The following is a 1,055,591-nucleotide window of genomic DNA, read 5'->3' as shown; positions in this document are numbered from 1 at the left end:
GAGATGGGGAGAAAAACAAAACAATTCCAAAAACTGTCCACTGGGCAAAAGGGAAGACAATGCAATCATAACTCTGTGCAGGTATGTTCAATGCTTCTTAATTGTTATGCAGTGCCTAGATAGTAAAGTGATAAACACCTTAGAAATACCAGGCATATTGGTAGACATTAGATTAGAAAGATGTGAGAATATTAAAAGTATCTCGTGTGTCTGGTTTCAGGAAAGCAAATGGATGTATAAATAGATGAACAGAGGAAAAATCAAAAGACCTAATTAGGGCATTGAACTAGGTGTGGAAAGAGCAGACCCCAAATGATATACTGGGAACAATTTGGGGCATCATATTTCAGACAGATTATTGAAGAACTAGAAAAGAGATAGTAAAGGACAACAGGGATGATAAAGGTTCTCTGAGTTTATAACTATGAGGATAAGTTAGGACAGTTCGGTTTAATTATAACTAATCAGAAAAGAGTTTATGAAGCAACATAACGGATGTATAAAATTCTGGTGGCTAGAAATAAGGTACATGTCCCAAAACAGATTTAGAAGCAAGAAATGATAGAAGGTAAAAGACTAATCAGTAAGAGAGTTTGTGGAAAAGTTTTTTAGATAGGGCTAGATCCACAAAGGGGACTGAGGCACAATAATGCAATGCCTAATGTTTAGGCACCTTGCTTCCTTTTGGAATCCACAGCCCCAAGTTAGGCACCCCTACTTACCCACCTAATAATGGGATTCACAAAAGCAAGAAAACTGAGAGGGGAGCAAATTAAGCTAGCCAACACAAAATGCAGAGGAGAGGAGATGTATGTTAAACACTGCACCTCTAAATCTGGGCTGTAGGGAGGCACCTCCCTCTGCTCAGGATACATGGCTGTGAATTCTCCAGGAGTTATGTGCCTAAGCCCTCTTTTGCACATGCACACATACAAAAAGGTGGCAGTGGTGCTCTTATTAACTTTTAGCCCAGTGTATGAAAGATGCATGTTCAAATTCCCCTTCTCCAGGGACAGGAAGGAGGGATTTGAAGCTAGGTCTCCCACCTTTCAGGGGAGTACTTTAACCACCAGACTATAGTGTAGTTGGGTAGGGTATCTTTTAATCTAGTGGTAACAGCTAATTTAGAGCCAATCATTTTGTATGTATAACTGGAAATATATGTTCCAATGTGCATTACTTTGCATTCATCAACATTGAATTTCATCTGCCATTTTGTTGCCCAGTCACCTAGTTTTGTGAGATCCCTTTGTAACTCTTCACAGTCAGCTCTGGTCTTAGCTATCCTGAGTAATTTAGTATTGTTTGCAAACTTTACTCACCTCACTGTTTATCCCACTTCCCAGACCATCTCTGAATAGGTTGAACAGCACAGGTGACAGTGCAGATCCTTGGGGGACACAGTTATTTACGTCTCTTCATTGTGAAAACTGACCATTTATTCCTACCCTTTGTTTCCTATCTTTTAACTAGTTACTGGTCAATGAGACGATCTTCCCTCTTATCCCAGGACTGGTTACTTTGCTTAAGAGTGAATGACCTTGTCAAAGGTTTTCTGAAAGTCCAAGTACAATATATAAACTGGATCACCCTTCCCTACATGCTTGTTGATACCCTCAAAGAATTCTAATAGATTGGTGAGACATGATTTCCTGGTACAAAAACCATGTTGACTCTTTCCCAACATATCGTGTTTATCTGTGTGTCTGATAATTCTGTTCTTTACTATAGTTTCAACCAATTTTCCTGGTACTGAAGTTACACTTGCCTGTAATTGCCAGGATTGCCTCTGGATCCTTTTTTAAAAATCAGCATTACGTTAGCTATCTTCCAGTCATCTGGTACAGAGGCTGATTTAAGCAATATGTTCCATACCACAGGTACCAGTTCTACAATTTCATATTTGAGTTCCCTCTGAACTCTTGGGTGAATACCATCTGGTCCTGGTGACTTATTACTGTTTTGTTTATATTTGTTGCAAAACCTCTAGTGACATCTCAATCTGGGACAGTTACTCAGATTTGTCACTTGAAAAGAATGTCTCAGGTGTGGGATCTGCCCCATATCCTCTGCAGTGAAGATGGATGCAAAGAATTCATTTTCTTCTCTGCAACAGCCTTGTCTTCCTTGAGTGTGCCTTTAGCACCTCGATCATACAGTAGCCCCACTGATTGTTTGGCAGGCTTCTTGCTTCGAAAGTACTTACAGTTTTTGTTCTTGTTAATTTTTGTGTCTTTTGCTAGTTGTTCAACTGCTTTTGGGGCAGGGCTTTCAACCCTTCAGCTCCCACAATTCTTTGCGTTACAGGCAAGCATTTTGAAAAAGGACTCCATTTCTTTCTCTAGTTTTCTTTTTCTTCCTGGCTTGGTGGGAAGGGATAGAGGAAAAAATTAAAGGTGAATCATGTACTTTAAAAATGTATAGCTAAGTCAGCGCTTCCTTTCCAAAGCGATCATGCTCCTGCTGTGACTGCCTTTATATGCATGCTCTTCAGACAGCCCTGCTTCTAAGGGAAAGCTTGGTGGGTGTTGAGGCTGCAAATGAAAGACTACACACTTGTTTCTTCAAGATAAGCTGTAAAAATTCTCCTACAAAACGCTGCTAGCCTTTTAGAGCCCTGGATGATGCTTTTCCCAGAAAGAGAAAAATATTTTCATGACAAGGACTGTAGTATTGTTTTCCTCTAACTGAGGCCTTCATGCCCCATTATTTCCACTTGAATGAGATGCCTTCCAAGGGTCCTGTTTCAGCAGAGGAGAGAATGCTTTGAATACTCTCTATAGGGCTCCCCAGATAGCCAGAGAAAGGAAGATGGTACCTGTTCATCCAAACCAAGAACTCCATTCTAGGGGAGGAGAAGCAATTTCCAGCCTGTTCATGCCCTGAACCTGCAGGCTCCACAGCAGCCCACAGGGCAGGGGCTTAGCACCCTCTTCACCCCACCCCAGGTCCTGCCCCCAGCGAGCACGGGGCTGCTCCTTTCTCCTAGGCACGTTCCCCTACTGAGCCACCTCTCTGGCCAGCTTCACTGAAGCCCCTGCAGTCAGGTTCCTTGGGCCCTGGTGCACAATGCATCCTGAGGACTTAACCCCTTCCTGCCCATGCTGTAGCCAAAGGCGGCTGGGCTATGTCAGTGGCCAGGTCATCTCTCCCCCCACCCCCACTTCCCTGTGGCTGGAAGCAGTTCCCATCCCTTCCCTCCCACACAGTGCTGAATGGCTGCTGCTGTCCACATTCTGGTGTGAACCCTGGCAGAAATCTGAGGAGGGGGGGACATGTGACTCTCCGTGCCCCCATGTGTTGCCTTGGGAAGACGTGGCGCCAGGTACCAGGAGAGACGGGTCCGTCCCGGGGGCCCAGGCAGTCATGGAGGGCAGAGAGCGCTGGGCAGGGAGGGTCGGTCACCCTCCCTGTGTGAGAGAGAGGGGGGGGTGTGTGTGTGTCATCTCTCCCTGTGTGTGTGTGGGGGGAGTAAGTGTGTGTGTGTCACCCCTCACCATGTGAACCCTAAAGCCTTAAAGATTAAGAAGGTAAATAAAAAAGAATCCAACTCCACAGTATTTCTTTTTAACAGGCTCAGTCAACTTGATGTTAATTTGAACGTTTGTACTGCATAGTTTGGATTGATTGCTGTTGAAGTTGCTTGAATATGAGTAATTTTACTAGGTGTCCCATATTCAGCATAAGGAAATATGGTCACCCTAGAAATAAACAAAGATATTGAAGCTATATTGCCTAAATTCCTCAATCCTTGTTGTCTCAAATAAAGTTACTGAGAATGTGCTCAAGATTTGTTTGTCAACTCTTCTCAGAATTCTTGCTCAGGCTTCTAGCTGTCTGTCAGTTATCCTTTATTATTTTTTTATTATTAAATGCTTTGAAGAGCTTATAGTGATTTATTCTTTGTAATCAGCTATACTGATTAGATTATCTTTTCTCCTACATTGCTCATTTACTTTGGTTGCCAAAGTAGGTTTTGTTATTTGCTCGAAGGAAGCAGAGATGGAACTAAAAGAAAGAAAATGGTGTAACTGTTCAGGATCAGGAGGGCTGAACGTTTAGCTAAAGCTCATACTAAATCTGACACTATAAGGGTCTGGAACCTGAGGAAGAAAAACTAAAATGTATAAAAAGAAAGTCACCAGATTAATTTAAAATAATGATTATGAAAAGTAAAACATTAAACTATCGGGGGGAAAGGATTCCTCTTGTCTACTTTTTTCTATTACTTGTCCAGGTAGCTGCTGTGAATTATTTAACAGAAATACATTTTCAGCAAAACAAACATTTTAAATGTCTTTTAATAGTTACAATTGAAAAGATCTATAATAGCAGTAGCATGCTGCATTGTGGATAATAGTGGGCAACTGGTATGCATATTTGTGGAATGATTGAACTCCCTTGGCTTTCCAATTTGTGCCTCACTTCACAATTTAGGCATATATCAATGATCCATTTGTGAGCTATAAGCTAGATCAACAAAGAGATTTAGGTTCCTAAGTCCAAAATTTAGATCCTCAACCCACCCACACATCCAGCTACTGCCTAATCTTGTAGGCACCTAAATTCCCTAGGGGCCTAAGTTATGCTGGTAAAGTCCCCATGGTGCCTAGATTTCTGCACCTAAGTCCTGACACTATTGTGCAGTCTGGCATCTAAGCCCTGGTGGTATCTTCAAAATAAGGACTCTGCTTCTTACCTTGCCTGCAGGGCCCAATCTGGTGGGCAACCTACAATATCAGGCCCCATACAAACCCCAGTTGAGGAAGGGGTGGTGTCTCCCTCCCATCCGATGCACTGTCTCAGTGGTTAGACAACTGATGAGCTTTTGGGGGCCCTGGATTCAAGTCCCCAATTTGCACGATTTGGAGCAGGGACTTGAAACCAGGTCTTCCACTTTCTAGATGAGAGGCCTAATCATCCTGCTACAATCATCCTCACTCTCCGTCTAGCCCAATGAATATTTACATATTTGGAGAGACTGAAAGACCCATCCTCTATGCTAGTGGTTAGAGCATCCACCAAAGAGATGGGAGACCTTAGTTCAAATCCCTATTCCAAACCAGGCAAAGTGGGGATTTGAACCTGGCTCACCCACATCCTGGATGAGTGTTTTAACCATTGGGCTATAGAGCTACTACCACCATTTTTTGTGAGAAAAGGCTAACCTTGTTTACCCACCTTAGTCCAGGAGATAGTCTGTAGCTGTGAATCCCGAGTGGAGTGAAGCACCTTTTCTCCAGAGATAGACATCTAACTCCCTTTGAGGAGCATGGTATACGCCACACCCCACTCATTGGCATTTTCTATTGGCAAGCTTAAGCAGTTCTCCGCTCAGTGTGCTAGCTTTTGTGAACACGATTCTTAGGTGCCTAATTCTCCCCATGCGTTGTGTAGTGTGCCTCGGTGCGTAATTCGGGGCTGAGGATTCCACAAGGTGGCGAGGCACCTAAATGTTAAGCTTGCAGTGCTAAGTCTCCTTTGTGCATCTAACCCTATGTTCTCACTGTTGTAGTTGAAAAAATATCTGAACTATCCTGATATTAAATTGTCACTAGAGCTGGGGGAATAAATCCTGTTGAATTATATAAGTTCAGCTTCACTGACTTGAATTGGAATTATAACTGTGTAATCGAGAAGAAGTTAGTTGGGGAGTTTTTAATACCTCCATACTCAGTAAAATTAATTGTTTGCCAGCTTTGTGGAGAGGCGCTTGTTGATGGCTAGCATTCAGTTTTTCATCTGCCCATGGTGCATGAGTAAGGCCTTGTCTTCACTAGGAAAAATAGGTATGTTCTTAACTCAAGTTATCCAACTTGAGTTAACTAACTTGAAGTAAAATCCTTCTGAAGACAAGGCAGTTTGTAGTTTATACACAAGTTAGTAAATTGAGTTAAAGATTTACTTGTGTGAAAACTACAGATTGTTTTCTCTTCAATTGCTTTACTTAGAGTTAGTTGCCATGTGTTAGCTAACTCAAGTTACAGACACAACCTAAGAAGCAAAAACACACCATGACTTGTCTACATAACAGTTTTTGTACTGCTTTAACTATATCAGTTCAGAAACTGGTTAGGTAAAACCCTTCCATTCCTTAGTGAAGACACAGTTATATTGGTATAAAAGTGCTTATATCAGTATAGATTATTTCCTTATATTTCTCAAGCTTTTATGAAGCCTTACATTAAAGGAAAGATTTCCATGATTTTTAAAATTGTCAGTGGAAATTCTTCAAAGGCGTAACATTCACCTGAAGTGTTTTCATCCCAAATTTTCTACTAATTCCTAGTTTGGATTAAATTTCAGTTGTTTTGCTTTATTCTAGTTAGTAATTATAAATGATTTTTCCTCTTCTGCGTGTATGCATTGATACACCCAAGTGTGTGAAGTGGTTTGTGAAGGACAATACTGTACTCAAGATGAGGGAATGTTATTATGCTAAATCTCCACTTCTCACAACTGTCAGTTGATGATAGGAGGAAATGTTAATAATATCACTTTCTTGGTGTGAAGTTGTAGGTTGCACACAATTAGAAGGACTAGGATTCTAGTCTATCTATCCGTCTATGATTGGGTTTTCTATTCCTATCCATCACTGTAGTAGCTGAACACTTTCTGCCTAAAATAGTTTAAGAAGAGCAAAGTTCTTAATGGACTTCTTGGAGTCCTCATTTTTCAGGTCACATGAGCAGAATTAAGGCTGGTTTGGGAATATGTTTTGTATGGTTTTTTTAACATATGTCCACTGATTAAAGATATGGTGTAACATGCAATCATATTAGAATATTTATGTATCCTTCCTTAATTTTTCCTTTCCTATTCTTTTTTCATGCTCAAACCAAAATACCCAAACCTGGGTGTCTAAAGTTAAGGCACCTAAATCTATATTTAGAAGCCTAAATAAGGCACTGATGCTGCAGACACTTACCCATATACTTAACTGTATGTAGGTGAGTAGTCCCATTTTGTTTAGTGGGATTACTCAGATGAGCAAAATTAAGCATATGCATGTGTGCTGCAGGAGGGGTGGGGGCGGGCCTAAGGGTACATCTACACAGGGATAAAAGACCTGCAGCTGGCCTGGGTCAGTTGGCGTGGGTTTGGGTTGCAGGGCTAAAAATTTCTGTGTAGATGTTCGGACTTGGGCTGGAGCCCAAGTTCTGGGACCCTTCACCCTCACAGAACTCAGTGATTTTTTAGCTCCGGAGCCTGAGCCCTGCAAGCCTGAGTCAGCTGACCCAGGCCAGCCATGGTTTTTTTAAATCCCTGTGTAGACATAGCCTAAGTGGCCTGATTTTCAAAAGTACTGTACCCTCAGCTCCACTTGACTCCCCAAGAAAATAGATATCTCATTTACCTTTAGGCCCCCAGGTTGAAAAAAATTTTGGCCTTACATTTTTTTAAAATGTTACATGTTTTACTGAATGTTCATTTGTAACTTATAGTTACTCAAGTATTTTGTCTGTTACCTAACTCGTTTACAATTCAGTTTCAGTTGAGGAGATAAAGTTGATAGGCCTTTAAAGAAAAGTGGTTTTTAAGGATCAATTTGAATGAGGAGAGAGTAGCGTTGTATTATTCTGAAGGATGTAAATACAAAGGAGGGAAATGGCTGATTTAGGGTGGTCCATTGTGATATAATTAGGAGCAATGGGATGAAGTTAAGCAAAGAAAAATGTAGTCTGATTATCAGAAAGAATGTCCTAATATATATTAGTCTATGAGAATATTTTCTTAAGGGTATTAATGGGAGCTCCAGCATGCAAGAAATTTAAAAGTCATCTGGACAAAGAATATATTATAAGAAACACAGTTGCACTGGCCCCTAGAAGATTGACAAGATAAGTATTTTCCATATCTAGTTTCTATGGTTCTTCATAGGTATTTGGAATGAGAGCTGGTGAGTCTGCTTTCGAATAGAGAGAAGCGAGGTGAGTGAGGTAATATCTTTTGCTGGACAGCTTCTGTTGGTGAAAGAGACAGACTTTTAATCTCAGACAGAACTCTTCTTCAGGACCTAAAGAAGAGCTCTGTGAAAGCTCGAAAGTCTGTCTCTTTCACCAATAGAAGTTGTCCAGTAAAAGATACTACTTCACCCACCTTGTCTTTCTAATATCCTGGGACCAACATAGCTACAACAACACTGCAAACAACAGTTGGAATACAGAGGGCAGCCAAAAGCTTTTAGCCACTTATACTTTCCTGCCAAAGATCACCTTCCATAAAACTGAATTCCTTTAAAGAAGGTGCCATACTGTCAGCACATCTGTCTCGGGAAAGGAAAGGAAGAGCTGAGGGAGGAGGATGGCTGTTCATTAATTGCATCATATTGAGCTTCAGGGCAGACATGTACTTGAGACAGCCAAAAGGTGGAGATTTCGGGGTTCCTCAAAAAAACAAAACAAAAAGAAACAAAAACCACCCTCCCTGTGGCAATACAAAGTGTTTTACAGAAAAGGCAGAAGGACAAAACCAAGAAGCTCTGGAGATTTGATAAATTCCTTTTCAGGAGGGCTCAATTTTGAAAGCTTCATATATCTAAATCACAGCCATCTTGGTATCTTTATACTAAGAATCTTGCTGAAAATCAGAGCAGTATATCATTTGCACAAGGAATTTAAACAAAAAAGAAAAGATTGTCACCCTTAGATAACATATCAAGGAGCAAATAAACCATGATCCAGGTTCTATGATGGTAATCAATAACTACAAATGTAATCTCCTGTACAAAAAGGCAACATCCTTGCAAATATGAAGATTTTCATACAAGCTAAAGTCTTCCATTGATGTCCTGAGAACAAAATCATAAGATTTGTATGGATCGAGGTTTGTCTTAGATACAGTTTCAGCCATGCAGATCTTACTAAGGTAAAATTGCCATTGAGAAAAAAGGGAATTTTTCCTGAGTAAAACTGTAGGATTCAGCTGATAGGCAGGCATTGATCTGGCACAAACTTCATTAACAAGATGATGTGTTGCAGACCCAGTATCATGATCTAAAATATACACCATGACCTTATAATCTTGTGATATTTTAGTTTGTGACATCTGGAATTATTTTCACACTGTATTGTATTTTAGATGTCAAAGAGGTAGAAAACTTATTGGAGATTTTAAAACAATGGGCAAACCTTAGCTAATCTTGAAGCTTCCCTGCTCAGTGAATGAGACCTAAATCACTGCAGTTTATATTTGAATGGAATTAACAAATCTGTTTACTGTATGTATATGTTAATTTTTTACTGCTGATAGGTGGGGAGACCTCTATCTTGAATGGAAGTCTTGAATTAAAGTCTGATAATGAATCAATTTTGACAAAGCCATGCACAGGTAGGAACTTATTTAAGTAGAGTCCTTTCCAAAAAGAAGGATTGTACACCTTGATGAAGTGAAAGCTACACCTTTTTTTGGAAAGCTGCTTAGGTTTACAAAAATTGGAGAGATCTCCTCCTTAAAACGCAACAAGATAAAATAAAATGTGACTTCTTATATGTACATCATCTTCTTTCAAGGAATTCTAAGAGTAATCAGAGCACCCTAAATTCTAGTTTTAGGCACTGTTGAAAATCTCCCCCTAGATTCTTTTAAAAAAGAAATATGGTTCTCCCAGTTCAAGAGATCAGAGCTAGCCTTAGACACAGATGATATAGACAACTGCCTCTGGAGTAGAATGTCTAAATAGATGCCAGTATAGTTTCTTCCTGTGATCAAAATATTTTATTTTACATATCTGTTTCAATTTCATTTAATGTGAATATCTTTTTACTGTAGGTGCACATGCACTACAAAATAAACAAATATCTGCTCAAAAATTCTTCCTCACCCATCTCATTCAGCCCCAGATTAACAAATACCACGCCGCTTAACCCAGTCCTTCCTCATAAAACTGGGAGAACAGATGGGACTTGCAGCATGTAACTCTGTTACAAGAAGGGGGAAGCAAGTTCCATAGTTGAAGGCCTCTCACTGAAAACACCTTACCAACAGCTCCCTCCTGTTTAAACCAGGAGGCTTTTAGCTAAAGTGCTTTAGCAGATCTCACTTTAAGTTACCACAGTACATGGGGAAGAATTTAATTTTAAATCAAACTAAAGTATTTATAGGTGCTTTGTGGTGCGATTCCTACTTTGAACTAAGTGCCTCAGAATCCTTCAATCTTTTGTACTCACCACCCTGATACTCTTTGGAGCACTGCTGCAGCTGGTACAAAGAGTTCCAGAGCTCATTTGGGAAAGGTGTGTGGGGCATGGGATACCAATGCACTTAGCAATAGCATTGCAAATGACAAATATCTCTTGTAATTGGACTTGTTAGGAATATTGGACAATGTAGAGGTGATTGGGGGTCAAAGTTTCTTCTCTTTCTGTGCATAATTCACATGCACAACTGCAAAGAAAAGGTCGGAACAAGGCACATTGTTTTCTTTAAGCTTTGGACATACCAGTATTGTTTCAACTAGGGAGTGAGCCAAAGTTCACTGAAGTCAATAGAACAATTCTCACTGACCTCAGTTGGCTTTGAATCAGACCCTTCATGATATGAGAGATGCACAACCAAACATTTACTACCCAATCATCAGAAACCTGCGTCTGTGGTGTGGAAAGGGAGAAGGAATGGTTAGTGAAATACTTTGCTCATAATTCAGTTTAAAAGTAGTAGAGATGGGCACTCATGAGGGTATTTTCTTGTCTTTAGACAATGTGTTGTATTAACATTCTTATTGTTATTTTTAATTAATAATTCACTCTCTACAAAAACCATATATCTACTGGAAATATAAGAACGCTCAAGAGAGAATGGGAGGAAACCTGCCTAAGAAGAAATCAGACTGGAGGAATGAAAATAAATACTAGTAGCTGTCAAATTTACGCTGTTTAATTGTTCTTATCTAAAAATTAGAAATTTCACCTCTGGAACCCATAGATCAAAAGTGAAATGATCTTGTGGGGTGATTATGTAAGATAATAATACTTAAGTATTTAGTGATTATCTTTGTAAAGCACTTTGAACTGATTAACTCAACTAATTTAAACTAAATGAATTAAATATGTACAGTTAGCACAGTTTTTGGAATGTCTAGATTCTTGTCTGCCAATCAGAGGGTGGAATATGTTTTTCTAACAACCTCTAGAAGTATTTAGATTAAGCAAGGAATGTGGTAAACACCCAGTGGATTGAGCTAGATGATAATAGCAGGCTCATAGTTAAGCAAGAATTTTTAAAAAGATTGGCTACTTACATGAATAATAGTTAATTTATAGTTAAATCAGCTTGGACAAAAATACAAGGGTTATCAATCTTCATCCATCAGAGCATAAACAGGTCACTATCTGGGGTCAGGAAGAAAATGACCCTGATGGTAATAGCACTGCGGGCTTAAGTCCTTTGTTGAGGGCAGAGGGTTACACTTTCCTATGCAATGACTGACTGGTCATTACAAGACAAGATAGACTAAATGGACATTTGTTCCTATGTTTCATCTGTTATTTCCTTAACAGGAACAAAATATATTGTCTGGTACTGAGAACATGTATGAACTGCTAGATGATGAGACAAGATTTAAAGAGGCCTTTATATGATATACAGATTTTTGTAAAGGAACCATGAACCAAAATGGCATCTGTATAAAGGGGGGTGGAATAAAAAAAAAAGAAGGGCAAGTGTTCTAAGGGCATCCAGTGGGCAGAGCACATTGGGGGAAACAGACTTGCATCAATCCAGAAAAGAAAAGCAAACACCTCCTCCCCCCAAAAAAAATACAGAAAAGGAAGTTTTAGACCATTAAGAACCAACTTACTTGATATTTGTTTCTGTGTTAATTGGTTTGAGAGAACAGAAGAATGGGATAGATATTAATATTAATTATTATAGTATATTATTATAACATTGTAGTATAATACTAATTAGTATTTCTACTGCAACTTTCCTCTGTTGATCTCAAAGCACTTTACAAAGATTTGAAAACATCATCACAAGACCTACTGAAGTACAAAGATATTACAGACTTGCCCGAGGTTGCAAAACAAGTCTCTGGAGGAGGTGGGACTAGAGCCCAGGTCTCCTGACTCCTATTCTCTTGCCCTTGCCAACAGACCTCATTGCTTCCTATAGGACTAACTTCAGTAGAGTAGTGCAAGATAGGGCAAAAAACAAGAGCAAGTTAAGTTTATTGAGCTCAAAATGGATATTCATCCTCTTTAAGGGCAGGTAGTATTTCCATTTCCTCCTCCATCAGAGTTCTGTATGTGAGGAGGAGGGACCAGCCTTAATTTGTACTCTGGCTCCCTGAGAAATCTACTGGGAGCTTCTTCAGTGAGCTGTTACAGACTCGCTGTTTCCCCTAAGTGCCCACTTTTCAAAAAGCGCTGCCCATTCATGTCACTGCATTGGCCCCTATGATCTCTTGACCCTATAGTGAAGTTTCAGCCACTGCAACCCCATCCCTTGGTGAACTTCTGGTCCTTCCACCATGTCTATCTATTTTTACAGCACCAATCACCATAGCCTCCAATCCCTCAGTAAGCCACCTGATTAAAGGTTTGCAGGTTGGGCCCTAGTTGTCGTTGATATCATTATATTTATTTATTTAACATTTATACTGCCATAGTGCCTAGAAATCAACCAGATAAGGGTTTCATTGTATTAGATGCCATACAGACATAAAGAAAGTGACAATCACTGTCCCAAAAAGCTTGCAATTTAAAAAATAAGAAATAACAGATGGATGAGACAAACAAGCAGCTCAGGGTAGGGGCAGGAGTAAACAAGGTACCAAAAGTAATATGATGTGTGCAGCTGAGCAGTAATCATAAATTGCCACCTCTCTACCTAGCTATTATCAAGTTGCAACATAATGAATACATTAGGAAGAGGTGAGTTTTGAAGAAGAACTTGAATGAGGATAAAGTGGCGGGATGATGGATTTTGACTGCAGGCTTTTCCCACACCTAAGGAGCAACATAAGAGACATGGAGAATCGGATGATCAAGGCTAGCATCACCGATAAGGTAAAATGCTGGACAGGTAAGACAGAGGTAAGTCATAAGGGGTTTGAAAGAAAGAACAGGACATTTGTGTTTGATGTGGTAGAAAAGAGGTAAACAGCAGAGAGACTTAAAGATGGGGAAAAGCAGAAACACACCTGCTGGGAGTTAAAAAAAAATCCAAATTGTAGTTCAGTTTAAGACCCTTTCCTCAGGGTAGGCTTTATTAACAGTTAATATTCCAAAACAGGATCAAAATAATGCAGAACACTTGGTAACAGCCACCACAGCCTTTCCAGCTTTCAGCAAACTCAGAAGGGAAGAAGACACACTCTGCAACAGCTTCCACTTTCCTTTTATAATGCCAACCCAGATCACCCATGTGATGGGCAGGGAACCTGAAAGTTCTTGTAACCTCTTACATGTTGGAACTTAGGAAGTGCCTTTATACCTCATCAAAACAGTGTGACCCTGACATAGTCAAAGCAACAAGCCAGGAAAATTATCTTAGCAGCAACGTTTTGAAGGGACTTGAAAAGGGCAAGTTTGCAAGCATTAAGGCCATGGAGGCCATTACACTAGTCAGGGCCGGCTCCAGGCACCAGCGTTCCAAGCAGGTGCTGGGGGCGGCACTGTGAAAGGGGCGGCAGTCCGTGTGCCATCAGGGCGGCACACATCTTTCCGCGGTAGCGGCAATCCAGCAGCAGCTTTACTCTGTAGGCTGTGCCACGGTGGCAATTCGGTGGCAGCTTCTGTCTTCAGACCGCCTACTTGGGGCGACAAAAACTGTAGAGCCGGCCCTGACACTAGTCCAGGCATGAGATGCTCAGGACTTAGCTGGCTATCAAATACTGTAATTCTTACTGCCTTTTGTACAATAAAGAACTAAAATATTCCTATTTTATATTTACCTTGGTGGTGGAGTTGGTAGTCAAAGGGAAAAAGTATTGAGAGAGTAGAATGAAGAAACAAAACAGGGAGAGAAAAATTAATTTGGTTTTACAAAACCTGCTCTCAGGCTTCAAATGCCTTTCTAGAAGTCTTAATGTTATGTGACATCTAAATGCCAATATGATGTTGATTTTAAGACAATAATTGCTCAAATTCACTAGTTCTGAAATGCCCTTTCTGGGAAGGGAGGCACTCTGCATCCCAAGAAGTGAGCTGTAGCTCACAAAAGCTTATGCTCAAATAAATTTGGTAGTCTCTAAGGTGCCACAAGTACTCCTTTTCTTTTTGCAGATATAGACTAACACGGCTGCTACTCTGAACTCTGTGTCTGATTCACTATAGCCTTACATCTTGTATAGTCATTTACACCAGTGTAAAGTGGGTGTTAATTATTACCATTTTGATTTGGTAGCCTTTTACATTCACTTTATACTAGGCTAGTGTAAATAGCTGTACAAGATTCAGGGCAATGGTGAATTGGTGCCATATAAATGCAGATTAGTGTTATTATGGCAATTTTGGGTTTTAGTTGTAATTTCCAAATATTTTGGGAAATTACTTTTTTACTGTGCGAACTATTATGGAGGAAGAGATGACCGCTAATTTTGTTTTATTAGATAGTTTTGATCTCTGAACCACTAGCTTTTCAATGAAGCCTAACGTCCTCTTGCAGGCAAAAGTCCCATTGACTGCAGTTGGAGTTAGAGATCAGGACCAATGGAGGTATAAGAAAATAGGTAGAAGGTATGTTAAAGCCTTAAACTTATAGGGGTGACCTTGCACTCTGTGTACCCCAAACTCCCATTGTCTCCACTGGGCGTAGAATAGACTCACTCCCCCGCCCCACCCCCAACAGATGATAATCCTGGGCAGATTTAAAGAGTAAACAATCCTTCTTCCCTTCCCCCACCCTTCACAACCCATTATGCCTCCTCCTTTTTGCACTTTTAAAAGAAATAGGTTGCTACAGTGGTGGATGCATCCGATGAAGTGAGCTGTAGCTCAGGAAAGCTTATGCTCAAATAAACTGGTTAGTCTCTAAGGTGCCACAAGTACTCCTTTTCTTTTTGGTTCTTATTCTGTCATCCCAGTTGCACCAGCTGGCCTATGCAAAGATACTCCGTTTAACTAGCAGGATACTTCTTGGCAAGGTTACTGTGGCCTTGAAAAAAATAGGAGAGAAATCCTGGGATTGACTTTTAAAACAAAATATATTTGTCTTGACAGCCCTGTTAATCTATCTTTCAGGCAGCCTTTCTTTAGAGCTTGTGTGGGGAGTGTAAAATATTTTTAGGTCCCTCCCCACTGGTGTTACCTACTCCAGCTCCTTCTGAAGTCAGTGGAAGTTTTGTCATTGACTTCAATGAGAGAAGAATGAGGCCTCAAGTATTTACAGTGACTTAAAAAAACAAGTAGAGGACTTTGCAGACCTCAAGTAAAGCTTCAGAGTAACAGCCGTGTTAGTCTGTATTCGCAAAAAGAAAAGGAGTACTTGTGGCACCTTACAGACTAACCAATAAGTAAAGCTCTGATTGAATCAATGAGAGTTTTGCCCGCGATCAAAAATGCAAGCCAGGCACCTACATAAGTCCTACCATCCAAAACACCTTGTGTGAAAGTAGAAAGCATTTTATTTACTCTGTTTGGCTACTTGACATGCAACTGTTTTCTGAACTGTAAAAAAAGACTTTTAAAGGGCAGCAGTCATATGCCTCTAAAATTAAAAAACAAGAGCATGAAACATAATTACTCATCTTTATTAACCGAAAATAAATACATCAAGACATTGGAGGGTTTTGTACATTGTAATTTTGATAGTTTGGACATATGTTTATAGGGGAACGTATCCCAGTTAGGACATATGTTCCTGAGTTTGATTAGGACACATGTTAGTAAATTTGGGGAATTTCTGAATCATGTGAATAATTTTGCTTGATTTACACTGAGAATTAAAATCAAATATTTATTGGTTTGAAGAAAATGTTCAGTAAAGGCACACTAAGACTACAACAATAAAGGAACTGAGGTTTCTAATTAAAAAGATGTGGGCACATTTATCGAGCACATATATTCTACATTGGTAATTCTGAACTGGTTGATATCAACAATGTTTGCCTTCAGTTTCAAAGGGAAGGCAAGGGACATGTCTAGAGACACAACTTGTATAAAAATATAAACTGAAATTACTTTTAAACGTCTAAGGCTAGTCAGGAGAAAACAGACGTTTATTTTTAAGATCTAGAACATCTTGACACTTCTAATTTGCACTTTAATTGGACGATTTAATTAATAGCCCGGTTTTTGTTGTTGGTCTTTTTGATTGTTTTTAAGTCTGCATTAAATCAATCCTGGATCCGGGGGGAAAAAACTATTTGGGAGTAGGAAGACTGATCTGGGGGAAAGAACGATGTACATTCTACATAATCCTGCATCGCAAGCTGAAAAATAGCAAAACAAATACTCCAGATATTTATTTACTCACTGATTCTTAGCATTTCCAGTTGGGCTATATTATATATTTATTGGTTACTATCAAGGGGGGATAATAATGGCATGCTCGGTTTATCATGATCGCTATTATTTCCATGGCAGTCTTCTTCACAGAACCGTATACCTAAGGTGATGATAATGCAGATGCAGACAGACAGATCCCATGAACCTAGGGGGAACAGCTGGAGGCTCGTACTCGCCCAGTGTAAGAAGGAAGGTATTGCTATAAATTGGGAGTCTTTATAGCTGTTCGGCTGGAGGAAGTTTTTGGCTGTAAACTGTCATGCACTGCAGCTCTCGGTGAAAAGGCTGTGAAAGTGGGGAGTTTTCTCTCCTGAGAACCAAAGTGCAATTAAGATCAGAAAGGAGAAGCAGGGCAGAGGGGGAAAATAATAATAATAATAATAAAGAAGAGGGCACAAATAGCTGCCCAGGAAAAATCTTCGTATTTTCCCTATCTCTCCCAAAATATACACAGATCTCCCACAGCACTCATCTTTATGTTGTTTAAAAAAAACCCAAAACTGCAGGCATTCTTTTGATCATTTGTAACTTAAATCCGGGAAGACTGTTTAAAAACTGTCAGCTAAATCTTGGGATATTCCTTAGTTCTTTGGGACTAAATGGGGAAGCCACTTACTAAAACATATATTATAAAAGTGAAATATGCAAAGTGAAATAAATTCCATCTTCCTTTTGAACGGTAAATTAGAGAAAATGAAAACATCTCGTGATACTACGTGCAAAATTTAATAATAATGTTCAAAGCATGTATATTGCCAGTGGTATTTGAGCTTTCCTTATATGTATTGTTCTTCTTTAAAATAGAAGAAATTAGAAATATTTTAATTCTGAATCGTCAATAACAATGTTTTTTTATTAAATTTCAACCCATCTTAATATATAATCAAATCAAATCCAGTTTCCCTTTCATACCTAAATCCACTGAAAGAGGCGGGTCGCCTTCGATTCCGCTTGACTCTATTACTGTGTGCCAGATCTTCAGATGGTTCATCTGTAGGCATATTAGATCTGCCGAAGAATTTAGAACGAAATGTGTCCTACCCTGGATCCACTAGAATAAAGATCACTTCAGAAAACTTCGCAAAATCAGAATGTGTCGAAAGCAGAGAGAGGTTTTTTTGTAAAGATCTAAACTGAGCTGCGAAGCAGTACGGGCTGTGAAGGAGACTCCCTCATTTTGGATTAATTTTAAGAGTATCTTGAGGTGCAGGAGTTTGCAGTGTTATAATAAGATGTTAGAAATCCCATCCTTAAAAAAAATAACGCAGATTGTCACAGAGTGACAGCCTCGCATCGAGTTTCTGAGCTTGAGTGCGCTCATGCCTTTTAAAAGTAAAGTGTTGTTGTTTGTATGGAACACCCTAAGTCAAATCAGGGTGTGATGTTCGGCTGGTGGCAAGGATCTAGTGGAAATATTCAGAGCGGTGACTGTTTGGGCGTCTCTTCTTGCCCGCTCTTTGAAAACCTGCTTGTAGAGAAAGCTCGTTCCCCATCAGAAGTGGACTAGTTGCGCTCAGTAAGCAAAGCGTGTCGGTTACAAAGGGTTTTTTTAAAAAACTTGTGCAAAGACTCACCCAAAGTAGGGAAATGTCTTCACTCTATTTCCATAAAGGAGCAGAGAATGTTTGCATTCGCGATAATTTTTTTTTAAAGCAACACGATCGAGCAAAATAACATTAACTTGATCACCTCAGGTAGCTTTTTAAAAATACAACTTTGATTTCTAAACTTAAGAGGAAAAGAAAATGGGTGCAAAAATATATGATGTATTTGAAATTTGACTAATGTAGCAGTTTTATTCCTGAAATCAAGATGCGTGTATAGATGAGAAAAGTGGCTATCTATCTATCTACCTATCTATCCCGAAGATTAACTATTTTTGAATATAACTCTCCATACTAAACACTGGTTTCAACTTGTTCTTCCATAGACATTGCCATTGGCAGAGAAACTTCTCTTAAAAAGCAAACTTAAAAAAAAATCTCATTAAATCAGTTCAAATAAAACTAATATCCAGTATTTTGAATGTATGTTTGCATTATATCTTTTTTTTTTTGAGAAATCCTTATTTTTACACTGCACTGCCTCCCCTCCCCTTCTTTTGCTCCTGTTTAAAGCGATTGTTATTGTTTAAAGAGACCCCATTGAACTATTTCCTGCTCATTGTCACCTCTCTCTCCCCCTCTCCCTCTATCCAGAGATTCTCACAGAAAGGTAATAAACTGTTCCCTCACACCACAGATCGCAGCACCTCCTGAGAATTCAAACCATTCCAAAGCATTAGTATGTTTCAAAATTTTCATTCTCTCACTCTGTATTTATTACGTCTTGGCCCGTGAGACTGACGGAAACTCTGAGGACTGGAAAGTTTTTCATTTAAAACACCACTCACCAGACTTTGATAACTCGTTTCAGAGTAGCAGCCCTGTTAGTCTGTATTCGCAAAAAGAAAAGGAGTACTTGTGGCACCTTAGACTAACCAATTTATTTGAGCATAAGCTTTCCTGAGCTACAGCTCACTTCATCGGATGCGATCCTCACTTAGAGTTACCGTTTTTTCATTTAAAACACACAAAGCCCTTTTTTCCCCCAATCCAACTATACACATTTGTCCTTGTTATAAAGGGGAGTGGGGGATTTAAGCCTCAATTTATCCATATAATGTTTATAAATATTTCCAATTTAAATGGAAATGGTATAATTAGATGGTTGTAAGCATCAGTCAGAGACAGAGCTACAGTCCTTCTAAAAAATGATCTGAGGTGGTCAGTACATTCTTTAGGTTGTGTGAAAGCAATAGTTCAATGAGATCATCAGACTGAGGTTGAGGGTTTATTTCAGAGAAGTGCTTTCTGGTCAGTTGCTTTTTAATTATTTTAAACATTTCTTGTCAACTTAAAATTGGCCTTATGCTAATTTTAATGTTCACATAGACAGGAATGCCACAATCTTTGACAATGTGAAAGTGAGGTTTCTGTTTTAAGAGGTGATACTTTTTCAATTTGCTATAGAAATACATTGCACGTACCTTCAACAGCAGAGGGGGTGGGGGAAGGACTTTTAATATTAATTAAATAATAACTTGCGCTAGGGGTGTCTCCTTTCTAGGATTGGCTGGTCTAGAATGGTGTCTAAAATAAAACCTCTAGGGTTTGCAGCCCTATGTTGCGAGCGGCATGTCAATGTACCTATAATGACTGCTGCTGAGAAGGCAGGAGGATGCTGCACACAGGTTATGGGGCTGTTGCTGAGATGGGCCATTTCCTCCGAGGCTGCTGAAGCTCCAACCCCGGCGGCTTTGATAGAGGTGCAAACATTTGGGGGCAGATTTACATAAAATAGCCGTGTTTAATCCCACTGGCCGCAATTAACATCACAGGCTTCCCCGGGCACCGTTCTGATATGGCCGCAGGGAGCCAATCAGCTGGGTCGGCCGGACACATCAAAGGGGTTCTCCTCCAATCAGGGGAGCCCCCCCACAGGCATTGTGATGTCACCAGGCGATATTTATTGGGGGGGTATAATTGCTACCCCCTTGGCCAGTTCCAGTCGCGCTGACCAGAGAGGTCAAGTGGATTAACCCTTCTGCCACTACATTGCAACCAGCCTGGATCCTTCCCACTGTAAGCAGCCAGGACCCCCTCCCAGGAGCCTCGGGGGCCTCCTCTCCCGCGTGGCTGATCAGTGTGCAATCGCCTCTGATAAGTTCTACCAGGAGTTGGAGCCAGACCTGAGGCTGGAGGTGGCTCCTGGGCAGTAAGTGGTTTTGGGGGAGGGGGAGGAGAGAGGATGAGTTCTCCCGGCACGGAGAGCTCCGGCAAGAGCTTGCAGTACCGGGTGGACCATCTCCTAAGCGCGGTGGAAAACGAGCTGCAGGCTGGCAGCGAGAAGGGAGACCCCACGGAGCGGGAGCTACGAGTCACTCTGGAGGAGAATGAGCTGTGGCTGCGCTTCAAGGAGCTCACCAACGAGATGATCGTGACCAAGAACGGCAGGTAGGCTCGGGACACCGCTGGCAACCCCGGGGGGGGGGCCCCTGCCCAGCTTCCACTGCTGCTGGAGACAGCCGCAGCCCCAAATGCTTGCACAGCCACTGGGGCTGAGGAGGCCCCTGGCCCCGAGTCCCGCTGGGGTTCTCTCCCCCCAGTTAAAGGATCCCTCCCTGCAACATTATGTGGGGCCGAGTCTGCTGCCCTCACGCTGCTGGAGACACCGTTATCTAATGCTGCGGGAGACTCTGCCCCCCGCCCCGGGGGTACTTATTTCTCCCCCCTTTTTACTGGAGACTTCCCTCCCTCCAATCCAGTCCTGCTGGGGAGGATCTCCCTGTAACGTGGCTGGAGAACCAGATCCTCTGCTGGGGGCCCTCGGTGGAACCTGGGCTCCAAGGCTTCCTTTTTAAGAGTTGATTTTTTTGGGGGGGGGAGGGATAGCTCAGTGGTTTGAGCATTGGCCTGCTAAACGCAGGGTTGTGAGCTCAATCCTTGAGGGGGCCATTTAGGGATCTGGGGCAAAAATTGAGAATTGGTCCTGCTTTGAGCAGGGGGTTGGACAAGATGATCTCCTGAGGGCCCTTCCAACTCTGAGATTCTATGACGCTGCCGGGGTGCCCTCCTCCCAGGGCTGCTGGGAGCCCCCTCCCCTCTGCCCAGCGCGGCCCCGGAGCGGGGGAGGCTGCAGCCCGGAGCGGGAGCCGAAGGGGGGGGGCGATTAGTTTTGGCCCGGAGCCGCACAAAGGGCCGGGGGGTGGTTTAGAGCCGGCTGATCCTTTGCTCCGGGGACACCCAGAGAAAGGTCAAGGGCCAGGCAGGTGAGAAGCTAACGCGGCTTCCTGGAGTCCCGTGAAATAGCGGAGCGGGGCTCAGGGCACACCGGAGCCGGGATCGGCCTTGCTCTGAGGCGAGCAGGAGCCCTGGCCCGGCTGCCGGCTCCCCCCGGAGGTCCCCGCTGGCTCCCCCGCACAATGCGCCTCTCCCTGGCCCTGCTCTCTCCCCCAGGCGGATGTTCCCCGTGCTGAAGGTGAGCGTGTCCGGCCTGGACCCCAACGCCATGTACTCCTTCCTGCTGGACTTCGTGGCCGCCGACAATCACCGCTGGAAGTACGTGAACGGGGAGTGGGTCCCCGGGGGCAAGCCCGAGCCGCAGGCCCCGAGCTGCGTCTACATCCACCCGGACTCGCCCAACTTCGGAGCGCACTGGATGAAGGCGCCGGTTTCCTTCAGCAAAGTCAAACTCACCAACAAGCTCAACGGAGGGGGGCAGGTGAGTGGCGCGGGCCGGAGCCGCCCAGGGGCCTGGCCAAGCGTGGCCGGCCAGGAGCCCAGGGGAGGGGCGCCGAGAAATAGCGCCCGCAAAGCTGCCCCTTCTCGGCGCTCCGGGCTGGGCTGCGCTGCGGCGGCAGAGACCTTCTCCCAGAGCCCGCGTCTGCGGGGTGTCGGAACTCGGTGGGGACAGTGGGACGAGACCCCCCCCCGCCCCAGGTTATCCTGTCAGCAAAGTCAGTCAGGGTGTAGCTAAAATTCAGGGCGGGGAGAAAACTTTTCCAGAGCCTCTCGCTGTAACAATCAGCCCAGCCTCAATGGCGTGACGGCTTTCCCCCGAGAGCACCTATCCAGGATTGTCTGTAAACTTGTGACCCGTTTCAAAGGCTGCCCCTGTAGAACACGGAAATCAGCCAGGGCTTCTGACTAGACGAGTTTATTTTATGTAACTAGTGTGCTGGAGTGGTCTAAAAAACTGGTCGCTTTTTAAGAGCGAAAATAAAAACGCAGACCTATATGCCTGAAAACCAGGACAAGGAGTCTGTCTAGTAGATTTCACCAAGAAAGGGGAACTAGATTTCATTTGATCCCTACATTAGCTATGAAGTTGTTCTTCAGTTTTGTTGACACTGGATTTTGTAATCAATATCCTCTATAATTTTTGACAAACTAACTGGGCTGTTTTTGTCCTGATGAAACTTTCCAAGCAGATCATGGATTCCTTGGGGGATTTTTTTAAAAATAGTCATTTCAGGGTTGAACTATTTGATAATCCAAAGTCTATCTATCTATATCCAATCTAATCTTTGTATAAATAGGCTGCCCTGCCAAATATAATGGCGGATAATATTTAGGCAGATACTTTAGTTGCCTGAGGTTTACCTTCTTTTGTCAGGCTTCACTTTTAGAATTTACTACTGTCTGTTGACTTTCCAACCCCCCCCCCCCCCCGAAATATCCAGCGTTAGCTTTTTAAAATCAGAAAGTGCTCTGTAACTGTAGGAATTTGCATCCCACTGTGACAATGCTTATCTGTGCTATTATATGTTTACAGATCATGTTGAACTCCTTGCACAAGTATGAGCCTAGGATTCATATAGTGAGAGTTGGTGGCCCTCAGCGTATGATAACCAGCCATTCCTTCCCAGAGACCCAGTTTATAGCTGTGACAGCTTATCAGAATGAGGAGGTATGCACAAAATGGGAAAGAAACCTACATGCACTTATATCCCCTGAATTAGCAAAGTGAAAGACGCTGGAGCAAAATATTTGTCATGTAACATTTTTTCACTTCTCTGTATTTCATTTTAAATTGTATATAAAGTGTTTGTTTTAAATTAAATAATAAAGCCCAATAAATAAATAAATAAATGGCCATTTAGTAACACTAATTCCCTGTTTCCTATATTTTGTAACTTTATTTGTTAACGTATAATTATAAAGATTCTTTGGAATTCATCAAAGTTAACTACTAATGTTAGAAAATCAGTAAGAATAAACTCACCATTTTAAAGTATATGAAATAATAATAATACATGAACTAATTGGAAATATCATTTTCAGAACTGACTCTTGTTTTCAAATAACTAAAATGTACACTTTAAACTTCAATTAAACTGTAAGTTACTAAGCTTATTATCCTAGCTGAGATTTGTTGTTCATTCTGGTCTATCCAGAAACCGAAAACTCTTTATAATTGTCATTAGTGTATCCCCTTTCATATGTGTTTCCTTAATAGGATAATAAAACCAGGCAACTTAGTCAGGCAGTGACAGTGGATGTCTTTACATTTTGTCGAGAGAATAATTTCAAGTCTGCTGTTAACATTTGAGATGTTTGGATGCTGTTTAGTTACTTTACATAAGTCCATACTGTGGCCTTAATCCTACTGCCACTGAAATCAATGATAAAATCCCACTAATTTTAGAGAAGCAGGATCAGAAAATCCTGAAATCAGAAATCAGAAAATCAGAAAATGAATAGTATGATAATGAATAGTATGATAATGAATGATAATGAATGATAATGAATAGTAACACTTGCAAAATAAGATTTTTGTTGTTGTTTTTAGATCACAGCTTTAAAAATTAAATACAATCCATTTGCAAAGGCTTTCCTTGATGCAAAAGAAAGGTGAGAATTCTTGACTAAACCCAGTTACAGAATTTACAGAAAAATTACATATTTGTGAAAACACATTTATTTCAAATTCTTTTCTTTGACTAATGAAATGTGGCTTCTTTCACAGAAGTGATCACAAAGATATGATGGATGAAGTCGGAGACAATCAACAGTCTGGGTATTCACAGTGTATGTTTAATTTCATACTATTAAGTATATAACTTTAAAAAATACCTCATCTTTCATCTCAGCTTCTCTTATATTTCCTTTCTATTACAGTTTCGTAGTATGTTATAGCTGAGTAAAATTTAGAAACCAGTGTTTGTTTGCAGGCACATGTTAACTCTCACTATAGATTAAGTATGACATTCTTGATAATACTTAGTCCTGCCTTGAGTGCAGGGGACTGGACTAAACGACCTTTCTAGGTCCCTTTCAGTTCTATGATGAGTGTCTGAATCTTATGAATACTATTTTGTAGTTTTTCATCTTTCTCATTGTGTGTAATATATTTTATTAAAAACATTAATACTGCCTTCAAAAATTCATAATCACATTAGTTTTCTGCAAGACAATGGGTCTTGGATGTAAAGAATGCAATATCTGTGGGGAGATTAATGGAAAGAGTGTTTTATTTCAAATGGTAACAAAAATTAGTGAGAATAAACTCACCAGTTTAATTAATTAATTTATTTTTAAAGTACACGAAGGAAATTGGAGGCAGCAGGTTTAAAATTCTTTTGTTTTCAGATGGCTAAAATGTCACTGGTTTAGAATTTTAAATTGAATTTTGTTTTAAAGGAACATTGTCAAAAAACTTAGGTCCACAACTTGAATAAATGGGCTTTTACAAGATATAATGGGAATAGAATTTTTAAAAAACTCTATAAAAACATTTTCTTTTGCATTTAAACATCATCCCACATCAGTATTGGAAACCCCAAGCACAGCAATGTTGTGCTAATGGAGGAGAACCAAAAAGAGAAGCTACAAACAAAAGATTAAATTAACCAGTGTGGTTTTACTGTCCAGAGTTAATGACATGCAAAATATACACACACAACATAAAAAATGCAAAGTTTTAAACATATTTCAATTTTAATAATCTAAGGTGTAATTAGTAACACAGGTTAAGAATTCTTAAAAATATAAATTTTATTTTGACAGCATCTATTGTAAAGGGCAGGGAGAAGCCAACCTGAATAATGTTATTCAATAGTGCTGGGAGGGAACCTGTTTTTTGCCCTTATTAAAATTGCCCTTTTTCTCAATTTTTCTTTCAAAATGATTTTTTATGCGAGGAGACATGTATCCACATTTCACTTTTGACAATTGGCATTTTCTGATGGAAAAACATTGTGTTGGAAAATTTCTGACCAGCTCTAATATTTAACTTCAGAGTAATAGTGTTCAAAGGGCTCATAACATTCATAGCTTGCCCTGTGGCATTATGTATCAGTTAAGGAGACCAGATAGCAAGGGTGCAAAATCAGGACAGGGGTGGCAGGTAATAAGCACCTAGATAAGACAAAGCCCAAATATCAGGACTGTCCCTATAAAATCAGGACATCTGGTCACCCAAGTATCAGTGCTACAAAATGTCCTCTCTTTCTCACAGTAGGTGGCTGGCTTATTCCTGGAACTGGGAGTCTGTGCCCCCCCTCCAATCCTCATGCTCAATTTGGAGCACCTCTATCACTGTCCTCTGCTCACAGCTGTGAAAGATTCTCATCGCTGAGGAATCACCGTTCTGCCCCTTACCCCAATCCATATGCCCACAGAAACAACTCTCCAAGTAAGTCTTTATTATTCTGTGGCTATTTAAAGAGGGAAATTAATCTAGTGGTTCAAATTCTGATAAATTACATCATTGTAAACCTGGAGTAATGTCACTGGAACTGAGATCAGTATCTAGCTCCATTTGTGCTGAGGGCTTGTGACAACAATTGAAAGACAATAACAAAAAGTAAATATCTTTCTCTAGCCTCTTAACAATGGAAAAGTAAGATTGTGTAATGCTCTATCTAATGTTAGGTTATTAGACAATTCTGTGCTAGCATTGTCCCTGTGTCCTACTGTAGAACAAGAATCTTGAAATGAAGGAATACTTCAAATATTTTTAGCCTAGGAAAGCTTAGTTTATTCTGGCAATATTCGTCAGTTTAAGTCAGTGGTCCCCAAACTGTGGGGCGTGGCCCCTTAAGGGGGCACAGAGGAACGTCTCAGCATGCATGTCAGGGCCTGGGCCAGCCCTCACAAGGGGGTGGGGAGGGAGTGCCACCCAGTCTGCTCCGGCCCCACCCTCGGCCTCTGCCCTCAGCTGCCGTACCCTGTTCTCAGCTCCTAGCTGTGGATCCGCTTCTGGGCCAAAGGGGTGCGGACACCTTCTATTACTGGTAAGGAGGCGTGCAAGAGGAGAAGTTTGGGGACTTGGTTTAAGTGAAGATAGAATATACGTATCTGAAGAATTTGAGGAAGCACCACCTTAAAGAAATGGCAGTGAATTGAATAGACTTCTAGTTATGGTAGTGGAGTCAAGTGGCATTAACCTAAGTAAATAACGGAGGGCCTAGTTTTGCCAGCATTACTCACATTGAGGAACATCTTAATCAACAAGACTACATGTGTAGTAAGGTACTCCTCAGAATAAGTCAGGATGATGGAATTGGGTGAATAATGACAGTATGTCTATCCAATTGCACTTCCATGAGAAGAAAGGAGGGAATGTTTAACTGCCCATCCAGAACTTCCTATGGGTTTTTCTCTCCCAGCCAATAAAAACTACTGAAAGGGCTTTTTGTTTGTTTGTTTGTTTTTAAAAAACAGCTTAATATTTTAAATTTTATAAAATATTATGTAGGCTATGTGGCATAGTCATCATCAAATTGTTCCAGGCACAGCCCATAGCCTGGCTGTTCTTACAATACATAATTCTGTAAAGAGTGTTAAAGTTGAAAATTTGCATGTAGTTGATTTTTGTTGCATCTTGATCCTTTGCATGGATTTTGCAAATTCAAATAAAATTCCATGAGAATAATTGACTACTCTGTGTGCCCTGCTTCTTCCCCCATCCTCCATAAAGGATTTTTCTCCTCCCCTTAAGTTCATATGCCACAGCAACCTTTTCTGGCTGGGGAGGGTGGAATGGCATTGAGGCCATTGCTAATTTAGCCCCATAGTTACGACAGAGCTACATAATGCACTCCCCTCATCAGAGGCTGAGCATTTTGGCATAAGGAACTACTGGAGGTAGGAAGTGAAATATGCTCTGGCAACTGAACTTGGGCACCTCATATAGCAGACTGGCACACCACCCACTTGACAGCCCCAATAAAATTGATAGTTTGATACAACTGGTAGATATGTGTGTGTGTGTGTGTATGTGTATATAGATATACAAAACAGTAATAAAAAAGCCATACTCTGCATTGAAAATGAGAATTGTGCCTCACTTTAACTGCTAATCTGCTTGTTAAGTGCTTGCTTGTTTTTCACAGCAGCCTATGCTGATAATTCCTCAGCCTGTCTTTCCATGCTCCAATCCCATGACAACTGGTCCAGTCTAGGAGTTCCCACACACACTAGTATGCTGCCCATGAGTCACAGCACTGGCACATCTACCAGCTCCAGGTAGGATTCAGTCCCTTTTCAATGCAGCCCCCCAAATCTTCAGAAATTAGAGTATGTTGGGATTTTTTAATTGAAAAAAGGAGTGAACAGGTCACCATCATCTTGAAATCTAGTCAGTTTTAAAGCAAAGAGTTACAAGTAGACATACCCTGTCTCTCAGGGTATGTCTGTACTACAAGGGCTATAGTGGCAGTCCGGCAGCTAGGCTGCTTTAGTGTAGTCTCTCGCTACACCGATGGAAGGGGTTTTTCCATTGCTTTAATAAATCCATCCCCTTGAGATGCGGTAGCTGGGTCGACAGAAGAATTCTTCTGTTGACCTAGTGGTGTCTATATTGGAGCGTTGGTCTGCTTAACTATATCTGTCAGGGGTGTGAATTTTTCACACCCCTGAGCGACATAGCTAAATTGACCTAAGTTTTAGGTGTAGATCAGGTCTAGTCTCTCTCCCTATTTATGGCTTTATTGTCACATTTTCCTTTTTTAATGCTTTTTTTCTCTTCCCTGTTGATATATGAAAAGCCCCTTATAAATATGTGAAAATAACTGGCAGTACAGGAGAAACAGTGAAAAGGACTGTACACACAGTGCTGCCAAATGCACAAAGCAAACTCATTGGAGAAATAAGGAACAATTATTTTCTCGACTTTCAGTTCTTGGAATCTTAAGTGTTATTTATAACAACAGTAAGTAAAAATAACACTTGGACAAGTGTGAGAGATCAAGCAAACAGTATCCCTTTAAATAATAGCCCTTGTTTATTGCTTTTAAGAGAGCTCAGTGAAAACCATCCTCCTGTCATGGACATATATCATGTCTCTTTTTTAGGCTTATGATTATCTTGATAAAATATTGGCTCACCTGTTGAAGGAAGTTATCTGATGTTGAATTTGTACTCAATCCCTAGGAACCTCAACTAGAAGTTATTGGGGAGCCTGATGGGATTTTGCTATTGACTTCAATAGGATCAGGGGTTGGCCCTCTATCTTTTTTTTTTTTAAACATCTTGCAGTTGAAATCTGTAGTCTAACTATTCTGCTAATATACATGAATTGTGGAAAAGGCACTTATTTATGAAATGTGCAAGTTAGCATTTATCTGTTAAAATATACCATATTTATTACTAATACGAACTACTAGATACTTTTTTTACTAAACATAAATTTATTGAAATAACAAGTACTCCCAAGCACTTCTTCTCCCTCCCAAAAATGTCTTTACATTTGGAAGGCAGCAAAGTCCAGGGCACTGGATTGAGAGTCAAGAACCTGGGTTGTCTTCTTGGTTCTGCCATTGAATTGCTGTGTGACCTTGGGCAAGTCACTTCACCCCTCTGGGCCCTGGTGCCCTATCTGTAAAATGGGGATAACAGAGATAATGTAAAGTGCTTCGGGATCTATGGGTGAAAAGTGCTGTGTAAGAGCTAAATAATAAATGGAAAAGCTAAATTTATCCTCTTTAAATTTTTCTCACAGATCAACTTTTTTATTTCTGGTCCCAGGTAAAGAACTTTTTTATAGGTGTGTGGTGGGGGGAGTAGAGGGATGAGGTGGGAGCTCATCTTCATGGGAAGATTTGGGTAGATTCTTATCCTCACAGCATGCTGGCTGCAGCAAATCAGTGTGATCCACAGTTTAAGTGCTTGAGACTTCTCTCGTGTACTGAAGTAGCAAGAACCTTCCCAAAGTTCTTCTCTATGCATAAAGTAGCTGAATAAAAACACACTTGGAATATGCTTTGTGAGGTGTAAAACTGCATAGCTGACAGGGAAAACTGGGTTAATTAATAATCCATATTATCTATCCTTCTCTCTTACAGTCAGTATCCCAACTTGTGGTCTGTGAATAACAGCACCATCACACCCGTGTCTCAGTCAGGTGGGATGTCCAATGGACTGAGCTCCCAGTTTTTGCGAGGCTCTACAGCACACTACCCACCCCTTCCTCACTCTGTCACTGCCTCCTCCTCGGGATCTCCGCTGTATGATGCTGGCACACCAACAGACATTTCTGACAGTCAGTATGATACCTCTGCACATAATAGGCTGGCATCCACATGGACTCCTGTCACACCACCTTCTATGTAAACCAAGCCCTTTCTTTAAGATAAAGACTTTCTAGCTATTTAGTTACTCTTCATACTGAATCCACAATGAAGTCTTGAGGAGGGGAAAAAGAGACATGAAGTAAATTACAAACAAAAAACTGCACTGCTTTTGTATAAAGTAATTGAATTATACTTCTTACAGTATAACAGTGTATCATTAGCAGCATATAGACCTTATGAGTGCAATTCTCGTATAGCAGATCCACTGCTCTACCTTTTTAAAATAAATATTTTTAATCCTTTTCAATTTGGCAGAGATGGGCCTGAGACACCAAAGTTTGACCCATATTCGACACTTCTCAATGTTCTTTGAGTACCTGGATCTGGGGTTTTGTTTCATGCCCATCTTGACAGTTTTGTCAGTCTTTTTTTTTTTTTTTTTTAAATAAGCTACTTCCTGTCAATTGCCAGTTAACGTTTTGCTTAGTTGTAGTTGTGAGAGAAGCTTTATTAAGTGCATAGTTTGAATCAATCTCAAATCTACACAAATTTAGCTAATGAGTGAAATTTGGAAAACTGTGTGCGCTAATGTATATTTGTCATGAGAATATGTGGTATTCTGGTAGTTAACAGTTTTATGCACAACTGTATGCTTATTTCCTTGCTACTGAATTAAATGATGAAGACAATCAGCAAGAACTTTTTTCTGCATAATAAATGCAATATAAAATTTTGCTCTAGTAATTTTTACCGAAAATACCCCCTTTTTAAGGTGAGTTTCATTGTTTGATCGTATAGCCAATGAGCAACTTTCAGGCTAACTAAACTCCTGCCTTTCAAACAGCTGTTATCTAATGGAGGCCTCCATCCAAAGTCCTTGGAAACCAATGGAAAGACTTTAATTGACATTAATGGTCTATGGCCCAGGCCCTAAATGAGAGAAGAAAGTCAATACCTAACGGTTCTTTCTAATTTATTTTAGTTCAATATTGTACTCTGATCAATATTTATTATTTGTTAGGATGTGACTTTGTTTTGTACATTTTAAGATGTGTATATAATCCGTCAATATGCTATGTACCTTAAGACAATCATACATAGGACATGTCACCCCAAGACATATGGAAATAGTGTGGATCCAAGTAGTTAAGTTATTATACATGAACAAATCCCAAATGTCAGTAATTTGGGATGGGAGTATAGATATAAGATTAATGTACACCAACTGCTTGTCTTCACTAGAAGATTAGGTCATGGTAATGTCCTTGCTATCCATGCCTCATGTCTTTGAGGGCTCTTATTAACTACAATGAGTTGACCTAATCATCTGCTGAAGACAAACTCCAAATGTTGGGTCAAAATGTGCCTTTGGATGTGCATTCTGGTCCCACTGATTTCAATGAACACACGTGTGAGGGTGGAATCTGACCTTTATGCATAAACCATAACAAACCCCTTTTTGATGAAGTGCATAAGGTTGGAAAGTAGACTTCTAAGTTTGAGGATTTATTCAATATTTCATGTGCTACAATGGCAGTTTAGAGATGAAAAAGCAAATGCATGCTGCACTTTTGGTTTCTTAGGTCCTGTTCCTGCAACTGGATCCACATGGGTGGACCCTTGCATTCATGCAGTGCCCCATTGAGTTCAGTGGGGATCTGTGCCAGGCACAAAGATCTGCCCAGGCAGGGCCAACAGCAGGATCTGGAAGTTAGATGTTATTCCAGACGAGCCAATCACAACAAAGGGCAGCACCAGAGTCAGATGGCTGTAAACTGTGTCCTCTCAGTATTGTAAATATTGATCTAAGCTCTCCTATTTTATTGTGAAAGTGAATCATGTAAATGATGTAAGTGCATTGTTATACTCTTTTGTAGAAGTTAGCGAAGTTTGTTTCATTGTGTTTTGTACTTATATTTCAAAAGTATTAAGTTAAATTGAAAAACAGTTAGTAAAGTTTCTTTAATAAACTAAATGCTTAGTTTTCAATTTGTGGAAATAAGTTTAATCTAATGAATTTCACTTATCATTTATTATTTGTATTACCATAGCACTTAGGAGCCCTAGTCATTGACTAGGACCCCACTGTGTTAGATGCTGTACAGACACAGAACAAAAGCTCCCTGCCCCAAAAGTGTGCACAGATGGATGCAGACAGATCGGGGAGTATAATGAAATAATGAGACAATATTGGTGACAGGCAGTGGTCATATTTCATTTGTGCTAAACTAGTAAGTAGGTTGGCCCTTTATGGGATGGGAACATAGAACTGCCATATCAGGAAAAATCAATAGTCTACTTTCGCCCCTATCAAAGATAGAAAGTCTATGCTAGGTGCTTTATAAATAACCCCACTTTGCATCTTGTTATGCAGTGTTACTATTGTACCATGGGAAGGGGAGATTTTTTGACTGTTTCCTAACTGATGATCATCTTAAACCCTTAGTTATGAGGATTGTAAAGAAATGTGTACAGTTAATGGCCAGGAAGGCGTAGTAATCAAAATCGGAAGTACTGTAGTATATTACTGGCTAGGGAGCAAGGTTTTTCTTAATGAAAATCTCATCCATTGAGTAAAGGTGGACCTGAATTTAAATTCTGGCAGATGCCTTGTGTTCAGCCTTGATAACCAAACTTTTCAACCCTGCCTTTAAATATATACCCATGATAATAAATGTATCCATGCATGCAAAAGCCTGTATTAGTACTTGCACAAACTGGGTAATTCATGCCTAACTGCCCACTGACATGTTCTGGTTTTGGGTGCCCAAATGTCTGGGTATGTGCACACTGAAGTACAGTCACTGTGAGTGTAAGTAGGTACTACAAATATGACCCTGAAAGTCTAATATAGTCAGTATTTAGGCCTAGTCCATGTGGTGGCATGAAATAGAGATCTACCTTTCGCTACTCTTTGGATGGCTCACAGTCTGGCAATAGGCCCCATTATTTAAGTCTCAGACCCATCACTGTGGAAAAGACATTTCAAAGGGAACGGGAGTAGTTCTGTCAAGTAGGGCCAGGAAAGGAAGGGATATTGTAGGGAGGAAGGGATGCAGTGAGTGAGACACAGGGCTGTCTTTCACTCTGGAACTGAAGTCCAGTCATGTTTTTGCTCTTTCTGGACCTCTCTCAAGTGACTGAGGTGTGAGGCAGCACAGCCGATGTTTGGAGTGTAGATCTGTGAAATCACATCAGATTCTTTGAGTGCTCATACTGCAAAAATAAATTGGGCTAGGTCTGCAGGCAAGAATGCTTCCTCAGAGAGCAGGAGCATCTGTTGTTTTAGAACTGCTCTTGCCAAAGTGACCTGCCCTGGGTACAATTAAGGACTCACCCTGCAGCAGAGTGGAAAGTCCCCTTAACCATTTCCTAGGTGAACAGTATACTTGGCCATAGAAGTCTCTGACAGAGCTGAAATCAATGCACTGGAGCAGCGGGAACCTCTGGTTACCTGGGAGATCATGTGATATAAAACTGATGGTTGACGTTTCCCATACCCACTCAATGTACCCAAGCAAATCTACCCTTATCTGCACAAGAAAACCTTGGGCTAGGATGAGAGATCAGGCCTGTTTATTTACATATATATAATATTACATTATAATGTTCCAACCTTATTGAAACACAAATGTTTCTTTCAAATAAGGTCAAAACATTACAAAGTTTTTGAATCAAGATATTTTGGAATTTTGAGAAATTTTGATTTGGAACAAAAGCAAATATCCAAATGTCAAAAATTTGCCTGGAATAGAAATTCTGTTTTCAAACCAGGACTAGTTCACAGGTTTAGTAGAGAATTTGCTACAAAACCTTGTCTATCTACACAAAACTTGACATGTGAATCTTAAGTAGATATGGTGCATCAGGTTGTTTTTGAAAAGAAATATGTAGGACTGAAGATAAATTTGTGCCATTATTCTTCGTAATTAAAAGTTGATCCGTACATCTGGTACTCTCCCAACTAGTTAGTGATACAAATAGGTAACATCCTCTCTCCCTGAGCCTGTGCAGAAAGGTTAACACAATAAAAATGAATATTCTGCCTAGGCTCCTCAATATGCTACCTATGGCCTACCTGTATCAGGGGCAGCTCTACCAATTTTGCCGCCCCAAGCAGTCGCCGCCAAATTGCCGCCACTGCAATAGCGGCAGAGCTGCCGCCGAATTGCCGCAGTGGAGGGAAGAGCAGCAGAGCCGCCATGGGACACGGACTGCCGCCCCATTCTAACTGCCGTCCCAAGCACCTGCTTGGAAAGCTGGTGCCTGGAGCCGGCCCTGACCTGTATACATCCCTCAATCTTATTTTAGAAAATTTAATAGCATTAGCAGAGCCTTCCTGTGGGATCCTGGTCCATGCCCACAGGTATAATTTCAAAAACTGTAACTCCCTATAATGAGGTAGGGTGGGAGTTGGGCTCTCAGACCTACAAAATAACTATTACATTTTTATCATGTTACAGATGTCAAACTGGTTCAAGCACGGTAACACCCTTATGGCAACATGGGTGGAAACTGAACATGCATTAATGCATCCAATTCCCCGGGGGTTCTCCTCAGTTCCTCTTGCTGTCCAGTGTAGAGAAATAAGATGCCTACAGTGGTGGCAGTGCAAAAAGGTCTGGACTATCCTAGTTAAAGAGGTACCAATTTCATCTACACCACCATGCAAAAGCACCTATTGGGGTCAACCCAAGCTTGCCAACTGGGAACAAACCTCTAATTTGGAAGAACTAGCTGAGCAAGGGCATTGTACGGATTTCCCCAATTAGTCACTGATGAGGGCTTTGCCTCTTTTCTAATGCTAAAGCAACTTTATGACCTGCCATCCTCAAAGGAGTGGCAGTACTTACAACTGAGGGCAGGTCTACGTCTACACTACAAACGCCACGGTGGATGCAGCTGTAGCACTTTGATGAAGATGCTCTAAGCCAACAAGAAGGAGCTCTCCTATTAGCCTAGTTACTCCACATCCACGAGAGGCAGTAGCTATGTTGGTGGGAGAACCTCTCCCACTGACATAGTGGTGTCTGCATGGGGGATTAGGGTCAGTAGAACTATGTCGCTCAGGGGTGTGGATTCACATCTCAGTGATGTAGTTATACCAAAGTAAGTGTGTAGTATAGACCTGGCCTAAGACACTTGCTAACATATTAATTTGGTCTGGATGCCATAGGACTGCCAGAGGCCTCAGAGCTACCAAGAACCTTGGAAATGCTTCATAAACTCCCCAGGCTTGTTTCCAACATATACTCAGTTAATGAAGAGGAACTGCATTAGTCTGGAGTTCTTTGTTGAAGTGTGGGAAGGGGATTTATCACAGCCCTTTTTATGGCAGAGCTTATTATGGAATTGTAAAAATGCCTCTGTGGATCTCAGGCTACTCTTGATACCACAAAAGATATTATTCAAAATGTATTGGATGCCACAGAGCTTGCACAAAACAAAGGCCTTGTTCTCTGACTTTGTTGGCACTGTAACAAAGAAAAAGGAATCCTATGCTATGGGACTGGCCATCAGTCAGGCAGCTGTGGGAAGAGGTGGATACCAGAGTTAGAATAGTGCTTGGCTTCAGCAGCCAAACCTCAGCAGCCAAAAACTATATCTTAGGTTATTTACCTGCTAAACAGGTGGTTAACTCCACCACAAAGACTTTAGTTCTTGAGGGCTGCAATGATCGCCAACCTCATGATTTTACAAGAAGGGAAGAGTAGGCTTATGCCCAGACTAGAGCAATGTTATTCGGACCAGTCTGGGTTAGTAGCCAAAGAAGTAATAGCTTATCATCATAGCGATAAATTGTATGAACTCAAAGAAATTTGGACCCCATCTCTAGATACATTTGGCTAGAAATGTTGAGATGGCTCAACGAATGTGCCATTCCACTTAGCCCCCCTGGTCCCTTCCTTCTTTCATCTTCCTATTCATGTATGTCTTTTCCTGTTTTATTACTCTTATCCCCACTCTAATATGCTATGTCTATGTAGTATTGTCCGGTTTTGTGTTGTCTGGTCTTGCAACTTCGACCAGTTTTAAAATTATGTAATTGCACAATTTTATTGCAAGGCCCATGAAACATGCAGTATTTAAAAACATATACAAGTTGCAAGTCATTTTACACTTTTTATTGTCTGTTTCTTCATGAAAATCAATAAAAAAGGGAAAGGAAAAGTTAATCAGTCAGCAGCGGCTGACAAATAAAATCTCCTTTGGAGGAATTTGTCAAAAACTGCCCTCTTTCAAAATGGCTATGATCTCAGTAAGACTGAGGCCACAGGCTGTCCTCACTTAAGAGGTTGCCATTTCCCTATAGCCTTTGCAGTTTAGACTGCCCTTAGCAAAGATGGCCACCCCATCTCCCGCATTGTTCCCAATGGGAGTGAACAAAGGGAAGATCTCGGTCAGGAGGCAGACAGGAGTCACTAGAGGAGCAAGTGAATATGGGAGCTAGGAAGTGCAAGGGGAAAACTGGGTTGTATGGGCCCAGGGAAATGTAGGAGGAGGGAGTCAGGAAATACAAAAGGGAGCAGGAAGAATTTGAGGGGTAGGACACTGTGAGAGGGGAAGGGGCACATGGCAGACAAGAGGCTATGGGGGACTATGGAGGGCAAATGTGAATGGGACAGAAGCTGGGTGGAGAGGGAGAGGAGGATTAGCTGGAGGCAGGATAGTGATGGGGAAAGGGAGGAGGACCGAGCAGTATAGAATGGCAGCTGCTTCACCCCCAAGGCTCAGTCGAGTGTTGTCCAAGCAGCCAGCTGGGTGTCTCGCTGTTGTGTGCCCTTCCTGTAGGGGAATAGCTATAGAGGTATAAACCTTTATACCGGAAGAGCTGTGTTGACATTGGGGCAGGAGGAGGGGGGCAGCATTGTACCACTTTAACTATACGGGTAAGGTTAAAGCAGTACAACTTGTGCGTGCAGACAAGACCTTCATAACTCTAGTGACCCATGCAATTGTTCTTTAGCACATGCTATGCAAGCTGAGTTAAAATCTAGGCTCTCTCTTATGCTTTAACTTGACCAATTTAGCATGTGCTAAAAAATACAAAAAGAAAAGGAGTACTTGTGGCACCTTAGAGACTAACCAATTTATTTGAGCATGAGCTTTCGTGAGCTACAGCTCACTTCATCGGATGCATACTGTGGAAACTGCAGAAGACATTATATACACACAGATACCATTAAACAATGGCCCAACTTGATGATCACTTTAGATAAGCTATTACCAGCAGGACAGTGGGGTGGAAGGAGGTATTGTTTCATGGTCTCTGTGTGTATATAATGTCTTCTGCAGTTTCCACAGTATGCATCCGATGAAGTGAGCTGTAGCTCACGAAAGCTCATGCTCAAATAAATTGGTTAGTCTCTAAGGTGCCACAAGTACTCCTTTTCTTTTTGCGAATACAGACTAACACGGCTGTTACTCTGAAACCTAAAAAATACAATTGCTTTGCACTGATTAGAGCAGTGGTTGTCCACCAGGAGTACATGTATCTCTGGGGACACAGAGATCTTCCAGGGGGTACATCAGCTCATCTAGATATTTGCCTGATTTTACAACAGACTACATAAAAAACATTAGTGAATTCAGTACAAACTAAAATGTCATGCAGACAATGACTTCCTTATACTGCGGTATATACTATACACTGAAATGTAAGTACAGTATTTATATGCCAATTGATTTTTTTTATAATTATGGTAAAAATGAAAATGTAAGCAATTTTTCAGTAATAGTGTGCTGTGACACTTTTGTATTTTTATGTCTGATATTGTAAACAAGTCGTCGTTAAGTGAGGTGTAACTTGGGGGTACGCAAGACAAATCAGACTCCTGAAAGGGGTACAGTAGTCTGGAAAGGTTGTGAGCCACTGGACTAGAGTTTTAGAAGGTGTTAGATCAAATTAGATATCATACTCTAACATCAAACCTTTCCATTCTAGTTAATGAACCAGTCTCAGGGTCTAACAAATTTCACCATGGGTCACCTCATGGGAAGCTCTTAAGTGACACACTATGAGAAGTTCATTGGCTGAGAAATCATGCCCCAGCTGCCATTCCAAGGCTGGGGAAGCCCAGGCGTTAAGAAAGAAGCAGTGATTGTTTGAATTTCTATGTGGGGGTGAGATCTAATACTAAAACATTAAAAATAAGGTTTAAAAACACCTAAGAAACGAATATGTCACTCTGAAATAATGAAAGTTGCTACACAAAGAAGATACCTGACACAAACATAAGGATATGAACATTTTGGGAATTCTGTAATTTGGGACCTTCCTAGATTAAATGTTGTGCCCTTAAGCTTTTCCTCAATAAATAATTCGAAGATAAAGCTAGATTCCTAACCCTAAAGCACTCAGGAGGCATTCAACTCTTGCCATATATGGGTAATTCTCTTTGGGTCATATTACGGCCCAATTTTAAGGCAGAACTCCCCCTTGAGCTCAGGAGGGTGTTCTGCTTAATGATAGGGGCATGTCATGGCTCCTTCTCCTGGATGGGAATAATGTACACTCTGGGCCAGTTGACAAGACTGGATTCCCTTAGATGATTTCTTCTGCTAGTCAAACATTTTGAACAATTTATTATTTAAGACAGGTCTAGCAATGTGGGCTATGGTTTCACCATCAGATAATAGAATAACTGGTTTCCTGTGACTACAAAGCAGCTATGTACAGTGGTGGCTCTAGTATGCTTTTTCTGCCCTTGATGACCTGGCCATTTTCTGGCCCTTTTGCCCTAGAGTTATTAAGAAATGAAATGTTTTACAGCTTCAGGCTGCAGTTGGTAGAAGAGCATTGGTCAGTCTGTACAAGATTATGTGTTTTGTTCTGGGAATGGGATGTATACCATATTCCATTTTATAGGCTTTTCTTCCATATTTCCCAATAACAAACACTTTCCATGCCACTAAATATGAATTGCACAAAATTCAAAACCAGGCACTGAGGGTTGTCTGAACATTTTGCATTTATTCTTCTACTCCCACCCAACAACTGCCCAATCTTTGGATTGTACTGTTTCCCCCAAACGTTGGTAATACTGCAGATAATTTGTCAAAGAAGACCCACTGGAACAGAGTGTCACTGTTATTTGTTCATTTACCTTCCAAAGCTACTGACTGTCATATTTGCTGAAGGAGCTGTGAGGTCAGACCTGGCTAACTCTACAAATAGCTGAGCAGGCATGAAAAACACACGGAATCTGTTTGACTCATCTGGAGAGAATGTTCTCACAGTTAGGCCTGTAATAAGAGAGCAATATATCATCTGCACCCTCTTCTGCCACATACTCCCCTCCCCTGCTTCCCGCCATGAGGCTTTGGGTTCACTTGTTTTCAGGGAGGGGACATGAAGTTACAAGTGTGCTGAACATTTCCAAATTCTGAAGAAAGCCCATCTAGTGAGATCCAGCTGAGTCTGCCTACAGGTGCTGTGTGGTTCTGTGACAACTGACTCAATACTTTTTGTATTTAGTGTCACTATGACACAGGCCAGAAAGATGTTAGGTTACAGACTGCTGGGTACTACCCCAGGGTAACCAATTGCTCAGGGCTTAATCCAGCAGAAAATGGTCTTGGTCCTTTTTATAACATATAATATTCTGTACTGGGCCATTACTATTGTATTTTTCTGTATAAGGAGCAGCTGCCAGCTCAGAGAAGCTCCTTGGATCTCTGAGCTTCCACCTCATCAAATTGGTCCCTGAAGAGGCAGTATTCTGTAGGATTAGGGAAGAGTCTTGATTTAGTTGTGTCCCTGACAGTTAAGGCAGAAAAGATGAGACCCAGACTCTAGAGAAGAGTTGTATGTTGTATTTCTGGTTAGGATCTTATACCATCTCTTTGATGGGTGTCTTCATTTGTGTCTATATGAAAGAGCTTTCAGATAATAAGAATAAACTCAGTTAGATCCAGGTTCTCCCAGTTGTCAGGGAAGCACAGGATCTAGATATTTTGGGCTCTAACTAGATACTCCAGGTTCTTTACTTATTTTTCCAAAACCATCTGTGATGGGATATAAACCCCACACTAGCATTGAAGGGGTTAAGAGGAGTTGGCAAGCTCAGTTAGTGCATTCAGTTGCACCTGGATGAACAGCCAGGCTCAATTTGGAATGAGATCCAGCTGGGGTGGGTGGCTGCTATATGAGCAGGGTGTCAGGGAGGAAGAGAAGTAGGTGTTAGAGGTTGTGTCTGATAGGATGCTCTGGAACATGGTTAGGAAAGTGGTGTCGTAGAAAAAGGAATACCCCTGGACAGTGGGCCCTGAAAGAAGGGCGAGCACAGATGAGAACTTTGAAAAGGAAGTTAACCCCTAGAAGGAAGGGGAAATTTAGAAAGCTGGGCTGTGAAAGAGGCCCTGGGCTAAATGGAATTCAACGCTGAGGGAAGGGTCAGGCTCAAGATGAAGACTGTGGAGAGGAAAAAAGTGATTAGAAGCACCAGACATCTGGAGAGGACTTTTAGGATATTATCATCCCCTTGCTCCCTGAAATGGGAGAACTCTAGAGACATTCTGGCTGAGGCCTATGTCTGAGGAGAAGATTGAAAAGATATCATTATCCCAAAAGGGGTGGATATAAAATGTGACCTGACTGGAGGACTGAGGTGTAAAAGGAGCCAGGCCACTGTAGGGCTGGAACAGCTGTTTTGTAGGGGGCACCAGACCAGAGCTTGCTAGGTGGATGCCCAATCACAAGGATGTGCGTGAGGTAAATGAACTCCTTCGCACTGTTGTTCTGTGAATCACCTCATGGGCTGGCTGGTGATTCTTCATTTGTAGTATTCTCCCTTTGTATTTGTTTGTTCAGAGGGCTTGTCTGAGCTGACATGTTTGTCAGCTTGTTTCTGTACAAATTAGGACATTCCTACACATAACTATTTTATCTAAATGTACAATACTAGTTTTTAGAGGGATGGCCTCAGTGTCAGGTGCTTCGCTCTGTGCTGACAAAGAGCGTGGTGTGGTTGCCTGGCACGATGAGGTGTTTTGTCAGACTGTTCTCTTTTGCTCTTCCTTTCAGTGCTTTCTCTTAATGTTGTAAGGCTCATGCTTTAACTCCGCTTTAATTTGAATTCTTTTGGTTGTGCATTTTCAGTAGAGGGTTGAATCGTCCCCTTTCCCAGTCTGCTGCCATGTTCTGTTACCTTATAACAGGTGTCTTGTCCAAACGGCAACAGAAACCAAGTACAAAAGTCACTTTCCATTAATACTCAAGCTTGGCAGCATAAAATTCACGTTCCACAAGTATTTGTGCTGATAAATGTTGACTGCATGATCCTTGTGGGAAAACAAAAAAGGGGAGGGGACAGCGGACATTTTTCTTTTAAAAGATTATTTGCATACTGATAGGAATGGTTTTGCTCTGCATGTAGCTCATGCTGATATTAGACTGTGATTCATCTGTCTCTTGAGCTGTGGTTTTACCATTTGATACTTACTTTATAGCAATAAATGTGAGTACTTATAGTTCTCATGAGTACTAGTATACACTGATATTTCAGTCATGTAAAGAAGGCCTTGCAGTCTCTACCACTGACTAAAAGTGGGGCCCACTGTCAGACAAGAGGGCTACATAAACTTAAGTGCAACCTTGTGTGAGCCAGACAGATTTTATGTATTTTAATAAGCTTTAAAGTCATCTAGATAGACAATACTGTACAGAGGTTGTTTCTATTTGTACACTTGTGTAAACTAAAATGATGTAAATATGAAGACAAAATGCTAATGAATTTGCCGTTAGTATATTGTATTGAAGCAGGCCACGGGCCTTATGAAATGCTCTTAATTACGTGTGGTGGTGTTGTGTTCTTATGGGTCACTGATAAAATGTTAAATAGCATAGGGCCAAGAACTGATCCCTGCAGGACTCACTATAAAGACACACATTCAATGATGATTCCCTATTTATAATTACATTTTGAGACCCCCGCTCCTCAGTTATACAGCTTTGAATCCTTTTATTGTGCCACATTATTCTATATCATTCTAGTTGTTGTGCAGCACCAGGTAAAACAGAAGTTTATCTCAACACGGTTATCTTTATCAACCAAACCTGTAATTCTTCCCCCTGCCCCTCCACCCCCAATCAAGATAGTCTGACAGGGTCTATTTCCATAAATCCATGTTGTTTCATATCCTCTGAGTCCTGTATCAGACTCTGTATTATCTTGCCTGAGATCAATGTCCGGCTGAGAGGCCTATAAATTACCTGGGTCACCCCATTTAGCCTTTTTATAATTGGCACAACATTAGCTTTCTCTTACAACTTCCCCAGTGTTCCAAGGTTTATTTAAAAATCAAAATTACTAGTCCAGCAAGCTCCTCACCCAGCTTCTTTAAAGCTCTTGGATGCAAGTTACCAGCACCTGCTGACTTAAGTCTAACTGCACTAGCTGCTGTTTAACATCCTCATGGGCTCCTATTGGAATGGAAAGTGTTATTGGATGATATGACAATATAATTTTTGCCTCAAATATAGAACAGAAATATTTATTGAACATTTCTGCATTATCATTGATTAATTCTACCTTTTCCATCTAGTAACAAACCAATACCTTCTCATTGTCCTTAACTCTGACCATAGACTCGACTTCTTGTGTCCCTTTGCTTCCCTTATAAATTTTCTACAATTCCGAGCTTCTGACTTGTATTCATTACTATTAGCTTCCCATCTCTTCCATTTGCTATATACCTTTTATTTTTATTTTATTTTTTTTTAGCTGCCTTCACTTCTGCTCTAAGCCAAGCCAGCTTTTTAAACCTGTATGGCCTTCTTTCTTGTTTGTGGCTTCTTGGGCATCTAGTAAAGTGTTCTTAAATGTGAATGGTAATTAGGAATTGTCTTTCTAATTAAATGCTTCCTCCCAGCTGATTTGGCTCCTAATTGTTCTTAGCTTTGTGAAACTGGCCCTTCTAAAGGGTGTGTGTGTGCACACGAACAAACTGGTATGGACTCTATTCTGTTTGCACGTAACAAATATAATCAAGTCATGATCACTTGTACTTAAGCTACTATTAACTTTTAGTTCTGTGATCAGTTCCTTTTTTATCTGTTTGGACAAGGTCTAATATAGAATTCGCCCACATTGACTGCAACACTTACTAAGTTAGGAAATTGTCATCCATAATGTTTAGGAATTCCAAGGATGTTTTAGTACTGGTAGCATGAGATTTCTAGCATTTTCACTCTAATTAAAGTTCCTTGTGATCATGGGGGCTCTTTTCCCCCCTACACATTGTAAATAGAAAAGGAGGACTTGTGGCACCTTAGACTAACCAGTTTATTTGAGCATGAGCTTTCGTGAGCTACAGCTCACTTCATCGGATGCATACTGTGGAAAATACAGAAGTGAGCTGTAGCTCACGAAAGCTCATGCTCAAATAAATTGGTTAGTCTCTAAGGTGCCACAAGTACTCCTTTTTCTTTTTGCGAATACAGACTAACACGGCTGTTACTCTGAAACCTGACATTGTAAATAGGCGCATAAGGAGTCAGTCGTTCTGTTCCCTAATGTGATCTGGTGGTCTGTAGCAGACACCAACTGATATGCTATCTTGTGCTTAATCTTTTAAGATATTGATCCATAAGTACTTAAGATAACTTGGAAGAAAATGATCAGTGACTCAAACAGGTGACGCCAAATTTAACAGAAGTAGAGTTACAGCCTTCTTCTGCGCATGCAGATTCCACAGCGCAGGGGCACGGAGGCTTACCAGATTTCAAGGGTCAAACTGGCTACTAGTCAAGCAGCCAGAGAGATGGTTTTCACCTTGGGTGGAGAAGGCACAGAGTGTGTGGGGGCAACTGCAGGGCAATTGGAGGTGAAATTTTTCTCTAATTGAAAGAATCAAACCGGTCACCACCTAAACACATGGGAGTTGTATCTAAAGTGGAGTTTCTTTAAAAGGGTGCTAAAGCAGGATGGTAACTTGTTTGTAGACTCTTCCACTGAATTCCCATATCACTGTTAAAATAGCAATATTTGTAGCACCAAGATGGCTGCCACCAGAGATTACTCAAATTGCAAACGTTTGCAAAGAATTTTTGTATCTCCTGTATGAAGAGAAGTGCTTCTTGCCTTATGAAGCTTTTGATTGATGGACTGGGTGAAGAGGAATATTTACTATGCCCTCTTCCAAGTTTGTGAGGCTGTTTACTGGCTTTCAATAGACTTGTGTTTTTTAAAATTTATTTTAAATGGCATATTTGCATACAGAGTGCATCTTGAGCCAATTGTGCCTCTAAGACTCAATCTGCCCAACTTCATATGTGTCACAATCTCTTATATGATGCACTGTTGAGATATTGCATGCAATTGTATTTCAGGTGTATCTTGCTATGTTCTGTCAAAATGCAGCATCAGTAATTGTCAGTTGTCCCATATGCAAATTTCAGTTCTAATACAGAGAGCCCATTTCATGTTAGTATAGTCCTTCCTTCTCTCAAAGTTCTCTGCCTAAATTCGTACTTGAAGAGTATGGCCCAGGGGAGAGGCAGTTTTTCTATAACTGCAACACAGGATATGTATGTAGACTGAGCCTGATTCTCCATTGATGCCTAGGCAAAATCCTACCACAGGTGTGAGTGTAAATTCCTGTGTTTGGGGCTTTGATGGTTTTTTTTTGTTTGTTTTGTTTTTAAAAACCCACTTTGACTACAAAAATTTGCAAGGCAATAGTAAATGCCATTCAGGCTATGGGGAGAGAGGTAGGTGGGCTCTGCTGACGAAGCTGCTGGCTTTGTATTGTTTGAGTGCTCAAAGTTTCACATATGCTTAGTTAGTTTAGTTACGCTATCTGACTCAGAGAAAGTTTGATGCAATTCCTAAAAATGAAGGTGAGGTTGAGGTTGTCTCCTGACTTGAGAGAGCTACGTGGGAGGGGAGTGGCTAACAAACTTCAGAAAATGAGATCTCTGCACTTCAGCATTGTATTCAAAAGGAAGTTTATAGCACCTGCACTTATTGGAATACTTCTATGGGGTATTCAGATATCTTCATACAATGGGAAGGGAAAGAAAGGTGTTTTGGTTTGATTAATCTTGTAGCCAGATGACCTGGTTTAAAATTCAGAATACTATAGATGACAGGAGTTCCAAATGATACAATAGAGCTGATTAAGTAGTTTAGATGGATCCAACTGCAGAGATCCCTCAGGAACAGATTTCCTAGTGGTGTACTTTCAGTTCACTGAGAGACTCTCTAAAAGCTGCATAATTCCTCTAATATTTCTGGCAATCTTTGACTCAGTTGGAGAGAACGCTGGAGCAAACACTGGTGCCTGCTAGTTGCAAAGTGTTTAATACTAGTTAAGTCTCCTCCTATTAGTTTTAAGCCAGCTGCAAGCGATAATCTGAAAATACACTAGTTGTATGCTTCAATGTGTTTAAAATTGAACATTTTCAAGAATAAGAAAAGAGATGGACTTTAGAAACTGGACAATCTGAAGGTCTGGCTTCAGTAATCTGTCTTCTATGTATTTTTCCTTATGAGCAAATTCTTCTACATAGGTGAGGAATGGCATTCATCTTTTAACTGTCTGCCTCGAAAAACACAGCAGCCATCAGAGACTGCCAGAAGGAACCTGACCCACAAATGCTTTGGCTGCCAGAAAACAGTAGCAATTAAACAGTATTTGAAAAAATCCCTGTCAGGAAAATGAAACTGGTGCCTAGCTGAGTTAAGCCAAACCTTTAACAAAGAAATAAGATGTACCTCCTTGTTACTCTTAACTGACCACTCATAACAAACTACTGTAATATGCTATGAAAGCTGAGTGAATAACTCAAGCAAAAGTGGTTTATTTCTTTAATTTTCTCTTTCTGTTAACAAGCAGACTGCAACATCCTTAAGTCTATTCATTATTCAAAACTCTGAAATTCTGATCCATGAACTTCTGTTCTTCAAAGTTTGTAGCGTTTCACAAATTATATAAAATTATTTTTGTTCCTCTATTGGCAGACTTCTCTTGTAACTAACCAAAAAAGTGCAAATTGTTTTCTATTCATGATAAAACTTAATTTTCTTTCAGCACTATTCAAGCTTAAATTCCTTCCTTCCTTTCGCATGTAATTGTGTTAGTAAACTCCACCACAAATATTTGCTGAAAGTGAACACACAGGCTGTGAACAGTGCAGATCTAAATTTTTGTCAGATCTGAACAAATAATGCAACACCCCCCGCCCCTGCTATTCATGTAGCTCTAATTTAAGTCAGAGTAATGACTCCAAGATAAATCCTGTATAAACAGTATACTGGGAATCTGGGTTTTCCCCATAACTAGAGGGAGCTTACAGGGATCTGCGGTGTAATGCATAATCACACATCCGTAACAGTTACGTCGTATGGAGGAAAAACAGATGAAAGAAAACTATTCTACTTTCTTTCAAAAAAATCTTTCTCTGCTATCAAATTCTGTTGGGGTTCACAAAACATAATTGTATAGTAAATTATCTAAGTATGTAAAGTAAATTTGATAAACTATTAAATTGTATGGGCTTTCTCTTATTGAGGACTCCTATCTTTTAGATATCCTTCATATCTGGTATGCCTCTATCAAAACTGATTGCTGGATTTCAAAACTCTGTCTAAATCTTGCCCATTCTGGTGTAGCTGGGGGTAGGCAGAGAAGCAGACAAATGCAGTCTTTCTTCCAGGACACAATTCCATGGACCAGGCCTCGGGAATGTGGTGTTGGGAGCACTTCAGTGATGTTTTTAAAAAAGGTGTTGTGGGGATGAGCTAGTATCTGTACTGTGTTCTGGATAGACAAAATACTACACACCTTATTGGTCACTCACCACTTGGGATCATGAAGCTCTTTTCTGCCCTACCCCAATGCACATAGCATAATTTTACACACTTAGGGCCCTCTGTATTTGGTTTTTATTTTGTTTAATATTTCATGGGGAAATTCTGTTACTACAACAAAAACAAGTGGGGAAAAAACTATTTTTCTGGGTAAATATCAGGGTTTATTTGGGTGGACGGAAGGACGGGAAAAGTATTCAGTAGATTAATGCTTTGATGAATGGAATACAATGTGGTTTGCTACAGACCTGAGTTTAAGAAAACATATATCTAAGCCCCTGCCCAATAAAACTTTTAATTTGAATAAAATTTGTTGTAGACTTAGAACTATTAGCCTAAAAACAATTACATTTAATAATTGGGCCACACCATTTGAAGCACATACATTCAACTTCAGCCTTTTCTCCTGTCTTTTTTTTAAACTTGTGTTCTGAAACACATTCTGATACAGATTTTCATTTTCTTCCCATCTTAGTGTCTGATCTCTAAACCGTTATCTGCTAACAGCTTGAAACGTGTACGTGGTGGGCATGAGATTCATCAGTATATTCAGGTGTGCCCACACTTCAGAGCTTGCGTGCGTGCCTTTTGTGTATCTTTGAGACTAATACATAGCTTTACTTCAACAGCTTTGCATATACACACAAACTAATTATTATGATAATGCATATCTCATGCAATGTGTTGTAATTTCCTAATAAAACAAGTTATTTTTATATATTTGGATGATACAAAAGTAGGGTGAAAATCAGGGGAGGGGGGAACTAAATACTTTTTGTAAAACCTGGGAATTTTTCAGTAAAAATCAGTTTAAAACTGAAGAGGCTTAGATATATTGTAATGGTAGATTGTACATGCCTCTGAAACTCCCAATAAAAATGTTTTTGAGTACCAGATTAGTTGGTTCATTGATCTGTTCTGGCACAGCAGTTTCCAAATTCTTACACAAGTCTCTTATTTGTTAAATAGTATAACGTAACGTGCATCCCTATCAAAAGGAAAACACCTTCATTTACAAAAGTTCCAAGCTGTGGCTTTTTAATACTGTGTTAAATAACTTTGATGCTGAGATAACAAACCTTAGCCTCTCCTGTAGGATTCCATCATTACCGGTCTGCATTCAAAAAGTTCCTGTATTGCGTTTTGAAACCTGTGCTCCTTAAACTGAAACAGTCCAACCGAAATGTAATTGCGGCCAATGCTTTGAAGGCATTTACAGGATGTGGGCCAAATACACTTGAGACAAATGATGTCAGTTTGTTTATACAAACAGGTATAAGAAAGGATGAGATCTTTGCAGAAAACAGCTGCTGAGGGGCTAACTCCAACCTCTGACTTGGGATGTACATTACACTGACAAAGGTGTTTGGACCCTGATCCTGTAGCAGGGATCCATTGTGAGGAGTGTGCAGACTCTGGGCCTTACTGTGATGACTTGTGCTCCTCTGTGCATCACCTCCTATCTTAGCCCCACACTGCAGTTTCTCAAGAACACAAGGGACAGCTCTACCCTTGTAACTTTGCCAAATTAAGACCTGGAAGCCTGCAGTAAACTCCCTGGAAACATGTTTGAAGGTAGGAATGGTTACTGCTGGGAAGTGAATGCTGTTTTGGGGTTCACTTTTGTGACTCACTCTGGACAAAAATAACTAAGGTTGCAATGGCTGAGTCCAAGGAAAGCAATTCAGTGTGCTCTCATTACCTTGAAGATGTCAAGTTCACAGGAAAAATCCAAAATAGCTTTTTGATAATAGATCTGTCAATTTCAAAAGGGCTTCTCCTACTTTCCCCTGCTTCCCCCACTAAGAATAGGACAGCTTTAATCTGTTAGGTGAATTTCTCTCCTCAGTGGTGTGATTTCAGTGATTGATTCATCGCATCAGAGACGTACTTGCCTCACTTTAAAAAAACCAAAAAGACTTCAGTTTCTACATATCCAGACAATTCTAAAATGGAACTCTAACACTGTGTGCAATTAAGTCATAATACTCCAATGCAGCTGTTCCTGGGGATCTTGCATAAGAATGTGATTCAACATCTATGAGCTAGCTCTGGGTTAAAACTTTCCAATGTGACTCAGAAGCTGAAGTCCCCCAGACTTTTCAATGAGACTCCTTACAGTATGGCAACACTTCTCAAAACAAAAACAAAAACCCCATGGCAGCAAGTCTCAGAAGCAGAGCCTACAGGCTGGGGCTTATGCTACAGGACTAAAAAATAGCAGTTTAGACGTTCCTGCTTGGGCTGGAGCCTAGGCTCTGAAACTTGGTAGTGGGAATGTCTTTACACAGCTCTTTCTTGTTTAAAAGCCCCATAGCGTGAGCATGGTCAGCAGATCCAGCCTCCAAGACTTGCTGCTGAGGGAGTTTTGGCAGTGTAGACTTACCCAAACTCAGTGCTTCTGTTAAGTCTTATTTTAAACTGCAAGCCAAAAACCAAATATAGAAGTGATAGTGATGTTAGACCTCCCCACACACTAATGTAGACTCTTACTCTGACTCTGTTCAGCGAACTGACATCTGTTAGAATACCAAAGTTGGTAAAGATTATGTGCCTAGAAGCTGCACAAAGGCTTAAGTTATAGTGGCTCTCAACTTTCCTTAACTTACCTTCTTCCAGTTCCCTGACATTCAGGCTGCCAACCCACAGCAAGCAAGAAGTAGTTCTGCCCCAAGAACCAAGCTTTGGCCTATGAGTTACTGGGGCAGGAACTTCTACCTTGTACTCATCACTAGGGTGACCAGATGTCCCGATTTTTATAGAGACAGTCCTGATATTTGGGGCTTTTTCTTATATAGGTGCCTATTACCCCCACTACCTCCTGCCCTGATTTTTTTCACACTTTCTATCTGGTCACCCTACTCCTCACCTACAGTCTTTTCCTCCATACTTTCCTTTTTAAAACTTGAATATTGCTCAAGTTCCTAGTTTTGGCTTTATAAAAGCCTCCTCCCACCCACTACCACTCTAACACACAGTAAGACGAGGGCTTAACTTAATTGCAAGAAGCAGCACAAATTAAACCTAGTTGTAAAACACAAACTTTCTTTACACTGATTTGAAGGACAGCCGCTGATTTGTGATGGCCACAGCAACCCAACACACCTGGCCTCGTTTGAGTCCCCTTGTTAGGGAAAAGAGAGCTTTATAGAAGGCAGTCTGTCAGCAATGTATATTCCAAGGGCAATAAGAATTCTGAGGCTAAAAATCACAAAAGGATTTAATAGCTAACTACCACATTAGTCACCTAAGTCCAATACTTAGATCCTTTAAAACTCCTGTTTAGCTTCTGCCTAACCCTGTAGGTGCCTAAATTCCCTAGGTGGCTAAGTTTTTCTGCCATTAAAGTCAATTAGGATCCTAAAAGCCTGCTGCTAGGCATGCAGATAGGCACCTGGCCACCTAGCTCATGCCTAAACTGCAGTGGTACCCTCAAACCAGGAGTTGCCCTGCCTAGTTCTCCTCTGGGACCCAATCTGGCAGGCAGCCTCTAAGCACACCTAACAGGTTGGGGCCCTACATGACACAACACTGGAGAAAGAGCTACAAGCCTTTCTTATAATCTTTAGCTTGGGTTGGAGCACTCTCCCAGGGTGTAGAAGACCCATTTCAATTCCCCTCTCTGGCTGATGTAGGTTCAAATCCCTGCTCCACATCTCCTATCTTACAGGCAAGTGCTTTAACCGCTCAGATACAGAGTGCTGTGAGGCAGGGCGCACGCTCTCTCTCTCTCCTGTTGAAGCTGTTCTACTGTACATAAAGAATAACTGGACCAGGTAAAGCGTGAGAATAGCCCAGTGATTAGGGCATAGTCACCCAACTGGGATTTGGGAGACCCATGTTCAAATCCCTGCTCCCGATCAGGCAGAGGGGCTAAAAGTTACAAGGGTGCTGCTGCCTCCACCCTTTTTTGTGAGGAAAGGGCTTAGCTGCCCAACTCAAGGAGAGGGTTCACAGCTGTGAATTCCTGGTCGAGGGAGGTGCTGGCTTTCATTTTTCTGGGCGGGTGCTCTGCCCCTCACTCCACCCCTTCCCTAACACCCCATTCTTGCTCCACCTCTTCCTGCCCCCTCCCCCAATCAGCAGGTGGCTGGTGGGTGCAGAGCACCCACTATTTTTTTCCCCCATGGGTGCTCCAGCTACAGAGCACCCATGGAATCTGAGCCTATGCCTGGAGTTAGGTACTTTACTCCCTTTTGAGGGGGCGTGGGTCATAGGCCTCTCCTCAGCATTTCCTAATAGTTAGCTTAAATGGCTTCCTGCTTAGTTGGCTGGCTTCTATGAATCCTATGCTTAAAGACCCAACTCTCCCTATGCAGTGGGTAGGGAGCCTAAGAACCTAACTCAGGGCTGTGGATTCCACTAGGCAGCAGAGCACCTAAATGTTAGATGTTGTAACACTGAGTTGAAGTCCCCTGCATGGATCTAGCCTCTGGTGTTAATGAATGCATCAGACTTCTGCAAAACATTTAGTTTAATAATCACTTTTGTCTGATTCACCTGAACACGGCCACACTGGATGAGACCAATCCAAACTGTCCTTGTCCTAAGAGGAAGAGCCACATAAGTTTCTAGTTCTTGTGGCTGTGGAGCTAAGGTTGAAAGGACAGACAGATTTGGGCTCTTTTTATTTTCCATCTTTAAAAATTTCTCTTGGAGCTGATTCATGATTTTTGAATTAAAGGGATTGCCAATACTTTGACACATCTATTCATGCTGCTTTGCACTTACTCTGCTCCTCTGATTGGAGAATCCCCATTCCTTTAGTGAATGTCCACGACACATACAGTAAGGGAAAATATTGTTGATTTCTTTAGACTTTTGAAATATATGCCCCAGAAGCACCATTACCAATGACTGAGAATCAGGAAAAACAACTTTGCAAGAAGAAAAATATACAGCAAAATGACATCTTGTTGAGTCTCTGCTCTTCAGATGTTTGTGGGCTATTTACTGTCAAAATATGAGTAAGGTATAAAAGGAAAAAAAAATAGCGCTGGAGTGAGCTAATGAGGTTTAGTATTGCATTTCCAAAAGAGTGGGTCCTGACCCATCAGTGGGTCATGGGAAGGTTACCATATCCAGGGCCAGATTAACCATCAATGGGCCCTGGCCTAGGCAAACATACACTTCCACCCCTCCCTCCCCCCCTCCCCCCCAGGTTTGGTGTGGAGGGAAGGCCCATGTGTGGGGAGGGGGTGGCTGTGTGTTGGAGAACAAGCTCACCCTGCAACTGCAGCTCCTTTCCAGCAAGGCTGGGTCCAATTCCTCACACAAGGCATTGTGACCAGGTTCGATGAGGCTGCCCCTTGGGCAGGGCAAACATGAGTGGGGCTGCAACCCCTTATACCAGGTCATAATGTGAAGTGGGGAGCTGGGCCCAGCCCTCTGGGCAGGAGTTGCTGTTGTGGGACGAGCATGGAGCAGGCTTGCTCTCCTCTGCATCAGGCCAGGATTAAGGTTGGTATATGTAAAATGGTTGGTCATAAACAAAGATAAAATGCAGTGGGTAGGTTGCCTTAGTCAGAAGTTTTGGAACCACTGCTTTAGAAGCCGCATAGAAATCATACCTGAGGTAAGTAAGTATTGTGCCCACTTTATAGACAGCCAAACTGAGGGATGAGTTTAACTGACTTGCCCAGTGCCCTCAATTCATTAGTGGCTGAGTGGGCAATAGAACTCTGTAGTCAAGCCTCCCTGTTCTAGTGCTATAATAACTGGATCACACTACCCATAGTATGCGAAACATAAGCTTTCATACTGCCACTAGAATCTCAATGTCAACACTTCAAAGTTCTTTCCAGATAAGCATCCAGCAAGTTCAGTGTCTACTTTATCTGAGTCTGTATTAGCCTGAGGTTCCCCCCGCGGCCCATTTGTCTAACTGTCTTGGCACATTCAGGATCTCAGAATAAATAGATTTTTCTATGGCTCTGTACACTTATATTGTTGAAAACCCAACTGAAGTCTCAACTCTCATTTTCCCCATGCAGGCTGTTCAGTGGAAAAAACCCATACCTCTTTACTCGGGTCTTGGAACACAAATGCAGGTTCTGACTGACTTTAGATCAATATATTGGAGGAACAGCTTTTGGAAAAAAATTGTTGTTCCTATTCCTGATCTCTGTGCTCCCTCTTGTGGATGTAACTTGTTTTACATAATCATGCAGGGAAAATATTTGTGGTCCAGGAGAACCTCAGTTAGAACACTAGAGTTATGAACTGACTGGTCAATCACACACCTCATTTGGAACTGGAAGTATGCAATTAGGCAGCAGCAGAGACAAAAAAAAAGTACAGTACTGTGTTAAATGTAAACTACTAAAAAAAAAATGAAGGAAAAGCAGCATTTTTCTTCTGCACAGTAAAGTTTCAAAGCTGTATTAAGTCAATGTTCAGTTGTTCTTTCGAAAGAACCACCATAACATTTTGTTCAGAGTTAGTATGTATGTTGTTCAGAGTTAGTAGTTTTGTTCAGCGTAAGTTTGTTACACACAACCTCCGTTCCCCCCCGCTCTCCTGCTGGTAATAGCTCACCTTACCTGATCACTCTCGTTACAGTGTGTATGGTAACACCCATTGTTTCATGTTCTCTGTGTATGTAAATCTCCCCACTGTATTTTCCACTGAACGCATCCGATGAAGTGAGCTGTAGCTCACGCTCAAATAAATGGGTTAGTCTCTAAGGTGCCACAAGTCCTCCTTTTCTTTTTGCGGATACAGACTAACACGGCTGCTACTCTGAAACCGTTCCTGAGGTGTTCATAACTCTATGGTTCTACTGTATCATGTATAGGTCAAAAAAACTAATGACAAATGAATTTCTACTAGGCATACATATTTTATGTATGAATGTTAAACGTAATGGGTTTCCCTCATCCCTGCTGTAATTCAGTGTTTACTGAACTGAAGGTGCAGCTGTGAATGAGTAACTGCACAAGACCTCAATTATACTTGTGCCAAACTCAGTCCTGGCATCAGCAAGAAGTCCCCAAAATTTTAAAATCAGTATTTCATGTTAGGTCTGTCACTTGCCCTTCCATTTTACTGTTAATAGATACTTCCCATTAACAACTGAAATGACCAAGCAATATTCACAGTTTTTTTTTTTTAAAGTTTACAATATATATAATGCAGGGTGTCAGGGGGAGGAATGCGTGAAATCTAGCTCAGAATTTGAATATTAAACTTGTGAAACCGAGCTTTAAATTGCCCTAGCAATCATCACTGCCACATTGTGTGCATATATAGTACAAATTTGACAGCAAATATGGTATACAAAATACTACACATAAGGGGACTGAGCTACAATTGCTTTGGTTGTAAGACCATAACTTTCTGGATTTACTGAGCGCCAGTCTTCACTACCATGCTAAATCAGTGTCACTGCCATCCATGCAGTGGAGTTGATTTAGCAGGTCTGGTGAAGACATGCTATGTCGAGGGGAGAGCACTCACCCGTCGGCACAGCGCAGCGTAGGCACCTCTTTAAGTTGATGTACGTTACGTTGACTTAAATTGATGAAACTCAACTAGCTTAACTTAGATTGACTTAGTGTTAGTGTAGACAAGGCCTGAGTGAAATTCTCATCCTCTTAAACTTGCTTTAACAGAGTTGGCTGTGTTTCTCTTCACCCAATTATTTTCTTATAAATCACTGCTACTGTAAAGAGGGGCATACTTTGCAGCATTAGAGCAAGTAGGATTTAACATATACTGTAAAGACAATTTTACAGCCCCTGTTAAGTATTTGCTCTTTTTCTTACCATTTTTCCCCTCTCTCAAATCTAACAGCAAGGTCTGGAAACAAATGTTTGCTTATCTGTATTAGACTACCGAATGTGGGTGCCTTTAAAAGATGTAGTTCCAGTTGGGGATGTTGGAGCTGTATGAATTATAGTAGTAAAAACTTAAAATTTATGGTGTCCAAATCCTCCCATCGCTCTAAGCTCACAAAGAGGAGACCATTTGCTCTTTTGGGAAGCAGCTGCTTTTTGCACAATGCATAGCACAAAGGTTCCCTGTTTGAGGCTTCTAGGGGCTACTGCAATAAAAAAATAACTTAACCAAGATGTCCTAACTTTCCAGCTAAACTGGGTGATGGAGTTAACCGCTTCATTAAAAAAGCGCAGATGGTTTGACAGGAAGCAAAGTAGTTAGGCAGATACAAAGGGGAAACAACCACCTTGGTGGCTCACTCTCCTCAGCCAGCCAACAGAGCTTTCCATTGCTCATAGTTGCTGTTTGTTTTCTGAAGGTAGATAGGAATCCTTTCATTTGAAAAGGAAAATAAGACATCCCTGTGCTGCCGAGTGATAGCACATTGAAGCTAAGTTGAACAGCAGTTCCAGTTATGCCATTGCTTTATCTTCTTGGCTTTAGTGATCGCTAACAAGTCATATATGTCATTGACTCACGTTAGACTTTCTGCTACCCATCAATGTTATTTCTGACACTTGCCAGCAATTCAGGAATAGGAGACTTGACATTCCCTGCTAGCAAATGTTCTATTCACCCATTATTTTGTCCACTACAAGCATTAATGAATGTTTTCATTTATCCATTGAACTGGCATATTTATGCAACTTGATCTCCATTCTTTTTCTGGAGTGTGGAGGTGGGACGGAGAAGGAAACAAGTAGTTTCCTCTTAGTCCTAGCCTTAGAAGAACCTGTTTTCAGCAATGTAAAAACTAAGGTTTCAAACCTTAGAAAAAGGACACCTTTTGCTGGTAAGGTGAAAAAATGGCGCTCAAATGTCAGGAAACTGAAAAGCTTGTCTTGTAATTTTCTGCATTTCTCTAGTGTCAGAAACAAGACACTGTTCAACTTTATGGTAAACAAACAGCTGAATTTACAGCTAGTTCTTCTGAAACTGGCTTCTGGAGCCAGCTCTCAAAATAATTGCAATGCTAGCAGGATCATCTCATGTGGCAGATTGGCAGATCTTCCAGGAAGCCTAGAATCCAAAAATTCTTTTTGTTCCTAATCTTTGGCATTTACAACTCAGAAGAAAGGACTTGCTTATCTTCAGGAGTTTACTTGACTGGAATTCTATGGCCCGTGTAAGGCATGACGTGAGACTAGATGATCATAATGATCCTTTCTGGTCTTTAAAATCTTGTGGAGATGCAGCTTATACCACTTCCCTGAATGACATAACCTATACCTGCAAAAGGACATTCTAGCTGCTATAAGTGCATCTCCACTAAGACTTTTTCCAGCATAGCTTTGTTGGTTTGGGGTGTATCTACTTTGTATCTTCCTTTCCCATCCAAACTGACACAGCTATACTGCCAACCTTTTAAAGTGTTGACCAGGCCACAGTGTAATTAATCAGCTGTTTACTTTTGTAACACTCCTTTTTTGGTTTTTATTGACATTTCTCTTTTTTTAAAAAAACAAAACAAAAACAAAACAGCTTCTAAGGCTGGGGCTTTCAAAGGGACCTAAGAAAACTCTTCTTCTGTGTTGTCAGCGATGGGTGAGCTGATTTTTAATAACACAAAAAATGCTCTGATCCTTCACCCAAAACTCTTGAGGTTGGAAGTTTAGAAACCACTTTTCATTATTGTATTGTATTGTGGTGGAGGCGGCTGGAGGCCCAAGCTCCATTTTGCTATGCACTTGAGAAAATACCACAGAGCTGGTCCCTGGGCTGAAGAGCTCACAATTCAAGGCTCCATTCAGCAATAACAATAATAGAAAATGTGGAAATGGCAGAGGTGCTTAATGACTTCTTTGTTTCAGTTTTCACTAAGAAGGTTGGTAGTGATTGGACATCTAACGTAGTGAATGCCAGTAAAAATGAGGTAGGATCAGAGGCTAAAATAGAGAAAAAGAAAAGGAGTACTTGTGGCACCTTAGAGACTAACAAATTTATTTGAGCATAAGCTTTCGTGAGCTACAGCTCACTTCATCGGATGCATTCAGTGGAAAATACAGTGGGGAGATTTATATACCCAGAGAACATGAAACAATGGGTGTTACACTGTAAGGAGAGTGATCACTTAAGATGAGCTAATACCCTGTTCTCTGTGTATATAAATCTCCCCACTGTATTTTCCACTGAATGCATCCGATAAAGTGAGCTGTAGCTCACAAAAGCTTATGCTCAAATAAATCTGACAGTCTCTAAGGTGCCACAAGTACTCCTTTTCTTTTTGCGAATACAGACTAACATGGCTGCTGCTCTGAAACCTAAAATAGGGAAAGAACAAGTTAAAAATTACTTAGACAAGTTCCATGTCTGAGTCACCAGGGCCTGATGAAATGCATCCTAGAGTACTCAAGGAGCTGACTGAAGAGATATCTGAGTCATTAGCGATTGACTTTGAAAAGTCATGGAAGATGGGAGAGATTGCCCAGGATGGAAGAGGACAAATATAGCACCCATCTATAAAAAGGGAAATAAGGACAACCCGGGGAATTACAGACCAGTCAGCTTAACTTCTGTACCCAGAAAGATAATGGAGCAAATAATAAAACAATCAATTTGCAAACATCTAGAAGATAAGGTGATAAGTAACAGCATGGATTTGTCAAGAACAAATCATGTCAAACCAACCAGATAGCTTTCTTTGACAGGGTAACAAACCTTGTGGATGGGGGGAGAAGCAGTAGACGTGGTATATCTTGACTTTACTAAAGCTTTTGATACTGTCTTGCATGGCCTTCTCATAAACTAGGGAAATGCAACTTAGATGGAGCTACTATAAGGTGGGTGCATAACTGGTTGGAAAACCGTTCCCAGAGAGTAGTTATCAGTGGTTCACAGTTATGCTGGAAGGGCATAACAAGTGGGGTCCCACAGGGATCAGTTCTGGGTCTGGTTCTGTTCAATATCTTCATCAGTGATTTAGATAATGGCATAGAGAGTACACTTATAAAGTTTGTGGATGATACCAAGCTGTGAGGGGTTGCAGGTGCTTTCGAGGATAGGATAGGTTGGCCATTTGGAAAAACTTCCTAACTGTCAGGGTGGTTAAGCACTGGAATAAATTGCCTAGGGAGATTGTGGAATCTCCATCATCGTCTAACCTGCTCTTAAAAATCTTCAAACACCTGTCAGGGATGGGCTAGATAATACTTAGTCCTGCCATGAGTGCAGGGGACTGGACTAGATGGCCTCTTGAGGTCCCTTCCAGTCCTATGATTCCTGCAAACATGTAATCCAGAAGCAACACATGGGGTGGGTATGTGGGGTTGCATGTGTGCCCCCCGACCCCAAGATTTCTGCTAGGATTTGCCACCCAGGACTTCTCACTGTGCAGCAGTTCCTGGAGCTGGCGGGCTGCAAGCTGCGGCTGTGGGGAGAGGCAGCAGCAAACAGCCGAGAGCTGCAGGGAGGGGCTGCTGATAAGTAAGATGGTAAGATGGGGGGCACATGCCTGGGAGGGGCATGACTCAAGCTGTTTGGGGGGCAGTTTGAACCTTTAAATTGCACCCACCTCACTATGTGCAGGTACCAGTTGTCTCTGCCATAAGCACATTTGTAAGTGATGGCAGGATCAGGGCTTTAGTGACCTTCAGGGGGAGGATGTGTGCATGTGCATTTAACATGCTCCTGTACACCTCTATTCCAGCTGTAACCGGAGACAGAGGTACCAAAGTGCCATAACTGAGGTTGCTCTTGTGAGACTTTCATGCAAATTGTGTAGACTGGAGTTTATCTTGTATTAGGGTGTTCCCCAGGATGTAACTTGTGTTTAGATGTTATACTTACTCTTGCAGAATTCGTAAGTGTACTATGAAAACTCCATCCAAGCTGAAACTTAGCAGCAAATTTGTGTGCAGACTCTTTTTCAGAAAGCTCAATTGAATATTTAAGCTATGGTAGGCCTCTTAAATATACCCACTGAAGTTGTCTTAAACTTATGTAGATTAAAGCTTCCATTTCTTGCATTTTAGAATTTTGCAAGAACTTCAACACAATTTTTTTTCAAAAGAAAATAAGCAACTACTTGCCATTTATCTGAAACTCTGCACAAGAATAATGTCCCAGTGGCAAATTCTATCCTGTTAATATACAGATGCACACCAAAAGCACAGGTTTATAATAATCTTGCGCCGGGATATGGGCACACGTAGGAATATAAAAACATAGCTGATTATTCTCAGACCTGGGACTATTGGTCTCCCATATCTACATACGATCCACAGTTGGCTCCTCAGCATGTTTTCTCCCACTTCCCTTACCATATGCAATTATGTTCACTTCTCATACCATATAAAAAACATTTGTGTGCGCTAACGTTTCAAAGTCACCATTTCTAGAAAAATGGTATAGTGCACACTAAAATATGACTTTGTAACCAGATGCAAGAAACTTTGTGCACCTATGGATGAGTTCATCGTGCCCCCCAAACTAGCTGATCACATTGCAGGAAAAACTAAGGGGAAAACTTTGAGCATGTTAAGGAATAATATAATTCTATCAATTTTTTTTTCGCTCTGAGTGGCATATGTTCAAATTAGCCATTCGTCAGACCTCAGAAGAAACTCTAGACAACATCCAAGATGGCAGCAGGATTGGTTTGAAAATGATGAAAGCACAAAGATCCTTAAGGAAAAGAATGATGCATTACCATTGAGTGGAATATCACCATTGATGGTACAGAACTGAAGTGTGTCAATCACTGTACCTTGGCAGTAGTATCTCAAGTGACAGTTCTTGATCCAGAGAACTACAAAATAGAATGCAAAAAGCAAGCCAGGCCTTGGGAATCCTTTGTCGTAGATTATTCAACCAAAACACCAAACAAAACTGACAAGCTACAAGGGAACAGTGACAGCCTCCCTTCTAGATTGGTGTGAAACATGGGCAGTTTAGTACAGACATATACGTTGTCTGTCTTCTACTCTGAAGGTCCACTGGCATGACAAAGTGCCAAATGCTACCATCCTTGGGAGAAAAAATTAACAGCCAGCATCTTGGCAATGATCATCAAAGCTGAACTTTGATGGACAGGACATGTTATCAGAGTAGGGGGTGGTGACAGTCCCGAAAAAGAACTTTCTGGAGCAAGCTAAAACTCAGAAAGCACAGGAGTGGTGGCCAACAAAAATGTTTCAAAGACACCTCTAAGCAGAATCTGATTCTGGGGCTAAATAATGAGAACTTTTTATTGAAAGGTGCTCTCCATTCAGATCCATCGTGGGCTGTTTCTTCAAAGTTACCAACACTTTGAGAAAGATGCAAAAAACTGATTTAGGGGTGTGTGGGGAACAACATCCTATCATGTCACCAGTGCAAGCCTGCACATTCCTATGTGACATCTTAGCAATTGAGCTCCTCACAGCTTTGAATATATAGCCATATGAGAACAAATGTGATGCCATGTCATCCTTTGATACAACAGATAGCAATACTGTGCAGCACAGGTAAACATTAGTCAGTGCACCACTTTCTAGCGACCAAGAGAGCTCTAGGACCATGATCTGTCCCATCTGTGTGCAAGGGGCAGTTAACTCTCTCAACCCTCTTCCACCCCCTTAGTGCACAACACAGGACAGGGTCATTCGTTGCATGGTCTTTAAGACTCTTATTTGTGAGCTTGCATGAATACATATCACTCAGGTTAAAACAACGAGGAGACCATGTGGCACCTTAGAGACTAACAAATTTATTTGGGCATAAGCTTTCATGGGCTATAACCCACTTCATCAGATGCATGGAGTGGAAAATACAGTAGGCTGGTATAAACACGGCTACCCCTCTGAAACCACTCAGGTTAAGGAATTTAGATAACAATAAAATCCTGCAGTTGATGAGGTTTATTCATTTTGTGCAGTTTCAGGGGAATTGTGGCCACAGGGCTGTGCCTTTGATTACACCCCTACCTCACTTCCTGTCCCTCCTGCTAGATTAGAACACTGCTCAGAATTTTTCTTTGTATAGGATTTCAATGTTCATGAACTGGCCACTAGAGGGTGTTTTGGGTTACTGCACAAAATGCTTTCTCCAGAGTTTGATTCCATTGCTAGCAAGATTGTGCTGTAACTCTTGGTCAGATCATTTCATGGAAGCTATAATTAATATTCCCCATCCAACACAAACGCCTCATTGAACATCAGCAAACAAAGAGCAGTTTAAGGCAAAATGAAGAAAAAAGGCAAGGCTGACGCCAAGCCATTTTTTATTTTTAAAGCACACACAGAAAAGCCCTGTTCTAAGGCAAGTGGGTAGGTAAAGGGATCTGAACCAGAGTTAGAATGCAGCTGCCACTGGACCTTCCTTCTGTAAAAACAAACAGCAAATCTTGGGACCTGCTTCTGATCTCACTATCACTAGTGTGTGTTTGTGTGTTTTGTTTGTTTGGTTTTTTTAACTCCAGCGACTTCTCTTGTAGGTGAGGGGATGGTTGCATGTATGTGCACACAGGCATTAATTATATGGTGTCCTTGAGTCTCTTTCTCTAAGAGGTTGTACAGTAGGCTATTAGGTTGTTTCAGGAAAGGTGCAGAATATTGCCTTTATTGTCCTATATGAGCCTAGAGTAATTAAGAACAGTGGGATCTAGAATCAGAAAAGGTCTTCTGAGTAACTTGTTCTCTCCCTACCAGTGTAGGGTTGTTCCCTACTGTACGCTCCCGTTTTTCTGAAATTAGAGTCATGACCCATCCTTAAGGGCAGGACAGTCACGCAGTGTGCATTTCAAGTCCAGTTCACAGGCTGAATGACTCTGGGACAGCATTTGTCCCAAAATCTCTGCGGCACCGCTCTGCGCCTGAGCCAGCTTCTTCCTGGTGTGGGAGGGCTGAGGTAGTCCTTAGACCCGTCTTGCCATGAGGCTCTGCCTGCTGCTCCTCCTCTTCCTCCCAGAGGCCCCACCCTGGCCAGAAGCTGGAGCTGGGCACTATTAAGAGCCACCCATGTGGCTGTGGGGAGCCCCAGACCCTCTACCTCCCCTGGGCAGCACTCCCTGAGGGGTGGGCAGAGGGCTGTTCTTGGGCATCCTGGCATCCTACCCAGGACAGGTGTAGGGTCCGGGGCTCACCCAGTGGCCCAGGCTCCCTGAGTGGCTCTTATCGCTGCCTAGCTTGGCCAGGGGGCAGGACTTCAGGAGGAGGGGAAGGGAGCAGTGCCCCAGAGGGGGCAGGGCTCTTGCGTGTGTCCCATTTTTGCATCTTGAAAAGGTGGTCACCTTACGTGAAATAGTGATAAGACTATTGTTTCCTTTATTAAAAATATGCTCGCTCTCTCTCAATTTCAAATGAAGCTTATGTTTTTAGAGAATGGTTTCTGGCCTGACAATATAGCATCTTCCAGGAAGACTTAAGACAAAGTCCTCTTCTCCTACAGAGCTGGGACAGCATCAGGATTGCTTCAACCTTGGCCCCCAAACTGCCCTGTGTGCAAAACTGGATGAAGTCATTCCCGGTCCCAAAGCACTAGGTAAATTAGTGCTCTCCATCTCCTTGTGGCCCTGCCTGCATCCACTCCTTCCACATCCACTTCCCTACAGCATACACTGTGCCAAAGGTGGTGAGAGTGTTAAAACTCCCCACAGAACTGGGAGTGGGGGAGGGCAGCAGCCAAAGAATGGGTGACTCTAGTGGGAAGCCTCCTGGACTCCTCCTCCACTCCACAAAGACCTGTACATTGGCCACTGTCGGAAGACAGGATACTGGGCTAGATGGACCTTTGGTGTGACCCAGTGTGGTCGTTCTTAGTTCATTGTAACTTTTTTGTTCTCATCCCTTTGCCCTCATCACTAACAGAATCTCCTGATAGAGTGTGTGTGGTTTTTTTTCTAGTTTTCTTTTGAATGAACGCACATAGGAAACTAAGAGTGTAGTTGTGATGTTATTGACATGAACTCTGACCATATAGATTGTTGCAACCAAGGTCCTAGAGTTGCACCAAATCTTGTACAAAAGAGGTCAAGCAAGGTGTCTATAGGAAGGTTGTAATTTGCTGATTATGATTATGCTGTCTGTATGTGTGTATCATTTTTGTATTTGAAGTTATGAATATTGGCTATGTACTTGTATCTCAATGTGTTTGATTCTAAGTAGCCTCAGTGAAGCATTTGGTCAGCTTCTGAAGAAAGGACTATTCTCAGTAAGTGCCCAATCAAGAAACACTTAACTGATAGTGGACTTTGGGAGACGCCAATCTACATCTGAGCTGTACGTTCAAACTAACATGTACACAATGGTGTTGGCCTGCAAAAAGCTGAATCATTCATGGACATTGTGACTTGGCAAGATGGCTACAAACTCCATCTTGTTGCTGTGATTTTGCACAGAAGAACAAAGGGGTTTCCACCCACAAGAGAGAATATAAAAGGCCCTGGAAGCCCCTCCATTTGGTCTTCAGCTCGCTCAAGAGATGGCCTCTCCACCTCAAAGAGATGCCTGAAAGAAACTGGGACAAAGGACTAACTATGGGTGTGTGAGTGATTGCTGGACCGAGACTAGGGGTATGTCTACACTACGAAATTAGGTCGAATTTATAGAAGTCAGTTTTTTAGAAATAGTTTTTAAATAGTCCATTGTATGTGTCTCCACACAAAATGCTCTAAGTGCATTAACTCGGCGGACTGCTTCCACAGTACCGAGGCTAGCATCGACTTCTGGAGTGTTGCACTGTGGGTAGCTATCCCACAGTTCCTGCAGTCTCCGCTGCCCATTGGAATTCTGAGTTGAGATCCCAATGCCTGATGGGGCAAAAAACATTGTCGCGGGTGGTTCTGGGTACATGTCAGCAGGCCCTCGTTCCCTCCCTCCCTCTGTGAAAGCAACGGCAGACAATCGTTTCACGCCTTTTTTCCTGAGTTACCTGTGCAGACGCCACACCACGGCAAGCATGGAGCCCGCTCAGCTCGCTGTCACCGTATGCCTCCTGGGTGCTGGCAGACGCGGTAGTGCATTGCTACACAGTAGCAGCAACCCATTGCCTTGTGGCAGCAGACAGTACAATAGGACTGGTAGCCGTCATCGTCCTGTCCGAGGTGCTCCTGGCTGCGTCGGTCAGGAGCGCCTGGGCGGACATAGGTGCAGGAACTACATTAGGAGTGACTCGACTAGGTCACTCTCTTTAGTCCTGCAGGCAGTCCTATTGTACCATCTTATGGTGAGCAGGCAGGAGATGTGGATGGCTAGCAGTCCTATTGTACCATCTTCTGCCGAGCAGCCAAGAGATGTGGATGGCTTGCAGTCCTTCTGCACCATCTGCTGCCAGCCAAACATGTAAAAGATAGATGGAGTGGATCAAAACAAGAAATAGACCAGATTTGTTTTGTACTCATTTGCTCCCCCCTCCCTCCCTCCCTCCCCTCCATGAAGTCCAGCCTGAAATACAAGAGGGAGGGATAGCTTAGTGGGTTGAGCATTGGCCTGCTAAACCCAGGGTTTTGAGTTCAATCCTTGAGGGGGCCATTCTGTGTGACAGTTGTTTTTGTTTCTTCTTGATGTAAAGCCACCCCTTTTTGTTGATTTTTAATTCCCTGTAAGCCAACCCTGTAAGCCATGTCATCAGTCGCCCCTCCCTCCGTCAGAGCAATGTGCAGAATGGTGGTAGAATGTGCCTTTAGATGTTTAAAAGCACGCTGGTGCAGTTTACTGACTCAGTTAGACCTCAGCAAAACCAATATTCCCACTGTTATTACTGCTTGCTGTGCGCTCCACAATATCTGTGAGAGTAAGGGGGAGATGTTTATGGTGGGGTGGGAGGTTGAGGCAAATCGCCTGGCTGCTGGTTACGCGCAGCCAGACACCAGGGCGGTTAGAAGAGCACAGGAGGGTGCGGTGCGCATCAGAGAAGCTTTGAAAACGAGTTTCATGACTGGCCAGGCTACGGTGTGAAAGTTCTGTTTGTTTCTCCTTGATGAACCCCCCCACCCCCTTGGTTCACTCTACTTCCCTGTAAGCTAACCACCCTCCCCTCCTCCTTTCGATCACCGCTTGCAGAGGCAATAAAGTCATTGTTGCTTCACATTCATGCATTTTTTATTAATTCATCACACAAATAGGGGAATAACTGCCAAGGTAGCCTGGGAGGGGTGGTGGAGGAGGGAAGGACAAGGCCACACAGCACTTTAAAACTTTAAAACTTATTGAATGCCAGCCTTCTGTTGCTTGGGCAATCCTCTGGGTGGAGTTGCTGGGTGGCCGGAGGCCCCCCCACTGTGTTCTTGGGCATCTGGGTGAGGAGGCTATGGAACTTGGGAGGAGGGCAGTTGATTACACAGGGGCTGTAGCGGCAGTCTGTGCTCCTGCTGCCTTTCCTGCAGCTCAACCATACGCTGGAGCATATTAGTTTGATCCTCCAGCAGCCTCAGCATTGAATCCTGCCTCCTCTCATCATGCTGCCGCCACCTTTCAGTGTCCGCCCTCTCTTCAGCCTGCCACCTCTCCTCCCAGTCATTTTATGCTTTCCTGCACTCTGACATTGCCTCCATGCATTTGTCTGTGCTCTATCAGTGTGGGAGGACAGCATGAGCTCAGAGAACATTTCATCGCGAGTACTTTTTTTTCCCACCTTCTAATCTTCTCTAGCATCTGGGAAGGAGAAGATCCTTTGATCCTTGAAACACATGCAGCTGGTGGAGGGAAAAAAAATGGACAGTGGTATTTAAAAAGACACATTTTATAGAACAATGGGTACACTCTTTCACGGTAAACCTTGCTGTTAACATTACATACATAGCACATGTGCTTTCGTTACAAGGTCGCATTTTGCCTCCCCCCATCACGTGGCTAGCCTCTCATCCCTACCCCCTCCACGTGGCTAACAGTGGGGAACATTTCTGTTCAGCCACAGGCAAACAGGAACGGCCACCTCTGAATGTCCCCTTAAGAAAAGCACCCTATTTCAACCAGGTGACCATGAATGATATCACTCTCCTGAGGATAACACAGAGAGATAAAGAATGGAGGTTGTTTGAATGCCAGCAAACATACACTGCAATGCTTTGTTCTGCAATGATTCCCGACGAAGTGCTACTGGCCTAGCGTGGTAAAGTGTCCTACCATGGTGGACGGAATAAGGCTGCCCTCCCCAGAAACCTTTTGCAAAGGCTTTGGGAGTACATCCAGGAGAGCTTCATGGAGATGTCCCTGGAGGATTTATGCTCCATCCCCAGACATGTTTACAGACTTTTCCAGTAGCTGTACTGGCCACGAATGCCAGGGCAAATTAATCATTAAACACACTTGCTTTTAAACCATGTATACTGTTTAAAAAGGTACACTCACCAGAGGCCCCTTCTCCGCCTGGCAGGTCCGGGAGGCAGCCTTGGGTGGGTTCGGGGGGGTACTGGCTCCAGGTCCAGGGTGAGAAACAGTTCCTGGCTGTTGGGAAAACCAGTTTCTCCGCTTGCTTGCTGTGAGCTATCTACAACCTTTTCCTCATCCCCAAAAATTGCTTCCGTGTTGCCTCCATCTCCATTGAAGGAGTCAAACAACACGGTTGGGGTAGTGGTGGCTGAACCCCCTAAAATGGCATGCAGCTCATCATAGAAGCAGCATGTTTTGGGCTCTGACCCAGAGCGGCCATTTGCCTCTCTGGTTTTCTGGTAGGCTTGCCTCAGCTCCTTAAGTTTCACACGGCACTGCTTCAGGTCCCTGTTATGGCCTCTGTCCTTCATGCCCTGGGGATTTTGACAAATGTTTTGGCATTTCGAAAACTGGAACGGAGTTCAGATAGCACGGATTCCTCTCCCCATACAGCGATCAGATCCTGTACCTCCCGTTCGGTCCATGCTGGAGCTCTTTTGCGATTCTGGGATTCCATCATGGTCACCTCTGCTGATGAGCTCTGCACTCACCTGCAGCTTGCCACGCTGGCCAAACAGGAAATGAAATTCAAAAGTTTGCGGGCCTTTTCCTGTCTACCTGGCCAGTGCATCTGAGTTGAGAGTTCTGTCCAGAGCGGTCACAATGGAGCACTCCGGGATAGCTTCCGGAGGCCAATGCCATCTAATTGCGTCCACAGTACCCCAAATTCAACCCGGCAAGGCCGATTTCAGCGCTAATCCCCTTTGTCGGGGGTGGAGTAAGGAAATCGATTTTAAGAGCCCTTTAAGTAAAAAAAAAAAAAGGGTCTTCGTCGTGTGGATGGGTGCAGGGTTAACTCAATTTAACGCTGCTAAATTCGACCTCAACTCCTAGTGTAGACTAGGGCTGAGATGCCATTACGGTTAAGCCTGCCTGGAGAGCTATTACAGGTTATAGCAACCTATTACATGTCTGGCTGATTGCCTCATTCTCAGATAGGAAACACATAGTGCCAATGTGAAGATCTCATTGTATTCAGGGGAATAAATCCCATTCCTGTGGATCTGTGACACAAGGGCTGATCTCTCAACACCCCTTGCTACGGCAGCTCTCGCTCTCGAACGAGTGCTACTGGGTTTTTACCATGTACAGTCAAGCAACACTGCAGGGAGCTGAAAACTTTCCCACTGCTTCTTCCTTTCTGTAAGGAGCTAGACTCTAACACACTAACCTCAGGTGTCCATCGCTACACCTGTGTCCTTGTCTGCTTGAGCCTAGATCCTGGACCAGGTTCAACAGGCTACTCTCTGGCTCATTCAGATTTGCATCAGCATGTCTTGGCTTCCTCCCCACAGTGTGACTGACTGTGGGGCAGCATTGCAGACAGTAGCTCGTGGTAGAAGAGCACCCAACCGGACATCTGGAGGGCGGTTAAAAACAGAACTTGAACATTGAGCTGTGATCTCTCCGTATGAGAGAGAGAGGATGGAACACCTTGAGTTAGGAACTTGTCATCTATCATTTAGAAATTCCAAGGATGTTTTTGTACTGGCAGCAGGAGGACTCCAGCATATGTAATTCTAATTGAAGTGCCCCATGATGACACAGCTTTCCCCCTACTCATTATGGATAGACGTTTAAGGAGCCATTCATCCTGTTCCCTTGTGTGATTTGGTCTGTAGCAAGCACCAGCTAGCACCCTATCTTGTCCTAACAGATAAAGAACATTAATCCATAAGCATTCAAGATCATTTTCATCCAAGTTATGAGTGACTTGGAAGCAGGTAATGCCATTTTTGATAGTGCCACTCCCCTTCCCCTTTTGCCCACTAGATTTTTCCTAAATAGATTGGAACCATTGATTATAATCCAACAGTGCAAATCATCACACCAGGCTTCAGGTACAGTAACTAGGTTGAATTTATGCTAATAAACAAGCAGTTCCAATGCCTCATGTTACCCAGGTTCCTCGCATTGGTGTGTAGACAGTTCAAGAATTTCTTCTCCATGTTCTCTGGTTCTTTGATTAATTTTTGTTTTCAACATCTCAATTTTTTTTGGTGCTAAATGAGTGCTCTTTTCTTCCATATTTTGATCCTGCCCTTCTGTTGTTAGTTGCACACCCTCCTGAATACCCTCCCTTCTACTGAGGTGGAGGCCATCCAAACTATACAGCCACCCCCATCCCACAGAAGGTAGACCAAAGTTCCACAAAACCAAAATCCTCCACACTACACCACTCACTTAGCCAGTGAGTCACTTCCAGAGTCACCCACTTTCTATCTTCCTTTGCTCATGGGACACAAAGGATCTCAGAAGATCACTTTGGACCACCTTCTTTTTCTTCAGCACACTTACAAGTTCCCTGAAGTCATCTATTATCTGTGAGAGATTCCACAATGCGGTGTCATTAGTACCCATCAGAGCCATCACCAATAGATCTTTACCTGTCTACTTCAGGAGCTTATCCAGTCTTAGAGGTTGAAGCTCCGGTGCTGTCGACGCTCCAACTAGTAATGCAGTGGGGATGCAGCTACTCTTTGCTGCTAACTAAAGCTGAATGAAATTTGTTGATCAAAACATTTTGTGAATTTATCAGTTTTTACCAAATTAACATTAAGGGCGGGGGAGGATCCTCAAAGTCAAATGTTTCACCTTTTTAAATTCAAAGCTACTTTTTGTTTTGACATTTCCTTCAATTGAACATTTTTTAAAGTAAAAAGCTAAAATATTTTTGTTTTGATTTGAACTGCACGTTTTGTTTGACCCAAAATGAATCTCTTATTTTTGGGAACAGTAACTGTGGTGTGTTTTTTTTGTTTTTTTTTTTGGTTCAATGTCACATCTCTACTACTACTATCTCTTTTCTGTTGCTCATCCTACCCCTAGTGCAGCTCAGGGTTTTGTTTTGCCATGTGGCTTCACTGGAGCTAGCCTCAGGGGATGTCTATTCCTAAACCACTACAGCGGCAGTGCTGCAGCTAAGTTGCTGTCGTGCTTCAGTTTGGCCACTACCTACGCTGACAGGAGGGGTTCTCCTATTGGCATAGATAATCCACCTCCCCCGAGAGACAGTAGCTAAGTTTATTGAAGAACTCTTCAGTCAACCTAGTGCTGTCTACACTGGGGGTTAGGTCGGCATAGCTACATCTCTGTGTGGATTTGTCACAACCCCAAGAGACGTAGCTATGTTGATGTATGTTCCCAGTGTAGACCAGTCCTAACTCAAGGATCTAACATGCATGTGGATAACTTGAGCTGACTGCAGTGAAGGCATCACACCCTGAGGTAGCAAGGACACAGACAACTCTCCATTATTTGCGGGGGAGGGAGAGGAAGGAGGCTAGAGTTCAAATAAATGTAAAAACAATATTCAATGTCTAGCGATGATTGCAGCAGGGACAGTCCCCTGATAACTTGCAGTTTGTTCTCCTTAGCCAAGCAGGAGTAGTCTTCTGGTCTGACTTCTTGAAGTCAGTCTTATTTCTCCAGAGTTGGCTGGCTCTAAGTAGCCAGGGCTGGGTTGAAGGTCTCTCCTTCAGAAGGCTCTGGCTTTTTTCTTCCCTGAGGGGAAATAGCTCATTGAGCAGGATCTCTTCTTTTTTGTGAAAAGTGAATTGGGTGTGCCCAGGTGAGGCTCATCTGTCTGTGCCTCTCCCACTTTTCTGGCCCCAGGCTGGCTGTTTCCCTCCTTCTCTCAGGAAGGTTTGTGATCTCTTTCTAGGAACACCTGGAATAGTCCATCCAGCTGCCACTCTTCTGTGGCTGACTCCCGGAGCCTCCTGATTGGCTCTTCTCTCCATTCCCCAAACTGCACCATTTCAATGTGCTCTTCTTACAACAGGAGAAGGAAGACCAGACAACATGGAACCTGTAATTCTTTGGCTGTCCTTTTGCAATCTCTGACCCCAGTCACATCATGCTCAGGGGTTTAAAGGGCTTCCATCTGCCATCTTGTAGGGATTTTCCCCCTTATCAGTTTCTGGCTGGGGGCAGGGGGGACCCAGAGGGTAACATTGGCAGAGCATAAAAGCAGTTGCTTTCCACTGTAAGCAACAGAACAGGTCTAGGCTGCTTTTTCTTCATTCTGCCACATCTAGACTTCTACAACCACAGTGACTGTATAAAAACCAAGAGGCCAGCTAAATGTTTAAGAACACCAGAGAGTACTATGTGTGGTGTGCATGTGTGGTTTTTTTGTTTTGTTTTGTTTTGTTTAATTCTGCAATCCTGTGCTATTCTTACTCTTCTGCTCATCCTGGTTTGGGTTCTCCCCTCCTTCCCCCCCCCCCCGCCCTAATGGCCCCATTATTCTGAAGCTAGTGATGGTGTGCTTTGTTTCTACTATTGTACAGCTTTTAGGTGCAAACTACTTTTTGATCAAGTACAGATAAAGCTTTCATGTAATCTGGATTCTCTAACTGGAAAAAGTCTTGAGACAAATTTGAGAGGCACCAAGCTTCTTCATGTCACCACAAAGCTGTTGATAGTCTTCAAAAGATCACCAAAGAATGTTGGTGATATGCCAAGTTATCAATATTCTGAGAAGAAAACAGGAAGATGATAATGGAAATACAAAGTAGCAAACACTACTTTGCCAGACAGTGACTTGCACTGCAAGGCCATAATGCTAGGCTATTACATGGAACACTCTGAAAATATGCCTTTAAGCGGAGAGGTTGGCTGAAGCTTTGTTCAACTGCTTTGTTTTGTAGGCAAAATATGATCCTGGTATTTCAAAGTGGCTGATACAGAGCCAAGACAACTTCACAAGACCAGTTATTCAAAATAAGATATTGGAAATCATGTCTCTTAAAATCACGTGGGATTTTCTGAACTTCTGGAGAATGCTATACAATTATGGTAGTTGAAGTGGACTGCTTCAAAAAAAAAGCATGTGACTTTATGGATGCAATATGTGGAGGATGACATGAATATTCATGAATGCTTCAGTGTACAGTCCAGTGTTAGTTGTACGTCAGCAGAGCTAATAACCAATAATGTAAAAAACAATACCATATATTATTGCATCTATTGGATCAACAATGGTCATGGCCAATGCTGTGATGGTGCTGCTAATATGGCAGGCTTAGAATCAGTTGTACCAACCATATTGCCACAGGAGGAATCATGAGCCACATATACTCATTGCAGTGGGCCTTGAATTGGACATGCCACAATACTATTAAAAATACTGTCTTAAGATATTCCTGAAACTTTGTTCACAAAATTAACTAACGACCCAAATGCAATGCTATATTTCAGGACATTTAAAGTATGAAGTGCATCACCAGACCTCAGTACCCTTTATCTAATACGATGGACTTGTCATGCAGAAGCATTGGGTTCAGTTCCTGAGAACTACCTTACACCGTGTGCAACTTCAGAGGTTGCAATGGATGCAGCAAAAGATCCTGAAATAAGAGGTTGAAATGGTGGCAAAGGAGCTCCAATGGTAAAGCTGAATGTCCTCTTTGGTACTGAACTAGGTCAAAACAGTTCTAATAGTAGACAACCTGTCCAAAACTCTGCAAGGGTCAGACATTTTCAGCAACAGAAGGCCAATCTCTTATGAAAGTGACACTTAATTTACTTCATTTCATCTGATCAGATGAAAGCAACAACATATTCTGGGAGCAAGTCCACCAGGAAAATTTTAAAGTTGGAGAGAGTTGGAATGCCTGAGCTTCCCAGGAAGTGACAAATTCTCAAGAAAATGCAAATAGGGAAAAGTGAACCAAGCTACCAAAATTCAGCAAAGGAATTTTATAAGTACATCTCTGATGTGATTAAATACAGGACATTATCAAAATCAAGACTTGGACAGAGAACTCTGAAAATTTTTTATTCAAAACCTCAAGATTCTTAGAACAACTCCAAACATAAGCTCAAGGTGTGGTTGGAGTCAATGGTTCTGATTTCAACTATGATCAACCATACCCCCGCACAGTCTCCTGCCAGCCAACTGTCAGCTTACAGAAAGATCACTGAAGTCAGTTCAGAAATATCTTAGGTTGCTCAGCCAAATTGAACATCAGTAGTTTTCTGAAGCAATGAAGTTGATAAATGATTTTTGTGGCACACTGGCAACCATTTCTATATGTGAGCATGAAATGACCTGAAAGTGTGGAGTGAAGGAGAAGGAAGAGTTTAAAAATAACCCTAAGTATGCAGATAGTTATATATAACGTGAGAGGAGAGGAATGCATTTACATGTTAATGGGAAAATACTACCACTATCGGTTGGGTTAACACTTGTTGAAGTGAAGCTGATGGGCGCATCCACCACCACACTTCACTTAAGATAGTAGAAATGGTTAAGCTCCCTTATGAAATAAGAGCAGTATCTGCTCAAAACACAGGCGCATCTAAGGCTAGTCAGGAAATTGAACTATGGGAGGAAAGGGTTTTGCTGGGCATTGTTTGAGTGGGCTGGGAGCGGGGCAGAGAAGCACACAGAAATAGAGCAAGAAGCTACAGAAACAGCCTGAACAAGCATGGTGTGTGGCTCTGGGAGGACTTTTTTCAGCTTGGATGCTAGTTGAAAGCAGCTTGAAGCTGTGCTTAAAGAAATTCTCTGATTTTTTTCCCCTGTGTTTAGGGAAACGAGACTTTGTACATTCTTTGTATATAAACAAAATTGTGTCAGAAATACCTGACTCCATCAGGTTCTCTTCTCAGCTGGAACAACCTGCAAGATCCCAAAGTTTTGACTAGCTGCTCTGGTCAAAAGGGATAAGCATACTAAGCATTGATAGAGCTCTACAAATATTAACTAATTGTCACAACACCCATCTTACAAACAGGGCATGGGTGGGATCTGAGGGAGAGAGTGTGACTTATTGAAGGCATCGGAGGGAGACTGTCAGAGCTGTGACTAGAATTGAGGCATTTGTGGCTCCTGGTCCTGTGCTCATGCCCGTGGATTATTTTCCTCTTTTAGATATTCTATTTGAATAAGACTTCTGAACATCATTGTGACATCCAGGGTTAAAGCTACACTTCAATTTAGCCTTGGATAGTCCCAGTGGCACTGTTCTGTTCTCCCTGGTAGCTTATCACTGGAGCAGCACTACCAACTTCCTGGGGATAGACCTTGTATCAGCTTTATTGGCTGGTGGGGAAAGTGCCACAAAAAAGGAAGGAGGGAACACATGGGGCTGGGGGAAGAGATTTATTTGTGACAGAAAAGTCTTATAAACTTGATCTGTTAGCTGTCCGCTATCAAACTGCAACCAGCTTCCATGGATATAAGGCTTGTGAACAACTTAGTGTTGCAAATTAAGCTACTTATATTCATGGGTTGCTGGGTTTTTATTGCTTCAAGTACATATGATATACAATTTTCTCTGTATTGGATTTAAAGTTTTGTATGTATTCTTAATGTATCTGGTGTTACATAATGTAAGACTATTATGCTAGCATTTGGAGACTTCAGTCAAGTTCTGGGTCCCATTGTGCTACATAGTGTCATCTCAAGACCTTACAATCTAAGTAAACAAGGTAGACACAGGGTGGGAGAAGGAGTATTATCTCTATTTTATAGGTGGGGAGCTGTGGCACAAAGAGGTTAAAGAAATTGCCTAAGGTCAAACAGGGAGCCAGGAAATTAACTCATCGAAGAAAGAACTTCTGTGTCATGTTCCAACTAGGTGGCTGTCCCTTCTGCCTGTGACAAAGAGTCCTACAATGCCGGCCTGCATTAAAGGCATATTTCGTATTGGGGTGGAGGTGTCAAGATGATATTGGAAGCATTCAGTGAGGATGAGCAAGAGTCTCTGCCCTCTTTGTTTACTTTCTGCATAACATGATGGGAGTATTTTTATGAAACACTCCAAAAGCTAGAATGCAACAATGCCAGCTGTAGAGAATTAGATTAGAATGAAGACCTTCCATGACACAAACTAAAGAGAACAAGTTCCGCAGAAGATCAGCTCAGGCTATTTTGTGTAATGCCTCCATCTAATAAGAGGAAATTTTAAGGAGGAAGCAGATAAGGCACTGTCAATATGCATAGCATGTCTTCAGAAATTGTATGATTTCAAGACAGCTGTTTTCAAATGAATGTCAGTCCTCTCACTGGACCATGAAGTAAAATGGTCTGATCTTGAAGTTGGCTGAAGTTCTTCACATGTAGATTTATTTTGACAAGCTGTATGATGATTACTGCATTTTAGAGCAAGTAAGAGGAGAAATTCATTTCAAAGGATCAAAACATAGATCAAAGATTGTTTAGAATGTTGGGAATCATTAAGAAAGGGATAGATAATAAGACAGAAAATATCATATTGTCTCTATATAAATCCATGGTATGCCTACACCTTGAATATTGCATGCAGATCTGGTCACCCCATCTCAAAAAAGATGTATTAGAATTGGAAAAGGTACAGAAAAGAGCAACAAAAATGATTAAGGGTATGGAACAGCTTCCATATGAGGAGAAATTAATAAGACTGTGACTTTTCAGCTTGGAAAAGAGACAATTAAGAGGGGGAATATGATAGAGGTCTATAAAATCATGACTGGTGTGGAGAAAGAATAAATAACACTTCCTTATTTACTTTCTCATAACATGAGCCAGGGCTAACCAAATGACATTAATAGGCAGCAGGTTTAAAACTAAGAAAAGGAAGTATCTCTTCACAGAACACACAGTCAACATGGGGCACTCTTTGTCTGAGGATGTTGTGAAGGCCAAGACCATAACAGGGTTCAAAAAAGAACTACATAAATTTATGAAGGATAGATCCATTAATGGTTATTAGCCAGGATGGGCAGGGATGGTGTCATGGAATCATAGAAGATTAGGGTTGGAAGAGACTTCAGGAGGTCATCTAGTCCAACTCTGTACACAAAGCAGGACCAACCCCAACTAGCCTGTTTACCAGAAGCTGGTCATGGGTGACAGGGGGATGAATCACTTAATTACCTGTTCTGTTCATTCCCTCTGAAGCACCTGGCATTGGCCACTGTCAGAAGACAGGATACTGGGCTAGATGGACCACTGATTTGACCCAATATGGCCATTCTTATGTTTTCAAACTAAACGTTTGGCTGTTTCCACTTTCTGGTATTTAAGTCCTGTCTTTCACACTTTCAATTCCAGTCCTACTGTGAAAGGGTTTTCTGCTTAAGGACTCAGCCCTGAAGCAAAGAAAGAAACAGATTGAAAGTGTGGTGAATGCAGAATTACAGATGCAACCGAACAACAGTATGTCGTGCACTGACTTTTATGAATACCTCTAAGTCCCCGGAGTTGCTGAAGCAGCAAGAAGACGACTGAAGTATAGATTTAAGAAGAAAGAAACTGAGCAAAGGCACTCTGCTACAGGAGACCCAACGTCTATAAGGAAAATACAATAACATTTGATTTTAAGTCTCATCAGTGAATTTTTCCTTTATATATAATTTTCTAATGGCATGCTATTTTATTTTCTGTATTTAAATAATGTAATTAACTAATGCACACACACAAACATTTAAACGTGCATTAACAAGCAAAGTAACCTAAACCCGATCTTGCTATTTAAAAATAAGATTTGCATTGCAACTGGAGATTTTGCAACGTTTATGCAATATGCTAAACATGAAATTATGAGTCAGATGCTCCTTACTTTCACTGAGGTAAAATGATGGCTCTGTAGTGAATGAGTTCTAGAGTACAGTAGGTCAGTCACTAATGCCATTACATCATGTGGTAAAACTTCTCAGAATAGGTCCGAATTGAGTTGGCAACCTTAGTTTAGGTGAGGGCAGGGAGGCCATGCAGAACTGTTTGTTTACGTATGCATGGGTCCATGTCCCTTGAATCCTCCTGAGAGATACCAAAGAAACTTTCATGGAGGTACTCTGAATCCTCTCCCAAAGGTTTCTAGGGATGGCAGCCTTATTTCTACAGCACTAGGAAGTTTTCCATGCCACTCTGGCACCTGCCAAAGTTATTGCAGTGCAGTGAACAAGCAAGCTGCATATGGCCCAGGTGGTACTTGAGATGTCAACAGCAGGTGTGCTCTGGGCCTGTGTTACCTGCAGGAGTGAGATCAGCTAAAATCACCACCACCACCACCTGTGGAAAATGGTCTCAGTATTCAGTGTCCTTGCCTTATACTTGTTTAGTTTCATACAATTGAACAGTTCCCTCCTCATTCTCCTCTGCCCCCCGACTGTCCCCTGGTGGGCCCCAGTCAGAGTTACTGGGATTAGAGAGCGACACTGTGCACAAGCGCTCTGCAGCTGGTGTCAATAAGCATGAGCAAGGGAAGGGAATTCTGAAATTAACTTTCACTTTCTGTTGTGACTATCCTGACAGTGATGCCTGTCTGTAGTTTTATCTGTAGCTGCTGTGGTTGCAGCCTTAGGGGAGGGGGTGGGTGTTGTCCCCCCCGCAACACCTGCGGAACACCTGAGCCAGATAAGGAGGCAAAAGAGGACTTGAGATGACATGTCCAGTGAGATCCTGCACACCAGTGCGGTATCAGGTCATGAACAGAGGTCCGGGAGGGTGTATATTTCAGACTGTAGTGATAAGGAAAGCATGGGCAGGAGGCAGGCCAAGCAGGAAAAGGTGAGGGAGATGCACCAGCACATAATGGGGCTTCTCTGGAAGCAAACACAGATGAGGCAGACTCTTGTGGACCTACACGTTCAACAAGCATGACCTGGCTCCCTTTTGCAATCAAAGGAGAACAACTCTTCCCCCTCCCTCCCAACATTCCATTTGGCATCAGGGGCTGCATCCCTATCACTCTACCCTGGGGACAGTAAGGAGAACGCCAGCTTCATACATTGACCTATCAGAGCCACACAATTGCTGTAGGTATAGCTGTGGATTGAAATGGAGATGAATATGCTTTCCCCTTGTTAAGTTCTGTTACATTAATTCATTTCTGAAGTTTTTACTGTATCTTCCCCCTAGCTTCATTCTCATAACCATTTTGGCTGAAATTCTTCCCAAAAATCATCCTGAGGCAGACACCCAGTAAGGAAAATATCAGCCCATTGGGTTAAAGTTGAGCAAAGTTATAAGCAACTGAAACAGGGTCTTAAAACGGGAAGTTTCAGGGAACGTGAATATGCTCAGCCTACCAGCTCAGTCTATAATAATAGCGAAAGAGAAGAAATTAGTGGTGCCTGTTTAATCATATTCCAGGGTAACTTTTTAACTGAAACAACAAAATAAATATAATAACCTTGTGATCTGTAACTCCAAGAATACCAGGACCCCAGCAGCATAGTAAGGAACCAATCTTCTGCTCATGAAAATCAATTATAATTCAAAGTACTGAGGATAGGGCCATTTATCCTGAAATGTATCTGCTCTATTAATATCTCATTTTAATAAAATGGAAAGCACTGAAAATGGTCTCAGGATCAAAAGGGCTAGACAGCTGACATTGTTTATTGGTGTTTACTCCCTTGGCTTTGATATAGTATTTCTAATTGGCAGGCAAGTGAATTGGCTATAATTCTTGCTATAATCTCAGCAGGATGTTAAGGAATGGGACAGCAAAGAAGCTGCTCTAATGGCAGTATGTCTTGCTGAATAGTAGGATGGAGGCCCTGGCAATTGGAGCAGAGGGGTAAAGGAAAACTTCAGAGCAGAGAGAATTACACTGCTTCAAAGATTCCACAACATCAGCGATTTGAAAGCTGTTTCCAGTTCCTTCTTCACTATTTCCCAAGGGATTGATTCTTCAGCCTTTGTGTGGGTAACTCTCAACTAAATCAATGAGGAACTTTGCATGCTAAAGACTGGGTAGTGAGGTATTGGGACCTGAGCTGCAATGGGTCTAGACTTTTAATTATTTATTTTTTAATATAAAGTCCAGCTTCAATGCTGTGGGCCTGAATCGGGCCTGAAAATCCTTTTTCTTTTTTTATATAGAGACTGGACGTAATCTCTTTAAAACTCTTTTATAATCGGAAATGTTACAAGTAGGGAGGGACAAGCAGTTTTGGAGAAGACCCCCATCCCCTCTCCCTCACCTACAAAACTTGGATTGTCCCTTGAACCAAAAGCAAGGCACATATATATAATTTTTGAGGCTTGGGTAATGATCTACCCTTCTTTAATGCCACAGGGATGGACTCAAGAATTTTACAGTACTGTGGTGCACTCTGAGGCCTAAAGTACATAATGCCTCTTAAAGCAGTAGAGTAGGAGGATTCCAGCCATGTAGTTATGCTTCAGTAAATGGAGATGGAATAGGACACCAGGCTACATCCTAAAGTGACAATGTCAGAATGCCTGTGGAGCTTCCCAGTCACCATCCAAAGAAGGTAACTCAGTGCTGTAGAGAGATAACCGGCCCATGAGCCTCTTCTTGAAGGTGAAGGAGACCACCTATAGGCATATAAAGCTGCTGATTCTAACCCATTCCTCAAGAACAAAATACAGCAGCTAGAGAGGAATTAGAGCCTGTTGTAGGTAAGGATGATTGTGTGAGGGAAAAGGGGAGGAGAATATGGGATCTCTTGAGTCCTCAGAGGGTATGATGTTTCAGATAAGCATCCAGAAATCTGTGTACTTACCTACCCCAAATCCAAACGCCAAGGTGAAGTTGTTGTTTTTTTTAAAATAGGGGCCTAAATTAAGCACCTAAATCTGTATTGTGTCTAACTCCAGGCACCTGTATCTGAAACCCTTGACCCAGACATTCTGAGGTTTGGCCCCTACTGTAGTAACAAAATGTATTAATAACCACTCATTCATTAGCCTGTATCTCTGAAACTTGCGGAGAGAAACAAGAGCTGTCTTAATAGTAGGAATCTTGTTTCAGACTCTGAGGGGAAAACTGTTGCGTTTACAGCCTGAGACATTGCTGCTTGCTTATTTCATAATAGCAGACTTACTGAATCTGGGCTTAAGAAAAGAAATAATTTTTCACAGACATAACAGACCTTGGCAGATTAGTTTGCATTACTTCAAATTTGTTTAAAATATGCCAAGATACTGCTTTCAGATAATCTATTAAAGGGAAAAAGTGGTTTTAAGAAGTGTAAGGTATTTGGGTCACATTAACAATTCCTTCACTACTGTTCTTCTTTAGTTAATAAACTGTGGTGTGATTTGGAGAACTTGTATACAATAATACAATATGCAGACTCTTCCATGTTATCTCAAAATTGCTTGCAATCTTACTCTCATCTCAAGGAATACCTGTGTAGAAATGAGACACTTGCAAACCTAAATCTGCGCCCGCGTAATGTGACTGTTGTGCTTGGTACTATTTTTCCTTCAAGTAGTATGAATAGCCCACTGGAGCTGTTTAGCATAAAAAAATAAAATAAAATGGCAGAAGCCATTTCAAGTCTGTGCTCTATAGAAAAAAGTCAAGAGTTCCAAACTGAAGTGCTAAGATCATCATAGGGTAAGGAAACTATCTAGGGTACTTACTACAACTATCGGGATCATGTATCTAAGTGCCTCACAATTTTTAATGTCCTTACCCCCACAACACCACTGTGAGGTAAGATGGACAACCGAAGCACACAGACTAAGTGTCTTTCCCAAACTCTCATGAGAGGTTTATGGATAGCAGGAATTGAACTTGCATCTGTCATGGCACAGACTAAGGCTTTCCTTCTCTGTGTTTCTCAAATGCAGCTACCAGGGGCTACTCCTGTGGCCACAGCCTCCAGGGTGGTGATTTGGGGTGTGTGTGGGGGAAGCAGAGGCTCCTCCCTCGAGGCCACCCCCTTCTGGAGCCACAAACACTGTAGGAGCAGGTGACTCGTGTGAGTCCCCCACCTTCCCAGGGGTGATGGAGCTTGGGCCTTGGGCTTCAGCCCTGGGGTGGTGGGTGGCAGGCTTTGGCCATGAGGTGGTGGGCTTCATCCCCCAGCCACAGGGCTTTGGGCTCTGGCCATGGGCTCATGTCATCCCTGCCCCTGCTGCCTCCTCCAGTCCCTCGCCATCAGTGTTTTCCCCAGGAATTGAAATGGGGGGGTGTTCAAATTTACAGGGGGAGGGGTCAGGGCCGATGAGGGGTGAGACCGTGAGGGTGAAGGTGGGCAGTATGGCATCATAGTAAAAACTGAAAAATGTTTCATGACCATTTTATTAGATTTTAAAATCATCACACAAATTAAAGTTGGCTACTCAAGCCTTCTATGAAGCACTACATCTACATCCTTCTTGGTTTCTTGTTATAATTTTGCACAAGTCTGTTAATGAACTTCTTGAATGCAATGTGTTCATCTTTGGTGGCTTCTCATGTGTCCGGTACTTCCATTCCTGCAATTGGTATGCTCATTAGTTCATTCATATGATCAGGCAGAAGGCGACTTCTTTCAAAACACAAAATTCTATTAAATGATGGAAAAGGAATGCTCAGCTGTAGCTGTTGTGACTGGGAATAGCAAGAGATGAATTCCTACTTCTTTCAGCCCAGGAAACATAGCATAAAGATTGGGTCGAGCCACTAGTGGTGATAAAAAAAGAAGTTGAAGTCAAATCTTCATTCATTCGTTGTATGCTATTCCACTCTGTGTTCAAATTCTCTATTCTGTCCTGAGCACATGGCAGCCCCATTGCTGGTAGTGCCTCACTCCACTCAACTGTCGGTGTTATATCAGGCAGGGATCTGTAAAAGCTACCTAGAGGTTGAGTAGAATCTAGAAGTCGCTGTTGTAGATTTTTAAGAATCAAGTCTGTGTACTTGTTCAGTTGTCTTAACAAACACTTCTTGTCCTCTTCACTTAAGGATTCAGTATAAATGCCTTCACTAGTCAACTTCTGGACTGAAGTCTTTGCTTCTTCCAGTACTTTTTCAATGGATAGCTGTCTGATTGATCCAAATGTAGCTTCTATTGCTGGACAAAGATCTACTACTGTTGTAGCAGATGCCTGGATGGCATTGTTTAACGACCCAAGTGGTTTCAACAGTAGACTTAAGAGAGAGAATGGCAATAGTCTTCTCTGAACGTAGTAGCAAAAGTAATCCACCAGCCTCACTACTTAGATCCATCCCATCTTGGTAGATACTTTCCAAAGCCAGTAATAATGGCTGGAGTAATTTTGAGACAACAGCCAAGGATTGCTCATGAGAAAGCCAGAGGGTTTTCCTAGGTTGGACTAATTTGAACTTGAGTCCCAGTGTCCCAGTGTATCGTCTATATTTTCCAAGATATTTGGACTTTTGCTGAAAAAATAATACAATGAAGACATTAAATTTATAGCTTTTAAAATGTCTTTTGAAGCTCGTACTAACGCTAGTTGGAGTAGATGCCCTCTGCAGTGTGTATAGAAGAGATTAGGGTTACACTTTTCTCTGAGCAAAGCTTGTGCTCCACCATGTCTTCCAGATAAGTTTGCAGCTTCATTAAATGCACAAGCAGCCATCTGTTTGGGGTTCCACTGACAAGCATTTAACTCTTCTAAGATGTGGGTTGTCACAGATGCAGCCGATGTGTCTTCTATAACTTGAACATCTAGAAATGCATCTACTGGCCTACCACTGACATCAAGATAACATACACAATGACTTAATACTTGATGACCATTTGCACTGGTGCGTTCATCAGCCATGTATGCAATTTTTTTGAATGGGGTGAGAGAGTTCTTCACTTTTTCAACTGTTGAGTCTTTCACTGTTGCACCACATGCGTCTAGCCAGTCAGTTGAGTTTCTTGCAGAAAGATAGCGAGCATTTGCTGGTCTTGTTTGGAACCAGTGTTCAACTTCAGGATGAACAAGTGACAATGCACTTAACATTGGCCTCCAGTTTATAGTGTGTGGTATCTCTCTTGCTTAAATAGAAAGTATGATGCCACGGCCATGTTTGTTCGCATGAACTGTGTTGTGTCTCCAGCATTCTTAACAGCCTCATTAACATTCACTGGTGTTGTCCTTGGTCAGTGGAGACTCAGAGTTCAGAGCTGCTTTCGCATGAGTTTACCTCCCAGGTGGGGGGCAAGAAGGCACCTTGCTTGTTCTTCCAGCTGCTCACTGTTCACTCTGGCCGCTGTTGTTCGTTGTGCCACCGTTCACTCCATCGCTCTGTTGCCAGTGGCCCTGCACCATCACCTTCTGCTGCCACTTGCCACTGTGACCTCTGTGAATTGGTCTCTTGAGGTTCCACCCAGCTCTCAGTGATTTCAGCTGAGCTCTCCGTGGGGGAACCTCGCTGCTAGTGCAGGCTGGGCCATCTCTTCCACAGAAACACTGTCCCCCAGCAGGTCTAAGCACTTAGACCTGATTCTCAGTGATTTCAGCTGTAATGATCGCTTTACAGAACAAAAGACTATCTATGGAGCCTAATCAGCTCTGTCTTTAAACAGTGGAGAGGGGCAGGTCAAATAGTACTTGTGACTCAGGCAGACCATCAAGCAAAACACGTGTCCCCACCCTCTCTCGATGCCCTCAATCAGCAGAGGCTAAGTACAGTTCTACTGCCTTTTACTCATACAATAAGAATAACAACATTTCTTTACCCCCCACATTCAAGTGATTTGTGACCCAACCCCAGCCAAAATCTATCACTTGGGCAACACAGCTCTGTTTGCTGCATACCTAGGTAGATGAGGTGTGAATGTAAATACAATCTGGCCCTGAAGCCTTTCCCGCCAGCCCTCAGCTCATCACTAGCTGTCAGGGAGAGCTCATTTAGACTTTGCTTACAAATCATAATTTGAAATTATTAGGTTGGCCAACATCACCGAAATGAATGCACTGACATGGTCATAAAAACAACAGCTGTGTAAGGAAGCTAGTCTATGTTCATACTTTTCAAATCTATTATACTTTTTCAGATACATGTATTTTATCATACACTGTATATGCTTTTAAAGTGTGTATTAATGTTTCAATTTCAATTCAAATTTCCAAATAATCACTAAATTGGCAACACTGCATGTAACTAGTTCACAAAACTGGGGGGGGGGGGATTGGGGAAATTCAGGGGTGGTAAACACCCCCATGGGGGGGTATAGAGAAATCCCTGCCAGCCATGCAGCAGGACCCCAGGATCTAGCCTTAGACTCACCCCATCTCCTATCGCCCTGACCCCTGCTACCTCTTCCAGCCCCACATCGAGTTCCCCATCACCCCTGGCCCTCCTTACCCACTTCCCCATCCAGGGTTTAATTTGTTTCCCAGCTTGCTGGGGATAAATAAATCTGCTGTGAAAAGTGATATTAACAAATATACAAATATCACATTTCACAGTGGCAGACTTACTAGCTAGCAAATTAAAACAAAAAAATCAACCAAAAAAAGCAAAACACGCAAAGCACCTTATTTGTATTTCTATTCTGTTTAGGTCCAGTAAAGATTAGAGACAACTGTACATTAATTTTATTATTGAGCCTTCAAAAAACCCTACATAAATAAATTACAATATTTGGACCATGTCTGTGTGCATATTTATTTGTTTTTCCTAAAGTATTTTAGGAAAATTGTCAGAACGGCCACTAGCAAGAGTTGGTGGCCTCAGAGTACGGCCACCAAAACATTTGTTGTGAGAGCCCATGACCTAGATTCTACTCACTAAACTCTAACAAACTGCTTGTTTTTAAACTGTGTATCTTGGATGGTGTAAGATAGAGGAAGGTTGGAGTTGGTGTGTATAGCCTAGCAGAGGGAGAAACAGCATTTTCACCACTGCTGGAAAAGTTTTAGAGGGTGACATGCTTATGTATTAGTGAAAAATATGAAGCAAGTATGCACAGCTGTTACCAAGCAAATGTACAATGCTGGTCAAATTATGATGTTTGTGTATATACTTCAGGATCTGTAAGTCAAATGCAAAGAGACATCTGGTGGAAGTTCCATTAGTATATAGGAGCTTTTTTGGAGGTGTAAGCATAAGGTTAGTGTGTCAACGCTAAAAGTGTCTGCAGATGTCTGAATTAATAGCCAGTTAAGAGGACTGGGGGCAGTTTACACCTCCAGCTTTATTTTCAGGCTGTGGCTATCATGATCTGCTCACATTCTGAGGGCTATCTTTAGAGCCATAAGAACTTGTAGGCATAATTTTTAAAATCAAAGTGTAGATTCTGGAGTACAAGTCTACAATTTAGATTGTAAGCTTTTTGGGACACAGTCTTCTCTTTGTTCAGCATCTAGCACAGTGGGGCCCGCATCCATGACTAGTGCTTCTTGGCACGACTGCAATACAAATTTTAAAATAAACAATTTTTTGCACACTTTTCAAAAGTGTATAACAGAATTACATCCAGGATCCTGGATACAGGCCAGGCAGTGGGAATACAAATTTCTTCAGGCTAGTGGCCTGTCAATGTGCCTTATCCCCATTCTGAAAGGACCACTTCCAGAGCTCAGTCTCCATGTCTGAAGGAGTGAGATCTAGGATACCTGGGATTTTCATAGCTTTGGCGTGGGCTTACTTATAAAAGAAATTGTGTGACATATACTTGGTGACTCATATAAGTTTCCCTATAAAGTTAATCTTGATCAGGATGGAGGCACAAATGTGCCATGGATTCAGCAAAAACATCAGCACTGAGAACAGTTTTCTCTTAATACAGTTTTCCTATCTGTAAAATGGGGATAGATGATGCTGACCTCCATTGTAATGCACCTGGATACCTACTGATAAACATGTTTATAAGAGCAAGGTGGTGATATTGATTTACTATAATGCTGGATCAAAATACATGCTTTTAATCATTTTCAAAAAGTCTTCAAGTACTCTGTACAGTCTGATGTTGGTGATTAATTCTGGGAACTAGTTATTCCCTGCTTTGATGCTGTAGCTAATAATTAGGTGTATAGTATGATTTAGTGACATACCCTAAAATAGATTGACTTTATCAGTAATGTACAGTATTTAAGTACCTCCATGTCTGTCACATCTGACTTCATTATCCGTTTAAACCCCATCCCAGCCCAAACCTTTATGGTCATCAAGGAACAGTAGAGGAAGATTCTTCTAACACAATAAACACATTTACAGGTACATTTGGGGTAACATTTTAAAAAGAGGGAAATCTAGCTGCCTTTGGACAGGTGCAACTTGCACCGCCTCTACTGCACCCACAAAAGTTACCTGCTATCACAAGATGCTCGTTAGCGCCCATCATGGTAGTATCTAAGCTTTAAGTTGCAGGTGCAAAATTGAAGTAATTGTACATTTAATTACTAGATTTGCACTTGGATTTCAGGTAAGTGTGCAAGAAGAAGTACTTCTTATGAAGACATGAAGTGGCAAAATTTTAAAGGGACACTGCCAACATAAGATCATATATCTAAATACATGCTACCCTAACCTGCCTAATAACACATTAGGGGTCAGATCCTCAGCTCATGTAAATCAGAGGAGTTCCACTGACTTTGGTGGAGCTATGCCAGTTTTATACAACTTAGATCTGAAAATCTGATCCTAGATTATGAAAATGGAAAGACTTAGATTGTTTTCAACTTCCCCCTCATATGCAGTTCCTTCCTCTTCGCGCCACCCAGCCCAGTCAGTTCTTTCCTGGTTCCCATGTTAGAGTTCACCACATTGTGGGTGGTTTATATGATGGTCACCCTCTTGATCATTATCAGGGCTTGAACCATTGATCTCCATGAGTGGCTACAGTATGAGCTAGGCTGTAACAGACTCATTCTCTGGGGATTGGGCACTGAGGGTGACCAACACCCAGTGAGTTACATTTTTAAATGGTGGTGTTTTAATCTTGAAAATTTCTGTTCTTCCTATTGGGCTTTACAAGAGTAAGAATTTTAAGATAGTGATTTGGAAAGGATATAAACCCTCATGCTTCATGGCACAAGTCAAACACTAAGTAATAGGGGGTTAAGAAGAAACTTTCCCTATGAAAAGTTATTCCACAGTTATTTCAGAGTTTCTCACACCGTCCTCTGAAACATCTAGTCGTGACCATTAAGCTGATCTGGGAGAGCAACTTGTATATTCCCAAAACTTTCTTGTAACTACAAATACCCTTTTTTTTATTTTGTGCTTAACCGATGTTAAACACTGTCCATTTTAATACTTATTCTAAAGACAGAGTCCAAATGAAATCTCACCAGTTGTGCTGGACAAACAAAGGTGGATTTGCACATAATATTTATTCTACTGCAATGTATGTTTGTTCATATTACACAGGCATAAAAGACTCCTATAAGTTTTTATCTCCAGAATCTAGGTATTCATACAATGCCCTTCACCCTAGTGAGTTCTGAGTTCCTATGAGAGAGATGAGGTTTGAAGCATCAGTGCTTGGCATCAATTTCTGTTTGTAAATCCTAAAATTCAGTGTGAAAACAGCAGGTGGTCCTTTCCTGAGGCAGATTCATTGACAATATAACATGGAAGGAAAACGGAGCTAGATAACACTGCAGTTGTAACACAATAGAGCAGATCTTGCATTTCCTGAGTGCCTTTTGTGCAGAATATCCCAGGGCACTTTGAAGTTCAAATTCACACTGCATTGGGAAGATCGTTCACAGAACAATTTTTTAATGAAGTACTAATTGATGCAAAATGCTCAAAATACCATTTGCTGTTAAATGTATCTTTATTGAAAATGACAAGCTATTACCAGCAGGAGAGTGAGTTTGTGTGTGTGGTTTTTGGAGGGGGGGGTGAGAAGACCTGGATTTATGCTGGAAATGGCCCACCTTGATTATCATACACATTTTAAAGAGAGGTTTCAGAGGAACAGCCGTGTTAGTCTGTATTCGCAAAAAGAAAAGGAGTACTTGTGGCACCTTAGAGACTAACCAATTTATTTGAGCATGAGCTTTCGTGAGCTACAGCTCACTTCATCAGATGTTTACCGTGGAAACATCTGATGAAGTGAGCTGTAGCTCACGAAAGCTCATGCTCAAATAAATTGGTTAGTCTCTAAGGTGCCACAAGTACTCCTTTTCATTTTAAAGAGAGTGGTCACTTTGGATGGGCTATTACCAGCAGGAGAGTGAGTTTGTGTGTGGGGGGGGGGGGGGTGGGCGGAGGGTGAGAAAACCTGGATTTGTACTGGAAATGGCCCAACTTGATGATCACTTTAGATAAGCTATTACCAGCAGGAGAGTGGGGTGGGAGGAGGTATTGTTTCATGGTCTCTGTGTATATAATGTCTTCTGCAGTTTCCACAGTATGCATCCGATGAAGTGAGCTGTAGCTCACGAAAGCTCATGCTCAAATAAATTGGTTAGTCGCTAAGGTGCCACAAGTACTCCTTTCCTTTTTGCGAATACAGACTAACACGGCTGTTACTCTGAAAACTGAGTGCTGTCTCCCTTTTATTGGCAAGTTTCAAAGATGGGGCAATAACATTACTTTGATTTCATAGAGTGCTGAAGGATCTTGAGATGCTTTATGTAGGTGAAACTGAGGCATGAAGATTAAGTGACTTGCTCAAGGTCCCAGGCTGGCAAAGCCAGGAATAGAATCCAGTTTAGACTCAAAATCCCAGTCTCTAGCCATTAGACAACCTGGACCAATTTCTACTCTCTTATACCTCTGCAACCCCATTTAATTCATTGGGGTTGTACTTCCATATCTGAGGGTGAAATTTGGTCTGTTCCTGGAACAAAACAACTAAAGACTAAGTGCCTGACTTCGAGATGTTCTTAACATCAACAATTCCAGTAAAAGTCAACTGGTGCTCAGCTCATCAGAAAATCAGACCCTACTAGATCCATAGGATCTTCTTGTTTTTTCTAATTACCTAAAAACAAACAAACAACCCTCCCCCAAAAACAAACAAACAAACAAAAAACAGCTGGTGAAAAGAGTTTGCCCTTGGAATTCTAGTCTGGCAGATCAACAAGGACTAGGCTGAAACACAGATTCATTCTTTCTTGCAACAGGTCTGGAGTTGAACCCAGGAATTCTTAAGACTGACTTACAAATGGTCATAAGTCTTCCCTTCCCTGTTCCACAAGAGCAATTGAGTGTACCCAAGAAAGCAAATTACTTGTGCAGGAAGGTGCAAGTCCACACAGTAACTAGCTAATGACATGACTGCAAAGTGGGAGCGTTTAATTTAAGAACATGTACAGATAAATATTCTGACAGCCATGGTCTGAGCCATCCAAGCCAGGGCAGTTGGGTGGGCTGGGAGGGACAGCAGCTGATCTTTGAAACACACAAGCTATGAAGCATTACTTACTTGCAAGACCAGTAAGTATTGAACACCTTGTTCAGTTAATAATAGTTAGTGACTCTAAAGAAAGAAATAGAATAAGATTCCTTGTCACAAGCTTGACCTCTTCTAAACAACACAACCAAGACATGTAATATGATAAGTTTCTTGCCCATATATAACTGCAATCCAGGTTTGGGAATGGGAGGGAGGGAAAAGCTAAGGCAAGGCGAAGTTCTCAGTCTGTCAGATCTTCATCTTATGCAATGTTTAATTTTGCGTGCTTGAATAAAAGATTGGATGCAGACTCCTAGACTACTCAGAGGTGAAAGCTATGGCTTTGCAATAAAATCTTGGATTTGATTTTTCTAGACTTAAAATGGTTCAACTTCAGCTCCTCATGGAGGACTTGTAGGAGATGAAGGTCATGCCCATTGCTACTGGAAAGTTAATATTCCCTAGATTTGCAATGTTTTTGACCCATGACCTCAATGTTGTGACAACGTGGCTATTTTTAATATGCCCATTCTCTTAACAGTAATCTTACCATGTTAGGGAAGCCAATTTTCAACATTCTTGTTAGCAATTCAGTGATCCTCACACTTGAGTTTGTCAGGCATGATAACCGATCAACTGGAAGCTGTCTCAACATGCTTATCTGAAAGGAAAAGGTCTCTAGGTGTTGCTAATTAGCCTCTTACAGTTTGTATGGCAACTTCCACCTTCTCTGTATGTGTATATATCTATCTTCTTTCTATATGTTCCATTCTATGCATCTGATGAAGTGGGCTGTAGCCCACAAAGCTTATGCTCTAATACATTTGTTAGTCTCTAAGGTGACACAAGTACTCCTGTTTTTTGTGGATTCAGACTAACATGGCTGCTACTCTGAAACCTGTCTTTAAACAGGGACAACTCATCTCTAGGAGAGTAGCTAATCAGAATTTAAAAAATGACTGGTTCCAAGTGAGCTGGAGACAATCGATTTGGTCTGACTCTTGAAGTATATTGGACTCTAAATGGTCCTTTTTGCAAAGAACCTTAATTTACAGGGTAGTCACACAGATATCATAGACTACCTTCCCTCCCTATATAATTTTGAAGACTTGGATTCATTTTGATCACTCCATTATAAACTTGATATTCCCTGGAGACATCTGCTTTGTAAAGAACATATTTGCAAATACCTCCACTCAATCATTGGTCCTGGAGGACATGGCACTATATAAATGTGGAAGCTTTGTTCGCTGTTATCCAAGTTATTTGTCTTTGTATTTACATCAGTTTTTGACCTTTTTCCTTGTAGGAGTAAAGGGATACCCTTAAGTGGTAATGACATAGTACAGGATTGCGAGTTGCTTTTGTGGATCTTGTGTTGTCTGATGTCCTGGATGACTTCAACATCCACTTGAATGATGACTTTTGTAGTTTGACTTGTGATCTTACAGCTGCTATGAAAGCCATAGTCCAGATGGTTTCAGGCTCATTCGTAAGTGAGCATGTTTTGGACTGAAATTGTATAATGGAGGTATGAGGATCAAGACCTTTGTCATGGTGAGATAATTACCTTCTCTAGATTGAGGTTGGTGTTGATGCTTGTTCCTATCAGGGTGGTAGACCTATTTCACTGGTCCTTTCCTTATGAAAAATTCAATATAATTTAATAGAAAATTGCTAACCATTCTATAGAGTTGTTGGGTTTTTTTCTTATTGTTTCCATCCTGTAGAACTTAACAATATTCCTCTGGTAGAACTTTCTAGCATAGGGATGCAGCGTGCTGCCCCTTTTTAAGGGTGGGCCCAGTCCAACACCTCCATACTCCAAGCAGTGGCCTAAAGGATGAGCATTTGGGGACTGTCATCCCCTTGGATCATGTGACTGCAGACTGGAAACAAGGGACTATCAGGACTGTAATGAAAGCAGCCTGTTCCCAGTAGGTGAGAGGTTGGAGATGAGGTAAGACCTGGGGTGTGGTACTCCACTACCTGAGCCAAGCAGAAGAGCTGTGGCATGGGAGAGGGTTTGTGTGGACACAACTAGACAGGGGCCTAGGGTGATGTGTAGGGCTGAGGAAAGGACTCTGAGACGAGGGAGTGTACAGTCAAAAAGCCAAATACTGTGAGACTCAAGGGGAGCCAGGGAGCTGCCTGTGAGCCTCTCCAAGGAGGAGCTGTAAGACTAGATGTAGGATTCCCAGCTAAGAGGGAGCTGAGCAAGGAGCACAAAGAAATTGGTTGTGGCAAAGGGTTTTAAAAACTCTTTCCCTTTGTGGTTGTGAAGATCTTGGAGGCTTTCTTGTTCTTAGTCTCTAAGGCCTAGGCAGTCCTTTTCAGCAGAGCTACTCCAATTATTGGTCAGTCTGGTGAACTTGGAATGCCTCCCCTTTGGGGAAAAAATATACTTTTTAATAGTGGGGAATTTTCCTTCTTTATTGGCAAGATTGCTCAGATTCAGAACTAGATTCTCCATCTCCATGGTAAAAAGTCAAAACAGGAGAAAGCAAATGCAACATTTCCTGTTGAATTCATCTGGTTGCTTTCATGGAGTTCATGAAGGTATTTGGTGAACAGTAATCTACAACCTGTAATATGGACTCCATACTGCTAGTAAAAGTGAGACAGCACTTGGAATCATAGGCTATTTCCTTCTTGTCTGGTAAACTTCCTTCAAATTAAACATTTGGTTTCTTGAGCCAGGATATGCCAGGGTGTTCACCCCAAATAAGCCTTGAAAGGGTTAATAAGGCTGAGAAAGGGGCCAATTAATGGGATAGGCTACACCTGAGAGGAATTAAGGTAGATAAACAATTGTTGATTGGGAGTAGAGCCCAGCTAAGAAGGGACAGGTGGAGCTATGATAAAGCCAAGAAGATGTCAGCAGAAGGAGGCTGCAGTGTGGAGGCCTACAGTTGCTCTATAGCAGCAGGGTGGGAGAGAAGGAAAACATGAGTAGAATGGAAGCCCTTGGGTCTTGGTCCTGAGGGAAGGGCATACCCAGAGAAGGCTGGAGAAGGAGCCTGACAGATGCAAAGTTGGAGCAGCCCAGGAAAACAGCAGCAAGGTTTGGGACTATGCAAACCTTGACTGCTGGTTGTAGGGTCTCTGGGTTGGAACCTGGAATAGAGGGTGGGCCTGGGTTCCCCTACCAGCCACTGGGGGAAGTGGCAGAAACTAGGCAGTGGAGCAGAAGATTGCCTAGGAAGGTTGCCCAAGAGGACCCTGGAAGGGGAGGACTATAGGGATCTGACTGGAGGGCGAAGTCACAGAGAGAGAGGTGGCAGGGCATGTGGATGAGTAATAAAAGGGGGTGCTGGATCTGAAAAGAGCTAGTCTCCAGAGCAGCCAGGTGGAGGTACCCCAATGGTGAGTGAGCCCTGTGGCATAGGGCCTGTTTGACAGGATGTCTCCCCGCTGCTGGTTGTGTGTTTTTTTGTGTTTTTTATTTCCCCTGGAGGGTTCTTTCTTGTAGATTTTGATGTTTGACAGCAGGGTCAAACATCTTATCACTCTGATCTAACCAGTTACCTACCATATCTCTAACCGTCCTTTCTTATGAGAGAGGTTTTTGAAGGCTGTCATAGTCTGCTCTCTAACTTTTTGACCTCCTTCCCCTCTCTTTTGGTTTGGCTTTAGGCCTGGTTATGGACTGCACTGCTCTCATTGGTCAGTAGCTCTTCTGGTGTTTGGAAAAAGATAAGTGGTAAAATCTTGGTCCCATTGAAGTTGATGCCAAAGTTCTCAATGACTTCAATAGGGTCAGGATTTCACCCAAGTTGTTTGTGCTGATTCCCTTAAATCTGTTATCAGCCTTCGATACCATTGACAATATTGATCGATCTATCTATTGACTCCAGCACGGATGGATGGCTTTGCACATCAGTGGCTTTCTTGCTGCTTCTCTGAGAAATCCCAGAGGGTGGTATCAGGTTGCTGTACTTCTGCCTGGGGCTCCAAGGATTGTATTCAGTCACCCTCTCCTGTTAGTTGTATACATGAGGTGATACTTTTACTGTGGCACATGTTACACCTTTGCTCTGTAGAATGCACAAGCTACTGGGTGTCTATTCTATTGCGACTTTAATCCATAAATCTCCACATAGTTCCGGACATAGCTGCCATAGAGACTCTCCTTTTCAACTGCTAAGGTTTTGCCTAAAGAGAAATAAGCTGGGGAGCCCTTGCTAAAATAATTCCCCAAACTGAACTTGGAGGGCTAGGAGCAGGGTGATCTCCATGTCTGACATTCATTTCCCCAAAACAAAGGTGGTGTGAACTTGAGGGCTAGTTGAAGACTTCTGTTTTATTCTGGCTTTTGTTTAACTGGCTTTCTATTGGGTCAGGGAGAAGTGCTCCTTGGGATTACTTCAGTTTTTTTCACCCACAATCTCTTTTGGTAAATTGTCTATTTTTTCCCTCTGGGCACAAGTAGAACTAACCAATCTAGCAATTTGCCCTTTGTTAGACTATAAGCATTTTTATAATGGATAGCTTTGCATGTGTCTTTCCTAACATACGAAGAGCCTGTTCCAGCATGTTAATTCCTGCATACCTTTTGATAAATAGCCACTGAGTCATCTGTATTGTCTTTATGGAAAATGTTAACTAGGAATTAACAAGATTTTGAGGGAAAAGCAGTGGTCTAAATCTAAGAAAGAAAGGGTAAAACAACCAGCTCACTGATTAATTATCTCTCTTGCACCAAGAAAAACTTAATGGGAAACTATACTCCAAATTAATAAAATGACCTGATTACTCACTTGGCCCCCAACTAAATGACTCAGAATTAAATCCTAAATTTAAAGCCAGGTAACTGTCCCTCTTATTTATTGCTTCCAGCCATAATGTCTCAAATAGTCTGACTTAAATGCTGCTACTGCAAATTAAAATGAGGGAGATGCTTGTTTGATCTCTAAATGTGATAGACGCTTTAGTCCTCTACTCTCGCTCCAACTTATTGCTCTCTGTTGGTATTGACCAGATAGCTGTAACCCACCCCCATGATGTCACGATGCTGTTTTGTCATGTGTGATGCAATGCCACAACATTACCAGCTGGTGACTTTATCTGTGACATTTTCTGGGGGTGCCTTGCTAGCACTTGCCCCCTTGGTGTGAGGAAGACTTGTCTATAACTGCCAAGGGTGAGCTCCCTGACTTTATCGGCCACAGGCAACCCAACCACTCCCCTTGCAGCCTACCTGGGGCTGCTGTCCCTCTGCAGGTAAGCAACAGGCACACTCCCACCTTTGAGTCCCCGGAGCATCCCCCTGGAGTGTCCTGTCTCTGTTCCATTGGATGCTCTGAGAATTCACCAGTCTGCTATCTCCAAAGAAACAGTACCCACTCCTCAGTTTATCAGTTACCCCTCAGATCACTGCTCTGCCCAACTCGCAGCACTTAAATGTTTGTAGTGAAAACAAAAGTTTCTTTAAAGGATAGATGTGAGAAGCAAGTAGAATACATGGAAACAAAGGGTTACATATCAATAAAATTATAAAACCGTTTCTAGAGACTACACTTAACTAACAGGACCTTCTCCTGTCTCATAAAAGTTAGCTAACCCCAAATCTTTCTCCCAGCTTTAAACAGCCAGACCAGCTGTGTTCCTCCGTTCATAAGACAAGCACTCTAGCAGCTTGTCCCCAAGGTGAAGGATAGGGGGTGCACTCCTGTATCCCTTGCTATATTCTAGCAAGCCATTATATTTACTAATAAACAGGATGCCTCCCCACTGCTGCTTGTTTTTTGCTGTAGGCTTCTTTCTTGTAGATTTTGCAAACTTTGGTTAGCATCTGGCTCTCCATGCAGCTACGCTTACGCTGTGAGATGCCCAATACACACCTTTTCAGACAGAGAGAGAAACATCTCCTGCCCCCTACCTGAGCAGAAGTCATCCAAGTCCTATCACCTCCTGGTGATCTGCTTTTAACTTTAAGACCATGATTTCGGGTATAGATATCTAATTCCTTAAATATCATCTGTATCCACCTTGCAAGGATTAGGACAACCAGTCCATTACTGACTGTTCGTACAGACCTCACCTGCAATCCCTGGTATATTGATGACAGACCCATGGGAACTATGTAAACCACAGGCACCTCTTGTGCCCTCTACCAGTTGGCAACAAGGGGTCTCTGGGTCACTGTAGCCCAATAACATGGCATCCACAATATACTCAGGACTGTTTGATTTCACTCCCAACAGAAATTAAAGGCTGACCCTTGAATTTCATTACCTCTGAAACCCTGCTCCAGTATTCATGGGCTTCTGTTGGTACTAAGGCTACCTACACCTGGCACTAGTACCATCTTGTGTCTATTGTGGGGCAGGCAGGTATGTGGGAAGAGAAACTTATAACATCTCCACTAAGTTAATAACCTTTTCAAAAACCTTCAATGGTCTCCTTTTCTAAGGCAGTTTAGCAGGTGTGACTATGTCAAAGGTGACCTGTGAAAAATAGAGATTGAAGAACTAAGGAACATGCTGGTATTTAAATTTCCAGGCAACCATCTGCATGAGCTGCAGTTTCTTACTAAATCACCAGAGTCTCGTGGGAAACGGACAACAAGCTGCTGGGTGTCTATACGTCACTGTTGTCAATCTGCTCTTCCTGAAAAAGCTGGAACCTATTTATTTTTAACAGCTCAACTTATTTCCCAAGGGTCAGCATGTTTTCACATACTGCTTCAGAAGTTTTAAAATGCAGGAAGGCTGGCTAAAGCTGTCAGTGCCTGCACAATGGAACATTTTTGTTAGCTCCAAACCCCCACTCCTCCTCTCAAGTATAAACCATAAAATGCTCTAATCTGAGACGCAAATAGATCTTAAGAGCCACTTTCCTACATTTTAAGGCCTCCAACCTAGGCTCTATCACTAACATAGTTATAACACTGCATCTTTCCATCCACACTAGGAGTAAAACAATTACAGACACCATCACTACAGACAACTGTGTGTGGGTCTAGTGGTAGTGCAGACAGGCTCTCATTTAGTAACTATTGTAGGCTTCTAGTCTTATAGTTAACCTCTTAAACCCAAATCCTCCAGTGAATTCCACATGGTGGGACTTATGTACCATGAAGGAGCCCCACTGATTTTAAAGGGCCTCCACACAAGCACAAGAATTCACTTGCATGGAGCTTATTGTGGGATCAGGGCTTATGGCTGCATTTCTAATGAGCATTTTAGCCATTCTTCTGTAATTTCTTTAGCACTAGTCCTCTCAATGGTGGAAGCACTAAGTGAGGCTACACGCAGACATTTTTGTCAGTGTGTCATCTAATCTGGTTTAGAACAGGTCTAGACAACATCATAGTAAAAACTAGTGCTGGCTGGAATTTTCTGTTGAAATGTTTTCCATGAATTTCTTGATTAGGAGAAATTAAATATTTTATTTGGGGGCTGGGTCATGCTGAATACAAATATTTTTAAGTTGGCTAACAATCAAAATATTGTAAATTCAACACTGTGTCCCTCTGAGTCGCCATGGTGCCTTATGGGTACAATAGTTTGGGCTTTAAGTACCAAATCTCATCTGTAGGCTGGGCTCCCTGTCCAGACTACATCTCCCATGATGCATTATTGTCTCCTCTCTGGCTTAAGTACCATGGTGTCAACTCTGCAGGGAGACTCCCTGAAAACTGTCAGCATAAGTGCAGCCACACAGAGAATGGGTGGTGCAACCTGTATGTTATGCCTCAACACAAGGTTAAAGAGCAGTACTGTGTTCCAAACATCCCAATGAGGCACCATCTTAATTCCGATAGAGAGGGTGATTCAGTACGTGGTAATCCTCCAACACTACTTCTGCTAGTACATGCAGTTTCCTTGGAGGTATCCTATTCTAGCACTGATCCAGCCCAGTTCTGCTTAAGTTGTGAGATCTGATAAAATTCAGCCTCATGCTGTGATCCTCTATTGCTTTTGAGGATGTTACAGAACCTCCATTTGAGTTTAACTTTGGTATTTTCCTCCTTTAGAAAGCAAACAGTAGAAAACATATCTGATTTGAAAAATTGATTTTTTTCTTCTGAAAAATCTTTTGTTCCATTTAAATATTTTCAAGGTGGCTATAAACCCTTGAAAATAACCTTTTTTTCCCCCCTGCCCAAACAAATAGCTTCTAATACTCAAATCCTATTAGAACAGTTCTCAGTATTTCTAAGTATTAAGTTATTTCTGGAGAACTATACATGACTTATCTCCTCTGTGATAGATATATTAGGGTTTTAGATGTCTATTCTGCAACTGCAAACAAAACTAAATCCAAAGCTCTGCTAATTTTTTAAGTGAATTAGGAGATTAATAAATATTTGTAAAAGTGGGAAATGTATATATTCAAGGGTTCACCTATCCCAAGTGTCTGGTCTCTGAAAGTAGAATGCTTTGTGTTGTGATCCAGATGACTGGGTGCTTTGAACTTATGGCATTAGGTAAAGAACTAGCTAAATCACTTCACAACAGCAAATAACTTGCAGCTTTTATTCAATATATACATCCTGGCCAGCTGTCTGGAAGTGTTTAGTCAGTTCCACGTAAAGTGTCCCATCCAAGCATGAGCTAAGGTCTTACCAAAAACCTGTGGTAGATTTGTCAAGCATTTTCTCTGCTTTTATTTTTCCAGAATCCTGGTCCAATGTTAGTTTGGTGGAAAAAGGGGAGAAGCAGTTTTAGACTTCAGTCTGGTTTTGGTAATTGACTAAGCCTGGTGACTTGATTACTATAACTTACTACTTCAAAGAAGAAGAGAGGAGGGATTTAGTTACTGGAGTAAATTCCTTCTATTTTTCTCTGTAATCCTTTTCTCCCACCAGTCAGAACCCATTTTAAATATACCCCTTGGAACCTAGCACTGGATGTAGATTTCCAGGAATTGGAAATAGTTCAGAACTAGCACACGTGGCAATTTGTGACTAAGGTTAAATAACTCACCTTCTCCATGTGAATTATTTTGCTCCAGATGCACAAGAATATAAGCACCACATCTATATGGCCAAATTAAATCAACAAAATGGATTAAATTCCACTTTTGGGGTTTACTGCCATTAAGATGTTCTCCAGAAACACAGGACACTGATAGAAATTTAATACACTGGACTGACTGCTATTTTTATATACAGCATGGGAAAACATCCTTTATTTTAATCTCAAAAGACTTTTGTGTGAAATTAACACCCCCTACCACAATGATGATGGAATGTTCAAGGCCATAAGGAATCTATCCTGCAGCAGCAAATTATGAGACAAAGTCAAGGTACTGGAGGAACAATTATTCCTGAGTACACCCATTGCTACAGTGGCTATCACTGTTACAGTATGTCATGTTATTAGTCTAAAATTAAGCACCTTTAGTTGCATCTACTGTATAACGAGAAGACAGCTGCTGTAAATTCTGATTGGTTGCATGGTTTCACTTGCAGTACAATATACAATAGGTTTTAGTATTCAAGCATTGGGATGTGTATGATGACATCAGTAGTTTTTTTTACATTTGATAGTCTACATACTTGAGAATTTAAGAGGCAATTGCCATTTTTTCCTCCTCTTAAAGTCCTGAATGGTTGAAGGGAAACTTTTTTTTTTTTTCCAAAATATAAAACCAAAAGGCCAAGCTTCTAAGTCATTAATTGTTGCTCTTGACATGCCCTGCCCCTTGACAGAAGAAACAATCGGAGCAGCGGTTCCTGTGGTGCTGGCAGATCAGATGCCAGATCATGCCAAGGTCCCCATGTCTCAACTGGACACTGACAAACACATAGCTGGAACCAGCCCGGCTCACCTGTGTGTTAGTACTGTTAAAATAGGTATTAGGATTATAAGAATGTGTTTAGTGTTTAGACTTTATTGAATGCTTGTGAGTTGCTGCCTGCATTAATCTCACTAATAACATCTGTATCCCATGTTGTAAGGTAATACTTAAGCATTTGTACTATAAGCCTCTGTGACTGCGTAAATCAACAGACAGGAGAGAGCCATTAACCAGTATAAAGTGCTGATCTCCAACAGAAGGTAATGTCTTGGCGAACAAGGAACGCCCATTTACACCAGACTTACTATTGTGGAACATTAAAGAGGACAAAAGACTTGGCCCTTCTCAATGACCTTCACCCCCGCCCCCAAGCTGAAGCTGAGTCATGAAGATGGATTTCTCCCATCAGCTGAGTTCACAGCCCATAGCACGTAGGAGGAGGGGAATAAAAGCCCCCTGACAAGAAGGAACTGTATCTTTATGCTGCTTGGACTCGCAGGGGTGGGGTTTCCTAGGCATAAACAAGAGAACCCCAAGTGCTTAATCTGGGTTAGCCTTAAAGGACATATAGACCTTGCTTATTACAGGAGCTTACCTTTTGAAATTTTGAAGATTATAATTCATTTGTGTATGTATGTTTATTTGTTTTAACCTTGTAAATAACTAGTTTCCTTTTCCTGTATAGCTGTACATAATTTATTTAGGATTTGCTAAAACTATTGTCTTTGGTGTGAGATCTAAGGTGTAACTGACCTGGGGTAAGTGGCTGGTCCTTTGGGAATGGGAGTAACCTGAATATTGCTGTGATTCTTGGTGTAAGGGGGCCATCTATCACAAAAGTAGGCTCATGTGGATGGTGAGACAGATGGGAGTATCCAAGGGGCCTGTCTGCAACTCCATACTTAGATTGCTATAGTGGCTGAGGTGTTTACACGCAATAATTTGTTGGTGAAATCTAAATATAAAACTTAACCCATTGGTGGTTTGTGCTCTGGCTCTTAGCAGTCTGCCCTGAGGACAGTACTCATGCTCTTGAGCCAGTGCAGGATAGCTTGACAGTTCTACTCTCTGTTCTTCCTTTATTTCAATGAATGAATGGGCAAGCTCATCCCAGGTGTAACTTCACAAAGTTTATCAAGGATTATTTTGGTCCATTGAGTTTCTTGGAGACTTCCAGAATAAGTTGTGGCAAATATGAGGGCTTATTATGAGCAAGGTTTAAATTAGCATTGTGACCCTGTAATACAGGGCCGAGAGTCTTTTATCAGGTCAGCATAGCCTCTCCTTTCACTCGATTTCTTTCTGAAAAAGTCTCCTTGGTCTCAGCACAGTTTTGAAACTTGGAAGAGGTGTTCAGCTCAAATCTCCAAGCTAAAATCTAGCTTCTCCACCACCAGCCTCTTTGAAAAATAAAGATGTTCATAGGAACCGTTAGAATATAGCCTTCATTATTTGTTTTGGTGCATGTGGTGCTGGTGGCAGGTGTTGGATTAATAGCTCTGGAGATCTGAGTCCTCTTTATCTGCAGAATGGTATTGGCCATAACAGTGCAAGTGTCCCACACGTAACCCTGCAAAGGTGTCCTGAATCCTAGCCCGAAGAGAACCGCTTCACAGCTGAGTCCCTGTGCCTACTAAATGCTTGGCATCTCTGCTGAATCTACCAATAAGGCTGCCAAATGTGATGGCTTAAGAGATGTGGACTCCTAACCACTAGGGACCTGATTCTGCTTCCACTGATATTAATGGAAGCTTCAATCCTGCCTGGAAGAGGATCAAGTCAAAGGAACTGCAGGTTAAATCTTTCTCTGATATAAATTTTCTGTGGACTTCCCTCCGCTGATGCCTGCCCTCTCCGCGCCCCGAAAAGCCAACACATTCCTATAGAGTGTCCGATGTTTGTTTGGTATGCATTTAGTATTTGAGCAAGAACCAGTATTCTTACTTCCTGCCCCCGCCCCTCAATTCTAGCTGAGTAGCTATCTGAACCTTGGCCCAACTCCCACAACTATGGCCATCGTTTTGCTGGAGTTGAGAATAACTAATACACTCCCTATGACTCCAAGTATAACACTTGCTAAAAGTTCTCCAGTTCTTTTCTCCCCAGCAGGATTGCATTCTCACAACTATGTGATTGGTGTGTACATGGTCCTCTTGCAAACTGATAATAGTACAGAAAAGACCATATTAGAGATGGGGGGGGAGGAGGGGAGGGTGCATCTGGAACTCTGGATAGGAACACCTCATTTATAGATCTATTTTTTTTTTAAAGTCTAGAGGGGACCGCTATGAACATCTAGTTTGACTTCCAGCACAGCACAGGCCAAAGATCCTGACCCAATAATTTCTGTATCAAGCCTATCATTTTACAGCATATAGTCTTCATTGAAAGATTATGAAAATCCACCAGGTGCCTTATTCAAATGGTTAACGGCCCTCATTTTTAAAAATTGCACTTCTATCTAGTCTGAATTTGTCTAGCTTCAGCTACTAACCATGAGAGTGTTCACCTCTGAAACATCAGGGCAAGATCTGGGTTCAAAGTTTTGGATTAAATCAAATCTGAACTGAAGTCCAAAATGGACAGGGATATTAGGGACAGTCTACGAGGTAAGTATGGCTTTGAAAAACAGACAATGCAAAGACCTGCAACATCTTTACAAATCCATGTTTGAGCTTATTTTTAGCTTAAATCTGGAACCTGGTCCTATCACTATAAACCCCTGCCCGCACCAACCCAGCATCCACTAATCCACACACTGTCCTCTGTGCAATAATATTACATCTGCAAAAATGACAGGCTCTTGGTATCCTGAGGAAGGCCTGAGTGATGAGTGGTGGCATTAAGACTAAAGGAATCTGCAGTGATAGGACAGTCTAGTCAGGGATGGTGTTCAAGAATGCTCTGGACTACCTGGGGGCTACTTATATTGGACCACCACACCACAGTGCAGGCTAAAGAGGGAAGGAGATGCACAGGTAGGCTGGGAGAGTAGGCAGAGGCATTATCGACATCCTGGAATTGTAGCTACAGGCAGGGAGTTTAGAGCAGGCAGCAGCAGCTGGGGGTCCCTGGAGGAGAGTCTAAGCTGTGGGGGAGCATGTAGGAAGGCAAGAGGGATAAGACACCCCCCTCCCCCCCCACACACATCACGTCTCCACTCCTTTGCCCTCAGTCTCTCCTCTTGTGGTGAATTTAAATGCAGGCCAGCACACTCTAATAAAGAGGCACTCTAAAATATCTGGCAAAATAGTAGTTCAGGAAGTCTTGACTTGTGGACTAGAAAACTCTCAGGCATCAAGAGTATCTCCACTAGGCCATGTGCAGTGCAGCTTGCTCAGTCCCTCCTTGTATGGACTGGAGGAATGAGGAGCAAATTTGTGCATAATCCAGTCTCCCTATGGAGGCTGTTCTCTACTTGAGGCCCCTGCTACAGCAGATTTTGCAGCAGGTTGGAAATGGTCCTGCTTACAGTACAAGGAGTGAATAAGAAAATAAAAATGCACTGCGTGTCTTAAACCTCTTAGTCCACACCACCAAAATAAAAAGGCTTTCCTAAGAAACCAAATAAATAAAAGGAAACAGACTTTGTTCAGGGAGGCCCTAGAGAAAGCAAGAGGAAATATAAATATAAAATCTCCTCTTCATCCCTGCTCTGATTAATATTCCTGCTTGGGCAAGGAGTGGCTTGTTTGCGTTCCTCTATAGAAATCCTCTTGCTCCATAAACCCTTGTTAGTAGATTGCAGGCAGCTAGATGGCTCCATTCCACTAAAATTCTACCTGCTTTCACATGAGTTTTTGTTTGGTAGAGATAGTTTTAAAACCTGTCCCTACCTGAATTCAGTGTGTGTGCACATGCACATAAGGGACCACTGGACAATGTCTCAGCCCCACAGAATTCCTGATCTTTGACTCTCCCTTTGCTTTAAATTGATCATTTGCCTAATTACTCAAGGTGACACTGACTTCTGTGCAGAGGGTGAGCACCAGGTCTAGGTACCATTTTTATATCACACTAAAGTCTTATTTTGAGAACTTCATTTGGATTTAAGTGGTGTGTTAGGCCTTGTGCTGCACACAGGGGTTACTTTCACCTCTAAAGAGAAGATGTCAAGCTGTCTGACTATAAAGAGAAACAATACCTTGTAAAATTCCAAATAAACATAGCAAATCCTCAACAAAAATATAAATGCAGGGAAAGCAAAACCTGATCTATTGCCTCTCTCCTATTTTAATTTGCTATTTTTTTTATTAGTTTACATGATGATGAAGAAAATACATGACACAGGGAAAAAGGGTTTCTGAAGAGTTTGTGTTAATCAGAAAGAAATCCCAGTGCATATTAAGAAAAGCAAATTTGATAGTTCATTTAGCAAAGACATCAGTGCCTGTAGATACACAATCTCTACAGCTCTGCTGGATCCCATCATTTAAAAGCTATTTTTTTTATCATGAATTGAAAAATCTTTCTTTCACCCTGTTTTAGGACCTTCTCTGGTTAATCAATTTGAAATATATCCAGATTATGTAGGACCCTCCCAGTGTTGATTTTTCTTGACTAGCAGTGCATTTGTAGTTAAACAAGCAAGGCATTTGGACTGTAGTCATTTTGATTTATAGCAACAGGAACAAAGTGAGAGAGTACAGACGTCACCGATGCTGCTGCTGATCTGGCAGCAGAGACTTCCTAATGTACAAATTACGTTTTCCACCACCCAGTTCCCTCTTCTTACTAACCAGAGACAGAGAGGCATGGTTATTAAATGCAATATGCATAGTCTATACACAAAGGTGTATGTACAGTAGTGTGTGTGTGTGTGTGTATATATATATATATATATATATATATATATATATAATATGAGCTCTTGCTATATGCTTCATATTTCACTTATACATTTTAAAATGAATTTAGTGGAAGACTCAACAGTTGTTGAGACTGAAGTCCACTATCCACAGCAAGGGCACAGCACAAGCAAGGGCAGTGCAAGCTACCCTGCTGTGACCAGTTAGTGTCAGCCATGAACCAGAGGGGCTACCTCTGAAGGCATGAGATAGTTCAGCTTCCATGCCTGTTCTAGCCTGGGACCCCTTTGAAACCATCCAGTGCTACTTAATGCCTGGTGTGGTGGTGTCTGAATGATGTAGACACCTGCCTACAAGAAACTACACTGAAACCACTAACTCATTTCACATACAGGCCATCAAGTAGCCAACAGATCATCATAACTCTTAGTTCCCATCCACCTAGGCTGAATTTGAACTAGTGTCCTATAGGTGAAAGGCTCTGTATCCCATTATAAGCTCCCTGAGCAATTAAGTTCACCATCTGTAGAGGTTTTTTTAAAAAAAACTTCTTAGCTGATATGAGAGACCCAAACAAAAGCTCCAAAATGGATCACCTCTAACGTTGGAGGTTTTAAAATCCAGATCTGAACATAGCTCAATGCACTCACCTCTAATCTGTACATACAGCCCCTGCTAGTTTCCCTTTTAAACAGTTGGAGGGGTTCAAGTAACTAAAAATGCTGAACCTATTCATCTGGATAAACCAAAATCTTTTCTCGAAGTAACCACCTCCAGGGACCAGGCAAAATGGCTCTCCTGAAGAGGTGGCTGCATTTCCTTAGTGGATGAAGTGATTCCTGTAGGTATATCACATAGGCTGTTAAGTGTGTAGAGCACCCTGGGAGGAAAATAAGTACAATACATGATAATGGGCTCAATTTAGTAGTCACAGGTACAGTCAAAGACCCTGAGTATCTCCTGAGGCAGGGAAAAGATTCACTCCTTCCAAGCATGCTTCCCTAGAGAGTGCTCTGTATTCAGGACAGGAATGTGGAGCCACTTCTGCATCCATTGTGCAGCTATTGTTTCTCTTTATTGCTCTGTCAGGGAAGAGGAGCTGTTCGGGTGGATAGTAGGCCTGTTCCAGCTCCATATCCATTACTCTCCATTCAGTACCATGCCATACCTACTGGCATTGCATGATCTGGCCCTTATGTCTGCCTGTCTAATCTTAGGGTCTTCTATAGCGGCCGAGCACTGTCCTGGAGTATCCAGGCCCAGCTCCTTGTATGGGTCATGAGCCAGGAGGGAGCCATGAGGAAGCCGTGTGTATGACTGGCAGCCATGCACATGATTCACTGTGCCTAGGTTACTGCCCCAGATGTTGTAGGAGGGATGGCTGCTTGAAATAAACAGGCTGATCTTAGTTTGCAGAAGTAGTGGTAGAGTGCCAGATCACTATTTCTAATATGCAATATATATGCTCAAATTACCATGTGACATGCTAATGCATACATATATATGTCCTTCATATTGTGAAGGTCATGAAAGAACAAATCACAAGGTCGATTCCCTTTACTCCACCTCTCCCTGCCCCCTTGAGTAAGGATGATGAGCCCTGATCTAAATGATTTTCATGGCATCTTTGAACATGGTCCATTAATCTGCACTTCTGGAATCAGAATTTGCCTTTCAAGTAATGTTAAATTGGTCCACTGTGGTACTCAGAGATTTCTCAGGTGTTCTGCCTTCCTTTCCCCACACATTTCATGGGTAGGGTAGGTACGATTGCCTTTGCACTGGTGTGCCGATATCCAAGTCCATAATGAGCCCCCAATACGCTTTGTTTATCTGGTCCTCTACCTGGTGAAAGTCTGTGGCTTTTTGGTCTATCTGCTGAACAGGTGTTTATAAATTTGAATTCATGTTAATATACTTTAATAAAATGCAGATTAACACATAGGTACTGTAAATGCAAGTTTAATGTATGTATCTTGGTGTTAGAATACATATTCATTAATGGTTCTTATTGCCCTACAGCACATTGTTGTTAAGATATTGGGTTTGTTTCCTTTTTTGTGTTAAAAATGCAAATAACAATATAGTTTTAAACTGTAAAAACCTTGCTGTGTATGAGTCATTCAGTTGTTGGAATTCTTTCTCTCCAAAATTCTATTTTGTGGTCTAATTGCTTGCAATTTAAAAAAAAAATTTTTTTTTTGGTATTTCAACTCAAAGCTGCTGTTGCAGTTTAACACTGAAAACAGTCGGTACTATGGGACAGGTGTTTTATAAAGCTGTTGTTTTTTGTATTCATAGGAAAAGTATAATATAGTAGATAATGGTCCAGAGCCTGAGGGTTGCTCTAATTTACACTAGCTACCTGTGGCCTCAGGAGGCCCTTCAACAGCTGGTGACAGAGTATAAGAATATGTCTAAACTATAAGCACTATAGTTTGCAGTGCTGTAGCTATGCCACTGTAGCACAGACGCTTACTACAGTGACAGAAGAGGTTTTTCTGTCACTGTAGTAAATCCACCCCCTTGAGAGCCAGCAGCTAGGTTAACAGAAAATTCTGCTGCCGCCTTAGCAGTGTCTACTGCAGAACTTAGGTTGGCATAACTGTGTCTCGGAGGTGTGAATTTTAAGTTTCAGGTGTAGAGCCGGCCTGAGAGAGCCATGTCCTCTGCACTGGGGGAAGCGTAGGATAGGACCTGCTCCATGTCTCTAAGGATTACTCTTTGGAGAAGCAATGCTGTGGTGGCAGGGGGTAAGCCAGTTTTAGAGCAGTTTGATATTGTTCTGGTGAACTTGAACTAACACGGGGCAGGATGTGGGCCAATGTGTGGGGTACATGTCCTCCGTGAGCCAAATCTGGGGCCTGTTGTGTTCAGTGATTCTCACTGTCTACAGTGGGACCAACATATAGTCCTGTGTGCATAGCTAAACCTAGATACTTTTAAAGGCAAGGCCTGATCCTGCACCACTGAAATCAATGGGCACTTTGCCATCAACTTTGATGGGTGTGTGTGTGTGTGTGAGGGGGGAGGATCATACCCCCAATTTTGATAAACCCACCCATGCACCAATTATGGGCTCAAGGGCACACGCCAACCCCCCATGGACCTTGGTGAGTGGCAGCCTGCAGGTTCCTGTTTAATCCATACTACATAGACACCGCACAAAGCAACCCTTGTATATGCATTCAGAGCCAAGCATGTTAAAATGGAGAGGGGAGACAATGTCAGCTGCTTTAAATAAATAATGAAAATTGCCAACCAGCTCGACCACAAAGCTGTGCCTTTTTTGGAGGGGGGGGGGGGGCTAAGAGGGAAATCACCTAAACTACCGTTGGTAGCGTGCGTGTTTGAGCGGCAGGGTGGCGTGTGGACTCTTGCCTTCTGCACGGTGGCTGTGTTTTTATTCTGCATCAACCCCGATGCAGGGAGCTGCCGTCGGCAGGTAGCCGTGCAAACGCCCGGAGGCGGAAGGCACACTCCGCTCAGGCTCTGCGTGGAAACCCAGGGTTAAAAATGATGAAAAAAGGACAAAGGGATCATTAACTGCAAACGTGCCAGCTGCAGAGAGTCGCCCTAATGGCTTGATTTATAAGCAGGATCATAAAAATCCCATTAGGCTGCTCATTGAGAAAAAAAAGTGGAGGAGGAGGAGGGGGGAGAAAGCCCCTGTGTGTGTCACTGAGGCAGCATTGACGCAGGCAGCTCTGACGCCAGCAGCCTCAGCAGCAGGGCCGGGGCTGGCTGAATGGAACTAGGGGGGGGGCGAAGCGAGCAGCCTGCGCCTCATTCACTCCTGCGCTCGGCACGGCTCAGCCGCCAGTCCCCAGTCCCATCCCCCCACCCCCCCCCGGCCCCGATGATGCGAGCCTGTGCTGCAGCCCTCATCAGTGTGCCAGGCACGGAGCAGTGTGTGCTGGTCCAGCTGCTTAGAGCTTGGCCCGGCCGGGGGGATGGGATGGAGGGGGCGGGGGGAATGCGTGCACAGCTCCTGCTGGAGAAGGCAAAGAGCCAGGCGCAGGATGGGGGAGGGTGTGTCTGCGGCTCTGGTGCCAGCATGTGGTGTCAAGGTGGGGGGGAAGGAATCGACCAAGTGTAGTGCAGCTGCAAAGCGGTCTATAAGTTCAGGCAGGTCTCTGGGTGCCATGTCCCTGCACAGGCAGAGCTGCAAAGGGGGCTGGCTCGAAGTGCGGCCCCCTCTGCATGCAGCTTTGCGAGGGCAGTGTGTGTGCTCACCATCCTTCTGCAACAGCTTCCTGCAGTGTCACCCCCCGAGCCCACCCCGCTAGCTGCCAGCAGCTCGGGGTGTGCGCACAATAACGTCTCTCTCCCCACCCACCTGCAGGTCAGTGGGTGCAATGTCCCCTGCAGCCCACAGCTGCCAGCAGATATGCCAGTGCAATGATGTGTCCATCCCAAACCACCCCGCCGCCCCAGGTCTGTGGGTGCAGTGTGTCCCCGGCTAGCAGGTGTTGGTGCAGTGTCACCACACAATCCAACCCTGTTAATTGCCACCGGGTCTGTGGGTGCAGTTGTGTGTCCCTCCCACCCCCACCCACACATCTGTGGGTGCAATGTCCCTTAGAGCCTGTAGTTGCTAGCATGCTCTGTCCTTCCACCTCCGAGGTGAAAAAGCACAGTTGCCTGGAGTAGCTGTTAAACTGCCAGAGCAACAGGACTAATAAACCAGAGCTCTGATGACTGGCTACTAATAATAAACAAACACTTTCATAGAACTCATTTTTGTTTGTGTGGTAAACGTCTTTTCACGGGTTGGAGTTCAGAATTAAATTGTATAACACTAAAACACCCCAGTCATCCTTTAGCCTTTTTCAAATGGATTATGGAAAGCTTTACAGAAATGACATGGGGGAGGGGGTAATTCCTACTTTTGTTAAATGTCATAAGGCTTTTCCAGTATTGTATTGCCAACCTCAAATGTTCAAAAGTGAGATTAAGAAAACCCCACCAAGGCATTCTGGGTCCCTTTTATTTGCCTCTGGCTAGTGAGCTCTCAGGATGTTTGTGGTCACATTTTCAAGTTTTTCTCAGCAACCATCATGTATTCACTTGTCTCCAGGAGCTGGGACTTGAAATAAACCACCAAATATTATGAGACTCATGATAAAATTGCATGAGTTGGCAACACCGATGTACCTTCTGACTTTCAGTGTTCAAGTTAGCATGCCAAGCAATCTTGAAAATACCATTCTGCCTTCAGACTGAGGCATGCTGCTGAGGACATTGTTTGTGCTGTACCCCATACGTGATTAGAAAGGACTTCGCTTTCCAGGGCTGTCAGTCCCATACCTTCCACCAACACCATTCACCATAGGTGGGGAAAAAAGGTGTTAGCACAGGAATGGACAGTCTTCTCTTCCTACACGGAGAACTCTTGAGAAGAGTAATGAAAAGCCCTGCTTAAAAATAAATAAGAGGTAGCCAAATCTGTTGCAATAGCTGACTTCAAAGTAGGCCACTCATGGTTGTTGTCCTATGTGGTGCTTAAAAACAGGCAGTGATTTTTAAAAAAAAAAAGCATACTGATTGCTATTTAGGAATATGTACCGTGAATATTTACTCTTAGGCCTGATTCTCCTCTAACCCTTGAATTACACTTGTGGAAGTATCTCCATTAAAGTCAATGGAATGATACTGGTGTAAGTGGGAAGACAATATGTCTGCACTGCAATAAAAAACTTGTGACACTGAATCTCAGCGCCTAGGTCAGATGACTCAGGCTCAGGGGGCTGCAGGGCTAAAAATAGCAGAGCAGACTTTCAGGCTTGGGTGGGAGCCTGAGACCCTCCCCTTGCAGGGTCTCATAACCCGAGCTGGTACATCTACACTGCAGTTTAATAGCCCACAGCCTGAGCCCTGCAAGCCCAAGTCAGCTGACACGGACCAGCCACAGCCATGCCTTATTGCAGTGCAGACAATTGCTCCAGACTGCTGACTAGAACTGGGGCTGCATTCTCTATTAATTCCAGTATCTCTTCTGATCCTTTCTCCATAACCCTCCCCCACCAGAAAAAGCTACGGCCACCTGCAAAATGCAGGATTCATCTGGGGGGCTGAAGTCTGCTCCTCCTCTTAAAAAACCAACAACCCAATTCCCCCCCACCCCAACCGAACAAATCAAAAAGCCACCAACTCCTCCAGCAAGACTGTGGGAAGAGTTTAATGGTTAAATGATTATGGGTATAGAACAGCTTCTGTATGAGGAGAGATTAATAAGACGGGGCCTTTTCAGCTTGGAAAAGAGGTGACTAAGGGGGGATGGATAGAGGTCTATAAAATCATAACCGGTGTGGAGAAAGTAAATAAGGAAGTGTTATTTACTCTTTCTCATAACACAAGAACTAGAGCCACCAAATGAAATTAATAGGCAGCAGGTTTAAACCAAACAAAAGGGATTATTTCATCACACAACGCACAGTCAACCTGTGGAACCCTTCACCACAGGATGTTGTGAAGGCTAAGACTATAACAGGGTTCAAAAAAGAGCTAGAATAAATTCATGGAGGATAGGTCAATCAATGGCAATTAGCCAAGATGGACAGGGATGGTGTCCCTAGCTTCTTTTTGCCAGAAGCTGGGAATGGGCGACAAGGGATGGATCAGTTGATGATTACCTGTTCTGTTCATTCCCCCGGGGCACCTGGCATTGGCCACTGTCAGAAGACTGGATACTGGGCTAGATGGACCTTTGGTCTGACCCAATACGGCCACTCTTATGTTCTTATGTACTTGCTTCTGGTGATAACAACTTTGAATCATGTTGTGTGAAGACTGCTATTGACCCATTCTTTCTCTGGAGAGAATCCCGCTTCCTGATAAGCCAACTGATCCCTCCTGAGCAGTCTTGATATACAAGATTGGCCTTTAAAACAGTGAGCCAAGCTCTGAATTTAATGGAAATAAACCCAAAAATACTGTTTGGTACAATTAATACAGTACCTTGGGCTTCAGAGTTTGAACAACACTAGAAATTACTGCTACTTTTCTTTCATTTATTTTTGGAGGGACTATTTTTATAGTGGAAGAACACAGGAAGCTGATTGTAGCTGGGTTCATTTACACTGATTTTATACGAGTGTAACTCCACTGATTTCAATAGTTACTCTTAACTTTGGCCCAGATCCTGAAACTGTCTCTAGCTGGATGGATGAATGGATCACCCTGCCCACCCAGAGCTCCACTGGAGTTAATGGAGCTCTGCCCGCATTGAAGTAGTTGCAGGGCTGGGGCCCAACATTGTGAAACGAGAATCAGGCCAACAGTATGAAATAGCACTATTAACATAATGAGAATGACAGTCTCTGATGTGATTTCATTAAACATACAATGCAAGATTATACTCTTTATTATCACCAGTGTAAATCTGGAGTAACTCCACAGACTTCACTGGAGTTATTTTAGATGTACAATGATGTATCGGAAAGCAGAATTTGGCCTACACTGTATAAATATCTGCCAGGAGGTACTGAATCCCCAAGGAATTTCATTATCCAAATTAATTTCTCTTTCTCAAACACACCTTCTATCCAGTAGATAATTCAGTTTTGGCCACTGGAATCCTCACAGCCCTGGCTTATAAAATGTATTTATTTAGCATTTTTATATTCACTGAGAATAGCGTTCTCAGTGCCCACGTGGAGCTCTCGGAGCTCACCGCTGAATTTAGTTAGCGGGCACTCCTCAACAATATGTATCCTTGTTTCATCTGCGCCGCAGCTGCAGCTTGGATTGTCTCAAAGATCCCAGTGGTGCTGGTTGGCTGCACAGAGAGAGGCCTTGCCCAGTCCAGGATCAATTAAGAAGGACCCACTAATGACATGGCAGGTCGAAGCTGGGTGGGTGAGCAGGAGGGTCTGTGATGAGGAACTGATTGGTGGTTGGTGTTAAGCACCAGTCTTCCCGCCCCAGGGACTCTGCTGTCATGTCCTGGCGTGGCAGCCTCGACCATGGTGGGTGTCATGATGAAAGATGTGTAGCTGGTGGGTTAAAAAGTTCGTTGAACAAGGGCAAGCTTGGGTTGGCATGTACCTTCTCCAGCAGCTTGCCAGCTGTAATATCCCTCCTGATGTAAGGGGGAGCAATGTGGCTCAGAACTGGAAGACAGAGAAGATGAGTCAGTCAGAGAGTTCCTGTGATGATGCATATTGTTGAGTTGATTTGCACATCAGCAAGTTTAGTGTGTGCCGACCGACTCCATACTGGCACACAGTACTTTGCTACTGAGTATGAGATGGCAAGAGCTGAGGTCCTGGGTTTGGAGCATCCGTGCCCCATGAAAAAGCTGCCAGTTTGCTGAGAAAGTTGTTACGTATCTTGACCTTCGCTGCTATCTTGCTCAGGTGGCTTTTGTATGTCAGTGTTCAGTCAAGGGTCACACTCTCAGCATGCTGGGTGTGCTTCATCATGCTTCAGCCTCTGGCCATTCTTTATGATATTTAGTTCCCTCTTAGCATTGGCTTGGTGGGGATGGAATGTGCTAGAAACTGTCCTGCTGGTGCTAGGCTGAAGATGCCATGTCTTGCAATAGTCAGACCTGAAGAAGAGCTCCGTGTAGGCTTGAAAGCTTGTCTCTCTCATCAACAGAAGCTGATCTAGTAAAAGAGACATTACCTTGCCCACCTTGTCTCACCAGTAAAAATAACAGGAGATTCAGGCCCAATGACAGTAGGGTTGGCAGATTTCTTTTGGCCCAGTCCTCCAATTTGTCTAGGTCACTCTGGACCCTATCCCTACCCTCCAGCATATGTACCTCTCCCCCAGCAAACTTGCTGAGGGTGCAATCCATCCCATCATCCAGATCATTAATGAAGATGTTGAACAAAACCAGCCCCAGGACAGACCCCTGAGGCACTCCGCTTGATACTGGCTGCCAACTAGACATCAAGCCGTTGATCACTACCCGTTGAGCCCGATGAGCTAGCCAGCTTTCTATCCACCTTATAGTCCATTCATCCAGCCCATACTTCTTTAACTTGCTGGCAAGAATACTGTGGGAGACCGTATCAAAAGCTTTGCTAAAGTCAACGTATATCACATCCATCGCTTCCCCCATATCCACAGAGCCAGTTCTCTCATCATAGAAGGTAATCAGGTTGGTCAGGCATGACTTGTCCTTGGTGAATCCATGTTGACTGTTCCTGATCACCCTCCTCTCCTACAAGTGCTTCAAAATGGATTCCTTGGGGACCTTCTCCATGATTTTGCCAGGGACTGGGGTTTCCATATCCTGGTTCTTCAGGAGAAGAATTCTTGGGGAAGATGGAAGAGCACATACTAAGTCCAGAGTGCAGAGCTCAAGGCTTAGAGGCCTGTGGGGATCCTTCTTCCTCTTTCAAACCTTTCTTTATTATCTGAGGTGCTGCAAGTTGTTATCCTTTTTTAAGTGTAAGGTGTCTCAGATGCCAAGGTGTGGTAACTGTTAGTAAGTAGTGACTTTTTTAACGGTGAGAAGTTTGCTTGTGTATATCAGTATATTGCCCTGTGTGCAAACAGCTTTCCGATACCTTAAGAATAGATAGATGGACGTTATGTCTCTTTCAACACACAGGATACTCATTCTGATTTTTTATAATTGCCAGAGATACTGGAAAGAAATAATTGAAACACTTGTGATGGTCACAGGGTGCTCTACTCACCAGTGGAATGTCTCCTTGTGGCCAAGGTGGGGGATTAGCTCTGCCAGTCTGACACCTCTTCCTGTAGGCACTCATTCCATCTTTCTCTCTCAGGGCCTGACGGCTCACTCTTCATGACTTGGTCCTGCAGCCAGGTCATTGTAATTGTCCCCTTCTGGGGTGGTTTGAGTACCAAAGTCTCTCTGTGCTAGCTGTTCCAGGCAGTCTTCCAATTCACTGCCCGTCAATGCTGCCACTTCCCCAGTGGCTGGCAAGGGAATCCAGGCCCACCCTCTTATCCAGTTTCCAGCCCAGGGATCTTACAACCAGCAGCTAAGGTCCGCACGATCCCACATCTTGCTGCTGCTTCTCTGGACTGCTTCCTATGTTGCTTCTTTCAGGTTCCTTCTCTACCCTTCTTCGTGTATTCCCTTCCCACTGGGCCAAACTCCTCACTCTCACTAGCCTCAAAGAGAGTGACTGCAGACCTCCTCCCTCAGCCCCTTTCTGCCCTCAGCTACCTGGCTTTATACAAGTCCCTTTCTGAAGTGATCAGAATTACAAATGAGTCTGCCTAATGACATTTTTCATGAAGTTGATGGATTTCCACTCCATATGGCTAAACTGTGACAGCATCTTCTCTCCCCCCTCCTCCCACCCCACCACAATTCAAAATTATTCAAAATTCATTCAAAATTATTCTGAGTGTAGTGTGGAAATCTAGTCTACAATTTGACAGAATACCTAAAAATTGGTATCCTTGTTAATTTGAGATCAGCCATACACAAAAAGAATGAACATGTTTTTACAGCTAAGACCACGCTTGTTGCATAATTATGGCTAACATTTGTGAACAGAGATAGGGCAGGTTGGAGCGGCAATATATGTTGGGCACATCTGAAGGACTTGCCAGAAAAAATGGAAGAAAAGAACTTCATTCATGGAGGAAAAAACATTGGAATACAGGAAGCAGATATTGTAAGTATAAAGGAGCAAATTTAAATCACAACTCTCTAGATTACTGCCCTGATTCTTCTCCTGTTCTGTTATGAGGAAATGGAAATTAGTGTAATGAATTTGCAGTACTTGTTCTATGCTGAAATAGCATTATTTTATTTTCTTTATTTACAGCAGCACAGTTTGTTTCTGCAAACGGACACGATATTGGCTCACTAGGGGCATAGAGTCTCAGGTGACATTTATAAATACACATTTCATCCCCTACAAATTGTTAAGCTAGGAGATCAAAAAAAAATCTATAAAGGTGGTCATTTCCTAGCATAAGAAAATGGGATCTGAATCAGTCCTTTGGGTTTTCTTTGTAATATGTTTTAGTTTGTACTATGTGCAATGTCAGCCACATAGGGATACTTGATCATTATTGCTACTGTAAATTAGCTCATGGGGCAGAAAAATGGTACAGATGTCAATAGGTTCCAGCTTTTATTTTTCAATGGGAGAGGTGGTCTGATCAAAGGCCTAGGAGCCAGACATGGGCAATGGGTATCGTAGGCTGGGGGAGCTTGTGCCTCCCCAAACAGCCTGGCATGGCCCCGCCCATGATCTACCCCAATCCCCCCTCCTGCGCTCTGCCCCTGGCCCAGGCTGGCTGGGGCTGGGGCTGGCTAACCTGCCTGCCGCAGGGACTCGGAACAGCTGGCACTGGGGCTGTCTCACCTAGCCACTTGGTGCACCAGGGCTGGAGGTGCTGTGGCTGCGCAGCCTGGCCGCCTGGTCCTGGGGCCGCGGCTGTGGTGGGGGTGCTCTGGGCTCCTGCGGGGGAGGGGAGGCAGGAAGGGAGAGAGAGGGGTGGGGCCTTGGGCACAAGGGAGGGCTAGCCTCCCTCAATGGCTGGGTCACTGGCCATCCATGGAGCCAGAGACTCATAAGTAGAGTTGGGCAATTTTGCTTTGGTGAATAGTAAATTCACTGAAAAATGCATTTTTGGGGTCACCAAAACTATTGGTCAAATTTGATGAGAAGCTTTCTCTGAGGGGAAAAAAATGTAGAAATGTCAATACATTTTGCAGTTTTTAATGGCAGTGAGAAAAAACAAAAAAATTCAGCCTGATTAGAAACAAACCATTTTTTCCCCAGATTTTCCAGATCAGCCACTGAACTGAAAAATCAATTATTTGTTCAGCTCTACACTTAAGTCTGAGTCTGCCTCTAATTTCCCTCCATGGCCTCGGTCAAATCACAGAGGGTCAGATTCTGGCACCATTGCTCATGTTGAATAGTATCTCACTCCATGAATGGAAGTGCTAATGGATCTTACTCCATGATGGAACTACTTATGGATTAAAGCACTACTCAGTATGAATAAGGGTGGCAGAATGGGCCTTTCTATTCTTCTGTTCCCTATTCTATAAAATAAGGATAATAAAATTTAGCTACTTCCCTGGGTGTTGGAAGGATAAATAGTTAGCTTTTGCAAACTATTAAAAAAATGTGATATAAATGCTAAGGATTATTCTGTCAAAATATGAAAGAGTATATTCACCACTAAGGGTGAAAGTTTTGCTATGAGTTTTGGAGAAGGGTTTTGCAAAGATTAGTCCATACTGATACAATATCCAGAGCAATATATTACAAGTGACCTCATGAAGACTTATTAAGAAATAACGTTCATCTGCTTGAGAAAACTAATATGTCACTGGATGCCTGGAACAGCTTTCAGAGTAGCATCCGTGTCAGTCTGTATCCGCAAAAAGAACAGGAGTACTAGTGGCACCTTAGAGACTAACAAATTTATTAGTTATGGAAAATACAGTAGGACAATTTTATATACACAGAAAACATGAAACAGTGGGTGTTACCGTACACACTCTAGTGTATTTTCTACTGCATGCATCTGATGAAGTGGGCTGTAGCTCACGAAAGCTTATGTTCTAATAAGTTTGTTAATCTCTAAGGTGCCACAAGTACTCATGTTCTTTTTGCTGAAACAGAATTGACTCTCATGCCATGAAGACTGTTACATGGTGTTAGGTCATATATCAGAAATGTATGGGAAATATAGCTTTACAAGTTTGGCTAATCGTTGGCTATTTAGAGGGATTTTACTACCTTGATGGGGCAGTTTGGCTAATCTTGGCGACTGAAAGAGTTTACCTTAACATATAGCACTTCCTTATCTCTGAAGTCATTCTGCATGAGAAAACCTCTCTGTTTTCCAACTGCAATGGCCACTGTCATACTTCAGTATCTCTGGGACAGCTCCTGGCTTTAGTGCTGTCAGCCGTCCCCTCCCCCAAAACAACCATAGCACACAGGCTTATGCAGGATCCCTTAATATATAGCTTCATGTATTTTAGAGGCTTCTCATATCTATTCCTTACCTTCACATAGATTCAATCCTGTTTCTATTAAAGTTAATGGCAGAATTCCTATAGTCTTTAACAAAAGCAGTAGCTGGCCCCCCAGACCTGATTGTCATTTGCACCAGGACTGCTATACACCTCTTTGACAATGTAAAGTGGCCTTAAAGTGGGTGTATATGTGTAAATAATTACACTTGCACCCACTTTAAAGTGTATCTGAGAATCAGGCGGGCTATCTGTATTGTCACATACCAAAGCCTGATCCCATTAACTTCAATGGGAGTCGGACACAGCGGTCTTCAAGGAAGCGCTTGGAATGTTCCAGGAAGGGTGTCTTGTTTTTTTTCCCCAGGGTTAAAATCATAATTTAGATCTGAAAAGTACTGTGCACATAAGATGCTGCAGATTTTTTTTTTCAAAGGGAAGGGAGTGTAGAGCTCTAGTGATTCGACTGAGTAAGGTAAGCCTTCTGAGGGAAAGGTAAAGAAGAAAAGAAGTTTAACAAAATGTTTTTCTTTTTTTGGTTTTTTGACTCTAGAATATGGTTGTTTGCTCTGTCTGCACTGGAGTTGAACTGAATTTTGTATATCTGTGTACTGTATAAAGTGGAGAACAGGGCTTGCCTACCACTGCTGTTTCTCTCTCCTCTGGATTTTTAATTTTATACCCTTTAAAATAAGCTGCAGTCATTCCACCTAGTCAGTAAAAAACATGAATGCCCCTCTGTAAGCACGATTGATGGATTCAGCTGGTAACACCTCCTTTGATTAAAAATAAAGTAAAAAGTAAAGTGTTTGCAAACTGAGCTATTTTTATTGACGGTCTTTCATCTGGTGATTTCAGTACTGTCTCAGATGAGGCAAATATTCAGTCTAAATGCATCAGGCTGAAAGCAGTATAAGTCAACCTCGTATGGGGAATCAATTTAGCAGAGCCTTTACTTCCATGATGGAGGGCCTAATCCTGAAATCCTTACTTTTGGAGCCTGCTTCAAAGATCCCTGAAGTCAATATAAAGACTCTCATTGACTGTAATGGGCTTTGGCCCAGTCTCTCAGTCTTTATTCAGGCAAATCATTGAAGCTAATGGAAAGACTTCAGATTTAGGCCCACAGAGTTTGAATTCCTTACTGGTTTGAAGAGATGTTAACAGAATAATTCCCACTGATATCCTTGACCTCTGTCAAAAGATATGAAAACAACACTTGGAATTCTCGGTAAAATAGTTGATCAAAACCTTTGAAAAATGAACAACATTCAATAAATAACTTTATAAAAGAGTTGGTTAATATAGATCAGGAAAAAGCAAACTAACTTAGTTTAAGATCTTGGTACGCTGCATTTTTTACTCCTAAAGGCATGCTGAGTTACAGCTCACCATGCTGCCATGTACAGAAAAAAGGCAAATTTTATTTTAAAGGGGAAGTAGTGAGTACTATGTTTTTTATTTGCAAGAAAAGGCAAATACTGCCATTGATAAATTACTCCAAGCTGGCTGCATTCCCATCCCCAAAGAAACCTCACCCCACTTTTCTTCACTGGAAAATTACCTCCAACCTTCGTGTGACATGCGATCTGACCCAATTTCCCCCTTCCTCAGCTCCTCTGAGAGCACCTCTTAAAGAACAAGCATTAGGTCAGCACTATTATCTTAGAAAACCAGTCTTGATCTGGAACTCTACCACTAATGGCATGGGGATGTCTGTCCCATTTTCTTTCTCTTCCTCGTCTATTGCACAAATCAAATATCTTAAAGAAATATCAAGAGAAGTTGCTTAAAATGGTCCAAAGTGTGTAGGAAGTGGTGGGAAGAAATTAAGCAGAGAAATATTTAGAATAAACAGTAAGAAAAACTTCCCACTGGTGCGATATAATAGAGAGTGGAATAAAGTTCTGAGAGAGGTGAAATTAATTAATGTTTGACTGGACAAAGCCTCAGAGAATATATTTTATGGAACAATCCTAGTCATCCCTTGCCAGTATCACAATACACGACCTAATTCATATTTCCACCTCAAATTTCTATGATTCAATAATAAAGAACAAGATCTGGCGGCATGATTATAGTATTAGTAGCAGCACTTCTGAAAAGCCAGAGCCAGGCTGTAACTTCCTAAAACATGGACAAAAGTCCTACAACATGTTACAGAAAAAAACAAACATATATTTGGAGGGGAAGGATTAGGATATAAAATTTAAAGGAAAATTATATCCCTGCTATAGAATATTGTAGGGTGATTACAAAAAATCCTCCAGGCAGGATCTCTTACTCCAGTTTTATCCCTATTAAATTCTCTAGAACAATTATATAAAAAAGAGGATGGTGTTGCTGGGTGCCCAAAAAGGGGACTGTCTGGGAACCCCCGCCCCCCAAAATTTAGACACCTGGTAAAATTGGTGTAAGCAGGGTCTGAATGAACTCTCCCCTGACAGCTAGTTGGGGAGGAGGAGAGACTTCAGGAGCAAACTGTATTTACATGAACACACTTACTCTGCCAAGATATCCAGCAGATAGAGCTGTGTTGCTCAAAGTGATCAACTTTGATTTGTAACCCAACACCAGCCATTTTCGTACTGAATGCAGGGATAGTGAAATGTTGTTTGTCTTTATTGTATGAATAAAGGGAGCAGAACTGTCCTTAACCTGTCCCAAATGAGGGGGTCACCCGCACCTGAAAGGACCTCGTTAAGCCAGGGGCTCGAATGCCAGACCCTGTGAAAATAATGGGGTGGGGACAGGTGTCCCAGCAAGGAGGCGTGGACTGTCCCTAAATGTCCCTGGTCTGGTTTAACCTGTTCCTCACTGTTCAAAGATAGAGCTAAATAGGCTCCGTTAGGAGCCTTTGTTATTTTAAGTACTTAAATGAGAACTGAAATCACTTGTGGTGGGACAGTGTTTCTGCCTAGCCTGCTAAAAGCTGAAAGTCACTGACCATCACTAAGAGACTCACTTGCAGAGGTCACAACACAGAGGCAGGTGGCAGCAGAAGGTGACTGGTAGTCAGCCGGTGGGAGCAGGGAGCAGTCAGCCGCCAGGAGCGGCTGGTGGGACAGACAGCAGTGAGAAACTGCGGCTGGCGGGGCATCCAGCCAGAACAAGTTCTGAGATGCCAGAGCAAGTAAGGTGCCTTCTTCCCTGGGTGGGAGGTGAACTCACACAGATGCATCTCTGAACCCTGGATCCTCACTGGCCAAGGACAACTACTGAGAGTGAGGTGTGCTGAGGGAGCAGAGAGGGGCACAGTAAAGGAACTTTTGGTTGTAGAACTCAAGAACATGAGGCAGAAGCCACTTCCCCACACACTGTGGGGTGGGTGTCTTGCTCCCAGTTTTATGATTATGAATCCTGATTGTAGCATTTTCCCTAATTAATGTCGGGTGACTTCCCTCCTTTCATTAAAAGTTTCTTTTCTACACTCAGACTCTGTTCTTGCGAGAGGGGACATATTGCCTCTCAGAGTCACCCGGAGCCGTGTGTAATTTTCCCAGGTTACTGGGTGGGGGCTCAAGCTGGTTCTGTGTTATATTGTTGAAAAGGAACCCCTAGATATTGAACCTGGCCCTGGTTGCTACCAGTTCCACCTGGCAGAAGGGTTACATAGGAATGTATAATAAAGAAGACAGTTACTGGCTGTTAATTTGAAAAGCCTCCACATTCACTTGATGGCCAGATCCCTCAAAAGATTCACATGGAAGACTATCCACTTTATCTTGACAGAGACATTAGAGGCCATTTGTAGCCAGTGTCATAAAATAGTGGGCCATGCTAGCCAGCCATAAAATTAGTTCTGGCATGTGTTTGTTCAATCACTATCTACATCCCCATCATTCCTGATTATTGCCTTCTCTTTTCCCCATCAATTGACTTTGAAAAGAGCAAGAAGTTAATAAGAGCTCAACATCTTGCAGGTAGTTGGGGGCCAAATTCACCACTCTTACATCACTTTTACTGTGGTGTAATTCCATTGAAGCTACTAGTGTAAAATTACACCAACATAAAATGGGTGTAATGGATTAGAGAATTAGGCCCTGTTTGGGTACTTTTGCCCATCTAAATGCTAGTTTAGACAAACCATGTTCAAGAGGTGGAGATGTGTAGAAGCATTTGATAGTAGCTTAGAGGTGAGAATGAAGAGATATATGGGAGAAAGCAATAGCTGTGACTTACCTCAAAAACTGGGCCTGTTCTAAAAGGTTATAATTATTGCCTGGGGAAATGGACAGCTTTCTCTCCCAGGGTTCCAATCACAACCTCAGGAATTCTGACTACCCCAGGCTGGCTTGTAAAAACAAAGCACCTCTGGGCCAGTTATTGGTGTGTATGTGTGGTATTGATGAGCTGTCTGCAAGACCAGTCCAAGCCAATTTCTTTATTTAGGTTGGGTGGAGGGATCTATTATTCATAAGGAAAGACCACAACAGCGATAGGTGACATTTTATTCAGCGACATGACTTCCTTTTCATATAGTTTAGTGACTGTTCATATTGTGAAAACAGGGATAGTGAGTGGCACCAAACCACTGCCGGAAGCAGGGCCGAATGCCCTAAGAGCTTCATTTGGTGTAAGAATATGTAGCACATACCTAGGACCTTTCAGCGGCGGGGCTGAATGCACTTGTCAGAGGTGGGGTAATAAAGTATCCTTTTACAGATGGAGAAAGAGACACAGAGCAATGAGCAACTGACTTAAGGACGTGCAACAAGACACCGGCATAGCTAGGAATAGAGATCAGGTCACCTAGATCCCAGCCCACACTCAGGTCACTAGCCCATGTCTGTGTCTTCTCCCTTTCATTCCCTTCCCTTGTGTCTTTGAAATGAAAGGCAAATGTGAGGGGAAGCTGTGCAAGTTTCTTCACTGAGCGCTTTACTGCCCATCCTGTCTGGCATCAGCCCTGCCGGGTCCCTCCTGGGCCTCTAGTGAACACAGTGCCACTGAAGTGTGGACTGTCCAGTAGGGAACAGGGGCCTGTTTAGGATGGATTAGACACAACACATCCTGCATTTTAGCAGGGGGTTAGACTAGATGACCCTTGTGGTCCCTTCTAATCCTATGGCTCTAAGATTCTGTGATCCCGCTCTCATTGACATTAATGGCAAAACTCTCACTGGCTTCAGTGGGGCTGGATCAAGCCCTAAACGGTGATCTCCCACGCGCGTTTTCATATCGGGGAAAGGCGTGCAGGTTGCGGTGTCCAGAGATGCAAGGCTGCTCCCCTCACCCACTACCTTACTTTGCAACTCTGCCTATGCGTGTGTTTTCATTTTGCTGCATGCAATGAGAGTGCGGCGCAATGCTGATGCTAATATACTTGGTCCTATCCTGGAGCAGCGTGTTGTTGGCAGGCAGTTTCTTTGGTTATTTAACACCCGAGCTGTCATTTCTAGGACACTAGATCACGGAGGGAGGATCCTGCTTATTTCCCCCTCCTGATAATTTTGTAGCTCCAAACAGTGACTGTGGGAATTGGGAGTATTGGGTATTTATATAATGTGCCCCCCCTCCGCCCCCACACACCTCAGTGTAGCAAAGCTTGGCACACAGTAAGGAAACAGACTCTATATGCGGCCAGAACGATGACAATTCAGCGAGCCCACACGGCAATGAACCGCTTGCTTCGCATCCCCTTTTTTTAAAAGCACCTTCCTTTCCACGGCTGCAGAACAAGATCGCTGCTGTGTGTACAGCAATAAAATAAAATTGCTCCTTAAGATTAAGCCGTGCACCCCAAACACTTTAGCATGAACCCGATCTAAAATGCGCTGGGGAGAGATGGGAGGGAGAGCACTTCCCCAGCCTCCATCAACCTCTGCCTGGGGAGAGACGAACAATTAACATTTCCCCCGCCCCAATATGTAGAAATCTCCCAAAGTCTAGTCAGTTACAAAATGTTTCTGGAGCTGAGAAACAAGCTTCTGATCGCAGCGCTGAGACCCCCCCCCAGCCCCTTCTCTTGCTGCTTATTGTTATTATTTATTTGTGTTGGGGGTTTTTCGGGCGGCGGGGGCGGGAATCAGCTTCAGTCTCTTGCAAAAGGTCCAGGCTGCTTACGTCTGAGCGCCCCTTATCATTTCAATGAATGGCAATTGCAGCCTTGGTGCTGTTATAGCAATGAAGCTACAGACGTCATTGCCTCCTGTTGGACGTGAGATGTGTCCAAGCATCAGCCCCTTTTGCTTAAGAACAACTCTTTAACTTCCAGGCAGCCGGCAGACAGGGTTTTATGAGATCCTAAGAACCAAACATTTACAGTATATATATATACACACACATATATAGGTATAATACAAACACACACACACTGTATATATGTGTGTATATATATGGAGAGAGAGAACTAGGAAAACCTGCTGCCACTGCAAGCTCCACTAAAATTTCCTGATCAGCTGAGTAGCTCGCTGCATCGTTTTGTTAAATGCCACCTGACGGGAAGGGATCATCACTCAGCCTGTGCTCTTCATTTTTGGTAGCGAGGAAGACTTGTTGAGCACCTTGTTCTCCAGCGCCCAGGAAGAAGCCCTGCTGCTGGGAGCACAGAAGAGCTGGGATCGTGCCCTAAGAGCTCCCCGAATTTCACCCACTTTGCAGCTGCTGTTACTAATTGAGGCCCCCCCCCCGCCCCCCTTGTCTCTGTCTCCCGGACTGAAGTGGGAGCGAGGATCTGCTCTTTAAAGTGGATCCGAAGGGGAAGGCAGAGATGAGCTGGTGCATAGTTCTGAGGGTAAGTTGCTCTCTCCCTCCACGTAGCATCAGCCCCGAGCCTCGGCATTGGGTTGGAAAGTGGGACAGGTGTGTGTGTGGGGGGGCGATGTTTGTGAAGGCAGGGGGAGAGCGGCGCTTTTTACATCCAGGGCTGAACGGGTTACCGGGGGAGTGCGGGGGCCGGGCACTGACTTCACAGCGGAGTTTGCAAGGTGCGAGTTCCTCGTGAATATTCCTAGCCAGCTGCGAAGCTCAGCAGCAATGCCCCTGCTCCCGCAGGTGCCTGCCTGGGCGGCCAGTGGCCACAGCCCGTGCTCTCCTGCACTCCGAGTTTGGGCTGCGGGGGGGCCTCCAGCCACCTAGGGGAGAACAGCCCTCCCCGCCGGGAAGTCAGGATCCCCAGCTACAGCACACATGACCCCTACACCTGGAAGCGCCTGTCGTTTGTCCTCATCTGTCTCTGCCCCCGCCCCTTTCTTTCCCTCAGTCTGTTCGAACCATTTTTTTAACCCACAGGGAGCCCAGTACAAATAAATATAAATCACCCCCTCCCCCCAGCTGGCCACCAACAAGTGTAAAACCTGCAGAGGTGCCTATTGCCTCCCTCTTGAATGCTGCCTCTCTCCCCCAGGTGGATAGGAAAGGGTGGGGGGAGCAACCCCCTTAGACGTGGGGCTGAATTGATGGGATTGTGATTTGTAGGATTTCTCCACTTAGTCCCTGCCTCCTACTTGCTCTCCAGCCACTCCAAAGTCTCTTCCCCTCTCTTTAAGCAGCGATTTCTTTCAATCTCTCTCTCCCCCTCTGTGTGTGTGTCTCTCTCTCCCTTCACATACACTCATCTCCCCGGAGAGAGAGAGAGAGAGGAGAAACCCAACTCCCAAAAACCGGCCAGATGTCGAAGAAACGCAAAACCCTGGAGGGTAGAGGATCCGGGCTCCCCCAGGAGGAACCCAGAGCCTGCTTTGGGGGCAGCGAGGAGCAAGGTAGGGAGAAGGGAGCCTGCAAGTGGAGGGGAGGCAATTGGGAGTGTAGGGGGATCCCAGCACAGGAATGCATCAGCCTGGCTTATCTCCCTGAGTAAAGAGAGCTATAGAGGTGACTTTAATAATTAGGCCAGATTGTTTCCAATAAGGGCATTAAAAGAGCAGGTCTGCTGTGATTGCATCAACACTGAACTTTGGATGGTGAAGGGGTTAAGGGGAGCAGGAAGGAGAGAGAAGGGGCTATATTGATCGATTGCTGAGGGGGAATTGCAGGTTTGCTGATCAATCCAGATTCCCTTCACCACTTGCTGTTTGTCAATTGCATTGGTATATTCACACTGTATCATTGATTAGCAGCTTGTGTAAATTTGTGTTTACAAGGTGCTCTCAGCTTGAGCAATGAGTGGTATATTTCTGAGGTGGGATGTGTATGTGGGGTTTTTTGGGGTGTGTGTGGTGTTCCATTTTAGTTCATAAGTCCCCATCCCTAATATGATTTCAGTTGCGTCATGTTGAGGCTTCAAATGCTGCACTTGCACAGCACACTTCGCATCCAGCTAAAGTTGGTTTTTCAACAGCTTTGCTGTAATTTTCAAGCTCTAAGTATTTGTGATGAAAGCTGTTCGTCACATTTTGACAAGATAATATCAATGTAGAAGCTGAGCTGGTGTAAAATCAGCTATGCACACAAGTATTAGGGAGTTCTGCAGCTGATTTTTTGTTTGTTTCAGTTAGCCCAATAGTTTCTTTCCTTTGTGTTTATTTTGACTAAGTGGGCCCAGATGAGCCAAGCCAAGCTACAGTGTTTTAGGGGTTGTGGCTATAATGCAGAAGAGAGGAAAAATACCAGCCAGATTAAAAGCAATGTTTAAAGCTGTTTATAATGGCTTTGAAGACTAAGGTGGGAGATGATGGTGTGTATGGTGGAGTAAGGTGAAAATGTAAATTTATTTCTTACCATGTTAGAATTCAGAAATATGGTGCTTTTGTCTTAGCAGGTGCAAACCCGAGTATAGAGCTGATAGGGATGGAATGAGTGTGTTCTCCAATATGGAGTCAATGGTCCTTTTTATAAAGAATGATAAGGATCACAATGTCACAAAAGTAATCAAAAATCATGAAATTCAGCCTCCAAAAAAACACAACCCAATGCAAAAATCTCTCTGGTGAAGTGAAATATCTCAAATCCGGTTCCTGGCGTGCTCTTTTAGCTTCGTTAGAAAGAAAAAGTCATAGTGATGCACCATTTATCTCGAAAGAGATTGTTTAGGGTTTACGGGGCTGTTATTTTAAACTGCTCGTCTCTCCCACAGTAAAATAAAATCCATGTCCATCATTTCCTAAAACCATTTGTCCATTAAAACAAATACAGTCACCTGAGGAACATTTTTATCTCTCTGAATGACTTTATTTGCATGACAGCATACAGTGTTTTTGCAATCAATAGGGAAAAATTGAGGTTTTGCTGTCACTAATGGAGAAAAGCTTACCTCTTTGCCAGGTATAGATGATGTCAGACACAGAAAAGATATTCAGCATTGACCTGAAAGTTGGTCTATAGGTTACATATCATTTTCATTTAATTGGGGTACCAATGGTGTGTATGGAAACATGGTGAACATTATTGTAATGCAGTGGTGTGTATATGGTAGTTGTTTGTTTTTGTTTTTTTTTTAAACTCCACAATAGTACTTCCTACAAGATCTCTGGTTATGTAATGAGGAACAGAAAACGGCATTTAACTTTATACAGATATTTTTCTTGTTTTGGAAGTACACTGAATAAGAAATAAAATGAAAGTGGAAAATTATTTAGCAAAGCACTGATCTGCTTGTATTAAGAGAGCAAATAATAAATATCTTGTAGGAAAACACACAAGGTATTTTGCAAATCAAACTGGATGTGAACCTTGCTGTGCCTATATGATCCAGGTTTATGCAGACTATGGCATTGTAAATTATGGAATTTTAGTTTAAAATCTAGTTTTTGTTAATGAGATCAAGTGTATTTTTATGAACATGTAGTGATTTTTATTTTATTTTCTCCTTTGTATTTCACAGAAAAGAATGCTGCTTGCTAATTATATTGTCTGTATGAATATGTAACTGTAGAAACCATTAAGAGTGTTCAATGTACCACAATACTGTAGTGAGCATATTTTGTGCAAAATGGTGGATGTGATCTTCTTCTTCTTCTTTTTTTTTTTTTTACATCAGATGTACAGTTATTTTTGGTTTAATCTGAAATGATTTACATGCTGTGTGTGCTTATGGTAGGTTTTCTACCTCTGTAGAGAGAACATGCTTATTAGATTGGCAAGGGGGTGTAATATTTTCCCAGAAGTATGAAAAGGCCATGTAACTCCTGAGATTTAGTTCTACAATGTACATGTAGGGTGCTTGTTTAAATCATAGATTCTAGTTTACTAATAAACCAAAAAATAATAATAAAAGCTCAGATTTTTGGACACTACCAAACCCAGCATCTGTGCAGAATGCAAATGCAGCTCAACTGTGGGGCCTTCTTCCAGTGGCACAGACATGGACCATAGAGAGACTCGTTCTAGTTTGGCCATCTTAATTCTGTGCTCTATTTGGTAAATCAGGGATGTGCTATGCTAAATAACAAGTATCCTTACTTTGAGGGCCTATGATGGTTTAAAAACATCTAGCTAACATAGACTAATTCCAAACTGCTGCACTGTGTGTCAGTTCTTTGGCCAAATTAAATTAATGCTTGTGGAGCTTTATTCTTCTCCCACATGTGTTCAGTATACATGGGGCAGGCTGGTGGACACCATTTAGGCTGTGGCATACAATTTCTAACCTCCTTTGGGGTGACTTTTTTTTTAGTCTTTCACAAAGCATTTTATGAAGGCCTTGCTAGAACTCTCTCTAACTGCTCCTGCTAAAATAGGGCCTGACATTGCAAGTTTCGGACATTCAGCACATTGCATTGAGCGGGAGTTTCCAGCATCAGATCCTTAGTAATGAAGTGTGGAGACCAAACAGGCCTAATTTTGACCTTGCTTACATCAGTTTGAATCAGGAGTATCTCCAGTGAGGTCAATGGAGTTCCACCAGAGTAAATAACCTCAGAATTGAGCCCTATGGATATGTGCAACTGGTCAGTCAGTGTATCTCCATGTCACATTACTAGCAGCACCTTTGGCTGCATCTTGCTGGTTTTGGTGTCATTTAAATGGCTGAGGATCTTGGGTCACAAATTGAAAGCCTGTGGTGGTGACTGTATATTGTATTAGGGCATACTTAATGATCCAGAAGACCTTGTATGTCCCTCTTTTCTATGTTCCTTTGAAAGCTGGTGGAGAATGTGCAAAGATGGAGGGCTTTAGCTACAAAAGAGCAAGTTAAAATGGATTTTGTGCTCTCGTAATCATGGAACACAAAATGATATGATAAACTTAAAATTATTCAGTAATCCTATTCACAGCTCTTACTTTTGTCATTATCCAGCAATCACTGCTTTAGTGTCAGACAATATTTCAGACAACTTTTTGTGAGGCGTTTTGTTGGTGTGGGAGCTGATGGACAGAATAACTCTCCGAGTCCTCGCTTGACCAAATGCTGCTTTCCTGTACACACATAACTGAGAATAAAATTTAACCTGCTGTATTTTTCTTTTCACTGTCTCTATTTTAACAGTCTATGAAAGTAGATGATTTGTTTTTCTTCAGGTCCAATTCTGTACTGTGTTAAATACCCTCAGCTTTCACAGAGATCCGTGACTGTTGAGGCTTTCAGCATTCTGCCGAACTGGGCTCCTGACGGCTAGCTTTTTAAAAATTGTTTAAAAACTGTTTTTTTTTTTTTCTAGAGGCAAACTTGAGCCCCAATCCTGCAGACACTTATGCACATGTGTAACTTTACATATATGAGTAGTTCCATTGAGCTCAGTATGACCAGTCCTGTGCTTGCTGGATAAGGGGTCTTGGTTAATATTAACCAAGTCCTCTTGAGTTTCGTTCCCGCACAAAGACTCCAAGTTAAAAGGCACAGTTGGGATACACCTTTTTCTCTGACTAAAAATGTCTAGTTATGTGAGATCTTAAATACCTACTGAAAAATTATCTTTATGCCTTGTATTTTTGATTGGTATAAAGTATTATTGATTAAATCTTGTAGACAGTTTAGAAAAATAAACTTCTGAAATCTTGATGTGGGCACATCAAAATATAGGAGGCCAAATTTAGCTCTTCCTGCAGATTTACAGTGATGTAACTGAATTAGGAGTTTGACCCAATGTTTGCTTTACATTGCTGCTTCACTCTCTCCCTTTCACTTGGTAGAAGCAGTTACATTCAAATACTGTTCTCTACATTCATTGTCTGTGTGCATTTCTGTTGTGTACATACAGAAGTAACCTGGCTACTTGTCACCTTCTGGGTAAATTATAGAATCGTAGGACTGGAAGGGACCTCGAGAGGTCATCTGGTCCGGTCCCCTGCACTCAAGGCAGGACTAACCTATAATTCCGGTGCTTCTCCCTTACATCTCTGCACTAGTTTCCTCCTTCCCCTCTCTGTGCTCAGCCCAACATTTTCTCCTTCCCACTGGAAACGATACAAAGAAGGGCAACAAAAATGGTGAGGGGTATGGAGCAGCTTCCATTCAAGGTGGGATTAAAAAGACTGGGACTGTTCATCGTAGAAAAGAGATGTAAGTAAGGATCTGATAGAGGTCTATAAAATCATGACTGGTGTGGAGAAAGTGAATAAAGAAATGTTATTTACCCCTTCGCACAACACAAGAGCAAGGGGTCACCCAACAAAATTGATAGGCAGCAGGTTTAAAACCGCTTTAAGGAAGTCTGTTGAATTCATTGCCAAGGGATGCTGTGAAGGCCAAAAGTAAAAATAGAGTTTTTAAAAAAAGAATTGGATAAGTTCATGGAGGATAGGTCCATCAGAGGCTATTAGCCAAGACGGTCAGGGATGCCACCATATGCTCTGTGGGTCCCTCTGCCAAAAGCTGGGACTTGATGACAGAGGATGGATCATTCAATAATTGCCCTGTTCTGTTCATTCCCTCTGAAGCAACTGGCACCAGCCGTTGTCGGAAGACAGGATACTGGGCTAGATGGACCATTGGTCTGACCCATTATGGCCGTTCTTATGTTCCATTTGTCTTCTCCTTCCACTTGTGATTTCAAGTCTTACGTTAATCAGCTGTTTGAAATATAAGCCAGCCACATTCCTTCTTCTCCTCCTCAAATGCCTGATCCATGAAGTGTACAGCTCATAATGTCAGTAGCCACTCTATTGTGTGATCTGTGTTTATTCTCAGAGTGTAGATATTTTGGAACAAACTTTTTTGGGGGGCGGTGGTTGTGTTTGATATAAAGCATTGAGTATAGCCTGGTACTACACATGTACTGCAATGAAGAAAGGGCAGCCCCTGTTGGCTTTTGCTGCAGAAGCCTGTGTATATGTGTACCAAATGAAAAGTAATCCAGTAGGAAATTTCTAGGGGATGTGGCAAAAAACTGGAGAGTAAACAATGCTTTTAAAAAGTTGGCTGGCTTCATGGGCTAGTGAGTTGGGACTTTTGATCTTGAGTTGTCACTCCTCTAGCAGACAAGTACTCAGTTACCTGTGTTTGCTTCTCAGAAACATACTAGCCTTCTCCCTACATACGCATTTCCGGTCAACTGAAAGAGTAACATCCAACCCTTGGTGCTTTGTCGATGATCACTGTGATGTAAGGGCCTTCTTAGGAAGCAAGCAAAAAAAGCTTTGAGACCAGTTGGAGTAACTACAGTTAACTGCTAACAAATTCATTCTGAGGGCTCTGGAAAGATAAAGGGTGTCATGTATGTAAGCAAAGTATAAATGCAACTAACACACTAGGTAAGGTGTGTGTCTTAGTCTACTGTTGGCTCTATGGACTAAATTCAGCCTGATGAAAGTGAGGGCAACCTCACTGACTTCAGTGGAGTTATATCCATGTTCACCAGGGCTGACCTTGGCCTTTGATGTTTGCTATGGTGACTTACTGGTAGTGGGTTTAAGGAAGAGAGGATGGGAGAAAACATAAGTAGAGGTATGGATGCCGGGGAAGAGAGATGATATGTCTTGGTAGATAAGATTTATGGATGATGCAATAATGCTTTGTACAAACTACCAGGAGAAAAATAACTCCAAGTTGTTGTTGTTATGGAGAATCAACAGAAACAACAACAACAACTATTGAAACCTCCCATTTCTATTCGTTTAGATCCCAGTTTAAAAAGGTACTTTGCACATGCCTAACTTTAAGCATGCATTGGAAAGCTTAGAGTTAGGCAGGTACTAAATTAGTAACTTTCTGAATCAAGGCTTCAAGCGTGGGAGAGTCATGCTCACTCCTGTTGTCATAATGGCCTCTTTTAAGAGAGTGATCACTAAGGTTATGTTTCTAAAATATATTGGAGTAGGTTAACTGTATCTAGACCTGAAGAATACAGTTTGGTTTTGAAGAACTGTGAGGGAGAAATTTAGATCTTCAGGGGTAAGATTGTAGCCTACATGTTAGGGGGAAGTAATTTTGCCACCTGATGCTATGAGGTAGAGCTACTGGAAGTGCTGACATTTTGAATATTTGACATAGGCACTTTTTCCTTGGCTGAAGAATGTAACCTGGGACAAGTCACTTATTTTCTCTGTAAATAAAAATGGGGATGACTTCTTAACTAGAGGGGTGTGGTGAGAAGAAATTTTATTGTTTTGGGGGCACTTGGATCCTTCAGTGATAGGCCATGTAAGTACTTAAGATAAAATTTTCAAAATCACTAGTGCTTTAAGAGCGTAAGTCCCATTGGCTTTCAAAGTTATTAGGCACCTTTGAAAATATTCCCCTTGGAGTCCAGTAGTACCCATGTCTGATTTTTGTTTTGCATTAAGTGGAGTTAGTAATGAATGTGTTAGTATTACATTGTCCTGGTCCTACTTTCATACGCTGGTGGGTGTAAGACAAAATTCTTCATTCTATCTCTCTCTGGATAGAGGTGCACTAGTATACAAGTATTTATTGACCCAGAGGTAGCAATTATTAGCAAAATGAGGGCTGGCCCTGAAGTTGGCAGTCAGGAGCCAGGTTTTCAGCTAGTGTGAATCCATGTAGCTCCATTGACGTCAGTAGTGCTATGCTGACTTTATGCCAGTTGAGAATCTGGCCCCATGCCTTCTTAAAGATGATTCACAGATTTCTGTGTGTTTGACTTCAGATGCTTCCTAAAAATGTCAGTAAGTGATAAAGTGAAGAATTCAGATCATGGAGGGTAAAGAATAAAAACAAGGCAAAATACATAGATCCTGTAGGAGCCTATTACAAAATAATGGAAAAAGTAGTGGAGTGTCCCTTTAAGGTGTAGTTGTTACTCCTAGGAAGCCTCTTAAAAATTTCTGACTTGAACACAATTCATTTTACCTTTTTCTTCCTTGCCATTTTACTTGTTGTCAAGTATATTTCCATTTAAACAACTGCTGTCTCATACAGCTTCTTGCCTCCTTCCTCATGTTGCAGTGCGTCACATTGATGGTTTTGAGTGGACCATGGTGGCTTGGTGTGATGTCATTAAAAGCAGGCTTATAACCTCTTTGCAGGATCAGGCAGAAGTGGAAAGTGGGTTGGGAGGGGGACAGTTTATCTAATTCCTTTAATAGTAATGGAATGTATAAAGTAATCAAGGCACCATGTATTCCAGAGTCCTAGATTCTGTGGGAGACTGATCGTATGGAAGCAGCTTCATTTACATTTAAACAATGGAGTTTTTGAATACATTAAATATGAAAATAAGACTATAATCAGCCCCTAGGGGCACCCTGTTATTTATTTAATATTAAAGTTATCTTTTGTGGTTCTCACATTTTTCATTATTCCAAAGATTGTTGTAATAAGCATAGCCACATTATAGAAGTTGCCAGGGACAATGGTGGAAATTATGGTGACTTGGTAGGGGACGACTGGGGCTTCATATACCGTGGGAGGAGAAGGAAGTTACCTGGGATTGAGGGGTTAAGCACATTTGCTGTATGTGTCTGATTAAAAATGATAAACAGTGAAGAAAAAAATCTTGATTATTTAGCAGTCCACCGGAGCAGTTCCTACTTCCTAGAGGTATGCTTTCAGATGTCTGCAGTCTCAGGAAGATACCACAGCTTTGATTTAACCTTGAAAATGTGAGCCTACGGTTTCTTTTCAACCATAAAGGGATATGTATGTTTTTTCCAGTGAAAGTTTAGATTCTATAACACAGTTCTGCAACTAGGGGTGGGTTCTGGGGCCAATTTTGGGGAATCACACAATGTAAGGGACTAGAATATTCTGTAAACTGACTGATCGTTAATAGAGCTGCTTTTTCCCAGTTTGCCCCTATACTAACATTCTTTTTTTATTAAACATACCATTTGTCCATCGGCATGCATACCACTATTAGTATACATTATCCACAACTTAAAATGAGAGAGAATATAAACATACCTTAGCATGAAGAAGCTTGAAATAATTTATTTAGGCAAGGTTTAAATGCTAGACAGAAAAATGAAATGCTGAAATTTAGGCAGAAAGATGAAAATGCACTTTAAGACAGAAAGACAAGGGTGATACTGAGAGTTTACTTTGGCCTATAACCAGCAGCAGTACATAGATACGTGGCCCCAGGAGAAAACTGGGGAAGGAACTGTGACTTGGCCACCTCTCTTTTTCTCTCTGGATTTCCCCCCCCCCCCCCCCTTGTTTCAGGTCTATACCAGTAGAAGATTACTTTCTTCTCTCTGCTGGCTCAACTGGGCTGTTTGGGGCATTTAGAGAGGGGACGGCAGGGGGAAAAAGGCAAGCCAAGGCCCCACCTATTCCCTGCCAGTTTACAGAAGAAGGAGAATTGCAGCTCCTCCCTTCTCTTCTCCCTCATTTTTCCCCCACACCACACCAACACTGTAACCATGCACAAAGATAGCAATATAAAGTACATGCAAAGTGTATGCAGCTTCCACATACACATGCCTTGTAAGCAACCTTATTTGAGGGTCAGAGTTAGCTTAACTTTGAGAAATGTCAGATTTAGGTAGCAGGAGAAAGTTATGACCATACTGTTAAAGCCCTAAGCAGCAATGGGATATACTGTAGAATATTAAGAAATTAGGCCATCTGCAAGCCATAAATGCATGGACTGAGAATGACTGCCAACTAGTGTACTTACTGCTAATGTTCGGGTAGAAGAACTACAGCAGATCTATTATCTCCGGATAGTTGGAAGAATGGACAAGCTAAAGTCCTTCATTTTTCACTCTGTGGAAAAAACTTTACTCATCTTTCAGCTCAAGGCACTGAGCCTTTCCAGAGGGTTGCTGGAGATGAATTCTATTCTGAAATGTATTCAGCCACCTAATTTTTGTTACAGGAGTTCTCTGTAAAAGAAAGGTGTCTATTCATAAGTAAACAGTTAGTTAATAAGGTGCCAGTTGCTGGTGCTCAAGAATGTGGCACATTTTTCTTGGGTTTTGTAGGACCAACACATCTTCTTGTTGAGTGCTGCAAGTGGCTTCTTGTGTGTGGCTCTTAACAGTTTATATCCACTCCGAAACAATAACTGAAAGTCATGGAGACCTTGTGTGTTGCTATTAGGTTTTTCCAGTGTCCTGAGAATGAATAAGCGATCTCTTTTTATTGCACTGTTACAAGGCAAGCAGAAAGTATATAGGAATAGAAAGCGCTGCGTCACTTTTCAAAAACAGATAGCGTGTGATTTCATTTATTTATTTTTAATGGCAAGAATATATTCATTAACCTTTCTGTTTTTCTCTTTCCGTGACTATAAATAATGAGTGTACCAGTTTTTGACTAGAAGTTCTTTGGATCAACTCTGCTAATCATAATGCTATAAATTTTTAATTCAGGACTAGGATGGGATTTGTAGGGAGAATGGGGATGGGAACAGAGAATCCTAAACCTTTTAAATGAGGGAACATCTCATTTTATTCACTAAATATATTGGCAAAACCTCCTGGTTGCACATCTGGCATCTACATAGCTGAGATGTCTTTGCCCAGCCAGGTGCTGAGGTCATGGCTGTCTAATTTCAGCTGACACAACGAGGAGTCTGGTGGCACCTTGAAGACTAACCGATTTATTTGGGCATAAGCTTTCATGGGTAAAAACCCACTACTTCAGATGCATGGAGTGAAAATTAATATATATTGGCATAAATCTATACTGGCACATGAAGAGAAGGGAGTTACCTTACAAGTAGAGAACCACTATTGAAGCCCAATTCAGTTAGGGTGGATGTGGTCCACTCCCAATAATTGAGGAGGAGGTGTCAATACCAACAGAGGGGAAATTGCTTTTGAAGTGAGCCAGCCACTCCCAGCCCCTATTCAAGCCCAAATTGATGGTGTTAAGTTTGCAAATGAATTGTAGCTCTGCAGTTTCTCTTTGAAGTCTGTTTTTGAAGTGTTTGTTTTGTTTTTGTTTTATTTAAATCTGTTATTGAATGTCCAGGGAGATTGAAGTGTTCTCCTACTGGCTTTTGTGTGTTATTCCTGATATCTGATTTGTGTCCATTTATCCTTTTTACAGAAAGACTATCAAGTTTGGCCAGTGTACATGGCAGAGGGGCATTGCTGGCACATGATGGCATATCACATTAGTAGATGTGCAGGTGAATGAGTCCCTGCTGGTGTGGTTTGGTCCTATGATGGTGTTGCTAGAGTAGATATGGGGATAGAGAAGGCAACGGGGTTTCTTACAGGGATTGGTTCCTGGGTTAGTGTTTCTGTGGTGTAGTGTGTAGCTGCTGTTGAGTATTTGCTTCAGGTTGGGAGGCTGTTTGTAAGTGAGGATTGGCCTGCCTCCCAAGGCCAGTGAGTGGGGGATCATTTTCCAGGATAGGTTGTAGATCGTTGATGCGCTGAAGAGTTTTTAGCTGGGGGCTGTATGTGATGGCCAGTGGTGTTCTGTTGTTTTCCTTGTTGGGCCTGTCCTGTATTAGGTTACTTCTGGGTACCTGTCTCGCTCTGTCACTCTGTTTCCTCACCCCCCCAGGTGGGGAAGCATTCTTAAACTACAATACCCATCTGGGGAAAATCCACACAGTTAAGAGTAGTTCTTTCCAGTGAAAGATGAATAAATAGACGCAGAAGATGAGTGGGAAGCTTCTATTAGTGGGAGACCCATGACGATGCAGCTGCTCTTCCCCTCTCCTCCGACTCCTACCTTCTGCTTTAGGTACATCTTTCTTTGTACTTACACACACACTCACCAAATACAGTGAAGGCTGCACTAAGGATCCATCTCCCAATAGGCAATCCCTTGCTTTAAGGGACCACTAATATTTAACATTTTTATAGTGAGGTTGTATCCACAGGCCACAATCCAGACTGGGGGCCCTGCTGTTTTGGGTCATAGTATGACGTAGTCTTTGCTCAAAAGAGTTTACAATGTAAACAGACAACATAAAGCAAAACTGAGAGGTACAGTGGTACCATTTTTTAAAAAGAAGTCCTCAAATTATCTCCCAGTTCCTCCCCTCTGTTCAGATTCCCTAGCCAACCAGCTTTGCCATTGCTGGCCCAAAGTGCCTTCCTTTTACCCTGCCCACCTTCTAACACTGGAGTCAGTTTGGCAAAGAAGGGGAAATAAGTTAGCAAGAGACTGGCCAAAAGCACATGATAGCAGGTCGGAAAAGGGAGAAGGCAGGGGGCCTCTATCCATCCATGCTGGGCCGGCTCTAGGGTTTTTTGCCGCACCAAGCAAAAAATTTGCCGTTCCGAGAGCGCAACTGCCCAAGCCAAAAAAAAAAAAAGGCCCTGGAGTTGTGCTGCCCCAAGCATGTGCTTGCTTTGCTGGTGCCTAGAGCCCGTCTTGCATCCATTCCTACTCCTTTCCTTGTTTCTTATTTACTAGTACAATTTTGCATGCTCTTTAAAAATGGCCCATCTTCAGCAACCATTATTTATGGTAGTCCTTTGGGATTGTACAGACTTTTTGCTCTTTTTGTAATGTTGCTGTTCTGTGACTGGGATCCCAGTGGGGGTCAGCTGTGGTCATTCAATTAGGGTGAACTGCAAAGAATGGGGCAGACAATCCCCATAAAGCTGGTGGATATTCCAATATTTAGATTTACCAAGCCAGCATAGAACAGCCTCTTTATTATCTTCCTGGTTACTCAGAAGTCCAAACAACACAGTTCCCTTACAGTGCTCCAGCCTCAGGCCTCCATCCAGGTATCCACATCAAATATGATGAAAATTTCTGTAAATCTTATTTCATCATATATTTAAAAAAAAGGTTTTACTAATCCCAAAGGACCGGACACATTACCTCCCAGGTTAATGAATGTTTCAGATCTTACCCAAATACACACTACAGTGAATTCTTATTAACTAAACTAAAATTTATTAAAAAATGAGAGAGAGAGAATGGTTAAAAGATCAATATACATATAGACATGAGCTCGAGTCATAGCAGAGATGATGAGCTTCATAGTTGCAAAGAGTTCTTTCAGAAATAGTTCATAGTTTATAGTCCAATGTCCAAGTATCATATTCAGGGTGTACCAGCATAACTGAGACCTCAGTCTTGTGACTCAAACTTCCTCTGATAAAGCCTAAGCAGATTGGAGATGACAGAATCAGGACCCAAGGATCTTTTATACAATTTCATGTCTTTTGACAAGTTGGAGTTCCTCAGGGAACAAAAAGTAATTAGGATGACTTTGAAGGAGGTCCATCACCAGTACTTAGCTATATGGATTAACATAAGGCCATTTGCTTGTTCCTCCACCATTCACAGTACATTTCAAAGAGAGATGAATACTGAGAGATCCCGTGTTTACAATTCATTTAAATGATAGGATGTTCTTTTGACCTCTGAATTATCAGAATACAGCATAGGCAGGGACTGTTGATTACATTGTTGACCCTACTCACACATATGTAAATACACAAAAAGACAAACATTATCTCCACGTGCCTTTTGAGCGTTATTTATTTTGCAGGATGTTTAACCCTTTCTAGCCATGCATCCAAAAAAAAAAAAAAGGCATGGAGGAGAAGCAAAGATGAAATCTCCAAACAGAAAAAAACCCAAAAGAGGTAGTTTGTTAGGTAGCCAGTATGTAATTCTGATTTTCCTCAAGGATTTAGATGGCGTAGGTTTGCTGCAATTCTTTTGTGGCGCAAACCTGTGTAGCTCAGTTTACACAAGCATGTTTATAGAAACAAAATTATGAAATCCTCATTTTGTGTAACTGACCACCTAATCAATGAAATTGTCATTACGAAGACGGATTACCTTATACTGAGGCTAATATAATGTTTCCACTAAAATGAAACAGCCATCAATATTTTTAAAAGTAACAAATTTTAAATTGCCATAGCTTCATTTTGATCTTTTTTTTTAAAAATTCAGTAATTTTTTGAAAAAAAATTAAGGCCCTTACAGTTTCATTCTACTCTGAAAAGTAATTGTTAAAAAAAATACATTACCTTACTTATCAGATCTGCTCTCTGTGGGTATTCTGAGATGCATCTTCTGTCTTTCATGACAAAGTACATTAGTTTAAAATATATATATTTATTTTTACTACTTTTAACCCTATGTAACTTTAGCACCCTCATGGCCAAGATGGAGTCTGCTCTGCAGGCAGCTCTGGCCAAGAGAAGGCGCACGAAAGAATGCAGCAGGAAAAATCCCTTCCACCCTAGGGGCACCTGTTCCAAACCCCCGAGAGTGAACACACCCACCCATTGGAAAAATACAATGGATATAAGAAAGGGAAATATTTATTTACAGAGGGATGAGAGGAGAAAAACAACAAGGGGAAATATAGGGGGAGCAGTAAACCAGGGTTGCATCCAAACCAAGGCCCCACAGGCCCAGTGGTAGCACAGTCTGAAAGGGCAGACACTGAGCAATGTGTCTGCACACCGAGTTCAGGAGTCCTGAGCAAAATTCCAGTCCAGTGGTGAGTCTTGGGTGCTCCTAGACATCTTCAGCACCAGTAAACTTTCCCCAACAAACCCCTCCGGTGCCCTCTTCGGCCGTCTCTGCAAAGCCACACAGAGCGACCACCTCCCCATTTAACTGGCTAGCAGCCTCGCTCCTTGTTCCCAATGCAGTCACAAGCCCCAGTACTCACAGCCCCATGCAGCTCTGGGCAGCAGTGACAGTGATCCTGGGTCCAGCTCCGGCTTGTCCTTCTTGGGCGATTCCTCCCTGGCACAGTGCTCCTCTTGGCTCCTGTCCTGAGTTGCCCCTGATCGGCCACCCTGTCCTTCTCAGGCTTCAGGCAGGTTCTCTGCTCCTTCACTTTGGGAGGGCCAGCTTGCTGCAGCCCTTCTCTCTGGAGCTCCCAAGCCACACCCTGGAGTTTCCCTCCTTTCTGCTCACTGCTCCCCCCTCCCTCCCCTTAGGAAAACGATTTAAAGGGGCCACGCTCTCTAAACCCCAAAGGGTTACACCTACAAAGTCAATACAGCTGAGGGGGAACAGAATCCATCTTGTGTATCTTCAGTAAGATGGCTTACTGTGTTCCACTTGCCAATAAGTGTGGAAACCCACTGAAGGCAATGGGTTTGAACAAGTGTGCAATGGCACCACTTTCAGCAGCAAGGTTAGTTTAGGGTATAGTTTGGCTAATGGAACCTTTATTACTGGTTGTGCTGATGTGTGAGGTGGAAAGACTCCAGCTTGGTTCTTGGAGCTCAGGCTGAGTTTGTAGGGCCAACAGTTAGAATTTTACATTTAAATTGAACTAATTTAAAATAGAAATCCTGGTGAGACTGTAAACAAGGAACTTCATGATGCCTTTTTTATAGCCCCTTCCTACAGTTCCTTAAGCACAACATGTATCTGAAAATATGAAAGTGATTTTATAAATTTTAAAAAATTGATTTATTTCACATTGTCCAGGCTGATTCCCCACTCTGGCGCTTCGAGTGCAGGAGATGGGGGGGGACGGGGACCCACAAGCATTTAAAAAATTTAATACTTGCCACTCCAGGCTTGTATTTAAACTCCCAAGGTTACAGCTGTTTTCTGACCTTGGCTGGGTAAATGCTGTCACCACCCAAATGTAAAACCCCTTTTTGGAACCCAGGAAGGCACTCTTGGGAATTCCTTCCTGTGGAATTCAAGTCCTTTCACCCCCCTCCAGGGAAGAGCTGAGAAAGGAAACAAAGGAAATTAGCTGTTGTCACCAGCTAATTAAACAACATATGCACAAACCTCTTAGGATACCAAAAATCCAATCCTGTTCTTAAAAAAGGTAAATTTTATTTAAAAACAAAAATAAAGAAAATACATCGAACTTAGGCTTTTGCTAGACTTTTAAAAGAGCAATTCCAAAAATTAAGCACCCAAAATAGCTTTCTTGGGGGGGTCCAGCTTAAAGGTTATAAGCAAACAAAAGCATCTGGGGTTAGCATAGAGGAGTCCACTAGCCATAAGAAATACACAGAAATAAACCTAATCATGTCTTTCTAAACATTCCTGATTAACTTACACATTTGGGGATTCCAAATAACTAATTCTAGGTATGATCTCCTGATTTATGATCATACCTGGCTTAAAGTTTCTGATAGCATAACTGCTCCCTGTCCCGCTTTCCCAGAAAACAACAACAGAGAGAAAGGGGAAGTTTCCCCTTCCCCCATTTAAAAAAGTTCTAGACTTCCCATTGGCTCCTTTGGTCAGGTGCCCACTCTCTTTCCTTTACCTGCAGGACTTTAACTTTTTACAAGTAAAGAAAGCAGAAAACAGCCACCAAGAGGGACTTTATAGCTAACTGGCTGGCTGGGTGCCCATAAAAGGGAGCTACCCTTCCCCCCCCCCCCACTTCATTTATCACACACATCTTCAGAATGATCTCCTGACTCTCTTGCTACAGACTGGTTGTTCTTTACTCTCCTCGTATTACTTAGACCTGATTTTTTTTTTTTAAAGTTCTTACATTAGTGCTGTGTCAATGTGTAACTTAATTATTTCACTTAAACTTTGTCTCTTCCTGCCCACCTCTCTCAAAAAAGTACCAAGCATAGTGTCCCAGATTTATATTTTTTTAATGAGTGCGGGTTTGAATATATGCAAAGGGCCGTTAACAACCACGGTTGCCTGGATGCCAGTTAGAGAAAAATAATGCCAGATTATAATGGGAAACTGCTGGCACAGCTCTGCTTTTCAGCAACGTTTGCCTTTACCGACACCTAACTTTTGACTTTATTTAAAAAAGTGTTAATTTCTGGTCAGGATTTTTTTTCTTCAAAAAAAAGTGAGTGAAATGCTGGTGCTATTATTGAAGTGCTTCTGAAAGCTTCAACCATAGTGGTGATGGGTAGTAGCAGTGGATTTGGTCTAAAGCAGTGGTTTTCAACCAGGTGTCTAGAGTCCCCTGGGGGGCTGCAAACAGGTTTCAGGGGGGCCACCAACCAGGGCCAATATTAGACGTGCTGTGGCCCAGGGTAGAAAGCTGAAGCCCAAGGCCCTAAGTCCTGCCACCTGAGGCTGAAGCCTAAGCCTGAGCAATGTAGCTTCATGGGGGGGGCCTGTAGCATGGGGCCAAAGGCAATTGCCCGGCTTGCTACCCCCTAACACTGGCTGCAGCTTTTATATGCAGAAAACCAGCTATTGTGGCACAGGTGGGCCTTGGAGTTTTTATAGCATGTTGGGGAGGCATCAGAAAGAAAGAGGTTGAGAACCCCTGGTCTGGAGCATTGAAAAGATTCGGGAAACTTTAAGAGTTATTACTGAAGCCCTACATAAATTCTTAACTTTAGTATTTTTAATGACTTGCTATATTCTATCTTAACTCCATGCTGTAATAATAACTTTATTTTCTTTTTCTGTTAAGTAATCTTTTTGTTTCTCTTCTTTACATATAAATACAGTAGAACTTCAGAGTTACGAACATCTCTGGAATGGAGGCTTGTTCATAACTCTGAACAAAACCTTATGGTTCTTTCAAAAGTTTACAACTGAACATTGACTTAATACAGCTTTGAAACTTTACTATGCAGAAGAAAAATGCTGTTTTCCCTTTATTTTTTTAGTATTTTACATTTAACACAGTATTGTATTGGATTTGCTTTTTAAACTTTTGGTCTCTGCTGCTGCCTGATTGTGCACTCCAGTTCCAAATGAGGTGTGTGGTTGACTGGTCATTTCATAACTCTGGTGTTCGTAACTCCTGAGGTTCTACTGTAATAAACATCAGTTTTGCTCCATTTCTTTTGAAATGATGACTAGACACTGCAGGTCTTGTATTGTCATGGACACCAGTTCTGTACAGATCAGAGGCTTTTAACTTCCCCAGCTGCCTCGCTACTTTGGCAAGATCTGTAACAACAAATATCCTGCCATATCCTATCTACTTTGTGTTCTCTGCAGTGCTGAGTGTGTTATCAATGCTCCACAAATAATAGGATAAAAGGATAACAAGACTACATACAAACTATCCTCTTTCTCTTTACTCCAGCCCCTCATCCTGGGGAAACCTCTTGTCCCTCATCTCTTGTCCCTTCCAGGGCTCTTGTTTCTGCATCCACTCTCCTCTGCTCAAGATTCATTGGCTGAAATGACCATCTTTTGAGATGTGAGTGTTGATCAGGAGCAGCAGTAGGCACTGGAGAGGAAAAAGGAGATGGTGTGTTTACAGGTTGATCATCAGAGGCTTCTCTATTCTGCACACTTCATCTACTGTCTCTACCTTGCTTCAGTGTACCTGGATGTTTCCATTTTAGATCTACTGAAACTGGGATGCTTTTTCCTTAGATAGCTGTTCGTCACCTATCTGCTATCCCAATAAAGCTGGAAGAATTGTCTAGTTGGAGCAGATACCTGCCCTCTCTTAGTGAGAGTTATGTGCTCAAAGGGAGCAGATACCTGCCCTCTCTTAGTGAGAGTTATGTGCTCAAAGAGAGAGAGTAGAGTGATTCTGGGCCTAAGAGAAGGATGAGATTTTTTATTATTCTTGCTGTTTCTGGTGCTTCTAGCTTCATGGGAACTGCTCTTGCCATTTTCTTGCTACACAGAAGTACAGGAAATATCAGCTGCTGAGGCAGTCTTTTCCACCTAGCAGTGTATATGCACCTTACCATGGGAATCCCCAGAGATTCTCTGTGCCTAAGAAGATTTCTACCAGCCTACCAGAGCTGGCCCAAACAGGTGGTCCTGAATATTAACAAATATAGTACACATATTTTTATTGCTCTCTGTCTCTTTATAGAAATTTCACATATCCAACACGTTACAGGTAGTCTGAGATGAAACTTCCACCTTACTTGACCTTTCCTTTTAACTTGCCACTGCAGTGACTCCGCTCCTTTCATCACCATGAATTGCAGGTAACCACATTATCTGTACTGGGGATGGGGTGAGGGAAGGACCCCCCTTCAGATAACTATGGAGTAGGTTGGTGTGCCAATATCTGCCTTTAATCGCCCCTCACAATTTCTTCTCTTGTCTGAGTCGTCTGTCCCACCAGCTGTGGATCATTTCTCTTATATGGTAGTAGCCTAGCTAGATGTTTGCATCATGAGTCCACATTTCTCTTGCTGCTTCTTAACTGTCTGTAATAACTTAAGCAGACTGTATAAGCAAAACACAGCCCCTCTCTGAAAAGCCTTGGGCTCATCTGGTTGCTTCCCATAAAATGGGCAACCTTGGGAGGGTCTTACAGTAAAGTGACACATCCTGGTCATTTCTGGCCTGCTGGCAGGCTATGTGTTTACGACTCTTTTCTTTCCCTTTAGGATTATGCACTGTCCGGAGTGAGCATTCTAAACTATCATAATATATGGGCCATAACCAGAGGACCAATTCCTGCCACATGTCATATTGATCACCATATATCCCTCTGTGAGGTAGATATTACATGATCAGCACATGGGCCATGTTCATTCATCAGTCCCTATTTAGTAACACTTCTTTCATATACTGCATACAGTTCTGAGGCACTTTACCTCACTGGTCATTTTAGTAACCTTTTCCTGCTGCATCGACAATGTTGCTACCTCACAACCCAATATCCGATGAAGTTCTTTTGTGCCAGTGTTAGATACTGGTCAAAATTCACCTGAGAAACTACTTGTGTGCTAGGCAGCTGGGGAGGTGCCTGTAAAATCTTCAAGAAGTTTGGGAGGGGCGAAACCTGGTGTCACAGTTCAGGGCAATTGCACTTTTTTTTCCCCTCACTGGTCCACCAAGGGCACCCACTTTCAGGTTCCCGCTTAACAGCAGTTTCCTTCCTGTGTGGAGACTCCGTCTCTCTCCCTTCTTCCCAGAGTATTTCCAGGCTGCACAGTTCCCTGCCTGCACTGTGTTAGTCCCTGCGCAGACTGGCTGCCCAGGGACGCCTGCTTGGTTTCTCTTCCGAGACTGATAACAGCGATTGCCAATGGTTATAAGTGACCACGCAGCTCTTTCTGTGCTAGCCTGTTTTATTCTTAAGGTGACAGCAAGACCTATTAAAAACAATAGAGGAAACTACACACATGCTAATAATTTACCAGAGATCACCCCAACCCTAACCTGGATTCTGGCAGGAGCTGTTGTTTAAATCCCCACACAAGAGATGTCCTTGTGGTTCATCACAGCTTCAGCTCCGAACAAGCGCAGTCTTATGGGGCCTCAGTAGGCCCAGCCCTTCCAATCCTCCCTTTGGGGTTGGAGTCCTTCATGGACCAGCGGTCCTGTCTGTTTGCTGGATCAGGAAAAGGGCCCTGAGTTAGTTTAAAACCAGGTTATTTATCCAAAAAAACAAAAACCCACTTTCTTTGTCTGTCAGCCCCTGGAGAATACAGTTTGAACTAGTGTGTTCGCACCTCTCCTGAGGGGTGGCTTAAAGGGGTTAATAACAGAGGAGGTATATTAACATCCCCCTCACTACTAGAGAAGGTACATAAAATGCCATAGTAACACCTACACAGTTGCTTTTTTTAACACAATGGACCCAAAAGATATTAACCCTCATTCACTAAAGTTAATCTTAATTCCATAAGGTTTGTTTGGGGTATTACAGGAGACTGTCTGTATCACTGGCTCCACTGAAGTCCATGGGAATTTTGCCATTGATTTCACCCCATATCAATGGCCAATAAAGTCTAGTAATGTTAAAATCTGGAGTTTTCAGAGAGAAACATTCCACACTGTAGCTGTCTCCTATAGATTCTTCACTCTTCCTTTCTTCCTTCTATGTTTTATTCTTTTATGAAAAACATCATGTGTTCAGACTTACTGGTCTAAATTATTATCTCTCTGTGGGCAAATCCAGATCCTCTCAGTTTCTGTGGACATGGAGAGAAGGTGTTTAACATGGTGAGTCAGGATTGTGTGTTTGCACTAGCATTTTTCAGTTTGAGGAAGAATTTCACAAACATTAAAATCATGTACAGAAACCCTGGAGCATCAGTTATGTCTAATGCCCCTTGGGATTGGCTCTTCCTGGACATGGGCATGTACCCGCATGCCCAGTCTCTCTTCAGTGCTGCATGCATTATGTATTGAACACAGGTAATTGGCATCAGGGCACGTCAATTGAGGCCAAGTTGCTTAAACTGTCTTCTACTGTATATAAACTATTTGTTTGTATATACAATGTTAAAAATATTGTGGTAACGACTAAAGGCCACAACCAGGTGGGGTCCCATTATGCAAAGTGCTGCACAAATGTAGAATAAATGTCAGTTTTTCCCCCTAAGATCTTAGTGCCAAAAAACCAAACCAGAAACCTGCTGATAAAATGTAAGTACTGAGGAGAATTAGGTTCTGAGTGTGTCCAGGGCTTGCTCCTTAAAATTTTGGTCCGGTGACTTAATTGTCATGATGGCAGTGCAATTCAAAGTACAGAGTGGAGAGGAGCCTTTCCCAGTTTGTGGTGGTTCAGATCTAGTATTTAGGTGTGGCCCATTATAGAGACAAGGGTCTGCCGCAAAGACCCTGTCTGGATTCAAACTTTCCACAACATTTGGAGAGGAGTTTAGATCTAGGTGTTGGGTTCTGGCTCAACTCTGTCCACCAAGAAGGGTAATTTGCCCTGTGTATGTAATTCTTCTGTTCAGTTGTGGCATATGTGTTTATATGCTGCAGTTATTGCTATAGGTTGAATGAGGAATAGACCATAAAATCTATGGTGAGATTCTGTGCTGCACCTCTAAGGGGAGGAGCAAGGAGTTAAGGTGGCTTCAAACTGGAGAGGTACACTGCATAATTATGGCGGCTCTGGGGGCCTCTCTTAAGGGATGGTAGCTTCCTGGGGCTGCCCTGTTGGCTACAGCACAGCCTGAAATCTCCAGTGCTTTTGCTGGGGAAATCCTCCCCAAGCTGGAACGAAGGATTTTAGAGCCCCTTTAGGCTGCTCCAACTGTCATACCAGCATAAAGGGGCATTCTTTATCCATACTATACAACTCAAACACCTAAAATATCTACTCAAGATTTTAAAGTGCATCTCATATTACTGATTACTGGGTTGTTTGTATATAGGAGTATCATTACTTGCTCTCTATCCCTTTACTGGAACATGCAGTGGTTGGGGGAGTAGCGGGGAGTGGACTTGGTAGCAAGGACGAAAGAAGAAACTTGTGAAAACTACTGAAATGTACATTTTTCCATAAATTGTGCAGTGACTTACTCTGGACCATCCCCTTCAATGATCTTAATACATAACCTGCGCTTGTCTACGCTGGGAGTTAGGCTGGAATAGCTACATCTCTCAGGGATGTGGGTTTTTCACACTCTTGACCCCCGTAGTTAAACTGACCTAATTTTCTAATATAGACCAGATGGAGGCACACACGTGAGAGGTGTGTATGAGAGAGATGGTTCAGGGGTGCGTGTGTGTGTGGGCAAGGGAATACACATGTTTATAGTAAGGGAGGGTTAGAAGACTTTTATGTGGGCTGATAAATAGTTTTCTTTACTTTTCAAGGCTGACGTAACCACTTTTATTTTTAAATTTTATTTTGTGAATGCAAGAAAACTTAAGAACTTTATTTTTTAATAAATGTTTCAGAGCCCTATTCCACATTTAAACGCTTTCTCCAATAAATAAGGGAAGTTTAAAAATTAACATTTTTGTAGTGCATTCTGCATTTTGAAATGTAGTCATAAGCCATTAAATATTCCTGTTTTGATATTTTAAAGTATATTAAAGCCAAGTTTTACAGTACATACCTAAGTCATAAGACATGGAAAGCAGTTAATTTTGTAGACCATAATAACATACTTTGGGTAGAATTATGGCCAAAGGGTGTGACTGTGTCCCCAAGTAATGTGATAACCACACTGAAATGTACTCCCTAAAGTGCTTTATTGCTTTTTATGAACTGAAATGTACAATAAGGAAAACAGCTGAGCATGTGCATTTGTTGGTCATTATAGATATGAATTTGACATCATTGACAGTCAATCAGGAAGTCTCAGATGTATCCAGAATTCTCTAGTAATATTATAAAGTACAGCTAAGTGTGTATGGGGAGGGGGGAGGAGGGGAAATACAGAGTTGGGCAATGCTACGGTCATAACCAAATCAGACCCTATTGTTGGTTCCCAGTTGTGATCCACTGGTTCGTGTAATTTTAAACAAAATACAGTTGGAAGATCAAAAGTTACTCAACAGCTGGTAATAGAAGACTTGCACGAGCTGTAAGTACACTGTATTAACACCAGCTGCGATATACAGTTCTGTGAAGCTTTCCCATTTCTTTGAGCCTCCTTGTCCTCAGAACCTCTCTTTCCCTTCCCAAAAGCCTGACAGACACTGTGAACTCTGCCAGATATTTTTCTATGCAATTCCTAAATAGAGTTCAACACGTTCTCTGGGTGTAGTTTGGCCAACCTTTAAAAATGTGGTTTTCATTTTTTTTGTCTGTATCTTTTGTGAATTGACTCCTGGACGTTTTTTAGTGCGATTGCAACAAAAAAGAAATCTAAGGGACATTAAAACTCCATCCTGTGAGCAAAAGTCTAGTTGCAGAGATTAGTCTGAGAGCTGTTGGTTGGGAGTAGGAAACTGAACATTTTTAAAGGATGGCCTCACTTTGGCTCTCAGATCTACTGAACACATTGTAAACTTTTTTATTCTAATATGTATAAAAAATGTCTGCCAAGAACAGCCAGCGAGAGAGAGAGAGAGAGAGGTGTTGAGCTTGAAACTAGGCTTTTCTTTATTTAACTTATTAGGTAGTCTGACACATGTTACTGCTTATGTAGTCTACTGCAGCCATACAGCTTTGAGTTGTGCTCCTGTCAGATCTGTTTTACTAAGCAAGACAAACACATGGATGGGAGACCGCCAAGGAACGTCAAGGCACTGAAGGCAGTGGTACTGATGATTCGATAACTGGCACTCTTCCCTCTGAGTCAGTACTGAACCAATGTCCCAGCATGGTGCTAGGAAATGCTGGCTCTTAGATGAGACATAAAACTAAGGTCCTGACTTCCTGGGAACATAAGTTATGTCATCAGCTTAGTTTTCCAGTGTTATCCCTGGTAGTGGCCAGTATCAAATGCTTCAGAAGAAGGTGTGAGAAACTATGGAGTGGATAATTATTTTATCCATTTGGAATAACCCCCGTCAGCTCATGCTTAACTTAGGCGTTGAAACAGTTGATGTAAAAGTTCTTGTCCATATAAATTTTTTTTTTGGCTTTTTTTGTTTTGAATGCTACTAAACGCTTGACCTCAATTATATGTTGTGGCAATGAGTTCCCTGTGCTAGTTATACATTCCAATAAAAAGAAATGCACTTTAAAAATTTTTTGTTGTCTTTCATCACGTCCCCTTGCTCTTGTATTATGAGAGAATAAATAGGAGTGTTTGATCTTAACGAATGCTACAACAAAGGTATTTTGAATATCTCTTTGTTACAAGAATTTCAGCTGGCTCAGTTGGTAAATCCATTTATACAACCCCATTTTAGAAGAGGAAAAATGCGCTGTCTACCCTCCTCTCCCATGAGGCATTAATTTGAGCCTTGTCCCACTCTTTTTTTAAGGTCATTTCCATATCCCAGTCCAGTAATGAGCATTGCATTTGGCTTCTGGATAGAACGTATGGGTTATCAGAGTTATCCATTGAACAGGTTTTTGTTTAAAGTCTTTGCTTAATTATTGGTTTCCTTTCTCCGTTATGAGCCAAATTCTACCATGCTACGCTAGGGCAGCCTTACTGTAGTCAGTGGCTGCAGTTTGGGGTAATTAGAACAGAATTTGGTCTTGCACAAAAAGTACAATCATTAAAGGAAGAGGGTTACACCAATTTTAATTACTGGTTGGAAACCTATGCAGTCAAAAGCAGTTATGCAATAGCTTATGTTTACTTGTTTTAGTTACTCATTGTTTAAGGGATAATTCACATTGCAAACGTTTTTATGACCACCCTAGCTTTACTCAAGGAGGGAGGGGGGGAGAAATTTTTTTTAATTGTTCTCACAATTAATTTAGTATTAACTTCTCTTGTACTGGCAGGGTGTGTTTCCACCCCTCACCCCACCCCCCCGGCTCAAAGGACATGGGCTCTCTAGCACACAGGAAGTAAATATTTACTGTCTTTGGTGGGTATTGAAAATCATCTCTGTGCAGACACCTTCCCCCCCCCCCCGAAAAAAAAAAAAGGAGAGAAAAGAAACAATCTCTGTAGTGGAAACCCTTGTGCACTCTGAGCCCACAATGTGTGTCTTCTAAAGATCTGAAATGGACACTGAACGGTCATGGGCTTTGGATCAGACCCAAATGAAATCAATGGAAAGGTTCTCATTGACTACATCAGCAGGCTGTGGATCAGGCCATACTGAACATTTTAAAATTCAGTTGTTGGAGAGAAGTGTTTTATCTTGCAAAAATCCTGATCTAAATATGGAAAAGGTGGGATTTTCAGAAACTGTCCCATCAGTTTTTGCCAGTTGTCCTGAAAAAGCCCTGGAACAAATTGTGAAATAATTTGACTATATATGCCGCTTTGCTTATGTTTGGGTATAAAATAGTTCAGGATTATTCTGTCTTGATTTGTCCTATAAGAAATATTTGTATATACTATTATAACCTTAGGGTTTCTGATTTCATGCACATAAAATACTGCCTTGCAAGATAGTTGCAATGAAACCTAAAACCACACTAAACTAGCTTAGGTCCTCATTTTGTTACAAACTCTAAACTCTACCCTGGTTTGTTTGAAAGTTTTAGATGAAGTTCACAAAACTTTCTTATAAACCTGAACCTGTGATAAAGCAAACATGGGCCTATATTTTAAGTTTCCGTCCAAACCAAATGAAATTCATAGTTTTAACTGAACTTCAGTGTTTATTCAAATCCCACATTTAAAGTGAAACTTGGGAGTTGCAAACTAGTGTGAACCAAAAGCAAAGAAATGTTTTCATAGGAGAAGCACTGTTTGTATATTGCATGATTCTTTTCTAAAAACTGGGAGGTTTGTAGTGAGGCCAATTTCATTTTATTATTGAAATATAGTGCTGTTGTGACACATAACTGCAAGAGTATCTTCTATGTATCAACTACTCCATGCAACAAGAGAATCAAACAAAACAGGAAGGATCAAACTGTCCTCCGTTTCTCCCTTCCTTTCAGTTCACTGTGGGTCATTGGTCCTTATGGAAAATTTCCCATAGCTTATCATTTTCAATTATACTCTTTCTATATATTCTTTCTATAGCTTTTAAACCATCCTATAGAATTAAATAATTCTATCCTTCTTTTTATAGTATTCTCTGTTGGTTTAAAACTATAGAACAGGGTTGGGCAAACTGGCCGGATCTGGCCCGCGAGCGATTTTAAGCTGGCCCGCGAGCTCCCTCTGGGGAGCAGGGTCTGGGGCTCGGCCCCGCTCCGGTGCTCCAGCTGGGGCACTGGGTCAGGGGCTGCACTGCGCGGCTTGGCCCTGCTCTGGTGCTCCAGCTGGGGTGCCGGATTGGGGTCTGCACTGCGTGGCTCCCGGAAGTGCGGCATGGCCCCGCTACACGTCCTACATGCTCCAATGGCTCCCTCTGGCACTCCGATGGGAGCTGCAGGGGTGGTGCCTGCAGAGGGGGCAGTGCGCAGAGCTGTCTGGCCACGCCTCCTCGTAGGAGCTGGAGAAGGGACCTGCCGCTGCTTCCGGGAACTGCTTGAGATAAGTGCTGCTCAGAGCCTGCACTCCTGAGCCTCTCCCCACACCTCAACCCGCTGTCCCAGCCCTGATCCCACTCCCGCTTTCCAAACCCCTTGGTCCCAGCCCAGAGCACCCTCCTACGCCCCAAACTCCTCATTCCCAGCCCACCCCAGAACCTACAACCCCAACCAGAGCCCTCACTCCCTTCCGCACCACAACCCCAATTTTGTGAGCATTCATGGCCCGCCATACAATTTCTATTACCAGATGTGGACCTCGGGCCAAAAAGTTTGCCCACCCCTGCCTTAGGGAATCTGTATATTCTGGATTTCCTCAGTCTTTTTAGCCCCACATTTGAAAAGTTGCTAGCTCTCCCCTCCCACACTCCCCTCCCCAAGTCCATATTTAATCAAACAGTTACACACATGCTTCAAGTCCCACTCTCTTTAAGCACTTGCTAGAGCACTTGACTGAAACGGGGCCAGGGTTTCCTGCTCTGTGCATTTGATAAATGGTAGTTTGTATTTATTTTAGCTGTTGCTAACTGGGTGCCTGACTCGTGCTTCTGATACATGAGGTTTTCCATCACGTAGACATCCCAAATCCTGGTAAAAAAGTGTCTGTCGTTTTCCATTTCTAATCTGACCACTCCTCTTTGTGACCATCAAGACTAACACAATCTACTAGAGGACCAAAGACAAACCAATGTTTGTTTCCATAGTAAGCTAACTAAACTGTGGTTTTCAACTTGGGGTGGAGACTCCTGGAGAAGTTATGAACAGGCCCAGTTATGAACATAACCACAGTCCTTAATGGCTAGATGGGAAAGGAAGATCTGAACATTTTTTTTTCTGTTGTAATGTGGGGTCACAGTATGGAAAAGGATGTGAACCACTGATCTAAGCAAGGTTTCAGAGTAGCAGCCATGTTAGTCTGTATCCGCAAAAAGAAAAGGAGTACTGTGACACCTTAGAGACTAACCAATTTATTCGAGCATAAGCTTTCGTGAGCTACAGCTCACTTCATTGGATGCATTCAGTGGAAAATTCAGTGGGGAGATTTATATACACAGAGAACATGAAACAGTGGGTGTTACCATACAGACTGTAAGGAGAGTGATCAGGTAAGGTGAGCTATTAGCAACAGGAGAGTGGGCCGGGGGTGGGGGGGAGGAGAAAACCTTTTGTAGTAATAATCAAGGTGGGCCATTTCCAGCAGTTGACAAGCACATCTGAGGAACAGTGGGGAGGGGGAGGGAGGAATAAACGTGGGGAAATAGTTTTACTTTGTGTAGTGACCCATCCACTCCCAGTCTCTATTCAAGCCTAAGTTAATTGTATCCAGTTTGCAAATTAATTCCAAATCAGCAGTCTCTCGTTGGAGTCTGGATTTGAAGTCTTTTTGTTGTAATATTGTGAATTTTAGGTCTGTAATCGAGTGACCAGAGAGATTGAAGTGTTCTCCCACTGGTTTATGAATGTTATAATTCTTGACATCTGATTTGTGTCCATTTATTCTTTTACGTAGAGACTGTCCAGTTTGACCAATGTACATGGCAGAGGGGCATTGCTGGCACATGATGGCATATATCACATTGGTGGATGTGCAGGTGAACGAGCCTCTGATAGTGTGGCTGATGTGATTAGGCCCTGTGATGGTGTCCCCTGAATAGATATGTGGGCACAGTTGGCAACGGGCTTTATTGCAAGGATAGGTTCCTGGGTTACTGGTTCTGTTCTGTGGTGTGTGGTTGCTGGTGAGTATTTGCTTCAGGTTGGGGGGCTGTCTGTAAGCAAGGACTGGCCTGTCTCCCAAGATCTGTGAGAGTGTTGGGTCATCCTTCAAGATAGGTTGTAGATCCTTGGTGATGCACTGGAGAGGTTTTAGTTGGGCGCTACCATAAACCCCCTTTCTTTCTCACAATTAGGGCTAGCTAGCCAGGTGTGGGGGGGTTTTGTTTTTGTTTTTTTTTAAAATGGTTTTAAATGTAGTTACAATTAATCAATTAGAGCTTTCAAAACTTCAGTCATGCTAAATAGGATGGCATTTCACAGTAAGACAGAGAATATAATAAAACATCAGAGCTGTCAGCATAAGATACTTGAAATAATGCAGAAAAAAAGTATTCTTTCCCAGAATGCAGATTAAAAGCTGATCGCCTGAGCATGCTCTAGAATATTCGTAAGACTATAACTCATGCAAAATTCTAAGGGCTTGCCCTTGCAATCTTTGATCAGGCTCTGTTGTACGAAAAACATGAGCAAATTTCCATTAAATCCAGCAATGTGAAGAACATTCTTGCATCCAAAACAATATTTTAGTCCTGAGTTCAGAAGAAAATAAAGTCTGCCGGTATTTGGGTGTGTGTCAACAGAGGAATCTGACACAGGCCAGATTCTGATGCCTTTGCTCACACTGAATAGCACCTTACTTCAGGAGTAGTTCTTTGCAGTTAGCCATTGGAAAGGTGCTATTGCTTGTTGTGAGTGAGAGTATCTGAATCGGGCCCTTTGTAATTTGAAAGAAATAAGGGTTAAATTAGTGTATGGCTGAAGGGGCATCCACCTTCAAATGATAGCCTTTTCTAGAATCTCAGCTGCCACTACTCCATAGCCTCTCAGAGTAAGAGATCACCTGAAACCTAATAAGGGGTTACCTTCTGATCTACAATAGATATAGTTCAAATATTTCTTCTTTTCTGAGCAATATTACTAGTTCCTCTAGTATTCATCTTTTTTTTTTTTTTTTTTAAATATAGGGAATGGCTCTCAAACTGGTATAACTTGTAGAAGCTCGTAGGGGAAAAAATTGTTTTAAGCATGATCCTCTCTGCACTGCAGTTGCCATTGAAATAATGCCATTTGCCAAAAGTTAAGATAAACTTCTCTACGTATAGGGGAAAACACCTGTATCAAAGACACGGCTGTGTGGTAACTTCTGATTTGTGGAGGGTGACCACTGTACCTTTTTAACCAAAACACAAGGTTAGTGGTGGGAATTTCCATACAGAAAGAAATGGGCAGGGGGAAAAAAACCTGTCATGCCCAGAGTGTGGGATTTTCAAAAGTGCTAAATATTGGCCAACACTCAATGTTTTAAAATTCACAGCCAGAAGAGATTATTACAGAGAAACACTTGTACCCATAATAGTGCAGAAAAAAATAAGCTGTAGGGATGAGGAAATGACAATAGCTTTGTGTAGAGAAAAGGATGTATTTATAAATGTACTCCTGTATGTTATATTTCTCTCTTGTGCACACATGCACTGAAACCAGACTTAACATGAGCCCTTGATGGCTCAGTCTTCGATTTCCTACACGTACCCTTCCTGCTAAAAACTACCAAGAATTAAGTCCTGGCTCTGCTGAAGTCAATGAGAGTTTTGCCATTGATTTCAGTGGGACCAGGGTTGCACTGTAAGTCGGTGCAAATATTTTTGAATGTAATGAGTTAATAATTGTATAATTTGGTTCAAATTGCTGTTGCAACAGGGACTTATGAAGGGGAGGGGAGGTGGTTTGTGTAATTGCGAGGAGAGGGGTCTGGGGAAGAATCTCTCTGTTAAGATGTGATCTCTGTTATGAAAAGGTTTGAAAGCCCTTGTTTCACGCACTTCGTTTTTTGGGCAGGAGGAAAATATTCACCAACAGAGGAAGGTTTCTAAGCAATCAAGCAGGTCATCTTGCTAAGGAAGTAGCGGTTGGCTTGGTAGTATGTCATATGTGGGAGCTTGCTGTGTTGGCAACGGCAGCTGCCCACTGATTGATTCATTCCCATCTGTTCTTATCTAACTAAGCAGTAGGTGAAGTAGAGGAGACCTAAAGAATACAATAACTTCACATAATGTGGGGTAGGAAGAGGGCCTGTGAACAGGTGACTCCCTGCTTTATCAATTGCATAATGAAAGCAGGGTATCCTTTTCAAAGGCTCAGAATGCCCTTAATTGTCCTTCACGATCCATCCCTCTCTAGTGTGCCATCTCCTCCCAGTGAAGCCCTTCCCTGCCCCTGGAGCCTTATGGCGCCCACATGGCCAAAGTTATAAGTCACATATTCTCCTCCTAGCCCCAGCATCTGTGGCTCTTTGATGGTGTTCGAGTTTCAGATCATTCTTTAGGAGCAGGAAACATAAGTCTCTCTCTTTGTGGGAAACCCACTACACTCTTAGGTGCTGGATAAATAGTTCTTGAAAGGGAAATTGACATGGGGGCATCTCCTTTGGGGCAAGAGGAAGGGAACTTTTAGTTTACAAAAATGTAATACATGGAAAGATGTCATTTCCCTTAGGAAAAATTCGTATAGCCTTTATTAGGGATGTAACCATTATACTTTTATTTCTCAGCAATTTACATTATTTAATACAAAACATTATCCTTTTTATAGGTTTTCTCTTTTTAACTAACGCATAGAATTCTATAGTGGGGATATAATTCTCTAGGTATTACAGTGCATAAGACTTTTCCCATAAGGGTTGCCATGGTTCTTCCAAAATGTCCCTCAGCCTTTCCAGAATAAATATCCTTGCTTTCCCTCTGGGTTTGTCCTGGCACATCTAAATACTAATAAGGTTTAATAGCTAATCCAGATGTGCTGGCAGTCAGTCAGATAGGAAGCTCATGAAGTTCTTTTGTGTCTTGCATCATCGTTGTTCGGAAAAGGGGATCTCAGGACAAAGACCTGTCTCTCAGAACCTGACTGCAAATATCTGACGGGCATGGGCAGCAGGTATAATAGGCCACGCGAGGCTAAGCCTCCCCAGACAGGATGTGCTGTATCTCACTTTGGTAGTGCACCACTGGCCTGCTGCCTTTGGAGTGCTGCCGCCGGAAGGGCACCCAGGCCATGGCCCCGCCCACACTCTGCCTTGAGGACCCGCTCCCACCTCCCACTCTTCCACCATGGCCCCACCCATGCTGTTCCTTTTCCTGTCCCCACGCTGCTTCTTTCCCTGTGGGCCCCCACCCGCTGCTCATACCTCTTCACTGCTTCCCCCCGCCTCTCGCACCTCTTTGCCTTTTTTCCCATGGGCCCCCCTCCTGCCACTCGTGCTTCTCTGCCACTTCTCACATGGCCTCTCCCTGCCTCTTGGCCCCCTGAGAGGCAGAGAGGTGTGGCTGGGGGGCCCCCTTGTGGGAGGGGATAGAGAGGTGCAGAGGAGGGGGTGAAGAGGTGCGGGTGGTGGTGGGCTCTTAGGGGAGGGGGCAGAGCGGGAGTGGGGAGTGGTGGAGTGTGGGCAGGACCTTGGGGCAGAGCAGTGGGTGGGGCCATGGTCTGGATGCCAGTGGCTCCTTCCACTTCTGGAGAGCTTCCAGCACTCAGTCCTAGCCTCCCCAAATGCAGGAGTCACGTGCTGCCCACGCTGGCAGGGGAAAGCCCAACCAACTTACAAATAACTTCAGCTGAGTAGGAAGCCTAACTTTTATTGTGGTCGTTAAATCCATCTTGAAAGGAAAAAAAATATGTTGGTGCTTTTTTGTTTTTGTGTCTTTCCCTAAAACCCTCTAAGGGTTTGTTAATGAACCACAACGTAATGTGCTTCTTGAGGCATTTTACCTTATTGCAGAACATTTTGGAGGAAGGAAGGGCACAATGGAGTCATTTATTCTACCTAAAGACAACTCATGTTTTTGTTGTTTAGGTTGTGTGTTGGAGCATGGGGTAGGGAATGTTTCTCCAAGTTTGTAGTAAAAGCTAAAAGCCAATGCCAAGTTTTGAGCATGTGTACTCCCTCTTATGGGAGGGAACCACAGTGTAATTAAGATCTTTCTGATACAAATGTTAGGGTGTCAATCATGCTTTTTACTGTTTTAGTGCCTTCCTGTCTGTTTCTTTATCACGTGCACATGGGTGTCTTTTATTTATTTTTTTTCTTTTGCATGCAGCTTCTGCAAGGTGAATCTGTGCTCTTTGATTGCAAATCCCCCTTTTTTAAAACCAAGTTGCAAAAGTAAGGAAATAGCTTAGTCTCTAAGGTGCCACAAGTACTCCTTTTCTTTTAGCTTAAGTGCTGTGTGTCTGAAGCATCCATAATTAAAGTCATAACTAAATACAGAACTACAGAACGTGTTCAACATTCACCCAAGTATAACAACATTCAGCTGGTGTTACTGCATTCTTAAATGCCAGGCAGCATGACTAACACCACTATCGTAAATGACCAATATAATGCTCATTTTAAAATACAGTCACTTTCTATCAATAACCTTTTCCCATTGACATTGAATATTAGCATATCCTATATTTATTCTAAATTTGCGTATAGACTCATGAAGTGTTTGTGTTATGAGACAGGATAAAGGAGTTGAAGCTAATCGGTCTTCACTTTAATTTTGAGTTCTTCATTCATGTCCTCTTTAACTGTTCTTTCTAGGCTAAATAATCCTAAGGTAATTTTTTCAAAAGATGGTCTCTTTTGAAAAATTTACCCCTAATGTCCACCGTCCCTCACTGTATATGAATCCTGTTACACCTCTAACTGCGTTCACTGATCTTTTCAACCCACAGTGTCTTTTGTCAAAGAGAGCCAACCCAAACTAGAAGTTGTAATTGCCCACCATTTCTCGAGCAGTTCCAAGGTGGAATGGAACAGAGCACTTCTATTATTCTGGAATTAGTTAGAAACTTGGGCTGGTTACGTGGTGTGTTTGTGCCAAATTTTCAACACTGAGAAAATGTTTATCCTGAATTTATAAGCCCTTGACAATAGGAAATGCCAAAGAGTCTTGACTATAGCAGAGACTAATTTGACTAAAAGAAAAGGAGTACTTGTGGCACCTTAAAGACTAACAAATTTATTTGAGCATAAGTTTTCATGAGCTACAGCTCACTTCATTGGATGCATTCAGTGGAAAATACAGTGGGGAGATTTATATGTATATGTACTCCTTTTCTTTTTGTGAATACAGACTAACACGGCTGCTACTCTGAAACTAATTTGACTGACACTGTTTCTGAAATTAAGTGTAATTTGGATTTTAAAAAGTCAAAGTAACTTTGGCTTTTCAATTATGATCTGAAGTCTGCAGTAAGATGAGTCCCTGAAACATAAATCCTTGTATCAGAGACCCAGTATGAGGCTTAAGGCCTAAGCTAAAGTAATGGTCAAGACTTTGCTAACATAAAGTTAAGCTGTGAGCCAGAGGCAGGCCCTGCTCACAGAAGCTGGGAAAGAAAGGGCTGATGTTGCAAAAATACACATACCTAAAAGGTACTGGACAACTAAAGATACAAACATATGCCAGGATGATACCAGAACACTCCGATACTTGCACATTACACACAAATAACAAAGACCAGGCGGACCCATCCTAAAGACAGGCAAAAGAGTAATATAATGGATAGAGTTGTTTTGTTCAAACCAGCACGTATAAGGTCAGAGGGGGCACCTTATTGCGTAGAGGGTTTGTACCTAGCTACGTAGAGGTGTTGCACCTCTATATGTCAGGAAGTGATGTGTAACTTGTTTGTACCTGTTTATAAAAATGCATCCCTGGGGTGGTGTCTTTGTCCGGCCTAGGGGGCAGTGGAGTGTCCCACCACTGACTGAGCTGTGTCCGTTGTCAGGGGGTACACATTTGTAGTTGTCTTGTAGAGTCTGCTGGAAACTATTACTGTGCTTCGTTTGACAATAAACCTGGCTGGGTGCCTTCATACCTTATCGGAGTCTGTGGTCATTGGGGGTTCTCTCTGGGTCTGCTGTGCTAGCGATCTGCAGAGCCAGGGCAGCACACGGAGAGAACACACACACGCAGCCGACCGTTATCAACAGTGAATGGAGTAGAGCACCACACACTGGGCATCTAACAACAAAGTCCAGCCTACTGAGGAGTTTACATCAAGGAAGTTTTTTGGCAGCAGCCAGTCCAGTTCTGGTGCCTGCGGGCTTGGAAGACCATGCAGCTTTCATATAGGAAGCATTCCACAAGCTGTCCAAAGATACAAGGCATTTTGAAATTGTTCATTGGCAGCGTGATGTTTGTCCTACTTTCCCTATGCTCTCCTGGCCACATGCCTCAGTGCTGGCCTAGAACCACCTCTGGGGTGATAGGGCAGTTCAGCCTGTGGCATTCTTGTCTTGGGCCTACCAACAGGGATACTAGTTAATGCCAATTTTGAGTGTGGTTTTAGTGATATGGATGTCTCTCCCTTGGGAGCTTTGCTGAGTTGCTGGAATAAACAGAAGTGACCAGCACCTTTATTTTACATTTCAATCAAAGGACAGTGGCCAAAGTTTTCTACGATAGCCAAACTTTAGGATTCTAAAAGTGAGATTTTTTTTTTTTTTTCAGAAATGCCTTGAAGTCAATGGGACTTGTGCTTCTAAATGTCTTAAGGGCTTATGCATAGCCCATTGTCCGATGTCTAATTATGAACTAAGGAGCCTACCTTTTAGAAATTTTGGCCAGCATCTGCAAAAATGCTCAGCCTCCGGACACCATGTTTGGGGGTGAGGTTTGGTATCTATTCAAAGTAAAAGAGTACAGCCCACTGATTTCCAACATCAGTTATTTCCTACAGTAGCTAGCATCTTGATAACTGAAGACTGACTGAGCTGTATTTCACATAGTTTGTGGGATCAGATGAGATTCCAGTACAAGGTTCTTTATTAAATTTGAGGTAGGTTGCTAAGTACATTCCAAGAGAAAAATACCATTAAACATATCAATTAAAAAAATCTGAACACGAAAAAACTGGAAATTATCAGCCAAAGTTAATAAACAATTCGAATACCAATCTTAATACCCAATTAATTCCATGAAACTGGAAAAACTCTGAGTAGTACTCATTGTCAGTTTTAACAAAACATTCACAATAACTACAACATTGTCTGGCTGTTCATCTCTCACTTTCTTTCAGAAGTGAACATAAACTCTTCAATCCATGATTTTACTTATAAAGGACTAGATCCTTTATTTAAACTCACATGGAGGGGGTCAAAAATGATATATATTCTCTGTGAAAACTTTGAATGACATTAAATATTTTTTATTTCTTCATTTTTAGTTGAAACAATGAAAAATTCCATGAGATAGGACAATTGAAAAAAGAAAACTGATTTTCTTTTGTTTCTGAAAGATTAAAACAAAAAATTGCACTTTTCTCCCTCCTCTGAGGGAAAATGGAGAGAAAGGAATGAAGAGAAAACTCCAAACTGATTTTTTTTGTTGTTGTTGAAAAAACAAATTCCTGCAAACCTTGTTATGAAAATCACATTTTGATGAGAAAAATTTCAATCAATTCTCCCCAAAATTCTTTTTTAAAGTCTTGCATTTAATACAACCGTACACAATCCTTAAAATAAAAACATAAAGAATTCAAGACTATTTGAATATCTAATGTTTCTCTACAGCATCCACGATCTTAGTGCATAAGCATGTCCAAAAAGAAGTGTTTTCCTACTGAAGAAAATAATTCAGTCTACCTCTAATTAACTAATAAAACTACTGTTTAAAAATAGACTAGTGTAACTAACACCAGACCATAAAACTAGGGCCATTACATTAAAACAGGAACTGTTCATGTTGCAACAAATGATTAAACTTAATAATACAGAACAAATACTAAGTTATCTTCATTTATAATTTTTAAAAAAGCATACAAGGGCCTCATCTAATTCCCATTAAAATTAAAAGATAGACTGCTGGGTACTTCGGAGGAAGATTGATCGAGCCCTAAAATAGTAAGATTAAAAACCAGGGTCACAGTTAAGGTCATTTTGGGTATTTAGCACTGATCCTTGTGCATGAATTAACTGTTCAGGTTGGAATGGCATAAGAATTGTTTTTGTAACTTTAGATTGTGATGCCTGTAATTTTGGAATACCGGCTTTTTAACAGGTGTTTGAAGTTTGGGTTTTTTATGGATATTTTCAATAATATTGCTCTGCTTGAATTGCATTTGGGAACTTTACATGTAATCTATCAGGTTTTTTTTGTTGTTTGAGGATTTTTGGGGTGAGGGGGCGGGAGAAGGGCAGTTATCCTATTTTTGTTAAAATACTGTGAAAGCTATGTAAAATCTGCAATATAAATATAGCATCTGGACTCACAACTGTGAGTATGTGGAATATGAGTATGCTGTGGAATATGTTTTGGTTTCCACTTTTGATTTTAGTAGATGGCAGCAGGATTTTTTACATCTGTTCAGAAAATGAACATTTATTAAAATACCTTCAGAAGGTCTGCTTAAGATTCCTTCTCTCAATGCACCTGATAGGAATGCAGCTGTGTCACTTAATTAACTAATTTATCTTCCGTCCAGCAACAACACTTACGACGAAAAAGAGCACAATGGTTTTCCATATAGTATTTTTCCCAAGATAAAAATATAAGAGTTCCAAATTCATCCCTGAATTACTCTGTTGTCAGTCATACCTATGCAATCCCATTGTCTTGATTTCAGTAGCAGAGGAAGAGAGGAGTGGTAGAATTTGGTTCTATATATAGACTTTCAAGACTAGATTTGCAAAATAGTGCATGCTATTTGGAGAAGTAAAAATTAAAAACTTTTGTGGAAGTTGGCACGTATGGAATTGGACAAGTGCAACATTTTTGAACTGCAGGGCCAGATTAAGGCATTTCAGGGCCTTAGGCAAACTCCAGTAAGAGCCGTCTCTTGGCCTTGTACCCCATGCCGTGGTCCCAACCCTCCTTCAGGTACCAGGGTCTTTAATCAAGTCATCTTGGGGAAGAGGGATGTCTGGCTCTGTTCTTTAAGCAAGCTTGCTCTCCCCCCACTCCCTGGTCCTCTCTTAAGATGAGCTGGGTCTGTCTCAGAGGAGATGTTGGTGATGAGGATTTGCTGAACCACCCCTGTGCAGCTATGATGGGACGATGACCATGAAGGTCTGCACTTCCCAGGGACTCCTCTGCTAGAGTTGTGCCTGTGAGCCACCCTAGAGCTGTGGATTTGCATTAACAACCCATTGAAATAAATGGGGCAGTTCCTCCTCTCAGTCTCTCTGCAGACAGTCAGTCAGCACTGCATCAGTTATACAGTACTAGCTTCAAATTTTCAAGGTTGTTCTTGGCAACCAAGAGAGGGCTTGGACACACACACACACACACATTTTTTAATGAAAGCTGAGTTGCTTGGCCCGAGACACATGTCTTTGCTTTAATCAAGCACTATGAAACTGGGTGCAGATGAGGCCTGATCCTGCCAATGGTTACTCATGATCTGTGCATATACAGTTCAGTACAATCACTTGCATGAGTGAGGGCTATTCATGTGAATAAAATCTTCAGGATCAGGCCCTGGCAAAGGTATGTTTGTTGTGCTCGAGAATGAAGAGAGCTACAAACATTGTCATACAACTAACCTTCAGAGGGCAACGGTGGGAGCTGTTTCTTTTCCAACTGGGCAGCTTTAGTTGAATGAAAACTTAGTTGCTTAGACAGACACTCCTGCTGTAATTAAAACACTTTAAACACTCCTTCAGCTAAGGGATCTGTTAGGGTTTTGAATAAGAAGAGAGAATCCTCACTAGACTTCAGGGCAATATTCCATGAGGGCAGATTAATCCATAGGAATTCAGAAGCTATTAGCTTTTGGTCATCACAGAATAGTAAGTTGTAGTATTCAAAACTTTGCTGCTGTGAAGATTTTGTTGTTTTGACCACACCGCCTCTCTACTGGATTCCTGTTTTCTGCTACACCAAACACAAACTACTTGTCTTCATTTTTAAGGCCCTTCATGGCCTACCCCCTTCCCTACCTAGAATCTCTTTCCCATTGTCCAAGTGTGGACTCCAGTCTTTGCTTTAAGAAAAGGAGTACTTGTGACACCTTAGAGACTAACCAATTTCCTTGAAACTGTCCTTTGCCATGGTGGCTACAAAAAGTTGACAAGGGAAGGCAGCTGGTGTGCTGCAAATACTACTTATTAGAGCTGGTTGGAACTCAGAATTTTTGTTTCACAGGAATTTTGAAATTTCCCATGGAAAAAAATCAAAATTTCATTTTGGATTTCAAAACTTTTTTCTGAATTTTATTTGGCTTTTTTCATTTTTTATATTTGTATGTTATTTCATGGCATGTCAGTGCTATTGCAGTAGAGCCTCAGTTACGAACACCTCGGGAATGGAGGTTGTTCATAACTCTGAAATGTTCCTAACTCTGAACAAAACTTCATAGTTGTTCTTTCAAAAGTTTACAGCTGAACATTGACTTAATACAGCTTTGAAACTTTACTATGAAGAAGAATGCTGTTTTTAACCATCTTAATTTTAAATGAAACAAGCACAGAATCAGTTTTCTTACCTTGTCAAATCTTTTTTAAATTTTTCCCCCTTTTTTCAGTAGTTTACATTTAGCACAGTACTGTACTGTATTTGCTTTTTTTTTTTTTTTTTTTGTCCCTGCTGCTGCCTGATTGTGTACTTCCGGTTCCAAATGAGGTGTGTGGTTGACCAGTCAGTTCATAGCTCTGATGTTTGTAACCCTGAGGTTCTACTGTACAACGATTTCAAAAATATGATCATAGAATATTCTATATTTTTATTATTAAACCACTACGGTCATCTGCTACTTAGTACTGAATGAAACATCTTATCTTTCTACATTCAACTCTCTTCTGGTTGTGTTTTAATGAAATAGTTTCACAGAAAAATTTCCTTTTCATTGAAACAGCTTTTTCCAACAAAAAACTGTTTTGACAAAATTGTTCCAATCAACTTATCAGTGCTGTGTCCATGTTTCCTTGTGTTCCCCATCTGTCTACATCTGCCTGTTGTCTCCTGTCTTGTACTTTAAGTGGGAAGCTCTGTGGGATAGGGACAGTCTCGTTGCTCTGTTTGTACAGCACCTAATACAATGTGGTCGTGGACCACAAATGGGCTCCCTAGGTGCTATGATAATGCAAGGAAGAAATAACAGTAAATGTATTACAAAAAAGACCGGTTTGGCTCACTTAGAGGGATTTTGATAATTTTTGAGAATGGCAAGAAAATAAGTTTGATTGCTGCAATAAGTCTCCCTGCAAATATGTGCATCTAAATAACAAGATTTTCAAAACTTATTAAATAACTATTAGTCTCCTTTTAAAGACAAGACATTTTCCTTGTTTAAGATGCCAATATGCCTCATTCTTCTGGACCAGAGTGACTGCTCCAATTTTAAACAAACAAACAAAAAACTAGGTGCTATTTTTTTTTTAGCAACTAAAATCTGTGCTTTTGTTGTTGTTTTTTTGGGGTGGGGGTGGGGGTGGGGGAAGTGCTTCTTGCACTCACTTTGCAGCCTTACCTGAAATCTCTAGGCACCCTAATTGTATTGAAGGCTAAAAGTTACAGTTCTGTACTTGCATCAGTGGTTGGAGGTCTGATTCCCAAAAATGAGTGCTAAATAGCTTTACATCTTTGGGTGTGTGTGTTTGTTTTTTTAAGATCAGCGTCTTGTTGGAAGAGGGGAAAACCTAAAAACTCTGGAGGAGCAAACATTTTGAATTAAAATTTATAGACAACACACAAGGCACTAAATCATTTTTGTAAGCATTCTTATGCTTATACTACATTTTTTATAAATATCTTTTTTTAAAATAAAACTTGTTTCTCTGTATGTGTACCATTGCCCTCTTCTGGACAGATTAAGAACTAAGCATGTGCAATTCTCTCTACTTGCAAAGATTCTGGAACTTCTTATTTCAGCTCACTGTATTTTTGACATTGCAAGTATTTAAGAAGTTCCCATATATTAGGTTTAAAGGTGCACAGGCTTGTCTGTGTACTCTGTATTTGACCATAGAACAGAATCTGTTTTTAAGGTTTAACAAAAAACATTTTTAAAATTAATGCTTTGAAGGCCTGCTGCTCTGCTGGATACCCATATTTCTCAGTGGTTGGAAGGGCATGGAAGGTGTGTTGGGTAAAACTGCTTATCTTCTGATGAGCAATTATTTATACATAACAGGACGTAGCAAAGCCTCCCACTGCTAGGGAGAGAAACCAGTGACTCCACAGCCTGAGAGGGGCTATAAAAATGACACCAGTAATGCTGACACTTCAGTGATGGGCAGTTTAGAAGAAAGTTGAGCAGTAGTAATTCATGACTGTGAGTCAGTGCCATAAAAGTCCTTTTAAGGATTATGGAAAGCTGACAACAATTTTCTACTAGTAATAATTATTAGGATTAGAACGTGCAAATGAATTAAAGGCAAATGTCAGGCTGATTGTAATGGTTTGTGGTATCAGCCAGATTTAGGTCCTGATCATATTCCCATTGAAGCCAATGGCAAACTACTTCAATAGGGGCAGGTCAGGCCTTTGTTTTACATAGCATCTTTAAAAGAAACCATTCCCCAATGCTTTACATAGTTCAATACTGAGCAGTTACTGGGCTTGATCTGCTGGTGCAGATGTATGGGCACAGATTGCATCTCTTATGATAACAGGGGCTGCAGCACTCTATAGGGCCTTCACTTCTGGAGCCAGGGAAAGCAATGTTTGTAACATCACTCTCCCCTTCAAATTTTGCCAGGGGAAGGCAGTTTTAATTTGTGAATGGGCTTCACAGGAGATGCTGAGGTCACTTGGGGTTACTGATTCAGACCATCTTCATGTTGCTCTGGCCAAGTCACTTACCAGCCACCCTTGAAAATGTGCTGGCCAACTGTGAGGCCCCTGCTGGATAATAATTCACTGCAATACCTCTTATGAGTAAACTTCCCACTGCAGAAGCCCTGTAGGTGCCAGCGTAACCTGCAGCTGAATCTGGCCATTGATTTGAGTTCTCTTGAGGTGATAAAATGTATCATCTGAGAGGTAAATCTTGACTTTAGCTCAAGGGACAATACATGTTGACTGAATGGGAATTTAATATAGCTTGACCTGCCTGACATAGGTGACTGCCACATGCAATTTGGTGCTCTTAATTTTAGAGGGGGGAAATTTTTAAAAAGCCCCTGTTTTGTTTATATCCGGTTTCGGGGCTGATCTGTGTATGATGATGATATAGTTTATGAGGTTGGTTGCTTAGTTTAGACAGCTTTTCCCTACTTGCTTACTATTCCTTAGAGCAGCAGCCACAATTGTTGGGAGAATATGGGTTTTAGTATGTATAAGAAATACGGGGGGTGGGGGGAGGAAGGAGGAGAAATAAACAATGATACAAAAATACTTTAACTGTTAGTCATAATTTGTCATCAGTTCTTATTGATACCTACTGCACAGGCTTTTTGCAGAGTCTCAGATCACTCAGTCGGCAGCCTCCGGATAACTTTTCAGCCCTTTAGAGAATTTTTAATGCTCCTGTTTCTCGCCTCAGGAAGAAGAGACTCAGACTCCAGACTTTAATTAGGGAGTACAAGAGGCCCCAGTGCTTCTCTCTACCGCTGCTACCTTCTTTGGTTGCTCAGATTCGCTGATCCTTCTGGTATTGCTTCCATTTCCAGACTGAATTTTGGAACATATTATAGCCAGGTATAAACTTGAGGATGAGAAGGTCATTGTGTCTGCTGATTATTACATCTCACCCTAAGCTCTGTATCACCTTCTCAAAGAAATCTAAGTCCCTCATTTGCTATCGTCAGGACCTGATGTTGGTCCCACCTCTTCCCCAAACAATGTGAAAAGTAGGAAGTTAGGTGTCTGTCTGAATGGCAGAAACTTGTAATTAAACCAAGCGCAAGGTGTAAAACTTGACTGCACTCTGGATAGTCCTCAATGGCTTCTTTGCTGTGTCCCATATATTATACAATGCCTAGGAACTACCGTGGTAGGTGTTTTTGAGAATACTTAGAGGAGAAGTCCAAGAAAAAGGTTCCTGGAATGTGTATATCCTGGTTACCTTGGACATGCCATGGAGACATTTCCAGGTTCTACTGTACTCTGAACACTTATACATCAAAATATATGTTGTTGCATTCTTGACAAAAATGTCTGGGAATATTTCCATTTTAGCCACATTGCAAAAGCAGCTTCCCCCCCCCCCCCTTTTAAAGCTAATATACTATAGGAGAGACTATTTCATCTCGAATGAGCTATTTGGGAAGTAGAGATTTGCAGATGGTATCTGATTGCTTATCAGAAGTGAACGTAGCGAACTCATCCACACCCAGCCAGGATGCACTCTTTTTTGCATATATACTCTGACTCGTTAACAGTGCTCTGTCCCTTTTGTGTGTTACATCACCAGAAGGTAAATGATAGAAAAGGCATTGAAGTTGTTGTGTGGTATCGGTATGAAAGTGGTTAACTAGTTTTAAAGGTAGGGCTAAGATAACCACTGAGGAGAAAGTAGAGGAAAAGGAACAGAGGCATGAAAATTCAATTTTGGGACTTCATACCAAACAGGAAGAGCCTCCATCTAGGTGGGGAAAGAGCATGGGGGAGCAGAACCATCTGTCGGGAAGTAGGGGTGCATATATAGCTATGGAGGCTGTCAAAGAAAATGGAATGCTCTGCAGTATAAAAGGCTGTACTGATGTCAAGACATGATGAGGAAATGGAGCATTCAGCAGAAAGGAGGAGGATGTTGCCTGTAATGAAAAGGGTGGCTTTCATATGATGGCCAGAGTGAAACAGATTGAATTATGCCAACAAGATTGTTTGTGAGGGGCAACTAGAGAGATGAGAAAGTGTGACATTGCCCAGGGTACAATCTGGACCATTGAACAGCTGGGTCCCCTTAAATATCTAGCCTGGGGTGCCTTTTACACCGCTTTCCTGCCAGAACATCCACTTCTGGCCTGTTCACACAGCCTTCAGCATGCAAATTCACTCCCAGCTAAATACATGAGCACTCTAACCAGTCACTCATGAATTACATACAGGGTAACACCCACAAATTCTGTCACAATCTTGTCTCCCAAGAAACATGCATCTTGTAATGTCTAGCACATTACTGAACAACGCAAGCTCACAGCCTATCATTTCATCAAAGGAAAATGATATATGTACTAGCCTTGTTATCCCAAGTGGAGTTTCCCACACATTTTAACCCTATGAAACTGCAGAAAAACCTGAGTCTCTGGATTAAGTTCAGAAGTGTGACCAACAAGGGTGATGTTGTGGTGGGAGTCTACTATAGACCACCAGACCAGGGGGATGAGGTGGACGAGGCTTTCTTCCAGACCAGGGGGATGAGGTGGACGAGGCTTTCTTCCGGCAACTCGCAGAAGTTACTGGATCGCAGGCCCTGGTTCTCATGGGAGACTTCAATCACCCTGATATCTGCTGGGAGAGCAATACAGCGGTGCACAGGCAATCCAGGAAGTTTTTGGAAAATGTAGGGGACAATTTCCTGGTGCAAGTGCTGGAGGAACCAACTAGGGGTGGAGCTCTTCTTGACCTGCTGCTCACAAACCGGGAAGAATTAGTAGGGGAAGCAAAAGTGGATGGGAACCTGGGAGGCAGTGACCATGAAATGGTCGAGTTCAGGATCCTAACACAAGGAAGAAAGGAGAGCAGCAGAATACAGACCTTGGACTTCAGAAAAGCAGACTTTGACTCCCTCAGGGAACTGATGGAGATCCCCTGGGAGAATAACATGAGGGGGAAAGGAGTCCAGGAGAGCTGGTTGTATTTTAAAGAATCCTTATTGAGGTTACAGGGACAAACCATCCCGATGTGTAGAAAGAATAGTAAATATGGCAGGTGGCCAGCTTGGCTTAACAGCGAAATCCTTGCTGCTCTTAAATACAAAAAAGAAGCTTACAAGAAGTGTAAGATTGGACAAATGACCAGGGATGAGTATAAAAATATTGCTCGGGCTTGCAGGAATGAAATCAGGAAGGCCAAATCACACCTGGAGTTGCAGCTAGCAAGAGATGTTAAGAGTAACAAGAAGGGTTTACTTCAGGTATGTTAGCAACAAGAAGAAAGTCAAGGAAAGTGTGGGCACCTTACTGAATGAGGGAGGCAACCTCGTGACAGAGGATGTGGAAAAAGCTAATGTACTCAATGCTTTTCTTGCCTCTGTCTTCACGAACAAGGTCAGCTCCCAGACTACTGCACTGGGCAGCACAGCATGGGGAGGAGGTGACCAGCCCTCTGTGGAGAAAGAAGTGGTTCGGGACTCTTTAGAAAAGCTGGATGAGCACAAGTCCATGGGGCTGGATGTGTTGCATCCGAGAGTGCTAAAGGAGTTGGCGGATGTGATTGCAGAGCCATTGGCCATTATCTTTGAAAACTCATGGCGATTGGGGGAGGTCCCAGATGACTGGAAAAAGGCTAATGTAGTGCCCATCTTTAAAAAAGGGAAGGAGGAGGATCCTGGGAACTACAGGCCAGTCAGCCTCACCTCAGTCCCTGGAAAAATCATGGAGCAGGTCCTCAAGGAATCAATCCTGAAGCACTTGCATGAGAGGAAAGTGATCAGGAACAGCCAGCATGGATTCACCAAGGGAAGGTCATGCCTGACTAATCTAATTGCCTTCTATGATGAGATTACTGGTTCTGTGGATGAAGGGAAAGCAGTGGATGTATTGTTTCTTGACTTTAGCAAAGCTTTTGACACGGTGTCCCACAGTATTCTTGTCAGCAAGTTAAGGAAGTATGGGCTGGATGAATGCACTATAAGGTGGGTAGAAAGCTGGCTAGATTGTCGGGCTCAACGGGTAGTGATCAATGGCTCCATGTCTAGTTGGCAGCCGGTATCAAGTGGAGTGCCCCAAGGGTCGGTCCTGGGGCCGGTTTTGTTCAATATCTTCATAAATGATCTGGAGGATGGTGTGGATTGCACCCTTAGCAAGTTTGCAGATGACACTGAACTGGGAGGAGTGGTAGATATAGGATACAGAGGGCCCTAGACAAATTGGAGGATTGGGCCAAAAGGAATCTGTTGAGGTTCAACAAGGACAAGTGCAGAGTCCTGCACTTAGGACAGAAGAATCCAATGCACCACTACAGACTAGGGACCGAATGGCTCGGTTGCAGTTCTGCAGAAAAGGACCTAGGGGTTACAGTGGACGAGAAGTTGGATATGAGTCAACAGTGTGCCCTTATTGCCAAGAAGGCCAATGGCATTTTGGGATGTATAAGTAGGGGCATTACCAGCAGATCGAGGGATGTGATCATTCCCCTCTATTCGACATTGGTGAGGCCTCATCTGGAGTTCTGTGTCCAGTTTTGGGCCCCACACTACAAGGAGGATGTGGAAAAATTGGAAAGCATCCGGCGGAGGGCAACACAAATTATTAGGGGACTGGAACACATGACTTAAGAGGAGAGGCTGAGGGAACTGGGGATGTTTAGTCTTCAGAAGAGAAGAATGAGGGGGGATTTGATAGTTGCTTTCAAGTACCTGAAAGGGGGTTCCAAAGAGGATGGCTCTAGACTGTTCTCAGTGGTAGCAGATGACAGAACAAGGACTAATGGTCTCAAGTTGCAGTGGGGGAGATTTAGGTTGGATATTAGGAAAAACTTTTTCACTAGGAGGGTGGTGAAACACTGGAATGCGTTACCTAGGGAGGTGGTAGAATCTCCTTCCCTGGAAGTTTAAGGTCAGGCTTGACAAAGCCCTGGCTGGGATGATTTAGTCGGGGATCGGTCCTGCTTTGAGCAGGGGATTGGACTAGATGACCTCCTGAGGTCCCTTCCAACCCTGATATTCTATGATTCTATGATTCTAACACACTAGTTAAGATAAAACAATAAGATAAGTTTATTAACTACAGAAAGGTAGATTTGAAGTGATTACAAGTGATGAAGCATAAAAGTCTGGATTGGTTACAAAAGAAAATAAAAGGGTAAAACTCAAGCTAATACTTAACTTAAGAAGCTAAGTGAACTTAAAAGCAAAAAGTTTTGTCTCCCCATATGCTGCAGTAAATTTCACAGGCTGGGTCTCCTTTCAGCGTGGGACTCCTTCCACTTGCTTCAGCTCTTTTACTGTACATCTCTGCTCATGACATCAAGGAAGAGAGAGGTGAAGTGGAGACCACTGTCTCTCATATTTCTACCACTCTCCCCTCTTTGAGGGTTACCCCCAGCTGGGGTGCAGGTGACAAGTAGTCTCTTGTGGACGTGAGGGTTGAACTGTCCCTGGGATGAAATGTAAATTCCTTGTTTACGCCTTTCCATTGCTGGAGAATGGCTTCTTAAGCCAGTGTTAGCTCTTTAACGCCTGGTTGTGGTGCCAGTGAGTCTTTGTCTCTGAAAAACTGGTTTGGGCCTCCTTTTCTTAACCTTGGGGCATGCTATAACAATGTTATACAGTAGAATCTTGTAACTTTACATACAATACTGATACACATGTTTTACCAGGACAATAATATTCAGCAGATTATGATATTTCAAATGATAACTCACAAGGTATACGTTGTACAAAATTTATTTACAAAAATAAGTCTTGTAAAAGTGGTGACCATAATAATAAAAGGCTGCTTACCCAGGCATGTCACACAGTTCATTGAGAGACTGTGGCAAATGTCTTGAAATTACAATGCATGTTTATCTGAAAAAGGAAAGATGAAAATATTTTTAATCTTACAAAAATATTTCATTATGACCCTGCCCTCAATTTTCTGCAGATTCTGCCCCCACTTGCCCCAAACCAAACAAAAAAATATAATTTGCCTCGGGGATGGGGCGAGAACGTATGGAACTGTGCTCTTGTCAGCTGAAGAGGCATTTATTCCTCTTTTGACCATATAGTACAGAAGCTCTTTATTGGGAGGAAGCATCATACACTATATACATTGGGCTCAATGTTTTTCTTTTACCTTTTTTATTTTAACCAACAGGAGAAGCTATGACTGGTTTGAACTTATAGGGAATACCGATAGGGTTAGTAATAATATCCATTTTGTAGGGTTTTTTTAGAAAACCTTTTAAACCATACCCACTCTGATACCTTCAGGTTACAATCTCTATATAATCTTATGACTCACAAAAACCTGTGCTAGTGGTGCTGCCTTATAACTGTCAAGAAATCCGGATCACATTGAGTAACCCAGATGGGGATTCCTTGGAACCAGGAGGGTTGTTTCAATGCTGATATTCTGCTTTCCATACAAACGTGGAAATTCCACTGATGTCAGTACAATTCCAAGCATATAAGGAGAGTGGAATATCACAGTGGAGACTTGCCATACTTATTGGATTGGAGGATTTTACACTTTCATTTCATAGTGCTTTCATAATATTACTACTCTTCCATATGGCTCCAGGACTCTGGAACTAGCTGCCCTGCTTGATCCAAAACACCATGGATTTGGTGACATACATTGCTAAAGAAATCTGTTTGATAAGAATTTTGGAGAGGGCTGAGGATATGCTCCTAGCACAATGAAAGGGTGGGAAGAGTTGCTTTTAGTTTAGTTTTAGTTTTGGGAGATGGCAGGTTGGAAAAGTTCCTTTCTGAATAATTATTTTAATGCTGCTGGCAGAGTGGATTGATTTAAATCAAATGATTTAAATAACCGATTTTAATCATGATTTAAATCAGCAAGCAGGAAACCTTTATTTAAACAATCAATTTTAATCATGTTTTGCATTTGTATTCCTTACTTATTTTCCTAAAGAAAGGTTGATTCTCATTAGTTGGTAGCCATTAAAATATGTTGATTTGCAAATAAGTAGAGCCTTTACACTAAATTTGGTGCTTATTTTTGCTAGCCAGGAGGCTACACTATATCTATACACATTTATTTAAGCAATTATGTAGATTAGTTCACATTTATTCAGATTCTTAATTTTTACATTTTTTGATTCTGTTAGACAATGGTGAATGATGGATTTCTCGTTTAATATTTGATTCATTTTTTAATTGTCTTGTGTCAAGCTGTATTTGGGTGGAAATTCAAATGCACAAAATACAGCATTTTAAACTGTTTTATTAAATAAAACTTCCTTAGGAATGATGCCCCTTCCCTGAAGCCCTGTCACCATTTTCTTCTCTTTTCCTTTGTCGCTCACTGCTTTACCCCTCTCCCCGCTCCTTCCATGGGTTGGGAGGGACTCACTTGCAGAGCTAGGGCTGGGAGCTGCAGCCACCCGATGTTGGTAGGTGGTGGCCCTGGCTGAGTAGGGATTGGCATGATTGATGACTTGGGCCTCCCCTGCCTGCAGTAACCAGATTTTGGGTGTCTGACTTCCTAGTCGAAAACCGGCCACCCTACATACTCAGCCAGCATGGGGCATGCCAACTGGCAAGCCACGTGCTTACAGAAGTATATCTCTTTTTAAAGAATTGAACCGATTTGTTATTGGTCACTGTGGCCTTCAAGATTTTAGAACTGGTAGATCTCACCATCTCACTTCTGATTTCTGTTTGTATATTGGAAGAGGAAAACTATAATTCCTGCTTTTTCAGCTCCCGATAGGTTTCTTAATTTTGACTGAACTAGTGATTGAACTAAACTAGTTGAATCATTTGAAATGAAGACATTCTCTTTGCACTTGCAGAAAAAGTCTACTGCTGTCAAAACCCGGTTTAGCACATCAACAAATTCTGGTTCCAGGTGCTTAGCTTGTGACGTCACCAGTTCAGTGGTTTGACTGCCTTTCAAACTTGCCAACAAACATGTAGTGTTTAATATTATTTTATGTAATTAAATGATTTTCATAGATTACAATAAGTTTAGGCCTTAACATAGGTTGCCAATTTTAAAATTTAATTTTAAATAGTTTTTAAAAAATTAAACCTATATTTAATTTAAATAAAAATCCGATTTAAAAGAAATCCATTTTTTTAAAAAAAACATCATTTTTTATCCCCCCGATGCAGATTATTTGTCTGAGAGCATTTCCAGATTGTTGCCAAAACTAACCAACTTTATGATGTGCATATTACAACTGACCACTGCTCATGAGAAATTGCTGATTATGCAGCTGCTATAAAGTTTTATGTCTGCAAAACTATTGAAGGCTGGATTCAGCCTTTATGCTGTTTCATGGTAGTTCCAAGAACGTTGCCGTATAAAGAAATAGTGAAGAAATTCCAAAGACAACATATAGTAAATGTAGCTCTGTGCATATAATATCAAACTGGGGGTTTCAATTTCCATACACTAACAAAACAGGCCTATGGTTTATAGCAGGAGATGTGTCAAACTATGTAAGGGGATCCAGCATGTGAATCGGGCAACTCCTGAAATTCAAGTCTAGTAGAGCGTCCTACATTTCAATAAAATTACCTTCACAGGATCTACAATTATTATAGGAGGCAGTGGCTTCTTTTATTTTAAAACTGTCTATGCATTTTTCCCCAAAGGGTTAATACCACAGAGGTATTTTATGTTAAGATGCACTTCTTTCTCCTGAGCCATTCCACATAAAACCTGATCTGTTATTTGTTACCCAAAGTTTTTTCTTAATAAATATTACTATCAGAAGAGGCCTTCTTCCAACTGTCAATATTTTGAAGCTGTGTAATAATGCAGTCTTGAGGTTCCTATGGCAACATATTTCATTTCCTAGGTGACAGTGACTGTATGTCGTCACCAGTGAACTAAACTAAGTCTGGAAATATGTCAAGTTTCCTTCAAACGTAGACATCCTGAAACTTCTGTGTCTCTTTCCACATGCATACATTTGAAGACCAGAAAAGACCATTATGATCATCTGGTCTGAACTCCTGCATAACACAAGCCATAGAATTTTACCTAGTAACTCCTGTACTGAGCCCCATAACTTGTGTTCGGCAATAGCTTATCTTCCTGAAAGACACCCAGTCTTGCTTTGAAGACAAGAGATGGAGAATGTGCCACTTCTCTTCTTAATTTGTGTCAGCAGTTAAGCACTCTCACTCTTAAAAATGTGTGCCTTATTTCTCATTTGAATTTGACTTTAACTTCCAGCCACGGGTTCTTGTTATGCTTTTAACTTCAAGATTTCTCACAGGGTTAGTGAATCCTGAACAGCTTTGTGCTAACTTACTTGTGCTCACTACTTACATCAAATACTTTTGAATCAACTGTACTAACAAATCAACCTTTGCCTGTGCCTGTAGATACCAGTAATTCTTATTACAGCAAGACGGTTTATAGGCAAGAGATACTGTGTGTGGGTGGAGGGGGTTGAAGGGCCCACAGCTTCTTATGTGTGTTTTAAGTAGAACTAGCCTAGAGTGCCCACCTTTTCAAAAGGCAAAAGCAGGACACATGCAGGAGCCCTGTTCCTCATCTTCCCCCGAGGCCCCACCCCCTTCAGCCCCCTCCCCCACCAGGAAGAGGCTGGCACTGCCTCTGAGCCTGGGGCAGTTGTGGAGCGGTGCCATAGGGAATCTGGGACAAATGCTGTCCCAGAGTCATTCAGCCCAGGACTGGGGCTTTAACTCTGCATTTTGGGACTGTGCCGCCTAATTTGGGACAGGTGGTTGCCTAATCTGGCCCTGTTTGGAGTGCAGTAACTCCTCACTTAACGTTGTAGTTATATGCCTGAAAAATATGATTTTAAGTGAAACGATGTTAAGTGAATCCAGTTTCCCCATAGGAATGAATGTAAATGGTGGGGGGGGGGGTTAGGTTCCAGGGAAATTTTTTTTTTTGGCCGTACAGTACAGTACTATAGATGGGAGGTGCCCCCGCCTTACCCCACACAGGAACTGCCCACTGGCACTGGAGACAATGAGGCAGGCAAGGAGGCTGAAGGTGCTGTAGGCTAGGAGAAGCATGTTGTGCAGCAGTAGCGGCAGCTCCCCCTACTCTGCAAGCACCAGAGGCAGGGGCTCAACCCTCGTCCTGCTCACTTCACCCCTTCCCCTAAGCCCCCCTCCTTAACCTGCCTCTTCTTTTCCCCCCTCCTCCTCCGCCTTTACTCAGCACGCTGTGTCCTCCTGCAGCAATCAGCTGGCTTGCGGCATTCAGGAACAGGAGGGAGGGGAGGAGTGGGAGGAGCAAGGACACAGCACACAGGCTCCTCCTGCCTACGGCAATCGGCTGGTTTGCGGTGTTCAGGAGGCAGGGGAGGGAGGAGGAGCCTGCGCGCTGAGTCCTGCCTCCTGCCTCCTGAATGCTGCAAGCAAGCTGATTGCCGCAGGCAGAAGGTGGGTGAGGAGGGGGAAGGCACTGATCCACGGGGTCTGCTGGTGGGTGGGAGGTGCTGTGTGGGGGAGTTTTAGGGGAGCTGATAGGAGGGCTGCCAGCTGTGGACAAAGCAAGCAGCCAAATGATGTTATAGTAAAGCATTGCACAACTTTAAATGGAGCATGTTCTGTAATTGAGCAGGGATGTAAGATCGAAACAACGTTAAGTGAGAGGATGTTAAGTGAGGAGTTAGTGTGTGTCAATTCCTTACAACTGGAAAAATATAGTATAAAAATAAAGTATAATAAAGTATAAAAATATTGCTCGGGCATGTAGGAATGATATCAGGAGGGCCAAATCGCACCTGGAGCTGCAGCTAGCAAGAGATGTCAAGAGTAACAAGAAGGGTTTCTTTAGGTATGTTGGCAACAAGAAGAAAGCCAAGGAAAGTGTGGGCCCCTTACTGAATGAGGGAGGCAACCTAGTGACAGAGGATGTGGAAAAAGCTAATGTACTCAATGCTTTTTTTGCCTCTGTTTTCACTAACAAGGTCAGCTCCCAGACTGCTGCGCTGGGCATCACAAAATGGGGAAGAGATGGCCAGCCCTCTGTGGAGATAGAGGTGGTTAGGGACTATTTAGAAAAGTTGGACGTGCACAAGTCCATGGGGCCGGACGAGTTGCATCCGAGAGTGCTGAAGGAATTGGCGGCTGTGATTGCAGAGCCATTGGCCGTTATCTTCGAAAACTTGTGGCAAACGGGGGAAGTCCCGGATGACTGGAAAAAGGCTAATGTAGAGCCAATCTTTAAAAAAGGGAAGAAGAAGGATCCAGGGAACTACAGGCCAGTCAGCCTCACCTCAGTCCCTGGAAAAATCATGGAGCAGGTCCTCAAAGAATCAATCCTGAAGTATTTGCATGAGAGGAAAGTGATCAGGAACAGCCAGCATGGATTCACCAAGGGAAGGTCATGCCTGACTAATCTAATTGCCTTCTATGATGAGATTACTGGTTCTGTGGATGAAGGGAAAGCAGTGGATATATTGTTTCTTGACTTTAGCAAAGCTTTTGACACGGTGTCCCACAGTATTCTTGTCAGCAAGTTAAGGAAGTATGGGCTGGATGAATGCACTATAAGGTGGGTAGAAAGCTGGCTAGATTGTCGGGCTCAACGGGTAGTGATCAATGGCTCCATGTCTAGTTGGCAGCCGGTATCAAGTGGAGTGCCCCAAGGGTTGGTCCTGGGGCCGGTTTTGTTCAATATCTTCATAAATGATCTGGAGGATGGTGTGGATTGCACTCTCAGCAAATTTGTGGATGATACTAAACTGGGAGGAGTGGTAGATACGCTGGAGGGGAGGGATAGGATACAGAAGGACCTAGACAAATTGGAGGATTGGGCCAAAAGGAATCTGATGAGGTTCAATAAGGATAAGTGCAGGGTCCTGCACTTAGGATGGAAGAATCCAATGCACCGCTACAGACTAGGGACCGAATGGCTAGGCAGCAGTTCTGCGGAAAAGGACCTTGGGGTGACAGTGGACGAGAAGCTGGATATGAGTCAGCAGTGTGCCCTTGTTGCCAAGAAGGCCAATGGCATTTTGGGATGTATAAGTAGGGGCATAGCGAGCAGATCGAGGGACGTGATCGTTCCCCTCTATTCGACATTGGTGAGGCCTCATCTGGAGTACTGTGCCCAGTTTTGGGCCCCACACTACAAGAAGGATGTGGATAAATTGGAGAGAGTCCAGCGAAGGGCAACAAAAATGATTAGGGGTCTAGAACACATGACTTATGAGGAGAGGCTGAGGGAGCTGGGATTGTTTAGCCTGCAGAAGAGAAGAATGAGGGGGGATTTGATAGCTGCTTTCAACTACCTGAAAGGGGGTTCCAAAGAGGATGGCTCTAGACTGTTCTCAATGGTAGCAGATGACAGAACGAGGAGTAATGGTCTCAAGTTGCAGTGGGGGAGGTTTAGATTGGATATTAGGAAAATCTTTTTCACTAAGAGGGTGGTGAAACACTGGAATGCGTTACCTAGGGAGGTGGTAGAATCTCCTTCCTTAGAGGTTTTTAAGGTCAGGCTTGACAAAGCCCTGGCTGGGATGATTTAACTGGGAATTGGTCCTGCTTTGAGCAGGGGGTTGGACTAGATGACCTTCAGGGGTCCCTTCCAACCCTGATATTCTATGATTCTATGAAAAGGTTGTCAGCTGCACAGCATGGCCATTTAGACTTCAATGTCATTAATGAGATTCAACAAAAGATCTTCACCTCCAAAAGCACAGGCCCCTACCATCTGAATTAAAGGAGACTCCGCATTAATTCTACTAGTAGTAGTGCTTATAGATCTCATAAGTCCTCTTTGGCCAGGTCACTAGAGGATGTCACAAACAGGTTTGGGGGATTCTGTACCTGTAATATTTGCATTAATCAGTCCTTGGGGCACCACTGCAGTTAGCTGCAGTATATAGTACTTTCATTCTGAAAATGCACACACAGTAGGGTGGCCACCTTTCTAATTGCTGGTAACACTGCTGAAGCCCCGCCCCCTTCCCCACTTCTTCCCCCAAGGCCCTGCTCCTCCTCTTCTCCCCCCCCCAAGGCCTCACCCCCATCGCTCCCTCCTCTCCCCCATCACTCGCTGAATCATCTCCACCTCCCTTCTCTCCTCCACACGCCCCCCCCCCCCCCCCCCGCGCTCCGCTGAGCTCCCTCTGCTCCGGGGCTGTGATGGGAGCTGCTGCAGCCTGCCTGCAGGTAAGAGGCAGCCATAGCTGAGTAGGTGCTAGCATGGGTTAATGACTTGCCACCTCTCCCCACCCCGTGGTAACTGGACATTTGGCGTACATCTGACGGGACATTGCCAGGTCCCCTTTTTGACCTGACTTTCCGGTCAAAAACTGGGCACCTGGCAACCCTAACGTGCACCAAAAGCATTCAGAAATACTCAGAATGTTTTGTGTGGCATATTTTTCTCTCCCTTTCCCTCATACCTGTCTCTCTGTCAATTCATAGTAAAGGTTCCGAAACTGTGGTATGCAGAGAGCTGGCTGATCACATGGCCAATCATGTGACATACAGTTTTTATATAGTGACTGGTGCTTTTGGTTGACCATCATCAGGCATCTTTATGTAGGGGCCTGATTTTTCAGGTATGCTGAGTAATTCTCCCTGAAAATAAGGCCCCTTTTTTGGGTGCCAACCCAAGACACCTTTAAGTAGAGGCAAAACCCAAAATCACTAGTCACTTTTGAAAATTTAGGCCACAGAGCTGACTCAGCTTGTTAAATTTCATTAAAGAGACAGCTGATGCATTCAGTACTTTTACTTTTCAGTGTAACCAGCAATTACTGTAGTTGCCACAGGTGATCACAAATACTAGGGAAGTGGTCTAATCTTACTATTAAGGTGTGGTTCACACTATGAAAAAGTGAGTATGAAAACAGGAGTGTTTGTACTGGTACTTCATGTTGCAGTTCCTGAAAGAATTGGCACATTTCTTAGATGGTGTAGTGATTACAATATATATTATAAGGAAATTGGTTGAAAGAAAAAGGTACAGGTTAAGAGCTTTTATTTGCATACACAGTCATAGCTTCTGATTTGGTCCTTTGTCTCTTTTCCTCCCTCTCATTCTATTTCCAGAAAAATAACAAGGAAATTAAAAAAAAATTAAAAAATCCTCTATGCTAATAAAATGTTTATAATCAAGAATTTAACTATGCAAAGAAGCCAAGACAATCAAAAGTTAAGGTTCCCAAAGCAACGATAACTCGGCCACATTTAAGAGACATAGTAAAGCATAAATTAACAGTTATTGAAAATACTACATATGTGCAATGTGGCCGAGTTAACATTGCTATGGGAACCTTAACTTTGGAATGTATAATTATTCTGCTTTTTAAAAAAAACCCAAGAGAAATAACCATTACAGATTGTGCTGGAAAAGACTACAGCCAATTCCTAATCTGCAATCTGTTGATCCAGAACTGTGATGACTCAAATGCTGTCAAAATCTAAACAGGTGAAATATTATTGTTAGGAACACAGGACCTGAGGACCATATCCATGTCAGATTTTGGTCATTATCTGTTTTAAATGGGAATTTAAAATCAAATTGTTGTATCTTGAGTAATCTTGGATACTATCAGAGAAAAGTTTAGGGTTAAGGGGAAAACCAAACATTTGGGCCTCCCTAGAATTTTTTTGGTGCCACTTTTGACGCATTATATATTTCAAAGCAACTGATTATAAAATTAGTTACCAGCTTTAGTCTTTTCCAGCACAATTTGATTCCAAAAATCAAGCTGTACTCCAGGGCATATATGTATATAGGAGTAGTAATTTTAGATTTTACCTGATAATGCTAGCTAAAAATCATCACGCTATTTAATTTCTATTCCATTTAAACTGAGCAATCTGTTTTAGGTTAGAAGATTTTTTTGGTATTTCAAACAGATGTAATGATAGGGCAATGTTGCCTAATAGGCGGGGCACTGGATTGGGAGAAAGGAAGCCAGAATCCTATTCTTGGCTCTGCGGTGCTCTGCTGCATGACCTTAAGTGAATCACTTCTGTGCCTCCATTTCCTAATATATGAAATGGGTCTAGTGATGCTTACCTTCCTTTTTATCCACAGATCTAGTGGCACTGTGACATAATATTTTAACCCCAACTCCACTGTCAGCTAATACGAGTAATCGTCCTGGACAATATCTGATCTGTGTCCGGTAAAGCTGGAGGTGTATCAACATGCATTACAATCTCTTTGGAGCACTAAGAAGAGGCTTTGCCATGATTATCTCTAGAGGTTTGTAGTCTAAATTGCACTATTACTGGGTGGCCGTAGATGAACTGATGGAATCACTCCACTCCAGAAACCATAGTCCAAAGCTCTTTTTCAATTTGGGCATACCCCTGTTCAGTCTGACAGGTCTCTGCCCTCATAAGTGACCAGCTGCTCCTGCAAAAGAGCTACCCCAACTCCTTTCTCCGATGCCTCATGCTGGAGTGTCAGTGGCTCTTCTGGCTTCAGGATAGGGGCATCTGTAGTTGGCTGACCCTCAGCCTGGGCTCAGCCATAGTCTCTTCCTGTTTCTTTCCTCTGGGTCCCCTACAGGAGCACCCTACTCCTGGTCAAGTTTACTGTTCCCTGCGGGAGTGGAACTCACTCCCTGGAGTCCTTTCCAGGTCTAATTATTTCCAGTCCCTGTCGTTGCTCCTCTGGTCCAGCTACAGGTCACTGATGGAGAGCTGGCATCAAGCCCCCTGGGGGCTGCAGCATCAAGTTCTCCTGATTGACCTTTGGCCGAAGAACCCTGAACTAGGCCCAAGGTAGCTGCTTGCCCAGAATCTGAATCCATACCACTGAGTGAGGCCCTTTCACCAGACCTGAAGATCCAATTGGTGCAAATGATTTGATGGCTTTATATCTCCATGCTGCAAGCAAATCATCCCCCCGGGGTGGTCGTCTTGCCCACTAAGGCTGCTTGCATCACGGTTTGGCTGCACCCCGACTCTACATGCACCAATATCTCCTTCCCTTGGGTTCATTTTGGGACCTCCAACTTGGGAAAGAGGAGTCCTCCTATGGGCCCTCTCTAGTGTTGTCCAACCCTCTGCGTATTGGCATTCCATCCATGGGAACTCTTTCCTCCTGTGCCCCTGTTGGCCACAGGTGAAGTTGGTTGGTGAGCTTACCCCCAGGGGCTCCTTCCTGGCAGGAAGCAGGTTTAAACTAGGAGGTTGACCTGTGTCTGAGCTCAAGGGCTCCGGCCTGGTTGTTAGTGTCCCTAGGTGGTTATCTGGGAGATAGCTCCGACCTATGTCTTACCGAAGCCTTCCCCTCTCTGTGCTCAGGTCACTGGGGTGGGGTTTTTACATGTTTTCTGTCATGCCCAGGATGCAGCATCTGCTGGCAGGAGTCCAGCACCATCAGTGGCCCTGGTTGGCAAGTGGGTGGAGGCTGTGCATGTTCCATCTGTAGCGACGCATCAGCTGTGAGAAAATTTTCCATTAGCTGCACCGCATCCGGCATTCACAGAGCACCCATGCCTGGCCCCTTATTGGAAGTATAGATACAAACTGCTCCATTAGGACCAACTGTGCAATTTGGGCCTTCGAGTGTTCCTCCAGGCGAAGCTACTGCCAACAATACTCTTTTAATGCACTACCGCTGGGGCATGCCCCCTTGGGGTATGGCCTTGCTGTAAAGCACTGCCAATGTGTCTCCTTGCATATATACCCTGATAATCTAAAACAGCAGCCTTCACCCAGCTATAGTCTTGAGCCTGCTCTGAATCAAGTTACAGTAGGCCAGCTGTGTCTGTCCCATCAAGTATGGAGCCAAAACTAATGCCCAGTGCTCCAGAGGCCATTGAGAGGTCAGTGCCTCCCTCTCAAAGGCAGTGAGGAATGCCTCTGGATTGTTGTCTGGGCTCATCTTAGTTAACTTCACTGGCACGGGTGTCAGGGCTCCCCGGTGTATTGGGCCCTGCAGGGCACACCTGGGCAGGTGCTGGTGGTCTTAACTGTTGCAGGAAGTCTCTCTGGAGTTCTTGCTGCTGGGACACAATCTCCTTCAGCTACTGCTGCTGTTGCTGCACTGCATGGGGCTGCTGCTGGGCCGTTCACTGCTGCAACGTTTGCTGCTAGAATTGCTGTTGCTGGTTGGCCTGCTGCTGTTGCCACTCTGCCATCCACTTATGCCAGTGCTCGGGGTCCATCTTGGCAGAACCTCCCTCTCAATGGAGTAGTGCAGAACCTGTTTTTGTCTCCGGGCCTTGTCTCGGCCATAGGGCTTCATTACAGGCATTCCCCACCAATAGTTGGCTGACCCTTAGCCTGGGCTTGGCCATAGTCTCTTCCAGTTTGATGCCCTGGGTCCCCTATGAGAGCCTCCACTCTTGGGCAATGTTCCCTCTCATTTTTGACAGGCCGTGTGCGCAAAAAATTTCTTCTGTGCAAATTTTTGTGTGTACGGTGTTTTGCCGTGTGCGCGGGGTTTTGGATCTGTGTGTGCGCACAGCTTAGAGGGAACAGTGCGCTTGGGCTAGATCACTGATCCCCATGGGAGTTGAGCTCACTTGTGGGATCCTCTCTGGGTCTAATTAACTCCAGTCCCTGGTGCTGCTCCTAATTATTAATGTCTGAGTGCAGGGACTCTCGTTAGGCTTGCTGTCAGTGGGAGGGTGGTGTGTCCCATCACAGCATCTGTTCTCATTTTTTTTCAGTGTGTCAAATGATTGCTGTTGGTGACCAGCCCAGCCCCATTCAACACTCTGTCTTCTGAGCTGATGTACGTGTTTCGCTACTGCAGCCAATTGTGGACAGAACTTTTTGTATCCACTGAAGCTGGCATGTCTCTGATTGCCTTCATCCTGCTGGGATCTGCTTTCAGTCCCTCAGCCCCAGTGTACATCACCTCACACTGTCTGAGCTGCATTTTTTCTGGGTTCAGTTTCATGTTCTTGTCTTTTCATTGCTGTAGAAAAGCTTGTAATTTTCTGTCTTAATCTTGTTCAGCTTCTGTATTGTTGCTCCTTTCACCTACAGTGAGGACATCATCTGCAATGATTTTCATCCCAGGCAGTCCTTCCAGCCCTTGGGTCTCTTCTCTGTAACATTTCTGGTGCTGGGCTAAGTTTTATGCCCATTGCTAGGCACAGTCATCTGTAGTGACCACATGGTGTTGCAAAGGTTGTTATTCTGGTGGACCCTTTTGTCTAAGCTTATGTGCCAAAATCCATTCCTCACATTGGAGTGTAAAGATTGTGGCTGGGGAAAGTTCTGGCAAGGTGTCATCAGTTGAGGGCAGTGAATAATGGTATCTTTTCAGAGTCTTATGGTCTCTACAGATGTAATTTCCCTGATGACTTCTTTACCACCACCATGCTGTTTACCCTAGGTGTACTGGCCTGTCCAGCTCTGCAGATTTTCAAGCTCCTTGCATAATGAATTATTCAGGACCATTGGAATTTTTCTTCATTCTAGGCACACAGTTTCCACTGTGAGGTCTACCTCCAGTCTCCGCTTTCCTTCGAAGCAGCAATCATCTTTGAAAACATCCCCATATGCTTTTAAAATTGTCTCCATTGTCCATGGGATTCTCCCTTTAGCTTCTTGCACTGCAACTATAAAGTTCTATCGCTTGATCAGATACATGGCTGGTATGGCTGTGTTCCACAAGAGCGGTGTGTGGCACTTACCATCCACCACCACAAATTTCAGTTGTTACCATGTGTTGTTTTTGTCTGTCACATTTTCCTGTGGGTTGCATTATGCTGTCATCGTGTGGGATTAGATTACGACTGCTGTTTGTAATGGATGTGTTCTAGTCCAATTCATCCCGAGGAATCACATTGCAGGAGGCCCACTTTTGCAGCTGAAATCGCGCAGGGCATTTCTCTATTAACATTATCAGCCTCCATGCGTGCACCGTCCCTTGTTGCTTTCCTGTCCCGACAGCCTGAATCTGATTTGCTCTTGGTCTCAAGGGGAGAGAGTCATGATGTCATCAGCGCTGTGTGATGTGCCATCCCCCTCTTGTACAAATCTAGCTGAACCTTTCTGGGACCTTCCTCTGCTCTTGTCCACACTGTTAGAATGTTTCAAGGGCCACATTCCTTGAATCCTAGAGCAGGGCACTTCTCCTTTACCAGCTCATGAGGTCTCGCAGAGTAAATGCATCTTGCTGTGGGTATGGAACCCTGGCCACCTGCTCTCCTTTGCTATTGTCACATTGCTTGTTCTTCTGGTGGTGCTGTGCCTCCTAGGGCTTTCACCTTTCTCTTAGGGCTTCTGCTGCACACCCCATGTCTAAGCAATTGACTAATGTGAAATTGCCTTCCCAGAGCAGCCGCTCCCTCAAGTGGTGATTCCAAATGCTGCAGACTATCCTGTCCCGAATCAGGGAGTCCATCAAGTCCCCAAAATTGCAGGTAGCAACCAGTGTGCATAAGGCAATAACAAAGGGTCTATCCCCCCTTCCCTTTGTACTGGTCTCTAGTGGAAAAACTTGTCACTCCACAGTTTCATTTTGTTTCTGAGAACAATGGTTTCCCAGGGCTGCTAGGACTGCTGTGAAGCTTGAGGCAGTGGTGAGCTTCAGCATGCTGCAGATCTCTCTGCCTTGTTCCCCAAAAAGGTAAAATAATAATTTTACTTCCCTGTTGTTGTCGTCGTCGTCGTCTATGGACAGGTCTGTGTACAGCTTGAGCTGCTCCTTCCACCAGGTCCATCGCTGGGCTAGGTTTGCATCAGCAAAATCCAGAGCTGCGGGGGGGCTTCAGACAAAGTTCCATGTCTCAGGGCACCAGCTGCTGCACTGTAGAAAACTGACAGCTCAGATACTGCCACTGTGTTTCATTCAGAAAGTGGTGCTGAATGCAGGTTAAGTTGAACAATTGGAGCTTTATTACACTCTGTGCAGGGCTCTGTCCATGTGGTTGAGTAGCTTCCAGCCTAACTCCCTGTGTTCCCTGTTCCGCTGGTGTCCTGTTAATAACAGTCTCTTCAGGGATCATGGGTTCCACTGATCATGATACACAGGGCACCTGGGTCCTAGAGGGGACGAGTCTGGGTGAGTTAGAGACCTGGAGAGTCAGCAAGGAAAAGGGGCAGGGGAGAGCTGCCTGGAAGAGACAGGGAAGCTGTAGAGAACAGAAAGTTCTGCAGCCTCAGTTCTTTGGAGACCAGCGGAGGGGCAAGATTGCTCATCTTCCTGAGCCAGAGGTCTAGTGGTGGGAGACTGAACGGGGCTGAGTTGTTGGACTGTGTTTGCTTAGAAGCATCCTGAGACTGGTCACTTTCAGATGGCTGGGCTGGAGAGTGGGGCCCTGGAATAAGAGCAAAAAAGAACAGAGAACTGAGTGCTGGTGAAGTCACGGGTGGGAGACCAGGAATTGATGTCTCTGGAGAGGGGAAAAACCATGGTATCTTTAATGTGTTACTGTGGGAATTGGGAGGACCATTAGGATTCTACAGACTATTGTATGTGTGTGTGCATAAATTATGCCCAGAGGTGGGCTTTGTATTGGAGGGAGAGGTAAGCTGTGCTCTTTTCATGGCAGCTCTGAGAGGAAACTGAGGCAGGCGTGCCTTTTGTGTCGATGGCCTGATTCAGGCGGTGCCACAGGCAGAGCCAGCCTAGTCACACAAATACAATTTTACCACAATAAATTTTTTACAATGCTGAAATTTCATGTTTTGTTCCCCATCCCTCATACACACACCTCAATCAGAATACTTAATAATTTAGTTTCTGGTGAAATTCCACTATGTTTGCAATAAGCATTGAAGTTTGTCTGTAACATTTTTTCCAACCTGAATCAGATCATAGTTGTGACTATCTGCAGAGTCATTTTAGAGCTCTATTCTTGGAAGTGAATGTGGATTCTTGGAGTAGCTCAACACCTGGGGTGAACTGCAGGACTCTTGAAGTCAGTGGTAAAATTCCCATTGATATAAATGGATGTCCGGATTTTACCTGTGATTTTTTAAAATGTAATCTTGCCTGGGGATTTCTTAATAAAATGCTTGAGTGGTGATCCCAGGGAATAAGTATGTGTGTCAGCCCTGGTTATGCTCCCTGTGCTGGACACACTCACCAGGCTGCTGTGTTTGGCCTCACACATTAGGCTCATGTGCTTTAAAGCTTTCCTGAGTCTCAGTAGGCTCCATCCAATCAGGCTCTCTCTTTTTGGCCTTTCAGGCACACATCTATATGTTCTATAGCTTCTTCCAGAGGCGAGGAGGTGATGTGCATCAGGGCTTATGGCTGACTCGCTAAACCTTGAGGCATTCAGCAATTTCAGAAAATGAACCAGCATCGATAAATTTTACGCAGATTCCCAAAGTCATCACAGTGAGGTTAGGCAGTTGAAATATTGTGTGGTCTGTAGAGAAATCACAGTGGAAAACTTATCACTTGAGAAGAAGGAAAGGGTTTCACCAGGTGGCAATCAAACCTTGCAGATATCACATGCTTGCCCAGACTTCCATTGTGTTTATGTATCACAACTCTCCAAGCTGGCAGTAGGACGTTCACAAGGTTCTGACCATTCCTGGGAGGCAGCAAGCTTCATTAAAGCAGGAAAAGCTTCCTTTGTCCTGTGCTGTTAGGAAGTCTTGGGAACGAGGAGGAATGGTCTAGGAAAATGAGACTTGAGGATATACTGGCTGTATTCCTTCTCCTGGGGTATTTTGTTGAGAGCATTGAGGTACATTTTAAAAGATCAAGATGCTTCCTCTGTTGTCTCTCTTGGTGTGCGCTGGTATACTAGTCCATTGGGTCAGCTTGGGAGAGGCTATAAACAGGACTGTGTGTGATGGAGGTCAGCACAAGAGATTCTTAGCCCTGTTCCTAGCATTTCCCATTAGTAAAGTGAACTCACCATCAGCTGTGAAACTGAGTGTCCCAACATCCCATCTCCTATTGCTCCACTGCTGTTCAGCCACCAGAGAAGAGGTTATCTTCTTTTGTTCTCCCTTCTGTCTCTTCCATGCTCCTTTTCTAGTGCTGAACTTGACCAAGGGGAAAAAGTACCCAGCTGGCTCCCCAGAAATTTCTTTAACTTCAGATAAAAGCTGAAGGAGATATTCCCTTAGGGTAGGGGACTACGCGGCAAGAATGTTCGCTATTATTATTATTTCTTTCAAATTAGCCGCTCTCCCTCAAGTTTGTGTCCTATCTGCTGTTGCTTGCCCACGGTCCCATCTCTCTAGCTCTGCGTCATCACTTGAGGGTGGAATGTCCTGCAAGCTTAGCAGGCAGTGCTGCTTCTGATTGGTGAATGATTGATAGCTACAAAGACCTATGAGAAATTAGAGATCAGGGAGATAAGAAGAAAAGAGAAAAGGTTGCTGAGCAACAACACACCATAAGGATGGTTACAGTCTATTTTTGCAGCAAGAAGGTTTCAGAAGGCTATAAAAACACTTTTTTCAGAATCTTCCTTCATAGCTGTGGAATGACAGTGTCATGGATGGGAGAAATGTAGGAATGCAGCTGCTGGTTGCTCCAGAATAAATCATTTTGGTGTGTTTGATGCATATGGGAAACAGTCTTATTTTAGAACATTGAACGTCCCCAGGTATCTGAGCATGGATTCTTTCTGGCCAGTTCATCTGTAAGCTGAATGGACTCTTATGTCCTTGAGACAGAAGCAAAGACTTTGTCATTTTTTCCCCTTACCAACTTTATAGTCTTACTTTCTCGTATACAAAGTGTACGTTTCTAGCACAGTAGCCATGATAGTGGCCACCTTGATTTTAAGACCAGAAAAACCTTGTCCTGTAGTGCTGCAGGGCTTTTAAACAACAATTAGAGAGGAGTATGTGAGAACCGTGGGGGAAAGAGCTAACCTGTTGAAGTGTGCATGTTACAGGTTTGTTGACAACCCAAGAGACTGGAGTCCTGCGACCACACCTGAGCCTAATTATGTAAGGTCTGATTCAAAGCTTATTGGGGGTCCACTGGTACTTCAGTGACAGATGTCTTCCAAATATCTGAAATATCCTACTGCTTAGAAGTATGATGGGTTACCAGCTATCTTGGAGGACCTATTGGATTGCTTTGGCGGTGAACAATCAACAGCCATCACCAATAGCCAACAAGATCTGGCTTGGAAAAAAAGAGAATATTTTGATTCAAGAATTTACTTTAAAATTTAAAAATCTCTTGGTGACATTAGCCAGACTTCTATTCCAGGCACCATTTTCATGAATAGCTCTGACATCCTGCATCCCCCCCGTTGTTAAGTTTTTTGTTCTCATACCACTTATAGAAAAACCCTATGGAATTTAGTAAGGATGAAATCAATAAGGGTCTGTAGAAATTAAGAAGGTTTCTATGGAAATTACTCTAAAACCTATAGAATTTAATAAAGAATGAAACCCTTTTAATAGTTTTTGTTTCAGCCAACACTGTAGAGTTCAACAGCATAGGTGCCATTCTCTGTTGCATTCTATAGCTTACTTGAATAAAATAAGATACCCCTGCTAGAGAATTCTATAGCCTGGCTTAAAAATATCTATTGGAAGGATTTAATTTTCTGTTAATTCTTTTGGATTCTTCTATAATTTCCATGGTTTAAAAGGGAGTTTTTTCTTATTATTCTGTTCTACATCATTATAAGCACATTAGCAGAGTGGCTTTGTAAATAAAATTATTTTTGTTAGATAACTATGAATGTTCTACACTAAGTAGATGTATACTTTGTTTAATTTTTAAAAAGCCAAAGTCCTTTATAGTTTGTCAGATGTCCCCCATTGAGCAAACTCAGGTCCTTGAATTTTCCTTCTCCAGGTACATTTAAAAGTTTATCTGGAATATGTTTTAAGGCTTTATCTAGAATACATTTTAACTTTTAAATGTACCCGGAGAAGGAAAATTCCTTCTCTGTCCAGATTAATTTTGAACATTAATTTTTTTCTGTAGGATGTTTTGCTGGTACATTCTTTCTATAGGTTACTCATTTGAAGGATATCACTCATTTCAACCCCAAAGTTATCTGTCCCACAAAAATTCAGTTTTCCTTCACTTTTGTTGAAAATTATGTATTGATCTCAAAAGCAAAGAATCACGAACATTATAGAGTTATTTACACGATAGGAATGAATCCCACAGCATTTAAAATGTCACTGATATCTAAGAAGGCAAATGTAGTGTTCTTCTTTCTCCCCTTTAGCTATTTTTCCTTTTATCTTCTAACTCTTGCTGCCACCCTGTGGTAAACAGAGAGAGAGAGAGAGAGATTTCAGAGTAGCAGCCGTGTTAGGCTGTATCCGCAAAAAGAAAAGGAATACTTGTGGCACCTTAGAGACTAATAAATTTATTTGAGCATAAGCTTTCGTGAGCTACAGCTCACGAAAGCTTATGCTGAGAGAGAGAGAGAGAGATACTCAGTCCTGCTTTACTAGTGTAGTTAAATGGTGCATGTTTTAAAGGTCAAGAAAGGAGCAAGTAAATATGCAACTTCCCTGAATCCATCTTGCTAGAGAAGAGGTTGTCATATTTTTTTTTACATTGGGGAACACCTCTTAAAATCAAGATCGCCTGAATATCTATCCACTTAATTGCTCAGATGTCACAGTGATAGGTGTCTTAGGGTTTCAATGAAGTCACACAAGTGAGGGTCATTCTTGTCAGTTGCCAGCTTGTGCAGATCAAGGAGTGACTGGTTCACATTCTTTTCCAGGTGCAAGGCACACTCCATTGCTGTCAGCCCATTCTTCTGAGAGCTGCCATGTATCAACCTGAGGCATGAGAAGAGTTTGCAAGGAAGGAAGCATGGTACAGTGGTAAAAGTACTAGTCTAGTGGTCAGGAAAACAAGGTTCTGTTCAAGGTTTTGTCATTGACTTGCTGTGTGACCTTGTGCAAATCACTTCATCTCTCTCTATTTCCCCATTTATTTATAAAGTGGGGGAGGAAGGTGATATGTGCCGTCCCATGTAAAGCACTTTAAGATCCTAGATGAGAAGTACTATATAAGAGGTAAGTAGAAGTATGTAGGAGGGGACAGAAAAGAAGCTTGGATTTTGTTTCTCCTGCTTTACTTTCTTTCCCACTGCTTTTTTTGCTCTCTCAAAACTTTCTCATCTCTCCCTGTTCCTCACGCCAGGACTTGCCATATGCCTCAGACAGTCCAGTCATCAAATGTCTCACTCAACCTGTGTGACAGAATGTACCCATGTCTATGCACTATTGTAATATACTTTGTACAAAGTATGCCTGTGAGCTATCATTTGAAAACTCATAATTTACTCGTCATTATTGTCTTGATAAAATGTGTGTGGCAACATTGTATGTGAAGTTATAAGATTCTACTGTATGGTGGTGTTAATACCTGCTTCAAACTGAGGTTAGCAAACAGGTCTGTCTCAAAGGAAAGTGTGCTCTGCTTAATGTGGATTTAAGAAATAAACAAAGGAACATAAGAATGGCCCTACTGGGTCAGACCAAAGGTCCATCTAGCCCAGTATCCTGTTTGCCAACAGTGGCCAGTGCCAGGTGCCCCAGAGGGAATGAACAGAACAGGTAATCATCAAGTGATCTATCCCCTGTCGCTCATTCCCAGCTTCTGAAGCTCAAACTGATGAGGAAAAAGCAGCAGGGAACATCCTTTCCCATCGACTTTTTGTCTCCTGGAACACCGCTGGAAATGTTTTTCAACGTGGGACTGTAACTATACAAAGGAGGGGTAAACACCCCAAGGCACCCATCTTTCTCCCCTTGACCATTGCATTTGCAGCACCTGAAGCAACAAAGGAAGCATGAGTTGGATTCTGGGAGAAGGGGTCCTGACCTAAGAAGTTTGATCAGTAAGACTGCTGAAAGCATGCGCTGAGAGAGCTTTGCTTTGAATTTAACATAGTTTGTTAAGCTAGGCACCTGTTGTATCTTTATTTTTCTTGTAACCATTTCTGACTTTCATGCCTCATTACTTATATTCAACATTTATCTCTTTGTAGTTAATAAACTTGTTTTATTGTTTTATCTTATCCAGTAAGTTCAAATTGAAGTGTTTGGGGAAACTCCATTTAGGATAGCAAGTTGTGTGTGTATTTTTAGAGCCCTGTGCAGATACAAAATGTATGTCCATGGATGCGGATATGCAGATATAAATCAGATAGCCACGGAGCTGCAGGGCTCTACTGGGAACTGCTGTGGTGAAAGCAGCAGCATATCAGGCTGCCACTCGCAGGAGCCAGAGCCCCACATGGGCAGCTCCTCCGGTGTAGCTGTACCACCAGCCCCGCCCACTGGGGTGGGCACCAGGCTCACTGGTAGCTGTCCCTGGTTGTGTCAGTGTGCAAGCAGCTTGCATGCCCCTGGACAGGAGTTCCTTCCATGCAGCAGTCTGTCTCTCCTATCTGGGAACATGTGAGCCGCTTGCATGCACTAGCATGACCAGGGACAGCTGCTGGTGAGGGCAGGGCTAGGGATGGTACAGCCACGCTAGGGGAGCTGCCTGCATGGGGTGCTGGCGCCTGCAACCAGCGACCTGAAATTATATAAATTTTATAACCGTGCAGGGGTCTGCATATTATTTCTATTAAAGAAATAATGCATTTTATATAAACTTCTACTGTCCAGGAGTGTTGCTGAGCAATACAGGAGATACATTTCTGGGAGGAAATCTAAGACTGGGGGTGTGTTGGGGTCATCTTGCAGTATAACCAAGGCTGGTGAGAGCCAGAGCATAAACCAAGTGTGGCTGGCAGGTCACAGTTATCCACACATGCTCAGGGTGTGCCTTGCATGCTAGAAGGCTGTCTGTGAGCAGCCCAGGTGGGAGCTGCTTCAGCCAAAGCATTGCAAGGTGGGCAGGGGTGACACAACTATTTATCAGTCTGTTATGACACCAGGCCAGCTCAGGGAGCCAAATACAAGTCGGGGCAAGGATTGCACACTAGAGAACAAGGAACACTCCCTTGACCCAAACTCAGTTTCCCACTCTGGTCATGTGTGTCAGAAGTGAAAGATGGATTAAAATCATAGAATATCAGGGTTGGAAGGGATCTCAGGAGATCCTCTAGTCCAACCCGCTGCTCAAAGCAGGACCAATCCCCAAATAATCATCCCAGCCAGGGCTTTGTCAGGCCTGACCTTAACCTCAAAGGAAAGGGATTCCGCCACCTCCCTAGGTAACCCATTCCAGTAATTCACCACCCTCCTAGTGAAAAAGTTTTTCCTAATATCCAACCTAAACCTCCCCCACTGCAACTTGAGACCATTAGTCCTTGTTCTGTCCTCTGCTACCACGGAGAACAGTCTAGATCCATCCTCTTTGGAACCCCCTTTCCGGTAGTTGAAAGCAGCTATCAAATCCCTCCTCATTCTTCTCTTCTGAAGACTAAACATCCCCAGTTCCCTCAGCCTCTCCTCATAAGTCATGTGTTTCAGTCCCCTAATAATTTTTGTTGCCCTCCGCTGGACGCTTTCCAATTTTTCCACATCCTCCTTGTAGTGTGGGGCCCAAAACTGGACACAGTACTCAAGATGAGGCCTCACCAATGTCAAATAGAAGGGAATGATCACATCCCTCGATCTGCTGGCAATGCCCCTACTTATACAGCCCAAAATGCCATTAGCCTTCTTGGCAACAAGGGCACACTGTTGACTTATCCAGCTTCTCATCCACTGTAACCGCTAGGTCCTTTTCTGCAGAGCTGCTGCCTAGCCATTCGGGCCGTAGTCTGTAGTGGTGCATGGGATTCTTCCTTCCTAAGTGCAGTACTCTGCCCTTGTCCTTGTTGAACCTCATCAGATTTCTTTTGGCCCAATCCTCTAATTTGTCTAGGTCCCTCTGTATCCTATCCCTACCCTCCAGCATATCTACGTCTCCTCCCAGTTTAGTGTCATCTGCAAACTTGCTGAGGATGCAATCCATGCCATCCTCCAGATGATTAATGAAGATATTGAACAAAACCGGCCCCAGGACCAACCCTTGGGGCTCTCCACTTGATACCCGCTGCCAACTAGACATGGAACCATTGTCATGTGATGTGATAACAGAAAATGTGATGACAGAGAATGGTACAGGTCTGTTGGAAATGTGAGGTGGGAGGGATTATAAGAGTTTGACAGGGAATGTGAAAAACTCATCAATGCTGGATGCTCCTGCTTCAGGAGAGAGACTGGACAGCTTGTACCTTCCCTGAGGCAGCTGTAGGACTTGGTTACATAGTAGATTAAGGCAAGATGAAAATAAATGTTCGAGCCTGATTCAAAGGCCACTGAAATCTATAGAAAGACTCCCATCGGTTTTAGTGGGCTTTGGCTCAGGCCTTTAATGATATGGATGGGGGTGTCTGGTTACAAGCTCCTGCCATTTTATCTGCTGTATGTTTTTTTTCGTTTTCTTTTTCCCTGGGAGTAGGACTTTAAGTTAATTACTACTGATACTGCCCACCATTCCAGTCTCTTCTGGTCTCCCTTACTCCTAGTTCTATCCCCATGTATCATCTTAACTGACTTCTCTCCCTCTTTGATGTAAACGTTATTCAAAAACTCAAATAGTTATCGTATCCTCCCCTTAGTGGTTATTTAGCCAAACTGTTCATATTTAATACTTTTTAATCCCTGCTAGCTCCAGTTTGAGCTGTTTGTTTTTTCAGATTCCTAATTCTTTAAATTCTGTATTCTCATTGTCCTCGGGTCATGTTTACTCTCCAGAGTACCAAGAGTAGCTCCCTGTGTCTGTTTACCCCACGGTTTCCTTATTGTACTACTTTCCTCTTGAAGTGTTTGTATTGCTTATCATTGTTGATCAAGATGCTTGTTGTAGGTGAGTCTGGTGTTGATTCTGGATCCACTCCAGTTGCCCCAAAGAGCTTATAATCCTGGACAACTAATGGGAAGCGAGGCATTAAAAAGCCAAGTGATAGAGCATGGACTTCATCAGGTGGTATGTAAACTGAAACTTTGTAAAGCAAACTTTTGTCATGTATTTTGTTCATTCCCCTTTAAGGAGAGGACTACAGATGATTTTTTTCTTTTTTAAGGAGCATATAACATGTGGCTATTAAGTGCAAGCTGTTCAGTGTCCTTGCATACATATGCAGTTTGCTACATTTTGCAAACTGGGGCAGAGGAAGTTTGTGCAGTTGGGAAATAGCCTAACTTCCTGCCTACTGCTGTCTGATCGCCCTCCAGTTCTCTCTACCATGCCCCATGGCTTCCATACTTGCCACTGCTATTTTTGAGGCTACCTTTTCCTCATCCTAGTCTTGGGGAAGGGGAATCTGTCTGGCTGCTCCCTCCCAGTTGTCTTTCCAGAGCATGAGAGGCTGACAGGAAAGGTCTCCTGGCAAAGCCGGGAGGTGGTCTGACTCCCCTTCACCTCTAAAAGACTGCAGGGGGAGTAGGAAGGTAACACCTCATAGGTAGTTGTTAAAGGAACCTTAAGGTTCCCTAGGTACCACACTAGGTCTTTATGCAGCTTGCCCCTCCTTGACCCTGGGATTAGTGCAGAGTTTGCTGCAGCAGGAGGAGAGGGAGGGTTTCTCTCTTCCATTGTCCTTAGTGAGGAATGGGGAGGAGAACTGGGACACCTCCTAGCCCTTCAGAGGACCTTGTGGGGCAATGGCAATTCTTGGTGGCTTCATCCAGTCATCTCCTTCCAAAAAGCAGATGGGAAGCGAGCCAACCAGCAGGCACAGGAGTGGTAGAAGGATAATAATCCCTCCTGGTGAGACTGATGGTAAACAGGAATATCATGGGGCATGTTGAGGACTGGAGTGGGGGGGGATATGGTGAGTGAGAGATCATCACTGGCATTTCAACTTGAGCTTACAAAACCACTTGCAGGAATAGTTTCAAGACCTGTCCAAAGAGGTGCAGGGTTTAGTTAAGGACACAATCACAAACAAAACCCTTCCAAATTTGTGCAGTTGCAATATTAAGAATCAACTTTTGTATGTTCTGTTGTGTTGTTGATTCAGATCAGATTTCTACAGCAGTAGCACAGTTCTCCTTTGACTGATTTTCTGACTGTCTTCTGGTGCATGCTGTGAAGTTGAATGGGCAGTTGCCATTGTTAGCTGTATGCTGTTACTGTGGAAATTTAGAGAGCAGATTCTAGAAGCTCCTGGGGAGAATGAAAAGGCTTAGTTATGGAACATCTCTGGCTGAGAGCAGAGTTAGAGTCCCAGACTCTTTTGGTGAGTGGACTGAAGGGATGAGTGAATAATGTAAAATGGCTTCATTGTCTCTGACAGAGCATGAAAGGCAGGCCAACCTGTGTCTGACAGCAAAAGGTGGCCTCTTCAAACTTCTAGACCAAGAGGGGGGCTAAGGTAACTCGTTGTTTAAGATCATAAGTAAGGAAAATAGTTCAACCTAAATCTTACGTTGTTCTTCTGTTTCTATATATTTATGTCAGTTTTGGTTCTTCCAATATTTTTATTGCTGTTCAGATTTTGATTAAACCTGTGTAAGGTGTGTTTTTTCTATTCTGTACTCTTGTTTATCACCTAGTAATAGTTACTCAGTAAATTAAATATTTTAACTATTTGTATTCACATGCCTGGTGGACAGTGCTTTATTTTAAATACCAGTCATGATGCAGTAAAAGAGAAGTAAAGTCTAATGTGATTGCCTTTGACATAAATTATGCGACATGCAAAGAGGAATCCAGGGAGACTGTCTTTAGTACCAGAGAATTTTAAAACATGTGGTGTGTTCTGAATTCAATCTGGCAGCAAAACCGTAATATATTATCTTATAAAGAATCCATCAAATTATGTCGCCAGCTGATTGGATAGAAACTGAGGGTTGTCTCATACACTCTGTCATCTGATAGTGTTTAGAAAGACGTGCTTCAGAAGCCAAAGATAAATGGGCAGGATAGGTGGCAAATACTCTGAAAGAGAAGTCAGTGACTTGTTTTTTTTGTTTTTTGTTTTTTACATTTCAGGAAAGGTAAGGATTGAGATCTATTGTGGAAGGAGCAGGATTTGTGCCTGTAAAGGAACTGGAGCTCTGATTTGATGGGACAGTTTACTTCAAATAATAGCTCTTCTCCACCTCTTCATTCTTGGATGCATTTTTTAATCTTCTTGACTTTATTATTTGTACATTAATTGTAGACTATTTCTCTTATTTCTGCTTAAATGCTGGGCAGGCAGAATGTGCAGACTTTCTGAAATCCCACAGCCCAGACTGCTTTATAGATGACTGCAATGGGCTCAATCTCCTAGAGTGAGAATTCCAAAATGAATTCTAACAATGGGTCACTGTATAACAGCAAAAAGCCCCTGGGTACAGCTTTAAAAAGTGCCTAAGTCTCATTCGAAAATGAAAGTTGGGCTCCTAAGTCACTTAAGCGCATTAGAAAATTTTACCCCTTGTTACCGTATGACCTAGTGTGGGCTCAGTTTTACCCTTAAAATAGGACGGAAGATACACACCCAAGTGCCACATTAAAATAAAGACAAATCCATTTGAAACTTTAATTTTGCAAATGCTGTAATAATGTGTATGGATAGTGTACTAAATACTGGCATTTTCCCTTAACTTTGGTATCTTGTCACATGTTAATTAAATGCCAGAAAAGTTCCTTAGAAGATTAATGTGCCTAATAAATGAAGATAGTGTACATATTTGAATGTAATTTGGGAACATTTTGTGGCCTTGCTGTTTTTCTCACACTTTTAAAGCTCAGTAAGAGCTCTTTGAACAAAGAACTGATGCTAATGCAATAAATAGTCTAATTTTAAAATCTGAATTAGGGAGCTGAGGAAAAAAAAATCTTCTGAACTTTAGTAATGTAGGCTCCCTCTGTCTTCTGATTTCCCTGGTCTGCACTGGTTTGTAGGCCTTAGTTCACAGCATTTGCTTACTGAAAAATATTTGCCCTTTCTTGTTTTGATTTTTGGGAGTCTGTCCTATGTTTCTGATCAGGAAAGCACAAAATATAGTCCATGTGCTGCATGCAAAGGCTTCAAAAATCAGGAGTGGCACAGCCATGTTGGGCTTCCTCCCAGCTATGTCAGAGATTATGGGTCAGATTCTGCTCTGTTACACTCGTGTAAATCCAGAATAACTCCGCTATCTTCGGTATAGTGGTTCTGGATATATACTAGAGTCATTGAGATCATAATCTGGGCCTCTTTTTCATCCCGCAACTTAATCATTTTACTGAATGTTTGTACAGTACCTAGTACAATGGGGCCTTAGCCTGGATGGGGCCTTGGCCTGGATGGGGCCTCTAGGTGCTACTACAGTCTACATGTTATACAGAGTATCAGAAAGTTCAAAAGACCTGCTCAGTTACCACCATGATGGGTAGTATAAATACTTAGTTTAGCTAGATATATGCAGAGGTACTGGAAGCCGTGCTTTTTATTGGTATAGAATTGTTACTGTGGAGATGGAGGAGCAAAAGATAGCTGGTAATATGATCTGGTCTTGCCCCAGTTCCTTCCATGTCTGATGTGCAATTATTTCCACAGAGCTTATAGATGCAGCGTAGAGAGATGGAGTCTCATAAATCAGAGAGGGTGCAAAGAAGAGTCACAAAAATTGTTTGCAAAAAGAAAAGGAGTACTTGTGGCACCTTAGAGACTAACCAATTTATTTGAGCATGAGCTTTCGTGAGCTACAGCTCACTTCATCAGATGTTTACCGTGGAAACTGCAGCAGACTTTATATACACACAGAAATCATGAAACAATACCTCCTCCCACCCCACTGTCCTGCTGGTAATAGCTTATCTAAAGTGATCAACAGGTGGGCCATTTCCAGCACAAATCCAGGTTTTCTCACCCTCCACCCCCCCACACAAATTCACTCTCCTGCTGGTGCTAGCCCATCCAAAGTGACAGCTCTTTACATAATCAAGTCGGGCTATTTCCTGCATAGATCAAGATTTTCTCACATCCCCCCCACCCCCATACACACACAAACTCACTCTCCTGCTGGTAATAGCTCATCTAAACTGACCATTCTCCAGGTTTAAATCCAAGTTAAACCAGAACATCTGGGGGGGGGGGGGTAGGAAAAAACAAGAGGAAACAGGCTACCTTGCATAATGACTTAGCCACTCCCAGTCTCTATTTAAGCCTAAATTAATAGTATCCAATTTGCAAATGAATTCCAATTCAGCAGTTTCTCGCTGGAGTCTGGATTTGAAGTTTTTTTGTTTTAAGATAGCGACCTTCATGTCTGTGATTGCGTGACCAGAGAGATTGAAGTGTTCTCCGACTGGTTTATGAATGTTATAATTCTTGACATCTGATTTGTGTCCATTTATTCTTTTACGTAGAGACTGTCCAGTTTGACCAATGTACATGGCAGAGGGGCATTGCTGGCACATGATGGCATAGATCACATTGGTGGATGTGCAGGTGAACGAGCCTCTGATAGTGTGGCTGATGTTATTAGGCCCTGTGATGGTGTCCCCTGAATAGATATGTGGGCACAATTGGCAACGGGCTTTGTTGCAAGGATAAGTTCCTGGGTTAGTGGTTCTGTTGTGTGGTATGTGGTTATTGGTGAGTATTTGCTTCAGGTTGCGGGGCTGTCTGTAGGCAAGGACTGGCCTGTCTCCCAAGACTTGTGAGAGTGTTGGGTCATCCTTTAGGATAGGTTGTAGATCCTTAATAATGCGTTGGAGGGGTTTTAGTTGGGGGCTGAAGGTGACGGCTAGTGGCGTTCTGTTATTTTCTTTGTTAGGCCTGTCCTGTAGCAGGTAACTTCTGGGAACTCTTCTGGCTCTATCAATCTGTTTCTTTACTTCTGCAGGTGGGTATTGTAGTTGTAAGAAAGCTTGACAGAGATCTTGTAGGTGTTTGTCTCTGTCTGAGGGGTTGGAGCAAATGCGGTTGTATCGCAGAGCTTGGCTGTAGACGATGGATCGTGTGGTGTGGTCAGGGTGAAAGCTGGAGGCATGCAGGTAGGAATAGCGGTCAGTAGGTTTACGGTATAGGGTGGTGTTTATGTGGCCATTGTTTATTAGCACTGTAGTGTCCAGGAAGTGGATCTCTTGTGTGGACTGGACCAGGCTGAGGTTGGTGGTGGGATGGAAATTGTTGAAATCATGGTGGAATTCCTCAAGGGCTTCTTTTCCATGGGTCCAGATGATGAAGATGTCATCAATATAGCGCAAGTAGAGTAGGGGCTTTAGGGGACGAGAGCTGAGGAAGCGTTGTTCTAAATCAGCCATAAAAATGTTGGCATAGTGTGGGGCCATGCGGGTACCCATAGCAGTGCCGCTGATCTGAAGGTATACATTGTCCCCAAATGTGAAATAGTTATGGGTAAGGACAAAGTCACAAAGTTCAGCCACCAGGTTAGCCGTGACATTATCGGGGATAGTGTTCTTGACGGCTTGTAGTCCATCTTTGTGTGGAATGTTGGTGTAGAGGGCTTCTACATCCATAGTAGCCAGGATGGTGTTATCAGGAAGAAATGCCTTACGGTGAAAGACTTAAGGAGCTCAGCTTGTTTAGCTTATCAACAAGAAGATTGAGTAATGACTTGATTACAATATATAAATACCTACAAAGAGAGAAAAATCTAGTGGAGAAAGGCAAAATGAGAACCAATGGCTGGCAATTTAAGCCAGATAAATTCAAACGAGAAATAAAGCACAAATCTCTGGCACCAACACTAAGAGCAGACCATTGCAGCCAAGTGCTTTGAGGGCTTTGGGGGTCATTATTTGTCACTGTGGTGAATGAGAGGTCCAGAAAAAGTCAACAAAAAGTGATACCAAAAGACAAGGAACCTAAAAAATAGAAGTTTGGCTAGAAAAGATATTTACCTCAAGTCTCCAAATGAGAATTGCCAATAACCAGGCCCTGTTGGCAAAGTACGATTATTTGAACTTGGATTTCATGTCTAAAATTGCAGACAAAATCTTACTCCTAAGATAAAAGGGAGGATTTTAAGTCTTGGCTTGCTGAAGTTCAATTTATGGAATGTTAACCTCCCCTTCTCCCCCCAACCAGTCCTTGGTACTTCTAACACATCTTCCAGATCTGTGGCCACTTTAATAGCAATGGAGAGGTCCTCTTGTCTCAAGTCATCAGGGATCCCCAAGGAGGTACAAATTGCAACTGAGGATCTTCTATTTAAGGGATGTGAACTTTTCAGTTTGAGAACAGGTGAAGCTTTATACCCTCTGAAGGACTCAGCAAATGGAGGTCTTTATGAGTCTGTGCTCCTACACCAAAGCAGAAGCACTTGAAGCCATAAGCACATCAGAGGCTGTCAATAAGCCATACTGGCAACCTGAACCACCTAGAAACCCCCACAAATTCCACAGAAGGAACTCCTCTGCATCCATTGCCATGTCTGCACCTCAGCTCTCATCATCATCAAGGCAGCAGATTTGACTCCTTCCTTGTGAATTGGGTACAAATTCTGTTGGATTTTCCTCTTTATATTCCCTCCATTTGGGAGTCATTTATTTTATTTTTGTGGGGTTTGGACCATCATCATGATGGACTACTGAGCCCTGGAAATTGTAGAGCAGGGCTATTCCACCCAATATCAGTCCCTCCCCAAACCCCACCCACCTTCCTGGTTCCTTTTCAGGGACCCCTCTGACAACAGCGTGCTCTAGCAGGAGGTGCAGTCACTTCTAATTCTCAGAGCAGTGGAAGAGGTAGCAGAACATGGAGCAGGAGGGGATTTTAAATTCCTTACTTTCTAATTCCCCAAAAGAAAGGGGTTTGGTGCCCTCTTCTGGACCTAAGACAAACAAATCCTTCAGTTTGCAAGTTCAAGTTCTGGATGGTAACTCTGGCACAGATGATTCCAACCCTAGATCACCTTGGCTGATGGCCAGCTTTTGCCCTCTAGCATGCTCATTTCCAGATAGCAGTTCACCCTGCCCACAGAAAGGGTCTGAGATTTCAAGTGTGCAATTTCCACTGCCAGTTGAGTATTCCACAGAATAGCTAGTGGTAATGGCAGCTTTCCTGAGGAGAAAACGGCTCTAGGTTTATCCATACTTAGACCATTGGATCATTTGCGGAAAGTTGTCTCCACAGGTAACTGAGTCTGTTTAGCAGTCTCTGCAACTTTTCACCTTTCCAGGTCTAAAAGTAGACAAACCAAAGTCAATACGAACTCCAGGGAGCGTTACAAGGGAGTTGAGAGAGGGAGCATGAGAGCCAGACATACCTAATAAACTTAAGCCAATAACTGCCCCCCCTCAAAAACAAACAAATGAAAAACCACACACACACGCAAAGAACAAATAAACAAAGAACCCCTGCAAGAGTGAAAGTAATGCAGGCAGAAGTTCAGTGGCAAAGTGGGGCCTAACCACTTTATATTGTACTGAATGCAGCCTGTATGATTAGCTGCCTTGTGGGCAGGTGGCATATGTGTGCATTCAGTGCAAGCAGTTCATGGCCCCTAGAGACCGAGTACAGGCTCTTGAGACCAGAGTGTCTGAACTACAGAAGCTAATGGAAACAGAGAGGTACATACACGAGACTTTGCCATACACAGCAGAGTGGTCCTATCCCCAGTCTGACAGCCTCTGTGCTGTTGAGGAGGATGAAAGTCTCAAGGAAGGAGAACACCCAGGCTGGAGTGGAGGGAAACAATCCCATATTTGGGACACTCCTTCCAGATGATGTCATGGTATCCTTTCGCACTGTGGATACCTCTCCAAGAAAGAAGACCCCTGTTATTAGGAAGAGGGATGGAATAGTAATGGGGGATTCAATTATTAGAAATATAGATAGTTGGGTTTTTTGATGACCAGGAAAACCTCCTGGTGAATTGCCTACTGGGTGCAAAGGTTGTGGACCTCTTGAGACATGTAGACAGACTTATGTGCAGTGCTGGGGAGAAGCTAGTGCTTGTGGTACATATAGGTACCAGTGATATAGGGAAAGGCAGGAGAGAGATCCTGGAGGTTCAATGTAGGCTCTTAGGTACGAGATTGAAGTACAGGACCTCCATGACAACATTCTCTGAAATGCTTCCAGTTTCATGTGCAGGGCCAGTTAGACAGGCAGAACTGCAGGATCTCAATGCATGGATAAAATGATGGTGTTGGGAGGAGGGATTAGGTTTATTGTAGACTGGGGAACCTTTGGGGAAAGGAGGAGCCTAAATTGCAAGGATGGGCTCCACCTACACTAAAATGAAACAAGATTGTTGGTGTGTAAAATTAAAACGGTTGTAGAGGAATTTTTAAACTAAGAGCTGGGGAAAACCATAAAGGTGTTGAGGAGCACACTGTTTGGATAGACACATCCCTTAGGCAATTCTTCATTTGGTTCTAAATGGCGTGCAGGGTCTGGTCCAAGAGGTGGATCTAGCTGAACCACTTGGTAATAGCCACAATAATGTAATTAAATTTAACATCCTTGGGGTGGGGCAGAAGTGCCAAAGAAACCCACCACAGTAGCATTTAACTTCAAAAAAGGGAACTATATAAAAATGCTGAGGCTAGTTCAATGGAAATTAAAAGGAACAGTCACAAGAGTGAAATGTCTGCAAGCTGCATTGAAACTTCTTAAGAACACCGTAATAGATGTTCAGACTATAGAATCCAAATGAAAAGAAATAGTAAGAGGACCAAAAAACACCATGATAGCCAAACAAAAGTAAAAAGAGTGGTTCGAGACAAAAAGGCATTTTAAAAATGGAGGAAAATGGAAAGGAACATAAAATCTGGCAAGTCAAGTGTAAAACTACAATTAGGCAAGCCAAAAAAAAGAATTTGAAGAGCAACTAGCAAGACACAAAAACAAACAGCAATTTTTTAAAAAGTACATCGAAAGTAGGAAGCCTGCCAAACAATCTGGCCACTGAGTGATTGAGGTACTAAAGGAGCACTCAAGGAAGACAAGGTGGTTGTGGAGAAGCTAAATGAATTCTTTGCATTGGTCTTCATTGCATAGGAGGTAAGGGAGATTTCCACACGTAAGCCATTCTTTTTAGGTGGCAGACCTGAGAAACTATCCTAGGTTGAAATGTCTATAGAGAGGTGTGACGTTATCTGGTTACAATTTAACCATATAGATCATTGTTGCAACCACTATTATATATTTGCAGCAAATCTTGTACAAAGAATGCATGTATCATTTTTGTATTTAAAATTGAGTATTGGTGCTCTACCTGAATTTCAAATGTTTGCTCCTGGGGTAACGCCCACAAAGTAATTAGCCAGCACATCTTGGAGGGACTACTCAAATTGAGTGGCCCATTGAAAGAACATTTAATTGACAGTGGACCATGGGAGATGCCCATGTGACTCCAAACTCCATCTTGTTGCTGTAATTTTCCACAGTAAGAACAATGGGATGCCCTCCACATGGCAAAAGCTATAAAATGCCCTGGAAACACCTCCATTTGGTCTTCAGTCCTGCTTCTTACCTCTGGAGGAACTTTGCTACAAATTGAAGCTCTGAACAAAGGACTGAATGACCCATCCAAGCTGTGGATGTACTCCAGAGACTTGACTTAAGCCGGCAGTTTATTCCAGCACTGCTACAAGCCTGAACCAAGAATTTTGCCATTACTGTGTGTAATTGATTCCTTTAGCCAATTCTTTCTTTCTTAGAATGGCACTAGTGTGATTTTTGGGTAAGATCTAAGTTATATATTGACCTGGGTGTGTGGCTGGTCCTTTGGGATAAGAAGGGTTGTAAAGAACCACTCATCTCTGAATTCAGTGGTGATATAAGAACTGGAATGCCTGAGGAAACTGCCTTTGTTTTCTTGTTAGCCAGTGTGGCGAAACAGGAGTTTACTTTTGTGGCTGGCTTGGTATATCTTCTAAAAGAATAGCTACCAGTTTGGGGTTATGTTTTGGGTTGGGCATGCATGGCCATGTGACTTGCCCATGTGACTCCAAACTCCATCCTGTTGCTGTAATTTTCCACGGTAAGAACAATGGGATGCTCCTATCACATTACTGCCTAGTTTGCTTAAGAGCTTTTGGTGAGGGATCTTGTCAAAGGCTTTCTGAAAATCCAAGTACACTATATTCACTGAATCATCCTTGTCCACGTTTGTCAACCCTTTCAAAGAATTCTAATAAAATGGTAAAGCATATTTCCCTTTACAAAAGCCATGTTGATCTTCCCTAACATATCATGTTCATCTATGTGTCTGATAATTCTGTCCTTTACTATAGTTTCAACCAATTTGCCTGGTACTGAAGTTAGACTTACCAGCCTGTAACTGCCAGGATTGTAGGCTGTCTGATGTAGGCTCCATGCTGGTTTGTTCCCTGCTGTTTCTTTTTACAATGCAAATGATGTCCTGGCAATCTCCTTCACCCATTGTCTTTCTGGCCATCCTTGGCTTGATTTACAAAGGAGACACAGTCAAGAAGGCACAAGCAAATTCCCTTGTCTAGAGTGGTGTAATTTATGCTCTGCCTGCCACACATTTTACTGACATAATTTTCAGCACATATTTGTAATTTTCTGTACATTCTTTGTACATACATCAGGCAATAATATTAATGAGCCAGTGTGTTACCAATTCACATTTGATACCTTGCATAACACCTTTTAGACACAGATTCTGGCAACAATGAGTTGGAGTATACTGAGCTGGTTGGGTCCGCTGAGGCTTACTGCTAGATAGCACAGAGCCCCTTGGCTTCTTGCATAGGGTTGCTCTTTAGGTCATACTTACCTTTACAGTATTCTGTATTGATGAAGGGACTGAGGGGCAGTTGCCGGTACCCCCCCAGGTGCTCAGCTGGAGGCATCAGGATACTCATGGCTCAAGCACGACACTCAATAGACACTATTGGTCAAAAGAATCTATACTTGAGCACATGGGTCACATGGGCACTGAGACTGGACCATGCATCTTGAAGAACGACAGTTCCAGTAAGGTAAGTAATTGTTTCTTCCTCATGTTGATACATGTCTGCTGTGAGAAGCAGGTTGAACATAAGAACATCCATACTGGGTCAGAGCAAAGGTCCATCTAGCCCAGTATCCTGTCTTCTGACAGTGGCCAGTGCCAGGTGCTTCAGAGAAAATTAACAGAACAGGTAATCATCAAGTGATCCTCTCAGAATTCCTTCTCCACTCTGAACTCTGGGGTACAGATGTGGGGACCCGCATGAAAGACCCCCTAAGCTTAATTCTACCAAGTTAGGTTAAAAACTTCCCCAAGGCACAAATTCTTCCTTGTCCTTGGACAGTATTGCTGCCACCACGTGAGTTAGACAAAGAGTCAGGAAAAGGACCACTTGGAGTTCCTGTTTCCCCAAAATATCGCCCCAAGCCCTCTTTCCTGGGTAGGCTTGAGAATGCTATACCAATCAAATAGGTAAACAAGGTGAGCAGAGACCAAACACTTGGGTTTTTAGGATACTAAAAACCCATCAGGTTCTTAAAAGCAGTACTTTATTATAAAGAAAAAAGTAAAAAACGCACCTCTAAAATCAGAATGGAAGGTAATTTTACAGGGTAATAAGATTTAAAACACAGAAACTAGGCAAAACTTCAAAGTTACAGAAACCACAGGAATAAACCTCCCTCTTAGCATAGGGAAAATTCACAAGCTAAAACAAAAGATAACCTAATGCATTTCCCTGCTATTACAATTTCTGTAATTTTAGATGTGTCATTTCAGTAGAAGATGGATTACTTGCTTGGTCTCTCTCTTTGTCTTGAGAGGGAACACACAGAGAGCACAAACAAAACCTCTTCCCCTCTCCCTCCCACCCCCCCATTTGAAAGTATCTTCTTTCCCCATTGGTCCTTCTGGTCAGGTGCCAACTAGGTTAATGGAACTGATTAACCCCTTACAGGTAAGTGATTCTGTACCTCTGGCCAGGAGGGATTTGATGTTACTGTATATATAAAAGTTGTTACCCTTCTCTTTATATGTATGACAAATCCATTCCCTGTCACCCATTCCCAGCTTCTGGTAAACAGAGGCTAGGGACACCATCCCTACCCATCCTGGCTAATAGCCATTGATGGACCTATCCTCCATTAATTTATCTAGTTCTTTTTTGAACCCTGTTATAGTCTTGGCCTTCACAAGATCCTCAGGCAAAGAGTTCTACAGGTTGACTGTGCATTGTGTGAAGAAGTACTTCTTTTTCTTTGGTTTAAATCTGCTGCCTGTTAATTTCATTGGGTGACCCTAGTTCTTGTGTTATGAGAAGGAGTAAATAACAGTTCCTTATTTACTTTCTCCACACCAATCATGATTTGATAGACCTCTATCACATCCCCCCTTAGTCGTCTCTTTTCCAAGTCCCAGTCTTATTATTTTCTCCTCATACGGAAGCTGTTCCATACCCTACTTGTTTTTTTGCCCTTTTCTGTACCTTTTCCAATTCCAATATATATTTTTTGAGATGGGACGACTATATCTGCATGTAGTATTTAAGATGTGGGCGTACCATGGATTTATATAGAGGCAATGTGATTTTTCTGTCTTATTATCTAGCCCTTTCCTAATGATTCCCAACATTGTTAGCTTTTTTTGACTGCTGCTGCTGCACATTGAGTGGATGTTTTCAGAGAACTATCCACAATGGTCATTGGGAAGTTTAGACTTGAAATTAGATGAAGGTTCCTAACCATCGGAGGAGTGAAGTTTTGGAATAGCCTTCCAAGGGAAGCAGTGGGGGCAAAAGATCTATCTGGCTTTAAGATTAAACTCGATAAGTTTATGGAGGAGATGGTATGATGGGATAACATGGTTTTGGTAATTAAATATTCATGGTAAATAGGCCCAATGGCCTGTGATGGGATATTAGATGGGGTGGGATCTGAGTTACCCAGGAAAGAATTTTCTGTAGTATCTGGCTGGTGAATCTTGCCCATATGCTCAGGGTTTAGCTGATCACCATATTTGGGGTCGGGAAGGAATTTTCCTCCAGGGCAGATTGGAAGAGGCCCTGGAGGTTTTTTGCCTTCCTCTGTAGCATGGGGCACGGGTCACTTGCTGGAGGATTCTCTGCTCCTTGAAGTCTTTAAACCACAATTTGAGGACTTCAATAGCTCAGACATAGGTGAGAGGTTTTTCGCAGGAGTGGTGGGTGAAATTCCGTGGCCTGCGTTGTGCAGGAGGTCAGACTAGATCATAATGGTCCCTTCTGACCTAAATATCTGTGAATCTACCTATGAATCTATGGATGACGCCAAGATCTTGCTTGAGTGGTAACAGCTAATTTAGACCCCATCATTTTATGTGTATAGTTGGGATTGTAATACACACTGAAAAACTTTGCATTTATCAACATTGAATTTCATCTGCCATTTTGTTGTCCAATCACCCAGTTTTGTGAGATCCCTTTGTAACTCTTCAGAGTCTGCTTTGGACTTCACTATCTTAAGTAGTTTTGTATCATCTGCAGATTTTGTCACCTTGCTGTTTACCTGTTTTCCAGATCATTTATGAATATATTGAACAGTACTGGTCCCAGTATGAACCCCAGGGGACACCACCATTTACCTTTCTCCATTCTGAAAACTGACCATTTATTCCTACCTTTGGTTTCCTATCTTTTAACCAGGTTTCAGAGTAGCAGCCGTGTTCGTCTGTATCCACAAAAAGAAAAGGAGTATGTGTAGCACCTTAGAGACTAACAAATTTAATTGAGCATAAGCTTTCATGAGCTACAGCTCACTTCATCGAGTGAGCTGTAGCTCACGAAAGCTTATGCTCAAGTAAATTTGTTAGTCTCTAAGGTGCCACATGTACTCCTTATCTTTTAACCAGTTACAGATCCATGCCAGGACCTTCCCTCTTATCCCATGACAGCTTACTTTGCTTCAGAGCCTTTGGTGAGAGACCTTGTCAAAGGCTTTTTGAAAATCCAAGTACACTATATCCACTGGACTCTGAGGTTGACCCTGAGCAGTACTGTAGATATTTTTGCAACATTGCATTTTAGAACATTCTGTTTCAAAAGATATAGGGACTTAGTGAGCTGTCTTCTGACACAAGGACACTAGTTATGAGATATATATTTTAGTAAGGTTTATACAGATCTGATTATATGAGAAAACCAGTGGAAAGGGTTTCAAATGTACTGTGTGTTTTTGTTTTTTTTTAATTGAGGTAATGCATAAAGGTCCCACTCAGAATCAGAGGACCTTTGTGCTGTATAAACATATAAACCAATCCCTGCTATGAAAATGAAATGGATTTTTTGAATTCGAAAACATCAAGCTAAAGAATTTAAGAATATTGAAAACACTTACAAAATATTTTCTTTTCCAAAGGAGAGATGGTAATGTTCTTCCTTGCCTTCCCCCATTCTTTTTTTATTATATTTTTGTTCTGATGTACTGTCATAGAGCTGAAGTGTGTGTGTGTGTGTGTGTGTGTGTGTGTGTAAAATATTAAAAATCCAGCTTCTTATGGGCACCTTCCATTCAAAGGGTATAGCTGGAAGTGGCCAGGCTATGTCAATCTAGATAGATTACAATCAGTGTATCAAATAATATGCTTCCCCATAGCCAAACTATTGTAGAAAGATCAAAGGAAGATTGGGTTATCTAGCTGTATAAAGAACTCAATAGTTTTCTAACAATTTTTGGATGTGGCACTTTCTCCTTTCTTCATTCCTCTCAACTGAAGGTTAGTTCTTCTTTTTTAGAATGGGAGGGGGGAACTCATCAAAATATTTCAACTGTCTTTTTTGTTTTTAAGTCAGTGTAGAGAGGGACTAATGCAGATGTACAGTATCTGACATGTGTTGCCTATAAAAACAGCCCTGTTAGAAAAGGGTCAGTTATTTAAGTAGTAAAGTTAAAAAGATACAGTAACTCTTATAACTAGCAATTTTAATCACAGCTTTTTCCCTCCCATTTTGAATTCAATTTTTTGTTTAAGTATTGCAACCTTCTGCGAATCTGGTAGGATTACATCAGCCCTGGGTTAAAGGGTACAGCTTCAACTGAAGTCAGAGGGATGCCCTTTGCTGCGTGCCCTTATATCAGAAGTTAAATTGGCACAAAGAGTATTTCATGTGGATCCTAAACATGTTAATTTCCTAACTTCATGCAGTTTTTAGCTAACTTTCTTATTTTCAGAAAATCCCTTCCAGCCTTCTTGGCATAGTATCTCAGTATTAACAAATGCTATGAATTTCTCCAGAGAGGATGTCACACTTAATTATGCTGTGGTCACTGTTGCTGAGTGGCTCATTGTACTTACCTCATAGACCCATCCCCTGTGAGTTACTCAGGAATGAGTCAAGAGTAGTTTCTCCTTTTTATAACATCAAGGACTGATTTTTTCCAAGAAACAATCATTTATGGTATAAAGGAATTTTTACTGCCAAACCAGAACTGGATGTGCTGGTAAACCAGTTTATTTTGAAGTTGTTAAAGTTCTCCCCCTATTACTGTTCCAGAAGAGTTTGTTACCTCTTTGATCTTTCCCAGCATTTCAATAAGCCTCCCAATGCTACAGCTTTTTGTCCAAGGGCTTGTCTAAATGTACAGCACCACAGCGGCACTGCTGTAACACTTAGGCCTCATCTACACGGCCAAGTTTATTTGCCAAAAGGCAGCTTTTGGTGATGAAACTGCAGAGGTGTACGCACTGCAAAGCCACTTTTTGGAGGAAACTCCTCAGTTGCAGTGCTGTGATAAAACCACCTCCAGGAGAATGATAAGGCTTTTTGCGCAAAGGTTTTATCAGCAGAGTGCCAGTGTAAACACCTCACTTGCTTTTATCGCTGTAAATGGCCTCCGGAGGTGTCCCACAATGCCTGCGGTGACAGCTCTGCTCATTGTTTTGAACTCTGCAGACATGCACCCCTCCCCTTTCAAAGCTCCGTTCTGACAGCCCCTCTGTGTGTGTATGTGTGTGTGAGAGAGAGAGAGAGAGCGAGAGAGCTTGATGGTTGTGCAGAGCCAGGGAGGGAGGCGAGGGCTGATGTTGGGGTTTCCCCCTCCCTCTTCCTCAGGACAGGTTGCTTTCAGTGGCTGTCTGGACAAAGAGACAGCATGCCGACCCACTCATGCTCCCCCAACACACACTGTCTGTCTCCCCCACACCCCATACACACATGCTCCCCCACCCACTTCAGTTGAAAAGTGGCTGGCAATCTAGTAGGATGCCCATGGAATGATTGGATTGAGAAACCTGCATCATGTATTGCTGTACCTGCCCCACGAGGCACTGCAAACCCTTCCCAAAACACCCTGCGGCCAATCGCACAATGGGATAGCTACCCACAGTGCACTGCTCTCTATGCTGATGCAAGAGCTGCTCGTGTGGATGCACTCTGCCGACACAAGGGAGCACAGTGTGGATGTGCAACTGCAGTTTGTTTAAAGCTCTTCATTAAAAGTGGTGTAACTTTTGGGGAAAAAACTTGGCAGTGAAGACACTACCTACGCTGATGGGAGAGTTTCACCCATTGGCATAGGAACTCCACCTCCCTGAGAGGTGGTAGCTACATCGAAGGAAGAAGCCCTCCCGTCAACAGCACTGTCTATACCCTGAGTTTGGCTGGTATAACTGCATTGCTCAGGGGTATGGATTTTCCACATGCCTGAGCAACATAGTTATATTCTGACATATGTCCCAAGTGTAGACTAGGGCACAGACTAAGAATTTTCAGACCCTTATAGTGATCAGTCAGGAAAACCCCTGGTCTACAAGGGAAATCCTATCTGATTTGTCTGTTCTTTCACATTCACCCACCTCCTGGGAAAAGAGAGCCAATCGCAATTGCTACATTTTGTGATAGACGACCCAGTCCCTGGCCAGGTGTAACAGGCCGAGCTCTACCTGCTACCTACCAGCCTTGTATGCAACTGGCTGGAGCCCTATGTGACTCAGTCTAGCCATTCGGTCTGAGAGCTGGCTGGGGAGCAGTTGCTACCCAGTTCCCTGTTGCTTTCAACAGGAGAGACCTACAGTGTGCTAGCGAGGCCCATGTGGGAGGTGAGGATTCCAGAACCACGTGCCTTCCTTCAGAGGTGACTGCTGCCCAGAGGACCCCCCATTCCACACCTCTCATCCCTCCATTTCCTGACATCTAGCCTCCAGTTTCTGGCTGCCCCTCTTACCTTAGAAGCCCTCAGGAGGAGGGGGAGCACTGATGACCTCCCCTCCAGTCTGTGGCTAGTTCCCCATCTTCAGAGGGCTGCTAATCAGGAGGCCACAGCCCTTCCACCCACTGAGAGCACTAGAATATTCAGGGGAAGGCACATGACCATCGCTATAGCCTGACTGAGCTTTGCCAGATCCAGCACTTCCAACCCATGGGAAACTCCTTCCCATTGAGTGGATTAGGGTCGCCTGGCCGCATGATGGAGAAACCTGTTGGTTGGGGGAAGATGGAGGTTTGGTTATTGAATAGGGGACAGTTAAGGATGTTGGTACCTGGGGAAGATATGAAAGGCAGTTCATTACATTTCAGAACTGACACCTCACTGAGATGACTGAAGCCAATCACATCTCTTAAGTTGTTCCAGGCTGTGTTCATGCTCAGGCAGGCAACATTGCATCCGTGTATGGTCAGTTTGGGTTTGGAAGTTGCCCTCTGAAAGCATGCAGACTAGAAACACAGGGTGGAACTATGCAGGCTTACACCAACTGAGGCTCTTGTCACATATAAAATATTAAAGTTCACATTCCTGAGCACAATTTGAAAGCAAAGGGTGGAGTCTGTGGCAAATCCCGTGGGAATGGAAGGCTGTGTAAGGGTTTCCGTTTTAACCCCCTGTTTTCAGATGCTTATAAACTTACAAAGTTTTTTTTCTTTCTTTCTTCACATTTCAGGCTGAAATTTCCTAGGCTTGGACCCTGCCTGAGGGCAAATTTTATTTGGAAGATTTGAACTAAAATGGTTCAGACGTTTGTGCATTGTGGTGGGGAAACCCTTTATTTATATATCTGCTTTTCTGAGCAGCTGTGGAAAGGAATGAGGGGAGCAAGCTGAAATTTGTGGTGGAAACAGTCCTCATGGCGAAATGCGCTTGAGTGTTCTGGTGACCATTGTTTTTTATTTGACTGGGTTACGAACATGGTTTCATATATGAGTAGTACAAATGATACATCTTTTCTCTTTTTAGAGCTCTTTGGAATAAAGAGAGTCTTACATGCGTACACAGTAAAGCCTAACTTATCTACATATTGAATAATATGGGTCCTGATGCAAGCCTTATTGAAGTCAATGGGAATCTTTCTATTAACTTCAATGGCCTTTAGTCTGAGCCCATAATAAATATATACAGTGAAATGAGATAGGCCATGAAGGCAAGGACTCCTCTAGGATCCTATCTTATAAGCTGCACAGTAAAAGAAGCAAGGGTTCTTATTCTCATGGACACCTTCTAAGGCAAAAGCTGGACAGCTCCTAAGATTCATAGGGGGGAGGATGATCTGCCTTGGAACCTGACAAGTTTATGAGAGGCAGTATGTTCCAGCAGTGCCTAGCCAAACAGTTCCAACCCTGAAACGTCCTCTTTGTTTTTTAATATATAATTTAAGTTTCTAGGAAATCACACTGAAGTATGTGGTTACTTACATACGATGACCTCCTGTTGACCAGCTGGTAACAAAAACTGGATCTTTGTTGTTGCAAAGATGCTTGCTGCCCTCTTGAGCCAGGGCTTGCAAGTCCATTTGTATCAGCAATTGCAAGAATGGAACTTCATCTTTCTAGGCTTTCACCACTTGATGGGTTAATGATCTCAGGCACCATCCTGACCCCAAGAGAGAGGATTGCCCAAATAACATGCCCCTGAAGCACATTTTTCAGTGCAAAGCTTTTCAAAGGGACACTATCTATTGTCTTATGCTAAAATTCTAGTTTGTGATTTGAGAGAGAGAAACGTGGGGAGATGATAATGTTGACACAAGAATGGAGTAAGTAGTATAATGGGTCACAGCTCTGGCTCCTATGGCTCTTTTACAGCTAAAGTGCAGCTCGTGGAGCCCCCATGGCGCACTCCCCCCTCCCCCCATTCTTCACCTACCAGACTGGGGGAGGGGAAGCTCAGGGCTTCTGCCCTGTGGCAGGGTGGTGGGGCTAGGGGCTTCTGCCCTGCGGGGAGGGGGGTCTTTGGGCAGAAGCCCCGAGCCCCGGCAGACGTGCCCTGCAGGGCGGAAGCCCCGGCAGTGGCATCCAGCTCTCAAACTTCTGAAGATTATTGTATGCGACTCGGAGGGTGAGTAAGTTTGGCCACCCCTGCTGTAGAACAACAATTAGCCTGCCAGAAAGAATAGAATGTTGCGACGCAAGGAATGTGGCTAACCTCCGATTTCTGTGCAATGCAAGGAGATTTACAAAGTATAATACAAATAGAAATATTATCATAATTAAAAATAAAATTCAGTGAAAATTATCTTTGAGGGATTCCCCTGAAATGTTGCGAATTCAGATGAAGCAGCTGTATGCTCTGGGAGCTAGAAACTGATCAATTCCACTTTTATTTTGCTGTCCAAGCCAAGTGACATCTTCAACAAAACTCTGCATACTTGATAAAACCACTCATTTAACAAACATTGCTTGATCTTGGTTACTAATGCAACTTATTGTCAGTGTCTCCCTAACAGTTAGCTTACTGTTTCTTCATTGAGTGAGCTGATGCTCTTTCAGTGAGGCTTTTGCTAATACCATGCAGTTAGTTTTATCCTATTTCACTTGCATGACAGGCACTCTGAATGTACAAATCAATAGGCAGGACACGGACAATGTTGCCGACTTGAGAAAGTCTTCCCTCTTTTGTCAATATTGTGTATGTATGTGTGTGCTCAGTTGCACTTGTTCTCTCTCTCTCCCCGGGGGGGCCTCAGGTGAGAAAGCAAAACTTGCCAAGATACTTGCTGCAAACTCTTCATCTCTTATTACACGAAAGAATTTGAACTCAATTTGCCTGCACCATGGGGTGTTATATCTAGGAAATGTGTTCCCACGCTAAGGGCCAGATTGTGGAGCCCCGATTCATGCTGGTGCAAAGTTACTCATCCGAGTTGTCCCATTGAAGTTTTGTGTGAGTAAGAACTCTGCGTGCTGGGTTGAAGTAGCTATAACACAAGCCAAATATAAAAGGATCAAACTTTATTCATTTTTAGTTAGCTATAACAGACAGCAAATGTCCAGCATATCAGAGTGGTCTTAGTGCACATGTGCAACTGATGTGCATTAGCAAATGGATGTTATCCCCATAAATAATGTAGTTTGCCTCATTTTGCCTGCATAGAATGCTTCTTTGGTTATATTCTATCTTTCATTGTATTGCTAACGTTGATGCATGAAATGGCATGATTCTTGGCTCTGAGAGTTTGCCCTATTTGGGGTTGGGAGGAAATTTCCCCCTGGGTCAGATTGACAGAGACCCTGTGGGTTTTTCACCTTCATCTGCAGCATGAGGCATGGGTCACTTGCAGATTTAAACTAGTCTAAATGGTGGATTGATTCTCTGTAACATGAGGTCTTTAAATCATGATTTGAGGATTTCAGTAATTCAGCCAGAGGATATGGGTCTGTTACAGAAGTGGGTGGGCGAGATTCTGTGGCCTTGGCCTGCAATGTGCAGGTCAGACTAGATGATCTCTTCCAGTCTCAAAGTCTGTGAGTCAGTATATGAAGTCTGATGAAAACACTCTTAATTTCTTGTTTGGGAGTAGAGAATGGATTGTGTAATTCTACAGTTCCATCCAAAACCTATGGTACGGTTTCCTTGTGTTTCAGTCAAATCAATAATAGAATGCCTTGTTTTCTTACCTTATTCAATGTTCCTATTTGTATAATAAATACTTTGATATGGAATCATATTTTAAATTACTTCTTTCTGCCTTTTTTCTTCTCCTCTGCCCAGTTGTCTTTTTCAAAATCTTCCTGGAGTAGGTTTTGTTCAAAGTGTTACATGAACATTTTCTTCCCAAACCCACCCAGAGTGAATACAGACATGGAAAATCTCTTGAATTATGGCAAGCAGGTGATGCTGCAGCCAGTTGCTTCCATGAATTGTAAGATTATTCTTTTTGTTCAGATGGTAGCTCTTTTATTTGTTTTGGAAAGTCTAGTATGGTGTTTGAATCTGACATTATGTCTAAATCCTATTTCAAGCAGTTAAGAGATGCCTAATATATGAAGGATTTTTTAGTTTTCTAACCTAAGGAAACAGAATTCCCTTAAAAGGGCATGGCCAACATAAAATGCATGAATTAACAAAATCTTTAGCATTGTCCCTAAATATCACTCTGTTACTAAAGCTGAAAACTTTGTCTAATTACTCTTCCCCATTTAAATTACTCTTCCTCTGTTTCAACTGTACAGGTGGCTCAGCTTGGCCAATGAAGGCTTGTTGTCAGTCCTGCTATTTGCGGCATCATTCTTATTTTTCTGGTGTTCCACAAGCATAATCCTGGGTCCCAAAAGCAGTTTCAAAGTAGGTTAAGTTACACAGAGGCAAGACACTCTCTTGCTTTTGCATAAGTGAATTATGCAAACACATGGAGTTATTCAGAAACAATGATCACACTTTAAATTCCCAGAGTTCCAGAGTAACTTTCAAGTGTAGACCAACCCTTAGTCACATCTGTAAAGTGAATTATTTTGCCTTCAATTTGTTGCATACCAAAGAGAGACAGTTGGCCCATTGATATTGTTGAGAGCCGTTTGCTCTTCATCAGGGAAACCTTTATTAAATGGTTGGTAAGCGTTAGCAATTGTAAACAGGACCTGTAAGGAATGCCTCAAGTTCTCACTGGGTTATGCTGAAATTTTCCATTAAAGATCAAACAAACCTCATCTGCAATCAGAAGGCCAAGAGTAACGGAAATGTTCTGGGCAAATCTACTGCATAACTTAGTGGTAATTTCTATAGTGTTGTTCACCTCCTGTAAACAAACAACAATGGAGAGCAGGTAATCATGGGGGAAGTTGCAGGTGTTATGATATGTAAATGAATTTCAGACTGGATTACTCACAGATTTTTTTGGTGTGATTATTTATTTTCTATTCAGTATTTGTTTTTTTGACTTGTATGACTGGTCAGTGAAGTTCCATTGTATTGTAATTTCCAGTGACAATTCATGTTCTTGCACAAACAAGCGTATTTATGCAAATACAAGCCTCTGACAGCTATTATATGAAAACCTGTACGTGTTTGTGAACAGCACATAGAAGACTGATGGTGGGGGCAAGGTAGATTAGCTAGGCTAGATTAGCTAGAAATATTATCAGGAATATTTCTGCTGCTAAAGACTTCACAGTTGCTGTGGTGGAGGCCAAGACATCTTTCCTCACCTTCTACACAGGCATGGTAGAAGACTTCAAGCACTATTCTGTGTTGTCATGGTCAGACTGGATACAAGATTCCTGCCCTTGGTGCTCATGTCTCCCCTCTTGTTTTTGCTATTGCTGATTGTCCATGAATCATGATGACCTGTTAGATTGAATCTGAGAAAGAGGATATTTGGAGGCTACTTCATCAACTGTTAATTATAAGGCACCCCAGCTATGATCTAGTAGGAAAGAATCAGTTGTCTGGATCGGGATTTTTGTTGCTGTTTTTTTCTTAAACTGTGACGACAGTGACAACTAAAACACACCACTGTAGATGCACTGGTTCCATTAACCTGAGACGGTGGACCATGAAAACAGATCTTGTCCCCACAGGAAAGGTGGGCCCCAATTCTAAACAAGAGAGGGTAGTGAATAGGTCATTGCAAGGTTGACACTTCCACTTCCAACCCAGCGTTCTGATCCTACCTCCTAATCTAGGATATCCAGAGTGTGGCCCATTGTATTTGTTAAGCTAGAAACCATTTAGGAAAATCTCATGGTTGTCATAACAGCCCTGAAATTTGTAATTGATCCAGAAGCTTTCTTACAGGTTTTCCAAGAAATAATGACTAATCAGTGATTGGTGCTTGTTCATCACATCCTGCCAGCTGTTTTTGAGGTTAAACATACGGCCAAGCACTTGAAACTCTCATAAGAACCAGGAGTCTTGTCACTACACAGTGCTTCCATTGCCTTCTTAGGCTATGGCTACACTACAGCCTATGTTGGCAAAATGTATGTCATTCAGGGTGTGAATAAGCCACCCACAGAGCAACATAGGTTTCACCAACATAAGCATTTGTGTGCACAGCGTTATGTTGATGGGAGAGCTTCTTTTGCCGACATAGGTTCTGCTGCTCACGGGGGAGGTTCGCTCTCAGTACAGCTGCTTCGCTGCAGTGTTGGATGTATAGACATACCCTTAATCTCAAACACCATGGGTGGCCAGTTAACCAGCTGTTGGGGGAGACTAGCCCCCAGTCCCTCCCCTTCTGCCTGAGGCCCTACCCCTTGCTCTCTCCTTCTGCTCCCCCCCCCCCCGCAGCTGATCCCGCCCAAGCACTCCCAGCCCTGGAGCTCCGGGTGGGCTACCAACCCCAGCCCTGGAGTGCTGGATGTGGTGGTCCTAGCACCACAGGCGGGAGGCGCAGCCAGGCCCCAGAGCCCCGAGTCCATGTGGCATGGGCATGCCAGCGTTCCCCAGTCCTAACCAGCCTGGGTTATGGAAGAGTAGGAACCGGGAAGGAACTGCAGGAAGGGGCCTAGGGGTGGAGCATGGGCGGGGCCACGCCAGACTGTTTAGGGCAGCACAGCCTCCCCCAGCCTATGATACCCGCCGCCCATGTCAAACACACTCTGCTGGAAGAAATTGTTGCCAGACTGAGTGCACTTTCCAACTCTTCCTTTGAGCTATGAATTGCATGCCGGTGAAATTTTTAGCTTCCCAAACTTTGAGCTCCATTCAAATCATTCTTGCTTGATGTGGGGTGTGGGACTGAAAGATTCCTTGCATTTGTTAGACTAATTATGGGATTGTGAAATTTGTCACGTAACTGATGGGCATGGAAACTAATTCCATGCCACTAAAACAAACCGCTTTCATGGTGCTTGTCAGACTACTGATTTCAACCACACTTGTGACACTGCAGTTTTTTAAAATAAATCTTAAGTTTCCAGCAAATTGGAAAGCTGATGATGAGTTGCACAGAAAGCTTCAGTCTGTAGCTTCCAGTGAGTGTCTGGGATGGACCATTATATGTCTACTGGATGGGCCAGTATTGCACTTCATTAAACCACTATCTTACTTGGGATGAAAGCTTTTTTTATTCACGCAAACAGTATGTGGTATATGTTCGATTAATTCCCAGGATGCTATAATAATGAAGTTTAGGCATTAAGGAATCAGAGTGCATTGCTGTGAAATTTCATGTTAAAATGAATCAGCTATGTTTATAAAATGTCTAAATGTGTTGTTATGGTTAGGAGAATACACAAGAAAGCTTTATTGAAAGGTACATGGTGCATGACTTATTACCACAGTGCATTGTCTGAGTGGACTCCTGTAATGACACAGATACCAGCAGTCACATTAATGCAATTGTGGCAAAGGGCTATTAGTGTTTTATTTAATTTTATTCCGAGGGATTTCTGTGGCGCGCGCGCGCTCTCTCTCTCTCTCTCTCTCTCTCTCTTTTTAAACCAGTTCCATCCAGTGTTGGAGGCTGGTGGCTGATGCCTTCTGTGTTGGGTGTCATTATGATACAGCTGCTTGGGGAAGTCCTTGTTCAGTGTGGTGTCTTGGAGCACACCTATGGGTGATTGAGACTGGGGATAAGTCTCCTTTGTAATAATGAGCCTTTTATTGAGAATACCCTTCTCTCTACTGTCCCAGGAGGAAGTGTGAGGTCTCTCAGCACAGCAGTAACAACTGGAATGAAGCAAGGGTGGTAAGGAGCATAGGGAGATGGTTCCTGAGGTACAGCAAATGGGCCCCTGCCCATTCTAGATGTGCAAGATGAGGTTGAGTTGGCCCCAGAATACAACTGACAGCTAATGCGAAGTGTGGAACACCAGTGTGGTGTGTTCATGGCCATTGGCTCTGCTGAAGACAGAGGCAAACTGAGAGATCATGTGATACAGTACTGCCAATGAGCAGGATATTTGCGAACTCCCATTGGAATCCTTCTAAAACCTTCCTTTTTGGTTGCCTCAGCTGATTAACCACAGAAATAGCCTGCTAAACTTCTGTGTAATCCTTTGTAAAGCTTTAAGGAGGACAGTTCTTTCTAATTTTGATTTCAAATTTTGCAGCTGTTATTGGGAGCAGATCAAGAATGCAGCGAAGGTGGTAGAGCAATGAAGATGGCAAAACACAACAATACAGTCACCAAAATCCGACCACAAACTACCTTAAACCTGACTGGGAGCAAAATGTCTCTACTGGCCTCCTTAGATTAACTCAGTGGTTCTCAACCAGGGGTACACATACGTCTGGGGGTACACAGAGGTCTTCCAGGGGCTACATCAACTCATCTAGATATTTGCCTAGTTTTACAACAGGCTACATAAAAAGCAGAGGCGAAGTCAGTACAAACTAAAATTTCATACAGACAATGACTTGTTTATACTGCTCTATGTATAATATCCTGAAACGTAAGTACAATATTTATATTCCAATTGATTTATTTTATAATTATGTGGTAAAAATGAGAAAATAAGCAATTTTTCAGTTACTGTGCAGTGACATGTTTTTATATTTTTATGTCTGATTTTGTAAGCAAGTAGTTTTTAAGTGAGGTGAAACTTGGGGGTACACAAGACAAATCGGACTCCTGAAAGGAGTACAGTAGTCTGGAAAGGTTCAGAGCCACTGGACTAACTAACTGAAAGCATGTAGCTGGATTTCCAGATCATCAATGGAACAAAGATTATCAACACCTGAATAGGCTCACACCAAGTTGCGTACTTAGATGTAGACCTCATAGTACAGATGTGCCAATGTGAAGTTAGAACTTGCCTTAACTTATTGAAAACAACACACAGGAACAGCCCTGCTGAAGGAAGCATCTCTAAATGATATCATGTATGTTATGTAAAGAACCTGGAAGTTTACAATACATTAAATCAACTGACAACCTCATTAGACTCTAGGGTTAACCAGGGTTGTTTTTGTTTGTTTGAATTTTTACAAAAAATATAAAAGGAGCACCTTTCCTAGGGTCTGTGAAATGTTTTCACTTTTTCTTTGAAACCAGAGTATCATCTGTTCAAATGAATACTTTATAGCCTGTCCACTGTTTTATTAATGGGCTCTTATATATAAAGTGTAAATATATTAAAAATGAGAAAACTTGCCCAATATTTTGTTGTTCATCCTCTTACTATTAAGTGGACATTGGTTAAATAATTTATTCTGTTAAAATTATACATATTACAGCAAACCAAGGCTTGGCAATAAGCAAATGCTGTAGAAGCGCAGATAAACTGCTATGGTTTATGAATTCAGTGCCTTCCAATGAACAGCAGAGGGCACAAATTCTCTAGAAGTTGGCCTTGTCCCTAGTCTTTGTCAGTAGGAATGTGCTAAAAACGTTTAGACAAATCTAAATGAATCAAGCTTTGAAGAGTGAAAAATAAAGCTTAAATGGAAAAGTAAGGGGAAATTGAGGATGGTGATGTGTTTCATATCTATACACACACTTTTATATTATAGATATTACATGCATAGACACAAAATTTTATGTATGTGTATATTGTATGTACATTTTGTTTTATACATACATACATACATACATACATAATGATGTGGTGTAAATGTCTTAGTGGGAATTTCATGACTGCATTACTCATGAATGATGAAGCCACAAGTGAATTATTCAGGTCATTCTAAGTGAGTGCCAATCAAAGCTTTATACCACAACATCCTGTTTTTTGTATATAACACGTGTTTCAGAAAGTGATTTAGAAATACATTGGAGAGTTTTAAATACGTTTATTTGGACTATTTCTTGTATCTCTTCACGTGTGGAACTAGATGGCTTTGCTACCACGAGTCTGTGCTCAAGTCCCATTGACTTCAGCGGGTCTTAAACACATGCTTAAAATTAAGCATGAGCAGAAATGCTTTGCCAAGCTAGGTACTTAAAGTCAGTATCTTGGGGACCCTCCAGATTTAGAAGCAATTGATGTGTGCTCCTCTGCAGAGCTAGAAACCTCTCCTCTCTGATGGCATAAAGCTCTAGTTCAAACTGTGCAGGGCTGTGAATCTTGGAATGGGAATAATCAGGAAAGCACTATCTCACTGAGCTGAGGTGCTCAGATACCATGATAATGAGGGCTATATATGTATCTAAGTGATAGACACCATCTATAGTCTCATTGTTCCCAAATGTGCAAGAGATTGACCTTCAGGGCCTATAGATTGCAAGCTCTTTAGGGCAAGAACAGTCTTAAACTAGGTGTTTGTACAGTGTCTAGCACAATATTTATGACCTTGATTAGGCCCTTTAGGTGCTATTGTAATATTAATAATTCAAGCTATTTTGGACCAAAGAGCTTATGGATTCCACGGTAGAGCCACTTAGTGAAAGAGCTTTGCTGGCAGTTTTCTCCTGTATGTACCAAGGGAGCTCCAGCACAATCGTCTTTACTGATCTCAACTGTAATGGGATGGTGGGAGGAAAAATGTAGTCTTTTCTGTCAGGCAGAGTCGTGGGTGGCTATTTAGGACTTCATAGGTCAGAACCACCACATTGAACTTTCCCCAGAAGCTAGCTAACAAGCAGTACAGCTCATGGGAGGCTGATGTCACCTACTCCTGGCAAGGCACTCCACTCTGGAAGTGGGCAGCTACATTCTGCCCCAGTTTCAGCTTCCCAAATGATTTAAGGTGTAGCTTCATGTAGAAGGCATTGCAATAATTGAACGACAAAGGAATGGATGAAGATTGCAAAGAAAGCTGTTCTGACCATAGCTGCTGGTCCTCTAAACCAATAGTTGCTTCTTACCGGACCTCAGACTCTGAATGGCAGGTGCACATCTTCAGTCATGGAGGTTAATACAATCTCCAACATAACTTCAGGTTGTTTCTCCGTACCTATCAACATCAGTTGTATTCTGATTAGTATGTACCCCCCTGAAAATCTGAGATCAAAATCCTTAAATTACAAATCCTCCTAGTCCAACTCTCCTGCTGACCTAGAGTTGTCTATGCCGGCACTTAGGTCAGTGTAACTTCCTTTGCTGAGGGGGGTGGTTTTTCCACACCCCTGAGCAACATAACATCTGCCACAGTAAGTGCTAATGTAGACACCGCCTCAGGGATGTGCTTCTACAAGGAGTAACAAAGTTTCTCCTCAATATCTTTTGCCTTGTCAATTCACACATGCGGTTCTAACCTACATATGTTAAATAATAGTAATAAAATCGGTGCTTCAATCATTGAAAGACATATTTTTCACCAGAGTGTTAGGAAGTTAACTTTGGTAAAGGCAGACTTCTTCTATTATTGGTGTCTGTGTATTTATCCCTAGGTGTCTGAGAGTAGACTGCATGATTCTATCTGTAGACTGACTAGCACTGAAATATTATTATTATTCATTGTACAATGCCTTAGATGGGCCTGGCACTTCACAAAACTATGAGCATCCCTGCCCTGGAGAATTTTGATTGTAAGGTATGACCTCAAATTATGATTCAGGCTTTTATGTGGATGTTGATTAGAGATAAATGTGTATAAACACCTCAGTCTATCCCTGTGGGTGCAACAGCTGTATTTTGATATATTGTGGTAGGACAACTGTCCTGTAAAAAGATGCATCAGTGGGAATGGTGGTGTGCTGGCAAATTGTCATTACTGGCACTGTGATGTCTGTAACTTGGAAATGCCCTCTTGCCTTTCTGCCCCAAAGTCATGTACAGATATTAAAAATTGAGCTGTGTTCACAGCTCCTGCATTGGCAGTTGGCTTTTAAATGACTGAGAATAGCTAGGACAGGCCTAACACTTCTGCTTTCCCTCAGGGCCAGAGTCTTCCCGAAGATGCATGTGAAATGCTTGTTGAATTCTGCTTCACAGGAAGTTGTGTGCAAATATCTCCAGGATGAAATTTTCCCTTAAAGTTTGACCTGAACTGTTGCAGGGACTGGAGGAATAAAGGAGGACAGAAATGGAAAAACTTGAGTTAGATTATATAAACTCCATCCCATTGTAAGGATGGGACATATTATTCCATGAAGTAGGCTGCATCAGATATTGAAGTGATACTACACTTGGCATCCTAATTAAGCCTACACTTGATTTTAGCCAATAGTGCTCAGGGAATAAAGGCAGGAGACCAGGAAGCAAAATATAATTTGTTTTGGAATAATTCATCCATGTCTGAGAGTTCATGGGCCAAATGTTGCTCTTTGATTCACACACAGACACAATTTCCATTGAAGTCAGTGGGGGCGGCACACAGTTTGGCCTCAGACATGTAGTTTCTTATCCCTGGTGGTTTCACTTATTTTCTCATTTGGTAATTGCAGATGCTTCCGGTAATTGCAGATACTCCCCTTTATTCCCCCATTGAAAAGGCTAAATCTCTGCTTTCCATGGCATCCTAATTAAGCCTCTGTCTGCCTGTCTCTTTTTCTCCCCTAAAACAGTAGAAATCAATTTTACCATGACGCTGAAGCTTGACTATTCATGTAAATGAACAGCAATACATTGGGGGTGGGAGGGATAATGGGATTTCCCTGACCTGGTGCAAACAGGATTTCACCATACCCAGATTTTCCATTTTATTGTCAGTGTACATGATTATTGCCTAGTGATACGATAACGTTATAGCATTTAATCAAAGGTTTCCAGCATATGCGAACTTATTAGGTTTTAAGAGAGAGCTCTCTGAATGCCAAAATAAATGTCTGATTTCATTATCCTTCGGGAGGAGAGCCTGACACGTTCTCCCTCAGGGGCATGGAGGGTCTTTGCACTGTGCTATAATCTTTGTTGACTCTGAGTCCAGCAGCAGGATTTTGGAGAGTGATAATATGCAGCACTGTACCTTGCTCTGGTAACTGCCAAGAGAAGCACAAGGACTCTGTCCTATAAACAAGACCTGAGATGCAATTTCTCTCTTTCTCTCAGCTAGTTCTACAGCTTGGGGGCTCTTTCTTCCATCAGGCAACAGTGATGAGGAAATATTTTTGTATCTTGTGCAGTCGGTATTAAAAAAGCTTGAAAATACCAGTTTTCTTCATATTCAGTTGTTTGTTTGTTAAATCATGATGTCTTCATAGTAAGCAAACCTTATGAAAATGCCATAAATCCTTTACATATTTAGCAGTTGTTGGCGGATTTATTCTCCGTAGGAAGTTATATAACATAGAGTACAATTTAGTGCCTGTCTTGTGTGCTCATTGAACCCCAGACATGTTTAATATTTCTCTCGCTGAGGTTTAGCAGCATATAAATAACATTTAATAAACAGCCTTGAACTTTAAACAAGCATAGTCAGGCTTACCATGTCTGCCCAAATTTCATGTTTTAAGTACAGTAATAAAACCCTGGCAGGATTGATTAAATCTAGCAGTATTTCCTATTATAAATAAGTTAAAAGCCTCTCCTAGCAGCACCATTTGTACTGCCACAGTTGCGTTGTGTCACTTGCATTATAGACCCTTGCTTTCAAGGATGGACAATTCTGCCATCCCTGTGTGTTTAAACTTGTCTGCCCAAGACTTAATTTTTTTTTTCCAAAAGTGTTTTGAAAAATGGTTTGTCCTTAAAGTTATTAAAGTGGAAATAGAGTCGGAAAAAGAGGGACTCAATGCTTTTATTTTTCTGTGGTCTGATAACTATGAAAGCTACATAGGAATGTGCAAGCCATATTCTAAAATCCCTTCGTATTTTGCGAATAGAACTCTTTTAAAAAAAACCCTAGTTACTGTGTTGTTTGGGCTAGAAAATGTTACTGGATGCATGCAGCACCTTTTAATTGTCCTAAATTTCAGAACATTTTTTTTCTCTAATGTGGAGAAGTAGTGGGGTGGTGTCAGGCACAGGAAGAAGCAAGAATCAGGAGGACAAATGCTCTTGCTAGGGATAGGCAAGGAAAATCAATTGTTAATGATAAAAGCTCAGTGAATTGAAGAAGAGGCAATGGTCAGTAGGTTGATGGTGGAATCTGTAGTCTTGGAGTGTCTGCTGTTGGTGTGATAAAGCTGGTGACTTCGCTACCTCCCACAGTAGCTCATATTCCTGCACAGAAGTAGTAGGTAGTTTTGTCTTTAGGCCCAGGAGGCTGCTATCAGGGAGGTGGGATGTCTTGGCGAAGTAGCTTCATCCCCCTTGGGGTGGTTTCTTTTGCTGTGTTTTCTAATGGTCCATCGGTATAGTCTGAAATATCTTGAGGAATGGGGCTTGCACTACTTACCTTGGTAAGACCATTCACAGTATGTGCAGGGGTCTTGTAGTGGGACGATATACACCAGTGTGGTGCCTCCTGCTGGTTCTCCAGGGAATTAGCTCTTCACCAGCATTGGAGCACCCTCTGTGGGCCTGTGTCTTGCCTGCCGCTGGCCCCATGTCCCTCCTGGACCCCGGTGCCTTTTTCCCTGAGGTTCTGCCCCAGCAGGACCCCCACTCTAGGTCTCCCTTCCCAGGAAACCCCAAACCCTCCAGACCACCTTGCCTCAGGGGCTACTGCCAGTCATCAGCTAGCCCCCATTCACTGGGACAGACTACAGTGTAATGGCCACTCATCATTGGCAAGGGCGTAGGACCTGCTGCCTTTGCCTATCCTCAGGCTGCCCTTCTACAGCCCCAGTACCTTTCTGGACCTTTATCAAGGCCTGCAGCCTGGGGGTTTACCAGGCTGGAGCTCCCCAGCTCCCTTTGCCCTTCCCCAGCACTTTTCCACTTCAGGTACCTTCTCTCAGGCAGCTAGCCCTTCTCAAGGCTAGAGTGAGACTCTTCAGCTTCTGGCCAACAGCCCTCTTATAAGGGCCAGCTAGGCCCTAATTGAGCTGGCCACAGCTGTGGCTGCTTCCTCACAGCTTCCCCCAGCTGTTCTCACTCCATTTCCCAGCCGCAGCCCTCTCCAGGGCTGCTTTTAACTCACTTTCTGTGGGAGTGGGGCAGCTGCCCCACTACAGATCTCAAATTGCTTTGAGTAAAATCATGCAAGCTGCTGTTACCAAACATAATCACCGCCAGATTTCTGACCTGTTCTACAATGCAACATGCTGTACCTTTATAGCTCTTTTCAGAGTAGCAGCCGTGTTAGTCTGTATCCGCAAAAAGAACAGGAGTACTTGTGGCACCTTAGAGACTAACAAATTTATTTGAGCATAAGCTTTTGTGAGCTACAGCTCACTTCACTGGATGCATTCAGTGGAAAATACAGTGGGGAGATTTATAAACATAGAGAACATGAAACAATGGGTGTTACCATACACACTGTAATGAGAATGATCAGGTAAGGTGAGCTATGACCAGCAGGAGAGCTGGGAGGGCGGGGGAAAGGAACCTTTTGTAGTGATGATCAAGGTGGGCCATTTCCCACAGTTGACAAGAACGTCTGAGGAACGGTGGGGGGAGGGAATAAACATGGGGAAATAGTTTTACTTTGTGTAGTGATCAATCCACTCCCAGTCTCTATTCAAGCCTAAGTTAATTGTATCCAGTTTGCAAATTAATTCCAATTCAGCAGTCTCTCGTTGGAGTCTGTTTTTGAAGTCTTTTTGTTGAAGTATTGCCACTTTTAGGTCTGTAATCGAGTGACCCGAGAGACTGAAGTGTTCTCCAACTGGTTTTTGAATGTTAAAATTCTTGACGTCTGATTTGTGTTCGTTTATTCTTTTACGTAGAGACTGTCTAGTTTGACCAATGTACATAGCAGAGGGGCATTGCTGGCTCATGATGGCATATATCACATTGGTGGATGTGCAGGTGAACGAACCTCTGATATTGTGGCTGATTAGGCCCTATGATGGTGTCCTCTGAATAGATATGTGGGCACAGTTGGCAACAGGCTTTATTGCAAGGATAGGTTCCTGGGTTAGTGGTTCTGTTGTGTGGTGTGTGGTTGCTGGTGAGTATTTGCTTCAGGTTGGGGGGCTGTCTGTAAGCAAGGAGTGGCCTGTCTCCCAAGATCTGTGAGAGTGATAGGTCATCTTTCAGGATAGGTTGTAGAGCCTTGATAATGCGTTGGAGAGATTTTAGTTGGGGGCTGAAGGAGATGGCTTGTGGTGTTCTGTTATTTTCTTTGTTGGGCCTGTCCTGTAGTAGATGACTTCTGGGTACTCTTCTGGCTCTGTCATTTTTGTTTCTTCACTTCAGCAGGTGGGTATTGTAGTTGTAAGAATGCTTGATAGAGATCTTGTAGGTGTTTGTCTCTGTCTGAGGGGTTGGAGCAAATGCGGTTGTATCATAGAGCTTGGCTGGAGACAATGGATCGTGTGGTGTGGTCTGGATGAAAGCTGTAGGCATGTAGGTAGGAATGGCGGTCAGTAGGTTTCCGCTATAGGGTGGTGTTTATGTGACCATCGCTTATTAGCACCTTAGTGTCCAGGAATTGGATCTCTTGTGTGGACTGGTCCAGGCTGAGGTTGATGGTGGAATGGAAATTGTTGAAATCATGGTGGAATTCCTCAAGGGCTTCTTTTCCATGGGTCCAGATGATGATGTCATCAATGTAGCGCAAGTAGAGTAAGGGGCATTAGGGGACGAGAGACTTCAATCTCTTTGGTCACTCGATTACAGACCTAAAAGTGGCAATACTTCAACAAAAAAATTTCAAAAACAGACTCCAACGAGAGACTGCTGAATTGGAATTAATTTGCAAACTGGATACAATTAACTTAGGCTTGAATAGAGACTGGGAGTGGATGGGTCATTACACAAAGTAAAACTATTTCCCCATGTTTGTCTCCCCACCCCCCACTGTTCCTCAGACTTTCTTGTCAACTGCTAGAAATGGCCCACCTTGATTATCACTATAAAAGGTTCCCCCCACCAGCTCTCCTGATGGTAATAGCTCAACTTAAGTGATCACTCTCGTTACAGTGTGTATGGTAACACCCATTGTTTTATGTTCTCTATGTATATAAATCTCCCCACTGTATTTTCCACCGAATGCATCCGATGAAGTGAGCTGTAGCTCACGAAAGCTTATGCTCAGATAAATTGGTTAGTCTCTAAGGTGCCACAAGTCCTCCTGTTCTTATATCTCTTATTTCTCATTGAGGTGGTTAATGGGAGCTACGTGAATGCTGAGAGGAGATAAAGCCCATCGTGCTTTATGTTTTCCGCTTGTTAATGGGAGGGAAGGAGTGCCAATCCAGATTTCAAAATAGTGGGACTTAAGTACTGAAAAGTATCAGAGCTATTCCCAGTTTCATTTAATTTGATCCATCCACTGATTTGAATAGAGTTTTTGGGTAATTTTAGAGGGGAGAAAAAGGTATTCTAGCTCAAAAATCCCCTCTTCCTTCAGCAGAAAATTGAAATCTGTAGTTTTCACTGGATCCCAACTGGTGAGAAGTCTTTTTACCCAGCCATAGTAGTGAAGTGTTATTAAAAGCTGTCCTTGTGCTTCCTGTGATAAAAAACCCAGAGGAACTTCCAGGGACCGGTTCTCTAGAAATGCACTGGCTAAGTAATGTTCTAAAACAGTTTGTGCTCAGATTCAGAGGGCACTTAGTTGGCAGGTACAACCATTAAGATGGAGTGAAACTGGCTACTGGGTCTTAGCCCAGGACTAGTCAGCAGAGTGCCCACTGATCTTTGCTCTGCTAGCTTTGCCTAAGATGAAGCAGAATTAACAGAGCACTGAAGGATGCAGCTAGCAATAGACACCTCCATTCCTACCGTAAATTCAGAACTACCATAAATGGGTGGAGAACACATCAAAGACCTCTCTTGGCTGCAGATTTTGCAGACCCCCATACCAATGTTGTTGCAGTGTCCACTTGCTCTTATAAGCTTTATCTTCAGTATTAACTGAAGATGGCCCTTTTTAGGACTTTTTAAGGCAGCCTCCCACCCTTCAGATCTGTTGGGCTCTAGGGACAAGAAGTAGGTGGAATGGTGATGCTAGTTTAAAGGAAGAAAAGAAAGTGTAAACCACCTGTGTGGTGGTGCTATTCATTGTGAAATGGTTGACGTTTCACCACAGTAGTGAATGAGTGAGCTTTCTGTCTGTAAAATGCTTTTCAGGATGACCTGAAATCATAATATGACTAGAGACGGTCAGGAAATTTTTAAATTAAAAAATGTTTTGACTTAAAAATTGGTTCTTTTTTCATGTGAACTTTTGTGTAAAATTCATCTCATCCTTCCACCATCTCTAAATGCAAATCAAACGTTGCACTAATAGTGAGCGGTAAAGATCAGGAATGTTTCATTTTTTTTTATAGTACTATGGATGTGCACAGAGCTTTAAGGTCCCTGGGCAGGGTCCGTCTTTTTTGTTCTGTATTTGTACAGTGCTTATCACTGTGGGGTCCTGGTCTGTGACTGAGGCTCCCAGAGGCCAGTTAGGCATGACAGCAGGATTTGTGATCCAATACTGTAAAACAGGGGATGCAAACAAATGTAATAAAGTCTGAGGTAAGAGAAGATCACCACTGGTTACATTGCCTTCACAGTTCTAGCAAACAGCTCCTGCTGTTTGCGGCTGGCTAGAGGGGCTTTTACAGAGCAAGGACCTTTAAGACGTTGACCTGGATGTGAGTGAGGTTGTGGCTTTCCCATGTAGGTGGGGAGGAGCGGGACCTGGTGTCTCCAAATGGGTGCTGGCCAGGGGACTGCAGGTGAAGTGCTGGACCCTGTCCAACAGCCCGCTCACCCAGCAAATGTGCTTGTGTGTTTTATGATACATTAACCCTATTTTCTTTTTTTTAAGCTTCGAAGGTTCATGTTCTCTTTCTGCTATGCTCCCCCTCCCTCCACCCTCTCAGATGACTCCCTGAGGGGCCCTACTTAAATAATTTTTGTGTTGTTGCTGAAGTCTGGTAGTGGGCCTGTGTGTAGTGGCTAGGTGATTGGCTCAGGCCCTTATGGCTATACAGAGCAAGGGGCATGAGATGGACCCTGATCAGTCTCCTGCTGGTTAAGGGGTCCCCTCCTCCTTTAGGTCATTAAAGTTCCAACAAAAATAAAACTCTGAGAGGAAAACTGAAATAGAGCATAAATCTTGGCTGGATCTGTCTCTGTTGACATGGCGGGTGGATGTGAGGTGAGAGCTGCCACTGGGATGGAGGGAGTAAAGGAGTGTCGCTGCTCCCCATTCTGCATGCAGTTAGTTCAGCAAACTGCAGACTGTTCCTAAGCCTCATAGTGCAGTGCTGCTGGCCAGCTGACAGCTGGCAGGGCTAGAGTTAGCAGACGCGGGGAGAATGGGGAAGAGCCTGGGAACAACAGTGCAATGGCACTCCTGGCTGCCTGCCCTTCTAATGTTTCCTAGTCCCCATGGCAGAGGTCCACTCTTTCTGGCTATGGGACTCACCATGAATCTTTGGAACCATACATTGTGGGTCCACGGGCTTCCTTTTATTCTAGGATGTGGATCCATGAATCCGATTGTAATCCATCTCTGTGCAGGTTGGTTTTTCTCCCCTGGCTGCTGATGCTATTCATATAATTCAAGTAACATAATTAACAGAGCTTTATATAGGTAAATTAACATAGGTGAGGTTCCCGATTGGGTTCATCCAATTAAGCAGCAGGATGGACTAGCGAACTGAATAAATGATGAAGAACCAGGAATTCTTTTGTTTTAATCTTGGCTCTGCATGATTTACTGTGTGACATTCGGCTGTTCACTTAGGCCAATATTTTCAAACTTGGGTGCTTAAAACTAGACACCTAGATCCACATTCAGGGTACGTCTATTCCACAGCTGACAGAGTCACTGCAGCGAGCGCAGGCATACTTGCAGTGGCTTTAATCTAGATAGCTCAGGTAACAATAATAGCGAAGACATGGTGGCACGGAGATCATCACAGGCTAGGCACCCCAGTACAAGCCCCCTGGGGATGTACTTGGTTTGCTAACTTGCACTGAAGTCCATGCTGCCATAACTTCTTCACTACTATTGTTACTCCCTATTGTTACTAGCTAGACAAAGCTAGCACAGGTATGCCTACCAGTGCTGCAATCAGACCTTAATTTGTGGCATAGATATACCTGTAGGCTCCTAAACAAATGATATGCCTTGCAGAGGTGCTGAGCATCTACACCTCCCATGGACAGCAACAGGACTTGCGGGTGCTCAGCACCTCTGCAAATCACACCACATCTACTTCAGGCACCCAAGTTGAAAAATGTGCCCTTACCCTCTTTGACCCTCAGTCTCCTGTCTTCAGAAATGGGGATAAATACTTGGGAAACTGCAAAGCGCTAAGTGCATGTGTGCATGACGGAGGAGTTTGGGGGAGATGGGGCAGGAATGAATTGGGAAGGTGAGGGCAGGGAAAAACCTCAGAATTCCCTTAATTGTGGGTTTAAATCTCTGTCTTAATTTGCATCTGTATCTCAGTCATAATGTTCCATTAACAAAGCTTTTTTTCATTGAAGATAGAGAATAATGAATGGACTAGAAGGATTAATAAGGGGGAAGAAATCCACCAAGGGTGTTGCTGAGAATCTGAATTGAGTGGCGCTACTGTAGAGTGGTTTACAATGTCATTTGAACCCCATGATTAAGCTGGTTTAAAAATTACAGAAACTCTTTCAATGCTATGGTTACTCTACAATTAAAGGGACTTTCAGATGCCTCCGTCAGTGAGTTTGGGGGGAAAAAGAGAGGTCTCGAAATGGGCCTGCAAGATCTGAACTTCATCAAAGACTGAGTGTTTGGATCTGGGACAGTGTGTTGGGGGCTGCAGGTAATGAAGGGAAGAGTGATACTAATAAAAGTAAAGCCCTGAACTCAGGGAGAGGAAATAACCATTAACATCAAAGCACAGACAGATGTGTGGAGGCCTAGAGAGGAAGATAGAAATGGGGAAATGAGGCAGAGTCTAGCTGTGGGTGGAGGATATAAGCAGCACACTTCAAAAGGAGGGACTTGGAACACTATCTGAAGATGCTGCTAGGGAGAATTTGAGGAAAGTCCAGCCGAAGAAGGAAGGGTAACATGAGGGAAGCCCAAGTAGGATTAGTAGGAGCAAAGTAGTTGGTGGGGACCATCTCACGGGGGAACTGATGATGCTTCTGGGAACTCTATTAAGTTCTGAGCATGGGATTTCATGATGATTCCAGGAGTGTCTTTATTACTTACTTCCCCCAGCTTTGGGGAGAATAATTGCCCCTGTCAGACTGATATGCAGTGGAGGAATGAGGGGATAAATCATTTCCTTGTGCCAGGAAAACCCATAAAGAAACAAGATATGAAAAAAGATTCTCTTGAAAACTCTTGTCTGTGGCTAAGTTAGAGAAGCAAGAGACACACACTGTGTATGTGCAGTAGTTGAAAATTTAAGGGGAAATACAAATATGTGTTTATTTTAAAAGTAGTTATTTCTCACTGTGCTTGGGCAGACCAAATTTTGGGTGACTACGGCTCCCATAAACAGGTATTTTACACTATATTTTCTGTGCCATATGTTTGTGAGTGATGGAGATGCCCTTGGGAGAGGCCTTAGTAAAGAGGGAAACAATTCCAAAGGTTGCAATTATTTTTGAACTATCTAAATGCCAATGTAAAACTCAATGTGTTGGCTTGCCTTCTATTTGCATAGTTTAACTGATGCAGCAAAAATCTTTACCTAAATTAGCATAGGTTTGTTGGATTTCTCCCCCTATCTCCTTCCATTGGTGGAGAAAGAGGAAATACAGACTTTGCCTATATGAGGAAATTGACTGACATAGCTTCAGTAGCTGTTCCTCTGTAGTTATTCCAGAATAGCTCCCGGTGTGGGGACACACTATTCCAGAATAAAAGTCACTTTTATAGCTCTTTTAAAATACCCAACAGCTGGAGGCAGGACACTAGATGGGGATGGCTCTGAGTTACTACAGAGAATTCTTTTCCAGATATTGGCCTGCTGGGTCTTGCCCGCATGCTAAGGGTCTAACTGATCGCCATATTTGGGGTTGGGAAGAAATTTCTCTCCTAAATCAGATTGGTGGAGGCCCTGGGGGGTTTTCAACCATGATTTGAGGACTTCATGATTTGAGGACTGCTCTGGCTGGGGGTGGGGTGGGCTTTGGTGTGGGGCCAGGGATGAGGGGTTTGAGGTGCAGGAGTGGGCTCTAGGCTGGGGCTGAGGGATTTGGAGTGCAGGAGTGGGATCAGGGCTGTGGCAGGGGGTTGGGGTGTGGGGGTGGGGTGAGGGCTCCGGCTGGGGGTATGGGGTGGGGCTGGGGATGAGGAGTTGGGGTGCAGGAGAGTACTCTAGGCTGGGACCGAAGGGTTTGGAGGGCAGAGAGGGTTCTGGGCTGGGGCAGGGGGTTGGGATGTGGGGGAGAGGGGATGGGGCTCCAGCTGGGGGTTTGGACTCTGGGGTGGGGATGAGGATGATGAGCTTGGGGTGCAGGAGGGTGCTCCAGGCTGGGACCGAGGGGTTTGAAGGGTGGGAGGGGGATCAGGGCTGGGGCAGGGGGTTGGGGTGTGGGACAGAGTCAGGGGTGCATGCTCTGGGTGGTGCTTATCTCAAGCAGCTCCTGGAAGCAGTGGATGTCCCCCTCCAGCTCCTATGCAAGGTGCAGCCGGGTGGCTCTGCACACTATCCCATCTACAGGTGCTACCTCTGCAGCCCCCATTGGCTGCAGTTCCTGGCCAATGGGAGCTGCAGAACTGGTGCTTGGGGCAGGGACAGCGTGCGGAGCAGGGGATATGTTGCAGCTTCTGGGAGCCTGCCTTAGCCCCATTGCGTTGCCGACTGGACTTTTAACAGCCTGGTCAGCAGTGCTGACCGGAGCTGCCAGGTCCTTTTTTGACTGGGCATTCCTTTCGAAAACTGGACACCCGGCACCTGAAGCAGGGATACTCAGCACCTCTGGCAACCAGGCCATTTTTGTTTATTTAATTTCCTAAATATTCATTTGGAGCCTAACTTTAGGCACTCAGGGTGAAATCCTGACCCCCAAATGCAGTGGCAAAATTCTCATTGACTTCAGTGGGGCCAAGCTTTCACCCTCAGGTGTGAAAGTGTTGCCCAGTGATCTGTATCCAGGGCATTTTATCTACTTTTTTAATGAGCAGAGACTAGTTGATTTATTGTCTCTGTATCACGTCAGACCTTTAGCATGTTGAGGGACAGCTGCATCTCTGTCCCCTTTCTAGTCTCTGAGTGCATCCCCTCAGGTGTTGGGCCTCATGCTCCTTCCTCCCCTGCGGTAGACTTCTGCAGTTCTGCCACTCATAGACTGGGCCCTCGAGAGCCCTGTGTATCAACTGTGCTTACCCAGCAGGACTGACGGAGTATGCGTACCTGCCGTTCTTCCCTACAGGAGTCTATGACCAGTGGTGTACAGTGATCAGACAGCCTTTTTAAACCAAAGTATTTATTATTTATTTTGCAATAGGAACAAAGCATTAGAGAAAAAGGATTTTAAAACAGACTACGCACATCTATTTTATCTAAAGCCCTACCATCCTGTGAGGATAGCTGTTATGGGTGGAGATGTAAACAAGGGGTGGGCAAACTATGGCCTGCGGGTTGGATCTGGCACACTAGCCATTTTAATCTGGTCCTCAAGCTTCTGCTGGGGCGCAGGGTATGGGGCTTGCCCCCGTCCTGTGCTCCAGCTGGGGAGCAGGGTCAGGGGCTGCTCCATGCGGCTCCCAGAAGCAGCAGCCATGGCCCCCCTCCAGCTCCTACATGAAGGGGCAGCCAGGGGGCTCTGCTCTGTACACTGACCCCACCCCCAGTGCTGCTCCCACAGCTCCCATTGGCTGATAACTGCGGCCAATGGGAGCTACAGGGGCGGTGTCTGCGGATGGGGCAACATGCAGAGCCGCCTGGCTGTGCCTCCGCATAGGAACTGGAGAAGAGATTTGCTGCTACTTCCAGGAGCTGCTTGAAGTAAGCGCTGCCTGGAGCCTGCATCCCTGAGCCTCCCCCCATGCCCCAACCCCCTGTCCTAGTCCTGATCCCCTTCATGCACTCCAAACCTCTCATCCTCAGCCCCAGCCTAGAGCCCACATCCCCTGCCAGAGCCCTCACCCACCGATGCCCCAACCCCCTGCCCCAGCCCTGATCCCCCTCCTGCTCTCCAAATCCCTCGGACCCAGCCTGGAGCACCCTCCTGCACCCCAAATGCCTCATCCCCAGCCCCACCCCAGAGCCTGCACCCTCAGCCGGACCCCTCACCCTTCCCCCTGCAACCCACCCCGCCTCATCCCGGAGCCCCCTCCCGCACCCTGAACTCCTCATTTCTGGCCCCACCCTGGGGCCCACACCCCCAACCAGAGCCCTCACCCCCTCCCACACCCCAACCCCAATTTTGTGAGTATTCATGGCCCGCCATACAATTTCTCTTCCCAGATGTGGCCCTCGGGCCAAAAAGTTCGTCCACCTCTGATGTAGATGGTCTGGCCTAGTAATCAGAGCAGGAGTCGGGTCTTGTGGGTGAAAGAGGCATCCAGGTTGAGGAAGGAAGCCAAGTGTCAGCACCAGAGTCAACTGCCAGTTACCAGAGACAGGGGTCAAGCCAGAGTCAGAACCAGGAATCGAAGCTGAGGGTCAGAGCCGAGGATCAAGGTCACTGGTCACTGAGGATTGGAGGTGAAGCATAAGGGCAGGAGGAGAGGCAAGGATCAAGCATGGTGCAGGTGCACGGTGGGAACAGGAGTGAAGGCAGGGGTAAGGCAAGAGGCAGGAACAGGTGCACAAGCAGGGTCCAAAATAGCCACAACAGGAAGCCACCTTGTTGCTCAGGCAAACTTCCTGTTTCTCCTCATGGCTTAAATAGCATAGTTGGACCAATTGGTGAAGCTGGGTGATCCTCCCATCAAAGCTCCCAGCGAAAATATGGGGGTGTGGTACGTGGGGGTCATGTACTCCACCCCACCCCCCGATTTCTGCCAGGGTTTGCTGGCCGAGCCCCCTCCCTGTGCAGCAACTCCTGGATCTGGCAAGCTGCAGCTGTGGGGAGAGGCAGCAGCAAACAGCCAGGAGCTGCAGGGAGGAACCACTGAGGGTAAGAGGCAGGAGTGTGCTGGGGGGCATGACTCTGAGCAGAGTCTCTGTGTCTCTGGCTTGTTCCCCTGAACAACCCACCCTTCTCTTGAGAGAGAGAGAGAGTGTCCCTTTTCAAACTGCTCTAGTCCTTTTGATCTCTGGTGTCTGTGGGCTTTTGCCTGTCCTGGCAATGTCTCTTAACAATCTTGTGTGTTTGTGGAGAGGTGGATTATCTTGAGCCATTCTCCTTCCTTCATGCTTGTTTACTTCCAGCCCCTTTTTAATGAAACTGAACATCCCTGTAACCAGGTCAGCGTGCAGTATTCATAAACTAGTACAAAGCGGCTCCAAATCCATCACACAAGTCACTTAACTTATGTGTCTTGTGTTTTCCTTCCTCAAAATCAGGATAATATTTACTGACTTCTGTGAATGCTTTGAGATCCTTGGATGAAAGGCCCTAGTTAAGTGCTAGATACTTTAATATTAATATTGCTATTAGGGCTAGCAAGCGATTAAAAATAATTGTGATTAATCCCACGATTAAAAAAATAAATTGTGCGATGAATTGCACTGTTAAACAATAATAAAATACCATTTATTTAGATATTTTTTGATTTTTATATTTTCAAATATGTTGGTTTCAATTACAACACAGAATACAAAATGCACAGTACTCACTTTACATTTATTTTTATTACAAGTATTTGCACTGTAAAAAAACAAAGAAATAGTATTTTTCAGTTCACCTAATACAAGTACTGTAGTGCAATCTCTTTATCATGAAAGTTGAACTTACAAATGTAGAATTATGTACAAAAAAACTGCATTCAAAAATAAAACAATGTAAAATTTTAGTACCCGCAAATCCATTCAGTCCTCCTTCTTGTTCAGCCAATCACTCAGATAAACAAATTTGTTTGCATTTGCAGGAGATAATGCTGCCCACTTCTTGTTTACAATATCATCTGAAAGTGAGAACAGGCATTCTCATGGCACTCTTGTAGCTGGCGTCACAAGATATTTATGTGCCAGATGCAATAAAGTTTCATATGCCCCTTCATGCTTCAACCACCATTCCAGGGGACATGTATCCATTCTGATGATGCATTCTGCTCGATAACAATCCAAAGCAGTGCAGTCCTATGCATGTTCATTTTCATTATCTGAGTCAGATGCCACCAGCAGAAGGTTGATTCTCTTTTTTGGTGGTTCCTGGTTTTGTAGTTTCCGCATCAGAGGAATTTTAAGATTTCTGAAATTATGCTCCATACCTTGTCCCTCTCAGATTTTGGAAGGCACTTCAGAGTCTTACACCTTGGGTCAAGGGATGTAGCTATCTTTAGAAATCTCACATTGGTACCTTCTTTGCATTTTATCAAATTTGTAGTGAAAATATTCTTAAAATGAACAACATGTGCTGGGTCATCATCCGAGACTGCTATAACATGAAATATATGGCAGATTGGGGGTAAAACAGAGCAGGGGACATACAATTTTCCTCCAAGAAATTCAGTCACAAATTTAATTAATACATTATTTTTTTAACGAGAATCATCAGCATGGAAGCATGTCCTCTATAATGGTGGCGGAAGCATGAAAGGACATACGAATATTTAGCATATCTGGCATGTAAATACCTTGCAATGCCGGCTACAAAAGTGCCATGCGAATGCGTGTTCTCACTTTCTGGTGGCACTGTAAATAAGAAAGGGCAGCATTATCTCCTGTAAATGTAAACAAACTTGTTTGTCTTTGGCTGACCAAGATTGGCTGACCAAGAAGTAGGACTGAGTGGACTTGTAGGCTCTGAAGTTTTACATTGTTTTGTTTTTGAGTGTAGTTATGTAACAAATAAAAATCTACATTTGTAAGTTGCACTTTCATGACAAAGAAATTGCACTACAGTACTTGTATGAGGTGAATTGAAAAATACTATTTCTTTTATAGGGCAAATATTTGTAATAAAAAATAATATACACTTTGATTTCAATTACAACACCGATTACAATATATATGAAAATGTAGAAAAACATCCAAAATATTTAATAAATTTCAATTGGTATTCTATTGTTTAACAGCGCACTTAAAACTGTGATTAATCGCTATTTACTTTTTTAATTGTGGTAATTTTTTTGTGTTAATCACATGAGTTAACTGCGATTAATTGACAGCCCTAATGACTATTAATTCATTTTAAATTTCATCCTGCCTTTTGCCATTGTTTGTGTAATTAGCCCTGCTGCATTGGTCAGCAAGGTGACCATTTCTGTTGGTACCAACCCTTCCCCCGTGCCCCCCCCAACCCTCCGCCCCTTGAAAAAATACTAATTACAAGATTCACTCCAAGCCTGGTTGCTCTGCATCATGTGTGTCAGTTCTGCAGGGCACAGAGGCTTTTAATACTTCTCCTGCCAGTTTCATCGTCTCCCCTCCAGAAGTAGCTACAGTAGTTGGATGCTGGGACAGAAATCCTGGACTGGGAGCATGGAGAACCAATCTTTTGCAGACATTTGGTTTGATCCTAGCCCTTGTGGAATAACCAAGGAATCTCTCGAATGTGAAGAATTGCATAATGGCTTTAGTGCGTGGAGTTGTACATCATTTAACTCACTGCCTAGCCCTTGGAGTACGCCACGATCTAAGAGACTGGCCAAAAATAACTCGGGGTTGTAAGTGTAAAAACCTTCTGTTTGTTTTTAGTCATATACACACATCAAATAACTCTTCCAGGCATGCATTATAGAGGAAAGTAGTGTTGTTGTTTTGTTTTTTTTAATGAGACTTAGAATATTTTTTACACCTAGATTCTGAGCTGTTTAAATCCTTTTTCAAACGAAAAAATACTGAATCTCCCGCCCTGTAAGATTTGGGCTTTCAGTTGCCCTGGTGGGATTTTCACAGACTTCTGTGCAGGTGTCATAGTAAATCATTCGTGATGTTTTGGCTTTGTTTTCCAGCGTAGCCAACTCTTTTTATTATGCCATTCAGCATTTTGCATGGTGAAAGGTTGCAAAATTGCCTTTCGGGGCTCAGTTTCCATTGCTAGTCACTTTTTGCTCTGATTTGTACACATGAAAAGAGAGACTTGGCATCGATCCTCTTAACTCTCTCAAGGAACCAGTGAAAGCCCACCTTCCCAATTCCCCCTGCCCATCAAAGCCATGTTCAGATAGTTAGTACAAGCAGTCTTTGAATGCTGAATGACAAGCCTGGCAAGTGGTTGTGCAAATGTAAACATCAGTTGTTACATACTACAGTGACAACTGGGCTCTGCAGAGGTAAGGCCCTCATGAATCCATTCCACTGCTCTGACATGCTTTTTCCACAAGGCCTCTGAGCTAAGGAGTGGCACATACAGTATTTCATATTCAGGTATGAGAGCCTAAGAAAAGGAGTGGTGTGAGGGACGGAAAAGAGAGACGCAACAAAACAGCCTTGGATACTGTTCTGACAGAAGCCGTGTCTTGCTTTCCCCCTCCTGCTTCATTTCATTACAATGATGTAGTTTGATTCATGAGCTTATTCTTATCTTGCTGCTGAGCTGGGTGACTCAGAGGACGGGCTTGATAAAGGTCTCATTAGCTGAGGTTAACGTCAGCACGTATCTTGCATGTGTGTGTTGTCCCCCACTGCACATTCAATACCTTGCAGTTATTTGAGTAGCAAGCGTCATTTAAGAGATACACGGTTGTGCCCCTGCCCCTGCCGCTGTTACTGTAAATGTGGGCTGGTTTCCACAGATGCAGTTCAGAGTCACTGCACACTTCTGATTAAATCCCAAATAAGTGCTGGCTTAGACGTAAACTGAAACCTCCTCTACCATGAGAGGTGCTGTTGCTAACGTCGTGACTCTTACCTTAGTACTACGATTAGTAGTTGCATGAGTAGGAGCATTGCCAGCAGATGGAGGGAAGTGATTATTCCCCTCTATTTGGCACTGGTGAGGCCACATCTGGAATATTGCATCCTGTTTTGGGCCCCCCCACTACAGAAAGGGTGTGGACAAATTGGAGAGAGTCCAGCAGAGGGCAATGAAAATGATCAGGGGTCTGGGGCACATGACTTAAGAGGAGAGGCTGAGGGAACTGGGGTTATTTAGTCTGCAGAAGAGAAGAGTGAGGGGGGATTCGATAGCAGCCTTCAACTACTTGAAGGGGGGGTTCCAAAGAGGATGGAGCTTGGCTGTTCTTGGTGGTGGCAGATGACAGAGCAAGCAGCAATGGTCTGAAGTGGCAGTGCGGGAGGTCTAGGTTGGATATTAGGAAAAACTTTTTCACTAGGAAGGTGGTAAAACACTGGAATGCGTTACCTAGGGAGGTGGTGGAATCTCTTTCCCTGGAAGTTTTTAAGGTCCGGCTTAACAGAGCCCTGGCTGGGATGATTTAGTCGGGGATCGGTCCTGCTTTGAGCAGGGGATTGGACTAGATGACCTCCTGAGGTCCCTTCCAACCCTGATATTCTATGATTCTATGATTCTAACACACTAGTTAAGATAAAACAATAAGATAAGTTTATTAACTACAGAAAGATAGATTTGAAGTGATTACAAGTGATGAAGCATACAAGTCTGGATTGGTTACAAAAGAAAATAAAAGGGTAAAACTCAAGCTAATACCTAACTTAAGAAGCTAAGTGAACTTAAAAGCAAAAAGTTTTGTCTCCCCATATGCTGCAGTAAATTTCACAGGCTGGGTCTCCTTTCAGCTTGGGACTCCTTCCACTTGCTTCAGCTCTTTTACTGTACATCTCTGCTCATGACATCAAGGAAGAGAGAGGTGAAGTGGAGACCACTGTCTCTCATATTTCTACCACTCTCCCCTCTTTGAGGGTTACCCCCAGCTGGGGTGCAGGTGACAAGTAGTCTCTTGTGGACGTGAGGGTTGAACTGTCCCTGGGATGAAATGTAAATTCCTTGTTTACGCCTTCCCATTGCTGGAGAATGGCTTCTTAAGCCAGTGTTAGCTCTTTAACGCCTGGTTGTGGTGCCAGTGAGTCTTTGTCTCTGAAAAACTGGTTTGGGCCTCCTTTTCTTAACCTTGGGGCATGCTATAACAATGTTATACAGTAGAATCTTGTAACTTTACATACAATACTGATACACATGTTTTACCAGGACAATAATATTCAGCAGATTATGATATTTCAAATGATAACTCACAAGGTATACGTTGTACAACATTTATTTACAAAAATAAGTCTTGTAAAAGTGGTGACCATAATAATAAAAGGCTGCTTACCCAGGCATGTCACACAGTTCATTGAGAGACTGTGGCAAATGTCTTGAAATTACAATGCATGTTTATCTGAAAAAGGAAAGATGAAAATATTTTTAATCTTACAAAAATAAAGTTTAAATAAATATTTCATTATGACCCTGCCCTCAATTTTCTGCAGATTCTGCCCCCACTTGCCCCAAACCAAACAAAAAAATATAATTTGCCTCGGGGATGGGGCGAGAACGTATGGAACTGTGCTCTTGTCAGCTGAAGAGGCATTTATTCCTCTTTTGACCATATAGTACAGAAGCTCTTTATTGGGAGAAAGCATCATACACTATATACAGTGGGCTCAATGTTTTTCTTTTACCTTTTTTATTTTAACCAACAGGAGAAGCTATGACTGGTTTGAACTTATAGGGAATACCAATAGGGTCAGTAATAATATCCATTTTGTAGGTTTTTTTAGAAAACCTTTTAAACCATACCCACTCTCCATCCTTGGAGGTTTTTAAGGCCCAGCTTGACGAAGCCCTGGCTGGGATGATTTAGTCGGTGTTGGTCCTGCTTTGAGCAGGGGATTGGACTAGATGACCTCCTGAGGTCTCTTCCAATCCTAATTTTCTATGATTCTGTGATACGGTAACAGTTCATTTTCAAGGGGAAATGGAAATATGGTGGTCTGGGAAGGACTGTTTTTTAATACACGTTGAAATGATATCGAGAGCAGCTAAAGAATGAGGGCAGTGATTAGTAGCACCTATCCGCTAAAGACACCGTTTCATACTTTCAGTGTCACAGCACGAGCTTCAAGGGGAACAAACATTTTGTTTGTAGAGAAAAGGATATTAGAATGGAGCACAACAAAGGTTTAAATCTTATTTCAAGTCTCTAAAGCTTGCTGATGCCGGCTTCTAGAGCTGGGAAGGAAAAAAGTAATGGTTGGTCATTCAGAACGTTTTTTAAAAAAGGGGTGTGGGAGGAAGGGGAGCTGGGTGGGAACAGGTGGATAGCCCTGGGAATTGGTGATGGAATAAGGATTCAGTTGCCCCTGGGTAGCAAATTATTATTATTATTTTTAATATGGCCTAAATCAACATTGGCTGAAAGTCAGTGTCATTCGAAAGCTGTTTGGTGGCCTGTATGAAATGTAGACAGTGGACACTGGGACCACTTTCTGGTCTCTTAAAGATGCTCCTTCCAGGCCAGCAGTGAGTATTTTAGAGGAATAGTGACAGGGGAAACTTGTACCTGGTTTGTGAATAAAGTGAAGTCTTCACTGCCCATGACTGACAATCCAACATTTCTTCCTAGGAGTAGGAAAAGGCTTGCAGGGAGTATATGTTTGTACAAGACCCGGGTCTGTGCAGGAACTAGATGAGAAATGGGCCAGGCAGTAAAGGGTAACCTGTTTTAACAGTACATTGAGAGAAATAATATCACAGAGCGATCCAAAAAGAAGCAGGGAAAGAATACTGCAACGGTGATACAGAGCATGATTCAGCAACGCAGCAAGAAAGGCGTACCCTTTCCACTGTATATCATGAAGGCAAACAATACAGCAGTAAATAGGACTATGCAAAGATAAAGAGCAATGTCCAATTGACACTGCAGAAAAAATTTAATTTGGGCAGCAATGCAAGAAATGGGTAATTTCAGGCAGAGTATTGGAGCTATGCAGCAGGGCATGAGTTCAGCAAGCCATTGACCAAACAGCAGTCCAAATAAGCAGATATGTTAGTAATATAGTAAGTACAGCCAGAAATAAGTAAGAAAAGTAGGCATATAGAGTAATTTATAATGAAATGAGATCACTGGGGTACCATACAAGAGGAGCACAGGTAAAGGAGGAGGAGTGGTAGATACGCTGGAGGGGAGGGATAGGATACAGAAGGACCTAGACAAATTGGAGGATTGGGCCAAAAGGAATCTGATGAGGTTCAATAAGGATAAGTGCAGGGTCCTGCACTTAGGACGGAAGAACCCAATGCACCGCTACAGACTAGGGACCGAATGGCTAGGCAGCAGTTCTGCAGAAAAGGACCTAGGGGTGACAGTGGACAAGAAGCTGGATATGAGTCAGCAGTGTGCCCTTGTTGCCAAGAAGGCCAATGGCATTTTGGGAAGTATAAGTAGGGGCATAGCGAGCAGATCGAGGGACGTGATCGTTCCCCTCTATTCGACATTGGTGAGGCCTCATCTGGAGTACTGTGTCCAGTTTTGGGCCCCACACTTCAAGAAGGATGTGGATAAATTGGAGAGAGTCCGGCGAAGGGCAACAAAAATGATTTGGGGACTGGAACACATGAGTTATGAGGAGAGGCTGAGGGAGCTGGGATTGTTTAGCCTGCAGAAGAGAAGAATGAGGGGGGATTTGATAGCTGCTTTCAACTACCTGAAAGGGGGTTCCAAAGAGGATGGCTCTAGACTGTTCTCAATGGTAGCAGATGACAGAACGAGGAGTAATGGTCTCAAGTTGCAGTGGGGGAGGTTTAGATTGGATATTAGGAAAAACTTTTTCACTAAGAGGGTGGTGAAACACTGGAATGCGTTACCTAGGGAGGTGGTAGAATCTCCTTCCTTAGAGGTTTTTAAGGTCAGGCTTGACAAAGCCCTGGCTGGGATGATTTAACTGGGAATTGGTCCTGCTTTGAGCAGGGGGTTGGACTAGATGACCTTCTGGGGTCCCTTCCAACCCTGATATTCTATGATTCTATGAAAGCTTCTGTAGCCAATTATCAAAAACAAATATGGGCGGATCTGTGAAGTATAGACAATGATATCACCAGTAGAACATCATAAAATGGAAACGGGAGGCAAATCCCTCCAAATGACATAGGATGGCAATGTGAGCAAGCATACAAACACAGCAGTATAGTTGTGTGCTAAAATCTGGGCCTCTACAATAGTTGAGAGATCGATCAGGACAGAAATGCATCATTTGCTACTTGATGAGCAAACAGAACACTACTTCAATATTCTTCAACTGCATGGTGAGCCTATTAAAATATGAGGGATTCTGATGATTGTTTCCTTTGCTGTGATGCTGTGCTTCAGTCTTTCCTCTTGGATGTTTTCTCATCATCAATAAGAACTGTATCAAATTCCGTTCTATCTAAAACTCACTCCTACAGTTCAAAAAAATGGAGGTAAGGGAAAATTGTCAGAGAATAACATACAAAAGATTTTTATTCCAGTTTGCTCCTGGGTAACAAGTAGAGCTGGTCAAAAAATGCTGAAATTTTCAGTGGAGGAAAATCCAACTTCTTGTTTGAAACAAAAAAAAGAAAAAAAAAAGAAAATTGTTTTTGAGGAAAGCAACAAACGTTTTTCATAGAAATGTTTTGTTTTGTCAAAACCCCAATTTTCCTTCAAAGATTGTCAACCAGCCCTGACAATGAACAGGTTTTAATCAGTATGGGGGGACATTTCCCCAACCGATGTTGCCACCTCTTGTGATTTTTATTGTGAGACTTGCATTATTTTTCTTAAAGCCCCACTGGAAACAAGAGCTTGCATGACAATGTCTTTCATTTTTTTTGAAATTACATTTCTCGTCCTCATGATTGCCGAGAAAAGCTAGAAAATGTGAAGCAAGGGCATCTTAAAGGCTCGGACACCAGACGGCAAAATAATTTTTTTTCTTGTTTGAGTAATCAATTGTATGTCAAGAACTCTGAAAAATGTTGTATAGGAATCATTGAATCTTTTCTTTCTGATAATGTGGAAACACTATAGTATATATCTATATCTACGTCTACATCTATATATTCTTCAAGTTGAAACAAAATGAATCAAAATGATAAAGTCCAAACTGAAATGTCTGGACCTTATTGGAACATTTCAGTTTTTCTGATCAAAAGTTTGTTGAATTGACATGTTTCAGAAGCAGAAAACTATTCCATCAAAAAAAAAAAAGTGGCTAGCTCTCTGGTGGACTATATAGGAGGGAGGAGGTAATAGAAGTTAGATGTAGGAATAAGAGAAAGGACTGAGGTGTCAAAAGATTTCATTTCTTTTTTAAACTTAAGTAAAATCCATTTATCTGATTTCACAGCCCTGTTTTCTTTGCTTTTTGCTGTACATAATTTCCTTTCAGATACTACTTGCAATTTTTTGTGCTTCAGCTGAAGGAAGCAAGAACAAGAGATGGCTTCTTTGTTGCTAGTAAAAAGCCTGAAAATTCCTGTTCTCTGATTGCTTAATAGTGGCTGTCAGGCAAAGTATAGGGATTTGCGTGCTATGTGGTTATTGAGGAATATCATGAACGATTATGCAAATCGAACACCCACAACCAATTGTAAGGCAGGGTATTGCATATCTGGAGAAAAACTGAGAAGTTGTGCATCAGTAACTCTACTGCCTCCCTGCAGTCTCGTTGACCGAGACAATTGCATTTGTCCAATAATAAACTTGTGTTATACTTTCTATTGGGTTTTGTTCTTTTGCGGCATATACTTTGATAACAAAATGGCTCTTTGGCTATTAAAGGGGAACAGTTTTGGCTTAGTTCATAGGTTCAAATTCACACTAAGTTGTCAGTCATTAAACATTGGCTCTGCATGATGCAATTCTGGTCTGGATCCAAATTTCAAAAGCTGAAAGTTGCTTGAATCCAGGATTATGGCACAACCCATTGTAGGGACAGGTACTAGCTGCAAAGTTTGGATCAAGGTTCAGATTTCACAAAGGTCTTTCTTTCCACAAAGTTCAGAAATATTCAGCCCTGGTGGGTTTGGTTCAGATCCAGGTCTAGCAAGGAGCAGAAGTTATAGGCATCTGGTGCCTGTTTTGATGCCTTCTGTGAAATAAGTATACATTGGTGCAGCTCCTTGAGAGGTTTTCCCATCCACAAAACCATCTCCCCCAGCTGGCATCCTTACTGGCAATTGCAGCAGAGAGGCAAGAGACTTGATGGGCATTGAGCCTGAACTACTGTCATCATCATCATTATAAGTGGTCCCTGGAGGATCAGGATTGAGGCACTTGATACCAGACTAAGTGTTTTTTTTTAAAATGTAGAGCTGCAGTTCTGTTACCCGGGCTATGGTACAATAGAGAACTTCAGTCTTCAGAGCTGTCACTCATCACCTTCTACCGGTACTAAAAAACAAACAAACAAAAAAAGTTTTAAAAAGACATCCTGAGATACCCTTTCCCTAGCTGCATGGTGTGGATTTTGCAGTGAAAAACACATATCTTTCCGAGCTGCCAGCCCATAATCCAAGTCTGGTACATTACACTCCTTTGAAAATCCATTAGATCGTCACCCTGGGTAAAATTTTCAAATACATCTAAGTGACTTAGGAGCCTAAGTCCCATAGACAGTTGTGACCTAGCCTCCTATGGGATTTATGTGCTTTGGAAAATGACTTGCACCTTTTTTCTGAAAATGTATTTTAATGCTTCATTACTAGTTATAGGAGTGTTTGTGTTTGTTGTTCTCGGTCTTTGTGTGCGTTTCCTTTCTTATATCTGGTAAATATGCTAAAAATTCAGATTTTTCTTGGAAATAAACTTTTTGATATAGTATCTGGATCTTTTTATCTCTTGCATAAGTGCTTCTGAAAGAGAAACCCCAATGTAAATCTGTGTCACCGGCTACACTAATGCTTTTTTTGCCCTAATTCTCCCATCCACTTGCTTAGTCTTTAACATTTGTCTAAGACTGGAGTTATCTGTGCTAGGGTGAAGGGCACTCCAATACAGAATATTGACTTTATCCCCACTTTTATCCACCAGTCCACAAGTCCTTCCATAGGTTCCTCACATATAGCTCTGTGGGCTGGGAGGAGGCTGGGCCCAGGGGTAGGAGGGCTGGGTTGAGGTTATGACCACTGTCAGGGCTGGATTACCCAAAAGGCAGACTAAGCACATACTTAGGGCACTAGCAAAGCAGGGGGCACAAAAATGAGATTTTGTTTTGGAAAAAAATTGATATTTGATATTTTTAAAAAAGCATCAAAGTAGTCGTCATGGGAAAAATCAGAACTTTGTTAGACTTCCTTACACTCCACTACACACCCATTTTTCTGTTCTCTTTTTATTACTTATCCCCACCTAAACCAGGGGGGTGTCCTACTAACATAGATCAAAATAATTTGAGGAAATCAGATCCTGTCATGTATTGCAATAAATTTGTTTTATTATTGATATATTCTTCTGAGTTATACGTGCTTGATTTTTTTTATACATATATATATATATATATATATATAATACACACACACACACACACACAAAATAGTGTACACTGTGTAATTTGTTGGTTTTTTTAAGGTCAGATAACTGAGATAAGGGGCAGGATGAAACATAACCAACTGAGTGGAGCACAGAAACGTAAACTGGTGGAAGAAAAGAAAACTAGTGAAATTTTGCAAAATCTTCCAAAGCTGACATTTTTCAAAGCAAATCCATCAGAAGCAACGTCTTCTCTCAGTGGCACAGACATCATTCCAAAACCTGTAGGTGTTTCAGAGACTGACCTTTCTGGAATGGTGTTTGTTTCATCAATAGAAGAACATGTGGATGTGTCAGAGACTGTAACTGATCATCCTACTCCTGGTGGTAAAACAGGCACAAAAACAAATGGTGAGAAATACACTTGAGAATGGCTACTGTATTCACCATCAACAGGTTCTGGGTACTGTTTTGTTTGCAAACTTTTTGCATATAAACCTTCAACGTCCCAGTTTGCTGCAGATGGATTTAGTGACTGGCGGAGTACTGTTTTAACTGAACAACATGAAAATAGCACTACTCACAGAGATTCAATGTTGACCTATTTAATTTGTTCTTCCAATTTTTGTGTCAATCCAAAGCCCTGTCTTCGATTTAAAGGGGAGCATGAATACTGGCAACATATCTTGCAGCGTGTTATAGCTGTTGTTCAAACATTACCTGAACGTGGTCTGCCTTTCAAATGACACATTTGGATCATTGCACAATGGAAATTTCTTGGGACTGTTGGAGCTTGTGGCTCAGTTTGACCCATTTTTAGCAGGCCATATCTCAAAATATGGGAATGCTGGCAAAGGTAACCCATCATACTTATCCAAGACAATATGTGATGAATTCATTGGTCTGAGTGACAAAGTTCGTTCAGCTGTATGGATGAAATAAGTACTGCTGGCTACTTCAGTTTATCTGTTGACTCTACACCTGATATTTCACATATTGATCAGTTGAGTATTGTACTAAGATGTGTGTCTCCCACTGATGGAAAACCAGATGAACGATTTATAACATTCCTCAATTTGAAAAGCCACACTGGTGAAGAAATGGCAAATCAAGTACTGCATTATCTGTGCCAAGTTTGCAAAGTAGATTTCTCAAAGTGCAGGGGTCAATCTTACAACAACGCTGCCAGCATGTCAGGGCGTTATCAAGGAACGCAGAAGAAGCTTTTCGAACAGAACAAATAAGCCATATTCATACCATGTGCTGCACACTCTCTCAGTCGTCTTGGCCGCAGGGCTGTTGATTGTTGTCCGGTGGCAGTAAGTTTTTTCTCAACAGTCCAGTTACTTCATACATTTTTCTCTGCCTCAACACACCGATGGGCAGTTCTTAAAACATATTTGAGCAATGATCGTGTGTTGAAATCTCTTTCTAATACTCGCACATCACTAGCAACAAGTGCAATTCTGGAGTCCAACTCAAAGACTGGATGCATTAGAAAGTACAGCCGAAGACCAATCAGAAAAGGGAGAAACTATACGAGAGGCAGAAAACATTGCAAACAAGATGCAAGAACTAGGGTTTGTGTTCATGTTGACCATGTGGATTGAAATTTTACAACACTTTTACCACATAAGTCAAGCTCTCCAAGAAAAATAATTGGATTTGAAAACATGTGCAGACCTCTGTCAATCATTAGCAGACCACTTACACACTTTGAGGAATGATTTTGAAAGATTTGAAGACGTATCAAAAGATATCGTGCCTGATACTAACTACAAAGAAGCCCAGTCCCGCAAGCGAAGCAGGAAAAAACAAACAAATGATAGCAGTGCAACAGAAACAGTATTAAATCCTAGAGATAAATTTTGCATATCTACTTACTATGCTATAATTGATACACTTGAAGCTCATATGAAGAGGAGAGGTGAAGTGTACAAAGAAGTATCAAGTAGATTTTCTTTTCTAAACGATATGGACTTATCTGACGAACAATATTCACAAGGTTCCCAAAAGCAAGTTGACTCATACCCTGTTGACTTGAACACGAATCTCTGTGGAGAAGTACGGCAGTTCCACTGTTACATGCGTGCAAAGTTTAATGGAACAGGAAAAATGAAATTCAGTCACATTGATCTTCATGACACAATATTGAAAGATGGAATACAATGTGTATTTCCAAATGTAGAGATTGCACTATGTATTTTTCTAACATTGATGATTACTAACTGCTCTTCAGAATGCGCTGTTTCTCCGCTGAAACGAATAAAAAATCCTCAGAGAACAACAGTGTGTCAGGACAGACTTGATTCACTTTCCCTATTGTGTATGGAAGCGGACATACTTTGTCTAGTCAGCTTCGATGAACTTATCCAGAATTTTGCAATCAGAAAATCTAGAAAGAAGCTATTTTAATTTCAGCATACAAGTAAGTTTTTTTTTGTCATTTCGAAAAATAAAATTTTATTTTACGGTATAGTATTGTTTTTCTTTTGAATTACATATCGGGGGAGACCATAATCTTTTCAGTGCTTAAGACCTCTAAAGGTCTTAATCTGGCCCTGACCACTATTCAAGACAGTTTACTCCCTGTGTAAGCTAACGTGGACCTGGACAGCCTTATCTTTTATCCATTCCCCATCCATTGAATAAACCTCTTGGGGATTACGGGCAGCAACCAGCAGAAAGTGATTGGAATCCTATATAGGAAGCAGTGCAGAGGGACAGGATCTCTACAGTTGTCCTGTGGTCTTTGTGGATCTTCGGATGTCCATGATTTGGAGGTGAACAACAAACTTCTCCATCCTCCCCAATGGAATAAGTAGGAGAAAATGCTGTAAGTCAAAAGGAGAGTTTCCTGACCCCATCTGGGGAAAACTGGCTGGTGACAATGTAACCCCTAATTAGGTAACTGTTTGTTTGTTATCTTTATAGAAACAAAAACAAAAAATACATTTGTGGTACAGAAATGCCTGATGCAACATAATGTGCTGCAATTAACTGGTACAGTATATAACCATTTAATACCCAAAGTTCATTAATGTGTAAACCGTTAATATGTAATAACATGCCAAAATACTTTTGAATTTCAATTCTAAACCATGGTAGGTAGCCACCTTCATACTAAACTGTCAGAATGCAGTCTCCGAGCATTTGTAAACCGTGTTCCTCCATGAAAGCTTGCTAATCATTTTTAAATGTAATTATATTCTGAAAACATGCTTTCCAATGGGATCTGTTTGAATAGTACTCACTCAATACAAAATTGGGCCAATTTTGGATTGATGTCTTTACAAATAATTTGTGAACTACTTCTGGTATCTGCAGATATACTTGGCTTTTAAAATACTTGATGACTGTTGCAAGCAAATAAATAAAAGAAGAGTAGCTTCGAGATCATGAGTGAAATAGACTGTGTTGATATTTTGTATTGGTCCCTGTAATTTTTCTATCCCCTTACCCCCTTACTTTCCTGCACTGTTGCTAAGAGCGACACTCACGCTCTCCCTCTGAGAGAGAGAACAGTGAACACTCAATACAGTAACATTCAAGAGTCACAGGCTCCCTCTCCAGCTCCCCTACTCCCACACTGGTATGTGACACACAGCAAGTATATATAAAGACAAGAGGTGGGGCAAATCTATGTACGAGACATCAAATACATGTATTCAAGCAAGTTAATCTAGAACACCTCTAAAGCTTTGCACATTTGTGAATTCTCACAGACTTGAATATATTTGAACTCAGTCAGAGGCTTAGTATTAGCAAAAGATGCTTCATTCCCCATCCCCCTGCATCTGAAAACCAGGCTTGTGTAGTTTCTGCATCTTACATATTTGCCTATAATGAGATTTTGTAATTATCTGACAATTTTGTTGCTGCCTGAAGAATAAATTTGCTAACAATAGTAAAACTTGCTTGTCAACACAACAATGAGGTATGACTTTGAATATGAATATACACAGGGAGCTAGTATGGTACATTTAATATTTTTACATAGCCACCTTTTGGACCGTAACTTAACTGTAAAAGCTACAAAGAACTAGTTTGAATCTGTGTGATCAAGTGGTTGGGTTGACAGAAGTTAGTAAAGGTAATGTATGCCATTTGAAGTAGTCTGATGCATGGAGCTTCAAAAATGCTGCTTTCAGTGGCGAAGTGTAAATGCCTTAAATTAGGTTTTCTGAATTTTCAACAAATGTAAGCTAAGTGTAATAGATGTGAACACTTTCTTCCTGTTCAAGACCACATACTGCATGAGAATCCACTTTAAATGTGTGATCGTGATTCATACATCCTGTTAGGATACAGATATTCAGGCCTGTCTGTAAAGGCCTATACTCTAAGAATTTAGGTGTATTCTTACCACTTAGCTAGTTATAGAGGTATAAAAGAAAGAATCAATATCACTGTCTGCCGGTGTAAGGTCCTTCTCTTACTGTGACAGTCTGAGGCCCTGTGCTTCGGCTAAGACCTTTGGCTAAGCAGCAGAGGCAGCCATAAGCTGGGAAGTGAATGGTCAGATCCTCACATTCCAAATTAGTCACATTGAAATAAGGTGCTATTGGGCTGTTAGGAATACAGTCCTGCCCTGATAGTGCCTATTGCCTCCAGAGAAAGGGAAGTGCCTAGAAGATGTAAAAGGAAACTTAGTTTGATAGCATCCTGTCTGTCAAGAACTCACTTATCAATAGCTAGGATGTGAAATCCTCATTTCTTTGTTGTTCCATCACTGTAGCCCCCATTTCCCTATTGTTCGTCTGTATAATCTCTGTCTGGTTCTGTGATTGTTTCTGTATGCTGTATAATTAATTTTGCTGGGTGTAAACTAGTTAAGATGGTGGGATATAGTTAGTTAAATAATCATGTTACAATATGTTAGGATTGGTTAGTTACATTTCAGTAAAATGATTGACTGCAGACTATATAGTAAAACTTGAGTTCTGCTTAGCTATACCTTAACCAATCAGGAAGTGTGTGGGTGGGGGAAATGGGAACAGGGAATGGGGGTGGGGAAATTGGAATCATGTTTTGCTAAGGGGGGAAATGGGAACAGGGACACAGGTAAGGCTCTATGGTGTCAGAGCTGGGAAAGGGGACACTAAGGAAGGAAACTGGAATCATACTTGCTGGAAGTTCACCCCAATAAACATTGAATTGTTTGCACCTTTGGACTTCGGGTATTGTTGCTCTCTATTCATGCGAGTAGGACCAGGGAAGTAAGGGTATGTCTACACTATGAAATTAGGTCGAATTTATAGAAGTCTGTTTTCTAGAAAGCGGTTTTATACAGTTGATTGTGTCCCCACACAAATGCTCTAAGTGCATGTAGTCGGTGGAGTGTGTCCACAGTACTGAGGCAACCATCGACTTCCGGAGCATTGCACTGTGGGTAGCTATCCCACAGTTCCCGCAGTCTCTGCCGCCCATTTGAATTCTGGGTAGAAATCCCAGTGCCTGATGGGGCTAAAACATTGTCGCGGGTGGTTCTGGGTACATATCGTCAGACCCCCCTTCCCTCCCTCCTTCCGTGAAAGCAAGGGTAGATAATCATTTTGCGCCTTTTTTCTTGAGTTACCTGTGCAGACGCCACACCATGACAAGCATGGAGCCCACTCAGCTAACTGTTACTGTATGTCTCCTGGGTGCTGGCAGACGTGGTAATGCATTGCTACACAGCAGCAGTTTATTGCCTTTTGGCAGCAGACAGTGCAGTATGACTGGTAACCGTCATCGGCATGGTCCTGGGTGCTCTTTTAACCGATCTCGATGAGGTCGGGGCGCCTGGGCAAACATGGGAGTGACTCAGACAGGTCATTTCCCTTTTAAGTTTCGTCTCATGGCGATTGAGTTCTACCGGCAGTGCACTGTCTTTTAATCAGCAGCCAGGAGAAGATGATGGCCAGCAGTCATACTGCACCATCTTCTGCCGAGCACCCAGGAGATGACGATGGCTAGTGGTCGTACTGCACAGTCTGCTGCCAGCAAGATGTATAAAGATAGATGAAGTGGCTCAAAACAAGAAATAGACCAGATTTGTTTTGTATTCATTTTCTCCTCCCTCCCTCTCTCCGTGAACTCAGCGGCCTGCTAAACCCAGTTTTGAGTTCTATCCTTGAGGTTTTGAGTTCTATCCTTGAGGGGGCCATTCAGTTTCTCGCAAAGCCACCCCCTTTGTTGATTTTAATTCCCTGTAAGCCAACCCTGTAAGCCATGTCATCAGTCGCCCCTCCCTCCATCAGGGCAATGGCAGACAATCGTTCCATGCCTTTTTTCTGTGCAGACACCACACCACGGCAAACATGGAGCTCGCTCAGATCACTTTGGCAATTAGGAGCACATTAAACACCAGGGAAGTAAGGGTATGGGTTACCACATGCATTATCCAGCAGTATATGCAGCACCAGAACCTGGCAAAGCGAAACTTGGCGAGTAGGCAACGTCAGCGCGGTGATGAGAGTGATGAGGACATGGACACAGACTTCTCTCAAAGCACGGGCCCTGGCAATATGGGCATCATGGTGCTAATGGGGCAGGTTCATGTGGTGGAACGCTGATTCTGGGCTTGGGAAACAAGCACAGACTGGTGGGACCGCATAGTGTTGCAGGTCTGGGACGATTCCCAGTGGCTGCGAAACTTTCGCATGCGTAAGGGCACTTTCATGGAACTTTGTGACTTGCTTTCCCCTGCCCTGAGGTGCAATAATACCAAGATGAGAGCAGCCCTCACAGTTGAGAAGCGAGTGGCAATAGCTCTGTGGAACCTTGCAACGCCAGACAGCTACCGGTCAGTCAGGAATCAATTTGGAGTGGGCAAATCTACTGTGGGGGCTGCTGTGATGCAAGTAGCCAATGCAATCAAAGATCTGCTGATATCAAGGGTAGTGACCCTGGGAAATGTGCAGGTCATAGTGGATGGCTTTGTTGCAATGGGATTCCCTAACTGTGGTGGGGCCATAGACGGAACCCATATCCCTATCTTGGCACCAGAGCACCAAGCTGGCGAGTACATAAACCGCAAGGGGTACTTTTCAATAGTGCTGCAAGCACTGGTGGATCACAAGGGGCGTTTCACCAACATCAACGTGGGATGGCCGGGAAAGGTACATGACGCTCGCATCTTCAGGAACTCTGGTCTGTTTCAAAAGCTGCAGGAAGGGACTTTATTCCCAGACCAGAAAATAACTGTTGGGGATGTTGAAATGCCTATATGTATCCTTTGGGGACCCAGCCTACACCTTAATGCCATGGCTCATGAAGCCATACACAGGCAGTCTGGACAGCCGTCAAGAGCTGTTCAGCTACAGGCTGAGCAAGTGCAGAATGGTGGTAGAATGTGCATTTGGACGTTTAAAAGCATGCTGGTGCAGTTTACTGACTCGGTTATACCTCAGCAAAACCAATATTCCCACTGTTATTACGGCTTGCTGTGCACTCCATAATATCTGTGAGAGTAAGGGGGAGACATTTATGGCGGGGTGGGAGGTTGAGGCAGATTGCCTGGCTGCTGGTTATGCCCAGCCAGAAACCAGAGCGGTTAGAAGAGCACAGGAGGGCGCAATGCGCATTAGAGAAGCTTTGAAAACCAGTTTCATGACTGGCCAGGCTATGGTGTGAAAGTTCTGGTTGTTTCTCCTTGATTAAACTTCCCGTCCCTTGGTTCATTCTACTTCCTTGTAAGCTAACCACCCTCCCCTCCTCCCTTCGATCACTGCTTGCAGAGGCAATAAAGTCATTGTTGCTTCACATTTATGCATTCTTTATTAATTCATCACACAAATAGGGGGATAACTACCAAGGTAGCTCAGGAGGGGTGGTGGAGGAGAGAAGCACCAGGAGGGGTGGTGGAGGAGGGAAGGACAAGGCCACACAGCACTTTAAAAGTTTAAAACTTTAAAATTTATTGAATGCCAGCCTTCTGTTGCTTGGGCAATCCTTGGGTGGAGTGGCTGAGTGGCCGGAGGCCCCGCACTGCGTTCTTGGGCGTCTGGGTGTGGAGGCTATGGAACCTGGGGAGGAGGGCGGTTGGTTACACAGGTGCTGTAGCGGCGGTCTGTGCTCCTGCTGCCTTTCCTTCAGCTCAACCATACGCTGGAGCATGTTAGTTTGATCCTCCAGCAGCCTCAGCATTGAATCCTGCCTCCTCTCATCATGCTGCCGCCACCTTTCAGCTTCAGCCCTCTCTTCAGCCCGCCACCTCTCCTCCTCGTCATTTTGTGCTTTCCTGCACTCTGACATTGTCTACCTCCATGCATTCGTCTGTGCTCTGTCAGTGTGGGAGGACAGCATGAGCTCAGAGAACATTTAATCGAGAGTGCGTTTTTTTCGCCGTCTTATCTTCGTTAGCCTCTGGGAAGGAGAAGATCCTGTGATCCTTGAAACACATGAAGCTGGTGGAGGGAAAAAAAATGGACAGTGGTATTTAAAAAGACACATTTTATAAAACAATGGGTACACTCTTTCACGGTAAACCTTGCTGTTAACATTACATACATAGCACATGTGCTTTCATTCCAAGGTTGTATTTTGCCTCCCCCCACCACGTGGCTAGCCCCTCCCCCCTCCCTGTGGCTAACATCGGGGAACATTTCTGTTCAGCCACAGGCAAACAGCCCAGCAGGAACAACCACCTCTGAATGTCCCCTTAAGAAAAGCCCCCTATTTCAACCAGGTAACCATGAATGATAGCACTCTCCTGAGGATAACACAGAGAGATAAAGAACAGATGTTGTTTGAACACCAGCAAACATACACTGCAATGCTTTGTTCTACAATGATTCTGGAGTACGTGCTACTGGCCTGGAGTGGTAAAGTGTTCTACCATGGTGGACAGAATAAGGCTGCCCTCCTCAGAAACCTTTTGCAAGGTTTGCTCCAGGAGAGCCACGAATGCCAGGGCAAATTAATCATTAAACATGCTTGCTTTTGTATGTATAGTATTTTAAAAGGTACACTCACCAGAGGTCCCTTCTCCGCCAGGCAGGTCCAGAAGACAGCCTTGGGTGGGTTCGGGGGGTACTGGCTCCAGGTCCAGGGTGAGAAACAGTTCCTGGCTGTTGGGAAAACCGGTTTCTCCGCTTGCGTGCCGTGAGCTATCTACAATCTCATCATCATCATCTTCCTCATCCCCAAAACCTGCTTCCGTGTTGCCTCCATCTCCACTGAAGGAGTCAAACAACACAGCTGGGGTAGTGGTGGCTGAACCCCTTAAAATGGCATGCAGCTCATCATAGAAGTGGCATGTTTTGGGCTCTGACCCGGAGCAGCCGTTCGCCTCTCTGGTTTTCTGGTAGGCTTGCCTCAGCATCTTAAGTTTCATGCGGCACTGCTTTGGGTCCCTGTTATGGCCTCTGTCCTTCATGCCCTGGGAGATTTTGACAAATGTTTTGGCATTTCAAAAACTGGAACGTAGTTCTGATAGCACAGATTCCTCTCCACATACAGCGATCAGATCCCGTACCTCCCGTTCGGTCCATGCTGGAGCTCTTTTGCGATTCTGGGACTCCATCATGGTCACCTCTGCTGATGAACTCTGCACTCACCTGCAGCTTGCCATGCTGGCCAAACAGGAAATTGAAATTCAAAAGTTCGTGGGCCTTTTCCTGTCTACCTGGCCAGTGCATCTGAGTTGAGAGTGTTGTCCAGAGCGGTCACAATGGAGCAGGGTGCAGGGTTAAATCGATTTAATACTGCTAAATTCGACCTCAACTCCTAGTGTAGACCAGGGCTAAATGGGTGAAGGAATAAGCTCCCTAACACATCCTTTCAATCCCAAGGACTTTCTGCAGGAAAAAGCCAGATATACTTACTAGTTTGATTTCTCCATTTCCACCTCATGCCAGCTTTTGGGATCTAGAGAATCAAAATCCTCTCTTCTCCAGTTTCTAATTCTTACATCTGAATTAGTCATTCCAACTTCAGCTATCTCCCAAACAGTTTCATCATCTTTTCTTTTTCACCTAGCAGTAACAATACTGGCATTATTAATATTAAACTGTAATTCCAAAAGAAAAGATCCAAGTGTCCTTCTAGTGGACATGTTTTATCACCACTACGGTCTTCCAGTAAAAGTAGTTGATTATGTTGCTTACATTCAAAGCTCTTCATGGCCTTATTGCAGCTTCTTTCGTGCAGCCTAATGCATGATATTGGTGGTTGTTTTCAGTCTTCTGTTAATAATATAGCTTTTCTGAGATCTCACTGATAGGACCTGAGGTAGCTAGGCTCTTCCTTTGAAATTGTTTCTCTAAGGATGCTAGATTTAGGAATACATAGACATTTCATTGGTCATTGAGGAAAGTGTACATTTTATTTTAAAGTGTGCTGTTGCTTAGTGCCTCTATTTTACTGTTTTGGAATGGAGTGCTTTGACCCTCCTAGGGAGGCTCTGCTTCAGTCTGTTCTTACACTGCCGTATGTTAAGCATCGTTTAGGAATTATTGCCATTTTAAAAAAATTTAAATGGATCATGTGGCAATAGACTATCTTCTTTTATAAATGCAGAAACTCCTGTTGCAGAATTTGACCATCACCCAACCAGTACCAGTGCTGACTATTCCATATCCACATCAGAGTGGGCTCGAATGTATTTAATCCCAGCCTAACCATTTCATGAGTGCTGTTGATTTTTAGTAGTCTCCTCACTGGTACCATGACCTCTTTGGTCTCCTCTTCCAAACAGGATGTCAGTCTTTTCATTGGTAGCTATTGGAGGGGCCTCTGGACTTTGACTTGTATTTTGGTAGTCTCTGGAGCTTGAAGGATGCTATGTGATTTTAATCATGAGTTGCAGGAGGTGAAATGGATGAGCTGGAAACTGAGGAGAAGATGGCTCATGAGTTACCCCGAGTGAATATTTTTGTACAGGGAGTTTATTCAAATATGCACAAGTGCTGTGAATGAAGCCCAGAATTACTTGTCCTCAGCTGTAGACCCCCACAGGAAGCAGATGAGCTTGTGGTTTGGATGCTAATATTTCTGTAACTAATAATTGCACTGATGACACTTGAACAGTTTTACCTGTAAATTTAATCTAAAAAATCATAAATCCCTGTCTTTTTCTAATAATACCTCATGATTAAAATGAAAAAACCCTTGAAAAATCAAGTGTACTTTTCCCTATTTATACTGTTTACTTTGTTTTTCTCTCAGCTTTGACTCTGAGAATCCAACAGTCCATTTCAATTTCTTCTCATGCATTAGCACATGTGTTTTGGATGTCTGATTACAGGGGAATGTTTAATTCATTGGTTTCACTGATGGTTTTTATTAATACTTTCCTGTAAAACCCCTTTTCTTTTGCTTTCTGTCAAAAATCTCATTTTTGGTTTAAACCTCTTCAGTGTCTCCTTAAAAAACTACTGTCCAGATCTGCCCAATGGCATGGAGCTGAGTGCAAACATACTACTACCTTCAGAGTGGCTGCCCAGTGGCATAATGTGAAACTGGATGATAAGCTCTCTTTTTAATTTGATGACACCGTCCATATTAGGTGCTCATGTCTCTTTCTGAGCACATACTTGTTGAAAGAGGTTAATTGAGACTTCCAAGAAGGGATACTGTATGAAGAGGTAACTTGCTAATGTGTGTAAACAATTGGATCATTTTGCCAATCTAATTATCTGGATGTTTTCTTCATCTAATCTAATGGCCCCTCCATCCTGACATTCTTCTGAAATTCTTCAGTGCACATAACAATAAATTCCCTTGAGAGCAAGGTAATGTTGGTGGAACAGAACTAAACCTGGCGGAGGCATGCTGTAACCAACTCTACCTTTGAGGATTGTTCAAGTATCATAGAGAGGAACAAATGAATGGAAGTTCATTTGGAGGGGGACTCCAATTTCTAGAATATTTACTTTTCTAATTAAAAATATATAACCACTATCTTGCATTACAGTGGTGTCTGCAAACTAGTGAATATATTAAGGGTTCATTCGCATAAGGATAATTGATTTCAATGGTCCATGAACGGGACTACTCATCTGGCTGGTCAATGCTCATGTGTATGAGTGCAATCATGCGTTTGGATGTTTCCTCTAGTGATGGTGGAGCCTTACCTAAGTTGTCTATTATGGACAATCTTTGTGCTATGTGTTTACACAGAGCCTACCACAATGGTGCCCCAAACCCTGATTGGAGCTCCTATGTGCTACCACAATACAGAGGGAGGCTTGTACTACACTCATCGTTGGGGTCTTCAGATATAAGGTTTTAGGTCTATTCCTTTTTCTCTCAAAAATTAAAGGAAAAGGGGCTGGTAAAACTAATTCCTAGTTGGAAGGACAGACCTCCTGTTGTACAAACTGTCTTCCTCCAAGTGACATTTCTGCTTTATTTAAAGCCCCACACAAGAATCCTCCTTGTTAGGCCTGCCTCCATTCCAGAAGTTGGTCCAAGCAGGATCCCAAAGAGCAAGCTGCCTCTGATTCATTCCTGGGGACCCTCCATTTCCCCCATAAACTTTAGCCCTTCTGCTCCTTCTCTTGATGGCTTCAAATGCAACACAGTCTGTGGGTAACACCATTGTGGTTCCCATGCTTTTGCCAGCAGATAGCACTAGCAAGCAGTGTAGCCAGCTGAGCTCTTTTTCTACTTCCCAGAGTGCCATTAAATCTTCCTTTTTTTGCCTGCATTCCTCTGATCTCCTAATTTCTCTATCCCAGAGAGCATAGAAAGCCAAACCTGAAACTGTCAGAGTACATGGCATCAAGTCTCTGGGACAGAGCAGAATCTTAGAATGGAAGAGGAAATGTGCAAAAGTTGTGGGGATGGGATTTGGGGTCGGAGGAGTTTATATACACACACTAATTTCTGGTTTAGTTGCTAGTCAGCAGCAATCCCTGTGTGGATCTGTGGCGTTCCTGCTGATCAGGAGAAACTATTATTGCTAGTTTGATGTTTCTATCACTAGGGGGAAACTAGTCCAGTTCACCTCTCTCAGGCTGGAGTGTGCGGGAGGAAGTAGGAGAGGGGCTCTATACAGAAGATTGGTATGGCTCTTGGGGGAGAGTGTCACCTTGTAAATATTTCAGATGTACTAGGTAGACATTCCTAGGGGAGAAGAAATGGCCTATTGGAGAGGACACTGAAGTGTGACTCAATACCTGGGTTCAGTACCCACCTCTGCTACAGGCTTCCTGTATGACCATGGGCAAATCACTTAATCTTCTCGGTCTCAGTTCCCCATCTGTAAAAGGTGGATAATGCTTTCTACCTCACAGGGATGTTGTGTGGATAAAATCTACTAATAAATGTGAGGTACTCAGTTAAGTACAGGGACAGATATTCCTATTATCTTTCAAAGTGCTCAGTTATTTCTCAAACCTGAGAGAAAGAGAAAAACTGATGATAGTCTCCAAGGAATTTACTTACTTTAACTGGAGAAAGTTGGAAAGTGCTGGTGTAGCGCTGTGATCTTTTCAGTCTTCTTAGTAGACAGTTCTTGAAACTATTATCTGCCCACACTCTTTCTCTCTCCCTCCAGCTCTGAATAAATAGCAGTGCACTGCATGAAAAAAGGGCAGTGGGCAAAAATACTCCTCTGCTACAGTAGTGATTGTGTAGTTGAATTGTCATTGGGTTTCTGACTGCCTGCAGTTTCTGGGCTCATTGCAGTATGCTGTAAACAGTCACACTTTTTGCCACAGAGCTTTGTCTCCACAGCAAACTGACTGCTGAACTGAGCACTGTACTGCAACTCTGTGCATGAAAGCTGGTTGTTTGGCTAACAACATGAGGTGTACCTAAATACATGCACTCATGAATGTATCTTTGCAAAGAAACAAAGAATTTATTTTGTTGCTTTACAGCAGTTTCTGTCAGTGCTCCAAAAGGTCAGCTTTATTTACAGGAAAAGCAGCAGGCGTCTTCAGCTGGCTTATGTTAACCACCTTGTTTCTGTCCTTCCTTGACAGAATGGGCTTATTCAGGACATTGGTGAAAAGCTGCATGCAAACAAAGAAGACATTTTAAAAGTAACTTTTATTGTGTAACTTTAAGATATCACAGATCTCTCCCCCCCCCCCCGACAGAGCTGTCACATTGAAAATGTTTTCAGCACAGAGGCTGAAGCCTACTCTTGTCAAACCTAGTCAAAATTAACTTAAATGCTTTTGGAGGGGGAGAAAATTCTGCAAAGAAAGAGCTGCAGTACGTTCACTGCTGTTTCTCCGCCTCCCTCTTTCTTTTGGGAGACCCATGTAGCTGGTAGACTTTGAACCATCAAAATGTAGTTGTATTAAAAAGCCAGAAATGAGCAAATTAATTAGTGAAACCCATCTTTCTTGTCTGGGCTATTTGTTCATGGTCAGTCCATGAAAAGGCCTCTCTTGTAAATCCATCTATCATATTGTTGGTGTCAACATTTTTCACATGCATTTCCTTAAAAAAAGGAAAGCCAAATTAAAGTTGTTCAGCCATATAAAGATGTTATTGCTATAAAAACAGACATGTTAAAAAAAAGTTTAACCATCCTAATGGTCAAGTTTAAATAGGATGTAATTACTGCAGTCTTGATTTGATCCTCTTTCTTGTGTTCATAACATCACATGTAAGCATGAAAGGGGGTCAATTTATCAATTTGCCAGGGTGCCAGTTAGATTTTAAAACTGAAATCTAATGAACTAGATTTGTGTATATATATTGGAATCCAGTAGGATACTCCATTTTTACTGTGTCCAGAGGCATTAGCATGCTATTTTAATGAGCCTGGGGCACCTGGGGAGCTACAACCTGGGACATCTGAAGAGAAGCAGCAGCCAGCATGGCCACCTGGGTTTGGGACCCAGGGACTGAGCAGCAGTTTGCTGGAATGCTGAACTCTGCCTCTTGCTGAAGGTGGCTGAGGTAGGGTCTTGCGTGGAGCCCCAGGTCCTCCAGCCCCCAATGAAGATGGTGATGTCCCATGTTCACCATTTCTTATCCTCTTAACGGTAGGATGGGTGAGAATCCTTTCCACACAACTAGTCCAAGTATTGGTTGCACTTAGGATTCTTCACCTTTTTGTTGGGTTCAGTGAACTCCATAGGTGCTGGAACTAGGGGTCCTGCTGCACCCCCCTGGTTTGAAGTGGTTTCCATTACATACAGTATTTATAGTTTGGTTCAATGGCTCTCAGCACCCCCACTGTAAAATTGTTCCAGCATCCCTGGTCAATTCTCTTCAGCGCATGGTGATGTCACTTTATATACCCTCATTTCAGAGCTCGTAGGAGGGGGCCCACCCTCTTAATCCCTTTCGATACCTTCCAAGTGAGTGCTTAGGTTTCTTTGCTGCTTCCATTGGTATCCAGTAGATGGCTTTGGTGTATAACCAATTTCTTTAGTCCTTTTGTTAATGGAGGCTTTAAGTTTGATTCATTTTAAGGATTGTATTTCATTATTTTCCCCTACTATCAACTGGGATCCCTCCTCTTAAGCAATTGGTCTTAATATCCCAAAGTTATATCCTGATTTATATCTTTTAATATTTTTTTCCCTTTTTTGTGCCACACAATTCCTATTATTTCTAGAGTGCAACAGTTATTTACAATGAAAAACAACAAAATGCTTATTATAATCTTCTAAATTTGAAGGACATATACTCCATACATTCTTTGATTGTACATAAGCACTTCACCTTATTTAGGACTTATAGCAATGAGACATTTTTTCACATATAGAAGGATGTACGCCTGGGTCATCTAATTTGGGGTGAGAGATTTCCATGGTAAGTTTGATTTTACAAAGAACACACTGTATAGTTTACTACTTTGGGGTGCAAACACTTTGCATAGGAAAGCAGGGCATGACCCTTGCTTGGTAACTGATTTTTTTCTGCTAGGTTGTGGGAGGGAAAGTATTTTTTTCATATGTAGATTATGAGGGATTCTTGCCTAGGTGATTAACAATACTTTCATTTAGCCATGTTCAGATTCTGTGTTTGGGGATAGAAACTCCCGATCTTGGGCTGATCTGTGGGTTCTTTGACAAAGCGTCTCTCATGATGTGAACCACCTTATTGTCTCTACAACTTAGGTGAAATCTATTTTGGATAAGCACAGGTGGACAGCTTTTCTAATGTTATGAGGGCCAGAAGGAATCCGTAGGTATTAATCATTCATGGCATATCTGTTTCATATGTCCCTTACATACATTTAAAGGCTCTGGGGTGGAGTGAGGGGGAAAGGGGGAACCGATTAGTCTAATGGCTAAGACAATATAGCCAGAAAAGGCAGAAAGAGTTGGGGATGCTCCTTATCCTCTCCCCTCCCAATGAAAGTCTCTCAAACAAAAGGAATAGATGCTTATTGCCTGAGTCCTTCAGGCTCTAGCAGCTTCTGCTGGGTTTCTGTAGACAGCACATTGAAGACTGGCTGTGAATGGCACAAGCAGCATTGCCCAGCAAAGAAGGAGCAAACTTTTTTACATTTCATGTTGAAACGTTGTTGTAAAAACACACAAATTAGCACTTGTAAATAAATTATGTCCTTCTGTGGCCATGACACTGAGTTGATTTGGGATGGGGAAGGGGATGGGCAGCTTTGCTTTTGGAGGGGATGACCAATAGCTGGTCACTGGGATGTTGCCTGGGTCAACTAACTCAAAGGGATTAGGGTGCAACTTCCATAATCATAGTCTCCACTTCTGCTATGTGGTAGATGCTGCTTGGGATGCTACTTATGTATAATTGACTGCTATATATAAATCTAAGTTCTTTAAGCATGTTAATATGGGTGGTCTGTAGGCACTGCATGAAAACTTCAAATTCTGCCGAAATATGGGTAAATAGTGACTTACACAACAGTTTGCAAAGCCCAAACCATGACTGTTACCCAGGTCATCCATAGGATCCCTTCCATAGGATCCCATAGGATGTGAACTGGGGAAGGAGAAATAGCTCTAATTTTTCCATCTTCCCCCTTTTTTTTCTTTTACCCTGCCATGACACATTCAGTGAGTGGAATGGGGAGCCAGTCCAACAATCAGATGAAATGTCTGGAAAAAGAAATGTCCTGGATGAACAGTTGGCAACTGATAAGGGAATCATTCATTTCTTTACAGGTTACGCGTTCAAGGACATTATCTTCAGCTCAGCAATGACCTGGAACAAATTCTTCAACATGAGCAGAGAAAAGTGCTGGCTGAATGCTTTGTTAATGAGAGCAAAACAGTGAAAGAACCTGAGCTAGTTTCAGAACCCACACTAAAAAGGAGAGAACCAATGTGGAAAGTGAAGCAATAGGAAATTGGCAGGATATGGCATCACCAGTCATAACATAAATCAGATACTTTGAGGAAGGAGATGGATGGTCTTGTAGGCAAAGTATAAGAGTGGGAGCTTGTAGGTTTGGGGTCTGTTCTCACATCTTCCACAGAGTGTCTCTGTGACCTTGGAAAAGGCCTGTGGCACTTATACGACCCCATTACCATAGTATCTGAGCTCCTCATAGTCTTTAAGTATATTTATTCTCACAAAACCTATGTGGGGGGTGCAAAGGAAGTGCTGTTATCCTCATTTTAAAGATGGAGGAAGTGAGGCATCAAGAAGCTAAGTGACTTCTCTAAAGTCACACAGGTAGATTCTGGCAGGGCAGGGAATTGCAACTGTGTCCAGGCTAGTGCCCTAACCACTGGACCAACCTTCCTCTTAACAGCTCTGTGCTTCATTCTTCCTATATGTAAAATGGTGCTAATGCCTCTGTACCTCTCAGGGGTACATGAGCTTTACTTCATTCAGAAGACACTGAGGGAAGTACCACATACCAATCCATAAAATGTTTTGTTTGTGATGTTTGGTATGTCAAGTACTGCATTAAATTGGGCAAGTCTAGGAACACCAATATATAACTGGAAAAACACTGCTGTGGTACAATACTCATGTAACTTTCACCAGCAACTACACACCACTCCATAGTTACTCTAACTCAGGAACCAATCCATGCAACAAACCTTGATGCCAACTCTGCCCACATATCTACATCAGTGACACCATCACAGGACCTAACCAGATCAGCCACACCATCACCGGTTCATTCACCTGCACATCCACCAATGTAATATATGCCATCATGTGCCAGGAGTGCCCCTCTGCTATGTACATCTGCCAAACTGGACAGTCCCTATATAAAAGGATAAATGGACACAAATCAGATATTAGGAATGGCAATGTACAAAAACCTGTAGGAGAACACTTCAGTCTCCCTGGACACACAATAGCAGATTTAAAGGTAGCCACCCTGCAGCAAAAAAACTTCAGGACCAGACATAAAAGAGAAACTGCTGAGCTTCAGTTCATTTACAAATTTGACACCATCAGCTCAGGATTAAACAAAGACTATGAATGGCTAGCCAACTACAAAAGCAGTTTCTCCTCCCTGGGTGTTCACACCTCAACTGCTAGAAGAGGGCCTCATCCTCCCTGATTGAACTAACCTCATTATCCCTAGCCTGATTCTTGCTTGCATGTTTATACCTGCCTCTGGAAATTTCCACTACATGCATCCAACGAAGTGGGTATTCACCCACAAAAGCTTATGCTCCAATACGTCTGTTAGTCTAGAAGGTGCCATAGGACTCTTTGCTGCTTTTACAGATCCAGACTAACACGGCTACCCCTCTGATAGTTAATACTCATATAGTAAGTAACTCAATGTTTGCATGGGGTTTTTCCCTCCAATTTTTCCAGACCCCTTGTAATCTTGGACAACTTGTTCTTGGCTGGTTAGAATCAATTTACAAGCCTGATCCTGGTAGGTTCTGAGGACTGGCAGCTCTTTGAAATGATTGGAAATTGAGATTGCTTAGCATCTCTCAGGATCAGACCCTGAGGGCTTGGCTACCTTTGCGAGTTACAGCGCAATAAAGGAGCCCCAGGAGCACTAGCTCACTACCCGTCCACACTGGCAAGGCACATAGAGCGCTCTGACTCCACGGCTACAGGGCTGCTGGTACTTCACCTTGGCGAGTGGAATAACATTTGCTGCGCCCCCGCTGGAGCGACACAGCGCCAGTGTGGACAAGGTGTTGCATTACTGCGCTCTAATTAGCCTCCGGAAACATCCCATAATCCCCTTAAGTCAAGTGGCCACTCTTGTCATTGTTTTTGAATCACTGTAGGAATGCGGATATGCCCTTTGAAAGCTCAGTTTCTGCCAGCTGGCATGCTTATCTGCTCTGAGACAAAGCAACCATTAGTGTGGAATGCTGTGTGTATGAGAGGGAGAGGCTGGGGGTCAGGGGGGTCTGCTGCTGTCTGAACTTACAAGACTGAGCTGACATGCTTTCAGAGCCCCCAAAACCCACTCTCTTTCCCCCCATATACACACAACACACTCCCTGTCACACTCCACCCCATTCCCCATTTGAAAAGCACGTTGCAGTCACTTGCACGCTGGGATAGCTGCCCATAATGCACCGTGCCCAATGCTGCTGCAAGTACCGTAAATGTGGCCACGCCAGTGCACTTGAAGCTGTCAGTGTGGACAGACTGCAGCGCTTTCCCTACTGCGCTCTACGAAAGCTGGTTTAACTCAAAGCGCTCTGCATCTGCAAGTGTAGCCATGCCCTGAGTAAAGAAATATAGAGACAGAATTCTCCACTCCTCAGCCATCAAAGTGCTGACAACAGAAAATGTCAAAGTCTTGATCTGTTAACGCTGTTGGAATCCTGAATACTTTAATGGTGACCTGCTGCACGGAATTTATCATAGCAGCATAACCTGCATTTATATCTTCAGAACTAAAGCTGAAGTGGGACTGCCTGGAGTTAAAGTTCAGCACCGATGATTTTTATCCAGTGCACTTTGATGAGATATGTGACGTCAAACTCGCCCTTCTGTTCTATCCAAATCCCGGTCATCCTTTCCACAGCATGTAGATGTTTGCCTGAATGATGCCATTTCATCTCCTCCTATCCCATCTCATGTTACATCTCTGGGAATATCTATTATAACTCTTGTCCATCCACACACTGTGCTATCGTCACCACTGCTCTAGCTAATCCACTTCTACTTGGCAAGAAAACTGTTTATCCACTCTGCTGCAGGACAGATAACCAGGCTGTAAAAGCTGAAGGACTAGGCAGTACATTGTGTTTTTCTGAAGCAGTGTTAATTCTAGCTGAGCTAAAAGAAAGCAAAAGAGGAGTAAGTGGTTTAGTCATTGAACTGATTTCTTTTAGGTACAGGCTCTGATGATATACTCCCAAATAAAAGGTTATTGTAATCTGTAGGAGAGGAATATAGACCATATTGTATGGATTTCTGAACTGTCACTTTCTTTTCAATATCTTGGAAAGTGGAGAGAATCAGTCCTCTGATTAACAGCATGGAACTCCTTGATTGATTTGCTGTCTAAAGATCAGAATGTTTATGGCTCGGTGTCCCCTTTTCCTCAATTTTTGCTGCCTCTGAGTTTGTTTTGGCTGACCCAGTGACTCGGACAGCAGCATGCTATGCTACCACATCCGATCTATAGTTGCGTAGCTGGAAAGAGAAGCAAGCCAAGAGGCTTTCATCTCATGAACAACTGATAACAGTCTGCTTCTTTTTCCTCCTCTGTTTTTCAATTTTTTACATTCTTACATTTAAAATTTTTTTAAAAAAATCTTTTTGTACCAGAGCAAAAGTAAAACATTCTGAATAAAGAAAACACAATAGCCAGCCTCAGGGAGGAGGGGAATAACAAAATCAGTGGGGGAAATTTTCTTGTGACCTACCCTCAAAAGATGGGTTAGCAAGAGAGCTGACCAGAATTCCTGTCCAGAATTTTTTGTTTTGTTTTCTGCATCAGTCCAAAAATGAGACTGCTCAGTTTTTTCACAAAAAAACATGAGACGCACACCCACCCATTACAGAGTCATCAATAGGCCAGTGGTTAGTGCACTTACCTGGGATGAGGGAGACCTAGGTTCAAATCCCTGCTCAGTTGGATTCAGTGTACAGACTTGAGTGTGGGTCTTCTACATTGTAGGTGAGTGCCCTATGCACTGGGTTATTAGCTATTGTAGGTGCACGCTTGCACACAATCTCTTCTTGGACGTGAGAAATCTTCCCAGCTAAAGTTTTGTCTAAACAGATACGTTTCTGTGAAAAGTTTTGGTTTTGACAAATAGGCATTTCCCAATGAAAAAATATTTACTTGAAAACTTCTCAATCAGCTCTAGTTAGCAACTCCCAGGTACCAAGCTAATACACCTTTCTCTAGATGTACTACATTCCATATAATCAACCAGTTCTGACTGAAACACATTAATACTACTTGACACCCTTTACTCAACTGGAAGTCCCCTCCAGTTACCCAGTACACTCGCTCCCTAAAATAATATCTCCTTGAGTTTTTCTGACACCTCTAGTCCTGGTTTGTCCAGTGACCTTGAGTAAATCATGAAGCTTAATTTTTAGAACAATGCTTAGCCTAGTTTCCATACTTAATCAAGTCACCTTTCATTTGTCTTTTCTTGAGAGTAAGCAATTTCTTTTGTCAGTCTCCCCCCATATTGCTGTGTAATCCCCTCTGTCCCTCCTATAATCAATATTTCCCTATGCTATACTATCTCCCTTTTAGTTATGCATTTCTTAAAATTACATTTTAAAAAGCAGTTCTGTTGTAGCTGTCTCAGTCCCAGAATATTAGAGAGACAAGGTATGTGAGGTACTATCTTTTATTGGACCAGCTTCTATTGGTGAGAGAGACAAGCTTTCGAGCCACACAGAGCTCTTCTTCAAGTCTGCAGGGTAGTCTACACTAGAAGCACTAGCTGCATGGGAGCTCTCCCATCGGCATAATAAAACCACCTTCATGAGCACTGGTAACTATGTCGGCGGGAAAAGGTCTCCCGCTGGCCTAGCACTGTGAATACTCGTGCTTAAGTCGGTCTAACTTACGTCGCTCAGAGGGGTGGCTTATTCATGGCCCTGAGTGACACAAGTGGCAGTGTGTACAAGCCTGGGAAAGGTACTGTTAGCATCACAGCTAAATGCACATTGGAAGATTGTTTAGCATAAGTAGTTAGCACATATTCTAAGGGACCATTCATGGTACAGTGGCCTGTTAATACTGTAGCAATCTTAGCGCCCCCCCCCAAAAGGGGGTTAGTGGGTTAAAGTGCTAAGTGCATGTTACATGGGTTACAAAATCAAGCATGAGGAAGCTAAGAAATATTGGATTTAAGGCTTCCCATGCAACTTCAGTTCTGCCCCCATCTGTATGTATTATGATGATCTTCATATAGTAATCAAATGCTCTTTTCCCCTCTGTGTCCCTCCCCCAACATGTTCTGACCCCACCTCCCTTTCCCCAGCACATTCCCTGTCCCCACAGCACACGCTTTTCCCTGCATCCCCTTAGGAGGAGGAGGAGCTACAGTACCTGGGCTTCTTTCTCTCCCTTCAGGATCTGCTGGCTCCAACAATCCAGAAGCTAGGTGGCACCAACAGGAGGTAAGCTAATGGCTTGGTCCAGGAGGTGTTAAAGGGAGACTAGCAACAACAGGCGGGCATGTGGGAGAAAGGGGAAGAAGGAGCCTTTTCTTTTTACAGTTTGGCAAAGCAAAGTTGGAATGGAAATCACTATGTGGAGGCATAATAGGGTGGCTTGCCCTGTGGACTGGAGAGCCTGAGGCTAAGCCAGTCCTGATTACAGAATGGACCCCACCTGAAAGGAATCAGATGATTCCTGTATTAAAAGGGGCCAGGTTTAAGCCCTGAGAGGGTCCACCTGGGAAAAGGCTGCTTGGAAGAGATTGCAAGAAGCTCCTTCAGGACTGTGAGTGAATGAGTGGGGAGGCAAGCTTTTCGAGCAGGGAGGTCTGGGAGTAGACCTTGAATAACCAGGGAAGATACTGACTGAAGAAGAGCCCTAGACAAGGGTGGAAACTTTTTGTTTCTGTTAAAAATAATTTTGAAGTTTAGCTTGGCTGGCTGTGACCTGGAAGGGTGAATAAAAGACTGCACGCTGCCTAGAGGGCTGAGTTATCTGACAGAGAAACCACCATGGTGCCAGAGTGACTGTCAACAGGGGATGCTAGCTTACCTGGGGGTTGCTATGTCACACTGGGTCATGAGGGAGGTATACTGGGCAGTGGACTCTGTTATAGGAGGACACATTCTTTTCTCCCATTGCCCTTATGGTTCCTTGTGGCTGCTTCAGGTTTGATGTTGGTGAGCATGCTTAGCATGAAGGGGTCTGTGAGGAGGCTCAGTAGGGATGGTACATGCGGAGTCCAGAGGGGATGTTTGTATAGAATCATAGAATATCAGGGTTGGAAGGGACCTCAGGAGGTCATCTAGTCCAATCCCCTGCTCAAAGCAGGACCATTCCCCAACTAAATCATCCCAGCCAGGGCTTTGTCAAGCCTGACTTTGAAAACCTTTAAGGAAGGAGATTCCACCACCACCTTACATAACCCATTCCAGTTCTTCACCACTGTTCTAGTGAAAAAGTTTTTCCTAACATCCAACCTAAACCTCCCCCACTGCAACTTGAGACTATTACTCCTTGTTCTGTCACCTGGTACCACTGAGAACAGTCTAGATCCATCCTCTTTGGAACCCCCTTTCAGGTAGTTGAAAGCAGCTATCAAATCACCCCTCATTCTTCTCTTCAGAAGACTAAACATCCCCAGTTCCCTCAGCCTCTCCTCATAAGTCATGTGTTCCAGTCCCCTAATCATTTTTGTTGCCCTCCACTGGACTCTTTCCAATTTTTCCACATCCTTCTTGTAGTGTGGATGGACACAGTACTCCAAATGAGGCCTCACCAATATTGATTAGAGGGGAAAGATCACGTCCCTCGATCTGCTGGCAGTGCCCTACTTATCTAGCCCAAAATGCCATTAGCCTTCTTGGCAACAAGGGCACACTGTTGACTCATATCCAGCTTCTCGTCCACTGTAACCCCTAGGTCCTTTTCTGCAGAACTGCTGTCTAGCCATTCGGTCCCTAGTCTGTAGCAGTGCATGGGATTCTTCCTTCCTAAGTGCAGGACTCTGCACTTGTCCTTGTTGAATCTCATCAGATTTCTTTTGGCCCAATCCTCTAATTTGTCTAGGTCCTTCTGTATCCTATTCCTACCCTCCCAGCATATCTACCTCTCCTCCCCGTTCAGTGTCATCTGCAAACTTGTAGAATTGAGTAGCTAACTCTAGCAAGTTCTGTTGAACAAAATGAGGACTGCAAAGGGTGATTTTTTTTTAACATCGTATAACACGGTCCAGTTTGAGTGAATTTTCCTTAGGAGAGTAACAGTTTGTGCACTGAGACTATTTCCCTGCCAAAATTCAAGCTCCTGCTGTAAGCCATGTTAGTATTTTAATTTTTTTTTTAAAGCCAACTTTTTTGTATAATGGAAAAGCATTAGGTTACCTAAATGTGAACACAATTAAACATTTTACTGCAAATGGGGTCTCAGCAGTTCACTAACCAAATATACTTGTTTAATATTAATCTTAGTCTTCTCAGTTTCTGTCCTCCTTTGTAGCCACAAATACATTCACAGTGAATTTGTAGTTAATAATGTCTTCAAATACAAATGTGGAAAAGTATTTAGTTCTTCTGCTAATTCTTTTTTCAACAACAAATATTTCCTTACTTTGTCACTTTATTTATGGAACCACTTGTTCTTTCTCATTTTTCAGTTCTCTAATATATTTAAAGAATCTTATTGTTAGTCTTAATACTCCTAGCTATTTGTGCTTCATTATTCCTTTGTGCGCTTGAAATACCATCTTTCCATTCCTTTTGATTTTCCTTTTAAAACTAACAATGCTGTAGTCTTATGCTCCCTGTAATTTTTTAGAGCTCCATTTTTACTTGCAATTAACTTAAGCAAGTTGTCACTCAGACTCCTTGGTTTTGAAATTCTGTGCTTAATTTTGCATAATAGTATACACTCCCTTTGAGCTAACTCCATCACTTCTTTAAACTGTAGCTAGTTTTTATCTATGGCACTTCTATGAACTATGCCCATCTATTTCACTTTATTTCTCCTTTTACAAGGTTGATCATATTGGAAACTGAGCTCCTTCCAATGTATTTGGAACCTTATTAAAATGAGATCACTATTCCTCAAACTATCCTTAAATGTGTCTCTTCACTTTTTCCATATCCTCCTTGTTCAAAATACTTGAAACTAAAATTTTATTGTTTCCATTATGCCTAGTGTCTACAGAATTCACAATCACACACTCTGTGTGATGTTTGACTACTCTCCAATTGATTTGAGGTAAATTTTAAAATATTTAGTTATCCCTGTTTTCAATCTAATGGCACTAGTTAATTTAACAAAGCACCTTTGAGGACACTTCATTACTGTGATCCAGAACTCAGTGAATATTTTCTTTAAAGACTGCTTGGGGTCAGGTCCTCACCTAGAGCAAATTTAAAATAATGAACATTTAAACTCTCAGAAGATCTGCCCCTTTGCCCATCAATAAGTACTAGGGCTTAGAGCACTGGTCTGAGTCTATTCTGCCACTCCTGGGGCATGTCTCTGCTGGGGATTTTCAGCCCTTTACTCGCTATTGGCTTGGCATTAGTGTGACTCTCTCTGTGCTAGCAGCTAGCATGGATCAGTTGCATGTGTGCTTACCACTGCCTTGAGCATCATTAATTGATTTTTACTGGATGTTAAGCATGTCGATGCTTTTGAAAATCCCACTAGGCACCTAAATACCTTTTTAAAAATCTAGTTCACAGTAATTGGAAAGATCTGTGCCAAGTCTGCGTGAGGCTTTCCATCATTGCTACAGCTGCAGCAATGCTAGTGGAATGGCAAGGAAAAGCTGGTGTAGACAAAGCCTTGCTGTATGACCATAGGCAAGTTACATAAACTCCTTGCATTTCAGTTCTCCCTATCTCTGCAATGGGGATAAAGATCTATCCCCAAATCAATGACTTCATGAGCAATTTTGTAAGGTAACTAAGCAATAGTCTACTACTTCAATTTTTGTCTCTGTCATGAGACCCCTTCTAAACTATAGCAATATGTCTGTTACTATGTCACTGGCTATAACTGTCCTTGCCATCATTCAGTGTGAGGTGTGTGTATCTATTAAAGGCTTTTTGTTTTTTTTTATTAGGGATGGACGTGGTGATTTTGGCCTTTGAAAGACAAAACAATGCTAGAAACTGCAACACCTGTATTATATCTGACTTCTTTCTGAAGAACAAACGCTAGCAGAATTTGGGTCTCTAAATTGGAATTCTGTTCTGAAAAATAATTATAAAAATGGAATTGTGAGTTTTCATGTTTATTGCATTTCACTGATTTCCAGATCAAGACTATTTAAGTTTAGTTTACAATTAAGTCCCCCTCCCCACAACTCCTAGCCCTGCAAATTCAGCCTGAGACCAATTCACTTGTCGTCATCATCATCATCAGTTATTAAGGTTCTGCAGGCCCATTTAAACTCTTAGCAACACCTGTGCAAACCCATTGAAGGGAATGGATATACCCAGATCCCACCAACTGGAACAATCTGTTCAGGTACCACAGGGAATGAAATCTTCCTTGTTCTTCCTTAGCTGTGTTGTTTTTGCAGGGCTAACAGGAATAGAGCAACAAAAACTATTTCTCTCAAGTCTCAGTATGCAAACAGAAGTTGAGTACTGTAATAACGTGCTACTTTTATATAGTGGTGTGTCAAGTTAGAACTGCACTTGCATCATCTCATTTGTTTGGTAAATAGGGTTGGCCTCCTTTGTCCATGTTTAAAATAGAACGGAAGTGTGTGTGTGCGCACATATGTATGGGGGCCTGTTCATCAGAGTTTTCTAGTGCAAAGCTCCTCATGTTTGACCTGTTGTTGTCACTGTTCTCGGAGAATGTACTCTCTTATACTAAAATGTTGTGTGTGGGGATTGATCGTGCAAAGAGACTGAGCGATGGACACTTTCTAGTGCAAGCATGTGCAGTGGATCATTCTTGCTGGGACTGTTCTAGCCCTCTCTTCCGTTCTTGTCTAACTAGTTAATCAATTGCTGTCGATGCCTGGCCCCAGTCACCATTGTATCTGTGTTCTTCTCATTTCTAACTTTAAATATTTGAGAGGCAATCCCCCATATTCTCCTTCCTAACCAATAAAAGGGAATGACTTGATTCATTTGTGAGTGTACACCTTACTGAGGGGAAGATGAGGGAGGAGAGTCTTGTATTTAATTGGGATATGACTAAATCTGTGGTGGTTTGTCCATCTTCTGGGAGTGAGTTGGGTAATCTAGGCCCAGTTCCTATGAAAGTTTCCAAGGGGCTTTAGCTATCAACATTGAAGTGGACACTGTGCTGAATGGGGATCCAGCACAGAGAGCAGAGCATCAAGGGGATGTTTTCATGGTTACCTGGCTTGCTAAGCAGGCGGGCTTGTCACCTCTTGCACCAGTTGGAGCTTTCTCAGAGTGTGTTTTCTCACTCCTAGATATGACTTTCTATAATAGCTAGAGCCATTTCTGTGCTCTGCAAAGCTTTGAGTCTTGTTGCATAATTTTTACTTTGCCTAAAGCTGTTAGCCCATCTGTGATGATGAGCGTATGTAGTTCTCATATAATGGATGGATTGCTACTTAAATAGGTTTATTTTGGGGAATAAGCAAATTTCTTTTTTTATGTGCTTTTCTTGTGATGATATAATCAAATTATGGGAAAACTTGCACAGTCCTCTTTCAGGCATAGTTTCATATTATAGGTTAACTTCCCCCCCCACACACACACACAGTGCAAATGTATGTAGAAAGTAATTTGAGTTGCTACCCCCTTAATGACCTTTTGTCTTCCATGCGCTATTGGTAGTCCTGCAATCTGTTTATTCAGAGGCATTTATGTGGTGCTCATCACTGTCCTATCTAATAAGAGCTCTTACTAGGTTCTATTTAGTCAGCTATTTGAATATAAAGAGTTCCTTTTAAATTAGTTTTTCCTTTGTTTCAGATTCCATAGGAAGCTTTTCCAAAATGTGCAGATACAGTCTCATTAAAACTCAAAATAGATTATAACCCAACCCTTTTTTATAGAACGTTTGGTGGAAGAAACACTTTTTTTTTCTCCGAGGGTGATGTGTTCAGTTAAATAACTCTTTAAATGTGGTGATTACATTGAATTAATACCAATCTTGATGGTCTTTAAAGCCTAAATGAAGGGAAACACATTGGCTCAGTGAGTGGGAGGCTAAGACCCAGACTAGCTCTCTTGAGTTCAAGTAACAACCAGAACGGATGACCCTAATTTTCAAAGCATTATGAATGGGAAATCTCCTGGGAAGTTTGCTGCTGCAAGGAGAAGATCACTTTCTGCTCCTTCTGGCTTTGCTACAAATGGATGTACTTTTTATTGGGTTATTTTGTTTGTATATACAGCTTGAAGAATGAAAAATAACTTTTTCCTAAAAAAAGGTTATCAATGCATCAGAAAGGGTCTCCTGTTGTTTGGGGGAAGGATTTTGGAACAAGTGTGTTGCCATCTCTAAGTCAAGTTGTAAAAGTTTTAGTTTCTGACCAGAGCTTAATAGTGTGGTGGGTTCCCCATAGCCTGACAGCTGGGTTTGAGAGAGAGAAATGGTGCTGCTTGTGCTGTGCCGGCACCCAGCCCTGGGAGAGAGCCACTCCTGGCTGCATTTAAAATTTTAGACAATGTGGTCTGATTGGCTCAGACACCCTTCGCACTGTGAAGTGATTGAATTGCAGTGATGTCAGCAGCTGCTCTGATCACACTTGTTTTGTTGATTTGTACAGTGGTGGCACTTAGGCCCCAGATCCCTGACTTACGCTCTGTTGTGTTGGATGTTGTACATATGCCTAATGTTAAGTTGCTCTCTGCCCCAATAGGCTTACTAACTTCATTATTTTTGACCGTTGAGCTTTCTGAGTCGCGTGACTTTTTCCCCTGCCACTTAGAAAGTTTCTGCAATTGCATGGTGCAGATGGAACCAGTCCCTTCATTAGGGGGCCTGTATAATAAACCTCTTTGATTCACTTATCCAGATAGCTATATTTGTTGTTGTGTGTGTTTGAAGCATGATAGTGCTGAAAGGACCTAGCTGAGACCCAAACTCCAGGGTGCTTAGCATTGTACAAATTCATACTGATGCATGGCCCCTGTCCTCAAGAACTTAATAGGCAAGGCAGGCAGACAGGGTGGGAGGGAAAACAAAAGTGCAGAGAGGTGAAGTGATTTGCTCAGAGTCGTACAGCTGATCAGTGACTTAGCCAGAAATAGAACCTGGGGCTCCTGACTCCCAATCAAATGTCCTATCCCACTAACCCACGCTGCCTCTTGAAGATTTGGAGAAGGATGGGCAGGAGAGGAGAGTCCTTTCCTACTCGTAGCTGTAAAGTGATCAAAGAGCTGAGTCTCTAAAATGGTGGGCACTGGTGGTTATAGTGAAACTTTGTTTTTCAGATAGAATAGAAGAATTTCCCTGTTTGCAAGTCATAAACATAAGAGACATGTAAAAGCTATTGCAGCTAATTTGCTAGCAGCCAGGTCTGCTCTGATCAAGATAGAGCCGAGCATGTTGGGACATGTACCCTCTATGGATTACACCCCTGCTATTAAAATTGACCCACTCAGCTTTTTATAGCAGACAGTGAGTTTTATGATATCGGAAATGACACATCTAGTCAATACAAAGAAACTACTTTCTGAGAGACGTGGGAGCTTATTAACTGGGCATGGGAATTAAGACTGTCGAACAGCAAATGTGATACATGTGAAACAGCAGATCAACAAAGTGACACTGAATTGGCATGAAAAATCCTATAATGTTAAGGGACACCATGGGAAAAAAACCAGACTTGGAAAAAATCTTGCCTAAGAAAATCTAGGCAGCAGTGTTGTATACCAGTCTAATGACAAGCCAAGTAAAATGTCTGTCTATAGTAACTGTTATATGACATAATTATTATAGAGTTCTTGGAAGAATGAGCAGCAGGCGGGTGAGGGGAAAAATTAAGATTAAATTAAAACTGCAGTTGTCACACTTATCCCCTACCGTAAGAAGCCAGATAACCAAAGTATTAGAAGTAGGGTTGCCACCTGTCCATTTTTCCACCCAGACAGTCCGGGTTTTGGCTTGTGTATCCAGGTGCCATTTGACAAGCCCTTTTTAAAAAATCTGGACATAGGGGAGAGGCAGAGACTTGGCGTGGGGGGCAGGGGGGAGGAAAGAGGCAGATCAGGGGTGTGGACTTAGGGGTCTGATGATCAGCCATCAGAAAGGCTTCTGAAGGTGTAATAGCACTCCTTTGGGTTAACAAAGTGTTGAAGGTATTGGCGCTGGATTGGTTTTATATTCAGAATTGTGAGAGTATTCCCTACTTGTTTCATCTTGTCCAAGAATAGGTAATTGAAAAAGGAACATAGAAGTTATGCTTTGTATGGTATACACCCATGTATCCTGGTAATGGCCAGTTTCCATAACACTTGGCATTTGAGTACCCAAATTTGTTCAAGGGCTTTAGTGGTGTTTGAGTGACCACATCTTTTGTAAGTCCTTTCATGTAATCTCTTCCTCTGTGACGTAGGCAAACAGTCAATCTTTGCAGCTTACTTTCTTCTCCATTGGATGGTACCTCTGGGACCTTGTCTTTTGGTAATGTCCATTCTACTTTGTCTAAGAGATGCCTAGGTTCCATTCCATAGGTTTCCAGCATTCCTTCAGTTTACTGCTGTTTTTGAAATTGGTTTAAACTGCCCCATATTAACAATATCAATATATAATTTGAAAGATAAAACTATTTTACAATGCCTTCAATATTTCATCTTCTGATACAATGTATGGTCATATTTATATTGGTTTTATATTCCCTTTGCCTACACTTTTGGATCATAATACAATTCAAAGTGTATAGCATATGTATCCTGCTTATCTGAATTGTTCACATTTTTGGGATTCTGGACTTCCATCACACAATGGCTGGCTGGGAATACAAAATCTCTAAAATAAAAATGTCTGTGGCCACCAAGTAAATCATTTTGCAATTCTTATTTACATCCATAGACTATGTCTGATTGACTGAAGCAGGAAAACATTTCTGTATACTTTCAAATAAAAATTCCAAGTACTGAGAACTTATTTTCTATGCTACAGTTAGGGCGTATTCTGAAAAAAATCTAAGTAAGAGTGGGGTGGTTGGTTTTTTTTTAGCTTTTGTAAAATGATCATCCATTTAGAATGGCTCGTTAATTTAAACACTGAGGCCCAGATTATAAACTGGTATAAACTGACGTACTTGTACCAAAGTCAAAAGAACTATGCCAGGTCACACCAGCTGAAAATATAGGTCTATACAGTTAGTATATTTCATTAATTAGGTAATAGAAAATGAACCCAAGCCTACAAGGGGATGTATGTGGGCTTTTGAATGGCAGTCAGTTTTCTCTGGAGGCGTGAAATGTTTGATTTCCATTCACATTTGCAATTGACACTACATTGTTCTATAATCAAGATAAAACACACCAGTATATTTGTAATGTAGAAATATTACAAGATTTACCATCTGTTGGTTTCTGGTTTGCATTTGACCACTAAAATTATTTTGAACTGTTTTTAATACATGGTTTTGAAAGTCCTTAAACAAAAGTGTGAACTATTTTTGTGGATGTGATACAGATATTGAACAATTTACATGAAATATTTGTAATATGTTACACAGCTGTTGTGGATCATCAACATTTTCTGTTTTAACTCACATCTGCAGAGACAGATCTTTTCCTAACTGGTCTACTTTTTGATATAGACTATGTAGAATATGTTCTGTTCTTTATAATTTGTTGCCATACGGTCAAGAAGGCTATCGTTCATTTCATTTTGTTGTTTAAAATGTCTGATAGGAAAAGAAGGGGGAGAAATTCAGACAGAAGGCTTCATTAAGATAGAGTAGGTTATAAATTATTGTGCTTTGGGAGCCTGGTCCTGGCTTCCCTTGAAAGAAATGACAGCCTATCTGTTGACTGCAGTGGTGTAGGATCAAATCCTGTTATAGTATTTGCAGAATGCTGAAGTAAACAATCTTACCTTTATATTCCCTTGGAAACGCTAGCCAACGGAATATTGGTAGGTAACTGCAGATTGAAAATATTGTATTGGGCAGGTGGGGCAGGATAGGAATGCCAAGTGAAGTCTACATACCTTGCTTAAGGTCAACCCTATCCTCTTTCTGGTCTTTGGCTTTGCTGGTTCACACAGGGACATAGTGTGAAGCAAGGGAGGGTGTGAATATACAGCACACTAACTTGCCAAGCACTAAGTTTTAGTTTTATATATGTATCTTAAAAGTAGACCAGGAAAATAATATTAATAGACTTGTAATATTATTTCACATGCGTCATTGATGTTTACTTCATTATTTATATATTTATTCACATAGTGCTTTACAGACAGCTGTGAAGTTAATTCCCTATCTGCAAATAGCTTACAGTCCAAGACAGTGATTCTGCAAAGACCTACTCATGTGCTTAATCTTAAATACATAGGTAATCCAATTAATTTCAGTGGGACTAGCGTGGAATTTAGTTAAACACATGTGGAAATCTTTGCAAGATTATCACATCAGCCCTAAATGAAGGGCATGTACCAGAACTGTCAAACCCAAGCATTCAAAATCACAAGACAGGCCCCAAGAATCATGAGCTTTAAACAAAATTAGTTACTTTGAGATGATTCTTATTTGCCTTTGGCTCTCTGAGCCTTTAGGGTACACTCTGGTCATGTTTCCAGGTTTTTTTCTGCAACCAGCATGATTAGAAACTGTTGTTTTTAAACAAAAGCTGCTCTGCTCATATAATTACATGACTCCAGATGGTGAGACCTCAAGAAGTGCACCAGATATTGCGAGACTCTCACTAAAAGTGTACAAGTTGGAAATGCGGTTTCACCAGTGGCAAAGACGGCAGGCATATTTTTGTTTTCCATGTGTTTGCAGAGTTAACGCCTATTCTTCCTTGCCCTCCACCTCCACAAATTATTTTTGATCTAATCTTTCATCATGAAAAAACCACAAAGGCACTTTGACAATGGCTCTCGTGGGAATGGACTGACTACCCTATATAAATACCACGCATTCAGTGTCATGTGCCATTTTCTGATTTCACTTATTTATACAGCTTGTTACTGTTATACACTGTTACTAGGTTGCCAATTTGGTAATATTTAAAAACTGAACACTCCAGCAGGAGTGCCGGAACCTCCCCTGCCCCGCCTCTTTCCCAAGGCCTCGTCCCTGTCCACTCCTCTTCCCTCCCTTCCGGCATCGCTCACTGCTTTTCCTCTCCCTCCTTCCTTCCCTCCGGGGCTGTGAGCTGCAGATGCCCAATGCATGTAGGCGGCGGCCTTGGTCGAGGATGGGCTGGCGCGGGTGATGACCTGGCACCTTCCCCTCCTGTTGTTACTGAACTTTGTGTCTCCAGTCAGTAGATCTGGCCAGACACTGTTTCGACCGGACTTTCCAGTCAAAAACCAGGCACCTGGCCACCCCAGTTTAGGACCAGATGTGTCTTACAGTCACAGGCTCCTATTTAGGACAGTACAGAATGCTCCTCCTGAGAGGGAGCTGTTGATGAGATTGTACCTCCTGAAGCACAATCTCTTGGCGTTTTCAGTTCCTTAGATGGGAGCCAGCTGCACTACCCGTCTGGTGTAAGCCAGCTTTCTGTGCGTGCATGGTGGTAGAGACAGGAAGACAAAGCTGTAACCCTACCTCCACTCAGTTCCCTTTGGGATGGTTTCTTTCTATGGGTGCTCTAGGAGAGTGAAATTCCTGCTGTCCCCTGATTCCGTGGCCTGCAGTTGTTTGGTCCTTGCAATAGGATAGTGGAAAAGCTTCTTGTACTGTTTCTCCATCACCTGTCTCCTTCATGCCTGTGCAGGGGCCAGCCAAAACCTAGCTTTTAAAGGGTTTTATTACAGGAAAAATACTTCAATAGACTTCTGTCTAATTTGAGATAATTAAAAGAAACATTTGCATTACTTCTATTACGACTACTAAAGGAAATAGTTTTTCCAGTTTTAGTGTGCATGAGAATTTCACTTAATTTTTTTTATATATACTTAGTATAAATTTGACCCAAATATGTGTGAATAATATTCCATGTGTCTGTTAGAAAATAAATACAGCATGTACTTAACTAGGCCATAATTATACACTAACATTCTGTGATTGATGGACATGCTGAATCATGAGTGCTCATTCTTTATTTGTTTTCATTTATATATTGCAAAGATTGAAAACTATATATTTGTACTGTGCAGTTTCTTTGAACTCCTAGGAGTATTTTCTAATTTTAGGCATTGGGAAAGAATTTTCTGTACCACTTTGTTTCTTCCCATCAGATTGTGTTTTTTAATTAAAATTTGATTTTTTTGCCTGCCTTTCTCATGAGTTTTTTCAAGACTTGCAAACTGCCATATCATAGATTCATTAAAAACTGAACTTATGTGAATTTTCTTATCTGACTTCTCAGTATATTAATCTACTGTCATCTATAAAATTAAGTTTATATCTTTTTTGCTAATATATAATGGTACTCTACAGTTCATAATATACTGTACAAATTAAAATATAAGCTTGAATTAAATCATCATGACAGTTCACTTTTATATTTAAGATATTATTATACTTCTGCTATTGTAGATGTGATAACTCTTGTCGATTTAAGAAAAACTGACAATTAGGTACACTGTTTAACGTTGTTCTGTACCCACGTCAAAAGTTTTTAAAGTCTTATGAATCACCATATAGTCTTTAAAAGTTACATCTGGAAAATATGTATCATGTAAGTAATTGCTCTTTTTAAAAGAGAATAGTTTAAACAGCACAAGGCTGGATTCTCAGTCGGCAAATTTCACTTTGTGCCTCTTAGGCTTATGCAGCACAAAGCGTACTAAACTGGCCAGAGATTTCCCCTCCACAGAAGAAATTCAATAGGAGGAATCTCTGCAGGTGCAAAACCGACAGAAGCAGTGTAGCTGCCTCCTGTGCCAACTTTTCCTCTGCAGTCTCCCCACCTATGGTGTAAACAGGACTGGGTGGGGTGTACATGGTAGAGCTGTGCTCCACAATGCTTGATCCCTAGCTAATATAAACTCAGTTTCCAAGAGTGGCAGAAGTTAGAACGGCAGGAGACCCTCCCAGTAGGGTCAAACTACCAAGGTTAGGGAACCACAATTAGTGCAGGGTGGAGCCACAAGGAACCATGTCCAAGTGTAGCTTGGACTTACTGGAGAATTGAGGCCATAATTATCTTGGTACAATAATAATGCAGATTATGAATAATATATAGAAAATAGAATTTAACCTGGTTCATAGGTTTCCTGATTTATCTTATCAAATACCTCTTAAGTCTTCTGATGCTGTCTGTGCATTCATAATTCACATCAGCTGTGAGACCATGTCCAACATAAACAACCCCCCTCTTCTAACATGGAAACGCGGTATGTTGTCCCATCAGGGAGCATTAATACAGCATCATGACTTTGGTTGCGGGGGGAGGGGAATGTGGTTTGTTGGTTAAAGCAGGGAACTGGGAATTAAAACTCCTCAGGTCTAGTGTCCAGTTGGCCACTAACTCAGTGTGTGACCTTGTCCAAATTGCTTCAGCCCAAACTTCAAAGTGCGTCCACTTACTTGGGATGCCTCAGGTGTAGGGTTACCACCTTTGAAATGCAAAAAGAGGGTGCCCACCGCAACCCCAACCACATGGCAGTTCCACACCTCCCCCACTTCAACAGCCACTTATAGTATCTAAAGAGAGAACATCATTTTCTTTCTTAAATGGCGGCAGTGGGAACACTGCAGCATCTTTAGCTGGACACAGAAACTTTTAACATTCGATATCTCACTGTATTGTGGTGATAATGCAAATCTTTAGATCACTTAAAAAAAAAACAAGCCAGCAGATTTCATTTTTTTTTCTAGCAACTGGCAAATCCATAAAAATCCTGGTCAGGTCGGTCAAATATTGGCCAGGTGGCATCCCTACTCAAGTTAAGATGCATGGGGCCTAATTGTCAGAGTTGCTGAGAACCTGCATTTTCAAAATTTAATGCTTCTAATAACTAGGCCATTGGTGTCTCTTAGAATGCCCCAATCCTGAGGCATTCAAAAGAGTGATTAAAATGTATCGTTTACCTCATGGTCATATATAAAGGCCACAAGCAGGTTGAGGCTCATTGTGTTAAGTGCAATACAAACATAGAATAAAGGACAGTCCCTGCCTCAAACAACTTACTAGTGGACACTCATTAAGCTGTTGCCCTTAGCACTGCAGACTGTTACCCATCTGTGAAAAAAGTCATGTTATTAATCAGTCACTTATATAGCACCACAGATATAGACTGTGTTACATAAAAGCTGCTGCAGCAGGCGTGGGCATATCTGAAGTAATTCACTGAGGACCTTGTAAAAATTGTTTTTAAAAAGGGTATTTAGCAGAAGATAAAGAACTGCATGTAAAATGAAACTAGACAGCTTGACAGCCCATTTAACATAATGCTTAGAGGGGGCATTTCGGGTCAGTTAAAGTGGTATAAACTATGGTGCAAACCAGACCAGTCTGGCCAGAGTATTTGCATGAATGCAGTATGTATTTCTAAATAAATGATTATAATGAAATAGATTTATATTTATATAACCTGTAATATATCTTTTGTAGGCGTATTAATTTTTTTTTTTTTTTTGGAACCATGTTCTCTCCTCCCTGCCCTTTTCCCCTTATTGCGAGATATAAGCAAGAAATGACTAAATTCCCTTCTTTTTCAGCACAGTGTAGTATGTACCCATGGGAACATACCAGAGTGACACACCTTTTCTCTGCCTGTAAAATGTGCTATTTGCCTCTAAAATGAAACTACTTTACTTTCAAAAAGAAAAATATGAATATCCTTTCTATATTTGCTTTAGCAGTTTGAAGGGTCTCAATGAGATATCTATAATGAGGGTCTAAATGAGTTGATGCTTCACATTTGTTTTGTATAATGAGGAGCCCTGAACAAGTGCTCCAGATCCGAACAGCCCTGAATTTTGTTGTTTGAAATCTGAATCAGAATTTTGTAGTGTCCGTCCATCCCTAATTATTTTCAATAAAAGTTGCTTCTTTGTTTTGGTGTTTGTCCTTTAGAGGTCAATTATTAACTGGTCATTAACACAGTTCAATGTATAGTCAGGGAGCGGGTGGGTGGGTGTCTCTCTAAGAGCTAGCTGGCCTTTAGCTCATGCACTGAGGTCCCAGGTTCGGTTCCGCCTACCAACCACTGGGGTCTGTCAGTGTTACACTTGTATATGATAAAGGTATTCTCGAGAAGAGCTCTCCCTGACCAGGAAAGACCCTGGCACAGATGTAATGTACCTGATACTACACAAAATACTACTAGATCCCTGTGGAGAAATCTTGCTCTCACATCTGAGCTTGCCAGACAGCACTCTGTTAGTTGAGGAAAAGGTCTCTAAAACCAGGAAACTTGATGTGGAGCTGAAGTAAGCGAGAGAAATTCCTGCCAGAGAAAATCAACAACAAAAAATGTTCCTATCCAAGGTACAGGACAGGGGATCATCCAGATAATACTAGACATGTCAGGACACAGTGATTCCATATTTTGGATAGCATGCATGCTTGCTTACATGAACAATCATACTAAACTGAATAACACCTGCTACAGCCAGATGAAATGAATATCTGAAATAGCAAGTAGGCACCTTTTGGATAGATCTAAAAGTTTAAAATAAAATAGCAGAAAGGAGGGTGGGTTTTTTTGTGTGGGTTTTTGTTGTTGTTTGAGCATTAGCAATACAGGGCCAAATCCTGAGAAGAGTTGAGCCACTGCTCTTTGTCTCTGAAATCAAAGGAAGTCTCTCATACTTGCACTTTACAGGATTTGATCCTAACAGTGTTGAGGTGGATTAGAAAACTAACTTCTTTCGGAGCTGTGTGTGGACGGGAGAAGCCTCTTTGGCTATTCCACGGAACTCCACCCCTGAACGCATCTCAGCAGGACATCAAGTAAGAACATGTCTGAAGAAACCCAAAGTCAAAATTTCCATTACCAGAAGATATTTTCATTCACTGAGGACATTAATCTAGCAGATTCTGAAAGTTGCCTGTTAACCATTACCACATATTTTCTTGCCATAATGTTAGAAGAGTAAGACCAAGGTGTGTGGGTGAGTTTTTTTTTCGCCATGTTGCAATAACATATAGCATTTTGAGGTATATTGCTTCTTTCAAAGCTGTATGAATTAGAGGCCAGTCCCTGCCAGATGCTCTAACAGAAATTGAGGGTACTCAGGACTGTGCCAGGGAAGTGCTTGTCCTTGTACCTGAGTATGGAGATTTTACCAGGTTTGGTGGTGGACCCAGTTTCCTTTTCCCAGGAATAGAAGGCAACCTCTGCTCCACAGATGGAATGATAAGATAGGAATGTTGTGAGCAGATCATCGGGGAAACTTCCACCAGAGCCTGTTTCCATGGATTTTACTCCTAGATATGGGATGATCTGGGCCATAGTTTTAACTTTTAGGTCTATTTTAGAACAAACATTCTTATATACTTGAAACCCAAATCATATAAGAACATATATCAACTGTTTTTGTTTAAGAACTAAAACTTTGGAGGTAAAATATTTGACTGAATAAGGGGAGGAGAGGAGAGAGGAGTTGATGGTGATGAAGTGGGGGTAACTGAGATTTTTTTTCCCTGGGCAAAGGCTGAGTAGAAGTAGAAATGAAATGAACACCTGGAACTAAGAATGGAAACACTGGCATGTCTTAACTGATGGAAGTTTGAAGGGGCGAGGTGAGCATTACTGAGTTTGTTTGTGCAACACTTTGGAAAAAGGGTGAGAAGCTATATGTGTTAAATATTGCTTCTGAGAAAGCTCCAAAACAGGACTTGAGGCTACATCCTAATCTATTTGAAGTCAATAGCAAAATTTTCATTTATTTCAGTTGGACCAGGATTTGAGCTGGGCAAGTCACCAGAAGAAGCTTACCTGTATGAGGACATATGTATAAACAAGTAAGAAGTTGTGTTTTGTGGAGAAAGTAGTACCCATATATAGAGGCCCTGTGGTTTGGTGATTATAGCATAATTTATTATACCACAGTTTAGAAATTAGGACATTAATATTGAGGTCAGTGGGAAGAGAGAAGATTGTCTTAGTGGTTATATGGCAGGGACGAAATATATCTCAGAACATTTGCTGGTTTTACAACTGTGTTTTTGTGGCAGATCCAGAAGGTATCTGTTTTTCCAAATTTGTCCTCAGAATATGAAAAGTTGAAGTTGGTAAATGAAGGGTTGTGGAACAAAGGGCTTCGTTTTCCGCTCCATTAAATCATTTTTATGCTGCTATGACTTCAGCAACAAAACAGGTGTAATGGAGTGGTAAATGAGTCCCCAAATTTCTACAACACACTTATTCTTTTCACACAAACTTTTGCCCACAATAAGCGCTGGACCTATAAGAGTGTAATAGAACTATTTTTGAGACAGATGGCTAAAGCTCAGAGACAGATCTGTAAATTAATCTTGTGTGAATTCAAGGCAATTGGGTTGGGGATCCAGTTCAGGTCAAAGACAATAAAAAGTGAAATGCCGATGAACCCTTTACATTTCTTTCTTTTTTTTTTTTGTGGAGGGGGAGGGGGAAGAACAATTTCACTGTAACCAGAATTAGTTTGCCCATTGCTGTTCCTTGAAACAAATTCTAAATTGTTTCTCATCACTAGACAGTTTCACTGTGCTGGGGTGCACTGTTCAGAGATTCCAATATATAGGGAAATTTATGTAAATGTCCCTTTCTCTTAAAAGTTTTATAATACGCTGTACAAAACCAGAAAAAAACTGAAAGATCCTTATACCAGATTCATCTTGCTTTGTGACTGGAATATACTGTAGCATATGGGATCTTGAAGAGCAAGTTTTGTGTTTTAAGTTTTTATTATAAGGGGGCTCAGTTTATCCAAATACTGTGGGAGAACACTGAGTTTATTTAGATATGTGGGGGGTTGTATTTGTACAAAAAGGTGGGAAACTGCAACGTAAATAATGGATGCTGGGGGCCATAACCCAGCTAAGGTTAACGAGAACTGAGGAGGGTTTAGATCAGATTGTTTAATTTCATTCATAAATAGAATATTCTAGTTGTAATATTCCAGATGCTCTCTCTTTGGATTCCAAATCCGGTGTGTATGCCGGTGTGCTTTCATTTACGATTGCAATCCTCTTCCAGTTAACAGACTGAGTTTACATGTGCAAGAATAACACATCACGTGTTGTTTTTAATCTTTCTGTGATCAGAGGTTGGGGAGGGGGAAGGAGAATGTGAATTCCAGTGTGTTGAAATCTAACCCAAGAGGATGGTTGTGACTGAACTGTGAAATGTAATTATTTAAATTAATGAAATGATTTTAAGGTTTGATTTTCTGTGAGTTGGTTTCCTAAACACGCTAAATATAGATAAAATGTGAGAAAAGTCCTAGCTTTTACAAGGACAGACTTGTCCAGCTCATTAGCGAATTAATTACAGCATCTTTAAAATGCACTGCTGATATTAGTGCGTTAAAGAGGTCTGACTATATCTCCACTGGATGTCAGTAAAAGTCAAGGGACAGAAAACAAGGTGCTGCATGGCAAGTCTATTAATCTTATTTATGTAGAAATGTCAATTACAGACTAACCAAAGCCTGTCAAAGTATTGTACCAACTACTCAAAGTATGGGGTAGCGAACACGGCTCAAGCCATCTCTATGTGAGTCAAACTTTATTTTAAAATAGAATAAATGTGGAGGATTTTTCAGAATGCGGCCAATGGTGGATTGCAAAAAAAATCCAACTTCCTCTCAAAAGTTTACATTTTTTTTATTTAAAAGGTGAATTGGAAAACTTGTTTGAAAGATATTAAAAGAAATACCAGGACTGGCTGTTTAGTGTAGCAATGAAGTGTATTTTAGCAAAATTCTTGTCCAAAGACACCTAGAAATTTAAGCAATGGGTTACTTGGCTGAGTGGCACAGCACATAATATAAATAAATTAAAATTAGAAGTTTAGAAGAGGAGAATCTATATTTCTAGCAGTTGTGATGTCGCTCAGACTGTCAGGGACACAAGGAAGCCTGTTGCTCAGAGGTCTCAGGATCTGAGAACTTAAATTCATGGTGGTAGATCATGGGGTACCCCAGGTTATCTGGCAGGGCACCCCATCACTCACTAACTTTAAGTGTTAAACTGTGTCCCTTCTAGGTGCCAAGTGGAATTTCAAATCCAGTTAGCTAACTGGATTATTTTTAAAAGAAACTTTTCCTAGTGAAGACAAGGTCTTAAGTGTGGTAACTGTCTCAAATTTCTGTCCAAAAAAATCATAGTTATATAGGACTAGATTAAATCTAGCACAGGAGAAGCAAATTGTGTATCCTTGCATCAGCAAGGTTCTTTAAACACTCACTCACACTCACTCCCTCCCCCCCCCTCAGCATAGGGGCGTGCGGGGGTTCTTTTGGGGGCTTTCCATGGGGAAAGGCAGTTTAATTTGCTGTTGGGTTTATAGGAAACCCATCACCAGACTCTGCTGAAGGGAAGTGCCAAATGAGTGCACATGCTGGCCACACACGTTTTCCAGAGAGAGTCACTCTATTTTTTGGGTGATAGTGACCGAACCCCTGAGTCCTCTCAGTTCAGGCCCACTGACAGCAATTCTGGATCCCAGGGCAGAACAGTAGGCCCCCACGCACACACAAGCCACGGCCATTGTCCACCTGACATTTGGGCGGTGCACTGGCTGGTGGCCAGTGAGCTGCCGGCATGGCCAGGGCTTCCACATACCCGCCTGATAGGGTTGCCAACTGTCTAATTGCGCAAACCCAAAGACCCTTGCCCTGCCCCTTCCCTGAGACCATGCCGCTCTCCCACCCCTTCTCCAAGGCCCTGCCCCCTGCTCACTCTATCCCCCTCCCTCCATCGCTCACTTTCACCCTGCTGGGGCAGGGGTTGGTGTGGGATGCAGGCTCTGGGAGGGAGTTTGGGTGTGGGAGGGGATGCGGGGTCAGACTCTGGGAGAGAGTTTGGATGTGGGCTCTAGGCTGGGGCAGGGGGTTGGGGTGCAGGAGGGGATCAGTGCTTACCACAGATGGCTCCTGAAAGCGACCAGCACTCCCCTCTGGCAGCGGCTCCTAAGCGGGGAGCCCAGGGCATCTCTGTGTGCTGCTGCCTGCAGGCACCACCCCTGCAGCTTCCATTGGCCGCAGTTCCTGGCCAAAGAGAGTTACGGTGTCGGCGTTCAGGGTGGGGGCAGCTTGCGGAGACCCCCTCCCTAGGGGCCGCAGGGACACGCCAGCTGCTTTCGAGAGTGGTGCAGAGTGAGGGTGGGCAGGAAGACTGCCTTAGCCCTGCTGTGCCCCTGGCAGTGGCCAGGGGCCCCTGGACCCTTTTAAATCACCCAGGGCCCTGGGCAATTGCCCCCCTTTGCCCCTGGCCCCCCCGTCGGTGGGCTTGTCTCAATTGTTGACAGGCTGCAGCCTGTCAACAAGTGGCTTGATCACACGCACCATTTCATGGCCTTGGGCCCTGTGAGTGCCCCATCATCTCAGTTTACCCTCTTGGTTCCTCAGTGAATTAAAAGTATTTACAAGTCCAATCACACCAGCTCTCCTTTGGGTCTGGTTCATTAACTTAAAATTCAAAAATAAACAGGAAAGACTTCCCTGCAGCCTTCAACTGGGCAGGGTCTGGTCTGGGCAGGGTCCTTCCTGCTTTAGTAGGCCTGTCCCAGACCTTCATAGCTGGAGTAGGTCTCCTGTCTCCCACTCTCTGCAGCATCCTGAGCTCCTTCCCCACCCCCCACCGGCTTTGCAGCTTCCTGCTTTATAGGGGAAATCTAGTCCATACCTAGCTGGTTCTAATTAAACCCCATACCTCATCCCAGGTGTGGCAGGCAGGACAGGCTAGCTCCTGGTCACCAGCCCATAAAGGGGAAGGCTACACCGTTACACAGCCCCTCTTCCAGGACCTGCATCTACACTGGGGTGAATTTAGCCCAGAGATTCTGAGCTACATATATGGTAGGCTTAAGTGTGAGACTGTGACTGTGACCGAATCAGTAGGTGCATGTTCTGTAAAGTGTACTCATAAACTGAGTAAAGCAACTTCGTGAAAGCATTTGACTCCTGATGAGAGTGACAGACTCCCAGAGGCTGATTAACATGTCAGTGATTCATCTAATGATTTAATCCTTTTTGTGTTTTACAGTAACTTCACTAATGAAATTTACTGTCATAAAATTTCTACACTTAAAAATTCTTTTGTTTCTTTTTCAAAGTAGATATGCAAAACTTTAGATGACCAGTACTGTTAGGACCTGATTTCAAAAGCTATTGAAGTTGATTGGAATCTATCTATTGACTTCAGCAACCTTTGGATCAGGCCCTTAATGTCTGAAGGACTCTTAATTGACATGTAACTTTGCAGTTGTACTGCATTGTGGCAGTCAGCTGGTAGCATCCATGATACCATAGCTAAGGTTGCAAAACAGTTTAAATTACATCCTCTTGTCTTCACCTTCTGAAACTTTCACTGCTTGGCATGAAAACCTTGAAAGCTGATCTCTTCCTAGGAAGATTTGTTTTCTCTTAGAAAATTTTGAGCAAAATCCTTTAGCTACTTAGTATTTGGAAAGGATGAAAACATAAAATATATTTTTAAATGTGTATTATTTACTAGTACTGGAAAAGTGCATTTAAAAACAAACTGCTGTAAAGTATTACAATAATACCTGAAGTCCCAAGTGTTAGTTTTTTGGTTTACTTAACTAACATATAGACAGAGTTTGCTGTAAAATAAAACCATGTTTCCAGTTTTAGTGCTTGAAATACATAGGATATACTGCATGACCAAGTCACCATTGCTGGGTCAACCTTAATTTTGAAATTTCCAGTGTTCTCAGAGCTCTAATGTTGCATGAACACTCTTTCAGTATAACAGCAGTAAAATAGTCTATATATGATTGAGTTTGTATTTTCTAGTATATTTCAGACTAGTGCACCCAGTAATACTGTGTGAGCCAGGGTGCATACCCAGCTGCCAAGGATGGGGGAAAAATCCCAACTACAGGACTCTTCATAGCTCTTTCCTCAGGGCTTGCATTATCTCCAAAAACACAAACTCTCTTAGACCAAACAAATCAACTTAAACTGTTGGGTAATAACACTGGCACCTTTCCAGCACCAGCTAGCTATATGGGGAGAGAACGCAGCCTTCTCCTATGATAGACTCCTTTTCACCAGCCTCCCATTTCTGTTTGTACCCCGCCCAGATCAGCTGCATGAACCACAACTTAAGGTCATGGTCTGATGCATGACTATGATGTAAATTCGGATGTCCATTAAGGAGTTGTGGTTAACAGACATCGAATGCATGTCTGGTAAACAAGCCTAGGATCAGCACTGTGTATTGTTTATACAGAGACATAGATGTGCATAGTGCCTTATAAGTAAAACAGTTCAAAACACGTAAAGACAAAGTTCCTACTGTGAAGAGTTTGTTGTCAGTATAAGCTGAGTAGGAGGAGATGACGGACAATGGGAGGTTGATGGGGAAAGATGAATTGTGAAGCATGGTCTAACTTTTACAAATCACACACATTACATTTAAGGATATGATATGAGGAGGCCATTGATTCTGTGACTTTTTAATGACTGCTTCAGCCCCAGTGGCTGTGGCGGGAGCTGTAAGGCCTTTCTCCCATCCTTACCTCGCAGGGCTCAGGCTTCAGTCCCCCGGCAGTCAGTCCCACCCCCCAGTTATTTTTAGTAAAAGTCAAGGACAGGTCGTGGGCTTCATGAATTTTTGTTTATTGCCTGCAACTTGTCTGTGACTTTTACTAAGACTACCCTGATAAAATCTTAACCTTGACTGTTTTTAGTATACATAATCTTGTTTAATATGTATAACTGTACAGTTCAGAGTATGGAAATATTGTCAAGTGAATTTAAGAGAGGATTTTGTGCTGAGTTGTCCATTGAAACATTATCTGTTTTTAACCAAGTAGTATAATCTTGCTAATATGCAATATGTTACTGCAAAGTGATCAAAACCATTATACATAATCTCACTTGTTTACAATATAATACAATGGGGGGAGGGATAGCTCAGTGGTTTGAGCATTGGCCTGCTAAACCCAGGGTTGTGAGTTCAATCCTTGAGGGGGCCATTTGGGATCTAGGGCAAAAATTGGGGATTGGTCCTGCTTTGAGTAGGGGGTTGGACTAGATGACCTCCTGAGGTCCCTTCCAACCCTGATATTCTATGATTCTAAGTAGTGCAACTTTAATCGCTTATTGTTCACATCCCTCCTTTAAGCTTATCTGAAGCAATAAGAGATTAAAAGAAGATCTTGTTAGAATGAACAGATGAGAGTTTTTGTGTTAAACCATACTGTCAATTTTAGTTTTCTGCAACCCAAAGGTGAAGACATCTCCACTCTAAAATTATTTTTAAAATGAGAACTTGAACTAATTCATTAATAAATGGTGAAGTACTAATAGTTTGCTGGATATGCTTTTTGGAAGCATCTATATGGTGATCCCAGTCATTTGGAGAAAATGTTCACCTTTTTAGAAGAGGGCTTGTTGTTCTTGGTGGTCTTTCTAATAAGCTTCATAGTAATGGGCAATTCCTATGGACTTCAATGGAAACTTCATCCTCTTACACCAGGTATGAATTTGGTCCAGTATGATGATGATGCTGATTCTATTGGAGAAGCACCTAAAGACCCCAATTGGGGCCTCACTGTGCACACACCTAACACAAAGATGGTCCTTGCCCCCAAATGGCTTACAACATCAGCACAGAACCCTGAAATAAACAGCTCCTTCAAAGCAGGGTGCACAAGTAGGAAGTGGAAAAGTTTAGAAGATGAGCAACACTGGATTTGGCTGCAAAAGTTTATCACCACCACCAGCAGCAGCAAAGATATGGGGAATGGCAGCAGCACAATGGCAGGCAGATAGGATAAAATTCTTTGTTTTCCTTTCCTAATTTTACATTCCTTGTAGGTGTGGAGATTTCACAACACTGAGTTTTCAGGAACTGAGAGCAACTGTGCTTCCAGTCCACAGTTAGTTTCTTAACCAACTACAGAGCTTGATGCATTTTTTTCTTCTAATTTTGAAAAATCAGTAAAATTTGCAAATATTTCATACAACATTTTAACTGATTTCTCAACCAACGGTGTTAATTAACTTTGTATTCTAGTAGCACCGAATCATCCAGGTTGAGACTGGGGTCCTGTTGTGCTAGGCATTGTACACATAGAGACACACAGTCTGCCCTAATGAGCTTACAACTTCAGTAGACAAGGTCATGTGGAAGAAGGGAAGTATAATCATCCTCCTTTTCCACATGGGGGAACTGAGGTACAGAGAGACACAAGGGGGAGATTGCACAGGCACAAGTGATAGTGAGGCATCTAACTCCCCCATGGGACTTGTCCCAGCTCCCAGAGTCACTCTGTGGCAGACCCCAGATTTCCTGAAGGTAGTCTACATTCCAAGCATTGCAGCTGCACTGCTGTAGTGTAGAGATTTGCTACCGTGGTGGCAGTCACTGGAGTAAATCCATCCCTTTGAGAGGTGGTAGCTATGTAGGGTTGCCAGGTGTCTGGTTTTTGACTGGAAAGTCCAGTTTTAAGGAGACCAGTGCAGTCTCCGGTCAGAAGTATTGACCAGACACCAAAAGTCCAGTTATTGCGATCGCATTGTCATGCCAGTCCCAGGTCCCTTTAACCGCTGAGCGCTGGCCCCAGAGATGGGGAGGGTCAGAGCTGGTGGTGCCCCAGTTGCTTGTCCCAGACAGGCAGGGGAGGGATAGCACCTCTGGGAACCTCCCCCAGCTTCAGGAAGCTCCCCCGCCCCACTTCCTGCCCTCATCGCTCCCTGCAAACTCTTTGTCTCAGAGCTGCTGCTGGATGGAGCAGGAGAGACACAGTCCCCTTCAACATCAAAAATGTTGACCATAGCTGTGTGTAGTGTCCAGTTTGGAGAAATTTGAAAATTGGTGATCCTATAGCTATGCTGACAGAAAAATTCTTCTATCAACCTAGCAGTGTCCACCCCAGGGTTAGGTCAACTGAAGTATATTGCACAGGGTGTAAAATTTTTCACAGCCCTAAGTTTTGGGTATAGACCAACCCTCAATCTGCCATCCTCTTTCACCTGATGTGAACGCCCGTCATTTTAAGGGACGTCTGCCTGATGCATATAGATGTCTGCAAGAATTGAACCCTTTCTATCCATAACAAAGAAAGAGCGGCAATAACTCTATCCTTCTCCTCAACTGTTCTGTATAGTAAAGGCAGTTTTTTAAATGGAAACTTTGTTTTTATTCGTCTAGCAGCACACATTGTGTTTCTGGTAGCTTACTGGGTGTTGTGTGCCTGGGAAAAAGTCCAAGAAAAACATTTAATTTTTCGTTTTTCTTCTGATGACTTTATAAAAAGTTGATAAATAGAAAAAAAAATCAGCCTGTTGCCATAATAATGGACGATGAGGGCATATCGCTAAGCTGGTTGCTAAGGAAGCCTTGGTTACTACTGTTATGTAATTCTGATTGCAATGGCCAATACTAGAGTAGAAAGGAGAATTTTTGGGGACAATTACTTTGGAGAGGTTGCTTCAGCCTAACCACGATTTGGCTTAACAATGTTGATTTTTATCTTGTGCTTTTTTGTTACGGCAACAGATCAGGTCTCTGAAATGTCTAATCTCGTTTCCTCCATTGACCTTGTTTTTGATTAATGTGATTAAATATTTGTGGGAAAATTGCTTCACTCTGTATGCTAGAAATATATAAAGACAAATTCAACTATAAATGTGCAGCATGGCAGAGGACATAGAATTATCACAATATTTGTATGAACACTGAATTATGTTTTTTTTTAAAGGCTGTATTTTATGGTAATCACATAAGATAACACCTCTTGCAACAGAAGAGCTGTCATCTATGATCCTTGGCTGCATTGGGACTGCTTCAGAGATTCACTCAACATATGGGGGTACTCCAGTGTTGTAGAGTTAGTATAATGGCTACTATGCCCTTTAAGTCCAGTGAAGCTGTAGCAGCTGATCTAATTTAGAACAGCCTTCAGACATCTCTAGCTTATGCCAGTGCACTGCCTGAATCAGGATTAAGAGAATCAGTACACTGTTGTAACCTAGAGATGCCTGAACCATCTTTGTGTACACGTGCCCCTCCTGAGTTGTGCTGTGTGCTCCTTGGCTGCAGCTGGGGAATAGGGCCATAGTGTGTTGAGCCATTACAGTAGATTACATTAGTGTTTCACAAATCAATTATAGTACAGCTTGTCAGTGTCTAAGGTTATTTTACAATCAAAATGAACAGTTACATCATAATTTAAATATTTCCATATCTGCTCTTCAAGTACTATGGGGCACTGGCTGGCACCAAGGTTTCATAATAAGGTAAGGAGTCAGAATTCTTTCCCCTATAGACCAGCTCCATCCTAGGTTAGCATCTAATGAAAACCATTGATATCAAGTTGCTCTGAAATCATTTTGGTGACTTTAGTCCAGTTCCCAGTGCACTATGGTCAATATCACAAAAGCATGAACACAGCAGGCTTCCACTGGCAGTCTCATTAAAGGAGCCAAGGATTGGATAAGCGAAGTGATTCACCCCACTGAATTGGTCCTTCTGAGTCAGGGTTGAGGCTCGCTGGCAGGGCAGCCTGTATTGCTATTGCCTGTATTGTACCTTTACTTTGCAGAGAGCTTCAGACTCGTGAACTGGCAATCTGCCAACCTTGAGAACAAACTAAGTTTTGATATTAGTTATGTATAGCACCAAAGGTATTTGTGGCACTTAGTGCCAGCCCTGAGAAGCATTCAGTCTAGGTTAGATGTAATATAATATGGCTCATGAGGAGGAGACCTAAAGAGGGGAGGTTTGCACAAAGTAGGGTCATAAGGTTGCTTGCATAAGCCAGGCCTGTGTTGCTAGTTTTTTACTTCAGGAATTTCAAAATTGTCTTATTAGGCTGATGTGAGTCATTGCTGGTGAGGTTGTGGAAAGGAGTGGGTTTTGAAGCGGAGGATGTAAAGGAGGAGAGAGAACAGAAACTGTATTTCAGGTTTGTGGAAGATATTCTGGAAGGTTTTGGAGCAATATAAATGAAAAACTGCAAACTTTAATTCCATTTCCAGCATGGTATTTTTGATATTGCCAACCACTCAAGCTTTGCTTTCTTTGTCTCTCATCACCGCCCTCTGCCCCTTGTGGGAGTTATGGCTTTGTAAATTTTTGCAGATTTGTTGTTGTTCTACATCTGAGATTTTTAAACTTTCCTTTGGGATTTTTTTTGTCAATACGTTGCCTGCAGATGGACTATCTTACAGGATCTTACACCAACTTGCTACAGGTTAGATTTTGCCTATATGCACAGCCCCAAAAGGGGTGGTTCACAAGCTGCATTGCCTAGAAGGAATTATGGCTCAGAGGAGGGGTGAATAATTTACTCTAGCCCTTGAAAGAGTGCATTATATTCCCCTGTTCCCTCCACTGTGTGTGCCCAGCCAGATGTGCTGGTTGGCGTTGTGGGGAGAGAGGAGTAGAATAAACGCTCCTCCCACTTTTTCTCTCCCCATCCTCTTCCTGCTTACTTGCTCATAGTTGGGAGCATTGGCCTTGTAGTGCGTGTGCTATACCCATGGCCTGGTCCCAAGATCTGAGTAGGCCTTTTTCATCTATGCAAAGAGGTGTGGGGCTCATTTCCCTGCATGGCTGCATTAGTGTTTGCTATAATCTAGCCTTTAGTCTATTTCTTGCATCACAGGATGATCTGCAACAAGTCATTGTTCTATCTCATGCTGACCTTGTAGCTTGTGATGAACCGAGATCCCCTCAAACAGAAACTGAATAGCCACTGTTGAAAAATAGCTTTCAGATATTTGAAAGAATAAATAAAAGCACAGTGACTTTTTAGGAGACTCTGTGGAATAGAGCATAGTCAGCATGAATTCAGGCCCGTTCAGAGATTAAATTTAAGAAATAAAGTTGAAAGGTAATCATTGGCCTTCAATACAAAACTTTCATCCATCCCTGGTTCTCAAAAAGGTGAAGAGAACAGTCAGTCAGTAAGAACTATCTGGTACCCATGAAACACTGAGTTGCTAAGATTGTGATTTCAGAGGTAGTTTCTGCTAGTCATCATCATCTTCTCCTCTCCTCCCTTCCCTGTTCCCCTCTTCCCTTCCCCACTTCATCCCTCTTCATCTCAAATTCCTGAGCAGGTGAACAGGAATGGCAATCAGTGGAGTTTCTGAAGGAGTTTACAGGAGGGAGTATGTGAGGTTTTCGTTGAAAGCAGAGTTCTACGCTCAATCCGGTGACAGCCAGCAATAGAACAGTAGTCACAACCTGCAATGTATTTTGTGTGCTGCCTGAAGCCAGCAGGGACTTCCTGTGCATTAAGTATAAGCTGGTGGCTCTGCTGGAAGAAAAGATTCATGATGTGAAAGAGCAAGTACAGACATGACCGCTTATTAAAGAGTTTGAGAGGAGCTCTTGGACAGCCAGGTTCAGCAAATGTCATTACCCCAGATTCAAGGAAAAAAGGAATTGGTCAGGAGGAACCAGCGAGAGAGTGGATACCAGAGAAGAGTCTTGGAAGTTTGTAACCAGAGGCAAAAGGACCACATTCTGCACAGCTGGAGGCAAACAAGAATGGGCAGGCTGAGACTACTGGAGAGAAGTGGACCAGGAGGAATTCAACAGAGCTAGAAGTAGTCAATCACTGTCGTGCTCAGTGTGGAAACCTCCAGAAAAAATGTCTGAAGAACCAGCTGGTTGAACAGAATGGAGAGCTGTATGGGACATAGCTGAGAATGCCCAATTCATAGTGGTATGCCCCCATAGCTTCTCAGCCCAATCCACAAGACAATCAATTGTGCCCACAAAGATATCTCCAGCCATCCAGCAAAGACAGGTAATCCTTGGTGGGGATTCTGTACTGGAAAGAACATTCTGAAAGGGACAGGTGGACAACAGAGTAACATGCTCTCTTCCTGAAGCCAAAACATGAGATGTGACCAAGATTTGATAGGCTTCTGAGGCAGGCAAGGATTCACTGGTGATAGTGCAGATATGCACCATCAGAGGCTCTGCTGCTCAGGATACCTCACAGATATGATGACTTCAGGGAACTCAGGAGTGTGCTGAAGAAGAGGAATGGTCAAATGATCTTCTCTAAGATCCGTCCTGTCCCATGAGTGAAGGAAGATGGCACACTGAAGATTCTAGAGGTGAATCACTGCCAAGGTCAGTGGTGTAGGGTGGAAGGGTTCTAGTTTTGTGGAACGTTGGCCCACCTTCTATGGGGAGATGGGCCATCTCAGTAGAAGGAGAACCAGTCTTCTAAGGGACAATATGCCTAGACTAGTCAGGAGGGTGTTAAATGAACAACAAAAAGGGAGGGTGAACGGGGGAAACAAATGAGTGTTCATTTAGCACAAAATCAAGATGTAGAGAACCAAATTAATCAAGACACCAAGGGCTATGAAGAGAAGAATACACCAATGCTAAGAGTTCTGCGTGGTAAACAAGAGGAATTGGAATTATTCATTTAAGAGCATAAATTCAACCTGTCTGGTATTACTGAACTCTAGTGAGAGGAGTCGCATGATTGGAACATTAAAATAAATGGTTATAACCTATTTAGAAAGGATTGAATGGGCAAAAGGGGAGTGACACTCAGTCAGAAAATGCATTACCTGTTTCCAAGTCACTGATAACTCAGAAGAGAATATTCTTGAATGCTTATGGATCAGTAATCTAACAGATGAAGTGCACAAGATGGGGCACTAGTTGGTGTGCTACAGACCACAAAGTCACACTAGGGAACAGGATGACTGGCTCCTGAAGCACATATCTATAACGTGAATGAATGAAAGCTATGTTATCACGAGGGACTTTATATTGAGTGGCATCTGCAAATTTTTGACAGGGTAATGGTGGATTCTCCATCACTGAAAAGTTTAAAACCAAGAGTGGATGATTTTCTAAAAGGTATGATCTAGCTAAACCACAGGTATTGGACTTGAAGTAGGAATTAATTCAAGGAAATCCTATGGCCGGTGTTATGCACTAGGTTAGACTAGATTATCACAGTAGTCCCTTCTGGCCTTAACATCTATGAAAGCAGTTCTAACCACAGCTTACCTGTCCAGTGCACTGTAGCCATCTGGTGTATCTGTGACTCTGCTCTCAAAAGTTAAAATATTTTAAAAGTGATTTAAGGTTGATACTAGATATTTCTAATGATTTGAAGGCATCATAGCATTCTCTTTGTGTTTCTTGTGTATTAAATTATTAATTTTGAAAGACCAGGGAAATTCTACATTAACTCTACCCTGTAGTGATGCTGTGAAGGGGAAGAAATGAAGGGGTCTGTGAAAATTAGTTTAATTTATTCTGGGACCACAAAAACTAAAGTCTTAATCATATAATTATTGCCTGGTGTCACTATAGGACAGATTTAAAGTTGTTCGGGTGCTCTAACTGTGCATTTCTGGCCTTAACATGTTTGGATTTCTTTTAACCTTATGTCTGGATTTCTTGGGTGTATTAGGGTTGGTTTTGGGATACTTACAACCACCCTGTAATGTTTTTTTACCCTTACAGTTGGGAGTATGTGTCAGTAACCTAATTTTAATTAGATTTTGAATTAACTTTAACCTAATCCATTCTAATGTTTTTTTTTTCTTTTGGAATAATTAACTAGGTTGTACATCCTCTCATAGTGCCCTAAGCATGACAGAGCGTAGCCTGGAAGCAAAGTGGGGAGGGCAAACGGAGAATGTAGGGAGACCAGACAGCCTCTCCAGCTGCTACCCCATGTTCAGTAGTTGGTTCAAGGATAGTGCAGCAGTGAGTACAAGTACAGCCAATAAAATATTGTAACCCTTGACCTGGAGTAGCGCACTTACGTGGATTGATAGATTTTATTTTTAAGGCCAGAAGGTACCATTATAATCCATTCTGACCTCCTGTGTAACACGGGGCATTTTACTTGGGTCTCAGGAGAGGCTGCCCTAGTAGGGACCAGAGGAAAAAGTAACCCACACCAGACTGTCCTAGCAACACCATGTCAAGCCCATCAGCAGAATGCAGCGAGCTAGTTCTCTGAGAAGTCACAGTAGCTATATTGAGGCTTATATACTACAAACAAGGATAAATGACAGTATGAGAATGAATTTGTCACTGCAAATGTAAAAAGGAAACCCAGGAGTTTTTTACCAGGTGGGTCTGCAGCCTGCACACAGGTATGCTGTAGAGCAGAAAGCCCGCTCTGCAAAGAATTGCTCTTCAATCCCTGTTTTGTTAAAGCATGAGGCACAAAAGCCACCTCATCTACTTATATGTGGTATGGGTTAAGAGCTGAACCTTTGTAACAGTTTGGCCCTGCTTCAGCAAAGCATTTAGACACAGATTTCAACTATTCACATGCTTAAAGTTAAGTACATGCTAAAGTGCTTTGCTGGATTATGACCTAGGTACAGCATGTGGTAGACCTGGCCCTAGATTCAAATATCCGGCATGTTCTTTCTCCGCCAAAGATCAGGTATATGCTGGTGGAAGTACATGCCATGTCTTTTGGGCTACCTCTTGCACGGCTATGGAGGGCTCCAGCTTGACTGGATTCTAAAGGTTAGTTGTCATGTCCCTTTTAAATGGGTGGGATGTAACTACAGGGTCGCTGGCAGTGGGAGCCTTCCCAGCCTTTCCCTTGCAATGCTGTACCTACAACTTCTGTCTGCCACCGGGTTTCCTATAAGAGCATGCATGCAGCTGGGACATCTGAGTATGCACTAGCCGCTCTGCTTTCTAGACTAGTGCTTTCGCTTGGTTTGAAAGAAAATGTTTAGGAGTGTTTGAAAACTACTGAACATGTTAAATAGAATGGTGGCGTTTTCCTTGGTAGATGCACCTAATGCAGGTGTGTAGCTGAGGAAGTGCTCACTTTCTAAGACTGGTTAAGTTGCAGCAGTCCTGTTGTCTTCCCTCTCTATGGTGATCTGTTATTTACTTTCTGCAGTTTCAACTATTACTCTAAAGCCTTAAAGTGAAGTATGGGGTTTAAACCCACCTTTGGCCAAGTCATGCTTGTTCTCTTTATGTCCATACTTTTGCTGCTTTCATTATGTCTTCTGTCTTAAGCAAGCCAGCTTTGGCTTTCAGATGGTGTAGTGGCAGGCACTCACCCCTAGAGTGCCCCCCGGAAATGGCAGTTATATCTCTGCCTCAGTTTCCCCTATTGAGCTTTCAGTAAATTCAGTGACTGTGAACAGTGTCACTTCAGGGGTCTGATTTATTTAATCAACTGCCAGACGTGGTACGTATATAAACCACCTTTTGCTGCATGTCTCCAGGCTTCTCCACAGCCTGGAGTTCTGCAGTCACCCAGAGTTAGCAGGGGTACTCTCTCGGGCCCTCTTTTCCTGGACAGCTTCATAGTCTGTCTCCTCTAAAGCATTCTCTGTTTGTATTCTGGGGGCTGTTCCTCTCTCTGGGAGCCTCTGCTCTCCAAGGAGACACCACTGGGAGTAATCCAGCTCTCTTGAAGCTCCTGGGGAGTGAGCTACTCACTTCTGGATTGGCATCAGGGGAGCGGAGGTGATTGTGCCCTGGCTGGAGGGACCGAGCAGGCCCACTACTCGCCCCAATGCCCGCTGCTTGCTCCTGCTGGCACTGGGCTGCAACGCCCAGCTCCGGAGGGCAGGGCCAAGCCCCTGGGCATGCTCGCGGGGGAGGAGATGGGATGGGCTCTAGGCCCCAGCAAAGCAAGCACATGCTTGGGATGGCCGGAATGCCACCCCTGGACATGTGCCGCCCCAAGCATGTGCTTGCTTTGCTGGGGCCTAGAGCCGGTCCTGCATAGGGAGGCTGGGTGCTTGACCCTTCAGAGGGCCAGCCCCCATGGTAGGTGGGTTAAGACAAATAAGCAGCTTTAACCCACCTATTAAGACTTGGGAAAATTTTAAACTGGAAAAATTTCCCACTCACAATGTTGCTTGGGGGTGCGGGGAGAGTACCAATGTCCTAGAAGACTGGACAGGATACAGGAGGAGTATTATGTACCTTTAATTATTTCTTAAATTCAATACTTATAAAGATATAGACACAAATATGTGTGGAAATGCACACCTAGCCTGCTGTGCTAACAGACACTAGTCAATCTTCTATTGATTCATGCCTGTTAAATCTTCAAGTGCTCTGTTTGCCAACTATGTTGATAGGCACAAGTTGGCTGAATGTCCTTGTTATAAAACTGGGAATTCTCCCACCTTTCTTTAAAAATATGTCCAGCAAATGAAATGGGGGGAAATATTAAGTTTAAAAAGTGAAGCTGAACATTTAACATTAACTCTGCCCTCTTCCACATGTACCTTATGATATGGTCTTTAAATCTATGCCACTCTCTGTGATATGAATGTGTATTGGAGGACGTAGAAGAAGTTGCCTTGTGTTGTATAATTTGGGCAATAGTATGTGATCCTAGACAGTATTGTAACCTCATCTCTGTTCTTTGTGTGCCTTCATTATATGTTCACCCTTGACTTTCCCATTTCCGGACTTTTGAGTGCTTAACTTTGCAACCATGATGTTGTGTATGTTGTGGGGTGTGGATTTTGTTTTTGTTGTTTGTTTTGCATTAGATATATTGTGCTGCACCTTTGCATGGAGTGTGTTGGGGACAAACATCAAAAGGCTTCTTTTTATTTTAAAAAGCTTCACTTTTAAACGAAAGTCTCTGCCAGTGTCTGGCACTATCTGTAAGATAGGTGCTTCAATGATGTGGAACAGTCGGTTTTATAAACCACCAAAATAATCCCAAAAGCAGTTTGCAAAGCAGTTACTTATAAGTTAGTACAATGACTGTGTAGACAGTAACTAGCATAGAGCAGAAGAATGGGTTTTATTTAGAGGGGGTTCTGCACCAGAACACGGGTTATGTACTGCTCTTAAGTTTCACCAGGCCAACAACTAGAGAAGGCCAACCTATGAAGGTGGCAGGTGACTAGGATTAGTTGGGGACAAAGTAGCTGCACCAGGACATCAACTTGTTCAGTGTTACAATGCTGACTTTTCACTGGCATTGCGACTCTTTATTTTCCATCATGTCTCTGCCTCACCTGTTCACATGATGTGACTGACAGCTTTGCCTTGCAATTTATTTGAGCATGGTAATTTTTTTTGACAGGCATGCTTGTGATTTTTTTAATATGTCAAATAGAGTTTAATAATAGCCTGCTATTAAGTCCTTTTATTTCTCTCTTGGGATTTACTTATGACTGTTGCCTCTTTTACTCATCTGAAGCTCTGAATCTGTTTTCCAGGTGGGAAGAACTTAGGAGTGGGGAGAGTGTGTGTGTTTGTGTTTATAATAGCTAAAAACATACAACAAAATTGATGCTGTGCTTCGAAACTAACACATTTCATCATGCAAGATAATAAAGGAGCTTTATTTCCAGGAGTTGTCCCGTCAAAGTCAATGGGGCTATTTGTGTGGGTACAGACAGTAAGATTTTTCCCCAGAATGTTTTTTTGTTTGCTTCTCCCCCCCATTCCCCCAGTTTTTTAAATGAAACCTATCTTTTGCCCAAGTTGTGCTCCCTTTGAAGATGAGTTTTGCCATTAACTTCATTGGCTCCAAGATCAGGTGGCCTACAAAAATGACAAACCCAAACTCCAATGAAAACAAAACTTGATAAGTGCAGGAAGTAAGTAAATCTTGAAGTATAGGTAGCAAATATAAATACTAAATGTACTAACTGTAAATATTCTATACACACTTAGATGTGGTTACCCTACACTGATTTACATGACCATGCCTCTAATGAAGGGTGAGAATTCTCCCTCAGTATCCCTGCTGATACCATTGATTCAACATCTTCAATCCAGGCTCTCATAATACACTGTCTAGCCCCCAGGATGCTATTCTAGTCAGTTTTTTCAGATCTTCAGTTAATTCCCTACCTTTCAGTGATCACTAGTGGTATGAGTGACTGCAGACTGGGAACAGCATGCATTTTTACTTTGATATAAGGCAGCAAAACCCTTCAAGCTGGTATTGTCTGTAGGGCTGATCCTGTTTTCTTAAGAAATGCTGAAGCAGAATACGAAGGAGTCTGATTTCTTCTTCCAGTGTATGTCCCTATGGGTGCTCCACCATAAGATGTGCATAGGCCTGCACGCTCTTGGTTGGAGATTTGAATTAGCAGTGTCACGCTCCAGAATGAGGGCCTATAGGACCCTCTGCCACTCTACTTCTTTCTCAGCCATCTGCTGTTTGAGATGGAGCAACTGCATGGCCTCTGCTTCTAGTAGCTATACTAATTTCTTACTTATTTCCTTCACTTTTATTTTATTCTTTTGTATTTTTCCTTGTATTTAGCTTTTATCCACCCTCACCCCCCACCCCTGCACAGATTGTGTGTTTAGAGACCCTCCTCTGCCCCAGTCTTTCCTGCTTTTGGGGGACAAATTCTTTGATCTTCCCACTGGCCGTACGATGGGGCATGCCAAAAGCTCCAGGCATCAAAGCCTGCCAGTTATGCAATACATTTCCCCCCCTCAGAGCAATGGGCACTCCAGCTATCTCTGGTGTGTTGGAGATTCTTAAACATGGTGAAATACAAAGTTTGCACAATGTTTAAGAGCAGGACTTGCAGGGAAAGGGAGGTGAGGTTGAAACCTTTCCTCATGGAGCTCTCCCTAAGAGCTGTGGGGTCTGATCTTCCCACTCCTCCCAGTACCTCAGTGGCTACTGAGACTCCTTCAGAGGTGAAGCACTCTAAAAAGAGAGAGCTCTCCTTCTGGACAAAGCCTCCAGAAAAAGAGGTAAGTCAGCTCGTGTCCCAAAATGAGTACCTCCAAGGCCCCCATTGACACTGCCCCGGGGCCCTGGTACAGCCCAAGCAGGCAACTTGAGACAAGCCTGCTAGCAAGCACAGTAGAAAGCCATCTTCTCTGGCACTGTCTAGGCATCAAGGTTTGTCTGAACCAAAGGACCTGAGGAAACCCGAAGCTCTGGTATTAGTTGACTCTCCAGTACCATCCTCCGGCCATATGCACTCGAACCAGAGAAATACCAGTCTGTCACCTCAGCATCCTCCTGGATACCGTGTCCTTCATAGAATCATAGAATATGAGGGTTGGAAGGGACCTCAGGAGTTCTAGTCCAACCCCTGCTCAAAGCAGGACCAATCCCCAATTTTTGTCCCAGATCCATAAATGGCCCCCTCAAGGATTGAACTCACAACCCTGGGGTTAGCAGGCCAATGCTCAAACCACTAAGCTATCCCTCTGCCAAATCTCTGGCTTGGGCCATGGACCAAATGCCTAGACCTCCTTGCAGGAAGTTATTTCTCCTCTGCCCTTCAGTTTTGGGTAGCAAACTACCAAGTCTGATGACAAAATATGACTTTAGTAACTATGCAAAGTTATTCATATTAATTATTTGTCACAGGACAAGAGGTAGCAGTTCCAAGCCTTCATTTCTGAGGGTCAGCTCCAAGCCAAGACTTCTTTACAGAGTGCCCTAACACTGCTGATACAGCTTCATGTTCTCTAGCCACTTCTATTGTGATGAGGTAAGCATCCTGGCTTCAATTGTCTGTCCTCCGCAGAGACGTACAAAACACAATGGGAGATCTCCCCTTCATAGGACTGAAGCTGTTCCATGACAATAATGACACCTCACTATATTCCCTCGAAGATTCAAGGGCAACCATGAGGTCACTCAGAATCTTTGTACCTGGTACAAAGATGTTCGAGTAAATTTCAGATAATACAACAATCCCAGCCATTCCGTATCAAGCATCCCAGGCCTATTCCAGACCTACAGAACCTCCCCTAAGAAGACCCAGGCCTCACAGGAGAAAGGGACAATCCTGACAACCACCTCCCTTTGTGGGTCTCCCTCCAAACAACCATCTTGACAGTCTTGTTGAGGGTCACAATCATTCCCCTTCTCTGGGTATGCTTCGCTCCCCTGCCTTCTGTCATTGCTCTGGGAACAGTCTCTCGCATTTCGTGCACATGTGGGAACTTATCACCATGGACAAGTTGATTTGAGAAGTAATAGCTATGGGTTACTCTGTCCATTTCCAATCTATGGCCCACCCTCCTTTCCCTTCCCTTCCCTGTTCAGGGACCCCTCTTACAACAATTTCTTGAAACAGGAGGTTCAGTTCCTCCTCAATCTGAGGGTGATAGAGCCAATTCCCTTAAAATTTGTTGTGAGAGGATTTTACTCCAAATATTTCCTGGTTCCGAAAAGAAAGGGTAGTTGCAGGCTAATTCTAGACCTCAGGAGCCTGACCACATATATCCTTTCACAGCATTTCAGCATGGTGACTCTCCTTATTATAATCCTATTCCTGAATGAGGGGGATTGGTTTGCCGCCCTTGAGCTTCAAAATGGGTGCATAGCAACGTGAAAAAACCCCTCCCAGAAACATTTTCTGTACTTCATTGTTGGCTCAGAACATTATCAATACCATCTCCTCCCCTTCGAACTTTCCCCAGCCCAACACATTTTATGATGGTCCTCTCAATAGTCACTGTTCACTTAAATCAAGATGGCAATGTTGTGGCTCCTCAAGGTGAACTCTGCTTCAGAGGTCCAATCAGCAACCAATAAGGCCTTCACCTTGTTTTGGTCTCTGGGTCTTCTTATCAACTTAAAAAAATCCACATTGACATGTGTCAAGGTTCCTCCCCCACTCTGAACTCTAGGGTACAGATGTGGGGACCTGCATGAAAAACCTCCTAAGCTTATCTTTACCAGCTTAGGTCAAAACTTCCCCAAGGTACAAAATATTCCACCCGTTGTCCTTGGATTGGCTGCTACCACCACCAAACTAATACTGGTTACTGGGGAAGAGCTGTTTGGATGCGTCTTTCCCCCCAAAATACTTCCCAAAACCTTGCACCCCACTTCCTGGACAAGGTTTGGTAAAAAGCCTCACCAATTTGCCTAGGTGACTACAGACCCAGACCCTTGGATCTTAAGAACCTGAACAATCCTCACAACACTTGCACCCCCCCTTTCCTGGGAAATGTTGGATAAAAAGCCTCACCAATTTGCATAGGTGACCACAGACCCAAACCCTTGGATCTGAGAACAATGAAAAAGCATTCAGTTTTCTTACAAGAAGACTTTTAATAAAAATAGAAGTAAATAGAAATAAAGAAATCCCCCCTGTAAAATCAGGATGGTAGATAGCTTACAGGGTAATTAGATTCAAAAACATAAAGAACCCCTCTAGGCAAAACCTTAAGTTACAAAAAAGATACACAGACAGAAATAGTTATTCTATGCTGCACAATTCTTTTCTCAGCCATTTAAAGAAATCATAATCTAACACATACCTAGCTAGATTACTTACTAAAAGTTCTAAGACTCCATTCCTGGTCTATCCCCTGCAGAAACCAGTATAAGACAGACACACAGACCCTTTGTTTCTCTCCCTCCTCCCAGCTTTTGAAAGTATCTTGTCTCCTCATTGGTCATTTTGGTCAGGTGCCAGAGAGGTTACCTTTAGCTTCTTAACCCTTTACAGGTGAGAGGAGCTTTCCCCTGGCCAGGAGGGATTTCAAAGGGGTTTACCCTTCCCTTTATATTTATGACAACATGTTGCCAGAAGATAGATTTCATTGGGGCTACCCTGGATGCCCAAACAGCCGGATCCAATTTACCAGAGGACAGATTCTCCGCCATATCTAATCTAGTTATTACCCTACAGCTGAGTCCCCAGACAACAGCAAGGACCTGGCTTCAGGCCACATGTCTGCTTTAATGTTTATAACCCCATATGCAGGACTACATCTTCCATGCACATCTTCAGGCCTGTCTCAAATCGATATACACACCAAACAAGCACAGCCTTACCAAATGACTTTCCATACCCTCATAGGTGCTGGGTTATCTTGGGTGATTCACCAGCATGAATCATCACAATGAACACCTTCATCCTAGGCTGGGGAGCCAACTTAGAATTCCATAGTGAAGGTCGAATGGTTGTAAAGCAACATTTCTTTAGGCATCAACATTCTAGAGCTATGGAGAATTCATTATGCATGCCAACACTTTCCACAATATTCAAGGGCATCATATCAGAGTAATGATAGACAACAAGGTGACAATATACTATATATATTGACTAAGGGAAGCAAGATCCTAGTCCTTATGCACAGAATCCCTGAAACTAGTGCATTGCCCGTCACATAGAGCTTTCTGTAGTTTACCTACCAGGCCTCCGGAATGTGGTAGCAGATGGCCTAAGTAGACACTTCATTAGGACTATGAGTGGGAGCTTAACAATCTGATCTCTTGCTACATTTGCAATGAATGGGGCATCCCCGCAGTGGATTTATTTGCAACTTTGGACAAAGAAAATGCCAAATCTTCTGCTCAGAGGGGGGACTTGCCACAACTCCTTAGGGGATATCTTCCATATCTCCTGGTCTTGTATTCATCTTTATGCCTCCCTCTAGCACCGTTAATTCTCAAGACACTGATCAAATTACAGCAGGAGCAGGTGAGGGTCATCCTGATAGTGTTGTCGAAGCCCAGACAAATGTGGTATTTGGGGTTGTTACCTTTCACTAGAGAGAGCTTGTTATACAGAACTCAGGGACCATGAACCACCCCAATCTTCCATCCCTGAACCTCAAGGCCTGGCTCCTCAATGGCGCTTCACTTTTTAGAGCTGGACTGCTTGGCAGAGGTCCAGTCTGTACTTCTCAATAGTAGAAAGCCCTCCACACATAAAACTGCAGGAGTGGAAATGCTTTCTTTCCTGGTGTTCACGTAACTGTTTATCCACTTCAGAAGCAACTCTCAAGAATCCTTTTACCTGCTGGAATAAAAACAAGGGGATTATCTATGAGTTTGGTTAAAGTATACCGGAAGGTTATTATGGCCTTTCATTTGCCTGTCGAAGTTCTCTCATTTTTTGCCTACCCGACCACAGCCATCTGATCGTTTCCTTATATCTGGAATCCCTCACCTCCATCAGACATTTGGTCCTCAGTGCCTTAAGGAGCCACCTTTTCAAACTTATGGCTACCTGTTCATTCTGCCATCTTTCCTTTAAAGTCTCATCCCCACTGGTCATCACTTCAGCTAGTAGGGGGGAAGAACTTGAGGCCCTCATGAGTGACCTTCCTTACGCTACCTTCTACCATCACAAGGTCATGCTACACCCCCATCCTCTGTTCCTCCTGAAGATCTCCTCAGACTTTTGTATCAGTCAGCCAGCATTATTTCCCAAACCTCACTGTTCGAGAGATGAGGCCATCCTCATACTTTAGACATTTGGAGAGTGTTTTCCTTTTTTCTGGACAGGACTAGAACCTTTAGGATTTCTCCTAGATAGTTCTTTCTTTCCTTCTTTCTTTTTCTTTCAGAAAAGGATATGAACAAACAAACCAAAGTGGGGTTCAGGTTTCATTCATAGCCTGCTATCAGGTCCAAGGTGTACAGCCTCATCCTTGGGTGATAGCTCAGTCCATTTCTGTTGCCCTCCTCAAGGACATACCCATTGTGGAAATTTGCAGAGCCACAACTTGGTCCTCTGTTCAGACATTTTCTAAAGATTATGCTATTCTATTGGCACCCAGGACATACATGACCTTTGATGCTGTCCTCCACACCTTCTTGGATCCACCTCCATGTTGAGTTACTGCTTGGGAGTCTCCTGTAGAGGAGCATCCATAGGGACATACAGTTGGAGGAGGAGCGAGAACTTCAATTTTTCAAGATGTTTTGTCCCTATGGGTGCTCCACTTCCTGTCATCCTCTGCTGCGGAGTCTCTTGCTCTGTAGTTGAGAAGGAACTGGAGTGGTAGCGGGTCCGCTTCTCCCTAGATGCCCTTGTTTTGGAGCATGAGGCTTCATGGTGTGCAGGCATAGCCCCATGGATGCTGCTAATACAAATCTCCGAGAGAACAGGGGTGCACACACTTCCTACAGTGGGCACCTGTAGGGACAAAACATTTTGAAGAATGCAAGTGAAAGGTAAGCAACCTCTCCTTGTGCAAATACATGTGTTGGAATGCGGATGGTGCCTGCTTACGCCTGGATAATCACATTTAAAAGGGACAGATTCACAGATCCTTGATACGTGTGTGCTCAGTGGAACGAATTACCACACGGGAGCTCATCTGTGGTTGTCTGTATGTGCCTTCTGCAACTCTGATTGTTTGTTTGCCTAAATTGAATTACAAGGTTGAAGCCATGGTATTTTCCCATTCAAATTATGCCACATCTCAGAAAGGAAACTTACCTTTCACTGTCCTGTCATATACCTGGCATGGGATTTTTTTCATTAAATTCAGTGGTGGTTGGGTTGGGCCCTGTCATAAATATAAAGGGAAGGGTAAACCCCTTTAAAATCCCTCCTGGCCAGAGGAAAAATCCTCTCACCTGTAAAAGGGTTAAGAAGCTAGGATAACCTCACTGACACCTGACCAAAATGACCAATGAGGAGACAAGATACTTTCAAAAGCTGGGGGAGGGAAAAACAAAGTGTCTGTCTGTGTGATGCTTTTGCTGGGGACAGAACAGGAATGGAGTCTTAGAATTTAGTAAGTAATCTAGCTAGATATGCGTTGGATTATGATTTCTTTAAATGGCTGAGAAATTAAGCTGTGCTGAATAGAATGGATATTCCTGTCTGTGTGTCTTTTTGTAACTTAAGGTTTTGCCTAGAGGGATTCTCTATGTTTTGAATCTAATTACCCTGTAAGGTATTTACCATCCTGATTTTACAGAGGTGATTCTTTTTATTGTTACTTCTTTTTTACTGTTACTTCTATTAAAATTCTTCTTTTCAAGAACTGAATGCTTTTTTTCATTGTTCTTAAGATCCAAGGGTTTGGGTCTGTTGTCACCTATGCAAATTGGTGAGGATTTTTACCAAACCTTCAGCAGGAAGTGGGGTGCAAGGGTTGGGAGGATTTTGGGGGGAAAGATGTTTCCAAACAATGCTTTCCTAATAAAAATAAACCCAGATAAACATTTGGTGGTGGCAGTGGAAATCCAAGGGCAAAGGGTAAAATAGTTTGTACCTTGGGGAAGTTTTAACCTAAGCTGGTAAAAGTAAGCTTAGGAGGTTTTCATGCAGGTCCCCACATCTATACCCTAGAGTTCAGAGTGGGGAAGGAATCTTGACAGGCCCCAAGTGAAGAGTGCCCTCAGGCAGTGTTAGCTTGTGAGACCGGTGCTAACACAGCATAACACTAGAACTTGAGGTGTGCAGTAGTACACGGGTAGAGTAGAATCCTCTTAAGCAAGACAATTCAGGGGAAGATCAGTAATTCTAGTGTGTGTGGAATTCCAGTCTGAGGTGGCATTTCAACAGTAACATGGCTTCCTTTAAGCTGCAGTGATCCAGTCACATGAGTGCATATTGCTTGGATATCGGAGGCCCTAGATATGCAGTTGGGTGAAGATTGAGCTGTCTGCCCAACTTTGGCATTTGAGCTGCTTCAAAATGTCTTGTACAGCTGCCAGTGATGTGGAAGGAGCAAGGTGCCAGTCAGGAAGATGCAGTGGTGAAGCACTTAAATCACCTCCAGTACATAAAATGGCTAAACAGGAACTAAAAACTGTTGTTTGAAAAGCAGACTGGCAAAAACAGTATTAAGCTGAGACACAGTAAAATGTCTGAATGCCAGTAAGTACCCCAAAAGCTTTCTGCTTCAGTGGCAGACACACTAAGTAGCAGTCAGCTTCGGTCTGTCTACTGGGAGATGTGCAATTAAGCAGTTTTCCTGATTAAATGTGGAGTACTGTATAATTTTCCCATAGATGAATTGCTTGTGCACTGTTTTTCCAGGATGTTAGGCAAGAGAGGACTGTCCTTTGTTTGTAACATGAAATTCCTTCCATCTTTTTATACCTATTGTGGTTTTTTTTTTCCTCGAGGCTACTGGGAGGAATGTTGCTCTGCTTATAAGTGTTTTGCTTCCAGTATAACACACTTACAGTACCTTGGGGAATGGCCAGATTGAGGTCATGTTCCACATTTATGTGCAGATCCAGGGCTGGATGGAAGGAACAATATGCATTAGAACTTCAAAAGGGGGGCATTGCATGGTTCAATGGGTCTAAAATAAGATGGGGGAAATTTTAGTTTCCAGGAAAACAGGTGCATCGGAGTTTGCAGTTGTCTTCCGGGAAAAAAAGAGCACTCAGGACCTCATGTTCCTAATGTACAAAACAAGCAGAAACTTTACTTTTTAGTAGGAAATAAAGAAACTGAGTGCCTTATCATATATGAGCAGTGTAGGGTAGAACTGGTTTTTATTTGATTCAGATCACCTTGATAGGTACACTGTCAAAATATGTATCCAATATGTGACTGTATTTTGGAAATTACGTTGAATTTATTTTGATTTGCAGCACTAAAAAGCACCCCCACACAGGCTCTGTACACCCTCAGAGTTATTTAAACCTCCAAAATGAGTTGTGCATTTTGAACTGGCCTCAGTCCTACAAAGACACATTTCTTAATATAAAATACTAATAACCCCGTACATCAGACAGCATCTAAGCCTCCCCTGATTCTCCTCTGAGGCCTGGTGAAACAAATGAGAGCTGCAGCATGCTCCATTGTTGACAATCCAGGCTATTTTGAACCAGAGCTGGAGCTATTTTGAACCAGTGAGCTATTCCAGAGAACACTGGGCAGCAGCACCTTCTGTTACACCGAGAGGGATCTAGCGTACATGGACTTTTCAAAGCTGTGGCATTGTGTCCAGGAGCGAGAGGTAGTATGGTGTTACATACTAGTTGGAAAGTCCTCCAAATTCTAAATATCTTTATTTTTTTTAATCTTAATAAAACTCTACCTCCATTGCCAAGAAAGCACCCTTAGAAGAAGTTTGGTGGAACACTCAAAAATAATTTGGTGACACTCCCCCTGCTGTTCTGTACCAGGTAGTAGTTTCGAGAACATTTTTCCCAGAGCTGTGATTAAATGGTCGGTGGTGGTGGTGATGCACAAGCAGGGAAATACATAAAAAATGCCATCTTCCTTTCAGATCAAGCAGAAATAGAGAGTAGAAAATCCACATTTGCCAAATGAAAAAGGAGAGGGACAGAAACTCTGCTTTTCTTTCCACCCTTTCTGTATCATGGAAAAAAACATTCAGTATTGATTTGAGCTGAAATGACACATAGTGTATATAAAGCTTGCAGCCCTAGAGTAAAATAAAAAGCTCAGAAGCATCTAGGAGTTCCCTACAACTCTTCAAATGGAGTTAGTTAAGAAACTGTTATCCACAATTTTTCTTCAATTACTTTCACTGCCTGTGGATTGTTTTTTTTATGGATCCAAAAGGTCTGCTTCTTTCAGGAACCAGGGACTGAATCATTACAGTCAGCCTACAGGTCTGATGACTTCATTTCCTGGGTTATATAAAATCCAAACTTCCTAACAAATTGTCTGCAGGAAGTGTTTACCACATTGCTATAGAACAATTAGAGTTCAGAGAAACCTGACCAGGTTGAAAAAACAATTGCATGAAGCATTGACGTTAATTTGTAAAGCCCGTTAAATGCCACAGTTGGATTCCCAGCCAACTTGCCTACCTGGTTTCCTGTGCAGAAACATTCAGCTGGACCTTTGAGCTGAGCTTTATTAATACAGAGGCAGCCTGTATGGGGGGGGAAATACTTATTGAGGCAGGTGACAAGTACTAAGAACCTAGCATGACCCAGCCCTCTGGTAACTAAGTTACTAGCTGTTTCTTCCCTCTCCCTCCAAGAGTGGATTTAATTTAGGGGATGGGTGCACAATGACTTGATTAGGCCAGAGGCTGGCAAGCTAATGAGAGCAATCAACCTGTCAGCTAGGAACAGTTAAAGGAGAGGAAGGAAGTATAAGTGGGGAGGCTGACATGGACCAGGGGATACAGGATCAGGATACAGAGTGGGCTAAGGAGGGACTTTACTTAAGATTATGTCTTCCTGCCCAAAGCTGTACTAGTGAAGTGGTGGAGGGGGGTCCCAATAAATAACACATTGGGGTTTATAAACTCTGAAGCATCCAGTGTGCTACAAGGCATCATGACTGGTTTGTTCTCTAATAAATTATACATCAATCTAAAGGAAACGGGGGCCAAAGACCCAATACTTCTTTCACAAACAATGGTGTAAAGCTGGAGTAACTTCAGATTTGTTTTAGATCAAGCCAGTGTAATGAAGAACTTAATTTGGCTCTGTGTGTGTATATATGGACATAGTAACATGGCCCCATCCTACAGTTGCCTCCGTGTGAACACACTCCTGCACTGTGTAGAATGCCACTGAAGTCAGTAGGGTCCCATAACAGTGAGTCAATTTCAGGAGCAAGATTTATATGAGTAGGAGTCAGAACAACACTTAATATTCCACTGTATAAAGCTATCACATTCAAAACAGGATCCTGGCAAAATGTTCCCCATCTTGCGTGCTGTCACTTGCCCTATGATTTCCTCCTTCACCCTGTAAATACAGCACTTTCCCAACTGATTATTTTCATAACCACAAAAAGAAGGATGAGGAGAAGCAGAAAATTTCAGACAACAAGGTGAAATTGACTACTTTCAAATGAACTAACACATTGTTTTGAAACCAACCAAAAACTGCAGAATGTCACAACACTGTTGGAAAATCTCTTGCAGTCTTGGCTAATGCACCCCAAACTACTTCTGGGACAAAAATATTTTTAAAGTGTCAGGGTGCCAGATTCCTGTTAAGAAAAATAAATTGCAATTTTAAATTTATTAAAAACTTCTTTCATTAACATTCATAAGCACAGCAATGATCTGAAATTTGAGGATAAGGGAAGAGGCAACTGTAATGATTGGATGCCAGCATCAGATTTATGCAGAAAATGGAATGCAATAGACACTAGTAAAGTACATCTGCCAAGTTACTGTGTGACAATCCCTTGCTCCATGTAACTTAACTGTAAAAGCAGAAAACAAACCAGTAACACTATAAACAAATCGGTATTTAGCTGGCTCTGTGTGGATATATCCAAAAGCAAAAATGAATATTGTATTAGCTACTAATTTTAAATGCAATAATGGAAAATTACTTTATAAAGCCATGACTTTATTGTGTGTGCCTGTTGGATGAAGCACATTATCCACCTCTAGTGGACCAGAACCATGCTTGAATATCTACACGCTTTTGAAGCCTGATGCTGAAGGGTCACTGAGTGATTTCAATTCCCCCTAAAGTCAATAGGAGCTGCTGGGATTCAGCATTTTACAAGATTGGGCATTAAACATGAGAAGATTAAGATTCCCCAAGCCAGTCCCTAAAGCCACACGCCAGTGGTTAACAAGTTTTATTGTGCCAAAATCCCTGCCACATATGTTTGTTTGGTCACACTATTTAACCTTTGTTGTTCACCTTTTAAACTCGAAGGATTGAATCTCTACTGCGTACATACAATAGTAACTTTAATCCTTTGCCAGCCAAAATCATGTGTCAAAAGGATGCTTTGCATGTGTGAAGTATCTGACTACTGCTTTACCTAGCTTCAGTTGCATATTTCCCCAACACATGCCATTGACAGGTAGCAGATCTCCAGCAGGTAATCCTTTTCCATAGGTTGACAAAATTTAGTAATGCTGAAGTGTTTGTTGTATCCAGTATAGGTAGGGCCCTTCACTTTCAGTTTTTATTTTATTTAATTTTTCTTGGGAATTTATCTGTTTTTATTACCACAAGAACAAAAAAGACGAAAATCAGTGCAAAAACTATTAATTTTCTGGGTAAATATCAGGGTTTATTTTGGTGGATGGAAAGACGGGGGGAAGTATTCAGTAGATTAATGCTTAGAGAAATGGAATTCAGTGTGGTTTTCTGCAGAACTAAAACAGAACTCAGAACACAGTGCCACCTCTGAGTTTAAGAAAACAATGTATCTCTGATCCCCAAATAACTTTTCATTTGACTGAAGAGTTTGCTGTTGCAGACTTAGAACTATTAGTCTCTAAATATTTACATTTAATAATTGGGCCACACCATTTGCAGCGCATACACTCAACTTCATCCTTTTCTCCTGTTTTTTTTTTAAACTTTTGAATACTTCCTTGTGTTCTGAAATGTATTCTGATACAGATTTTCATTTTTTTCCCATTTAGTGTGTCAAATCTTTAAACCGTTATCTGCTAACAGCTTGAAATGTGTATGAGGTGGGCGTGAGATTCATCAGTACGTTCAGATGTGCATGCACTTCAGAGCCTGCATATGTGTCTGTTTGATGTATCTTCTGGACTAATGCATAGCCTTACTTCAACAGGCAGTTTTGCATATACGCACAGACTAATGTATTGTTGTAATACTGTACACATATTTCATGCAACGTGTTGGTTTTTTAGGAAAATACAATTTTTTTATATATTTGAATGATACAAAAGTAGGGTGAAAATCAGAAAAAAATGAATAATACTTTTGTAAAACCTAGGAATTCTTCAATAAAAATTGGTTTAAACGGAAAACAAAGGGGCTTAAGTATAGGGCAGGAGTCAGTACTAGTTTGACTCTATTGGAGTAATCTGTCTTTCACACTTAAGTTTTTCTGTATGTAAAATGGGATAATTATATTTATCACATTTGGAAAGCACTTTGAGCTCTGATGAAGTGCTAGTATGAAATGTTTCAAATGTGGTCATGAAAGTTAGGTACGTAATTTTGCATTTGGTCACCTGAAATAGGTGGTTTACCCCCACCCCAGAGGTGCTGAGCATATACAAGTATAATGGAAGCTGCAAGTATGTCTTTGAAGACTGGACTACTTTTGTTTTAGGTGCCAAACTATGGAATTAACTTTATGGACCTGACTTTGAAAATTTTGACCTATCAGGACTTACAGTAAGTACTTAAAAGCAGGTATTTATGTGCTAAATTCTGGATTTAGGTGTCTAACTTCCCGCATCTGAATTGGAAAACGAGGCCATGATTTTCACAAGTGACTTTGAGTGCCCAACTTGACACCTTACTGAGGCCTGATGTTTGGAAAGTGCCACTCTGAAAATCAGGCATCTCAAAGGTTTCTCAAGTGAGGAACTCAAAATTACTAGTCACTTTTGAAAACCTTGGCCTTATAACATAAATGCACCCAATGCGTCTCTGTTTGAGAAGCAACCATTTACATTATGTACAAGAAAGTTATGAGCGGAAACACTGCCTCCGAGGAACTCATGTCATCAAAATTCCTGTTGAGAACATTAGGCCTTGTCTACACTACAGAGTTTTGTTGAAGTGAGTTACACTAACTATCAAAAGTGTTTATAATTATCTGACTTGTGCATGTTCACACAATGCTCCTTCTGTTGGTGGAGAGTGTCCACAGTTGGTGCTCTAGCATCATCTGTAAGAGCAGTGCACTGTGGGTAGCTCTCCCACTGTGCAACTCACCACCTTCTACAGCTAGGAGTTCTGGGAAGGCAGAGTGGATTGCAGTGCATCATGAGTGCTGGCTCAACGTCCCATGATGCATTTTTTTCTGACCCCATCATTCAATGGGCTTCCAACTGCATTTTGTGGCATTTTTCAATGGTCCATGTTTACTGTGCACCCACCATCTCTGCCCAAAAGCATGGATCCTGCACTGCTCTCCACTGTTGAGGTTGCTATTATAGACTCGTAGGACTGGAAGGGACCTTGAGAGGTCATCTAGTCCAGTCCCCTGCACTCATGGCAAGACTAAGTATTTTCTAGACCATTCCTGACAGGTGTTTGTCTAACCTACTCTTAAAAATCTCCCATGATGGAGATTTCACAACCTCCCTAGGCAATTTATTCCAGCGCTTAACCATCCTGACAGGAAGTTTTCCCTAATGTCCAACCTAAACCTCCCTTGCTACAATTTAAGCCCGTTGCTTCTTGTCTTATCCTCAGAGGTTAAGAAGAACAATTTTTCTCCCTCCTCCTTGTAACAACTTTTTACATACTTGAAAACTGTTATCATTTCCCCGCTCTGTCTTCTATTTTCCAGACTAAACAAACCTAATTTTTTCAGTCTTCCCTCATAGGTCATGTTTTCTTAGGGTGATCAGACAGCAAGTGTGAAAAATCAGGATGGGTGTGGGGGACTAATACGCGCCTACATAAGACAAAGCCCCAAACATCGGGACTGTCCCTATAAAATTGGAACATCTGGTCATCCTGTGTTTTCTAGACCTTTAATCATTTTTGTCACTCTTCTCTGGATTCTCTCCAATTTGTCCACATCTTTCCTGAACTGGACACAATACTCCAGCTGAAGCCTAATCAGCGCAGAGTAGAGTGGAAGAATTACTTCTCATGTCTTGCTTACAACACTCCTGCTAATACATTCCAGAATGATGTTGGCGTTTTTTTTGCAACAGTGTTACACTGTTGACTCATATTTAGCTTGTGGTCCACCATGACCCCCAGATCCATTTCTGCAGCACTCCTTCCTAGGCAGTCATTTCCCATTTTGTATGTGTGCAACTGATTGTTCCTTCCTAAATGGAGTACTTTGCATTTGTCCTTATTGAATTTCATCCTATTTACTTCCGACCATTTCTCCAGTTTGTCCAGATCATTTTGAATTTTAATCCTATCCTCCAAAGCACTTGCAACCCCTACCAGCTTGGTATCATCCACAAACTTTATAAGTGTACTCTCTATGCCATTATCTAAATCATTGATGAAGATATTGAACAGAACCGGATCCAGAACCGATCCCTGCGGGACCCCACCTGTCATGTTCTGCCAGCATGACTGTGAATCACTGATAACTACTGTATGGGAATAGTTTTCCAACCAGTTTTGCATCCACCTTATAGTAGCTCCATCTACGTTGTGTTTCCCTAGTTTGCTGATGAGAAGGTTATGTGAGACAGTATCAAAAGCTTTACTAAAGTCAAGATATAGCACGTCTACTGCTTTGTGGATGGTCATGCCTGATGTGCTGTGTGCCCTGGAAAGAAACAACACCAGGTTACTTTTGGCATTCACAGAGCAGCTGCACATGGTGGACTGTTGCTTTAAGGTCTTGGGAAACAAGTGCTGAATGGTGATATCGTGTCATTGTGCAGGCCTGGATGATGAACAGGGGCTGCAGGATTCCACCTTCCTGGAAACGTGTGCAGAGCTCACACCAGCATTGCGGTGGAAGAACACCAAAATGAGAGCTGGTGGAGACATGCATGGCGATTGCTGTGTAAATTCCAGACTGCTACCAGTCAGTTGCAGAACAGTTTGAAGTCAAGAAGCCCACTGTTGGGGGCTGCAGTAACAGAAGAGTGTAGGGCCATTAATTGCATTCTGCTATGAAGGACTGTGACTCTTGGCAACGTGCATGAAATAGTGGATGGTTTTGTGGCAATGGGATTCCCTAACTATGGCGGGGCGATAAATGGCACGCATATCCCTATTTTGGCCCCGGACCATCTTGTGACGGAGTACATCAATAGAAAGAGGTACTTCTCTATGGTAATGCAGGTGCTTTTGGATCACCGTCGGCGTTTCACTGACATCAACATGGGGTGGCCAGGGAAGATGCATGGTGTATGCATCTTCAGGAGTACTGGCCTGTACAGAAAGTAAGCGGGGACTTTCTTTCCAGACCAGTGGGGGATGTTGAAATGCCCATAGTGATTCTGGGAGACCCAGCCAACCTTTACTCCCATGGCTTATGAAGCCTTATATGGGAAAGCTGGACAGCAGCCAGGAGCGCTTCAGTAATAGGCTGAGCAGGTGCAGAATGACTGTTGAATGTGCCTCTGGCAGATTAAAAGCACACTGGCACTGCCTTTATGGCAGGTTAGATCTAAATGAGGAAAATATTCCTATGGTCAAAGCAGCCTGCTGTGTGCTCCATAATATTTGTGAGGCTAAGGGTGAAAAGTTTCCCCTGGCATGGAACATGGAGGTGGAGCACCTGGTGACTGATTATGTGCAGCCAGATACCAGGACTATGCGGGGCACGCAACCCGGGGGAGGGAGGCTATTCGAATCAGGGAGGTCTTGAGGCACCATTTTGACAATGAGCACTAGTAATGTCTTTCTGTAGAGCACTCTACCATGTTTTGTTAATTTGCTGCCTTGCATGAAAATTTTGATCCCTGATCAGGATTTGTAGTCTGCAAATGATCCAATTGCCACTGTGTGTTAATTTCAGCAGTAACCACCGTGGGTAGGAGACAAATAAAGATGATCTTTCATATAATGTTTTCATTAAATACCAGTTAACCACACACAACACTTGGTGGGAAGGGAGATAACGCTGAAGGGCAGTGTAAGCGCTCATAGCTGTGTGTAAGTGCAGCTATCATTTTGGAAGCTGTCCAAAGGGTGGAGTGTACAGGGTACCGAGACAGGCTGGGAGGTTGCAAGGACTGTGTGAGAGTTTGGGGAGGGCATAGCAAGCAGTTCTGTATCGGTTGCAGGGGAGGTGAGCATGCATGAATTCAACCTGCAGCGTGATTAGGGACTGCGACATCTGTTTGGTGATCCTCCACTTTTGTCATCCTCTCCTGGCCTGTTAAAATTCACTCCTGGCTATCCTTTCTGTCCTGCCTGTCTATTTTATAATTTTTTTAAAGTCTCTCTCCACGCCCTACATTCTTGTTTATCATCCTCTGAGGATTGAATCACCTCTTGAAACATGTTGTCCTTGCTCCTCCTTGGTCGTTTCCTTAGCGGGTGGAGGCACTCTGCAGGTGTGTAGGCAGGGGTGAAAGTAAGTTAGTGGACTTACCAGTACGCTGGAGTCCTGAACAGGGGGCATGGCCTCAACTGGAAGAGGCAGGGCCTTAAGTCCCCGGGCCCTTTAAATCTTGATTTAAAGGGCCAGGGCTCCAGCTGCAGTAGTGGCAGCTGGGAGCCCGGGGCCCTTTAAATCACCCCTGAGCTACCAGCTGCAGAGGCGGCTGGGAGCCCTGGGGCTCGGGGGCAATTTAAAAGGCCCAGGGCCCAAGCTGCTGCTACTGCAGCGGAGCCCTGGGCCCTCTACATCACTGAGGAGCCCTGGGGGCTCCCGGTGATGTGCAGAGCTTTAAAGGGCCTGGGGCTCCACTGTGGTAACATCTTACAGAGCCCCGAGACCTTTAAATCCCCATCTGAGCCCTGCTGCCTGAGCCCTGGGATAGCGGTGGCCGGGCTCCACTAGGGATTTAAAAGGCCCCGGGGCTCCAGCCACTGCTACCACCCGGGCTCTTTAAATGCCCGCCGGAGCCCCACCGCCGCTACCCCAGGGCTTTGGCAGCAGGGCTCAGGCAGGGATTTCAAGGGCACCGGGAGGGTAGTGGGGGCTGGAGCTCCGGGGCCCTTGAAAAATCCCCGCCTGAGCCCTGCCACTGCCGCTACCCCAGGGCTCAGGCAGCAGGGCTCAGGCGGGGATTTCAAGGGCTTGGGGCTCCAGCCGCCGCTACCGCCGCGGTCCTTTACATCCCCTCAGAGCCCCACCGCCGCTACCTCAGGGCTTTGGCAGCAGGGCTCAGGCAGGGATTTAAAGGGCCCCAGGAGGGTAGTGGGGGCTGGAGCTCTGGGGTCCTTTAAATCCCCGCCAGAGCCCCACCTCAGCCGCTACCCCAGGGCTCAGGCAGCAGGGCTCAGGCCGGGATTTAAAGGGTCCTGGGGCAGTAGGAGCGGCTGGAGCTCCGGTGCCCTTTAAATCCCCACCAGAGCCCCGCCTCCGCTACCCCGGGGCTCGGGCAGCAGGGCTCAGGCTGGGATTTAAAGGGCCCCGGGGCAGTAGCAATGGCTGGAGCTCCGAGACCCTTTAAATCCCCGCCAGAGCCCCACCTCTGCTACCCTGGGGCTCAGGCAGCAGGGCTCAGGCCGGGATTTAAAGGGTCCTGGGGCAGTAGGAGTGGCTGGAGCTCCGGTGCCCTTTAAATCCCCACCAGAGCCCCACCTCTGCTACCCTGGGGCTCAGGCAGCAGGGCTCAGGCTGGGATTTAAAGGGCCCTGGGGCAGTAGGAGCGGCTGGAGCTCTGGTGCCCTTTAAATCTCCACCAGAGCCCCGCCGCCGCTACCCCAGGGCTCGGGCAGCAGGGCTCAGGCCGGGATTTAAAGGGTCCGGGGTGGAGGTAGCAGCGGCTGGAGCTCCGGGGCCCTTTAAATCCTGGCCGCAGCCCCACCGCCACTACCCCAGGGCTTTAAATTGCCCTCTGGGAAAGCCGGTCCTGGTACGGCGCACTGGCTCTTACCGGTACGCCATACCTGGGCGTACCGGCTTACTTTCACCTCTGTGTGTAGGGGGCTCTCCTGAAAGCCACATCTGCAGAAGCAAACAATAAACAGAAGCATGATTGTTAGTGCACTTACAGCATTGAATCATTATAGTAAAATACACCTCTTTTTAAATACGAATCAGTTTCTCACTGTCCCTGAGCAAGCGCACAGCTTGGCAAATGCCCTAAATATTGTGCGTTCGGCCCATGGAAGGCAGAGGGGGCTCAAGATGGGGCAAAGGATCTACATGGCTTTTTAAGGAGATCACTGCAGGTGACTAGGACAAACTTGTAAATTCAGCCACCATTTTCCACAGGCAGGAGTCATTGTAGTTGATATCTTCCTCCTGAGGGCAAACAAGGATGCATAGGCGCATCTCCTGCATGTGTGCAGCTTCAGATCGGGTCACTGTGCTGCTCGCTTATGTGCCGCTTTGATCGCTGCACAAGCGATTTCTGATTGATGTGGGAAAGTTTCCTACAATGGGGGAAAGATCAAAGCTGCTCTGCTAAGGAACCTTCAGCCGAGGATTGGCGAGTACCTCCAGGAAAGTTTCCTAGAGATTTCTATGGAGGATTCCTGCAAAATCTCTGCCACACTGCTTAGCTTCACAAGGGAATGTGAAGCACACAACAGCTAATAATATACATTTCTATCTCTTCACCCACTTCTAGAATATAACAAAGCAAAGGACAGCTCTACCTCATAACTGAGCAGCATCAACTCAAAAAGATGACTTACCAGAGCTCCCCTCTCTTGCGTCATGCACGCCAGCGACAGTACTGGCTAGAACCCTCCGGAGTTGAGAAGTGGTCCTGGCTCCGCATGGTACCGGATGATCCTATTGCTTGTCCTCCAACTCGAACTCCTCATCCACAACTTCATCCTCTGGGGGTGATTCCACTGGCTCCAGCTCTGCTGCAGTATCCGCAAGGCTCTCGGCAGTGGAAGTGGGATTGCTGCCAAGGATGGCATCCAGCTCTTTCTAGAAGTGGCAGGTCTTCGGTGCAGCACCAGAGTGACGGTTTGAATTCATTGCCTTCTGGTTCTCCTGCCTCAGCTACTTGGTCTTTGCAGGGCACTGATGCATGTCCCATTCATAACCCTTCTCCAGCATGCCACGAGAAATCTGACCTTGCATGTCGAAGTTCCTATGGCTGGAGCGGAGCGAAGACTGCACAGCCTGCTTTCCCCACAGAGCCAATAACTCAGGTGTGCTCCAAGCGGGAGAGGGTGGCTCCATGCAGCAAACGATGGTCAGCTCAGAAGATGCAATATGAGCTCTCTATGCTGAGCAAATAGGAAGTAGAATTCCAAAAATCCCTGGGCCTTTAAAGCGGAAGGGGTGGATGTTTTGTGTACCTGGGTGGAGGGCAGCAAGTTCAAACTGCTGACCAGAGCGGTCAGGATGGGAATTATGGGACATCTCCTGGAGGCCATTTACAGTAACATAACCAAACGCAGTGTCTACCCTGACACTTTGTCGATTATAACTTTACTGCAAAAACCTCCACTCCTCTCACTGAGGTGATTTTATTTTTTCAGCAAAGCAGGAGAGTTTTGTCGGCAGGAGGAGCATTGGAGCATGTACACCTCCAATGAAAGCTGACTTTTGTTGACAAAATTCTGTAGTGTAGACAAGACCTTATTGTACCCAGTTTTTTGCCAAAGTTTTAAAAGGGCATGTTCTTAATTTGGATTTATTTTGTTTTACATATAGAGAACGGAACAGCCCTTTAATGGTCTGACTCAACCTTGCGTTGCATTCCAGGCTTTGACTGTGCAAGGGAGCACACGTGTAGATTGAGCCCTTGAGGTAACTGCAGAAATTATATGTATTTGATCCATCATCTTTTACATGAATCAACCTTTAGCGCTGTTCGACTGCTGCTATTGATTTTTTTAATGCACTAGAGCCCTCTGAGCTTTTGTTCTTTCTGCTCCCTGTGCCTAATTTTTTACCTTTTTCAATTAAAATAAAAAAAAAAAGACAGCTAGGTTTAAAATTTCAGAAAAAAACCTGCAGCTGTAAATTGCATCTTCTTTATAAGAGTGTCCTTGGGAAGGAAGATTAGAGTAAAAAGGTGATAATCATAAGCAGTTGGAAAGGATGACTGTAAAGCAATGAATGGAAAATTAGTGTGCACACTAATTCCAGTAAAACAGCAAGACCTAAATAAATAAATAAATGCTGCGTGTGGGTAGAGGGTGGGGGAATGTAATGGAGGGAAGATTGATTACTGGCAGATGGTGGTAATAACCCCATTAAATAATATATTTAGCTCCGTTTGTTCCGCTTTAAGTGTCTGAACCTTGCTGTTAGAGGCCATGTGCAAAATAGTGATCATACGAACATGAATCTATGAACCTGGAAACAAGGGGCTAGATCCTCAGGCCTATCTGAGCATCACTTGGCTCAGGACCTGAGCATATGTCTTCCTGATCCTGACTGGAAGCTGATTTAGCCCTCAGTTAAAGTTAGAGCAGCTTTTGGGCTTCTCTAATTTGTGCCCAGCTGGAGTATCCCCCAGTGGGTTGTTCTGGTCATTGGCAGAATGCTGGAATACAAGGGTTTTTTTAGCCTTGTCCCCTTACTCCCCACTATAGTCTCTATGGTGGAGAAGCCATGAGAGAGTGATGGAGAGCCAGCTATATCAGCCCTACATCAGCTAGGGATTCCCCTTTATGCTGGGAGAATCCTTGTACAGCCAGATAAAGTGGCTTTGTGGTTGTTTTGTACTCGCAGACTGGCTCAGAGTTGCTGCAGCAAGGGCCAGGGTTTGCTCCAATGGATTTGAAATAAATCAACAAATACTTCTATACCTCTGTGTGGGTGGGTGGGTGGTGGTGTTCTGACAGCTGTTCTTGGAAACTGTTGGTGTGGTGATGTCAGCCTGCTTAGTCAATGACTTTCCTGCAAGTAGTTCACTAGCTATTCCTAGAAATACATAAGAAATCCCAGGTAATAGTGCTGGAACTTGAAAGGCTCTAACTAAAATTTAAGGATGCGGGTGGGGAGAAGCAGAAAGTTTATTGTGATGAGTGAGTGTATAAAGTATGTTCTTCAAACTCCAGCCCCAACTCCGCAGCCTTTACTCATCCAGTGAAGTCAGAAGGATTAATCACATGAGAGAGTCTTGCAGGGTGAGGCCAGTGTATTCTGGCAGCTATATACCACAGTGATATTTCCGTCAGAGAGATTGCTTGTCGGAAAACTGCCAAGTAATATATAAAATATTTGAATCTCTACATCTACCACATAAACTGTTCAGAGCTCTGCAGACACTGAATTGGTCTCAGATGCTTCTAAATTTTTTTTTAAATTCAGGTTCTGCTATTTTAAAAGCCCTATTTAGAGTGGCTGGCACACCAAGGGGCAGCTGCAGGGAGCAGTATATAGGTACTACATCTGAGTCAGTGCCTTGGGAAGACAAAGGAGGTAATGCCCCTTAAGCAGTCCTTCCCCTCCTGACATGCTTGATCTCTGTATATGGGTTAGACACAATCTGGCTCTGAATATTTATTTTAACTCTCAAATTATGATTAATCACTGCAGTGTTTCCTTGAAGCTTGGGTAGGAGACGTGGCCATCAGATGGCACTGCGTGAATGCAGACAGGTCCCTTTCTGATTCTGTCTTGGGCTACTACTGGGGAAACTATTATAAACCAGTCAGACCTAATTAATCTGATTCTATTTTTGTCCATGCTAATTCTGTCTGGATTAAAAATCATTTCAGTTTATTAAATTATTGGTGAATGTGTATAATGCAGTTCTCCTTCATGCTGTGAGGCTGAACACCATGCCTGTCCTTTCAAGAAACCAAATGCACAGATAAATTAGGGCCTGCTCCTGCTCTTACGGCGAGCAAGAACAAATCTCCCTGGACTTCGGTGGTGCAAGAGACGCTTAATGCAGATTAAATTAATTGGGTGGGTGTTCTCTTATTTAGCTCACTTTTGGTAGACCAGAAAGTGGCATAAGCAACCCGTCATTTCAGCAGATCCTTGTGTCTGCCCTCTAACTCTTCTACTTATCCAGTCACATATATACATAGTAAATGTGACTGGATGAGTAGACGCATTAGAGAGCAGACACAAGGATCAGCTGAAGCAACCTGTCATTTATGCCTCTTTCCTGTCTCGTGAAAGTGACCTATATAATTGAACTGGTAAAAAGAATTCAGCACAAGAAAGGACAAGACAAAATAGTTAGTTTCCCTCCACACATGCATCCCCCTCAAAAAAGAAAAAAAAAACACACCTACCAAAAACCCCCACCCCTAAAAGCTTGTATAAATAAGTCTGAAAAAGTCTACAATTTCAGGAAATATGTAACTTTTGGTACATTGTTTTCATTAAAAACATCTCAGAATGGCAAAATGTCAGATGTCAGTAGATGTGGTCTACTGTCTGTAGGCCCTGTAGTACAGCCACACACCTAAGTAGTCCCAATGATTTTCTTATTTCTATTCCCATGAATAAGGTGTCTACAGTATTAGGCCCTAAAAAAGGGGACTGACAAATCAGGACATTTGGGTTCCATTCCACATTAATTTTTCGTGTGACCTGGGACAAGTCACTCATCTTCAGATTGCCTTGCAGTAAAATTGGTATAAGACACAGACACAAGTGTGCCCAGACACTACAATGATGGACAGTCTATCAATGCTTGTAACAAATATAGCTCAGGGCTACATAATTAGTGTATATTTATATTTGGAAAAAGCAAATCTATCTTGTACAATATAAAGATTTTTGTGTAACCTTGTAGATGGGCAAAACAGAAGTGATGGCTTTTGTTTTGTAAAACCTTCCTGCTTGGGTTATTTTGCAAAGCCAAGATTGGGGTTGGATCAGAATGGATTCCATTTTTAACTGGACCATTGAAGATCAGGAGGGTTTTGTTTAATTGATTTCAGCTTTTATGCACTCCATGTTTTCATAAGTGATAATGCTTGGGGATGGGACCTGTAAAACCACAAACAAACCCCACCATCCAAATAAAATAGGGAAATTTAGAAAATGTTCAGGTGATCAAACATAGCAAAAGTAGCTAGTAAATAATACGTAGAAGGATTAAAGCGCCCCCTCCCCGAGCCCCGCTGTCAGAGCCCCTGGGGTAGCGGCAGCAGGACTCCGGCGGTGATTTAAAGGGCCCAGAGCTCCACTGCGGTAGCGGTGCCCAGAGCCCGGGGCTCTTTAAATTGCCCCTGAGCGCCAGGGCTCCCAGCTGCCTCTGCAGCTGGTAGCTCTGGGGGAGATTTAAAGGCCCTGGGGCTCCCAGCTACAGCCGGAGCCCTGTGGCCTTTAAATGTTGATTTAAAGGGCCCGCCCCGCCCCGCCTCTTCCGGTTGAGGCCATGCCTCTTCTGGTCGAGGCCATGCCCCCTGCTCAGGACTCCAGAGTACTGGTAAGTCCTTTTAAGTTACTTTCACCCCTGATATGTTTCTTAAATGGAACCCTGACTTTATGTCCTTAATTTCTTAGCCTCACTGTTGCATTAATTTGTATGATGATAGCAATGATATCCTTGCCCCTCTTGTTTCCTCAAGAATAATTGGATTCCCGTGTTGTGACTACACTACTTGGCCTTCATTCTTGTATCTTATCCCTTCAGGAATTGGATTATTGTATTTGTAAAAGAGAGAGGACCATGGTGTTATTGCTTAGTAGGTGAATCCCAAATGTTATGTAGGTATTGGATGTGTTCCCCACACCCCAAAGGTATCCCCATCTCCTTCCCTTCTCCAGGTCCCTTCCTCTGACCAACAAGACCCCAGCCCTCTTCTGACGACTCTGCCCCACCCTCCAGTGTTTTCCCTCTGCTGCTGGCCTTTCTCTCTACAGTCTCATGCGGTCAATGATATGTTTTAAGGGTTATGGTGTCAATGTAGTTAAAATTAATAGCCTTGCTGCATGATCTCTTTTTTTAACAGTAACGGACTGTGATTTAGCAGTAGGAGATACTCAGTATCATTCCAGATCCTAATTAAACTAGTCTGATCCACATCTGTGTGTGTGTGATTTAATTTTGGAGTATAAATTTCCATGAAATAGCTGTGCAGAACAGATGTATACCGGGTTATAAAATGATACACTGAACAAGGTCTTGCTTGGTAACTTGTTTCTATTATGGAATCTTTTGAGTAATTTGGCCAGGGCAGTTAGTGTTACTTATAGAAAATGGAAAAGATTTAATGAAAAACTTTCACTTTTTGTTTTGAAAGAATTTCATAATATGGTCAGCTATGGTTAATCACTAAGCCAGAACCTAGGGTATTAGTGGGGCCTATTAAAAATGTGCTCACGAAAATTAGACCTATATTGGTTTCTTCTTAAGATGTCTGGACTGGGATTTTAGTCACTGGCGCAGCTTTTGGGGTGCAAAACCGAGGAGACGCTATTTAAACCTGTGTATCTGACCTCAATACAAACTAATGCCACACTGCAGTAAACGCTGTCTTCACCAAGGGGTTTGTGTGTGCATAGCTGCACCAGCGGCTAACATCCCAATGTAGACATGGCTGTCTGTTTCCCAATGGAGCCCGTTTTGTAGCCTGGCTGTCTGTTTTGTTCTGGTTATACAGTGCCCAGCACAATGGGGTCCTGGTCAAGATTGGGGCTCAGAGATGCTACAATAATACAAATAAATGACAAATGTTACTATTAAGTTGCACGTTTAGCCCAAAGATTTTTTTTTTTTTTTTTTTTGCTGCATGTGCCCACTCAAGCCATTTTTTCTCACTGCTGTCAGGAACATTACAAAACAGCAAAAGGAATGATTCTGGAGCAGCCCAGATATTGGCTGATTTCAGGAGGCTGTGAGCGAGCAAACTGCTTGTTTTGGGAATAAATGAAACTTGGCATGCAAGGTCTCTGCACAAGAGGAAGTTTAGGAAAAAAGGTTGTTTAGGAAAAAAGAAGTTAATGGTTTTGGATGGTGTTTGTACACTGCTCTAAAATAGGAACAGCAAAGCTTAGCGTTTTGGAAAAAAGATCTTTTTTGCAACAATTTATTTCATGTCATGCAAAATCCTGTCTTTTAAAGGCAGAACTCTTTGGTTTTAATGTGTGGGTGTGATGTTGCACTCCATATGATTTTATGAAAATATGCTAATGAGTGTGAATATAATGTAACTGGAATATGCTTCATGAAAAAGGTCTCTTGTAAGGTATCCTTACAAAGCTTATAATCTACTGAGTGGGGTCATCCTATTTGTATAAATGTATAATTCTTGTATCTGAAACTAGAAATATGAAATATAATTCTCAGGTTCTATTGCAAAGTGTGGGCCATTAATGGTGGTTTGGAATCTTGATGGCTCCCATCAACTGGGATAATTGGTTGTAAATGGCTCTGTTTACTTGCAAGACTTCCTGTGAGTCAGGCCAGGAAGAATGAAGGTTTGGTGTCTCACAGAACATGTAACCATGTCACCTGGTACTGGAATCCATCTTAAACCTGGTGCTTTTCCATTTGGAAGGATGGGTGGGGACCCAGAGAGAAACAAAAGATTCCCACCTTGTGCCAAAGGTATTAGAGGGGGTGGAACAGAACAAAGGGGGTTCCAGTCATGAGAAATCCCCTAGTTACCACCTGAGCTGGAGCTAACAAGAACTGTACCAGGAGAAAGAATTGGCCCCAGACTAGGAAGGAGTCCAGTCTGTGAAAGAAGCTTACTGGAACATCTCTGAGGGTGAGATTTTATCTGTAATCAATTTCTTAATGTATTATGCTTAGAATTGCGTGTTTTGTTTTATTTGCTTGGTAACTTACTTTGTTCTGTCTGTTATTACTTGGAACCACTTAAATCGTACTTTTTATACTTAATAAAATCACTTTTGCTTATTAATTAACCCAGAGTAAGTAAGTAATACCCGGAGGAGCAAACAGCTGTGCATCTCTCTCTATCAGTGTTATAGAGGGTGTACAATTTATGAGTTTACCCTGTATAAGCTTTATACAAAGTAAAACCGATTCATTTGGGTTTTGGATCCCATGGGGAGCTGAGTGTCTGGGTGCTGGAGACAGGAGCACCTCTTAAGCTGTTTTCAGTTAAGTCTGCAGCTTTGGAGCACGTGGTTCAGACCCTGGGTCTGCGTTGGAGCAGACTGGCATGTCTGGCTCAACAAGGCAGGGTTCTGGAGGCCCAAACTGGCAGAGAAAATGGGCTCAGAGGTTGTCTCGGCACACCGGGTGACAGTCCCAAGGGGGTCTCTGTGACCGAACCTGTCACAATGGGTTCCTAAGCATTGTATACTATATTGCCCTTTGAGTATTGGCAGTGGGGATCTCCACTCTTATAATGTGCATGTGCATGTGCCCAAGAGCATCAGGTAAGAACACTCTTTAGAAGGGAATGATGGCTGAAGCTGCACTTTTGCTTGCTGACAGCACTATATATTCAGACTTGAGGGTATATATGGGAGTGTAACTTCAGCCCCTCCTAGTGCATCAGCTACAGGTGGAACCCCTAGTTTTTCTCTTCTTTCACTTTAACAGGTGTTCACCATTAACATTTCAGTAAACCAACACTTGTGAAGACAGTGGTAATCAGTATATTATTAGTTCTGTAGTTAGTGTAGGTAAATGGATTTTTTGGGATCAATTTCTATTCTGTACCGCATGTGGCATGGGCTGACCAGCTCTATTCTTTGGTGCTATCAACAAAACCAGTCTCTGCGAGAAGTCTCGGTTCAAATGGTCTGCATGTTGCCAAGACGAGATGTCCATCACTGACCACCATTCTTGTTGCCTGTAGTGCCTGGAAGAAAGGGGATTGCTCAAGTCTGTACTTGACCTGAATGTTCTTTGTTTCCTGCACCTATGGCCATTGAGAATTGAAGCTTAGCCTTCTCTTGTTAGAGAAGGCTGTCCGAGTATCTGCTGCATCTGAATGTAATCATTCAGAGTTGGGACCATCTCTGAAGCAGTCCTCTGTGCCGAAGGCTAGATAACTTGTAATTGACAAGATCCAGAGGCAAACGACAAAAGTCAAACTCTGCACCAACTGCTCCTTCCTGTGCACATAGGAGGAAAGTGAAAAAGATGGGGAGGAAAGACCAAAACCTCACTTAGTATAATGTGATGAATGTGATATCCAAGGGATAGAAAGAGAGAGCATGAGACTGCGCCAAGATCAATACAAGTTTGGGAAGAGTTGATACTAGGTATATAATGGGGGGAGCTAGCTTTAACTTTATTGAGGGAGTAGCCTCACTCGCTGTTGTCAGAGTACATACAAGAGGTAAACATAGGAACTCCATGGGACGCCTGTGATCGCACAGCCACACCCCTGAAACCCCAACCCTGGGGTATTCTATCTGCTACCCAAGATCCGTAAACCTGGAAATCCTGGACTCCCCATCATCTCAGGCATTGGCACCCTGACAGCAGGATTGTCTGGCTATGTAGAGTCCCTCCTCAGGCCCTATGCTACCAGCACTCCCAGCTACCTTTGAGACACCACTGACTTCCTGAGGAAACTACAATCCATCGGTGATCTTCCTGATAACACCATCCTGGCCACTATGGATGTAGAAGCCCTCTACACCAACATTCCACACAAGGATGGACTACAAGCCGTCAGGAACAGTATCCCCGATAATGTCACGGCAAACCTGGTGGCTGAACTTTGTGACTTTGTCCTCACCCATAACTATTTCACATTTGGGGACAATGTATACCTCCAAATCAGCGGCACTGCTATGGGTACCCGCATGGCCCCACAGTATGCCAACATTTTTATGACTTAGAACAACGCTTCCTCAGCTCTCGTCCCCTAATGCCCCTACTCTACTTGTGCTATAGTGATGACATCTTCATCATCTGGACCTATGGAAAAGAAGCCCTTGAGGAATTCCACCATGATTTCAACAATTTCCATCCCACCATCAACCTTAGCCTGGACCAGTCCACACAAGAGATCCACTTCCTGGACACTACGGTGCTAATAAGCGATGGTCACATAAACACCATCCTATACCGGAAACCTACTGACCGCTATTCCTACCTACATGCCTCCAGCTTTCACCCAGACCACACCAAACAATCCATTGTCTACAGCCAAGCTCTACGATACAACCACATTTGCTCCAACCCCTCAGACAGACACAAACACCTACAAGATCTCTATCAAGCATTCTTACAACTACAATACCCACCTGCTGAAGTGAAGAAACAGATTGAAAGAGCCAGAAGAGTACCCAGAAGTTACCAACTACAGGACAGGCCCAACAAAGAAAATAATAGAACGCCACTAGCCATCACCTTCAGCCCCCAACTAAAACCTCTCCAACGCATCATCAAGGATCTACAACCTATCCTGAAGGACGACCCACCACTCTCACAAATCTTGGGAGACAGGCCACTCCTTGCCTACAGACAGCCCCTCAACCTGAAGCAAATACTCACCAGCAACCACACACTTCACAACAGAACCACTAACCCAGGAACTTATCCTTGCAACAAAGCCCGATGCCAACTGTGTCCACATATCTATTCAGGGGATACCATCATAGGGCCTAATCACATCAGCCACACTATCAGAGGCTCATTCACCTGCATATCTACCAATGTGTTATATGCCATCATGTGCCAGCAATGCCCCTCTGCCATGTACATTGGTCAAACTGGACAGTCTCTACGTAAAAGAATAAATGGACACAAATCAGACGTCAAGAATTAGAACATTCATAAACCAGTGGGAGAACACTTCAATCTCTCTAGTCACTCGATTACAGACCTAAAATTCAAAATATTACAACAAAAAGACTTCAGAAACAGACTCCAATGAGAGACTGCTGAATTGGAATTAATTTGCAAACTGGATACAGTTAACTTAGGCTTGAATAGAGACTGGGAGTGAATGGGTCATTACACAAAGTAAAACTATTTCCCCATGTTTATTCCCCCCCCCCCCGCACTGTTCCTCAGATGTTCTTGTTAACTGCTGGAAATGGCCCACCTTGATTATCACTGCAAAAGGTTTTTTTCCTCCCCCCCACCCTCAGCTCTCCTGCTGGTAATAGCTCATCTTAAGTGATCACTTTTCTTACAGTGTGTATGATAACACCCATTTTTTCATGTTCTGCGTGTATATAAATCTCCCTACTGTATTTTCCACTGAATGCATCTGATGGAGTGAGCTGTAGCTCACGAAAGCTTATGCTCAAATAAATGGTTAGCCTCTAAGGTGCCACAAGTACTCCTTTTCTTTTTGCAAATACAAACTAACATGGCTGCTACTCTGAAACGTGTCACTAAATAATAATGATGATAGAGATGAGTATTGTGATAGGCTGACTTTTCTAAGGGGTGTAACACAACATCAATAAGAAAAGGAGTACTTGTGGCACCTTAGAGACTAACCAATCTAAATTAGTCTCTAAGGTGCCACAAGCACTCCTTTTCTTTTTGCGAATACAGACTTAACACGGCTGTTACTCTGAAACAACATCAATAGATTTTTCAAGGGGCAGATTTTAAAACTGAGGAAAATGGTTAGCAGTAGGGTGAAGTAAAGGCTATAAGAACCTAACCAACATGCAGGCTTTTCAGAACACTGTACTAGAGGCCCAGGAAGCTGGTGTGCCTCTGAGCAAAAGAAGAAAAAGTAAAATGAGCATGATTAAGCAGAGAAGTACACAAGCTTATTAGGGCTAAAAAGCATCTCTTTCAGAGGCTAAATCCTCTCTGAGCAATGAAAGTAGCATGGCAACAGTATTGGGTAAGATGCAGCTAAAGCACGGCAGCTAGGTATGTTTTCTATATCAGGAGAGAGAGCCAATCAGGCGCACAGGCTTTACCCTCTATCTTGTATACTAGCCCTTTCATGCAATTCCAGTGGCCGAAAGAGACTGTAAATCTGGCAGAACAAGCCCCTGGGCAACAAACTGTGTGAAATGGGGTTGTCTGGCTCAGGTACAGCTGGCAAACTATTTCTGTGCTGCCCAATCACAGCCTTTGGCTTAGGACACATGCGAGAGTCATGGCTAGAGCATTGCTGTGCTACAGTTACTCTCAGCTGTGAAATTTGTGTTCCTGCTGAGCATAAGTTAGAACAGCCTTGAGGCTGCTCTAACCCATGCCAGGAAGTGGGTTTAGAATACAAAGAAGTGCAAACCCACCTTCCGCCATCCTGTTCCTCTTTACAGAGAGGAAGTATAACTTGGAATTATGTGAGATAGGAAAAGAGTTAATTGTGATTGGATCACGTAGCCACTCTGAGCATAGGGCTCTCACATGATCAAGCTCTATAGTTACTATGCATATTGGATTTTATTGGGGAGGACTATGAAGAAAATCCTCTTCTAAGAGGACTTTTCCAGAAAATTAGCAGCCATTGGAACATAATCAAGTTAAATTTTAATCCCCAATGTAAGTTTCTTCATAATTTTGGAAAACTGTACAGAAATATGTGCATGATTTAAAAAAAACATTCTATTGGGGATTTTATTTTAAAAATAAATGTGTATTCCTATCACTGATGCTCCCCCAAATCCTTATGTGATCTTGTGAATGGTGGACAGGGTGAATAGGCTCCTAAATCTCACCCTGTTCCTGTTGCTCGGGGTACTGTAGGGAAGAGGAATCCATGACCACCTTCCATTTGAGAAATGTCCCATGCATAGGTGCTGGAAGGCTGGTAACTATGAATCAGGTGTGCTTGGGGTGAGGTGACATAAAATTGTTTGCCTGCCCGTCCACAAATGGCTCTTCTTATTAACATGTTTAGCCCTCTCTAGGGCTGGGACTGAGGCAACAGGCATGCTCTCTCTGTCCTGAGTGCGGCAGCTGCTGCCGCCAGTGCACAGGGGATGCTAACTCCATGCCCTTTCCCACGAGCCACCCCAGAAGTGCTGTGGGAAGAGCAGATCAGGTGGCGCTATGCTGCTGTGGCGCTGAGAGCAAATTCTGCAGCCATCTTTCCCTCCTACTTGCCCGTGTCCAGTCCTGGCCTGCTTTTTTAAGAGCTCAGGTTACAGATTGTTGGACTAAGCCATAAAACCAGTGCCTCTGTTGAGTCCGGGGGGTGGGTGGGTTAGCACCCAGCCAAGTCATGAATTTAAGCTTCCAAGGTTGTCTTTTGAAAGTTGTCAAGGTTCCTCCCCTACTCTGAACTCTAGGGTACAGATGTGGGGACCTGCATGAAAAACCTCCTAAGCTTATCTTTACCAGCTTAGGTCAAAACTTCCCCAAGGTACAAAATATTCCACCTGTTGTCCTTGGATTGGCCGCTACCACCACCAAACTAATACTGGTTACTGGGGAAGAGCTGTTTGGACGCGTCTTTCCCCCCAAAATACTTCCCAAAACCTTGCACCCCACTTCCTGGACAAGGTTTGGTAAAAAGCCTCACCAATTTGCCTAGGTGACTACAGACCCAAACCCTTGGATCTGAGAACAATGAAAAAGCATTCAGTTTTCTTACAAGAAGACTTTTAATAAAAATAGAAGTAAATAGAAATAAAGAAATCCCCCCTGTAAAATCAGGATGGTAGATATCTTACAGGGTAATTTAGATTCAAAAACATAGAGAACCCCTCTAGGCAAAACCTTAAGTTACAAAAAAGATACACAGACAGAAATAGTTACTCTATTCAGCACAATTCTTTTCTCAGCCATTTAAAGAAATCATAATCTAACACATACCTAGCTAGATTACTTACTAAAAGTTCTAAGACTCCATTCCTGGTCTATCCCCTGCAGAAACCAGCATATAGACAGACACACAGACCCTTTGTTTCTCTCCCTCCTCCCAGCTTTTGAAAGTATCTTGTCTCCTCATTGGTCATTTTGGTCAGGTGCCAGCGAGGTTACCTTTAGCTTCTTAACCCCTTACAGGTGAGAGGAGCTTTCCCCTGGCCAGGAGGGATTTCAAAGGGGTTTACCCTTCCCTTTATATTTATGACAAAAGTGTTGCTCGGGTTTCATTGGAGGATGAGGACTGATAGGTCAGATGTAGAGTGCTCACTTGTCTCTCTCACCAAGAGCAGTGGGTCCAAAACCAGGTATTCCCTCACTCACTTTGTCTCTCTAAAGGACATGTTGACATTTAAAAATACAATTTTTAACCAGTCTGTCTCTTTAACAGAGATGGATGTGTCTGAGGGGGAAGCTATAGAGCCACTTGAGAAACTGAAGCTCAGTAAATTGCCAGGTCTTTCAGGTACCAGTATTCATTTAAGAATTCTGAAATAAATTGTGCAACAGAAAAAATACTAATATACTCCGAATGGGCCAATCCAAAGCCTAGTGAAGTTGGCTGAAAGATGCCCATTGATTTGTTTTTTACACTGGGTTCTGGATCAGGCCCCAAGTGTAATATATATGAAATAGCTGTAAAAACAGCAAGAGTTTCTGAAAGTGACTTTCTTCAGAAAGTGAGTTTCTGAATGTGACATTAGTGACTTTCCAAACTGCCAAAAACTAATCAGAGGGAGCCTATTTCAGATTGGTGACTCTATACCAGTGGTGGGCAATCTGCGGCCCACGGGCCGCACGCAGCCCATCAAAGTAATCTGCTGGTGGGCTGCAAGACAGTTTGTTTATATGGACTGTCTGCCACTGCTTCCTGCAGCTTCCATTGGCCGGGAACGGTGAACCACAGCTACTGGGAGCTGCGGGCAGCTGTGCCTGCAGATGGTCAATGTAAACAAACTGTCTTGTGGCCCGCCGGCAGATTACTCTGATGGGTTGTGTGCAGCCTGCGGGCCGCAGGTTGCCCACTACTGCTTTATGCTTCTCTTTGAGACTATTGTGCTTGTAATTAAGGAGAGGAAAGTGCAACATTTGGCCATGTATACCCTAATAAGGCCAAGTTAGTGTGGCTTTTGTAAGGGAAGATCCATTGTGTCTTTCTACCCTGTTAGAATGCTTTGAAAAAGTCAGTGCAATAGATAGTGGTGTCTTGGCAGACATGATATATTTAGACTTTCAGAAACTTTGGTGACGTCCCTTATAAGAAACTTCAAGGAAAATAAATAATCACAGGGTAAGGGGTCAAGTCTTGGCATGGATTACATCTTGGCTAAGAGGTAGATTCAGAACCATAGATATTTCCTATGCCACTGGGTACTCTACAAAACAATACAATAAATCATTAATGGCAGCTCCTCAAAGTAGAGTGAAGTTTGTAGTGTGTTGGTAGTTGTAACAGTGGATTGGCAGTGAGTCACTCGTGACAGAATAAGTGTGTAATACGTTTGCTAATGATTTGGAGCAATGGTTTTCAACCAGGGGTACGTAGAGGTCTTCCAGGGGTACCTCAACTCATCTAGATATTTGCCTAGTTTTACAACAGGCTACATAAAAAGCACTTATGCTGTCAGTGAAAACTAAAATGTCATACAATGACTTGTTTATACTATTCTATATACTATCTACTGAAATGCAAGTACAATATTTATATTCCAATTGATTTATTTTATAATTATATGGTAAAAATGAGAAAGCAAGCAGTTTTCAGTCATAGTGTGCTGTGAACTTTTTTGTATTTTTATGTCTGATTTTGTAAGCAAGTAGTTTTAAATGAGGTGTAACTTGTGGATACAGTCGTCTGAAAAGGTTGAGAGCTGCTGGTTTAGAGGAGGGAGCAGAATGTGGGTTGAGATCTGATCCAAAACTCATGAAGTCAGTGGAAAGAATCCCATTGATCTCAGTGAGCTTTGGATGGAGCCCTTAGTGAAGTGAGTTAGTAACACAAAAGTGTTTTGGTCAGTAATATGTGTGCAGAATTGTGAGAACTCGGATGTAGACGTCTTTTTGGAGTGAGTAACACAATGGAGATTCAACTTAACTTAGAACAGGGCAAGATAATTCATATTGGCAAAATAGTCTGGACTTCCCATGGACACTTGACAGGCTCCAAGACTGCATGAAGGAAAAGATCTTGGGATCACCGTGGATATCTCAAGGAAGATGTTTGTGAAGGGCATAGCAGCCATTAACAATGCTACTAAGACGCTTGCATTAAAAGGGGGATAAAAATTAAGCTAGAAAATATAAAGTGACATTGTATAGACTCATGATAGCCTGGAATATTGTGTCCTGTTTTGGTCACCTCTTAAGAAAAAATTAGTAGTGATTGGAAAAGTTAAAGAGCTGATAGGACTTGTTATAGAAGGATGGTAGGATTTACACATAATGAGAGAAAGAAAAGGAGAAGAGCTAAAGGAGATGGAATTGGGGCATTTAAAACTATGAAGGAGAGTAGTAACAAAAAAAATATGGAGAGAGTGAAAAATTATCATTTCCTGGTGTTTTTTCCTGTAGTATAATGCAAAAAACAAGGATGTGTTCAATGAAGCTAGTGTAGTAAATTTAGAGCAAATCAAAGGATATACTTCCTTTCCGAACACACAATCAAATTCTGGAATTTGCTGTCTCAGAAGATTTAGACAAATGAGAAATCCTGTGGATGGATTTATTTTTAAAGGATTGGACAATGTTAGGACCTGTAGTAACATTTCTGCCTAAGCAAGCTAAGAGATTAATACTAAAGCTCACCTGCATGGGTCAGGGAGAAACTTCTCATACCCTGTGTTCGACACTGCACAATTGGTTAAATTTATTATCTACCTCTGTCACCCCCAAACACTCAATTTCTCTGAAGCATCAGGTATTGACCTCTACTGGAGTCAGCACACCAGCCAACTTGGAGCTGTAGTCTAATCTGCTATGGCAATACCTCTTTTTGTGCCATTCCAGAAAAGACTTTGGTTTTGGTGTCTCCACGTAGTTCTGTAATTGGGGTGTGTGTGTGTGTGTGTGTGTGTTTATAACATTGGCCCTATCATTTAATTCCATTTGCCCATCTCTTTTTTTAAACCACAAAGAACTGTTCCTCATCTCTGGCCTTGTGAAGAGCCGGATAGCTGCTCTTCTGCAAACAGCGAGTATGTTTTCAAGGCCTACTCTTTAAACTGCTGCTCTGGCAAAAAGATCCTTCTCACGCCCTTGACATGAAAACAATGGGAGCTGGCTGGAGCCAGGGTGACTCTAGAGTGCACTGCATGGAGGAGTTTGAAGAGGGGGAGGGAAATCATGTGCAGTTGAGGGAGGATGTTTGGCAGACTGTTTGCATCAGAGGCTCAGACCCCACACAATAAAAATGAAAGTGTAGAACGCAAGCCAAATACCTGTGATAAGATCACATTGTTGGAATCAGAGGAACGTATGCCTCAAATCTGGACGGGAAAAAAAAAAAGGACGTCTTGAACAAGCAGTGAGATCACACACTCGTTCTTCCTTGAGTACTGACGTATCAAGTGATTTTTGATTTTGTGTGTGTTTCATAATATGACAAAGCCAACAATTGAGGATTACAGCGGACAATACAGGAAGGAAATTGGGAAGAGCAGGAGTACAATGGGGTAATAAAAATAATCCACTTAATAAACAATCTTTGATGTAAGATTTCAGGATATCCATGCAATATTAGGATTGTGATCGGACATCATGGCCTCGCTGTTGCTGCTTATTCAGGGGGGTTATAGTAAGAAAGCACTTTGGAACAAGTTCATTTCTCATTTGCATCCTGTGTGGCCCCAGAATTTGACACATTATAGCTTTTACATCTTTGGCCTGTTCCCAGCGACCGGCTCAGATTTGAACAAACACAGTTTTAGAAGTTCACTGATACAGTTATAATTTTCCAGATGGCTGGGATTTTCATCATGGATTTAGCATTTGTTAGGACAAGTTTGAACTTTTGGGTGAAAATACTGTCCCCTAATATGCAGCTCTTGTTTCTCTTCTAATTGTTTTATAATTCCCACGCAGAGGAATAAACCAACTCACATTAAACATCCCAATTTTGTTAATTAATATATTCATAAATATGAATAACCATACACAGATTCATAAATTTCAGAAGAGTCTAATAAACTTTGTTAGAGTAATGGGTTTAGCTTGCAGGGCCTGAAATCTGTACTTGCATTCATTCCAGTTTGGGATCACTAGCTGACTAGGGTTGCTTTGCCAAAATAAGTATAGTTTTCCATTATGAGATGGATCTGCATTTTAACCAGAATATAGCAACAATGTCTCTGATTCCTATTAGGAGGCCTGCTTCTAAGACAACCCTGTTCCTTGTGTATACATAGTCTCAGATCTGGAAATAAGAAGATACTTCTGTCATATGGTCCAAGAGCCACTGTTAAATAGCTGGTTTCAGAGTAGCAGCTGTGTTAGTCTGTATCCACAAAAAGAAAAGGAGGACTTGTGGCACCTTAGAGACTAACCAATTTATTTGAGCATAAGGTTTCGTGAGCTACAGCTCACTTCATCGGATGCATACTGTGGAAACTGCAGAAGACATTATATACACAGAGACCATGAAACAATACCTCCTCCCACCCCACTCTCCTGCTGGTAATAGCTTATCTAAAGTGATCACTCTCCCTACAATGTGCATGATAATCAAGGTGGGCCATTTCCAGCACAAATCCAGGTTTTCTCACCCCCCTCCCCAAAACACACACACACAAACTCACTCTCCTGCTGGTAACAGCCCATCCAAAGCGACCACTCTCCCCACAGCAGACTGGACTTCTACATAGAGTGCTTCCGCCTACGTGCACGGGCTGAAATTGTGGAAAAGCAGCATCACTTGCCCCATAACCTCAGCCATGCAGAACACAATGCCATCCACAGCCTCAGAAACAACTCTGACATCATAATCAAAAAGGCTGACAAAGGAGGTGCTGTTGTCATCATGAATAGGTCGGAATATGAACAAGAGGCTGCTCGGCAGCTCTCCAACACCACTTTCTACAAGCCATTACCCTCTGATCCCACTGAGAGTTACCAAAAACAACTACAGCATATGCTCAAGAAACTTCCTGAAAAAGCACAAGATCAAATCCGCACAGACACACCCCTGGAACCCCGACCTGGGATATTCTATCTACTACCGAAGATCCATAAACCTGGAAATCCTGGGCGCCCCATCATCTCAGGCATTGGCACCCTGACAGTAGGATTGTCTGGCTATGTAGAGTCCCTCCTCAGGCCCTACGCTACCAGCACTCCCAGCTACCTTTGAGACACCACTGACTTCCTGAGGAAACTACAATCCATCAGTGATCTTCCTGATAACACCATCCTGGCCACTATGGATGTAGAAGTCCTCTACACCAACATTCCACACAAAGATGGACTACAAGCCATCAAGAACACTATCCCCGATAATGTCACTGCTAACCTGGTGGCTGAACTTTGTGACTTTGTCCTCACCCATAACTATTTCACATTTGGAGACAAAGTATACCTTCAGATCAGCGGCACTGCTATGGGTACCCGCATGGCCCCACAGTATGCCAACATTTTTATGGCTGATTTAGAACAACGCTTCCTCAGCTCTCGTCCCCTAATGCGCCTACTCTACTTGTGCTATAGTGATGACATCTTCATTATCTGGACCCATGGAAAAGAAGCCCTTGAGGAATTCCACCATGATTTCAACAATTTCCATCCCACCATCAACCTTAGTCTGGACCAGTCCACACAAGAGATCCACTTCCTGGACACTACAGTGCTAATAAACAATGGTCATATAAACACCACCCTATACCGGAAACCTACTGACTGCTATTCCTACCTACATGCCTCCAGCTTTCACCCTGACCACACCACACGATCCATCGTCTACAGCCAAGCTCTGCGATACAACCGCATTTGCTCCAACCCCTCAGACAGAGACAAACACCTACAAGATCTCTATCAAGCGTTCTTACAACTACAATACCCACCTGTGGAAGAGAAGAAACAGATTGATAGAGCCAGAAGAGTTCCCAGAAGTCACCTACTACAGGACAGGCCTAACAAAGAAAATAACAGAACGCCACTAACCGTCACCTTCAGCCCCCAACTAAAACCCCTCCAATGCATTATTAAGGATCTACAACCTATTCTGAAGGATGACCCAACACTCTCACAAATCTTGGGAGACAGGCCACTCCTTGCCTACAGACAGCCCCCCAACCTGAAGCAAATACTCACCAACGACCACATACCACACAACAGAACCACTAACCAGGAACCTATCCTTGCAACAAAACCCGTTGCCAACTGTGCCCACATATCTATTCAGGGGACACCATCACAGGGCCTAATGACATCAGCCACACTATCAGAGGCTCGTTCACCTGCACATCCACCAATGTGATATATGCCATCATGTGCCAGCAATGCCCCTCTGCCATGTACATTGGTCAAACTGGACAGTCTCTACGTAAAAGAATAAATGGACACAAATCAGATGTCAAGAATTATAACATTCATAAACCAGTCAGAGAACACTTCAATCTCTCTGGTCACACAATTACAGACATGAAGGTCACTATCTTACAACAACAAAAAACTTCAAATCCAGACTCCAGCGAGAAACTGCTGAATTGGAATTAATTTGCAAATTGGATACTATTAATTTAGGCTTAAATAGAGACTGGGAGTGGCTAAGTCATTATGCAAGGTAGCCTATTTCCCCTTGTTTTTTCCTACCTCCCCCCCCCCCCCCCAGACGTTCTGGTTAAACTTGGATTTATGCTGGAAATGGCCCACCTTGATTATCATACACATTGTAAGGAGAGTGGTCACTTTGGATGAGCTATTACCAGCAGGAGAGTGAGTTTGTGTGTGGGGGGGGGGGGGTGAGAAGACCTGGATTTGTGCTGGAAATGGCCCACCTTGATTATCGTGCACATTGTGGGGAGAGTGATCACTTTAGATAAGCTATTACCAGCAGGAGAGTGGGGTGGGAGGAGGTATTGTTTCATGGTGTCTGTGAATATAATGTCTTCTGCAGTTTCCACAGTATGCATCCGATGAAGTGAGTTGTAGCTCACGAAAGCTTATGCTCAAATAAATTGGTTAGTCTCCAAGGTGCCACAAGTACTCCTTTTCTTCTCACTGTGACCCCGGCTTTTATTTGAGACCTCACATGACTTGTTTTGATTAACTAGAATGTACATACCAGACTCAGGAGATTTCTGTAACCCCTCTGCACCCTCTTGCTAACTGCCATTAAGAGATTCCTGGGTCACAAATATTCACTTCCATCTGCAAAAGGCCCCAAGATTGTTTCCCAGTCTGTCAGATACAGGCCCAGACACCATGATATGTGACCTCCAGAACTGATCACTGCAGTTCATCTCTAGAAATGAAGCCACGCAACCAGAAAGAGTCTAGTTGATACAAAATGCAGCTGCCTGTTTTCTAAACAATGCAGTTCACTATGAACACATCAGCTTAGTGCTCTGACTCTTCACTGATACCCCCATTGCATACAGAATCCAGTTCAAGAACTTGTCCTGATATTCAACCTCATCAATGGGATTGGCCCTGGCTTCTTTCTCGGCAACCTTAAAATTATATCCCCCCACCACAACAGGTTTGACTGGCCCAAGGAAACTGTTGAGGATTGTCAGCTCATGGGACAGGACTGTCACAGGAAATAGATGTAGCTTACAGACCTCTGTTCCGGAAGAGAGAACAATGGCTGCTGACTTTACCATATACAGAACTAAATCAAAAAATTGTTTCTTTGACTTAGCTTTCCTTCTGTAAATTCTGACTCTTTTGCGCATGCCACACATACTACTACTAAAAGAATGGCATATGAGATTGCTAATCTAGTAGCAACTATCTGTTTGAGGGTGGCATCATATGACTGGAAAATAGCTAATGTCATATCTATATTTAAGAAAGGCAATTACAAATCTGTTAGTCTGAACTTAGTACTATTCAAGGCTGTAGAATAAGTGGTGAAGAAAAGAACAATTAAATTCATGGAGGTAAAGGGGATGTAATGCAACAAGGATTTACCAAAGATAGATATTGCCAAACTAACCTGATGTCCTCCTTTGAGAAAATGACTATTTTTTTTAGATAAGGGAAATGCAGTAGATCTCACACTTGGACTCCAGTAAAGCATTTGAAACCATACCACATGGGAAATCATTAGTTACATTAGAAAAGATGAGGATTAGTACAAGAATTGTAAGGTGACTAGAATAAGGAACTGGATAAATCAGGAGAAGGCAATAGATTGTGCCAAAAGGGGAACTATTGTGCTGAGAGAGGTTACTTCTGAGGTTCCTCAAGGATCAGTCTTGGGACCAATTTTGTTGAATAATTTTATTGATCTTGGCACCCAAATTAGGAACATGCTAATGAAATTTGCTGCTGATACAAAGCTGGGCAGCATTGTGAACAGAGAGCAGGATCAGGATACTATACAGGAAGATCTGGATCACCTTGAAGCCTGGAGAGAGAGAAATAGGATGAAATTCAATAGTAAGAAGTACAAAGTCATACACTTAGTTTAATGAGAAATCTTGCTACAATGTGGGGGTTTATCAATTGGAAGTGACTGACGAGGAGAGAGACCTGTATGTGTGTGACGGGGGTGGGGTCAGTCACAGGATGACTGAGGCCCCAGTGTGATGCAGCTGTGAAAGGGGTAAAGGCAATCTGAGGATGTATCAGGCAAGACATTTCTGGTAGAGAGAGAGAGAGAGAAGTATTAATGCCATTGTACAAGGCACTGTTTAGACCCCCTGTGGAATACTGTGTATAATTCTGGTCGCCAATGAATTTTAAACTGAAACAGGTGCAGAGAAGGGCTATCAGGCCCTCCATTCCCTGATCATCCTATCTTATGAGAAGAGACTGGAAGAGCCAGGCTTGTTTAGTCTCTCAAAAAAGAAGGATGAGAGGGGATATGATTGCTCTCTCTAAATATATTAGGGAGTTGTGATGGGGTGCCTGCCCCACACTGGGCTCTAAGCAGTTCATAGAGCCCTTGGGAGGCTGCGCAGGAGGCAGCCAATCAGAGAAGGGCTAGGTAGGCCTACATAAGAAAAGCTGCAGGGCAGAGCAGGTTCATCACTCCCTGGAGCTTGAGGACTGGCTGCCTTGCAGGCTGATGGCAGCAAGTACCCTGGACAGAGCAGTGGTGCAGGCAGAGACCTGGGGAGCTAACAGCAGCTCCTGGTGCACTGCAGGGATCTGCAGGCTGAGGCTCTCAGGCAAGAGAAAGGAGGGTGCTGGGGCTGTAGCTTAGGGAAATCTACTGAGGAGTCAGAGAGGGTGCCACAAGCAGCGGCCTTCTACAAGGTCCCTGGCTGGGATCCAGAGTAGTGAGTGGGCCCGGGTCCCTCCCACTCCCACCTTTGCCACCGAGAAAGTGGTCAGACAATGGGCTGCAGTTGCCACTGAGAGAGTTGCTGGACAGTGGACTGCAGGTCCCCTGGAACTGGGGAACACAGGGTGTGGCACAGCGGAGGGCTGTGTCCTGAAAATTATTCTTGGAACAACACAGGTCCAGGAGCAGAAGTGGTGAGGGTGAGACACACCAGAAGAAGGCACACTGGTGAGAGGAACTAACCCCTGGGACAGCCAGCAGGAGGCAATAGCGTGGGGGAGTGAACCCCGTCACAGGGGTAAACACCCAGAAGGGTAAAGAGCTATACGAAAGGGTATAAACTGGCCATGAAAAGATTCAGGTTGGAAATTAGAAGATTTATGACCCTCAAAGGAGTGAGGTTCTGGAACAGCCTCCCAATAGGAGTTGTGGGGCAAACAACTTAATTAGTTTTAAAAGAGATGGACAAATTAGAGTGTGACTGTATGATGGGGTTGTTTGTGTTGGTAGAGGGCAGGGGTCAACAGTCCTGGGGCTCTTTTCTGGTTTGTCAATGCACCTCAGGCCATGTCTGCACTACCACTTATGTTGGTAAAACTAATGTCGCTTAGGGGTGTGAAAAAACACATCCCCGAGTAACATAAATTTCACTGGCATAAGCCCTAGTGTGCACAGCGCTGTCATAGGTACCACCGCTTGTTGAGGTGGTTTTATGCCAACAAGAGAGCTCTCTCCCCTCAGCATAGAGCAGCTACATGAGCGAGCTTTTGGCGGCACAGCTGTATTGGTACAGCTGTAGTGCTGTAAGCTCGCTAGTGTAGACATGGTCTCGGTCCTGACATGCAACACTCCTCTAATTCCAGGCTTTTCTTGAGCAAAAAAAGCCTGCTGTGATAGAAGCCTGGTCTCGGAGTCTAAACTAAGACTGGAGGCTAGGAAATTCTCAGTACTATTCCCTGCTCTTTCTGAGCCTGATTATTTCACTGCTACAAACAGCAAGAAATACCTTGCTCTGTGGATAATCTTATTGAAACCACTAGGTGTGTTCTCAGATTGAAGTACTTTTCTGCAGGTATGTCTACACTACACTTTGTCTACACAATTCCCAGCTCAAGGAGATGCACCCACCCCAAGCACATACCCTTCCGAGACCCAAGGCCTGTACCTCAGGTGGCTAGCCCACCCTGCTGCTTGCACCGCAGCAGCTACGCTGAAGGTCTGAATGTACCCACAGTATAAGGTGACAGAATTGGGTCCTTTGAGCTCAGATTCTGATTCTAGTTACACAGGTATAAAATCGAAAGCACTGGAGTTACTAGTACAGAGATTAGAATAGGAGGACTTGTGGCACCTTAGAGACTAACAAATTTATTCGAGCATAAGCTTTCATGAACTACAGTTCACTTCATCAGATGCATGCAGTGGAAAATACAGTGGGGAGATTTATATACACAGAGAACATGAAACAATGGGTGTTACCATACACACTGTAACAAGAGTAATCAGGTAAGATGAGCTATTACCAGCAGGAGAGCAGGGGGGGAAAAAACCTTTTGTAGTGATAATCAAAGTGGGCCATTTCCAGCAGTTGACAAGAACGTGTGAGGAACAGTAGGGGGGGAAATAAACATGGGGAAATAGTTTTACTTTGTGTAATGACACATCTTCTCCCAGTCTCTATTCAAGCCTAAGTTAATTGTATCCAGTTTGCAAATTAATTCCAATTCAGCAGTCTCTCGTTGGAGTCTGTTTCTGAAGGTTTTTTTGTTGAAGAATTGCCACTTTTAGGCCTCTAATCGAGTGACCAAAGAGATTGAAGTGTTCTCCGACTGGTTTTTGAATGTTCTAATTCTTGACGTCTGATTTGTGTCCATTTATTCTTTTACGTAGAGACTGTCCAGTTTGGCCAAGGTACACGGCAGAGGGGCATTGCTGGCACATGATGGCATATATCACATTGGTAGATATGCAGGTGAACGAGCCTCTGATAGTGTGGCTGATGTGATTAGGCCCTACGATGGTGTCCCCTGAATATATATGTGGACACAGTTGGCAACGGGCTTTGTTGCAAGGATAGGTTCCTGGGTTAGTGTGTTATCTCCATTGACTCTTGCCCTCTTCCAATAGGACTATCTGCTCTTCTCTTTTTCCTTGTCCTCTCACCTTCAGTGACCACTTGCTGTGCCCCTTCTTCATTTTCCAGCTCTGCAAACCTGTTTCTGAGCTCTATTTCTCCTTCACTGCCCCATCTTTTCCTCTGCCTCGTTCTCCTAGTCACATGCTTCCACTGTCCACTTTCCTCACCCAGTAGTATTCCCTCAGAGTTCTTCGGTCCTGCTTCTATCTGCAAGTCTGAGCTTTTCCTTTCAACCTCCTCATGTCTTTGCTCCATCATCCGCTCGAACGCCCTTCTAAACTCAACCAGAGTCTCCACCTGCATCTCCAATCCTAGGATCTTCTCTTCCATCAGCTCTATCAGGCGGCACTTCATGCAGACGAAATTCTTTAAAGGTACCCCCTCCAGGGTCATGTACATGCCACAGCTTCTCCATCCAGTCATCTTCATAGTGTCTTCCACTATGTGGGTCACTACCGCTGCTGCCTCTGTGTCTGTCATAGCCTTCCCACCTAAGTCCTGTTAGTCTGGGAAACAGAAACCGAACCGAAACACCCACCCAGAGCAAAACAAACCCCCAACGAGCATGAAAACACTTCCACAACACCACACACTCACTTCACTAGCCTGTCTGTTCCTCTGCCTGGCTCTCTTAGTCTTCCTCCCAAACTCCTCTTTCAAGCTCCTCTATTTGCTGGCTCCTGTGCCGCTGCAGTTGTCTGTGCCGCTGCCTGACTGGCTGTCTACCTTTATAGGACCCCGAGTCAGAGAAGCCCCGCCCCCTAATCAGAGCTCAGCTTCTCTCCCAGCACACTGCCCCTACAAGCCTCTTCTCCTCCAACAGAACTCCCACTCAAACGCCAATAAAACCAATCATGTCCACTCTTGATCTAACCAAGTAAGCGGAAAAATTTAAGGGAGACTTGTGGTGCCTTTGTTCCATCCACGCTGCCCCACGTTGGCAAATTAGTTAAAGTTTGCAAAAGACTTTGACATTGAAAAGTGCTTTTTAAGTGTGAAGTATCATTATTGAATTGTGGTTTGTGAACCAGTGTTGTCCTGCAGTTTAGGATGGGACACTAACCTTATTTTCATCTGTGACTGAAAGCACGTTTTGAACCCATATGTCCAAGTTTGAAAGCTAATGAGCTAACTTAGCCACCTTGGTTACCATTTCAATGCCTCCAGTTCATTTTTTTCTGTATAAAATCATGGGGCCTGATTTCTAGTTTCATCTGTCATTGCTTAAATCAGGAGCACCTCCAAATTAATAGGAGTAGTTCAAGCTTAAAATCATTATAAACGATGAGAGGAGAATCGAGCCTACAGTCTAAGTTGCAGGTGAACCTTATGGCTGGGTTCACAGAACTCGTCAGTACTATTCTGCAGCAGTTGCATATAATGTAGATAAAACAACTAACTACAGACTCTAAACTACTACATTACAAAATCAAACCCACAACAATACACCACCACAACTTTTATTCTACCCATCTATGTCAGTCAGCTTTTACCGCTGGTTAAAAAGGAATTTGTTCACTATAAACTGCAGTATACCAAAAAAGGTATGGACTTAATGGGATATGCAGCATTGTCTGATGTCACACCCAACTAAGGATGTTTTAAGTGGCACAGTTAAACAAGGCTTCAGATTTCTTAAAAATCTTTTCTCACCATTTGGTGTGATTAAAATGGTGCTGCTCTCCAGTTATCGGCAAAGGAGAGTGGATATTTAAACTGCTTTTTGTCTCTCCCAGAATGTTTTCACACAGAGGGAGGGTTTGTGTTGGTTTTGGTCTAGAGAGAAAAATATATTGAAACCACGTATTCAAACTCTACATTCATGGTGGTTTAGGGATTAGCCCAGACAATTGCACTCAACCTATGTTTGGCTTATCCTGCTGTTGATGCATAAGACTTTAATTTCAGTGGGAAATTCAAAATACATCAGAACATTTTTCTTTCTTTCTTTTAATCTGACTTGTCATGGTAATTAATTTGGTGACATTAGTCATAGACAATCCGAATACTTGATCACCCTCTCTTTACCAATAGGTCCCATCTGTAACAGGCTTCCAAGTGGGTTGAGTTATATAACTGTGGTGTTACACATCTTCAGGGAAAACTGATTTCTGGCATAGTTAGGCCTTGTGGATGTGACCTAACTATTTAAAAAACCTGGGTATCTAAACCATAATATGATTTTTTTTTAAGTTCTGTTTTGTCCTGGTCCTTTCTCATGATGACATTAGTGATGAGTCAGCTTCACTGGAGACAGCAGCAGTGGGAGCTCTAGTGTAAAGAAAATATCAGTGACAACCAGTATTTTAACCAATGTGTTTCCTAACCCTGCTCAGAGCTAGTCTAGATGACATGGTGCTCAGATCGCTAGTGGTAACCAGAACCTTTTGTACATGAGCTCCCATTGGATGGCTCTGCATTGATGGGAAACTTAAAAAACAAAAACAGCTCAGTGTAAAGAAGGCTACACTGCTAGAAATCAGTTCTGTTGAAACCACGTTTAAACCAAGTATAGATTGTTGATTATCACCCAAGAGTCTAAGGGCTTGTCTACACAGGAAACTTTTACCAGTTATGCATCTATAACTCCTCATGTGGCCATTCTCATTCTAGAATAAGAGTGACTTTGATTTAGCTTCATCCCTTCCAAAGTGACACGGGGTAAGCCAAAAAAAAAAATCATTCCAGGATAGGGGTATCCATGTGGGGAGTTATACATGCATTTAATTTTAAATTCATACCCTAGCTTATAATAGTATCACTTTCCCATGTAGACGAGCCCTTAGTATAAAGCTCTCTGATATCACACACTTTGGTAAAAGGTTATTGTCGGGAAGGACGGTTTTGTGGCTAGAGCACAAAACTAGGAGTCAGAAAATCTAAGTTCTTTTCCCAGCTCAACTATGGATTTTTTTTTGATGACCTTTGGGCAAGTCATTTAATCCCTCCTGTGCTTCAATTCCATATATGCAAAATGGGCTCCTTCAGTAAGGTGTTGTCAGTTTGAATTCATTAATATCTGAGGTGCATTATTATTCCATTGTATTATTATTGTATTCCAATGTTGGCCCTTAAATAATCAGAATTCATTATAATCACTAACCTTATTCACAAAAAGAAAAGGAGTACTTGTGGCACCTTAGAGACTAACAAATTTATTTGAGCATAAGCTTTCGTGAGCTACAGATTATGCTCAAATAAATTTGTTAGTCTCTAAGGTGCCACAAGTACTCCTTTTCTTTTTGTGAATACAGACTAACATGGCTGCTATTCTGTAACCTTATTGAGTCACTTATATCAGAGAAGGGAACAAATTTCATGCTCTCTAGTGCAAGGATAGATATTTTTAAACATCAGGCTGCTATTAATTTTCTGCTTGAGACGAAGTTCTGACAGGATTCTTTTCATTTTGCTGACCACAGCTGCTTTGAGGGTCAGAATCACCAGCAGCAGTGGCAAAAATGACAGGAGTCACCACAAAATACAGACAAATTTTTTGTAACTTCCTTTCAGGAAACACCTACCTGCTCTTCTCCATCTCCTAGCCTTCCCCATCACTTTCTCTCTTTGCCACCTGCTTCCCCTTCAAGAAGGGAAGACGTTCACACAGGATGGAACAGCAGAAATGTGGGGAAAGTACTAAACTGAGACTTTGGAACCAAAACATGGGTGACTTTTTTTCCCTATGAGGGCTTTTACTTGGCATAAAGTAAGTTATAGGCAGTTAGAAGGCTACTGAAATTTCAGCTGCTACCTGTATTCTCCCCTGTGTAAAAACAACCTCATAGTATTGCGAGGTAAAAGTCACATCCTTAGTTAGCTAAAATATGTGGGGCCCTTAATGGGAGGCACTGGGGTTTTATCTAGCTCAGTGTAATACAGCTGAACTTTCCTCCCTTCATCAGGATGGTGGTATAAAGAAGGGAGGGTGTGGTTCAGAGCAAAGCACTCCCTTTACATAAATGGCTGGCTCTCTAGTGCTCATAAGCAATGAGGGAGCTCCTGTGGAAGAGTACAGTGAAATGAAATGTCTTTACCTTTAAACTATCTATGGCAAATAGTTTTACAGGTAAGAGGAAAATAGAGAGAAATGCTTTACAGTTGATTTCGGAAACTCTTGGAAGCAGAAAAGCATATTACGTGGTCATTTCGGTGTATTCATTGGGTCAGCATCTCTGGCGCAGCACTTCAGCTCTCTTTCTGCCTCACTTGGTACACAGCTGTGCAGCTCTGGGGTGAAATCCTGCCTCCCTGGGAGTTTTGCCATTGGTTAAATGGAGCCAGGATTTCACCCCACAAATCTCAGTTCAGATAAGACCATCTCCTCCTCTTGATGTAAGCTAGATCCATATAATTGAGAGCTGTATAATTGAGAGCCATATAGAATCCTGGTTCTCCTTTCACTTATCTCAGGTTTACACTGATGGAAATAAGAAGTGAATCAGGTTCTCTGTACTGTTGACAGGGAGGAGACCAAAGAAAGCATTGACAGATGCTAGTTTTGCCTCTGGGTTTCCCGGGATGAAAGTAACTTAAAGGACTTACCGGTATGCTGGAGTCCTGAGTGGGGGCATGGCCTCAACCAGAAGATTTAAAGGCCCTGGGGCTCCCAGCTGCAGCATTTAAATCACCCCCGAAGCTCCCAGCTACAGAGGTGGTTTGGAGCCCCGGGGCTCAGGGGCAATTTAAAGGGCCCCGGGCTCCAGCCACCGCTACCACAGCGGAGCTCCGGGCCCTTTAAATCTCTGCCTGAGTCCCGCTACCTGAGCCTCAGGGTAGCGGCGGCAGGGCTACGGCGGTGATTTAAAGGGCCCGGGGCTCCCAGCAGCAGCCGGAGCCCTGGGCCTTTAAATCACCGCCAGAGCCCTGCCGCTGCTACCCTGGGGCTCAGGCAGTGGGGCTCAGGCAGCACTTTAAAGGGCCTGGAGCTCCGGCTGTTGCAGGGAGCCCTGGGCCCTTTAAATCGCCTGCCCGGGGAAGCCAGTATGGCACGGTGTACCAGCTTACTTTCACCTCTAGGGCCATCCCTATTTCCTTGTGACTATCCTGTAAGGATGTTTTGGGTACCTGTGTCTTTAGAACTTTCTTTTTACTCTACTCCCCCATTTTACCCAGGGCCGGCCCACAACATTTTGGCACCTGAGGCGGGGAGCTCAAATGATGCCCCATGCCCCCTTGCTTGGGCCAAAACTTTGAAATGCTGGATCCTAGTGGCACCCCTGCACAGTCTGGCACCTGGGGCGGCCGCCTCAGTTCACCTCATGGTAAGGCCAGCCCTGATTTTACCTTACTCCCTCTATGTGTGCCATTTCCTTTTGTTAGTAGTGTAGATACTCATGGGCATAATAGAAACACCTAAATTTGATAACTGTATAGTTAAAATGTATCTGGGCGTCTATTTTTGAAATGTCATGATGAATAATGATGCAGGAGAAAATTACACTGCATTTATTCTGGCACTATCAATCTCTTCTTTGATTGTTGTTGGCCCCATTTTATAATAGAGGGTAGAACGTTTAGATTTTGCCTTCTCTTTTGATTTGCTGAATTCTTTCTTCAACCTTTTATTTGATGCACAATTTGGACAGCTACCTTTTATAGGAGAATCAGTCCAAAAGCCAATCTGATTTTTGTCCACATGGGAAAGAATATTAAATATTCCTTTAAATATTAGATTTTTTTGTTCTTAATATGTGTTTTGACTTACAACTCCTTTTAGTTTCTGTGTTATAGAATCATAGAATATCAGGGTTGGAAGGGACCCCAGAAGGTCATCTAGTCCAACCCCCTGCTCAAAGCAGGACCAATTCCCAGTTAAATCATAAACCCCAGTTATGTCCTGTTAGTGAGAGAGGTTATATTAACATTCTTTGATCCTCATTCAGTGGGTACACTGAACAATTGTGAATATAGCTTCAGCACTGTGTTGTTCATTGTAAAGCTGTAGAAAGGATCTGGGGTGTCCCGTTTTAAGACTAAGTGGTTGTTCTCAAACACCTTCTGTGGTAGCCTAGAGAGGAAAATATGAGGCTCAAGTAGACATGTTAAAGCCATTCATGAATGCATTTCTAATCATATCAGTCGTTTGGGGTTTTTTTGTTTTTTTTGTACATGAAACTTGAATTTTGGGCTTAAAGTACCCTGATGTTTTGCCTGACATTAAAATGTAATTCCTGCATAGCATTGTAAGTATACTGCTGCAGAAACAGAAACCTCACCGGTGGATTCTGGGTTGTTTGCATCTTATACAGCATTGAGCATCTTGTCTGCATTTAATAAATATTAAATAATTACTGATCTGTAATAAATAGACTGGAACACACCAGGCTTAAGTAGACAATATTGCCCGTGTTGCAAGAACCTGAAATATATGTTATAGGTATCCCTTTATATTACCTTCCTCAGTGACTATCCATAGGTTTCATGATAGTCTTGTTACTATAAGCATTTGACAAGTTCTGTCTATGGATGTCAGTCCATCTTTCTTGGCAAGTGTCTGTTTATAATCCAATGCCTATGTATTGGCTGTCCTCATTGTCTACTCATGTCCATTACTGGATATTTCTACTCCAGTTTTGCTACCATGTAACTGGACAGTAGTGTTGAATGGTCCTATTGGACCATCAAATACAATAATAGCATGATTTTCTGTTATAAGGAAGAACTGGATCCCATATTTTCTCTCTATATATAATGTGCTGTGCATGTTTTTATATTGGACTCTCTTAAAATATCTTCAGCTTCATTTTTTTAAGCCCACTGTGTTAGTCCAGGAAAATTTATTCAAAAGACAAACATCAAGGTAAATTTTGGGTGGAGGACAGAATATAGCATAAGATGGAGTCCTGAATATTTTAGGCTTGCTTGCTCCTGCTGCAGGGAAGAGAATTAAGTGACTCATCAACTTTGTAAAAATGAATTTTGGCATGTTTAATTTTGGCATGTTTAATCCCAAATGCTGGCTCCTCTTTTTATTGTCTATTGTGTGTGGTGCGAGATACTAACCAGACCTGGACTACCATGCCACTATTGAGGCAGACTGTGTGAAACGACAGAAAAGAAAAGGCAACTATACTGAGATGGGAAGGGATTGGCTGATCATTGTAAACTTTATTAATGGTAATACTGTAGCAATTGTCTGCCATTTTTCATTCATAGAACTCAAAGTGCTTTATAAATTTGATTATCATCCTCATTTTACAGATGTGGGATATGAGGTGCAGAAGATCAAAGTGACTTGCTCAGAATCAATGGTAGTTTTTGGACTGGAGCGCATTATTGTTTTGGACTTATGAGAGATATTTTAAAATGAAATGTTTTCAGAAGGACAAGCCTTTCCAAGTGGAAAAGAGTGTATTGTGTTTTTAGTGAGTTTATTTGTGTTTTGCCTGGCCTTCCAAGGTTTTGCCTGGCTTATCTGAAATCAATTGTTTCAACTTTACAGGAGGCATAAGCTTGCATATCCTTGACGTGAAATCCCAATCTCACTGAAATCCCAATCTCACTGAAATGGGAGTTTTGCCATTAACTTCAGTGGGGCTGAGATTTCACCCTTGAACTTTTGAAGCAGACATTGTTTGCTGCTGTTCAAATCACATGCAAACTGATTTATTGTTGTTAGACATTGTGTGGCCTATTCAACAAGTTTAATTCTACATTAGTGATCATAACCAGATCTGCAGCTATAGTGCTTACATTGTGCAGAGGTAAACATAGTAGTACAGCACTTGGCAATGACCGAAAGCCATTTGACATCTCCATTTAAGATTGCAGTTTGCATGTTGAATTTAGTTGTTTTTTTTCTTTATTTCCTTTGTTTTTATTGTCTAGGGTAGGTGATGGTTTGTGTGTGTGTGTGTGTGTGTGTGTGTGTGTGTGTGCGGGGGAGGGGGGTGGGTATTTATACTGTCTCAAGTATTGCTTTTGCTATTCAAATCTATTGTGTTTTTGAAATTCTTGAGTTTAGTTGTTGGGTTTTCTTAGCTGTGCAGAAATGTTCAGGTTTGAGTACCTTGGAAATAAATATATTAACAGCAATAACAGCATTTGTGGCTCATGAGCTTCAGTCTGCATATCACTGGGTTAGACAGATGTATAGGAATGGGAGAAATGGGGCAGGAGAGTTAAAATTTGGGCCAGATTCTCTGTCTCTGCACTTTGTGTAATTATTTACACTAGTGTGAACTGGGTACAAAACGCTGCCAAATAACAAGCGCTCCATATGTATTTCAGTTTCTTGGCAGTTTTTGTCTTTGTGTGTACCATGTTGATTTGTTCGTTAAATTTACTAAAAGCAGTCCACCTAACACCAGAGCCCAATTCTAATACCTTTAGTCATGTTGAGTATACCTTTACTCCTTGAGGAGCCTATTAGCAGATAAAATATTACTTGGTTTGAGTAAAGGCATCCAAATCTGGCCCCAAGAATGAAGCATGTTAGTCTGAAGTTACCATCTGGAGATTATTTGGGCTCAAGCCGATATTCTGGGACAATTATACAAGAGTCATCTTTTATTTCATGTTTCAGAGTAGCAGCCATGTTAGTCTGTATCCGCAAAAAGAAAAGGAGTACATGTGGCACCTTAGAGACTAACAAATTTATTTGAGCATAAGCTTTCGTGAGCTAAAGTGAGCTGTAGTGCATGAAAGCTTATGCTCTAATAAATTTATTAGTCTCTAAGGTGCTGCAAGTACTTTTTCTTTTATTTCATGTAGCAGGAAAACAAAATACCTGCACAAGGTGGGGATTGATTAACGACTGCTCTTCTTATCTGGGGAAACTATATGGCTGTTACACTAGCCTTTTCAGTTTGTCAGCTATAATGTAGAATATTATTATGCAAAACTCTCAAATAGCATCGCACAGTGTCATTGGGAGAAAGTGAAATTATCAGCCTTATAGCAATATTTTATCTTGAGTCACCTGGTATGGCTAGTCCCAGAGATGTTTTGCTATCTTCAGCAAAATAATTTTTTCTGTGATTTGAGTAGTTTAAATGCAGTGGAAGGGTCTAAATCATCCTCCAATGTGTGTGTCGCATAGGCTAAAAATACACAACTTCAGTGATCATCTTCCTGGGAGTTGCAGGTACTGCCAGATTTCTTTTAAAGAGTAGAATCCTTATGTGTGGTATGTTCTCTTCTGTTTCAGGGAGGAACAAAATCCTCATCTTCTTTTAAAGTAAGATATTCTACCAACCACTATTCATTTTGTCTTCATTGTCTAATGGAGGTCAGAGCAGGGTCAGTTCATGATGTGACTGCAGTTTCCTTCATAGTCCAAGATTTCTGGAATTGCGTCAATGACAATATGATTGATGTTCTTTCAGCAGTTGGTGGAGGGGGATTTATAGTGTTTATGCAGTGTCTGATGACGGAGTCAGCAGGCCTGGTCTTTCCAGATCTGTGAAGTATTTCAAAAGTATACGCTTAGAGTCATAGGTCTCATCATTCAGTCCTGGCTGATTGCTTTGGCATTAGTATTTCCAGAAGGGTTTACCAGTGTCTGGTGATCAATAATTATGATGAATAGAGCAGAATACAAGGATGGGTAAAAGCATTCACCACCCCACCCTCCAGCCAAATCTTGCTCTCTACAAATCTTTATTTATTTTTGTCATCTGACTGGTTTCCGATTGAAAGGGCTACAACATGATGATGATCCAGCAGGATTTACTTGAGTCATCCTAGCTGCAAATCAGAATGCACGTACATTAGCCACAAGTTTGGTGTAAAAAGTAGTGCTAAAGTCCAGCAATGCTATCTGTTCAGCAAGATTAGATGTTATGCCTTCAAATGCCTCCAATCATCCATGCAAGCACCTTGTCTTGTTTTAGAAGTCATTTAAATGAAGCAGTCAAAGTTGGAAAATATAAGAGGAGACACAAGCAGGAACTGGCATGCGAATGGTTAGACATCTGCAACACTGCTGTGTTATCGTCATCTTGATTGCTTTGACTTTTAAAAGAGCTAGGCTGACACTTTTTTCTGAAAATATATGTTCATAAATGCATTTTTCCTTGTCTGATGTTACATTCTGTTTTCAGATGCTCTACGATACACTTAAGTGCTTGATTGTGGTTTTTGTTTGTTTGTTTTGGGGGTTTTTTTGGCATATGGTTCCATTGACAAGAATGTTGCCGAGTAATTACTTTCTCTCTACCTCATTTACCTCTGCAGTTTCTGTTGGATAAGGTGTTCCTCACTCTCTGTTCTAAATTATTGTTGTAGTGTTTAAATCCACTGTTAAATAATTCCCACCTTTCCACCCAGTAGTGTTTCCATAAAGTACAATTATAAAGTATGTCCTTTCTGGGAGGAATCCCACGCTATATGTAACATATTATTTTATTAATATACTTTGTAGCTGGCACTTCGTTTTAGACTAAATTGTATTATTATTAATATCTAGCTCCAGGACAGCACTTTTTTTTCACCAGTAGATCTCAAAGTGCTTTACAAAGGTGGTCAGTATCATTCTCATTTTATAGATGGGGAAAATTGAGGCACAGAGTTGAAGTGAGTTGCCCAAGGTCATATGGCATGTTAGCGGCAGAGCCAGGAATAGAAGCCAGGTCTCCTGAATCCCAGTCCTGTGCTCTGTTAGACCATACTGCTTCCCTTTTGCAATTCAGCAACACTATGACAGCCATCCTTGTGGATGATCCCTTTTGACTGCTAGGCAGTGACAAGTAGTGTGAGCTAAATCTAGAGGGAGACGAGTTTTAAAATGAATGAAACTCCTTGGAGTAGAAAAGGTTTGAATGGACTGAAACCGGATTCATTTAGCACCAAATAGTGAATTCCATTTAAAGTCCTTTGACTGTTGTGCCATTTATCCCCACCCCTCAACACACATAGGTACCATATTGCCAGGTGCGTTTTCAAATATCATGAATCAAGCCCTCAGAAATCCTGAGGTTAAAGCAGTGTTGGTGGTCTGTGGGGGAATGTTCTTTAGTGTTCATTCACTTTACACTTTCAAGCTTTTTCCACAACCAGGAGGGCTATGTCATAGATAGAAATGAATGCTGAAACTATCGTGCCATCTCTTGAATTTAGCACCTGGGATTTTAGGAAAAAAAATTAGTCGTGATAAAATCATGAAACTTAGCAACACTGGAGATAGGCAGATATGGCCTGATCCGAAATCCATTAAAGACTCCCATTGACTTTGATGGGAATTGATTCAGGACCATAGATAGACATACAAATAAGCTTCAAAACGTTCCTGATGCTGAAAAGTTACCCTGTTACATTGGAGAATCATCTAATGCTTAACCTGAGTTTCATTCTGTGTAATTTGTAGTGTAAATAAACTCCATTTAACTAGTCACTCACTTGTAAATAGAGAGGATGCATGTGACTTGTGATTTACTCTTGCAAACATAGAATCATAGAATATCAGGGTTGGAAGGGACCCCAGAAGGTCATCTAGTCCAACTCCCTGCTCAAAGCAGGACCAATTCCCAGTTAAATCATCCCAGCCAGGGCTTTGTCAAGCCTGACCTTAAAAACCTCTAAGGAAGGAGATTCTACCACCTCCCTAGGTAACGCATTCCAGTGTTTCACCACCCTCTTAGTGAAAAAGTTTTTCCTAATATCCAATCTAAACCTCCCCCACTGCAACTTGAGACCATTACTCCTCGTTCTGTCATCTGCTACCATTGAGAACAGTCTAGAGCCATCCTCTTTGGAACCCCCTTTCAGGTAGTTGAAAGCAGCTATCAAATCCCCCCTCATTCTTCTCTTCTGCAGACTAAACAATCCCAGCTCCCTCAGCCTCTCCTCATAACTCATGTGTTCCAGTCCCCTAATCATTTTTGTTGCCCTTCGCTGGACTCTCTCCAATTTATCCACATCCTTCTTGAAGTGTGGGGCCCAAAACTGGACACAGTACTCCAGATGAGGCCTCACCAATGTCGAATAGAGGGGAACGATCACGTCCCTCGATCTGCTCGCTATGCCCCTACTTATACATCCCAAAATGCCATTGGCCTTCTTGGCAACAAGGGCACACTGCTGACTCATATCCAGCTTCTCGTCCACTGTCACCCCTAGGTCCTTTTCCGCAGAACTGCTGCCTAGCCATTCGGTCCCTAGTCTGTAGCTGTGCATTGGGTTCTTCCGTCCTAAGTGCAGGACCCTGCACTTATCCTTATTGAACCTCATCAGATTCCTTTTGGCCCAATCTTCCAATTGGTCTAGGTCCTTCTGTATCCTATCCCTCCCCTCCAGCGTATCTACCACTCCTCCCAGTTTAGTATCATCCGCAAATTTGCTGAGAGTGCAATCCACACCATCCTCCAGATCATTTATGAAGATATTGAATAAAACCGGCCCCAGGACCGACCCCTGGGGCACTCCACTTGATACCGGCTGCCAACTAGACATGGAGCCATTGATCACTACCCGTTGAGCCCGACAATCTAGCCAGCTTTCTACCCACCTTATAGTGCATTCATCCAGCCCATACTTCCTTAACTTGCTGACAAGAATACTATGGGAGACCGTGTCAAAAGCTTTGCTAAAGTCAAGAAACAATACATCCACTGCTTTCCCTTCATCCACAGAACCAGTAATCTCATCGTAAAAGGCGATTAGATTAGTCAGGCATGACCTTCCCTTGGTGAATCCATGCTGGCTGTTCCTGATCACTTTCCTCTCATGCAAGTGCTTCAGGATTGATTCTTTGAGGACCTGCTCCATGATTTTTCCAGGGACTGAGGTGAGGCTGACTGGCCTGTAGTTCCCAGGATCTTCCTTCTTCCCTTTTTTAAAGATTGGCACTACATTAGCCTTTTTCCAGTCATCCGGGACTTCCCCGGTTCGCCACGAGTTTTCAAAGATAATGGCCAGTGGCTCTGCAATCACAGCCGCCAATTCCTTCAGCACTCTCGGATGCAACTCGTCCGGCCCCATGGACTTGTGCACGTCCAGCTTTTCTAAATAGTCCCTAACCGCCTCTATCTCCACAAAGGGCTGGCCATCTCTTCCGCATTTTGTGATGCCCAGCGCAGCAGTCTGGGAGCTGACCTTGTTAGTGAAAACAGAGGCAAAAAAAGCATTGAGTACATTAGCTTTTTCCACATCCTCTGTCACTAGGTTGCCTCCCTCATTCAGTAAGGGGCCCACACATTCCTTGGCTTTCTAAATATGTTATATAAGAATTGTATATAAGAATTGTAAGGGATCGTATAGAAATTTAGAAGAGCCTTATAATTCCTGCCTGCTTTTTTTAAGGGTAAACACATTTGGCAAGTTCAAACACCAGAACAAAAGCTAATCTTCAGTTCAGAAAAATCATCAATGTTCTGATTCTGGATTGGCTGTTTTTTAGAAACAAAAATGTTAAAATTACAATTTTTTTAATTTAGATGATCTGGCTACTTCTGATGCTTTTCCTAATTCAGCCCAAATCTCATGTACTTAATTGAGATGGGTGACTGGCACATCTACAGCCAGAATGGGGATTTGAGCACCCTGTTTATCAGCTTTCCCTGCAGTGCAGTGAACTTGAGAGTTCCTGCATTAGCTTCAGGAACAGCTTACATAACTTCAGACATGCCAGCAATACACTGCGCTGTGAAATAGTCGCTTGCTTGCTTGCTGTCCTCTCCCCATCCCCCAGAGGGATTGCATCATTTGCCTACACTTCACAGACCAGACTGCCGGGGAAAGGAAAGGACTAAATCAAGACACTTCTTCTCATCAAATAAACCTTTGTTGTGTGGTCTTGTTTAGAGAAATTTGCATTCCTTCTACCCAAACCACTTTTAAAGGTTTTTTGTTCCCTTTTCTTTTCAATAATTCTTTTTTTAAAAGCTTCCCAGAGTACTCTGACAGAATATATATAGTGTGTGTGTTAACTTAACGGGACCGGTTTTCAAAACTGTATCAGAGTTCTGAAAATATACTTTCAAACGTACAAATATCCAACATTTAAAATAAAAAAATTAAAAATCATTTCTTCACTTATTTACTATAAATGTCACAATTGGAGTTTGATTTCTTCAGGACATGAAGAAGAACTCTCTTGAGCTCAAAAGCTTGCTTGTTTTTCACCACCAGAAGTTGGTCCAATAAAAGGTATTACCTCACCCACTTTGTGTGTCTCATATCCTGGGACTAACACAGCTACATCAACACTGCACACAATAATTTCCGTGGTACACATCTAGACTATCTTCGTTGATTTCAGTGGAGGAACTCTGGATTCATGTTGTGGTCAGTAAGAACAGAATCTACCTTCATGCAACTAAAAACTGCAAAAATATAGGAAAATGTCTGCTCTTGGTGCTAGCAATATCAGCCTGAGCAAAAGAAACTCAAAGCAATGAAGTCAGATTCTGGCAGACAAAAAGATTTTTCAGATCTCCTTTAATGCTGTGATGTATGGAGCAATGGTTATGATCACTGTTTCATTTATATAAGCTAGTTTTCACCAAGGAATACCTCATTTTCACTTATTTTTTGATGTTTTTCTATATTGGATAAGATGGTTTTTAATGTTCATTTATTGCTTTTTAATGTAATTGCTCCAAAGTAAAAGCTGTGATGGGATTTTTGAATCTTCTAGATGGTTGCAGATACAGTAGGTATTGTATGGGATGTATGCATATAAAAATGACCCTTGAGCTTGTCAGTTTCTTTATACTTGAATCTTGCATCATTTTTCAAGATGACAAGGTTAGGTTTAAAAACCTATTACAAGATAAATTATTATTTATTTTAGCTAAAATCCTAAATCAAGAAGTATGGTGGTCTGTAGCTTTCATTCAAGCTACAAAACCACGTGCTGTGTTTGGAGGATGAGCAGATGTAGCATAGTTTAATTTATCAAGGCATTGGCTGAAGCAGTCGATCCCCTGTACAGCACTAGGGAGGCTGCTGCATCAAGATTTGTATTTTAAAATGTGTTCTCCTTCAGGATATTTCCCTCCACAGAGCCGCACCATAGGAGCTGCCTGCTCAGGTAGAGGGATCTGTGGCAGACCATACATAGAAGAGGAATTACATGAAGTAAGCGGACACCCTTTTTATTGAGTGAATGAAATCTGTTGTTGATGCTCAGGGCTAGATCTTTCCATCTGATGCACTGGGTTGGGAAGAGGGTGTATGTAGAAACGGATGGTTAAGATCTTTACTGGTCATGAGAACCCTAGAAAGGCAGAGACACTGAACATGGTGGCTGATATGCTGTGGCCCTAGGGGATACGATATACTCCTTTTCAGAACCACAGCAAATTCTCCCCACCATATGACAGCTATCCTGCTCCCCAACCCCCTTATAGTGTCATCCAGGGCAGGATTTGGCCTTCAGTTTTCTCCGGACAGGATTACAGAAGCCTCCACTAGGTCCTAGACTTGTTGCTAGACCCACCCTTCACCCACACAAATCCCCACTGAGGTCAATGGGGCTCCGCACAAGCTCCCAGGTGCACCAGCTGAGGAATCTGGTCCTTGGATTCTAAAAGGAAGAATGTACCTAAATGATATCCTAAGGGCTTGATCTTGAGAGGTTTTAGTCATTTCCTTTGAGATTTTGAGTATGGAGCTCTAAATTATTTGCACGTTTGTTCAGACAGACCCAGCTTTAACACACACATTCTGTCTCCCTTGAAAAGTTTTGTTTTGTTAATTTCAGCAGCCAAAAATTTTATGAAGCAAATACAAACAAAAACCCCAAACCTAAATTCAGAAACACATTTCAATTAAAGTTTCATACTTTGAGAAAATTTGCCTCCATTGAAAGTGACTCTATCAGATTAAAAATTATGTTTAAAAAATCCTTATCTCTGGTACAAGGATGATCAAAAATGAAAAGATTTTAAAATAATTTATTTACTTTGTAGTTTTTATGCTTTTAATTAATGAATTGTATTTGATACTTTTTGTATCTCTCTCAGCTTGGACAATAATTATGCTAGTCAGTTTCATTTTTATTTATAGTCAATTTCAGTTCCTATTTCTAGGTACAAAAGTAAAACACCAATATTTGTGTTGCAAGGTTTTGGGGGCCAAATTTGACATGTCAGTCCTAGTAAGAGTAGGCTTACAAATATCTATAGGCAAATATATCTTGCTTGCATGAATGATTTATGTCCTCAAGAATTTGGCTTACAACATGGATAGCACAAAGAAGTATGTCAGAAGGCTCTACTGTGTTGAAAGAAAAGACATTTATGGTATTTACACTTGACTTTAGCTTCTGTAAAATAAATGTTCTAGGAAAAAAAACTATATTGCAATATCCTTTGCATTTAGTTCACCTTGCTGAGAAAGGAAGTGTTTACTAGAGAAAGCATCTGGATTGCATTGCTTTTTAATTGATTGTGGACTGCTTGATGGAATCTGGAACTACTTACCATGACACGGCCTTGCAGTGCCATCCATATGCAATAGAGAGTCAAACCTTGGACTGGCTAACCTGAGCTCTTAAAGATGTTATGGTCTTTCTGTTGTTAAGTGAGCCATATTACAACATCCAAATATTTGTGGTGATGTACCTTAAATTGCCTCTTCGTCCATGTTAATATCCCATGAAGTAAGTAGTCTGCAAACTGATTTGTTAGGACTAGGAAGAGGTCACCAAATTTGGCTAAAACAAGTATGACCTTGAATCCAGATTGTGAACCCTTTTTGCATAAAGGTGTTTGGGGGTGGGACGTTTAAGTACATGACCCTCCCCCGTGCAAGCGCACTCACTAATTTTTTTTATTCACATTGCTCTGATTGTCCCAGATTTCTCAAGGACCATAAGCTGAAGAGCTGACATTCCAGGAAAGTTCATTCATTGTAATTTCTCATTCAAATTTGCCAAACTAAAGAAATCTGGATTATTTGGATAAAAGTTCATGTTTTCAAAAGCTTACCCAAAACTTCTGCGTTATTGAAACTGAATTTTCCAAGTTCTAATGACCTCGTTTTGAGGAAATAAACAGCAATATAGAGCATATGATCTGCAGTTGCTGGAGTCCACAAAAGTGCTAAAATTGTCTAATTTTTGGCTTCATTTTCATTATAGTTTTATATAATAGTTTTTATATATAGTTTTAAAATAACACCCACATGTGTGAGAATACACTGTAAATGCACAGGTTTCAGAGTAGCAGCCGTGTTAGTCTGTATTCGCAAAAAGAAAAGGAGGACTTGTGGCACCTTAGAGACTAACCAATTTATTTGAGCATAAGCTTTCATGAGCTACAGCTCACTTCATCGGATGAAGTGAGCTGTAAATGCACAGCGATTTTCATCAAAACAGGCCGCATTCATCCCTGTCACACCACTGAAGTTTACGGAGTTTCATCAGGGATGAATTTTGTCTAGTGTATGTAATCAGCCTATTGATCTGTCTAATAACTCTCTTGGTAAGATATGGTATCCAATATTCACTTTCTCCTCATGTTCCTATCCTTTTATGGCTTAAGATTCTGCTGGGTAAGGTTTCCTCATATCTGTTTGCTGTTGGAAATGGTGTTTGTTTGCCTGTACGTACAACCCCTGCTGTCAGAGTGCTAGTGGTATTAATACACAGAAATCTTTATTGTGAAGCAGTTACATAGTGTGCATAGCAAGCTTGTGTGGTACAAAGCCACAAAATCAAGGAATGAACCGTTAAGCCTCCTAATAGTACGTATCTGCTGCTTCTTCCTCCCTCTGCAAGCTCGCATCTTACCATTACCATGATTATTGTACCTTCTATAGGGTATGCAACTCAACCTTAATGTTGCCTTTCTCCACATGTACTCCTTTATTAGATAATCCCCCACCCCCATGCTCTTATTAGCTGTGGCTGTTGGGTGCGGTAGTAGGTTGCATTGGGAGAGGATACTTCACTAACGAGTTATGTGCAGGTGGGCAGCGAAAGGGGGTGATGGAAGGCTGACTTCCTTAGGGATGCAGAGTTAAGGGTACATTGCATGGTCTGCATGAGGCATGATGGTTGTGTTAATAGCAAAGTGTGTAATTGTAGGTGGAGGAGTAAATGGGATGTGCTTTTAGGTGGCTTATCTTTTCATTTCCTTTTTTTGTCAGGAATTCTATATGTAAGCAATCCTAACTGCTTCACAACACACATTACTTTTCTATTTTGTTTATGGTTTACTGGCTGTGAGAGTGAGTTAGGAGTGTGGGTAGAAGTACAGCTGCTGATAGGGAATGCAGCTGCACATGAATCCTCCTCTGCTGTAGGACAGTCAGGCAGAAAAGTGCCTATATCAACAAATAAGGCATGCATCTGGCCAGCCCCCATCAGCCAATCGGGCTTGCATGCACAGCACCTACACCTACAGCATGAATCATGACTAAAAATTAATCTAAACGTAACTTTTTTTAAAAAAAACTACCTTTTGCACCAGAGTCCACCTTTCTGTCAATTTTTGTATAGACAAAGATTTTTGAAGAGAGCTTGGTCAACAGTAGGATTGTCAAGGGAAAAATTCAGATAGAGTCCAAGTTCAAAGACTACTTTAAAAAAACTAATAGAAACCAAACAAACTATACAGAAAATTGAAAGGGTATAACAACTATCCCTGCATGACACTTCACACTGAATAAGCCATCTACTTTTAGAGAGACAGGATTTTATGCCCTATTTTAAATCCATTTTAGAACACACAACATAGTTTTAGAACTATGGAGTCACTACCAGCCTTCTCCATAATATAAGTGCGACCTTGGAGTGCACAGTTGCCTGGAGCCCTCCCTTTGGGATCTTTCAATGCCTTACATGGTGATCAGGTTAAAAGGAGGCTGTCATAAACACTTACGTGTTGGAGAGGAACCTTCTAAATATTAATAAACAAAATTCAGCAGTCTGACATGCTGTCTAAATTTAATGTGTGTGCTGTGGGGATGTGTTGAAAGAGATGTCATCTTTACAATTTTGAAAGGGGCGGAAACTGAACATTTTAAAAGCTTGTTACAGTGTTATAGGTTCAGGTCCCAGTTAAGCATGGTACTTAAGAACATGCCCAACTTCAAGCACATGAGTAGTCCCAGGACATTCGTATTCCTGTTTTAGGTCTACTCACATGCTTAAGTACTTTTCTGAAATGGAGCATTGGGTCCCATTTACTGCACAAAGTACAGTATTGGAGTACATGAAAGTAGTGCCACAAAATGGCCAGAACATGGTTTGGTCTTGCCTATATAGAAGAGTCATAGATCTTTTAAGGCCAGCAGGGACCTCTGTGATTGGCTGGTCTGACCACCTAAAGATGATATTGCCCCACATTACTAAATCACAATAGAGCCTTGTAAAGTCCAAGGCTACAGCAAAAATCTGCAACATAGTTAAAACATTTCAGTCCTGTCTACAGAGGCAGGACCAAACAACATGGCACTGTTTGTGGTGTACATAAGCCTGGAGACAATTGCAGATACTTGAGTCAGGATATCTGTATGTTTCCTTATGATAAAAGACTGCAGTTCCTGGGCAGTGATGGATTAACCCTTTCTGTTGCCTTGGGATAAAACAAAAACAAAAAAACAAAACAAAACACTGCCTCCCAGCCTGCTCCACTGAAGGGCAGGAAGTAAAACTCTCTCTTTCTCCCCATACCTCTGTATCTTGCCTAGGCTACTGGAACTGAATTCAGCAAACAGGCACAACTTCAAGTATCTGCAAAAATGCATTGGACAAATGATCAGAGAGCAACCAGTGGGCCATAACAAAACACATGACTGTGAGTAAAATTAAAAAGTGAAAAATGTCATGGATAAGAAATCTATTAGTTCCTTTTCTCACTCTTTTGACTGTTAGATATTGAGGTTTGTTTACTGTTGCCCCAGGCCTTACCCTGTCTGGACCACAGGATAAGGCACTAAGCATAAATCTCTCTTGCAGGTTAGAATGCACCTTGTTTCTAGTGAATTTAAAAGACTGAGTCCTCTCCTCCTGTATGATACTAATGCAGTCTCTGTTAGCAAATGCTGTTGACTCGTGTGACAGTCCAGTGATTGCAAGACTGATATTTATTTTGCCCTTTCACTGAAAAAGGAATAGTATGTTTAACTGTCTTTATAAATCACATATCCATTTCCTGCAAAATGTTTTTTTTTATAAGTTTCTGGTCTGAATTTTAATAGGATTGGAGGTTGTTTATTTAGTGTAAAAAGTGGTGTGTGTTTCTTTGTTTCATTTTACTAATCAGTTTCACAAGAAAAGCACTCTGGCTTATGAGAAATAAAACAGATTAGCACGTTACCATTATTGTTGTACTCTAACTCCTTTATTGTCTAGCCGACCAATGGATAATAAGCCTCACAGTATGTAGCAAATAAGTAGTTTTGATTTATGCCAGTGAGTGAAGACTCAAGATGGCTGAATTTCATTCCATGCTTCAGAGTCCCTTTAAATTTTGTTTTAATGACTTAATTTTTTGTGAGTGACATTTTGTCCTCTTGCTATATTAAAGTAACCTTTTTTCTTCAAGTGATCCCAGGTTTTTGGAGTGGTTTCTGAATTTCACATCAATCAGACAATGAATTTGCTGGTATTTTTTCCAGAGCTCCATATTAATAAGGGGGAAACTCTTTTATATACTTTGGATGCAAGAAGAGCTCTTATGTATTGTTTCAACAGAAGAAAAAAGCTTTTGAAAATCATCTAGATTATTTGTGTCTTATGCTAAGAATCACACGGGTTATACTGTGTCTTCCCACACTGTTTCTAGATGGATTAAACAATGAATTGTTCAATGTGACATATTAGCAGAAGTTCCTGTACCTATAATGGTTTGATCTCATTCCATCAAAGCTGTGGCAGTGTCTTTTGGAGCAACAGTAATTAAAAGTCTGAAGGCAGATTAGAAGAATAACAAGTGACTGTACTGTGATCAGTGGAACTGGAGTCAGAGGGCCCATGTTTCCTGGAGGAACTGTTATTGAGAGCACATGAGTGGAACAGGGAATGTGGAGAGTAAGGCTGGAAGCAACTCAGCCATATAGAGAGTGCACAGGGTTTAATGAGGTTTTACTTGTTCAACCTGCATTCAACCTTGTTAACCTGCATTCGGCCTCCCACTTTGCGAATGAAACAGTGCGTTCAATAAATTAACTGAACTGCAAGTGGTGGAGAGAATCTTCTAGACTCGTCCACCGAACCCTATCTCCAAGCCCTAATCAAGGACCAAAACCCCACTGTGCTAGGTGCTGTACAAACACAGAACAAATAGGCAGTCCCTGCCCCCAGTAGCTTACAATCTAAGTAAAAGACAAGAGATGGATAAAGTCAGATGGGGAGTACAAGGAAACCAGGAGACCGTATTGGTCAGCATGATGAGGCAATGGTTTTAGTGCACCAGTGGTCCAACTGTTGTCAGGTTTTTGGTAGTCTTCATGGCAGAGGAATGTTTTGAAGGAGGATAATGAGGTAGCTTTATGGATGTTTATGGGGAGCACCTCCCCAGTGTGAGGGGCAACATAGGAGAAAACAAGGAGATGTTCATTTGAAAATTTAAACCAGTGGGCAATGGAGGGTGGGATCATGGGCTGATCAGAGGTGGGAGTCAACATCTCAGTAGTGAACAAGAAATGATAGGCAGAGTGGGCGTAGCAACGTTATCGGAGAATATATTTGCCTACCCACCTGAAAACAAGGATAATGCTTCTCAGCTCACCTTCGAGGAATATTTATGACTATTAATATTTGTTTAGCACTTTAAATATAAGACAGAGTGTTATATAAATGCTTAGTAATAGTGTCCTTATAAACTCTGTGGTAGACATGACGTTAGCAGAATGGGAATTCTTTTTCCTGGCAGACCCTTTCCTTAGTCCATACACCACATCTATTAGAAGCCAGTGTCATGTGCTCCCTCCTGATTGCTAGTGGCTGGCATGCAAGTTAGCCTAAACAGCCAAAAGTAGAGAGAGAATTGAGTTAACCAGCCCCTTTCTCCACCTCAAACAATAAATCCAATAACCCTGCTCCTGTTGACCCCCATAAACTTGAATTGCTTCTGCATCATAGAATAAAGTGTGAGTATTTGTGTTTATTTTAAAAGAGAGAGAGAGAGAAATTTGGGATCACTTTTACCGTTTCGTCTGAAAATAGCCTCACAGTATCCCTCTTGTCCTTTGATCGAGACACCTTGAAGATACCTTATTGATTGTGTCAAGCTGTGGAAAACTCACCAGTATGGAGTTTATTTCCTTTCTCATGATGTTCAGATGTAAAAATACTAACACAGTACCCAAATCTCATGAGGATAAGACTCCTTTGGATTTTTTTCAAACAGAGGGAGTAGCAAAAACCCTGATCCTATCACTTCCTGAAACCTGCTTTATTTTTTGCTTGTGTATTACAAATGTGAAGTTTTATGGTCCAGAAGTTCTTGCTTTATGAACTGAGTTGTCCGTTTTGTAACCATGTGTTTGGATCCGAAAGGCACAAACTTAGTAATTTTATATATTTTTCCACGAATGCCACTACAACCAGGTTTTTGGTTTTTTTTAGTTTGGAAACAGAATTGAAGTAAATGACCAAGAGAGTTGTTAATGCTTCTGCTTAGATAGAAGGCTTAGAATGTGCATATTCAATCTCTAAAAGTTAAATAAGAGCTTTGAATCAGCCATTAATTAACTTTATTCATTCTTTTTACAGGAAGTCTGTCCGATGAAACCCTTTTAAAGTTCAGTGATGTCATCTTTGCTAAAAACATTTTTTTTCTGTGCAAAATGGTACAAAATAGCAGATCATGAGTCGCCTAAATAGATATTCCTATTTTTTATCTGGAAAAAGTTTCCAATATATTACCTGAAATATTTATGTCCCAGTAAAGCTGGCCACTCTTAACAAACCAGATGATCAGCACATGGGGAAAATAACCCACAAGAGGAGGCTAACATAGTAAAAATGATAGAAAGGGCATTCAACCTGCCTTTGACAAGAGCTACAGAATGATTCTGGTGGATATCCTTGGAGATGGAGTTCCATGAGCAAGGGCTTTGAACTGGGAAACCTCTGTTCTTAGCCTTGTCAAGATGGCACCATGGGACAGAGAACACAGGCAATGTAACTATTCTCAGTTGCTTTAGAGTAGTGGTTCCCAAACTTTAACAACCTGTGAACCCCTTTCAATAAAATGTCAAGCCTCGTGAACCCCCTCCTAAAAATGAATATTTCCAGGGATTTTCTCCTTTACCTGAGTATAAATTATAAAAGCAGTGGTCTTGGAAATATAAAATTTGTTTTATGACATGCTTATTACACACTATTTATTTTTAATTATTATTTTTGACAGTATTTTAATGCATTATGAAAACGGCAACGCTCTTCCAAGATCTCACTTGCATAGCTTGTATCACTTTGAATAAGCCTGTTATAAGACAAGGCTCCTATGTTTCATCAAGGAGTATCAGATGTGAAACAGCATGAAGGGATGTAAGAAGCCAACTCAGAGTTCCTCCTACACAAGCATTCAGCTCTTCAGCAGTCCAGGCAAATACGCACGTTACAACGAAGCTTAAACTTGTTCTTCATAATAATTTTTAAAACAATACTAGCTGCCTATTTAATTTTCAAAACAGCAAAAATTATCCCCCTCCTTTTCCATTTCTTATAAGGAGTCTTAACATGTAAATCTCCTCAGTGGGATAGATATGCTTGCTTTGATCTGCTTAGCTCTTGGAAGTCCAGGAGCTCCTGGCTGCTGGCCCCATGCTGCCCGGGGTTCCTAGGGACAGCTGTCTGCCATTAGAGAATTTTTTCCCGAGAACCCCCTGTAACTTTTCATGAACCCCAGTTTGGGAACCACTGCTTTAGAGGGACATGCAGTAACAGTTGTGGCTTGAGGTAACTCAGGATCTTAAGATGAAGTGGAATGATAATTTTTTAAACTGTTTCAGTGCACTTTAGTGTTGGATCATGTGTTTTGGCTTAATCCATTACACAAATAGGGACTAGCCTTAAAGATTCAAGCTTTCTCAAAGTTCTGGGGTGTTTGGATTGTTAGTTGTTTTTTGTTTTTGTTTTTTGTTGCTTTTCTGTTCCTGATGCTGTATATACTTCCGGTGTCTAAAGATAATATTTTTATTACCATTAAACTGAGTGAAACCAACTTACCCTTTGTATATTGGATGGATGATTGTATAGACTAGGTCGCCATTGATGTAGACTTGAAGACATAGGAATGGGTTCTTTTTTTAATACCTCATTTGCGATAAATGCACCTTTAGCTTGCTATCTAAGTATTTATATAATCCCCATCACCATAGTACCTGTTCTATTCAAACCTGATGAGTTTAACTTTACAGAACCCTTGTTGAGGGAAGGAAGCTCATTTGATACATGGGTAAGCTATGACACAGAAAGATGAAGTAACTTGTCCATGGTTACAAGGAAGTCTGTGGCAGAGCCAGGAATTGAATCCAGTTCTCCCAGTGCCTTAAGCACAAGACCATCTTTCATCCCCAATTTCACCAGCATTCTCCCACTAAAACATCTCCACCTGGACTACTTTTTACATTCCAAACTTCTGAGAAGCTTCAAACAGCACTTACATGATATAGGCATATTACTAGATGGAGATGGAAAAATTGCTGATGATTCAGAAAAGGCAGAAATGTTTAACACATATTTCTATTGGAAAAGAGGCAAGATGATATGTTTGTATCATATGAGGTTGATGTACTTTCTAGTCCATTAATAACTCAGGAGGATGTTAAACAACATCTACCAGGGATAAACATTTTAAATCATCAGGATAAATCATCTGGATAACTTGTACTCAGCAGTTCTAAAAGAGCAGACTAAGGAGATCTCTGGGCTGCTGATGTTAATTTTTAGTAGGCCTTGGCGTACGGTGGGGAGTTCCAGAAGACTAGAAGAGTGCTATTGTTGTGCAAGTATTCGAAGAGGGCAGGAAGGGTGACCTAAGTCACAATAGACGGGTTAGCCTGGCATAAATACTGTGTAAAATAATGGAAAAGCTGATACAGAATTCAACTGATAACGAAAAGATAAAATACAATTAATGCCAATGAACATGGTTTTATGGAACGAGATCTCGTCAAACAAATCTGATTTCATTCTTTAAGGCGACTGCTAATTTGGTTGATAAAGCATAGATGTAACATGAACTTTTGTAAGCGTTTGACTTAGTACTTATTCATCCGAATGTTGTGCAGTACTATCCAGTATCAATGGAGAATCACATTCAATTGATTTCATTGGCTAACTGACATCAAATGGGGATGTTTCTAGTTGAGTTCCACAGGGATTGCTTCTAAGTTTCAAGCTATTCAACACTTTTATCATTGATCTGGAAGTAATTTAAAATAACTGCTGATAAAATTTATGGATGACTCTGTTTGATGGGATGGTAAATAGAGAGGAGGACAGGGCAGTCGTATTGAGTGAGCTGTATTGTTCAGTAAGCTGGGCACATTCAAACAAATGTCTTAATCCAGCCAAATGCAAAGTTGTACGTCTAGGGACAAGGAATGCAGGCCCTACCTACAGAATGAGGGACTGAATCCTGGAAAGCAGTGACTCAAAGGATTTAGGGATCACAGTGGACAAGCAACAGAAAGATCTCCCAGTGTGATACTGTGCCAAAAAGGGCTAATGCATGATCTTTGGATGTGTAAACAGGGGAGTGGTGAGTAGGAGTAGGGAGGTGATACCTTTTGTATATAGCACTGGTGAAACGAACACTGAAATACGGGGTCCAGTTCTAGCATCCACATTTTAACAAGGATGCTGAAAAAATGGAGAGGGTATGGAAAAGAGCCACAAAAATTATTTCAAGACTAGACAAAAATGCCTTTCAGTGAGAGATGTAAAGAGCTGGATCTGTTAAAGTTATTGAAAAGAAGACTAAGAGGTGACATGATCACCATGCAGAAGTTCCTTCATGGGGAGAAAATAGCATGTACTAAAGGGCTCTTTAATCTAGCCGAGAATGACATAACAAGAACCAATGGCTGGAAGCTGAAGCCGGACAAATTCCAACTGGAAATAGGGAAGGTGGTTTTTTTTTTGTTCATTTGTTTGTTTAACAGCAAGGGTAATTAATCATTGAAACTACCAAAGGGAGAGGTGGATTTTTTATCTTTTGACATCTTCAGATCAAGACTGAACACCTTTCTGGAAGGTATACTTAGATCAAACAAAGTTTTATGCTTTGTCAAACCCAAGTTTCAAGTGTATGAAATGTAATGGCCTGTGATATACAATAGATAAGACTACATGATCTCATTGTCCCTTTTGGCCTTAAACACTAAGAATCTATGAAAACAAACAAGATAAGACAAGCCCCCTCTTCCCCAAATGTTTTTCCTCACTTAATGTGGAGTTTCCCCCAGAATTACAGGGTGAGCAACATTCACTTCTCTGTTAGGGAGGGGTTTAAAATCCAGGGTCCCAAGCATCTTTAAGACTCAAAATGATATTTTTGTCCACCCCACTGTGGATCCTGAAACCCTTCTTTTTCCACAGTAATACAGTGTTTTTCATACTCCAGCCCGTCAGGAGATACCAGAACTTAATAGCTTTTTTAGATGCAATTTATGGGATGAGGCAGTTAAGATCAAAGCTAATTTATATGAAAAATTAGGTATCCTATATATGTTTATTACTATTGTATATGCTGAGTAAATGATTTAATATATACTTTTAAAATAACGGACTGTCATGGACTCTTTCTGGCATACACAGAATTGTATGCAGTAATACAAGATGCTTCACATGTGTATCTAAGTTAGTAGAAAAAATGTACATTGCATTATTTGAGCAATTATATGTATCCTGTGTAATTAGCAGACTATTATAATGCATATGCACAAAGGGGTAGAGTTTAGGTTGCATGTACAATCTTAACTTAGTCCGTTCCTGTTTTTTGAAAGTTTCACTGTGTAGTCTTAACATTCTTTTCATTCATTTTTTGCATGACGTTTCTCAGAAGTTGTTTTGTTTTAAAATAATCCGATTATAGCCAGTCCTGAACTATTTGACAAGACACCACTGGAACACTCTGTGCTGTGCAATCTGTAAAGTGTGTTCATAGGTTTTAAGGCCAGGAGGGATCACAGTGCTCATCTAGTCTGACTGCCTGTATAACACAGGCCATAAATTTCACCCAGTTACCCCTATTCTGAACCAATAACTTGTTGGAGGGGCTCTTTCTCCTGTCACCCTTCGGAGCCTTGTGCCGTCCTCCCGCTGTGGAGTGCCTGCCTATGGGGCCCTAAGGCAGCTAGAGAAGGTCATTTTACCTGTGAAATTCTTATCTGAACCTATGAAATACCTTGTAAGGTTTGTGGTGACTGGAAAGAGAAGCTGCAAGCCAGAGGTTAGGCAGGCTGAGTCTGGAGCTGGCAGTCAGGTGAAGCAAACACTGTGTGTACTGCTCCTAACAAGCCTATGCCATGTCTGAACCTCCAGGAGGATAAGAGCCTCCAGGCATGTGATTGGACCTGGTTACTAGGGGGGGGAGGGACAAGTGGACTAAATTTAGGAGACTGTAATTTTGTTGTGGCCCAGGAACGCAGAACATGGTGACTGTGTATCAGCTACCTGTTTTATGGCTGTCTTATCTGGGATAGAGCCAAGGGACTCATCTGTTTGTCACAGGCTGAACTTGCACAGAAGCCTTTTTCCTTGTTTCCCAGCGCAACATAAATATTCATAAGCAGAAACTCAAGGGCACAGGAGACAACCTCCAAACAGCTCTTTATTAAAACCAGTATTCTAAATTATATATTAAAACCAATTACTTAAGACATTCCAGTTTTCAAAGATTTTCAGTATCTTGTGATGTTTTCACATGCAAATTCCTTGGAGATTCTATGTGGAGAGCTGATTGAATAGTGTTGTGGGGGAGTGGAACCTAGTTAAGCGCCTACGCACTAATCTGAGAAAGTTAGTTGTAACTTTCCCATCCTTTTGAGAGTGGTTATTATAGAGGATTAAAAAGACAGTATCAATTTAGTTGAGGCCTAAAATTTAGTTTGTGGGCTTAGCTGAAAGGCTTGGTTTACAAAATTGGTATGAAAACAGTTGTTTTCATAATTATTTTTTTTGGGGGGGGAGGATTTTTAAAAAACATATTTGAGATCCCCTGTAATGCGAATCCAAACAAAAGAATTTTGTGCTAGTGCATCAGAGCTGGGGAGTGAAATGAACCCTAAACAGAAAGTGAAATTTACAACTCTAGTATCATTCTCCATTATAACATTTTTGGCAGAGGGCTCCCAGAAACACTGCCATTCAAAATACCACAAAGCCAATTGCGGGTGTGGGGTGGGGGAGACAAAGGGAAAGTATGATAAACCCCAGCAGGGAGAGTGACTGCATCCAAGGAGAAAACAAATACTTTGTCTCATTCCATTCCATATAGTCATCCAGTTTTTGCATAAAAACTTTAAACCATTTGGCTCCAGAAGTTTATTTTAACTACTCACCACTCTAACATATAATACCTTTTTAATTGTTCTGACAGTCTTTCCATTTAATTCATATACCTATGTTCCTTAGTTCTGCTCTGACAACCTCATTTAGATCAAGTTTAAAGAGAGACTGTCAGCTTGAATTTTTTAAAAACTGACTAATTACAAGTAGCTATTTTGTGAGAGTGCTTCTTAAATAGTATAACCTAATTTTTAAAAAATCCTTTAAAGATATTTAGAAGGGTTTTTCTGCTCACTTTTTATGGTGAATAAGGTCTTTGCAGACATTGGAAGTTACTATATACAAAGTGCCATCAAATGTACAAATTGAACATCTAGAGAATTTTTTTCCAACTTGTTTCAGTTTTAGACATCATTAGATATTAGCTGTGATTATATTAGGTACAAAAATTTCCAACAGAAATGTGATTGTGGCCTCTTTATGTTACATTAATAACTTAAACTAGTCCCTAGCTAGTTTACATACTTCAAATACCTCCCCTTTAACAGTCTTTTTTCAAAACTAAATATCAAGCTTGTCAGTCTTTCAGCATGTTAATTGCCTTATGTTGTGTTCTCTTAAGTATATTATTTAAATAAGATGACGCACACTGGACACTACAGTTCAGATTTAATCTAATTAGTCACTGGATTGTTTCCCTGGGTGCAAACAAACATCTTGTTGTTCATCTTTATTGGTGCTCCTCTCTGAACTTAGTATATGAATGTTGGATATCCCAAAATACCCAGATCTTTTTCTCTACTATAATAATGAATCCAGTGCCATTTAAACTTTATGTAGCGTAAGTATTCTACTCAAGTGCATTACTTTGCAATTAAACATTTTATTTCATAGTGTATTTCTGAGTCCATTCACCTAATCTATTACAATTATCCACTAAAACAGCTGTGTGTCTCTAAATCTTAACTACTTCCATGTCTACTTAACAGGGAATTCAACAATTGCCACCCAAAACACAATGTTATAACGTGGTCTAGTGGTTGGATTAGGGAAGTGGGAGTTAGGAGATCTATTTTACATAAGATAACTACTTTAGGTAGTTTAACATAATTAGTTTAACATAACTACTTTACATAACATAGACAGACACGATGCCTTCTCTGTAGAGAGTTAAGAGTCAAGACAAATGCGCAACAAGACCTAGGAAAGGGGGGATTTCTGGAAGAGATGGGTTTTAAGAAGTGATTTAAAGGAAAAGCAAGAAGGCACTTGGCAGGTAGTGTGCTCCTACCGGAGGGGGTGAGATAATATAAAATGTAAATCTGAGACTAGAATGAGGAAATGAAAAGCAGAGTAAGCTGAGAGAACGGGGAAGTCTAGAGAGCAGTAGGGAGTACAGGAGAACATGTAGATAGAATAGCTGTTTTAGGTGAGCACAGGGCATGTGCATTTTACTCAGCAAGAGAGAGAGGAAGCTAACGGGTTCAAAGAGGAGGTGATCTAGTTTGAGTGGTGCGAGGGGACGATGACATTAATAGCTTCAGCATTTTGGACAGACTTGAAACAGGAAAGATGAAGTGCTCTACTCCTGATTCTGGACTGATTTGGACCCCGAAGCTGCTGCCATTGAACTCGGTGGCAAAACAACCATTGATTTCAGTGGTGCAGAGCCCTTGCTTTGTACCTTTACACAAGTCCTATGATTTTTCTTTGCCCCTGTTTTTCCATCTGTAAAATGGGGATAGTAGTGCAGACCTTTGTAAAATGCTTTGAAAGCCTTGCATAAAAAGCACTACAGAAGTACACATTATTATTACTTTATTTATTGTATCAAAACAGTATAAAAGCATTGGTCCTAGAATAGAGCCCTGAAAAATTCCACTTCTCAAGAACTTCCAGGAAGAATACATGACTAATTCCAGCCTTCTCTTTTCCACCTACTAGTTTACATTCTTTAGCTAGACAGAACTACCATTGGGAATTATCAGGAGGAGTTCTGTCGGCATCCAGACCACAGAATCAGGGCTCATTTCTTAATAAGGTATTTCCAAATGAGTGGAGTATATTATTCAGTAATCCAAAGATGTAACTTATTCCGATGTGATCCTTTAGCAACCTATATCCAATCCAAATACTTGCTTATCACTCTTTTAGTAACTGGTATTCTCTGATTTGTCAGTATCCGTTCTCAGAAAAACGTTCTCCAGGGATCTCTCTTTTTAACAAACACAGATTTGATCAAACTACTTATTTCTTCATTTTCTTATTCAGTAACCTAAAATTCTCTACTTTGTTGCCCTATTAATGGCCCCATTTGCTCTCTTATTTTTCAGCCTCCCATTATGTTTATCTAATATGTTTCACTTCCTCTTTTTTGCTCTTTGAATAGCCTCTTTGCATTCTTTCTGTTCCTTCCTATACATTTGAGTATTGTTAGAAATACTGATTAAGAAATGTTTAATATATGATTTTACCTTGTCTTTGATCCTCTCAAAGATCCTCTCATCAAGTCTCTCCTTAGTGTGCTGTTTAACAATATTCATCATGACATCAGAAAGTAATTTTGGGAGTGGGGTTTACCTAAAATTGAGGCGAAGCCATTTTTTAGAATTCCTTCCACCGTGCTGTCCTCTGCCACCATGCTAACTCTTCATCTCCTGCTTGGAAGGCAGATCAATATCTCCCTCCAAAACTGATGCCATTATTGCGCCATAGGTTAGCTGACAATGGGTGTTGTTCTAGGAGTGCAACTGGCACCTACCCACAGATTCTGCTGGCCCAGAGCCTGACAGCTTGGGTCTCTTCCAAAATGTATCTGGAATCTCCAAGTTAGGAATGCAGCATATTGCTGTTTGTGACACACACACAGCTGAGTTTACTCCATGTCTAACTGTAACCTTTTAACGTTTTCATACGACTTACTCATTTGCAGGAGGCTTTATAAACCTGAACACAAAAAATAGCAAGAGCTTTTTACAGCTATTGCTACTTCCCCTGATTTAACTTGATTCCTGGCCTTTACTCCCTCTGGGTATCTTTCATGTTCCTTTCAGATCCCTGAGCAATGCAAGGCATTTCCTTACCTTATTACCTTATTCCTTATTAAAAAGCACCGAAATAAACTTACAATATTTTACAGCAATGGCTAAAAACACATAATTAAACTTGTGTTATGGCTACAGTGTTTTGAACTGCTATTATGGAATTCAGCGGTATTTTAAATCAGTTTTTCAGTAATCTCTTCTGCCCCCAAACATTCACACGCCCCATGCTCACATGTAGGCTGAATGCTTTCTCCTACAGCCCAAAACAGGAGAGGCCTGTATGTGGCCCCATAAATATGGCAGTCTGAGCACAATGAGTAGGCCACATTGCCATTTTATTAACTCCAATTATGCAGATTTCTCCTGAGCTCCAGCCAAGAATGTAAAAAGGTGTTTTTGTTTTTTAAAAAAAGACTAGACAAAAGTGATGTTGCTTATACACCATTACCAGCATTAAATCATTATTATTATTTATTATGGTATTGCTGTGAAACCAACCAAGATCAGAGGTTCATTATGCTAGGCACTGTACAAACTCAATGTAGTAGAGTCCCTGCTCCAAAGAGCTTACAAGCTACACAATAAATAATTTCTGTGTAAAATATAAAGAAAACATAGGGCTGAACTCAGCAAAACTGTCTCCGCTATTCAAGCATCTCCTTAAACAAGAATACAGTAGCATTCAATAGCATTTAAAAAAAAAAAAAAAAGGAAAATACTAACGTTCAGCACTACTGCTGGGTAAAATTCTACTCTTGCTAACACTGGTAAAACTCCACAGAATACACTGGGATTGCAGTGGTGTAACCGAGATTCAAATTTACCTCCATTGTTTTGGGGCATTACTGTAGAATTCTGTAATACTTTTATAAAGATATAGTAGGCTTTACAAGTCCCTGAAAATTGACATTCAGCCTGTGTGACCCGTTTCTGAAGTCAGGTATGTTATTGGATTAATTAGATCCTTGTCATTTGTCCTCTGCCTTGAAAAATTCCAGTTTGTGTTAAAAATTAGTGGTGGTTGGTTTTGTTTGATTGTTTTGTTTTTAAGTCTAACTTTAGAAAAAAGGGATCTTAATTACTATCTCAAGGACTTTCAGTGAAACTTAGGCTCCTAAAACCGTAAATTGCCTTTGAAAATGGGACTCAGGCTGGGACCTTCAAAGGGAAGAACGGAAGTTATCATGTGCCCAGCTCCCATTGAAAATCAACAGGATTTGAGGACCTATCTTTGTTGAAAATCTCAGCCCTTGGGCTCCCAAGTCACTTAAGTGCTTTTGAAATGCCCATACTTAGGCACCTAAATATACACTTGGGCACGTTAGGCAAAAATTTTCAAAAATAAGTGCCTATCTGACTTTTGTTTTAGTTTGTAGTAGGTATGTATGTGTTATGTTCTTTCTGGGTGTGTAACATTAGGTTTATTTTACATATTTAAAAATAAAATACATTTTAATAGGGAAGTTTAACGTGGGATCAGTTGTGAGCCCATCTGTGCAGAAGGAAGTGTGTGTAAGGAGCCCTGCAACTCTGTTTTTGTGGGCAACCCACAAACACCCCAGCCTGCTTGTTGGAAGAGCTGCTGCTGCCAAGTTTCTACTTGTGGCTTGTCAGGAGTGGAGACTGGGTAGATTCTTGGCTCTGCCATTCCGGCTTACTGGTCAGCAATATTGAGCTAGTTTCAGAAGGGGAAGTCAACTGTAGCAGCAAAAGGGCTAGAACAGACGTCTTCTCTGTTAGAGCGAGAAGAAAGTAGGGATAAAATTGTGACTGAAATCGCTGTCTCAGTACTGACAACTCCAAGCATTAAAAAATCATGGGTCAGGCCCCAAAATCATGAGATTGGCTTTAAAAAAAAAAAAGATTTAAAAAAACCCCCATATTTTGTGGGGTTTCATATTTACTTCCTAGTTTGTGAACCACTATGGGCGCACTTGGGTCACATTTTCAAGTTTTTCGCCACCCCCGTGAGGGCTAAAATCTTTTTATTTTTATTTCCTTTAACTGAAAGATGAGATATTCCTCATACTCTTTTGACTCCAGGAGCTGAAATTTTATTGCCTTTGTCTGGCTTGTCCTCGTCCTTCCTCCCACGAACGCAAGTTGATGCCACACCATTCCGTTTTGTTGTGAACACATTCTTTCTATATCTGGCCAAAGAGTTTTGTCATGAGATTGGCCCAATGCATTTTCAGTCTGCCCAGAGGTTGCTTGTGATCTCTGGGGATCCAGTCACTGATGTGGGTTGTCCATGTAGTGGGGCAGTTACCCTGCTCTGGTGGAAGAAGGCTCGGCTGACTGGGGAGGCAGCCACAGCTGGGGCCACGCCCCAATCAGGTCACCCCTGGCCCTGTTATAAGGGCTTAGGGAGGAATTGGGTCAGCCTCTCTCTAGCTGTGGAGAGAGAAGGACCTGGCTGCCTGGGAGCCAGGACTAGCTGATGACTGGCAGTAGCCACTGAGGCAAGGTGTGTGTAGAGGATTAGGAGTTCCCCTGGGAGGGGAGACCCAGCATATGGGGATACTGCTGGGGCAGAACCCCGAGGTAAAGGGGTACCAGGTCCGGGAGGGACACAGGGCCTGAGGCAGCCAAGACACTGGACCAGCTGAGAGCGCTCTGCAGCTGGAGTAGAGCTAATTCCCAGGGCGGAGAGCAAGAGGCACTGCACCGGTGAGTCTTGACCTCACTACAGTCCAGCTGTTATCTTGGATTTTAAGAACATCACCAAATATCTTGACAGTGGGTAACACTGCAGCCTGGTTCCTGCTGTGCTTCTGAGGCAGCACTGCTCCTTACGTGGGTGGGATTGTAAGTAGAAAATTAGCTCGAAAATGCTGATTGTTGAACCTGAAATGTCATAAAAGTGTGCTGGGTTCAACAAACTTTCACCTAATCACAAGCAGTGTTGTGTTGGAAAACTGCCTGGTTCCCTGCCAGCTTGCCTGTCAGGATGCTGGAGAGCCCAGGCTTCCAGGGTCCCTGGCTCCATGCTGTCTGCCCCAAGCCCTGGGACCCCATACTTCCAGGATCCCTGCCTCTGGGGCAGCCTGGCCATACCAGGGCTTCCAGGGTTCCAGCCATAGAGTTGGGAACCTAGAAGTCCTCCTGAGTTGGGTTTCCAAAGTCTGCAGCTCTGGGGCAGTCCTGTCATGAGGACTGGCCTGTGTTGGGAGCTTCAGGACTTTGTGACTTCCGGGCCAGCTGGCTCCTTGTGCTGGCCGGCAGCCTATGGAGCCAGCTTTTCCAGAAGTCTGGAAGCTGTGGGGCTGCCTTAGAGCCACAGGCCATTGGAGCCCCGGAAGCTGCTGACTGAAAACAAATGGATATAAACTGGCCACTGGGAAATTTAGATTAGAAATTAGACGAAGGTTTCTAACCATCAGAGGAGTGAAGTTTTGGAATAGCCTTCCGAGGGAAGTAGTGGGGGCAAAAGATCTATCTTGCTTTAAGATTAAACTCGATAAGTTTATGGAGGAGATGGTATGATGGGATAACATGGTTTTGGTAATTAAATATTCATGGTAAATAGGCCCAATGGCCTGTGATGGGTTTTTAGATGGGGTAAGATCCAAGTTACCCAGGAAAGAATTTTTTGTAGTATCTGGCTGATGAATCTTGCCCATATGCTCAGGGTTTAGCTGATCGCCATATTTGGGGTCGGGAAGGAATTTTCCTCCAGGGCAGATTGGAAGGCCCTGGAGGTTTTTCGCCTTCCTCTGTAGCATGGGGCACGGGTCACTTGCTGGAGGATTCTCTGCTCCTTGAGGTCTTCAAACTACAATTTGAGGACTTCAATAGCACAGATATAGGTGTGAGGTCTTTTTTAGGAGTGGTGGGTGAAATTCTGTGGCCTGCATTGTGCAGGAGGTCAGACTAGATGATCATAATGGTCCCTTCTGACCTAAATATCTATGAATCTATGAAATTCACATTCCTGTTAGTTTCAGTCAGCAGCAGGTAGTCCTAAGGAGCATATTTTGTTTCAGAAACACCATATGTTTCCAAAATTAATTTTTGGGGGATTTCCAGTTTGTGAGAAATTTTAAAAATATTGGTTTTGATCCAATTCAGAACAAAACCAAATTTTGAAATGCTGAAATTTCTTGCAAACCAGAAACCTGGAGTTTTGGCCGGCTCTAATTGTAAGGTTACAGTCCAGCCCCACAGGAATAAATGATGCAACAGAAATAAAATATACATGAACTATCAGCATGATAAAGTGCAAATGTAGTAGGGGAGAGAGGTTATTTTCTAAATTTTATTTGAATGAAATAAGTTTCATTTAATTCAGTTTGTTTCTTGTTTTATATTTGCCTGACAGTATAAAGTCCACTTTTGGTTTGGTTATTTGGCACTGATAAATATTAGGACACAGATAAATATAATCTTAAAAGCATGGGTTCAGTAAATGAGTGTAGTCAGACAAAATTGACCAAGTGATGGCAAGAACAATTGTTAGTCTTGGCATTTTATTAATGTTATATTGTGTTAAAGATCTGAGCAGTATGTTACAGCTAACCAGTAAGGCTCCAATCCCACAAGGAGCTCTGTATGTGTGGACCCCCTACATATGCCCAGAGTGCATTGTAGGATCAGTGATTTAGTGATTTGGTTTAGCAAAAAGAAGAGAAATCCACAACTGAATCTACATAATCATGGACTAATTTCTAACGTTTTGATGTAACGATAATTTTTCAAACTTTCAGGATATATGGGAATACTGCCTGGACACTGTAAACAAATTCAAATGTAGGAGATGGTTTGTGTTCCTAACTACAAATAGGGAAGAGCTCAGATATCTGTTTTTTTCCTTATTCTCTCTCTATTTCCTTCATCATTCTTCTCCTTGTTGGACTGGTTGTTTTCTTTACATTGTTTAAGGATAGCATGACATAGATTAATTTTGTGTGTCTAAGTATCACTTTAAAATGTAGATTCCAAGAGATTCTGTATCCTTTTCTGTCCTTTCACTTTCTCTGTGGCATATCAGGGCTACTGGGCCTGATATTGGTCTCAGTCTGGTGTAAATCAGGCCACAGATTGAGATCATAATCAGGCTAATTAAATCTCCTTGGTTGCTGCTCTTGAATGTATCAATGATAATCAATAAGAATATTGCTAACGAATTCCAGTGTTGCATTAGTGTGTGCAGCTGTGTATACTTATATGAATTCTGGAACAATCAGCCACTGTATTTCCTTATACAGTTATTGATGTTAAGATTTGGGGAAATGCTGAATATCTGTTTCTGATATTAGAAACAAGCAGGTAGGAACTGATTTTCAAAAGAGCTTCACTTTCATTTAGGCTGTGTAATAAGTCTTTACGTTTTCATAAAAGCTCAGTACTTTGGGTGCTAAGCAATTTTGAAAATCTAGCCCTGATTTATATACCTAAAAGGGAACTGAATTTTTCCAAAAACTGGACACCAGTTTTAGAGGATGAACACTTTAAATTCTGGCCTTGCGCTCTTTTTTGAAAAAATTTTGCCCTTAGTATTTCACTGGCTGTGGTGAAGAGACTAGGTTTTATTGTTAAATTCTGAGCTGTGTTCAGGCAGTAGAGGGAGAGGTGGAAGATCAAGAAGAAATGTATTTGATACATTGAAAAATATGGTTTCTCTCTGAATTTGAGATTGATAATAGGATTTATAGCCTATGACAAATGCTACATGGACAGTCCTCTCCCTACTTCCTCCCTTGATCCAGGCTAGGAGTACTGTAGCAGATGACATCTCTCTTTGTGGTGACTCAGCTGTCTTTAGGTGGGGGCTGATCAAGCCAATGCTCCTCTCATTGCCTGCCCACCTGCATGGGAGGGGGAATGGTAACCCCCACAGAGGCTGCTCTCCCCACTGTTGTGACCTATGATGCAGGTAGTTTGCACAGGGGATTAAGATTATATGTTATTTAGGGCATGGGCCATCTTTTTGTTCTGTGTTGTACAGTGCCTATCACGGTGGGGTCCTGGTCCATGATTGGTGCTCCAAAGTGCTACTGCAATACTAATAAATAAGGATGTACCTTCTGGCTCCTTACTTCCTTGCTCAGGTGCCTAGGGCAAGAATGAATTAGTTCTCACAACATTCATATTGGGTAGATAGGTATTATTCCCAGTTTACAGACTGGAAAACTGAGGCCGAGAGATGAAGTGACTTCACACAGGCAACCAGTGGCAAAACTAAGATTGTTGCAATGGAACTTTTATTGTGATATGACAAACCCAACTGTCAGTCTCTACAGTAGCAGAGCCATGTCTGGGATGGTGTTAGGAGGGGAACATAGAGTCCTATCATCCTGAGAGCCAGCCAGTGTCATTCACTGAAGTTCTAGAGAAGCTGGGGGAGCTTTATGTAAGTCCTGTGAGTTGTATTTATGCCATCCCTGGCTGGTGAAACACGGCAAGGAAATTCTGGAGTGGATTTACTGCCTTCCGTATGGTGGGCAAGATGCCATCTTCTGTGAAAGAAGTGGTTGTTAGATATGAGCTCAAGCAATCATCTCTTAACACAGACAAACTCTTGATCACGTGTCTCAAATCTGCTCCTTTTGGAGAAGGCAACTGAGAAGGCTTTGACGCAGCATCTTCAGCAAGATTTGAGTCATCTTGACTCCAATCGGTTCAGTTACTTATCTATTCCATAGTGCCACAGATATGCGTGGCACTTGCAGTCAAGACAGAAATGCCCAAAGAGCTCACAACTTGATTTAAGTCGAGAGCAAACAGCAGAGGGCAGTAAGATGGGGGACGGGGGGAGGAGAGGATGAAGAAAAGACCAGTATAATTATGTGGCTGCTTGTGAAACTAATGCACATCATGGGCTGGAAGTAATGAGGTGTCCTAAAAAAAGTCAATTCATTTTGAAATGTATAAGATGCCATTGTTGTAAGTCGTCTTGAAGTGGGTTTTGAGCAGGGATTTAAGGTAGGAGAGGGAGAGAATAAATGGCAGATGGGGCTTAGGAAGGGAAATCCAGGCATAGTGGCAGCATGAAAGATGACTTAGAAGCAGGCATGTAAAAAGAATGCAAAGAGGATGGGGGGGGTAGGGGGCACCCAGGTGAGTGGCTTGTGCTGAGCAGAGGAGAGTAGTAAGAGGAGACTGAGAGGATGGGAGGAATTAGACTGTAGAGGGCCCTGGAGGTGAAAACACAGAGTTTGTATTTGATTTGGGGTGTGGGCAATGGGAAGACAAGTGAAGGGAATTTAAGAGGCGCTGAATGTGTTATAGGTTAAGATAGATGATCCTTCCAGCCTAGCTTTGGATGGGTTTGGAGAGGGAGTAAGGTGAGTGTCAGGGAGACCAGAGAGGAGGAAACTGCAGCAGTCAATGCACAAGAGAATCAAGACAATGCACAAGAGAATCAAGGGTATTAGCAGTGCGGATTGAGAGGAGTGGCTGGATTTGAGATGAAACCCGCAGGATTTACAACATTCCCTCTGGAGGCTCTTATTGTGCTTACCACATAGGAGCCATAACTCAAACACATACATAAAAATGTTAAAATGAAATGCCAGCCTCTAGAAATCCAAATAAACAATAGTAGTCCAAGCGGATCCCCTGGAGGAAAAGATGTATGTAGAAGTAGGGTTGGGGGGTGAGGAGAAAGATAATAGATATGAGGTCAATGGTATTCATAAATAAAAGCAAACATACTTCAAAGGTTTTTAATTTTTGATAAATATGGAGAGAGGAACTTAAATGAGTATCTGTCAAGGAAGAATAATTTCCATTATCTAGGGCTGTGTACAGCAGACAGTTTATAATAGCCTGCTGACTTTAGAGGCAGTCGTGGGCATGTAAAAGAAGAATGGTGCCCTAACACAGAGGCCTGACAGATGAGGCTCAAGCCAGTCTGCCGTGTTAACAGGGTTAAGATACTTTGGTACAGTCATGAAAACAAAATTTGCCACAATTTGGAAGATACTAACAGGGTCTCTGTGTGGGTGTGGAGAGAAAAGAGTAAGTTTCACGGTTCAGGGTATCTGCACCCGTATTCCCCCTCTATGGTCCAGCAAGAGCTTCGGGCTCCCCTGGCCATCAGGGGGGAAGCACACCTCGCTCCCTTCTGAGTTGGGATATTTCCAGTCTGCATACTCCCTTGACTACACTGTGATACCCCTGCAAGTGATTCTACCTAAGCAGGGCTGCTTACTTTCTCTTCAGAGATGAAAAACAGAGTAATTGCCCATAACTATAAGGTACCACACAATACTTCCTGTGGAAGCCTATTTTATTTTTAAGGTAAAAGCATTACAGAGAAACCTATTAAAAACAATAAAAGAGCCTACATACTTGTGAATAAACTTACCAGAGATCACCCCAGCCCTAACTTGGAGTCTGGCAGGAGCAGTTCTTCAGCACCCCATCCAAGGGTTTCCTTGTGCTTTCCAAGTTCATCACAGCTTCAGCTCAGAACAAGCACCCAGTCTTAAGGGGCCTCAGTAGGCCCAATCCTTCCTGAAGGATTGAGGCCCTCTGTGGACCAGAGGTCCTGTCCATTTGCTGAATCAGGAAGAAGGCCACAAGCCTATTTAAAATCAGGCTATTTATACCTAAGTTCTTTCTTTGTCTGGTGGTCCCTGGAGAATCCCATTTAAATTAGTATATGTGAACTTCTCCAGGGAGTGGCTTCAAAAGACTGATAACTGGAGGAATTATATTACCATCCCCCTTCTCCTACAGGAGTTACAGCTCCACAATAACACATACCAAATAGCATTTTTAATTCAATGGCCCCCAAAGGTTTTAATCCTAATTCAATAAGATTTAACTTAATTCCAAATGTTTGTCCAGGATATTTCAGTTTGTCATAGTAAGCATGATCCTTTAGCCAATATGGCTAAAAGAGGGGTGTGGGTGGGGGGTGGTGGTTCTTTTTGGTAAATCCATTCACTTTTGGGTAGACATTGAGGGGGGGAAATAGATAAATTTCCTAAAATGTGGCATATTGTCCCTGAGTGAGAACAACTGGCATATATGGATAAAGATGCACGACTATTACTTCTAACTCCTTATGTGCCAGAACCATGCATGTGCCATCTGCAGTCACAACTTGAGTGCAGGGCTTTGTTTGTACATGGGCTTCAATAAGGTCAGTAATTGCCTTTTAGATTAGAATGGGGAGTTTTTTAGTGATTCCCAGAACTGGAGGAGAAAATTGATTGGGGGGAAAGGAGGGAATTGCTATCCAGAAGATCTTTGCTAATGAAAGATGCACCTTTTGGAGGTCTAAAAATGTGAGGCTGCAATCATGAAGGGTATCCTGCATGTCGTCTTATCTTCTTTCTGACAATCTTTTACTGGGCTGTGGAAATATTATTACTAATGTTATATGAACACTAGTCTGTTTAGACAATCACTTCTATTCTGAGGTACCATTATGTCACACAAAATACATTAAAACAACTGTTCTTGCAGGTACCATTTGCAGTACAATCTGTTTCAAGGGCTGTATCCTAAAGTTCTTATTCACTTTTTACACTGGCAAAACTCCCGTTGACTTTGTTTCGCTGCTCTGATTAAGTCATGGGTCTCCCTATCCCCCAGTAACATTTAAAAAGCATGCAGGAGTCTGGTTTGTCAGGAACATAAGGACATCCACGCCAGGTGACAATGTCTAGTGCAGTGTGCCTTGTCTCTGAAAGAGACCAGAACCAGAGGCTTCAGAAGAAGGTGCAAGATGATTTTTCTCATTTCAGTTAATGGTTGGCTTATAGCATGAAGGTTTGCATCTCTGCTAATTTTTATCCTAATATAAATGTGAATGTTTTTATTATCCCTATAAATGTCTAATCATTTTTTAAATCTTCCTATGCTTTGGAGATCAATGAAATTGAGTGACAATGAGTTCTACAGGTTAATTATGCATTGTGTATTTTAAACATTTCTTATTGGTTGTATGCAGTGGTGGTGTAGCCGTGTCAGTCCCAGGATAGTAGAGAGCTGAAGAACGAGAGCTGATATTAGTGACCTGAAGAGGAGCTGTGTGTAAGTTTAAAAGCTTGTCTCTCTCACCAAACTGAAGTTGGTCCAAAAAAAGATATTACCTCACCCACCTTGTCTCTCTGTTCTCAGTTGGGCATGTGTCATCTTTCAGAAGAACGCACAACACTTTACAAATGTTTAGCTCCATCTGAGTCTGCTCAGATTTCTGAAAACATCCAGCTCACATTGGGTATGCCCACAGGTATTAGCACAGTCATCCCCATACTGAGATAGAACCAGTTTTATTTGCACAGTGATTCCTATACTCATAATTTTATTTCCATGGTATCCCTACAGACCTTGAGTGCACAGGGGTAAAGTGTTCAAGGGGTTAAACACTGAGAACTCTCTTCTCTAATCACTTGCAACCCATAGAAGGCCAGTGTCTTGTGTATGGAACATGCAAAACTCTAAAACCAGCACTATCCCATGTGGATATTTGCATAAAGTCCAAAATGATCTTAAATACTTATTCAGCCCAGTGAACAGTAGGGGGATGTATAAGCTGAGGTGGAGGCAGAGAAAAAGAGAGGCTTCCTTTCTTCCAAACAAGGCAGCCTATTCCTAAAAGCAGAACATAGAATGCCTTTGAAAATCTTTATTGTGCAAGTCAAAATTGCCTCTGGGGTGACTGGCTTTGACCAGTTACCTAATCGGACACCGACCATGGCAATGTTATAGAAATGAAAGTTTTTTAAACAATTTCTTCTGTGTATTAAGCACAAATGGGCTTTTTTATCATGTGTGTTTTGTCCCATCTGTATTTCTTTTTAAAAGATGCTTTATTGTAGTCAGTTCTAGGAAAATCCCATTAATCTAAGAATTACTCAGTGCATGAAAAATGTCCCCGATATCTAGGTAGCCTGAGAGGACTGAGGTTACTAACCAGGGCAATTTTGTTTGGGTGTTTTGTGTGAGAAGTGCAGTCTTAGCTCTGCATTTCCTAGTTTTCTAAAGATTTGTGTTTGTTTTTTAACTCAAACTTCCTTGGAAGCCACATGCTGAATGTGGCAAGATCTCTAGCATGAAGCAAGTTTTTTGACTGGTGGGTTCATCCAGCTGGAGCAATGCCACTTATACTGGGCATTACTGTTAGCCTCATATCATTCTTATGTGTAACCCACATATGCATAACAGGGGTTCTCAAACCCTTTTTTATAGTGTGGACTACAGCTTATCAAGAAATTGTTTTATAGGTGCTTCCTCTTCCATTCTTGATCGCGTAATGTCCATGGGGCAACTACAGTAAGTGGTTATCTGGAAAAGTAATAGTAGGAAAGCAATGCATTTTTATGTATCTTTTTAATGCTCTTTAGCTGGTGGAACCAAGGAGGGGAAACCAGCACCTTGTGATCAGCCGGCTTTCCACAGACCATAATTTGAGACCTGCTGCTGATCTATAGCGAAGGCAACAAGTGATGCTTGAATTCATTAGGGAGAATGAGACAGAAATGCAGGACAGTGACTGACTGGAAGAAAGTGGCTAAGGTATGTGGCTTGATTCTCCTTTCTTTTCCACATATGTAAATAAGTGATGCCATTGAAGTCAGTAGAGTTACACTGGCATAAATGAGAGGAGAATCAAGCCTAATCTTTCAGTTGTAGCAGAGAGAGGCTTTGTGTCTATTACACAGTGATTAAATTGCTCCTGAGTAATTTATCCTTATCTAAAGATTTCCTGCATTTTATGGCCTCGTTCAAGGTCGGCCTGGGTGATCTGGACTGTGTGCACCTCCTATGGTAGTCTTCCTTCCAGCTGAATTTGTGAATCATATTTGGTCACCTCTGATTCCTCCTCATTCAGGAAGATTGTCCGATTGGGTAGCACAATAATGCTGGCTGAAGGATGAGCTTATCACCCTATATCTGATTGCTTGGCTTTAGATATCAGAGACCTTCACTTTTTGTATTAATTAAAAAAGAAACAAACCTTGGCTAAACCATTAACTAATGTATTTGGCTTTTTAAAGAGAGAAAAAGAAAGAAAGGGAGATGGAGTGTTCAAAGACCACTTATCCTAAACCAGGGGGTTCTCCCAAAGCCCTAATATGTGGCTTATGGTTCATTACCTTCCCCCCACATTCCTTTCTCTTTCCTATTTGAAGTTGCTGTCAGATAATAAAGCTCAATTTTTTTCTCTGTCGTATGTTTTAATGTTTGCAAACGTTGAGACCATTTGCTAGGTTTTTCTCATTCAAGTCACATTCACTGACTAGTTGTGGGGCTAGGTTTCAGCAGAAACACACAATCCATATACAGGAGAAATATTTTGTATAGGTTTCACGGAAGCTTATTCTCACCAAGGAGTAACAGTGCAAATTAATATTTCTGCTAATCACAATGTAACAGGGTAGCTGGCCCCTTAAGTGAAATTGGACCCAGCTCTCCTGTTCCTGTCCTGGTGCCCCCTAGTTTGGTGTACTGAAGAGGCAGGGCTGCCCCTGGGAGCTATAAGTGAGAGCCACAAAAGCAAGGGAGGGTTCAGAAGCCAGATTTCAGAACAAGAGCAGGGGTTGAGAGCTTCAGGGAGCGAATGTGCTTGAAGGAACATGGATTGAGAGTTCCCGAGAGAGCAGTAGAGACAGAGCAGGCTGGTGAAAACAGAAGGAAAGAAGGCAGTTCAGGGTCCCCTACATTTTTTCCAGACCCAAGAGTGCTGGAGGAAGCTGAAGGCTGAGAGCAGCAGAGGAAGATGAAGAGAGCTGAAGATGAAGTATGCACTGTGATGGAGAGATAAGCCTGCTGATGTCTCCAGGCAAGTGCATAAACCATACCTGGGAGAGAAACAGGGAGGAGAATGCTCCCCAGCAACAGGGGCAAGGGGCTTCTTTCAGGGCCCCTGTGAGGCCATGGGGGGCACCCCAGAGGTGGCTGCACTGTGGCCCAGAACAGTAACCATTTCAACATGTCTTTTGAAACAGGTGTCTTGGAGCAAGTTGCAGTGTTACAGAATTCACCATCCCCTCTGTCTTGATCTTTATTGAAACTTATTCTGCATACTAACAAGGCCTTGCCTACACTAGGATTTCAACCAGTGGAGTAACTGCACTGGGGCAACCCCCTGAAGTGAATACAATTTGCACTAATGCAAATTATGTCCCTCCTGTGAGACTCATGTCCACAATAGCGTTTTCTACCAGTGCAGCTACACCAGTGGCTGAAAGAATATACAAGGTCCAAGAAACATGTCAGAAGTGTATGAAATTGCACTAAAAGCAATGCAGTGTTTCAAGACTCTGCCCTTACCACATGGTTTAAATATTTTGTTATATTTAAATGTATAAGGCTAATTCTTCTATCTGTGAGGAAAGTATAAGATTACTATGTTATCTTATGAAATCAATTAGTTATTGTTAATAAATATTACTAATTCTTGGGTGACAATCTGGCAGTAAATTATTTTTCCTCTTCACATTTTGTGTGTGACATGCCAGAAAACCCAAAGAACAAGCTGTCATTTAAGCAAATGTATCTGCTGAACCCTGACTGCTTTAAATCACACAATGATCGTACAAATAAAACAAGAGCTCCTTCTGAGATTATAGTGAAGTTACTGTTGCTAGGAGTTTTAAAATTTCATGTAAAATGAAATTAAGAAACTAACACACATGATGTATTTAACATTCTGTAGAGGGGTCTTGGGAAGATGTGCTGGTAGTCCACAGTGGAGGAAGCTGAGTTGAGTCCCAGCATTAAGAGTGGTTTTGAAAAATCACACTTCTGTTGGATCAGATGTTTGGTTAAAAGGCTACCAGGTGTGATGTATAACTAGTAGGGCTGTCAAGCGATTAATCACACTGTGAAACAATAATAGAATACCATGTATTTAAATATTTTTGGATGTTTTCTACATTTTCAAATATATTTATTTCCATTACAACACAGAATACAAGGTGTACAGTGCTCACTTTTATATTTATTTTTATTAGAAATATTTGCACTGTAAAAAGATAGTATTTGACAATTCACCTGATACTAGTACTGTAGTGCAATCTCTTTATCATGAAAGTTGAACTTGCAACTGTAGAATTATATTAAACAAAACAATGTAAAATTTTAGAGCCTGCGAGTTGACTCAGTCTTGCTTCTTGTTCAGCCAATCACTTAGACAAACAAGTTTGTTTACATTTTCAGGAGATAATGCTGCCTGTTTCTTGTTTACAATGTCACCTGAAAGTGAGAACAGGCATTCTATTTACGTGCCAGATATGATAAATATTCATATGTCCCTTCATGCTTCAACCACCATTCCAGGGGACATGCGTCCATGCTGATGACTGGTTCTGCTGGATAACAATCCAAAGCAGTGCGGACTGACGCATATTCAGATGCCACCAGCAGAAGGTTGATTTTCTTTTTGTTGGTTTGGGTCCTGTAGTTTCCGCATCAGAGTGTTGCTTTTTTAAGACTTCTGAAAGCATGCTCCACACCTCATCCCTCTCAGATTTTTGGAAGGCACTTCAGATTCTTAAACCTTGGGTTGAATACTGTAGCCGTCTTTAGAAATCTCACATTGGTACCTTCTTTGCGTTTTGTCAAATCTGCAGTGAAAGTGTTCTTAAAATGAACATGTGCTGGATCATTATCTGAGACTGCTATAACGTGAGATATATGGCAGAATGCAGGTAAAACAGAGCATGGGACATCCAATTCTCCCTCAAGGAGTTCAGTCACATCTAATTAATGCATTATTTTTTTTTAACGAGCGTCATCAGCATGGAAGCACATCCTCTGGAATGGTGGCAGAAGCATAAAGGGGCATATGAATATTTAGCATATCTGGCAATGCTGGCTACAGAAGTGCCATGCAAATGCCTGTTCTCCCTTTCTGGTGACACTGTAAATAAAGAGGGCAGCATTATCTCAGTAAATGTAAACAAACTACATGTAGTGGAAATTTCCACTACATGCATCTGACGAAGTGGGTATTCGCCGATGAAAGCTTATGCTCCAATACGTCTGTTAGCCTAGAAGGTGCCACAGGACTCTTTGCCGCTTTTACAGATCCAGACTAACATGGCTACCCCTCTGATACGTAAACAAACTTGTTTGTCTTAGTGATTGGCTGAACAAGAAGTAGGACTGAGAGGACTGTAGTGTCTGAAGTTTTACATTGTTTTGTTTTTGAGTGCAGATATGTAACACAAGAAATCTATTTCTAAACTGCGCTTTCACAACAAAGAGATTGCACTACAGTACTTGTATGAGGTGAATTGAAAAATACTGTTCCTTTTGTTTATCAGTTTTACAGTGCAAATATTTGTAATAAAAATATATACTTTGATTTCAATTACAACACAAAATACAATATATGAAAATGTAGAAAAACATCCAAAATATAGAATACATTTCTATTGTTTAACAGTGTGATTAAAACTATGATTAACAGTGATTAATTTTTTTGAGTTAATCACATGAGTTTACTGTGATTACATGACAGCCCTAATAAGTAGCAAGAAAGTCTGTATGGAAAGGTCAAACAGAGGTCAACACTTTAGTATTAAATTCCCTTTCTTAAAAGTGGTCCTTAATGGGATTACTCAAGGTTCCCTAAAACTGAAAGGGTGTTGGGCTCCATGTGCTTCAGTTTTCTACCCCTGTGTACACTGTGCCATGAAAGTCTCTACAGTTTGCTCCTGTGGGAGGCCATAATCAGACACTGTAGCTGAATTTTTAAAAGAACTGGAGAGTTCTATGACGAATAACGCTATCTGCAGTTAAGCATGTTAACATAAGGATAACACACACTATGCTTTTGGCTGTAAGCTGATCACCACAGGAATCAGGAAGGAATTACTAATTCTTCTCCACTGAAGGAGAGAGAAGAAGGGTATTAAGGTGGCTTTGTAAGTAAAATACTGAGCTGGGAACCAGGGTGCCAGTTTTTTCCCCTGACTCTGCCACAGACTTCCTGCATGACCTTGGGAAAGTCATTTTAACCTCCCTGTTTTTCTTTACATGTAATTAATATGTACTTTGCAGGGGTGTTAAGAGGTCAAATTCATGAATATTTGTGAAGCACTGAGGTACTACAATCATGAGTGTCTTAGAAATACCTATAAATAAATAAAAGTGCAATAAACTGAAACTGCATTATGGCTTTTATCTGCCATTAAAAGCTGCCAGAGACGGGACTGCAGATATAATGTACCAGTGGTCTTACCTGGTACGACAAATGGTCTGTTCCTAAAGGTTTTACTCACCTCAACTTTCCATCTACCTAATCTGCTTCATTTTCAAATATGTGCTTATTTTTGTCCCATTTAAATGTTTTCATGGCTCCCCTTTTTTTAAAGTCTTGTCTGAGAGATGGATTAAAGTGGTAATCTGTCACTCTCTCTGGAGTTCTAGAGAATCTAAACAGCAACAGATGTAAACCCCCTCTGAAGGTAGAGAATCAACTCTTTGTCATTTTTGTAGGTGAGAGATGGTCTTCGAACTCTGCATCCATATTGCGTTAGGCCATGATGCTGAAGGACAGGAGACCGACAGGTTGCAAAAGCTACTGGCAGCAGGTATCTGGCTTTTCTAATAAACACCCCTAGATTTTCTGTAGTGAAGTCACATCCAGTTAAGCCATGAGTTAGGTTAGAATAACTTGTGAAAAACTCCCACAAACAGCTTTCGGTTCACTATAAGGTTTTGTGGTCTCACAAACTAATCCTTTTTCCACAAATAAAAACCCAAAGCTGCTCCTGCCCTAATCTGTTTAGTCTGAATGTCAATCTGTCCTTACAAAAAAAAGGTAATGATAGACAATGACACTTTTGTGTGCACTAGTCAGATCAGATATAGGGATCATCTGATGTGACCGGGGTATTGGAACTGTTGTGTTGCTATAGTTTTACTGCTCCCTGGAAATCAGAAATTCAAGGGGTTGTCAAGCACCATATGTCAGTTTGTGGATTTGACTATTTTCTATGGCTAGAAGCAGTATGGATGTCAAGGTTCCTTCCCCACTCTGAACCCTAGAGTACAGATGTGGGGACCTGCATGAAAGACCCCCTAAGCTTCTTCTTACCAGCTTAGGTTAAAAACTTACCCAAGGTACAAACTTTGCCTTGTCCTTGAACCTCATGCTGCCATCACCACGCATGTTAAACAAAGAACAGGGAAAAAGCCCACCTGGAGATGTCTTCCCCTCCCCCCACAAAAAAATATATCGCCCCAAGCCGTACACCCCCTTTCGTGGGGAAGGCTTAATAAAAATCCTCACCAATTTGCATAGGTGAACACAGACCCAAACCTTTGGATCTTAAGAACAATGAAAAATCAATCAGGTTCTTAAAAGAAGAATTTTAATTAAAGAAAAAGTAAAAGAATCACCTCTGTAAAATCAGGATGGTAAATACCTTACAGGGTAATCAGATTCAAAACATAGAGAATCCCTCTAGGCAAAACCTTAAGTTACAAAAAGACACAAAAACAGGAATATACATTCCGTTCAGCACAGCTTATTTACCAGCCATTTAAACAAAAGGAAATCTAATGCATTTCTAGCTAGATTACTTACTAACTTAACAGAAGTTCTGAAGAGTATTCCTGACCTGGTCCCAGCAAAAGCATCACACAGACAGACAGACCCTTTGTTCCCCCCACTCCCAGCTTTGAAAGTAACTTGTCTCCTCATTGGTCATTTTGGTCAGGTGCCAGCGAGGTTATCTTAGCTTCTTAACCCTTTACAGGTGAAAGGGTTTTGCCTCTGGCCAGGAGGGATTTTATAGTTCTGTATACAGAAAGATGGTTACCCTTCCCTTTATATTTATGACAATGGCACTCATCTGATCATATACATATGAAACCCACAGTTGTTTAGTTGCAGGATTTCATTCCTGCATAGTCTCTCTAGCAAAATCAGTTTTCACTGAGGACACTTTAGAGATTGAGTCTAGTGGACTATGCTGAACTGTGCAGTCTTTCTTTTCTGTATCTTACTGTGAAGGCTCAAGAGAAATTGCTTCAAAAATAAGTACTTTTTTATTATTATTATTATTATTTTATTTATTAACCTAGTGGTATACTACAAACAACTGCAGGATCTCAATATTTCCATCTAATCTCTCCAAACTTTCCTGCCATTTTTTACAGTATATTAAGAGTTTGTGGGAGGTGCTGGGCAGTGGAGTGGGGGCAGGGGGAGGTTCTGTGGGTGGGGAAGGGGCACTGAAGATGCTGTGCCTAGGGGACCATAAGGTGTCAATCCTGTGTGCCTGTTTATATATATTTAATAACATTTAATATGTATTCTAGACAACAGTGGTGTCATCTGATGGCCATCTTAATTAATTTTTTTTCTCCTGCTGATAATAGCTCATCTTAATTAATTTGCCTCTTAGAGTTGGTCTGGCAACTTCCACCTTTTCATATTCTCTGTATGTATATATATCCTATTACTATATTCTCCATTCTACACATCTGATTAAGTGGGCTGTAGCCCACAAAAGCTTATGCTCAAATAAATTTCTTAGTTTCTAAGGTGCTACAAGTACTCCTGTTCTTTTTGCGGTTACAGACTATCACGGCTGTTACTCTGAAACCTAACCACAAGTGCAATTTTCCAAAACTGTGCAGAACAGGGAAAGTCTGGATGTTCATAGTGGGTGGTGAGTTTAGGAAAGGGCACTGGAAGGTTGGTATGCCAATTGGAGCAGGGTTGAGGTTGTGGTGGGTTGCCTGTGGGATACAGTAGTTGTGTAGTAGTCAGATGTGTGTCACTAGGTGGAGGAGTAAAAGATACGTCATGTTAGATGCCTTACCTTTTCATTTCCTTGCTTTTTTGGTTTTCTTAGGTATGTTCTGTATAGAGGGATCCTAACTCTCTCTCAACCTAGTGTAGGTGTGCTGATTAATTACTGAATTGAAATAACATATCAATATTACTTGTCACTTAGCAGATACATAATTGTAATCATTGGATTTTTATAAATTATTTGCATATTACAGTTGAAAAATAGGATTACAAAAATACTGGTAGCCTGGTTTTATTTTTATTTGCATAACAAAAATGGCTGTTTTAATAGCATCAGTTTCCTGATTCTGCTTTCCACATTGCTGCCTGCTGCTGCTGTTTATAATTTGTATTGCAAGAGCACCTATGAGTTCTCATCAAGGGTCCTATTGTGCTATAGGTTCTACAAACAAACAAAAAAGATGGCCCTGCCTCAAAGAGCTTACTTTGTTTGTGGAACTTTTGTTATACAAATAACAAGGTATGTTCTAAATGTTACTGTTAAAGCTGATGGCTGGCCTAGTGAACAGAGCACTAGACTAGGACTGAGGAGATCTGCCACTGGCCTGCTGGGGGAACTTGTGTAAGGTGTAACAATTCACCTCTGTGCCTCAAAAAGAAAAGGAGTACTTGTGGCACCTTAGAGACTAACCAATTTATTTGAGCATAAGCTTTCATGAGCTACAGCTCACTTCATTGGATGCAGCTTATGCTCAAATAAATTGGTTAATTTGAGCATAAGCTGCATCCAATGAAGTGAGCTGTAGCTCATGAAAGCTTATGCTCAAATAAATTGGTTAGTCTCTAAGGTGCCACAAGTACTCCTTTTCTTTTTGCGAATACAGACTAACATGGCTGTTACCCTGAAATCTGTGCCTCAGTTTCCCCATCTGTAAAGTGGTGGTGGGGGAAATAGTACTGACCTTCCTTGTAAAACCTTTTGCTGCCAGAAAACTCTGTGTGAGCTAGATATTATTATTATTATTTATTACGGTTCCATTTGTTAGACAGAAGGTGTCAGTCCTTCACTAGTGATTTTTATGTCCTTTATTTTGACCATTGAAATTAAAAAAAAAATTCTCTCTTTTCTCCCCTGTCCAATCTCCCCCCCCCCCCGGCCCCGAAACAAACAAACAACCACCTAAAAACTATGCAATATCTGACCTGTGTATTTCATGGTGACAGACAAGGTGGAAGAAGCCACAAAATTTATATTTTCTTTGGCTGCTTAGGTTTACATGATCTTTTTAGAGTGAACAAACCCAAGCACATGACTAAAAAGAAAGTCAGACTCAGAATTCAATTTGTGCATTGGTACCAACCTTTTCCTGTTTTTAACGATAACATTTGTTTTGTTTTGGTTTTTTTTTTAAACAGAGTCTGAAATATTAAATCAAAAATTTTCTGTCAAAATGTTTTTTGATGGAATATTGGGTTTTTTCACCAAATGGTGGATGGGGATTTTTTTTCCCACAAGTTACCTGCTTTCCATAGGGAATTATGAATTTTTGTTTAAAAAAAAAGTTAAAAATTGAACCCTTTTTGTTTTTTCAGTTCCCCCCACCCCCAAATTAAAATTTTCTGTAAGGGGGGGTAATATATTTTCCAACCAACTATAAAAAAATCTATGAAAATGAATATATCATTAACATTAAAGAATAACTGCTACTGAACAGACTCCTGTGAAAGTTTTAAATATTTTGTATCTATTGGTACCTATGAATACATATTCTCTCAGCTGCCATATTGCAGAGTGAGATGAGCAGAGCTGGGGGAACTACTCAGAATGAGCAATATATTCATACTTTAGCCCTCCCCCCTTTTTTCCTATTTGCCAGTGATCTGTGATTTTTAAGAATGTGTTCATTATTTTGAATTATTCAATTAACAGTTTTATTTGAACATATTGCAGCCTATGAGATGCTTACAAATTATTTGCTGCAAGTATTGCTTTGGGTATTTGTACTTCCTTATTTGCACCTTGTGAGTGATTCTGGTCACCATAAATCAAACTGTATTATTTCTTCTCTTGGATTAGATGCCTCCCAAACTCATAAAGAGCCTTCAAAATGGCCAGCAGCATGAATAGTTCTGTAAATACATACTTGTGTGAGTATTCTAAACACTTTCTCTTTTAGTCAATGACCTTGGAACAAGAATTAGCTCGTTTGAATGTGGAAATTAAATAAAATGGCTGGTGTATACCCTTGTATTGAATTCATGCTTTTGATTTATAAATCTTTGAGTAATCCCACATGAGAGTGTGCTACAGAATGTAATAGGGATTAAACCAAAAGTATTCTGTATAGATTATTCAAAAATATTATAGAATTTAATAAAGAAGAATGTCCTTTATATAGTGGGGCTTTTTTATCACTCTATGGAATTTGGTAGCTGAGATATAATCATTACATTTTGTAAGATAATTTAGCAGAAAAAAACTATAAAAAGGCTGTCACTGTTATTGAATTACAAAGGATTTTTACATAAGGGATTTCTTTAAAGGTGGTATTTACTCAGTGCTAGGACAGAGTCTTATCTGTCTTTCTCTTTCTGCCTCTTCCTCCTCCCAGCACCCCCCACCCCTCCACTTTCTGGTTACAGCTCCACTTTTCCAGCAGGTTACATTTCACAGCTGCGGCCCCTCTCTAACCCACGCGGAAACCATCTCGCTCATCTGCTGAATCTTGAATTCTGGATGACTTCAGTCTTAGATTTTGCTAAATTTGCCTTTCCCTTTCTCTGGCTGTTTTTCTTTATTCTTTCAAGGGAGTAGACCAGGTTTGCACAGAGTGGGCTCCAGGATGGAGGCAGCTCAGAGACAGGAGTATTTACCAGGCAGAGGAACAGACAATGGGGGCCAGACATCAGACAGCCTACTTTGCTGTCTTTCCTGAAAAGTCACAGTTTACAAGTGGAATTAGGCAAATTTGGGGTGTTTGTTGGTTAACTATGTTTAAAAACAATCAAACAAAAAAACCCCCCAAACTATTGTTGTTGTAAAGTAGCTCCTGGATAGGCACACAAACTGCTTTTCATAATATTTCTAATGATGTAAGTGCACTGAATACAGAATTCATGATGACTTCAATGGGAGTTCTGTATGGGGAGCTCTTACAGGATCAGAATCAACATTTGTAACTGCAAATGCCACCTAGAATACATTTTGACCATATTGTATTGGTATCATTTGTTCTCGGAGGGATGCACACATCTGAATCAGGTGGGTAGGGAGGATCATTTTAACTTTTTTATTTATTTTTGTACAAGAAAAGTTTGTTTGATTTCTTAGATTCAGGGCTGATTCTGCGTTCTTTACACACCCAAAAGTGGTGTTGAAGTCCATGGGAGTTTCTATGAGATACAAAGCATGTAGGATTGTGCACTATTGTTGTAACAGCCCCATCATTCCACAGTGGCACTGGCAGTTGTGTTATACTGGGTTTTGAATAGAGCTGGTCAAATAATGAAAAATTTGTTTATTCACAAATCTGTTTGTGAATCAAATATGATTTTCTGTTGATTTATTCCTGATTATTCAGATAATCACCAGGCATTCATGAAAATGTTCTCAAATCAAGAAAAGTTCTCAAATGTAGATCTTATAAAATTTTATTTTCATTATTCACTATTTGTTGTTCTAATAATGCTGCAGTCATTTAGTCAGAAAGCAGAAACAATATTATGGGACCAATCATCCATGAATAACAAATTAATGAATAATACATAAATGAAGTGAACAGTTTGCAAACAACTCTTGGCCTGAAAACTATTTGTCTGGAGAATCTGGTGATTTCTTACAAATATAGAATACATCCTCAATGGAGTATGAATGATTTGTGGGGAGGGGGGAAGAGTGTTTGTGTATAACATAATATAAAAAGCCAAACTATGGCAATGTTTGGTTTGATTAATACTGTTCAATCTGCTATACTTTTGGATAAGCAACAATACAGGGACTTAACACAGATTTTCAGAGTCTAGTAGGGTTTCTGAAAACATGCACTGAAAATGTAGAGATTCAGTAACTAATTTAATTAATTGAATCCCATACTGACTGCAATACCTAAACACAATAAAGGTGGATTTTGGATGGCTTGGTATCTTTAATTTTTGGTGATGATTTTCCTTGTTGAGAGTTTTACTCTAATTTGACAGTCTTCTTCTTCTTCTTTGTAAGATATTTTATTATTAAATATTTTGTAACAGTAACTACAGATATTTGCTTAGCAATTGACAGCTCATTAATGTATTTGGTTCTACTAGGTGGTTTACAGACAGAAATAAAGACAAGGTCCTTGCCCTGAAGAGCTTACAAATTTATGTCAGCAAAATATATGCATTTAAAAATAGGTTGCAACAATAAAACACCATTCACTAATCTCTTCTTTCTGTAAACTAACTAAATCTTTTGTAAAGGAATTGTATTATTCTATAAATCTCTAGGAATCCTGATTGATTCACAAGAAATAACATATTCACATTCAAGCAAACAAAAGTATTTACTTTCTGTCCAACTTCAATATATATGTGAAATTACAGTTATTAAGCTGTTTTGACAAAAAGTCAAACAGTATGAAATGGAAAGTGTGAGTCATGAAAGCAAATCCACTGTTTTTGTTTTTCTGTATTTCAATTCAGCATTTTTAGGCAAAAATAGGTTATATATGTAGGATAGCAACTTTACCAAAACCTGCCAACCTCTGTTTCTGTTTTTTTAAAATGAGTTCTCTAATCTGTTTTGATCTCTTGAACAAAAATTTTGCAAACTGTGTGGATTGTTTTCCACAGTTACAAGCATTCAAATAACTGACAAAAGTATTTCACTCGGAGGGTTGTATGATCTTGAGAGAAATACCATCTCATTTGATAATTTTCAGGGTTAATGGTGATGATACATCAGGGCTTTGATCCTTAAACTGAAATAGTAGTCCTCCTAGCCTTTTAAAAACTGTACCTGAAGTAATAAGTAAAAATAATTGTATTATTACAATAAAGGACAAAATCTTACTTTTGTGTTAGTATTTTTGAGTGGAAAATAAGTAGCTACTTCAGGGAGAAGGGTTAAAATGGAAAGATTATAAGTAGTTCTCTTTCTCAATTGCAATTGTCAACTTTTTCAGGATTCTTAATATAAACCCCTGTGTTCAGGGGGTTTATAAATAAATTAGCCATAACAATTAACTCAGGAATGAAACCTGGCAATTAAATATTTAGGTCCATGGAGAGGTAAAGGTGGACCTAGAGGAAAACAGACTATTACTAGTTACAGCTGGGTTTTTTTGTGTCTGATAAAAATATATTTTAAAATTAGTTATTGTATCATGTAGACCAAGACCCTTTTAATAGGTGCAGTCACATATATAAAGTATGCATGTAACACAACTTATCAATATGAACGTATGATAGATATGCAATAGATTATGTATGTATAATACTATATACATGTAATACAGATAAGTGCTAATACTCATACAAATACTTCTGAAATTCATGCTTTTTCTATGGATTAGTATTATAAATCCATAATATGCAAATGTGAGCTAGTGTTATGATACCAATTCAAAAAGAGCATGCAAAATGCAGAAATGTTCTGTAATTCTGATCCATTATGCACATACTAATGCTGATCTGATTTTACAGTATACTGTGTTTAAATATAAGAATAATGCGCAAAACTCAACAGGTCTCTGAAAGAGCCTCAATAGGTCCATATACATATAATTAAACAAATTCCCCTTATTTTACATTATTATAGAAAAATCAAAACAAAGGAAATTAGTCCACAGAAATACTATCCCCGTTCCAATGTGTGAGCACAAAAGGGTAAGTAAAGAATAATTTCTTTGCTCTTGTGAGTTCAAATTATACCTTGACTTTTTATGTTAACTCAGTTTATGGTGGCTTATTATATGCAGGAATGTAAATTTGAATCATCTTTAATTAAAGAGTTTGGTTTGTTCTCCCAGTAATAGCTCTAAAAGCATTTAACAAGGCATTGCTATAATGAGGATTTTTTAAAAAAGAGACCTTTCTTATCAGTTTTGCAAAAGCCTAGAGAACTGTAGGTAGCTTGCTCTATATACTAAAACTGGCAAATAGGGAGGGGGAGTAAATAATAACTGAAGATGAGACTGAATCTAGTAAAGGAGGGAAGTTTATATTAAATGCTTATATTAGACTAATGAAGACCTCATTTAAATTTGGGATAGTATAGCAAAAATGTGTGTGCTCCCCAAGGAAAAATATATTTGTTATGGTCTGAATTTGATAGAGTTGTAATAGGACTTTTTTCTTTTTTGGAGGAAGAGCTAAGGGTTTGGAAAACGGCTCTTTGGATGCGACTACTATTAATACTAAATTTCTTAGCTAATACCTTTTGAAGCTAATATAGGATCGGACCTCTTTTCAGGAGGTTGCTGCAAATCCTCCACTCCCCCCCCCCCCCCCAACAACAGCAAATGCAAGGAAATGCCCCCAGCACCGGGGACTCAACTGTCAGAATAAGAAAGGAACAGTAGACGAGCTTGTTTGTGGATTTTACACTGCTGGATGTCTGGGGAAAATAGTTTCCTTGCGAGAACAAGTTTTTTTTCTCCATGAAAGAACGGCCATCCCAATGTAAACGCAGCTCTCTTTAATAAGCAAGTCGGTGGCTGTATTTTCTTTTCCCTGGGAATTTCTAATGTTGATATAATTCCTGATGAGACTAATTTCCGTTAGCTAACGAATTTTCACTACGATTTAGAAACAAAAATGATAAAATAATGGGGGAATATTTCACGAATGGCTAGCTTAACTAAAGGCAGGCAGGCAGTTGATTTCTACTGAAGACAATATCAAACCCCTGAACTTTGTAACAGTTTGTTTTTAACCATGCACCTTAGAGAGAGTAAAACTTTTCTACGGTGGGGGAGGGGGGACAGCATTAGGGTATTAAAATGTGCGAAAGACGTTATTACTACAGGGAGCAGTTCTCCTTACATCCTGTTGTAACTCTGCGCGTGGTACTGTTTTGTTTGGCTGTTTATACTTATCCATATCGTATTGTAACTGCAGTAAGCCCCCCCCCCCACTCCTTTTTGAGGGTGAAGGGCAGGAAGGGCATATTTAAAACTCCTCTATCTTTTCCTTTTCTATGTGGTGCTTAAAAAGATTTGAACTGAGAACGAAATCTGGATTGTGTAGCCTTCTTGTGGAGCTCCTCAACCCGCCCCGTGTCAAACCTCTCCAGAGGATGTGCTTGGGTCACTGCTGCCCGGCACAGCCCTCCCCATTATTAGGTATTGTTTTGTCTGACACTCTTATCAACTGAGGTTTATTTTCCAAACACCCCGCTTTGCTATTTGCCATTTCTTTGTGGGTCCTAAACTGTGCGGTGTTGATAGGTCCATGTGCTGCTAAATGAGAGAGCCTGGAAAGCCACCATGGGGTTTGTCCAGGGGTCTCCCATTAGTGAGGCATCAGCTCAAGCAGAGCCAAGGTTGGGTTTCTTTGTTTGTGGTGGCTGTGTTGTTTTGTTTGCGTAGCCTTCTTAAAGCGATCTTTTACTTCATTTGACCACTGAGTGTATATGCCCTAAATTCAACCACAAACTTTAATGTGCCACTCTTGCATGCACGCCTCCTCTTCCCCCACCCCCATCCCGTTGCCAGTTACGCTCCGTGTAAATCTGGAGTAATTCTAGCGAATTTAATGCATTTTCATCAGATTTGCACCACCCGGCGTGGGAGATCAGGGTATAGCTCTGGGTGGGGCGGGGCAGAAGGAGGTTTATGGGGGGGGGTTCAAACGTGTGAACTATTTTTCTGGCTTCATGAGCGTAATAGAAACTTGGAGACTCAGATAAAATAATAAATGAAGGGGGGGGGGAGTGTGGTTATGCACATCATTATGTCTCTCTATATAAAGCGAGAGAAGGGGGCGGTGGTGTTTAGCGGAGCCTGGACTATGCTCCCAGCAGTCCTCTACCTCACGCTCCCATCGCCGCTGCTGCATCGCATCTGCTCCCACCCAGCCTCTTTGAGCTCCGCAGCTGGAGCTGTTCTCGGTCACGGGACCCCCTAGGAAGGATTCCCCCCCCCCGCTGCTCTTCGTAAGAGAGAAAAACCCAAAGCCCGCGCGTTTCCCGGGGGTAGCGCGCGTGCTGTGGCTCCGGCGGCCGGGCGGGCCGTGAGAGGCGCGGAGGCAGCCGGGGCAGCGAGAGCTCCGCCAGTGGGCGGTTTCTGGCGGCGGGGGCCGGAGCTGCAGGGCGCGCGGCGGCGGCGGCCAGGTTCTCCGCCTCCCTCGCAGACACACGCACGGAAATATTTGCATGGCGGGGAAGACGCTCCAGCTGTCTTGAAATCGCGAGGCGAGCGCGTGCCGGCGCGGGGGCCCCCCCGGGGGGGGGACCCGGGGCGGAGCCGCTTCGCGACCAGCCGCAGCCGCAGCAGCGCCGTGGCCCCTCCGCCCTAAAGCGGGGGGTGAAGCTGTTTCCCGGGGGGAATCTGCTGGGGGGCGGGGAGAGCGCCTCGCCCGCCGCGCCTCTCCCCTCCGCTCGCGTGTCGCCGGCCAACGTCCTGCCTCCGGGCGGGCAGATGTCCAACCCCGAGAGGCTGCTCTCAGCCCGCCCCCAGGCCCCCCTGGCTGCCGCCGGGGAAAAGCCCGGCTCCGGCACGGTCCCCTCCTGTGGGCAGAGCAGCGGAGGCAGCGCCCGGGCTCCTCCTCCTCCGAGAAGCGGCTCGGCCGCCTGCAGCTCCTCCTCTGCCCTGCTCCCAAACAGCCGCCGCGCCGCGGGGACGGCCGCAGCCGCCGCCTCCTCCAGCGTCGTCCCCAGAGTCGCCGCCGCTCCTCGCCGGGCTCCTCCAGCCCCCTTCTTCCCCGCCCCTGCTCCCTCTTCCCTTCGCTTCTTGCCGCCGCCTCCTCCTCTCCTCCCCCCCTCCCCTGCCTCTGCGCTCGCAAGTCTCCAAGGAAAGGGGGGAGGAGGAGAGGCGGCAGGAGGAGGAGATGTTGGAGGAGCCGAAGCAGCAGCTCCCTTGATCGTCCATCCCAGCAGCAGGAGCAGCAGCAGGAGCAGGCTGTTCTTCTCTTCCTCCATCCAGGGCTTGCTGCTCCCCTCTCCAGCCGCCGGACCCCGGCAGCACCAGCCGCGGCTCCTCCTGGCCCCAGCTGCCTCTCGTCTGTGGTCCTACAATTTCCTGGGTGCTGCAGCAGCAGCCGCCCGCGGCGACGGGATCAGAGGAGACGGCCCCGGCAGGAGCAGGACCCCTAGGCAGCGGCACAGAGGCTCCTTCCTCTCCTTCTCGTCTCCCCTGCTGCTAAGGCCAGACATGGAAGATGGATCTTCTTCTACAAGCTGCTTTAGGAGGTTTACAGACTGTTTCCTGGGCACAAGTAGGTGACCGAGCACTCAGGGCAGGGACTGGCTGCTTGCCTGCGGGGGGGAGAGGATGGAGGGAGGGCTGGGTGCACGGACGGGGGTGTTTTGGGGGAGCTACACGAAGGGGAAGGCCTTTTATTCTCCGCGTGGGGAGGATGGGGTGGCTCAGGTTGCACAGAGCGGGGTGCGTGGAGATGCATGGAGGATGGGGTGCATGGCGGAAGGGGGTGGTGGGTGGACCGAGTTTTATTTTGGGGGAGGCTATGATGTGTTCGGAATTTCTCTCTCGAGCGTTGTTTTAGAATCAGTTGCAGCGCGGGGGCAATCAGTGTTTGAGTTGGTGCATGCTTGTGTGGCCATTCATGCCGTGGGTACCCCGGGGGAGGATCGGAGACTTTCCCCCTTTCCAGGCTCAGGACTTGCCTAAAGTCGTAAAATCACCAAGCTCCTGCTATCTCCAGGTGGGGGCGGGAAAGCAGCAGCAGAGAATATGGAATCGGGACGAGAAAGGGTGGGATGCTTTGAAGAAGACCAACCAAAACCCCACGCTCCGGTCAGATCCGACACAAGGAGATGGGTGTGTGGTTGGTCGCTCTTCAGCAGCCAATGCCCTCTCCTCCTGGCTGTGGCTTTTCGTGCCGCCGGGATAACAACAGCCACGGCAGAAACACGTGCTCTGTGCAGCTGCGGGATACCGCTGGGGTGGCTGGTGCCCGAGTGGCAGGAGGCTGAAATCAATGGGTCTGGACAGTCACAAGGGACTTTCGTACGACTAATAGCTACCACCCCCACAAGAAGCGGTCAGACCGCCCTCCCCCCCCCCCCCCCGGTCTACACATAAGCAGGTGTCGGTGGGCCCAGTTACAAAAGTACCAAGAGGTGGCAGTGAGACCAATATACCCAACGTCCCTCCTCCCTGCACTGCTCAGTCGGGGTCTGGGGGCAGGCTCGCAGTTGTCCGGTCGCAACAGCGGGGTGTGTGTGTGGGGGGGGTTTCCTTGGTGCTCCATGGGAGGGACGAGGTGGCGGCAGCAGTTGGGGGGGACACGTGGCGGGGTGGCTTGGAGGGCAGGCGGCCGGGGGGAGGAAGGTTGTCGGCGGAGGAGGAGGGGGTAGCGTGGACGGGGGGCAGCTTTGAGAGGAGGGCGGGTGCCCGGGAGCGGAGCACATGGCGCGGGGGAGCGGGGAGCCGCTCGCAGCCAGCGAAGAGCTGCCAAATCCACGAGGTGGTGAAAGGGGAGCGAGTCTTCGCATTGCAGGACCGCTCCATTCATAACCCAGCGCCGGGCTCTCCCTCCGCGCCCGAGTGTCAGCCCCGCCCCCAGGGCCGTGCTGCGCTTCGCATTCGCGTCTCTCCACCGCCCTTCGCTGCTGGGACTGGCGATGGGAGTCGCGCCCTGGAAGCTCTGGACCCGGGGGGCAGTTGCCAGGCTCTGGCTGTGAAAGGAGGCTGGGGGAGAGGTTTGCACAATGGAGAAGGAAGGACAAACGGGCTTTTTTTTCTGGGAATTCTCGCTGTTCTGCTTAATGAGCCGCATGAACTAGCCAATCTATGACCACGCGCCTGGATTGGTCCTTTCTGTGCTAGGCGCTGGACCTGGGGGTGCTGCAGCACCCCCTGACTTGAAGTGGTTTCCATCATATACAGGGTTTACAGATTGGTTCAATGGCTCTCAGTGCCACTGCTATACAAATTGTTCCAGCACCCCTGGTTCTGTTTTAGGAGAAATTCATTTCACCCAAGTGCAAATATTTATGGAACTGTATTAAGCTTTCTCTGCTTTACTTGGAACCTGAGTTGCGTTTTTCCTCCCTAGGGTATTGTAACTGTATTAGTGTGAAAATGTTTTGGGGCCAATTTTGACACCCAGTTACTTCATTTAAAAAAAAAATCACAGGTAGTTTTTGGAGTTGGTTATTGCCATAGGGGTCTGTTAACTAGAAGGCTGTTGAATCGTAATTATTTTTAATGTCACAGGTTCAGTTTGATTAGCTGACTTTTTTGGGTGCATGTAAAAGCTATTTTACATACACAAATATAGGCATTTTGGAAGTAAAGTAAAAATTGCAGGGATGCTACCTAAAATCGCACCACATTGCTTGATAACTCATCAGTGATTTTAGTGTAATTAGCATAGTGAATATTTGTTGCTTTGTGATCTGATTGGCATGGGAAAGGACTCCCTCACACATGCTTTGGCACTTCTTTCCATGTTGATCAGCATGTCACCCTGCCATACAATCAAATTTTTATATAGCTGTTTATGCATGTTCACATACACAGTGTTATCACACTACAAACATGTATAGCTAATTCCAGAAGTGTTTGTAGAAATAGAAATTAAAAGAAAAAGCTTAAGCCATGGGGTTTCTTGCTGTCTTTATTCCTGTTCCCACTTTGAGAGAGATGGTAGAAGGCTACTCATACTTACGGCACAAGTCAGATATTTTAAAATAAATAGTCTGAGAACAAGAGACTATACCAGTGAATTTCTGCCAGTTGGGCAGTTCTCTGGCACACTTCATCAGGAAAAGGATTTGAAGGATTATTATGTAAAATATTTTGAAAACATGAGTCCAGTTCACAGAGAAGCTTTTAAATAAATAAATAAGGGAAGAAAGTCAAACAAAATACTAGAGTCTAGACAGTTTTAGCGGGGCTATTGTAAAAGGCAGAATATCTTTTGGAAAATGCACTTGTCAGTCCACATTTGGAATACTGCTTGCATTACTGCTTACAGTATCGTAAGAACGATATTACTGTTATGAAGAAGGTGAGGTAGTTCAGGGTAATGAAGATAATGAGTCTGATGGATTATACTATGCATATCTCAAAGTTTGTTTTCTATCCCAAACACTGTGCGTGTGTAAATAAAATCTTTGAAAAACTGCACAATATAATGACTAAATGAAATTTACATAAGGAAAGGTTATGGAAATTGGGATGGGTTTCTTGAAAAGAGACGTTGAGGTGACCTAATTGAAGTTCTCAGCATTGTGATTCAGATGAAGTTGCTAGGAATTTATTTCCTCACTGCTCTTCGACACGTCCACGCGAACCAGGCTAATAGTGGCATTCAAAATATTAGCTAAAAGCTGATTATATTTTTTATTTCAGGTCCTGCAGTATCAGTTCATGCCACATCTGGCTGTTTCTTGCTCTGTTGTGATGCCCAAACATGCCACATATTGGTTTTGTCGCAACTAGAGCATTGCACTGGCCTGCAGTGGGTCAGGTAAATGTCCTTTATTATTATATTGTGTTTTTCAAAGTTTTAAAAACTATATATTTAAGATAATTTGGGATATAAAATAAACTTTGGGAAACATATAATATAATCTAATCCATAAGACTTGATTTTGGGTCCATCCTCCAGTGGAATTCCACAGTAGCTGTGATATTGTAAGTTGCCACCCATTCCCGTTTTTTGTGGAATGGTCTTAATTTCCAAGAGGCCACTTCTGCAAACACACATATAACTTTCCATGTGCGTGTCCCAGGGGACTACTCGCATACAGAAAATTACTCGTATGCATAAGTATTTGCAGATTGGAGACCTGTGCTGGTAGAAACACTATTGTGACACTAATACTTTGGGTCTCATGTTTGCAATCTCATGTCTCAATAATGCTTTGTTGTGATGCCACGAGTTTGTCTGCATTTAAATGTGCAAACTTAAAGCATCAGTATGAAGTAATCATCCAAAAAGGGTGGATGTAGTGGGACGTGGAAGTGTGGGGAAGGATGAGATTTTAGGTAAAGTAGTATCTTGAATGCCCCTGTTAGCCTGGCTAACAGGAAATTCTACCTGGGATCAAGCTATTTTGTCTCTGGCTTATGTATCATCACTTGTCATCAAGATTTTGTAGGACAAATGTTTGTCTTCAGCAGTGATTCAGATGTGTGACTGAGCAGAAGTAGGTTTTGCAATTGAATCTTACTTTAGAACTTAGTTGATGATGCAGTAGCCAGCATAGGCTTTGGCTCTCACTCTTATAAATGTGCTGGTTCTGCATTGTTTATGGGAGTAGAAATGTCACTGAAGTAATATAAACAATTATTTATGTGATTTGGGGTGTCACTGAAAGGCCATATCAGGATTGTTCTGTTGCTCTGTGCAAACATGTAGGAACACCAGGGGCCTTGCTATGAAGAGCATTCACTTGTTTCTTTTGAAAAAAATTGTATATATCAGGGAGTAGGAGAGGGAATGGGAGCAGTGACGAGCAGGGTAATGATAAAAGGCTCATGCAGTTACATAGGTTAGCTATTGAACAACTTCATGGCTCTAAATCTTGTGATTTATTTTATAAATAAATCAGATGTTCCCCAGCGTCATTGACTGACTGATTTCTTGTAGGCATCATGGCAGAATTAGGTCTTAAGTTGCGGAGGTAGTGATCTCACATATCAGTTAGGGAGTGCATTCCTTGTGGAAGGGGCAGTGTGAAAGAAAGCAGAAGAATCTTTGTGGGAGAAGCAAACAAATGGACACTGGGATCACACCACTTGAGTGAGATGCCACTTTTCAGAAAAGGACAGGTTTTTTGTGTTTTGTTGGATTAAAGCTTTATAACTGTAATGGAGTGTCCTGACACCCACACTGACCTCCCTCCTGCCTTTGGTAGTGGTATCAGGTATTTGAACCACTGTCATTTAATCTGATCTGGTGGAAATTAGAGTGTTAGGATGGGTACATATGTATGTGTTTATATAACTTTCACACCCAAGCCACTGAGTCACTTATCTCTGCTAAAACTCAGTAAATACTTGTTCTTACCAACTTTTTAATCTCTTGTACAGACCAAAACCTCCCTTTATTCAGCTTTAAAATTGTTCTCCTTCATTATTCTAATACCAATAGAGTGTACGTAGCAGCTTCCAGTAAATTTTTGAAATTGTTTTAATTTACTTTTTGCTTTATAAAACACGCCCATCAGATATTCTCTGAATGTATGTTCATAGTTTAAAAACAGAGCACAGTTTAGTGTCAGGCTTGAATATATCCAAAATTTTACAGGGTTTCAGTTTAATAGTAGTTTGGTCAATGAGATTTAAATGAATAACACCATTTAAAGAATAGTCTCTGTTCCTTTGCTATTTATTATTTTCTAAAAATACAAAATGGCATGTTTTCCTTAGCACAGAATTTATACCTTTTATACTTTTAGGATGTTAATGTTTTTTTATCACTACGTTCTCCAGCTCACACAGGAAAATGTTAAAGGACAATAAAACAAAACCAAAAACCAACCCATTATCACCTGTAGGTGAATGCTTTTAATAAAACTATCCCTCTATATTCGACCTCTGAGTCCTTATCCTCAAAGGAGAGCTGCACAACACCGTCAAATGACGAACCTGGGAGCTTAAATTCATAACTTTGATACTAAAACTCGTGGACTGAATGGAGACGCTGGATTTATGTCTTATTACAACAATCTATAACCCACTTACCCCTCCCCCAGCATTTCCCCCACCCCTTTCCCCCATATGACTTGAGAGGAGTTGCCACTTCACTTTAAATGGTCCCTGAAATATGTAAAAAGAAAAGGAGTACTTGTGGCACCTTAGAGACTAACAAATTTATTAGTACCACAAGTACTCCTTTTCTTTTTGCAGATACAGACTAACACGGCTGCTACTCTGAAACCTGAAATATGTGTTAGCTACTTATGCTAAACAATCTGTTCCACCTTGTATTTAGCAGTGATACTCTGAGTACCTTTCCCAGAGCTGAAGAAGAGCTCTGTGTAAGCTCAAAAAGCTTCAAAGTAACAGCCGTGTTAGTCTGTATTCGCAAAAAGAAAAGGAGTACTTGTGGCACCTTAGAGACTAACCAATTTATTTGAGCATGAGCTTTCGTGAGCTACAGCTCACTTCTGAAGTGAGCTGTAGCTCACGAAAGCTCATGCTCAAATAAATTGGTTAGTCTCTAAGGTGCCACAAGTACTCCTTTTCTTTTTTCTCAAAAAGCTTGTCTCTCTCACCAACAGAAGTTGGTCCAGTAAAAGATACTACCTCACTCTCCTTGTCTATCTGATATCCTGGGACCAACACAGCTACAACAACACTGCACACAATGTTTTTTTTTTTATTGTTGTTCAAACTTAACTGCCTTTATTTTCTTTGACTCAGTATATTTTGGGCTTTTCTACTCCCTCTGCTGGCTGTTTGAATTGTAAATAACTATTTCAAACCCTGGTATTAAATCTGTGCTGATATTACCAATGCTTTCAGAAACATTGGTATTCAGAATTGCAGAAATCTGTGTTCATTTCAATCATCAGTAGAAATTCAGAAGAACTTACAGTTGGTAAATGAAAAAAAATTGGTGGAAAAAGAAAATATGTGCAAATTTCTAAGAAGGGTCTTCTCATTTTTGTTTTACTTTGCATTGATTTTAACTTTAGAAAAGTTGATATCCTTTGACTCCTGTGAGGATCTCCTTTATCAGTAAATAAACACCAAGGTAAATAAACATCACACTACACTGGAAAGTCTCAGATGGGTGTATTATACACCAAACAATATTCTGTCGTAGTATGGGATTTAAAAACTGCAGAAAGGGCCATGAACTTTTTTTTTACTTTGTAAGATCACCACAACCAGTGCTCAATCTTATATTTAGTTGTATAGGCATGTGTTCATGTGTTTCTTGTATAAATGCAATAGCTAGTTTTATAGGAAACTTGATTTGTGCACCAGTGTACAATAATTGTATTACACTTATATAGCACCTTCCATCCTTGAGCATTTTACAGACTAAGCCAGGGATTGCTTCATGTACCACTGAAATGCAGCAACTTCTGGAGGGGAAATAAGGCAATTTTAAGAGTGTATAGCAACATTTCAGAGCTGGAAGTAAATGCCACTATTTAGCTGAAACTGCAAGGGGAATTTAGGTAGGCATGGAATTTGGACCATGCCTCCAAGATCTTTAGTTACTACCAAATGGTTAAGGCCACTGTTTTATACCTCATCTGTGCTGGTGTTCTGGTTTAATTCTGACACAGACTGAATCACAAACATCCCTTCCTGCAGCACCTTGGTGTTTCTTCTTCCATTCAGATGCTCACATAGCCTGACTCTGCTTAACTTGTGAGATCTGACTGGCACTCCGCACAGATTTGTGTGGTTGCATGTGGCATTTAAGCAGAATCAAGCCTCAGCTCTGCTGGCCTATTCTATCCAATGGCAGGTTTTTACTATCTAATTCAGACAAAGCAAGGAAACAAAGTTTTGATTCTGGAAGATTTCTTTTTAATGTAGCTATTCATTGTCACAGTAGTCATTTAAATGTAATAAAATGGTGTAATTCCGTGGTTTATTTTGTTTATTTCTTCATTACTTTTTTGTCCTAAGGTGTAGAACAGCAGGAGTTATTTAGGCTGGTCCCTTGATCTGTAGTGACCTGTTACTCAAAGAATAACATTCAGAATGAATTGGCGTTGCTCACTCTCACAGGTGATGTTGGCATATGCTATGAGCAGTCACACCATGATGTGAAGAAACTCAAGTCTTCATAAAAAGAAAAGGAGTACTTGTGGCACCTTAGAGACTAACCAATTTATGTGAGCATGAGCTTTCGTGAGCTACAGCTCACTTCATCGGTTGCATACCGTGGAAACTTTCCACGGTATGCATCCGATGAAGTGAGCTGTAGCTCACGAAAGCTCATGCTCACATAAATTGGTTAGTCTCTAAGGTGCCATTTTCCACGGTATGCATCCGATGAAGTGAGCTGTAGCTCACGAAAGCTCATGCTCAAATAAATTGGTTAGTCTCTAAGGTGCCACAAGTACTCCTTTTCTTTTTGCGAATACATACTAACACGACTGTTACTCTGAATCAAGTCTTCATGTGATTTTCAGGCCTGCCCAGGGAAAACTTCCTCTGATTGTCTGCCTTCCCCACTACCTGCCGCCTGGGGATGGACAGGCAATCACAGCTGCTGCAGGCAGTGCTCTCTGTCCCGTCAAGGGCTGGCAGAATTGTTCTGGGAGCAAAAAGCAGCTGATATCACTTTCATAAGGTGCTGGGGCAGGGGGGGAGGAATCAGAGACTAGCAGCTCAGGATGACTCTGTTCCCTCTTCTCTTGTAATAAGTTTGTCAGCTCATCTATGCTCCTTTCCTCCTCTTTCTCCTTCAGCCTCATGCTGGGAAGGGGCAGAAGATGACTGCTGTTGGAACTGTCCCAGGACTGGGAGGGGAGTGGAAAAATCCCTGGATGCTCTCCGTCCTGGTAGGGGGTAGAGAACAGTGGTTCTCAACCCTTTTTTAATGTGTGGACCCCTAAACAAAATTTCTAATAGAGGTGCGAACCCCTTTGGAAATCTTAGTCTGTGGACTCCCAGGGGTCCACAGACCACAGGTTAATAACCACTGGGTGTACAACATCTGCAGCGGCAGGAGGCCAGGGACAGTTGTGTGACCGGGTGGGCAGAATTGATGTGGGCTTGGGGGGCAAAAAATGATTGATTTGGAGCTGAGGGCAGACATGCATTACAGGGCTGGAGGTGCAGAATCGATTGCTGTAGGAATGGATAATTAATGGATAGTAAGGTGGCCACTCATGACCCCCAAAATACTGGACATTCTGGTACATCCAGGAATGTCATGGGCCCACGCTGCCTGTGTTACTCTGCCCCTGGAGGATGCCAGCGGAAGCAGCATGGCTTGCTCTTCAAAATGGCATCCTCCATGCCCAATGCCGGGCAAAACCATGTCCAGTTTTATACTGGTACCAGACAGCAGACAAACCTTGATAAAACAGGACTGTCAAGCTTAAAACCAGACAAAAGGCTGGCCTAGTAGTGGGGAGGGGTTAGAAGGGATACAGAATTATTTAGTTGACATTTTTGAGTTTTGGGAGAAGTTGGAAAGCTTCAACACTATCAGAAGCACTTTATACACTTTTCTATAATTTTATGCAAATTAAAGATCTGCTGCTTATTTTGACAGAAGATGTCGGCAGTTATGGATTTTGGAGAAGCAGAGTGAGCTGGAATCAATGTGCACGACAGAATTAGTTTTAACTGTTCATTATCGCAGACGTATTGGGAGTAGTTGGGGGTTCAAATCACAGACAGACCAAATCCCACGATTTAATCTTTTCAAATCTCATGATTTTTTAAAGGGTCTGATACATGATTTTTTGAATTTTTGGTGTTGGCAGTACTGAAGAACATCAATGAAACATGGCAGCTCCTGTTGTGGGAATGGTGTGGAGGAAAACAGTATTGTGTATATGTATGTACTTAGATGATGGCTATTTCCGAACATTCATTCGTGTACGTATTACAGTATATTCTTGCCAAGAATTAACAAAGGCTGCAAGTGAGACTCATTGTTTTCTCTCCTACCTTATGCATATCAAATCCACTATTTAAAAAAAACACCCCAATTTAAATTAGAGATCAACATGCTGTATTTTATCCTAAAGAAAAAGAATGAATCATTCTTTTAATGCTCATGAGCAATATCATTCATTTTAGGGTAATTGTTAATCAGAGATGGATTTTGCTAATTGATTTATTGGGAAAAGCTTGGATCATTGTAAATCAATGTACTATGTAGATGGAGGATGAAGTCATTTATACACCCCTCAACCCCAGTGCCCAGAACTCATGCTTCAAACAGGTACAATTTAAAAAAAAAAAAAAAAAAAAAGCTGACATAGAAATGTTTTGTTCTCTAAAATGTTGACCTCCCCCGTAGTACACCTGTCTGTATCCCAGGATAGGTAAGATTTAATCCTGGGCAAGTAACAGCTTTTCAGTTCATTAAATGGTCACATCTTCAAAAGTGATATGTCACAGTCCCAAAAGGCTAGAAATGGGAGCTCTATGCCACTGGGAGGGAGAATCCCTGATTCCCGGTGGGGTTTAGCATGCTAACCTAGCCCTAAAAAGTCACAAAATAAATGACTTTGGGATGTTAATCGCAGCCCAAACTACTTTAGTGGTTTGTTTTGTTTTAAAGTGGCTTTTCAAAAATAAAATATCTCTTAAAAAAATCCTATAACAAGAAGAAGAATAATCCTGATCTTGCATGATGGAGGGAACTTCAGAAGTTGTAGATGGTCAGGATCTAGATCATCTAATTCCTCTTCCTGCTTGGGACCACCTGATCTTTTAGGAATTAATGCTTTCCAGCTAAAGCCATAAACTAGTATATGTACCCCTTAGGAGTGCAGCTTTAATTTGCTTCAGCCTGTAGGGTAACATCATATTGGCAGAAAATATACCTTTTCCTTGTCCTGAGTATTTCAGCAACATTTCTGCAACTCTCAAAAATTCTGTTGATTCAGAGAACAAGAGGCTAAACTTGGGCTCTCCTATCTTTAGTGTGATAACTAGGTATCTGTCCTCCTTATTTCTCTATAGTTCCCTTCACTATCTAATCTTTGTACCTCAATAGTAGTTCCTTCCATGATGTCTTATTGCATTTACTTCCAAACTTTCCTGTATGTCTAAAGCTACTAGTCTCTCTTCTGCTCTGAGATTTCCTAAAAGCAAAGTTATACACCTCCATATTTATCCTTCACTGACTTTTCTCATGCTTGTGATATATCACCTGTTTGCCTATAGTGTCTATTTTATTTATTTTTGATATGCTTCTTTCATTTATATACAGATGTCTTGGAAACTTCCTCTGAGTGAACTCTTTATTGTTTTCTTGGAGTTTCGCCCTGTTTCCGGTATTTTTGTCTTCACGATCATCCTCTCCCGCTGTTTAGGCCTTATCTGTTTCTCTGCTTAATATTATTTCCTCCTCATCCACCCATCAGCTTATTTTAGCTGCTGTTTCCTTCCTGATTGCTGGATTCTGTAGAGATTCCTTCTCCTCCCCCCATATGCCTGACTCTTTACCCTGTCCTATCTACAGGTTTTAGTTTCCCACAGCATACCCCCAACAGCTGTTTTCCTCTGAGCCAGTGCACTGGTCTTACTTCAGTTCAAGTTCATTTTACCTATATGTCCTGTTCTTCACCCACCCCCACCAAGAATTCCAAATCACACACAGCAATCTCAGAAACCTTCCTATGTGTTGCATGTTTCCTGTGATTCACTGAATTTCCTAATCTGGCACTGTCTGCCTTGCCCTAAGTGTGATATCACTAGTATTTTTTTCTTAAAGCAAACAGCTCTAGTGAGCTGTAGCTCACGAAAGCTTATGCTCAAATAAATTTGTTAGTCTCTAAGGTGCCACAGTACTCTAGCTCTCTTAAAAGGTGCAGTTTGATGTAACAGAAAACTGAAGTAATCTATTCTCATAACTGGCGCTGCCTTAGCCAGCATGCGCAAGTTTCTTTACACCAGCCTTCTGATGTGCCTGACTACAAACCTGTAGGGAAACTACTTTTATGGGGAAGGAGGTTCAGTCTTTACTTTTCACAAATAATGTTTTTGAGTCAGCTTCCCTTGAGAAGCTGATCTTTAGCATAGATCCTAATTTGTAGAATTTAGTTTTCAGATCCGTCAGTCTATGATTATGAGTATAATCAGCTTCAGCATGGCTTTCAGGACTACTGGCTTCTTTCCAGCCACTGCATCTAGAAAGGCAAGAAACTCTAGGTGACTCAGGGTCATGACTAAATAAAGTTATGTCCTATTCTAAGAATTGAAGGCCAAATTCCAGATGTAATGCAGAGTCTGGGAAGAGCTAGGTAGCCTGGGAATGTGTAGAGGCCTGCAGAAACATCTGTCTTGGTTGGGGAAGGAATGGAGATTACTAGTTCCCCAGCCATCCCTGCAAAACTCTCTTCAGTGAAAACTGTATCGGTCAAGGATAATCACTAGGGGGAATGGGACCTTGCTTCAGCCTTTGTTTCTCCTCATGTATCTACTCTGTGTAGTGAGAGAAACCTGCATAGACTGTGTGGGAAGAAAATGGTCTGTGATCCACAGAGGCCTCCTGCCAGCTGAGCAGTTGCACAAATTCTGATTGTGGAGTTTGTCTGCGCCTCTTATACCTGACCTCAATTTCCTTGGATTGTTTGAGCCAGTGCAGAGCTAGCATATGCTGTTGAATGGGCTAATGCAGCCCTTACTTCCACAAAATCATAGACCAGTATTTCACCTTTAAAGCAGAACCATATGTCATACAAACTGGTAAGTGAAACAGAGGGGTCCATTGGATATGGCACCAGAGTGGTGGACTTTGATTTGTTGTGTGACCGTGAGCAAATCATTTGACCCATCTGTGCCTTTGCCCTGTCTGACAATACCTTGTAAAACTCTCTGAAAGCTTTGGATGAAAACTGCTATATAAGTGCTAAGTATATTTATAAGGTGGGGGAAAAGTTTATCTATTGATGACAAGAGGCTAGAATATGCTAATAATTTTGACTGCAGATATTAGGGGAAAATGACAGCAACATATCTAGTTAAAGTGGTGGCATTACAAAGAAATCAAAGTGAAAAACATTATAGGAAAGAAGGAGAATGCAACATTTTCAGTGCTCAAAAGAATGTGATTACATTGGAAGAAAAGGTGCATCCCTTTAGAGAAGGCTATATTTAAACTCTAATCTTATGTCTTTCGGGTAGATGAAACAATTTTTCCATTACTTTGTAAATGATGTCTGTCAGCAAGTTGTTGATATGATTTTGTAGATATTCTTTCATTGAAGTAAGATGAGGTTTTTTCCTGTATGTGGCTCCAGCCCTTTCTTTAACTATCATCATCTCCTCCTTTCAACAAAAATGTTTTTCTTTCCTTTATTTAATATCGATAAAAGTCACCAAGCATCCATACTGGTATATTGTTTCTGAATTTATTTATACATTTGCAGTGAGTGCCTAAAATGTGTATTCTGCACTTTTTGCAGTTTGAACATTATTATTCTTATCTGATTCATTTCTTTGTAACAAACCTTTGTATATGTAAACTGGCCCAGTCTTTTACCATTTTTCTGCTAAGTCACTCTAGGACTTTTATGTACTTTCTTCAGTACATTTCGTTGTATCCTTTATTTGTAACACAATGATTTGTGCACATTGTTCCTCTCCCTCCCTGCATGAATAATACAAATATGGTTACATACATACTGCTTGCCCATTTTTGATTTGTTAATCTGATTAGTCTCTAAAAGGGTGTGTCTCAACCTTTCCAGACAACTGTATTCCTTTCAGGAGTCTGATTTGTCTTGCGTACCCCCAAATTACACCTCACTTAAAATCACTTACTTACAGAAATCAGACACAGAAATACAAAGTCTCACAGCACACTATTAATGAAAAATTGCTGACTTTCTCATTTTTACCATATAATTATAAAATAAATTCTTTGGAATATAAATATTGTCCTTGCATTTCAGTATGTAGTATACAGAGCAGTATAAACAAGTCATATGAAATTTTAGTTTGTACTGACTTCGCTAGTGCTTTTTATGTAGCCTGTTGTAAAACTAAGCAAGTATCTAGGTGAGTTGATGTACCCCCTGGTTGAGAACCACTGCTCTAAAGGACCTGTGTGTGGCTGTGATATCATCATAGACCACCAAAATAGAGACTAGTATTGATGACAATTGCGTGGGCAGTATGTAAAGTACTCTGGCTCCAAGACAAGTGTCAATATTTACTGTCAAGATCACGAATATGATGTTACATTTGTGTTCACTTCCAACATGGCTGTAAGAACTGAACTTTTATTTGTTTTGGTGGATTCAGCTATGTGTACCTTAATGTGATGAACCACTTTGCTGACTCTCTGCAACATCTTTTTTTAATGTCTTTGAGGCTGACTGAGCCTGAATCAAAGCAACTGGCCATTCTGGAGAGCCAAGAAGCAATTTTTTTCCAATCCCCTACAAAAGGAGGGGTTTTTTTCTATTTGAAAACATATTTTCGGTTTGATGCTTATGTAGTATAAAGGGGCTTTAGGAAAGCTGAATTCTTCTCCATAAATTATGCATAAGAAAAAAGATTATAACAAAGCTGGTCACCCACTTAAAATGGTCAGTACTGAGAAGAAATCCGCATGTTGTTAAGATCAAAGACATAAAGTCATGGGGAGGCTTCTTTACATACAGAGTTATACTAGTTTAACTCAAGGTGTGATTTTAAACTGATTTTATTAAACTGGTACAGAAGTCTGTGTGGATGGGACTCGTATATTAATTTAAACCATGTTTATTTTGGTTGGTTTACATTGATTAGAAACAGATTTAAACTAAACTGAAATTAGCCATTTTCAAACTGAAATAAGTCTCTACATAGAATTTTGCATTGGCTTTGAATCACTTTAACTGAACTGGTGCAAGTTTGTATTTGGCCAAGGGTTTTAGAGTCTTGCTTATATCCATTGTAATCTATTTATTAAAAAAAATTACTCTTGGGAACTTATTTTCTCCTTTATGCTTGAAGCTAGATATATAAACTGTGAGGAGCTATTCTTTTCTACATACTTCTTACAGTAAATTGTGTGCTCAAGTGTCTTGTAATCAGTGTGCATTTGTTTAAATTGCCAAAGTTTAAAGTGCTGGTTACTTGTCTTTCTGATAAGGATCTTGCATTTCTGTAGAGTGTCTCATCCAGATGGATTCCGAAGAGCTCTATTGACTGTTTTTCCCCATTGATTTCAATGGAACAGAAGGGGCACTAAATGCCTAATCCTGCAAGGTGCTGAGTACCCCGGGAGGGAAAAAAAGCTGATCATAGATGCCTTTTAAAGGATAGGAAAAAAAGAGGAGGTTCAGTCTGGGGGAAGATTACTGTTGCTACATACAGAGCCAAAGTCATAGCATTTACTTTAAATTAACAAGAAAATATATTCTGCACCTTTACCTAATGTTAATTAGCTTTAGAAAAGTTTTTAAGTTCTACCAGCATGCTCTTTCTGCCTGCAATCATGGAGTACAAGGGCTACCTGGTGTCTGGCGATAGCTACATGAACATGCAGCTTGTAAACACAGAAGAATACATAGATGGTGCATTGTCAGGGCACCTTGGTGAAGTTTTGATAAGTTCTGTACATCAGAGGAGTAGAAGATGAAGATGGAGAAATGAGAGAATAAGTTTGTATATTTCTGGAAAATAAAGATCAGTTTTTCACTCACACAAAAAAATCATTCTTTCTCTCTTTCCCCTACTCTCTCAATTTAAAAAAACCCTAATTAAAAAAAGTTATTGAGGTTGCAAAATCTACCTCATTTGAAAGGTAAGAAATGCCTGATTTGAGGGTGCCTGTACTGCCTTTGCCACCTTGTGCATGTGCATTATGAAACACTCCTTAATTACATGATTGCATACTGTTTCTTCCACAGGACCCCTGCCTCATTCAGTGCACAGGGTAGATAGTGCTTTGGGAATAAAGCAGATTGTGAAGCGCTTTGAGATCTACCGATGAAAAGCGCTATATAAGAGAGAGGTATTATTATTATTATGTAATATTTATTTTTTCCTCATTATGCAATGTTTTGTGCACACCATCCAAACCCTGCATGGAGTGATGAGTTTCCCATGTGCTTTTCTATGGTACTAAGCCCTGTTCACAAGCATTGATGAATTTATCTACTCAACCACTTTATGAGGTAGTAATGTAATTTCCATTGTACAGATGAGGAGCTGCGAAACAGGGAGATTGAGGCCACTATGCAAAAGTCTTTATTAACTTTGGGCACCTCAGTGATTGCTCCCCAATTTGAGATACTTAGGGACTGGTATTTCTGAGTATTTTATTTGTGCAAAGCACTGTACAGGCATTGGCTAATCAGAGCACACCTGGAAGGTAAGTTGGTAGGCATCATCGTCATCCCTGTTTTACAGACCAGAAAGCACACACAATGACAGTGTGACTTGCTTAAGGCTACACAGTGAATAAGTGGAGAGCCAGAATTAGAACTCAGGCTCTCCTTGCTCCCTACCTGGTGCTCAGTTCTCTGAATCACTTTGCCTTGGCACAGGTGCTGAGTATCTACAGCTTCCAGTGACTTCAGTTACAGTTGTGGGGGCTCAGAACTTCTGCATATCAGGCTTCAGATGTCTCAGGTTGAGCAGCCAGAAAATGAGGAACACAAAATGGCTCAAGAGCTATTTAAACCAGTGGTTCCCAGACTGTTTATTAAGGTGACTGACAATTGCATATATTATACACGGGGAGAGAGAGAGAGTACGTATGTAAGTGTGGTAACGACTATTTACTATATTTTAACTTTTTAAAATTCAAACATGAAAGAAAAACACACAATTATGTGCTTTCTACACTGCTAGTACCACTGCCCAGCCTCCTGCCCCCCTTCTCCTCCCTTCCTCAGCCTGGCTGGAGAATTCCTGGTGGTGGTTTGAAGAGTGAGCCTGCCCCAACCCAGCTGGGCCCGGCTCCCCACTTTGGGCATCGCGTCCTGTTGCATGGGGTCTCAGTGCCACTCAGGTTTGGCATGGTCTCCCCCTCCATCATGACAGAAGGGTGGACAGGCCAAAACTGAGTGGCACTGTGACCCTGTGCACCAGATTGCAACATCACTTAATTTGGGAACTCTGTCAAATTGGGCTTTGAGGTAAACTGCCCCTTTTCCCGCTGCCCTGGCTGGCCCTGCTGTGGGGGACTGCTTCTGGGGTATACACAGGGTGCGGAATGATGTGGAGGGAGGGCGGCAATGGCGAGCAACCTTGCTAGACCCTTCCTATGACCCACTTGTGGGTCGAGACTCACCGTTTTGGAAACACTGATTCATACAGGCATATTTAAACCGGTTTAAGAGTGCTGAAATGGTGTAATTAGATCAATTTAATTACAGTGGTGCAACTTTTCTAAGTTAGACAAGTCCTCATTCACAGGGAGCAATCACCATTTCAGGAACTAATGATACATTTGTTGAGAAATGACAGAAATAATAATGGAGCCCATCTTACCTGGGCAATAGTAATTAAAAAAAAAAAAGGAATAAGAAAATAAATAAGACAAAAGAAGTGAAAACAGGGAAGGATAATATTAAAATGCTGCCAGACTCTGTGTTTGGCTCAGAAGATTTCTGGACAGTTGGTCTCTTCTGCCATACTTCTATTCGGGCCTCATAATTTATAGCAAATTTTGCTTCTTCCCCGTGGTGGTTCTTTTCCCCCATCAGTCTCCAACTGCAGCACTGGTACTTGCCTTATGCTTTCAGACTAAGGGCCCAATTCTTCCTTCTTTATGTTGACTAGAACCTTTGTCCACAAGTAGTTCTATTGATTTCAGTGGCATAACTTGCAGAGTAAACTACTGCTTAGTCTAAGGGTGGCAAAACTAGAGATTATGCGAGGTGACTCTTATTATGGTCATTCTCAATATTCTGTCCATATTCCTTTGCTTGTGTTCAGAAACTTTTGTGAAGATGTTTTAGAAAGTGTAAGAGATCTTCTTGCACTGAAACCATCATGCATTCATAAATACCAGAGGACAGGGAGGAGAAAGGAAAGAGGGCTGGACATTCATGTTTAACATCGTGCAGTGCAATCACAGAGAAGCTGGAATGTGCTCTCAGGCTCCACAGTGCTGGTTGCCAATTCTTTCCTAGACTGCTTTCCAGATGATTTGCTGGCATTTATATATGATAAAATGCAGAAGTAATACTTGTCTACAGACCTCTGCTTATTGGTGTTTGGTTTTTATTGATTGGCTGTGCAGTGTTGTATCTGAGCAGGGGATTAATTGTTTGGTAATTAGTACCACCTTCTGTCAAATAAAGGCTTGTGTTAATTTGCCTTTTTTAGATTCACTTTTAGATATTTTTAATGATTTCTTATCCCACACTTGTTTGGTAACAGTACTTCTCTGAAAAAGCTACACTATTCATATATTCTGTTACATAGGTAATGTGAGTATCTGTGGGTAAAGCACAAAATGTTGACTTATATTTAGTTTTACTGGCACCTACTCCCCTTTTTAGTAGTAGTGTGATAACTTGTTTGAGTATTCCCAAATCACTGTCTCCTTTCACAGGATCAGTCTATGTTTTTCCAGGCACTTGACTTGCATGTTTTTTCTGCCGAGATCTTGGTGAATTGCAAATGTGCAATCACGACAAAGCATTTAAGCAAATAAAAAAAATAAATCCTTTAGAAAAATGTCCAAATGAATTTCCAGAAAGGATTTGTTTAAAGATATGCCCATACTCATTTCTAATGCAGCCATGATTCTCTGATGATGACTCTCTTGCCTTTTAGGATCGAAGAGTTCTCTGTTCTTGCATACGAGGCTTCAGAATGTGGTCAAAGTTCCCATGACCATTGAGGGGCTCCATACCTTCCCAATGTTCTTTACCAGTGTATCTTCACCTAAATAGCTGTCATTATGGGATTTGTCTCTGCAGTTACAATTATACCATTAATGCCTCTCTATTGATTAATTCATTCATAGCCCTTTCGAAGTAAGGGCAAAATCTTGACTCCATTGAAGTGAGTGGAGATTTGCTATCAACTTCAGTGGGGCCAGAATTTCACCCCAAGTGTTTGACCTTGTTGTTTGTCCACTGGTCTAGGAAACAAGTTTCCTGAGGTTGATCCCTCATTGCAAATCATTGCAAAGTGGCAGGTTTTTTGTTTTGTTCACGTACAGCTGTCTACAGAACTAGTGAAAAAGCTTTATTTTTAAACTTAGTGCAAGGAAATTTTCTGAGTTTAATGAAACCTCTGTTTAGTTTTGCATTATGCTGAACCAGGGAATCCTTGGTAATTGATTCCACAATAAGAATTGCTAAATGCATAAAACCTCATGAATCTGATAAATAGAATAAACATTTAATGTGTTGAAAGAATACAGCTGTCTAATGCACAGTACTTTCATGGAAATGACTGACCTTAATGACTAAATGCTTTTTGATGAAGACATATTGATCCCTCCTGGCCTTTCTTGATCTAAACTCTGCATTCTTGGAAGATAAAAGTGCATTAGGTAGAGACAGTATCACCTGGATCTTATCCACTGCGTGAATGTGTGTTTAAACCAAATCAGTTTGCTATATTATGTATTATTTTAGCTATTTAGTCCAAATATATTACAATAATTTATTTAATTTGAGGTATGAACACACTGCACTCCATCACTCAAGGAATTACTATATATTTTTAAAGATTTAAAATGAAATAACTTGTTTTGAATTTGGGTTTTGACATCCCAAAGCTAGTGACTTTCTTACGAACTGTCTGGCATGGCCTCTTCTTTAGTCACTTCAGACAGAATAAGGAAAGCTGACAGTCTGCACACATGAACTACTTCATGTACCAGCAGTCACTCTGAATTGCTGGGTAGTCCAAATGTGTTTTTCTATACCACAAACTTCCCTAATTTATGTGGTGAATAATTGTGTAAAGAAGGCATACCCAGAAGGGTTTTAACAGTACTCGTAAGGCAAAATTCTGCCTTCAGCTATACATGTTAACTTCAGTGGGATTTTCATGGGTATAACTGAGGGCACAGTTTGGCCCGTGGTAATTTTGTAAATACATTTTTGCGTGTGATAAGAGAGGGGGATAGGGGAAGAGGGAATGTATGTGAAAATTCTAAAGTGTGTGTATAAAATAATGTATGTATATTATGAAAGAGGTTAGATTATCCTTGAAGAAATAATTTTAAACTCAGAATCAGCCTATTTGCATTAAGCACTTTTTGGATGCTTGCAGGATTCAGCAAAATCCATTTAGTGGCTTTAGTTATGAACATACTCACTTTAGACATTTCTCTAAAGTTTCTGAACAATTAGAGATGCTGTTTTAATAGCAAAAATGACTTCACATATCAGCAGAACGGAAAAAAAACTTGAAGTGGACACAAATTGCAAATAAAGAGAATTTGTTCCACTGTTGTATAGTATCTTCCATCCATGGATCTCAGAGAGGTTTGCAAACACTGATTGAGTCTCACCACAACCATGTGAGGGAGGAAGGTAAGGTAAGTGTTGTTCCCAGTTTACAGTGGAAAGAAGAAAAGGGAGAGACTGCTCTTTCTGTGGCTTCAGCTAATGCCTTAAGGTAGAAGGGCTAGATTGACACACTTCTTGAATGTGAGGTTTCCCAAATGGTCATCTTTGCACAAAGCTTTTCTAAGATACCTTGTCAAAATGGCCCAAGATGCTTTTTAAACAAAGTAAGTATATTTTTCAGAAAGCTGTTCACCCTGTAGGATGACAATGCACCCCTCTGCAGAGCCCAGCCCAAGGTCTGTGCACCACTCAACATTAAATATATGGTTTAAGAAGGACTTGAGTGGTGCATAGACCTTGGATTGGCCTGTGCAGGAGTCTTGCTCTAGGTCACACCTTGATTTTCCACTGTGGAACAATTGTATTTGCCTAGCTGTTCGATCATTTCAGAATTATTAAACTTGCTCTTCCTCTCCAAGAAGTCACTGCATAAAACTTACTAAGGAACATTAGTTATCAATTGTTTTTAAGTACTGTTGGAGCCCACTTAAGCCTAATATGGTAAAATTTCATCTTGAGTGCAGCAGGTTGAAAGCTTTGGACTGTTTCAGTTCGTGGCAATGTTCAAATTGCTGTTATGATAAGTAAATCTGTATTTGTTGTGGTAAAAAATATTTCTTCCCTGTAAAAAGATTCCACTGAATAGTATTTAAAACCACTTAATAGGAGCTGAGCATGTCTCTTGATAATATGAACTCCTGCTGGGAGGAAAAGGTTCTGGCATTTTCTTGGCCACTATTTCTGCATAAATTGCATATCAAAATATTGTCTCTCACTTCTGATACTCCTCCAAAGGTGTTTCTTTAACTCTGACAGACCTTTCACCTAGAAAAGTAGGGATTTTTCTTACTGACTTTCACATGGATGTGCTCTTTGTGTATGTATCATTGTCCATTAGAGCATGTGTGACACATGCAGCTAGGCAAAACATACTGATTTCAGTTCATAGCAATTTGTGCATACCTTTTTCATAGTGGAGAAGCTAAATGGATTTTTTGCATCAGTCTTCACTGCAGAGGATGTGAGGGAGAATCCTACAGCTGAACCATTCTTTTTAGCTGACCGATCTGAGGAACTGTCCCAGATTGAGGTGTCAGTAGAGGAGGTTTTGGAACAAATTGATAAATTAAACAGTAATAAGTCACCAGGATCAGATAGTATTCACCCAAATGTTCTGAAGGAAGTCAAATATGAAATTGCAGAACTACTAACTGTGGAATATAACCTATTGCTTAGATCAGCCTCTGTACCAGAAGCCTGGAGATAAGTGACGCCAATTTTTAAAAAAGGCTGCAGAGACAATCCTGGCAATTATAAGACAGTCAGCCTAACTTCAGTATCAAGCAAATTGGTTGATGATGATGACAATCAGCCATGGACTTCACAACTGCCATGGTAAAAATCCTTATTAATATTGTGTAGATTATTAAATATTTAATATCTATTTTACAGTAGGATGCAGTGTCCCTTCTCCAACAATGAGCCTTTTCTGCTAGCTGTTGTACAAGCAGAGGCAGACACAATCCCTGCCCTGATGATTTTACAATTTAATGTTAGGTAGTCAATTACAGTCCTGCTTACAGGAAAATTGAATTCATTTTACTTAAGCATCACAGTCTGAATATATTAAAAGTAATATATTCTATTCTCCCCATGAATAGAACTGAAATAAGTAATTCCTTTTTTTTTTTAAACAAAATTGTAGTTGGCATTTAATTCTGAGCCTATGTCAAAAGGTTGCCATCGTGCTGAAAAAGCAATGCTGCTGGTTACAGTTGGAATGTGGGAGTGGCGTGTAAGCCTGCAAACTAGCTTTACTTTCTATTATATCATTTGTTACTACTGTGGCTGCATGTGGACTGCAGCTGCTTCCTTTTGATGTGTTGGCATTTCCAATTTAAGTACCACAGCAGGTGTGTGACACAGCCTTCAAGAGATTAATACTGGTTCAACAATCGAAAGAAAAAGTTTGTTTTAAAAAGTAAATATTTTGTTAAATTATTAACCACTAGAGTTGTTGCATTGCAATTCTCTTTATTCACCCTCCCCTCTCGAATATTTATTTACTAAATGAGAAATATACATAGCATTGGCATGGGATTGTGGTATATGTTTGGTACCTGCTGTGTTTTGTTTTTTTAACTAGTAGTTTGTGTACTGTTACCCAAATCTTTCATTTTTGACACACTAGCTCGACAACTTTCAGAAGATGAGAAAGAGGAGTAGCCCTTGCATGCAGCCTAGTCCTATTCATGTCACCTTTAGCTACTGGGAAAATGGGGTGCTGGGATTTCTACCAATATATGTTGTTCCTGAACCTGCTTCATGGCTCCACCTTTCATATCCTCTTGAGGCAGATAGGTGAATTATTAAGTTGCCTTCTAGCTGCTGGAAAGGAAAGAGAACTTTTTGTCTCTTCTCTTCCTTCCAGAACTCCTGCCAGCTGTGTATATTAGTGTTAATTTAATCTTCCCACAGCCTCCTGGCTGCTGTGAGCAGTGTTTGGGGAAGAAGGGGGAAGTTTTCATTTTTCTTTTCCACCCCAACTTCCATTTTTTGGGTGTGGGAGGCCTTACCCTTCAGCAGCTCTACTTTCTGCCTCTTCTGCTCTCCCAAGCTTTCTATCACAGCTTTCCCAAGCAGAAGCAGCATACAATTGATTAAAAACTGGCAGTTTGATGGTTACCCACAATCTTTTGAATAGTAGCACTGAAACTTCCAAAATCTTGTTAGTTTCACTCTGCGATGAGCAATAGTAGAGGCCCTGGATCTAGCTAGCTCTCTGTCTGCAGACTCAGGAAGATGGCACTAAACTTGTTTACAGTAAGCTCCCATGTGGAGGGTGCATAAAGGCTAATGCATATTTTTTTTAAAAAAGATGAAAGCTTCGATGCTGCCATCATTAATGGCTTAGATCCCCATACTTGGTCTTGTATTTTGTAAGTGGATTTTTCAATCTCTCTTGTTAATAGTAGCATGATTTTAATATGAATATATTAATCTGTAAACGCTTTTATTATTAAATCAGTACTGTGCAGAACAGAGACTTCTTTCTAGCAGCTCCTGGGCTTACCTTATCTGACCTCACTTGGTGAGGCTGTCAACTCTTGAAGCAAAGATTACTACACATCAGTTTTGCACAGCCCTCCTTCATTAACTATTCAGTTGCACTGTGTTTTTCACCACACACATTGTGTGCATATTGGCTTTCCTTTCTCACTTTTATGAGCTGAACAAGAAAATCCCATGCAAAATATACTGCACTTATGCAGAGTGCAAATGTCATCAATTTGATCAAATCAAATCCAATTTACACTGGAATACTCAAATGCTTTTGATTGACTGCTATTTCCCTGGCCCATTTTAATTTTTTCTTACAACAGGAGAGCTTTAAGAAAAGTTTGCAAGAATTTTTCTTGAGTAATGAATTCTATGCCAATAATAGATAGCAATTGTATCAGTATGTTATGCCTATTACTGGCAGTGTTAAATGCTGGCTGGCTAAGATACTAGAATGGCTGCTAACTTGTACCATTAGATCTGTCCTGAAAGGTTAAGGGTAGGGTGACTGGCAGGATGGGGTATTAGTAGGAAAACAGAAGGGAAGACAGAAAACACAAAAAGAAACACAGCAGAGAATTTCAGTGCTTTCTTGCCAGTAAGAAAATAAGTACTACCAAAAAATCAATTCAGGCATCAGGAAACTGAAGGGGTGATAAGGATTTTCTGGCATAAGGTAAAGGGTAAAAAAACCTGAACAAAATAAAATTGGGGCATGAAGCTTCTTAAAACTTTGATTCATGTTTTTTTGTCACTGGAGAGATACTGCCCCACTTATTCAAGTTCCTGAAATAAACTCTGCCAGTTAGAGACTCTGAAATGCCAACCTTGGTTCATGGTTCATGTGTTTGGTTAGAAACGTTTAGAGGACAATGTTGCTGTTTCTTTATGTTGTGTGAATAACATACTTTCCTTACTGCAAATAGCAGCTAGTTTTCTGGCAGATGCCTTTTATGGTGCATTTAGATTTTAATGCTTCCTTAATCATTTCCTCTGTTGCAGCTTAAAAACGCAAGGCACGGCATACTGTTAAGTTTCCAGGTAGCTGAGCTGACTGGAAGGGAATTTCTTTCCAGGGTCCCAGTGTGAGAAAGCTTACCTGTGAAATTTTGTTCTGTTTTAGATCTTAAATCTATGTTTTGAGAATGGTTCAAAGTCCCATAATTTGTTTGATTCATCCATTGCATTTTTTGATATCAGAAGAAAACAGTTTCAACTAGAATTCACTGAAGAAAGTTAAACTGTCTTACAGATAATCCAGTGTCGGAGGACAAAATGTTGCATACTGATCAAAGTCTGCAAATTTTACGTTTATAAAGAACTAAGCAAAATTTTAGGAATCAAGAGGAAAGTTGTGAGGGGCTTTAAGCAGCAAATAACGGATTGACTTTCTCCTTGGTGCCAATTTTTCCTGTAAGTGTTGTTGGATTTATTGATGTGCATTTTATCAGGAGATACTCCTTTTGGGAGTATGGCAGCAATCACCATCAGTTCTTCTCTGTATCTATATGAGTGCCACGTCTTCTGCTCTTTTATGAAATTGACAGTGCTGACTGCAGCCAACATCATAGAGTATCGATCTCTTCATGGAACTAACTAATTCATAAAGGTTTCCGTCAAGGCTCTGAACAAAATAAGTCAGCCAGACTACCTCAAGCCCTCTAATTTCTTGGCTTGATAGACTGGGAAAAGAGCCATTTGTTGTCTTCTCAGTTGTCCATATATGGACAAATCTTCTGCCTAGCTGAGTAGAAGCAGTAATCTTTCAGAAGAGCATAGAATGTTACAGGATTTTAAAAAGTGTAAGCCGAGGTCCAACTTAAAATAATGGGCTACTAGATGTCAAAACAGTGTCGACTGAAGTTTGTAGCATGAGACTGTTTTGGAGAAGAATCACTGCTGTAAATGGCTAGCATAAATATGTTTACTCTCACCCTACTTATTTGGCAGGTTTTTATTTTGAGGAAAATCAACATTGCCACTGGTGCAGATGGGACCTGTGTATTTCCAACAAATCTTTATTAGGCTGCTTTACCGTGAAGTTGAAAGTACAAAACTAAAATCGTATCTACTTCAGTATGTCTGTCTTAGGTTATGTCCAGCTCTTTACTGCAGTTATCTCTTTCAGAAAGGCCTCCATTGGTGTGAGTTGATGGCCTGGATGACAATATTAAGCATTACCATATGGGAGATTCAGGAGCCACCTGGGAAATCTTGATCCTCATGTAGGCACTGTTTAAGATTGATCCCAGAGTGTGGTGTTATTTTTCAGTCACCCAGAAGGCTGTCATGTGGGGTTCTGTAGAGTTTTCCCCCAGTTTTCCCCTGTATGTACAAAGGGAGTGTGAAGCTGCTAGGAGATGCATAGTTTTCATTCAGAAAGATCCCAAAATGCTACAAGCTGATTTATAAGGTATGTTTAGGAATTCTTTTAGCCACTGATGAAATGCAGCTATCTCTAGAGCAAGACACAGCTGCTGTGTCTAAGAACACAGAAACATCATGTTACAGTTAGGACAGGAAGTGAAGAATACTGTAGCCAATTGAAACTAAATTGGTATGTTTATAGTAGACAGAATATAATCAGCCAAAGTAGAATTTGGCTGGTGTGCTTTGTTTAACATCTCTGCTCCCATTTTTTTTTTTTGTTTTAAATGCTTTGGGATGTTTAATGGCTGCAGATGGCCAGGACCTCATTTGTAGGTCTTATCCAAAAGATTTGCACCTTGAGCATAGTGCCCACAAGTACTGTTGTAGGGCATTGTTTAAGCATGGTCAAAGGAAAATGTGCAATCTACCGACTCACCAAACCACTTCCTACAGCAATTGGATTTTCTCTGAAGGTTTCCCTAGAACTGACCCAATTTGGCACTCTTTAAGCATATGAGATTTTATGAAATCACCCAAGGTTTATTTTTTTTTAAATATTGTGCTTTTAAGGAAAAAGGAATATTAAGATGATGGGTGGAATTTTTCAAAGGCAGTGGGGAAGCTGATGGGATTTGAGCAGCTAATTCTTTTAGGCACCATTGACAATCCCAGAATATATTCCTTACAAAATAATAAAATATTGTACTGCAGATTGGGGAGGCATGGCAATAGTTTGAAATGTAATGGCCTCTTTTTTTGATAATTGCAGGGGTTTTGCCTAAATTGATATAATCCCTTTAAAGTGATTTGTTTTTAAATGTTAAATTAAAAAAAGATTGACTGGGTAGCCTCAGATGCTTTTTGGTACCAAACAGAATTAAATTTGAAGAGGTGGGGGAGATCTTTTTCTGGCTTTGAGATTGGTGTGGTCAAATGTTGTAAAGGACCAGTACCTAGATTGACTGCATTCACTGGGAAGAAGATCAAATAATGCAGTTTCCAGTAGTCTGTCTATAAATGTGTGGGGTTCTATAAACTTCAGATTCTTCAGTCAACATTAGATAGATGTGGTTTGAACTTCTGAACTTTGGCCTACATATTTTACCCTAGATTTTTTTTTCCCCATGGGGAAAACATTTTTATTTCTGTCTGTCTATTTCATGAGTAGATTCTAAGCAACAGACCTTCTGTCTTATGGTTGTGAGCTTTTGTAGTAATAATAATAATAAAAAAATAAGGGTTGTGTTTAATTTTTGCTTATATCCTATTTCCTTTTTTCCCTTAAAGCTGTCAGTGAGCATTTTTGTTATCTGGAATGAGCATGTTTGTATTCCCTGGTCATCAATGTTTTAATTTACACGTATCCCATTAGATTAATTGGTAGACCTTGAACTGTGAAAATGATCACTGCTTTGTTTTATCTTCCTCTCTGTATTAAGCTAACTTAAAATCATTGGTGGTTTCCTTTTTGCTATTCTAACTTTTGCTAGAAGCAAAAGATACAGTTAGGGCTGCAAAATGGTTTCCGTTACAACCTCCTGTTTTCAGAAGTTCTTAAGTGAGGTGTACTGCCCCTTTAAGGGACAGTCTGGTGCTTATAGCTGAGACAGCCTGGGTGCAATCAAGGAGCAGCCTGCCCGAGGCTCGGGGCTGGGCTGTTTAAACAGGAAAAGGATGCTGATCTGGGGAGGCAGAAGTCCTGCTGGCTGCCATGGATTTTAGGCCCCCTTAGACACAAGGACACCCTAGAGACTCTTGTTTTGCTGACTGTAAATTTGGTTGCACTGACTCAAGGCTCTGAGGTAAGGGGGTTATGAACTTTGTTAATTTGCTCTTCCCCCAACCTGATGTCTAAGGGAAAGAAGAAAGCCTGCCTGACACCTAGAACCATAAAAGATCTAGAAAGTTGACCAGTGGGCTTGGTTAGGAGGCCTTTTTAGAGTGGAGGATTTTTTTGTTAGTTTGGTTTTTGCCTCCACCTTCTCAGGTCTTATACACATGCTTTTAAAAAGAAAATCCTTTTGAGACTGACTCTTTCCCTGCCTGGTCTTAGGCTGAGAGCCAATATTTGGCCTTGTCTTCACTAGGAGAAAGTTGGAGTTTAGGTGAGGCTCAGCTAATATAAGTTAGCTAAGTCTGACCTAAGCTTGAAGACTTTTTTTCTAATCTAGATAAACCCTTTATATGTGTCTTGAGGTAATTGCTAATTTGTGTATATTTTAATAGTCATTCTCTTTGAGAAAATGAAACCAAGCATTTCCGTCCGCTAATTTCCACATCTTCAAGGGCAGATGGTCTGCCACCCTGCGGCAACCTGAGAAGATGCTCTCCTCATTCCCTGAAGGGCTGAGCCCCTCCCCGCTTTCTCTGGACATGTCTCATATAAGTCTGTAACTTATTTCTGCTCTGTTTCTTGTCCCCTCAGCTCTCTGAGCCTCTTTCAAGTTTTGTTCCGTCTCTGTGCCTCTTTGCTCTCCGGTTCCCTATTTCGTCTTGGCAACCACTCCCTGTATTCTCTCCCTCCAAAGTTTCTCATTGATCAAACAATAATATGTTCCTTGACTTTGTGACTCAAGATCCTCTGTTGCCCAAATTGCTTGAGAACTACCTTCTTTGCAGACTACCAGGAGAGAACTCCCTGCCCTCTTCCTCATCTGTGGTATTCAGTGTCATTGACCTACTTGCAGCACCACATGTTATGAGATTTTGGAGGCAGGCCTGAGAAATCCTATAAAAGCCTGAATTTCAGGTAAAAAGCCTGACAAGAGGGAGGTGTTGGAGCAAAATCAGCGGGGCATATTTTGGGGCAGGGCAGTTATTGGGAGAGGAAGGTGGAGAGCCTTAGGCCACCAAGAGGTGTAGTTTGGCTGTGGAACTGACTAGGGGGTTGTGTGTGTGGAAGTGGCAGGGGATCTGGGGCAGCCTAAGGGGGTGGTTGACCAGGTTCATGGAGAACCAGAGGCAGCTTCCCCCATTTGACCCCAGTGTTCAGTTCTCCCACTTGCACTAGGCCTGCCATTGCTGATTCCTCCTTATTTCTGGCTGTTCCATGCTGGATGGCCTCCAGGAGTAGCATTATGAGGAGTGAGAAAGAGGAAACCTTGCTACCCTTGATCTCAGCTCCACAGAAGCCCTGGCAGTCTGTAGAATAAATTACAGGGGAATCACTACTGCCACCCTGCAGCCCATGTGTAAGAGAATCCTGCAGAAGTGTGGGGTGGTGATGGTGGTAGGTGGCCTGCAGGTGCATCACACATGTAGCATGACACTTGGGTAACATCTAAGTGATGGAAACGTCATTGCAGAACATGCTTGGAGATTATCTCAGATTTTTGTCAAAGCCTGCTGAAACCCATCTCCTTTGAGACATCACGTAATTTGTCTCTGAATGCCACATTCTCTTTGCCCAGCCACATTCTCATTGTCCATAACTGCTGCTGAGACAGTTTATGCAAGGCTGATGTAAATATCTTGCTGAAAGACCCACAATTAAATCCTCAAAAAAACAAATCCAACCAAACCTGCCTCAACATCAAAGAGAGGAAGAAACCATGGTCTCAAAAAATATAAAAAAAAGGCAGAGATCCGGCAATTTAAGGTGCTCCTGAAGTTTCTGCTGCTTTCTGTGATGTTCTGCAATTTTTAGACTCTTATTTTGAACAGAAGTTTCTATTTTTCTTTTGATATAAACCTATGTGATGCGGCCATATTTAACTCAGTTTTGCAGAAAATTGTCTCCTGGAAAACAGAATCATCATCAAAGATGGAAACACTGCTGTCCATTAACCTGTTCATCTTAATGAGATGTAAACTTCAAAGTCTTGTTGGAATCTTTACATTTGTATATTTTGAATATAAATTACACATTTGCCACAGAAACAGGAATAGAAAATACTCTATATGGACAATGTGGTTAAGTCAGCAGTGCTGTAGAAACCTTGGCTTGATTCTGTGCTACACCAATTCTTATAGGCTATGCGAGAGGTAGCTAATTCTTATCAGCTTGTGTTTTCTCCACTCTCAGGAAAGAAAATGGTGAAATACTGCATTAAAAATATGTAGCAACCATTGAGAAGGAATCAAACTGCAGGGATTTAGTTCAGATGAGAGAGTATCTTGCCATGGGCCAGTTTAATCTGTTAGTGTTTTGTGTGTTTATAAAGTAGAGCTAAGTTTTACGTATTAAATTGTTTTGAGATGCTATCTTGATTTTTAGGTGATTTGTTCACTTGGGTTTGATCCTGCTGCCATCAAATCCATTCACAAAACTTCCATTTACATAACTGGGTACGAGATTGCGCTCTGTGTCTGAGGGGGTTGTCAAAAGTTAGAAAAATATGTTTATGAAATTGTATGACTCTGAAATTGGAAATAAAAATTCAATTTACTTTGAAACTACAAATGACAAGAGAAGATTATCATCTTCTCCACCTACATAAAGATTGATGTGACAGTTGTGATGTCCCGGCTGGTTTATAACTTGTTTTGTGGACTGAACTACTATAATTGCTTTATAGCCCCATGGAGTTTCCTGAACAATGAAGAGGACCCTTTAAACCATAATGCTAGATGTGGTTAGTCTTAATGACAAGGTTCTTTGAATCTTTTAATTTCCTTTATTAAACACCTAGGCTGCATCTAACAGGTGTCTCCTCAACCTCAGAGTGGCTGACGAACACACCACCTTTCTCCCCTCTTTTTGGGATACTTAGACTAATCAGAAACAGGGTCAGGGCCTAGGTTGGAAGGTCTGAAGAGCACACATCCTCTTTTTTGAGCATTCTGATCTAGAGTCTGATCTCGGTTATACTGATATATATCCAGAGTAATTGCAGCGAAGTTACTAGAGATTTAAACTGGAGAAACAGAGATCTGAATTTGTCCTTCTCTCCAAACCTTCAAAACTATCCTCCTGTACGAATAGATTTGCTTTGTTTTCCCCTAATCTTTTTTCTGGCCATGTAACTAGACCTGGATCACCGTTCCAAGCATGAGCTGCTCATCGAGTAGCCATTTAAGGGAGTAAACTGCTGTTAAAGCAACATGAGGCTCCCTTGCCCTAAGGAGTTTATTGCATCAATTTAAAGCTACTGGCCTAAGAAGCAAAAGGCTATTTCAGAGATCCAAACTTTGGTTTTTCACTTGGCAGTGCATAGTGCCACCATCAGGGCATTGGAACATCTGTATTTTTTTTTTAAAATTTAACAGCACATATTTCTGCTAGGGGTTATTCTAGTTTAATCTGAATAGCAGCTAAAGACATTAGTAAAATGAATCTTTCTCTCATTAAGCATGGACACCATCTTGAGAATCTCCTCTGGTATTAGAATGTGATTAGTTAAAGATCAGAGGGATAATGTACATTCTGCCCCACCCTGGCCTGACCATGTCCTCGCCCAATATAAGGCTGCTGGATCCCTGTCTCCTTCCCCTTGTGAATACCACCTATGCAGTGTCTTTCTCATGGTTTTAGGAAGGGAACTGCAGAGGTGATTATTTGTGTCCTATTCCCTTTCTGCCTGGGAGGGGTGAGATTTGTAAGTGAATCGAGCATGCACAGTCTGGCCCATAATTTCTTGATGTTACTATTATTAGTTTGGATTACAAATAATGTATTTGGGCACTGTACAAACACATATAATAAGAGATGGTCTTTGCCCTGAGGAAGAGCTTACATGATAAAAACATGAGACACCCAAAAGGAGGGAGAGGAACAGAGGTGAAGTGACTTGCCCCAGCTGAACATCGCATCTGTGGCCAAACTGGGAATAGAGCTCCGGGCTCCTGACTCCCAGTCTGGTGCTCTGTTTGCTCAAGCAAGATTCCTTGTAACTTCCTGGTAGCCAGTGTTGCACTGGATGTCAGGTGGAAATTGATTTTTCCTGTATGATTATATACTTACAGTAAAACCTGCCAAGAGTGACCAGATCTGGGATTTAGCAAAAGTGCTCTCTCTTCAAAGGTTTGCACACCAGAGAATAGTGATGTTCCAGGGTTGATTTTCCTGTCTTCAGAGGCGATCTGTAAGGCAGGTTTTTCTGTATTTATAACCAGGTCCAGTAAAACAAGCAATTCTGGAAGAGCTGTTTTTATTTCTTTGTGTAAACTCAATGATAAGTAGTTAGTGCATCTGTTCTAAAATAACAAATAGTCAAAGTACTGAACTGTTAGACTTCTGTGCACTTGGTAAGTAATGTAGAGAGGAAATGGAAAACAATGCAGAAAGAAAACTTAAGTTGAAATAACTTCAGGAGTTTGAAAACTTGCCTTGGCTTGGCTTAACAGTGAAATCCTAGCGGATCTTAAACATAAAAAAGAAGCTTACAAGAAGTGGAAGTTTGGACATATGACCAGGGAAGAGTATAAAAATATTGTTCGGGCATGTAGGAATGAAATCAGGAGGGCCAAATCGCACCTGGAGCTGCAGCTAGTGAGAGATGTCAAGAGTAACAAGAAGGGTTTCTTCAGGTATGTTGGCAACAAGAAGAAAGCCAAGGAATGTGTGGGCCCCTTACTGAATGAGGGAGGCAACCTAGTGACAGAGGATGTGGAAAAAGCTAATGTACTCAATGCTTTTTTTGCCTCTGTCTTCACGAACAAGGTCAGCTCCCAGACTGCTGCGCTGGGCATCACAACATGGGGAATAGATGGCCAGCCCTCTGTGGAGAAAGAGGTGGTTAGGGACTATTTAGAAAAGCTGGACGTGCACAAGTCCATGGGGCCGGAGGAGTTGCATGAAAGAGTGCTAAAGGAATTGGCGGCTGTGATTGAAGAGCCATTGGCCATTATCTTTGAAAACTCGTGGCGAACGGGGGAAGTCCCGGATGACTGGAAAAAGGCAAATGTAGTGCCAATCTTTAAAAAAGGGAAGAAGGAGGATCCTGGGAACTACAGGCCAGTCAGCCTCACCTCAGTCCCCGGAAAAATCATGGAGCAGGTCCTCAAAGAATCAATCCTGAAGCACTTATATGAGAGGAAAATGATCAGGAACAGTCAGCATGGATTCACCAAGGGAAGGTCATGCCTGACTAATCTAATCGCCTTCTATGATGAGATTACTGGTTGTGTGGATGAAGGGAAAGCAGTGGATGTATTGTTCCTTGACTTTAGCAAAGCTTTTGACACGGTCTCCCACAGTATTCTTGTCAGCAAGTTAAAGAAGTATGGGCTGGATGAATGCACTATAAGGTGGGTAGAAAGTTGGCTAGATTGTCGGGCTCAACGGGTAGTGATCAACGGCTCCATGTCTATTTGGCAGCCGGTATCAAGTGGAGTACCCCAAGGGTCGGTCTTGGGGCCGGTTTTGTTCAATATCTTCATAAATGATCTGGAGGATGGTGTGGATTGCACTCTCAGCAAATTTGCGGATGATACTAAACTGGGAGGAGTGGTAGATACGCTGGAGGGCAGGGAAGGCTACAGAGGGACCTAGACAAATTGGAGGATTGGGCCAAAAGAAATCTGATGAGGTTCAATAAGGATAAGTGCAGGGTCCTGCACTTAAGACAGAAGAACCCAATGCACAGCTACAGACTAGGGACCGAATGGCTAGGCAGCAGTTCTGCGGAAAAGGACCTAGGGGTGACAGTGGACGAGAAGCTGGATATGAGTCAACAGTGTGCCCTTGTTGCCAAGAAGGCCAATGGCATTTTGGGATGTATAAGTAGGGGCATAGCGAGCAGATCGAGGGACGTGATCGTCCCCCTCTATTCGACATTGGTGAGGCCTCATCTGGAGTACTGTGTCCAGTTTTGGGCCCCACGCTACAAGAAGGATGTGGATAAATTGGAGAGAGTCCAGCGAAGGGCAACAAAAATGATTAGGGGTCTGGAACACATGACTTATGAGGAGAGGCTGAGGGAACTGGGATTGTTTAGTCTGCAGAAGAGAAGAGAAGAATGAGGGGGGATTTGATAGCTGCTTTCAACTACCTGAGAGGTGGTTCCAGAGAGGATGGTTCTAGACTATTCTCAGTGGTAGAAGAGGACAGGACAAGGAGTAATGGTCTCAAGTTGCAGTGGGGGAGGTTTAGGTTGGATATTAGGAAAAACTTTTTCACTAGAGGGTGGTGAAACACTGGAATGCGTTACCTAGGGAGGTGGTAGAATCTCCTTCCTTAGAGGTTTTTAAGGTCAGGCTTGACAAAGCCCTGGCTGGGATGATTTAATTGGGGATTGGTCCTGCTTTGAGCAGGGGGTTGGACTAGATGACCTCCTGAGGTCCCTTCGAACCCTGATATTCTATGATTCTTTCTCATCATCAACCATGAATTACAAGGATACTGTCATATGGTGCTTAATTTAGGCCCAAAATGTAGGTTCCGATAAAAATAAAAAGCAGTGTGCTCACGAAACCTAATTTCTAGATGTTTTAATTTTTTAAAATAAAATTTCAGTGAATTTAATCTTTTCTTTTGTTTTTAATGTAACCATTCCTTGTAGGCTTTCACGATTAATGCCTGAGAACCAGAAAGTGGAAGGGACCAAGCTAGTGTCATTGTCTGGGATAAATGAAATGCAAAGAATAAACAACATAAATGAGGGAATTTTTAAAAGCTAAATTAATTTGTGTCAGTTTTGGTTGCCTAGAGTGATAAGCTTTTTTAAAAGTGTTTCATGTCAATGTTGTTTTGACTATTTTGCTGTTATCTTCAAAATGTGTAGACATTTTGCAACTTTCTGTAGCAATTTCTGATCCTGCAAAAGGAACCACTACTGGACACCCTTATGGAGTCCTACTAAAGTATTCCAGGTGAGTATAGAGATTAGGGTGCACACTGGTGGATCTCTTTGTGGAATCCAGGCCTAATATTGTAACTTATTGAGTGACATCACTACCGTTATTGGTGTTCAAATTTTATCTTCTTGTCTCTTTTACCCAATGATAATATCCACTTGCTTTCATTACAGACTCATAATCTTCTTTTGTGTGTCACTCATGAATGAAATCACAACTGTCTGTCATCCCAACAATATTAAAATAAACAGTTTTAGTGACGTGGGTTGTACAGAACCTGCTTAGGAAATTCACACTTAAAATGAAAAATGTCTAATGTTAGATAAGTATTAAGTCTAATAATTTATTTAAAATCTTATCCATGTGTGTTTTTTAGAAGGTTCTCATGTTTAATTATGCAGTTCTTTTAATTTATTCAATAAGTGGTGTGTTCCTTTTCATTCTGTAGTTGTGATTGTATTCACAAAATATGCTGATTATGTTTAGTCTGCCTTTGTATTTACAGTACATAGTAAAATGTTGATATTGTTCTATGCACTTGTGGGTTTTGTGAATGCCTGTTCTACAGTAAGCTGTCCTTGTAGGGAATGTGAATGAGTTTGGACAGAGTGCAAAGTTGGATTCAGATTCAGCAAATGAGTCAGCAGCATCTTTGTGTTTGGAAAGATAATCGAGATAGCATTTGGAACACAATTCTAATTTTTATGTTTAAAAAGTAATGACTATACTACTATAATATTTATAAGCTATTTGGTAAAATTGCATAATAGGCTTAGTGCATAGAACTGAAAGACCCATCTTAAATAATGATTTCAGGTTGGCAGGTTAGTATGTATAACCAAGCATGCTAGCTGTTGTACAAAGCAAGCAGAGTTGATTTTAAAAATTGCTGCAGTCTGATATGTGGTGTCATGACTCAGTTTAATTTGAGTTCTAATTTTACTTACTTTGCTTTCCAGAAAATATATATTTTAAAAACATCATGCAAAATACGGTAACAAACACAGGCTTGATCTTGCTTCCACGGAAGTCAGCAATGAAACTTACCTTGACTGTAAAGGGACCGGAGGAGGCCCATGAAGGCTACCTCTTTAAATTACCTAGTAAATGAGAAATGGGTGGAACCTGATCTATCCTGTTGGGATTTATTTTTTAATGTATAAATAGAAGCTTTCTTAGCAGTTTTGATGAAAAGGAATGCCTTAGAAGGCATATCAGTAACCCTGGGCATGTTTTGTAATTAATTTAATTCTACTCCTAAATAATGCAGTTGCACTTTCCCCCTTCTTTGTTCATTAATGGAGTTAGCTTCAGGAGATACAAGCCATTCTCCTATTTGTGAAGTAACAGGTAACCCTAGCTGCTGTGATTTGCAGGGGCATGTCAGCTCTGATCAAAAATGGTTATTCCAGTCTCTCAATGTTGGGTGTTTCACTATGAGCAGTATAATCATCCCTGGCACAAGTGATATTTGTTGAGAGGCTGTATTACGTTTCAGTGTAGTAGCATTTTTCCAGAGGGAAAGATGTACTTGTAATTCAGTAGTAATTCGGCATTCAGCAATTTTATGTAACAATGAATAATTTTATTAAAGTCAGGTTATCTATAGTGGTGTTATCAGAGATCAGTAAAATTTGTTAAAGATTGGTAATGCCTCTGCGGCGACAATAATAGTTCCTTAGTTTTGGACTTGGGGTCAGGATTTTGTGAATCCAGTAGTCCTTATGGGAGATGAATAAAACTCTGCTCCAGAGTTTTGTGGTACAGGCTAAGTTTATATTGTCATGCAGGCAAATCTGTAGTGGTCACAGACAGTTTAGCTTGTTGAGGTCAAAGATTAACTTGCTAAACTTTGTTGAGTGATAATATTACCATTATAGTTCATGTAGAGGCCAACTGCTCTGTAGAAAAGCTGTCTATGCTAACAGCACCTGACATGCTTTGATCATTCTCATTCTTCTAGCTAATGTTACCCACAGTACACAGGTGCTCTTTATTTACTTAAGTATAGTTCAGCCTTCCCAGTTTTTTTTTTTCAGTAAAAGAACAGAGGTACAGTATTCACTATCAAATGGCTTGATTTACAAAACACAGAGCACAAATCAGGTCGCACAATGTAGATTTAAAAAAAAAAAAAAAGACATTACCTAGGTTTCTTAAAACAGAAACCTGAAAAATCAAAGAAATTCCATTCTGCGCAACTGTAAGAGATCATGTTACTTAGTTTGTAAATGAGGAGAAATGGCAGACTACTTGCCAGCCTCCTGAGTTAGCGGTATGAGGCCTTGCTTAATAAGGAGGATTGTGAAGTGCAAGTAATATTATCAGAAGTCAGTGGAAGAGTGAAGAGTAGAATATGTGGTTTCCTGGCTCCCAACACAGTGCATCTTCCACAAGGCTCACGGGTATTTTGATGAAGAGCAGAAGCATAAGTTTTTTCTGTGACCTGTCTGAAGCTGTGTGTATTGCAGGAGGCTCAGCAGATTCTGGGAGCATGTGAAGTTCAGTCAGAACATTTAGAAAGTTAAAGGACAAGTGTAGAACAAGTTCTGTCCATGTTCAGTGGATGATTTTCGGTTGGTTATAACTTCGCCATATTTGGTCAAATCTTCACATAGACAGTGAAAGGCTCGTTTCTGACCTCAGATGTACCCACTGCCAAATGTCAAATTCCTACTCCTAAATTCCTGAGACATTAGAGTTAAGAAAATAAATATATAAATGAACTGATTTTTTTTTAGTATTGGTAAGCCTATATATTTTTCACCACCTTATTCTCTGAAACAGTCAAGCCATTTTTGCTCAACTTTATTTAAAAAAAAAATGTAACCTGAAGTAGAGACCATGCATGGAAAATTTCCTCCTAAATAGTTAAAATTTGTTGTAGTTATGAACAGCTGTAAAGGGGGATTATAATGGAAAGTGTTAGGCAACCTTAACTGTAGGCATTGTCTGTAATTTTTCTGAGGTATTAGTTGGAGAGATTTTATATATTTGAGCTTTTACCTTGTGGCCTAGCAGTAGTTATTTGTAATATTTGTGTTTGATGCTTGCTGTTCTTATCTACTCCCCAGGATTTAATGATTGTTCTGTTTTATTATCGAACTAGCTGGTACTAGTCAGGTCAGCTATGTCAGGTCTCTCAGCTAGGCAAAGTTAAGTGCGGCTAGTTCATGGATAGGAGAATGCCAATTTATAAAAAAGGAAGAACTTTGTGAAATGTGTATCTTTTCTACATTAGACTTCTGCTGCAGTTTTGTCTTCTGCAGGATTTTTCTGCGGTTTTGTTTTCACTCCTGCCACCTCTGTGAAGTGCCTCATGTAGGAGTTCTCAAAATGGAGGTCACACTGTGAAGGCATGTTGCACACTGGTGTCTAGGGGTCCTGCTAACCCTGCCCTTTCCAAACGATTATATGGGTGAGTGCTGTCGGCTAGGTCCAGCTAGATTGAGGAGGCATAGGAAAAGAAGTTCTGATATGAAAAAGGGAGTCCCACTAGGAAAAAATTTGAAAACCACTGAACTGACATGTGGTTGGTGCTATTAAATATAATAACATGCACAAAAAAGTTGATGCATCTTTAAAGTTATGATTTCAGTCTCATTACATGTTGTTTCCTACAACAGTCTGACCTCTTCCCCCTTGTATATACACATACAGGAAGGTCTTTCAATACATAATCACATAACAGAGACTAATGTGATGTACATTGCCCAAGCTGAGGGAAGTGTGACGCATAAACCAATGGCATGACTAGTGAAAAGTAAATTGAATTAGATTTTTAAGATACTTTCAGATTTAGTCATCTCAGACGGTGCCATTAGCACAATAAAAGTTTTTGTAAGTATCTGACGTTTAGCCTTGCAGTGCCCCTTTTTAACATGTTTGACAGTCACCTGGTGCTGAGAGCCGCTTAGAATCCAGTGGGCGAGAAAGGGAGGAGATGCTGATGTCACAGTAGCCCGGAAAGAAAGTTCTAGGAAGAGTCAGTTGGTCAGTTAGAGGCAGACTGTCTGTTGGGCGGAGCCCTGTCTGTGTGTCCGTCACTCAGCGAGGGCCGGGGCGTCTGCTGTCCCAACCTGTCTTGCGGTGCTCTGTTGAGTGGGCCCATTATCTGATGCTTCCCTGCGCTTCCCAGGCCGCGTCAGAAGCAGCGCTGTGCCAGGCGCTCAGCACGAGTGCATGGACGACACCAGCGAGAAGAGGGGCAAGACAGCCAAACTTGGCGTGCTCAAAACACCAGAACCACCTGCAGCCTGTAAGAGGGACCAGAAAACCAAAAACCAGAGCATGTATTGGATGGCAGGAAAAAACTTCGGTGAGGAGAAGCATTTGTGTCCCAAACTTTTGAGTGGGCGCAGATAGGTGATAGCACGTGGTGGTGGTGAGGGGGCACATTTATTGAAATGGTGGAAAATAATACATGGTACAACAAAGAAATAGAGCTTCACAAATCAAATTTTAACATTTCAGCCTCACATGGTTTTGTTGCCCGTGGGAGCAGGGCATAATTGAAACTAGTTTCGCACGTGTGTGTGTGGTGTTTTTTTAATTAACACATTTGTATTCTGTTCATGTAAGTGGCAAAACCCATGTTGGCTAAACTGCTAGGTTGGAGGGACAGACCTGTTGTTCAAGCCAGATACATACCATTTTTCCATGTTCTGTCTCTCAAAAGCTCCCCAAATACAGTGTATTTCTGTGTCCTTATTTATCTCCTCAGATGCCCCTGTTGATAGTTTTCAGATGTTTTAAGTCACTTTTTTGAAAAATGGTTTCCTAAGAGACTTTATTTTGTAGTGTTGACAGAGCCAAAGTTTAATTTTCTTTTATTGGTAACTAGGCCCTTGCTAGCAGGGTTTGCAGATGCATCCCACCCTGTAATTACTGCTGAAGAACGCTAACCGACAGAAAATGGGAGGGTGACAAGGGACGCTATCAAGAAGGTTTTGCAGGAGCTTAGAAGGTGTGCAAGAGAGTTATTGGAGAGGGAAAGCGGGACCTGGGAGGAGGAGTCTGGGAGAAGCAAGGCAGAGCAGGTTGGCGCCTGCCAGCCTTATCAGAAACAAGCAATGAAAGGTTAGACACATTAAGTGAAAGGAGGGGAGCAGAGCCACCTGGACGCTGCTAGAGGGTGAGGAGGCAAGCCTCATTAAGGAGGAGAGTGATGCAGCTGGCTAGCCCCCATTGGAAGGATGGGATGTCAATTTCTCAATGGGACAGAAGTTGGCTAACCCGACCAGGAGAGTGAATGGAGTGAGCTGGCTGGCTCCTTCCAGAGGGAGAAGGAAGAGCTAGGCAGAGAGGGTCAGCTGGGTCGAATGAAACTAGCTGCTTTTCTAAGGGGTAGGTGTTCTGGCTTCAGTCCCAGAAAGCTTTAGGCAAAATAATATTATGCATGCGTCACTCTGACTGAAACGTCCCTGTCGCTACTGCAAGTGGGTCAGTTCCTATTGTTTGCAGAAGTCAGTTCAACTATTCTTGCCTTTATAAATTTGCCAGTTGAGCTTGTAAAAGCTTCAAAAAAGGAAAAATCTTCAATTTGCTGTTTAACGCTTGCTGCAAATTACTGATTCAGCTTTCTCCACTGAAAGATGGAATATATAAATACATTTTTAAAAGAAAAGACCTTTAAAATCTAAAAACTTGCTCCTCTTGGTTTTTCTGTTTCTTTTGTCTCTGGAAGAAACTGGCGTCCTGTACAGTCTTCTTCCCTGTCTCACTGCTTCATCCACTAACATAGCATCTGCTCTTGCCTGAGAGGTTTTTAGATTTTATTCTGGAGTCATTAATGATTTAGCTATTTTACTTTTAAATGCAAAAGTTTAGAAAACCTTGCAGGAGAGCTGAGAAGTTATTTTGGTGAAGAATACTGTATCAACGCCTGCAGTCGTATATCATCTCCAGAGCAGGGTGAATAAGCTTGGTCAGCATTTAGGAGAAGAGGCCTCCAAACCCAGGGTGTTGGAAATAGTTTGGTGATTCGGTGCGTGGCATTCTTTCTTCTGTGTCAATAATGAAGTAATTCCAGCATGTAATGCTAGAGGACACAATGCTGTTGACTGTGGCTTTGGATGAGCTTTAAAAGCCAAGATCCTGTCCATTTGTTGTTAAATGTCCCGTGCTACTTTGTTTAGGTGTAGTGGTGTTAGCTATTGTCACTTCACTAAATACCTGTTTGATTACTTGATTACCCATGCTGCTTACCTAAAATTCTTTTTATGGGAGAAGATATTGTCCACTTCTCTCATAAAGGCTGGTGTGCATGGTACTGGTGCAGAATGTCCGCCATGTTGTACTCAGAAAAGCTGCATTTCAGTAGTGAGGGAGTGATTTATCTTCTCTAATTCAGTCTACAATATATACAGTACACACACATCTGCCAGGGACTGGAAAAATTATGTATTTGACAGAAACTGCTGGCTGGGTAGGTGGAACAATCTTGTATTCAGTAAGTTTAGGGAGACTATTTGCCTCTAAAGCCAGGAGGTTGCCCAATAACAGAAAAAATCACGTTAGTCTTTAGAGCATTTTAGAATTCTTCAAAATGAAAAAGTGCTATTCAAGTGTGTGTGTGTGTGGGGGGGTAAATATTCTCAAATATAAAGCTACAATAATCTATCCAGGAAACAGGAGAGTACAAAATGTGGAAGAGAGACGGTAAGAGAGGCAAAGAGATGTAGAGAATCAGAGACCAGGAAGCAGAAGAAGCCAGCAGGAGAGTAAGTCATGGTCTTCCAGAGAAACGTGATGAAAGATTAGGGGAAAATTTAAGACATGAATTTTTAAATATAGGCTAGTAAACCAAAAACAAGGAATAAATGGATAGAAGAAAGGAAGGTTTTGGTTTTGTCATGTGCAAAGCTTTTATTGATAAAAATACAGTTAAAATATGAGCAATGCCACTAGAAAATGCAACATTAAGTGTCAGTACCCATAACTTCTATGGCTCTGTTGATAGTATTTGTGATGCAGTTCAGCAAACAAAACTAATTTTGAACCTGTGCTGTTGTGTTTATACCACACAATGCCTTGTCTGTTAGTCAATCAGAATGCAAAGCTTTTTAATGGCTTTTTACAGTTGTGTGCACCTGTTAGATGAAGTTGGCAAGCGTGTATAGAGAAACATTTACAGATTGTTTTTGTTTAAAGTGAACTACTTAGGAATAAATAAAACGGTTAGTGTTGTCCCCTTTGATAACCATCTTGGGTGGATGGATGTAGTTTTGTGGATATGTTTCAAGTTATAAGTTATAGTCCTTTACCCCATAACTATTTAGTGTAGAGGACCATAAAAAACGACCATAGTGGATTATATTTGTAACCTAGGTCAGAACTATATGTAACTTTTCAGAGGATACATGAGAATAGTTTTCATATTCAGAAAAGTACTATTTTAAAGTTTTAGTTTGTATGTCCCAAGTCTCAGGCATGCCTGAGCCTGACTTTTGGACAAAAAAACTGATCAGGGCAGGACCAGATGAGTAATGTTTGTGGTGGTTCAGATCTCTGGGGAACCATTTTAAGCAGCTGTGTTGCCTCTCATTTAAAACCCACATTTTGCAATAAATAGGAAACGGCTGGAATTTGGCAGATCAGTTACAATAAAACAACATACTACCATCAATACAGTGGGAACAGCTTTAGCATCTACTACAAAGTTTTTTACGCCAGTGGTTCTCAATCAGGGGTATACATACCGCTGAGGATACGCAGAAGTCTTCCAGGGAGTACATCAACTCCTCTAGATATTTGCCTAGTTTTACAACAGGCTACATGTAAAGCACTAGTGAAGTCAGTGCAAACTAACATTTTATACAAACAATGACTTCTACTACTCTATATATTATACACTGAAATGTAAATGTACAATATTTATATTCCAATTGATTATTTTATAATATGTTAAAAATGAGGAAGTAAATTATTTTTCAGTAATAATGCGCTATGGCACTTCTGTATTTTAATGTCAGATTTTGTAAGCAAATAGTTTTTAAGTGAGGTGAAACTTGGGGATATGCAAGACCAATCAGACTCCTGAATGGGGTACAGTAGTCTGGAAAGGTTGAGAGCCACTGTGTTAGACGTTACTCCTTTCTCCTTCTGCTTCCACCAAAAAAAGAGAAAAAGACTGGAAAAACTTGGCAGTAATAAAATTCTCTAAACATGTTCACCCTTCTTTATGGGCTGTAAAAGAAAAGCACCTTTGTGTTGGCTGTACAGGAAGGTAGCAGCATAATTCCCTTTTTGACACAACTGTCTTATCCAAGAGTATTGTGCATAGTTCCTTTTAAATCGCCTCCCTCCCAAACGTGCACTTCCTGCTTCATAAAAATACCTCTTCCATTGCTGGGCTGCACTTTGAAGGCACATGACTAATAAAAGACAAACACAATCAAATGAAACCTGTGAAACTCTGGATCATTATTTTAATTGTCTTGATTCAATACATCTGAAAATTGAGGGGATCTTGTAACAAAATTTTTTCCTTTCGCTGAGATTTTATTTATTGATATAAATGTCTAGACTTCAAACAAACAAAACCCCACCCTGTTTTACCTTGAGGTGCTGTATTTTAATACATTTCCACCAACAGTGTGAAATATAAAACAGCCAAATGACAAAATTGGAGGAGATTGTATAAAAAAGATGTACTTTGCCAGGCCAAATGAAAAGTAAATGTTAACGCTTTCACCAGGATGTTATATCTGAGGTTTCCGAATATTTTCAGTTGCTTAAGTACACACACTCAAGGGTAGAATAGAGAGCTTGTTTAAAAAAAAGCCTTAAAATGAATTTGTTCAGGTCATCACAATCCAAAATTTTGAAATACACTCATGGCCCTTGATTGAGAAAATATTATCAGTCCCTCCTGCCAATAATGCAGATAAAATTCCAGCTTGTTACTGGGAGGCGGCTTGTACATAGCTCCCCTTGGAAAGCAGGACACTTGTATATATCCACACTTCCCCTGCTCCTAAGAATGGAGCCGAAGAGCAACGCAGAAGGATGGATCAACGCAGACACATCACATTTTAAGCCTTTTGTCCTTGACAGTGTCTAATTTATAGTGTGTTGTCATAAATGTAAAGGGAAGGGTAAACCCCTTTAAAATCCCTCCTGGCCAGAGGAAAAATCCTCTCACCTGTAAAGGGTTAGGAAGCTAAAGGTAACCTCGCTGGCACCTGACCAAAATGACCAATGAAGAGACCAGATATTTTCAAAAGCTGGGAGGAGGGAGAGAAACAAAGGGTCTGTGTCTGTTGGTATGCTGCTTTGCCGGGGATAGAACAGGAATGGAGTCTTAGAACTTTTAGTAAGTAATCTAGCTAGGTATACGTTAGATTATGATTTCTTTAAATGGCTGAGAAAAGAATTGTGCTGAATAGAATGACTATTTCTGTCTGTGTGTCTTTTTTGTAACTTAAGGTTTTGCCTGGAGGGATTCTCTATGTTTTGAATCTAATTACCCTGTAAGGTACCTACCATCCTGATTTTACAGGGGTGATTCCTTTACTCCTATTTACTTCTATTTCTATTAAAAGTCTTCTTGTAAGAAAACGGAATGCTTTTTCATTGTTCTCAGATCCAAGGGTTTGGGTCTGTGGTCACCTATGCAAATTGGTGAGGATTTTTACCAAACCTTTCCCAGGAAGTGGGGTGCAAGGGTTGAGAGGATTTTGGGGGGAAAGACGTGTCCAAACTACGTTTCCCAGTAAACCCAGTTAGAGTTTGGTGGTGGCAGTGGTTATTCCAAGGACAAAGGATAAAATTAATTTGTACCTTGGGGAAGTTTTAACTTAAGCTGGTAAAAGTAAGCTTAGGAGGTTTTCGTGCAGGTCCCCACATCTGTACCCTAGAGTTCAGAGTGGGGAAGGAACCTTGACATGTGTGTTCGTATTATTTGTCTTTTCTGATTCCATGTCTCCACTGCTGCACTTGGCAGCATCACTAACACCTAAAGTGGTATAATTGTTGGCATTAGTGATGTCATTGACTATTGCAGGAAAATAATTCATAGATTCATAGATACTAAGGTCAGAAGGGACCATTATGATCATCTAGTCCAACCTCCTGCACAACGCAGGCCACAGAATCTTACCCACCCACTTCTGCAAAAAACCTCTCACCTATGTCTGAGCTATTGAAGTCCTCAAATTGTGGTTTAAAGACTTCAAGGAGCAGAGAATCCTCCAGCAAGTGACCCGTGCCCCATGCTACAGAGGAAGGCGAAAAACCTCCAGGGCCTCTTCCAATCTGCCCTGCAGGAAAATTCCTTCCTGACCCCAAATATGGCGATCAGCTAAACCCTGAGCATATGGGCAAGATTCACCAGCCAGATACCCAGGAAAGAATTTTCTATAGTAACTCAGATCCCACCCCATCTAACATCCCATCACAGGCCATTAGGCCTATTTACCATGAATATTTAAAGATCAATTAATTACTAAATCATGTTATCCCATCATACCATCTCCTCCATAAACTTATCGAGCTTAATCTTAAAGCCAGATAGATCTTTTGCCCCCCACTGCTTCCCTTGGAAGGCTATTCCAGAACTTCACTCCTCTGATGGTTAGAAACCTTCGGTCTAATTTCAAGTCTAAACTTCCCAATGACCAGTTTATATCCATTTGTTCTTGTGTCCACATTGGTACTGAGCTTAAATAATTCCTCTCCCTCTCTGGTATTTATCCCTCTGATATATTTATAGAGAGCAATCATATCTCCCCTCAACCTTCTAAGTCCTGAATTCTGGTCTTGGCAAGGTTAAAGCTGTTCAATTCACCTTTAAATTTAAATCGTAGCATTAATTAGTTGAAGTTGTGTCACAGTCTTCAGATGGCTTGTATTCCTTACCAGGTTCAGTTAATTAGACTACCACTACTTTGCTGGATTTATTAAAAATTATCAGGTAACTCAGTCAGATGTATTACCATCAATTCTTCTCAGGATATTTGGATTTTGGTCTGCTATTTCTCATATTAACTCTTAGGCTTTGTCTCAGAGTACAGCTGCTCTAGCATGGTGCCCTAGAAAGGAAAGAAGGCATGAGAAGCCCTCTCTCTCCTGCTCCTTACACATCTGAGCAGGGGAAGCCAGAAATTGGCTGTGGGGAGTGTAAGGGTTGTACTACTGTTAGCTGTCATTGGCACCAAAAAGGGTGTATCTGGGCAAGGTAATAGTGTGTGCATATAGAGCTGTTGCTCTGCCCATCATGCATCAGTCAAGCAACACTAGGAGGAGCATGGTCTACATCTTTTGAATTATAACAAGAGTTGTCCTTCACTATTCTCCGGACAGTTTCTCTGGCAGTATTATGACAAAGACATAAATACTGCGCAGACTATACATCAACTCATGCACACCCTAGCATGCCACTAGTTTGACTGTCAATCTTCAGTCAACCTGAATTGCAGGTAGTGGTTGGAGGCTCTCTCCCCCCACACCGCCAGATATGTAGTATGATGCTTGAACAACATGCCTGATGAATGTAACCTCTTAATTATTATCCCTAAAATATGATATGTATGGAACAGGGAGGAAAACATTTTTTGCCCACCCAAACAACATGTTTTCCTAAATTTCAATTATAACAATACTAATATGTGATTTTTCTGAAGCTGAAGTTTTACATGGAACAGATTTAGTGCTGTGGGATCCACTACTGCAGCAAGTGACTATCAGCAGCAAACATTAATAGTTAGCCTGTTCCAAAGATGTCTATTCCAAAGATGCTATATTTGTTATACATGCACACAGAAACTTGCCCTCAACTTCGTTGTTCTTTCTTTTTAGGTTAATTTTTTCTGAGTTACTAATTTTTTCCCCATGATCTTTTTGGCAAGAATTTTACTTGAATCACTTCAGAGAATTTCTTTTATAGGGCTTAATTGGTGTTATTATATATTGTGCTTTTGTTTTCAAATTTGAGTGTATTTAGTACTCACAAAAGTGAGGGACTAGACGACTAGCTAGAGCCACATGCTTTGGCTAGCAAACAGGTCTCGTGCAAGCTTCCCAACACAGCTCTATCACTGTACTTCAAAAATGTCTTAAAACACCTAGGCTGCTCTGATTGTATGATGTTTTTGAATAGTGATTGACAGTTGCTTAGTAGTGCTTATGTGATTTGTTGTATATTATGTTTTTTATTTTTCTTAAGATATTGTTCATTCCCATGGACTTCAGAACTGCATGAGCTCCTAGGTCTGCATACATAGATTGCATTGTAAGATTGGGACCTCAGACTATAGCATGACAATGTTCTCCACCTTTTCAGATTTCCCTCTAATATAAATGTTATATGAGGGGAGGAAAAATGTTTCTCCACTGTTAAAGGTTGTTAAAGTTTGCAACATTAACTTGGACATGTTGAATACTTCGTATATTTTATGGTATTCATTTAACAACACAAACTGTAATGCAGTCTGTTGAGATTTACATTAATCAATTAAGTAGAAATAGAAAATCCTACACATTTGCAATATGGAAGAATTGATGTTGTTGTAGGAACTTGTTTAAGCCAAAGGAACTTAAACTGAATACAAAACCAACTGATGTGAAGCTCAGAGTTGTATATGGAATTCTCAAAAGTTTATAACAGGCAATGTCACATTATACAAATCTGGTCTCTGTCAGCCAGTGGACAGAAAAACAACCAGACCAAAGAAAAGCATCTGATAGAGTTTAAGAGGGAAAATTATTAACTAGACAGTAACAATAAATAAAAACCTCTATAAAATCCTAGCAATATCATATTGAATGCATTAGTTACTGCATTTAGTTAACAGGAAGAGACAACACTCTTATTTACAAAACCTGGGTTAAATATCAGATAATTGTGATTTTTTTTCTGGACTAAATGCTAAACTTGTGTTTTAACAATTAAAATACTTGTATCTAGGCAGTGAAAAATGAATTTTTGTATTTTTTGCTATCAAGTTGTATTTTAAAGTGTTTTTCTCTCTCTTATTGCTGTGGGAAAGATGTATATAAATGGGATAGTGACTGAACAGGGAAAAATGTTAAACTGGTTATACGAAGAATGCTGTCAGATTGACAAAGGAAATAAACTGAAAAATAGAGAAAATATTTGTTTGTCTAATGTGTACACTGTAGCTGAGAGTGTGTCTGTGAGCCAGGGTAGACAGACATGCGCTACCTCTCCTTGAGCTAGCATGCTAAAAATAGCACCGTGAACATGGTGGCACGCTCATACTTGGGTGGCTGGCCTTTGTTATTGCCTGTGCCACGAAGTCCACAGTTCTATTTTTAATGCACTGTCTACTGGTGTAGGGAGCCATGCTCCCAGCTGCAGTGTAGACATACGCTTAGTGTGCATCCGATGAAGTGAGCTGTAGCTCACGAAAGCTCATGCTCAAATAAATTGGTTAGTCTCTAAGGTGCCACAAGTACTCCTTTTCTTAGTGTACAGAAACTTTAGGTGGTGTTTGAAACAATAGTAGTTAAAAATAAAATCAGTCAGAAGTAAGTTTTAAATTGACAGTGTCCCTTTAACTAGAGTTGTAGGTATGTGCTCCAGCTATAATAAAAGTAAATTCAAAGGGACAGTCTTGTCTTTCTGTAGTTGGAGATATCAGATGGATAGAAGATCTGGTATATTGTGTCACAATTTTAATCCAACTGCACCTGATTTCCCCCTCTCTGGTCCAGAAAGGGCACCCTCTTAAAGGTTTCTAGCTCCCAGCCATTACCTCTCTTGGGCAGAGACCTGCATCTCAGTCTCTGCTGACAGAGAGGTTTAAGGCTGCACAGTTCCCTGGGTTTACACTGTGATATCCCCAACAAGCCAAACTGCCTAAACAGGCCAGCATCTGTGCTTTGCTAAAACCTGTGTGTTGACCACAGTGAAAAGTTACAACACAGCTCCTTTTAAGCAAGTGCATTTATTCTTCAGGTAAAAAGCATTACAGATAAGATATAAAAAACATAAGCATTCCTAAACCCATGCTAACAGCTTACCAGAGGTCACCCATTAACCTTATGAGGGCTTAGGAGACCAAAATCTTTCCGACCCTTCCACAAGCGCTGGGACCCCCTTTGAGCTGGAGGTTCCGTCCGTTGGCTGGATCCGAAAGAAGGTACCAAGTCAGTTCAAATGCAGGCTATTTATCTCAAAGTCCTTTCTTTGTCTGTTGGCCTCTGGAGAATTCAGTTTGAACTAGTATATGTGATACCTTTTGTGGGGGGTTACAACCTGGTTGATTTGCCATAATCACCACATACAATGCTTAGTTCCCAGAGGGGAGCTGTGATATCCCTCCCCATTGAGTATAACACAGTTATAAAACTTTCATTTAACACAATGGACCCCAAAGATACTGCATTGCAATATGTGTCTCATCTCTCTCCTTGAGAAGTTACATTCAGTCCTGGCCCACAATAATACATAAACTTAAAACCATAAGGTATTCAAGGATATTATAGGTAATTGCCATATCTTTCACACATTGATTTACTCTCTTCCTAGAAGTAAAAAACTTTCCTGAAAATAGGTGGGGATGATAAGATGCACCCATGCTGTATATTAACCCATCCCTGCTTTACTAGTTTTAACAACAAAAACTTAATGCAAACCAGTTAAATGCTATGGCATATTGTGTAGCTAAAAAGTAATTTTACTTTTCACCTTATGATTTAAAGTAAGTAATGCTGCAGTTTAAATGTAAAGGTCAATTGAAAGGGATTTTCCTGCCAGGAACAGAGTTCAGTCCCTGAGAGTTATGTATTTCTCTCATAACAGTTGGAGACATCACTTACACCTAAACTGGGGGAGTTGCATTTCTTTCACTGCTTTAAACATTAGTAGAGCTACCAATCAAACAGAGGGAACACAGAACCCAAAAGGTCTGAATAAAAATATTGTCAGTTACTTGACAGCAGAAATTATTTTCATCTTGTTTTTAAATGGACTTGTTTGTAATAATTAAGTTTACACATTTATAGTCATAATTTGAGCTTTTAAGCTATAAATTATTTATTTAGAAAGCACTTCTGATCATCTTTTCATTCTGACATGAAGATTTGGACCCATCTATTATAGCGCAAAGGGAAAATGTGGTATGTGGTCAAGAATAGATAAAGGTATTGCAGAGGAAAGAGGATAGGGTGAGTCCTCTAAATAATTGAGAATGGATGGAAAGAAAACAAAACAAATAACTATGAAAACAAAACAGAGGCAAAGAGAAAGAGATGTACTGTTGTACCAAAGGGATTGCCAATATCTTTGGACCCTAGATTTGGTTTTATATTAAGATTAGTGCTTGGTCTAAGCCATAGATCTCGGTCCAGGTCTGAATTTGTAGCTCAGACTTGTGCCTCTACTGGGCCATGTATGATTATGGAATCTATGCGCCAATATATTTTGTTAAGTGGCATTTAAGTTTGGATACAGATTTTGAACCTCCATATTTAGATGTAGTCATTTGTGATGTGGCCCATTATACAGAGATGAAGATTAAATCTTTGGTTTTGATTCAGACCCATTTTAAATAAAAACTAATAATTTGGGGACTATCCAGATTACTCTACCTCCTTATGCTAGTTCTGCCATTTTGCCATGAAGTGTGTGTGTGTATTGGGATCGGGGGCTGAATTTTAGAGTGACAAAATTGTGGTCTGTGGAGGCAGCTGGCTGGTCACAAGGTGATGGACATAAAATATATTAAATAATTTCCTGTTATGACTTTTCTATGTTGGCAGTTTCTGTAGATGCCACAGAGGTGCTGTGCTGTGTCATGTGAATGGGAGGGGAAGTAGTCGGTCCACTGAAAGGGGGTAGTCCATGACATCTCTGTGTTTAAAATGTGGAGGAAGTTTGAAAACCCTGTCTTAGACTGTATTAAAGATCATAACTTGCTAATCAATTTAAACTTCATACAGCTTTAGTGATGTTTCCTTTGCATTCTGTGAAGATGAAGCTAGTTCTTGTTTAGTAAGTAAAATCTGCTTCCTTCTCCTCTGAATGAAGAGAGTCTCTTATCAGTAGAAATGGTGCAGTTCTGTCTAGGGGGCTAAATTGGGCGCTGGTATTACACAGAATTCAGCTCTAAGGTGGCAACCTGCTTGCAGGATTGTGAGGCTACTGGCATCTTGAGCTGCAGTAGTGGCTGCAGAGTAGCCCATGGCCTCCGGGGAGGATTCCTTCCCAGTTGGCCTTCCTCCTCAGCAAAGTATCAGTCTGTGTGATGCATGGGAGGATTTGTCTCTAACTGCAACTACTACTGTATGTTATACCAGTGTGTCAATGCAGCAAATATATTTGAGATATGATCTCCTCAGTTTTCAAAATTCTGTCTACAATCATTAGTTTTTAAATATGTGTAAGAGCCTATAAATCTGTGTAAAAGTTATTAATATAGTCTCTGTTGCAGGCCGCCAAATTGCATGTCCATGTTTTATACAAGAAATGTTTTTAGCACTCACTATTTTCTTACTCTATGGTGAAATACAATACATACCACACATTATCCTGGATAAAGTCGGTTATTTAGAAATGATTGCATCAGTTCTACTATAAATCTTAAATTTTCATATTACAGTGTGCAGTTTTCAAAGAAAAATAAAGATAGATGACACTATAATTCATCAAAAAGAAAGGAATTTTGCTATAAATCATTTTTTGTGGGAAATCTCACAGATGTTCATTTTGTTTATTTCTCTGGGGTCACATTATTCAGCCTTTAATCTTGAATAGGCTGAGTTTGCTGGATTTTGGTGGTTTAATTTTGCATCTACCTTGATTTTTAAGCTTGAAGAAAGTTAAGAACCACAGTAATTATTCCAGATAAAGAAATGACAGGAGTACAAAAAACATGAGCATATTAAAATTGTGGCGTCTGCAGCATTGGTACCACACCATGTATCTTGTCCAGGATCTCCCAAAATACAGGTTCACAAAATTGTATTTGCGTGCCGGGAGCATGTTGCTTTTTAGTGTTTCAAGTCAAAATAATAATTTGTATTGTAGTAGCACCTAAGAGCCCTAGTCATGGACCAGGATCCCATTGTGCTAGATGCTGTAGAAACGCTGAACACAAAGACCATCGCTGTCCCAAGGATCTTATAATCCAAGTATAAGGCAGACAACAGATGGATACAGACAGAAGGGGAAGTTCAAGGAAACAATTAGACAACATTGGTCAGCATGATAAGCAGTGATCTCTGTACACCAGCAGCCTAACCAGTGTCAATTTATTTTTGTAGGCGTCATGGCAAAGCAGAGTTTTGAGGATAATGAGGTAGCTTTGTGGATGTTTGTGAGGTGCTTGAAGCATGAAGGTGCTTGTTTGAAAATTTAACGTGACTTAAATTTGCCAAGAAATAGCTTTGTGGATTTTAATGTTTAGGGCCTGGAAGACCATTTCACCAGAAAATTTAAAAAGTAGGTAACATTTTAGTTCTAAACAGATTAAGAAGATTTGTTTTCAATGGGTAAAGGCCAAATCCTACATGAGAAAATAAAGCTATATAAAGGGAAGGAAACTTCAAATTTTAACTCATAGACTTTCTTTCAAACTGTTTCTTTTGCTGTCATGAAGAAGAGGGAGCTGGGACAGGGGTTTTGCTACCACTGAAACCATGGATGCCCCATACTTCAGAGACCCTCACCTCTTCATCATTCCCCGTCACTGATGGCCTCCCACTTTACTCAGGAACCATGTTGCCAGTGCCTCCTTGCTTTTGCTATACCTGTAACTCCCTTCAGTGCGTGGAACAGCCCTTCACTTAAGATAATTCTGATAGTTATCATTATTTTACGTTTGGAATCCCTGAGGAGTATAAGGAAGGGTGATGCCACATAGTGACCATCATGTTTTCTCCTCCTGTCACTGGCACATCTCTGGAGTCATGAAGACACCATATTGCACCTGTAGAAGGGTATTTTAGGGATTGGGGAAAGCACAACATTGAAATAGCATTTCCCCCATTTTCTATATGCCATCCACCCTATTTGAGTCCACTCTGTTGGTGGAAGTGGAAGGGATTTGACGTCTACTACAGTTGACACTTATTCAGTTCTCCTCTGTATGTGGATAAGCAATTGAGGACTTAGTGAGGCTTTAGAAATTTAGGGTTTGCATTAGTAAAGAAAACACTGTATTAGATCATTTATCTCACTTTATTAAAAATGGATGGATTTATTCATGGTACAGAACTGCTCACTGAAGCGATGTTCAGCAACTCTTATTTTATTATTATTTTTTTAAATCTAGCTGCTCCCGACCCCCAAATAAAACAGTTGTTTACACCCCTGCCATGTGGTAATACATTAGCATTTTCAAGTCTGTGTACTTATCAGTCCTGTTAAACATCACTGATGTTGCTTGTAGAGATGAAGAGAAGTCAACACACATTTTTGTTTAGTAGAAATTTGCCTATTAATGGCTGCAGTTTGCATTTTTTGTAAATGAGTGCAGACATTTGGGGAAGAGCCATGAAGATGAAGGTTGATTAAAGGGAACTCAAGAAATGTCTGAGTGTAATTAACTATGCATTTGCCTCAGAACATATATGTAGCAATGAGGTATTAAGCCACTAATTTAACATGTGCTTTTCCTTCCTTGCCCCAGGCTGGGGCCAGCCTGGTCTTGAAACTGAATATTTCCAATTTGCTATATTTTTATTACTTAGGGTTGAAATGAATCATTTTGAGTGGTGTACAGCATCTCATCTATGGTGATGTATTGGACTAGATCCTGTGCTTTTTTTTCCTGAGGGAAGCATTCAGTGTGAAGCTTGGGGAAGAAAGGTGGTTTTACATCACCTTTGCTCCCCAAAATTCTTGGTCCTCTGTTTGCTCCTGCATTGGGGGAATTCTTCTGGGCCACCATGTACAATTCCTGGGTTGGTCCTGTATACTGCTCCAGTGGTGTATAGGGGCCAAGCCCAGAGTGAGAATTGGCATCCGTGTGTGATAAGGATGATAAATAAAAAAAAGAAGTAGTAAAAGTAAACAGTAGGCCCATGTTGGCTTCTGCTCCATTATAAATTCAGAGCTTGATCATGCAACGTGCTTTGTACTCTACCCTGTTCCAGCAGAGCTTCAGTGGAACTATTCACGTGCTTATAGTTAAACACATGTTTCAGTGCTTTGCAGGATCAGGGCCACAGTGCTCTTTAACCTTGCAGTATTCTCAAGCCCTCATGATGAGACTGTTTTAAAATGGTATAGAAAATACATTTTATTACAAATCATAGAGATTAAAAATAGTGGATTTGTGTTTTAAAAAATGCAGCTAGACTGGGGAAAAAGAAATGGAGCAGGGAGAAAAAAGTTGGAATTAAGGGTAGGAAGTAAGCAATCGGGCATAAACTCCTAAGAAAAGTATGGCATACGTTATGACTGCAGTCCTTTGAAGATTAAAGTTCCAACCAACCATACAAAGATTTGTCAGATATTTAATAGGCTTTTTTATTATTTTTTTCAAGGCCACTAGCCATCATAGTATTTATTATTGCAGCTTTATTCAGTTTCCTTGGGCAAAGACATTGCCAAGCACAATCCTGTTTTGGATCAAATGTAAACCCAAAATAGCTTTATTCCAGGAGCACCCTTTTTATTCTTTGTGTTAAATTCTCAGCATGATATTCTTAACTAAATATTAAAAAGGAGGTGCCCTAGAGATTTATAGCTTGCCTCCATGTGTAATCCCTAGCACTTGAGGTTGTAGATAGGTTGTGTGTGTGTAAAGAAAGATAACAATTGACTTGAGTGGGATTTCTGGGTGCAAATTGATGGAAGGCCTTGGCTTAATCCACCCGATTTTCCTTTCTTTCCCCCCACTTCTCTTGCCATTCAGATGGAAGTACTAGTAGCTAAAATGTAAAGAACTGTTATGTTAAGTTCTAGAATTACATTTTTGTTGTGATGACATTTTGTGACAATTTTAATAGCTCAAAGTCATGACTTTTAATGGTATGTTATAATCTTGAGTTTAGTAAAAAGCTTTGTTCCTGTAGCTGAATAATGGTGCAGACAGACTGCTTTCAATCACATTTGTCAACAATGTTTGACTTAACTGTCCATCTTCTGAAGTTCAGTACTTGCCTTTGCTACATAATTAATAAGAATAAGACTATTTTTTCTTGTTTCCCATGACTCATAAAACAGTTTCTCCCTTTTTCATGTACTTGAATCTGCAATTTTCTTAGCCCATAATGTGTTCTATTTAAAATCTCATTGTCCTTTTTGTGGCAGCAGTTTGTGATGTAACTGTTTAGCTAGTGGAATCAGTAGGTGTTGCTATGATCAGAAGCACACATGCAAAAGTCTTAGGCCAGGTCTACAGTACAGACCTATATTGCTATAATGGTGTCACTCAGGAGTGTGAAAAATCCACCTAGTTATGCCATCCTAACCCTGCATGTATATAGCATGATGTCAGTGGGAGGGCTTCTGCCGCCAAGATATTACTGCCTCTCGGGGAGGTGAATTAACTCTGTCGATGGGAGAAGTTCTCCCGTTGGTGCAGTAGCATCTTCTCTAAAGCGCTACAGCTGTACCAGTGTGTCTGTGCCACTGCAGTATCATAGAATCATAGGGTTGGAAGGGACCTCAGGAGGTCATCTAGTCCAACCCCCTGCTCAAAGTAGGACCAATCCCCAATTAAATCATCCCAGCCAGGGCTTTGTCAAGCCTGACCTTAAAAACTTCTAAGGAAGGAGATTCTACCACCTCCCTAGGTAACCCATTCCAGTGCTTCACCACCCTCCTAGTGAAAAAGTTTTTCCTAATATCCAACCTAAATCTCCCCCACTGCAACTTGAGACCATTACTCCTTGTTCTGTCATCTGCTACCACTGAGAACAGTCTAGAGCCATCCTCTTTGGAACCCCCTTTCAGGTAGTTGAAAGCAGCTATCAAATCCCCCCTCATTCTTCTCTTCCGCAGACTAAACAATCCCAGTTCCCTCAGCCTCTCCTCATAAGTCATGTGTTCCAGACCCCTAATCATTTTTGTTGCTCTTCGCTGGACTCTCTCCAATTTATCCACATCCTTCTTGTACTTGAAGACTGTACTTGACAGTACTGTACTTGAAGACAAGCCCTTGGTTTAAATGAACCTTGAGGGTTCCCTAGGACTTTCTATCCTGAGCAAAAATTCCCATAGAGAAGCCCAAACACATATCAGTGTCCCCTTCCCAGAACTTACCTCTAAGGCTTTGACTAGACTATACATTTATCTTGAGTTAATTGACTGCCAGTTATCTCAAGGCTGTCAACACTTTATAAAGGCTCGTCTGGACACTCCTCAAATATTTGTAGCCTGGAATAAATGTTTGGGGAATGTCCAGATTTAGTCTTTACAAATAGGTCAGTTACCCTGAGTTAATTAGCCAGATAAGGTGGGTGAGATAATATCTTTTGTAGGACCAGCTTCTGTTGGTGAGAGAGACAAGCTTTTCAGCCACACAGAGCTCTTCCTCCGGTCACTCTAATATCCTGGGACCAACATTGCTACAACAGTGCAAACAACCTGAGTTAATTGTCGGTCAATTAAAATAATGATTAAGAAAGTCTTAAGGCCTTGCTTAGAATAACAGGTAATAACAAACCCCTTCCAAATTCAAATCTAGATGAAGCCTTATTGCCTAGATAAGGAGAACAAAGATTTGATTAGCCCCGTAGGGCAAACTAAAGCTACAATCATCTGGGGAGATTTTGGCGTTCTACGGAAATTCTTTGGCCGTTCCTCAGATATACCTACTGTATCTGATTCATAAGGAAGTGCAAAAACTGTAGGATCAAAACCAAGCCTGGTTCTGACCCTGGGTGTGTCTCCATGAAGATGTACATCTTAAAAATACAAAAAACAAACCCCAAACCCCCTCCATTTTAGGCACAGAGCTGCAAGCAGGTTGAAAGCCTGTTAAGATCTCTGGATTTCACTAGTTGAAGAAAGGACATTTTCAGGTAAGCACATATAAATTTCCCTATTTTTATCAGTTTTACCTGAAGAAAAAATTACTGTGCAAAGTGTACTGTAAATGAGGAGTCTTGAAAGATTTTGACAGCCCTAATGAAAAAGTATCTTTTTAACAAATTTAGCACCCTTGCACATACAGCATCAGACTTCAATCCAGCAAATTACCTTTGCATGTGAGTAACTTTAAGCACATCGTCAGTTTCTTTGAATTCAGTGGGATCTTTCATGCATACATATTTGCAGGTTTGGTGCATAAGTTTTACCGGCCAAACTTTCCTTATGTCAGCACAGCTTTCCTGCATTCATGTTCTGTTTGAGTTTGCTGTCAACACCCTCAACTTTTGCCAGCAAAATTTCACAAAATCCCTGAATGAAACAAGCCCTCTACTGGTATAGTTTGACTGGCACCATGCCCATGCGGACACAGAAGTAACGCTATACAGGTTAAAGCAGTCCTGCAGCAGCAAGCTTTCAGTGCAGCTGTCCCTGCGGCGGTGACCACTCTGGTCAGATTTTTGAATGCTACTTCCCAGGGTTCACAATGACCAGAAGCCCACCTCCCAGTTAAAATTCCCACTGTGTTTTGGAGATACCTCTTTCCCTGCCCCTCTATAAGTATACCTGTACAAGCATGGCTACAGCTTGCCCTCATGCTGCTTTCTAGTCCAGGAGTGAGGCCACAGATTGTGGGGAGGAACATTTTGCAGACACAGCTGCAGCATTCCCACAGGAATAAAGATATGCAGACATTGTAAGAGCCATGAAGAACCTGGGGTGCAGGATGGACAAGGGCCAATGCTGGCAAAGTTGCGGGGAGCTGTGGAGGCTTACCAGAAGACAAAGGAGCACAACCTCAAGTCTGGTGTGCTCCCCAAGACCTGGCCCTATAATAGTCCTGCTGAGTTGGGATTCTCCCTTGAGAGAAACAGTGGACACCTTGTGAGCTGCAGTGTAGGGCACCCCACAACTGGTGACCAAAGAAGAGAGCACTGAAAACAGGGACATGGACTATGTTTGGGCCAGTCTAACAGCCAGAAACTCTTAGAGAACCAGCCAGCCCCAAAGACTCAGTCAGTCACTGAGGAAGGGGGCTCGGGTACATGCAATTTAGTAAGACTGCTCCTCTAATACAGGCCATTTTGTTTATTTTCTCTGAGGCCCCCGAAACATCTCTTTCAAAATGGTGGCTGGTCACGTACGGGACAAAGAAATTCTGTTTTAATGTGTTGTGTGCTAGCTGTGGTTCCACAAATACACAACAGTCATTTGTCTTGTCTTTAAAATGGTTAAGAGAGCTCTGTTGATCTGTATCACATCCATGTATTTTGGGTGCAAAATGGAAAAATGGCACGAAAAAGACTGGATGATAGAATGAAAAGCTCCCTGGGAGGAGGGATATCCCACAATGCATGGCAGCAGCCCACAATAAACTGCAAACATTTCCCACAAGGTAGTGCACCAGACGGTGGAGCAGAGAACACTGGGATGCCTACTGACAGTGCCACACATCTTTTGTGTGTACCGCCTGATGTGCTGAAGATATATACTGCACTGGCAAAGACAGACAAATATGAATGCAGTCTGCTGAAATAACTAGAGCATTGGCAGAACTTATGCTGGTAAAACTTTCTGAGGCTTAAATTTGCAAAAAAGGTATGTATTGGGGACACAACATAAATTTGCAGAAAGGTCAGGTAATGCAATGTGTAGGCCAGAAACCACATCTGCTACATGGCAACATTAGTGGTAAAGACAGAATTGTTTGTATTAGCAAAGGTATTGTTACTGTGGGGAAAATAATAATTTCCTGTATCATTTACTGCAAACTTTCTTGATATGAATGCTATTGCAGTCAGGTATGCTGAAACATTTGTAGAAGGGGTGGGGAGGGCACCGGTTATGGAACTGGAGAGGGTGGGAGGAAGCCATGCCCCCACTTTTTAACATGGGTGTAGTTTGGGGGTAAGGGATGGCACTGCAAGCCTTGGGCAGGTGTATAGTGGTGCTGGCAGGGGCTGCGCTTCATGGTGTGGGAGCTGATCACAATTATCAGCTTCCCCCACTGCAGTCCCTGGCAGCGCTGCTCCATGCATGCCGGTGGCTTGTAGTTCAGGGGGACAATGTCATCCCCTGCCCCCCCCCCCGAACTCTCCCACTTTTAAAAGTGGCCCCCTGACCCTTCCCTGGTTCCTTCGCCATTGGTTGCAGTCTTTCCAAAATCACCTTGACATACAACCTCTTGTTTTGTGATTTTAAAATTTACAAACATATTCCATATGAGAAAATAAAAACAGGAGTTAAAAAAGGCAACACACCACCTTGTACTATTGAAGATTAAAAGGATGGTTATAACTGCCAACATATAAATAATGGATTTCATTTATTTTTGAAAGTTACATGTCCAGATTGCCTATTTCTGTAAAAGCTTTGGGATATGCATTTTCATTGTTTTTAGGGAGGAAATAAGTACACAATTCTCATAAATGGCACACAGTAAAAGTATCCAATTCTGCATGCTTTATGTAATAGAATATTAATTTCTTGTACTAATACCCTTATAGAAAAACATTACCAGGTTCATTAAAAATAATAGGATTCTATAGAAATTACTCAAAAATCTATATCTCTTATGTATATTTGTATCCATTCTATAGAATTCTGTAGCAGATATGTCATTATTAAGTAGAGTGGTTTAAAAAGTCAATAAAAAGGTGGTTATTGTCTATTAAATTCTATAGTATTCTCCATAAGGGGAAAGTAAGACATAGCAGAATATCTGATAAAGCCACATTTTAGGTGATTTTGCATAACTCATATTAAAAAAACATAAGCCCCATTATAATGGGCTCAGAACACCTTTCTGTAGCAAATGTTCTGTGGTCTATGATTCATCCCTCCTCAACTCTTTCCCTTGTCAAAGTTGATGTAGGTCATGTAACATTGTGGCTAAAATATACACTTATGAAAAATAAACATTTTAGGGTTGTAAAGAGCACAGTTGTCTATAACTTTTCTGTTGTGTTTTTAGAATATGCGATGTGCATGTTTTAGTTTGTATTTGAGACCGTTTGCCTGCAACTGTAAAAACTGAGCTGTGATCTTTTTAGATGTCACAAACCAAGCAGGGCTTTGCAGGGTTAGTACCTGAGTGGGGGATCTCCAGGAAACATGCGGGTGGTGATGGAAATCATGTTGGTGACTCAGTAAGTACATTTCTCCCTTTGAGTCACTACTGAATCATTGTTCCAGCATAGTGTTTAGGGGAAGTTTGTTATCGGAGGTGTGAACTTCTGGGTAAAACAATAGTCCCCACCACCTGAGGTCATTTGACTTTCTTGTGGCACTCTTTGGATGGGGATGTTAACCCAATTGACCTGATTAAATTTTAACTCGTGTAATTTTATTTTTCCTACTTAAATTCCTCTTTCAGTTTCAGTAAGATACTGTGCTCTTCTTTGCTTATCTCTGTTTATTAGTGTTGTGGTATGGTATTAAAAAGAGCAGGGTTCCACCCCAGATGATGTGCCATTTCACTGGTGAGTGAAGTGATCTGTATATATCCCTTATCTGTCTCACAAGGGTGTTGTCTCTTAAATTAGTTAGTTTGTATAGCAGTTTGGAATCCTCAGGAGAAGCCTGCTGTGAATTTGTAAAATATTATTGCTTTGATTATTTCTAAGAAGCTATTTAATAATAAGATTATTTATTGCATTATAGTTGTGCCTAGAGGCCACAATCAAGATTGAGGTCCTATTGTTCAAAGTGCTGTACACATACCTTGTGAGATATAGTTCCTGCATTGAAGAGTTTACAATTCAGGGCTCCTTAGGTTGTTACCTTTAAGCACATGAGTAGTTCCATGGAGTTCAATTAGACTACTTACAAGAGTCAAGTTAAGTGTCTGAGTGTTAGCCCAAGTAGAAGAGGAAAAGTGTGGGAGAAAAGAAGTCTTTTCCCCATTATACAGATATGGAAATTAGTCACAGAGAAATTAAGTGATTTGCAAGGTCACACAACTAAGTCTGAGACAGAGCTGAAAATTTAACTCAGATCTTCGTGACTCTCAGTTCACAAGACAAGTCTTCCTTTTAAGCAATCAAAACTTGTTCTGTGTAGTTTTGTTGAACTTTTTGCCTAGAACATTGGATAGCACAGCAAGCCAATCATTTATCTGATGTAGTGGTTCGACAAGATACTGTTTTATCTGTTTCATGTTACTTGTTTCATGTTACTTGTTTCATGGAGCTCCTTGTTACTCTTGATTTTTAAGAAAAATAGACTTCTCATTGTCAGTTTTCATTTGCTACCATTTACTGACGGGGGGAAATCAAAAAAGATGAAATAGTAAATGAGGATTATTGTTCATTTTCAATATTCTTTTAACCTCAGGCAAATTAATATTTAACATCTTGTACCATACTGTATTAAAAATGGAAGTGATGAGGAACTGAGGTGATTATTCAAACATTTATTTTTACTCCTGTCAAAAAATGAACAAGCAAACCAAAACCAAAAAAAAAAACCCACTAGCAAAACATCTCTTAATAGTTTACTGTCCGATAAGTATTAATACTGAAAGTGAGTTGAATTTTAAAATCACTGGTTTTAATTCATCTCTCTTGTGTTGGGTTATCCTACTTCAGGACAGCAGCTACTACTGGTTTTTCTGAATGCCAGACCAAGTTTGAACAGACTTGTTAGTTACATTGTAGCTATATCTTCACTAATCTCATAAAGTGTGGTTCTGGCAGATCATACCAGAGGGCCAGACTTTCTCTCTCTCTCTCTCTCTCTTTTATTATTCTTTCCGGTGTTTTGGCCAATGTGTCATCAGGATTTCTTCCTCTAGGGTAGGATTATAGTTGGCAGCAGTGTGTTTCTTCTGTTGACAAGAAATCTAGCTACAGTAAGAAACATCTGACACTTCCCTCTTCTAAAGGAATGTTTTGTCTCAAAGGTAGATTCTGATATCTGATCCAGAGTTCCAATCCCAAGTCAAATTCTCCTAATAAGTGCAATATACCATACAGATATTACTTTAGTTGTGTAGGAAGGAACTTTGTTCATTTAAATGAAAGTGTTACAAGTGACAATCAGGTTATTTGAGTCTACTCCCTAGTGGATGTTTACTCACACCACAAGAACATCACACAATTAGACATATTATTCAATATGACTGGTATTCTGTGCTCTGTAAAGGATAAATTGTAGGCATTGTCTACACCTAAAACTTAGGTCAACCTAGCTATGTTGGTCAGGGTGAGAAAATTCACGCCCTTGAGAGACGTAGTTAAACTGGCCTAAGCCCCAGTGTAGATACTGCTAGTTCATTAGAAGAATTCTTCAGCTGATTTAGCTACTGCCTCTTGGAGGCGTGGATTAACTACAGCAATGGAAAAACCCCTTCTGTCACTGTAGCAAGTGTCTACACTATGACGCTACAGCTGCAAAGCCGTAGCTATGACACTGTGGTGTCTGTAGTGTAGACGTAGCTTTTAGACTAGCAAATATAGTAAAAGTCAAGACTGAAGTGTGTTACCAGTATACTATGAGTAAAACTAACTAGTACTACTATCTTCACTTTTAAAATTAGCATTACCATTGATGGACACATACTGATGCCCCTAAACTTTTTTCGGTGTTTCAGTTTTACTACAAAACTGACTTCCCTTAAAGCACAGTTCTGCTTTGAAAGATGACTCTGTAATAATAGCATTGTGGGATTCTTTGTTTAACTTTCTGATTTTTTTTCATGTCTGGTGTGCTCAGTTGTCAGGTAAGAATATACATTTTCAACCCAAGACCTGAAAATCGAGTTGGATTCCTTCTTTCTTCTATGTCATCATCTGTAATAAATATTCTGTTGGTAAAAGTAAGTCTACAGCAACACCACTGCAAAACCCATTGTCTTCAGTAGATGTGTCAAAATATAACTAATTGGGATTTAGTAACAATACTGTGGCTACTGCTCAAAAAGGAACAGAACTCTGTTGGCTCTGCTGTGTCACAAGAGCAAAAAGTACCAAAACTTGTTTTGGGCTCCCATTTTGTGCTTTTTTACTGTTGCATTTCAGAATAAAACCACACTTTAATAATGCATATCATTTACTTCATGGTGTGGAATCTCTGACATTCTTAAATGTTCTGATAAAAGAATAATTGTGTTTTACATAAATAGTAGAAAGATATATGACTGCATAATTGTGTATCTGACTCTTTTTTAATTTAGTATACTTTTATAGAGGAAAACAGATTTAAAAAATAGTGCATTGGCATCGTACGCTTGCATAGGAATCTTTTCTGTTATCAGTCTCCGATTAAAGTAAAGTGAAACACATAGTGTACAAGATTTTTTTTTTACTATTTATGTATATATTTGTTTATTCTTAGATGATGCAGTCGGTTAGTATGGCAGATCCTTAGTCTTCAAAGGGGACAGTGTACATTTGGAATTCATGTGTGTCTCTTTTTCTTGGCTATTGAAGTCATCACATCTAATCTTTACATATCTGGCTATCATAAATCTATAGTTTGTTTTTCTAATCAGTTTTGTCATTTTGCTACTCAGGTATTTCCAGTGAAGTATAAAAACATTGTTACTGACAGCAAGGAAAACCAAATAGTCTAAAAGACTCCCCTTTTCTGTAAGCCTACAAATGCTATCACACATCAAAGGCGTTCTTCACCCCAGTGTTACTTTAGAGCTGTAAACTAGATCAGACTAACAGTTTGGATCAGAGTAATGGCGGGGGTTAACCTGCAATCTTGCATTACCCAATCTGCAGTAATAACGTGTACACAGTTTGGCATTCCCTCTGTCAGTGTGTGATGGCAGTTTGCCACGTGGTTTGGGGGCATGGTTTTCTTGGATGGTCCTTTTCTTGGTTGCTGAGCAGTGTGCCTCTGGTGTTTTTTTCTTGCTTTGCATTGTGGGATGCGTAACGGAAGCCAGGCTAGTTCATATTTTAAAAAAAATCCATGATTCATCTGTCTCTGCCCTGTATTTCCTTTATGGCGGCCTAGTGCTATTTTCTAATTGCTTTTGGCCAGCATGGACCCAACAAGGCTCTGTACTACTATGCTGGCACCCTCAGCGATGAGAGGCTGCTTGGGCTGTATTTTAGCACTCAAAACTGGATGAATTTGGTTTGGGACTTTGCTTGCCACACCACAGAACAGATGAAGTGGCAGTGACAGTAGCTTGTCTATCAGCAGGAGGGTCTTCAATGGCAGTGGAACTCTGACTTGTTTGAGGAGGAAGAGGAAGACACGGAGCTGATAGTGATTGGTTCCTGGAGCAGCTTCACAGGGTGCAGCGCTGTTTCTGGGCTCATGCTGGTGGGAAAGGACTTTTTTGCCGTCCTGAGATGACCAGCAGTGACAAGAGAATTTCAGGGTGGGGAAGGCAACCTTTCTGGAGATATGTGCTGAACTAACCCCAAAGTGGCAGCCTGCCAACACCTGGTGCCCCATATCCATGCACAAGTATGTTGCCATTGCCATCTGGAAGCTGGTCACCCCCTGAATGTAATGGGTCTGTAGCAAACCAGCTTAGGTTGGGGAGAGATGTTGGGGGCCCTTGTCATGCAGGTGTGTGATGCCATGGAATACGTACTGTTGCACTAGGTTATAAAGCTTGGCAATACTCAGGATTTTATTGATGTCTTTGCAGCCGTGGGGTTTCCAAACCATATTAGGGCAGTTGATGGAACCCGTGTACCTATCATTTGTTGTCCCTTCTGCCGCCTGGGCTCAGAATTCGTTAACAGGAAGTATATTTGTTCACGGTTATCCAAGGGCTGGTTGACCTCTGTGGCATGTTTACAGACGTAGATGCTAGGCGATCTGGAAGGGTCCATGATACTAGGATCTTGCAGAATTCAGCTCTGTTTAGATTAATGGAGAAAGGCATGTTTGCACCTGGGAGCACTATGGATATTAATTATATGGATGTTGCTCTGGTTATCCTGGATACCTCGGCTTACTGTCTGCTTTCCTGGTTAATGAACCATTCACAAGCTGCTTGGACAGAAGGAAGGGACTGTTTAACTATTGCCTCAGTAGTTGCAGTTTGGTATTGGAGTGTGCATTGGGCTGTTTGAAAGGAAGGTGTCACTTTTAGTGGAATAGGTTTCAAGCAGCGAAAAAAAATCCTAAAATTTATCACGTCATGTTGTATTTTGCACAATATTTGTGAGAGGAAGGGAGAAAGACTTAGCGATAAGTGGGAAGCTGAAGTGAAGAGACTTTCTCAGTGATTTCAGCAAGCAGCAAGGTGTCCAATACAAAATGGAAATAGGCAGAGGAAAGTTGTCAGGGGTGCCTGTTGCTCCTATTTTGAATCTCAGGCCTGAAACGGTGCGGCTGTACCTCCAGCGGTTTACGTGTGGAGTGGAAGATTTTTGTGCAGTTCAGTGTTGCTTTTTGGCAGTAGAAGTGCAACTTTGTGGCAATTCTTTATTGTATCTTGTATTTTTGCCTATCTGTGTTTGCAAAAACCTTATGTATTAGTGCACACTTAATTATTTTCTATGCAGAGTGAACTGTAGACTCAGTATGAATGAAATTTTAAAGTTTGTTTATTATTAAACAATATATCATGGAACAAACAGAAATGAACCTTCAGCTTAAATGAAAAACCAACTTATAATTATGAAACAATATATTAAAAACCAATCTATGATCTAACTCAAAGAACCCTTTTATTAAACCGGCAGCTAAACAAAACAATAAAGTGCAACAGTGCAGTGCAGGACACAGTGCAGGGGCTTACAGTCACAGGCGAGTATATGTCTTGGCTCTGCCTCTTCTGGCCTGGAGTGCTGAGGCTCAAAAGTACCATCGGTGATAGAGGGCTCAAAAGAGCTGGGGGTCCCAGGTACCACTGTTCTTGGTGCCCTAAGCTGGGGTCTAGGAGGGGAATGGCCTCTGGGAGCAGTGCTGTAGAGGTACAGAAGGGTGGAGTTTCTATCTTCCCGGTAGCCTGTATTGACTAATGGCTGTATAACATGGCTGGGTGCTGGTTTACAGAATTGTATTGCCTGCTGCCCTAATAGTAACATGTGCTGCAACAGGGCATTTGCTCTTTGTATTGCCTCCAGGAATTGTCTCTGCATCTTCCTGTCTTTTTCCATAGTGGCCAGGGCAAGGCTTTCCCTGGAAATTGCTGTGCTGTCACTGGTCACCACAATGATCTCCCTGGAAAGCTCCTTATCAGATTCTTCTCTTCCCTCACACATTGCCTCTACCTCTCTGCATTTTGCTGGTTTTCTGAGAGGCTCTGTAATGATGTCCACAAACACTTCTACATGAGTTTTCTGTTTTCTTCCCCTTAGGTTTTTCAGCTGTTCAGGCATTGATAAGGCCCCTGTCCTTGAAGGTCAGGCCGGTGTTGTTACCATAGTTGTGGAGATATTTTTAAAGAAAAGATAAACACTTATTGTTCATATTCTAGGGAGGCTGTGATAGCATTTTTTTAAACATGTATGTCTGGTTTTATCTCCCTGGGATTCTTCCCTGTCATGAGGGAACCTGGGAGGTAGTCAGTAGTGTGTGAATTGGGATTTTTGGCTGTGCAGTGTATGTGGTGTGGCTTTGACATTGTGCCTTGGAGGCTGGGGGTGGAGTGGGATTGGGAATCATGTTCCTGGTCACGAGATGGGGTTGGGAATTAGGTTCCTGGTCTGGCTTTGTAGTTTTGCTGTGCCAGGAAGTGTCTGTATGGTGTTGGAGGGGTTAGCGGAGGGCATCTGGGGGAAGAGCTTGATAGTAATTCTCCCTAAACTCCCGTTAGGGTGTCTTGACTCTGGATGACATTACACTGAAGTGGGTAGCTAGAAGGCACAGAATAGCCTTCTTCAAAAAGACAAAGAAAGGCACACTGTGAAGTTATTCCCCGATATGGTTTCCCCCTCCCCCCCCCGAAGTATTGCATTGAGTGGAAGGGAACTGCGAGCTATAGCTGGGGAGATGACTGTGCAGTTATTCCTCAATTTCAAAAAAAAAAAAAAAAATTGAGCAATTTCTCAGACTTGGATTTTGCTTTATCTCCCCTGCAGACATGTTGAAAGTACAATGAAAAAAATCTTGGGTTCTGCAATGGTTGCCTGAAAGGTTAGCTGTTACCAGTATGGAAGAATGAATATTAGAGGGCATTTATAAGGAAACTGTACTCTTTGTAGCCGTATGGGCATGCAGTGCCCATGTCTACCTCATGTAGAACCTCATGTGCCTTTTTGAGGAAGGGACTGCCTTTATTTTGTGCCTGTATCTCTCCAAGCACATTGTTAGTCTTACCTAATAAATACAGAGAGCTTTCTTATAAAGCTGGGGTGAGGAAAGTGTATTACGTGTACTGGAAAATTCAGCAAAATACACTTAGCTCATAGTATTGCTTTAATTTTTCTAGTGTCAAGGCTTAAGGTATGGTTTTGTTTAATTGATCATTTACTGTAGTATATTTATACCATAACAAAGTATATTACTTCTTCAGATTAATAATATTTAAAGCTCAACGCTGGGCCACAAACTGCCTGAGGTTATTATGGTTGACAGAGCTGCCGTAACATGATGGAGAAAACTTAAGAAATATTTTGAGTAAATGGTGGTTATATGCAGCAAAAGATTTATTCCTAGTTACATTATTTATATAAAATGTATTTGGAATAACAAAGCAAGTAACCTTCATTAAAGTCATCGGAGGTCCACCATAAGCTGCCCATGCTAATTCTGACTTTGGCAAGAAGGGATAAAAGTTCTAGAAAACTGCCTCGAATCTTTAACAAATAAGGTTTCTGTGTGGCTGCTAAATTGTTATGCAGTCCCACCATATTGTGCACTGCTGTTGTTCTGGTTTACTGCAGTATAAAGTAACATATCTTTGGAAGGAAAAAATCTGAACAGAATTATAGTTAGTCAAGGACATAAAACAGCTAGTTTCCACAGATATTTTAACCAGCTTCTCAATGAACCTTGTATAATATGTGCCTTATGATGCAGCTTTAGAACATATGGGGTAACTGCCCTCTCATTCTCAGCAGAGCTGTGTATTACTTAAAAAAAAAAAATCATCCAAAGGAGACAGCTTTCTGTTTCACCAACTCGCACATACATTGTGTGAGAGAGAGAGAGAAAGAGGGAGAGACAGGTGGGGAGATTTATATTTTTCTGAGTGGTGTATGTAAGTTACTAATTTTTCAGTTGGCATAGCACTGTTGAAAAGGAAATGTTTTACTTTATGGTTGCCTTTCTAGGTGAATGTTTTTCTAATTATTAAAAATAAATGGTCATTGTGTGCAATTGGGTCTTAGGCATGGTGAGTTATGTACCTCATGGTACAGTATCGCTCCAAAAGTAGTATTCTTTAGTAACAAGTCCTACTGAAGCTGTGCTAAGGACTATGCTGTGCAATTTAGACGCAGTCCACAGTAAAGGGTCATGTGGTGCTGTACTGCCGCAGAAAGTTTTTGGACACCAGGAGGCAGTGTGTTTGTTATAATACCCCTTTGTGGGGTGCAGCTTATTTCCCCCTTACCCGAGTAGCCAGTTCTACTGATTTGGTGTATATGAGGGGACACAGACATTGCTGTGTCTGCTCCCAGGCAAACAGAGAAGGAGCAATCCCTGTGGCATACAGAACACGGGTTGCAGTTCTGCCTGAACCTTAAATGGGGGGTACTGTGGGGAAAGCTGCTTATGCCCTCCCCCCAACACTGTACGACAAACTAAGACTCAAACAGAATCGGGCTGCCAGCTGTAACACACCATAACCTGGTTCGCTAGTCATCTTTCACCTCCTCCCTCCCAGTTATACACACCTTCCTGCTTTTATTTTTTTTTCTATTCACACTGCAATGGGTTGAAGTGCCAGACCCTGCAAACTGATAAGATAAGAACCACATGGTCCATTGCCATAAGCTAGGGGTCTCTACTGGGCCTACTGACGCAAGCAGTTCTCCCCTGATGTCAAACAGCTGATAAGTAGCATCTTGGCTCTGTTCCCAAACTTCTGTGCCAGAGGGGGAAAATAGGCTCTTTGTCTGAAAAAGGCAGCTTTGTTGAGGTATTTTTTTAACATCTTATTGCTTTTCTTGAATTAAAGCCAGAGTCCTGTCTGTTTAAACTATTTAGTATTATTTCTAAATTGTTTGGCAAGAATAAATGTTCACTAGAAAAAAGTGTTTAATTCATCATGCATAATGTGTACTTCATTATGCTTGTCACATCAGATGCAGAATACAGCATGAATTGTTTTTAAAATGGGATGTCTGAACCCACTTTTTTGTGTATTACAGAGTGCTGTTTAAAAGCTATGTGAAGTACGCTTTGCAAGAACCCAATTTCTGGCTGAGGGCCAGAAAGAAATGTCATGAAATCCAAGAATAATTTTAGATAAAGCATGTGTTGTCTCAAAATATTACACTATTTAAGTAATATATTGAAATGTAATAGTATTAATAGAATTTGATAGTACTCTGTATGGAGTATGAGAACTGACACAGTATTCTTACTTGTTTACTGTTGTTCCTTATCTTCTCTCGTTATGGTTCTTTTTACTCTGTAACATTTTGTAATGCATTTCCAGTTGTGATACTTCTAAGGTTATGTCTGCACTAGCATTTTTGTTGGTATAATTTATGTTGCTCAGGGGTGTGAAACCCCCACCCCCCTGAGTGGCATAAGTTACAATGACAGAAGCATTGGCATGGACAGTGCTATGTTGGCAGGAGACGCTCCCCCACTGACATAGCTACCGCCGCTTGTTTGTGATGGTTTAATTATGTCAATAGCAGAACTCTCTCCTGTCGGCATAGAGCAGCTACACGGGAGATCTTACAGCGGTGCAGCTGCATTGGTAGAGCTATGCCACTGTAAGGTCTCTCATGTATACGTAGCCTAAGCGATCATTAAAGAAGTGCAAACATACTTTGATAATATACTCCTTGGTGTTCTCTCTCTTGGTAATGTCTTGTATATCAACAAAAACCTGTAGTGTCCTCTTTGTCAAATATTGCTCAATGTTAAGATATATACAGGAAAAAATGGGGACAGTTAGCTGCCATTTTCAGGCAGTCGTCTATGAATCATTGAAACTCTTTTGAATTAATGCTGGAGCTTATGAGCTGTGTTTGGTCCCTTCTTATGATGGATTTATATAAGTAATTGTTGTGTAAGCCTTTTGTTTAAAGGTCCTATTTTCATGGGTATGCAGATTGCCTATAAAAGTTCACCCCACCTATAACTTGGCATATATATTTTTATTTTAGTTGTGTGTGTATTTTAATTTTGTTTGACCATTTTTGAGCCAGTTGGCGTAATCTGTAGGGAATACGTGGTGATGTAGTGTAAAAAGGTTTTAAGAATGTGTCTGGGATGGCCATATTAATGATAAATTGTGAAGCCATGAGTGAGTTGTGGAGGTCAGTCTGAGTGGTGGTAAAAGCTTTATATTATACCATCATAGTATTCTGTGTATGTGTCACACACATTTCAGAAAAAAAACTACTTTTGAAATATTTCAGAGAGTTTGTAAAAATTTTATTGGGGCTACTTTCTGCATCCTTTTGCCTATAAAGCCAAATAATTTGGTTGTCTTGAGTCCATCTGTACAGGCCTCACTGTAAATCTTAAAAACCTCTAAAAAATCCCCTAAATTACTTTTATATCTAGTAAAATATCACAGCTTTGGAATCTGATATCTTGGGACTTTTGAGGCTAGAAGTTAATCCTGGCTCCCAATTCTAACATTGCAGGTTTGGTCTTACTGATCTTTTAAATGAGTAACTAATCCAAGACCAAATACAGCCTGTTTTGTGCCAGTGTAAATTTTTGGGGGACAGAGGACAGTGGAATTCTCCATTTAGGAGAAAGAAGGAAACATTTTTTTAGTGGGCACCACATCTAGGATATGTCTACATTTTGAGCGGAGAGTGATTCCCAGCTCAAAGATCAAGCTATTGAGCTAAAAATAAGAAGTGTAGCCACAGCAGTGTGAGCAGCAGGAGAGGCTAGCTGCCTGAGTATATATCTGGCATCTTGGACAGGTACAGTCTGTTCGAGCTAGCATGGGTGTATGTCTCCTTGTGCTGGGAATCACACCCCAGCTTGAAGTGTAGCTATACCCTTAGATGAAGAAGAGTTATATATTTAAGTATATGTTCTAGTGGAGATAGATATCAGTTTCACATATGTGACATGGTCTGTGTACATATAATGGAGACCCTGGTAGTTAACTCCATAGTTAAGGACGGTATAGTGGATTACTTTCTTTTCCAAGGGCAGCTTTTCTTTACTCTGAATGGAAACAATGGGTGGCAGTGCCCATTGGGGCGTCTTTGATAAAGGAACTTCTAGCCTCATTCCCATTGAAAACAATAGAGTATGTCAGCCGTTTTGTCATGGAATTCTCTGCAGCACAGCAGTGTTTGTCAGATCCTGCTGAAGAGGAAACTTTCAATTATGAAGAATAATGGGAAAAATGACCATTAATCCTAAAAAAACATTTGTTTTAAATATAACCGAGTGTATTGAGATTTTAGTGAGTTTTAATTGATGGATGGGAAGTTTGAAAAGTCTGCAGTATTCTGTTATTAAGCTAATTTGGGACAAAAAAGTTTAACATAATATGCTGTATTTTTTAAGCACCACTGTTAAATTAATTTTAATGCAAATCAGTTTACTTGTAAGTTCTCAGAAAACTCATTCTGTACTCAAAGAATAAGTACTGTAACTTGGACAGGTATATGATGTGTTTTTCATGTTTAACAACATGGTTGAATTGCTCCTCTAAGTACAAAACTCAGTTCAACCTTACCTATGCAATGCACAACTGCCTGTAAACACATAATAGTTTGGAAAAACCTCTTATGCATATTTCTCAAAACCAGTATAATAGAATTTAGTTCTATATTGCTTATTTCATATTCTGGGTAACTCAAAATGCAGCTTTACTATATGGCAATCAAGAGCCTGATCCTACAATGGCTCTCTCTGCATGGGGAACTCCTATTAAAGTCAAAGTTCCAGCCACGGAGAGCTTGCAGGATTGGGCTCACAATGATCGAGTAAGAGGTAATGTAGGAATGACTGTACTGATAGCAGTTTATACACTGTCTCATACATTCAGATTTTATTCAGAGTGGGAATATTGGACAGAACACTGTTTTTATCTCTTTGTGAAAAATATCGTGTTAATTCCCAACTGAACAGTCAGATAAGGGACTGTTGAAGTGAGGAGCTCATCTGGATAGCTCATTTGAATAATATTGAAATGAAATTTGGCATAAGGTAACTCATTGTGTAAAAGCTAATCACTTTATCCGTATTGGTATTTTCGGGGGTGGGAGGGGATGACTTTTGGTCAAACCTATTTGACTATGTGCATATTTACTTATATAAAGAACAGAATATGCAGCGTACATTTAAAAGAATAAATTATTCAAATATAATTTACCTGACGCGTTTGGAGCAGTTTGGTCTGATAGATAACCAAATATTTTAGAACTTTTGCATGAACTTTTATTTCAAAGAAAAACTGATCAATGATCAGTTTAAATATTTAGTACAAAAATAATACATAATAAAAATGAATTATCATAAGAGCTTAGAAATACCAACCTCTGTTTCGTCATCTCCATAACTGTAAATCATGTCTCTTTGTGGGATCTGCTATTTAATTTTACTTCCCAACAGGAGATAGAACCTGATGTTGTAAATTAGGGGTAAGATCCTGGCCTCATTGAAGACAGTGGCAAAATTCCTAATAAATTGAGTGGGGTCAGGATTTCACCTTAGGACTTGAGTCCCTATTCTCTTGCAGTAGGGCATGAATATTCCCAATTGAAATCAATAGGAGTTTCTGAAATTTGATGTGGGAGAACAGGTCATTCAGTTCCCATTTGAATTGATGACTTTTAAAACTGTAAGTTCTGTTTATCCATCAAAAATGTTTGATTAAAAAAAGTTTAGAAAATAAATATAATTACCATATAACTTTGAAAATCACCTATCTCAGACATGCAGTATTCTTCTTTATAATATCAGACTGACAAGAGGACAGCTTCCTATTTGAATGTAAATAGTTCTATTGTTTACATTTTGTAACGAGGGATTTAATCTGCTTTCACTGAAGTCAGTGGAGATGGTCTGTTGACTTCTGTGAGGGAAGCATCATCATGCCCCCTTCTTTGTAACTAGATCTAATGATTCTGATGTTCTTTATATTACCGTACTCTTTTCCTTTAAAACACCAAAAACTACAGTATGTTTATAATCACTTACATTGATTTTTGAATAACAGTTGAAATACATCTGTCAAAGCCACTTTACAGTTAAAGATAGCAGATAGGCCTTAAATATTAATTAACTCTTTTGTCATTTGTGCACCATATTTTAAGTGTTTTGAGTGTTAATATATTTCTGTACAAGTTGGCATTAATTAAGGACAGCTTGTCATTCTTCTTCGAGTGCTTGCTCATGTCCATTCCACATTAGGTGTGCCCGTGCCAGGTGCATCATTGCCAGAGATTTTCCCCGCAGTAGTGTCTGTCGGACTAGCTCTAGTGCCCTCTGGTGCCATATGCCTGTGCGTCGGTAAAAGGGGCACTGCCAGTTCTGCGCTCTCTCAGTTCCTTCTTACTGCTCGTGAGCTGGAACAACACCTATTTCTTCGGCAAGGCATTATTCAGTGGTTTTCTCTTCAACTTAGTTTTATTAGTCTTAGTTAGTAGTAGTGTAAATACTATAGTGTAGATAGTTCAACCCCCTTTGAAGTAAGGGTTACCGCTCCCCCATGGTCTCTTCAGGAGGACTTTTCTTCGGAGTCTGAACCATACTCCCAGTCTAAGAGCTGCCACCACTGTCGTTCTTACATCCCACTGAACCCCGGTGCAGTTCCCCCCACCAGCACCAGGTCTTCGACCAATCCTGGACTTGCACTGCCTCAACAGATATCTCAAGAAACTGAGGTTCGGTATGGTCTCCCTGGCCTCCATCATTCACTTCCTGGATCTGGGGGACTGGTACACCGCCCTTGACTTGAAGATGCCTGTTTCAATATTCTGAGGCCATAGAAGGTTCCTCAGGTTTATTGTAACCCAAGCCCATTACCAATTCACCATCGTCCCCTTTGGCCTGTCGGCAGCCCCTTGGCAAGGCAATCAAGTCTACACATACCTCGACAACTGGCTGATCAAAGGTCGCTCAGAGACTTAAGTAAGGAACAGTATCAGCCTGGTCCAAGCCACCTTCCAAATACTGGGCCTGTTGATAAACTAATAAAAGTAGACTCTCGTTCCAGTAGAGAGAACAGAGGTTTATCAGGGCAGTGCGAGACTCGACCCAGGCCAGAGTCTTCCTTCCATAGGCCTGTTTCCAGACGATATTGGATCTGATATCCAGGGTCAAGGCCCACCCTGTCGCAACAGCTCATACTTTTGGGGAACATGGCTGTGTCTGCTTACATGGTATGACATGCAAGGCTGTGCTTCAGACCCTTGCAGATGTAGTTGGCGTCATTGTACTCACCAAACAGACACCACTTGGACTCAGTGCTTATGGTTCCTGCCCAGGGACTTGCCTCCCTTGACTGGTGGAGGGCCCCCAGTCGGTAGCTGCAGGCATTCCCTTTGCCACCCATCACCCTTCAGGATCCCTAATTTTGGGCACATCCAATGCAGGTTGGGGAGCCCACCTTGAACACCTCAGGATGCAGGACCTGTGGTCCCAGGAAGAGCTATCCCTTTACATACATAAATGTCAGGGAGCTCATAATGGTCCGTTTAGCTTGCCAAGTGTTTGTTCCCCAGATCACAGGAAAAGTAGTTCGAGTGCTTATGGACAACATGGCAGCCATGTTTTACATCAACAGACAGGGAGGAGTGTGCTCCTCTACCCTGTGCCGGGAGGCCTTCTGTCTGTGGTACTTTTGTGTAAAGTACTCCATTCACCTTGAGGCCTCCCATATTCCGGGAGCCCAGAATGCCTTCACAGATCACCTTAGCAGACCTTTCTTTTCTTACCACGAGTGGTCCGTTCACCCAGAAGTGACCAGATACATCATCCAGATGTGGAGGTCTCCCCAGGTAGACCTCTTCACAACCAGGCAGAACAGAAAATGTCAGCAGTTTTGCTCACTCTGCCATCTTGTAGCAATAGCAGAGAGGATGAAAGGCCTGCCAGTCTCAGCCCAGAGAATCTCATTCTGAATAACTTCCTGTATTCAGGCATGCTATGGGTAGGCAGGCATCCCACCTCCTGCTACCTTCACCGCTCATTTGACGAGAGCTCAGGCCTCATCAGTGGTGGTCCTGGCCCAGGTCCCAGTCCAAGGCATCTGCAGGGCTACAACCTGGTTGTCAGTGCATACCTTCTCCTCCCACTATGCCATCACCCAGCAGGCTTGAGATGACACCAGGTTCAGGAGAGCAGTGTTGCAATCCGCACGTCCATGAACTTTGAACCCACCTCCCAGGACTTTGAACCCACCTCCACTTGTGGGTCACCTAAGATGTAATGGACATGAGCAAGCACTCAACGAAAAAACCCCAGTTACTAATCTTTCTGTAACTGTTGTTCTTTGAGATGTGTTCCTCATGCCCATTCCACGACCCATGCTCCTGCCCGTCTGTCGGAGTTCTCTGGCAAGAAGGAACTGAGAGGAAGCGGGGTCAGCAGTGCCCCTTATACCAGCACATAGGCATGTTGCACCAGCGGGTGCTAGAGACGGCCCAACGGATACAACTGAGGAAAAAATCTCTGGTGATGATTCATGCAGTGTGCACACACCTAACATGGAATGGACATGAACAACACATCTTGAAGAACAATAGTTACAGAAAGGTTAGTACAGAAAGGTCAGCTAATTCTATATTTACAGTTGCTTTGTTTGATAACTTTACTAGGGTAATCTTGATGGTTCCATAAAAATAAAGAATTAACGCTATAAGTTTAAAACATTTTTTTAATGATACAAAAGTATGTTCAGCTCTGCCTTTTCCCCAGTAATTCATGTGAGAAAATTAGAGACCAACCTACATGTTGGCCTCTGGCCTGAATCTTTTGGCAGCATACTTCTTAAAATTCATAATTTCTGTGTTATGCATTTCGGAAAATCCCTCCTGTTCTCCTCCAAAAAAACAACAGACTGACCTCCTTTCACAGCTTTCCTACTCCCTCCAGAACAGCAAAACAGATGTACAGTATTTTGCATGTCATCATTAAACTATAGTTAAATGAATGTGATTGAGCAACTTCATTCACTTTTACACTGTATTTTTTATACGGCTTCTTTCATAGCAAGTATCAGAAAATGCTGCACAAAGAAGTTACACAATCATAATCTAAGGAGAAAATGAAAGGTTTTTTTAGGCAAGATTTAAAGAGGCAGTGACGCAGTTGTTCCGAGAAGGGGGAGAGAATTCCAGAATTATGGCTCAAGACAAAAGAGTGACACCCGCACCCCACTCCAAACTATGAAAAATTGCCAGGTGAGGGCAGAGAGAAAGCCAAGATTGGAGGAGCAGGATGAATAGGCAAGAGATTAGGTGAAGAATGGATCAGAGAGGGAGAGTGAGTCCAGGGAAAGTTTTGAAAACCAAGAGGTCAGTTTAGAATTGGAGATGGAGGTGGCTCTAGGAAGCAAGTAAAGGCAATGGAGGGCAGAGATGAGATAAACTCACTTCCTGGCATGACTTCAGAATGCAGCCACAGTATTCTTGACTTCCTGAAATTTGGTGTGTGGATTTAAGCTCTTCTGAGAGGGAGTTGCAGAAGTCCAGAAGGAAGTGATTTAGGCATGAATAGAGATATCAGTGAGGCTAAGTCTAGAGAATAGCGTATGTCAGTAGCATTTTTTTGCTTTTGTAAATACTATGCCATACACAATGGTGTATGTAAAGCAGGTAACCTTACTGATACATATTATGAACTTTAAGAGTGAAATAACCAATTTAAGAGAAAACAAAGATTTTCTTGTGTCAAACTGAACTGACACATTGGATAAGCCTTCAGCACTTGTAATGCAGCCCATCGTAGTCAGCATGGCAGTTGAAATTTTTACATGTTCAGTCATCTACACAATATCTAGACCAAAGTGCAGCAGCTGAGTGTACAGCTGGCTGCTGTTATTTCTTTCAGTAGTTGGCAAAACTTAATATAGTGATAGAGGAGGAGACAGGACTAGGACAAATAAGAAATGATGGAAGGTTTGACTTCAAAAAAAGGGGGGGTGGTTATAGTTACAACAGGCAGGCAAGCCCAGTCAGTGACCTGAAGGAGTACAGTGGGTGGGCTGGAAAGAAGCAGCCATGAGACAGTTATTGCTCAGAGCCTCTTTGTGGTGGTGGTGATCTGGCCAGGCAGCAAAAATGTTTTGGCACCCTTGTTTGTAAACTAATTTAAACTGACAGTCGTCCTTTTATGAAAGGCACAATGTTATTGCAATACATTACCATCACTTGATATTAATTATCCAAACATAAATGAATTGTTTCAAACAACAGAGTAGAGAGAGTCAGAGTGCCAGCTTTACAAAGGATTTGGGTGCCCAAAGATGCAGATAGTTGCCTAATGGGATTTTCAAAAGCACCTAAATAGATTAGGTGCCTAACTCCCATTGAAATAGTTGGGTCTTAGGTTTCAAAGTGACACATTTGAGCACCTACCCATTTCTTTACATGCCTAAATAAATACCTTTGTAAATCTGGCCCATAGTCTTCAAAATTTTATCTTCAAGCCCCAACCTAAGTGTGTTAATGTGGTGGTAAGCTGTGTTTGCCTGAAGACATCTGTGGGTACCAACTACTCTGTTAAGCAAGTGTTGGAGTCCCCTTTAGAGAAACATACTTCATTCTTATCACCTTTTTTCATGGTAAGGTGATGGGAATTCTTTTTGAAAATGCTGAATTAGATGCTTCTCGGTTTCTGCCAATAAAAAGACAGGCAACTTATTTGATAAGGGGACCCACAACCAGCTAGCAGTATCCATAATACTTCCAAGCATGCACCCTAAGCTTCCTTGTGCCAGAAACAGAGGCTACTTGGGGTGCACGGGCAAAGTGCTCTCAGTTCCTTCTCAACCACCTTGGCCTGAGATGGAGCTTTAGCGTGTCTGCTTTGAGCGTGCCATGGCCTTTCTGGTTTCTTTCTCCTTAGTGTTAATATACTTAGTTTGCAGTTGTTAGTATAGGTATAGATAGTTTGTTTAGGTAGTGAGGGGATTGTTTTGTTCTCCTCTCCCTTTTTCCTCCGGGAGACTTGTTTACCTCACAGGGCATGCTTGGCTTGTCAGGCTTTAAACACTGCCTCTCCTCCTGAGAGGCTATTCCTGTAAGCGATGGCCACTCTAAGTGCATCTCTGTATCAGTACAACTGCATCACAGCAGTGTTGTATGTATAGATATACATGAAACAAGCACATGAAGCCTCAGAAGTTCAGGATGGTAACTCTGGCAATTATAATTCCCTTACTGGAGGGAGAGGATTGGTTTTCAGCCCTTGACCTACAAGATGCTTATTTTCATATAGCAATACACCCATTGCAGAGGAAATACCTATGCTTCACCATAGGCCAGAATAACTTCCAATACTGGGTGCTTTCCTTCGGTCTATCATCAGCTCCAAATGTATTCTCAAAAAGGTTTTAGCAGCAAGGGTGGCTAACCTTCAGCAGGAAGTGATCCTAGACTTTCCATACCTCAATAACTGGCTGCTCCAGGGTTGCTCCTATGAATCAGTGTTATCATCAACTCATATTCCCCTCACCCTGTTCCAGGAGTTGGGCTGGCAGCTGAATGAAAAGAAATCCATATTGACGCTCGTACAAAGGGTACACTTTATAGGGGGTGTGATTGGGTGTTCACCCCTACACCAGCCTTGAAAGGGTTAATGAGGCTAACAAATAACTGGATAGGCCACATCTGAGGGGAATTAGGTGGGATAAGCAGCCCGTGATTGGGCATAGAGCTGATCTAAGAAGGAACAGGGGAAGCTATGATAAACCCAGGAAATTGGCAGCAGAAAGGGGCTGCAGTGTGGAGGCCTGCAGTCACTCTAGCAGTAGAGAAGGAAAGGGAAAAAAAAGGGGGAGAATAGAAGTCCTGGGATCCCGGCCTTGAGGGAAGGATGTACCCAGACGAGGGTGGAGAAAAAGGCAAAATAGAATCACCCCAGGGAAACAATAGCAAGGTTCAGGACTGTGCAGACCTTGGCTGCTGGTTGTAGGGTCCCTGGGCTGGAACCTGGAGTAGTGGGCATGCCTGGATTCCCCTACCAGACACCGAGGAAGTGGTACAGGCCAAGCAGTGGAGCAGAAGACTCCCTAGGACAGGTGTGCAGTGGGATTTTGATCCCCTGAAAGGGGAGGGGAAAGCACACAGTGATCTGGCTGGAGGGCCAAGCCAAGAAGGTGGAGCACGCTGGGTCATAAAGAGAGAGAGAGTGGCAAGGCATTCAAATGAGTGGCAGAAAGGGGCTTTGTGCCTGGGAAAAGCAGCCAGGAGAAGGGTGTATTTGGACTCATTGATAGCCAGAGCCTACCTTCTTTTGGACGGATTGCTAACTTTGTCAAGTCTGGTAGGGGCAATTCAGGGAAGTCCTTAAACCACAATAAGGAACTTTCTTCGGCTCTTGAGACACATGGTTGCTTGCACATTTGTGATTGATCATGCAAGGCTGTGTCTTTGAAGCTTCCAAGGTTGGCTCAGATCAACCTACTCCCCAGTCAGGGACACCCTAGATGGACAGATGATGGTTCCTCTGCAAGTAAAAAAACGCCCTAAACTGTTGGAAGGAGCAAATCAACGTCTGTGCTGGTGTCCTTTTCTGTTGCCCAGCCCTATCAGTGGCTTTAACAACTGATGCATGTTAGGATGGGGAGCACATCTCAATACCCTCATGATTCACGGCAGATGGACAGCCCAGGAAAGCAGTCTACACATCAGTACATTGCAGCTCAGAGCTGTCAGGAATGTTTGCTGTCCTTTTCTGCCCCTCATAAAGGGCAAAGAAGTCAGGGTCATGACGGACAACATGCCCGGCATGTTCTGCATCAACAAACAGCGGGAGCAAGGGCTCTTTCCTTGTGCACTGAAGCTATGGAATTGCATAACCCATCAGTTCCATATTTCAGTGGTCTATCTCCTAGGCATTCAGAACACCACAGCCGATGCCCTCAGCAGATGATTCTCACAGGATGCTCAGATTCTCCGCAGCATATTCCAAAAATGGGAACTGTCCCAGGTCGACCTTTTTGCCACCTCCAAAAACAAGAAGTGCCCTCTTTTCTGCTGAAGAGGGGGTCTGGGTCACCACTCCTTGGGAGATGCCTTCCTTCTATCTTGGAAGAAGGACCTTCTTTATGTGGTTCCCCCTACACCCTTAATTGTCCGGGTCATGATCAAGATCAGATAGGACAGAGCCAGAAGTATCTTTATAGTGCAAAACTGTCCAAGACAACCTTGGTTTCCTGTACCTGCTTCACCTATCTGTTCAACCGCTGTTCAAACTTCCAACCATTCCTCACCTTCAATCTCAGGATGTGGGTCATGTGCTTCAGCGCAGTCTAGTGGTTCTATGCTCAGGTGTAATTCCTTGATAGTTCTTGGGGTTAGAGGCTTCCTGTTCTGTGGAAGTACTACAAGTACTATTAAATATTAGAAAGACCTCAACCCATACTGCTTACCTACAAAAGTGGAAGAGATTCTCTCGTTGATGCGATCGTTGCTCCTTCTGGACTGATTCAGTTACACTTCCACTCATCCTGGATTATCTGTTGGATCTGAAGAAATTGGGATTATCCTGATTAAAGTACATTTGGCCACTATATCAGCCTTTCATCCCCCAGTGAAGTAAGATTCTCTGTGTTTACTTATCCAGCATCATCTAGATTCATTAATGAGTTAGGAAATCTCTACCCCAACGTTTACATAGCTTGCCCTTACCTGGGACCTCAACCTGGTTCTCAATCACTTTGTGAGACCTCCATTCAAACCAATGGCAAATTGCTCCCAGCTCCATTTATCTACGAAGACTACCTTATTAGTTGCCATCACATGGCCTGTGGGGTTGGGGAAATCAGGGCCTTAATGGCGATCCCTCCTTTACAGTGTTCTTGCACCCACATCCTAAGTTCTTACCAAAAGTTCTATCGGATTTCCACCTCAATCAATCCATCCACTAGTATTTTTTTCTGAAATCTGATAGTTTTCAGCAGGAATCCTATTTCCATACCCTGGATGTTAGAAGATCTTAGGCAACGTCTACAGCATTACTGAAGAATGTACCAATGTCTGAGATATATAAGGCTGCTACATGGGCTTCAATACATACATTTACATACAGGCATATTCTTAGAAGTTGTAAATATTGTATACGCCTTCCAGAGAGTTAGATGCTAATGATGTAATAGTTTTGGACTTATATGAGAATACAGCTTTAGCATTTAAAGCTAAAATTCTCATGAAAGTTTTGTCCCTCTGTGTCAGTGATGTCAAAACCTTTTAAACTAAAAGCCTTTTTGTTTTTGTTTTAAGATGCTTTGGCAGGGGTCTTAACATAAACAATTGTCAGTAGTTTGGGAGCATTGTTAGCTCCCTCAAGATGATAGAGAGTTGTTCAGTAGTTAAATCAAAGAAGTGGAAATCAGGACTCCTGGATTCTGCTCTCAGCTCTTGCCATATAAATTTGGAGAAATCAATTAGCCTTTCCATATCAGTTTTTACATCTATAACATATCTATAATGAGTTCATAATTCTTGCCTACCTCATGGGCTTAATTAATTTAATGTGTTTTAAATGCTTCAAAGTTCTGTTTAAGTGCAAAGTAGTATTTGCTAGCCAAAAAAACGATAGAGTATTGTGGAGTGTCTCTGATAAAATATGGGAAGTCCATGTTTTGATATTGAAATAACAATATAAAGGCAGTGGACACTAACATGATTTTCATGTGTGTTGTTTGGTTTAGGAACAGAATACACAGAAAGTCTTAGAAAAGGTAATTGCTGAGAACAAACAATGTATATTATTTTTTAAAAATAATGACACAACAGAAGTATAAATATAGACTATTGTGACATCAATGTCAGGGCTTTCCAAATTTCATGCACTAACTTTTTTTTCTTTTTTTCTTTTTAAAGAGGAGATTCAGATTTATTTTCTGATTATTGGGGTACATTAAGCACATTTTGAAGATTCTACTGCTTCTGAAGTGATTGTTGCACCTTTTCTGAACCAAGCAGCTAGTCTAAGTTTGAGGCCCTGGAGATGTTCCACTGGGAGTAGAAATTGATGATGGAGTCTGGTATTTTCTTTGGTGCAATCTTATTTATTTGTAAGGCATATACAACATCCTGCTTCTGCTAATGCAGGAGGAACCAAAGAGAAAATGAGCAGTTTAATTTACTCTTCAGCCAGCCACCCAGACCCAAAAGTGCACTCTCTCTAGCTTTTCCCAAAGCCACACTGTGCTTACTCAGCAAAAGCTCCTCTGTCTACACAATCCGAAAACTCCTGGCTAGGTTCACATAACCCTATTTGTTCTAAGTGGGAGGTGGGAGGGTTGTAATTAATGTATCCTTAGTTATTGTGATGGGGCAAGGCCAGATGGTTATGGAAAAGTAGTGGGAGATAGATATATTAGCTCCAGGCTAAACAAATCCCTGGTACCAGGATAAGTGAAATGGTAGCTGCTCCAGGTCAATTAAGACACCTGGGGCCAATTAAGAACTTTCCAGAAGGCAGGGAGAATGCTAGGTTGATTAGGACACCTGAAGCCAATCAGGGGCTGGCTGAAACTAGTTAAAAGCCTCCCAGTTAGTCAGGTGGGCGTGGATGCCAGGAGCTGTGGGAGGAAGTTGTGCTGCTGGAGAGACTGAGCAGTACACACCATATCAGGCACAAGGAAGGAGGCCCTGAGGTAAGGGTGAAGTGGAGCTTGAGGAAGTGAGGGCTGCTGTGTGGGAAGTAGCCCAGGGAATTGTACATGTCCTGTTTCTAAAAGGTCAGCTACCATAGCTGATACTATTAGGGTCCCTGGTCTGGAGCCCGGAGTAGAGGGTGGACCTGGCTCCCCCCCACTTCCACTTAGCCCCCTGATTAATCACTGAGACTGGAAGGCAACAGAGACTGTGCAAGGAAGGATAACTTCTCCTCACCTCCCTCGCTGGCTTATGATGAAAGTGGCTCAGTAGACTGTGATCCTTGTCTCTAGAGAGAGAAGGGTTACGTGGAGGGTCACAGTGAGCCTCTGAGGCTAGCGAAATCCGCCAGGAAACACTGGACCCATGGAGGCAAGGACAGAGCTTTGTCACATTATGTTAATTGAAGGTTCACACCTATTAATCTCAATGAGGTTTTAACCCATAACAAGATTTTACCCAGTTCATAACTAGGGCCCTACCAAATTCACTGTTCATTTTGGTCAATTTCATGGCCAGAGCATTTAAAAAATCCTTTCATGATTTCAGCTATTTAAATCTGAAATTTCACAGTGTTGTAATTGTAGGGTCCTGACCCAAAAAGGAGTTATGTGAAGGTTGCCAGGCAATGGGCGGGGGTGGGAGTTGTGGTACTGCTACCCTTACTTCTGCCCTGCTGATGGTGGTGGCGCTGCCTTCAAAGCTGGGTAGTTGGAGAGTGGCACCTGCTGGCTGGATCCCAGCAGCAATGTAGAAATAAGGATGGCATGGTATTGCCACCCTTACTTCTACGCTGCTGCCTGCAGAGCTGGGGCCTCAGTCAGCAGCTGCAACTCTCCAGCCACCCAGCTCTGAAGGCAGGAACGCAGAAGTAAGGGTGACATGGTATGGTATTGCCACCCTTACTTCTGCACTGCTGCTGGCGGGGCGCTGCCTTCAGAGCTGGGGTGCCTGGCCAATAGCTGCCGCTCTCTGGCTGCCGAGCTCTGAAAGCAGCGCAGAAGTAAGGGTATCAATACCGTGAGTCCCCTAAAATAATCTTGTGACCCCCTTGCAACTCTCTCTTGGGTCAGGACCCCCAATTTGAGAAACGCTGGTCTCCCCCGTGAAATCTGTATAGTATAGGGTAAAAGCACACAAAAGACCAGATTTCACGGCGGGAGACCAGATTTCATAGTCCGTAACACGTTTTTCATGGCGTGAATTTGGTAGGGCCTTATTCATAACATTACAGTGAGCCAATGTTCAAAGCAGCATAGCTACTGGTAGCATTTTAGAAAGGCTGTAACTTTGTGTGGAGGACATAGTTGTGTGACTAGCCTGAGCTGTGTCCTGTGCTACAATGTCCACACTGTTATTTTTAGCACAGCAGCTCTAACAAAGCTCGCACATGTCTTTCCACTGGGGTTGGGAAGCATGCTCCCATTTGCAGTGTAGACATATCCCTAAATGCTACAGTAATATAATTCTCATTATATCCTTTCTATTCACTGTTTACTCATCACTCTTCCACTCCTTTGTCTGTCCTGGTTATACATTGTATTTTAAATTGTAAATCCTTATGGACAAGGACATGGCTGTCTAGTGCCATGCACGTCTGTTGTGTTATATTTGATAATTAATAATGTTTGATAAACACTTCCATTATACTGTTATTGAGTAATAGTTCTGTGCATCGTTATAATGAAAAATAAGATATCTATAAAGATATTAAAAACATATTTACTTCATTAACCCTGAGAGCATAAATGAATATGCTTGGAACTAGTCATATTGACAAGAAGTGGGGCAAGTTCATCCTTGTTGTAGTTCTGTTGATTTCAATAGAGCTGCACCAGGGATAAATTTGGCCTTGTATGTACACCGTTTGCACAGTGGGCATATTTACAGCAATTAGTTAGCAATGTGGCTTCACATAGAGAAATGTACTGGGTTGAACTTCCATATTCTTTTATTTCTTTTTGTGAATTAGGACCAGAGAAGAGAGTTATTATAAGAGTATTCTTAACTATGGAGTTATGGTGCCTATTTTAATTAAAACTGTGCAGCTCTTTAGCTCAGGCTGGCATCACTGTCTCTAAGGGTTTTCTTTTCTTTGCAGAGTATATAGAACATTTCTGGTAGAAATCTTAGCTTAAGAACATAAGAACGGCCATGCTGGGTCACACTAAAGGTCCATCTAGCCCAGTATTCTGTCTTCCAACAGTGGCCAATGCCAGGTGCCCAAGAGGGAATGAACAGAAGAGGTAATCATCAAGTGATCCATCCCCTGTCTCTCATTTCCCGCTTCAGGCAAACAGAGGTTAGGGACACCATCCCTGCCTATCCTGGCTAATAGCCATTGATGGACCTATCCTCCATGGACTTATCTAGTTCTTTCTTGAACCCGGTCATAGTCTTGGGCTTCACAACATACTCTGACAAGGAGTTCCACAGGTTCACTGTGCGTTGTGTGAAAAAATACTTCTTTTTATTTATTTTAAACCTGTTGCCTATTAATTTCATTTGGTGATCCCTAGTTCTTGTGTTATGAGAAGGAGTAAATAACACTTCCTTATTTACTTTCTCCACACCAGTCATGATTGTATAAACCTCTATCATATCCTCCCTTAGTCATCTCTTTTCCAAGCTAAAAAGTCCCAATCTTATTAATCTCTCCTGATATGAAAACTGTTCCATACCCCTAATCACTTTTGTTGCCCTTTTCTGAACCTTTTTCAATTCCAATATATCTTTTTTGAAATAGGGCGACCACATCTGCTTGCAGTATTCAAGATGTGGGTGTATCATGGATTTATATAGAGACAATATGATATTTTCTGTCTTATTATCCATCCCTTTCTGAATGATTCCCAACATTCTGTTTGCTTTTTTGACTGCCGCTGCACATTGAGTGGATGTTTTCAGAGAACTATCCACAATGACTCCAAAATCTCTTTCTTGAGTGGTAACAGCTAATTTAGACCCCATCATTTTATACGTGTAGTTGGGATTATGTTTTCCAACGTGCATTACTTTGCATTTATCAACACTGAATTTCATCGGCCATGTTGTTTCCCAGTCACACAGTTTTGTGAGATCCTTTTGTAGTTCTTCGCAGTTTGCCTGGGACTTAACTATCTTGAGTAGTTTTGTATCATCTGCAAATTTTGCCGCCTCACTGTTTATCCCTTTTTCCAGATCATTTATGAATATGTTGAATAGAACTGGTCCCAGTACAGACCCTTGGGGAACACAGCTATTTACCTCTCTCCATTCTGAAAACTGACCATTTATTCCTATCTTTTAACCAATTACCAGTCCTTGAGAGGACCTTTCCTCTTATACCATGACAGCTTACTTTGCTTAAGAGTCTTTGGTGAGGGACCTTGTGAAAGGTTTTCTGAAAATCTAAGTACATTATATGCCCTGGATCCTCCTTTTCCACATGTTTGTTGACCCCCTTAAAGAATTCTAGTAGATTGGTGAGGCATGATTTCTCTTTACTAAAACCATGTTGAATCTTCCTTAACAAATTATGTTCATCTGCTTCTTTTGGGTGTGTAGGCACATTTGACTAACCACACTTATTGATGGATTCAGCTTACCCCAGACATCCCAGAATATGGTGTGCTGTTGTTTCTGCTTTGCTTTCTTGCATCGATTTCTACAAACACCATGTTGACTCTTCCCCAACACATTTTGTTCATCTATTTGTTTGACAATTTTGTTCTTTACCATATAGTTTCAACCAGTTTGTCTGGTACTGAAGTCAGGCTTACCGGCCTGTAATTGCCTGGATCACCCTGGAGCCCCTTTTTAAAAATTGGTGTCACATTAGCTATCCTCCAGTCATTTGGTACAGACGCTGATTTAAATGATAGGTTACAAACTACCAGTTAGTAGTTCTGCAATTTCACATTTGAGTTCCTTCAGAACTCTTGGGTGAATACTATCTGGACATGGTGACTTATTACTGTTTAGTTTATCAAGTTGTTCCAAAACCTCCTCTAATGACACCTCAATCTGCCACAGTTCCTCAGTTTAAAGAAAAGGAGTATTTGTGACACCTTAGAGACTAACCAATTTATTTGAGCATAAGCTTTTGTGAGCTACAGCTCACTTCGTCGGATGCATAAAGTGGAAAATACAGTGAGGAGATTTATATACACACAGACCATGAAAAAATGGGTGTTTATCATACACATTGTAAGGAGAGTGATCACTTAAGATGAGCTATTACCAGCAGGAGAGTGGGGTGGGGGGAAAGAAAACCTTTTGCAGTGATAATCAAGGTGGGCCATTTCCAGCACATTTCCAGGAGTTAACAAGAACGTCTGAGGAACAGTGGGCAGGGAGGAATAAACAAGGGGAAATAGTTTTACTTTGTATAATGACTCAACCACTCCCAGTCTCTATTCAAGCCTAAGTTAATTGTATCCAATTTGTAAATTAATTCCAATTCAGCAGTCTCTCATTGGAGTCTGATTTTGAAGTTTTTTTGTTGAAGAATAGTCACTTTTAGTCAGAAATCGAGTGACCAGAGAGATTGAAGTGTTCTCCGACTGGTTTATGAATGTTATAATTCTTGACATCTGATTTGTGTCCATTTATTCTTTTACGTAGAGACTGTCCAGTTTGACCAATGTACATGGCAGAGGGGCATTGCTGGCACATGATGGCATATATCACATTGGTAGATGTGCAGGTGATTAGGCCCTATGATGGTGTCCCCTGAATAGATATGTGGACACAGTTGGCAACGGGCTTTGTTGCAAGGATAGGTTCCTGGGTTAGTGGTTCTGTTATGAAGTGTGTGGTTGCTGGTGAGTATTTGCTTCAGGTTGGGGGGCTGTCTGTAGGCAAGGAGTGGCCTGTCTCCCAAGATTTGTGAGAGTGTTGGGTCATCATTCAGGATAGGTTGTAGATCCTTGATAATGCGTTGGAGAGGTTTTAGTTGGGGGCTGAAGGTGACGGCTAGTAGCGTTCTGTTATTTTCTTTGTTGGGCCTGTCCTGTAGTAGGTGATTTCTGGGTACTCTTCTGGCTCTGTCAGTCTGTTTCTTCACTTCAGCAGGTGGGTATTGTAGTTGTAAGAATGCTTGATAGAGATCTTGTAGGTGTTTGTCTCTGTCTGAGAGGTTGGAGCAAATGTGGTTGTATCGTAGAGCTTGGCTGTAGACGATGGATCGTGTGGTGTGGTCTGGGTGAAAGCTGTAGGCATGTAGGTAGGAATAGCGGTCGGTAGGTTTCCGGTATAGGGTGGTGTTTATGTGACCATCGCTTATTAGCACCGTAGTGTCCAGGAAGTGAATCTCTTGTGTGGACTGGTCCAGGCTGAGGTTGATGGTGAGATGGAAATTGTTGAAATCATGGTGGAATTCCGCAAGGGCTTCTTTTCCATGGGTCCAGATGATGAAGATGTCATCAATATAGCGCAAGTAGAGTAGGGGCATTAGGGGACGAGAGCTGAGGAGGCGTTGTTCTAAGTCAGCCATAAAAATGTTGGCATACTGTGGGGCCATGCGGGTACCCATAGCAGTGCTGCTGATCTGAAGGTATACTTTGTCTCCAAATGTAAAATAGTTATGGGTGAGGACAAAGTCACAAAGTTCAGCCACCAGGTTAGCAGTGACAGTATCGGGGATAGTGTTCTTGACGGCTTGTAGTCCATCTTTGTGTGGAATGTTGGTGTAGAGGGCTTCTACATCCATAGTGGCCAGGATGGTGTTTTCAGGAAGATCACCGATGGATTGTAGTTTCCTCAGGAAGTCAGTGGTGTCTCAAAGGTAGCTGGGAGTGCTGGTAGTGTAGGGCCTGAGGAGGGAGTCTACATAGTTTGTCACCTAAAAAGAAGGGCTCAGGTTTGGGAATTTTCCTTACATCCTCAGTCATGAAGATGGATGCAAATTCATTTAGTTTCTCCGCAATGGCCTTACAATCCTTGAGTGCTCCTTTAGCATCTCGATTGTCCAGTGGCCCCACTGGTTGTTTAGCAGGTTTCCTGCTTCTGATAAACTTAAAAAAAGTACATTTGCTATTATTTTTTGAATCTTTGGCTAGCTGTTCTTCAAATTCTTTTTTGGCCTTCCCAATGATATGTTTATACTTTGTTTGCCAGAGTTTATGCTCCTTTCTATTTTCCTCGCTAGGATTTAACTTCCACTTTTTAAAGGATGCCTTTTTGTCTCTCACTGCTTCTTTACTTTGTTGTTTAGGCACGGTGGCACTTTTTTTGGTTCTCTTACTATGTTTTTTAATTTGGGTATACCTTTAAGTTCAACCTCTATTATGGTGTCTTTAAAAGGTTTCCATGCTGCTTGCAGGGATTTCACTTTTGGCACTATACCTTTTTAATTTCTGTTTTTAATTTATATTTCATTTTAACCCTTTGTTCTTATATATTAATGTAAAGAGTCCAACTCCGACTTTTGCACTCATGACCCTTTTATGGATTTGAGATGTTCTGGGACGATTATACTTCCAAAACTTTCCTTTTGGCATCTTGGGGCAACCTAAACTAAATTTATCTTTCTTTTAACTCTGTATGCTGTCCACCAGTATTAATGTTCTGGTAATAGAAGGGTTTTCACATATTCTTGGGCAGCTGTGTCAGAGTGCCCAGCTTTGTGTAGTGCCCATGAGCACATTCCAGGATAAGTCTCCAAGGAAAAGCAGGAAAATTGGATTGAATTCTTGGCAACCACTTTAGAGAACTGAGCACATTAGCAGGAGCTAACTCAGGTTGCATGTACATTTTTGAACAAGAATAGCCATTGCTATACACCCCAAACAAACTCAGAAATATTTATAGTATAAATATTAACTTGGCAACAGATGAAACTTCACACTTATTGACTGAACAAAAAGTGTACTTTTGTGTTTGAACATTTATGAGACTGCGGCAATAGAAGTTGTTTATCCAATGTGTGAAGGGGTTTTATGGTCTGCATATCAGTAAAGTGAAGAGTATCACACATCTGATTTTTAGCTGTGACATGCATGCAATATGCCAACAAATGCTGTGACCCTAAGTGCTTTCTTTTGGAGCCTAATCTTTTGATGACCACAAACATGCTTTGATTGAGCGTCCAACACAAGAGTTATGCAACCTTTGACTTTTTGGTATCCATCAATTTTAGAAAACAGTTATTGAGGTTATCTGGTTTAGAACTTTATGTATGTTTGTCCAATATGATCCTGGTCTTTCAGAAGAAACACAAATATAATGTTTCATACAATTGTATTCTGCAACTAGAATGATACTCAGATTTGAAAAAAGTTAGTCTGCTTCTGTTTGACAACTAGAACAAGATACATTGAACCAACAACCCTCTTTAAATCAGAGAATCCGTACTTCAGGGAATTCATTCTGACCATAAAAAATAGGAAGCTCTCTAGGCTATGAAGTAGGTCCAGATCACCATATGTGAAACAGACATCTGCCCCTTCTGGCTGATGAAAAGCAGTTAAGAACATCTGTACCCACTAGTATCCAATGTCATCAAAGTCTGCCAATTACCATGAAGAAGGCAATAATCAAACTGTTTCTGAAGAAGCCAACCCTAGATGCTAACTACTGCCCTACATCCAATGTACACCTTTCCTAATCAAGATCATCAAGGTGGCCCATGAAGAGGTTGGCAACCTTAAAGAAGAATTTCTGGACAAATGCACCATGAAACCAATGATAAACCTGAGATATATCAATGATCTTTTCATTGTCTGGACAGATGATTTAAAATCCCTCACGGATTTCCACCGCAACTTCAACAGCCACCACCCATCCATTAAACTCTCTCTGGAACTCTCCCATAAGAACATAAGAATAGCAATACTGGGTCAGACCAAAGGTACATCTAGCCCAGCATCCTGTCTACTGACAGTGGCCAATGCCAGGTGCCCCAGAGGGAGTGAACCTAACAGGTAATGATCTAGTGATCTCTCTCCTGCCATCCATCTCCACCCCCTGACAAATAGAGGCTAGGGACACCATTCCTTACCCATCCTGGCTAATAGCCATTAATGGACTTAAAACTGGATAAATTCATGGAGGTTCTTTTAAACCCTGTTATAGCCCTAGCCTTCACAACCTCCTCAGGCAAGGAGTTCCACAGGTTGACTGTGCGCTGTGTGAAGAAGAACTTCTTTTTATTTGTTTTAAACCAGCTGCCCATTAATTTCATTTGGTGGCCCCTGGTTCTTATATTATGGGAACAAGTAAATAACTTTTATTCACTTTCTCCACACCACTCATGATTTTATATACCTCTATCACATCCCCCCTGAGCCTCCTGTTTTCCAAGTTGAAAAGTCCAAGCCTTTTTAATCTCTCCTCATATGGGACAGACCAAACCCCTAATCATTTTAGTTGCCCTTTTCTGAAGCTTTTCTAATACCAGTATATCTTTTTTGAGATGAGGGACCACATCTGTACGCAGTATTCAAGATGTGGGCGTACCATGGATTTATAGAAGGGCAATAAGATATTCTTCGTCTTATTCTCTATTCCTTTTTAAATGATTCCTAACATCCCGTTTGCTTCTTTGACTGCTGCTGCACATGCTGCACGTTCATGGTGCGTGGATGTCTTCAGAGAACTATCCATGACGATTCCAAGATCTTTCTCCTGATTAGTTGTAGCTAAATTAGCCCCTATCATATTGTATGTATAGTTGGGGTTATTTTTTCCAGTGTGCATTACTTTACATTTATCCACATTAAATTTCATTTGCCATTTTGTTGTCCAATCACTTAGTTTTGTGAGATCTTTTTGAAGTTCTTCACAATCCGCTTTGATCTTAACTATCTTGAGCCATTTAGTATCATCTGAAGACTTTGCCACCTTGCTCTTTATCCCTTTCTTCAGATCATTTATGAATAGGTTGAATAGGATTGGTCCTAGGACTGACCCTTGGGGAACACCACAAGTTACCCCTTTCCATTCTGAAAATGTACCATTTATTCCTACCTTTTGCTCCCTGTCTTTTAACCAGTTCTCAATCCATGAAAGGATCTTCCCTCTTATCCCATGACAACTTAATTTACATAAGGGTCTTTGGTGAGGGACCTTGTCAAAGGCTTTCTGGAAATCTAAGTACACTATGTCCACTGGATCCCCCTTGCCCACATGTTTGTTGACCTCCTCAAAGAACTCTAATAGATTAGTAAGGCATGATCTCCCTTTACAGAAACCATGTTGACTTTTGCGCAACAATTTATGTTCTTCTATGTGTCTGACAATTCTGTTCTTTACTGTTGTTTCAACTAATTTGCCTGGTACTGATGTTAGACTTACCAGTCTGTAATTGCCAGGATCACCTCTAGAGCCCTTCTTAAAAATTGCCATTACATTAGCTGACTTCCAGTCATTGGGTACAGAAGCTGATTTAAAGGACAGGTTTCAAACCACAGTTGTTTAGCAGGCTTTGTGCTTCTGATGTACTTAAAAAACATTTTGTTATTACCTTTTGAGTTTTTGGCTAGCTGTGACTTCCTGGACACCTTGCTGGACACTAACTAGCATGACTTCCTGGACACCTTGATCAGCTGCAACAGTGGAGCACTACAGACAACTATGTACAAGAAACCTACCAGGCCCCACACCTATCTTCATAGATCAGGTAACTACCTCAAACACATCAATAAATGTTATCTAGAGCCAAGCACTCAGATACCACAGAATATGCTCTGGGAAGAAAGCCCAAGATCTACATCTTAACATACTCCAAACTGTCTTCCAAAGACACTCCACCAGAGAAATAGATTGCATCATGGAAAGGGGCCCACCAAATACCCTGAGAAAACCTGCTTCAGTACAGAAATTAGCTCCCCTTTGATCACACAACCCTAATTAACACTTGCCACCCCACACTGGAACCCATATTATCAAATAACTACAACCCATAGTTGATGGGGACCCTATCCTGAAAGAAATCTTTCCTGAATCCCCTCTTCTGGTCTTCAAACACCCTCCCAACCTTTCCAAGGTCATTATCAGAAGGAAGCTCCCCACAGACACACCAATCAAAGCGGCAGCAGATCCTGCCAGAACAACAGATGCAAAACCTGCAAACATATCTCCACTGCTGCAATGATCAACACTGCCCACAACACACCTTTCAAGATCCATGTGGCCTACACATGTGTATGACAGCATGTGGCGTACCTTGTTCAGTGCACTAAATGTCACAATAACAACTATGTGGGTGAAACCAGACAATCACTACGCTCTTGAATGAATGCACACAGGAAACTGATAGACAAAAACACCATATCACCTGTGGGTGAACAGTTTTCATAAAGTAATCACGCTGTATTTGATCTCTCAGGCCTCCTCATCCTCAAAGGAAACCTCCACAATGCTTTCAAAAGATGAACCTGGGAGCTTAAATTCATAACTTTGTTAGACACTAAAAATCATGGACTAGAGAAATTGGATTTATGCCTTATCACAACAATCTATAACCCACTAACAACACCCTTTTCCCCTGTGGCATTCTCCCCCCTCCCCTCTGCTTTCCTTTCCCTCCTGTGATTGGAGAGATATTATCAGGTGTTAATTACTTATGCCAAACTGTCTGTTCCACCTTGTATTTAGCAGTACACTCTGAGTACCTTTCCCAGACCTGAAGAAGAGCTCTGTGTCAGCTCGAAAGTATATGTCTCTGACCAACAGAAGTTGGTCCAATAAAAGATAGTACTTCACACACCTTGTTTCTTTAATAACTAAACTTGGTGGTTAGAGTTCAAACAGTAGCTTGCCTATGTGCTTAAAAACTGTATGTGTTAACTACTCTTCAATAGCTAGGTCTACTGGGAAGTATTTAGAATGCTTTGTGCTGCTGTGCTGATATGCAGAGATTCCATAGGCAGTCAGGAGACCTGCCTGTGGATATCCCAGACTGTAGAATTGAAATATTCAATTATCCCAAATATTGAATAAAAACTCAATTTTTAGCACTGTGTCAAATGTGTGTCACAGATGGATCACTGTTCTGTTACTGTATTTTTCTCTAATTAGTCAAAAGAACAAAGATACTTAATAGTATTTAATAGTGGTTTATTCTGATGTACATTTCTGTGTACTAACTCTTAAGGATTTTTATTACTCTCTCTCTCTGTATGTGTGTGTATGTATATATATATATATATATATATATATAAAAATCTTCTGAAGGATAAAATTCTACCTGTCCTGCAGGAGATTTCTTTTCCTGTAGGGCAAAGACCATTAAATGTTAATGGGTTCCTGTTTAAGAACAAAACAAAAGCTTTCCTTCCTTCAGGACAGGTAGAATTTCAAGATACCAGCAATGTACATGGTACAAAATACAGATTGATTCTGTTTTATTAATAATCTTTAGCATTTGCGTAATGTTTAACATTTTCTGGAAGATTTACCCTAGGCTGTATGCAACAATAATATTTTAAATATCTTGTTCTGAAATCTCAAGAATATTGGTGCTTTCTAGTGCATATATGCTTTCTAGTGCACAATGCTATGCTGCTTCTCCAGGAGTGAAGGGGTTAAGTCTAGATTTTAAAACCATGAAATTGTAATTTGTGTGTTTTGCAAAAAAGTGCATTGCTTCATGATGTCTGAGTGAGCTGAGGACCTTCAGCTCAGCTTATGCAACAGAGGACTGTAGACATATATTAAATATGACAAGTTTGCACAAATGCTTTCACCCCTTTAAATAAAATCCAGGGTTGACTTCTCCACTAGCAATTTGGCATCTAGCCAAGAAAAGATTTTCTATCTTCTGTTCCTTCTTTCCTTTTATTGCTTGAATCAGTGAAGGGGAGTTAACATTTTTCTGCCACTGTTGGCTGAAGTCACTCTCCCAATGTACAGTGCTTTGAGATCTGACCATCCCCTGGTCATCCATTGTGTTTGTGTCTGAACTGTTCTGTGTCTCTGAGTTAGGTAGCGGTGCTCAGCTTTATTGAGGTGCAGTGCTCTGAATGATCAGGCCTTTATATTGTTAGTTATTTATGACTGGGACTGTGTTGAGAAAGTACTGTGTTGGGAAAGAGCCACTGACGGCTTGTAAGCAAAAATATTAATATAGTACTATGGAAGGCTGACAACCACTGAAAACTATTGCTGACTTCTAAAAAATTTCAGGAACAAAATTGTTTGGCTGCTTTCCCAAGGATCTCTCCAATCTCTCTGAATTGATAAAAGCAAATGTTGCCCACCTTCAAAAGGAGTACTTTAATTCTTCTTGTTGAGTTAGATATTCTGTTTGCACATCTGTCACAGCCCTGGTCAAGTTCTCTCCCTGCTGGACTGGTTCTTGGCCCTCAACACAATACACCCTGCCCGCAGACAGTTCCTCCAATTCATCATGGGGACCAATAACTATCAATACAGAGTACTACCTTTTGGACTCTCTACAGCCCCCTGAGTATTCTTCAAAGTCCTCATGGTAGTGCTGCCTACTTATGCAAACATGGCATAGTCATATTTCCATACTTAGACGACTGTCTCCTCAAGCCCCATTCAAGGCCAACGCCCTTCACGCCATATGACTGACAATGGACCTTTTTTCAAGCCTCAGCCTTTGCATAAACCTAGAAAAATCTACACTTTCACCAGTGCAACACCTGGAGTTCATAGGGGCACAACTGGATGCCATACAAGCCAGAGCTTTCCTCCCACCTCAAAGATTTTCAGCAATAGTCGATCTCGTATCCATGGTGAGAAGCTGTCCCCAGATATCAGCCAGGAAATCACTTCAACTATTCAGCCCCTTGGCAGCAACCAGTTTGTGGGAGAGTATGCAGGGTTGCACAAGCACTGTCTCCGTGCATGGCTACATACAGTTAATGTACTTCACAGACACAGCCTTCACAAAATCCTATCCATGTTTATCAAGGTCAAGAACTCGCTACTCTGGTGGACCCAACCCAAAACCATCTGCACAGGGTCCCTTTCCTTCAGCAAGCACCGTCCATGATGCTAGCAACTCATGCCTCCTTACCTGCCTTCAGACCCATACAGTGCAGGGCGGATGGTCCCACCGTGCATATCAACCCCCTAGAGCTATGAGCGGTCCACAATGCCTGCTGACCTTTTCTGCCATTGATCAGACAGTGCAGTATGAGTTATGACGGACAATATTTCCTGCATGTTCTGCATTAACTGGCACGGTGGAATGAGGTCCCACTCTCTGTGCTTGTAAGCACTGAAATTATGGAACTAGTGTATCCAACACAACAGCCACATATCTCCCTTGACACCAGAACACCACAGAGGACTCACTGAGCAAGAGATTCTCCCAAGACCATGAGTGGGAGCTGGTTACAAAGCCCTACACCACGTATTCAGCCACTGGGGATTCCCCACCATAGATCTCTTCACCACACTCGAGAATGCCCAATGTTCTCCATTCTGCTTGAGGGCAGGCCTAGGCCACGAATCCCTTGGGAGACGTGTTCCTCCTCACTTAAAATGCCTAGCTACTCTTTGCCTTTCCTCTCTTTTCCTTTTGTTCAGAATACTCCACAAGATCCTAGGGGACTGAGCCCTTATAGCTCCAACATAGCCATGACAGATCTGGTAAACTTACCTTATTTGCATGGTGGTATGTCCTCCTATCACTCTGTGATCGAGTCCACAACTCCTCTCACAGGATTCGGGTCGAATCCTCCATGCCAGTCCATAGCTACCCCCTCTGAAGGTGTGGTTTCTCCATGGTTTCGGGATTCAGAGATGACCTGTTCAGAGGCAGTAAAAGAAGTACTCTTCAATAGCATATGTGACACAACTTGACACACTGAACTGCAACAATGGACAAGATTCCGATCCTGGTGCACCACCAATCATGTCGAGGCAAAGAGCACTCCATTACTGCTCATCCTAGACTATATTTTACTTCTTAAAAGATCAGGGTTATCCACAAGCTCCATTCATGTACATTTAGCTGCCATCATGACCTTTCACCACGATATAGACGGCCACTCCGTTTTCACTCACTCATTCATGAAAAGATTCCTGAAAAGCTTCCAAAACCGTTACCCTCACATACAGGATCTCACTCCAGTTTGGGACCCTGGCCTGATTCTACACTCTCTTACTAGACCAGCATTTGAACCTATGGCAATGTGTTCTTATATTCATTTATCCATGAAAACAGCATTTCTTGTTACTATCACCTCTGCCCGAGGAATAGGTGAAATTGGTGGGCTCATGGCATACCCCTGTACACGATTTTTCATAAAGCTAAAATTATGTTACATCCACATTTGAAATTCTTACCCAAAGTACCATCCTCCTTTCATCTAAAGCAACCTATTAATCTCCCCTGCTTCTTTCCAAAACCACACAACAACCAGCAGAAGGCGGCATTATACATCTTAGACATCAGACGAGCATTAGCCTTTTACCTGGACAGAACTAAACCTTTCAGACAATCACCAAGCTTATTCCAACCCACTGGTGAAAGATCGAAAGGCACGGCCATTTCTAAGCAGCGCCTTTCCAAGTGGATCTTGCAGTGTATACACCTATCCTACCAAACTAAACATTCAACAGCCTCCTCCTGGAACTCGAGCACATTCCATCTGTTCTCTCTCCACCTTGATTGCCTTTCTCAACAGTAAAAACAACGAGGAGTCCTTGTGGCACTTTAGAGACTCTAAGGTGCCACAAGGACTCCTCGTTGTTTTTGCTGATACGGACTAACACGGCTACCACTCTGAAACCTTTCTCAACAGTGTCCCAATTGCTGACATTTGCAAAGCAGCCACATGGGCATCTGCGGACACTTTTAGCCATCACTACGCAATTACTTATGAGGGAGCTTCAGATGCCCTACTAGGATGGACTGTTCTATCCTTGGCATTAAACACCACTCTGAAGCCCCAGCCTTCCAACTAGGGGCACTATTTTATAGTCAACTTCAGTGGAGTACCCATAGGGACATCACTTGAAGAAGAAGAGAAGGTTACTCACTCTGTGTAGTAACCGAGGTTCTTCGAGATGTGTCCCCCTATGGGTGCTCTACTACCCGCCCTCCTCCCTGTTGCTTCTGAGCTGACATATAAGCTCTGTGGAAAAGGAGGAGCTGGGGGGCAGTTGGACTGTGCAGTGCTATATATAGATGCTGTTCATGGTATGAGATGGGAAGCAGCGCATGTGTGGTGTGACAGGCACTACTCCCAAAGATCTCTGATCCCAGGTGCAGGCTGCTGCATCTTCAGTGGAGCACCCACAGGGGGACACATCTCAAAGAATCTCAGTTACTGAGTAATCTTCTCTTTTTCTCCTTTTTCAACTCCCTGTTAGTTTCTTAATTTTGACTGAACCAGTCATTGTACTGAACTAGTTGAATAAACTGAAATGAAAATATTCTCTCTGCGCCTACAGAAGAGGCTACTGTTGTCAGAAGCTGGTTCAGCTCTTCCACAAACTCTGGTTCCAGGTGCTTAGCCAGTGACTTCCACCAGTTCAGTGATCTGGCTTTCTTTAAAACTTGACAGCTAACACATAGTGCCTAATATTATTTTTGGTATTTAATTTAAATTATTTAAATCAATTATAAAAAGTATAAGCCTTAATGTAAGTTGTTAATTTCAAATTTAATTTTAAAATACAATTTTAAATAAAAAAATTGAATTTAAATAAAAATATCAGATTTTTTTTATTTAACAAAAATTGTTGATTTTTATCCTCCTTGGTATTTGCAGACTGGACTCACTCATATATCATATTGGCACCAACTGGTAACTTTCTTAGCATAGAGGACAAGGTTTGGATAAGCTAGACGCTTCCCTAGAGGAATCAAAAATTTACTAGACATCTAATAGCTAGAGGATTATAGTCAGAAATAGATAAAATAAATGAGGGTAGGGAGCCCCACTAATGAGGTTCAGAAGTAAATGCATATTGAGAAGCCAAGCTTCCTTCCTGCCTCAAGTTGGTGGAAAAGAGTGATGTCTACTAGGATGATATCCTGAACCCTTTTGGTGGGGGACTCCATCTTTCTTATCAGTTGCTATCTAGTAGGAGTCTTGTAAATTTGAAATCTATCCCCATTCTCTTTGACTAGCTGCTGGAAGGGAGAAAGAACTTTGTCTCTTCTCCCCTTCTCCCCCCTCCCCCTTGCATTCCCAAAGAGTATCTTGCCCACTGCAATGAAAATGGAAAGATATCTCCACTGCTACTCTCCATGGCTCTACTCTTCAAACAGCCTTTGGTGTGTGACAATGGGTGGTTGTTTTTTTGCGGGGGGGAGGGGTGAGGGTTGAAGGGGTTTTCCTTTCCTGTGAATAACTTTACTCCCTGCCTCTGCTGATAGCTTTCCCCAAGAAGTAGCAACATGAAACTGACATCATTCTTAAAAGTTTCCTGATAACCCTCAGGGTTCTGAATAATAACAATGAAATTGAACAGAGACCTGTTATTTCACTCTGAGGCTGCTTGATAAAGCTATGAACAACAGAGCCACTGCAAAAAGAAAAGGAGGACTTGTGGCACCTTAGAGACTAACCAATTTATTAGAGCATAAGCTTTCGTGAGCTACAGCTCACTCTGCAGACTCTGGTGGTTTCATCAGTTAACCTTCAAAAAGTGAACAGAATGAAAACTTCGCATGCCACCATAAGGGCTAAAAACTTTTTTTTTTTAAATGAAAGCTTAAATTATGCCCAAACTGATGACTTAGATCCCCATGCTCACCTCGCAGTCTTCCCATTCTCCACTGGCAAATCTTGCTCTCATTGCTAGAGGTGGCCCTTTTGGAGCAGGGAGTTGTGAGGAAGCTTGCATCATCTGTTCTGTAGCTGTCTAGTGGTACTTAATCTCCAAGGCTGTTACACTGGCTTTAAATATTAAAAAGGCAAGTTATTCATATATGATCCCTTTAGATAAGCCTCTTAATGTGAGCAAACATCTCTGTCACAAGAAACAGAGCTTAAAGAAGTTTTACATCTTTGGAATAAAATGGCTTGATGACATAGTTGAAGACATTGAAAGAGTTTGCCATAAGAAATACAATACTGTACAATGGGTGCATTATTGTATTCCAAGAAGGCTAAGCAGCTCAGGGTTTTGTGCAGAAGATATTTTCCCCTAAAAATTCTGACATGTTCTTTATGCTCCCATAAAGTGAATGCATATTCACTGAGAACAGTTTTGATGGGTGTGATGCGTTGGGCCTCAAAGTAGCACCCCATATTTGTCATTTATCTGCGGTTCTGATATTTCATACAAAGCATGCCATGTAAGATGTCATATGAAAAGTGATGATCTGCTGAAACTCATTGTTCTGGCAAAATAGGTATATCGTTAGTGTGTATGAAGTTATGAGATTTTGCTATATGGTTTTTATTGAAATATGTTGTGAATTTGGGAGTCACACACTGCTAGCTCTTCAGTGGTGACAAAGGTGGTGACCCACACCCAAATGGGCGTTATCTGACCATCATGAGCCATAGATCAGCAGAGGAATTGTAAATAAGGGATTTACAATTCTGTAAGACAGTTGTACAAGCCGCACACAATGAGAATTGCTCAACTCTGTGGCTCAGCAAGGCCCACCAGGACATGCCTGGGCCATGAATTAAGAGTATAAAATAAGGGATAGTGGCACCAGGAGAATACCTCTCTCCTCTCCTACCTGTGCGGAAGACAACAAGAACTCTGGAAAGACCGACTTTAAATTGAGGAGATTGGTCCCCGACTGAGAAGGAAATTCAGCCTCTGTATTAAGAACTGTAACCTACCTGCAACATCCAACGGGGTGAGAAAAGCTGATTGATTCAAATTTTCCTTAGTCTGAAAGTTCAGACTTTAGAATGGGTGTTTAATTTTTATTTTTGTAGGTAATTGTCGCCAACTTTTATGCCTACATCTTATAATCACTTAAAATCCATCCTTCTGTAGTCAATAAACTTACTTTAATGTTTTATCCTTACCAGTGAGTTTGTCCTAAGTGCTAGGGGAATCTGATCAGATTACACAGGCTGGTGCATTTCACTATCCTTTGACAAAGTGGTGAATTAATCAATGAGCTTGCATTGCTGAAGAGAAGGTCTTGAGCAGCGTAAGACACACTAGGGTGTAAGGCTGGGGGGATTTGCTGATGTCTCCCTGTGTATAGTTCATGAGTGGTTAGAGAGCATTCATGCAGTTTAGCTGGGTGTGTCTCTGTATGCTGGTGTCTGAATGATAACAGGACCTGGAGGGGTTTGCTGCTTGTCACGAGCAAAGCATTGTGGGAGACAGCCCAGGCTGGAGAGTTAAGGAGGTGCAGTGGTCCCACAGTTCCAGGTTGTACCCCAGGGATCCTATCACAGTGGGGCATATGTGTTTTATCTCACAAGTGAAAAAATCCTGTTGAACTATTAAATGATTGTGTGTACATGTACGATTAACGTGTGTAGCTGAACTTTTCTATACATTATATACTTGCAGGTTAAAATGTGGCTTTATAACATGTAGCAACATGTCGCTCCCTATGTTTATTAGTTATGTATGTTTCTACTTTACTGATGTGAATTACTTTTAGCACAGCAGACCCGATATAACTATACAGTACTACTGGCCCCAAAAGGGGGCAGAAAATGAAACAAATAAAAATAAAATCCTGAGATTACATTGAAAGTATTGCCTCCGATACCTTCACCGCTTCATCCTCCCCTGATCCCTCCCACCTCCAATGTCATGTCCACTCCCCTTTGTCTTTGAGATTGCTTTCCACTAGGTGTTTTATCTTGGTGTGGTTTTATGCCTCACTTTTTCCTTCTTCAGGTTTGGGGGGGAGGGAGGGAAGAGAGGAAAGAGCCATGCTGCAGTCATAGGATTTATCTATGCTTCCCTTAAGACCTTATTTTTCATGATAAGATAGTATACATCCTATCATTCTTGCAAAACATTTTCCCTGCTTTCCAAGAAGTCATGTCCACAGTCAATTGAATTGTCCTTTCTCTTTTGTTTTTCTCTTGTTTCCACCCTTCCATAGAATTGCCTCACCCACCTGTTTCATTTGCAAAATGTTAAACTGAATGCAAATTAGGCTGAACAAATGAAACTTTATTAACTTTGTGCACTGCTCTGTCCATGTGACCAAACTGTTTCTCACCTAACTCCCTGCTTCTCCTGTTCTACTGATGTCCCACCAACAACAATCCCTCTAGGGAATATGGGCCCTGTGACTCCATTTCCGCTGATCATGATACCACCACCTACACTGAAATTTCATTCACTTGTTTCCTAAATCCCCTCCTCATTCTTTCTGGCTCCCTGTTTATCTGCACACATTCTGGAGCTTATATCTTTCTCCTATCTGTGCTGTCTTCCAGCTGTGCTCTGTCTTCCTCTCCCTCTATAATAGCTGATGTCCCCAGAGCTCCCGTGATGGTTCCCTGCTGCCGATGCACCCAGCAGGCTTTGTGTGACCTGCCAATTACAGTGGGAGGCAGCTATTCATCAGAATTGTGAGTCAGCGTGGCTCTCATTATCCCATTTTGTCTGCCCTCTTTCCCCTTTCATTCTGTGCACTCCTCCTCTCTGCTTGCCCCCTCAAAGTAAAAAATACAGACAGATTAAGAAGTCTGCAACTTGCTCTTATGTTGGGTGCACTTTGTCAAGTCACTTGATATGGAGCAATTAAGAGAGTATAAGTATGGAACCTTGCTTTTGTCATTTTTACAGGAAAACCAGGAAAGCAAAACAAAAATAAACCAAAAACGCACTTTAGAAGAAAAAGTTTCGTATATCTTGAATAGTATAATATTTACTGAGTTAAATAATTGCATAAAGTGTGTCTCACACTTAAGATCTTATCTTTGAGTCACGGTAGTTTGAGCATATTGTATCTTTTTGGGACTCATTGTTCAGTGGAAAAAGTTGTTCCTTCCAGGAGGATTAACTAGAAGTTAAGTGTAAGATATGCCTTCCTAAGTGTTAACACATGGAATAACATGAATAGCATGTCAGCAGGATGAAGTCCCAAAAATTGTCACTGAAGGTTCGAAACTGGGGAAATCTAAAGAGCAAGAGGAGAAGCAGTAATGTGTTGTACCATACGCCAGAGAGACCTCTGGAGTCCATTTTTCCTGTGCTGCATCCTACAGATGCAATACTTTTAGTATCTCAATTATTATGCCTAATGATTCTTTCTCCGGACTTTTCTTGTCACTGTCAATTAATTTGAGCTGCCTTTAAATTAATGCGGTCTTGCCTACAAGTGCAGCAATTTTACAGCTAATGTGGAGGCCCTCTCTGAAGTCAACAAAAAAGGTTTTAATTTTGAGGTTTTGAAAAGCTACATTTTATTAAGCCTCTGTGTTTTTTCACTGATTTTAATAGTTAAGCATTAAGTGATCATTTCACGGTGTACCTCTGCTACAGGAGGTTTTCTAATGTTGCAGTTTCTAACTAATTCATTTTGAGAACGGGTCAGTCTGTTTATAAGTGCCCGCTTCATGATTTCCACGTTTCTTTTCACTATTATTATTTTGACATTTATATTGCACTGTAATGTGTGCATCTTTGCATTTGGTCAGTGCACCAGATGCAAAACAGAATCCTGGGCTTTAGGTGCTTAACAGTCTAGAATCAGAGCATGCACAATGCTTACTGACTGACTAATGCTGTATATGTCATTACAACAAAGACACATTGTGAGTGCAAAGGTGGGGGCTGCAATTTAATTCTTTTAGGTGTTTTCTGAGTCCCGAACAAACCCGGGGGAAATCTCTCCTTTTCCATCTACCACTACTTTTCCATTTCTCTTCCAACTCTTTTTTCCTTTGAAGATGCTTTTCAGACATTAACACATGGTGGTGAGCTGCACTGTCTCCAAAACAAACGAAAAAGGGTGGGGAAGTGATGAGGGGGAGGAGGAGAGAGAAGAGAAACAGCTGCTCACTTTTAATTTCTGAGGCCAGCCTTGAATTCTGTGGCATTTGCTTAAGCATTGTGGTAAACTAGGAGGCCTGACTGAAATCCTGTGACTCTTTTTTTAGATTGTGTGCAGGGAGGGGAAACCTCTAGAACTGAAACTAGCACTAGACTACATGTCTAAAGATTAGAACATCACTTGCCAAGTAATCTGCTATTAGTGGAAGATTGTCACACCAATAGAAAGTTTTGGAAAAGCAGCCATTCAAAATTTGTTCCTTTCCAGAGTGCCAGTCACCTTTGTACTTACCTTGCTATTTCTGCAAACCACTTCCAATATTAGATATTATAGGCAGCATTCTGATTTTTTTTTTTATGGTTAGAACAGATACCTGGGAGGCAGGAGACCAGGGTTCTATTCCTGACATTGCCACTGATTTATTGTGTTACCTTTGGCAAGTCACTTTACCTTCCAATGCTTGTTTTCCCTATCTACGGAATGGGGGCGTTGGTATTTATCCACCTTTAGAAAGTGCTTTGAGGTTCTCATATACATGGCAATGTATGGTGTCATAGTGTTATTATCAATAGTTGTTATTATAGTATTTATTATTAAAGCTAAAATCTTAGGTGGTTTTGTCAATTTTGATTCTTAAAATGTATGTTTAGAATTTTTTTGATAAATTAAATTGGAGCTGCAGATGAAGAGAAATCATATTCTGAATTTTAAAATTATTCTTCTTTGGGGGGAAAAAAGTAAATAGCACTCCCTCTCAGTGGCTGCCCTACCTTACTGGGACACTGTGTTTCTGTTACATCCAGAACTTTGTCCCTTCCACTCATACTACTGTTGCTAGTCTCTGAATCCACGATTGGTCCACCAGTCTTGTCTTGCCTTCCATTCTTTTTCCTGCCCACGGTTGTATAGGTGAACAAAGTAATTAAAAAATCTGTCTCTCTGTAGTACCACTCACTGAAAAGGATGGCAGAAGAGACATACTGGCTTTCAAACATCTATGCAACTTAATGGAAAACCCACCATCTCCCATAAACTGCGTCACACAATTCAAAACCTTTTCACTTATCTGCACTATTCTGTAAAATACAACTTTTTAACCTTTTGTTAAGCAACTTCTGTTAGTGAAAGAGACAAGCTTTCAAGCACCACAGAGCTCTTCTTCAGGTTTGGGGAAGGTAATCAGAGTATCAAGGCGGAACAGATTGTTAAGTATAAGGAGTTAATGCATAATACAAGAAGCCATTCACAATGAAGTGGATAATTAAAATCTTTGCAGTCATAGGACAAAGCCAGTGTAGAGAGTGGAGGACATGTCTGATGTGGTCGTTGTAACCCATGTTGCTGAGAGGTGCTGCAGCGTTCTGTACTATTTGGTTTTTTGCAAGTGGTGAAGGCATCATGCTTAGCTATGCTGCATTGCTGTAGTCCTGGCAGGAGGTGACCAAGGCATAAATGAGGGTGATGAGGGAAGAGTAAGTGAGCAAATTACTGTGCAATAAGCAAAGGTCTTGGGACATTATACGTCTAGGTATTGTCAGCTTGTAGTGCTTTGTAGTGGTGTAAACATTTAGTTTGTAAAACCTAGTCCAGACGTTCTCAAGTTTTCATTCGTGTAACATGCAAACCATCCAGTTCTTGATTTGATGTTACCATAACTTAGAACCTTTCATTCTGTTTTTTGTCAAAAAAGAATTACAAATGCTGGATTGTGTAATTTGTTAATATGCTCATGGCAACATTGGTTAATTGCATTCACTGCATATAATGTATTTAATATATTGAAAAGGAAACTGTATACATTCTTAATGAAAACTTTTTGAATTGTATATCTTGTAATTTGATCTGAATTTATTAATATTGCATAGCATCAAATATAGGAGTAATAGTGCTGCAAAATTCTGTATTAATATTTCAGGGCCTGTGAAAATAATAGCACATTGAATCTATGGGAATTTTATGAAGATTAAAGATGGCAGGATGATTTCCATAGTTCATATGGTGCCTTAGGATCCTTTGTGATGAAGGGCACTAACGAGCTATTAAGTATTAAGATTATCAACAATTTTCATATTTCAAACTTAAACACGATATTCATATTCTAATAGCTGCAGCCCATGGGTATCTTTTGAATTTGCACACTGATAGTTCAGCATATATCCATAGTTTGCTTGTTCTACATTTCTTTTATCTTCCACTATTTTATCTTAAGAGCAAATAGCAAATCCTCCCAAATTACCATGTATCTTTTGAAATGCATTTGTGTTTATGATCCCATTTTGCTCCCATTCAAATCAGTGGAAGATTTTTCATTGATTTCAGTTGGAGCCAGATTGGGTCCATAATTTGTAACTTGCTGTTGAACAATTCTGTAACCATATTTTGTGCATGCAAAGAGTTTCTTGTATTGTCATGATTTAATGAAGTAATATTGTACATACTAGTAAGCAGCAACTTTTGGCAAAGAAATAACGTCTGAACCAATGTGTGGAATGAAACATGGTTGGGGCTTTGTTGCACAACCCTTGATCATGTTGGTGACTGTTTACCCACACAAATATACTGACGTCAATGGGAATACTCGAGTTGAGTAAGTGCTCGCAGCACGGGTTGTGCAACTTAGTCTTATTTGTAATGTAAAAGTAAGCTTAACACAGTATTTAATTGTCACTTTAAATCACCATTCACTTTAGCAGAGTGTTTATTGAAATCTCTTAAATTATGCTGCTCTTTTTAGGCCATATTTTAGATGGAGATATCATTACATCCATCACCACAGAATTGAGCAGTATTAGTATCTTTAAAGCGTCCTCTCTCACTCTATTCACTTGCACATCTGAAGACTGAGATGTTGGAAAAAAAAAACACTGCTTTTCATTTATCTTGTTTTAAATAAATTGGAATTTCTAACTTTTTTCTGACACTTTGATGGAGTCAGCACCTAATTTTCAACACTTAATTAGTGTGAAAGTGGGAATTTCGCCCCTCCCCCCAAGAATTTGACTGGTAAATTTTATTTTTAATGTCCGTCAAGAACTGCATTAGATCTGAAGAGAGTGACATACAGTATCTATATTTTACAGCAGTATTGAGACAAAATAGCGAGAGTAGTTTTCATAGCAGTGAATGTGCTATTAACTTCTCTGACATGAGCAACTTTAATGTTTAGGAGTCAGATGTAGCAAAAAATGCAGTACATCTAGGGTCCATGATATACAAGTCAATTTTTGAGAACTTATATTGTGTGGGACTACGAGGGTGTGACCGCCCCAAAGTGCTATGCTGTAACACCTCTGTGTGGACACTGCAGGCATAAACTTAAAGATCCCAAGTTTCAGCTAGTGTAGTCCTCTTGAACAGCTTTGAAGAGAACTACAGGAGTGCAAAATTGGGACCTTTAAGTTTAAGCCTTCAGTGTGCACATAGAGAAGTTACAGTGCAGTACTCTGGTCCGCACTGCTGTTCACACCCCCTTAGTCTGAACTGCAAGACCAAACTCGTCAGAATCTACTATGTGATAATAAATGTGAGTGATCAGGCCTTGTGTTTTATAAATCTCATCTGAATTATGCCATCACAAGTAATAAAGCACCCCTTTAAATTAAGGAAATTCAGCTTAAGGAATTCAATCTATTTAGTCTCTTGAAGAGCATGTCAAGAGGTTATTTGTGTACAGGCTATAGGTACCTTTATAAGTCTTGAATTCAAGATTGGATGTCTTTCAAAAGATATACGCTGGGTCAAACACAATTTACTGGGCTCAATGCACAAATTACCGGATAAAGTTCTGTGGCCTGTGTTAGGCAGGTCAGTCAACGCAGAGACTACCTTTAGAACTCTTTGCCAGACGATGTTGTGAAGGCCAAGACTATAACAGGGTTCAAAAAAGAATTAGATAAATTCATGGAGGACAGTGTACATCAATGGCTATTAGCCAAGAGGGGCAGGGATGGTGTCTCTAGCCTCTGTTTGCCGGAAGCTGGGATGGGCAACGGGGGATGGATTGCTTGATGATTACCTTTCTGTTAATTCCCTCAGAAGCTCCTGGCATTGGCCACTGTCAGAAGACACAGTATTGGGCTAGATGGACCTTAGGTCTGACCCGTATGGCTGTTCTTATGTTTTTATCAGACAAAATAATCACAATTATGCCTACCTTTTGGCTTTAAAAGCTATGAATTTATCAATACCAGGCCTGGGTGTTCGTTCAGGTCAAACTCAGATGGAAGAGTGCCACCTCCGAAAGCATCAGTACACGTTCCTGTTGGGACCTGGGGTTTTCCTTTGAGATCTCCCATTCAAGTACTAAACAGGATTGTTCCTGACAATCTTAAAAGATCTGAGAAAGTCACAGCTCAAGATATTTAGGACTATATTACTTTATATCTCATAAAGAGCTAACGAAAAGCTATGATTTTTAGTTTAACCTCAATTACAAATAAAATGACACGTAATTAGAGAAGTATAGTTTGTATTAGAAGAGCTACGTTTTCACGTACCAGATCAAACATGAGGAAGTCATGTTAGGTTTCTTACTAATGGAACTTCCTAATGACAGGTTTCCGTGTTTTTATATCTTCTCTTTTCTTAGTGCACTTTTCCTTTATTTTTCTCTGAAAATGTACACTGAAAGTTGGAAACAATTACAATGAAATGTAGAGCTATGGTATGCTGCTGTAAATGGGCACCCGATACCACCAAAGTGGAGAAAACACAGGTGCACAGTCTCATTGCTATGCAATAGATTATTTTGCATCAATGTTCTGTGTTAATCATTACGTCAGAGGATTCTATCATGATTATGATTTTCTGTGTGCTCCAGGTAAACTGTCTGAGCATGCAACTGTTTGGCTGATTTGTTTGCTCCTTTCATAAGTAAATACCTCTGTATCCAGCTTGTTCATCAGGCAAACTTTTAGCTTCTGGCTAATGTAACTAGAATTCTAATCATGAATATAAAAAATTAGTGTAGTACTTGATTATAGATAATGAGACTAATATTGAGACCGGTGAGATTATTCAAATATATAAACGTTATAGGATCAGGTCCTGTATTGTAGAAAATGTTGTTTGTATACTAAATTGTATTACTGTAGACACCCAAAGGCAGGGTTAAGGTTGCATCCTTATCTTTGGCATTTCTTGACATTTGAGTAATTAATTTTGCAACCTGATTTATGTGTTTGTTTATTTTATGAAATTTACTTAGTTTTGGATGAGTTACATAATGTATAATCAGATACGGCTTCAGCACGTGTTGATATTAATTTAGACTGTTAGCACAGAGCACGTTGGGTGAAAACCTGGGCAATAGGAAATATTTTCATGAATCTACACAAGAGAAGGAAAAAAGGGCAAATGATTTTAAACTGTAGTGAAATATTCATTATATATTTGTTATTAATTCTGCTACTTGTAGAAATGTTGAAACTTCATTACAAATGTTGGTAATCACCTTTAGCATGAATTCTGAGTGAATATTTAGTTTATTCTTCAGGCAAATTTTTGAGATTACTTTGATTAAAATCTGAAGCTGTTAGTGTGTCTGCATTCATTCCATGAGCTTCTTGCATACTAAATACCCAGTCTTCTGTCCCAGCATGCACTTGGGTGGAGACTAAAACTTATTATGCATTCTTTAAAGTTATTCCAGAGTTCTAGTTAGAAATGTAGTGGACCTGTTCTCAGGGCATAACAGTAATGGTCACAATTTTATCAAATACCTGTACATTAACTGATGGATAATGTTGTATAATAACAGTATACATGTACTGCAGTGTTGCATAATATATAGATTTTCAATTCAGTATTAATATTTATGTTTTTATTGAAAACTGAATGCTAAAATCATGGGGGGTTATTCACCCATTCAAGTGTGTAAGTCTTAAGCTAAGAGAACAGATCTTTGTTACCCTAGTTAATAAAAACTAAATTTGATAAGGATTCAATAGATGGTGTTCTTCCATATACTAGGTAGTACTGAATCAGGGCTCTGCCCTGCAGTTATTGGAGCATTAGAGTATAATATTTTGGATGACATATCAGACAGAGGGCATAACCAATTCTAGGATTAGATTCTGTAAGAAACTGAGCAGTTTCTGGAGGTGTTCAGTGCACTTTATTTTTGTTGAAGTCAATAGGAGTTGAGGGTGCTCAGCACCTCACGTTGTTGCTCAGACTGTGGGATCAAGCCCCCCCCCCCCCCGTAGTCATTAAAGTTTCTTGAGGCACTTTTCACAAGAGTAAGGGGCTTGAACCATGGTATCCTGGCAGGGGTGAAAGTAAATCTAGGGACTTACTGGGGCTAGGCTGGGGCCAGCTCTGGCCCCCGGAAGGGGCGGGGCCTCGGGGGGAAGGGGCGGGGCTGGGGAAGGTCCGAGCCAGCCCCGGCCCACCCTGTACCGGCAAGTGCTTCCTTCCCCCTCCCTGGGGTAACAGCAGCAGCCGGGGGCTCTGGCAGCGGTTTAAAGGGCCCCGGGTGGTAGCGGCAGCTAGAGCCCTGGGTCCTTTAAATCATCCCCGGAACCCCGCCACCACTTCCCCAGGGCTCTGGGAGCAGGGCTCCGGGGATGGGGCTCCAGCCACCACCAACACCCTGAGCCCTTTAAATCGCCGCCCTGCTGCCGCTCCCCCAGGGCTCTGGCAGCAATTTAAAGGGCCAGAGGCACCAGCCACTGCTGGGAGCCGCAGGCCCTTTAAATTGCACCTGAGGAAGCCAGTCCACCCCGGTACAGCGCACTGGCTCTTGCCGGTACGCCGTACCGGGGCGTACTGGCTTACTTTCACCTCTGTATCTTGGCTAAATTCCAGTATGATTACGAGTGCTCTACCTGCCTAAATTTCTTTGTTGCTTTAATTGGATAAGGTATTCTTCATTTTCTCTCTCTCAAACTGTTGTGTAGTGCTGCTGGAAGCCTTATATTAATTACCATATTCCACTTCTGAGATGGCATTTTGGTGGTGGACGAAATGAAGCATTCCCTATATGTACACAGTTTACAATACCATATAGTGTAATGACCTGACCCTGTTCAACAATGGTGTGTCTCTGGGTCGCCTAGTACAACCCTTTCACCCCTCCAAAGCTTCCCCTGACGACACTTGCCTGTGAATAATGGGCCATTCTGGCTGCTGTTTCTAAGTCTATTTTGAAGGCCCTGAAGATCTCTTCAAAAACTACTGATTAATGATGCCTCCAACTTTTGGGTTTCAAAAACCACTAAACTTTTGGTTAACCAGAATAAACATAACAATAGCATTCAATATCCCTTCTATTTCTTATTCCCAAAGGGAAAGCCTAATCCAGCAGTGCTTCCTTTCCTGACCATAGTCTAGCTCTCCCCTTTCCCTGATCCTGCTCACTCGCTCCCTCCCTCTGGAGACAACCAGCAACTCTTCCAGTTCAACCCCCCGAAACTTCCGAACAAGCAGGATGGGCGGAGCTTCTGTCCAGGTGTCTAAGCCTCTGTATCTCCCAGCAGGATATGTTTTGTTGATTTCTGTCCAACAATATTTCCCTTCACAAAACTTCACTTAACATTTATCATACAATTTCAATTTAACATAGTCCCGTCTCCGCATCTAGATTAAATATTTTAAAATGTGCAACAGATATACAAATATATTTGTAAACCATATCAGGTGTGTAAAACACCTACTTTTTTTGAACTCTAAAGACAATTTTAGATTTTACCTTTTTAACTTTAGATACTTTTTTCACTGTTGTATTTTTTATGTGCACTATAATATCTTTATCTAAAGCTGCTATAATACTTGTAATTGTTTTTAATACAGAAATGACTTGGTTTGCTGGTCAGTGTACAAAGGAATAATTTATGATTTCTCTTTTCCTATCAATTAAGGCTTGGGGTAATAGTGGAGGGTTGGATAGGAAGAAGGAAAAGAGGTAGCCTGAATGCTAGTTAAACTAAAGAAGAGATCCAACCATTCTGATTGCTAGCAATTGACAACTACACTTCTTGCCAAACCAGTGTAATCTTAGGTATTGTGCAGTTTGGGCACTTGGTTGCATTACATTCCTGTATACTTAAATGGATTAAGATAAAAAGTCTGACTTTAAAAGAATATTCCAAAACTGACTATGTCTGTGGTTTTGAATCCTGATGTTTTGAACAAAGAAGGGATTGATTTAATGGGATTAGTGTTTAATCCAAGTGAAGCAGTGTACACACAAGCCCCAAATGCCTTCAAGAATGAGTACAAATAACAGTTATAAGGTTCTGTAGTGAGACACTCTGAGGTGATTTTTGTGTTGGGTGGGCATGGGACAGGACTATTTAAATTATTCAGGAAGGAAGATAGGAGCAAAAATGCATTGACATTTCCTTGCTGGATTAATTTGAGAATTTTTCATGTCAAAGATCTCACTGTGCCGACTATGACACTCCAGTTCAAATGCTTATTTATAGGAAGTGCTGTTACACATCTCTGTTCATCATTTTTCGGGTCCAAATGAAAGGATTTATTTTAACATTACAAAATTTTTACCTTTATTGGAGGTAAGGTTGTTTTCTAATCTGTAGTCTGTCATAATGTGTTTTTGCTAAAGTTTATGCTTGGTACAAAATATCTGTCTTAATTGTGTGGAGAAGTGATGAATTTGCCCTTGTCAAATATTTTGCAGTGGTCCATCAGAGTTAGAGCAAAACCAGCTTTTTTTTAAACTTCCATTACCAAAGAAGTTGTAATATTTGAAGCTGTTTTTCCCCATCATTGTTGGTCTATACTTTAAAATCTGCTTAATTTCTTAAAAAGAAAAGGTGCCACAAGTACTCCTTTTCTTTTTGCGAATACAGACTAACATGGCTGCTACTCTGAAACCTGTCTTAATTTCTTAGTGGTCTTTCTTGCAATGGTTATTAAAGCGATTGGCCGTGTCTAGACCAACATGATATTCCACTGAGGGCGTTGCAGAAGAACTTTGAGGGATAGCAGTGACTGGAGTATGTCCAAACAGGTTTGTAGAAAAATTGTGAGACAGGTCCAGCCCCCGCCCCACCCCATGACAAGACTGTCTTAAAAATCACAAGATTTTAAAAATAGAATTTGGGTTGTTTTTATTGATTTGCTGGTGCTTGAACCTTTAGGTTTCATGTTTTCAAATTTTTCTCAACAGCCAGGGGGCTAGAAACTTTTTTTTAAATGAAAGATGAGATTCTCACATAGTCACATGAATGGCTGCTTTAGTTGGCACCTTTTGTACAACACCAAGTAAGCAAGATTTGTGATAAAACTGTAAGAGCCGGCAAGGTTGTGACTTACTCTTGGTGCCAAACACAACGGATTTTTAAAGTGTAGCTACAGGGCCCAATTCTTCCACCTATTCATCGTGGAAGTGAGTAGTACTTTACACCAGTACTTCGCAAGCTATCTGATGTGGGGGACCGGAATTTTTTTTTTTCCAATGTGCGCGCAGACTGGCAGCCGATGGCTCGCAGACTGGCACCGGTCCGCGGACCACCACTTCAAGTAGCACTGCTTTACACTGAGTTCAATGAGGCTACTCCCAGAACAAAGTGATACACAGCATGTGTAAGAGTCCCAGAATTGGGCTGTTAATGAAAACAAAATGTCTAAAGAACTTATATTTTTTATATGGCTTACAAAACATATACCTTTAATAGCAGAAACATAATTTTGGTATTTTTTGTTTCATTGTAAATTCCAAATGAAGGAGGGATTTTTATTTTTTGGGGGGGTGCAGGAATGAAAGATTTCATTCTCTTTGTAAATCCGAACTCCCCTCCACTCCTATTTGAACGAAATCTCTTTTCATACTCAGTTGCCACTGCGTTTTTCAAGTTTTTAAAGCATCAACTTTCTAAAGGATATACCTTATCATATTTGCTGAATACATAACGGTCTTTTAAGTTAGTGATAGTGTTTTGCACTGGACAAACTAAAATGTTCATACAGACTAATTTTCCAAGGAATATTTTGCAGGCATCTTGAAGGGACAGCTGTATATAAGACTATGACAGTATTTAGAGATCCTGTCTCTCCTAAATCCTACCATAGAAATTATGAGTATTGTGTTTATCAACTGGGAGAGTGCCCATATATTTGTTGCATTAGTCTTCCTATTCTGTAAGCTTTGTCTTCTGGCTTCGCTTTATTTTTTATTTTCTGGTCACTGGATTGAAGTGGAAATATGTGCATTTCATTTGAAACATTTTGTTTTGACTTCAGGCATCTCAAAAACTCTTTGCACTGATACCGTCTACTTCTAACAGTGAAATATTGGTCTTGGTTGTATTTACAGGTTCATTATTGCATATGAAAATGTTAACTCAAGATCCTTTCTGTGACTGTGTGATTTTTCAGGTGGAACTTAGAAGTTCATGTTGCATTTTTTAAAAAAAGTATAAAGATAGTTCCAGTGTTATGGCCAACATTCCTCTCTCAGTAAGAGTTTCCTAGCTTGTGAGTGAACTATTGCTGAGCTCACTGTGACTGAAGCATTTGCTCACAGTCGTAACAAATTTTATTAATTATTTAAACTCTGTGAGGGACTGCCGTTTTGAAAAGGGTTATAGTGAACAGGAGACTTATTTGAGTTGCAGTGAAACTGATTCTGTGTATATATTCCACTTGTGTAGTACTCCCAGTTGCTACAAGAAGTCCACTTTGTTTTTCTTGTACAGGCTTTATTATCTTTCTCATCAAAGCCAATAGCATGTACTCTGTTATGGATTTGCTGTTTGATTTAGTGAAGCTCTTGATTATTTACTAACACTGGATAGTAGAAGAAGCAGAATCCGGTTTTGAGCGATTTCATGTGGACAAGTGAAGGTTGTCAGACTCTAGAACTGTCAGTCTTTTGCAAACCAAACCTTTCACCAATACTACAATTCATACCATGCTTTCTTTTTTTTTAAAAGGAGAGAGTAGTACATCTACTAGCAACAGAATCCAAGTTCTAGTTATGCCGTTGGCCCCAGTGTTCTAGTTCCACTAGAATGATGGAATCAGAAATAATGGATAATATTAATGCTTAGCTGTTACAGTATGTACTTTCAGTGCTATTCATCTTTAAAGTGCTTTAGAAAAGTTAGTGAATTAATCACCACAATAACTTTTTAAGATTTCTCTCTGTTTCTCAGATGAGGAAACTGAAGTTCTGCACTTTAAGTGACAGACCTAAGGCCAAAGAAAAAAAAATTGCAGAGCCAGACTTAGCACTCAGATTCTTGGCTCCAACTTTAGTGCTTAGAAAACTAAACTATGTCATTACATAGTAATATTAGAAAAACATGTACGTTCAGATTTTCTATAATTAGTTAAAAAAGTAGACAGGAAGAAGAAGAGGAAAGACTCCATCCCTAATTCTGCCTTGGTATAAAGACAAATGTAATGTTAAATTTAGTGGTTTATGTTGCCTTATGCCAAGAATAAAAATGTTGCCCCTTTGCCTGCTCCATTCAAGGCCAGGAAGTTTAATTAAAAAAAAAATCTGTCCTTATAGACTGTGTAGGCGTTGGTGGCAGATTAGGGAACAGATCATACCTCGACTGTACACTTGAATGCACTGGACACAGTATCCAAATGTTTATAGTCACTGTATGAATAGGCCACAGCTAACACCCTAACCAAGTCAAATCAAAATGGAAAAATATTAGGAAAAATCATCTTTGTATCCCTTTTCTTTCCCTCTTGCCTGATGGATATTGCCTGAATGCTACTAGATAAACCAGTTCCAACATAGGTTATCCCTCCTCAGTGATAAATACCAGTGTTGTGGATCAGGGCATTGTCTTTGTAAAAACTATGCTGTTTCCTCTCTCCCTTCTTCGTTTTACAGGGTTCCAAAAATGTTAGTCTCTTCCTGACCATAGAATAAGCAAGCTAGCCTGAATGACACAGAGAGCACAACAGTGTGTAAAACTCACGCGAAAGTTGTCATTTATACAACAGTGATGTAGCGATGTGTGTTCAGTGACTATCAGGACAGCAATAGCCAGGGGAAAAAAAAAGTCCTTCTGGTTAGTCCCGCATATGAATTAACTTTATGAACTGGATGCTTGGCCTAAGGGAACATTTCTAAGTGAGCTCCACAAAGAGAACCTAAACAAATGTGCTGGTCAGGAAGTTAGTAGCTGCTGACCTAGCAGAAGCAGAGGGTAGACCCTGCACAATTTCTCTGCTTACAGTTTGTTCTGAGGGAAATGAAGAAAGGAAGTGCTTATCTGATACGCGGGTCCTTTTTGTGTTTTAGTTTCATTATAATCGTTGTTTAATCACAAAACCAGAACAAATAGTTAACATGTATGTAACAGGGGATTAGCAGGTTGCAGCAAGGGATGTCAACACCAAAATATAGGGTTATCACCTAAAAAAGAGGAAAAATGGGAGTTGGAAGATGCATTGTGGTGGGTTTTTTTTTAAACAGGATATGTATGAATCAGCAAGGCAAAGTCTAATGCATAAAGGGAACCATTGACTGGTCAACTGAGATGCAAGTTTTCCTTTTAATTCTCAGAAGAATCAATTGTTCCAAACCTTTCTGTGTGCTCTGGCTTTGTGTATAGTAAGCTAGTGGCCCAAGTTCAGGTCTCCTGAGTGATAGTCCCTCTTGATACTATCCCTGCACTGTCGGAGGATAGAATTGTTTTCAGGAAATGAGAATGCTCATTATTTTCTGCCAGAAGAACCAATGTAGGTCCTTGGAGGAAACTGGTCTGTGAAACTTTGTGAGCTCATCAAATAGAAATAAAGTTCTGGAGATATGACTTCTGTAAAATGCTGTTTACATAGTTTTAAAATGTTCAGCACCAGAATTGCTAACAACATGGGTGAAATCCTGGCTCCACTGAAGTCAGTGAGATCTAAGATTTCATTCATGGTATCTTCCAAAAGATCTGCAAGTGTAAATTCTAATTCATATAGGTGAATTAAGTTCATTTAATTTACATATGCTGTAGGTTTGGGTGGAGGTGGAGAGAAATAGAAAAAAATATTTTTAATGTAAAAATACATATTTTTAATTTTACAGAAAAGGATATTTTAAGAGCACTGATAATTAAGGCTTTGACACATTTAAAGAGAGGTTTATTGCAAAAATTGTCTTATCCTTTTCTTCCTTCTCATTCTGTTTTTTTATTGAATAAATTAAATGCTCTGTAAAAAATGTCAGATTTGTATGAAAAATTTCTGGCACATGCATCTTGGTATGAACTTTATAGTCCTTTATGTTAAATTTTTATTAATTGACTATTGTCTTTTTAATTCTGCAATATGATTCCCTTGCACTGAGGGATCAACAAGAGAGTGGTGTAGCTAATTTAATACCTATAAATTCCTGTGACATGGAAAGCCCCATATATACCACAGAATAGCTCTGTTTAAATGCAGTAAACTTTTTTGTGACCAAACTGTATTATAACACTTTTATTGTCTTCGTGTACAGAAGAAAAATAAATTTTATAGCCACATTAAGTGAACAGTGTTTAAAATCTGTAAGGTTAAAACATGGTTTCTTAATGTGGCTATAACATTTCTTTTTCTATAGAGAAGGCTAAAGATTAGAACCTCGGTAAAATACCTGCTTTATGTTGCAAAGAAAATTAGTTCAAATTATTATTTTGTAATTAATCTTGCCATTTCTTTTCACCTCTGCAATTATAGAATAGAATTTAGAACCTATTTATTCTATTTTAATTGTCTGACACACACACAAAGCCAAGTGTGGACACATACATCTTAGCCAAATGCAAGTGTGCTCCTCTTGGATTACTGCTGGAATTCTCCTATTGACCGAAAGACTCACATGTCCCCATGAGGTTAAAACAGAAGCCTCTGCGCAGGGTAGCTGAAGTTGCAAGACATTTGGGACAAAATTATTTTTGAAGTTATAGTTAAATGTATGGAATGTAGATGTAAGCTCTTAGTTCCTGTGGACATTCTACTGAATGATGGCAAGTGTTAATATGGGACTTGATCCTATAAAAGTTTAAAGCACACGTTCCTTTCCTTGGAAGGCAAGGAATAAGGACTATGCTCACAAGTAAGGTCCTACTTGAATTGCAGGGTGATTGTCAAAAAAAAGTGTGGCTGGGTTGCGGGCAAGCCATGGAAAATTGCAGACCAGTAATAATGGTCCTTATTATTTGCGGTACTAAAGTCCATTATTCCTTTTCTGCGATTTTCTGCTGTCAGCCGCGTGGGGCTGAGAGCGGAGGCTCCCACTATCAGACCTGTGGTGGAAACTGAATATTGGGGAATCTGCAATTTCCGCAGTATCTCAAGTTAAGTAATGATTTACAAGATTGGGCCATAATTCATAATTTTTTAACATTATGTTTCAATGTAAATTTAAGAATTAGCTGACTAGTTCAGATAAATGAGAGGAGACATGAACTTTCATTTAAAATTCAAACCAAACCTTGTAGGAGTAAATTTTTTTTTATGCTTTACATGCCTCCCGATTCCTAGTTTTGGCCAGAAGCAGGAGTGCTAAAAAATGCTATTTTTTCTGTCCTTGCAATCTGCATAGAACCTGGAACATAGCAGGCATTTCTGTACTAATGAGTTATCAGCCATATTTTTAGACCGGAGAGCTTTGGCTAAGTTAAACAACTTTCTGATGCTTAACTGAACTGAATCTCCAAAATGTTTGTTATACATCATTACTGTAAACATATTATCCTATTAAAACATATTGTCCCATAAGAATACCAGTATTTTAGATACCAAAATATTATTGTGTATTTCTTTGTGCAGCCGGTTACAAAAATTATATATAGGTAACCAAATCTAATTCTTCAGGATGTAGATGATGATCTACATCGGCTGAGAGTTTTTAATCCGTACAGAGCATGCACGTCTGGATTGTGGTCGATGCATTATGGTACACATTTAAAATATGGTTGCCTAAGGTTAGGCATCCAAAGAAGTAACCTGAATTTCAGAGTAGCTGTGCAGCTGCTGCTCTCATTGACTTAAATGAGAGTTCCAACTGCTTGTCCCAAACGAAAATCAAGCACCCTGCTATGTGGTCTAACTTAAATTGTGCAAGCATGGTCAGTTGGTATTTTGAAACTATTATCTGCTGCATCAAGTACTGATTGCTGCTGGAGGCAATGTACCCGGATTAGGTGGACTGAGATTCTTCACTAATTTGGTACTAATGGTATGATCTGTGGTCAGTTTGGTACTAGTGGTCTGGTGTGGCTGATCTAGTGTTGCAGCTCCAACATTCAGTGTTAATGAATCTGGATAGTACAAAATTATGTCAGTGCTGTGTTTGTTTTTGTATTTTGATATTACTTGTCAAATATTTTCATTCTGAAAGACACTAGCTATAATATTTTTAAAATTACTATAGAATATTATTACAATTTATAATCTCAGTGGCTGAAGGGGTTTTTCAGTGTATTCTAACACTGTACTAAGCAAGAAATATGAAAAGAAGCATCAATGTTTCGGTATTGTGTCGGAATTCTCAAAACAAACTTAACACGGTTTGGGGAGAGTTTCAGGTTTGTCTAATGCTGATCTGCTTTTTCATTACTTGTGCTAACTCTGTCGTTAATTCACAGCTTCACTGACAATATGTTTATGTACACACAACTCTGGAGGAGAAGAGGTAGTTAAGGAGTTACTGCAATTGTTACTTCAGTCCCCAGCAGAACTAATTAACACTTCTGCATTCAGTATACCTTCTGTTTGCGAAAACATGTATCTCTCTCAAGGCAGTTAGAGTTGTTTCCTATTCTCCCTTGAAAAATTTTAGCTTCATTTCACTTGCACACCCCTGAAGTGAGTAGTTACATTAAGTGGACTTTTGAATGGTACAGTAGGTTTGTGATATCAGGAATTTCCCATATCATAGAATTTCTGATTTGGCCTTTTGGTTGTCCTGCATTTTCTAAAATACGTATCACTGGTTTCCTGTTGTTAGATATTGTAAAGAAATATACCCTTAAGTGTAATCTTAGCATGATAACGGAATTTCTAAAATAATGGTTGCTTCTTGATTTGAATATTGCTTCTGCTTCTGAAGCTATATCTGCAACTTTTTTCCTTTTTAAGTTCCCACCTAATTTTGATGTTACATGTTATTGTAGTTATTGCTCTTGTTGCTGTTTAAGTGATGAAACTGAGTTTGGCACTGTATATGAGACATGTTTACCCCGGCTACCTTCCTGCATCCAACCCCACATCTCAGCCTCTCTCTCCAATTATATCGTCCTGAATGTCTCACTGTTAGCTTACGTTCAGCCTGGCCAAAACTGAACTCTTGATTTGTCATTCAAAACCACCCCTACTTTCGCTTTCTGTGTTTCTGATGACACTGTCACCAGCCATCGTGTCATTCAGGCTTGTAACCCAATGGTGATCTTTGACTCCTCACTCTTCTTCACCCTATCCCCTCTGGCCGTGTCCAAAGGTTGCTGGTTGTTCCTCTGTAACGTCTCTAAAATCTCTGTCCTTGCTTCAAAAAATCCCCATTTAGGCCTTTACACCCCACCTACTGCAGTTTCCTCCTCTCACATCCCCTCTCTCCAATCTAACAAAATGCATCTGCTAAAATCCTCATTCTTAGATCGTGCTGCCCCTGAAATTGCTCCACTGTCTCCCCATTTTCATTCAAACCTGCCTACATGTCTCCTATCACTGCACCGGCGATTCCAGCCTTGATTTCCTGCCTATACTTTTCTCCCACAACCCTGTAACAGCCTTTGTGTGTTCTTCCATGCATCTCCTTATAGTGGAAATATATTCCATGAATGGATCCATATCCCCTTTTCCCACTCTTTGCATGTCATTTCCTGTCTTAGATTGTAAACGCTTCAGGTAGGGTGACCAAATGTCTGGTTTTTGCCTGGAATACTCTTTCAAAAAAGGATCCTGGAGACTCTGGTCAGTACCGCTGACCGGGCTGTTGACTGTCCGGTAGGTGACTCTGTGCAGCGGGGCTGGCAGGCTCCCTGCTAGCCTCCATGCCATGTGGCTCTGGGGAAGCAACTGGCATGTCCCCCCTCTGGCTCCTATGTGTAGGAATAGTAAGGGGGCTCCGCATGCTGCCCCCGCCCCAAGCACCGCCCCCACAGCTCCCATTGGCCAGGAACTGTGGGGACGGTGCCTGCTGATGGGGCAGCGCACAGAGCTGCCTGGCTGCACCTCCGCTGCTCTGCATAGGAGCTGGAGGGGGACGTGCTGGCTGCTTCCAGAGCTGCTTGAGGTAAGTGCTACCCAGAGCCTGCGCTCCTGATACCCTCCAAGTGAAAATGAGCGAGTCAGTGAGGGTGGAGAGAGCGAGCGACAGAGGGAAGGGGGATGGAGTGAGCAGGGGGTGTGGCCTCAGAGAAGGGGCAGGATATGGGTGGGGCCTCGGAGGAGGGGCAGGGCAAAGGTGTTCGGGTTTGTGTGAGTAGAAAGTTGGCAACCTTAGCTTCAGGTCAGGAACCATGTGTACATGTGTATTTTTACAGCCCTTAGCACAATTGGGAGCCCTGATCCAGATTGGGGTCTCTAAGCATTTCTATAAGGAATAATGTGATTAAAAATGTAATCAGTTAATATTCTCTTTTGCAGGTTTGACAGATGAAAAAGTGAAGGCCTATCTTTCTCTTCACCCCCAGGTACTGGATGAATTTGTGTCAGAAAGTGTAAGTGCTGAGACAGTGGAAAAATGGCTGAAGAGAAAAAACAACAGACAGGAAGGTAAAATCTTATTAATTGTGATTAAACATTAATGTTAAACAGGTTGGAGATTGGTTTTATAAACCGGCTTCATTCTTTAAAACTTGTATTTTGTAGCTTACATGTCAAGGTTGCAAAATTTTTAATAAAGTTAAAAAAAAAAAAAGGCTAGGAATTCCTTATGTTTCTAGCCGTTAGCTATTTCTGGTTGAATGTACTGGTATTCCTTTGTAGAAGTTTAGTCCAATAATTGTAACTGAAAATGAATAAATATGAACATTTGGGCCAACCATTAATCATTACAAACATTACATCGGTGCAAGTTTATTGAAAACATAATTTTGTTTCTTACCTCTAAAATTGCTAAAATACTGAAAGGAGGTTCTGCAACACATAATATGTAGCCTTCAGTAAAATAGTTGGTACGTTACCTCGCAAATTCCTACATGCAACATGAATTAAAATGGGTTTGGATATGAGCAGTGACACATGGATTGTAAGCAAAGGGTAATTATAAAAAGCAATGTATTGAATTATGGGGAGGTTCTTGCGCTGCTGCAGGATCAGTATTAGGCTTAATTTATACTTAACAGAGAGACAAGGTGAGTGAGGTAATATCTTTTCTTGGATCAATTTCTATTGTGAAAGAGACAGACTTACAGCTACATAGAGCTCTTCTCCTTTTAATGATCTGGACTTGTTGATAGCCAACTTGTTAACTAATGCCTCAGTCCTACAAGCTGTTGTACGTGAATGGATACTTGGAACCCTTTTGAATTTAGTGGAGCTGTGAGATGAAAGGTCCTTGCTTGTTCAGTAGTTTGCAACACTGGAACCTAGGTCTGCAGATGAAATTAAATAAAATTATTGCAAACACTGAGGAATGAAGAGAAATAAAAATTACCAGGAAAAAATATTGACAGGCAATAACAATTATATTTTTTCTGGAAAAATGTGAATAAATTCATCGGGGGAAAAACATCATCCAGACGTCAGAGAGTCAATGCAAAGGAGACACTTGGAAGGAATGAATTCTAGTAAAGTTCTGGATCACAGTAGCAAATTGTACATGAGGTTGCAGTATAGTAGGTTGGGGAAAAAAGCCTGATTTTGCTCCGTATATGCAGCAATAAATAGTTTTTGTTGTGTTTTGTTTTTTTAAAATACTAGTTTGAATGATATTCCCCATTTTAAATATATGGAATATTGCCACTTTCCCATATACGAGTCAATATGATTTTCTATAACAATGCAGAAAGGATAGTGGTGGGTGAATCTGGTCTGTTTGTGGTAATGGTGCTAAGGAGTTTGTGAAAGGTAGTACTGCATGGATGGCCTTATTATGTGTGCAGAGTTAAGATGCAGTGTATTTTCTTTGGTGTATGATGATTGTTCTAATGGTGAGATGCCTGTGTTTAGGAAAAGGAGTGGTGGGTACGTACTATTAGGTTCCTTAGTTGTTCTTTCATTTACTTTTGTGGTTTTGTTTTAGGTATAGGTATAGTGCAACTTTAATGGATACACAACAGAGTGTTTATATTTATAATTTATCTACACATACACAACAGCATTTTTCTGTATCAAGTTTGTGTGTCAAGTATGGAGCTAAAAGTTAGGGTTTTTTTTATTTTGACTGTTACTCATGGGAACTGTGATACCCAATAGAACCATAAGTGTATACTATGTCTGTATGGAGAGCTTTGTGGGGTGGGGTGCAGAATAGCCTAGTAACTACTAATGGACTCATTTGAGTCAGACTTCTTACAAATTAGTAAATACTTTGGTGCTACTAGGAAAATCCTTATTTTAGATTACAATAGTGTCTTTCCACCCTGTGCAAAGGGTGATTTTCTACAACAGGTCAGGATATGTACAGGGAGTGATATTCCGTGTGAAATGTAGGTTATGGTGTGAGTTAAGAATATGAGTGCTTAAATGTGGCAGAAAGTTTCAGATAGTGTTTCAGTTCAGAGAACATGACAGTTTTAAGTAGAAGTTATTTTGGTTTGCTTAGAATTTCTCTGCTGCCATTATCTTATGGTGCTTGTTCACACACTTGGGTGTGACATTAAAACGTTCTAATAATGGTGACTTCTGTGGAAGTAAGCTTCAAGTTGTATTGAGCCAACCAGTTAACAAAGACAAGGTAAATATTGACCTTGAGGGTCAGTTAGGGTTGCCAACCCTCCCAGATTGGCCAGGAGTCTCCTGGAATTGGCCTCAGTCTCCCAGTTGCTATTGAAAGCAATCTGGGAGATTTTAATAGGCCAAAAATCCGGTCGGTGGCACAGCAGGGAGGGCTGCCTCCGTGCGGTTCCCGGAAGCGGCTGGCATGTCCTTGCGGCCCCGAGGCACAGAGGCAATCAGGGAGGCTCCACACACTGCCCCGCCCTGAGCACTGGCTCCACAACTCCCAGTGGCCGGGAACCATGGCCAGTGGGAGCTACATGGGCAGTGCCTGCAGGCATTGGTAGTGCGCGGAGCCGCCTGGCCTAGGAGCTGCAGGGACATGCCGGTAGCTTCTGGGAGTTGCCTGAGGTAAGCACCGCCCAGCTGGAGCCCACACCCCGCATCACCTCCTGCACCCCAACTTCCGGCCTCAGCCCTGAGCCCCCACCTACACCCAAACTCCCTCCCACAGCCCTTACCCCTCATCTCCTCCTGCACTCCAAGCCCTTGTCCCAGCCCTGAGCCCCTTTATGTACCCAAACTCCCTCCCAGAGCCCGCACCCCCTCTTGCACCCTAACCTCTTGTCCCAGGCTCAGCCCAAGTCCCCTCCCACACTCTGAAACCCTGGGCCCACCCCCAGCCCCACCCCCTCCCAAAACCCAATGCCCTGCCGGGGCAGGGAAGAGCAAGCAACAACGGAGGGAAGGAGGATGGAGTGAGAAGGGGCAGGGCAGGGCCAAGGCCTTGGGGAAGGGGCGGGGCAAGGCTGTTTGGTTTTGTGTGATTAGACAGTTGACAACTCTAGGGTCAATAAACCTTGGTTTTCCTTGAAACGTGAAGTCAATGTATAGATTGTTACAGATTTTCTTTATATTTTTGTGAGCGATAGCTAGAAGTCTCTGATTTTGAGCCAAGTTTTTCTTGAATCTAACAAAAAATTTTATAAGTAACATTTTGAAGGAGATAAAGTTAAAAGTTTCAGAAACAATAATTGTGATTTCCATTGACCCAATAAGGAAGCATGTTTTTGCATATTTATTGAATGTCCAAATCCGGATTTTAGGTATATTCATGAGTGTATTTTCAAACTGTTTGTGGGGAGGGGTGCAGATTTGCCTGGGTGGCATTATATTGCCATTTCAGGACTTCGCAAAAATTAGATGGAAAAATGCTGAAGCTATTTACAAAATCAGGCAAATAAATGTGCCTCTCAGCAACCTTCGTTCTGGTCAGGTGACATCTGAACAACTGTAACCAAGGAGAAGAGAAATCATTTCCTTCAAATTATTGTGTGATTAGACAGTTGCTAATGCTAATGACAGTTGCAGTATGCAAATGCTATTTGCAGTTATATAACACTTTTTATATTTTCAAAACTTTATACAAACATTCATTAATGATCACAACCTTCTTGGAAGATAGGAAAGTATTGCACTCCCCAGTCTACAGATGAGGAAACCACAATTAATAAATAATGGGAGAAATGTTATTAATTATACATATTTGTTAATTTAATCTTCAGGATATTTTATTATGAGTAGGATCCTGACAAAGCTTTGGAAGCAATTGCCGTAAATGGACCATTGTACATACAAAAATATTTCAGCTATTCCATTTTGGACTTTGCAAAGGAAAATGTTTTAGATAAACATAAGCCAAAAGAAATCTTTATTTCTGAAAGAAAGCCACATATGCTATATATTAGCTGTAATGGCAAAAAGTCATAATCTTTTAAGAAACTAACATTGAATACATCCTATGGATGCTATTATAATGAGAAGTAGTCACTACTGTGTGTTTTTCTTCTGATGTTCAGCTGCAAATGTAAACTCTGAATGAGTTGCATAGAGCTTGATAAGTATGAAATTTTGGAATGAGTGAAATCTTAGTGTATCTTGACAACAATAAAATGAAGATATAATTGGACATGTCAGATTTTGTATATACTTACATCTCTGCCCAATAGCTATATAAAAATATAATTATGCAAATTTAGAGGATTACTTGAACATCTAGATTGCCTTTTCATACATGTGTTGATTGTTTCATATTTACTATTATGTAAGTTTACCAAATACCTATAGTAAGCAAATGCTGTTGAGCACAATGGAAAAGGAGTTCAGAAATAAGTGATTGCCTTCCATATGTAAGTAATATGAAGCTCAGAGTTGAAAGAATGCTCACTATTGGGCTTTGAAAATTCTCTTTTCTATGCTGGGGAGGTATGGTTGTACATATTCTTGGCTCTGCAGAGTTGTACAGGCAGATATTCATATTTTAAAACTACTCCAAATAGCTCAGTTCTTTGAAATTAAGGTTGTTCTTGGAAGCCTGTAGTCACATGTGCAAAATATGACTTGCACCATTGTAATGCATGCCAACTGTTTTTCCTTCTCATAAGAATGGTCATACTGGGTCAGACCAATGATCCATCTAGACCAGTATCCTATCTTCTGACAGTGTCAGATGCTTCAGAAGAAAGAACAGAACAGGCAATCATTGAGTGATCCAGCCTTTGTCACCCACACCTAGCTTCTGGCAGTCAGAGGCTGGGGACACCCAGAGCATTGGGTTGTATCCCTGACCATCTTGTCTAATAGCCATTGATGGACCTATTCACCATGAACTTACCTAATTCTTTCTTGAACCCCATTATGGTTTAGGCCTTCACAACATTCTAACATTTCCCTTTCTACCCTTGGCACTAAAAAGAAGAAAACAGAAGACACCAAAAGAGAATGGAAAAATGCATATGAAAAACACATACACAAAAGACTGAATACAATGATTCAGGAAAAGAGAAGAAAGACCTTAGAATTTCACTTATCATAGCAAATGATCTATCTAGTAACGACTCAGAACAAAATATTGAACAGAGACACAACAAAATGACAGACAATTCTGAGGCATGCAAACAAATGAGAGGAACACAAAATAAGAGTAATATGAAGAGAACAAATTATCCTAGAACTAAGACAAACAGAAAGAAGACACGCTAACATTTATTGTTGAGGAACAATTTTAGGAATGTGCAGGCTAGCTGTACAGAAAGGTTAAGAACCACTGTAATATATCACAAAGTAGAAAAATTGAAGCATTGACTCTTCCTGCTTTGGTTACATTAGGATCTTTCACATCTGTGAGTCACATACTTATAAATATGATTTGTAACATAATCTGCAGTTCCATTTCATTTTTAAGTGCATGTGAAGGACATCCAGTGGTGCCTTCTAGACATTGGCTGAGTTTTATCTCTTCTTTCCTAAACCTGGATTTGTCTCTAAAATTGAAATTTTGCAACATTCTGGTATGTGCTTATATATATAATTCCAAGAAAATTAGGCAGAAAAGTTAACTAGTCTCTCTCAAAGTAAGCATGAAGAGCTGTAAAGTCAGTGTGTGGACAGATGGTGGCATTCCGTGATGTAACTGGTGTATTCAATAATAATCTACATAAGAAGGCAATTAAAATAACAGATCCATTCCACACAAATTCAGCTTGCAATTACATTTTTGTATATTATAGCATTCACTTGACAGTAAGTGCTATCGTTAAGCTTGCAAAACAATTTGAGTGAATAACTCTTTGGTTTACATGCTCTTAATTTTCTGAAAAAATTGAACTTTTGGGCAGAAACACTCCATGCATGGTCTCTGGCTAAAGTTGTTTTTTTGGGAGGGGCAGGGTGAAGGGTAAGCAACATCCTTATAGTTGTTTGAGTTACAATGGCAAGATAAAAGGGGGCAGGGGGATTATTTTTAAAGAAAATTATTGCCATGCTTTTCTTTTGCCCCAGACTAGTAGCTCAGAAATTATCTAAGATGTTACTAGTCTTCTTGAAGCTTGAAAGACTGTGAATAAAGTAATTGATTTTTTAAAAATAATCTATAACTATGCTCCGTGAGCATCTGCTAAGAACTTTAACAGAGCATACTAAAACACACTTCCCTTTGACACAGCAGAATGCATGTTCTCCAAACCTGGCTTCGTCAGGGACCTTGCAGGTACAGAAGCTACTGTTGTGTGTGTTTACATTAAGGACAATATCAGTTTCATTGAAACACACACCAGAGAATTTCAATAATCAGACTAATAATAAATTAGAAACATAATTATGGATACTGTTATTTCAGAGAGTCTCCACAATTTGGTCTGTGCTCTGCAAAATAGGAGCTTTAATTTTTCATCTTTTAATTCTTTCTCTTCTTTGAGATGTGCTTTCCATTCTGCGTGCATGTACATCCCATGCACTTGAGTTCAGATTCATTTGACCAGCAGTGGCATCTTGCACCTTAGGAGTCCTAATGACCCTAAAGTGAGGATATAAAGTATGGGGCTACCTCATCTGCCCCTTATTTCCTTTTTACCACCAGTGGCTGTGAGTCAGAATCCTAGCGGTGTCCATCTCTCTCACTCACTGTGTGGCTAACTTTTGTCTTGTAAATAGTTTTTAAATAGCTGTTAGGGTTAATTATGTAAGTAGTAGTTTGCAGTCTTCTCTGGTAAAAAAACAAAACACACACATGCACAAAATCTCTCGCTCTTGCTCTTTCATACTTCTTCTTATGAGACTTTCCCAGTACCAGCTCCTGCTCTTCTTGTTGAGCAGAAGTCTCCTGGATTTAAAAGCTGCCCATCTTCTGATGTGATGCTGCTGCTGAATTATGGGCATACAGGGTGCCACATTGTGCCTTGGAGAGGGACACACTCCTGATAAATGTGCCTTCTGTAGATTGTTCTCTAAGAGAAGGCAGAAGGCAAGAGAGGCTCACAAGAATCTCTTTTTGTTAGAGAGGGCTATACATTCTTCCTCTACATTCTTCCTCACACGTGGCCAACCCTCTTCATGAAGTGCTTCGGAGAGGTCAGGCTTGGTTCATAGTTCTAGGGCTTATGTCTCTAGGAAGATGTCTTCCATTACTGGTAAAACAGCTGAGGTCAGAGGAAAGAAGAAGCACTACTCCTGCAAGGGGCATAGATCTAGGTCACCATCACCAGATCCTGGCAAGAAAAGGCAGAAATCTCCTCATGTTGCCTCTTTAAAGGGTAGCTCAAGACCCAAGATGGGTTCCTCTTGTACCCCGTCAGGCACCACGGCTTGGTAATGCCTCAGAATGAGTTTCATGTCTTATCCAATGTTGATTTGTCAGCACAGAAACTCTCAGTGCCCACCGCTCCAGACCGACAGCCTCTCTTCACCTGCCCTCGGTACTGCTATTCCTAGTTCTGAAAGCCTTTATGGTGCTGATTCGCCTTAGTGTGTCATCTCTACTTAAATCACCACTACTCTCCTGTGTTGTGAGAGTATCACTCCTGGGACTGGGCACCTCTACCATTATGGGATTGAGTGCTTCCTTGGAGCAGGCCAGATCTGACACTATAATTTTGCCTGGGACCCAGTGAAGGTAGCTTCACATCTCGAAAAAGAATACTCATTCTCCTCTTCAGCCTTTGAGCACATCAGGGAAACATCACCAATCTGCTCTCAAAGGTCCCAGTTATTTGATCCCTATAGCTGTGATGGGGAATCTAGGACAAAGTGTTATTTCCCTAGACCTAGTGGTTCCAAACATGAGCATTCGCCTTGGTTCCCTACCCCTGACAGCTCCCCCCAGCCTTAGTCCTATTGGGTGCTGTGACAGTGCACCTCTTTCAACACATCAGGGCTCAGCATTTCTCCTTCTGGCATTGGTGGGTGGCTGGTCTGTCTGGAGTAAATCAGTCTGACTCTGGAGGTTTAATTCTTAGCATTGGTTTATTTTCAGCATTTACAGGGTAGGCCCTAGGGTTAGCCCAAGAGGTTTTTTGTTTTGTTTTGTAAACCACTCCTCCTCCCCCCGTCCTAACTCCCACTGGAGTACTGCCTCTTCTTATGCTGGCTACCAATTGTCAGCCACCCTTACTAACCCATTCTGGGAACCAAGGCCTCATCCCCAAACAGAAATAAACACAAGGTTTCCCTTATAGAAAAAAACACCTGTTTATCTAGAAGAACCTTTCCCCTTTTCTGCACACAACCCTTCTGCTGCCTGTTTCTCATCCCTCCTCTGAAGAGGTTTTTAAAAGTCATAGACTTCGCTTATTTGCACTCAGGTGTCCATAATTAACCTTGCAGCCCCCAGCCAGCACGGGTTGGGGGGCGGTCCCTGCAGCTCCCAGCTCCCACGGGCAGACCCCACAACTCTAAGCTGCTGCCAGCAGCAGGGGAAACCCTGCACTCTCAGCCACCGTGGGTGGGGGGAACTCTAGAGCCCAGAAGCAGTGGGTGCTGGAACCTCCTCCCTCCCCATTTTGTCATAGTTTTTTTAAATAAAAGTCAGGGACAGGTCACGGGCTTCCGTGAATATTTAGTTATTGCCCATGACTTGTCCATGACTTTTAGTAAAAATAACTGAGACAAAATCTTAGCCTTAGTTATAAGTTGTAGGCATAGAGGCCAAAGTTGGTTACATACGAAATAAAAATAAAATTGCAGTCTAAATTCTACATCTTTTCAGATTAAGCAAGATTTGAATCAAGCAGTTTCTCACCCTACTAGGTGTTGTAAGCAATTCACAGTTCTTAATACACAGGCTTAATTCTGTGCTCAGCTGGGACTTGTCTCTTCAGTGCAAAGTCTTTTCTACTGAATGTTCTTGTTGCTTTCAGAGCAGGAGGGGGAGGAGAGAGGCCCTGGGCTGATATCACAGACTCCAATTTATTACCCTCCGCTCCCCAATCCATGAGCATGGAAAGATACTGTCTTAAACATGGAGTTAGGGATCACATGTTCTATGTCTCCTACTGAGTTAAGCAATTCCCATTGTCTAAGTGCTTTAGGAGCGGCTTACTGAGTGAGCGGATTCTCCTTAATGGGCCAGCAACACATTGCCGAATGTAAATCTTTCTTGAGGGTGTTAGTTTCTCCTTTGTGCCACTGAAAGGCCAGCTGTGGCTATCTCTCAGACTCTCAACATATTTCAGGTTTCAGGGTAGTGGCTGTATTAGTCTGTATCAGCAAAAACAACGAGGAGTCCTTGTGGCACCTTAGAGACTAACAAATTTATTTGGGGATAAGCTTTTGTGGGCTAAAACCCACTTCTCCTCGTTGTTTCAACATATTTCAGTAACACACACATAGCAAAACTTCATAACTTCAGATACAATGCTAACACACATAATTCAACTGGATGGTAATGTTCAGCAAATGATCCCTCACAAGGCACACTTTGTACAAAACCTGTCATAATCATATCACAGTGGGGAATATGAGGGTTCCAGGGTGCTGCTTTGAGGTACAGAGTGTCACAGATAGGGTTAGAAGCGACTTCAAAATAGGATTATTTGAATTGGGACAATGCTTCTAAATTCATAGACAAATATCATCACAGCAGGGAAGAATTTAAGTCTCTTGTCTCTGAGTTTCCATGGCCATCTCTTAACAGGAGATCCTGAAGGTTACAGTTTTCTGGCATGCCTACGGAGGTACAGACAACAATAGAAGGTGTTCTATTTGAAGGCTGTCACTTTATTTAATATTAAGATCGATGAGGCTCTGTGCTCATTTAAATATTCTTGAGCAACATTGAGATCTTTGGATGTCTAAGCACCTGCTTAGAGGAGAAAGCCACAGCCCTATTCTTAACAGACCAATTTTCGAATTTTTCAAAGTCATTTTGAATTCTAATCCTGTGCTCTAAAGTGTTTGCAACCCCTCCCATCTTGGTGTTATCTTCAGATTTCATAAGCAAACTCTTCACTCCATTTTCGAAGTCATTAATGAAAACATTGAATAGTATCAGCCCCAGGACTGATCTCTATGGGATCCCACTAGATATCCACTGCCAGTTTGACAGCAAACCACTGATAACTATTCTTTTGAGTATGGCCTTTCAACCAGTTGCATACTCATCTTCTAGTAATTTCACCTTGACCCCATTTCCCTAGTTTGCTTATGAGAATATCGTATGGGGCTGTGTCAAAGATACAAAAATCAAGATATCTCACATCTACTTCTTCCCACCTATCCACTAAGCCAGTAACCCTGTCAGAGCATGAAATTAGGTTGGTTTGGCATGATTTATTCTTGAAAAATTCATCATTGGCTATTTCTTATAATCGTATTATCCTCTGGGGCTTACAAAATAATTGTTTAATAATTTGTTCCAGTACCTTTCTGGGCATCAAAGTTAGGCTGACTGGCCTGTAATTCTCCAGGTCCTCTTAGTTTCCCTTTTTAAAGATAGGAACTTTGTTTGCCCTTCTCCAGTCCTCTGGCTCTTTACTTATACCCATGAGTTTATACCCCATTAGTTCTTGAAGATAATTGTTAATGGTTCTAAGATTGCTTCAGCTATTACCTTAAGAACCCTAGGATAGGGATTCTCACAACAAATTCTTTTGTGGCCTCAGAGTGCAGCCAGCAACTCTGACAATATTTCCTAAAATACTTACTTAATTTTAGGGAAAAAAATAAATATGCACATGTACATGTCCAAATCATTGTAATTTATTTATGTCGGTTTTTGTTTGCAGACTCAATAATAAAAATAATGTATGGTTGTCTCTATTCGTTACTGAACCTAAACGGAATAGAAACACATATAAGGTGCTTTGCATGTTCTTGTCTTCGTTGTTGTTTCTTTTGCTTTTTGGTTTCTTTATTTTTTAGACTTGCTAGCTAGAAGTCTGCTAGCTAGCTGAGAGGTACTGAAAAGTGATATTAACAAATATACGAATATCACTTTTCACAGCAGACTTACTCATCCCCAGCAAACCAGGGTACAATTAAGTCCAAATGGGGAGATGGATAGGGAGGCAGCAGGGGCAATGGGGGAATTGACGGGGGACTGGGGAAGGCAGCACGGGCTGGGGCAATGTTTGGGGTTGTGAGCCTGGGGTCGGCACCTGAACCCACTGCCACATGCCCAGAGCCTGCCACCCCAGGGCTGAAGCCGGAAGTCCGCCCGCTACTGCCCCCAGGAAGGTGGGGAATTCATACCGGCTTCCTGCTCCTCTGGCATTTGTGGCTCCAGAGGTGGGCAGGGCCCAACCTCTCCTGGCAGCCCCAGGGGAGGAGCCACTTCTTTCCCCCGCCCCAGTCACCACCCAGAAGCCTGTTGCTGCAAGAAAAGCCCCTGTTGGCTGGCTGCATGCGGCCATGGTGGCCGCATTTGAGAAATGCTGCCCTAGGATGACTTTCATCAGGTCCTGCCTACTTTAATACATCTAACTTATCTAAATATTCTTTAACCTACTCTTTCCCTATTCTGGCTTGTGTTCCTTCCCCATTTTGGTAAATATTGTGTTGAGTATCTGGTCACCAATAAGCTTTTTAATGAAGACTGAAGCAACATAGGCATTAAACACCTCCGCCTTCTTGATATCATCAGGTACTAGCTCTCCTTCACTGCTAAATAGAGGACCTATGCTTTCCTTCATCTTTCTCTTGCTCCTTCTGCGTTTAAAGAATCTATTATTACCTTTTATGTTCCTTGCTAGGTGTAACTCATTTTGTGCCTTCGCCTTTCTGATTTTGTCCCTATGTGCTTGTGCTGTTCTTTTGTAGTCTTCCTTATCAATTTGTCCATATTTCCACTTTCTGTAGGATTCCTTTTTGATTTTGAGGTAATTAAGGAGCTTCTGAAAGAGCCATAATGGCCTCTTACTATTTGTACTATCTTTTTTTCGCATATTTTACAGTTGTGCCTTTAATTCTGTTTCTGCAGCCAGGCTGCAGAATATCCTGGAAGACCACCGCAGCAAACATTTTGCAAATGACCATGAATGGTCAAAGACACCGTCATGCAGGACATATGACAAGTGAGATCACCTAATTATAAACCTATTTGCAAAGAATGAGAACACAAAATGCCACATGTTCCGCTCCAGAGGGTGCCAGATCCCAAGATCTCTGTCAAATGCCTTTCTGATCCCCTGGGCTCCAGGAATAATATTCATCAACCTACCTATCCCGCTGGTACCAAGGGACATCTGGAAGCTCAGACAGTATTCAGCCATGATAATCAGTTCTGATATTCAGCCCCAGTGAATCTGTCCATTCATCTGCCAATATATATGTACCTCTTCTTCCAGAGGTAATCTCCCAGAAGGAGGGGCAACTATGCCATCCAGACTCAGCTACATTACACCTAGACTTGAAAGGATTAGATTTTTAATGGTAAATGTCAGTAAACATCAATTTCTCCATACACATACAAACTGACAGAAAAATATTTCCTTCAGTGATAATAGAAATTTACAGATAGGCAAAGAAAGAAGAATGTTGCTTGAGAACTTGGAGTTTGATTTAGAGTCATAGACTCATAGGTCTATTGAAGGATATTTACTTTGAATATTTTGACATGTGATGTTGACAGTTTTTGTGTTTTAATTGTTATAAAACTTTGGAACCTGCACCAAAAGACTCCATCATTCCCAAACCCTGAGGTTGTCTTCTGCACAAAAGAGACAATTTGTCCACTAGTCCTTTAGGCTTATATTAAAAGCAAATCTGTCCAGTGCTGAATCATGAAAAACAATTCTTCCATGGTCCAAAATAGAATGGGAATTGTTTCTTTTGCAATACCTCACATTATAATGTTCAACTTTAGAGTACACTACACTGACTTCTATTACATTAATCTCTTCCTTTCACCCCAATCTCCCTTCCTACGCAAGCGAGTCTTTGAGAGTAATTGATGGGTTCTTACCAATAGGAAGTAGGTAATTTCTCAGTATTTGTGGGTATGGTATGAAAAGGGAATTGTTTTTCTGCTGTGTTGTGGGCATGTTAATAAAAAGAGTACAACAAACGTGTATGGTTTTAGAGTAAGTAAGGTATGATTTTGTTTTCCCTTCATTTACTTTCTGGGTTTTTGTACAGCCTATGTTTTTAAAGGTTTTATTTGGAAGAACTTTTTACTAAACGGTGCAATATAGAGATGTGTCATTTGCAATTTGTCCACAGACTTTTAACGTGTGAAAGGTAGCTAACTGCCAAATGTTTCTGCTTAGCAGGAATGTTCTTGTATCAGTGTATGTGTGGTGCTAAAAATCTGGCAGTTTGCTATCAGCCTGTAAAAATAGGAGGAAGGAGCCTATGGAGGGTTTGCCTATTTTGGGAGCTCTACAGCTTCAAACCATCCAGTTGCTAATACTAGTTTGTTCAGCAGGTTAATGAAGTACTTCCAAACCGTGTATATGAAAGAGCAGTAAATATATTCAAAAAGTGGGGGTATTACTCTAGTAGCAACATTTCATAACTCACTGCAATTCTGATACCTCATCAGACTGTGCAAAAGGAAATGACATGGCAGCATGTTAATAACCTCCATGTTTTATATTTAGGCTGTATTCATGCTTCACTGATGCTGTAAGCATGCCGTTTCATCCTGATGCAGCCTTGCTGTGCTTACGTTCCCAGGATATACCAACAAGCAGGAATACTTGCCAAAAATGAACAGTGAATATGTGAATTGTTTGGGCAGTGTTCCACTTACAATACTGGCACTGGGATAGTAACTGTGAGCTTTACAGTTTATCACTCAAGCCTACTACCATTTATAATTTTCAGAAGTATCTGGGGAGTCTTCTCTTAAATGTAAGGTACCATGAAGATTGGTAGGATTAGAAAAAAAGTTGTGAGCATACCCTGCTTTATAAAATGGCTTCCTTCTAGTTGGAAATAATAAAGTTGGCTGGTGAGGATACTGAACTATGTAACTATGTAACTGACTCAATAGCATTTCAGATGCCCCCAAGCAGTGTCACACATGCCAATGTGACATTATGAGAGAGAAATAATTCATTTTTCATAATAATAATAATTCATAATTCATCCTTCATTCCTCTCCTTCCCTTAATCCTCTTCCTTATTTCCTTATGTATCTCCATTCCTTCCCTTCCCCATTATAAGTATTAAGGTGAGGAAGTTGGTTCCTTTTAAGACCATCTAGTTTGACCTCTTGCATAACTGACGCCATAAAACCGTACAAAGTGTTTCCTGCATCAAGCCCTTAACTTCTGGTTGAGCTAGAGGAGAGGCTTCCAAACTTCACTGGTTCATGTATCACCTTAAAAAAATGTTATGAAGTAAATGGATGGAACATGAAGTTCAGATCTCACCAGTAGTACATGTACCACAGTTTGGGAACCCCTGAGCTAGAACATATCTTATATGAAGACGCTTGCTCTTTATTTAGAGACTTTTAATGATGGAGACTTCACAATATCACTCGGTAAATTATTCCTATGGTAAATGACTATTGCTGTTAAAAATTAGTCTGACTTTATCTAACTTCAGCTATCAATCACTGAATCCTCTTATGCCTTTGTATGCTTCTATCAGGGGATGAATCAGGGTTGCATAGTGGAGGAACTGTTAACTATAAAGGGTGGCCATCATGTCCCTTGTCCTACACCACTTCCCACAGCCCCCACTGGCCTGGAGCGGCGAACTGCAGCCAGTGGGAGCCGTGATTGGCTGAACCTGCAGATGCGGCAGGTAAACAAACTAGTCCGGCCCGCCAGGGGCTTTCCCTGAACAAGCGGCGGACCGGCTTTGAGAACCACTGATCTATAGGACCACTGCTTCATTTGTTGCAGCAGTTGGAAATTGTGTAGTGACTAAGGCAGGGGACTGCAGGAAGAGAAAAGATGGTCTCATGGGAGTTGAATGTTGCCCTGGGGAGTTGGATTCTGTCCCTGCATTTCCCAAGCCAAACTTTTCACAAGTGGCCACTAATTGTGTTTCTCATTTTCTGGTTGTGCAATTTGAAACTTTTGGAGTCAGAGTTGCAGAAGTGCTGAGGACTCACTCAGCTGCAACTTGGGACCACTGCTCTGAACATATAAAGGTGCTATACAATACTAAATACTCTGAAAGATCAGGCCATAGGGATTGCACACTGGGCACTCCAGACTACTGGATACTTGACAGATTTAGCTTTCATTCCTCTGTGCCTTAGCTCCCCATGTGTAAAATGGGATAATAATATCATTTCCACACTTTGGAGGTATGTTTTGAAGATAAATTTGTTAATATTTTTGACGATCTTGGATGCTGTGGTGAGGAACACTGCAGAAGAGTCCACAAAGAAATTAATAATTCTGTATGCAATGCAGGATTTGGATGGTGTCCAGTAAATAAAGCCTAGGACCACATATTAAATGATGAGGGTAAAACAATATATTGAATAGCTACCCATACAATGATCACTGTGCGTCCAATGCACTGAATGAGGCAGATGTCATGAGAAAAAATAGTATGTGATCATGTAACTGAAGACTGTATGATAATGCATAATCACAAGCCTAGGGTGGTGGTAATTATAGGCCTGTCAACCTGGCATTGATTCTGGGCAAAATAATGTGACAGCTGATATAGGACTTGATTAATAAAGAATTAATGGAGGGTGATATAATTAATGCCAACCAACATGGGTTTATGAAAAATAGATTCTGTCAGACTAACATGATATCTTTTTTGATGAGATTACAAGTTTGCTTGATAAAGGTAAAAGTGTTCACATAATAAACTTCTGTAAGGCATTTGACTTGGTCCTGAATAATATTTTGACTAAGAAACTAGAAAGATATGGCACATTCAACATGGCACACAGTAAATTCATTAAAAACTGGCTAACTGATAGGTCTTAAACTGAGAGAGGCAAGATTGATGAGGTAAAATAGTTTAATAGACCAAATTCTGTTGGTGAAAGAGACAAGCTTTTGACCTTCAGAGAGCTCTTCTTGACCTGAAAAAGAGCTGTGAAACTCGAAAGCTTCTCTCTCTCTCACCAACAGAAGTTGGTCCAATAAAAGGTTCTCTCACCCACCTTGTGTCTCTCATATCCTGGGACCAACATAGCTACAACATCAGTGCAAACAACACAGGTCTTAAATTGTAATTGTAAATGGAGAATCATCATCAAGCAAGTGTGCTTCTAATGGAGTCCCACAGGCATTGGTTCCTGGCTCTATACTATTTGATGTTTTAATTAGTGACCTGGAAGAAAACATAAAATCATTAATGATAAAGTTTGCAAATGACACAAAGATTGTGGGAGTGGTAAAAAATGAAAAGGACAGGTCACTGATACAGAACAGTCTCGACTGCTTGATGAACTGGATGCCAGCAAACAGTATGTGTTTCGGTATGACCAGTGTAGTTATAGATCTAGGAACAAAGAATGTAGGCCATACGTAAAGGATGGAGGACTCTTTTCTAGGGAGAAATTACTCTGAAAAAGACTTAGGCTTATGGTAGATAATCAGCTGAACATGAGCTCCCAGTGAAATGCTGTGGCCAAAAGGGTAAGGTGGTCCTGTGATGTATAAACAAGGGAATATGGAGCAGGAGTACAATTGGTTATATTACCTTTGTACTGTACCTTTGTACTGTACTTTCTATTCACACTACAGCAGCCACTATTGGAATACTGTGTCCATTTCTAGTGCCCACAATTGAGGAAGGATGTTTATAAACTGGAAGAGACCTCAAGAATGTTTAAAGGATTTGAAAACATGCCTTGTAGTGAAAGGAACTCAATCTGTTTAGTTTATCAAAAAGAAGGTTAAGAGATGACGTGATCACAGTCTGTGAAACCAGGGTGGATTTCATTTAAATCAAATTGATTTAAATCACTAGTCAGGAAGACTTGATTTAATCATGGATTTCTACATAAAAGTGCATTCTTGTTGGTTGTTATAACTTTAATACATATTCTTCACAACTCAGAGATAGATGGAGGTTTCATTTTTAGAAGGTACTCACTATACATTTTTAAAGTGATTTATTTTGAAAACTTTTCAGACTAGTATCACAGCTATATCAGAAAATGCATGATGGTTTGGTTATTTCATTTACCAAAGGTAATTGAAGCAGATATTTATGAAGTCATTGGGAGGTGAACTATCTCCAATTCAACAGGTTAATTATTATTTGGAGGATTTTCTTGCCATGCTGTATTAGGAGGAGAACATCTCCAGACATTTAAACTATTTTATTAAACTAAAACAACAACGTTAGGTATTCTGGATTTTTTTCTTCAACAGCAAACACATAATATTTTAACAAAACAAGGACATGAATTTTTGAATTTAGTTAAACATTCAAGTTTTTTAAAATCAGGTTTGTTTTTGTTATAATAGTTTTTAACTAAAATAGTTAAATGAAATTAAAAAAACCCACAAAAATTAAAACGACTATGTCAGCCAGGTCAACATGAAATACTTAGAACATTGGCTTCTGCAGCTAACTCAGTCATCTTCACCTTCATTTTCCAATTTGTTCATAATCTGGTAAAGAAAAACAAGCTTTCCTGCTTTTTCAGGTCCCAAACGATTTCTCAATTTGGAATCAATTAGTCCAAAGGAAGAAAATATTCTTTCTACACCGGGAGAAGAAGCTACTGCTGTTAAAAGTGAGATTATCACTTCAACAGTCTCTGAATCCAAGTGCTTAAGTGGCTTCCACCAGTTCGCTGGTGTGACTTTCTTTAAAACAGCAGCAGCAAACATATATTTCTTGAATGGTTCTTATTCCCAAAGTTTCAGAGTAACAGCCGTGTTAGTCTGTATTCGCAAAAAGAAAAGGAGTACTTGTGGCACCTTAGAGACTAACCAATTTATTTGAGCATAAGCTTTCGTGAGCTACAGCTCACTTCATCGGATGCATACCGTGGAAACTGCAGCAGACTTTATATATACACAGAGAAATTGGTTAGTCTCTAAGGTGCCACAAGTACTCCTTTTCTTATTCCCAAAGTGGGTCTCTTTTACGGCCTGCTGCCATTATAGGTTTTCCTTTTCTAGTGAGAGAATAGTATGGTAGATCTCAAATCAATGAAGGCTACACTCAGAAAGACTTCAAGACTTCGGGAATATGCTGCTCAAACAGTTTCACTTTTGTTTCTACTGCCTGTCCCTGCCTTCTCACATTTATCTCCAGAGTTCTTCTCCTTGTCTGGATCTATTCTGTCCCCAGCAATCTTCTATTCATTGAACTTTTTGAAACTTTGCACTTTTAGAGAGAGATAAGGGATTGACTCTGTGTACACAGATTTGCAGAGTGTCAATAGGGTTGAGGTCAGTTATTTTTCACCTCAATATATTATTTATTTTAAACATTTTTGCTGTTCATAAGCATGTTATCTCTGGAGATACAAATCCACAATTTGAGAACTGCAAAACTAAGCATCTCTGATGGTATCTTCTAGACCGAGCACTGAGTCCTATTGGGTAGATAGAAAGATTAACCTAAATAATCTATTCAGAAGCCCTTGGAACCCCATAAGATAAGGTCCCTAATCCATGAACTATTGGAAATCATTTACAAAACTTTTCTTCAACGTTACATGAATATACACTGGACCCTCGCTAGAACGTGAGATTTGGGATCCATGCCAAGTACTGTGTTATAGCGGGGACCACGTTAAAATGAAATTACTGTATACAGTAAATGTCACATCCATAAAGTATAGAAAACCCTAGAAAATAAACTCCTACTTGAAGGAAACAATAAACGAGAAAAAGTGTTGCTTTATTAGAGATTTAAAGTAGACATTACAATAAACTAGTCTAGTTTTTCTTTAAAAAGTCGGTGAGTTGCTTTTGCTTCTTGCTGCTGTCTGCTTCCGCTTAGCAAACTGCAAAAGACTACGTAGCTGCATAATTTTTATAGGCTCAACGTCTTGCGACTCAAACCATCTCAAAGCAGTCTCTAAGCCAGCTACGGTCGCAGTTGATGTTGGAACGACGTCCACTTCATCTTCCTCCTCTTCTTCCACGGTGAAGGCCAATTCTTCAGCTTCTGGAATGTTGTTTGGTCGTACTGCCTGAAGAATTTGGTCATCCATTAGACTTTCAGCAACGGGACAAAATTCTTCTGCTTCATCATCACCTCTTATCCAGGACTCGATATTTTGTGGCAGAACAGTTACCCTGAGCCTGGACAGTTGCTGGCACAGCTCCTGCATCCACAGCTCCTGCATCCACTTCCAACTTCCTCCTCTGTAAATCCCTCGAAGTCAAATTTCTCGTCAGATTGTGATCTACTTTCTTCATTTTCTTTCAGGAGCGGGTGGCCAAACGACTCTCTCAGTCCCACCATCCAACAGCAGTTTATTGTTTCAGCGTGTAATGAATTCCAGGAATCGCCGCCAATGTAAAAGAAGTCTTTTATAATCAACTTATTTAGAAATCGGTGACAGACAATTCGCTTTCTATCATTTGTCATACCAAGTTCTGTCGATAGTGCTGCTTAAAAATGGTGATAACACCTTGATCAAGTGGCTGGATTTTGGAAGTCGTGTTTTTAGGTAATTATTCAACCCGTATTATACCATCACGGTTTCTGAGTCTTTCGGCCGGAGGATGCGCTGGACAGTTGTCTCGCAAAAGAGCGGCTTTTTCTTCTAAGTGTTTTGCCCTCAAATGCTTTCGCACAGAAGGGACAAATTCAGTGAAGAATCATTGTTCAAAAATCTCTCTTATCATCCAGGAATTTTTGGAGTTTGGAATATGAAAACAGCTGGCAATTCACATTTACGTGATGAAAGCACCGAGGCATGCGAGACTTTCCAATGCACAGTGGTTTTAATTTATTCTTGCCTGTTGCACGCACACAAAACGATAAAGTAAGATGATCTTTTGCCTGTTTATGTCCTTCTTTCTTATGTTCATCTGTTCTGACAGCCAGGGTTTTATCAGGCAACATTTTATAATAAATTCCTGTTTCGTCTGCATTGTAAACCTGTTCCTCTAAGTAACCCTTTGCCTGTAAAATTTCCCTCAGCTTCGCAGGGTATGATTGCGTGGCGTCGGCATCAGCAGAGCGTTTTTCTCCCGAAACTGCAATCTGAGAGATTCTGTGTCTTTTCTGAAATCGCTATAGCCAACCCGAACTCGCCTTGAAATTGCTGAATTCGCCATTAAGTTCCCAGTCGAATTTTTCCGCTTGCATGGCTACAAGTGGACCAGAAATCAGAATGCCTTTCAGCTGTTCTTGCACAAACCATGTGTAAACCGCAAAATCAAGATCAGCATCATTCGCTAAACAGACTCATTTTCTTTGAAGGCCATGCTCTTCATCCAGGTTATGAATGTAAGTTCTGAGCTTGTCAGCATTCTTTAGCCATCCACGAATGGTGGACTCGTTAATGCCAATATTGCAGCTAATCATTGTCTGGGTTTCGCCATTCCTAAGTCGTTCGATAGCATCCAATTTCTGCTGCACCGATTAAGCCTTCCTTTTGCCTGACATTTTTGACATCTTTCTAAAGATAAATACTGTACTTGTACATTTTTATTACATTACATTTGTATGGCGTTCTAGACCTACAGAAATCGTCTTAGGGCTTGTCTACACTACCATGCTGGGTTGATCTAAGATACGCAACTTCAGCTACGTGAATAGCTGACATTCTTCCGTCGACTGCGCTTGTGCCCCTCATTCTGGTGGAATGCTAGAGGTGACAGGAGAGCACTCAGCGGTCGATTTATCACGTCTATACTCAAAAAAATTGTACTGTACAGTACTTAAGTTTGAGATCCATGGCCGTGACTGCGTTATATCCGAATTCACGTTATGTAGACGATCTGGTGTATTGTCTCATACTATAGAATTAGGATTTATAATCCCTATTCCATGATGAGATATCTTTGAGCTATAATGTATCTTAATTAAAACTAACTTTAGATAGGTTTTTTCCTCAAAAAGCATTTTATCAAAAAAATCCAATTTAAATTAAACAAAATCAGATTTTTTTTTAAATCATTGATTTTTATCCACCCTGATGAATACTTACACAGGGAATGGAAATTTGATAATAGAAGGGTTTCAATCTAACAGACAAAGATGTAACAGGATCCAAAGCCTGGAAGTTGAAGCTAGAGAAATTCAGACTGGAAATAAGTTGGAAATTTTTAGCAGTGAGGGTAGTTAACCATTAAAACAACATATCAAGGATTGTGGTGGATTTTCATCACTGGCAATTTTAAAATCAAGATCAGATTTTTTTAAAAAAGATATGCTTTAAATCTAACAGGAACTTAGTTCAGGGAAGCCCTGTGACCTGTTTTATGCAAGATGTCAGTCTGGATCAGTGGTTTTCAACCTGTGGTCCTCAGTCCCCTCGGGGTCTGCAGGCTATGTCTATGGCAGCAGTTTTCAAACTTTTTGAGCTGAGCCCCCTCTTTGAGTTACAATTTTTGCTTGCGCCTCCCTGCCTAGACAAAAATAGACACAATACCTGCCCCTCCCCGCTCAGGTTTTCAGGATGGGAGAAGGCGTGTGCGACAGTTTCTTGGGGCAGAGGCTGCTGGCAGCGGAAATCAGTGTAGCAATGTTGACACTAATCCACACATGGGGTGTCCTGCTGAGGTAAATCGGGTTGGAGGTGGGGCTTCCTCCCTGAGCGCCCCCCCCCCCCGGCATTGCTGGCCCAAACTGCCTGGCATTTCCAGACCCCCTCCCTGAAAATTCCTTCATGCCCCCCCAGAGGGACTTGCCCCGCAGTTTGAAAACCTCTGATCTAAGAGGTTTGTGAAATGTTGTTGTTACCATAGAACAGTGGCTTTCAACCTGTTTTCTGTGACTCCTCGGGGTCCGCAGACTGTGTCTAAGATTTCCAAAAGCGTCCCAACCTCCATTCAAAAAATTTTTGGGATCCACAAATGGAAAAATGTTGAATATTGAACTAGAGGATCACAGTGGTCTATTCTGGCCTTATACTTCATTACTCTATGAATTAACACTGCATTTATTTTGTCATTTACATATTGGCTACAAATATTGAAAAATAAATGCACAAAGATCCAGATCATGTGTTCTATATATTGCATATATGGTATTAAAAATATGTTGGTGAGTCATGCAGTAAATATTGCCATTTACTTATCTCCCCGGAAACATAGAACACCTGAAGTTGAACATAAACTCGTTTCTTTCCATGGAGATATGCTAATGGTAATATATATATTATGCTCCACAAATTGATGTGTTTGTCTCTCTATGGGAAGAGGCAAGTATCCACATCTCTCTCCATCTCTGACTGACGTTTAATAAAGAGTGCCAACTAAGGTAAATTTATCTTTTATACTCAGGCTTTTCATAAACATTCAGGTTGTCTAAGACAGAGGACTATGAAGCACATACAAAGTGTATCAATTTTAAAATAGTTTGTAACAGAGGAATTAGTATTAGATGAATCAGGGCTATCCGTTTTATAGCTATCATTTCTAGCAGTGTTGTTAGATAGATGATTATAAGAATTTAATTATTCTATACTGTGTGCTTGGCTAGATTTAGTCTGTCTGCCCAGTCTCTGTTCATCTGCTGTTGAAAAAATATTTCAGAGCCTTTGTATCTTGTGAGTAATTGAAATTCACCTTATTATCCTACTGGGATGATTTAGTTGGGGATTGGTCCTGCTTTGAGCAGGGGGTTGGACTAGATGACCTCCTGAGGTCCCTTCCAACCCTGATATTCTATGATTCTACTGACCATCAGTAGTTCTAATGCTTTGAAGAGGTAAAATTACATAAACGTCAAATTATCCTGTGCGCTTCTTTATGCTGTAAAAATTGAAATAAATGCTGACAATTAAATGCAAATTAGACTGCATTAAACTACTTTGTTACCTACAGTAGCATGTTTTATGAATGCATCTTAATTTGCAGCTCTCTAGTAAAAGACATGAATATGCCATCTCATTCCCAGCTCTTTCATTCCATCCACCACTCAACTCATTGCTTCAAATAATCAACAATCAAATAATCAATAATCATGAACAGGTGCTTCTGTTAATCTGTTTAGCTCCTAAATGCACATTTGTTGTGAGCTCCATTTACTGTTGCTTATATATTTGTTGTTGGTGAATTCCACTGCTATCCAGTGTAGATGTATGGTTGGCGCTAATGCCAGCTGTAAGGCCAGATGCCATTATTTGGGCATAGACTTTGCAATTTCACAGCAGAGCAGTATCTTTATGAGTGCAGTGTGCAAGCTTTTGTTGCCTAGGCCAGTGGCTGTCAACCTGGTCTGGAAAAGTTGACAGCCACTGGCCTAGGCAACAAAAGCTTGTAGACACATTAGGAACCGTCTATGTTTTTTCCCTGTTGCCTATTCCTCTTGTTAAACTTATAGCTGGACAAACATTAGTAAGTTGTCATAGGCATGTCTTTGTAGGAAACTCTTATGTGTCCTCCAGTCAGATAAAAGATTTATACTACAATGACTTAAGTGTTTTCCAGCAATGTCCTTGTTACCACATTTCCTCAGAAAGCTTAGCTTGTGAGCATTCACCCATGACAGCTGTATCAATGTCCATTGTGAATAAATTTCTGGGACATTTTAATGTCCAAGGTGGTTATATTAGCAGTCATTATACATATTGTAAAATACAGTGAAGATGGCAGCATGGAAATTGACAGGAAAAGGTCTTTAAAAATGAAATATAGAAAAAACTAAGAAATCTGGTATCAAGTTCTGTTTTTTTCTATCAAAAGTTCTTAGTTCAACTGTGGAATGGGATTTGTCAAGTTATCAATCAATACAGTTTGACCAGGACCAGTAGGCTAAATTATTCCCTGCGAAATGTTTGAAACTTTGATTCAAAGTAGTCAACACAAAGGGATAATGGAGAGTTAATAAAAGTATAATGAATCTTCTCAGAAATACTGTTACTGTCAACCTTTTTTACACTTTTCTTTGAAGTTTCTTTTACTGGCCACTTTCAGAGGCTGAACGTTAAATGGACTGTTGGCCTGATCTAGTATGACAATTCAATGTACCACAAATAAAAATAAGGTATTATTTAGCTATTTTTCTTTTGGGGAGACTGCCCATTCAGAGTGAGAATCCTGAAGGTAAATCTGTCAACCACGCTATAAATTGCAACATTCCAAATCCCACATTGTGTCTATCCCAGACATAATACTGCAGTAATATTGTTTGTCACAGATATGGTCATTCCATCGGAATACTCCTTGAAGAGAAATCTATTAGGTCAAAACACTCAAGAACTATAAAGATAAATGTGGAAGTTGTATGTTTCCTCACAGACAGCTCAGTTTAAGTGCTGTTTCTCCTGGTGCAGTGATACTGGTTAGATGCTAAAGAAAATAATTTCAAACCTACTTTGAAGAAGTTCACCTTAGTCACATTTTTCATAGCAGATGTTGCTATAGATTACTTTGAAGTTGTCTCTAGTGGACATAGTGGAAAAGACTCCTCTGTTTACATGGTTGGCAAGTTTATAATAATTTTTATTTGCTAAACCTTTTCATTTGCTAAATTAAGAAAGGGTAGACTATTTGGCAAGATTCTAAAAAAACCGGTCCTGGGGTCATCTGAAAAAGCTAAACATTAAAAACCTTCCTCAGAACTTTAAAGATGGGATGAAATTATTGTGAGGAAGAAGCATTAATTTGGCCTGTATAACAAACAAATTAATCAAGAAAGATTCCAATTATAGCAGAGCCAGATTTTGAAATAGGAGCAATGAAAGAGGCAAACCAAGCAGGATTCCACAGATTCCTCAGGAACAAATGCCAGAACAAATGCTTGACAATCATTTTTGTCTCCCAGATAAAAAGTCTGTAGTTAGGGGACATCTGACTTTGTTTTTCTTCATTCTTCCCCCACCAATTAAAAACAAAAATCTCAGACAAATGCATCTTACTGGTTGTGGTACGGGAGCAGTTTTTCTCATGCCTTCTTCATGCATCTTGCAAAATAGAGGAACACCTTACTCCACAACCCGCCCCCATCCGAGGCCATCAGTTCCATGACTGAAACCTCAGTGTAAGCCTTAAAAGGCACCTGATGATTTTTTGAATCCATCTATTCCTGCTGGATCCACAGTTACCATGGTGGCTCTGGTTAATCATGTTGTGCTTCTAGAACACGCTCATTTGGACCCTTTGGATCGGGACCCCCCATGCAACACTGTATACATTATCTTCAATAGTGAAACATACAGGAAAGAAGTGTAAGGCACTTACACACAACTCCAAATGTCAAAATTTTGCTCCAAACCAGGAGAAGACAACCAGTCCATCTCAAATGCATTTCCTCTAAATTTGGGGTGATTTGTGGGATTAGGTCTCCTTCATGCCTTCCCTCATCTAACTGAGGGAGTTCTTAACAAAATCAAATGAGACTGAAGGTTATTCTGATAGCAACAGCCTGAGTGAGACAAAAATGGTTCTAGGATCTATTGTGACTATATCCTGCAAATCTAAACCTATTGACCCAGCAAAGTGTGTGGATTTTGCCTACTGTTTGAATAGATCTAAGGGATACAGAAAATGACTTAGACTGTCTCTTCTCATAAGAGTAGAGGGGTCAGGCAGTCACATCCCAATACCTTTCTAAGAGGTTAGAGTCTATACTGAAGAGTGTTAGAAATACATTTTTGTTTCCCTTCTAGAAGGGCTTAGATCTCAGTCAGCTAGAGCACAGGCCACTTTCATGTCCTCCTTTAGACATATTCCAATATTAGAACTCTCTAGAACTGCCAGTTGGATCTTGATTCATACTTCTCAGAACATTATTTCTTAGATCACAAAAGCAATATTGCAATCCCTATTAAACTAGGACTCTGCATCTGGAGAGAGGAGCACTGCTTCAAACTTCTAAGTGTGGGGTTGTGCAGAGGCTACTTGAAGTGAAGGTTACTTACCTGTAACCAAAATTATTTGAGACAACCTCTCCACAGTGTAACTCTACATGCACGTTTTCCTCTTCCTCAGAGTTCTAGTTACAAATTTGGACCTGAGGAAGTTTCAAAAGGACACTTTTTTGGCTGGGCAATGCTGTCTTAGTTTCGCCCTTTAGCATCTTTAATTGGCTCAGTCCCTGCATTGACCTTGACTGTTAAAGTGCTTACTGTTGTTTTTTTTTAATGTACACATTTCTGTTGAACACCCATAATTGACACTGTCCTCTGAAAAATGAGAATTTGAGAATATAATTCAGTTATCATGTAATTGTTTTATTTTGTTGACTGTTTTTCTAGAATGAGGGGGTGAAGGGCTTAAAAGAGGCAAATTTCACTACACTCCAGAGTATGCTAATGAAACCTGAGGTGAAAGAAATGTCTATCTTAGTAAGACAACCTACATGCAAACTTTGCATATTAGCTTGTGGGGGAAAGTTGAATTTTCGCAGTGTTTTTAGTCTGTCACCTGTTCATAATATACTGAGTTTCTCACATTTTGGAGGTGACAAGGAATCTTCATCTCTTTATGTAAATTAAAATATCAGCAGACATCATCTTACTGAATCAAGCCATTGCAGATGCTAGAATCAAGACAATAGGAAGTAAGACAAGCGGTTTGAAATCATATGGTGCCTAGTTGAATCCCATCCAGTATAATAATTCAAGTTGGTGAAATGGACAGCAAAGTACAACAGTTTGGGTGTCAAATAAGCAGATCTAACATTACATTAAAAAGCATTGACGCATGTATTTTAGACATTTGAATGACCTTTTGTTTACCTTATGAGAACCTTCAGCCAAGATAATAAGGTTTGTATTTCTGCATAGATTATGCTTAAAGTGTAATTTTGTTTCTGTTTATTTAGCATGACAAATGGGAATGAGGATATGGAGGTAGATATTACCATAACTGAGGTGGAAGCGAAACTCGAACAGCTTAATGGGACTAAATCGGGGGGCCCAGATAATCTTCATCCAAGAATATTAAAGGAATTGGCACATGAAATTGCAAGCCCATTACCAAGAATTTTTAATGAATCTGTAAACTCAGGGGTTGTACCGTTATGACTGGAGAATTGCTAAAATAGTTCCTATTTTTAAAAAAGGAAAAATAAGTGATCCAGGTAACTACAGGCCTGTTAATTTGACATCTGTAGTATGCAAGGTCTTGGAAAAATTTTTGAAGGAGAAAGTAGTTAAGGACATTGAGGTCAATGGTAAATGGGACAAAATACAACATGGTTTTACAAAAGGTAGATCATGCCAAACCAACCTGATCTCCTTCTTTGAGAAAGTAACAGATTTTTTTAGACAAAGGAAACACAGTGGATCTAATTTACCTAGATTTCAGTAAGGCGTTTGATATAGTGCCACGTGGGAAATTATTAGTTAAATTGGAAAAGATGGGGATCAATATGAAAATTGAAAGGTGGATAAGGAATTGGTTAAAAGGGAGACTATAGCGGGTCATATTGAAAGGTGAACTATCAGACCGGAGGGAGGTTGCCAGTGGAGTTCCTCAGGGATCAGTTTTGGGACCAGTCTTATTTAATCTTTTTATTACTGACCTTGGCACAAAAAGTGGGAGTGTAATAATAATAAAGTTTGCGGATGATACAAAGCTGGGAGGTATTGCCAATTTAGAGAAGGACCGGGATATCATACAGGAGGATCTGGATGACCTTGTAAACTGGAGTAATAGTAATAGGATGAAATTTAATAGTGAGAAGTGTATGGTCATGCATTTAGGGATTAATAACAAGAATTTTAGTTATAAGCTGGGGACGCATCAATTAGAAGTAACGGAGGAGGAGAAGGACCTTGGAGTATTGGTTGACCACAGGATGACTATGAGCCGCCAATGTGATATGGCCATGAAAAAAGCTAATGCGGTCTTGGGATGCATCAGGCGAGGTATTTCCAGTAGAAATAAGGAGGTGTTAGTACCGTTATACAAGGCAGTGGTGAGACCTCATCTGGAATACTGTGTGCAGTTCTGGTCTCCCATGTTTAAGAAGGATGAATTCAAACTGGAACAGGTACAGAGAAGGGCTACTAGGATGATCTGAGGAATGGAAAAGCTGTCTTATGAAAGGAGACTCAAGGAGCTTGGCTTGTTTAGCCTAACCAAAAGAAGGTTGAGGGGAGATATGATTGCTCTCTATAAATATATCAGAGGGATAAATACCAGAGAGGGAGAGGAATTATTTAAGCTCAGTACCAATGTGGATACAAGAACAAATGGATATAAACTGGCCATCGGGAAGTTTAGACTTGAGATTAGACGAAGGTTTCTAACCATCAGAGGAGTGAAGTTCTGGAATAGCCTTCCAAGGAAAGCAGTGGGGGCAAAAGACCTATTTGGCTTCAAGATTAAACTCGATAAGTTTATGGAGGAGATGGTATGGGATGACATGTTTTTGGCAATTAATTGATCTTTAACTATTCATGGTAAATAGGCCCAATGGCCTGTGATGGGATGTTAGGGGGGTGGGATCTGAGTTACTACAGAGAATTCTTTCCTGGGTATCTGGCTGGTGAATCTTGCCCACACGCTCAGGGTTCAGTTGATCGCGATATATGGGGTCAGGAAGGAATTTTCCTCCAGGGAGGATTAGAAGAGACCCTGGTTTTTTTCGCCTTCCTCTGTAGTATGGGGCACGGGTCACTTGCTGAACGATTCTCTGCACCTTGAAGTCTTTAAACCATGATTTGAGGACTTCAATAGCTCAGACATAGGTGAGAGGTTTATAGCAGGAGTGGGTGGGTGAGATTCTGTGGCCTGCATTGTGCAGGAGGTCAGACTAGATGATCATAATGGTCCCTTGTGACCTTAATATCTATGAGTCTGAGAATATACATGTAAAGGTGGTTTTTCACACTAAGTGTATTGTATCCCTGAAATTAATGGAGTGGCTTTGAGAGAGAAAGATGCAAAGAGACCAACAAAGGTGCAGAACTATTTTCCTCCCTCTGTTCTTTTATAGACTGCTTAGTTTCCATCTTCTGTCCTTCAAATGAAATTAACAGCAATTCGGGTTCAGAAAATATTGTATAACTTGGAAATGGTCTTTGAAACTGAATCATGGGTTTATAGTCCCTTCAATGTATTTCCTGAGTAGTTCTTGTTCCATAATGCAGTAGTTAATATTTTTAAAACGAATTCAAAAATTTGGGTCTTATAAATGTTGAAGAGTTGCTTGTGTTTTCATGTCATTTAGAATCCTGTAGCTTAATTTTATCTATCTCAGTTTTTTCATATAATGAAAGTTTTCTAAGGAACTTACACGTACTTGATTCTTCTAACATTTTAATTATGCCATCTGTTCACTTTATGGAAATCAATCTAGTACACTGCAATGCCTGACTTGACTGTTTTAAAACGTTGAGGGTTAAGTTCCCAGTTTTTGCTTTTTTGTTCACAGTTTACTTCTTTTCACAATTCTGTTTTCATTTTGGCTCAGATTCTGCCTCCTATAGTTATGGTGAGTACTGTTTTACTCCTTAAATAGACCCATTGATTTCACTCGGATTACTTGTGGAGTAGGACACTGTTCTATTGCCTCTGGGTAAGCATGGCAGAATGTGCTCCTCTTTCTACCAGGGAAGCAGGTGAGGTAATTCCTACACAAGTCAGTGAAGCAGGTCACAGCCAATTGCAATAGAGAATTTTCTCTAAGATTCTTAATATTCCCAGAATCTCTATTCTTCCTCCCCCTGTGCAGAGTGGTTCAGCAAGTAGCAACTCTGTCTGAAGCCCTCTTCTTTGACTTTCCATTTCCTTTTCTTAGTTGTTACTTATTTTTTCAAGTGTTTGCCTTTTTGTTATGCATTGGTGGTTCTGCTCTGTTCTGAAGTTTCATTTCTCTACTTGACCCCACTCCCATATTTAGGCCTCTGTATAAGTCGCCTAATTTTCAAAAGTGGTAAAGTGCCCAAGAGCTCCCAGAAGATTCAGTGCTCATGGATGTTGAGCACTCTTTTCTCATCACTTCTGACTGCAGATTCCTCTTCAATTGGACCCCCAAAAAATCATCTTAGCTACATGGGATGGAAATGTGAACTGTAAAGCTGGAATCTACAGAGCCTCAAGACATTCTAAATGTGACACACAGCAGTTACCATAGTAACTTCACAATGTAAATTCCTTAATCTTTTGCCCAGAGTTCTAAAAAGAGGATTTGGAAGGTACTGAAATAACATGTTTGTGAGGGGATTGATTGTATGTCAGACTGCAACGGGGGAAGGTTGGATTTGCCTTCTGATAAATTGGATATGGACTTTCAGCTCTGAGGAGGAAATCTTTAGACAGAGAAGAGACTGTTTGGGTATCTCTAAGAGCTCTAAGGAGGAGACTTTGAAAAAGACCTGTTAGGAAAGAGTAAGGACTAAGTAACTGCTGCAAGGATTATCAGTGGTATACACCTCTATTTGTGTGTGTGGAAGACTGGGAGGGATTTTATTCTCTTCTGTGGTAAATTAGCAGGAAGGTAAAGTTTGAATATTTAGTTTTTATTATTTTTCTATTTTGTATGTAAATATGGTTTCATTTTTTTATCAAAAGTTGACATGAAATATTATGTCACAATCCTAAATCAAATATTAGACATTGCATGTATACAGCCAACCTCAGTAAAAGGGTAGTATAACCTTTTTCGTACTCTCTATTTAGCACTTTTAAACAATTGACAGTTCTCGTGTCTTTCTTATTAGTTTTGTGTGTTCAAAAAAAGTCCATCTTTTATGTTGAACTGTTGACGTGTGTGTAGATAAAGGATATGTAAGGATATGAGAGGGAGTGAGGAAGCTGCTCTGCAGGAGACTTGAAGCCTGGAGCAGGGTTACTAAATAAGCCAATCGGAGACACCTGGCTCAGGAAAGGAACCTTAAACAGCAGATTCCTTTGTTAGAAAGTTGAAGCAGTTCTGGGGGGCAGGGCTGACTGAGAAGCCACAAGGGAGTCAGCTTGGGCAGGGCATCTGCAAGCCCAGAAGAGAGACTCTGTGAAGGAATCCTTTTCATGCACTCAGGCTCTGAGGTAAGAGCCATGCCCTGGGACAGATTTTTGGGACTCTGTTTCCCTTTTAAGTTTCTTTGGGGACCACCTACCCCCAGAAAGGAGCCTGAACAAGCTATGTGTTGATGAGACAAACTTTTGTTAAAGTTTCTTGGACTCCTATTAAAGAAAACTGCCTCCCCACATCATTCCGGGAGGGGAGGTAATGGGGTTGGGCAGGTCACTCCTCCCTCACCCTGCTACAAAAAAATGCATCCGATGAAGTGATGTGTAGCTCACAAAAGCTTATGCTCAAATAAATTTGTTAGTCTCTAAGGTGCCACAAGTCCTCCTTTTCTTTTTGCAAAAAAATTAAGTTATTCTCTGTTAAAATATTAATTCACTCTCACAATACTCTAAAATTTAAGCTGAGGCATACGAGAGATTTCATGCTACTCTGCTTGGCTATGGAAAGTTAGAAACAAACTGAACTGTGGTTGCAAACAATATAATAAACTCTTTGAGTTCCTCATTACAGGCAGATGCAGTATATGCAGAAGATTTCTATAGAATCGGTCACATACTCAAACTTATTTTTCAAAATTCCTATTCAAGCTATAAATGTGGCACTTGGTTACATTAGAAAGGTTGTTGGTAGAGACGAACAGCCAGAATGGTAAGTTTGTAAAAATGAAATTGTAATTGACAAACATAGGATTCATCAACCACAGGTGATCAATTTGCAGCCATATTTGGAGTTTCAGTGAGTGTTAATAGCTAGATAAGCACTGGTGCACCAAGGTACCACAGATTCTCCAAACATCAATGGTACCCATCATTGTCTCCCTCCAGTTCTTAAGTGCTAATGGAGAGTCATGGTGCCAGAGAGATGAAAAGGGGATTCCCTTAAGCCAGGGGTTCTCAAGCTGGGGGTGATGACCCTTCAGGGGGTCACAAAGTGGTTATGTGGGGGGTCACAAGCCCAGCCATGTGTGGGGGCTGTCATCCCCAAACTGCTGTTAAATTAAAATTTAAAAACTCCATTTTTAATTTATAAGGGGGGGTTGCACTCTGAGGCTTGCTATGTGAAAGAGGTCACCAATACAAAATGTTTGAAAACCATTGCCTTAAACACTGATGTGCCCAGAGATGGAGAAGTCACCAATGCACTGAGGATTGGGTTCTCCCTGTCGGTATTCATGGACTGACTCTCCCCCCAGACTTGGTGGTACATTTGGATATTTTTTAATGTTTTCTAGTGTCTTTAAAAAAGGAACTAACTCTAGGGACTCCTACACTGTTCTAGTTTGGAGGTGAGGAGTCTGCCTCCCAAATTGTGAAGCTTTGGTAGTTCCCACCAGTCACTTACTCGGAGAATGGATGTGAGGGTGGGAATCTGTTACAACATACAGTTTCAGACAACAGCAGTTCCAGATAAGTAATTTCTTTATAGCAGAGAAAAATGCTTCACTCCCAGTAGTGATATTGCTAAGAAGGGTGATGAGTGCTAAATCATTTAGATTTATTGTGAGCTGCTATTACTTTATCATGTTAGTTTAATTTGCCATTTTCCAAAGACTCTAAAATCTTGAACTGTCTGCATATCATTATTCTGTAATATACAACACACATCCAGTCAACACTGGACTGGGATTACAAACAGGTCAGTGGAAATATACTAAAATGACTGCATACAAGCATTTATTCTGTCATTTTTATTCTATTACAGTGTTTATTTAAATGACACAGAACACATTTTAGTTTCTTGTTTTCAATCCCTTGGGCAAAATAAATAGCATACGTCTCTAATACAGATGTACGTATGTTGTAGTTACAGCAGGGTTCCTTCAGAGGGAATGAAATGATTCCCTTGACGTAAGTATGCTCCACAGTGGCTCACTATGGTACTCCCATGTGGTAACGTATCATCTCAGCTGCTAATGATCTTCTTACCCTTGTTGACGTTAGCAGACTATTCCCCCAGGACATTTCCTTTTGTTTCCCTTGTCAGCTGGTCTAAGAGAAGAGAGAACTGCTCAGTCTTGACTTCTCTGCAGATGTTGAGAGTTCCACTGCAAAGTTCAGCACAAATCTGTTTGTTTTCAATGTATTCAGAGACATAGGCAGCAGAAAGTAAGCCAGTAAGCAAAGCTCCTCAGTCTATTTCAGATTCTGTGGCTGATGAGAAGTGGAAGCTGGGAGTTTGGAGCAACTTCACAGGGGTATAATAACTTCATTACTTCTCTTTTGCCACAGGAATATTTTTTGTTCATTTCCTTAAAAAAAAAGTTACAGGTGAAAATATGGCAAATAAATAAAATGGGTAGTAATGAGAGCAATATAACAGGCAACAAAGGGAAAAATGCAGAACTGAAGTAAAGATATTTGCATACAACTTGAAATGTTTCCAGGGCTTCTACAATACAGTGAAACAAGGACCATCACATCATATTCCTATTACAGTGCCAGATCCTTTTTTTGCTGCATCAGAAGCACAGAGTTCAGCCAATGCGCATGGCCCAGCTGGGTTCTGAGTCCCTGAAACAGTGCTTCTGGCCAGAGGTGAGAACTTCCCATGGCATTGTCCCAGCCACCCTGGCCTGCCCTCTCCTCTATACGTAGTCTGGATTCTACCCCCGCCATATATGGCTGAGGGGGGTCACTCAGAGCTTGATGGAGGAGAAAGCAGTGCCTGTCCTTTCCATTCCTATGTGAGATCTGGACTCTCTGAAGAGAATTATCAGGTCATTCATGCACATAAATACCCAATTTGTGCATGTGGTCGTGATAACTGAGTGCAAAAATTAGACAAACAATTTCACTTCTACATTTTTGAACACTAAATTGCATGGCCGACCTATAAATATCTTCTGAATATGTCTCCCAGCATGTGCTAACATATATCCCTTGAAAAAAGAATCCTAATCCAACAGTGCAAAGTCTCGGTGTGCACACACCTTTTATTTGACAGTGTGTGTTACATAATCAGCCAGTATCAACCAATATGTACTTCACCATTTGTTCAGGAACACAGTGGGGAAGCAGTCGGGACTAGTTATTGTAATTTTAGCTAGTCCTGGTTTCTGACACAATACAGACATAAAGACATTTGAAGTTCTCTGATACACAGACCCACTTACTATTACTCTTTTTTCCATCCCTGTGTTTGTACTTCTCTCCTTGGGTTCAGGCTCTTAGGAGCTGGGAGTAGTTGCCAAAATTGGATAGATAGGCTAAGGGCATCAAGGATGTTGTTACTTGAAACATTGCTTCCATGCAAAACTAGAGCTTAGACCCCTCTCATGCGGACTAATGCAATATGAAGACAAGCTCATAATGATAAATCTGCTTGTATGTTATTTCTGTACCATTTGTCTGTCTTGTCTGTTAGTGTCTGCCCGAAGCAGCTTATAATCTATCTCTTGCCATATTACAAATGCCCATACTACATTAAATATACATTATTAAGGTTGCAGAAATGCCATCATTATAATAACTGAGTGCTTTACAAATATTAATGAATGTGTTTTTCACCACACCCCTATGAGATGACTGGGTATTATTCCCCGTTTACAATGGGGAACTGAGGCACAGAGAGTTATGTTTAAAGTATCCACTAATTTGGCATGCCCAATTTGAGATTCCTAGGACCTGATTTTTCAGAGTATTTAGCTTTATACAGTAATTTATGTGCTCAGAACATAGCTCCCATTGACTTCAGTTGCATCTCTGAGTGCTCAGCACTTCTGCAATGCAGACTCTAGGGTCTTATGTTTTTTAACACCCAGAAAACCAAGAACTCACAATTAGTGGCCACCTGTGAAAAATTGGTTTAAGTAACTTGCCTAACATCACCCAGCAACTCTGTGGCTGAGTCAGGGACAGAATACAGCTCTCCAGGGCAGCATTCAACTGCCTTAACCACGAGACTCCCTTTTCTCTTTCTGCAATCCCCTGCCTCCTTCTCTACACACTTGCCAGCTGCCACAACTATTGAGGCTAGTGTCCTACAGGCAACAGTCTCCTTCACTATGCAACCCTGATGTATTTGCAAAGCAGGTTGATCCATGTATCAACATGCATAAGCACAAGAGGGCCAAATTAAGGGTGCATAGGCAAACTTTAATTCTGATATTTCTTAACTTTTGAGTGCTGGACTTTATAACATTAATAAACTTTTACCATACATATTTTGTATGTAACTTCCTAGCATGGGGGAGCTAGAGCTGTTCAAATAAAAGATCACCAGATTTTTTTTTTAACATGAGCAAAACAGTGAATTTTCCACTAGCTTTGTTCTCTGAACCAGCTCAACTGTTTTGGCTGAAAGTTAAAAAAAAAAAAAAAAAAGGAAAGAAAGAAATCAGCCTGAGTCAGGCATCTGGCCTGGAAAATTTCAGTCCAAACAGCTAGTTTGACAAAGTTATAAGCAACATAAAACAGGGCCCTATAAATGGATGTGTCAAGCAACCTTAATGACAGGTGGTGCTAGCACCTCCTCCCCCCACCTAATGTTTGTACAGCACCAAGCACAACTGGTCTCCAATCTTAGTTGGAGCTTCTAAGCACTACTGTGATACAAATAATATGTCCAGTCCTCCTTTGAGGTTCTAACTGGTGTCAGAACTAGTTGCTTGGGATCAGGAAGCCACAACCACTGTGGTTCCCATGTGCTCAGACCCAGTGAAGAATCATGTTATGGCCTCACTTGACTCTGTCCAGTCACAACTTCTAGAGGCCTGCTCATAAGTCATAAGACTATTGCATCATCCATGGCTAAACATGAGCAAACTAAACTCAAGGGGCCCAGGAGAGCACAGAGAGAATGCATGATCATATTTTTAATTGATGACCAATCTACCTTGAGCAGTGTCATTTTGGCATCTCAAGTGTGTGGAGTTTGTGGGTGAAGCTTAGACTACTACTACTTTCTTTCCCCCTCTCTCCCCATGTCTGGAAAAAAAAATCTCCCCTGACTGATATCCCAGAAGTCCCTTTGATTTCCATGGAGTTCTATGAGGTGTAAATCTGGGTGATATTTGACCTGACTTCATATTGCAGTTTCCCCCCATTAACGCTCCTGTTGACCATAAACATCAGCCCTTAATCTGTGCATCTGAAACATATTCAAATACAGTACCACATTATTTTTCTGCACAGAACAGAAAGCAGTTCAACACCAAAGGGAAACTACAGTGCTGTTGTTACTAATAAGTTTTTGACTACAAATGACTGGTCATTTTACTAGGTGTCTCCTCAATACACCCATCAGATAAATTGTGGTTGAGATGCTGAAAGACTGCTTGGCATCATGGTTTTTTCAGTACAACTCTAGTCTATCAGTGTGCAGCTGTGAGAGAATCATCCCCCTCTGTAAAATAGAAGTTTACATCTTCTATTATAAAATATGCATATCTGAAGGATGAAACTTTGAAAGCACAAAATTCCAAAATTAAGGTTCCCATTTAACACAAAATATTATAAAACCAAAACAAACTTAGCAAGTAGCTTGAATTGTACTTCACCTCCCAATTATAGTTGACTGCCTTCCGGTCCTATCGCACATCCAGCCTCCACAGATTAGAAGAGCTGCTCAGACTTCTCATTTTCTTAACCATGTTAATGCAAATGCAAGGATCCCACTACACCATGACCTGCAGAATCCACCAAAGATGAGATTAAAATCCTTCAACCCTCTGTGCAACTGTATTAAGACCCTTACACCGAATTTCGGTGCTGAGGCTCAATGGAGAGTCGTATGAAGCATTTTGCTCAAAACAAACTGCTTGTCATTGATCCTGTTGAGGAACCACCGGGTTTTGATTTGTGTTGGAAAGGCTGGTGCAGATTGAATAGCATCTGGACAGCTCATGGGAGATGTGGACAAACCCCGTTTAAATGGAAAATGAGGCAAACACCTGTATGTAACTGTGATCACCAGGCACAAACAATAGAGTTCATCATATCTGAGTGTTCCGTTTGTTCTTTTTCTGGGGCCCTGAAGGATATTCAGCAGCTCACTTCTGTGGTAATGTGCTGGCTGTCAAACTTAGATATAAATTTGTAGTTGTTGCTACCTACCCAAGCTACATGAAAGCAGGACCGGCTTTAGGCACCAGCAGAGCAAGCACATGCTTGGGACGGCACAATTGCAGGGACGGCATTCTGGCCATCTTTTTTTTTTTTTTGGGGTGGGGGGCAAAAAACCAAGAGCTGGCCCTGCATGAAAGAAGGAGAAGACAGCAGAACCTCAGATTTACAAACACCCCGGGAATAGAAGTTGTTCATAACTCTGAAATGTTCATAACTCTGAACAAAACGTCAAGGTTGTTCTTCCAAAAGTTTACAACTGAACATTGGCTTAATACAGTTTTGAAACTTTACTATGCATAAGAAATTCTGCTTTCCCTTTATTTTTTAGTAGTTTACATTTAACAAGTACTGTACTGTATTTGCTTTTTTGTGTATATGTCTCTGCTGCTGTCTGATTGCATACTTCCAGTTTCAAATGAGGTGTGTGGTTGAGCAGTCAGTTCGTAAGTCTGGTGTTAGTCACTCTGAAGTTCTACTGTATCCCCATAACCACCTTCTATGTACTCTTTCCCTTCATCCTTCTAATCTTTTTCTCTGTTCCTCTTCTATCTTCCCACCTTTAGTTTAGACTGGAAGTTCTTTTGGTCAGGGGTTGTCTTTTATAACCATGTTAAGTGCTATGCACACCTGTGGTGCTATATGTAGAGAGGTTAGTCATAATTACACATGCTAAGGCTGAGTCATTCAAAGTTGTCAGATTGTGAACCACTTAAAACTGAGATTCTCTTATGGCACTTCCCCTCACTACCCCACACATTCTTTGTGGCATCATTAATGCCTGGGTATGATGGTGTTGTGGCTTTTTTAAAGAACATTTGCAAAGTATTAAGGAGAAAAGATTTTAAAAATAACTGCTTTAATGAGCTGGATAGCTACTTGGTTATATTCCCCCCATTTTGTAGTTGAACTATTTCCTTTCCCTCCTTGCAGGTTGTCAACCTTAATTCCCTGCTCCACCACAGACTTCCTGTGTGACCTTGGGCAAGTCACTTAAACTCTCTGTGCTTCAGTTCCCCATCTGTAAAATGGGGGTAATAGCACTTCCCCACCTCACAGAGGTATTATGAGGGTAAATACATTAAAATTTTTGAGATCTACTGCTGGGAAGTGATATAGTAGAGACAGGAATTATTATTAATAGTATGTAGAAGTAGTTGTACCGAGTTGTCTCATAGTGCTTGCAGCTCCCACATTCTCTCCAGGTCACCTGACAGTTTGTTCTTCTCTGGTCTAATCAAGAATTGATTGTACTTGGATTAACAACAAAGAAACTTATCAGTCTTTAGATCCTAAGCACAACCTAAATGAAGGAACTCTGCTCAAAAACTGACACATGCCCAATTGCATTTTTTTAGAATGGCAAACTCACTTCTTGTTTAAATTGCACATTCTTCAGAGGTGTGATGGAAGCAGCTTTGCTAACTAATTGAAGGTGCCTCACAAACCACAATTGTAAGAGACAGTGTATTAAAGTACACAACTATGAGCAATGTGGCCTAGTTAATTATAAGAGTTTCCAGGAACATGGCATATTTTGGGAATTACAATCTGTACACGTATTGAACTGTAGCAGGAATGATTATCAGCATAGTTTCTGTCCACAGCCAACCAGACTGTAGTAATATCCCAAAGGATTCTAATATCTGAAAAAACAGGACATGCATATATTGCTCTTGCAACAGTTGATGACATTACCAACTCATACAATGCAGGAACTAAATTCCCTAGATCATTTCCTTACACAGTGCTAATGATTCCAGAGATTATTACAGAATATCTTAAGTTACACCCTGATGGTAGAGACTGAGCTGGAAATAAAGTAGATGCACTCTCCCAGGCTCTGCTCACAAAGAAAGATCAATCTGCTTGGTATGCCAAAATAAGAAACCACTTACTGTAGAATGTGCAGGTTTTCCTGCATGATCTGCCATTTTAACAACAGTTAACAATTTTGTCAATTAAATTATGGTCATTGTTATGCTTCAAAGTTAACAGCCACTGAAACAAATGGGGCAATTCATGTTTCTCTGAATCATTGTTTCAGGTTGTCTGTGGAATCAGGGAGATATCACTCCACTGTGTTAGACTTGGTTCACATTTGAAAATTTTTCAACCATAAGAGCTAGAGAATTGATGTTAATTGAAAGTTTAGAGTTTGGAGCACAAGATGAGGTAGGATCAGAGTCTAAAATAGGGAAAGAATAAGTAAATAATTACTTAGACAAGATAGATGTCTTCAAATCACCATGGCCTCATGAAATGCATCCTAGAATACTCAAGGAGCTGACTGAGGAGATATCTGAGCCATTAGCACTTATCTGTGAAAAGTCATGGAAGACCGGAGACATTCTAGAAGACTGGAAAAGGGCAAATATAATGCCCATCTATAAAAAGGGAAATAAGGACAACCCAGGGAATTACAGACTAGTCAGCTTAACTTCTGTACCTGGAAAGATAATGGAGCAAATAATTAAGCTATCAATTTGCAAACACCTAGAAGATAATAAGGTGATAAATAACAGTCAGCATGAATTTGTCAAGAACAAATCTTGTCAAACCAACCTTATAGCTTTCTTTGACAGGGTAACAAGTGGTAGATGTGGTCTATCTTTACTTTAGTAAGGCTTTTGATACTGTCTCTTGTGACCTTCTCATAAACAAACTAGGGAAATACAACCTAGATGGAGTTACAAAAAGGTGGGTGCATAACTGGTTGGAAAACCGTTCCCAGAGAGTAGTTATCAGTGGTTCATAGTCATGCTGGAAGGGCATAACGAGTGGGTTCCCGCAGGGATCAGTTCTGGGTCCAGTTCTGTTCAATATCTTCATCAATGATTTAGATAATGGCATAGAGAGTACACTTATAAAGTTTGTAGACGGTACCAAGCTGGGAGGGGTTGCAAGTGCTTTGGAGGATAGGATTAAAATTCAAAATGATCTGGACAAACTGGAGAAATGGTCTGAAGTAAATAGGATGAAATTCAATAAGGACAAATGCAAAGTACTCCATTTAGGAAGGACCAATCAGTTGCACACATACAAAATGGGAAATGACTGCTTAGGAAAGGGTACTGCGGAAATGGATCTGGGGGTCATAGTGGATCACAAGCTAAATATGAGTTAAAAGTGTAATGCTGTTGCAAAAAAAGCAATGTATTAGCAGGAGTATTGTAAGCAAGGCACGAGAAGTAATTCTTCCTCTCTCCTCTGCACTGATTAGGCCTCAACTGGAGTATCATGTCCAGTTCTGGGTGCCACATTTCAGGAAAGATGTCGACAAATTGGAGAAAGTCCAGAGAAGAGCAACAAAAATGATTAAAGGTTTAGAAAACATGACATATGACGGAAGATTGAAAAAATTGGGTTTGTTTAGTTTGGAGAAGAGAAGACTGAGAGGGGACTTGGTAACAGTTTTTAAGTACATAAAAGGTTGTTACAAGGAGGAGGGAGAAAATTATCATTCTTAACCTCTCAGGATAAGACAAGAAGCAATGGGCTTAAATTGTAGCAAGGGAGGTTTAGGTTGTACATTAGGGAAAACTTCCTAACTGTCGGAGTGGTTAAGCACTGGAATAAATTGCTTAGGGACGTTGTGGAATCTCCATCATTGGGGATTTTTAAGAGCAGGTTGGACAAGCACCTCTCAGGGATGGTCTAGATAATACTTAGTCCTTCCTTGATTGCCGGGGACTGGACTAGATGACCTCTCGAGGTCCCTTCCAGTTCTATGATTCTATGATAGCCTCTTCAAAAAATAAAATAAAAGTGCTGTCTTGCTAAGCCAGTGTGAGCCATTCTAGTGTGTCCTTGCTTGAAACCCTGCACTCCGGTAAGTGAAGGAAGGACTGATTTTATGGACCATTGTTTTATTTTTTAAGTGTCATATTACTGACAAGATACAGCTGTCATTACAAGGGAAGAAATTTCATTTCAAACCCTGTTTTTAAAAATGTTTATAACTTTCTGGGAAAGTGGGGGAATGGCTGATATTTTTTCCCCGTCAGTCCAAAGATGAATTTTTTTTTTAAATTTAACATTTTGTTCAGTAATTTTGAATTAACAGATCATGGTAATAGAAGACTTTCCCAACACACTCTTTTTTGCATTCTCATTACTCCCAAAATTTAAACTTGCCGTGGACTTGCTTGTCAATAAAGATGGATACCATGGATTGTTTGGACAAAACTTAATGAAAAAATTGTATTGAAAATTGTGTACTACATGTGTTTGGTATTCCACTTTCCACTAAGGGCCAAATTCTGTCAATTCCGCCTATCCCCATTGACTAAATGAGAACCATCTACATAGAATGGGACTGAATTTTGCCCTAAGCTTTTAACTTGCTAGGCAGGATTCACATACTATGTGTTAAGATAAATGCACCTTTGTATAGTTTAATTACTAATCAATTTATTTGAATGTCTCATAACTCTTAAAGTTGCAGAGCTTGAGTTACAAAAAAGGACTTGGTGTGTTTATGTGCTGTCTTTTAAATAAACACAGGTGTACAGATCCAGGGCATTCCCTTTTATATCCACTTTCTCCATTCTTTTGATGTATTAACTGATTCTGTTAGCAATCTGCTGTTGAATAAAATCATTAATGAAAAGAGGCCATTCCACCAGTGATGTCTGTTGTATTCATTGCATGGAAATGATCCACAAAGAAGGGCTGCTTCACATTATAGTGTAGATTTGTAGAATAGTGCAAGTACAAACATCAAACTGAGATCGACAGATATTCCACGTGCTTCCTTCAACACTGAATGTCCCTGGGCATTACATTTCCCTGTATTCCAAAAGAATAAATTCAGTATACATCAGGTCCTCCAGGTCACAGTGCTTGTTTTACTGCTGTAAAAAGAGCCCGCAGGGCTTTTTCTTTTTTAAAGCTGGAAGGGCTTCACCAACTCATCCTATGGAAAGTAATTGTTCCTGTTTTTGGTGTAAACTGGATACGTTCAGGTGCTCATTAGAAGAACCAACCCCAAGGATGCTGTAACTCAGGGTTACAACCTTCGGCATGCAGCCCATCAGGGTAATCCACTGGTGGGCTGTGAAACATTTTGTTTACGTTCACCATCTGCAGGCACAGTCCCCCGCAGCTCCCAGTGGCCGTGGTTCGCCATTCCTCGCCAATGGGAGCTGTAGGAATTTAGGGGAGGAGAATTGAGCCCCAGTTTATTACAGAACTCGTTGTTATGTGGGTTGGGGACTGTTTTGCCTCAATTACTGTTACTCTATCTTGAGTAACATGCTTTCCCTATGGAGACTGAGAGTTGGAATTTTAATGGACCAGTATGTTCAGTTCTCATGTAGTTCAGTTTGGAAGAATTGAAACTCAACATATTAAACACTGTGGTTCAAGTTCCATTTGGGACATGTCTGTCATGAAAGCTTGTTGACTTTGGGCCTGCTCCAAAGTCCATTGGAGACTGTGGAAAGACTATATTGACTTCAGTGGACTTTGGAACAGGCCATTTATGAATATTGAATGAATAACTTGTCTTTGCTTTTAAGACCCTTGATGCTGAAGCCCTGTCCTGTCGCCTCTTGGTTAGCATCTAGCCTTTGACCTCTGCTTTCCCTCAGATACCATTGTGCTTTTCCCAATGCTGCCACTGGGAGAAGCATAGTGGAAAAATCTGCAACACCACTATATTGTCCTTGAAATTCCTCCTTAAAACCCATCAGTGTGATGCGTGTCCCCTCCACCCCCAAAGAAAAAGATAGTGGCTAGGAGGCTAGTGTGTTGTGACTGCTGTTTATTATTCTAATCTTAATTGTCTCGTTGATACCTTGTGTGTGTCATCCCCTCCTCCCCATTTGTTTGTTATATTCACTTATTGATATTCTTAGATTGTAAATTCTTTGGTACAAGAGACTGTCTTTTCATGTGGCATGTCCTATGCCTAGCACTAATAAGATCCAAACCTTGATTAGGGCCTCTAGATGCTTCCTTACTAGAAAATATAAATAATAATAAAGGCATTAATTGTGAACTGCAAGACCTCTAAATGTCTGGTAACCTATATACCAAAGCCTTGCATAAAATATTTACAGGAAGAATGAAATGCTGTTTCACATTAAGCAGATTATACAGCTAAAATTATTTAGCTCAGAGAGGAGTCTGAAATCACAATGTCATGGTGAAGGTGCGGAACAATATATAGCCATGGATTGGTGTTTATGATGTTGGAATTACTATCTTAAATGACAGGTTTCAGAGTAGCAGCTGTGTTAGTCTGTATTCGCAAAAAGAAAAGGAGTACTTGTGGCACCTTAGAGACTAACCAATTTATTTGAGCATAAGCTTTCATGAGCTACAGCTCACTTCAACCACTGAATGCATCCGATGAAGTGAGCTGTAGCTCATGAAAGCTTATGCTCAAATAAATTTATTAGTCTCTAAGGTGCCACAAGTACTCCTTTTCTTTTTATCTTAAATGAAGATCTAATCAGGCTGCATATAACATGATAGACTCTTTGCTGATTTTAGCTTCGTGGCATTTGGTTTATTCATATTCTGGCTGTCAGTTGGAGTTGTAGTGAGAATCACATCTTGAAATGCTATGAAAGCCGTATGATTGCAAGGACAATCACATTGGACTGATCCAGCCAGGGATGGTGATCTAATGTCTTTGATGTACACTTCCGTATACAATAAGTATGTCACACTGCAAAGTGCAAGAGGTCCATTGATAAGTTTTTAACAGGACTAATTAGAATGGCTCAGCTGGGCATATCTCTGTACTCTTTGTGCATAGAATTTTCAATGTAAGATTTATTTTTCGGAACTAAGGTCAGGCATAATGGTTCATCACCATGAAATCTGTTATTTTACTTAGCATCCTTCAAACAAATTTGAGGAGATGAACACGATTAGTGATATCAGACTTTCCTTGTAAATTTTGTCCAGAACTTTGTCACCAACGCTTTTTTTTTTTAAAAAAATGTTTCTTTGATAGTGGGTGTACGACATGTCCAAAAAGTAATAATTTAGCTTGTGGGATCAAAAATAGAAAGATACAGATTGTTCCCTGTTTTCTTATTAGAAATAATTATGCAGCAGAAGACACATGAGACTGTAGGTTCATAATAACCTTCATGTCATAGAGGGTCTCTTATTGTATGATCACTTTCCCTTTGTTCACTTGCTGAAGTGTTGCATAATCCTTTAAAGATATGCCACGTTGCTATATCTGTCTTTATAACTTGAAATGTAAACTTCAAAAAATGCACAGTATAGCCTGTATGTATTCTAAAAATGGAAGACATGATGAGATATATTTCTATAATTTATGCTTCTTTTTTTGATGTTAAGCCAGGCAACATCATCAATGTGCTCTTGGTCATTAAGGCTTGCGCCTGCACCCAAAGAAGTAAATGTGGGTATTGTCATTGGCGTCAAATAGAGCAGAATCGAGCCCTCAGTTTCTAGCCTTGCACATGTGGGATCTGGTGGCAACTCACTTCCCCAGCTTGTCTAATAGTGTCCTAATTTAAGAGTAACAGCAAAGCTCACCTGTTTAATCAGACTGTTGCTGTGGCTCTAGGTGTGGAATTTTATACTCCTTGACTGTTGGCAAGCCAGTTGAATATATATCAGTAAAAACAGACATTTCAACCAAAATAATTAACTTAAGTCAGAGAAAGTCTTGTACAACAGTACAAAGTTTCTTGAAGGACAATATCTTGTTCTACATTCATTCTAGAACCTAATTGTTTGCTTTGTTTCCTCACAGATGAGTCACCTCCTAAGGAAGTCAGCAGGGTAAGTACTGCTTTACAGATATCTCTCCATCCCACACTAGAAAAAAAAAAAAGAGGTCTCTCTGGCCCACTGGTCACCTGAGGTAACTTTCTTTCAGTCTCTGATCAAGGCTATGCTCTATTCCCTGAATGAATCAGATCTCCAGAGAAGTATATCTAACTGACAACTTGCAGAGCAATTAAAATACAAAATCCTATTATTCAAAACATTTGATTAGTTGTAAATGAGTGAAGGTCACATCTTTTCATTAGCAAAATAAGGGAGCTTATACAGGAGCTACTGGTATGATCCCATGTGAACAAGGCTGCTTAAACAAAAACAGGAAATTCATAGCAACTTTGAATGTTCTGACTAGTTGTTAATATGACTACCCACTATTTAATCAGTATTACTACCATGAGAGATGGCATGCATGATACTATTGAAGAGGAAACAAGGCAAGGATTATGTCCTATATAATTCTGCCCTTTGAGATATGGTAGGGTACAGAAGAACTAAATTCACTGATGTAAAATATTTTGCAATCTATTGAATGAAAACTAATATGACACAACTTCAGTGTTTGAGAATTATGTATTTCTTTCTGTCTCAGTGCCCTATTTATCTGGGTGATATATACAATGAACAAATACTTCATGTTGAAAGAGTTACCATAGTCTACCATGTAGTATCTTGTGGTAACTAGGTGGTGATGTCTTTCTGCTCCCATGTTGTACCTTGATATTTTGGTAAATAATTCTGCTCTATTTGCATTCTTAACCTTCCATCTGCCACACAAACAAATGGTTGCCACCTTTTTTATTCCTTCTAAACACACTTCTCTGCTTTTCCCTTTTTCACTGTGGACTCTCTTCCACCAGTGACATTACCATGTCTGTCATCTCATGAGCCAGTCATAGATATAATCATGTAATTAAGGGACATCAATAGCCTTTTCTACACTTCGCTTATGAATGGTGGATTTGCTTGATGCATCAGCCCTAGCCAAACGATGGTCTTTTTCAGTGCCTTTTTTCTTTCACACCTATTAATGCTGCCCTCACAGCGGGGAAAAAAAAAAGGAACATTAGCCCAATAACCATCAATCTTACGATAACTTTGAATAAGCTAAAGGTAGAAAGTTTTATAGACAATCAAGTTCAGTATCTCTTTCAATCAGAATATTTGTTTACATTTTTTCCTCAAGATTTACAAATGTTATTTGATTTTGTTGATACATTTTTCATGTAGCAACTTTAATTTTTAACAGTATCAAAAGTCACCACAGAAGACTACAACATAGAAAAACAAATCTAGAGTAACAATACTATTACTTTTAAAGGAATTTAAGTATATACTGCACTTAAAGGTAAAACCAACAGCAATCAGTTTATTATTTAAGCATATTTTCAACACATTTGTCATCCAAACCTTTTAGTATATCTGTCTGTGAGGGAGAAGTGATAATAAAATAACCTTTGAAGAAAACCTTCTGCCCAGAAATAGGTTAGAATCTTTTAAATGGGTGGAAATTTAAAGATTAAGGATCTACTATAAAGTCAATCTTTCCAAATTTCTTAAACATTACTAAGATCACGTCTTGACATGATTATAATCCTTATAACAATGACACAGCATAAAATAAAAGTTAGACAAGGAAGAGGAAATAAAAAAGCATTATGTAGCATTAGTTACTTTTCTGACACTATCCTGGTATTTAAGTTATTAATATAAATAATTATACATGTGTAAAATAATTACTCTCAAACAAATACAGTAGCATCATTATCTGAATCAGGACTAGCCTTTCAGGTTTCAGTTTCACACCCAGAATTGTATTGTACATCTGCAGTTTTCATCTTCACTGTGGTCTGAGTCTTTAAGGGGATAAGTCTAGTAGAGACTGTTTATCCAAGATATGTGAAATCTGTTGAAATTCCGGGGATTACATGCATGGTTTTTTGAACCCAACTACTGAGTGCTAATTGTGTACTGTAATCTTGAAAACCGTATCTTGTTTTACGAAAGAAATAAGCATTGTACAATTCATCTTTTCCAGGCACGCACTTACAAAACTGTTAGTCACTATCAGAAAGGTGTTTCTATGGCAAGAGTCCTAGACTGAACGGATAGTGGGTTGCTTGGCCCAATGGCCACAGTTCTTTAGGGGTTGATTTGCCACTCATACAACTCAGCACTAACTCCCTATCACAATCCACACAAAGGAACACAAAATTTTCCAGCATAAACCACACGCAAATCAACACACAAACCCCCAGTACAGTCCCCAGACAAAAATCAGTCAAACCACCCACAAAGCAATACAATCAGCACACACACTGACCCCAGACACACACAGCCCCTCACTGTAACATGCACCTCTCATTTGCCACCCACACAAATCAACACATATCTCCCAGCACAATGCACACATTTGCCCAAGTCATCAGTTTAAGGCTTGTTAGAGCTACCTGGGCATGGAGTCTAGAACCTTCTACCCCTACCACCTCCCTAACTAGCTGCCAATATGGAGAGTTCTGAAAACAGTCACTTGGTTGAGCTGTGCATGCATCAAACCTAGATTCATTAAAATGATCATGGTGTGGGAGGGGTAACTAATGAGAGGGTAACTAGTGTGTAACTGCTGTTTTCTTAACCAAAATCATAGAAAAGAAGAAATGCCACCTCACTCATCTCAGAACAGTCTGAACCTAATTGTAATTTGTCATATTTACCATATAAAAGCATAAACTTGAGCGGCGAAGCCAAAGGTATTATGTGCGTGTGTGTATGTAATTCTGAGTATTGAATTTTCCCCTTAGTTTCCTCCAAAACATCCTGTACGGTGGGAGAAATTTGTGCCTTTTTAGTTTTTCTAGTTTCTGTAAAATCAAAATCTATTTCTGAATAAATAAAAGTTCCTGAGAATGGAGATGTTTAGTTTCCTTACCTGTAGTTTTATTTCTCACAATGGAGGGAATCAGCTGGTATTATCATTACTCATTAGGTAAGCCTTACTAATTTCACAGCAATACAGGCATCTTAAGCGCTTCCCCCCGACCACGCTTTCCTTCCTCCCGGCTTTGAGTTCAGACTCCTTTTGTGAGTCTGCTGCAGGACCATACTCTTATTACAGGTGAAATCTTCTGAAGCTGAAACTATGTAAACTAGTTAGAAGAGAGAGGTAATACCACTGTAAATTGTAAATTTAATAGAATAAAGACTATAACATCTACAGTCTGTTTTATCAAAAACATTTTGATATATAGGAAGAGTTTATCCAAGCCAGATGCTTTCTGTTATGGGAAATAAAATTTACAAGTAAGGAAACTAATTGTCTCTTTCTCAGTCGTGGATAGTCATGTATCTGGACATTGCTTATGGGAAGTAATAAGAAGTAGGCTGATTCTTAGAGTGACAGCTGGTTCCCAAAATAAGTGGAAGGGCTGCAAATAGCAATCTGCACCTCCCACCAGTTCCCGCTCCCCCGAGGTTGATTGTATTTTTGAGGTGAAAAACTGGGGCACTTTACAGAAAAGGAAAGTGTGGGAGAAAACAATAGTTTTACCCTGTTACTCCTTAAGTATTCTCTCGTAAAGCAATTTCTGCTCCTCCAATCTAGGTGTGATCCTACCATCTCCTGCTCAATTCACACACAATCTCATTCATCAGTTGACTCCCCTGCCAACCTGACACATACTTTTCCAGCTCACAACCTCCCAAATCCTCACCAGCTCAAGAAATAGCCCTCCACATACTCACTCTCCTCTTCCTACTTAACATTTCTATAGTGTGACAAAGTTCCTGCTCCACCCTGATGGGTCCTGCACTTATTGGCGGATTTGCTCCCCTTGGAGCTTCACGGCAGCCCTCAGCTTGGCCGTTTTTCTGAATTCACAGTCCAGGTCGACTCCTCCTGTGTCTGACCAGGAGTTGGGAGGATTTGGGGGGAACCCGGGACTGCCCTCTACTCCGGGTTCCAGCCCAGGGCCCTGTGGAATGCAGCTGTCTAGAGTGCCTCCTGGAACAGCTGTGCGAGAGCTACAACTCCCTGGGCTACTTCCCCATGGCTTCCTCCCAACACCTTCTTTATCCTCACCATAGGGCCTTCCTCCTGGTGTCTGAAAATGCTTGTACACCTCAGTCCTCCAACAGTCCGCATTCTCACTCTCAGCTCCTAGTGCCTCTTGCTCCCAGCTCCTCACATGCACACCACAAACTGAAGTGAGCTCCTTTTTAAAACCCAGGTGCCCTGATTAGCCTGCCTTAATTGATTCTAGCAGCTTCTTGATTGGCTGCAGGTGTTCTAATCAGCCTGTCTTAATTGTCTCCAGAAGATTCCTGTTTGTTCTGGAATCTTCCCTGTTATCTTACCCAGGGAAAAGGGACCTACTTAATCTGGGGCTAATATACCTGCCTTCTATTACTCTCCTATAGCCATCTGGCCCGACCCTGTCACATATACACCCCCCCCAGCCCCCGCTCAACACTATGGGGTTGGGCAACTTGGGACGTCAGGCAGTGTACTTGGGACGTCAGGCAGTGTACTCTTCAGGCAAATCATAATAGGCCTTCTGGGCCTCCCCACACAGGAATGGAGCGAGGATGCCAGACCATTGTTCTCGGGGCCAAACCTCCCACAAGGCTGTCCTCTAAAAGGCTAGGAGGTATGCCTCTACATCATCCTCCCGCATCATTTTCTGCAGCCAATTGCTGGCCCGCATGATCTGCGTCCCATCATGGCTGCAGTTCAGCTCTGTAAGGGCCTTTAGCTGGTTTACCAGTTCCCGCAACGTAGCCCGGTCTTGAGCAAACCTTAAATGAACAAAGACACAGGTTTTGCACAACCTGAAGCCTCTCTGAGCCTTACTGGGGCATCAGGCGGGCCCCAGGAAGAGGGGCGGGTCGTGGATCCTGTTACAGAAATTCAGTGTCAGAATTCTTCTCCCTACAACCTGACACTCATCACCAGCACGGGGTCAGAAGCTCCAGTCCACCCTGCTCAGAAATTCCCCATGACTTGTTGCTGGGTCTGGAAAAGCAGTAGAGGAGGCTGTAGGGAGCATGGGATCTGGAATATCCTGTTCTATGTCTTCTCCATATGGTGCATGAACTTCAGGAGTTTGAGAGAGAATGTACAAAGAGTGCTAGATTCTGCGCCTGTGGGGTTAGAGTCAGCGAAGCCTGTATTCCCTATTTTATACTGCCTTCCTCTGAGGCTTGCAGTCTGTGTGCTGAGGGCCAAAAGTCCCCTGGTGGCAGTCATATATATTGTAGCTTCTAGGGGCTGGAACAGCTTCTGCTCCCCCAAGAGGCAGGGGGTCTGGAGCAGTTTTTATAGTTGGGGTTCTGAGAGCCATTGAACCAAACTGTAAACCCTGTATATAATGGAAATCACTTCCACCCAGGAGGTGCGGCAGCACCCCCAGTACCTGTAGTTTCAGCATGTATGCCAAGAGTCCTGCCAGTAGCATCAGGTGCTACTGCACCCTGCAATACATCAGTAACACTACACAGCTGTGACATTACTGGTGCAAGTTAGCCCCATTAGCTACTCGTGGCTAACTGCTCCTTCTGGGAAAGGAAGAAACATCAATATAGGGCAATATTTTCCCCTCTAAAACAGTGGTGTCCAAGCTTTTCAGCCTGAAATCCAAAAATATAATTTCAAAAAGGTGGGGAAAAGATCCAAGGCCAGAAGGGACCATTGTGATAATCTAGTCTGACGTCCTGTATAACATAGACAGTAGAACTTCCCCAAAATAATTCCTAGAGCATATGTTTTAGAAAAACATCCAGTGTTGATTTAAAAATTAGCAATGAGGGAGAATCCATCATGACACTTGATAAAGTGTTCCAATAGTTTATTATTCTCACTGCTAAAAAATTGTGCCTTAATTCCAGTGTTAATTTGTCCTAAATTCAATTTCCAGCCATTGGATCATGTTATACCTCTCTCAGATAGATTGAAGAGCCTATTATTAAATCTTTGTTTCCTATGTAGATACTTACAGACTATAATCAAGTCACAGCTTAGCTTTCTCTTTGATAAGATAAATAAGGTGGAGCTCTTCGGGTCTATCACTATAAGGCATATTTTCTAATCCTTTATACATTCTCATGGCTCTTCTCTGAAGCCTCTTCAATTTATCAGCTTTCTTCTTGAATTGTCTACACCAGAGCTGGACACAGTATTCCAGCATCAGTCACACCAGTGCCAAATATAAAGGTAGCCTCTCTACTCCTACTCAAGAAACCCATTATACCTCCAAGGATCACATTAGCCCTTTTGGCCATAGTGTTGTATTGGGGCTCATGTTCAGCTGATTATCCACCATGACCCCCAAATCTTTTTTAGAATCACTGCTTCCCAGGATAGAGTCTGCCATCTTGTAAGTATGGCCTACCTTCTCTGTTTCTAGATGTGTACATCTACATTTAGCTGTATTAAAATGCACGTTGTTTGCTTGTAGGGTGACCAGATATCCAAATTTTATAGGGACAGTCCCGATTTCTTTTTCTCACATAGGCACAATTATCCCCCAACTCCTGTCCCGATTTTTGACACACGTTATCTGGTCAGCCTATTTGCTTGTGATCTGCAATCTTTGTCAGTGATAAATTTGTTTTCTTCCAGGTCATTGATAAAAATGTTAGAGTGAAGGGCTAAGAACAGATCCCCGTGGGACCCCTCTAGAAACACACCTGCTCAATGATGATTGCTCATTTACAATCACATTTTGAGACCTATCATTTAGCCGGTTTTTTAATTTCATTTAATGTGTGCAATGTTAATTTTATATTCTAGTTTTTTATCAAAATGTTGTGCAGTATCAAGTCAAACACCTTACAGAAGTCTAAATATATTACATCAGCACTATTATCTTTACCAACCAAACCTGTAATCTCATCCAAAAAAAAGATATCAAGTTAGTTTGAAAGGATCTGCTTTTCATAAATCCATGTCGATTGGCATTGATTACTTTGCCCTTCTTTAAGTCTTTAGTAATAGAGTCCTTATTATCAGCTAAGCTGCTCCATTATCTTGTCTGAGATCAGTCTCAGACTGACAAGCCTATAATTACCCGGTTCATCCCATTTAAACTTTTAAATACTGGGACAATGTTCACTTTATTCCAGTCTTCTGGATCTTCCCCAGTGCTCTAAAACTTATTGAAAATCCATATTAATGGTCCAGCAAGCTCCTCAACAAACTCTTTTAAAACTATTCAATGCAAAGTATATGGACCTGCTAATTTTAAAATGTCTCATTTTAGCAGTTTCTGTTTAACATCCTCCTGAGATACTAGTGGAATGGAAACAGTATTGTTATCCGCATATGATGAGACTATATAATCTGCTTTTTCCCCAAATACAGAACAGAAATATTTATTGACTACCTCTGCCTTTTCTGCATTATTATTGAACAAAGAAATAGAACTAAAACATTTCTTTGTTTACTTTTTGTAATTTTTCACTTTATTTGCTCACTTAGTTTGGATGAAGGGAAGCTGGAAGAATCATAGGCTGCATCAGTCAAGGATGGAATATCAGCCTTGTAGTGCTCAGTGAAAGAATTTTAAACCTGAAAGGGTGATATTGCATATCAGGTTAAAGCTTTGGGAAACAATTTGTAGAATGTATTTTGCTACCCTTAGGAGGTCTCTTATGGAATGCTTTGCAAGTTAGACATATGTTTTATATGATCCATCAAGCAACTGAGTACTGGAGGCCTTTGAGCTTTTTTTTGCTTTCCCTGAAGAATAAGGTCTCTGACGTTCTCTGTTTTAATCCAATGTAGATGGACTTTTTAAAGCTGATTTCACGTCCAGAGTATAAACATTAAAGAGAAAAATAGAACTCTGGTTTCTGTTTGTGTGCAAAGTCAGAAGAAAAAATTAAAGATAGAGTTCTCCAAACAACAGACATCTCAAATCACTTACTCTAACAGAAGTAATTGCTAAAGAAAGGAGACTGAAACCAATATAGTGAGGTCTCCACTAGAGGATTAAAAACAAGATTGTCCAAGGGACCACAGACCCAGGCTGAAGTGTCATGGTTGCACTGTGAATCTTTTTTGCACAACAGCTATGAAGAAAGGAATTGTGAAGGTATAGGAGAAGCCTGATACCAAGTTTCTTGGATTAGTAACCCTGAAGGCAAAGGACTGACGTGTTAGGTAACTGAGCCTTAATCCCTAATGCAGGCTATTTATGAGAAACTGAAAGATTTCTGAGTAAATTTATGCTGAGGTCAGTCCTCCATATCCTTTTACATGGTAGAGATATCTGGAGGGCTTTTGAAATTAGGGGGATAGTGTGGTTATCTATAAAACTAATTTATCTGTGTACTCATCCTACTGTTAATTGTATAATTGAGGGGATATTTAATAATTTACTTTATTTTGTTCAGATTTAAAATAATTAAAATGATGCCAAAGCTCTAGATGCCCTAACACATCATTAACAATGCAGTAAAACCCCAGCAGCATTAATCATTTCAACAGGAACTCAGCCAGCCAGCCAGCCACATACTGAAACTCCTTTCCACCCCTTAATTGTTCTGGGAATCATTTCCTCATTCCTCTCCAAAAATCCTATCAAACACATTTCTTTTGCAGCATGCTCAAAAGGCCTCCAGATTCAGGTTATTTAGGACTAAGCAGGGGAACAGTTTCCAGAGTCATGAAGTTCTGACAGAGAATGCTGTGCCAGCTCTCCCTCTCTTTTATTGTGAGGGGATCCAGCTTGGGTATCTCCCATGACTGCAGCTGGAAGTGGGAGAGAGGCAATCCCTCAGATAGGCCAGTCCCAACTCTTTTATAGGCGTACAAATCATAAGAAACACCTTAAACTCCAGTCAGAGACCAGTGAGGCTTCAGTATAGATCTTGGAGCCAATTGAGTACAAAGCTAACTTATCTGCATACAAATGTGCAGTGCAGAATTTTGGGGTGTAAATGTGGGTATCCCTATTCCTCAAACGTTTAATATTAGTCACTTTGTATGTAATATGTTGTATATTAAATAAGTATGGTTCACTGCATAATTTTAATGGACTCCGTCTGGCACGCAGAGGTTAATACACAGCACTACAAATGGATGTGTGTGTATATAAAGTTGTAGACATCTTTGTTAGCATATATTGTATTCTCTAAGAAACAGTATATAATAATCTAGACTGTGGTAGTGCACTGCTTACCTTCAGTAACAACCCAAAACAGGTTCAAATGTAATTGGATTGTAAATATCTCTCTGCTCAAGAATTGAATTCTGAAAATAATAAACTTGAATAATTGTAGAGTTCTCCAGACCCAGCAAAAATACAATTTTTGAAGTAGTTTTAAGTCTGTGTGGGAGTTTTAAAGGCAATAAATGGTACATTTTCATTTCTGGAAATGTTGTAAAAAGTACTTTTGTCTGGATCACAGACAATTTACAATATAAGCAAAGAGCTCAATGAAAGTTATTTTATTGCAGAGTAAAATGAGTACATAGATGGAAAAACCTTAAATTATTCAAAGTTCTAAAATTGAAATTTACTTGTTTTTTCCTAGCTAAATCATTTTTCTTTACACCACGTCTCATGAAAAACTAACTTTAAAATGAAACATCAGACTCCTATGTTCTGCTGTGAACTTGCTTCAGTACTCTCTTGCACAATTAAAAATGGCCTTTCAAAAGTAAAAAATGTTATGAAAAACTTTCATATAGGAATAGTTTTTTATTTTGGGGGAGAGGGGTTTTTGCAATTGAAAAATGTGAATTGTGTTCTTTTGTTCCCCCCTTCCAGTTTTTTCTTTCTTTTTTTTTTTTTTAATTCCTTTCTATCACTAAATTCAATAGATGGAGTGCTGTGTAGTATTTTTTCCTTTTTTTTTTCTTTTTTCCATTCTGTAACTTTTCAGCATTTGCTCAACTTTTGAAAAAGTGAGAATGGAAAATGGAAAAATGAAGCTTTGTAACTCTTCCAACTTTTCAAAAGTTACAGAGTGGCAAAGTATTGAAAAATTAGAGTCCCAGAGTTAGTTTCATTTTTCCTTTTTTCATCTTTGAAAAGTTGGAGAAGGTTTGAAAAGTCACAAAATAGCAAAAGAAAAAATGAAACGTGAAACAAAACTCCTGGACATCATTATTTTCTATTGTATTCATTGGCAAAAAGGTTTTTAAAAGGATGGAAGTGAAGGGAACTGAATCTCAAAAACTTAAAATTAAAAAAAAAAATGTTTCACTTAGAACCTGGCAAAATAGAAACAACAAAGTAAAATTCTTTCAATTTTTCAACCAACTTGGGTTCAGAAATCTCAAGTAAAGATGTTAGATTGTCTTGATATAAATATTGTCCCCCACAAAAATGGAAATCATTCTACCAAGGATTTTCTGATCACAGAGAGTTGTTATCACCATCAAAAATGCAAGAACCAGAATATTTCATAAACATCTGTGACGAAACTTTGAACCTAGGAACTTTTTTTCTGCATGTTATCACTTTAACTTTGTAACATTTGTGAAATATCTTTCAGTATCTGTAATGGGTGGCAAGCACCTTCTTTTGACCCATCCTGTGAACAAATGTTGGGGAACCTGTATGGAAATGCTGATTGATTCCTGTTCATTTACGGTACAGATGTCATCTTGCTACCTGCACCCTAGGTCTGAGCAGAAATGGTTGAAAAATGGAAAGACAGTTTTGCTTAGTTGTTTCTATTTTGCAGGGTTCAAAGTGAAACAATGATTTATTTTTCTGAAAATTTCAAGTTTTTGAGTTTCTGTTCCCCCCACGCCACTCTTTTTTAACCTTTTTGTCACTGAACACATTATAAAATGATGTCCAGGAGTTCTGTTTCATGTGTCATTTTTTCTTTTATTCTTATTTTTTCTTTTCCTAGGTATACTAGAGGTGGGTGTGGCTATCAGGGTAGAGGGTCTTGGGACAGAGGTTCTGGATGGAAAACCTAGAATCAGCCTAGTGGAAATAGCTTAGGTTAAGCTTCATATTGTGCTATCACTCTTTTACCTCCTAAGAAAGGAACTGCTACAGGAAGAAGGGTGAGTTTGGGCACTAATCTTGCATATGTGTGTTCTGTGCTAGACTGAGGTAAGGACTCATTCCATTCACAATATTAGTAAAACACTATTTGTGAATTGGAGAGGGGTCAGTCTTCTATGGCTACCAAAACAGGGGTAAAGTCCATAATTCTGCCTCATCTAGACATCAGAAATAACATTAGAGAGACATTAAGCATGTACAGTGTCCGTCCAAGACCGTGGGGGAATGGACTGACTGGTGAGACTATATAGAACACACAGTCCAGTTAAGAGATCTTCCATAGGGGTGCAGAACTTCTTGGAATGGAGAAACTTCTGGTGATTTGGAAAGTGAAGGACATGGCCTTCCAAGCAACCCCAGACAGTCTGACCACCCTGAATGCATCTGGTACCCACCACTTTCTTTCCCCTATGGCAACTACGTGAAAGGTGCTGTGTGTCTGCTTTCCCAGTCCATGGGTAGAAAAAGACTGGGATCACAGACAGCTGTGCAGGGAGGGGAGAGTACAGGATATCACGTATGTTGTGGATGGGTCTGGTGCAGAACTGGCATGTGTGTGCAGGCTAGGGGTTAACATATCCAATACTGCTGCTTAAGTCATGGCGAGGATTTTGTCCTGTATGCTGCTTCCTTCTCCCATGGTGGCTGTGTTCCATGTTGTACCTCAGAACCTTAAACTTAAACAAAAATGCTCAGTGTGCCTGATACAATCATAGTGAAATTAGCCCTTGTTCATTTCAAATAATGGCTTCTTTTGCATTCCACTTTGGCTTGTACAGTACCCATGGTGAAGCTGCATTTTGGCAAGCCTGTTTGCTTTGTAAACTGTAGTGATCCCAGCAGCAATTCGCTTTGCTGTAGTTTACAGTATAAACACCATGAAATTATTACCTAGCAAATGACTAACTGATTTACAGTACTTTATTCTTGGAAATGGCAATAACACTTAATCCTCTCCTTTCCCGTTTTTGGACTTAGGGCTTTTGGCAGCTGCCTTGGCACCAGGTAACACCCTCGCATAATATGCCACTGAAAGTTACAGAATCAGTATCTTTTCAGTAAATAATTGTAATAATTGCATGACTTCTCTGTCCCATTTAAATCCCTTCCATATTTCCCTGCCACAGCAAGTTCATTATTCATTCTTCACACCGTTTCTTTATTGATCATAGGATTTAAACTTTTTCACAACCAAAAATGAATGGTGTAATGAAAAGTTAAAAGAAAAGGGTTAGGACATCAGACATATATGTATTACTCTTGAGGGCATTCTACCACCCAAAAAAAAAAAATTCTGTGCACAATATTTTAAAATTCTGCAAATTTTATTTGTGTACTAAATGTGGAGGCTCCAGCATGGCATTGGGGAGCACAGGCCACTGGCTGCACAGAGGTGGGAGATCACTCTGCAGCTCCCCCTGGGAAATGGACTCAGCAGTAAGGCTGGACTCAACCCTGACATAGGGCAGGGACCGGGCTTGCCCCAGAAATACCCCAGGTCCCTGCCCCCTCTGTGCCAGGTGCACCAGGTATGGCCAGGCAGGCTCAGCCCAGCAGGATCTAAGTGTGGAGGAACTTCGTGTGGGGGGATCCTGGTGTGGGTTGAGAGGGTTATGTGGGGGGGCAATCTGGGTGCAGGCAGCTAAGTGGGGGACCTGGGGGCAGGGGGGATCTGGATGCACAAGGGTTTGTTGTGGGGTTCTGGGTGCATCAGTAATGGGATGCTGTAGGGGGGCCCAGGTTAAAGTGGTTGCAACTCAGCGGGGGTAGGTTGGGGGGGGTGGGGATAGAGCTTGGCAGGGGGGTCTGGGTGTGGTGGATTCAGTGGGGGGTCCAAATGCTGGGGGGAGTGGGGGCTCAGTGGGGTGGGGCTCCAGGTGCACCTGGTTGGGGCTCAGTGGGATGGGGATCCGGGTGCATATGACTTGTCAGCATGGTCCGTGTGTGGGGGAGGGATTCTAGGTGTGGGGGCATGAGGATCTGAGTATGAGGGTTGGTCGAAAGAGGGAGCAGCTTCCCGTACAGTGATCCCTCCCCCTGCAGCTGAGGAGTGATGGAGGCAAGAAGCCAGGGAGTAGTGAGCTTGCAAAGCTTCCTGCAGCATGGGGAGAAATCTGGGGATGTCTGACCTGGCCCTAGATGCTGTGCAGGGAAAGAGGAAGTCCTGTCCTCCCCAGCCCAGCTGGGACTAGGAACTTAGCCCAGCACAGGGTAGAAGCCACCAGCTGGGTCTTCCACAGTCCTGCCCCCTTCCCCACAGTGATTTATCTCTCTGCCGGCTGCCCTTGGCACCCAAAATATACTCCTGGGGAGAGTCACATGACCGCTCTTGTGGCTTCCTTTGCTTCCCTGTCAGAAAGTCATTTTTCTGCAGGGAAACAAAGAAATCTGTAAGGGACATGAACTCTGCGCATGCGCAGTGGCATAGAATTCCCCCAGGAGCAGTATATATATCCTTCAGAAGATAATACAACATTCAGTGTTATCAGAGGAAGATGCTTGCATTTTATGAAGTTGGAATGGAGAAAGAGGCTTATGGATACTGTTGGTAGTAGTAAGAGACTAGGGAAAGGGGCAGATAAGCAGAATGGAGATGGAAAAAGGTTGGACCATATTTTTAATTTTTTCATGATTTCTTTTGGAATGTCTTTTGGAGTGTTTTACAGGTGAGGCATCAACATAGCTATATTAACAGGGAATGTGCAATTTATCAAGGCAAATTTAAATAAATTGCAATATCCAGACCTGCCAAATTAAAATATAAAGGTTAATGGACTTCATTAAATGTTTTTCACAATGCTGTTGTCTGGATAAGTGGTATAACTAAGGTAGTATGGTCTTCGTAACACTTGCAGTGAATATCAGATTTTATAAAATGGGTCTGTCTTTTCTGTTCTGCATAATCAAAGTGTTCTGTCTTTATAGTCCAGTCAATGCCTCCTTCACTCCATTAAAATAATTTTTAATTTAATGTTTGCATTGAGGGAATCTGTCTCAATATTGACATGTACCAGTGGATGAAAAGTTGGAGGAAAGTCTCTGGGATTGGATGCCAGCGATCAGTGACTATGCGGCAAGAAGTTGATGTTCAGAAGGCAGTGTTCTCTCTCTCTCTCTCTCTCTAAGATCAGGCCTGAAAATCGACTGTATAAACAAGCTGGAAAATGTATGCCTTCAAAAACTGTGAGCGCTCTCTGTGTAGTAATAGAGCTGTTTTGCATCCTTCAACTTAATAATAGGGCTTGTCCTGCCAGCTGTTATTTCACATTTTTCCCTCCTTTGATTTTGTCATGAGCAGCATTTGATGTGTGAACAAACAATTCATAAATACCTGTGCATGGTGCTGCAAAGTTAAGCTTTATTTACTGAACAAGTTATAACCCATGTCCTCTTCAGTCAAAACAAGAAGAATAGACGTCAGACAAATACATGTAGCAGCAGTTTGCTCTCAGGCTATATACAAGCATTACAATTAATCACAGCAGAGCCAGCTTTTTATAGCATCATGCTTTCCAGTGTCCACGCTTAAACAAAACTGCTCACACAAGCCAACCCTTGATTTTTGGATCAAGGAGATTTCTTTGTTTCCTGTCTTCAACATCTCTACTGCTTTGAAAGCCAGGTGGATACTTTAAGCCTATTGTTGTGTTTCTCTATACTTTTATTTTTGAAGCCAAGTATATGATATCCCACCGCTCAGTGCTTCTGCCCTCAAAAATCAAACTTTTGTCTTAATGGAATTTCATGACCTTCCATAATTTTGGGGGGCATGAAACTGTGTCCCATATTTCAGTTCTTCACAGGTGTGGTTTAACTGTTTTCGCAGTATCATTGCACGAAAGCTAAGATATGTCACTGTAACTCATGATTGGAAATGGGAATATCAATTTGCATATATGAAGGATCTAGCTATTAGTGCAGCCAAGCACTGCAAAACCTGGCAGCTCTTTGAAAGTACCCGTTAGGCTGAGGTTGAGAAAATTATTTTACACCAGTGTTTCTTTTCTAGTATTTTTTAAAAGTAGGCCACAAAGGAAGATTGGAGAAGAGAATGCATTTTTGTATTAGAAGCAAATTAGGAGAAAGGTAGTTATGTGGACAAATAAGCCAATGGTCATATGATTCTTTAAATTATATAGCTTGATTTTTTTATGATACAATAAATCAACAGCCTGTAATATTCTGCCATGAAGAAAGATGATGGTGTAGACAGTGAATCTTATGTAGAGAGAGCCCAATAAATTCATGCAGTACACCTTCACCTCCTAATTGTCTTTCTTTTTTCATAAGACCAAATGCTACTTCAAAAGAAGGGCAGCTAATGTATTTTAACACAATACATCAAATCATTTTATTATCTTTAATTTTTAAAAAATTATTGAATAATATAGCAATAGTGAAAGGTGCAGGATTGTAGCTGTGGGAGCTGAAATCTTTTAATTATCTACAAAACAGATATAGCACAGCAGTGGCATTGCAAACTTCCCTATGTAACACTATCAGCATTCCTCAATCCTGACTACATTGAGGATCATATTGTTTTTATTTGCATCCAGACAAAATATTATTCTAGCCCTCCAGACTGTAACAAATAACCTGTATTGATTTATTTTTCAGTTCACCTTTAAAATGATGGCTTAGTTTTTCCATTGATGGTTCTCTGTTTCAGTGCTAAGGATCTTGTTGTTAAAGTAGTGAAAGCTTGTGCTGGCTGCTGCTAGTAGGAAAAACATTGACGTGACATTTTGTAATGCATTTGTATATGAACAAACATCACATAATTACACTATGCATAGTCTTTAAAGGAACTTTGGTCATCATTTTCTGTGGGATTGTGACAGGGTGTACTCACCCGACACTGGACAGGGGTTAACTCTTCCTGGGTGGCTGAGGAAGCCATGCCCCCATGGTCCTACTGGGCATGCTCCAGGTGCAGTGGCAGTATAAAGACAGACAGCCCAGTTCAGTTGGGGCTGATCACCAGAGGGGAAGGATATAGCATACAGGGCCTCGCTGGGGAGCAGCTACCAATCCACCCCGCAGAAGCCCAAAACTCTGAGGCCCTGGCTGACGCCCAGGCACCCACTGATACTCAAGAGGGGTTGGAGACGCCAGGAACAGTCCCTGCCGAGCAACCTGAAGATGCCCCAACTACTTCCACCAGAACCACAGTAGGAAGTAGCCTGGGGGGGACTAGCCATAGTCCTAGACATAAGCAGCGTGTTGCAGTTGGATCCCTGCTGACCTCCTTGGTGGAACCCTCTGCCACTACGAGGGCGCTGGGCTGGGACCCGGTGGAGTAGGGAGGACCCAGGTCCGCCTACCCTAGGCTGCCACCCTCCCCCTGGGGGTTGCCCACTACCCTGTGAATCAGGGACCCCTCATTGGCTCTGGCCATTAGGCCTGCTTACTCTGCCATCCAGGGACTCCTCATGGACTCTGGCCGCTAGGCCTACCAACCCAGCAGCCCAGGGATTCCTGATGAACTCTGGCCACTAGGTCTGCCTACCCTGTGAACCAGGGAACCACTATTGACTCCAGCCACTAGGCCTCGAGACCCTGTGAATCAGAGACCCCCTATAAACTCAGACCGCTAAGCCTTGACCCTGCGAACCAGAGATTCTCCACTGACTCTGAATATTAGGCCTTATTGCTAATCTTATCAGTGTAGGTCCATCAGGCGTCCTACTCTGAAGAAACAGGTGCTCGAGTGGTGGGGTGTACTCACCCCGCACTGGATGGGGATCCCCACCCCATCACAGGGATGATTGGGAAAAGAAATTTATGGGAAAATTGGCTCTTAGATGCTGTCAGCATATTTTACTTTGGTTTGTGTAATCTAAATGTATAAATTCTATCTGTAAGGAACCTAGTGCCATCTTTTATCATTTATGGAATAAAGTACATTATTTTTTCATATATAGGTAATCACTTTGTGTGTCAAATGAGAACTAAATCCTTCTCACTCAAATAAGTGTATAAATTTCTATAAATGGGTATTTTCTACTCCTCTCTGCTTCTTTTTCTCTCTTCACATAATGCTGACTGGACTGGTTGCATGGAAATGTCTTTCCTCTTTCCCACAAGTGATCTATGTTGCTTCATCCTCTGTCACCTATGGAAAGTGCATTTGAGGTGGTAATTTGCTTTGTCTTCAAACTGATTTTTATCATTATTATTCCTCAGCCAACAAGTTAGCCATGGAAAACCTTTACATGGCTTAAGAGGCTGAGACTACCTCTTCTCCACAACACATCCATCTATTATTATTATTATATTAATTATTTGTATTATTGTATTACCTAGAAGCTCTGGTCATGGATCAGGACACCATTGTGCTAGGTGCTGTACAAAAACAGAACAAAAAGACAGCCTCGATCCCAAAGAGCTTATTCTCTAAGGTTAAGCCAAGAGACAACAGATGTATACAGACAGACTGACTTGGTACTATAAGGAAACAATATAGTCAGTATGGTAAGGCAAAGCAACACACTTGGAAAATGATCTTTGCATCAGTATACCAAATGGATATCAATAGGGCAAGACTGCATATCTTCAGGCCAGCAAAAGGGATATTACAATAATTGAGGCATGATATTTATGACAGTTTGGACTACAGTTCTCGTGGATGGATAGGAAAGGCAGAAAGAATGGATGTTATGTAGAATGTGTCAATGTTATGCAAAAAGAATTTACAAGACTTGGAAATAGCCTGGATATGAGGACCTAGAGCAGTGGTTCCCAAACTTTAACAGCCTGTGAACCCTTCACTAAATTGTGAAATCTCGTGAACCCCCTCCTAAAAATGAATATTTCCAGGGTTTTAAGTTTAAATTTCCTCCGCACTCTGTGAGGCTCCTGTTGCTGGACCCCATTCACTGCCCTGGTCAACTGAGCTCCACTGAGCTTGGGCTGCAGGTCCCACTGACTGCTGGGGCTCAGGCTGCCAGCCCCAACTGCCCAGCGCCATTCTCCCTGGGGCTCAGGCTGCCATCCCACATGGAGCCCTGGGGCTCAGGTGGGTAGCTCCCCCGCTGACTATGGTAGTTGACCTTTTAGAAACATGACATGTACAATTCCCTGGGCTACTTCTCACACAGCAGCCCTCACTTCCTCAAGCTCCACTTCACCTTACCTCACAACCTCCTTCCTTGTGCCTGATATGGTGTGTACTACTCAGTCTCTCCAACAGCACAACTTCCTCCCACAGCTCCTGACATGCCCACCCACCTGACTGGCTGAGAGGCTTTTAACTAGTTTCAGCCAGCCCTGATTGGCTTCAGGTGTCCCAATCAACCTAGCATTCTCCCTGCCTTCTGGAAAGTTCTTAATTGGCCCCAGGTGTCTTAATTAACCTGGAGCAGCTGCCATTTCACTTATCCTGGTACCAGGCATTTGTTTAGCCTGGAGGTAATATATCTATCTCCCACTACTTTTCTGTAGCCATCTGGCCTTGCCCCTTCACAGTCTATACTGTAAAAAAAAATAGTACCAAACAAAAAACCCACAGCAGTGAGCCAGAGAGCCTGGGTCCATAGACCAGCTCATGCTACAGTGCTAAAAACAGTAATGTGGAGGTTCCTGCTCCGGCTCTGAAACCTGGTGTTGGGGGTCGTGTCTCAGAACCAAAGCTCCAGCCTGGTGGGAACAACTAAACCACTATTTTTAGTGGTGTAGTGCAAGTCTGAGTCTGCAGACCCAGGCTGTGGGGCATGGTGCTGCAGGTTTGTTTGTTTTCCAGTGTAGACGTACCCAATGAGAACCTGCTTCTCATCAGCAACTCCCAACACCCACTCCCCGCTCCCTCAAGAATGGCACTTTTATCCCCCCCAGGAGCCCTTTGTCTTAGACTCCCAGGCTTTTTGGTTTTCTTACGTTTACAAACTGAGATCACCCCATGACAAACTGGTCCCTTGATCTCCATAGCGGGTTGGATATAGGACATTAAAGTGAATAGGTCAAATATTCTCCCTGAAGTGTGAGTAACTGGGTTGCTATTTGAATCTGTTGTCCTTTATTCTGCATATTTGCAGCTGGCCCCTACCTGAATTAACCCTTTGTATTCATACAGTAAACAGCCTCCCCCCTTACAACAGTCAAATGGTTAGAATATATGATATTCATACATTATTTAGGATGGCCCGATGTCCCACTCTTATAGGGAGAGTCCTATTATTCGGGGCTGTGTCTTATATAAATGCCTATTATCCTCCACTCCTTCCCGATTTTCATACTTGCTGTCTGGTCACCCTAAGGTTATTACAGAGTAGCTCCAAATCCATCATAAATATTTTCTAGTGCTCTGGCCAGTTCATTTCTTAAATGTCTCAAGCAATGTTGTTTTAAAGCTTGTGATCTTTCTTACTGCCTCCCCTTCCTCCATCATGTTTTGTGGCTTCCTCACCTCTCTTCACCTTATCCAGAGAGGTTTCTGAGTTCCAATCCTTCTATAGTCCCAAAATGCGTCTGGCACTCCCTTCTCACACATCAAAGGGAAGCTACAGTCCTAGTTTTTAAAATCCTGTAAGTAATTTCATGCACTGCAAAGTGAATTCTGCTGAATAACTGAGATCACATAAAAGGACAGGACTGTACCTCACAGGCTGGGAATCTCTGATTTGGGGGGAGAAAATAATAATAATAATTACTATAATATCAATTTTGTTGTTAATATTTTGCCACAGGAACTCTGCAAACACTGTAAGAAACTATAGAAAACACTAAGATAGGCACATGTCTGCTACTAATTTTTAACTTTAGGAGTACTTGTGGCACCTTAGAGACTAACCAATTTATTTGAGCATAAGCTTTCGTGAGCTACAGCTCACTTCATGGGATGCATTACTCTGTTACTCTGAAACCTGATTTTTAACTTTGTATTTACTGACATTGATTCCTATTACCATAGCCTTTCTGTTACAGCAGATTATATCAGTCGTTTTTTTGTTGAGTTCCCTCTCCCCTCCCCCTCCCCCCCCCGCCCCAATAGCAAGAGGAATAATGTTCCTGGCACAGTTACCTTATAAGCAGCAAGGCATGCAGATTAATCTGTCACTTTAGTTCTTCATACTTATTCATGTTTCATTTAATGTTACATACACTTTACCTTTTGATTACTTAATTCTTCATATTGAATGACTCACATCCATCTGACTCTTTCTGAAGTCACAATATCTCTGCATGGACTCAGCGATCATTGTAATTTTTGTGCAGCTTTCTAAAAAAAGTGTGCGTCCTTTTGTTTAGATAGAAAATCTAGCAGTATTCTTCCAATTATTTTTCATTGTTGATTTCTTGTCAGCTGTTGCGCTTTACTGGTATGTTCTAAAGATAAACAGGTGCTAGAAGTATTTCTGAAAAAGCTCTGCAAAAAATTCTTTAATCATGGATGTTTACAAAGTGATTTGTCCTTCAAATTATTATCCCATTTTATGGTACTATGATTTAGGTGATCAGTACAATTAACATGTCAGTAGGATGCAGTTTTATCACTGGCACTGATAGAGTTAATTAAAATAGATTAATGCTGCCTTAGTTTAGTGACATTGAAATTTAGATTTCCCAATTAAAAGCCCCAAAATATTGGTAGGGTCATCAGTTTGATACACAAAGTGTTGAGTAGGCAGAGGAAGGGGTTAGTTAGATTTGAGTATCGTTGGTAATTTTTAACCTTCAGGACTCCTGTTACAGTTTAAATATTTTCATAGTTATGTGATGGCAAATAACCATATTTGCATGCCTTTTTTTTTCCTGCTGAAGGTTGAATTGTTTGAGGAATTTCTTTCATCAGCTGGGATCAGTTTAGATTTTATTTTGCCAAACCTGTACAAAATATGTGCTAGTCTGTGTTATAAAATGAAACCAGTACAGGTCCAAAGTCATAGTGATTGATTTAGCTTTTTATTTTCCACTTGTCTTAGACCTCATCAGCCTCTTATAAAATGACTTGATTATGATTCTAAACAAATTCTGCTCATCTTGCTGGTTGTCAAATCCAGATAATCTCAGGATGGAAATCTGCCATGTTACAAATTAATACTCTTGTTATGCAGCTAGCATTTTCACAGTTGCACAAATGTGTGCAGGAACTTCAGTCTCCTTAGATTTATTAAATGTTTGCTAACACGTTACAAAGGTGACATCGTTTATTCACATAGTTAATTGCATATGTCAAGGTTCCTCCCCCACTCTGAACTCTAGGGTACAGATGTGGGGACCTGCATGAAAAACCTCCTAAGCTTATCTTTACCAGCTTAGGTCAAAACTTCCCCAAGGTACAAAATATTACCCCCGTTATCCTTGGAATGGCCGCTACCACCACCAAACTAATACTGGTTACTGGGGAAGAGCTGTTTGGACGCGTCCTTCCCCCCAAAATACTTCCCAAAACCTTGCACCCTACTTCCTGGACAAGGTTTGGTAAAAAGCCTCACCAATTTGCATAGGTGACCACAGACCCAGACCCTTGGATCTGAGAACAATGAAAAAGCATTCAGTGTTTTACAAGAAGACTTTTAATAAAAAATAGAAGTAAATAGAAATAAAGAAATCCCCCCTGTAAAATCAGGATGGTAGATATCTTACAGGGTAATTAGATTCAAAAACATAGAGAACCCCTCTAGGCAAAACCTTAAGTTACAAAAAAGATACACAGACAGAAATAGTTATTCTATTCAGCACAATTCTTTTCTCAGCCATTTAAAGAAATCATAATCTAACACATACCTAGCTAGATTACTTACTAAAAGTTCTAAGGCTCCATTCCTGTTCTGTCCCTGGCCAAGACGACTACAGACAGACCCACAAACCCTTTGTTTCTCTCCCTCCTCCCAGCTTTTGAAAGTATCTTGTCTCCTCATTGGTCATTTTGGTCAGGTGCCAGCGAGGTTACCTTTAGCTTCTTAACCCTTTACAGGTGAGAGGAGCTTTCCCCTGGCCAGGAGGGATTTCAAAGGGGTTTACCCTTCCCTTTATATTTATGACACGCCCCCCAAATCTCAGCTAGGGTGAAACACTGGCTGGGATTTCTTCCTGGAGCTCTAGGAAAACAGAGTTAATAAGACACATGCATCTCTAAATATACTACCAAGTACATAAAGACTAACAATATTTTCCACATCTCAAGGACGATTTTAACCAGTTGATTCTGGGAAACTTTCACGGGAGAGTGCATCAGTCACTTTGTTAGAAGCTCCTGAGATGTGTTGGATGTCGAAATCAAAATCTTGGAGAGCTAAACTCCACCGAAGAAGTTTTCTGTTAGTTTCTTTGACGGTGTGAAGCCACTTTAGTGCAGCATGGTCGGTTTGCAGGTGGAAACGCCGTCCCCAAACATATGGGCGTAGCTTTTCCAGAGCGTAGACAATGGCATAACATTCTTTTTCAGTGACTGACCAGTTGCTTTCCCTCTCAGACAGTTTTTTGCTGAGAAACACTACAGGGTGGAATTCTTGATCAGGTCCTTTCTGCATTAAAACTGCTCCCACACCACGCTCGGATGCATCTGTGGTTACTAGGAACGGTTTGTCAAAGTCTGGGGCCCTTAGTACAGGGTCAGACATGAGTGTCGCTTTAAGCTTGTTAAAGGCCTTCTGACACCTTCCGGTCCACTGAACAGCATTTGGTTGTTTCTTTTTGGTTAGGTCTGTCAGTGGGGCAGCGATTTGGCTGTAGTGCGGTACAAATCGTCTGTAATAACCGGCCAAGCCTAAGAAGGATTGAACCTGTTTCTTTGACTTTGGGACAGGCCACTTTTGGATAGCATCCACTTTGGCCTGTAGGGGGCTGATAGTTCCTTGACCCACCTGGTGTCCAAGGTAAGTCACTCTGTTTAGGCCTATTTGACACTTCTTAGCCTTAACAGTTAGTCCTGCCTCCCTTATGCGCTCAAGGACTTTTTGTAGATGTTCCAGGTGGTCTGCCCAGGAATCCGAAAATATGGCCACATCGTCAAGGTAGGCGACTGCATATTCTCCTAATCCCGCTAGGAGACCATCTACAAGTCTTTGGAAAGTGGCGGGTGCATTTCGCAGCCCGAAAGGGAGTACATTAAATTCATACAGCCCGAGATGTGTGATGAAGGCTGACCTTTCCTTGGCAGATTCATCTAGCGGTACCTGCCAGTACCCCTTGGTTAAGTCCAAGGTAGAGATGAACTGGGCCCTTCCCAGTTTCTCTAATAGTTCATCTGTGCGTGGCATGGGATAGTTGTCTGGGCGAGTTACAGCATTTAGCTTACGGTAGTCCACGCAAAAACGTATTTCCCCATCTGGTTTGGGAACTAGAACCACTGGAGATGCCCATGCACTTTCAGAGGGGCGGATTACACCCATCTGTAACATATCCTGGATCTCCCGTTCTATAGCAGTTTTAGCTTGAGGAGACACCCGGTAAGGGTGGACCCTAATTGGGTGAGCATTACCTGTGTCAATGGAGTGGTATGCCCGTTCAGTCAGTCCTGGGGTGGCTGAGAACGTTGGCGCGTAGCTAGTGCACAGCTCCTGGATCTGCTGTCGCTGCATACGCCCAAGGGTCATGGAGAGGTTCACCTCTTCCACACCACCAGCACATTTCCCTTCGTAGTAAACACCTTCAGGCCACTCAGCGTCGTCTCCTCCCTGGGCTGTAAACTGACAAACCTTTAATTCTCTGGAATAAAAGGGCTTTAGAGAATTAATATGGTACACCTTAGGCTTTCGGTTGGAGGTGGGGAATGCTATGAGATAATTAACAGCTCCCAGGCGCTCCTGGACCACGAATGGCCCTTCCCACGATGCTTCCATTTTATGGGCCTGGAGCGCCTTTAAGACCATGACCTGGTCTCCTACTTTGAAGGAACGCTCTCTGGCATGTTTATCATACCAGGCTTTTTGCTCTTTTTGAGCATCCTGTAAGTTTTCTCTAGCAAGGGCTAAAGAGGTTCGGAGGGTGTTTTGTAGGTTGGTTACAAAGTCCAGAATGTTAGTTCCTGGAGAAGGTGTAAATCCCTCCCATTGCTGCTTCACCAACTGCAATGGCCCCTTAACCTCACGGCCATATACAAGTTCAAATGGGGAAAACCCTAAACTGGGATGTGGTACAGCTCTGTAGGCAAAGAGCAACTGCTGCAATACTAGGTCCCAATCATTGGAGTGCTCATTTACGAATTTACGTATCATGGCCCCCAAAGTTCCATTAAACTTCTCCACCATGCCATTTGTTTGATGATGGTAAGGAGTGGCAACCAAGTGATTTACCCCATGAGCTTCCCAAAGGTTTTTCATAGTTCCTGCCAGGAAATTAGTCCCTGCATCTGTGAGGATGTCGGAGGGCCAACCTACCCTGGCAAAAATGTCTGCTAGTGCCTGGCACACACTTTTAGCCCTGGTGTTGCTTAGAGCTACTGCTTCCGGCCATCGGGTGGCAAAATCCATGAAAGTCAGTATGTACTGCTTTCCTCTGGGTGTCTTTTTCGGAAAAGGACCCAGAATATCCACAGCTACTCGCTGAAATGGAACTTCAATGATGGGGAGTGGCTGGAGAGGAGCTTTGACCTGGTCTTGGGGTTTTCCCACTCTTTGGTACACCTCACAAGACTGGACATAGGTAGAAACATCCTTGCCCATTCCCTCCCAGTGGAATGACCCCCCCAAACGGTCTTTGGTCCTGTTCACCCCAGCATGGCCACTAGGGTGATCATGGGCTAAGCTCAAGAGCTTGGCCCGGTATTTAGTTGGAACTACCAACTGTCTCTGAGGATGCCAGTCTTCCTGGTGTCCCCCAGAAAGAGTTTCCTTGTATAAAAGTCCTCTTTCTACAACAAACCTGGATCGATTAGAAGATCTGAGAGGCGGTGGGTTGCTCCGTGCCGCCGTCCAAGCTCTCTGGAGGCTTTCATCTGCTTCCTGTTCGGTCTGGAACTGTTCCCTTGATCCTGGAGACATCAGTTCCTCATGGGATTGTGGACCTAGGCTTGGTCCCTCTGGAAGCGATATAGGGGATGGAGCTGTTTCTGTTGACTGTGAACCGCTCTCCGCTGGTGCACTATGTTGGGATTCAGGCTCCGGCTGAGCCTCTTGTGTAGGGTTATCGGCTGCTGCCAGTTCAGGTTCGGTGGGGCCCTCTGGTGTTGAGGTTGCAAGTACTGGATTCAGTGCTGACACGGGGTCTGGTGTTGGTTGTTCGGCTGGTTCCGGTTCTGGGACTGGTTCCGTCTGGGTCTCTGGGACTGGATCCACTACTGCTGTTGCAGACATTGGCCTGGGGTCCAGGTCCATCACCTCTGACTGGGTCCTGATAGAAGTTTCCGGAACAGAGCTAGGCCTCACGGCTTGTTTAGCCTGGTTGCGGGTGACCATTCCCACCCTCTTGGCCTGCTTCACATGATTGGCCAAGTCTTCCCCCAACAGCATGGGGATGGGATAATCATCATAGACTGCAAAAGTCCACATTCCTGACCAGCCCTTGTACTGGACAGGCAACTTGGCTGTAGGCAAATTGAAAGAGTTGGACTTGAAGGGTTGAATCGTCACTTGGATCTCTGGGTTGATTAAATTGGGGTCCACTAAGGAAGCATGGATAGCTGACACTTGTGCTCCGGTGTCCCTCCACGCGGTGACCTTCTTCCCGCCCACACTCACAGTTTCCCTCCGCTCCAAGGGTATCTGGGAGGTATCTGGGCCTGTGGACCTCTGGTGTGATTCCGGTGCAATGAACTGTAATCTGTTGGGGTTCTTGGGGCAGTTGGCCTTTACATGCCCCAGCTCGTTACACTTAAAACATCGTCCAGCTGACGGGTCACTGGGACGAGGAGGGTTGCTGGAGAATGGGGTGGTGGGACGATAAGGGGTCTGGAGGGTTCTTTGGGAGGTAGGTGGGGCTTTGGGCGGCCCCCGGTAATAGGGTGTGGTCTGGGGTGGTCCCTTCTGGTCTCCGCTCCAACTGCGACCAGTTTTCTTCTTCTCTGCCACCTCCACCCATCTGGCTCCAATCTCTCCTGCCTCGATTACAGTTTTGGGTTTCCCATCTAGGATGTATCTTTCTATTTCCTCAGGAACACCCTCTAAGAATTGTTCCATTTGCATTAGGAAGGGCAAATTTACTGGAGATTCAACACTTGCTCCTGATATCCAGGCATCCCAATGTTTCACAATGTGGTAGGCATGTCGGGTAAATGACATGTCTGGTTTCCACCTTAGGGCTCGGAACCTCCGACGAGACTGCTCGGGTGTTATCCCCATTCTGACTCTCGCCTTGGATTTAAACAGTTCATACTTGTTCATGTGTTCTTTAGGCATTTCAGCTGCCACCTCAGCTAAGGGTCCACTGAGCTGCGGCCTCAGCTCTACCATGTATTGGTCAGTAGAGATGTTGTACCCAAGGCAGGCCCTTTCGAAGTTTTCTAAGAAGGCCTCAGTATCATCACCTGCCTTGTAGGTGGGGAACTTTCTGGGATGGGAAGTGGTACCTGGAGAAGGATTGCTAGGGTTTGTTGGTATATTCTGCTGGGCCTTTATCCTCTCCACCTCCTCCACATGCTTCCTTGCCTCCATTTCCCTCTTGTGGGCAGCCTCCTGTACCTCCTCCTTCAGCCGCATGAGTTCTATCTGTCTTTCATGTTCCCTTTGTTTTTCCTCAGCCTGAAATTTGGCTAATTCCAGCTGTAGTCGAGCTGAGGATTTGGTCATTCTAACCTCTCTGTTTTTAACTAACTTTACACCCGAGGTTTAGAAATAAACAAACAAAACTTGGCTGTAATTTTTTGCTGTGCTGGAATAGAATACCTATTCTCTGATAGTGATTGTCAGCCTACAGAAAAAGACAATTCCCTTGTCTCTGCTCTGGGCCCAAATTAAAGCAAAAAACCTCGAACTACTTGGGAACCTGCTTACCCAGCCCAAAGAAAAAAAAAATTTCTTTTCAAACCTGTGCTCCTTGTAAAACAAAAAAAAAATCAAAATCCTAAAAAAAACCCTGCCACTTTTGTCTCCAGGCAAATGGGTAGAGCACACACCCCCTATTTACTTTTAGGAAGAAAAGAAAAAAAAACAAACCTCTGGGTTGGAAGACTGTGAATTTCCCTGCAGGAGTTAAGTACCCTGCCTCCAGGCAAATGAAACCTGCAATTCACAAGATAATCCCCTTTTGTCTCTGCTTGGCCACAAAGCAGAGAGAAACCAAGCTGCTTTCAGTTTCAAAGCTGCCTTCTGGACTTCCTAAAAATTCCTTTTTAAAATCTGTATTTCTAGTTCAAAAAATCTCAACTGGATCTCAAAATGATTTCAGGTTAATCCCACCACTGTGCCACCATGTTAAGGTTCCTCCCCCACTCTGAACTCTAGGGTACAGATGTGGGGACCTGCATGAAAAACCTCCTAAGCTTATCTTTACCAGCTTAGGTCAAAACTTCCCCAAGGTACAAAATATTACCCCCGTTATCCTTGGAATGGCCGCTACCACCACCAAACTAATACTGGTTACTGGGGAAGAGCTGTTTGGACGCGTCCTTCCCCCCAAAATACTTCCCAAAACCTTGCACCCTACTTCCTGGACAAGGTTTGGTAAAAAGCCTCACCAATTCGCCTAGGTGACTACAGACCCAGACCCTTGGATCTTAAGAACAATGAACAATCCTCCCAACACTTGCACTCCCCCTTTCCTGGGAAATGTTGGATAAAAAGCCTCACCAATTTGCATAGGTGACCACAGACCCAAACCCTTGGATCTGAGAACAATGAAAAAGCATTCAGTGTTTTACAAGAAGACTTTTAATAAAAAATAGAAGTAAATAGAAATAAAGAAATCCCCCCTGTAAAATCAGGATGGTAGATATCTTACAGGGTAATTAGATTCAAAAACATAGAGAACCCCTCTAGGCAAAACCTTAAGTTACAAAAAAGATACACAGACAGAAATAGTTATTCTATTCAGCACAATTCTTTTCTCAGCCATTTAAAGAAATCATAATCTAACACATACCTAGCTAGATTACTTACTAAAAGTTCTAAGGCTCCATTCCTGTTCTGTCCCTGGCCAAGACGACTACAGACAGACCCACAAACCCTTTGTTTCTCTCCCTCCTCCCAGCTTTTGAAAGTATCTTGTCTCCTCATTGGTCATTTTGGTCAGGTGCCAGCGAGGTTACCTTTAGCTTCTTAACCCTTTACAGGTGAGAGGAGCTTTCCCCTGGCCAGGAGGGATTTCAAAGGGGTTTACCCTTCCCTTTATATTTATGACAGCATAATTAGAATGTATACATAGTTCTGAGTTATGTGAAAGTTGAGTAAAGGGTTATGATGCTATGCTGATAGATTGATGTAGATGATGGAGCGGGTTAAAATATAAGCCTTAACCTTTGAAGATTTAGCTTCAGATCCTGATTACTGTAGGTCACAGGTGAAAATGAATTTGGTCACCCCCAAGTCCTTTGAGGACATTTTTCTACATAACAAATCCAATGTGCAATTTTTCATGATTTACAGTCCTGGTTTTAGAGAAACCCAGACTGTGGCAACATGAGTTTGCAGATCTGGGCTCATGTATGCTGGCAACACCAGACCTCATTCTTCATTGCCTTGCTCTTTGTGTAGTTACTTGTGCCTGTGCAAAGTGAGTGCTAAGTTATATGTAGAATACCACCATTCTGATTGTACTCCCTTGTAAATTACTACACAAGGGGTAAGGCAGTGGAGAACCAGGTTCAGTATGTGGACGCAGCTTGCCAAGCACCTTACTTGCACTGTGTGCTCCTCTAAAAAAATGTTAGTAGATGTTCTTTTTGGTAAGCACCACGCTCTCTTCCAAAATGTAAACACACACATCCACTGTCACCTAATATTGTTTCAGGAATGTTTGTAATACAAATAATTTAAAAAATTATATAATTTAAAAACAACCTTAACCTCAAGGAGGATATCTGAGCTGCCAGGTATCATGCAGTTGTACATGTCTATTGGAACAATAGGTGGACACAGTATTAAGGTAGTTAAGAAGAGGTTATGGGTCAAACAATGAGTTGTTCTCCCATCAGCATTTTTGGTCAGTATTCAGTTCCGTTGATGACAAAAGTTCAGTTTAAATAAGGCTGTTGGGAATTAATGCTATTCACTCAGCAAGCATTTACTTGTTTTGAAATGAGGAAACCAAATGACTCTCAGATGTATAGGGTCATATGTTCTGTATTTGTGGCAGAAAGTGTGGAGGGAATTATACAAATAGTAGAAATCTATGCAAGAAAGCAATAGCAGAAATAACAGCACACCATATTCTGGGATGCCTGGGGTAAGCTGTGTGTTGAATCCATCAATAAGTATGGTTGGTCAAATGTGCCTACACACCCAAAAGAACCAGATGAACATAACTTGTTGAGGAAGAGTCAACATGGTTTTAGTAAAGGGAAATTATGTCTCACCAATCTATTAGAATTCTCTGAGGGGTCAACAAGCATGTACACCAAGGGGATCCAGTGGGTATAGTGTACTTAGATTTTCAGAAAGCCTTTGACAAGGTCCCTCACCAAAGGCTCTTATGCAAAGTAAGCTGCCATGGGATAAGAGGGAAGGTGCTCTCATGGATTGGTAACTGGGTAAAAGATAGAAAACAGGGTAGGTATAAATGGTCAGTTTTCAGAATGGAGAGAGGTAAATAGTGCTATCCCCCAGGGATCTATTCTGGGACCAGTCCTATTCAACTTATTCATAAATGATCTGGAAAAAGGGGTAAACAGTGAGGTGGCAAAATTTGCAGATGATGCAAGCGGCAAAGAGTCCTGTGTCACCTTGTAGACTAACAGACGTATTGGAGCATGAGCTTTCGTGGGTGAACACCCACTTCGTCAGATGTATTCACCCACGAAAGCTCATGCTCCGATACATCTGTTGGTCTATAAGGTGCCACAGGACTCTTTGCCGCTTTTGCAGATTCAGACTAACACGGCTACCCCTCTGAAGCCAGATGATACATAATTACTAAAGATAGTTGAGTTTTGAACAATTGACTAGCTGGCTACAGCATGGAATGTTAATTCATATCACATGGCCATGGCGTGAATATTCAGGCAATTGGGTTAGGGGGACAATTGAGGATTGATTAGATACATTACCTCCACTGTGTATTTTTCTATATGTATGTTGAGAACGCTTTTTTCAAGTTGTAGAATATGTTTGTTCTAAACTGGGTTTTTCCTCTTTGGGTCAATAGTACCAGGATACAAATATGCAAGGAGTGGTGTACGAACTGAACAGCTACATAGAACAACGGTTGGATACAGGCGGAGACAACCAACTTCTCTTATATGAACTGAGCAGCATCATTAAAATAGGTAAGGAAGAGGATTTGATGCCCTTTATTTGAAGCCTTGTCTTGGTACTCTGTGCATTACTTAAGCTATTAAATAAATATTGTTATTACAGAATAACTGTACGTGCTTGGTACACCATCCTGCAACTGCATCCACGCCAAGTAGCCCTTGCCTTGGTATGGAGCCCCACTGATGTCAGTGGAACTACAGCTTGGGGCAAGGGTCCACCCAGCTATGAGTCCAGTTGCAGGATCAGGGCCCGCTGCAAAGCAAACCACTTGGTAGATTATTCTGGTTTTGGTGCTGCCTGACAGATTGCTTTGGAAAGTTGTGGAATTAGCTATCAGCAATATTATTGCAAATCTTGACTGCTCCTTTAACAAAAGTGAGGTGATTTGGATGTGTGTTTTCCTAGAAGATAAATTAAAACTCTATAGAGTTATAGCACTTTTTGATGTGATACAGGTGCCTCTTTGTGAAACAGAATATTGTCCAAGAATAAAAGTGAAACACGTTTCCGGTAAAAATGTAAAGCTTCCATCACCTCCCCTTGCCCCAAATTTTAACCAACGTGAGAACAGGCAGATTTGTATTGAAAGCATCTCTTCAGGCTTGTTTGCCTCACATACTTTGCAAATAGTTGTTTTACAACCTTTCCCCCATACCCCTACCACTCTTGACACTTTGTAACATGAAGCTGGTTCTTCTGTTTTATGTGTATTGTATTTCAAATAGACTGTATTTGTTTACCGTCACTTTAATGCAGTGGTTCTCAAACTGTGGGTGAGGACCCCAAAGTGGGTCAGGACCCCATTTTAATGGGGTTGCCAGGGCTGGCGTTAGACTTCCTGGGGTCTGGAGCCAAAGCCTAAGCCTGAGCACCACTTCCTGGAAGAGGGGCATGGGCAGGCTTAGGCTTTGGCCCCCTCTCCAGGGGTCATGTAGTAATTTTGGTTGCCAGAAGGGGGTCGTGGTGCAATGAAGTTTGAGAACCCCTGAGGGTTCTGATTCAACTTCATCCTAGCTGGTCAGTACTGGTTTATGTTAGAGAGCAAATGAGGGCTGGAGGAGAGACAAAGGCAGCACATCCTTCCATACTCCTAGTAGACTAGAGAGTAGGTTTTCTTTCCTTAACTTACAATGCTCTTCTTTCCTGTAATGTCCAATAGACATGTAATATTTTCTCTGGAAATGACTTTTGAACTCAAATACAAATGAGCTTCTCACTGACTGGCAATGATGTGATTCATATCCATGTCAATAATTAAGCAATCAGACAGTGGAGTTTTGGTTCTGTCAAACAAGTGTAGAAGGCCAACTGACTTTAACCGCCCTCAAAATATAATCATTTCCCTGAACTGCACTGACTGGAGTGTTTTATTTGTTCATAAAAATGAGGAAATCATTCAGACCTGTGCATTTACAGGAGATAGCATTACTGACAGGCAGAGAGGTCTATTTGTGCCCAAAGTGTTAAGCCTATTTTGTAATGCTGAGTGTAAAAGCACAGGCTTGATGTGTTCTTCTGTTTCCGAGAGTTCTTTTTTGTTTTAGCAATAAGATACCTCTGATGGTTTATTTCTAAGGGATTATTGCACTTTTTCATGTTTAAACACTTAGCCTTTGGCCTTATGCCTCACAACACCACCTGAGTCTTGCAGTAATTGCCAGCAAATATTTACTCCCTGGAGTGTCTTAATGAATTTAATACAGAACAGCTATGGAAAACATAGGCCTCCACATGTCATAGAAACTAGAAACAATCCTGTCATACACACTTAGTGGCAGCATTTGAGGCTTATGTATCTTAAGGCAAGGACAGAGATATTTACGCTCTATACATGGGAAACAACTTTTCTTCTGTTGATGGAAAATGTGCTATCTATGTTCTGTATGATTACATTATGGATGTGTATTTTTACTTAATTCTTATGCTGTAATATGTACTCATGCAATGTAACATTCACTAGACATGAAGTAAAGACTAGGTAAGTTTATCAGGTTGCAGCTTCCAATTATGTCTCAAATATATTAAATTTGGTGGGGAAACAGATAGTATTATCATATGCCACTAACTTTGCAGGGTTTCTGCAAAGTATTATCATATGCCACTAACTTTGCAGTTTTAGGAGATACATCAATGGTGTTTCACGTTCAGAAGTTTAGCTGATTGTCCTAAGTGGAATGAGTCTATGGTTTCACCTTGGAGAACATGCAAAAGTTTGATTCTCCCTCTGAGTACAATTACTTCTTTTATTATTGCTTTGGCAGCTACAAAAGCTGATGGATTTGCACTATATTTCCTGGGAGAATGCAATAATGTAAGTATTCTGGATTTAGATGCTGCTTTTCTGTACAGTTAACTAAAAGTGCATTTTCCACTTCCCCAAATATACTGTAATCTTATTTGTACATCATTTAGCAGGAAATGCTAGTTAAGTTCTGAATATTAATTTTACATTATTTTTGTTTCTGTAGATGCAATATTGCTGAATTTAGTGATGAGCAAAAGTATTTTTTGCACTGAGCTTCCAAGGGCCTTGCTTTTTAATCAGTATTTTTTTAGCTTTACAGATATAATGCTATTCTTTCTCTAAAGTCTAGCAACTTCATTAATAAAAGGCAGCAGGTTGAAAACAAACAAATGACGGTACATTTCACACAATGCACAGTCAATGTGTAGAACTCGATGCTTGGGGATGTTGTGAAGTCCAAAAGTGTAACTGGGTCCAAAAAAAGAATTAGATGAGTTGATGGAGGATAGGCCCATCAATGGCTATTAGTCAAGATGGTCAGGGACACTACTCCATGCTCTTGTTGTCCCTAAACCTCTGACTGCCAGAAACTGGGAGTGGACGACAAGAGATGGGTCTCTCAATAATTGCCCTGTTCTGTTCATTACCCTCTGAAGCATCCGGCATTGGCCACTGTCGTAAGACAGGGTACCGGGCTAGGTGGATGTTGGTCTGACCCAGTATTGCCATTCTTATGTTACTATGAAGCTGCAAGACTGCATTCTTGTACAGTTTTCCCCACAACATGGCCAAGCACAAGTCCTGGCATTTATCCAAAGATGTTCTCTTTAAAGAGAGAAAATGTAACTTTGATTTTCTCTAAATGTGACTTACTCTTTTTATCCTGTTAAGTTTCTGGTTTCTAAACTTCATCAGTTTCTTTGTTGTCAATTGTAGGCTGAAAATGAAGTGACCTAAATTTCAAACTCCTGCATTGATTAACATGAAGAAATAGATCACATACATTTAAAATGAGGAGCCAAATTAATTTGTGGTATAAATTAATTGGCTACAACAATTATAACAGGAATGAGTTTAGTCCAGTGTTGTTTGTTGTATAATCACTATTTTGCTGTGGTTTTTAGAATGCATTAAGTTAAGCAGAAATGTTTATCTTGGCAATTTATCCAGATGCCCTCATATAAGATTTAGTTACGTGACAAAATTGCAGGCAGGAAAATGTAGTTACACTTTAAAGGGACACCATTGAGTTAAAAATCACATTTTTGTCTGAAAAATGTGTGCCTACTGTTGGTACAAGAAACACCTCCGACTCTTAAAAATGCAACTGTTTAGAGAGGCAAAACATTTTTCTCCATTGTTTTAGTTTAATCTTTCACTTTAGTCAGCTTTCATGGTTTATTCCTGCATAGTCCATTATTCAGTTTTCCCTGCTGCTGTTTGTGTGGGTCTTTCATGCAGCGAAAGAGAAGAGAAAACTACTTACAAAACAGCAGGAAAGCATGATTGTAAAGGTGCACTAACTGACAGGGGGCTGGAGTACTACCTGGAAATACTTTTAACTCATTTGTTAAAAACAGACTAGTCGACAGTGTCCCATTCAAAGGTATGAATTAAATGTCGTACAATAGCTCTTTCAAAGTAAGAAATGAATCTAACTTTCGGGTTCTAGTTCACTCCTTCAATAAATATTTGGTATAATAAAGAGAACCCATTTTATGATTCAGAAATCAGTCCTGTTCTGAGAGAGTTTTGTAACATAGGTATTTCTTGCAAAAGACATCACTTTTCTTCCGTGGGCGTATGCTTTTCCACACATTGCCCACCGACTGTCAATACCATCTTCAGTTTTTTCTGCCCAATTCTGGCATTTAATCATTGTTCCACTTTGGGGGTGATGCAAACCTCCACTGAGCTCGCAGGAAGTTTAGCCTTCACTTATGAGGGTGTAGCATGTGGATGGATGGCTAGCTCTGCTGGTGGCTGTACTCTGAGAGAACTGAACAACAGCCCTACCTCCTCCACTTCCTCTTTGCAGAAACTACTAGTAGCATTAACCTTGCAGCTCAAGATTTCACATTATGCTCATCTTCTGCAAAGCTTTTGACACGGTCTCCCACAGTATTCTTGTCAGCAAGTTAAGGAAGTATGGGCTGGATGAATGCACTACAAGGTGGGTAGAAAGCTGGCTAGATTGTCGGGCTCAACGGGTAGTGATCAATGGCTCCATATCTAGTTGGCAGCCGGTATCAAGTGGAGTGCCCCAAGGGTCGGTCCTGGGGCCGGTTTTGTTCAATATCTTCATAAATGATCTGGAGGATGGTGTGGATTGCACTCTCAGCAAATTTGCGGATGATACTAAACTGGGAGGAGTGGTAGATACGCTGGAGGGGAGGGATAGGATACAGAAGGACCTAGACAAATTGGAGGATTGGGCCAAAAGAAATCTGATGAGGTTCAATAAGGATAAGTGCAGGGTTCTGCACTTAGGATGGAAGAACCCAATGCACAGCTACAGACTAGGGACCGAATGGCTAGGCAGCAGTTCTGCGGAAAAGGACCTAGGGGTGACAGTGGACGAGAAGCTGGATATGAGTCAGCAGTGTGCCCTTGTTGCCAAGAAGGCCAATGGCATTTTGGGATGTATAAGTAGGGGCATAGTGAGCAGATCGAGGGACGTGATCGTTCCCCTCTATTCGACATTGGTGAGGCCTCATCTGGAGTACTGTGTCCAGTTTTGGGCCCCACACTTCAAGAAGGATGTGGATAAATTGGAGAGAGTCCAGCAAAGGGCAACAAAAATGATTAGGGGACTGGAACACATGAGTTATGAGGAGAGGCTGAGGGAGCTGGGATTGTTTAGCCTGCAGAAGAGAAGAATGAGGGGGGATTTGATAGCTGCTTTCAACTACCTGAAAGGGGGTTCCAAAGAGGATGGCTCTAGACTGTTCTCAATGGTAGCAGATGACAGAACGAGGAGTAATGGTCTCAAGTTGCAGTGGGGGAGGTTTAGATTGGATATTAGGAAAAACTTTTTCACTAAGAGGGTGGTGAAACACTGGAATGCGTTACCTAGGGAGGTGGTAGAATCTCCTTCCTTAGAGGTTTTTAAGGTCAGGCTTGACAAAGCCCTGGCTGGGATGATTTAACTGGGAATTGGTCCTGCTTTGAGCAGGGGGTTGGACTAGATGACCTTCAGGGGTCCCTTCCAACCCTGATATTCTATGATTCTGCATGGGGGGAACAAGATGAGGAGGGGTACCTTACAGCTTCCTGACCTCTTGAGCACCTGACATGGGAGCTGTATGTTTGCTGTCTTTATAGCTTTTTAGACAAGCAAGATAATGTGCTCCATTATAATGAACTCTACCACTGAAAAAAATAAATACCAGCTGCATAAAAAATACACATTGATTATATTTGTCACTGAAATGTGATTACAGTTGCCCCACAATGGCATGGTGTTCATCTGGTCATATAGGGCCTGATCCAAAGCCCATCAAAACCCATGTGAGATTTTCTGTTCACTTACCATAGAATCATAGGACTGGAAGGGATCTCAATAGGTCATCTAGTCCAGTCTCCTGCACTCATGGCAGGACTATATTATCTAGACCGTTCCTGACAGGTGTTTGTCTAACCCGCTCTTAAAAATCTCCAATGATGGAGATTCCACAACCTCCCTAGGCAATTTATTCCAGAGCTTAACCACTCTGTCAGTTAGCAAGTTTTTCCTAATGTCCAACCTATACCTCCCTTGCTCCAATTTAAGCCCATTGCCACTTCAGTGGCTTGAGGTTAGGCCCATATTGTACTCCTGTCACTTAATAGTAATGCAGTAGACTTCTTTTTTAAAAAATTGTAACTAACAGTTAATTTGGGGATCCTTGTTCCTGTGTACTGGACCTATAACATTTTTGACCTACCCTAAGTTTTGTAGTTTTAAGGAGGTTACATTTTCAAAGGCACAAATGACAGTGAGGTATCTAACTACCATTGACTTTCAGTGCGAGGTAGGTATCTCTCATTGCCAGTTGTGTGTTTGAAAGTATCCCTCTTGGTGGTTTAGTTACAGTTACTTCTGTTGCACAGATAAAACTTCCCGTGTTTTGCTCTGCTGTTCTGTGTAGCATATATAAATGCAAAATGATACAAGTTCCTAAATTTAGATGAATGAAGCAGTTAAATATTTACACCCATATTTTCAAAAATGGCCTCTAATTTTTGGTGGCTCAGTGTTTCGGGTATCCAGTTTGAGGTATGGATAGCTATACTGTATCAAATTTGGCAACCAAAAATAGTGGACAATTTTGAAATATTGGCCTTAGGCTTTTTTAGCTAACTTGGGAAATATTTGAAAAGCTTCTTGATTCCATCCAGTAAGTAATCTCAACAGTCAGGATGACTACTTCAGTGTTAAGCCAATCTTTGTTTGAGCCTCATAACATCATGCTTTTTGAAGGAATATTTGAGAAGTTTTGGTGCCTGAGACTAGTGACATCATTGTGTGTGGGCCTGTATATATGTATGTACATGGGGAAAGGAGGGATGATATTGTATAAGAAAGTAGGAATCTTGATGCCCAGTGTTCCACTGTTGTCTTGCAACTAGTTGTGTATTTACAGAATCATAGAACTGGAAGGGACCTCAAGAGGTCATCTAGTCCAGTCCCCTGCACTCAAGGCAGAACTATCTAGACCATTCCTGACAGATGATTGTCTAACCTGCTCTTAAAAATCTCCAATGATGGAGATTCCACAACCTCCCTAGGCAATTTATTCCAGAGCTTAACCACTCTGTCAGTTAGCAAGTTTTTCCTAATATCCAACCAAAACCTCTCTTGCTGAAATTTAAACCCATTGCTTCTTGTCCTAGCCTCAGAGGTTAAGAAAAACAATTTTTTTTCCTCCCCCTTGTAACAACCTTTTACACACTTGAAAATTTTTATCATGTCCCCTCTGTCTTCTCTTTTCCAGATTAAGCAAACCCAATTTTTTCAGTCTTCCCACACAGGTCATGTTTTCTAGACCTTTAATCATTTTTGTTGCTCTTCTCTGGATTCTCTCCAGTTTGTCCATATCCATCCTGAAATGTGGCGCCCAGAACTGGACACAATACTCCAGTTGAGGCCTAATCAGAGTAGAGTAGAGCAGAAGAATTACTTCTCATGTCTTGCTTACAACACTCCTGCTAACACATCTCAGAAGGATGTTCACTTTTTTTTTGCAATGGCTTTACACTGTTGAATAATACTGAGCTTGTGGTCCACTGTGACCCCCAAATCCCTTTATGCAGTACTCCTTCCTAGGCAGTCATTTTCCATTTTGTATGTGTGCAACTGATTGTTCCTTCCTAAATGGAGTACTTTTAATTTGTCCTCATTGAATTTCATCCTATTTACTTCTGACCATTTCTCTAATGCATTAATTTATACATAACACAGAAGAAAGTTTCCTCATTTCAGATACTTCAGAATCTAGGTTTACAAAGTGAGACCCAACAAGTGATTACTTCATATCATGGAAGATGTTTGTGCTTTTTTTAAAATTTCATTGAAGGAACAGGGAAACAGCCTTGTCATTGCAGTTTTAAAATTGGCTTTAATGAATTAGTCATAAATGCTTTCCACTCTCTTGGTTTTAGTATGGATAGCCCTTTCTGTATTTGAAAATTGTATTTGAATATGGTGAAATGAATGTGCTTTTTTAAACAAAAATTAATGCACATTTGATTAATTCAAAAGAAAGCTCTGAATTAGTCTGTCTGCTGTATTCTGCTTTGTGCATAATACAGGTGTTACACTGGCTTCTAAAGAGGTATCTCACTAATGGAGAAAAGTCCTATATAATTTAACAGAACAAGATATCTTTCTGTAAGTGTTTTAACCATCTGACGGAGTTGAATAGGAAATTATATCCTTGCTCTTGAATTTCATAAGATTGTTAAAATATATGTTAAGTAGTTTTCACTCCTAATAAAATTCCATAGGTTTTCAGAGTAATTTCTCTATAACCTTGTTGGTTTTATCCCTATTAAATTCTACAGGACTTTTCTATAAAGGTATGTAGGAGTTGTGTGGTAATGCAATGTACCTGCAGCAGTTTCCTGCTGAGAAAAGAGGCAAAGATTGCCCCCAAGATCCCTGGAGTAGGATCTCTGAGGTGGCAGCTGCTACATCTGTTTAAAGTGTTCACTGTGCTTTTTCACACAAACCAGCAGCCCCTAGCAGATGCCAAAGGGGACATGGGCATTTGTCACGGTTCCTCCCCCACTCTGAACTCTAGGGTACAGATGTGGGGACCTGCATGAAAAAACCTCCTAAGCTTATCTTTACCAGCTTAGGTCAAAACTTCCCCAAGGTACAAAATATTACTCCCGTTATCCTTGGACTGGCCGCTACCACCACCAAACTAATACTGGTTAGTGGGGAAGAGCTGTTTGGACGCGTCCTTCCCCCCAAAATACTTCCCAAAACCTTGCACCCCACTTCCTGGACAAGGTTTGGTAAAAAGCCTCACCAATTTGCTTAGGTGACTACAGACCCAGACCCTTGGATCTTAAGAACAATGAACAATCCTCCCAACACTTGCACCCCCCCTTTCCTGGGAAATGTTGGATAAAAAGCCTCACCAATTTGCATAGGTGACCACAGACCCAAACCCTTGGATCTGAGAACAATGAAAAAGCATTCAGTGTTTTACAAGAAGACTTTTAATAAAAAATAGAAGTAAATAGAAATAAAGAAATCCCCCCTGTAAAATCAGGATGGTAGATATCTTACAGGGTAATTAGATTCAAAAACATAGAGAACCCCTCTAGGCAAAACCTTAAGTTACAAAAAAGATACACAGACAGAAATAGTTATTCTATTCAGCACAATTCTTTTCTCAGCCATTTAAAGAAATCATAATCTAACACATACCTAGCTAGATTACTTACTAAAAGTTCTAAGACTCCATTCCTGTTCTGTCCCCGGCCAAGACGACTACAGACAGACACAGACCCTTTGTTTTTCTCCCTCCTCCCAGCTTTTGAAAGTATCTTGTCTCCTCATTGGTCATTTTGGTCAGGTGCCAGCGAGGTTACCTTTAGCTTCTTAACCCTTTACAGGTGAGAGGAGCTTTCCCCTGGCCAGGAGGGATTTCAAAGGGGTTTACCCTTCCCTGTATATTTATGACAGCATTGGATTGTCTAGAACTGCTGGCAGTGCTAACACTCCCTTCACGATGTGCTCAGGAAGTGCAAGCACCAAGATTCTGCTGCCTCCTACACTCTTGCCTGAAAGAGTGTAAAGGGCTTCTTGTGTCCTGTTTACCCCCCTCCTGCGCACACATACCCTGGGCCCCTGTCCTATCTAGCCTGTGCAATGGTCTACTTAAAAGTTTGTCTGATAGGCTGGTACAATTACAAATAAGAGACTTTGGTCTTAAGGGCACTAACACATATTTGAAAATACCAACTAATTGTGTTTACCTTGGAGACTGGAACAGCCTTGTAAGCAAACAGTAATGTTTGTCAACTCTCAGAGAAAAGACGTTTGTCCTATTTTGTTCCCTCCGTTTTATTACCCAAAACAGGGAATTACATACAGTTCAAAACTTTAGCAGTTATGGTCTTAATTGAGCATAGCATTTAATCATGTGCTTAACTTGAATGACTTAATTAAGTCCTGTTGACTGCAGTGGGATTTACACATGTTCCTAAGTACTATGTTAAATAGGGATGGACTTAAGTACATGCTTCTAGTTTGTGGCCTATGTATGTGAATGTTCCCAAAACTTTTTGTTTTGTGTCACAACTACAATATTTATGTATTAATATATGAGCAGTTCCTGCAAATGCTTTCTCACTCATGTAGTTTTTATTCCTGTGAGTAATTCCTCATTGGTTAGTTATAATACTATACTCATGTGAGTAAGGATATGCAGGTTTGGACCCATTTAGTTTTTGAAATGTAATAGCAAGACGCTTACATTAGTTTCTATCTTATATTGTGAGCATTGTCTATTTCCTGATGCTGTAAATTGCTATGCCAAATCAATCATCCTCCCTTCAAATGGTGATTCACAACAGCTTTATTGTAAAGAGACTTGTCAGAGGCCACAAATATGTGCACATACTCTGTGCTTCAGGGTGAATGTAATAGAGCTATTATTCTAGAATTCCTACAGTATGTAGAAATTATTGTTCTAGCTAGATATGCAGCGCCATCTAGTGATTTTATGTAGAAGGGAAGATTGTAGATATTAAGAACCCTGGAGTAATGACTAGTGATTATAGTTGTCTCTGTTTTTGGATGGCCAAATGGAGACAGCTTAAAGGCCACTGATTTTTGTGAAAGAACAGAGCACCCATTCTCTGAAAATCAATCACTTTAAGGTGTCTCAAGTTGATAGCTCCCAAAATTACTAAAATTACTTCTGCCATTATGCATCCTTTGTGTATATATAGAGAGAAAAATCTTTGCTTCTTTCATATTTGTCAGTGTAGAATGCACTGCCCAATAGCAAAGTCTTCAGCAATTAAATGCATTTAGAAATGGCAGCCCCCATCTTAAAAACAAACAAATTCACTCAGAAAATATACCAACTAGTTTGGAATTTTAGCATGACTTTTAATTATGATAATTTAGCACTCCCATCATGCAGCTTCACAATCCTTAAGTGATTAGTTTATCACAGGCCCCCAAAATTATCAGCTACGTTACAAATTGTTTTACAGTGTACAAATATGTTGTCTTTGCTTTAGTTTTCTAACATTTATATCTGTTTTCCCAGCATACTTAATACTGTATAATAGAAAAATGCAGAGCTCTTCAGATAAATCATGAGTTATCAATGTTTCTGTAAAAATGCAAGAAGTTATTGTTTATTCTTTTCCCCCTGGCCAACTTCTCGTAGCAGTGGGATTGCTGGCAATTGTGTTCAAACACAGGATACAGTTGGCTTTAACTGTGGAAGATTTTAGAGCTATAGCATCTGGCTGGTTCTTCAACTTGGGCATTTTACAATTCCAACCTTTTCTGCTGGGGATACTTTTCTATTGATTTGTTTTGTTGTATTGGTCGTCATTTCTACTGGGCTTAGTTTTGTTCATTTAAGAATATTATTTTAAGGCACAGTCCTTGATATATATTTGCCAAGAATTTTTATTGTACAAGAGTTTGGATATGCTCTTATATGTTGGGCTGCCATGTCCTTTAACAAAAAACAAACAAAACAAACCACCCTGCCTCTGCTACCAAATGGAAGAGAATGTGAGATGCAGATATACTTAAGCTCACTTAATATCAACTTGCTTAATATAGAATTCTCTTGAATGGAAATGTCTTTTCTAGGCACCAAAGTATACAACAATAATTTAGCACTGATGTGTCCATTTAATGTTAATTGAATGTTAAATAATTTTCCATTCAGCATTTTCTGGGCCCATTCTTTCTTCCAGTGAAATGAGCTGCAAAACTCTCTGTGAATGAAGTAGGGGCAAGATCACATCCCCTGTAATAAAAAAAAACAAACAAATTGTTAATGGTGGAATGCTTTATAACGTGTGTACTTACTTTAACCCTAAACTCATTCTAACTGCAAAATCTGTCTTCTGTCTTTGTGAAATAAAAATCTGAAGTGTTTTAAAAATCTGATTGTTACTGGTATTGCTTAACTGAGCAGGAGTATTTTTTAAAAAAGAAAAAGAGCAACTGAATGGCTCACTAGTTGTTAATGAAACAGGTCTCCAGTTCAAATGCAGCCCAAGGAAACTTTTTGTCATCTGATGACTGCTTATGTAAAATGTATTTGGTGATTTACCAGGTTCCCAATGGCTACAGCACAGCAGCCACAATAAGAGCTGGCATGAATTGGCTCCTTTGTTATCAGCCTCATCTGAAAGGCCAATGACTGACTGAGCCCGGCAAATCCCTTAGTGGATTTTCCAGAAGATGGTTGAGGAACATTGGTAGCACGGTGTGGGGAAACTTAGACTACTGCTGCTCATGCTGTATCATTTCTGTTGATAAACAGAGGGCTTTGGTCTCAGGGGTTCCCAATCTAGCACTTTGATCAAACACTAAAATCACACTTAAAATATCCAACAAATGTTCAGCTTTGCTAAAGTAACAAGTACCTGAGAATATTGTCTAGTTGATGAAATTCTTCCAAAATTCATTATAACATGCATCACTCCTCATTATGGTAAACCATAAAATTTGTTAATATATTAGTGTCATGGTGATGATGATATAGTAGAGGTTGTGTATATGTAGAGTACATAGGAAGTTGAGTGGCAGTTGTGTTATTTTTTTTAACCTCCAGTAAAAGTTGTTAGGGTTTCTTTTTAGCAACTCTTATTTTGTGAGACTCAGAATTTGACCAGTGGAGATTTGAGGCCAAAATTTAGCATACTGTTTTAAAAAATTATTATAGTGATAAACTTGGTTTAAATTGGTTTGGTCAATGTTAATTTATAGGCAGCAAAACAAAATAAAAAACCATCACCGCACAGCAAAAAATACAACCAACCAAACCAAACAATAACAGCAGCAGCAAAGGTAGGGGGTAGTGTGGCTGTAGATTCTTTTTTACAGTCCTGTAACTAAAAATGTATTTCTTTATCAACTAAAATTGTACAGGCCTTTAATGCTTAATATGAATCCTGGTACACTGAAATACTTCAGAATTCATAAATGAGAATGACTGAGCTATTTGAGTTTGAAAAGTGATCACTATTTATGCACAATAACACCTTTCAACCAAGATTCATGAGATTTTTTTGTTTTTGTTAATGGACAGTAAACTCTAACGTAAGTCTAAAAAACTGACACAAGAGGGAACTTTGTAGAAAAATACTGCGCCTCTTTGGTTGCAAATCTCCTAATTTTTTAGTTCTGACAGAGAAGGGAGGAAGGGAGTTTCCAGTACATTCTGGGGGCCTCTGCACTAGGGTCAACAGTGAGAGTCTTGGGTCCCACTAACTAGCCACAGTTAATGGAGGAAGAAGTCTGTCACCAAACAGACCTTGCTGAAAGAAGGGGGGATAATGGTCTGTCAGTCTTTGCCACTGTCCTACCTGAGTGAAGAGATTTTGTTGCTGCCTCTGGAAGAGAGAATAACAGATCAAGATAGGGAAGAGCAGAGGCCTGTTGAGTGGGATGGAGGGAGCTCTTGCTCTCTAGGACAGTGCTAGCTTCTACAGGATTGGAATTTCAAGCAAGTTTCCAGCGATTCAAAATCAAACTGATTCTCCCATCCTTTTGATGTTTACCCATAAATAGAGATATCTCAGTTTACTGGCCTTGAGGACACAGTGGAAGGCCCATGAATGGGATGGAACATCCTTTGTTATGAGATTTTTGTTTGTTTTGCTTTGCTTTGTTGGGTTTTCAGGGGGAGGAAAGGAGGGTGGGGTTGCCTCTGAGAAGAGACAGATTTGTGTGTATGGTTTTTATATTCGGAGTTGGACATGCCCCTGGACTTATGTGGAAGAGCCCCTTTAATACATCTAACTAATAACTTAAAAAAATAGCGATACCATTGCTTTGCTGAATTGAGTTTCACATATGTTCTGCTGTCATCTTGGGGGACCAGATACATTTTTAAGGGTGGGGTTCAGGAGATTGTTTTGAAACGAACTGTTAGCTTTTAAGTCTGCAAGAGGTCATCTTGGCTTGTCAGTGTCCTGTTAATTTAATGTAATTTTCATTCATATTCCCACATGTCATATTATATCATTCTTACTCCCATCTTTGTGTGTTTCATGGAACATCTGCATTTTTGGATACTGTGTACACTGTCAAGCACACTCTCAGTGCTAAACAAATAATACTATTAATACACATACCAAAATCATAGTCTTATGTTTTTCTAAATCTTCAGCCTTTCTTTCCCCTAGAAGTGTACAAATTAACAAAAACAAAATTTAGAAAGAAAGAAATGTGCATGTAGGTTTATTAGCTTATTTGATTTTTTAAAAACAAATCGGGGGTGGGGGTAACTGCATTTTCTGTGTGTGGTGGTTTCTTGAGTTTTATTAAGATGGTTCATTTCTATTCAGATCCCAAGACCCCTACTTTGTGTCTGTTGCATAATATATTCTTCTTGCTTTTATTGAAATAAGCTTAATAACGTCAAACTCGGATTAAGTTTTAAGTCTCATGAAAGGCAAGTAGCCATGTAAACGTAAAATTCCCAGTTGAATATAATAATGTATATGCATTCCATTAGATTATAAGAATGTAATTGAAAGCAGAATAAAAATGCTTTTCTATTCTGGCCGTCTTTTGCAGACTTTTATGGGTTTATCCATTATATTGAAAGGTAGATTTCTGCTGGATTCTTAAATTTTCTTTCTCACTACATATAAGAAACTACACTTGTATAGCAAAGAATCTGACTTGAACAGTTCCCTTATCCCTTCAAAAGGCCAAACTTAAAAAGAAGTTGTGAATTTATATGGATTCAGAGCATAATGTCTCAGATTAGACTTAAGTGAATGAGCACCAAACCTCAGTATTGCACCTGCCTCTACTAGGTGCAGCAGAAGAAAATGGTTGTCTTGTGCATGGTCACTAGCACTTTCCTGTCCAAAGAAGTGTTGTTTCTTCAGATCACGTAAGTAGTATGGAATACACCATGGTGGAATCTATCAGAGCTAAAGGACTATTTATTTATTTATTTATTCTTTTTTTTAAAAAAAAAAATTAAGATAATTTGGTTCCCATCGGTGTGACAATATCAGACTGATATCACAAGTTACTGAAGATCTGTATCTACAAAAGAGATACAGTTTCTCCTCACTACCTCCATCAAGGTACCTCAATCTTGATCTAGAGGGAGCACAGCATCCAGGCCCATTCTGTACTAAGGGCATATCTATTCAGAGATCTAGTGAACGGCAAGTTGGGATATGTATCTACAGCCTACAAGGCTGCCATGTACTATGTGGCCATGAGGACCCTGCTACCGTGAATTAAAAGTTCCATAGCGTGATTGGACATACCACTATTCGTAACAGGATGCAGGATTTCAGTAACTTTTGATGTCACTCTGATACTGTAACTGTCATGAGAGTTAAAAGTTAGAAACAGTAGGTCAAAGCGCACTATGGAACTTTTAGTGCATGGCAGGCTAGTGCAATGTAGATTCATAGCCTGGTTTGCCCTGTACAAAGTCTCTGCAGTGACAAGCCCTTAACCTCTCTTCTGACACGGTCAACAATTGTTCTAGTGGTATTTATGTGATCTGGACACAGGACTACCATCTAATTCAGTGTAGGCCACTGCAAGCAGATGGCATTTACTTTTATCACGCCCACCCAGAGACAGGTGAAAGTTTCTGTATCCTCTGATCCAATCCCCTTCTCAGTTTTCATTCCTTCCTCCTCCTCTAGTTGAGTTCTGCATGTCTTTCTGCTCCTCTGGCTTGACCATTCTTCTCACCTTCCCAACCATTTCTTTGTCCCCCTTTGCATAGTCGAAACCCTCACCTGACAGAACATTTAATACATGAAAAAATCCACAAGATGCATTAAGACCACCAAAGTCAGCTCATGATTCTGTATTTGTACCCGTTGTCCTCCTGGCCCTTGCTGCTCCTTGTCTCTGTGTTTTGTACCCTACTTAGATTCTGAACTCTTCAGGATAGGGAGCTGTCTTTTTGGTGTTTTAATAACACACTTAGCACAGTTTGGGTGCTGTGAAACAAACAACAATCAGATATAACACAAGAAGCTACCAAATGAGGAATCAGTTGGATGGGACTACTCATGGTGGTAAGCCCTGTGTCTGGTAGTGTTTCCAGGATCAGGCCCTGAGATTATAAAATCTACTGGGATTTGCTGCTGCTTTGTCTACAAAGGGTCATTCATATTTAGGGCACTGTAATATTCAAATAACAAAATTACTGCCAGTCCCCTGATTCAACCTTATACCCAAACTGAAACCATTTTAGGAAATAAAAGGGCCTCAGAAAGAAGGTGGTGTTTTTGTTCTGGCTTTCAAGGTGGTGCTCTGTTCTGAACAGTTTGATTCTCTCATAGCAGAAGAGTACATGCAGTATCGCTTTCCACTGTTGGCAAAGGAAGCTTTAGGTTTGATATACCTAAGATATAAACAAAATTCATTAATATTAATTATCCTTAAAAATAATGTCTGTGATAGTATTTGAAGCTTGGGGAATTTAATCCCTATAATAGACTTAATGAACACAGCATCTGATGGTAAAATTAATCAGTGCAATCATATGACTGCATATGTGTCTGGACAATTAAGACTTTCTGATACCTAATGAAAAAGCTTGCAGTACATTCGGTTTGGAGAAATTGTTCCCTAAATATTATATATTTTCTGATTTCTGTTTCCATAATTTTTATTAGTAGGGACATTTGCATGAATAAAGAGCTCTCATCCTTAGTGTATCTCCTGTTTATTTCGTACCAAAAGTCATAATACTATTTATCATTATTGTTACTTACTGTATGGAAATTCTGCATATTATTATTGGTTCAGTTTTATTTAATTTTGCTATTGAAACAAATCAAACCATTTGGGCTAAAGATTTCAGCACCAAACTAGTAACAAGCCACCCCTTGCCTATTTAAAAAGAGTCTCTTCAAAAAGTGCTTTGGGTTTTATTAATGTAAAGAATTTTTTAAAAAAAGGATGATGCAGTGGCTAGAGCACTAGGCTTCAGACTTGGGAAGCCAGAATTTGATTCCGTGCTCTGCCACAGTCTTTTTGTGTGACTGGGCAAGTCACTGAGCCGCTCTGTATCTCTGTTCCCCATTTGTAGAATGAGTATGATAGTACTGCCCTACCTCACTGGGGGTGGTTGTGAAGATAAAAATTGTGAGGCACTCAGATACTATGGTACCTGGGGCCACATAATTACCGAAAGTAAATAAAAATAAGGGCAGGAATTCCTGGCCCCTTGAAGTCAATGGATGTTTTGCTATTAATTTCAATAGAGCCAGGATTCCAATTAAGGTTTGAAATATCATTCTGCTTCCTGTGCATTTAATAATCTTATGTGACTGTTATACTGACAGTCACTAACATGTTGCTTTATTGTTTTGCCATTCAACTTTGGATGTCTGATTATTTGAGAAGTAAAACAAAATCATTTTAAAGGGGAACTGGTTAGGAGCAGGGAAGAGAAGAGAACATTCTGACAGTAGAGAACAGTATCTTAGTGGATTTATTTTTACTAACAAGCAAAGAGTAAATTAAGTAGAACAGTCCTGCTTTCTAGAAATACAACTTAAATAATTATTTAACCCATTAATCAACATTTTAGCTAATTTTCTTGCTGATATGTATGATGTCTCACAGTATTTCAGCCACCAGTGGCAGCCTGTCAGATGCTTTTGAGTGACTGAGTGATCCTTCAAATCTTACAACTAGTACAGTGTCAGCTGGCTAGAGAAGAAAGCCAAATAGATCTGAAGCAGTAACCAGCAAAAAACAAAAAGAAAAGGAGTACTTGTGGCACCTTAGAGACTAACAAATTTATTTGAGCATAAGCTTTCGTGAGCTACAGCTCGCTTCATCGGATGCATTCAGTAGAAAATACAGTGGGGAGATTTATATACATAGAGAACATGAAACAGTGGGAGTTACCATACACACTATAACGAGAGTGATCACTTAAGGTCACTATTACAAGCAGGGGGGGTGCAAGGGGGGAACCTTTTGCAGTGATAATCAAGGTGGGCCATTTTCAGCAGTTGACAAGAATGTCTGAGGAACGGGGGGGGGGGGGGGGGAATAAACACGGGGAAATAGTTTTACTTTGTGTAATGACCCATCCACTCCCAGTCTCTATTCAAGCCTAAGTTAATTGTACCCTGTTTGCAAATTAATTCCAATTCAGCAGTCTCTCGTTGGAGTCCGTTTTTGAAGTTTTTTTGTTGAAGAATTGCAACTTTTAGGTCTGTAATCGAGTGACCAAAGAGATTGAAGTGTTCTCCGACTGGTTTTTGAATGTTATAATTCTTGACATCTGATTTGTGTCCATTTATTCTTTTATGTAGAGACTGTACAGTTTGGCCAGTGTACATGGCAGAGGGGCATTGCTGGCACATGGCATATATCACATTGGTAGATGTGCAGGTGAACGAGCCTCTGATAGTGTGGCTGATGTGATTAGGCCCTATGATGGTGTCCCCTGAATAGGTATGTGGTACAGTTGCAACGGGCTTTGTTGCAAGGATAGGTTTCTGGGTTAGTGTTTTTGTTGTGTGGTGTGTGGTTGCTGGTGAGTATTTGCTTCAGGTTGGGGGGCTGTCTGTAAGCAAGGAGTGGCCTGTCTCCCAAGATCTGAGAGTGATGGGTCGTCCTTCAGGGTAGGTTGTAGATCCTTGATGATGCATTGGAGAGGTTTTAGTTGGGGGCTGAAGGTGATAACATTCAAAAACCAGTCGGAGAACATTTCAGTCTCTTTGGTCACTCGATTACAGACCTGAAAGTGGCAATTCTTCAACAAAAAAACTTCAAAAACAGACTCCAACGAGAGACTGCTGAATTGGAATTAATTTTCAAACTGGTTACAATTAATTTAGGCTTGAATAAAGACTGGGAGTGGATGGGTCATTACACAAAGTAAAACTACTTCCCCATGTTTATTTCCCCCACTGTTCCTCAGACATTCTTGTCAACTGGTGGAAATGGCCCACCTTGATTATCACTAGAAAAGGTTCTCCCCCCGGGATGGGCATCCGGAGGGCTGGCAGGTTAGCCCCTATGTATGCTAGTGGTTGTGTTCAGTCTATTTATTATTTGTAATTTAATGTTTGATTTTAATAAGAGGAAAAAATAGATGCTCTAGTTTAGTCTCTCTTAGGCCTTGATGCTGCAGTTGGATCCATTTAGCCAGCAGCTTTTTTCTGTGCTGGCCTTATTTACTTTACTAATGCTACCTTGGTTTACCTTACCCCCTGCTTTCCTGCTGGTAATAGCTCACCTTAAGTGATCACTCTCCTTACAGTGTGTATTGTAACACCCATTGTTTCATGTTCTCTATGTATATAAATCTCCTCACTGTATTTTCCACTGAATGCATCCGATGAAGTGAGCTGTAGCTCACGAAAGCTTATGCTCAAATAAATTTGTTAGTCTCTAAGGTGCCACAAGTACTCCTTCTATTTTTGCGAATACAGACTAACACGGCTGCTACTCTGAAACCCAGCAAAAAACAGTAACTCAAACAGCACTGTCATTGCAGTAACAAACAGGGAAATAGTACTGAAACTATGGACTAGTTCCTCATTGAAGGTAATGGCGCTACTTTGATTCATGGCAGGCTGGGTTACTTGTTCCATTCATCTAGCAATAAATACCTTACAGAAAGCCATAACTACTTCTATAGACTCATGAAATGGAAGATGGTGATCATCTATTCCATTTTCTTTCCAGCATGGGATTGTTCCTTGCAGTATATAGTTGATCCTAAAATCCTTGTGAACACAACTCTCCTAGACTCCCAATGGGAGATGGGCACCTGGAGGGCTGGCAGGTTAGCCCCTATGTATGCTAGTGGTTGTGTTCAATCTATTTATTATTTGTAATTTAATGTTTGATTTTAATAAGAGGAAAAAATAGATGCTCTAGTTTAGTCTCTCTTAGGCCTTGATGCTGCAGTTGGATCCATTTAGCCAGCAGCTTTTTTCTGTGCTGGCCTTATTTACTTTACTAATGCTACCTTGGTTTATACTTCAGCTTTTTTTAAAAAAAAGTCATTGTTTTGAGGACGGCTTTCATAAAGTGAAAGTTGTCATAACTACTTCTGAGTCTTCAGCAACATAATCAGCTCGGATTGATCTTGGGTGCAAAGGCAGCAAAACAGAATGCATGCGGCGGGACACTTTCACACTTGCTCAGAGGCCCTCTGTCGTCAGTTGTGCTTCACATGGGTTCAAATGTCTATCTGCCTGGATACAATTGCAGGTTCAGGGCCAAAGCCACCTGACCATGGAGATAGAGGTGGGGAAGTAACAGGAAAGAGAAACAAGAACTTGGAGTTATCCAAGTTTGTTAAAACTTTTCTTTGAAAAGTTGGAAGTAAATGTATCCTTGACAAAAGAGTAGTTTTCTGTTATCTTGTCACTTACTGCTCTGGAGTTCTATATACGATACATAATGTATTCAAAAGGGCAGAATCTATCTCTGATGTAAGTGAGCACAGTGGATATTGACTACAATAGGTGTATCCACTTAAGCCAGGGCAGAATTTGCTATAATCTCTTGATACAGTTGTTGACAGAATGAAGCTGAGTCCATCAGTCCACCTCAGTTTCATTGTATCAGCTCAAAATGGATCTACCTAAATTATTTTAATTTATCCTTTAATTCTTCTTATTATTTATTGTACAATACATAACACAAATTACAGTGCAAATACAGTCCAACTTTCTAATGGCATTTTCTTTCTTCTTCTGATTAGAGCCTCTGTGTGTTCACACCTCCGGGAGCTAAGGAAGGACAACCACAGCTCATTCCTGCAGGGCCCATTGCACTTGGCACCACAATATCTGCATATGTAGCCAAATATAGAAAAACTTTGTTAGTAGAAGATATTCTGGGGGTAAATTACTTTCTCTTTTTAAAGAGATACATGGATTTTTTTTCCCCAAAAAATGTATTATTGTTGAAATGTAAACTGGATTATTCATAGAGTAAATAATTTACATTGCTACTTGTAGTGTCTGACCAGAAGCATGAATTCTCTGTGTCTGGATTGGTTTAATAAAAACTCATCCCTGTATAATTTTTTTAACTTTTACAAATCTTATACATTTTTTTAAAACTAACTTTTTTTCTGCCAGAAAAGGGAAATAACACTACTGTGCACTAAAAATCCCTGGGAGAAAAAAGCATGATCAGCCAAAATTCCCTTCCTAGCCCTCACAACAGGCAGTATGCCAAGCCCAAATGCTAAAGTGACTGACACTCTATTAACTTGCACAGTCAACCAAATTTTGATTTAATACATGACACTACTTGACTGCATTACTTGAAAATTTTCTCAGTAGTTTTCAGTGAATACCTTAATGTTTTATATATGTATCTTTCATATTCATAATCAAATTCTAGAGTTTTTGTGGGGGAAAACGTATGAATAATGTCTTCCGGTTTACACTCTCACCAGAGCACCAGTATAGCATGGCAGCTTTTCTCTTCTCAAATAGATGTTTATTTGCAAAGATTGTGCATATCCATATGTGCCAAGTCATTCACCTTCGTCTCAGAAGAAATCTTTTCTGCGTAGTCTATGTTCTTCTAGAATTCAGGCTCTCCATCTCAGCAGAGAGTGAGCAGTGTTACAATGGCCTGTGGGTTGGATTTGGGAAAAATGCAAGGGCTGCTTCCACCTGGCCTGTTTTCCTCTCCTCCCAGACCCCTTATTCTTGTTTGCTTTTCTACAAGGAGGTTATTGACCAGGATGAATGGGTTCCAGAGGCTTTGGAGTGTTTCAACAAGGGGAAGCAGCAGGCCCTTGTACACTGACTTGCCAGATCCCTCTCCATGCAAGCAGGCACTAAAAGAGTCTGCTAGTGGAAGTAGGATCCTCCTGTTACGTTGCTTCCTGACAGTCTGAAGTTCTTCACATTCTCCTTCCTTTGGGGTTGCCTGAGGGAGGGACTATTTACCATTGGTTTGAGCGACGATTGCTTTCAGGCTATGGGTTACATTCAGATTGACCCTCACTGTCATGCTAAAAGGGAAAATGATCACCTTATTTGGGGTGAGGAAGGCATTTTTTTCCACTACAGCAGATTGGCCAAGCTAGGAGGGGTGTTCTCCTTTCCCTGGAGCACACTGCAGGGATCATCTGTTGAGAGTAGAGGATTAAAGAGTTAGTACTCAAGAGTGTGGGCCCACAGTTACACCTCGAGATTAGTTACAACCCCAGTAAAAAATAGCATATGGGCAATTTTCCTATTCATGATAAGTTCCCTTTCCTGGGGCATTTGATCTGTAAAGCCTGGGGCATATCTTATTAATGGCACAACTTGATAGACTGGACCCCTTTGTGGTAGCATTTCATCGTCATGACATTCTTTCCTGTAATTTTTGCCCAAGTTTGAGAACAGGTATACTAAGGATGGGTGGTAAAGCACAATAGGATATGGGGAAGAGCCTTTCTGTCTTGTATAGATGTAACTTTTGTCCTCAGTATTGGGATAGTTTGGGAATTATTAGTGCAGATTTGTGTCTCCATGGGGCCTTTGGCACCGGTGAGTGCCTCAGGCTTTGATTACTTACTCCCGCAGAGGCTATTGCCTGCTTGGTAACCCTGTGGTTTGAGTTGCTGCAATTCAATTCAGAGGCTACGTCTACACTACTGCGGGATCGACACTGCTGCAGTCGATGCACATGTGGTCCATTTAGCGGGTCTAGTGAAGAGTGCTCGCCTGTTGACCCAGTACGGCGTAGACACTGCAGTAAGTCTACCTAAGCTACGTCAACTCCAGCTACATTATTCACATAGCTGAAGTAGAGTAACTTAGGTTGACTTACCACAGTAGTGTAGACACAGCACAGTTGCCAGTGTATTTAGTTTTCTTTCTGCCATTGTACAGACTAGCCTCAGCAATAAGGTACTATTTCTGCTGAGCGTGAGGTTAAAAGAGATGTACTTTAAAAATAAATACAAAGCTTGCATCTGATACCATAACTGAGTCTAACTTTGGATAAGGTCATTTATATTTGTAGAATAACCATGGAGAGACATTTTTGATTGAGTTCTTGAACGTGAAGGGTGTAGCTGTTCGTGCTAAGTGGTTCAGCCAGCTGAGAGAGAAATGTTGATTTATTTTTTATATTAATGTTATAATATTTACATTTGATGAAACATTGTTTGCACTTTTTAGGATGAACGATTTCCCAAAGGTACTGGACTGGAATCAGGGACTCGTATCCAATCTGTTCTTTGTTTACCGATTGTCACTGCAATTGGTGATTTGATTGGTATCCTGGAGCTTTATCGGCATTGGGGCAAAGAAGCCTTCCATCTCAGTCACCAGGAGGTAAGGCCTAAATTTTGCAGCTGGTTTTCTTTTTAAATTTCCCCCTTCAAGATGGTGCCAGCTACTTTTGACCCCAGACTTCCTCCTTTTTTTTCCTCATTTTGTTTTGATATTTTTTGTAATTGAGTTATGTACTTGGAGAGTGGGCCTTATAAGGCCGGTTGATTCTCATTGGTATTCTGAGTGGGAAGTGGTAAAGATTCATTTCATACACACAGCATTTTCTAATTGTTTTGTTCCATCTTGTGGGAATAATTGAAAGCATGTTGTTATCAATTGTTTATTGATTATGAATTTTAAAATAATAGATGTTGTCAGCACCTTAATGGAAGGGTGGGTCAATGAAAGCTCAGGCTATTACAAGTACATGAACTAGTGTTACAGAATGAAATTGCTACTGTTTAAAAGGACATTACCAAGTTACACAGAGCTCAATTTAAATCTTTTGGTAAAGCTATATTTTGCAATATGGGTAGGTAGTGTTTCTACACTGGTCAACTTTTTCAAAGCATTTATTCTTCAAGTACGGTGCTCCCCTTCAAGTGTGCATGTGTTTCATGCACCTTTGATCAGAGATGTTTGGTAGCAGTGCCTGTTCAGGGTGTTCCCCCACCCTCCTTTTGGGAGGCTTTCACTCCAGGTGAAGGCAGTATACCAGGATCACCAAGATTCATGTGTTGCCTCACCTACCAATAGGCTATCCCAGTCATCAGCAGGCATTCCTGGTGCATTCCTTATCTGGGGGCATGCACATCCCTCACAAATGCAATTTCTGCTCAGCCCTTAAGAGCTGAGGTGCAGTGCCGTTAGAAGTGTGGTGGCTGAGTGAGTAAGGTGCTTGACTACAATCCTGAAGGTCAGAGGTTTGAATCTTGCTTAGTCTCACACTGAAAAGCCACCTCCAGTACACCCATGGGGAAAATGAGTATTTGATCCATCGGGTTAGGGCAGCCAAAGGCAGTTGGATGTGGTGCTGGCCACGTTACTCCTTTGTGTACTGTTGGCTATAAAATTGACATGCCTTAACCACATCAGTCCAGTGAGCCATTGGCTCAGGGGAACTTTGACTTAAGAGCAGGGCTAAGAAAACAGAGATTAGACTTCAATTCTTCATCAGAGAGAGCTCTCTTCACCCTCACCAGAGAGTTATGAGAGACCCTCTGCCCGTTCATCAGTCTCCAAGTGAGCAGAGTGCCCTTTCTACCTTGACACCGCATTCTGGGAGTGACTTTCAGAAAAGAAGTTTTACCTTTCCTCACAAAGAGCCTGTTTCAAAAAGATTTTGGTTTTCTCACAAGTTGACCATGTCCAAGCCCTCAGGTTCTGGGCTGGATACCATCTGAGGTTCCATGCTCCTCCTGTACCAACCAATAGTGCTTTAAAGACTCTTGAGTTCCTCTAGGAGCCATGATTCTAAATGTGCATTGGTACTTAAACTATTTTGGGTACTATCAAAATGCAAGCAGGGCAGCAGAGAGAAGCAGCTTGTTTCTAGCAAGATGGTACCGATGGACCTTCCTCCACAACCTCTGGTACCTAGCACCATGACTCCTTCAGTCTAAGAAGCCACCTCAGACCACACGCTCTTTGAGGCAATGAACATTGTTGGTACTGATGACTTCCACTCCAACAGACTCTTCTGGGTAGACTCCTCTCTCGGTACCATTAACCCACACAGTCTTTCAGGAGTTTAGGTATTCTAGCTACCTGTTAGTTTCAGATGATCCAGAGTCTCCCCTCCCCTGATGAGTACTGAACATTTATTGGTACCAAGTTTGACACAGTCACTGGAATTACATGTCTCCATGGGACCACGTGACTCTCCACTTGAACTTGGAGCTTATAAGATCAGGTTACTGCATTCATTTGACCTGCATCTCCAACCCCACCCCTTTTCCCTCTCCATTTTAAAGGATCCCTCTCACAAATACTTGAGACAGGAAATCACTTTCCTTCTATGCTTCGGAGCCATAGAACCAGTTCCTGCTCAGCACAGGGAGAAGGGATTTTACTCCAAGTATTCTCTGGTCCCATAGAAGAGTGGAGACCTATTCTAGATCTAAGACTTAATAGCATCTTAGTGAAAGTACAGAAATTCAGGATGGGAACCCTTGCAGCTAAAAATTCCATCGTTGGATCTAGGTTTTTGGTCCTCAACCTTCGGGATGCATATTTTCATATCATGATTCACCCATCTCACAAAGAGATTCCTTCGGGTTCTGGTCAGCTGAGACCACTTCCAATGTTGGGTACTTCCATTTGGCCTTTTCTCTGCTCCAACAGTATTCTCAAAGGTATTGGCAATGGTTTCCACCTGTCTGTGTTGGAAGGTGATGATAGTTTTTCCATACCTCAACAACTGGTTGGTCTTTCTGTGAGGTTCTTTCCACCACGAAGATAGCTTTGTCCCTGTTCCTCAGACAAGATCTCCGGGTCAATGTAGAAAAGTCCACTTAGACCTCTATACAAAGGGTAGAATTCATAGGCGACTCCTTAGACATAGTAGCAGCCAGAGCTTCCCTCCTCATGGACCCATTTCGACTCATTCAAACCACATTGCAAAGATTCAAATAAGCCCCCAGACTTTGACAAGAAATTGTCTTCAGCTTCTGGGACATACAAAAGTACAAGCTGCCATAACATGTCATACAAGGTGATGCCTTTTCTGCTTACAGTTTATATGCTGACCAAACAGTCTGAAGAAACTTCACAATGTCTGTACCAGAGTACCCTTTATCCAGCCAGCTACAACCATCACCATAAAGACAAATTTAACTTTGTTGTTGGATTGGGAGGCTCATCTAGGGACATATGCTTGTCATAAATATAAAGGGAAGGGTAAACCCCTTTGAAATCCCTCCTGGCCAGGGGAAAGCTCCTCTCACCTGTAAAGGGTTAAGAAGCTAAAGGTAACCTCGCTGGCACCTGACCAAAATGACCAATGAGGAGACAAGATACTTTCAAAAGCTGGGAGGAGGGAGAGAAACAAAAGGGTCTGTGTGTCTGTCTATATACTGGTTTTTGCCGGGGATAGACCAGGAATGGAGTCTTAGAACTTTTAGTAAGTAATCTAGCTAGGCATGTGTTAGATTATGATTTCATTAAATGGCTGAGAAAAGAATTGTGCTGAATAGAATAACTATTTCTGTCTGTGTATCTTTTTTGTAACTTAAGGTTTTGCCTAGAGGGGTTCTCTATGTTTTTGAATCTAATTACCCTGTAAGATATCTACCATCCTGATTTTACAGGGGGAATTTCTTTATTTCTATTTACTTCTATTTTTATTAAAAGTCTTCTTGTAAGAAAACTGAATGCTTTTTCATTGTTCTCAGATCCAAGGGTTTGGGTCTGTGGTCACCTATGCAAATTGGTGAGGCTTTTTATCCAACATTTCCCAGGAAAGGGGGGGTGCAAGTGTTGTGAGGATTGTTCAGGTTCTTAAGATCCAAGGGTCTGGGTCTGTAGTCACCTAGGCAAATTGGTGAGGCTTTTTACCAAACCTTGTCCAGGAAGTGGGGTGCAAGGTTTTGGGAAGTATTTTGGGGGGAAAGACGCGTCCAAACAGCTCTTCCCCAGTAACCAATATTAGTTTGGTGGTGGTAGCGGCCAATCCAAGGACAACGGGAGTAATATTTTGTACCTTGGGGAAGTTTTGACCTAAGCTGGTTAAGGTTAGCTTAGGAGGTTTTTCATGCAGGTCCCCACATCTGTACCCTAGAGTTCAGAGTGGTGGAGGAACCTTGACAATGCTATTCAGGGCCAATGGTCTGCCCAAGAAGGTCATTTACATATCTACCTTCTGGAGCTGAGGGCAGTCAGGAATCAGAGACAAATCTGTTAAAACATGACAGACAGCATACCTTGCATGTTTTACATCAACCAACAACGGTTGGCAAGATCCCCTTCTCTTTGTGCCGAAGCAAAAATGCTATGGAACTACAGTTACTACATAGGGTGAGTAACCTCACCTTCCCTAGAATAACTTCAGCAGTTAATAAAACCACACTTCTTGTAGGTCTTACACATATTTTGTTCTGTACAAAGCTGTGTATGTATTGGACAATTTGTTTACATTTGGGACCTACTTTAAACTAATTGCTACATTTCCAATAATTCAGTAGCTTTTTGTTTAAAAAATAAATAATGCTGCATAAAATGTTTTCGTTCTAATCTGAGAATTTTTAAGGTAACTTGTATCCTTTTAATCTTTTTAATTTTATCTCACAAAACATCTTATGCCACAGTTATGCAGTTAAAAAAAGCTACAGTATCTTCTATAGGAAATATGTATATTAATAGAACAGCGGTTCTGAAATTTTAGGAACCCAAGGACCCCCATTTTGATGTAAAATTTTTCGGGAACCCCCAGCTCAGCCCTTACCCCTCCCCCTCTGTTGAGGCCACGCCCCTGCTCCGCCCCTTCCCTGAAGCCCTGCCCCCTGCTCACTCCATCCCCCCTCCCTCTGTCGCTCGCTCTTCCCCACTTTCGCTCACTTTCACTAGGCCGGGGCAGGGATTTGGGGTGCAGGAATTGATGCAGGGTGTGAGCTCTGGGAGAGAGTTTGGGTGCAGGAGGCGCTGGGAGGGCTGGAGAGGAGTTGATCAGCAGGGCCCGCGAACCCCCTGGGGTACACTCGGGGGAACCCCAGTGGTCTGCACACCCCAGTTGGAGAAACGCTGTAATAGAGTATATAACAGTAGACTTTTTACAGTTCTGTTTGTTCCCAACAAAACCTGTGTGCTTTAAGGACAGGAGATTATGCCTGGTAGCACATCTTATTTAAATTTAGCTAACTACAGATTACATGACATTTGTTTGAAATGTTGTACAGAAACTGACATATTTTAAACAGAATTCTTGTTTTAGTGATCATATCTGATTCTTCTGAAACACAAATGGCAATGAAGAAAGCAGTGCCTGTCCACAAACAGAGATTTTCCCTTAGAAATATTGGTGGTTTAATGGATTGGTCCTCATAAAGAATATATTGTTCTCACAAGGATCTTTCTTTGTGTGGCAGAAACATTTTAACAATGTATGAAATGTAGTTTTTAAAGCCCCTCTTGAGTTCTTGGAAGGGCTGCTTCTGTCTTGTGTTTGCTGGGGTGAATCTGTCATGCTGCCTCTGGAGAGCACAGCTCTGTGAGCCTCCCAATGGCACAAAACAAATGAAAAGTATTAAACACTTGCTATGTGTGGCCTGAATACTCTTTTAGAACAATGAACCACTGGTAGTCCTGTTACACTTTCATAAATTCATTGTCTGTCCTCCCTCCCCTGCAAAATATAGTTCCCTGTCTATGATCTAAAACAATCAGCAGGTGAAGTATTAGGATATTCAAAGACATTTAGCAGCTGGATCAAAAAACAAAGTATTATAGAGCTGGTTTGAAATTTACTGGACTTCCTCAAAGTTGGTTTCTTATATTTTGTTTCAGGTTGCAACAGCAAATCTTGCATGGGCCTCGGTAGCAATACATCAAGTACAGGTGGGTCTGAATTCATTGACTCATAGGGACCATTGTGATCATCTAATCTGATCTCGTGCATAATTCAGGCCATAGGATAGCCCTGAATTAATTCCTGTTTGAACTAGAGCAGAGCCAGATTTTAAAGGTATTTAGGTGTTGCTGCGCTGAGCTTTGCAACACCTGATTTAGGAGCCTAAAACTTATATTCAAAAGGGATTAAGGCATTTAGGAGCTTAAATCACATTGTCCCCTGGATTAAGTGCCTAAATCCATTTTGAAAATGAGACGTAGGCTCTTAAATCAGTTAGGCATTGCAAGTGCAGCAACGCCTAAATTCCTTTAAAAGTTTGAGCCCATAACTTGGAAAAATATCTAATCTTGTTTTAAAAGTTGGCAGTGATGGAGATTCCACCGGTACCACTGGTAAATTGTTCCAATGGCTAATTGTCCTCACTTAAAAATGTGTGCCTTATTCCAGTCTGAATTTTTTTTTTCAACTTCATCCATTGGATCATGTTATACCTTTGTCTGCTAAACTCAAAAACCGATTATCAAATTTTGTTCTCCAGAGATTGTGATCAAGTCATCCCTTAGCCTAATTGTTAATTGTTTCATGGCACTTTTAAGGAACCATAGAGTAAATCTAAGTAGAAACTGTGGGTCTGATTCTTCACATTTTATGTAGTTATTTACATCCACTTTGCACATGTATAAAGCATTATCAGATTTGAATGGTATTTTATGATATAAAAGGTGCAGAGCGGTAAAGGCCCGTTTTCTTTATTCTTTCTGCAAAGCTTCATGCACATTATAGGAGTAAAATTCTTTTGTCAACTAATATGAAATGAGTATGAAATCTGGTGAAGTAGCAATGGGGTTCAAAGTCCTCACTTCATCCAGCAATATTTTCCTTTCCCTGCGCTGTTAATTGTATTCGGTCTCTGTAATCCTGTTGACTTCCCCAAAGAAAGAGCATGGGGAAGGGGAATCTAGCAATTCTGCTTCACTTCACTCATTAGGTGCCTTTATGGGCTACTTTTGGCAAGCTGAGAGAAGTGATGAAGGAACAGGATAAGGGATAAAGGAAACAAATGCTATTAGCATTCCCAGCAAGGGTGTAGCATTTGTTATGGAAGTGCAGTAGTTAAGTTGATTTCATAGCAGGACCCAAAGATGCCAGTTAATGGCACCTCAAATTTTACAGTACTGAACAATAGGCAGTATTTTTTTTAGCAGAGATGGAGAAATGTATTGCTCATCCATGTTAACATATCCACAGCTCTGCAAAAAGATATTTAAACTTGAAGCCCGACATACAAACTTGTATTAGCTTTTTGGTACATTTTACACGTGTTGTTATATATACCTGTTTGTTTATATACAGATTAGACCAATAAAATGTTTGTCCTACAGTTTCATTATGAGTCCAGTGTTCTCCTGGAATAAGCAACAATGTATAATGTGTTTCCCTCAGGTGTGCAGGGGTCTTGCCAAACAGACTGAACTGAATGACTTCCTGCTTGACGTATCAAAGTAAGTGTGATTTGCAACAAGCCAGTTTCAGCTGAATGATTGCTTCTGTGACAGGCTCCTTTTTTGATAAGTGAAAGTTACTAATTCATATGTTTCCTTGGCAATTTGTATGTTTGTGCTTCCCTTCCATTTTCCCTGTTTGTTTATGGGTTTCCTCTCTCTGCATTTGCCCTTTTTTCAATGCTGCTTAAGGCTTTCTCTTGTACAATACAAGTCTTGTAAAGTCCCAATTTTATTCATTATTCATGTGATAAATATTTGTATTTTTGCTTCAAGGTCACTTACTGTGTTTTAGTGTGACTTCTGATCATTACACTTCAAATATAAGACATTTTACCACATTTCTACTGTTTTGTAGAAATACGTGAAGTTGCTAATGTTTAGGATGTAACTGGAGTTGGCAAATGCCCATAGGCATTCTTTTACATCATTAATAGAATTTTTGCATTTGGAGTCCATTGCTTCCCTATAATTCAGCTATGCATTTAATTGGGAAAATAGGAAAAGAAATAATAAACACAAGTAACATGTTAATGTGGCTGTTAAAATCATAGTTGGCATTTACTGTGTTCCACAGGCTGGCTGGGTGGGGTGTGAAGAAGTACTTCCTTATATTTGTTTTAAATCTGCTGTCTAGTAATTTCATTTGGTGATCCATGGTTCTTATGAAGGTGTAAATAATGCTTCCTTATTCACTTTCTCCACACCATTCATGATTCTACAGACCTCTGTCATATTCCCCCCTTAAGTTGTCTCTTCTCTAAGATGAACAGTCTCAGACTTTTTAATCTCTCTTCATACGGAATCTGTTCCATACCCCTAATTATTTTTTGTTGTCTTTCTGTACCTTTTCCAATTCTAATATATCTTTTTTTGAGATGGGGTAACCAGAACTGCATGCAGTATTCAAGGTGTTGGTGTACCATCAATTTATACAGTGGCATTATGATATTTTCTGTCTTACTATCTATCACTTTCCTAATGGTTTGTAACATTCTGTTAGCTTTTTTGATTGCCACTGCACATTGAGCGGATGATCCATGATGACTCAAAGATCTTTTTATTGCGCAGTAACAGCTAATTTAGACCCCATCATTTAGTATGTATAGTTGGGATTATGTTTTCCAGTGTGCATTACTTTGCATTTATCAACATTGAATTTCATCTGCCATTTTGTTGTCCAGTCATCCAGTTTTGTGAGATCCCTTTGTAACTCTTCACAGTCAGCTTTGGACTTAACTATCTTGAGTAGTTTTGTTTCATCTGCCAGCTTTGTATCTCACTGTTTACCCCTTTTTACAGATCATTTATGAATATGTTGAACAGCACAAATCCCAGTGCAGATCCTTGGGGGACACTGCTATTTACCACTTTACATTGTGAAAACTGACCATTTATTCCTACCATTTGTTGTCTATCTTTTAACCAATTACTGATCCATGAGAGGACAGTCTCTCTTATCCCATGACTACTTATTTTGCTTCAGAGCCTTTGATGTGGGACTTTGTCAGATGTTTTCTGAAAGTCCACTCTATCAGCTGGATCACCCTTGTCCACATGTTTGACACATTCAAAGAATTCTAATAGATTAATGAGGCATGATTTTCCTTTACAAAGTCGTCTTGACTCTTCCCCAACATATCGTGTTCATCAATGTGTCTGATAATTCTGTTCTTTACTATAGTTTCAACCAATTTGCCTGGTACTGAAGTCAGGCTTACCAGCCTTTTATTGCCAGATCACCTCTGGTGCCTTTTTTTAAAAATTGGTGTTACATTGGCTATCTGCCAGTCATCTGGTACAGAGGCTGATTTAAGTGATAGGTTACATACCATAGTTAAGGATCATAGAATATTAGTGTTGGAAGAGACCTCAGGAGGTCATCTAGTCCAATCCCCTGCTCAAAGCAGGACCAATACCAACTCAGTCATCCCAGCCAGGGCTTTGTCAGGGCCTTAAAAACCTCTAAAGAAGGAGATTCTACCACCTCCTTAGGTAACCCCTTCCAGTGCTTCACCACCCTCCTAGTGAAATTGGGTTTCCTAATATCTAACTTAGACCTCCCCCACTGCAACTTGAGACCACTGCTTCTTGTTCTGTCATCTGCCACCACTGAGAACAGCCTAGCTCCATCCTCTTTGGAGCCCCCCTTCAGGTAGTTGAAGGCTGCTATCAAATCCCCCCTCACTCTTCTCTTCTGCAGACTAAATAACCCCAGTTCCGTCAGCCTCTCCTTGTAAGTCATGTTCCCCAGCACCCCTAATAATTTTTGTTGCCCTCTGCTGGACTCTCTCCAATTTGTCCACATCCCTTCTGTAGTGGGGGGACCAAAACTGGACACACTACTCCAGGTGTGACTTCACCAGTGCCAAACTGAGGGGAATAATCACTTCCCTCAGTCTGCTGGCAATGCTCCTACTAATACAGCCCAATATGCCGTTGGCCTTCTTGGCCACAAGGGCACACTGCTGACTCATATCCAGCTTCTCGTCCACTTTAATCCTCAGGTCCTTTTCTGCAGAACTGCTGCTTAGCCAGTTGGTCCCCAGCCTGTAGCGGTGCATGGGATTCTTCTGTCCTAAGTGCAGGACTCTGCACTTGTCCTTCTTGAACGGCATCAGATTCCTTTTGGCCCAATCTCCAAATTTGTCTAGGTCCCTCCGGCCCCTGTCCCTCCTATCCTCCAGCGTATCTACATCTTCCCCACAGCTTAGTGTCATCTGCAAACTTGCTGAGGATGCAATTCATCCCATCATCCAGATCATTAATGAAGATGTTGAACAGAACCAGCCCCAGGACTGACCCCTGGGGCACTCCGCTTGATACTGGCTGCTAACTAGACATCAAGCCATTGATCACTACCTGTTGAGCCCAGCGATCTAGCCAGTTTTCTGTCCACCTTCGAGTCCATTCATCCAATCCATACTTCTTTAACTTGCTGGCAAGAATACTGTGGGAGACCGTGTCAAAAGCTTTGCTAATGTCAAGATATATCTCATCCACCACTTTTTCCCATATCCACAGAGCTAGTTATCTCATCATAGAAGTCAGTCAGGTTGGTCAGGCATGACTTGCCCTTGATGAATCCATGTTGACTGTTCCTGATCACCTTACTCTCCTCCACGTGCTCCAAATTGGATTCTGTGAGGACCTGCTCCATGATTTTGCCAGGGACTGAAGTCAGGCTGACCAGTCTGTAGTTCCCCGGGTTCTCTTTCTTCCCTTTTTTAAATATGGGCACTATATTTGCCTTTTTCCAATCGTCCGGGATCTCCCCCTGATCACCACGAATTTTCAAAAATAATAGCCAATGGCTCTGCAATCACATCAGCCAACTCCCTCAGCACCCTTGGATGCATTAGATCTGGACCCATGGTCTTGTGCATGTCTAGCTTTTCTAAATAGTCCTTAACCTGTTCTTTCACCACTGATGGCTGCTCACCTCCTCCCCATACTGTGTTGCCCAGTGCAGCAGTCTGGGAGCTGACCTTGTCTGTGCAAACCAAGGCAAAAAAAGCATTGAGTACTTCAACTTTTTCCACATCATCTGTCACTAGGTTGCCTCCCCCATTTAGAAAGGGTCCCACACCCTTACTGAATGAGGGAGAGAGTTCTGCAATGTCATATTTGAGTTCCTTCAGAACTCTTGGTGAATACAACTTGTTCCCGGTGACTTTATAATGTTAAATGTATCAGTTTGTTCTAAAACCTCCTCTACTGACACCTTAATCTGAGACAGTTCCTCAGATTGGCACTCCTGAGCCATTCTTTTTAGGTGACAAATCTCCCTCACATCCTCTGCAGTGAAGACAGATGCAAAGAATTCATTTAGCTTCTCCACAACAGCCTTGTCTTCTTTGAGTGCTCCGTTAGCACCTCGATCATCCAGAGATCCCGCTGATTGTTTGGCAGGTTTCTTTCTTCTGATGTATTTTAAAAAAATTGCTCTTAGTTTTTGTGTCTTTTGCTAGTTGCTCTTCAGATTCTTTTTTGGACTGTTTAATTATACTTTTATATTTCACTTGACAGAGTTTATGCTTCTTTCTATTTTCCTCAGTAGGATTTGACTTCCAGTTTTTAAAGGATGCCTTTTTGCCTCTAACCATCTCTTTTACTCTGCTTTTTAGCCTTGGTGGCTTTTTTTTGGTCCTGTTACAGTTCTTTTTATTTGGAGTATCCTTTTAATTTGATCCTCTATTATGGTGTATTTAAATAGTTTCCATGCAGCTTCCAGGCATTTCACTCCTTTGACTGTTCCTTTTAATTTCCATTTAACTAGCTTCCTCATTTTTGTGTAGTTCCCCCTTTTGAAGTTAAAAACTACTGTGCTGGGTTTCTTTGATACCCCCCCCCCAAGAATGTTAAATTTAATTACATTATGGTTGCTGTTACCGTGTAGTTCATCTATGTTCACCTCTTGGCCCAGATCTTGTGCTCCACTTAGCACTAAATGAAGAACTGATCTCCCCTGGTCAGTTCCAGGGCTAGCTGCTCCAAGCAACAGTCATATGTTGTCTATAAATTTTATCTCTGCATCCCATTCTGGGATGACATGTGTCTAGCAAATTTGGGGTTAGTTGAAATCCCCTATTTTATTGGGTTTTCTGTTTTTGTAGCATGTCTGATCTCCCTGGGCATTTCACAATTACTGTCAGCATCCTGGTCAGGTAGTCAGTAGTGTATTCCTACTTCTGTACACTTACTTTTCAAGTATGGAATTTCTGTCCATAGAATTCTGTGATACAGTTCGATTCATTTAAGATTATTACTATATTTGACTCTATGCTTTCTTTTACATATAGTGTCCCTCTTCCACCAGCGTGATCTACTCTGTTATTCCTATATATTTTGTGCTCTGATATTACCATGTCCCATTGATTATCATCATTCCACCAAGTTTCTGTGATGCCTATTATATTGATATCCTCATTTCATACCAGGCACTCAGGTTCACCCATCTTAGTATTTATATTTCTTGAATTCATATACAAGCACTTATAAAATTTGTCAATATTTAGTTGTCTGCCTTCATGTGTTGTAACTGAATGGGACTCTTTTTCATTTGACTGTTTCTCTTTGGCTCCTAATTGTACTTTATCAACTTTTATCCTCTCATGTTTACTAGTATATAGATTATCTTTTTAAATAAACCCTCCCCTAAGGGATGTCTCTCTCCAAATCATATGCTCCTCTGCACCTGTCAACTTTCCCTTAGCCCTTAGTTTAAAAAGTCCTCTGTGGCCTTTTAAAATTTACATGCCAGCTGTGTGGTTCCATTTTGGTTTAGGTGGAACCCATCCTTCCTGTATAAAATGCTCCTTTCATCAAAGATTCCAAGTTATCAATAAACCAAAACGCTTTCTCCCACCACCATCATCTCATCCATGTATTGAAACCCTACAGTTCTGTCTGTCTAGCTGGCCCTGAACATGGAACAGGAAGCATTTCACAGAATACTACTGCAGACATCCTGGACTTCACTCTCTTACCTAGCAACCAAAATTTGGCCTCCAGGATTTCTCTCCTACCTTTCCCTATGTCATTGGTATCTACAGGTACCATGACCACCAGCTGCTCCCCAGCACTGCACATACATCTATCTAGATGTCTCCAAGTCTGCAACCTTCACACCTGGCAGGCAGTTCACCATGTGGTTCTCCTGGTCACCACAAACCCAGCTATCTGTATTTCTGATATCAAATCCCCCCATTATTATTACCTGTTTCTTCCTCATAACTAGGGTCCTATCCCTGAAGAGATATCCTGAGTGCAGGAAGATATGACATCATCTCGAAGGAGGGTCCCAAATATGGGATTGTTTCCCTCCGCTCCTTCCCTGAGACTTTTATCCTCCTTAGTAGCACAGAGGCTGTCACACTAGGTGTGGGACTGCTCTACTGTGTTTCTGAAAGTCTTCTCTGTGTACCTCTCTGTTTCCCTTAGCTCGTCAAGTTCAGCGGCTTTGGGCTCTGAGGGCCATGAGTTGCTTTTGCTGACTGCTTGATACGGCACCTGCATACAAGGCAAATATCGTACATGCTGCATTCAGTGCAATAAAGTGGATCGCCCCTACTCTGCTGCTAGACTTCTACCTGCACTATTTCTACTCTAGCAGGGATTTTTGTTTTGGTTGGTTGTTTTTTGGGGGGTTATTGGCCTAAGTTTAGAGTATGTTTGTTAGGTGTGTCTGCCTCTCACCCTCCCTTGCAAAACTCCCCTGTCTGCTAGCTCCTCTGGTGGCTTAGGAAATGACTTTTAAAACTCCTGTTCTCCCTGAGCTAACCCACCTCCCTTTCTCCCCATCAAGGGATTGTAAAGGGGTAAGGGACCAAAAGATGGCAGGCTAGAGCCTCGTTAGGAAGTTCTCAGCCTAGCCTAGCAGGTCGCTTGGCTCAGCACACAGCCCTACAGCAGACCGTGCTACACTCTTTAATCAAGCAAACACACAGCAAGCAAGCAGATAAACAAGCAAACGAGCAGACAACAAGGTAACAGACAAATTCACCCCAAGTGCAAGGGTCATGTAGTCTCTCCTCCTTCTCATGGAGAACTCCCTCACCAAACTGCCCTGTTTGCTGCACCAGTTCACTAGCTCCTCTGGTTGCTTAGGAGCTGGCTTTTAAACCTTCTTTCTGACTTAGCCCCAACCCTTTATCAAGGGGCCGTAAAGGGATCATTGGATTAACATCAGGTCAATATTTTTCCATTTAGTTACCTTGTTTAAATGAGGAAAGGAGGAGAAAATAACTCTACTTAACAATAGCTTTTAAATGGTGTCAGGCTCTGAAATTCGCATCCCATTAAAACAAGAGTAAGGTGTTGTATTTGCTGCTGCTCTCTATTTGAGTTTTTTTTTCTCTTTGTTTTTCCTTGTCTCCATGTTTTTCTCCTGTCTCCAGTGTTAAAGATGTCTTGCTACAGAAAAATAGAAAATGGTATTTGTATCTCTTTTAGCTTATGATGAGTATTAGAAGGGTTGAAAAAGATTGTTTAAAACTTTTTTTTTTAATCTGTGCTTTGGGTTTTTGTTAACCTTAATATGTCAGGAATGTAAGACTAGTCTTTACCTCCTTTGCTGGAGGATCCCATTTACATTTTCAAAGTGTTATACAAGTGTGTGGTGTCTTTTAAAATATTCTTTTAATTCTTTTAATTCATCTTTTGATTCAGTGCACGGATCAACACTGTGGCTATGGGGTGCCTGAGGACTTAGTGTGCCTCGTGGAGGAACTGTATTATGGTACATTTAACTGTGTGAGGGTCAGTGGTTGTATTACAGACTGGTTTTCTGTAGAATCAAGGATACACCAGGGATCCTTCTTACCTATATTAAATAATGTTCTAATAGACTATCTGATGACAAAGCTGATAGAGGTTAAAAGAGAAGGTGTGAAATCTTGGGTAGGCTGATATTGCCTTATTTGGACAGACTACTGACCAACTACAGCTAATGCTGGAAGAGCTGTGAAAAACTGCAGAACCTATAGGATTTAAGATCAATGGTGATATAAAACCAAATTTATGCATGCCTCCTATAAAATGGAAATGAATGACCTGCTAATACTGCATGTAGTTGGCAATGACATTGTCATAAATATAAAGGGAAGGGTAAACCCCTTTGAAATCCCTCCTGGCCAGGGGAAAACTCCTCTCACCTGTAAAGGGTTAAGAAGTTAAAGGTAACCTCGCTGGCACCTGACCAAAATGACCAATGAGGAGATAAGATACTTTCAAAAGCTGGGAGGAGGGAGAGAAACAAAGGGTCTGTGTGTCTGTCTGTATGCTGTTTCTGCCAGGGATAGACCAGGAATGGAGTCTTAGAACTTTTAGTAAGTAATCTAGCTAGGTACGTGTTAGATTATGATTTCTTTAAATGGCTGAGAAAAGAATTGTGCTGAATAGAATAACTATTTCTGTCTGTGTATCTTTTTTGCAACTTAAGTTTTTGCCTAGAGCGGTTCTCTATGTTTTTGAATCTAATAAGGTACCCTGTAAGGTATCTACTATCCTGATTTTACAGAGGGGATTTCTTTACTTCTATTTACTCCTATTTCTATTAAAAGTCTTCTTGTAAGAAAACTAAATGCTTTTTCATTGTTCTCAGATCCAAGGGTTTGGGTCTGTGGTCACCTAAGCAAATTGGTGAGGCTTTTTATCCAACATTTCCCAGGAAAGGGGCGGGTGCAAGTGTTGGGAGGATTGTTCATTGTTCTTAAGATCCAAGGGTCTGGGTCTGTAGTCACCTAGGCAAATTGGTGAGGCTTTTTACCAAACCTTGTCCAGGAAGTGGGGTGCAAGGTTTTGGGAAGTATTTTGGGGGGAAAGACGTTTCCAAACAGCTCTTCCCCAGTAACCAATATTAGTTTGGTGGTGGTAGCGGCCAATCCAAGGACAACGGGTGGAATATTTTGTACCTTGGGGAAGTTTTGACCTAAGCTGGTAAAGATAAGCTTAGGAGGTTTTTCATGCAGGTCCCCACATCTGTACCCTAGAGTTCAGAGTGGGGGAGGAACCTTGACAGACATTGAATGGGTAGTCAGTTGACAGCAAGAGATTCTGTATCCAAAGACATCACTCACTGGGTTGGTCTTACATCTCTGGCATTTCAGCAATATCAAAGACCTCTGTTTGGGCAGTGTGATGTTTGTGTGACAACTAAGATACAAGTGTTCAATGTGTTTGGTGATGACAACTCTGTTATATGGAGATGAAACATGGTCATTAAAAAGAGCTGAGGAGAGGAAGTAGTCGAAACAGTTTTCAGCGTCAAAAGTTATATTCTTAACATCCATTGGTTTGATTTTTGTCACAATGGAGGAGATACTTAGATGATTGCAGCAAGTTGCATTCTTGCACCAGTTGAGAACAAGATTGACTGCAGTGGTGGGGTTATGTCCACCGCACAAAAGAAAGTATGTTTTTACATGTTTATGGAGCTGAGGTCGAAGGAAGGAGAGCAGAAGGCTGACCATGAATGAGATTGAAAGATGCAATTTTGAAGGATTTAATAAGCCTGAATCCTCCCATACTGAATCTTCCTAAAGGAAGAAGAGTTGCAAAGGACCCCATTCAAGATGGAAGTCCATTCTGTTTGCCCCCACAACTACATCATAGCCATATGAAGCTGCTGCTGCCACCGATGATGATTGCAATCCACACTGCACTGCTGGACACTGTTATATCAAACTGTTACTTCTTCTTCAAGTAATAGTACCTATGTGCATTCCACTTAAGGTGTATATGTACTCCATATGCCTGAGACTGGAAGAGTTTTGCTAGCAATGGCTGTTGGTCCACACCTATGCCCTTCTCCTCCTCATGCTCTGAAATAAGGGCATAAGGAGCAGCAGTGCAGACTGACCACCTCTACAGTTCCTTTCTACTCTAAGTGCAGTATCTGCTGGTCCTTTTCAAGTAGAACCTGTCAAGCCTCTGAGTATAGGCTTCAGAGAATCCTTAGTGGATAGCGCTATGAGGCCCCAGTCTGATCCTGGCCCATGAGATCCCTGTGTACATTGGGCAGAGGCATCAAGAAGTGCCCTTCTGAGCACGTTGGTCTCTAGTTCTGGAGTAGGGCAAACGACTCCTCCAAGTAGGAGGAAAAAAACAAACAGTCTCACAAAAAAAGTGAGAAACCCCCCTCCAAGTCCTAATCCAAATGGACTTCCTTTCTGATATCCTATAAGCCAGGTCAGACTCTGCACCTCGCTATAGAATTGTCAGGCACTCACAAGGAGCATGGTACCAGTTTTGTGGCACCAAAGGGCAAGTGTGCCCCAAAACCAGACCTGATCAATGATAGTGGGAGCATCCTCAGTACCAGAGAGGGAAAGAAGGCAGCAGATGCCTCCTACCCCAATGATACCAACACGGCCTACGAAGGAGTCAGTATTGTAGACCATGACAAGACCAACAACTCTGGCGTGACCAAAAGAAAGAAGCCTAGTCCATTGTCTTGGGCCAGGGGTTAGATACAGTCACAGGGACCACCCCCTTTTCCTTACAGCCCCTTCACACTGGCTTTATTGGGGTCTCTGGGATTCTATGTGCAACATCCCAAATCCATAAGATCACACCAGGAATCAAGACAAGCTTCCTCAAAATGAACAGGCAACATTGCTCCAGATCTACGCCCTTTAATAAGGAGTCCAAACATCTAGACCCCTCCAGGAGAAAGAACTTCACTTCGGTGAGTTTACAGTTCTTCATAGTGAACCACCAAGCTTTAATGTGAAAATATGATTTTATTAATTATAATAAGTTATCAGAATTCACTAACAAACTCCCTCAAGAAGATAGACTTCAAATTCAAGCAATTATCAACAAAGGTAACTTGCTGGGTAGATTGGCTCTCCTGGCCTCAGTGAATGCGGGAGATACAATCTCCCACTTGATGGCAACTTCCATAGTCCTGAGATGATATTTGTGGCTCCAGTCCTCCATATTTCCCAAAGAAGTCCAATCCACCATGGAAGATCTGCCTTTTGAGGGAAATGATCTATTGAGAGGAAAGACAGATGAATCATTACGTTCCCTCAAAGAATTGAATATAACTCTTGCATATAATTGCTTGGAATTGAAATCTGTCCCCCATCGACAAAAATACTGATCACAAATGCCTTCCTCCTAGAGAGGGGAGCTCACCTATATGAACATGTAATGCAGGGTACCTGGACAAACCAAGAATCCCAGTTGTATATAAACCTTCTGAAGTTGCTTGCTGTACATGATGCCTACGAACAAATCCTACTCTTTATTTAGACCTTGCACATCCAGGTCATGTCAGACAACATAAGAATAGTTTATATTTGCAGTGTTGTAGCTGTGTTAGTCCCAGGGCATTTGAGAGAGAAAGTGGATGACGTCCCTTGCAATATGTGTTAACTCCCCTTGCTTAACAGACTGTTCCACCTTGTCTTTAACTCTGACAGTCTGAGTACCTTTCCCAGACATGAAGAAGAGCTCTGTGTAAGTTCAAAAGGTTGTCTCTTTCACCAATGGATGTTGGTCCAATAAAAGATATTACCTCATCCACCTTGTCTCTCAAATAGTTACTATATCAAGTAAGAAGGGGAAACAAGGTCCACCCCTCTTTGCATAGAAGCAGTGAATAGTGGAAATAGTGTATTCTCCATCAGCTCACCCTCTTAGAGCAGTGCACCTTTTGGTCACGCGAGACAACCTCAGCAGACATTTCTCCAAGGACCATGAGTGATAACTGCACGACTCAGTGGTATGGAGTGTCTTTCAGCAATGGACATTACCATTGTGGGAGCTCTTTGCATCTCAGGGGAACCTGAAGTTCTGAGGAAGATCAAACAAGAGAGAGAGCTGATTATCCTGATTACTCCCTGGTGGCCTAGACAGTTCTGGTTTATGAGCATTCTCCAGGTGGCCTCAGGCCCATGTGTCCATATTCACCTCTTCCCAGACCTACTGAGTTAAAATGAGGGCAGAATCAAATACTCCAATCGAGTAGTCCTCCATCTAACAACATGTTATTTGTCTGGATGACGGACATAGAAAAGGCACATTCAGTGGCAGTACAATCCTTAACAATAGTAGGAAAGCTTCCACAAGAAAACACTATGCCACAAAATGGAAAATAATTCTCTACCTGAGGCCAGCATTGGTGAATACCTTCAGAAACTTTTGAGATCCCTACTATTTTAGACTAGCTCCTCTCTCAAAAGACATGAGGACTATCTCTTAGCTCCTTGCATGTTCATGTGGTGGCTATTAGCAGTTTTCAGCCTCTAGTGGGAAGCCCTCCAGTCTTCACCCATCCTACCACAGGAAGGATTTAAAAGGGCTCATCAGAACCTTTCCTCCAGTGCTGAGACCCACACCGACATGGGACCTCCAATCTTGTCTTATCAGCACTGATGAAGACCCCATTTGAACCATTAGTTTCAGCCTCATTCACACATCTCTCAGTGAAGGTGGCCTTTCTCATGGCAATCACCTCGGGCAGAAGAGTCAGTAAGCTGGATGCTCTTATGGCTGACTATCCATGTATGGTCTTCCATGAGGATAAAGATTTCCTGAATTTAGGATGTAGTCTCCCAAAGTAATCTTGGAATTCCATCTGAACCAAGTCGTATACCTACCTGTCTTCTATCTGAATGTCCATGTCACTAGAAAGGTCAGAATACTCCACTCTCTGGATGTTTGCCAAGCACTGGTCTTTTTTACGTACAGGGACAAAGCCCCTTAGAAAATTTCCCAAACTGTTTGTGTCCTTTGCCAAATACATGAGAAGAGAAGCTGTCTCCTTTATAGAGATTTTGGTCTGAATCCTGATACATTACAAACTATCAGTGACTACTCCCCCTCAGGTGGCGAGAGCCATTCAACAAGAACCCAGGTTACCTCAGTAGCCTCACTTTGAGACATCCTTCTAGATATCTGCCAAGTGGCAATGTGGGGCTCCATCTGTACCTTTGTTAGACATTTTGCCCTGGTACAGGCTTCTACAGCAGAAGCCTCTTGGTTTAGCAGTCCTTCAATATGTGGTACAGCAGCATTCCTTGCACTATCCTCCTCAATGAATACTGCTTATAAGTCACCTCAGGTAGAATACACATAGTGACAACCACTTGACGAAGAAGAAGAAAAGATTACTTACCTGTACATTAATTGGAGTTCTTTGAGATCTGTGGTCTGTATTCCACTACCTGCCGTCTTTCCCCTCTGCTGCAGAGCCTTATCCCAGGCCTATTGGCAGTAGAAAGGTTACTAGAGAGGCAGGCAGTCCTCACTGCCCCATGTGGCCTTGATGTGGAGTATGAGGAGGAGAAGGGCACAGGAATGGACCAATGAATACAGCTAGCAAAAATTTTCTGATATCAAGTACATGTAGCACATGCACAACTCAAGTGGAATACAGCTAGGGACCACACATCTCAAAAAACTCCAGTTATTGTGCAGATAAGTAACATCTCCTTAATCTGAAGAAACCCCATATGCAGCACAATGGGTTGAGGCCTTGTCTAGAATAACGTAGTAAATTCAAGGGCTGTGTGGATGAAGTCTTTCCATTGTCTTTGTGATGATGACAGAGAGCATCCAAGACTGTTTTATTTTCCCAGATGCCTTGTTATACTTACGGTTTAAAAAAAATGTCTGGCCTTTTGACTTACTATGAGAATACAGCGGTGTGGGTCAGCTTCTCTAGTGTTGGGGGCTTCTGTGCTTGATGGGGAACTTTGCCATAAATGGGGAGGGCAGGTGGTGTTTACACTGCTGCTTTCCCCAGAATTTAATTTCTGCCAGGACTCAAAGTGCATTTCCTGTCACCCAAGCCCCACCCTCACCAGCACCACGCTTTTCTGCACTGGCATTCCCTAATGCTCCCATTGGTGCAGGTGTCTTGCGCTGTTGTGCCTCCACCCACCCAAGCAGACTTTACCTGGGTTAATAAAGAACGTTCATTTAAATGTTTTCTAGGTGTTTGCCTCCATTAGGAAAAGTGGTTTGGTATGACATTAATTTTGACAAATAACCTAATACATAAACCTAATGAAGTATATTTGGAAGGAATTAAATAATGCATATGTTAAAGCATTTAATGAGAGAGAGAGAGAGAGAGAGAGTAAGGAACACTTGCCCTGAAGGGCAGCAAAGCACTGAAACGTATGCTGAACAGTTTTGCTAAATAGGGGCCTGAAGCAGCATATGGTAGGCTCTCTATTTATTCATTCATTCATTTTGTTTATTTATTTTTAACAGAGTTGCATGCTTATCTAAAAGGGACTACAACTTGGAACCTGCTCAAATCCTTGTTCTGCACCAATCTAAATAACATTACTTACTAATTTTGTATCTCTTCTTCTTTACAGAACCTATTTTGATAATATAGTCGCAATAGATTCTCTACTTGAACATATAATGGTAAGCTATCTTTTTTCATCTTTAAATTCATACATCACATCTGTTAGTCTTCCAGTCTCTCTTTCATTGAAGTAAAGTGTGGCATTGTTGAACCATAGAAGCTGTTTATAATGAGTTCATATGATCAGTAATTCTGAGGATGGTCTATAAGGAAATAGTGATAAGGGTCCTCTTGGTTTTATTTATTGCAAAAACTTCATTTCACAGTTTCATAAGTACTGAGTTATTGGGTCTCTGTGAACTAAATGTTGATCTCAGATTTGCTAGATAAATGGAATATTTGTATATGGAAAGGTACCACTTTTTCTTATCATTTCAACTTGTTCCTCTGACTGGTTCTTTCTACTTTCAAATCACTGCACATTACAATACACTCCTCAAAAAACCCCACAAAAATAGCCCTTCTGATTGAAGAGCATTGTCTGTGTGAAGCCATGTGAAAATAGACAGTATTACCCATAGATAGTTTATCCAATGACATGTGATAGGTACAAAAGAGAGTTGTTTCCTACCAATTAGGACATAAACCGATTTAGATTCCGCAGTTACAGAGTGGCACAGTCAGTCACAGAACATTATGGCAGCAATTAAAGCTGGTTGCATAGTAATAACTAACAGATTATTTAGTCAATGGATTTCACTTTTTTGAGTTCATAAACCGATCACAATTTTCTTGAATTTATTCATTATTCAGAATTATTCATTGAACATTATCTGCAAATCAGTTTGCCTGTAGATTGTTTGCTGAGTGTTTGAATGTGTTTAGTTTTGGACAAACATGTTGAATAATATGGTTCTCTTCCCTGATTGAATGAGTGTAAATAAGAGTCAGTTTTCTGATGAGTGCTTGCATTTTTACCAATTTAAAAATCGCTATCCAACAATACTCTCCAGTGTTTGCCCTAACCTTATCAGTGAACTTTTTAGCTAGAATCTTCACAGAAAGTAAGCACACCAACAGTGCAAACCATGTCAAAGCAAATTTGTTCATAAATTCAAATCAATATTCAGGAGAGATATTTTGCAGTCTTAGCTGAATCTAGTTACTACACAGACAAGAATTGCTCTCTTCAATGCACAAGAAACATTCCTCAGTTTCAGCAGCTTTGTCTATTCTTATTTACACAAATTGCTTCACAACATTGTTTAACATTTAAAAGCACTGTGGTAACATAATACACAGAACTTAATGACAGATAATGATATTCTTCTCTGTGAACAGTCACCAAGTAGAACACACGCATGGCAATGCAATATGCTTATTCTTTCATCTTCCTTCCAAGCACCTGCTCTCAGCATTCTGCTGTACAACCTGCTTTGATGCTTCACATTCAACTTCCTTTGAAGTTTGTGCCAATTGGCTTCTTCTGGGTCTAGCAGAAAGAGAAGGATGGATCTGCTAGTTTGTGCATCCACTGCAATTCTACTGGAGACCAGTTGGATCATTTCTGTGACTCACCCTATCTCCTAGAGTGAGAGAACAGCAAGAATCAATCTCCACTCCCCAGTCCACCTCCTGGAGATTACAGTGCAAGCTTTTGATGGTTCTTACACTAATAATAGTAGCATTTCTCTGCTTTAAGTTTATCTTTATATCTTTGTTTCTTTCTTATTCAAACTCCTTAGTGAATTTAGTGCAGTAAAAGGTGCCTGATTGGGAGCACCTGAAAATAAAGGTCTTTCTTCATCCACAGAAGTGGTGCAGCGTAGGGAACAGGAGTGTAAGTTTCCCCACACACTGCCTCACTAATGTGTTTCAGAACTATTCTGAAGGCTCTGCCCTGAGGGGAGAGATGATAGGTTGGTCCCCTTCCGTCCTTGGCCTCCTTATTACTCTAGTTACAAGGGTACCTTTTGTGATTATATCACCTGCCAGTCACTGTCTAGGTGGGTTGGATTTGAGCCAATGACCCATGAAGAAAGGCTTTGCCAAACCCGTTAGGCATCTGCTCCACAAACAGTAGTATTTTAAGCAGGCAAGTCTGACAAAAATAGGTTGTGACATAAGATAAATGACATCATCCTTCAGGAGTTGAATGTATTAAAATACAATGCCTTGTGGTCTGTTTTAAAGTACTGCTGCTTTACGAAGCACCTGACATGGTTTCAGAAGGTACATAGGGAAACCTCCTTTACTGTAATCCCAGGGATTGCCAAAGTGGTTTAAATTAGTTCCTCTGGTTTGACTGAATAAAGGAATAATGGGAATGGCTAGACTTTTTAATGAACTCCCACATGGAGAAAAGATACCTTGGGCCTGACACTCAGCCTGCCATCTTCCCCTCTTGCACTAGCCTGGTGGCACCAAGGAGCCAGAACACTTCTGGATCTCTCCAGATGGGGATTTTTCCAGCATGAGGGGAGCCTTCAGCTGGTGTAGCTGGGTTCTACACAGGTCGCAGCATAAGGGATAGGATATAGAAAGTACGACAGGACTGCTGTGGTCCAGCAGTCCCTGGCTGGCAGTCGGTACCTTGTGTGCCAAAGGTAGTTGGCATAGCATTCGCCCCAGAATCAGGGAGCCACACACAGATTTTTTGCAACTCAGGCTGAGTCCAGCGCACATTGGTACAGATGAGAATCTGGCACAATATTTTTATATCTCACTACTATCCATGACAAAAATGGCACTTTTGCTTCTTTAGAAATGTATGCTAACTTCAGAATCCTAGCATTCTTGAGTGTATGTTTAACACACACGCACAAAGGATATTTTAACAAAATTCATGCACACAAATGTAGAGTTCTTAAAATCTGAGATTAAGGTCTGGCCCTTTTGTCTGCTGTAAATGAACATATCTCGGGGTATTCTTCACAATGGCAAAGCAAATGAGAAAAAAAAGAATCAGATGTGCGTGCGTTTGTGTTTGTGTTTTGTCCAGCTGAAATCATCATGATTAGGGGACATTCCCAAAATTGAATGCTCTAAAGTCCAGTTTTGATTTTACCTTTTGCATCCTTTTAAAAATCTGGTTGGGATTGTTACTGATGGATTTCACATGTCTATGTGTGTCCTGGAAAAGCTTGAAACTGTGTGTATGCAAACTCCTATATTAGTAGTATAAGGAGAGAGCACACCCGCTATACACATGCTTTTGTGATCTATATTTTCAGATGTCAGAATATAATTTATGTAATATATACAGTAGCATTAAATCCTGTAACGTGATAATAAAATGACTACTATGCTACACAATACATTTGAAAAATATTATATAAAATCTTTTACTTCAGCTGGACTCATACATTTGGATAGTCTCTGTCCATTGCTCTCTCTCTCTCTTCTTTTTTTAGTTGCTGCAAACTAATTTTCTGAAAAGTGATCCCACAGAGTAGTGTGTGGGAAGTGTTAACCTGTTCTCATTTGAAGTGAGAGGAGGAATTCAGAGATGAGATTTTTGCTGTGTCCTTAGGTCACACTGTTGGGCCTGGATATTTCAGAACTCTTAGGAAAGGATATGCATTGTGTACTTGAGTCAACCAAAAGTACTTTTGGACTTTATGCAAAAAGTTATTTTTCAAGGCTTCTGCAGATGGAAAGTTTGGTGTATTTTGAGCTAAACTGTGCCCTTATGAGCTACAATATCATATACGCAAGAGGGATTGCGTTTCGTGTACTCAGGGGTTAGCTCTTAATCCCAGAATTTTCTTGCTCTTGTATAGTTCAGAAGTAACCTAGGTAAGCACTTTAGGAGTTAAGCGTATTATAATTTTCAAACAATAAATATTTATCTGGCTTATCATTTAAAATGTGGAGTATTTTAATCTTGAGAAAACACTCTGAACCCCAAGGGGTTTGAAGTCTCTATGTCTTTGGGGCCAAGGACTGTCATTTATTATATGTCTGTGCAATGCCTAACACAGAGGGGTCCCAACCTGGCTGAGGCATCTAAATGCTACCACAGTACAATAAATGCTATTAATGATAAATAAACTAAAGGATGTAAGAAAGCAAGGACTTTTCTTGCTTATTTTATTAAAAAAAATGGGAAAAGAAATGTCAGAAAAATCTCATCAAGCTCTAATTGTAAAGTAGGATGCCGTGATGCTTCTCTCTTTGGCCTCAAAGCACATTTTGATAGGTGCATCTAGCTGTAATGATACAGTGACTGGTCAGCCTGCGTTTCCATTAGGAACACTATTTATTCAGAGTTTTAGAAATCATAATGCCCATAAAATGTTCTTTGATATTGTTGTGTCTTCAAATCTATTAAAGTACTGGAAAGTAAATCATTTTAAAAAGTAGGGAAAAGGTTGTCAGTCCAAAAGCAAGGACTTTCTACCCACAAAATACCCCTCTTCAATGGGAGACCCATTTTTCTCCTTGTACATCACCCACTGAAGCATCTAAAAAAAATCCCTGACTTTTTAAATTTAAATGTTAAAACTGTAAATGACAGCTTGATTTAAAGAAATTATTGTATAAAACAAAAAAAATATTTTTGTGTGAAGTTATGGCCTAAATTGTTATAGTTGAGGAAACTTCTGGAAAATGCTTTCTCTATTAGAAAAGCTGTCAGAACTTTCATATTCGAAGGGTCTACCTTCATGAACAGATTAGGGACTAAAGTTCACCTGAATCTCATGATGGTTAATCTTAGTTTTGTTCTTTGTCTATAGATATATGCAAAAAACCTGGTGAATGCAGACCGCTGTGCACTCTTCCAGGTTGATCACAAAAACAAGGAGCTGTATTCAGACCTTTTTGATATTGGAGAGGAGAAGGAGGGGAAACCTGTCTTCAAGAAGACCAAAGAAATAAGGTAGGAACAGCAGAAGAATGCAATTTAATTCTAACTAGCGATGGCAGGTATTTTGTTACCCAGTGTCTGTGCCTACTTGCAGGTGCCTACCCTGACAATACTTGTCATACTGTGATATCATTCCCACCAGGACCCGCCTCCAGAAGGTAGTACTTCTGGGAATGACATTGCAGTGCCATCGAAACAACGTCTCTGAAGCTATAACGTCACTCCTGGAAATGCCGTCTTCCGGAGGCGGTCCTTTTGGAAATCAGGTTGGAAAAAAACACAGGTGCTCCAAGGTAGGTAAAGGAGCAGGTGTTAAATTAAACCCCCTTATCTACAGTTCTGAAAGTACAAGACTTTTATTGGCTTTCCCAAGATCAATCTAAATGTGACATGTTCTCTCACACACACCCAAAGTAGGGAAATTATTGTGGGTAATTCTGGTTGGCGAATCAGGCATTGCCGGTAACTGGTCAGATCTAATCAATCCTTTTAAGGTGGGCAATCCATTTACTCTTAGTTTAGTGTCTCCTTGCCTCACCTGATATGATGAGTCTGGACTTTGTTCTGATTTAAATAATTGTGATTTTAAAGTGCACTGGAACTGGTCAATTTTAAGCTTTGCACAGGCATGGAAGGTTACACAAGATTCTATGAGTATTTTTAAAACTTGTGCATCATCTACATGGTACAAATTGCCTCATTAATGTGTACATTTTACACATACACACCTCCTTAGTGGAAAAAACAGCCAGAATAACAAGGTAACTTTTAAATATTTCAGTTTTAGGAGCGAATGATAATTTATATAGTGCCTTTCGTTCAGGAAAATCCCTAATGGATATAGGTTGAGATTTTTCAAAGCAGGGTAGGGGATTTGGGTCCACATTGTTTTATAGTTTAGTGAAAAATGTGTGACTAAATCCCATGCATTACTTCAAAATCTTTCAAACATAAAATACATACCACTCTTCACTCAGCAGTGACATTCTAAAATGGTTTATTCAATTGTTTCTTTGTATCTTTAAAGTTATAGTATCAGATATGGTTCATACAAGAATGTAAGTCAAATTCCCATACTCTCAATGGGACTCACGTAGGCTGATGTTTATTCTTTCTTACTACATTGTGTACATGAGCATAAGAGAGTCTACACTGGTGCAGTTTACATATTAAGGAGCAAGAAGATGGTGTGAATTAAAGAAGGAGGTGGCCTACTTACACTTTCTTATACCCTCCTGATAATTGATTTTCTTGTTTACAGTCCTCTCGTCTGTCCCCTCAGTGTGAGAATTACACAAATTTTGACTTTGAATGTAAGGGAATCTATGAGGCAAATTCAGGTGTGATGTATAAGGGGAAAGGACTGTAACATATACATTTGCAAGAGGGTAAGAGTCTGTCTGAAGTAGTCTGAATTGGTATAATGCTGTAATTGGTGTACATGTTGTGGGGATAGGCAGAAGAAGGTATAGAATACACCAACTTAAACTTCTTCTAGACATACAGTAGAACGTAGGAGTTACAAACACCTGGGGAATGGAGGTTGATTGTAACTCTGAAATGTTCATAACTGAACAAAATGTTACAGTGGTTCTTTCAAAACTTTAAAACGGAACGTTGACTTAATACAGTTTTGAAACTTTGCTATACAGAAGAAAAATGAAACAAGCCCAGTTTCCTTACTTGGTCAAATCTTTTTATAAACTTTCACTTTATATTTTTAGTAGTTTACATTTAACACAGTACTGTACTGTATTTGCTTTCAAATGAGGTGTGTGGTTGACCGTTCAGTTCGCAACTCTGCTTTCCTGCTGTACTGCGTAAAATCCTGGCCCTAATGAAGTCAAAGGGAGTTTTGCAACTGATTTCAGTGGAGCCAGGATTTACCCACTTAGACTAACATCTGCGTGTGGCCCACCTTTGGGCATCTCTGCTTATTTCACCCATGTCTCCTTTGAATTATAAAAGCCAGAAGTGTTTTATGTTGAAGAATGATCCAAATTATTTTCTTGTAATAATATTGACTGCAGGATTTGTATGATTCAACTATAGTATGCTTCATGTATTTGATTTCATTGTGGAAGGTCTACAAGATTCTGTCAGTACTAGTGCATTTTAGCTTGCTGTAAAATGAAATTTATCCATCCATTTTAAGGTCTGTGTGACCCAAGTGCACATGAACTGCATACTTGACATTTTCCATTGACTTATTCCAAACTTTTTTTTTTTTTGCACCAAAGAAGCATATTACATGAGATTCATTCATAAAATAGCATGAATATAAGAGATTCAGTTGATAAATTATAAAATAAACTGATGACTTAAACACAAGTCATCAGACTGCGCAAATGTAATTGAATGTAATGAACATGAATTAAAAATAACCTCTAATCTTATTATGGGCAGCAATCCATACTGAACCAAAATGATTATAGTATGGGACCTTTTTTAGCTCTATATCGGGGTGGGCAAACTACGGCCCGTGGGTCGGATCCAGCCCACCATCCATTTTAATCCAGCCCTCGAGCTCCCGCTGGGAAGTAGGGTCTGAGGCTTGCCCTGCTCCAGCCAGGGAGCAAGGTCTGGGGCCACTCCGTGTGGCTCCCAGAAGCAGCGGCATGGCCCCCCTCCGGCTCCTACACTTAGGGGCAGCCAGGGGCTCCTCTCTGCACACTGCCCCCGTCACAGGCGCCGCCCCCTCAGCTCCCATTGGTCAGGAACCATGGCCAGTGGGAGCAGCAGGGACAGTGCCTGTGGATGGGGCAGTGAGCAGAGCTGCCTGGCTGTGCCTCCATGTAGGAGCCAGAGAAGGGACATGCCGCTGCTTTCGGGAGATTCTTGAGGTAAGCGCTGCCCAGAGCTTGCATCCCTGAGCCTCCCCTCGCGCCCCTACCCCAGCCCTGATCCCCCTCCTGCCCTCCAAACCCCTCGATCCTAGCCCAGAGCAACCTCCTGCACCCCAAACCCATCATCCCCATCCCCACTCCAGAGCCTGCACCCCCAATCAGAACCCTCACCTCTCCCCATCCCCCTGCACTCCACCCCAGCCTGGAGCCCCCTCCTGCACCCTGAATGCCTTATTTCTGGCCCCACCTCAGAGCCCTCACCCCCTCCTGCACCTCAACCCCAATTTTGTGAGTATTCATGGCCCGCCATACAATTTCTATTCCCAGATGTGGCCCTCAGGCCAAAAAGTTTGCACACCCCTGCTCTATATCCATATAAATATTTTCAGTAGATCTGTATTATTCATTACAATTCCTTCTTGTCTTTCAAGAATTTTATCCTTACAAACAACAAAATTAAGCTGGTTTGGATTGAATGTACATTTGTATGTTCAGGGTAGTCTACAATGAAAAAATGTTTATTCAAACTGTTCGTATGCTGATCAACATGTTTCTTTAATATGTGCAGATTTTCTATTGAGAAAGGAATAGCGGGTCAGGTAGCAAGAACAGGTGAAGTCCTTAACATTCCTGATGCCTATGCAGATCCACGCTTTAACAGGTAAGACATTCTTTAATTACAACTAAGACAGGGAAAAAAAAAGCTTGCTTTTTACTTAATGTTCCACTCAAATTTTAAAGACGTTATCACTTGATTAGTACGTTTTCATGGAATTAAGGGGTATGATGAAGAGACAAACTTGAAATATTTATTTTCATAGCATGCACTCTGATCTTGTGACTGTAGTCTATTAAAATGATTTTGATTCTGTTTTACCAAATAATTGAGGAAGCATTAGTTATTTTGTTCTATATAGAAGTTTGCACAGCTGGATGGACTATTGCTGTACATTAATAACCTTAATTAAGTCTGATTGGTTTAGAAAATAGGTGTGTTTCAGTCACCTGACGACCAGCTAAGTCATAAAAATAGAGTTTTTAAAACATTTTCAGTATTTTTATGAATGAGCTGACTTAATTGGCTGAAGTTTATTTCTTTAACTTTTAAATGGGTATTATAATAATTGATGCATGCATTTAAGTGTTAGATTAGTGAACCCTGTGTATATTTAAATGACATTTCTAGGGAAGAAGGGATGACCATTAACTGTTGTCCTTCTCTTCCCCAACTCTCCAGAGAAGTTGACCTCTACACAGGCTACACAACCAGGAACATTCTGTGCATGCCGATTGTGAGTCGAGGGAGTGTAATAGGCGTTGTGCAGATGGTGAACAAAATAAGTGGAAGTGCCTTCTCTAAAACCGATGAGAACAACTTTAAAATGTTTGCAGTCTTTTGTGCTTTAGCCTTACACTGTGCTAATGTAAGTTTTACCCCCCAAAAGCCTAATATGAAGTGTGAAGAAAATAGTTTCAGTTCTGTCAGCTATTGCTTGTAACATATTGAGTTAGGATCAGTTTGGGATTTTATCAATTCTGCTTCATCTTCCAAATCATTAAAATTGATTAATAATTCTGTTTTGTTGAGCTAATGGGGCATCAGTAATATGTTGATTCTTTCACAATAAGGATTCGGTTGATTTCTTCTGAAATAATTGTGCAATTGATATATCTGTTATGTACAGCTAACGTAAAACAATGTACTCCAGTCAAAGTATGTAGAGCACCACTTAACTTTGTTCAGATAAGGTGAATGGGCCTGAGTCATTTATTCAGGTTCAGAGTATGTATTTTGCACAGTTTACTGCATGGTGGAGGGAGTGTACTCAAATACGTAGTGTGGAAAGAGTATATCAAATACATTTGAATATTTATTTTAACATCCTGGAATTTTCTCACATAACTACCCATGCGTCTAGATGAGTGTTGATGCTATTAACTGTGAAAGTCAGCCTTCTTTTTCTTTTAAAGAAAGATAACTGTTCATTTAGAAAGTATAAAAACATTTATAATCATTACCATATAGGTATAAAAATGCAATATTGACCATTACAAAGAGGAACTCAGCACATTTTATTGAAGAGAGATATTGTACAATGACATAGACCAGAGTCTCATAAGATCCCTTTTACAGCACTCTGGCTGTAAAAGGGGAAGTAAATTATATTTATGCCCACTTTAAGGCCTCTTTAGAGTGGTATAAAGTGGCCTTAGTGTAAATCAGGATCAGGTCTAGTCAAGTCCATCTATTGGACATGGATCTACCATGTTAGAGGATGAACCCTCAAAGCATGTTGCTCCTGGGGACTTTCTACAAATGAAGCATAATTCTCTTTACTCATTTACAATCCACACCAGGCCTAATATAGTTGAATTTCAATCTTTTACTATATCATTGAACTTGTTTTTCCCTGGCGCTGAGTGGTAATTTCTCCACTCTCTGTTGTGAAAAACGCTGTCCCTGAAGCAACAGTGACAATACATTACTTGAAAAACTCAGTGGGAGATTGAAAATGTGTAGAAAATATGTTATCTAAATTAGCTCTTTTGGGCCAAATTGTGGCTTGGCTAGCGCAGTGGTCAAAAGGATGCAATGTGCTCGTTTCTCAGTTCTGCACCTTCTACCCACATCACAGGTAGTAGCAAGGGCATTGAAATAGGCTTCGCAGAGGTGCTTCCTTTTTTGAGTGTCCCTCAGGGCAGGGTAGTCAGGGGACAAGGAGCAGGGGGGGTTGGATAGCCTGTGGGTTCCGGGAGGGGGCGGTCAGAGGACAAGGAGCGTTGGATGGGTTGGGGGTTCTGACGGCGGCAGACAGGGGGCAGGAAGTGGGAGGGGGTGGATAGGGGGCGGAGGCCAGGCTGTTTGGGGAGGCACAGCCTTCCCTACCCAGCACTCCATAAAGTTTTGCAACGCCAGTGTGGCCCTTCGGCCAAAAAGTTTGCCCACCCCTGCCTTAAAGGGAAAGGACCTGATTTTCAGAAGTGCTAAGTTTTCACCTTCGTAACATCTGGCTCTTATAAAATGTGTCAGGTCAGGCATCCAAAATAACTAGTCAGTTTTGAAAATGTAAGCCTTTATTCTTAAGAATAAATGTTTGATCTTGAAGGAAACAGGCATTATCTTTGTAACCGAAGTCCAGTGTTAATGAATAACGATTGTTCTTTCAGATGTACCACAGAATTCGCCATTCAGAGTGTATTTATCGTGTAACGATGGAGAAGCTGTCCTATCACAGTATTTGTACAGCAGAAGAATGGCAAAATCTCATGAACTGCACACTCCCTACCCACATCTGCAAAGAAATTGAACTGTGAGTCTTTTGTCATTTCAACAGCAGCTATAACCTGTATTTTGCTCATGAAGTTAAATTTTCCATGTACAGCAGAGGGTTTGTGGAAGTTGTTATCAAAGAAACATCCTAAAGCTATTGGGATTCATTTTGAATTACCTTGCACCTCATTATATCTGTACAAAGTGTAACACAAATGTAAAATGTTACCTAATCAGAGTAGAAGCATTTTGCATCCACTTTGCACACGTGTAAATAATTATATATTTTGCACAGCAACAGTAAATCAAGCCAAAGGAATGTAGAGAAAAAAGTTCTATTAATTAGGCTTTGTTTGCATGGGATCTCTGCTATCCTAATCCTACCAGTTCTCCTGTAGTGAATGAGGCTTCCAGGAGAAACCAAGTAAGGGAGACCCGACTTTCTGATCATATAAAAAATAAACCACAAAAAAATGAAAATACAAAAGCTCAGTGATGCAAAGCATTGAGCACTCTGGCTCCAATCCAGCAAGGCATGCATGCATGTGCTTAAGTTTAACTGGGACTACTCATGATTAAAGTTAAATATGTGCTTAAGTGCTTTGATTGTTGGAGTGCTCAGCAGTTTTCAGGATTAAGCGTAATGTAGGATAGTTCTTTGCAGTATAATTTTTAATGTTTTGTTGAATGATATTATATAACGCACCTCCTCAACAAAATGATTTTTACTTTTAAATATGGCAGGCTTTCTTTTTGGAAATACAAACCCCCATTGTTTTAGAATCTGAACACAGGTAATCGTTTTCCAAACAATTCAGCTACTTTCAGATCTGACACCTGCTGTGCTGTTCAGTGTATCACAGACACTCTAACATTTGGTTAGATTCAATGGGACATAAATAGAACATTTCAGCACATCAGGTGCAATGAAAGAGGGTAATTAATATTGGAAGGACAAGCAGCTCTGCTATGCTAGCCCCCAACATGAGGCTATGAATGTTGATATGGGTGGGCAGGGGGGAACATCAACTAATGAAGCATAAAAGTACAGTATTAAATCCTTAAATTTTGACATTTTTATTTAGTTTCTATTAAATAGTAAAAGCTAATGTTTTTCCCTACAAAAATGAAACCTGGTGGAAGTTGCATCCAGTTCTTGAAATAAGTAATTGATTTCAACCAGCCCTGAAAACACCAGTGAATTTCTCATTAAATATGAGCCACCCTTACAGCTTTGTGTGGCGAAGGGTTAATTTGAGTTTGAATACTTTTGAATGACATTATAACTCCCCTCATTATCCTAATTCAACAAAGAAGATTCTGATGAGCTCTCTTACTCGTTCTTTAAACGATATAGTTCCCTTAAAAAGGGAAAGGGGAGGATGTTTCTATTAAGCAATAGGGCCAGGTCCTGAGCTGATGTAAATCTTCCTAGCTCCATTGAAGTCAGTGGAACTACACCAACTTGCACCAGCTGAGGATCTGGTCGACAAAGTCAATATAGTATGTATGGTCAGAAACAAGACTCTGCTGTCAGGTGAGCATGTCATCTAGCAGTTTTTAGCCTAAGTATAATAAGAATTAAAGGATATTTCCTGCTGCTGAACTTAAATATTCTTTATGTCAGATACCACTTTGATATCGGTCCCTACGAGGATGTCTGGCCGGCCATTTTTGTCTACATGGTCCACCAGTCCTGTGGTGCAACCTGGTATGAATTACAAGTATTTTTCATCACTATTATTTTGGTTCTGTGATTATTATTATTATTTTATTTTTCTTTTACTGAATGTTGTAATCAGACTCCTCATGCTTGGATATTTTTTTTTAGCAACATAGTATACCTTGTCTACACAGGAATCTATTAAGCAAATTGGATTTCCAGGCCCAGTTTTTGTTCCTCAGCTGGTAGGGCTGGGGATGTTGTGGGGTCAGTGAGCTCAGTTCCGAGTGAGGGAACTCTTTCCATTGGACAATGGCCCTTTGAGTAAACAGCAGCATTGCTTGGTTCTGAGTGGAGATGCATCAGCTGCTCCTCAGTGAGAAGGATGATGGCAACATAACAGGACCTCTCAATAGTAAAGGAGACCTAAGGCTCATCTACACAGGATTTCAAAATATAGCTGCTGAATTAGTTTAAAATATTATTTAAATAGTGTCTAAAAAGATGTTATTGATTAGAACCTTATCTAGCATTCAACAACTGTGGACAGGAATAGAAGACATGAATGGCCCTTCTGGCCCCATTCCTGACGCATTCTGCTCCCTTCTGCCTCCATGCTGCAACGTGGATGAGCAGTAGCCCCTCTTAAATACAGCACCCTGCTTCACAGAAAAATCACCTTGTTTCCAGTGTCAGAAGTCTTTGGTTCCAGAGATGGGAGCTAAATTTACTCCTAAATTGCTTCTATTCTAAACTTTGTTTTCCAGGGGGTTTCAGTTTGGTGTGGAAAAAATTGCACCAAGTTGAAACTTTGCTTAGTGAGTCTTAGCCCACAGATATTTTTAAAAAATAAATAAATGTGAGAAAAAAATATTTCCAAAGGAATACTGTCAAGATTGGAAGGCCTGGAATCCTTCAAGCCATCCAAACATATTTATTATTTTGAAGTTTCTTATATTTTTAAATATATATATATAGAGAGAAAAAAAGCTTCTTATCTCTCCAAAACAAAGTCTGCAACTGTCTTAACATTGCATTTAGATGCTGAGCTTATTGAGGACTAGAATTACACCATTGAGCACAGTCCTGTGTAAAGGGTAGAGTGTAGCTGTTAAGCTGTCCACAGAGAGGGAGTGTAGAGAAAGAGCTGCAACTCCCAGTGACAATTCCTTGCTTGCTCCCAATAAGAAGTGATGTAGTGCTGCCCTCTAATGAGAGCACAGCAGTAGAGGGAATAGTTATATTCTAGGCTGAGGTATTCTCTCTGTGGTGATTTTGCTTTTGGTGGTGATTGTCCTGTCCTTTAGTAGTTTCTGAAAGTAAATAGGCATGGACAGGTATTTGTACAGAAGGAAGTGATCATTGTAATATATATATTCTGAGGAATATCCTATTTCAAAGAATATTTTTAACAAATGTTTGAAAATGTTTGACTGAAACCTCTAGAATTTAAGAAAGAGAAGAAAAAATACTAAAGATTTTGTGAAAGACAATATGCCTCCAGTTTTTTTTCTGATGCAAGGCTAAAGCTCTGTAAATGTTATAATACTAAACAATAAGCATGGAGTACTATATTTTTCTGTCTAAATAGCTTTCTATAGTAAATGTGTTTACATTTTTACATGATAGGTCAGAACCATTTAGCTGTTTTTTCAGCCCATGTATACTGTAAAAGCAGGACATTAATACTGCCACTATATAAAAGAGTAACAAAACCAAAGAGAACTCTCCCAGATGAGGTCAGACAGTCAATCCACACTAACCAAAAGGAAGGGGTTTATGATTAATGTGTCCACTTCATCCTTAACTTTGCATGTTCAACCATAATATTGAAGGACTCACCATGTGGTTGGTAATCATGCATATAACATACATTGCAATACCCAGGCATTTAAACTTGAGTGAAGGATGGTGTATGAAATGTATATTAATATTATTATTAATAATAATTATATATAATCAAAGTTTTACTTCTTTGAGTGCTGGACCCTTTGTGTATTCCACACGCACATGCATACCTCCGAGTGGAATACAGATAGGGACCACACATCTCGAAGAACCTCTAGTTACAGTAACTGCCATTTCTTCTTTGAGTGCTGGTTTCCATGTGTATTCCTTTCGTAGGTACGCATGCCCATGTGGAATACAGATAGGGACCACCTATCTTGAAAGAAGGAAGTAACCTCCATTTTTAGACACACAAACAGTATCAGTATAGTAACTAGCTAATGTAATGTACAAGAAATTCTGCTATAGAACAACACCTCAGTTTCAAAGAAACTGCTAAAATAGGTTGGAAGAGTGGGCAGTTTGAAAGAGCACAGAACTGGAAATCAGGAGACTTGGGTTTAATTCAAAAACTTGGGTTCAACAGATTTCCTCTGTGACCTTTGACAGGTCATGCAGGGGCTTTTGAAAATTTTACCTTTAAACTATTAGAGGCCTAAATTTCCATTGTGTAACAATAGGGATACTGCTTCCTGCCATCTTGCAGGAGTGTTATGTAGACAAAATCCATTAATGATTGTGAGACACTCATACACGTTTGTGACAAGGGCCATATAAATATGCTGACAGTCAGAAACAGCGATGCTGGTAGATATTCTTAATGCTGCGTGCTTATGCTTAATCACATAATGCTGATTTAGCAGTCCTTTTTACTATTACTCCCCAATTTCTTTTGACCACCAGTCTATTTTAAGCATTCATAGTAGGTAAGCAGGCTTAGAGATAAGTTTCCTTAAATAAAATAGCCCCTCAAACTATATAGATTGAGACATGGATTATGGTCAGAGGATGTCAATTATGTTTGAGTGACAATAACTCAGTAAAAAAGCCAATGAGACTATTTCTGGAGCCACTACATGCTCCAACAATTTGAATGGAGTTCTAGACAAAAATGTATCAAAGAAGAAGAAAAAAGGAAAAATTGTTACGTTTTCTTGACAAACATAGTCCACTTTAAACTCATTATTTCTCTTGAGATTATTAGCAGTAGATACCTGTTTAAGAAAGCAACAGTCAGGGATTCTGAGGGTTTTGTTCAAATGAACCCTGAGAGTTACTTGGGAAAATGGTCTGCATCAGAAGATGGCAGACCAAAATCAGACCACCATCCTGGATTTGTACTCAATGACTATTGGAATCTAAAAGTTTCATAATTCTAACAGATCTTAGAAAGGAAACCAAATCATATATTTTTTGTTATAAAGAGTGGGTTATTTTGGGATGAAATAGAATTATTCTCATTTTTTTCATTTTGTTTCTTCTCTCTCACCAATTTTTTCTTTGAAGCTTTGAACTTGAAAAGCTATGTCGTTTTACTATGTCTGTAAAGAAGAACTATCGCCGTGTGCCCTATCACAACTGGAAGCATGCAATTACAGTTGCACATTGCATGTATGCCATACTTCAGAACAACCAAGGGCTTTTCACGGATCTGGAGGTAAGCACGGGGACTATAGTACTCTCATAAAATCTCATAACTCAGACAGCAATGTCATTCTGAGCTAGGAAGGAAGGTGTCAAATGTCCTGGAAATATGTACAGTATCTTTCGTCTGTTATTGTTTTGCTTTGAGTTTTTCTGTAAACTTATTCTCTGTGGGCTTTTCCATAAAATTTGGCCTTTATATACTCACAGCGGTGTCCTCAAGATGGCACTCTCCCATACAGTGATTACCATTAAAAAGTCAGCATTTATCCATATTTACCACACAGTGTTATGAGCAACGCTGCAGCTGTTCTAAATACAGGAAATAATGTGATATCTGGTATCACTGTTTGGTAATTGTGTGTAAATGTTGACTTTCTAATGGCAAACTCTGTAAAAGAAAAAAGCCCCTATATATTCTTTTAAAGCAAAGGTGTTCTTTCTCTAAGTTAAAGCTTGCTTTCTGTATAATTCAGATGCAGATCAGGATGGATAAAATTACCATAATAATGCTTACAGTCATGAAGAATGATCTTTAAGCCAACTAAAATTAGAATTCTTACACAGCATGATGATGGTTGTTCAGAATTTTAATACTGTGCAAGAAATAATTTCTAGATCTGAAAGAACAAAATGTTTTTTACTTCAGCAGTTGATTTAGATGGAATCCATGCCATATAAAATTACAAAATGTAGTTCTTAGATTGGGAGTTCTTCCATCCTCAAGACAACAGTTCTAGGGTTCAGATTTACAAGTGTGTATTGGTTGATGTGGGGATTTCTTGGGGGAGGGGGACGGTTGGGTTTATTTATATATTTTCAACCTCTCAGAACTTTGACAAAAATAATTTGGTCTTACTCAGAGAGAGATTCTTTGCCCAAAATACAGCATTTCATTTGGGTGGTATTTCAGTTAACAACTTAAAAAAGAAAAACGACATCCAAATTATGGGCCTGTTGTTCTCTATGCATGCAAAATTCCCATTTGAAGTCAGTGCAAAGCATAATACTTTTGTTGCACAAATTTCACTATAAAATGCAGTGGTTTTTCACAGAGAATTGTGTCTTCCCCTGCTTCAGAGGATCATAAGCCTGGAAGGGACCCCCTGGGTAACTGGGTGCAGTCCCTTGCTATCGTAGGCAACTTGTTCCCACTTCTGCTCTTGGGAGACTGTTCCAGAATCTCACTCCTCTGATGGTTAGACACAGTCTTCTAATTTCCAGCTTAAATTTATTCATGGCCAATGTATAACCATTTGTTCTTGGGCCAACATTGTCCTTTAGTTTAAATAGCTCTTCTCCTTCCCTAGTGCCTACCCCCAGATGTATTTACAGAGAGTAGTCATATCCACTCTCAGCCTTCATTTTGCTAAACTAAACAAGCCAAACTCTTTCAGTCTGTTCTCGTAAGATGGATCCACAGTTCCCCTAATCCTCCTATTGGTCCTTCTCTGCACCTGTTCCAGTTTAAGTTAATCTTTCTTCACCATGGGCAATCAGAATTGTACACAGTATTCCAGATGAGGTCTTACCAGTGTCTTGTAAAATGGCATTAATACTTCCCTATCTCTACTGGATACTTCTTGTGGGAGAAAGTACAGAGAGTGGATTCCAGTTTCCTTCCCTGCATGATTCAACTCTTCCACCTTTTTATTACATTTCTTTATTGGAGAGAAGCGGACACTGCTGTCAGATATCAGCAGGTACAAACCTATGTATTTTGATCACATCAGGCGTAGAGATGGAAATAAACTTGAGAACATTATTATGGAAGGAATGGTGGCAGGTCATTGCAGTAGGGGACAACCAGCAAGGAGGTGGGTAGATGGTGTGCAGCAGATCCCTGGGAGGTCAGTGGCTGAGTGCTTGAAGCTAGCAATGGATCAAGAAGGCTTCCAAAAATTCTGCTACAATGTCACTAATATTTAGACATGAAGAAACATATTTTAATTCTCTCTACTAGAAATACCTTGCCTCTTACATTCTAGGATTGCCTTTACCTTTTTCATTGCCTGATCACATTGATGGCTCATAGTCATCAAGGAGTTGACTAATCCACACAGGTCTTCCTCCTCATCTGTTGTTTTCAACTGATGATTCCCCAGTTTAGAACATAAATTCTTGCTGTTAGCTCCTAATTGCATGACTTTGAACTTTGTACTATTAATTTTTATCCTATTTCTGTTACTGCAGTCTTCAAAGTCATCCCAATTCTTCTGGTATCGCATTCTGATCCTCCTCTGGATTTACAATGCCTCCCAATTTTGTGTCATCAGCAAATTTTATTAGTACTTCCTCCTTTTTGTGCCAGGGTCATTAATGAAAATGTTAAATAAGTTTTGTCCCAACACCAATCCTTGAGAAACTCCACCAGTAACCTCTGTCCAGCTCATAGTTCCCCTTTAGGTGAATCTGTTATCTCCCCATTAGCCAGTTCCTTACCCACCTTACAGTTCTTGTAATAATCCCCATTTTCTTCAGTTTAACTAATAATTTCCCATGTGATACCATGTCAAATGCTTTATTGAATTGCAAGATATCAGTTAAAGAAAGATATCAGGTTAGTTTGGCACAACCTACCTTTGGTAAACCCACATTGCATTGTATCCCATTTTTCATTTACCTCCACATCTTTAATGATTTTTCCCCTCAAAATTTGTTCTCAAGGCTTGCATACTAGTGCTGTCAGACTAACATGTTTGCAGTTGTCCAGATCACCTTTTTCCCCTTTCTTAAATATAGGTACTACTTTCACTGTTCTCCAGTCATATGGTACCACCCCCAACTTGACAGATTTATTAAAAATCCTTGCTACCAGACTTAAAATGTTATGTGCCAATTCTTTCAGTATTCTGGGATGGAGTTTAGCCAGTCACCACAACATGAACACATGAAGTTGTTTGAGTTTAAATAAGACCATTTGCATTTCTGTTTACTCACACCCATTTGCCAACCGGCCTTTGCCCCCATATTCCACATTAGCATCCTTACTGAAAATGGAAGCAAAGTATTCCTCTAGCTTTTGGGTCATAACTAAATAATCCTTAGTCTCTACCCTTCCTCGCTGCAAAGTGGCTCCAGTTATTTTCTTGTTCTCTTTTTATTTATATAGCAAAAGCGTCTTTTAATATTTGTTTTAATTTCCTGGTAGCATAGGAAACAAAGGGTTCAGAATAGCCTCAGTAGTCAGAGTATATTCTATTCAGTGCACAGATTCTCTCATCCTCTGTGTTTGGAAAGAACCTAGCACATGTAATAATAAAAATTGTTATCCTTCAAGACCCTTCTCAACTCTGCCCCTCCCCGTCTACATCTGCCCTTGTCTCCTTTCATGTTGCAGTTTTTGATAGAAGGTAGTTACTCAGAAGACAAAGGTACCAGCCATTTGGCTTTGGGGGATAGGTCCTGACCTTGGGGTTTGGTCAGCCATCTTGATGGAAAGGTGTGGTGAGGATTTTACCTTGAACCAAGTCTAACTTGTTAAGTTTTAATTACTAAAAATCATTTTGATCTTTATTTCTCTTGTTACCATTTCTGGCTTTAATCCCTATACTTGTACACACTTAAAATCTATCTCTTTGGAATGAAGTAAGCTTGCTTTATTTTCCATGTGAACCAATCCAATGCTGTGTTTGAACTGAACTGTTTGGTAGCTCCAGTTAAAGTAACAGCTGTTGGATAGTGACCCTTTAAAGGAGCAATGAACCTTAACATTCCTCTGATTAAAGGAGTACTTGTGGCACCTTAGAGACACAAATTTATTTGAGCATAAGCTTTCGTGAGCTACAGCTCGCTTCATCGGCTGCATGCAGTGGAAAATACAGTGGGGAGATTTTATATACACAGAGAACATGAAACAATGGGTGTTACCATACACACTGTAACAAGAGTGATCAGGTAAGGTGAGCTATTATCAGCAGGAGAGCGGGGTCGGGGGCAGCGGAACCTTTTGTAGTGATAATCAAGGTGGGCCATTTCCAGCAGTTGACAAGAATGTGTGAGGAACAGTGGGGGTGGGGAGAGGAAATAAACATGGGGAAATAGTTTTACTTTGTGTAATGACACATCCACTCCCAGTCTTTACTCAAGCCTAAGTTAATTGTATCCTGTTTGCAAATTAATTCCAATCCAGCAGTCTCTCGTTGGAGTCTGTTTTTGAAGTTTTCTTTGTTGAAGAATTGCCACTTTTAGGTCTGTAATCGAGTGACCAAAGAGATTGAAGTGTTCTCCGACTGGTTTTTGAATGTTATAATTCTTGATGTCTGATTTGTGTCCATTTATTCTTTTACGTAGAGACTGTCCAGTTTGACCAATGTACATGGCAGAGGGGCATTGCTGGCACATGATGGCATATATCACATTGGTAGATGTGCAGGTGAATGAGCCTCTAATAGTGTGATTGATGTGATTAGGCCCTATGATGGTGTCTTCTGAATAGGTATGTGGACACAGTTGGCAACGAGCTTTGTTGCAAGGATAGGTTCCTGGGTTAATGTTTTTGTTGTGTGGTGTGTGGTTGCTGGTGAATATTTGCTTCAGGTTGGGGGGCTGTCTGTAAGCAAGGAGTGGCCTGTCTCCCAAGATCTGTGAGAGTGATGGGTCGTCCTTCAGGATAGGTTGTAGATCCTTGATGATGCGTTGGAGAAGTTTTAGTTGGGGGCTGAAGGTAATGGCTTGTGGTGTTCTGTTATTTTCTTTGTTGGGCCTGTCCTGTAGTAGGTAACTTCTGGGTACTCTTCTGGCTCTGTCAATCTGTTTCTTCACTTCAGCAGGTGGGTATTGTAGTTGTAAGAACACTTGATACAGATCTTGTAGGTGTTTGTCTGAGGGGTTGGAGCAAATTCGGTTGTATCGTAGAGCTTGGCTGTAGACAATGGATCATGTGATGTGGTCTGGATGAAAGCTGGAGGCATGTAGGTAAGCATAGCAGTCAGTAGGTTTCCGGTATAGGATAGTGTTTATTTGACCAACGGTTATTAGCACCATAGTGTCCAGGAAGTGGATCTCTTGTGTGGATTGGTCCAGGCTGAGGTTGATGGTGGGATGGAAATTGTTGAAATCATGGTGGAATTCCTCAAGGGCTTCTTTTCCATAGGTCCAGATGATGAAGATTTCATCAATGTAGCACAAGTAGAGTAGTATGTATGGCAACACCCATGGTTTCATGTTCTCTGTGTATATAAAATCTCCCCACTGTATTTTCCACTGCATGCATCCGATGAAGTGAGCTGTAGCTCACGAAAGCTTATGCTCAGATAAATTTGTTGGTCTCTAAGGTGCCACAAGTACTCCTTTTCTTTTTGCGGATACAGATTAACACGGCTGCTACTCTGATTCCTCTGATTGTTCCAGGACAGTTCAGATCACATGTTTTGGGAAAATTTAGGGCTGGGGTTGGAGCATGGCATCACCTTACCAGTTGTTAACCAAGGCTGGTGGAGAGCCGTGGAAGTCTGTAGTATTGCAGGCAAGCTCCAGGATCCAAATCTTTGGATCAGGGCTGCCCAATGCATAGACATAGCGCTCATGGTTGTTGCTAATTGTGGGTGTCCTAGGCAGAGAGCTACAGCAGCAAGGCATTCTGAGGTACTCAGAGTCACAAGGTAGAAGGTGACACAACTCTTCACCAGTCTGGATTGCACCTCAGAAGGTGACACTAGTATTCTAGTTCAAATAAGAATTTTTAAATAAAACCTATCAAATGCAATTTGTCTATATGGTAGAGAGAGAGCCTGCAATATAAAAATGTAATTCTATGTACTATCATTGCCCAACTTGTATGAGAAAAATAATCTGAAACTAATTAGCTTCCTTGTTTTGCCTTCCTGTAATATAAGAACAGACAGGCCATTTTTTTTTAAATGTGATGATAAAAAAACAAAACAAGGTTAGCTTGTTATTAAATTGTTAGTTTGCTGTTAAATCCCGTTAAATAAACAATGATCCCTTCCAAGCCATAGAATCTTTGGGCTGGATTCTCTCTGGTCTGCTAAATCCACTTTGCTCCTCTCTACTCCCAGTTCTCTACTGGAATAAGGTGGACCTTACACTACTGGTGTAAATTAGAGCTGCTCCTAGAAATAACCAGCTCCTCATGCCTCCCCCTTTTCTGTGTCTGAGCAGAGCTCAGGCTGGGTGTAGAATGTAGCACTTTGTCTTCAGATGAAGTATAAATGTGTTGCTTTTCTCCACCCTCTCTTTGGACCATCACACACAGACATACATACATATACATACACACACATAAACACCTAACAAAAATGGGCCCAGTTGCTCCTCCTCTGGAGTATGTATGTGTATTCTGTAATTCTGCAAAGTCCCCCTCCTGGAGTTTCTTCCATATTTTTCCATTTGGAACAGGGTTTGCCTACTACTGAAGAAACAGTAGGTTGACTCTCAGTAACTATCTGCACTGGCTTTTGGGCCTCTTGCTTCTCTCCTGAACTTCCCCAGCTTGTGGGAACTTTTCCCACATAGTTCTTCTCCAGCACAGAAGGATTTCCACTATCCGATTAATACAGCCACAGCCAGTATTTAATTGTTTAGTAAATTGATAGATGGGTACTGGGTGGAATGATGTATGTTCCCTGACTCCTTCATCCTCCTCCCACACAGACTCCTGGACCCCTGGAAACTCCTCAGTGGATCTGGGGGCAGGTAGTTGATATACACACACAAGTGAGAAGGTCAAGCTCAGTTCATGGATCTAATGAGAACAATTTGGCCAAATATGTTTACACCCTGTGTAACTTCTGTGATAAAACAGATCTTCTCAGAAACATGCTATAGTCTGTGCATCTGGTGGACAACTACAAAGAGTTTAGAATACCAAGAAAACATACTTTAAACAGGAAACCTGAAACAGTCGTACTAATAAAATGGAAAATTGAGAGCATCAAAAATTCATTGCATAGAGTGAAAAACTGCCATTTGGTTTCTTTTTAATTTATATATTGTAGTGTGACTGTACAATATTTAAAGAGATTGAAGTGAAACCTAGAGACAGGGAAATGCATCTCTTCACTTCTTATATTTTCCTTTTGTTTGCCTCACACATTTCTTTAGCGAAAAGGTCTCCTAGTTGCATGCTTGTGTCATGACCTGGATCACAGGGGTTACAGCAACAGCTACCTTCAGAAATTTGATCACCCTCTGGCAGCTCTTTATTCCACCTCGACTATGGAGCAACACCACTTCTCCCAGACAGTGGCCATTCTGCAGGTAGGATTACTGAATGCTCATCTTAGAATCATAGTAGTGAATGTAGTAGACTCAGCATTTCTTAATAGCTATTTTTAAGCATGTTTAATTTTATTACTAGATTTGTAGTGCTAGTCTAGAAAATAAAAATATTTGCAAGGGATGTTGCCACGGTTTATTACAGCAAGCCTGTATTGCACTATTACCAAACCCTAAGCGTTAAAAATCAGGAGTCAACCCCTCCATCCCCCAAAATCTTGAGATTTCCATAAAACCCCATAGATTTTAAAAAATATAAAGAATTGAGTTCTTTTTATTTGCTGTCTGGTTTCTGAGGCTTTAGAACGCACCTGGGTCATGTTTTGATGCTTTTTTCTCTAGCAGTGAAGACCTAGAAACGTACTTGTTTTTTAAATGAAAAATTCCCTGAGATTCCCATATTGTTAGATGATTCTAGCAGCTGATGCTTCAAGAAAGAGTAGGTCTACACTGCAGCCTGAGATGTGGTTGCAACTCAGGTAGACTTACGCTGACTTTACCCACACTAGCATGGCTAAAATGGCAGGTGGATGCCACAGCACGGGCTTCAGCATGGGCTAGCAATGCAAGTAGGTACCCAGGGTCCATGGGGTGCTTGTCCAGCCTGCACTAAAGTCTGCATCACTGCACCTGCACTGCTGTTTTCAGCCATTCTGGCATAGGTAAACACATGTTGGATTACAGTGTAGACATACCTAAAATGACCAAATTTGAGACTTACAATAAAGCCACAAGAATTGGCAACAGTGCTTATTAGTCTTTTATTTCAGTCTATTGCAGAGTTATAGCAATCTGCTGTGATAAATTCCTGAGAGAATTAAATGCATGGCTTTAAATGTGTATGCATCTTTTACCTAGGAGCAAACATAATATTTGGCATGCATGGAAAAATGTACATAATAGTTTGATTGTTTTCATATGCTTTCTTGTTCTTCTTGATTTAAAAATAACTGTTTTAAATATTAAATTTTGCATGCCGGTGGGTACATAATATGAAGTAGTGCCTTTGTCTGTTGAGTTAATACAAAGTTACCACAGAGCGTGCTAACCAATTTCATGAAAGTTAAACTTAGTGATAACACACAGATATTTTGTTATTCATTAAAAATAAACTGATGTTGAATTGGAAAGAGAGAGAGACCTCATAGCTACAAAAATAGCTCCTAGTCCATTATGATTTCTGTGCTCACTGTTTTTCGTTTTGGTGTACACATTCCCTATACACACCCTTTACATGGTACTGTGTCTTTCATCCCTTGCTAACTTTTTTCTCTTCCTGGTCTTTCAAGGGGGACTTATTTATTTTCTTAAATATCTTATCAGCTATTCATAAAAACACATGTTCTGTATCACATTCATAAGCACATCATGTGATTCATATTTTTAGGACTCATATACATGGAGGCCTTCACAGAATGTAAGCCTTAACTCTTAATGTTCCTTCATTTAGGAGGGTGTAAATGAGTCCATCAGTGTTAGTATGGCATTAGATTTTTAGTATTTGTTTTTCAAATGAGTTTATATACAGTGAGCAAGAAACTCAGGCCTATTAAGACTTCTTTGTACCACTCTGGAAGTGCAAAGCAAACTTAAATCAGTACTTTAATGGCCTATTTGGGGTTTCCCTGTGTTGTGGAATCCCTGAGTTGCATAAATCCACCATAGCTGCTCCTATGCCACATCCTAGCCCTGGCAGTTGGGCATGGGGTGGTGTTTTGGGAAATGGGACATGGCAAGGATGCTACTGTGTAGGCTAAAATACTGGCAGCCAGAATGGTCACTTGAGGTCACTGGTGGCGAGTGTCATATAAAGCAGCCTTTAGGTTGCTCCGTTTTGCACTAGGGACTGGATGGCCCAGGATCAGGGAACCTTCTTAGACTAGCACCAACCAGAGCTAGGGGATCTGGCCTTGTGTGTCAGCAGAATAAATAGTAAAAACATTACATTAATTAGAACTTTATAGTTATTTGTTTCAACCATCATAAACATAGGTTTATGCCATACTTATTTTTAGGGCTGTCAAATGATTAAAAAAATAATCACAGTCATGCGATTTTAAAAAAGTTGTGATTAATCACAGTTTTAATTGCACTGTTAAACAATAATAGAATACCAATTTAAATTTATTATAAATATTTTTAGATGTTTTTCTACATTTTCAGATATGTTGATTTCAATTACAACACAGAATACCAAGTGTAGAGTGCTCACATATATTATTATTTATTAAAAATTAGAAACGGGCAGCATTGTCTTCCATAAATGTAAACAAACTTGTTTGTCTCAGCAATTGGCTGAACAAGAAGTAGGACTGAGTGGACTTGAAGGCTCTAACGTTTTACATTGTTTTATTTTTGAGTGCAGTTATGTACAAAAATAGTTCTACATTTGTAAGTTGCACTTTCCCGATAAAGGGATTACACTACAGTTCTTGTATGAGATAAATTGAAAAATATTATATCTTTTGTTTATCTTTTAACAGTGCAAATATTTGTAATAAAATAATATAAGTGAGTACTGTACACTTGGTATCCTGTATTGTAATTGAAATTAATATATTTGAAATTACAGAAAAGCATCCAAAATATTTATAATAAATTTAAATTGGTATTCTATTATTGTTTAACAGTGTGATTAAAAATACAGTTAATTGTGACTTTTTTTAAATCTAGGTAATTTGTTTTGCATTAATTGCTTGAGTTAACTATGATTAATTGACAGCCCTACTTATTTTGTATAAATATAGAGTATTCCAGTTACCAGTTTTAGCTGATCCTGGAAAGAAACAAACCTTATCAGCAGGCATGCATTCACATAGTGTTCAGAAACATAAATGGCATATCCAAAATGGCAACTTCCATTAGTAGATAAAAAACCAACCAGTTTTTGTAGGTAAATACTCTGTGTAGAAACAGTCATAACCATCTGGTCATGTTAATGTTCCTGATACTGTAACTTCTGAGGTCCTAAGAGGTGTCTACTGTATACCCTGTGGTGTTGTGCCACGGTATAACCTTAGTAATAGAACTTGGAGTATATTAATAGTAATCATGCAGCAAGAGTAGGAAAAAAATCAATGCCAAAAATCCAGACTAGGAGAACTACTGCTAAACATTGTCTGGCACCAGAGTGCTGACGATGGATTAAAATAAGTTTTTTGAAACATCCTGTACCATGACTTGGAACATTGAGACACAAATGGATTGTATTTTCTCTTCATTATTCACAATAAATCTATTTGTCCAAGCAAAATGTTAGAAAATAAAGCTCACATTCCCGGTGATGGCAAAAACAAGCCTATTTTATTTGCACCAATAAGAAATTGTTTTTGAACAACTTATCCTTATAGAAAATCTTGACAAAAGGCAGGGAGGCTTTTGGTTATGTTCTGTACAAGTGGCAGTGAAATGTTGAAGCACATCCAAGTTTAATATATTTTTTATGTTTTCTGTTTGTGAATGTGTGCACCTTGATTTAGCTGGTTCATCCTTTTTTCTTCTTGCCCCCTCTGGGCTTTAGCAAGACCTTTAATTAATTGTTTCCAAAAGGAGAAAAACATTGGATAGTGCAGAGTTTTCTAACTATATGGTGTAGCTTTCACCAGCGATTACCATATATGGATATTGTTCATTACATATGGTTTAATAATAGCAAAAATGGAAAGGGCATGAAGCATGGCATGTTTCCACAGTCTCCCTGGTGTAAGACATTATTCTCTCTTCTAAGTTCATAAGTCAGCTCATTCTTAAACAAAGCTGCTTTTTCCTAAATATACACACATGAAAATACTGTACCTAACTTGGTTTTGAAAGAGGAAATTGCATCTGCTAATGAATATTAATTACATTTCATTTAGGGCACTTTAATCAAATTGCAATAACCTTATTACAGTAACTAGATATTTCTTTATCCATATTAAATATTGTGCATACACTGAGCACTATTAAAACACTCCTGTTATCTTCAGGAAGAAATCCCAAGCCAGTTTGCCAGGCTAGTGGCAGCTCAGCACTCTGGATCAGGTTGGGAATCCCAGGCTCCCAAGCCAGCTGTAAGTGGGAGTGCTTTGTAGAACTTCTGGGAAATGTTTTGTTAAAATGTATTTCTGCCTAGTAATTTCTTCTACTTTTAGAGAGCTTTCTCCATTTAGAAGGAGAGAGGAGTGTTAAAAAAAAAAAAAACAAGCAAACATTGGGCTTGAGAAGTGCTGAGAACCATCAGCTCCTGGGCTGGTGGGGCACTCAGTACTTTGCAGTAGGTACCCAGCACCTTCCAGCATCAGGACATATCTTTAGGGAAGGTCACAGGGCTAGATCTTCAAAGTTAGATGCATGTAAATATTTCAAGTGCCTAATTTGTGTGCAATTCAGGTACTAAAGTGGGCAAATGCCCAGTTATTCACACATCTGACAATGTAAGAGACCAAACCTCTGGTTTGAACTTGCACATTTGTTATTTGTGTACATGTTAGACACATGCAGATATTTTTTCCTAATTTTTAAATTTTGGCCCACAATGTAAATTCATTTGCAAACTTAGGGGAAATGAAGAGTTCAGAAATAAATGGAGTGCAAATTTAAGATTCATAATAGAGATAATATGTTTGTTTATGACAATGGATTGGGCTAATCACGGTAGGCTGTACTATGGCAAAAAATAGGGATCTATGATCTGAGTATTGTGAGAGACGGCATGTCTTTGAGTCCTAAACACAGAGCAGCATTTCAATCATAGCAACAGCTCCATGTTAACCTTTTAAAAAGAAAATATCAAAGCATGTTTCATGCTGTTCATGGTTTCATTTACAAAATACAAAAATCCTTAGTGGGCTGTAAAACTGTTATAAACTGATAAATATAGGAATAAGAAGAACATAAGAATGGCCCTACTGGGTCAGACCAAGGGTCCATCTAGCCCAGTATCCTGTCATCCAACAGAGGCCAGTGACAGGTGCCCCAGAGGGAATGAACAGAACAGGTAATCATCAAGTGATCCATCCTCTGTTGTTCATTCCCAGCTTCTGGCAAACAGAGGTTGGGACACCATTCCTGCCCATCCTGGCTAATAGCCTTGATGGACCTGTCCTCCATGAATCATCTCAAAATTAGAGCTTGTGCTTTTTATTGGTTTTATTTTTTTGTAGCTGGAAGGTCACAATATCTTCTCCAAACTGAGCTCCAGCGAGTACGAGCAGGTCCTGGAGATCATCCGCAAAGCCATCATTGCCACAGATCTTGCCCTGTACTTTGGAAACAGAAAACAGCTGGAAGAACTGCATCAGACAGGAGCCTTAAACCTTAAAAACCAAGCACATAGGTAAAGCAAACAAGCAAACATTCATAACTTGAAGAAAGAACCTTGTTTCTGCAAATGACAACAAAGAAGAATTAAGATGAGAACTTTTACCATGCACACAATATCTTGTTCTTTACACAGAGTAAGCTCTACGAGCAAATATGGATGCACAAATATAGTATTCCAGCTATAAAAGGACAATTTACAGTGTTCAGATATTGTATGTTTAAATCTATCACACTGACATTTCATTGCTTTCAAACTGTTCCTATTGAGGAGTTCATTAGTAACTCAGGCCCCAGTTCTGCAAATTCTTACACACATGCTTAACTTTACACCTGTCTCATTGACTTCAAGGGGATTATGCATATTTGTGAAATTATGCACATACATAAGTGTTTGCAGGATCAGGGCCTAAGTGCCTGAGCCGACTCTAGTTAAAATCAATTAATCCTTTTAACGGGGATTACCTATTCACACAGTTAATATAAAAATACTTTTAGCCCTAAGGCCTGATTCTCCTCCCATGCCAGTGTAAATAATGAATAGCTGCACTGACATCAGTAGAGTTTTACTGGTTGGAAACCCGGGGTTAGTGAGAGGAGAATCAGCCCCCTTATCCTTGAGATTTAGACCACAGAAACACCTGGTTTTAGAATATACATTCACACTTGCATGCCTAAACAAAACCTAATTTGCACCAGGATTCACCTCACCTACCTAAATCCTTGAAAGCATGAAAATAAGAATTAAGGGAAAAGTCTCCAATGTCTTTTGCCACTTTCACATAATCTGCATCACATTTTATAAGGCATTTATTCTACCTCCAGCACATACTGAAAAGCAGTACATATCCCAGCTTCACCCAGCTTGGTCTGTCATGCCAAATCTTGATAGTGATCTCATACTCTCTTGAATCAACAGATAGACACATCTGACTGCCACACAGTCCATTTACTCTGCTTTAAGATTGCTGAGGTCACTATTAAGGTTTTGCTTGACAGAGTGAGTTGGATTAAATCTATGTATGTATTACTTTTGGGCATGCAAAACACAGAGATTGTATGGGATGTTTTTTCATCCCTGCCAAAATAAAAATCGGAGCACTACCGCTACACCATATTAAAATATTTGGTATAGGGGAGAATGGACTCTTGAGCCAAGTACTTCAGAATTTGGTCAGCTGAAAGCACAAAAGATCACAAGTACCTTTCAACATAACTAAACTCAGAAATGTATACTCAAAGCATTTTTGCATTAACATTTGAAATTTAAAATTTATGGATAAAACAAAATAGGATAGATGCAGTTTTTTAATTAAGTATTTTTAATCATGTATGAGAGGATACAACAGAATGAACATTACTTATCACAATATGAGTGTGCAGCATTTTTGTGACATGTAAAAAGGTATTTAAATATTTTAGCCCCTACTTTCTCCTAGTATCTCAGATTCTAATCAGTTAACTCTCTGAATTGGTTTCGGGTAATACAGGGTGTTTCAAATTATTCATGTTTTTGTGCTTTATAACTTTTTAATTGTCATTAGCAATAATTACATTAAACATTTATGATATATATTTGCCATAAATTCTCAATTCAGATGTGCAATTCCAACATATGTCCTTAATTACAAATACCTGTAAATTACAAAGGCCCAAATACCTATTAAAAACAAACAAACCCAAAGCACCACACAGACACATTCCACCCCTCCAAACCAAAGTAGCACAGTATGACAAAACTTTTCAAAATGATTGAGCGAGAGAGTGAGTTTCCTGTGGAAAATCCCAGTTTGACCAGTTTTCAGTCCCTCTGTATGTCTTACATTGGGGCAAAACTGGTACTTGAATGGAAAACACTCTGGAACAAGCGTCCTGACCATGTAAAGAATAAAAATATTTCCACCTTGGCTGTTTCTTATAGCACCCATCATTGTAGTATCTTGAAACTCAAGGAAAGCAACAAGTTCCTCTATCCCCATTGCTTCCCAAGCCCACTTTGAAAGCAACAAGAGTGGATTTACCCTCCTGATGGCAACCCTGAGAATGTCCCAAGAACTGAAAAGTCCTTCTTAGGGCTTGGAAATTTACCAAAATAGCAATTCTGAAATAATTATTACAAAACAGATATTTTGATAAATTTCCAAGAGTAGACATGCCATTATGTAAATTAACAATAGAAAATGAGCTCTGGGCTAAACTTACTCACACGAGAGTGGGCACATATATTACTGTTTAAAAATGAAAATATCTGACCACTGATATCCTTGGACTACTTAATTTTTATATCTCTGCATAATTATGAAAGATCTTCATTTTGCTCATATTTCCTACACGTTATATGTATGGCCCTAAATTAATCTACCTTATAATAAAAAGACAGGCTATTAACACAAACAAAATTCTAATTTACAACTAACACATGTTCAAAACAGACTAGGATCATATAATCGTTAAAATACAAAGGGACGTTTTAGTATAGTACCAAGTCAGATATAATAATTGCTTAAAAACTTCACAAATACAACAGGTATAAATCACGGGACATAATTTTTCTCAAAAGTGGATAATGTATGCTATAAATCAATTATAGCATGATCTTCCTTGAAACACTACATTTATTTACACTTGCTTGGGTCAGCCATCAAAGTTTTCACTTGGCTGCTCTTGAATTGAGCCATTTTTCAATAGTATAAGCTACTGAACTGAATAAGAGTGATATGTTACTAATATGATTCATTTGATGAAATATCAATGAGCTAATATCAAAGGGGGATGGTGGAGTTATGTGGGAGGTATTTTGTAGAATCTGTACTTTTTGTTTGTTGTTGGACATATATATGACAGGACACACAAAAAGCTTCAAAACACAATAACATAAAGCTTTATCTAAATAACAAATTTCATATTCTTGTATTCTAGGGATCGTATGATTGGTCTGATGATGACAGCGTGTGATCTATGTTCTGTAACAAAGTTGTGGCCAGTTACCAGATTGACAGCTAATGATATATATGCAGAGTTCTGGGCTGAGGTATGTATATGTCTCTTACATTTGTTCTACATATGGAAAATATTCAGATAAATGAGAGAAAGGAACACAACAGTAGGTTGATCTAGAACAGTTTTCAATAGATTAATTACCACATATGTCTTGAAATATATTCATGTATGCATGCAGAGGTATTGTAAGCTCCCTGGAAAGCATTTGAGCATCTAAATTAGTATGGGGATTTGTCATCAACTTGCAAGCAAGAAGTATATTGTTTTCCCAAAATAAAAGATTTATATTTAGAAGGCATCTATCTCATCAAAATAGAAAGTGATTTAATGGATAACAAGACGAAAGAGAAGAAAATCTGTATGATTTTCAGGTCACTAGTGGGAATTCTCTAAAGTAGACCTAGCTGTTTGTGATGGTAGCCTTGTAATAAGCCACAAAGCTCCCTTTACAAAGACGATGTAATGAGAATCTATACATGGAACATAGTTGTACTTGTACAATTATGTCCTGTGCTTAGATAAATGAGAACCCAAATACTGTTACAATAGTTCAAAAAAACAAGAGGGGGGAGGATGACTGATAAAGTGAATGTAAGGTATTATTCAAAGAATGTTGCACTGGATTTAGCTTCCTTTTGAAGAAAGAAAAGGAGTACTAGTGGCACCTTAGAGACTAACCAATTTATTTGAGCATAAGCTTTCGTGAGCTACAGCTCACTTCATCGGATCCGATGAAGTGAGCTGTAGCTCACGAAAGCTTATGCTCAAATAAATTGGTTAGTCTCTAAGGTGCCACTAGTACTCCTTTTCTTTTTGCGAATACAGACTAACACGGCTGTTACTCTGAAACCTTTTGAAGAAAATATTTTTAGAGCCTAAACAGATTGATAATTTCCCATTTAATGGACAATGGTTTAGATGAACAAAGATGAGAATATGGGCTAAAAAACTAAAACAAGAACTATCCTACAATTCTCCAGTTTCAGTTTCAGAAGATCTGTTGTATATTTTGAACTGATGTTGCATGTGTAAGTTGTAGGGCCTGATTCCTTTCTCTTATATACTAGGTGTGTGTCTGTTAACTTCAGTGGAGTTACTCGTGATCTACAATGGTGTGAGGCGAGAATCAGGCTCACAGAGTTGATGTTGCATGGATTTTTCATGGATTTTGTTTGTTTCTTGTCTACTGCATGTTTCTTCTGGAATTCAAAATGTGAATGATTTGGTTATTGTTTTATTGTATCTCAGTGATTCTGTAGCAAATTTGCTTTGCTTACAAGTATAAAGACCTCAATTGTAACTGCCAGAGCTGTAAACCCAACGTGGAAGGGGAGAGTCAAGTTGGGGTTTTTTTTTCTAATCAGTAATAAAGGTGAGATTAAGGACAAAATTTGCCCTGCAGAGTGTTTGACTGGTGAGGATGTGCCAGAAGGAAAAACTTTAACTCGACTCCCTAATACCAGGATGTGTCTAAGAGAAACATCTCTTTACTTGTAAATGAAGGAAATTTTCTTTGGAAACTATTGACAATAAACACAGAGCCCTGCAATAATATTTTACTGGATCACTTTTCAGAAAAGGATCATCTGAGGGGGTGGCAGGTGGTAGGAGATGCATTTATTCTGGTGCCTCACCCTGTCCTAGCAGGCAGTACAGGCAAGTGCTACCTCAGGAACATAAAAGGATCTGAAGGTTCCTCTGAAGCAGAGGAAACTAGGGGCAGGTACAGATGTATCCTGCAGGGGAAACCATAAGAACAGCCAAACTCAGTAGAAAATGTAGACTGCATTCCACCATATGTTTTGTTGTTACTTAAGTTAGCAATAATGCTAAACTGGGGTAATAGGGTAAGTTTGGACAAGATCTAGCTGTTGTCTGTACAGTTCTCAGAGATGAGTGGAAAAGCCATTTGCTTACAAACTGCATATGAGATTAATAGCTACTTTCAATATATTGAATACAAGTATTAATAATACTAGTATGTTTAAAATGTTATTCACTTTGTGTAAGTGTTAAATAGGAACATACATCTATATATAGGTATCAGTTGAACATAATGTTTTATTGATATATTTACAATTTTTAAGCAAGTTCAAAGCCTACCAGTGCCATCAATCATTATAATATAAAAATAATAGAATTGCAATTTGTATTTCTTACATATACCAAATACTTCTATGTCTGTATTCTATATTTTCAGATTTTTTTTTGAAAAGCACAAAAAATAAAATAAAAATTGCTTTTATATTAACATTACTCACTTTCTGAATTAGTCCTGGAGACTAAAGTGAAATTTGAGATGCATTAAAATTGAATCCTGATATGCCGTTGAGTAGCCTCTATACTCCAGAAGCAGTTTATTGGAGTATGTTTAGCAATGTACAATAGAACCCTGTTTATCCAAGCCTCCATTATCTGGCTTTCTGTATTAATCAAACCACCAGCTGCCCAGGGCTGATAGCGGCTGGGGTGGTCAGCAAATTAAAAAATCAGCCACAAGAGCGGGAGGTTGTACTCGTTGAATAAGTGACACTGATACTTTCAGTAAAATTTAGTTATTTGTTTTTTGTTTTTTTCCCCACAAAATGTAAAAACTAAAGATTCAATGTAAAAACAGGTTTCAGAGGAACAGCCGTGTTAGTCTGTATTCGCAAAAAGAAAAGGAGGACTTGTGGCACCTTAGAGACTAACCAATTTATTTGAGCATGAGCTTTCGTGAGCTACAGCTGATGAAGTGAGCTGTAGCTCACGAAAGCTCATGCTCAAATAAATTGGTTAGTCTCTAAGGTGCCACAAGTCCTCCTTTTCTTTTAATGTAAAAACACAAATTCTGCATTTTTCCATGGCAAACAGATTTCTAGGAACCCTGCAGATCAATAATTCTCTCCACCTCCTTCATACCTGCATATATTATCTAAGTTATTTGGACTCTGCTGGTTCAACTTGTTCATCTCACCTCATGCTAATTTCAATTACTGTTCTGGTTTGTAGAAATGGCTAGGAAGACTGGACTGGACTGCCCGAACAAGATATACAAACAGACAAAAACGTGTAAACAAAGATCCATATATATGTATATCTGAGTTAAACACTGACCATATTTGCCAGAAGTGTGCATATGGAAACCTCACTCGTAACCAGATTTGCGCTTACATCTGCCATTAGAGAGCAGTATGTACTGTAAGGTGTGTTTCTCTTACAGTGTGCAGAACAGTACCTGCTTTTCAAATTATTTGCCTTTTATTAATACAGTAGAGGTCTGAAACAAGCACAGATTATATCAGCAACTTAATGAGGTAGTTTCTAGAACATTTATTACTCAGTTTTTCAGTATGAAGGTCACATTAGGTTCTCTACTATTCCTGGATGTTCAAGTACTGGCTGTTGCCAAAACTAATCTTATTGCATCTATATGTTTCTTAGATCACACTTTTGCGGTGTTCTAAACATGCTGTTATGTTTTAAGACCATTGGGCAACTTGACTACATTATTGTGGTGATCAGCAGGGTGCACTGGGTTCTCTTTAGTTCCCAGGTAGAATTTAAGGTGATGGTTTTGCCCTATAAAAGGTGTGGCTCCCATATACCTGAAAGTCTGCCTCTTTCACCATGTAATACTGCAGCACTTGTGATGAGCACAAGCACGTGGCTAGCACCATCTGTTTTTAAAAGAGGTGTCTGATTGGCAAGATACTTTCTGCGAGGTGCCCTATACTGAGAAATGTACTCCTTACCGTTGGTCCAAAATTGCCTAGATCAGCTGACCTTCAGGGCATGCTGCAAGATTCATCTCTTGGGCTTTTGCTGAATGAGTGAGTTGAGGGATGTGGGATAACTTGTCAAAGCAGATCATTATTTTATGAGGCATTGGTGACACATTTTGAGAGAAATGAGGTTGATTGTGGGGAGGACAGGTAAATCTTTATATTGATCTGTTATTTTTACTCTGTACAAGTGCTTCAACCTTGGATAGGCCCATCTAAAACAAAATTAAATACACAAAAATATATCACAGTTGTGTTTAGTTTCTAGGAGTTATTGCTTGCATTACCATTTGAGTGTATCATGCTATGAAAGGAGTCCTTGTACAGTTTTCTGAGATTGTATCTTCAGTTGTTCCCGTATGGTATGTTGAATTCTAAATACTCAGATTAAAAATAATATAAACCAGAAACACCTTTTGAAACACTTTTTGATTTAAGAAATCTTGATTTTTCCTTCTGAATGTCCTTAGTTATTTGGGGAGTACATTACCCTTTTTTCTTTCTCTTTTCAGGGTGATGAAATGAGGAAGATAGGTATTCAACCTATACCTATGATGGACAGAGACAAGAAGGATGAGGTCCCTCAAGGCCAAGTATGGGCTATCTAAAATTAAATGTTTTATAGTTGCTGTAAGATACACACAAGTAAAACCTGATAAGGGGATATGATATTAGCCTCTAGCAAGGCATGTGATAATTTTTTGACCTGTGAGTTGTCATGCCAAATTCCATACTTTACATACAAACCCATAGCTGATTTTAAAAATGGCAACTGAAAACATCCTCCTCAGAGACATTGTTGGAACAAGAGCATGCTATTTCATGCTGTCCTGAAATATAGTGTGTTGCAGCTCTACTTCCTCTAGACCTTAGCTCTTTTTAATCAGCTGCTTGGAGAGGGCAGATTCAAAGCTCTCACTCAGAAGAATTCCACTCCCACCTGGAAGAGTAAGATTTTTGAGGTCCATTGAACAGATGCGTGATTGCCACAATTATGCATTGAGCAGCAAGCCCTGTTGATAAGCAGACTAATGCAGCCGTAGTAATGAAGGGAGGGAAGAAAGAGCTGCACGCACACTTCAGATTAAAGACAGCTTTTCTCAGAAATAGGATTTTCAGGTAGGAAAATAAAATAATTTTTTTCTTATGCAGCAAAACTGAAATAGAGTTGTTTTAAATTTTATTCTCTGAAAGTTAAAAGCCTTGTTTATGAAAGCGAGTGATGGTTTTAACATGTTGGTTATTAATAAATGGAAAAACATTGGGTAACTTTTTCAGAAATGCCTAAATTTCATTTTAAAAAGGGACTTAGGCACTGAGGAGCCTGTGTGTCACTGAAGGTCAATGAGACTTAAGCGCCCAAGTCACCTTGGTGCTTTTGAAAGTTTTTCTGCAATCTTTTACATATTCATGTACTTATAAAACAGAATTAAAGAGGAACTATATGAAATTCTTTAATCTAGCCACAATCTGCCCTTAAAATGCAGACGTATGGTTGAGAGGATGAGAACTGGAATGTTAGTTTGGGGAATCCATGCCCTTTTTAAAATAAAAAAAATCTAAAATTTAAAGCTCCTGGTCAGAAGTGGAAACTATCTCAAGGAATTGTCATGGATTAACTGGTTTTATTCATTTTTCCACCCTACCTCTTTTTGACCCTCTCAGAGTTTGTCCAGTTTGTTGTGTATTTTTTAAATGAAAATGGTCTAATTAATACGGCTCAAACCATAATATTTTATTTTATTTTTAAGTACTGTGGTTTCAGTGATAGGATTCTATGATGTAAATCCCAGATGTGTTTAATTTTGGCAAAACCTCTCACTTTTTTGACATGGTATTAATACTGATAGGTTAAGCAGATATTTCCTTTAGAATTTGTGACAGGTCTGTAGCAGTCTGTCAGTTCTTAAAATAAAATAAAAATTAATTACAAACATCTTTAAAAAAACCCATGTTGTGCATATAAAACATACAGTTTAAAATAGTGAGCTCCCTTGTGATGTTTAAACCTCCCTCCTCTTGCTGCAGCCCTGCCCCCTTACCAACTGCAGCCTCTCTGTCAGTCATGTCATATGTTCTGTAGCCTAGACTGTAAGAATCTGAGGACAGGGACTGTATCTCCTATCTGTTGTAGAGCACCAAACACACCTATTTACACTCCACTTCCATTGCAGAGGGAACCTCTGCATCTGTGGAGGCAGAGGTAGGATTTGCTTTTTAAGATGTGGATAAGGTCTAATATGTCAGTAGATAAAAAGGGGTTTACATGTCAACCCTGTGATCATGGTACAGTATGCTATTTCACTAAAATACATTTAAAACTATATATCAGAAAAAAAGACTGGTAGCCCACACTGTGGATATTCTTGCACTAGACTGGCTAGCGTGTGGTCCTCTACTAAAGCTGTGGGGATTTTTTTTTTTTTAAAGTGAGAGGCGATAGGAGGGGGACAAATTTAAATGTATAGTGTAAGCAAACACTACATTTAAATCAGTGAAGTTACAGCAGGGCTGAATTTGGCCCCTTAGCCCTGCCTGTACTAGGGCCGTTTTCAGAAAATGTCCTGCCATTAACACCAATTCAGGTACACCAAAGGTAGCAACGTTAGGAGCCCTACCCTAGATGGGCTAGTGGCACCTTTAACACTGTGTTGACTAGACCTGCTCTAAGCAGCGTTCTGAGACACAGCATTAAAAATGTCAGTTGAGCCATCTACTGAGGGGCCCCACAGGTAGAGCTAAACCAGTATTTAGAAACAAGAGACATTTTTAGAAAATTTCCCCAGTATACCATATCCTTAGAACATCCAGAGAATCCAAGTGTGAATTAAAATTCCAGAGGACATAAGTCAAATCCAGAATCTGACCCATCTTTGTGGAACACTGCAATATTTTCCGCTTTGAAAAGCCTTTCCACCATAAGAATGACACTCCGAACATGGACAGTCCCATCCTCCCACATGCCTCCAACCCCCAAAATGAACAAATCAACCAGCCAACAAAGTTCAAAGAGAAAACCTACCTCAAGCAGTATGTTTTACCCCCAAAAGGGAGAGCTGACTGCTACTGAGTTCACTTTGATGGTGCTCAGATGCTGTGGAGATGGGCAGCAGTACAGAACAGTAAGATAGGTTGTAAGTCAGTAAATTGTAAAATAAGTAAGTAAATAGATTAGTTTGGGGCTCTTTTGCAGTTAACTGTGTCATAATTTGGCTCCTGTCAATATTTTTTCCACTGTTTTTCACAGATTGGATTCTACAATGCTGTAGCCATCCCATGTTACACCACACTCACACAGATCTTCCCTCCTGCTGGGCCACTACTCCGGGCATGCAGGTGAGTAGCAGTGCAAGTTTTTGCACAGCATATATCTTGGCTGAGTGAGAGTGTGTCCCACTACATATATCTGTCTAGAAATATATGCCTCTAAATTCCAAATATTGCATGTAGACAAACATAAATGTTCTTCTCTAGCAAGTGCATCCAACACCTGGAGGCAGGGATTATTGGGTAGGTTCAGCCAACACAGGTCCATCGATGCAGCTATTAAAATCTATTTAATGTCAAAACTACCTGTAGACAAACAGGTCCATCCGTAATGTGTCCTCAGTTAACTGCCTCCATCTAGCCTAGTACAACTCAACTTCCCACTGTCTGCTTCATGCCTCCATTTTACTTGCATAACTACTGGGAATTAAAATGCCTTTTTCTTCTGTGCTTTTACTGTCTCCTCATCTCTCTCCTATTCCTTTTCTTCTGGTTGTGTTCCTGTATTCTAGTTTAACAGACATGTCTCTCTCTCCTATGTGGCAGATCAGAGTACTCTCTTCGTTCTTCAGATCTTTAAACCACTAGCATTTTCTTTTCTGGGTACAGTGGCAGTGTAAAGTAAATAGAAGGAAATCCTCTCTCTCTCTCTCTCTGTCCATCCACTCCTCCATCTAAAATATACATTTGAGGTCCAGAAGTGTGTGTGTTTGTGTATACGTAGTATAAATAAAATAAGATTCCAGAACTGTCACTCTGAAGCCTACAACGTCTGAGTCAGCGTGAAGTGATGGAAACAGCTACAAGCTCGGCTGAAAGCTCTTTTAATTCAGAATATCACCAGGTTCAGTCATCACTGGGATACACAGTCTGTTATCATCCAATTTTTAAGTTCTCAGCCACTTTGACTTTGCAGATTATATCCGTGTGACAGCAAGGTAAGTATCTATGCCATGCCAACAGACCTAGAACTAACGTGATTTCAGAGGTAAGTCAACAAATCACCACCCTTGCTCTACAGCATTTGCATACAACAGTTCCATTGGTTATATGACACGAATACTCAGATGGTGGCTTACTTGGCCCAACTGCCACACATAGGTGAAGCACAGGCTTTTAGCTACATGCGTGTGTGTGTGTGAGACGTGGTGTGGGTACAAACACACACTGTTTACATTGTGACACTACCATTTCTTAGGGTTACGGGAAGTGGCGATACTGGGATTCTTCAAGTATGAACTTGCGGAATTTGGTTTGCTAGGAGGATCATTAGCTTCCCTGGACTGTACTGGGTACTGACCGGTGGTGCAATGAGAATGCTGATCCATTGCCACCCAGGGGTCTGTTTTAGCCAGGTTACCCCAGGGGTCTGTTCTAGCCTAACCTTGTTCAACCTATACATCAGTGACTTGCCACCAATCCAGTCACAGAAGTTCATCTTTGTAGACAGCATTTGCTGTGGGCTGTAGGCTCCGACTTTCTCTGAGTTGAAGAAGTGATAACATTGCAAAGCTGGCTAACTACTTCAAGACATGGCACCAGCAGGACAGTCTCTAGCACATACCACTTCCACCATGCAAACACTAAGAGGGAACTAAACATCATAATAAATGTCCAGAGGCGGAAGCATGAAGCTTACCCAATTTATTTAGGCATGACCCTTGACCGAACACTGACCTGCAAAAGCCACCTGAGCAAGATACAACAAGGTCAAGACACACAACAACCTTCTCAGCAAATTGGCAGGTTCTTCATGCGGAGCAGATGCTCCAACCCTAAGGACCTCAGCCCTTGCCATCTCATACTCAATAGCAGAATACTGTGTGCCAGTATGGAGTCGGTCAGGGAACACCAAACTTGTTGACATGCAAATCAGCTCAACAATACACATTATCACAGGAACCGTCTGACTGACTCATCTTCCATAGCTTCCAATTCTGAGCCACATTGATCCCCCCTTACGTCAGGAGGGAGATTGCAGCTGGCAAACTGCTTGAGAAGGGACGTGCCAATCCAAACTTGCCCTTGTTCAACGCCCTTTTTAGCCCACTAGCTACATGTCTTTCATTATGACACTCACCGTGGTCGAGGCTGCTACGTCAGGACATGACAGCAGAATCCCTGTGGCGGGAAGACTGGTGCTTAACACCAACCACCAATCAGTTCCTCATCACAGACCCTCCTGCTCACCCACCCAGCTTCGACCTGCCATGTCATCAGTGGGTCCTTCTTAGTCGATCCAGGATTGGGCAAGGCCTCTGTGCAGCCAACCAGCACCACTGGGATCTTCGAGACAATGCAAGCTGCAGCTGTGGCACAGATCAAGCAGTTATATCCATTACTGAGTAGTGCCCGCTAACTAAATTCATTGATGGGCTCCGAGAGCGCCACTTGGCCACATTGCTTGGCTCAGCAAATATGCAAATGCTAAATAAAATAAATACTACCACTTCTAGATCTCATTGTGATGGAGGCTATTCCTGACTCTTTCCCACCCATGCATGCACATACCTTTTTTCCTCTGCATTCTCTCCTTTTCTACATATCAGATGTAAGCCCACCAATTGCCTAAATGTAACTGTGGCAGCAAGACCTACTTCTGCCTATTCCAGATGTTCCTATCTGCTTTAACATAGTTTTTGTTATTACACTGAGTTTCCCTCAGTGGAACCTTATGTCTCATTCCCTTCGGTGTTGGAGGCTCCAGACTCCCTTCCTAATGCTAGAAACAAAAGACCAAAGCTAATCCTGAGAATTTAAAAAAAAAAAAATTAGTTCACTTAAAGTTCCCTATAAAACTACTTGTAAACAGTCTTAATTGACTGTGAATCAGTCAGCTGTCTTGTAGAGGTAGCTTGTGCGATCTTGCAACCTTGCTAATTGCTAGATTAGTAATCTACCCCACGCAGGAAGTACAAAATAGTCATCCAGTAATATCAACAGCTGAAAGCTAGATGTTGGCTGGCTGGTCCACTGTGGCCTAAAGACAAATTGCATATTCTGTAGCAGAGCTGGTTCCCATCACAATTTTTCTCAATTATGCTGTCTTGGTTGTTTTTTTTTTTTTGGTTTTTTTTTAAATTAAAAAAAAGTATTCAACTTCCTCAAAATGTTTTACATTTATGAAAACTCCAGATGAATTTCTTCATGAAATATTTCCCATTAGCTGGATGTCTTTGAAATCAGAAATCCACTTTTGCTCAAAAATATGTTCTTAAATATTTTCATTATGAAGTAGGTGGGAAAGAAGTCTTCTTAGAGGCCACATGATTGATGGATTAACCTCAGGACTGGAAGCCAGGAACTCCTCAGTCACGTGACTGGCCTTAATTATGTTTTGCACTTATTTTACAAATATGTACATAGCCTCACAATACTTGTGTGAAGTAGTTGAGCATTATTATCATCATTTTAGAGATATGGAAATTAAGGATTAGGGAGGGTAAATAAGATGCATAAGGTTGCACAGCATATAATTGTCAGAAGTTCCAAAAAAAACCCTTTTTTGGGTTGTCCCAAAACTTTTCAAAATTTTAGGCTTATCAAAAACATCATGGCAGAGAGAGAGAGACACACACACGTGCGTGAGAGAGAGATGCGCATTGCCCCTTTAAGTAGGCTGACCCCACTCTAAGTACATTGCCCTTTTAAGTAGATCAGCAAGTTGAGACAGCAGCTGCTGCCATCAAGCTCCCTCCCTCCTAAGTCCTGTCGTGTCACCGCCCTGCTCTATGGAGATGGATAAAGTGGGGGGGGGCAAGAGGGACACCCTGACATTAACACCCCTCTTTGCCCCCCCCCCCCCGCCCTGCCCTTGCACAGCAAGCAGGAGGCTCCCAGGGGCAGGTCCAAGGAAGAGGGCAGGAGCAGCACAAGGCAGTGAGGGAGGGACAGCTGAACTGTCCAGACACAGAGAACTTAGGGGAGTGGGGGGCTGCCGGTCCACCCTGGTTCCAAGCCCCCCACCAGGAGCTCCAATGCTGCTCTTTCTGCAAGCAGTGAACAAAGCAGGCAGCTGCCAAACAACGTTATAAGGGAGCATTGCGCAACTTTAAACAAGTGTGTTCCCTAATTGATCAGCAATGTAACAGTAAAACACCGTTAACTGGGAAGACTTTAAGTGAGGAGTTACTGTATTCCTATTCCTTCACTGCAGACATCTGTCTGAGAGTCTGTCTACATAACTAGACACTTGGTAGGACAGAATGGAGTGAATTTGTTAAAGCTCAGATAGTATGGCTGTCCTTTACTCTGCATTTGAAAACTGAATGGTCGATTTTGACCATATGTAAATATCATGGACTCGCTAGATCCACTGCGATATAAATTGACATAATCCAATTTAAGTCCTTGGAGTGATACAAGTTTACACCACGTGAAACTCTGGCTCCATATTCCATTCAGATACTTAAGCTGTAAGCAGCTGTGTTACCCGGGGTTTTTTCAACCCAAAGCTCTTGGTAACTTTTGCTCTGTGCGGGGTGGTGTCAGGAAATAAATCAGGGGAGACACGGCTGTCCGACCGATAGATGGCTGGCACAAACAGGACAACACAGGAGTGCTTTCACTTAAAGCTAAACTTTACTTAGTCTCAAGCACTTACACACGTCCGCCACAGGTTAGTAAAACACCCCCAACCCTCGATAATTACCAAAGCTGAGTGTGACTCTCGAGTGGCACAGCAGCAGCCTGTCTGCCAGTGGGGAACACAAGACGCATTCAGAGGAGGAATGCAGTCCCATTACCTCAAACTTTTCCCCCTTATTTATACATTAATAATACAATGACATGTCACTTAAAGAAAACTTGTTAACCAAGCAGTTTCAACGGTCAAGCAAGAGGTTTCTTTCTGATTATTGATTAATCAGGTGTGGGTATTTTCCCAGAGTTTGCAGCCTTGAAGCCCTAATGGACATTCCTGTGGCACATCCTGCTCTTCTAAAATGCATGTATCCGCAACTTCAACACAGTTTTTGTCAGGAAGGACGTGGGGTCAAGCTGCCCTTTCTGTGGCACCCAAAACCCCCTCCCCTCCTGCCTTGGTTAAGCTGAGGTTGCTGCACGGCCAATTTACGGCCTGCTAACTTGGCTGCTTTTAGCAATAAGCAATAGTGGTTTCAGGTACTTTACTGATTTTCCAAAATCTCCCTGTACAACTTTGTTATTTGACACTTTTATGATTTGTAAAACCAAAGTTTGGAGACTTGAAAGATAGGGTAGGCCAGGCTCTAAGGTAATGAGCACTCTCTTCCTCTAGGAAGGAGAATATCAGACAAGAACACCCCCCCTTATTCGAAGGCCCTTTGCTTTGGAGAAGACTGACTAATACAATAATCCTAATATCTAAAATATCATTAGCTACTTTGGCCAGCAGAATTGTATTGTCTTACTGCTCTAAATGGAGAGAGGACTTCATGAAGAATTGTGGGCTTCCATAGAGGCAAATGGCATGGCAAGAATGCTGAATTCTGTGGCATCCTGGAAAAACAACAAATTAGGCTGCCACAAAGTCCATGATTCCCTGAGTGAGGTATGGGACAGGTCACATCTCTCAAAAGCTATTGTTTCAGTTTCTCTGCAGCCTTGAGCAGGCATCACGGCATTACGTCATGCTTTCAAAGACATCTCTGCAATGATGAGGATTAGAAATTCAATTTTTATAAGAAATGGAAGCAGGTTCCTTAGCACAATTCTTTAGCAAGGGGTGAATTCTGTGGCAAATTGGCAGCTGTTGAATTGCAGAACACACAGGATCCTGGCAATAGCCAGCATATACTTCCCTAAAATAGGCATCAAGATTAAAAATGTGGTGTTGACAGAAAGAAATAAGATGAAATAAATACAGTAGTAAGAAAAACTTTATTATAGACCAGTGTTATGTACTCCATAAAGCTACTTCTGTTGGTATAATGTAGCAGAACTTATTAGGAAAGAACTGTTAAATTTATATACAGGCTTTGCTCTTTTTGCATCTCCAGGGAAAATCTCAAACAATGGGAGAAATTGACACAAGGAGAGGAAACTTCATTATGGATTCCGTCCCAATCACATGATCCCCAGACCTCAGATTCACTTCCTGTGAAGATTGATGACTAAACAGCCGTGACAAATTGCTTTAACTCTAAGGCATCTCTCCTTTGTTCATTTTTTGTTTGGTTTGGTTTTTTTTCTTTTTTGGAAAGGAAAAAAAAAGCTACAGATGCTGAGAAGCAGATCTGCCTGTGGAGGTAATACCTACAGAGTTACCTCAGCTAGGTGACTGTCCACCAGTCTCCTGTCTAACATCAGTGACACAACATAACCAGAGAGAGACTGACAACTCAGTTGCTTCAGAATCAGCTGTCAAAGCAAACTTATGACATGTGAATATAAAAGACTGGCCTTTTCTCATGGGCTACATTGCTGAGGCCTTAATTCAAAACTGAAGGGAAAAATATTAGGGGGTACTTTTAAAATTGTATCTTTCTAGTAAGGGTTTCAATGGTACTTTTATTATATTGTACTGTGGCTGGATTTAACACCAGTGTCACTTGGGAGTTCTTGGCTATAAATAGAACATTTTACACATTGCTATTGTGAATGTTTATGTGTGATCTACTGGTAATCAGTTTGAAATTTAGCAGAAAACCTCTGGAGCTGTAACTTTTACTGAAGTTACAGTACTTGAATTATCTTGCTGCAGACAGAAGGAAAATCAACTTCTAGGTTCAAGGCTCCAAAAATTCTATTAGGTATCACAGAGCAACTGTTTTATTTCTCAAGTTAAATGTTGAAAGCACTGGCTGTGTTTCGGTTTTTTGTAATTATGTGAAAAGCTAGAGAGCTCATCCATTCATACACTGGAAGTACTGGATATTTATCTCCAGTAAGGAAAGATGCAGGCTTATATAATTTCAGGCTGGACCTTTTTATCAACATTGACTAAAATGACGGGCTAAAGTTTGAATGTAATAGCAGAGATCTGCCTGCCGAGCTAGCTATATGTCAAGTGGTCATGCTAGTATTTTTCGTGGTGAGTCATATTTTAGAAAATATTAGAGAGACATGTTTAACATACAATACTTTCTGCTGGAAGTAGGAGCCTTGTCAGAAAAGTCAGGTATACTAGGCATTACTGCGGTACCATCACAATAAAAGGAAAGTATTTTTCTTTGACTAGCTTTTATGTTGCTCACCAGTACTGTATGTTTTCTACTACAAAAAAAAAAAAAAAGGGAAGCCATTTACCTTTTTTATGTTTGCTTTTTTTTCTAGTTCAGCAAACATTTCCAAGTTTAGAGCTACCTAAATAAGCAGAAAAATAACTGATTCAGAAAACTGAAACTCTGTGGAAGAAATTCTGTGCTGATATAGGGCTCTGATCCTGCAAACAATTATGCATGTGCTTAACATTAAGCACATGTATAACAGTTTGCAGTTTTGGGCCTTATGCTCTATGCAACCCTTTTGATTTTAATGTGGTTGCAAAGGGTGTACTTTCAATATACAGAATTTGACCCTGAATCTTTCTTTTTAAAAATAAAATAAACTTTCAGTATATAGTACATTTTGTCTATACCCCGGTCGGTAGCAACCCTGCATTTGTGTAATCTGCGCCACCGCGCCTACGTTCTATTAATCAACTCTTCTTACCTGCTTGCAGATAGGCAAGTCTTGAAGTGGTTCAGTGACAGCACTACCGTGTAGTATAAATACAAAGAAGTAGTACGGTCAGCAGTTAAAGGCAATAGGTAGTATCTCTTGTTTACTGAACTGTATTGATCTAATAAGCATGCATCTTATTATTTGTTTTTATTAAAATGTCTGGGTCCCTGAAGAGCTTTGCCTTCTGTTCTGGTTGAGCACAAACCAGTATATGTTTGTGATCTGTAATCACATAACGTATACATAAGCCTTTGCAGTACATAAAATACCATGTAGGGTTAGATTTGGGGTATCTTGATCAAATCTTTTTATTTGAAGTTCAGATCTGAATCATACAGGGGACAAAGGATGTCTAGCAACATCCATGCAACGCTCAATTTGCTTTGCCAATACTAAATGCTGTTATTCTCTGCATAGTCACCAGTGAATTTTTTGGGAATGAAAAAAAATTATAAGGATGCAATTTTATCAAACTAAACAAACAAGATCGACGTAAGTGTGTCCTCTACTTTATTCCTTATCAGTTCTGGTTTAAATAACGCAATTCATACGCAGCCTGCGTGACTGCAAGCAAAGAACTTGGGACACAGAGTTACTGATTTATGTAGAAACTTCACAGTGGTGGCCTCAAATACAGTCTGTCTGTATATCTGTGAGATACCCAAAACAACTCATATTGAAAATCTCTTTCATGGCTCAAGCATGTCTGTTATTACTGTCCCCTTCTCCCTCTATTTGCTGGTCTTGTCAGTGTTGCAAAATATTCCTTGTCACATGCTATATTCATTTCACAGAAAGTTTGTCTGATTTCCAGTCAGTGACTGTAAAATCTAAATTAACTAAATCATGAGTCGTCACTGAAAATGCTTGGCAGTATCATATAGGTGCTTTAAATATTTCCCTAACGAATTAAGCAAAGTTGCAATAAATAGTTCTATTAATGTGATGAGACAACCATATTGGTACTTGACATTTTGAGTAACCTGAACCACTTAAAATAGTTTGTTAAAGTTCCATTAGAGTTAATACAGTCCCCCCACCCCCTTTCTTCTCCTCCGGAGTAAGACAGGGGAAAAGAGTAAAACCATACGGACAAAGCCTACCTATATTTTAGGCAACAACAAAAATAATAGTCTTAATGGGCAAAATTTTCTAAGTTGCATCTATTTGTCCTATAGACTAATTTAGTGAGGGCAATTTTAGGCATCCAGGTGTTTGACAGAAGTAAACCCAAATCAGTATCCCAGAACTGAAAACCCTAATCTAAGAAGAAGTTCGAGTCTGCATTTGAATGTCATGACTCAGGTCCATGTTGAATATTTGGTTGTCCAAAAATTTATACTTGTGCTGGCAAATAGAACAACTAAACATCTGACACAACCATTTTTGTGGTCAAATGTCAGCTGAGTTTTTGTCTCTTTAAAAATGTAGTCACACAAAATGAATAAGAACTTTTAAAAAATTGGCACAGACATTTTTCCTAGAAGTCTTGTAAAATGTATAGTTTTTATTCCCAAAAGAGCACTGTTTTTATTAAAGTTTTAATGATCTTTTCCCTTCTAAACAAAACAATAGAAAAAAGGGACTATTTCAAGCCATATTTGAGCATTCTTTTGAGTAGGTGTAAGAAGCTGAATTTGAGAAGGATGCATATTCAGCCATAGCTCCTGCTGATGCATCTTGAAACAATACCTGGAACATAATGAATACGGAAAACATAGCCAACCTGTGAAAAGTGGTTGGCACAGGATGGTATTAGCCATTTTAGCTTTCACTTAATATACTGTATATTCTATAAAAGCTTTGCTGGAAACTCCATTACTGCGGTAATCACATTAAGAATTTTTGTCAGATAGTGCAATATTCTACTGTAATGGGTCAGCACATTGCAGCTACACTGTTATAAATTGTAGCATGGTAGAAGCATTACATTAGAATAATGTACTGCTTTTTTTTAAATGGGAGCACATTCTCAAATATGTTAATTAGATTCTCGGAGGCATGCAGTGTGGCACTTACATTTTCATATGGCACGCAGTACACAGTACTTAGGTGTGTTTTAAATAATCTGTATGGATTGCAAATTTCGAAGTAGAAATATTTGTACTAGCTAATCAGTCTCTTGCTGTTACTGTGTTCAGGCCACTTAGTGTTAAAATTGTAAGGGCAACATAGAGCATTATTTATCTAAAAGAAATACTCAAGTCCCTTACCTGTTCAGACAGTTGCAACCTTCTTGAAGAAATGCATTTGCCTAAAACACTGTAATATAGTTGCCATTCTGTGAAATGGTGCAGTAAATTGTTCATTCTAAGGAGAGTAAGTGACTTTCTATACTCTCCTATAAGGATACTCATATTCAAATTTTAGGTTATGTATCCCAATCTAGCAAAGGCACATCACAACTATTTTTTGTCTGCTTGCTGACCAAAAACTGTGCTCGATTGTAATTTGGGTGTATGCTCTGTCAAAAACTGAAAAAGTTAGTAATCAACCGGTTTGCAGGGTAGATCAAACTGGTTTGTAGAGTAGATCCATGTATATTCAAAATTCAAGGGATGGGGGGGCAGTTCTGTGAAGAAGAAAAAACTTCAAGATAACAACATTCAACTTTATGACATCTAGTGAGCTGAAAAATTGATTTTATATATATGACACATATAAACTATCTTCTTTGTAAAAAAAAATGCAAGTGCAATAATTTAAAGAGGTCTTACCTTTGCATTTATAAATTATAAATACTGTACATGGTGTGTATTTTTTCATGTATTCATTTGCAGTCTTTGTATTTAAAAAACAAACAACCTTTACTATTATGTTTGTACAATAGAGCAGTAATCATTTATTATGATATAGTTAAGCTGTAAATAAATTAACAAACCAAACAGCCAGTACATATGCATATATGGGTGTCCTGTTGTGAAACCTGTTTCTGCTTTAATTGCTGGCTTTAGCACAGCAAGATAACTTCTGTGGATATGTAATTATACATATAAATATATGTATGATACATAAAATATATTTAGAAATGTTCATAATTTTAATGGATATATACATATCCATACACTTTGGTGTGAATATTACTGAATACAGAGTTTTTTAATATTTTCTATGTTCATTTTTTGGTGGTGTTGTGAGTGAGGGAGAGGGACTTCTTGTGGATCTGTGTGTATGTTTGTTGATCCACTACAAGTAAAATACAAGGAGAAATAAGAACAAAAGGCAATGGATTCCATGAAAAAGATCAACATTTGATTTTCTGTACATGTGACAACTTATCAGTTAAGGTGCATTTTTCCAAACGTCTGCTGTTGCAGCTATTTTCTATAACAAAATATGTCTTGCTGTATGTTAAATATTAAAATTACAATCAGATCCTCAGCTGGTGTAAATTGCCAGAGCTACATTGATTTCCATGCTGAGGATCTGGGCTATCCTTTTTAGTTCACAATTAAATTTAATTGAGTACATTTACAATCCATCTATTTCCAGCACCTTGGAACTACATATATGTTGCTTGAAAAGATTTGTGGCCCTTTTTGTCTAGGCACAGTGATGAGGAGGAAAGGGGGCAAAAAATTAGTATTGTTAGAATAGTTTCTTTACATGGGTTTCCTTCAGAACTCTTATGCTCCAAACCCTGTTTTTCATGAGCCACACAGGTACATCTAACTGAGAGAAAAGGTTTGTTCCCAGGAAGAGCTAGGTGTGCTAAAACAAACCTCACGGTAGAAATGGCTAGACAAAATTACAGATTTAAAAAAAGACCATATGAATGCACCTTATTACAGTACCTATAATTCTGCCACTCCTCCTTTTATTACTATTTATATAACAGTAGTACTCAGACGTTCCAGACGGGGATTCTGCTTGATGCTATACAAACAAATCCTTGCTCCATAAGAGCCTTCTATTGGGTTAGCATGTGATCATGTGAGGTAGTATTGACAATTGTAGAAAATAACATGGATGAGTTAATTTCAATACAACAGGTGATTTTATATATGCTTCTGTCAAAATGAGATTCATCTGTAGCTGCCATTAAAAATCAACATTCGCCCATAGTAACTGAGATTTCTTGTTGTATGTGCAGGGAAATGTGTTATTTCGGGTATAGAATGGTGGGTAGCTATGGGGAAACATTGACTTTTTAATGGTGATCACTATAATAAAAATACATCTAAAGATACCATGGTGACTGGACTCTTACTTTTAAGTAGCAAAGTTCCAGCATGAGTGGCAGGAACTCTCATCTCTCTCAATGGTTTTTGACCCTTCAAGACATTAGAGTAGGTGCCTCAGTGCCCTCCTGAACAGTTTTCAAAAGACCACCCACTGAACACAGGGCACTCACTAGTGATCAGTGGAGAACTGGCTGGTCAGATGCTGTTGGCTCCCTCTGTTTTCAGCTCTTGCCTTGCATTAGATGACTAATACAAATACATATATTATCTCTTTATGTTATTTTTCCATGTAAGCAATTGCTATAGTTGGCACAAGAATTTTATGTGATTGATAGTATGTGGAGGGGGAAGGGAGATCCATGATGTCCTGAATCAAAGGGAGATGATCCATGAAACAATGTCTATTATGATTTGGGTCCACACACTTAAAAAGCATGAAAATCCCAACTGTGTAATGTTCCCCTCCAGTTCCTTTTTTTTTTTATTGAGTTTGTCAAAGGAGCTCCTTGCTGGAACTGCTGCCATAGAGGCCAGGTCCAGTTCTGCAGACCTCAGTTCCACTTGGACAGTGCTCTGTATCCTTTTTTCAGTGCCCTGTTCCCAGTAGATTGCTTGGAGAACCGATTTCTTTCTTAGCCCTTCAACTTCATAACCAACTAGGACTTTGAAATCGGGGTTGATAAGGGAATTTCAGTTCTCTGTCAGCTATGGTGTGTTGATATGGCATATGGGACTCCTCAGTCCTGAGCACATCAACAGCCTCAGCTCTTCTGAGGGGAGGAGCATTGTCTTTCTCACTCATGCAGTTAGTTTTGATGCTGTGCTGGAGTTGAGTGCCTCCTTCAGAGATATTTCAGAGGCTATTTTGGACATATTGTAGCTTGTCTTTTTCCACCTTCACTTAGGGTGTTTTGAAGTTTGTTTCCGAATTCCTTAGGGAAACAAACCCCTTCCCTTTTCCTTCTAGACTCAGCTCCTTTTATCTAACTGTGGATTGTTTCAACCTCAAGACCAATGTTCTAATACATTAACTGTGCTGAGATTTGACCTGTGTGTAGGACAAAGGTTTTCTCATCCTAGTTTGACATTTTCCCCTATCCCAACACGTTTGCACAAGGACAATGTTTCTGCAAATTCTTTATTAACCTGGTCCTTTCCACCAATTTTTTTATTGTTGGTAAGAACTAGTATTCTGGACCAATTGGTTACTATTTGATCCAGCTTCTCAAATTGGTGGCAATAGAGCACGTCCTTTGCTCTTTTCATGTTTTCCTTCTTGCAGTACAGGCAATGTAGTTGCTCTTACATTGCAGAGAACATTGCATGCCAGTGACTCTTTGCTACCCACCCAGTAATATTTTCTCCAACTCTTACCTCCTGTTTGATGAAAGGGGTTTCTTGAGACTTACAAAAATGCCTCTGAATTTTTCTTACCCCCTTATAAGTTAGAGAATGTACTGCTTTGTGGATACTTCCTTTGAACATTTTAGTTTCCAAGGCCCTGATGCAAAACCCATTGAAGCTACTGGGGGGGATCATTTCATGAACTTGGGATCAGGTTCCAATATAGGTATCCACGTCAATATGGGGGATGAAATCTTGGTGCCATTTAAGTCTGACAAAACTACCAGTGTCTTCAACAGAGCCAGGAGTTCCCCAGGTATCTTCAGAGAGCTTCTCTGAAAATATTACTTGACTGCTCACCCACACCTTCATTCCCCTCAGAGTTGGGAAGCTGAATTTCAGTAACTTTCTGCTCATTTTGTCTTAGGAAAGTTTATATCAGGCATAAATACTGTTTGGAGATGAGGGAGCTCTTGGCTTCCTGCTCATGAAGAAACCCAAGGGATACATGTTAGAAGGTCCTGGTGTCTGATATGTACACAGAACACCACTTGGTGCTTGAAAGTCAAAAGTCTGTTGAGAACAACAAGAGTGCCCTCTTGTCTCACACTGGAAACTTGAAACCCAACAATAGGAATCCAGTCAAATGACACCTTTGGAAAAGCTGAATTACAGCAGGTAAGTAATTTTCCTTTATGTTCTAAGATTACTGGAAGGTCTAGGTAATCTTTGCAGTCACAGCACCTGAACACCCGTGAGAGAATACAGCGAAAATGGCTGTTGATTCAGTACATTATTCACAGAGAACTACCTCTAATTACACTGTTTTTACACGAACAGCATCTTGCACCAATAAATCAAAACTATGGGTCCAGAAAAGAGCCCTAGTTTCCAAGTCTCGGGGTAAAATTTTCACTCGTACCAGAGGGACTTCAAGCATCTGCTAGGCACTTTTGAAAATATTACCATCAGTGTCCAAATACTGTGGGGAATAGGCAGACCAGAAATACCACAGATCATCAGATCAATCTTAATTAAAGTAAAGTGGAACTTGAACGTGATTTGCCTAGTTTCCAAGGAGATTCCACCCTTCCCTCAATGCCCACTTTTAAGGGCAGGTAAAGTCCTGTATTGGTGCCTGTTGTAAAAGTGACTAAACAGTAAATAATCACCTCACTTGACAATTATTGTTAGCCGTATGGATTGGCTTGGGAAAGGAATAGGTGACAAATTATGGGCACAAGATAGTTGACATAAAATGCATGGGATTTTGTGAAGAATCCTGCTTGATGTCTCCATTTCGATTTGAGTTAAGTGCTTGGGAGATCTGGATTTAAGTCCCTGTTCCATACAGAGTTCCTGTGTGACCTTGTACAAGTCACCGAGGGTCAGATTTTTAAAGATATTCAGGCACCTAAAAATGCAGATAGGCGCCTAGTGGGATTTTCAAAAGTGGCAGGGTCCCTAACTCTCATTGAAATTAATGGGAGTTAGGTGCTTAAGCAGCTTGTGGGATTTTCAAAAGTGCTTCAGTGCTGAGCTGTGAATTCTGTGTTGCACCCCTTAGAGGTACAGCACGGAATCTCACCTGGAGAATTCCAGCTTTTTTATATACAGTGTCTTTGCTCATACAGAGAGACCATGTGACGTTTTTAGAGATTATATACAGGGATCACTTGACCCGTGATGACATAAAGCTGTCTGTGGGGTTGACCATGGTAGTTTTTTAACAGGACTAGATATATTGCACAATAGTGTAGGATAGGAAGTGAAGGATCACCAACTGAAATATCAGAAAGAGATGACATGTAAGTTTGAACACTACAGAACTTCAAAACAGTTTACCCGTGTAACACTTAGATAACAAGGCTACCCCTGACTGGAAATAAGGTATAGTTTTTTAATGGTGAGAGTAATTAATCATTGGCACAATGTACCAAGGTTCATGGTGGAGTCTTTAAGACTGATAATTTTTAAATCAAGATTACATGTTTTTTCTAACAGATACAGTCTAGGAATTATTTTGGGGGCAGTTCTATGGTCTATGTTATACAACAGGTCAGACTAGGTGATCATAGAATCGTAGAATATCAGGGTTGGAAGGGACCTCAGGAAGTCATCTAGTCCAAACCCCTGCTCAAAGCAGGACCTAATCCCCAACTAAATCATCTCAGCCAGGGCTTTGTCAAGCCTGACCTTAAAAACCTCTAAGACAGGAGATTCCACCACCTCCCTAGGTAACCCATTCCAGTGCTTCCCCACCCTCCTAGTGAAAAAGTTTTTCCTAGCATCCAACCTAAACCTCCCCCATTGCAACTTGTGACTATTACTCCTTGTTCTGTCATCTGGTACCACTGAGAACAGTCTAGATCCATCCTCTTTGGAACCCCCCCTTCAGGTAGTTAAAGCAGCTATCAAATCCCCCCCTCATTCTTCTCTTCCACAGACTAGACAATCCCAGTTCCCTCAGCCTCTCCTCATAAGTCATGTGCTTCAGCCCCCTAATCATTTTTGTTGCCCTCCTCTGGACTCTTTCCAATTTTTCCACATCCTTCTTGTAGTGTGGATGGACACAGTACTCCAGATGAGGCTTCACCATCACCAATGCCGAATAGAGGGGAATGATCACATCCCTCAATCTGCTGGCAATGCTCCTACTTATACAGCCCAAAATGCCGTTAGCCTTCTTGGCAACAAGGGCACACTGTTGACTCATATCCAGCTTCTCATCCACCGGAACCCTAGGTCCTTTTCTGCAGAACTGCTGCCTAGCCACTCGGTCCCTAGTCTGTAGCAGTACATGGGATTCTTCCTTCCTAAGTGCAGGACTCTGCACTTGTCCTTTTTGAACCTCATCAGATTTCTTTTGGCCCAATCCTCTAATTTGTTTAGGTCCCTCTGTATTCTATCCCTACCATCCAATGTATCTACCTCTCCTCCTCCTAGTTTAATGTCATCTGCAAACTTGCTGAGGGTGCAATCCATGCCATCCTCCAGACGATTAATGAAGATACTGAACAAAACTGGCCCCAGGACCGACCCTTGGGGCACTCCGCTTGATACCGGCTGCCAACTAGACATGGAGCCATTGATCACTACCTGTTAAGCCTAATGATCTAGCCAGCTTTCTGTCCACCTTATAGTGCATTCATCCAGCCCATACTTCTTTAACTTGCTGGCAAGAATACTGTGGGAGACCGTGTCAAAAGCTTTGCTAAAGTCAAGGAATAACATGTCCACCGCTTTCCCCTCATCGACAGAGCCCGTTATCTCATCATAGAAGGCAATTAGGTTAGTCAGGCATGACTTGCCCTTGGTGAATCCATGCTGACTGTTCCTGATCACTTTTCTCTCCTCTAAGTGCTTGAGAATTGATTCCTTGAGGACCTGCTCCATGATTTTTCCAGGGACTGAGGTGAGGCTGACTGGCCTATAGTTCCCCAGATCCTCCTCCTTCCCTTTTTTAAAGATGGACACTACCTTAGCCTCTGTCCAGTCATCCAGGACCTTGCCCTATCGCCATGAGTTTTCAAAGATAATGGCCAATGACTCTGCAATCACATCTGCCAACTCCTTTAGCACCCTCGGATGTAGTGCTCGGATGCAATGATCACAGTGGTCCTTTCTGGCCTTAAAGGCTATGAATGTATATGGCTCAGTCTTGCAACGTGATCAGCACATCAGTCTCACTGACTTCAGTGGAACCAGAGGGAAGCACTCAGTATTATTTGCAAGAGGTGCTCAGCACTTGGCAGGATGATGTTCATAAGCCATTTCATATCTCAAACAGTCCTCTTAAAAAAACAGCAAATAACCCCAATCACCAGAATAACAGGCAACAGACCCAACTACCCTAGTTATTAACACACACTAAAAAGAATTTAGGATAGAATTTTTGAAGGCACTCATCATTGGCCTAACTCTACTGCCAGTGATATTACTAAAATCCCACCCTTCAGGGCCACAGTCAAGGTAAACTTGCCAGTGTAGTGTGTAACAAACCATGAAAAAAACCAGAGTGCTTCTTACAATTTAAATGGTGACTTTACAATTTCTAAGAAAATATGGAACATATTTGAGCCCCATCTACTCTATATAATCCAAAGACCGTGACTTTTTTGCAATTTTCATACACAAATTTACAAGCATAGTTTGCACGCTAAAACTCAGAACCAATGGAGAACTTACGTTACCACTTGATACTTCACCTTTACAGAATGCCGCATACTCCTGCAGCCCCTGCTGATCCCACTCCATGTAGAAATGTTGTCCAAAGTCATGAAATTGTCCCAGGAGGACTTCTGCAATCAGCAAGATTTTCCCAGGTCTCAGGCAAGTAGCTCCGCCCCATTGCTGTTGCAACAAGTAGGCACTTTGCACCTAATACAGCCCCTCCTCCACTCCTGCCCTGGCTGAGGCTTCCATAGCTTAAGGTCCATTAAAACAATGAGGAGAACTGCAGATACTTGCACTATAAACAGCCAGGTTGAGCTTTCCTTCACAGGTCTGATCCTAGAGCCTAGCCCTGCAAAGTGCTCCATCCTTCCCTGAGCCTAAGGACTGCGTTTGTGCCTGACTTTTCTGTGGGCCACACAAGGAGGGGGTTTCAGCTCTCCCCCATGTCTTTGCACAACATAACATAGATAACATAGCTACCCCTGACAGTAAGCCCCTGCTGAAGGAGGTTCTTAGTTGCTGTACTAGAAAAGATCCCTGAGAGGGTCCTCTGGCAGTTTTAGATGATCAGAAGTATATTAATGACCTAAGAATTGTATTCTTATTTCTTTTCATAGACTTACAGGCAGAACTGTGTAAATATGGAATCTCGTTCCATTTTGTCCGACTCAATAAAAGGCAATCAGGGCCAAATTGCACCTGATTTTAAAAAGGCATAGCTTCTGCTGAAGTCCTACTTCAGCCCCAAAGGAAAGCATACATCCATGGTGGTCAGATACCACAGTGATGGCTAATAATAATCTGGGTAAGACAGTCAGACAGCAGTCCTCACATTTCAGCCATGGAACATTGCCTTAGCAGCCTCTTGGGGCTGAATTTGGCTGGGCAGGGGAGCAGTGGGGCTGTGGAAAGGGGAGGGGCCAGAGGCTCCACTTGCATGCACATCCTCCAGTCCAGGATGTGGAGACACTGGGGCCATGGAGTCTTGTGCCATTGGGCTAAAGCAGCCTCCATGGAACAGCTCTATAGTCTAGAGGGAAGATTCGCTCCTTCCATCTACGTTGATACTTGGATTGAGCTCTGAATCCCTGAATTATGCCTTCAGGGCTTGTGCGGTATGTGTGTAGCCTAGTATGGGCCCTCTGTGGATTTACCTTATTATGAATACATATTATTCAACAACAGTGTGAAACTAAAGCAAGTGGGACTAGCAATGTGAATGTCTCTGTTTTAAATAAGACGTTCAACATTAGAAACGTGCATCGTGAACATGTTTTGGAATGATAATATCTATAAAATATGTAACAGTGGGTCTGGTTTCCTGGCAGCCCAATGTGGTGTTTGCCGCAAACAAAAGCCTTGTGGCACTAACAGTCATTCTGAAAAGACTGCTTCAGCTGCTTTACTCTTTAAACAAACATAGTTTGAGGAATAGGGAATCAGCCGAAGGATATTGGAGGTTTTGAAGTTGGTCGGTGCCTAAGTTGAGCATGATTTAAAAAATGATGTTGCTTTAGCTGGCTCTGTGGCCATGTACAGCATTGCCAGCTGGGAGACATCAATTCTGGGCACAGACGGACAGTTTCAGGTTTATTCCAAACTATTAGCAGATCCAATTGCCTCACGGATCCCATGTGTGTAAATACTACAATGCCTTGGAAGGGCATCTGGACTGCTGTGTGCCAAATTGTAGAAACGGTATTGGCCATGAGAACCACCATATGCCTGTTCTCTGAGGTAGAGAGAAAAAATCAGTGCTGGGTGCAGTGTTCAGTGAGCTTTCAGTCACCTGGTTTGTCAGGAGAAGGCAGCACAATGCTTATGTTAACAGCATGAGCGCTTGGATCAGACTGGGACTTTGCTCAGGCTTCTGAGCACCCTCTGAGGATTAATACACAGGTATTAACATTATTTCGACATCACCCTTGCCAGGAGCACACACAGATGTTCAAGCAACTATAACTGATATGGGAAACCTGAGGTTCAAAGATGGGTGTCCTAGAGGTGGTCACTCTTGCCTTACGTGGAATGGATTCCACAGCCCATCCTGTTTCATCTGTTCTCTCACTGCTGCATCAGCTTACCTGACTACTGAGTCAAATTTACATGGAGTTCACAATTTTGATTCCACACTTTTGCTTGGCCCATCTTGTTTCCATGTTTTCCAAACTTCATACCTAAATCCAAACATTTTGTTTGCTAGCCACTGCACACTTCTTTTCCATTCAGTTCTTTTTGTGTGTTTCCTCTTCCTGATTCCATCCATTTTCTATTTTTTGCCTCTTTTTTGGTGTAACAAACTCTCTCTATAGATTCTTTTCTGCTATGTAATATATTATTTCTGTACATGTACTTTCAAATGACTTCTAAAACGTTTAGGGTGAAATCCTGGCCAATTGAGGTCAAGCAGTTTTTAGGACTAAGATTTCACCCTTCGCCTCAGCTCCTTCCCCAAAAACTATGCCTGATTCTGCAAGGGTTCTGCGCATTCATCTTCACAGCACTGGGCCCATTCTCAGTTCTTCCCTGTTCATATTCTTATATTGTAATATTTGTTGGCGGCCTGTATCTCTTTAAATTCTGTGTTGTGGTGCTCACTGTGTTCATAATTCATTGTTGTGCCTTCCAGAAGTATTCTGTAAAATAAATACTTTATAATCATGATGCCTTTTGTATTGTAGTAGTAAGATGATCAGTAATAAGTGACAAGTATCGGGGGTAGCCGTGTTAGTCTGTATCCACAAAAACAACAAGGAGACTGGTGGCACCTTAAAGACTAACAGATTTATTTGAGCATAAGCTTTCATGGGTAAAAACCCCACTGAAGAAGTGAGGTTTTTACCCACGAAAGCTTATGCTCAAATAAAACTGTTAGTCTTTAAGGTGCCACCGTACTCCTTATTGTTTAGTAATAAGTGATACTTTTATAGCAGTTAAATACTACTAGTCTAGTTATTTATTGATCTATTTAGAATTCATGACCTCCAGCACTATAGTATTGGAGTGTCTTAGATGGAAAGCTTAATAATTATATATTAATGAAGTGTTTAGAAATGTGGTTGGAATGATCCCACCATGGAAGCACACCTTCACAAATCAGCAGATATTAACCTCTGTTATGTGGTATCATGCGCATAGAGTATGCTGAAGGTGGGTGTTAGATATAATGGCATCACAATGGTTAAACTTATCAAGGAAGTATACCATGGGACCAGGGCCCTTGCTCTGCTCCACGCCTCTGTAAATATAAACCCCTGTTATGTTACCAGTGTATCTCTGACACAGTGTATCACTGTGCTAAAAATTAACTTGCACTGTGCTGTCATTGAGTCATATTACATAAGAGTTTGCAATGCATCTGCCCACACAGTGCCTGGCTCAAGCCAGGCCTAATAGCCCACAATTACATGAGCACTAAGTTATTATTTAATGATTATTTATGATCTGCTAGGTGCCGTATCAGGTTCAAAAACAAAGACAGTCTTTGATCCGAAGAGTTTAAATTATTGAGAGTGTAATTTTCCGGGGTGTTATCTGTTTGCAAATATTGAACTCTGACAGCAGGGAGAAATAGGCTTTCAACTTTGCACAAGGTGTTATGTGCATTCAATATACAAAGAAGAACAGGCTGTCGCTCCTTGGGATGCAGAATAGCTCCTGGGAGTGTGTCCAACTGTCCAGTGTGTTTTAACAGATCAGTATTCCAAACAAAAACAAAACAATCAGGTTGGAATTTAAAATACCAGTTGTCAACCTTGAGGAGAAAAAGAATTCCCACCAGGGAGGCGGTTTTGATCCCACAAGCTTGCTCGACTCCACTGGGAAATACCCTGGCCTTCGGAGGTTCCTTTCGCAGCAGCGTGCACGGTCGCTCAGCAGCAGCAGGAGCGAGAATGCAGAATGTTTCTCTGGTTTCCCGGTAACAGCATCCCGGCCGAAGGGGAGCCGTTATGCTGGAGACACAGTGGAGCCGGTGAGAGCAGACAGCGGAGCCTTGACGTAAGTTACCGTTCCGCCATTCGGGCCTCTGCTGCAATGCTTCCCCCGGGGCTGGGTTCTGTGGGACAGTGGTTTAGAGTCCGTCGTTTTTAGAAAGCAACGCACTGCATGGGTGGGTCCTGGAGGCTGTGGGCCGGGCTGTGCAGAGCGAGCGAGTTACTACTAGAAGGTGCAGTGAAAGGGCGCTACAGAAAATGAACACAGTTGCCGACTTTCACGCGGTCAATAAGCACCCCGACTTTCACAATAAGCCAAAAATCAAGCTAATCCCATTTCAAAACAAGCCAACCCCTGAGAAACCCAATACTCTATGTGACTAGATCACACTGGCCAGAGCCAGATTAACTCTCCTGTGGGCCCAGGGCTATCCGATTTTATGGGGCCCCTGAGGGTTTGAAGTGTGGGAGTGGGCTCAGGGCTGGGGCAGGGGTCTGGGAGGGGGTGCAGTTCCAGCTGGGTGGTGGGCTCTGGGGTGGGGCCAGGGATGGGATGGGGTTGGGTTGCAGCAGGAGGTTCGGGGTGTGGGCTCTGGGTGGGAGTTTGGGTGCAGGAAGGGGCTCAGGGTTGGGACGGGGGTTGGGGTGCAGGTGGAGGTGCGGGGTCTGGGAGGGAGTTTGGGTGTAGGAGGGGGCTCTGGGCTGGGGCAGGGGGTTGGGGTGCAGGAGGGGGTGCAGGCTCCAGCCAGAAGGCGCTTATCTTGGGCAGCTCCTGGTCAGTGGCACAGCGGGGCTAAGGCAGGATCCCCAAGAGTTGTCAAATCCATGGAAACTAAGCAGAAATTGGGCTTGTTTTAGGCTGAATTGGCTCGTGCGTTGCGTGTTGGCTAGCTCTTTGGCTGTCAGGGCTTTTACAGTAGCTTGTAGTTTCTTGTTTTTTGATTGGCTCCCGGCCAATCAGAATGAAAGCTTGAATTGGGTGATTTTGGCTCCAGTCCCGCTATAGCATGTGTGTGCGTCACTGTGCGTGGCAGCAGCGCTGAGTGTGTGTGTGCGTCCCCTCCCCTGCCCTTGCCCCTGAACTCCTGCGGCCTCTAGGCAAGAGGGGCATGCCAGCACTCGCGGCTCCAGCCCCGTGGGGGTGGGGGTGGGGCCGGGGCTGAGTGTGCGAGGCTCGGGGACCCGTGACCGGCCCTCAGCGTGGAAACTTGCCACGGGCTGGATGAAAAGAAGCAACAGGCCCCATCCATCCCGCAGGCCTCCCCTTGGCCCAAGACCCTGGGCTGCAACCCCTAAAGCCCCTGCATTAATCCGGCCCTGCCCCCGGCATGCAGTCTGGGACTGTGGTGGGCCTGCTGTGCACCCCTGACTCTCTCCCCATCTTGCCCCTGCTTGCGGGAGGCCGATAAAAAAACACAAGCAAGAAGCTACAGGCCAAAAACTAGCCAACAAGCAACTCACAAGCCAATTAAGCCAAAAACAAGCCCAATGTCTGCGTTTTCTTTGCGGGTTTGGCGTGTCTGAAAATGAACTGTGCTTTCAGTTGACTCAAGCCCAAGAAGCAGAGCAGGACTACTACCATTCATTATTCAGTACCAAGCGTGTGGTCAGTGCTACGTAAAGCATAACGGCAGATGCAGGGTCCCAATCTGCTCCTAGCTACACTGAGATAAATACGGAGTAACTCCAAAGACTCCAATAATTCTGTTTACACCGGCATAAATAGGGCCAGAATTGAACTCAAGTTCTCTAGCCTAGTGAGCTTACCGTATCAGAGCATGATCCAACAAGGCTCTGAGCAGCACGTGGGGGTTGAGAGCACTCAGCAGCTCTCAAGAGCAGGCTGGGAACAGGCATAAGTAACCTTGTCAAGGAAGGTTTCAGAGTAACAGCCGTGTTAGTCTGTATTCGCAAAAAGAAAAGGAGTACTTGTGGCACCTTAGAGACTAACCAATTTATTTGAGCATAAGCTTTCGTGAGCTACAGCTCACTTCGAGTTTTACACAGGAAAGCCCCCAAGCTCTGCCGTCTATAGCTATAATGTAGTATTGTATTAGAATGTACTGTTGTAAAATGTAATACGTTGAACAAATACTGCAGAATATTATAAAACACATTCATTTACACTGTTGCTTGTTCTTCTTTAATGATAGGGTGAGGTCGTCGCAAGCCCCTACATTTATGTTTCCTAACACTTTCCATTATAATGGATTTTTGGGACCTTTTCTCTAAGAAGCATTAGCACCTCCATTGTTTGACATTCAGGACAGGGAGATCCCTTCATGCTACAAAAGTGCCTTTTCTGTGTCTGGTGATCGTCTATTGAGATTTAGCTAAGGGCTTGTCCACAGGAACAATGAGTTTGTGGCAAGCTGGGGTGTCAATCTACTCTGCACTAGCCTGCTGGGGTCTGACTGTCCCTCAGCACTCTGCTAATGGGCAGCCACCATTTTTTGATGATGCGCTTTGAGCTAGTCCCATTTCAAAAAGGACGAGCTCAGAGCGCTCTGCCAAGCTGCTAACACCCAGCAGCAGGATGCTGAGGGACAGTGAGACCCCAGCAGGCTAGTGTAGCGCACACTCACGCCCCTGCTTGCCATGAACAACTGCAATAATTGTTCTTGAAGACAAGCTCCGAGTGTTAAAAATCACCAGTTCCCTCCTCTCATGTCTCTCCTTGGGAACGTTTTGGCTCAAACCACTAAATATTCTGAAGAGCCCAGCCTTGTCACTCCCACAACGGCAGCCTCCACTGCACTAGGAATACCTGGGAGTTGCCAGAGCGGTAGCTGCACTGCGGGTAGGGGAATGCAGAGAGGCCCCTGGGCTGCCGTAACAACCCCTTTTCTTTCCTTACACCCCCAGGCCAGCACATAGCCCCAGCTTCTGGGTGGCCAAGAAAGAGAGTCAGACCAGGCTCCTCTGTTTGCCTGAAGCTGCGAATGAGCGACGGGATGGATCACTTGGTGATCACCTCTTCTGTTCATTCCCTCTGGGGCACCTGGCACTGGCCACGTTGGACGACAGGATCCTGGGCTAGATGGACCTTTGGTCTGACACAGCCCCAAACATGGGGTGGCCACAGACAATACCGATCTGTCATGTTGCATTATGTTAGATGGAGCAGTGATTGAACCATGTTTAAATATGATTTTGTCCTACGGCCAGTAAAGACGGGGGCCAAAGTGTGATTTTCTATCAAACTAAGCTGGTTGATTAGGGTTTGTTTTTTGCAGTTTCTCAGCCACCGTTCTTACATAGCAAGGGCGGGGAAGGACCTGCATGTAGATTTTTTTTTAAATTATTTTTTAGCTCCTCACTACAAGCCACTGCACATGTGCCAGTGGGAGTGAGTTGCTGAGGAGCTGCAACAGAACCCCTGACTCTTGGAGGCTCAGCACATACTTCTGCAAAGCCTGGTTTGTCCAACAGATTTGTTGGGTAAATACCAACCTACATGTAGTGACGCAAAAGCTGTGATAACTGGCAGGTGTGCATGGAGTCAAACTAGGTTAGAGCTATACTCAAAAACCATGTTGTATGTGCAAAATACTTCTCTTCTAACACGTCTAAATTGGCTGCCCAAACTGTATTAGACAAACTTCTTTTTGCCACAACTGAGTTTAAACTTAAGCACCTTAGTTATACTTGGTTGTTGAGCTACTGTAAATTGAATCACACACTAGGTCTAGTACTAAGGTCCTGATCCTGCAAGCTTTTATACATACACATGGTTAACTTTAAGCACATGAGTAATCTCATTGAAATCAGTGGGACTACTCTTGTGTTTAAAGTTAAGCAAAGACATAAATAGGTGTAGGATGACGGCTTTATGCACAGCTCTCCCACATTGCGTCCTGATGAAACTACACAGACATCCTCTGTCAGATGCTTTGCAGAAATGGCATTTTCCTGAGTGATTTCAAAGGGACCACAACACCACAGTGATCTGATTTAAGACATAACTTTGAAACAGAATGTGAGTGACAATCAGATGTGTTACAAAATTATTTTTTAAAAAACCTCAATTCCTCCCTGCAAAAAATCAGGAAATTCCCCTCATAATTTTCCATGTCACTAATATTTTTGGCAACTCTTGGAATTCTTTCTTATAATTTTCCACAGATCACCCTGTTTGCAGTCTATCTCATTGTAGAGTCTAATGTCATTCATGGGTCCTACAAAAATTCCCATCACAACTGGCACCTACGGGTATGGTTGTAGAGATGAGATCAGCAATATACTGGGCATGGAGAATGGATGCAGACTTTTAGCCCTACAGGTGGTACTCCCAGTTCAAGGTTGGGACATGCTGAATGGGGCACATTGTAGGGAAGGCATGTTGAATTTGACATGACTGCTTTCTGTGCTGTTTGGTTTGATACTTCATGGGCTTGGCTATCCAGGGCTGAGAATCCAACCACTAATTTCACTTAAAATATTCTATTATGAAGCTAGAAGAGGTGAGGCAAATGTTGAATTTTTTTTCAACTAAAACTTTCCTACTTTTTGTTGTTGTTTTCTGTGATATAATCATCAGTTTTACCATGGCAGAAAGCAAGCAAGAGAGGAGCTTGACTCATCTTTTAGATGGCTTGGAAAAGGCCCACAGAGCTGATGTTCAACTTTACACCTCAGGACACTTAAACCATAACAAGCTTTATAAGCCGCAAGAGAATATAAAACCGGGATACTGGGACAGCGCCAAGAAACCAACACGTTTCATGACAGAAAGAAAGCAATTCCCAGCTCAAAATATATGCGATGAGACAGCCAAGAAGATGAAAAATACTTTCACCCCCAGCACCACACTGGTTCCAGTACGTGCCAAATCTGCATCTCCTATCTACAAACACTCTCAGGCACTCATGGCCAGTGTTTATCGCCCAGTGAATGGCCCATTAACTTCTACTCCTTTGGAAAGGCAGTTGAAAGAGCTTAAAAAGAAAATAGAGGAAGAAACTGACAGACTCAATAAGCCACTTAAAAGAGAAGAGTTAGATGTGCCAGAGATGAAGGTGTTGAAGTACAAGCCAGCTAAGAACAGCCGACGTGCTGCTGCTGAAGTTGCTAAGGATGAGTACCAGTTTATGCCTTCATATTTGGCTGGAGTGACTAAAACTGATCAGTTTAACAAGTTTTTACATTTTCAGAGGGATTTTATTGTCAAGCGTGATCTGCTAGAGAATGACACCACTGGGAGCAAAGCATCAGAGCGGCATGAAAGGAAGTTGGCTCAGGTAAGGAAAAGCACGTCAATAATTATTACAAACACAACACATCCTCCCCCCAGATCCTACAAACCTTCTAAACTGGACAGGGTAAGAAATGATAAATCTGATCATTGCTATGAGAGAGCCCCACTCGTAGCCAAGGAGTTACAGTAAGAGATTCATTTAGTAGTAGTTAGAGACAGAAAAGATTTGTTAGGTTCTCATTTGGGCACCCAACTGCAGTTGCTGGGTCACCGAACAGCTGATTAACATTGCTGTGAGCAGGGAAATGTATTTCAGTCTGGGCATGTGAGAGAATCATTTTTACAAGGCCTTGTGTCCCTTGACCCTTTCCATGGTGGGCAGGGGTGTGAGGGTGGGTACAAATTTGTTCTAGGTCAAGGAAGAGTCATAGCACAGGCTGACAGTTTGTCAGTATTGGTCCCACCGACATACACAGCATGGGGTCTTTCTCAGAAGCACAGGGTATTGGCTGATCCTGATCTTGCTCTTCAGTTCCTGCTGTTAAGTTTAAGAATACAGGCTACCTGTGATCACTAACCATGGTTTGATTTGGGATGAGGCTTTGGGCTTTGCATACTGGATGACTGCAGCTGGGCACTCTATTCAGCTTGAATCAAGAGAGAGTTTAGGAGGTGATATAGCCAAGCTTTTCGCAACCACCCTTCAGTGCAAGTGGTTTCCCACTCTAAAACTGGCCTTGATTAAGGGTGTCCTGCTTGGATGTGAATGTCAGAATGAGATGAAGAAGGTACTAGCAGAGGTTCTCTGGTGCACCGTAGAATCCCTGCTTGCACTGCAGCATTCAAGTCACCAACACTAATTGTTCTGTATTTTTGGAACCCACCAGGTTTCAGAGGTCTCGAAGGAAGGATGCCATTTTGCTGATGGACCACTCTACTGGTGGGCCAGGGTGACTTTAGATAGCTTAGTTGTCCCTGGCCATTGATACATTGGCTCCTCATTGTCCTCTCTGTCAGCTTTGTCTGCCTATGTCACCGTGGTATTCAGAAGCCTTGGGAATGATGCAGTAGGCAGGGAGATAACTAGAGAGCTAAGAGTACTGATGGCAGAAATAGAAATCTGTCTGACTGCAGCATACAAGATTTTTGAAATGTTATCCTGTGGCTGTGCAAGAGGCAAAGCTCCCCCCACCCAATTTACACACTAGCTATTTTATAAGAGTGCAGCGGGTTGGTGATCAGTGGTATTTGCAGACAGGGAGTTCAGCTTAACAGGCCAGTGAGTAGTGATGGCTGCTCGCCAGAGAGGGAGACTGATAGTCCAGGCTTGAAAGAGGCAGCAGCCCCCCTCAGTGAGAGCACTGGGCAAACCAGATGTTGGCAATGAAATGGGTAACGAACAGCTAAGGAAAGGTGTGCTCCCACTTCCTGGATGCCTCCAACCTACTGCAGCAGCTGCACTAGGACAAAGTGTACATCTCTGGTAAGAGGGCTGAATGCTTGAGGAAGGATAACCACCACCAGACCTTTGGCTCCTCTTAGATACAAGCTGCCATGCTGAGAGAACTGGATAAGAAGTTGGTAACTTCCAACTGCAATAGGTATCCCTAGAGGAATATCTCTCCACTTGGTCCCAGGGTGCATCAAAGAGAACAGGAGAAGAGTAGGCAAAGGAATAAATACATACCTGAGAGAGACCTCCCAGGAACTGCCTCTTTGTAGAGTTGCCATTGCATTAAAAATTCCCAGGAAAACCAAGAATTTATAGGCCAACCTTGCACTTACTAATTCTTCATCCGAGGGACACAGTTATAAGGCAATAATGAATCAAGAGAGACTTTTCTTCACTGGGAAGAAAAGATGATCACGCTGTCAGTAGAATGAGCTAGAGAAGGTACATCGATGTGAATTAGAATCAGAGGAGCGAGGTTTGCCACAATTTGAAATGAAGGGAGTGTGTGCTGTTCATTATCATAAGCAGGAAAATGGCATCTTGCTATTCGAATAAAAGAGCAGTTTAGCCTTAATAAAAAAAAATAACCCACAACTGATTTGCTGCAAAAACATTGACATTTCTCTACAAAAATACAGAGAACATTTTCCCCAAGACAAGTTTGAGTCCATCACGTTTTTTTGTGACTTTGTGAAAGTCTACTACAGTGAAAGCTGTTAGCCAGCAGCAATGGCAAACTTTGGCCTTTGATTGGATCTGCACATTTCCCTTTCTGCCTCTGTTGGGAGATAGGAATGTTCACAAAGTGAAACTGTGCCATGGCTCATCACCTGAATAAGGACATCTCCCTGAAGCAAGTATGATATTGGAGATGAACAGAGCACTAGAAGACTAGACTAGAAGCACTATAGAGCAAATGTTGCAGTGGATGGGGATGGAGCCGATGACTTAACATATCTCTTCTGTCTCTAATGCCTAAGATTTTGTAGTCAGAAGAGATGTCTATATGAACAGTCACAACACCATGAGTAGGGCCCTACCAAATTCACAGTCCATTTCGGTCAATTTAATGGTCATAGGATTTTAAAAATTGTAAATTTCATGATTTCAGCTATTTAAATCTGAAATTTCACAGTATTGTAATTGTAGGGGGTCCTGAGCAAAAAAGGAGGTGTGTGTGTGTGTGTGTGTGCGCGTGTGTGTGTCGGGGGGGTGCAAAGTTATTGTAGAGGGGATGCGGTACTGCTACCCTCGCTACTGCGCTACTGCTGTGACCGCACTGCCATCAGAGCTGGGTGCCTGGAGAGCAGCAGCTGCTGGCCTTAAATCCCAGCCTTAAATGCAGAGCCGCCACCGGCAGCAGCGCAGAAGTAAGGCTGGCCTGGTATGGTGTTGCCACCCTAACTTCTGCACTGCTGCCTGCAGAGCTGGGCCCTCAGTCAGCAGCCGCCACTCTCCGGCCGCCCAGCTCTGCAGGCAGCAGTGCAGAAGTTAGGGTGGCATCACCATACCAGGCCAGCCTTACTTCTGCGCTGCTGCTGGAGGCGACTCTGCCTTCAGAGCTGGGCTCCCGGCCAGCAGCTGCCGCTCTCCAACCCAGCCAGCTCTGAAGGCAGCGCAGAAGTAAGGGTGGCCTTATGGCAACCCCCCTAAAATAACCTTGTGACCCCCCTGCAAATCCCTTTTGGGTCAGGACCCCCAATTTGAAATCTTTCTCGTGAAATCTGTATAGTATAGGGTAAAAGCGCACACAAGACCAGATTTCATGGGTGGGGAGACCAGATTTCATGGTCCGTGATGCATTTTTCATGGCCGTGAATTTGGTAGAGCCCTAACCGTGAGGTTATAAATGTTGCATACCTTGTCCAAGATTTCATAACAGTTTTCTTTAAGGAATGAGATGATGGATTCTAAGGGCAACATTCTCATCTGTTGTAAACAGGCATAGATCCGTGGAAGCCTGTGGCATTATACCGATTAATAACGGCTGAGGAATTGGCCTTAAATGTCTAAGCAATGATACTTAACAATATATTCAGGTCTAATATACTAATTGCTGCCTATAACACTCTTCCTAGGGCTTCTCTTTCTTTTCTCTTGGCTATTATAAACAACACTTACTTTTCATTTCCAATCTGAGCCTTTCTTCTTACTGCTGAGCAGGGTTCTCCAAATGTATTTTTCATCCTGTGAACTGTGTTATGAGTGAGAGAAAATCTTTTCTTGAGTGATCTCCTCCTAATTCTTTAATCTTCCATTGCTTGGTTGCCATATTTAATTTCGTACACCATCAGGACGGGCTCCACAGATCCACAGACGGTTGAAGGACTGCTGTTTGAGAATCACTGGTTTAAAGCATATCCCTGAGTCTGTGCTGTCTGTACCCTCTAGAGCCGAGTGGGGATGATGCATCCGACACACACCTGCATGCAGCTGTTAATTCTGATTTTTACTCCAGGAGCTCCAGAGGATCTGTGATTGTAACCGTCCCCATTTCAAACGGCTGCAGGTCTTTGGGGATGTGTTTGAAGATATTTGCAACAGCTCTTTAATATTTGGTGATATTCTGAAGGAAGTTAAGGTAAGAGATACCAGTCAGGCTTAGCACATTGTGATCTAAAGGTTCTCTATCTCCTGTTTTGTATTATCAGTGTTGTGCCCTATGAACTCTAGGGACTGTTCACAAAATGTCATGGAATCAGCTAACACTACTCTATGGAACCAAGATGTCCATCCCTTCCTAGCTACTGTAAATGAAGTGACATTTTTACTTTCCTTTTATTCCTCCCTGATCTCTTGGCCACACATTAAAATCAGACACACCTGTGAAGCCTTCCTGTGCTCCTGATATGCTCAAAGAATCTCCTAATTTGTATGTAATTGTTATGCCCCCACGAAGGTTGGATGATTCTTTCTTAGTTTGTGCTCTCTCCTGGCTCCTTTGCTCTATTTTGCTAAACATACAAGAGCAGAGAAGTGCTGAGAGAGAGAGCAACTGGAGAAAAAGTCAGTCTGCCTGCCCAGCAATCTGAGGTGACAAAAAGCTTTCTCTGCTTCCCTACCATCTCCAGGTATCGCTGTGCTAATAGCGAGAGGGTCTTCCACAGATCCACGAAGGAGATGGCAGCAGTTCCTGGGCTGTGAACATGCACACAGTGGGAGGTGTGGGGTCTTGCGTAGCCTATAAAGATAATGTTTGCTTATATTGATATAAAAATATGTTGAAATGTAAGTATGCTCAACAAGGTTTGACAATAGCCAAGTGAGGCCTGGTGAAATATAAGGAAAGTTAAGTACAACAATTCAGAAGCAAGCTGGAAACAAGTTAGGGCATAACCCCAGGTCATGTTATCTGGCTATACCGAAAGAAGGACAGGAGACACTTGATATGGTTTTAATCAGGCTGAAACTTTATTATTGGATGTCTGGGACTACCTGGCAGATAAAAGTGTACAGTGCAGGAACCTCCATGATCATTCAGTATCTACCCAGGAGCTTCTGCCAGCGCCCGTCCCACCCTTTTTTCCATCCAGATCCCCCAGCCAACTCATTGCTGGGACCTTACCATTCCCCCACCCCTTGAACAAGGGTGAAGGTGGACGATAAGAAAGAGGGGTCGGCTTCCTGCCATGCCAGTCATAGGAGCCCAGAATCCCCTCCCCCACTTCTGCTGCTTTAACAACCACCTCCTTTTTAAGACCTTTACCAAGCCATTTATCTGATCACTGTATCCCTCCCCTGCACTGGACATCCGCCACAAGGAGGTGCCAGTAATTACCATCCAGTCAGGTTCCCAGACATTCCTTAATGCCCCTGTTATATCAGCCAAAAACGTGTCTGTGCCCAAGTCTGACAGGTAAACCTCATCCTCCTGAAATAACTCTGGTTCCCCATATGCTAGGCCAGAATGCAAAATTACCGACCCTTCTATGGCTCCAAGGAATTTGGCCAACTCCCTGTTCCCATACCTCCTTACCTTGTCCACCTTGGGGGGCTTCACAGCTCCCTGCCAGATTCTGCATTGAAGCAAGTCTAACCACACAATTTTTACTCCTGGAAAAAGTTCCCTTCACACATTCCCAAATTGTTTTCCCCCCTGGTGCACCACAATTATATCTGGTGACCGCTGACAAGCCCTCACAGCTGCGAATTCTCAGGCAACTTGGCCGCTCACCTATGCGCTCAAAAAAACCCCAATACTGTGCCCTTAGAGCCACACCACCATCTGTATGGCTGGTCATCCATTCCTCTGGAATGAAAATACAATAAATTAACACTGACTCACCCCCTGGGGTCTCACATACATCCTGTAGGCTTCTGAATGCCAATGTCCGATTGCCTCGATTGCCTCTGCCCCCATACCTAGCTGTGCTGCTGCTGGTGCCACCCCAATCCTGAACGAGTGGGAATCAAATTCCTGGGCTGGCAGCGCCAGCCTTGTCAGTCCCTGTCTCAACACTGTAACGAACTGGTACGTTGTGAGGGGACTCCCGTCACCATGCATAAAGAGAGGCCCATCCCTCTCCAGTCGTATGCCCTCAAAGCCTCCATGGGGCAGACCTCAGGCTCACCACCTGAATAACAGATTCACCCCAGCCGCCCCGATAAGTCATTGACCTTCAGAAATGTATCATCACTTCTTGCCCCTGCCAGTATACATTACACAGTTCCAAAACCCTTCCCACGCCCACTTTTGCGGCAGCTTCTGAGCCCCTCTTTTATTTCCTGCCTGTAAAACTCTATTCCCCCTCCCCCGGCAAGCCAGACAATACCCTCCCCCTCAAGGGTGACCATATTTCCCAAAGGGAAAATGGGACATCGTGTGGGGCTAGTCTGAGCCACCCCCTCCCCCGCAGGGCTGGCCTGAGTCTCTCACCCGAGCCCTGCCTCCCCCTGCATGGGCTACCACTGCTGCTCCCCCACCCCGCACATTCCTCCGCACACCGCTTTTTTGACAAAAGTGGGCATTTGTCCCTGTCATAAATATAAAGGGAAGGGTAAACCCCTTTGAAATCCCTCCTGGCCAGGGGAAAGCTCCTCTCACCTGTAAAGGGTTAAGAAGCTAAAGGTAACCTCGCTGGCACCTGACCAAAATGACCAATGAGGAGACAAGATACTTTCAAAAGCTGGGAGGAGGGAGAGAAACAAAGGGTCTGTGTGTCTGTCTATATTCTGTCTTTGCCGGGGACAGACCAGGAATGGAGTCTTAGAACTTTTAGTAAGTAATCTAGCTAGGTATACGTTAGATTATGATTTCTTTAAATGGCTGAGAAAAGAATTGTGCTGAATAGAATAACTATTTCTGTCTGTGTACCTTTTTTGTAACTTAAGGTTTTGCCTAGAGGGGTTCTCTATGTTTTTGAATCTAATTACCCTGTAAGATATCTACCATCCTGATTTTACAGGGGGGATTTCTTTATTTCTATTTACTTCTATTTTTATTAAACAATTTACTTCATTGTTCTCAAATCCAAGGGTTTGGGTCTGTGGTCACCTATGCAAATTGGTGAGGCTTTTTATCCAACATTTCCCAGGAAAGGGGGGGTGCAAGTGTTGGGAGGATTGTTCAGGTTCTTAAGATCCAAGGGTCTGGGTCTGTAGTCACCTAGGCAAATTGGTGAGGCTTTTTACCAAACCTTGTCCAGGAACTGGGGTGCAAGGTTTTGGGAAGTATTTTGGGGGGAAAGACGCATCCAAACAGCTCTTCCCCAGTAACCAGTATTAGTTTGGTGGTGGTAGCGGCCAATTCAAGGACAACAGGTGGAATATTTTGTACCTTGGGGAAGTTTTGACCTAAGCTGGTAAAGATAAGCTTAGGAGGGTTTTCATGCAGGTCCCCACATCTGTACCCTAGAGTTCAGAGTGGGGGAGGAACCTTGACAGTCCCGTTTGCTCTTGCCAACTGATCAAGTTGGCAAGAGCAAATGGGACAAAAGCCCACTTTTGCCAAAAAAAAGTTAGGACAGTGAGGACAGTGCTTAAAAAAGGTACTGTCCCAGCTAAAATGGTCACCTTACCTCCCCACTTAAGCTGCAGGGCGGTCATTGTAAACATGGTTTGATCTTAACCAGTTTTTACAAGTGTTTTAAATAAATGGTTAATGTTTTGGAAAATGTTCTCTATATTAATAGTTAGTGGTATGGTATTTACACAAATGCTAATTAAAATAATATTTAATGTTAAATAGCCAATGAAAAAGTAAAAAATATATTTAATCATGGTAGCGGAAATATAGGAATGGTAAAAGGTAAATTTAATTTTAATTATTTAAGGGGTGTTATAATTGATTATAAAAAGGGTAGCCTGCTACTTTTAGCTTAGGTATGCCCATCCATCATCAAGGAACTGATAGAAAAAGGATTATACACACTTTCTTCATTTAGGGACTAATCACCTTTAAAAATGCCTCATTCCACCTTAAAATATAAGTATAAATGCAGTGTATGGTTATATTGTAATGCCTGTTTTCTTAAGTATTTTATATTAAATAAAGTTTTTAATTTTATCACTTAATGTGCTATTCACAAATCTCCACTAAATTCAATTATCTATAACTACCCTGCAGGCTCAAGCCTTAAAAAATTCAGTTTGGTTTTTATCCCTCATTTTTAAACTGCGAATTGGAAATATATAAATCAAAGGTTACACTTGAAGGTTTATAGCAATTAACTAGGTCTCTTAACATAACTTGGCAAAATCTTCAACCGTAATAGGCATAGAGCACATGCCATTAAAAGGTACTAAATCCGGAGTTTCACAAGGTCTTTAACTGTGACTTTATGAATGCCACAGACTCCATGTTTTCTTATATTTTCAATACTTGCCTTTCATCTTCATTTCGGCTGCTGTTCTCCAGTTTCTAAGGCTTTGTCTACACTATACACCTTATAGTGACATGGCCGTTCAGCTACAGCCATGCCGCTAGAAGGTGCACAGTGTAGCCCCTCTTTGCCGACAAAACTCTTCCACCCCCAATAAGCGGCAGTAGCTTTGTTAGAAGAAAAGGAGTATTTGTGGCACCTTAGAGACTAACCAATTTATTTGAGCATAAGCTTTCGTGAGCTACAGCTCACTTCATCGGATGCACACCGTGGAAACTGCAGATCTTTTTATATACACACAAAGCATGAAAAAATACCTCCCCCCACCCCACTCTCCTGCTGGTAATAGCTTATCTAAAGTGACCACTCTCCTTACAATGTGTATGATAATGAAGGTGGGCCATTTCCAGCACAAATCCAGGGTTTAACAAGAACATCTGGGGGGGGGGGGTAGGAAAAAACAAGGGGAAATAGGTTACCTTGCATAATGACTTAGCCACTCCCAGTCTCTATTCAAGCCTAAGTTAATTGTATCCAATTTGCAAATGAATTCCAATTCAACAGTTTCTCGCTGGAATCTGGATTTGAAGTTTTTTTGTTGTAATATCACAACTTTCATGTCTGTGATCGTGTGACCAGAGAGATTGAAGTGTTCTCCGACTGGTTTCTGAATGTTATAATTCTTGACATCTGATTTGTGTCCATTTATTCTTTTACGTAGAGACTGTCCAGTTTGACCAATGTACATGGCAGAGGGGCATTGCTGGCACATGATGGCATATATCACATTGGTGGATATGCAGGTGAACGAGCCTCTGATAGTGTGGCTGATGTTATTAGGCCCTGTGATGGTGTCCCCTGAATAGATATGTGGGCACAGTTGGCAACGGGCTTTGTTGCAAGGATAGGTTCCTGGGTTAGTGGTTCTGTTGTGTGGTATGTGGTTGTTGGTGAGTATTTGCTTCAGGTTGGGGGCCTGTCTGTAGGCAAGGACTGGCCTGTCTCCCAAGGTTTGTAAGAGTGTTGGGTCATCCTTCAGAATAGGCTGTAGATCCTTGATAATCCATTGGAGGGTTTTAGTTGGGGGCTGAAGGTGACGGCTAGTGGCATTCTGTTATTTTCTTTGTTAGGCCTGTCCTGTAGTAGGTGACTTCTGGGAACTCTTCTGGCTTTATCAATCTGTTTCTTCACTTCCGCAGGTGGGTATTGTTGTTGTAAGAATGCTTGATAGAGCTCTTGTAGGTGTTTGTCTCTGTCTGAGGGGTTGGAGCAAATGCGGTTGTATTGCAGAGCTTGGCTGTAGACGATGGATCGTGTGGTGTGGTCAGGGTGAAAGCTGGAGGCATGTAGGTAGGAATAGCGGTCAGTAGGTTTCCGGTATAGGGTGGTGTTTATGTGACCATCATTTATTAGCACTGTACTGTCACAAATCAGATGTCAAGAATTATAACATTCATAAACCAGTCGGAGAACACTTCAATCTCTCTGGTCACGTGATCACAGACATGAAAGTTGTGATATCACAACAAAAAAACTTCAAATCCAGACTCCAGCGAGAAACTGTTGAATTGGAATTCATTTGCAAATTGGATACAATTAACTTAGGCTTGAATAGAGACTGGGAGTGGCTAAGTCATTATGCAAGGTAACCTATTTCCCCTTGTTTTTTCCTACCCCCTCCTCCCCCAGACGTTCTTGTTAAACCCTGGATTTGTGCTGGAAATGGCCCACCTTGATTATCATACACATTGTAAGGAGAGTGGTCACTTTAGATAAGCTATTACCAGCAGGAGAGTGGGTTTGTGTGTGTGTGGGGGGGAGAGGGGTGAGAAAACCTGGATTTGTGCTGGAAATGGCCCAACTTGATTATCATACACATTGTAAGGAGAGTGATCACTTTAGATAAGCTATTAGCAGCAGGAGAGTGGGGTGGGAGGAGGTATATTTTCATGCTTTGTGTGTATATAAAAAGATCTTCTACACTTTCCACAGTATGCATCCGATGAAGTGAGCTGTAGCTCACGAAAGCTTATGCTCAAATAAATTGGTTAGTCTCTAAGGTGCCACAAGTACTCCTTTTCTTTTTGCGAATACAGACTAACATGGCTGTTACTCTGAAACCTGTCAGTAGCTTTGTTGGCAGGAGAGTGCTCAGCCAACAAAGCGCTGTTCACACCGGCACTTTTCATCGGCAAAACTTTTGTCATTCGGGGTTAACCTTTCAGTGTCTTAATTTCCCTCTCTCTGTAAAATTAGGATGGTAATACTTCCCCATGTAAAGCTCTCAGAGATCTACATATGAAAAATGCTGATTCCTGTATTATTACCTAGCTGCAATAGTCAGTGTTTGTTATCCCCCCTCTGTTTTTGAACTGTCGTCATGTTGAAAGTTAACATTTAAAACTCTCTGGACATCAAATCTATTTGTCCCTCCGGCTGTACCCTTGTGAGAGTGACTCTAATATGGAACAGAACCTAAAAACTCTGTTACGAAAATTGAGTTTCACTCTTTCTGTTCTGTACATAGTCGAGTTATGCCATTGGCATTAGACAGTGCCAGGTTGACACACGGTCTGATATTTGAGAGGGAGAGAAATGGCAACATTTCACACTTGTTAAGAAAGTGAACACACCCCAGTGCCTTCCAATAGTTGGCAATGGGTAATGGCAAAAGGCAGGAAACAGAGTACTATCTTGGATTAATGGCAGTGAGAAGAGAAGGAGCGGCAGGTTGGAGAAAAAAGACAGTCTATGTTAAAGGAAGCTTGAGGGGGTGGCAAGAATGCACTACGAATCGGTATATTTACTAACAAATGACATGATCCAACTCTTTCAAATGACTTCAGTGAGATCAAGACCACACTCATTCCTAGCCCTATCAGAAAAGGTTCTTGTAGAGCACGTACAGTACGTGGTTGCTGGTGTTGAAGTGAATCCAGTTTGTATAATCTCTGAACATTGTTGATAATTGTTCTGTAATGTTCCTTGTTCCTCTTTGTTTGTTTAGAATGAATATGAGCTCTACATGGTGATACTTCTGGATTCTCTGCCTACAACACAATACAAGGTAATAGTCGTTTGCCAATGGCAGCTCAGAAGGAGGTCACAAGGTCAATGTTACTTGCATTCAAAGCTTAGAAAACAGTGGGTGGAGCCACATGGATGAGTTAAAACTTCCTTTGGACACATGCAAACGGATACATGCACACATGAGCGCACACACACACAAGCTACATGAAACTGAACAGCCCTTGATTGTTTTGTCCTGTGATTTAGACACTTTTGGGACTGCTGAAAGTGATGTGCACTTATCTTTGATACAAAGATCTAAAGCCTGCCTGTTATTTCATTGCTTATGAGGACTTCTGCAGGAGCACCAACAGCAAAAGGCTAAGGAGGCTGCAGATCTCAGGCATAAAAACAGAGTTGGCAGAAGCAGCATGAATTGAATATGTTGAAGCACCCAACCATGACGTCTGTCTATATGTATTGTTGGGGGCTTTGACTTCATTGATGAATACTGCATCTGCACACTGTTCACTCTGTATTAAGATATGTTCCATTTTCTTCTGTGGTCAGAAGGGGGAATTTAAGTAGAACGAATGGCTCGGGGATTCGTAATTTAAATTCAGTATTATTTATCTCTGAGTCACTGGTTGAAGCAAGCACAGAATGATAGTGACTTTTAGTCCCTACCACTGACATCTGTTTTGTTGGTCTCTGTCGAGTGAGCTAGTGGTTTCACTCCAATTCCTAGTGGACTTATATCTGCGTCACAAAATACCACCCTCACAAATGGAAAAGAAAGCATTCTGAATAAGTGCCAAGCTGCAATGTCCAGCTATGTGTAGACATGTTACATAAATATATGTTCACACAGCCAGATGTTTAAAGCTAAGAGAGTGGGGAGGGTTCCTCCGAGAAATGTTCTGCACAGTGATTTTGTGCGGAGCACAAAATCTGAATTTTAAACTTTGGTATTTGTACTGAAAATTACACAGAGCTGTGTAAACATTTCAAGCCAGAAACTCCTGTCTAAGGCAATTTTGTGGTGTATTGTTCCCTTAAAGCAGGAGGAGAATTCCTCCTGTGCAGAGGAACTCACCACTGGAATGAAGCTGGTAAAGTTAGCTTCCTGTGCATTCTACATCAGCTGCCTTCCCCCGCTCCCCCTTAGCATAATGGGAAGAAAAAGGAACGTTGGGAGTGTTCTGGGGTGCAATACAGGCAGGACAGGGAGGGGGGGTGCTGTGATTCACCTGATTCTCCACCAGCATGTAGTCATTTGGGCCAGGGACTGGGTAGCTTTGAATCAGGTAGCAGAAACTGGCTCTCTAAGGGTAGGGATCCATAGTAGCTGGGAACATGCTTCCCAGAGTGGGTAGACAGACCCATACTAGCTCCACTTGAGCTAGCCCACTAAACATAGTTGTGTGGCCATAGTGGCAGTGTGGCCTTGCTGACCCTGCAGACCCAGGGAGTCAGGTAATCTGGTGCGTTTGTTCTCAGGAGGGCTTGCCCGAACCGCCACACATGCTGTGGTGGCCACACTGCTATTTTTAGGACTCTCACTCAAGGAGAACTAGGGCACATCTGTCAACCCGCACTGGGAAGCACGCTCCCTGTCGCTGTGTTGACACACCTTATTCTCTTTTGTAATTGTTTTATTTTCTCTGATTGATAGTGTTTTCTGCTGTTGTTATATATTGCTGTCAGGAAGCTTGTAACACAAGGATACTGTGTGACATTTTATACTTTTGTTTTGCTTTTACTGTGAAATATAAAAGTAATTGTTTCGGTCAATGGTCTCCTGCCAACCACAAGTACAGGCTTTTGTTGTAGGCTCAAGGTGAAAATCCTGGCCCTATGGGAGTTTACCATTTACTTCAATGGGGTGAGAATTTCACCCTAGGTACCACCTCCCTTTCTTAATGGCACTCTGTGCTGGGGCCCTGGTGCTGCTGTGTTACTATGATGATCTGTTGAAATCACAGTAATGATGAACCTGAAACTGCTGACAGTAGTGGAAGTATGCTTTCTCTAGCATAACTAGCCCATTACACAGGAGAGAAGCAACGAAAGTGATTATCCCACAAGCAGCAAAGCCTTCAGATGGATAGGAATGGAGAGATAATTGGCTGGGGAAGACACACAGCATTGTCAGTCTTCTTTCTGTTGGTAACCACCTTTACTCTACCTTTCCAATATCTCGGTGGAATTAGAATGAATTGTCCATTTATAGAGATGGTTGTAAAACATGCGGTAGTTTTTCTGGTTCATCAGTGGAAGTGTTAGCATTAGCACTTATCCTCATTCAGAAGTTTCCCTCAGAATTGATTTTTCACCTCAAAAAAAAAAAATTGTGATCGGCCCAATGGAGAAAAATTGTACAAGTTCTTGCATATTTCTTCCATATGCCCCTTATAAATGTGCACGTTCTCATATTTCACTCCTGTTTATTTAATCTCACAGACCCTGATGGCTCAGGTAAAAGGTATGGAGAAAAGAACTCTGAAGACGCGAGAAATAGAAGAGCTCAGGCGAGAAGTACAGACCCTTGTGAAAAAAGCCAAAAGTGTCTGGGAGAGAAATGAAGAGTAAGTGCCGTAAGTGTAAGGGATGTACAAACCATATGTGTTATCCCATTCTAGTGCCTAGTACTCATAGAGGATGAGAGTCTATTACTACTGCAAAAGAAATGGAGTTATTCCTCGCTCAAGTTGTTGAGTCCATACTGGACTGTTGAAATCTTGCTGGTGACCCATTTACATGAATTGGAGACAATTCAATCACATGCTCCTGCCTCCAACACCCCTTCCATCAAAGTCAAGAACTAGCGAGTCACAATCTAACCTAGTTGACTTTTGCTCCCTTTCATCTTTTTTCCTTATTCTCATTTGCATGAGCTACCTAGATTAGATGACTGAATAGGTCTGTTTAATTTATTTTGTAGTTATTTTTATTTGATCAAAATTGTGTACATAACAGCATTAACACTGCGCTTTCCAAATTTATTTTGTATAATTCCATGATCATTAAGATATTGAAGTGTGACAGAGCCTTGTTTACACCAAACGAAACTGTAGCAAAAACATGTTGCTAATAAACAGTGCCCAAACAATTAAACATGTAGATGTCTACAGAGACAGATTGTGCGACAGATTGGTATGGGAGAAGGGTTTTATTGATATCAGTTTGGGATGGCTCATAAGAACAGTCATACTGGTTCAGACCAATGGTCCGTCTAGCCTAGTATCCTGTCTCCTGACAGTGGCCAATTCCAGGTGCTCCAGAGGGAATGAACAGAAGAGGTAATCATCAAGTGATCTGTCCCCTGTCACCCATTCCCAGCTTCTGGCAAACAGTGGCTAGGGACACTTCAGAGAATGGTTTTGTGTGTTGTGTTTGGAGTGTGTTGTAAAACCTTTATAACATCTCACAACTTCATGCATTCTGTATATGCACCATATCATACAAATGTTTAGATTTTAAGAAAAATGCATTTTTACTATTTTCTGTATTCTTCTAGTAGCAAATCCAGCTGCCTTTCTTACCATGAATCCAACTGTGTTGGGCTCAGAGGGTAGAAGTCCATTATCACAAGATCTTCCAGGTCTAGAGGGGAGTCTGTGTTACAAGAGAAATGGGATTTCCCTGTCCCAATGGTATCTTCATTTCTGCCACTAGTAATCTGAATTTAAAGCTGTAACATTTTTAAGTAGACCAAAGGTGTTACTGGTGTAGGTCTGAATTTTGCTTGGGCTCATGTAATTGTTGGTGGAGGAGGGGCAGAAGAAGGAAATGTTTCTTGGTTGATATCTTTTTAAAATGGCATTTGTTTGAAGCTGCTTGCAATTTTAAAACAAGTCCAGGGGAGATGGATTAATCAGCAGAGAGCAGGTGAGGGGGGGCAAGTATGTGATCAGCTGATCATTACATGGGTCTGCAGTGGATTACACGGACAGCACTCCACATGTGTTTCTGGGTTATGTGTGTACCCTACCATGTGTTTAAATGATGTGTAGTTGTTTCAGTAGTTCCATTTAGCAAACAAGCTGTTTTCTCTCTGTTGCCATTTTAATATTACTTCCTTCAGGAAACAAGGGCTTAGTATGATGATGCCTCGAGTCTGCAAGTTTCTCAGAGCAGGGATCATGGACCAAATTCTTCTCTGATTTACATCACTCGAATCCAGAGTAACTCCAGTCAGTTCACTGAATTAACCATTACTCTGCATTTACACAAGTATACCTGAGCTCAGAATTTGGCCTGTGGATGTCCGTGGGAATCCTCACATGTATCAGAGCTGCAGGATTACCTGAATTGCCTTGGCTCATGTCTAATCTGCAGCGTGATACTCAAAACATGGCAGTGATCACATTAACACAGTGTTCTCTTTTGTTCCACGCTAGACTCAGAAATGAATTAGAAATTCAATTGTGGGTGAGCCAGTCTCCTGAGAGTAAAATTGGTAAGTAACAACACAGTGTGGATTTACAGAATTGATGTTTTGCAAGAAACAAATACACACACGCATGCACGCGCATATATTGTGACTCAGGGTATCAAAACACACTAAAGCTAAACAGCTTCTCACGAAAAGCAAAGAAATAGATCTCAGTGGTGCTGAGCATCTTGTGGGATAATGCAACATAACATTTTCCTTGCTTTTCATTCTTGGCCTGATCTAAATCCCACTGAAATCAACAGGAGAATTTGCATTTATTAAAGAACACGGGGCATGTGTCACACCAAATAAGACCCGTGGTCCATCTAGTTAAGTATCTTATAGCCAGCAGGAGATGCCTCAGACGTGAGATAATCTGATACTTCATGAAGGTCTTGTCCTGATCTCTAATAGTCAGAGGGCAGGTTAAGTTGTGCAGCATGAGCTTTCGTAGTCCTTTCATAAACTCTTTTAAGCATCAGCGACTATAACTCTGGATAATCTTGTTATTTATATAAATGTTTGATCCCTCTTTGACACTTGCTAAATTCTCAGCCTCAACAACATCCTGTGGCAATGAGTTCCACAGTCTAATTCTGTGCTGCATGAATAATTCTCTCCTTTGATCAGTTTTGAATTTGCCTTCAATGAGCATTGGATCAGGGTCTTTCAGCTGATTCAATAAAGAAAAGAGTATGTGAATCTGGAAGCTCATGAAAGGGCAAAAAGGAAAGAGACTTCATTTTCTGATGAACTGGGCCATTTCTGAAGTTCTGTAAAATGTCATCAGGGTAGAATACAGTATGCCAAGTCAGACTGCATAGTACATCTATATTTCATGCATTTGTTAAACTTCTGTACTTATGGCAGATGCAAAACATGGCTTCTTTACATAGCATGTGACCATATAAAATGGTAAGCTTCTACACTGTAAATAGAGAGAATAAATAAATAGCCACATGAGTTGTTAAGGTGAGATGCTTTCTGGCTGTCTCTGATAGCTGCTCCACACATATGTTAAATACAAAATGGCAGCTTCTGAAATGGAGGACGTAACTCTGTTTTGGCCCATACTCTCCCTGTCAATTAAATACAGCATCATACCCAAGGCTGCATGTGATCTGTTATTAGTGCCTTATTTTAGGTGCTACTATCAGTATCTTACTTATTATTATGAACGCATGTTGCATATGAAAAGTGCCGTATAATCAAACCAACTTCTGCTCTTCCATCACTCAGGAAATGTGCTGGCCCAAATTCCTCCCTGATGTAACTCCATGCACTTTAGTGGACTTAGCTGGGGTTGCATTTGCTTTGCTATGTCTGATTCTACAACTTGGCCCAGGCTTTGAATTCCAAAGGTTTACAGCTGTCCCTCTCAGAAATGATAATTGGCTCTAGATCTCTGACAGAACTAATGAATTTGAAGTTTCTAGGCCAAGACATTTCTTAGAGATGGCTGTGCATGAAACAAGTTAGAAGACTTAAGAACTATGTGAAAATGCTTCCTTTTTTAAAGTCTTGCATCTCAGAAGTGCTGGTCCAATTCATTCCAAGCTCCCCTCCCTAACATTTTCAATATATTAGACAACTGTATGGGGAAAGCTTCAGATAAAAAGGAATTACAAAGAACAAAATTAGAAGGGGCTGAATACTATGCTTAAAAATCCAATATGAGATTGAGGCCCAAATGTGCTAGTCACTATACAAACACATAGTAAGAGACAGTCCTTGTTCTGTACACTTATAGTCGAGACAAGACAGAAAAGGAAATACTACTATTATTCCCATTTTATAGATGGAGAACTGAAGCAGAGAGATTAAGATATTTGGCAAAGGTCACACACGAAGTCTGTGGCATAAGCAAGAACTGAATTCAGGTCTCCTGAGCGTAGAACCTTAACCACAATGATAATCTTTAGCAGTTTGTGCCTTCAAAACCTTTACAAACATTACAAATTACCGCATTGTTTTTAGCAAATCCCTCCTTAAAACTCACCTCTGCTGTGAGGCCTACCTACAATAGACGGGGGGTATGCAGTGACTGCTGTTTATTATACCAAGTATGATCACTGGAAGGACAAAGGCAGAAATGTGATGCTGCCTGTTTCCTGGCGGGGGATGTGTGGAAGAAGATGATGCTCACTGCATGGAACAGGAAATGAAGGCTTTGTGTACACTGGACTGTTGTCAGTAAAGGTTTGTCGTTCAGGGGTGTGAAAAAAACACACACATCTCCCCCCGAATGACAAAAGTTTTACTGATGAAAAGCGCTGGTGTGAACAGCGCTTTGTCGGCGGGTGAGCTCTCCTGCGACAAAGAGCGGCTACACTGCGCACCTGTTGCGGCACGGCTCTGTCGCGAAAAGGTGCGTGGTGTAGACATAGCCTAAGTTAGAAACATAGGTAGCTGCAAGGGATGGCAAACAAGTGTGCAGTTGGGGAGGGTCATCTGAATAGAGAAGGATCTTTGGTTTGAAAAAAACATTAGAGCATCACCATAACAAAACACTGTATAATTTATGAACGGTTATTTCTAAATATTTTAGCAGATACTTAGCAGAGATACTTTACTCACTAACTGGGCAGATTTTTCATTCTTTTTTTAAAACACTCAATCAACTTTATTATCTACTAGGAATGAACCAGACACTATCATACTCACTGTGCTGCCGGACAAGATGTAATTCCCAGGTACCATGCGTGCCTGCAAGCTGATTCATCATCTGGCAATTTCTGAGAAAAGAGCATGCAATCTAATGTCTCACTGGTCTCTCTGTAGACATTTTGCCATTTTCACTGGGTCCTCAAACTGAGATTGCAACGGTTTAGCACAGAATAGCCAAATAATTCTCTGGCAACACTATCTTATTAACCATGCCTGCCTTTTTATAGTTCCAGAGACCTCCAGGGACCATACTATGAAACTGCCTGAAGAGAAACCTCTCACCCTTGCTGAACAGATTGAATCTATGAGGTGCCAAGTTCTCGCTAAGTGGGAGGAAATGCAAGCGCTAGAGAAAGAGATTCGAGAAACCATGACTTATGCTGGGATGGCAAATACTATAGAGAAGATGGTTAAAGACATAGAGGCATGACATAATTATTTCTAAACAGTTCCTATCAAGTTTATTGGTGCCTAGCTAGCTACTTTGGTGATGGGCTCTTTAGAACGAGACAGACAGTGACTCAGTTGCCTGTATTTTCTCCTCTGAGAACATACATCTCTACTCCTTGTACTTATATGGCCGCAACCCACCATGGTGTTTAGGCTTTGATCCTGCAATGTGATGCATATGGGTGGACCCCCGCGTTAAAGTAAATGGAGCTCTGGAGACACAGGGGTCTGTCTGCATGCACCACATTGCAGGATTGAGGCTTTAGAGCCATATGTATTGTAAAGTACATACGTTAAAATATATAAGTGATACAGGTGGAGGGTCTGATTTTTTTTTTAAACTGATGTTCTCTCCTTTTGCTCCTGCACTTGATGTGTGGTAATAACTGTGTGCACTGGTAAGGTCATAACAGGTGGGATTTTCAAAAGCACTTGGTTGGCCTAACTCTTCTCCTATTGAAGACAATGGTAAACTCCCATTGGCTTAAAGGGAGCATGGCTGGACCAGCACTGAGCACTTTTAAAAAATCCTACCCGTAGACATCTAAATATATGAATGTGCCTGCAAATCAATTTCTTGGATGTCTAAATGAACTTAGCTGTGAGCACCACATTTCAGGCACAGAAAGGAAGGCCTGGATGATTCCAGACTGAAAATATAAGGCCTATAATATACTGTCAATATATAATAAAATCCTTATTTAATAAAACCAAGCAGAGGAATAAAACTACAAATATATCATCTGTTTGTATTCCAGTAGCATTCAGAGGTCCCAGTCAGGATTGGAGCCTCACTGTGCTGAGGATAAGAGACAGTCCCTGCTCTGGAGTGTACAGTCTAAGGCTCTGATCTCGCAGAGACTTTAAGGGCCTAACTTTAGCTCTGTGAGTGGTCCCATTGAAGTCTTGGGATCACTGACAGTATGACAAGTCAAATGTGTGTAAGTGCCTGCAGGATTGGTGCCAAACACATTAAAAACAGCATTCTCTTTCCTTTGGAAATTATGCCACTAGAAATACCACAAGCTCTCAACAGAGCCATGCTTTCCCTGTCCCTGATCAGGTGGATAGGAATCCCAGGTGTGTTCAGTGAAATAATTTCCTGAAATTAAATAAAAGCTGAATATTCCCTGCTCATGCAGAAAGTGAAATGTGGCACAGTTATTGATGGGTAGACATGATTTAAATACACATCTAACATTCAAATGTTTCCCCAAGCCTTTTGTCCTCTGAGGCTGAATTTAGCCTTCCTTCAGGACATCAGATCCATTCAGTTAGTTGTACTGGTAGTAAAACAGAGCAGTCATGCAATTGTGTAGCATCCAGGAAAAAATATGAAAACAAACACACAGACCAAAATTCATGCACACTCCACACTTCTTGTCTTTTCCAGATCAAGTGCACAGACCATCATGGTGTTTGCTGGGTTTCACTTGGGTGCCTTTAAACTGACAGAATACATTCCAATTCTTTGTCTTGTCTGCCAATTTTTTCAATCTTGTCTTCTTATCAAACCGTACAAGACAGAAAACTAGTTCACTTAAAAAAAACAAAAACCTGTCACCCACAAATGACAAACATTCATTTGGAGAGAAAGACTGGACTCAGATGAATTTATATAGTGTTAATGTATTAGATCAGAGAATAACAACAATAAGCCACCACAGTTTTCCATGTTTGTACTGGCAAAGAAAGGGTATAAGCCCAAGATATTTTCTGAAAATTTTCTTTTGCAAACTGATCAACAATGTGTGAGTTATGCCCCTCACAGCTAAATAAACAATTAATTTCTGGGCGAAATGTGAAGCACCTTAAGGGAATAAATCCTTTCTCTGCTCCAGAGATACCGATTAAGGGGACACGAGTAACCAGAAGTTCCTTATATGGGTTTAACTTTCTGTTCATGTTATTTTTATTTGTTTAATTTAAACTACAATTTGAGGACTTCAATAAAACAGATATAGGCGTGAGGTTTTTTTTTTTGTAGGAGTGGTGGGTGAAATTCTGTGGCTGGCGTTGTGCAGGAGGTCAGACTAGATGATCATAATGGTCCCTTCTGACCTAAATATCTATGAATCTATGAATTTTTTTACTAACTTTACCTGAGCTGGAATGAGGAAGAGCAGCCAGCAGAGGGCACTGTTGCACAGCGTTCTCAGCCTGAGAGATGCAGCTGCTGCCTGAGGCAGACCGGCTGGATGCTTCATGTGTAGCCACTCCAGGTGTCACAGCACATTATGACTAAAAAATTGCTGACTTTCTAATTTTTACCATATAATTATAAAATAAATACTTTGGAATAAAAATATTGTACTTACATTTCAGTGTACAGAGTATAGAGCAGTCTAAACAAGTGATTGTCTTTACCCTATTTTAGTTTGTACTGACTTTGTTAGTGCTTTTTATGTAGCCTGTTGTAAAACTAGGCAAATGTCGAGATGAGCTGATGTCCCCCCTGGAAGACCTCTGCATATTCCCAGGAGTACATGTACCCCTGGTTGAGAACCACTGCTCTACAAAGTCTGAGACATTAGTTCCCCAAGCAAATGGGTGGTTAGTTAATCTGGGTCTGAATGTATAAGGTGTATATGATTTCAAATTATTATTCATAATAATAAAGCTATAATCTAAACCTTGCACCCACTGGATATTTAGACAAAGGGCAAGTATGCTATCATTTAAGAAGAGCAAGCTAATTGAACCAGCCCATCTTTGTAGTTCTCCTAACACTATGATGTCATAATGCCAAGATGGCAGGAACCTGTACTGTGCACATGTATGAAATTTTAAAAATAGGTCAGTTCAATGACTTGCGTTTTTGGAAATGTTGCGCTCCAGTTTAGCAAAGCTGTGTTATTGCTTTTACAGGCCGAAGCTGTCAAACTCAGCTCAGACAACAGCTTCCTTCAGAAACAAATCAAAGTAAGTTTCTTCTTTAGAACTGTGATATGGTCCAAAGCCCCATTATTAAACCTGTTTGCTCCAGTTGCCTTCACTAGGTCTAATCCAGAGCCCACTGAAGTCATTGGAAAGACTCCCATTTACTATTGTGGGCTCTGCGTGAGGCACAAGGTGAACCACCTGCTAGAGAGTAGAAAGGTGTTGGTTGTCCCTTTACTCTATTTTTCACCATTTAGGAGAGCTATTAGGGTACTTTGATCAGAAGCAAATTTCTCCTGATCACCATTTGCATTATTTTTTACAAGAACTTGTCAAAGCTTCATAATTCATAACTCAATCAATGATGCTAAAGCGGCTAGTATAATTAGGGAACTAGCATGAAGGACGGGTTCCTATGCTAGGTGGATTTAACATACCCACAAAATGCATAACTCACAAAAGAGTATGGTTGCCAACTTTCTAATCGCACAAAACCAAACACCCTAGCCCTGCCCCTTCCCCAAGGCCCCACCCCTCCCGCTCACTACATTCCCCTTCCCTCAGTGGCTCGCTCTTCCCTACCCTCACTCACTTTCACTGGGCTGGGGCGTCGGAAAGAGGGAGGGCTCTAACTGGGGGTGCAGACTCTGGAGTAGGGCCAGAAATGAGGGGTTCAAGGTGCAGGAGGGGGCTCCGGGATGGGGCAGGGAGTTGGGGTTTAGGAGGGGGTGAGGACTCTGGATGGGGGTGCAGGCTCTGGGATGGGGCTGGGGATGAGGGGGTTAGGGTGCAGGAGGGGGCTCTGGGTTTGGTGGGGGTGAGGGATTTGGAATGTGGGAGGGGGCTGCGGGTTGAGGCAGGGGGTTGGGGTGCAGGAGGGGTTATGGACTCTGAGTTCGGGGTGCAGGCTCTAGGGTGGGGCTGGGATGACGGGTTTCAGGTGCTGGAGGGGGCTCAGGGTTGGGGCGCAGGCTTACTTCGGGCGGCTCCCAGTTAGTGGCGCAGCGGGTCTAAGGCAGCGTCCCTGCCTGTCCTGGCTCCATGCTGTGCCCGGGAAGCAGCCAGCAGATCTGGTTCCTAGGCAGGGGGGCCAGGAGGCTCCGTGTGCTGCTCTCGCCCACAGGCACTGCCCCCCCAGCTCCCATTGGTCCCGGTTCCTGGCCAATGGGAGTGCAGAGCCAGTGCTCGAGGCGGGGGCAGTGCAGGGAGCCCTGTGGCCCCCACACCTAGGAGCCGGACCTGCTGGCTGCTTCTGGGGGGTAACGCGGGGCCAGGACAGGTAGGGACTAGCCTGCCTTAGCCCTGCAGCTTTTAACGGCCTGGTCAGCGGTGCTGTAATCTAACCTAGTTGTCTTAATCTCTGCAATTGTTTCCTGTCAGTCTTTGTGAGAGCCTGTGAGAATCAACAGGAAGTGTAGCACTACATAATGTCCAAAGATGCCTGGCAACTTTAAACTTCCTGCTGAAGTTTAACCTTTTATAGCACAGGAACCATCGTATCCCTTTCCCATAAATTAGGGTTAAGAAGTTAAAAAAGACTTCAGCACCACCAATTACTTATCACAGATACTGCATCACAAACCATTTTTTTCTTAACCACTGAAAAATATTTCTCTGCATTTATACATAGATGAGTTTTTTGTTGTTGGTGTTTTTTTAGGAAGTTCAATACAACATCACAGGCATCTTAAATAAACAGAAGGTCACCCAGGAAATTCAGCGGTGAGTTTTAAATGTTAGTACGTATTTGAGATGTACTATATTGTTTTAGGTCTATATTATAAATGTTACATGTTACAGAATGATGATTGAAACCCCGTCATAAAAACGTCCCAGAATAGAGTAAGAAAGATCAGTTATTTATAGCTGCTAGGTTTAAGTATTACTTAGTACAACATACACAGTAGCACTTTAGGGATTAAGATAGGGACTCAGTTTAAATAAGGCCCTGTAGTCTAGAATAAGGTAAGAAAAAAATAATGTGAATCTGAGTGCTTCTGCATGATGTTTGATTGACACCCCCACTTGCTGCACTTGTCTATTCAACTATTGAGCAGATATATTTTAGAGGCTGTTTAAGCTTCCCCACACGGCCCTGCTGATATGCTTCTGACTTGCCCCAGAGAAGTGACCTCTGGGCATGAGATAGTAGTACAGTCTCCATGCCCATCCAGTCCTTGGCCTCTGTTCTGAGGCTGCGGTCCAGTGCTAGGTGTGGTAGTGTTTTTTATTATGTGGACTCATGTCCATAGGAACTGAACTGAGACCTTATTTCACACACAGCTCCTTTATTGTCTGTGGCTCTCTGGGTTAAGTAGTGCTGTTTGCATTCAAGGTATTTCAGAGTGCTTTGCAAAGGAATGAGTTAGAAAGTTTTAGTCACTACCAATGTTCACTCTAATTTTTGACAGGCCGTGTGCGCAAAAAATTTCTTCTGTGCAAATTATTGTGCTTCTGTGCAAATTTTTGTGCGTGTGGTGTTTTGCCGTGTGTGCGGGGTTTAGGATCTGTGCACGCGTGCTCAGCTTAGAGGGAACAGTGGTCACTGCAGAGCGGGGCTGGATCTGAATTGGTTGCCAGGGGCAGAAGACTGTACATTCCATTACCACTCCCCTCAGGCATCCTCCCCACCTTCCTACATGACATCTTGTTAGTATCAAGATGGGCTGAAAGAAAAAAGAGACAGCACGCAGCTAAGTCTGCATTATAAAGACTACACTTTTGACATCTATGCTTATTTCAGAGGTAAGTAAGGAAAGTATTTATTATTATGGTTTCAATTAGGTGCAAAGATTTAGCCCAAGACTTCATTTATTAGGTCTACAGATGATGTTTTCAGCTAACCACATACTGCTCTCTCTGTTAATTGTCTATATTCAAATTAGTGTAGTATAACATCAGGTTTGGGTATGTATTATAGGTCTGCAATATAGTTTTATGAAAACCTAACTTGCAAACTTCTGTAGCAGAAAGAGGTTAACAGTAGACTGAAAGTTACATAAAAAGTTTTAAGAGTCCATTTCAGTGATAATTTTTGGGCCAGATTTTTTTTCACATACCAGTTAGACACATGTGATATACTGGTATGGGGTCTGATCCAGTGCACACTGAAAGAAAAGCTTCTCATTGACTTAATGATCTGAGACATTAAATGCCTATCTCCTTATAGTATCTGTCCCCATAGTATTTTAACGCTATGCTATTTAACCATAGCTACAGACGTTATTCCCTGAGCCCAGATGGGAGGTGTGTATGTTTTTGGTGGTGAAAGTCTCACATTCAGTACCCACAGACAACAATGGTGTCTGTAGATACAGGGCCATGGTCTGCAAAATTCCCAAATGTACACATGCAGTTACGTGACTAATGGTACAAATCTGAATCTATATGTGTAGACTAGGATTAAAATGGCATAATAATGCAATTAGTGGAACACTGTTTCCTTCTCTTCTTACCTGCCAAGGGCTGAGTTTAAATGGAGTCTGTGCTTTATTTGCTGCCATTGACAGAATCACTAACTTTTAAATCAACAATTGGAATGTAGAAAAGTCACATCACTCTTTGAGGTATTTTAATGGAGTCTTGTGGCAAATAGAGAACTGTGATCTCAAATCTTGACATGTAAAAAGCTTTTCAGTTCAGTGTTAAACTTAAGAGAAGATTTCAGAATCTGCTTCATGCTCTTTTACTTAGTTGTAGATTGTCAGTCCGTGGTATCACAGTGGTTTTTATTTTTGGAGGTCCAGTGCCACATTGCAAAATGGCTCACAATTCATAGGGGAGACACAGAGCTGCTATGTAATTATCTAAGAATACTGATCTGTAGTAATGCTATAAATACTTATGTGACCAGGTCAGCAAAATGAAGTTGCTGTGTTTTGGGTTATTAGACTTTCCTGTCTGAATGTATTAAACTAGCTTGATAGGAGACTGTTGGAAAAACAGGCAGAAAAGCAACACAATGGATCTGGATAAGCAATCTCCCAACAAATAATTACCTCAGACAACAACCTACTTTCAAGCCCAGATCTGCAAGACTGCTTTGCCAGAGCTGGGAACTAACAGATCAAAAGGCTATAAGAAGTTACAAAGGCCTAAATCCACAAAGGGAATTAGTTGTTGCCCAGTGGAATTAACAAACACAATTTAGGCATTCAGACTCCCTATACAATACATGGGGAGAAAGTCGGTGCCTAAGAATGGGATTCATAGAAGAGAGCATGTGAGTGGGGAAGCTAAGTGAGGTGGCCAATAGAAAATGCAAAGGAGAGAGGTGGGGCCTGAACTCGGCTCTTGCCCTAATGCTGGGCTAGGAGGAGGTGCCTATTTCTGCTTGGGATTCACACCTGTGCACCCTCTCCTGGAATTAGGCACCTAAACCAGCTCAGTACTTTCTCATGGGAAAAAGTGTGTGTGTGTGTGTGGGGGGTGGTTATGGGAGAAAAAGAGCTCCCATGTCATTACAGCCAAGAGCCTGGTTGTTAGGGCACTCATGGGCGGGGGGGGGTGGAATAGGAGACCTGTTTTCAAATCCCTGCTGTGCCTGATCTGGAGCTCAGAATTGGGTCTCCCATATGCCAGGTGAGTGCTCTGACTAACAGGCTATAGAGTCAATCTCTGACCCACTGATTGATACAAAGTGGGAACATCTGGAGAAGTCAGAGGTGTGGGTTAGCCTAGGGACTGTGACAACTCAGATCTGGTTAGAGGGAGGGTCAGAATTACAGGGCTGCATGTGATTTTAGTTTCTGATAGTCCTTTGGTTCTGTGAGGTAAAACAACATTTTAGATTAGAACTGCATGTCCCAGAGAGCAGGAGTGGAACCTCCCAACCCAAAGTCAATGGCATATGACAAAGAAAACTTGGAAGAAAATGGAATGTCACTGCATCTGAAAGAATAATGAGAACTATTTTGTAAAAAATAAAAATTCAGTAGCATTGTTTTAAAATCATTCAAATGCAGCGCTTGCTTAGCCAAGAGGTTATTAGAAATAAAATATCAAGGAAATTAGTAGTAGATATACTTGAATACAAAGTTAATTAGTTTCATTTCTATGATGTTAATTATTAAAAGTAATTAGCCCTGAGGTACTTAAGAAAGGGCCCTCACTAAATGTTTTTTAATGTAACATAAAGACTTAAGTTTTGCTTCCAGCAGAGCTCAAGTATAAACCCTTTAAAAATGTACAGTGCCTCAGGATATTTGCATAATAAGGCATATTATAAATGAGATACCTCCAAATTCTGCCCTCCTAGTATTATGATTCTCAATTCTGGAGCTGACATTACTCTTCCTATCCAGGATAGATCAGGAAAACTAAAACATTAGCAATAGCATGAGATTTCTGAATCAAAGCCTGTCTGGAGGCACAATTGAAGGAGAACACCTAATTGTCTGATGTCAGAACTTTATCATCCTTTGCCCTTAAAGCACATAACTTTATTAATATGGAATTTAATTACAGGCAAGGCATAGATTAACAATTTAATTATTTAATCTCTACAGCAGCAGCTTCCCCAAGGTGCTGTGGGATTGTTCAGTGAATTAGGGGTGAAACATGCAGCCTGTGATGAGAGCTGAGAAAATCTTTTGCAGACATTTATTCAGCTTTCTGGAAGATGGCTGTGATTTCCTCAGATTTATTTTTCCATTTGACAAATGGCTTTACAGTATCTTTCCTCGGTTGATTAGTTGCAAATATTCTAAACTCAAATTCTGTTGTTTAGTTGTAATTGGACAGATTAAGTCACATTGTATTGTTTGTTTCCCTGGCTGGATGAGTGTGCATGGATTTGCAGCACAAGGAGTAAAAATTCCCCTCAGAATTAGCTTTCTGAAATTATTTATGCTAGTAAACTGGATTTCTCTAAAGTTAGATGAAGTTTTTCAGATGAAACTTTCTTTTGCCAAAAAAATGCAGATTCAGGAAGATTGAAACATTTTGCAAATTTGTGTCAAATTCACTGAATTGTTTGGGGGCAATTACCCCCCCCCCCAACAAACTAGCAAAAAAATCAAAACCTTTTTATTTTTCAATTCAAAATGATATTTTGTTTTTAATTGTACTTCACTTTTATTTAAAAATGGTAAAGAACCCCCTTAAAAATTCAATGCCCTCCCACCTCCCCCTTGTGTCACTTGACCTGAAACAATCTATCTGACTTTCTTTCTTAAACACTTTTTCAGTTGGGACACCAACCTGAAAAACCAGTTATTCTTACAGTTCTAGATCCCTCAAATATTTGCAGAAAATGCCCACAAATGTGTCACAAAGATGGTTGAAGTGAATGTGTTTAAACATATGAATATTTACAAAAAAAATTGCATTCATTGTTCTGCCCGCAAAGTCATCCCTGGTACGACATAGGGCAGTTAATGGTATAAGTTAATGCTGCTCCTTGCATCATTAACACCTGATCCATGGTTTACTCCTCTTTCCATAGGAAAGCAGCATGTAGCTGCAGTGAGAGAACTAAACGCAGGATGTGAAGATGCCTGCATTTAACATTATAAAGGATGTACAGATCTGTGACAATTAATGTAAACCATTATCTGTTGTCACAGATTTATTATTCTCCAAAGATACATGCTGTATAAATTACACTCTTTGGTCTGTGCTCCCAGTACGAGACTTACAGGGAACAGCCCAAGCTTAACTTTCCAAATCGGTTGCCTCCAGTGGGGTGGCGGGGGTTGGGGGAGAGAGAGAGAGAGGTGGAGTACTATGCAATCGAACAATAACAACTAATGGTGACTCCAACTCTTAGGGCATGTCTACACTTACCTCCGGAGTGATTGATCCAGCGGGGGTCGATTTATCGCATCTAGTGAAGATGCGATAAATCAACCGCTGAGCGCTCTCCCGTCGACTCCAGTTACTCCGTGGGAGTGAGAAGTGCGGGCGAAGTCAATGGGGGAGTGCCAGCAGTCAACCTACCACAGTGAAGACACCGCAGTAAGTAGATCTAAGTACGTCAACTTCAGTTACGTTATTCATGTAGCTGAAGTTGCGTAACTTAGATCCATCTCCCCACCACACCCCCAGCGTAGACCAGGCCTTAGTTCTTTGAGTGATGGTCCCTATGTCTATTCCACTTCAGGAGCGCATGTGCTCCATTCACCTGAGACTGGTAGATTTTTGCTAGCAATGCACATTGGTTTTGCGCCTGTGCTTTCTCCTCCTCGTGCTTCAAACCGAGGGTGTAAGTGGCAGTGCGGACTGACTGCCTCTCCAGTTCCTTTCCACCACAGTGGTCTGAGACAGAACCTCTTTGGTACCTGCACCGTTAGGTAGCTGCTTCTTTTAAACTGTAGTTAGTTGCCAATAGTTGTAAACCTGTTTTTAGATAGTGCAGTTTAGGAGTCATGGGAGCTTGGGATCCCTCCCAACCCGAACAGCCCCTTGTATGGGCTGTCTAGTATGTCCAGGATCCCTGGATTTAAAAAGTGCATGGCTTGCTCCCCTGGGCTTTTCCAATCAGCGACAATCACAACTCATGCCTCTATTGCTTGATTCATTAGAACCCCCTTGTGAAGCGGTCTGCGCCCCACAGGGCACCACCTAGTGCTCAGAGGAGGATGACAGGCACTGTTCTGTGACTGGCCCTCTGAGTGGGCCACAAGTTGCATCCACCCCTTCCGGGGTATGTGAAGAGTGCCACAAAGTATAGTTCTGCAGCCCAGCTGGGGGCATCAGGCTTCACCTGGCCAAAGTCCCTGAGTCAGGACTCTCTGGGATATGGAGGTCTTCCTTATAAGTCTCTGGTGTCAGACATAGGCTTTTTTCCTCCAGCCCTATCAGGAGCAGGGTGTATGGGTACGGGAACTTGATCCCACCCTCTGTATGAGGTTCTAATTCAGGGCCCAGAGGCAGGCAGCTGAGTCCTGCACTCTGGAGTGCTATGCAACTGTCTCCCTGGATCACTTCCTAACAGTCTCCAAGAGAAAACCGGTAAAGAAAATAAGCCAAAGAAGATGTCTCTGACCTTGCAAATGTCCAGAGTCCTTTTCTCTTAGCAGGGAAAGATGTGTCAGGGGCCCTGGCAGCTGGGCCTCCCAAAATTCTCCTTTTGCAGAGCTTCAGAGTGCAGGTCTGCTCACCTTCACTGGCTGCTGCAGGCGAGCTACTCTCTGCTTCCCTTTTCAGCTCCTCCTGCAGCCTGTGGATGTCCACATCCAAGAAGAGATCCTCATCTCTGACATCCACTAAGTCAGGTGAGACACTGCACCCCAGTATGAGAGCTTCAGGAGCTTGCAAGGAACATGGTACTGGTTTCCTGGCACCAAAGGGCAACAGCACCCTGAAAACAGCTTTCTAACTGAAAAAGTAGGACCATCCACAACACTGGCAAAGGGAAAAAGGCAGAAGACATCTTCTACGCTGTCAGTAGCAACACAGAGTGAGAAGAAGTCATCAATAATGAAGACCACGGCAAGAAACAAGGGGGAACAAGGTCCATCCCTCTTTTACTGCTTCTGTGCAATCTCAAACTGGTGCATTTGCTACCCAATCACTTGTTCAGCAGCGCACCTTCCACGGGTGCACAACACATTATAGCAGAGATCCTTAGCAGATGTTTCTCTAAGGACCAGGAGTGGGAACTATCTGACTTAGTGGTGAGGAGAATGCGGTGGGCATTCCCATCTTGGGATCTGTTTGCATCTCAACAGAACAAGAAATGCCTGACCTCCTGCTCCAGGCCACAACTCCAGAGGGCACACACGTCTAGTTTGATGGTCAGGACAGAGGATGTACATGTTTCCTCTGATCCTTCTCTTACCTCAAGTTCTGAAGAAGATCAAAGAAGATGAAATGTCAGCAATCGTGATTGCTCCCCAATGGCCCCGATAGTTCTGATGTCCAAGCATTCTCAAGATGTCCTTGTGCATCCATATTTGGCTTTTCCCAGACCTGTTGATTCAGACAGAAGCAAATACCCCAACCCTGCATCCCTCCATCTAACAGTGTTGGGTATGGTGGATGTAGCACAAATCCCTGATTAGAAACACAGAAATGTACACATGAAGCCATGATGGCTGGCTGACTTTTGTATTGCAGAGAGAGAAGAAAAACATCGTAACCACTATCTAACAACAGAGTCAACATAAGCAACTGCTTAAGAAACTATAACTGCAAAATTCACATAAACAGATTCAAAATCTGCTTGATACATTCAAATATATCACATCTGTCTTCTCCCCAGAAATATAATGGGCACAGCGCTGTCAGACATACTTGTGGCAGAACAATCCAAGGTCCAATTACAAATCAGATCTTTCAGGTGGCTAGTGTTTTCTTTCTGGATAGTGTCTGCCAACATTTTGAACACTCCCCTGAGGAAGTGGGGTGTCTGCAGCAATGTCTGACTCATGTGTTCCCTCAGATGATGCCAGTTGTTCAGCACAGCTGCTTTCTGTATAATGTTATTGGTTGTTGCATCAAGCTGGGGCACAAATAGCGTCTCCCTAACTGTTGCTTTTTTTGTCAGACATGGAGTCACCAACAAATCTCGCAATTGGTCAGTGTGCCGTTTGCAAAACATATTTGGTGCCACTTGTACTGTGTAGGACAAAGGACTCATTTGTGCACTAACAATTGATGAAAGCCGTGTACTGGGTCCCCAGTAATCATGCACCAGTACTGTTTGACCCACTTGTAGCTGATGAGGTGCCCTGGTCCTTCTCACCTTCACTTGACGTATTATTTCTGGCTTATATCTGACTTTAATAAGCCCAAGTGTGACCTGAGATTTTGGCTCACAAACAGCATTGGCATGTGTTGCATTTTGATATGCTAGCAAAAAATGTACCAGCTTTTGCTGTAGTGACCCCTTCTCATCTGCCAAGAATTGCAGGGCTTGCTTAAAAGAATTATATAAACCTTTAAACAAAGCCATTTATGGCTGGATGGTAAGGTGCAGAGGTAATATATCTAATAACATTTTTCTTTATGAACTGCTGAAAATCTTCTGAACGAAACAGAGAACCCCTTTCACTCTCAACTTATTCTGGTGGTCCAGTTCTGGCAAACAAACGTTGACGTTCTATACTGTCTGTGCAGCTGTGGTGGTTTTCATGCAAAAAACTTCCAGCCATTTGGAATGGGCAGCTACAACTACTAGATACATCATACCCAAAAATGGTCTGGCAAAATCAAAATGCAGACATTACCAGGAAGTTGATGGCCATTCCCAAGAGTGTAATGGTGCTGGTTTAGGCACGCGCTGTACCTGTTGGCATCCTAAACATTCTTTAGCAAGCTGCTCTATTTCTTGGTCAATGCCTGGCCACCATACAAAACTGGCAAGTGCCATCATTTTTGCTACCCCTAAGAGACCTAAATGAATCTCATCTAATACTCTTGTGCCCAGTTTACTAGGTAAAATAACACAAATTCCCCACGTGACATACCCTTGATGTATGGTAAGCTCACCTTTGCATGTGTAAAAAGGTGCCAGCTTCGGGCAGTCAGTATATTTCCAGCTCTTCAAAGCTGGCTTCATAAACCTGAGCTAGTGTGGGATCCCTCTTGGTTTCTTGCTCAATCAAACTACGATTCACTCAGGAGCACTTGATCTGAAACACATTGACAGATTTGATAGATCCTGTCTCTATTACAGGCCGCCCTTCAACTAGCACAGGCAGGCGGGGGAGCCCATCTGTATTTGTGTGCACGTCTTTTCTTTTGAATTTGATGTCATAGATGTAACCAGAAGAGAGCCCAGCATTGCATTCATGCTGCTGTTGTTACAGAAGCTCCATTCCTTGGATGAAGCATGACTATTAATGGTCAGTGGTTGGTGACAAGGGTGAATTTCCTCCCATATAGATACTGGTTGAATTTCTTCACACCCCATTCCAAATTTAAATCCTCCTTGTCTATTTGTGCATAGTTATGTTCTGCTGCTGTGAGAGATTTAAGGCAAACGCTATGGCTCTCTCACTGCCACCTGGCATGGAGTGCAATATAACCACCCCAATTCCATGGGATGAAGCTTCACATGGTAACTTGATAGGCAAGGATGGGTTAAGGTGTGTAAGCACACTTTCTCAAGGACCTACTGCTTTGCTTCCAGGAAAGCTTTTTGACACTCACATGACCATACCCACTTTTGACCAGTCTGCAGTAAACAATTAAGCGGATGCAATACAGTACTATACTTGGTACAGATTGGCTATAGTCATTGATAAATCCGAGAAATGATCTAAGTTGTGACACATCCTTTAGCAGTGGAGCTTTCAGAACTGCTTTAATCGTCTCCTGAGATTTATGTAGGCCTTATGCATCAATAATGTGCTCACAGTAAGCTATCGAGTCCTTGAAATATTCACATTTTATGTGATTGGCTCATAAGCCATATTCTTCAAGATGTTTTAATATGCTTTTCAGGGTTTCCAGATGATGTTCTTCACTTCCACCAGTCACAATAATGTCATCCAAATAACACTCTGTTCTGAGAATACCTTGCAAAACCTGGTCCATTGCCACATAGCAGGAGCTGAAGCAATACCAAACACTAGTCTGTGGTACTGATACATACCCTTTTGATTGTGAGGTTTGCCTTAGACTCTCCTTCAATTCCATTCGTAGGTAGGCCTGTGACAAACCCATTTTGCTGAATCATTGCCCCTCCCAGTGTAGCAAAAATGTCCTCAATTCAAGGAAGGGGGCATTTTTCAAGTCAGTACAGGGTTTACGGTGACCTTAAAATCTCCACATACCCTTACTGCATCAAGTTTAACATTTGGGACGATAGGAGTAGAATACTGTAAGGCAGTGGTTTTCAACCGGTGGTCCGTGACCCCCTGGGGGTCTGCAGACTGTCTAAGGGTTCTGTGAAAAATTGCCATTACCATAGAACAGTGGTTTTCAATCTGTGGTCCATGGACCCCTGGGGGTCCGCAGACTATGTCTAAGATTTCCAAAGGGGTTCTGACCTCCATCTGAAACTTTTTAGGGGTCCACAAATGAAAAAAGGTGTTCCATTGCTGAAAGGGCAGGTCAACCTCTGTGAAATTTGGGCTGCACTTCTCAGCTAGGATTATTTTAGCCTTTATGTGTTTTAGAGTTCCTATGTCCTTCTTGCAGGTTCCCAGTGCCTGACATAGTATCCCTTCCAGCTGTTGTTCAACTGTTTTCATGAGGTCTTCTGAAAGTGACTGCAGCATCTTTATAGATTTCCCATCCAGAGTAATGATTGTATAACCATTCATGGCCTCACAGAGCCAGTCCCCACTTCTCAATGACATAAGTCTGATAAACAGTGCTTATTGTTGTACTCCACACTCACTTGCATCACTCCAATTGGCACTCTTTTTTCAGCAACATTAATGTCCCCTTCAGTTTGGTATTTTTAAAAGTTTCCATATTCCAGACGTGAGATAACAGACACTGCGGCACCTGTTTGAGCACTTTTCCCACCACCCAGGATGTCAACTAGATTGCTGACTTGTCATTTTTAATCAGACTATATATATCCAGGCTGGCTACTCCACTCTCATGCTCTGTGTCACTATTTCCTCTGTTTACAGACTATACACTAATAGTCCATTTCAATTTGCATCTTTGGTCTCCTCCATATTAATCTTAGTGTGACAAACAGCTTGGATAGGATCTTTTTTATTACAGCTTCTGCAATATGCATCTTTGAATCAGCAATCAGGAGTGTGAAACCCTTTTCTGCACTAATAACGTGTCTGTCTGCTGAGTGGACCAGATCTTGCCTTGGGTTGCAGATAGTTTATTCATTCCCACTTCCGTTTTAGCTGCGGTATGCAATTCTGTTGCATCCCTTGCTGCAGTTTTCAGCCTTACTCCAATTTCTACTGCATGTTTAAAGATAAGATTTTCCTCAATTAAGAGCCTCTTCTGTATGCTTTCATTAAGCAGTCCACACACAAATCTGCCACGTAGGGCTTTGTTAAGCCCATCCTTAAAAGCACTATGTTGTGATAACCTTTTAAACTCTGTCACAAAGGCAGAAATAGATTCACTTTCAAGTTGATTTCTCTTATGAAACCTGAATCTTTGTGCTATAATCAGGGGCTTGGGTGCCAAGTGCTCTTGAACGGTTTGCATTATCTCTTTAAAGGTTTTGCTTGCTGGTTTCTCTGGGGCAATCAGACTGCCTATTAAACTGTTACGTTTTTCCTCTTATCACACACAATAATGCTGCTACATGTTTTTCTGGTGGAAGTGCATTTACTTCAGACTACAGCTCCAGCCTCTCTCTATATGTGAGCCAGTCCTCAATGGCAGTGTTGAAGGCCTTCATATTTCCAGTACAGCCTTCTATTTGACCTCGCTGCTGTTAGTTTAGTACTTCGGAGTAGTCACAGTTATAGGAGACTCCTCTCCCCACGCAGGGCTGCAAGCAATGTCAGACATTGTTTTGCTCCTTTGATGCATAGAATGTTCTTGAAATCCTCATTGCCAGTTGCTCTGTATGGCAGAAACAGCATGAGTCCCTGATTTAGAAACACATTCATGTACACATGGTTTGAACCATGATGGCTGACTACATCTTGTACTGCAGAGAGAGAAGAAAAACATAGTAACCGCTATATAACAACAGATTCAACATAAGCAACTGCTTAAGAAACTATAACTGCAAATTCACATAAACAGATTCAACCCTCTGCTCAATTCATTCAAATATACTTACACAGCATGGAAAAGATTTTCTACCTGGTGCCAGCATTCATAGATTCATAGATTCATAGATATTTAGGTCAGAAGGGACCATTATGATCATCTAGTCTGACCTCCTGCACAATGCAGGCCAAAGAATTTCACCCACCACTCCTAAAAAAGACCTCACACCTATATCTGTGCTATTGAAGTCCTCAAATTGTAGTTTGAAGACCTCAAGGAGCAGAGAATCCTCCAGCAAGTGACCCGTGCCCCATGCTACAGAGGAAGGCGAAAAACCTCCAGGGCCTTCCAATCTGCCCTGGAGGAAAATTCCTTCCCGACCCCAAATATGGCGATCAGCTAAACCCTGAGCATATGGGCAAGATTCATCTGCCAGATACTACAGAAAATTCTTTCCCGGGTAACTTGGATCTTACCCCATCTAAAAACCCATCACAGGCCATTGGGCCTATTTATTGTGGGATACCCCCAGAGGATGCTGAGATCCCTACTATTATAGACTACCTCCTCCTTCTAAAAATGTTGGGATTGTCTCTCAGTTCCTTGCGGGTGCACTTGGCAGCTGTTAGTGCCTTTCACTCTCCAGTGGATAGCCATATGGTCTTTGCCCATCCTACTACTAGTTTCTGAAGGGACTTGTCAGAATCTTTCCTCCACTGCTGATGTTTAGCACAATATGGGACCTCAATCTTGTCCTATTGGGTTTAATGAACTCTCCATTCAAACGGTTAGCATCATGTGCCTTTGCTCATCTATCTATAAAGTTTGCCTTTCTGGTTTCAGTCACCTCAGCCAGAATAGTAAGTAAGCTGGGGCCCTTATAGTGGACCTAAATATGGAATTCCACAAGGAGAAAGTTTCCATGAGATTACACCCCAAATTCATTCAAAAATAATCTCAGAATTTCTTTAAAACGAGGTCATACACTCACCAATTTTCTATTCAAAGCCACATGTTACCAGAGAGGGCAGGAAACTACACTGTTGAGCCCTGACATTATACCTGCAAAGGACAAAACCCTTCAGGAAATCTCTTGACCGTTTTGCCTCCTTTGCTGAGTGTATGACAGGGGAAATAATCTCCACACAAAGACTTTTCAAATGGCGTTTGGGCTACATTTTGCTTTGTTATGAGCTAATAGTGACTCTTCCCCTACAAGGTTTGAGGCCCCACTTGACTAGAAGCTAGGCTGCATCTGTAGCGTAATTTGAGATGCCCCTCTTCTGGGGATCCACAGGGGGCTGCAGCATGAGGCTCCATGCACAGTTTTGTAAAACATTATGTCATGATACAAACTTCTGTAGTAGACATTCTTCAGCAGAGCAGTCCGCCTGAAACAGCATTGGCATCAGCACTGGACTCAGGCTGGGGTGCACGCTTTCAGGACTTCACGGCAAATAGGCCCTCCAGGAGGCAACCCCTACATCAACATATTAGAGCTCAGAGTAGTCAGTTTCACTGCCATCACTTCCCATATCAAGAGACACCCAATCAGAATAATGGTGGACAACAGAGCAGCAATATATTATATCAACCAATGAGGAGGAGCAAGACCCCAGTCCTATGCACAGAGTCCATAAGACTATGGAACTGGTGCGTATCTCACTGCATCCTGATCTCGTGGTTTGTCTACCAAGGTTGCAGAACACAGTAGTCGATTCCCTGAGCAGGCATTTCTGTCTGGGGGGAGCATGGCTGCAACTCAATGGGAGATATCCTAGCCACTCCTAGGCATCATATATTGCTATATGCTTATTTCCAACGCCATCACTACGCAAGGTTCTGAACAAGCTGAAACAGGAGAAATTAGTAACCAGCCTCATAGCGCTGTTGTGCCAAGACAGTCATGGTTCCCAGAGCTGATTTGCATGGCTCTGCAGCCACCTTTCCACCTTTCTCTAACATTGGATCTCCTTACCCAGCAGTTGAGATTCACCACCCAGCCCAGCTTCTCAGTGCTTTACCTCAAGCACTGAGGCTACACGTGGCTCACTGGCATAGAACTGGCTTGCTCAGCAGAAGTATAAAGAGTACTGCTCTAGAGCAGGAAATCCACTATGAGGAAAACCTTCCTACAGAAGTGGAAACATTTTCAAGTTTGGTGCAGCCATCAGTCTGCACCTCCTCTTGAGTCTTGTGCATCACATATTCTCAATTACCTACTGAATTTAAAAACCACAGGATTGTCACTGAGCTGAATCCACGTTCATCTGGCTGCTTTTACAGCCTTTCACCTCCTTATTGAAGGTTTTTCAGTCTTTGCTCACCTGACCACCATGAGGTTTGCTAATGGCCTGTTCAACCTTTTTTCTCCTGTCAAAGAACCTACTCCACCATGGAACCTCAATTTCATTCTTAATAAGCTGAGTAAACCACTGTTTGAGCATCTGGGCAGTTGTTCCCACCTTCGTCTGTCCCTCAGGACCTCATTCCTCACAGCCATCACCTCAGCCAGGAGGGTTGGGGAGCTGGGAGCTCTTATGGATGACCCACCATGCATGGCATTCTATTGGGACAATGTGACATTACATCCCTGTCTTCATTTCATACCTAAAATTTCTTCAGAATTCCCCATTCATCAGGACATACATCATGTGTTATCCCAAGGCTCACTCTGTGAGAGAAGCAGCAACCCTTCGTACACTAGGTGTAAGAAGAGCTCTTGCTTTTTACCTTGACAGGACTAAGCACTTTAGGGCTTGCCCTAGACTTTTCATCTCGATCACAGAACAAATCTGATCTGATCTCCACTCAAAGACTGTCTAAATGGGTTTTGGGGTTCATCTTAACCTGTTACAATGTCTTGGGGGTGCATCCCCCTCCCAGGATGATTTCTTATTCTGCTAGGATCCAGTCAACCTCTCTGACCCTACTAAAAACATCCATCTCAGTTATTTGCTATCTGATCTTCAGTGCGCACCTTTTTCCAGCACTACTCTCTCACACTTGCTTTCAGAGCCAACACAACTTTCGGTGATGCTGTTCTACAGTCTGTAGGGAATCTGCCTCCTCAGTATTGAGGTACTTCATGGGAATCAAATGGAGCACCCAGAGGGACAATAACTCAAAGGAGGAGGAGAGGTTACATATCTTGTACAGTAATTGGAGTTCTTGAAGAAGTTTTGTCCCTATGAGTGCTCCACTCCCCACCTTCTTTCACTTCTGCCTCAGAATCTCTTTCTCTCTGGACTTTGTGGTTGAGAAGGAACTGGAGTGGCAGCAGGACCACTTCCCCATGAAAATCCTTGCAGAGCAGCACAAGGATATACAGGGCATAGGCGCAGATTCACAGACACCACTGATAAAAATCTCTGATCAAGAGTGCATGGGCGCATGCATGTCCTGAAGTGGAGCACCCATAGGGACCACACATCTCGAAGAACTCCAGTTACTGCACAAGGTAAGTGACCTCTCCTTATCTCTACAGTAATTGGAGTTCTTCAACATGTGTGGTCCCTATTTGTATTCCACTACCCATCCTCCTGCTCCTCTCCTGTGGAGCCTTATCCTACAGCCATTCACAGTAGAAAAGTAACTGGAGAGGTCACACTGCCACTTATTCGCTCAGTTCAAAGCATGAGGAGTAGAGGGGTGCAAGCACAGACCAATGGACACTGCTAGCAAAAATCTTCCATCTCAGCGCATGGAGCACATGCACACCTTAAGTGGAATACAGATAGGACCACACATCTCAAAGAACTCCAGTTACTGCACAGGTAAGTAACCTTTCTTTCCTTTTATATTGCTGACAGTGGAAGAGTTCATGGAGGGGTTGCTATTCTGTCCCAGATGTTTGCTGTGACACTTTTACCCTGTGCTTTCTATGCAGTTAGTGTATTGATTGTGTGCTTTTTGTTTTTAGAAAGTTGTGGGAGTTGCTGAAGAAATTCTTGTCACTTGAAGATAATGAATCGTCAGACAATTCAGAAGAACATGTAGGAAGATAAATTGTAGATGCCTTGATGGTATACTTGACACCTTGAAACCATGCAAATGAAATCCAAATATGAAAAACTGATGCTGAGTCTCAGAATTAAGTATAATAATGCAACTTCAGAAATAGAAATGCATGCCATTTTTTACACAAATTATCATGGTTTGGTATTCTGTATATATAGAAAGAGATTACTGTATACTATCTAGAAAATGCCCTGAATTAGTAATAGCAATTGTTTAAGTAACTATGCCTTTTCCATGCAGCTTTCAATAGAAGCCGCCCTCGCTTCGTGATGGAACCTTTATTATGCAAGTGGCAGAAGTTATTAATTAAAATCCCAGGATGGAACTCACAACTAACAGCTATTCAAGTAAATGGAAGCTGCAGCTTCTAAATAAGATCTATTTATATCACTGTGTGCAAACACTTTCTTGCAAGTACTGCATACAGGACTTGATTTGGACTGGTATACAGTGGTATGGCATACTGGCACCTCTCCCGGAAGCCCTTCTTGTTCTTCAGAATCTCAGCTTCCGTCTTAGAAAAGTAAATGTCTAGCTGTTACAATTGCAATAAAACCCTTGAAAACACAAACCAAGTATATGTGAAGCAGCAGTGTCTGCCTGAATTTGCAGAGTGCCTGTAAAGCTAGCTCCGAAGTGTGTATTGCCCCATTCATCTCAAAGAGGTGTTAATTCAGATGCCAGTAATGATATTTTAAATGTCAACATTGTTTATTATTTCATGGCTCATCAGAGTATGTAAGAAAAAATAGAGGAAGGAAGGAAGACTGATATTATGAAGATTTGCACAGACTACTGCAAGTAGCAGCTCCTTTTTTGCCATGCAACAAGGGGGAGAATACCCCTACTAATTATTTTCCCCAATCAAAAAGGAGCCAAAATCCAGGGAGAGTAGGGGGACATTCATACTCCACCCAGGCTATGTCTACATTGCACAGGTAAATAACCCCTGACTGGCCCCTGGGTCTGAGCAGCCAGGTAAGCTTAGCCTGGACATGAGTGTCCCCACTGTGTCTGCCAATGTGTGTCTATGGGCATATCCCATAGTTCTTTCTGCTGAGGTGCTCTAAAATTCTTTCCCAGTTAGTTGTCAATTGTCCAGTCTGGGAAATATACTGGAGGACTGTCAGAACTTGAGTGATTTTAGCCACTGACGTCTAACCTGCACACCCAGCTGGGTAAGATAACCTGAAATTAAAGCTAGGTCACAGGTTTTTTTTTTAATATGGATGGTAGGTTCAGGCTAAAACCTTTGTGCAGTGCAGAAGTACCCTGAGAGAAAACCAAGCCAGGGAGGCTAGCAGAGCCTCTGGGTGTATTTGAATCCCCCAGTAAGGTGAAGCTAAACTCAAGAGGCTCAGAGACCATGTACAATCAAACTTGGAACATATTGTGATAAAGTTCCTCCTCTAACTTGGTGGGTCCTGCGCTTATTGGTGGATTTTGCTCACCTCAGAGATTCACAGTAGCCCTCAGTTTGGCCACTTTCATGGCTCAAATCTGCCGTTCACTCAGATAACCTCATCACTGGCCAGAATGGGGAAAAAAGAGTAAGAACAATCCCCACAGTCTCTGCTGATCCACCGTGTGGGTCGGGGAACAGCCTAGAGAACTTCCCCTCCAGTGGAACCTTCTGTGTTGGATCAGGAGTTGGGAGATTTGGGGGCAACCCGGGCCCACCCTCTATCCTGGGTTCCAGCCCAGGGCCCTGTGGACTGCAGCTGTGTAGAGTGCCTTCTGGAACAGCTGTGCAACAGCTACAACTCCCTGGGCTACTTCCCCATGGCCTCCTCCCAACACCTTCTTTGTCCTCACCACAGGACCTTCCTCCTGATGTCTGTTAATGCCTGTACTCCTCAGTCCTCCAGCAGCACATCCTCTCACTCCCAGCTCCTTACGCACCCCTCACTAACTGGAGTGAGAGCCTTTTTAAACCAGGTGTCCTGAGTATCCTTAATTAATTCTAGCAGCTTCCCAATTGGCTACAGGTGTCCTAATTGGCCTGCCTGCCTTAATTAGTTCTAGAAAGTTCCTGAGTGTTCTGGAACAGTCCCTGTTACCTTACCCAGGGAAAAGGGACCTGCTTAACCTGGAACTAATGTATCTACCTTCAACCACTCTCTTGTAGCCATCTGGCCTGACCCTGACACAATATGCACAATCTGCTGAGTGCAGCCTCTCCTTTCGGCATCTGCAATGAGTAGAGCTTGGAAGAGCACATCTACCTTCTTTTTTTACAGGTCAATCTTTGACTCAGGCCCAAGAACAAAGTTTAGATAGATAACTGCACTCTACCATAATTCAAGGATATTTGGATCATGGGGTTTAGTTCAAACCTATCTCTAACTTGGCAGGAATGAAAGGCTATTTAAATTATTTTTCATCAGTGATTTGTTTTTAAACTTTATTTCACTAAATCACTGCATTAGTAAAATGTGATAAAGGTGGGCCAGGCATGGCACTGCAATATTTCACATTTAATGTAACATTTTCCATGGAGCTCACTTGGCAGCTTTAGTGACTACACATGTACACTTAACTGTGTAGAGCAATGTTTTTTTTAAAAAAAATCATTTACAGACCCCTAAAAATTTTTGAATGAAGGTGCAGACCCCTTTGGAAATCTTAGACATAGCCCTTCAGGGGTCCGCAGACCACAGGTTGAAAACCACTGCTCTATGTAATGACAACCTTTTGCAGACCCCAGTTGGTTTGCGGACCACAGGTTGAAAACCACCAGTGTTGATAGGTTTGAGGAGAAACGGTCAAAGGGACATTATACCCTAGTGTAGTGCCAAGTTTAGGAAGGCCCCAATATTTCTAGTAAAGCAAAATTGTTATGATTTTAATTGTTTTCCATTTTTAGAAAAATGTGGCAGGCTCTGAATTGCTGCCTGCCTGGCTGGCTGATATTTTCTGATGACTAATCTTCTTGTTGAAATAGTTAGTGCTGCAACAATATGCCTACATATGAAACAAGCATTTTCTGTTCTTCGGCTTCGCCTGTTCAGTTGTAGCATATCGTTCCAGTATATTAATAATTATTTTGTTGAGTCACTGATGTAACAGAGACTAGAGCATTACAGTTATTTTCTTCAAAGTCTGAGGGGGATCTTGGGTCTTTGTCCTTACAATTAGAAGTATCAAAACTTTTATATATTTGTATCACCTTGATCAAGACTTTGTGCTGCACACTGTATATACACATGGTAAAAGATATTTCCTACCTTGAAAAGTTTGCAATTAACATAGACAAGAAGAGCAAAGGAGGGAAAAAAGAAGTATTGTTATCCCCATTTAATATTTTTCCATTCAACATTTAGACCCTGGAACTCATTGTCACCGGATGTCACTGAGGCCAAGAAGTGAGCAAGATTCAGAGATATTGAATGTTTATATGGATTACAAGAATATCCAGTTTTTATAACTGTGAATGCTAAAAAAAAAAATCAGTTTTGGAAGGGATACAAAACCTCACGCTTCAGGGTTTAAACCAGTTTTTAACTCTTAGGGATTAGAATCGGAACTAAATATTGGGTAAACTATCTCACAGCTGTTTACTGTGGGGTTAATTTCACCTTTCTCTGAAACATCTGGTACAAGCTGCAGTTGGAGACAGGATACTGGACCAGCTGAATCATGAGGCTGATCCAATGTGGCAATTCCTATGTTCCATTTTACAGATGGGGAACTGGGAGAGATTAGTTGATTTGCCCAAGGTCACACAGGAAGTGTGTGTGCTGGCAGAGCAAGGAATTAAACACAGATCTTCTGAGGCCCAGTCTAGTGCCTTGACTACAAGGCCACCTTTCTTCCATACTTCATTCTTTCTGTATTTTTGCATGCATCTATCACTATAAAATAACTTGAAAAAAGGTAATAGGAGCTCTCCTCCTGCAGAAATTTAAACCTGAATGTAGGGAAAATGTTCTTCATCTCATTTTTGTTAGTAAAGTAAAACAATCAGTACATAAACTCTGATGTGCATTCTTGTATCTGTGTACCTAGGTATTCTATGAACTAGAATATGCATTTTGAACTTGCTAACTCTTACAGCAGATTAATAATTTTCTTCTTGTAATTCCCTATTTACTTTTAATGCATTTATGAAAAAATATGGGTGCTCCTAAGGTGTTGAAAGTATAATAATGTTTTGTGCTCACCTTTCAACGGAGACTCTCCAAGCAGTTTACAAACATTAATTAAGTTTCACAACACTTCCATGTTATAGATGGATAAACTGGGACAAACGGAAACTAAATAATGACTTTTCCAAGGTTACCTAGCAAGTCAGGGGCAAAATGGGCATGGAATTCTAGTCTAGTGAACAAAGTAGTTGTTTTCTTTTCTTTTGTTTTTAATAATCAAAATGCTAGACAGCATCTCATTTATAAGAGAAGCTGTCACTTAACCTGGTATTTATGGACACATTTAATCTTTACCTTCACTTTTTGTTAACATTTGTATACATAGTCAGCACAAGATGCTACCAAGGAATGTCCTCATTCTTTCGTGATCCTTATTGGGGATGCTTCCATTGATGTCCATGGACTCTGGATGAGGCCTTTAATCTCTTCTTATGAATCAATCCTCCCAGTCCCTCAGTCATTTTATTTTTCTTCTTAGAATATATCCTCTAGTTCAGGGGTCCCCAATGCAGTGCCTGCGGGCGCAATGGTGCCTGCTGGGGCAGTTGTGTGTGCCCGCAGGACACCGCCTGCTGAAATGCTGCCAAGAAGCGTTGCCGTTTCTCGGCGGCATTTCAGCGGCAACGCTTCTTGCCGCTGCCACTTCTTGGCGGTATTTCGGCGGCGGGGTGTCTGGCACCCGCCACAGTCTTCTGGGAATAGGAATATGCTGTTCCCACAGAAAGGTTAGGGACCACTGCCTAGTTTTTCCAACATACATATGGTAGTGCAGTGCCTTTCTGCTAAGATCGCCAACAAGGAGTGTCAAATGTGGTGGTTGTGGTGGTTTTTCTGTTGTGGATATGTATTCACTAAGAACTGGACTGGTAACCAACTAATTTCAGAAATATTTTGTATAACCTTTTTATATATTGTTACCATCCTTCTGCCCAGGCAGTGGTAAATCTGCTTGTAGAAGGAAGAGAAAGGCTTGTGGCTCATATAATACTCTCCTTCCATTTCTCAGATGCAGTAGGCCTAGGAAATTGTATTTTATTTGGCAGTTATGGCTGTTCTAGGGGAATCTAATTCCTCCCTCATCTGATGCTGGATGTCAAGCTAGAAGGCACACCACTATTTGAGAAGATAGAGTTTGACACTAGAAAATATTTTTCCTTTCAAAAAGGAGGGGGTCTGTTTTTGGCAGTGAGCAGACAAAGGAGGTGTCAGGGTTCCCTCCCCACTCTGAACTTTAGGGTACAGATGTGGGGACTGGCATGAAAGACCCCCCTAAGCTTATTTCTACCAGCTTAAGTTAAAACTTCCCCAAGGCACAAATTCTTTGCCCTTGGAGGGTATGCTGCCACCACCAAGTGATTTAACAAAGAATCAGGGAAAGGACCACTTGGAGTTCCTACTCCCCACTTAATATCCCCCCAACCCCCCAAAACCTCTTTCCTGGGGAGGCTTAAGAATAAACAAGATGAGCACAGAACAACCTTGGGTTTTTTTAGGACACTAAAAAAAAACAAACCCAATCAGATTCTAAAAGAAACAGAACTTTATTAGGAAGAAAAAAGGTAAAAGAAGCACCTCTGTAAAATTAGAATGGAAGATAATCTACAGGGCAATCAGATTCAAAAACACAGAGGATTTACCTCTGGGCCAAACTTTAAAGTTACAAAAAGAAAACCAGGAATACACCTTCCTCTCAGCACAGAGAAAATCACAAGCCAAAACAAAAATAAGCTAACACATTCCCTTGCTAGTACTTACTAATTCTAATGGAGTTGGACTGCTTGCTTTCTTGATCTGTGTCTGGCAAGCACACTGAACAGACAAAAACCTATCCCCACCCCCACCCCCACCCCCCAGATTTGAAAGTATCTTGTCCCCTTATTGGTCCTTTTGGTCAGGTGCCAGCCAGGTTACCTGAACTTTTTAACCCTTTACAGGTAAAAGGATTTTGTGCCTCTGGCCAGGAGGGATTTTATAGTACTGTATACGGGAAGGTTGTTACCCTTCCCTTTATATTTATGATAGGAGGTTTGGAAGGTGGAAATACACTGGTGATTTAAAGTTCTAGTGGACTTTATTTCCTTCAGAAGAAACCCCAAAAGGCTTAAAACGACCCCTAGTTCCCGCACTCTGGCATGAAGATGGATAAGCAACAGACTAGACTGTGATCGTTCTCTGTGTAAAATCCACATTATTATTATTAAAAACATTTGTGTAACATTTAATTTACAGGGTATTTTGCAAATCTAGATAAATTGCATTCCATCTCCTGAAAAAAAAATAGTCTAAATAGGACAAAGAAAATGTAAGACCCAGGACAACAGCTCAGCAGAAGGAGAGTGAGAGTATGATAATGAGTAGAATGGAAGAACAATTATGTGAAAAGGTGGATTTTAAGGAAGATTTAGAAGAGTAAGAAAGGCTGGGGAGTTTGGTGGATGGGGACAATATGTATGCTCCAGGCATAAAGGGCAGCATAGGCATGAAACCAAGAGTAAAGGATGATAGAGGAGTTAGATAAAAGTTCCCATCTGTGTCCCAGACCCAAACTTTCAGACAATCAGAGTAAATACCATCTCCGAAGAGTCCCTTGCAGGTCATAAACAAACCCCTGAATATGCTAGAACAGGACATTTTAGAAGTGTTTAGTAAGTTCTATATAGACAGCCACAACTTATTCTTTACCTTAATTCTGAGTCCATGTATTAATTTCAGTGGTCTTGGATATGAGATCCTCCTTTCCTAACATGCCTATGGCGTAAATGATACTAGCTAGTGAAGTACATGTTATTTTTAGAATACAAATTGTCTTATCACAAAATGAAGGCTTGAGATTTGATTTCACATGTGTTTTTAACTCCCATACAGCATGCCTTTTATTAGGTCTTCCTTCAACTGTATGATTAATGTTTTCTACTAGCAAACTCTCAAGGTCTCTTCAGAACTTTCCACTGAGTCCTTAAAATAGAATGTTACTCATTATGTTCAAGGAGAGCAGGCCTCTTAATTAGATTTGGAAGAGGTACTGTTTTTGTTTTTGTTAAACTGATAGAATTCTGTTTAACAGTAAAATTGCCATTTCCTTCTTAGATGTGTTGCTTTCCAGCACACTGATTTTCAATTATAAACAAAGTTTAAATATTATTTTATTCCTGATCCGTTTACTCATAAAAATTAATTGAAAAACTAAAAAGAGCGAGAAAACAACCTTTGGTACTACTAACGTGGTTTTCACAGTGCCATCTTGGCAACACTATGTCATATCTATGCATGCCTTCCCTTCCCTCCCATCTGCCACACTCTGACCACATCAAACTCTCCACAGGGTCTGTGCCTCCACACTGCATAAATGCCATTCACATTATAACATATAACTATAACATTAGTTATTTTTCTGATTCAACTTTTGTATATAGTCATTCTCTTCCTACCCCAAGCCTCTTGGATGCTCAGTGTTATACACAAAGACACAGTGAGCTAGCCTTAAATACAAGCAACACAAGTGAGAGCTTTGGTGACCGTTATATTGGCAGTCCTATAGCCCCATGCTCATCTGGCAAATCATAGGCCAGCCCAGTTTGTCAGCAGGACTGGTGGGACTGAGGAAACTTGCTGACCAGCTTTGATGTCCCCATCTGGCTGAAGGATCAGAGAGAGAAGAGCCTCAGAATGTCATCCACTGCAGCTTGCGTAATGGAACCATTCAGATTGGAAGACCAGTGATCACAGAACAAAGCCTTATTTTCAGAAGCAGATTCTGATGCAGTTCTTTTGCTGACAACATATTCTTCACCTTCAACAGCTGCACTGCCTCTTACTTCTGGTCATGTTTCAGTGTCCTAGCAGTCTATGAAGGATTTTTTGTAAGCAAGGCAGACGTGAAATATATATTTTCAAGAGTTATGGCAGTTTTGTAAACGAGGGTGAATGATGATGAGCTTGCAGACTTGGACACCCCATTTCTTCAGTTTAAACATCTCTGGCAAACACCTCTGCAGTGAAATTCTGACCTGTTGGAGTCAATGGCAGAATTCCTATTGACTTCACTGAGGGCCAGGATTTCACTCCTGAGGGTTAGTATCCTGTATATTTCATACTTGCGGCACTGGAGATGATATGGGGAAACTTTTGGTTATCTGATCATGCATTATATCAGCAAACTGCTCACAGGAAAGTGAAGAGCTTCTAATCCTACAGGATCAGACCCTGAATTTCTAATTTAAGGCCAAGTCATCCCACAGGGTCTCAATCATGGAAAGGCCCTCTGTGCACAGATCTCCTCCCACCCCCTGAAATGAGAGCCCACTAGAGGAACTTGAATTTCAGAGGTGTGGATGGAAATGTTTGGTGTGTGGCTGAGATGGTGTACATTGTCTCTGGCCAACCCCACAGGGAATCCACTAAGGAATGAATACAGCCTGACTTACCCACCATGCAGGGCTTGCTCAGTCCAAATTTAATCCTGGATGTGTCTTCAGAAAGGGGACATTACTTCCCTGGTGATCCTCCTCCCTGAAGATTCATTCTGCAGGATTCCCACTTACCGACCCACACAATGTGGAGGGAGCCTTTGGAGGTGGGGTTGTGCACTTTGTTGTTCATGTTTTACAATTGTCAGTTCATTTATTTTTTGTCCTTGGCTTATTTTTCCTTGGGAAACTTTGGTTTCCCATTCATATCTGGAATTGTATGGAAGCTTCCAAGGGTTACGGTTCCAGGACGGAATGTGACCATCAGTGGTGGACAGAGAGGCTCACATTCCTATCCACTACCATTAGGAACAAAAAGTCCTCTAGATTTAGGGGAGCTCAGTCTTTCTCATGCCAGGGGGCTGAGACAGAAGTGTGAGAATCTGGCATGACTATCCTCTTCAGAGAAGTTGAATTAGAAGACAAGTAATTCTCCATTATTAGCTCTCGGGAAGCAGGACACTTATCTCAAGTCATTACAAATCTGGACACATGACAGAGAATCAAAATGTGGCACACATTTCTCCAGTGTTGTTTTTCTAGTTAATTAAGCCATTATCCAAAGTGATTAAATTATTTAACCTAGAACATTTGGTGTATTCAATCTTTTTTATTTTTTTCCAATAAACAGAGAGCATGAAGTGGATAATAGTAAGATACTGTAATTAACAACCAGTCTCCTTAGGGAAAAGATAAACATATGATGAAGGGACACTGTTAACAAAGTAAATTAAAAACAACATATAAAACCACTCTGTGCATGCAGAGAAAAACTAGATATTGAATTATCATCATGGGCGTGACGATACAGATGAGCTTATGTATATGGTAATATGGGTGTAATTCTGTTAATATCTCTTTTAAGCCTTTGATCATGTGCATTATGGGTAAATTTTCAGAAGTTCGTAAGTCTCATAGACTTTCAGGGGGGTTTAAGGGCCAGATATTTTAAGAAGGTATTTAGGCACCTAACTTCGATTAATTTAAAAAAATCTGGTCCTGAGTCATGTAGGCACTTCTGAAAATGTAACTCTACTTGTGAACTTCAGGCTGACTGGGCTGCTTGTGCTGTTAAATCCTGTGCCTTTCCTCCAGTGAACCTGCTTCCTATGAGCTAACTAAACATGGGCATAAAGGCCCTTCACAGGTCTGGCTCTTCCAACATATCCACTTGTTTCTTGCAGCCGTGCTTCCTGTCCCCTCTACTTTGCCAGCCATATAACCTTGGATGACTTTTTGTCTACTTTTCTCCCACAACTATCTTCATGCCTTTTTCCACCCCACCCCCTATTCCTGGGATCCCCTTCCCCAAGTGATCTGTAAGGCCACTTCTATTTCCCATTTCAATTCCCTCCTCAAGAACTATTTCTTCTCTGATGTCTACAACATATCAACCAGCTTATAAGGTAAAGGCTGAAGGAATGGTTGCAATATTTTTATTTAAATAGAATGATACTGGATATAAAAATGTAGGTTATTGACTCTATCCCCCCCCACTGTCTCCACCCCTTTGTTTTTTGCTTGTTTTTAGACTGGAAGCTCTTTAGGCCAGAGTCTGTGGCTAAGTCTATAGGGGTATGATTCTCAGCTTGAGTAGACATACTTGCCTTAGCTCTCATCTGAGCTAGCACGTCAAATAGTACAGTAGCCGTGATAGCATGGGCTGTGGCAGCAGAGGCTAGCAGCCCCAAATACATATCCATGGGGTTTAGGTGGGTTTGTACTCCAGTTGACTAGCTTGTGGGGAAGAGGGAAAAGGTCTTTCTCAACTGAAGAAGGTGGGGGTATGACAGGGGTAGATCTGGGGTCAGGTACAGATTTAGTTCCCTCTGATCTGGGATGGGAAGTTTGAGTGAGACCAATCCCCTGTGGCTTGTGGGGGAGGGGATGGGTTCTGTTGTGCATGGAGGATGGAGGGTGTCAGATGATAGTGGATTTCCTGTGAACAGAGTGGAGGGAGCAGGTACCTTGTGGCTTGGGGTAAAGATGTCAGGTCCTTTGAGATTCACTTGTAGAAGAGGAGGAAAGGGTTGAGATTAGAGCACATTTCATGTCTCTGGGGAGGTGGGTTCAGGAAGCCTTGTGTGGGGGATCATGTTGGGCACATATCTTCTGATGAACTGGGGAGGAAAGTTCATGTGGGGAGTGTTTCCTCTGCTGCTAAAGGGATGGAGTAAGTTGGGCCCCCTGTGGCTTGGGGTGAGGGGATCAGTTGAGGAAGATGTTCTTTGACCCCTGGGGTAGGGAAGGTTTTGTCCCCTGAGACTTCAAAGAGGAAGAAGTTTTGAAGAAAGTGTGTCTGATATCTCCGGGAGAGATAAGGTTCCATTTCCTGAAACTTTGTGGGAAGTGAGTCCCCTATGACTTTTGTCCCTTGGTGCCTTGGGAAGGGACTGTTCACACCCCCTTAAGATTTTTGTGAAGGGGAGCCATAATGGGTGGGGAAGAGATGAATCTCTCAAGTGTGAGGAGTCTTCCTCTTTAGCCTGAGAGTATGGGCTCCCCCGTGGCCTGAGGATAAGGGGAAGGTGAGTTGGCTGAGAGGAGGGGTCAGGTCCTTTGAGGCCTGGTGGAGTCTGACCTACAGCTGGGTGGTGGGGGTGCTCCCAGTTCCAACATGGCTTAGGTGAGTAGGCTTTTACAGTCTCAATCAATGCTCATTGTAGCAGCAACGTGGCTCTGCCTCTCCTTATTGTTGGAGCAGTGCAACTGGCAGGTTAGTTGCAGAGACTGAAGACACACTGGGAGGGGCTGCAATAAGAGAGTTCTCCTGAGAGCAGGGGCAGGTGTGTCAAACCAAGAGAAATCTGGTAACTTTAATGAGGGGCTGAGGCAAGCCATCACTAACTCTTCAGTGCATGTGAAGTTCAGTCAACATTTCTACTTGGGACAAGCCCAGTGGAGTGGCAGATACAATGTTTTTTTATGAGGAAGGAAGAAATTAAAGGGGATTTGGCCCAGCTTGTGGATAACTATAAGAGGTGCAGTAAGCCCAGGAGAAGTGTTACATATTAGAGAAATGTGTGTCTGTAATGAAGGGCAAAATGTTCTAGCTGGTATTTATGTGGCAGGCTTAGAGTTCAGTCATGTGAATTTGGGGATTTAAGTAACTTCTTTTAAGAAAAAACAGGCTTTTATTTAGAAGATGTATACTTGTATGTGGTTCTGTTTTAAAAAAAAATACATGCATATATGTGCATATGCTTGTATTTTCCTTCCTATTCTCTTAGCTAAAAATGGGGCGGGAAAGGCAAATTAACATTGAAAATAGGAACCAAAAATGTTCTTGACTGGCAAAAATCCTTGGGAGCCAGAGGTGGCCGAGCACATGTGCTAAGGAATTGCCCAGCATTTGGCCAAAGATGTCATAAAGGCAACTGGGGGGAGAAAACATGTCAAAGATACATCACACAGTTAAAGCCAAGTGTCTGTGTGCTGGATAACAGAATGGAGGGCAGCAGCAGCTCTCTTGATCGGCAGAGCAGTTGTAGAACAAAACCAAAAACCTTTCCTCCTCCTGGAGAGGTAGTAGACTGCCCACAGGAAATCTTTTTTCTAACTTTATCCTTTTGGATGGCAGGGTTCATATGAACCTTTTTCCTTTTGGTTATGATTTGTGTACTTTTACACCACCATAAATTGGCCCAGTTTTGCTTGAAGCTGGATCCTGGTTTGCTCACAAGTGTCCACAAAACTCTTGACTAAACTGGGTTGAGTTTCAGCTTTGGTTTGGGATTTTGTAACTAAGGTGTCTCCTGGCTTTGTTCCCACATCTCCTACTGCCATTTTTTAAAAACTTATTTGTCCTGTAGCTTCTTTTTCTCAGAGGAAAAACTCCCTGACTGGACAGAGAACACCTTGCTTTTCGGACTCGTTGAATTTCCATAGGGGTGGGGGGGAGGGTAAGCACCCTTTATAAAGGTTTCTGTGAGGTGCTTGCTTCACTCAATTTAGACTTCAGGGTTTCTTACCTTTAGCTTTCTGGGCTGCTGCATTGCCTCAAAGCCTCTGCACATTCCATTCTGGTCTACTAGGCTGCTGACCAGCCATAGGCCATGGTGAGATAGTGCCAATGGCCTCTCTAGCATGTCTGGGCTGCTACAAGACATAAGCCGCTGTGAGGTCACTCCTATATCCCTACTTCAGCCTGCTGTGCAGCTTGCAATTTCTGAGAGGTCATTGGTAGACCAGTTGTTAAACTAAACTGTAATAAATGCTTAGCATGAGTGGCAAAACAATGCCTTTCTTTCTATGCAATCCAGTCTTTTAAACAAGCTTTTAAAGTAAATTTAAGCTTATGTATAAAGCATAATACTCATAGTACATAGGATTGTTATGTCATGACTGGACAGAATTCTGCAGATGCCCAGTTACCATGTTTTATTTGTTGTTTTTTTAAGCTTTAAGTGTTCCTTCTTGCACTGAAAAGCATATAGTATTTTGAAGCGACCTGTATCTTTTCATACATACTGTTTCAATGTAAAACTTGTTGCCTTCATCTCCTGTCACAAGCACCTTTCTGGCTTTTTTAAAGCCATCCCTATACTTGTGCAATGTAAAACTTCAAATAAGTTTTTTGTTAAATTTTACCTTGATTGCTGTACACCATGGCAAGGGTCTCCCATGATAAAACCTCTCATCATAGCAGGTGTAGTCTGACCAGGGAGCCCAACCTATAGAGGAGACTGGGAACATGAGGCACTAGAATTTCAACCCCTCTCCCCCGCCACCTCCACCCCGCATGAGGCCCTGCAGCTGCATTTCTGAATTGAAATATTATGGTTTTAAATTTTTATCAAAAAGTCAAAATTTTCTATGGAAAAAGGCCATTTCCTGACCAGCTCTAGAGTGTGTGCGCACACACAGAGTGGTTTCCATTTAAATTAATATCACAGTGTTCCCACCAAATTTACCACAAGCCAAAAGTGTCCGAATTGTAGGGGTGGCCTCTTTATGTATACATATATCCTTCGGTGCCCTGTGGGGGAACAGCATAAGTCTTTCTGTGTCATTCAGCTCAGTAGCATATAGTGGAATTGTCTAGTGCCCTGAGTAGCAATTCTGTATAATGTTCACTGAGTTGCTATTTTAATGGTATTATGGTACTGAAAAAAAAAAAGCAGCACCACAGGCAGAGCAATTACTGCATAGTATTTCACTTACTGTATAATGGATTGCTTGTCTAAGGGGTCATGCAAAAAGTCCCTGACCACTGTATTTCTTCTCTCCTAGTACACCTGCCCTTAGCGGTCCTTGATATTAACCTAGGAGCAGAATACAGTTAAAACATTTTCAGTTCTTCTTCATGCTCATCTTTAACCTTGATGAAGGTTTTTTACATAGAAAAGACAAGTCAGAAAAGTTAATGTTCGAAAGCCTGGGGAGGATGATTATGTTGGCTGAAAATTAAGCCCAGAATGAAAAGAAAGACTAATTTAAGTAGCAGTAATGATTTAAAATTGACTCAATTTCAGGCAGCATAGCCTGATAATAGTTTGCTTTATTCCAGGGGTCCCAAAATCCAGTGTTCATTTGCACTATAAATCATGTCCATATGGTTATGATCAAGAGAGAGAGAAGCTGAGGTCAATAAAGGGGGCAAAAAATATGATTACTTGGAAAGCAGAGCACAAAAACTTCAAAGCAACGTATTCCAGTTTGTTCAGAAGGCCCAAAGTGAAGAGAAGAGACAGGAAATGTATCTGCTTCTTGAGTGAACCAAATTCACCAGTGATGGAAAAGGATGCAAGTCCACTTAAGCCAGTGGTGAGTCTGGCCCAACGTATTTTAGGAGCATGAAATGAATCCAGATTGGGCAAGAAGAGAAGAATGACGGAGGATTTGATAGCTGCTTTCAACCCCCTGAAGGGCGGTTCCAAAGAGGATGGAGCTAGACTGTTCTCAGTGGTACCAGATGACAGAATGAGGAGCAATAGTCTCAAGTTGCAGTGGGGGAGGTCTAGGTTGGATATTCAAAAAAACTTTTTCACTAGGAGGGTGGTGAAGCACTGAAATGGGTTACCTAGGGAGGTGGTGGAATCTCCTTCCTTAGAGGTTTTTAAGGTTAGGCTTGACAAAGCCCTGGCTGGGATGATTTAGTTGGGGATTGGTCCTGCTTTGAGCAGGGGGTTGGACTAGATGACCTCCTGAGGTCCCTTCGAACCCTGATATTCTATGATTCTTGAAGACTTTAAAGTATTTGACAGAAATTACAGTAGGATCCTTTTTCAGTTCTATCAACATTTTTTGTAGCATCAGAAAACTTGAATTAAACAGAAAGCACAGACTGTTCCAGGATGGTAACATTTAGTTTAACGATCAAAAGAAGTTCAGTTCTCTCAGATCCAATGTCACAAAGGGGAATAATCAGTATGTTGTTTCACATGCAAAGTTATTACTCTGCTCTGTTATGTCTATTAATAAACATATGACTATGGAAGCACATTTTGGATTGGACAACCAGGGGCAATGCCATTTACATAAATGAATATGAACAACCTATGTCTAATCAAAAATATAAACACTGTGCCAGGGCTGATACTGTAAACCTAATTCACGCAATAGTCTTTCCACACGCAAGGAGTGCCACTGAGTTTATAAGAATTATTCATGAGTGAGATTCACAGGATTAGGCTTTGTCCTTATGAAAAGGCTAGAAGTGGAAGCTCCACTCAGAAACATATGCCCATGCAGATCTGCCAAAAGAAATGAACCAGCATCAGTGGTGTTGGAACAGGTTTTATAGTGGGGGGTGCTGAAAGCCATTGAACAAAACTGTAAACCCTGTATATGATGGAAACCACTTCAAGCCAAGGGGTGTTGCTGCAGCACTCCTAGTTCCAGCACCACGACCAGCATAGCACATAAGATCTGTTGCTTCATAGCGCACAGAGACGCCTCTGCTTTTTTGCAACATGCTTTAAATATTTACGGATGACTCCATAGTACCTAAAGAAATCATGGGGTTTCAACCCCTTCTTTGTTTGCCACAGTAAATGTTTAGAAGCCCTGGAGTCTGGACATGTTCGCACCATCTATGAAATTTGGTTATCTTTACACAATTACTTATATTTTGTTCTTGGTTTTTAAGTAGCACTTTAATAGAGTTGGGGCCTCGTGTCAAGCAGCAGCTTTCCTGTGGAATTAGATTAAAATAGAGACTATACAAATGTATGTTACTGTTGCTTTGATTTTAATCTAGTATGAGGAAAATACAGAAAATGAAACCATGCAAAACTATTCCTATGTCAGAGGAGAAATTTAAGTAGAAACTAATTCTACTTGACCCTTTCCAACCGCAGCCATTATTGCGTATGCCACAGTAGCTTGTGCGGACTGGTCAGCCTTTTCCTTCACTGAGTTGTCCTCAGATGTTTATCAAGCAGACTATTGACTGCTGGGGTAAGTCTATACTTTGTTATATTGTTGCAGAGGATGTCTTTAAAAACTCAAGGCCTGATTTGCGTTTAAACGAAGGGCTCTTGACACCACTCTGGCAGTGTAGAGGATCCTTACGCTCACTTGAGATGTGGTTTAGAGTCACTTTAAGATCCCTTTACGCTGCCAGAGTGGTAAAAGTGTACCCTCAGGTAAAAAATTCAAGCCATTGGAGCTGACTGTACCACAGTATTTCAGTATTTACCAATACCACACGGTCTGCAGAATCCCCATGTACTTAGAATGAAATTCCACAAATAACATAAGTATGCTTACTGCAAATAGTAAATGTCAGAATTGTAATGACACCCACTGCACCTATTTTACTCACAGATATTGGTTCTTCCAGAATCTGATGTCTACATGATTATCACAATAACCATGCATTATGCTGATGAGCTTATATGTAACATCTGGTTAAAGCACCTGATCTGAATATAATCAGCCAGTTTGCTGTGCTGGGTTAGAGAGTTTTCTTTTATACAAAGAATACTATAACCTTTTAATTCTGCTTTTCATGTCTCAAATGAAGACTCTTTGAAGGTTGAACTCTTCATCAAATCATGCTTTCTTTTCTGTTGTAGTTTACCACCTTTTGGGCTTTGGAAAAAAAGTTTGATTTTTGGTTTCTTCCTCTATATCTTGGTGTGCAATAGCCTCCTTTTTATTGGTTTGAAGGAAATTGTCAACTAATACGTTAGAATAGAAAGAAAATGTGTTTGATACTTGGAGTTTTGGATGGAAGGATTCAGAGTAGTACCCCTCACCTTAGACCTTGCCATGTGTTGTGTTAAGGAGGCTATCCATCTCCCAGCAAGTTTGGTTGCAATGTCTTAGGCCATTTACAGGTTACTATGTTTTACTTTTATACGTTAATTAGTCCTTGTTCAATTAAAGAGACAATGTACCTCTGCTTTAGGGTTAAGTCGGGCTACAGAGAGCTGGCTTTGAGGGGCCCAGTCACAGCAAGGAATCATTAAGAAACTAAAGCCCAGATCCTCAAAGGTATTTAGGTTCTAACTTCCATGGAAAACAGTGGGACTAAGACGTCTAAATACCTTGGAGAATTTGGGCTGAAGAATCTTTGAGACAACTGGGAGAGGTCAAGGAGTTCTATGGGAAGGAAGGGATAATACGGGGAAAAAGAGAGGCCCAAGGAGCAAGACAGATTGATTCTGGGGGGAAGGGTGTGTGAAGTTTTCATGCTTTGTCTTGACCTAGACTTGCCCTCAAGGTTTGTAGAAATCATGTATCATATATAAGAGAGCTGTGCAAGCTGTTCACAGTGCAACCTGAATCCATGTGAGACTTGCCTCTTCTAGGGTTTTATTGCAAACCGAAAACTCAGTTCAGGTTCCTAGAAACGTCCCTGTTAAAGTTCACAAGCCTTTTGAGTGAACCTGGGCCTGGTTTAGAGTGATGCTGCACCAATTTATGGTTTTGGAATCTGAACTAGATCTGTGCTTGGTGTGCAGAGTTCAGATCTGGATCTTGAAACACCTCTCTCAATAGGGTAAGGGCTGCTCGCACTGTCTCTCATCAAAGTCGCTGAATGGAGTATTAGGTGTTCATTCAAATCTGAAGCTCAAAGCAGAAGTCCAGCAGTTGGAGGGCCTGTGAAGAATACTGTGGTTTGAATTCCCAAAGCATCTGAATTTCATACAGCCCTCATTATAACCTTTGGAGAAAAGAAAATCCCCTGTAATCCTTGTTCCCTCTAGGCAGTAGTTATAATAATGACTTTCCCCTTTGCTATAATCAGTTTTCTTTCTTTCCTTTGACTCTGTAGAAAAAGAATGGGTGTTCTGAGGCTGAATAAGGTCCAGCAACTGCTTTGTGTTTTGAAGTCAATGGCAGTTCTGTGCTGAGGCCAGGCTCAGGAAGAGAAACCTCAGATTGGAATGTTTACTAAGGAACTCAGGAATCAGGTTTGTCTGGAGAGAAGATTCAGTGTTTGTATTAATGGCATCGGCACTCAGAGCAGTCTGAGACTGCTCAGACTACTGAAAACCTCTATTTCACACTGGGCACGTTCTAAAGCTTACCTCGAACATCAACAAAATCAATCCCATGATCTCATTTGTAGAATCTCTCATACTAATAATTTGATTGTACCTATGCTTACAGGTACAGTTATCGCATGGTGCGACCCTCTGAAAGTGTGAAATACTTCAGTTTCTCAGAGCTGAGCTCTGGATTTCTGAGAATCAAACTTCAATTTTAAAACTATAGTTACAGATGTCCCTTTGTAAGGGCAGTTCACTAGCTGTCCTACTGACTGATGGGTGTTCTGAAAAATAAAATAAAGTAAAAAACCAAACAAACAAAGCCTAGAGTTTTACTTGTGAATTTATTTTCTTTCTTTTACTTCTCTCATTGATTTCATTGTGGCTACCTGGAGAATAACAATTTATCCAAGATGAATAAGGGTGTCTGTCAGAGTCTGGTTTATGGTATATTCCTCTGTGTGAACATTTTCATTTTCAGTTGTTTCTCATGTTACCTAAAATATTTTTTTCCACTTTTTTGTCTCTCTCTTTTTTTTTACACCACAGAATCATAGAAGATTAGGGTTGGAAGAGATCTCAGGAGGTCATCTAATCCAACCCCCTGCTCAAAGCAGGACCAACCCCAACTAAATCATCCCAGCCAGGGCTTTGTCAAGCTGGGCCTTAAAAACCTCCAAGGATAGAGATTCCACCACCTCCCTAGATTCCAGTGCTTCACCATCCTACTAGCCTAGCTCCATCCTCTTTGGATCCCCCCTTCAGATAGTTGAAGGCTGCTATCAAATTCCCCACTCACTCTTCTCTTCTGCAGACTAAACAAGCCCAGTTCCCTCAGCCTCTCCTCATAAATCATGTGCCCCAGCCCCCTAATCATTTTCGTTGCCCTCCACTGGACTCTCTCCAATTTGTCCACATCCTTTCTGTAGCGGGGGGCCCAAAACTGGACGCAATACTCCAGATGTAGCCTCACCAGTGCCGAATAGAGGGGAATAATCACTTCCCTCGATCTGCTGGCAATGCTCCTACTAATGCAGCCCAATATGCCATAGCTTTCTTGGCACAAAGGGCACACTGTTGACTCATATTCAGCTTCTCATCCACTGTAATCCCCAAGTCCTTTTCTGCAAAACTGTCACTTAGCCAGTCGGTCCCCAGCCTGTAGCTGTGCATGCGATTCTTCTGTCCTAAATGCAGGACTCTGAGCTTTTCCTTGTTGAACCTCATCAGATTTCTTTTGGCCCAATCCTCCAATTTGTCTAGGTCACTCTGGACCCTATCCCTACCCTCCAGCGTATCTACCTCTCCCCCCAGCTTAGTGTCATCCACAGACTTGCTGAGGGTGCAATCCATCCCATCATCCAGATCATTAATGAAGATGTTGAACAAAACCAGCCCAGGACCAACCCCTGGGGCACTCTGCTTGATACCGGCTGCCAACTAGACATCGAGCCATTTATCACTACCCGTTGAACCTGACGATCTAGTCAGCTTTCTACCACCTTATAGTCCATTCATCCTCTCCGTATTTTTTTAACTTGCTGTCAAGAATACTGTGGGAGATTTGACTTTAGCAAAGCTTTTGATACAGATATATCACATTCACCGCTTTCCTCATATTCACAGAGCCAGTTATCTCATCATAGAAGGCAATCAGGTTGGTGAGGCATGACTTTGCCTTGGTGAATCCATGTTGACTGTTCCTGATCACCTTTCTCTCCTCCAAGTGCTTCAAAATGGATTCCTTGTGGTCCTGCTCCATGATTTTTCCAGGGACTGAAGTGAGGCTGACCAGTCTGTAGTTCCCCAGATTCTCCTTCTTCCTTTTTTTAAAGATGGGCACTATATTTTCCTTTTTCCAATTGTCCGCAACCTCTGCTGATCGCCATGAGTTTTCAAAGATAATGGCCAATGGCTCTGCAATCACATCAGCCAACTCCCTCAGCACCCTCGGATGCATTAGATCCAGACCCATGGACTTGTGCATGTCCAGCTTTTCTAAATAGTCCTTAACCTGTTCTTTCACCACTGAGGGCTGCTCACCTCCACCCCATACTGTGCTGCCCAGTGCAGTAGTCTGGGAGCTGACCTTGTTTGTGAAGACATAGGCAAAAAAACCATTGAGTACTTCAGCTTTATCCATATCATCTGTCACTAGGTTGCCTCCCCCATTCAGTAAGGGTCCCACACTTTCCGTGAACTACTTCTTGTTGCTAACATACCTGTAGAAACCCTTCTTGTTACCCTTCACATCCCTTACTAGCTGCAACTCCAAGTTTGCTTTGGCCTTCCTGATTACACCCCTGCATGCTCGAGCAATATCTTTATACTCCTCTCTAGTCATCTGTCCAAGTTTCCACTTCTTGTAAGCTTTTTTTGTCTTTAAGCTCACCAAAAATTTCTCTGTTAAGCCAAGCTGGTCGCCTGCCATATTTGCTATTCTTTCTGCATATTTGGATGGTTTGTTCCTGCACCCTCAATAAGGCTTCTATAAAATACAGCCAGCTCTCCTGGACTTCTATCCCGACATATTAGCCTCCAAGGGGATCCTGCCCATCAATTCCCTGAGGGAGTCAAAGTCTGCTTTTCTGAAGTCCAGGGTCCGTATTCTGCTGCTTTCCTTTCTTCCTTGTGTCAGGATCCTGAACTCAACCATCTCATGGTCACTACTGCCCAGGTTGCCACCCACTTCTTCTTCTCCTACCTGTTATTCTCTGTTTGTGAGCAGCATGGTCCCTAGTTGGTTCCTCCAGCACTTGTACTAGGAAGTTGTCCCCAACACTCTTCAAAAACTTCCTGGATTTTTTGTGCACTGTTGTATTGCTCTCCCAGCAGATGTCAGGGTGATTGAAGTCCCCCCAGGAGAACCAGGGCCTGCGATCTGGCAACTTCTGTTAGTTGTCCGAAGAAAGCCCTGTCTACCTCATCCTCCCGGTCTGGAGGTCTATAGCAGATGCCCACCACGACATCGCTCTTGTTGCTCTCGCCTCTAAACTTAACCCAAAGACTCTCAACAGGCTTTTCTCCAGTTTCATACTGGAGCTCTGAGCAATCATACTGCTCTCTTACATACAGTGCAACTCCTCAACCTTTTCTCCCCAGCCTGTCCTTCCTGAACAGTTTATACCCATTCATGACAGTGCTCCAGTCATGTGAGTTACCCCACCAAGTCTCTGTTATTCCATCACATCATAGTTCCTTGACTGTGCCAGGACTTCCAATTCTTCCTGCTTCTTTCCCAGGCTTCTTGCGTTAACTAGCTGATTGCCAACTTTCTCAGTATGAATCAGGAGGCCTCCCCTGTTGCATCCTCCTCCTTGTGTTTTCTCCAGGTATCCCACTTCCCCACTTACCTCTGGGCTTAGTCACCATCTCCCTACCTTCTGTTAGGAGTCTACACGGAGATTGAGGGGAAAATTCTCTTCTTCCATCTGCACTAAAAATATCTCCTGGGTTTTCAATATTTGATCCATATGCAGAATTTCCTCTGATGTCAGAAGAATTTTGCCCCAAAATTGCATATCCCAGACAATTTTCTTGAAATCCTTTCCAGTTTTTTAAACTTTATCTTCTATGTAGCATTTTTGGGAAGTTTCATTTGTGAAAAGTGCTACATAATGAAACCTTGGATTTTTGTCTACTTATTTTGACTCTGCTACACTTTGCAATATTTGAATATACTATAGAAGAATGAATGAATTGTTTTAATGACTACCTGTTGTGGGATATGCCTTTAATACCTGTCAGGGGAAGTTTGAAGATTATGCAATCTTCAGTGGTCAAATAGTGTTCGCAAACTGGATATATGTTCACAGATTTCTGAGAAAATTAGTGTATCAAATACAATTTTGTGGAAAATGATTTTATTAACTCATACTAAATGGATGTTAAACATTAATTGGTTAACATCCTGTTCATTTTTATCTAAGTATGTTGCACTTTTTACTTCACTAATGATTATGGTACAGCAACACCTATTTCAGAGGCCAGTCTGTGATGCAGCATGTATAACCATGCACATCAAATCCAGTTCACCCTCTTTGAATGGTACAACACCTCCTGCTAGCCTCACTTTCCAAAAGTTTATTTCAAAACGTCCATTAGATGGCAGTACAGCCCAAATCTTAGCCGTGGAGAAAATGCTAGGTTCCAGACGGCAGTTCAAACAAGCTGCAGTTTTGGTTGATTGAAACGTGACAGTTGAAATTTCTGAAGAAAGTTGAACAGCAGTGTGTCAGAAATGTCCTCTCCAGAGAGATTATTGTCAAGCAGTGGACAGGAGTAGAATATATCAGGATCACAGGGGGATAGTTTAGGGACTGAAGTAAAATTGTTTGTCAATTCTTTTTAACCACAGTTATCTATTACGAGGAAAGACACTTCATTCTCTAATGCCCCAATCCACTAAGCACGTGCACTGATTTCAGTGGGCCTACTCACACGCTTAAGTGGCTTTGCTGAACTAGAGCTGAAGTTTTTTGTTAGCAACTTCATATTTATTCTGTACATGGGTTACAAAATACTGTTTGTTTGAACCTTGCAATAGGCAAAAATTGTTGTTGTTTTAAACCCCCTGTGTCTGCAGAATGTTTTCTGTAAGCTTTTGAGAACAATGTAGCCTATATGAAATTTTCATTGACACACACTTCCAGGCTTCTTCTGCACAGAGAACATCGTTACTCAGAAGGAATGTTGCCCAGTAACATATACTTTATGCTTATTTACCAAACTTTGAGGAAATGACTCACCACTAATTGCATTAGTCAGTTATCAGCTTAGCTGCTGCTTCTGATGAAAAAGGCTTATTATAAAGCAGCCGTGTACCTGCATAAATAACCACATCACTACACTGGTTGGAGTTCAGATTGTTTCTTTCTGGGTTTCCATGAATTGGTGATGCTCTCATACTTCGTAAAATAAGCAAATGGAAAAATATCTTCTTGAACTAAGATCCGCATGTCATTCCATTGTCTCTGCTTTCCATTCCCTCTCTACCTAAACTTGCACCATTGAAGTCAATAGGAGCTTGACTTCAACGGGTTCTGAGTCGTCTCTTTGGTACTGTCATAAATATAAAGGGAAGGGTAACCACCTTTCTGTATACAGAACTATAAAATCCCTCCTGGCCAGAGGCAAAACCCTTTTACCTGTAAAGGGTTAAGAAGCTAGGATAACCTCGCTGGCACCTGACCAAAATGACCAATGAGGAGACAAGATACTTTCAAAGCTGGGGGGTGGGGGGGTGACGGGACAAAGGGTCTGTCTGTCTGTGTGATGCTTTTGCCGGGAACAGATCAGGAGTGCAGCCTTCCAACTCCTGTTAAGTTAGTAAGTAATCTAGCTAGAAAATGCGTTAGATTTTCTTTTGTTTAATAGCTGGTAAAATAGCTTTGCTTACTGGAATGTATATTCCTGTTTTTGTGTCTTTTTGTAACTTAAGGTTTTGCCTAGAGGGATTCTCTATGTTTTGAATCTGATTACCCTGTAAGGTATTTACTATCCTGATTTTACAGAGGTGATTCTTTTACTTTTTCTTTAATTAAAATTCTTCTTTTAAGAACCTGATTGATTTTTCATTGTTCTTAAGATCCAAGGGTTTGGGTCTGTGTTCGCCTATGCAAATTGGTGAGGATTTTTATCAAGCCTTCCTCAGGAAAGGGGGTGTAGGGCTTGGTGCGATATTTTGCGGGGGGGGGGAAGACATCTCCAAGTGGGCTCTTTCCCTGTTCTTTGTTTAACACGCTTGGTGGTGGCAGCATGGGGTTCAAGGACAAGGCAAAGTTTGTACCTTGAGGAAGTTTTTAACCTAAGCTGGTAAGAAGAAGCTTAGGGGGTCTTTCATGCAGGTCCCCACATCTGTATCCTAGAGTTCAGAGTGTGGAAGGAACCTTGACAGGTATCTTCTTTCATATCATGCCTTGTGCAAGAAAGAGCTACTCAGTTTTCTTCCTCAAGTGCTCTTCCTTTCCTGTTTTAAATTCTTTCCAATAAGGGGTGGCCAACCCGTGGTTCCGGAGCCACATGCGGCTCTTCAGAAATTAATATGCAGCTCCTTGTATAGGCACAGACTCCGGGGCTGGAGCTACAGGAGCCAACTTTCCAATGTGCCGGGGGGTGCTCACTGCTCAACGCCTGGCTCTGCCACAGGCCCTGCCCCCTTCCCACCCCTTCCCTTGAGCCTACCATGCCCTTGTTCCCCCCCACCCCACCCCCAGAGCCTCCTGCCTCCCACAAAACAGATGATTGTGAGGTGCAGGGAGGGAGGGGAAGGTGTTGATCAATTGGAGAGACGGGAGTATTTGGCTGTGTGATTCAAAGAGTAGCAGTAGTCAGCTACACTTTCGGTATTTACCTTAGAAAGGAAGAATAGATTTCTTCATCCTTCATCTCCAAAGGTTCCAGAATCCTCTCATACCTTTCATAAAAATAACAAGCAGAGAACTTCGGTTCTCTTCCCATCTCTGCCACTGACAAGCTGTGTGCCCTTGAGCAAGTCACTTGACCTATCTAAGTGTCAGTTTCTCTTTATAAAACAGAAATAATTATGCATACTCACTTTTCAAACTGTTCTGAGATCTATGGTGAAAAGTTCTAAATAAGTATTATTATTAAGAAAAGTCTTATTCTTGCTCGATGCTAAATATAAGTGTAATGGCAAAAAATCTCCAATCAGATTTATCTAGTTACTCTGTAAGGGAGTTTTTCTATATTGATTCACCTATTCCATGTAGTTAGCTTGTCCATTCAAAAAGGAATTATTTTGGAATTCAGGAGTTGACCGGAAAAACCCTCTTTCCCATCCCCACTGGACTTCAGAAAGGCCTAAAGAGACTGGTGCTTGCTATTTTAAAATAAATGATTTAAAAAAATGACTTATCTCGGTAATGTTCTTTATGAAATGTTAGGCTTTTTCAAACGACTTTTTATTCTTTTAGCATCTAAATGTTAGTCAATCTATTTAATTATTAAACATCAATGGCTAGAAAAAAAAATATTAATTATGCATTTCCTAGGCCACAGCAAAGCTATTTTAACAGGCTACAAAATGATTTAGTATGCATAAAAGTTAACATTTAATAATACCACCAAGAGCATTTATTTTAAACATTTCCATGTTCCATTCCGTCTAATTAATATTTAAGTGTTAGAGCATTAGTTATGTTCTTCTGTTTCTTACTCTGTGCTGCTGAAGTTTTTGTTTAGCCACCCTTGGATGATACTCTTGTAACAGGATACTGCTGTACAGTAGTGCATACACCAATAGCAGATCCAAGGTGTGTGACTGTCTTTCATTAGATGCTAGCCCTATGTACATGGGTGTCTCCAGAAAAAGTGCTTGAGGGGGTGGATGGTAACTGGACTAAGGCAAATTATAACCCCCAATCTCAGTTTTCAAGCACAACTAAAAACAGATGCAGTGTAGACTGTTAGGCTTCACCAGGACTAGGATTTAAAAGTGTGTTAGCTCACATTATCTAGCTTTATCTAATTAACGCCTTCCTACACTCTAATCAAGACAAGGCAAATTGTACTTGAGTACCTGATAAACTGGTCAAGTTAAAGCCTAAGGGGGTTCCTAGACTTTAATCTGCTCAGTGTAGCATGTGCTAAAGTACAAAGGCTCTGGTTAGATTAGCCAGATAGCACAATGCAATGTCATAGCTTTAGATGCTAGTCAAGACAAGCCCTTACTGTACACCTTGGCTGAGCAGGTTTTTAGAGTGTAAACCTTTAATGTTTGAATTGGGTGGAGGTTTGCGTGAAATAGTGTCTGCTGAGAGAGCTGGAGAGCCACTTCAACAGCTATCTCCAGGAGTCAGACAGACCTGGGGTGGCATGCTGACACTCCAGTGCTTGTTCCATGACATTTTGCCATCGCTAAACAGTGATCTTCTGTGTTGATGCAACACTATAATGTGAACATCACAATTCAGCATCAAGACATTGAAGCCACTGTTTTTGTACCTTTCTGCAACTTTGACACAATATTTCCCCTCTCTTTGCCAGTGGCAAATGGGAGAGAAGGTAAGACACTTTTCTTCTCTGCTCCACCTCTCTTGACTGTTTAGAGGGACAGGAAGGGATCCCAGATGCTCCAGTCCATTTGCTCAGCACTCCCTGTGCTCCTTGAGTGTGTCTTTCCACTGACTCTGCCTGAGACGAGAGTCTCACCTAAGGCATGGGCTCCATGAACATTGTTTATCAGAACAGAGTCCAGATCTGGGTTTAAACACTAGTACTGTAATGAGTCTTTGTAGTTTAGGCTTAGGAAAAGGAGACATAGAACTGATTATTCACTACAACTCTATGCTGGCTCAGAGGGGAAAAACACGAAAATATTGACCACAGGAATAAATAATTCCCAAAATTGAAATATTGCCCACATTTGCAGTTGAGTAAGCAACAATATCGGGAAGTACATTAACCCAGGGTCAGTGTTCAGGGACCCAAAGAGAATGTGGTGATTGTGAGGGGACTTCTGAGTGTGAAGAGCACTGGGGAGGAGTTGAAAAGATTCCTTGGGAGAGGAAGAAGGTGCTGCTGCTGGGAAGGCATTTAGACTTACTCCAGGATCACCAACCTCCCAGCTAATTTCCGAAGCAATTGGGTTTAGCGAGTTTGCTTTTTGTGCTGGACCCTGCTATCCCTTTGAGGCAGCAGATACCAATTCTGAGCTCGATTCCTTATTGTCTGAGAATTCTGCAGCTATGACAAAAGAAATATTGTGTTCTGTGTGCTTTGGTGGGGGAGAAGATACTCCTAAATAAAACGATTATCATCATTTATTGTACTTCAACTCTGTGCTCTCCAGTTCGGCTCTAAATCTGGTATTTTTGTTGTTGTTTGTTTTCCTTGCACAGCACTAGGGTTCAGCCTTTGATAAGTTTTCATCTACTGTTAAAAATCCCCTTCACCTTTAGAAAACCAAACTTTGAGGCCTGTAAGGAAGTTATTTCCCTTCCCTCTTCACAGAGTTGATGGTTTTTTAAAGTATGACAGGGGGGCTGATGGGTGCGGGGAGGGAGGTGAGTGGGGGGGATGCAGGGGAGACATAGACAGCAGTTACCTAACTGCAAGTATGAAATGCATTTGGATTTAATAAAGGTAGTGAGCAAAGGGATGGGACTTGAGCAAGAGGAAAGCCTTGATGCCTTTGACAAGCCTTTTCTTTATTCTTTTGAGCTAATTGTGTCATTTGACAAGCTGGCATCAGGGTACAGTGAAATTCTGACAGGCTAATTTGAGCTTGCATTTCCAATGAAACGTACATACGGCACTCATTATATTTAGTGACAATCCGTGTCATTTTCTGCTTAAATGCAAACAGCTCAGTACAGTTGTTCAGCTGCCTATCTGTAAATGAAGCAAGCAACCCTTTGATGGAGCTGAAGCAAAAGAGTTTGGTTGAGGGGGTGGAAAGACGGGGGGCATTTGAACTTTTGACGACATCCTGGGTGTAGAAAAGGGTAGTGGGCGAGCCTGAATATTACACTGGTCTGAGTGAGCAGGGAAGAGACAGCCGGATAATTGCCATTAATCTTCTATTTGACATGGTGAAACACTGAGAATGCTTGCTTTTCTACAGTAATTGAGCTTCAGGCTGAAAGGACTGGTGACAAACTGTTGCCTAGTTAGCAGCCTTCTGGACTTTTGAGTAAGCACAAAAATACCCATCATTGTTTTAATCTTCACAAATCGTTTATACTGGTTTGGATTCAAGTATACAAAGTAAAAATGGCTTATGGATTTAAAGGGCAAACACAGAAACGTCCATGGTATGATGGCTGTGTATCAGAGGGGATAGGAATAAGAAATTACAAAACACGTTAGGTGTATTGAGTAGACTTGACTACTTGATGGCACTGTGAAGTATCGTTTTTCTAATCTAGTCTGTACAGGTGCTTATACTACCCTCATCGCAGTAATAGCTGAGTGCCTTCCAGTGCAGTAATTGACGCGATTAACATCTGTCATGTCTGTTTTGTGATGTTCCTGGTAGTAAGAGGATAGGCTCAGAATGGAGGATGAAATCTCCTCCTGAGATGGAGAGCAATTGGAGGAGAGACTATTTCATTACATAGGTAATACCATGCATCAGCAAAGATTAAAGACCCCTTCCTTTAAAACTCTCGGTGCTGTAGGGCTACTTGAATCACCAACTTTGTGTGCTCACTGCATACACAAGTTCAAATCCTGGCTAAAGTCACAAGTTTGTTGATCTCTTCTTAATTCCCTCACGAGGGCCAAGAAAAATTGTGGACATTCTGTTTCTGACTTTTTCAGTCAAATTTCATTAAGTGAAACACGTGCTGAGTAGAAATGTGCTTACGTAGTCAGAAAAGGGACCACATGGAAATGACACCCGATTAAACAATGGATCAGCTCCCCGTAGAGGTATGGTTATATTTTTTGATTCTGATGATTAAATTTTTACTCTTGGCAGAGAGAATTGGGTTCTGTGCTGGCTCACACATCATCATAATTGATAACCAAGTTCAATTTGCAGAATTTTTAATAGTAGTGATAAGTGCAAAATAACTCCAACAAAGCTTGAAATTCACTTTCTGCCCTGACATTATAGAGCTAGTGATTAGTTTTCTTTTAATGTCATCTTTTACTTGTAAACTGAGCAAATTTGATCTGGCATCACTGAGTGGCTATAAACAGCAGCCATACAATGCCATATTGGGGAAAAAAATCTCTTTTCAGAGTAGAACTGCATTGTACATTTAAAAATTTGGTTTCCAGTAATATAGTTATTTAGTTTTAGGGGACAATCCTTCACTTTGTTACATCAGCTTTACCAGGTGTAACTCTATAAATCTGGAGTTACACCAATTTTCTGCCAGTGTAATGGATTGGAGAATTGTGACCTTCCTGTGATGATGCTGTCATACAATATGATGATCCAAATTTTAATGCTAATGCACTGCATTCAATTTTTGGATAGGAATCCGTGTTTAATTCTACCAGGGCAACTTTGTGTGACATGAGTCATGATTTGGATCTGATCCAACAAGGTGGTATACTGTAAACACCTTGTTTCCCCTCCAGTATTCAGAAGGCTTCAATGTAATTTATTCCAATCAGGATGTACTTTGACAAGCCAGCTGAATGGGATGCAGCTGTTGTAGTTAAATATTCCCCTCCCCATCCCTTTTCAGGTTTTCCCAGATGTCTACTTCTTCAGGGTGACAAAGCACTCTCCACAGTATAGATACAGACAGAGGTTTGGAGGAAGTGGGGATGGGCTGGAAGGAAAAGCAGCCCATTCTGCTCATTATTGAGAAGAGCTGGACAATGGGACTTGATTGGAAAACCCTTCTCCGCTGATGAATAATTAACGCCCTGGGACACTGAACTTGATACTGATTGTGCATTTGATGAACATCTTAAAAATTCTATATATATAGAAACAGATATTTTCCAATAATGTGAATCCTGATAAACATACTGAACTAATGAGCCTTTTAATGCCTCAAATGCGACCTGACCTGATCTGAATCTTGCTTTTTTATGCTTCTGATAACTAAAGTGTTGGAACCCAACATAGTTCCCTTCCACTACTCACTCTTACCTGATGATGGGCATTGCAGGGCACTTTACATTTCAATAAAGATACCTGCCCTCTAAGAGCAACCCTAAAAAGACAAGTTTGGCTTTTGCGAAAGAGAGAACTTCGAAGGTAAGTTGTATGCAGTTACGTCAAATATTGGCTGGGAGAGAGGATATTATCCACTTTTTGGTAACACTATTCAGATGTATACAACTGTAGCTAAAAGCTATTGTGCTTGAACTTAACCAAATAACAAATACTGGAAACGGGTTCAGTATTGTATTTCAAGAAATGATTTGGCATCTCTACACCTGATTCTCATCTCTCATTGTTATAAATCAGGAGTTATTCCACTGTAGTCAGTTGAATTACACCAGAGTAAAACCATTGTAAATGAGATCACAACTGGGCTCTGTCCATCCATCTTCTCTTTCAGCCTGTCTATCAATATCATTCTATCACTACAGTCTGAATGCCTCCCAAGTATTTACAGATAGAATCAATAAACTTGATATATTCTTTGTACAGCAAAGGGCCCCAGGAATCGCAAGGCAAGCCTAGCTAATTATCCAGTCCTCGACCATGTGTGTCTGTTGAGGGTTCTTCTCTCCTCCCTGATTATCTGACTATTAAGCTGACCTGAGTGGAGCTGTAGGACTTTCAACCATGCATCTAATTTGTGCTGCCATTTTATTCCTGGAGTTTTGCTCTTCGCTTGCGACTAGCAGATTTGTGTTTGCTGACTGTATCTAGAACAACGAGGAGGTGCTGTTGATACCATTCTCCCTGTGGACTGAGGATCTAATTCTGCTGCCGCGCTGGTGTAAAGGATCTTCTCTGAAGACAGTGGAGTTATATCTTTGTATAACTGGGGCAAGGGAACTTAGAATCAAGTCAATTAGAATCCGTGGATTCTGACACCTGCTGGCTGACGTGGCTTTAAGGTCTTGTATCCCTGCCCCCTGGGGCTAGGAAATGAAGTCCAGTCTTTTACTAGCCCTCCTATGTGATACCTCATTTTCACAAAGAGAATCACATCTCTCCTGTTGTTCTTCCTGTCTCTTTTGACTGAAGATGAAGATCCTAATGCCCGTCTTGAAACTGGCTCTCTTTTTCTAGTTGTTATCATAATAACTGGGCTAGAATTCTTGCTGCATCTCTAGGAGGTGCAGCACAGAAATACTGCCCCTAGGAGCAAGGGCAGGGTGTGAGTGAAAGAAACTAAAGCACCTTTGCTCTCCAGGGATTCTGGGGTGTTCCTGGGGCCAGTGCAGCACCCAGCGTCCATTTGTTTTAATTTATAGCCGCTTCCTACGGGCTGCTCCATAGCCTTGTGTATAGTACAGGGACTCCTTTCCACTCCAACATGCCAATTAATGCCACTTGTAATGGTTGTTTCTGCGACAGGCTCCTGTCCACTACAGATATTTGCCTAAGGCCACCCCTCCATTTCACAAAGGACAGCCAGCTGATTGTAACTTCCTATGAGAAATGCCCTAGCCAGATTCCAAGAACTGATCCAAAGGTGAAAGGCTCTGTAACCCGCTACAAATCCCCTGAGCCATGCAGTCCCCCTTGAACTTTGCTCTTTTGTCAGCAGAATGACCTGTGGGTAGCCACATCACCTTTTAACACTGTTCTGTTTGCTCACCATCTGAAAAACAGCCCAGCTAACTCCGCTTTTGTTTCTTGACAAGCCTTCAAGATGTATTTAATTCCTCATGATAGCCCCATTCTCACTCTCCTCACAGTGTACTGATTCTATTCTCCTTGAAATCACAAACCTGGATGAATTCTTATACAAGTAATGTGGTATGGCAAAGATTATAGGGTCAGATGCAAATGCACAGAGAACTGCTGGATTCTGATTTCCAAAATCAAATTGTGACCTTCACTTGAATGCAGAGTTCTGCTTACAATTAGTCACAATATTGTCTCCACAAATCAGAGAGGCCATTACTAGGAAATGTTTTTAAAATAATAAAAATATCAGCAGGGTGCGCAGCTTTCAGATCAAAGAAGAATCTGTGTACAATGTGTCCTTTATTTTCTGAACAGTGCAAAGGAGATGTTAAGGGTCGCAGTTTACTACAGCTGTGATTCCCTGAGATCTTTCATCAGGATAACTAGCTTCTGTTTGCTGTGATCGGTCTTGATTTCTCCCTGCATAGTGTCCAGTCCTGACAAACGAGGTGTCTGTATGAGTTAAGTTTTCAGAATGGCATGAACTGAGCTGAGCTGAAAACTTCATCATTTGGTTATTTCAAGAGAGCTGTACTCTGAAACAGAGGCCAAAAAGAATAGTCTGCTTTGGAAGAATGCTTGTCACAGTTAATGTAAACAGAGAGCTAAAGGGCAATTAAAAATACTTTGCATTTTTCTATGACAAAAACTCCCAAAGTGCTACAGAGCCACCTTGCAGGTGGAAACATGGTGGCCATTCTGCCCCAGCAAAACTGTGCAACAGTGGCTTTAGGAACAGATGTGAAGAAGGATTTAACTATTTGAAACTAAAAACGAAATTTAGGTCTGCAGAATATAATTTCTTAAAACGGAATTTGCCAGGAGGCTGGGGCTAAAATTCTTACCCTTGTGAAAATTATCAAGAGACCTTTTAGGAAAAGGCAACCTCATTTGCTCAACTTAGCAGTCTAAAAGTTCACCAGGATGACTGGCATTCATGCTCTGAATATATTACGAAACCTTGTGAAGATAAAAGGCCAGACTCTAAGCTAAGATCCTCATCCTTTCCTCTACTCAGGTAGCGCAAAACGACTGGATTCTGGCTACTCATGGCCAGCAGGGAATTTCTCTGGTGCTGAAGAACTCCCCTCTGGTGTAAAGCTCTCGAGCTCCTGCCTCTGCCCCAGCTCCACCCGCAGTGTAGGGGACGTGTAAGGGAGAGCAGAGATGGAGAGGGGGCATGTGGAGCTGTGCCCTGCAACATCTATCCTCCACAGATATAGGGTCCATTAAGTTCCATCACTGCAATAAGGATGCTACATTAGTGATGTAAATTAGAGGAACTCCGCATTTGCTCCAGCACAGACTGGCTTTCAAAATCTACTTCTATGTTTTAGCGAATGGATGGACCTTAATATTTAACATTTAAATCAAATGTTTAATTTTAAAGATTAAAGTTCTACTTATGAGGGTTAAGCCCAGTATTAAAGCAAGAGGGAAAATGGATTTACATTCTCCAGCATTAGATTTCCATACTCCTGTTAACATAAATGTCACCCCTTGGAAGATGGCTGCTTCCAGCCAAAAACCCAGACATGTCAATTGAGATTAAAAGTACGAGGCTTACTGCGACAAAATGCTGAGCACGCTCTGTTCCCATTGAACACTGGGGTAGCAAAAGGCTCTTGGCACCTTACCGGAGACATCTTGTATCTTGCAGGGCCTGATCCTTAACTTTTTTTTAAAATACTTGTCTCAGTTTATGGATGATGGGAGGTGGTTGTTCTCTTGTGAACTTTCCGATGGCAGAGCAGAATGAAGACAGTTTTTTCTTTCAATAGCTCAGAGGTCAGAGCCTTGGTTTATAATCTTGTCTGAATAACCAACATTATTTTTCTCTCTTGTGTTCTTTCTCTTCCTAAGTCTTCGCTTTTCTTTCCAGCAGCCCTTGGTTTGTTTTGGATGTATGACAGTTTTACAGAGCTTTTAGACCTCTTCCCCTGCCCACATGAAGAAGATAGAGAACTGAAAGGAATGGAGGCACTGAGATGAAAAAGAAAAAAAGACAGAGAGAGGAATCTTTGCAAAAGCTGAGTAGAAAAAAAAATCCAGTAATTATATGAACAAAGAGGATGATATAGCAATTTATATCCAACAGCTTGGTCCTAAATAGCCCAAACTGGAGGACCATCTCTGTGTGCTGCAAAAACCATTTACTGTATTTGACCGAGTTTTGGTGAAAGCTTGAGGGCTCTTGAGGAGCAGTTAAAGGGGTTAATTTGCTGCTTTGATTTAGTGGCAGGCTGAGTTAATTTGTTGTTTGAATATGATTTATTTTGCTGCTTGGGTGGTCATCATTTGTGGTTGAAAGTCTAATTGTTAGGGTGCCGAGATCTTTTTCATATGGGCATTTTAACTGTTATTTATTTAAATCTAAAAGTATTAAATGTAGCATCTACTTTGATCAGTGGTTGAATAATTATTCATGGAAGTTGAAATCCAGAATACATTTCAATATCCTTTAGATTTGGAAGCACCTGAAAATTTTAGATGGACTCAGATTAAAAGAACAGTTTGAGGAGCCCTCCTGGCTACAGGAGATATAGTTAGGAAGTTGAAATCTGCAAACAAATTGACTGATCCATTCCCTCTCTACTACCCCCCCACAGTGTAGTTCTCAGTATCTCCCTAATCTGTCAAGGAAGACCTACCATTGTACATAATATGGTCACTGTCATAGTAGGTGCAGGTGATGGAGATTTAGACCTGTCTAGCAGTGAAGCACAACATTACGAGTTGACATAAGAAATGTTGCCCCCCAGGAAATTAAAAAGTGTACTTTGTGTGTACATATTGTGTGCTTCTGCCTCTGCCCTGGCACAAGAAGCAAGGAAAAATGTACATAATAGCTCAGTGCTAGGAGATCTAGCAAATTATCTGCCTGCTTTCTTCCTCTATTTCAGTCTATATATGAATAAACATAAATATTGCTTCTAAATGCTGAATGTAGGGAGAATCAAAGGCTTGATCTTCAACTGGTGTAAAGCAGCATATCTCTATTGACTGATGTGGAGCTCTGCTGATTTACACCAGCTTCTCTTTTGGGGCTTGATTCTGCAACCCCAAACCAACACATTAAGATATGAATAACTCCCACTGGAGTCAAGGCGAATGGCTCATATCCTGTAGATGGAGAAATTGACCACTGTGTGTATCTCCCTTTCGTACTATCCATCTCCTCAGTATCTAACATCTTATTTTCATTTTCTTATCACCTTCTGTGGGTCCCACCCACAAAATGGGACTCAATTGTCACAGTCCCACCCATCTCACGTCAAGTATAACACAACAGCAAGTATTTCTTATTTTTTGCATTATATGTGAGTTAGGGCTGGGCAAGTAGTTCAGGTGGAAATTTGAACAAGTTGTGTTCTACCCTGTACAAATGAACCCAAACCTTTGTGAACATGAGTGATGAGTTGTATCATAACACAAATGTTATGGAAACTTGGCGCACTAAAGCTCTTTTGTTATCTGGAGCACATGGAGGCGTTGGGGTTCTCCCAACATTTGATTCAAAGTCCACACGTGGATGCATGCTTAAAAGGGATAGATACCATAGGAATACCTTAGACGAATGCTCTATTAGAGAGGTAGAGAAAGAAAAAAAGATCACTAACTTGTATTCAGAAGCAAACACGAATCAGATTTATAAGTGTTCTAGTTTTTTAAAACAGTCGTTCCTCTTGGTGCCATTCTCTGAGATGACAGATCCTGGGCTGGGAAATGAGTGTAAACCACACAATGAAGCAGGTCACAATCCTTACAGCACATGTTGATGTCATAGTGGTGCTGGGGTTGCTCCAAGATTGTTGGTGTCATTTCAGCACACTCTGCACTGCATGTATCTCAATGACATTCAATTTGAAAGTCCTGGAAATGGCAGGGCTAGCAGACAGGTAATGACATGTAATCCACCATTTTGCAGCTGGCTCATAGATCTGTGTCAGTGTGTTCCTGGCTCCCCTGAGCTTGCTTCACATCATTCATTACTTACCAACACATGGAGCTTCATAAAGCTGCAAAATGTCTTATATAGAGAAGCCTGAGACCTGACGATGGATTTCTTACAACGTGCGATGTCAGTCAGTTGTATGGAGACAGTAATAAGCGGATCTTGCAGACAAAGTATCTTGTCAATCCACCATTTGCAGATTTGCATAAATAGAGCTTTTGAGGGGATGCTTCAGAGTGGATCCATAGAAGCTATTTCACTATACTGTGTTAATCTGTTTGGAGCAGTTTATGACATTAATAGTGCTGCGGCTCGGTTCGGTGTCGTTCTATGAGTAGAGCGCAGTGCTCTCATGAAAATGGATATTCAGATATGAAATTATTATAAAATTATTCTTTCATTTACTAAAAGCATGGACAATAAATTGGTAATGGGCACTCTCTCCTGGCAGCCCATGCTGCACTCAGGATACTTTTCATTAAACCAGGCAGGATCTAAATCCATCCCTTCTTAGAAGCTCCCAAGTTGTGATTTCTGTCAATGTTGCCCCCTCTGTGTCTTTTGGAGACAAACTGATGCATTCTCTGCTGCTTGTGATATTTCTCAGCTACCAAGGCTTCCAGTAATTAACAGCACACTTGTTTGCACGTTCCTGCTTTGAACATTCCTTGCTGTTAGGCTACCATGCCAAATTCTCCAGGGAATCACACCCTGTTGCCCAGCTGTTCACATGTTAGGAGTCCCTCTGGATTTACACCTTTGCAGTGGATAAAATAATTTGGCCCTTGGGAAACTGAGCTGGTGCAGATAAAGTAAAATGGACTTGAAAACTTCTCCAGTCCTGTGAACTAACCTAAGCTGAATCTGGGGGAAAAGTGGGTTAAGACCTTTTTTGGTCACTTTCACCTACTTCTGCACTTTCTGGTTCTGATCATAAGTGAAAGCAGAAAGGACCCATAACTTCTGGTTTGGCTAAGCACCACTTGGCACAGGACATAGCAGCGAGACTCAAAGGTGACTTTGCAGCACATATATGCCTCCTGATACTGGGGCCAATTGTGAAACCAGCTGTCAAGGGTGGCTTTAACTTGTGCTAGCAGGAAACCGCCCCCAAGGTGAAGGCAGCATTTCTGGCATGAAGTGTCCATAGTGAGGGCCTTGATCTAGGTCAGGATGTTTTCATGAAATTTCTAGTCCAGTCCTGCAGACACAAGTAGTTTGGTTGGACCTGTAGAACCATACTCTGCTCTCAGTCACATTGATGTGAATGCAGACCTCACTGGAGTTACTCCAGATTTACACTGACTTAAATTGTGACAATTTATTCCCTTGAACTTTTTGAGGTTCTCCCTTCAAAAGAACTAACTGTTTAAGTCCATTCATGTCTCCCTTCTTCTGCCCTCAGTTGTTTTTCTTCTATGAAAATACAATAGAATCTTGTAATTGGATAAAGTAGACTAATGTTCCAGTTAAGTGGATAGCAACCATCCCAAGCCAATGGTTGTTCTGACTAAGACAAGAGATTATTTAAACAAAAATCAGTTTGAAAGGTTTTGAATGACAATACTGAATAAAGGTGGCATTACCTGTATTTTATCTTTAAACCTGAATTCTGTATTAAAAGGCAGAGCTTCGTAGCAGCTCACCAATTAAAAGTATCCCAATGAAGAGGAATATCCAGTATAGCACACTAAAATGTTGGTATAATAATCAACATTGTCTTGAATCGACTTCAAAGAGAAAGATTGCTTGCTATGAATTCACTCCAGACTCAGATTCAGACCATTGTTATGTTTCTGTGCAAACTTAGATGAACAACAACTTTTTAACTTGTTTCCAGCATTGAGTTCAATGGCTCCAGACACTAGTCTGTGCAAGGTAGAGACAAAAGGTTGAGGTTACCAAGCCAACTAGAGGATTTAGCTACACTACTCCCATTTGAAATTCGTTCAACTGGCCTCTCATTTTGGCTTCTTAAGTAGGTGGGGCCTGGTTTATGGGTGGAGCTTGTGAGACTGTCCTCCTCGCCCTATCCAACCCAGACCTTATCCACTCACCTGCAGAAGTTCCATGGGAATTGCTGTAGCCTCATAGTAGAAACTCTTCTGGCCATAAATTGAAGTAGCGTGTGTAGCTTTGTACCACCTACTCCAAAGCAGAAGCAGGTTCCCTCTACCCTTTTTGAGCACTGTGTCAGATGGCCTTCAGGCTTTTTATGCCTGTTGCACACCTGGTATAGATGTTGGTGATAAGGGGCTTCCATGATCCATATGATAGGACATAGCCTCAGGACCTGGCTTATAATTTGGAATTCTCTAAGGTGCTTTGAAATAGTGGGAACGGAGTTTTTTCTGCACAATGACGTTCCAGGTTTATTAATTAACTTAGCAAGCAGTCAATAATCACAAAGAATTAAGGGCCAGATTCTGCGTTCTCAGAGTACACATAAGGGTCAGGTAGAATTGGAAAGTATGGGGAATTCTCCTTTCTCTACTCCCCTGTAGGAGCAAGGTGGCCAAAACGGGTGGGAAGGGAGCAAGACCACACCTCTGACCCAGGCTGCACTCCATAGAGGGGTTCAGTACTGTGCAGTACCCCCAGGAGCACCAGAAGCCATTCTGCCTCCCCCTGAGGTGCGGCAGCTCCCAAATGAGGTGTTGACGAAAGACTGTGCCTCCAAGGCACAATTGAGCCCTTAGCTTCTAACCTCATTTACTAAATGTGTTTCTGCTGCCTCCTGCTTGTTTGTTCCTTTGTGTCTATCTTGGGAAGTGTATACAACAATAATAGAAACTGAAAAGAAATGTACAATGTAATAAAAACACTGATTAACTGATTTACTTCCCCGTTCACTCCAAACAGGTGAGCTTTGTGTGGGAGTGACATGCTGGGGAAGTCAGAGTATCAACAGAAGCTGTGAGCAAGTATGTTGCAGAAAAACGGGACTATTTGTTATGGCGGGGGGGACATCATGAGCCATTGCAAGAAAAAATGCAAAGCGTGAGCTTTTTGGTTGTGTGTACAATGTACTCAGAGGCACTCAGGCCCCTGTTGCTAAAGCGGGGGACTAGTCCTAAATTCATTTGTAACTCACCTGTGAGGAGAGCTTTGTCGTTTGTTCATGTGCTGCTTTGATAGTTCTACAGCTGGAACAAGCCATTTTGATATGTCATTACTGATTTGATAGCATAACCTGGCAGCATAAGATAAAGACACTTGTCTGTTCTTTCAAAATCCCATCAAGCTCACAGACTCTTTAAAATTCCAGCACTTAGAATAAAATTGGATGCTCTGTATGGAGGTAGAGAGTACTACATCTGTTTAAATGTTGAGAGAAACCACAGGGTGGTGAGAGGAAGAGATACTGACACTCCCATTAAGAGGAGGAGAAAGGGGGTATTCAGCAGAAATCACATTTCATTCTTCCAGGTTTGTTACATTAGGACTCTTTACTGAATAGCACTACACAATCAAATAATCTGCAGGCATCATTTGCTCAAAACACCACTTCCTGGTTTAATGATTGGTTGTTGAATGCTTTGTATATGCAGCATTTTCTCTTTCCTATTTTTGAGAGTAACATTCTGGCATTCAAACTTCTTTGCTTTTATCAGTGTTATAATATCTCCTGTCCAAATCACTGTAATTGAAGATTCTTTCCTGATACCTCCCAACAACTGCAGAGGGACAAAGTATTTTGATTGTATTTTGTATTTCTGCTTATAGTGAACAAGTGGAAAAGATACTGCCTGGCCTTCGCTATTGTAAGGACAGGAGATGCCCTTTTTTTCTGCCCCAACGTACCATTTTGGATGGCTCTATTTGATTGGTTTAAAAAAATGCTGCTTTTTGTGGTCTTTTCAACCTGTTGCCCTTTTTTAAAAAGTTTCAACCCCTAACATTATATCTGAATAAGAAAAAATGTACTTAGAGCAAAGTAGTATGTTTACAGGCTAGTTATGACATTTATTGTACAGTTAACTAAGGGTGCCAATCATCAGGAGCACAAGGTACCGAAAGAGCAGAGCTGCTTTTACTGCCATTGGGGAGGAAAGTACTCATCTTTGCGCCATCTCCACCCTGTAATTACATGTCCCTTTAAGGCCTCCATACTGTAATCAACGAAACCCAGTGCTGCCCGGGTTACATAGTAAACAAGCCTTTGGAGTGGGGAGAAGAATATAGAGTTCTGCTAAAAAGAGCGTTAGCTTTTTACCTGTGTACGTGCCTGCATTTACTTCCACAAGACACTACAAAGAATGGCCTTACACCTTGTACTCAAGTGCACGGCAGCTGGTGCCTAAATATGTAGGCACTGATTGATGAAAACACCCCTATTCAGGAGGGGTATTTAAGCATCTGCTTAGGTTTAATTGAAATTATTGTGATTTAAGGACATGCTTTAAGTTAAGCATGCACTTCAGTGCTTTCCTGAGTCAGCATCTTAGTTTGTAACACACAAGTATAAGAGCTCTGTGGGCTACAAATCTCATCTGAACTATTTAACTGACTGGTAGCTAGATATTGCTTTTCACTTAAATGCAATCATGGTATGATGAATCTTAGCATCAAATTCTGCCCTTCTTAGCAAAGCTATATTGTAGGTGTTTGGAAATGGTGTACAGTGCACCCTTTATTGCAATGGTCAGCACACAATTGGATTTCTAACCTATTAAAAACCATACAGGTGGGAAGTATCAAAGGATTCCCCTGGAAATGTGCAGAGGAGAAAAATCATTTGTGAGAAGGGAAGAAATGAAATGGAGACTTGTTAATATACATTCTACCATTCCAGAAGGGCAGATGCAGAACCGTTTTAAGCACAATAAAAAGTGATTGTAAAAATGACACTTCCTTAATCAACAGATCCGTTCCCTTTCTGTAGTCATCCCTTTCTGTAGTCAATCAGATTTGCTGACCTGAGTGACAAAAATCAAGGCGGAAAACCAGGCCCTGTGGAAGTTTTATGGGAATTTTGCTATTGACTTCCATGGGGCCAGGATTTCACCCAACATTTTCGCCGGTTTTCCTAACAAGCCTGCACAACTCTGAAAGAGTAGGTTGCATTCTATTCCTGTTCACGCGTCTTCATCAGAATTTTTAACATTGTTCCGACTGCGAGGCCAAATTCTTTCCCTATTCACATCTCTTCAGTAATATTGAAGGCAATGGAGCTGCGCAAGTGTAACTGCAGGGGGAGAATCTGTCCTGCAGAATGCTTACTAGAGATGATAATTAAGGCTACAATTTAATCATGAGTATTTTTAGTAAAAGTCATGGACTGGACAGGGGCAAAAACCACAAAATCATGGCCCCACGACCTGTCCATGACTTTTACTAAAAATACTCATGATTGGGGAGGGGGACACTGCAGGGGAAGAACCCCAGGGGGCCTGCTGCAGGGGATGGAGCCTCGGGGGTCCTGCAGCCGCTGAGGGAAAGGGAGGCCCATCGCCACTCTGGCCACCACTGGGAGGGGGGTGCCCCAGGAAGCCCGCTGTTGCTCCCGCTGCTGTTGGGAGGGGGGCGTCCCAGGGCCAGCCACATTAGCAGCTGCTTGGGTGGTCCCCAGAGCAGTGGCTGGTGTGGCTGGCTGCGAGACCGCGTAAGTGGTGGGGTGCTGAGCTGCTCTAGCAGCGGGCTGGTATGGCTGCCACAGGACTGCCTGAGCAGCTGGCTCCGGGGCTAGCTGCTTGGGCGGCCCTGGGGTCAGCCACAGTGGCCGCTGCAGAAGTCATGCAGGTTGCAGGAGGTCACAGAATCGGTGATTTCTGCGACCTCCATGTGACAGACATGGAGCCCTAATGATAATGCACAGGCGGAAAAGAACCCTGTCTGACTTTTAGAGCCCTGGGTGAGTGTGCAGACTGGCAGTTAACAGATATCTGAGCAATTTTGATATGGACTCAGTAGGCCACAATATACACAGATTTTTTTATAGTCACTTTTCAGGATTGAACCACCCAAATGGTGCACAATTTACTGTTTCTCACAACAAAATAACTTGTATTCACACACCTAGTTAGAATGTATATAGCAGAAGTGCTGGAGCTGCTGCAAAGAGAAAGTGGTGGGGTCCTCTCGCTGAATTTTGGGCTGGGGAAAGGATCTAGGAGATGTCAGGAGTAGGGGAATTGGGACCCCCCCCCCCGTGTGTGCGTGTTTAAAAATGAATAATTAGAAAATAATGGCATGGCTCCAAAATATTGGTAATCCAGAATAATTGTGTTACTTTAAAACAGTGCCATTCTTTTCACAGTTGAGCATGGTCCTTTAGCATAAACAGGGACTGCCCTATGCCTTTCCTCTTTTAATTAAATATGAATTTAACACTGCACCCTAATACTTTGCAAAAATATGTTGCTGAGCCTGTGTTAATGAACAGATATTCTGTGGTTTCAGCAAAGGCTGAGATGCATATTACAGAGCCCAAAGCTATGGCATCTGATTCACTAACTGCACTGGCCTACAAATATGAGGCCCTTTAATAATCTTCCTGAACTGGTACTTTAATCAGAGTCCCCAGTTAAAATGGAATTTCCTAGGCAGAAATGATAGAAAGTGAATAAGCATCATCCCTGTTCTACTTCTAGCACTGTCTCTTGTCATGGTCTCTGATTTTGGGTTTGATCTTCATATGTACTTGCCTGATCTATGAACAGGGTAATATCATTGTTGGCCAAGGGAATGGGTTGTCATTGACATGAGGCACCCATGTAGTCCTTGGATAATAAGAGAGATTCCTTTTGGGAACACACAAAACAGGGACATGATCTGCTCCCTATTTAGAAGGCTGGGTGAGGCTGCTCTGTTACCAGCATGGAGATAAACTATCTTGTGTTGCTATAGTGGAGGTGACTAACCCTGATAGGGGAAAATTCAAGTAAACTCTTTTTCATTTACTGGCTGGGGGAGTCTGCCATAAATTCTGCTATTGTTGTTTTGTAGCTTTCTTATACGAGAGATTGCAGAAGAGGAGGAGGAGGTGAGGAATATGTAGCTATTGAAAGACGTTTAGGAAATCCCTAATTTTGCTGCTGGCATTTGCTGTAGTTCTATGCCTGATACATATTTGTAGAAACTCAGGCAGATAACTTTTACTGGTGTGTGCAACGCTGTATTAAAAAGAACAGCATGGCATTAATGTCACCAGTGGAATTTCTCAGGAACCTAGCCACAGCCATGCTTTTGACAAATAGACCACTGAACACTGTCTTTCATATCACCACCTAGTGTCTTTCGGTTGAAATGCTACAGAATAGGGCCCACAGACGTGACAAACTTGAGAAAACTATATTTGAATATTCTGGGTCATGTGCTCAGCTGGTATAAATCGGCACTGGAGCCAGGCCAATCTACTCCAGCTGAGAATCCTTGGTGCAGTGGGTGTTCTGGAGAGCTGTTCCATTCTGCTTCTCATTCAAATTTTGCTATCTTTTATATTTTTGCCTTGAAAGTGAAAAATGTGACTGTTTTACTGAGCGTCTCGCTAACAATTGGCCTTAATACTAAAAGTCTCCCCTGTCAGAGCTGAAGCCTATTTAATTACTGCAAGAAAGCAAAAGAATATGGACAATTCAGCAACAATTCTGAAGGTGCTAAGGGTTTTTTTTAATTAGACTTTATTTTTTCTTGCTACAGATTGATATAGTGTGAGGTCGTCCGAGGTCATATTTTAATAAAAGCCATATAATAGAAGGAGCACACTAAAAAGATAATTACATCAGCACAAACCTGTAATAACTACAATAGGTTAAAGCAGTCCACGAGTTAATTTCACCTGCCATTGTGAGTCCTTCAGAGTGACTGATACCACACATAAAAAACCACATTTTTTGTCTGTGCTTTAAACACAATAAATTACCAAAAGTAAAAAATTTAAGTACAGGGCCAGAGAAGGGTGGACTAAAGCAGAAATGGAGGAAGGGACCTTTAGCACTAGAGCTGGATGGGAATTGGATTTCCCATCCTGCCAAAATTATTGAAATTTCAAAAATTGTTTCCATCCTGAATCAGGATGAACAATCCTTCTCAAATATTTTTACAAGCTGAAAATCTGAAAGACATTTCAATTTGGGTCAAATCAAAATGTTTCATTTCAATTTTCACCATTATTTTATTTTTTACTATAATTAGTTTGAATTCCTAAAAGAAAAATAGTTTTGACCCAGGAAACCAGGCATTGTCATTTTGAAAATGTCAAAATGAAACATTTCAACAATTTCCAACATTTTTTTTTCAAATTGAGAAATGTGTTGAAACTGACCCTTTCCTCTGAAAAGTTTCAGTTGCAATGAATTGGCATTTTCTAATTTTAAAAAATGTTTTCATGAAAGCTTCCTGACCAGCTCTATTTAGCACAATAATTTAAAACCAGCCTACATTTTGTACCTGAATGCTGTCACTATCTAATTGCTCTGTGAAATGAGAGAGTGGTCTTTCTTTGGTTCCTACTGTGCACATATCCACACCAGCAACTACCACCACTATGGCAGTTTCAACAGAGAGGAACAGGACTTCAAGGACCTGGCGGCTTAAACTCTGCCCTCTTCTCCCTAGATGTGACTCCATTCAAGTAAGGGCTGAGACACTGGTAAGGTATATGAAAGAGCCTTGCACACCTATTGCTGGGGTGCATGTGCTCTTTGGATGGAGGACTTGAGTATCCAGAGCTGTTGTCTTGTCACAGTGGTAAAGGATCACAGAAAGAGTCACTTTCTTCAGACACTGAACAAGGAACTTGATTAGAATTAATACACAGACAGAAACCTTATTGTGAAACAATGAAGGTTGCTATATACACACACAACAAACATGAGGAGATTAAAATCTTGTCATCTAACAGTATGGTACACACACTGTGATAGTGCATATCACAGACCATGCACCCTAGGGGTATCAGCCTTCCAGCACCCCATGTACTAAACTATCCCCTCTCAACACACCAGACTAACCTGTCAATCTTTCTGAACACCCCTTTCATCACACTACTGCTTCCCAATGCTATTTGTTAATGTCTGGATTGACAGGGTGTTATAGGACTGTGACGGGATGCCCAGGGTACAACCTGGAACTGTGGGACCGCAGTGCCACCTTAATTCTCCAGCCTGGGGGGGGGGGTCTCTCACAAAGTTATGCCAGTGACAAGCAGCAAATCCCCCCAGGTGCTGTGATCACTCAGTCATCAACGTGTGGAGCCTCACCCCCAGCTAAATTGCATGAATGCTCCTTTAGCCATTCGTGAATCATATATAGAGAGGCACCAGACAATCACCCCAGCTCCCACCTTGCACCCCAGAAATATACCATCTTACACTGCTCAAGACTCCCTCGGACAGTGCAAGCTCATTAATAAGTTCCCCACTTCTTCAAAGGAAAGTGGACATGCACCAAGCTTTGTAATCTGAGCTGAGATTCCCAAAGCATGTCAGCCAAAACCACACTGTTTTAGGTAAAATATAAAACAAATTTAACAATGACCGAAAGATAGATTTTAAGTGACTATAAGTAGCAGGCATAGAGATCAAAGTTGGTTACCAAAGAAATAAAAATTTAAATGCAGTCTAAATTCTAACTTTAATAGACTAAGCAAGATCTGAACCAAACAGTCTCTCACCCTAATAGATGTTACAGGCAGCTGGGAGTTCTCAATACTCAGACTGAACTCCCTTCCAGCCTGGGCCCAATCTCCCTATTCCAAGTGTTTTGTCTTCAAGATGATCTTCCAGGTATTGAGATGGGGGAAGGGGGAGGTCAGGAGAGGCCAAGTGATGATGTTACTGTCCCTCTTTTATACTTTCTTGCATCCTCTAGAAAGAGCCTTGCCCTGACGTGGGGAGTCAGGCAGTTCCTATTGCTTAGGCAGTCCCCATAGCATGTGTGCCCTTTCTCAGGAGCCTCTGGGAGGGTGGATTCTTCTTGATGGGCCATTAACACCTGTCTGGTCAGTGATAGCTGCTCCTTTGTTGCAACTGAAAGGCCAGCTGTAGGAGTCTCCCAACCTCACAACATACTTCACTAATACAGGTAGCAGCACTTCATAACTTCACATACAATGATAGTACATACAATCCAACAGGATATTAATGTTCAGCAAATCAAAACTTCTTAATTGATACCCCACAAAGCATATTTTGTACAAAACATATCATAATCATGTGACAGTGGTGAATGTGGGGGTTCCAGGGTGCTACTTTGAGGTACAGAGCATCACAAAGACCATGTGTCCAGAAGGGGTGGTGAGGAGAGGGGGAGATTGTTGTTGGCCAGGAAGACCTTTTTTCTTTTGGTGTGTCTGTTATGGAGGTAGGGGAAAGGAGCCAGAACTCCAATTCATATATAAGAGCTTGTCTACACAGTGCCTTAATCCACACTAGCAGGGGTGTAAATTCTAATACGCACCAGTGTGTCACACACTAACTGGCCTGCACCGATACTGCTGATGCACACTAAAAGTTCCTTAGGGTGCCTTAACATAGTACTTTTTGAAATGGTTTCAAACGGTAAATGTAGTACATTTCAAAAAGTGCTATGTTAACACATGAGGGAACTTTTAGCGTGCACCAGAAGTGTCTGCAGGGGCCAGTTAGTGCATGACACGCTGGTGCATATTAGAATTTACACCCCTGCTGTTGTGGATTAAGGCACCATGTAGACAAGCCCTGAGAGTGTTAAGGTTAATCTCCATTTATTTATGTTTTTAAAAATGGTGGGGCAAATTCTGCCCTTACTTATACACATGCTCCCCAGTGCAGCCAGTGAGATTGTACACGTTACTGAGCATAGAACTAGGCCCAGTGAGTCCATATGGAGATTCAATAGGTTGTGTTCCCAGGTGTTTTTGGAAAACAAACTTTTTCAGTTTGTCTCAATTTATTTTTTATCTGGCACAAATGAAGACCTCTCTGAAGACCACTGATATTCTGCGCACATTCTTTTATAGCTGCTTACCATGCAGTCACACAGACCTCTGCCTATCTTTTTTAGTTAGTTGGGTTACTTCTGTATTGAGTGATTTGCCTTTTCTTTTTTTCTTTAATGCACCACTCCTCAGTTCTTCAATAAATTTGAGATTTTTTTCCCATGTGAGAGGAAGTGAATCTGGAATCCAATGTCTGAAGCTGACTTGTCTTAGCCTGTGAATTCATTAAGACAGTTAGGCCTGTATGAAAGGTCAGGAACAGTAACCTTTTCAGCTTTACCACTCCTTAATCTCATTAGCTACCTTGAAAAAGTTACTGTCTGTCTTTTGGGGGAAGGAGCTTTATTATAGCATCTAGATAAAAATAGCAGTTAAATCAGCTGCAGAGCATCTGTAGCAGCTTCCACAAGGACAGAACAGTTTCATGCAATTTCTTGAACATATATTTTGACTAGAAGTTTGGAATGATGGGGGAAAAGGGCACTAATTAGGCCCAGTTTGGAGACTGGTCAAAACTTATGGTGAATAATATTTTTGCGCATAATCTCCAGAGGCACCACCTTCAAAGGTGACATCACCATTGTCAGTCAGTGAGTGTTGTCTGACATAATAGTGTGTCACTGCTGTGAATTTAGTACAATCACCAATGGCAATGATACTCGGGGGTGGTGGTGGGGAATAATGGTCAAAAGGTAGGCATCTACTAGTTTCCAGATTAGGTTATAAAATACAAAATACACAACCTACCCCCCAGGCTCTGCAACACCTCCGTGCCAGAAGTTGGCTTCTTCCCTCCCAACTTGTTTGCTTTGTACTTCTTGGTTTTGGACTTTCTGCAATATTACACTATAATGAAAATGAGAAGACTTAGAATATGATCATTTGAATGTGCTTTCTGTTTACAAGTACTTCCCTTATTTTGAGATCAAAATCTGAGGCCAGAGGCAGAAATGTGTATTAAGATTATATTTACAAGAAGCTTCTTGAAGTTACTATAGTTTATTTAAACATTGTCTGGGATTGATTTTCCAAAAGGAAATGTAGTTTTCACAAAATTGAAATTTTCCATGGAAAAAAATAATTTTAATGAAAATTTTAATTTTTTCTTAGGAATATCAAAATTAAATATTTCATTTTTGTGTCAGTTTGAACCAAATCAGAATATTTACATTTTTGAACTTAACTGAAACATTTAGTTTTGAATCAGTTCAACAAAACATTAAACAGCATTTTCCTCTCAGCACATTGCCTTACCGGAGTTGTAGTTCTGGCCCCCATTCACTCATATATACTCCCTGAAGGATTACATCTCTTATAAGGTACTGATTTCCTTCTGACCCAGCTGTGTGATGCATCAGTGGAATTACCTGATTCTGGTTACAATATAGAAGTTGTAGTCCAGCCAGAGAGCGTGGCACAAAGGGGAGAATGTGGAGCATGAGAATCCTGAATTACAACTCCCATAATGCAAAGTGCCACAATGGGAAAATGCAGCATAATATTGAAACCAAGTGTTTCGGGTCATTTCAACAAACCAAACAACATTTCAATTTTGTAAATGTTAGAACATTTTGTTTGGACTGAAAATGTTGAAACAAAACACGTCAACATTTCCAAAGCAAAACTCTTCAGAATTTCCATACTGTAGGAAACTCTGAAATTCCATCATTTTGTCCTGATATATGAGAAAAACAAATGTTGAAATGTCAGCATTTCCTATGGGGCAAAAAATCTGAATTTTGTTCAGCTCTAGTTAAATGTCCAATGATTGGCAGGATCTGGCCCTTAATCTTATTCATAGTGACTAGTGCTTTGTGTGTGGTCCCAATCAATGGTACAATTAATACAATAGCAGATTAATGATTAAATGAGAAGTTGATATGGTCAAATTCCTTGTGAGTTCTGAGGACACAAGTAGTTCAAAGTTCAGAGATATCCATGCTTTGGGATAGATACTCAGGAGAGGCTCTGTCCCTGTATTTATATTCCATTCTATATAGGTTCTCATGCCACTCCCATCACTGTATTATCTGAGTGCATTAATCAACATGATTAACATCTGACACTTGAGGTTTGCTTTTTCCTCTCATCCACTTCCAAGCGGGAGGATTGTGTGTGGAGTGTCTTGTTCTAGGATTTTTTTTAAACGTATATGATGTGATGTGTTTATATTAGAAAGGGCAAGGTCAAAGAAGTGCACTTGCACTTGGGATGGAAAATGTTGAGGTTTGTGATGGTCTTAGTTCCTGGGAGAGTTCCTTCCAGTCTCAGACAGCTCCTGAGAAAGCATGGTCTCCTACACAGATGAACTTTATCCTTACAATAGAAAGTGTCACTGTGCTGAGGAGGGAAGTTGTCAATCAGGGTCTCCATCTCGGAACTCTAGATGATCTTTTAGATATCCTGGGCACAGGTCACTGAGTGCCTGGAAGATAAGGACTGAGTCTTTGAATTTGATTAGACAGTCTATGGGAAGCCAGTGTTAGAGAGTGGAGGACATATCTGATGTGATCGCAGTAGCCCATGTTGTGGAGGAGATGCACCGCAGCATTCTGTACTAGTTGGAGTTTCCTAAGGGCTGAAGGCTTCACGCATGGGCTAAACCGCCCCTGACCCACACCATGGTCCTGCCCATGTTCCCCTGGGAGGCCCCGCCTTCCCTCCTTGGCTAACATGAAGCCTCTGAGGGCTCAGCTACAGCTGGAGGCCTGGACCTCAGGACTGCCAGGGTTGGCACTTGGGCTGGCCTGAGACGGAGGGGCATCGGGCCAGTGACCCGGCCTGGTGCTTGGGAGCGCTGGTGGCTCAGTCCAGTGCTGGGGTCACCCCGGCGCTTGGGGGGTGGGCGTGGCCGGGGTGGGCAGGCTGGGGCTTCTATGGTTATGGGGAGGGGGCAGCCTCGGGCTCCTCCAGCTGCAGGGGGGTTTGGGACTCCAGCATGCGGGGGCGGGGATGGGCCTTGGGTGGAAGGAGCAGGGCAGGCTGGCTAGCCTCCCCAAAGTGGGGATTCACCCGCCACCCGTGGCTTCATGCCCAGGTGTTGCACATGGCTGTGGTCCAGCCGAGAGTTGATGAAGCTGTGGTGGAGCCAATAGAGGGGTGAGGTGGGGGTCACCTTCCTGGTGCCCTTCAGGTGTATGTATGGTGCCTTATTTCAAGCATATTTTTCAGTTGAAAAATGGCCTCTAATGACATGTCACTCAAACTCCATTTCCTTCTTGAACATGGCACAAGCTCCATGTATTACAAGGCTTTGGTGTAGCCACATAGAAGACTTTAAAATATGGTTTTAATATCAAAACAGTAAACTGGTCATAGGTTCCAGCGGGGCTTATATCCTTGGCTTCAGTGGCAAAACTCAATCCCTTTAAAAATCAAATATATGGAGTGTTTTAAGCCCCTGATTAAGATGTCTTAGAGAAAATTACACCTATGGAAGTGGGGAGGATAAAGGAAGGAGGAGTGGGTAGAAAAGGCTGATGGAAAGCAGCAAGAACTCATCAATTATTTTCTCCCACTTTATAATATACAGATTTTTTTTTCAAATTTCCATATGCCTTACTCTACTATATTATTAAAAAATGTCGTAAGAGCCCAATGGTAATAACACTGTCTGTTAGGATATAGATATTCAGGCCTGTCTGTAAAGGCCTATACTCTAAGAATTTAGGTGTATTCTTATCACTTGGCTAGTGACAGAGGTATAAAAGAAAGAATCAAAACCACTGTTTGCCAGTGTAAGGGCCTTCTCTTACTGTGACAGTCTGAGGCCCTGTGCTTAGGCTCAGGCCTTTGGCTAAGCAGCAGAGGCAGCCATAAGCTGGGAAGCGAACGGTCACATCCTCACATTCCAAACTAGTCGCATTGAAATAAGGTGCTATTGGGCTGTTAGGCACTATCAGGACAGGATTGTATTCCTATCACCTCCAGAGAAAGGGAAGTGCCTAGAAAATGTAAAAGGAAACTTAGTTTGATAGCATCCTGTCTGGCAAGAACTCACTTATCAATAAAAAGAAAAGGAGTACTTGTGGCACCTTAGAGACTAACCAATTTATTTGAGCATGAGCTTTCGTGAGCTACAGCTCACTTCATCAGATGTTTACCGTGGAAACTGCACGGTAAACATCTGATGAAGTGAGCTGTAGCTCACGAAAGCTCATGCTCAAATAAATTGGTTAGTCTCTAAGGTGCCACAAGTACTCCTTTTCTTTTTGCGAATACAGACTAACACGGCTGTTCCTCTGAAACCTGTCACTTATCAATAGCTGGGATGTGAAATCCTCACTTCTGTGTTGTCTTGTCATTGTAGTTCCTACTTTGCTATTGTTTGTCTGTATAATCTCTGTCTGGTTCTGTGATTGTTCCTGTCTGCTGTATAATTAATTTTGCTGGGTGTAAACTAATTGAGGTGGTGGGATATAATTGGTTACATAATCATGTTACAATATGTTAGGATTGGTTAGTTAAATTTCAGGAAAATGATTGGTTAAGGTATAGCTAAGCAGAACTCAAGTTTTACTATATAATCTGTAGTCAATGAGGAAGTGACTGGGTGTGGGTGGGGGTGGGCATGTGGGTGTGTGAGATGGGAACAGGGAATGGGGGTAAGAAAATTGGAATCATGTTTTGCTAAAGGGGGAAATGGGAACAGGGAATGGGAGTAAGGAAGATCGAATCATGTTTGGCTAAGGGTAGGAATGGGATCAGGGACACAGGTGTAAGGCTCTGTGGTGTCAGAGCTGGGAAGGAGGATACTAAGGAAGGAAACTGGAATCATGTTTGCTGGAAGTTCACCCCAATAAACATCGAATTGTTTGCACCTTTGGACTTCGGGTATTGTTGCTCTCTGTTCATGCGAGAAGGACCAGGGAAGTAAGTGGGTGAAGGAATAAGCCCCCTAACACTGTCCTGTATATCTCGGCATTCTGGTGACATTAGCAAGGATTTTCTCTTATCGTTGGTAATTTTGCACAACCCCTTCATACTTTTTTATTCAATTAGGGATCCCCTAGAATTAATTGTTTTTAATTCTAATGCCACCAGACCAAATTTTCAGTTACCCCTTCCCACCCTTCTTAGCCCATGGAAGCAGACAGCTTATACAATTTGAACATTATTTTCTCCCTGCTGGATAGCTGTTAGCCCCACATATATGTTATCAATTTGGAGCATTGTCTTTTAGTCATTACCACACAAATGTAAAAATGGCCAGGAAATGCTTGTTTCTTTATGCGGCAGTGTAGTAGAAAGGGAGCCTGTGACATAAGGCCTTGTATCGGAGGCCCAGTGTGAGACCTGAGGCCTGAACTAAAGGAGTGGTCAAGCCTTGCTAATATAATGTCAAGATAGCAAGAGACTGGCTGTGAGCAGAAGTCAGGTTCTGCCCGTGGGCAGGCTCACAGAAATGGACAAGAACAGGGCTGGTATTGCAAAAACACACACAAGGAGCCAACATCTGACAACAGACAGAAAGCAGCTTTTACAAGCAAACTCAGTCTTTTACCCAAGAGTCTTTTTCTGTTGCATGCAGAAATCTTTACAGGCCTTGTATGCCTAGCTTACCAAAATTAAACAATAATAAGCCTACCTAGTGAGACCCCTATCAAAATGGTGTCTGTGATGAGCAAACACAAAGGTGACAGCCACTGTAGGGATCAGGTGGGCTGGGGCAGCCAGCATAGCAACAGCAATTAAGCAGGAGGCACTAGGTGATGCACCCATCACCTTGCACTCAGGGGCTCTCATCTTGGTGCAGCTCTGGAGGGGTGTGCGGTGGTACATTAAGCTACTTTTACGCCCCTCATCCCAATGACCATGCGGCCAGCCAAGGACGTGGTCATTCCCAGTATAAGTTGGAGTAGTCTCTGGGCTGTTGTAATTTACACCCTGCTGACCATGGGTCCAAATGGCTATTCTGGTAGTCAAGATAAGGAAATGCCCCAACTTCACCCCATGCTATGTCATTTGAGGATTCTCCCTCCCTTCTCCCACCTCTGCCCCACTGCAGATATCCGTTGGGGTTTGGATCTGGTGGCTTTCCAGTTGGTATGTGTTGCCAGGGCAGTGCAACCAAGATGAACGGGGGCCAAAATATGGCTCAGGATAGTAAGCTCCAAGGATACAGGTCTCTGGCATTTGAGACGCACTCAGTCCATGTTGTGTCAATCAGCTTACTAACCTTTTCGTAGGCCAGCCAGTGATGGGTAGCATAATAAACACATGATCAGGGCTGACATTCCATCCCGTAGAGGACATGGATGCATATACAACTAAGCTATTTCTAGTACTTTATAGCACCAACCAAAGCCAGCTCCTGAGACATCAGCCAATCCTCCTGGCTTCTGAACAAGAACAAAAAAGCTTCGTCGCATTCCAGTAATCCACCAGATGACGATGAACAGTCTTTCTCCTGCCAGTGTGCAGCTTATGAGGCTGTATTTCAACAGGCACACACAAATCCCCCACTAAGGTCAGTGATGACAGCACTTGCCTGCTTATGGAATGCAACAGCTTTCAGTTGCTCATTTCTCAAACAAATAATCAGATTCAAGTCTAGTTATTTTTTTTAATAGCTGAGTTTCTTCTGCATTTCTCTCCCCGCCCCATCACTGCTGTCACATGCTCCCTCTTGCTCTGGGGTTGTCTCTTGTTAGAATAAGTGTATCAGATCACACAGGATACATTCAGAGTGGCAAAATGTGCCACGCCAGGTAAAATACATCTTCTGGCCTTGTGCACCTGTCTCTTTACACTGTTGCTACAGGCAAAACATATTTTTGCTGAGAAATTTATTTTTATTCAGCCTTGTGCCCAGCCAAGGAAATGTTAGGAAAGCAAAGGAGAGCTTTTTTTATTCCAAAAGAAAAAAAGCAAAAAGAAAAGAAATCCTCCATTGGACAGCCTTATCATAGCATGTGTAAGCACCTGCATTTTAGATTTTAACACGATTGCCATAGACTAAAGGGGAGGAAATGTAAACAGAGGGGTCTCCTCACAGAGCAGTGTCTTGATTGTTCCATCAGGCAAGTGGAGCTGCTGCTTGTAACTTTATACCCCCCTCTGTGGAACAGGCTGCAAGGACATCCAAACCCCGTGAATCAATTGGAATCTGTGAGAAGCCATGTGTTCCCAGAATTCCACTCTCTGCAGTGTTCCTAATGGGCATTTGAGGCTTGTGCAGGTAATGGCTAGTCAGCAGTCCCCTCCAAGGGTTATCCCCATGTGGAAGGTGCTTTTTTGCTCTGAACTCTGCAGGGACAGTATAAGCTTTATGCAGGGTAAAACGGATTTATTTGGGGTTTGGACCCCACTGGGAGTTGGGCATCTGAGTGTCAAAGAAAGGAACACTTCTTAAGTTGCTTTCAGTTAGCCTGCAGCTTTGGGGCATGTGGTTCAGATGCTGGGTCTGTGTTGGAGCAGACTGGTGTGTCTGGCTCAGCAAGACAGGGTGCTGGAGTCCCAACCTGCCAGGGCAAGAAAGCAGGGGCAGAAGTAGTCCTGGTACATCAGTTGGCAGCCCCAGGGGGTTTCTGTGAGCCAACCCGTCACAGTGTGCACAGGTGGCCCCCTATATACCATACACATAATTATGTCCATATTACAAAGAAAGCATGACACATATCTGGTACTTATCCAAGGGTTGGATTCTGGAGAACTTGCCAGAAAAGAGAGAATTACAAAGGGCAAGAGAAGGTTTTTCCAGCTTCTAGCTTGTAGAAGCAGCCCCCTTTTCAGCCATGCTCAGTACAGCTCTGAAACTGCCCTGTGCAGACTAATTACACATCAGGTGAAGGTGAGCATTAATTGCAACAATGTATCACTTTCTACTGTTCCCATACACTTCTAGGCCATAGGAACATAGTGACACACGTGCTCTTCAGTTTAGCTCATGTGCACACATTGCGTGTTTTTTGGAATTAACCTGTTTATTTTCACTGGATTAAAACATAAAGCCATGTAAAGCATGTATCCAATGTTTCATTCACAGAGTGATGCTGAATGCAGGTTAAGTGAACAGGTGGAAGTTTATTAAACCCTGTGCACTGCTCTGTCCAGGGAGCTGAATTGCTTCCAGCCTAATTCCCCCTGTTCCACTGATGTCACATCAATAACAACCTTCCAGGGAATATGGACCCTTTGACTCCAGTTCCACTTGCATCATGATACATCTTCCTTATTTTATAAACATTAAAAACAAATAATTGACACCCAGCCTTCCATTCCCCATCCTTTCTGCCTGAGGCTTCTGGAACATAGCTGAGTGCAAATTTTGTCTTTACCACAGACTCAGCTAGTGATATAGTCTTTGAGATAGTTTGGTCTTCTCAACAGGTGACAACACCAGGAGTGAGTTATCTCCATCTCCTAGTCTAGCAAACTATTTCTGTGTGGAGATTTCTGCTTTCCTGTGAGGTTAGCCTCTGGATGGTTCTCTGTCTCTCTGTAGGATCTCTCTGGGTGTTATTGTGACACTACACCCCATATTCTTCATATGATTATTATGATATGATTATAGCATTATTATGATGTATTTTATGCAAGATAAGTCATGTGAGGTGTCAGTGGAAAAGTTATGATTTGCTGAACATGATTATCCTATTTGTATGCATGTATCTTTTTTTTATCTGGAGTTATGAATATTGACTAGGGATCTGTATTTCAAATGGGCTTACTCTGGAAAACACCCATAGCCAGCCTTTCAGGTGCAACAATGAAGCCAGATGGGGCTGATGACCCATCAGCAAAACCAATGGACCGTGGAATAGCTTAACCTTCCTGTGGGCACTTCGGCCAGTCTGTAAGCAATAGCTACTATAACACTGCAAGGTCATGTGACCAGGCCACATGATTCTGGACTCCATCTTGAGATGTCAGTATTTTTCCACAAATCAGTCTGGGAACGAAGTTTTGAATCAAAGAGTTCCTGCCATATGCTAAAGCTATATAAGGCAGGGAGTGACATCGTCGGTGGTTCTTCATTCCCCACACAAGAAGACACCTGGAAATACCTGAGGAACAAAGACTGAACTGGGGGAAGTGCTGGACCCAGGCTAAAGGGATTTCTAGCCTGTGTTTGAAAGACCTCGGGATTCCAAATCTAAAGCAAATGCAGCTTGCCCCTTAAGAATCTACAAGTCTGCCTGTACCATCAGTTAGGGTGAGAATCTGCTATTCATATCCAATCTATCTAAGCTTAGGTTGCATTTCTGTTTATTTACGAAGTAATCTGCTTTGATCTGTTTGATAGCACTTATAATCAGTTAAAATCTATCTCTTGTAATTAATAAACTTATTTTATGTTTTAATCCAAACCAGTGAGCATTGACTGGTATGCTTGGGGAAAATCTCTGCTTACCACAAATGTGCATTGTTCTCCTCACATTGAGGGAGAGGTGGACTGGGTATTAAACCCATATACTGGCCAGATTTGACCAGGGCAGGATGGTACTGCTCTGGGGTCCTAGGCTGGGAAGCTGGTGGTTAGAGAGCCTGTGTGTAACTGCAGCTGTGTGTATCCCTACCTGTGTGAATGCTGGTGAAAGTGCAGGCTGGAGGGCTTTGCAGCTTGTCACAGCAGCACAGTGTGAGAGGGAGCCCAGGCTGGTGGGTCAGAGGGCTCAGTGTACCCCCGTTCCAGGTGGCATCTGTCACCGTTGTGTCTGCTGGCTTGTAAATGTCTCCTTTTCTTTTGAATCACTTGTCCCTCTTGCACGGTTGCCTTGTATGACTCATGTGCCACTGTACCCCTGACATCTCCTTTAGTCCACTTCTTCTGGTGTCTCTGTAATGGCTGGATCCTCATAAGAATGCCTGTCTCCAGGGCCGGTAGGTCCTTGGCTGACCTGTTGTACTCAAATGGCTGCTTTCTGATTGTTGGTTATCTCCTCTCAGCAGCATCTCCAGCATTCTTGCTGCAATAGGTTTACCTTCACTGATTGTAGGATTTTGGTCCTTTGTCCTGTCAGTGCCTGCAATGGGCTGTTTTGACTCCCCTACAATGGGGTAGTTGTGTGTACCAAAAATGCTAACAAAGGATCTGAACCACAAGAAACAGCCCTGTGTAACAGTCCCTAATCTGTTTTCACAGCGGATACCATGTTACCAATTACTCTGTGGGTTTGCTGGGAAGGAGTTGTGGTGGTCAAACTCGCATATGCGTGCAAATTCCTTGAATTCTGCCAAGGCATGCTGGGGTCTCTTCTTGGAATACAGTGTCTGGAATGCTGTATTGTGCAAAGTGAGCCTTCAGTTTGGCAATCACTGATTTGCTGCTTGATTCAGGCATGGTACCGACCTCCAAACAGTTTGAATTGTAGTTCACTCTAATCAAATACTACTTTTCACTGAAGGCAAATAACTCTACTCCTAGCTTTTCCCATGGTCAGGCAGGCAGCTCATGGTAATGGAGTCTCTTTCTGAAGGCAGTTATCACATGACCAGCAGGTGTCACACCCTTCTATCAATAAACGGAGTTGTATATTCGTTTCTGGCAACTATACACACTCTGAAGCCTGGCTAAGACAGTTGTCAATGCCCATGTCTCAAGCATGTATTTTTTTGCATGACACACCTACGTAATGAGGCAGGGACAACAGCTCTCTGTCCTTGAAATATGATTCCATCCTGCACACTCAGGTCATTCTTAAGAACATAAAAATGGCTGTACTGGCTCAGACCAGTGTTCCATCTAGCCCAGTATTCTGTCTTCAAACAGTGGCTAGTGCCAGATGCTTCAGAGGGAATGAATAGAACATGGCAATTATAGAGTTAGCCAATCCCAGCTTCTGGCAATCAGTTTTAAGAACATCCAGAGCATAGTGTTGCATCCAGAGCATAGTGTTGCATCCCTAACAGCCATTGATGGACCTATCCTCCATGAGCTTATGTAATTCTTTTTTGAACCCAGTTATACTTTTGGCCTTCACAACATACCCTGGCAATGAGTTCCACAGGTTGACTGTGCATTGTATGGAAAAAGTACTTCCTTATATATGTTTTATATATGTTATATGCCTATTAATTTAATTGGGTGAACTCTGATACTTGTGTTATGCAAAGAGACAAATAACACATCCTTATACACTTTCTCCACACCAGTCATGATTTTATAGACCTCTATCATATCTCCCCTGTTTGTCATCTCTTTTCTAAGCTGAACAGTCCCAGTCTTTTTAATCTCTCCTCAGGTGGACCTGTTCCATACCCTAATAATTTTTCTTGCCCTTCTTTGTACTTTTTCCAGTTGTAATACATCCATTTTTAGGTGACTAGAACTGCATGCAGTATTCAAGGTGTGCGTGTACCATGGATTTATACAGCCTCATTATGATATTTTCTGTCTTATCTCTTTCTTAATGGTTCCCAACATCCTGTTAGCTTTTTAGACTGCCTCTTCACATTGAGCAGATGTTTTCAGAGAACCGTCCACAATGACTCCAAGATCTCGTTCTAGAGTGGTAACAGCTAATTTAGACCCCATCATTTGAACATCATTTGAACTCTGCTCCTACCAGCACTTTTGTTTTGTCTTCTGGCCATTCTGCTAATATCACTCTCTTGGCTGTCTGTGGTTGGAGATCCTTTTCTGCAGCCTCTTTGATTTCCATCAGTTGAAACTGGGAGATAGTTCAGCATGTTAATGGATTCAGTGCCTGATTCCTTTCCCCCAAATCACTGATGCTGTGTAGATATGCCTTGTTCTGCATGTCCACTAACACTGGTAATCATCTCGGATAATACCTGATCTCTACCTGGTAGTGCTAGAGGTGCATCAACATGTGCCGCAATCTTTTTGGAGTACTAAGAAGAGGCTTTGCCATGATTGTCTCTGGGATTGGGGTCTGATTGCACTTTTACTGAGTGGCCATAAGTGTACTGATGGAATTGCTCCACTCTGCACATGGAAGTTCATATTATCGCTTGTTGCTTTCCTGTCCCAACAGCTTGAACTTGATATGCCCCTAGACTCAAGAAAGTAAAGATGTCATCACCGCTGTCTGATGTGCCATCCCCATCTTGTACAAGTCTGACTGAATCTTTCTGGGACCTTCCTCTGCTCTTGCCCATGCTGCTAAAATAGTTCAACTGGCCACATTCCTTGCAATGCTGTCTGAGTGCTGGGCACTTCTCCTTTGGGTGCTCATGATGTGTCCCCTAGTAAATGCATCTTGCTATGGGTATGGAACCCTGGCCACCTGCTCTCCTTTGCTATTGTCACACTGCTTGTTCTTCTGGTGGTGCTGTGCCTCCTAGGGCTTTCACCTTTCGCTTAGGGCTTCTGCTGCACACCCCATGTCTAAGCAATTGACTAATGTGAAATTGCCTTCCCAGAGCAGCCGCTCCCTCAAGTGGTGATTCCAAATGCTGCAGACTATCCTGTCCTGAATCAGGGAGTCCATCAAGTCCCCAAAATTGCAGGTAGCAACCAGTGTGCATATTGCACACTTTTGTTTTGCTTTGGGGAGCAACAGTTCCCCAGGGCTCCTAGGACTGCTGTGAAGCTTGAGGAAATGGTGAGCTTCAGTGTGCTGCAGATCTCTCTGCCTTGGTCTGCAACAAGGTAAAGTAACTGTTTTACCATCCTGCTGTTGTCATACTCCTGCAGGGGCAGGTCTGTGTATAGCTTGAGCTCCTCCTTCCACCAGGTCCATCACTGGGCTAGGCTTGTGTCTGCAAAATCCAGAGCTTTAGGGGGCTTCTGACCTAGTTCCATATCTCACTGCACCAGCTGCTGCACTGCAGAAACCTCACAGCTCAGATGCTGCCACCATGTTTCATGCACGAGTGATGCTGAATGCAGGTTAAATTGAACAAGTGGAACTTGCATGGCTCTATCCATGTGGTTGAGTAGCTTCCAGCCTAATGTCCCATGGTCCCTGTTCCAGAGGTGTCCCATCAATTACAGTTCCTCCAGGGAACATGGCCCCTCTGACTCCAGTTCCATTATGATTATGGATACATCTAGCATTGTCTCCTTATTGGTTCCTATCCGTCTCTCTCTCTCCCTACCCACCTGTGTTGGCTTTCCTTATTTTTGCACTTCACAGGAGCTGAATGAGGATCAGAGGTCACTGCTGTGGGCCATTAAACAGCTGTTCAGCAGCAAGTGGGAACGGGATGATGAAGACTATCATTTGTTGCTCTGCAATGGAAAGATCCTGTAGGGAATGCTGCTATTGATAACAGCTCTCCTAAAGCTCAGTGCCAGCCATTTGAAAAGGAATCTGGTGGAGGCAGACATAAGAAGTAGAAAAGGAGGACTTGTGGCACCTTAGAGACGAAAGCTCATGAAAGCTTATGCTCAAATAAATTTGTTAGTCTCTAAGGTGCCACAAGTCCTCCTGTTCTTTTTGCGGATACAGACTAACACGGCTGCTACTCTGAAACCCATAAGAAGTAGAGCGTTTTGATATGTTATTAGATAGTTATTAGATAGTATTGCATTTATCCCAGTGCCATGCCTTTGACTCCATAATATATCATGGGACTTGAAAAAACCCAAGTGAGATCTTCACCTCTGCTCCAGTACCTTTGTGCCATGTGAAAGGACCGAGGCAGCATAAAGGGGACTCACATGTCCCATATCCAGCCAAGATTCCCCTAGTGCAGGCCCTTTGAAGAAAGCCACAAGACTTCTGAGGACCCTCTCACAAACTCTGGCATGGGGACATGCTGGGAATGGGAAGGATGTGCTGGGGATGAGATTTCAGTGCTGAGTTTTGATTCCAGGCAGCACTGTGACCCAACAGGCAGCCTGGGCAGGCTTCCATAATTTAAACAGGCCCCAGGGCTGTATAAGTTATGTTGGAGGCCTCTCCATCCCTGGAACGGCCCAGGATCAGGAGTCTGGGTGCAAAGGAGGTTTAGAGTCAGCTTAGGCCCTCTCTTCCTGGGCTGAAAGTTCTGTGCTGCACCTCTTAGAGACACAATATGCAGCAAAACTCCATAGTGTTTAAAAACAGGAAGGGAATTATACTGTAACTCATTGAAACTGTAGTGGGATAATATGTAGGTAGAAAGTAACTACCCAGGTTTACATTTGGATGGGACACTGGTGTTAAATATTCCTGTATCTGCAAAAAATTATATTTGGATTTTTAATTAATGACCACAGTGATCAAGAGGTTGGTTTTACATCTCATCTGAAAGATATAATACCTCTAGCAGTATAGTGCCATTATATTGGGGCGTTGGTTCTGTACTGAGTAACTTAGATGAAGAAGTGCCACTTACTCAATCAACAAATAAGTCTTTTATTTCAGTTTATGGTTTTGACCTAGTGGCCAATTGAAGAGAAGCGTATTTAAACAAGGATTTCTTACTCGCCTATTTCCTGTTCCTGCTGGATTTAGTAGTGAAATGCAAGTGCTGAACATATACAATGTGTTTTTCATAACAGACTGTGATGTCATTGAAGAAGCCAGGTCACGAATGAGACATTGCTTGTTTCAGACATTTGTGTTTTACATAATTGCCAACAAAATGCAGAAGGTGTATTTGTGTTTTGTAGGCACATTCTTTGTTTTTTCAACTACCCTCCATTGTGAATAAAGGCAAGTTTCCTTTTAAACAAGTGGTAGAAGAGGTTGGGGTCAATTACAGGAGTGAGTGGGTGAGGTTCTGCGGCCTTCAATGTAGAAGAGGTCAGACTAGATGATCAGGATAGTCTCTTCTGACCTGAAAGTCTATGAGTCTAGTATGGATGAGGGATTTCTTTTTTAATCTGTTTCAAGGGTACACTTGAAACCTTGTTTCTCTGGAGTGCAGAAATAGATGAGTGGCACAATATTGTCTGAAGCAAAATGCTGAAAACACTTGAAGTTCTTACCACATCCTCCTCTAATTTAATATGCAGAACAAGCAATGTATACGTACTATATCCCAGGAAAAGAGATGTTTGAATCTCATCTGCATACATTCCTCCCAAATTATTAACAACAAAGAGGACTGAGGAAACAGTAACAGAACCCATAGAACATGCTGGCAAGTGGTTTATTGGAGCAATCAAATGAAAGGTGGTGGTGGTGGTGGGGTTGTATCAATAGTTAAAGAAAAAGGCAATCTGTGTGTCTAACAGAGGATGCATTGCTGCACGATATATAGTCCACAGATCCATTCAGATTTGACCAAAATTGTTGTATTGCATCTATCTCACTTGTTGTTTAACATTTATTGAGAGCACATTTTTACTGCTCTGGTTGCAGGCCTGACAGGCTGAAGAGAGAGAGAACCATTGAGCATTTCCAGAAAACAGAGTTAAGTTTTCCAAATTTTACATGCATGCAAATACCTCTACAAATGTTCAGTCTGGGGCACAAGAGGAAGATTGGTGCATCTGGGATTTTCAGAGAAGTGTAGCTGGTTGCATGCAGAACATGCATGCACTAAAGAATGGGTGGGTGCAAATGGGCTGAGCCTTGATGATCACAGCCTTTATTCAGAACAGTGCTGGGTCCACTCAGGTTAACTTGGGTGGTGCATGCAAGCTAGTCATGGGCCAGGAAGGTGGAAGCCAGGAGAGGCTGGAAGAAATGGTCTCCCACCAGTGCCTTCCCTCACACACTTGGCTTTTAGGCCACCTACTACAGCAAACGAGGTACACGAATGCACAAGGTGCTTGTTTTCTGATGTTGCCTTTGGCAGCTTATTAATGTAGCGTCCGGACCACTGCTCCCATAGATGGTCTTGGATGTGGTGACCTGGGCTTTCTGCTGAGTCAATCATTGCTTCCCCCTCCCCCAATTTTGGTAAGAGAATCTTTCTCTAGTCACTCTATTGGTGGCCACCTTGTCCTTTGCATGCACAAGGAGAAAACTTCATTTCTTCTTGGTGTCCTCCTGTGGCCACCCAGAGCAGTGATCCATTCTAGTACTGTGTCCCCGACCTGTTCCTGCTGAGCAGCATTCAGCTCATCTTGTACACTCACATTCCCTTGACTGGAAGGTTCACCCCCTTATCAAATAAACTGGCCGCAACCGTTCTGCCTCTGCAGCTCAGTGCATCCACAGTAGTGGCAGCTGAGTTTTGGCTAGCTTTTCATCAGACTGCTGCAGCCCGTTACACCGTGAAGGAATAGTTTCGTGCATATAGGGCCAGTCTGAAAATATTGGTGAACATTAGCTTGTGCCATGACAGTAAGGCCGGGTCTACACTGCAGGGTGGGGGGTCGATCTAAGTTACGCAACTTCAGCTACATGAATAATGTAGCTGAAGTTGACATAGAATCATAGAATCATAGAATATCAGGGTTGGAAGGGACCCCAGAAGGTCATCTAGTCCAACCCCCTGCTCAAAGCAGGACCAATTCCCAGTTAAATAATCCCAGCCAGGGCTTTGTCAAGCCTGACCTTAAAAACCTCTAAGGAAGGAGATTCTACCACCTCCCTAGGTAACGCATTCCGGTGTTTCACTACCCTCTTAGTGAAAAAGTTTTTCCTAATATCCAATCTAAACCTCCCCCACTGCAACTTGAGACCATTACTCCTCGTTCTGTCATCTGCTACCATTGAGAACAGTCTAGAGCCATCCTCTTTGGAACCCCCTTTCAGGTAGTTGAAAGCAGCTATCAAATCCCCCCTCATTCTTCTCTTCTGCAGGCTAAACAATCCCAGCTCCCTCAGCCTCTCCTCATAACTCATGTGTTCCAGTCCCCTAATCATTTTTGTTGCCCTTCGCTGGACTCTCTCCAATTTATCCACATCCTTCTTGAAGTGTGGGGCCCAAAACTGGACACAGTACTCCAGATGAGGCCTCACCAATGTCGAATAGAGGGGAACGATCACGTCCCTCGATCTGCTCGCTATGCCCCTACTTATACATCCCAAAATGCCATTGGCCTTCTTGGCAACAAGGGCACACTGCTGACTCATATCCAGCTTCTCGTCCACTGTCACCCCTAGGTCCTTTTCCGCAGAACTGCTGCCTAGCCATTCGGTCCCTAGTCTGTAGCTGTGCATTGGGTTCTTCCGTCCTAAGTGCAGGACCCTGCACTTATCCTTATTGAACCTCATCAGATTCCTTTTGGCCCAATCTTCCAATTGGTCTAGGTCCTTCTGTATCCTATCCCTCCCCTCCAGCGTATCTACCACTCCTCCCAGTTTACTCCTCCCAGACATACTTAGACCTACTCACCACAGTGTCTCCACTATGGTGAGTTGACTGCTGCTGCTCCCCCGTCGATTCTGCCTGCGCCTCCCATGGTGCCGGAGTACAGGAGTCGACAGGAGAGTGCTCGGGGGTTGATTTATCGTGTCTAGACTAGACACGATAAATTGACCCCCGCTGGATTGATCGCTGCCCACCGATCCGGCAGGTAATATAGACATATCCTAAGAGTTGTAGCCATCATTTATCTCTGGATGGCCAACCCCACAGGCAGCCAAGTTTCGAAGATGTGTCTATTAGGTGGCTGTGCTTATATGTGTATGTCCTTGAATGGCATGCATGCGTTTCAGGCAACTGGGAGCCCTCCACCAAAAGAAGGCTTTTCTGCCTAGAAACTGCTTAGGACAGGTAATAAAATTAGGACTTCTGATTTTAGGTTTTAGCTGATAAACATCGATAACACACCCTGATTTAAAAAAAAAAGGAAAAAAGAAAACAAATTGGTATTTATCCAATAGACACTAGAAAAACACTGCCTATCATTAGCTGTATCTAAGGGCTTGTCTACACAGAATAATAATGTGGATTACAGGGGTGCGATTTCCAAAGTGAACTAATGTGTTGTGCATTAATTGGTGTGCACTAAAGGGTGCTTTAATGTAGTGCTGTTTAAAACAATACTATATTAAACTGCATTAGGGAGCATTTCAAAGAGATTGCTTGTTACAGCATATAGTACTGTAATGAGTAATGTATATAATGTACATTGCTCATTAGCATATAAACACAGACAGACCTGAAACCCTCTGATTTTTGGACAGGTACACAACACAAAGATTGCTAAAAACCATCCCCCAGAAATGAACCCCTCAAAAAAAAGCCCGAGTTAAAATGTATCTATCTTGCACACCCATTACGAGATAATAGTGGTTTTAAATATGAGAGGTTCACAACTTAAAGAACAACAATTGATTTTTGTTGCTTCTCTCTCTCTCCTCTTCTCTTCCGCACATTTCCTCTTCGTCTTTTCTCCCGCCCCTCCCCCGAGTTTCTACAGCAGGTAAGAGTACATAGATCAGATTCCCAAAAGTTCAGGATTTTTTGTTACTTTATTCAAAACTTACTCAGTAATCTGCAATTTCTTTATTACACTTGGTAACCCTGGAACATTTTAGGTTAGTTAATGCACAGCCAGGGAATATTGCTAGCTTCTGCCCCCAAATAAATCACCACTAACAAATGAGAGTAGTCAGAATGTACAATGTAGTTCTGAAAAGGCAACTAAGAGGTCACGGAAGCTGTTTGAAGTAGAGACTGTGTCATTTCTCTTCCTCAACTTGAGTGGAAGCCAGTGGCAGGTCTTTGGGCTGTTTCATGTCTCCAGATAGAGACAACACAAACAAGCCAAACCTCATAACTGAGTAATCAAGTCAATCATTTGCTTTTCTAAAACTGCTTCACGTTCACCTCCAGCTCTCCATTCTTCTGAAAACAATCTTGTTTTCCTGTCTACTGTGTTAGTCAATTTTAAGCTGCCCGCGTACATTCCCCCTTCTCTTCCATCTTTTCTGTGTCCCAGGAAATTGTATCCCCATGTTTTATTACAACAAATAGAAATATGTACAGCTGTGCTCTTGAACTTGTGACATTTCAAGGGCAATTGAATGCTAATGCAACTAATAAAACAGGAAAATGGGTTTATGTAAGTCAGTGTGAGGGTAACTCAACCTATTTTTTAAATAGACTAATTTTGACAATTTACATTTGGAGGGGACTTGTGGGGGAGAGGGGAGGCCCTGGGGATTGGAACAGCACAGTGAAAACAAAGCTCCGGTCAATGGAAAGTAAGCATACGTGGTCATATTCTCTCTCTTTCTTTTAAAAAAATGTCCAGCCAGTTCTAACTATTGAAAGGATTCTTTGCCATTCAATCCCTGTAGGTGACAATTCAGGAGGGCAATGCACTGTGTTGATTTTTGTGTTAAGTAAGATGTTATAATATAAAATTTTCATTTTTTAATTGGTTTTTGTATTTTTACGTGAACAACAAAATTCTTTTAGACGCCATATGGAAGGTTAGAAAAATTGAATTCTAACCTGTAAAACTATTAACATATCAATAGCAACTGCAGGTCATGTCCTTTCTGTATAAGTCCAGCATATTTAAATTGTAGTGATCTAGAGTACACACCATGTAGCCTTGTGTTATGGATAGATGGGGAGTGATATACAATAGGAGAAAGTATCTATAATCCTTACATCTTCAACATTAGTTATTAGTTTAGTTTACAAGGAAAGGACCAATAATTCATAACCCATTAAATAATATTTTAGAACTAGTCAGATAACAAACATAGATTTGTGAATCTATTCACCAAGACCTCTAATTCAATTTGCTGCTACTAATGAGTTCATATTATTTTTTGAACATGAATATTCATTTAATGGAGAGTCAGGGGATTTGTTCATGAATTCTAACTGACTATTTGTGATTGGATGGACGTTTGTTGGGGCTGACCAGACAGCAACAATTCTGTTTTGTGGAAAATTTAATGTTTTGAAAATACTTCTTGTTCCACATCAAACAAAAACTTTTTTTTTTTTTTTTGCAGAACACTATGAAGGAAAAAAGAGAGACTTACCTGCTCCAGAATAGCCAATACCCCCATGGTTAGGGCACTCACCTCTGATGTGGGAGACGTACGTTCAAGTCCCTGCCTTGCCTAATTCACCAGCTTGCTATAGAGCCAGTCTCAGTCTCTCCTGGTGGAGCTGTCATATTTGTATATGGGCCAGAGAGAGAGAGAGAGATGCTATTCAGAGCAGCGACTTGAACCTCAAATTCCCACATCTCAGGTAAGTGTGCTAACCACCAAGTTATTAGCTATTCTGGGGTAGGTCTCTTTGTGAGTTATATCCTGGACCTGAGAAAGGTTGTCAAAACTGATCTGTTTCCACAAAAAAAGGGTTTTGTTTAGATGAATCTGCATTTTCCATTGAAAAAAATGTTCTGTTGAAAAATTCCTGGCCAGCTCTATTTGTTAGTGTTCTGCTGCAAAAGTTTCAAGTATTTAATGAGGAAGCAGAAAATATAATGTGACCAATCACACACTGCAGGCAGCAGATCATCACAGTGAACATTTTGGAATCCTTGTGGCACCTTAGAGACTAACAAATTTATTTGGGCATAAGCTTTCATGGGCTTTCAGATGCATGAAGTGGAAAATACAGTAGCGTGCGTGTGTGTGTGTGTATATCTATCTATCTATCTATCTATCTTATCTTTTCATGTACTGTGTGTGTGTGTGTGTATATATATATATATATACCTGCTACTGTATTTTCCACTCCATGCATCTAATGAAGTGGGTTCTAGCCCATGAAAGCTTATGCCCAAATATATTTGTTAGTCTTTAAGGTGCCAGAAGGACTTCTCATTGTTTTTGCTGATACAGACTAACACGGCTACCACTCTGAAACCAGTGAACATTTTGTGAACAACCAATGGCCTGAAAGTCTGTTTCCCTAAAATGTTTAGGGGGTATTTACAAATAAGTAGAACTCACTGAATTGTTTTTAAAATTATTTTAAAAATAATTATTTATGTATGTGTATAGAAATAAAAATTGCAATATTTTGTTCTTGCTCTGGGTGGGTCCTAGTAATCCTGATGGCTGCTTGTCTTCTGAAACAGCTTTGTATGCAAAACTATAGCACTGCTTCTCCTTTGCCAATGGGTCTGCAACTTCTTCCTAAGCCCCCACACTGGCGCATTGTACTCTGGGTACTCAACATTTTGCTTGGCTCATAGGCTTGCCCATGAAGTCTCAGTCCATTAGTCCTTGGTACTGGTATCCTCTACTCTTTATGATCTTGTTAGATTCTTGGGTGTGATGTCAGCATCTTTCAGGCTGCTTCTAGTCTCACATGAAACATTGGCTGGGTCTACGCTGCTCATTTGTGTGGTTAATGATCTGTGCTGGCTTGGAATCTTCTAGAAGACTGCCTTCTAGCTGGAACCAGAGTTCAACTCTCTCCTTCCGGTATGGCACTAAGACCTCCACTACTCCGTGTTCACCAGGCCAGTAATCTGAGGTGGTTTATCACTTCCAGTACCATTGTTTGTTGCTTGATTGTGTACTTTCCTGATAGCAGCCCTTTCTTTCTCTGAGCCAGATTACAAATATTCTCCCCTTGATATTGCTCCTTTTCCTTTGTCCCCTGCATGTCCCCTCTCTCATATATCCTCCCTACTTGCCTTCCTTTCACCTCCACTCTTTCTTCAGTCCCTGGGAAAAGGCAGGGTAGACAAAAAAGTTGCTCTCTCTAGACCCAACCCCCCCAATAACTTTTGCTGCTTGGCCCTGTAATCTGGATTTCAAACCAGTACTCTAGTTGGTGACAGTCCAGACAGGTGTTTCCTGGTTGCTGTGGTTGCTTCCTGATTGTTCACACATGCAATTCTGGAGCCTTAAAACATCCTCTTGTCCTGCAGGAGTGTGTGTGTTTTGTTTTGGGACAATGTTGTTTAGTGGCATTCATTCTGCAGAGCAGGAAATCCTTCACAGGACAGGTGAAATTTTATGCCTTCAGGACTATAGGGGAAAGGAGTTTTGTCTACAAGTTTCTCTCTGGTGCATTGTCTAGGAGAAATGTTTGTTCTGAATTCATGGGTGCCCTACAACTTTAATATTAAATTCCCCCTTAAACGCTAAAGCACTCTTATTAATCTTCCCTGTCCATCTCTTTTTCACCTAGATTGTTTAGTTCCCAAATGCTTTCCCTCTGGGTGTGTCACATACATTTCCTGTCATCCATCCAGATGACAACTGCAGATCTGTAAAGGTATTTTGAAGGGGCTATGGCACTACAATACTTCCTACCACCTCTGCTACTTGGCTGCAATAAAGTCAAAGCTGGACCTTCCTGGTTCTATTGACTCACCGGCTTTGCACTAAAATAGCTATTCCTTCTCATAATAGTTTTTCAGTGTTAAAGCCTGCCAAACATTAGCTACACCTGGCCTACAGGATCTAAGTTACCAGGATTCAGCTGTCTGACCGGCCTTACAGCTACCTGACTGCAGCCTGGTGCTGGTTATGTGACAAGCTGTTGGCTTTTATATGGAAACATTCACACTCCTGTAAATATTGCTCATGTATGTAATAATAGAAAACTGCTAGTCTAAGAAAGTTCTCGAGGAGACTTGATTTTTTGCCTTTACAACTTATGTGGGTGGAGACATCATGCAAAGGATAAACTCATCCATTACAAGATGTAGACCTGGGTGCTCTGTTCTGTTGTTTAGCCACCTAATCTTCCATTAACATGGTCTTAGTTTTATGGTCTAAAAACACTACAGCTGACATACCTGTTATTAATTACTCAATATCTGATGCTTCAGTTGCATAGCTAGTATTAATGGGTAGAAAATCATAACACCCATGAATGATTATTCATCTTGAAACACCTTTGCTTAAGGTCTATTCAATCTTTCAAAAGTAATTCAGGCATATTAGGAACTTGCTAATGACCTTCTGCAGATGATGTAAATCTTCCAAAAAAGTAATTATACTTTCCTTAAAAGCTTGTCTCGCTACATCCATCAAAAGTAGATGAGATTAACACAGGTGTAATAAGAATGCTAGTGTTTAGATTTGGATACTAGAAACACAGGAACTGTATACTGGATCAGACTAGTGGTCCATTTAATCCATGATGCTCTTTGACAGCGGCAGGTACCTGATCCTTTAGAAAAATGAGAAAGAACACAATTATGGATGATTATGGAATAACCTGCCTGTAGGGGATATTTTACCCAACTCCCATCCATTAGTGATTGGCTTAGGCCCTGAAGTAGATGAGGGTTTAGAGCCCTTATAACGTTTTGAATGGTAGCTGTGTATGGATTAGAAACACTCCTCTTTAAAGTATTTTTCCTGTGGGAGGAGGGTTCTAAAATACAATATGTTTTATGTTTGTTTATTTATTGTATTACAATATCATCGAAAGGCCCCAGATAAGATAGGGTCTGCATTATACTAGGCTCTGTACATGAAATTTTGCCCTAACTTTGTATAGTAAGTTTGAATAACCACCTTTAATGAAAACAGTAATGCTGTAGGTACTGTATGCAGTATTATTTCCTTATAACTATTCTTCTTATATATATATCTTTGTACATAGATGCTACATTCAGCTGTGGGTGGGGGTATCTTTTCAGTTGTTTCATTGTTGCTTTGTGCCCCCTCCAATCTGTTTGTCTACCTGTTGTCTTTCGTCTTACATTTAGATCGTAAAGCTCTTTTTGTTATGTATTAGCACAGTATCTAGCACAGTGGGGTCCCACTTCCTAACTGGGCCAACTCGGAGTTATGCCAACACAAATTAATAATAATCCACCAATATACTGTGCCCATTATTTAGGTTGTTATCAAGGTTCAAGGGTGATCATGTAAAATTAATGAGGTGTACTTAACATGACTGCTCAGTGCTATTATTTACCAGACTGCTTAAGGTACTCAACAGGACACTAGGTATATCATGACAGTCTCTCAGTGATCAACTAAAGATTGAAGGGGCTGGAAGTCAAACTTTTCCTTGCTTAGGGCATATACCCCTAAAGAGAGTCCCAAAATGGCTTTTGGGAATTGTAACAGGAAACATGCAATCCTTATCCTTGTTCATCCAAATCAGCGAATGAATCAGCAAGTTCCAGCTCTCATTGATACTAATGTGATGAAGTACTTAACTGAAGACTGTAAGAAAGAATGGCTTTCTGGTTTTATGATGATTTCATTACCAGATGAATGGGCAGAAACCTACATGTACATCTTCTTCAGTCAGAAACTGCATCAGGAAGTTGAAGGTGAGGTGACTTCGAAATCATTCCAGGTGTGAACCAGATGAGTGTCTCCTTCGGACTTTGATAGTCTGCAGCAACATCCGTGTGAATTGCTGACAGTTGGTGTGATCTGAAGAAAGGTATAGCCCATATGCATCACCTGTGGTGCTCGTTCATCAAAAAATGGGGGTCCCCAGGGTGGTGGTAGACAGAAGAAAACTGAACAGCATTACTTAGAAGGATATTTATCCTTTACCTACAATCAAGAAATGGAGGGCTGGAAGCGACCTTGAGAGACCACCTAGTCCAACCCCCTGTGCTGAAGCAGGACCAAGCAGGATACCTATACTATCCATGAAAGGTATTTGTCTAACATGTTCTTAAAACCTCCACTGATGGGGATTCCACAACCTCCCTGGGAAGCTATTGCACAGCTTAACTATCCTTATATTTGGAGTTTCCCCCCCAGTATCTGACCTAAATCTCCCTTGCTGCAGATTAAGCCAATTACTACTTCTCCCACCTTCAGTGGACATGGGGAGCAATTGATCACCATCCTCTTTATAACAGCACTTAATGTATTTGAAGACTGTTATCAGGTCCCCCTCACTCTTCTTTTCATGAGACTAAACATGCTCAGAGGTCAGGTTTTTGAAACCTTTTATCATTTTTGTTGCTCTCCTTTGGACACTCTCCAATTCGCCCACATCTTTCCTAAGGTATGGTGCCTAGAAATTGACACAGTACTGCAGCTGATGCCTCACAAGTGCTGGGTAGAGCGGGACAATTACGTCCCAGGTCTTACATATGACAGTCCTCTTAATACACCCCAGAATGATATTAGCCTTTTTTTGCAACTGCATCACATTATTGACTTATATTTAATTTGTGATCCACGATCACCCCCAGATCCTTTTCAGCAGAACTATAGCCTAGCAAGTTATTCTCCGTTTTGTAGTTGTGCAATCCATTTTTTTCTTCCTAAGTGTAGTACTTTGCTCTTGTCTTGACTGAATATCATCTTGTTGATTTTATACCAATTCTCCAGTTTGTCAAGTTTGTTTTGAAATCCTGTCTTCCAAAGTGCTTGCAACCCCTCCCAGCTTGGTGTCATTCACAAATTTTAGAAGCATGCTCTACACACGATTATGCAAGTCATTAATGGAAATATTGCCCCAGGACTGATCCCTGAGGAATCCCACTGGATATGTCCCACCCCTCCATTTTATAGCAAATCACTGATAACTAATCTCTGAGTATGGCTGTATAACCAGTTTTGCACCCACCTTATATTCATTTCATCTAGCTCACATTTCCCTAATTTGATTAAGAGAATGTTATGTGGAGCCATCAAAAGCCTTACTAAAATCCCCTATCCACTTGACTGGTAACCCTGTTAGGCTGATCTGGCTGATTTGTACTGGAAAAATGCATGTTGGCTATTACTTATAACCCTGTTATCCTCTAGGTGCTTCCAAAGTGATTCATTTGTTCCAGTATCTTTCCAGGTATCAACATTAGCATGACAGGTTTATAATTCCCTCTTTGTTCCCCTTTTTAAAGATAGGCATGTTTGCCCTTCTCTACTCCTGTGGGACCTCACTGATTCTCCATGAGTTCTCCATGAGATAATTGCTAATGGTTCTGAGATTGGTTCAGCTAGTTCCTTACGTATCTTAGGCTGCATTTCGTCAGGCCCTGCTGACTTGAATACATGTAACTTATCTAAATATTTTTTAACCTGTTCTTTCCCTATTGGCTTGCGTGCCTTCTCCCTTGTTGTTAATATTAATTGTGTTGAGAATCTGGTCACCGTTAACCTTTTTACTAGGGCTGTCAAGCGATTAAAAAAATTAATAGTGATGAGTTGCACAATTAATTGCGCTGCTAAATAACAGTAGAATGCCATTTATTTTAAAAATTTTTGGATGTTTACTACATTTTCAAATATATTAATTTCAATTACAATACAGAATACAAAGTGTACAGTGCTCACTTTATATTTATTTTTATTACAAAGATTTGCACTGTAAAAAACAAAAAAATATATTTTTCAATTCACCTCATACAAATACAGTAGTGTAATCTCTTTACCATGAAAGCTGAACTTACAAATGTAGAATTATGTACAAAAACTGCATTCAAAAATAAAACAATGTAAAACTTTAGAGCCTACAAGTCCACTCAGTCCTACTTCTTGGTCAGCCAATCACACAGACAAACAAGGTTGGTTACAATTTGCAGGAGATAATGCTGCCTGCTTCTTGTTTACAATGTCACCTGAAAGTGAGAACAGGCATTCGCATGGCACTGTTGTAGCTGGCGTTGCAAGATATTTGTGTGCCGGATGCGCTAAAGATTCATATGTCCCTTCATGCTTCAACCACCATTCCAGAGGACATACTTCCATGCTGATGATGGGTTCTGCTTGATAATGATCCAAAGCAGTGCGGACTGACACATGTTCATTTTCATCATCTGAGTCAGATGCCACCAGCAGAAGGTCGATTTTCTTTTTTGGTGGTTCGGGTTCTGTAGTTTCCGCATCGGAGTGTTGCTCTTTTAAGACTTCTGAAAGCATGCTCCACACCTCATCCCTCTCAGATTTTGGACAGCACTTCAGATTCTTAAACCTTGGGTCGAGTGCTGTAGCTATTTTTAGAAATCTCACATCGGTACCTTCTTTGCATTTTGTCAAATCTGCTATGAAAGTGTTCTTAAGATGAGCATGTGCTGGGTCATCATCTGAGACTGCTATAACATGAAAATATATGCAGAATGCGGGTAAAACAGAGCAGGAGACATACAATTCTCCCCCTCAAGGAGTAGTCACAAATTTAATTGATGCATTATTTTTTTAACGAGCACCATCAGCATGGAAGCATGTTCTCTGGAATGGTGGCCAAAGCATGAAGGGGCATATGGATATTTAGCATATCTGGCATGTAAATATTTTGCAATGCCAGCTACAAATGTGCCATGCGAACGCCTGTTCTCACTTTCAGGTGGCATTGTATATAAGAAGCAGGCAGCAGTATCTCCCATCAATGTAAACAAACTTGTTTGTCTTCACGATTGGCAGAATAAGAAGTAGGACTGAGTGGACTTGTAGGCGCTAAAGTTTTATACTGTTTTGTTTTTGAGTGCAGTTATGTAATAAAAAAATCTGCATTTGTAAGTTAAACTTTCACGATAAAGAGATTGCACTTCAGTACTTGTATGAGGTGAATTGAAAAATACCATTTCTTTTATCATTTTTACAGTGCATATATTTGTAATAAAAATAATAATATAAAGTGAACACTGTGTACTTTGTATTTTGTGGTGTAATTGAAACCTATATTGAAAATGTAGAAAAACATCCAAAAATATCTTCTAAATTTCAATTGGTATTCTATTGTTATCAGTGCGATTCATCGCAATTAATTTTTTAAATTGCGATTAATTTTTTTTAGTTAATCACATGAATTAACTGAGATTAATAGACAGCCCTATTTTTTACTGAAGACTGAAGCAAAACAGGCATTAAATTCCTCAGCCTTCTTGATGTCATCCATTATTAGTTCTCCATTTCCGCTAAGCAGACAACCTACACTTTCCTCCATCTCTTGCTTCTAGTGCATTTATAGAACCTCTTCTTATTGCCATTTATGTCCCTTGCAAAGTGTAACTCATTTTGTACTTAGCCTTTCTGATTTTGTCCCTGTATGCTTGTGCTATTATTTTGTACTCGTCATTAGCAATTAGTCCATATTTCCACTTTTTGTAGGATTCCTTTTTGATTTTCGGGTCTTTAAAAAGCTCCTGATGGGACCTCTTACTATTCATTCTTATTTTTTCTTTCCTGAGGGATAGTTTGTTGTTGCATCGTTCAGTCTTCAGATTCACAGCCAATTCCTCCCTTTTAGTGAGAACCAAGTCTAAAATGGCTGTCCTCCTAGTTACAACCCCCACTTTCTGAAACAAAAAATTGTCCCCAATACAGTCCAGTAACTTACTGGACATTTTGTATTTTGCCGTATTACTTTTCCAATAGATGTCTGGGTAGTGCAAGTCCCCCATTACTACCTGGTCTTGGATGTTTCTGTTATTTGTTCTAGAAATGCCTCATTTACCTTCTCCTCCTGATCTGGTCTTCTGTGGTAGACCCCCTACCATGATATCACCCCTGTTTTCTTTCTTTTATCTTCATCCAGAGCGTTTCAACTGGCCTGCATCTCCCCTCCTTCTGGACCTCAGAACAAGTGTGTATATTCTTAATATACAATGCAACATCGCCTCTCTTTTGACCCATGCTTGTCCTTTCTGAACAAGCTATATCACTTTATACCAATATTCCAGTCATGAGATGTATTCCACAGAATTTATGTGATGACAGTTAAATCATAAAGGAAACATTTACTTTATTTGCAGGATTCAAATGGTTTTTCATGTTGGATCTGAACAGTGGATATTACCAAGTTCCTGTAGAGACACAAGTTCATGCAAAAACACTTTTACCAAGCCATCTGATAACTGACAATTCAAAACGATGCCTTCATGACATACCAATGCCCTTGCAACCTTTTAGTGAATGCTGGAGCATGTCATTACAGACATGAATCTTACTGAAGTTGTTGCATTTCTAGATCTGGTTATTGTCTCAGCTACTCAAGAAGAACATGACCCGTGTCTTCTAAGAGTTTTGAGCAGACTGTAGCAGTATGGCTTGAAACTGGCACCTTCAAAATATAAGATCTTTCAGACTTCAGTGAAATACTTGGGTCATACCATCTCCCGAAAGGGGATTTGTCCAGATAGGAAGAAAACAGATGCTATTGCAACATGGCTGTACCTAACTGCTACTGGAGAACTTCATATTAGGAATGATACAACTGTCAATCGCCATGATTTTTAACGTTTTGGAAGGCAACCTCTGTTACCAGTTTATCTGTGTTTTGAAATTCAGCAGGAAGGATGACACGAGGTAACAAACTAAGAATGCAGATAGATGGGAGCCACTAGTATATGTAGTAGTAGAACAACTTGAAGGTGATTTACCTGTTTACAAGGTACAACAGTGGGAGAAGGTTCCAGTCAAACTCGTGCATGTTTCTGGTCCAGAGCCAATAGAAATAGACCTGCTTGCTGGGAGAACTGCTGGCAGAAACTCCAGTAGGCAGGAGAACCCTACAGAAAGCAGCTAATGCAGCTGTGCACTGCCGACAGAGGAAATGGATGATTTTTTATTTGATTCAAGCTAGAGTGCTGTATTCAATGAAGATCAGAGGGAAAAGACGCAAGCAAAGGAAACGCCACAAGATGAGCGCGCCATTGGATTTGAGGTGAATTTGCGTGTTATTCCCATAAAGTCCACAGCAGAGATTGCGAAGCCATCTCCTTGAAAAGATTGGAGGGGAGTGTATTAGAGTGATAGGAGCACCCTCCTAAGCCATTGCATGTGTAACACCTCAGCATCCCTGCAGCCTGCTTCCCTGTCCTCAGCTCCCCATGGAGCACTGCTAGCAACTCTCCAGCTCCTGCTTCCTCGCTCTGCTCCTGCGTACCATGCAGCTCTGCAGCCCATCCTGCTCTGCTGCTACCTTCCCGGAGAGAGAGAGAGAGCAGGTCTAACCCTTTCAAAGAGTTTCCACCCCCTCCACCTATTGGCTGGGGTAGGGGACTAGATCTCAGAGTAGCAGCCATGTTAGTCTGTATCTGCAAAAAAAAAAAGGCGGACTTGTGGCACCTTAGAGACTAACAAATTTATTTGAGCATAAGCTTTCATGAGCTACAGCTCACTTCACGAAAGCTTATGCTCAAATAAATGTGTTAGTCTCTAAGGTGCCACAAGTCCTCCTTTTTGGGGATGGGACTAGATCTGTTCTTCTACCCTGGAGGGTCATAGATTAACAGGGAGGGGGTTGCTGGTAAGGGTAGTTTCCTGCTTAGCACATTCATCACAGTAGCTTCAGGAATGTTAAAGTATATTGTAAATTAATTTATTGGTATATGTATAGGGTGTATTGAAAATATGGTATATTTTCATTGTAAGTATAGGCTTTGGCCTGGGAGGCATTATGGAAGTGTGAAGTATTACTATTGCTTGTATTTGTATATTAATGTGTTGTCACTATTGGATCCTACTAGTCACGTAGTTAATTTATAGTTCAGCTGTCCATGATCTGGGTTGAGCAGGAAGTCAGAGGAGTGAGAGACAGGACTGAGACAGTATGTACAGGGCCATCCCTATGGGGATGTGGGGCCCGGGACAAATCAGCCTCCCCTCTAGTCTCCTCGCCATTTGCCTGGCGCACCTGGCTGCTGCTCGCCTCCTCTCCCCCACCCACATCTGCCCGCCGTTTTCCTCCTCCTCGTCTACCCACCCGCCTACTGCTCACCTCTCAACCATCTGCCCGCCACTCGCCTTTTTGCTAGTCTCCTCATCATCTGTCTGCCTGCCTCCTCACCCCCTCCCACCTGTCCATCTGCTGCTCGCCTCCCCATTCACCTCCTCACCCCGCTCGCCCGCCTGCCTTCCGCTTCCCAACCCCTGCCCTCCCCTCCCGCCTCCTCACCTGAATATCGGGACAAATGGTGTCCCGATTGTACATCGGTTGGGACACAGGACAAAGGGCTATATATTGGGACAGTCCCAATTTTATTGAAGTGCGGGGCCTGGGGCGGTTGCCTCGATTCGCCCTACCCAAGGGACATCTCTGAGTATGTACTGTGGTAGAATTTGTGCAGATTGTTCCCTTGGATCACAGAGATTAGGACTGAGTCACACCTGCTGGCCTGGGGAGAGGCACGTGGGCACCTTGTTTTGTATCAGTAAGGACCTTGGGTTCACCCTCATATGAGGGAGGCAGGGTTAACATCAGCAGCCTGCCCTTTGCCTCTGACTTGGTGAGTAGAGTAAACACACCTGAAGGGTGTGGGTATGAATTGGTATATCCCCCAGCTACTCTAGCCAGGCTTCCTCCACAGCCATCACTGCCTACTTCCAGGACTGTGCTAGCTATCTGCTGTCCCCCAGCAAGACGGGGCGGGGTTGGGGGTGGAGAGGTTAATGATTTACAGTCACTTTGGGCTGCAACATCTTTTGTCTGTGGACTTGCCTCCACTGGGAGATCTGCATTAAGCCATCATAAACTGGTGTGATTCAGCACTTAATCTAGCTCATAGGATTTTAGTATCTATCAGTATCCACGGACCATTTGTTTGAGATCAGATTTCCAGAAACTAAACTCAAAAATTTAGCATATACCCAGCTCTAAAAATCTCTTGAAATTCCTAGTTTTAAAAGGGCAGGAGTCTTTTTAAACCTGACCATGCAGACAGGGAGGCACAGTATGGGTGAACAGAGATCCATGTAGGAGTACATACCCACCACTCTTCAGGTGTGTCTTTACTCTACTCACCTGCCTCTCTGTCTAAGCTGCTATTTATACCTGTGCTAATGGGGCTACATGGGTATGTACATTACATGCTGCAGAAAGAAGCATGCAGGGTAGATGCATCCTGAGAGCTGTGATCTTTTTGGCAAATAAATCGTACTTTGTTTTGAAGAAGCTGTCCCTGTGTCACTATTATTGTCCACAGACTCCTGAAGGGAAAATCTTGCAGGTGCCAAGCCTGTTGGGCCTGGTAAGTATCACAGTTGGTAATGAATCGTAGACACAGTATATTGCCAAGCTTCACAAAATGGCTGACTCATGCAATGATCAAACCTTAAAGATGAATTAATTCAGGATAAATTAGTAATACAGACAAAAGATGCAAGAGCCTGAATGCAGATGCTCAGAGAATCGACACTAATTCTACCAAGGGCTATAGACGTGTGCAAAGCAAGTGAACAAGCTCACATCCAAACACAGAGAATAAGTGGAGCAAACTCAGAAATAATGCACCAACTAGCACAGGGAAAACATGAAATACAAGGAAAAACTACACCACCAAAGCTCATGCAAAAGCAAATGCACAAATACAAAGCAAACAAAATGCAAAGGACCTGTGGATACTGTGGAGAAAAACATGACAATGGAAAATACCTTCTGTGATGAAAACAACACTTTTCTGTAATATTTTTATTAACGTGTCTCAGTTTACCCATTTGACTTTGAATTGTTACCCACTGGGTGCAGAGGAATTAAAAACCTTCTCATTTGAGACTTAGACAAAGGAACAAGGAGAGAGCACTGGGATCTGAACAAAGCATGGATTGGGCTATGGCTTCCACCAATATGAACCCTATTTTAAGATTGCCTGTCTAATGCGAACCTAAAAACTTTGAGATGCTGTATTCCAGGTAATGATTAAACCTACCTTGTTTTGAAAAGGTTGTTCAATGTCATGGCAAATACGTACTGATATGCATTTCACCCTACAAAAGTAAAGTCTCTCAACTTTGGTTGGACTCACTGCAGAGAGCCATGGAGATTGCTGGAGCTCATAGGCCCAGTTTCAGAGTTGTTACCCCTGGGTCTGCTCTGAAAAACGTTTTGAATTGACAGATTACTACATCTCTCATCTTTAGGAACCATAGATGGCAGCTCATGTATGTGTATATGCTTGTTTGCATTAACTTGCAAATAACTCGGTCTTGTTTCTTTTTCCTAGTTAAGAAACCTTTTGTTAATCACAGGACTGGCTACAATCACAGGATTGCCTTTGGTGGGAGATCTGAGATACAAATTGATCTGAGGTATGTGATGGATCTCTTGGGACTGGAAGTAACCTGAATCTTTTGTGCTCTTTGGTGTATAGCATCCAACTACCACTAAGTCCAGCTTGCCTGGATGGCAAGATGGACTGGAGAGCCCAAGGGGACTGTCTGTGGCTCCATGGTATGACTGTTATAGTGATCCAGAAGTTCACATGTGTTACTGTGTTGGTGAACTCTAATTATGGAACACACCACCAGCCTGGGGTGTCTGCCCTGTTTTTGTCAGTCTGCCCTGAAGTAGGCACTTAACTGACAGCATACCAGCATACTGTCAGGCACTCCTGACAGCATACCAGTGAACAAAGAAACAATTGTACAATGTGATGCCAGTGAGATGGGGCTTGGGGCATCACTCCTACAAAAGGGGACCAGGGGATGGTGGAGCAGGTAGCTTTTGTGACAAAGTCACTCTTGGCAGCTGAACAAAAGAGAAACCCAAATGGAAAAGGAATGACTTGCCATAAGGTTTGCATGTGAAGAGTCTGACCAGTATGTTCTAGGGTGGGAAACCATTTGAATGAAAATGAAAATAAACCAGTAGAGCCTTTTATAAAAAGCCACTGCTAGAGGCCCCAAGATGCCTTCAGGTGAACCTCCTTGTGGCTGGGTCTGGGTCTTGCCCCATCTGGCACCCCCTTCTGTTGGTTGTTCACACCAGGGTGCCTCTCTCTCTCTCTCTCTCTCCCCCTCCCCCACAACACACCATGACTCAGGGTTCTCACTCTTTGTGACTTGGCCCAACAGCCACTTCCGCAAATACCTTAATCCACTACAAACACAAACGATAAACATGGAGGAGGAGGAGAGTGAAAAACACTCTGTTGATACTTACCTGATCAGCAGGACACAGAAGAAACACAGGCCAAAAAGTGACAGGTATTAGAACAGATTCAGAACACCACGCCACAAGAACCACCAAGTGCAAGGCAGTCTCCTGTCTCACCAGAGAAAGACTCACTCGTTCCAACCTTAAACCACCTGCAAGGTGCACGCAAGACTTTGACAATACTAAGGTATGAAAGAACAACCATCCCAAACACAAAAGAAAATACTTCAGCTCTCAAGCAAGTTGAGTTAGTCAAAGAGTTGGTGTTAAATTATATATAAATGATGATACAGACTTTAAGGGAACAGCATGTGACACATGTAAGTAGGCTATGGTATTCAGGTTTAATTTTACTTTCTCAAACGTGACATAAAAGCTGTTATGATATTCCCCCTATTGGGGAAACTGATAGTATGATTATGTATAAAGCACAATGTCCAGGAATTCAGAGAGCACTATTTTGAGGAGATGCTTGATGACAGAGGATCTGATATGTGGAGGAAGCAATAAAGTCTGCATCTTGCACTGTCTTGACTCTCTATTTTTATGCTCAAATACTGAACACCATCCTTCCTCTGCCTTAGAGGGCTCTGCCATTTTGCCTATTTTTAAAATGTGGGCAGCGTGGACAGTGAATCCACATACAAACAGAAGTTTCCCTCTCAGGCTCAAGCTTTCAGTCCTTGCCACCTGGCTATACTCAGGTTCATGCTCGAAAGCCTCACACAGCTCTAGTTATTATGCTCCCCCAGCGTAATCATTGTGAGCTGGTGCTGGTGCACACACACTTACTTTGCAATCTGGCTGTGTGCAGCTGGATACCAGGATTGTATTTGGCAGCATCATGCAAACCCCATCCATTTGGTGAAGTCATCTAAAATAATTATACTTTAAATATGCATTGCAGTTGCCAAGCCATGTACTCATGAAAGACACACACTGTGGATTTTCCATTCATTTGTGCAGCAAATCTGCCATGTGCTGGGGATGGAGGGGTAGAGAGGTGTATTATGAAACTTACCCCTTGCCTTTTGCAATGCAGGGAAGCTTTAATTAGACATAAATGAGTTTGATCAATGAATCATTAACTTCCATTAAACTTTAAGTGGATTGCCTGACCTGGCTACTTCATTCTGAATTTAATCTGGTGTACACTTGATAATTAGAGTTAAAGGGACAAAAGCTGGAGGCTATCCTTCTCAATCCTGCACACAAAATGGAGTTGAGTCAGCTAATAAGTTAATATTATAGTCAGCTCGTAATGATAGAAGCGTGATTTTCCTCATAAAATGGACAACCAAGTGGATTGTCACTTTGTTTGGTTTTCAAAACTAGCTCTGGAATTACCTTTCTTGGCATGTTTAAAGCTCTGACAGCCCCGACCCTCCCCCCACGTCAGCTGTTTTCCCAGGTTGCGTGGCATGTACTGTAAGGAACTTCTGAAGTGCACCGAGCAAGGCAGTAGAAGAGCCAGGGGTCTACCTGCACCTTGGTAAAAGTGCTGGTGGAGCTGTTCTTGTGGCTAACCAAATCAAAGTGTGGCTTGTGTAGGTCCAAATGCACTCGGGAGACTGGGAGAACAACCTCTAACAACTTCAAAAGCCTAGGAAAGGAGAGCCCCTGAAATGTTAGCGTTCCCAGCAAACAAGTACAGGGCAATGGCACGCAAATTGGCTTTCCTTGCGTTATTTTACATTTTGCACTTGCATGTCAGTTTGTGACATACTGTAATGAACTAATGCTACATATGAAGGGTTTGCATCAGCAAAGACCCCTCCAGAGGACTGGAAAGTCATTTTTTGCCCTGCTTTTGCCCACAGTTGAGCTCTCAAGCCTCCTATGTCCTGCCGCGCTGTCCTTCTCGTCTCCCCAAGTAATTTGAGTCAAAGCATTAACTTTGTCACATCTGGGATGCAGTTTGAGATCCTGGATAACTAAAAACAATCTGCAAGCTGAACTTAGTCTGTCTAATTTGATGCTGTCCCCATATCCCAATACATATGAGATGCCTGAAAATATTTTCCAGACAAACTAGGTGGGTCTGTATTTATTTTAGTTCTTACAAAAAAGGCAAGACGAATAGCGCAGTAGGTGGGTTTGTGTTTTAGTTATTACAAAAGAGCAGGACGAGTAGCATTGGAGGCATAGTGCTGTGAGGTGTTGGGTAAGCTTCCACTCTTTGTACTGTGCTGTCAGGCAACCATATTGTTAATATATAGAGCTGGTTGAAAAATGTTGAATGATCTGTGAGAAAGTGTCAATTCCATCATAACTTTCAATGGAAACAAGGGATGCTGTCTGCCCCTGTCTGGTTTGCAGCCAGCCTGCCTGCCTGCCTGCCCAGCTGCCTGGCTGATGGGCTGACCTAATTCTTGGCACCTCCAGCTACCTGATGCTCTAGCGGCATGCTTAGTGAGCTGCCCAGCTCCCCACATTGCCTGCCTCACCAGGCTCCTCAGCTGCCTGCTTCCCTGGGATCCATCCCCAGGAGCCTGTCTCTCCAGCTTCCCAGCTCCAGAAATGTTTGAAAACTTCTGTTTTGGTTCAATATTTTGACAAATTCCATTCTGTGGAAAAATTTGCATTTCTACAATTCATAACAATTTTTTTTTCCAGAAATGCAATTTTTTTGTGGTGTGGTGTTGGTGGGCTGTTCACCCCGTAACAGCCCTGAAAGGTTGAAGGAAGTGGAGAAAGGGGCCAGTCAGTGAGAGAGGCCGCACATGAGGGGTTTAGGCTGGAGAAGCAACTCCTGATTGGAAGCTGGAGCTCAGCTGAGCAGTTGGGGGCTGGGCAAGTATAAAGCTAGAAGCTGGCAACAGAAATGGTTGCAGTGAGGAAATCTGTAGCCACCCTCTGTGCATTGAAGAAGGAGGGAGAGAACCTAGGGAAAGAGTAGGACCCTGGCGGCCAGGCTGTCAGGGAAGGGCATACCCAGAAAAGAGAAGGGTGGAGAAGAAAGCCCCGGGGGTCAGAGTAGGAAGCGGCCCAGAGAGAAAACAGCAAGGTTGGGGACTGAACAGACCATGGCTGTGTGTTCTAGGCTCCCTAGGATGGCACCTGGAGTAGTGAGTCGGCCCAGGTTCCTCACTAGCCACTGACAGAGTGGCTGTGCCTGGAAAGCAGGTCAAGTGAGACTCTATACCCCAGAGGGGGAAACCACATAGTGACCTGGCTGGAAGGCTGAGTCGCGAAGAGGAAGTTGCAGCTCCTGGAGCGAGAGAGGGTCCACAGAGTGAGACAAAGGACAACAGGTGGAGAGACCGCAAGGTACTGGAAGAGTGCTAATTCCTAGAACAGCCAAGCGGAGGCACCACTCACCGTGAGATGGAAATTTTAGTCCTGTACAGTTCTATGAATTTATAGTACTGCCTTTCCTCTGCTGAGTGGTATTGCTCATATGAGTAATTGCTCACCAGTGACGGTAGCGGGCTCAGACTCTGGCCCTTTGTGAACGTCGGTCTCTGGGGCTTTCAAATCCGTACCTTTTATGAGCATTAAAAATCACCTTAAGTGATACAACCTGTTATTTATTTTGGAGAAAACATGTTTTAAGACATCAGAACTGGTTCATTATCTGAAGATACACTTAGAATATGTGCTTGCTCTATATACGGCCCAAAGGACAAATTGCAAGTAACAAAAGCCTTCTTAGCAGGTGGTGGGTAAACGTTTTATGTTTCCAAGAGAAGCCAGACTCATCTCTTGCCACTTTAAGCAGCGTGAAAAGATAGTTTACCAGCTGTTTACCAAAATGATACATCATATCTTACTACAAGCTTAGTTCCACAATCGGGTGCATCTGTGCGAAGGTGACAAAGAAATCTTGTAGGTTTATCTAATAAAAATAGACTGTATTTACTTCTATTTAGTATCTTTCAACAGGGTCTCACAATCCATGTAAACTTTAAGGATGTGTCTACATGGTGGGGTAACGTGCACCACAGTGGTGTTCTTTCTAAAGTGTACTAACATGCTGCACATTCATTGCAGACCCTGCTGGTGTGTGCTATATGTTCCCTAGTGTGTTTTAATCTAGTGCTGTTTGAAATCAGCTTGCATGCAAGAGATTTAAAAGAGCTGGCTGACGAACTTGCAGGACGATTAAGGTTGACTCTCAATAAGCCTTGCATCCCTGGGGCAGTTCCAGGAGATGGGAACAAAGCTAATGTTGCACTAATATTTAAAAAGGGTAAATGGGAAGATTTGGGCAATTATCGACCTGTCAATCTGACACTAATCCCCGGCAAGACGAGGGAATTGCTGACATGGGAATTGAATTAATAAAGGAATAAAGGAGGGTAATTAATGGTAATCAACATGAGTCTATGGAATATAGATCCTGTTAAACTAATGTGATATCTTTTTTTATGAGATTATAAATTTGGTTGATAAAGGCAATAGAGTTGACGTAATATACTGACTCTTCTTTAAGACATTTGACTAAAAATCTAGAACAATATAAAGTTAATATGGTGCACATTAAATGGATTGAAAGCTGGCTTTCTTCTCAAAATGTACTTGTAAACAGGGAATCATCATTAAGTGGGTCAGTTTCTAGCAGAGTCCTCAGGGATCAATTCTTGACCCTGCAGTATTTAACATTTTTTATCAATGACCTGGAAGAAAACATAAAATCACTACTGATTAAATTTGCAGATGGTACAATAATTAGGGGAGTAGTAAATAATGAAGAGGATAGACAGGTCACTGATACAGAGTGATCTGAATCACTTGGTAAGCTGGGCACAAGCATTTCAATACAGCTATATTTAAATGTATATATCTAGGAACAAAGAATGTAAGTCAGACTTTCAGGATGGTGAACTCTATCTTGGGAAGCAGTGACTCTGAAAAAGATTTGGAGATGGTGGTGGATCATCAGCTGAACAAGAGCTCTCATGTGATGCTGTGGCAAAAAACCTAAGACAATTCTGGGATGCATAGACAGGGGAATCTCAAGTAGGAGTAGAGAGATTTTTTTCCTCCGTATTTGGGATTGGTGCAATCACTGCCAGAATACTGTGTCTAGTTCTGGTGGCAACAATCCAAGAAGGATGTTGATAAATTGGAGAAGGTTCAGAGAAGAGCCATGAGAATGACTGAAGGATTAGGAAAAGTGCGTTATAGTGATAGACTCAAGGAGCCCAATCCATTTAGGTTATCAAAGAAACAGTTAATGGGTAATTTGATTACACTCTATAAGTACCTACATGAGGACAAATATATACAATCTAGCAGACAAAAATATAACAACATCCAACGGCTGGAAGTTGAAGCTAGACAAATTCAGACAGGAAATAAGGCATAAATTTTTAAAAGTGAGGATAATTAACCTTAGAAAAATTTACCAATGGTCGTGGTGGATTCTCTAGCACAGGCAATTTCTAAATCAAGGTTGGATGCTTTTTAAAAAAGCTCTGCTCTAGGAAATTTTGGGGGGAAGTTGGATGGCCTGTGTTATGCAGAAGGTCAGACTAGGTGATCACAATGATCCTTTTTGGCGTTGGAATCCATGAAAGCACACTAGGGAACTTTCAGTGCCCTCCAGCAGGGTCTACATGGACCAATTAATGTGCAATGTGTAAGTGCCCTTTAGAAATCACACCCCCATAGTGTGCATTACTCCATGTTGCCATGTCATATGTCTTTCATCACTCATGTGAGGCAGATATTGGTCTTAATATTATGACCATTACAGGTAAACTGAGGCACGGAGCAATTACTGCAAGTGATTTGTCCAAGTCAAGGGTGAACTTGGAAATGGACCACAGAATCCCTGACTCCTACTATCCCTGCCCTAACCACTAAAAACAAACACCAACAACTGCCTCTCTAGAAACCGTTAATCGGGGAAGTATGTTACCTGAGCCTTTTTGATTGGGACCCCAATCCTGTATTGTTTCACTGTGACACCACTTGGGTGCAACAGTCTGCCTATGTGGACCACAATGCAGGATTGGAGCCTGGGAGATTAGGAAGCGCCTTATCTTTTAGAAATGGCTGAGAGGGAAAAATGCATGAGAAACGAGACAAAAGTACTTAAAAGTTAAGAAATTCCAGAATTAAGGTTGCCTGTGCATTACGAGCAGAGGAAAGACAGGTTTCCTACTCTTTGTTCCGGTGCCTGGCTCCACTTGGGCCCGGACCAGCCCTTCTAGGGAAAGTCCTTCAAACCCAGGCTGAAGCATGCAGTGTCCCTCTGTGTGGATGGTGACTACACAGTCTGGTCAGTACTAGGAGCTGTGAGAGGCTGGAGCATGCTCAGTGTGGGCAGAATCTTCAGAGCTTTTAGCTGTCAAGCAACAAGTCTCTATTGAGTAGGTGCAAACTGCAATTTTTCAAAGACTTAAAACTTGCCCAAATCTGGGCAGATTTTCACAGGGATGGGAAAAGCCACATCCCTGACATGAAGGCCACTCCCCTGCCAAATTTCAAATCCATGTTTCAATGCATGGGGACGCTAGAGCTGTTCTAAGAAAACACTGCCAGAATTTTTTAACCCAGGCAAAACAATGTATTTTCCCCTAGTCTTGTTCTCAGAAACAGCTGAACCATTCTGCTTAAAAAACTTTCAAATATTTCAGCCTGAGGCAGGCATCCAACCTGGAAAATTTCTGCCTAAATTGTTTACGTTTGCAAAGTTATAAGCAACTGAAAACAGGGTCTTATAATGTGAAGTGTCAGGCAAGCTTAATAATAGGTGATGCTACCAGCCCTTCCTATGATATATCCAGGACCACAGGAGACTGACAGGGCTGGGTAGGGGGCACTTTTATGAATGTGTGCCAATGGGCTTTAAGGCCTCTTTTGTTGATAGAGGGATAAGACACACTCTGGCTACTATATTAGGGCTACTTCTACATTATGAGTTAGGGGTGCGATTCATACTTGCGCACACATACTTGCGCTAGCTCTCATCCACCTGCTCTTGGAGGAAGGCTGCCAAAGACCTTTTCCAAAGTTGGTGCTTATGTGGTCTGTGAGAGAGGAAACCCACATTCTGCTTTCTTTAGTGAGGAGCGGGGCTGCTGCATTGAGAGCAGACAACTTTCTGGGATGGGTGGAGGAGGAGCATGAGGAAGACAGCTGGTGTTCTCTGAACCCTCCTGGCTCCAAATATATTCTTCAACAGACTCCTCCACCTCAGACATGCCCCCCTTTTAACAGACTGAACCTGTAGCTCTGCAGCCCACCATTAATTCATTGGAACAGGCACTGTGGCATACAGCCACTGAATAGTTCTGTGCCTGGTGGAAACATTTTACTTTGGTTTCCTGGCCTGGTGAATTGTTTTTCTTGGCTAAGCTGAAGCAAGGATACATTTGGGTTAATAGGTTTCTTGTCAGTGCCTCCCTTGCTTTGCACTTGTTAGTAGGGCTCAGGGGAAATGCAAGCTGTGAGGTTTAAAAAAACAAGCAAATTGGAAACATTTCCAGGACTTGGGCCACATAACAATTCCCTTGTCATAAAGCATAAAGCTTGCTATCCCCCCACCCATGGAGTGCGGTCGGCAATAGCTCTAAGAAATGGCCTCTCAGATTCTGTGAAAATTTCTGCATGGTCTGTAATTTGCCAGATTTTTTTTTATTAAGCAAAATGATCCGATATCTTGTTAACTGACTTAGATAGCTGGGGTGAAAGGTGGAGATAGAAACCCACAGAACTTTGATCATTGTCCATGTATTGTTTGTTTCGCTGTCCCTTTCTCTTAATAGCAAAGAATTGTACAACTCTCTCTTTAGCATTCTCCTCATTCCTTATTTTTATATATATTCCACACAGAGGGATCCCACTGTACAGGGAGCTTTAAATACCGATGGCAAGAGACAGTCCCTTCCCCAAAGAGCTTACAATTTAAATAGACACGACAAAGGGTGGAGAGAGGAAACATTATCCTCATTTTGCAGAGGAGGCACAGAAAACAGTTGAATTTCACTCAGGAAATCTGGGGCAGAGTTAGGAATTGAATCTAGCTGTCTTGAGCCCCAGTTCAGAGCCTTTCCCTCGAAGCTAGACTTCCAGAGGTAAACGTGCTAAACAGCATGTATCTTAATATTATACCTCCTTCCTCTCTTTCTGTTGTTTCCATCTTTTTAAACAGCATCTCCTTTCTTCTCATCCTTTCTAGTTCCTATTTGTTCATTCCCCATTGTCCATTCCCCTTGCTCACTCCCTTCTGACGATATCTGTTTCTGTGAGCAGGTGAGGAGTAAAGGGGATAGACAAAATACAATAAGGGGCACACATTCCCTGCTCTCCCCTTTGTATTACATTCTGTCTCCCCCTCCACCCACGCAGGACTCTACAGCTCTTTATCCTCCCCATGCTTAAAACCCCCCTCCCTCCCATGACCCCTCACTCCTGTCTCCTCACTGGGTTTCACCTTTCCTCTCCCCACTCCCTTGCGGAACATTGCTTCTGCTGTTGACGGTGAGGGAAGCGAGACTGTATTTTCCTCTTCCAACATATTCCTCTTGTTTACCCAGGGAGCTGAGAGTGTAGCAATTCCAGGGTCCTCCTTTCTAGCCTCTTGAGCAGTGCAGCTGAGAAGACGACACCATTGTGCTTCCGTCTCTTCCCTTGTGGTTGGAGACTATTTTGGAGCTCAGTTACAGTCTACCAGACCATGGAAGAGGGGAGTTCACAGAAATCTTAGCAGTGCCATCATGTCATAAATCAGTCTCAAATGGGGTACCCTCAGCCACAGACTTGCCAGGCTCAATTAGCAAGTTTTGGGCAGCCGTGGCAGATACTGGTGATTTTCAGGACTAATGTTCGTGCCTAGTGATCCATCTGTGTGTTGAATTCTATCTCTGCATTGGAAAGAGTTGGAAACTTTCTTGTTTAAAAAATAATAAACGCAGAAATTAGCCCGCAAATTATTGATATAGACTCTTTAACCCAGAAGTGGACAAACTATGGCTAGCCCCCGTCCCCGCCCCTGCTGTTCCCTCTCCCCAGCAGCTTCAGCGTGCTGCGCCGCCAGCACTCTGGGCTGCCACTCCTGCCAGGCAGCGCGGCTGGCCTTGGCCAGACGGTGGGGCTGTGCGCTCCTGCGCATGGTAAGAGGGGGGGAGGTTGGATAAGGGGCAGGGGGTCCCATGGGGCAGAAAGGGAGCAGGGGGCAGTTGGATGGGGCAGAGGTTCGGGGGGGGGCAATCAGGGGCCGGGGAACGGGGGGGGGTTGGATAGGTCTGGGAGTCCGGGGGGGGGGGCTGTCAGGGGATAGGGGTCGGGGCAGTTAGGGGACAGGGAGCGGGGGAGGGGGGCTTGGATGGGCGTGGTGTCTCGGGAGGGGGTGGTCGGGGACTAGGAGCAGGGGCAGTTGGATGGGTCGGCGGTTCTGAGGGGGGCAGTCAGAGGGTGGGAAGTGGGAGGGGGCGAGCGCCAGGCTGTTTGGGGAGGCACAACCTTCCCTACCCGGTGCTCCATACAGTTTCGCAATGCCGATGTGGCCCTTGGGCCAAAAAGTTTGCCCACCCCTGCTTTAACTAGTCCCCAAGAATGTGATATGCACCGTATGGAACAAATATAAAGATCTGTACCCGAACAGAACTTAGAATCCAAAATAACAGTGAAGACAAACTAAAGAAGGGGAGAGCATGAGGGATGCACAAGAAGAGCAGGTTGTAAGTTTGCTTGGCTATGCACACTTTATACAGTTGCAGAGTTTTGTGTAGGATAATAGCTAAACTTATGGGGGTGGGGGTAGGACACTGGACCAAGAGTCAGGAGATGTGGGCTCTATGCCTACCTCTGCCAGTGACCATTTCACCTTTCGGTGCTTCTGTTTCCCTTCCCACCCTTTGTCAGATTGCTAGCTCTTTGGGGTCGGGGCTGTCTTTTGCTATGTGTTCGTACAGTGCCTAGCACAACGGGGTCACAGTCTCCGTTTGTGGCCTCTGTTGCTATCCTAATTCAAATACTGATTGTTATGGCTTTGTTTTGGGAGTGGATACTAAGGAGAAAGGAAGGTAAGATAAGATGGAAAGGGCATAAGGGGTGCTGCATGTGGTAGGGCATAGGAGGGGAGTCAATGGAGACAGACGTTTAAGGGCAGAGAGAGCCAGGGTCAGGAGAGGGCATATAGAGACTGAGGGAAATGGCTGATTTCCCACCCCCCAGTCAGTCTGTCTGCCTCCACCGTGTTCTTGCATTATAACTCTTTGGGGCAGGGACCATCTTTTTGTCCTGTGTTTGTTCAGCACCTAGCACAATAGGGTCCTGGTTCATGACTGGGGCTCCTGGGCGCTGCTGCAATAGAAATCATCAATAACTATCATAAGGAAGGAGAGCTGGGTAGTGGGCAAAGGCCTGGCTACAGAGTGGGGTGCAGGTCGGGACATAACAGAACAAGAGATACTAGTTCATGTCAGAGGTTCAGAAGGAGCCCTGATGATGTCACAGGCTTCTCAGCTTGGTGAGAGCTGGAGATGGGGACCTGGAGTGTTTGCTTCTCTCTTCCTGGCTCCTGCTGGTGATGCTGGTGCTCCTGGGAAAAGGTGAAGTGTGGGGCTACTTGGGTCTGCCCTGAAAGATTCCTGGATCCAGTGGGGAGGGGCACATGGCTCTCCAAACTGAAGGCTTACAGCTTAGTGGGCCTGAAAGGCCAGCCCCGTTTCCTATTACAGGCTTTGACCTTCTGCCCCAGCTCCTGCTGAGCCATTGACTCTGTAGGCACTACATGTCACATAGGTAGGGTTGGCAATACAATGGATGCTATACTTACGGTACTGCACAGATTTGACATGATACTGGAGGACTACTGGTAACCAAGGTTGATGGTAGCATTGTTCACCTACTTGAGGAAGGCCTGGAGGCCACTGTGTAGCTGCAGATTTTGTGATGAGCTGATTGCCTGCCTGTGACATACCCTAAAATTCCCATTGGATTTTTCCCTTGGAAGGAGACAAGGCACAGGAAGCTGTATTTGACCTGCAGCACTTGAGTGAGTAAATGCATGCAGCAGCAGGGAGATCTGAAGCAAACTTCCAAACCTTTTAAGCTGGCTGCCCTTTGAGAGGTTATTTTCTTCACCCAGTAGAAATGCTGCCTAGCAGAACAATATGTGGAACAAAAGGTAATGCTGTCTAGTGAGGCAAAATAATTTCACTTCCCTAATATGATGGATTCAAACTTTTATTGCCTTTACCATTTGTAAATGTGACTGACCTGCAGAATTGTTCCTAGGACATGATATAAAATTCTGCACATACGTATGAGAGCTGCCAAGGTAGCGCTGACCCCTCCACACACTTAATAAGGCAACTCCCATCTTTTCATATGCTGTGTATTTATACCTCCCTACTGTATTTTCCACTCCATGCATCTGATGAAGTGGGTTTTAGCCCACGAAAGCTTATGCCCAAATAAATGTTAGTCTCTAAGGTGCCACAAGGACTCCTCATTGTTTTTGCTGAATTCCTTTTGATTCATCTACATTATTTCCTTTATACTATATTCCTCTGACTGGCCTTAAAAAACAAATAATCTTTCTGGAAACAAGATCATGTTGCAGCATTACACCACAAAGCATCTCTGTTTTGTATACCCCCTTTCCTACAAACTGTATCCCAAGATAGTATTACACAGTTAAATAATACAAGGAAATATAAAATTATAGGAAATGGTGGTGTTAGACACTGTATGGTGAATAAATTAATCACTCGCACGGCAGACAGCATTTGGGTCATGAGGCCAATAACAGGGGGAGAGAGAAATTAAGAAGTAGATAGGAGGGAGAAGAGATGTTTAAAATTTTTTTTTGGTAGAAGGTGGAGAACCGATGAGGTGTGGAGATACGTGAAGGTTGATACAATGTACCAGTGTTAATGTGTGACTCTCGAGGTGATCCCTTTAAAGGAGTTACATTTCGTTTTTGAGAATTATGTGCTATTTGTTTCAAAAGACCTTCTTTAGTAAACCCTGCTGTTGTCTGGATTGTGTTGCTGATTAAAGCTAGCAAAATGCCCCAATGCCTTGCAAGTCAGGGTAAAGCATTACAGGCATTACAAAATGTCAAGAGACTTAAGATAGCAGTGCTGTTAATGCCTCCCACAATGGCCAAAATTTGTAGCCCTAACAGCTGTTGTCAGTATGATAAAGAGAAAAGTGTACAGTAGCTATTTGACAACAGTCTGGGAGCTCCTGAGTTCTAATCCTTGATCTGATCATTTCTCTGTGGCCTTGAGCAAGGCTTTTCCTGCCTCAGTTTCCCCCCATAACATGGGTATAATACTTATATAGCTATCTCAGAGGAGTGTGGTATGAGTTTAATGATGGTAAAGGGGACAATGGACAATTTTTCCTTTTATTTTTTAAAGTGGTTTAGACTGTTTGGTTCTGTTACACTTTGGTAAATGGTCCACTTGAATTAAATGATATTATTTGCATGAGTAGGAGCTCGGAGAAAGGGCAAAACTTTTAGGAAAGCAGAGGTGAGTTAGTGAGAAACATTTCTTATTATAATGTAAACAAATACACATTTTTACTTTTGGAAATGCCTCCGATCCAGTTGGCATGGCCAAGTTGCATATAAATTCTAAAACTTTGGTGGGGTGCCAAAAATATTATTTATGCCAGTATGTAAAACTATGATACATGCTCTCCTGGAATCCTGGGTTCTGTTGTTTTCACCCATTTCAAACAGGACATAGTATAAAGAGAAGATGTTCAAAAACAGATGATGAGAATGACTGGGGCATGGAATAACTTTTATAGGAAGAGAGATTGAAAAGATGGGGACTGGTTTTTTGTTCAGTAAGGAGACCAAGAAGAATGGATATGACAGAAGAATATAAAATAATAAATGGTATCTTAGACCCCCCAGTTGGTGGCCAGTAAGAAAAACTTTAACTATATTGTGGGATCCAGGTATTGCTTGTCCAGAAGGCTCAAGGGGCGTGATGTGACTAGGCATCTTGTTCTTGGAGACATTCAGACATAATCAAGAGACAAGGTATATGAATGTTACATCCGAAAGAATTACTATAAATTTTAATGTTAAGGTTGCTAAGTCGGGCACTCAGAAGTTAGAAAATGCCAGAGTAAACATTGCCCATGCAACCTTGAGTCAACCCTGTAACAGGGTGGCCTGGGGCCAGCCAGCCCTGTTTAATTATTAAAGCCAGCTGGGAAGGGGTCAGATAATCTCCATAAAGGTCAGAGAGAGCATAGCTGAAGGAGAACTGCAGGAGACAGGTGGCTCCTGGCCCTGGAGAAGAGGGAGGGCTGCCATTGCTGCAAAGGCCTCGGGGCCTCTATACATTATGTTGTTGGTCAGGGGAGTATGTTACTTTGCTGGTTTTGTGTTTGAATTAATAAGTCATGCCCTGAGGGAAGGGCCTGAAAGAGACTTAGGTGTGGCTTTAGTCCTTCCTGGGCTGGGGTGACTCGTCAGCAGCCCTACAGGCCCCCTTATATGTATGCATTATGTCAGAAGAGGTGTTCTAGATGACCATGTCCCCCACCCCATTCTGGAATTACTGTGACTCCCCTACTTCCTTCAGCTTCAGGAATACAAGCATTGGGGGGATTGTGCTTGCTCCTTTTGCAGAGCTAGAGGAGAAGAGTGGGAGTTCTCCTCTGTGATGACCTAACTCCTTGCACTCGAAAAGGGCTATCAAGAATCTGGCCCTAAGTTGTTTACCCAAAGTTGTACAGAATCGGTGGCAGAGGATGAATCACCCAGCAAGCTAAACCAAAGGACTAGCACTTTTCCTTTTCTTTTTAATGCAACAGCTAAGGAACATTTGTGAACTGCCGGTCACTGAGGGAATTCTTAAGCCTTAAAAGCATTACTTTAAAAAAGAAACATGGTTATATTCAGGCAGCAGTGACACTGCAATGGCTGTTGTGTCACATTTTATCTTCCTTCACATGATGCTGAAGGGGCAATGTAATTGAAAGGGAAGACACATCTTTCGAGCACCCTATTACCCCGCTAGCAAGTGCAATAGAACCATCTGAATTGGTGCGGGACATGAGGGATGGAAAGTGACCCCATCGCTCTGCCTGTCTTAAAAAGGAAAGGACAGTGTATACACCCTGTCAAAGGCTTCTGCCTCTGGTGCTCACACCAGAACTGGCAGTGGTGCACCTGCTCCTGCCTCCTGTCTGCTCTGGGGAATAAAAAGCACAACAGCCAAGAGGAGCTGAGGCAGCTGCTGCTGCTGGGCAATGAGACTCCAAGTGATGCTTCTGTAATGTCTGAATCTGAGCCCAGTAGTGGCTCCATGCACAGCAGCAACATGTCTGTAAATACCAGAACATCCCTGCTCCTCAGTGCGATAAACCAGATTCATCACTGCTGTGTGCGGGTGCAACTCCATTGACTTCAATGAAGCTGCATCCTCTTACTAGGTGTTTTTTGGCCCAAGGTATTCCCTGTTTAGTGAGGTACTAGTGCTTGACAAAGCAGTGCCCCACTCTGTGCTATCCCCTACTAGTATATATACTTGCTTGCCCGCTGCTGTGCCTTACCTGCTATGAATGGTTTTTAATTTTTCATCCAGACAGTGCCTGCATCCCTCCTATTAGCTCTGACTGCTCATGGCCTTTACTGCTGTGATGCTCTCTCACTGCTTCAGAAAATTCCTCCCTGAAGATACACTCCAGTTACACAATATTGCATTGCATTTTCCTTGTAATGCGCTGCTTCGTTCTAACCCAAATCTGTATTTTAATGTCTTTTACAGATCCCAAATCTGGATTTTCACCAATTGTCACATTTGGAATCCAGGCACATAGGGTGTATGAGCTGCTTTGACTTCACAAAATAATTGGCATGTATTGACTGGATCCTGTGTTGTGCCACCCTCATTGTGACATTGCTTTGTTACCCTAACTTGGCATGTCTATGTAGTAAGGTCACAAACCCTGCAACCTTTTATAAGAGCTTGCAGATGGAGAGGTGCTACAATCGGCCTCATACATCTCTAGAGGGAGACATTGAGCACCATGGAACTGGAGTTATAATCCCTAAGGCCAAGCATTGTTATTTTAATGCACAAAATATTGGCTAATCCTAATGGTGTTTTATATCACCAGGACCAGTCAGTTTCCTGATGGGAGGGAAGTCCATTAAGTCATACTGTACTGCGGAGGAGGGAAGATCTGTTCCCATTTGGAGGAAGACTCTTATGCAGAGCTAGTCTCGTCCCACCGAATCTCTGCCCCTACCAAGAACTAGCCCTCCTCAACCAGCCTGCCTAGGACCTTCGTCAGCCTATTCTTCCTGCCAGCTCTTGTCCCGTCTCCTACCAGGAACCAGCTGGGAAGGAGTAGCTCAGGCAAGTGACTGCTATTAGACATGGAAAGGATGTCCTGGTACAGACCACAAAAAAACTTTGTGCTGAAGAAGCATCTTACAGCAGAGATAAGGTGACTTACTGCTTTCTGGGAAGGGATGGAGTTCTTCAAAAGCTTTGTGGGAGTGAGGGGTTGATCAGAGGATGGCTACACTGGTGGGGCGGAGTCTTATTTAGCAGCTAGGAGAGATAGGCAGAGAACACAAAGAGAATGGGATTGGCATGGCTTGATGGGTGAAGGAGAGCATCTCAGCTTCTGCCCCTGACCTGAACATTCTAAGGGTTAATTGTGACTGATTCCATGTGTTGCGTTTACAATAAAAAAATGAAATAATGGTTTAAGAAATATCATCAAGAAAATGGCTCCATACCCAGAATATATCCCCATGACACACATTCTTGGCACCAACAAAGGACTTACGGAAACTAACTGCAATCATGGAAACAAGCCCAGCTTTAAATTACTAAATTACATAGTAGGATCTCCTGATTGCAGTACTTGGTACCCTTATTATCAGGACATTTCACAATTTAAAACTGGGCTTCCATCCACGGTTGCAGTTAAGTCTCTGGGAAGTACATGTGCCAATGTTCCAGGCCAGCGTGTGCTCATTGTCAGTGCTGGTGATGTAGAACTCCTTTCGAGGTGGACTGATTGGGAGAAAATCAGAAAGCCTGGTTGTTTCATGTTTGTGAGAGCTTCATTTTTGTTGCATAGTTAAAAACAAACCCACCATAAGCAGCATTTCTGTAATGCCATTTTTCACTAAAAATTCAAAAATGTTCACTAAAATTTATATTGAAAATGCTAATTTATATTAATATATTACTTGTTGCTGTTGATTTTGAGGGGAAATATTTGAGTTGCAGACAATCTATGCTAATACCCAATGACATTAGAAGCAGACTCTTTCTGAGGCTCAGGACTTGATGGCCCACCGAGACTAGTCATGAGAATCAGAGATTTTTACCTCTAAGTTGCCAGTTTTTATCTCAATGCTGACACCAGTTGGCACCCCTATTGTCAGTCTCATCAAAACACAGACTGAACTGCCTACTTACCTCTAGAACTGGTTCTTCCACGTCAGGCTTGAAGAACATGGGGGTTGCAGCATGGGGAAGTTAATGAATCTACATAAAGTCTGTTTTGCAGACTTTAAAGTAACACTTGGATAGGAAGATGGAGTTAGTGTGTTCCTACCTCTAGACATCCTGGATATGAACACTGCATTTTCTTCATTTACTCCTCTCCTCTCTTCACTTTTCCGTCTTTCCCTCCTAATTCTCTGGAGCTGAGTTGCAAATTGTCTGTGCATAGCTAAAGTTCCCATTATGAAAAATTTGAAATGGCATGTCACCTGCCCAACTAGAAAACTTCAACAAGCTGCCGCAATGACCCAGTCAGTAATCACTGACCCTTGGCCTCATGGAAAAGAGGGGAGGGAGCCATACACATGCTCTGACTTCCCTGTACTTTTTTACAAGGAGAGTTAGTACGGACCACAGTTCTCAGAAAGAGCATGGAAATTCAGTCCTCATTGTTTCTTTGGATTTATACCTCCCTGGTGATCTTTGGGGTTAGAATGACCTCAGAGGAACAAGACACATACATGGAAAGAAGTCACTGAAATAGTCTAATGGGAAGGAGGAACTCCAGACATATACAGCTTCAGCTTATGAAGATGCCTTTACCCCATTGCAATCTACTGTATTGTGCTGTCTGGCTCATCTTTCAGATCAGAGAGTACTACTCTGTGGAAATTGTTGAGGTACAAATTTTATCCAGGCTCTGTTAGCCACTGGGACCTGGCCCACTCATGCTCTCATATTGAATGGGATGGCAGAGGAAATACTGAGCATGCTCTTTTCTGGTGGGATGCCAGAAGGCAAAGTATCTAGTTTATAGCAGCAGCCAGAGGTGTCAAATCAGTGGACTTGGCAGCATGATTTTATACACCAGAGAGAGAGAGAAGGCAATAATATGTGAAGAATGATTATAATGGGGGAGAGATTGAAAAGGACTAAATGCTTCCCAGAAAAGTAGATATAAATGCTGGATGATAAAATGGTGTTTATGTGAACTAGTAAATTAGGTATTTTTTTAAGGCTTATTTTACTTGGATGAAAACCAAGTATTTCTGTTTCAAAAGTTGTCACATATCAAAGCATTCAGGAAGCAAGTGGCTTGTGCCAGAGAGCAACTTGTGTTCTGAGATTAATTAAAGCCAGTTTGTGGTTGGCAATCAAAGATGAAATGTCTTGCCACAGTCATTCAGTCATAAATCTCCATAATTTCTGTGAACCTCCCAGAGGTTATCATAATTTTAGGTTTACTGTATTTTTTTGGCAGAGTTTGGGGATGAGGGACTAACTTTTAAGGGCAATGCTGGGGAAAGAAAAAGCTTGTTTGTGGTTCTCTGTGCCTGCTTGTATTGGAAATGGAGAGGGAGGACCAGATAATATAGAAACACTCCTGGGTAGTAACACTTTGTGCAAAATTGTGTGGAGGTGCTATGTTCTGTGGGGGAAAAGTAACATTGTGATGTTGCATCATCTTAGGGTGTGTCCATTATGATGTAGCCCTAGAATCGGATCTCTGTGTCATGACATTGCATACATTTCATGATGCAGCCTCAAAAATCTTGTGATGCCAGAAAAAGTGGTGAAGGGGATTTTTGAAGATTTGGGGACCAATGTTCCCTCTAATTTTTGACAGGCTGTGTGCGCAAAAAATTTCTTCTGTGCAAATTTCTGACAGGCTGTGTGCACAAAAAATTTCTTCTGTGCAAATTATTGTGCTTCTGTGCAAATTTTTGTGCGCACGGTGTTTTGCCGTGTGCGTGGGGTTTAGGATCTGTGTGCATGCACACACGTGCACAGCTTAGAGGGAACAGTGTTGGGGACTGGTCCAGAAAGTGGAACACTTATCTAAGGGGAAATACTCAACAGGAGCTTTGAATGGGATTTTCTGCTTGGTATCCTTCAACAATGCTATATGTATATCTCTTGTGTGGTGCCCCTGTCCTCTTACTAGCCAACCCTGGCATGGGGGATCTATTAACAGCCTCTGATCACTGTAACTTTCTCTCCTCTTCTCTCTTTAATAAGAGTAGTGGAAGTAGTTGGTGCAAGTTTTTGACCAGTCCTTTACATCTGTACTGACAAACAGCAGCTATGCTACTGCTGTATTTGAAGGCAATGCAACGTCCTTGTGCAGACCTCTGGACTACTCTCTTAGAGGCTGTATGGTTTGGTATGTTGATCTCCTCCCCCGCCGCCATATTTGTGTGCCTCTCCAGTTCCTGGTTCTACTGTTATTCATTGTTAAGATACTGCCAGGGATGTGCTAGGCTTATTACAGGCCCCAAAAGTCCTTACCCTGAGGAATTTACGTTCTAAGGGCCAGACTTTCCAAAGAGCTCAATTTGCATTTAGACATCAATCTAACATGATATATGCTAGTGTCACATTTCATTTACACTACTTTTCTTTACATATCACCCAATTCTCCATTTGCACATTCTCTGTTTAGGGTGTTCATGTCACCCTTACTCTTAGTGCACACGTAGTCTACATTTACACTGTGAGCTGGGGTGTGATTCCTCACATGTGTGCACATACTCATACTAAAGCAATGAGAGATGAGAGCACACCTAGTGTGCTGAGTTCTTTGGAAAATCTAGCCACAATCTTTTCTGCCTAAATGGGAAAAATCTGGCCTTGACTGGGGGTATAGAATGGCAGGTATTGAGCCCAGCCTCTGTTCTCTGTTAAATTAACAGGTGGAAAATTGAGGACACTCAATTAAATTAAAAGGTAGAAAATTCAAGACTTGTAAAGGAGATACTTTTTCACCCAATGCCTAATTAGACTGTGGAACTCATTGCCACAGGAAGTCATTGAGGTCAGAAACTTTCCAAGATTCAAAAAGGGATTGGACATTTATATGGCTAACAAGATGTTACAGTCATTAATGATAACAATATCTTTAGAAGGAATATTAAACCTTCTGTGTCAGGACTTTTGCCAGTCTCTATTAGAGATTAGGATGAGACCTAATGTGGGGGGCTGGTTACCTAATCGCACATCTGCTTACTGCAGGGTTCTTGCACCTTCCTCTAAAGCGTCTGGTGCTGCCCATTGTCAGAGACAGGATATTGGACTAGATGGACCTTGGGTATGAGTGCATATGGCAATTTCTATGTTCTTATGAGTAGGAAGGACCTAAATCAGGCAGGATCTTGAAGGCCAGGACAAGGATCTTTCAACCAACGTATAAAGTGAGGAGAAGCCAGTGAAGGGATTTCAAGAACAGGATACAGCCAGAGTCAAAGATTTTTGTTGATTTTTATTTTCTCCTAGACTAGGAGCTGAAGAACAAAAATACCAATATAGAGGTAACTTCTTTTGTCCTGAAAATGCTGTATGTATACACTTCTTATGAAGGGTGGATGAATGTCTTTTATTTATCCACAGAACAGGTGGGGCAATGCAAGCTCCAGCATTATTCTGCCAACATACTTGATTCCTGCCCTGGAAGGATCACTTCTAGGATGTGTATATAGTTTAATTTTTATGCCCATTCAGTCTTTGGCCTCTCTATTGGGACTGCCAGCAAGGGTGCCCGCTAATGCCACATGTGGTGGTGGTTTCTGTGATGTGGACACTTCTCCACAGAGAACTGGACTTTGCCACCATCTTATTTCATATATGGTAAGTCACTGAAGAGTTGAAAGGTGATAATAAATTTCTGTTCTTACTGACCTTGCCTGGATTTGAACCAGTGATCTAGAGGTGAAAGGCTCTTTATCAACCAACTAATCCTATGAATCATCCTGTTCAGAAAGGCTTATTTTATTTCTAACAGTTCTTTTGTCAGTTTGTAACCAGCAAATAAGGGACATCTCACTTCCTTCTGAGACTTCGTGCCTAGTTTCTTGACTGATGATTTTTATCCAAAAGGAACTGTTGACTATTTTTATTTTTGCCCATTCCTCTTTTCACACTTGTCCATTTCTACTATGGATTCACTAACGGAGAAAAATCAAATATAATTACCCATATTACAAGTCACAGCTACTTAAAGCTGCCTTTACCACTGCTAAGGTTGTTTTGTTTTTTTAATTTTCATCAATTTTTCTAAATCAGTATAGCCTACTTTATACAAGGGGCAAGATTTTAGGGTTTAGGAATCTACAATATTTTTCAGAGTAGCAGCCGTGTTAGTCTGTATTCGCAAGAAGAAAAGGACGACTTGTGGCACCTTAGAGACTAACCAATTTATTTGAGCATAAGCTTTCGAGAGCTACAGCTCACTGCATCGGATGCATGAAGTGAGCTGTAGCTCACGAAAGCTTATGCTCAAATAAATGTGTTAGTCTCTAAGGTGCCACAAGTCCTCCTTTTCTTTTTACAATATTTTTGTTATGGTAGATAGGAAAAGCTAACACAGAAATCCCATTATGGATATACACTGCTCACCTTTTAAAGTGTACTCTTAGGTTTTGTAGACACAGAACAATTGCTCTTGCTCTTAATTAGTTCTTCGCTGAAAACTATGATTTTTGATTTCACAGTACAAACATAATTCATGAACATGGAATCACTGTTTCCATGCTCACTGTTAAGCAAAATTAGGTTTCATATCACTAAGCTGTTCAGATTAATGCTTAGGTAGCTTTGTGGCTACCAGCACTGCAACTTTAATTGGCAGTAGAATCCAGCATCTCTTGGTCTGTCATATAAATTGGCACCCACAAAGGTAACAGGTAGCTTTCTTGATACAATCTGCTTATCACAAATGCCTCTCTTTTGTTTGGGAGCTGAATTTATTCCAGGATGCATATGCATTGATTCCCTCCCCCCGGCCCCTCCCAGCAAAGCACTGAGTAAAATATGGGAGGATAACAAACCTGCACTATAGCAGAAAACATCACAGGGAGATTGATGGGTAATTTCTCACTCAGAGAACAAACACTTTTGCAGATGTTAGTTCTTGCCTGCAATTTTTAAAAAATAGTGTTGACAATGAACGTGATTAACTATGGTTTCCACTTTTCTTTAGCAGGCTCTGACATGGTGCAGCTGCTGTGACACGTTTTCTATTAGTGTCTCTTAATTTCTAATAGGCCAAAATGAAAATAAAACTCCTCTCCCCACCACATTCTGTTATTGCTCTTTTAGCATCTTGATTACTCTCTGGAATGAGGTGGAATCTGCATGTTCTGTGCCCTTTGGAAACAAAACATATTTACAAATGTAATTTTTTTGCTCGTCAGTTACAGGAGAAGTTTTGAATAATATTTATTTTTATTCTGTGAAAGATAAAAATGCAAAAGTTATTAGAAGAATATCAGTATACGATTATATATTCATATACATTCATACCAAAACATATTCAATTCTTTATCATTTTAAGATGGAATATCACATTTCAGATGTAGGCGGGGAAACATATTTGATCCCTAGAGGCAATGCTGTTTAGTAGGTCAGCTCCTGGTTCTGCCACTGTTATGTTCTGTGGCCTTGAGCAATTCACTTAGGATGGCAGTATTGCTAAGCTCAAGCATTCAAAAACCATGTCAGGTCTCTAGAACTCATGATATTAACTTAAAAATGAGATTTTAAAAAATAATAATGCTGAGGCTCTTTTTCTTTGTCTTAGTTTTCTGAGCCTTTAGGATGCACTTTCTTCATATTTTCAAACTTTTCTTCACAACCACAGGGTCTAGAAACTTACTTTTTTTCAAATGAAAGCTGAGATTCTCATGCAATCTTTTGATTCCAGAAACTGGGCTTTTAAGGAAAACATCAAATATTGCATGACTTGGGATAAGGTTGCAAAAGTTGGCCTCACTGGGTTGGAGTTTTCAAAAGCACCTAAGGCCGTTAGGTGCTATTGTCTTTTACTCTTTGCACAAGTGCAATATGAAGGAACCACGCTGGCATAGTGAAGTCAAAATAATCATGTTTAGTCACCATGTAGAATATGTAAGGCCTAGCTACTTATATAGTGTTCTGGTTGCTTCTGAAACACAGAAGCCTGTAGGGGCCACTAGAGGGCTTGCAAACTATTTCCAGGATATTTCCCAATTTCTATATACCAGAGGTGCGTAACTTGCATTGAAACTCAAAGGAATTTGAGCACCTAACTTCCTGGGCACATATGAAAATCCCATCTTTTCCACCTCACTATGTCTGTTTTCCCAGCTATAAAATGGGGATAAATATCAATGTTTACCTCAAAGGGGTGTTGTGTGGATTCAATAGCTAATGTTTGTGTGGCTTTGAGAAGATGTTAATGCTAAATAATAAGTCCTCCTCTACTGACACTCATCCATCTCACTCTATTCCCAGGAACTCACACCTCAACAACTGCTCTTCCAGCCAAAGAGGTTCTTTCCACAGCCCTTCAGCACAATAGCCAATGCCACACCACGGTGTTGCTGAAGTCTTCCCCTAGTGGCGAGGAGTTGCTTACACACACATCCTTGCAAGGTAAAACATTGTGCCACTGTTAGACACCCTTCTCCCCTCTTCAAGTTGGGCTGAGGTCAGACTTAAATTAAACTGAATACTGCAGTCAGAAAATATTTACAAATACACTTTGCTGCAAAGCAAAATCTATTAAACATGATAAATGTCAAATCTCTATTTCTCTGAGGGACATAAAAAAGAAAACAACCCATTACTCTCAAGGCTCTGCATAAATTCCCATTGCACATTTTGGCTGCAAGGAGCTCTTCGGGCTTCAGCATCTTGGCTGAAATGAGACTGAAGCTAATTCAATTGTGAAAACACAAACACATTTACACTCATATACATTCTCTCTCTCTCTGGAACTTGGATCCCTGTCTTTAAATGTAACCCTTGAGCTTACCAGGGAACAATGCTCTCCACTGTGCATATATATGCATGTGTGACTTACACTAATAACATTACAATATCTGAATTGCACAGTGAGGATAATCGATAGCACCACTCAGGAATGTAGCTTCAAAAGATAAATGCATGGATGACCACTGAGGTTCCATTTATGGGCCCTCCCAAGTTTTGGCATATGTTGCCTGTGATTGCCAGGAAAGCAATCAGGCTCGGAGTTAGCATTCTGAACAGCCCCACACTTCAAAACTATTTGGATTTAGAGTTTTCATCTTATAGTTTCAACTCCATCTCTGCTTATACGTCAAACACATCAATTTGGCAATGAGAATATTATAGATGGTGTTTTGAAAAGTCTCTGAAAGAAAATAAACACAGAAAAAACTTGCCTCTTTTTAAATGAGAAAGTGGGGTTTTGCTTTGATGGAGTTGGCACATACGTGGAGCTTTCTACAAACAGACAATAATGAAGAATGCAAGAAAAGATCTGTGTTCCTGTCAACCAATGTACTGAAGATATTCACCCTGCTATAGGAGCTGGTGTCCGTGGGAGAAAAAGCACAAGCTACAATTTAATGTAGCCATTAAGGTATTAAGAAATATTTATTCAGCTATGAACAATGTCTCAGCCAAAAGGTGCAGTAATAGTTTCCATGGCTATTGAAAACATTTGGGAGAAAAGTTTTTTGAATTTATAGCATGTCTGAAAAAGGTTGGCTTCCACAACTGAGTTTGGCATTACATTAGAAGAATTGCTGACAGATCAATTTTGTGTATGGAATTAGCCACAGAGAGCTTTGTAGGAAATTACTAAAAGGAAAATTTGTCTTAGGCAAGAACTCTGGATGTTGCAAATAATTTTGAATGCACTGCACATAGCATGGAAGATTTCACTGCTTTCTGCTATTCCATAACAATTACATGGGTACACTGAGTTTCTGTTTGCAGGGAACAAGAAGTAATCATCATGCTCAAGGCAACCAAATAGCTAGCTGGCAGAACCAGTGACAAAACTCTGCACTTGCTTCTTTTTTGTTTTTACACTTTGGGGATTCATGGTGCAGCTCCCAATTTAAGAAATTCCAGTGTGGAGCATGACATGCAAAAGGAACTGGAGGAGGGATTATGCTTGCTAAAACAATCATTCTTAGATTTGTCCTTGATACCTTAAATGTGTCCCTAGCTTCTCTTTGCCAGAAGCTGGGAATGGGTAACAGGGGATGGATCACTTGATGATTACCTCTTCTGTTCATTCCCTCTGGGGCACCTGGCATTGGCCGTTGTCAGAAGACAGGATACTGGGCTAGATGGACCATTGCTCTGACCCAGTATGGCTGTTCTTATTGTAAATGCACAATTGAGTCTTTAGTGAACTGATTAACTCCGTACCACTGTAAAGCTGGGGCCAGACTGGGATAACCGAACTCCCACTGAATAGTACCTTACATCACAAGTTGTTCCACTATCGTCAATAGGACTATCTGTGTAGTAAAGTATTACTCAGGGTGTGTAAGGATAACCCCAATCTGGGACTCATTAATTATTCTGCCAGCTTTGCCATTGTCATGGATGATTCTCATATTCTTATGGATAAATCATATACAATGTAATGGAGAGAATTATGGACCTGATAACGCAAGCACTAAAAAAGTCCTCTGTTACTTAGACAATATCTTAGTTACAGAAGAAACCACAGTAGAAATATTCTGTTTAACTTTGAAGCAGCCATAAGCAGATGTCAAGACTATGAATTGTGAGTAAAGGAAAAGATTAGATAGAGTTCAGAGTTAATGCTAAATTTGCCCAAATAAGAAAAAAAACAGAAGCAATCAGACTAGCATTGGGATCTGCAAGTGTTCCTGAGCTATAGGGTTTCCTAGTACTGGTAAACAATTGTGGGAAATTCATTTCATGCTTACCTACTGTAGCAAAATCACTGACTGAATTGTTACAAGAAGGAAAAATTGGGTCATGGGAATGCCACATAGCATCTGGTGCGGCTACACAAGAGTTGGTGTATTCCGATCCTTTTCTGTTGGTGTCCTTGCCTTGTGATGCCTCACTCATGGGAGCAGGAGCTGTGATGTCATGCTGATAGGCAGACAGCCGTGAGAAGCCTGACAACCTAGAGACAGAATGAGCTAGAGTCCCCAAACTCTGTTATCGTGAAAGAGAGGGGCTCACACTAATGATGTTCGTTGATATTCTCTGCATAACAGCATGATATCGAATGATGATGTCGTCATAAGGGTAGAAAGGATGACCTTGTGGCTGGAGCACTGCACTGGGACTCAGGAGAGCTGGGTTCAATTCTTAGCTCAGCCACAGGCTTCCTGGGCCACTTTGGTTACTTAACCTGATTTTGCTATTCTGTACAGGTTCTTCGACCATACTCACCCCGTAGCGTCGGAGACCCTTCCAGTCATGCATTAAGTAGCAGGGCTACACAGCTGCCATATGTTGTTTGTTCTCTCATCCTCTCCACAGGGGAGAAGCATGTTCAGAGGCGTTTCTTGTTTTGATAGGGGTTTTTGTTTTAATATACATGTTCCTATGTGTTTATGTTAGAGATGGCATGGTCAAAAAATGTGCCTTGCATTTGGCATGGAAGGTGGTGAGGTTTGTGTTGGTCCTGAGTTCCTGTGGGAGTTCATTCCACAGACTAGACTGGCCACCAGGAAAGTTCTGTCTCATGGCACAGACAAACTTTACTCATTGTACAGTTCCACTGTGCCAGAGGCGCCAACCACAGTCTTCATCCTATAGTTTAAGAGAGTCTCTTAGATATCCTGGGCCCAGCCCCTGGAACACCTTGCAGATAAGGACAGAGATCTTGAACTTAATTTGATATCCTATGAGAAGCCTGTGGAGGGAGCAGAGATGTGATGGGCTCATGGTAGCCTGTGCTGCTGAGAAGACATGCTGTGGTGTTATAAAGTAGGTGAAATAGTTCATCTTCTGTAAAATGTGGATTACAAATCCCTACTTCACCCAGATGTTCTGAGGATTAAAATCAATTCATGACTGTGAGGTGCTGAAATACTTGGTAAGTAGTATAAGTATATTGATAGTAATCCTGGAGAGCAGCATACATACATAGTGATCCTCTTTCAAGCTTGCCTAGAAAAACCCAGGGACCTGAGTGTGAGCCAACACACCAAGTACCTTCTTCCCTGGAGTAATCAATATTCTTTAAAAATGATAGGGGAAGAAGAGATTGAGAAACTTGGTTACAAAGGAAAATAAAGAAAATCCTTGATGGTCCAGTAAAAACTGTGGCAGTAGATGGCTAAAAATTGTGGTGGATAAATAAGGTTCAGATGATTCATAGTTATCCAGGAGGTTCTAAGATATCTTCAGAGATTGAAATTCCAGTTTGTGGTTGAGAAATTCCAGATCTCTTCAAAATGGCATCAGCAAACATTTAAGTGTTACTACTGAAAGAAACCATGACATTAATCTTCAGGGCATGCAGATATTAGATCTAATGTGCTAACCATAGCTCAGGAGAGCTTCTAGATGGGCTGTATTTGTAGATTAGAACTGGTATGATTTTGTTGGTGGTTGTATTGCGAATTTTTTTTAAGTTCACATTACAATTTCAGAGTACTGGGCAGGTTTGTTATGTGCATCACCCACTTGATGAGGCAGTTTGGTCTAGTGGTGTCAGATTTGAGAAACCCGGGTTCAGTTCCAGGCTCTGCCACTGCCTTGCTGGGTGACCTTGGCCAAGTGACTTCCCTGCCTGTGCCTCAGTTTCCCCATCTGTAAAATAGGGGGAATAATTCTGAACTCTTGTGTACAGCACTTTAAGATCTATGGACAAAAAGTGCTACATAAGAGCTAGGTATTAATATACAAAATAGCTAGGTGATAGAAGTCCTGCCCTCAGGATCACTTATCAAGCAATGACTGTTTGTCCTAAAGAAGCACTGTAATGTTTCTAACGTGTGTTTTCTTTAGTGTATTGTATTGTTGCTTGTTATCATGCTGGAGAAATTTGAAAACTGAAATTCTGTGAATAAAGTCTGAACTGGTGTCTTAGGCACAGAGAAGATTCCAGCTCTCACATTTCTGTAGTTGAATTAATTAGATTATAATATACCCTGCTTATGTTTTTAAAATTCACCTCCAGACTCCTCATTATTGTACCTCCAACACAGCATGACTAACAATCATACCAACCTGCTCTTTTGAACTCCCCTACTCCTATCCATGTGTTTGAGCCAGGTAATTACTCTCTCTTCTGCTCATTCCTGGCAGTAGACAAAGTACAGCATTCCAGGCAAAGCAAACATAGTTTGCACCAGGGCTTTCAGTCTTTGGCACGTTTGAAAGTGTGTATGACAGGATTATGTGTCTTTGCTAATTGCCCCTTTCTCTGCCCCACCTCAGCAAACCCTATCTCCCTCTGGATGGGCTGACTTGTTAAAGACACTGGCTCTTAACAAACCAGGACTTCCACTCCTACCAAACAGAACCTTATCATGGAACCTGGCTGGTGTATGTCACAACCTACAGTTTGCAAGTCAAGTCATAATACAGTTGGGTTCACCATTGCCTTCAGCTGCCACTGGAGGTGGCAGCAGCAGCTTTCCACACTGAAGCTATAAGAAAAATAACCCCTAATATGGTGGTTTTCAGCCCCACAGTTTAGATTTACATGCATGCAATTCATTGATTTCAGAGGACTTAGACTAGTCTAAATGAGGGTAAATGAAAACATTTCATTAGTGTTATAGAGGATGAGAAGTTTACAGCCGTCACACTTCTGAGTAAACTTTCCCACTTGTGCTTTCTATATTGTATTCTGGTATCTTAAAACTTTTTTGACTGAGCTAGCTATTGCCCTGGTGTGGCTGACTCTACCATGGATCTGCCTTCACATGCAGTGCTTCCTGGCTCTACTCTTCTAACACACTGCATAGTCTATTATTTTTTCCAGATATCTATTGCTACAATGAGTCTAATGGGCTTCTACTAACATTGAAAAAAACTCTTCTTTCCTTGAACTGTTCAGCTATTCCTTTTTAGTCAAGTAAATGTCAACAGATTTGACCAAGCATAAAAAGGCATGTGACACCACTGTGGCATTGCTGTCATCAGAAGGAAAGACTTTTTCCTATGGAAGATATGGCACATGAAAACTATTGCAGGTTCCTCATCTAAATCTGTCTTTGCTTGGCATCCACGCCCTATTTGAGACCCCTAATGCTTAACGGCATCAAATGAAAGATTTCTTTCTTTGTTACCTTTTCCATGTGAATGTAGTGCTGATGGAAAAATGCAAGCTTGACTGCCCTGACATCATCCACATAGCAAGTGCAGGACAGACAGACTGCGTGTGCAAGCAGAGATGATCTTATACATTTAGAGAGGCAGTGTAAGAAGTGCCTAGGGGAGAGCCAGGACTCTTGTGCACACATTCCCTTCCAGCTGCAATCAGCATATTCTCCCTGGCCAAATCTATTAGCCTCCCTGTTGTCCTCCAGGTCTCTTCTGCATATTTGTGATTGACCTGACAATCCACAGGATGGGGCCTGGACAGGCCAGAAAGCCCTTGTGGCTAGGCTAGATCAGGACTCGCTGCTAGATTTTGGTACTGCTGCAGACAGATGAGTGACATTTCCCAATACAGCTTAGATAAGGCAACTATAATCACTTAGCTGATGTCATCACAGACAGCAAGCAGCATTTAGAGATAGACATGGGCCTGCCTGGGGCTTTCTTGGGCTGTTAATTAGCTGGATCAAGGACCCACGAAAGTTTCCACATCCCTTGGTCCTGAGTGTCCCCCATTGCTGCTTCAAAATTTCTAAACCCTACTGTGGAACCATCAGGTTTTATCTGGTTTTATTTTATTATGATTTTAATTTATCAGTGACTTCTGGCCACTACGAACGTGGGTTAGATTTGAACCAATAACCGCTGAAGATCTGTATATCCATTACCAATCCCCTGAGCTGTGGTTATTCTTACAAACACTACCTCATGCAGTTCAGATAGACTCAGACAATAAGCATAATGCCATGATATAAGACATTCAGAGATCTTTTTGTAAAGAATACCTCACTCTCAAAACATACTTAAAATGAATTAATCCAAACAGAATATGTAAAGGAAGGCATGTTTTCAACAGCCATTTTGGATTCCTGTGATTAGCTATAACTGGGCTTGTTTAAAATTTTGGCCACAGGCTACAGCAGATGAACACAGAAGAAGCATTTTTGATTTTTTTTCCAACCAGCAGCTCTTTAAATTTAGCCTGGACTCTGAGAGTCAAGCTGGTTCTTTCCTTCCCCTTTAACCTCAACTGTAATAAAGCTTCTGTAAGTTGGTGCCTTCCTTGCTGCCATCATGGGGTTTTACACAGGTGTAACTAACTAGAATTTAGTAAACTGAGCTGTTGATGCACGGGATGGAATAGAACCCAACTTCCTATTAGCAGAGTTGACTCTGCAGAGTTAACGAGTAAAAACTGATCCCCCCCCAAAGCAAATAGATATGATTTTGTATACAAATGGAAGAGATCTGTTGAGTAAGGAAGTCCTGTACTATTACTTACTTACCATCCCTAATTTTGGGTCTATATTGATCACCTTGATCCACATTTAGGCTTTAGGAAGTTGAAAGTTGTGGTCTTCGGTGCTGAAAAGCTGCCCTTATAGAGCAGTGTCTTGTGGGAGCAAAGATGGCAGCCCCTGCTGCTAATCATTTCAAAAGTCCAGTATTTGTGGGAGCCACTCCTACATTGCCTGCTGTTCTTTTCATTGCTACCTCAGCCCTAATGGAGCCTAACTGGCTACATGGAGCAGCTGCAGCTGCTAACAGGCTCCTGATGATGATCTCACCACTATAACCTCCCTCCACAGGTGGGATGAGGAGATGGAGAGAGGGAATGGGTGATGTGGTGACATAGATGGTGGTAGGTGGCCCGCTCAGAAACGTCTCCTACTGCTAGCACCACTATCATCAGGGAGAAGAGAAGGCACCGGCCTTGATTCTGTTCTAAAAACAACTACAACAACACAACAACCAGTTCTGGTACAAACTCTTTGGCTTACAATAGTATTAGTACAGTGTTTGGAGTGATATTTTAGCATCTGTTTATAAGGCTTTCTACTGATTTCATAGAGTGTCCAGCATGGTTAATGTGAATGGCTGAATAATTAGGAATATTGATATGAAAGCCATCTCGTTTAAACATTAGAGAAAATAAATAGGTCATTAAAACAACGAAATCCCCTGATCAAAACTGACTTCCACCATGTTTGAGGAGTTGTCTGCTAATTTACAGTACAAATGCATATTAAAATGGACAGACCTAGATGCAGCTACTGATTCCAGGCTTCTGTCCACTCCTGTTTTTTCTGGCTGTATCTAATTCCTTGTTGGGGTGAGGGGACACCCTTCTTTTAATTACCCAATTCCTCTCTTTGTTCCCCTTCCCATTTAAAATCTCCCTTTTCATTTCAAACAAACAAATGCCATGAACCCACACATGCTGCAAACAGGTCAAGTAATTTATCTCAAACAGTTTCATATAGGCAGTCTCTTTCAGTAAAGCCACCTGCATGAATTTAACCAATAAGGAGCAACAGAGCCTGCAATAAAATTGCCACTCAATTACTAAACTACATTTCCCAAACATCAATGGACTGATGGTATGAGTTCGCGCTCTCCTCCCAGAAAGAAGCCTCTAGTTGTCTGCGCATCTTCTTTATAGCTCTAAGTCACCATGAGGACACCCAGCATAAGTATCTGCTTCTGATCTTGCCGGCATTACTGCTGTATATGCAAACTCACAATTTACAAATACTATTGCTATGTTTTTAACAATACACAACATTGCATTGGACGCCTATCTTTTCTGGGTTGCGTAATACACCAGTAATCTTCTAGCCAGCCTCTTACTTATTTACTCTTCCCCAGAAAGAAAAACTCACTCATCCTAAACTGCAAAGTCCTCTTAAAGGTACAGACCTTTTAAAGAATCCTTCTTATAATTAACTCTGCCCCACCCCACACTCCCCTCATATATCCTCTTCCCCAGAATTAGACATATATGTTTCAGGTTTACTCCTAGGAGAGAGAGACACACACAAGAAAAAAGGTCTCTTGAAAAAGTATGAACAAAGGTCATTCATTTAAATACACACCCTTGCAGGCCTGGGAATCATATTCCCAGGCCAATGAATTTTTGCTCCCTCCGCCAGTTATTGGACAATTGGAAATATTACCCAAAGACAGCATGTTCCCATTAGACCTAACTCACAGGTTTTGGCTGTTCTTACTGGTGCTGTCCCTGCCCAGATGAAACCATGGCTCTGGCAGGAGAGAACAGATGACAGGTGACCTCTGCTGCTGGCAATGTGGAATAGCCAGTGTTGCTTGAAGCTGGTCATGGCCTCTCCTCACTGGCCCAGATGAAGGAGGATCAGGAGAAAGACCATGGTGACTATGGCTGCTGGTTGCCTAGGCAGGCAAGGGGTGGATGTGGCGCTGTTGCCTAGCTTTTGCTCTGCTTTGTACTGCAGTTCTGGCCCTGATAGAGACACGGTCCAGCCAGGGAGACTATTGGTGCAATTATTTTATATTTGGTATTTTTAATCTGTAAATGTACTGTACTATCAATCAGCCTTTGATGTTTTTTTTTTCCCAGATGAATGTGTGTGGGACCTGTTTTCTCTGTGGTTACTGAAGAGTTAATTGTTAGCGGAGTTCTGAGTATAAGCAAAACCCTGTCACAAATCTTCCTAGATATTTATAGAGTTGAAGATGTTCCATTCTCCTCCCAGTTTAAAACAATTAGAGGAATATAGATCTGTCCAAGGATAAGTAATACTGGGAAACGTGGCTTTTCTCATCTTCTTAGTATATATTTTATTGATTTTTGTATGGGACATATAAGATCTTTTATTTGAGAAAAGTTTGGCTCTTATGAAAGTGCAGAAAGTCTAAATGAATGAACAAAAAGTTCAGCCTGAAAAGCTTCTAATGTGGGCTAGGGAAAATGAAAATGACTGGCATGTTACCAAGAAAAAACTCTAGCTCTAAGTTAAACATAAAGGGGGAAATATAAAAAAGGATTTGCAATTTCTGGTTAATTTCTCCATCTTAAAATATTCACACATAAATTATCACCTAATCTTTTATGAAAGGTGTATTTTGAGAGATGTATTGCTTTAATAACTGGTCCCTATGAATGTTAAAAGACTTGAAAAAGGGAAGACTAGTCCTTAGTAGCTAATGGGCCCAGGAGGCCTATATACTTAGGCAGTACACTTGATTGTGACCAAGGCGTAATTGGGATATGAGTTTGTATGTATAGCAACCATGGACTGAAATGATATATCTTATTTAATAACTTCAAAATAGGGGCAACACTGAGCTCTGGTACTTTCCCTTTCATTTATAGGAGCTATGTCCCAGCGCTCCTTGAAAACAAAAGCTATGACTATTTTACTTGACAGACAAACACACACAAAAGTACCAAGATTAATAAGATTAACTAGGAGGAAATCAAGTCTGAGTCTATGACACATTAACTCTTCTCTTTCTGTTTACTGTTTCAGATTTTAAGGCCAGCAGGGGCCATTGTGATAATCTAGTCTGAGCTCCTGCTTAACACAGGCCATAGAATTCCTGAATAATGACTGAACCAAGTCTGCTGTGCAGAATCCTGCTTTTCCGTGCTCCCCAGGCTGCCTGGTGCTTTGCCCCCCAAACCCAGACCTGTTCTTCAGCACTGAGTTTCTCCTTCTATTTTCCTCTTGACTGAGCACAGCTGGTTGACACAGACCTGAAAAATGTGATGCTATCATAACTGATTTTTAGAAACCATGTTCTGACAACGGATTGTGGTGAGGTTACCAGTGTGTCAACCCCAATGTTGATAGTTGTGCTTACAAAAGCTGAAGGGGAAAGGTTAGAAAAGTTGATGTTTATCAATTAAAGGCTGGTACTAACGGTCACAAAAGTTGATGAAATAGGTCAGTGGGAAAAATGTATTTTTTTCTTCCTAACATAAACTTCAGGATAAAAGGATTTCAGCCAAGCTTCTCTCTTCTTAAAGACAATCCAACATTTTCCTGAAAAATCAAAGCACCAACATCAACATTTTTTTCTTAATCATTTGAGTCTTCGGAAAATAGATTTGTTGGTTATACATCCTTTTCAGATTTAGGAAAGTCTAGGGTAATTTGCTTCATACTTTAACTTCCCTGGGAGAGAGTGGATGTATGGCTAAGTTTCTGTCCAGAAGACTTCTCCAGTGGATGTGTGAGAGGACAATTGGAACTGGATTCTGCAGAACAGTCTATGTGAAGCCCTGTGGGATCAAACTGAGTTTTCATGTTCACACTAACAAGTAATTTCTGAGCTGTCCTCCCTGGAATGTACTAATTAAAGCTTGAAGAAAAATATGGAAACATTTGTCGGAAACTTTTTTTTTTTAAATAAATGGTGATCAGATCTAGTATTCAGTGTTGAATCCTGAGAAGTGCTGAGCACCTGCAATTTCCCTTGAAGTCCGTAGGAATTCTGGCAGTCAGTGATCTGGGGTGATACATCATAGAAATTATGACACTCGGTTCATCTCGAGTTTAGGCCCTAATTGTTTTATATGGTCTACATCAGCTACCAGCCAAAGAAAAAGTTGTCTTAACTGTCTCAGTGGCCCATGAGTCAGGTTTATTTTTTTGTTTGTTTTTTGTTTTTTTTTTTTTTTGATCAGCAAATCAGGACATGATTAAGTACAGTGACCATATGTCCCGTTTTGGCCAGAACAGTCCCTTTTTAAGCCCTGTCTTGGCTGTCCCAACTTTTTTTTTGGCAAAACTGGGCATTTGTCCCATTTGCTTTTGCCAAGTGGTCATCATGGTATGTTACCAGGAAAAATCTCTTGGACAAAAGCTCAGTTTTGCAAACCCTAGCAGTGTGTGAAGCAACGTGTGGGAGGGAGGGGAGGCAAGTGGCAATGCCAGCCCTGCATGGGAGGGAGGGCTCGGGAGAGAGGGTCCGGCTGGGCCAGCCCCACGTGGGCGGGAAGCAGGGGGTCTTGGGCCCTGTCATAAATATAAAGGGAAGGGTAAACCCCTTTGAAATCCCTCCTGGCCAGGGGAAAGCTCCTCTCACCTGTAAAGGGTTAAGAAGCTAAAGGTAACCTCGCTGGCACCTGACCAAAATGACCAATGAGGAGACAAGATACTTTCAAAAGCTGGGAGGAGGGAGAGAAACAAAGGGTCTGTGTCTGTCTGTAGTCGTCTTGGCCAGGGACAGAACAGGAATGGAGTCTTAGAACTTTTAGTAAGTAATCTAGCTAGGTATGTGTTAGATTATGATTTCTTTAAATGGCTGAGAAAAGAATTGTGCTGAATAGAATAACTATTTCTGTCTGTGTATCTTTTTTGTAACTTAAGGTTTTGCCTAGAGGGGTTCTCTATGTTTTTGAATCTAATTACCCTGTAAGATATCTACCATCCTGATTTTACAGGGGGGATTTCTTTATTTCTATTTTCTTCTTTTTTTTATTAAAAGTCTTCTTGTAAAAAAACTGAATGCTTTTTCATTGTTCTCAGATCCAAGGGTTTGGGTCTGTGGTCACCTATGCAAATTGGTGAGGCTTTTTATCCAACATTTCCCAGGAAAGGGGGGGTGCAAGTGTTGGGAGGATTGTTCATTGTTCTTAAGATCCAAGGGTCTGGGTCTGTAGTCACCTAGGCAAATTGGTGAGGCTTTTTACCAAACTTTGTCCAGGAAGTGGGGTGCAAGGTTTTGGGAAGTATTTTGGGGGGAAGGACGCGTCCAAACAGCTCTTCCCCAGTAACCAGTATTAGTTTGGTGGTGGTAGCGGCCAGTCCAAGGACAACGGGGGGAATATTTTGTACCTTGGGGAAGTTTTGACCTAAGCTGGTAAAGATAAGCTTAGGAGGTTTTTCGTGCAGGTCCCCACATCTGTACCCTAGAGTTCAGAGTGGGGGAGGAACCGTGACATGGTGGCACAGTGGTGGGATTAACCTGAAATCATTTTGAGATCCAGTTGAGATTTTTTGAACTAGAAATACAGATTTTAAAAAGGAATTTTTAGGAAGTCCAGAAAGCAGCTTTGAAACTGAAAGCAGCTTGGTTTCTCTCTGCTTTGTGGCCAAGCAGAGACAAAAGGGGATTATCTTGTGAATTGCAGGTTTTCTTTGCCTGGAGGCAGGGTACTTAACTCCTGCAGGGAAATTCACAGTCTTCCAACCCAGAGGTTTTTTTTTTCTTTTCTTCCTAAAAGTAAATAGGGGGTGTGTGCTCTACCCATTTGCCTGGAGACAAAAGTGGCAGGTTTTTTTTTAGGATTTTGATTTTTTTTTGTTTTACAAGGAGCACAGGTTTGAAAAGAAATTTTTTTTTCTTTGGGCTGGGTAAGCAGGTTTCCAAGTAGTTGGAGGTTTTTTGCTTTAATTTGGGCCCAGAGCAGAGACAAGGGAATTGTCTTTTTCTGTAGGCTGACAATCACTATCAGAGAATAGGTATTCTATTCCAGCACAGCAAAATTTTACAGCCAAGTTTTGTTTGTTTATTTCTAAACCTCGGGTGTAAAGTTAGTTAAAAACAGAGAGGTTAGAATGGCCAAATCCTCGGCTCGACTACAGCTGGAATTAGCCAAATTTCAGGCTGAGGAAAAACAAAGGGAACATGAAAGACAGATAGAACTCATGCGGCTGGAGAAGGAGGTAGAGGAGGCTGCCCACAAGAGGGAAATGGAGGCAAGGAAGCATGTGGAGGAGATGGAGAGGATAAAGGCCCAGCAGAATATACCAACAAACCCTAGCAATCCTTCTCCAGGTACCACTTCCCATCCCAGAAAGTTCCCCACCTACAAGGCAGGTGATGATACTGAGGCCTTCTTAGAAAACTTCGAAAGGGCCTGCCTTGGGTACAACATCTCTACTGACCAATACATGGTAGAGCTGAGGCCGCAGCTCAGTGGACCCTTAGCTGAGGTGGCAGCTGAAATGCCTAAAGAACATATGAACAAGTATGAACTGTTTAAATCCAAGGCGAGAGTCAGAATGGGGATAACACCCGAGCAGTCTCGTCGGAGGTTCCGAGCCCTAAGGTGGAAACCAGACATGTCATTTATCCGACATGCCTACCACATTGTGAAACATTGGGATGCCTGGATATCAGGAGCAAGTGTTGAATCTCCAGTAAATTTGCCCTTCCTAATGCAAATGGAACAATTCTTAGAGGGTGTTCCTGAGGAAATAGAAAGATACATCCTAGACGGGAAGCCCAAAACTGTAATCGAGGCAGGAGAAATTGGAGCCAGATGGGTGGAGGTGGCAGAGAAGAAGAAAACTGGTCGCAGTTGGAGCGGAGACCAGAAGGGACCACCCCAGACCACACCCTATTACCGGGGGCCGCCCAAAGCCCCACCTACCTCCCAAAGAACCCTCCAGACCCCTTATCGTCCCACCACCCCGTTCTCCAGCAACCCACCTCGCCCCGGTGACCCGTCAGCTGGACGATGTTTTAAATGTAACGAGCTGGGGCATGTAAAGGCCAACTGCCCCAAGAACCCCAACAGATTACAGTTCATTGCACCGGAATCACACCAGAGGTCCACAGGCCCAGATACCTCCCAGATACCCTTGGAGCGGAGGGAAACTGTGAGTGTGGGCGGGAAGAAGGTCACCGCGTGGAGGGACACCGGAGCACAAGTGTCAGCTATCCATGCTTCCTTAGTGGACCCCAATTTAATCAACCCAGAGATCCAAGTGACGATTCAACCCTTCAAGTCCAACTCTTTCAATTTGCCTACAGCCAAGTTGCCTATCCAGTACAAGGGCTGGTCAGGAATGTGGACTTTTCCAGTCTATGATGATTATCCCATCCCCATGCTGTTGGGGGAAGACTTGGCCAATCATGTGAAGCAGGCCAAGAGGGTGGGAATGGTCACCCACAGCCAGGCTAAACAAGCCATGAGGCCTAGCTCTGTTCCGGAAACTTCTATCAGGACCTAGTCAGAGGTGATGGACCTGGACCCCAGGCCAATGTCTGCAACAGCAGTAGTGGATCCAGTCCCAGAGACCCAGACGGAACCAGTCCCAGAACCGGAACCAGCCGAACAACCAACACCAGACCCCGTGTCAGCACTGAATCCAGTACTTGCAACCTCAACACCAGAGGGCCCCACCGAACCTGAACTGGCAGCAGCCGATAACCCTACACAAGAGGCTCAGCCGGAGCCTGAATCCCAACATAGTGCACCAGCGGAGAGCGGTTCACAGTCAACAGAAACAGCTCCATCCCCTATATCGCTTCCAGAGGGACCAAGCCTATGTCCCCAATCCAATGAGGAACTGATGTCTCCAGCATCAAGGGAACAGTTCCAGACCGAACAGGAAGCAGATGAAAGCCTCCAGAGAGCGTGGACGGCGGCACGGAGCAACCCACCGCCTCTCAGCTCTTCTAATCGATCCAGGTTTGTTGTAGAAAGAGGACTTTTATACAAGGAAACTCTTTCTGGGGGACACCAGGAAGACTGGCATCCTCAGAGACAGTTGGTAGTTCCAACTAAATACCGGGCCAAGCTCTTGAGCTTAGCCCATGATCACCCTAGTGGCCATGCTGGGGTGAACAGGACCAAAGACCGTTTGGGGGGGTCATTCCACTGGGAGGGAATGGGCAAGGATGTTTCTACCTATGTCCAGTCTTGTGAGGTGTGCCAAAGAGTGGGAAAACCCCAAGACCAGGTCAAAGCTCCTCTCCAGCCACTCCCCATCATTGAAGTTCCATTTCAGCGAGTAGCTGTGGATATTCTGGGTCCTTTTCCGAAAAAGACACCCAGAGGAAAGCAGTACATACTGACTTTCATGGATTTTGCCACCCGATGGCCGGAAGCAGTAGCTCTAAGCAACACCAGGGCTAAAAGTGTGTGCCAGGCACTAGCAGACATTTTTGCCAGGGTAGGTTGGCCCTCCGACATCCTCACAGATGCAGGGACTAATTTCCTGGCAGGAACTATGAAAAACCTTTGGGAAGCTCATGGGGTAAATCACTTGGTTGCCACTCCTTACCATCATCAAACAAATGGCATGGTGGAGAAGTTTAATGGAACTTTGGGGGCCATGATACGTAAATTCGTAAATGAGCACTCCAATGATTGGGACCTAGTATTGCAGCAGTTGCTCTTTGCCTACAGAGCTGTACCACATCCCAGTTTAGGGTTTTCCCCATTTGAACTTGTATATGGCCGTGAGGTTAAGGGGCCATTGCAGTTGGTGAAGCAGCAATGGGAGGGATTTACACCTTCTCCAGGAACTAACATTCTGGACTTTGTAACCAACCTACAAAACACCCTCCGAACCTCTTTAGCCCTTGCTAGAGAAAACTTACAGGATGCTCAAAAAGAGCAAAAAGCCTGGTATGATAAACATGCCAGAGAGCGTTCCTTCAAAGTAGGAGACCAGGTCATGGTCTTAAAGGCGCTCCAGGCCCATAAAATGGAAGCATCGTGGGAAGGGCCATTCGTGGTCCAGGAGCGCCTGGGAGCTGTTAATTATCTCATAGCATTCCCCACCTCCAACCGAAAGCCTAAGGTGTATCATATTAATTCTCTAAAGCCCTTTTATTCCAGAGAATTAAAGGTTTGTCAGTTTACAGCCCAGGGAGGAGACGACGCTGAGTGGCCTGAAGGTGTCTATTACGAAGGGAAATGTGCTGGTGGTGTGGAAGAGGTGAACCTCTCCATGACCCTTGGGCGTATGCAGCGACAGCAGATCCAGGAGCTGTGCACTAGCTACGCGCCAACGTTCTCAGCCACCCCAGGACTGACTGAACGGGCATACCACTCCATTGACACAGGTAATGCTCACCCAATTAGGGTCCAACCTTACCGGGTGTCTCCTCAAGCTAAAACTGCTATAGAACGGGAGATCCAGGATATGTTACAGATGGGTGTAATCCGCCCCTCTGAAAGTGCATGGGCATCTCCAGTGGTTCTAGTTCCCAAACCAGATGGGGAAATACGTTTTTGCGTGGACTACCGTAAGCTAAATGCTGTAACTCGCCCAGACAACTATCCAATGCCACGCACTGATGAACTATTAGAGAAACTGGGACGGGCCCAGTTCATCTCTACCTTGGACTTAACCAAGGGGTACTGGCAGGTACCGCTAGATGAATCTGCCAAGGAAAGGTCAGCCTTCATCACACATCTCGGGCTGTATGAATTTAATGTACTCCCTTTCGGGCTGCGAAATGCACCCGCCACTTTCCAAAGACTTGTAGATGGTCTCCTAGCGGGATTAGGAGAATATGCAGTCGCCTACCTTGACGATGTGGCCATATTTTCGGATTCCTGGGCAGACCACCTGGAACATCTACAAAAAGTCCTTGAGCGCATAAGGGAGGCAGGACTAACTGTTAAGGCTAAGAAGTGTCAAATAGGCCTAAACAGAGTGACTTACCTTGGACACCAGGTGGGTCAAGGAACTATCAGCCCCCTACAGGCCAAAGTGGATGCTATCCAAAAGTGGCCTGTCCCAAAGTCAAAGAAACAGGTTCAATCCTTCTTAGGCGTGGCCGGTTATTACAGACGATTTGTACCGCACTACAGCCAAATCGCTGCCCCACTGACAGACCTAACCAAAAAGAAACAGCCAAATGCTGTTCAGTGGACCAGAAAGTGTCAGAAGGCCTTTAACAAGCTTAAAGCGACACTCATGTCTGACCCTGTACTAAGGGCCCCAGACTTTGACAAACCGTTCCTAGTAACCACAGATGCATCCGAGCGTGGTGTGGGAGCAGTTTTAATGCAGAAAGGACCTGATCAAGAATTCCACCCTGTAGTGTTTCTCAGCAAAAAACTGTCTGAGAGGGAAAGCAACTGGTCAGTCACTGAAAAAGAATGTTATGCCATTGTCTACGCTCTGGAAAAGCTACGCCCATATGTTTGGGGACGGCGTTTCCACCTGCAAACCGACCATGCTGCACTAAAGTGGCTTCACACCGTCAAAGAAACTAACAAAAAACTTCTTCGGTGGAGTTTAGCTCTCCAAGATTTTGATTTCGACATCCAACACATCTCAGGAGCTTCTAACAAAGTGGCTGATGCACTCTCCCGTGAAAGTTTCCCAGAATCAACTGGTTAAAATCGTCCTTGAGATGTGGAAAATATTGTTAGTCTTTATGTACTTGGTAGTATATTTAGAGATGCATGTGTCTTATTAACTCTGTTTTCCTAGAGCTCCAGGAAGAAATCCCAGCCAGTGTTTCACCCTAGCTGAGATTTGGGGGGCGTGTCATAAATATAAAGGGAAGGGTAAACCCCTTTGAAATCCCTCCTGGCCAGGGGAAAGCTCCTCTCACCTGTAAAGGGTTAAGAAGCTAAAGGTAACCTCGCTGGCACCTGACCAAAATGACCAATGAGGAGACAAGATACTTTCAAAAGCTGGGAGGAGGGAGAGAAACAAAGGGTCTGTGTCTGTCTGTAGTCGTCTTGGCCAGGGACAGAACAGGAATGGAGTCTTAGAACTTTTAGTAAGTAATCTAGCTAGGTATGTGTTAGATTATGATTTCTTTAAATGGCTGAGAAAAGAATTGTGCTGAATAGAATAACTATTTCTGTCTGTGTATCTTTTTTGTAACTTAAGGTTTTGCCTAGAGGGGTTCTCTATGTTTTTGAATCTAATTACCCTGTAAGATATCTACCATCCTGATTTTACAGGGGGGATTTCTTTATTTCTATTTTCTTCTTTTTTTTATTAAAAGTCTTCTTGTAAAAAAACTGAATGCTTTTTCATTGTTCTCAGATCCAAGGGTTTGGGTCTGTGGTCACCTATGCAAATTGGTGAGGCTTTTTATCCAACATTTCCCAGGAAAGGGGGGGTGCAAGTGTTGGGAGGATTGTTCATTGTTCTTAAGATCCAAGGGTCTGGGTCTGTAGTCACCTAGGCAAATTGGTGAGGCTTTTTACCAAACTTTGTCCAGGAAGTGGGGTGCAAGGTTTTGGGAAGTATTTTGGGGGGAAGGACGCGTCCAAACAGCTCTTCCCCAGTAACCAGTATTAGTTTGGTGGTGGTAGCGGCCAGTCCAAGGACAACGGGGGGAATATTTTGTACCTTGGGGAAGTTTTGACCTAAGCTGGTAAAGATAAGCTTAGGAGGTTTTTCATGCAGGTCCCCACATCTGTACCCTAGAGTTCAGAGTGGGGGAGGAACCGTGACAAGAGAGGGTCCGGCTGGGCCAGCCCCACGTGGGCGGGAAGCAGGGGGTCTTGGGCCCACACCACATGCAGTGAGTTGGAAGGGGCCTAAGGCCAGCAGTGGCAGGGGGGCTCTGGCTGGTCCCGTGTATGTGGGGGGCAGAGAGGGATCTCAGGCCAGCCCTGTGTGGTGTCCCATTTTCCCTTTGGGAAAATATGGTCACCCTATGATTAAGAGACCCTTCATTTAAAATATTATGCCCTGCACTGATCTGTATAGGCCGATCTTTCTTTGCCCCGCCCCTCCAGTTGATTTCAGTGGAACTTTATTCCCACAAAGATCCCCGCTGAAGTCAGGGGGGTCCACCTATGCAGAACAGTTTGCAAGACTGGAGCCTTCCATTGTAAACAAATATTTCTTCACCTGAGTCATTAATACCAGAGGGTTTTATAACTGATTTTATATATCTATATATTGTGTAAAAAATCCTTTTTACTTGAACCATTTATGCCATCTTTCTGTCTTTCTCCTTCTACAATTTTATTTAAGTCAATTTCATCTTTGTTTCATAGTCCATTTCATTGTGGGTTCTCAGTGACACAATGTTTTGATCACAGATAGTACAGAGGATTTTTTTAAAGTAGTCTGTCCGTTGGATTTTTTTTTAAATGGAAACATTTCTGTTGGGCTTGGGTTTGGTAAAAGCTTGCTACTATAAAATCAAATTTTTGGGCCAAATTTCAATTGATAGTATCCCTTCAAATTATGCAGATGTTACAAGAGTGTTTTAGCTGAAATCCCATCCCTGAATCCCCCAACTCCTCAATTCTCTGACCTGAATACTTCATGGGAATTTTCCCCACCTGCCTGAGTTTAATTTTGGTGGGAGGAAAAGCTTGGGGAGGCGAGAAAGAGGAACAGAGCGAGCGTGGTGGGTCAGACACATTGGAAGCTGAAGTTAGTGAGATGAACTGAAGTTCTTTGTAGGTAATAGACACTGTCGCTGGATGCCCTTTCTTTAACAGGTAAAATTTCTTCAACTAATTTTAAATCTCATTTCAACAGGAGCCAGAGAGCATTGTTTCTTACTGACAGGATCCTTAGAATTCCACAAATAAACATCTTACTTAAATAGTCTGTTGCCTGAAGGTAATTGCTACTATTCTGTGTAGTCTACTATCCTTTAATGATTAAGGCCAAATCCTGCAATCCTTACTCTAAGGAGTAGCCCTGTTGATTTAATCAGGACAGCTCATGTGAGTCAGGGTTACAGGAGTGATCACAGATACTATTTGACAGCAACACGTAAATAAGCCCCAAATTATGTCTGTTGGGCTCCTGTTTATGCCCATCAAATTCTGCTTCACAGTACTGCCTGCTGTGGGCTTAATTTTTTAATCTGGTCACAAATAGTAAATGAGCACAAATTTGCACTGTTCTAAATATACTGAAGAGTTTGATGAATAATCTATATTTACCAGATCGCTTACCATCTTGAATTTCAATGCTATTTAAGAATGTCCTCATATGTAATTTCTCCTTCCTTTCCACCCCTCCAGTGCTTATGCAGAGGGATGTTTCTTCAGCAGTCTATGCTTAGGGAGTATAATTTAAACATATGTGGGGCGGGGGGAGGTGTCTGAGGTTTCAGGATTATTTCATACCTACTTGATTTGTGATTTTTCCCTTTGCTAGGGCTCTATACGCCCAGTGCCTGATGTGCATTTTACTGATGCTAGTGGTAATTTTGCAGTGCAAAGGCACAGCAAGGTGCAGAGAAGAATAATTTTGTCCTGTTTAGATCCCTGTGTGCCACTTGTCCATTTCCTTCCCCAGGATTTTCATGCAGACTCAGAATAATGATCACATACGAGGACCCCAAAGTAAACAAGAGTCTAACAGCACTTGGTTTCATCTCAAAGAGAGAGTGCATAATGGCTGGGCTGGAAGTTTTTCGAAAAGGGAAAAAATGAATTGTTCTTGGTTCCTAGGGTTATTTTACCAGCTGAATTTCTTACAAGTGCAATAAAAACCATAATTAAGCATAAAAATGTGTATGTGGCAGTGGGGCGGGGTGGGGGGAGGAGACAAAGTGAGTTGCTGCCATCTTGCACAAAACCACACCATTATCTTACAATTTCTGGACCCTGTTTGACTACAAAAGTTCTTTCTTCCTCTCTTCTTCCCTTCAGTGCTCTATATTACCGTCATGTATGGCTTTGCCTTTTCTGTAATGACAGAAGCACACAGAACATCAGAAGTCAGAGCTGCCTTGGAAGGTTTGATATTAATTGCACAGAACATTGCTACTCAGAGCACAGAGCAGCATGACTGACAACTCTGGCTCAGAAACGATTTGAACAATTTTCTCGTTGCAGTGGTGATTATGGCATGGAACATTATGTAGCTCATTTAGGAAGCTTATATTTTGGAGATTTTTATTATTGTTTAGAACAGTTTTTTTTAAAGTCTGATAGAAAAAAAATGATTCTCATTTTTGGATTTCAATTAGATTAGCAAATGTTAATAGTTCTTGTCCCCCCACTTCAAAGCCACCCCTCCCATCCCCCCTCCACCTATAAATTCTGCATTCCAGTACTCCCAGATGCACCGGATGGTATCTCATAGGCTGCCTTCCCTTTTTTGGTTTGAAATGTCAGAATGAAGAGTTTTCTTAATTTAATGGCTTGCCTAAGGGTAAAATCTATTACTAAACCAATCCAAAGGATGGCTCACTGCCTGGTGATTAATTCCTAATGTTTGAGCAGGACCTTGAATCTTTGCTTTCTTTTTGGCTTAGACATGAGGAACGCAAAGTGGCAAAAATTAAAATTAATGCCACTGAAGTTTCTAAGGGGGAATAACCTGAAAGAAAAAGGCTCAGTTTATATACAAATGAAAGTGGTTTTGGAGATGGAAGCCCTGGTTCTCAGTCCTAGCTGAGGTCTGCTCAGCTCAGGAAGGGGGAGAGGGCAAAGACCACCTTTGCACTCCATATCTTCTGGAACCAGTTCAGAAACCAGCAAAGGGCTGCTTTCTGTGTCCTCAAAAGGCTGTTCTGGTAGCCAAGAATGGCAAGGGCAAAACAGTGCTCTTTCTCCAGTTATACCATGTATACCAGGGGCTGCCAGGGAAAGTGGTATAGAACCACTGCATTGCTTGTGTGCCACTGAAGAATATCCCATATGTGGAGGGTGCTGGGAGTGGTGCTTTTGGAAGAATTTCAGAAATTGTTCTTCTAGAGACCAAACTGAATGAGAACAGCTATTTTCCCATTCTAGAAAGGGTAGATACATTTTTCCTCTTATCAACTACAGTATATCACAACTTATTGACATGGATCTAATTTCTGCCATGTTATTGGTGATCCAAATACTTAATGGCTTTAGATGGTCAGAGTGTTATGGAAAAGCGTTTGTCTACATAAAGTGCTCTCTCTGGCATTTTGGTCTATGCAAGCACGCAAACACAATATGGCTTTCTGCAACTAAAGGAAACCCAGTATGCTGCTAGTGAATGATATGCATTCCAGACACTAAAGCCAGTTTGCACGTCCCATTCAGCTGCCCTTTTGAGTCGCTCAGCTTTCTTCCTCGCATTTTCATAAATGCCTGGGACAACTGGCATTATGTTGCTCAAGAAGGGATACTGTGTTTAGATTGCATAAATAGTACTCTTCATTAGTGTGTAAACCCCTCTTTCTTATCAAAAGGGCTGAGGAGAAAGGGTTGAAACTCAGCACTCAGATTCATAAATATTTTTGGCAACATAATGACTTCAGCTGGAAAGCAGTTCCAGCATCTAAGGTTGTACTAATGTCATTTGTTTTCATTTCAAATGTGCTATATTGAGAGTTGGTAGTAATGTGTGGAAGCTACAGAGAGAGGAATCTAATTTGAGAGGAAACTCTGTAGTAGGACTGCCTCTTCAGCTAGTTGGGTTTGGAAAACAATTTGTGCTGGTTTGCTCCTTTCCTCTTATCGCTTCCTTCCTTCTCCTTCAACACCGGAGGAATCACTAGCTAGAACCCTCTTTTGTCCATAAACTTCTACTTATTCCAGAGATCAGTTAAACCAGATTATATTTTGTAGTAGAATTACAGTATTGGATGGATGGGTAAGTGCTCCTGGCACATGTAAAGATGCCCCCCAAAGGCTCTGACTCCTCCCTTGGGGGGAACGACCCCCTGGTTCAGGAAGTAAATCTGATGGAAAGTTCGGGGGGTATGTCCTACGAAGGAGCCATGGCGAAGGAGCCATGAGCTAATAGCAACACCGTTAGCTGGAAGGGAGCTGCCTCTGAGTCTGTATGCTCTCCCATAATGGAGTGTTGGGGCTCTTTTCTTTTTCCTGGACTTGTGCTTGTGGCGCTGTATGTGAAAAGTTGAGTCAGGTACGAAAGGCAAAGTGTGTTGGAGAGTAGGAAAAATGGCACATGACAAATGGATGGGAGAGCACCAAATGTGGGCTTGATAAGCGTTTGTGCTTGTTCCTGTGTAAGGGATGGCATACAGTTATGCTGCCCCAGCAGGAGCTCCAGAAAAGAATTGTGGCTCAGGCCCCAAGAAGTGGGTCTCTTTCTTCTGTTTGTCCAGTAGAGTCAGAGATGTGGGTAGAGGGAAGAGTGGTGCGCTATTAGGTCATCTCTTCCATCCCTCCCTGCTATTCCAGGACTTTCCCCTATTGTGCACTTGCTACTGTTTGCTCTGCTTGTCAAGCTACTGCAGGATGGTGCTGTCCCATCACTCCCCTTGGTACACTATCTCAGAAACGCCTCATGAGCCACAAATCACAATAATACACGAAACCTCTTCTGCCCTGGAGACCTTTAAGAAAAGCACGTAGCGCAAGGCGTGTGGGACTTCCCTTTCTGAGTCAGTCAGATGCGGGGGAAAAACCAGTGAGTGCTCAGCAGCCACCTGCCAGTCAGCAGTTTGGCAATGGTAGGTGCTGGGGGGAGGGGTTGGAAAGGGGCAGGAAGAGATGGAGTGAGGGTGAGGTATGCTCAGGGAAGGGAGAAGAGCAGGGGGTGGGATGAGGGGGTGAGGATGGAGCCTTGGGGGAAAGGGCGGAGTGGGGGCAGGGCCTCAGGGTACAGTGGGGGTGGAGCACCCACCCGGACAGAAGAAAGTCAGTGCCTCTGCCTAAAGTGCTTCTTAATAGGGTAGGAAAACAGTCTGCTCCCCTTAGGGCTTTCCTCTGTCTTCAGTCTTCCTTTTTGTTTATCACTTCTCCTTCCAGTCGTTACAAAACTCTCACCTCGTTGTTACACACAGGCCACAGCACCTCTTAAACTGTCTTAATCCGTCTTGTTTTGTTCAATTCCTTGACGCACTTTCTCTCTGCTGTTGACTGTACAGATTATTATTCTGACGATGTCCTGTTGATGACCTGTTGATAGTCAGGTGTCTACTTGGACCTATCTCATGATACAGTTGCACCACTGAAGATGCATGTGTTGTTTCTGCCTGCCACTCTTGTTGGATCTTTAGGGACCTTAAGGAAGGTTTAAATTACTAGTCATAGATGGGAGCACAATCTGAAGGGCAAATGGCTGTCATTTTACTTTGAGATCTGGCAGACTCGTCTGTTAGACTATCAGTTAAGGAGGAGAGGAATGCCTTGCAACAGATATACTCAGGAGTGAATGAGGGAGAGAGAATAAATGACACAGCCTACCTTAAGTGAGTTATTTAAGTCATTTAATTATTTTTGTGCCATCTGATGTAATGAACTCAGTTCAATTTAATTATCAAACATACTGTTGCATTCTGGAGAATTTTCGATGTAATTCCATTGTTTTTCCTTTGAGGCTACCTTTGTGTTGTCTTACTAAAGATAGAATATGAATGACATATCTTTTAAGGTTCAGTGAACCCTATCAAAAGACATCTATAACACTGCACTAAACAAACACTGAGTAGTTTTCTTAATTATAAAGTATTGTTTGCTTAGCACAACAATTTCAAGGCAAAAATGGCTATAACACTTACATTGAGACTGAAAATTGTACTTTCAATCAAGAGCATTAAAGCTTTTTGTTCCCTTTGTTTGCCATGGACTGCAACATTCTCATGTCTGCACCTCCTGAGGAATGAATGACTTGGAAACTGTAGTAATCAATCCTTCAAATGTTTTGATAGATCAATAAAAATATAGTCAGTTTCTAATATGTTCCATAATCAAAATGTCAGTTTACTTTCTTACTTTCAGATTTGATATGAAATGTTAGGTGCATGAATGCACAAATAAAGCCTTTGGGGACAAATTCAGTAGTTTGTTTATATTTATTTATTTTATTTATTTATTACGACTATGCATCAGTTATTGATGATATCTAGTTTCCTCCATGGGTGAATATTTTCCATATTTCTTTATGTAATGAGTAAAATGTATGACAACAGATACACCACGGAGGGGGTAAATAAACCCTGTCTAAAGGCTGGCAAGAAAGAAATGAATTTTATCCTTCTGCTGCTTGCTGTGAGTGCAGGGATTTGCTGGGTTGCTGTGTTAGTCGGCTGTGTAGAATGAATGATTACCTCCCAGTATACTAAAAAGGGATGTGCCAAGGGCATTAGAGGTTCAATCAGGCAGTAAGAGTCAGGAAGGATCTCCAGGTCTGTGAAAAGGTCTGTGGTTGTGAGAAGAACCAGGAGGCCGAGTGCTGTTTTTTCATTTTCTCTGGAACTTTGCTGAAGCAAACCATGTGCTAGATCTTTGTGCTTGGCTTTGGCTGGAGGGAGGTCTTGTTGGGTTTGTGTTTATCCACACAGGAGCAATACCCTTTCACACTTACTTATTTGTGTTTCTACACCCACAAAGGTATTTTAACTCCATTTAGATATTCAAAATTCTTTCCTTTCCTGATTCAGTTGTTGCACAAAACATTTCATGTGGGTAGAGTATTCCATAACTGTCCACTATGAAGTTTCTTGTATATCTCTCTGAAGGAATCTCAAACTATTAGGGGTTAGGATGAGGGACTCATTGGGGCAGATTAATCTGCAGCAGGGTTTCTTGCATCCTCCTCTGAAGATTCTTGTGCCAACCTGTGCCAAACTAGGATACTGGGCTACTTGGACCACTCTTTTGGTCCATTGTGACCATTCCTATGTTCCTATTCTGATATGGTTGTACTTGCTACCTGCCAGAGAATATGCTACCTTGACTTCTAGTATCTACTTTTCTTCATAAAAAATGCTTGATTCATGTATATAATGCGTACACACAAACACATGTTAGGGTTTTTTATTATTTTTGTTTTTACTGCACCAATTTAACATAAATTGCTCACAAAACACACCTTTAAATGCTCAGGAGGTATCTGAAAATATTCTCTTCACTATATGTGATGTTCTCTCAAGCTCAATTTCCCATAGCCATTCTGTCTAATTCATACCAATTAAAGGTAGGTAGCTGAGGTACTTAAGTAGTTTTATTCCTTTAAAAATCTTGAAAATATATTGTCCTTGATTTATGATGGTGCTTGTATAAATTTGGCAAACATCCAGAGACAGTCTATGCCATAGATGCCATTTATGGCTAAACCACTCTGTACATCACTCAGGCATAACCACATTTAAAGTCAGTGGAAGTTAAACGGCTCCTTACGTTTGAATATATTGAAGTATTTTAGCATGTTTTTCTCTTTACAGGGAGCAAAGCTGTAATCTTCATAGGACCGCTGTCATCATGTATTTAGTGAATACGTTAAAAATGTGTTAATTGCGTGTCAATCAAGAAGGTTCCATTTTACAGTTTAGGGTGCACGCTGCATTTATGCCAGTATAACTTTAGGTTAAAAATACATATATACAGAGAATTGAATGGGAAATATGATCCGGGTGCACAACTGTTCAAAGCATATTATTGGCCTTACAGTTGTAAAGCAGCCCAGCTTGGCATGTTATCCGAAATCATGCTTGTCTAGTTCCTGACATTTTTGCCATTCCTGTTATACTAATTGAATTATTATCTTTTGTTAGGGTGATTTATTTTCCATTGAATTGGAATAACTGTGCCACGGGGCTCCCTCCTATGCATTAACATTCAGCTACAAGGTCTCAAACATCTGGGTGTTGGATAGTTTTTTTTGTTCTCCAGACACTCTTCATAAATATTTAACAGATAAAATAATTAAAGAATGATATGATTCACCAGCTGTGGCACCATTCTACAGCAGCACAATTTCCTCTCTGACTACCTGACTTCCCCCCCCACCCCTGCATCCTGACCCTTGTCCTTTATGTAATCGCCTCCAGGGTAAGTCCAGGTAGAGCAGCTCATAATCAGACAAAACAAGCAACACTGAAAGTAAATAAACTATCCAGGGTCATTTTATGTTGTGCTCTAGTCAATTATCATGGGGGGGGGGGCGGGGGAAGAAGGAAGGAGATTCCCGAAGCTAATGTCTATAAATAAATAGGTTGACGGGAAAGATTTTGGCTGTAAGCTCTTCAATAATTCTCTTTGTAAGTTACTTGAGATCTAGTTCTTAAACAATGTTGCTCTAAAACTTCTCTCCATGGCTAATGAAGCATTTTACCTGTTATCCAGTTCTTGAAGGTTATTTGTTGCGCACAATTCATCTTCTTGAGGGAGATCAGGACAGCTAGTCTTTTTGTTTACAGATCAACTGCATGCTTTTTGCAAAACTCAAAATCACACATTTTTAATGCAATATTTAGATTAATAGTTTTAAGACCACATCTAGTCTGACCTCCTGTATAACAAAGGCCATTAAATTTTCACCCTGTTTCCCCTGTATTGGGCCCCCCAAAAATGTGTGACACACAAACTGTCAATTTGTCCTTTCAAAACTTTCAGCCTTTTTTCAGAAACAGGTAAACTTTGCAAGTGGATATAAATGAAGTTGTCCCTGCTCTTCATATGTGGAGTCAGCATCTATCTTTGATTCAGTTCATAAGCTTGGGGAAAGAGGCCTGGACTTCCTTCTCTTGCAGCATACTGGAATTATTTGAACTTGGCATATTGATGAGATTAGTTAATTGGTATGGTGGGGGGTGGTGGAAGGAAACAATATATTTTCCCCAAGAGAGAGAGAAATGTTTGTGTGTACTGTATTTAAAAAAAAACAATTTTTAATAAAGAGAATGGAAAAATAAAACATGGGGCAGGAAAAGACCAAAACCATGTTTAATTTCAAAATATTGCTATAAAAGTACCATTGGATGATTAATTTTAGACTGGATGCTCACAAAAAATGAAATTCACCCCTGTGCAGCAGGCTTGAATAACAAAAAAGCACTTAAATTGCACTTAAACTCTATCTTGAAGGGTTAAGTAGGGTATAGATCTGCAGCTGGCAGGAGTGAATTTTGCCCCAAATAGGTATGTCACTTCTGACCTAAAGAATAACTTTCTTTGCCCCTACTTATTTGTGCTCTTGAGTCTCCCATTCAAACTGGCATTTTGTCTTTAGCAATGAGCAACACAAAGTTTATCCATTACTTATGGCCCACTTAAGCCCTGTTAAGTGCATAGTCCTTTTGCTGGCTCTCTCCTCAGGAGCGAATTTTACCCTCAATTCCTGTAGATGCCAGAAGTAAAATTTCTTCCCTCATCTGGTATGTGATGTATAAATGGTGACCACAGGAGTTGCTCTCTTCCATTTCAACCAATACTAAAATTGCCACCATCTTTGCTCATGATCAATGCCAGTAGACTTTATTAATTCCTCTCCAAGGGCTCCTTCTGTAATTTTTCTTATGGTATGGTAGTTAGCTTTTCCTGAATCCTCGCCCCTTGAGTGAGTTCTGGAAGCATAAAGTGTCCAATCTAGTTGATCCACAGAGTGGAGATAGAGGGCCTGATTACTACATGCACTAGACAGATCATACACCAGTTTTGCTTCATTTAAATCAATAGCATTACTCTGCTCTGAGCAGGGGGTTGGACTAGATAATCTCCTGAGGTCTCTTTCAACCCTAATCTTCTGTGATTCTGTGATTGCTATGGTGCAAAACTGGAAAAGCTCACTGATGAATCAACCCCATATAGATATAATATGGAGTCCAATTAGCTATAAATGATACACTTGTGGCAGAATCATACCATATATTGCTGAGATAAAACTCCCATTGGCTAATGTCACCAATATGTTGATTTAGATGGGGTATTATTTGGATGCAGTATTTTTTCAAAGTACTGTAAGCACATCCTGTACAGTATGAAGAGTGAGGGCTTTTCAGATGCCAGCTGTGAAACCCTTTGCAAGCTTCTGAGAAGGAGAAGCAGATTGGCATTCAGTTCTTTATTTATAATCCCTTTAACAAGATGGCATGGGTAAAAATTCAAATTAATGAGTTGTAACAGAAACTTCATTTTCTCTTTTCACAAGTCATCATCATGAATCATTAAGCTGCTCTTGCTTTTTAAGAACCCAGATATTTTTGATGAATTGGATTGTTAAGCTGAAAATTAGGAATGGTGCTGGAGTGTGGGTTTTCAGAAAACTTGCTCTCTTAAACACTCCATCTGCAGTGGCTACTGCTTCCAAATATCAACATCTGCCAACACTTACCAAAAAGTAGTATGTGACACACCGCAGGATTTATTTTTCCTGTGCTAGATTGAATGCTCTGGATGGAAGTCCTGACTAACCGGTATTTCTGGCCGATCCTGCAGAATGAAGACAGAGCTCCTGTATTTTTCCTTTAGAAATAAAAGCTGGCCTGTTTCTTGCAACTTTCTGCCATGTTTGCAGCACTGACTCTACTGAGGAAAGCAGATTTTTTCCCTATCTGTTCAATGTGAGAGCCTTTTACAAAAGATTGTTTTCCTTTCGCTATTTCCCATTCCCAGAATTTTGCATCTGGGAATGGAGTTCATTTACTTTGTGGACTAATGTCTTTCTTGTGATGGCTGGCAGTAAACCTGGGCAGAAAATGGCTTTCCTGTCCCTTGAACAATTTTGGGATTTTTGCAAATTTTCCCATCCCAATTTGAGATGAAGAGTCAAAATCTCAAAAATTTTTGCAAACCAAAAATCCAACATTTGTTTTCATTATAAGGGCAGAGGAGACCAATGCGATCATCTAGTCTGACCTCATGCATAACAGATGCCAGAGAACCTTCCTTAATTAATTCCTGTTTGGACTGGAGCATATCTTTTAGAAAAACTTGCAAACTTTCCAACATCTTTGGCAAATTGTTCCTATGGTAAATTACACTCACTTTAAAAATCTGTGCCTTATTTTGAATGTGAACTTTTTTGGCTTCATCTTCATCCCTTTGGATCTTGTTAGAACTTTGTCTGCTAGACTGAAGAGCACATTATAAAATATTTGTTTCCAGTGTAGGTACTTACAGATGGTGATCAAGTCATCCATTATCCTCCTCTTTTTTAAGCTACATAGATTAGGCTCCTTGTGTCTCTCAGTATAGAATATGTTTTCTAATACTTTAATCATTCTCATGGCTCTTCTCTGAACACTCTCCAATTTATCAACATCCTTCTTGAATTGTGGACACCAGAACAGGACACAGTATTCCAGCCGTGGTTGCACCAGTGCCAAATATAGAGGCAGTTTAAACTCTCTCCTAATTGAGAGTCTCCTGTTTATACATCCAATGATCACATTAGCCCTTTTGTCTATAACGTTGCACTGGGAGCTCAGGAACAGCTGATTATTGCAGTGTCCCACGTCTTGAAGCTACTAGGACTATAGCCCCAGCCAAGGCATCACCTATGGGAGCTCTAATCGGTGGATTGCCTGGCTCCACCGATTGGTCCAACCACATTATTTCAGTCAGGAGGAGGAACATAAAGTTTGTCCAAGCAACAGGATGGTTTCCTGGTGTCGCTGCATTGGACCCTGCTTGTGCCTGCCTCCTGCAACCTTCCTGCTCTGCTCTGCTCCTGGCTCCTGCCTTATCCCACCATGCTTGAGCCTTGCTTCTCTTCCTGTCCTTACCCCTTTCCTCCAATCCTCAGTGACCAGTTCCGGCTCTAACCCTGGCCTCTGACTTCTGAACCTGACTCCAGCTTGGCTCTGGCATTTGGCATCTGACCTCAGCTCTGACCCTCAGCTTTGATTCTTGGTTCTGACTTTGGCTTACCCCCTGGCTCTGGTAACTGGCAATTGACTGTAGTGCTGACCCTTGGCTTTGTTCCCCAACTGGTATGCTTGCTCTGCCCACTAGACCTGACTGCCTACATCCCAGTCCATAACAATTATTCACTATGACCCCTACATCTTTTTCAGAATCACCACTTCCCAGGAGAGAGTCCCCCATCCTGTAAGTGGGGCCTACAGTCTTTGTTCCTAGATTTATACATTTACATTTGGCCATATTAAAATGCATATTGTTTGCTTCCGCCCAGCTTAGCAAGTGATCTAAATTGCTCTGTATTTGTGACCTGTTCTCTTTGTTATTTACCACTCCCCCAATTTTTGTGTCATCTGCAAACTTTATCAGTGATGATTTTATGTATTCTTCCAAGTCGTTGATAAACATGCTAAATAGCATACAGCCAAGAACAGATCTTGCAGGACCCCACTATAAACACACCTGCTCAATGATGATTCCCCATTTACAGTTACATTTTGAGACCTGCCATTTAGCCAGTTTTGTATTCATTTAATATATGGCATGTTCATTTTATATCATTCTAGTTTTTTACTCAAAATATCATGCAGTACAAAGTCAAAGCCTTAAAGAAGTCTGAGTATACTACATCAACATTATTACCTTTATCAATCAAACTTGCAGTCTCATCAAAAAAAGATCTATCTTCCATAAACCCGTGTATATTGGAATTAATTATATTACCCTCCTTTAAATTTAGAAAAAAAATGTGACCTGGTAATTGACACATTTCATTTCAATTTTGACCTTTCAATTTTTGTTTATATTTTTAACTATAAGTGAAGTTAAATTCCAGAACAAAAATTTATTTCAACCCAAATCTGGAACTTTTTCATTTTGAAACGATCAAAACAGGATGCTTGAATAACTCCAAAACATTTTTTTTCCAAAATGGAAAGCTCAATGACCTTTTCTCACAAAGACTTTTGGTTTCAACAAATTGGCTTTTTGTGACCCCCCCCCCCAAATTAATTAAAAAAATCCTGACCAATGATATTTAGTGCACTCATGAAAAGGCTACATTGTATTCCAAGTTCTACTTTATCAGATGGCTCAAATAACCCCATCTTCCTGGGAAATAAATCATCAGTTTGATAACTTCCCCTGTCCTTGTGTCTCCTGCCCATAAGATCTTTGGGGCTCATTCCACCAGAGATAAGGAACATGTAGGATATTAAAATACCAGCTTTATTAGGAGAAAACCTGCTACCTGGTCATCTCTACATTCTTTTTCTGAACATTAGAAATTTGCGTTGCTGTCTGCCAGACACAAATTTCAGGTAACAGATCCTTCAATCTGTTTACAATGAGTTTCAGGATGAAGACGTATGGATTAAAATAAAAAAGTATACGAAGGGATATAAACCTTTTCCTTCTGGGAAGAAGTAATTTTTGAGTTCAGCTAGACTTTACAGCATCTCTTTCTGTCTCAAGCTAATTCAACTTTGAGAAGTTTTCTCAGTGATCACTTTTGTTTCTGCATAGCTGCCTCTCTCTTATCTTTATTTGTACTGACTATTTCTGCATCTATTCACTATCTTATTATACTGCCTATGTGGTTGGTGACTGCCTGCTACCTCCCATGACTTCAGCCTAGAGAAGTAAATCCATCACAAGTGAAAAAGAAAATTAGTTTTCTGGCCTGTAATTTTGATTTCGTTTAGTATGGCTTCACTGATTGAAACCGACTCTCCTTATGACTAGTATCTAGTATTCCAATGGGCCTGATCCATAACCCATTGACTTTAGTTGTCTTTGGACTAGGCTTTATATATTTTAGTTTAGCTTCTATTATCTTCCTACAAATCATGACAAGATGGGATGTCAAATTAGGGCTTAAATAGGATTTAAGTAGTTAGAGACCTTGGGCTGGTTCTTCACATAAGGGTGAATTTCTCCTAAAAATCCTGAAATGTTACTAACTGTACCCAACACATGCTGCATTCTTTTCAGCTGATCATGCCTAGACTTTTATTCTGCATCTAGATAGGGTTTTATTTTGTAGCCTCTGAAAAAAAATATACATGTCTGGACCAGGAATTAAACTGAAATTGAGAGCAAATGCTTGTGATACGCCTCTAAAAAATTGGTCCAAATTTGAATTCTTTGAGGGTAAAACTGATCCCTTTGTATTTAAAAAAAAAAGGCATGGGCTTCACATCTGTGCACCACTTATGTCCTAGTTAAGTTGTGCATGGGATTTGTGCTGGACCTCTGCACAGGGGAGAATTTCACCCTAAGCATATTGTAGGTAGCACAATTCATTCTTGTCAAAAACAATTTGTGGAACCTCCTTCTTCTCCGCCGGTATCTCCTTGGCATGCAAGTAACCCAAACTGGATTTAAAATATTAATCCTACTTTTATTTAGTCTTGTGTTTTTAGGATCTTATTTAGAATCATAGAATCATAGAATATCAGGGTTGGAAGGGACATCAGGAGGTCATCTAGTCCAACCCCTTGCTAGTTTATAGCTAGCATTTAGGAAGGATTTCTGATGATAGCTACCACATTTTGTTGGGTCCTTACCAGGCTTCAAAGTTATGGACGCTATTGAAACTATTGCTCAGTTCACGGTGAGAGGCATTTCCCTTCATTGTTTATGACTTTCAACCTCAAGTGGTGTAAATCTGTTTTAATTCTGTTACAGTCAATGGAGTTACACTGATCTGTGCTAGCTGAGGATCTGGCTCCATGAGTGCAGGCTTATATTTTGCTTGGTATAATATATAACCCCTCAAGCAGTTCATTTCTGCCTGGAAAAGTACCATTTTTTTAGCCCTCCTTTTTTCCTCATCTAGTGTAATATTTTGCTCCAGGCTATTTGTAGCCACTTCTAATTCTTTTGGTAATGTAATTTTAGGAAAGAATAACTTAAACTGCTTTTGTTCTGAAGAGAATCAGGATTTATACAAGTTCACATACAAGGCTGCAAAGGTTCTGTTTGTGGTTGCAAGATCAGAAATAAGCATTTTGCTAATTATTTCTACATTTCACATTCCAATTGAACTTTCTAATTTTCTTTAAATACCCGGCTGATAGCCTGACAGCCTTATTGCCAGATTCGTAATAGCTTCACTTTGGCCTAAATAAGGCATACTCTATTATCACAGATTTTTATTAATATCATATTTCACCTTACAAAGGTTTGTAGCCTCTCATTAGCTGGTTGATCTTCATAGTCTTATTTTTCTTCTTTCTAAATTTACAGTTTCAGTAATTGCAGATTTTTCATCTAACGGTGTTCTTTGATTATAACACCTCTGATGGAAGAATTCTTTTGTTTCGCAGAGGCCTCATTATGTTTGAACTGAGCCTGAGCTTGATCCTGAAATGGACGTTAGTGCTTTTTTTCTAGTGTGTAAGCATATTTTTTCTCTGAGTTCAGAAGAGTTCATTCTCTACCTATTTGATCTCACTTGACTGCTATCCAAATTTATTATTAAATCTACAGGTGTATGAGCACTAAGAGCTGTGATCCCTATTTGGCATGAAATTGTTCCTTGAAGCAATGAATGTGGCATTATGAGAAAATCTCTGCTTGTGAGAATGCTGAGCAGAATTAGAGTAGTCTTTTGCTAGGTGGATTAAAGCTTCTTCAAAAGCCACCAAACTCTTGATCTGAGCAAAGTTTTTAAAGGCCCTAAGGCCTGGTGATAGTTTGGAATGTGATAGGTTTTTATTTGTCTAAAATAGCATAAAGGGACTAAATTAAAACCCTCTGTTTGATGTAGTGGTGATATACTAAGCCCAAGAAGTAGGTGAAGTTGAAATTTTGTGATTCACTTTATTATAGATGTGATGCTGGCAGACCAGGTGCCAGCTCATGCCAAGGCCCTTAGGCCTCACTGAATACTGACAAATGCGTAGCTGGAAACCAGACTGGCTTTATCTGTGTGTTAGCATTGTTAAAATAGATTTTACGTTGATAAGAAATTGTTTAGAGTTGGTGAAATGCTTATAGGATGCTGCATGTAGTGAGCTCACTTATAACATCTGTAACCCATGATATAGAGTGTTTACATTAATTAATGCTTCCTTCCTTTTGATGAGTTACACAATTGGAGAGGTTTCAGAGTAGCAGCCGTGTTAGTCTGTATCCGCAAAAAGAAAAGGAGTACTTGTGGCACCTTAGAGACTAACCAATTTATTTAAACATAAGCTTTCATAAGCTACAGCTCACTTCATCGGATGAATTGAAGAGGCTTACAATGCAAAGTGCTGGCCCTGCATACAAGAAGGTCCTTTGAAACCAAATGAGCCGTTGAAAGAACAAAGACTCCCAATTGCCCCTCCCCTCCCCCCCAGCTCACCCATGAAGAGGAGACAGGCACTGATACTTGTTCCATCAGTTTGAACTCTGGGGGACAGATGGCTGCCTTTGCCTTATGTGTAACTATTCATAACTATGCTATAGACCGCCGGGATCTAATTTGGATATGGATAGAGCCCTTTTTAATGTTTTTAATAAAGTAAATACTAATGGAAACTGTGTGATCATGGGAGACTTTAACTTCCCAGATATAGACTGGAGGATGAGTGCTAGTAATAATAATAGGGCTCAGATTTTCCTAGATGCGATAGCTGATGGATTCCTTCAACAAGTAGTTGCTGAACCGACTAGAGGGGATGCCATTTTAGATTTGGTCTTGGCGAGTAATGAGGATCTCATAGAGGAAATGGTTGTAGGGGATAATCTTGGCTCAAGTGATCATGAGCTAATTCAGTTCAAACTGAATGGAAGGATTAACAAAAATAAATCTGCAACTAGGGTTTTTGATTTCAAAAGGGCTGACTTTCAAAAATTAAGGAAATTAGTTAGGGAAGTGGATTGGACTGAAGAATTTATGGGTTTAAAGGTAGAGGAGGCCTGGGATTATTTTAAATTAAAGCTGCAGAAGCTATCGGAAGCCTGCATCCCAAGAAAGGGGAAAAAATTCATAGGCAGGAGTTGTAGACCAAGCTGGATGAGCAAGCATCTTAGAGAGGTAATTAAGAAAAAGCAGAAAGCATATAGGGAGTGGAAGAAGGGAGGGATCAGTAAGGAAAGCTACCTTATTGAGGTCAGAATATGTAGGGATAAAGTGAGACAGGCTAAAAGTCAAGTAGAGTTGGACCTTGCAAAGGGAATTAAAACCAATAGTAAAAGGTTCTATAGTCATATAAATAGGAAGAAAACAAAGAAAGAAGAAGTGGGACCGCTAAAAACTGAGGATGGAGTGGAGGTCAAGGATAATCTAGGCATGGCCCAATATCTAAACAAATACTTTGCCTCAGTCTTTAATAAGACTAAAGAGGATCTTAGGGATAATGGTAGCATGATAAATGGGAATGAGGATATGGAGGTAGACATCACCATATCTGAGGTAGAAGCGAAACTCAAACAGCTTAATGGGGCTAAATCGGGGGGCCCAGATAATCTTCATCCAAGAATATTAAAAGAATTGGCACAAGAAATTGCAAGCCCATTAGCAAGAATTTTTAATGAATCTGTAAATTCAGGGGTTGTACCATATGATTGGAGAATTGCTAACATAGTTCCTATTTTTAAGAAAGGGAAAAAAAGTGATCCAAGTAATTATAGGCCTGTTAGTTTGACATCTGTAGTATGCAAGGTCTTGGAAAAAATTTTGAAGGAGAAGGTAGTTAAGGACATTGAAGTCAATGGTAAATGGGACAAAATACAACATGGTTTTACAAAAGGTAGATCGTGCCAAACCAACCTGATTTCCTTCTTTGAGAGAGTAACAGATTTTTTAGATAAAGGAAACGCAGTGGATCTAATTTATTTAGATTTTAGTAAGGCGTTTGATACTGTGCCACATGGGGAATTATTAGTTAAATTGGATAAGATGGGCATCAATAGGAAAATTGAAAGGTGGATAGGGAATTGGTTAAAGGGGAGACTACAACGGGTCCTACTGAAAGGTGAACTGTCAAGTTGGAGGGAGGTTACCAGTGGAGTTCCTCAAGGATCAGTTTTGGGACCAATCTTATTTAATCTTTTTATTACTGACCTGGGCACAAAAAGTGGGAGTGTGCTAATAAAGTTTGCAGATGATACAAAGCTGGGAGGTATTGCTAATTTAGAGAAGGACAGGGATACCCTACAGGAGGATCTGGATGACCTTGTAAACTGGAGTAATAGGAATAGGATGAAATTTAATAGTGAGAAGTGTAAGGTCATGCATTTAGGGATTAATAACAAGAATTTTAGTTATAAGCTAGGGACGCATCAACTAGAAGTAACGGAGGAGGAAAAGGACCTTGGAGTATTGGTTGATCATAGGTTGACTATGAGCTGCCAATGTGATATGGCTGTGAAAAAAGCTAATGTCGTCTTGGGATGCATCAGGAGAGGTATTTCCAGTAGGGATAAGGAGGTTTTAGTACCGTTATATAAGGCACTGGTGAGACCTCACCTGGAATACTGTGTGCAGTTCTGGTCTCCCATGTTTAAGAAGGATGAATTCAAACTGGAACAGGTACAGAGAAGGGCTACTAGGATGATCCGAGGAATGGAAAACTTGTCTTATGAAAGGAGACTCAGGGAGCTTGGCTTGTTTAGCCTAACTAAAAGAAGGTTGAGGGGAGATATGATTGCTCTCTATAAATATATCAGAGGGATAAATACCAGAGAGGGAGAGGAATTATTTAAACTCAGTACCAATGTGGACACAAGAACAAATGGATATAAACTGGCCACTAGGAAATTTAGATTAGAAATTAGACGAAGGTTTCTAACCATCAGAGGAGTGAAGTTTTGGAATAGCCTTCCGAGGGAAGTAGTGGGGGCAAAAGATCTATCTTGCTTTAAGATTAAACTCGATAAGTTTATGGAGGAGATGGTATGATGGGATAACATGGTTTTGGTAATTAAATATTCATGGTAAATAGGCCCAATGGCCTGTGATGGGTTTTTAGATGGGGTAAGATCCAAGTTACCCGGGAAAGAATTTTCTGTAGTATCTGGCTGATGAATCTTGCCCATATGCTCAGGGTTTAGCTGATCGCCATATTTGGGGTCGGGAAGGAATTTTCCTCCAGGGCAGATTGGAAGGCCCTGGAGGTTTTTCGCCTTCCTCTGTAGCATGGGGCATGGGTCACTTGCTGGAGGATTCTCTGCTCCTTGAGGTCTTCAAACTACAATTTGAGGACTTCAATAGCACAGATATAGGTGTGAGGTCTTTTTTAGGAGTGGTGGGTGAAGTTCTGTGGCCTGCATTGTGCAGGAGGTCAGACTAGATGATCATAATGGTCCCTTCTGACCTAAATATCTATGAATCTATGAATCTATAACAATTTTTCCAGGGCCATCAGATCAGTTTTTTATAACCACCTTCAGCCCCTGCCCCCATTATCCATGTTCTCATAAAATTACACATCTGATGCACATATTCAATGTGAGTGATATTGTCAAACATTTTGACTTCAATCGATAGGTCTCAGGGTCATCTTAAATGTTTTCAGTTCCCTTTTGCTTAACTTTTTTATCCAACTTAGCATCCTCCTCCATAAGATTAAAAACTTGTGTGGTTTTCCCAGTTAATCTGGTTAGGAGGATAAGCATCGTCTTATCCTGTGGGATCTTGTGCATCTCAGTCTCTTAAAGGTGGACCAGTACTCTTCTGTCCAGTCTCTTTATAAATTGAACAGACTTTCTCCCATTCCCTGGTGTTCTGGGGGGGTGCACTCATTGGCCAAGGAAGCTCCTTTTGCTGCTCCAGAACTCTGAGCTGCAATGTGTGAGCATCCATCTTTTTCTGGTGTGTCCTCTCCTCAGCTTCAGCGCTGGCTTTGACTTTTGCTATTTGTTCCATGCATCTTTGGTGGGCTCTCTCCTCGATCTGTTTGCTGGCTCTCTTCCTCAGGCTCTGCATTGGCTTTGACTGCTGCTTTGGTTGCCTCAGTCTCCCTGGTCTGCAGTTCTGCCATCAGTCTCTCATGCTTCCATTCTTCCTGGGCTGCCAAGTACTCCAGCTGGAACTGTTCCATTGCAGCGGTCTCCATGACATCTGGGGCAGGAAGGTCCTTGGATGCCTGGTCAAAACTTATGAGCAAAGCTCTCAATTCCCAGTCTGGGCCACTCGGAGTGCAGGCAGAGGTGCCTGCAGAGGGTCAATGTAAACAAACTGTCTCGCGGGCCACCAGCGGATTACCCTGGTGGGCCCCAGGTTGCCCACTACTGTCTTAGAACATAGATGATGCAGTTGAACAAGTTATATTGTGCATGTGCACATGGCAATTTTCTATAGTTTATATCTTGGTCTAATCTGGATGGACTTGCTTGGGAAGAGCGAAAGGCACTTTTTCATCCTCAGGACTATCCCCCTGCTATATTTCAAGTCCCTACTCCACACTAATGAGGCACTAGAGCTGCTCAAAGAAATGGTTATAAAATTTGTTGACAATAACAGAAACTGTCTATTTTAACCAACACCATTCTATGAAATAACTCCACTGTTTTTGCTGAAGCTTTCCAAAATAATCCAGCTTCAGGCAGAGACCAAGCCTGGAAAACTCCAGCCTGACAGATTAATTTGTCAAAGTGAAAAAAAACCAAAAAACTGAACACAGAGGGTTGTTGTCACAAGGTGAACTGGCCTGGTAACAGGGTGGGACTCAGCCTCACTTGTGCCAGGTTTAGCCTGCCTGCCTCCCCAGATGCACGGAATGAGTCTAAAAGCCACATGACAGGGAGCATGTGACTAAGGACCAGACCTATTGGGAGCTATAAAGGTAGCTTGTGGTCCTTCAGGGTAGACATGAAGAGCAGACCTAGGATTGAGCAATCACTGCACTAAAGCATGGGATACTAGCCAGAAAAGGGCCAGTGAGGTGGCCTAAGCGCAGTATATAGGAAGAGGCCTTGGAAAGGAAAGACAGAGGAGTTTGGGTTCTGGGGAGATAGCCCAGTGTTTAGGGTCCCAGGGCCTGGGACCTGTAGTAGAAGGGGGGCACAGGTTCCTCTTGCATTTCCTCCATGTGAGTAGTATAGCCACCCATGTCAACAAGGCGGGAAAATGACTGACTGGAGCCCAAAAGAACTGGAAGCTGAGCCCCAGAGAAGGGTGTGGGAAATGGTGGACCTGGAGAGGAAGGGCTGTATTGGCAAGAATCTGAGGTGGAAGATTGATTTGTGTTTCCTCTTGCACTTCAGTGAAGTCCAGAAAAGGGGAGGCCTTTTGTGACTTAGCTGAAGGGCTAAGTCTCCTCAGTGACCTAAAAGCACTTTAAGCTGGGGGGGAGGGGTGAACAGAAGGAAACCAGTGAGTTGGCTATCAGAGAGGAAATTGAGGTACCAAACTGAGGAAACTGATTTAGGCTCAAAGCCAGATCGGGTAAGCCACTGCTACATTTGTAATCAAAAGTGTTAAGCACTCTGATGCTGAATTTTAAGCTATTATATTACCTTGCGTGGGATGCGTGTGTGAGACTACATTAGTTTTGTGGTGAAATTCTAACACCACAAAATTGCTCAAAAATAGCTCAGACAACTTTACAAATATTTTTCATGGAACTCGAGATTTGGCCAAGGAAAACTTGCTGCTGCTGCATTCATTCCCCCTTTGCTACAATCCTCCCCCCTCCAAAAAACCCAGACATGCCTGGGGGAGGGGAATTTTTGAGTTCTTGTCCCACCTTTTCTACTGATTGGCCTTAATTCTCTGCTCTTTAGCCTTAAGGGCAGGTGCTCAGGATGGTTGCCCTGGGTGCCAACTTCTGGGAGCACCAAATCAGCGTCTAGGGTTCTGGAGGGTGGCACATTGCTCGGCTGTTTTGGTTTTATTGTTTTTTCTGCTAAGCTCTTGTGGGGGGAGACGGGGAAGGGAGGTGAAAGAGGGGGAAGGATGGTGCCAAAACAACTACAGCCAGCCCTGTGGGCTCTACCTCATCACTCCTGCCCCACATGTTACAGATGGAGAAACAGAGGAACACAGAGGTGAACACCCGTATCTTTAAAGGTATTTAGGCATTGCTGTGCTTTGCGTTGCAACTCCACTGATTTAGGAGCTGGAGTCTTATTTTCATAAAGGATTTGGGCACTTAGGACCCAAAATCCCTAAATTCCTTTTGAAATTGAGACTTAGGCATTGCAACACTGAACACAGCAATGCTTAATTAGCTTTAAATATCTGGGACTAAGTGACTTGGCAAAGGTCACCCAGGAAGCTTGTGGCAGAGTGGGTAACAGAAACTACATCTGTTGTATTTGCTAAACCACAGCAACACTCAGGTACATTACTTTAGACCTTTGTGCTTTGTTGTCTCATATGCAAAATGGGGCTAATAATGCTTACCTTCCTTTCTATAGCTCTTTTAAACATACAGATGTAAACAGTCCATATAATAGCATAGCAGTTCTTCTTCAGTCATATAATTTACAGTAATACAGCTGAATAATGAGCCTCTGGAAACAAGCATACATTTTGATGGCTGAATATGGAAAAAGTCACTTGTATTTGTGCAGTTAGAAGAACACTGATAAGTTTCAAAGCGGTAGAGGAGAGTCATAAGTTCTCTTCATAGAATTAAATTGACAGAAAGTGCACCCATTACTTGGATAAAGTAATATTCAATTTTTATTAAGACAGTTTGTACAAATTAGATACTCTTCTTCATAAGACACATAGCCAGACAAGAAATTAAAAAATACACTATTAATTCAACTCTGTGTGTGCTTCTCTGAGAAATAGTGAATAAGATACTACAGTAATAAATTATTGTTCAGAGGCATCTCTCTCAAAGGGGTGGGGAGAAATATGCTGAAAATAGATAGGATGAGTGTTAAGATTCATTATGATGAAGAGAAATTGTCAAAGTGTAAGTCCAGAAATCTATAGAGTGGACTGTTATGGTGATGAAATTAGGTATACAAGAATAGGGGAAAACCCTCCCAGTGAATGTTAATATGTATAAGGGCTCAATCCTGAAAACACTTGTATAGTCTGACCCCCCTTTCATAGATTCTTTGGGTGAAATCCTGGCCTCCCTGACCTCAATGGCTAATCTTCCATTGACATTAATGGAGCCAGGATTTCACCCGTTGACTCATGGAATTTGACCCAGCAATTCTTGCATCTAGGACAATAACTGGTGATTGAACTAATCTTCAATCCTGACTCTCAGAAAAATGGCTCTGTATTTCCTTTCATTTTGAATAATTGATTTGAAATGGTATCTCAGGCTGTACATTTCAGAAACCTTCTAAAATGGCTTGGGGGAGGTTTTATTTTTGTTTGGCCACCTAGCCACCTATGGCTCTCTGATTCCCAGGAGGATTCAAGTTTTAAAAATCTCATTCAGAAGTTTTCCAATACATTTAATCACTGTAGTTCCTGCTCTCTCCTTCTGCCCCTGTTACACCAAATACTAGGACCTAATTTTTCTAACTTTGGTTTGCTACTTCAAGTCTTTGCCATGTGGATTTATTTTCCTTCCTAGAGATTCTTCATCCAAAATTATTTTTATTCTTTAATTATGTTATCCTCCAGGGAAGAGATATGATCCTCTGCTTCCCTTAGTCCTTTAGTAACATTTTAGCTCCATGTTCAGAGTATATATTTGACCTTTTCTATCTCTTACATGTAATGACATTTGTTTCATTATCTTTTGTAAAGATGACTGACCTTTTAACTAAAACAGCCCCCCCATGATCCACCTCCCTCTTTCTTCTTTTTCTTCTCGTGCCAGAGAGGTAAGATGTGTCTGTTTTTGTTCTTTGAAGACTTGGGGCAAAATCCTGGTCTCACTGAAGTCAGTGGCAAAATTCCCCTTGACTTCAATGGAGTCAAGATTTCACCCGTGGTGGTGATTTTATTGAACAAAAGGCTATTGCCACAAACTTTTTCTTTTTCTTTTTGCCTTTTTTCAATCTCATTTTCTCTTTCTCTATGTTTGCAAATAAGCAACTTTAGTGGATGGGTCTTCTTGTCAGGTGAAGAGATGCAGGAGAGTAATGAGTGAGGTTTTCATCTTCATGGGGATGTGAATATTTTTTCTGTCTGTTTGATCCTTTCTGGAAAGATGTGTACACAAAGAACAGTTGGAACAACTTTCTAACTTTGTGGTGGTCTGCCTAGGCAACAACATGCAGTCCATCTAAACAAAATATTACATTTAATTTTTAGAAGTGTTTTTTTTAGGGCCTGGCTCTGCAACCTTTATTCATGATCTCTGAGGAGCAAGGCCTGCAAGATCTGGCCCTTACATTTCCTCTATATTTGAAAACAGAACAAAAATATCACCACCTCAAATGCTATTTTAAAATCCTTTTTATTTATTCTTTGGCAAAATGCCCACCTGTGATAATGGAGGGAAGCAAAATCAAGCTTGCAGAGTAACTCTGAAATCCATGGGAGGGGAAACTAGACTCCAGACACCTCTAAGCTTCTGAATTATGAATGGAAAAAAATAAAATGCAACCCATCTTTGGGCCTAAACTGATATAGATCCTCTGGGCCTTGAGTGTTTTGAAATAAATCCAAAACCAGCAGCCATTGTAACAGAAGACAGCTGAGCATTGGGCTTATGTCTGCAAAGAGCAGCCATCCCCACCCTCACTGCAGTGTTGAGTGCACAAAATAACCTGACTGTACTCTGTTGCCAGCAATCTCTGTTATTGCCTAAATTCCTGTAATACTCCTTTGTTGCCATTAAAGTATACAACTGTGGACAGCTGCAGAGACAGTTGCGTTCGTCTAGTGTCCTGTCCCATCCCATAACCGAACAACCAGGGCCAAACTTATCCATTGTAATGGACTTGCACCAGAGATTAATTTAGCACACTGTATTTTGTTTGTTTTTTCTGCTAAGCTCTTCCATGGGTGGGTGGCACCAAAACACCTTCCTTTCTCTTTCATCCCCCCCCAATACTAGCTTTATTTTCAATTTTCTTTTTTCCGGTACAGAGTTGGAGCCTTTAATTATTCAGGCACTCTACAAACAACCAACCCTGTGAGGAACCATCATGACAAGGATATTTTTGTGCATTTGCCTCTTTATCCAAAAATATATTCAGCACATACTGTACATACTTTTCCCAAGCTCCCTTGCATAAACAGGAAACCTTGCCAATGACTGAATTAATCTAGTAGGTGAAGTTAGCTGTGTGATGGGAATGTAGCTCTGGCTTGTCCCTTCTGCATCTTGAGCTGATGAGGAAGCTCAGCTTGTTCATTTTATCCATAATTCATTACATGATGCTGCTTTAGTTGAATGTTTTGGTCAAATCTGATCTTCCCAGATTCTTCCACCCTTGTTAATGACGAGCAGTAGACAGTCTGTTTCGTGTTAGTTTATCCTCATGGGAGCTCTGTGTACTTGTTATCCCTCTTTCTTCCCAAAAGCAAATGTTAGCATGGCACAACATCCTATTTAAAGAGTGTCAAAGATTTAAATCAAAGAGCATTGGCAGGTGTGGGCTTAAATATTTCATGTTTGTGTTCCGTGCCGGGTTATCTATAAGAATGGAAGGGTATCTGAAATTCTGGAATATTGAAGAATGTGGTTGTAATAAAGTAGAGAAGGAATGACAGGCCCAGATCCAGAAAGAGTATTGAAAGTACCAGGAAGATACACCTAGACCTTGCAATGTTACCTCATGGAGCAGGTGTGTTTCTAGTGGAATCCCACAGGGCTCAGTTCTTGGCCCTACACTATTTAATTGTTATCAATGACTTGGAAGAAAACATAAGATCACAACTGATGAAATTTGCAGATGACACAAAAATTGGCAGAGAGGTAAATAATGGAGAGGATTGAGTGAATGAGTGCAAGCAAACAATATGTATTTCAATATGGCTAAATGTAAATGTATACATCTAGGAACAAAGAATATAGGTCTATTATAGGGTAGTGGACTGTATCCTGGGAAGCAGTGATTCTGAAAAAAGACCTGGGAGTCCTGGTAGGTAATTAGCTGAACGTGAGCTCCCAGTGCAACACTGTGGCAAAAGGGCTCGTGCATAAACAGGAAAATCTTGAGTCGAAGTACAAAGTTTATATTAAGTCTGTATTTGGCACTGCTGTAATCACTGCTGGAATACTGTGTCCAGTTCTGGTGTTCATTCAAGAAGGATGTTGATAAACTGGACCAGTATGATTAAAAGATTTGAAACATGCCTTATAGCAATGGACACAAAAAGCTCAATCTATTTAGCTTAACAAAAAGAAGATTAGGGAGTAATTTAGTTACAGTCAATTAGTACCTATATGAGAAACAAATATTTGAACATGGGCTCTTCCATCTAGTAGAGAAAGGTATAACACAATCCAGTGGCTGGAAAGCTAGACAAATTCAGACTGGAAGTAAGGTGTACATTTTTAACAGTGAGGGTAATTAACCATTGGAAAAATTTACCAAGGGTCTTGGTGGATTCTCCATCACTGGCAATTTTAAAATCAAGATTGGATGTTTAAAAGACATGATCTAGGAATTATTTTGGGGAAGGTATAAGGCCTGTCTTATACATGAGGTCAGACTAGATGATCACAATGGTCCCTTCTAGCCTTGGAATCCATGAATCAAGGCAGAAAATGTGTATCCCTCATGTGAGCTTGTTGGTATGGGAGACTTGCATAGATGCCCACTCAGTTCGGGGAACTTGGCCTGCAAGGGGAAGAAAGTTATACTACATAAAGACTCTTGAATGGCAGAGTTAGCCACCTTAACAGTCAGAAGGCTAGCCCCCAACATTTAGCATGGTTGTAAGTGCACATCTGAGCTGATAGAGTGGCTCAAGAAACCAGAATGCCCTTCTTATTCTCTTGGATGTAGGTAATGATTCTCATAGTAAGGTCCTATTCTTTGGGTTCCCTTCAATTTCAATCTGCTGTTTGGCTGACTAGCAGATCTAAGATTCTCCCAGGAGAGTAGTCCCTAAAGGTGAAGGTTTTCCAGCAGATTCTGCAAGAATCAGGGAATCCCTGGTGTAGACCTGTTGGCAACAAATTTCAGTGCCAGTGCTCTCTATTTTTGGCAGCTCTCCTATTTATGGAGACCAAGGAATACTGGCCTATGAAGCATCTGCTAATTCCATGGTACTTCACCTAGCTTATGCATTTTCTCTCCTCACACGGATTTGTAGGGTCCTAAGCAAAGCTGCATGCATAGCGAATCACTTAATCTTATTTGTCCTGGACTAGCCTGTAATGAGGCTGGTTCTGGCAGGACCCAACTGAGAGTGCCAATTCAGGACAAATTGCTTAAGGCAGGACAGTTACAGCCCAAGGCTGGGGTTTCTGTGCACACCAAGGCAAACCAAACCAGCCAAACAGAGAAGACTTTGGTTTTACTCCACTGGCTAACCACGAGTCACACAAGCAATTCCCTTAGACACTCCAGTTTCCCAGTATCACCACCAGTGCCACTCGTTATGGGGACAAATGGTTATGAAAACCAATACCCCAGTAAAAGAAAAAAGGTTCTCTCGATCCCAAAGGACCAAGCCCCAGACCCAGGTCAATATACAAATCAGATCTTACCCACAAATCACGCTGTTGCCAATCCTTTAGAATCTAAAATCTAAAGGTTTATTCATAAAAGGAAAGAAATATAGAGGAGAGTTAGAATTGGTTAAATGGAATCAATTACATACAGTAATGGCAAAGTTCTTGGATCAGGCTTGCAGCAGTGGTAGAATAAACTGCAGGTTCAAATCAAGTCTCTGGAGAACATCCACAGCTGGGATGGGTCTTTCAGTCCTTGGTTCAAAGCTTCAGTGTAGCCAAGTTCCTCCAGAGGTATGAAGTAGGATTGAAGACCAGATGGAGGAGCTGCAGCAGCTTTTTATATTTTCTTGTCATGTGGTCTTTCTTTCTTTGTTCCAAAGACAAGTTGTCCATCACAGGGCCTGGAAAAAACTCAGAGTTCTGTCCATAGGCATGTTCCTGCATACATTGCTGAGTCCCAAGGCGTGTCTGCCTTCTGTCTGGGTCAGTTGTATGGCTGATGGTCCTTGATGGGCCATCAAGCAGGCTAGGCAGAGCTGACACCAACTTGTCTGGGGTGTCACCCAGAAGCATAGCATAAGTTTGAAATACAGACCGTATAGAGCCAATATTCATACCTTCAACTATAAAAAATTATACACTTATACGGATATCATAATCATAACCAGCAAACCACAACCTTGTCTTAGACACCTCATTTGACCCCCTTTATATAAGATTTGGTGCCACTACAGGACCTTGGTTGCAACAATGATCTATATGGTCCCAGTTCAAGTCAATAATGTCACATAGCCAAGGCAAGCAAGACCTGCTGATGTTTCTTAAGGGGTAAAATCCCTCTGACCTTATGCCAAAATCTCATTGTCAGCAGCTCCCTGTAATATCCCCTGATCCAGGTGCTCTATGTGTTTCAACCTGGTTCATTAAAAGACTCTCCTGAAGAAGTTGAGTATCTCCAGTAGGTGGCCCAGAGTGTGCTGCATCCACAAAGCAAGTGTGCCTCCTTTGCCTTCTATTACGTGTGGGTGACTTTTTTCCCCTGAGGATACAGGGCAAAGAGTTTTTAAACTTGAATTAGAACTGCTGGTGCTCAGGATACATACACGTATGGTATATGAGCTAAATGCTGACTTTTGCCCAAATGCATCATGTCCCAAGAGGTACAAATTGCTCCATATGGGGAAGGCAGGAGACAAGGCCAACCTCAGCTGGCCTACAGAGCTGGTCTCTTGCCCAGGGGAGAAATCTGCACCTTTCTATGGGATAGTACAGCATGTGCACTCTGCCTGAGCACCAAGCAGCTCTGGAAGGGTTTGTGCCTCCTTGAGTCACAACCCTCCCCAGAGCTCACTGTGGTAAGATGTGATTTCTCTCCATTCCCAACATAGGGCAGACTCACACTGGAAGTAAGGAGCAGATTTTTCATAATAAGGATGACTAATCACTGGAACAACTTTTCAAGGGCTGCAGTGAATTCTCTATCACTTGAAGTCTTTGAATCATGACTGGATGTATTTCTATATGATATGATCTAGCTCAGCCAGAAGTTATGGGCTGGATGCAGAAATCACTTGGCGAAATACTGTGATGTGCAGGAGGTCACAGAAGATGGTCATAATCATACTTTCTGGCATTAAAACCAATACAGTTAGATTGGATCTATGTACTCCATATAGAAGGCCTACTTTTCTGACAGGGTTTTGAGAAGGAAGTGGGTTAAGAAAGATGTAAACAAGCTAGATGGCATTAGTAGCTGTTAGTCTTGACAGGTGGAATGGCTGAGGAAGAGTCTGCACTTTAATACTGGTTTATTTTGTGAGATTTGTAATTTTTTTGTATTAGACATACGTCGGGGGGGGGAAGGTAGGTGGACTATTTAAAAAATCAAAAAGTGTCTGTGCACATACATATGCATTTCCTCTTTCTTGAGATAAATTGGAGACTACATTTTATTACATTTACATTTAAGGAGGAAATCTATCCCACTCACTCACTGGACCAGATTCTCAGCTGTTGTGAATCTGCAAGTTCCATTGACTTCAGTGGAGCTATGCCAACTTACACTGTCTGAGGAGGTGCATTCATTCAAAAAACAAAATTGAATGCCTTTCAATCTATCCTCACCTCCTGCCCTTTCGAATATATTGTAGTTAATTATATCGATTCAATATTTTAAAAAATGCACAAGCTGTGCATTAACTGTTGGAAACATTATTTGGGTTTAGAATAAATTTTCCATTGCCTCTTTGCTGTTCTTCCTCACGCCTGCTGTCGGAAATGCATCAGAATACAAAAGAGAGGCTAATTGACAGGTCTATGGAGGCTGAAGGTATGCTGTGACCTGAAATGAGGACTGTTCTCATAATGAGAGACAGCTGAAAGATTATGTATGTGGAGCCTCTAAAACCGATTCTCTGGCTCTTTTTCATAAGCCAGCAGATGGTAGCAGAGTCTATGGATCTCAGAGAAGGCAAATGTACATTAAATACTATAACTGCCCTTATTCATTTGCCATTCATCTTCACTTGTCAGCCTCTTCATGAGTGCCTTCTGTAGTGCTGACCCTGAAATTGCATCATTTAATCTGTAATCATATATTGCCAACATTTCTCCTTTTTTATCACTTATCAACTGCATTAATTCTGCTGCCTTATGGACCACCAATAGCTTTAGGCAACTCTGTGTGGAAAAGAGAGATTCATAAAATGTAACACACAGAAGAGGAACAGCTGACATGCCTGAGAGAAAGGGAGGAATCTTAAAGGAAGAGGGAGTGAAGAAAAAGAGAGAAGTGTGGACAATGATTTTCTTTTCTTCCCCTTCACACTAAAATGTATTTTGAATTCTAAATGGCCTATTAGTATTGCTATTATCTGAGTACTAACCACTGAACTCACCCCCAGACAAGACAAGGAAGGGAAAGCCAGGCCCTGCACTAAATAGTTTATCATCTAAACAGAAGAGTGGTACAAGTCAATAGGAGACCCCAAGGAAGGTTCTGTCTAAGAGTTTTAAACATGCCTGTACAATGGGTACTTCAGAGTGTTTCTAGTGAAGCAGGCTTCATAGAGAAAGGGTTTGGAGGAGGGATTTGCAAGGAAGGGATGAGTATCTGGTGCATAAATAGAGGGAAGGAGTTCCAGGTGCTCAGTGCTTCATGGGCTAAAGAAGAACTTGGCCTGCTTGACTAGCTGAGTAGTTTTTTGCCCCCCATGATGTTATCACGCCCCTGAATGAATTAGACATTTTGGGGCCGGGAGGACTGAGTCAAAACTCAGAAACGAAATGCTGCCACATGTTGGGCAAAGGATGGGCAGGTTGGAAGTGGTATCAAGATCTGAATTATATGCCATAGAGCTCAACTATAGTGATATTAAAATATACTTTGACCAGGATGTGTGAATTGAAGGATCAAACTACCTAACATGCCAAGAGGATTAACGACATAGGCCATTGGGTACCTCCATTCCTTGTTAGGCATTGGTAATGTGATGGAGAAACATCATAAGAATTGTATCTTGTCACCTTCTTAATCACACACGCATCCGTGGGATGGGGTGGGGACAGAGGGATGGCAAGTGCTAATTGCTAGTTTTATATCCACCAAAATAACTCAGAATATCACTACTAAGATATCATTGGAATAATTACAACATTTTTTTTTAGCCTACTGTATATGGACCCTAGCAAGAGTCTACAAAATTACTTACATTTCCTTTTTAGGGCTGTCATAACCTCCTCAGACTCTAGGTGGTACTGTGAAATCACTGTATTATGTCCTATCTTTTGTAATGGTCTCACTTTTTTGATCCTCTGCAAAATGAAAGGAAAACAGAGCAGCAAAATGAAGTCAGCAAGAAAACTACCAAATTAAAAAAAAAGTCATAGATTTTTGTTTGAGACTCCATATTTAGATTAGCTTTCATTTTTGTATAATGGACTAAGTATTCTAATAATACTTAACATATTAGGTTCTAGCATTAATGAGTTATACTCGATTGAGACATCCTTTTCATGAAATTTACTGGCAAAAACAAAATGCAGAATTCCTTAAGAAAAAAATCTGTTCCTTCATTTCAATTTTCATTTATTTCTCGTGTCCTGTGTTTTAATATCTATATACACACAGACATGCACATGTGCATAACCACCCAAGATGCATACTGTACATTAAAATATATACTCATTCCTATATTGATAGGGATGCCCTACACATGGATTAATATTATTACAAGGAAAAACCTCAGTGAGAACATTTATTTTCAAACAGAGAGAGAGAGAGAGAGAGAGAGAGAGTGCTTATTTACAGAAGATTTTATATGACTATTTACTAGAGAATTCAGTGGGGGAAAGATATTTGCTTGCAGATCATGTGGTGCATATGCTTTCTCTCTGTGTGTGTGTGAGAGAGAGAATGTCTTTAACCCTTTGTGTCATTCAGTTTTTAAGGAAAACCGCCTGTGTTGTGAAAGAGAGCAGGATAAATTGCATGTTTTCCACAGAGCTACAAAAGTGTCTCTTCAAGACATAATGTACACTGTGTTGTGGATCTTTAAAGAAGGTAAAGAAACAATACAGGCCCTAATAAATCCCTACCCCCAAACTCCTTGACTTTAGAATTAGGTATTTCACTTGAGAAATCTTATCAGCACAATTGCATTATAACTCATGGAAACCATCAGGTAAGACCATTAAGATTCGCATCCAGACCAACCACAGCTGGCGTGCCTTGCTACCCAAACTCTCGGGCTCCTGACTTCCAAAAAAGCTTCTTTTACACTTCCAGCATATCACCACCCATACACGTTCTGTTCCTAGTAATCACAGGCAAACGCACAACCTGAACTCTGAACCTAGCCAGATGAAAATACCTTACTGAGGTAAAAAGTTTGCCTCTTGAATGTGATTTTTTTTTTCTTTCCAGGAATTAGACGTGTTTTATGAGTGGCAGTATATTGGAAGGGAAGGGGAGATTATATTGAAGGTGAGGAGTCTGTGTTGATCTGGAGGTTAATGATACCTTTACTGGTGACTTTCTTGATTATTTTATTAATTGAGTTGATAGATGATACATTTGAGTAACCTTAACTCTAGGGCAATGGAGTTTTTTGTGAATATAGGAATTTCCCTGCTTAAAAAACAAACAAAAAAGAAAGAAAACACTAAAATGAAGCCTCTTCTTCCTTGCATTGTGCCCCCTACTCCTGTGCACTACCACCCATGTACTTACGCTTCTGCTAGTCTGTCCTACATAGGCTCTTGTACTACTGTTTGAGCACCTTCCAGCAGAGTGTTAAGTGACATGACTAACATCTGTCACATATGGTTTCTTCTCTCATCCTCTCCCCAGAGGGAGAAATGCATGTGCAGTGGAGTGTTTTCCAGTGGTAGGGTTTTTAGTGTACACAGAGTGATGTGTTTATATGGGAGAAGCAAAGGCTGAAGAAATGTGCCTTGCATTTACTCATTCTCTGCAGTTCACCTCTCTGCTCCCTGAAGTCCCCTACTAGTGTTGTGGGGAAATATGGATTTTTTTGTCTTTATAAAAACTCAGTCTAGTGTTGTTGTTTTTAAAATTTCTATGTCATTCTGAAGTATCTACATGAACCCATCATATATTCAGAGGTTTTCTGGATACTTAAAACATTACGATCAGATTTCTGTCTGTGTCTGAACACTTTAACAATTTCACTAAGAAGGAAAGATAAGTGAATAGCAAGATTCTTGTTGTTTCTGTTAGGAAACAGGAAATTATAGTTTTATAATTATAGACGGGAATGGGAATGTGTAGAGAGATGGTTGTGGCTGTCAGGTGCAATCAGCTGTAATTCAGTGTTGGAGAGGAGAGTGAATAGAATTGTGAATTTTGGAGGGTGGGTCTAAAACCCCTAGATTCTCATTCTCATTTCCTGTCTGCATTTTTCTAGAATCTTGAAACCTCTGGAATGTGTACATCTGATATAGGTTGGTATAAAGCATCTTATTTTTCAGTCTTCAGTGCTGAATTAACTAGGTGGTTGCTTCTCAGTCTAACTGTAGCAAATGTGCAAGCTATTGATCAATACTGCAAATGGGTGATTAGTGTTCAGTGGTTACCAAACATCAGTGTTTGAATTTATCTGGCTCAACATGCTTAACATTGAAGAAAGTGATAGGAAACAATGGATTAAATGGACTGAAGAAATGAGAACAGATAATTATTCTTAAGTCAAATATAAAGGTTTGCAAAAGCTATTAAGAAGCAGGACAGACAATATTTGTGGTCATCTCAAAGTTCAGAAAATCAGTTTCTTCAGATTCTTACACATGGAATATGCTACTGAATGAAATGTCTACTGAAGTGGAAGCACAGAGTATTATTTGATTCTACAATGGAGACATTTTTTATGCCATTCACATCCAAACCCTACCTGTGATGATTAAACCTCTGTTCCAATATAGTTCTTCAACATCAGTTTAATCCAGGAAAAATCTTGGTTTGTATCTGGTACTACCCCCCACATTACAGAGTCTAGTGCTTTTGTAACAAGTATATACAGGATGGTTGTACTTCCATTTTCAGTAGTTGTTGGTTCTATTGGTATCCCCCATATTAAATATAGAGAATAGGTATTGAACTCGTGAAATATTTCAAAATGAAAAAAAAAATGTTAAGTGCAACCAATATATGTATACAGTGCACACACACGAATTGCCATACTGGGATCAGATTTGTAATCTAGCTAGTCCAATATCTTATCTCCAACAGTGGCCAGTACCAGGTGCTTCAAATGCAGGTGCAAAAAACCCTCAGAGGACCAATATGGGATAATTGGTCCTCCATGGAAGTTTTATCCCTGTCTCAAATAAAGATTGACTTAAGACTTGAAGCATGAGCTTTTCACATGACTTCCAAAATTATCTTTAAGCATTAACTCTTGTATCTGTAGATATTCTTGTTATCCATATAAATGCACAAAGCCTTGGAAACAAGCAGGGAGAACTGGAGGTCCTGGTGATGTCAAGGAATTATGACGAGATTGGAATAACAGAGACTTGGTGGGATAACTCATATGACTGGAGTACTGTCATGGATGGTTATAAACTGTTCAGGAAGGACAGGCAGGGCAGAAAAGGTGGGGGAGTAGCACTGTATGTAAGGGAGCAGTATGACTGCTCAGAGCTCCGGTACGGAACTGCAGAAAAACCTGAGTGTCTCTGGATTAAGTTTAGAAGTGTGAGCAACAAGAGTGATGTAGTGGTGGGAGTCTGCTATAGACCACCGGACCAGGGGGATGAGGTGGATGAGGCTTTCTTCCCGCAGCTCGCGGAAGTTACTAGATCGCATGCCCTGGTTCTCATGGGTGACTTTAATTTTCCTGATATCTGCTGGGAGAGCAATACAGCGGTGCATAGACAATCCAGGAAGTTTTTGGAGAGCATAGGGGACAATTTCCTGGTGCAAGTGCTAGAGGAGCCAACTAGGGGAGGGGGGAGCTTTTCTTGACCTGCTGCTCACAAACCGGGAAGAATTAGTAGGGGAAGCAAAAGTGGATGGGAATCTGGGAGGCAGTGACCATGAGTTGGTTGAGTTCAGGATCCTGACACAGGGAAGAAAGGTAAGCAGCAGGATACGGACCCTGGACTTCAGGAAAGCAGACTTCGACTCCCTCAGGGAACGGATGGGTAGGATCCCCTGGGGGGACTAACATGAAAGGGAAAGGAGTCCAGGAGAGCTGGCTGTATTTCAAGGAATCCCTGTTGAGGTTACAGGGACAAACCATCCCCATGTGTTGAAAGAATAGTAAATATGGCAGGCGACCTGCTTGGCTTAACGGTGAAATCCTAGCAGATCTTAAGCATAAAAAAGAAGCTTACAAGAAGTGGAAGGTTGGACATATGACCAGGGAAGAGTATAAAAATATTGCTCGGGCATGTAGGAATGAAATTAGGAGGGCCAAATCGCACCTGGAACTGCAGCTAGCGAGAGATGTCAAGAGTAACAAGAAGGGTTTCTTCAGGTATGTTGGCAACAAGAAGAAAGTTAAGGAAAGTGTGGGCCCCTTAATGAATGAGGGAGGCAACCTAGTGACGGAGGATGTGGAAAAAGCTAATGTACTCAATGCTTTTTTTGCCTCTGTCTTCACGAACAAGGTCAGCTCCCAGACTGCTGCGCTGGGCATCACAACATGGGGAATAGATGGCCAGCCCTCTGTGGAGAAAGAGGTGGTTAGGGACTATTTAGAAAAGCTGGACGTGCACAAGTCCATGGGGCCGGACGAGTTGCATCTGAGAGTGCTAAAGGAACTGGCAGCTGTGATTGCAGAGCCATTGGCCATTATCTTTGAAAACTCATGGTGAACGGGGGAAGACCCGGATGACTGGAAAAAGGCAAATGTAGTGCCAATCTTTAAAAAAGGGAAGAAGGAGGATCCTGGAAACTACAGGCCAGTCAGCCTCACTTCAGGTCCTCAAAGAATCAATCCTGAAGCACTTACATGAGAGGAAAGTGATCAGGAACAGTCAGCATGGATTCACCAGGGGAAGGTCATGCCTGACTAATCTAATCGCCTTCTATGATGAGATTACTGGTTGTGTGGATGAAGGGAAAGCAGTGGATGTATTGTATCTTGACTTTAGCAAAGCTTTTGACACGGTCTCCCACAGTATTCTTGTCAGCAAGTTAAAGAAGTATGGGCTGGATGAATGCACTATAAGGTGGGTAGAAAGTTGGCTAGATTGTCGGGCTCAACGGGTAGTGATCAATGGCTCCATGTCTAGTTGGCAGCCGGTGTCAAGTGGAGTGCCCCAGGGGTCGGTCCTGGGGCCGGTTTTGTTCAATATCTTCATAAATGATCTGGAGGATGGTGTGGATTGCACTCTCAGCAAATTTGCGGATGATACTAAACTGGGAGGAGTGTTAGATACGCTGGAGGGTAGGGATAGGCTACAGAGGGACCTAGACAAATTGGAGGATTGGGCCAAAAGAAATCTGATGAGGTTCAATAAGGATACATGCAGGGTCCTGCACTTAGGACGGAAGAACCCAATGCACAGCTACAGACTAGGGACCGAATGGCTAGGCAGCAGTTCTGCGGAAAAGGACCTAGGGGTGACAGTGGACGAGAAGCTGGATATGAGTCAGCAGTGTGCCCTTGTTGCCAAGAAGGCCAATGGCATTTTGGGATGTATAAGTAGGGGCATAGCAAGCAGATCGAGGGACGTGATTGTCCCCCTCTATTCGACATTGGTGAGGCCTCATCTGGAGTACTGTGTCCAGTTTTGGGCCCCACACTACAAGAAGGATGTGGATAAATTGGAAAGAGTCCAGCGAAGGGCAACAAAAATGATTAGGGTTCTGGAATACATGAGTTATGAGGAGAGGCTGAGGGAACTGGGATTGTTTAGTCTGCGGAAGAGAAGAATGAGGGGGGATTTGATAGCTGCTCTCAACTACCTGAGAGGTGGTTCCAGAGAGGATGGTTCTAGACTATTCTCAGTGGTGGAAGAGGACAGGATAAGGAGTAATGGTCTCAAGTTGCAGTAGGGGAGGTTTAGGTTGGATATTAGGAAAAACTTTTTCACTAGGAGGGTGGTGAAACACTGGAATGCGTTGCCTAGGGAGGTGGTGGAATTTCCTTCCTTAGAAGTTTTTAACGTCAGGCTTGACAAAGCCCTGGCTGGGATGATTTAATTGGGGATGGGTCCTGCTTTTGAGCAGGGGGTTGGACTAGATGACCTCCTGAGGTCCCTTCCAACCCTGATATTCTATGATTCTGTGATATTCTATGAAATGCATTATCTCACGTTTAAAATAGAAATAACTATAAAATGCAAAAGGTTTGAAGGTTGGCCTTGGATAAGTATCTACAAGTTAGGATGCTTATCTGAACATCAGACTATAAATCTCATAAAAACAGTGTTTCTTGTGAGATTTCCACTATTTCTTTACATCTAGATTGGCAATATAGTGAGAATAATACTCGGTGTCAGAGGGTGTCTGCTTCCTCTCCTCGGTAAGACCAGGAAGTACAGTGTCATGGTTAAGCCCTGTGGTGTGTAGTATTAGGGAGGGAGCTTTCTGCTACAATCTATTGGTGATCTGGAGGAAGAGACAGAATGAGCAGACCTATTTGCATGTTTGTTGCCCACGATCCCAGTGTGAACATCTGGTTGTTCTGTTTAAAATTCATTTAAGTTTTGAGTAATTTAAGTAATTAAATGTTGTTATCCTTATCATGTGACAAAAGGGCAAAGGAACTATCTTGACTATGACCTGACTGGGGAGTTGTCCTAACCACACCTCAGTCTTGCACCGCTGAGTGGTGGAGCTTGGACCCAACCCAGGCAGAGAAGGAGGGGAAAGGAGTTCCTTCCTTGTGATGAGGAGTAAATCCCTGATGGCCAGGATTCTGCACAAGAGTCTTGCATGCCGTTTAAAAACTGTCAAAGATACTGTGGGTAAGTGTTCTGCTTATTCAAATAAACATGTGATCACTCTACTGTTTTTGTATATTAATGCTGTGTACTCCTTAATGAAGTTCTCTTTGTTTTAATCATAGACTCTGTGTTTGCCAGAGGGGACATGTTGCCTTTTAAAGTAGCCTAGGGAAAGTATTTTGTTTTTCCCTGGTTTCTGGTTGAGAGCTTGAGCTGGTGGTGTTTTGTGAAGTTTAAGTGGAAGCTCTAGATTCCTTAAATGGTTCCACGGTGCTGCCAACACCAACAGGCAGAAGGGTTACACATAAAGGTGTTTTTGTTTCTGTTTTTAATTCCCAAGTGCATCATACTTTGCAAAAAGGTGACATCAGTTTGGGAGCAGGCATGAAAAATGGGTCAGTTCTTGGTTTTAGATATACTTATCCCTAGTCATCACTCTATCATCCTCCTTATCAGAGAGTAACTTGATTTTTGTTGTGTACTTTACAACAAGCTTCCTGTTTAAGCAGTTAAATTTATATGTAAAGTGGGAGACTTGAGTTCAGGGCTAGCCTTTTACTGTACTTTCCCACCTAAGAGATTTATTTGAAATACTTAATTAGCTCCTGAGTGCATTTCAAACTAGACCAATGGCATCTTTAACTTCTTTGCTCCTGAGATTAAAAAAAAGGTATGTAAGGGATTAGAGGCTGGTTGTGTGAAACAAGAATTTGGTGTGGCAAATGTGTTCAGGAAAGTTCCTGGGCTCCAGTGGGAGGTTGGTGGTGAGCCCGAGAAGCCAGAGAATAGAAGTGAGGGAAGGAGAGAGGTGAGCAGCAGGAGAAGTGCCAAGCAGGCAGGAGGCTGAAGCAGGAACAGAGGGTTCCAGGAGAGGCTGTAGGCTGCATGCAGGTTGTCAACAGGGATTGGTATAGCTGCTGTTATATGTTGAAAGGTGAACCTGAAAGAGAAGAGAAGAGGCTCTCTGAATGTAGGAGGTGCAGTCTCAGTTCAAGGGCTGTGTCTTTGCTAAAGAAAGGGGTGGGAGCATTCCAAGCCTTTGAAGGAAGCTGGAAAATGCAACAGTGGAATTAGTTAAACTTATTTGTTATCATTCCTATAAATGGTGCTCATTCGAGAGACACGGACAAACTATTCATTGTTTTAATGAATGTGTTAGCAGGCAGAGTGCTATGTCCCTTCGTGTTTTGGAGACATCCATATCTCTTCCTGCAGCAATCCACCAACCCCCTGACTTGTTCCCCTTCTCTCACTACTGTCTTTGAGGAACCCAGCGTGGGCTCCAGGAAGTACGCTGATAACTTGATTACTGAACCCTGGTTATTTTTGTATTCAAAATTTCCACTGAATTCACTGTGAGCAGTGCACGTATATCTGCAGAAACACTGGAACTCCTGGCTTGCTTCAATTAAAGGGTTAAGTTTTGAGTCTCTTCTTATTCTAGAAGAGTCCATGGAAAGGGCATAAAAAGGGGAAGTAAAGAAATGATCATCCTTGGAAGCATATAAGGGAACTTGGAGTCTTACTCCAAGTTAGAAGGACATGTGCTTCCTTCAGTTCACAGCCTTGGTAGAGGACTAGAACTCATCTGCCCAATGTTTGGGTGGAGTTCTTTTATATAGCTTGATCTCATGATAGAAAGAGCAGTACAGTGCTTGGGGTGCATGATCGGCATACTTCCAACATGGAGGCATGTAAAGGTAGGGTACCGAAAGCCCAAACATACTGCAGATTTTTCAGGCACAAGGTAGTGGATGTTTTGATATCAGTCCACCACAGTAATAATTCTTTATTGGTGAATGAAGAATAGAAGGTGATGGGTTGAGAATTGCTGCTTTCTGCTTCCTGTTTTGCATCTCTGTAGTGAGTGTCCTTACAATTCTCTTTAGTCCAGAGCCATATTCGGTACTGATTTACACCCTGTGCAGTTCCATTATTTTCAAGGTGATCGTATGAATTGTAAATAGAGAATTTGTCCTCAGAGGTCAAAAATCTGTCATCAGTTTCACTTCACTGGGATTGTACTCATACCCCTTACAGCAGAATTTGGCCCTAAGTGAGTGAGGACCAACATTTTCAAACTTGGTTGCTTAAAGTTATGTACTTAACTTAGTTGCCCAAGAACAGATTTAAGTGACCTGATTTTTCAGAGGTGCTGAGCATTGATTTCAAGTGGGAGTTTGCAGTTGCTTAACACCTCTGAAAATCAGGCCATCTTAATTTAGATGCCCAAAGTTGGGTACCTGACACTTCAAAATGTTGCCCTTAGTGGATAATGAAGAATTTCTGATGTTAGACTTCAATTCCAAACTGAGCTCAGACTGATGGTCAGTTTGGCATATCAACAAGGACCAATCATTACTTCTTGTCCCCAAAGCAAAAATCTCCTGGTCTGTGTTGAGGTCCTCGGGCTGGAAGCATAGTGGAGTTGATAACGATGCAGGTGTCTATCATTCCTAATTCGAAAATAAGCAGCATTAATTCTGGGTGCTATTGCCATAAATTAAACCCCTTCTGGGGATTAAAAAAGAGCAGAAAGACTAGATAAAGAAATTAACTTGTTCATGTAATCATGAAAAGAAGACTCAGAACTGGAGACAGGTCTGCCGCAGGTTTGGGAAAGAAATCTCAACAGCCCAATCAATTGTGTGCTTTTATTATTTGGTATTCATCACATAAAAAGAACACAAATGAAAAGTCCTGACCTTTTCATGGGCAGCAGCAAAGCTCTGACAGTAGTCAATAGTTACAGCTAATAGTTGTGCAATTGAAGATCTGCAGTATAATGATACATTTGTAAACAGTTCCCCCCTCCACACACACACACACACCAGAACAATGTGAATAGCAAACCAGTGGCAGCAGATATAAAAATAAAGCATTTCCTTCCTGCCAGTTGTTATCCCTCCTATAATTAGAACTGTGCTGAATTATCCAGGGAAGAATCAGATAAGGCGGCCAGGATGAGTGAGGCAAGGGAAGGAGTGAGGGAACCAACCTCTTGCTGGTGGCATGAATATTGTGTTAAACCACTGCTGCCCTATTATTCACCTGCATAAATGCTCAGGAGTCACAAAAATACAATAACCTTTTGGAGTATACTTTGGGATTAGGGAGATCTATATAAATATAATGTAATTTGATGTAACCAGGCATCTAAGACTATCCAGATGGAGCATCAAGCCTGGGGAAATTTGAAATCACATTTTATAATAGATATTTTTTCAGTTAACTGACTTTTCAGCTATTTCATTTTTTAAAAACACACACATACACAGAGTTTATATTTTTTAAAAAATTGTAAGTGCCTACATGCTTTCCTGTGAGTAGAAGCTGGTAGTAGCTATTTCAGGACCTGCACATCTGGTGCCTCATAAAGGGACGTGCCAGACCCATCAGAAATGTTTAAAACAGTGTTTAGACCAAATACCCACTATCAATTCAGGTGTAGAGAGAAAGAGAGAGAACCCAATTAGAATTAACTCAGGGGTCAAACTCTAGCAGATGTTCAGTTACCCCTGCTATTTGCACTGAGGGTAGTCAAAGGGCGCGTGAGGGTTCATATACACAAGATTTCAAGAGCCTTTTTTTAAAATCAGTATACAATGCCCCATGCAGTAACACTCTGCAGGCCACCAACTGTCCTATTTGTAAAATCTTGTTGTGATGAGTGTATTTGTATAAAGTTTTATGTTCCCCTGGGATTGCGCCTCACAACTAAAAACATTGTGGATTGTGCTGGTACAGGTGGGTGAAGGCCACAGTTGTCTCTGCCACTGCCCTCTAGCAGAGTAGGAATAGGAAGGATTTCTAATCTCCAAAATTGTTCCTTGCAGTCTACCTATTTAAATTGTGTTTAGGCAGCTGAGAAGCACAGCTCTAGCTGCTCTCACCTATACTATAAAATGCTGGACTAAGACTCTGTGGCATCCATACAGTATGTTGTTAAATTTGCTGCTACAGTGAAGCATAGAAAAAAATTCCAACACGAAGAAATTCTGTGCTGCTTTTCTTAAGTCAGACTGTCATTCCAAGGAAGCTTTGCAGTACTTAATCGTTAAGTTAATCTAATGATACCAAAGTCACTGGGCAAGGGTAGAAATCTGCTTGCCTGGGACAGGAGTTGGGATCTGCTGAATTGATTCCCAAACTGGTGATATATGAAATTCTGCTCTGGAAAGCTAGCACCCATGAATTGATTTGTATCACTAGAACTGTGTGTGTGCACTGTTGAGAAAACCACTTTCCTATAGGACTAGTGACCTGTGGATGAGGTGGAGAACCTGGCACTGAACTGGTTACTGTTCTGTAATGCTCAGAAGACCAAAGAAAAGCCTTTTTGCTCTCCCCTCTTAAGGAAAAAGTGTAGATCAACCAGTAAGTGAAACAAATGAGAGTCCACAACCTCACTTCCAGGAAATGTAATATCATTAAAAAATTTAGAACTAAAATGCTTCATTCTGTCATATTTTAATATTCCTGAGCCGAGGGTGATAACGACACATCAATCTCAAATTAAGGCAGCATAACCTTGGGAAAGTCTCCATTTATTTTTGGAGATACAAAGTGGATTAAAAAAAGCCACCCTTGAGGGGATGGGGAAGTGAATGTTTCTTGTAGAGGTTGGAAGGGATGGCAGGTTTCTCCTTTTCATAAATGTGGCAATGTTCAGTAACAAGGGACTGCCTGTAGGGTTTCATCCCTGTGGGCTGCTCCTTGCCTTGCAAACTCTAGCTTGAACGCAAAAGAGAGAAAGTGTGAAAGCAAGGTATTTGAGTTCATGTAGGAATCAGAAAACTGTTTTAGACGTAATCAGAACAGAACCTTCCCCGACCTTGAACTGTACCTGGTTTATGTAGTGTATTAAGCTGTGTAACTATTTTACATTTTTCTGTGTAGTGTACCTTTAAATCCCTGAGAACTCTGCTGTCTACTGGAAAAGGCAGCCATTCTGAGGAAACCATTCTGGGTTCGTTTTAAGGCAGACTGTCAAAGAGGAGAGTGACATAGTATGCTCTCTCATGGAGTCTTTTCTTTCTATCTTGCATTGCTATTTTCTTAAAAGGTCACCATCAGATAGAAAATAATATTCACAAGGGAAGAGTGTATACATCCTGGTACTAATTTTTTTTAAAAAATAACCATTAAGATGACTATAAGTTAGTGCTGGTCAGAAAAATGGGACTGAATTTTTGTTAAAAATTGTGAACTTCAAAAGCTTTTGACCAACTCTACTGTATGTCAGAGTGTTTGTGTAGATGTAGTTTTAGTTGGTGCCTTTCTTTATCTGTAACAGCAGCAGGCAGAGAAAGAGGGGAGGAGGAAACCTGATTGTTTGGTGATGTCAATCTTGGGCCTGACCAAAACCCTGTTGTAAGCATCAACAGGGGAGCAGGAAAACTCTTAGTGCTTTATTAATGAGATTTTCTTTCCAATAGGGCCTACTATTTAAAGAGTTGCCCTATCAGAAAAATCAAATTTCAGAAACTTTGTCAATTCCAAAAGAGGCAGATTGTTTCCTTCTAATCTCAAAAAGTCACTAAAATGCTAACGTCCCTGTTGTATGTGGAAAAAAAATATTTTTCAGGTTAGAAAAAATGTGGATCATCAAAAAGAAAAATATTTGTGCACTTGCAAAAACATGATGCAGTCAGCGAGGTTGTTCTCCTGGTGTCTCTAGAGTTATTAGAAGCAGAAATGTCATGAGAGAGTGAGTGCTTGAGAGATTTCCAGTCCAGTTTTCAGTTACTCGTCACTGACTTTTCAATTTAATGATTAACTTGTCCCATCAATAATAATAAAACTTAGCACTTTACATATAGCACTTTATGAGCCCCATACTGAAATGTGCTGAGCAGCTCCCACTGAGAGCTGTGTGGACTCAGCATCTTCAGGATCAGGCTCTGTGTCCCCCTGTTCAAACAAAGAATCAAGTAGCAAGGGCAAGGAAACAAAAAAAAAATTGTTGCCTTCCCTCCAAAACCAGTTAACTCATTAGAGTCTGTTGAATCATATTCTATATACTTTATATTCAGTTCCTCGTTTAAGCAAAGCTTGCCACTTTGTTTAGACTTCATAGCCCCAAAGAAGAGTTGCATGAATAATTTATAATAAACGATTAATTTGATGAATTTTGCCTTTTTTGTTGTTCATGAATTATCCACAACAGATCACGACTTCTCAAATGCATTCACTTTTCAGAATGATTCACTGAATAATTCTTGGTCTGTAGCAGGTCATCATCAGTGTTTTGATATTTGACATTCAAGCAGTTTTGATTGGACACATTGATCATACTACATATTTTATGATTCCTGACTGGATGGATCCCCTTAGAATATGGTTTCCAATTTGAGTCATTCTAAATGTATTTCTTTACAACTTTTTTTTTTAGAAAACTCTTGTCAGTAAGCTCATTTGCTAGAGAATTCATAGGCAGTGAATGCAAAAGAGGCACAAACCTAGTTGAAGTGATCTTGTAGTGACCTAGACTATACATAAAACGGCTGTTGGCAGCAGCCAGTACTTAAAAATTTGGAAGTCTACACCAATGCATTGTAGCGGAGAATGTCTGCAGAGTTTCCAAACTTAGGTTGAGTTCACCTGAGTCTCAGTAACAGTCTTTGATCACCAAAATCTATACAGTCTGTTGAGTTGAAATCACTGCAACAATATCTTCTCTCTTGCTTGCAGAAACCTCCCTGGCATCCATGCAAATTCTTCCTCCTCCTCCTCTGCTGAAATCACTCAGCTACCTGATTAACCAACCACTCAGATTAAATATAAAAATAAAAACAACCCTGTTACAAGAAAAATAAACTGAGAATAGCAAAATATAAATGACTCTTTCCTCATCATCCCATTTAAATAAAAGAAGAGTTGGCAAGTCATATTGGTTGAGACAGTTTAACTAAAACAGTTTGGCTACACCAAATAACATTCAAAGTATACAATTACAATAAAAGAAATTAGTTTTCCCTCCCAATTTTCCCGTTCTATAATGAACACTGCCAGGGCTTCCCTGTGAGAGGATTCACAATATCACTAATCAGCTACAAAATGCTTCAGAGTTAGGGAAAAACCAGACTGCTTCCGTGGCTCATCTTCTCCCAACCCATATAGGTCACATGGCCTTTTGCAAAGCAACTGCCCAGACAACTTGCCCTCAGTGGACTCTGAGTCCAACTACAGGGACTTATGCCCCAAACTACCACACCCAATTCCAGAAAATTCTGGGTATGGAGGTGTGACTGAGTTGACGTGCTCTCCCTGCAGAAGGCTTCAGGGTCCTGCCACATCCATCCCAGGAAAGGAGCAGTGGAGCTAAGTTCTCCTTTTCCTTGCTAGAGAGACTGTGCAGGAAAGTAGTCAATCGGGGGAGGCTGCAAGGAGCTAGACAATCAGAGGGTTGCAAGCTAGTATAAAAGGAGCTGCAGTGCAGACCAGAGTCAGTTCTTTGCTGGAGCTAGAGGAATGTAGATGGTGCTCCTCGCTGGCCAAAGGGAACTGCAGCACCATGGACAGCTCAGTGCCTGCAGGGATTGGGAGAAGTGAGAAAGAGCTTCAGGCCCAGCAGCCAGTCAGAACATGGAAGAGCCCGGGGGTGAGGTGGAGCATTCATAGAGGCTGGGGCTGCAGGGAAATGGCCCAGGGAACTGAAAGCAGTTTTGGTAAAGGGACATGGTGGGGTGTGGCACTATTCTTAGGGTCCCTGGTCTGGGACCCGGAGTAGTGGGCAGCCTGGGTCTCCTCCCCCAAGAGGCCTGCAATTGAACAGTGATAAACCTCCAGAAGGGGATCTGAACTACTTAGTGGCCCAGCTGGAGAGTTGGGGCCAGAAGGGCTCTGAGAGGATGACACCATTGTTTCCAGTGAGGAAGCTGTGGATACCAGGGCTGGGACTGTTTAAATAGTGTAGACACACCTGACTGGAAGGAGGCAGTCGTGAGAGGTGGGTGCCATGCCATTACAGGAGTGCTAATTGTGCATCTGCCTAGTAACAGTCACCCAGATACGACTCGTTCCTATGCTGCCCCTATAGATCTCTTTAAGAGATATCTCCCTATTAGGCACAAGGGTTACACCATCATCTATGCATATCCCTCACCATATTGAATTTCTAAATGACTTTACAGCATGATAGGCCATGGTTAGGTGGTTAAACTGGAGATTATAGCAACTAGCATCTTCCTTTCCCATGGACATCTACAACTTCAGCCTTGGCCCCAAAAATCTTCTGATCATCTCTATTTACTGCATTAGAAGCAGTTGCAACTTCCAGATGCCAAACACAAGTCTAGTGTATTCTGCTGCTCATGAGGGGCTAATAACAATTTCAGTGAATTCAATAGCAAGTCAAGCTTTCAAAAGAAATGGAGAGTCATTAATTCAACCTAGAGATCATGATGAATTAACACCTTATTTATTGTATATATCATCATATTTGTATTTCTGATGGCATTCCTTACAACCCATTGAATTAAAACAGGTTGCTTATCTATATAAAGAGATTTATTCTTTGTGTCTCAATCTCTTTTGCAATGTGAGAGTTTTTTAGCAGAATTGCAAGAGAAGCATAATTGGTGATATGCAGAGTAGTTAATAGAAGAGCAGAGTAGAGTCTTAATTTGTTGAAAAGCTCCAGAGTAACAAATAATCATTCATGTGGCTGCTGAAGACATAATTACATGTAATCTGCATTCCTTATGGGATGAACTGCCTCCTGATCATACATATACAGAGCTAATGTTAAATATTTTCCTAGTATAGGTTCAGTGTGTATCTGGAATATCACACGGGCCAAAAATATATGTAAGCAATGAGCATGAAAGGGTATGAAATTATGCTGGATACCTGCATGTTTCAGGCCTTAGATTCAAGAGCAAAGATGAAAGAACAGACCATACAAACACATGTAGGTGTCATTAAGCACATTCTTAAGTGCTTTGCTGGATTGGAACCTATGTGAGCTCTAAGATACAAGCTTGATGACAACTAAAAGTATTTGAGATACAACAGATTAATATGAATTATTTTCCAAGTCACTGGGATGTTGCTGGTGTGTCTCTGCAAGTGTCCTGCCAACAAGCCTACAGACTTGTGTAGGGCTGCACAAAAAAAAAAAAAAAAAAAAGAGAGAGAGAGAGAGAGAAAAAAAACTAGTTGAAATGAATCTGATATATGTTTAAGGAGAGTCTTGAAAACTAAGAGCCAGATCCTTAGTTGGTGTAAATCTGCATGATTCCGTTGACTTCAGTGGAACTGCATCAGTTTACAGCAGATCTAGCTCCAAGGTCCTGTCAGCTCTGCTTTAGCAAAGACCCTAGGGAACTTTTAAGCAGTATAAGTGTCTGCCCCCATGTCAGGGGTTCTGCTCATTAATGAGAAAAAAATCCCCAACCCAATATTTTGTAGCTGTGTATCCATTATTCGCCTGGATCTCTCCATCCTACCACATAGCAAACTGCATGCATTTCAGTATGGCTGTTTGTGTGTAGCTTGTGAGATCTTTTGGGATGAGAGCAGCTATAGAAAAGTACATTTGTGACAGACACACACAAGTTTTCTCTCTCTCACACACACACACATACACAGTTGATGGAGCAAGAGAGACATCTTTGAGTCCCCAGACCACTGGTGCTCTACCACACAAATTGACGTCTCTGCTAAACAAAGAGAACAATGAAATCCCATTCAGTAAATACAACAATTGGTATCTGACACAGAGAACAGAACAAATTTAAGAGGCAAAGAATATATTTTAAGTATTATCAAGAATGGAGAGTAAAGTGTAACATTAATGGGGTTTGTGGTCATAAAGCTAAACACTTCTCCTCTCTGCTTCCTCCCATCCCCACCCTGTCCCAGATTATGGTGAAGTTTAGGGGCAGAGAGAGTCCACACTTGCAATTAGTGATAATTGGGACACACCAATGAAAATAATGAAACTTGGCTTTGTCATGTCAAAATTCAGAGTTCTCCCAAAGCACTGTATAGAACAGTCCAGCCTACCATATCATCTAAGGAAACCATTGCTACAGAGCTATTATTTCTGCCTTTTATTATGTGCAGACTATTTCCACTGTGCATAAAGCAGCCTGATTCAGGAGTATCAGATCAGAGATAATCTTTTTGCACCCGACTGCTAAAGCTGTAGTAATAATTTTGAGGTGTATATTGAACCAAAGTAATAGAGCAGTGATCATTGCAGGGGGCTAAGTCTTTACTTTTTTATTCAAAGAATGAAAGTCACTACTGCTGTAATAATAGCATTGATCTAATTCTTTGTCACACAAAAAAAGAGCTCCAGGTAAAACTAGAAATGTTTTTACAGATCTCTAGTGGTTTGATCCAAAACTCAATGAAGTCAATAGTAAGACTTGCATTGACTTCAGTGGGCTTAGATCAGGCCCTAAAGTAGTATATCTCAACCCAGGAAATGTGTAACCTGGCATGGCAGTAACAGGGTCTTTCTTGAGAGAATACATATGAGCTGTTATATCTGGAAACAATGTTTAGGACACTGCAAACCACACAAATATTAATAAACTCAGATCTTAATTAATTGGTAGGACTTACATAGCACTTGAAATGTTCAGATAATTATGTAGATATTACCTGATCTTCATGACACTTTTGTGGCTTATATAAATGTTTTCTCTATTACAAGTGGGAAAACTGGAGCAGAGGAATGAAGTGATTTGCTGAAGGCCACATACCTGGTCAGTTTCAGAGCTGAGGACTGAATGCAGGACTTCCTATTTCTCAACCATGTGTGTTCTTGTGGCTCATGCTGTGTTTCCCCATACGTCTGCTATATTAATATAGCCCTTTATTTGTGACACACGTGGGAAAAGTTAATTTGACAATGGCAGATTTCTGAAGCTGCTGCATTGTCATGACCTCAGTTTATGATCAGCCAATTACAGCTTATTCTAATGATGTAATTCTTCAGTTTTTCCACTGTCTTGTCCCTAGATATTCTACTGGTGAGTTTTGGCAGTGGATATGGCCCTTAGCAGCCTGCCGCACATGAAAAGACTTATTAAAATAGATGAGTTGTTCCCAAACTTGTTACTAAGGTGACCCACTAACTGCATTTTGTCTTTTTTTTCCCCTTGTGACCCACCATTACATTTATGCATCCTCCTCCCTGGTATCACAACTCTAACCCGAGCCTCGGGGACAGAGAGGGGAGATGGAGCCTGCCCTGCATTCACCTGACAGCAATGGCTCCTGTCCTGTGGGTCCGGGCCTGGCTCCCCGCTCCAGGCATTGCAACCTAGCAGCCAGGCTAACCTCAATGGTGCTGTGATCCCATGCACCAGGTCGCAACATCTGGAGTGGAGAATTGGTGCTGATGATGGGTGACTGCTGAGTGAGCTTGCTCTCCAATCCCTCCCCTCCACACGGAGGGAGAAGAGTATGTTTGCCTAGGGCCCTGTGACCCATCTAGAATGTGCTTGCAGCCCACAGTTTGGGGAACACTGCTGTCATAAATATAAAGGGAAGGGTAAACCCCTTTGAAATCCCTCCTGGCCAGGGGAAAGCTCCTCTCACCTGTAAAGGGTTAAGAAGCTAAAGGTAACCTCGCTGGCACCTGACCAAAATGACCAATGAGGAGACAAGATACTTTCAAAAGCTGGGAGGAGGGAGAGAAACAAAGGGTCTGTGTCTGTCTTATGCTGGTCTTTACCGGGGTTAGACCAGGAATGGAGTCTTTGAACTTTTAGTAAGTAATCTAGCTAGGTATGTGTTAGATTATGATTTCTTTAAATGGCTGAGAAAAGAATTTGTGCTGAATAGAATAACTATTTCTGTCTGTGTATCTTTTTTGTAACTTAAGGTTTTGCCTAGAGGGGTTCTCTATGTTTTTGAATCTAATTACCCTGTAAGATATCTACCATCCTGATTTTACAGGGGGGATTTCTTTATTTCTATTTACTTCTATTTTTTATTAAAAATCTTCTTGTAAAAAACTGAATGCTTTTTCATTGTTCTCAGATCCAAGGGTTTGGGTCTGTGGTCACCTATGCAAATTGGTGAGGCTTTTTATCCAACATTTCCCAGGAAAGGGGGGGTGCAAGTGTTGGGAGGATTGTTCATTGTTCTTAAGATCCAAGGGTCTGGGTCTGTAGTCACCTAGGCAAATTGGTGAGGCTTTTTACCAAACCTTGTCCAGGAAGTGGGGTGCAAGGTTTTGGGAAGTATTTTGGGGGGAAGGACGCGTCCAAACAGCTCTTCCCCAGTAACCAGTATTAGTTTGGTGGTGGTAGCGGCCAGTCCAAGGACAACGGGTGTAATATTTTGTACCTTGGGGAAGTTTTGACCTAAGCTGGTAAAGATAAGCTTAGGAGGTTTTTTCATGCAGGTCCCCACATCTGTACCCTAGAGTTCAGAGTGGGGGAGGAACCTTGACAACTGCAATATATGAATGTGCTAAAATGTGAATGGACTTCTTTATGCAGTGACATTGGAACAATCAGACTGAAACAGTAGTTTTGGATTCATACTGTATTGGAGGTGGAGTTGATCAGAAAAAAATACCTACATTTGGAAAGGAGTGATGGGAAGGGAGGGAAATGTTCCACCTTAAAAAAAATCAACTTCAAAAGTAAAAAAATTGTCACCAGCTAGCCTAAGTGTTTTTGAATGGGCTTGACTAGTCTTTCTCCCCCACCAAAATGTAACTGACCCCCTGTTTACCATGATCTCTGCACTATAGAGAGCACCAGCCAGAATGTTGTGCAGAAGGTTAAGTGAGATGATTCTGGGGACCCATCCTAAGCTCAACTGACTAATTTTAATACAAAGTTGGGTTCACTTCTCCCCTGGGGCTTCTGCTGCAGAAGTGGAATGCAGCTGCTTTGTGGGATCTATGCTTGGTTGCCAGTAGCTTAAAAGGTTTTCAGGGAAGCAATCGCCAAATGACTTGGGGTGCTTTGGTTTGCGAGGCCCCCAACTCCTGGAGTTTTTGGCTCAGTTTTCTGGCGAAGCTTAGCACACATTCACTATTTGATTATCACAACAACTTCTTCTCTGAATGAGAGAGTTAAGTATTGTTAGCCTCATTTTACTTGTGGTGGGGGAGAAGATTAGCTGGCTTGACCAAGGCCACAGATGGAGTCAACATTAGCAGAGATTAGAACCCGCGTGTCTCCTGCTGCTATTACTATGTGTGAAAGGAGGAGGTTGCAGGGGTCAAGATAAAAGATCACTAAGGGACAAGTATTTAGGCAGGAGAAATGAAAAGGAAAATTTTTAGGGCTGTTGGGGAGAGAGAGAGAGAAGCAATAAGATAGACTGAGATAAAGAAATGACCTTAACCCTCCCTCATTTTATTTTCTTGAATGAGCTTGAGTGCTGAATTTCAGTAACTCGGGTGTATTACATTTCTTTTACAGGTTTCATAGTAACAGCCGTGTTAGTCTGTATTCGCAAAAAGAAAAGGAGTACTTGTGGCACCTTAGAGACTAACCAATTTATTTGAACATAAGTTTTCGTGAGCTATAGCTCACTTCATCGGATGCATCCAATGAAGTGAGCTGTAGCTCACGAAAGCTTATGCTCAAATAAATTGGTTAGTCTCTAAAGTATTTCTTTTACAGACCTTCCATGATAGAAAGCAAGCCCAGTCACAGTATGTACTACTGTACATCACAAATGCCAGTTACTTGAGTGATTATCTGTAATGTTTTTGCAAACTAGTGTTTCTTTCCCCATTCTGTTTTCCTCAAATCCTTGCCTAGTCCACTGTGTTTCAGTAAACTGAAATCAGAGAATTGTAGAAATATAAGGCTGGAAGGGACCTCGAGGACACCAAGTTTAGCCCTCTGAGCTGAGGCAGGACCAAGTAAACGTAGACCATCCCTGAGGGGTGTTTGTCTAACCTGTGCTTAAAAACCTCCAATGATGGGGATTCCAAAACCTCCCTTGGAAGCCTATTCCAAAATTTAGCTATCCTTATTATTGTAAAGTTTTTCCTCATATCTAACCTAAATCTCCCTTGCTGCAGAGTAAGCCCTTACTTCTTGTCCTACCTCCAGTGGTAATGGAGAACAATTGATCACTGTCCTGTTTATAACAGCCCTTAACATATTTGAAGACTTTTATCAGGTCCCCCTTCAGTCTTCTTTTCTCAAGACTAAACAGGCCCAGTTTTAAAAGCTTTCCTTATAGGTCAGGTTTTCTAAACCTTTTATAATTTTTGTTGCTCTCCTCTGGACTCTCTCCAATTTCTTCAAATCCTTCCTAAATTGTGGGTCCCAGAATTGGACCCAGTAGTCCAGCTGAGGCCTAACCAGTGCCAAGTAGAACAATTCTCTCACATGTCTTAAATATGACACTCCTGTTAATACATCCCAGAATATTAGTCTGTTTCACAACTGCATTGCATTGTTGACTCATATTCAATTTGTGATCTACTAAACCACCAGATCTTTTTCAGCAATACTACAGCCTAGCCAGTTGTTCCCTGTTTTGTAGTTGTTCATTTGATTTTTTTTTTTGCTTCTTAAGTGTAGTACTTTGCACTTGTCTTTACTGAATTTCGTCATGTTGATTTCACACCAATTCTCTAATTTGTCAAGTTGGTTTAAATTCTAATCCTGTCCTCCAAAGTGCTAGCAACCCCTGCCATGTTGGTGTCATCCACAAATTTTATAAGCATACTTTCCACTCCATTATCCAAGTAATTTATAAAAATATTGATTAGTACCAGACTCAGGACAAATCTCTCTGGGAACCTACTAAATACATCCACCCAGTTTGACAATGAATCATTGATAAGTACTGTTTGAGTATGACTTTTAAATCAGTTTTGCACCCACCTTATAGTACCTTCATCTAACCACATTTCCTTAGGTTGCTTATGACACTGTCATGTGGCACCAGAGCCGTCCCTTGGGTAAGGCAAATTTGGGCAACTGCTCTGGCCCTGTGCTTTGGGGCATCCCACGGGCTGGTGTGATTGACCAGATTGGTCCCGGAAGTGACAGGTCGGTTCCAGAAGTGAAAGATTCGTCACTTCTGCCCTGGTGCCCTACACACCCCCTAGGGACAACCCTGTGTGGGACTATCAAAAGCATTACTAAAATCAAGATATATGACATCTGCAGCTTCCTCTCATCCAATAGACCAATATCCCTGTCCAAGAAGGAAATTAGACTGGTTTTGCATGGTTTGTTCTTGACAAATCCATACTGGCTATTCCTTATCTACTAGGTGCTTACAAATTGATTGTTTACTAATTTGTTCCAGCATCTTTCCAGATAATGAAGTTAGGCTGACTAGTTTATTATCAGAGGAGTAGCCATAGAATCATAGAATATCAGGGTTGGAAGGGACCCCAGAAGGTCATCTAGTCCAACCCCCTGCTCAAAGCAGGACCAATTCCCAGTTAAATCATCCCAGCCAGGGCTTTGTCAAGCCTGACCTTAAAAACCTCTAAGGAAGGAGATTCTACCACCTCCCTAGGTAACGCATTCCAGTGTTTCACCACCCTCTTAGTGAAAAAGTTTTTCCTAATATCCAATCTAAACCTCCCCCACTGCAACTTGAGACCATTACTCCTCGTTCTGTCATCTGCTACCATTGAGAATAGAGCCATCCTCTTTGGAACCCCCTTTCAGGTAGTTGAAAGCAGCTATCAAATCCCCCCTCATTCTTCTCTTCTGCAGGCTAAACAATCCCAGCTCCCTCAGCCTCTCCTCATAACTCATTTATGTGTTCCAGTCCCCTAATAATTTTTGTTGCCCTTCGCTGGACTCTCTCCAATTTATCCACATCCTTCTTGAAGTGTGGGGCCCAAAACTGGACACATGTTAGTCTGTATCCACAAAAACAACGACTAGTCCGGTGGCGCTTTAAAGACTAACAGATTTATTTGGGCATTAGCTTTCATGGGTAAAAAATGCACTTCTTCAGATGCATGGAGTCAGAAGTGGGGTTTGTACCCACAAAAGCTTATGCCCAAATAAATCTGTTAGTCTTTAAGGTGCCACCGGACTCCTCATCGTTTTTGACTAGTTTATAATTCTCTGGGTCTCTTTCTTTCACTTTTTAAAGATAGGTACTGTGGCAGTGATAAACCAGGTGCCAGCTCTTGCCAAATGTGTAGGTGTCAGCTGAACACTAACAAATTTATAGCTGGAAACCAGACCAGCTCACCTATATAGTATTGTTCAAGATAGGTGCCAGACTTGTAAGAATATGTTTAGTGTTTGGACTCTATAAAATGCTTTTACGCTGATGCAGTCATTAATCTTACTTGTAATGTCTGTATCCCGTGCTATAAGGCAATATGTAAGCTTTGCTTTACAATTGTAAAAATGCCTGTTCTGAACTTGTGAAATTCGGCAGGAAGAGTAATTCCACTGCCCATCAAGAAGGACTAATCAAGACTAAATGGGCCACTGTAGGGCAAAAACTTTGTTGATTGCTCCTACCACTCATGAAAAAGTTATGTGCAGGGGCTCTTGCCCCATCAGTTTGAATTCTGGGGGAAGGGCATATAAAGATAATCACATCTCTTCAGTGTTTGGACTCTTACTAGGTCTGGAGCTAAGAAACAAAAGGATAGATATCTCCCCCTCCCTCCCCGCTCCCAAGGTCAACCGTAAAAGACAGATTATTACATTTCTGTCACCTTTTGAAACCACAGACTGAGTCTTGTTTGTGCTTATGTTGCATGCTTTAACCTGTAAATAACTCTCTCTCTCTCTCGTTACTTTTTCCTAGTTAATAAATCCTTGGTTAGTTTGCACTAGAATTGGCTACCAGTGTTCTCTTTGGTCTGAGATGTGAGGTACAAATTGATCTGGGGTAAGTGACTGGTCTCTTGGGCCTGGGAACAACCTGAATATTTTGCAATTTTTGGTGTAAGTGACTATTTATCACTAAATAGTGGTAAGGTAGACTGGAGTGTCCAAGGGAACTATCTGTGACTCCATGGAAAGACAGTTACAGTGATCCAGGAGTGCACATTTGTTACTAGGTTGGTAAAATCTAATTATAAAACATACCACCAGTATGGAGTGTCTGCACTGCTTTTTGACAATCTGCCCTGAGGATGGCAGTCATGGTCATGAACTATGCAAGACAGCATGACAGGTACTATGTTTGCCCTTTTCCAGTCTTCTGGGATCTTTCCCATCCTCCATGAGTTCTCAAAGAGAGTTGCTAATTATGAGATTGCTTCAGATAGTTCCTTGGATAAATTTCATTAAGTCCTGCCAACTTGAATACATCTAACTTGTCTAAATATTCATTAACCTGTTCTATCCCTATTTTGATTTGTGCTCCTTCCCCCTTGTTATTAAGATTAATTGTGTTGAATATCTTATCACCGTTGACCTTGTTAGTGAAGACTGAGGCAAAATAGGTGTTAAACACCTCAGCCTTCTTGATATCCTGAGTTATGAGCTCCCCTTCCCTGCTAAGTAGTGGACTTGCACTTTTTCTTCATCTTACTCATGCTTCTAAAGTATTTAAAGAGCCTCTTTTTATTGTCTTATGTCTCCTTCTAGGTGTAACTCATTTTGTGTCTTAACCTTTCTGATTTTGTCCCTACATGCCTGCGCTACTTCTCCTTAGCAATTCCTCCATGTTTCCACATTTTTGTAGATTCCTTGTTGACTTCAGGTGATTAAAGAGCTTCTGATTGAGTGATATTGGTCCCTTATTATTCTTCCTATCTTTCCTTCGCATTGGCATAGTTTTCAATTGTGCTTTAATACTGAATCTTATTTTTCTCTCTAAATATCTCTCTAGCTTTCATGTGATGAGCTTTGATGTATTGCAGCCCAGTTGGAGAAAAAGGGGTGTGCGTACTGCATGTGACTTGATGGTATTTTTCTTTCTGAAATATTCTGAACCTAGGTGTCTGTTAAACCTTGATGGGGATGGTCAGGCCTACTAGGTGGAGTGGTAGCAGTTGGGCCTAGTGGGTGGAGCCAGGGTTCAGAGCTGGAATCAGGATTCCACAGCAGGATTGGAGAGAGACTAGAGTAGGATGAGGAATAGGGCGAGAGCAACAGCAGTGCTGGAACAAGCTCAGCCTTGGGCAGTCTATTACCACCATCAGGCAGGAAAGTGTTCCAAGCCCTGGAGTGATGTTGAACAGACTGAGATGCTGCTCCTGCTGGGGGGCTTTTATACCTGCCTGCCCTGGGACTCACCAGATCAGTTCCTGGCTTGTGGATTGGCTGGAGCTCAGAACAGGAGTGGCTCATCACCTTACACTTGACTCTGCATAGAAATAACGTTCTGCTGAACTCTTCTCAACTTGTCTGTAAACATTGACTTTTATTCTTCATCCATTACAATATTTAATCAAAATGGGAGTTGGCAAGTGTGCTGTACTATTTGGAAGAAACGAAAAAGATGTCAAAACTTGTTAAGGTCAGTGAGCAAAACCGTGTGGATTTTAGAATTACATAGTTTTAACTATATGGAATTATTAATTTAAAAATCTATATATGAATAAAGCATCTGGTGAATGAATAAGAGTAATTTCTCTCACTTGGATAATTTAAATACCTGCTGTCTGTGTCCTAAACCATATTTTCTCATAAAAGCTTTTACAGAGTCTGTCTGATGGCTGTGAGCATCTAGGATTTATGGGCAGTGTAAAGTCTGCCTCTACAAGGGTCTGAACCTGTGTTTGTAATTGAAAGATACTTCCAATGGCTGACTGAAAACAAGGGGAAAAGGTCCATTTGAGGGAAAAAAAGCAAAAAACCTTAAAACTCTTTCTGGTTTAAAGTCCTCTTAGAACAGTGAGAGTCAAATTTTGATTTATGAAGTAAAGCTAAAAGGATGGAAAAAAATATGTTATTGTTGGTTCTATTAATCCAGCAGATAATGAAAGGATGTCTCTACTCTTCTTCCTCTGTAATAATAATATCATTCTAATTAGTTTATTTCGGTGGCCATGTGATAAATTGCATTTAGTTTGTTCCTCTGACAGTCTTGCCTGCTCTCAGCCCATTAATCCTCTTCTACCCTGGCTAGTCCAAACCTCTGACCAACTTTAAAACCATCTCCATCCCTCCGTTATTTTATAAAAGATCTTGTAACAAAAATGTTTTCTTCTTTCTCCAATATGTGAATTTTCTCTCCCAAATTACTCTGAACCCAGGTTGTTGTATATATGCCTATGCTGAATAACTGTCATTATATTTCCATAACTTGTGTCTTTTTTTGCCACCGTCTTTTCAGGGGTATGTTACATCCTCACTTGAACATGGTCTCTGTAGTCCATCATTAAGATTTTTAAACTCAATTGTTCATGGAGGTGCCTGACATGGTTGTGGCCGCTAATAAAAATGCAACCCCTAGTGCACTAGGCAGCACAAGCCAATGTATGAAAGGCCTACTTTCCTAAGATCTCGTGTATGGCTTTGTGTGTTGACTGTCAACTGGATATGATCTCATCTAATACTGTGTTAGGGCCTGCTTCTGCTCCTATTATAAACAATGGGAAAATTATCCTTGTCTTTAGTGGTGCAGGGTCACCTCTTTCTCTCATTATCTGGTGAGGCTGTGTATAAAGTGGGTCAGAGCTTGCTGGAGAATGGAATTTTCATCCTCTAACAATTTCAAACATTTCAAAATTTGTTTTTGTACCACATAGCCCTGGTCTACACTTGGGGCCGGGGGAGTCAATGTAAGGTACGCAACTTCAGCTACGAGAATAGTGTAGCTGAAGTCGACATACCTAGATCGACTTACCATGGTGTTTTCACGGTGGTGAGTTGACTGCCGCTGCTCCCCCATCGACTGTGCTTGTTCCTCTCGCGGCGCTGGAGTTCCGGAGTCGACAGGAGAGCGCTCGGGGACTAGACGTGCTAAATTGACCCCCGATATATTGATTGCTACCTGCTGATCCGGTGGTCTCTTCTAGCCTTAAATTCTATGACTGTAAGAGAAAAAGGTGGTGGTGATGTGGTGGTCTCTCAGTGACTCCACTGTGTATCAATAATTAAGAAGTCATTGGAGAAGGGAGCCTGGACCCTGGGTCTTCCATCTCCCAGGTGAGTGCTTTAATCACCAGGCCATAGAGTCATTCTCACTTTCACTTTCTGGCCTAATGACACTTTTTAAATATTGAAGCAGGGTTTTCATTTTGGCAGAAAATTGGAAAAAGAAAAAGGTTCTGACAGTATTGCAATGACCTGTTTCAACATTTTGGAACATTATATTTCAATTTTTCATTTTGAAAAGACTTTGTTAATACTTTTTATTGTATATGTTATAAAACAAAATATTTTTAAAAGCTGACATCAAAACAATATTTTGGTAGGTCGGAAACAATTTTGTGTGTGAAATTTTCCTTTGTGGAAAATTTTTGAAATGTTTTGGTTTGGTTCCAAATTGGAACGAAGCCAAATTTCAAAAATCTTAAAATCCTTTGTCAGATGGAAGTTCTGTCCTCTGCAAGACTCTAAACATAAAATAATATTTGAGAAAGATGTGGAAAACAAGAAAGAGATCCAATCAGCAAGTAAAATTCTAAGAGTGCCCTAATAAAAATGCCAAGTATCCAGGATGAGATTTTTAGAGGTAATATTTTTTTATTGGACCAACTTCTGTTGGTGAGAGTTTTACTGGACCACTGGAAGTTGGTCCACATAAAGATATATTAACTCACCCACCTGGTCCCGCTAAACTTCTAGTTTATTAAGAGAACATATTTCTAGATATTTCATAAAACATAATTCTGTCTGATTATTTTATGTTGTAGAAAGCAATCTTCAAGATATTCCTGTACAATACTGTACATAATCTATACACGCCCTGATTTATTCACTAAAATATTGATTGAAATTTTAACAAATGTGTAACATGACAGCATCTGTTCTTCTAAGTTTCAGAAAAAACAGATGAAAAAACGAATTTTCTTATAATTTTGTGTTCTAACTGATTGCATTGAAATTTTACGAGCTGTATTTTCATTGAATTTTTCTAAAAACATTCACATTTTACATGAAAAGAAAGTTAGCTGCTTTTATATGAGAGGTTAATTCAATTCTGGACTGTAACAGAGGTTAAATGTAAAGCTTTAATGTTCTGGAGATCATCCCAAAACAATAATCCTCCTGATGAAATAACACACTTCAATTCCAACCAGACAAAATGGAAGAATTGATGATAAACTCTCAGTGCTTATTGACATTGTAACACTTATGAGGCAAACCTTAATAACTCAACACTTTTCAGACACTGAAGTGTGTCTTCAAATTGTGTGTGGGTTTAAATATCTTCCTTAAACACTCTATACTTGAAAGTATGTCCTCAAATTACTATATCTTGTTGAATTATCATTTTCCGCTAGATCACTTCCAGACTGATATAGTCTCCAAAAGAAATTTTAGTAGCTGAAATATTGACTGGCTAGTGTCAAACTGTCTTTTTAGTAGTAATGCTGGTTGAATTAGCAAATAATATACATTGAAAATTAGCCATTGTTTGTGTTCAGAAATGATTTGCAAACATTCCTGACACTTGTAACGCATAGGCTGTTCATCCAAACTATTCAGTAAATATTTATGAACAATTTTCAGCCTATGGATTTTTGCTGATCCTTTGAACAATTCACCATTCAATAGTCAGACTATGGGATTGATCATCTGTGTCACAGGGTATTCTGCTCCATGATAGGACATCTGAATTTTTTTTTTTTTAAACAGGAGAATAGTGAATGTCAAATAGCAGGTAATGAATCTTGTTTGTTTCTTATGCATGGACAGATATTTGTGTGAACAGCCCTTCCTTAAGCATTTGTCTAAACAAATACTTGTGAATAGTCAGGTGAACAAATATTGAATCTCAAGGGGGTTTGAACATGGTTCGACTAGACAGCAGTTTGGAATACAAATAAAGATTTTTTGGGGGGAAAAAAGTAAAATGTCTGTGTCTGGCTCCTGAAGTCCAAACCTGGGACATAGTGTGACTCAGACAATAAGAAAATTGTTAGTAGACAAATCTTAAGATGTAGGTTTCATTTTTTAGTATGAACAACATCTTGTATATTTCTGTCTGATCTTTATCTCCAATAGATGTTTAACATCTTTGTTACTAATGGACTAGAAAAATATTTCAACATACTCATGTAATAGAAGCAAATAATCCTGCTTCTTTCCAAACACAATAACAGAACAAATATTTACTGAACACTTCTGCCTTTTCTGCATCATTATTAACAATTTTACCATCTCCATCTAGCAATGGGCTTATGCCATTACTAGGATTTCTTTTATTCCTAATGTACTTTAAAAAGTCCCTATTGTCCTTAGTCCTGTCCACCATGGATTTTTCCTTATGTCTAGCTTCCCTTATCAATTTTCTGCACTTCTGAACTTGAATTTATATTTATTGCTATTTCCCCCTTTTTTCATTTGTCATATTGCTTGTTTCTAACTGCTACCTCCACTTTGCCACTGAACTAGGATTGGCTTTCAGCAAAAATTGTCCTCTTTCTTGCTTGTGGAATCGTGGCTTTTTGGCCATCTCATGAGTTCTTCTTAAAGAATTTACCAGTTTTCATTCAATTTGTGTCTACGTTTTTCTTCCCTGTCAATTTTGCTCATATTTTTCCTCAGCATTGAGACTATCTTCTGTTTGTTCATACAGAATGCAATCAGATCATGATCACTAGTCCCTAGGCAACCACCAACTTCCAGACCAATGATTATGACATTTCAAGATGAATTAATGAGGTCCACCATAGAGTTACCTTGTGTTGGTGCACTGACACTGTTAGAAAATTTATAATTTTTAGAAACTCAAATGATGTTTTAATACTGGATACATGAGACCTCCAGCATATCTCCCAAACTGAAGTTCCCCATAATAGCTTTTCTTTCCATATATTACACAAGTGTTTAAGGATTAGCTCATCCGAATCTCTGGATTCAGTGGTGTGAAATGGACCCATACTTGTACTGCTTTCTGGGCTTAGTTAGCACACTGATCAATATGCATTCAAAAATCTTGTGCTTCTGAGTTAACAACACTTAATAGGTAATGTCTCTAACAGAGAGAGCCAAACCCCCACCTTTCCTACCCACACTATCCTTCCTAAAAGAGGTTTTAACATTCTAACCATGTGAATTATCCCATCAGGTTTCAGTAATGCTGAATTTCACATTTCTACTCATCAGTGAGAATTTCCAGTGCTTTTAGCTTGCTACCCACACTCCTATCATTGGTATATAAGCAACTGAAACATTTCTCCTCTTCATATTTCTTGCCACTTCAGTTAAATTTCTGTGTCACATGCTGTGTTTGAGTTTGTACAACATATGCTATTTTAGCACCCTCTCCTTGCATTGCTAGTTGAGTGTCCTCCTGGCTGCTCCAGCTATTTTCCAACCAAGAAGATTAACTCCCCCCTACACACACACACCTGTGCGATGTAGGCTGTTCTGTTTGTACAGCCCACTCTGACACTGAAATATGACCCAGTGTTCCAAAACCTTTGGTTTCACACCAGCCGCACAGCCAACTGTTCACCTCACATACATTCTGCTTTATCTCGCTCATGGGACCTGGAAGGATTTCCAAGAAGATCACTTGAACTTCTCTTCTTCAGCTCTCTTCCAAGATCCCTGAAGTCTTCTATAATCTGCGTAGCTGTGTGTTATAGGGTGACTGGCCCCTTTAAGAGAATGAAATCCAGTAAGCCTGACTGATTAACTGCTGCCCAATTGTGTTTCAGGGAAGGTATTTTGGCCTTAAAGGGGGAGGCAGCGGCAGGTGGGTGTTGGCAGATGCCTGCCAACACTGCAGAAAGTAACACTGCTACTGTAGGGCCTTCAGTCAGCAGGGGAAAGACACCAGTGAGGGAAAGCTGGTGGAAAAGGCCAAACTTCAGGCAACAGGTGCTGGAAGAACAGAAAGACAGATCCTCAGGATGGAGAGTGGAGTGCCAAGTGTGTTGGAACTTTGAAGGGATGGCAGACCTTCAAGGGAGCAGAGGTTATGCCCAGCTCGAGACTGGGGCAAAATAAATGTTGTATAAAGAGAGGACAGGATGGGGCTGAGAGCAGCTGAAACTGGGATAAAGATTTTGTAGGTTAGAGTTCTATTTTGAAAGACTTTGTGCAGGATTTAATAAATTGGACCTCAAAGGGCTTGTTTTGACCATCTAGACTACGTGGACTTCATAAGGGGCCCTCAGTGAATAGGAAACTGAAGCAGACCTTAGCAGAGCCACACTTGCTCAGCTGGTGGTGCCACAGGGCAGGCACCCTTGTTGACGTTGTGTCATTGGTTCCAATGGGTATCATTGTCTCTGGAGACTTGCCAGCCAACATCCTAATCCCACCAAACCTTGCAGTTGACATCTAATTTTTGCTCCAGGGAGACAGGACACTGTCCTGTTCTTGTGTCCTTTGCTGAATTCTCCATCCATTCTTAATGTGGAGACACCAATGCTATTGTTTGTCTTCCTAGGACGCTTGAAGGACCTCTTTTGGTAGCTGCTCGTGTCATACTGCGAGGAAAACCACCATGTATTTCCCTTGTAGCTTTCTGATTCATTCCTCCACAGACAGGTTCCTTGGTAGATGAGTCACTGAGTATCCCATAAAGATTTGATATTTCCAGCTGGGTTGAGCACCTCCTGGTTATCTTTTCCCCTCTTGGTCACAAATCCCATCCCAGGGTCCAATAGGTTTGCTATCTCTCTGGTATAGTGTGCCCTAAAATGTGGTACGTGCCTCTGATGGGACCATACCCTATTTGAACAGAACAACTAGTCAAGCCTAGTGAAAGGGACTATACACCTGAACCTCCACAGTTGGAAAACCAATAGAGGAAGACTGTTCAGGTGAGAAGATGGAAGGGAAGAGTCATCTACACTTGGAAAAAGGGGCTAAGATTCAGACTGATACAATTGTTTTCCCAAACATCATGCTCATTTCTTGACACTGGGTTACCAATATCAAAAAGCAAAAAACCTAGATTTTTGCACACACTAGAGCCAGTCAAGCAGCTGTCCCTCACAGAGCTGATCCCATTGATTTCTTGTGAGTAATGGCTGCCTACAGGAACAAGAATTCTTCAGCAATTTACACCAAACAGGCAATGTATGCCCAAGACCCATACTTGTGATTTAGAGTTTAGTTACCATAGCTTTAAAGTTTAAAGTTATATATTATATATATTCTTGGCACAATTTTCAAATGTCTGTCCAAAATATTTAATCTACTACTTAAATCAAATGTAAATTATGAGTCTTTTTTTACAGTTCAAATCCCTGGAGTAGATTAATAAAAATTCCTTGTTATGTTCAGTATATTTACTCTCCATAAAAAACAAACAAAAATATCCTTAGGAGAGTCAAAGCCCACTGAAGAATTTATAATACTTAATTTTACTACAATTTAAATCTTATTTTCCTGAGTTAACCCCCTCATAGTCTAGAGGAGACTATATTCCATACCATTTTATTTGTTAATTTATTAACATGAAACTGGCAATGTAAAGGAGACACAAATCACACATTTACTGTGGGGTTCCACAATAGAATCTCTCCCAGTCAGGAAATTAATTCTTGTAGCTTTCACAACCTCTCTGTAAAGCTCCCAGAGCAGCTCCTCAAAAAGTAGCTGTCTCCACTCTCAGAAGATACTGTTGACAACTACAGGAAACACTGTCAGCAACTTGAGACACAAAGTCCCACTTTCCCTCCAGACATTCCCTTTTGCCATGGTTAGGAAGCCAAGTTTTAATCCACAAGAAACTGGACTATTCATGCAGAGGTGGTCGCCAAACTCTCTAGAGTGCTGTGTGGTCCTGTTGAAAGAAGGAATCTGACCATGCCACTTTATCCAGGTTGGAGAAAAGATTCTTGCACTCTGTCACTGGCATAAGACACAGCAGGAGTGGGTTGAGGAAAATCACTTAGGAAAGGTCATGAGAAAGAAGTGAGGATATTTAATACTGCTTATTCTGGAAAGAGATGCTCAGTAACATTTTCAAAAGTACCTTGCCGACATGGCTGCCTAAATCCCATTGACTAATATTACTTGGGTGCTTTTGAAAAATCTTACTCACCCCCACCTTCATGTCAGTGTGAGAGCCTGAGCGAGTGTCTGATTGGCTGGTAGCCTGCAGGGGGCGGGCAGTGGGGCGGACTGTTTGTTTCAGGGGAGCCTGGCTGTTTAAAAATAGCCAGAGCTTCGCGAACCAGCTGAGCTGTGGTGAACCAGCTGAGCAGCGGGGGACAGCAGAGCAGCAAACAGCAGGAGTTTGCCTGGGAGTTCGCCTGGAGTGAGCCCAGCGAGGCTTACATCTTGCCAACTTCTCTGAAGAAGCTCATAGTAAGAAGGTGATATGGAAGGGAGGGCTTCAGCTATTGTGACCTGCACTGGATGTGCCATGTTTGTCTTTCTTCCACAGGACAGAAGCGACTTTGTCTGTACAAAGTGCAAGCTGGTCTCCATACTGGAAGAGAAAATTGAAGGTCTGGAGCAACAGATAACGACCCTACGTTGCATACGAGAAACGGAGGATTTTCTGGACAAAAGTCAGGATATGCTTCTACGGGCACAAAGCTCTAAAGATTTAGAGCAGGTTGCACAGCGGAGCCAAGAGGCCAGTGAAGAAGCTTGGCAACATGTGACTTCCAGAAGAAGAAGAAGGGGGAATGTCCGGGTTCCAGCAACATGGACACAGGTAACTAACCGCTTTCATGTTCTCTCCACAGGTACCGTTGTGGAGAGTGGACCAGATGATATGTCTGGGGGGAGAAAGCAGAAGGAGACTCCGCTGGTTGGAAGGCATGAGATGCACTGTCCTGAGATGGGGGGTTCCACGACCACCACTCCCAAGAGAAGGAGGCGGGTGGTGGTGGTCGGGGACTCTCTACTCCGGGGGACTGAGTCATCTATCTGCCGCTCTGACCGGGAAAACCGAGAAGTCTGCTGCTTGCTGGGGGCTAAGATTCACGATGTGACGGAGAGACCGCCGAGACTCATCAAGCCCTCGGATCGCTACCCCTTCCTGCTTCTCCACGTGGGCACCAATGATACTGCCAAGAATGACCTTGAGCGGATCACTGCGGATTACGTGGCTCTGGGAAGAAGGATAAAGGAGTTTGAGGCACAGGTGGTGTTCTTGTCCATCCTCCCTGTGGAAGAAAAAGGCCTGCGTAGGGATCGTCGAATAGTGGAAGTCAACGAATGGCTATGCAGGTGGTGTTGGAGAGAAGGCTTTGGATTCTTTGACCATGGGATGGTGTTCCATGAAGGAGGAGTGCTGGGCAGAGACGGGCTCCAACTTACGAAGAGAGGGAAGAGCATCTTTGCGAGCAGGCTGGCTAACCTAGAGAGGAGGGCTTTAAACTAGGTTCACCGGGGGAAGGAGACCAAAGCCCTGAGGTAAGTGGGAAAGCGAGATACCGGGAGGAAGCACAGGCAGGAATGTCTGTGAGGGGAGGGCTCCTGCCTCATACTGAGAATGAGGGGCAATCAGCAGGTTATCTCAAGTGCTTATATATGAATGCACAAAGCCTTGGAAACAAGCAGGGAGAACTGGAGGTCCTGGTGACGTCAAAGAATTATGACGTGATTGGAATAACAGACTTGGTGGGATAACTCACATGACTGGAGTACTGTCATGGATGGTTATAAACTGTTCAGGAAGGACAGGCAGGGCAGAAAAGGTGGGGGAGTAGCACTGTATGTAAGGGAGCAGTATGACTGCTCAGAGCTCCGGTATGATACTGCAGAAAAACCTGAGTGTCTCTGGATTAAGTTTAGAAGTGTGAGCAACAGGAGTGATGTAGTGGTGGGAGTCTGCTATAGACCACTGGACCAGGGAGATGAGGTGGATGAGGCTTTCTTCCGGCAGCTCACGGAAGCTACTAGATCGCATGCCCTGGTTCTCATGGGTGACTTGAATTTTCCTGATATCTGCTGGGAGAGCAATACAGCGGTGCATAGACAATCCAGGAAGTTTTTGGAAAGCATAGGGGACAATTTCCTGGTGCAAGTGCTAGAGGAGCTAACTAGGGGAGGGGGGAGCTTTTCTTGACCTGCTGCTCACAAACCGGGAAGAATTAGTAGGGGAAGCAAAAGTGGATGGGAATCTGGGAGGAAGTGACCATGAGTTGGTTGAGTTCAGGATCCTGACACAGGGAAGAAAGGTAAGCAGCAGGATACGGACCCTGGACTTCAGGAAAGCAGACTTCGACTCCCTCAGGGAACGGATGGGTAGGATCCCCTGGGGGGACTAACATGAAAGGGAAAGGAGTCCAGGAGAGCTGGCTGTATTTCAAGGAATCCCTGTTGAGGTTACAGGGACAAACCATCCCCAGGTGTTGAAAGAATAGTAAATATGGCAGGCGACCTGCTTGGCTTAACGGTGAAATCCTAGCAGATCTTAAGCATAAAAAAGAAGCTTACAAGAAGTGGAAGGTTGGACATATGACCAGGGAAGAGTATAAAAATATTGCTCGGGCATGTAGGAATGAAATTAGGAGGGCCAAATCGCACCTGGAGCTGCAGCTAGCGAGAGATGTCAAGAGTAACAAGAAGGGTTTCTTCAGGTATGTTGGCAACAAGAAGAAAGTCAAGGAAAGTGTGGGCCCCTTAATGAATGAGGGAGGCAACCTAGTGATGGAGGATGTGGAAAAAGCTAATGTACTCAATGCTTTTTTTGCCTCTGTCTTCACGAACAAGGTCAGCTCCCAGACTGCTGTGCTGGGCATCACAACATGGGGAATAGATGGCCAGCCCTCTTTGGAGAAAGAGGTGTTTAGGGACTATTTAGAAAAACTGGACGTGCACAAGTCCATGGGGCCGGACGAGTTGCATCCGAGAGTGCTAAAGGAACTGGCGGCTGTGATTGCAGAGCCATTGGCCATTATCTTTGAAAACTCATGGTGAACAGGGGAAGTCCCGGATGACTGGAAAAAGGCAAATGTAGTGCCAATCTTTAAAAAAGGGAAGAAGGAGGATCCTGGGAACTACAGGCCAGTAAGCCTCACTTCAGTCCCCAGAAAAATCATGGAGCAGGTCCTCAAAGAATCAATCCTGAAGCACTTACACGAGAGGAAAGTGATCAGGAACAGTCAGCATGGATTCACCAGGGGAAGGTCATGCCTGACTAATCTAATCGCCTTCTATGATGAGATTACTGGTTGTGTGGATGAAGGGAAAGCAGTGGATGTATTGTATCTTGACTTTAGCAAAGCTTTTGACACGGTTTCCCACAGTATTCTTGTCAGCAAGTTAAAGAAGTATGGGCTGGATGAATGCACTATAAGGTGGGTAGAAAGTTGGCTAGATTGTCGGGCTCAACGGGTAGTGATCAATGGCTCCATGTCTAGTTGGCAGCCGGTGTCAAGTGGAGTGCCCCAGGGGTTGGTCCTGGGGCCGGTTTTGTTCAATATCTTCATAAATGATCTGGAGGATGGTGTGGATTGCACTCTCAGCAAATTTGCGGATGATACTAAACTGGGAGGAGTGGTAGATACGCTGGAGGGGAGGGATAGGCTACAGAGGGACCTAGACAAATTGGAGGATTGGGCCAAAAGAAATCTGATGAGGTTCAATAAGGATAAGTGCAGGGTCCTGCACTTAGGACGGAAGAACCCAATGCACAGCTACAGACTAGGGACCGAATGGCTCGGCAGCAGTTCTGCGGAAAAGGACCTAGGGGTGACAGTGGATGAGAAGCTGGATGAGCCAGCAGTGTGCCCTTGTTGCCAAGAAGGCCAATGGCATTTTGGGATGTATAAGTAGGGGCATAGTGAGCAGATCGAGGGACGTGATCGTCCCCCTCTATTCAACATTGGTGAGGCCTCATCTGGAGTACTGTGTCCAGTTTTGGGCCCCACACTACAAGAAGGATGTGGATAAATTGGAGAGAGTCCAGATTCGGGGTCTGGAACACATGAGTTATGAGGAGAGGCTGAGGGAACTGGGATTGTTTAGTCTGCGGAAGAGAAGAATGAGGGGGGATTTGATAGCTGCTTTCAACTACCTGAGAGGTGGTTCCAGAGAGGATGGTTCTAGACTATTCTCAGTGGTGGAAGAGGACAGGACAAGGAGTAATGGTCTCAAGTTGCAGTGGGGGAGGTTTAGGTTGGATATTAGGAAAAACTTTTTCACTAGGAGAGTGGTGAAACACTGGAATGTGTTGCCTAGGGAGGTGGTGGAATCTCCTTCCTTAGAAGTTTTTAAGGTCAGGCTTGACAAAGCCCTGGCTGGGATGATTTAATTGGGTATGGATCCTGCTTTTGAGCAGGGGGTTGGACTAGATGACCTCCTGAGGTCCCTTCCAACCCTGATATTCTATGATTCTTCATATGTACTAATACTTTTGTCTAAATTCAGCCATTTTGACAGTTACCCTTGACTTACTGTCTGTTTCAGGGTTCAAAGTGAGCAAGGGTGAACCTTAGATGTGTATGCTCTTCAGTTTCTTCAGAAGGTAAGGTGGTTTTGGTAAAGTGTGTTGTTATTTTTTTTAAAGCTACCTTGCCTTTCCAGTTGGGAAAGAACCTTGAAAATGTTAACTTGTCTTCCTGGGTCTGTTGGGAGCCTGAAACAGTAGCTCTAAGAGAAGTGTCAAATGTCCCATTCCACTTAATTGGGTGTTTAATTCATGCCTGATTATGATTTAGTGTCAGTGTTAACTTTCATCACTGTTCATTTTTGCAGACCTATCCAGCTATTGTGCTTCACTGGGAATGGATACAGCAAACACTAGAGATGGAAAGGCCTGTAGTCTAATCCATCCCCCTGCCAGGGCAGGATTCTTTCCTTCAATATGTTGTCTAATTCTTTGTATAAACCAGTTATAAATGACTCAGGGAATGGCAGTATCCACCACGGGAGACCATTTCACAGCCTAATAGACCTCAGTTAGAAATGTTACTCTATTCCGGGGTAAATTTTCTTTGCCATTTTTCTCCATCCTATTACTTATACCCAGGTTTAAAATTCAGCCCCATAAAATGGGGACTAAAGAAAGAGTCACCATACACTTGGCTGGAAGGAGAGGCAGAAGCAGCCACTGAGGGAGAAGGGAAAGGGCAGTTGGGGAACCACCATGAAAGAGAGCAAGGTTAGTTGGGCATGAGTGTAGCTCCATCAGATTTCCCCCCTCCCTTCCCTTTCCCCACTTCAAATCCTGGTCTATTCTTTCTGTGAGGTATGTAAAGAGAACTTCAGACAATACTGGGAAACAGAAATTGCAGGCTGACAGGAGCAGCAGTGACATCTTTGGGTCACCAAAGTTGAGCAGAGTCAGTGGGATAACAGCATGTGGTGCATGAAGGACATCAGACACTTTGCAATGTTATAGCAATGTTTGGAAGCGAGAATTTTATCTCCTCTATATTGTCTTCCTAGGGCAGAAATATTTGGGAAGATTAGATTGCACTAGTTCTGTCTGCTCAATGTTTAAGTCTATCTGATCTTTAGTAGACTGGAAAGGAAAGAGACGGACACTCTGATTTGGGAGTGGGATTACAGGCAACTAGTTGTAACTGTGGAAACACTAATTGTGGATTAGTGCACACTGACCTGCATGATCAACAACACTCAAGATCTAGTTCTCATATTAAATATTGTGAGACAGAATCCAGCAGTGATCTTTGTGGTGCCTCTTTGAAGTTCTGTAAAATCAAGAATGGAACAAAACAAATACATCATTCCCCAAATGGACAGACAAGTAGTGCAACACTGTTCAGGGAGCGGGTGCTAAAATGCAATCTTGTAGGTATTTAAATGCAAAGTAAAGCTTTCAGAAGCTTACCCATAATCTAGCAGTGCCATATAGACATTTGTGCAGATGACAGACTGCAAATGCTCCCCTAACCATCCCCTTTTAGCCCGCCTTGTGTAATGGGAGGGTGTTGAAGGAGATGTCTAGTATCTTGCTGATATGTTCCATCAGCCAACAGATTCATTTTTGGGGCACAGGGGCAGGCTTAGTCATTGTATATCTATCCTTTGTTTTTCCAATATGTACCATATGCAGAAAAGAGAACTATTTTGGCCCAATTCTGCTGTTATACAAGATTTACACAGATGTAACTCCACATCATTTGATGGAGACTTACCTATTTGTGTATAACTGAGAACAGAATTTGGGCAGCCTTGCTTCTGTCTTTTATTGAGACAAATTGGATAATTAAAGCCTCTCCTAAACAGAATGATTTTTTTGGTACAATATTTATGTACTACAGAAAAATTGTTCTGTTGTAGAAAGGTGTTGTTCATCTTGCATTTCTGAGCCTAGAGAGTGAGTCAGAGTTCACTTGCATATCAAATCTTGGTTAGTAATGAAAAAGTTATATACCAGCAGTGGTGCAAGTAAGCCGGTATGGTCAGGAATGCCGTACCAGTAAGACATATATTGCTGGTATGCCGTACCGGAAAGACATTTTCAAGAATGAATTGTAGAGCTCTGCGTGGATACAAATTTATACCCGCCGATAGAAATCAGTATCTGCTGAACCGCAGGGCTCTCCTGGGAACTGCAGTGGCAAAAGGAGCAGAATGTAGGACCGCTGCTCCCAGGAGCCAGTGCCCCACGCTGGCAGCTCCTCCCCCACAGCTGTACTGCCCCCATCCCTTCCATGTGGCTGCATCTCTTGTCTGGGGCTCTGTACCACTCTGCCGGAGGACAGGGCTTGGGGCAGGGCAGGAGACAGTACTGTGGTGCCAGAGGAGCTGCTGGTGTGGGGTGCTGGCTCCTGGGAGCGGCAGCCTCACATTTTGCGCCTTTCACTGCTGCGGTTCAGCGGATATTGATTTCTGCATCTGCGGGTATAAATTTGTATCTGCGCAGGGCTCTAGTCACGGGACATTTTTTGTGAAGGGGGCGGGGGCTGGGGTCGCGGGTCAGTACTATACCAGTAAGAGTTAAAATCTATTTGCACCCCTATATACTAGTGAAGATTGTTACTATCTAACAACTGTTCAGAGGTCTACAAGAAATGACTAATTGGTATCAATTCATTTCCTCACAGACAGATGCCCATGTTGTAAGAGCCACCATTATAATTCAAAGGCCACAGATAGTAAGCATAGAAACTCAACCATTCTCTTGGCCTTCTGGCATAGGACTTAGGAGCATCTTATACAGGGCAGTGGGAGGAAGTGGGCACTGTTACAGTCATTGCAATACCTGTTAGAAAACCTGTGAGACTGAAGTCCTATCTGGTTGTCACAAATACTAAATTCAAATAAATGAAGTTCCACATAAATAGTCTTTTTTAATGTATGTTTACTATCTGAACCCCTTTGAGATATAAATTGATCTCCTCATACAAGATACTCTCTCTATCAAATTCTATCATTACCAGAGGAAGGTACACATTATACAGTACCTATCTCTAGCTCCATACTTAAACTTCATTATATACTGTATTAAAGCTTCTTATATTGACAGCCATATTCCACCATGCCTGGTTATTCAGGCCTCCTTTATATTACATTAATAGCTCTGAATATAGGTCCTTATGCATTTCAGCAGTGTAAGAATAAAACCCAATTTCATTTTTATATACAGAAGGTCTTTTCTGAATTCTATACTATAGTAGAAATATTTGCTCTTGAATCTCTAGTGTGTGAGTACTATGGCTTCTACCATGGTGGCAGGTCACTTGTTCACACAGCTTGTTGGTAATACAATGACACAAGCCTAAGCATACTGCCTTTACATTTATTTTAATGTTAGTGAAGGCTTGCATAGAAACCGTGTGCTGGCATATTTGAGGCTGTCCTCTATCTAGAAACGATACATCAGTGCAGATGTTCAGTCTTCATTTCTTTAGATAACCAAAGGTCAATCAGGGTTTTACTTTTTTTTTTTTAAAATACCTCTGGCATTTAAGATCCTCCTGCTAACACTCTGTGTGTGTGTGTAATGATGCATCTTGAGTTTCACTGGAATTGCACAAAACTTTAATGTCACCCATCCCTTCTCACTCCACTCCTCCTGAGACATGTAAGCTAATTTATTATTGTGCAGATACGTGGGTTTTCACCTGACTATACACAAGAGCATATTGTGCTGTGAAAGGGGCAGTGTCAGTCATACAAGAAAGAAGCAGACTTCACACTTCTGCATAAATACAGGAATTCATGTTGAAGCAAAGGGGGCATAATTCACTCTGGCACCTGAGACATGTAATATAGTGTGTGCACTTATTGACAAAGTATTTTTAAAAAATACAACTAGTTTCCATGGTAACTGCCACACTACATAATTCTAAGGCTAAGGGGAAGTGGTTTTACCAGGATAGGACAGTCGAGATGCCTTAGGTACTTTTAATGCTAATACTGCAAATATATACCCTGCTTTTCATTTATGGATCTCACAGCATCACACAAAGCTGGTAGCTGAGTTAAGCTGGGGCTGTCTGGCAGGGATTCCATAGATTTGTTTGTCTAGGGGGTTGGACGATTTTTGACTCCATCCCACTGATCCATTGCTCCCACAGAGCTCAGGTTGATTAGGCTCCATTACTGTGCTTGGGATCTGTTTCCTCATTTTTGGTTTGAGATCTGGGTCTGAGGATTTTAAGGGGTAATGGGAGGTCTGTGTTAACTTACATCTCTTTTATTTCTCTATAAAGAGATATTAAAGTGTGTGTAAAATATATATTTTGTACGTACTGTGACAGGGCAAGGCCAGATGGCTGTAGAAAAGTAGTTGGAGATAGCTATATTAGCTCCAGGCTAAACAAATCCCTGGTACCAGGTTAAGTGAAATGGAAGCTGCTCCAGGTCAATTAAGACACCTGGGGCCAATTAAGAACTTTCCAGAAGGCAGGGAGAACGCTAGGTTGATTGGGACACGTGAAGCGAACCAGGGCTGGCTGAAACTAGTTAAAAGCCTCCCAGCCAGTCAGGTGGGTGGGCATGCCAGGAGCTGTGGGAGGAAGTTGCGCTGTTGGAGAGACTGAGCAGTACACACCATATCAGGCACAAGGAAGGAGGCCCTGAGGTAAGGGTGAAGTGGAGCTTGAGGAAGTGAGGGCTGCTGTGGGGGAAGTAGCCCAGGGAATTGTACATGTCATGTTTCTAAAAGGTCAGCTACCAGAGCTGATACTATTAGGGTCCCTGGGCTGGAGCCCGGAGTAGAGGGGGGGCCTGGGCCCCTCCTCTCCCTTCCCCCGATTAATCACTGAGACTGGGAGACAACAGAGACTGTGCAAGGGAGGATAGCTTTTCCTCACCTCCCTTGCTGGCTTATGATGAAAATGGTGCAGTAGACTGTGACCCTTCTCTCTAGAGAGACAAAAAAACAAAAAAATCCTCATTAACCATTTTCAGCTGTTTCATTTTTTGATGTTTAAACACAAATTAAAATATGATTGAATACTACAAATAGAAAGGGGAAAGCATAGTTATGATAAAAAAGGGGGGGGGGGTTCCTCTGAAGCACATTCAGAATAATATTGGTAATGTGAACTGGCAATATACAGGTTCGTTTTAATGGACGTGATCCAAAGTCCCCTGTAGTCAGTTTTCTCCAATGACTTAAGGGTTTGGATCAGACCCATATAATTAACCCACAGAAACCCTTTCCTTCTCCCAAGTCGTACATGAAATGGCTGACAAACGAAAAAAGAAAAGGAGGACTTGTAGCACCTTAGAGACTAACACATTTATTTGAGCATAAGCTTTCGTGAGCTACAGCTCACTTGATCCAACTGTATAAGTAGCTCCTTTTCCCCCCTTAAATTGAAAAGGGCCCTAGGGTCTGCAAGTCAGATGCTATTTTCCTATTGAAGATTGTGCTACTTTTCTCCATACAGGAAAAATTATACATGTATCTGTGCAGAAGTGTTTTCATATTAAAATAGATCCTCCCGGCCAAAACCACTTCAAGTTTTCAAAGTAAATCTTTAAACCTTTCCCATTTTTTACCTTAATGTTGCTTAATGTTTTTTTTTTTAACCTTAATGTTACCTTAAGCATTAGCATTGCTGTAGTTAGGATATTATCTACAGAGTTATTTCTTTTCTTAGTTATTTTTTGAAATATTATTAGATAGTAAAATAATTGATAAAAAGAAGCATGGAATATAATTTATTTAGACCTTCAGAAGCTTTAGATAAAGATCAGTACTGGATTTTAAAGTGGCTGAAAGCAAGGAAGCAGAGATACATGTAAGTGGCTAATGCTCATCATGGAAAGAGTGTGGGGTGTCCCAGGGACCCATACTAAAACTAGTTGTGCCATTGGCCTGGAAGAAGGAGTGAATAGAAATGTGGAAAAAAATCAATGACATATCTTCCCCTCTGGCCTGTTACAAAGCTATTCCCTTAACCAGTGAGAAAAAATTTCATATCTCTGAAGAAATGGTTGCCACCTTACACTGTTCTTAATGGGATGAAGAAACAGGCTGCCTTCGGGTAGATGCCATTCTCAAAATGGCTATTTCCTATTGTTCTCAAAGGGACAGAGCACTCTCCACCTTCTGGCAGCATGGGGAGCCACTTCCTTTTCTGGATTCGCTCTTATCTAAAACAATGGTGGTGGCCAGGGTGAAAGAACCAATTTCCTTAGTCCCAATGAGAACAATGGGAGATTGTCACTTGGAAATTCAGGATTTGTGAATTTCTCTAAAAAAAGATTTTATGCATTAGCCTCCGCTGATGAGTCAACTTTTGGTTGTGAAAAGCAACAATAAATGACCATTAATCCTAAATGTAAAAGGGTCCTTGTAGCACGAGAGCTGCTCAATAGAGAAAACAATCTGGAGGGGGGAACTTTAGTGTGTATGTGTACATGCACATGTTGGAGAATGTGGGTGGAGAGAGTCAGAGGGAGAGGGAAACTACTATGGGGGTTGCAGAGGGAAATAAAGGGTGTACAGGAGTGAAGGGGGAAAATTGTGTGCATGTTTCCATGCAGGGGAATGCGTAGGACTGGAAAGAGGTATAAGTTGGGGAGTACACTCCTGATTTGTACTACTTTGGCAAAAATAAAGCTGCTGTCAACCCAGCTGAACTGGCTGGTTGCAGCTGGTTTGCACTGCTCTAGAATGACCAAAGGAGAAAAATATACTGGTGATTCTGGACATATAAATTAAATTTTAAAGAATTATTTAAGGTCGATGCTTTATATTTTCAAATTATAAATATCACATGGTAGCATTGTTTGCATTACTTATTTGTTTTTCATATAGGATATTTCCAAATGAAGGCTACATTAAAATGGAGGTAAGATTGAATGTACAAATCAGTAATTTAAGGCCAATTATCAGTAATGAAGGGTAAAAAGTAGGTTAATATATTTGGGGTAAAAATATTTTTAAAATATAATTATAGTGTAATTATTCCCAAACCAAGTGTGACAAACACAGGAAATTAAGAGTAAAGGTTAAATTTAAAAGAAATCCAAACATGTTAAAGTATACAAATGGACATGTATGGCATCCAAACAACTTTAGCTCTGCCCTTAGTGACATTAAGAAAGGGAGTGTATGTGTTGAGAGGGTGTGGGAATCATGAGGAATATAAAATATATTTAAAAATCAGTTTGATCTAATCTGGGACCACAAACACTAAACTGCTTTAATTATAAATATAGTTATTGCATGTTTGTCACTGCTTTATCATATACAAATGTATAAACTTGTGTGTATCCAAAGAATATCAAATAAGAAATAAATGCCAATTAATAGGTGACTGTTTATAGTGAATGACATATTTGACAAATTTAACTTTTCGGTTTGTAAATTATCACAGAATATATTTGAGCTTTACACATTCTTCTATATTGTTAGAACACTTTATACAAATGTATTTTAGCCTATGGTTGGATGGCTGGTTTTTTTTTGTAAACTACTCGCTTTGATTGTCATCAAGTTGTTCATGATGACCAATTGGCCTTGTGAATATACACTTCTGCTTCTTAACTGACTGAAACGTACTCGGAGGAGGAGGGAGATCAGATTTCAACAAGAACTCTTGAATGCTTTTGGCTTATATCAGTGTGTGAACACAATTTCATGAATATTTGCAAGGTTTTTATTTGTGTGAACAATCTTCTGAACAAAAAACATTGGTTGTATGAATGTTTGTGGAAACAGCTGAATGTATAGTTTTATTTAAATGACAGTTTGCACATACTTTTGTAGCATTTGCCCATTTTGAGGTACCAATTCAGACAAACACTGAAGCATGTGCTTATATTTAAGCACATAAATATTCCAATTTAAGTCAGTAGTATTCATGTGCTTAAAGTTAGGCATGCCCTTAAGTATCTTGCTGAATCAGAGCCATATGGAGAATATTATGTAGTCCGAGGATACAGTGTACCTGGTGTGATAGGAAATTAGCAGGCACACTTACTGCTGGAAAATATACCTCAGATTTACTGCTGAAAATATACCTCCGATGTCCCGAGCAACTGATTGTTTCCTCAAATAAGAAACATTTGATTAATTTGTGGAAAGTGTCACTATCCCAATACCATACCTACAAGCTTGTAATTCTTACTCAGAAAAAGACTACAGCATTTGGCCTTATATCGGATTGGCTACCCCGTGGTAAATAAGCATAGGTTTGTTAGCGTTGTGGGTTTTTTCTGCAATACTAAAGTACTGTACAAACAAAACCTCCTATGCATATTTACCATATTAATTGGATTAATTGTCCTCCACTGCACTATAACTTCAGAATTGTCACCTGAATGTCTTTTAAAAAAAAGGGGTGGAGGAGGGTGGGGGGAGGGGCTTCCTTCATGTAGCTAAAGGTAAAAGACTGAGCTCCATTGCTGATGCAAATACATGCAGGTTGTTGCTGATCTTAAATAAGTACCATGAGTATGAGTATCTCAGCCACTAAAGCCCATATGCGGGTCCTTGGCCAGAATAATGGATCTTGGAATTATACCTGAACGGAGACCACTGCTAGGAAAGGAACTTAAACAATGGATGAAAGTTTACTTTATTTTTAATAAGTTGTTACACAGTTTAATTAACTTAACATGAAGTTCTTTTGGTGGTCACCTTCAGCTACAAGGAGATATAGTATAAATTATAATTATGAATATGTATTGTACCTATAAACAACAATGTTCCTTTTTGATTAAAAAGTATCAAATCTTACTCTCTACTCTTCTGAAATAAGAAATGAGAATACAATTTTTGTGAAATTTCACATTAAACACTGAATACACTGATTCCCTCTCAATAAGTTAAGTATGACATTTCTGTTGAGCTAGTACAGATCAAGGTCAGAGTTCTTCTCAGCAATATGGGAGAAGTTAAATGTGACCCTCTGTTGGAGATTCTCTTTCACACAGAAAAATCAGAGCTGCCACTGCCTTGGGGTATAATAGTTTCACTTTCCAGTGACAGCTGCACTGGACCTCAGTAGTGCAACTGTCCATAAATCAAAACTGCTTCATGGTAAATGGACATTAATTGATGGTAATTCTAAATTTCAGTGGAATTCCTATGGAAATACACATGATGGATAGCAGAACCATGAATACTAAGGGAAACAATAATGATTTGCCCCTATTATGTAAAGCATTGGCCAAGAATCACTGGAGTTCTTTGTATCAGCATTTTCTAGATACCTGTTCCTGAACAGTAGTAATTTGTTATGACAGCCTTTTCTATTCAGAAGGACTACAAAGAATCAGTCATTTGTCAATATGCATTCATACAATTACATACTAATGTATTCACTTACCATAAACTGCATACTGCAGCTGAGAATTAATCTGCTAGCATCTGCTACTTGACACTGACTACACGACTTAGAGCTTTCTCCTGCAGATCTCAGAATGTCAGGAAAAATGGTATCTTTTTATGTTATGGGCATATATATTTCTTTCCCCACCCCCCTCACATGTTCATATTTCAAAAAACAGTATTTAAAGTAAATGCAATATGTACTGTAGAAGCATTTAGGAATTTTAACATAAAGCAGCCTCTTTTGTAGGTACTGATTGTAAGAAAATGGGTTACCTGTCAGAATGAGTCTAGAGACAGTTCCAGTACTTGTCTCACACTTGATGAGAAACTTTAACCTCAGGATAGGAAGTGGGTTTACATCAGAACAGCCATACTGGGTCAAACCAAAGGTCCCTCTAGCCCAGTATTCGGTCTTTTGTCAGTGGCCAATGCCAGGTGCTTCAGAACAAATGAACAGAACAGGTAATGATCAAATGATCCATCCCCTGTAGTTCATTCCCAGCTTCTGGCAAACAGAAGCTAGGGACACCATCCCTGCCAATGCTGGCTAATAGCCTGTCATAAATATAAAGGGAAGGGTAAACCCCTTTGAAATCCCTCCTGGCCAGGGGAAAGCTCCTCTCACCTGTAAAGGGTTAAGAAGCTAAAGGTAACCTCGCTGGCACCTGACCAAAATGACCAATGAGGAGACAAGATACTTTCAAAAGCTGGGAGGAGGGAGAGAAACAAAGGGTCTGTGTCTGTCTGTAGTCGTCTTGGCCAGGGACAGAACAGGAATGGAGTCTTAGAACTTTTAGTAAGTAATCTAGCTAGGTATGTGTTAGATTATGATTTCTTTAAATGGCTGAGAAAAGAATTGTGCTGAATAGAATAACTATTTCTGTCTGTGTATCTTTTTTGTAACTTAAGGTTTTGCCTAGAGGGGTTCTCTATGTTTTTGAATCTAATTACCCTGTAAGATATCTACCATCCTGATTTTACAGGGGGGATTTCTTTATTTCTATTTACTTCTATTTTTTATTAAAAGTCTTCTTGTAAAACACTGAATGCTTTTTCATTGTTCTCAGATCCAAGGGTTTGGGTCTGTGGTCACCTATGCAAATTGGTGAGGCTTTTTATCCAACATTTCCCAGGAAAGGGGGGGGTGCAAGTGTTGGGAGGATTGTTCATTGTTCTTAAGATCCAAGGGTCTGGGTCTGTAGTCACCTAGGCAAATTGGTGAGGCTTTTTACCAAACCTTGTCCAGGAAGTGGGGTGCAAGGTTTTGGGAAGTATTTTGGGGGGAAAGACGCATCCAAACAGCTCTTCCCCAGTAACCAGTATTAGTTTGGTGGTGGTAGCGGCCAATTCAAGGACAACAGGTGGAATATTTTGTACCTTGGGGAAGTTTTGACCTAAGCTGGTAAAGATAAGCTTAGGAGGTTTTTCATGCAGGTCCCCACATCTGTACCCTAGAGTTCAGAGTGGGGGAGGAACCTTGACATGGTGGCACAGTGGTGGGATTAACCTGAAATCATTTGAGATCCAGTTGAGATTTTTTGAACTAGAAATACAGATTTTAAAAAGGAAATTTTTTTTTCTTTGGAAAGAAAGTCCAGAAAGCAGCTTTGAAACTGAAAGCAGCTTGGTTTCTCTCTGCTTTGTGGCCAAGCAGAGACAAAAGGGGATTATCTTGTGAATTGCAGGTTTTCTTTGCCTGGAGGCAGGGTACTTAACTCCTGCAGGGAAATTCACAGTCTTCCAACCCAGAGGTTTTTTTTTCTTTTCTTCCTAAAAGTAAATAGGGGGGGTGTGCTCTACCCATTTGCCTGGAGACAAAAGTGGCAGGGTTTTTTTTAGGATTTTGATTTTTTTTTTTTGTTTTACAAGGAGCACAGGTTTGAAAAGAAATTTTTTTTTTCTTTGGGCTGGGTAAGCAGGTTTCCAAGTAGTTGGAGGTTTTTTGCTTTAATTTGGGCCCAGAGCAGAGACAAGGGAATTGTCTTTTTCTGTAGGCTGACAATCACTATCAGAGAATAGGTATTCTATTCCAGCACAGCAAAATTTTACAGCCAAGTTTTGTTTGTTTATTTCTAAACCTCGGGTGTAAAGTTAGTTAAAAACAGAGAGGTTAGAATGGCCAAATCCTCAGCTCGACTACAGCTGGAATTAGCCAAATTTCAGGCTGAGGAAAAACAAAGGGAACATGAAAGACAGATAGAACTCATGCAGCTGAAGAAGGAACAAGAAAGGGAGGCAGAACAACACCAAGAGGCTGCCCACAAGAGGGAAATGGAGGCAAGGAAGCATGTGGAGGAGGAGAGGGAAAAAGAGAGGAAGCATGTGGAGGAGGAGAAGGAAAAAGAGAGGAAGCATGTGGAGGAGATGGAGAGGATAAAGGCCCAGCAGAATATACCAACAAACCCTAGCAATCCTTCTCCAGGTACCACTTCCCATCCCAGAAAGTTCCCCACCTACAAGGCAGGTGATGATACTGAGGCCTTCTTAGAAAACTTCGAAAGGGCCTGCCTTGGGTACAACATCTCTACTGACCAATACATGGTAGAGCTGAGGCTGCAGCTCAGTGGACCCTTAGCTGAGGTGGCAGCTGAAATGCCTAAAGAACACATGAACAAGTATGAACTGTTTAAATCCAAGGCGAGAGTCAGAATGGGGATAACACCCGAGCAGTCTTGTCGGCGGTTCCGAGCCCTAAGGTGGAAACCAAACATGTCATTTACCCGACATGCCTACCACATTGTAAAACATTGGGATGCCTGGATATCAGGAGCAAGTGTTGAATCTCCAGTAAATTTGCCCTTCCTAATGCAAATGGAACAATTCTTAGAGGGTGTTCCTGAGGAAATAGAAAGATACATCCTAGATGGGAAACCCAAAACTGTAATTGAGGCAGGAGAGATTGGAGCCAGATGGGTGGAGGTGGCAGAGAAGAAGAAAACTGGTCGCAGTTGGAGCGGAGACCAGAAGGGACCACCCCAGACCACACCCTATTACCGGGGGCCGCCCAAAGCCCCACCAACTCCCAAAGAACCCTCCAGACCCCTTATCGTCCCACCACCCCGTTCTCCAGCAACCCTCCTCGCCCCGGTGACCCGTCAGCTGGACGATGTTTTAAGTGTAACGAGCTGGGGCATGTAAAGGCCAACTGCCCCAAGAACCCCAACAGATTACAGTTCATTGCACCGGAATCACACCAGAGGTCCACAGGCCCAGATACCTCCCAGATACCCTTGGAGCGGAGGGAAACTGAGTGTGGGCGGGAAGAAGGTCACCGCGTGGAGGGACACCGGAGCACAAGTGTCAGCTATCCATGCTTCCTTAGTGGACCCCAATTTAATCAACCCAGAGATCCAAGTGACGATTCAACCCTTCAAGTCCAACTCTTTCAATTTGCCTACAGCCAAGTTGCCTGTCCAGTACAAGGGCTGGTCAGGAATGTGGACTTTTGCAGTCTATGATGATTATCCCATCCCCATGCTGTTGGGGGAAGACTTGGCCAATCATGTGAAGCAGGCCAAGAGGGTGGGAACGGTCACCCGCAGCCAGGCTAAACAAGCTGTGAGGCCTAGCTCTGTTCCGGAAACTTCTATCAGGACCCAGTCAGAGGTGATGGACCCGGCCCCCAGGCCAATGTCTGCAACAGCAGTAGTGGATCCAGTCCCAGAGACCCAGACGGAACCAGTCCCAGAACCGGAACCAGCCGAACAACCAACACCAGACCCCGTGTCAGCACTGAATCCAGTACTTGCAACCTCAACACCAGAGGGCCCCACCGAACCTGAACTGGCAGCAGCCGATAACCCTACACAAGAGGCTCAGCCGGAGCCTGAATCCCAACATAGTGCACCAGCGGAGAGCGGTTCACAGTCAACAGAAACAGCTCCATCCCCTATATTGCTTCCAGAGGGACCAAGCCTAGGTCCACAATCCCATGAGGAACTGATGTCTCCAGCATCAAGGGAACAGTTCCAGACCAAACAGGAAGCAGATGAAAGCCTCCAGAGAGCTTGGACGGCGGCACGGAGCAACCCACCGCCTCTCAGCTCTTCTAATCGATCCAGGTTTGTTGTAGAAAGAGGACTTTTATACAAGGAAACTCTTTCTGGTGGACACCAGGAAGACTGGCATCCTCAGAGACAGTTGGTAGTTCCAACTAAATACCGGGCCAAGCTCTTGAGCTTAGCCCATGATCACCCTAGTAGCCATGCTGGGGTGAACAGGACCAAAGACCGTTTGGGGGGATCATTCCACTGGGAGGGAATGGGCAAGGATGTTTCTACCTATGTCCAGTCTTGTGAGGTGTGCCAAAGAGTGGGAAAACCCCAAGACCAGGTCAAAGCCCCTCTCCAGCCACTCCCCATCATTGAAGTTCCATTTCAGCGAGTAGCTGTGGATATTCTGGGTCCTTTTCCGAAAAAGACACCCAGAGGAAAGCAGTACATACTGACTTTCATGGATTTTGCCACCCGATGGCCGGAAGCAGTAGCTCTAAGCAACACCAGGGCTAAAAGTGTGTGTCAGGCACTAGCAGACATTTTTGCCAGGGTAGGTTGGCCCTCCGACATCCTCACAGATGCAGGGACTAATTTCCTGGCAGGAACTATGAAAAACCTTTGGGAAGCTCATGGGGTAAATCACTTGGTTGCCACTCCTTACCACCATCAAACAAATGGCATGGTGGAGAAGTTTAATGGAACTTTGGGGGCCATGATACGTAAATTCGTAAATGAGCACTCCAATGATTGGGACCTAGTATTGCAGCAGTTGCTCTTTGCCTACAGAGCTGTACCACATCCCAGTTTAGGGTTTTCCCCATTTGAACTTGTATATGGCCGTGAGGTTAAGGGGCCATTGCAGTTGGTGAAGCAGCAATGGGAGGGATTTACACCTTCTCCAGGAACTAACATTCTGGACTTTGTAACCAACCTACAAAACACCCTCCGAACCTCTTTAGCCCTTGCTAGAGAAAACTTACAGGATGCTCAAAAAGAGCAAAAAGCCTGGTATGATAAACATGCCAGAGAGCGTTCCACATGCCAGAGAGCGTTCCTTCAAAGTAGGAGACCAGGTCATGGTCTTAAAGGCGCTCCAGGCCCATAAAATGGAAGCATCGTGGGAAGGGCCATTCACGGTCCAGGAGCGCCTGGGAGCTGTTAATTATCTCATAGCATTCCCTACCTCCAACCGAAAGCCTAAGGTGTACCATATTAATTCTCTAAAGCCCTTTTATTCCAGAGAATTAAAGGTTTGTCAGTTTACAGCCCAGGGAGGAGATGACGCTGAGTGGCCTGAAGGTGTTTACTACGAAGGGAAATGTGCTGGTGGTGTGGAAGAGGTGAACCTCTCCATGACCCTTGGGCGTATGCAGCAACAGCAGATCCAGGAGCTGTGCACTAGCTACGCGCCAACGTTCTCAGCCACCCCAGGACTGACTGAACGGGCATACCACTCCATTGACACAGGTAATGCTCACCCAATTAGGGTCCAACCTTACCGGGTGTCTCCTCAAGCTAAAACTGCTATAGAACGGGAGATCCAGGATATGTTACAGATGGGTGTAATCCGCCCCTCTGAAAGTGCATGGGCATCTCCAGTGGTTCTAGTTCCCAAACCAGATGGGGAAATACGTTTTTGCGTGGACTACCGTAAGCTAAATGCTATAACTCGCCCAGACAACTATCCCATGCCACGCACAGATGAACTATTAGAGAAACTGGGACGGACCCAGTTCATCTCTACCTTGGACTTAACCAAGGGGTACTGGCAGGTACCGCTAGATGAATCTGCCAAGGAAAGGTCAGCCTTCATCACACATCTCGGGCTGTATGAATTTAATGTACTCCCTTTCGGGCTGCGAAATGTACCCGCCACTTTCCAAAGACTTGTAGATGGTCTCCTAGCGGGATTAGGAGAATATGCAGTCGCCTACCTTGACGATGTGGCCATATTTTCGGATTCCTGGGCAGACCACCTGGAACATCTACAAAAAGTCCTTGAGCGCATAAGGGAGGCAGGACTAACTGTTAAGGCTAAGAAGTGTCAAATAGGCCTAAACAGAGTGACTTACCTTGGACACCAGGTGGGTCAAGGAACTATCAGCCCCCTACAGGCCAAAGTGGATGCTATCCAAAAGTGGCCTGTCCCAAAGTCAAAGAAACAGGTTCAATCCTTCTTAGGCTTGGCCGGTTATTACAGACCATTTGTACCGCACTACAGCCAAATCGCTGCCCCACTGACAGACCTAACCAAAAAGAAACAGCCAAATGCTGTTCAGTGGACCGGAAAGTGTCAGAAGGCCTTTAACAAGCTTAAAGCGACACTCATGTCTGACCCTGTACTAAGGGCCCCAGACTTTGACAAACCGTTCCTAGTAACCACAGATGCATCCGAGCGTGGTGTGGGAGCAGTTTTAATGCAGAAGGGACCTGATCAAGAATTCCACCCTGTAGTGTTTCTCAGCAAAAAACTGTCTGAGAGGGAAAGCAACTGGTCAGTCACTGAAAAAGAATGTTATGCCATTGTCTACGCTCTGGAAAAGCTACGCCCATATGTTTGGGGACGGCGTTTCCACCTGCAAACCGACCATGCTGCACTAAAGTGGCTTCACACCGTCAAAGAAACTAACAAAAAACTTCTTCGGTGGAGTTTAGCTCTCCAAGATTTTGATTTCGACATCCAACACATCTCAGGAGCTTCTAACAAAGTGGCTGATGCACTCTCCTATGAAAGTTTCCCAGAATCAACTGGTTAAAATCGTCCTTGAGATGTGGAAAATATTGTTAGTCTTTATGTACTTGGTAGTATATTTAGAGATGCATGTGTCTTATTAACTCTGTTTTCCTAGAGCTCCAGGAAGAAATCCTAGCCAGTGTTTCACCCTAGCTGAGATTTGGGGGGCGTGTCATAAATATAAAGGGAAGGGTAAACCCCTTTGAAATCCCTCCTGGCCAGGGGAAAGCTCCTCTCACCTGTAAAGGGTTAAGAAGCTAAAGGTAACCTCGCTGGCACCTGACCAAAATGACCAATGAGGAGACAAGATACTTTCAAAAGCTGGGAGGAGGGAGAGAAACAAAGGGTCTGTGTCTGTCTTATGCTGGTCTTTACCGGGGATAGACCAGGAATGGAGTCTTATTACTTTTAGTAAGTAATCTAGCTAGGTACGTGTTAGATTATGATTTCTTTAAATGGCTGAGAAAAGAATTGTGCTGAATAGAATAACTATTTCTGTCTGTGTATCTTTTTTGTAGCTTAAGGTTTTGCCTAGAGGGGTTCTCTATGTTTTTGAATCTAATTACCCTGTAAGATATCTACCATCCTGATTTTACAGGGGGGGTTTCTTTATTTCTATTTACTTCTATTTTTTATTAAAAGTCTTCTTGTAAGAAACTGAATGCTTTTTCATTGTTCTCAGATCCAAGGGTTTGGGTCTGTGGTCACCTATGCAAATTGGTGAGGCTTTTTATCCAACATTTCCCAGGAAAGGGGGGGTGCAAGTGTTGGGAGGATTGTTCATTGTTCTTAAGATCCAAGGGTCTGGGTCTGTAGTCACCTAGGCAAATTGGTGAGGCTTTTTACCAAACCTTGTCCAGGAAGTGGGGTGCAAGGTTTTGGGAAGTATTTTGGGGGGAAAGACGCATCCAAACAGCTCTTCCCCAGTAACCAGTATTAGTTTGGTGGTGGTAGCGGCCAATTCAAGGACAACAGGTGGAATATTTTGTACCTTGGGGAAGTTTTGACCTAAGCTGGTAAAGATAAGCTTAGGAGGTTTTTCATGCAGGTCCCCACATCTGTACCCTAGAGTTCAGAGTGGGGGAGGAACCTTGACATAGCCATTGATGGACGTATCCTCCATGAATTTGTCTAGTTCATTTTGTAAACACTGTTATGGTCTTGGCCTTCACAACATCCTCTGGCAAGGAGTTCCACAGGTTGACTGTGCATTATGTGAATAAATGCTTCCTTTTGTTTGTTTTTAAACCTATCAATTTCATTTGGTGACCCCTAGTTCTTGTGTTATGAGAAGTAAATAACACTTATTTACTTTCTTCACACCATTCATGATTTTATAGACTTCTATCATGTCCCCCCTTAGTCATCTCTTTTCCAAGCTGGAAAGTCCCAGTCTTATTAATCTCGCCTCACATGGAAGGTATTCCATACCCCGAATAATTTCTGTTGCCCTTTTCTGTACCTTTTCCAATGTATCTTTTTTTGAGATGGGGCAGCCATATCTGCATGCAGTAGTCAAGATGGGCGTACCATGGATTTATATAGAGGCAATATGATATTTCTGTCTTATTGTCTATCCTTTTCCTAATGATTCCCAACATTCTGTTAGCTTTTTTGACTGCTGCTGCACGTTGAGTGGATGTTTTCAGAGAACTATCTACAGTGACTCCAAGATCTCTTTCTTGAGTGGTAACAGCTAATTTAGACCCCATCATTTTATATGTATAGTTGGCATTATGTTTTCCAGTTTTGGGAGATCCTTGTGTAGCTCTTTTCAGTCTGCTTTGGACTTAGCTCTCTTGAGTAGTTTTGTATCATGTGTAAATTTTGCCCCCTCACTGTTTACCCCTTTTTCCAGATCACTTATGAATATGTTGAATAGGACTGGTTCCAGTACAGGTCCCTGGGGGACACCGCTATTTACCTCTCTCCCTTCTGAGAACTGAAATCTGCTGCCTGGAGTGCTTAATATGCAAAGAAAAGAGTCATGGTTTTCAAGAGTCAAGAGACTTGTACAAAGTTCTTTGCTTCCATTATTTATATATGGAAAGGATTTTAAGTGCTGTCTCTGAGTCAGCAAAACTCTTAAGGACTTGCTTAGATTTAAGCATGTACTTAAAGTTCTCTCTGTTCATCAAAGGACATAAACAGCACATGCTCAAGTCTCATTGACTTCAATAGGATTGTAACAGGGCTCAAGTCACCACTATGGCACCTCCTACTGGCTGCCCTGGGAATTGCTTAGTTTGCCAGTGCACCCTCACCTGGTGACATCTGCTCCAGGAAGCATGCTGTCACAAAGAACACAGCATCCTCTTCAGGACACAGCCCTCCAGCTATGTGTCACTTGATTCTCCTGCCCTTCTGGGGGAACAGCAGTCCACTGTCCAGCCACAGTGTCAAGTGGGAGCAGGGGGGGACCCAGACCCTCCCACTATTCTGGGTCCTGGCCCAGGGACCCTGTAGATAGATGGCAGCCACATGCTGCATACCCTCCAACCCCACAGTCTACTTCCCTGGGCCACTTCCCTATAGCCCCAGTACCTTCTCTGCCCTTGTCTCAGGGCTGCATCTTGTCAGCAGTCAGCCAGGAGCTCGAGCTCACTCTCACTCCAGGATCCTGCCCAACACTGCTCTGTCCAAGGTGCTAGCTGCCCTCTGCCTGCAAGGCAGCCAGTCCTCCTCCCTCTTCTAGCTCCAGGGAATGACTGCCCTGTTCTGCCCTGCAGCTCTTCTTATATGGGCCTGCCCAGCCCTGATTGGCTGTCTCCTGCACAGTCTCCCTCTGGTCCTTCCCAATTGGCTGTTATGCAGCCTCCTTAGGGTTCTATTAACCCTTTATGGGCTAGTGTGGCAGATAGGGCATCACAGGGACTTAAGTGCATGATTCAAGTTTAGGCACAAGAATAAGTGCTCTGCTGATTTGTCTGTGACACTATAAAAGAAATTCCTTTGATTGTCTCTCCTTGGGGCAGTGCACCATTGCCAATGCACAGCTGGGCCTAATAGATACAATCTAGTCCCAACATTTTTAAAGAAAGTAATTTGAAAAGGATCAGATCTGAAATTTATTTTTACTTTGCTGGACACTTAAATACTTGTGTGATTCTGTCACAAGTATTGTGTAACAGGATCCCTCCTGTCAGACACGTGGGAACCCTTATTAACTAATTATTATGGTGTAGTCTTTTGGCCAAATCTTCATCTTTCTGAAATTGATGGTAGTTCACTTTAATGGGGCCATAGGAATTAGGTCATTGTATTATCCAGTCATAGAATATTTACATTGTCATACACACTTTATTTTAAATGTATGTGCAAACCATGTTAAATGTGTAATACCTGAACATTAGTCCGTTATCCCAATGAAGCATTTAGTTGTAAAGAGAAGATGAGTGCTCTATCTCATGAGGCCTACATCCTTCAGAGATGCAATATATAGACCCTATACATTTTAAATCCAAATATATTTGGCTTGCTTAACTAGGGTGAGCAACTGGTATCAACAATGGAAAGTTTATATTTGAACTATACTGTAAACTATTGTTAGCTGTTTTTTGCTGTTGCTAAATAACAATGATTTCAAGAACGCTATGTGCCCTTTAGAGCAGGGATTCTTTTCATTTTAATTTCTGTGAAATTCCATGTTTAATAATATCTTAACCCAAGGAGCAGCTACAGCAGGTTTATAACATGGTATAAAATGGGAAAACTCATGACAACTGGAAACAAGAATTGTGTGTTAGTAGTTCTGGAAATCCATTTTTTATGGCATTCCTAATGTAGGTGAGAGCGGAGACTGCACTTTGCAGATTCGATGATGTGGAGCTTTTGTGATCACGTTCATCTATTTGATCTTAAAAACTTGATTCTCTGTGCTCGCCAGAAGAAAATTCTGAGCGTACACAAAGGGAGGGATGATGTCAAAGTCAGGGAACTGAGCAGCCAACAGTGCATCAAGGGTAAATACAAAGAAATATGGTGTGTAATGTACTGCCAGCCCCAAGTTCCTGTCAAGTTCTAATGGTAGCAATAGATAATCAAACATAGAATTAAATAAACAGTTCTTCTTCAGTATACTTTGGGATTTGTTCTGCTTTCCATATTCTGAAGCAGAAGGTAGCCAAACCTGCTAAAAGCTGGTAGGTAGGGGAAAGGGTGATGGCAGTGTAAAAGGTTCTGTTTCTTTGGCATGGTCACTTCCTCTCCCCCTGAACAGGTCCCAGTAGAAGCTTCTCCATAAATTCTGGCCTCTGCTTGGATTCAGAGGCAAGGAAGGTGAGGTAAAGCCAGGAAGGGGCCTCACTCCGTGGCATGCTCCCCTACAGATCCTGTGACTATCCAGTTGAATCAGGAGTTAATGCTGTTCCTAAGAGCATTCTCTATATGTGGTTCACCCTGGGCAACCAGGAAGAGGAAACAGACAATGGTAGGCAGGGAGCATGGAAGTAGTGGTAGGGAAATATTGGGCCTTCACAGGTGTATTGATCTGTGTAGATCACAGCACATCTGCTTGTTTAGGGGGCTAATTCTCTGCCCACTGTGCAGTAGTGGGAGAGGGAAGAGAGAGAAGTGTAGCTGAAGGTTGCAAACCTCCCCTCCCCACAATGCAATGTTGACAAGCAACTTCAGAGTTGAAACTCATAATCTTTTGGGAGGCTTTCCTGGGGGTGAGGAGATATCATTCTTAAAATTAGTGGGACACATACAGAAACTGAGCAAGAGAGGGAGAAAAGCAAGAGGAAAACTGCAACATTTGATTTTTTTAAATGCTTATAGCAGCTACAGATTTTCACAGGAAGGAAGCCATACTATATGTACTTAGTTAGAATAGGGACATGTGAGAGCTCATATAGTGTAATATGCATACAAGTCTTACATTTAAAAAAATAAGATCCCATCAGTGGTTATTCACCGAAGATGAATAATCCTTATAGTGATGGACCACTGCAGAGATGCTTGTTTCATACAGCGGGAGTACTCTATTAGTAGTTTAATCAGGCACTGCTTGAGTGCTCTTGGATGTGTGGGTCTTGACAAAATAACATTTTTCAAGTTCTGTAATTCATTTCCAGGTTACATCCAATAATCAGACTAATGAATAATGACCATGTGTTACTCACAAGAAATGAAGATTCTGTCAGAAGGAAAAATGAGGATGGTTTTGTGGGCCTAATTATTTAGTAATCTTGCTATTTCTCAATGTCTCCCTTTCATGAGGACTTGAAGCACTAAAAGTATTTGTTTTCTGGATAATATGTAAGCTATTTCCTATTATATGAGGATATCTCTGTCTTTCTGTGTGTATTATAGTGGAGTGTTGGTCGCAACCTACTTTAGATAAGGTTGCGAAATAGTTCCCACTACAGCCTCCTGTTTTCAGGCACTAATAACTTTTTGAAACTTTCTCTCTTCATCCTGAAATTTTCCATGTTTAGTGAGAAGCTAAGAAATGTCATACTTATGACAAAGTTCCTGCTCTACCTTGGTGGGTCTTGCACTTGTTGGCAGATTTGCTCGCCTTGGAGCTTCACAGCAGCCCCTAGCTTGGCCGTTTTTCTGAACCCACAGACCAGGTCGAATCCTCCTGTGTCTGACCAGGAGTTGGGAGGATTTGGGGGGAATCTGGGCCCGCCCTCTACTCCGGGTTCCAGCCCGGGGCCCTGTGGAATGCAGCTGTCTAGAGTGCCTCCTGGAACAGCTGTGCGAGAGCTACAACTCCCTGGGCTACTTCCCCATGGCCTCCTCCCAACACCTTCTTTAGCCTCACCATAGGGCCTTCCTCCTGGTGTCTGATAATGCTTGTACACCTCAGTCCTCCAACAGTCTGCTTTCTCACTCTCAGCTCCTAGTGCTTCTTGCTCCCAGCTCCTCACACACACACCACAAACTGAAGTGAGCTCCTTTCTAAAACCCAGGTGCCCTGATTAGCCTGCCTTAATTGATTCTAGCAGCTTCTTGATTGGCTGCAGGTGTTCTAATTAGCCTGTCTTAATTGTCTCCAGAAGGTTCCTGATTATTCTGGAAACTTCCCTGTTACTTTACCCAGGGAAAAGGGACCTACTTAGCCTGGGGCTAATATATCTGCCTTCTATTACTGTCCTATAGCCATCTGGCCCGATGCTGTCACACACTGTATGTAGCTAATGAGTCAAACTTGAATTTAATTCTTTGGACCCTTGAATTATTCCAACCTGGTCAGGATGCCTTTCAAAATGTCACACAGAAATACGAGTCTGGGTAAAAGGGAACTTCCTGCTTTATTTCCCCATCAAAATACTCTCTTCACCTCAATTGGGGAAGGAGCGCCTGCATGGAATCTGATTTCTGTTCTGAGCTCTTCTACTAATTGACTTTAAAGTCTTCTGGTTTCTGGTGGCCTCTGTCAAAAGCAGTTGGGTTTCAGTGTGTCGCTAAAAAGTTCAGGGATTATGGAACAGTGCAAAAGTAGTTGGAGCAGAGTTCAAGATTGAGCCCAGTGTCTTCATGATGAACACACAACAAATTTGGCTCAAATTCAGAGGTGAGTCAGAATAAACTGGTGAACTGGCCCCTTCTTCTGATCCTATCAGTGTATAAACTATACCATTTCAGACTTCCCTAGACTCACCATGACTCTGGTCCATTTTCACCAGGATTGCAAAACAGGATTTGAACTGAGGTTGACACAACTTGAAAAATTAACTCACTATAATCCTAGAAAGTGAAATTTTAAAAGGGAGAATGAGTTTTGGGTATCTATCAGCATAGTATTTGATGGATATAGTGCAACAGCTTCATTGGTTTGTTTTAAAGATGATTTGTTCTGTTCCATGAGGGAATCTTAACCAAAGGTTACATGGACCATAGTTAAGCTTTGGATTTAGTGAATAATTCCATCACAATCGTTACATGGAGATTATTGAGCTTCTGGTTTTAGGTGTGCATCTGATTAATAGATTATGGACCAAGTTCACCCTTGATTTTATTCTCTTGGCTTCAGTGGCATTACACCAGGAATTAGTCTAGTTTATTTGTCTAGCAAACATCAGAGTTCTCTGAATTTAGGTTGTTTTTGCCAGCTGCCAACTGTCAATTCATGATTATTCAACATTTTATTAAGCAATTGCCATCTTTCATTAAACCTATCAAAATGTTACCTTATATTGATGACAAAAAGTTAGTTTTCGTGGTGGGAGGATTATAAATAAGATCTTAATCTTTGGATCGACTTTGCAAAATAAGAAAAGAAGACTCATTAATAATAGAATCCTGCCAAATATCACAGAAACAGTTTGGCTACAACTTTTTTATACTATAACCTACAAAAAATGATGATTAGAAACCTGATCCACAGCTCACTGATGCTCATGGGAAGACTCCACTCTACTTCAATGGGCTTGTGATCAAACCCTTGAAGTGCAAAGGAGTGGCAGCAAATGAAGACTCTCTGATACCTTTCGGGTCATTTTGGAAGGATTGTTGATTTGATTTAATTGTGCTGGACAGGTAACAAACTCAAAAGTAAGGGTTCTGTTTTTGACACAACTGTAGTTTGATTCTGAGCACGAGGAGAACTATGGCCTCTTACATTATATTAGCGTTTGTTGATTATGGTTACATAATTTATGGTGCTAAAGCTATCCCTATAGTGTACTGAATAGAAAACATATCAGTCTGTAATAGAGGTTGGTGACTGGTTTTGTTGGCAGATGTGAGAAAGCATCATTGCTCATTAGATGGTAGGCTTAATTAGTTTTCTCCTGAATTACATAGACAATATTCTCTTAATCTGTTCACACACAGGGTAGTTAATTTCAAAATCCCTGAATTATTGTTTAATTGTTAACATTTTTCAGATAGTGGTGATTCTCAGAGATTGATTTATAATAAAAAAGCTGCTTTGTCCCTCATATGAGAAATAACAATGGACACAAAGGTTGTATGCCTCATTAGCAGCAGCATCCACTTAGAATCAGGAAAGAATTCCACTGACAATTGTCACTTTTTAAAGAAAAAAGATGTACAACAGATGAAAAACTCCAGGATGGAAGTGGGGGAGATGAAGGGGGCGGGGGTCAGCTCTGGGTCCAAAATCTTCAAAGATGGGTGACTAAAATTAGCCACCTAAATCCACATTTCAGCTCCTAAAGAAGTGACCTGGCTTTCGGAAGTGCTGAGCACTTGCAGCGCCCATCTGAAATCTTTTATTTAAGCTCATTGAGGCACTCCCACATTTGAAAAATGTGAATAGATTAGGAGAATGCAGGAGATGTTTGCCCAGTTTAAGGGCTCTCCCCCACACTGCTGCTGTACAGCGAGCCAGGGGTAACCTTGGCAGGCATCAAGTAAAAGAGGGCCTGTTGCTCAGTTATGAAGCACTTGCTCTGTGTCACTGTGACCCAGGGTTGTTCCCGTGCCTCTGGTTCCTGCCCATCACTGAGTCCACTGCTCAGTTACGCTATATTTCCCAAACCTACCCCACCCACACAGGCAATCTCCCATTCACACAAAACTGCCAAGAAACATCCTTGAGGCACCCTTGAATTGCTGGGAGGGAAGAAGGGCTGTTGATGGCAAGTGTCTACAAAGCCCTAGCTCTTCTGAAGGCCTGCAGGAGCTCAGCTAGCCACTTGGGCCTGTTGTTCCTGCTTGCTGACTCTTTCCTTCTTGAACAATCTGGGGCTGCCTTTTAAAGGGCCACTGCTCCTGAGAAATTCTGTGGAGGACTTCAGCCCATTTGGTGGTCCTGGAAGGGAAGGAGGCTGCTAGAGCCATGTGATCACAAAGTCCTGCCTCCCACCCTTGCAAAGTGTGTGTAAAATGTTACTGTTCTATTCTGGTGCAATTTTATACTCCCTGTGCACAGGCATTAATGATGACATAAAATGCAAGGCACAGGCAATAAGGCTGCTCATCTCCTGAGTACTGGGATTTGTTTATTTTTTGGCTGTGAGAAAAGAAATTACAACACTGTCTCATAAATTCCCTGGATTTCTCAGTAAAAAGACAAGTTTCTCCCAAGGGACTTCAGTAGCCTGTGTGAATAAATTCCACCTCTCTAAGAAGAGATGCCTTTTTGAAAGGGATGTCTTAACCTTCTAGGCTGAGCTTTTCAAAGCAGCCTAAAGGACTTAGAGACACATCTTCCATTAACTTTAATGGAAGAGATGTTTCTAAGTGCTGCAGCTTGCTTTGAAAAGCTCGCTTCAAGAGTTGTTTCCCTGGCAAGGGAGAATGCAACTCGGTATCCAAGGTTAAGAGCAATGGACCAAAATTTGTATTTTCCATATCAGCTCCCTGAGTACTCTGTGCCAAAGTTGAGGAAATTAGGAAAAAGAAAAAAAATCCAATTCAGAGGATGATATCGGAGGTGGGGAGAATCTTCTTGAGAGAAGGAGCTTCCAGATTACTGCAAAGTGGTAATCACTGTCATGCAAATGAATAGATTTTGTGGCTAGGTTCTTACTTTGGGAGCAGCTTAGCTTCCCAGATTTGGCTTTCTGTAATTAGGCTGAAATGAGCACTGACTGAAATGTTGGAGGGGGAGGAAGAGTAAAGTGTGGTTGGATTTTTTGTTGTTGTTGTTGTTGTTGTTTTTGTTTGTTTTTTGTTTTTTTCAGTTTTCAAAATTCAGAGTAAGGAATATTGGAAGCACATATACAAAGCAGATAGTGGTGCCCTCCCCATTTATCCTACTCATAATCTGTCCAGGTCAGAGACTATTTTGGCAGACTGAAAAGCAAATACACAGGTGGTGTTGTGAGGCACAAAAGAGGCATGAGATTAAGAGCATAACAAACCTTAGAAACAGCACTTGTGGAAAGAGCACAGCTGGTATGCACAGGAGGGGGTCCAGAGCAATTCTCAGTGCTGCATAGTCCCACCCTGACTGAGCTCATATTGGAATAATAAAATGCCAGGAGTTTGCCATAGTATAGTCCAGTGCTGCTTAGAAAAGGGAAATTAAAAGGAACAATATAGCCAAGTGAAAGAGCTGTGAGCCACTAATTCAAAAGGATAAAAATTAAGATGTCCTTTTACATGCTGATGGCTACACTTTAGAAAGGAAAGGGCCACATTTCTTAGGTAAGAAGCAGTCTGGACAGAGTAGTGTTGCTTTCTATGCTCTCAAGATTATGAGGAGCCTCAGTGTCTTGACCTTCCTGGGTCAGAAGAGCGAAAAGGGGGGTTAGGGAGATTGAGAGAGCCTCTTTGAATTTTGTGCTGCAAGCCTGCAAATAGGAGCTGTGTACTGGAAAATGTCTCCGCAATTTATTCAGTTAGGTTGGTGCCCTTCCACTAGATATAATGGCACTCTAGAGTGGGTTGGTGTAAATAGCTTTAGATGCCATTTATATGATTACTATCTACAGATGTTCTCATCTTAGATGAGAAAGAATGTATCTGCTTGAAAGATGAGTAACTTTGATCTAAACTATGTCAAAAGAGTTTTGCACTTAGGGGTTTGAAGCAACTCAAGGAAAGTTGTGAAACAAACATCATTTCCTGAAAGGAAGGACTTTGTGAACTCCAAGGGAAAACAAAAGCATTTCAACCATTGTGTGTGGAGCTGACTGGAAAACAGGAATTCTGCTTTGAGAAAAATGTTGAAGTTCCAACATTTTTGTCCTACATCAGAACAAAAACTAGAATTATAGAAAATTTCCACAACCTTCCAGCCCCAAAACACAGCTATAAAAATAGCCAAGAGAGTAATGGAAAAGGCAAAACAGACCAAAAGGGATCCCAACCTGGCAATGCTAGACCATCTCTTCTACACTCTCCCAGGGACTAGATAGTAGCCCAGATGATGATCTGGAGAACCAAGGCTCTACTTCCCTTAGTGGATAGTCTGTTGCAGCCCACCTAAGTCACAATAGCATACAGAGCAAGCTAAGAGAACACCAAGCTAAGGAGGCAGCCCACTGTAAGAAAGGAGCCGAGGACCTGAGGCCACGATGCACAGATGAACAGGTTTGGGTTTGACCATCAAACAGTCACACAAAGCAATGGCAAAGGGCAACAGCCGGACATACATTATACTCACAATAGCTGCGGAGCTAAACTGAAGATGACTGCAGTGTAGCGACAGACGGATGGCCCACCGGGACAGACAGGACCAGGACCAGGACCAGGACCAGGAAGACATAAAGCCTCAACCATCAGCTGGCCATTTGTAGGTAGTGTCAGAAACAAGGTATGTGAGTCACACTGAGGACCAACAGGACTGCACCCCACATAATGAAGGCAGCCACAGTGTGACAATAAGTTTCCTTCCAACAGCAATAACACAGATAAGAAATGGGAGGTCGGTACAAAGACCTGCATACTTGAAGGACTATGAGGCCTAAGAGACCACAATGGGTTAACAGTAAAGGCCATCTCCCTGCAGTGGGCTGTGTACTTGTAACCTCTGGCCCCAGTAAGTCAGCAAATGCATGAAAGACACAACAACAGAAAATGTTGAAAGGAAAGATGCAGCAACCTGCATGGAACTTGGAGGGAGGAGCAGAGGGTCCTGAAGAGAAAAGTTTGGAGTAGGTACCAGGAAGTTAGTGTGTATACATTTGCCTGGAAATGGTAGCTGCAATTGCAGCACTTCTGTAAATAGTTCTAGTAATAAAGAGCCAGTTTATTTTCACAGGCATGGTGTCTTCTGATGATGATACCCTTTCATGGTACCTATCCTTCCTCCCTGGGGAAGGCTCTGAATCCAATCATCGTAACCAGCTTTAAAAACTCAGGAACTTGGAGCGGTTCCTCAGGGGAGAGCCTGGTGTCCTACTGTATTATGATTAAAGATCATGTGGGCCTGCCTCAACTTTTTAATTTGATTATGCTAAGTGAGATGATCCTGATATAGGACTCAATCAGGGTCCTATTTAATTAATGACAGAACAGGCTCCCAAATAACTATTGCTAGGGAAATGTGGGGACAGTCTGCTTCAGAACAAGCAACCCTCTCAGCCAGCACTTGTAAGAAGTGGGTAAATCAGTCCCTTATAACCAGGTTCCATAAGACCAGAGGGGATTTGGAAGTTCACAGCTCTTCCTTTCAGCCAAGGATGGTTATAGCTGCTCTTCACCACCAAGTGAAGCAAGCTCCACTGCTCATCTGCAGACTGTGTGTTTGTGCATGTGTGAGAGAGAGTTGCCCACAGGATGAGGAAATGAGCTTTTCATGCAGAGGTCAAAGGATATACAATTGCTTTTGTCTCTTCTCCTCTTCCAGGAGAGCTGTGTTTCTCCCTAAATATGAACTGTGATTTCACTCAACATCATTGGGGTGGGGGAGAAGGGAGTATCACTTTAGGTTTAAGGACATTAATAACCTGAAATTACCATGGTAACAAGCTCTGAAGTAATGGCAGTTGCTCATATTACCATAGTAACAGGAGTTAAAAGTAGAAATTACCTATAATCTATCTCTGTTGCTTACAGTGACAATAATATAACATATATTTTGTGAAAAATACATACATATTTTGGCTACAGTTACTGTCAAGAAGTTATTCAAAAATTATTTAAAGATATTCAAAAGGTACCAGTTATTACTGTGTTGCCATGGTTATTTCTTGCTATTAGTCTCCTGAACAGAGTGACACATAACACAGGACAATTTTATTAAAATGTAAAATTTAGTAGGTACCTATATAACAAACAAACAATAATGCCAGATTGTGTTTCTCTTAAAAAGAAAATTATTTACCAAGAATTACATTAGAAATGGAAACTCCCAACCTGTGAGCACTGCTGTATGTTTGTACAGTACTGAGAATGACTGTGTACTGAAGCTGTAGTGGATGTGACCAACCATAACTTGGTGATGAGCCCCTTGATAGTAGCTCTTTACCAGTCCAATAAGATCTGGTTATGATAGTAAATGCCTGATCCAAACCACATTGAGTTAATAGGAATCTTTGCAGTGACGTCGTTGGGCCTGAGTTCTTCTAATAGTATTGTACTGTCAGTGTGTGTTTGTGTCATCACTGGGACCAAAGTAGCAATGTCTGTTTGAGGTTCTACTTCTGCTATCTCCTTCATTGGGGTATGGGGTTTAGGAGATTGGCTGAGGTTGGCAGGGGGAGCCTCACTATCCCCTTAGAAGTTGAAAAAACTTTTGGGGAGTGTTCCAGGGTGTGTTGGCCCTGTAAGAGGCATTGGACTCATTTCCTCCTGTGCCTAGTTATCTGTCTGCCAGTACCGGTCAAAATGGTTGAAACTATTGAACAAAATTGTCAGATGTATAGATGAACATAATTTGTTGGGGAAGAGTCAACATGGTTTTTGTAAAGGGAAATCATGCCTCACCAGTCTATTAGAATTCTTTGTTGGGGTCAACAAGCATTTGGACAAGGGGGATCCGGTGGATATACTGTACTTAGATTTTCAGAAAGCCTTTGACAAGTCCCTCACTAAAGGCTCTTAAGCAAAGTAAGCTGTCATGGGATAAGAAGGAAGGTCCTCTCATGGATTGGTAACTGGCTAAAAGATAGGAAACAAAGGGTAGGAATAAATGGTCAGTTTTCAGAATGTAGAGAGGTAAATAATGGTGTCCCCCAGGGATCTGTACTGGGACCAGTCCTTTTCAACATATTCATAAATGATCTGGAAAAAGGGGTAAACAGTGAGGTGGCAAAATTTGCAGATGATACAAAACTACTCAAGATAATTAAGTCCCAAGAAGACTGCGAAGAGCTACACAAGGATCTCACAAAACTGTGTGACTGAGCAACAAAATGGCAGATGACATTCAATGTTGATAAATGCAAAGTAATGCACATTGAAAAACATCATCCTAACTATACATATAAAATGATGGGATCTAAATTAGGTGTTACCACTCAAGAAAGAGATCTTGCAGTCACTGTGGATAGTTCTCTGAATACATCCACTCAATGTGCAGTGGCAGTCAAAAAAAATAAACAGAATATTGGGAATCATTAAGAAAGGTTTAGACAATAAGACGGAAAGTATCATATTGCCTCTACATAAATCCATGGTACGCCCACATCTTGAATACTCTGTGCAGATGTGGTCACCCCATCTCAAAAATGATATATTGGCACTGGAAAAAGTACAGCTTTGCGAACAGGGGCCGCTAACAGGGACTTTCAAGAGGCAGTTCTCCAGGTGAAGGAGGAGCAAATACGGGACCCTTGGGGTAAGTGGCTGTTTGTAGTGTGTGTTTGTGTTTGGGGGTTATGTGCTGTGTGCTGAGCTTGGGTTTGTCTGTTTGTAGGACCGTGTGCTGTGGCTGGCAGTTGGAAGCTGTGACCTTCTAAACAAGGTTTGAAATCTAGAATCCTCTGTTCATTGGCTGAGCCTTAGGCAGGGGGTGGGGCTATCAAGGAGGCCAGGGCTTTATAAGCAAGCGACCAGGGAGCTTTGTGAACAGGGAGCTTCGAGAGGGAGTTTGGAAGGGGAATGGGAAGAGGTCAAGGTACACTTGCCATTCTTTAAAACCTTTGCTCTAAACTATAATCAAAACATCTTGGTTTAAACAAAAACCCTATCATTAACATAGGTAACTGTAGGAGAAAATGCAGGCAGAAGCCCAGCAGCAGAGTGGGGACTATTCTGTTTATTGCACTCAGTGTAGCATGTCTGATTACCAGTCCTGTGGGTGGGTGGCGTATGTGTGCATTTGGTGCAATGAGCTCCTGGCCCTCAGAGACCATGTATGGGCTTTGGATGCCAGGGTGGCAGAACTGGAGGAGCTAAGGGAGGCAGAGAGGTATGTTGATGAGGCTTTCCAGGACACTGTAGATTTGTCCCACCAATGGTCAGACGGTCCCTGTGCTGTTAAGGAGGATGAAAGGCCCAGAGAAGGAGAGCAGTCAATGGGAACAGAGGGAAACCTTCCCATAGTTGGAACCCTCCTTCCAGATGATGTTGGGGTATCCTTTCGCACTGAAGTTACCTTTCCGGGGGAGGGAACTCCAGTCATTAGGAAAAGGCAGGTGTTAGTAATGGGAGATTCGATCATTAGAAACATAGATAGCTGGGTTTGTGATGACCGGGAGAAGGTGACTATCCTGCCTGGTGTGAAGGTTGCAGATCTCTCGAGGCATCTAGATAAACTTATGTGTAGTGCTGGGGAGGAGCCGCTGGTTGTAGTACATGTAGGTACCAATGACGTAGGGAAGGGTAGGAGAGACATCTTGGAGGCCAAATTTAGGCTGCTAGGAGAGACTGAAATCCAGGACCTCTATGGTAGCATTCTCAGAAATGCTACCAATTCCACGCACAGGGCCAGGTAGGCAGGCAGAGCTTCAGAGTCTCAATGCGTGGATGAGACGATGGTGTAGAGAGGAGGGGTTTAGATTTATTAGGAACTGGGGAAACTTTTGGGATGGGGGAGCCTATACAGGAAGGATGAGCTCCACCTAAACCAAAGTGGATCCAGACTGTTGGCACTTAACATTAAAAAGGTTAGAGACTAAGAGATGGAGGAAAGCCGATTGCTGCGGAGGTGCACGTGGATCAGACAGAGACTTCTCTTAGAGGAGAGTCTATTGATAGAGATTCTCTAGGTTTTAGTCAGGAGGAGGTGACAAAAGAGGACAAAGTATGAGCCAGATCAGATGAGAAACATTCACATAAAGAATCTGACACATCAGAAAAGGGCAGACAAATAAACAATGACAAGTTTTTAAAGTGCTTGTACAGAAATGCTAGAAGTCTAAATAATAAGATGGGTGAACTAGAGTGCCTCGTGTTAAAGGAGGATATTGATATAATAGGCATCACAGAAACCTGGTGGAGTGAGGTCAATCAATGGGACACAATCATTCTGGGGTACAAAATATATCAGAAGGACAGAACAGGTCGTGCGGTGGGGGGGAGTGGCACTATATGTGAAAGAAAATGTAAAATCAAATGAAATAAAAATCTTAAATGAATCCACATGTTCCACAGAATCTCTATGGATAGTAATTCCGTGCTCTAATAAGAATATAACAGTAGGGATCTATTGTCGACCACCTGACCAGGACAGTGATAGTGACGATGAAATGCTTAAGGGAGACTAGAGAGGCTAATCAAAATAAAAAACTCAATAATAGTGGGTGATTTAAGTTATCCCCATATTGACCAGGTACATGTCACCTCAGGACAAATACAGAGACAAAATTTCTTCATACTTTAAATGACTGCTTCTTGGAGCAGCAGGTACAGGAACCCAGAAGGGGAGAGGCAGCTCTCGATCTAGTCCTGAGTGGAGCGCAGGATCTGGTCCAAGAGATAACTATAATAGAACTGCTTGGAAATAGTGACCATAATAAAATAACATTTAACATTCCTGTGGTGGGAAAAACACCTCAACAGCCCAACACTGGCATTTAATTTCAGAAAGAGGAACTATGCAAAAATGAGGAGGTTAGTTAAACAGAAATTAAAAGGAACAGTGACTAGAGTGAAATCTCTGCAAGCTGCATGGACACTTTTCAAAGACACAATAATAGAGGCTCAACTTTAATGTATATCCCAAATTACAAAACACAGTAAAAGAGCTACAAAAGAGCGACCATGGCTTAACAACCATGTAAAAGAAGCAGTGAGAGATAAAAAGGCATCTTTTAAGAAGTGGAAGTCAAATCCTAGTGAGGTAAAGAGAAAGGAGCATAAACACTGCCAAATTAAATGTAAAAATCTAATAAGAAAAGCCAAAAAGGAGTTTGAAGAAAAGCTAGCCAAAAACTCAAAAGGTAATAACAAAATGTTTTTTAAGTACATCAGAAGCAGGAAGCCTGTTAAACAACCAGTGGGGCTTTTGACGATCGAGATACAAAAGGAGCACTTAAAGTTATTGTGGAGAAACTAAATGAATTCTTTGCTTCTTTCTTCACGGCTGAGGATGTTAGGGAGATTCCCAAACCTGAGCCGTCTTTTGTAGGTGGCAAATCTGAGGAATTGTCACAGATTGAAGTGCAACTAGAGGAGGTTTTGGAATTAATTGAGAAACTTAACAGTAACAAGTCACTGGGACCAGATGGCATTCACCCAAGAGTTCTGAAAGAACTCAAATGTGAAATTGCGGAACTATTAACTATGGTTTGTAAGCTGTCCTTTAAATCAGCTACTGTACCCAATGACTGGAACATAGCTAATGTAACGCCAATAGTTAGGAAGGGCTCTAGAGGTGATCCTGGCAATTACGGATGAGTAAGTCTAACGTCCGTACAGGGCAAATTAGTTGAAACAATAGTAAAGAATAAAATTGTCAGACACATAGAAGAACCTAAATTGTGCAAAAGTCAACATAGTTTCTGTAAAGGGAGATCATGTCTTACTAATCTATTAGAGTTCTTTGAGGGGGTCAACAAACATGTGGACAAGGAGGATCCAGTGGACATAGTATACTTAGATTTCCAGAAAGCCTTTGACAAGGTCCCTCACCAAAGGCTCTTACGTAAATTAAGTTGTCATGGGATAAGAGGGAAGATCCTTTCATGGATTGAGAACTGGTTAAAAGACAGGGAACAAAGGGTAGGAATAAATGGTAAATTTTCAGAATGGAGAGGGGTAACTAGTGGTGTTCCCCAAGGGTCAGTCCTAGGACCAATCCTATTCAACCTATTCATAAATGATCTGGAGAAAGGGGTAAACAGCAAGGTGGCCAAGTTTGCAGATGATACTAAACTGCTCAAGATAGTTAAGACCAAAGCAGACTATGAAGAACTTCAAAAAGATCTCACAAAACTAAGTGATTGGACAACAAAATGGCAAATGAAATTTAATGTGGATAAATGTAAAGTAATGCACACTGGAAAAAATAACCCCTACTATACATACAATATAGGCAATATGATGGGGGCTAATTTAGCTATAACTAATCAGGAGAAAGATCTTGGAGTCATCGTCGATAGTTCTCTGAAGACGTCCATGCAGTGTTCAGCGGCAGTCAAAAAAGCAAACGGGATATAAGGAATCATTAAAAAAGGAATAGAGAGTAAGATGACGAATATCTTATTGCCCTTCTATAAATCCACGGTATGCCCACATCTTGAATACTGCATACAAATGTGGTCCCCTCATCTCAAAAAGGATATACTGGCATTAGAAAAGGTTCAGAAAAGGGCAACTAAAATGATTAGGGGGTTGGAATGGGTCCCATATGAGGAGAGTTTAAAGAGGCTAGGACTTTTCAGCTTGGAAAAGAGGAGATTAAGGGGGGGATATGATAGAGGTATATAAAATCATGAGTGGTGTGGAGAAAGTGAATAAGAAAAGTTATTTACTTCTTCCCATAATATAAGAACTAGGGGCCACCAAATGAAATTAATGGGCAGCAGGTTTAAAACAAATAAAAGGAAGTTCTTCTTCACTCAGCACACAGTCAATCTGTGGAACTCCTTGCCTGAGGAGGTTGTGAAGGCTATTACTGTAACAGGGTTTAAAAGAGAACTGGATACACTCCTGGATACACTCATGGAGGTTAAGTCCATTAATGGCTATTAGCCAGGATGGGTAAGGAATGGTGTCCCTCTGTTTGTCAGATGGTGGAGATGGATGACAGGAGAGAGGTCACTTGATCATTACCTGTTAGGTTCACTCCCTCTGGGGCACCTGGCATTGGCCACTGTCGGTAGAGAGGATACTGAGCTGGATGTACCTTTGGTCTGACCCAGTATGCCCATCCTTATTATGGGTACAGACTTGGGCTGGAGGCTGGGTCAGGTAACTAAGCCTCAATGACAGTATATTGGGGGTGGTGCTTGATGTGAGAGGGAGCCTTCTTAGACAGAGGAAGGCAGACACATGAGGAAGGCTTCCTACAGTAAAGCCCAGGTGGCTGAGAGGAAGTGCTACGAAGCTGTCTGAAGTGGGCCAGGAAGAAGGCTTAGGAAACAGCCAGAAAGGAGTGAGGGGGAGACCAGAGACCACAAAGGGAAGGCCTCTCCAGAAAGGTCTGAGTCCAGAGTAGAACTAGCAGAGCTCCCCTGTTCAGAAGGAAATGGGGAGCCAAGAGAAGTTTGCCTGAAGCCTGTTGTACGGGTGACTGAGAAATCCTGAAAAAAGGGATCAACTGGACTTGTGAAGGTCTGATACAAGAGTGAACCCTGGAGGAGGGCCAAAAGGCTTTGAGGAATCCTGAGCCCAGCGTGAATGGTTGAAAGACTTTTTGTGGTGTTGAACTTTTTGTTTATCCGCAGAAAGTGGTGAGGGAGGACTTCATGATTTGACTAAATTATCCAGAAATGCTGGAAATGACCTATCCAAGGGCAGGAGACTGAAGGGTACTTTGGAGTTGGGGTAGAGAAACTGAGACACAGAGCAGCAGATACCAATACGATCTTCCCAAGAGGAGACGGCCCAGTTGCTGGTGAAAAATGCATTAGAAAATGTTCACCTGATTCAGCTGGCAACAAGCAGTCCTGTTGTGTGAACTCCCGCTATGCAGATGACGGTACAATGTTTTTCAGACAATACCAATAGTCATGCAGGAATTAGGCTAGTTTAGAAAACTAGGAAATATAATCTTACCTAACGGACTTGTCTTTTGTGCCTTTCTCAGCTACGGTACAAATATGAGCTATGTTTCTCCATGTGGTGCCCCTGAGACCCGGGAACACCCTGAGTCACCCAGTTCACCTGAAACTGAACTAAGTGCAAAGGGGGTGACAGACAGAATAGGATAAACATGAGATGTGTCCTGATCTCCTGTTGCCATGTGCTTCTACCCGTTGGTACGGGGGATTACCAATTTCAGCAATCAGTGGCCAGCAGTCAGTGTAGCTGCACTGGTGCAAATCCCTTGTATAGACAGGCAAAGCCACTGTTTGCACCAGTAGAGCTTAATTTTGCTTGAAAAGGGGTAAAAATAGATCAGTGTAAATTGGGGATTTCCTTGTCTACAATTGGTTATTGGCCAGCGATTGCTGAAATTGGGGCTAATCCCTGGTGTAAACAAGACCTAGCAAGGATAGGTGGTGATGAAAGAGGTTGAGTTCATTCCATGTGGGGAGCCAAAGTGTTAGATTGCTGTAAGAAGAGTTGGAGTTTCAAATAGGAGATAGCAGCTGTGATTTCCCATCTGAGTCATGATTAAATCAAGCTTCTATTCAGCAGAATAACCCTTAATTGATGAACAGTCAGGCTGCAGTGCATGCTTTTAGGAGGGTCTGAGAGCCTCTATTTCTAATGGAGAGGGGTAAAAATACAGAAAGTCAATCCTTGCTACACAATCCTGTACCAGAGTTTTGCATCAGTTGTTTGTTCCAGGGATCAGAGTTCATGAGGCACACATCATACACAGGTGCCGTATAGTACTGACAACACCAGGACAATAAGCACTGAGTATTTAAAGCACATACTCTTTATCGTGTATCAAGCATGGCATATAGTACTTAGCTGTGCTTATAGTTAGCTTTGCTAATTACTTTGATTACCCTACTGAAAACTGTGTAAGGGGCTATGAATTCTACTGATGCTTAACAGCAATATATAAATCCTAATAACTAGGACCAGTTGAAACAGCAAGATTTCAGACTGCTCTTTGATGTCTTGAGACCTGAGGTGAGATTCAACTGAATTCCTGAGGCAATGAAAATTGTCATTCTTTAAACATAACTAAATATGTCCATTAAATAATTGTATGGTAGCAGACACTTACAAAAAGTACTGCCAAAACACTTTCTTCTAAGAAGACAAAGGTACCAGCCCTTTGACTTTGGGGAATCGATCCTGACCCAGAAGTTGGTTCAGCCATTTTGATGGAAATGTGCTGAGGATTTTACCTTGAAGCAAGTCTACCTTGTTAAGTTTTAGTTACTAGAAAGTGTTTTATCTTTTTCCCTTGTAACCTTTTCTGGCTTTAATCCTTATGGTTGTACTCACTTAAAAACCATCTTTTTGGAATGAAATAAACTTGCTTTATTTTTAATCTAAACCAATGCAGTGCAGTGTTTGAACTGAACTGCTTGGTAACTCCAATTAAAGTAACAAACTGTTGGATGGTGACTCTTTAAAGGAGCAATAACCCTTTACTTTCCTCTGGCTGTTCCAGGACAGGACTGGGACACTTCAGAACACATGTTTTGGGGGAAATTTGGGGCTGGGAAGAGCGTGGAGCCACTTTACCAGTTGCTAACCAAGGAGAGTAATGGAACTCTGTGGTATTGCAGGCAGGTATCTAAAGGATCCAGAGCATGGACCGGGGCTCCCCAATACATCAACACTGAGCACATGCCTGGTGCTGACTTTGGGCATCCCAGTAAGAGAGCTACAGTAGCAAGGTGCTGTGAGGTACTCAGGGTGAGAGGTAACACAACTCTTCACTGATCTGGACTGCATCCCAGAATGTGAAAGAGGTGCTACCAATTCTACTCATACTTAACAGCAATATATACATTCTAATAACTAGGGCCAGTTGAAACAGCAAGATTTCACACTGCCCCTTAATGTTGAGAGACCTGAGGCGAGATCCAATTGAATTCCTGAGATAATGAAAATTTTTAATTTAAAGATAATTAAATATCCCTACTAAATAAATATATGGGAGCAGATACTTACAAAAATACTGTCAAACCCCCATTTCCATGCTATGAGTGAGAGATTTAACTTTGATAATTCCTCCAGTGTTTTATAAACTGCATGTATTTATGTAGTAATGAAAAAATATAAACCTGCACATATTTCATTGCAGGGGAAACAAATGAAGCCAAGTCTGAGGAGGCTTGTGTTTAATCATGAAATGTGGAACATTTGGCTGCAGTGAATTAGCCATTTGTCTTACTAATGCAAAGCATCAAGAGAGCTGGAGGCCCAGTGGACAAATTCACGGCTTTGTGTATGTGTGCCCTCCAGGGACCTTGGAATGAATTCAGAATGGGCACAAAAAGACCTGTTCTCTGGGTCCCAGCTTATATCTTTGTCAATGTGGTCCCACAGTTCCACAATAAAAAACCCCCAGCATATCAATCAGGAATGACACACAATTTGGGTCACAAGAAAATGAATAAGGCACAATAAGGTTTTGTTGCAGGATGATTTGTCATATGGCTTCCACAGATAAGAAATCCATTGTAGCTCTCATCCTAGTTACAGCATATCGCACAATCCGTTGTCTCTCCTCCACACACTTCACAGGGCTTGCCATGCTGTAGTCACATGTCTTTTTATTTTTTCTAAAAAAGCAAGCAGGGGTGAGGGAGTACTTGCTAGGTTTCAATACCAGAACATTTAAAAAAAATCACCTCTTTTAATGAAAGTCAATATTATGATTAACTCATTTCTTCTTTCATTAACACAAACTGTATCGATCAAATCAGACCATTTCTAAAAGTGTCATTAATATTTGAAGCTCTCTAGATAAGGAGGCAGCAGCCATATTAATCTTTTCATCTGCATAGTACCAATGAGATTATCAGTATTCTTTTCCACTAGGCCTTCCCCAAACCCACGCATTCCAATCATATATCATGACATTGTCAGATAACTTTTGACTAAATTAATGGACTATGATTTAATTTCTTGTGGATCTCTCCAAGTTGCTGAAGGCATTTATTCCTGCATTTTGTTTCAACTTGCTAGCTATTTATCCCTGTCATTATTTTTGCAATGACTGTGCCAACTCTGATCTGAGTTTGCTTTTGACTCGCATTAAATTTTGAATTTAGCACACCTATTTCTTGAGGATGACATATGGCCATTAAAAATGCTTGTGGTGCTTTTACACATCTAGGGAGGACTGAGAGTCCAGGAGTCCTGGATAAATTCCAGTTAGACAGTTATATTCTGCCTCTGAAGACATTTCCCTGTAGTTATAAATGGCTAGGCAGAAGTTCTCAAATTCTGTTCCATGGAGCCTTGTCTGGCAGTGTGCAGAATTTAACCATTTGAGAGCCATGCTTTAGGGGACTGGGAGACGAGGTGGTGTGTTGGAGGGAATCTCTCTGGTATGAAGAAGTCAACATTATACAAAAGCTGTAGAACCATTCACATTAGTTACACTTCATCTTCTGTGCTGAACTGTTGTGTTTCTGTAGTGTGGTTACAGAATCATTGAATAACTGGGGCTCTGGACATAATCAGTAAAGCTTACACTCTGTTTATGGTATTTAAGGAGCCTCGTGGGCCATAGATATATTTTCACAAGAGGTTCCTGTGTCTCTTCAATCATGTCAACCTGGGGAAAAAAGGTGTGTGTAAGGACAAGGTCTGAAAACTACTAGAAGCCCACTTGTGTCATCCTTAAATTTTTGTGCCACCCTTAATTTTATGCACGTGAGTAGCCCATTGAACTCACTCTGAACACAGAGTTAGGCATGTGTATGTCTTTGTTGGATTGGGAACTTAATTTGTACATATATTTTTGCATGTTTGATTAGGTTGTAAGTGCTTTGGGGCAAGGACTGTATTTTAGTACATGTTTGTACAGTGCCTAACTCAGTGGGACCTTGAGTCTTACTGGAGTTTTCAAGTGCTACCACAATACAAATATATTAATTTTATATGAATTACTTCTTTGACCTAGTGGAAGAACACAATAGAGGGTTACATAGCATCATGGTAGCTCTCTGGCTGAGAGCACAATAATAGCACTGGTATTATTAGCTCTGGGATAGAGCTGACAAGTCAATCTCTCTAGAAAAATACATTTCTTTTGAAAACTTATTGCAATTAAAATTGGGTGGATATTTGAATAACCCATCCTGCTTGAGTCCTATTTAAATATTAGCGATCATGAATATGGTTAATGAAATGCAAATAGCTTAAATTTCATGCTATTGGGACGTGTTTTAAAAAATTAAAATAGAATAGTTTAGGTCTGGCAATTTTCTTTTCTTTCCCTGCATCCCACAACCTCCTATTATGCTTCCATCTCCTCTCCCCACAACTTGGGAGCTAGAATTCCCCTTCAGGCCCCATTTCACCCTACAATCTGCACAGACCCCATGATGATCCCATGAATATTGTCCTAGCACGCTGTCTGTCATTCTACATTGGCCCTGGTCTTCTAGGCTGAAAATGTGAAACTCACTGGTCAGCTGCATTCCATGTCCCCCTTTGTACCCAATCCACTGGAAATGTGTGTCTGTTAGAGCCCTTAGCTCGACAGCCTGGCTGATTAGCTCAAGCTGTAGAGACTCATGCTTTAACTCTGAAAGTTCCCCATTCAGTCCTTGGCGGCAGCTAAGATGATGGCTGTTATAGTTGAACTACCTAGAGCTTTGGCACTGAGGAACATTCAGGTATCCACTGAGTGCTAGAGAGTCCATGACCTTTGCCAAGTCTGATTCCCCACTCTGGCACTTTGAGTGCAGAAGGTGGGGGGCCCACCAGGATTCTAAAAATTAATACTGGCCACTCCAGGCTTATATTAAACTCCCAAGGTTACAGCTTCTTTCTGACGTTAGATGCTGCCACCACCCAAGTGCAAAAACCCCTTTGAGAATCCAGGAAGGCGCATTTGGGAATTCTTTCCTGTGGGGTATCCTCAAGCCCTTTCACCTCCCCTCCAGGGAAGAGCTGAGAAAGAAAACAAAGGAAATCAGCTGTTGCCACCAACTAATTAAACAACATGTTCACAAACCTCTTAGGACACAAAATCCAATCCTGTTCTTCAAAAGGTAAATTTTATTAAAAACAAAAAGAAAGAAAATACATTTGAAAACTCAGGCTCTTGCTGTTGCGGTTCAAATACAAGACAGCACAGAGCTTTTAGCAAGCAAGCGAGCTGGTCTGCCAACCAACTTCTGCCTGTCAGCATTCCACCTTCCCCTTTATTTTTTCTCTCCCCCCGCACATTACATTCTCCAACAGATAAAAGGAATACACTGGCTTTGTTTAACATTCTTATTTACCAGTTTCTATCTACGGCATTCCTTGCTCTCGGGCCTTGAGCCCAGTCCTGGGAGGCTTCCCACGGTTCATGTCATCTGGGCGAGATTCCAAGGTTCATGCCCTTGAGAAGAGCTGTGTGTGCACAGCTCCTATACAACACTCCGGGGGTGCCCTGAATGTTGCCAAGCGCATGAACCTTGTATGAATCCTACACTCTTGCTAGATTAAAAAAAAACCACTTACAAGAATTAAGCATCAAGTATAACCTTCTTGAGGTCAAGCTTAAAAGTTACAAGCAAAACAAAAGCATTTGGGGTTAGCATGGAGGAATCCACAAGCCATAAAGAAATAGAAAATAAACCTAATCGCGTCTTCCTAGACATTTTCTGATCTACTTACATCTCTGGGGGCTTCAAGCGAGTAGTTTCTAGGTATGATTCAGATGATTTTTCATACCTGGCCCCAAGCTTCTTACAGCATAGTTCCAGCCCTGTCTCTGCTTCTCCCTGAGAATAACAGACAGACAAACGGGGAGATGTTTCAATTTTAAAAAGTTCTGGCCTTCCCATTGGTTCTTTTGGTCAGGTGCCCACTCCTTTTATCTGTGCACTGCAATGGTACTTTTTAACCTTTTATAGGTAAAGCAAGTAGAGAACAGCTACTAAGAGGGATTTTATAGCTAACTGGCTGTCTGGGTGTCCATAACAGGGAGCTACCCCCCACCCTTCCCTTCATTTATCACAACTTTAATAAAAGAGCCCAGTGCAGAGCTACAGCAATACTGCCAGAAATGAGTCTACGCCCCAGAGAGAGGTCACACAGAGGCAGAAAGGTCACAGGGTGGGAGACAGGAAGCCAAGAGCCTGATGGGAGGCTACAACAGGGAGAGGAAAGGGTGAAGGGATCCAGGGATGGTTGAGAGAATGGAAATCAAGAGCAACCTCAAACCCCCTAAATCAAAACCGGAACTTGATATGCAGATATGTGCACAGCCTTTTAACACACCTGTCAGCAAAGGGGGTAACCCAACTGTGATAAATGAGGTTGGGGGGTAGCTCTCTTTTGTGGACACCCAGCCAGCCAGTTAACTATAGAATTCCCCTTAGTAGCTGTTCTCTAATTCTTTACCTGTAAAGGGTTAACAAGCCCACAGGTAAAAGGAAAAGAGTGGGCACCTGACCAAAAGAGCCAATGGGAGAGCTATAACTTTTTAAAATTGGGAAAAAACTTCCCTTTGTCTGTGTGTTGTGGTTCTCCGGGAAAGAGGGGAACAGGAAGCAGTTATGCTGTAGGAAGCTGAAGGCCAGATATGAAAATCATCAGATGATGTCTAGGAATACTTATTTAACAACCCAGATATGTAAGTAGATTAGTAATGTTTAGAAAGACAAGATTAGGTTTATTTTTGTTTATTTCTTATTGGCTTGTGGACTCCTCTGTGCTAATCCCAAATGCTTTTGTTTTGCTTGTAATCTTTAAGATGGACCTCAAGAAGGATATTCTTGATGTTTAAATTTTGTAAGTGGGTTTTTTAAATCTAGCAAAAGCCTAAGTTCCAAATGTATTTTCTTTTTTTTTTTTGGTTTTAATAAAATTTACCTTTTTTAAGAACAGGATTAGATTTTTGGTGTCCTAAGAGGTTTGTGCATATGTTCCTTAATTAGCTGGTGGCAACAGCTGATTCCTTTGGTTTCTTTCTCAGCAATTCCCTGGAAGGGGGCGGGGTGAAAAGGCTTGAGGGTACCCCACAGGGAGGAATTCCCAAGTGCTCCTTCCTGGATTCAAAGGGGTTTTTTGCACTTGGGTGGTGGCAGCATCTACACATCCAAAGTTAGAGAGAAGCTGTAACCTTGGGAGTTTAATACAAGCCTGGAATGGCCAGTATTAATTTTAAAAATCCTGTGGGCCCCTACTTCTGCACTCGAAGTGCCAGAGTGGGGAATCAGGCTTTACACCAACTATTCTAGCATTGAAACCAGTACAGCTTCAGTGTTTGGTTCATGATGAAATAATCTCTCTCAAGTGACTGCCTCAGGTCACCTTTCTCGGTAATGAAACCCCCGCCTAGTCAAGCAACTGACATGGAGCATAGCGTGCAGCTAGACGGACGGTAGCATAGACGCAGCTCTGCGTCCCTGATGATAGATAAGACGGGTGTTTGATTTGTGTATTTGCTTCAGTCAAGGTGTGTGTGTGTATAATATTTATTCCTGTATTTTGGAAAGGGAGAGGAAATGGTCTGAGACCAAAAAGTAAGGTCTACCCACTCTGATAAATTTTAATTGTTCTTGCTCCCCTCCTGTTCCTTCAACCTGTGGGGTGTAAATTGGAAGGAAAGATGTATAATAATCTGAGTAGTTTGCCAGACTCATTTTTCCCTTTTATTTTTCTTTAAGTGAAGTGCCATACACTGTAGCACTGATAAGCAAGTTCCTTCTGACTCTAATGTCAGATGTGTCTAATGATTAGATCACAGAATGGGGAGTGGTCACTGGTTCTGGGCCCAATTCAGCTAGATGCTTAAGCAGAAGCTTAACTTTAAAAAGACTAGTTGTCTCATTGACGCCAATCAGAGACTACTTGTGGATAATGTTAGGCACATGCTTAAGTACCTTACTGCAAATGACTTGCTGTGTGATCCAGAGAAAGTCTTTGAGTCTGCTTTGGAAAAGGGGTGTCATGATATTTTGGTCCCATGCCTTATAGGTACTATTGAGAACTGTCTGTGAGGTGTTGAGAAACCTTAATACTTGTTGATTTCAACACCTTGCAATATCAGGCTCTGTGAGGTTTAATACATGTTTTTAAAGAGTTTTGAAAGGCAAATTATTCTATAGTACAAATGATTATTTTATAGCAGACCTGTGTGAATTCCTCCAAGCTCAAACACGGGGAAAGGCCAAAAAATTACCACCTTGTCTCTCTAATATCCTGGGACTGATACAGCTACAATTACACTATGTGCAACAATGGAAGTCTTGCTTTTGGGTGCAACTCTATTAGCAGCACTTCAGGTTCTTGGAGGCCAAAGCTGAGCAAAGCAGATTGAGGATACCAGAATTATGTTTTCAGTTGCTAACCACTACTTCCATTGAAGAAATTAAGGTGACATAGATAAAAGGGATGAAAGGAAATGGTTTCTTGCTCACAGGATGAGAGACAAAATCTTTGTAGGATTAAAACAGAAGGAGCTGTTGGACATTTTCTGTGAAGGCCCCTTGATTTTGGAATTGGCTTTCCCCTAGGCACCTTAGAACTTGAATTTACTAACTTTCCAGGCACACTGCAAAGCTCACCTTCTTCTCCAGGCAAATGGAGGAGAGAGTAGGTTGATAATCTGAAAAACTTAATATAATTAAGTTTATTTGTGTTAATATAGTAAAGGCAAAATTTTGATTGGTTGCATTAAATATTGCAAGTATTTAAAGCACCTAGTATATAGGACTAGAAATGTTAAATCTTTAAACACGCTAACCTAATTATTTGAGTTTTTAATTACTTCAGATTTATATCTATACAACTGGTCCACGAACTTCTGTCTTCAAGTAGCCTGGAACAGAGCTCAAGGTTTTGTAACCTGAAAAATGTAGGTACCATAGGAGGGAATGCTGGACAAAATTTTGAATACAGCAGTAGACCCAGCAAGAGACTCTGATCTTGAGAAAGATCCTACTGATTAAATGAGCGTTAAGTATGGTCCAAAATATCGACTTCTCCTGCAGATCCTAAATAACCCACTCTCTCTATGAGCGCCTGATCCTAATATGATTTCATCAAACCCAAAGCCAACATCCTATTGAAGTTACAGATTGGACAATGCTGACTTTATATAACTGCTACAATACTGATGTAAAGAAATATTTTTCAAAATGTATATTTATATACCACTCTTATAAATTTGTCTCTCTACTAAATACACCTGGACCCTATCCCAATCCCTCTGAAAGCAGAAAGGGAAGCTCAAACAGTTGGTAATGGTTGCATGGACACTGTCCTGAGTACCAATGCCAGCTAATGAAAATATTCTTATCAGGACTCCTATGAAAATTTGGCAGAGGTGCTTATTGGGCACCAGCATTAGAACAAGTGGAAGAACTCCAGAGGGTGCAGAAGATTCTTTAATGCACAGTCCATGCATGAAGACAGAGAGGATCCTAGCAGTAATTTATGTGTTCTTATACACCAGATTTCATCCCCAAGAAATGTATGGAAGTTGTTGGACAAGCTAAAGCTCTGTGATTTTTTTTTCTTGAGTTCACTCTATAGTCATATTTGAGAAATAATTTGGCTCCTCTCGCTGTGCTTAATCTGGTTTGAATTTCAAGAAGCTTTCAAATTATTACTACAGGGTCAAAATCAACCCTAGTGCAATCCTACTGAGTATAATGGATTTTTGGTGCAATTCTATTGGCATGCCAATCTTTAAGTTTTATTTCATAATGTTTCTAAATATGTTGCCTACTGCCTTGAGGGGTATGTTAAACAGAAAATCATTCATAAAACTCTTGCTATTTGAATAGAACCTATGACACTTTCTGTTCTATAGTTAACTGTCTCTTTTTAAATATATTTGCCATTAAGTTTAAAAAACATAGAGACAATACTTGTTTAGCAGGCCATTCCATAACAGTAATTAGCAAAATTATACATCTCTACAGAGGTCAACATAATTTTCATAGATAAAATAAATAGAGAGAGACAGAACTGTCTGAATCTGACACTCTCTAATGAGCCTTGCAGCTTCCGATTTACAAATAAAGTCTAAGTTAAATGAGCAAACCAGCATTAGGGTCGGTCAAAAATTTTCTGACGGAACAATATTTCCTCATAAAAAGCTGATTCCATTAAATCAAAAATTTTTCACAGGAATGTATCAATTTTGTCCAAACTTACCATATACTAAACATTTTGTTTAGACTGTATTGTTTCATCTTTTATATTATAATAAAATAAGTAATAATATAACAAAAGTTGAAATGAGAAAGTCAAAATGAAATGCTTCAAAGAGGTTGAAATGAAATATTTTAAAATATTTCACTTTGTGAAAAATTCAGAGATTTTGATTTTTCATCTCAATTTGGAACCAAGCCAGTAGTTCGTGGAGTTTCCCACACAACAGACCAGGTCTATCCAGCACCTCTACCCTGGATACCATTCATCAGAAGACCATCTTTTGAAGGGAAAAAAAAGAAACAGTGTCAAGATTAGAGATGGCATAAGACAAAAATTGGATCCTGTTCCGAACTCTTCCAAATTTCAGGGGTGCTTGGATCTAGGAATTTGGTTCAGTTAGCTTCACAGATAGGAGCCTATACAAAGTGTGGATCCACACCTAGACTTACTCAAAGTTTTGGGATTCAGACTTTTGAATGATCCCATTATTGAGATGGAAACAGCCCTAGAGTTCATAGTCAGATCTAAAGTTTCCGAAGTTTGGAAGTGTTCAGATCTCCAGTCAGTACCCATTATGAAACATTCATAGTACTACTGAGCACAGCCATAGGTCCTTCTCCAGATGCTCAAATACTATGCTGATGGAAGCCATGTAAGGACCTAGATAGAGTTCTCCTCCTGTACTATAAACTAACCTGAGAAAACTATATTTGTGCACCATCATCAATTTCTATTAATAGGATTATATCAAATGATCAATGAAGAGAACTAAAGGGAAAAGAAGTGTCAAGCCCTTTAGTGCGAAGATGCCTACCGTCTTAATTCCATCCAGTACCATATTTCGTTCTTGTGAAGAAGAGTAAAGAAAATCTGATCTTCTTTCAGAGTTAGGGGAAAATGCTAACGGAAAAATCCATTTCTAAATATCTAGTACAACTGCTGAAAAGGGACACTGAACTAAGTGTCAAAGAAAAAAAACCTGGAGGTTAGATACACACCAGAGTCACTGCAAAGGTCATTGAAAATTCAATTTCAATTATAATCCAAGATCATCATCTCTTACTAGCCATCCACTGCTAATGTAAAGTAGCCAGAAATCTGGTACATGCATGCAGCAGCTATGTAAACCATCTGCTACTAAAACATCAGCTGAGAGAAAGATGATGGACATATGGGAATATCAGCAGTGAATCACCCCTTTAAGGGGAAAAACAGCCTCTGGTAAAATGAAACTATGAAAACAAAGGCAGTATGGCCAAGCAGCTCAGAATGACAATAGGTATGGTGGAGAAGCAAACACAACTGGTACCATTTTGGAGGCCCTCAAGGATCATTTGAGTATTTTCTCCTGTCATAGGCTCAGCTAGTGTACCAAGAGAGTTTCAGTTTCCCATTGTGTCTTCTCCATTAGTGAAGAAGCTCAGATAATGAGATAGAAGTACCAGAGACAGCATAACACAGAAGCTTGTCACATTTAAATGATGCCAGAGAGGATCAGCAAAGACCACTAAGGAAAGGGAATTTTTTCCTTAGTACAAAAAGGGTTTCAGTTTACTTTGTAAGATGAATGAAGGGTTGAACCAATTCCTATATGGCTTATTTGCTCCCTCATTCTTAACTGACACTGCCAGTTAGTAAGAACTATTACTACATATTTACACCATTTCACAGGAACTGCCATAATGGAACCAACCACGTGATCCATCTAGTCTGATACTTTGTCGCCAATGTTACCTAATGCCAGATGCCTCAGAGAAAAGCACAAAACGCTCCCAGTGTGCCACATCAGGGTGGCGCTGCCAAAATAAGACAGCAATGATCATCAGCATTAAAACAAGTTACCATTAGCAAACATACACAGAGATTCCCCAGCCTGGGGTTCACTCAGCACCTTCACGTGAAGCCCTGTCTTCCCACAGGCATGCTCCTACCTGCTTTTTACCTGTGCAAGAGTAGGGGAACATAAGGCTGGTTTTAACCCCTTGTACAATGCGGGTAAGACATCTCCCTGGCACCTTGTGATGCAGTTTATGATCTAGAACATGAGGATTTATAGACATTGGGACTATTGGCCCAATTCCCCACTGCCTTGCACTTTATTTACCCACTTACACTTGTGCAGACCCAGTGTAAAATGCTGCCAATTATGCTAGAAGTGTTTTTGTACCCGTGTAAGCCCACTGTAACTTTGTCTTAGCTCTATTGGCAATGCAGATGTTATTCAGATTATTTGAACAAATGCCGAGTTTAGTTTTGGGGTTTATTGCCTCCATTAACCATAACCATGGTGGCACTAAAAAGGAAGATGTTTTTTATATTTCATGGCATACAAACAGAAAAAAAATAGATTAAAAACATAGAATGCTCTTTCTGGAAGGTTGCAAAGTAACACTACAGTACTTTATTTCTTAAAATCCAGAACCCTAACACACACGAATCAAAACCGCAGAGACAAAAGCAGGGTGCTAACTAGGGCAGAGAGGCACAACTCATCCCACCTTGATCTGGGCTGGCTCTTTGCAGACTGACCAATGCTAAGTCCAGATTGCACACTTCCCTACTGAGCCCCTTAGCCTGCAAACAGGACCAGGAAACCCCTTACAAACAAAGTGATAGGTTGTAATTGTAACATGGTTTTCAGTGCACCACAGGAGGGAGGCAGTCTGTCAGGTAACCAGGTTCAAAACCATTTAGTCTCCCAAGAGTTGAAACTAATACCTTGAATGCCAACTGAAAAACTGAGAGCCAGTGCAGATCCCAGAGCACAAGTGTAATATTTTCCCTGTGTGAAACACCCGCAGATGTATTCTGCTCAAGTTTCAGCTTCAAATGTTTCCTCTTGTAGCCCTATGTAAAGTGCACTATAGTAACTTGAAGTGTCTAGCACATGGCTAATTGAGACCATCTGAAAGGGCAAGTCAAATTCTTCTAGTTAACAGCAGATGGAAAAAGTGCACTGTTAGCTACTCCTGATACCTACTACTCACCCAGGAATAAACCAGGATCTAATAAGATTCCCAGAGTTTGAACTAAAGTAGCAATTACAGACATACTCCAACTTTTCTGGCAACTTCCCACAACCTACCAATGTTATCTCTGTTCATCTGGATTGAGCTATGGCCCACTAACCCTTATATATGTCTCCAGTCTCTCAGAAACGGTTTGTGCCACTGTATTGGCTGGATCAGACATAAGATATGTAGCACTGTGTGTCAGGAGGCTCTTGAATACACAGCAGTCTGTCTCCCCACACTAACTCTTCTGATATCTTCATTAAAGTTGAATAGCAAGGGTGACAAAATGGACTCCTGCAGCACCCCATGGGAGAGGTCCCTTTTGGCACTACCCTCTGGGACCTCTTGGAAAGACAGGAATGTGGTCACTTAAAGCAAATATGTTTATGCTTGAAAGTGACTGCAAATGTGTTGGTAAAATCTTGTGGTTAGTGGTAGTAAAAAAATAATCAATCAGGTGATAAATAAAAGAAGACCCTTATGATCATAGGCATTTGATCCATTGCTTACAAGAGATAATCGATCAGGATTAAGAAAATCTGGAACTACTAGAGCTGCACAGTCAAGACATTCTCTCTGATCTTTGCCAAAAACAGGAGACTAGAAACAACTGGAACAGTTAGCAAGACTGCCAAAATCAAGAGACAGTCATCTCATGTGCAGAGGCCCCACAGCAAATTTGTTAAGAGTACCTGCACCTTTGAGGCTCCCACCCCAGCAATCGCTTCCCTTGGGGCAATGTTGACCTGCTCAGCCAACAGACCCAATACTCGCTGCTGACCTTCATCAATAATGAAGGATGTAATTGTCACCTGCAGTCCATGTCCTGGAGTACCCACAACATTTCCAGAACCTCACTCAGCAACACTGGCCAAAATGTAAACAAGGTAGATTTAGTATCTGTACCTTACAGATACGGAGCTGTCTCCACTGCAGTAAATAGCTCAATGGAGTTATTACATGACCAGAGGTCAACGGGAGTCACTCTGGATTTATACTTGTGTAACTGAGGCCTTCTCTATGAACCAGTGCATTTTTAATCAGTTTAAAAACTGATTTAATAAAATAGTTGAAAATCCTGTGTGCACCCTCTTAATTCAGTTTAAATCTGACTTATGAGCGTCCACACAGGGTTTTGTATCACTTTAGCTAAATCAGTTTAAAATTACACCTTTAATTAAAGTGGTGCCACTTCAGATGTAGACAAGGTCTCACAACAAAATCTGGGTAACTGTCTCTTGGCCTGTGTTTCTTGGCTGATTTTTATCTCAGATTAAAGAGTTCTTTGTTCAGAACTTCTTACTATTGCATTCACTAGTCTGGTTTCTCTACATCATAGTTATGGAAAAAACATTTTTCTTTCTCTCAATGAAAATGGTTGAGTCTTGCAGAGTTCTGTAGAAGCATTTGTTGTCATTCGGCTTAATGTCCTCCCATAGCCATGTTGCTGGGTTCGGCTTCAAATATCTTCATTTCTGATCTTGTCCTGCCACTTGTTATGGAGCAGCTGATGAAGACAACAAGATTCAAAAAATGTAATTCAGTTGTTCATCAGCCTTCCTCAGCACCCATGTTTCACTGCTGTACAAAAGAGTAGGTATAACTCTGGTTCTGTAGAGCCACAGCTTCATAGCCAGTTTGTCATGATGTCCCCACAGAGGCCACTATAAAGCCTGACAGATGGCAACCGCTATTGCTATATAAGTATCCACATCTTTCAAACATCTTCTAGCACTGTCTCTGATGCTGCGCAAATATTTGATAGTTGTCCCATGCTCAGTGTCCCATCTGGACAGGTTAATGCTGAGATGGCTATAATCTGGAGCCAGAGGCTACTTGGTGGTAATGGCCAGGAACACACTTTTATCTGGACTAATAACCAGACCAACACACATTGCTTGTTGCCCAACCAGATCAGTCATGAGCTGTAGCGATTCACCAAACTCAGCCAACAATGTCATCAGCATATTTGAGATGTCGAAGCGGAATGACATTCTGCTTATCACCACCAACAGCTGCCTCATCAGCTTATCCATCAACAAATCAATGCCGATGTGGAATAACAATGATGACAGAACGCAGCCTTGCTGAACTCCCATGGAGATAGGAAATCATGCCATTTACCTGCCATTGACTCAAACACTGGTTTTCATTCCACTATATAGTTCTTCTATCCATGACTCTATCTTCCCAGTAACGCAGACGTTTCTTTAAAGACTCAAATTGTAGCCTTGCTTTTTTTCCTTAGCTCCAACTCCAGTGAGTGTCTGCTCACTGATCTCTGGATGACGTTTGAAGGGCTGCAGCCCCTGCACTGAGCTGGCAGTAGTCAGCACTGAGGACTTGAAACAGCGCCATGCCTCATCAGATGATACAGGGACTGAGACTTCAGTCTCTAGTGCTTCAGTGGCCTAAAGCAGTTCCAAACACAATGCTGTCTGATAGTGTGTTTGTAATAAGAACCTTTGGTTGAACAGGACTAATTTTGGTCCGTTAACTGTCCGTCTTTGAAGACTTTTGTCTGCAGAAGCTGATAATCAGTGTCAAGTTCAGCACTTCTGCACACTTGTACATCCATGACTATTGTCCTTGTTAACAATTGTTAGTGATCATGATCAATCACTGTTTTAATTAAACCATCTGGGCTACAGTGGGTTTGTGAATCTTTGGGTGGCAGAAGAGTGAGTCAGCAAGCACTTTCCAGCAGTCACTGCCCATTTCCGTTCTTCTGCCTGACAAAAAACTTCCTGAGTGTTCTTGCCCAGGTGTCATTATCCTTTCCTATGTGTGCATTAAAGTCTTCCAAGATCACAATGACATCTTGTTTCAGAGTTACATTAAGAATTAACTATAGTTGCTGGGGGGGAGGGGGGGAATTGTCTGAAACAGTTAAAGTGGTCCACTTCATCAAGCAGTTGAAAAGCCTGAGCATTGTTTTTTTCATTACAGGTGCTTATAAATTTTTAAGGTGGCTGTTCCCTTGAGTTCCAAATTTTTGCTGAATCAGTTCTCACTGTTTGGTTTCTTAAGGCCATCAGTGCAGATTTCCAAGGTCCTTTGCTATAAGTTTAACAATCTCTGAGTTTAGATTTCCCATATTCTTTTGAGTGTCATACTTTTTCAACAAGGGCAGATAAATGGGTGTATGTGTCTGCTCTGTCGGCACAGTTATTGATAACACACATATGTGGGGCTCTCCAGATTTTGCCCTGAAGCAAATCTTGTTGCTTTACCACTTTAAGCATTTTTCTTTCTTGTTTTTTCCATCGTTGGTTTCTCAATTTCAGTTTTGGCAAACAAAAATCCATGGAAGGCTAGTCTAACTATGCATCCTCTATGTTGAGCTGCCTGCCTTGCCAACTTTAACATGAGTGGCAGTGGACAAGTTTGCCCTTTCTGAGACTCTTAGACAATCTTCTTTAAACTGAAATTAGTGTTCATAGAAAGGTGTGAAATTGAAAGCCTTGATGACCTAAATCCCATTTATCTATAGTTGAGGTACAAAGTGAACAGCACAATGCAAGTTTCCTCTGCTCTGCTCCATTAGTGAACTTCAAATTTTCTGGAAAGACTACCTCTAGGAGTAAGAAGTTAATTCATTGTTTCTGACCCAATTAATCCTTTGTGCTTCTGCTGAGACTGACAATAAAGGTGCTGTCAAGGTTCCTCCCCCACTCTGAACTCCTAGTGTACAGATGTGGGGACCTGCATGAAAACCTCCTAAGCTTACTTTCACCAGCTTAGGTTAAAACTTCCCCAAGGTACAAGTTAATTTTACCCTTTTTCCTTGGATTTCCACTGCCACCAAACTTTATCTGGATTTACTGGGAAATGTAGTTTGGACAAATCTTTCCCCCCCAAATCCTCCCAACCCTTGCACCCCACTTCCTGGGAAAGGTTTGGTAAAAATCCTCACCAATTTGCATAGGTGACCACAGACCCAAACCCTTGGATCTGAGAACAATGAAAAAGCATTCAGTTTTCTTACAAGAAGACTTTTAATAGAAATAGAAGTAAAGGAATCACCCCTGTAAAATCAGGATGGTAGGTACCTTACAGGGTAATTAGATTCAAAACATAGAGAATCCCTCTAGGCAAAACCTTAAGTTACAAAAAAGACACACAGACAGAAATAGTCATTCTATTCAGCACAGTTCTTTTCTCAGCCATTTAAAGAAATCATAATCTAATGCATACCTAGCTAGATTACTTACTAAAAGTTCTAAGACTCCATTCCTGGTCTATCCCCGGCAGAAACCAGCATATAGACAGTCACAGACCCTTTGTTTCTCTCCCTCCTCCCAGCTTTTGAAAGTATCTTGTCTCCTCATTGGTCATTTTGGTCAGGTGCCAGCGAGGTTACCTTTAGCTTCTTAACCCTTTACAGGTGAGAGGATTTTTCCTCTGGCCAGGAGGGATTTTGAAGGGGTTTACCCTTCCTTTTATATTTATGACCAGTGCCAATTGTGATGGTTTATATGAGGTATTGTGTGCCCACTAGGAAGAGATCTGAAAGCACCTCCCAGTGGAAAAGTCCTACAGAAATTTTGATGACTTTTGTGTCAGATCATGTTTGCCAAGTCACTAACTCATATTGAGATATATTAATAGATTTTGTTATCTCAATGGCTCTTATTACATGCTATTTCATTAACAGTGGAACTGGATCACAAAAAGATAAATAAATGTTTGAAAGACTGAATGACAGGGTTATATTGGCTCGTTCAGATGATAGAAGTGAAATTAAATCCATGGTTAATAAGCCTAGAGGGAAGACTTACATCAAAAAAATCTTTACTTCCCTTTCTCCTCTCTTTTTCCCCCAAAGGGTAAGTCACTTTGCTACAAAATATGAATAAATTCTGCACAATGAATTCTGAATTGGTGTCCAGTGTGGTAAGAAATTAGAGAAGTTGAAAGAGCAATAATAAAAAAATGCTGTCACTTCCTAGTGCCTGAGATATATCTGATGAGAAGAATAGCAAACCATGAAAACAGAACTAAATATATTCAGAACATGGTTGTCTGCAATATCAGCATATCTAGTGCCCCTTCAAATCTCAAAATGAATCACCCTCCACACCACAGGTCAGAAAATCCTTACTTCCTCCCCATAGGAGTCCTCTTTTCCAACAGGCAGAGCCTCTCTTCTTTCCTTGTGTTGCCTTTGGACAGTGAGGCCCAGCATCTGTTAACTCTTCCCACAGCTTGAGGGGGTGATCATCTGGCACTTTCTCTCCCCTTGTCTCCCCCTTCGGTTGTCTGGGAGCTGTAAACTACCTGGAATCTCCCACTTCTTTGAGGACTTTCCCCAAAACTGCCTCAGTTCTTCTGCAGTGGGACCTGAAAAAACTCCTGTAGGTGCTACTGTGGCCATTTCAAATGGGCACTTTCTCAGCCTGGTGAAAATAGTTGCACTTCCTTCCAGTTACTCTGAGAGGAAGGGAGATGATGATGGTGGAGAGGAAGGGGAGTTCTCACCTAATTTTTCCAAACCTCCAAAGAAGCCTGAAGTAAAGAATGGGAGTATGTTTCAGGTGGTTTATATTATACTCAAACAAGTTCACTCACCCATACAGTGTGGGATGCTTTATTAGTCTAACTAGGGAGATAATAAAAAAGGTCAAGGTAGAACCTATAGTAATGGGGTATTATCCTTAAGGGCATGAAGTCCTCCTATCTTGTGATATCCTTGGGCGTAGGCCCAAGCCTTGCATAGTGCATTCAGTACTAAAACTCAGTCTTCCATATTAAAAATCTAAAATTTTTCTTTCAGCTAAACTTGTTGCTTTTGCCTGAAGTCTCAGCTTTTTGCCATGAGAAAGATGCAAAATAAAAATTTGGGATTTCTTACGGTTCTAAGTATCATTGTCCAGCATATAATAGTAGTTAAACATGGCTATACCATGTCATTTGTTCAAAGTAACAATTTGTAAAATGTGAACTTTTTTTCCCCCCAGTTGGAATATAACCATTGCTTGGACAGGCAGCTCTATTAGGGTTTGTCTCCACTTACCGGGGGATTTACACACAGTGATTGATCCAACGGGGGCTTGATTTAGTGGGTCTAGTGAAGACCCGCTAAATCGACTGCCGATCACTCTCCCATCGACGCTGGTACTCCACCGGCAAGGTAAGTTCATGGGAAAGTTTCTCCCATCAACCCAGCACAGTGTAGACACCTCAGAAGGTCGACCTAAGCTACGTCAACTCCAGCTACGTTAGTCACATAGCTGGAGTTGCGTAACTTAAGTTGACTTAGCCCCGTAGTGTAGACCTGCCCTTAGTGTTTTTATGTATTTAAACTGGATATAGCTGTTTGAACTATTTTTAGCTTGGTTTTCCTTTTTTTTCTGTTGGGATCTTTCTTACATTGTCCTATAAATGCCATAGATAGACAGTTTTCCTTTCTTATAGTATCACATGACAGCTCTTAAACAAAGTAAGCTGTCATGGGATTAGAGGGAAGGTTCTCTCATGGTTCCGTAATTAGTTACAAGATAGGAAACAAAGGGTAGGAATAAATTATCAGTTTTCAGAATGGAGAGAGGTAAATAGTGATGTTCCCCAGGGCTCTGTACTGGGACCAGTACTGTTCAACATATTCATAAATGAACAGTGAGGTGGCAAAATTTGCAGATGATACAAATCTACTTAAGATAGTTAAGTCCAAAGCAGACTATGAAGAGTTAAAAGGGATCTCACAAAACTATAACAGAGTTAAAAAATGAATTAGATAAGTTCATGGAGGATAAGTCCATCAATGGCTATTAGCCAGGATGATCAGGATTGCAACCCTATGCTCTGGGTGTCTCTAGCCTCTGAACGGACAATATGGGATGGATCACTTGATAATTGTCCTGTTCATTCCCTCTGAAGCACCTGGCATTGGCCACTGTTGGAATACAGTACTGGGCTAGATGGACCATTGGTCTGACACATTATGGCTGTTCTTATATTCTTAACTGGAGACAAAATGTATATCGAAAGCTTCTATGGTATATATCGCAGGACATAAAAGTAGCTCTGAGCCAAGAAGAAACCTTAACAGCCCTCACTCCCCCCAGGAAGAATGTTCACTGGTGCTGATCTTTGGTGGAAATGTGTATTACAGTAGACAATTCAAGGATAATAAATTGTGCACCGTATACGTGAGTAGGTAAGGATAACTGGAGCCATTTGAGGAACCACCTGAACTTTTCAAACAAGTGTGACTCATCGCTGTGTCCTCCTACATAGGAATTGTACTCTCATTTTATGGTCCTCTGATAAATAGTACAATATAATATTGTCTATACTTGTTTCTCTCTCTCTCTCCTCTCTATATTCACATACTAATGCTACAGCCAACTTCAACTGTGTGTAAATACTGCTAAATAAATAATAAATGAAAGGTGAACCTGAAAAGGTTCTGTTCTATAAAGCATTGAAAAACTCAGACAGCTATCCAGACAACTGGGGTAGAATTTTCATAAGAACAGACTTTCCCATGAGACTTCGAATGGGTGAAGCTCAAATGTCTGGCATTCTGATTTGATTAGGCCAGCTACACAATAGTGTGGATGCTTGTCAGGTTTAACCAAACTCTTCCAACCTGTAAATTAGGCTGATAATATGACAAAATCTGTTTTTCTTATGAGATGTGTAGTCTTCCCTGTTGCATGCTGGTCTAAAAGTACTATTCAATAACCTTCCTTCTGACACCTCACAGTTTTGGTCCTGAATCAAACCCCAAAAATACTGACTCATGATAATGGAAAAAGGAGTGAACTGAATATTTTGAAAATGCTAACGTGTCTTTATTTCTACAAAACAAGCAAATGTATTGAAAGGTGTGGTGGTGAGGTTTTCTGGCAATTATTCTATTTTAGTATCTGTAAAATCCTGGTATTTTACAGATTATCTCCATGGACTGCAGTGGAGTTACTCTTGATTTGTCCAGGAATAAGTGAGAGGAGAATTGGACTTTCTGTAATAGCTGGTTTCAGCTTGGTTGGGAATATTATGAGAATTGCCATTCTTACAATATTTGTGTTTGGAGACCTTGTCAAAATCGGCAATTACAGAATTGTATATCTGTAAAAGTCAAAATCTAATGGACTTCTTTGAATTTCAAAAAAAAGTTAGTTTTGATATTTAGTTCTTAAGTTAGCTGAACTGGTTTGCTCCATTGCTCACATCCTCTTACTTTTGTTACCCTGTCTTTCTCAACATGCTTGTTTGTCTTTTCCAAGTATTAGGATTCCTCTTAGATTGTAAGTTATTTGGAGCAGGGACTGTCATTTACTACATGTTTGTACAGTGCCTTGAACAATGAGGTCTGGCAGGCCTCTAGGCACTAGTGCAATACAAATGTTATATAATAGCAATAGTGAGGTTTAGATTCCTCACCCACCTATGATGAAGAGATTTCATCTAAGCCAAAACCTTGGATTTGAATATTTCTGAGCTTTGAGAAAGCTTACATGTAGATTTGGATCCACGCTTTGCTGTTTGGGTTTGTTTCCTGTTTCAAACCAATGATCCAGGCTCACCTCAGGTGGAACTCCATTGACATTGCTGCAGTTCCATCTGAGATTATTCTGGCCACTTATTGTTTCCCCTGCGCATTTTTCTCTTCAGAGCGAAACTGAAATTCCATGGCAAAGTGGTCTGGGAGAACGGACGTGCTGTTCCATTGTAATTGTTTGATAAATAGAGCGATAGAGGGCTTCAGAGAAGTACTTTGTCACTTTCAAGAGGAGTAAAGTGTGTTTAATTAAAGTAATAGCTGTTTAGATTAAAATAAATCATTTTAATGCCAGGGGTGTGTTTTTTTAACGATTATGGGCTGTCATTCAAAGGAAGGGCAGGAAGCTGATAAAGTACTTAGAGCTTCATTTCCTAGGCTCTTACGATCAATCACTAATGGGATGTGCCCTACCAAGAAAATAGTGCTGTTTGTTAAGCAGAATCACACAAACCCCCAAGTAATTAATTGGGCATCTAACATTAAAAAACAAAACAAAACAATGGGCTAGAGAAACTTCAAAGAAACAACAGCTTTCCAATATATAAGAGGAACCTTTTTCTTTCTCTCTGTTCTCTTTTTTTAAAAGCTGCTATACATGGACTAAGAGTTGCCAGTCAGATCCCTTAGCACTCTAGTGTTTGGCAAGAAAAGTGTCATGCGTTTGGAGAGGCTTATAAAAGTAAGATATTCAGATCACATTGATAGGGATATGGACCCATAAAGGAGACTGGGAAAGTATAGCAGATTAGTGCTTCTCCTCCACTTGTAAGGACACTAGTACTTGTACTTCATTCTCTTATCATACTCTAGCTTCCCTCACTCCCTTATTTAATGAGTCTCTGTCCTGGCTCCCAGGCGCTCCAGTGTTCCCACCACGTCATCTTTGTGTTTCCATTGTCTTCTATAATAGAGTATAAAGTAATTGAAACCTGGGCTTGGAGAAGCACACATTCTATTAGGGCTGAACATATGCAACTGAATCGGTAAGTATTTTAGCAATGGCTGGAATAATTAGGTTTATGGGCTCCAATTCTTCGTTGCTTATCGCTGAGCTATTCAAATAAATGGGATTGGATAGGAATGTCTGAGGGAAAACCTGAGCTCTGAAGCTGGTAAACTGGTATAGTTCCACCAAATGATTGGGGACCACTGAACTAGATAAAATGGTGATTGTTACAGGACAAACAAAAACAGTTATAACACACAAGTTTCAAGACTGAAAATTGATTTAGTCTTCAGGTGCTGCTGGGTCACAAAGGACCCTTTTAGGCTGTTTTATGTGCTATTTGTTTGAATAAATGGTAGTGCATCATCACCTTTACTCCATTGCATCTCTGGCTATGGCTGTCACTAGAGAAGTCTTGCAACAGACAGATGGTACCAGAAAACATGATGGTGAGCTTGTTTGTGGCTGCTTTGGAGCCTGCTTTTAAGAAATGAGATAGAAGTTGGGAACTTAACTGGATTTTTGGGGGCCCTGAGAGCCTGGACCAAAGCCCAGTGAAGCAAATGGAAAGAGTCTCAGACCTTGATGGTCTTTAGATCAGACCCCTAGTGAGTATCATGCCTTTTAGAAAACTTCCCTGGTTTTCTCATCTCTTGCATTTTTCATCTATTCACCTTTAAGACAGTGTTCGCAGTTGAGAAGCGGGTGAGTTGTGAGGATTCATGGAAGCTTCAGAAGGTTGCTGGAAGGACAAAAATACAGGGGAGAATTTTTTGTAATGGCAATTCAGAATCTCCAGGCATGGAGGATCATATAAATCTAGGGCTGGAAGGGACATTGTGAGGTCATCTTGTTCAGCCCTCTGCACTAAGGCAAAACCAAATAAATCTAGACCTTCCCTCACAAGTGATTGTCTAACCTGTTCTTAAAAACCTCCAGTGATGGGCGTTCCACAACTTCCTTTGGAAGCCTATTCCAGTGCTTAACTATCTTTATAGTTAGAAAGTTTTTCCTAACATCTAACCTAAATCTCCCTTACTGCAGATTGAGCCCTTTACTTCTTGTCCTACTTTCAGTGGACACAGAAAACAACTAACTGATCACCATCTTCTTTATAATAGTCCTTACATATTTGAAGACTGATATCAGGTCCCACTCAGTCTGCTTTTCTCAAGACTAAACATGTCCAGTTTTTTAAAATCTTTCCTCAAAGGTCAGGTTTTCTAAAACTTTCATAATTTTTGTTGCTCTTCTCTGGACTCCCTCCAATTGATCCATGTCTTTCCTAAAGTTTGGCACCCAGAATTGGACACAGTACTCCAGCTGACGTCTCACCAATGCTGAGTAGAGTGGGACAACAACTTCTGTGTCTTAAATACACTGCTCCTTTGTTAATACACCCCAGAAAGATGTTAGCTTTTTTGCAGTGGCATCACATTGTTGCCTTATATTCAATTTGTGATCCACTATAATGCCTTGATAATTTTCAGTTATTCTTAGGGCTGTCAAGTAATTAAAAAAATTAATCGTGATTAATCTCACTGTTAAAAAATAATATAATACCATTTATTTAAATATTTTTGGATGTTTTCCACATTTTCAAATATGTTGATTTCAATTATAACACAGAATACAAAGTGTACAGTGCTCACTTTATATTTATTTTTATTACAAATATTTGCGCTGTAAAAAACAAAAGAAATAGTGTTTTTCAATTCACGTAATACACGTACTGTAGTGCAATCTCTTTATCATGAAAGTTGAACTTACAAATGTAGAATTATGTACAAAAAATAACTGCATTCAAAAATAAAACAATGTAAAACTTTAGAGCCTACAAGTCCACTCAGTGCTATTTCTTGTTCAGCCAATCACTCAGACAAATAATGACAGGTTTCAGAGTAACAGCCGTGTTAGTCTGTATTCGCAAAAAGAAAAGCAGTACTTGTGGCACCTTAGAGACTAACCAATTTATTTGAGCATGAGCTTTCGTGAGCTACAGCTCACTTCATCGGATGCATACTGTGGAAACTGCAGAAGACATTATATACACAGACCATGAAACAATACCTCCTCCCACCCCACTCTCCTGCTGGTAATAGCTTATCTAAAGTGATCATCAAGTTGGGCCATTTCCAGCACAAATCCAGGTTTTCTCACCCTCCGCCCCCCCCCCCCCACAAACTATTTCCCCTTGTTTTTTTCTACCCTCCCCTCCCCCCCACGACGTTCTGGTTAAACTTGGATTTATGCTGGAAATGGCCCACCTTGATTATCATGCACATTGTAAGGAGAGTGGTCAGTTTGGATGAGCTATTGCCAGCAGGAGAGTGAGTTTGTGTGTGTGTTTGGGGGTGGGGGGTGAGAAAACCTGGATTTGTGCTGGAAATGGCCCACCTTGATTATCATGCACATTGTAAGGAGAGTGGTCAGTTTGTATGAGCTATTGCCAGCAGGAGAGTGAGTTTGTGTGTGTGTTTGGGGGTGGGGGGTGAGAAAACCTGGATTTGTGCTGGAAATGGCCCACCTTGATTATCATGCACATTGTAGGGAGAGTGGTCGCTTTGGATAAGCTATTACCAGCAGGAGAGTGAGTTTTTGTGTGTGTGGTGGTTTTTTTTTTTTTTTTTTTTGAAAAAAGGGGGTGGGGGGGTGAGAAAACCTGTATTTGTGCTGGAAATGGCCCACCTTGATTTTCATACACATTGTGAGGAGAGTGGTCACTTTGGATAAGCTATTACCAGCAGGAGAGTGAGTTTGTGTGTGTGGTTTTTGGAGGGGGGTGGGGGGGGTGAGAAAACCTGGATTTGTGCTGAAAATGGCCCACCTTGATTATCATACACATTTTAAAGAGAGTGGTCACTTTGGATGGGCTATTACCAGCAGGAGAGTGAGTTTGTGGGTGGGGGGAGAGGGTGAGAAAACCTGGATTTGTGCTGGAAATGGCCCAACTTGATGATCACTTTAGATAAACTATTACCAGCATGAGAGTGGGGTGTGAGGAGGTATTGTTTCATGGTCTCTGTGTATATAATGTCTTCTGCAGTTTCCACAGTATGCATCCGATGAAGTGAGCTGTAGCTCACGAAAGCTCATGCTCAAATAAATTGGTTAATCTCTAAGGTGCCACAAGTACTCCTTTTCTTCAGACAAATAAGTTTGTTTACATTTGCAGGAGATAATGCTGCCTGCTTCTTGTTCACAATGTCACCTGAAAGTGAGAACAAGTGTTCACATGGCACTATTGTAGCCAGCATTCCAAGATATTTACATGCCAGATGCACTAAAGATTCATATGTCCCTTCATGCTTCAACCACCATTCCAAAGGACATGCATCCATGCTGATGACGGGTTCTGCTCAATAACAATCCAAAGCAGGTGGACCGTCACATGTTCATTTTTATCATCTGAGTCAAATGCCACCAGCAGAAGGTTGATTTTCTATTTTGGTGGTTCGGGTTCTGTAGTTTCTGCATTGGAGTGTTGCTCTTCTAAGACTTCTGAAAGCAAGCTCCACACCACATCCATCTCAGATTTTGGAAGGCACTTCAGATTCTTAAACCTTGGGTTGAGTGCTGTAGCTATCTTTAGAAATCTCACATTGGTACCTTCTTTGCATTTTGGCACATCTGCAGTGAAAGTGTTCTTACAATGAACAACATGTGCTGAGTCATCATCCAAGACTACTATAATATGAAATATATGGCAGAATGTGGGTAAAATAGAGCCAGAGACATACAATTCTCCCCCAAGGAGTTCAGTCACAAATTTAATTAAAGCATTATTTTTTTAGTGAGCATCATCATCATGGAAGCATGTCCTCTGGAATGGTGGCCGAGACATGGAAGGGGAATACGAATGTTTAACATATCTAGCACATAAATACCTTGTAATGCCAACTACAAAAGTGCCATGCGAATGCCTGTTCTCACTTTCTGGTGACATTATAAATAAGAAGTGGGCAGCATTATCTCCCTTAAATGTAAACAAACTTGTTTGTCTTAGCGATTGGCTGAATAAGAAGTAGGACTGAGTGGACTTGGAGGGTCTAAAGTTTTACACAGTTTTGTTTTTGAGTGCAGTTATGTAACAAAAAAATCTACATTTGTAAGTTTCACTTTCATGATAAAGAGATTGCATTATGGTATTGTATGAGTTGAATTGAAAAATACTGTTTCTTTTGTTTATCATTTTTACAGTGCAAATATTTGAAATAAAAAATAATATAAAGTGAGCAGGGTACCCTTTGTACTTTGTGTTGTAACTGAAATCAATATATTTGAAGAGGTAGAAAAACATCCAAAATATTTAATACATTTCAATTGGTATTCCATTATTTACCGGTGCAATTACAACTGCAATTAATTGTGATTAATTTTTTAATTGCGATTATTTTTTTTGAGTTAATCACATGAGTTAACTGCAATTAATCAACAGCCCTAGTTATTTTCCATTTTCTAGTTGCACATTTAATGTTTCCTTTCTAAGTGTAGTATTTTGCACTTGTCTTTACTGAATTTCATCTTGTTGATTTCAGACCAATTATTCATTTTGAATTATCATCCTCTTCTCCAAAGTGCTAGCAGCCTGCTGTTGTCCACAAATGTTATAAAAATACTCTCCACTCCATTATCCAAATTGTTAATAAAATATTGAACAGTACTGGAACCAGGACAGATCCCTGCAGGAGCCCACTAGATACTGCTTCCTGAGCTTGTGGCTTCTGGAGATGCTTTTCTTTCAGTTGCCATGACTCCTGCTTCCCAAGTACCCAAATAACAGAACTGTCCAGGACTACAGTCTTTGGATATATATATATATATAAGTGGTTTTAAATTTTGGGAAACGTGCACCATTTTGTAGGAAAAACAGTTGTTGTGAATTGAGCAACTTGCAGATCTGGATTGTAAAGTCATAAGCACAGTATAGAGGCACAATTTCAGTTCATAGAATCATAGAATATCAGGGTTGAAAGGGACCTCAGGAGGTCATCTACTCCAAACCCCTGCTCAAAGCAGGGACCAATCCCCAACTAAATCATCCCAGCCACGACTCTGTCAAGCCTGACCTTAAAAACCTCGAAGGAAGGAGATTCCACCACCTCCCTAGGTAACCCATTCCAGCACTTTACCACTCTCCTAGTGAAAAAGTTTTTGAGAATATCCAACCTAAATCACCCCCACTGCAACTTGAGACCATTAGTCCTTATTCTGTCATCTGCCACCACTGAGAACAGTCTAGATCCATCCTCTTTGGAACCCCCTTTCAGGTAGTTGAAAGCAGCTATCAAATCACCCCTCATTCTTCTCTTCTGGAGACTAAATAATCCCAGTTCCCTCAGCCTCTCTTCATAAGTCATGTGCTCCAGCCCTCTAATAATTTTTGTTGCCCTCCACTGGACTCTTTCCAATTTTTCCACATCCTTCTTGTAGTGTGGGTCCCAAAATTGGACACAGTACTCCAGATGAGGCCTCACCAATGCTGAATAGAATGGAATGATCACGTCCCTCAATCTGCTGGCAATATCCCTGCTTATACAGCCTAAAATGCCTTTAGCCTTCTTGGCAACAAGGGCACACTGTTTACTTATATCCAGCGTCTCGTCCACTGTAACCCCTAGGTCCTTTTCTGCAGAACTGCTGCCTAGCCACTCGGTCCCTAGTCTGTAGCAATGCATGGGATTCTTCCTTCCTCAATGCAGGACTCTGCACTTGTCCTTGTTGAACCTCATTAGATTTCTTTTGGCCCAATCCTCTAATTTGTCTAGGTCCCTCTGTATCCTATCCCTATCCTCCAGCGTACCTACCTCTCCTCCCAGTTTAATACTATCTGCAAACTTGCTGAAGGTGCAATCCACGCCATCCTCCAGATCCTTAATGAAGTTGAAGATAGCACCTAGCAAAACATAGCTAGTGCTATGACTAAAGATAATATCACAGTATTTTAAACATTAGCCAGTGGAAAATAGCTTTTTAAAATAAAGTGTATATCCTTAGAAATTATGTTGTGATTATTGAACCTACAAATTCACCTGAATTGTAAAAAAGTTAGTGAAATTTCAGAAAATGTCATAACCTATAACAAGTGATAATGGAAAAAGATGCAGAAGGGAGCCAGAGCAAACAAAGAGACCTACTGATATAATTCAAGAACTGTTAAGATCATGCCTGGTGAAAAGACAAGTGAGGGACTGGAAGCAGTGGACCAAAATTGGTGTGCTGGAAATTAGGCCTAATTGATGAATAAAAAATAAAAGGATAGGCTGTTCCACCCACTCCTCTGTGGTGGGGTGGTGCCCACCCCCCGGCAAGATTGGGCTACAACAGGCCAGAGCAGCTGCGTGGAAATGCAGCCAATCAGAGAGGGCCTGTGGGGGAGCCAATCAGTGCTGAGCAGAGGGCAGCCAATCAGGGCCAGGCTAGGCCCTATATAAAGGCTGTCCAGGAGCAAAGTAGTTAGTCTCTCCCAGACCTTCAGAGGGGAAGGTCTGTCTCCTGAGCTAAGGAGACTAGCATCTTGGACAGCGCAGCGCAGGCTACGGGGAGCAGAGGAGAGCTCCAGCCAGACACCTGTCAGACTGTGGGCCCTGACCAGAAGGGCCTAGAGGGTGCAAGGGGTCAGAGGGGAAGTGTCCCAGGGAGGATGGACAGATGAGGGGAGAGAAGAAGGGTGGAGAGGCTGCCTGGGTTGGGACCCAGAGCAGTGGTTGGGTCTGGGTGTCGTCCCCCCTCCCTGTACTGCACCTGGTCATGACAGACTACAGCCAGCAGAGGGGCTAGACTTTGGGGATAGTGGTTGGCTGCTGTGGCAGGGATGAATTGGAAGACTGGTGTTAACCACCCCCACTCCTCCTGGAAGGGGGTGAGACCAGAGTGGTGGGCACTGCTGGAGGGCAGTGTCCTGAAGTGGCTGCAGAGTGTCCTGCAGAGGATGCTGCTGAGCAGGGAGCCATGTGGGTCCCAGGACAGTGGAGCAGAGACAGTGCATAGAACACCACCAGCAGAGGGTGCCCTGCAGAAGACAGAGCTAATTCCCAGATGTGTCAGCAGGAGGTGCTGTGGTGGTGAGTACCAACCCTTTCACAGACTCCCTTTTGTAGTTCTTAAAAAAATGAAGACTTTGGTGGGAAAATTAGCAGAGGACTTAGCTGTCTGACAACAACTGCTAGCTGGTTAATGGGTGAATAGGAAAAGAGTGAGCTTCAGCATCATGGCTGCCATCCCCACTGTCTCCTGGGGTCCACCGTGTGACTGTTGGCCCATTGTTGTCTTGATCCTGAGAGAGATCGTGACTGGGTGAGAGAGAGAGGGACCCAGATGACATTGCCATCTCTACTGTCCCCAGATAAATCCCAACTGTCTTGTGGGATATGAGACTGTGTCACTCCCTTCCCATGTGTCCTTTTTCTTCCCTGCTTTGTCTTCACTTTCCTATCCTTCTCCTTTTCCTTCTGTCTAATAAGAGTCTGGCTTAGCTGGCCAATACTGTATATTTTGCAACACTGCCGTGAGTCTGGAATGGAAGAGGCCAATTAAAAACAATGCCCTAAACTGCCTGATGATGGTGTGAATTTGCCACGTCTCAGAAAGGCTAATAAGACCAAGTGCCATGCCTGGATTTTTCCAGCAGTGAGGTTGTAAATGAGAGTCAACATCAGAGATGGATGTATTGTCTATTTTTGCTGTTCTTTTCTCTCCCCTTTTGTGTGTGTCTTAGTTTTGTTTTCTAGTAAACAGGACTGGACTCTAACAATGACATACCTTGCAACATTCAGTGGCTAAAGCAGAACAGGTCCTGCCCCCTCAGTGCTAACTTGCTGTGAATCAGACCTACCAGAGTAGGTATCTATTTTCAGTGCTCTGGGTATAGTTTGTAAATCTCCACCAGTTGCATGTGCTATTCTGACTGTGGCCATCCTAATCATAGGATTTACACCAGACTATGATGATGATGGGTTTTTTGTTGTTATTAACTCTAATGATTTGTTAGTAAACCATATCAACCATCGCTCCATCTGGGTTCATTTTTTCCTGCTGTTTTATCCAAACATTTCTTCAGAGCTGCCGTGTTTCGTCTGGAGCAGCTTCTCTATTTGAAGTGGCATTAAATTATTGAAACTGAACATAATGCAGCAGTATTAGCAAGCTCTGTGGTAATTCAGCAAGTGACAGGCTCTACCTGTTCCTAATTTGTTCTTTTCATTTGTAATATAAGACCTTTATCTTTTGCTGGTCAATCTATGTTAATGAGAAGTAACACAGGCTCATGGATAGAGCACAGGACTGGGAGGTTTGGACTCTAAATTCTGGCTCAGCTGCAGAACTGTTAGGTGCCCTCAGGTGTGTCACTTACGCTCTGTGTCTCAGATGGCCAATCTGTAAAATGGGCTAGTGTTACCTATTTGACTACCATATAGAACTGTTGTGAGGATTAAAGTTCATAGTGCTTTGAACTATGTGGGATGTTAAATACATGCAAAACATTATTTTATTAAGGAAACTACATTCTTCATTTGTAAGCTCTTTGACTAGTTAGTTTGGAAAGTGAGCACTGGGGTGGTAATAGGTGGTAGATATAAATGTGGTGTGTCCCACATGGTATGAAAAGCAAGGAAGTCGGGCCTTGGCGAGAGAAAGGCAAATGTGGGGCAGGAGAGTTTCAGTTTGGAGCTGGCTCGGGAAATGGAGGAAGGTCCAGATGAGGCTCTGGGCTCCCTGGCCCCAAGATGGACCTGACTGAGGGGTTCTGTTTCCTGTACCTACAGGCTCTGTTTTAGACCATGTTCCTGTCATCTAATAAACCTTCTGTTTTACTGGCTGGCTGAGAGTCAAGTCTGACTGCAGAATTGGGGTGCAGGCCCTCTGGCTTCCACAGGAGCCCTACCTGTGCGGACTTGCTGTGGGAAGCGCATGGTGTGAGAAGGGGATGCTGAATACTCTGAGGTCAGACCCAGGAAGGTCAAAGCTGTGTAAGCTTCTTGCCCTGGAGTCAGTATGCTCAGAGAGGAGGCATGCTCCCCCAGAGTCCTGACTGGCTTCGTATGGAGTAGTTCCAGAGCATCACCCAGTGGCTCCGTAACAAGGTGTAACACTTAAATTACCAGCATGGCTGTGTTTGCTAGATGTACTGCTACTGTGGCTTCTGTACTTCAGGAAGTGACTTCTTCTGTGCTGGGAAGATTGAAGTGATGGTGCTAGGAATAACACCTTCTGGAAAATGATGCTTTAATGCAGTGGATCAAAAGCAGTATTTTTCAATAGGTGGTTTGTGACTACTGGGGCTTATGAAAGGCAATTGGTGTGGGGGAGTATCTCAAGTTGTTGCAAATTTTATTACAATGTAAATCAAAGGAAAATCTCACTTCTCCACATCTTCACCTTTTAAGGTCAATTATTGTCTGCCACTTCTCAAAACACCCACAGATAAATTAGGCTTGTTGTTACCATTGATACATTCTCTGTAAAAGGATATCATATATGGCAAGCACAAAAATATTTGAGTTTTAATAAGGCGCCACTGACCAGAAAAGTTTGTGAAATGCTCCTTTATAGTAAGGAACGGCTGGTAACCCAGACATGGACACTTTAACATCCACTCACTCCTTTTCTTTTAATAATTTTTCATTTTTGCAATAAGGCTGGTGAATTGAATCCAGAAGCTGCAGATGCACTGGGTGGCAGCTTCAGTGAAAGACTGCTGTGCTATGAGCAGACATTTCACAAGCTGCACACAAGGAGTTTTCTGGCAGCAGGGTCTCTTGTAGAACTTAATGATGGGCACTAGATTTTTTTTATTCTCCCCTTCCCAAATGGCACTACCAATCAGACCACTTGCCCAGTCACACCCCCAACTTCCCCTTCTGGCTTTAATTACCAAAGCAGTGGTCTGATCCTGGTGCCCTCTCCATCTTAGGGCACCTTCTCCAATACCACCCTCCCTGGCACAAAGAATGCCTAACCATTTCAACATGTTGCTCATACTGTAGGTGTATCTTACTTTTTTCCTCTTAGTTCCATCACTCTGAATGTTTTATGCATGCACGCATGAGACTGAGCTGATGAAAGGGCCTGGACTGACAGCCATGGCAAATGACGTTCTCTCTCCACAGGACAGGTACAGCACAGACAGGAGCACTGCAAGCTTCCTCGCAGCCTGGGCTACCAGTGTGCCACAACCCAGACTTATTTCAGAGTAACAGCCATGTTACTCTGCATTCGCAAAAAGAAAAGGAGTACTTGTGGCACCTTAGAGACTAACCAATTTATTTGAGCATAAGCTTTCGTGAGCTACAGCTCACTTCATTGGATGCATACTGTGGAAAGTGTAGAAGATCTTTTTATACACACAAAGCATGAAAAAATGGGTGTTTACCACTACAAAAGGTTTTCTCTCTCCCCACACCACTCTCCTGCTGGTAATAGCTTATATGAAGTGATCGCCCTCCTTACAATGTGTATGATCAAGTTGGGCCATTTCCAGCACAAATCCAGGGTTTAACAAGAACATATGGGGGGGGGGGGGTAGGAAAAAACAAGGGGAAATAGGTTACCTTGCATAATGACTTAGCCACTCCCAGTCTCTATTCAAGCCTAAGTTAATTGTATCCAATTTGCAAATTAATTCCAATTCAACAGTCTCTTGCTGGAGTCTGGTTTTGAAGTTTTTTTGTTGTAATATCGCCACTTTCATGTCTGTAATCGCGTGACCAGAGATTGAAGTGTTCTCCAACTGGTTTATGAATATTATAATTCTTGACATCTGATTTGTGTCCATTTATTCTTTTACGTAGAGACTGTCCAGTTTGACCAATGTACATGGCAGAGGGGCATTGCTGGCACATGATGGCATATATCACATTGGTGGATGTGCAGGTGAATGAGCCTCTGATAGTGTAGCTGATATTAGGCCCTGTGATGGTGTCCCCTGAATAGATATGTGGGCACAGTTGGCAACGGGCTTTGTTGCAAGGATAGGTTCCTGGGTTAGTGGTTCTGTTGTGTGGTATGTGGTTGCTGGTGAGTATTTGCTTCAGGTTGGGGGGTTGTCTGTAAGCAAGGACTGGCCTGTCTCCCAAGATTTGAGTGTTGGGTCATCCTTCAGGATAGGTTGTAGATCCTTAATAATGCTTTGGAGGGGTTTTAGTTGGGGGCTGAAGGTGACGGCTAGTGGTGTTCTGTTGTTTTCTTTGTTAGGCCTGTCCTGTAGTAGGTAACTTCTGGGAACTCTTCTGGCTCTATCAATCTGTTTCTTCACTTCCGCAGGTGGGTATTGTAGTTGTAAGAATGCTTGATAGAGCTCTTGTAGGTGTTTGTCTCTGTCTGAGGGGTTGGAGCAAATGCAGTTGTATTGCAGAGCTTGGCTGTAGACAATGGATCATGTGGTGTGATCAGGGTAAAAGCTGGAGGCATGTAGGTAGGAATAGCGGTCAGTAGGTTTCTGGTATAGGGTGGTGTTTGTGACCATTGTTAGCACTGTAGTGTCCAGGAAGTGGATCTCTTGTGTGGACTGGACTAGGCTGAGGTTGATGGTGGGATGGAAATTGTTGAAATCATGGTGGAATTCCTCCAAGGGCTTCTTTTCCATGGGTCCAGATGATGTCATCAATATAGCGCAAATAGAGTAGGGGCATTAGGGGACGAGAGCTGAGGAAGCGTTGTTCTAAATCAGCCATAAAAATGTTGGCATACTGTGGGGCCATGTGGGTACCCATAGCAGTGCTGCTGATTTGAAGGTATACATTGTCCCCAAATGTAAAATAGTTATGGGTGAGGACAAAGTCACAAAGTTCAGCCACCAGGTTAGCCGTGACATTATCGGGGATAGTGTTCTTGACGGCTTGTAGTCCATCTTTGTGTGGAATGTTGGTGTAGAGGGCTTCTACATCCATAGTGGCCAGGATGGTGTTATCAGGAAGATCACCGATGGATTGTAGTTTCCTCAGGAAGTCAGTGGTGTCTCGAAGGTAGCTGGGAGTGTGCTGGTAGCATAGGGCCTGAGGAGGGAGTCTACATAGCCAGACAATCCTGCTGTCAGGGTGCCAATGCCTGAGATGATGGGGCACCCAGGGTTTCCAGGTTTATGGATCTTGGGTAGCAGATAGAATATCCCAGGTCGGGGTTCCAGGGGTGTGTCTGTGCGGATTTGATCTTGTGCTTTTACAGGGAGTTTCTTGAGCAAATGCTGTAGTTTCTTTTGGTAACTCTCATTGGGATCATAGGGTAATGGCTTGTAGAAAGTGGTGTTGGAGAGCTGCCGAGCAGCCTCTTGTTCATATTCCAACCTATTCATGATGACAACAGCACCTCCTTTGTCAGCCTTTTTGATTATGATGTCAGAGTTGTTTCTGAGGCTGTGGATGGCATTGCGTTCCGCATGGCTGAGCTTGTGGGGCAAGTGATGCTGCTTTTCCACAATTTCAGCCCGTGCACGTCGGCGGAAGCACTCTATGTAGAAGTCCAGTCTGCTGTCTCGACCTTCAGGAGGAGTCCACCTAGAATCCCTCTTTTTGTCGTGTTAGTAGGGAGGCCTCTGTGGATTAGTATGTTGTTCAGAGGTGTGTTGGAAATATTCCTTGAGTCAGAGACATCGAAAATAGGATTCTAGGTCACCACAGAACTGTATGATGTTTGGGGGGGGGGGTGGAGGGGCAGAAGGAGAGGCCCCGAGATAGGACAGCTGCTTCTGCTGGGCTGAGAGTATAGTTGGATAGATTAACAATATTGCTGGGTGGGTTGAGGGAACCATTGCTGTGGCCCCTTGTGGCATATAGTAGTTTAGAAAGTTTAGTGTCCTTTTTCTTTTGTAGTTCACTCTCCATGCTCACTGGATCTGTGATCTCTTCTGAAACAACCAACAAGGATATGAGGAGGAAGAGAGATGGCAGCTTGGGTGATATTCACAACTTGCCACTGGGAAATAAAATGAGGTAACTGAATACAACATTTTAGTTGTGAGTAATACTGTATTCAGTTCTGGTTACCCCCTCTCAAAACTTAAATGGTGCAGCCTGAGGCATAGAAAGTTTTAGACCCCTGATTAAGCAATGCACTTGCTTAATTTTTAGTACATGCTCATGCCCCTCCTTATTCAATAAAGTACATAACATGTGCTTGAGTTGACTTCAGTGACACTTAAGTATATGCTTAAACATTTGAAGAATCAGGGCATAGGAATAGAATCCAGATTCTCCACCACCCATTCTTAGACCTTAATAACAAGGTCCACCTCCTTTCCATGGTTGACTATGGCAGTACCCAGTCATTCAGATATCATGGTTCAGCTATGGAGTTTATTTTCTCTCTCCTCTGTCAGTAAAAACTCCTGCACAGTTGCAGTCAACATGACATACTCTGCATCATTTATGATTGAAAACACTGTATTTGTGTGCCACCAATCTTTACAGGAAAATTGAGCGTGAGAGGCTGAAATGAACCTGCTGCTTCTGCTCTAGGAGCTGATGAGGCCTGCTTTTTTCCCTACCACTACTAGGGTTGGGCATCTCAAAAGAAAAAGGACATTTTTAGATTTGGTTAGCAATGCTGCTGGGCTGTGGCCCACTTCCCTCTCATAAGCCATATCCTCCTCTAAGACCCCTTCACACCTAATGAGAACATTTCATTAGAAGTCTCATTAACCCTCTATCTGCCTCAGGTGCCTATTAGTGTTCTCCTGTATTCATTTGCCTGTCAAAATAGAACAGTGAGGAAAGTATCACAATAAATGGAATGTTGTAGAAATGCTGTACTGAGCTCTTTTGGAAAGATACTGATTTTGGGGGTGGGGAATAACATGTCATATCTCATTGTATCTTTCAAAATATAAGAGTTGTCAGTGTCCTGACTCAGGTGTTTTTTGTGTGTTTTTTTTTTTTAAGAATTAGTTAAGCACCACATTTTTGTAGCTTACACAAGCTGTCCTCAGAATAGACTAGCATGAACCAGAGTAGTAAAAATGTTACATAGAAAACCTACCACGCCGGCACTGGCCCCAAAAATAAAATGAGGTAAGAGACCTTGTTTTTTGCTTATTGGGAGGGAGGAAAAGAATGAGTGTACTAGATGAAAATAGTAGGATGGTTGGAGATCCATAGGCACAAAATTTAGAATAGGACCGAACCAAAACCCCAGTGCCATCACTCCTGCATCTTGAGGAAACTGGATCGAGATCCAGATATTGATTATGGGCCAGAGCAACATTTATAGTCTCTCTGCCATGGTGGGGGCCTTTCTAATGGCACCCTTGACTACTACTTCTTCTCTTTTTCCCTTAAATAAAGTCTCTAGATGCACATAGCTTCGTACTCTGACTTGTTCAGCTTAAAATGCTTCTTTTGCAAACTTTATGAAACCCTGTGGACTGCTTTATCCATGTGGCGGAGTTGCTTCCAGCCTAATTGTCCACATTCCCAGTTTCACTGGTGGCCACTTAATAACAATCCTCCAGGGAACATTGACCCTGACTCCAGATCTACTGCTTATGATAGGCTGGCTCACTAAGGGCATGTAACTTAAATAACGTTCAGTGTATGTTTAATTTTGTTTTCAGGCATCCCACAATCATGATCCCCAGGTCATATGGGAGCCTGTGTATGACCAGTTCTAGTTCAGACAAATAGTAAGTCAAGGGCATTGTGAAATATTGGAAATGCTCATGCCTCTGAGTTTTGGTGTGCTGCATGAGGTCTTTTCTGTTTCCATTAGCTATTATCAATTTATTCCATTGTCCACCATTTAGGTCTCTGCTGTCTCTTGCCAATGACTTTCTGCATTAGCCAAATTGATGTTTAAAGTTTCTGTCATGCTTGCCCCTACAAAAACAGGAAGGGACTCAGCTTGGCCCTACTGAGAACTGTCTTGGGACAAGGGTTAGAGCTCTGCAGAAAACATCTCCTTTGGGGCAAAGTGGAACCTCCCTCCTTACATCTGTCAATCAAGTCTGTTCCTCTCTTTGATTGAAATATGTGGTTTCCCTTATTATCAGTGTGACCACCAAGCTATGTATCATAGCTTGCACCTCACACAGGAGACAGAGCAATCCAATGGAAAGTGCACCAGACTAAGGATTCTGAGACAGTGATTATGTTCCCATTTATTCCACTGACTTGCCTGGTGACTTTACACAAGTCACTTAATCTCTCTGTCTGAATTTGCCTGTCTGTAAAATGGGAAAAGTGACACTTACCCACATTTGTAAAGCACTTGGATATTTGAAAGGTAATTATAAGTTCTAAGTATTATGTAGTGCTTATAATATCACGTTTTAGTTTTACAGTCATTTTTAATTATTGTGCAGGTTTTTCTTGGGCATCTTCTCTATCAGGATTTTGACCTTTTTTATTAATTTATTTGTAGGCATTTCTATATTGCTCATCACCATTAAACAGCAACTGTCTGGAGCAAGGAATCAATTTATCCAGCAGTACCTGCCTGAAGGAGAAAAAAAGAAGGGTAGAAGTTACATTTTTAAACATTAAATGATTTCGTTTCAGAGGTTTTCATCAAATTAAATGGAGGGTCAAATTAACTGCCAGCTGATGACTGAATTAAAGGGAAGGCACCGTACTCGCAACAATCAGTTTTCCCAAGCAAATGCTTATGAAGTGAAGATGGGTAGCTATTCACAGCTGCAACAGCTGTCTCCATGATTTTGCCTCTTTTATTGCTGTTACTTACTTTTTTTTCCCTTTGCATTTGTCCAGAAGACATTAAAATGTTGTGTTACACAGCCTGGTGCTTTGCTCTCATGCCAATAAGTCCCATACAACAATGCAGTTATCCTGTTTGATTTCCTGCCATGAGGAAGTAACCTAAAGAAAACAAGCAACATACACCACACTGGGAGTAAGATGTTAATATACCCAGCTTTTATGGCAAAAATGTGTACAGCACAGTTTTTCATTACTTTTGAATGTACTGCCAGAGTCTCTTGATCACATTCTCGATGTAAGCGATTTTAAAGTATCATTCTACTTGCCAAATGTCTTAGCACACTTTTTTGTTTATATTACAATTTTAGATATAATTTATGTAAGTACTGGATGGAACTTCCCTTCCAGCTCTTCCCTAGGAGAGGGGAGGAAAAACAAAATGAAGTGGTAGGAGAAATGTAAAGTTGCTTGAAGTGAAATACTGGAACTAAAGCAGCAAATGAATCATAAAGTGTTTGGTCACAAAATACATTAATGTTCACTTTGTTCCATTTTCTGTTTTAGGTGTAGGCTACTACCACTCCTGACTAAATTGTGCACTCAGTAACACCAATTCACCCTGTCATAAATATAAAGGGAAGGGTAAACCCCTTTAAAATTCCTCCTGGCCAGAGGAAAAATCCTCACCTGTAAAGGGTTAAGAAGCTAAAGGTAACCACGCTGGCACCTGACCAAAATGACCAATGAGGAGACGAGATACTCTCAAAAGCTGGGGGGAGGGAGAGAAACAAAGGGTCTGTCTGTTGGTATGCTGCTTTGCGGGGGATAGAACAGGAATGGAGTCTTAAAACTTTTAGTAAGTAATCTAGCTAGGTATGCGTTAGATTATGATTTCTTTAAATGGCTGAGAAAAGAATTGTGCTGAATAGAATGACTATTTCTGTTTGTGTGTCTTTTTTGTAACTTAAGGTTTTACCTAGAGGGATTCTCTGTTTTGGATCTAATTACCCTGTAAGGTATCTACCATCCTGATTTTTACAGAGGTGATTCCTTTACTTCTATTAAGTCTTCTTGTAAGAAAACTGAATGCTTTTTCATTGTTCTAAGATCCAAGGGTTTGGGTCTGTGGTCACCTATGCAAATTGAGGATTTTTACCAAACCTTCCCCAGGAAGTGGGGTGCAAGGGTTGGGAGGATTTTGGGGGGAAAGATTTGTCCAAACTACATTTCCCAGTAAATCCAGATAAAGTTTGGTGGCAGTGGAAATCCAAGGGAAAAGGGTACAAGTTAATTTTACCTTGGGGAAGTTTTAACCTAAGCTGGTGAAAGTAAGCTTAGGAGGTTTTCATGCAGGTCCCCACATCTGTACACTAGGAGTTCAGAGTGGGGGAGGAACCTTGACACACCCCATTTCCTTTCTTTGTAATCCTATAGGGCCAGGTACAGCTTAGCTTATTTGACTGGACTTTGTCCTACTAACTGCTAATTACTAAGTCTCAGCAATAATACTCAACCAATCATGTAGACAGCCATGGTTCATGCTGTACTGACCCTAACTGCAGAAGCAAGTGAAATTCCTGCAGCCCTCCAAAATCTCCCCTTTGTATGGGCTGTAAGCCCAGACAAAATGTGTCTGCGGGGCTAGTAAGTGCCCCTGATGGTCCTTCAATTCAGCTTGGCCACTGCTTCTGTATTGCTAGAGGATTCCCTAAAGGCTATGTTCTGCAGGTTACAGGCCATATTAGCTTTCCTGTGTAGACAAAACTTCAGTGAGACAAATGGAAGCATTCTAGAACAATGACTTGGCTGCCACACAGGGGAACCAGTTTTTCTAGTTAGGACTTCAGGTGAGCTGTAACCAAGAAGTGAATCACCTCGAAAGGGACTTGAAGCCATGGAGTGAGGTCACCTGACAGAGGGCTGAAATTTTAAAGAACCAGGTCTCTTTTTAGTAGGGGCTCTCACCAATCAGAAGAAAGAGGCAAGATTAGGAAGGAGGGCCTGTGGACCCTGAAAGCTCACTGACCAATGTCCAGAGGATTCTCAAAATAATGAGGACACTGGAGGGAGGTTTGTGTCCATAACTTCAGTGGAACTCTGAGGAGATTGCAGTTGATGCTTCGGAGGGTTAGCACTGGTTTCAGGGCTTAGGTAGTTGGACTGAGGAGTCTCCCATCTCAGGAAGGCATGCTAAATAAGGGATTTGCACTCCAAGGTAGTGCCTAGAAGCTGTGACTAAACTCTGTCCAGACCCAGCCAGCACAGGGCATGTGGGGTCCAGGGTTGGGTCTATTACAGAAGTCTGAGCATCCTCAAGGGGGAGTTAATCCAGGGTGGTAATAAAAGGGTAACAATTGTCCCCATCCTGATTGCTAGAAAGTTTTGTCAAGGTCTCTTTCAACACATTTCTGAGAAGTACAGGTAACTTGGTTATGTTCTCCCTCCATTTGTTGTGATCATAATTTTGGATGTGTTTGGCCTGTTTATGATGGATCATGAGTGTAAAATATATAAAAGAAATTCTATTAAAAAGCTATGGCATCTCATCAATTTACATCCCTCTGAGCTACCACATGTCCTGATTCTGATATCCTAGTGGAATGACTGAATATTTTTATCAGTTTACTTTTTAATTGAAAACTTTTCCTTTATTGCAATATCTTAATTTGTTTTATAACCATAGTATAAAAATGAGTAAAAACTAAAACTAGTCACAAAAATGTGTCTTATAGAGGACCTGATAAGGGATTGTAATAAGGAGTAATAACTTTCACTAGTGGCTCTATCCCCTCTTACTGTGTGATGGCTTTTCAGTAGTCTCTGATATGGATGTGACCATCTAAGTCTTGTTCCCAGTGGATATACAGAACTGTTTCTCTCCCCCACCAAGAAATATTTTTATTTTGCTCACAAATGATCAGTAAAGTCAAAATCTTGCCCTAAGGTAGTCACTGCTTTGCGAACTAAATGAACTTGTTAGCTGTCTCTAGGCACCAAAAATGGCTTGAGGGTTAAACTCTAGCAAAGGTATTTTTCTTGTTTCTTAGGTTTTTGGCAATGCATCTAAAATGCTGGCAATAGCTAGCCTATGGTTTTTCAAATTGCCCACTCTCAGCAGACATCCTGATTTAAGAAGGCCAGCTGTTCATCATTACTTTCAGCCCTCATTAAAGCCCAAATTTGCTGGACTCATCATTACATTAAACCCAGATTCTACTTGTACTTTGTGAAAAGTCTCAGTTTTAATCTTGATTTTCTTATTGTCCAGACAATATATTATAGGTGGTTACAAGAAGTGCTGAGCTTTATGTAAATTATGAAGTATTTCTTTAGTTGGTTTCACCAGCAATCAAGCATTTCACACAGCTTTAGTCATAAAGATTGCTCTTTCCATGTCCATAGCTGGAACTGACAAATTCTTCCTGGAGCCCTATGTTGTATTGAAAACTGTTAGCTTGACACTTTATTGCTTTAAATTTCAGAGGGGTTTCCTGGTCCTGCTTGTAAATGAGGGGGGTGCTACAGGGAAGAATGTGAACAGAATCAATTGGTAGAGAGCCAACCTAGAATAAGTTGGGGTAAGTAGTAACCCTTTGTTTTAGAGAGCAGCCTGCTTTGAGTTGCTCTGCTTTTGGGTTTTTGTGTGTGTTCTGACTCCTAAGAAATAAAATAGTGTTTAGTTGCAGGCTTCCATTAAAAGTATCTATCTAACTGCTTTGTATGTGCCATGAACATGGAGCCTTAACTCCATCCTGCAGCCTTTACTCTCCTGGAATTAAGGGCTACTAGACTGGGCCCTGTGTCTGCAAATTCTATTTTGCTACATGCCTAAGATTAATAGAAAAATGATGAGATAGAAGGGAACAGCTGGTAGGATCAGGTTCAAGGATTCATTACACTGGGACTGGAGATTACATCCCCAAATTCTTAAGTGTTTACCAACAAAAGGGCCTCTCTTCCAGGCCTCACATGTGCCAGTGATTTTATTGGGAGTTTAACCTTTGAATGACAGCAGGAGCCTGTCCAAAAGTTAAAACAAGACTATTTGGATACAATCTCTCCTATTTCTCTAACACAGATCCAGAGAACAAGCATATTCTCTATTTCCAAAATGAGTCTTAAAAGCTAGAAATTGTCTTATGAGACCTGTTTTCCCCTAGGACATAGTCAGCAGTTAAGTTCATATGGAAAGTAATGTGGTATTTTTAGGAGATATTAAATAGGTAGATAGTACATTTCATTTTTTATGCTTTAACTCTTTGTTTATGTAAAGTGCTATCTAGGCACTGGGTTATATTAGATTTTCAGAACAGCATGTGGGACATTACGTGCATAACTCCCATTAGTGTTAATGGGAGTTTTGTTCTCTGTGCCCTGCATGGGAAATACCTCATCTGATCCTACTTGTGCCTTTTTTTAAAAAAAACCCTGCATTTTGTTTTTTATCCATATGCTCATGTTCTGTGCCTATTTGACTGGTGACACATCAGCATTTCTCCACAGCTGAAGATATGCTGCTGGCAATCTCGTGCGTAACTCTTTATGACTTGGGTCCGGGCTGCCTTAGAGACTGCCTGTCTCCTTGTGCTCTGGCCTGACTATTGAAATCTGTTTGGGCACTGAACCTAACAGGAACTCCGCATCACCCCACGTTCTTACACACTTCCTGGACCTTCTACAAATACCCTCCCTGCACGTTTGCATCACAGGTGCTTCTGGATTTGTTTTGAAAATGTTGTGACCCCATTAGCAACAACTCTAAAATTCACCACTATGCACAAGCATATGCCCCTGCTTCTCAAGAGAACTGCTCCTGAAAAAAAATTTACTCATACAGTGGCAACAATGTGAACCACTATAAAGTTTTTTTTCTAGTGTCTACCCCTTCATATCTTAACCTGGTATCGGTAAAACCCCCTATATTTAAACCTACAGGGGCTGGTGGGCTTGGCAGTAGGGTAGGAAGAGGTGCTGATGGGATGGCAGTAATGTTGTAATCTCTTTCCATTCACAGGTGAGTACTGGGAATGGGAGAGCCCAACGCCTGATCAGAGAGATCAGTTACAGTCCATAAAATCATTTTGATTAGCATCAGCAGCATTAAAACCCCATTCCTATGAGCTATTAATTCATCTATTTGGCTCCTCTTCCAAGGCCCACTCTCTAGCCCTCTGCAGATTTTCTGCATTTAGTTTTTGATGATGCCTTATTCTTTCTGCTCACCTTGGAGCCCAGCTGTGAAGGGCCCTTCACTCTGCAGTCACCCCACGCTACCAAGAGGAGGGAGGAATGATGTCACCTCTGATGTTACAGTGCTACCTCAAAAGTGGTGAGCTGTTTACAGAGCCGCAACAAAGGGAGAAGGAAGGGGAGGAGTGGTAAAGATAAGAGGAGGGAGAGTCATCTCCATCACACTTTCCCAACCTATGGATTTTTCAGGGATATTAGCTTGTGTATATGGAACCCGGAATAGTCTAGCAGCTAAAACAGGGTCTGGGAGCTAAACTCCTAAATTCAGACCCCATTTCTGCTGCTGGCTTGCTATTGAACTATGGCAAAATCACTGAACTTCTCTATGCCTCAGTTTCACTGTCCTTAGCCCCCTTAGCTGCCTGACTTATGGGCAGATTGTGCCTGTGGTGTTCAGTGATCCCGTCAGGCCAGACAGTGTCTGGGGAAACTCTGTCCATAAAGGCACAGACCCCATTACCACAGTGCTTCCTTTGAGGACTCTTCAGGGGCAGTGAGTGGCTGCTTTCTCCACTTGGTATGAGTTCTGGTGCTTAGTGCAGTCTACTCACCCAATCCTTGATGGTCTTCTTGGACTGTGAAAGCTGTGTGCACCATGCACTTGCCTGCTGCTTCTGGCTGTACGGAGTTGCCACTAAGAAGTGCCCCCCATGTCTTTCTCTGGGCTTCAGTAAAATAGCTAGCTAAAGAAATGCTGGGGTTTCCTTAGCAACCACACAGACTTCTGTGGTCATTCTCAGTGCAGGTGGTGGGGGCAAGACTGTTCTTGCTGCCACTGCTTGGAAGTGGACATACTCTGCTTTTACACGGCAAAGCAGAATTTGGCCACAAGGCACATGCTCAATTGGTGGAGTCCCTCACCCAGCCGATGGTCCCATTCTGACTCAACATCCTGTTATCAGAGCAGTGATATTTGAATAAGGATCCTTGTGATTTGTAGGTAGCATTTGTATCAGGCAAGTTTCCCTAGTTTTCCATAGCAGTTATACAAGTCTTGGGTCCGCTGGAAGTCCTCCTTAGCATACCTTACAATTACAGTACAAAGTAATAGTAGAAATCTGTGGATGTCTTTATGTGTAGCCATACTAAAATAGTGATTAGGCTACATTGATAGAGGACTTCAAAAATCATTCCTCGAAAGCCATAACTGTTTACATAACAAAACACATTATGAAAAACCTTGCCTCTTACTCCACATAGTTAGCACTGTATTCTCTGCACAGAATTTACCTCAGGAGAGCTCTAAAGTATGGTCTGTTGAAAACTGTTTTAAAATTGTGATCTAAATTCTCAGGCGGTTTCTTGGCTCTCCTTGTAGAGTAGGGGGCTCTGTAGGGAAACCTGTAATCAGTCTGCAGCCGGCCAGTCTAAAGTAAGATGAGGTGAGATATGCCTCTCTTAGGGAGCAGCTGCTTTGATTCTCTGTCTGTGGGATTCTAGTGTGGTGGTGGTCTGAATGCTAAGAAACAGTAGTGTTACATTGCAACCTCCCAGCAAGAGTATTTTCTGTCTTCATCTAACTTCATGTTATTTTTCATAGCATACAAACAGATGTACAGCAAGAGAAGAGGAAGCATTCAACCATTTTCTTGTGAAATGTCATTACTGCAGCAGGGTCCAACTCATATCAGAATATTAGATCAGAAATGTCATTGGTGTGTGCACCATCATTTCACAGTCATCTGAGATTTAAAAAAAGTCATTCTAAATTAGTTGTCATGGGTAGTGGTTCTGCCTACCCTCCCCCAGTGTAGTCTGTAGTGGTCCTGCTAACACGGCATTTCACAAATTATTCAGTGCAGGATGAAAGGCTGGATAGACCATGAATTTTAAGGGCCCTTGGTGGGATATGTTTGCTTTAGACTCTAATTGTGGCACGTTTTACTGATGATACAATAAGGTTAGAAATACAGATAGCTACATGGTGCGTCACCATCCATGACACCAAGTGCACATTACTACTATCAGAAATGAGAGCTAGTTGGGCATTTACATGGGAAAATACCAATACTCTAAACACAACATGATCCCAACAAGGACTGAAATTTCCTTACTAAAGAATGGTTGCGGTAGGGTTGTGGTGGTAATCATCCTCAGGGTGTCTGTTTGGTGTCTGGTTTTCAGAAACAGAAGTATTTAGGGTGGTCCAAAGGATATAATGGAATGAAAGTTTGGAAAGGAAAATGTAAGCTGAATATCAGGAACCATTTGCTGAAGGTAAAAATCTTAGACTGCAAAAAGTCTCATAAGGAAATTGGTGTTAACATCCTCATTCTGTTGTGTAGTGGCTGGTAGCTGGGCAGTCTTCATTAAAATGCACTAGTTTTTGTGATGGGGAAAACCTGAATTCCCAACACTGATTGATTTGAAAAGTATTCTGCTAGTTTAAAAACAATCAAACAAAACAGATACCCCTCCCCTTTTCCTGCCACCATAAAGACTCTGATGGAATTAAGTGAACCATACTGAAAGTATACCGTGGAAGCATCTGGTCTGCAGTTTCAGATGAATGCTTTCAATTTCATTGTCTGCTTGCTGGGGTGTGATGAATTTCATGGACTGGCTCTGGTTCCTCACAGTGCCTTGCAGGCAAAGGATGTTAGCCTCAGCAGTGTCCAGTGTCCTTCAGAACAGATTGGCTTGCTTTGAGAAACACGTGGCATTTGAGCAGAGACAATACAATGGAAAGCACAGTCCTGTGGTTTTGTGTGTCAAATGAAATGTCCCTATCCCAATTCAAAAGAACATTCCAACTAAATGGACTGCACAAAGTGACCCAGCCACGAATAGGAGATATACTTAGGCTACATGCAACTCTTAGACAATTGGGAAAAGCTTTCTGGAAATTTTGGCACATAATTCAGAGGCAAGAATGATAATCTAGCCAATCTGTTTTATTTATCCATCACAGTATCTGAATGGCAACAAACACATTTTCTGAAAGACTCTATTGTTTGCAGAGGTTATTAGAGATGGGCCTGATCCAAAAGCCCAGATCTCAGCATTCCTGAAATTTGAATCTCAATCTATGGGAATGTGTCAAGTCTATTAAAATGTTTCCATGGAATGTTTAGATTCTATTGAATCAGCGTTTTTTAGTGGAAAACTGTTCTGTTGAGAAACTTTTAACCCACTCTAGTTCTTTTCCATGGCACCGGGCAGATCTGATGTGATAGAGGTGGGTATCATCGGCATATTTAGTAAATTGCAGACCTCTTCCCTCACCAACTCCCCTAATTAATGATTTCATGTGCACACTGAAGAAGAGGGAGTTGAATACCAAGAGAGCCCAAAATAACCACTCACTTTCTCTTGTGGCCTCCTCGCCCTCCTCACCCTCCCACCCGAATTAAAGGAGAAGGAGAGCACTCAACCAGGAGGGCTGGCTCTAGAACAGAAAGAAGGGGATGGTGGCTCAGCAGTAGGCAGTTGAGTGCCTCAGCAATTGAGATGCTGTAAGTATATGAATTTGTCACCGCATGCCCTATAGCCAACAGAATAGCATGTGAGGGATGGCTTGACACTATAGTGATATTAATATACATACCAACCCTACTGGCTTAATGCACCCAAATTCCAAACAAAGATGATGATGATAAATCCTCCTTTCCCTGGTGGCAATGGGATACATCTAGTCATCTGTGTAGTTCTCCCCCCACCCCATTATAATGTACAAAATAGTTTTCTATTCATATAAGCAAGGACTCACCTCAACCTTTGCCCAAACCTTGAACCTAATCCATTTTGAAGGATTTCTGAGATTACCTTTTCCTCCTTCACATTTTTAGCTTTCATGTACCTCTGTTCTTCTGGCCCAGGCTGGCAGCCAAGCTGCTGTAAGTTTTCCAACAGTACTTCCTGCTGGAAGACGTCACAGGCAAGTCCATTCCCTTGACATTGCCAACCAAAACTTCCAAAGCTTACCACTGTTGGGTGCTCATCCTAAGAGATTAGGCCTACAGAACCATTGAGATTCACTCATCAATATCCTATTCCTAAGGTGTCTCATCTTCAAAAAAGCACAGTTTGTTTTGCTTTATTCTCTCTTGTACTGGAGATCCTGTAAAGTGTATTGACTTTTATATTTTAATCATGGTGATGACTTGTGGGTGATCAATAAAATGAAATATCCGTGCTTGGTGCACAGTGAGACTACAGAGTATTGTGACTGTTTTAGACAAAATATATAATGCAGACTCTTCTTAGACATGATCAGAAAAGTTCACTGAGATCAAAGCATCTTAAAGTGTGAGTTTACTTTAAAAAGGAATATGTGAAAATGGCCACCCTACTCAATGTATCTTTCCCCAGAGTCATATTGGCTTACATAAATTTCCAGCTACACTGATTGAGGAATGCTCCTATTGCAAGTGATCCTTTACAGTGGGATGAAAAGCAAGAGTATGAAAATATTCAAATGTGCTGTGAGTATAATATAAAAGCTTAGAAGTTTTGCCTTGGAGAAACAAGCCATTTTTAATCTGTAGATAATGTTAGTAATGAGCTTTAAAAACTGAAACAGTTCAGTATTTTTTACTTTGCAATCCATAAAATTCCTTGAGGAATTTTTCTAATGTTCTAAAAATATTCTCCACCATGCTGATAGCACAGATTCTTCATTGTTGCAGAGATAGAAGTGGGCTAAATATGAGACTTAGAATGGGACCTTTTACTAATATATTAAAAAATGGAGGTGTTACCAAGTGGTTCGATAATAAAGCTAAAAAGATGTTTTCTCACTTGAATTCTATTCCCTGGCTGAACAACTGATACTTGAGCATACAAACCCCTTTCCATTAACTTCAGCATTTAAAATGTTATCGGCCAATATTTTGGTTTGCTTTTAAGTCATTAAATCTGTGTGCCGAAAGTTTGCAGAACCTAGTAGCATGCAGGCCAGTGTTTGCACACACAGTTTTGTGTGCATCTATGGGTTACAATAAGGGTTTGACTCACAGGAGTAATTGTAAAGAAGTATATCTCCTTGCCCCGTCACATGACAAAAGTCAATTTCCACTGAACTCTTGTAGTTACATGGACCCCTAGGAACTGGTAGCTTTCTCATGCTTACCATCTTCAACAGGACACTGAAAAGAATTGGCTTCAGTGCCACTCTCATCCTGTTTTAAAAGTGAAGGCAACATGGGTGCATGCTGTGTCCACATGTAAGTGTTGTATATTTTGCTCTTTAAGCATGAACATCTTATAAGGATCTACACTGAAGAAAGAAGTTGGCTTGTGGTTTATAGGATCTAATCTCTCCACATACAAAAGTCATTAGTAAATACAAACAAGCCCAGCCTGCACCTGCCCAGCTGGGCTTCATCTTCAGTTAGACTTTATCAGTCCTGCATCTCCCCTAGATGCATCTTATAAGGTTAGTTGGTCCCTTTTAACCTGCTCAAGCCTTGTGTGGGATGGATACCTGATCATAGGGAGCTATGGTCAGCTTTAATACTTGCAAGCAGCTGGAGGACAGCCAGGGACTGGCAAAGTCTAATTGAAGATGAGGCCTAGCTGGGAAGGTGAAGGCTGGGCTTGTATAAATCCCAGGAAGCTGAGAGCTAAAGTGGGCTGCAGGGAGGAGTTCCATAGTCACTCCCTAGAAGGAAAGGGAGTTGACTAGGGCCGAGGAGGAGTTCAAGGGGGAGAGTAAGCCCTGGGATTCTGCCCTGGGCTACAGAGTCTGGTGAGGAGTTGAGGGGTGAAGTAGCTTCTGAGAGCAGAACAGGGCCAGAGTGGTAAACCTAGAGGTGGACCAGGAGACAGAAGTGAGGTAGGAAGAAGCGCAGGAAACAGCAACAGGGTCTGAGTTTGAGTAGACCTTTGTTGCTAGATATAGGGTCCCTAGGCTGGAACCCAGAGTAAGGGTTTTACCTTGGTTCCTCTACCAGCCACTGGGAAAGTGGCACCAGACTTTAGATGTGAACTGGAAGACTGCCTGATGTGGCATACAGACAAGTTATCCAGTGGGACTTTGACACTTTAGAAGGGGAGGACTAAATGGTGACCTGGCCAGAGGGCTGAGTCATGAAGAAGGAGCACCCTGAGTCCCAGAGAGAAGCCATGGTGCAAACAAGTCAGGGAAAGTGTCACCAGACTGGGTGCGAGCTAAACTCCAGACTCTGCCACAAGGACATACCCCAGCAACGAGTGTACCCTCCCCATTTTGCAAACATTGAAAATGCTCCAGTAACTTTATTCATAACTAGTAATATTTAGTTTAACAGAGCCACTTGTGTAAGAGTCAGTAGGGTTGCAACATATATTGCAAGTCTTAAATATGTGCCATTTGAGTTACTTTTTAGAAGTTATATTCCTTTAAAAATCTGAGACATGAAATGTTCACTGAATTGTGATGCCAAAATTTTCCTCGATCAACATATGTTCAGACAAAATAGATTTTTTTTTATTTGCTGAAGTGAGAGGGAATAAAGGCCAAAGGTTGGGTTTAGAACAGGACTCTGGGTGTGATTTTTGACTAGAAACATTACCAAGAGGCCTCATAATATATAAATGTTTATTACACGTTCTTTTTATCTCACATGAATTGTATTTTTCTGTTAAAATAAACTGGAATTTATTAAGTTAACCCTCCCCATAAACTACTTGAATTTTACCAAGACCACAATAAAACCATGGGCAACTACCAGAGAAATTTTTTTAAGCCTCCTAAACTATAACAAGGGACACAATCAGGTTTGCATTTTCTCACAAAGCAATTATAGATAGAGTTTATCCCCAAAAGGTGATAAAGCCAGCCTGCAATATACCCCTGAGGGTGTATTGCTGCACCTGTTGGTCTAGCAAAACATGGGTGATATTATGGCTACATCAGATACCATTAAATTGGTTCACATTCTAGTAAAGAACAGAATTATCAGAGACCAAGACAAATATGATATGTTGGGGAAGAGTCAGCATGGCTTTTGCAAAGGGAAATCATGCCTTACCTATCTCTGAGAATTCTTTGAGGGTATCAGCAAGCATGTGGACAATGAAGAGGGGTAAATAGCTGCATCCCCTAAGGATCTGTACTAGCGTGTGTGCTGCTCAACATGTTCATAAATGATCTGGAAAAGGGAGTAAGCAGTGAGGTGGCAAAATTTGTAGATGATACAAAATAACTCAAGATAGTTAAGTCCAAGTTAAATTAAGATAGTTAAGACCAAAGCTGACTGTGAAGCATTACAAAGAGATCTCACAAAACTGAATGACTGAGCAACAAAATCACAGATAAAATTCAAGGTTGATAAGTGCGAAGTAATGCACATTTGGAAAAAAATAATCCCAACTATACATACAAAATGTTGGGGTCTGAATTAGCTGTTACTACTCAAGAAGGAGATCTTGGAGTCACTGTGGATAGTTCTCTAAAATTTCTGCTCAATGTGCAGTGACAGTCAAAAAAGCTAACGCAATGTTATGAACTATTAGGAAAGGGACAGATAAGACAGAAAATATCATGTCACTATATAAATCCATGGTATGCCCCCACCTTGAATACTGCAGTTCTGATTGCTCCATCGCAAAAAAATATTAGAATTAGACATGATAGAGGTATATAAAATCATAAATGATGTGGCCAGAGTGATCAGGGAAGTGTTTATCCCTTCCATGAGACAAGAACCGGTGATCACCCAATGAAATGAATAGGCAGCATGTTTAAAACTAACATAAGGAAGTACTTCTTCACACAATGTACAATCAATCTGTGGAACTCATTGCCGGTGGATGTTGTGAAGGCCAAAAGTATAACTGGGTTCAAAAAGGAATTAGATATGTTCACAGAGGATAGGTCCATCAATGGTTATTAGCCAAGATGGTCAGGGTGTCCCTAAACCTCTGACTGCCAGAATCTGGGATTGGATGACAGGGGATGGTTAACTGTAATCTCTGTTCTGTTCATTCCCTCTGAAGCATCTGGCACCAGCGACTGTCAGAAGACAGGATCCTGGAGTAGATGGACCTTTGGTCTCACTCAGTACAGCCATTATGTTCATCCTAAAGGATTTTATTAGCATCAGGCGGCCTATAACTTATGATCAGGAGCTGTAATAGTTTTTCTGTGGCATTTTTGTATGCTTACAATTGAATTTGTGTCACTCCCAATAATATAACATTATTACAGATCATTTTCTTGCTCACCTGGATGTATAGGAATCAGATATTGGGGGAAATTCTTTTTTTTTTTTTTAAGGTCGTGGTGGTCAATATCAGAAGACAACTGTCTGTTGGAACAATGTCTGTGTCAGAATCTCAACTGGCTCCCAATCATTCTCGTTCCTCTTTAGAGTAACAGCAGGCTGTGTTCCACCACATATCTGTTCGCCGCCCCCAAGTCCACACCATGAAATCCTGCCCTGACTAGAAGGATTTCTGCAGGAGATAATACATCTGCTATTGTTTACATTGTTTCTGACTGCACAAGCCAAGGTAGGATTTGACTCGTAATGGGGTGAAAAAGTGTAAGAACAGTCAGACTTCTGGTGCATGGCGCATAGTTGCACTTTGATTTGCATTTTTTTAATTGTCTCAATAAGTGTGACATAAAAAAGAACATTGACTCTGGTGAACTGATGGTACAATGGATGTGTATCAACAGGCCACCACATAGGTTGGCACAACTGACCGTCCGTGTTGGAGTAGAGCCTGGCAATAGGAGGGAATGCGGTACATTGTCAGATCTTTGTGGAGAAACTTACACAATATCTGCCTGGCTTGAGCCAATTCTTTTAGTTATGTTTTTCTCCAATACTAATTGCATTTCACAAGGCTTAATACAAATGTAAAATGGAACAAGTGTCACTGCAGTTAAGTGTTTGCTTCCATTAGAGTATAAGGCTTTGCATTTTGCTGTATCAGATGTAGACAAACAAAAATAAAGTGGCACTCATAAACCACATTGCTTTGGAAAACAAAACAGAGGAAATAAACTACTAATTAGAAAAAGGGCATTTGACCTTAATAGTAGTACTTTAATGGTATACACTGGGATCATCTATGGTTCCATTACGCTGGGAAAATATAAACTGCCTTTTCTATTCCAACTACAACATATAAATGTGACTTGGCAGAAGTACTACAGACCGCTGTGATAATTGTGCTGTCCTTGTGCTGTATGTTTTTCATTTACTTTGTTTATTCACCTGCTTGTGCAACATGCTTTTGCTAACATTAAACTCTTCTCAGGAGTCATTTTGTGTCTTATGCCTGTCATTGGCAGATCTCAATTTGTTGATTCAACTTCCATTCAGTCACAGATATTTCTGAATTTTCTGAAGGCAGCACATTTCTCACATTTGTTTATTTTTAATTTGGTAAATATGCTTTATACATGCCCAGAACAAAGCCGTTGCTGAAAGGGAGAATGACGATGCTGGGCATCTTATCCTGTGATGGTTAGAAGTATTCTTTTATGACATTCTCTGAGTTTTGTGACTGCAGTAGAAGCTAAGTAAAGTTGGAAACACAATTTAAATCTTCTCTAGGCCTTTTCAACAATTCCTGTAAGCTTCAGCTCTGGGGTTAGCTTGATCTTTTTGCATGATCTGCCTTGGAAGAAACTGTTTTTCTTTAGGATCCTGCTTCCATTTCTTTTTCCATGCATTCCACTTCTGGTTTTGGCACAGTGTACCCCCATGCTTGCTGATAACCAGAGCACTAGAATAACTGTTTATTGGTGTTCCAAGAATCCATTCCCCATATTCTATAACTCTATCCTGTAGCGTTACTCACTAGAAACGGTTACTTGTTTTAGCTGGAACACAGTATATTTAAAATAAAAACTTGAAAGAGCTATATACGCTTATTTAGACCTGCAACATCAAGCAGATCACTTATTCCAGTTTTACTCAAAATATTATTCTTCTCTACCTAAATATCACATTTGAGGAAAAACAGAATGCTGAGACAACTTCATATACCTTGGATCATATTCCTTCATCTACACTGATTTTTATAATGCTTATTCAACCTTATGCATCTATCACTCTATTTTTTATTATAAAACAGAAAGATAAAATTAAGGTTGGGTGGGAAGATAGCATATGATCAAAGTTATTTGGTATTGGGTGACATGATTTAGATTCCTTAACTAGTTATTTCCAGATCTTTTTAAGGTGTAGAACTCTTGTTTAAAATAGTGTAATTTGTGGGTGGGTGTTAGCTGGATTCCACTGAAACATACATTCAGCTTTAGCTCTTTCTTAAAAACAGAACAGTATAGTCCCTGGAGGGCTTTCCCCAGATCAGTAACACTAGTTAGACAACGCCCCCCCATTTTTTTAAGAGCTCCATTCCCAGTGATGAATGATAAAGATTAAATGTGAGCCATCGGACAAATGCACAGAACTACTAGATTAAACCTTAATATCATTGCTGGATTACTCTATTCTAAAGAATTACTTTTAAACACACACAAGTTATTCACATGGGTCAAAGCTGCAATAGTTGTGTGGCTCATCCCAAATGAGTGCTAGTAAAACCCCTTACGCTCCCATATACAGTCATGTGCGCAGGATTAAATGCAATTTATCATAGGCAGCCTTATTTGCACTGTCCACTAATCCAGCTCTGCCAAGACTACTGGCTTTCAAAACCTTTGAGCAGCTGTCAAACAGCTCCCAATTAACAACAAAAGCAACTGAAAATGATCTCTCAAAGTCAGGAACTGCAGCATGCACTTTGGCCCCTTTGCTTGACCTCAATATCCTAAACTGGGAATTACTACAAACTGAAATTTGTTACACAGTTTTTCATACTGTGAATTCCCGTACAGTCTGTGCAGTCTTCAGAAGTGGCAGAGAAAAGGGTCCTGTATTTCATTTCCTGTCCCATACAGTACAATAGCTTGCAGACCACACAGCACCAAAGTGTTTCCTTTAAAACCATTTAGTGTGATTCAGTATATGATTCAGTATAATAGATCTTCTCATTGTCACTTGCATGCTATTATCCTTTCTTCAGAAGGCCCTTTGGCAAATCCCATTAATTTTTCCTCTTGGAATGCAAACAGCAATCTTTGGGTCTAAAACCCCTCTGCAATGTGACTCACTCTTTGATCCAGGAGCGAGGGCTCTGTTATACATGAGTGTCCTACCTTTATCTACACATGCTTGTACTTGATATTCTACCTAAGCATCAAACTGTTCAGTGCAGGCTGCAGCCCTGTTTTCTTGGTGTTCCTAAAGTTAACACTTCTGAATCTGCCGCTATTGGTCTATGACGAGGTTAAAGAAATCTGGAGCAAACTGCACTTATTGCAGTAGATATATTGTTGTAACAAATCTCTGAATTGTAATCATTGCAAGTGCAAAACTGGCAGTTTTGTTGGTATTGGCTTAATATCAGTCCAATTATGAAATGTAACCTGGTTTATAGAGCTTGGCGTGGATACAAAATTTATATCCACCAATGCGGATATCTACGGATATAAAGCAGATATTGTGGTGCTGCAGGACTCTACCAGGAACCGTAGTGGTGAAAGCAGCAGCATGTCAGGCCGCCGCTTGCAGAAGCCAGCACCCAACCCAGGCAACTCCTCTGGCATGGCTGTACCGCCACCTAGCCCTGCCCGCTGGGGGAGGCAACAGGCTCACTGGTAGTATCTCCCTGGTTGTCCTAGTGTGTATAAGCAGCTCGCACGCTCCTGGACAGGAAATTCAGACCACTGCATGGACTCTACTGGTTTCAAATAGTTCCACATATGTAAGTAGGGGGAGGCACCCTCCTCCTATCACCAGCCATCCTCACACCTCTTTCTTCCTTTTTTCATTCACTGTTCCTCCGGACCTGCAAAACCATCCCCCTCATTACCTGTCACAGCATTCTAATTCACAGTCACCAGCCAAAGATTGGGCAAACTGGAGAAATGGTCTGAAGTAAATAGGATGAAATTCACTATGAACAAATGCAAAGTACTCCACTTTCTTAACAATCAGTTTCACACATACAAAATGGGAAATGACTGCCTAGGAAGGAGTGCTGTGGAAAGAGATCTGGGGGTCGTAGTGGACCACAAGCTAAACATGAGTCAACAGTGTTGCAAAAAAAGCGAACATCATTCTGGGATGTATTAGCAGGAGTGTTGTAAGCAAGACACAAGAAGTAATTCTTCAGCTCTACTCTGTGCTGATTAGGCCTCAACTGGAATATTTTGTCCAGTTCTGGGTGCCACATTTCATGAAAGAGGTAGACAAATTGGAGAAAGTCCAGAGAAGAGAAACAAAAATTAAAAGTCTAGAAAATATGACCTACGAGGGAAGATTGAAAACTTGGGTTTGTCTAGTCAGGAGAAGAGAAGATGGCGTGAAGACATAACAGTTTTCAAGTACATAAAAGGTTGTTACAAGGAAGAAGGAGGTAAATTGTTCTCGTTAACTCTGAGGATAGGATAAGAAGCAATGGGCTTAAATTGCAGCAAAGGAGGTTTAGGTTGGATATTAGGAAAAACTTCCTAACTGTCAGGGTGGTTAAGCACTGGAATAAATTGCCTAGGTAGGTTGTAGAATCTCCATCATTGCGGATTTTTAAGAGCAGGTTGGACAAGCACCTGTCAGGGATGGTCTAGATAATACTTAGTCCTGCCATGAGTGCAGGAGATGGACTAGATGACCTCGAGGTCCCTTTCAGTCCTATGATTCTATGAAATCTTATGATACTAGAGTACTGACAACCTAAAGAAAATAGAGCTTTTGCATCCCTGGAGCTTACTTTTCTGCCTTATGTTGTTTTCTAGAGTTTCCACTTTAAATACTGTGCCCCGAAGTCTGTTTTATAATCCACTCCCTTTGTTGCTCCAGTGATAGCCCCTAAGCACCCACACACACCATGCAAGGGGCCTCTCCACCAACGCTAGAGACATCAAAAGACCTCTACATCAGTAGCTTGTGCAATCCCGGTCTCTGCAGGGGGGTATGGTGAAGGCACATCCAAATCACTCTGCAGTCCAGCTGTTGTGGGACGCCATGAGCATGTCTCCGCTATGGGCACTACAGTGGCACCGCTGCAGCTATGCCGATGTCGCATAGACATTTCGTATATTGACAGAAGGGGTTTTTCCATCAGTGTAGGTAATGTGTTTCCCTGAGCAGCAGTAGCTAGGTCAAAGGAAGAATTCTTCCATTGGCCTAGCGGTGCATACTCCAGGGGCTAGGCTGGCTTAACTGTGGTGACAAGGAATGTGAATTGTTCATGCCTCTGAACGACATAACTAGGTTGACCTAAATTTTAAGTGTAGACCAGGACAAAGTGGCCCATAGGTTCTTCTGGGGAACAGCTATAGGGGGTGCTTCAAGTCATGCTGGGGGCATATAGTCATGTGGCCGATCTATGGCTCCTGAGAAGGACAGCTCAGCATCTGGCCCTGTTTGTGCCTTTTCCACAGGCACAAACATATACACTCCCATAGTGAGTTCTTTCCTCGTGTTTAAAAATGTTCCAGCTTTTAAATCACTGGCCTAAATGTGTTGTGATCTTCCACTCTCACCTGAGAAGAAAGGAAGTTTTTTACAAGCCCCTTTCCAGATCAAGTTTCAGTGTCTGAAAATAAAGAAAGCATTTGCCATCTTTATGTGAAACCTCCCCTGCCCAGGCTGGATTCATTGTTTCCAATACAAAGTACAAGTGAGGTACTGGGCATTGTTAACTGTTTTTTGTTTTTTGAAACTTCTGACCTGATACGTTGCCCTCTCTGGTGTATTAGCTACTGTAATAGGACCTCCTCAGTCCCGCTTCTGTCTCACTCAAGAAACCATGCAGAGACCCTTGTGCTGGTTCAACACCCTGTGCAGTTAATTTATAAGTAAGTCCCACCAACTTCACAGCATACCTAGTGTCTTTACAAGCAGAGGGAGAGCAATCTCTCTCTCTCTCCCTCTCATTGCATACTTTCCCCCTTTTCACTTCCGTCTCGTGTCTATTTGTAGGCTCTGTTAATGGCTTAATTAGCCTTTCTGCCCAGCCCCATCCACAAATTAGGAACAAGCTCCAATCTGCTATGCTTGATTGGAGCTGCTGTGAACAGAGTGCTGACTCCGGGTTTCATACCTAGCACTCTGTCACAGTACCCAATACTTTTAAGATTTTTATAGAAAAGTTTCGTAGCTTATTACAAATATTAGGTTTTATCCAGAAATCAGAAGATTTGGGTATTTGCATATGTTCTGCTCTACTAATTCCACTCAGGTTCCTATTCCAGTACGTATCTCTCCTTTTCTAGTCCCACCTATTTCTTGAGACTATTATTATGTTGTGCTTGATGGGGTCATTAGACTTTAATTTCATCTACCCCTTTAAGACTACAATGATTTATTGTGCAGAGGCCTGTTTTCAGTTGTCTAAGCTAATGAAATGCCAAATCAGCCTGGTTACATAATAGTGTATATAAAAAGTCAGCAAAAGTTAAAGACAGACTGGATTAGTGTCCCCCTCCCACACACACACACACACGATAAAAAATGGCTATTTGTACTGCCCAAGGACTGTATTTCAAATCATGACTGCTAAACAAACGGACAATGAAAAATAAGTTAATGACCCAGAGTTGGTGTGTTGGAATGTAGGTCTATTTTGTGGACAGAATAATGAGGGGATGGGATATTCTGAACATCACCCCCTTTTGGGGGTCCTTGAAAAAAGGTGGCCGGGACGATCACAAATGCGGAGGACAACTGAACTGAAAGTAGGAGCCTCTTCCATCTCCTGGGAGCTTGGGATCTACCATCCACCGTGACATTGCTTTCACGGAACTCATCCTGAGAGATGTGCTGACCAGGCCAGAGAGTGCGAACCAATGACATTGTCACCTCCACCACCTTTGAATAAATCCTGATCAGCAGCTGGGATGTGAACCTTGGTTTCCTACTCTTATATCCTCCCTCCTGGCTAGGGTCCTACCAAATTCACAGTCCATTTTGGTCAATGGCACAGTTATAGAATTTTAGAAAATAGTCAATGGTGTGATTTCAGATGTTTACACCTGAAATTTCACAGTGTTGTAACTGCGGGGGTCCTGACCCCAAAAAGGGACCATGGGGAGGGTGGGGTCGCAAAGCTGTGGCGGAGGGAGGGTGGGGGGCGCAGGATTGCCACCCTCACTTCTGCTGGGCTCTGAAGGCAGCGCAGCCATGGAGCTTCCTGCAGCTGGGGGAGGTACCTGGAGGTGGGTCTGATCTCCCCCCATCCGAGAATGGCCATGCAGGGGAAGAGGAAGTCCCAGCCCCACAGGGACTAGTAGCTGGAGCCTGTTGCATAGTAGGAGACACCGGCTGGGGCGTCCCCAGCTCTGCTCCTCTCCCTCCCCTACAATAGCTAGATTTCATGGGGCAGATCCGTTTTCACAATCTGTGATGCGTTTTTCATGGTTGTGAATTTGGTAGGGCCCTACTCATGGCCTTTTCCTTCCTCCACCTTACTACTTCTCTTTCCCATCTGTCCCTTTTGGCCTTCTGTTCAATAAGACTCTGGTGAAGCTGCAAAGATTGCATCTTTTGCAACACTGCTGTGAGCCCACACCAAGAAAGGCTGCTTAGGGCATTGCTTTTAGCTGCCTGCTGCTGGTAAAAGTTTGCAAGGTCTCTGAGAGGCTAATCACAGGATGAGCTATGCCCCTCTTTCTCCAGCAGCAAGGTTGTATATGAAAGTCAGCACCAGAGACAGCAGCTGCATTTTCTGCCTTCCTTACTTTTTTCTTCCCTTTTGTATGTGGTTGACTTGTTTGGTCTTCCAGGAAGTAGGGTCAGACTCTAACAACAGCCACCCCAGCCCATCTCAGCTAACTTTTTCTCTTGTCACCAAAAAGGACAGTTAATAGCATCTCTAATGCTATAAGAAGACAAAGTTCATTTTTCCTTTTAAAATCTCTTGTGATGGACCTGCAAAGCAGGGGACTACAGCTTCCACCAGCTTTTCCCCATGGATATCCCTTTCCTCCTGGTTAAGCAGGGACTACATTTCCCATCTGCACCTTCCCCATTGCATGTCTCTTTCCTCTGGCTAGGTAACGGGGAAGGTTCTGAACCGGGAAGTGGCTGGGCTCTGTTTGGCAATGGGAGCTGCATGGCAGCAGAGAGCTGGAGAGAGGCCCCAGGAACTGTACGCAGAGCCACGTGTGGAACAGGCTGTGACTGATGGACATTACAGCTCGTGTAAGTCTGTGTGGGGCTTATGAGGAAGCAGCAGGGGCTGGGCAGGGAGCCAGGGCAGAGGGAACCCCAATGAGAGACATTAACTGAGCCTGGCCTGGAAACCTGCAAATGCCTGTTTGCTTGAAGAGACTGGACAGAACTTGGCACTAGGGCTGAAGAGCCCAGACTCTCATCTGAGCTGCCCCAGGGACCCAAACCAGAACCATTATTGCTTACTTTGAACTGTAACTGTTTAAGCCTCTGTACCCAAGGTACCTGCAACCTTTCCCTCCGCTGCCACACTAGTGAAACGTCCTTTCACTTAGTCCCATGTCTGAGTGGTTATTGGAATCCATAAGGGCTAGCGCCTACAAGGCCTGGCTGTTGAAGCCCCTGCAGGAAGATGGGATACTGGGCTAGATGGACCCTTGGTCTGACCCAGTAGGGCCATTCTTATGTTCTTATGTAGTGCTTGCTTCCAAGACACACTACACCTGGCATGCTACTGGCATCCGAGGGTTTTGGGATACGGCGTAATCCCAGCACTTGTGCTCTTTACAGCTAAAGGGAATAAGATATTTTGTTAAAATAAAAGCCTTACTTACCACTTTCCATGTTAAATGTTTAGCTGCTGTTCTCTCTTCCTTTTTTAAAAAAATCTTTAATTGGTTATAAAAATGTAGTGTTTTTGTGGCCATGTGACAAAGCAGGCTGAGGTCTCTGTACTCACCTAACCATGTTTAGTGTTGTACCATGACAAGAGCATGTTAACACCTTCGACTCTCTAGGCCCATTTATTCAATCAGAATTACCACAACAGATCCCAGCATCTTCCCTCTATAATTTAAGTGGTGGCAACCATGTCTGCTCAAAGAGCATTGCAGACTACAGTATAGCAGACAAGCTTTTTCCAGGAGATTAAGTATGCTTACACTAGCCTGAGCTGCCATCCGCTCCAAAGTTGCTTCCACACTCAGGTGTGGTACAAAATTAATAACAAGAAACTGTCTAAAATAAAGTGCCTGCTGCACTCTATGATCAGTCACTAATCATTATTTATTCCTTTCAGAACTATGGCAAAATGTCCACCAGAGATCTGCATCAATGGTGAACAAATCCTTCAAAGCTATTTACAGTTTGAGAACATGATCCTGTTCATTTGTTAGGCTCCCATTCGGCTTGTCTGGCTTCTTCACGCTCTCTGAGTTTATCAGTTGCTTTAGAAAGAGTTACTCAAAGAGAGGATGATGATGCCCAAGCTGAAAATAGTCTAGTCTAGTTCCTGTGCAATGGCTCTAGCCGCACATGTTAAGTGCTCATGCTATGTCAGAAAGCAGATGTCTGCTTTACACTTGTAACATGCCTGAAAGAGTGCATATGTATGAACCATTTGATAGATGCTGCACAGTACTGTTCAAGGTTAGAAAATACAAGCCATTGCAGGCTCTGCACAAATCCTTTTTCCCTTCCGCTTTGTGGATGCTAAACAGGCTGGTCCATACAATGAATGGACAAACCCATCCCAACCTGGTTGGCTACCTGCACTTTGAATACCTTGCTGCAAATCATAGAGTGATGTGGATTTTATACTACACCTTGGGGAACTGGGAGGAAAAACAGCCAAAATACCAGTCTTTGAGGATCAACAGATTGTTCCACTGTGGAATTAGCCTCATGCAGCCCACCCAGATCTCAAGTAAGAAATTGGAAGGCCAGTGCAGGTCACCAATACTCAATATCCTAAAAGAAATGCAGAAAGACGTGTTTTCTCTTGGTGGAGAGAAACAGTAAATGCTGTTAGGCTGGTATGTAGGAAAACTGAGTATTATATTCCTGGCATAGACACAGAGAATTTAGACAGAAAGATAAATACTCTTGTTGAAAGGTTGCAATATAACTGTTTCTGAGAATTCACAACAGTAACACCCAAGCACCCAAAAATATATAGAGAGAAAACAGGCTGTTTTCTAAGGAAGAAAGATACTACTCATCTCACCTTGCTTTAAACTGGCTTTTTCCAAACTGACTTAGCTCACATGCTTTGTTACAGGGTCCTCTAACTTGCAAGCGGGACCTAGAAAAACACCCACAGCCACAGATGCCCTTCCGATACAGTCCTCGGTATGCCATCCCAAGCACAAGAATTGAAGCATTGAACTTGGACTATTGAAGACAAGAAATCTATAGTCCAAGTGGAAATTAATAAACAAACAAGCAAACAGGATCCAGGAAGAAATGGAAAATCAGGAGGATGGAGAGAAAAGATAAAAAAATTTGGTCAGCGGGTCCTCCAGAAGGAGAGGAAGTAGGAGAGATGCTGTCTTGTACAAATAATGTTATGTATTTGCCATAGAGCTCGCTGAGCCTGACATTGAAATGGAAACTTTGACTCAGCAAAGCACTTACGCTTGTCATTAACTTTAAGCACAGGGTTAAGTGCTTTGCTGAATTGGGGCCAGAAAGAGTTCATTGAAGTACTTCCCCAAGGCCTCTTGGTGATAATTTTATCATTGCTGCTTCTGGGGGGTTATTTTAATATTCTAAGCCCCAAAGAAAGGATCTCCAAATTAACTCAGTAGAGTAATTCAATTTACAAAGGAAAGAAAAATGTATTCCTTGATGTCTGTTCCTCCACTCATAGAATGCTGTATATTTCTGCAAAGAGAAGAGGGAGAGAAAAGGTACATCTTTTGCTCTTGGGTATCCTGCAAGACTCTAGCCATCTACAGGAATCCAATTAATTTTTTCAGTAATCAAGAGGAAGCAATGCCATTGTTGGGTCTTTCAGAAAATCAAAATGGATCTAAATAATGAATACATAAGCCCAGAAGAATTCCAAAGAGAAAAACCAAATGAGAGGCACAGAGCTGAACTCTGACAAGCTCAGCTCTATGCTTTTACTATTTTCTTGCTTAAGAAAGGTAGTAAAAGAAAATGTAGATGCTGATGAAAGCTCCTATATTAAAATGTATGTTAAGTTTAGAATAAAACAGCTTTTATTGGGATTAGGTTATGTTTATAAGAGAAGAATGAGAATAGATTTTCCCTTCTTTAATCAGTGTTGTAATCATACAAATTTAGATACTTCAGTGACTGAATATGTAATTAAAATCCCTCAGGTTGTTATAAAGAAGGGATAACTGGAGATTAGACAAAGTTCAGTTAATGAGGAGTGCAGGGTTTTCTTATGCTCTTTGGGGCAAGGACATCCTTTGGTTTGATATTTGTACAGTGGTCCTAGTCCATGACAGGGGCTCCTATATGCTACTGTTACCCGGGGTTCTTTCAACCCAAAGCTCTTGGTAACTTTTACTCTGTGCGAGGTGGTGTCAGGAAATAAATCAGGGGAGACACGGCCGTCTGGCCGATAGATGGCTGGCACCCCCAACCTTTGATAATTACCAAAGCTGAGTGTGGCTCTCAAGTGGCACAGCTGCAGCTGGGAAACACAAGATGCATCCAGAGAGAGAGAGTTCAGTCCTGAAGAGTCCCCCTACCTCAAACTTCCCCCCCTTATTTATACATGAGTAAGAGAATGACATGTCCCTTAAAGAAAACTTGTTAAGCAAGCGGTTCCAATGGGCAAGCAAGAGGCTCCTTCTGTTTATCGATTAACCAGGTGTGAGTTTTTCCAGAGTTTGCAGCCTTGAGGCCCCAATAGACATTCCTGGGGCACATCCTGCTCTTCTAAGATGCATGTATCAGCAACTTCAACACAATTCTTATCAGGAAGGACGCAGGGTCAAGCTGCCCTTTCTGTGGCACCCAACACCCTCCCCACCCCCTGCCTTGGTTAAGCTAAGCCTGCTGACTTGGCTATTTACAGCCTGCTGACTTCACTGTTTTTAGCAATAAGCCATAGTGATTTCAGGCACTTCACTGGTTTGCCAAAGTCTCCCCGTACACTGCTGCAATATTAACCACATTCCTCTTTCTTTGTTTTTCCGAGGTTTAGGTGGCAGGTGGATGGGTGGAACTGGCCTGCTGCCAGGCTATGCTAAGAAAGCTCTTTGTTTAATTGATGCCCTTTAATTCCCCCTTCCCACCATTTTTGCTGCATGTTAGAATTCTGTAACTTCTTGTAATTAGTTCTTTTACTCCCTGTTATGTTGGCTTGTCTACGTGGGGCGTGTGTAAAGAGAGTCAGGCTCTGAAGGGAGAGTGATATGAGGGAAAAAAAGAAAAAAAAAAGGTTGGCCACATGCATTTACTCACTCTATTAATCCCTGGGAAGGAAAAGAGGGGGACCTCCTTACTTATTTGGTTTAAGAGCTTGTCTACACTTGAAATGCTACAGCTGCTGCGCTCACTATAGCAAGGAGAGGGGTTCTCCCGTCTGCTTAGTTAAGCCACGTTGCCAAATGGGAGTAACTAGGTTTTAAAAATAAAATAAAATGGAGTGGGATTGGACATGCATGTTCTATTTATAAAAAGAATTAAAAAACAGATTACTATCTGTACCATACCTTTCTATTTTAAATAACACAGACCTTATCTGATAGGAGAGAAATCCCACAGGTCTTGGGAACCATACACCTATCTGCTCCCAAAGGAAAACCCGAGTTCATTATTAATCTGTTGCTAGATCTTGCCCAATATGTCAAGAGTGTTCTGCATATGAAAGGGAACTTTAAATGGGGGCCAGAATTAATAGGAACATAGGACTTGCTATACCAAATCAGACCTGTGGCCTGTCTAGCCTAGTATCTTCTCTCTGAGGAAGAAATTTCTTCTTCTTCTTCTGACTTGTTCATAACTCAGGGCCTCTTCTCCTATAATTCAGCTTCCCCTCTCTGAGACAAGATCGCTCATTGTCCCCCTCCAGTGCTCCCATTTTGATCCCCATTGCTCTTTTGCTGCCTGTGCTAGTGGTGGACATTTGCACTGTGTGGGTGATGATTGGCTGTGGCTCCTTTTGGCTTCAGACTTCAGGGAACATAGACAGACAACAGTCCCTGTACCTGCTGAGACTGTCATATCCACATTAGTCACATGCAGATTGGGCTAGTTGCTCTTAGTGATGCACCACCTTTTTTCCCAAGTCACCAAGATCACAAAGAGATGCCACTTTAATGTAACCTGATAGGAGCTGGGGAAACCAGGACATATATTGTTTGAAACTGCTGCAGGGAGACAGGCTGGTGGGGGCAGAATGGGGGATGGTTCTCAGTAGAAAGTCTAGAGTGAGTGTGTGCTTGCCTCTGGGGCTAATATTGTTTTCTTCATTCTAATTTAGTTCCTTGTTCAGTGTAGAAGAAAGTAATGTTCTGTCTCTTTACTGTTCTTATAACACCAACCATTACCCCAGGCTAAGCCCTTCCATTTTGGCCTGACTAGCCAATAGCACTACAGCACTAGCCAAAACTATTTCATACTTTCATTACAAAAAACAGTGTTTCATGAGACACAAAAAAATTGAAATCTTAACCTCAGCAGCTGGGGCTTCAAGGCAAACACCAAGCATCACAAGAACCGCAATAAAATCACAAAAGAAGGCACCAGTGGGACAGGAGATTGGGTAAGGCGGGGAGGTAGACACTAATGATGGGACAGCGATGGAGAAGGACAGAGGGACAGCTCCCTCCAAGCAGCCAATGGGAAACCTGATTATGTGTGTGCCTTTTAAGGTTGAGTTTTGAACCTGAACTGAAATGATCACACACACAGTCTGTCTGGGTGGCTACCTGCTACCTGCTAACCATGCAAACCAGAAGGCAGAGCAAACTTCCACCTCTCCAGTTCATTATTTCTGAAAATCTTATCATTTTTTAAGCTCATCTCATGATTTTGGGGAGGGGAGGTGGGGAAGGGAAGGGTCTGATGCCTGATTTTTTGAAGGCTTGGTATTGGCAGTACTGGCATGGTTGACCACAGCTATCTAGCTACGGGTCTCTCTCATGAGTCCTTGAGTAAAAACTTTGTGGCTACAAAGGCCCTTTTTTACCTGGAGCCCAGATCTCTGAACTCACAGATCCTGCTTCTTGACATGGAGACTGAACTCTTACTTCCAGAGAAATGGTCTTGCCAGGTCTGGGTCACTCCACATGGCAACGGAAGCTTGCATGGCCGCTGCCCACACTGTGTCTACGCACATACCTTCCCTGATGCAGAGCTTTGGCGTAACAGAAGGCTGTGGCCTGCCTGCACAGCTCAGCGTGTTGCCACAAGCATGTTACTTCTGTGATAGTGGAACTGCTCTGGTAGCAATCCACTCCAAAGTGCAGTCTAAGCTGTTGGCTTAAATTTATAAAGTTGTCTGTGCTTTGGAACCTGACTTCCTAAGCAAGGCTGGCTTGTCTAGCAGTCAGAGCACACAACTGGGAGTAGAGAGACCTGGGTTTTGTTCCTAGCTCTGTTGTTCTCTGGGTGGCCTTGAACAACTAGTTTTGTGCCTGTTTCCTCAATTTTAAAATGGAATGTAAAGTGATTTGAGATTGTCAGGGGACTGGCCCTATGATCACACTAATGCCTGTTTCTCTCCATACGCGCTATCACAAAGACTGAGCTCAACTGAGAAGCTTCTGCAGATAATGCCTGGATGCATGCATTCTTGGGGAGGGGAGGTAGGGCCATTATGGCAGAGAGGCTGCCTGGGGTAGAACTTGCTACCTTCAGTGTTGTACCCAGACTCAAATTTGCTAACCTTCAAGGTGCACTAGAAAGGAGATGTTTCTGTTAAGTACTTGTTTGATTATGGACCAACACCGAGACAGTTTCTCTTCTTATACTTTGAGGCAGTACAGGAAGGGGCTGTTTGTGTTGCCGGTTGTTGGCAGTTTAATTTTGTGTGCTTATTTTTTTTTTGTCTGTCCCTGTAAGCCACAGCAATGGGTACACTAAACATTTAACTTCTCATAACAATCTAGCAAGGAAAAAATCCTAAATGCCACTTATTTGTATTGTTAAAGGGGACATTTCTGCTGAAATTATCTCCTGGGGAGTTATGCAATGCAAAAAGAGTAGAGCTGGTGATTAGGGAGGCATAAGAGAGGGAGTATCTGCTGGAAAATGATACAATTGGCTATTTCCTAATGTTTCTTAATGAACCACTGTGGCTTATGAGAAAATGAGATTGGGGCCTAAAATAGAATTGGGGAAAAATAAGAACAAAGTTCCCTAAAGCATGATGAAATAAAAAGATCCTTTCCCCCTATCTGTTTACGTTAATCTTCAGAAGTGAGACTAAAACTGAAGGGAAAAATGTGAAGGATCTATAGTGAAGTCATTTTTTCTCACTTCCTTGGCGCTTACAAATTAAATCTTGTTGTTTTTTTTTAAAAAGTTTGACTCCAAGCAAGGGCCTTAAGGGCAGTAATATAAAATTATATGGATGTTTAACTGCACCATATCGCTGTGCTGTAATTAAGGCAAAGTACCTCACAGTTATTTCACCAGCTGGGTTAATATATTCAACATTCATGCATGCAAAATGAATATTTATTTATTTTAAAGAAGATCTATGTTTAAAAAAAAAAACAACCCAAACCAAAACAAGTGAAATAGCAGCTCAAGTTCTGAAAGATGAGAAGAGGAGCATAGAAAGTCTAAGCGTTGTCTCACATATAAACAATGCAAAAACCAACATCAGGTGTTTACTTGCATAGTTACTCTTACTAAGAATACTTAGCATTTATTTTCTTGGCTGCTGTACAGACTTTAAATCCTCACAACACATCAAGAGGTTAGTACATTTTAGCCCCATTTTATTTGTTTAGAGATGGAGAAACTGAGGCAGAGGAGTTACAGCCAAAAGTTGCAAAGCTGGCAGCCATAAGTTGGACACGTAAGTGCATATTTGAGGATGTAAATAAAAACGGCTGGACTTAGACCCCAGGTCAGCAAAGTACTTAAGCACATGCATAACATTTCAGATGCTTAAAGTTAGGCACATGTTTAAAGCTTGTTGCAAGAGGGATCAAGTGCCTTGCTGAATCAAGGCTTCAGCACATGCTTAATTTTAAACATGTGCTTAAGTGCTTTCCTGAATTCGGTTCCTTACAGTGGTGCTGAGCACCTATGACTCCAATCGGAGTTACTGGGAGTTGCATTTTTTGGGCACAAAAGACACTAATCGTATTTTTTAAATAGCTAGTTTATAGGCAAGTTTTGGATTATGAAATCGTCATGCTCTTTTTATGTGTAAATCATATATAATAGTTGCCTGGATGAACAGAGGCAGTGCTGTCTCTTTAATGCAGTTTGAAATAGCTGGTGTGGTCCAACTAGGGACTGGGTTCACCAGTTCAGCCAGAATAAGAATGGACCCCAATCTGTAGTCCAAATGGAAAATATTTAAAGAGGAACTCCTGAGTGTGTTCCTGAATTAGAAGTATATCGCTTCTGGAGAGCTCTTTGTAAATCTGGCTGAGGTCTCAATTGAAAATGAGTTTGCTGATGCTGCCATCATTATTGGGGGGAAGTGGGGAAATCCCAACACTTTGTCTAAGTTGTACCAGAATTGTACAGGTGGACAGGTCCAGTTCTGTGGTGAAGCATGAGAGATCACTATCTGATCTATCTCACTAAATGCACTTCTCCCTGCACACTTAGGCAGGCCTTCCTGTTATGGCTGCCTTCACTGCAAAAGAGATAACTAACCTGAGAAATCCCAGTAGAGACAAGGCACAGGTAGGTAGCTAGTCGAGATGAACCATAGGGTTGACCTCGACTAGCTACATAAAGGTAAAAACTACCTATGCCTTGTCTCTGCTAGGACTTTACACTGAGCTAGTGATCTTGACATTAAAAACACAGACACAGCCTATGTCACAACCGCTCTTCCTCTTCTATTTGAAATGAAGATGACTTTAGCTTCAGTCTCAGAGAGGAGAGTTGTATTATCTCTCCTGCTCCACTGGTTGCTGTCACAGCTGTGGAACTGTGAAATGTGGCCCCAGGGAGAAGTGCTATGCAAATGAATTCAGAATTGACTTTGTGCTGGCAGGGACAGGTGGTGCCTGTGAGAGGCTGAGTGACTGCCATCAATCTGCCTGACAGATTGACTCCCTTCACTGCAGAGCCAAAAGCCATTGATTTTGCCTGCTCCTCCTCACTGGGATGACCTTCTCCACAGGGAGAGCTGTATGATTTCCCCCCACACACACCCTTCATTTCCTCCCTGAGCCTTTTGTTTATTTTCTTATTTTTGATTGTCATTTCTGTCAGCCCCCTTAATCTCTGCTAATTACAGATTGAAGATAAGGGAGGTGAGTCAATTGCCTCATCTGAAGAACAAAGCATGGAACAAATAGAGACTAACCAAAATAAAAAGAAGTCAGAGGCTGCTGTGATTTCCCATGGTCAGGAACGAACGTGCAACAAATAAAGGGTAATTGTGCCACTCTCTCTTTAGCAAGTGTGACAGGGTCAGGCCAGATGGCTACAGGAGAGTGATAGAAGGCAGATATATTAGCCCCAGGTTAAGTAGGTCCCTTTTCCCTGGGTAAGGTAACAAGGAAGGTTCCAGAACAATCAGGAACTTTCTGGAAACAATTAAGGCAGACAGGCTGATTAGAACACCTGCAGCCAATCAAGAAGCTGCTAAAATCAATTAAGGCAAGCTAATCAGGGTACCTGGGTTTAAAAAGGAGCTCACTTCAGTTTGTGGTGTGATTGCGAGGAGCTGGGAGCAAGAGGAACAAGAAGCTGAGAGTGAGAAGGCGTACTACTGGAAGACTGAGAAGTACAAGCATTGTCAGACATCAGGAGGAAGGTCCTGTGGTGAGAATAAAGAAGGTGTTGGGAGGAGGCCATGGGGAAGTACCCCAGGGAGTTGTAGCTGTCACGTAGCTGTTACAGGAGCCACTATAGACAGCTGCAATCCAGAGAGCCCTGGGCTGGAACCCAGAGTAGAGGGCGTGACTGGGTTCCTCCCATCCCTCCATTCCCCCAACTCCCTAGTTGATACCGGAGGAGTTGACCTGGACTGTGGGTTCCACCAGAGGGGAAGGTCTCTGGCCTGTTCCCCAATCCACTAGGTGGATCAGCACCGACTGCGGGGATTGTTCTTCTTCCTTTTCCCCATGCTGGCCAGCGATGAGGCTAACTGAGTGAATTGCAGATTTGAGCCACGAAAGTGGCCAAACTGTGGGCTGCCGTGAACCTCTGAGGTGAGCAAATCATCCAATAAGCGCAGGACCCACCAAGGCAGAGGAGGAACTTTGTCACACAAGTTATTTGGGGGGTGTGCATGGGGGAGGTAAGGGGAGTAAAGTGAGTTTAAGATCAGGCCATTCCAGAGATCTGCATTATTGAAAAGTGATAATCGTTCACCACTCCAGTTCCTCTTTGCAACAAAGCTGACTGGGAATATTGAATGGAGCGGTGAAAAATGTGTTCAGGGGCCTTAGCTATGTCTACACTGCAATCCAAGGTGTGACTGTAGCACAGGTCGGCATACCTACACTAGTGCCGCTAAAAATAGCAGTATAGATGCAGGGGCGCTGGTTTCAGCACTGGCTAGCAATGCAAATAGGTAACCAGTCTCCCTGGCATGCTTGTATGGCTTGCGCTAAAGCCCACCCCACCACATCTACACAGCTATTTTTAGCCAGGTTAGCATGGATAAAGCTAGCTTGGGTATGTCTCCCCAAGCTGCAGACACCCCTTGGATTGTGGTGTAGACATACCCTCAGGTGCCCCTGGGGTGCTGTCGGTGAGCAGGTACAGGGCTAGTTGTAACTTATCCTTGTGCTGCCTTATCAATATGCTGTCACTTCTCATCCTGAGTCAACATCTTAGGCAGGAATCAACTGGTATTTAGTGGGAGTGAGAACATAGGGTTGGGAATCAAGAAATCAGGGTTCTGTTACTGGCCGTGTTACAGACCATGTGGTTTTAGGCCAATTATATCTTTCTGTACCTTAGTTTTGCCATCTACAAATTAAGTTAGTGATACTTAATTAACTAAGGCCTTGTGGTCAACTCAAGTGGGAGCCCAGGGTTGACTGTGGCCAACTATAAATATTATAACTTGTCTACAGTAGGTGCTAACACATTTTAAAACAGCACTTAAGACATGTGAGCTAACATCTGAATAAAATACCACTTGTCTTAGTTTAGACAAGGCCTAATAGGGTTTGTGAGGCTTCATTCTTCAGTATTTGTAAAGCACCCTGAGGTCCTCAGGTGGAAGTTACCATAGACACATGGAATGTTATTCTTCAGCCTTCCTCATGGATTCACCGTGGGCATTTCCTCAGTGTAGGCTCAGTGAGAGCGGTGACATTTAAAAATACAGGTTTTACAACCCTGTTTTTTTAAAGGATCCAACACTTAAATATGTGAGTATCATTGTACAACCTTACTAGGAGTCTAGGTTGTGAGAATGCTTAGATTTCTGATTACAGAGAAGGCTCTTATGCTGCTGTCATAATTATAAACAGAAGGGTAAACATCTTTCTGTATACAGAACTGTCATAAATATAAAGGGAAGGGTAAACACCTTTAAAATCCCTCCTGGCCAGAGGAAAATCCTTTCACCTGTAAAGGGTTAAGAAGCTAGGATAACCTCGCTGGCACCTGACCAAAATGACCAATGAGGAGACAAGATACTTTCAAAGCTGGAGGGGGGGGAGAAACAAAGGCTCTCTCTCAGTCTGTGTGTTGTTTTTGCAAGGAACAGAAAAGGAATGGAGTCTTAGAACTTAGTAAGTAATCTAGCTAGATATGCGTTAAATTCTGTTTTGTTTAAATGGCTGATAAAATAAGCTGTGCTGAATGGAATATATATTCCTGTTTTGTGTCTTTTTATCAAAGGTGCGATTCTCATGGTTGGAAGGGACCTCAGGAGGTCATCTAGTCCAACCCCCTGCTCAAAGCAGGACCAACCCCCAATTTTTGCTCCAGATCCCTAAATGGTTCCCTCAAGGATTGAACTCACAACCCTGGGTTTTTGTAACTTAAGGTTTTGCCTAGCGGGATTCTCTATGTTTCGAATCTGATTATCCTGTAAGGTATTTACCATCCTGATTTTACAGAGGTGATTCTTTTACTTTTTTCTTTAATTAAAATTCTTCTTTTAAGAACCTGATTACTTTTTCATTGTTCTTAAGATCCAAGGGTTTGGGTCTGTGTTCACCTATGCAAATTGGTGAGGATTTTCATCAAGCGTTCCCCAGGAAAGAGGGTGTAGGGTTTGGGGAGGATTTTGGGGGAAAAGACGTTTCCAAGTGGGCTCTTTTCCTGTTATATATTTGTTAGACGCTTGGTGGTGGCAGCAATAAAGTCCAAGGGCAAAAGGTAAAATAGTTTGTACCTTGGGGAAGTTTTAACCTAAGCTAGTAAAAATAAGCTTAGGGGGTTGTTCATGCAGGTCCCCACATCTGTACCCTAGAGTTCAGAGTGGGGAAGGAACCTTGACAAGAACTATAAAATTCCTCCTGGCCAGAGCCAAAACCCTTTCATCTGTAAAGGGTTAAGAAGCTAAGATAACCTCGCTGGCACCTGACCAAAACGACCAATGAGGAGACAAGTTACTTTCAAAGCTGGGTGGGGGGAGAAAAAGGCTCTGTCTATCTGTGTGATGCTTTTGCCGGGAACAGATCAGAATTGCAGCTCAGAACTCCTGTAGAAAGTTAGTAAGTAATCTAGCTAGAAATGTGTTAGATATCTTTCGTTTAATGGCTGGTAAACTAGCAGTGCTGAATGGAATGTATATTCCTGTTTTTGTGTCTTTTTGTAACTTAAGGTTTTGCATAGAGGGATTCTCTATGTTTTGAATCTGATTACCCTGTAAGGTATTTACCATCCTGATTTTACAGAGGTGATTCGTTTATTTTTTTTCTTTAATTAAAAGTCTTCTTTTAAGAACCTGATTGCTTTTTCATTGTTCTTAATATCCAAGGGTTTGGGTCTGTGTTCGCCTATGCAAATTGGTGGGGATTTTTATCAAGCCTTCCCCAGGAAAGGGGGTGCAGGGGTTGGGGGGATATTTTGGGGGGAAGATGTCTCCAAGTGGGCACTTTCCCTGTTCTTTGTTTAACACACTTGGTGGTGGCAGCATAGGGTTCAAGGACAAGGCAAAGTTTGTACCTTGAGGAAGTTTTTAACCTTAGCTGGTAAGAATAAGCTTAGGGGGTCTTTCATGCAGGTGCCCACATCTGTACCCTGGAGTTCAGAGTGGGAAAGGAACCTTGACAGCTGCCTATTCAGTTTTTAATCTTAATGCTCCTCACTATAATCCACAGAATCCCTGATTAATATGGACATTGTTTGGGATGAGTGAATTAGTTATAATAAGATCTCCCCACCCAAACCTTCACCCAAATGTTGAATCAAACATGAACCAAACCCATTATGAATAATTTGATGTTAACTTTTCCTTCCTGTTATTTTTCAGATTCACATTTCTGATCATTGCTGGAAGCCGAGGTGTTGAAACAGAGATTTCTAGCTTAGTTTTGCAAATTCAAGAGGTTGTGGATAAGCATCTGCACTTTTGAGTCCTTCTCTAAACTGAACCTCCACTTAATAGTCACTTATCATGGTATATTTATCTACTTGTTTCTCCCCTGTTAGCATCTAGTTCTAAGGAATCTATCTGATCTACCTGTTTACTTGTTTTTAAAGTATCTATGACTGTGGTATCTGCGTGTTAGATTCTATGAAAAATATTTATCCCTCAGTAAATCCATCAAGGCACAATATTATTAAATCACACATTATTGTCATTCATGGTAATGGGGACTATAGTTTTGGGGCCCAACCCTGAGAGTGCTGAGTTCTTTTTACAAGGTGTGGAGCATCCTCAATGTCAGTTAAAGTCCATAGGAGCAGAGGATGCTTTGCATATCACAGAAACAGACCTCTTGTGTCCGGAGTCCAATTCAAGGATAAATGAATGCACTGCTCAGTAAAATGTGTTTGGTAGTCTCTGCTTAACCTTTAGTGGGAAACTGTAAACACCATATTGAAAATAGAATATTCAATTCAACACAATCTGAAATGATTGACAGTATCTGCTTCAGAGAAGCCCAGACTAAGCTAGCATGAACACTGCATTACCTCGTGCTCAAAGAAACGACACCACATCATGAGGAAAGTCATTTGAAGGAGCCCATACTGTGTGTTGGAGTTTGATTGCATTCCCGCTGCCTTCACAGTGTACGTCCTATAGGTAAGGGAAATGACTTGTGAATCTGTCAGATTTCTTTTGCTGTCCACCTCCCGTCTTCTGCCCAACCCACAACAAAAACAAAGAAACCTCTGACAACATTACCAAACTGAGGAAAGTCTATTAGGGTTTGTATGTTACAGACGCTAAAAGACCAGTCAATGATTTACATTTTATGGTATGTTAGAAGGAGGAGAAGAGATGAAGCCAGTCTCTGATTAAAAAACTTGCCAAAGGGAGTAAAAGTGGTCTAAGGCTATTGCAACACTACAGAGCTTACAGTGGCACAGCTAGTGCAGATGCTCTAAGGTGATGGGAGAGATCTGTCCCGTTGATTTAATTACTCCAGTCCCCACGAGTGGCAGTAGCTATGTCAGCAGGAGAAGCTCTCCCACCGACATAGCGCTTTCCACACTGGCGCTTAGGTCGGTGTAACTTATGTCGCTCAAGGGGGTCCTTATTCACACCCCTGAGCAACATAAGTTATACCACAATAAGTAGTAGTGTGCACATAACCTTCGTTTTCTGAAGGAAAAGTCTATTTTTTAACGTTTTACATGAGCAGTCACTAATAGGATTTCTCTGTTCCACCTGGCAAAACAATATTCACATTAAGAAGATGGTCTGGCATGTCAGCGTGATGCAATCCAATAGGTTCAGGTCATATGTAGACAACACCAATTCCTTCTCATCCTCCACCTTCCACAAAGATATGGCTCAAAGGTGAGTTTTTGAGACTGCATGCACACAGTGGGTCACAGACCTGAGGAAGTGCAGGAAACGTACACTTCTTGGGTTACAGAGTCAGAAATAGCGAAGAGGAAGGGGTCAATCCCTCAAGCAAGCCACAGAGGTGAGAAAGTTCAGATTGGACTGATTGGGAGTTGGCAGACCATGAAGCAGGGATTCCCTGCTTCACCTCATCAGTGGTGCGGGGGGAAGAAATAGGGGCTGTGTGCTTGGTGTCCCAGGAGTGGGAAGTTGCGGCTGCATGCCCTGAGCTATGCTGACTGTGGGGGAGGGAAGTGTGTGTGTGTGTGTGTGAGTGGGCGGCTATGTGCTCCGCACCAGTAGGTCCTATATTGGGATCCAAGTGGACAGGCAAAGCCCACCCACTGCTGAAGGATCCCCCCCAGCTTAAGGGGGGGCGGGGATCCACAGGACCTGGAAAACCAAATAATTCCGGGGGACAACTAATGAATAACAGGGACAGGAGTGCGGTGGCAGGGGGAGATTTAAAACAAATCCTATCACAATATAGATTTGTTTTAAACTTTTTTTTTTTAAAAAAGGCCTTGAACCTCGGCAGAGATCTGTGTCTTTTGAAAGGTGTGGGGCAGGAGGGAGTCATACACCTGCTGCAGAGGGTGTGATTTGAAAAAACACTCTAGCAGAACTTGTGGGTTTACTTGACTGATCTGGGAATAGCAGAACACCAACTTTCTGTTTATCCTTGAGAGCACAGTTCAGATCAGAACAGGTGGCCATGGTAGCTACAAAGCAGTTTGAACAAGCTGACTTGGCTGAATTTCCTAAACAAGTGGCATAGAAAGTGTTGGAGCTGTATGGGGACTGACCTGGAAATACATTAAATCAACTAGGTGGAGATGAGAGAGGAAATCAGAGAGAAATTTAACACCTTGCTGGGGAAAAGCATTATAATTACCCAGGCTGTTTCAGTGGAAAACTTATTCCTAGAGGAGACAAAGGAGTCAGGGCTTTAAAACTGTGTACCTGACATTGTGTACTGACTTGTCATCAAAATATTTCTGTGAGTTAAAGAGACGAGGGATCCCCACAGTCAGAACCTACTGAAGCCAGTGAGAGTCTTTCCAGTGACTTAAATGAGCTTTGGATCTCATCCAAGGGTCAATTCAGCTCTGTTACACAAGGGCACCTCTGATTTAAGTCAATGGAAGCGGAACCTGTGTAATCAGAGGAAAATGTTGCTGCCCGTGGCGGGAGTGCTGGAGGGGTGCAGAGAAATGATGCAGGGAGACTCTTCCACCCCAGCACGGCCAGCTGCCATGTGGGGACCCGCCACAGCGTGACATCCTGAGCACAAGGGAGAGGCCAATTAGCGAAGCCAGCAGCGCTCCTAAAGGGCATGTCAGGGCAGGGAAAGTACACTGGTTATGCACAGGCCAAAGCTGCAGGGCTGCTTTGAGGCAGTGCTTAATTTGTAATGAAAGAGGTGCCAGGGCTCAAGCAATTTTTTTCTGACTTTCATAGCTGACGTGGCAAGCCAACAGGTGCTGGGGCTGTGAACTGCCAAGCCTCGGGGCTCAGCCCTGGCAAGCCCTGGCACAAATTAAACACTGCTCTGAGGTAATGCACATTACTGGAAGTGATAACTATTGCTGCTGAAAGCTCTCCTGCCAGCACCCCCTGGAGGCATTATGCCTTATCCTGGATCTCTACTGGCATAATGCCTCCAGCAACTGCTGCTAGGGCAGTGCACCTCTTCACTTCTTCATCCCCCTCTCCCTCCAACTTAGTGCATTTCAGGCTTTTAGCCATCATTGAGCTTGATGTGTCAGGGAGCTAGAAAGTTCAGTTGTTAATGTGATGAGCTGATTCTCAGGGTGCTATTGTGCTCTCTGTGTGTCTGTGAACTCTAGAATACAGGCACCAGTGACATTTTTCTTGAGTAAGGACCTGAGGATCTGGACCTATATGTTTGTCTTGGCTGATTTTTGCCATGTGTGTACTATGTTGCTTGCATGTAATGTGCATGTAGGCCCAGATCCACTGTTCTTGGTGCAAGACCAAAGGGCATCTTTAAACATCCTTTACAGTCTCCTGACCCGTGGGTTCAGTCTGTGCTTGTGTGGAACTGACAGCACAAGTTTAAATAGCTTTGAATTTAGCACCAGCTGCCCTCAGCTTCCACTGGGCTATTTTGGCAGCCATTGCATAGAGATGGTATGACCCCTCTCCCATCTGGATAACCATTCTGCACTGGGATCTGGGTCATGTAAAAGTCCCTATGGTGCATTTTGTGCCACTTGTGACTCCTCCTGTGGACAGCTGAGCTTGCCTGAGCACTGCTTTGTGATGTTGGAGTGGTGCAAAGCAGCCAACATTGGGCTGAGGATCTGGCATGTAAAGTTGAAAGTCGTTCCTAGACAGGTAGAGTCAATGAGTTCTGCAGTAAGTCACCCTCCCTAGACATTGGGTGCAGTATGCATGAAGGAGTTGCTTCTGTAATGCTGGCGAAACAAAGGTAGGTTCTTATGCATGCTTCTTCTCTGTGTTGGGTTAGTGAATTTCTGTACTCCAATGTGATTATAAGATTTTCTCAGTTTTGACCTGTAACAAGTATCAGCTGAAGATTTTATAAGCCATTGCCTAGAAGAACTTACTTAATCAGCTCCACAGGATTCTATGTAAGCACATTTTATGACACTTCATAATGATTTTTTGGTGTGATATTATCTTTAAAAATCTCTGGGTGGCCTTTGACAAGTGCAAGGGGTAGAATATGTGAATCTCTTTATGTAATTAGAGAGAGTCAACAAAAGTTAAACCTCAAAAGTGATTTGAGAGTCGAAAGGAAAGAACTTACAGTAGAAATGCTGTTATTTGTACCTGTCAATTTACAATTCACTCCCCACCTCCTCCCCAATCTTTTTTTTTTTTTTTTGGCCCAGAGGTACCAGTTGTGAAAGTCTGAGAATTCAGTACTAGGTCAGTCAGTGTGTGTGTGTGTGTGAGAGAGAGAGATTTAACATAGTGATTTCAGGTGGGGTTGGAGTGGGAGGCAAACATACTCTTGATCCAGAACCAAATGTTGCTATTAGCCCTATATCACTATAATGGACCAAGTAAAACCTCTTATTCCAACAGTCCTGATCCCTGGGGGACTGAAATCCAGATTTAAATTTTGCAGCTCAGAGCCATGTCTAGTGACTATGGCAGGTGGGGGGAAACATTTTATTAGTGGTGATTGCGCTCACACTTTCCCATCTCAATTTTGGGCTGTGATCCCCTCAGATCTAATATGCTTGAGCCTGGCTGATACTTTTGAGATTTTCAGAGAAATGCCTGGTGATACAGTCAGTGGAACTGGTGACTGCATAGTTGGCACTCTTCCCTCGTAGGTGCCTGGTCCACTGCCCACTGAAATCAATGGGCTTTGTGTCAAGCCCTTGGCATCCCATCGTTGTGCTGTTGTTTACTATCTACTGCTAAAAGTGCTACTTTCAATGAGGTGTACAATGTAAATGCTGATCATTTGTGTTTCTTAAAGATCCTATGGCACTTTTCCCAGAGTAAGAGTCTTAGGCCTGGTCAACACTACGTCATTAGGTCAACGCAAGGTAGCTTATGTCAACCTAGCTGTGGATGTGTCTACACTTAAATTTCACTCTTGCTGATGTAACTGCCCTGCTGTGCCAGTTGAATAACACCACCACGCCCAAGTGGCATAGAGTCAAAGTCAAATTAGTTAAGTTGACCTAGTGTCAGTGTAGACACTGTGTTACTTATGTCGACTCTTTTTGGCCTCCGGGAGCTGTCCCCCAATGCCCCAGCCTGACCGCTCTGGTTCCGTTGTAAACTCCACTCTCCAGGGGCTAGGTGGATAGAAAGCCACCCCTCCTCTTTAAAGTCCCATTAATTATTGAAATTCCTTTTCCTGGTTGCACGGCTTGGCGAGCACACTTAGCAGCTCTCCACTGTTGTGTGCAACTGCCCAGTTGACCAGGCCAGCTATACACAGCAGACATGCTCTTGCCTGGAGTACACAGGAGGTGTTGGATCCGATCCAGCAATAGAATCATCGACATCTACAAGCAGATTGCTCAGGGTTTTTAAACAACAATGCTGCAAGGCCAACCAACATGGGGGTCTGGTCAAACAGCAAGGACATGAAGGAGAAGGGCTTTGAGTGGGACCAGCGGCAGTACCACATGAAAGCCAAGGAGCTGTTGCATGTGTACCAGAAGGTAAGGGAGGCTAACACTCGGTCTGATGCGGAGCCACAGACTGGTTACTTTTACAGACAGCTGTATGCCATCCTGAGTGGAGACCCCACCCTCACCCGCAAGAGTCCCGTGGATACTTTGGAGGAGCCGGATTCACAGCCCCTCACGCCCCCCAGGAACAGCGAGGTGGAGGAGGTGGACAAGGAAGAAGAGGAGTAGGAGTGTCGGGGACAGGTGACTGTGCGATTCAGCTGTGCAGTGAGCCAGGATATGGTTTTGACTCCACCCCTGTCCAGACAGCCCCGACAGTCAAGCATGGACGAACCCGATGCAGGGGAAGGAACCTCTGGTCAGTATGCAGTTTGCTTTGAAATTATAGGGATGGAACCCCCAAAGTAGAAGGACACATCTGTTGATTTACTCTTTTTTATTTATGCTAGAAGAAGTAGTGAAACAAGCAAGAGAGGTAGAGTTGCTATCTACTTTTCATTCTCCTCTAGAGTTAGGCAGAGGGAGCCTTGCGGAACAGTTTGTTTATGTGCATTGGGATGTCCCATGAATCCTCTGTAGCGATCTCTAGGAAACCTTAATGGCGGTACTGTGCAATCCTCTGCCGAAGGTTTCTGGGGAGGGCTGTCTTATTTTTGCTGCTGTGATAGGACACCTTCCCACTCAGCGATTACTTCAGTGGGCATTCCATTACACAGGCTAACAGCATACATTCCCAGGTGGCATCGGGACAAGAGCAACAGCTGTGCTCTTTCTGCCTCTCTTATCCTCGGGAGTGAGAGATCACTACAATCACCATCACCTGTGGAAAACAGGGCCAGTATTCTGTTCCGTTGCCCTGTGCACAAATATTCATGCCTGTGAGCTATCCCCTCCTCATTTCCCCCCCTCTCCCCACAGGTCTGTACTCACCATGGCTTCTGCTGTGGCTAGCGGCATGCTGTATCAATCCCCAGGAGAAGTGAGACTGTTGTGCTTACAACTTGTAGGGACCAAGGGACTGAGTTTTGATTTCTGTCGTGAATACGCTGACAGCAGTACCTGTGTGTGTGGTATTTTCAGCTGCTGGTATTTTGGCCTTGAGGGTCTCCCCCTCCACACCCAAGAAATGCCTGTGCCAGATGAGGAGGAGAAAGGAGAGGACTCAGGATGAAATGTTCCAGGAGGTGCTGCAAGTCTAGTGCTGAATCAGAGAATGAGACCAGGGCCTGGTGGATGACCCTTGCAGGCAGCATGGAGAAGGAAAGAGCGGAGAGGAGAAATGCCCAGGAATCCAAGCAGAAAAAGGAGAGGGAGATGCACCAGGATGTAATGGGGTTTCTCAGGCAGCACACACAGATGCTGTGGACTCTGGAAACTTGCAGATTCAACAATCCCATGCTTGACTCCTGCTGCAGCTCATTAAGAACTCGATGTTGGAACCTCCCTACACTGCCCCTCAACATTCCATATGGCATCAGAGGTCACAGCACAGCTCCTACTACTCTGCCTCAGGGGACATTAAGGACATTCACAGATGCACATGCACATACCTGTGAAAGATGCACTTGGGATATGTGTAACTGAAATGGAAATGACTGTTGTTTCCCCTTCATATGTTCTGTTCCCTTAATTTATTAAGTTTTCATAGAATCATAGACTATCAGGGTGGGAAGGTCATCTAGTCCAACCCCCTGCTCAAAGCACGACTAATCCCCAATTAAATCATCCCAGCCAGGGCTTTGTCAAGCCTGACCTTAAAAACCTCGAAGGAAGGAGATTCCACCACCTCCCTAGGTAACCCATTCCAGTGTTTCACCACCCTCCTAGTGAAAAAGTTTTTCCTAATATCCAACCTAAACCTCCCCCACTGCAACTTGAGACCATTACTCCTTGTTCTGTCATCTGCTACCACTGAGAACGGTCTAGAGCCATCCTCTTTGGAACCCCCTTTCAGGTAGTTGAAAGCAGCTATCAAATCCCCCCTCATTCTTCTCTTCTGCAGACTAAACAATCCCAGTTCCCTCAGCCTCTCCTCATAACTCATGTGCTCCAGCCCCCTAATCATTTTTGTTGCACTCCGCTGGACTCTTTTCAATTTTTCCACATCCTTCTTGTAGTGTGGGGCCCAAAACTGGACACAGTACTCCAGATGAGGCCTCACCAGTGCCGAATAGAGGGGAATGATCACGTCCCTCGATCTGCTGGCAGTGCTCCTACTTATACAGCTCAAAATGCTGTTAGCCTTCTTGGCAACAAGAGCACACTGTTTATTAAGTTCTAAATGTTTTTATTTGCCTGGTTACAGAATAAAATTCTGTATTTTGGAACTGT

At 41.8% G+C, this 1,055,591-nt stretch overlaps 3 protein-coding genes across 8 annotated transcripts; all 3 read left to right on the top strand.

The window, feature by feature from the left end:
• Positions 1–19,976: 19,976 nt before the first annotated feature.
• On the top strand, positions 19,977–31,389 carry TBXT (T-box transcription factor T). The gene is made up of 8 exons (XM_073335239.1): positions 19,977–20,443; positions 21,446–21,710; positions 22,764–22,898; positions 23,781–23,842; positions 23,958–24,019; positions 25,449–25,625; positions 27,328–27,460; positions 29,278–31,389. Exons 1-8 carry the CDS (start codon positions 20,238–20,240, stop codon positions 29,543–29,545), a joined length of 1,308 nt encoding a protein of 435 aa, XP_073191340.1. The 5' UTR covers positions 19,977–20,237; the 3' UTR covers positions 29,546–31,389.
• An 89,908-nt stretch (positions 31,390–121,297) lies between these two features.
• On the top strand, positions 121,298–695,585 carry PDE10A (phosphodiesterase 10A). Of its 3 annotated transcripts, none has more exons than XM_073337888.1 (24): positions 121,298–121,832; positions 122,590–122,799; positions 525,899–526,027; positions 570,716–570,744; positions 600,948–601,068; positions 603,319–603,368; positions 621,734–621,874; positions 624,165–624,320; positions 629,760–629,810; positions 631,267–631,325; positions 645,167–645,218; positions 649,839–649,981; positions 653,384–653,476; positions 654,053–654,239; positions 655,984–656,126; positions 657,714–657,797; positions 661,044–661,194; positions 668,247–668,402; positions 672,389–672,472; positions 673,565–673,737; positions 676,641–676,752; positions 680,998–681,078; positions 683,733–683,821; positions 689,731–695,585. In XM_073337888.1, the coding sequence occupies exons 2-24, from the start codon at positions 122,709–122,711 to the stop codon at positions 689,846–689,848; spliced, it is 2,493 nt and encodes an 830-aa protein (XP_073193989.1). In that variant the 5' UTR covers positions 121,298–121,832; positions 122,590–122,708; the 3' UTR covers positions 689,849–695,585. The 3 variants fall into 3 exon arrangements, with proteins under 3 accessions (XP_073193989.1, XP_073193988.1, XP_073193983.1); XM_073337887.2 differs by lacking the exons at positions 121,298–121,832; positions 122,590–122,799 and adding exons at positions 361,026–361,102; positions 365,663–365,769; XM_073337882.1 differs by lacking the exons at positions 121,298–121,832; positions 122,590–122,799; positions 672,389–672,472 and adding an exon at positions 404,777–405,572.
• Positions 695,586–704,726: 9,141 nt separating this feature from the next.
• Positions 704,727–750,142, top strand: C3H6orf118 (chromosome 3 C6orf118 homolog). Of its 4 annotated transcripts, XM_073337879.1 has the most exons (11): positions 704,727–705,099; positions 709,576–710,275; positions 714,144–714,266; positions 721,514–721,573; positions 723,979–724,103; positions 725,919–725,977; positions 728,848–729,044; positions 731,939–731,992; positions 733,611–733,672; positions 749,469–749,571; positions 749,807–750,142. In XM_073337879.1, the coding sequence occupies exons 2-10, from the start codon at positions 709,583–709,585 to the stop codon at positions 749,551–749,553; spliced, it is 1,458 nt and encodes a 485-aa protein (XP_073193980.1). In that variant the 5' UTR covers positions 704,727–705,099; positions 709,576–709,582; the 3' UTR covers positions 749,554–749,571; positions 749,807–750,142. The 4 variants fall into 4 exon arrangements, with proteins under 4 accessions (XP_073193980.1, XP_073193979.1, XP_078708342.1 ...); XM_073337878.1 differs by having other exon boundaries at positions 749,469–750,142; XM_078852216.1 differs by lacking the exons at positions 749,469–749,571; positions 749,807–750,142 and adding an exon at positions 734,569–734,658.
• The last annotated feature ends 305,449 nt before the right edge of the window (positions 750,143–1,055,591 follow it).

The sequence above is a fragment of the Lepidochelys kempii genome, chromosome 3 (assembly GCF_965140285.1).
Source record: "Lepidochelys kempii isolate rLepKem1 chromosome 3, rLepKem1.hap1, whole genome shotgun sequence".
NCBI lineage: Eukaryota > Metazoa > Chordata > Testudines > Cheloniidae > Lepidochelys > Lepidochelys kempii.
The sequence above is the reverse complement of the archived record's forward strand: the minus strand, read 5'-3'. Positions and strand labels throughout refer to the sequence as shown.

Bases quoted from the DNA above. Each gene is read 5' to 3' on its own strand.
- TBXT (XM_073335239.1), top strand. From the start codon at position 20,238: ATGAGTTCTCCCGGCACGGAGAGCTCCGGCAAGAGCTTGCAGTACCGG. The intron at 22,899-23,780 runs GTATGCACAAAA...TGTTGTTTTTAG, and splicing joins CAGCTTATCAGAATGAGGAG to ATCACAGCTTTAAAAATTAA. The intron at 24,020-25,448 runs GTATGTTTAATT...TCTTTCTCACAG, and splicing joins ACAGTCTGGGTATTCACAGT to TAGGTGGCTGGCTTATTCCT.
- PDE10A (XM_073337882.1), top strand. From the start codon at position 404,777: ATGTCCAACCCCGAGAGGCTGCTCTCAGCCCGCCCCCAGGCCCCCCTG. The intron at 624,321-629,759 runs GTAAGGCCTAAA...ATTTTGTTTCAG, and splicing joins TCCATCTCAGTCACCAGGAG to GTTGCAACAGCAAATCTTGC. The intron at 629,811-631,266 runs GTGGGTCTGAAT...TGTTTCCCTCAG, and splicing joins TAGCAATACATCAAGTACAG to GTGTGCAGGGGTCTTGCCAA.
- C3H6orf118 (XM_073337879.1), top strand. From the start codon at position 709,583: ATGGCAGAAAGCAAGCAAGAGAGGAGCTTGACTCATCTTTTAGATGGC. The intron at 731,993-733,610 runs GTAAGTTTCTTC...GTGTTTTTTTAG, and splicing joins TCCTTCAGAAACAAATCAAA to GAAGTTCAATACAACATCAC. The intron at 733,673-749,468 runs GTGAGTTTTAAA...TTTTGTTTTTAG, and splicing joins GTCACCCAGGAAATTCAGCG to AAAGTTGTGGGAGTTGCTGA.